The 931692-nt window shown below is 35.1% G+C and overlaps 14 protein-coding genes and 3 long non-coding RNA genes across 36 annotated transcripts; 7 read left to right on the forward strand and 10 right to left on the reverse strand.

Moving 5' to 3' along the window:
- The first annotated feature begins 4362 nt into the window (after positions 1 to 4362).
- Positions 4363 to 54260, forward strand: LOC123525031 (tRNA:m(4)X modification enzyme TRM13 homolog). 3 transcript variants are annotated; one of them, XM_045303705.2, is made up of 13 exons: positions 4363 to 4431; positions 5492 to 5648; positions 11391 to 11437; positions 17990 to 18056; positions 18487 to 18549; positions 36519 to 36588; positions 38062 to 38168; positions 39311 to 39389; positions 39869 to 39957; positions 41255 to 41324; positions 42492 to 42663; positions 43441 to 43887; positions 48124 to 54260. In XM_045303705.2, the coding sequence occupies exons 2-13, from the start codon at positions 5508 to 5510 to the stop codon at positions 48293 to 48295; spliced, it is 1524 nt and encodes a 507-aa protein (XP_045159640.1). In that variant the 5' UTR covers positions 4363 to 4431; positions 5492 to 5507; the 3' UTR covers positions 48296 to 54260. The 3 variants fall into 3 exon arrangements, with proteins under 3 accessions (XP_045159640.1, XP_045159639.1, XP_045159641.1); XM_045303704.2 differs by lacking the exon at positions 4363 to 4431 and adding an exon at positions 4525 to 5145; XM_045303706.2 differs by lacking the exons at positions 4363 to 4431; positions 5492 to 5648 and adding an exon at positions 8148 to 8321.
- Positions 45747 to 46529, reverse strand: LOC128555564 (uncharacterized). The gene is made up of 2 exons (XR_008370170.1): positions 46439 to 46529; positions 45747 to 45865 (listed from the first exon to the last, which is right to left on the reverse strand). It is a non-coding gene; the product is annotated as an uncharacterized LOC128555564 (long non-coding RNA).
- A 30237-nt stretch (positions 54261 to 84497) lies between the features above and the next one.
- On the reverse strand, positions 84498 to 88415 carry LOC123566654 (zinc finger protein 862-like). Its single transcript, XM_053538231.1, has 5 exons — positions 86750 to 88415; positions 86080 to 86495; positions 85788 to 85906; positions 84801 to 84924; positions 84498 to 84637 (listed from the first exon to the last, which is right to left on the reverse strand). The coding sequence occupies exons 1-4, from the start codon at positions 87582 to 87584 to the stop codon at positions 84870 to 84872; spliced, it is 1425 nt and encodes a 474-aa protein (XP_053394206.1). The 5' UTR covers positions 87585 to 88415; the 3' UTR covers positions 84498 to 84637; positions 84801 to 84869.
- Positions 88416 to 123731: 35316 nt separating this feature from the next.
- On the reverse strand, positions 123732 to 157552 carry LOC123525030 (dnaJ homolog dnj-5-like). The gene is given in 12 exon segments (XM_053538244.1): positions 123732 to 125128; positions 125905 to 126032; positions 126387 to 126488; positions 127157 to 127324; positions 128767 to 128826; positions 130357 to 130425; positions 131401 to 131485; positions 133656 to 133713; positions 135496 to 135665; positions 140004 to 140109; positions 148706 to 150201; positions 157489 to 157552. Coding segments are annotated over 11 exon segments (2616 nt in total). The 5' UTR covers positions 150186 to 150201; positions 157489 to 157552; the 3' UTR covers positions 123732 to 124938.
- A 38663-nt stretch (positions 157553 to 196215) lies between these two features.
- Positions 196216 to 197643, reverse strand: LOC128555565 (acetylcholine receptor subunit alpha-like). The gene has a single exon (XM_053538243.1). The coding sequence runs from the start codon at positions 197628 to 197630 to the stop codon at positions 196482 to 196484; it is 1149 nt and encodes a 382-aa protein (XP_053394218.1). The 5' UTR covers positions 197631 to 197643; the 3' UTR covers positions 196216 to 196481.
- Positions 197644 to 208985: 11342 nt separating this feature from the next.
- LOC123523566 (acetylcholine receptor subunit alpha-like) lies at positions 208986 to 211778 on the reverse strand. The gene has a single exon (XM_045301226.2). It carries the CDS (start codon positions 210269 to 210271, stop codon positions 209126 to 209128), a length of 1146 nt encoding a protein of 381 aa, XP_045157161.2. The 5' UTR covers positions 210272 to 211778; the 3' UTR covers positions 208986 to 209125.
- Positions 211779 to 214818: 3040 nt separating this feature from the next.
- On the reverse strand, positions 214819 to 229578 carry LOC123525029 (uncharacterized). The gene is made up of 2 exons (XM_045303701.2): positions 229299 to 229578; positions 214819 to 216249 (listed from the first exon to the last, which is right to left on the reverse strand). Exon 2 carries the CDS (start codon positions 216207 to 216209, stop codon positions 215478 to 215480), a length of 732 nt encoding a protein of 243 aa, XP_045159636.2. The 5' UTR covers positions 216210 to 216249; positions 229299 to 229578; the 3' UTR covers positions 214819 to 215477.
- Positions 229579 to 238917: 9339 nt separating this feature from the next.
- Positions 238918 to 245613, forward strand: LOC123525027 (uncharacterized). Of its 2 annotated transcripts, none has more exons than XM_045303700.2 (6): positions 238918 to 239013; positions 240591 to 240896; positions 241485 to 242018; positions 242600 to 242695; positions 244356 to 244513; positions 245194 to 245613. In XM_045303700.2, the coding sequence occupies exons 1-6, from the start codon at positions 238998 to 239000 to the stop codon at positions 245512 to 245514; spliced, it is 1431 nt and encodes a 476-aa protein (XP_045159635.2). In that variant the 5' UTR covers positions 238918 to 238997; the 3' UTR covers positions 245515 to 245613. The 2 variants fall into 2 exon arrangements, with proteins under 2 accessions (XP_045159635.2, XP_045159633.2); XM_045303698.2 differs by lacking the exon at positions 238918 to 239013 and adding an exon at positions 239023 to 239162.
- A 5261-nt stretch (positions 245614 to 250874) lies between these two features.
- Positions 250875 to 292144, forward strand: LOC123525026 (dnaJ homolog subfamily C member 9-like). 2 transcript variants are annotated; one of them, XM_045303696.2, is made up of 5 exons: positions 250875 to 251027; positions 274104 to 274256; positions 282236 to 282355; positions 283314 to 283525; positions 288985 to 292144. In XM_045303696.2, exons 1-5 carry the CDS (start codon positions 250934 to 250936, stop codon positions 289186 to 289188), a joined length of 783 nt encoding a protein of 260 aa, XP_045159631.2. In that variant the 5' UTR covers positions 250875 to 250933; the 3' UTR covers positions 289189 to 292144. The 2 variants fall into 2 exon arrangements, with proteins under 2 accessions (XP_045159631.2, XP_045159632.2); XM_045303697.2 differs by lacking the exon at positions 250875 to 251027 and adding an exon at positions 261277 to 261424.
- A 17952-nt stretch (positions 292145 to 310096) lies between these two features.
- Positions 310097 to 477922, forward strand: LOC123525025 (potassium voltage-gated channel protein Shaw-like). The gene is made up of 4 exons (XM_045303695.2): positions 310097 to 311233; positions 464363 to 464628; positions 466733 to 467882; positions 474962 to 477922. Exons 1-4 carry the CDS (start codon positions 310894 to 310896, stop codon positions 474973 to 474975), a joined length of 1770 nt encoding a protein of 589 aa, XP_045159630.1. The 5' UTR covers positions 310097 to 310893; the 3' UTR covers positions 474976 to 477922.
- Positions 477923 to 486528: 8606 nt separating this feature from the next.
- LOC123525825 (multiple PDZ domain protein-like) lies at positions 486529 to 771411 on the reverse strand. Of its 10 annotated transcripts, XM_053538232.1 has the most exons (42): positions 771272 to 771411; positions 766633 to 766696; positions 764052 to 764215; positions 760343 to 760653; positions 701487 to 701706; positions 661219 to 661353; positions 645119 to 645433; positions 641625 to 641745; positions 632128 to 632219; positions 631206 to 631341; positions 617965 to 618117; positions 608099 to 608178; positions 605451 to 605624; positions 603951 to 604322; positions 601212 to 601469; positions 598305 to 599075; positions 596327 to 596350; positions 595701 to 595838; positions 593402 to 593467; positions 586977 to 587153; positions 585717 to 585873; positions 582329 to 582533; positions 579942 to 580043; positions 579006 to 579026; positions 577183 to 577427; positions 576140 to 576267; positions 574440 to 574550; positions 573917 to 574012; positions 568095 to 568206; positions 531011 to 531207; positions 530693 to 530787; positions 521660 to 521729; positions 520036 to 520179; positions 510453 to 510626; positions 509653 to 509940; positions 506432 to 506515; positions 505779 to 506120; positions 505322 to 505472; positions 494858 to 495027; positions 492860 to 492974; positions 491610 to 491751; positions 486529 to 491179 (listed from the first exon to the last, which is right to left on the reverse strand). In XM_053538232.1, the coding sequence occupies exons 2-42, from the start codon at positions 766646 to 766648 to the stop codon at positions 490906 to 490908; spliced, it is 7146 nt and encodes a 2381-aa protein (XP_053394207.1). In that variant the 5' UTR covers positions 766649 to 766696; positions 771272 to 771411; the 3' UTR covers positions 486529 to 490905. The 10 variants fall into 10 exon arrangements, with proteins under 10 accessions (XP_053394207.1, XP_053394209.1, XP_053394210.1 ...); XM_053538234.1 differs by lacking the exon at positions 596327 to 596350; XM_053538235.1 differs by lacking the exon at positions 595701 to 595838.
- On the forward strand, positions 771311 to 781394 carry LOC123525024 (transmembrane protein 234 homolog). The gene is made up of 6 exons (XM_045303694.2): positions 771311 to 771449; positions 775680 to 775831; positions 776610 to 776676; positions 777000 to 777092; positions 778894 to 779015; positions 780812 to 781394. The coding sequence occupies exons 1-5, from the start codon at positions 771440 to 771442 to the stop codon at positions 778959 to 778961; spliced, it is 390 nt and encodes a 129-aa protein (XP_045159629.2). The 5' UTR covers positions 771311 to 771439; the 3' UTR covers positions 778962 to 779015; positions 780812 to 781394.
- A 10687-nt stretch (positions 781395 to 792081) lies between these two features.
- On the forward strand, positions 792082 to 797525 carry LOC123525022 (leucine-rich repeats and immunoglobulin-like domains protein 3). 3 transcript variants are annotated; one of them, XR_008370173.1, is made up of 5 exons: positions 792082 to 792507; positions 792813 to 794503; positions 794912 to 795236; positions 795932 to 796179; positions 796467 to 797525. XR_008370173.1 is itself a non-coding variant. In XM_045303691.2 (2 exons), the coding sequence occupies exon 2, from the start codon at positions 792964 to 792966 to the stop codon at positions 794575 to 794577; it is 1614 nt and encodes a 537-aa protein (XP_045159626.2). In that variant the 5' UTR covers positions 792082 to 792507; positions 792813 to 792963; the 3' UTR covers positions 794578 to 794742. The 3 variants fall into 3 exon arrangements, 1 of the variants encoding a protein (XP_045159626.2); XR_008370174.1 differs by having other exon boundaries at positions 795935 to 796179; XM_045303691.2 differs by lacking the exons at positions 794912 to 795236; positions 795932 to 796179; positions 796467 to 797525 and having other exon boundaries at positions 792813 to 794742.
- A 4211-nt stretch (positions 797526 to 801736) lies between these two features.
- Positions 801737 to 808830, reverse strand: LOC123525021 (uncharacterized). Of its 2 annotated transcripts, none has more exons than XR_006681383.2 (3): positions 808501 to 808830; positions 804103 to 804217; positions 801737 to 803610 (listed from the first exon to the last, which is right to left on the reverse strand). It is a non-coding gene; the product is annotated as an uncharacterized LOC123525021 (long non-coding RNA). The 2 variants fall into 2 exon arrangements; XR_006681384.2 differs by lacking the exon at positions 808501 to 808830 and adding an exon at positions 805283 to 805449.
- A 14206-nt stretch (positions 808831 to 823036) lies between these two features.
- LOC123525020 (uncharacterized) lies at positions 823037 to 829569 on the reverse strand. Its single transcript, XR_006681382.2, has 2 exons — positions 829314 to 829569; positions 823037 to 826773 (listed from the first exon to the last, which is right to left on the reverse strand). It is a non-coding gene; the product is annotated as an uncharacterized LOC123525020 (long non-coding RNA).
- A 31156-nt stretch (positions 829570 to 860725) lies between these two features.
- Positions 860726 to 870594, reverse strand: LOC123525017 (serum paraoxonase/arylesterase 1-like). Its single transcript, XM_045303690.2, has 9 exons — positions 870404 to 870594; positions 869091 to 869161; positions 867502 to 867557; positions 866231 to 866378; positions 865151 to 865271; positions 863885 to 864091; positions 863602 to 863683; positions 861703 to 861843; positions 860726 to 861418 (listed from the first exon to the last, which is right to left on the reverse strand). The coding sequence occupies exons 1-9, from the start codon at positions 870466 to 870468 to the stop codon at positions 861215 to 861217; spliced, it is 1095 nt and encodes a 364-aa protein (XP_045159625.2). The 5' UTR covers positions 870469 to 870594; the 3' UTR covers positions 860726 to 861214.
- Positions 870595 to 891918: 21324 nt separating this feature from the next.
- On the forward strand, positions 891919 to 924426 carry LOC123531717 (lanC-like protein 2). Of its 4 annotated transcripts, none has more exons than XM_045312929.2 (9): positions 891954 to 892079; positions 909650 to 909767; positions 911299 to 911509; positions 912466 to 912610; positions 913074 to 913214; positions 914581 to 914766; positions 915893 to 916069; positions 919185 to 919254; positions 923271 to 924426. In XM_045312929.2, the coding sequence occupies exons 3-9, from the start codon at positions 911322 to 911324 to the stop codon at positions 923348 to 923350; spliced, it is 987 nt and encodes a 328-aa protein (XP_045168864.2). In that variant the 5' UTR covers positions 891954 to 892079; positions 909650 to 909767; positions 911299 to 911321; the 3' UTR covers positions 923351 to 924426. The 4 variants fall into 4 exon arrangements, with proteins under 4 accessions (XP_045168863.1, XP_045168864.2, XP_045168861.2 ...); XM_045312926.2 differs by having other exon boundaries at positions 891970 to 892140; XM_045312927.2 differs by lacking the exon at positions 891954 to 892079 and adding an exon at positions 893249 to 893293.
- Positions 924427 to 931692: the final 7266 nt, after the last annotated feature.

The following is a 931692-nucleotide window of genomic DNA, read 5'->3' on the forward strand; positions in this document are numbered from 1 at the left end:
GCATACTCAAGACAGTATATCAGGACACAGTGAGGCCCCATTTAGGGTATAGTGTATCTGCCTGGTCCACTACCACCAAATCTAACCAACAGGCTCTAAACAAGGTTCAAAACCAAGCATTGCGGATCATGACAGGTTCTACAAAGTCTACACCAATCTCCTTCATGGAAAAGCTAACAGGAATACAGCCGTTACAAGACAGGAGACATGCAAATGTCCTGCTCCGAGCAGAGAAGTTCAGGTCCTTTCAAGACCATTCCATGAAAGCCAAGTTGGATGGCTGCAACAAAAATAGGCTCAAGCGTAACAGCTTTGTTCACGAGGCAAAGAAACTCGATCGAGAGTTCGAAACTGAGCTAAACATACCAAAGACTCCCCTAGGTAGAGAAGCGTTATAAACCCTGTAGGGAATGATCTGTCTTCAGTGACTGTGAAACTTGCTGTTCCTCATTTTGACTGTGGGAAACAAGAGGATGGGTGTGTTTGGAAGAGCCTCACACTAGCCATGATCAGTGAAAACTATCCTCCGGAAACGTGAACTCATGTCCATACAGATGGATAAGCCACATGCGCAATCAAAGATGGAGGAGCAGGAGTTTTCAGTCTATACCCATCTGGCAAGAGAGAAACACTACATGCAGCCACGGGAAAATAACTGCAGCAGTTACAAGATTGAAACACCCATGAAGGCCGTCACAATGATTGAAGACTCGGCAGAAGAAAGCTCCTCAGACATCTTTCGCACCGATGCACTGTCTATCATGGAAGCTCTGATCAACAATTAAGCTCCGCAGCTGGCCAGGAGAATGCAGAGTCTGAGTATCACCTGCAAAGTAGCACTCCAGTGGATTCCATCCCATTACGGACTTGCAGGCAATTAAGAGGCAGACCAACTGGCTAAGCTAGGAGGTCATTCAGAATAATCAACAACACCTGTGAGCTACATGGAGAAAGTCACCATCATCAAGGCACTAACGAGACCGAGGATAGAGGAAGATGCTTGGACTGAACAAATGATGCTGGTCAGGCTTCGCTCAGGACACAACAATCTCACATGTACAAGAAATACAGACCGGCACCATCACCAACCTGTCCACGTGTTGAGGAAGATCAGATTACGTGGCATGTACTCCAGAAATGTAAAAGATGACCAGGAGCGAGCTGGTAGATATCTCGATCCACCAGAAACTGGAGGCATTAAGGATCTGCGGCAAACCACAAGTTTCATCGAAGCTACAGGTCTGAGAGTTTAAGGCGAACAAAGAAGAAGAAGAAGAATTTTATTTTACATATTGATTTACTATATTGTGGCATTGTTATTTGCCACATTCATTTCGTATGGTTGGGGATTATATGCCTTTTATTCTAACTGAAATTCAAGATACTGCTTTGAAAAGTTAATTTATAAATAAATAAATAAATCATAAATGCTAATTTTTAAACCTGTTTTATTGTGATACTTTTATTGGATTGTATATAAGTACGTGTTTTACTTCTACCTCTGTATAAGCATTTGTTAAGGATGGTCTTTCTTGAGAGGTTGCTGATTGCACAGCATTGACTGTTTGTCCATCCAAAATACCAATTGATCAGTATATGACTGTATATTTGTTTATAGTAGTAAACTGTTTTGACAAAATTCATTGCTGCTTATTCAGAAGCTGTTCTCCTAGAAGGAAGAGAAGAAAATAACAACAACAACAATACCCTCTAAGTAAATACACCAATGTAATGGTCAACATATAAAACTTGGGTTATAATTTTCTTGTTCCTTTTAAACTGTGAGTTTCACGACCCTAAGCGGGATAAAATTATGTTTATTGTGTTTCATTCATTGTACATCTTAGTCCTTCCTCATCATTTAACTCGAAGTAATCATATAGAACCCATATTCCTGATTAAACATTTATCAGAAAAATGGTCTTGATAACATCTGAGTTAAGTTTGAAACTCAGTCATTTCAGAAGAACAACTACGTAAGTCTGAATTTAGGCACAACTTTGTGTACAAAATGCATTTCATTCCATATAACGAAACTTAGAGGTCAATTTCGCATATCGGTCATTGATCAGTCAATATTTAAGTCACTAAATACAACAATAAAAATCCTGCTCACACTACAAAGGCAGTGTTTTTCTCCAGCATTCAAGAAACTCCATCAGAATGTTTGTTTGCCTAGGGTCTACAACAAAGACACCAGTATCGTTATATCATCCCCTGTTCTATCAGTATCAGTACTATGTACACTGATTTGTTTGGCGATTTGTAAATACAAGTATTGAGAAATTGCATAAAACATATATTTAATATTCAACTATTGATATTTTGGTATTAAAGATTCAAGTTTTGATATATTGATATTATTATTATTGTACCCCCCGACAACAAAGTTGTAAGGGGGTATACTGGTTTCAGGTTGTCTGTCTGTCTGTTCGTCCGTCCGTCTGTCTGTCCGTCTGTCCGTAGGCACAATCTTGTGCGCACTATCTCTCCTTATCCCCTTGACACAATTTAATGAATCTCCACACAAGTGATCAGTAACAACAGTAGTTTTGCATGGAGCATGTTAGGTTCTTTCAGAAAAAAATTTGCAGAGTTATGGGATTTTGTTTTTTTTAATCTACTATATACATAGACAGAGTCTTGTGCGCACCATCTCTCCTCATCCCCTTGACACAATTTAATGAAACTTCACACAAGTGATCAGTAACAACAGTAGTTGTGCGTGGGGCATTTTAGGTTCTTTCAACAACAAAAATTGCAGAGTTATGGGACTTTGTTTCTTGTTAACATACTATGCACATTTAACATACTATGTACATACAGTCTGCATATGCAATCTTGTGCGCGCCTAATCTTCCGAACCCTTGCACACAGTTTAATGAAACTTCACACAAGTGATCAGTACCAACCCTAGTTGTGCATGGTGCATGTTACGTTCTTTTAGATAAATATTCTACATAGTTATGGGACTTTGTTTTTTGTTTCTATACTGTATACATACAGTCTATATTAATACAGTCCACATAATTATGCATATTGTGTGCGTCAAATTGCAATGTACTGTGTCAGTGCATGCGGGGGTGGGGGGGGGGGGGGGTACATTCATCACCTTTAGTGATAGCTGTAGTTTGTTGTTTTTTTCAGTCTCTCAACTGATTATTAAATTATTTTGAATTTTGGTTTGATTGTGGTTCAAAATATCACAGAAATGTTTATTTTTGATATTTATGAGAGCGGTTTAACATTGTTTTCTTGGTTTAAAATACTCAACGCAAGCAGTGAAAGACTGCAATTGCGAGTAGCGGGTTTAGGCAAAACACTACAAAATCAAATGTAAGCCTCCACTGGTCTAGTCACAAGTAGTCCAAATATAAATAATGCTAATTTCTCTCCCTTCCCTTGCGCCCTTTCTCAATAGCATCATGTTTTCTGTTACTCTACCACATTTCAGTATGCATCTCTTAGCATTCTATTGAAATCGGCATGTTCCTATCGCATGCTATGTAAAAATGGCGGCGTAAGAATCTAAATGTTTTGAAAAAAGAAATTGAAAGGAGCAAAAAGGAGTAAATTCAGCGTGTTGTATTTAACAAACTGTAGTTTTCTTATATAACAACCGCCTCGATAATCTAGTGGTAGAGTGCGGGAGGTCGTGGGTTCGATCCCTGGCGGCGTCATACCAAAGACATGAAAAATCGTACCAGTAGCTCCCTTGCTTGGCACTCGGCATTAAAAGTGAAACTGGCCCCTTCTCTCATACCCTCGTGGCAATGGATTCCATCAGGAATGAGGTGTCGAGAGGGGGTCTCCGTGGCCGAGTGGTTAGAGTCGTTGACTTCAAAACCATTTGCCCCTCATCGATGTAGGTTCGAAACCTCATTTGGGGCGTAGAATTCTTCACGTGAGGAAGCCATCCAGCTGGCTTACGGAAGGTCGGTGGTTCTACCTAGGTGCCCGGCCGCTCGTGATGAAATAGTGCACGGAGGGGCAACTGGGGTCTTCCTCCACCATTAAAGCTGGAAAGTCGCCATATGACCTAAAATTGTGTCGGTGCGACGTTAAACCCAACAAAATAAAAAATAAATGAGGTGTCGAGAGTAGTTAATGTAAGTCGCAGAACTTCCCTCAAAATCGACCTAAAACTAATTATGTATAAACTAACAGTTAACACCCCTTTCTTCTGTTTTTCTAAAGTAGCGATAAAGTTCTTTATGGGAATATAAGTCTCTGAAAATCTGATATGCTAGAAAATGTCGAAAAACCGTTATTAAGTAAGGGGATTATAAGATAAAGAACAGCCGGATTTAGTGGTGTTCAGCCTATAACTTGAAAATTAAATTTAGTTCATTACAACCTCGGTCATGTCGGGGTTATCTGCTCTTTTCCTTTAAAAAATAAAATTGCGAATTCTTGGCAATTAAGTGCAAGGTGATTTACTAAATGATAATCGCATGATTGTAAAGCAGTTAAAGTGTTTGATTTTAGTAGAAAATACTAATTGTTTGGGTCAGTGATAAATAAAATCTTGCACATTAAAAGAAATAACATTTGTCATTAGATTTCGCGACCCATGCACATGTTCTTTTCATTTTTAAATTTTATTTTGCTAAGTTTTGAGTTTATAGCCTCTCTTATAACTATTTTTAAGTATTGAATATCGCATTGTATAATTACAAGAATACTTTGAAGCATAGGTACAAAAGTTACAATACCGTATATAAGAAAAGGGAGGTAATAAAAATACTAAAAAAGAAGAACAGGAAATAATTTGAGTCCATCTTTATTTATTTTTGCCCAGATTTTTCAATTGTTGTAACATATCAATATACTGAAAGCCAATATTCTGTAATATAAGTTTTTGATTAACCTGATATTTTGCGAAGAATTGTTGAGTATATATTGGAGTGTTAGCAGGTTTTATTTTATCATAGACGCAACGTAACTACTTGAAAAGTATTTTTATACACCTTCTATGGAAGGTCAAGGATGTCTAAAATACACAGAATGGCAACTGGTGATAATCTGGAGTAAGCTCGTGTCACAACGTTACTGATTGAATAGCGAACAGTGCAGCTCATGATCAGCAGCTGATCTTGGACACTGGTCGCAAAGGCAAAAGCACTTGCCACCAGCAGGCTAAAGGTGAAAATATAATGTGGTACATGGTTATGTTTGGCTGTGCATACGGTAACGGACGTCCCTTTGTTATGTCTAGGCTTACGGACCTTGGTGATGAATGACCCTGATGGCCAATGTTTCAACTCTAAGAAATTAGGATAAAATGTAATTCTAAAGAACGAAAAGTTTATTATTTTGGCAAATATGATGACCCCTCTGACATCTCTCGGAAAAATGTCTCAACAATTTCCTGCTTAGGTGTTAAAAGCTGCAATTTTTCATAATTTGCCCGGACTCGGGCCCTTTCCCAAAATGGGGAAAAAACATTGTTGAGCCTCCTTTCATATTTGTATTTTTATTTTTATAACAGATTACAGGTTGAAGTGATGAGTGAAAAGAAGTCATTAGCAAAACCAGATCCACCAGAGGGGGGCTGTCATTTCTTTGTGGAGCGAAAGAGGAGATACTGCCGCTTCAAACCCACAAAGGATTCAAATTACTGTGCTGAACATGCCAGTATCTCTGGGGTAAGAAATTATAACTTAAAATATTTAGTATAATGTTTTTAAGTATTTTAATTTTATGTAATCATCCCCTGCCGATGAAATCGGGAGGGTGGTATTGAAATGGCGTTGTCCGTCAGTCTGTCCGTCTGCAGCCATTTCTCAGTAACTACCTGGTAGAATTTCATGAAACTTGAAATAAACATGAACCAACATACTGCGATGATGCCCGTCAAGTTTTTTTTTTTTTGATTGGTCAATATCCCAGTGTTCACGAAAGACCCTGAAAATTCACAGGACAGTCGGTCTGGTAAACATGATTTTTTACAGGACCGGATAATATTTTACCAGACCGAATTCTTTTTAATAAATTTGATATCTGATCTTTAAAACTGGTATTTATATATAGTCTATATAGACAGCATTACACAAGTTACATCCTTTAAGTTTATTTCCACTTATTAATTGAAACAGAAGTTTTCAGGCTGTAAAAAGTCTCCCTGTACTTGGATTCAGTGTTGTTATATTTTCTGGTCCTTTGGGACCATGGAGTCCATTCAACATATGTGTAATAGATCTAGAGTCCCGCTTAACCGTTGCTAGGGGGCGTGAGAGATGTTGCACATTTCATTACCTCTCGCGAACAGACTCAGTCAAAACGAGTCAGTTGTTATTCTTCTTGGTTGCATTCTTTGCTTCCAAAGGATCTTTTAGTAATTTTACAGATTTTATTCATATTCATTTGCTATATCATCGCTGTTTTTTACCCCACAAGTCTATTGTTTGCACTGAGGCACGTTGATGTTGACATATAAAGAGAAAGATGACCTCGGAATTTCTGGAAATTCCCGTCTGGTTCCCGCGTACATAAATCGAGTACCATCCACGATTAGTACGCATCCAATGATAACGCGCGTTCTTAGAATTGTCGTGACGTCGTGAGGGGTTTCCACTGTTTCTATTTTAAGTACTGTACCAATGAAACAAGCGCTTACTAAAATATAGTTTGACATCAATTTCTCGGGATTCCATTTTACAATTTAATGATGAAAGTCGAACTTTCGCGAAATCGTGGAGGACTGTCTTCTTATTTTATCATATTGACCTGCAATTTTTATCGGACACTCGGTCTTGTGAACTTGATATATCATGCCGGACCGGATCAAAATTTACCGGAAATGTCCGACGGTCCGACGGCTTTCGCGACCTCTGATATCCCTTAGAGTTATTGCCCTTGATTTAATGAAAAATGTCCGTCTGCAGCCATTTCTCAGTAACTAGCCGGTAGAATTTCATTAAACTTGAAATAGACATGAACCAAGATATTGCCATGATGCCCTTCAAGGTTTTTTTTTTATTGGTAAATTTCCCTTGATTTAATGAAAAATCCACAAAAATGTCCGTCCGCAGCCATTTCTCAGTAACTAGCAGGTAGAATTTCATCAAACTTGAAATAAACATGAGCCAACATACTGCAATGATGCCCGTCAACTTTTTTTTTTTTTTTGGGTTGGTCAATTTCCCTTAGAGTTATTGCCCTTGATTTAATGAAAAATACACGTCTGCAGCCATTTCTCAGTAACAAGTTTGTAAAATTTCATGAAACTTGAAATAAATATGAACCAACATACTTGATGATGCCCGTCATTTTCTTTTTTGATTGGTCAATTTTCCATAGAGTTATTGCCCTTTAATTGTTTAAAAATCCACAGATTTGTACATAACAAACCAACCAATCGGAAGAATTTCATTAAACTTCTTTCATTCTTTTCCATGAACATTTATTATAAACATGTGAAGTTATGTACCTACACCTGGTCGCCACCTTGCCTTGGTCACACCCCCTCCCCCACTCCCTAATTTGAAAACCTGAGTTATTAGATTGGGGTATGTCTTTGGTTGGGCGGGCGGATGGGTGGCATCAAACTGGTGTTTCCGGTCAATAACTTTTGTTTTGGTAAAGATATTTGAATAAAACATGGTATGTATGTAGCTTATATCAAGACAAAGGCTGGGATTGATTTTGGGGTTTCTGGGGTCAAGGTCAAGATCACTGTTACTTAAAATAGAAAAAGGGTTTCCGGTCAATAACTTAACTTAGGAATTAGCTATCGTGATGAAACTTGGTGTATAGAAAACTTATAAAGTTGTAGCTTGGGATTGATTTTGGGGTTTCTGGGATCAAGGTCAAGGTCATTGTTACTAAAAATAGGGTTAGGTTAGGGTTAGGGTTGTGCTTTAAAGTGGTGCACTGTGATTCAGTATACAGGGATATAAATTAACACTCGCCCAGTGTGCCCAGATTTGAAGCTGGTCGAGTCAATTTTCCAAAATAGTCGCCCAGCCGGCGAATGGCTTTGGATTATCCTAATGTCAATATTCTGGGTTTTTCCGAGACTGTCTTATTAATATGCACTACGTCACATAAATCGACCAATTAAATTTACCGATATATACTACAACCAATTGGAATACGCGGATCATTTACTCCGTCACTAATAATGGCTGCGCCCATAGAAATACAGCACTAGAAAGTAGAGGTTTATTGAAGGTTGTTAAAGAGCTTAGAACGGCCGGTCGCGGCAACAAAAGGAAGTATTATCAGGATTATTAAAAGACCTGAAGGCCAATGAGGACTTTTAATGAAAAATAGGCTGGTAACAGACCGCGGCTGCATAGAACACCGACCTCAACATGGTTTGTACTTTTTGTACAAGTAATAATTTCGCAGGGCCCTCACTCTACTTTGGGGGAAGGGGTCCGCAGCCCTCAGGCGGGGGAATTTTCGCGTCGTTTTAGCCAAAAGGGGGAATTTTCATTGCCTTCAAAGAATAACATACTATGTAAGAACTATAACATGTATAACTCTCATTACACTAAAGTTGTTTCTTTTTGTCAACATACTACTGGTAACTGCAATTATATCATGTCAAGATCAGCTTTTCATGGGACAAGCTATACTGTTATTAATGAAACGTTGACAAACTTTAACTAAAACAAGTACATTTATCATTACACATTTTTTAATCAATTTATATTTTAGTTGTCTAAAAGTGGGTGGGGTTTGGTGCCTCTGCATTTTATTATCAAAAATGCTTCAAAATTAAGGGCTGCTTTTGCAAAAGTGATCATATTTTTCTAAAATGCAGACTTTCAAATGGCTTTTTATTTAGATTGTACTAAAAAATCTTGTAAGAAATGATGAAAATGTCCGAAAATCACGGTCGCGAAAACGGGTGACAAATATGGAAAACGAAAGTAAATATTTAAAATTCTTGATGAAATACCTGTTTTAAATTTCTTTTTTTTTACCATACCTATGCAATACTTACAATTTCTGCTTATTAAAGCATTTAATTTATTTGGACCAAACAAAGCCTCGGCAATGATCATAAATTTTCTATAGACCGTAACGGTTGACCGGGTCACGTAATCGTTCAAGCAAACAAAATAATGATTTCAATTATCCAATTTGTGCAAAGACGATAATCTAAAGCTGCATTGTTTATCAATTATTTTTTACACATTGATCAGTAAACACCTTTGATAATGACAGGGATTATTGTACTAAATATAAACCGCGAGATGACCACGTGTCAATCGGCGCGTGGCATGATTGACATCTGTTAGCAGCTAATTAACATATGACGCTCCGCCTACTGCCATACTTCCGCGTATGACGGCGAACAATATTGAAATTGACTGTGATTTTGATTGACAAGGGGCAGAACTTTCGAACGCGAGACGCATCAAACAAAATTTCCGCGAGTCAATCCGACGCACGGAGCATATTTTGTGTTGGTCAAATACGAGGTTTTCTCGATTTTCGCGGATCAAAAACCCGGGACCTCGGGTCAACCGAATGCCCTGTAAGGGGGAATTTTTTTCTCTGGAGGGGGAAAAAGGATACTATTTTGGCGGGGGAAGCAGCCGATATTCGGCGGCAAAAACGGCCGATCGAGGGCCCTGTTTCGTGACGGGTTGCGAGTCCTGTAACTCGACAATGTAACAAAATACTGGAATTCAGAGGTCCATAAGCTTGCAGCCTCTATCAAAATTCCCATAAACAACCCAAACCCTCTAGTGCTGCAATAATCATTCAAACTTTAAGTGCGTCTCTGTGTTTGAGAGGATGTGCCCTATATTTAAAACATGTCATGCACTGGTTGATTACAACTTTCCTTTACAGTGTGAGTTTGATGAGTGTTCTGTAATTATATTTAAGAAATTGATGTATTTTGGCAGGAAGCAAATTACAAGACTTATTAAGTATGTCGATCTAAACCACTGTTAGTATATCTTTCCGCTAATAATAGCTGGGCCCCTAACTTTTAGGCTGGGCCCCTAGAATTTGCCTGTAAGGAGCCCAGATGGCTAATAGGGTCTGAGTGTTAATTTATATCCCTGGTATACTTTTTTATTCTTATGAAAAGTGTTTAAGGTCATTGTTACTAAAAATAGGGTTAGGGTTAGGTTAGGGTTAGGGTTGTGCTTTAAAGTGGTGCACTGTGATTCAGTATACTTGTTTATTCTTATGAAAAGTCTTGAAAACCTGGTTTCGTGGCATTGCTGCGTTTCTTGTTTTTTTTTCTTTTTCATTTCTTTTTTTTCAAACCTCATTTATCAACATGGAAAGTTGTACAATTCTCTCACCTCACTCCTCCAGCCAGTCATGCTCACCACCCTGATCATGCATTCATCAATATTTATAATCAACATGAAAAGTTTTGTACCCTTCCCCACCCCCCAAAAAAGCATTCATTTTCTGTTAATTTGATTTTGACTAATGAAATTATTTGCTTCTTTGTAACATTCTTAACTTTTTGCCAGATGTATTTTTTTTATATAGTGCAAGACTTATCCAAATCCCAAAATGCAAGTACATTGTTTGTTTTATCTATTCTTTTTCTTTTGTCGGAAAATCTCTGGTAATATTTTGACCCTATACTTCTATCAATGCTTCGAATAATCGAGTGCTCTGTCAACAGACAGCTCTTGTTCATTCACAAAGTGAAATCTCATCAAGACATATTCCCATTTTTATACGCCCATCTCCGAAAGAGCGAGGCGTCTTATGACGTGAACACCTGCAGCGGACGGTCAGTGTCCAAAAGCATGTCTGCTAAGTCGAACAGTTTTCATCCAATCTTCAAACAATGTTTGTGGGCATAATATTTCGGCCAACAAGGTTTTTTTCGGCTGTTTTTATAGCCGTTATTGGGCTATATTCCGAATGCCAAAAAGTATGTATTTTTCCCAAAATGAGTGCAAAAATTCCCAATCTACATTCTGAGAAATAAAATCAGCAAAATTGCACAAATATTATGGACAATTTTGTAATGGCAGTTTGTTAAAGAGATTGTACAATGTGAAAAATGTGTATGAGAAAGTGCCTAAATACATCCTTACTATATCTTATGAGTCTTGATATTTCCCTATTTGGAACATTTACGCATCAAAATACCCAATGCTATGTATAGGCTATGTTCCCAAAACAGCAAGAAAAAACCCTGGCCAAGTTCTATAACCAGCCAAATCGCCCCAGGCACTCTTGGATTATGGCCCTTGAATTACTTGAAAACTGAATATTTAGACGGGCGTATTTTGTGACAGTCTGGCACTCATGAAATCCAAAAATTATAGCTACATAGGAAGAAATTTAGTGTAGTTTCAAACGACTGTTTTAGCTTCATTTTGTGTACTTCTATTCTTCTAGCTTTGAGTCATGTGAGAAGTAAAAGAACTTACATTTGGTCTTTTAAATAGGTTGATTTGGGAAGAAAAAGGATGACATGCCCATATGATTCAAAACAGTGAGTATTAGTTTATTAAAGCTAAAATAACATTGTTTGTGTCAGTTTTAAAAAAAGTAAATGTAATGGAATAGTTTTGAAGTTGAAATTTTGTTGAATAACCTTACAATGCCCAAAATGACAGTGTTTAAAGAAAAAAAGAAATTAAGTGAAAAACAATCTGCATACATGTACATGTATGTTCTGCATTTCACTGCTAAAATTATATACTAACTACCATTGTTTTAAAGCTAAATCAGTTTTACATTTTTAACACAACTATTCAAAGAATAGGTAGAGCTATTGGACTCACCTATGCGTTGGCATCCGCGTCTGCGTCCCGATTTTGTTAAGTTTTTGTATGTAAGCTGGTATCTCAGTAACCACTTGTGGGAATGAATTGAAACTTCACACAGTTGCCCATTGTCATAAGCTGATATGCATTGTACAGGTTTCATAACTCTCTTTTGCAATTTTACAAAATTATGGCCCTTTTTCAATTTTAATATTCATTCAGTTGACAAGACTGTTGAATAGTCGAGCATTGCTGTCCTCCCACAGCTCTTGTTATTGTTTCCTATATAGCGTTCTTGAGCTGATTGCCTTGAAAATCATGCAAGTGTTATAAGTATTTGACTGAGATACTAAGTCAGGAAGTGCCATGGATTCTTCCTGGACTTTAATTACTAAAGATATGATAATGTCAGAGGGTAAGCTGATTGTTTCTTGTGAATAATTTATCAGTTAGGCATATATAACACATACTTGCATGTTGACATTTTTAGCTCACCAGAGCCAAAGGCTCAGGGTGAGCTATTAGGATGGGTCACCGTCCGGCGTCCGTTGTCCGTTGACATCTCCTCATAAACCGCTAGGCAAATTTCATCCAAACTTCACAGGAATGTTCCTTGGGTGAAGCTCTACAAAAATTATTCAAAGAATTGAATTCCATGCAGAACTAGTTGCCATGGCAACCGAAAGGAAAAACTTTAAAAATCTTCTTTTCAAAAACCAGAAGCCCTAGAGCTTAGATATTTGGTGTGAAGCATTGCCTGGTGGACCTCTACCGATTCAAATCATGACCCCAGGGTCAAAATTGACCCCACCCCAGGGGTCACTTGATTTTACATAGAAAAATCTTAAAAAATCTTCTCCTCAAAAACTAGAAGCCCTAGAGCTTAGATATTTGACATGTAGCATTGCATAGTGGACCTCTACTTAAGTTGTTCAAACATGGGTGAAAGTTTTCCGGAATACTCCGGAAGTTCCGGATTTTCCATCTCGGCCGGGATTGTTTTTCCAAATCGTCTAAATCCGGGTCGAAATTCGGGGGGGGGGGGGGGGGGGGGAGGGTGTTGGTATTGTGTCATCAATCAACAAAGCTTGAAAAATCAGTCCATCGGCGACAAACACAATCGACTCTGTTTATCATATTTGCCGTTTGCAGCGCATCTCGCATATCGTCAATATGTAACGACAATTTTGATTGGCCCGCATAGGCGCTGTACTTCAATGAAAACAACTGTTACGTTTTTCTAAATTTTACATGCGCCGAAAAGTTCCCGCGCGTCAGAATTTGCACGGACTTTTGTCTGCAGCATGCATTTCTCGATTTCTTGCATGCACATGTAGCCGCCTCGTATATTGCGAGTTACGTCTTATACGAGTATTGGTGGGTTAAAGTCGGGATAGGGACGAGTGGACCTCTCTGTATGCTCATCCGATCGGACGCGTGGATTTTACCTCGTAACTTTACCAAATGCAGAAATTACATCCCAAAAAATAACCTGGATTGACTGGAATTTACCCGCGAATCGTAAAGATATCAAAACGTCATACCAGTAATTTTCCATTCCACGAACACGTGCGACCTATCGTAATAATAATATCTAATTTAGGCTAGATCGCCGTTACTTTTGTTTATCGACACGTACACAAAAAACGCGCATAGTGCATTCATTTTTTAATATAATCGCTTCAAATTTTCAACACCGCTTGAGAAGTAATACAGTTTGAATTCTATAACGATTTTAATAAGATATCGACAGAAATGTAGGCAAAAGTCTATAAAAACGATCGAATTTTCATACATTTATTTGTAAAATTTCAAACAGCGCGATCTTAAATATTTATTTATTTCTAAAAGTAAATAAATACTACATTCTATGGTCATAAAATTCAGACTTTTGACAAGAAAGTACAAAAAAACAGAATTAAAAAATCTTAAATAATAAAAAAGCGTCAGCTATTTCAATACATGAGTAAAACAATTTTTGGCAAACAGATTTCTGTGTAATGCGGCAGAATAGGTTACGTGACCTCGTGAACGTAAATAGAATATGGTTTTAAAATAAGCAATATGATGTCGCTGTGGTTTTAATAAGTTTGATAAGTAAATGAATATTTGTAGATGTATTTTTGACACGACACTAAGTGAGATATTCTTCTCAAACAATAATGTAAAAAAAATTAGGGCAAATAGGTCACTTATCGTTTGACACATTTACCTGTCAGTTTATACGGGATATTGCACATTCGCTTTTAAAAAAATTAAAGAAGATACTTTTTTTTACTGTTTTAAAGAACCGAGGCGGTACGATCAGACAGTGATGTGTCACATGGCGCGAAAACATGACGTAATGCCATGACAATCTCGGGCAACTTTGATCTCCACTTCAGATGCCATGATACCGACACAATTCTTTTAGCTCTTTAAGGGTGTTTTAACTGATGACGAAAACAAGGCCAGTACTTATTTTATCAACAGAATATTTACCGATAATTGTTAATGTTTTTTTCCGCTTTGAACAGGGGTGGGTTGATAATTATTTTTCGGGATTTTCGAATCCAAAGCAATCTAGATCAGATAGGATACAAGAAAAATAATTAACAGCTGCATGATACTGATAAAAGGAAGCAAGATTCCTGTTTGTTTCATATTTAATGTTCGTCCCGGCAGTGCAGGACCGAATGTCCGGCCATTTTTGGCAACTTTCGTGATGTCTGGATTTTATTATACACACCTTGTAAAGAGTTCCAATTATAAACAAGCGTCAACCACGGAAAAGTCACTTTTATAAAAAATATTGCAGTGATGATTACTCGATCCGTTACGTACCGAAATTTACTTCAACTGTTTGTTTTAAACATCATTTAGACGACCGTTTATGTAACTATTCACTCACGTTTTTCATGACTTTCACGTGCGCCTAAAAGTTCCCGCGTCAAAGTTTGCACGGACTTTCACAGCTTGTCTTGATTTCTACGGTTTGCACGCTTTTTATCTCCAAAGTATCAATCTTTCCACGAGGAACAGGAGGAAGATCAAGATTTCTTTCGGGGATTAACACGCCGTAATTAGGGCTGCACGGGTTAGTGCGTGAAAAATAATGTTTTTACCGCCAGCGTACAATACTTAGGACTTAGAAAGCAAACATGGTAACAAATGGAGATGGGCTTGGCTATCTGAATGTCACACTGATGATGATCGATGGGGTCTTTGGCTACGAAAACCGGATATTGCAGGGTCTGCATTTTGTGAATGTTGTGCCAAAACATTAAAATATGGTGGCATGAAAAAACAAAAATGTTGCTAGAATTTTCAGGTAGTTTCAGTCTGAATCTTACAAAAATATGTTGAGGGTATATTGTTGAAACAAGTCCTTGACTTAGAAAAGTTACTGTTAACTGAAAATCATGCATTTTGTGCAATATAATAAGTAAATTTTTGGCACACATATAAGGGTAGAATAGGGCTGTTCTAAGCGTTCAAATCACTAATTCTCAGAAGCTTCGGGGGGCTTCGCCCCCCTTGCCCCTACCAGGGCTTTGCCCTGGACCCACCGGGGGCCCTAGCGGCCCCCAAGCCCCCAGCAAACTTTTCAGGATTTTCAATATTCCATACTTTCACCCATGTTCAAATCATGACCCCGGGGTCAAAATTGACCCCCGCCCCAGGAGTCACTTGATTTTACATAAGAAAATTTTCAAAATTTTTCTAAAAATAAACCAGAAGGCCTAGAGCTTAGATATTTCACGTGTAGCATTGCCTAGTGGACCTCTACAAAATTTGTTCAAATCATGACCCCTGGGGTCAAAATTGACCCCGCCCCAGGGGTCACTTGATTTTACATAGGAAAATCTTCAAAAATTTTCTAAAAATAAACCAAAAGGCCTAGATCTTAGATATTTGACGTGTAGCATTGCCTAGTACATTTCTACAAAATTTGTTCAAATCATGACCCCCAGGGTCAAATTGACCCAGCTCCATGGGGTTACTTGATTGTACATAGAAAAATCTTCAAAATTTTCTAAAAATAAACCAGAAGGCCTAGAGCTAAGATATTTGACATGTAGCATTGCCTAGTGGACCTCTACAAAATTTGTTCAAATCATGACCCCCGGGGTCAAAATTGACCCCGCCCCAGGGGTCACTTGATTTTATATGGAAAAATCTTTAAAAATTTTCTAAAAATAAACCAGAAGGCCTAGATCTTAGATATTTGACATGTAGCATTGCCTAGTAGACTTCTACAGAATTTGTTCAAATCATGACCCCCAGGGCCAAATTGACTCCGCCCCATGGGGTTACTTGATTGTACACAGGGACTACCTTAGCCTGGAAAATTAGGGAGAAGTGACTTCTCCCTCCTGGGGAAATAGGGAGAAGTTTTGAAATTTTGGGAGAAGTTCAGCAAACGTGAGACAGGACATTGCTTACATGCATTAAATAACAATAATAATGTTTATTCAGTTCCATTTGTAGTATTTTCTTTTTATGACATAAATAAAAATGGTGCAATGTTTCAACAATACAGTACATATTTGCACTGTTTTACTGCAAAATGTTTGACAACTTGACACAAAAAATCTTTCCTCATATAACCAGTACTAATATTTCTTGGATTTCTTCCTTCCTAGAGCAGCTTTATCTTGCATGTGAGCATTTTGAGTTTAAAATTTTTACATGTTTTTCCTTCAATTTGACAAACTACAGAGTTTAAAAAACTCTCAAACTTACAATGAAATGTTATTTATATTGATCAGTAGATAAAAGACTTAAAAATCAGGGGCAGTATTTTTTAAAACTACGTATTTTGACATAAAAAATCTAAAATTTGGTTAAATGTATTACCTCCCTTTAACACATTTCAAAATGTACTAAAAGAGTTGTCTGCTATTTTTATCAAACAACAAATTTAATAGTTTGTCAAGGGCCTTATATTTAACATATATGTTTTTAATGAAAGAGAAATGCAGATTAAAATGATTAGTAAGCAGATCCCGATTGAAAAATAAACGTCAGGAGTAACGGGTAGTCTACATTGTGATGGCAATAAAAATTTGAAATGATTTTTATCCGAAACCATGAATTACTGGATAAGACATCTTATAAAGTACCGAGGGCGTGCGGTTGACCCGAGGTTCCGTGTTTTGACCCGCGAAAATCAAGAAAAACTCGAATTTGACCCGCACAAAAAAAGTGTCCCGTGCATCGGCTTAATCCGTGATATGCGGTTCGAGTTCGAAAGTTCTGCTTTGTCAATCAAAATCTCGGTGAATTTCAGTTTCAGTGTTGTTCGCCGCCACAAACGGAAGTATGACAGTAGGCGGAGCATCGTATGTTAATTAGCTACTGACAGATGTCAATCACGTAATTAGGTTTGTAATTTGGAAGTTAATTATCGCTGTTTTACGAAGTTTTCGGGCTCTCTGATCTCCGATTTCGGTCAACTTCAATTATTACTCTTTTGTTCTTTAATTATCGTGTACTGCAATCACATTAAATGCAAACAATTAGCAGCTTACTCTGCGGCGTCAATCTGAAATCGAGTGATCATCTTTTGTTGTCATGGACACGTTTCGCCGCGCGTGCCTCCCGGTGACATCCTGTATATTGCGTATTGTGTTTACAGACTTTACATAACTGAGATGTATAATCTCGGCGCACTTTATTGCCGATTATGTTTTCCTTTCATCCATTTTTAGGGCGACTTGAACTTCGCTTTTCTGGGCGGGAAGGGCGAAGTGAAATATTTTAAAGCGAAGTTATCGCTCAACTTCGCCTAAAACGCAGTCCCTGGTACATAGAAAAATCTTCAAAATTTTCTAAAAATAAACTAGAAGGCCTAGAGCTTAGATATTTGACATGTAGCATTGCCTAGTGGACCTCTACAAAAGTTGTTCAAATCTTGACCCCCACCTCCAGGGTCAAATTGACCTAGCCCCAGGGGTTACTTGATTGTACATAGGGAAATCTTCATAAATTTTCTAAAAATAAACCAGAAGGTCTAGATCTTAGATATTTGATATGTAACATTTCCTAGTAGACTTCTACAAACTTTGTTCAAATCATGACCCCCGGGGTAAAATTGGCCCCGCCCCAGGGGTTACTTGATTGTACATCGGAAAATCTTCCAAAAAATTTCTAAAAGTCATCAGTTTGATATTTGAAACATGTAGCTGATATTATTCTGGTGAGCGATCCAGGGTCATCATGACCCTCTTGTACATCATTATTCACCGTATGCGCTGAGACTTGATATCAGATTGTGACAATATGATTTTTTACAGCACATGTTATACAGACAAATTGAACCATCATATGAAGAAATGTCCAAGCAAACCAAGGGATATGCCAGTAAGTATTAAGTGTGGCAGTAATTGTAAAACACTAACATGTTGCAGTACTTAATATGTCTGAGCAACTTCCTTGTGATAGAGCTGTTTAGTGTAAGATGTAACAATAACCAGAAATACATGGTATATGCTTGCAAAACCTAGGGACATGCCACATTGTGTGAAGTGTAGCCACTTAGTATGCTCTAAACAGTTCAGGTCATATGAGTTTTATGACATTAACTGTAATTTGGAATTATGTTGTAAATGAGAAATAAAAGTACCATATACAGGTTTTTTAGTCAGTTGGGTCATATGATATTAGCTAAAGATAAGAGTACAAATATCTGTCTTACTCAAAATTAATCCACAAAATGATCATATCGTTTATAATCACACTCTTAGCAAATTTTGTTACAGTTTGCGCTAATTTGGTGTCTATTTTGTTGCAGGCATATTACAGTGCAGGGATAAATTCTGGAGATGATGCTGGGGAAGAAGTTCCAGATCCAAAGGTACCTTATTGTACCCTCCAACAACAAAGTTGTAAGGGGGGGTATACTGGTTTCAGGTTGTCTGTCTGTCCATTCGTCTGTCTGTCCATAGACACAATCTTGTGCGCACCATCTCTCCTCATCCCCTTGACACAATTTAATGAAACTTCACGCAAGTGATCAGTCACAACAGTAGTTGTGCATGGTGCATGTTAGGTTCTTTCAGATAAAAAACTTGCAGAGTTATTGGACTTCGTATTTTGTTACTATACTATATACATAGACACAATCTTGTGCGCACCATCTCTTCTCATCCACTTGACACAATTTAATGAAACTTCACACAAGTGATCAGTAACAACAGTAGTTGTGCATGGGGCATGTTAGGTTCTTTCAGAAAAAAAATTGCAGAGTTATGGGACTTTGTTTTTTGTTACTAAACTATATACATAGACACAATCTTGTGTGCACCATCTCTCCTCATCCCCTTGACACAATTTAATGAAACTTCACACAAGTGATCAGTAACAACAGTAGTTGTGCATGGGGCATGTTAGGTTCTTTCAACGACAAAAATTGCAGAGTTATGGGACTTTGTTTCGTGTTAACATACTATGTACATACAGTCTGCATATGCAGCCTTTTTGCGTGCCTAATCTTCCGAACCCTTGCACACAATTTAATGAAACTTCACACAAGTGATCAGTACCAACCCTAGTTGTGCATGGTGCATGTTACGTTCTTTTAGATAAATATTCTGCATAGTTATGAGACTTCGTTTTTTGTTACTATACTTTATACATACAGTCTATAATACATACAGTCCACATAATTATGCAATCTTATGTGCGTCAAATTGCAATGTACTGTGTCAGTGCATGCGGGGGGTACATTCATCACCTTTAGTGATAGCTCTAGTTGCTTCTGTCTTCAGGGTATATCCTTACTTCCCATCTTTACTGCTTGCCTCAAATTAGCTCAGTTGGCAGAGCACAAGACTGTTTGTCGGAAGGTCAAGTGTTTGCTGACAGAAAACAGTTTTGTGAACTTGGTCATTCTGTACCCCTGTTTAGTGCGGGGAAGTTGTGTATTGCCTGTGGAGATCAAGTCAGTATTGATATAGTGCATATTTTCTGACCTGGCGAAGATATTTTTAGTACAGGCTTTACCATTAAAATCAATAGGTAACTTGGTGCTTATCGGATTTATCCGACGTAATAAAACGAAATCTAATGATATAACCGATTACCCTAAACTCAATGATAGAATGGCCCATTTATGACCTTTCTATAAATATCTCCGCCAGGTCAGAAAATATGCACTATACAATATCCAGGAACACGCATTGGGTTAATTGACCACTGTTACTTTACTGAAATACTGTTGAAAATGGGTATCAAATTTAAATCAATCAGTAGATCAAAATCATAACTTTACTCAACATTTTTTCTGAGGGTTTTCAGTGGCCAAGTGGTTAAGGCTGCTGACTTCAAATCACTTGCCCCTCATCAATGTAGGTTCGAGCCTCACTCGGGGCGTTGAATTCTTCATGTGAGGAAGCCATCTACCTGGCTAACGGAAGGTCGGTGGTTCTACCTGAGTGCCTGCTCGTGATGAAATATTGCACGGAGGGGCACCTTAGGTCTTCCTCCACCATCGAAGCTGGAAAGTCGCCATATGACCTATAATTGTGTCAGTGCGATGTTAAACCTAACAAAATAAATAAATTACTCAGCATTTTGGACAAAGTGATTAAGTAACAGGCTGATCAATTTCCTGTGACTTGGAAAATGTAGAGGCAAACCAGATTTAATGTTACCTACAAGTTATTCAGCTGACATGCTCATGTCACTAATCTCTGGTGTCTTTCAGCATATTCCTCAACTGCAAAGCCAACATTTAAATTAATGTATACCTATTTTTAGCTCACCTGTCACAAAGTGACAAAGTGAGCTTTTGTGATCGCGCGGTGTCCGTCGTCCATGCGTGCGTCCGTCTGTGCATCCGTAAACTTTTCCTTGTGACATCTCTAGAGGTCACATTTTTCATGGGATCTTTATGAAAATATGTCAGAATGTTCATCTTGGTAAATTCTAGGTCAAGTTCGAAACTGGGTCACATGCCGTCAAAAACTAGATCAGTAGGTCTAAAAATAGAAAAACCTTGTGACCTCTCTAGAGGCCATAATTTTCAATGGATCTTCATGAAAATTGGCCAGAATGTTCACCTTGATGATATCTAGGTCAAGTTCGAAACTGGGTCAGGTGCCATCAAAAATTAGGTCAGGAGGTCTAAAAATAGAAAAACCTTGTGACCTCTCTAGAGGCCATATATTTCACAAGATCTTCATGAAAATTGGTCAGAATGTTCGCCTTGATGATATCTAGGTCAAGTTAGAAACTGGGTCACGTGCGGTCAAAAACTAGGTCAGTAGGTCTGAAAATAGAAAAACCTTGTGACCTTTCTACAGGCCATATATTTCACAAGATCTTCATGAAAATTGGTCAGAACGTTCACCTTGATGATATCTAGGCCAAGTTCGAAACTGGGTCACATGCCATCAAAAACTAGGTCAGTAGGTCAAATAGAAAAACCTTGTGACCTCTCTAAAGGCAATATTTTTCATGGGATCTGTATGAAAGTTGGTCAGAATGTTCACCTTGATGATATCTAGGTCAAGTTCGAAACTGGGTCACGTGCGGTCAAAAACTAGGTCAGTAGCCTAGGTCTTAAAATAGAAAAACCTTGTGACCTTTCTAGAGGCCATATATTTCACAAAATCTTCATGAAAATTGGTCAGAACGTTCACCTTGATGATATCTAGGTCAGGTTCAAAACTGGGTCACGTGCCATCAAAAACTAGGTCAGTAGGTCAAATAATAGAAAAACCTTGTGACCTCTCTAAAGGCAATATTTTTCATGGGATCTATATGAAAGTTGGTCTGAATGTTCATCTTGATGATATCTAGGTCATGTTCGTAACTGGGTCACGTGCGGTCAAAAACTAGGTCAGTAGGTCTTAAAATAGAAAAACCTTGTGACCACTCTAGAGGCCATAATTTTCAATGGATCTTCATGAAAATTGGTCAGAATGTTCACCTTGATGATATCTAAGTCAGGTTCAAAGTGGGTCACGTGGAATCAAAAACTAGGTCAGTAGGTCAAATAATAGAAAAACCTTGTGACCTCTCTAGAGGCCGTATTTTCCATGAGATCTGTATGAAAGTTGGTCTGAATATTCATCTTGATGATATCTAGGTCAAGTTCGAAAGTGGGTCACGTGCCATGTAAAACTAGGTCAGTAGGTCAAATAATAGAAAGACCTTGTGACCTCTCTAAAGGCCATATTTTCCATGAGATCAGTATGAAAGTTGGTCTGAATATACATCTTGATGATACCTAGGTCAAGTTCGAAACTGGGTCACGTGCCATGTAAAACTAGGTCAGTAGGTCAAATAATAGAAAAACCTTGTGACCTCTCTAAAGGCCATATTTTTCAGTGGATCTTCATGAAAGTTGGTCTGAATGTTCATCTTGATGATATCTAGATCAAGTTCGAAACAGGGTCAAGTGCGGTCAAAAACTAGGTCTAAAAATAGAAAAACCTTGTGACCTCTCTAGAGGCGATACTTGTGAATGGATCTCCATAAAAATTGGTCAGAATGTTCAAATTGATGATATCTAGGTCAAGTTTGAAAGTGGGTCACGTGCCATCAAAAAGTAGGTCAGTAGGTCAAATAATGAAAAAACGTTTTGACCTCTCTAGAGGCCATATTTTTCATGGGATCTGTATGAAAGTTGGTCTGAATGTTTATCTTGATGATATATAGGTCAAGTTTGAAACTGGGTCAACTGCGATCAAAAACTAGGTCAGTAGGTCAAATAATAGAAAAACCTTGTGACCTCTCTAGAGACCATATTTTTCAATGGATCTTCATGAAAATTGGTCAGAATTTTTATCTTGATAATATCTAGGTCAAGTTCAAAACTGGGTTGCATGAGCTCAAAAACTAGGTCACTATGTCAAATAATAGAAAAAACGACGTCATACTCAAAACTGGGTCATGTGGGAAGAGGTGAGCGATTCAGGACCATCATGGTCCTCTTGTTTGTGAATTAAGAACAATAGAAAGTAAGATATTTCTAGTTGGTTTCTGAAGGAGTATTAAATACGTATTACATGCCTTTAGTTGATTGTAAGGTGGGGGGGGGGCGGTATACTGGTTTCAGGTTGTCTGTCTGTCCATCTGTAGACACGATCTTGTGCGCACCAACTCTCCCCATCCCCTTGACACAATTTAATGAAACTTCACACAAGTGATTAGTAACACCAGTAGTTGTGCATGGTGCATGTTAGGTTCTTTCAAAAAAAAAAATTTTTGCAGATATGGGACTTTGTTTTTATACGCCCGAAGGGACGTATTATGTTATACCTCCAGTGTCCGTCTGTCCATCCGTCTGTTAGCAATTTTGTGTCCTTTCTGTAACTTTTGAACCCCTAGAAGGATTTCAAAGAAGCTTAATACAAATGTTCACCACACAGAGACGACGTGCAGAGCACATATTTTGGATGTCTCGCTTCAAGGTCAAGGTCACACTTAAGGGTCAAAGGTCATATCAGTTTGTTTCGTGTCCGCTCTGTAACTCTTGAACTGTTTGAAGGATTTCAAAGAAACTTTGCACAAATGTTCCCCACACTGAGACGACTTGCAGAGCGCATGTTTTGGATGACTTGCTTCAGGACGAGGTCACACTTAGGGTTCAAAGGTCATATTTGACTTTGCTTTGTGTATGTTGCTCTGCATTGCAGTGCTCTTGTTAGCTCACCTGTCACAAAGTGACAAGGTGAGCTTTTGTGATCGTGCGGTGTACGTCGTCCGTGCGTGCGTCCGTAAACTTTTGCTTGTGACCACTCTAGAGGTCACATTTTTCATGGGATCTTTATGAAAGTTGGTCAGAATGTTCATCTTGATGGTATCTAGGTCAGGTTCGAAACTGGGTCACTTGCCTTCCAAAACTAGGTCAGTAGGTCTAAAAATAGAAAAACCTTGTGACCTCTCTAGAGGCCATATATTTCACAAGATCTTCATGAAAATTGGTCAGAATGTTCACCTTGATGATATCTAGGTCAAGTTCGAAACTGGGTCACGTGCCTTAAAAAACTAGGTCAGTAGGTCAAATAATAAAAAAACCTTGTGACCTCTCTAGAGGCCATACTTTTCATGGGATCTGTATGAAAGTTGGTCTGAATGTTCATCTTGATGATATCTAGGTCAAGTTTGAAACTGGGTCAACTGCGGTCAAAAACTAGGTCAGTAGGTCTAAAATTAGAAAAATCTTTTGATCTCTCTAGAGGCCATATTTTTCAATGGATCTTCATCAAAATTGATCTGAATGTTCACCATGATGATATCTAGGTAAGTTTCGAAACTGGGTCACGTGCGGTCAAAAACTAGGCCAGTAGGTATAAAAATAGAAAAACCTTGTGACCTCTCTGGAGGCCATATTTTTCATAAGATCTTCATGAAAATTAGTGAGAATGTTCATATTGATGATATCTAGTTAAATTTCAAAACAGGGTCACGTACCTTAGAAAACTAGGTCAATAGGTCAAATAATAGAAAAACCTTGTGACCACTCTAGAGACCATATTTCAATGGATCTTCATGAAAATTGGTCAGAATTTTTATCTTGATAATATCTAGGTCAAGTTCAAAACTGGGTCACATGAGCTCAAAAACTAGGTCACTATGTCAAATAATAGAAAAAACGACGTCATACTCAAAACTGGGTCATGTGGGAAGAGGTGAGTGAATCAGGACCATCATGGTCCTCTTGTTTTTATTTGGCAGATCCCTTTTTTTCGTCACTTATAATAAAAAAAATTTGAAGTATTTCCTTTTTACCTATGTTGCAATAAATAGCTTATTTTCAGACTTTTTAGCTCACCTGTCACGAAGTGACAAGGTGAGCTTTTGTGATCGTGCAGCGTCCGTCGTCCGTCGTCCGTCCGTGCGTAAACTTTTCCTTGTGACATCTCTAGAGGTCACAGTTTTCATGGGATTTTTATGAAAATGGGTCAGAATGTTCATCTTGGTAAATTCTAGGTCAAGTTCGTAACTGGGTCACATGCGGCCAAAACGTATGTCAGTAGGTCTAAAAGTAGAAAAACCTTGTGACCACTCTAGAGGCCATAATTTTCAATGGATCTTCATGAAAATTGGTCAGAATGTTCGCCTTGATGATTTCTAGATCAAGTTCGAAACTGGGTCACGTGCGGCCAATAACTATGTCAGGAGGTCTAAAAATAGGAAAACATTGTGACCTCACTAGAGGCCATATATTTCACAAGATCTTCATGAAAATTGGTCAGAACGTTCACCTTGATGATATCTAGGTCAAGTTCGAAAGTGGGTAACGTGCCTTAAAAAACTAGGTCAGTAGGTCAAATAATAGAAAAACCTTGTGACCTCTCTAAAGGCCATATTTTTCATGGGATCTGTATGAAAGTTGGTCTGAATGTTCATCTTGAGGATATCTAGGTCATGTTCAAAACTGGGTCACGTGCGATCAAAAACTAAGTCAGTAGGTCTTGAAATAGAAAAACCTTGTGACCTCTCTAGAGGCCATACCCTTGAATGGATCTTCATGAAAATTGGTCAGAATGTTCACCTTGATGATATCTAGGTCAAGTTTGAAACTAGGTCACGTGCCTTAAAAAACTAGGTCAGTAGGTCAAATAATAAAAAAAACCTTGTGACCTCTCTAGAGGCCATACTTTTCATGGGATCTGTATGAAGGTTGGTCTGAATGTTCATCTTGATTATATCTAGGTCGAGTTTGAAACTGGGTCAACTGCGGTCAAAAACTAGGTCAGTAGGTCTAAAATTAGAAAAATCTTTTGACCTCTCTAGAGGCCATATTTTTCAATGGATCTTCATGAAAATTGATCTGAATGTTCACCCTGATGATATGTAGGTAAGTTTCGAAACTGGGTCACGTGCCATCAAAAACTAGGCCAGTAGGTATAAAAATAGAAAAACCTTGTGACCTCTCTAGAGGCCATATTTTTCATGAGATCTTCTTGAAAATTAGTGAGAATGTTCACCTTGATGATATCTAGTTAAAGTTCAAAACAGGGTCACGTACCTTCGAAAACTAGGTCAATAGGTCAAATAATAGAAAAACCTTGTGACCACTCTAGAGACCATATTTTTCAATGGATCTTCATGAAAATTGGTCAGAATTTTTATCTTGATAATATCTAGGTCAAGTTCAAAACTGGGTCACATGAGCTCAAAAACTAGGTCACTATGTCAAATAATAGAAAAAACGAGGTCATACTCAAAACTGGGTCATGTGGGAAGAGGTGAGCGATTCAGAACCATCATGGTCCTCTTGTTTATTATTGGCCGTAGGTAAAAACCAAAACCACTTTTTTGTGGTACAACATGGATGGTACCTCCAATTTTTAGGTGTATTTTGAAATACCTGTATCTGGTAAGAATTTTTTTATGGACTTAGAATTTTTTTTGGAATTTCTTCTCTGTTGTTCCTGTCCTTTGTGCTTCAACAATCAAGTTGCACACAATTAAATGAAACTTCACACAAGTGATCAGTACCAACCGTAGTTGTGCATGGTGCATGTTATGTTCTTTTAGATAAATATTCTGCAGAGTTATGGAACTTTGTTTTTGCGGCGGGCCGCTTGCGGCCTCTGCCGCTTAGTTAACACTCACAGTTTCAAAGTGTGTCATCGCGCGGAAGATCGAAAATTGGAGACAATCTGAATAACACATCAAATTGAAGCATAATAATTCTTGTAAAACGGATAGTTTAATGAGAAGAAGGGTTAGTGGTTACTGCGTGATGATTTATAAAGTATTTATATCTTGTATGGTAAACCTGTTTTATACAGTAATAACCCCGTCAAACTAGTTCAATAACAGAACTATTTGACTTCGCGGAATGTCATTGGACAAAACCAAACAACACACTGTCACAAAATAGTCCACATTTTCATTGTTATTACACCGTAAAAATGCATTTGATGAAGTTTGTATATTATCCTACTTTCGTGCATTTTAATGAGAATAAAGAAGAAAATCTAGGCGAATGATATTTTTTGTTTTAATAGGTATTACCGGACTTCTTTAATTATTGTTGTTTATGACGCCATCTTGTTTTTGTGAATGAAACAGCAACAACAACTTCTAAATTAAAGGACATATCTGTTTATGCGGTGATTTTTTTTTATAAAACAAGCTTTTAATAGGAACGTGAGACCGTGTCAATGTGCCTTAGTGCCGTCACTAGTATATAGCATATGCCTGCCGTATTTGCAATTACCACAAAATAGTTTTTATAACGGAAACGTTCGAAGAAGCGGAAAATGACTCATCGATAGCATTATAGATTTCTGCACTTTAACAGTTAAAAAAGTCTCAAATCAAGGAATATTGCATTTGGAATGGAATGTTATTGAGGAAAAGGTTATCTATTTTTCTATCAAGCAGCGTTATGGCTTGTGTATAGATTTAAATCAGGCCTTACGTTTGCTTGGTAAGAATGGGTATTCCAAATTGCAACTAGAGTACTACTAACTAGCAGAACTTCGGATACGTCACAAGTTTGGCATCAAATCAAAAGAAGATTTCTACATCATTCATGTTCAGCAGGACACAGATTGACAGAAGGCGGGTACAAAACACAATGTTAGCCATTGATTTTTCTGCTTTTATTTCATGATGTTTGGGATTTTTTGTCAGAGCTATTTTATGAAGGTTAATAATTTGTAGGGTGTATTGATTTTTAGCAAAGAAGTATAACTATAAATATACAGAATCGCAACTGGAGATCATCTCCCGCAGGCACGTATCCCCGATGTAACTGGTGTTATCATCTTGAAGGGTTAATGCTGACTTGATCACTCCTGATCAAATCGATAGACGCTTATTAATTTAAAACTGGTGATACATGTACGGCCGTCACGTAATAAACCGAATCGGGTCCAATTTTCAAACGAGCATTGTTGATTTCTCAGACTTCCATTCCACTTAGCTCAGTAGGTAGAGCGTCGGTCTACGGATCGCGGGGTCGCGAGTTCGATCCTCGGGCGGGGCGTATGTTCTCCGTGACTATTTGATAAACGACATTGTGTCTGAAACCATTAGTCCTCCACCTCTGATTCTTGTGGGGAAGTTGGCAGTTACTTGCGGAGAACAGGTTTGTACTGGTACAGAATCCAGGAACACTTTTTAGGTTAACTGCCCGCCGTTACATGACTGAAATACTGTTGAAAAATGGCATAAAACCCAAAACAAACAAACAAACAAACAAACAGACTTCCAATCATAAACTCATTTCTTCCCTGTGATCTTGTAGAAAATACTAACAACATTAAAAAAAACACCATTAACATTATAAACAAACGATCTTAAAATAGAGTTTTTCACGATACAAATTTTTATCCTATGCTTTCTGTTTCATACACTGGTAATGGCTGACCGAATCGGGTCCAATTTTCAAATGACCACTTCTGAATTTCCAGACTTCCAATCATAATTTATTCCTTCCTTCCCTGTGTAAAGAATACTAACAATATATATATATAGTCAACATTAAAAAACACCATTATCATTATAAACAAACAGCCCTGACAATCTAATAGAAAGTTTTTCATGACAAATTTCTATCCTTCTGTTGTATGGTAAAAAAATTCATACATTGGTAAAACGAGATCTCATTCAGTTACCACGTGATGTTTGCGAGATTTGCTCTATGTGCCTTTCAAGTTGCGGGTCTGTTTATTATTATAGGCTTAGCGCTTTGTTTTTAGGCAATGATTAGGGGTCAAGACTCCAGTACCAGACATCTAGACAAGTTCCATTTATCTCTGGACAGATGAATTAAAAATAAAAGAATAAACAATGTTTTCTTTAGTATTTAAGACATAGATTGTGCTCATGAATTGTTGAATTGGTTTAAATAATGGTGACAGTCGTTAATTGCTGTTAAAATTTTCTATTCAATAATTGCCTCAGACCTTCGAGTGAGAGCAACATACATGTAATTATGATTATAAGATAAAAAAAAAATAAATAAAGACAACTTTAGGCTAGGCTTAATATACTCATTTGGTTTATTGGGATGACTTATTTTATAATATAATATTTTTTTTATCCCTCTAAACCTTACCCGTGTCAGCATTTTAATGTTAGGAAAACAAAGACATTAAAAAATAAAAACAATGTCTTATATACAGGTCAGACTTACTGCTACAATACATTAAACATTAATATATTCATGTTGAATTTAACTAATAATTTTAAATAACAGACATAAATCTATATAGACATAAATCAATATAATATAATGTAAACAGGTGTGAGGAGATATTTACCCCGACACCTGTTTCAATACGCAGCGGACGCGAACGACACTAACTTGCAGAAAGAAAACACATATACATTAAAAATGTCAGTGATGCAATTTTATGCTTTAATGTCGACATAAATTCATTATCAGAGATGTAATCTATACAAATACATTGTACATGTACCAGAAAACATTCACAACGAATTTCACTGGGGATTTCTTAAATTTGGACGTGACGGGACAGCGACAGTCAGATTTATGTTATCACGCTGTCCCAAAACGTTCTGCTTTATGACAAGAAATCAGAACTTTTACCAGCAATTACCTTATACACAGTATTATTATTCAACTTTACAATATTACACACTGTATTAGATCAATTGCAAACATCATATGAAACAGACAGAGCTAATACAAAACATAACTGAGCCAATATGAGAAAAAAACAGGGCCAATACGAGAAAAACAGGGCCAATAAGGAATTCAAGCATTTTGATTGGTTCAAAAGAGAGGGCCAATACGGAGAAGTCACCTCCGTTAGATTTTTAAATGACGCCATTTTGTTTTACATCAGAGTTATAGATTACATTGTTTTCACATTTTGACAAAAAAATCATCTAACATGTTCATGTAATAACCAAGTATGACTGAGCGGTATGTACGTCTTCATAGTTTACAACGATACTTTCGCTAATTCGGTATTGTGTAAAATGCAAGTGTTTCTTGTCAGAAATTCTGGCAGTTGTCAAGGAAAATAATGAGAAAATATGGAAACTCAGATTAATTAAAAGGATGAGACTTATCTTTAACAGACATTTTGATAGTGTGGACTATTTGTGCAATGATAAATAGCGATTCAAATGCTGGAAAGTGGATGAATAAATTGGCGAACAAGAGTGTCAGTTTGAACTGCAAACAATTTCGGATAATAATTAAACGAGGCATGGGAGTGTATAATGTGTGCTTGGTTGGTTGTATTGATCAACACATATGTGTACAATTTTTTGTCTCGTTGCCTGCAGCATAAAAGGAAATGATTTTAAAGCAGTTTTATCACAGTTCAAATAATAAGATAACTCCCTATAGGAATTCAAAAAGTAAGGTAAGTTCTAGTTACTCTTGATTATGTCACATCAACAACGTCTCTCAAAAATGTTCTCAAGTACCTACATACAACTCATTCTGTTTTACCGGCTAAAATGATTATGATTTCTAAAATAAGTCTAAACAACTTGTCAAGATTTTTCACCTGAACGCGCATAGCTGCCATAAGGTAACTCACAGAGTTCTTATACTGTTACCGGCAACAGTCGAAAGTTGAATAATAATATTATCATTAATCAAGCGATTTCATATTGGCCTAGTTATTTGTCCTCGGGCAGTCGTATTGGACAAATAGCAAGGCCAATATGAAATTGCTTGATTAATAACATTATAATACAGTACATAATAAATTAATAGTACATGTATATGTTGTATATTGATGCCCGGACTAGGGGTGTAGCGATATGCTTAGTCTCACAATACAATACATATCATGTGACAAAATTAAAAAAAAAATTAATGTTCCTTCTCTTGGAAAGTACTTGAAATTTTGCTTTAAAGTTAAAGAAACTGTAATAAATGATACATTTGTTTAGTTGCTATCTTCAACAGTGATTGTATGGAAGTTTTCATTCAATGTCGATCTCTACTTTTCACTGTATCGTAAAACAGACCTATGATACGATACTCTTATCGCCAGACTATATATATATAATGTTTCGTGATACAGTGAATTTCGATATGTCGTTAATTACACCCTCAGCCCGGAGTGGGACCTCTAGACCTTAATGTATTTATTGTGTGAAGTTGTGCATTTCCGTTTTGCTAAATGAACATGTACTATGATCCATAAGTCATAACGTGATGAAAAACAAAAAACTTAAAATATCGTAAAAAATGAAGTTTAAAGGTAATATTAAGCATGTTATACTAAGCTTACTTATAGAAGTAACACATACCTGGATACCAGCTGCTAGTTACTCTAGTTGTTGGGAAATTTTATTTAAACAAAAAAAGATATAAAATCAGACGATAAATAGAACAGTAGGTTTTTATAGTCCTCTACAGGTGGAACACAGGAGTGGATTATAGGAATGACGCCTGTCAGAGCGCAATAAGTAGATATGCATGTACTTGACTTATGCTTATAGGTCACAGGTCAGTGTCACTATTGAAGGTCAAGAAAAATTTGTTTCTGCTGATGGATTATCTAGTGCTACACAAAAATGTTCCCCATGATGAGACAGTGTGTCAATGCTTGATCTATGCTTGTCGGTTAAAGGTCAAGGTCACTGTTCAAGATCAAGTAAAAATTTGTTTCTGCTACATTAATTGCATCAAAGGATATTTTTAGTACTACACCGAAATATTCCCCATGATTATGCTATATGTCGCGCACATGTCCCATTGTTGTCGGCCATAGGTCAAAGTCATTATTGAAAGTCAAGTAAAAAAAATTTCACCGGTATGGGACTTATGTATTGCCACGGCTATACTCGGTCACTTGTCCATACAGACCTGGTGTCTCAAGTGTTTTATTTAAGGCATTTTTCATCAACTAAAAAGTTTTGTTTCTTTAAATCTCTTGTTTGATATTATTGCTATATCAGATGCACATATTATCTTCATATTCTGGTCGAATGATTTTTCAAAGTTATTGTCCTTTGATTACATAACATAGTATACAAAAGTTCCATTTCCTGGAATTCATCAATCTTTTATCGAAGATTTACTCCGAAGAGGAAATGTGCATATTTTTTGATGTTCCAACTTCCAGCCAGATGATTTTTCACTGACTTATTGCCCTTTGGTAATTCAACTTAGTTTACTATAGTACCATTTCTTGTCCAGAGTATTCCTCAGCAACCACTGGCTGGAATTTATAGTAGCTTCATAGGAAGCTTCACTGCCAAGAGGAAATGCGCGTTCCAGTCAGATGATTCACTAAGTTAATGCCCTTTGATAATTCAACTTTAGTAAACTAGAGTACTATTTTTTTGTCCTGGACTGGAATCCATAGAAACTTCATCGGAAGTTGCATATTATCTTCATGTTTTGGTCGAATGATTATCACTGAGTTACTGCCCTTTGATTGCTTAACTTTAATGAACTATAGCGCCATTCTAGTCAGGATATTTCTTGGCAACAAAAGGTGGTGCGCATTTTTAGCTCATCTGAGCACGAAGTGCTCAAAGGTGAGCTTTTGTGATCGCTCTGTGTCCGTCGTCGTCCGTCTGTCTGTCAGTCGTCTGTTGTCAACAATTTGACTGTTAACACTCTAGAGGTCACAATTTTGGCCCAATCTTAATGAAATTTGGTCAGAATGTTACCTTCAATAAAATCTTGGAAGAGTTTGATATTGGGTCATATGGGGTCAAAAACTAGGTCATCAGGTCAAATCTAAGATAAAGCTTGTAAACACTCTAGAGGCCACAATTTTGGCCCAATCTTAGTGAAACTTAAATGTTACTCTCAATAAAATCTTGGAAGAGTTCAATATTGGGTCATCTTGGGTCAAAAACTAGGTCACTAGGTCAGATCAAAGGAAAAACTTTTTAACACTCTAGAGGTCACAATTTTGGCCCAATTTTAATGAAACTTAGTCAGAATGTTACCCTCAAAATAATCTTGGACGAGTTCGATATTGGGTCATCTGGGATCAAAAACTAGGTCACCAGTTCAAATCAAAGGAATTTGCATGTTAACACTCTAGAGGTCACAATTTTGGTTCAATCTTAATGAAACTTAGTCAGAATGATACCCTCAATAAATTTTGGACGAGTTTGATATTGGGTCATCTGGGGTCAAAAACCAGGTCACCAGGTCAAATCAAAGGAAAAGCTTGTTAACACTGTAGATGCCACTTGTATGATCATATCTTAATGAAACTTGGTCAGAATGTTGATCTTGATGATCTATTGGTCAAGTTCAAATCTGGGTCAGGTGGGGTCAAAAACTAGGTCAAATCAAAAGGAAAGCTTGTTAACACTCTAGATGCCACATTTATGACTGTATCTTCATGAAACTTAGTCAAAATGTTAAACTTGATGATCTTTAGGTCTAGTTCGAATCTGGGTCATGTCACTTCAAAAACCAGGTCACCTTGTCAAATCAAAGGAAAAGCTAGTTAACACTTTAGAGACCACATTTATGACCATATCTTAATGAAAACTTGGTCAGAATGTTAATCTTGATGATCTTTAGGTCAATAGGTCAGGTGAGCGATACAGGGCCTTCATGGCCCTCATGTATCTTCATCTTTTGTTGGGATAATATTCCAGTGAGATTCTAATATTTTATTAATTCAACATGAGTATTTTTTAAAACTATATGTGCCCAGTCAGCGAATTCCACTTTTTAGCTCACCAGAGCAGGGAGTGCTCAAGGTAAGCTACTGTGACCAGTCATTGTCCGGCTGCGTTCGTCATGCGACATGCGTCATCCGTCAACATGTACCTTGTTAACACTCTAGAGGCCATATCTGTGACCCAATCTTATGAAACTTTGTCAGAAAGTTTGTCTTGAAGATCTCTTGGTCAGGTTCGAAACTGGGTCATGTATGGTCAAAAACTAAGGCAGTAGGCCAGATCAAAGGAAAATCTTGTAAACACTCAAGAGTCCACAGTTTAAGTTGGAAATTCATGAGAATTGTTTAAAGTGTTTGTCTTGATGTCCTCTAGGTCAAGTTCGAATCTGGGTCATGTTGGATCAAAAACTAGGTCACCCGGTCAAATCAAAGGAAAAGCTTGTTAACACTCTAGATGCCACAGTTGTAACCCAACCTTTATGAATCTTGGTCAGAATGTTTGTATAGATGATCTCTAGGTAAAGTTTGAAACTGTGTCAGTTAGGATCAAAAAACAGGTCAGCAGGCCAGATCAAAGGAAAATCTTGTTAACCTCCATAGTTTAAGTTTGAAACTCATAAGAACTGGTCAGCATGTTTGTCTTGGTCAAGTTCGAATATGGGTCATGTGGGTTTAAAAACTAGGTCACCCGGTCAAATCAAAGGAAAAGCTTGTTAAAACTCTAGAGGCCACAATTGTAACCCGATCTTTATGAAACTTGGTCAGAATCTTTGTCTTGTTAATACTCTAGAGGCCACAGTTGTAACCCAATCATCATGAAACTTTGTCAAAATGTTTGTCTTGATGATTTCTAGGCCAAGTGTGAATCTGGGTCATGTGAGGTCAAAAACTAAGTCAGTAGGCCAGATCAACTCTGGTGAGTGATATAGGGCCACCATGGTCCTCTTGTTTCTTTTAATATGCAATAATTTTATTTTGGTGAGCATCCATTGGGTTTACCATTATTTTCTTGTTATTCTATGCCTGTTATTCTCGGTAAAAAAGGAAAAAGACAATCAAACAGACATGAACTCATCTTTTAGACGTATGTAACATTGCATTAAGTTGATATTCATGCGGATACTTTCATCGGTATATGGCTTTTATCGTTTTGCTAAAATGCAGATTAGAATAAAAAATTTGTCTAGTCAAATACGGAATATATAATGGATCCAATACAGTAATATATTGGACAGTAACGTGGTACAAATGTGATTCGCTGGGAAAAATATGTATTCAATGATATGTGTATATTCTAGATGCAAATTTATAATTAAAATTCAAAATCTCACTGTTTTGAGAAAGAGAAATTTTAAAATATAACCTTCCATTATATTTCATGTCTTCTATTTAAGCCCGCCGCATTCAGCACTTTTAGTGCTTTGATTTGTTACTTTGCTATTATACTTAGATTCTGCATATGCAATCTTGTGCTTGCCTAATCTCCCGAACCATTGCACACAATTAAATGAAACATCACACAAGTGATCAGTACCAACCTTACTTGTGCATGGTGCATGTTAGGTTATTTCAGAAAATATTCTACCGAGTTATGGGATACGTTTTTAGCTCGACTATTCGAAGAATAAGTAGAGCTATCCTACTAACCACGGCGTCAGCATCACACCTTGGTTAGGTTTTTCGTACCAGTCCACTTTTTGACAAAGTCTTCTGAGATAAAGCTTTGAAACTTTCAACACTTGTTTACCATCACCATGTCCAAATTTAGGCAAGAGTACATAACTCCATCAAGTATTTTGGCTGAGTTATGGCCCCTTTTAACTTAGAAATCTTGGTTTAGTTTTTCGTACCAGTTCACATATTGTGTAAAGTGTTTGACATATGGCTCTGAACCTTTTATCACTTGTTTAATATAACTTTTTGGACTTGGAAATTGGTTCAGTTTCCGTACAAGTCCATGTTTTGTTAAACTATTTGACATATGGCTTTGAAACTTTAAACACTTGTTTATCATCATGATTTCCATCTGTAGGCAAGAGTATATAACTCTGTCAACTATTTTGGCTGAATTATGGCCCTTTTTGGACTTGGAAATTGGTATAATTTTTGTACAAGTCCATGTTTTGTCAAAACTATTTGACATGTGGCTTTGAAAGTTTGAACAATTGTTTATAATCATGATTTATATTTGTAGGCAAAAGTACATAACTCTGTCAACTATTTTGGCTGAATTATGGCCCTTCTTTGGACTTGGAAATTGGTTCAGTTTCATACAAGTCAACATTTTGTCAAAACTATTTGACGTGGGGGTTTGAAACTTTTAACACTTGTTTATCATCATGATTCCAATCTGTAGGCAAGAGTACATAACTCTGTCAACTATTTTAGCTAAATTATGGCCCTTTTTGGACTTGGAAATCAGTTAAGATTTCGTACCTGTCTGTATTTTGCCTTACCTGTTTGTCATAAGGCTTTGAAACTTTGACCACTTGTTTACCTTCATAGTCTGCTTACCTAGGACAAGACTTTAGCTCAGTTGGCCCTTATTTTGACATAGAAATTAGTTAGGTTTCGGATATCATTCGATATTTTGTCTATTAACTGTTTGATATATGGCTTTGAAACTTTGAACACTTGCTTACCAACATGGTCACACATTGCCATATAGTACAAGACTTTACCCAATTCCACAAATGCAGGTACATTGTTTGTCTTATTTGTTCCTTTTCTTTTGTCCGAAAATCTCAAGTAATATTTTGACCCTATACTTGTGCCAATGCTTCGAAAAGTCGAGCGCGCTGTCAACAGACAGCTTTTGTTTGTTACTATACTATATACACAGTCCACATAATTATGCAATCTTGTGTGCGTCAAATTGCAATGTACTGTGTCAGTGCGTGAGGATGGTACATTTATCACCTTCAGTGATAGCTCTAGTTCTTTTTGGCACTGGATACAGTATTACCTCTTAAAATTAATTTTAATTACATAATTTTTATTATGTTTGCCTCTGTATTTTATCATGGTCCTTCCCTTCCTGCCATCTACCCATATGCCCTTTACAGAGAGTTATACTTTTTTCCCAGTCATACAAATTATTTAGGTCATCATAGGTCACTGGCTCCATAAAGCAGAGGGCTTGCCTATGATTAGGAGTGTGTACTAAGCTTCATATATTTGAAGAACGCTTGTTTCTGAATGATTCTTACAATGACAAGTATGTCTGTCTGATGAAATGAAAGACCTATATTTATAATTCTAGGAAACAGTTTTGACTGTACCTATTGATGAGCTGCAGGCAGTAATTGAAAAAGTGAACAGACTTTATGATGGTGAGTGCTTAAATCACATAAAATGAACTTCAAAAATTGATACTACAGTGGTGATGAGAATAAGAATACCATACCCCCCTCGGAAAAAGAGGACATATGAGCCGTGCCACGAGAAAACCAACATAGTGGGTTTGCGACCAGCATGGATCCAGACCAGCCTGCGCATCCGCGCAGTCTGGTCAGGATCCATGCTGTTCGCTTTTAAAGCCTAATGGAATTGGAGAAACTGTTAGCGAACAGCATGGATCCTGACCAGACTGCGCGGATGCGCAGTCTGGTCTGGATCCATGCTGGTCGCAAAGCCACTATGTTGATTTTCCCATGGCACGGCTCATATATTGTTCTGTATTTGTTGATCAGTCTGTTGCCTGAGGTCAGTTTGACTGTATTAAGTCATTTCATGTATGTGTTGTTAGTTTAGTGCATTTTAATTATGTACTATAAAAAGATTGTTATCATTGTATGCATATGTTCTTCCACATTTCTCACTGCAGAACTTGTACATATTTCATGATATAAATTCAGAAATACTGAAAAAGTATCCATACATGTCAAGTCTTCCAGATCGTCCTTGAGACTCACGGATTTTCAGTCCATCTCCCAGTCATACAGAAATCAATTATTTCTCCCGGAAATCCAATTATTAATCGTAATTTATCACTCTATCGATAAAAGTTTAACAAGGTCACGCACTAATGTATACATACATGACATTGTGCTTTTGGCTATTTTCGTGTTATGTTAGTTGGAGAGTGGTGATGATATAGACAGGAGCTGTTTAAAGGATGACTAAGGTGGGAAAAGATTTTTAGGAATACAAATTGAATAGATAAAAGGAACGACCTTTACTAATTACTGGAGTAATGGCGATCATCACCACTGATGGCAGAAGTGAGAAAACAACTTGAGGATAGGTTTAAACATTTTTTAACAGCTATAATTTTATATGGTTTTATTTTTATTGAGTAAAAAACACCGTTACAATATATTAAATGATTATAAAATTTAAAATGGTGAAATGAGTTGATTTCCAATCTGTTTATGCTACTGCTCATGTGCTAAAAAATCTAGGAATGTCGAAATGACCTGCAGATTATCAACTGGATGCACCAAATAAAAAAGAAGAGATATGTCAATTTCTCTGCTTATTAAAATACAATTAAATGATAGTAATCAAATAAATTTAAATCAATACTTTTGTTGTTCAAAATGTTTTAAAATGCAACTTACAACCTCTGAAACCACTGCCCAAATCAAAACAACTCGGAAAAGAAAAATGTTTTAATTTAATTCACGGTTTAATATTTGACCAAACAATTTCCTAAAAATGCTGGTTGATAAAATTTTCTGGATTTTCAACTGAAATCTCCTGGAAAATTGTCCAAGAAACTTGGCATGTACGAGTATCATCATACTAGTATCTTAACTAGCCATAGTATCTTAACTAATTTGTTATAAATCAATATTTTTCAGAATATGTAGGAGAGCTAGAGAAAGAAGTGCTTACACATGCCTGCCTTAGGGAAGAACTAGAAAACCAGTCTTATGGAACTGCTGCTATACGTCATAGAAAACAGCAGGTAATACAAGACTTTCAGGTATATTTACCATAATTAGACTGTATTACAGTTATAATACAAGACTTTAAGGTATAGTTATATTTATTAGGCTGTATGTCATAGAAAACAGCAGGTAATACAAGACTTTCAGGTATATTTACCATAATTAGACTGTATTACAGTTATAATACAAGACTTTAAGGTATAGTTATATTTATTAGGCTGTATGTCATAGAAAACAGCAGGTAATACAAGACTTTCAGGTATATTTACCATAATTAGACTGTATTACAGTTATAATACAAGACTTTAAGGTATAGTTATATTTATTAGGCTGTATGTCATAGAAAACAGCAGGTAATACAAGACTTTCAGGTATATTTACCATAATTAGACTATATTAAAGTTATAATACAAGACTTTAAGGTATAGTTATATTTATTAGGCTGTATGTCATAGAAAACAGCAGGTAATACAAGATTTAGGTAATTTACATAATGATAATAAGTTATAATACAAGACTTTAAGGTATAGTTATATTTATTAGTTATGCTAGAATACAGCAGTAATACAAGACTTTCAGGTATACTAGTAGTTATATTTATTAGGCTGTATGTCATAGAAAACAACAACTGGTAATACAAGATTTGGGTATATTTACCTTTGATATTTAGATTTCTACTGAAATTTGATTGTTACTATCAAAGTTTTATTGCAGGTTTAGGTAAATTTTATTGTAGTTTTCATAGAGCAGGCAGACGTTGACAAAGCACTGGCAATAGCCTGTTAAAATACTAATCCTTATCATGCTGGACGCAATTGATTCTGCCTTTGTGACCAGTGTAGATCATAAACAGCCTGCACATTTGTGTCTGTCTAAATTGAAAGATGGGCAAGTTCATTATTAAAATTTAGTAGGGTAAGGGATAAAGTCTACCAGTTTGTCCTTACCTGCTTTGGTCACTAACATTTTAATTTCAGTTTTCTTATTTTGTGTTCTTTATTTGCACATGGCTTTTTCTGAAAATAATCACAGTTAAGAAATAGAAGAATTTAGAAATACAAAAACACAGAATTATGTCAAAGTGGGTCCAGAAAAAATTCATTTGATTGAACATTTCATAATTTACAATGCCGTATCTGGTTCTGATATTTCCTTCCAGGCATCAATTATTGGACAGATGGAGAAACTTGGCTTGTTGACAGATGGAAAATGTTTCTTGGACATGGGTGCAGGCAAAGGTGAGCTGGTACCATTTGATTTATAATTTATATCTAGATATTATTTTTAAGAAGACAGTGAAATCATTTGATTTAGTGGGCATAAAACCTTGAGGTGGGGCAAAATGACAATTTTGCGGGGACATACGTTTGTGTATTACTAATTATAAAGATGTAAGTGAAAATTTTGTTTTTCATTTGGATTAAATTTCTTGGAATGACACAACAGTGAAGTCCATGAAAAATTAGTCTTCCACTAACACCAATGGTTGCACTGTATGCAAAAGGCAAAAGCATATATAGGGCAGTTTTGGTATCCTGACCAGACAATAATATGGTTACATTCTGACTGTATTACTTTCACAATTCTGTTGGTTGTTCTGTTAAGAGAGAATACCCAATATATTGTAAGACATTGATAAATATTGCAATCAAGTAACAATGGAAGGTACTGACAAGATATAAGAAATAAAGATTTCAATTTTTGTTTGTCTCTATAGGCCAGTTGTCACATTGGTTACATGGTGCTGTGCAGAAATATAAAGACATTGGTTTTGTTCTTATTGATAGAAGTCATGTAAGAAACAAGGTATGTTATATATTGATAGAAATGATGTTAGAAACAAGGTAAGTTATATATTGATAGAGGTGATGTTAGAAACAAGGTAGGTTATATATTGATAGAGATGATGTTAGAAACAAGGTAAGTTATACATTGATAGAAGTGATGTTAGAAACAAGGTAAGTTATACATTGATAGAAGTGATGTTAGAAACAAGGTAGGTTATATATTGATAGAAGTGATGTTAGAAACAAGATAGGTTATACATTGATAGAAGTCATGTTAGAAAAAAAGGTAAGTTATATATTGATAGAAGTGATGTTAGAAACAAGATAGGTTATATATTGATAGAAGTCATGTTAGAAACAAGGTAATTATATATTAATAGAAGTCATGTTAGAAACAAGGTAATTATATATTGATAAAAGTTGTGTTAAATAGAAGGTAGGGTATGGAATAACTGAAGTTGTGCTAAGTGGAAGTAGGATATATATATAAGTAACCAGGTAGGTTATATATGATAGAAGTCATGTTAGAAACAAAGACAGGTTATATACCGGTAGAATTCATGTTAGAAACTAGGTAGGTTATATGTTTATACAAGTCATATTAGGAACAAGCTAGGTTACATATACCCCAATCCGTGACTCTAGTTACCTCCCCTGACGGTCCGTCCACAGAGTCACAAGCAGCCACTATTAAAAATTGGCGTAATTTAGGTACTTCAGTCTTTCAGACATGATTGCAAGCATAATGATGATTTAATGGCGAAAAGAAAAATATTTCTAAATAACAAATTTATTCTTGTGCTTGTCTTGTGAAATACATGATATGTCAGGTCATGAGCACTTTGTAGTTCCTGAAGAAAGTCACCCACTGACCTACATTATCTATTTGTTTTTCGCCATTGGTGACGTCACAGCTTTATTATGTCACTATTGGCGCATTTCATTCATAGTCAGGTACCAGTACCCGATGAGCACAACGTCTCCGGCTAATTCTAAATGTTTTAGCGCAATATCATTTGTACATTTACTATGATCTAAAGTTGAATTATAAAATTTGAAGACAAAACAAATATTGGGAGAGAACTATTCACATATATTCTCATGTGCTTGTTCCTTCACGAACACCCGGAATAAACTTTGGTGAACAAATCGAGTATGACTTTTACACATTCTGAAGACCATGATCCTTGGGAGAACCAAAAAGCAAAGTATGGTCTTTGTTTGAATATGATCTTTATGCATAGTATTTTTATTGCATGAATTATTTAAGAAATAAGTTATTATGTTGCATATAAGACGTTGAACTGTTGTTTCAGATGGACAATTTACACAGAGAAGAAATGATCATGGAGAGAATAAAGATTGATATTGAACATCTCAGACTGGGTAGGTTTAGACTGTGTACAGGTCAATCCTCTGCTAACAAATGAGCTGCGCCATGAGAAAACCAACATAGTTGTATAGATTAGTATGTTACTTAACAAATATTACTGGAAAACTGGATTTCATAACAGCTGTAACTGTCTTTTCACATGGGATTATAAACTTCGATGTATCACAGATTGAGTGCAAATGTATTGAGAAAGTTCATCTTGCCTTGGGATCAAAGCTGTAACCTCTACATTAGTAGTCTTGGTCTTTGCTGATTACTCCGCCACATGATTAATGCAACATATAAAAATAAACAACTATATAACCTTCACCTTGTATTTTTATGGAAGTGAAATAATTGTACCCCACAACAAAGAAGTTGTAAGGGTGGGGTATACTTGTTTCAGGTTGTCTGTCCGTCCGTCTGTGTGTTTGTCCGCCCGTAGACTCAGTCTTGTGCGCACCAGTTCTCCTCATCCCCTTGACACAATTTAATGAAACTTCACAAAAGTGATCAGTAACAACAGTAGTTGTGCATGGTGCATGTTAGGTTCTTTCAGAAAAGAAAATTGCACAGTTACGGAACTTTGTTTTTTGTTACTATACTATATGTACATAGGGTCTGCATATGCAATCTTGTGCACACCTAATCTGCTGAACCCATGCACACAATTTAATGAAACTTCACAGAAGTGATCAGTACCAACCTTACTTGTGCATGAAGCATGTTAGTTTTTTATTCAGAAAAATATTCTGCAGAGTTATGGGACTTTGTTTTTTGTTACTATACTATATACATACAGTCAGCATATGCAATCTTGTGTGCACCTAATGATAATCTCCCGAACCCTTGCACACAATTTAATGAAACTTCACACTTGTAAGTGATCAGTACCAACCCTAGTTGTGCATGGTGCATGTTATGTTCTTTAGAAAAAAAATCTGCAGAGTTATGGGACTTAGGTTTTTGTTACTATACTGTATACATACAGTCCATATAATTATGCAATCTTGTATTGGTCAAATTGTAATGTACAGTGTCAGTGCGGCAGGGGCTACATTCATCACCTTCAGTGATAGCTCTAGTTTGGTTTTGTATAGGCACAGCATGCTAGCTTATTTAGCACAATTACATTGATATATCATTTTATGAAATACTAGAATAAAGCTCTTACTGTTAAGGCAAAGTTCCAAGTGTGGATTCTCATGACAGAGCTGTTGTAGCTTATGGGAAGCACCTGTGTGGACCTGCTACTGACCTTGCATTGAGATGTGTCACAGAAACTTTGTCTGTAGTGGAAGATAATACAGAGGAAGATACTCAACGAAGAAAACGTCTCAAGTCAGACCATAGGTATGATGGAATGACAGGATAAAGTTGTAAAGATTTTTGTGTGCATATTCTATAATTTAAATTATTTTGGCGTCTTGAAAAGGAAATGGGGAAACATATAGATTGGGGGAGCATAAAATGTTGCCCTGCTGGCATGTTGAGTAGGATAGCATATAAAATTGCCCTTGTTGGAATGTTCATATACTCTGCCAAAAGTTTTTAGTGGTATGAGATGTAAAACCAAAATTTGTAGTCCTGTTTGGCGCCATATAACCTATACAGTGTTGGTGCGCTGTAAAACCCAAATAAAAAATTAAAAAAATTGATTAATCATTTAGGGTTAATCACTCTTGAAAGCACATAATTTATCAATGTGTACCTGTAAAAAGTTGTATAATACTAATAGCAATGTTCTTAGTTTTGACACTTGACATGCCGATTAGTCGCCTGCTGGTTAAAAGGCAATTTTGGAGAATATAGGTTTGCGCTCCATTATATGTCTGTCCCACTTTAGTCAAGTCAGTTTTTGATAATTTTGGACCAACATTTACCATAGCAAGATGATGTATCACATGCAAGACCCAGATCCCCAAGTCAGATGTCATGGTAACAATTCAAAGGTCAAAGATTATAAGTCATTTTACTTGCAAAGTAAAATCCTACAGTATCTTTTACATGTACACCAGAATAAATGCTTTGTAGGCACTGTAATTGAAAAGATGGCATAGTGAAAATAGTAGATTAAGAATAAACTTTAGGAGTGGTAAGTGGTATATTTTGTTTCTTATGTATTTTCAGGAAGCTAGCTGGAGCAGTAATAGCATTATGCTGTCATCACAGATGCACCTGGAAACCTTATGTTGGGAAAAACTTTTTCAAACAGTGTGGACTATCTGCCAGAGATTTTCAGGTCATATCCAGTATGAGTAGCTGGGCAACCTGTGCTTGGAAAGGCTGGAGCTATCAGAGAAAGGTTGCAGGTCAAAGTGTCAAAGCAGCTGACAGTCAGTCAGAAATTGTAGATGATGATATAAAAGCCAAAGTTACTGATGAATCAGATGAGAGTAAATCAGATATAAAAATTAGTTCTCAGGCAATTTCTGGAAAGGAAATATCTGAAGACAGTTCTTACCAGAGTGGTCAAGGATCAGAGGTCAAGGTTTCCAGTTTGTCTCAAGGTCACACAGCAAATTTAGATGATGAAGAAGATGAACACGGTCAAGAGGAGAACACTACAAACATAGGGTGAGATTTTTTTCTTGTGCTTGCTTGGAACCAGTAGCCGGATGGGACCAGTTTCTGGACAAGTGTAGTAATTGCTTCATATTGACACTATTAGTTTAACTGATTGATAGTGAGATTATTTGATGTATGTTTGATTTCATGTTACATGAGACAGCTTTCCGCCAGTAAGTCTTTTTGTGAAATTTTAAATTATGTCTCTTACCTTTGTCTAAAATCATTCTACGTAGACAGCACTGATTTGTAGAAACAGAGCATGGAGATAACATTTTTAGCTCGTCTGATTTTTGAAAAAAAATCTATGAGGTATTGTCATCACTTGATAGTCTGCATCAGCTTTGGTTAAAACTTTCGTTTAGGTCCACATTTTCTCAAAAACTGTGGGAGTTACAGCTTTGAAACTTTGCACACTTGTTTATCATTATTAGTTGACTATGTAGGACAAGAACCACAACTCTGACTTGCATTTTATCAGAATTATGGCCCTTTTTGTACTTAGAAAATTTGAGTTTCTTGGTTAAAATTTTTGTTTAGATTACCTTTTCTCAAAAGCTATGAGAGCTACAGCTTTGAAACTTTGCACACGTGTTAATTATCATTAGAGGACTGTGCAAGCCGAGAACCATAACTCTTACCTGCATTTTGTCAGAATTATGGCCCTTTTGTACTTAGAAAATCTGAACTATAACTTGTAACTATAACTCGACTTAGAAAATCTTAACTATAACTTTTTTCTTACATATTGTCCAGCACTTGCAGACGGGCACCCTTAGGCAGTGCTCTTGTTAACTTAGAGGTGCCAGGTGGGGAAGAAGTCATTAGTCTTGATTGTCCATTCATTGACAGTAACATGAATTTCGTTTAACTGGCCTACATTCTATGAATGCAGGCGAGTTGAACTTTATTCTGTAAACAGTAATACAACAATCTAAATTGCGAATAATTTGTGTTAGACAAATAATATTTATTGTGAGCTAGCTTCTACTCCAGTTGTTGGTGCTTTTGATCTTTTAGATGCATTATTATTATTTTAAATATTTAAGTTAGAGAAGTATAAAATATGTCTGATACCTGTTTGTATCACAGTTATGGATTATCATACTTAGGTATTTGTCTGGCCCCTGTGATTCACCACTTTTTATTACTCTGTTTGAGCCATTGGGAAACAGAATTTTCTTCACTAGATAGTACCAATTTTTTTTTTTGCCGAAGTAGTTTAAGGTGTTTTTTTAGCTCACCTGTCACAAAGTGACAAGGTGAGCTTTTGTGATCGCGCGGTGTCCGTCGTCCGTCGTCCGTCCGTGCGTGCGTGCGTGCGTCCGTCCGTAAACTTTTGCTTGTGACCACTCTAGAGGTCACATTTTTCATGGGATCTTTATGAAAGTTGGTCAGAATGTTCATCTTGATGATATCTAGGTCAAGTTCGAAACTGGGTCACGTGCCTTCAAAAACTAGGTCAGTAGGTCTAAAAATAGAAAAACCTTGTGACCTCTCTAGAGGCCATATATTTCACAAGATCTTCATGAAAATTGGTCAGAATGTTCACCTTGATGATATCTAGGTCAAGTTCGAAACTGGGTTACGTGCCATCAAAAACTAGGTCAGTAGGTCTAAAAATAGAAAAACCTTGTGACCTCTCTAGAGGCCATATATTTCATAATATCTTCATGAAAATTAGTCAGAACCTTCATCTTGATGATATCTAGGTCAAGTTCGAAACTGGGTCACGTGCCTTCAAAAACTAGGTCAGTAGGTCAAATAATAGAAAAACCTTGTGACCTCTCTAAAGGCCACATTTTTCATGGGATCTGTATGAAAGTTGGTCTGAATGTTCATCTTGATGATATCTAGGTCAAGTTCGAAACTGGGTCATGTGCAGTCAAAAACTAGGTCAGTAGGTCTAAAAATAGAAAAACCTTGTGACCTCTTTAGAGGCCATATATTTCATGAGATCTTCATGAAAATTAGTCAGAATGTTCACCTTGATGATATCTAGGTCAAGTTCGAAAGTGGGTCACGTGCCGTCAAAAACTAGGTCAGTAGTCAAATAATAGAAAAACCTTGTGACCTCTCTAAGGCCATATTTTTCATGGGATTGTATGAAAGTTGTCTGAATGTTCATCTTGATGATATCTAGATCAATTTCGAAAGTGGGTCACGTGCCATCAAAAACTAGGTCAGTAGGTCAAATAATAGAAAAACCTTGTGACCTCTCTAAAGGCCATATTTTTCATGGGATCTGTATGAAAGTGTTCTGAATGTTCATCTTGATGATATCTAGGTCAAGTTTGAAAGCTGGGTCAGTTGCAGTCAAAAAGTAGGTCAGTAGGTCTAAAATTATTAAAATCTTTTGACCTCTCTAGAGGCGCATATTTTTCAATGGATCTTCATGAAAATTGATCTGAGTGTTCACCTTGATGAATCTAGGTCAGTTTGAACTGGGTCACGTGCGGTCAAAACTAGGCCAGTAGGTATAAAATAGAAAAAAACCTTGTGACCTCTCTAGAGGCCATATATTTCATGAGATCTTCATGAAATTAGTCAGAATGTTCACCTTGATGATATCTAGGTCAAGTTCGAAAGTGGGTCACGTGCCGTCAAAAACTAGGTCAGTAGGTCAAATAATAGAAAAACCTTGTGACCTCTTCTGAGGCCTAATTTTTCATGGATCTGTATGAAAGTTGGTCTGAATGTTCATCTTGATGATATCTAGATCAATTTCGAAAGTGGTCAGTGCCATCAAAAACTAGGTCAGTAGTCAAATAATAGAAAACCTTGTGACCTCTCTAAAGGCCATATTTTTCATGGGATCTGTAATGAAAGTTTTCTGAATGTTCATCTTGATGATATCTAGGTCAAGTTTGAAACTGGGTCAGTTGCGGTCAAAAAGTAGGTCAGTAGGTCTAAAATTATTAAAATCTTTTGACCTCTCTAGAGGCCATATTTTTTCAATGGATCTTCATGAAAATTGACCTGAGTGTTCACCTTGATGATATCTAGGTCAGTTTTGAAACTGGGTCACGTGCGGTCAAAAACTAAGCCAGTAGGTATAAAATAGAAAAACCTTGTGACCTCTCTAAGGCCATATTTTTCATGAGATCTTCATGAAAATTATGAGAATGTTCACCTTGATGATATCTAGGTAAAATTCAAAACAGGGTCATGTACCTTCGAAAACTAGGTCAATAGGTCAAATAATAGAAAAACCTTGTGACCTCTCTAGAGACCATATTTTTCAATGGATCTTCTTGAAAAATTGGTCAGAATTTTTATCTTGATAATATCTAGTCAGGTTCAAACTGGGTCACATGAGCTCAAAAACTAGGTCACTGTGTCAAATTAATAGAAAAAACGATGTCATACTCAAAACTGGGTCATGTGGGAAGAGGTGAGCGATTCAGGACCATCATGGTCCTCTTGTTTGGTGTAAATTTCATTTATATCAAACCATTTCTACGAAAAACTGTAAATCTGTACTAGCCAGTATAGTCACCGTTTTAGAATATAGTGGTAAACCGGTATAGGTATGATATATGTATTTGTCGGGGCGTCCGCTGGGATTTTAAAAGTTGGAGCCACCAGTTTAGCCACTTTCAAAATTTTAGAGCCACTTTGAGCCACTTTGGAGCGAATCCATTTTTTTGAAGCCGTGGTCTGTTTTGTATGCATAAAGAAGGGATATGTGTATAAAATAAACAACATAATACTTGTTACACTTACTATCTATGTAAATGTCATATCTTTTGTGTTTTATATTTTCTTATAACAAATAAATAAATAACAATTTTAAGTCTTTTTATCAATGATGATACAAAATTATATCATATTCATCATTTATATATCAACTTTCAACTATCAACAGACTTTTAAACAGAAAGATGTGCATTTATAGGGATTTTTCGAGAACTCTTAAAAGTGCAGGGTACTGTTAAACATGGGACAGGGTGCAATTTACGCGTTTTCACACCTTTGTCTACAAAAAACAAAAGGTATATTTCCATGGTTTTTGGTTATAAATGTCTCTTTTGTAAGTTACTGCATTGTTTACTACATGGTTTGCAATACAATCTTTATGCAGAACCTAACATTTTATGATATTTCTAATAAAGAAAACTTGCAAGACAAAAATAATGACTGCAATCATAAATCAGACAGTATGTATTTATTAATCATAAGCATGTTATATAAACAAACAGGAATAATTGAAATCTCAGTTTTTGTTGTCTCATTTCTTTTCAGGATTACATCGAAATTGAGTCAAGAAGAAAGGGAAGTGATAGGTAGAAAATGCAAGCGTCTCATTGATCATGGCAGAGTCTGCTACCTCCAGGAGCATGGATTGAACAGTTCACTCAAAGTATATGTGGAGGAATTCTACACCCCAGAGAATGTAGTTCTTGTTGCATGCTAAACATTTACCTTGTTCAATTGAATGGTTTATAACTTAAATATATATTAATCATTTGTTCAAATTGATGCATTAGATACACTACGTTTAAAATGAAGATAGATTTTCCATATAAAGGGCTTTCATTTCAGGTAAATTTTAAGGAACATAGTGTTTCAGGATTTCAAATATCAACTTTTGATTCTAGTCTGTTTTTTATGGGGAATTAACATCTTTTCAGAAGTTCCATTTGAACCAAAGTGCTCAAATTTTATTCCATCAGAAAAGCTGTACAGCACAATTTTAACTGTGTTTTTAATATTTGCCTCATGCAAATTTTTGTTCATAAATCAGCAGATATATAGTGTGCTGTCAAAAAGATTTAGTCTCAGTAAACAAGATCGAGTAATATGTACCGGTGTTGTGTTGAAGTGGTTCCAAATTTATGCAGTGGACAGCTTGACCAGCAGTTAAAACTTGAGCAATTTGGTCCTGGACAGGCTTTGATATTATCATTTGACTTCTTTGAATAAGTAATTGATAAATCCCAACCTGCCAAGCTATTGATTTATTCTGCATGTTGTCTTTGCAATTTAAGGTTTTAGTCAACCTGAATAAAACGCTCTGAGTTGACTTTTAGTAAAGTGGTATTGTCGGGCTCCATTAGTTGTTACATGTATTTCTGTTTACAGAATAGTGTAAAAGCCAAGTTTAAATTGTCAGATTTCTGATATGTATCTCCTAATTGTTACATAAGCCACTGACATTTCATTTTAAGTGGTAACTAGAGTGAATCTGCTGATTGTCTCATTAGTCACTGATGGTTCCTTTTAAATAGTAACCATAGTGCATCTGTTTCTTGTTTCATTAATCGCTGACTGTTCATTTTAAGTGGTAACCATAGTGATTCTGCTGACTGTTTCATTAATCACTGATATTTCATTTTAAGTGGTAACCGTGAGGTGGGTAGATTGAAATGTGCCTTTTCCAAGGAAGCACACAAATTTTCATGTGACTGTCTGTGCTGCTCAAAACTTCATTTCTTCCTATCGTTATATAAAACTTCCTTCATTTCTTCCTATCATTATATAAAACTCCCTTCATTTCTTCATATCATTATATAAAACTTCCTTCATTTCTTCATATCATTATATAAAACTTCCTTCATTTCTTCCTATCGTTATATAAAACTTCCTTCATTTCTTCATATCATTATATAAAACTTCCTTCATTTCTTCCTATCGTTATATAAAACTTCCTTCATTTCTTCCTATCATTATATATATATATTGTCATTAGCAAATCTTGGCATGTTTATTTTGGAATGCAGGCCAGCTAGGCCATAAGTCAACTCAGGCCAGTACCAACTTGGGGAAAAGCAAAGTCGGCTCAGTCCATCTTGTCTAAAAAATACACTGCATTTTGCCATTTAGTTTTTCCCTGTCAGTGAATATTGCATACCTTAAAGTATGAGTTACTGTGAAAATCACTAAAAAAGATTATCACTTGATTTGACAACAATGGATTAAAACACGATCCTCTGTCAGTATTTTGACAAAATAGCATCTCTCCTTATACTTGAAAAATGTGACCCCTTTCGATCTGGTCATTAGGTGTCCAAATTTGTAAACATCATCTAACTTAGTCCAGTATATAATACCTGACATGATTATTTTTCATTTTGACGTTTTCCTGTTATGTAGTGGGTAAAGCTGATTTGACCCGTGTCAAAAAAAGTTCTTCAAATCCACTAGATACATTTAAATTGTTGGACTACATTATCTAAAATTGCCAATACCTGAATACGGTACTTACCAACACCCTTCCAAAAGTGGTATCTTTTTTTCCTATGTTATATTTCATTGATTTAGCCACCTGAAAACATGTTCTTATGTGGTTGACATCTTCAAAATTCTCAACTACGTCGGTATATATGGTAAAATATCTCTCCACAGCGCCCCACGGAGCAGAGTTGGTGGCCATATTTGCTGAACGGTGTATCTGTAAAAAAATACTTCCAAAAACATGCGCAGTAGGCAGAGTAAATATGCTTGCTTATTAATTAGGTACCACTAATGGTGCTCCTTTTGTGCTTACCTTTCCAAGGAATCCTAGACAGGAAGAGGAAGTAGATAATGTAAAGGGAGGTAACCCAATTTACTGAGTTGTCTCCCTTGGTTTTTCATTAGCAAAATGAATAGAGAACCAACGATTGGCGGGCCAGAATTTCTGCCATAGCAAATTTTCGATTTGTCCCCCAAATTCTGACTATCCTGTTCAGATATTTATTTAAATATATACATGTCATTGTCAACATCACTCAGGTGTACATCATCTCTGCAATAAAAACCTGGTGTTTCCCTATTTAATGATTTGTGATTCAGGTAACGACCGTTATCGTTCTGCTGTATAAAATTTCTTATTTTCCTATTGACATTTTTACATTTCAAACCCATTGTCTTTGCTGAGGCAAGATTGTTAGGGGTGTTTCTCCAATTTAGCCTAGGGAGAATGTATGTCATACTATAAGTGATTCTGGAAAGTTCAGAAAGAGGTAATCAGTAGCTTTCTTTACACTAGAAATTATTTGGCAAGTATTAGAAGAAGAAATGTAGTTTCCACCTACATATAAATTATGAGGTTAGGCGTTTTTCCCCCTGTAAAATGTAATATTGTATAGCAGAGTGGAGTTCCTGAACTATCATGCCAGATCTGTTATCCAGGTCAGTAGCATTTTCATGCCATAATGAATTTCTTGCCACAGTCCTACCATCTGCCCAATTTACCGAGTCGCCTAACACCTATACCTCTTTTACTGGCTGTGCCTCAGTTTCTGGTGCCAAAATTTCCACCACTTCTTCAACCTCTTATTCTTCTTTGCCTCACTTTGTGTGGTAGGACCTCTTGAGGCTTTCCTTTTACCAGGCATGTTGTTTGTAAGATTGCTTACTTAGATTAAGTAGAAACAAATGACATACTTTACAGCTTATTTGTAATGAATGGCATTGTAAAATGTACTGTATCCTTGTCCTGGCTGATTCGACCAAGATTCTCAAACTTCCATGAGTGAATATTATGTCTCCTTGGCTGATTACCAGTCTTACCCTAATTATCTTCCTTGACTAATTCAACAAAAGTCTTGCAAAATTAAATTTGGCATTATTGTGATGGCAATAAGCCTTATTATTTCATTATTTCAAGATAGAAGCTGCGATCTAATCCTTCAGCACTATGAACTTGGACAGTGGATAATAAGAACAAATGAAGTAAATTGCATTTTGATAATCTTTTCACATTATAAGGTTTCTCCCACATCACAAACATATCAATTGGCATTTTTATAATTAAAGACTTAAACAATGGCATATTTCGACCGCAATGACAAATAAGTGTGTAAAAACTTCCCCTGGTTGTCAAACACATAGTTCCTGTCATAAGGTAAATACCTTTGATCATCAGTTACCAGTGAATGTCATAAGGAAGTTTGGAAAACTTCAAGACCGCCGAGGATCAGACTGTGTCATTGTGCTTAATATTTATCGGTCGTGGTTATGCAACCCTAATAATTGTACAGATAATTTTCCACTGTAAAATTTCAATAATAGATAGTCTCAGCTCTAAACAAAATATGGTCTATACTCTGAGCCAAATATATCTCCGCTCTACTGATATTACATCTCCGCTCTACTGATAATATATCTCTGCTCTACTGATAATATATCTCCGCTCTACTGATACTGCTCAGAGTAAAATAAGATCTCCATTTTATTATTACATCTCCTTAAATGCAGCTGAGCCCGCCTGTTCCGAGCTGACCCAGCAATGTGAAACAAAATATACAACATTAGCATCTGTCCCGCATTGGTCATCAACAATGTACCCATTGTGCCATATGAAGGGAAGTAGTTAACGCAATATAATAATGCTTATTTGTATAAAGTTAAAGTGTACAATAAATTATGAATTATGTGTGCAGATAGAGACAAGTTTAATAATGACACCATCTAATCCCCAGCATCCTAGAATTTTCCGATGCTTAAAGACAAGAAAAAATCATTGCGGCACCTAAAAATATAAACAAGGTTAAACATATCATATTCTTAATATTATATGAATACTGGCAATATAATGTATGGCGGCCAGATGGCATTGTTCATTGAACTTAAGTTTAAACACTATTATAAAACACAATTATAGCTTCACTCCTCGGAATGTCACACAGTTCAGTCACTTATAACTGTAATACACAACAACAGCTTCCTATCCGAATGTTAGTCACAGTGCACTTAAGGTCCATGGAAAATTCCTGTTCACAATCTTAAGTTTCTCAAAATAATCTCACTGGTAATTGTCGACTGTTCATTACAAAATTTGGAGTCCCAGTGTAGTCTGGACAGATTCGTCTGTTGTTGTGTTAATGCCCATCTGGACTTTAAAGTGGCTCGCCATCTCAGTTCATATACCAATGTCTATATACTGAAAAGATAAAACTTCACGGCAGTTCAACAGCTCACAACATGATTAAACACAATAACAGTAAAGAAGTGATACAGATCTATAACAGCTGAATCCTACATAGCAAAGCTTTATGGGTGTGGCAGGTGGGTTTAAAAAATTTTCGACCTTGTTTGTTTTGCAGACAGTTTTGAAAGGGAGATAACTTTTGAGGTACTTCCTGTTTATAAAATTACAAAGGGAGAAAACCATGCCTAAACTAATAATTAATGGTAGCAATGGTTTCCTCCCTTGAAGCACTCAGCTCTACTGAAATAAACTGGCATTATAGCATAAAGCAATAAGCCTTGTTATTTCAAGATAGAAGCTGCGATCTAATCCTTTAACACTATGAACTTGGACAGTGAATAATAAGAACAACTGAAGTAAATTGCATTTTGATAATCTTTTCACATTATAAGGTTTCTCCCACAACATAAACATATCAATTGGCATTTTTATAATTAAAGATTTAAACAATGGCATATTTCAACCGCAATGACAAATAAGTGTGTAAAAACTTCCCCTGATCGTCAGACACATAGTTCCTGTCATAAAGGAAATACCTTTGATCATCAGTTACCATTGAATGTCATAAGGAAGTTTGGAAAACTTCAAGACCGCCGAGGATCAGACAGTGTCATGTGCTTAATATTTATCGGTCGTGGTTATGCAACCCTAATAATTGTACAGATAATTTTCCACTGTAAAATTTCAATAATAGATAGTCTTAGCTCTAAACAAAATATGGTCTATACTCTGAGCCAAATATATCTCCGCTCTACTGATAATATATCTCCGCTCTACTGATACTGTTCAGAGTAAAATAAGATCTCCATTTTATTATTACATCTCCTTAAATGCAGCTGAGCCCGCCTGTTCTGAGCTGACCCAGCAATGTGAAACAAAATATACAACATTAGCATCTGTCCCGCATTGGTCATCAACAATGTACCCATTGTGCCATATGAAGGGAAGTAGTCAACGCAATATAATAATGCTTATTTGTATAAAGTTAAAGTGTACAATAAATTATGAATTATGTGTGCAGATAGAGACAAGTTTAATAATGACACCATCTAATCCCCAGCAGCCTAGAATTTTCTGCCACAACAAATTGACGCAGGAGGACAATTTGTCCGCCAAAATTCAGGCCTAATGTTCAAGGAATGTTGTACCAGAAGAACTAAGAAATTGTGTAATTGCCTCACCAATAGCAAGAATGTACATTTCATTTCCAACATTTGATAGATGGACCTTATCAGTATGATAGAAACCCTGAGTTTGAGTATCTATAGATTTCATGTTAAGAGCCCTGCCATTAGTATGATTAAGGGTAAAATTTGACATTTGTCTATTAATGGATAAACGTTTCTTATTCATGTTACGATTATATACAGCTGATTGATTATTGTATGACCAGGATAAACGAGGTAGTATGAAAGTCCAGACAATAAGTGATCTGGGGAAATTAGAAAATAAATATTCGAATTCAGTTTTAAGTTTTCTTACAATTTTACATTGATTGGTATTGGTTATATTGTTTCCCCCAACATGTACAAAAATAATTTTAGGGTCATTGCCTTGGATTAGCCCATACTGCAACTTGGCATGTAGACCGTCTAGCTTCAATCCACTAGTTCCATCCCATGAGATATTGTTACAGAAACTCGGCCTTTGCCTTTGGGAAAACTGACTCCCTGCCCATCTAACAAGGGAATCCCCCACTATCCAGATATCTGTAATACAATTAAGATACATCAAGTGATGTTTGATATCTTAGTTTACAAAACGTTATGGGTTTCAAAGACCAACGACCCATTTGCTTTATTAGATCCGCAGGGTATCCATTTATTGCCAAATCAGTTGCACGGCCAATGCGAAAACTATGAGTTTTAAACATGTATGAATGAAAACCTGCCTGTCGACATGCTCTGGTGAGGACTGCAGAAAACTGATACCTTGTTAGAGGGGATTTGCTAGTATGACAAAAGAAATGACTTGCTCCAGCTGGAATCAATGACATGTAATTTTCAATTGCTTTAATGCATTCTGTTGTTTCATCATTATTCTGGATTCTCACTATTAAAGGCATGCCCATTTGTCTGGTTTTGGTAACCCTTAAACATACTAGTATGGCTTTCGAGTTTTGTTCCAATGAAGTGTCATTCCTAATTAGAGCTCTATGCGAGGAAGTCGTTGAACACACAAGTAACTCACTTACCCTAAAAAGGCCAAAGTATGCTAGATAAAAAAACTGCACTAAAGAGTTGCCGTTCATAGTCCGAATAGCATACATTGTGTAACGTAGCCACAATTGCTTTAAGCATTTTAAGGGATATTGGAGCCCTGAAGTCTACCCGCGGCCTTAGTCGTTTACAGCCTTCCAGCATTTTTTTAACGACAAAATTTTCTGTGATATCAACCATCCCTTTAAGTTTATGAATGAAACGTATACTTGCAACATATGTTGTTATAGTAGAAGGAGCATAGTTTTTCTCAAAACAATAGGCAATATACAGAATCAGATGATTTATAGGTACTGGCCATTGACTGGCTAAATTGTATTGCATTCAAAAAGCATTAAAATTTATCATTGCTGTGTTATAGGCCTTTTTGGTATTAGTTGATAAGCTAGACAGAATTAATCTTTTAGCTCTAGATTGAATATCTGCCAAAGATGGACTGGGACCTTGTGTGGCTCTGGTTCTGCTTCTGGGGCTAACATGCGGAATCTCTCCATCTGAAATCGTGACAAGGCATCCGTTAATACATTTCACGGGTGAAATAGTTCCAGGGTTTACCATGGAAATCCATGGAAAAAAATAGCCTGGGGTATTCCGACTAAGTTTCCAGCCTTTTCCAGCCTAACCAAATTATCAGTGCGGAAAATTTGAAAAAACCAAGGCTGGAATATGTACCATGATATGCCAGCATCCCTGGAAAATATACCATGGTAAAATCTGGAACATCTTCCAGGCTGCCTGGAATAAAATTCCTGCTTTTCCATGAACCTGGAGTATTCGGACCGTTATTTAACCAAAGTCTGGAAAAGCCTGGAACATTTTCCAGCATAGCCTGGATTAGGCTGGAAAATGTTCCACGTTTACCATGGTAAATTTTCCAGGGAATGCTGGAAAATGAGCCTGGTGTAACCTGGAATATATTCCAGCCTAGTTCTAAGGGCCCTGAAATAGCAAAAAGTTATATCCCATATGATTATATCCTAAATGAAAATGCTGTGTGCAGCAGGTTGTAGGTTTGATTCACGGTCTTGGACAAAGGATGATCACAAATGAGCTCCCCTAAGCAGTGCATGTCCATCTATAGGTGAGGCTAAAATCAAAAACTAAAAATTTCATCTAGGACTTCTTTACTGACTCCGCAGACATGCTCTGCTTTAATAACTATGTTCAGTTTCAGACATTTAAGCGTCAGGTTTCTGAGAAGCACCATTACTGGCTCTGATTTTGATGTCATTTTGTTAATGATGTGACAGACAGCCATATTATCACACCTAAATTTTATTTTTTTGTTTTGTAACTTAGTACCCCACATGTACAAAGCTACGAGTATTGGAAATAGCACTAAAACAGTTATATCAGCTGTATAACCTTTTTGATGCCATTCATCAGGCCACTTAGCACAAGCCCACTTTCCAGCAAAATAAATACCAAAACCTAAGCCTTGTCCACCTGCGCTGTCCGTAAAGAGCTGGACATCCACGTTACTTGCCTAAAATCTATCATGAAACACCTGTACACCATTAAACTGTTCAAAGAAAATTTTCCACATGCGTAGGTCTTGTTTAATTGCTTTTGTTATTCTTAAGTGTTGATAGTGTTTAGTCAGACCACATATGGCATTGATTAACCTCCTGCAAAAAGGCCTGCCTGGTATCACTACCCTACACGCAGAATTTAGCATGCCAATTAAACTTTGCATCTCCTTTAGAGTACACCTCTTTTTGTGTAAGAATGAATTTATAATGATTAAAATATCTTGTATCTTGGTTAATGGTAAACGAACAATCATCTCTTCTGAATCAAGTTCAAGCCTGAGAAAACATAATTTTGTGACTGGACCTTCAGTTTTTTCATCTGCTAATGGTATGTTTAATACTGCCATGCATTCCTGAAAATTACTCATAAGGCGTTTACACTGATCTGTATTAACCTTACCACCACCTAGAAAATCATCCAGATAATGGAGCAAAGAGGAGTTGTCTACTCTCTTTTTAACCACAAATTCCAAAAAATCAGCAAATCTGTTAAACAAATTACAACTTATCGAACAACCAAAAGGGACGCATTTGTCAAAAAAATAGTCTGTGTCAAATTGAAAGCCCAATAATTCAAAATCCTTGGGGGAGACAGGCAGAATCCTAAAGGCGCTTTTTATATCCATCTTAAATAGTTCACAATTTTCTACCAAATCCTGCACCATACGAACAGCTGCATCAAAACTTGTATATTGTACTGAGCAATTGTTTGGATCGATAAAATCATTCAAGGCGAATCCTTCCGGATATGATAAATGGTGAATTAATCTGAAATTATTTTCGGTCTTTTTTGGAACTAAACCAATTGGGGATACCCTGAAAGCTTGAAATGGTCCTGATTTGAAGGGACCTACCACTCGTCTTAAAGAAATTTCTTTATTAATTTTTTTACGTAGAATATCTGGGTAATTTAATGCTGATTTCAGATTTTTTGAATCTGTAGCTATTCTAGGGCCTTCATACTGCAAGGAAAGTCCAAATTTAAAGCCATTCAACAAAAATTCAGCCTCAGAAGTATCTTAATTTGATAAGTACCTTTCTAACTGCCTTATATTGACAGGAGAGGGTGCCAAGTTAAATGATAAATTACTGGTATTTGTTTGCTCTAAAGGCTCCCCGCTGACCCCTCCAACCAGAACCTGATCCTGCTCGTGTTCCACGAAATTGGCCATGAAAGGAATGTGACCTGTTTTGACCAGCTGAATTTCTATTTGGACAATTCCAAAGGCCATGCTGTGGTGCATAGCATATAGAACATACATGATTATAGCGACAATTAACCCACTTGCAAAACCCTTTGTTCAAGTCGATGCATGGTGGTGGTTTGGAGTGAGTGGGTGCCCTTGTCGCTAGGGGTAGATTACCAGCACCAGAGAAACATCTCAGCCAAAGATCTGAGTTTATTGATGACCATGGCATGAATTGAGAGGCTTGGCGTAAACGAAACTGTTCATCATATACCCGCCAAAAATCACCTTTATATTTGCCAGCAGCTTCACGGATAATAAACATATATTGTAGTAAGTCTTGAGTTTGTTCTGGATGTGCACTCAAGTAAATGCTACTAAATATTAAAAAAGCATCTGACCATTTTTCAATTGATGTAATTTTTTCAGAACATGCCTTAGGCTTTGTTACCAAGCGGCCATCTTCATCGACCCCAAGAAAACAATTATCTTGCAAATTAGCCAGTTCAATACCACCTTTTAATAGTAAAGACAGATTCACATATTCATGTTGTTTGATTTTGTTATCCCCCGCCGATGAAATCCGGAGGGGGTATTGAAATGGCGTCCGTCCGTCAGTCCGTCCGTCCGTCCGCAGCCATTTCTCAGTAACTACTTGGTAGAATTTCATGAAACTTGAAATAAACATGAACCAACATACTGCGATGATGCCCGTCAAGTTTTTTTTTTGATTGGTCAATTTCCCTCAGAGTTATTGCCCTTGATTTAATAAAAAATGTCCGTCTGCAGCTATTTCTCAGTAACTAACAGGTAGAATTTCATCAAATTTGAAATAGACATGAACCAAGATACTGTGCTGATGCCCGTCAAGTTTTTTTTTTGATAGGTCAATTTCCGTCAGAGTTATTGCCCTTGATTTAATGAAAAATGTCCGTCTGCAGCCATTTCTCAGTAACTAGCAGGTAGAATTTCATCAAACTTGAAACAGACATGAACCAAGATACTGCGACGATGCCCTTCAAGGTTTTTTTCCATTGGTTAATTTTCCATATAGTTATTGCCCTTTAATTGTTTAAAAATCCACAGATCTGTACATAACAAACCAACCAATTGGAAGAATTTCATTAAACTTCTTTCATTCTTTTCCATGAACATTTATTATAAACATGTGATGTTGTGTACCTACACCTGGTCACCACCTTACCTTGGTCCCCTCCCCCCCCCCACCATTTTTTATTTTTTTATTTTATTTTTTTTTCATTTTTCATTTTCTATCAATATTTATAATCAACATGTAAACTGTTGTATCCTCACCTCCCCCCCCCCTCCCCCCCCCCCCCCCCCCCAGCCCCACCCAAACAAACCATTCATTTTCTTTTAATTTGATTTTGACTAATGAAATTATTTGCTTCTTGGTAACATTCTTAACTTTTTGCTGGATATATTTTTTTGCCGTTCCTCAACTCTGACCCTTTCGGCGGAGGATTCCAATTCATCGAATTTGCTTGTTTTGGATTGGTTCAGGGACATGGCAACCCAAATGATCCCCGCCACACCTCATCATTTCTGGAACACCCAGATCTAAATTTTGAATTGTATTTCTAGATTCAGTAGGATAGATATTATCAGGGGTGGCATTATCAATATTTGAACATGGGGGTGTCAATTCTAAAGATTCCTGGATAAGTTTCTCAAAATCAATTATTTTATTTTTACCCCTCAAAGTTGAGCTGCCCAAAATGTTCAATCTTTCAGGCTCCTGCTCCATTGAAGACAAACTTTCAGCTTCTATCACACTGACAGTGTTCTGTCGCTTTCTAGACTTGGGTTTCCCTCTACCTGGCATCTTCTTTACACAGGATTACGTTGATTTTTAATTTTTTAAAAAATTTTCCGACCTTGTTTGTTTTGCAGACAGTTTTGAAAGGGAGATAACTTTTGAGGTACTTCCTGTTTATAAAATTACAAAGGGAGAAAACCATGCCAAAACTAATAATTAATGGTAGCAATGGTTTCCTCCCTTGAAGCACTCAGCTCTACTGAAATAAACTGGCATTATAGCATAAAGCAATAAGCCTTGTTGTTTTGTTGACAATTTTTTTGTTACTCAAGTGCTCAGTTTCTTATTATTCCTCGATGGTTTCAGCAGATGCCTTATAACCTCCCTGCTTTGTTCCGTTCTTGTACCAGGGAATGCCTTCATCACACAGTCTGAAAAGGAAGATGAACATAAAAAAAAATTATGATTGTACAGTGTGAAATGAAAAGAAACATTTGCTTTGCCAGAACTAAACAAGTCTTTTTATATACATACAAAGAAGTATATCACAAAAGAAATATTGAAGTATGCCTTTAAAAGGTACAATTACATTTTCAGCCCGCCCGCTAAAGTAGCCCAGTAGGGAAAGTGTTGGTCTATGGATCGTAGGGTCGCGAGTTCGATCCTCGGGCAGGGCATTACATAATGATGTTCGCCGTGACAATTTAATAAAAGACATTGTGTATGAAATCATTCATCCTCCACATCTGATAATTCATTTGGGGAAGTTGACAGTCACTTACGGAGAACAGGTTTTGTACTCATACAGAATCCAGGAACACTGGATAGCTTAACTGCCTGCAGTTACATTACTGAAATGACTAAGCCCAATCTTCCATGTGGGCCTCTAAATATACATATTTACATGTTATCTTCGAAGTTGACATTCTCTGACTGCTTTGGTAAAGAGTCTAGAATCCAAGGTTGGTTTCCTAGGGAAAATCTTCCACTTGTCTGCAGCACAGTTATTTGCCTGGATGTAGCATACTGGAGGGAGAGTGTTTTCATGCATTTGTGCAGTTCTCTTAAGGGTGTTCAGTATAATATTGATGGTAAAGTTTGTACTTGTTAACATCAACAAATGTGGCCATGATTGATAATTCTAGTGATACGTGTCTTTAGCAGATCAGCACCATTAATACTCTCTGGTTTACGCCCAGTGAAATGTGGTAAATTTAAATTATATAAAGCCTATAAAGGTTAAGAAAAAGTTCTGCCTGGCAGATGTTGTTCTTTATAAGGCTGTCGACTTTATCTGACGAAACTTGAATCATTATAAATCATATGAAGAATGCCAATGTACCAAGTTCATCTTCACTTTAGGAGCTTTCCAGAGAAATACCAAGCTCATCTTCACTTTAGGAGCTTTCCACAGAAATACCAAGTTCATCTTCGCTTTAGGAGCTTTCCAGAGAAATACCAAGTTCATCTTCACTTTAGGAGCTTTCCAGAGAAATACCAAGTTCATCTTCACTTTAGGAGCTTTCCAAAGAAATACCAAGTTCATCTTCATTTTAAGAGCTTTCCAAAGAAATACCAAGTTCATCTTCACTTTAAATTGCCTATCGATAGTAAACAGTACTGCCTTCAGTCTTTACTGAATGGCTTCCCTGTCGATAGTAAACAATACTGCCTTCAGTCTTTACTGAATGGCTTCCCGGTCGATAGTAAACAGTACTGCCTTCAGTCTTTACTGAATGGCTTGCCTGTCGATAGTAAACAATACTGCCTTCAGTCTTTACTGGATGGCTTGCCTGGCAACACCAACAGCTGTTGCCATTCTGTCCAAAGGTAACAGTTTGAAGGGCATGCCATAGACTCTCAAATAGAAATGGAAAACTTGTTTATCAATCAATAAAAGAACATGCTGTAGTTCGTCTTTTTTGTTTTCAGCAGTGGTCTGACTTTATGGTACTTTTAGTCCAGGGCATCAAGCATATTTCAGGCTTTGTAATTATTGGGTACCTAAAAATGTGCAAATTGACTTCATAGTATCATTTTAATCAAACAAAGACATTCATAACCAGTGATGCTGGATAACTTTACTTGGACTGACTGATAATAAGAAATAAAAAACAGTATTGAAACTATAATTATGTTTTACTCTCATGTTTTATCAAATACCAATCGTCTATTAACCATTTCAACTAAAGTAATAAATTAAAAAGTTTCATGTAACAGGCCTGAGCATTATTGACTGATCATGACATTCAAACAACTAAGAATTAATTTTCAAATCAAGTTTGTCGATAACATATTTAAATATATAAATTATGAACCTTGCCATGAGAAAACCAACATAGTGGCTTTGCGACCAGCATGGATCCAGACCAGCCTGCGCATCCGCGCAGTCTGGTCAGGATCCATGCTGTTTGCTTTCAAAGCCTATTGCAATTAGAGAAACCATTAGCAAACAGCATGGATCCTGACCAGACTGCGCGGATGCGCAGGCTGGTCTGGATCCATGCTGATCGCAAAGCCACTATGTTGGTTTTCTCATGGAGCGGCTCATATCACGTTTAGCCCCATAGCAGCATGACATATCACTGAACTCCTTTCAGTTTCACAATGTAACAAGTTCCATGTTCATATCTAACAGTTTTGCTTTTTAGCTCATCTGATTTTTTGAAAAAAAATGATGAGTTATTGTCATCACTTGAGCGGTTGTCGGCGTCGGCGTTGCCTGGTTAAGTTTTATGTTTAGGTCAGCTTTTCTGCTAAACTATCAAAGCTATTGCTTTGAAACTTGGAATACTTGTTCACCATCATAAGCTGACCCTGTATAGCAAGAAACATAACTCCAACTTGCTTTTTGCAAGATTTATGGCCCCTTTTGTACTTAGAAAATATCAGATTTCTTGGTTAAGTTTTATGTTTAGGTCAACTTTTCTCCTAAACTATCAAAGCTATTGCTTTGAAACTTGGAATACTTGTTCACCATCATAAGCAGACCCTGTACATCAAGAAACATAACTCCATCTTGCTTTTTGCAAGAATTATTGCCCCTTTTGGACTTAGAAAATCAGTTTTCTTGGTTAAGTTTTATGTTTAGGTCAGCTTTTATCCTAAACTATCAAAGCTATTGCTTTAAAACTTGCAACACTTGTTCACCATCATAAGCTGACCCTGTACAGCAAGAAACATAACTCCATCCTGCTTTTTGCAAGATTTATGGCCCCTTTTGGACTTAGAAAATATCAGATTTCTTGGTTAAGTTTTATGTTTAGGTCAACTTTTTCTCTTAAAGTATCAAAGCTATTGCTTTGAAACTTGCAACACTTGTTCACCATCATAAGCTGACCCTGTACAGCAAGCAACATAACTCCATCCTGCTTTTTGCAATAATTATTGCCCCTTTTGGACTTAGAAAATCATTTTCTTGGTTGAGTATTATGTTTAAGGCAACTTTTCTCATAAACTATCAAAGCTATTGCTTTAAAACTTGCAACAGTTTTTCACCATCATAAGTGGACACTGTACATCAAGAAACATAACTCTATCCTGCTTTTTGCAAGAATGATGGTCCTTTTTAGACTTAGAAAATCATGGGTAGGACAATATTTCTATTATACAAAAAAAAAATCAGATGAGCGTCAGCACCCGCAAGGCGGTGCTCTTGTTCATAATTATGTGAAGAAATTACTGACACAAGACATCTGTCCTTTTTGAGGAAGTTGGCCACTACTGTTGGTCTCATTTTGTCATACTGTTCACTCCCACAATTTGATTTCACTGTGAGTAGCATGTGGAGGGTTTGTGGTGTGAATAGACATTGGTGATCAGTCCTAATTAGTTTCTTATTAAATATGTTTATGCAGTCAAGTTTACCCTGCATTTCATTTTTAGTATGTACAAAAAGAAATAAGACTGTTATTAGCAATATAAATGATGTTGGGGTTTTGTGTAGCATTTTCCTCAGTTCAGTCCTCATATGATATAAAACAGAGCAAAAAGGAAAATTAAAACAAAAACAACAAAAAGCAAATCATACCACCTGTTTTAAGTAGAGAACAGCTAAACTTCAAAACGCCCACCACACTGACGTAATCTAATATACTGTCTGCCAGTTCCACAACCCTAGACAACAGCTCTTCAATCAATGTGTCTTTCTCCAGGTGTTGTATTACCATGTTGTAGATTACCTTTGAATAGACCAAACAAAATATTGCTGCTTCTTTCAGTGTCAGGGTAATAACAATTGCTAGAAGAAGAATTATGAAGTGCAAGTTAAATAAGTTAAATTGCAACCATATTGCATACTGTTATTTAAGCTAGCATACTACAGTAATTATAAGTAATTCATTTACCAATTTAGGGTGCACTCCAACTCTCTACTGACAGGTCTACTCGAACCCAAAGAAAAGCTCTGCAGCATCAGCCGAAGTCTGTGAAATAAGACATTCAGGGGTAGTTCCCAACACCCTGGCTATTAACCTAGCTGTTGTACCTAGAAGGTGTGGGTCATCTGCCCTAAACCTCTGGGGAGGGAAAGCTGGACCATCTGACGCCAGCAGGAGTCTGCTAGGTGGGATGCATTGTAAACCCGCCTTCTGGAACGATGAGAACCATTGAAGCCCATTGTTAATGCTGAAATAAGTGTTGGAGAACCGATCGAGCCAGCCCATGGCCATGAGCTGACTCCGCTGCCAACAATGGAGTTGGATTTGTCAGTTGGGGCTTATCCCAGCGGCTAAGCACGGGCCCAACAACCACATGCAAGGTTCCTCATTTAGGGAATCCTGGGCCATGTCCCTGGCGCGCAGGACGAGAACCCCCTTGATGGGAACCTGGGACAGAAGGTTTTTCACCAGCTCACATCCTGGGCCAACCATTGGTACCCCTCCTAAAGTGAGTGTGTAGATGGTGGCTGTGCACCTGAAATTGGGGTTCCTGCGGTACATGCCACAAGGTTCCCAACAACAGTTTCCCAGGAGCTGTCGTGCTCTGTATTAAAGCCCGACAACAAAGACATTCTGGACGCTGAGGAGCCAGGACTCAAATTGAGCCCATTCCTAAGTGAGGTCGCGAGTCCAGGGCTAGGGTCTATTGACCCCTGTTTTTCTGTTTTTAGCTCACCTGAGCACGAAGTTCTCAAAGGTGAGCTTTTGTGATCGCCCTGTGTCCGTCGTCAACAATATGACTGTTAACACTCTAGAGGTCACAATTTTGGCCCAATCTTAATGAAACTTGGTCAGAATGTTACCCTCAATAAAATCTTGGACGAGTTCTATATTGGGTCATCTGGGGTCAAAAACTAGGTCACCAGGTCAAATCAAAGGAAAAGCTTGTTAACACTCTAGAAGTGTCACAATTTTGGCCCAATCTTAATGAAACATGGTCAGATTCTTACTCTCAATAAAATCTTGGACGAGTTCGATATTTGGTCATTGGGGTTAAAAACTAGGTCCCCAGGTTAAATCATAGGAAAAGCTTGTTAACACTCTAGGGGTCACAATTTTGGCCCAATCTAAATGAAACTTGGTCAGAATGGTACCCTCAATAAAATCTTGGACGAGTTTGATATTGGGTCATCTCGGGTCAAAAACTAGGTCACCAGGTCAAATCAAAGGAAAAGCTTGTTAACCCTCTAGAGGTCACAATTTTGGCCCAATCTTAATGAAATTTGGTCAGGTTGTTACCCTCAATAAAATCTTGTACATATTCGATATTGGGTCATCTGGAGTCAAAAACTAGGTCACCAGGTCAAATCCAGCTTGTTAACACTGTAGAGGCCACATTTTTGACTGTATCTTCATGAATCTTGGTCAGAATTTTAATCTTGATGGTCTCAAGGTTCAGTTTGAATGTGGGTTCAAAAAGAAGGTCACCGGGACAAATCAAATGAAAAGCTAGTTAACACTTTTAATAGAGACCACATTTATGACCATATCTTAATGAAACTTGGTCAGAAAGTTAATCTTGATGATCTTTAGGTCACTAGGTCAGGTGAGCGATACAGGGCCTTCATGGCCTTCTTGTTGAAGAGTGGGCTAGACTTACCTGGCCTGAAGATATTTGACTGTGAACTAAGCGACCTGGGAGATAAGGGGAGTCTTCCAAACCCCCTACCATGGAATGTGCGGAAAGTTTAGGGGGACTGTCTATGTCTCTCGGCTCAAGCTTGATACCTGGATCAGACAGTTGATCCAGGTCCCTGGACTGACATAGAGGGCTGCCCTCCATGACTTGAAAAACAAATAGTTACTGTTGGGGAACTCCCTCAGCTCTTCCCCCTCCCTACATCTCTAAAATTGATATTTCTTGCTTTTTTTAGAGCCTCTGTTGGCGATATATCGACGCATGATCCATGATACCATGAGTCACAATAATCACATGTGATCATAAATCGGCCAGCCCTTGGCCTTCGTTTTCCCAGACTTCAGAAATTTCTTCACCCTCCCAGGCAATCACCCCCGGGCCCTTCCATGGATTCACTAACTTTTGACACTTCCCCTTCACAGAAGTCTGTCTAGCACATACACTACGTCACCTAAACTGAACTCACTAGTGGTGCTAGCTGCGAATGTGTTCAGTGTGGTCTTCCAGTTGGGTTTTAAGTATGTGATTTGCTTGTTTTACCGGTAGTTTTGACTCATTATTTTTCAGTTATGTTTTTTGGCTTCGATCGAGTGAATAATTTCCACAAAACAACTGTTATAGTCCTTCAGTAGCATTAAACCTACTTCTTCCAAAGGCCTTTGTTTATGACTTTCGCATTGTTATTAAGTCCTAACCTGGCTATTTATATAATAATCCCTGTCCTTTCGGTAACATAATTTGTAATAAAAACGATTTTTAGCTCGACTATTCAAAGAATAAGTAGAGCTATCCTACTCACCACGGCGTCAGCATCACACCCTGGTTAAGTTTTTCGTACCAGTCCACATTTTGACAAAGTCTTTGGAGATAAAGCTTTGAAACTTTCAACACTTGTTTACCATCACCATGTCCAGTTATAGGCAAGAGTACATAACTCTGTCAAGCATTTTGACTGAATTATGGCCCCTTTTGACTTCGAAATCTTGGTTAAGTTTTTCGTACCAGTTCATAATTTGACAAAGTCTTTTGAGATAAAGCTTTGAAACTTTCAACACTTGTTTACAATCACCATGTCCAGTTGTAGGTAAGAGTACATAACTCCATCAAGCATTTTGGTTGAATTATGGCCCCTTTTTGACTTAGAAATCTTGGTTAAGTTTTTTGTACCAGTTTACATTTTGACAAAGTCTTTTGAGGTAAAGCTTTGAAACTTTTGACACATGTTTACCATCACCATGTCCAGTTGTAGGCAAGAGTACAAAACTCCTTCAAGCATTTTGGCTGAATTATGGCCCCTTTTGACTTAGAAATCTTGGTTAAGTTTTTTGTACCAGTTCATATTTTGTGTAAAGTGTTTGACATATGGCTTTGAAACTTTTATAACTTGTTCAGTATAATAGTCTCTATCAATAGGCAAGAGTACATAACTCTGTCATCTTTTTGGACTGAATTATGGCCCTTTTTGAACTTGGAAATTGGTTCTGTTTTGTATATGTCCATGTTTTGTCAAGACTATCTGACATATGGCTTTTAAACTTTAAACACTTGTTTATCATTATGATTTCCATCTGTATGCAAGAGTACATAACTCTGACAACTATTTTGGCTGATTTATGGCCCTTTTTGGACTTTGAAATTTGTTCAGTTTTTCTTACAAGTCAGCGTTTTGTCAAAACTATTTGAACTGTGTCTTTGAAACTTTTAACATTAGTTTATCAACATGATTTCCATCTGTAGGCAAGAGTACATAACTCTGTCAACTATTTTGACTGAATTTTGGCCCTTTTTGGACTTGGAAATTAGTTAAATTTTTCATACAAGTCAATATTTTGCCTAACATATAACTGAACATATTTGCCATCATGGTCACACATTGCCATTTAGTGCAAGACTAATTGAAATTCACAAATACAGGAACATTTTTTGTTTAATCCATTTTTTCTTTTGTCTGAAAATCTATGGAAATAGGTTATTATTTAATTATGTAATTATTTTATAACATGTAATTTTTGCATTTTTTTTTCTTACCTGGAAAGCCAGCAATGTTCACATATTCCTACCTGTATTCTACTAGAATGCCAAGGTTGTGTGGTTGTATGCCACAAATGTAAAAGATGGCAGTATTGTTGCTAAAAAGTTTATGCTTGGTGTGTAGGAACTGAATTTCAGATCGGCATCACATGTTGAATAGTATAGGGAATCTGCATCACACTTTGTGCCTGGCACAAAGGTAGTGGACTGTGCACAAAGTATGTAACTCATTTTGTGCCTGGCACAAAATTATTGCAGTACATATAGTATGCAACTCACTAAGTGATTGGACTGTGCACAAAGTTAGTGGATAATACATATAGTATGCAACTCACTTTGTGCCTGGCACAATGTTAGTGGGCTGTGCCTGAAGTTACTTATTTTGTGCCTGGCACAAAGTTATTGCTATACATATAGTATGTAACTCACTTTGTGCCTGGCACAATGTTAGTGGACTGTGCCTAAAGTTACTTATTTTGTGCCTGGCACAAAGTTATTGCTATACATATAGTATGAAACAAAGGTAGTGGACCAGGCAGAAGTATGTAACTCACTTTGTGGTTTAATAATCAATAGGATGTTGTGCCCGGCACAAAGTAAGTGGAAAATGTACTAACTTTGTGCCTGGCACAAACTAACTTGTCTATGTACATGATCTTTGGCTCATTTTTGTACCTTGCACAAATAAAGTAGACAATGGAGTCACATTGTGCCTGGCAAAATGTTAGTTTACTGTGCACATAGTATGAAACTCACTTTGTTCCTTGGTCAACAATCATTGTGAATAACTCACTTTCTGCCTGGCACTTAAACTATGTACTATACTCAGTGTATGTGAATATGTGGTGGTAGATAGCTGACTATGCTAAGGGCATGCAGATGATATGAAAGTTATAAAACAGCAGACAAAGATTGATCACGAACCACACAGCTTTCATTTCTTTTTTGCAGGTCTGAGAATCAAATGACATCACATAACTGTATAAAAGATAATATGAAATAAGGCAAAGCCTCAAAGCGAGCTCAAAGAAATCGGATTTAGCTAAAAAAAATATGTATTAAGGCACCGCCTAGCATGGGGATTTATCTTTTATATATCCGCTTAGAAAGAAATATTCAACGCTCAAGAAAGTGAAACTTCGCTCTAAACTGTAGTTTACATTTAGTGTCATCATACCTCTTACAGCGAATATCATACTTTGCAAAATTTACGGGAAGCCGTGACGGTGACGTCATTCAGCGTTCTGGCACTGGCTTTAGGATTTTTTTGTTTGTTTGCAATCCACGCAGAAACTTGACGGCCTTTACACTTCTTTACTGTTTTAAAAGTGTTTTTCAGTTGCATGTACAGTTTTCATTACGAAAAAGAAGTAAAATAATCATGTTAGCGCGGTTTACGAATTCCTATGGCTGATTCGGGGTGCTCGGATGTTCATGCAGACAACCAGTCTGCGGTGTGTATATAAACCGGAACCGGAAAACATCAAAAAAATTGCCTCAGTATATGCAGACAACAAAGACGAATAACTATATACGGACGTTACCGTCTCGGGGATTTTCATCCCCTATTATGCATCATTTATTTGTCACAAAGAAACTATTCACTACTCAAGAGAATTTGCGAGAACCTATTCACTTGAAAAAAAAAGTCACATTTAGTGTCACTAACCTATAACAGTGAATATAATAGGTTGCAAAATTTATGGGAAGCCGGTGTCACGGTGACGTCATTACCGCGTTCCCGTTGCTTTCTGCTTATTTATGACATTTTTTCCATTTTCTGGCCGATGCTTGATCTTTTAAATGAAAATAATATTTTCTTCAAACAACTGGAAATCTTTCTTACATTATTGTTGAGTGATGAATATTTTTAGCAATTGAATGAAGTTCTGTATTCACTCCGGAGAGAAGTATTTCCTGTGAGCACCTATCCGCTAGGGTGCGCTTTTTAAGAACTTCCGACGAAACTTTTCAAATCCATCACCAAGTATGAAAGTATACTTGTGTTACCGTAAAGCTCGATTCTCGAGCAGGCCCTTCGAGCTCGCTATTATGATTACATGTGTGCAACAGTTGCTGTTTTTTCTTTGCAGTATGTATGTATTCATGGAAGAAAATTTCAGAAACACATGTTTGATCCTAATAAATAATTTATTCCATTACCAGTTAAATATACCAAAATATATAACTTGTGCATGAATGGCATAAAGTGGATTTCAGTACATACAATTTGAGTAATGAACATATTTAACACAGATATAAGTCTTCACAGTGTATGTATATGATGAAAGATTATTTTTATTTTCAATTAAAATAACTGTAGATGTGATATACAAATTTATTTCCCAAGTTAACTGGCATTAGAACACCACATTTAGATTGGGGTAGATGTCGGTCGGGCGGGCGGGCAGCGGCGGCGGCTGCTTCAAACTGGTGTTTCCGGTCAATAACTTTTGTTTCGGTAAAGATATTTGAATAAAACTTGGTATGTATGTAGCTTATATCAAGACAAAGGCTGGGATTGATTTTGGGGTTTCTGGGGTCAAGGTCAAGGTCACTGTTACTTTAAATAAAAAAAGGGTTTCCGGTTAATAACTATTGTTATAATAGAGCTGTCCCCATAGGATGACACATGCCCCCGATGGCACTTTGAATGAATAGTTATAGCCGATGTTAGAGTTTAGGACCTTTGACCTACGGACCTGGGTCTTGCGCGCGACAAGTCGTCTTACTGTGGTACACATTCATGCCCAGTAATTTTAAAATCCATGCATGAATGACAAAGATATGGACCGGACACGCCCATCAATGCACTATCATGAAATATGACCTTTAACGTCTAAGTGTGACCTTGACCTTTGAGCTACGGACCTGGGTCTTGTGCGCGACACGTCGTCTTACTGTGGTACACATTCATGCCAAGTTATTTGAAAATCCATCGATCGATGAAAAAGATATGAACCGGACACGAATGCAGTATCATGAAAAATGACCTTTAACGTCTAAGTGTGACCTTGACCTTTGAGCTACTGACCTGGGTCTTGCGCGCGACACGTCGTCTTACTGTGGTACACATTCATGCCAAGTTATTCGAAAATCCATCCATCGGTGACAAAGATATGGACCGGACACGAAAATTGCGGACAGACAGACTGACAGACTGACAGACCGACAGACAGTTCAAAAACTACATAAAAATAATAATAGCACGGTCTTAAATTCGCGCATCGCTCCTAGCGCGTAATACGTGAAAATTAGTCCTACGTGAATAAAAATGATTTCACAGTATTACATCCAAATGTCGAAATTTCTCTGAACTCTAGACCAGAAAATCAAATAAAATATGAAACTATCTGGTTCAAAACTTCAAAGATACGGGTAATAATCCTTGGAATATGTGTTTAAATCAAAATAATCAAGATAGTAAGTCTCAGACAGTGGTTTGCTTTTGAACAAAACGATGTTTATTACTATATCACTTGGCTTCACTCTTGTGATAAATTTTCTATGTATCTGAACAATCATCATGGTTTAATTCAAAAGGGAATCACTACCTGAGATAAATATATTTTTTAAAGTTATAAAATAATTTGAAGACAATTTTCCAATGAACAAGGCAGTCTGAAAAACAGGTAAATCCCCCGCCACTGTTATAGATAGTGAAAGGGTAAACCTTTGACCTTTAGCTGTGACCTTGTAATTTGTTAAAATCATGTCCCCTGGGTTTAAAATTGACCCCTTTCCAGGAGGTGCACGAGTTCATATCATGATAAAGGCTCATGCAAGGTTTCATCAATTTATATCAAATACTTCGCGAGCTAGGCGCGTCACAATCTTCGGACAGACAGAGGAACAGATGGACGGATGCACACACAAGACCAAATTTGTCAATCCTTCTATTCTTCAAAGCAAATGTTTGAAGATTTTTTCTGAATTTGTGAAACTATTGGTTTTCTATGTATCTCAAGAATTTTATTTAGTTCGTCATTTTTAATTTCTTTGCCTCCTATTTTAACTGATATTTGGACCGAAATATTTGCAGCTGTCCACTGGATATCCCTATATTCCTTGGCTGCCACACAGTAGTCGACAATGTGTTGAGGAATTAAATTTCCATTGATCTTTTTGTCCGAAATATTTTGACCCCATTCTGCAATCAATTCTTCGAATAGTCGAGCGCGCTGTCATCCGACAGCTCTTGATATTCAATTTATGTTCTTTACATTAAACTAGAAGAGTTGACATAAATCTTAATATTTATAAGGAATTTGAGACATTATGGTGACTTGACTAAGTCAGTTACAAAAGTAATACTCGTTTTTATTTTTAGCTCGACTATTCTAGTCTAGCTATTCTACTCACCCTGGTGTCGGCGTCGGCGTCGGCGTCACACCTTGGTTAAGTTTTTGCATGCAAGTACATACGGCCATCAATTAAAGACATATAGCTTTGAAACTTATTGTACCCCCCGACAACAAAGTTGTAAGGGGGGGTATACTGGTTTCAGGTTGTCTGTCTGCCTGTCCGTCTGGTCGTCTGTCCGTAGACGCAATCTTGTGCGCACCATCTCTCCTTATCCCCTTGACAGAATTTAATGAAACTTCACACAAGTGATTAGTACCAACAGTAGTTGTGCATGGGGCATGTTAGGTTCTTTTAGAAAAAAAAATTTGCAGAGTTATGGGACTTCGTTTTTTTGTTACTATACTATATACATAGACACAATCTTGTGCGCACCATCTCTCCTCATCCCCTTGACACAATTTAATGAAACTTCACACAAATGATCAGTACCAACAGTAGTTGTGCATGGGGCATATTAGGTTCTTTTAGAAAAAAAATTTGCAGAGTTATGGGACTTTGTTTTTTTGTTACTATACTATATACATAGACACAATCTTGTGCGCACCATCTCTCCTCATCCCCTTGACACAATTTAATGAAATTTCACACAAGTGATCAGTAACAACAGTAGTTGTGCATGGGGCATGTTAGGTTCTTTCAGAAAAAAAAATTGCAGAGTTATGGGACTTTGTTTTTTTGTTACTATACTATATACATAGACACAATCTTGTGCGCACCATCTCTCCTCATCCCCTTGACACAATTTAATGAAACTTCACACAACTGATCAGTAACAACAGTAGTTGTGCATGGGGCATGTTAGGTTCTTTCAGCGACAAAAATTGCAGAGTTATGGGACTTTGTTTCTTGTTAACATACTATGTACATACAGTCTGCATATGCAATCTTGTGCGTGCCTAATCTACCAAACCCTTGCACACAATTTAATGAAACTTCACACAAGTGATCAGTACCAACCTTAGTTGTGCATGGTGCATGTTACATTCTTTTAGATAAATATTCTGCATAGTTATGGGACTTTGTTTTTTGTTACTATACTGTATACATACAGTCTATATACATACAGTCCACATAATTATACAGTCTTGTGTGTGTCAAATTGCAATGTCCTGTGTCAGTGCATGCGGGGGGTACATTCATCACCTTTAGTGATAGCTCTAGTTTTTAGCTAACTTGTCACATAGTGACAAGGTGAGCTTTTGTGATCACGCAGCGTCCGTCGTCCGTGCGTGCGTTCGTAAACTTTTGCTTGTGACCACTCTAGAGGTCACATTTTTTGTGGGATCTTTCTAAAATTTGGTCAGAATGTTCATCTTGATGATATCTAGGTCAAGTTCGAAACTGGGTCACGTGCCATCAAAAACTAGGTCAGTAGGTCTAAAAATAGAAAAACCTTGTGACCTCTCTAGAGGCCATATATTTCACAAGAGCTTCATGAAAATTGGTCAGAATGTTCATCTTGATGATATCTAGGTCAAGTTCGAAACTGGGTCACGTGCCGTCAAAAACTAGGTCAGTAGGTCTAAAAATAGAAAAACCTTGTGATCTCTCTAGAGGCCATATATTTCACAAGATCTTCATGAAAATTGGTCAGAACGTTCACCTTGATGATATGTAGATCAAGTTCGAATCTGGGTCACGTGCCTTCAAAAACTAGGTCAGTAGGTCAGATAATAGAAAAACCTTGTGACCTCTCTAGAGGCCATATTTTTCATGAGATCTGTATGAAAGTCAGTCTGAATGTTCATCTTGATGATATCTAGGTCAAGTTCGAAACTGGGTCACATGCGGTCAAAAACTAGGTCAGTAGATCTAAAAATAGAAAAACTTTGTGACCTCTTTAGAGGCCATATATTTCATGAGATCTTCGTGAAAATTGGTCAGAACGTTCACCTTGATGATATCTAGGTCAGTTTCGCAAGTGGGTCACGTGCCGTCCAAATCTAGGTCAGTAGGTCAAATAATAGAAAAACCTTGTGACCTCTCTAGAGGCCATATTTTTCATGGGATCTGTATGAAAGTTGGTCTGAATGTTCATCTTGATGATATCTAGGTCAAGTTTGAATGTGGGTCACGTGCGGTCAAAAACTAGGTCAATGGGTCAAATAATAGAAAAACCTTGTGACCTCTCTAAAGGCCATATTTTTCATGGGATCTGTATGAAAGTTGGTCTGAATGTTCATCTTGATGATATCTAGGTCAAGTTTGAAACAGGGTCATGTGCGGTCAAAAACTAGGTCAGTAGATCTAAAAATAGAAAAACCTTAGAGGCCATACTTTTCAATGGATCTTCATAAAAATTGGTCAGAATGTTCATCTTGATGATATCTAGGTCAAGTTCGAAAGTGGGTCATGTGCCTTCAGAAAGTAGGTCAGTAGGTCAAATAATGAAAAAACATTGTGACCTCTCTAGAGGCCATATTTTTCATGGGATCTGTATGAAAGTTGGTCTGAATGTTCATCTTGATGATATCTAGGTCAAGTTCGAAACAGGGTCATGTGCAGTCAAAAACTAGGACAGTAGATCTAAAAATAGAAAAACCTTAGAGGCCATACTTTTCAATGGATCTTCATAAAAATTGGTCAGAATGTTCATCTTGATGATATCTAGGTCAAGTTCGAAAGTGGGTCACGTGCCTTCAAAAAGTAGGTCAGTAGGTCAAATAATGAAAAAACATTGTGACCTCTCTAGAGGCCATATTTTTCATTGGATCTGTATGAAAGTTGGTCTGAATGTTTATCTTGATGATATATAGGTCAAATTTGAACTGGGTCAACTGCGATCAAAAACTAGGTCAGTAGGTCTTGAGATAGAAAAACCTTGTGACCTCTCTAGAGGCCATACCCTTGAATGGATTTTCATGAAAATTGGTCAGAATGTTAACCTTGATGATATCTAGGTCGAGTTTGAAACTGGGTCACGTGCCTTAAAAAACTAGGTCAGTAGGTCAAATAATAAAAAAAAAACTTGTGACCTCTCTAGAGGCCATACTTTTCATGGGATCTGTATGAAAGTTGGTCTGAATGTTCATCTTGATGATATCTAGGTCAAGTTTTAAACTGGGTCAACTGCTGTCAAAAACTAGGTCAGTAGGTCTAAAATTATTAAAATCTTTTGACCTCTCTAGAGACCATATTTTTCAATGGATCTTCATGAAAATGGATCTGAATGTTCACCTTGGTGATATCTAGGTCAGTTTCAAAACTGGGTCACGTGCGGTCAAAATATAGGCCAGTAGGTATAAAAATAGAAAAACCTTTTGACCTCTCTAGAGGCCATATTTTTCATGAGATCTTCTTGAAAATTAGTGAGAATGTTCACCTTGATGATATCTAGGTAAAGTTCAAAACAGGGTCACGTACCTTCGAAAACTAGGTCAATAGGTCAAATAATAGAAAAACCTTGTGACCTCTCTGGAGACCATATTTTTCAATGGATCTTCGTGAAAATTGGTCAGAATTTTTATCTTGATAATATCTAGGGCTGGTTCAAAACTGGGTCACATGAGCTCAAAAACTAGGTCACTATGTCAAATAATAGAAAAAACAACGTCATACTCAAAACTGGGTCATGTGGGAAGAGGTGAGTGATTCAGGACCATCATGGTCCTCTTGTTTCTTTTTCTAGGTCAATTACCAACCTCTCTGGGTCAAGTCCCATAACTCTGACATGTATTTTGAGCAAATTATGCCCCCTTTTGGACTTAGAAAATTTTGTTTGAAGTTTTACATGCAAGTTTCTATCTCCAAAACTAATGCACATATTGATTTGAAACTTCACATGTGTCTTCGGGGTTATAAAACTAGTTGATAGCAGCAAGTCCCATAACTCTGACTTTCATTTTGGCCAAATTATGCCCCCTTTTGGACTTAGAAAATTCTGGTTAAAGTTTTGCGTGCAAGTACATACAGCCATTTCTAAAAGGCATATAGACTTGAAACTTATTTTTTCTTTTTCTAGATCAATTACCAACCTCACTGGGTCAAGACCTATAACTCTGACATGTATTTTGAGCAAATTATGCCTCCTTTTAGACTTAGAAAATTTTGGTTAAAGTTTTACATGCAAGTTACTATCTCCAAAACTAAATTAATGCAGATATTGATTTGAAACTTCACATGTGTTTTCGGGGTTATAAATCTAGTTGATAGCAGCAAGTCCCATAACTCTGACCTTCATTTTGGCCAAATTATGCCCCCTTTTGGACTTAGAAAATTCTGGTTAAAGTTTTGCGTGCAAGTACATACAGCTATTTCTAAAAGGCATTTAGATTTGAAACTTATTTTTTCTTTTTCTAGATCAATTACCAACCTCACTGGGTCAAGTCCCATAACTCTGACATGTTTTTTGAGCAAATTATGCCCCCTTTTAGACTTAGAAAATTTTGGTTGAAGTTTTACATGCAAGTTATTATCTCCAAAACTAATGCACATATTGATTTGAAACTTCACGTGTCTTCGGGGTTATAAAACTAGTTGATAGCAGCAAGTCCCATAACTCTGACCTTCATTTTGGCCAAGTTATGTCCCCTTTTGGACTTAGCAAATTCTGGTTAAAGTTTTGCGTGCAAGTACATACAGCTATTACTAAAAGGCATATAAATTTGAAACTTATTTTTTCTTTTTCTAGATCAATTACTAACCTCACTGGATCAAGTCCCATAACTCTGGCATGTATTTTGGCAAATTATGCCCCCTTTTGGACTTTGAAAATTCTGGTTAAAGTTTTACATGCAAGTTTCTATCTCCAAAACTAATACAGATACTGAATTGAAACTTCACATGTGCCTTCGGGGTTATAAAACTAGTTGACTGCAGCAAGTCCCATAACTGATATGCATTTTGGTCAAATTATTCCCCCTTTTGAACTTAAAACTCTTTTGATATTTAACCTTTTTGGGTAATATTTTCCTGCTTCTGGGACAATATTTCGAATAGTCGAGCTTGGCTGTCTTACGGACAGCTCTTGTTAAGGAAAGAAATAAGATTTTAGCACAAGCCCTTATTACAAAAACATTTAATATATACCAAACATTTTCATTGTGATCAAGTCGTTTTGCATTAACTTGATATGCCCTTGAAAAAAGGTATAAAGAATGTTAAAAAGTCTTTATTTCGTACCACATTCCAGTTCATCTTCTCCACCGGAACACTCTGGTATACCATTGCACGGCATTTGAAAAAAGGAATAAAGAATGTTAAAAAGTCTTTATTTCGTACCACATCCCAGTTCATCTTCTCCACCGGCACACTCTGATATAGCATTGCATGGCAATGCGCATTTCAGCTTATCAGGACAGATGAGTTCATTTGGGGAGCAAACAGAAGGAAATTCAAACTCCCATGTTCTCGTTGCAAATTGCTCTTATATACTGTGACAACTGCGTTTATTTGTGCTTGATATTTTGAGAACAGGCACGCACGCACGTACGCACACTTTCCATTTAATTATTGAAGATAAGTAAATGCTTAATTTCTAACTGTAATCCTTGTCTTATTAATATATCTCCTTTGTTCTATAATTTTTCTCATGAACAGTTGTTTTTCTAAATTATATATTACACACAAATGGATCGGAAAAAATCAAACTGTATTCAAAATTTTGTATTTTTTTCAAACTGAATGACAATTGTAAAACACCTGATTTATAGTAAGAAATTGATCAGGTACAGATAATCTGTACAAACATTGTGTTTATTATGGTAGTTCTGCACGTTTGGAAAACTGGAAGTACTGAACGTCATTTAACCGGGTAACGTATAATTTGAACTATGATGTAAAAGGTCTGGCAAGTTAAAAATTCCAAATTGTGTCTTTAAAACCAGCTTGAAATGTGCGGATCTCTTTAATCATGGACAGAAACATCAAAGCACATTGACCTATACGTTTTATTTCATCATGCAATAGTCCCTATGTCAAATCAGTTTATAAAATATCAAGCACACTACCCTATCTTGTTAGAATTCTGGACCTGTGACATGCATCATAACGCATTTTACTCTTACCAAAATAATGTAGATTGATGTTATCGAATAAATTCGTATGGTTTTTTATGCCCCCAAAGGGAGGCATATTAGTTTTCAACTGTCTGTCCGTTAGTTCGTCACAACGTTAACTTTTTATGTTCACTTTTTGCATGAAGGCAATTTACTCGCGAACCACTACACCCAGGACCTTCAAACTTCACCTGCTAATAGAACTTATTGAGTACACGACCCCTATTGACTTTGGGGTCACCAGGTCAAAGGTCAAGGTCACCAGGTCAAAGCTCAAGGCGCTGCGGGGGCATTTGTCACCATTAGTGACAGCTCTTGTTTTTTCATCCAATTTTGATGAAAAAAAATCTTGATTTTTGTAGCAACTCAAATAATAATTCGAAGAAAATGGCATTACTGCATAAAGGGAAATAACTTCTGTGCAACTAAATATTAAGTATAATGATATACTATCGATGATGTGTGTACATAGTACCGGTATGTATTTATTATGATTAAAGTCTGTTCTAGAACAATCTAGGACTGGAATTAAAAGCATTTGTACACTGTTACGTCCGTAAAGAGTAGCACACTAACAGCAAATCCGGTGAACAACTTCTTGATTTGTTGAGGCCATAATTATTTAAGTTGTTTGGCTAGACTCTAGGTTTTAAAGCTGGTCTCTTGCAATTAAAATGTTAAAGATGAAATTAGAGAAAAATCAAAGCATCCCTGCTACACTCCCCCTACTTGAAGACCTAAATTTATAAACAAAAATTTAGGCCAAAGTATCTGGTAAAATAATAAAAATTGTCCAAACAAAAAAAAAAAACAGTGAAGAGGTGCGAATATACAAAGTTTCGTGTCATGATTCTGTTATTACTGTAGTGATTATTCACTACACAGGAGCTGAGGAACAAGTAAATACAAGGGTGTCTGGCTATACAGCTCAACAGACAAAAATACATACACATAAACCACTAGTTACAGCCGATATCCTCGAGGATGCAAGCAGATCTGTGAGCTGAATATTAACAGAACAACTGTACAATATGGCTGCAGGATCTAGAATGATGCTGGTTGGCTGGAATCGTCATGACTTTGTGCCCCTTCAGTGACGTCACATCTGTAGATCGGCGACCCCTTCCAGCGCTGATCACAGGCCACTTTTCACAACATTACTTTTTATTATTATTGTTACTATTATCATCATTATTTCAGTTCACTGTTCATTACTTCACACTTTAATAAAAACAGTAACCTAAAATGTAATAATAAATAGAGTCAAAGTCTTGAAGTGTAACAACAGTTTATTTATTCTTTATTTTTTGGTGTTTTGAATTTTATCTGGTAATGTCCATTTTCAGCCTCCACTACCTCCAGGTCTCGACAAACTTGACCTTCACGCACTAGCAAATCTCCCACTGCAGATTTGATCAACTCCTTCCTTTTCTGTGCCATTCTCTCCTTGTGGTTACACTTACAAGGCAGGCTCCCTTTGGGTGTATGAATCTGGTGTTGTTTGTTAGTGTCCCTACAACTTCCATGTTGTGTACTTTACTCTGATGCCTTACAATATTATCTTTTCTTGCAGAAGATTTCCCGCAGTTAGGGTAATGGTGCAACAAAGTTTATTGTCCCAGTGTTGTATGAATGAACAACAGGTGTTGTAGAGTTGTTCCTTGCAACTGGCAACAGGGCAGTCAGCAGGACAGTTTGGTCTATCTTCCTCAGAGGTGTCCTGGATAGAAGCCAACTCTTCCTCTTAACCTTCCTATAAATTGGGTATTTTCATCTTGAACTGAAAAAATTTAATGCAAGAACAGAACATTAGAATAATGCAATACCAAAACTGAAATAATTTAACAGAATGTCCCAGATAAACTCCATTGAAGGGATATACCCATACATGTGATATGTCTCGGATTGTCCGGGATTGTCCCGGAAATTACATACTCGTCCCGGTGTCCCGGACAGTCTTAAAATGTCCCGGAAAAATAAAAATACAGGAACAATTAAAAACAATCCCCCCAAAAACTTGTTTTTGTCTATAATTTGTTAAATTTTACACAATAAACAGTCCCCGTTGTCACATTGTTTATTCCTAATCACTTTCATGCCCTCGAGCGCGCGAGCGGGACACGTGTTGATTAAGCCTGCTTTGATCACGCGACGATCTTTTGATGACACTGATTAAGTTACAGTCAGTTATTATGATGACCCTGATTAAGAACTGACAGGATTATGCAATCAATAACTGTTTTATGATAGTTAAATTAGGAACAATAGTCGTAAATCTCTTTGTTTTTAGCACGTTGGCAGCGCCGTAGCCACACTGAGGCAAACCGAGGCAGTTGCCTCGGTTAAAATTTGAGAAGCCAAAAATAGTAAAATCTAGTCCTGTCAATCTGATGAAAATTCAATTATAAAAGCTCTTAAAAGTATATTAATATCATTAAAATATATCAGAACATCATGACATCATTTAGACAATGTGAGGCAGAAATCCTAGCAGTCATATTGATAGCCTTGCCAGGCCCAGATCTAGGATCGTGGACCCACCCTCACCCCCGCAACAAGTTGGCTGAGAAGTCACCTATACTCACCAAATTATTTATTATTATTATCATCAAATTTAAACCCAAAAGCGCACCAGAGGCAACCGTTTCATACCTGTATTTCAAAATTGTCAAGGGGAAAAGCCCACAGACCACACTAAAATGAGGGAGAACCCCTTCAAATACCTAAAGAGTTAGACAAAAAATGCACGAGAGACTACCATTTCATACCTGTATTTCAATTTTTTTCCAGGGTGAGAGCCCCCTGACCCCCAATCCCCATACAGTACCTCAAACTTCAGACAAACAATGCACCATAGGCCACTATTTCGTATCTGTATTTCAAAATTCTCCAGAAAAGAGAGCCTCCCCCCACCCCCACCCCTGGTCCCACTAAAATTAGGGGGAAACGCTTATCATGCCTTAAAATTACGACAAAATAATGGGCCAGAGCCACCACTTCATACCTGAATTTCAAATTTTTCTAGGGCAGAGCCCTCTGACTCCCTAAAATGAGGGGTTTTCCCCTATAGTACCTCAAAATATAGACCAAAAAAAAAATGCTACGTACGCCACCATTTCATACCTGTGTGTCATTTTTTCCAGGGGAAGAGATCTCTGACCCCTAACATTAGAGGAACACCATACAGTACCTCAAAATTAAGACCAAACGGTGCACCTTAGACCACCAGTATGTTTTTAAAAAAATCCAGGCAAGACAGCCCCCTGGCCCCACCAAAATGAGGGGGATGGGATCCAATACCTTAAAATTTCGACCAAAAATTGCACCAGAGTCCACCATTTCATACCTGTTTTTCAAATTTTTCCTGGGGTAGAGCCCCTGACCCCCTAAAATGAGGGGCTTCCCCTAAAGTACCTCAAAATTTAGGCCGGAAAATGCACCATAGGGCACCATTTCGTATCTGTATTTCAAAATTTTCCACAAAGAAAGCCGACTGACCCCTACTAAAATGAGGGAGGTTCCCTGTCATAATTTCAAATTTAGACCAAACAAAAATGCGCCAGAGGCTATCATTTCAGTCCTGTATTTCAAAAATTTCTAGGAGGAGAACCACCTATAACCCCTCCATCACCCCCTGCCCCAACACGGACAGGTCTCCTGTACCTACCCCCTTACCAGTAAACTGCTGTAAAAAGCATGCTGTTGAATGTCTTTACTGATGGTTTTCTGATTTTATTGCCTTACAATAACAAAAAAGATTATATCCGACCATATCAAAAAAATAGAGGTGTACCGGTCAGGAACCCAGGCAATTCTGTGCTATACACTGGGCACGTTAAAGAACCAGGCTGTCTATTCGCAACGAGCTAGGCTAAGTTAGCCGGACAAGCCTGTATCTGATTTCTGATCTCTCTGTCGTGGGGGATTTGTCTCACTCTGTCCCTCTGGTCAGATCGCTCTGTGTCTGTACTAGTAGAGGATGAATTATGCGCCCTGTGTGGCTGCATTTGAGCTATGTAAAGCGCCTTTGAACGTGCAATTTATCATGAAAAGGGCGCTATATAAATCTGGTCATGATAATAATAATAATAATAATAATAATAATAATTAGACTAGGATAAATCCCAAATTATCCTTTGTTATCAATATATTTTTTCTCAAAGGTATGAAAGTCACTGTGATAAAAAGGGCTAAAAGGACGATTTTGACTGTAATATAACACAGTTTGAGTGTTCCAGAACACACCGGAGATGTTCCGGGGAAAACTTCCCGGAGGGCATCCCCGGACCCCCTATATTGCCTCGGTTGAAATTTGTCTCTGGCTACGGCACTGGTTGGCGGTAAAGCTACATGTAGCCTTTATGGAAGAGATTATTGAAAACGGTCAATTAAACGATAATTATTTTAAAAGGTTGTAATTATTTAAGATCTAGATCGATTGTCACACATATTTTAAATTAAAATGCTGAATGCCTTTGCCGACCGACCCATGAAAATTGACCCGACTCCAAATATTTTATATTGTCGATTTTATCTACAAGATTTATTTAATTCCTTTAAGGATTCATTTAATTATTAGATAAATGTTTAAGCTTTAGAATGATACCAAATTAGCAAGAATCTAAATCACGATGACCAGGTTGATTCTTCGTATATAGTAAGTCTCCTAATTCTGTTCACCTTGGGAACGCAATAAATTCACGTGCCGAACTATAGATGTATTACCCGTATACATGTATTTACCTCCCTTAGAAAGCTAGACGACATTTGCCGCAAATTAATACAAGCGAGTGAACAATGTTTAGTCTCGGGAAACTACATGTATATTATGATATTTTTGCATGAAACAGATGAATACCAATGTCACGGTGTATGTCCCGGACAAAAGGTAAAAATCCCGGAAATTTTAACTCAGAATCCCGGAAACGTTCTGAAAAATTATGGCATGTATGGATATACCCTAGGTTCAAAATTGAAGAGTCAGACCATACAACTGATAAAATACTATAGATGGTTACTGCAATGTTTTATTCAATAAACAACCAAAGCAAAACAAAGTTACGCACAATCTTTAAACATGTATAACAAATAAAACCAATCTGTCTTGTTTTGACAATGAGAGATATGTTTTAAATGTTGGAATTTCAGCTCAACCATATGGTTAGATAAGTAAAAATCCTGCCTTCAAAAAACATATAACAAGATGCAAGTAGTATATTATACTGCCTGTCCTGGAGATTCCAACTTGGGAGGTTCCAACAGTGTACGAAATTCGGATTTGAATACACTAGCCCATTCGGGCTACCAGATAGGAAATTTTACTAGCCCGAAACCAATTTCACTAGCCCGAACTTTAACACCATAAAATATTTTGTTTTATCAACATCTGTGTATGTTTGAAGGAATAAAAAAGACGTATGTTTGCCAGGTTTTCAAACAATTTTAATTTATTTATTCACGGCTATACAAAGAAAGGAGTCTGTCAATGGCAGACTCAGAATATTCCATGTCATCATCATCATCGGAATCCCCATCATCTGATATGTCACTCAGACTCCACATATCTATGTCTTTGCCAAAGACCGCCATAACCTGCAGAAAGAATTGAATAGTACATGTATGCACACAGACATGTTAATGAGCAGTTAACTTCACAGGCAATTTCATGTTTGACAAAACTGAACAAATCTCAAATTGGCCAGCTGTCTATCAAAATGAGAACTGCTCATTTTATTGCCAAGCATCACAAGGCATTCCTAGATTTGTGAACTGGACAAAATGAAAGGGTTCAGATGTTGGAATGTTTGCCAGAATACTACTTCTGCTAATTTTTTCTCTTTCACCTGCCATGGTTCCAGTGACTTCAGAGGGGATGACTGCGAGTCTATTTACACTCGTATATGTACAAATGTATGGTGCTCAGTTTTAAATATTATTACTACTGGCATTTATATTGAAACACACTTGTAACAGAAGTTGCTTTATATGACATTGCGTGCAATGTTTAATTCATGTTACCTTAATGTTTTTAAATTTAAAGGACAGCAGTAAAACAGATACCTCTTCATTGTCAATATATGCCTCATCTGCTTCGGATTCATCGTCTGCTGTGACTTCAGCTGTGGTCTTCTTTCTTTGGTACCCATCCACTCTACGAGGCTTAAGGGAAGAGCTCTGAAATGCAGGTGTGGGAATAAACTTTATAATGTACAAAACTGGTTTTAGCTCAAGTCAATAAAGTAAAAGCATTTGAGTATTAAAACTGAATATAGTTGTATGTATATTTTATAACTGAAACAATATAGATTTATAACTGAAACAATATAAATCTTAGTAATTATTAATGACAAAAATTCAGGGTAAAAAAGAACAATGAGCATTACCAAAAAATGTTCTATGCTCTTGATTGGATCAAACTGGCTCACAGGAGGGGACACCAAACTGACAGTCAGCAAGTCATTTAATGTGGAAGGTTTCATCCGTGGTCTCCTCTTCCCCTTGGTCAGCTTCATGATAGAAAACGAACTTTCGTTTTTCACTGAGGTGGGTGGAAGTGTCCGTAGAAGGTCAATGAGGGTTAGGCAATTTTCCAGGCCTTCATCTCGCATGTTGTGGATGGTTTCCCAAGCAACCTTTTGAAGCTTCCCTCCATACCTGATTAAGTAAATCAGCTTCAGCATATAAAGCCAAAAATACATTTGAATATTATTCAATATTATATTAAGCCGGAGTAGACAGTAAAACTTATTTTCAATAATATTTTCTATTACATAAAATAATTTGATATTCTGTTCATTAAAGCCATAACCACACTTACTTCTGAAAAACAAGTTGTTTAAGTAGCTGCCATTCACCAAGGATCAGGTCTACCTCAACACCAGCTGCCTCAAGAACTGACTGGAAGTGAGCTGTTGCAGCTTTGACCTCTGTATTGCCATACTCTAAAATGTGATCATTTATAGCTAGTGACATCTTAATGAATAGATTGTTGAACAAGTGTCTACTACAAATAGCTTTACATCAAATACAAAATGTACATGATTATAGAAACAAGGAGATCAGCAAACAATTCCTGTTCATTTATAGGTAATTAAAAATCTTAATTGTACTTTAGTCTTTACATTCACTTAAATGTACAGAAATGGATTATTACATGGATCTATGGTTTACAGAATTAACACCTATTTTAATTTAATAGAAAACATTTTGGAAGTAATGGAGACTATATATAAAACTATCTTATCTGTGAATAAGTTTTATATATAGTCTCCATTACTAGATCCATGGACAAATAAACTGAAACTAAAGATAAAACTGCACAATGCAACATTTAATGAACAAACAACAAGAACATCCAGCTGAACTGAACTATATTGAACAGGAAAGGTTTCATCAAAATGTTTAAAACCTTGAATCGCAGACTTTTCAGTGGGCCAGTTTTTCAAGCTAGTGATAGATGTGGTGCCAATGATTGTAGATATCGGAAACCTACTGGTCATGTGCCCGAGAATAGATTCCACAAGTTGAGCAACATGACCAGAGGATTGGCGTCCTTTATGCTTGACAGTGAAGCCTTGATATACGCCAGTCTCTACTTCCTTGATGCTCTCAAACTCCCTTTCAAATAAATCATTTGACATCAGAGTGCTAGCTAACTGATTCCATTTTTTTAAAGTTAAATAGCAAGTTATCTATTAAAACATTTTATATCAGTTTTGTTTGTTTATATTTTAACACAAATATAGGAGTGACAGCTTATTTTTGTAAGCCTCTTTAAACTTTAAAATTGTAAAATTAAACTTACTTCTCTGTTAGATGTGAAAGTACAGCCCGTGTTGCCTCAACATGACAGTGGTCGTCAGCAAGTGTCTGGTCATCCTTCTGTAGGTTAAGGCTAAGTCGCACCAGTGGCTGAATGACTGCCTTTGAATAAAATTACCTTAAAATGGTTTATCTTTTCGCTTTTATTTTAAATATGCCTGCATCAATTTCAAGCAAAGAAGAATTCCTTAATCACTAAACATTTTTTATTTCAAGTTAAATTCAGTATCAGAGTACTCTAAATTTACTTGTTGTTATATTTGGAATGAAAATACCTGCAGAGATAGGACAAAACCCAGCAAATTGGAGTCACCAGCGATTTTAGCCAGTCCTTCAGCTTTTGGGCTTGTGTGTGACGATGACTCCAGGTGACTTCTAACAGCTTTGTAGCCTCGGATGAAGTTCCTGATGGCTAAGTCGAGGTGTGGTAGCCATCTGGTACCACCAACACGTGTTGGCAACAACATTTTGGTCTGATGAGCCTCAAATGATCTCTTTAGACCCATTTTCAACTTTGGACTCTTCCTATACAAGTAGTAGAGCCCAAGGAGAAGAGTCATCATTTTTTCATACAGTGGGACTTTCTTAATAGTGTCCTTAAAGGCAAGTTCAAGCCTATGAGCCAGACAGTGGACAGTCACTATGTGGGGGTGGGTTTTTCGAAGTAAAGCCACTAGACCAGATTTATGACCTGAAAATAAGTAGAATAATATAGATTGAGAAATATCACATTTTAGCATTATTTTGGGTATAATATAAACAAAATCCTGCATCTTATTAATTCAAATTGCTTTTCCTGTGTTCAGGTATGATGACATTAAGTTGATTATCATTAATCTAAAACTGACAAGCAGCTTCAGCTCGAATCTTTCACAACACATTCTTCATTCAGATAAATAATATATTTTGTTTTTGATAAGCTTTTAGTATAAAATGTTTATTTACCCTGCATATTTGACGCTCCATCTGAACACAATCCGACAAGTTTGGCCTTGAACTCATTTTCTAAGCCAAGCTTTGCAAAGTTTTCACAAATGTGGTCATGTATGTCACTAGATGAAGCAGACTTGGCAATCCCAATGGATAAGAACTGGTCCTGAATTACCCCATTTGTACATGTACGAGTGTAAATAGACTCGTAGTCATCCCCTGTAAAGTCACTGGAACCATCGCAGGTGAAAGAGAAGAATTTAGCTGAAGTAATACTCTGGCAAACATCTGCCCTGGTGACACTCGAGATAGACTGCAATAATGTTGCACCCCCTTTATCTGTCGTGTAAGATGTTCCAACATCTAACCCTTTCATTTTGTCCAGTTCACAAATGTGTTTATAATCTAAGAATGACTTGTGATGCTTGGCAATAAAATGAGCAGTTCTCATTTTGATAGACAGCTGGCCAATTTGAGATTTATTCAGTTTAGTCAAACATGAAGTTGCCTGTGAAGTTGGCTGCTCATTAACATTAACATGTCTATCAACACTGCGTAAGTGTTGTTTACTCTTTTCATGGGTTTTAAGAGAATCAATTCTAATGTTTTCACATCCTTTTATAAAGGTTGAATCACTGTCAGGATTCGTATCTTTGCACCATTTACAAAACATTTTACCATCTTCGTGAATAAGCCATGGCCTAGTTTTCTGCCACGATGACTGAAAATCACGCTCGCGCTTTGATTCATATTGTTTTTTGTTGTTTTCCCTTGACAAATCACTGACTGTTTTTCGTTTCATGCCCGGTTTCGCACCGTCGAAGAATTTTAGATTAAAAAAGTTCGCCATATTGTTTTGTATCTAAGGGCATACTTGATTGGGGATTCCTAGAATAAGAACATAAATCAAATGAATTGGACCGTCTTCCGACCGTCTTAATTCCAACAGGTAATGTGAGCGGCATTGGTTTGCATTTGTGAAAGTTTTTTATAAATGATTTTGTTTTAACTAATCTAAATCACCCGTTTAGTAAGAACTTATGGAACAGTTTGAATTCGGTACCCTCACGATTCTGACCACCCAATCGAGTACGCTCATACAGTTTCAGTTATTCAATAAGCGTTCCTCAATCTGGACGATGCATCATTAATTCAATAAGCGTTTCTTCAACCTGGACAATGCGTGATGAGTAAGCGTTTATTAAGGCTGAACACCACTAAATCCAGCTGTTCTTTATTTCATATAAAATCCACTCACTTCATAACGGTGTTTCGACATTTTCTAGCATATCAGATTTTCAGAGACTTATATTCCCATAAAGAGCTAGATCGCTACTTTAGAAAAACCAAAAGAAAAGGGGGTGTTAACTTTTATATAAGAAAACTACAGTTCGTTAAATACAACCCGCTGAATTTACTACTTTTCGCTTCTTTCAATTTCTCTTTTCGTGACATTAAATTCTTACGCCGCCATTTTTATCTAGCATGCGATAGGAACATGCCGATTTCATTACAATGCAAAGTGATACATACTGAAACGCGGTAGGGTAAAAGTAAGCACATTGCTGCCGAGAAAATGCACTAGGAAAGGAAAAAAGATTAGTACTATTTATATTTGGACTACTTGTGACTAGACCTGCGGAGGCTTACATTCTATTTGGTAGTGATCAGCCTATAACGGAGAGTTATGAAATTACGATGCCATACGCGTTTATTTAACATTTTGTTTTTAACACATTAGGAAAAATGCGGTAGCCCGGTCGGGCTTGTATCTGCGGAAAACCGGTAGCCCGAGCTGAAATTCGGTAGCCCCGGGCTGTCGGACTACCGCGAATTTCGAACACTGTTTTAAATGTTGGAATTTCAGCTCAACCATATGGTTAGATAAGTAAAAATCCTGCCTTCAAAAAACATATAACAAGATGCAAGTAGTATATTATACTGCCTGTCCTGGAGATTCCAACTTGGGAGGTTCCAGGACTGGCAGTATATATACTCGAGTGAAACTTATTTTGGTTTTCCTGTGTTTGTGGCTCCCTTCTATGGCCTCTTACAAGTAACTCTTGCATGCAATACTCCACAGTTTTGACATCTGTGTTGAAAACTGCACTGTTTTCTTGTGCAGTTCCCATTGTTAAAATTGAAGCATGGCTTTTTTGGATGTCCAAAGAAAAGACAGAGAAGAAGGCCGCCTTGGACAGTGCGACACAGGGCCAGAAAGGCAATAACTCGACAGGGCTGTCTGAAGAACAGGTTAACAATATTGTGGCACAGGTGGTGCCAGCAGTAACAAAAGGTGTTTTAGAAACCTTTAAAGAACTGGACGTAAATCCATATGACACATCAAAGGTGTCTGGTCGCAGACTGGCTGGAGCTGTGGCAGGCCCATTCACAAAGAGAGACAATGAACCACAATGTTTTTTTCTAAGGGGATACCCAAATGCCAGAAAAACACTGTTTTACCCCAGCTTGCAATATCAGTGCAGTACCAGGGAACACTCTTCATGTTAGCCCTTGTAAAACCCTTATCTCTATGCATTTTTAGCTCCACTATTCGGAGAATAATGGTGCTATTCTACTTGCCCCTGCGTCGACGTGAGCTTTCTTGGTTAAAGTTTTTCGGCAACCTTTGTTTTTCTTTGTTACTATTGCTTATATCTTACTGTAATTTCACATTAACCTTAAACATAACCGAAGAATAACACCTTGGTGACCTTGACCTTGGGTATAATGGGCCCAGCCCCTGCACATACTTTGTTTGCATGCTGAACAATGTTAATGTGAAGATGCTGGTCATTCCCTCTTTCTTCACTAGATGGGCCCTCATTTGTGAATATTTGTGATATTTTACAACAGAATTAGGTTCTGTAAAAAGTTTGTCTTACATTAATACTATGTGAATCATAAAAACACATAATAAGAACTGTAACAAAGTAAGCAAAAATGTAGTCCTTGGTCAAAAAGTGATAAATCTCTTGTGCAACAACATACGATGAAAAAAGTGCCTCTTTTTGGACACACTGTCTATATCAAAAACTACCGAACAAAGATATATGGAACAATATAACACCAGAGAGCTCTCTGATAGATTTATTCAGAAAAAATAAGATAAATGGTATATTCTTTAATAGCAGTCAGAAATCTGCATAACATGAGCAAACATGAAAAGGCTTTGCTGTCTGTCAATAAGTTGAACAACAAGCACACTTTTGACGTTATTTCATTTTTTCACATAGAAATAACATTAAGAATTCTATGAGCTAGTACATCACTTTGATTTGTTCTTGTATCTACATCATTTCCACCAACAAGGAATTTCAACTTTTTAAGCGGAATATGGCTGTCTTCTGTTCCCAATGTATGATGTGAAAGTTCTGAAACACTCTGCCTTTATATATACCAAACATGTATACCAATGGGGAGTTCTGTAAGGAGAACTTGTTCGTTGCACCATTTATTGAAAATAATTAATTCTGAAGGCAATTTACATGAGACGTCCCCATAATTAAGATGCACATAATTATGTAAACACTGGTAGATCTAATCACCAGTATTGGTTGTTGCAGTTCAAAGTGTTGATCCTATAATTACTACAAAATGTGACATATGATGATGAGAAATTTTTCCAAAGCTTCAAATGTTGTATTTTGTGTGAAGTTTCCAATCACAGTCTCAGATTTCCAAATTTTCAGCAGGAAAATGTAAAGTGCATGAAGTCCTAAGTTTTATTATGCTAGTAAGTCCAGAAATACATCCAGCAAATATATAGGTCCACATCAGTTACAACAATACTGCTCGTCAAAAGTTTATAAATATCATTCAGTCGTGTTGGCTCAAGCACCAACCAATCCCTCAGGATTCTGCAGGACTGTTGTTACATGAAAAAATTTATTGTTAACCGTACATTTTTAGACTGCATAATTGTAAATATTCTTTATGCGCTTCCGAACTACATGGTCAGTGTTGCTATGAGGAAATGAACTACATCTGATAAAGAAGGGCACTATTTAATTATTTTAAGTTGAACTTAAAAATAGTAGGAAGACTGCAACAATTTCTGGAAAAGGCAATACAGAAAATAAATTTACACTGGTCATTAAGTTTTGACACAACTTTAGACTTTGTTCAAAGTCCCTAGTTCAACAAATTGTGTATCTTATATATAAAACCCTCTACATAACTTTATTAATAATGTAACCTGCATTTTAATTAATATTCTATGATATTTTCTCACCGTTTTCTTTGACAACTGCTCAACTGCAACCTCCAGTTCCATGACTTGAGGGTGCTGTAGCTCTAAGCAACAGTCATGGCAAGTATTCCTCTGTGCCTGTCTATGCCAATCTGTATAAAGTATTGAAGGTGCCAGTTATACGATTGCCCATCTCTTATTTGTATTCTTTTTTATGGACCAAGATAGTTTGACCAAAATTTGTTCACACTAATATATATACATGTCTATAACTACTTTTCAATTTTGTACACTCATCTTAAATTTTAATTTTCTTTTTTATTTTCCCAGTGTTAGGTCAATATTTATATAATTGTTGTCATCTCTATCATCATCAGGCAGGTAGGCCTCACAGTTAAGTCCAGTAAAGCTACCTGAGCATCGACGAAAATAAGTTCTGTCGGGAAGAGCAATGCATGTACCACCGTTCTGGCAAGGGTTGGGGCTGCATGGACTTCTAATTGATCTTTACTCTGGAAAAATCAGGTGGACACGTGCACATGTAAACATCGTTTTCTTCAACACGCATGCCACCGTTTTGGCATTGGATTGGATCACAATCATCTGTGTCTTGACACTTGACTCTGGTAAAATCAGGTGAACATGAACATGTGTAAATATCGTTTTTTCCCACACAATGTGCCACTGTTCTGGCATGGGTTTGGATCACAGTCATCAGGGTCTTGACAGTAGACTCATCTAACTTTTATTTTCTTCTTTATTTTCCCAGTGTTAGGTCAATATTTACATAATTGTTGTCATCTCTATCATCATCAGGCAAACAAGCCTCACAGTTAAGTCCAGTAAAGCTGCCTATGCACTGACAAAAATATGTTCTGTCGGGAAGAGCAATGCATGTACCACCATTTAGACAAGGGTTTGGGCTGCATGGATCACTAATTGAGCTTGACTGTGGTAAATCAGTTGGACACATGCATGTGTAGACATTGTTTTCTTCAGCTGCCACCATTCTGGCATTGGTATGAATCACATTCATCGGAGTCTTGACAGTTGACTCCGGTAAAATCAGATGGACATGTACATGTGTATGCATTGTTTTCTTTGACACAAATTGCCACTGTTCTGGCATCCGGGGTTTGATTGCAATCATCAGTGCTTTTTGATGGACTTTCTGTAGGTTCTGAGGACCCTTTGTGTATGGTCGCTGTATGCAATGTTATGACTATTATATAAAATTTTAATTTCTGCATCATGATACTAGAGAGCCTTGAAATAATTCTCTTTTCAATTTTAAGAATGGGAGTTAGTCCCTCTGAGGGCAAATTTTCATAATATCATATATAAGGACAAAACTTTTGAAAGCTTTCTTCTTTGTTATGCCATTGCCTCGATCTGATGTCCACCTCCCCTACCCCACAATAAAATTGTTTAGCATTCTACAAAATACTAGAAAGAGCTCAAAGACATGTGTGACTGGTTAAATGCTTGTTTGTATATGAGCATAGTTACATAATTTCGTCAATAAAATCAATAGGCATAAATAAGAAATATACTTTACTGCTTGATAATACATTATCCTTTGTCTATAAAGAATCCTACAACTGAGTTTTGTATTGACTTGATGACAGGAGCTTGTGTCTGTTGGTTGTCAATAGGGTTTTGGAACTTGCAAATAAATATTTACACTGTGGTGCAATGAATTCTGTTTCACTGGTCAAGTGGATAGCACCAAGTCCACATGCTTACATTTTTCCAATTAGAGAGTCTATTTAAATGCTGTCAATGGACTAACAACAGTAACCATGGAATCAGATTTTCCCATCCATGTATCTGCCAGCAGTGGAAACATTTCATACGACAACGATTTACCAGATCCTGTAGTTGCCATGAAAAACATGTCTTTTCCATTATAAACTGCTTCCAGCACATTTTTCTGGTGCTCTCTGACTTCGTTTACACATTTACTTTCCTATAACTTCTTTTCAATTTTGTAGACTCATCTAACTTTAATTTTCTTTGTTAGGTCAATATTTATATATTTATGTAATTGTTGTCATCTCTATCATCATCAGGCAATTAAGCCTCACAATTAAGTCCAGTAAAGCTGCCTGCATATTGACAGTGTGTTCTATCGGGAAGAGTAATGCATGTACCACCGTTCTGGCAAGGATTGGGGCTGCATGGATCACTAATTGATCTTGACTCTGGAAAAATCAGGTGGACATGTGCACATGTAAACATTGTTTTCTTCAACACACATTCTGCATTGGTTTGGATCATAATCATCTGTGTCTTGACAGTTGACTCTGGTAAAAGCAGGCGGACACGTACATGTGTAAATATCGTTTTTTTCCCCACACAATGTGCCATTGTTCTGGCATAGGTTTGGATCGCAATCATCGGGGTCTTGACAGTAGACTCATCTAACTTTAATTTTTTTCTTTATTTTCCCAGTGTTAGGTCAATATTTACATAATTGTTGTCATCTCTATCATCACCAGGCAACCAAGCCTCACAGTTAAGTCCAGTAAAGCTACCTATGCACTGACAAAAATATGTTCTGTCTGGAAGAGCAATGCATGTACCACCATTTAGACAAGGGTTTGAACTGCATGGATCACTAATTGAGCTTGACTCTGGTAAATCGGGTGGACACATGCATGTGTAGACATTGTTTTTGTGCTCCCCCCCATATAGATTTGGTCTTGTCCGTGCGTCCGAAGTTAGTGACGCGCCTAGCTCAAAAAGTATTTGATATAAATATATAAATTGATGAAACCTTGCATGAGTCATTATCATGATATGAACTTGCGCAACTCCTATTTTTCATCTGGCTCCGCCCCCTATATTCAGAGTTTATAATGGCCCCTGAAATAGTCAAAAGTGCACATTTTTATACGCCCGTATCAAAAACGGGACGTATTATGGGAACACCCCTGGTGGGCGGGCGGGCGGGAGGCGTCCACAGACTTTTTCCGGAGCATATCTTCTACATGCATGGAGGGATTTTGATGAAACTTGGCACAGTTGTTCACCATCATGAGATGGAGTGTCATGCGCAAGAACCAGATCCCTAGGTCTAAGGTCAAGGTCACACTTAGAGGTCAAAGGTCAAATTCAAGAATGACTTTGTCTGGAGCATATCTTCTTCATGCATGGAGGTATTTTAATGAAAGTCAGCACAATTGTTCACCATCATGAGACGGAGTGTCATGCGCAAGAACCAGGTCCCTAGGTCTAAGGTCAAGGTCACACTTAGAGGTCAAAGGATACAAGAATGAAAACTTTGTCCGGAGCATGTCTTCTTCATGCATGGAGGGATTTTGATATAACTTGGCGCAAATGTTCACCACCATGAGGCAGAGTGTCATGCGCGAGAACCAGGTCTCTAGGTCTAAGGTCAAGGTCACACTTAGAGGTCAAAGGATACAAGAATGAAAACCTTGTCCGGAGCATTTCTTCTTCATGCATGGAGGGATTTTGATAATACTTGGCACAAATGTTCACCACCACGAGGTGGAGTGTCATGCGCGAGAACCAGGTCCCTAGGTCTAAGGTCAAGGTCACACTTAGAGGTCAAAGGCTACAAGATCGAAAACCTTGTCCGGAGCATTTCTTCTTCATGCATAGAGTGATTTTGATCTAACTTGGCACAAATGTTCACCACAACGGAGTGTCTTGCGCAAAAACCAGGTCCCTAGGTCTAAGGTCAAGGTCAATACTTAGAGGCCAAAGGTCAGATACAAGAATGACTTTGTCCGAAGCATTTCTTCTTCATGGAGGGATTTTAATGTAACTTGGCACAATTATACACCATCATGAGACGAAGTGTCATGCGCAGTTCCCTTCTTTAGAATTACTTCCCTTTGTTGTTACTATAAATAGCATATATTGTTACTTTTTCATTACTAGTTGTAGGGAAAAATCGAGACCACTTTTCTGTAGTACAACATGCATGCTACATCCAATTTTGAGGTGTATTTTGACCAATCTCTACCTGGTAAAGATTTTTATGTTGACTTTTTTTTTTTTCTTCTGCTTTTTTTTTCTTTTTTTTTTTTTCTTTTTTTTTAAAGATTGACTTCCCTTAGTTGTTACTATGAATAACTTATATTGTAACTTTTTTTAGCTCACCTGTCACAAAGTGACAAGGTGAGCTTTTGTGATCGCGCGGTGTCCGTCGTCCGTCGTGCGTCCGTCCGTAAACTTTTGCTTGTGACCACTCTAGAGGTCACATTTTTCATGGGATCTTTATGAAAGTTGGTCACAATGTTCATCTTGATGATATCTAGGTCAAGGTCGAAACTGGGTCACGTGCCGTCAAAAGATAGGTCAGTAGGTCTAAAAATAGAAAAACCTTGTGACCTCTCTAGAGGCCAAATATTTCAGAAGATCTTCATGAAAATTGGTCAGAATGTTCACCTTGATGATATTTAGGTCAAGTTCGAAACTGGGTCACGTGCCTTCAAAAACTAGGTCAGTAGGTCTAAAAATAGAAAAACCTTGTGACCTCTCTAGAGGCCATATATTTCACAAAATCTTTGTGAAAATTGGTCAGAACATTCACCTTGATGATATCTAGGTCATGTTCGAAACTGGGTCACGTGCCATCAAAAACTAGGTCAGTAGGTCTAAAAATAGAAAAACCTAGTGACCCCTCTAGAGGCCATATATTTCACAAGATCTTCATGAAAATTGGTCAGAACATTCATCTTGATGATATCTAGGTCATGTTCGAAACTGGGTCACGTGCCGTCAAAAACTAGGTCAGTAGGTCAAATAATAGAAAAGCCTTGTGACCTCTCTAAAGGCCATATTTTTCATGGGATCTGTATGAAAGATGGTCTGAATGTTCATCTTGATGATATGTAGGTCAAGTTCGAAACTGGGTCACGTGCGGTCAAAAACTAGGTCAGTAGGTGTAAAAATAGAAAAACTTTGTGACCTCTCTAGAGGCCATGTATTTCACAAGATCTTCATGAAAATTGGTCAGAACATTCATCTTGATGATATCTAGGTCAAGTCTAAAACTGGGTCACGTGCCGTCAAAAACTACGTCAGTAGGTCAAATAATAGAAAAACCTTGTGACCTCTCTAAAGGCCATATTTTTCATGGGATCTGTATGAAAGTTGGTCTGAATGTTCATCTTGATGATATGTAGGTCAAGTTCGAAACTGGGTCATGTGCGGTCAAAAACTAGGTCAGTAGGTCCAAAAATGGAAAAAATTTGTGACCTCTCTAGAGGCCATATATTTCATGAGATCTTCATGAAAATTGGTCAGAATGTTCACCTTGATGATATCTAGGTCAAGTTCGAAAGTGGGTCACGTGCCATCAAAAACTAGGTCAGTAGGTCAAATAACTGAAGAACCTTGTGACCTCTCTAGAGGCCATATTTTTCATGGGATCTGTATGAAAGTTGGTCTGAATGTTCGTCTTGATGATATCTAGGTCAAGTCCTAAAGTGGGTCACGTGGCATTAAAAACTAGGTCAGTAGGTCAAATAATGGAAAAACCTTGTGACCTCTCTAAAGGCCATATTTTTTATGGGATCTGTATGAAAATTGGTCTGAATGTTCATCTTGTTGGTGTCTAGGTCAAGTTCGAAACAGGGTCATGTGCGGTCAAAAACTAGGTCAGTAGGTCTAAAAATAGAAAAACCTTGTGACCTCTCTAGAGGCCATACTTGTGAATGGATCTCCATAAAAATTGGACAGAATGTTCATCTTGATGATATCTAGGTCAAGTTTGAAACTGGGTCATGTGCCATAAAAAACTAGGTCAGTAGGTCAAATAATAAAAAAACCTTTTGACCTCTCTAGAGGCCATACTTTTCATGGGATCTGTATGAAAGTTGGTCTGAATGTTTATCTTGATGATATCTAGGTCAGGTTTGAAACTGGGTCAACTGCTGTCAAAAACTAGGTCAGTAGATCTAAAATTATTAAAATCTTTTGACCTCTCTAGAGACCATATTTTTCAATGGATCTTCATGAAAATTGATCTGAATGTTCACCTTGATGATATCTAGGTCAGTTTCGAAACTGGGTCACGTGCGGTCAAAAACTAGGCCAGTAGGTATAAAAATAGAAAAACCTTGTGACCTCTCTAGAGGCCATATTTTTCATGAGATCTTAATGAAAATTGGTGAGAATGTTCACCTTGATGATATCTAGGTAAAGGTCAAAACAGGGTCACGTACCTTCGAAAACTAGGTCAATAGGTCAAATAATAGAAAAACCTTGTGACCTCTCTAGAGACCATATTTTTCAATGGATCTTCATGAAAATTGGTCAGAATGTTTATCTTGATAGTATCTAGGTCAAGTTCAAAACTGGGTCACATGAGCTCAAAAACTAGGTCACTGTGTCAAATAATAGAAAAAACGACGTCATACTCAAAACTGGGTCATGTGGGAAGAGGTGAGCGATTCAGGACCATCATGGTCCTCTTGTTATATTTGACCGTAGGGAAAAACCAAGACCACTTTTCTGTGGTACAACATAGATGTTACTTTCCAATTTTTGGTGTATTTTAAGGTATCTCTACCTGGTTGGGAGTTTTTTTGTGGACTTAGAAAAACAAAAGACTTACAGTGATTACTAAACAACCACAAAATTAAAATTCCATTTGCAAATACAGGTGCTAGAGTAAAGAAATTTGCTGTGACGGGCGTATATTGTGACATTCTGGCACTCTTGTTCCCTGGCCTGTTAGCTTTCTATTCCTTCTTTATACAGTAGCCATATAGTAAAACATCATAGCTTTACTGTTCATGAAAATTAATAAAATTTAGCAGTAAACCACCTCACCACTGACTTATTCTTTCTTCCACATCTTTAAAACCCCTGATGCGGACCACAACTAAACGGTTCTTCAAAACTTTCCCCAAAATTAATACTTTCAGACACTAACTTGCCAGGAACTTTAGCCTTCAATTATAATATGCCTGGTGGGGGGGGATTAGCCATGTCTAACATGGCTCTTGTTAGAGTTTATAATGGCCCCTGAAATGCACAGAAATGCAGCATTTGAGCCTAGGACCCTCAAACTTGATATGGAGATTGGCCCTGACTAGTATGTGACCTGTAGGTCAAAAGGGACAGTAACAAGAAATTTTTTATCCTGATGATATTTAATGTGTATGCCCATGTGATCTATGTCAAAACTTGATCTTATCATTAAGAGCAATGGTACTCAGGTGAGCGATATAGGGCCATTATGGCCCTCTTGTTTAATGTAGCTACAATATATCTACATAGAGTCAATGGATTCATTTTAGTTTCTGCTGCCGCCGCTCTGATTTTTTGCCACAATTAATAACATCGGAAATAGCCTGTTGAATAACTTTGGGTGCTACTTGACTTGGGGAAGTTCTCCTTCTGTAGTTTCCAACCATCCTGCAAAAGTAAGAATAGAATCTAATATCAAAAAGACTCAACTTTTAATAACTATTATATTTTTGTTAAATATGTAAAAAAAAAAGATATTCATTTTATGTCTCATTGTTTCCCCAAAGGAAAGTTTGTGTATCACTTTGTATAGAAAACTCAACTACTGTATGAATTGAATATAGGGTATTTATTTACAAAATACCGGAAAACAAAGTTACATTAAAGTGTACGAAAAAGTAGAAGTTATCTATATCCAGGCGATAAGAAACTGCCGTCACATAGTGCAAAACAATTAGAAGCTAACTACCGTCGTCCTACGAATATAAGACGCACATTTTTTTACGAGATTCTGGTCTGGAAGCTAGGACAGATGCGTTCTATATATGGGAATAGAAAAAGACCAAACATTTCCCCCTACTCAAAAGTTAAGAAAATCAATCTTTGTTTACCCCGCGTACCTCTATATTGAAGAGAATTCAAGGGGAGTAAATACCAATGACTCGGGCATAGCTAATAGCCGGTATCTGGACCTGGCGTCTTAAATTTACTTTTGTATAAAATGTAAAATTTAGAGCTCGCGTAAAAAAGATAAATAAATGCTGTTTTTCATTAAAATGTATTTTACAACGCATTTCTGTAACTGATCATTATAAGTTTTTAACAAGAACTGAGTAAAACTTTCCCGGCGTGTTTTCACACATTTTGCATTAAAATACTTGAAACTCCATATCAGGTAGCCCTGAAATCGATTATCTAATCTTCAAACATAATTTTGATAGTTGCCTATAATCCTCTTGTTCATCTAGAAATTCACGCCCGAGGCATTACTTATCTTACTTCTACTATCCATCTGACTAAAGTACTTGATCTTCTAAACATTCGTCTTCTGTATATTTTGGATTTCCAAGATTGCTATTTTTATTTTCGTAAATCTATTTTTGTTTGAACCAATCAGACAACTTGTTCGAATGTTAAAGAGTAAGAAAAATTTGCAGTTAATCAAGGGCTCGAACCTGGGACCTCTCGCTTACAGAGCAAGTGCGCTACCGACTGAGCTAAACGGCTATCTGACATTTTTCTACATAAAAATTGTTAATATCAAATACCAAGGCATTTTAAAGCTTGCAGAATGTTGTAAGTTAACTTTTGATTGGCTAGCGGAAGGGTTGTCAGAACGAGGCCATCAATAGGTCGTTATCAGATCCTATGCGTAGCGTAATAGGAGATGTACTTTAGTCAGATTGACCTACTATCACAATCTGCAAACAATTAACCGTTTATTCATACCCAGAGGCAATTGTAAACATGTGCATGCGAGATTTTAGACTGATCCAATATGATCATAGTCGCTGATCCGTAATGTTCAAAACAATTTGCAAACCAGTCTTAAAATTACGTCATTTTACCGCCACGTGCCAAAGTGTACTTTCGTTTTCACTGGCGTCAATATTCATGGAGTGGTCAGAGGATGCGGCAGTTAAGTGCTTACACAGAGTTTATGCTTTTCAATTTAAATACTTGCCACAACATCCAAAACATCGACAATGATTAGGCAAAAACCGGCGAGTTCATAGAAACTATAGCGAATTTCGGACAAACATAAATTCGGATAAGTGGGTATAAGCATTTTCCCAGAATTCTGCTGATATTTTTTCACTGTGTCCTATACACGAGTGCGACCTGTATATGGCCGATTACGGTAACGATAAAAATACATATATACAAAGACATGTTTGTATAATACAAGCGACAAGAAACTAAAGCCAAAGAAAAAACGACAATAAAGTTGAACGTCTACAGACCTAAAATATCGAGGAGGTAGGGGAAGGTGGAGGTTGTTAAGAGAAAATATACATTGAACTGATCCTTTCCGCATCCAAAACAAGAATGATTTACAAGACTGCGATTGGTTTAATCACATCACGTGACTAGGGATCTCGCTTCTCATTGGCTCTACTTAATTATCACATCCATGATGCTACCTTCTATTGCTTGCGTCATAAACTTAATTGAATCATAAAACATAGAACTTAAATAGAAAATAAAATGGTAAACAAATACATAAATCCTTTTATATATTTATATAAAATTTATAAATTATTTAAATGTTTTTACATAACTTTTCCTCCTGTAAAAGCGACCGGGGCAAAGTGTTACAGTGTAAAATTATGCCCGTCCACCTTGTAACACTATGCCCCAAACTGCTTCTCGGACAAAGATCCTTTCTATGGAAAAATCCGAAGCACACCCAATGAAAGACCTGTTTGATTGAGAAAGCTTTATGAATCTGCTAAAATCTACACCTGTGTAAAAATTATTGCAAACACTTATCCAGTTGAAAAAAAAATGTACATGTCTAAGTAAAATGTACTTATATCAGCCAAAACCAAAAATTCGACCCACTTACAATTAGAAAAATCTTAAAAATGTGGATGTTAAATAACAGTTCTTAATTTGTTTTATTTAGAAGTCCAACATCTCCTGGTTGTCTCTGAAAAATTTCTACCACAACATTGGTTGTGTTTAAACAATATCGAATGTTGATACTACATATACTGCATTTACTCATGTTACGGAGGGTAGATTTTAGTGACCATCTATATTTTTGGACATTAAGAAATTAAACAAAAACGCAATTGCTTATTCAAAAGAAACACTTTAATGCAACATAATTGATAAACACGTCAGACACACAATCCAACCAATATGACATTTTCTACCGTCAATACCGAGAGAGAATAAAGGTATATGACTGACAATTTTAAGCTTTATTTCTTAAAACAAAAAATTTAATATTTACACTGGTTATAATTATTAAATTGAGCATCGTATAGAAGAAAATTGGCAACCCTCTGTCAATTTAGAATGTCCTGAACACCACACAAAAACTTGCGGATGTGCTACGTATATCACAGTGCTGGAATGGCGATGGGAACATGGTTTTGGAACTTTATCAAATGCTTTAAAGAATTGATTAAACACAACACAATAAGTTGACATATTACAGTTCCGGCTGTGCTTAAGTATTAGAAACCTGTCACCTAACATAAATTAAAAAACAATACATTTCATTAAAGAGACAGCCATTGAAAGAGTACATTTTCAAACAATAACCTGCAAAAGACTAAACAGCAACTAAACTAAACTACCATGTGTGGCATTTATACAAAATCTATATATACAGCAAATATTGGAGCATCTAGTAACGGGAGTGATAATGCATTGCGGAAATTGTGTTACATGTATAGTTAAGCCTATAATCAAACTGCTGTGCGTAAAAGATTAATGAACATAATATAAAATGTCAGGGCTCTTTAGATAAAGTTCAAATGATAAAGTCCTCTCATGATGCAGGCTTTCTATCCATCTACGATCTCCGTCAAAGAACATCGAACATTTCTTGATGTTCCTGTCTTTTCTAAATAATCAGCTATTTTGTATACGTCTGATTATGTCTCCCACCACACAGTGGTGTGGGAGACATATTGATTTACTCCAGTCTGTCTGTGTCTGTGTCTGTGTGTGTGTGTCTGTCACAAAGCTTGTCCGCACTCTAAGTCGAACATTTCTCATCTGATTTTCACCAAACTTAAACAAAATGTGTTTGACTATAAGATCTCGGCTAAGTTCGATAACTAGCCAAATCGGTCCAGGCGTCTTGGAGTTATGGCTCTTGAATAACCAAAAATCGGCCTTTTTACTCTTGTCCGCACTCTAATTCAAACATTTCTCATCTGATCTTCACCAAACTTGAACAAAATGTGTTTAACTGTAAGACCTCGGTCAAGTTCGATAGCTAGCCAAATTGGTCCAGGCATTTTGGAGTTACGGCCCTTGAATTATCGAAAAATAGGCCTTTTTACTCTTGTCCGCACTTTTAAGTTGAACATTTCTCATCCGATCTTCACCAAACTTGAGCAAAATGTGTTTGACCATGAGACCTCGGCCAGGTTTGATAACTAGCCAAATCAGTATAGGCATTTTGGAGTTACAGCCCTTGAATTACCGAAAAATCCGCCTTTATACAATTGTTCGCTCTCTAAATCGAACATTTCTCATCTGATCTTCACCAAACTTGAACAAAATGTGCTTGGCCATAAGACCTTAGCCAAGTTCGATAACTAGCCAAATCCGCCCAGGCACTTTTGCTTTATGGCCCTTGAATTACTGATTGGATCCACTCATCCAGACCATCTAATTGGATCAACTCGTCTAAACCATCTAGAGAAACTAGACATTTTTCATAGGGGCAGTTGTGGGAGACATGCGCTTTTCTCAAAAGCATCTCTAGTTTCTTTTATTCATTTTACATCTTGGACGAATGGGACTTTGCATTTGTTACAATATTTTCAAGATTCAGGAAGAAAATTATTCAGAACTTTATCAGGAGCCATGTCTTAAATTACGCAGCCATCCAGATGTGTCTCCTCGCACACAAATTTCTGTGATTTGAAAGCAACAGTTAAATTTGCATTTTTAGCTCGACTATTCGAAGAATAAGTAGAGCTATCCTACTCACCACGGCGTCGGCGTCGGCGTCACACCTTGGTTAAGTTTTTCGTACCAGTCCACATTTTGACAAAGTCTTTTGAGATAAAGCTTTGGAACTTTCAACACTTGTTTTACCACCACCATGGCCAGTTATAGGCAAGAGCACATAACTCCATCAAGGATTTTGGCTGAATTATGGCCCCTTTTGACTTAGAAATCATAGTTAAGTTTTTCGTACCAGTTCGTATTTTGACAAAGTGTTTTGAGATAAAGCATTGAAACTTTCAACACTTGTTTACCATCACCATGGCCAGTTATAGGCAAAAGTACATAACTCCATCAAGGATTTTGGCTGAATTATGGCCCCTTTTGACTTAGAAATCATAGTTAAGTTTTTCGTACCAGTTCGTATTTTGACAAAGTGTTTTGAGATAAAGCATTGAAACTTTCAACACTTGTTTACCATCACCATGGCCAGTTATAGGCAAGAGTACATAACTCCATCAAGGATTTTGGCTGAATTATGGCCCCTTTTGACTTAGAAATCTTGGTTAAATTTTTCGTACCAGTTCGTATTTTGACAAAGTCTTTTGAGATAAAGCTTTGAAACTTTCAACACTTGTTAACCATCACCATGTCCAGTTATAGGCAAGAGCACATAACTCCATCAAGGATTTTGGCTGAATTATGGCCCCTTTTGACTTAGAAATCTTGGTTAAGTTTTTCGTACCAGTTCGTATTTTGACAAAGTCTTTTGATATAAAGCTTTGAAACTTTCAACACTTGTTAACCACCACCATGGCCAGTTATAGGCAAGAGCACATAACTCCATCAAGGATTTTGGCTGAATTAGGGCCCCTTTTGACTTAGAAATCTGGGTTAATATTTCGTACCAGTTCATATTTTGACTAAGTCTTTTGAGATAAAGCTTTGAAACTTTCAACACCTGTTTACAATCACCATATCCAGTTATAGGCAAGAGTACTTAACTCCATCTTGGATTTTGGCTGAATTATGGCCCTTTTTGACTTAGAAATCTTGGTAAAGTTTTCCGTACCAGTTCATATTTTTTGTAAAGTGTTTGACATGTGGCTTTGAAACTTTTATCACATATTTAGTATAATAGTCTCTATCTTTTGGAAAGAGTACATAACTCTGTCATCTATTTTGGCTGAATTATGGCCCTTTATGGACTTTGAAATTGGTTCTGTTTTCATACAAGTCCACGTTTTGTCAAAACTATTTGACATATGGCTTTTAAACTTTGAACACTTATTTATCATTATGATTTCCATCTGTAGGCAAGAGTACATAACTATTTTGACTGAATTATGACCCTTTTTGGACTTTGAAATTGGTTCATACATTGCCATTTAGTGCAAGACTTATCGAAATCAAAGAAATACAGGAACATTGTTTGTCTAATCTATTTATTTCTTTTGTCTGAATATCTGTGGAAATATTTTGACCCCATTCTTCAATCAATTCTTCGAATAGTCGAGCGCGCTGTCATCAGACAGCTCTTGTTTGGTTACTTTTCTGATATTAGTGTGTTTGTCTGTCATTTTCTGAACACTTCCAACTCACTAAATAATGTTAATTAGCATTTCCTTACTAACATTTTCTGTTTTTCATTCTGTCACATCGATGTTTCGGATGTTCAACATACAACAGTTTCTACTGTATAATAAATTCTGTAAAGATTCTTTGGAAGCAAAGAATGCAGTCAACTAAAATAATAGCAGACTTGGTTTGATTAAGTCCGTTCAAATCATTGTAAGTCATATGTGCCACTACATCTTCTTTGCACATGGAATTTGTCAGAAAAGGAAATTCAGAGAAACGTAATTACAATAAAACAAGTCTAAGAATACCTTATTTCAACAAGATAAATAACAAAATTTCTATGTACCCTCCGTAACATAATATCTGCACGGTAACAGAAAAAAACATGTGGTCACCGAGGTCATATTTCTTTTTAAAAAAGTTAGTAAGATATTAAATATTACATAATGACGAGAACATTACTGAAACCAGATCATATTGGGTGCAGTGACAAAACAAGGACAAGTTCAATTCAGTCAGACAAAATATCTCACCTCCATAACGGTATTGTGGGCAAAATCAAGCTCTATGTCACTTTTCTTCAGATAAAATAGTCAGAAAAAATATATATTTCTTGATTCTGAGTCCGTTTTAACATCTCTTTGGCCAAATGTTCATGTATGAAATTTGAATGTTGCACTGGAATTTATGAACACGTTATCGCCTCCGTAACAGACATGTTTAAAGATGCATATTTATTTCAGCACTATATTTTATTAGGTCACCTGTCACGTAGTGACAAGGTGAGCTTTTGTGATCACCCTTCGTCCGTCGTCAGTCCGTCCGTCCGTGCGTCCGTCAACAATTTCTTGTCTACACGATAGTGGTTTCATTTATGATGTTATTTTAACCAAACTTGCACACAACTTGTATCACCATAAGATCATGGTTCCTTTCTTGAACTGGCCAGATCCCATTATGGGTTCCAGAGTTATGGCCCCTGAAAGGGCCAAAATTAGCTATTTTGACCTTGTTTGCACAATAGCAGCTTTATTTATGATTTGATTTTTACGAAACTGGCACACAACTTGTATCACCATAAAATCTTGGTTCCTTTCTTGAACTGGCCAGATTCCATTATGGGTTCCAGAGTTAAGGCCCCTGAAAGAGCCAGAATTAGCTATTTTGACCTTGTTTGCACAATAGCAGCTTCAAGTATGAATTTATTTTAACCAAACTTGCACACAACTTGTATCACCATAAGATCTTGGTTCCTTTCTTGAACTGGCGAGATTCCATTATGGGTTCCAGTGATGGCCCCTGAAAGGGCCAAAATTAGCTATTTTGACCTTGTCTGCACAATAGCAGCTTCATTTATGATTTGATTTTAACCAAACTTGCACACAACTTGTATCACCACAAGATCTTGCTTCCTTTCTTCAACTGGCCAGATTCCATCATGGGTTCCAGAGTTATGGCCCCTTAAAGGTCCAAAATTGGCTATTTTGGCTTTTGCAGCCATATAGAGACTTCATTTATTGTTTTATTTGATACAAACTTCCAAAATATCTTCAACAACAATAAATCTTGGATTCCATGACAAATCAGATCCAATCATAGGTTCCAGAGTTATTGTAATCAAAATGGATTTATATCAGTATGTACTTATAGGACTTATTTGAAATTTCATTATTGTTATTAGCTGGACTGAGACAATCGGGGTAGATAACTATGGACTGATTTTATGTCAAATTACCTCCCTTTATTTCAAATTAAAATGGGTATTTCTCCATAACTAATGAAGATACTGATATGAAATTTCATTTATGTCAACAGATTTATTTGGCGGATCCTTCTTTTGTTCACCTACAATATTTATTTTTTTTAATTACTTCCCTTTTACGTTACTATAAATAGCTTATTTTTAGTAACTTTTTTATTATTGGCTGTAGGGAAAAACCGAGACCACTTTTCTGTGGTACAACATGGATGGTACCTCTAATTTTTAGGTGTATTTTGACATATCTATACCTTGTAAGAATTTTTTTTTTCTTTTTGGTTAAATTTCTTCCCTTTGTGGTTCCTGTCTTTTGGACTTAGATATTTTTTCAGAGGACCTTCTTGTCCTCAAGTGCAATGATAACAGGTGAGCGATATAGGGCCATCATGGCCCTCTTGTGTATAGTTTTACGTTCAAACCCAATTGGAAAAGCAGAGAAAACACATTCAAACAACTTAAAACATAATCTCATAAACATCATGTAGTATAATGCTTTTTTTGTATATAACTATGAACTTATTTCATTTACTTGAAATACTGTTCCACAAATAATTTAAAATTACACTTAATAGCCTTTGCAGATCAGCCTCTGCTTCCTTCGAGTGACGCATGAGAAAAACTTTATTGTGCTTACCGCATTTCAGTAGGCAGTTAGAACAGCTAAGATGTTATGTTACGGAAGTGATACATTACGGAAGAGATAAACTTATTTCAATATTTGATAACTGTTCGATACCTTGATGGCATATACTGAAAACAAGCCTTCTTACTGATGCAATCAAGGTAAATGATACAGACACAGAGGGAAAACACCATTGTTATCACGTACATTTGAAGAAGTCCCCCTTACGGAGGAGAGATTTTAAATCACGACAAAATAAAAATGAACTGGAAACAATAATGTCAGAAATATTTACTTATCAGATAGTAACAAGGGTGTTATTTTAATAAAGTTATATCATTTGACGACTGTGTCACTTTTGTCACATGTATACCTTTTTCAAAACACTTTAGTATATTAGATATTGTTACGGTAGGTGAGAACTGTTTTAGGCGACAGTAATAATTATGACCAGGATGAATGCATTTTGTGCTTATGCTATTGAAAATGTCCTTCCACAGTTATAATGAACCCTCTTTCATAATATTGCATGTAGTTTTGGCGCACAGATGTACTTCAGTGCTATCAACAGTTATTATTTGTCTCAGTATACTTGGTGACATGGCTGAAATGAGCAGAAAGCTTTTATTTCAATCCTACTGCACATAGAAAGTAGAAAAAAAGATCGACTAAAAGTATTAAAAAACAAAGAATATGCCCTGGCTAAAGTAAAAACCTCTTTCCAATGTAATTTATTCATCATGTGTTTGTAAAAGATGAACTAGAATGAAGGCGACAAGGAATTTTCTAAAGTGGGTCAAATTTTTGGTTTTGACTGATATGTGCTCCAAAAATGTTTTGGCACCCAGAACTTTCGGAAATCATGAAAACTGCGAGTAACCACAGATAAAATATGGTGGCAAAGAATGTTTTCACGTGTACGGAGCTGATGATGCTGTAGGTGACTTCATTAACGGAGCTGATGACGCTGTAGGTGACATCATAACCTTACTGCTCAGAAAGTAACACTATACCCCATGTATCACTATGCCCCGGTCTCCCCTTTGCGCCTCGTTTGTGGCATCTTTGTTCTAGATTGATGCCATCCTGTCATATATTTCTGGATCCGGGCCTGCCTTCCCACGTTTGTTCAAATAAGGGCACATGCCCCCATCAACTAAGAATAGAAATACTTTTAAACAATTTCTTCTCATTAACCTTTTGATAGTCATCAAACTTGGTCTGTGGTATTAATGTAATAAGGTCCTCTCTTCATTTGTTTTAACAGGGGCATTTGGCACTTTTTTGGTCAGGGGCAACAAAAGCTGAAACTAGTAATACTTTTAAAACTTTTAAGACTTTTTCCCTTGACCCGCATTGTAGATCTACATTGAACTTGGTCCTTTTAGGGAAGGATCGTCTGCTAAAGTTGGTGTAACTTGTGGCCCAACCCATTTGCTTTTGACATCTACTTCATTAACACGTGTTCATTCTCTCTTCTTTTGTTTGTTGCTTGATTTTGTAATGTCCACTCTCAAATATTTTCAGATGTGGGTTTTTATACCAAACGATTGATTATGTTGGAAGGTCAGGTGAGCAACTAAGAGCTACTATGAGGGTCCCTCTTGTAGTTTTGAATATTCCTGTGAAATATTTTGTATACAATGTTTTAAGTGAGTGATCCTGGCCCATTCATCAATATCTTAGTTAGAATTAGCAGAATTGTAAGTTAGTCTATTAAATTACAAAATTGTTACAGTACTCTGGCTGGGAAGCAGCAAAAGGAAAAAATATTTTTCCTCCATTATTTTCTGAAAAAATATTTGACATAACTGAAACGCACATTACATAAACTTAACTCTCACCATGCTGCACATGATTGCTTATGCCTTCAGTTTGTATCTTTTTTGTAAGCACCCTTTTTAACAGTCAATGGTACTGTCCAAATTGAAAGATGGACAAGCTCATTATAGATTTATTTATTTATTTTGTTGGGTTTAACGTCGCACCGACACAATTTTAGGTCATATGGCGACTTTCCAGCTTTAATGGTGGAGGAAGACCCCAGGTGCCCCTCCGTGCACTATTTCATCACGAGCGGGCACCTGGGTAGAACCACCGACCTTCCGTAAGCCAGCTGGATGGCTTCCTCACGTGAAGAATTCTACGCCCCAAATGAGGTTTCGAACCCACATCGATGAGGGGCAAATAGTTTCAAGTCAACGACTCTAACCACTCGGCCACGGAGGCCCCAGCTCATTATAGAAATTTAGTAGGATAAGAGTTAAGTTCAGGTCAAAGAAATTAGTAGTTTTCCCTTCCTGTTATTTTGAGATATAGAGTAAAATATTTTACACATCTCCACCATTCATTTTTTATCATTTTTTCAACAATGCACATCAAAGATAACTTTACTGTCAAAAGCAACTATGAAAAAAGAGAAGCCAATGTCTTTCACAAATTATTTATAAATTAAGTGTAGAATAAAAATATTGCAAAAATAGAGAGCCCTGCATTTTTATGCCCCCTAAAATTGTGTGTCCGGATACTGGTTCCCAATGAGTATGTGACAGTTCAACAAAGAAATATGTATATTTCTTTTCTTTAGTCTAAGTTTTAGTTTCTGACTGACTTAATTTTATGCCATACTGTTTTGTTGTTATGTGTTGGACTTTGTTGAAAAAAAATTTTGTATTATGAGTTCTATTTATTAATATTTATAATAAAGTATGTTGCACAATCTAATGCTTTTGTCTTGTTTTGCCTCATTTTATAGTACACACCCCCAGCCACCAAAGTAACGAGACAGTCTGCCTGCCTGCCCCCTTTGTTTCTGATCAAAACTTCTAATATGCTTCAGTGCAGCAACCACAAATGTGGTAGGGAGGTTGATCATGACAGACAGATAATCCCTGTAGATTTTGATGTTGGTTGGTCAAAGGTCAAGGTCATGGTGATCTTGAGATAAAATTGGTTTCCAGTAGATAACTGAAGAACACTGGGTAACAGCTGTCAGAATTTATAGAATGATTGCCTCTGGTCATTACATGACCTCTGTTGCTTTACCCTATTGTTTTACAGGACAGTAGGTCAAAGGTCAAGATCACAGTAACCTTGAGCTGACATTCAGTTTCTGCTCAATAACTGAAGAATGCTTTGGCTTTCAAACTTCATAAGATGGCTTACTGTGGTAAGTAGATGACCTCTATCATTTTGAAGGTCAAGATCTCAGGACCTTGAGCTGAAAATCATTTCCCATAGACGTCTGAAGAATGCTTTGACCTGAAGTTGTCAAACTTCATAGAATGACTGTTTATATCAAGTACATGACCTCTATAATTTTGGGTGTCAAAAGTCGAGGTAACAGTGACCTTGAGCTTAAAATTGGTTTCAGACAGGTAATTGAAGAATGCTTTGGTCTACAGTAACTGTTGTCAAACTATTTATGTTCCAACTTTAATGATGGAGGAAATCTAAAATCCAGAAGATCCTTTGGAAACATAAAAACCTAACCAAACTAAACAATCGACTATTTATTTATTTATTTGGGTTTTACGGCACACCAACACAGTATAGGTTATATGGCGCCAAACAGGACTACAAATTTTGGTTTCACATCTCATTTACATCGAAATAAAAACATGAGGTACAGGCCCTTCCCCAGAAATTTTCTAAGGCGCTGGGGTAAAGTCTGTATGGCGGGATAAGGGGTGGGTGCGGGAGGGGTATCCCCTCCCGTGTTCGTTTTTTTTTTAAAAATCGAACCCAAATGGTGCTTTTTTAAGTATACCATATGCAAAAAATCACAACAACATGTATTTCATTACTTCTACATTTTCACATAATGATATAACCATCAATATATCATATAGTGTTATTTCTAGAGCTCAAAAAGGACAGGGTGGTGCCAAAAAGGGACAGAGTGCTGTCCGAAAGGGGCAGGGTGCTCTTTTCGACCTGAAAGTTATCATAGCAGTAGTTTTATTTCTAGATGTCTATAGTTAATATGTATTCCATTTATCTTTATTGCACACTTAAAGGAAATGTCACAGAATAAATTTAAGCGGTAAATCTTCCCAAAACCAGTAACAAAGTTTACAAAGGCTTTTTACTTACTTTATAGTTTAGGTTAAACCATTCAAGCCTTTCTCTTAAAAAATGTCACCAAGAATGTCAACTTATTCATATGAATATGAAATAGTGGAGGGCCTTAATATATTAGCTTAATCTTGAAACCAAGATCATGTTGTAAACAACATAGTTAAAGGCCTGTTTCAGGTCACATTGTAAACTAATAATTATAAAAAATCATGTATTGATCAGGTCTTTCATCAATATTTCATTAACAGAAAAGTGCTATTACAGTCAGGTTAAAGTTTACTAAAACACATATCCAAAATATACTATCCGGATACTGGTACACTTCCGGAATGTTGTCTGAAAGAAGTTTTTACTCAGTTACATGACCTACTAGGGTAAACCAGAGATAGTTCCTCAAATATTGATGTTTCTCATCGTAAAAAAATACACCGACTGTCAGCTTTTTTTGAAGGAAAAATTGCATACGACATCGGGAGTAATAACGACTCGTGAACGTACACTCTAAACGTACTTTTACTTTCGATATTCATTAAAATTTGTGCATTTTCTAGTTTAAATTACAGTAGAATCAAACTGCATTGATATGTACTTGTTATTATACTAAACAACGGTCTAATTTAAATTTTGCGCGAAGAAATCTAGGGCACTTTTCACGTGCTTGGTAATCAGCTGGCCGCTTACACACCTTCCATACTATTTATCAATTAATTTTAACACTTCATTGATTCTCATTACCTGTGTGCACTCGCCGTGACATAATTTGCTGATCAAAGAAATCATCGAGGCATGTCAACAGGGAAATTACATATACACTACACATGAGGTATCTCACGGGGATGAAATCGCTTACTGATTTAAGACGCCGCGCTAATAATTGAGACACCGCGCGGGATATTTAAGCGCTGCGGGAAGCTGTATTTCGTGTTTTAAGCGCCGCGGTAGCGCGGCGCCTTTTGCGGCTGGGGAAGGGCCTGAGGTATGGAATCAAAATTTGAATACCTGCTGGAATCACAGAGTTACAGCAAAACCAAGTGTTAAGACCCTATAAGTCACCTCTTACGATCATGCAAGGGTAAGGCAGTGGTTCCAATTCTTTTCATACACAGAGTGTCCCAGAACCACATGGGGCAAACAATCAACTGTTTACTGTTTGACCAAGTCTGTTCACTAGAGATAATGGAATATACAACCGAAGCCCCCAAGCACGGCTTCAGCGGAATTGTATTGTAAAGTAACATTTAATGGACACAAAGACCAACAAGAGCATCTAAGGGTGCTATCGCTGGTCTGCAAGTGCTGGACAATATGTAAGAAAAGAGTTATAGTTCAGATTTTCTAAGTACAAAAAGGGCAATAATTCTAACAAAATGCTGGTTAGAATTATTGTTCTTGACCTACATTGTCATCTAATGATGATAAGCAAGTATGAAAAGTTTCAAAGCTGTAGCTCTTATAGTTTTTGAGAAAAGGTGACCTAGACAAAAATTTTAACCAAGAAACTCAGATTTTCTAAGTAAAAAAAGGGTCATAATTCTGACAAAATACAAATAAGAGTTACGGGTCTTCGCTTTCATGATTAGTCCCCTAATGATGATAAACAAGTGTCCAAAGTTTCAAAGCTGTAGCTTTTATAGTTTTTGAGAACAGGTGGACCTATACAAAAATTTTAACCAAGCAAGTACAAACAAGAGGGCCAAGATGGCCCTAAGTCGCACACCTAAGTAACACACAATAACAGTGTAAACATGTTTCACCTAGTGATTTCATGGAGACAAATATTCTGACCAATTTTCATGAAGATTGGACTAAAAAATGTGGCCTCTTGAGTGTAAACAAGCTTATTCTTTGATTTGACCTGGTGATCTAGTTTTTTACCCTACATGACCCACATAAAAATTCCTCCGATATTTAGTGCAGACAAACATTCTGAGCAAGTTTCATGCACATCAAATGTCAAGTGGTTCTCAAGTTATTTTCCGGAAATGATTTTACATGACCAGGCCCCTGTGACCTTGACCTTTAATAGACTGACCCCAAAATCAATATGGGTAATCTACTCTGCATGTTCAATCATCCTATGAAGTTTCAACATTCTGGGTCGAGAGGTTCTCAAGTTACTGATCAGAAATTGTTTTTCATGTTCAGGCTCCTGTGACCTTGACCTTTAATAGAGTGACCCCAAAATCGATAGGGGTCATCTACTCTGCATGAACAATCATCCTATGAAGTTTCAACATTCTGGGTCGAGAGGTTCTCAAGTTACTGACCGGAAACGGTTTTCCATGTTCAGGCCCCTGTGACCTTGACCTTTAACAGAGTGACCCCAAAATCAATAGGGGTCATCTTCTCTGCATGATCAATCATCCTATTAAGTTTCAACATTCTGGGTCAAGTGGTTCTCAAGTTACTGACCCGAAATGGTTTTCAATGTTCAGGCCCCTGTGATCTTGACCTTTAACGAAGTGATCTGAAAATCAATAGGGGTCATCTACTCCGCATGTACAATCATCCTATGAAGTTTCAACATACTGGGTCAAATGTTACTCGAGTTATTGACTGGAAATGGTTTTCAATGTTCAGGCCCCTGTGACCTTGACCTTTGACGGAGTGACCCAAAAAACAATAGGGGTCATCTACTCTACAGGACCAATCATCCTAGGAAGTTTCAACATTCTGGGTCAAGTGATTCTCTAGTTATTGATCGGAAATGGTTTTCAATGTTCAGGCCCCTGTGACCTTGGCCTTTGACAGAGTGATCCCAAAAACAATAGGGGTCATCTACTCTACATGACCAATCATCCTCTGAAGTTTCAACATTCTGGGTCAAGTGGTTCTCTAGTTATTGATCGGAAATGGTTTTCAATGTTCAGGCCCCTGTGACCTTGACCTTTGACGGAGTGACCCCAAAAACAATAGGGGTCGTCTACTCCAGCAGCCCTACAACCCTATGAAGTTTGAAGGTTCTAGATCAAATGGTTCTCCAGTTATTGATCGGAAATGAAGTGTGACGTACGAACGGACAGGGCAAAAACAATATGGGGGGGGGTGGAGACATAATTATGAACACAGACGTATTTGCAGTAAAATAAAATCTCATACTAGTGTTTCCCACCAAGACTAGTATTTTGAATTAAGAAATAATAAATCTGTTCCTATATTTTATCAGTTAATAAAATATGGGCAGGAGTTTGGATGCGTAATAATTAAATCACGTGTGCACAGCACGAGTGGTTTAATTATTCGCATCCGAACGACTGCTCGTATTTTATTAACTGATAAAATTATTGGAACATACTTATTATTTCGATTCTAACAACGCAAATAATTCGCATTTTACAGTACTACATTTTCAGTGTAATGGGTCATTCGGATCATATGCAGTTACAATTTACCCCCATGGTTAGAAAGTGTTGCATAGCCAATGGAACGTATAAATATTTGTTCCTTTTTTGTTAGAATTTTGAGAAGTATTTATAAACTAGATATCTAAAAGCTCGCAAATTATTTATGAACAGAATAATCAAAATAGATTAGTTGATTACAAGTTTAACTTTTATATGACGTCACATCATTATGACGTCATACTTTATGTCATACAATTATGACGTCACCGCTGAATCATAATTGAGCTAACTGAATTCGCTCGTACAGATCAAAACATGTTTTACGGTCCTACACGTAAGTCAGTTTGACTTTTTATCATAATTTGTTTTTGAAATGTTATTTTCAACCGTTTGGTCCTGAAATAATTCGTATGTAATGGAACAGAAGTAGAATCTCTTAGGTCACAATCGTAGGGGGTAAAATATAACAGCCAACTATATTTTATTGTAGATTCATGTATAGGCGATTTCGCTATATATTTATATAGCAATTGCTGCGGATCGTGTTAGAATCAAAATTTAACAGGTGGTTAGTTTAACAGACCATTATATTTTCGAACAACTGGGCCCTGAATGTTATTTAAGTCAGTGGAGTTAGGCTCTTTGTTTCCCGGTGAAGGCCATGTTACCGCTGCACCACTGCATTCCTCTTGGCTATCAGTGGAACACATATCTAGTTTATGTGGAACAGCTATCAATTAACTGGGCTTAGAAAATACATGGAAATATCTAACCTTGTAAACATGGAAATGAAAATAAACAATGTAAACATTTTGAGAACTTTACTTGATACAAATTTATAACATTTAACAAAACAAACTTATGTAACTATCAAACTCCTGGCTACCATTACACAGTAAATACAAACATTTGATTCTCTAGCACATTTTTCTGAAATTTTGTTCTATAAGTTTTCTGCTTCATTTTTTGGACTGTACAAAAATATTACCGTATGTTGTTTGTAAGTTATGAAGTGAGTCGCATATATTTAAAAAAAAATTCAATTAACTCGTGCTTATGAAAAGTAAAAGCATGTGCATGCACACAAATTTCCTTGGAACACATGATACAAGCTCAAAAATGCACTCTTCAAAATAAATATCCTTGTGCTACAGTATGTTAAATAATTTATATGTATAATAAGATGTAAGTTTCAGGTTTATGCAATAAAAGTACATTTGTTTAAATAATGATCTAACATGCATTTGGATGAGACTTGATTATTATAAACAAAATATAAAGATCAGTATAAATTAAATTCAATCTTTTTTCAAGTATTTTATTACAAAAAAGAACATTCTGTATCAAATACACCTCTCCCCACCCACCTAAATACCTAACAACTGTGTTACATTAATCACTGCTTTTGAAAACTACATGTATGATAAATAGTCGCATGACATTTTTAATAAAATGGGGAACATGCCTATAACATTACCTTATAATAAGTACACTTTAGTTCTTTAAAAAACTAAAAATAACTTTGACAAGATCTAAAATAGAAATTTTACTTCAAGTGTTTGTACTGATACAATAAACAGAAATAGTATAGGAAATGAGAATGGAATAAACAGTGATTGTCAATGTCTATATTAACAATTCTAAGAACTGTCAAACTGAAAATCAACTTATACTGACCTTGAATTATGAGAAGCCTTTTTCAAACATGAAAATCTGTCAGCACCCCAATATATGTTATATTTTATCACACAATATTTACTTGCACGCTTAGTACCAAGACTGCCTATATAAAAAGCTGATATGGATCAAGACGTTATTATGCATTTTGACACGCACAATTAAACATGATGGGATTAGTATATCTGATATGACAACTAACCTAGTTAATTTTTAAATGTGAATACATTTTTCACTACTCCATGTATTTCAACAAAAATGAAACTTGTACAATGACGGTAACGGCAACAAAACTGGGGGCAAGTGAACAATACAGAAATACAGCACCAGAAAACACTGTGGAGAAACAGCCATACTACAAACTCCTGGCACTTACTAAATGTCTACATTTGGCACTTACAATATTCTATATGCTAAAGATATACATAAACTTGTAACATAATATACACAACTTCTCGTAATAATTTCTTAAAAGGGCACATCTTCTGATTTATGTCAAATTTTCAAATTTCAAAAGTTTTTTTTTCATTTACCATTCTACAAGTTCTATTTCTTTATATTAAAAAGCACTTTAGAAGTAAGTGGGAAAGTAAAATATGCCAAAAAGCTCCTAACTTTATGAATGACACCGTTAAATTAACAAGAGCTGTCTCCATAGGATGACACATGGCCCCGATGGCACTTTGAATGAATAGTTATGGCCGATGATAGAGTTTAGGACCTTTGACCTACGGACCTGTCGTCTTACTGTGGTACACATTCATGCCCAATAATTTTAAAATCCATGCATGAATGACAAAGATATGGACCAGACACGCCCATCAATGCACTATCATGAAATATGACCTTAAACGTCTAAGTGTGACCTTGGCCTTTGAGCTACGGACCTGGGTCTTGCCCGCGACATGTCGTCTTACTGTGGTACACATTCATGCCAAGTTATTTGAAAATCCATCCATGGATGACAAAGATATGGACCGGACACGAATGCACTATCATGAAAAATGACCTTTAACGTCTAAGTGTGACCTTGACCTTTGAGCTACGGACCTGGGTCTTGCGCGCGAAACATCGTCTTACTGTGGTACACATTCATGCCAAGTTATTTTAAAATCGATCCATGGATGACAAAGATATGGACCGGACACGAATGCACTATCATGAAAAATGACCTTTAACGTCTAAGTGTGACCTTGACCTTTGAGCTACGGACCTGGGTCTTGCGGGCGACATGTCGTCTTACTGTGGTACACATTCATGCCAAGTTATTTGAAAATCCATCCATGGATGACAAAGATATGGACCGGACACGAAAATCGCGGACAGACTGACAGACCGAGACGGTTCAAAAACTATATGCCTCCTTTCGGGGGCATAAAAATATCTTGCTATCTGATTACAAAAATTTAATACAGATTTGAAGCAATACCCTTTTGAGTTCTAGGTCATTCACTTTTCCAGAGCATGAGCATTCACTTATTTTGTCAGAAATCTCCTGTACGTTATAAAGTCAGCACAGAAAGTGATTAACTACTTATATATGTCAGTGCAGTTAACCACTCCTTGCACCAAGGTGACAACACATCTGTCGGAACTCGATGCGAGTTATCAAATTTGAAATAAATGGACAGAAAAATGTACAATTAAGCATGCAATTTTCAAGATTATTGCAGGTATTGTGTTGTCATAACAACAAATTTAACTTTTAATTTCATTTCTAACATAAACATAGTGCCAAATATTAGTGTCTGGCCATATAAGCTGACACTGTACAAATATATTGCTATAAAGCACAACATTCAAAATGCCCATTCATAAACAGAAACATAAACAGAAACAGGCAAACAATCTTATTGCATTGAAAACATATACACAGTAAATAAATGAACAGAAGACTAGAGACCCAAATGGGCAGAGCAGCTCACCCGAGGAAAACCTTGATGCCTGACCTTGTTTCTAACAAGCTTGGTGAACATCCACTGAGCAGAGCATTAGCTGTTAAATGCTTTTTAAACATTTTGCTGTGACTGCCCAAAAACTGACAACCACTACGGCAAACTTTACAGAGGTCAAACAAAGGGTACATCAAGATCTTGGCAAAAAGTTGTTTAAAAGCTTTTCAGCTCTAGCAGCCCCAACTTGCAGTTAAGCAGAAAAATTTAAATCTAGAAAAGTCCAACATATAAAGCTACAGACAAGTTAAGCAAAGATCTTTCAAGTGTTCCATGAGTTGTTAAAGATTTTTTCCCCTTTTTTTCGTCCTAGTATGGTAAAAATCTATAAACTAACAAACTAATAAAAGTTGTTCCAATGTTTTGTTTTTAGCTCTATTGTCTCCTATAAGCAGCCAAGTGGAACCATTTGATTTTAACTCGAGACAGGACCATACAAGGATGCTGCAGACAAAGTTTAGTGAAGATCCATCATCTGGTTAATGTAAGAAGTTGTTTAACTCCCTGGGGCCGAAATGCGACTATAGGCGTTATATTTTCTACCCCTGTAGCGTCGATATGCGACTATACGCGCGTTATCAGGACTCCCCAGGACGGCGATTGACGAGTATAGTCGCGGCACCGAGATCATGATGATAAGTACTTGTTAATTTTTGATAATTTTGACAAAAGCAAAATCACTTTGCATACTGGCTATTATTTCTTTGATGTAATAATTACTAGTTGTGCTAATAATTAGTCCCCTTGTTAAAATAAATGTCTGTAACTATGCGGTAATGTAAATGAAAATAAAATGAAAAATGTAAATGAAATAAAAAGACGATCTCCGCTGTGTTTCGTTCATACTGTATTTCAAAAGAGTAATTTAAAAATAATGTCGTCGGCCAGAGATCTTTCTTAAAATGAAGAAAATATTTATTTATTATCATGCTGATTCTGATATATCAGTTCCGTCGGATGATGATTCCGACGATGCGATTCCATTATCAGACAAATGAATGGTCAGAAAAAGTTAAGTTTTAGAAGACTGAAATATTGGTACACTTACATCACATACGATACAAATGGATAAAAAATAACACAACAAAGCATGTTTCATAAAATACAAAAAAAGTATATGTAAATAAACGCATGTTTGTAAATTTAATAATTATTCAAAGATTGATGTAAATATTACAACTTAACTGTCTCAGCGCGTGACACACAACATTTGTGTTCATGTTTAGAAATAGATTATACATCAAAATAAACCACTGATATTCACACAAAAACGGGTGTAAATTTATGTAATGCTGATGTAAATATTCAGTGATGCATTTCTATTTATTGGATTTTAATGTTCAAATATCTATTAAACGCAGTAGGTGTGTTAAAATTGTGAATATTTCGAAGTGAAAATTGTGTTCTATTTGGATATAAGCTACGGACGAAATTGGATATAAAAATATTTGTTTAAACTTCGAGTATTTTGTAAGTATATTTTAATTTACACCCAAGTTAATAATGTTTCCCTGCATGATTTCAACGGACTGTATGCGAGTGGGATTATGATAAGGTTAGATAATGTCTTCGACGCCAGGTGGTAATTCTTATCCCGCCGCAGCAGGTATGTTACGATATCGGCCTCAGGGAGTTAAAGATAATTCAAATTTTAGATCTGGCAACCCTTAAAGGGGGCCTGTGGAACGATTTGAACAGACTTTAAGAAAGACTTTACAAGATTGCAACAGACCAAGATAGATGAAGTTCAATTAAGTGATTCACAAGGGTAAGTTGCGTAAAAGTTTTTCTAATTTTAGCTCAGGCAACCCCTAAAAGATACCAAGTGGAACCATTTGAGCAAACTTGAGATAGGACCTAACAAAGATGTCACAGACCAAGATAGTAGAGGATTAGAACAAGTTGCTGAATGGTTTTTCTATTTCCAGTTTTGACAGCACCTAGAAGGAGCCAAGTGGAATAATTTGAACTAACTGGAGAGAGGTGCAGGCCAAGATGCCACAGATTAAGTCAGGTGTATCTCGGTAAACATGTTGAAGCTGGACAATGAATGCAGGGCGACCATCCACCAATACTAATAGCTCACCCTGAACCATGTTCAGGTGAACTAAAATACTTCATTTTATGAAATCCAAGCTCCAAATATCGCCTGCAACAAAGGCTAATTCCTACAACAGCCAAAATTGCTCGAGCTTCTATTAAGACAGCACTTTTTCAGTTCCTTTTTACTTCATTCAAGAACAAATCACGTTGCCTTAAGAGAGTATTTGTGTTAAGGGACCATTTTTTGCCCTTCCTTAGGTTGTTTCCCAAGGTGTATCACACTTCATTTCAAACACTTTTAACTTTAAATCAACCACCTAGTATTCTTTTGTTGACTACAGAATGAAAATATTAGTCAAGCAAGTCAGTATTTTGTGATTTATTCATCCATAACCCCACAAGGAAATATTAAAGAAGCATGCCTCCTATAATTTATCAAAAAATCATAAATCTGTATTATTCCAAATTTATATTTTTGAAACCTTTGGAAAAACACAAAGTAAAGAGCCAAGAGCTCTCGAAGTATGGAGCTTCAACACATTTTACAGACAGCATAAAGACTTTTAATCATAAATCAATTCTTCCTAAATCTCAATGACCTACTGTATCCTCATTTTGTTTCTTGTAACTACTTACACACAGTCAGTGCTTTCTAAATTTCAAAATTTGATGCTAATCTGGAAGCATGTTGCTTTAATATTTTTGAAAGTTAGTCTCGTATTTATACCAATATCCAACACTGTAGAAATGTTTCCCTAACAGCAACATATTCTGAACCATTTAGTTACAAGTTTCTGCTACCAAAAGTTTAGAATATGCCAGTAAAAGCAGCTCTTCAGTAAGACTAGAAAGAAGTAAACATTTTTTTAGCCTAAAGACTATCACAAGCAATCTCTTCATATATACATTTAATATCAACAAATGCAACAAACAATTCATAGTTTAACTTCACATTTACCCTATTCTTTTCTTTATTATTACACAATTCCTTTCATAATTTGCAAGTCCACTGTTTGTACTATATGTCCCTAAGAACAATTTATTTATTTACTTATTTGGGTTTTACGGTGCACCAACACAGTAAGGACAGTAACTCTTGATTATTGAACGGAAAGCCATTCTATAAGTGTGTAATAAATAACCAGACATATCATTTTTGTGGTGATAGTGCCAAATATCAACTGAGACAGGTTCTTAAACATGGCAAGTATGTAAAAACTGCGTTAAAACGGGACCTATTTGGGAAGTGGTCTAATATCATTACCTCGTCAAAATGGAACCAGATCTTTCTAACGAATGGATATTTTGCTTTCCATTAAAATATAGTTTGTGATCATAGAGGTTTGGTGTAGACTTTATCAAACAAATATAAGCAAAAATATACGTTACTTTAAAATCCCACATTCCAAAGTATTTTGCCTAAGGGATGTATAACAAGTTAGTACACAACTTTTAAATCTCGTGTCTAAGACATTTTCACCTCTAAAACTATGATTTACTAGAAAATTAATGCTAATGAACCATCACCCATTTTAGGACAGTCAGGAGATGAAAGGCATATTTCAAGTACAGCATAACTGTGAATGTCCACAAATGAAACAATGTAAAGGTTATAAAGCAAAGTTTGCACTCCAGCATCTAGTTATTTCTGAACATAATTTTTACCAATGTAAGTGTTCATTTGAGACTGGTCATAACTCAGTTTGACATTCTCAAAGCTTGGAATGTTTTTTTTAGTTCTTACTGCAACTGTACTCCTAGTATTCTAACCAGTATTAACCAGTTCTCCACAAACAACTGTCAAATTGCCTGCACAAAAATGTGTATTGGGCAAAAGATAACAACCCTAGGTTTTTAATCAAATTTTCACACACCATAATACGAGGATCACACTTGCATTGTCAAGGCCTTGCATTTGTACTTGTCTCAACATTTTAGCATCCAAATGGTTGTTTCTGAGCATAATATTCAAACTGACCAATGGTAAACAAGAGCTCGTCGAACACAGAATGCTCACCTTGATGACGTCATAAGTTTAGCAAATGCAACTTTAAATTAAATACCTCTGACTCATTCTGTAAACAAAAGTCATGCTTCTAAATTCAATTGATTAATTGGAACCATTTGCCTTAATATTTAACAGTTCATCTCTGTCATTATCAACCATACCCACTTAAATTTGTGTCCTAACGCCCAAGCTTTATCAAGTTTCGTACCAGAAAGTAGATTTAAAACTGTTCAGGTCAATGAGACATTTTTTAGCCTAAAGACTCACAAAATCTTATATTATGGTCATTCAAAAATGCACCAACATTCATATTAAAGTTCATGTCTAGCCCTAGTTTTTCAGTTATTATTGCAAATCTTTCATAATTGCAATCCACTGGTACTGTAACCTAGAACAATTTATTTACTTATGACCGTCAAAATCAAAGGACATACTGCTGTTATTGAATGAAACCATTCTATCATTTAATACCTAGCCAAGCGTTTCATTTTGTGGTGAAGTAAATATCACTGAATCGGACTTGAACATGGCAAATAGAAACTCGTAAAACAGACTTGGAGGGTCAATCTTACCTGGTCATGAACAATCTCTTAACAATGTTTTCTCCTGATATAGGGCAAAGGTTTGTGAGATTATCAAACCCAAAAAGCAAAAATTAACGTTCCTGTTAATGTCCTTACTACTATCTCAAAATATGGTTTCTGCTGGCATGATAACAGTTGTAATCAACTTTTCAATCCTAGCCCAAGACAATTCTTGATTATCAATTAACTGTAAAACCATCAACTGTTTGGGACAGTCGGACCTTGAAACTTTGACCAAAACTGGACTTCACAAATAACAATAAGGTTACTGCAAGTTTGACACTCCAGCATCTATACTTTCAATATTACCAATGAAGTGTTCATTGAGATGGTCAAAACCATTTACACTTCAGACTTGAATGTTTTTTATTCATCCCTGCAAATCATAGTATTCTACCAGGTATTAACCTTCCTACAACATTCAAATGCCTGCCAAAGGTTTGAAAAGTATAACAACCGATTGTCTAATAAAACCCACCGACATCAGATCACCTGCACTGACAGGCTCATACCGCTCATCTTAAACACCAAATGACGCCCCTTTTCAATGCAGGTAAATAAGCTTCTTAGTCTGGTAACAAACTATAGTTTTATAACCTAGGAACCAGCTCTTGTAACCAACTTAACAAATTTTTTTAGAACAAATATCTTTAAACATCATTTCTTTAAATGAATACATGAAATGAAATGAAAAGGGCCTCAATGAGACAAATACTGGATGAAAGACACACAAGATTTATCAATGTAACACTCTCACCCTAGAAATGAGCTATGAATGATTTCCAAATAATGTTTCCATCTACAAACAAAAATAATAGCATTTGTTCCATCTATTCAAATAACAGTAAGGTTCAGATTTCATGTATGTATGTTCACATGTCAAATACTGAAATTTCATATACAAAGTGATAATAACATGACTTAGTAATTGATCAAAGCTTCTCCCTACTAATTAAGGCAAATGATTTAAAATGTGAATCATGCAATCTGCATAAAGTTTTGAGGTTCTGGCAAAAACTGCTATTCTTTTGGATCTTGTATTCATCAATTTTTAAGTTCAAAGAGAAATATATTGGATTTTTTTATCCTTGGAATTAAATACCGCAGACTAAATCAACCACAAAATCTACAAAAAAAGTTCCTTCCTCATACAAATAAACGATTCCACAGCATGACACATATCAATACACAAATGAAATTTCAACCTCTCCAATGTCTATGTTCCAAGCTCTGTTATCACATATCTTATATCATGCACCATTTTAACACAAAGCTAGCCATACAAAAACTAAACATCTTTTATTTCCACCAAAAGGAGATAAATTATACATTATTTAATAAAATAATCTCTGACGTAACAAGCTAAACATGTAATACATCTGCTATATACTGTAGATAAGTTAATTTTCACAAAGGCTACATTTAGCGATATCATAGTTAGCAGCTGCGTTCACCAATTTAGGAATTTGCAGAACTTGAGTGAATATGTTTTAAGACATGATACAGATTAACCTTTAGCCTGCTAAATTTCTAAGATGGACTGTCCATCATTCAATTTAGGCAATACCATTTATTATTTGAAGGAGTGTTCACTGAAAATTTACTGACTATCAAACAGTGCAGACCACAGATGTGCAGGCTGATCTTGGTCTACACTGGTCGCAATGGCAGAATCACTTGCTGCCAGCAGGCTAAAGGTTTATATTCACAAATATTTTGAATGCACATGTGGCATTTTTCACAAAAATTAGGGAAATTAAAGCCATTGCGAATTTTACCCAACTTACAGTACTGCAAAGTCTAAGTCAACAATATATTGAACATAGGTAGGTATACCTTGCAGACAAGTTAATTCAGAACCTAATGACATACAGTCACCACAGGTCAAAAACGTGGATAACAGCCGTGATATAGTCACTTAGCCACTTTTTGCACTGAGTGATAATATATCCTTTGTTCCAAAATGCAACTGGGAATACAACACATTAACCTTAAGAACTATATTTTGATGGGTTAAAACCTTTTACTTTCTTTACTACTTTGTGGGATTTATTGCTGTTTAACAGTATTTCGGTGATAAATGCTGGTCAGGTTCCTTGGTTCCTTACCAGTATTGTTCTTTGCATGTAACTTACACCTTCTCCACATCAATCAGAGGTAGAGGATGAATGATCTTAGACACACTGCCTTCAGTCAATCATCACCAAGAAAAAAACACACTTGACCGGATGTCAAATGCTCTACCTACTGAACTTAGTGGTAAGTCAAATCATTTTTATTCTGTTCTGTTCAATTACCAACATTCTCTGTACATAACACCTCTTACGATTAAACTTAGCCTTCTCTCATACTGAAGGTATAAAGTTTAACCCATGGAACAACCACTTTAGCTCAGTCTCTCCAAGTCTTTTTTCTTTAAGCAGAAATCATTTTCGAGTAACATTCCATTTTATCATAAGGCCGATTTCTTAATTCCTAATTAATGCTGGTGTTAATGTTTCTTCTTCTTTTTCCTTTGCCGTTTTCCTGGAGCAGTAGTGGTTGGATGAGAGGGTGCAGCTGAGTTCCAAGCTTGTCCGTTAGACTGAGGAGGTTGCCAAGATTGAGAAGATGACGTACCATCAGTGTTCATGGCCTGGTGAAACAGGTGACTTATAAAATCCTCCAGATCTCCTTCTGGACTGTTATTCAAAAATAATGTGTGAATTATTGATGTGTACAGGATAAAACAATATCTTTCAAGCTTAATTTCCAATCATATATATTATATATATATATAAATAGTATATATAATAGTTTAATTAATATAATATATATATATATAATTATATAATTATATAATCATTAATTTTGAATATTTATATTTCTTTAACTGTAGATTTAAAATAGTAATTTATATTAATACCAAAAAGTTTATTTCGTAGTACAAACTTACTCCAATAAGCTACTTTCATAGGGACTATGACTGTTGAACAAATTCGTTAAAAGCAGATTGCCTACGGATAACTTACTGGATTCCACTTATATGCAGATAGTGTCATGGGCTGAAGGAACCAAGAAAATTACTATCCCACAAGTAATTTCAAAGTAACTTTATATTAATTGCACCTTTGCTTGGAACTCAGCATTAAAAGACAAACAGGTTTCTTTTATCTCATACCTTTATAGCAAAGGACATCATCAGGAATGAGGCATTAGGAGTGATTAATAAAGTTGTAGAACTTGTTCTAAAATTAATCTAAAATCAGTTAGTGAAAATTATGCAAAACTGCTGCAACAAATGCTCTTTGAATTGCTCCCATTCTGACCTGCATATAATTTTCATGCACATGATTTAAAATGCTACTGATTTACCAATAGCAAAACGTTCCTTTAACAAACTGTATCTTCAGTAAGCCTCAAAGTTTTAGGTAGTCAATAAGATATCATGGTACATTTATAAATAATTCATATATACCTAGCGCCAGCAGTGTCCTGACCATGTTTATCACTGTTTGATCGTCCTCTATGTCCCCTGTTACCTTCAGTGGCAATACGATAGAACACATGATGGGCATTTGCCTGCATGTGCTTGAAAAATTCCTTCTGCAAATACAGATTAAAAAAAAACTCATTATTTCTTTATTGAGCACCACATTTAATACATAAATATTCACCTTTATACAGGAAGTATATGAGAAAAAAAACTTGCTTATCCGCTAACTTCTTTTCACAATTTATGAATAACAAGTACAAGCATTTCACTATAAATATTGTGATCATGTCTTATTAGCATCAGTCTATGGATGAATAGTGAAACCTGATGCAAAATGATAACTCTCAGTTGATAGATCTTTATCATTGACAAACGTAAGTAATTTCATAAATTCCTACTTGAGAAGAAAACAAATTAAAGAGAATATGCAGATACAACACTGAACCATGTGATCATTAGTTTACCTTACAAGCTACCCATTCTGTAATATCAAACACCTTTCCTTCCATACAAGCGTAATAATGCCAGAGAAATCCTAACATGGATGTTTCCGCCCATACATCACCCTGAAAATGAACGTCATTGTTAACACTGATCTGTAGGTACAACAGTGAATACGCAACTGTCTTTCTCACATTCTAAATATATGTGGTGTAGACACTGCCCTGTTCAGCCTATCATTTTCCAAAGCATTCCATCCCTTTAATACAGCGAGGGCTAAAAACAAACTGAGGTGTCCAATGAAATCATGAATTTAACAGAACAATAAATACCTGTAACAGAATGACTATTTAAGGTTGCATGTATCCATTTTTAACACTGATAGACAGGATACTCATTCTTGTGACTATGTTAACTCTCAAGGTAAATTTATGATATCATATATATGCAAGTTTCTAAGCATTTGAAATTATATGAAAATTCTGTAAGTTTTTTTGTTATATATAATATGTAAGATGACAAGAGTATTGTAAAACCCTAACAATACATGCTTTAACATACCAGCTAATTGAATTGTCTCCAAAGTCCAACATATAAACTGTAACCTATACATTTCTTCAACACTAACAAAGCCGTAGTACTTTTATAATAGTTTTTGATGATTTATACATCTTGTTTTTCAGCCAATCCACCGATATATCAAATTTCTTCTTATAAAACAAAACGGATGAGTGTCCATAATTGCCAGCCTACTATTTACTGTTTGTCACTTACTATTACAAATGCTTGTTACCTCTTTAGCTGAGTGTCGAATTTTACACCTATCACAAAAGCGAGCACTATACCAGGGTCTCTCTATAGGTACACGCTTATGTTTCCCGCCACAATTGTCACATCGCATCATGTTACTGGCCTGCTGGATTTTCTCTTGTAATTTTGTCAGAAGGTCATTAAATTCACGCTGAAATAAACAAAGTACTAGATTTTATAAACAACGCTTCTGAGAATTGTACCCACGCCGAAATGGATCAGTAGGTTGGGAATGGCAACACATAATTTTGAGCAAAGTTAAGATGTTTCCAAAGATAAGTTTCATCAAAATCAAATTAATAATTAAAACTGCCTGGGTTTGGGTGGGTGGGTGGGGTTAGGGTGAGGACACAAACACAGTTTTCACAGTTTGGTTAAATATGATAGAAAATGAAAAGATGCGACAACAACAACAAAAAAAAAAAATGTCTGGCCGGGTGGTGGGGAGAACAATGTGGAGGATTGTCCTTGTCAGTAAACAAATCAATGTTTATCAAATGATTTCATGACAAGATGAGTCAGTCCAAGACAATTTACTTCCAAGGTGATTATGTCAATCTTTGAAAAGACTAATAAAGCAATGAAATATTGGAAGAACTGCACGCAATAAATGAAGGGCATCGTCGCACTAACTTGGTTCACTAGTTCTGTTTCATTTAATAGAAAGCATACCTAGCTGTTCACCTTTAGAACCTGCTGCGCGGTTCATAATCCAAGGCTTCGACGAAATATATAAAAAAAACAGAAGTCACATAGTAATACTCCATGTAAATCTGATCTACCAAAGTTTAAGAAATTCCAAAATAACCGTAGTTTTAAAAGAAATTAGCTGCTTTGATTTTTAATTAAATCAAGCCAATAACCTAGAGGGAAATTGCACCCAAATCAAAAAATAAAACTGAGTGATCATCGACAATAATTTTTTCATATTCCATTATTTTCAAGTTTAAATGATTTTTATAATCCTAAAGTATTACAAATATGCCTTGACGTGAACTTCCTAATGAAACGGACTAAGCAATAAATCAAATACACATCCCACAGGTTTCAACCGGAGAAATATAATGATGTTTAAAAAATACACGTAATATTAGTAATCAAGTTTTGGGTGCAATGGCTCTGATCAGTGAATTTTTGGAGGTCTGGTTGTTGAGAGTTTCATCAATATTCAAGGCATTTCAAACTCTGGCTGATTTGGCTAAGTTTATCGAACTTGCCTGGACTTATGTTCAAACCATTTTTTTCAATCTGTGAAGATCGGATAGATAATGTAACTTAAAGAGTGCGGACAAGCTTTGTGACAGACACATAGACAGGAGTAAATCAATATGTCTCCCACTGTGTGGTGGGAGACGTAACAATTGTGGAGGAATTTTCTTTCATTAATAAAATATATGTTTCCAAATGTATTTTAATGACTAGTTTGCTGGGTCAGACCCAAGCACTTTACTTCAAGGTGACTTTTCAACTTTTAAAAGCAACTTATAAAGAACTGACTGTGAAGAACCTGCAGCAATAAGAGACATGTGGCACAAGTCAGCAACTGAAACATACCTCAACTCAAGTTTTTTTCTATTTAATAAAACAGCATACCATAGCTGCTTCAGCCTCCTTAGCCTCCTGTAGCTGCCGGTCATATGCCTCACGCTTCGACTGAAATATATAAAAGAAATACAGAATGTTCACATATGTAATAACTATCACATAAAGTAAATCTTGAATACACCAAAGTCTTAAGAACATCTCCAATATAGTGAATACCGGTACTTTTAAAATGCATAATTTCTGCCCTTTGTTTTTCCAGATAAAACTCAGCCACAGCTAAACCAAGGTTATAGGGAACACTTTTGCAGGTCCCAAAATGGCAAAAATAGGTGTAAACTGAGTAGATAATTTGATAGCAAATAATACTTTTTACATATTCCATTATCTGTGTCCATTGATTGAACTGACTTTCAGTTAATCCTAAAGTATATCAAATGTATCCATTTTAAGTGTTTATATGCTTTCCTTAAGTTTTTTAAATAGAACTAAGCATATGACAATCAAGTAATACACATCAACATGGTTTAACCGAAGATGAAATTAATGATGTTAAATAAATAACAGATTACAGAAGACTTTTCAAGCTTTAGGTCGTCGCCTATGTGGGCTTTCAAACTTTAAAGGTTGATAATCAGATTTTGGCCATGTAACGGATTTGTTCGAAACTTTAGCATCTGATCATTTACACTCATTTATTTTCACTTAACACTTAATACAAATTAGATTTTCACTGGAGGTATTTTTAAAATTTCCTTTTCCTATCCTGGTTGCCCAACCAAGATAGAGTTATTGTATAGAGTATAAATTTGATAAACATACTTTGCCTAAGGAAATGTATAAATATTAGACATATTGTAATATATTTGCATTAAAAATTATGTATTTAGATGGAATTCATTAGAAACGCAAGTTTGAAAAATTATTATTACCTCCCTTTGCCTATCTTGGTTGGTTGCGCAACCAAGATAGATTGGAAATAAATGAATTCAGAAGCTACACACAGCTTTTAAACTTGCATTTTGGTTCAGATTGTTCAATAGTTGATATGTCTATCAAATGCAAATGTAAAACTAGACATTGTATCGAAACAAAAAGAAATACCCAGCTTTTTATATACTTTCATATCAAAGGGGAGTAATTACAAAATTTTATAAAAATAATAAAATATACATTTCAAATAGGAATCTAACTCTATGTAATCGGTCTTTTTGTTCCTTAAATAATTCTCTACAAGAATATACAAAAAGTAAAAAATGTCATTAAATGTTGATCAAATGTGATTGACTAGTCCCTAAATTAATGTCACAATATCGTGATATTCAAAACATATGAAAAAGTCTGTGGAGTATTCGGAATCTTTCATAAGATTTATTTGGGCTGCAAGACTTACACTTTTAACTTAAATGAACTAATACTGCCTTGAACTAAATGAATCACTAATCAATTACTAACAAATGAAAATAAATTCATTCTAAATGTGGCAATAACTGGCACCAGTACTGGCATGCCCATTTAATGGTGGAGGAAGGTAAACAAAGTCCAGCATTATTTTAACATGCAAAACTGTGCAAAATTTAGTTGTTCGAAGTCTTCAATGAAAACACTCAAGATCTGAAACTCAGCAAAGCAGTTACTTACAGCATCTCCAATATGATCAAAGGCATGTCCGAGAATTTTGAATGCTTCCTCTGCACCAGGTTGCTGATTCTGGAAAATATATCACATAATGATCAGAGCTTTTATGTTAATAAGAATGTATGTTAATATTTCATTTGGCAGATTTGTATTTGCTTATACTGTTTATTTCACATGTAATGAAAAGTAGCTCTTTCTATATTTAATCAAGATCCAGTCATGTGGCAAGTGTGAGGAGTATGTATTTATATTTGGTATGGTAAACTGCATCAACACAACATGCATATGCTCATGTCACAAAGATTCCTGTCCTACTCAAATGTTGCAAGTTCAGGCTTGTGCAACCTCTGATCTTATATGAAAAATACACACAAGTTTTTCTTTTGTCAAACAGTGTTTTCTAGATGCAGTATTAGTTGCTAAAACAACTGAACCCAATTTATGTATGAGGTGGTTTAGAACTTAAGACGGTTGCTAACTTAAACGAAGGAAAACATATATCGATGCAAAAGCACCAGGTAAGAAGAGGTTACAAACTATTACAGGCAAACTTTTTGCAGCGTATATCTTTTATGCATAAATGTATAATTTAACGTTTTGTTCATTAGTTTTTTTGTAAGTAACTGATAAAAGTGCAATAAATATATCCTATTGAGTGTGCATACCATCAGAGACTTGAATCCATGAAAATGCAGCATATTAGTTATTCATATTTATTTGTGGCTGAATCCCTATTTGAGCCATGCCATGAGAAAACCAACATAGTGGGTTTGCGACCAGCATGGATCCAGACCAGCCTGCGCATTCGCGCAGTCTGGTCAGGCTCCATGCTGTTCGCTTTTAAAGCCTATTGGAATTGGAGAAACTGTTAGCGAACAGCATGCATCCTGACCAGACTGCGCGGATGCGCAGGCTGGTCCGGATCCATGCTGGTCGCATACCCACTATGTTGGTTTTCCCATGGCACGGCTCATTTAGTGATGTTTCAATCAACTACCATAACTGATACGAAATGGTCTGGTGAAAATGGAGTAAGTCTTCACTAACCTTATCAGGATGGACTAGAACAGCCTGTCTCCTATAATACTTCTTTATATCATCGTCTGTGGCAGTAGATTTTAATCCTAAAATACTGAAATTCAATATACATTAAAATCTGAGTTTTCCTGGATTTTGGAAATGTCACACTATGTTTTCCAATTTTTGAGAGAGAAAAACTGCACTTACATTTCCCAAATGGACAGGCACAGGCACAGGTACCTTCTCAATTTTTGTTAAAAAGCCCCTGCAAATTTGACTTACATTTCACAGAAAAAAGCGTTCTGACCAAGTTGAAGAAAATTTGGCCTCTGGAGTGTTAATTTTTGCCTAGGATTTAAACCAAGGTTGAAAGTAGATATTTTTGTCTCGAACAGCAATAAGGTTTGTCTATAATTTGATCTAGTTTAAAATTTTAACTCAATTTCATGGACACGTTCTGACAGTTTCATGGAGTTACAGTATGTGCTCTTTGGAGTGTTAAAAAGGTTTTTATTATCTAACCAAATGTCTTAGTTTTTTCACCAATGTAACCCAGTATCAAACTAGTCCATGAATTTATTCAGGCAAAAATTCTTACCAAGTTTCATTAATATTGGGCCACCTGTAGAATAATAACAGTCAAAGTGATGACAATGACAAACTGGACATGGGACAATAATACTAGCTCGCCTTGGGCACTGTATATAAGTGGGTTATAACTGCAATTAACAAGAGCTGTCCGTAAGACAGCGCGCTCGACTTTTCTCAGTGCTTGACTCTGAATTTGAGCTTTGCCAGTAAAAAAAAAAATCCAAGTTAAAATGGGGCATAACTGTTAAAATTCAAATTATAGTTATGAGAATTGTGTCTCCTGGTGTAGACTTTGATAGTAAATAACTATTTTGAGTTTCAAGTCAAAAGCTTTAATAGTAACAGAGATATTTGACTTTATCAAAAATTTTAACAAAAAAATCTAAGTTAAAAGGGGCATAATTCTGTCAAAATTCAAATCAGAGTTAAGGGGATTGTTTCTCCTGGTGTAGACTTTGATGGTTAATAAGTATTTTGAGTTTCAAGTTAAAAGCTTTTATAGTAACAGATATTTGACTTTATCAAAAATTTTAACAAAAATTCTAAGTTAAAACGGGGAATAATTCTGTCAAAATTCAAATCGCAGTTATGGGGATTGTTTCTCCTGGTGTAGACTTTGATAGTTAATAAGTATTTGAAGTTTCAACTCAATAGTTTTGATAGTAACAGAGATATTTGACTTTATCAAAAACTTTAACCAAAATTTCTAAGTTAAAAAGGGGCATAATTCTGTCAAAATTCAAATCAGAGTTATGGGGATTGTTTCTCCTGGTGTAGACTTTGATAATGAATAACTATTTTAAGTTTCAAGTCAATAGCTTTGATAGTAACAGAGATATTTGACTTTATCAAAAACTTTAGCTAATGGCGACTGCGACGCCGACACCAGGGTGAGTGCAACAGCTCTACATTTTCTTTGAAAAGTCGAGCTAAAAACTGTAAGATTTATTTAGACACCCATGTGAAAGATACGTATAATCACAGCTACAAAAAGTAAGTCTCCACCCTAAAAAACCAGCTTCCCTAAACAAGGCCAAGATGCAGGTGCACCTAGAAACACACCAAACAGAAACAGTTACCTAGTGATTCATGGAAACAATATCGACATTTCATAGATTGGACCAAATATCTTGATAAACAAGCATTTTAGATATACTATTTTGACCTAACCTTCAAATCGACTAATTTCAGCAATCAGTCGCCAATTCCGAAGATCATTGAAATCAGCTTATCACTACACAGTTTTCTTTGATTGACCATGACTAGTTTTTGACCTCAGATGACAATTCAATCGACTAGATTTCATTAAGGCAACTCCTGACCATTTCAAAATCATTGAAAAACAGTCTCTAGCTACAGATTTTTCTTATTGACTGTGACAGTTTGACCAAAACCAATTCAACTCAACAGATTTCAACAAGCATCCGACCATTCTGAAGACAATGAAAATCATCCTCTATGTACACAAGTTTCTCATTTATATGACCTATTTGACCAATGACCCATTCGAACTGGCCTGATTTCAAGGAACATCTCAATTCTGGATCAGTAAAACACCCATTGATCACAAGTTTCTTGATTGAAAAGTCGACTAAACTAAGTTTATTTGACACCCAATGAAGATCTGAATCACTGCTCAAACAACAAAGTAATCATCCTAAAAACACAGAATTCATTAAGAACAGTTTGACAAAATTACACTCTAACCTAGGTCCTTACAGGCAAGAAGTCTCTGCATCGCCTCTTCTCCTGAAACACAAAAATGAATACAGATTCATAAATAATTGTATACACTTGTATCACTTCAAACATCTTTACAAATACAGCTGCACCTGCTGTAGTAGCCACCTATATTAAGCAGCATTTGTCTTCTAAAACAGCCAGTCAGCCAAATTCTAAAACTAATTTTTGTTCTATTTTCAACTTGTCTTGAGCAGACTTGTCATATGCAGCCTGACTGTGTCAAACACTCACTTCTCCACTTTTAGGGAGCAAAACTACTAAGGACATCAACATCCCTCCCCCCTAAATGTAGGTATCCATGGCAGTGGCACTTTAATGGTAAATACTCTCCAATTAATACATATAGGTAAAATATTAATTAAGAAATAGTACTACATTTTCAGCGTAATACGTCATTCGGGTCATATGCTGTTACAATTTACCCCCTGTGGTTAGAAAGAGTTGCATAGCCAATGGTACGTATAGATATTTGTTTCTTTTTATCAGAATTCTGAGGAGTATTTATAATTTAGTAATCTAACAGCTCGCAAACTAATTATGAAGAGAATCATCAAATTAGGTGAGTTGACCCTGTGTTACAAGTTACGAGCTTAACTTTATATGACGTCACATCTTTATGACGTCATACTTTATGTCACTCATTTATGACGTCACTGCTGAATCTTAAGCTAATAGAATTCGCTCGTAGAGATCGAAACGTGTTTTACGGTCCTACACATAAGTCAGTATGACTTTTTATGATTTTTATGTTTTGGAAATGCTTTTTTCAACCGTTTGGCCCTGAAATAATTTGTATGTAACGGAACTGATGTAAAATTTCTTATGCCACAATCATAGGGGGTGAAATGTAACACCCAACCATATTTTATCGTAGATTTATGTATAGGCGATTTCGCTATATGTTTATATAGCAATTGCTGCAGATCGTGTTAGAATTGCTTTTATATTATGACTACATTTGTACCTAAGACTTGAAAACCTGATAATAAAACTTCAAGCTGCTGTCTGATGTAAATTTAAGACAACCGAATTAGTTTGTTATTGAGAAAATATAACATGCCAAAAACACAGCTTAAGATACAAACTGTAAACATATTGTATAATAAAAATGTGATTGTTGAGATATTAACCCAAAATGCAAATGGTTCACACTGTAATTAATTCTCAATATTCAGAAAAAAATAAGTGTTCTTCAACATGATATTTCTTTATTTAAGGGAAAACCCTGCTTAAAAATACTGCAGATATACTAATGAAGTGAATCAATAAAATTGCCTCCAGAAATACAGTGACCACAGTGTGCAGTGACATAGGAAAGAACTGGCTATAAATTAATACTATATATACCTACTTTAAAGATATTACTCCAAAATGTTGTCAGTGTATAAATGTAAGTATTAATCTATTTGGAAAGTATTCTGCTTTCAATTTTACAGGAATGAAAAACAGGAATGAAAAACAGGAAAGAAAATAGTTTGTATACCAAATTTGCACTACAGCAACTCTAGATGTATATGAATTTAAATCTTTGTTGCTGCTGGAAATAATGTCATACAAGCTTTAAGTAACATGTCAACTTTCGAGCTAGACACCTAAAATACCCTCTGGGCTGTATTTTAGACACGGACAGGCACCTGGATAGAACCACCTGCCTTACAAGCAAGAAAGATTACATTCTCACATGGAAGGACTCAAACCTACAAAATTGAAAGGAAAGGGACCAAACCAAATTAGCTACAATCATTTACCTATGGATCATCTTCCCTGATAACAAAATTTTGCTAGTACCTGTTGCTGGCAAGCTTATGTTTTCCTCAAGTCCAATCTTCTTTGGTGTGTCTGTGACCGTTTTGCGCCATCTATCCCCTCCAAACAATTTTCCCTTAAAGACCTTATTCTCCAAAAACATCCACAGTTTACCCCACAACCAACTGATTATATGAACACAGCCAGATACCCTGAAAACAGACAAAAGAAACATGAAATAAGGGATAGAATGTCCTATTATAAGGTACCAGGCTAGACAAAGGTATAAGACAAGACCAAGGTATTGGGCAAGACAATGGAAACTTACAAGATAAAGGTACCAAGCTAGAAAAAAGTGTTAGGTTAGATAAATGTACCAGGGACAACAGTAACTGCTTGCAGAGAGAACAAGTTTATATTGGTACTGGAACGAGAAACACAGAGCAAGTTAATTGACAGCTTTTATTGAAAAATGATATTAAACCTGTATCAAACAAACAACCAAATCAATTAGGATGCTCTAGGTAGTGTGGTAAACATAAATTCATTTACACTGCCATCATTTTTTTTGTGTACACAATCTGCAGACTCAAGTCTAGTAAACTTCAAATTCAAAATTAATATCATGACCAGGTCCTCAACACTTGAAATGCAGGTACAGTTCATGGTAAACTGACTGGTATTCTGAAAGGATATTGATTAACATATAAATAAGTATACTGACAAACTTGCAGGTACACCAGGCAGGTACACTGATTTACTTAGTTGTACAAGAGCTTGAGATCTGCTCAACATTTTGAAATATGAAAAAAAAACAAGAGCTGTCAGTGGACAGCGCGCTCGACTATTCTCAGTGCTTGATAGTATAATATAAGCTATGAGTAAAACTTTTAACATTACAATAAGCATATTCTAAGTCGAAAATGGGCCATAATTCAGTCAAGTTGCCTCCTCCTTTTTACAGACTGGGGTCATGATGGTAAACAATTATGCAAAATATCAAAGCAATATCTTAATGGACTTTGAAAATATTTGGGGTGGTACGCAAACTTTAACATTTGTGTGATGCTCACGCCGGGGCGAGTAGGATAGCTCCCCTATTCTTTGAATAGTCAAGCTAAAAACAAAAACACCACTGTTTATTTGACAAATATGATGAAATTTTATGACCTGTTTTTGACTTAAAGTCCATATTATGATTTTTATTAAATCAAGCACATCCCTCATCCAATCAAGTAAACCTTAAACACATTCACTGATGTACTTACAGAAACACAAAAGTGCTTAAGGTATACTGATGTACTTACAGAAACACAAATGTGCTTAAGGTATACTGATGTACTTACAGTAACACAAATGTGCTTAAGGTATACTGACGTACTTTCAGAAACACAAATGTGCTTAAGGTATACTGATGTACTTACAGAAACACAAATGTGCTTAAGGTATACTGATGTACTTACAGTAACACAAATGTGCTTAAGGTATACTGATGTAAGGTATACTGATGTACTTTCAGAAACACAAATGTGCTTAAGGTATATTGATGTACTTACAGTAACACAAAATTAATGTACTTAAGGTATACTGATGTACTTAGAGAAACACAAATGTGCTTAAGGTACTCTGATGTGCTTACAGTAATACAATTTATGTGCTTAAGGTACTCTGATATACTTACAAAAACACGAATGTGCGTAAAGTATACTGATGTACTTACAGCAACACAGGATGATTTAATCCCCAGCCATTCTGCAATGTCTAACTCTAAAGGGCAAGTATCCCAGCATTTAACAATATCAAGTATTAAACTAAGAAGACCTGTCTCACTGTGGGTTCGAGCCTCCAGCTGGCTTACAGAAGGTCATTGGTTCTACCCAGGTGCCCACCCGTGATGAAATAATTAATGCATGGAGGGCACTTGTATGGGGTCTTCCTCCACCATCAAAGCTGGAAAGTCACCTTATGACCTATAATTGTGTTGGTGCAACTAAACAAGAGGGTCATGATGACCCTATATCATTCACCTGTTAAACAGTAACACAAAATTAATGTTCTTAAGGTATACTGATGTACTTAGAGAAACACAAATGTGCTTAAGGTACTCTGATGTGCTTACAGTAATACAATTTATGTGCTTAAGGTACTCTGATATACTTACAAAAACACGAATGTGCGTAAAGTATACTGATGTACTTACAGCAACACAAATGTGATTAAGGTACTCTGATGTACTTACAGTAACACAAATATGCTTAATATACACTGATGTACTTACAGTAACACAAATGTGCTTAAGGTATACTGATGTGCTTACAGTAACACAAATGTGCTTAAGGTACTCTGATGTACTTACAGTAACACAAATGTGCTTAAGGTACACTGATGTACTTACAGTAACACAAATGTGCTTAAGGTATACTGATGTACTTACAGTAACACAAATGTGCTTAAGGTATACTGATGTACTTACAGTAACACAAATGTGCTTAAGGTATACTTATGTACTTACAGTAACACAAATGTGCTTAAGGTACTCTGATGTGCTTACCGTAATACAATTTATGTGCTTAAGGTACTCTGATATACTTACAACAGAGGGCCAAGATGGCCCTAGGTCGCTCACCTGAGAAACACACCATAACACACCATAACAGTGTAAACATGTTTGACCAAATGATTTCATGGAAAAAATATTCTGACCAATTATCATTAAAATTGGAGCAAAAAATCTTGAGTATAAACAATTATTTTCTTTGATCTGACCTAGTGACCTAGTTTTTGATCCCAGATGACCCATATTCAAACTTCACCTAGAGCGCATCAAGGCTATCATTCTGACCAAATTTCAAGAAGATCAATTGAAAAATACAGCCTCTATCACATACAGAAGGTTTTTCTTTGATTTGACCTAGTGACCTAGTTTTGACCCCAGATGACCCATATTAGAACTTGACCTAGATTTCATCAAGGCAACCATTCTGAACAAATATTATGAAATCCAGTGTAAAATGCAGCCCCTATTGCATACACAAGGTTTTTCCATTATTCAACCTAGAGACCTAGTTTTTAAACCCAGCTTATCCATATTCAAACTTGACCCAAATTTCATCAAGGCTATCATTCTGACAAAATTTCATGAAGATCAGTTGAAAAATACAGCCTCTATCACATACACAAGGTGTTTCTTTGATTTGACCTAGTGACCTACTTTCTGACCCCAGATGACCCATAATCAAACTCAACGTAGATTTTATCAAGGCAATCATTTTGACCAAATTTCATGAATATCAGTTGAAAAATACAGCCTCTACAGCGTACACAAGTTTTTTCTTTGATTTGACCTAGTGACCTACTTTTTGATCCAAGATGATCCATATTCAAACTTGACCTAGATTTCATCAAGGCTATTATTCAGACATAATTTCATGAAGATTTATTGAAAAATACAGCTTCTACTGCATACACAAAGTTTTTCTTTGATTTGACCTAGTGACCTAATTTTTGACCCCAGATGACCCATATTCAAACTTGAATAATATTTTATCAATGCAATCATTCTGACCAAATTTCATGAAGATCAACTGAAAAATACAGCATCTATCACATACACAAGGTTTTTCTTTGATTTGACCTAGTGACCTACTTTTTGATCCAAAATGACCCATTTTCAATCTCGGCCTAGATTTCATTAAGGTTATTATTTTGGCTTAATTTCGGGAAGATCAATCGAAAAATACAGCCTCTTTCGCATATACAAGCATTTTCTTTGATTTGACCCCAGATGACCCATTTTCAATCTCGACCTAGATTTTATCAAGGTTATCATTCTGACCAAAATTCATGAAGATTAATTGAAAAATACAGCCTCTATCGCATACACAAAATTTTTCTTTCCTCTGACCTAGTGACCTAGTTTTTGACCCCAGATGACCCATTTTTGAACTCGGCCTAGATTTCATCAAGGTAATCATTCTGACCAAATATCATGAAGATCAGTTGAAAAATACAGCCTCTATAGCATACACAAGCCAAATGTTGACAGACGACAGACAGACAGACGACAGACGCCTGACATCGAGCAATCAGAAAAACTCAGCTGAGCATTGCTCAGGTGACCTAAAAACACGAATGTGCTTAAGGTATACTGATGTACTTACAGCAACACAAATGTGCTTAAAGTATTCTGATGTACTTACAGTAACACAAATGTGCTTAAGGTACTCTGATGTACTTACAGTAACACAAATGTGCTTAACATACACTGATGTACTTACAGTAACACAAACGTGCTTAAGGTATACTGATGTACTTACAGTAACACAAACGTGCTTAACATACACTGATGTACTTACAGTAACACAAATGTGCTTAAGGTACTCTGATGTACTTACAGTAACACAAATGTGCTTAAGGTACTCTGATGTACTTACAGTAACACAAACGTGCTTAAGGTATACTGATGTACTTACAGTAACACAAATGTGCTTAAGGTATACTGATGTGCTTACAGTAACACAAATGTGCTTAAGGTACTCTGATAAACTTACAGGTATACAATGATGCTGAAGATGAGCAAAATCACCATCAATACAAGAGTCCATAGTTGATGAAGACACAGCTTTGCCTTGTCATAGAGAAAACTTAGCCATTCATCTGTAAATATAAAGATCAAATCATTACATATTTATATACAGTCTCATTTCGTCCTTGAGAAACAAAAAACTTTAGTTCCTAACATAATGCACTGGTCTTTCAAAATTAATTAAGTCATAATGTACCTGAACATGGGACTGAATCTGAATAAAACCACAAACTGAATAGAATTTATTGATCAGTAGACAAATACAATATTGATAGAATTATTTTCTTGTGTTAGTCTATCTAGCTCAGATCAGGTAAAAGAACATTTCTGCAAAGATTATGTAAATCTGACATTAGTAACCTTGACATCACACAATCTCAGAATTCAACTTTTAATCAGTGTCTATATATCTATAAAATTAATGCTCTATATAAACTGACCTTAAAGCAACTGACTCACTGATATGAAAACTTTATTCAGATTTGTTTTCTAATAACTTAAAATTCATTTGAAAATAACTTCCTTGTGACTGTGTAAATAAAATGACTATACGTATTTGCAGCAACTCAAATGAAAAAACTTGGGATATCTGTTTTAAAATAGTATGAAAACTGCTTACTGTCTTTCATGGCTGAAGTCTTGATGATTTCAAATATACTTTGCCCATTTCCTACTATCATGATCTTATCTAAAGCACGTCATAACAAAATATCATATCAATATGAACAATTTAGTCCCACTGTTTTCTTTTCTATAATAAAATCTCTAATATCCTTATTACTGCTCACAAAACTTGCATGTTTTACATGAAATCTATATACCTCCTTGTCAATAGGAAATTAATTGCAGTGTTTGTTGAACTATGCACTCATGATTCTATGATATCTTCATTTGAACCAGGAAGTAAAATTGTATACAGTATGACACACAATTATCAATTTTTCCTTCATTCCATTTTAAGTTTTGTGAATGGAATATCACTCTGTAATGTTGTAACCTTGCTCCAGTTTTTGTACAAGACGGAAAATAAAACTTTTAAAAAAATGTTTGTAATATCCACATAATAACTTTGATCATAAGTTAAAAATAGGTCCAGTATCTTCTATCTTTATCAAAGTGCAAATATTATAATCAATTTAAGCAAGTAGATGACTACAGTGTTCAGGATAGAGGTTCATGTTTTTCACAATTCTCTAAGATGTGCTAACCTTCAGTAGGGACAAAATCAATAAATACAATGTATCTGTTTGTTTTAACTGCCAAGTTATCAATTCTTAAAGAGGGCACAGACTGTTGTGTGTAAATCATTCTCTCTCTTTTTACAGTCTAACTCAATAATAAACTTACTTAAAATGCCAAGTCAGCACTTTTGATGCATCTGTCATATAATCACAGGATGATTTAATCCCCAGCCATTCTGCAATGTCTAACTCTAAAGGGCAAGTATCCCAGCATTTAACAATATCAAGTATTAAACTAAGAAGACCTGTCTCACTGTGGGTTCGAGCCTCCAGCTGGCTTACAGAAGGTCAGTGGTTCTACCCAGGTGCCCACCCGTGATGAAATAATTAATGCATGGAGGGCACTTGTATGGGGTCTTCCTCCACCATCAAAGCTGGAAAGTCACCTTATGACCTATAACTGTGTTGGTGCAACTAAACAAGAGGGTCATGATGACCCTATATCATTCACCTGTTAAACTTGGCCTTGGAATCATCAAGATAAACATTCTGGCCAAGTTTCATGGAGATAGGGTCATAAACATGGCCTATACAGTGTTAACAAGCTTTTCCTTTGATTTCAGTGGTGACTTAGTTTTTGACACCAAATGACCCAGTTTCGAAATTGACCTAGGAATCATCAAGATATTTAACATTCTAACCAAGTTTCATGAAGATAGTGTCAAAAATATGGCCTAGAGCGTAAACAAGCTTTTCCTTTGATTTGACCGGATGACCTAGTTTTTGATCCCACATGACCCTGTTTTGAAACTAGCCCTGGAATCATCAAGATAGGGCTGTCATTGATTGGGTCTTAGGCGTATCGACGATACCGATATATCAGAAGACAAATATCGACGATACATCGATATATTGATTATTAAGTTAGATTAACGACCTATTTGTTCATATGCATACTATATACCTTCCTGTAAATGCTATTTTAAGTTTTATTGCCTACTTTCCATATTTCTGTTTGATTGTGTTGTATTTGTATTATGAAATAAAAAATTAATAACATCTTTCATTTTTATTTTGCCTTCACTCCTTTTTTGCATTTATCCAAATTTACAACTTTGTGAACTTTAGTTGTTTTTTAGGGTCTGAGTGTTTATTTGGGTAATTTTTTCTCTCTGTAAAATATCGATTTTTGAAAATGGGAATCGATAATCGATCGACACAAAAATATCGTTGATACATCGATATCGTTTCTATCGATGACAGCCCTACATCAAGATAAACATTCTGACCAAGTTTCTTGAAGATAGGGTCATAAATGTGGCCTCTAGGGTGTTTACAAGCTTTCCCTTTGATTTGGCCTGGTGACCTAGTTTTTGACCCCACATGACCCAGTTTCTAACTTGGCCTAGAGATCATTGAGATAAACATTCTGTGCAAGATTGTATATGGAACCTCTATATGGCTGAAAGGGCTTAAATAGAAAATTTTACCCCTTTAAGGGGCAGTAACTCTAGAACCCATGATGGGATCTAGCCGGTTTTCGAAAGGAACCAAGATCTTAATGTGACTTAAGTTGTGTATAAGTGTGGTTAAAATCAAATGTAAAATGTCACTTCTATCATGTTCACACAAGTTTGGTAAAAATTAATAAATTTTGACTCTTTCAGGGGTCAATCAGGGGCCGTAACTCCAGAACCAATGACTGGATCAGACAAATTCATCAAGGAATCCAAGATCTATTGTTGTTAAAGATATTTTGCAAGTCTGTATCAAATTAAACCATAAATGAAGTCTCTACATGGCTGCAAAAGCCAAAATAGCAAATTTTGGCCCTTAAAGGGGCCATAACTCTGGAACCAATGATGGGATATGGCCAGTTTTCAAAAGGAACTGAGATATATAAAGTTGTGTGCAAGTCTGATTCAATTCCACTGCAAAATGTAGCCTCTATCATGTTCACAAGCCAAAATAGCAAATTTTGGCCCTTTAAGGGGCCATAACTCTGGAACCCATGATGGGATCTGGCCAGTTTTCGAAAGCAACCGAGATATTATTCCAATACAAGTTGTCTGCAAGTTTGATTAATATCAATTGTAAAATGTGGTCTCTATCGTGTTCACAAGAAATTGTGGACGGACGGACACAGGGCGATCACAAAAGCTCACCTTGCCACTATATGACAGGTGAGCTAATAAAACAAAAACAAGATCCGTCTTAAGACAGCACACTAGACTATTTCAGACCCTTCCATATATTTGCTTACATTTAAAAGCTTTACCAAAACTTTTTCAAGTCAAAAATGGGAGAAATGTTTTGTAAACTTTAAGTAGCAGACATGTAAACTGGTTCTCATTTCATGATGCTAACACTACTTATTAAGAGTAATCTGAAAGCATTCAGTACTTTAGTTGCTGAGAAAGCTCTTACATGAAAACTTACATTATATCAAAGTTTCTAAGTGAAAAAGGAGCATAACTTTGCCAAAATGTAAGCCAGAAGTACATGAAACCTGCCATATAACATCATCTCATGATGCAAAAGAAGTGTGCACAGTTTGAAAATATTGGGTGAAGTAGTTTCTGAGTAACATGCATATATGCAAAACTTCCATTGAAATTTTATATTATTAATATGGGGCATAATTTTGACAAAATCTCATGACACAGATTTGTTTTTTGTTTGTTTTGGGTTTAACGCCGTTTTTCAACAGTATTTCAGTCATGTAACGGCGGGCAGTTAACCTAACCAGTGTTCCTGGGTTCTGTACCAGTACAAACCTGTTCTCCGCAAGTAACTGCCAACTTCCCCACATGAATTATCAGAGGTGGAGGACTAATGATTTCAGACACAATGTCGTTTACCAAATAGTCACGAAGAACATACGCCCCGCCCGAGGATCGAACTCGCGACCCCGCGATCCGTAGACCAACGCTCTTACCTACTGAGCTAAGCGGGCGGGCCTCATGACACAGAAGACACACTTAAGTTTGAAAACATAATTATGGCAAAGTAGTTTTTGAGATATTGGTTTACATGCAAAACTTCAAAAATTCTATGTTAAAAAGGGGCATTATGATAGTAGTTTTTAGGAAACCTGCTTACATGCACAATTTTTGTGATACATGTAGTATGACAGAAAAATCAATTTTGCTTGCATCTATTATCTTCTTAACAGAGGTTGGTGTTTAGTTAAAAATGACTTTTAAATGGTGCTTTTTACTTCAGTCAGTCTCTGCACTAGCAGCACTACCAGAAAACCTGATACATATTATATGTCGCAAGTTTGACATAAGATAGTCAAAAACTTTGAGAAAGGAAGTAGTTGTCAAATTTTATTGAATGCTTATTTTAACATGAGATGATTTATTAAAATGCAATTAGAAGGATTCATCCTCTTAAATATTTAGCTCACAGACTTCCCAACAATAGGTCAATTTGAATATAACCTAATCACTATATCATAGAATATACAAGAGTTATTGTGAAGACTGATACTGCCCAGATCTGCAGCTTTGAATAATCTTAACCACTGCAGTTCAGCTAAAATGGAAATCAATTTATTCCAAAAAGAATTCTTCTGCTAATGGACTTTGCCTCACCTACTGATTAAAATTTCCTTTGATACTGAAAGAAGCTTTTACCTGAACAAGCCGGATGTTATCTTACACAAAAATACCTGATTTCATACAATATAACTCAATTAGTGTCTGTCCTTTTATGTCAAATTAACTAAATGGGCTTGGCAACTAGAAGCACAGACCTAAAATTCTACCACTTTCTAATAACATCCAAATAGACACAACTTTGAAATTGCACTTCAGACTCTAAATAATATTGTTAAATTATCTTTATGCTTTGTAATGGCTGAATTAACACCTTTGTAGGAATGTGTCACCTATAATGTACAGCTATGGACAGCTCAGAAGTATTTTTGGCAATATAAATTCATGTTCATCAAACTCAATGTTAAGGTGATTTGGAACACAGAAGTGAATTTATGTAAGGGTCAGAACACAGACCTGTGAATGCTGAACTAGGCCAGGAAAAAAGCAATTACACTTAGATCTTCTCCTTTTGAACACTAACTGGACAATTTTGAGTTTTTATCACAGACAAACTGTGAAATCGTTTTTAAAATTTCTTGGGCATGGTTTTGATGTTTTGATCAAAAATGACTGTTTTGTGGGATATAAATTCATGAATTTCAAAATTTTATCATAAAATGAATGGGAATTTTACCTGCTCTTTGGGATTTCATTTTGTTGCTTGACCCAACTAGAAAATTAATGAAAACTAGTCCCCAACACTAATATTAATGATGTCAAAGTACAAATTTTTGGGACTGGTCACTATTAATTTTGTGTATCAAAATTCTCAATAAAAGCTACCTACACAACAAGTCTACCCAAACTAAAGATACTGAGTGGAAACTATTTTTTTAGTTTTAAGTACCAGTGACATTGACCTTGATCACTGCAACTCCAAATGCAACCCCAACCGTCATCTCTACATAAGCTATCTGCAAACCATGTTTCATCACTACATTGTATATCTCATTCCAAACTTGAGTTATTGAGTGGAAACTGTTTTTTTCTTTCTATCTTTAAGTGACAGTGACCTGGACATGAATGAACCAAAAAAAACAATCCCAAACCTTTGTTTTGATGAAAGCTATCTACATACAAAGTTTGGAGACATCAGGTGTACCCAAAATAAAGATATTGTGTGGAACCCATTTTCCTATTTCAAATTACATAGTCCAAAATAATCCCCACTGTAATCTCCATCTAAGCAAGTTTCATCATTATATATCTCATTCCTAGCTTATGTTATGCATGGAAACACTTCTATTTTCGAAAATATCATCTGACTTCACCTGAAGTGCAATCCTAACATCTCATTCTGTCTTGAAAAAAGCTACCTACACACCAAGTCTGGTCATAACAGGTATACCAAAATTACACTAAGCGCAAACCACTTTTCTATTTTTAAGCAAGTGCCATTGACCCTAGTGTCCCCTAAAGCAATCCTCAGTCATCTCCACCAATGCTAGCTAAAAACTAAGTTTTCACCACTATACCTCATTCCCAACTAAATTTGCTGAAACCATATTTCTAATTTTAGTGACCTTGACTTGACCTGCGTGACCTAAAATAAAATCCTAACTTCTGTTGTCATAAAAGCTATCTATATCAAGTTTGGTGACAACAGGTCCATCCAAACTAAAGTTGTCAAGTGGAAATGATCTGACTCCACCTACCTATTAAACACTTGGTATTATTCCATTCTAACAACCCGTTTTTGGAAAACCTGCTTAAAAACAATTTTGTCATGACTGTTGTATTTATGAACCTTACTAAGCCAATTTTAAATTATTCTCACAACTTAGTCACAAGCAAAAAAAAGTTAAATTCTTATTATTACTGGTCACTTGAACTGTTTCTGACTACCGTCTCTTAAGAGATAAATAAAAACCATAGATAGTTTAATCATGGAATCAAATCAATATTGTGAACAATCTAAGCTGCATACTGGAAAGAGTAAATTTCAATGACCGAAATACAGACTGATTTGAAAAACAAAGCACAGGAATTTACAAATCTTGGATGCGAAATAAAAACAGAAAAAGCATGTTTAGAGTTACCCGACAGACCCTTAAAGTGTTTATATATGAATTTTTTGTTTTAACATTTTTAGTTTGGAGTTTAATTTATAGCATCTATATGCACTTTTTACAACAATTTCTCCATAAAACAAGAGGGTCATGATGATCCTGGATCGCTCACCTGAGTAATATGAGCTACATGTTTCAAATGTCAAACAGATGATAAAATATTAAGAAAGTCAGCAGGTCACATTCATGGTCAATGAAATTCAATTTTACGATTTGTGTACAAAACTGTGTATGTCATCAAAATTTCAAGGCTGTATCTTAAAAAACAAGAAAGTAGGTCAGTAGGTCATGGTCACAGTCAAGTGACATCATATTACTTGGGGTCATCAGGTAATTACAATTAAACAGTCTTGGAAATAGGATCAGATGATTTTTTAAGTATTTTTCCTATATAACTCACATAATAACTAAGTGACCCCAGGACGAGGCCTCTTTTAACCCCAGGGGCATAATTTGAACAATTTTGGCAGAGGACTACTAGACAATGCATCATACCAAATATCAAAAGCCTATGACGTATGGTTTCAGACAAGAAGATTTTTAAAGCTTTTCCCTATATAAGTCTATATAAAACTTGGGACCCCAAGGGCAGGGGCCTCTTTTCACCCAAGGGGTACAATTTGAACATTTTTGGTTTAAGGACCATAAGACAATGCTACGAACCAAATATCAAAGGTCTAAGTGTTGTGGTTTCAGACAAGAAGATTTTCAAACTTTTTTTCCTATATAAGTCTATGTAAAACTTGGGACCCTGGGGCGGGGCCATATTTGACCCTAAGGGAATAATTTGAACAACCTTGGTAGAAGACCACTAGATGATGCTACATACCAAATATCAAAGCCCTAGGCCATGTGGTTTTGTACAAGAAGATTTTCAAAGATTTCCCTATATAAGTCTATATAAACCATGTGACCCTCGGAGCGGGGCCATATTTGGCCCTAAGGGGATAATTTGAATAATCTTGGTAGAGGACCACTAGATGATGCTACATACCAAATATCAAAGCCCTAGGCCATGTGGTTTTGTACAAGAAGATTTTCAAAGTTTTCCCTATATAAGTCTATATAAACCATGTGACCCCCAGGGCGGGGCCATATTTGGCCCTAAGGGGATAATTTGAATAATCTTGGTAGAGGACCACTAGATGATGCTACATACCAAATATCAAAGCCCTAGGCCATGTGGTTTTGTACAAGAAGATTTTCAAAGTTTTCCCTATATAAGTCTATATAAACCATGTGACCCCCAGGGCGGGGCCATATTTGACCCTAGGGGGATAATTTGAACAATTTTGGTAGAGGACCACTAGATGATGCTACACATCAGATATCAAAGCCCTAGGCCATGTGGTTTTGTACAAGAAGATTTTCAAAGTTTTCCCTATATAAGTCTATATAAACCATGTGACCCCCAGGGCGGGGCCATATTTGACCCTAGGGAGATAATTTGAACAATTTTGGTAGAGGACCACTAGATGATGCTACACATCAGACATCAGGTTTTGGACAAGAAGATTTTTAAAGTTTTTCCTTTCAGTTGCCATGGCAACCAGAGTTCCGCATGCAATCCAATTCTTTGAACAATTTTGAAAGGGGGCCACCCAAGGATCATTCCTGTGAAGTTTGGTGTAATTCTGCCCAGTCGTTTTCAAGAAGAAGATTTTTTTAGAAATTGTTGATGGACGACGCACAAAGCACGACGGACATCAGGCGGTCACAATAGCTCACCTTGTCACTTTGTGACAAGGTGAGCTAAAAACCCTGAACACATGTATTTTTCTTTCTGGCCTAACAGACAAACAACTTACTCACCTATCAGTTCATGATCAAATGAGGTCTGTAAAGGCATCTCAGTCTTGGCAGTGGGAGACCTACTTTTCGCTGAACCTTGTCTGGTACGAGTCTGCTTTTCGGCCTTTGGCTGCGACTGAGGGTAGACATTTTCTGGCGGAATCGTCTGACCTTTCAATCCTGTGGCTGGATTCTGATTGGTTTTCTTCTGTGAGTCTCGTAGATTATTGTTGATATAGTGGGTTGATTTTTTGTGAGCTGCTGATGAGCACCATGCTGCATAAGACGGCTTTCCATTGTTCAGTATAGTAGGACCACAATCCTCATCAGCAAGTTTTGACTGGCCTCGGCGCCTGTTTGTGTCTTTTGTCTGTGTCTGAAAAATTCTACGAGCATCAAAGAAAGGCTTTTCCTCTTTAGATGAGGCCTTTACATTTTCTTTTTCTAGTCCCTTTTCCTTTTCTTTGTTGCTTATTTTTTCAAAATTTTGTGGGTCATCGTTACTATTACAGTAACTGTTGCAAGTTTTGTTAAGATGAATCTCCTCAATTCCACTAGTACCACTACTTAGGCTACTTGTACTGTTCTTACGCGTAATCACTGGGATGTCATCCAAGCTCGTGATCAAATCTTCTTTTTCATTCTTTTTAACTTCAACATCACCAAAATCATCAAGGCCATATTTCGAATCTGGTGAAACTGTTGTTCTGCACAAATCATCTGGAACACTGTTATTTCTACCTCTAATTGGTCTGGGTACAAACTTTTTACTTCCTTTAAATGACCTGGAGTTGGTATTCTCAGTTGACCTTCTCCTGCCTGTATCTGCATCATCTTTGTCCTTATTAGAAGTCTGATTATTTTTCAATGTTTTTGCAACATCAGCAAAGCTTGGTTTTGCATTGCCTTGTTGATCTAGATCTCTAGGTGGAGGAGTAGCTGATGGTGAACTGTTCAGAACATCAGACGTTCCGAATGGATTGTAAGATGGGTATCCCGAGCCTAACTTCTTCAATGCTTCAGCATAAATATCATAACCATCTTGACTTGTCTGGGCAAAATCCAGGGGATTCTGCATCGGTGATACATTTCCATCCTGCATTGTGTTTAGTCCCGGGTTTGGTGAACTGAGAGCTTCAAGAAGAGACTGGGCCACTGGTGTGGAAGCAAGTTTGTCTGTATCATTAGATACATTGGCATCAAAAGTCGGATTACTCTTTCCCATTGCTTGCATTACATTACTGAGATTGGAGTAATAATCCGGATGATTAAGATCTAGATTCTGTCCAGCAGAGGGTGTGTTTGGAGGTGTGACAAAGCTGTCCCATCCAAAGGCAGCTGCATCCCCAGGGGATGGTGGGATGCCACTGAACTGTGTCCATGCTGCATAACCAGGGTAACTCGAGGAAGCAACGCTGGGGTCGGGCATTGGTTGAAAGAAGCCAAAGTCTGCATCTTGAGTATGAAACTGGCCATCTGGATGAAGGTTCTTCTCATCCATGGCTTTTAACTCTGTACTGAAAGATACAAACAAATGAAACTGTTTTAACTTTCCTAGAATTTTTTTCTACAAACACGTTTTTTAAAAATCTTACAGATATCTACTTCAACATTTACTGTCTCAATTTTTGTGGCCATTAGGGTATATCAGCACGCTGGTTTCTGATGTACAGAAAATATAAATGAATGACTTATTAGAAATTGGTATTCAAATAAGGGAACCAAGACCAGAATTAAATTTCATGATGTATTAAATTTACTGACAAATTTTCTTAAGGTCTTACTTGTGTACATTATGCTATTATACATAACTGATACAAATAATTTTATAAATTCCAAAATAAACTGAAATACTTTCATTTAGTTTCTATTTACGAGAAATTCCTCATGTAATTTAACATTTCTATTTCGACTGACAAATTTTTAAAAATTTTACTATAAAACTGGCTTACATCATACATGTACACAACAGAACGAAAACAGAAAGCATCGGTATCCATACTTAAAATAATTTTCTGAGTGATTTAAATAAAATACCCAGATTTTAGTCAGATTTTTACAAAAAAATAACTCCTTACTACTAAATTCTAGATAAATATTTCAACAAGTTTTTTTCTTTTGTTTATTTCTGATAGCTTAGGTTGTTAAATATGATTTCCAGTACATATATTAACAATACAGACTGATATTTTACTATTGCATTCATACATCTTGCAAAAAGTGAACAGTAACAACCATATACTTCATTTTCACTACTTTTCTGTCTTCCTGCTTGTAAACAGACATCGCTGTTTTTCTTTTCATTTCATATAAAACGATATAAGTTTTAACCTGACGAAACATCTTCATGCAATTAACTAAAATATTCCATTATCATTCGAAACTATTCAACTTCATATTAACCAAAAAGGAGAATCAGTAATTAACAGGTCGGCAGCTGCACCAAAGGTTACATACATTGTAGTAACAACTCTTGCAAATATCCTTAAATACACAAAGTTGTTTCTGAACATGCACACATATGAACAAAATCTATCAGCAAATTACCGACATAGGAAGACTGCCTCACTGGAATATCACGCCATAGACACGTGGCACGATATCCCACCCAGTCACATTATACTGATACCGGGCTGACCAGTCCTAGCACTACCCTCTTAATGCTGAGTGCCAAGTGAGGAAGCTGCTAGTACCATTTTTAACGTCTTTGGTATGACGCGGCCAGGGATCGAACCCATGACCTCCCGCTCTCGAAGCGTAAGCTCTACCACTAGGCTACCGAGGCCGTCTGGTTCTCAAGTTATGAATTGGAAACGGTTTTCCATGTTCAGACCACTGTGACCTTGACCTTTGACCCCAAAATCAGTAGGGGTCATCTACTCTGCATGTCAAATCATCCTATTAAGTTTCAACATTCTGGGTCAAGTGGTTCTCAAGTTATTGATTGGGATGAGTTTTCTATGTTCATGCCCCTGTGACCTTGACCTTAGCTGAAGTGACCCCAAAAATGGTAAGTGTCATATTCTCTTTTAGTCCTATCATCCTATAAAGTTTGGAGGTTCTGGATCAAGTGGTTCTGAGGTTATTGATCAGAAACGGTTTTCCATGTTCATGCCCTTGTGACCTTGACCTTTGATGGTGACCCCAAAAACAATAGGGGTCATCTACTCTGTAAGTCCTATCACCCTATGAAGTTTGAAGTATCTAGGTCAAATGGTTCTCGAGTTATTGACCAGAAATGGATTTCCACGTTCTGTCCACTGTGACCTTGACCTTAAATAGAGTGACCCCAAAATCAATAGGGGAGACATAAATATTACTTGACACAAATGTATCCCATAATAACTTATTAAGACAATGTGTCATGTGCAACACCCTGACCCTTGCTCACTGAGTTGACTCAGAAGTTCCCCTTTATTAATAAATGTGTTGTGTGCAAAACCCAGATCCCTAACTCACAGATCTCACGGTCATACATGTACTTGGAGGTTAAACTTCAGTAGGGTTTTTTTCCTGTGTGGTCCCTAACTCATGCACTTTTGAAATTTCAAAAGTTGTTTTTTGTTTGTAAATATTTTTGTAAATAGCTCTCACTTAGGGTTTGAGACCTATCGAATATGAAAGTGTAATAGCAATTTCCAATCAGTAAAAACAGCAACTGCTGATAAACCAATAATCACTTTAGAATTAACAGTAAAAACCACCAGCGGTTTGTTTGTATTAACCTAAAAAGGAATTAAACAATTTATGAACACAATCAAAGTCTAAAATACTAAAGTAGTAAAGAAAAGCACAAGTTTATTATTTTAATCCTTCAATCCCAAGAAAAAGACAAGTTTGATAATTAAGGCAAACAAACTGTTAAAGACTATAAATAATTCATTGCATTCATGATCATCTTTTTCTCAGGATTATAAATACTTCTGTTTCCTGCCACTTGCTATATCTAAAACCATGACAAAAGCAAATCAAAAGTTCTCCACAGAAATATCAAGGTCAAATCTGAACCCATTAACTCCATGGCTTACCAGACACTCATTAGACCCCAGCTGGAATATGGCTCTGAAGTGTGATCACCCTATACCCAAATCCTTATAGACCAGATAGAGGTAGTCCAGAGACGGGCAGCTTGTTGGATTAAGGCTGACAACCGTCAAACTTCCAGTGTCACAGACATGTTACAATCCCTCAACGTATTGATAGTAGACTTTCCCTTATGTACAAAGTCCACCATGAATCAGTTGCCATCCCCAAGGAAGGCTTCTTAGTTCCGTTCACTCGCCCAACACGTCACTTCCATTCCCTCAGTAACAAGATATTCACCGCAACTACAGATTGCTTAAGTATTCTTTCTTCCCCATAACAGTGTATCACTGGAATTATCTCCCTCCTGCTATTGTCCACCTCCCAACCCCTGAGCAGTTCAATGCATCCAAAAGCAGCTGTTGGGCAGTTTAAGGTGAGACATGATCAATATTGACATCTGCTTTTAAACTTTTACTTTTAACCAAACTATTTTTCCTTGCTTTTAACTATCTTTTTACACCAGTCTACTAATATTCTTTGCGGTTCGGCGCACCAAATGTCTACGTCCCCGTGAGGGGTTTGACATTATCGGAAGATAGATTGATAACAAGAGCTGTCAGAGGACAGCAACGCTCGACTATTCAACAGCCTTGTCGCTTGAATGAATACGGAAGTCGAAAACGGGGCATAATTTAGTAAAAAAGTAAAATAGGGTTATGGAACCTGCATAGTGCTTATCAGCTCATGACAGTGGACAAGTGTATGAAGTTTCAATCCATTCCCATTAGTGGGTACTGAGATACCAGCTTACATATAAGAATTTAACCCAAAACTCCTAAGTTGAAAAAGGGGCATAATTTTGTAAAATGGGAAGTTAAGTTATTGACCCTTTGCACTGCATGTCATATCATGACAGTGAACTAGTGTGTGAAGTTTCAATCCTTTCCCATTAGTAGATACTGAGATACCAGCTTACATACAAAAACTTAAACAAAAATTTCTATGTTGAAAAAGGGGCATAATTTTGTAAAAAAGCAAAATAAAGTTATGGGACCTGCTTTGTGCATGTCAGATCATGACAGTGAACAAGTGTGTGAAGTTTCAATCCATTCCCATTAGTGAGTACTGAGATACCAGCTTACATACAAAACCTTAACCAAAAAATTCTAAGTTGAAAAAGGGGTATAATTTTGTAAAAAAGCAAAACAGAGTTATGGAACCTGTGCAATGTAAGTCAGTTTATCACAGTAAATAAGTGTGTGAAGAATCAATCCATTCCCACAAGTGGTTACTGAGATACCAGCTTACATACAAAAACTTAACCAAATCGGGACGCGGATGCCAACGCAGACGCCGACGCATGGGCAAGTCCAATAGCTCTACTATTCTAATTTCTATGAATAGTCGAGCTAAAAAACAACATAATTTTTGGCATTCATAGATAAATTACTGGTTGGGAACCAGTATCAATACAGGACCAGTTGTGTTTACAAAACAACTGTCTTAACGGGGTATGAAGATAGCATTGCGCGTGCCTAGAAGTTTACATTTGTCCAGGTATCAAGTGGGGAAGAAATAACAATTAAACTACATAATTCAGGGCCGGCAAAATCTGATTTTGACTTGCTTGTCCGTTTTTGTCATTTGCAATTTTTTACTTGTCAGTCCGTATGATAAATTGTAGTTATACTGGTTGGGAACCAGTTTCCAGACACATGTAATATCCGCTTTATTTCGTTGTTATTCCTGTTATTGTTTCATCTAGATCATTTAGGTGTTTGTTCTTCATGTCTACAACCAACCACTATATTACAAAACTGTTTTATGTTAGTTTTTTTTATGATAACACACCTGTGTTTAAAAACAATTTTCTGTCTTAACGGGGCATGAAGATAGCACTGCGCATGCGCAGTAGTTCACACTTGCCGAGGTACCAAGTGGGGAAGAAATAATTAAACTTCATATTGATTGTCCGCTGATAACATGTGCTACTTATAATTTCACGATAATAGTTACATAAAATGCAGGGCTGTCGATTTTTGCACTAATTTTATTCTATATCTATTGGATTTATCAAGAATCCGCCTTAGACGAAATTCGAGATTTTTATTGTCAACTTCAGTTTGCTTTCGTAGCTGCTATTGAACGTCAGGTTATGTTTCGTGTGCATTTTTGAAGAGATGAATGATAAAGACATGTGTAAAAATAGTTTAATTACTTATTTTGATATCAAATTAACAGCAAAATACCGTCAAAATATTTGTCCGGATACTGGTTTACCTTACGGGAAAATAACTTCTTTTAGTGACCCCATTTGAGGCCCCATAGAACCCATGTTTATGTCACAACGCGATGCTGATTACAACGTCGGATGCAGAAGGAGCTGAAGTTTGTGCAGTGTGGGCTTCATTTATGTCAAATATTATCAGGCCCTTCCCCAGCCACATAAGGCGCCGCGCTGCCGCGGCGCTTAAAACACGAAATACAGCTTCCCGCAGCGCTTAAATATCCCGCGCGGTGCCTCAATTATTAGCGCGGTGTCTTTAATCAGTAAGCGATTTCATCCCCGTGAGATACCTCATGTGTAGTGTATATGTCATTTCCCTGTTGACATGCCTCGACGATTTTTGTGATCAGCACAGTCACGGCGAGTGCACACAGGTAATGAGAATCAATAAAGTGTTAAAATTAATTGATAAATAGTATGGAACTTGCGTAAGCGGCCAGCTGATTACCAAGCACGTGAAAAGTGCCCTAGATTTCTTCGCACAAAATTTAAATTAGACCGTTGTTTAGTATAATAACAAGTATATATCAATGCAGTTTGATTCTACTGTAATTTAAACTAGAAAATGCACAAATTTTAATGAATATCGAAAGTAAAAGTACGTTTAGAATGTCCGTTCACGAGTCGTTATTACTCCCGATGTCATATGCAATTTTTCCATATTTCCTTCAAAAAAAGCTGACAGTCGGTGTATTTTTTACGATGAGAAACATCAAAATTTGAGGAACTATCTCTGGTTTACCCTAGTAGGTCATGTAACTGAGTAAAAACTACTTTCAGACAACATTCCGAAAGTGTACCAGTATCCTGATGAAGGTCATTATATGACCGAAACCGGTAGATTTTATTAAATTTGTTAACTACACCCGGTGTTTGATGTGTTGTTCCTCTTAACTCTCTTTTATTATTAGTTCAGTATCCTGATAGTATATTTTTGATATGCGTTTTAGTAAACTTTAACCTGACTGTAATAGCACTTTTCTGTTAATGAAATATTGATGAAAGACCTGATCAATACAACATGACTTTTGATAATTATTAGTTTACAATGTGACCTGAAACAGGCCTTTAACTATGTTGTTTACAACATGATCTTGGTTTCAAGATTAAGCTAATATATTAAGGCCCTCCACTATTTCCTATTCATATGAATAAGTTGACATTCTTGGTGACGTTTTTTAAGAGAAAGGCTTGAATGGTTTAACCTAAACTATAAAGTAAGTAAAAAGCCTTTATAAACTTTGTTACTGGTTTTGGGAAGATTTACCGCTTAAATTTATTCTGTGACATTTCCTTTAAGTGTGCAATAAAGATAAATGGAATACATATTAACTATAGACATCTAGAAATGCAACTACTGCTATGATAACTTTCAGGTCGAAAAGAGCACCCTGCCCCTTTCGGACAGCACTCTGTCCCTTTTGAGCTCTAGAAATAACACTATATGATATATTGATGGTTATATCATTATGTGAAAATGTAGAAGTAATGAAATACATGTTGTTGTGTTTTTTTTGCATATGGTATACTTAAAAAAGCACCATTTGGGTTCGATTTTTTAAAAAAAAACTAACACGGGAGGGGATCCCCCGCACCCACCCCTTATCCCACCATACAGACTTTACCCCAGCGCCTTAGAAAATTTCTGGGGAAGGGCCTGATTATTTTTAGGGAATAATGGAGCCAAAATACGAAAATGTGTCCGGAAAATGGTTCCCAACCAGTATAGTAAATTCTGGTAAAATTTCAATTGTCCATACAAGCTTTGGGACAACCTGGGCAATACGGACAATTTAATTTGCCGCCCCCGCATATTGAGTTAATTTCACGTTAATAGTTACATAAAATGCAGGGCTGTCGATTTTTTTAATGTCAACATAAATTCATTATTAGAGATGATATTATTACAAATACATTGTGCATGTACCAGAAAATGTTCCCAACATATTTTATTGATGATTTCCTAACAGAAATATGCAAAGTAAGTTTGGAAATGACGGGACAGCAATTAACAGTTGAGTTATCACACTGTCACGAAACGTCCTATTATGTGGACTCATTGGGTTGTTTAGAGGTCCCATGAAAGAACTATGGACAGGAACCTAGCTGCTGCCAAATGTATCCCAGTGTAACCCAAATTCGGGGCTTTAGTTTTTCAGGATAGCTCTAGGTTTTATTTCAAGTCGGCATTGAAGACAGAAAAATACGACTAGATGTCTGATTCGACACTTCCCGTAAGTAAAGTAAACAGATTGAAATCTATCCCTTTTTATTATGCTTTTCTTATGAATAGACCAAAATAATATACGAGTCCAGGTAATTAGGATTCCTGGATAATCGACTATCGAGGATAGGATAAGATCTGGCCTGAATCTTCACTTATTATTGTGTTTCTAGTAAATCAATTTGTGCTTTATGGAGTAAAATTTATTTTCTAAATGACAAAATATTGAATCCTGATTCCAGTACGTAGCTAGGAGAGAACATTTACCTATAATCAGTATTTACACCATTCTACAATTCCAAGTGTTGTTTCCGATGTGCTTAGATTCAGTCACGTGATAAGAACCGCGAGTAAACGAGATTTAAAAACGAAAGTAGAATCTTGGTCACAGACCACCAATTCTACTACGGTCGATAACCAGTGAATGTCTGCTTACTATTGTGTCATATTACTGCCCATACGTTATTTAACTTATTATCGTGTCAATTATCTAGATAACCACTAATATCTATGATATTTATCTGGTTATCAGGTCAGGACATCAAAATACGGCAAAAATTATTTCAGGGTTGAGGCAGCCAGAGTGTGGAACAGCCTGCCAAATGACATACGTATACGTACCATAGAGAAGTATAAATATTTTGTCAGGCTTATCCGCACCTGGACTGGCTCTGCATGTAAATGTGCTATGTGCCGCTGATTTCTGCTATATGTTGATGTCCTGCTTAAATTTCTGTTTTTTTTTTCTTCTTCTTTTTAGTTACTTTTATGTGGTAGCTGTGTCTGTGTATTTTAGTTGCCTGATTAAGCATATAATTCTTACTGTCCTGATGTTTTATTTATATATTTATGTGCTTTGAATTTAACACACTGCTTTTTATGTGCTGATTTATTTACTTAATCTCTGTTTTTTTTTTTTGTTTTTTTTTTGTTTACAGCTGCTTTACAATTGTTTTACTTATACATTGTTTGTCGGAAAATAGCTCTTGGGCTAATGTTTTTTGTTTATGTGGTATGCGACATAAGACTTCGATGAGGACATGGAAACTTAGTAAGCATTTTATTGTTGTTATGTGCTGATGACACAGTCGTATATGGCTTTTGTAGATTATTGGAGTTACAAGTTAATGAAGATAATATTTTAGTAAATCTAAACTCTAATCAGAGGAGATTTTAACCTGGGTGACATTGGTTGGGATTCAAAACCAGTAAATTCTAGAGCTTCTTACCAGAGGAATGTCACACATTACTTGATTTTTTAGACTTATTCTTTTGAACAGTTAATTAATGAGCCAACAAGAATAACTGATACAGTTATTAATTGTCTTGATCTTGTTCTTTTGTCAAACCCTTCATTTACAGAAACTGTGAAAGTCATTCCAGGTTTTAGTAGTGGTAGTAGTAGTTTTATTTGGCACAAGTGTACATAACATGGCAATTAAAACAAATGACAAATTGATGCATAATGATACATATAACAATAGTGACCCCTATTGATTTTGAGATCAGTATGTCAAAGGTCAAAGTCACAGTGACCCAGAACAGTAAAACGGTTTCCGGATGATAAGTCAAGAACGCTTGAGGATTGGTCATGACCAGCAAATGACCCCTATTGATTTTGAGGTCAGTAGGTTAAAGATCAAGGTCACAGTGACCCAAAATAGTTAAACAGTTTCCGAATAATAACTCAAGAATGCTTGGGCCTAGGATCGTGAAAGTTAATAGGAGATTGGTCATCTCCATCAGATCTACCCTATTGATTTTGAGATCAGTAAGTCAAAGGTCAAGGTCACAGTGACCAGGAACAGTAAAACGGTTTCCGGACGATAACTCAAGAACGCTTGGGCCAAGGATTATGAAAGTTGATAGAGAGGATAATTATGACCAGTAGATGACCCCTATAGATTTTGAGGTCAATAGGCCAAAGGTCAAGGTCACATTTACCCGGAACAGTTAAACCCTTTCTGGCTGATAATGCTTGGACCTAGGATCATGAAACTTAATAGGGAGATTGATCATGACCAACAGATGACCCCTGTTGATTTTGAGGTTAATAGGTCAAAAGTTAAGGTCACATTGAACCAGAACAACAGAACCTTTGTTTACAGTAAGCAAATAATTTCTGTTCCTTGTGCAATTACTGAATGAATCAAGGGGGGTGGGGTGGGGGGGGGGGGGGGCGGCATTTCGTGTTCTACGAGCTCTTGTTAAAATGAAATCAGTACTGCATTAAAGTAAAAATTAATAAATTACTTTGATAAAAATATCTTTAAACTAAGATTCTTAAAATTAAACATTAAAGGATTCAAATACTATTTGAGAGTGACTAAAATGAAATTAACTGGCCATTAAGTGGGCTTTGATGGCATGCTTGAACGTGTGGGAAGATTCAATATCCCTAAAATATTGAGGGAGACTGTTCCACAGAACAATACCATTAAAAGCAAAAGATTTTCTACCAAAGCTTCCTACCTTTGGTATCGCCCTGTGTCACTAAATGTATAGCTTGCATCAACTGAGTCGAACGAAGGACATGAGTAAGGGGTACAAAATGCTCCTTAACGTATTCTGGTGCTGTGTCTGACTTTATTTTATGCACATGGCAGAGAGTTATCTAATCTCTTTGAGACAGGTAACCAGTTAAGAGACTTGAATTGTTCTAACCCAACATGAGACCTACTATCCATATTCAAGACAAAGCGAACCAATTTATTCTGGGTAGTTTGAAGCCTATATTTCCAATACTGGGTCAAACTTGGGTACCAAAAAGAACATACATAGTCAAAGTGACATTTACTAAGGACATGACCAAAAGTTTCCTAATGTGAAGATCCAAGAACTGACTGTTTGTAGCAAGTATTTCAACCGGGCATTAGACTTTTTAACTACTGACCGTGCAATTTCACCATAGGAAAGATTCTGATCCAAAGTAGCACCAAGATACTTAACTGAACTGGTACCCTGAATACTTGTACCATTACATAAAATATTAAAAGTACTTTGTGACCTTAACTTAGGCTTTGAACCAAAGATAATAGACTCTGTCTTACCAAGATGAAGTGAAGCTTGTTATCAACAACCCATTCACTTACATGTTCCAGCTTCGCAGATAAAAGAGATTCAATGTCGGATATATTTTTACCATAAACAAGGATTCCAGAGTCATCAGCATACAATAAAAGTTTGTTCTTTACCACAGGCGACATGTCATTTACATGAATTAAAAATAAAAGGGGACCCAAGACTGTTCCTGGTGACAAGAGCCTGGCTGGAATGAACACCAGATACACCAGCTAACTGGTGTCTATCAGAGAGATATGATTGGAACCAGAGGACAACATCTGAACTGAGGCCAATTGCGTTCAGTTTCATTAACAAAATACTATGATTGACCGTATCGAACGCCTTCTGCAAATCAAGAAGAAACATTCCAACCATGTTACCTTGATCCATTTGAAATTTAACAAAATCTGATAAATGGATAAGACAAGTTACCGTAGAAAATCCGCGTCTAAAACCAGACTGAAAACTGTATATTCAAATAACCTTCCATTTGATCATATATATGACCCTTTCAAAAATCTTGGAAATTATACACAGAATAGACACTGGCCGATAATTAACAACTTCGGTTTTATCATTCTTTTTGTACAGAAGGATAACCCGGGCATCCTTAAGATCATCGAGAACAGAACCCTGAATAATAGAAAGATTGACAATATGAGTCAAAGTACAGGCTATGACTGTTGCACTGTCCTTTAGAAACCTACAGTGAATACCATTTAAACCAGCGGCCTTATTAGCACTGAGCTTATTAAGGTACTTAAGAATTTTGTTCTCTAAAACAACTGAAAGTGAAAAAATGTTTGGAAAAATACCTTTGGATAAATAAAATTTACTTACAAAAGATTTATCATATTTAGAACAACTACCTGACAGTTTATCAACTAATTTTGATGCAATTGTAGTATAAAAACCGTTAAATTTTTCAGCAACATTTAAAAAAATCAAAGCTGACTTCTCCATTAATTTTCAAACCAATGTTTAGTGACCATTGCATTCCTCATCGGCTAGAATAAATCGAAAAGTAAAACCTAATATCTTATTGTTTGACAAAACAAACTGGACTGATTTAAAACAAGGTCTGAAGAATTTTGCGAATGAAAAAAATCTTCATAACATGAATGCTAATGAACTGTTTGAACAGCTTCAAAGAAAAGCTAAATTCTCTTATTGCTTCTCATATTAAGTAAGACCGTTTCAGGTAAACAGCACCTCCCATGGCTAAATTCTGAAATAAAGAAACCCATGCGTAAACGTAACAGATTTTATAGTAAGTTCAAGAAAACAAAAAATGCTTCCCTTTTTACTAACTAAAAAAGTAAAAGCACTTATTCAAAAGAAATGTAGGAATTCTTACTGGGATTACATGAACAATATTGTACGTAGCGTGGATGAAAACAAGTATGATACCCTCAAAAAAAAAGATTCTGGAGCTTCATCAAAAAGTTTTCAAAAAAATATTCTTGTGGTGTTGCACCTTTTCGAGAAAATGGCATTTTAAAATCTAGTTCAAATGAGAAATCAGTAATGTTGAACTGACAATTTTCTTCCGTTTTTACAAATGATTCAAATACTAATTTACCTGACCTTGGATCCAGCCCTTTTAACAGCATGCCAAATATTAATGTGACTGAAAATGGTGTTAAAAATTTATTGCTAAATTTAGATCCGCACAAGACGGCAGGTCCTGACCAAATAAACCCCTGAATTTTGAAAGAGTGTACCGAGGAAATAGCATCAATCTTTACAATTTTGTTCAATAAATCTCTGTCTAGTGGATCCATACCACCAGACTGGTCTAAAGCTGTAGTAATTCCATTTTCAGAAAGTGTGAAAAATGTAAGGCTAGTAATTATAGGCCAGTTTCTTTAACCTGTATCACTTGTAAAATATTAGAACACATTTTTGAAAGTAATATTCTTAACCATTTGGACAAATGTCAAATCCTTGTTGACAGCCAACATGGTTTTCGTTCCCGTAGATTATGTGAAACCCAACTAGTGGGTTTTATTCACGACTTAGCTGAATCAGCTCAACGAAACCAGGTTGATGCTGCCATAATGGATTTCAGCAAAGCCTTTGATGCTGTTCACCGTGGAATATTACGTTTGAAACTTGCCCATTATGGCGTCAGGGGCACTACTCAATCATGGATAAAAGCTTATCTTTCAGATAGGACACATAGAGTAGTGGTTGATGGGTCAAATTCCAGCACAGCTCCTGTTATTTCAGGTATACCCAAAGCGGCTGTTTTGGGACCACTTCTATTTCTGCTCTACATTAATGACCTACCTGCTGCTGTAACACCTAGTGGGCGTCTTTTTGCAGATGACTGTGTCATCTATAGACAAGTTAAGTCACAAGCTGATTCCATCCAACTTCGAAAGGATCTCGATAGTTTGTCATTGTGGGAACAGAAATGGAAGATGTCTTTCAACATAGCAAAATGACATATTATACATATAACAATATCTAAAAAAAACAGTTAATACGGTCTATGTGTTACATAATCAACCCTTATCGAAAGTTGATCAGGCAACGTATCTGGGCATTGAAGTAGCATCAAATTTGTCATGGACCACTCAAGTAAATTCAACAGCTAGTCAAGCCAGCAAGACATTAGGTTTTCCTAAACGCAATATACATTCTGCAAAACGTTCCACCAAGACTGCAGCTATAATTCAATAGTAAGATCGAAATTAGAATATAGATCAAGTATTTGGGACAGATATCGAGAGATTAGAAAATATTCAGAGGCAAGCTGCAAGAGTTGTTACTAACAACTATTGTAAGACCCCGGGCACAGTCACAAACATCCTTACTGATCTCAAATGGTATACTTTACAAGATAGAAGAAAATATAATAGATTAGCATTCTTTCACAAAATGGTTTATAATAATGTTGATATTAATCTAAGTCAGTACCTTACACCATACACCAGACAACCTAGGCATTACCATTCACCTAGTATACTATTAGTATCACATACCAGCTACCACAGTAGATTATTACAAATTTTCATTTTTTCCACGGACAGTTGTGCAATGGAACACACTTCAATCGTATATCAATCTCCGGATTCAAGTCAGCGCTGGCTGCATGCATGCTCATAAAATCTTCCTTTCTGCACAAAATAGTATGTATGTACACTTTTTGTTCAGATAGGGACTTAAAATTCTCTTCAGGTTTTGCACAATTTTTTATCACCAACTGCCAGTGAGTACTTGGTGGATTGAGTAGCCTGGGAAAGCTGGTGGTTCTATCACTTTTTAACCCCCCACGCATGGCCATAATGTTTCATTACTGAACGTTTGCCATTATTAAAAAAGAAAAAAAAGAAGAAACTGAAAGACATTTTCTATAACGGCAAAGGACTAAAGGTTGCAGGGGACTGTAAACACCTTAACGTCCTTGTTAATTATAATGGTCATTTCTCTAAAATCAAGATAGGGCTTGTAGAACAGGCAAGAAGGACATGTTTTCAGAACTTTTAGAAAAATCTCGTAAACTCAGTCTCTCTATATACAGTTATCTTTATTTGATACAACGATTGCACAAATCTTGTTGCATGACAGTGAGGTCTGGGATGTTGAAAATCTCAAGGTTATAGAATTATTTCAGTAAAAATTTTGTAGTTGTTTTGAACTTGAAAACATCCACACCAAATTATATGAAAACTGGCGGGTATGATAATAAAAATAACCAATGGTCATCTTCCACTAAAATGGAGCCCGAAAGAGTATTTTCATATTTTCATGTTTTTATCATATCAGTATAATATTTTTTACATAGTATAGAATGTAAATATGTTCTTATTATATAAATTATACAACGGCCTTTAATTGCATAATAGTTTTTTAATATCTGACTCTTTTTTATACGCCCGTTTGAAAAACGGGACGTATAATGGGAACGCCCCTGGCGGGCGGGCGGGCGGCGTCCACAGACTTTGTCCGGAGCATATCTTCTTCCTGCATGGAGGGATTTTGATGAAACTTGGCAGAATTGTTCACCATCATGAGACGGAGTGTCATGCGCAAGAACCAGGTCCCTAGGTCTAACGTCAAGGTCACACTTAGAGGTCAAAGGATACAAGAATGAAAACTTTGTCCGGAGCATTTCTTCTTCATGCATGGGGGGATTTTGATACAACTTTGCACAAATGTTCACCACCACGAGACGGAGTGTCAAGCGCAAGAACCAGGTCCTTAGGTCTAAGGTCAAGGTCGCAGAGGTCAAAGGTCAGATACAAGAATGACTTTGTCCGGACCATATCTTCTTCATGCATGGATGGATTTTGATGTAACTTGGCACAATTGTACACCATCATAAGATAGAGTGGCATGCGCAGATCCCTTCTTTAGAATTACTTCCCTTTGTTGTTACTATAAATAGCTTATATTGTAACTTTTTCATTACTAGTCGTAGGGAAAAATCGAGACCACTTTTCTGTAGTACAACATGCATGTTACATCCAATTTTGAGGTGTATTTTGACCTATCTCTACCTGGTAAGGATTTTTGTGTGGAATTTTTTTTTTTTGGGGGGGGGATTTTTTTTAAAGATTAATTTCCCTTAGTTGTTACTATAAATAACTTATATTGTAACTTTTTTATAATTGACCGTAGGGAAAAGCCAAGGCCACTTTTCTATGGTACAAGATAGATGCTACTTTCAAATTTTAGGAGTATTTTAAGGTATCTCTTCCTGGTAAGGAGTTTTCTGTGGATTTAGAAAAACAAAAGATTACAATAATTACTACACAACCACAGAATTAAAATTCCATTTGCAAATACAGCTGCTAGTGTAAAGAAGTTTGCTATGACGGGCGTATATTGTGACATTCTGGCACTCTTGTTAAATTATAATCTAATTTTAAACATATACAAATTTTACGCCATATAATGGCCAATTTTAGATTACAATTTTTAAATGACAAATCCTTGCGCCCATTTTACATTTCGGCAAGCACGGTCATCTATTTCTTACAAAATTAGTGTTAAATACAACTTTAGAATGAATTTTTAAAGAGTGTTTTGGAATAATTAATAGTCAGAAATATGTGTTTTTGTGTTTTCGTTTTTCAGAAAAGGCCGACTCTGATTTTATCAAAGTTTATCAAATTGTATCAAATTTTACAAAACTTTACGAAATCTTACCATATTTTACGAAATTTTATGAAAATTTACCAAAATCGTAATGAATTTTTACGAAATAAAAAAGTTAGGTCAGCATGCTTGTTTATTAATTAGAATAGGGACCTGTGGTGGCACACCTTGAACGACCCGGGACCATAGCAAGCAGTAGGTATGTGAAAGAGGCCTCCATAGGAAATACCAGTAGAATAGAAAGTCAGTACGCAACCATATGAACATGGGAACAGATAACAAATACGTACATAAGCAAACAGGTAACACTTTAGGCATATCACTACCAAATCAAAAGTAAGCCTCCACTGGTCTATCACAAGTAGTCCAAATAGAAACAGTGCTAGTCTTTCTTCCTTTCCCCGTGCCCTTTCTCAACAGCATCGTGTTTCCATTTACTCCACCGCGTGTATAGGTAGAATTGTATCGAGGCCTAACAAAAGTAAAGTAAAGGAACCAGCGTGGGAGCCATCTGGTCTAGTCGCGTAATGGCTGCCAGGTATTTAAACACTAATTTTTCACTTGGCATGGCAACAGAGGTCCTAATTAAAGCTAGTTTCTGTTTAAATTTCATTGTGGATGTATTTTTGACATTTTGGTAGGAAAAAATGGGAGAGCAGGTTGTATTTGGTGAAGTGAAGCTCAATTTTAGTATGGGTAGTTCTTCCAGGTCACAGAAGTGTGATTTTGATGTCAGTTTACAATAAGCAAATGTGACCAGAGAAATCTCTCTTAGAAGATACATGACCCCTACTTTTCTCTTCATTTTATATCAGTTTTATCATAAGTCTTTAAAATGGGGTAAGGATTTGTTCTCTGAAATGAGTCTAGCTATGTTTGGTACCTCTTTAAAAAATGTCAGTTTTATATTAGAATATATAGGGAAAACTATTTACCTGTTTGTGGGCATGTTATAAGGCATGTTCCTATCTCATGCTAGGTAAAATGGTGGCGTAAGAATTTAATGTCTCGAAAAGAGAAATTGAAAGAAGCGAAAAGGAGTAAATTCAGCGGGTTTTATTTAACGAACTGTAGCTTTCTAATATATTATATTATTTATATTATACCAGATTTATATAGCGCCCTTTTCATGATAAACACGTTCAAAGGCGCTTTACATATAGCAAACGCAGCCACACAGGGCGCGAAATTCATCCTCTTCTAGTACAGATACAGAGCGATCTGACCAGAAGGACAGAGCGAGATAAAGCCCCCAGAACAGATTGAGAGAACTTTTTTTTAGATACAGACATGTCCGGCTAACTTAGCCTAGCTCTTTGCGAATAGACAGTCTGGTTCTTTAACGTGCCCGGTGTATAGCACCGATGCACGCGAAGCCGTCTTTCCTGGGAAGAACCAGTACATGCCTCTAAGTTAGGTGGGAGACACTCAAGAGCATCTCAGAAATTTCCAGTGCTTGGCCCGGGATTCGCACCCCTTACCTCTGGATTGACAGTCAAGCATGCTACCACCAGACCACCGGCCCACCTGTATATATACCTTATGTACCTTATATAAAAGTTAACACCCTCTTTTTCTTTCTTTTTTAGTATTATCAACTCAAATTTTCAATATTCCCAGAAGACTCGAATTCCACCATAGAAATAATAAGTTATCGATAGAAATATAGACAAAAATCAATAAAAACTGTCGATTTTTTCATAAATTTATCTATAAAATTTTACACAGCGCGTTTTAACATGGTACTCTTTTCCCAATACATAAAAAAAAAAAAAAAAAAAAAAAAAAAACGGTAGCAATTAAAAGATACGGAGTAAAACTTATTTTGACAAATGCCCTTCTGTTAAAGTTCATAAAGTAGCAGGCCGATAGTATTGTAAACATTAGTGTATACGTGACATCTCGGACGTAAATAATGCATGCTGTTTTTTTTAGTTAATAATACATCATGATGTTGTAGCGGTTTTTAACAATTTCAAATAAAACTGTGTTTTATTATACACGCCCTGTGAACGATTGTACTCCCCCTCTTCCTGTTGCGACCGATCAAAACAAACAACTGACAGGCCGAAGGTAAGAAATCGTCTTGCAATTAATTATTTTGCTTTACACGGTGTGTGTATTTAAGTTTAACGATAAGTTGAACATAAATATGTGTGTATGGCGATAGACAAGTAATGTTTACAAAATGCTGACAAAATGTTGACTGATCACACTCATTGCATGAAAATTCAATCAACCAAGTCACGAAACTGATGAATAACACGTCAAACTGACTTGTAATCCAATAATCCATGTTGTTTTCTGAAATAAGCATGCATACCCCATAAGTATATGTAAATAAGATGTCGCATAGCTGTTGTGTTTTTGATAGAAATCACTTTTTATTTAGACGGTAAAAACATTCACTGTATGCCGACTTGCCAATTTTGATATTTGATCTGAACTCTTATTTGCGACTGACACTGTATTCAATTTTGGGACTGCAGTAGGCGATTTATGTCCTTTAAGGACGTAAATGAAATACAAAAATACATACCAAATTGTCTCTATGTATATAATGTCATTTAATGCCGAACCTCTGGTGCGATGCATGTACTAATCCATTGGGGATGGGGGGGGGGGGGGGGGGGGGAGGGTAGAGGGTCTGTGACTCGCTATCCTACCTAATCATATAATAAATTGAATGCTTCAGAATCGTTTACATGCAAGTATTCCGTGTTTGTTTTACAGACATATACTAACATAAAATACAGAATTATGTCTCTCTCTCCCCACTGGGTGAGACATATTGTTTTTGCCCTGTCCGCCCCTTCCGTCCGTCTGTCACACTTCATTTCCGATCAATAACTGGAGAACAATTTGACCTAGAACCTTCAAACTTCATAGGGTGGCAGGGATTATGGAGTAGACGACCCCTATTGTTTTGGGATCAAGGCCACAGGGGCCTGAACATGGAAATCCATTTCCGGTCAGTAACTTGAGAACCACTTGACCCAAAATGTTGAAAATTCATAGGATGATAGGACTTACAGAGTAGATGATCCCTATTGATTTTTGGGTCACTCTATTACAGATCAAGGTCGCTGCGAACAGAACATGGAAATCCATTTCCAGTCAATAACTTTGAGAACCATTTGGCCTAGAACCTTCAAATTTCATAGAGTGACAGGACTTACAGAGTAGAAGACCTCTATTGTTTTTGGGGTCACTCCATCAAAGGTCAAGGTCACAGGGGCTGAACATAGAAAACACTTTTCAATCAATAACTTGAGAACTACGTAACCCAGAATGTTGAAACTTAATAGGATGATTGGACATGCAGAGTAGATGACTCCTACTGATTTTAGGGTCACTTGGTCAAAGGTCAAGGTCACAGGGGCCTGAACATGGGAAACCGTTTCCAATTCATAACTTTAGAACCACTAGGCCCAGAATGTTGAAACTTAGTGGGATGATTGGACATGCCAGGTAGATGATCCATATTGCAGCCAACCATCAGTGTCTCTTTGACTTTTGCTCCTGTCCCCTATTGACTTCTTCCCTATATGACTATGTATTTGGGGAGACATGCGCTTTTCTACAAAAGCATCTTCTAGTTAGAAACTGAAAGTATACACAGGGTCTCTACTATGTCACGCAAGAAATTACCGTCTGTCGATTCCCGAAGAAATGTTACTTAACAACTTCAAAATGCCGATGAGATAAGACAGGAGGGTACTATAGATTTACCGCCCTCGTCCGTCCGTAAGTCTGTTTGTCTGTCCGTCTGCCAAATTTTTTCAGGAAATAAACCCCCTGTAGGTTATAATGTAGTAATTCACCGTAATTGCCTCCGTTGAAAGAAGTACCTTAAAAATAAACCCTAAATTTTGGCACTTCTGCTCATAAAATGGGGGCTTATTTCATTTGCAGAATGTATTTTCAGTAAAATAAGAAAAGTTTCTTGTTCGATTTCTTGTGTTGTGTTTATGGCAAATACAAAGGGGAAACTAAAATGGGGGTGTTTACTGTGCGACGCTGACAAGAAAGCGGTTCACAAAGGGTTAGTGGCTTCAATCTGGTGCCGTTTCACGACAAATGATCCCATTTCCTGTTCATATTTTGACAGCTTATTAATTGTAGTTTGCGATGATATATCAGTTTCAATGGGTTGAAATTCTAGATAGTATAGTCATCTCATGATGGTGAACATTTGTGCCAAGTTTTTTTCAGAATCCCTTAATGCATAAAGAAGTTAAATTGAACCTGTTTTACCTTAAAGTGTCACATTGACTTTAAAGAGAAAAGGAAAAGTATAGGACGGGCATTAATTACATATTGCCGATGTTTGTGTGTGAAGTTTGAGAGAGTTGTAATGGTATTCAAGTAATTGCACGACCAAATTTATGAGGACACACATACAAACAGACCGATCAGACAGACTGCATGGTAACTCCTATATACCATCCTCCTTCAAACTTCGTTTGCGGGTTATAATTATGAAGAAATACTACAGGAGCATGGGAAAAGCCGATATTTCAAAAATAAGTCAGTTGCTAACAGGCATACAGTCTTATTTACGAACGTCGCAAACATATGTACAGTACTGCAAGCAAACATGCATACAGTCAGGACATCACACCGAATCTTCTTTCATTGACGGTTATAAACATATTGGAGATTTTAGCAATGATTTTATTTATTTCACCAAACTAATATTGTTTTTTTATCCGTGAAACAGTGGGATTTATATGTAGATCATTCTTCAAGCAAGAAAATATGTACTTTTGACGCCGACAATGTACAATTTCTGGACAAAATCAGTGATCTATCGAGTTTTTTTTACTATAACTTTAAGTGTAATCAGACTAACACATTATATAAAGAAACAAATCATATACAGCTTACAATGAAATATAAATATACATACTAACAAAGCATATCAATCACTTTAAAATGGTGTTTTTCAATTTATTGTTTTGATCGGGAAGAGGGGAATACAGTCGCTTATAGGGTGTGTTATAATTCTAAATAAAAAAGTAGAGTGTAGGCAGTTCATGGCCGTGGCAGTTGTCCCTTGGATGTTTTGTGTGTAAGTCATGAATGGCCGCCGGGCGCCGCGGGTCTCTTTATAGATGATTTTTTATAATTATCAGTCAACAATATCAAAACATCTAGAAAGTCTAATATTTATTAAAACTTTTGGAAACTTGGCAGAATTAACGGGGAAATAAAATCTAAAAAACAATAAAACAAAACAAAATATATATACCTCCACCAATACCAAGACATGTTCTAAAAATAACACCCGGGCTTTGAATTAAAGCCCATTTTGTATATACAGTACAATAATTTATAATTTGAAACGCATCCAGGCATCGACCTCGAGGTCTCAAAATTCAAATTTAGCTGGGCCTACGATTGATACTTTGGCTGGAAACGGTCATAAACAAACAAAACTGAATAAAACAAAACAAATCTTCCACTAAATATTTATGTCAAATGTATAAAATTCTCATTAAATGTTTTTAACTTTACTACATTTATACATATTGAGTTTGCCTATACAGTTATATTCACAATAAAATCACTCCGGGAAACGTACGTTCCAACGCGAGTCATGTCTCAACGATATCATATGACAACATCTCAGCGACGTCTAGTTACTGTATCGCTCAGTATGACACGGCTGATTTAATTTTCATATACTGTAATATATAATAAATACATTAATTACATTTAGTTGTGTCTTTGCATGAACATGTATTCAGATTCTAAAAGTAATCGCACAAATTGAATAAAACATTTAGATTTTAAAAGCATTTGTCTGTTATTGAGTAAATAGAAGTATTTTGCTATTTTTCCAGAATAAAAATTTATATTACACGTTTTCAAAAACAATAGTTATAGACAGTCAATAATATATTAAATGCAATGACAGTTTTAATCTCAGAAATATATTTCTGCAACTGCTTTATAAAAAACACGCAATATTTATCTAAAATCATGTTCCTCACTCTAACCGATGATGTTACAAACTCTAAACGAAGACACAGGTAAGCATTACTGACACTCATCGAAGTATTGCGACTAAACACATTAAGTATATTTGAGTAAAACATACCAGTAAATCTAAATGTGAATTTGTTCAAAGAGTAGAGTAGTTTATTTTGATCTTTTTTTTTCATTAAACGGGTTTCCAAAGATATCTTAGTCAAAATGAAAGCAACATGTACGGTGGCACAGAGTTGACTTATACTATTCCGTGCGCACACCTTAATTATAATAGAGTCAGTAAAAAGATCCTTTTGAAGCACAGGCCGCAACTAAGCAACATAAAATGAACAAGTAATCATAGGTAATTAGATTTGTATCGAGAAATATGCACGAGTTCAGCGCGACTTTAGGAGCGCAATATCCTTCCGCGAAAGAACGAGTGCATGTTTCTCGATGCAAATCTAATAATCTCTTTATTTCATACACATACTACATTTGTAATCATTATATAAATGATATAAATTTGTTCTTTAGCCTGAGTAAAATAGAAAATATCATCGTTAAAGAACTTATAATCGTGACGACATGCACGAAACTGACGTCGCAAATGACGTCACGCACCCGATATGAAACTGGAACGTCAATATGGAAAAATATTGACATCTCAGGTTCCACTGTAATTTAACGGAATGTGTAATCAAGTATGCAATAATAGCTAATACGTTTACACGTTGTTACTAATATATTCGTAAGTAATAAGTATTACGTGCGGACGAAATGAGTGATAAGCTTGCACGTGATAACAAAAACATGTGTACGCAATAGCTAATTTCTGTGTAAAGTTCTAGAAGTAATGCTTCACGATCTGGATTATCTATGCAATATTGATTATTAGCGTACGCTTGTATCAGTTACTACGTATTAGCCAATACGTGCACACGTATTATTTATTACGTTTGCGTATATAAGCTATTTTGAGCCCACTTAGTAACATTAATGAAGGGCTTTATGTCACTCCGAGACAATTAAAGATAATAAGGCGACTTTTGAGCTTTTCGTAGTGACGGAAACCCTAGGTGACCCTCTGATTGTTATTTCATATACGGACGGGCACCTGGGTAGAGCAAACGACCTACTGCAAGCCGACTGGATGGCTTTCTTACATGAGAGAATCCCACAACCAAAGCGAAATTTCAAGCACGTGGTTGAGAAGGCAAATGGTTCGAAGTCAGCGACCACTCGTCCACGGAGGCCTTTCACGTAATAACTTACTACGTGCGCATAGAATATGCAATGCCCTTTTAAATATTTTTTGTAAAATTTATACAAATCTTGCGAATCATACATTAACTCTGTAAGAAAATCTTTTGAAAGCATATCTGTTGCAACAAAGAAAATCTTTTCATAGGAAGTAAGGGAAAAGTATAAAAATACACGGGATTTCAGTAAAATAAGATCTGAGTTACTGCACGGCTTTCATGAATTGAATTTGAAAAGAAAGTAAAAAGGTGATGCAATAAGCTGTAGACGTATGGCGGACCTTAGAAAATGCACAAGTATCGTGAATTTCCGTCTTAGATGAAAAATAAAACACGAAATAATGAAATATTCAGTAAATGCACGTGTTTAAAAAAGAACGAAGGGACAACGAAATGTCGTAAAGTACTAGTATACAGTTATAAAATTGTTGTGTTCTTAAAAAAATCAACATTTAATAAACAATTTTTGTTTCAGGTTCTCTACCTGCTCTGTAACGTAAAATGTAAACATTGAAATGCATAACATGTATACACTTTTTATAACTGAATGTATGAGTAATGTTTCAGCTGAACAACACTATCTGTAGGAGTCACCGACAATGCTTGCAACATTCCATGGTATTTAAAATAAATGAAAGTATTTCTATAGGGAACACCTGAAGATACTTGTTTCTATTGTAGAGCATAACTTTACGTTTAAATTCATGCTAAAATTGTGTAATTACATGATTGTACGCATCCATTTCGAAGACGTATGTTCCAGCATGCGTAAGACTATAATATAAAATAATAATTCAGCTTGTGAACGACGTACTGATTATATTGCTGTACTTTGCTTAGACAACATCCAGTCATTTATGAAAGTGTCCAAGAAATGGTCTCACAGGTAAAGAGAAAATGTACATACGAATTTTCTACCATTTCAAATGGTAATTATGATGTTGAGACTGCAACACTGTATGTGAGACGTTGTCACATATTTTCTGTTATCGTTGCGACCTTGCAACATTTATTTAGCTTATATAAATTTATTTGTAACAAGTTCGTTTTATGTTCCAAATTGCTGCAAGTAGCTAATATAGCCTTCACACATTAAACTCACATTTTCAGTTATGAAAACATAAAATCAATGCTTTATTACACATAATAAATAAATCAACAAGGTCGTACGGAGCGACACCTTAACAACTGTCGTGGAGATGTCGTCTCATGTTATCGTTTAGACTTGATTTACGTTGGAACGTACCTCTCCCGGAGTGCATTTATACTGTATTTATCTATACAGTATGTACTGTTTTAAACCTAATGCACAGTACTATTAATACACATATTTTGTTAATTTTATGTTTACATAAACTTTATGAAAATTAAATAGTTGTTCATGTTTTTGAGTATGAAATTTGGATCTAATATACCTTTAAATCGGTAACTCTACAGGCCACTTCTAGCGCATTATGTTATTACTTATTAGTGAGGTCTTATATGCTAAAGATGATAAAATTTATATCTAATATTATGTATTACTGTTCTATACTTGCATAATAACAATATATTAATATCTCTTGGATAGTTTTGCTAAGATTAGTCTTGACGAGCTTGCTTTGTCTGAATATATTGCTAATCAAAAAGTCTATAATTTGAGCCTTAAGACAAGTTTGCAAGATCACTTTGTACAATATTGGAAAAACTCTGTTGATCGCTTTGCTAGATATCTTGTGTTAAAAAGAACATTGCTTTGAAGAGTATATTGATATTTCGTTTTATAATAAATACAACAAAAACTCTTTGCAAATTTAGAACTATGAACCATTCCATATCTATTGGAAAAAGGACGATATTATAAATAGAACGTTGTGATAGAAAATGTACATAAATGTGATAAATAATAATAGGTAATGAATTTTAATATCTTTTTGAATGTGACTTTTTAGTGGTAGTGAAATAAAAATATCATTAAGTATTATTTTTAGCCAGCATAGTTCATTCGAACAAGACGACCTTATGGATTCTAAAATTAAGACAAAACTCATTAAACTAGCCCTGTTTTGTAAGATCATTTTAAATGACTTATTTCACCATAAACTTTGAAAATCTTATAGTTCTGACTGCACATGCGCAAATTGTTGGAAATAGTAACTTTTGATGGTGTTAGTTTCAACTGTCTAGTATGTTGCATTGTTGCTTAGTACGTACACTAAGCATTGCATTCAATTGTTCATCATTAATCAGTGTTGTCGACACATGCAAAATATAGGCCTTGATGTGAAAATAAACTTAAACTTGAAACTTGATAAAGTGGTTGCGACATTTTACAGTATGTCATCTATATCTCTACTACAGCAAAAGAAAAAAGGAAAAGGGGAGTCAGCTTTTATGTAACAAAGTTAGACTTAAATTTACTCATTTTCACTTTTTTTTCAGTATGACGTTTCGGGACTTAAAACTATTTCCAACCATTCTTTTCTCTCGCATACGATAGGAGCATGCAGATTCCAATAGAATACTTGAATACACACGAAAACGCAAAAGAATGTAAAGAAGACACGGCGCAACAAAGAAAGGATAAGAGATTAGGACTCGTTATATTTGGGCTACTTGGACCTGCGTATGCTTACATTTGATTTGGTAATGATTAGCCTTGAGCTCTGAATGAAACAAAGAATACCTTGTTTTCAGCTTACTTGTCACGTAGTGACAAGGTGAGCTTCTGTGATCGCCCTTCGTCCGTCGCCCGTTGTCCGCCGGCGTCGTCCGTCGTCCGTCCACATTTCTTGTGAACACGATAGAGACCACATTTTGCTATCGATCTTCATCAAACTTACACACAACTTGTATTGGCATAATATCTCGGTTCTTTATGAAAACTGGCCATATCCCATGATGGGTTCAAGAGTTATGTCTCCTTAAGGGCCAAAATTTGCTATTTTGGTTTGTGAACACGATTGAAATCATATTTTGCAATCGATTTTAATCAAACTTGCACACAACTTGTATTAGCATAATATCTCCGATGCTTTCGAAAACTGGCCAGATTCCATGATGGGTTCCAGAGTTATGTCCCCTTAAAGGGCCAAAATTTGCTATTTTGGCTTTTGCAGCCATATAGAGACTTCATTTATAGTTTAATTTGATACAAACTTGCAAAATATCTTTAACAACAATAAATCTTGGACTCCATGATGAATCTGTTAGACCCAATCATAGATTCTGGAGTTACGGCCCCTGATTGACCCCTGAAAGAGCCAAAATTTGTTTATTTTTACCTTGTGAACACGATAGAAGTGCCATTTTACATTCGATTTTAACCGCACTTAAACACAACTTAAGTCACAATAAGATCTCGGTTCCTTTTGAAAACCAGCTAGATACCATCATGGGTTCTAGAGTTATTGTCCTTGAAAGAGGCAACATTTCCTATTTTGGCCCTTTCAGCCATATAGAGGTTTCATTTATGTTTTGATTTGATACAACTGGCATAGAATGTTAGAAACTGGGTCATGTGGGGTCAAAAACTAGGTTACCAGGTCAAATCAAAGGAACAGCTTGTTAAAACCCTAGAGGCCACATTTATGACCCTATCTTCATGAAACTTAATCAGAATGTTTATCTTGATGATTCCTATGCCAAGTTTAAAACTGAGTTATATGGGGTCAAAATTTAGATCACCCGGTCAAATCAAAGGGACGCTTGTTAACAGTTTGAGGCCACATTTATGACTTGGTCAGAAACTTGATCAGAATGTTTATCTTGATGATTTCTAGGCCAAGTTCGAGACTGGGTCATGTGGGATCAAAAACTAGGTCACCCGCTCAAATCAAAGGAAAAGCTTGTTAACACCCTAGAGGCCATATTTATGGCCCTATCTTCATGAAACTTGGTAATAATGTTTATCTTGATGATTCCTTGGCCAAGTTCGAAACTTGTTCATGTGGGGTCGAAAACTAGGTCACCACTCAAATCAAAGGAAAAGCTTGTTAACTCTGTTGAGGCCACATTTATGACCTATCTTCATGAAACTTAGTCAGAATGTTTGTCGCCAAGTTTAACAGTTGAGTGGTATAGAGTCATCATGACCCTCTTGTCTATTTAGGTTCAACAAATATTATGCCCTATATATTCTGCAAAATTGACAATGTCCACAGAAGTGTCATACAATTTGATCCATTTACGAGTAGAGTACAAATCTTGACCTTATTTTTAAACTGACATAAAATGAAGATTAAAGTAGGGGTACCTTCTAAGAGATATTGTTCCTGCTACGTTTGTTTACTGCAAAATCAAATAAAATTGCACTGCTGTGGCCTACTACCCGTTGTAAAATCTAGTTTTATTTTCGCCAAATACAAATACTTTTTTTCTTCTTCAAAAAATGTCAAACAAGCCAACAAAATTTAAACTGGACATTGAATTTGAAAAAAAAAAACACTACTGCAGTAGCCTGAATTTATACCTCTGTGGCAACTCCAGGTGTAAATAATATGTCCGCCATTATGCGACTGGTATTTGAATTTACAGCTGCAAGCAGAAGACATATGTGAAACAACAAAAACAACAGTTGCCATGCTAGGGGATGTTCCATCAACAACAGCCTGCTGCATACGATTACCTAGAAAAACATAATCCAGGAAAGAATATTTCTGCTAAACCAATGAAGTTATATAAAAGCCTGCCACAGAGAACATATCATATGCCTTACTAAAGTACACAATGGCAGGATCTGTCTGTGCCTTTTTGTATGGATTGGGCCATGTCATGTATGAAACCTACAGGCTGATTAGCAACTAATGCTTGGAGGGCAATCCTTTAAAATCCAGTGGTTTCATAGCATAAGGTCCAGCTTCTTTACGAGAATTCAGGTTCAGGAGTAGCTTTCGTACACTGGTCTCAGTAACATTAATATTTTTCATACTTTAAAAAGGAGCTAGATTCTAAATCATTCAACAAGATTTATGAAAGCTTAAGAGAATATTGTCTATTAAAAATATGCTTTAACTTTAGAACTTGATTAAAGATATCATTTCCCTAAGAGGAACTACGTCAAATGAATCGTATTTGATAAGACCCGAAAAGTTCTTGTGTACTGATGGATCGAAAACGTTTTTGTTCCTATAATCACAGTATGAGTTTCTAATTTTACTTTTCTTTTGGTTTTTAAAGCTTTGATTATCGTTTGTCCTTTTCAACATACTGCATAAACAGTCGATTTTTTTATTAATTTCTTTATTTCTGGCTTAAGCTAGAGTAGGTGATGCTTTTCCGTTAAGACTTACACAGAATATATTCTACATCAACTTGATCAAAATTCATTTATAAAGGTCTTAAACATTTGAACTATAAATGATGCCAGTTCTGCAAAAAAGCTTTTATTCCTTTTTTAAATGTCCAGCCAGTTTGCTAAATGTCAAAAAGAAGTATTTTACGTGTCTCCCTACGGCTACTTGAGGAAGTCAGTATATTAATACAGAGTATACACTAGTTACTAAAATCTAGGCACATTTTAGTATTTTCAATTAACAAAGGATTTAAAGACAATAGAATGTACATACAGTTACTAGATGTTGGTTCAATTTATTTGTGAAATGCAGGAATCCGTTACTTTCTTCAACATGGGAGGCACCAGACCTCATTACTTGCGTCTGCCTATTTATTTCTCTGTCTTATATAAGTCCCCATCAGTAATGATAGAACTTTTTGTCAATTAGGGAGACTGTCCGTTCCAGTTTCAGTTCTTCAATGTAGGCAAAATCACGATCAGCAAACACGCAACTCTTTTTATATTTGTATTGACATTCATTACTTTCTTCCGTAATTGTATACTTTAAAAACACGACGGTAAAATGTAAAATCTTGAATAGTTTGATTCACTTATGTATAAAAGTACATTTTTAAGGACAGAGTGAACAGAAGGGACACTACCCATGACTTACTCATAAACATGCACTTCAAGATTACCATCCGTCATTGTTTTCGCCAGCATCCTTTCCATTTTAAACATGTATTTCTATATCATTCGTTTTGTCTTTCACGGCAACAATCATAAAGTAACTAAATACCAGGGGTATTTTAACGAAAACAAGTATTTCAGTGGTTAAAACATCAAAATCTCTCAATTTGCTTATTATAGGAAACACATTTGATTTAACTAATGCAAACAGTAAAGTATGACAAAATGACTGGAAGGATTTCTAAGGAATCGCCATACTTTAATATCTTACATAAAAGATAAGTATAAGGTATGGAATTTCACAGGAATAGTTAAAGTGCGATAAACTGCATTTGAAATAAATTCTAGTATAAATGAGCCGTGCCACGGGATAACCAACATAGTGGGTTTACGACCAGCATGGATCCAGACCAGCCTGCGCATCCGCGCAGTCTGGTCAGGCTCCATGCTGTTCGCTAACAGTTTCTCCAATTCCAATAGGCTTTAAAAGCGAACAGCATGGAGCCTGACCAGACTGCGCGGATGCGCAGGCTGGTCTGGCTCCATGCTGGTCGCAAACCCACTATGTTGGTTTTCTCATGGCACGGCTCAAATGATCATGATCTTATAATTCTAAATGTTTATGGTCCAAACACTGATGATGTCCAATTCTTTTCAAAGTCATAATATTTTTTATAGGAAATAAATAATATTTTCTTATAGAAAAAAAATTATAGAAAAAAGTAACAAAAACTTGATAATAGAAGGAGACCTCAACACGGTACCTGATAAACTTAAACTTACCGTAAACTTAATACAACAAATAAATGTCTAATCTAAGCCATGATTAAAGCACTTCAATTTTAGGACAGTTATTCATGAAATGAGTATAAATCTTTCTTAGCGATATTAGCAGTCTAATAATAATTATCAGTTTTTGTCAGAAACTATCCAAAGCTAAAATGTGATTCAGGCAACAAAGAAAAATTCATTGGATTCACATTTTACGATCGAATTATCTATATATTATTTATATTAATTTACACTTCCGTCCATGGACAGGCTTTCTATTTAATTATCACAGCAGCGTCGTCAGTGCCGTATGGCGACCGTAAATATTTCGATACCTTCAGATCGTTCAGCACGATATCTCTGTTGTGTTAGTGTACTGTTGAACATTTCGGCCTGGGTGGTTCCAATATGGCTTTAGTAGCTTCGGGTATTTGTTAATCACAAGAATTCAAACTGTCTAAAACAGAAACTCACTCTTTTCTTGGTAAAGTGATTGTAGTAAAAATGTTGACGTTGACGTAAAAATGAATTCCGGTAATGACAGCTGATAAGACATATTAAATATAAGAAGGCAGGTAAATACAAGATGTATTAGAGCTTCGTTCTGACAGATGTATTATGTAAACAGCTAGTAATTCATTTTGATGCTGAAAAACATTGATATGGTGGTATTTGTGTGTGTTTCTCAACACTTGTAGACAAAGGAATCCCGCGCTATAGAAATATTTACTTTTATCAACGGATTGGGCTATTACAACCATTTGGACTGTAGGAGCTCAATTCGGTCGGGGAGTTGTCATATACTTAATGGAGGTCTAACGTACTATCAACAGTTTTTGTTACAAATAGTGTATGGGATAAAAAAAAACAAATAATACATTTATAAAATGTGTTTTAAATAACATATTCAAATGTCAAATAAATGGAAAGAAGTAATGAAATCTTTTCATTCATTTTAAGACCTTAACCCAATTTTAAAAAGTTACAAAAATACAGATAAATGTCTATAATTAACAAACGAGCGAATTACATTATAATGCAGAAAAATCATGACAAAAGCACAATTACGTCTTTATTCTGCCATATCTAAGACGAAAATTAAATGTGGCTTGATGTTGTTTTTTGCATGTCCCAGAAATAAATTTCATATCTACAATTCAATATCCTGATAAATGATACTTGCACGTTTATCAAAACGCATTACATTCTGGTGTTTTTCTGTGACTTTTTAAAGGTTGTGATCGTAAAATGAATAAACTGATATCTTTTCATAATTCATTTTGTTGAAATTTCTGTATGCTATTTACAACAAATTTGTGGAAACGTAAATGCAATTTCATACATGTACCATATATGTGAAAGATATTTCAAAAAGTATCAAAGGAGTGCTAGAAGTTTTGTTTAGTATATCTGTTTCAAGTGATGCTGTCGTACTGATGGATATTGACAAGATTACTGCTATGTTAAAATTAACCTTACTCATTTGGCTTATCGGAATGACTTATTTTATTATCTGGTATTTTATAATTGTCATCCCTCTAAGACAGCGACAGTCAAAAGTTATCACGCTGTCCCGAAACGTCCTATTATTTGGACTATGTTAAAATAAGACAAAATCTGCTGACGTCACATTATTTACAAATCGTTTACATTCAATATTCCATTGTACCTACACTTATTATTCAACTTTCGATTGTTGGTGGTAACACCATAAGAACACTGTGAGTTACCTTATTGCAGCTATGCACTTTCAGGTGAAAATCTTGACCAGTTGTTTAGACTTAGTTTAGAACGCATCACCATTTTTGCCAGTAAAACAGTATGAATTGTATGTAGGTACTTGAGAATAATTTTGAGAGATACTTTTGATGCGACATAATCAGCAGTAACTCGAACTTACCTTATATTTTTTTGGAATTCTTATTTATTTTCTTTAGTGATTATCTTATCATTTGAACTGTGATATAAACTGTTTTAAAAGTTAATTCCTTTTAGGCTGCAGACAACGAGACACAAAATTGTACACATATGTGTTGATCATGATCATACTACCAACCAAGCACATATTATACATCCCTATGCCTCGTTTAGTTCTTATCCGACATTGTTTGCTGTTCAACTGACACCGATCGTGTTCGCCAATTTATTCACCCACTTTCCAGCATGTGAATCGCTATATTAATTTATCATTGCACAAATAGTCCACACTATCAAAATGTCTGTTAAAGATAAGTCTCATCCTTTAAATTAATCTGAGTTTTGCATATTTTCTCATTATTTTCCTTGTAAATTGTCAGAATTTCCGATTTGTGCACAGTATCGAATAAGCGAAAGTATCGTTGTAATCTATAAAGACGTACATCGGCATAGTACGTACGCTCAGTCATACTTGGTTATTACAAACATGTTACCGGTAGATGATATTTTTGTCAAAAATGTGAAAAATGTTGTAATGAATAACTTTGATGTAAAACAAAATGGCGTCATTTAAAAATCTAACGGAAGTGACTTCTCCGTATTGGCCCTCTCTTTTGAATCAGTCAGAATTCTTGAATTCCGTATTGGCCCTGTTTTCTCGTATTGGCCCTGCTTTTCTCATATTGGCTCAGTTATGCTTTGTATTAGCTCTGCTTGTTTCATATGATGTGCGCAATTGATCTGATAAGTGTGTAATGTTGTGGAGTTGAATAATAATATTATCATTAATCAAGCGCTTTCATCTTGGCCTAGTTATTTGTCTCCGGGCAGTCGTATTGGCCCTCGTCCTACGACCTTGGGTCAATACGAGACCCCTTGGACAAATAACAAAACCAGTTTGAAATTACTTGATTAATAACATTATAATATTACTTTTTACATCTGAGAGAATATCAAAACTTGTCCAAAATTTCAAAAACTCCAGCAATTGCAGTTCATTGCAGTCAGTGCTCACCAGCTGTGTCAGTGGATTCCTGATGACAAGAACATTTTCTATTTAAGTGATAACTTTTTTGCACTTGTGTACAATATATTGATTGTGTATTCTATAAAATATTTTGTACTTCTTTGAAAATTGGAAAAAGTATTACAATACGCAACATTATGTCTTTTTATATATCTTTCATGAGAACAACGCTTTGTTTAAGATGGTAATTCATAGAATAAAACAGTAAAAACTAAAGCTACTCTGTCGAAATCAAACACACACCCATAAAATAGAAATATTTCAAAATATGGAGAAGACACGTTTTTTTTTGTGTAATAACGTCGGATAGAGGCCGGGTCACCTACATATCCTAAGGGCTTCTGCAGACTTTATTACCAAAAACAAACGTGTGCTGTCGCTATTCTTGTATTAAAACATGACACGAGGACTAGATGTATTGTTTTCATAGGCGGTAACTTTACGATTCCGGTACAATTTTTAATTACCATTCCGTTGTTCTTTGAAACTGTCGACATGTTTTAGATATCCACAACAGGGGCATACAAATGAAAAATATCAAACTCATGTATTCGGGGTTAGTGTTGTTGATTTATTTGATTCATTTAGCATGTAATATTGATATATAACTATATGTTAGCCATATTTATGATTCCTATTAAACATGACACAATACAGAGAACAAACTAACAACAAACCATGCATACTCTACGATAGTCTCTTGTAATAAACGACTATCTAAAATAACTTCTCCTGTTGATGTTAATTCCATATGTTTTCCTGACAACTCAAATTCCGTTTTTATACTTACTTTTTGTCATCTCGGACCGACAGTGATAATATCACATCGCGTATTGCATAGCGGCGTCACCGGCAGGATGTAAACAAATCATGACACTCGATTGCAAATTGAGTAGGTGTTGAATGCCATTCACCATCTTTAGAATTAAGTCGTCCTGTATTCAGAGGTCATTTTACATTGCATTTTATAGAATTTACTCTGAAAAGTTTTCGGCTTCCGGAGCAGAGGGGTTCCGGTACTCAGGGAGATCTTTTAATTGAAACGAAGAAGAAATTCGGGACCAAAACACCTATTCGCTTTGGAGGGTTTTCCAATCCAAAGGGGTTTCTTTGCACAAACTTCGTAAGATTAATCACCAAGGGTGATTTTTCCACTGATCGTTCCAAGGCTGTGCCCAGCTGGGTCCCTTTATTTTGTTTTGTGGTTGTTGTCTATTTCTTTTACTTTGTTTACTTAGTTTTGTGTAAATGTCGATCGTCCACATATAGATCTATACACACATTGCTTTTTTGTTTTGGGGGTTTGGTGGCTGCGGTTTTGGAATTTTGGAATGTGCCTATTCCTATGGGATTGTTGCCCCGTTTTCCTTTGTAAGTGTGTAAATTTTAATGATAGAATTCCGCCTAAGCCGGTGCTTACGGATGTGAACGGTGATGCAAATTTCATTAACAACCACGAACATACTTTTTCAGTGGTCCATGTGACCGAGTGGGTAAGGTTGCTGACTTTAAAATCACTTGCCTCTCAACGATGTTGCTTTGAACTTCGCTCGGGGCGTTGATTTTCTTCATGTGAGGAAGCCATCCACTTGGCTTACGGAAGGTAGGTGGTTCTACGGTATTTCATCACGGGCGGGCACCTGGGGTCTTTATCCACCGCGAAAAGCTGGCATGTCGCCATATGACCTGTGATTGTGTCGGTGGGACGTCAAACCCATCAAAACAAAAATAAACATATAATCGAGTCTTTTATTATTCTGCTTTGTTGGGTTCTATGCTTCTAAAAGGATGGTCTTTATATATGAGTTAACTATCTCTAAAAACATACAGTCTAACTGCCGTTCAAAGCTTTCCCGTGCTTGGACTTAGATACATTATAATATATAATATTTCCACTTCTGCTGGTGATAGGGGCGTGAAGGTTGTACATTTCGCATAAATTTTAGTATCGTTTACACATCCATATAAATGTAGGACATATGTCACCAAAAAATGAAAAAAAATGGACTGTTGGGCATCTGCTCCCAACCCCATTCAAATTCGTAGATAGGACATTTGCCCCAGTCGTTAATTATTGAAATGGGAATTTGTGAACACCAATATTTTTGTCCCTTAAGCCTGTAGATATAACTCATTATCCTATCATTAAAACTACTGTAAAAGACAATTTTCAGTTCAAGAAGTGTTTCATTGGTAACGATCTGAAAGACATGTTTATTACATTCATTGCGTTAAGGTAAAATAGCCTATTATTGAGTAAAAAAAGTGTTCATAACGACATTATATCATTGTTTATTTGTGCAACGTTAGTAACACTCAAATTTATATGCTAAAAGTGTCAAAAAAGATATATTGATATAATTGTCTTCTACCAAGTTCATTTGTGACAGAAATATGGAAGGGAGAGTGGGGTGTGCGAATTTTCTCAGAAATGAGCACTTGAGCCGGGAAGGTGGGAAGGGGCGATGAGAAAGGGTGAGGCAAATGTCCTGTCTGCCGTTTCATTTGGAGTGTTGGAATATCCAACGGTCCATTTTTTCATTTGGGACAAATAAGCTTAGGGGCAAATGTCCGGGTTCCCATTTATATATCATATATAATCTTTTGTAGAGTTTTGTGTTGACTGTATTGTACAAGTCCAAACCTATATCCGTCTTTATTGAAATACTTTATAGAAATGCAGGATAAACAACAGGGATCAATGCCTTTACAAATCTAATACAAAGTAAGTATTGATGAAAGTATGAATTACTAAAACCCCAATATGTAAATAGTTTGTTTTTGTATTCATTTCATATCAACTTACTGATAAGCTGCAATGAAAAGACTCGCAATTAAAACTGAGTGCCAAATAACAGCGGATAACAGACAAAGTCTGTCTAAAGCTCGCGAAACCATCTGCCACGTAACCTTCGATCTTTCCTCTGGGTATTCTTTTGTACAACAGACTTTTGCAAGATGCCATAACAAACACGGAATCGGATCCTGTGTGCTTTTAAAGTAGAAGTACAAGGAAATATTAGTCATTACCACCGACAGGGCACTTCCTAGAATTTGAAATCCAATGAAAATTGTGAAAACCGCAACTTCGTCAGATGATTCCGGTAGGTTGCTATTCACTGCAGAAAGAAAAACCGTCAGTGTCAGGAAAATGGATATAGACAGCCCCACCCTTTCGCCTGTTTCGGAAGGCAAAACAAAGCACATAATATCCAATATGGATATCAAAATAACAGGTATGAGGCTGTTTACTATGTGAAAAAGCGATTTTCTTTGAATGTCCAGTACGAATATTACGTGAGCCCAATTCTCTCCATTGAATAATTTAGTTTCATTTATAATTTGAACGTTTTGCAGGTGCCATTCTCCCTTGTCCAAGATATCGTGATCTTGTGGAATCCAGTTCGTGTCTGTGTTTACGAGTTGAATAACCGAGGACGGACTTGTCCATGAGAGAAAATCAAGTAGGCAGGTTTGTTCATCAAATGGAAATTTCTTAATTGATAATTTACATGCAACTGTGTACAAGTCATTTGGCCAAATTGTTACGCGTCCATTATACGAAACCATTGCTCTGCCATCTTTTTTAACCGAATCCGTGACAGATCCAACTGTATCTTGTAAAACAATGTCAGGAATCCATATTTTTTCAGTCGGAACTGTGATAGATTTAACACCATTGTAATGATCTGGATTCCAAGTCAGAAATTCATCTTTCCACTGAATATCTAAAACTGCTCGAAATGAAATTTTCTGATACTTCTCATCAACATTATGAATTGAATACAGAACCAAATTCAAATACACATTAACTGCTCCTGTGACATTTTGTTTCGGAATAGTATCTTTGTTGTAGTCCTTGAATATTGTTTCATGTAAATCCGTCTGATTGAACTTCCCTTTGGCCGCCGATGCCGTTAAAATCAAAAGAATGATAGGAAACACATCCATTTTCCACTCCGCATAATTCAACTGTTACAGCAGATATATACCTTCCGAGTCAGTTTTAAGACATTTAATAGTACATCCCCGAAATTTGCAGCGGTTTAACAGTTTGGCTGATGACTGACTTCTTACAATATTCAGTTTTTATAAGTGATGAAAAATCTGTTGGAGAAAAATAAAAACATGTTGCCGTTAAAAAGACACATAAAGAGTGTTCTTTGATGTGGCAAAGAATTATAATACATTTGTTTGTACTCATCTTAACGAAGCATATAACACTTGTTGTTCAATAGCGAACCTTTTTGTTTTATTATTTTTCAATGTTTAATGTGAAATGTTACTATATTTTGTTTAAACGACAAAAGCTTTTCAAAATATAATTAATTTGAGACATTCGCGTAGACTGTATTTACAAAGAGTGACAAGGAAACAGCTTTTGATTTTTATTTCATTTTTCAAATATTAGGATGTTGCTACGCATATGGCTTTGTTTATGCCGATTGTGTAGGGGTGGGTTTTTTGGGGCGTTTATCTTCTTTTATTATTATATGTCTGAGCTTTCATAGACTAGTATGATTGTTATTGCACAACTGAGTGAAATGATGAATTGAACTAATTTGGAAACTGAGTGATTTGTTTGCTATACCTTGAATAATTAAGGTAAGTGACCTCGAATCGCTTGCCCCTCACCGCTTTGATCTCGGTTTGGGTCTAGAATAAATTCATGTGAATAAAAACAAGGATAAATATCAAACAGGGAATGCCATGTTCCAAAAACGCAGCCTCCCCCAAAACGAACGCAGATGTGCACACTATTAACACAAACACACTCGCATACAAAGCAAACACGCGAGGACAAAACGAACAAATAAAGGAACACAGTGGAGCACCGCCTTGGAACGGACAGTGGCAAAAACACCACCGGGGAGCTTAAACCGGTTTATGGTGCGCACCCAACCTCACTCTCACCCCCACTGTGTACCAAAGTCACGGGACTGTGTAAATAAAAGTAATCCCATCCAGGTGAATCTCTAACGCACACAATGGAAACAAAAGGCATGGCATGTAAAACACAAAAAATGCTCCTCTATTATTATATAAAAAGCAAAGTTTGCTGAAGACTGGTTCTACCGAGATGCTCGCCGTGCCTGAAAATATGTTTGGAAGGGCTCCTGGGGTCCTCCGCGACAATGAAAAGATGGAAAGTCGCCACATGACCTGTACATATACAACTCTTTAAAAATAATTATATATAATGTACACATCTTTAGTGTAACATTATAAGTTTCGCAAAGAAAATGTGTCTATTACAAATTCATGGGATGCTATAGAATTTGATGTGAGCATTATTAATTACTGAGGCAGAAAGGCCGTTATTTGATAAAGTTACATACCGCATTGTTTAGCGCACACATTACACCAAAATAATTAGTTAATGCAATTCCATTATGTTTCATAGTGCCGTTAGGCAAAATGCATTTGTGTTGCAATCAGATTCCACTAATTCAATTTGTTTCAGTCATCTATGTAAATTGTAAACACTATGAAGGTAAGTGATTTTATAGCTACTGTTATCATCCTTAGTCCGCAATAGTTACCGATATAGAAGTTTAGTTGCATGCATTTGATACATCATTCTTTTAATAATCTTCAAGCAACTTACAGACGAATATAATCTAATGGTTGATTTGATAATGAGCAATAACATCGGAACTAAGACTCATGAAGTAGAAATATTGCTTTATTTCTTATTTTCCACATTTTATAAGCAAAAATGAATCTTGTTTACTTCGGTTGCATTCTTTGCTTCCAAAGGTTGTCCTCATATCTCATTAGATGAAATGAAAACAAAATGCCTATGACAAATCTTATTCTGTTTGGAAATGTATATATTTTTCTTATATTTACATTCGCCCTATCCTTTTCCATTGAAAATTATGACGTTCATTTTGTACGAACAGCAAAAGGAAAGGCGCCAAAGTTACGACAACGCTGCTATGTGACAACGGGCAGCTGTTTTGACGACGTCCGCGTATTGTCACGGAGAATGTTCTTTAGATGGGCTGTGGCTAAATGCAGAGTTGGTGCACCTGTGATATATTACAGACTCCGGTATATACCGTATTAACTAAATTTGAAAGAAAATATCTTAAATGTATATATTTTGTAACCATGGTGATACTAACCCTAACCTCTAGTCAGTATATTATGCATTTGATACACTAAATGCGTGCAGACATGCAAAAAAAATGAGTAATTTTGCCGTGCGCTCCAATGGATAATAATTCCGCGTCTGCGCAGAACGGCTGCACCTACTCTGCAATGAGAAACATTCCTTTAGATGGCGTCGCAGTTGTTCCGTCTGGTGAATAGAATAGCCGGAAAACCGATATTAATGTTAATTGCAACAAAATGTGTGCAATTTATAATATAACATTGTTTGCAAATTGAAAGGATATATAATGTAAATATAAGAAACGAATTGATTTTTTTTCATCGGAGTTCATGCGAAATGAACGACAGGATAGGACCGGCAAATTACACATGAATCGCGCTATTTGCCGATCCTATTCTGTCGTTCATTTTGTATGTAAATAAATAATCACTTTGTAAAGATAAACACGGCACATAAAAAGGTATAAAAATGGTTGTGACTACATTGGAGAATGTCAAAGCTTTTTGTTGGTTAGAGTAGTTGACTTTAGATCACTTGTCCATCACCTGTTGATTTGTAAAATAGTTTCAAGTTTTGTCAGTCTGCCTACAATAGACTATTTTTGAAAATATGTCCTAAAGTTACAAAACAATTAATGAAAATATTTATTCAGAAAGATTAATTGCACTGAAAATTCAGCCTAAGATTCTATCAGCAGACTTTAAAAGATTAAAGTTACGCACCTGCAGATATGACACTGAATTAATTCAGTAGTTTCATTTGACGAAATGGAATTTTTGGGTAAAAGATATTTTATGATGGAATAGCTAACAAAGTACTCTATGGAGTTTGTAATTAGGTATTTGTGAGTTTCAGTTATTTCTGTTCACTTTGATTTTACATGTACATGAACATATCAAAGTCTTCATTTACGCACACCATAACCAAAGACAATAAACTTCAACCTGCAATTTTGAGTGCAATTGTAATTTTAGCAGATTCTCTACATTTAATCTGCAAAATTATGCAAATTATTAGTTTTTTGCAGATGCTATAAATAATAAAATCCGTGAAAAGATCCTTATTAACGCAACCCAACAACATAATAGCAGGTTTGATGAGTGTGTTCATGAGAGGTAATGAAATGTGCAACACCCCTCACGCCCCCTAACATCATCAAATTGGAGTGGTATTATCAACTGAATATACATTAATATGAAATATAATCTTCTTCTTTTTTCAGAAAACCGGTGGCGCCAAAAATACGAAATTGTCCTCTGCCACTTCAATGCTCGTAATGAAATGAGGCTTTGGAAATGTCCGAAGTTATAGCAAACAGTTAAAAGCGCATGGTAACACCGTCTCGCTGAGCGAGTGATGATTATGGTAGAATTTTTAAAGAAACACTTGACAGTCTATAGTCAAACCTGGATACACTATTATTCGGTGACCCAACCCTTACAGACCAGGAAAATACCGTTATTTTTAAGTGCAAAGGAAGAGATTCCTGCCGTAATCCAAACATATCTACTCCACTGGTTTTGATGCGTTGATTTTTGAAACAAATTTCTGTTGTTTTCATTGTATTTTTTTCACATTTTGCAATTTTGTTTTTACTGAATTCGTAACATTTGAAAGCTTAGAGCAATACATTTGAAATAATACAAAATATCAGATATAAGAGACGTTGTCTTTCATTTTTATCCTATCAATTCAAATGTAATATTTGTTTCTAATTGGACATTTAATTTGGATAAATGTGTTAAAACTAAACTACAAAGAAAAGGGGAAGAAAGGAACAATATATTTCGAGAATTGAATAAAGTGATTTCAGCCGAGTGCACTTCGTTTATTTAACAAATAAGGGAGATTTAATTCGTTCGTTGAATATATTATTAGTAATTTGCTACGTACACAACATGTCAAGTGTCAAGTTTTATCCTAGATCTATATAAAGTGGCACATAATTATACTAAAATTCCATGTTGCAAGTAATTTTCTATAGTATTTAGGAAGAGACCAAAATTTTTTTATCAGCCATTTTTAAATCACCTGAGCATGAAATATCAAAAGCCTAGGCCTTGCAGTTTCAGGCAAGAACATTTTAAAAGTTTTTTTCCCCTATATAAGTCTATATAAAATTTGGGACACCCTGGACGGGGCCTCTTTTTCACCTCAGGGGCATAATTTGAATAATCTTAGTAGAAGACCACTAGGCAATGCAACATACCAACTATCAAAAGCCAAGGCCTTGCAGTTTCAGACAAGAAGATTTTCAAAGATTTTTCCTATATAAGTCTATGCAAAAAACTCGGTACCTACTGGGCGGGGCCTCTTTTCATCCCAGGGTAATAATTTGAACAATCTTGGTAGAGGACTACAAGGCAATGCTACATACCAAATATCAAAGTCCTGGGTCTTGTGGTTTCAGACAATATTTTCCTATATTAGTCTATGTAAAACTTGGGGCCCCCGGGATGGAGCCTCTTTTCACCCAAGGAACATAATTTGAACAATCTTCATAGAGGATCATTTATATGATGTCTCATGCCAAATATCGAGGCTCTACGCCTTGCGGTTTTTGACAAGAAGATTCTTTAGGGTTTTCTTTCGGTTGCCATGGCAACCAGAGTTCGGTGTGGAATTCAATTCTTAGAATAGATTTTATAGAAGACCATCCAAGAAACATAAGTGTGAAGTGTCATCAAAATTGACCAGGTGGTTTAGGGGGATATATTGTTTAAAGGAAGTGTAGACGTACGCCGGAAGACGGACGGACGTCGGACGGTGAGCGATCAAAATAGCTCACCCTGAGCACTATGTGCACAGGTGAGCAAAAAAAGTCAACGTTTCAATACATATTTTGTCCTATGTATATCTCCAGAGAATCGTTCGCAATCCATATATGTATAGAAGACAGAGATAACGTTTTAAGACATTTAAGCCCATATGTCAGTGTGTAAAGGTATTCTTTAAGAAAATAAGGTACCAGTTTTATATATTAAAGGCCTAGATTCACTACTGTATAAGTGTCCTCCCACAGATTCAATCTATAACTCCCATCTTATCTGCTGCTTATCAGCGATTATGTAATAGCAACTGATTAGAGGGCAATTAATTAGCACAGCAGGGACCCCAACTAGACCATGAAGATGTGTACAGTGGAGTTGAAAGAAATTAATTTTTCTTCAGTCAATGTGGAATGATAATAATAACAATTATTATTTTGATATTATGTAGATGATAATAACTATTACTTATTACTTTAATGTTATGATAATAATAATAATAGAAATAATCATCTTCATAATTATTATTATTATTATTCTCATTATTATTATCATTATCATTGGTATATTATTATTATTATTATTATATTACATATAGGATCATAAAAGATACAGTAATACTATTGAAAATAATAATGATAATAAAACCCAAGTATAGTGAAAACGTCCTGAGTTCTTTGTGCTGACAAACACTATTTTTCGATTTGGAAATTGATTTTCATGTATTCATGTAATCAACATTATTTGAATATAAAATTACTGTGTTCCATTTATACTAAATTTTCATTTTCAGTATGTTGCCAAAAGGGACTTTTTTCATTATTTGCTTTGTAACTTTGAAATTCACATTCTGTTTTCAATTTAGACAAATGCTATTTACAATATTTTGCAAGCCTTAGATGAAGGAAAGTCACATTTTTCAGAAATATCACAATTGTCCAGACAGAATTTGAAAAAATAAAAATTTGCATGTTTCTTTAAGTAAGTTTCTCATTATTTCATTATTGTGAAAATATGTTTCTGATTATTTTATTATTGTGTTTGACCAACAATTTTTTTTTACATGGAAATGCCAAAAAAAAACTAGTATAACTTTAAAAGTTATCAATTATTCATTAATTTAAAATAAATTACATCGTTTCCCCTTCTCACTAATAGATACACTTGTAAGGTAGACTGACTCTCCAATAAACAATGACCCTTGTTTATTGGAGCCATACTGTGATGATCATTAGCCCCCAACTGTGCTGGTGAAGACAAAAATCCCTTGGCCCACTGCCAAAATCTAGCCCTTTAAGACAAAATAATGAAGATTTGATAACACAACAGCAATGACCAAAATATGCACCAACAAGAAAGTCGTCACTTTAAATTTCTTCTACCGGACAGTATGATAACACAATTCCTTTTACGTAAAATGACAACTTGGTAATAATTATTTGCAGATTGAATATATTGAAAACAGGTTGACGATTACAATAAGCAAAGGTCAAGTATACATAAGCTTTGTTAATAAGAACGCTTTATATACGAACAGCAAATGACCGCTTTGATAATGGTAACAAAAACAACCCTTTTAAATTCAAAATTAAACATATCCACGTTTGAAATGATGCAGTAGTTTTCTTCTCCGCGCAATTTCTAAATTAATTTTTGATACATTTATGTAAATTGTTTTTGGATGAACATTTAAATCTTATTCGAAAGCCTTATAACATTTGGTTGTATCAAATTTACGGGATTCAATATAATTTGATGTGAAATTAATTAATAACTTTGGCATTTAGACTGTAATATCATAAAGTTCATTGCTAATGCACGACAAATATTTGCTTCGTCAAACATTCCATTTCCATTAAGATAATGAATTTATGTCATTACCATATATTTTCTATGCGTTTATTGATTGCATTTTCAGCAGTACTGAAAACAATCTATTGATGCAATTTACTTTACTTTGCTGATAGGAAAAAAGTCAAGTTTCAACAAAGTTTTTTATTACTTAAACAGGGGACCAAACGCCGCTTTTCATGAAGTTGCACACTGTGTATAACTAAATATTCTATGTGCACTGTCGTGTGAATAGCATTCTTTTCCACAGATTTAATGTTCTTTGATCATATTGTCCTTTCTTCATTCAGACTTAAATTGGTATGTCCTAAATACAAAATAATATTTTACAGAAAATGGAAACGACAAATTACAATTTATTGGCTGTATCTTTACGTAAAATCAGGTAAATTATTGTCTTTTATAATAATCATAATAATGACGATTGGCAATGACAATGTCGGTGATGATAAGAAACAAGCGAAGGAAGAAGATGACGGTAATGATTATAATAAAACACAGCTGTTTGTAAAACACATATGACTCCATGACCTTGATCTTTGATCACATAATTTTTAAAACATGAGGGGTCATCTTCTGACCACTGGAAACCACCCTAAAAAAGTTGGCAGCCAAAGCGTTTAAATAAAGGGCTGACACTTATTTAAGTGTAGAGATCACTGTGGCATTGATATTTATCCTACAAACAGAAAGGATCACCTACTGACCACAGGGAATTATCCTGTGAAGTTCCATGGCTGTAAGTCAAAGCTTTCTGTAGTTATTGAACTGAAATAGTTTACAGTCTCGAGTTTACTGTGATCTTCACCCTTGACCAACTGACCCCTAAAACATTAGAAGTAATTCAATGGCCACGCGCATTCATCATATGATGTTTGATAAATGTAGGCCATGGCGTGCTTCAGTTGCTGAGTTGAAACTGTTTTCTTTCACAAGGTCAGTGTGATATTGACTTTTGACCTCTAATTTCCAAACTTATAGAGGTCATCTATTGACCACAGACACTCCCCAAAAATGTTTGACGACTGCAGGCCTAGGCGTATTTTAGTTATTGAGCGGAAACAGTTTTCAGTCTCATGGTCACTTTTACCTTGACCTACTGAACCCTCAAACAATGGACTTGTCCGCAGACAATCATCCGTTGATGTTTGACCTTTGTTGAACCAAGCATTTTCTAGTTATTTATCAAAACTCAAATGATCTACCGACGTACGCACTGACAAACTAACAGAGAGACAGACCGACCGACACTGAGCAAAACAGTGTCATAATTGCTATAATTGTATCTAATAATTTCCTACACAGATTTTTCTATGTGTGCTGCAAACATTTTAAATACTTGATGATGATTCCGACGTAGAGATGACTTTCCAGTATTTTGAAAAAATCAATTAAATGTTCCGTAATATTATCATAATTTGTATGGTTACATACTAGTATTAAATTCTAAACAAAACTCATGATATATATATATATATCGCGTTAGGACACAAAATATATAAAATTCTAAAGAGAATAAGATAATAAGTGAGCTGTACACTCACAACCTTGGGATGATGCAGTAAAGCAACATGAACGATTTTATTTCCAATACTAGTAGTCCCTAGTCTTAACTATATCATAATATTAAAAGGAAATTTGTATTTTCTTTAAAGTGTAAATGTGTAGTTATTCATTATTCAAAAAGATAAAATTGTATTTTGTTTTGAAAAATTAGATATAATACTAAGCATTAGGCAAGAGCTGATGTATGCATATTTCATGTGACATGATGAGAAAAAGCTTCTGTATCCATCAAAATGAACGACTTATTAATAATATGAAATAAGGCACAGCCTCAATCGGGAATCGATCCGACTTCAACTTCTCCCAAAACATTTGAAAAGAACTGTCTAATGACAGCACAGAAGGACGCATTTTTAATTCGATAGTAAATATCTCATTTGGTATATCGCATGTTACCGTAGAGGGATCGATCCCGATTTTCAACGCTAAGCGTAGGATCGATTCCCTATCAATTTAAAGGTAGAGTTTGGAATAAAAATAACACTGCCCATAATGTATATAATTTCCGCCTCTTGGATAGGCGCTATCTCCGGAGAGGTATATTTTATGAACTGTGCTCACTAGGTGCTTTTATTTACCATATATCCATATTTATACTGATGTGCAAGACGTTGCGGTTCGGACAAGTTATGTGGACGCTTATTAGGCACAAGGAAAAAGCGTATTCTTCCAAAAATTCCGAAGTCAGACGCTCTGTGCACGTGCCGGAAGTACGGATTCTTTAATTCGGTAGTATATGTCTCATTCTTTAAAATTGAAGAAACCTGAAATTTGCTTATCTTTTTACATGCAGTTCAAAACGGCAAAAATTCTCCTGTACGTTTAAATTAATATCTTATCGTCAAAAAATAATTTATTATTGATATGTCACTGTTTGAATCTATAGATATAATTTTCAATGAGAATGTGCTCAATTTAGGAAAAGTTCGTAGATCTACGAAAGACATCGATCAAAACTACTGGTTTTTCAATCATTCAGATCAGGATTATCAGCATTCGCTTGTAGTATATACTGTTACAAATAATTTTACATATTAAATTGAATCCGTCTGGACTATAGACTCTTTCATGTTTTCAGATTGCCGGTTCAAACCCACCATTACCACTTTGAAACATTATTCTAAGTGTTTGTTGTACAAATTTATAAAACAGTCTTTGTTTCTTTACACATTGATAAATATATTGAACGTAAACAGAAACAATGGGTGGATGATTTGAAATCTTAACCTAAATCGAAATTCTAGATGAACGTTTGATCTTTTGCATTAGCTGGTTTTATACAGCCTATACACTCGTGTGTATCTAATGCAATTTTTATTCAATGATTTAATAAAGTTGTGTTTTGGTGGTCTACTTGTTAGTTACCTTTTTATTTTTACAAAAAATGAACAGATCAAACAGAAATAATCAAGTTTGTGTGTACAGTTTACATCAGAAAAGAACAATTTTGATTGTTCTTTATTAAATCACATTCTAAAGGATCAACATTATTTGGTCTATGTATGTGGATTGAAAAAGGAAATAGTAATTGCGTATTGTCTCAATTTGCTTTTGGAAAATTAAGGGTTTTTATCTTGAATTTGGCTGGATGAAAATAATAATGTGTCTATATATGTGTGCTTTCCATTCACATATATTTTTATTAGTATTCTTTACATTGCCAATTTTGGAATTTACACCTAAAATGTGATGCCAAAATGTACACAGTGTATTAGTATGTTTAGTTGCGAATCCAAATCCATACTCATTAATATATTAACAGACATGCATACTGATATTTTAATGTACAAAACTAAATATCTCATATTAAATAAAATCAGTATTGCTAATAACTTTAACATGAAAAAAACAGACATTTTGTTTTCACAGCCAGTTTCTGTCGTGCTTACTGATAAGCTGCAATGAAAAGACTCGCAATTAAAACTGGGTGCCAAATAACAGCGGATAACAGACAAAGTCTGTCCGATGCTCGCGAAACCATATGCCACGTGACTTTCGTGTTTTTGGTTGTGTTCTTTTTCATACAAAATACTTTTGCAAAATACCATAACAAAAACGGAATTGGATCTTGTGCGTTTTTGAAGTAGAAGTACAAGGAAATATTGGTCATTACCACTGACAGGGCACTTCCTAGAATTTGAAATCCAATGAAAATTGTGAAAACCGCAACTTCGTCTGATGATTCCGGTAAGGTGCTGTTCACGGCGTAAAGAAAAATTGTCAACGTCAGGAAAATAGATATAGACAGTCCCACCCTTTCGCCTGATTCGGAAGGTAAAACAAAGCACATAACATCCAATATGGATATCAAAATAACAGGTATGAGGCTGTTAACTATGTGAAAAAGCGATTTTCTTTGAATTTCAAATATAAATATTACATGAGCCCAGTCCTCTCTATTGAATATTTTACTTTGGTTTATAATTCGTACGTTCTGCAGATACCATTCTCCCTTTTCCAAGATATCATGATCTTGTGGAATCCAGTTTGTGTCTGAGTTTTCGAGTTGGATAACTGAGGACGGACTTGTCCATGAGAGAAAATCAAGTAAACAGGTTTGTTTATCAAATGGAAATTTCTTAATTGATAATTTACATGCAACTGTATACAAGTCATTTGGCCAAATTGTTACTCGTCCGTTATGATTAATCATTGCTCTGCCATCTTTTTTAATCGAATCAGTTATATATCCAACTGTATCCTGTAGAACAATGTCGGGAATCCATATTTTTTCGCTCGGAACTGTGATGGATTTAACATCACCGTAATGATCTGGATTCCATGTCAGAAATTCATCTTTCCACTGAATATCTAAAACTGCCCGAAATGAAATTGTCTGATACTTTTCATTAACGTCATGGATTGAATAAAGAACCAAAGATAAATTCACGTTGACAGCTTCTGTGACATTTCTTCTCGGAATAGCATCTTTGTTGTAGCCCTTGAATATTTTTTCATGTAAATCCGTTGTATTGAACTTTCCTTTGGCCACCAATACCGTTATAGTCAAAAGAATTATAGAACACACATTCATTTTCGAAAGAGCTAAATGCATCTACAAACGCCGATATATTCTCTCTAGTCAGTTTTAAAACAATTGATAGTACACTCCCGAAATTTGCAATAGTCAAGAAAATAGAAATGTTTTTTACAGTCATTTCATAAATAATTGTAATGTACACGTATTTAATACAATGGTGTGAAAAGCCGAAAGTCACATAAAGAGTTTTCTTTTAGAGTGGCCGTGAAATATATTGCTCGTCTTAATGAAAAATGTAAAACCTGTTGTTCAACAGTGAAAATGCAAAGCGGATACTTTTTTTTTTTTTTAATGTTTAATGTTAAATGTTAGCGTATTTTGATTAAACAATTAATAACACGTTTTCATTTAACGCGAAGCTAACTTTGACTATGATCACTTCTTAAAGACACATGATAAAAACGCTGATATTATTTAGAAATATCCTCTTTCTTAGTGAGAAAAAGCTTTGAAAAAAGATTGCTTGGAGACATCCGTGAAGAGTGACAAAATAAAGTTTAATTATTTCTATTTTTATTCCATTTGGCAAATATTAGACAAGGGACATGTTAATCAGAATTTACATGTCTGCGCTTTCGCACACTAGTATGATGTTATTACTCAAAACATTTTGCTCTAAGTAAGTAAAATGATTTAATGAATTAATTTGGAAATTGTGTGATTTGTTAGCTTTACCTAACAATTACAGGGGGTTCTGTGACCATGTGGTTAAGGTCGCTGAGTTCACATCACTTGCCCCTCACCGATGTGGGTTCGATGCCTCGCTAAGGGTCTAGAATTCTTTCATGTAGGGAAGCCATTCAGCTGGTTTGCGGAAAATTGGTGAATCTACCTAAGTGTTCACCGTTCTTGAAATAATGCTTGGATGGGCAACTGGTGGCTTCCGCCATCATGAAAAGCCGAAAGTCGCCATATGACCTACTGTAAATCACATCATATTCGCGTGATCTTTATTTCGCGAATTCCTGCACCTTTAATTATTTCGCGGATTTATGAATATGCGACGGGAGGGTCAGAAATTTAAATTCGCGAAGACTCTTATCTTATATTTATTAGCGAAATTCCAATTCCGGAAGTCGTGATTACATCAATGCCCATTCTCCCGTACCGATGTTCAAAGAGTTTTACAGTCATTTCATAAATAATTGTAATGTACACGTATTTAATACAATGGTGTGATTAATTGTCCGCTAATCAATATTGTTTTGTAAACAAAATGTGTAAAAAATCAGGTTTGTTGAAGAGATAAAGGATGATATGGATCATCCCTTCGGGCATAAGTGCATCAAGGAGATGCCCTCCGTAACCTGTTAAAAACAAATTATCATGTTATAAACATCCCTGACAGCAGCATGTAAATCCAACCTCTAGACCTTAGCGTTAATTCTGTTTTTAAACAGTATAGTTTACATGAAATGTAGTTTCGAGGATTTTTTATATAATTATTCATAATATATTGAAATAAATTAATGTGTTGGTGTGACTCTTATCCCCGAAACAAACAAAAACTTATCTTTTTAAAAGCAAATTCAATGTTTTTAGCATATATTTGTGTGGGGCATTTATGTACATAAATTATTGCAATTTCACGGGATGCTATAGAAGTTGATGTAAGCATTAATGATTACTGAGACAGAAAAATCGCTATTTGACAAAGTTATATGCTATTATGTTAAGCGTTTTTCTAGCATGCGCATTCTATAACAATAATCAATTTCATGCAATTCCATTATGTTTCATTGCGCCACGAGGTTAAAATGTGTGCTATAAACTATTTTCACGTAATTCAATTTGTTTTATTAATGTGATTCAAAAACTTGCGTAGCTGTTAAACATATAGAGGTTTCTCATAGTATAGTTCTTTTTCCGGCCGCAGGCAGGTGTTGATTTCACATTTACTTCCTGCAAATATCTGGGGTGAAGGTCATTTAATAGCTGATTAAAACTGTACATTTTGATTGATGGATGAAAAATTCCACAGGTTTTCGAATAGACATGTTTTCGAATGGAATAGATGATATTTTTAAGGGGTGTGCAGGTGCTCTGAGTTGTATTTTTAGACAGTATAATTCGTTGCAAGACTCCTGTGGAATAGTTTGCGTCGTAAACCTGAACCCTCTCAGTAGTGAATCGATTCTGCCACTCTCAGTGACCTTACAGTCAACTCGTCCCCCAGTCAACTCGTTCCCATTTTGGTTATTTTGGATCCCTTGACGATTTCGAATTGGTCATTTCGTCCCCAACTTTTCGGCCCCTCCTTTTTAATCTTAATATTAGATTAATATAATTATGATGTAAAATATGTGTTCTGTAAAATATGTTCTACATAAAATAAAACATGAACAATTTACTTTTAAAACTATATTTTGTTCTGCTTTATAAATACCCAACCGTATGTAGTACATAGTGCATGCATGTTTCAAAGCTTGAAGTGTGCATTGACTAATGAGGTCGTGTATCTTTTTAAAAATACTTATCGTATAGCTACTATGATCATCCTTCGCCCGCAATTTAAGTGGTATTCATTTTATATCTCATTTCCTAAATAATCTTCAGTAAACTAACAAACAAATGTAAAAATGTGGTTACAAGATCTCGATTAATTTTGATAATCGGCAATAACATCGGATGTAATAGTAATATTGTATTATTTCTTATTGTTCAGACATTATATACGCCACATTATATAAGCAATCTTCATTAACCTTTTTTACTTTGGTTGCATTCTGTCAAGGCAGGAATATTTAACACAATAAGAGAAATCATCATGAAACTTAAACATAATATATATAATTAGTAGGGTAGAGTATAAGGGTGCACTTAATTATACTTCCTTGTCATTGAGCTAGCTTTAACAGCGACTTGGTAGGGTGACCGCCTTAGGTGTGAGAGGTCCTGGGTTTGATTCCCGGTCAAGGCTGATATATTTTCAGTCTGTTAAATTTGACGCCCAATATAAATTACTCACGAGCAGATATAAGTGGACAAGTTGGAACGTCCCACAGAGGTTCAAACTCCTGCATTCGGGGACGAATTCGAAAATGGAGGGGTGTATGTAGCAGGGTAGAGTATATGGGTGCACTCATACTTACTTGCTATTGCTTTTATAGCGGCGTGGTAGAGTGTCCGCCTTAGGTGTGATAGGTCCCGGGTTCGATACCCGGTCAAGGCTGAAATCTTTTAGTCTGTAACATTTAATTCAGAGATTTAGGTCAAGTTCAATTATGCAAAAGATTGTAATAATTGTTTTTTGCAGGTTTAATACATAAGTAGCTAAATTTCCTTGGAACTCTGCATGGCACTTACGCCGAATATCTTTAGTCACAAAATCACAGAAAAGATTGCCTAAATAAGACTAGTTATTGCCGTGGAACTAGACATCTATTTTCATATACGTATTTCTATATCAAGAAAAAAAAAGAGATATCATTTGATAAAAAAAAACTAAAACAGAATGCATATGACAAAGGTTCTTCTGTTGGGAAATGCATATTTTGTACCATATAATTGTATAAATGTATCCAGGTTCACAGTACCAGCATTTTTATAATAAAATACGTAAGAAATCATGTACATTTCAGTGACAGTAGGAATGTGAGAAATACAAAATGCAGCTATATTGTTTTTGAATTTCCAGAGAACATAGAAAATTATGTCAAGAAAATATTTTTGAAATTAGAAATACGAAATACTTTTTTTTTATTTGTTCCGTTCCATGTCTATGAACACTTTTAGTTCATTTATAATGGAGGCAAGTTTATGTGTCGAAAGACCTATTTTTAGTGGTCGCTTTTCATAAATCAATCGGCTTTTATGTCATTGTGCTTCGTCACCGGCTTAGATGGCAAGAGATAGTAAAATTACTTTCAACTAAATGCAGAAAGGTCAAATACGAGTACAATCTAATTTTGAGGTTTGTCAGGGAAAGGTAGAACCAATGTATTGCACATACCTGGCACTTCATCGTACGTCATTTTTGTCTACTCATGCAGTCGCTTATATGATGAATATGAAGATCTAGTTAGCACGCAAAACATTGATATAAAAAATGGTCCAAATTGCACATCTACTAAATTCCACCCCATTTCACGCGCAAAATACGGGCCTAATACTGATGTATATTATGAGGCAAGACGTTTGAACGCTTTTGCTGTCGAACTTATAGGATGGTTGCATGTGATCAGTAAATGACCACTGATACTTTATATGTTAATTGGTCAAAGATCAAGGTCATGGCAAACAATATTACATACCCTCTCGCCGCCGACATGCCACCTTGGGTGTCATACATGTGTTTTACACACAGCTCTTTTTAATTATAATCTTTACCGTCATCGTCATCTTCCTTTGCATGTTTCTTATCGGCATCATCATGATCATTGTCAGAAATAATTACTTTATTGTATTAGATAACAACTTACTTACTGTTACATAAAGGTGCAGGCAACAAATTGTACTTTCACGTTTCCTCTTTTCTTGTAAAAATGTCTTATTTTATACTTAGTATATACACATTTAAGTCAATGGTCATTTGACCCTCATATTTCGTCTCTTGAACAATACTTTATACCCATTCAAAGTATTGAGTTAAACTCGACATATAGGTAGGCGACTATAAGACGATGGGCAGAGTGCATTAACTAGGTTGGTAGTTCAAAGTTTAAGATCACAAATGGATCTCAAAGGTCAAAATTGTCTGCCATATTTCGTGTCCGAAGCATAACTTTATAACCAATTAAGGTACTAAATTCAATCTTGGCATATAGGTTGGTGACGATGAGACGATGTGCAACGTGCATAAACCAGACCTGTAGGTTAAAGGTCAAGGTCACAGCAAGGTCGGTGATATTTTGTGTCAAGAGCATTACTAAATAACCATTCATTGTATTGACTTCAAACTTGACATATACGTAAATATAGATGAGAGCAGAGCGCATGAATGGGTCAATAGATCAAAGGTCAAGGTCACAAATTGAGTTCAAATCATTTCATTTACTAAAATTGGTTTTATGCATCCTTTATACTCAACATGTTTTCTAATCTAATGTTTAGTCTAGAATTTGATAAAACTGTATTTTGATGGTATTCTTATCAAATGTTATTTTTATTTGGACGGCAAGAATCAATATATCAAAAAGAAACAATTATGTTGTGTCCTGATTACATCTGAAAAGAACAGTTTGATTGCTCCATATTTGACCACATTATAAAGTATGTGTCAACATTATTTTGTCTATATATATGTTTATATTTAACATGCATTGTGTATAACCTTAATTTGATGATTTTGGAAAACTTAGGGCCTTGATGAAGGGTTTTATCTGTAACTTGGCTGGATAAAATTACTTCTATTTGGAAATTAATGTGTTTATATATATGCTTTTTTGAGCAATAAAAACGCACATCTGAATCCAAATCTATATTTATTGATATGTTAACAGACAAGCAGTACAAACAAATTGATAATGCAATGAACAAAACAAAATGTCCTGTATCAAAGAAAATCAGTATTGCTGAGTACTTTTTTTATGAATACTAAAATGATAAAAATGCAGTTTCTAAGATCAGGTTTTTTACAAATCTTACTTACTGATAAGCTGCAATGAAAAGACTCGCAATAAGAACATGGTTCCAAATAGCAGCGGATACTAGACAAAGTCTGTACAAAGCTCGCGATACAAATTGCCATGTGACTTCCGCAGGATACTTCTTCATACAACATAATTTTGTAAACCACCTAAATAAAACAGGAATTGGATCTTGTTTGTTTTTAAAGTAGAAGAACAATGAAATCGGGCATTGCCACCGACAGGGCACTACCTAGAATTTGAAACATCGTCTGATGATTCCGGTAAGGTGCTTTTTGCCACCGATGCCGTTAAAGTCAAAAGAATGATAGGAAACACATTCAATTTTCAGACAGCGTAATTCTTCTGCTAGCGCTGATACATTCTCTCTTACCAATTTTATTTTATGACAATAGACAGTACATCCCCGAAATTTGCAGCAGATTAACGCCTTAAGCACTTGTATTTTCATTAACAGTTTGACAGATAATTGACTGCCTGCAATAATTAATAATTGGTAGTCGTTAAGAAAGTTAAAATGTCTAGAAAAAAAGAGATGTTACAAAGAAATAGCTACATAAAGACTGTTTTAGTGTAGCAATTATTTCAAGGTGTCGGATAACTTGCACTTAATCGCTACGAGTTCGAAAGCTCGCTTTGCACAGAATTCTTGCATGTAAAGGGGCCAGCCAGTCTATCTCGGATCTTAGGCTGGAGAATCGCCTGTATCTGAAACCCAATTAAAGTGTAACAATGGGTTATATTTGTCGCCTGGTGTTCGGTAGTGAAAATGTAAAGCAAACACTATTTATTTTTATTTATGCTTTTTGTTTAAAAAGTATATAATTTTAAATGTTATTATATACTGTTTAAACAATTAATATAATATTTTGTTTCATCGATTCTGGTCATTCATACCTTGACTATCGCCACGTGACAGAAACACATGATGAAAACGCTGATATTGCTAAGAAATAACTTCTTTTTAGTGAAACAAAAGCTTTGAAACGTATTAAAGGTAGCTTAGAATTATCCACTTAGAGTTCGGATTCCAAAGGGCTAACGTAAGGAAACTTTTTGTTAAATATCATGATTCGTATATAATACTTTGCTATGTTTATACCAAGGTAGAGGTTTCCTCTTATATGATTACTGCTGCATGTCTGCACTTGAACATGCAATTATGATTGTTATTACTCTAATGTTGATGCACTAACTTTGATCAATGGAATTCAGTTGGAAAGTATGGAAGGTCCGGTGTGTATTTGTTTTAATCTCGTTCCCATGGGTTAGGTATCTCATGGCCAGGAGATATCTCGTTTCTCCGAGTTAGTATTTTGTGGTCACGAGATAAAAACGCACAATTGTCGCCCCAAAGCTTCCGTAGGAAAGAGTGATTTGATTGCATACCTAACAATTCCAAAGAAAAAGTCATTGTTCAGCATGTGTTTGGCGTGGAGTGTGCATGTATATTTATAGATTTAGACATCATAGACATAACTTTAGGGTTCAGTTTTTGCTCCTTATATACACAATACAAGTATAAATTTTGCAATACGTTAAAGTATATTTTTAGGTCATTGCCCCTTATCTGTTAATTTGGGTTGCAGTCACCAGGAGCCAGTTGTTCGAAACTTTAACAGGCTGTTAAACTAACCGCTGGTTAAATTTTGATTCATAACACTAGTCTTGGTGGGAAAAACTATGTATGATCTTTTGATTTTATTGTAAAGAATTTTCAAATTTCATAATTCTTAACTCATACATTTGTTTTTCTAAGTCTTCTAAAAAGTCGAAAACTAACCCTAAAAGTTAATCAACTGTTAGATTAATCCCCTGTTAAAGTTTCGCACAACAGGGCCCAAATGTTTGAGGTAGGAAGGACAATAGCCAAGATTATCTACAGTGTAAGATGTTAAATGCACTGTAACAAGAATTTTATTGTACATTATACCAGATAAAGTTTACTTTTTAGATGATATAGATAACATGAATGCCCAGTATTGTGCATGTTCTAGTCTCCTATAAATCTTTATACATTGGTAATGTGTATGTTGTCTTAATGTTTTTGTTGTGAATGTCAAGTTTGGTTTTATACATGAATGAGACTTTGATAAACTAATAAACTTGCAAAATTACAGGATCCATAGAGTTTGATGCCAATATTGTTAACTACTGAGGTAAAATATCGTTACCGTTATTTGATAAAGTAATATAATGCATTGTAGCAAACAAATTGCATTACAATAATTAATTTTATGCCATTCAGTTACGTTGCACAATGCCGCTAAGTACAATGCATTTTCATTGCAGCAAATTCCACGGAATGTGATTTGTTTTTACTAATACTTAAAAAACATATAATATGAAAATGAAGATCCCGTCACTTTTGAAGTAACGTTAACCGTAAGTCAGTCCCGATACCTGCGTTATTCAAGGCAACAATCGAAGAAAAAGCACATGTACACTATTACATGTAAACAAAAACTTCACACAAAGTAAATGACAATTTCGTTTTACATTGTGCTTTTTGATAGCTCACATGAGCTCACAGTACTCAAATGTGAGTACATTTGTTTGCGGTCGTCCGCCGGTCAAGATTAGTGACATGCTTTTGTTACCTCAATTCTTGAATGAGTTTTATGAATCTTACAAAAATGTAAACATTTGGTTATTAAATCTGGTACAGGTTCGATAATGGGCCTAACCCCGGAATTATGGCATTTAAAGTATTCAGATTTGCCATATTTTATATTATTAACACATTAGATGCCACAATTAAAGAGCGGTTTCAATGAAGCTTATTACTTTGCTTGATAGGGTTTTATGCTTCCGAAGGAATTGTTACATACATGTTTACCGCCTCAAAAGTTTTATAGTGACTAGATTGTGCCAATGACAACAGATTAGTAAAACTGTCAATTCATATAGCAAAAATATTTGTGACCTAATTACTTGAGCATTCTTCATGGATCATAATTAGAAGGCGTACAAGAAAACGAATTGATTCATAGCATCAAACCCACAATAAACAATTTCTACATTTGCCAGTGCCAGTTAGTTATAAATTCATTTAAACTATTTACATTAGAGTGATCCCAGTGTTGTTATTTTCTCTGGTCCTTTTGGGATCATTGGGTCCATTCATTTTTACTGTAATAAAATTCCACTTAGGCCGGTACTAGGGGCCTTGAGTGGTGTTACACATTTAAGCACCATGAATAGACTCAGTCAATAAAAACAAGGATAAATATTCAACAAACCGAGTCTTTTATTATTTTGCACGGTTGCATTCTATGCTTTCAAAGACTATTCTTATAAATGAGCCGTGCCATGAGAAAACCAACATAGTGGCTTTGCGGCCAGCATGGATCCAGAACAGCCTGCGCATCCGCGCGCAGTCTGGTCAGGATCCATGCTGTTCGCTTTTGAATCCTATTACAATTAAGAAACTGTTAGCGGACAGTATGGATCCTGACCAGACTGCGCGGATGCGCAGGCTGGTCTGGATCTATGCTGCTCACAAAGCCACTATGTTGGTTTTCTCATGGCACGGCTCAAATTATATTTACAATTTATAGTTGCACTATACACTGCAATTTAAATGGAAAGGAACATTATGATGATATTAAAACTTTGTCTCCTTAAATTATTTAAGGCAGTGAACCAAAATCGGCTCTAAAATTGAAAGTTTTAATTTCAAAATGCCAATTCTGTTTTCAATAGTGGTATGAATTTAAAATCATATAAAATCTAGGGTTAGAGATAACTTTCCGTTTAAAGTTTCGCATTATAATTTCCATAATATCAATCAATTTGTACAATCAATATCTAAACACCAATTTCTATGTTCATAAAATAAACCCCGTTTTTATTTCCTGCACAAAATAATGAATGGATATTCTGATTCTAAAATTACCATTACATACACCGATCTGCAGTGGCCTAATTGATAAGGCACATGCCGCGCAACCGGGAGGTCGAAGGTTCGAGCCCTGTCAGAGGCGGGTCTTGTTACTGAAGAGAGACCGGTTGGTGAGCCGCAAGCTAGTTAAATAATGGTTACCGATTGCCTACCTGCCTGGTGCCTGGCATTAAAATAGAAATCGGGAAGTAATGCTGTTCAATGTATGTAGGTGTCTCATAAGCCAATTTGGCTTGCTCTTTCAGTATGGGTGACACTATGATAAACAAACAAACACATACACTTTACATTGTTTTAAAATTTGTGGTCTGAACCATACTTTGTTTTGTCCGGATATGTTACGTTATGTTACGTATTTACGATGATAACGTTGTGAAAATATTTTTGAAACTAGGACTACCACTAAAGGTGATTAATACTCTTGCAATACAGCTTTCAAATACGTTCTGGTTTGTATGCACCAGTATCCGGGTGTAACAAAATGGTATAATTGTTCACATTTTATCTTTCTTACATGTATTCCACAGATTTCCGGCAAAACTAAAAGGAATGTCAATGGTCATGGTGCAATTTTGAATTGCTCAACATGAATATGTTTAAATGTAGTACGCACATGTTGCTAAAGTCCAAGAGTGCAAAAGTCTGTATTGCCTCAACTTATCCTTGTACAATATGTCACGCATATCTTCATTTATGCTGACCATGCATATGAAATTCCATTTACCTCTTATGCCAGTATACACATTGTTTCTACGGGTGGATGGTACTTGAAACAAATATGTAATTTACTACACTGCATGAAGTTTCATCGGAATTCCTTTAAAATGTTCGTAACAATTTATATTTCTCTTTACTTGCTTATGGATTTACATATTTTACTGTACAAGCCCTTCTTAAACTCTGTAGCCCGGTTCCGGACTGAAGCTTATTTTCATTCTTGTTGTTCGAAACTTTAACCAGCTATTAAACTAATAGCAAGTGAAATTTTGATTCAAAATATTAATCTTGGTGGGAAACACTTGTTTGATGTTTTGATTTTATTGAGAAGACTTTAAAATGTCTCATACATTTGTTTTATTAATTAAGTCTTCTAAATTGCTGAAATGTAACCTTGAAAGTTAATCGACAGTTGCCTTTATCAACCGTTAAACGTTCGAACAAGTAGGTCTTGGTCGTTTATTTCTAGACCGACCTTGACCACTGTATGTTTTTCTTCAAAATTTCAGCATTCAAACATAATTCTAAATTGTGTTTTACAAATTTATATCATAAACTTAAGGTTGTTTTTTTAAACTGATAAGGATATTAACATATAACAGTCTAAGAATAAAAATCTTGATTAGAAACCTGACTATTTGAGATTCTGGATAGGGAAGTAATGATTGTTTAGTCTATATATATTTTCTTTGATAACATGAGTTTTGTGTGGTCCTCTTGTTTAATGCTATTTTATTTTGACGAAAACAAAATTCAGTAAAATCAGCAGTCTATTTTGTGTGTTTTGATTACGTCGGAAAAGAACAATTTTGAATGTTTCTATTAGATCAAATTGTAACGTATCTATACTCATTTACTTTATCTATGTATATCATTAAAAGGAAAATCGTCTTTAAACATGATTAAATATGTATTGTTTAGCGACGCAGTTAATATATTTTGGAAATTCAGTGGTCTTGATGATGGAAGAATTTGATAAAAATTACTCATTTTTGGAATTGATGATTTTATACATACGATTTTCCATGCATATATATTTTAGTATTCGTATTGTGACTAATGGAGGAATTAATAGCTCAAAGCGTAATGCCAATATGTAAATAGTAAATTGATATATGCAGCAATGAAAACGCAAATCTGAGTCCAAATCCACATTTATTGATATGTATTTTAACAGACATGCATACTGATAATTCAATATACAAAGCTAAATATCCTATATCAAACAAAATCAGTATTGCTGATTACTTTTAAATGATCCATTTTTGTATCAGTCGTGCTTACTGATAAGCTGCAATGAAAAGACTCCCAATTAGAAGCGGGTGCCAAATAATAGCTGACACTAGACAAAGTCTGTCCAAAGCTCGTGAAACCATCTGCCACGTGACTTTCGTGTTTTCGGTTGTGTTCTTCTTCATACAACAGACTTTTGCAAAACGCCATAACAAAAACGGAATCGGATCCTGTATGTTTTTAAAGTAGAAGTACAACGAAACATTGGTCATTACCACCGACAGGGCACTTCCTAGAATTTGAAATCCAATGAAAATTGTAAAAATCGCAACTTCATCTGATGATTCTGGTAAAGTGCTATTCACGGCAGAAAGAAAAATAGTCAACGTCAGGAAAATAGATATAGACAGTCCCACCCTTTCGCCTGATTCGGAAGGTAAAACAAAGCACATAACATCCAATATGGATATCAAAATAACAGGTATGAGGCTGTTTACTATGTGAAAAAGCGATTTTCTTTGAATGTCCAATACGAATATTACGTGAGCCCAGTTCCCTCTATCGAATGATTTACTTTCGTTTATAATTCGTACGTTTTGCAGATGCCATTCTCCCTTTTCCAAGATATCATGATCTTGTGGAATCCAGTTTGTGTCTGAGTTTACGAGTTGGATAACTGAGGACGGACTTGTCCATGAGAGAAAATCAAGTAGGCAGGTTTGTTTATCAAATGGAAATTTCTTAATTGATAATTTACATGCAACTGTATATAAGTCATTTGGCCAAATTGTTACTCGTCCGTTATGATTAATCATTGCTCTGCCATCTTTTTTAATGGAATCGCTTATATATCCAACTGTATCCTGTAGAACAATGTCGGGAATCCATATTTTTTCACTCGGAACTGTGATGGATTTAACATCGCCGTAATGATCTGGATTCCATGTCAGAAATTCGTCTTTCCACTGAATATCTAAAACTGCTCGAACCGAAATTGTCTGATACTTTTCATCGACGTTATGGATTGAATAAAGAACCAAATTCAAATTCACAGTAATTGCTCCTGTACCATCTTTTTTCGGAATAGTTTCTTTTTTGTAGTCCTTGAATATTATCTTATAAACGTCTGTCTTATTGACATTCCCTTGGACAACCGTTGCATCCAAAATCAAAATGAGAAAAAGTGTTTTCATTTTCCTAAATGTGTCATTCCTTTACTCTCACAAATAGATTCTATATATATCTAACCAGTATCATGACAAAATATAGTTTATCCCCTACATGAACAGGGATAATCACTGATGCTGCTATGTTTTCATTAATAAGCACTGATTAATAATGCAGAATTGCATGATCGATTCAAGTTCCGAGTAAATTATTATGCAGTTAACATCATCAACAAAAACAAACATCGATAATGAATGAGTTTAAATGCACGTCTACTAAATCATCAAATGAAAAACAAAATCAACATAAAAATATGTAATCAAAATCTTACTGTTATATATGTTATATGTACTAATAAAAACTTATTGTGAATTTCACTTCATATGAATTTCATTTAAAAATGCCATATAAAAAGTAATAATACTGAATTTCATAGAAGAGTTGAATGAAATGAGATTGAAATATTCCGCTTGCCGTCACCATATAATTAGGAAAAGGCCCTTTACTCTTTGCTTGGATCCCATAATCAAGTAAGAAACAAAGGATATTTGTTTGTTTCAGTGTGTGATCGACGTAAACATTAACATCAAACGTAATATTTTACCAGTTTCACCAGCACAACTTTACTTGCATCGTGCAACGTTATATAAACAGTGGAATTTATGAATATAATCCACCGTTAAATTTCAGTAAAGGACGGAAAAGCATGAAATAATAATTCTTTAGCTTAAAAAATACATTAACATACATTTATGTCATATTATGTTATGTTATATAAAGTAAACTATAGACTGATCATGTTATATTATGAATAGTTTTACATAAAAGCAGTTAATGCACAATCTCCAGCAGTGTCAGATATTCAGGTTAAAATGCATTTTAGAGCATTATGGAGGTGCTGGTTGTTCAAGCAGTGACCTTTCTAATATCTAGTCATAACACATGCTTTCCGTCGTTAATTCCAGTAAAATTCAAGTGTCTTTCACCTCCTCAAAAATGCTCCAAATAAAAACTCTGTTACAGTTCAGGAATTAAATTACTGTCGATGTATTTGGACTGCTAAGAACTATGATATATGCACAGAAGTTTGTTTACAATTTTAAAGAGCCAAAAAAGGAGAATGTGTATGTATAACCATACAACTGTTTGTACATGAAGTGAGCGTTCTTTTTCATTGAACTTCCCATAATTCCGAAGAAAAATGTCATCGCGACGAAGAATTTGCGACAGTTCTGTAGAGACAAATGTTGCAGACATTTCAATATATTTTGAATATTTACGGCATGCACTAACTTTTGATGGGTAAATTATTAATTACTGTAATATCATAAAGTGTTTTGTTGATTTGTCTAGCTTATGCATACTAATCCCATACCAATAATTGCTTTTAATGCATCTTTATGTCGCAAGGGAAAGATAAACTGATTGTAGATACCTTTTTACTGCAGGCAGCTATCGCTCAAATAAGGTTGCTATACTAATGGCTTTCTGATAATTAATAGAATAGAAAACAAATGTTCATAAAGTTGTGACTTTAAGATTTATTAATCTCCTACCGGTAAACTGGGGGGTATTTATGGTTTATACCCCGCCCCACCCCTTCCACAACCCCCTCCGCCCCATCCCTTCCCCTCCCCCTCTCGTCAGTCCGTTACACAAAGTTGGATCCTGTGATAAGTTTTAAAAACAAGAACGTGTTCATGCATCTTGTTACATGAATAAAGGGCAATATGGAAAATATCATATACAAATGTGGTCGCTATGACATGAAATAATTCAAGTATATGTAAAATTTGATCTTGCGATAATTTAGAAAATAAAACATATATTTTTTTTTTTTTTTTTTTTTTTTTTTTTTTACTTTTGGTACATAGATTGAAGACAATATGAGAAAATACTACATTATTTTATTTTCGTCGGTTGATTATATACTAGTATGTCTGTTCGTGCATCAGTCGCAATTGGTGGATTCTGTCGCAATTTTAAAAGTACAAGAGATTTTTTCATAGAAGCTGAGACAAAGATTAAAATCTATAGGGAGGAAAGAAACACCATTCTATTTTGTCCATTTGTCCTGCTATTTGTTCCTTTGTAAAAGATAGATTTTGAGCTTACTGAAGAAGTACAAGAGATTTTTTACGAAACCTGTGGTTGGTTGTTTGAAGTATATGTAAATCTGGTAGAGGACTATCTTGCTGGGCAATAATCTTGTTCAAATACAGACGTTGTAGGGCTGACAAGATAAGGAGTTTCAAGTTATCACATTTTTAAATTAGAAGTCGGTAGAAACGGATAACATCATTTGAGGCCGTAAATTCAAAGAAGATACAGTTATGAAATATGTTTAACAAAGTTATTTTGAGCAAGCTTATTAATGTAAACTGATTTTATGACAAGACTAGATGTTAGATTACTGTTGATTCTTGTCTGTCTTACCTCTTACTAGTCAATTAACATTTTAAGACGTAGCAAATATAACAATTTTCCCCCTATAATTAAAGTCAAATGTTATAGACAATTATATGATACTTTTTAAAAATCCTTTTGAGAAAGATTATTTTCATAATAGAACTAACTCAGCCTGATAAGTTAGGCAAAAATAATTTATAAATTATACTAATCCCCAATGATAACGTGATTCCCGCCGAAACGCGAGGACGAGTTTAAATCATGATAACTGATGAAATAACCATTCATAATGCTTGCACATTACTTGACAAGCAAATATTAGTATTTCTTTCATTTCAATTATCCACTAAGTATATGGCAACATAGCTCAGTTGGCTAAAATGCAGACAATAATTGGGTGTAAGCAGATCGTTTCGTGGGTTCGAATCCTCACAAGGGTTGTTCTTTTTTTCATATTTTTTTTTGTTTTCCCTATTCGTTTCCATTTTTGCTTCCGTATTTTTGTTTCTTTCTTTGATGGTTTGTTGTCAAGCACGCTTGCGGTGAGCTCGATATAGTCGCCACTTTCGGCGTATGTGCGTGCGTGCGTCCGTCCGATTTTGTCCGGACCATAACTTTGACATGCATGGACCAATCTTGTCTATATTTCGCATTAATGTTTAACTCAATGAGAAGGCGTGTCATGCACAAACGCCATGTTCCTATCTCAAAGGTCAAATTGAAGTTTGTCCGGAGCATTTCTCCTTCATGCATGGCAGGATTTTGATGTAACTTGGCATGAATGTTCACCATTATAAGACGGAGTGTCATGCGTAAGAAGCAGGTCCCTAGGTCCAAGGTCAAGGTCACACTTGGAGGTCAAAGGTGCTGTTAGGCTCGACATTCTGCTCGTGGGCATACTTGTATTTGTATATATGTCTTTATATAACACACTAGTCTGTTCATTATTTGCATGGCTAAGTGCATGCATTTAATCAATATCATCTTTGTTATGTAATAAACTATTCTGATCTGCCATATCGCCTTTAGATACCTCTCTGTTGTGTTGTCACGGAGCTCATGAAGGAATCTTGATTTTTATGCAATTTAAAGTGAAATAAAAATTAAAAGAAAAATTAAATGTCGATGCCGAGTTTCGAACCCACACGGCAAAAGATCTGTTGAACTTGGACTGTATGCTTTACCACTGAGCTAATTCGTAATTCGTATAAAACCTGTAAATATTTAGATTGTAACATGTTAGGAAATGTTGAATTCCCTATGTTCCATTATAATCTATTTATAGTAATGTTTGTAAATATCAAGTTATCGTTGGGGCATAGTATAGTAGACGCAACTTGACCGCGATGGTTGACCTTAGGCTGATTATTCATATCGATTATTTCATTATGGTAATCAAGGGTGCTTAGGGTAGCCATGTATATTTATATTGAATATGTGTGTATACATTGCAGTATCAAAGTATATATACTTACATTTGATCAGTTAAAACTTTCAAATACACTAATTTATATTTACATAAATTTATATTTCCTTCTTTTCGTGCAGCTCGTGTTTTACGTACACTCCTTTTCAATAATAGGTTGTGCCTCATTATGTATTATAATGCAAAGGTCAACCATCGGGGTCAAGTTGCGTCCACTATATCTGTATAACTAAAGATACATGTACTAAGAAATGATAGAATATCTCAAAATTCAAGATGCTAAGTTCATACATGGCGAAACATTTATTTGGCTGGTACAGACCCATCTGCTGTTCCTGCTGTTCATATAAGGTGACTTTTACCTCCCCTCAAGTATTTATTATTTCAAAGTGTCTATACTTCATATATTATTGTTTTGAACCAAAGTACAGAGGTCTCTAGATTAGTTGATATGTTTGATAACATAAAATATGCCTTTTGATAACATACTTTAACTTCCACTGATCTGCCTCGTAGAATATTCTTTGTCCACGCATTTTGTTATTATTTGTATATCAACCATTTGTTTTCTTTTTGTCATTATGATTCGATACCATCCCGCCTTTTTAACTACTTCGACGATCTGTACAGTTTTCTTTCTTTTTCTTCGAAATTCTTCAAAGCATTTTCCTGAAATATTGCTCATTTGTTGACCTTTCCCAACATATTGAAAACAACCAATAAAATTAAGGTCATTGGGTCTGTTGTAAATTTATTGCATTCAAAAATCTGTAACACGCAAATGTAAATGTATGCCAAAATATCTTTAAAATAAGCAAAAATGTCTTTGAATCTTCATATAAAATCCAGCTTTATTGTATTGCAATTACTAAAAGAATGGTTTGACAACAGTAAAGAACCTTTGACTTAAATTGGAACAATCTTGTAGATACATGAGCTTAGAATTATAACATTCCATCATAAGTGTGATAAATATCTATATTTCTTATGTGTAAACATTTAAAACTAAGCCCTTCCTTCATTACATTCAAAATAATTCTCTACCGCTGTAGATGATATAGATACGTACATAGCAATCTTTTGAAATAAATAACAAACACTGGAATACTTGTGAAGAAAGAAAATACTTATAAATAGGTGAATTTGCTAAAACACCAAAATAAACTATGTAGTTTTCGACCAAAATTTGAAAGAAGCTTCTGTTTACAATGCTTTTTTTTGGTATAAATCGTAAGATTTGACATCTTCTTAAAAATTCTGTATCAGAACATACGACAATATATTTTTTGAAACATATTTTCCTTACATAACACGTCATTGAAATCGTCTTTAAAGAACTGCTGATCTACAACTCACTTTTAACGAAAATGCTGTTACACAGACTAGTATTACACTGTTTATAATATAAAAATGGAACGTTTTCTTTTAGCCGACTCGTTTACAATTTTCTGGTCGGCAAAAGCACTTAATGTTGAACCTCTAGATGGCAGACCTAAAGATATCGTACTTTTCTTTTGTGTGCAGAATACTTCAATGTCCCTTGAAAGCCTCATACTCTGTACCGAGTTTTCTCTAGAAAGACGCATACTATTCACAGAGAGTTCTCTTGAAAGATGTGGTGTTTTGGGAGACGTCGATCCGTTTATGTTTACTATTGGTAACACCGGCAATGCGATCTCATCGTCTTCTCGTGTCAAAGAATTTGAGTCAGGTGTCACATACAGTGTGAGCGATAATTTCTGTGCTTTTCTGTTAAGCTGTAAATTATGGAAATAAAAAGATACGCACAGAAAGAGAATAATTGTAAACGCAGCTGTTGGTCCTACCACAATTATGACGAAAGGTAACTGTTTTTCAGGGTAAGTTGGTTTCCATGGTTCTTTCCATCCTCTGGTGATGTTTACGGGGATCGACAATGTTTTATTGAGTATTTTTGTTTCGTTATACGACTTTGAAAAATTTGTCTCTTGTACATCGTAACTTTGAGACGGCATTTCAGATCCATTGAGATAATTCTCAATATAACTGTTTTCTTTATTCCATGTAGTATTGAAACCTTCACTATTATCAGTGCAGATGCATTGTTGCACAATAACCTTAAATACGGATAAAAATAATAACACTGTCATGGCGCTTGTTTTGTTTATAAAACCGTAATTGTGTATGTACCTGACAAATAAAACAGAATATTTGTTAATATCACTGCATTTCATATCCCAAATTTATTTTCTAACACTTGCCTATGAATATCATAAACATTTCTAATCCATGTTGAAAATAAAATCCAACTTGTAAAAAGGAAGTATGTTAACTTATAATTATTCAATAATTTATCAGTTAGCGTATTATATGTGCATAAGTAATATCATTCTATTGAATATTGCACCTTCTACAATTTAATGCGTTTTCTGCGTATAAACAGGTTGGCCTATATCTTACAAAATGTAAACATAATTTTCAGTGTTATTTCTATTACCATGGAACCATCTGCTATCTATTCAACTAGAGATAGCGAAGGTTTTCAAAATGAGTTTTTATGTATTTAATTCATCATTTGCTTGCAAATTGTTAACGCAAACATATGAAGATAACTTAATTGAGTATATTTCCAATACTGAAATTAAGTATCCGAATTACTTGAAATTCCTCATATGTTAAAACATCAAATATACACACATAGGTGGTTAATTAAATTTCTATTCTTCAATTAATTTAAATGAGTTAATAACATGTCCCAGGTTTTAGCTTGCTTACGCCATATCAATTCTAAAATGAATACCACTAGTTTATGATTTTAGTAGAATATATAATAGCTTAAAATGTATGCCTGTATTATTAAAAGATGAGTCGACACATGTTATTTGTCAATCAATTTACCTAGAAATGGTTTGGCCTTATACTGCAAAAACTAGTATACAATTTACTTCATTTAACCTTTGAATGCATGTTAATAACACTTTTGTAAAGAAAAACAAATAATTGACTTTCAAGTTCTCTAATGAGTTTCTTACGATTATATTTGCCACTGGTGTTTTGGGGTTAAATAAATACTGTATTTCAGGTATTTCCAATTCTTTGCCAAAAGATCTTTTTATCTGATAGTAATTCGTGAAATATTATCTTTTTTTATTAGTTCTGATTCCACTTTACAGTTGCCGTCTAGAGCTTTTCACTTTATTACGCAGGTATGCTATAAGATAATGTATTACTCCTATCAAATACGATATCTCTCCTACAGAAAAAAAGAGAAAAATAATTACATCAAACAAATCTCCCTAAAATCACTGATTGTAATGTACATTGTATTAGGTAACTATGATAAATGTCATATTGCTATTAAATGTATAAATCATTAAATTAATGAAAATTGTAGCCAAACAAATTGTGCAAATAAAGACCATAGTTATAGACAATATTTTCCATAGTTTTCAAAATTTGAAAATTTAAGACAAAGCGTAATTTTCAGCAGGCAAGTACTGATAAATGATATATGTCAACAATACATATTAGTATGCAATGGCGGCTAACGAGCAAGATCAAACTTTCTGGGTTTACTTGTTTACTTTATCAAAGTAACCAGCATGTATTATTACCCTTGGCCATGAACTTCATCCTTGGGAGGCTGATACCGTCTATCCACACCTTCGCTTCTTATGATAATCAGTTTAATTATCATCCTTAATCATGGACTTTTTCCTGGGTAGGGAGATATTTTATCAGTAATCAGACAAGCAGATCTTGCCTATGTACCAAATGGAGGAATCAGAGCTAAATTTTATTGCGAAAGCAGCGGATCGTGGAGATAGGCCTTAGCCCGGAGAAGCACATGTTAGTTTCACGATGGAGCCCCAAAGTAAAAAGAGGTCGATGCATGCTCCCAGGATTACATCTATTTCCGACTATGATAAATCTTTGAGGAAAATACAGAATAACCACAAACAGAAATGTAAACGGGTTTTTTTCTTATAGACTTATCATGTTAAGATATCGTTCGAAGCGTCGAACGTTTTTCTTTTTGTTGATGCTAGTATTGATCTTTATGTACAATTTAAATATCTAGTCAGTATAATTATCAAATAGTCAAGGCCTTCAGTTAGTTCCTCGCTTGATTTATCACGGTTCAGAGTTCAGATTCACAGGAATTGAAACATAAGGGCATAAGCCCGAGTGATTAAATGCCCGAGCATCTGAACGATAAACGACGATAAACCACAAAAAGGCCTTATTGTTTTAATTCTTACATGCTCACTGAAGAATTTTGATAAAAATTATGCTGGACTTCATTTATCCGAGTAGTAATGAACCGGGCGTCATATGGCAATCGACAAGTAACGTTATGATATTCTCTTACCTGTTCACAGATCAACCGTTGTTTATCGTACAATGCTAACAGCTTGACCTTCCTCCTTGTTTAACTGACAATCAAATCAAGCTATTTTATAAAACGTATTCATTTATTTTTCTTCTAATGTCACAAAATAATAGATTCTCGTACAACCCTTAGAAGCAAAATTTAGTGTTTTATGCAAATATCGTTATTCTATTTTCTTGACGAAAGTTATTAAAGGGTATTTACATATGTTAGGTACCTACGTGCATATCATTTAGCTTCTGGTTCTGTGACGCAGTTTTTGCGCATGCACATAAGCGCCGAAAAGATTGCCATAGAAGTTCAGCGAAAATGGTTTTTAATTTTAGTTATATGCATACCAGTAAAAGTTCAAACAAGTATCCGGAATTACGGTTGGAATAAAAGGCCTATACCGCTCTGTCATATGAAATAAATGTGGCAAATAAAAATTTGGTTTGGCGAATTTGGTTGGTTTGAATGTAAGTATGGCCATGTGTTGTCTTAAAAGAATCATTTAACACACACACTAATCTGTTTTCTGTCTTGATTTAAATATACCAGTTGTGATAAGCAGAATCTTGAATCTTTAAAAGGGTATTTGGCAGTTAATTGCATATCCTTTAGATAGCCATAATGCATTTATGCATAATTACGATTTTGGGAGTGTCACAAAATTATAGCCCAGTCAATACATTAATAGCCCAGTCAATACTTAATGATGTCGTGTGAGCATAGTTTGATTCAGTCTTTGTGCACACATGAATGCAGACCTGGCCAATCTGGACACAAATGAAAAAGATTATGAACACAAATCATACGAGACATTTTGTCAGTTCGGTAATAGTGAATTAGAAATTCAAGACACAGTCTCAACTGTTGATAAACACGCATATATATATATATATATATATATATATATATATATATATATATATATATATATGCACTAAACATACATATGTTACCGCCATTGATATTGTTTGAAATGTTTTTCTTTACTGTGATGCTTTGCTGTTCAATATGTAAGAGCCTAAGTATTGAAATAAAAGTTGAAAAGTTTAAAGGCTATGTTGTGGTTATTTTCCAATTACTTAAGAATGAAAAATAGTGTACAGTGGAGTGTTGAGGTGGCCATGTGTTGTTTTTACAGTTTTTATGCATGTGTGTGGGCTGTCACTAGAGCCATGATCGCATACTGCCATTCGAGTTAGGTGCGGGTATTTCCTTTTTTCGATTTGGTGTCAAAACTTATTTAGCAGATATTATTACATGATATATTTAGTCTTGATATATCCTACCCTCGTTGCAAATTCAGTTTCTTTTTTTCTAATTGGCCGTCTGAATGATATATATAATCTGCGTATTTTCAAAAGACAAAGTAGTATCATTTTTATATGCGAATTTTAAATATATTCAGTCAAAAATTAAAGTGTGCATGACTCTTTCGCTTGTAACTTTGTAACCAGTAGACTAATGTTTGTCAAATTTTCAACACAGGGTAAATACACTCAAAAAACCCATTCAGTTGATGTCATTTGACTTTTTCATTTTACTATTGATTAACGTAAGATCTTATGCAATATTTTTTGCATGAGAACACAATGCTTTATTCTTTTTTGCATCTTTAATGTCATATGTGTATCTAGGACGCTCGTTTTATCAAGAAAACACATAATATTCCAAAGTTTTTATGCATAACGATGCCATTCCTTAGAAAACAAGAGGGACTGTAGGTGCTATAAATGATGGCGTCTGGAACTCCCGTTCATGACGCTGCACGGCAGTTAAACTGTCATAGGAATACAATTCTACGTCTCAATGTTCTTATTCGACAAAATGGAGACTCTTCTGACAGGTCAATGTCAGTTACGCTGAGGAAAACAAGACCGTCATATGACCATTATCAATTTACGTCGTCGTTTAAAAATGGTGTCAAGTAGTACAGTTCAAGCTGGTGTCAATACGCAAACAGTAATGAAAGCCAAAACAGTTCCTTTTAGATCTAGCCGACTGTTTGTTCGAACAAGGAGCTATAAAAAATTAATTATATTTCTTTGGTTGGAAGTATCATAATCGGGTTTAATCGCATGTTACGAAGCATGTTTGACGAAGCGTTATTTACGCTGTGCACGTGCGCTGTGGGGTAAGAGTGTTTTTGGTGACCAATATAGCCTTAACTTAAGTTTTGCAGATGGTAAGATTCGTATTTACCGTAGAAGTGGGGAAAATGTTTGTTAATATCTGTCTTCTTGTATGTGACTGTCTTGGTGGTGGGAGTATCATGGAATTACAGGAGGAAGAAAAACAGCTGTGTCGTCATCAGGGGGAATTTGAATGGTCAGCGTAATGTGAATGAAGTATTGCGTCCTGTGGCAGTTCCATTTCTTCAACAACACCAATTCTTACGATAATACCATACCCAATATAGCAGCCCATACAAGGGAACTGATTAGCAGGACAAGGGGATACGTTGATGTTTTGCTATGACCCGCGTTATCCCTAGATTGCAATCCCATAGAACATATTTGGGATCTTTTGGGGAAGAATTAGAAAAAAATCACGTTTTGAACAACCTGCAAAATCTTGAAAATGCGCTCCTGTTTAAATGGAAAAGGTCCAAACGACATCATTGACATCACGTGAGTCAATGAGGTCTTTTTATTGGCATTTATACGTCGAATAGGTAGTCATACTAGATATAAGCTAGTGTTAGAAGAACAGCGTTGTCTTTTGACCCCTACCTTATAAATCACTGATAAAACAAAACATTGATGCAGACATATGGACCATAGATTAACCTTTTATTCGTTATAAAATATGCGTACTTTTCATGTATGGTTATCTAAAACCTGTGGACACTCTATTTTGACTGAGCATATTGTATGGTAGAAACAATAAACTTGATAATCTGAAAATAGCCATATAATTGTCTACTCCTCGGGTTTTAATATTTCAAGCATTTCCTACCTATTTAATTGATGTGTTGTCTCCAAGCGGTAAAGTAATATCCGTAACATGCATAATGCAATACAACGAGAAATGTACAGTCAGTATACCAATCATTTCAGGCACATGTATTTCATTACAAAGTGTGTTATTTCGTAACACTCCACCATCTTTCGCCTGTATGTAAGGATTGACAGAAATAGTTTTAACTAAGGAATGTTAAGCAAAAGAATGTAAAAGATCAAAATTTTGACATATCTCTAGTTTATCTTTATTGTTTGATTTTATGGCTTTCTTGATGCATGGAAACATGACATGTTTTGTATGATTTGCTCCATGATATGTGTAATGTAGCATTACAGACGCATTGTAGCAAAACAGAATCAGTGCAAGAGAAATGTTTTGTCGTAAATAAAATATCGGATTATGAAACGTTTGGCAGGGTATTTGAAATGAACCTAGTATAATCATAAAAACACATAAGCGATACAGTGATCTTCAGTATTTATGCTGTCGAAATTATTAGAAAGAGTTGATATGCTAAGCATGTAGTATAATCATAACATAACGTTATTATTTAAACCTAACAGAAATAGGGACACCTCAACTAAATATCTATAACGATGTTACCAACGCCTACTGCAACTTTAAGTGCAGCAAGTAACATAGGACTTCTTAATTATTACGCCGTAAATTATCCTGTTGGGTGCGATTCATAATAAGATTAACAACAAACGTTTGATGTGAACATTAACAACATTATGGTGGTTTAATCAGTTTCTGAATTTGTACCCAGAAATATGTGATCGCATTTAATTCGTAAACTGTCAACATGCCCAATTTTCTACTAGTGAGATAAATATATAAAAAGATAAAGAATTTTCATTAAAATATTAAATCAATATTCATTACTTATTTTTCGGCGACGCCGTCTAAATTCGTTTTCGAAACCTATGCCACGTGACTTCAGTTTGCAAATCAAACTACTTGATAACGTATTATAGATAATTTATCAAAATGAAAGATTTATGCAACACTCTGCCTGATTGGACGAGAGTGTCAATTTCTTTCACTCTGTTGATTGTGCTACGCTGAGTGAAATGTAGACAAAGCGTTTATCCTAAACGACGCTGTCCACAGTTTTAAAGCTAACTTTGGCTCAGTATATTTAGCAAGAATATTGATATATCTCAAAATGATAAGTAAGTTTAATAAATATGATAAAAACCTGTTCAAATACCAACATATATCAAATTAAAGAAAGAGCTGAATACGGTCTGCGTATCACATGAATAAGGGTGTGATAAGAGTCTTTTATGTAGAGAAGTGCTTTTTAAAAGATTTTCCTTCTTAAAATTGTCGTCTGTATATGAAAAGAATTCTTGCTTTTGTGACTTATTCAGATTGCATATTAAAATGAGTACTTGTTTGCTTTGATATATTTGTTATAAATTATTTAACTGATTTATTATATATGAATATTTTTCTTTAGTATGGTATGCAAATATTGAACTCAGTTGAAATCTGTTTTATTATATATATGTTATATAATGACTGAATCTCATTACTCTGAAATGAAGGTACGCTGCATACAGTTTATCTATGTGATATGACTACGGTCAAACTTTGCTTATGAAACAGAAATATTGAAATAATAACAATTGTATGTTTTGCTTGACCTTCAGTTTTTTATAGGTGTGACGTCATTGTCCAAAGATTCATGAATTGTTTAGGCCCGCAGCCAACTTTGTTCAGCTGGGACATTTAACCCCTTTTAGGTGCTGCTAGAGCTAAAACTAGAAATGCCTTTATACAGCGTCTCATGAACAGCTTGGTGGATCTTTGTCATACTTGGTCTGGAGCATCATTATAAGGTCCTCTTCCAAATTTATTTATATAGGAACTTGGGCCCTATTAGGGACCACTATAGCTAAAAGTAGATATGCCTTTCTTCGCATTAACCACTAAAATGTAATGGATTTTTATCAAACTCGATGTGTAACAATATCGTAAGGTGTCCTGCTATTTTGTTACAAATGGGGATAGGGACCAATTTAGCTAAAAATATAAACTCGATTAATGACCTCTCTTCATGAATCTTCATCAAACTACTGCTGTAATTATTCGTCTAAGGATAAACGAAACAAAATTGCAACACTACGAAACCTTTGCGAAAAATTAAAAGAGAACCATTTAAATTGTTAAAGTGCGGTGTTTAGTTTTGCAATTTGAAAAATGTTAGATGAAAGATGAATGTTAGATGAAAAATTCATAAACTTCTTTCCTTATTACAATTCGCCGACCATCATTTTTAAAGATATTTCTTGTTTGCTTTAAATTGCTGAGCTGAACTATCGATTAGATCCAAAGAAATTCTCGTTATCTAAATAAGACGGCAGATGGTTCGAGGCCAAATTACAGGAATTCCTAAACAGCATAAACTTTTATTGAATCGATGGGTTGTTTATTTAAGGTAGTGTATGATGAGCACCATTATGAACGCAACGCAAATAACAAATTATACCGTTAGTAAAAAACAGGTTTGAATAAAAGGAAACAGATTCTTAGTACTAGTGGTTGAGCATTTACGAAAAAATTCAACTTTGTAAAAAATATTAAAGCAAAATATAGAAGTTACTCAAGAAATAATTTACAGCAAAACCTTATCTTAACACTATTTATACACGATGGGCGGTTATATGTCGGGTCGGGTAATAATTTCACGAGGGCGCACGGTGTTGCTATAAATCATTTCGATTTAGATCAAATACGACAGAAATGTTTCTCCTCGCATGTATGGTATCAAATGGTAGGTTGTCACGCTCCTTTGTTTATACACGCCGTGATCGGAAATGGTAATACGTCCATTAGGGCGTAAATTATTCTGCACTGTGAGTGAATAACCAACTTAAACAGTTTTTTAAAGTAAAATATTTGATCAAATATGAAAGCGCTATTTGTCGACGCATACACGGTGCTAAATATTACGTGGACACGAGTCAACAGAATTAGTTTTATGTGCGCAAAATAAGCACATAACATACGTGCATATTTATTTAAGAAATAATTTATAGCAAAACCGTGTTTAAACACTATTTATACACGATGGGCTGTTAAACGTCGGGCGTAATAATTTCACGTAGGCGCAGCCTTGGTGAAATTACTTCTTACGACGTATAACCGCCGGTTACAAGTTAGCCGCGCATTATGTCATCTTACAGGTTAACATGCACTATATAGGAGAATGGCGAGAAAAGAACTGGTGGTTGCATAGTGGCGGGTCCAAAAAGTTCTCAGGTTTATTTTCATTTTACCCTATAGAGCTCTTTCCTTTACCTTGATTGCAATTTTGCTGAAATCACATGACAGGTCTATACTTCACATTTAGGTCTCACTGGATAAGAGCAACATTAATATACCAGCGATAATCGACATTCATTGTCCATACTTTCCTTAGAATTAATAAAAAGTTGTTTTACTCCGGCGGATCATGTGACATGGTTGTATATGTATATGAAGCATGGTAATTGTGGAAACATCTGTGATATCAAATCTGGGACGCAATAGTATGTATCCTTTCCGCACCCGTAACGTAATAAAACCGTATTAGCGTCTGATGGCCCTTTCACGCTTCCGTAGAATCAACATTTATTACACGAAATTCATTTTGAAATTATTTCTATGTCTAGGTCTGCAGCTCTCAAATACGAAAATATCTTACATCCGAGACATATACTGACACTTTCAGACAACATCAAAAAAGGACCTTTTGAAGGATTTGACGAAGTTCCAAAAAATACCCTTGCTCCGTTACGGACCCTGTGGGATTTGTGTTTATTCTGAGTTCAAATATGTTTTCGTAGATGAAAAGCATACATGTCATGCTAAAGCCTATGTATTTTCAAATTGTTAGAAAGTGCTGAAAATTGACTCCCCATTAGCAAAAATTAAAGTACACGACGGGGTGACCCCATAGCGTGACCCCTGACTATCGACCAATGCAAATGCGAATTTCGTTTTCAAGTTTGGCCTATTTACTTTCATTTTCTTTACTTCCGGGAATAGCTGAAGGTCGAGTGACGTCATTTTCTGTGTTGTCAAAAACATACCTATGTCTGGCGATATTGCATGAAATTGTGCACGGTGTTCTAAGGATATAAGCGATTATTTCATTTTGCAAATGCGATTAAGATACGATTAAGTACACAGAGAACATAGGTGTCACAGGAGGTACAGACAATTACATGCACAGATACTTACAATTTTGCCTGTTTATGTAGTGTGGTCTGTACCAAAACAAAATGTTAAGTTAATAAATGCATGTTTGCTTCCTCGTAAATACCCCTCGAGAATGCGGGTTTTATGCAAGAATTCTGGTTATCTCATCAGAATAGCATTAGTCAATTGCACTTCCGATTTTTGCATATCAGTAGACTACAACTATATCAAAAGCCAAGCATTCAGATGTTATTATTCCACAACATAGTCAATGATGCTATCATAGATGCTAAATCATAAACTTATCATGTGCTGTTCTTCAATGAAATGTAATAGAAAAATATACAATATTAAATCATTGAATAAGCTTGTATTAATTTCAAAATTCTGTTTAATGATCCGCATAGTTCAATTCACATGATATTTTACTATATAGATCTACATGTACATAGATACCAAGGTCATTATAAAATAACTGAAACTGAGACAATAAAAGCTAATAGCCATGATTGCATTGTCATAGCTAAACGACAAGTTTCCGGAAATAGATTACATGCTTACAGTTCGTTGCAAAATATTTGTTCCGCATAAGAATGGCACACCTTCAGATTAGCTTTTTAAATAGATGATATGTGTTAGTTTTAGTGTGAGATCGAAATATATTTCACCGAATGAACACTATAATGCAATATTTTCACGAGTGGCACAGCCACGAGTGAAGATGTAAATTATGGTGTTTACGAGTGAATACATTTCGATCTTACATTGAAACAAACACATTTTCTATTTATTTTATGCATCTTTAATGGTTTTAACCAAATTATATCTCGTTTGTCCGCGCAACGTCACGTGCATCGCATCATGACGTCATAATGTCGTGACGTCAGGATTTCTTTGTAGATAGTTCTATTACGTTTCCTGATTTCTTTTACATTTTATTATGATAGAATGTAAATATTTATGATCCTGGTATTATTTTTTTACAGCTAGACTGTACTGAGGAATATTTTGCAAGGAATTTTCTGTCATTTATAATTCATATTATTTCGCAGTCAGGTGTGACAAATAACAATATAAATTTTATTTCACTGATAAATTTCAGTATTTTACTGAAGAGCATAAAACAAAGTGTTGTACCTCTATCTCTTTCTTATTCCTAATTTTGTGTTTATCAATATGTGCTGGTCTAATGTCCGATTATAATCTTCATTATAAGATAAAACTGGAACGTTTTCTTTTAGCTGACTGACTCACAATTTCTTGGTCAGCGAGTGCACTTAATATCGAACCTTTAGATGGCAAACCTAAAGATATTGTGCCTTTCTTTGGTGTACAGAAAAGGTCATTGTCCATAGAAAGCTTCATACTTTGAGTGGAATTTTCTCTAGTTAGATTCAGACCCTGTGCAGAATGCTGTCTGGACAAGCGCATACTCTTGGTGTCTCTTGTAAGACTTGATGTATTGGGAGACGTCGTTCCGTTTGCCTTTAGGCCTACTGTTGGTAGCACCGGCAATGTGATCTCATCATCTTCGCGTGTCAATGAAATTGTGTCAGGTGTCACATTCTCAGGTGTCACATACAGTGTGAGTGATAATTTTTGCGCATTTTTGTTTAACTGTAGATTGTGGAAATAAAAAGATAAACACAGAAAGAGTATGATTGTAAATGCAGCAGTTGGTCCTACCACAATTATGACAAAGGGTAACTCTTTATCACGTCCGTTTGGTTTCCATGTTATATGCTCACCACTAGTGATATTTTCATGGATCGTCAATGTTTTGTTAATTGTCCGTGATTCGTTCTGAGATTTTTTAACAATATTTTCGTTACTTTTTAACTGCATTTTTGATCCAACGTAATAATTTACCGTAGAACTGTTTTCAGTATTCCATGTAGTATATATACCTTCATAGTTATCAGTACAGATACATTGTTGCACAATCACTTGGACTGTGAAGGAAAATAGTAACTCCGTCATAGTGCATCTTTTTGTTAAGAAACCCATTATGTAGCCTTATAAGTTAGAATTATTTTTTTCATACTTTTTCTACATTTATTGATGTATCTAACACTTTCCCAAGAATATAATAAACATTGTAATATATGTTGAATACAATGTCCTTTCTTTCAAGAAGAATCAATTGAAATTACTACATTGCATTTCTGAACATGTTAGCACAAGCATGAGCACAAGTAATAATGTTTTATTGAATGCGTTTTTCTGCAGATCAACGTGCTGGCTTATGTCTAACATAATGTAAACATGACTTTCTGTATTATTCTCATTACCTCGAATTCATCTGTTGAGGGTTTACACAATGCATTTTATGGCTTTAATTAACACCTTTGATGTAAATTGGCAAGAGAGAGGTAAGAAATAAAGATAAGTTAATCAAATTTATTTCGAATGCTGAAATAAAAGTGTAAAACGTATCAAAATTAATTGAAATTTCGCAGATGCCAAAATGTTACATTACGTAGAATTTTGAAGCAATGTGGTATCATGCATTTTCGTATTTTGATAGCCTTAACTGAAGAATAGATAAAGCAAATCAGGTAATTCTATGTTCTGTGCCACCTTTTAATACGGATTCTAATTACCACACACTATTAACGCCAAGACAAGTTTAATTCCAATTATGATCGGGCATTCAAATTAATCCCAACCTTTTGTATGAACATTCTCCGGAGACATACTAATGTTTGTCCAATGCAGTATGCTTTTGGAAATACAGAGCCACAATAGAAAAACAGCATTCTCACTTTCTATAACTATATTTCTTTTACCAATTTAACTGTTTATCACTGGAATTATTTCTGTTCTACATACTCAGTGAGTTACAACTGGTACTTTGTAAGCAATATGACATACTGCAGGCAATAGAAAACTAGTTTCATCTTCCAATATCTCAAACCCTGCATACCGTTTGCATTTTTGCAAGATACCTTTGGCAAATCATTCAAAAGGTCATATTTTTAGAGTTTAACTGTCAAACTTTAATATTTCATTGCATATTTCAAATTCTTTGCCAGCTGTTTCTTTATCTTAGGACATAATATTTCTTTGTTATTAGTTCTATTGTCATTTTACAGTTGTAGTCTGGAACTATTTACGATATTGCGTAGGTAGCTGCCAATGTAATATATTACACATATCAAGGACAATATCTCAGCCACGGAAAAAGAAAAACGGAAAAACTAATCCTACAAATTGCAGATTGTGTTGTATTTCGTAACTAAATGAAATATTGTTGTGAATTGTGATGTAATGGCATAAATATGTATTTAATATAGTGCTATGAAATGGAATGTATAACGTAATAGCAAAAAGCTTGGAATGCACAAAACAACAATAATTATTGCTGTTTTCAAGGTTCACTTATATGTAGGAGACTTGATAGTTTGAAACTATAGCGTATATAAAACTGTACCCAAAAACGTTTTACTTTTTTATCAAACGATAAGGGACACGGATCAGTCTATAAGTGGACAGTACATAACAAATGCTTTAAGTAGTTAAAGGTGATCTGATACGTTCGAGGAAGTCTTACTCGCTAAAATCTCCATTTGCATTTAAGTATGTATTGTTACGTCTAATGGTAACAATTTCTTGTTACTTGAAATACTTAAGGTAACAGAAATTCAATCCAGCAACTTTTAACAATATAAAAAGTTACTTTTAAGATTTATAATTCAAATACCTAAAATATTAATTAGCCGTAAAGTCCAGTTCTTACACGCAAGAATAGTTCAAATCCTGTCCTTGTCAAATTTAAATCCAATCAGTACTTATTCCAAATATATCACAATGACTCTAAACTGAATTTACTATATCCAAAGAATATAAAAACATTTCATTAAATAGATTTTTTTTAAATCCATAATGTTAATGTATATCCATCAAATGTGAAATGTCCAAACTGGTTATTCTTAGCTAAAAAGGATTAATTTTTTCAATAATATCTTACTTAGGTTCTCCCCTGTCCTCAGACAGCTTTCTATTTAAAGAGTTATACTTTCATATATCACTAAGAATAAAAGAAGATTTTGGAAAAATCCAGAATAACCAATACTTTAAAATTATGTAACACCCTGTTGACGGAACCTTCTAGAAAACCACGGAATTTAAATAACATTTTGACATATATGATATCTTAAAAATAGAACAGGCTTTACGGTAAACAATGTCTCATCAATATAAAAATTAAAATGATGACATGTACGTACCAGTATGTCAACTAAAACGCATTTAGAATGTCTTTTAAATCTCTAAACAAAAGGAACAAATCTACTTATTGTGCCTATGGTAAAGAGCTAAATATCACCAAATGTAAACAATGTATTATCATCATAATTAACGGCCAAGAATAACCGCTTATACCAAACAATTTTACTTCATCTCGTGTACTGTTCTCTGCCTCAAAGACATATGTCGCAGATAGGCTTACAAAATACTTTTAACCATTTTATTTTTTATGTGCAGCTACAGAGGGTTATAACTCCCTTAAAAACATGTCAGAAAAAACAAAACAAATTAGTTTACTATGTGGCAGGGTCCTAGAGAGCAAGACATAGTTTATCAAAGAAAATAAAATGTTTTTCTTTCTATTTGTTGTTATACCTGGTTGAAAGCCGTGTTAATCATTTTTGATGAGTAAGCCATCTGGAAAAATATATGAGCCATGACATGGGAAAACCAACATAGTGGGTATGCGACCAGCATGGATCCAGACCAGTCTGCGCATCCGCGCAGTCTGGTCAGGATCCATGCTGTTCGCTAATAGTTTCTCCAATTCCAATAGGCTTTAAAAGCGAACAGCATGGAGCCTGACCAGACTGCGCGGATGCGCAGGCTGGTCTGGATCCATGCTGGTCGCATACCCACTATGTTGGTTTTCTCATGGCACGGCTCATATAATGTTAAGTAAAGATGGGAAACGTAAAGACATTCGAGCAATTTTATTTTGAAGGATATGAATCTTACATGTTAACATTTACCTTATTCCGCAAATCCTGACCCATATCCAGGTTTTCTGTTGAAAATATCTCGTTAAAATGATATTTCCTTCTGATATACAGGTGTATACCAATCGAGTTTTTGAGCGCAAAAAGTAAATAAGAAATGAAATGCACTTGAAAATATCTTAAGATCTATGTATTTATCTGCTATTTGAAATACTCCGTTCTAAAATATTGTTGACTTTTGTAGGTTTTTGATCGGCATGTAATTCTATCAAAATACAATTTCATTGGCATTAATCAAGGGAAATGCCGGGATGTTTAGTCAGCAATTTGCAGTGAATTTTTAAAATTAAAGATTTAGTCTTGGAGCAATGAATATAATGCAGTCAAAACAACAAACTAATTTCTATGCTGAGCTGTTATTAGTGTGCAGAAGTTGATACCTGTTTCATCGCGTAAAAAGTTCTGCTAATTACAGTTTCAAGATATATAAGTCACAAGAATGACCAAGCACTATGGACGGATTTAGTGCAGAGAGTTAAAGTGTGTTTATCACTTTATCATATCATACTCCCCGGAGGGCGAATGATATATGTCGCCGCTTCGTCCATCCGTACGTGCGTCTCGCATTTTGTGTTCTGAATATTTCTCAGCATTTACTGTCTTGAGTTAAGCGAAACTGCAAAGGAAGTTTCACTCTCCAGTGGAAATACGCAAGTTATCCTAGTGTTCCGGTCGGATAATTTTTCACCGACTTATTGCCCTTCGATTATCTGACATTAGTATATACTATAACACCAATACTTGTCCGGAGTATTTCTCTGCAACAACTGGATGGAAATCCGGGATACTTCATTGGAAGCGTCACTCTTAAGAGAATATACGTATATCAGCTTTATCTTTCGGTCTAATAATTTTTCACTGAGTTATTGCCCTTTGATTATTCAACATAGTGTTCTATAGCACCATTTCTTGTCCGGAGTTTTTCTCAGAAGCCACTGACTGGATTTCATTGGACATTTATAGGAAGCTTCACTCTAAAGAGAAGATGCACATATTATCTTCATGCTGATATGATTTCTCACTAAGATATTGTCCATTGACTATTCGACGTAAGTAAACTCTAAAGCGCCATCCTTGTCCGGAGTATTTCTCAGCAACACCTGGTTGATATTTAGTGAAATGTCATAGGAAGCTTCACTCCCAAAAGGAGATGCGCATACCTTTTCTCAACAACTACTCGCTAGAGTTCTAAGAAACTTATCCGGAATCTTCACTACTAGGACGAAGTATTATGGGTTCCGTGTGTGTGCTAAAATACAGTAATCGTGCTTCAAGGAGCATCCATGGGTTCGTCCGATATTTTCTTTTACGATAAGACTAACATCCCGTGATAGTATTACAAAACATACGCACACATATGTGTAATAGTGTAATATATTCATTCTTCAAAACATAGTCACACATTTTCCCTCCAAGCATTTCTCATATAAGCATTTAATTTTGTACTTTTGCTTGTGAATCACATAACGTTTTGCTAACAATTTCTTGTCTAAACTGGCTTTAAAAACGTACCATTTACTTGTGGAACTTAATAACTTCTGAGCCTACTACCTGTTCTCCAATTTAAGTGTCTAGTATGGTAAACCCGTCAACCTGAGTTGCTCAGATTCATTTGTCTGAAATGCCTTTTTTAATGTATAGTTTTGCCTTATTGAATTTTCCACATTTCTCTAAGACGGTCCCGAACCCCACCTCTTCTTTTACTCGAATTACACAGACGAGTAGTGCGTATGCGTACATTTTAACCTTATTTGCTAAGATTTTTTGGCAGAGATGGCGTAAATGCCCCATTTTTATCTTGTATCAATTCAAAAGGACCCTGGACCCCCATCTCTATTTGTACTCAAGTTATGCAGGCGGGTAATGTGTACATTTCAACCTGATACTCTTAAATTCTTCGGAGATGTCTTAAAATGCACCATTTGTCTTTTATTATTTCAAAATTTCTTAGGGAGGACCAGTGAAATCCTATCATTATCTGTATTCCAATTATGCAGGCGACTAGTGCAAAACTTTTTACCTTATTTGCTCAGATTTATTTTCGAAGGTTGGTTAAAATGCACAGCTTTGTCTAGTATAATTTCAAAATTTCTTTGGGAGGACCCCGAACTGAACCCTCTACGTGTACTCCGATTATGCAGGCGAGAAGTGTGTACATTTTACTCTGATGTGCTCAGATTTTTGTATAAAATCGCTTGAAACTAACAGCGTTGTATTGTATAGTGTCAAAACTTTTTAAGGAGAACAGCCCCCGATCTTAACTTAGCTCCAGTATTGCAGACGAGTTGTGTGTACATTTCAAAACTGTTTTGTTCAGATTTTTTATCTGAAATAACTTAAAAATAACTTAAAATACACCATTTTGTCTTGCAGAATTTCAAAAAAATTCGCAGGATGGGCCCCTGTACCCCTACCTTAACATATGCCACAACTCCATGTGCTTTTTATAGTTGAAGAAAAATGTTCAAATTAATTGTTGACATGTAAAATTGTAGTTTGTACCTTATATGCAACACTCTATAGCGTAGTCACACCCGTGATCGTATAGTTACTAACAACAAGTTCAGTTACAAGGTTTACTACAACTTTTATTCTTACTTCATGTTCACTCAGATACAAACAAAACAGAAACAATGATTACGAATCTAAGAACACAACTTTTTATAGCACATATATCTTGGGGCCTCACAATTAAATCTCGGCCAAAGGACTTACAGTAAAACATCTTTGATTGGCATTTAAGTTATAATTTCTATCTAATTTGGTGGCATGGCGGATATTACACATCACGCACTAGTTAGAATATTGATTAAATAGACATCATATATATCACGTCTGAATTAAAATATTATTAAAGTTATAAATTATGAATTTAAACGAACGTGATAAAGCTTGGAGAATATAAGACAAATGTTAATAAGGAACGTGATGTAGCACTAACATAACATCTGTTGTTTACAACTTTGCAAATAGAATTCGTGATCCGGCAAATTGGTTACATGTATAACTTCAAGACAAAATTAAAATATATATGTAATACATGTATACGATTTGAATGGACTTCAAAAGTAAACAAAATCAATTACAAAACAATAATTCATAAACACATGATAATACAAATATGTAACTATGTTATAACTCTTTACCGAAAGAATTCTGCTTCGGTAATTTTTTCAGGGCTGGTTACGGCACTGGGTAAAGAAAAGTAAAAAAATATTTAGATTGATCATTTGAAGGCTTCCTAAGTTCATCCAACAAGATTAAAACATGTTTTATTGTCTAATTTGCCAAAGTTTTTTTGTTGGGTAGGGGGTGTGTAAAATATATTTCTATACGGAAGTGCCATACTATACATTTTTAGCTCACCTGAGCCTAAGGCTCATAGTGAGCTTTTCTGACCGCTCAATGTCCGTCGTTTGTCGTCAGTCGTCCGTCGTGGATCGTCCGTCCGTCAACAATTTCTAAAAAAATATTCTTCTTTAAAACCACTGGAAAAATTTACACTAAACTTCACAGGAATAATCCTTGTGTAGTCCCCTTTCAAAATTATTCAAAGAATTGAATTCTACACAGAACTCTGGTTGCTATGGCAACACAAAGGAAAAACGTAAAAAGTCTTCTTGTCCAAAACCGCAAGGCGTAGAGCCTCGATATTTGGCATGTAACATCATCTAATGGTTCTCTATGAAATTTTTTCAAATTAAGCCACTGGGGTGAAAACTGGCCCCGCCCCAGGGGTCCCAAGTTTTACATTGACTTTTATAGGAAAAAAAGTTTAAAAATTTTCTTGTCTGAAACCACAAGACCTAGGGCTTTGATGTTTTGTATGTAGCATTGCCTTGTGGTTGTCTACCAAGATTATTACCCTGGGGTGGAAAGAAGCCCCGCCCCGGGGGTCCCAAGTTTTATATACTTTTATATAAGTTTTATAGACTTATATAGGATTTTTAAAAAAAAATCTTCTTGTCTGAAACTGCAAGGCATAGGCTTTTGATATTTGGTATGTTGCATTGCCTAGTGCTCCTCTATCAAGGTTATTCAAATTATGTCCCTAGGGTGAACAGAGGCCCTGCGCTGGGGGTCCCAATTTTTACATAGACTAACATAGGAAAAAACTTTTAAAAAATTCTTGTCTAGGCCTTTGATGTTTGGAATGGAGCATTGCCTAGTGGTTCTCTAACAAGATTGTTAAAATTATGCCCCTAGGGTGAAAAGAGTCCCTCTCCCGGGGGCCACTTGTTATATGAGTTATATAGGAAAAATACTTAAAAAATTATCTGATCATATTTCCTAGACTGTTTAATTATAATTACCTGATGACCCCAAGTAATTAGGGGTCACTTGACTGTGACATTGACCTACTGACCTACTTTTTTGTTTTTTAAGATACAGCCTTGAAATCTGGATGACATATACAGTTTTGCACACCGATCTTAAAACTGACTTTGACTGTCAGTGACCATGAATGTGACCTATTGACCTACTTATTTAAAATTTTAGCATCAGTTTGACATTTGAAATGTGTAGCTCATATTACTCAGGTGAGTGATCCAGGGTTATCATGACCCTCTTGTTAAGAAGATTATATATTACATCGTCGATTGCCTTTCTAATTTATTTATCACCATGTATAAAGGAACCATACTGAGAATATATCTGAATCCTACTGTTACTATGACATGGTTGCCCTCTGTCAAAACCCAGGCATTTAACTAAGTTCAAAATTCAAATGTAAAGAATCCCAGAAGAAATCTGACTGAACAATTTTCTTTCGTTTTCGTTTATATTCTCCTTTACAACTGATCTGAATGATTCTGAACCAAAATATTGCAGTTATGAATGTGTTGATTATGATGTAAAGCTCGCTTGTCTTGATAATTTTTGAACAGCTTCAGTGAAAAGTATGTGAAGCAGATTGACAAGCAACAGTTATATGCCCATATGCATGTTTTTGTTATTGTGGCCATTTGAAAGCAAACAACGAATCCTGACTGAAACTGGAATTAAATCAGCGGATCCGTAAATAGTATGCGCATTTTTTCTGGCCGAGCCGCTGTGTATTTCAGAACATTTGCATTGGCTTTGTCAGTGCGAATAGTAATTCATGTTTTGTCGTATTCATCAGTTGTAGGAAAAAAATACTTACTTCATTTTCTTTCACCTTTGATAACTGAGTTAAACATTCCTTCCTCGCAGTTAATCTTTATGTATTGGCTTACACATTTAAATCTTGAACTTTAAAACTATCAAAAACCCTAATTTGAAAAACATGTACCAGGCATTTAGTTTTCACTGGTAAAGTGGAATCTATCTTAATTTATAAATAATTAGATTCTGATATCTTTTTATATCATAAACTCATATCATAAAACACTTTATTCAAATTGAATAATTTCATAACTGACCGGCTTTTATTGTCGTACGGCTACGTGCACTTGTGAATTTTTTTTTTATTTTAGATTCAGGCACATGTGATGTAAAAATTCAGAAGAAAGCACTTTAACAGATCTAGAGGTAAGCATTTATGAAACATCTGTAATACCGAAACATGCCATTAAAAACCATTGAAATTTATAAACATGCTTTGTGTGTGTATAATTGTGTTTGTTTATCATCGCCGCCGGCAAACCATGTGGGCGAGCATTCGTCTCATATTTGTAGACTATCACGTAGTCATGCTTCTCATCGTATCTGCGCAGTTAACGACCAATCTCACGGCACATTAGTTGAGACCGACTTTTAATGAGTCCTGTAAGTTCGTTGGTCTCGTTTTACGTCGTTCTGCTAGCTAAAGTAAATTACACCGCCATTATTGTAGATCTTAATTTTATGTGCTAAACAAAAGGGTCTAGTCGACTGGTATGCTAATCGTCGATGTGATCCCAGTGTTGTTAATCGCTCTCGGCAACTGTCTTATTCAGAGTGTTGGTCCCTGAAGGTCCTCATCCCGTCGTCAGCAATCGTGCAGAGACTGATAATCTGTTTCCGTTATGCCACAAATTCATAACTGTAAATTGAGCCGCGACTGCTTATTAAAACATAGATTATTCCTGATTTTAGGGTTATAGGGTTTATTTGATTGTATTAGTAAACGAAATACTCATGTATCGTTAACACTGCGTTATCTTTTTGAATCGTTTAATAGCTCAGTCGATTAGTACGCAATGATAAAACATGCACGAATTACGTCGGTCAATGGTTCGAATCAATCTAGGATTTTGTAAAAATCATTGTTTAATGCAAATATACTGATCGTGCAACACGTATCTTTTGCAGAAAATTGCAAAAAATCCCATGCCCATGCCCATTTAGAAAAGAATGTCTTTAACAAGGTACAAGTGTGCTGGTGACTGAAGAGAAATGATAAAGTATACTTAATCATTTTGCACAGAAGAGAAGGGCGGACTATGGGCCATATTCATAGTCGTCACTCAAACTCACACTTGACTCAAACTTGGGTAAGTATCACTCAAGTGGGCCTCGAGTAGACCTTGCGGGAGTGTGAGTGGAGTTCGAATGTCATATTCATAAATCCCACTCAGTCTTAACTTTCGGAAGGGCAACTCAAGTATTGGTTTCATTGTACACAATATATTAATAGGATTATAACGGCATGTATGACAATAACATCAAAGGTATGCAAAAGTGTTGATCCTTATTTTTGCAGATCTATTTGCCAAGTTGGAAGTTGTCGTTTTATTGCCTGTCTGAATATTTGTCCGCCCGTCCATTTGTTATATGTAACGTCCATCCGTCTACTCATCTGTATTATTATTATTATATATATTAGTATTATTATTAGTAGAATGAAATTTATACTTTTTTTCGCTGAAATTGAATTTTTTATTACAACTGAATAATACTCGTGCCTTTAATTGTTGGTGTTTTCCGAAAGCCAGTCCGCGTAAATTACAATTATTACAAATATATCATTTGTGAAATACATGTTTTCGAATGAGATTTGGTTAATATTGTTTTTTTTAATGACACATTAAATCGGAGGGAATGTTTATATTTTTCAGTATGAATTTTCCGATATCTAGGCTTGTTAAATGTAAATATTTGTTACTAGGACGTGTGTTTCTGGGATTGACTGATGCGCCCCATTAGCCTATGTTTCGTAGATCTATATTTAATTTGCCTGTATCTATTTTTAAATAGTTTGCATCAATTACTGTCTATTAATTTTTTGTTGTTGCATTCTCATCGTCCTCTATAAAATGTATTAAAAAGAAAAATTAATACTTTCACAAATATGTACCTTCGCCTTAAATACATACACGACACTATTGCCATACCATCAAATGAATTAAAGATTCATCATCTAAACTTGCATTTTGATATTTGAGAAACACTCAAGTGTCCCCAAGACCTCCCTCAGCAATCACTCACTCTCGGGAGTTGACTCGACTGCCACTCATCTTTATGAATACAAATAGAATCTTTCCTGAGTAAAGGCGTGACCGTTAGACAATCTATTTGAGTGCACTCAATGTGTGGAGTTGGAGAAAGGTCTATGAATATAGCCCTATGAATGCTTAAGCTCAGCTTCTTATCAAATATATTAGTAGATAAATTAAATCGGAATAAAAATGTACAAGGCGTTGTTTATTGTCTGATTTATCACGGTCCAGGCAGGGCACAAACAGAATATAATATATTCTAAATATAGTATTAGGTTCTGATTCAACAACAGAATGATTTTACATACATATCCATAAGTTAATTATTTGTTCAGTTAACCCGCATTATGCTTCAGTCTTTAAAATATACTCGTAGATGATACACTTGTGTTGTTTAGTTTAAATCCCTACATTTGTAGAGAATCACAGAAAGTATTATAACCAACGAAACCAAATAATATAACACTAAAAAGACTGATTAGGAAACAATGCCAAAATAATGATAATAAAAATCAATAATTCAACTGTTACTGTTTACATCCTGGACACTGTACTTGCGCTTGATACATCTTAGGATCCGGTTTTACAAAACTTACTGATTGCTATCTATGACAAACATAAGTAAGACCAATATCCGTTCTTATATGACAAAGATGATATGAGCCGTGCCATGGGAAAACCAACATAGTGGGTTTGCGACCAGCATGGATCCAGACCAGCCTGCGCATCCGCGCAGTCTGGTCAGGCTCCATGCTGTTCGCTTTTAAAGCCTATTGGAATTGGAGAAACTGTTAGCGAACAGCATGGAGCCTGACCAGACTGCGCGGATGCGCAGGCTGGTCTGGATCCATGCTGGTCGCACACCCACTATGTTGATTTTCCCATGGCACGGCTCATATCACGCCTTGTCTGAATATACTTCATTGCTGACCGTGACAAAGACCGATAAGGCATTATACATTGGTAACTGATATGGGATCTCAAGCAAGTAGGTCTATTTCTATCTACTGAAAGCCTATTTTGGACGGTTTGGACTATAAAGCGTTCCGTTCAATTTTTATGTGGACAATTAACTGCTCTGAAAATGTATTAATATTAAGACTGGTATGAAAGACTGTATCCTACAAAAACGTACTGGCAAGTGGATTTTTCCATGTTTTTCCAAATTTTATGAATGCAAATTATATGTGTAATATTCGAAAGGGGTGAAACGCTTTTGCAATGGTGAATACTCGGGGTATTACACGTGGTGTTTCTCGTGTTGTTTTGTTCTCTGCAAAGTTATTGAATGCATGAGTACATGGTTCTTCATACTCATATATTTATTAAGCATTTCTAGTATATGTTTACTTACAGTGTAAATTTGTTACCATAACGTGTATTTAAGTTATTCTAAAAGAGAACACTTTAACACATAGCGATGATTAAATTGGCATTGGGGCTTTGTGTATAAATAAACTGTTTAAACTCCCCGGTGGTACTTTTTTCAATGACCGTTCCAAGGCGATGCTCAATTTTGTCCCACTGTTTGTCTTTGTATCTGTATATTGCCCCCTTTACTATGAGTAAGTTATCGTGCCCACCTTAATTTTGGCTGCCGGAATCCTAAGGCGGTGCCCGATTGTTGTTTTTACCTGCTTATATGTGTGCGTTTGTGTGCTTGTGCGTCTGTGTGTCTTGGAAGTTTCCCTACAGTGTTGTTATATCTTACTTGTCTGTTTATCTACTAGTATGTTAGTTAGTTGTGTGTGGGTGTGTGTGTTTGTCTTTGGTACATGAATGTCTGCGCTACTGTGGATTACGTTGTAGTGTAACTGTGATTAAGGAACGCAGCATTCCCTTTGTATATTCATCCTTGTTCTACTTTCCGCTTCAACCCCTCCCCCACCTCCTTTCCACCTCTTACCCCTTCCTCCCTCTCTATCTATATTTTGCATAAAACTGAAATGTACTTGCTGGATTTTTGAAGCAACCCGTCTGTAATATTTTTCCGTTACAGCTTATTTTTGTTGTGGGCCTACTTTGCAAATGAGTGGCTCTGAGGCTGTTTTTGTGGTTCTCTGTGCTTCCGAGAAATCTACCCTTACCTATTAATTCTTCATCACTAGTGTACATATCCATGCATATACTTACAGATGTTTATGGCATAATTTTGAGGTTTGCGTTCTCAAAATATTGTTATTTCTATTTTGACTTTGTTCTTGTTCCTTCAATTCTCTTGTTATTTCGCAATGTCAGACTCCTGGTATAAATGTATAATTTTAAGCCCAGTAGCTAACGAGTAGCTTTTGACAGAAAGTAATGAATACGGTAATATTTTATACAACAACATCAATATCTTCTTCAACAACAACAACAACAACAACAACAAAAGTGTACGTTGAAACAGTTTAATTTTTTATTATATTCAAGCTGAGTTTTTATGTTAAACATTTAACTTTAACATAAAAAGTTTGTCTATATATTGCTGATTCTTATTTTGCCAGTAGGTTCTGTTTCATTTCATGGCCTTTTTACGAACATCTTTTTTTCACAATGGTAATTGTTTATATATCCGTTTTACAGTTTTAGCAGTTTTACTCACGTGTCTGCAAGTAGAGATCTCATGTGGGTATTTGCTGAGCAACAATGATGAATACCAAGTTTGGTTGACGACTGGGGACCAGACAAGGAAGCTTTCCAGAGAAGCACCTTGTCCAGTGACGTCACAACACCATGGCTACAGCGTCTGGGTTGATAGAAATAAACGCAGACAGACTATTGATGGGTTTGGTGCAGCCCTTACTAATTCAGCAGCATATGTAATCTTCCACAGCCCAGTTAGGAACCAAATACTGACTGAATTATTTGGAAGCGGAGTGAACGACCTAGGTGAATTTATTGACAAATCCTCAAAAAAAAACTGTAGAAAAAACATGGACCTCTATCCCAAAATAAACACTCCTTTCCAAGACTCTAAACTCTTTAGACCGCAACACAAATGCAGTGTCTGTATTAATTTTTACCTGATTAACTTGAACACAGATATAGACAAAGTTAACAAACAGATAACGAGAAGTGAAAACATGATATCGCTTTAGGACGTGCGTAATTGTAGAAATTGAATTTCGACACGTGTGTTTATTGTACCACACATAATTGAACAAAGTGATTCGTAAAGTCAGTTTTAATTTATTTGACCACTACCAAATTAACACATTCTAAGACACTAGAAAGTATTGAATGAATTATTCAGTATTTTGTCATATACGCTGGTATTTTGCAACATTACGATTCTAGTTTTTTTACAGACTGATTTCCAGAAAATATTGTAAAACTCTTTGATATAAACAGACTATATTAACGAGAAATATAGAATACAGCGATAATGTTACTGGCTGTTGTCTGACTAATACATGTATATGACATTTTTAACATCCATCACTTATCGAAATTATTAAATAAATGATCTTTTGACAGGTGTTAATTACATTCGCCTGCCAATGGGAAGTTCAGATTTGAATGCTGTCGACCCATATACGTACGATGATATGCCAAGCGGACAAACGGATTTCGAATTAAATCATTTCAGCATTGAAAAAGACAAAGCGTTTATTATTCCTATTCTAAAGGAAGCGTTATCAATCAACCCTCATCTAAAACTCATGGCAACGCCATGGACAGCACCAGCCTGGATGAAAACAACTAAAAACGTCTTTGGAGGAGAGTTTATCAACGACAGCAGATACATGCAAACATATGCTCAGTACTTTGTAAAATTCTTCGAAGCTTATAAAGCGGAGGGTATCACTTTTGACTCATTTAGTGTTCAAAACGAACCAGTGTTGTCGAAAAATGACTATCCTACCATGATCCTGAACATAGATCCAATGAAAGTTTTCATCAGGGATCATCTGGGGCCATTACTGAGGCAGAGAAATATCAAAACAAAACTGCTAATTTGGGATCATAACTGGTCCGGCTCATGGTACCCAGAAGCCGTTCTTAGTGACAGTAAGTAGAAAGGCTCTAATTTGAAACAAGTAGTCAAAATATTTGTTAAAAGTTCTACTGACATGTTCTACGGAACAATTTATACTTCTAATCAAAGAGCCAGTTGTATTTTGTAACTGCTTGAAATAGAATTATGGCCGCTTAAATCAAAGAATAAACTTTGAATCTTACATGTTTAATGTTAAACGATCATTAATAATAAAGCAAACCTCTTTTCGGGGCATTTACTATGCAAATAAGATATCTACGCGTTCCTTTTTGCTCTTTTTGTGAGGTTATATACGGTCCTACTGGAGGTGTTAAGCCAGTACTTTGAAGGTATCGCATTCTTTTTCAAGGAATCGTCTAAAGTTATGTGAATTGTTTCATTTGTAGGTTCAATTTGAGCAAACCTGCGTCTAATGACAATTTTGACCTTAAGGCACAAATTGACTTGTGGACGGTAGCTTGCATTTCTACTACTGTCCATGAACAGGCTCAATCAAACCGAGCCTGCAACATTTTCATTTCTGTGGAGTTTGTCTTTTTATTTTATTTTTGTATTGATTAAAGTTTATAATAACAATTTGTTATGATTCCAGGAAATGTTGCTCAGTATGTTTCGGGTGTCGCATGGCACGGATATGATGGGAGACATAATGCCCCAGAAGCCTTCCATCACAAGCATCCTAATGTCGGTACGTATTGTCACCAAATCTGGTCTTTCAAAATGTTTAATCAGATAATAAGGTGATTTTTTGTCTTTAAATGTTCATCTTTTTATGGATTTTCGGTGAAAGATAGTCATAGGGGCTGTCTAACTTTAATTACATAGTCCAAACGCTTTGATACATTGTGAAAACTGTTTAAAATAAAATTATGTCCAAATAATAACGCGTGTGGCAAAGTAATAATTTTATTATTTTTGACATGTTTTCATAATCTTCATTGAATGACTAGATCATTAGTAGAGTTCTTGTTGTATCTGGACTATGAATATATCAAATGTCACAAAATTGCACAAACTATTTTTTCTCTGTTTTGATAACAATTAAACCCGTACTTTTTTTCTTTCTGCATTCAATCGGTGCAGTCAGCTTATACAAAACTTACTGGTAAACCAGGATGTCAGCAATTGCCTGAAGAGCATCTCAATGTTTTCTTATTCAGTGGTGTAATATTTCATCATTCAATTTTACTAGGCAGTAGTGTTTTATTTGGCAAAACCCTGTTTTACATTAAAAGGTCGGCATTAAATCTCCCGCATTGAGTGTACGCACGCATTGAGTGTGCACTATAAACCTAGCCCTAACCTTAAGTCAGTGTATAGTACATCAATACGTGCGTACGAAAAACATAAAGGGGGAATACTCTTTCAGCCTGACGATAGAATGGATCAAAAGTTTCTCTGTATTCTTTGATAAATATAGATAGATCTTAGAAATCAATGAAGTCATATTATGTATTATAGATATAACTGCATGAAGATACTGACGAAAAGTTTTGCTTTCAGTATATATTTAGAAAGATGTGCACGTAGATTGCTTTAAATCATGTAGATACTTAACGTATTCAAATGCATCCTTTGAAAAGTCTTCGGATTTCTATGTAGCGTCTTCAGACCATGCATATTGTTATTTTAAAACTATGGTATCAAATGTATAGTTGGCATAAGCGGTTTTATCATCAAAATGAAAGTAATTGTAAGGCGCTACAGAAACTGCTTCTGGGTATCAAATTAAAAAAAAGTAATAATTATTTATCAAATTGCATATGGATATACTTTTAATTAATTTCTTGCAAAAAATATTATACTCTTTAAAATCAATCCCACGGATATCAGAAACAGACTTTTTTCGGAAGTAAAAATGATACAAATCTCGTTTAAGGCGGTTTTCAACCTTTATGATTATAAGAAAAACGGATTAAACTTATAGTGTTACAAAATGTTATACACTGTTTCCTGCTCTATGGAAACGTGTCAAAGATTTCTGGAAAGATTTTTATTGTATCTCAATGCAAATACGTGACATAAAATTAATTTGAAGACAGATATAAAACTTCTTTCTCATCTTCCCTCAAGCAGGGAATGCTGCATAAAATGCAGTAACAATTTTTTAAAGAGAGGAGGATCGACCTAAGTTTTTAGTCTTGTTCAAATAAAGATAATGTGTAAGACATTTTATTAATGACCTATATCTATCTCTCTTAGATTTTTTTAAATCTTAAAAGATCATTCCAAAGGCAAACTTTCTAAATATAATGGAAGAAAGGCACAAACCTTTGAAGATTTTAACGTATAAAACTTCATAAAGCATTATATGCTACTTTTAATGTACAATATAAAAATACTTCTAGATATGTATTTCACTGAGTATTCTGGTGGAGGCTGGAATCAAAATTACGCAGACGTCCTTACAACAGAAACAAGACTCATTTTCATCGGGCAAACAAAATCCTGGGCTAAAAACGTGCTATTGTGGAATCTGGCTTTAGACGAACATCATGGACCAACGGTTGAATAACTTATTAAAAAAGCTTGAAGGGAGCTAAAATTCAACATTCTTGCATTCTGTTGATTAGAGCTTTTATTGAAGTGCAGTAATTTATAAATGTGGCAGGAAAATCATAAAAACAATTATAAAATTATTCTGATAAAATTTTATAACTATTAGTATGCATGAAAGTCGGTCAGTTAAATGTATCAAAGTGCAATTGAATAAATATACTAGAGAAGCACTAGCCCTTTGGTAGTTTATTGGCTATTTTGTCATGTGTTTTAACTATTTTAAGTACTTAAAAAACGTTTTTCCACACCTGTTTGTCCGATAAACGTGTGTTTTTTCAACAACCCTGAAAAACATGTCTGATTGATGAAGATGTCTCTAACTTTCTCTTAAAGACGATGAACTTAAAGTCGTTTTTATGGAATCAAGAAGCACATCGGTTATCTTTATGTCTTTTGAAAACATTCTGATACTTGTTCTCTGTATTCTCAGTAAGAAGCATATTTTACGTCTGAAATATAAAAAAAAAAGTTTTATGTCAACATGATATAATATGAGGTAAATTTAAGCAAATTAAAGAAATGTATGGGATTTATTACATTCTCAAATACTGTTACATATTTCATTTCCTGAGAAAAAAAAATTGCTCATATCGAACGACATTAATAAATTTTGTATTGACATTTCAGAAACACGTGGGAGGTTGTCGTGACTGCCGTGGTGTAATAACCGTCCGTACAGGCAGCAGCTCGTACACAAAAAATGTCGAGTACTACGCCATGGGACATATGAGCAAGTTCGTGAAACCTGGTGCCGTCAGATTAGAAGCCAATTATTTTAAATGGGATGATCTCCAGTGTGTTGCATTCCAAAATACGGATGGCAGTACAGTTATTGTCGTTCAAAATCCAAACACAAGAAATTCTGCCAATTTCTCATTGGATATTGATGCCAAACATTACCAGTACAATAACCTTCCGCCTAGGTCGGTTGTAACATTTGTTAAGTAAATATTGTGTTTGAAACACATATACTGGCCGCTAACTTAACAAACGAATGTGTTTTTCACACATTTAGAAAAAAATGTTGCAATTAGAATTCAAACAAATCGCTTCATTTTGTTTATTGTATGATTTCAATTTGATTTTAAAATACAGTAATGTCTAGAATTAACAAACGAACCAAATTTATGATAAGGTAGGAAAATCAGGAAAACAAGTAAATAAAGAGTGTTTATCCTGTTACAGTAAAACACCGCTCGCTCGAGGTCGCAAGGGGATGAGCAAAATGCTCGAGTTATCCATGGTCTCGAGCGACCCAAACATTGACCAACATACGAAGAAAATTGAAGTTTGTTTTACCAATTGTCATCGAGAGCATTTGCAGAGGAAACGGTGATGCGTAATAATAACACACTCGTGACATTAAAAAAACAACGTATTACAAACGTTATTTATGATAGATCGTAAATGACACATGTGAAGAAACAGCTAAGACATTTTATTTTTTTATTTGAAATACTGTAATCGAATTCGCAGTTTTCTTCTCCAAATTAAGATGTCGTAATTATCGTCTCAACTTTATGAAAAGGCTATATTATTTCCTTTATTTGCATGCAAACAACTGTGGAACAAAATATTAAGATCTTATAATTATCTTCTCGATCCCGCAGAAAAAAATGTAATAATAACAATTTGGATCAATAAAATTTTTCTTCAACCTTTCATCAATTATTATTATAATCAATCTCATAATCAGATCAAATGTACCGACAAACAAACATTTAAGATAGTCGGGGAATAGACCATGCAATTCTCACGGCGTGCGAAAGTTTTAAAATAACCGATACATTTTGACAGCCGAAGGTGTGAAATTTTTTGACACCTCTGCTCGAGTTTGCCATAAGCAACAAAGAGTAAATTAATACACAGGGACCAGCTGTCATGCTCGAGCGATCGAGTTATCGATGCTCGACCCAGCCATGGTCATTTCACATAGAAAATAGAAGAAAATCGGCCGGGACTACATGAATTGCTCGAGCGATCACGGGTGCTCGAGTCATCGATGCTCGAGCGAGCGGTGTTTCACTGTATGTCTTTGTAACAAATGCAAATTTGGATTGATATTTGACCATATATTAGTAAACATTTCAATATCTACACCCGTGTATCCTTATAAATGACATCTGTTTCTTTAAATATAACAAAGTATTCATATGTATTATGTAAGTTTTGGAAATGGGTAGAGGTCGTTACATGAATGTGTGATGTCTTTGCACATCGCAATTTTGTTGGAATTTTACAAACGTATATGTCTAAATGTGTGAGAAATATGGCAAATGTATGTTACAATTACGAAAGATATAGGGACGTTAGACGTTTCGTTAAGTGTATGTATGTCCTAGGCAGCTTCAGATGAATAGGGCTAACAATGCTGATTCAATTGTTTCCTCGTCAGGTTAAAATCTATTCGTCCATAATTGAATTATTCGTACAGAAATACATGTACCGATATGGTAAGAAAGATTATATTGATTTTGATATTATATACCTTTTGGGGTTTAAGTTTCACAGTTTATAAAATTTTTAAGTGTTAAAACTGTTAAATGTATCATTGGAAGAGGCTATAACCGTATTGTTTTGAGACAGACTGCATGTTTGTACGGTTTGTAACTATATATGCGGTCCTCTTTGACTGCGATGGCGGGATAGATTGGGGCTCCATAACAATTTGCTCAAAACGATGAACCAGTGGGACGGACTGGTTTGATAAATTTCTCCTGTCCTGCTTTGTTGTGCTCTTAAATGTCTTTCTCTTGGTGCTCGAGTTTCTGCCATGTCATTAAATTGATATGTTTACGGTTCCATATCTTTTGATTTATACATCTTTACAACTTTTCATTGTGTTCCTAAGGTTGGGAATTAATTCCGTTTACACAATAATGTAATTAAGGAACATGATTGGGTTTAAGGGTGAGGTTTGTCGCAAGTAGACTCTCCAGTGTCACTTTTGCGAATGACCGCTCCAAGGAAGTACCCACCTATACTCCTGCTGCATGTATGTCTCTGTCTGTTTTTACTACTCCATTATCTTTAGTTTATTTACACGTACTTCCATCTGGAGAGCTGCGTACTAACACCTACTATTCGTGTCGTCATCTAACTGTCTTAATCGTTATCGCCTATGCAATGTGTTTTGTTTACCTTTCATTTGCATTACTGTGCATTAAATTTACATATTTTGAACCGCTGAATATATGTAGACAGAACAGCAAGTTGAAGTGTATTTCAGTCTGAACTCCGTTTAAAATACGTTCATAGTACACAGGGTTTTCTTAACAAATCTTTGCTAAATAATAACTACCACTATTATCCAAATAAAACGGATTATTCATATCTAAAATACTATAAAGACAAGTTGAAGTATTGGTAAAATGTCTGCAAGTGTATCTAAAGAAAGGTTCAACATAAAAACCATATCTTACACTATTTTTTGTCTACTCCATTGTTTTAATTATATCAAGAGTTGTATATTTTTGAAGTCTCTTAACTAACACTAACTAACTGTTCGAATAAAACTCAATAAGATGTCACATCACGACGCACGTTTTCCATGAGTAACGTCCGGTATTGTGCACATAGCTCTATCTCATTTTCAGTAACATGTATAAAGAAGCGTAGTACCTTAAGGTAAAAAGATTGCTTTAGAATCGGAACATATTTGATTTATATAGTTTCGTTGCATTTGTAGTTTAAAATTTGCATTGTGTTTATCACAATCATCTACTGAAATTTTTATATTAGAATCTTTGAAATATGTTTACTGGCAACAGGCTCACCTTAGTTTTATATCAAAACATTTTGAAGTGACATCTAGAATTTGTAAACCAATATCGCTTGTAATTTCTTTTGAGTTTTCCATACAATATCCCGCGTTATATCTACGTGGATTTGTAAGTATAGGATCCTCCTGTAATTCTTCATATTCTTCTTATTCTGTTGAATATGTTTATCAGGATCACTTGTAGTTACGTGATTTCAGCTTAGGTTTATAGGTTAGGTTGTGCTTTATTTGGGGTGATCTTTGCTTCCCGGAAATCTTCCCTTACCTTTTATCTTTTATAGATCATGATCCCATGTAGTTTTTTATTGTTTTCTTGATCAAAATCTAATGTAATTGTTTGTTCCTAGTGTCTATATATCAGAAGCGTTGGAAGATTCTTCTTCGTTTTCATATACGATGATCTTCTAGTTTTTTTTCTCAATCATGCAGTCCGGTTTCTTCTGTACTTTGTATTTTCGGTGGATTAGCAGATTGTGCAGTTTTTACTTAAATAATTACCATCGAATTACCAAGGAACCTAACTAATGGAAAGCACATATGTGGTGAACATGGGCATTTAGGCACAGATATCTTGCTTCATTGAAGTAAAAAAGAAAAGAAGCAAAGTTGTCCAAGAGGAAAAGACACATTCAAATATAGCATCCCCCACCATAACTTCCTCCCCAATAGCGGTGCATATATGGATATGTACACTTTAGATATGTGCAAAAAAAAAACGTGTTTTGTTATCTTATGATCTTACGAATGAAGAGTGCTTAAAGACTTGTTAGGAAACCAGTTGTCACAGGGATAAAATAATAGTATATAATTTACTTCCAGGCTTAAAATTAATTTAATTTAATAAAAGTAGTTCAAATATGCTGAAGGGGATAATCACACGTAATTGGAGAACGACGTAGGTGATGTACCCAAGTTTGTACCTTTTGAAGAACAGAACGCAATAAGGCAGAATAAAATCACTAATGGATAAAACTAAAATAATTATAGTATAAATTAATCCTTCGATATCATTTGTTTTGGCCATTCTCCTGATGAAACAGGAATAATAATTTGATACTGATGCAATATTACGGATAATTCCTGGCAAGTTTTTGAACTTTTTAGAATGACACTCAAAGGTAAGTAGTGGCGTTTGTGATTTAAGTTTGGTACCATAACTACTATGTAAAATTAGGAGAAAATTATAAGTTTTCTTTTTCGAGTTATCAGCAACGTACATGACCGACCTATCATGAATGCATTCATAGACAAGCATTGTTTCCGTTTTCCAATAGCACAGGGATAATTTCGTATTACTTTAAAGTGTGATGAAGGTGATACAATTGCTTCACTAACGAAAAGCCTGGTTTGACTTTTAGTTGAATAAAAATGTCCTTAATGCATGAACGAAAGAGACTGTGGCCAATGAATCCCAGATAGGACAGGAAAGGTAAACGAAGTTCAGTGTGAGTGTGGTGCTTTAAGAATTTTTATTCATCGACTATCCGTGATAAACTTATGCAAGAAAACTTGTAAGAATGAGATCCCAGATACTCTCATTTCTGGTAGAGATGATTTTATTATTTTGGACCATCTTATCATAATTTGAAACAATATATTATTATAATTATTATACCAGATTTGTATAGCACCATTTTTTGTGAAGAAAAAAAAACAAGTTCAAACGCGCTTTACATACAATATAGCATACAATATAGCCTGTCAAGAAGTCTTTGTGAATAACTTGGTCCTCCTTTAGACTGATTTTGGACCTTGAGTTGACAAACCTGTAATTGTTCAAGGTGATTTTGGTACATGAGATTACCAGTTACCTGGTTACTTGAAAAATGGACTTCATATTGCAGAAAAGTACACTTAGACCATTTCACATTGCAGAGGTATCAGTAACCTGTGGTAACCCGTCGGTTACCAAGGAAATAGAAGGCCGGGCTACCTAGTTACTTGAAAATTCGACTCCATTTTACATCAAAACGCTCATTGGGAGTTCAATCATCAAAAGTTGAAGACTGGCTACCAAAGACATAAAAGAAATAACCCTAGTTACCAAAGGTAAGTAGGGGTTACAAATACATCAGTTTGTGGAGTTTTCCATAATTCTGGTCATATCTAGAATACTATAAACAGTCAACAAAATAAACAGCGGTAGGGAAACATAGTTTGCAACAAAACTGTTACCACAAAGTAACATTATATATCAAAATATAAAAACAGGGTGAAATGTCATTTCCAAAACATGAAATTTGGGGGGTGAAGAGTCATCCAAAGGCGAGGTGACTTGCCATGGAATGATATCATCGGGGTGAGATGTCTGGTTAACCGGGGAAAAGCATACTAATTTAATAATTCAAATCAATCTCATTTTAATCTAAAGTATCATCATTGTTTCACTGTGAGGATGCGTTCTTGAGCGTGCACGCCTATTCTTATTTGAAACTGTTATCAAATGGAAATTTCATTTTTTTTCTGGTAAATTAGTGGTTTTAGACCTCAGCCCACGACACACAAAGTAATTCGCACAATACGCGATATTAACAGTGCACAGAAAAACGCGCGTTCGATATTGTTTTGGAAGGAAAAAGAATTAAAATGCCAAGTCTACTGGAAGCATGCAGGGAACACTTTTCTACAGATAATTTATATGAAGTTCTTGGTGTGAAGAAAACAGCCTCAGAGTCTGAAGGTTTTCACAAAACCCTTTTTATCATATTTGTCTTTATATTTCGCGACGTCAGTATTTCACAATCCCTGCCTGAGTACAGTGAACGTGCCCTTTCCGAACCAATTTTCTATCGTTTTACTTCGTCAAGTTTATATTTTAAATATAATATTCAGCTTAAATGCTGGACAAATATGTCGCGATCAAAATAACGTGAAAAGAAATTCGAAACAAAATGTCAACAAGAGGCCATAACCTAAAACTTGAAATGCCATGTTCTAGAACAAGGTTTTGCCTGAACCAGTTTTCTTGTTGTGTTATCAAACCATGGAATGAATTACCACAGTATGTTGTAGATGCTAAAACTGTAACTGACTTCAAAATAAGATTAGATAAGCACTGGCAGGGAGAAACTCCATACAAATTAAGACACTAAAACACTGGGCTGTAAATTGATTTTACAGCCATAATGACAATATAATTAGATCTGTCACCATTTTAATGAACAAACTGTGAAGAAACAAATTGAGCCGTACAGCAGCAATTCCATAAGAAGAGGGGCGTAAAAAGGGTTTTACACCCTTCCACCAGAGCCCAGAATCATCCTACAGGTATTGTTTGTGACAGATTTCTGTAATTGATCACACTGGTACTGTGCGTAATCCGGGTCATTATAACTCGCCTACTCCGAACCACCACAGATGAACTGAAATGGTTTTCTTATTACTATCCACAACAACATAAAACTAACATCTTGAATCGAAAACTGAAATTATTTTATGTAAGGAATAGAAATCATCGCATTGAAGGCCAGTTTAATGACTAAAACGGGGGTCGCACTAAACTGCTGACGACTTAGCTGACGATATGGAATATATAGGAAACTGCTGACCACATAGATAAAGAAGGATTATCGAAAACTGCTGACCATATAGACAAAGAAGGAAAATCGATCCACCGTGAAATTGCCTTTGGGATATTTAACAACACAAAACAAGTGTGAAAGTATGATTATAAATTAAGGGTATATTTTCTTTTTATTAAAGGTATTAAAGTAATAACAAAAATGCTATTCAAAGGTACTGTAATTTATTAATTAAGAAATGATCTATCACTTATAAATATTTAATATCAAGAATACGTAAAATGTCTATCAAAATTTAAAAAATGTGTACATTGTGAAATACAAAACATAAATATATATATAAACTGATTTTGTATTATATTGACGGAAATTATACAATATATCATCACATATCTCTGTAATCATTGAAATTTTTACTTAAAGTAAGTATTTACTCATATTTCTAAAGTTATTACTATATGACAAACATATCAGTCAAACTTTAATTAAATCATTCACATGAATCAAAGAAGTATGAATAATTCTTTACATGAATACATAAACAACAAAGTAAAATATGAACACATTATATACAAACATGCAAAATTTAAGATATTATTAATGAAATATCTACCGTTCTTTTATCATAATAATGATAATAATATTAATACGCAATATCAAAAACACATAACATACATTTGGAACATATTCTATGTGACTTAAATTAGAACTATGTATATTGTGATGCAAACTGTAAGACAATTCAATATATAAATATGTATATATCAGTGTTGTATAAGCAATAATAATACATTATATTACACAGATCACATGAATGATTGAATTGTTTATTTGAAGTTCAAGTATATTACATAAAAAGTAAAATATGAGCAAATTATATACATATCTATAATGATGATCTCTGATTCATATTGAACATTGTACGTAATCATTGTAATCATATGTTAACAGACAGAACAAACAAATTCTACGTCGGCATGCGAAACATCTGCAGGCGCCTCTACACAGTGCTTGTGGTACCAGCGTGAACATTTGTCACACTGGACTTGATCGCCTAAGCAGGCGGGTAGGTTACAAATACAGTAATTTTCTATCGAAATAATTTTCTGCAGTTTTTTACGACGAGTGCTTATAGTCTTTTTTGTTGTTGGAAATTCCGACATTGTTTCGTTTTCTAGACAAGAGATTAAATGTTGTCTTAGTTTAAAGGGATCAAATATCAAATCAAAACAAAGTTTCTGCCTAATACAGTATGAGGTGGCATAAGCCACAGCAAATAATCCACAGTCGATTGAATTGTCTTGTTTTTGGACCAAAGGAACTGTTATATCAAAACCCTCTTCATTTTTTCCATAAATCTGTGAAAGCTGAATTTTGAGGCCGTCTGGTATAATTCTGTCATTTGGTCTTTCGTTGCCTAAACTGTCTATCAAATATATACTATCATTGTGTTGTATAGATGTTACCCAGTGATCCTTATGATTATGATGGATTTGACACGAAAACTTTTCCTTCGCTGGCTGCAATGGCGTATAAGTTGTCCAAATTTTTTTATTGTCGTCGAACTTTGGAACTTTTTCACATAACTGCAAACCGCCGATTTTATTTCCAAATTGTTTCCTTAAAAGTTTACTTACAGCTTCTATATGTTGTGAGTGTAACTTTCCGTTTTTGTCATTGTAAAAAATATACAAGTACATGGTCGGTTAGCAGTTTTACTCTATATTTAACTGGTCAGCAGTTTTACTCTATGTTTAACTGGTCAGCACTTTGCACACATTAAAAATATAGAAATATAGAGAATAAAAAATATACAGATACATGGTCGGTCAGCAGTTTTACTCTATATTCAACTGGTCAGCAGTTTTACTCTATGTTTAACTGGTCAGCACTTTGCACACATTAAATATATACAGGACTTTCTAGCGATATCTCATTTACGTGAAATTGCTGACCACATAGAAATATAGAGAAATGGCCAGCAGAATTTACAGTTTCAAACTTGTACAGAATCAGTCAACAGTTTCAATATTTAACAGGTCAGCACTTTCTATATATGCATATCGCATTTGCGTGAAATAGCTGAACACATATAAACTAACTATAAACAGAGGAAAATGGTCAGCAGAATTTACAGTTTCAAACTTATACAGAATCGGTCAGCAGTTAAAAAATTTCACACAATATTTAACTGGTCAGCACTTTTTAGCGGTATCGCATTTACGTGAAATTGCTGACCATCTAGAAATGGTCAGCAGAATTTTTGTTTCACAGTTATACAGAAGCGGCCAGAATATTTCTCTGTTAAATTTTAATGTCTTTGGAAAATGCGAAGGTGCTTGGTAAGATAATAGAGTTTCTTAAAATAAATGATGATAGGTAAAGGTAGATTTCTCGGAAGCACAGAGCACTAAAAAGCCACGCAATATATATAGAGTCAAAACACTTAAAAATAATACCACATAACTTCACGAAAATTGTTATATGTGTTCTTTTCATGCATTTAATGAGATAATTCTTACTTAACTTGTTTACATGTTTTGTCAATATCAAATGTAATGAAAACATGCAGACAACAATCCAACCGTTTTTGCGGTCAGCAGTTTGTCAATATTAAATAGGGCTATTTAATATGATTTACACTTTATTTAACCGGTCATTTCTGTATCAGTTTATTAGCAATGTTGGTTTACATAGCTATACTGTTCGAATGACTTACTCTTTTTATCTATTTATTTTGTGATCATATACAAAAAAAAATAAATACACGACAGTTAAGAGACATTCTTCATAGCATTCATTTATTTATTCTAAGAGTGCATTAATCCGGTACTACATGTGCAAATTAATGCAATTAAAGATATGTGGATTACACAAGCATGCGATGGCCCTAAGCTAGTGTACTTCTTAATTAACAAGTTTATTGGTGTTATCGATAAGTGTGAACAACAAAATACACAGGGTGTCACTACGTTCAATTCTGTAATGATTAATGCGTTTCATAAAAAAGACCATACAATATCAAAATGATTTTTAAAAGTATGCGAATCATTCAATATAATTATGTCCACCAAATTAATGCAAGCCAAGACTTTGATGCAAATTAGTGTCTTCGTTCTTTAGTCAAGTTAAATATGTTATCAAGAAATGAAATAGTTCTGCCTGAGCATACGTACATCAGTAAGTACTGAAGATTAGCACCTTCGTGTTCATCCAATTAAGGAAAAACTTGTTGATAATTATCATTTTAGATGAACCCCATTTAAATGTGATAGTATACTTAATTTAGTCGACAAAGTAGTATATTAATGATTTGTGTCACAAAACTAGCAGTCATGTATTACCTTTGTATGAAGCAATTATTCATTTTTAGCCATTCATAGGCAATAAGAAGTTATGCTAGTCAATATTACAATTCAATCTTATTCAAATTTTATACTTTTCAAAATGCGAGCAGTATGAAGGCATATGTTATATGCTTAGAAATCTCTTATAAAATACTTATAATTTCTAGACGGCTGGCATACATCAAAGCGGCAACTGTCGTATTCATGTTGGCAAAAGAAATATAGTTGACGTGACATGCATGATACATATATTATGTAATCTGACTTACCGATTTCGATGGTACCATTTCATAGAATTCAAGTGTATCTTCCATGAAATCACGCACAGTAAATCCAGAGTAAGAAAAAACTGGACAACGAGCAAAATTGTCCAAGTATTTTGTCTGAGAATGTCCAACTATCATAGCCATTATGGATTTTTCAACAAAGCACAAATTCACACAATTAAAAAAAAAATATCACAAATCAGTAATAGTATTCCAGTCAAATATTCATATGAATTGAACATATAATATACAAACATTAATTTTCTATGACTTATATACTTACCATTTCTACTCAAAAGTATCAGCTTGTCCGAGGTGGTGAAACAAAAAGTATACGATCAAAGGCCAATTTGATAACAATTAGAAATAGATTAAAAGTGTAACTTAAATATTCCGCCGACAAAATATCTTATTTTCACTGTTTGCAGTTTGTATATAATTTAATAGTTCAAAGACTAAAAACATTAAATAAGCACAAATAAAACATGTGTAACATTGTTTGCAGTTTGGCCAATTTGCCGCTTACTTCAAATAATAAAGTGATTGCATTTATTTTCACTTCAAAATTAGTTAAGAATAATTAATTATTTACACGCATTGACCAAACTTAATTTTCTATAATTATATACAATTGGATCACACACTACAATACGTTAATAATATAAATGATTTTTTTTTTCGCATTATATAAGAATATGAATTACAGCTCGGTAAAAAATATGGTTAAGATCTATTTTATTTAAAATATTTATACAAAATAAACTATTCTGCCCTCACAATAACATCAGTTTAAACACCTGTATAATTAGACTAGGCTAGACAATATCGATTTTATTATCCTTCTTTGTCTATATGGTCAGCAGTTTCCGATACCCTTCTTTACCTTTGTGGTCAGCAGTTTCCTATATATTCTATATCGTCAGCTAAGTCGTCAGCAGTTTAGTTTGTTCCCTAAAACGGTACTATAGGCATGACATCCTTCTCTGGCATTATTGAAATATGCTGTTTTAAAACAGTCATGTGGGCAGTCTTGTCCTTCGTGTCAATAAAATAGTCACATGGTATAGTAATACCTGGAGGGCCTTTTTCTGGCCATGGGTAAAATTAATTCAGGCCTCGATCTTAACCTACTTTTGCTGGTAGCCAGCAGGGCTACCAACTTGTGAAATCAAGTAGCCCGACCAGGTTTCTAGTAGTCCCGTTTTGGAAAAGAGAAAAATATATTACAGTCTTCACCTTAATTTTTTTCAGCAATTGTCCTTTCGGGCAAGTAAGTTAAGAAAACCATTTGCCAGAAAACATTTTTAATTGCCCGAAATCATTTTGTTTATAAATATGATGTATTTTAGTTTATGCTTGATTCAACATTCAGTTATTTAAATGGTAGGCAACAAACCTACCCACACTATCCATGGGCAGGCTAAGCCAACGTAAGTGGATAACCATGTTACAATATTCAAGTAACTAGTAGACAGAAATTATGGGAGAAAACTGTAGAAAAAAAGTAAGACCTATACCAGTATCCAGTTATATGCCAGGCGTGGCGTTCAAATTTGCACTACCCTTCTAAAACTTACTTTTTTTAGCCAGGGCCTTTAAAATATAGTGTAGCTGTTCAAATTTAACTGCAATAATGGATCAGCCTGGTTAGCCCCCTGCCCCCAACCCCCAAAAAATGTTGTGTTTCTGGTGGCATGGCCAAAAAAAAAGTAGTGTCGGTAGGTCGGTATTTGTTTTTTTTTCTTTTTTTGCATTATGATCAAGTAAATGTAGCCTATTATCACAGTCCGGGGCGACGTGGACACACTAATCATCATCAACCCACCCGTGTTTAAAGCGAAAAAAAAAACATTAACAATTACCGGTAATTATTCTGTTGATAAACAAGTAATTGGCCTTGTTTTCATCATCAATTAAACCCCCCTCAAAGAGCTAAAAGAAGTGTGTCGGTATCATGGCAACTAAAGTGGAGATCAAAGGGGTTTAGTTGCCCGAGATTGTCATGGCATTACGTCATCTTTTCGCGCCATGTGACACATCACTGTCTGATCGTACGGCCTCGGTTCTTTAAATTGCTGAGAAGAAATCAGTAAAAAAGTATCTTCTTTAATTTTTTTTAAAAGCGAATGCGCAATATCCTGTATAAACTGACAGGTAAATGTGTCTAACGATAATAGTAGATATCCTACCTCTGTGACCTATTTGTCCTCAAGGAATTTACATTATTGTTTGAAAAGAATATCTAACATAGTGTCGAGTCAAAAAAGACATGTACAAAGATTCATTTACTTATTAAACTTATTAGAAACCACAGCGACATCATACTGCTTTATTTTAAAACAATCATTGTTTTTATTTACGTTCACGAGGTCCCGTAACCTATTCATCCGCACTTGCAGAAATCTGTTTGCCAAAAATCGTTTTACTCGATGTATTTAAATTGCTGCCGTTTTTTCATTATTTAATATTTTTTAATTCTGTTTTTTGTTCTTTCTTGTCAAAAGTCTGAATTTTATGACCATAGTATGTATTATTTATTTACTTTTAGAAATAAATAAATAATTAAGATCGCGCTGTTCGAAATTTTACAAATAATTGTATGAAACTTCGATCGTTTTTATAGAATTTTGCCTACATTTCTGTCGACATCTTATTAAAATCGTTATAGAATTCAAACTGTATTATTTCTAACGCGGTGCTGAAAATTTGAAGCGATTATATTAAAAAATGAATGCACTACAAGCGTTTTTTGTGTACGTGTCGATAAACATTTAAGTAACAGCGATACGATAGGTCGCACGTGCTCGTGGAATGGAAAATTACTGGCATGACGTTTTGATATCTTTACGATTCGCGGGTAAATTCCAGTCAATCCAGGTAATTTTTAGGGATGTAATTTCTGAATTTTTTCAAGTTACTTTATATATTGCAAATCTGAAGTCATCAATTCATGCATAAATATACGAAAGCTAGTATTTAGGATGTACATTTCAGATTCATGAAGTTCTTTTTGTAATTATTGTGAAAATTGAGGGATTTGAATTTCGGAAAAATGGCCGACCGGTGTTATGCGGACCGAAAATATCTTTGTCATTTAAAAGGAAACATCAGATAAATCGGTGAAATTTCACGCTTTTATTATTAACATGTTCGAAAACTTAGTAGCCCGACGGACTACCCAGCTTGGGAAATTCGGTAGTCCGTCTGAAAAACTGGTAGCCTCCGGCTACCGTCAAGATCGAGGCCTGTAATTATTAACATAAATTAATATTTTGGACACATTGAATCGGCATTTTTTTTCTGCAATCTTGAAACAACATGCAGCAGAACAGTACTGAAAATGTGTGATTCGGAATAGGCACAATGTATGCCATCTATATTTCTTCTTTAGGCATCCAGGGTTTTCCCTCGGGTTTTTTATTTGGGAGTCTATGGACTCCCATGGCTGCTAATTTAAGGGTCCCTAATAATTTTGGGGGTCAACAAATTATTGATCTTGAAAATGGACATTATTACTAAAAAAATTTACCCTAAAACCGAATGAACTTGTATCTTTTTAATTTAGATAGCAGCTGATTCAATATTTCGGAATGGTATCTTTCAAAATGGCATGAGCTTCTCAATTCAGACTGATAACAAAAGGTGTGACAGTCTTTTTGTTATGATCAAATAGCCAGTAATTACCGGCAATTAAGTGTCACCTCGTGTCAATTATGTTGTTCACAGTTTGATCTCGGTTAAAGATAATACTCGATCCTTAGTTAGTATTATAATTTTTGTGATTTATTAATATTTTTTCATCAGAATACTTTAAATTTATATGAAATTAATTTTGTTTAATAGAAAAATAAACCATTCGATCTTTTACGGAACGTAGCGTCAATCTTAGATTTTACCGTGTCAGTTAGCGCGGAGAGTAGTTTCCCTTTACCAAAATGGCAAACATCGGTAACAAAACTTGTTTTGAAGTTGGAAAATCGTCTATACCTGTATATAATGAGCACCCACGATTCGGGGATGGTCCCGGTGGTAAAAAACTGCGCATTTTACATGGGTATCTGCGCAGAGGAGGCTTCAGTGCAAAGGAGTTTCGTGACCAATTTTGCAGGTCTAGTGGACGCAGAGGCACTACAACATGCGAGTTCAAAGCAGTCGAAGCGCGTCAGGGATGCAGAAAACCTGCGTCCGGGAACGGGAAAACCCGGGGCATCTCATTGCAAGTTGTTTTTAATGTGGGATATATGACTGGAAAGAGCGTAAAATTTCCTTCTTTTTAATCTCCCTTTCGTTTCATTTCATTACAAAGCTAGAACGCAAGCGCTTCTTGAATCTGACATTTTTGTTTACATTCGTCAGATTTCCAGATAAGAAAAAATATAGCATTTGGACAATGTTGCAAATATGGATTATGTAAGAATAACTTGAACATTAACCAGCAATGAATTATTAGTTTAACCCTTTACCACACAGAACAGAAGCCAAAGTAACCTCTTTTACATAACACTGATAAGTGATAATCAATAATCGGTATATGGCTGATAAAGGTGACTGTCTTATCTGAACAGAGGTGTTGGCATTATTTTGTGATTACACACACTTATGTTAAAAATGTCATTATTTTAATATTTTCTGTAAGTTTGACATTATTTTTGTCAATATAAAGTTTATAGCAATTTAAATTCTCTTTCCGATGATACAAAATTTATTGTAGTTTCTCTTTGAGTTTCGAAGATATAAAGTGTTAAAGTACGGGAATATATATTTTTAGGCATAAAATTCTGTTTTGGATTACTTTCACATTGAAATTCATATACAATTTCATTTTGATGTTTGAAAGTTTGATTTATAGTTAATAAACTTATCTTCCGAATCGGAATCGGTAAGTATTTATATAAAAAAACAACCATCAAACTGAATAACACTACAAAAATAACGGATCATAAAATTTCTGAAAGTGCAAAAAGATCGCTGAGATCGAGACTCGTAACCGACTACAGTATTCTTGTGCTAAAAATTAAAAATTTTAAGATAATATTACGTAATATTTTGATGATCAAATGTCGGTACATCACGGGTGACTTCCGCAGCAATTAACTCTTGGGGTGTCATAAAATATTTGAAAGCCGCGGTCCTTCTGTTTTGATTAACACTTCTCGTTATGTAAGGCCATAAATTCCAAGCCATCGTATACACAAATTGTTGTTTAGGGGAAATCTGAATGTATCACGCGTGACCTTCATGACCTAACACATTTAAAAATATTTTGATGTTAAATGGTTGTTATTTTTAGAACGAGGAAAGCCCGCGAACCGGCCAGTTGCAAGCAGTTTTCTCAGTAATTTTCCATGACGTAGCGTCGTGCACATGTAGGAAAAAACCCCGGTGTCTTTCTTTGCAAAGTACTCGATAAATTTAAATAGTAACCACATGATCTTGTACGTAAATAATGATGACGAAATCCCATATTTTGAGTTAGTAAACATCCGGAATTTGTTTCTTTAGGAAAAGAACGAAAATAAAGCGATTGATTATGAGACACGGGATGAAACGATTCTGTTCAAATGGCCGTTAATCGGTATAATACGTTTCTATCGGGGAACTGATAGACTCGGGTCAATACGTTTCTGTTCGGTAATCGATAGATACGGTGATAAACGTATCCATGTGGGAAAGGGTTAATGCATTAGATAAAAAACCAAAACATAACTTACGTTTTTTCTTGACGTATGCGCGACAGCTGCTTAAAAACTTGGAAATAAGTCAATTTACAGACTGGTTCGGAATAGGCGAGTTCACTGTAATTAGTCCAAAATAAAAGGACGTTTTGGGACAGCATGATAACTTTTGACTGTCGCTGTGTCGTCACGTCCAAACTAATTCTGCATATTTCTGTTGGGAAATCCCCAATGAAATCAGTTGGGAACGTTTTCTGGTCCATGCAATGTAAATTTGGGCTAGAATGCACTTTACTGGTACACACTTCCTGCTAGGATTTTAAAAGGCAGGATGTGCTTGTCCATCATTTAAACAAATTGTAACAATAATCTATTCATTAAAGAAAAACGGGGGTGTGGGGGCAGTAGCCCCCATAAGAAGAAATGGGGAGTATTTATTGAATGTGCGTACGGGTAAAGTGCAGGTGTCAAGAAATTTTAACTATTACATCTCTGATCATGAATTTAGGCCTCGATCTTAACCTACTTTTGCTGGTAGCCAGCAGGGCTACCAACTTGTGAAATCAAGTAGCCCAACCAGGTTTCTGGTAGTCCAGTTTTGGAAAAGAGAAAAATATATTACAGTCTTCGCCATAATTTTTTTCAGCATTGGTCCTTTCGGGCAAGTAAGTTAAGAAAACCACTTGCCCGAAAACATTTTTAATTGCCCGAAATCATTTTATTTATAAATATGATGTATTTTAATTTATGCTTGTTTCAACATTCAGTTATTTAAATGGTAGGCAACTAACCTACCCACACTACCCATGGGCAGGCTAAGCCAACGTAAGTGGATAACCATGTATGCAATATTCAAGTAACTAGCAGACAGAAATTATGGGAGAAAACTGTAGAAAAAAAGTAAGACCTATACCAGTATCTAGTTATATGCCAGGCGTGTGGTTCAATTTTGCACTACCCTACTAAAACTTACTTTATTTAGCCAGGGCCTTCAAAATATAGTGTAGCTGTTCAAATTTAACTGCAATAATGGGTTAGCCCCCCTGCCCCAAACCCCCCAAAAATGTTGTGTTTTTAGTGGCATGGCCAAAAAAAGTAGGGTCGGTAGATAGGTATATTTTTTTAAGCATTATTATCAAGTAAATGTAGCCTGTTATCACAGTCCAGGGCGACGTGGACACAATAATCATCAACCCACCCGTGTTTAAAGCGAAAAAAAAAAACATTAACAATTATCGGTAATTATTCTGTTGATAAACAAGTAATTGGCCTTGTATTCATCATCAATTAAAACCCCCTCAAAGAGCTAAAAGAAGTGTGTCGGTATCAGGGCATCTGAAATGGAGATCAAAGCGGTTTAGTTGCCCGAGATTGTCATGGCATTACGTCATGTTTTCGCACCATGTGGCACATCACTGTCTGATTCTTTAAATTGCTGGGGAAGAAATCAGTAAAATGGTATCTTTTTTTTTTTTTTTTTTTTTTAAAGCGAATGTGCAATATCCCGTATAAACTGACAGGTAAATGTGTCAAACGATAATAGTAGATATCCTACCTCTGTGACCTATTTGCCCTCAAGGAATTTACATTATTGTTTGAAAAGAATATCTGACATAGTGTCGAGTCAAAAAAGACATGTACAAAGATTCATTTACTTACTAAACTTATTAAAAACCACAGCGACATCATACTGCTTTTTTTTAAAACAATCATTGTTTTTATTTACGTTCACGAGGTCCCGTAACCTATTCATCCGCACTTGCAGAAATCTGTTTGCCAAAAATCGTTTTACTCGATGTATTTAAATTGCTGCCGCTTTTTCATTATTTAAGATTTTTTAATTCTGTTTTTTGTACTTTCTTGTCAAAAGTCTGAATTTTATGACCATAGTATGTATTATTTATTTACTTTTAGAAATAAATAAATAATTAAGATCGCGCTGTTTGAAATTTTACAAATAATTGTATGAAACTTCGATCGTTTTTATAGAATTTTGCCTACATTTCTGTCGACATCTTATTAAAATCGTTATATAATTCAAACTGTATTACTTCTAAAGCGGTGCTGAAAATTCGAAGCGATTATATTAAAAAATGAATGCACTACAAGCGTTTTTTGTGTACGTGTCGATAAACATTTAAGTAACAGCGATACGATAGGTCGCACATGCTCGTGAAATGGAAAATTACTGGCATGACGTTTTTATATCTTTACGATTCGCGGGTAAATTCCAGTCAATCCAGGTAATTTTTAGGGATGTAATTTCTGAATTTTGTAAAGTTACTTTATATATTGCAAATCTGAAGTCATCAATTCATGCTTAAATATACGAAAGCTAGTATTTAGGATGTTCATTTCAGATTCATTAAGTTCTTTTTGTAATTATTGTGAAAATTACGGGATTTGAATTTCGGAAAAATGGCCGACCGGTGTTATGCGGACCGAAAATATCGTTGTCATTTAAAAGGAAACATCAGATAAATCGGTGAAATTTCACGCTTTTATTATTAACATGTTTGAAAACTTAGTAACCCGACGGACTACCCAGAATGGGAAATTCGGTAGTCCGTCTGAAAAACTGGTAGCCTCAGGCTACCGGGCTACCGTCAAGATCGAGGCCTGGACATTAAAGCATAAAATTGCCTGGCTGACATTTTTAGCTCACCTGTCACAAAGTGACAAGGTGAGCTTTTGTGATCGCGCAGTGTCCGTCGTGCGTCCGTGCGTCCGTAAACTTTTTGCTTGTGACCACTCTAGAGGTCACATTTTTCATGGGATCTTCATGAAAGTTGGTCAGAATGTTCATCTTGATGATATCTAGGTCAAGTTCGAAACTGGGTCACGTGCGGTCAAAAACTAGGTCAGTAGGTCTAAAAATAGAAAAACCTTGTGACCACTCTAGAGGTCACATTTTTCATGGGATCTTTATGAAAGTTGGTCAGAATGTTCATCTTGATGATGTCTAGGTCAAGTTCGAAACTGGGTCACGTGCAGTCAAAAACTAGGTCAGTAGGTCTAAAAATAGAAAAACCTTGCGACCACTCTAGAGGTCACATTTTTCATGGGATCTTCATGAAAGTTGGTCAGAATGTTCATCTTGATGATATCTAGGTCAAGTTCGAAACTGGGTCACGTGCAGACAAAAACTAGGTCAGTAGGTCTAAAAATAGAAAAGCCTTGTGACCACTCTAGAGGTCACATTTTTCATGGGATCTTCATGAAAGTTGGTCAGAATGTTCATCTTGATGATATCTAGGTCAAGTTCGAAACTGGGTCACATGCGGTCAAAAACTAGGTCAGTAGGTCTAAAAATAGAAAAACTTTGTGACCACTCTAAAGGTCACATTTTTCATGGGATCTTCATGAAAGTTGGTCAGAATGTTCATCTTGATGATATCTAGGTCAAGTTCGAAACTGGGTCACGTGCAGACAAAAACTAGGTCAGTAGGTCTAAAAATAGAAAAACCTTGTGACCACTCTAGAGGTCACATTTTTCATGGGATCTTTATGAAAGTTGGTCAGAATGTTCATCTTGATGATATCTAGGTCAAGTTCGAAACTGGGTTACGTGCAGACAAAAACTAGGTCAGTTGGTCTAAAAATAGAAAAACCTTGTGACCACTCTAGAGGTCACATTTTTCATGGGATCTTCATGAAAGTTGGTCAGAATGTTCATCTTGATGATATCTAGGTCAAGTTCGAAACTGGGTTACGTGGGGTCAAAAACTAGGTCAGTAGGTCTAAAAATAGAAAAACCTTGTGACCACTCTAGAGGTCACATTTTTCATGGGATCTTTATGAAAGTTGGTCAGAATGTTCATCTTGATGATATCTAGGTCAAGTTCGAAACTGGGTCACGTGCCTTCAAAAACTATGTCAGTAGGTCTAAAAATAGAAAAACCTTGTGACCTCTCTAGAGGCCATATATTTCAAAAGATCTTCATGAAAATTGGTCAGAACGTTCATCTTGATGATATCTAGGTCAAGTCCGAAACTGGGTCACGTGCTGTCAAAAACTAGGTCAGTAGGTCTAAAAATAGAAAAACCTTGTGACCTCTCTAGAGGCCATATATTTCATGACATCTTCATGAAAATTGGTCAGAACGTTCACCTTGATAATATCTAGGTCAAGTTCGAAAGTGGGTCACGTGCCATCAAAAACTAGGTCGGTAGGTCAAATAATAGAAAAACCTTGTGACCACTCTAGAGGCCATATTTTTCATGGGATCTGTATGAAAGTTAATCTGAATGTTCATCTTGATGATATCTAGATCAAGTTCGAAAGTGGGTCACGTGCCATCAAAAACTAGGTCAGTAGGTCAGATAATAGAAAAACCTTGTGACCTCTCTAAAGGCCATATTTTTCATTGGATCTGTATGAAAATTGGTCTGAATGTTCATCTTGATAATATCTAGGTCAAGTTCGAAACAGGGTCATGTGCGGTCAAAAACTAGATCAGTAGGTCTAATAATAGAAAAACCTTGTGACCTCTCTAGAGGCCATACTTATGAATGGATCTCCATAAAAATTGGTCAGAATGTTCACCTTGATGTTATCTAGTTCAAGTTTGAAACTGGGTCACTTGCCATAAAAAACTAGGTCAGTAGGTCAAATAATAAAAAACTTTGTGACCTCTCTAGAGGCCATACTTTTCATGGGATCTGTATGAAAGTTGGTCTGAATGTTCATCTTGATGATATCTAGCAAGTCAAGTTTGAAACTGAATCAACTGAGGTCAAAAACAATAAAATTATTAAAATCTTTTGACCTCTCTAGAGGCCATATTTTTCAATGGATCTTCATGAAAATTGATCTGAATGTTCACCTTGATAATATCTAGGTCAGTTTCGAAACTAGGTCATGTGCGGTCAAAAACTAGGCCAGTAGGTATAAAAATAGAAAAACTTTGTGACCTCTCTAGCGGCCATATTTTTCATGAGATCTTCATGAAAATTAGTGAGAATGTTCACCTTGATGATATCTAGGTAAATTTCAAAACAGGGTCACGTACCTTTGAAAACTAGGTCAAACTAGAGACCATATTTTTCAATGGATCTTCATGAAAATTGGTCAGAATTTTTATCTTGATAATATCTAGGTCAAGTTCAAAACTGGGTCACATGAGCTCAAAAACTAGGTCACTATGTCAAATAATAGAAAAAACGATGTCATACTCAAAACTGGGTCATGTGGGAAGCGGTGAGCGATTCAGGACCTTCATGGTCCTCTTGTTTAATGTATATTTTGTGTTTTGTTTCTGCATTTAAGTGTCATGGGCAGTTCACTGTGTATTGAAACTGGTGACTGGATAGATATCTCCTCCACCTGTTTACACATATTTCCGAAGATCAGGAAGGTCTAATATGGGGAGTAGACAGTCAGTATAAATCAATACATTTATCTGTCTTATGCTGTCGTCCATACCTGTAAATATCGACCAGTCGTTAGCGATCGATATTTTGTTTTCGCCACTACCGATTAGCACGTATTAGCATAATTACCTAATGTTAATCATGGAGCTACAACACTTGTTGTTCAAAGGTATTATCAATCACATGTTAAGTAGCGATAATTAGATGATCAGAGATTGATCTAAATGGATTCTGAAGGAAAAACAGCATGCGACTGAATGTGGTGATATGCTTAATTATTACGAATTAACTCCAGCTCACTTCCCTGTATAAATATTTCACCACATAACTTCGAACCATTATCAAAGGACGGATTTTTGTTGAATTTGAATAAATAAAATGTCAACAGAAAGCTGACACTTTTCTTAATCTTGTAGAGCCATGATTATAATTATTGTTTATAATGTTAGATTTCTGCATACAGAAACATTCTCTCTTTTCGCACGTAGAGAATGACTTAAATGAATTATATGCTCTCATTTAGGAACATCGGATCAATGTACATTCACCGGGCTTTTTGAACAAGTCCACCCGCCGACAGGCAGTTTCTTGTGTAGGATCTGACAGCTCTATATTCACCTCCATCGTACATTGACGAGTTAAATTCTGGATAGGACGAGTCAAAGAATATTTATTTTTATAGCTCTTTGGACGAGTGGACTTCGCTGTATACTCGACTGATCGGGCAAGTGGTTTTAACGTCGTAACTTTACCAAATTCAGAAATTATATCACGAAAAAATACCTGGATTGACTGGAATTAACCCGCGAATCATAAGGATATCAAAACGTCATGCCGGTAATTTTCCATTCGACGAGCACAAGTGACCTATCGTAATATCTAATCTCGCCGTTACTTTTGTTTATCGACACGAACACAAAAAACGCGCGTGGTGCATTCATTTTTTGATATAATCGCTTCAAATTGTCAACACCGCTTAAGGAGTAATACATTTTAAATTCTATAATAATTTTAATAAGACATTGACAAAAATGTAGGCAAAATTCTATAAAAACGGCCGAATTTTCATGTAATCACTTGTAACATTTCAAACAGCGCGATCTTAATTACTTATTTCTTTCTTAAAGTAAATAAATGATACATAATATGGTCATAAAATTCAGACTTTTGAACAGAGAGTATAAAAAACAGAATTAAAAAATCTTAAATAATGAAAAAGCGGCAGCAATTTAAATACATGGAGTAAAACGATTTTTCGCAAACAGATTTCTGTTAGCGCGGCAGAATAGGTTACGTGACCTCGTGAATGTAAATAGAAATGTGGCTTTAGAATAACGCAGTATGATGTTGTTGCGGTTTTAATTAAGTTTTAAATGAATCTTTTAGTACAAGTATTATTTTTGACACGACACTTTGTAAGATATTCGTCTCTAACAATAATGTAAATTCTTTGAAGGCAAACAGGTCACAGAGGTCATTCTTGATGTTGTACATTCGCTTTTAAAAAAAATAAAGAAGAAACTTTTTTATTGTTTTCTTCTCAACAATTTAAAGAAGCGAGGCGGTACGATCAAACAGTGATGTTTCACATGGCGCGAAAACATGACGTAATGCCATGATAATCTCGGGCAACTATACCGCTTTGATCTTCTCTTCAGATGCCATGATACCGACACACTTCTGTTAGCTCTTTGGCCGGTGTTAATTAATGATGAAAACAAGGCCAGTTACTTAGCTTATAAACTGAATAATTTCCGATAATTGTTTTTTTCCCGCTTTCACAAAGGGTGTGTGGATGATGATAATTATGTCCATATTTTGGGGTCACTTTTCAAAATAATTATTTTCGGGAAATAAGTCTTGAGAAAATGAAAATAACTAAATATTTTATGCTGTCCTAATAGGTTAGGAAAATACGGGAGGGGATATACTTTAATTATTATTACTATCGCTGCAGTTATTTTGGGGAGCAACTGGCTGGTGCTGCTGACAAAAATACAGGAAAGAAAAATAAAAATGTCTGCTGTAAAAAGGAAGTTTAAGAAGAACAAATATGCCACCTTAAAAAGGAAATGTAGGGTACAAGAGAATAGTATTTGTCTACTGAGTGTTACATTTGAAATTTACTTATTGTATAATACTCCATTCATAAAAGTGACAATATTAAACATGTCAATTATAAGGGCAAGTGACTGTTCACTAAGGGCAAGCAGATTTTAGTGGTTAGTAGTCCTGCAGGGCAGGTGGTGTGGAAAAAAAATTACACCCCTGCCTTGACATAAAAAATCATGAGTTTAAGCTAGGCTTGAACCAATGGAAACCCAAAGGTGCATCTGTTGAAATATTCTGATGGCATGTATTTAAAAATTTGACTAAAAGCCAAAGGGTATATAAAAAGCAGTGTATTTAAAGTGTATAGCATCTGCCATCTAGTAAAGACATAATTATATGTATTGGTAAGACAATAGGCAAAAGCAAAGACAAGGGAATTCCCATACTGTAAAGATGTGTATTCTAAAAAAAAAAAAAAAAAAAAAAAAAAAAAAAAATCGACCTACCTATCCTATTTTTTTCTGGCATGTCACTGGAAACATACATATTATTTTTTTTTGGCCTTATGGCCCCTGAAATAGTCAAAAATGCACATGTTCACTTTGTGACATGCCTAGCTAAAAAAGTATTTGATATAGATACCTGAAACCTTGCATGAGTCTTGATTATGATATGAACTTGCGCACCTCCTATTTTTCATCTGGCTTTGCCCCCTATTTTAAGAGTTACGGCCCCTGAAATAGTAAAAAATGTGCATTTTCACCTTGTGACACGCCTAGCTCAAAAAGTGTTTGATATAGATTCATGAAACCTTGCATGAGTCTTAATCATGATATGAACTTGGGCACCTCCTATATTTCATTTGGGTCAGCCCCCTATTTTCAGAGTTATGGCCCCTGAAATAGTCAAAAATGCACATTTTCACCTTGTGACATGCCTAGCTCAAAAATTATTTGATATAGTTTCATGAAAAACTTGCATGAATCTTAATCATGATATGAGCTTGCGCACCTTCTATTTTTCATTTGGGTCCGCCCCTTATTTTTAGAGTTATGGCCCCTGAAATAGTCAAAAATACACATTTTCACCTTGTGATGCACCTAGCTCAAAAAGTATTTAATATAAATGGTTGAAAACTTGCATAAGTCTTTATCATGATATAAACTTGCACACCTCTAATTTTTTGGCTGGCTCCACCCCCTATTTTTAAAGTTCTGGCCCCTGAAATAGTAAAAAAATGCACTTTTTCACCTAATTATGTGCCTAGCTCAAAAAGTATCAGATGTAAATTCAGGAAACCTTGCTGGAGTCTTTATCGTGATGTGAACTTGCACACCTGGCATTCCTCTTGAGAATCTTAGCTCTTATTACAGAGTTATGGCCCGTGAAATAACCAAAATAGAGAATTTTTTGTTTGTGATGCTCATAGCTCAAAAAGTAAAGGGCCTAGAATAATGAATCCTTTTCATAAAATGATTGTTGAGGCTATACCCCATTAAGACTGCAAACATTTGAATTATTGGCCCTCATTTATGACAAATGTACCAGTGGGGGGCACACCCTGTGTCCTACAGACACATTCTAGTTACAAAATTATGCCCCTTTTTCAACATAGAAATTTTTGGTTAAGTTTTTATATGTATGCTGGTATCTCAGTATCCACAAATGGGAAAGGATTGAAACTTCACACACTTGTTCACTGTCATGATATGACATGCAGTGCAAAGGGTCAATAAGTCAACTTTGCATTTTACAAAATTATGCCCGTTTTTAAACTTAGGACTTTTGGGTTAAATTCTTATATGTAAGCTGGTATCTCAGTACCCACTAATGGGAATGGATTGAAACTTCACACACTTGTCCACTGTCATGAGCTGATAAGCACTATGCAGGTTCCATAACCCTATTTTGCTTTTTTAGCTCATCTGATTTTTTGAAAAAAAATGATGAGTTATTGTCATCACTTGAGCGGTTGTCGGCGTCAGCGTGGGCGTTGCCAGGTTAAGTTTTATGTTTAGGTCAGCTTTTCTCCTAAACTATCAAAGCTATTGCTTTGAAACTTAGAATACTTGTTCACCATCATAAGCTGACCCTGTATAGCAAGAAACATAACTCCATCTTGCTTTTTGCAAGATTTATGGCCCCTTTTGTACTTAGAAAATATCAGATTTCTTGGTTAAGTTTTATGTTTAGGTCAACTTTTCTCCTAAACTATCAAAGCTATTGCTTTGAAACTTGGAATACTTGTTCACCATCATAAGCAGACCCTGTACATCAAGAAACATAACTCTGTCTTCCTTTTTGCAAGAATTATTGCCCCTTTTGGACTTAGAAAATCAGTTTTCTTGGTTAAGTTTTGTGTTTAGGTCAGCTTTTATCCTAAACTATCGAAGCTATTGCTTTAAAACTTGCAACACTTGTTCACCATCATAAGCTGACCCTGTACAGCAAGAAACATAACTCCATCCTGCTTTTTGCAAGATTTATGGCCCCTTTTGGACTTAGAAAATATCAGATTTCTTGGTTAAGTTTTATGTTTAGGTCAACTTTTTCTCTTAAACTATCAAAGCTATTGCTTTAAAACTTGCAACTCTTGTTCACCATCATAAGCTGACCCTGTACAGCAAGCAACATAACTCCATCCTGCTTTTTGCAATAATTATTGCCCCTTTTGGACTTAGAAAAATCATTTTCTTGGTTGAATATTATGTTTAAGTCAACTTTTCTCATAAACTATCAAAGCTATTGCTTTAAAACTTGCAACAGTTTTTCACCATCATAAGTGGACACTGTACATCAAGAAACATAACTATATCCTGCTTTTTGCAAGAATGATGGCCCTTTTTAGACTTAGAAAATCATGGGTAGGACAATATTTCTATTATACAAAAAAAATCAGATGAGCGTCAGCACCTGCAAGGCGGTGCTCTTGTTTAAATTATGCCCCTTTTTCGACTTTTGTATTCATTCAATTGACAAGGCTTTTGAATAGTCGAGCGTTGCTGTCCTCCGACAGCTCTTGTTTTTAAAAAAGGCTGACAACGAATTTACATCTAGTACTATGAACTTTAAGATAAAACTGCAGAAAAAAAACTCTAGGTTTAACGTGCATTTAAATGGTGAAAAACAAAGCAATATCATAAAAAAAATATTTTCAGGCAACAGTATACAGCTTCGACTTGCTAATTATATCAAAATATTTCCCAATTTAATTGTTCTAAATACTCTAAATCAGCAAAGCAAATAGCATGTAAAAAAACAACATCTTTCTCTCTGGGTAAAACAAGCCAAGATTTAACCATTTTCGCAGGGCGAAATGTAACATTAATGTAGATATTTTCCATTTAAAAACAGATGCAGGCAATAATTTCGTGGCAGAACTTTTGTTTTCAACAAAACATTCAACAAATGCTTTCCCAGAATTCCACTGAAAAGACGATTTAAACTGTAAGGCATAGGCGTGTGGATAGTGGCATACACTTCGATTTGATGACAGGATAATCTTGAGATAAATGCCGCTTTCCAGTCCCCGTATCAGTTGTTCCAGCGAAGATTTAAGTCTCTATTTTTTATATTCAACCCATTTGAAGTTTCTACATGAATATTAATGTTTAATTTATTGGAGCAAGTAAGTTTGACCAGTACTTTATGACTTTCTAGCTCACCAAGGTGAGGTTTTGTGATCGACCTGTGTCTGTCGTCTGTCATCAACAATTTGACTGTTAACACTCTAGAGGTCACAATTTTGTCCCAATCTTAATGAAACTTGGTCAGAATGTTACCCTCAATAAAATCTTGGAGGAGTTCAATATTGGGTCATCTGAGATCAGAAACAAGGTCACCAGGTCAAATCAAAGGAAAAGCTTGTTAACATTCTTAGAGGTCACAATTTTGGCCCAATCTTAATGAAACTTGGTCAGAATGTTACCCTTAATAAAATCTTGGACGAGTTCGATATTGGGTCATCTAGGTTCAAAAACTAGGTCACCAGTTCAAACCAAAGGAAAAGCTTGTTAACACTCTAGAGGTCACAGTTTTGGCCCAATCTTAATGAAACTTGGTCAGAATGTTACCCTCAATAAAATCTTGGACAGTTTCAATATTGGGTCATCTGGGGTGAAAAACTAGGTCACCAGGTCAAATCAAAGGAAAAGCTTGTTAACACTGTAGAGGCCACATTTATGACTGTGTCTTCATGAAACTTGGTCAGAATGTTAATCTTGATGATCTTTAGGTCCAGTTTGAATCTGGGTCATGTAAGGTCTAAAACTAGGTCACCAGGTCAAATCAAAGGAAAAGCTTGTTAACACTGTTACAGTGTATAAGCCACATTTTTGACCGTATCTTAATGAAACTTGGTCAGAATGTTAATCTTGATGATCTTTAGGTCAAGTTCAAATCTGGGTCTCATGGGGTCAAAAACTAGGTCACTTGGTCAAATCAAAGGAAAAGCTTGTTAACACTCTAGAGGCCACATTTATGCATTTATTTTCATGAAACTTAGTCAGGATGTTAATCTTGATGATCTTTTGGTCAAATTCGAATCTGGGTCATGTGGGGTCAAAAACTAGGTCACCAGGTCAAATCAAAGGAAAAGCTAGTTAACACTGTATAAGCCACATTTATGACCATATCTTAATGAATCTTGGTCAGGATGTTAATCTTGATGATCTTTAGGTCAAGTTCGAATCTGGATCATCTGGGGTCTAAAACTAGGTCACCAGGTCATATCAAAGGAAAAGCTAGTTAACACTCTAGAGGCAACATTTATGACCATACCTTAATGAAATTTGGTCAGAATGTTAATCTTGATGATCTTTAGGTCAGGTGAGCGATACATGGCCTTCATGGCCCTTTTGTTTGGATTTTTTAAAGTCTTCGTTTTCCTAACAGTAAAATGCAGATACGAGTAAGGCTTAGAGGGATGACAACTATAAAATAACACCATAAAATAAGTCAACCTGATAAGCCAAAGAAGTAAGGCTACAGAGTAATGAACTGTCCTGTAAGTGTCACATAGACAGTTCTTTCAGGAACACTGCTTGTAATACAGGTGCTACACATATAATGAAATGTTTTATTTAATAAATCTATACATAAATTATATAAAAATAAGTGTCTAAGGACTCTGATAGAGGCTGCAGAAATGACCATATCACTGCTAAAACTATACAGCCCTAATACCGTTAGTCATAACCGATTCATATTTCATATATAAGGGGCTCTAAATTCAGGTTTGTACGAAATTCTAAATTTATAATGCCTATCCCACTGGTCCGACAAAATCCCTTTCCCAACGCAAAATAAGGATATTTTTTCCCAATTCCAAAAAAAAAAAAAAAATCCCAATCCAGAGCTGTAATCTGTTTCAGGAGTTAAGGCCCTTGTCTAGATACTGGTAAAAGGTATCATAAAAGGTGTGAAAGATTATGTTGCATATATCTCAAACAGTCAGATGAGCAGTAAAATTTGTAAGAAGATTCATTGCGGCCCTCTTGCTTTATTGAAAATTTCTGTTTCAGTGAAGAAAGGGTATCACAAGGTATCACTGAAAGTGCATCCAGACCGTGTACCGCCAGAAGAGAAAGACAGTGCAACTGTGAAGTTCCAGACAATTGGAAAAGTTTACTGTATCCTCTCAAATAAGGAAAAAAGGGCTGTTTATGATGAAACAGGTAAAAGTTCTGAGTTGACAATTTCCTGCCAGTTTTAAATGCTTAGGTATTACTACAGTTTGTGGCCTGTCTGTCAAACAATTTAATTCAGACTGCTCAAATACTACTGTGAAGGAAAAAAGCTTCCAGTACCTATGATATTGAAATTTGAATTTAAACTTAAAACAGTTTAATGCCATCGTAAATGATTTTAAAGCAATTGCTCGAAGTCAACAGCCAGAGTGGCTACTTTCTGGTACATGAAGTATGGCAATAAGTGAAATCATTAAAGTTTTTATTGGCATGAAGTTCTTATGTAGCCTAATTTTCGAAACGCTTTTCATGATGTAGACTGATCACTAACAAAGTCAAAGTTAAGTGTGCGCAAGTCTAGTCACAAGTAGCCCAAATAAAAATAGTCCCTAATCTTTCTTCCTGTCCTTACGCTCTTTCTCAATAGAAGCGTGTCTTCTTTTATTAAACTTTTACTGTGTTTCAGTATGTAGTGGTATCCAAATCATCTATTCCCGCTACAGTGCTGTGTAGCAAAAATAAAAATATTTTAAGGAATAAAATATTTTTCCTTCCTACCCACCCTTATATTCAACATGTTACCTAAACTGCAATATCAGTTTTGGCCTTTTGTTCAAGGAAAGATAGAGACAACAAATATACCGGTACTAATAATTTACTGAGTTACATATAATTAACTGTAGTTATTTGAAAAATAGCATTATCTCAGACTATCTCAAAAGAGTATGTGAAAGAAACAAGGACAGGGAAAGTGTTTTCTTATGTATTCTCTAACGCAATTTGCCGATTCTTCAGTACCTCTTCTCAGCCTCATGAAGGGCATTGAATTCTTCATTGTGAGGAAGCCATCCATCTGCTGACAGAGGGTCTTCGGTTCTACCCAGGTGCCAGGTCGTGATGAAATAATTTACAGAGGGGCACCTAGGGTCTTCCTTCACCATCAAAAGCTGTGTGTTGGTATGAAGTTAAACCCAACTTAAATTTTAGCTTGACTGTTTTGAAGAAAAGTGAAAGCTGTTCTGCTCAACCAAGCATATTCATAGTCTGATAGACATAGCTGGTGTCACACTTGTAATGCCTCCCTTCAAAGGAAAGGTATATTGTTTTGCAGATGTCGGTCGGTCCGTACACAATTGGTTTCCGGATGATAACTCAAGAACGCTTGGGCCTAGGATCATGAAAATTGATAGGGAGGTTGGTCATGACCAACAGAAGACCCCTATTGATTTTGAGGTCAAAGGTCAAGGTCACAGTGACCCGGAATAGTTGAACGGTTTCCAGATGATAACTCAAGAACTCACCAGCCTCCCTATCAACTGATCCTAGGTGAACCAATTGAACAAACTTGATAGAGGTCCATGCCAGAATGCTACTGACTAAGTCTGGTGCAATTCTGACCAGTAGTTTCAGACAAGATGTTCACCTTTGCCCCTTTTAGGGGCTGCTAGAGCTAAAAATAGAAAAAACATTTTAAAAAACTTCTTCTCATGAACCGCTGGCTGGATCTTCACCAAACCTTTTCTGGAGCATCATTATAAGGTTCTTTACCAAGTTTGTTCAGTTTGGGACAGTTGACCTCTTTTATTGGCCTCTAGAACTTAAACTTGATTTGTACCATCATTATAAGGTCCTTCACCAACATTATTCATTTAGGGGCACTTGGCCCCATTTTGGGGCTGCTAGAGTTAAAAATATAAATACCTTTAAATAACATCTTCTCATGAATTGCTTGATGGATCTCCATCAAACTTTATAACGAGCATCATTATAATGTATTCAGTGGGGGCACATGGCTCCTTCTAGGGGCCACTACAGCTAAAAATGGAAAAACTGTTAAAAGACTGCTTCTCATGAACCATTTTATGAACCTTTATTATGCCCCTCTTCGAAGGAGGGGTATATTGTTTTGCAGATGTCGGTCGGTAGGTCGGTCGGTCGGTCGGAATGTAGACCAATCCGTTTCCGGATGATAACTCAAGAACGCTTGGGCCTAGGATCATGAAAGTTGATAGGCAGGTTAGTCATCACCAGCAGATGACCCCTATTGATTTTGAGGTCTGTATGTCAAAGGTAAAGGTCACAGTGACCCTGAATAGTAAAACGGTTTCCAGATGATAACTCAAGAACACTTGAGTCTAGGATCATGAAAGTTGATAGGGGTTAGTAATGACAGCAGATGACCCCATGATTTTGAGGTCATATGTTAAAGGTCAAGGTCACAGTGACCCTGCAACAGTAAAAGGGTTTTCCCGGGATGATAACTCAAGAACGCTTAAGTCTAGTGTCATGAAAGTTGATAGGGAGGTTGGTCATCACCAGCAGATGACCCCTATTGATTTTGAGGTCAGTATGTCAAAGGTCAAGGTCACAGTGACCAGGAACAGTAAAATGGTTTCCAGGCAATAACTCTAGAACACTTGGGCCTAGTGTCAGGAAAATTGATAGTTAGGTTGGCCATGACCAGCAGATGACCCCAATTGATTTTGAGGTCATTAGGTCAAAGGTCAAGGTCACATTGGCCAGGAACATTTAAAGCGGTTTCTGATCTTCTTGTCCAAAACCATAGTGCCTAGGGCTTCGATATTTGGTATGTAGCAAAATCTAGTGGTCCTCTACCAAGATTGTTCAGATTATTTCCCTGGGGTCAAATGTGGCCCCTGCCCGGGGGTCACATGGTTTATATTGACTTATATAGGAAAAAACTTTGAAAAACCTCTTGTCCAAAACCACAGGGCCTAGGGCTTTGATATTTTGTATATGACATCATCTAGTGGTCCTCTACTAAGATTGTTCAAATTATTCCCCTAGGGTCAAATATGGCTCCGCCCTGGGGGTCACATGGTTTACATAGACTTATATTGGAAAAAAGTTTGAAAATCTTCTTGTCCAAACCACAAAGACTATGGCTTTGATATTTTGTAATTTAGCATCATTTAGTGGTTCTCTACCAAGTTTGTTCAAATTATCCATCTAGGGTCAAATATGGTCCCGCCCCAGGGGTCATATGGTTCATATAGACATATATATAGGGAAAAACTTAGAACCTTCATGTCCATAAATTGCATCATTCAAATTTGGACCACATGTTTAGTTTTGAGTGGCAAGATGAACCTTGACATGAATTGACCTTGATCTTGACCTAGTGACCTACTTTCACATTTATGTAGCTACAGCCTTCAGATTTGGACCACATGCATAGGTTTGTGTACCGAAAAAATCTTTGACCTTGTTATTGACCTAGTGACCTACTTTCACATTTTTGAAGGTACAGGCTTCAAATTTGGACCACATGCATAGTTTTGTGTTCCGAAATAAAATTTGACTTTGATTTTGACCTAGTGACCTACTTTCACATTTCTCAAGCTACAGCCTTCAAATTTGAACCACAAGCATAATTAATCCCCCGCCGTGGCGGAGGGATTATAGGAATGGTCTGCATCCGTCCTACCGTCCGTCCGTCCTTCCGTCTGTCCATCCTTCCGTCTGTAACGAAATCGTGTCCGGTCCATATCTCCTAAACCCCTTGAAGGATTTTCATGAAACTTGGGTCAAATGATCACCTCATCAAGACGATATGCAGAACCCATGAGTCAGCCTTGTCAGTTCAAGGTCAAGGTCACAACTCGAGGTCAAAGGTTTGAGCCTGCCATTTTGTGTCCGCTCTATATCTCCTAAACCCCTTGAAGGAATTTTATAAAACTTTGGTCAAATGATCACCTCATCAAGACAATGTGCAGAACCCATGATTCAGCGATGCCGGCTCAAGGTCAAGGTCACAACTCAAGGTCAAAGGTTTGAGCCTTCCATTTTGTGTCCGCTCTATATCTCTTAAACCCCTTGAAGGAATTTTATAAAACTTGGGTCAAATGATCACCTCATCAAGACGATGTGCAGAACCCATGAGTCAGTCATGCTGGCTCAAGGTCAAGGTCACAACTTAAGGTCAAAGGATTGAGCCTTCCATTTTGTGTCCCCTCTATATCTCCTAAACCCCTTGAAGGATTTTCATCAAACTTGGGTCAAACAATCACCTCATCAAGGCGATGTGCAGAACTTATGAGTCAGCCATGTCAGCTCAAGGTCAAGGTCACAACTGAAGGTCAAAGGTTTGAGCCTTCCATTTTGTGTCCGCTCTATATCTCCTAAACCCCTTGAAGGAATTTTATAAAACTTGAGTCAAATGATTACCTCAACAGAACGAAGTGCAGAAATTATGAGTCAACCATGCCAGCTCAAGGTCAAGGTGTTGTGCAGAATTCATGAGTCAGCCATGTCAGTTCAAGGTCAAGGTCACAGCTAAAATCAAAGGTTTATCCTTTCACTATCTATAGCAGTGGCGGGGGATTTAGCTGTCTTTCAGACTGCCTTGTTTTGTGTACTGAAATGAACTTTGATCTTGAGATTGACCTAGTGACCTACTTTCTTATTTCTGAAGGTACAGGCTTCAAATTTGGACCACTTGCATAGTTTTGTGTTCCGAAATAAAATTTGACCTTGATTTTGACCTAATGACCTACTTTCACATTTCTCAAGCTACAGCCTTCAAATTTGAACCACATGCATAGTTTTGTGTACCGGAATGAACTTTGATCTTGAGATTGACATAGTGACCTACTTTCACATTTCTCAAGCTACAGGCTTCAAATTTGGACTGCATGCATATTTTTGTGTTCTGAATTGAAATTTGACATTGATTTTTACCTGTTACCTATTTCTCAAGCTACAGCCTTCAAATTTGAAGCACATGCATATTTCTGTCTACTGAAATGAACTTTGACCTTGAAATTGATCTAGTGACCTGCTTTCACATTTCTCAAGCCACAGCTTTCAAATTTGGACCGAATTTGACATTGATTTTGACCTTGAGCTGGTCTTGAAATTTGGAACATTCAAAAATGGCTCAGTGGATGGCGCCAAGATCACTCTGTAATCTCTTGTTAGGTTAATAGGTTAAAGTTCAAGGTCAGATTAAACCAGAATGGTAGAACTTTTGTTTACAGTCAGGGCCCTCGTTTGCCGATTTTTGGGGCCGAAATTCGGCCCCATTCCCCCCTCGAAATAGTATGTTTTTTTCCCCCCAAGTATAGAAAAATTCCCCCTTGAAAGAAAAAAAAAATCAAGAAAAAAATCGATACCCGATAGTCTTAGGAGCCCGTGTCCGGGAGATTTTCAAAAGACGCTCAAAGGACCCGGCATGATAATTGCCTGTGCGTCACTCGGGACCCGGAGACATTTTCCTTTGATAATCCTTCCTCTTATCAGTCATTTCCTGAAGTAAAACTATGTCCACGATAAACACGTGTATTCAAAATAAACACTCGCGGTCATGCCCTCCTGCCTTTGATCTTCTGCTAAATTCCCGCCCTTTATCCTGTGGACATGCCACGCTGATTTTTCTTTACGTCACGGCGAGTGCACATAGGTAATGAATCAATGAAGTGTTAACATTAATTGATAAAGCGTTACCCGTATTGAGCCTGCATACTGTCAAAAAAGGCGCCAATTATTAAATTATCGTAATTAAGCGACCAGCTGATTACCGAGCATGTGAAAAGTGTCCTGCAAGATTTCTTCATGCAAACTTTAAATTAGATCATTGTTTAATGATTGTACCTTAACTTCAACGAGAAAATCCACAAATTTAAATGAATTTGGAAAGTAAAAATAAGTTTAGAATGTCCATTCACGATTCTAATTACACCCGATCACATATGCAATTTTTCCAAAATTCACTAAAAAAACTTGACTTTCAATGCAATTTTTAATGAAAAGTAGCATCATTATTTGAGGAACTATCTCTGGTTTACCTTAGTGGACCAATTAACTGGCAAAAAACAACATTTCAGACGACATTCCAAAAGTGTACCAGTATCCGGATAGTACGTTTTTGGATACATTTTTACAGAGTGTTTTACTAACTTTTAGCACTTTTCTGCTAACAAACAAAAATATTGAAGAAAAACCTCATCAAATTAAAATGAATTTTGATAAAAATTTATTTACAATATGAGATTATATGACCTGAAACAGAAATTGTTATTATGCTGTAACATATGTTCTTGGTTGTAGTAGCTATTAATTACGTAGTATTACTTTATAAGAAAATATAGTCAATTGTATCGATGTGTTGGGGCAGGACTCTTGTATTTTGAAAAAGGACCCTTCAAAATTTGGACCCAAGGGTCCCGGGACTCTTGGGTTTTCAGGTCTAGTGGAACCCCTGGTTTTACTGATCCGTATAATACGCTCGTTTTTCAGTTCCCCGGATGCGTGTATGCAAAATTACTTCCCTTTGAAAAAAATGTTGCATAATGCACATCATACAGTAAAACGATCACAGATGCAACTGGGCGAAATGCGCAAAAATAGATTTGCTTTTTAAGCAGCATGCTCTAAAAAAACAAACTACTGTCACGGACACCGCTGTTTCATCAGGGCCAGACATGCACAATCAGGATAGATACGATGAAGGGAAGCCCTGCTCCGGCTGCTGCTGAACAATGTCCGTGGATACTGCTAGTGCTTCCGTTAATGACGACATGTGAACCTCGATTGGATGTCACCTAACTGATTTAATAAAAGAAAATAAAAGTTGCCTGTTTTCAATAGATTATGTTCTGTACAATACTTCAGATATATTCACATTAGTTTGATATCTGTAATACTCAATTGACCTTAATTTAAGGGGTTATGATCTGATGTCATATCTCCAGAATGAATTCCCCCCTCCCTTGAAAACGACGCGAAATTCCCCCTCCAAGGGCCCCGGCCCCAATCCCCCAAAATGTAGGGAGGGCCCTGACAGTGAGCATATAATTTCTGTTCCTTGTGCAATTACTGAATGCATCAAGGAGGGCATTTCGTGTTCGATGAGCTCTTGTTAAACTTGGTCTGTAGCATCTTTATAAGGTCCTCTACTAATTTTATTTAAAAGAGGCACTTAGCCCCTTTAAGGGGCTGCTAGAGCTAAATTTAGAAATACCTTTAAGCTACTTCTTCTCTTGGACAAATAAATGGATCTTCATCAAACTTGGTCAGTAGGATCATTTTAAAGTCTTCTCTCAAATTTGTTCAAATGGGGGCAGTTGGTCCCTATTAAGGGCCCATGGTCTAAAAATAAAAATACCTTTTAACAACTACATCTCATGAACTGCTAAAATTAGAAATACCTTTAAAGGACTTCTTCTCATGGACAGACAGATGGATCTTCATCAAACTTTGGTCTTAGCAGCATTTTAAGGTCCTCTCCAAAATTTGTTCAATTGTGGGGCACTCACCCCCTTTTTGGGGGCCTTTAGAGTTAAATCAAAAGTGCCTTTAAAACACTTTTTCTCATGCATAGCTTGATGGATCTTCATCAAACTTGACTTGTAGCATCTTTATGAGGTCCTTTAACAAATTTGTTCAATTGGAGACACTTTGACCCTTTTAAGTGCTGCTAGAGTTAAAATAGAAATACCTTTAAATAACTTCTTCTCACGATTGCTTGATGGATCTTCATCAAACCCTGTATGGAGCATCATTAGAAGGTCCTTTACGAAGTTTGTTCAGTTGGGGGCAGTAACTGTTGACCCCATTTAGTGGCCACTAGAGCTTAAAATAGAAATACCTTGAAAGTACTTCTTGTTATGAACTGTTTGATGGATCTTCATCAAAATTGGTTTGTAACATCATTATAAGGTCTTACGCCAAATTTGTTTTAAATGGGGACACTTGGGTCCTTTATTAGGCCACTAAAATAGAATTTCTTCTGATGGTAATGCGATTTTGGTGTGTGACAGCAAAAAACTTTTGAATAACTTTTTTAATGAACAGCTTTAACGATTTTCACCAAACCTATTTAGAAGCAAACTCAGATCCATATTTAAGGTTCTCTTCAGGTGAGTGACCTAAGCCCAATTGGGCCTCTTGTCCATTTTAGGATGAAAAGATTGTTGATCTAAGACACATTCTGTCATACTTTATAGGTGAGATAGATGATGAGGATGACGCTATACCCCAGGACAGAGACTGGACCGCCTACTGGAGATTGCTGTTCAGAAAAGTCACCACTGATGACATTAAAGACTTTGAAAAAAACTACAAAGGTGAAATTTTCATCTCTCTTCTGTAAAAACTAGTTTATCTGTTTCCTGAATCGAAATAATTGTGTTCCTCTCTTTAAACAAAAAGAAGACTTATGATGCACTAAACCAAAAGGAACAAGAATGTTGAACATGGAAAACGAAAACAGTTACGTACAACAAAACTAAGTATGTTTGCATTTTTCTTGTGAAAGATAAACCTGTATTTTTATACGCCCGAAGGGTCATATTATATTATAAAGCCGGTGTCCGTCTGTCCATCCATTAGCAACTTTGTGTCCGCGCTGTAACTTTTGAACCCCTTGAAGGATTTCAAAGAAACTTGACATAAGTGTTCACCACATCGAAAGGATGTGCAGAGCGCATGTTTTGGTTGGCTCGCTTTAAGGTCAAGGTCACACTTAGGGGTCATAGGTCATATGACTTTGTTTTGTATCCGCTCTGTAACTCTTGAACTGCTTGAAGGATGTTAAAGAAACTTGGCACAAATGTTCATTGAGACGACGTGCAGAGCGAATGTTTTGGATGTCTCGCGTCAAGGTCACACTTAGGGGTCAAAGGTAATGCCTTTGGGCGTATATTGCTCCTCATTGCGGTGCTGTTGTTTACTAATACTGGAATGTCACTTTTCATCAGAAAATAATTTCCATCATGGACTGTACTTGTCTGTTTTATGTTCAGGAGGGGTAACTTTACTTTTGGAGAAAATATACTGATATGAGACTCTCTTGTTTTACAATAAGGTAGCAGTGTCATATTGGTTATGGTAAGTGTCTTGACTTGTTAGTTGTGGTACAGATTTGGCAGGCTCAGTAGCACCTGCACATTATGCTCGAGGAAGAAGTACTGATTTTTGCCCAGAGATGCAGCATTGACAAAGAAGCATACAAATTTTTTATTTTGATCTTTCTTACCAAATTAGCAAAATTGAATTACTAATAGATGTATATGCGTTTATTAGGCTCTCAAGAGGAACTAGATGATCTGAAGACAGCTTACGTGGAGTTCAAGGGAGACATGGAGGAGATTCTCAACAATGTCATGTGTTCACATACAGATGATGAACCAAGATTCAGTAAAGTAATCAAAGATTGGATTAAAGCGAAGGAGGTGCCAGCTTTCACAAAATTTACCAAAGAAACTAAGAAGAGCAAGGAAAATAGAAAAAGAAAGGTATTTTTGAAGGCAACATATCCTTCATTTATGTAAGTTTGATATTGGAAGAGAAAGAGGTGTATTTAGTTTAAACTGTATTTATTTCCACAAATTGTATATACAAACATGAGTACTATATTGAAATTAACAAAGTTTGATAAAAAGACATACATCAATCAAAATAGTACAAACAAACAAACAAAGAAATTTTCAATCGAATGGATTGGAAAACAAGCTACTTAAAACTTATATGAATTCCGCTCCAAGAGGTGTATTTACAATAGCTGGAAGTTTTCAGCATCCTAATATTAACACAGTTTGACCAAATGTATTAATAAAAATCCTAACTTGGCTCAAGCATTCATCAGAACAAGTTGATATGATACCTGCTAGACTAAGATCCTAAGCTCATTTGTCAAGGTCACACAAAGAGATCAAAGATTTGTCAGAAGCTTGTCCTAAGAACAGTTGAAACTACTACACTCACTCATTCCTCAGCATCTCAGTTTGGTTTGTTTTGTAGGTAAGGTGGTATCTCAGTACCGGCTTATGGAAATGGATTGAAATTTCACGGTCTTGTTCACTGCGATGATCTAACGTGCACTGCATAGGTCCCATAACCCTGAATTGCTATTTCACACAGTAATTCCCATTCTTCAGCTTTGCAATATATCTGATGTAATCTGTTATCTGTTTAAGCATCTGTCATAAGAGAAGAAAGTTCTATGACTCAAAATTGCAGTCACTTTTGTTCATATTTTTAGCTCACCTGTCACAAAGTGACAAGGTGAGCTTTTGTGATCGCGCGGTGTCCGTCGTCCGTCCGTGCGTCAGTGCGTGCGTGCGTCCGTCCGTAAACTTTTGCTTGTGACCACTCTAGAGGTCACATTTTTCATGGGATCTTTATGAAAGTTGATCAGAATGTTCATCTTGATGATATCTAGGTCAAGTTCGAAACTGGGTCACGTGCCGTCAAAAACTAGGTCAGTAGGTCTAAAAATAGAAAAACCTTGTGACCTCTCTCGAGGCCATATATTTCACAAGATCTTCATGAAAGTTGGTCAGAATATTCACCTTGATGATATCTAGGTCAAGTTCGAAACTGGGTCACGTGCCTTCAAAAACTAGGTCAGTAGGTCTAAAAATAGAAAAACCTTGTGACCTCTCTAGAGGCCATATATTTCACAAGATCTTCATGAAAATTGGTCAGAACGTTCACCTTGATGATATCTAGGTCAAGTTCGAAACTGGGTCACCTGCCATCAAAAACTAGGTCAGTAGGTCAGATAATAGAAAAACATTGTGACCTCTCTAAAGGCCATATTTTTCATGGGATCTGTATGAAAGTTGGTCTGAATGTTCATCTTGATGATATCTAGGTCAAGTTCGAAACTGGGTCACGTGCGGTCAAAAACTAGGACAGTAGGTCTAAAAATAGAAAAACCTTGTGACCTCTCTAGAGGCCATATATTTCATGAGATCTTCATGAAAATTGGTCAGAATGTTCACCTTGATGATATCTGGGTCAAGTTTGAAAGTGGGTCACATGCCATCAAAAACTAGGTCAGTAGTTCAAATAATAGAAAAACCTTGTGACCTCTTTAGAGGCCATATTTTTTATGGGATCTGTATGAAAATTGGTCTGAATATTCATCTTGATGATATCTAGGTCAAGTTCGAAAGTGGGTCACTTGCCTTCAGAAACTAGGTCAGTAGGTCAAATAATAGAAAAACCTTGTGACCTCTTTAAAGGCCATATTTTTCATGGGATCTGTATGAAAATTGGTCTGAATGTTCATCTTGATGATATCTAGGTCAAGTTCGAAACAGGGTCATGTGCGGTCAAAAACTAGGTCAGTAGGTCTAAAAATAGAAAAACCTTGTGACCTCTCTAGAGGCCATACTTGTGAATGGATCTCCATAAAGATTGGTCAGAATGTTCACCTTGATGATATCTAGGTCAAATTTGAAACTGGGTCATGTGCCATAAAAAACTAGGTCAGTAGGTCAAATAATAAAAAAACCTTGTGACCTCTCTTGAGGCCATACTTTTCATAGGATCTGTATGAAAGTTGGTCTGAATGTTCGTCTTGATGATATCTAGGTCAAGTTTGAAACTGGGTCAACTGCGGTCAAAAACTAGGTCAGTAGGTCTAAAATTATTAAAATCTTTTGACTTCTCTAGAGGCCATATTTTTCAATGCATCTTCATGAAAATTGATCTGAATGTTCACCTTGATGATATCTAGGTCAGTTTCGAAACTGGGTCACGTGCGGTCAAAAACTAGGCTAGTAGGTATAAAAATAGAAAAACCTTGGGACCTCTCTAGAGGCCATATTTTTCATGAGATCTTCATGAAAATTAGTGAGAATGTTCACCTTGATGATATCTAGGTAAAGTTCAAAACAGGGTCACGTACCTTCGAAAACTAGGTCAATAGGTCAAATAATAGAAAAACCTTGTGACCTCTCTAGAGACCATATTTTTCAGTGGATCTTCATGAAAATTGGTCAGAATTTTTATCTTGATAATATCTAGGTCAAGTTCAAAACTGGGTCATGTGGGAAGAGGTGAGCGATTCAGGACCATCATGGTCCTCTTGTTATCTGTTTAATATCTATTTTTAAGAAAAGGCTTTTGGATAGTCAGTTGTTGCTGTCTGCCAACAGCTCTTGATTTTCTTGTCCCGTCTGTGGTTGTACATTTTAGTAACTTGGCACAAACATTATGGATCCATAATTTGACATTTTTTGTCTAGTCTTTTTAACTTTTATGCATTTGTGCATACTTAAATAACTTTGCACATGCATTGACAATAAATAGACTACAAAGTCATGCTTTGAGGTTACAGATTTTACTTTCCATTTTCTTGGCTGGTCTGTAACTAATATATATAGAGATAGATATTCAAAAACTTTGCACAAACATTCTCCATAACAAGACAATATGTTACATGCAAAATTCAGCCCCATATCTCAAAGATCATATCTGTTCTTAAAGGTAAATATTATACATCATTTTTATACGCCCGAAGGGACGTATTATGTTATACCCCCGGTGTCCGTCTGTTAGCAATTTCGTGTCCACTCTGTAACTCTTGAACCCCTTGAAGGATTTCAGTGAAACTTAACACAAATGTTCACCACACCGAGGGGACATGCAGAGTGCCTGTTTTGGATGTCTCGCTTCAAGGTCAAGGTCACACTTAGGGGTCAGAGGTCGTATCAGTTTGTTTCGTGTCTGCTCTGTAACTCTTGAACTGCTTGAAGGATTTCAAAGAAACTTGGCATAAATGTTCACCACACAGAGACGACTTGCAGAGCGCATGTTTTGGATGACTCGCTTCAAGGTCAAGGTCACACTTAGGAGTCAAGGGTCATATATGACCTTGCTTTGTGTATTTTGCTCTGCATTGCAGTGCTCTTGTTAGCTCACCTGTCACGAAGTGACAAGGTGAGCTATTGTGATCGCTTGATGTCCGTCGTGCGTAGTGCGTCGTCCATCAACAATTTCTAAAAAAATCTTCTTCTGGAAAACCACTGGGCAGAATTACACCAAACTTCACAGGAATGATCCTTGGGTGGCCCCCTTTCAAAATTGTTCAAAGAATTGAATCTTCTTGTCCAAAACCACCAGGCCTAGGGCTTTGATATCTGGTGTGTAGCATCATCTAGTGGTCCTCTACCAAAATTTTTCAAATTATCCCCCTAGGGTCAAATATGGCCCCGCCCCGGGGGTCCCAAGTTTTACATAGACATATAGGAAAAAAAGTTTAAAAATCTTCTTGTCTGAAACCACAACACTTAGACCTTTGATACATGGGATGTAGCATTGTCTTATTATCCTCAACCAAAATTGTTCCAAATGTACCCCTTGGGTGAAGAGGCCCTGCCCTGGGGGTCCCAAGTTTTATATAGATTTATATAGGAAAAAGCTTTAAAAATCTTCTTGTCTGAAACCATACGACCTAGGCTTTTGATATTTGGTATGATGCATTGTCTAGTAGTCCTCTACCAAAATTATTCAGATCATGCCCCTGGGGTTAAAAGAGGCCATGCCCTGGGTTAACTAAGTTCTTATGTGAGTTATATAGGAAAAATACTTTAAAAAATCATCTGATCCTATTTCCAAGACTGTTTAATTATAATTACCTGATGACCCCAAGTAATATGATGTCACTTGACCGTGACCTTGACCTACTGACCTACTGACCTACTTTCTTGTTTTTAGCTCGACTATTCGAAGAATAGTCTAGCTATTCTACTCACCCTGGCGTTGGCTTCGGCGTTACATCTTGGTTAAGTTTTTGCATGCAAGTACATACAGCTATCATTTAAAGGCATATAGCTTTGAAACTTATTTATTCTAGGTCAATTACCAACCTCACTGGGTCAAGTTCCATTCTTCTTACATGTATTTTGAGCAAATTATGCCCCCTTTTGGACTTAGTAACTTGCATAATTCTGGTTAAAGTTTTACATGCAAGTTACTATCTCCAAATTTTCATTGACCATGAATGTGACCTACTGACTTTCTTAATATTTTATCATCAGTTTGACATTTGAAACATGTAGCTCATATTACTCAGGTGAGCGATCCAGGGTCATCATGACCCTCTTGTTTTTATTTGGCAGATCCCTTTTTTGTTCACTTAAATGATTTTTTTTTTTTTGGAATTACTTCCCTTTTATGTTACTATAAATAGCTTATTTTGAAACTTTTTTATTATTGGCCGTAGGGAAAACCGAGACAACTTTTCTGTGGTTCAACATGGATGGTACCTCCAATTTTTAGGTGTATTTTGACATACCTGTACCTGGTAAGAGTTTCTTTGTGGACTTGTCTAGACTAACTGTAACATTTCTGGGACTTGTTTCTTTGGCCGTACATTTATGGTCTCCCCAAAGGACATCACGTTTTGTGTATCTTGGCATGATTTTTTCGTAAGTACTTCTGTAATACTTTGAATTGTGTAAAATTTTGTTTTGTTGTAGAGAATAACTCCCCTTTATAGAGCACTAACGGTAGTAGTAAAAGAACGTTGCAAATGAGTTTTAAAAAACTATGCTAAAATCAAGCGCCAATATGATAATAACCTGGAACTGACACATACTTCTTTCTTGATATTGGGGATTCAGCTCTGGATTGGGATTTTTTTGGAATTGGGGGAAAAAGTAACCATATATTGTGTTTGGAAAAGGTCTGAATGTCAGACCAGTGAGATAGAAAGAAAAAGGCCTGTGTACTATAACATGCTGTCATGTCCCTTGCAAGAATTAAAGGCCCTTGCTCAAAAGTCATAGTCCCACTTTGTTTCAGACTTAATATTTTATTAATATATAAGAGTTCCGTCTCACACAGGAATCACATTGTTGTTTTTTGTTGCCTAGCATTATATAGAGGGAGCATCAATGTCCTAGGCTACATTACTGTGTAGTTTATTGAAAATGTTTGAATGGTTAATTTCTGTTTTCAGGCTGTTCAGGAGGCGGCAGAGGCAGAAGAGATGAAGGAAGAACTGGGGTTAAAATGTGATGATTCTTTGAAAGCACTCATACAGAAAAGGCAACAGAGCCGGGAACAAGAAATGAATGGTTTCTTCGATCAGCTTGAAGCTAAATATGCTCAACCAAAGAAAAGTAAAACAGACAGCAAAGGGAAAAAGAAAGGGAAGAAATGATTTGAATGTGTAACATTTTATCTTAGTGTTGAATGTGATATCATCTATTTATAACTCCAGAAACGTTAGAGGGAAAGAAATGATTTTAGTATGTAACATTGTTTTACAGTGGAATGTGATATCTGTTTGTAACTTGAAGGAAGGAAGTTTAAACAGGGTTAAAGGGCTACCAGAAAAAGAAATGGGATAGAAGCTGTGACCTTATTTTCAGCTTGAATGTGTTTCCAAAATATGTATTTTATACATTGTGCTTTATGAAATAGTCTTCATGTTATTTTCATTCAGGTTGGCAGATTAGATGATTTAAGGACTTTAATGGTAAATAATATGAACTTTTCTTTACCAGAAAAAAATTGGGTTTTCACCTGTTAGAAAACTGGATTCTCCTGGAGCTTTTTAGTACAGACATTGCAGTGCTTGGATTTCAACAGGGTGATTGGGATGTTATAATATATTCTAAGCACCGTCAGTAGTCCCTCTATTCTGTAGTTTGCTTGAACTTAAGCTGAAACAAACACATACACTCACAGTTTTTTTGTGGATTTGTCAAAGCAAGGGTCTCTATATTTTATATGAATATATTATGATTTTTAAGTCCCTGGCACTGGTAGAAACATTTTCACTGCTTTGATATACCCTATTTGTCCTATGCTAATTGCACTTTCTTATTTATTCTAGTCTTGGAAATTCTAAGATCTACTAGACATAAAATAACTGTTGACAAAAGTTGTTTTTCAAAAAATAAATTGGTGCCATTAAGATTCCTTAAACTTACTATCCTATGTCTTTTATATTACAAGAGATATTTAACTGAAATAAATGTCCTCATGAGCATAATATCTCGGCCAAATTCAGGAACCATCTGGGTGTTCCAAGTCTGTCTGAAGTAGTGACTCTAATTGCTCTGACTTCAGCAGTTCTTATCCAGTGTTTCATAAAGAACTAAGGCTATTATCTTGAGTAAGTTCAATAACCAGCCAGATAGTCTTTGTCACTGGTGTTGCAGCCCTTGAATTAGTCAAAATTGTAAAAATTGAAACTCATTAAGTAGGGTATTTTTTTTTGAAGTCAGTGCGAGTTTGCTGCAAGAGGCATATATTTTGACAGTTAAGCACTCGTGTAATATTCAAGTGGTATGGAATCTTGTTATGAGGGTAGATCCAGAAGTAATGTCACTATCCATAGCGCATTTATTCATCATTGAATTATTATAGAAATTAGATCAAGATGTGAGCTAATTCAGTTATGATTACACGGATAAATATTTTGTTCTAGGTTTGTTTCATTTAAAATATAATTATATATAGAACTTCAAAGTTCACCACTGACCACATTTTGCTGCACGCAGAAATAATGTGTCTTTCATAAACAGTAACAAGAGCTCTGCCAAGCGGGGCAATATATGCCTGAAGGGTTACATCAAGAGGATGGGAGCAAAATTTAAAGAACTTGACTGTTGAAGCCCAAAGGACAGGAACAACAAGTCGGCAAAAAATATTCTAAGTCCACAAAAAAAAAACCTTACCAGGTACAGGTATGTCAAAATACACCTATTATTGGAGGTACCATCCATGTTGTACCACAGAAAAGTGGTCTTGGTTTTTCCCTACAGTCAATAATAAAGATTCAAAATAAGCTATAATCTATAGTAACGTAAAAGGGAAGTAATTAAAAAAAAATTTTTTATTGTAAGTGAACAAAAATGGGATCTGCTAAATAAAAACAAGAGCACTGCAATGCAGAGCAATATACACAAAGCAGTCATCTGTGACCTTGACCTTGAAGTGAGTCATCCGAAACCTGCGCTCTGCATGTCGTCTAGGTGTGGTGAAAATTTGTGCCAAGTTTCTTTGAAATCCTTCAAGCAGTTCAAGAGTTACAGAGCTTACACAAAACAAACAGATACGAACTTTGACCCCTAAGTGTGACCTTGACCTTGAAGCGAGACACCCAAAACATGCGCTCTGCACGTCGTCTCTGTGTGGTGAACAATTGCTAACGGACAGACGTACACCAAGGTTATAACATAATACGTCCCTTTGGACGTATAAAAAACAACCAGAAACAATCACCAATTGACATCGAAACAACATGCCTACTCATATGAAATTATAATGATTTGTAGTTATACTTTTTAGTAGTTAAGTATAACAATAAACTATGGTGGCATCCTTGTTGATTAAAATTTGTTATTTAGTGTTAAGGTTTGTTTTTGCTTGTCAACAAACATCAGTTTCTGACTTCAATAATGTCAGTGACGTGTTATGATCTTTGTTACCATGCTTTCTGTGCATGTTGATATCTCGATAAGTAAGTAACAGTATTTTATCATATTTTCAAAAAGTACGCAAATAGATTATGCTTCTTGGGTAGGTATTTTAGTTGTTTTCTTTCCAATATATACATTTTTATGGCTTCAGTGAAATTACTTTTGGATCAGCCCTCATATTTCTACTTTTGAATGCGTGGCTATTAAAATTTTTTCCTGTCTCAAGTATAATCAGTGTTTACCAGATATCATTTAGACTTGGCTACATGCCTTAGTTCTTTATGGAAAGTTTTCTTGAAGTCTGCAGGCAAAAGTAACTTGGCAGAAATGTTCCTTTGGTATACCATGTCTTGTGAAACTCTGGTTTGCAATTTAGGGACATCAAAGCCCAATTGTTTGTCAGATTCTTTTGATAGAGTGCATAATTTGTAGTAATTTAATGTTGATACGTTTTATTGTAAATGAAATAAAAGAATAATTTAAGTTACTGGAATGCTAAAGTGTTTGTCTTTAACAGATAAAGCAGCACAACTCCTCGAGTCCATTGTGAATAGTATTTTCTGTTCAACTGTATAGTTAACAAACTGTGTGCATGTGTATTAAGAATAAAGACTGCCACCATAAAGAATAATACATTTTCATGCAATTCTAGGAGTGGAATGGGAAGTAAATCTTGTTGAAATTCTTGTTGTATGTTTTTTTCTATTTTCCCTTTGTAACAGTGTTTCAGTCTAGCTGTATATGTATGAAATGTGTGCATTTTTGAAATCTACAAAAACATGTACACATTGATGTTACAGGATAATGTAAATGAATAAATGATTTCTCTACAGAATGAATTCATTGTACATAAAAAATGATGATAATGTAAACCACAGAAATGCATATTATATGAACATATTTAAAATTGAATCGTACTCTGTTTTTAGACCCAGCAAGAGACCATTAAGGGCCTGACGAAATTTTGATTATTATACCCTACCCCCCCCCCCCCCCCCCCCCCCCTTCGAAGAAGGTGGGGTGTGTTGTTTAGTGTATGTCGGTCTGTCTGTCGGTAGACCAGTCTGTTACTGGATGATAACTCGAAAACGCTTGGGCCTAGGATCATGAAAGTTGATAGGGAGGTTGGTCATGACCCCTATTGATTTTGAGGTCAGTAGGTCAAATGTCAGTCAGTGACCTGTAACAGTTGAACCGTTTTTGGACCTTAACTTGAGATCACGTGCCTAATGATTATGAAAGTTGATAGGGAGGTTGGTCATGACCAACAGATGACCCCTATTGATTTTGAGGTCAGTAGGTAAAAGGTCAAAGTCACAGTGACCTGGAACGATTAAACTGTTTCCGGACGGTAACTTGAGAACACTTTGGCATAGGATCACGAAACTTTATAGGGATGTTGATCATGACCAGCAGATGAGCCCTATTATTTTGAGGTCAAAGTCACAGTGAACTGGAACAGTTAAACCGTTTCAGATGATAACTTGAAAACGATTGGGCCTAAGATCACGAAACATAATAGGGAGGTTGATCTGACCAGCAGATGAGCCCTATTGATTTTGAGGTCAGTAGGTCAAAGGTCAAGGTCACAGTAGAACGTTTTTTTGCCAAATAACTAGAGAATGCTTTGGTCTAAGGTCACAGTTGATGCCGAGTTTACTTATGACTGGTGAATGACCCATAATTTTGATTTGAGGTCAGTATGTCAAACGTCCAGTGCACTGTGACCAAATAATTTCTGATTACTTGATTACTGAATGCATCAATGGGGGCATTTGGTGTTCTACGAGCTCTTGTTAAATTTTACAAACCAAATAGGCTCTGCATTAATAATGCGGTAATCTATTTTACGCAGCTTCAGATTGTCCGATCTGACTGAAGTATACTATCTGACTGTAGTAGCACTTTATGAAATGACCAGTTCCGAATTACCTGGACGTTTCTAAATATTGTTTATATTTAGAGCGTCCACTTCGAGTGCGGGAGGTCGTGGGTTTGATCCCCGGCAGCATCATACCAAAGACGTAAAAAATGGTACTATTACCATGTAGTTATATAACCATTTTATTTTCAGCTCATCTGATTTTTTGAAAAAAAATGATGAGTTATTGTCATCACTTGAGCGGTTGTCGGCGTCGGCGTTGCCTGGTTAAGTTTTATGTTTAGGTCAGCTTTTCTCCTAAACTATCAAAGCTATTGCTTTGAAACTTGGAATACTTGTTCACCATCATAAGCTGACCCTGTATAGCAAGAAACATAACTCCATCTTGCTTTTTGCAAGATTTATGGCCCCTTTTGTACTTAGAAAATATCAGATTTCTTGGTTAAGTTTTATGTTTAGGTCAACTTTTTCTCTTAAACTATCAAAGCTATTGCTTTGAAACTTGCAACACTTGTTGACCATCATAAGCTGACGCTGTACAGCAAGCAACATAACTCCATCCTGTTTTTTGCAATAATTATTGCCCCTTTTGGACTTAGAAAATCATTTTCTTGGTTGAGTTTTATGTTTAAGTCAACTTTTCTCATAAACTATCAAAGCTATTGCTTTAAAACTTGCAACAGTTTTTCACCATCATAAGTGGACACTGAACTTCAAGAAACATAACTCTATCCTGCTTTTTGCAAGAATGATGGCCCTTTTTAGACTTAGAAAATCATGGGTAGGACAATATTTCTATTACACAAAAAAAATCAGATGAGCGTCAGCACCCGCAAGGCGGTGCTCTTGTTTTATAGTAGCTTCCTCGCTTGGCACTCAGCATTAAGAGGGTAGTGCTAGGACTGGTCAGCCCGATGTCAGTATAAGGTGACTGGCTGGGGTATCATGTCACGTGTCTACGGCGTGATATTCCAGTGAGGCAGCACAATAAAGTTGGGCATTATGTGCTCACTGCTACAAGTAGACACCGTCGTTTATATGACTGAAAAAATTGTTCAAAAAGACGTTAAACCCGAACACACACTAATATTTTATTAAGCAATATATGGCATTGAAAATTGGAAATTAGATGAGAAATGATATATACAAATGTTATTGTGTATATTTTAACTGATACTATATGTGAACTGTTTAAAATCAGCTGTTACGAATTTAATAAAATCTGTTCGAAGATCCTTTGGAAGCACAGAATGCAACCAAACAAAATAGTAGCAGACTCGGTTTGATTGAGTCTGTTCATGAGAGGTAGTGAAATATGCAACACCGTTCAAGCCCCCTAGCACCAGCTTAAGTGGAATTCTATTACAGTATAATTGAGTACTCCATGATCCCAAAGGACCAGAAAATAGACTGCTAATATTTGTCGTGGTTCCTGTAGGAGTGGATAGAAATTTACGGTACGAGCGTGATTGTTGGGCTGTAACAAGGCTCTTCTGAGTTACCGCAAAATGTGATATTTCCATCCGCAACTACATCCAGTGATGTTACTATCTTGTACAAAACATTAGAAAATAATAGAAGAAATAAAACTACTAAGTATCTTTCTTTACGGCACCATTTTTAAACAGGCTTTCAAAAAGACTTGTTATTAGATTGGCGAATGGCGTTGTCAGCTTTTGTATTCTGCTCAATAACTTGAGTTAGGAGTGACTGATTGCAATGAAACTTGGTATATAGGTAGTTTGCACAGAGACGGGGTTTGGGATAGCATATGAGGTCACTAGAGTCGAGGTCTAAGTCACTGTTTCTAAAAATAGAAAAATGGTTTCCTCTAAATAACTTTAGGTAGCTTATAGAAAACCAAGCTTGGGATTGTATATGTGGTCAGTAGGGTCAAGTTCAAGGCCAGCATAACTTAATTATTCTGCATACTTAAAAAGTTCCACCGTGGCGCAGTGGTATAGAGCGTTGGACCAAAACTACATTTTTGTGCTGTGGAACAGATGGCTCGTCGTTCAAATCCCACTGAACACCTAACTTTTTTGCCATTTTTGTGATAAATCATTTTAATGCCTTTGGGCCATGGCCAAGGTCACAGTTACTAATATAGATTTTTTTTCTCACTGTATCATCAAAAAGGTGGTTTCCGGTTTATAATTTTAATTTAGATTTTCTCTAATAGTCGCCAAACTTTGCTTATTTGAAGAATTAACTTTGGATGATAATTATCAAACACAAAGGTTGGGAATGTATTTGAGGGTCACTCAGGTCAGGATCAAGGTCACTGTAACTAAAAATAGAAAAATGGTAAAAATTCGCTCAATAGCTTTAAATTTAAATGACGTACCTCGACTAATTTGCAGAGTTTGAAAGTTCCTCTATGGCTCGGTGGTCTAGAGTGCTATTTTGTGCTATCGAACAGGTGGATTACAGTTCAAATCCTAGTCTGGACCTTTTTTATGCAAAAGTCATTGTAATGCTATTGGGTCAAGGTCAAAAGTCACAGTTACTAAAAAGAGTTTGCTTTTTCTAGGGGACATTTTATAACTTTAAACATGATTTATTTACTGTCATCAAACTTTGATGTTGGCAAGCTAATATGAAGAACTGACTTTTGATTGTATTTGTGGTCACTATTACTAAAATAGCAAAATGGTATATGCTCAATATCTTTAGTCTGGGTACACATATTGTTAACAAACTTTGTGTTTATGTAGCTTTTATCAAGGAATCGGGAATTACATATGACAATGACATATCTACTTTTGTTATATCTGAATGGTATGATTGGATGCAGTCAAATATGTATAACAGAACATGACCCTTCTTTTAAACAGAACCTGTGGGCGTGATGCAAATCTGAAAACCTGGTTTTCGTGGAATTGCCACGTTTCTTCTATTTTCTTTGCTTAAAATGAAGGTCGGGAAATGAACATCCGAAAACAAGCCATGACGTTTTGAAGGTGCAAGTTTTAGCTTTGGTTTAGTTTAGTATCTGTAACATAATGTTGTATAACTCATTTCAATCGGCAAACATATTTTAAGAAACAAAGCAGTTGTCAAGGCATTTTATCCTATTCACACACGCAAGTACGCACAATATCGAAATTAGTCCAAGAATTTACATACAGTTTTTTTGGGGGGGGTTTTGAACAACACAGCACAAGGTTCATACAAGATTCCGAAAAGTAAGACGGAGTTTTCCATTACAACAGAACCTAATATCTTTTTTTTTTTTTTTTGCAATTTAATTTTGCAGAATAATTTTGGTTGTATAATAAGTACGTACAGGCAATAGCGAATGCACCAGTAGACAAATAGATATCTTGAAAAACATTCTACCTTGAATAATCATACCATCTGCATTACAAACATAATATTTAGTTTTAACAATATTCTGTACGGTTGCGTTAATATCAAATTCAACACCTAAAACAGTCGGCTGTGACAACACGAGTGGTGGATTGTTCATGCCGTGAATTCCCGGTCAAAATTACCACTTTAGATTTTCGCAGTAGAGAACTGTGGCAAGTCTATATCTGCATGTAGTTTTCGTGTGGCTATCGGTGTGTAACATTAACGTATTCGCATTGACCGTTAATTATAGGCTATAGCATTTATTTTTATCCATCGGTACTTAACAAGTTAGGAGAGTTAAAGACCCACCAATACCTAGTGGTCTACCTTTTCCTCCCACATGAACTTTGTGCAAATAATTCTGGTAATACTGGTATCATACAACTATTCTACAAGATGACAGGTGGACAAGCTCAGTCTGGTTTTCATAACTTCATCTGCAAACTTACTCAGTCATTCTCTTCTCTGTATAGTTTTATAAAAATAGAATAATAACTATCTTACACTGTATATAGAAACAAAGTGTGATCTAAACTCACCTTAATACATGAAGTACCGCGCATACTACTACATTAATTGAATAATATATTTAGTAATACATTGTCTTAGCCTTATATCTGTTACTGTCAAACTGTAATTAGACACTTGTTATTTCTCATTTTTCCATACAAAAATGTATAATTACAATTATGGAACAATCTGACTGAAGTACTTGATCTTCTAAACGAAGATCCGAGAATGACCCATTCTTAATCGTCTTCTGTACATTTTGATTGCCAGAATTGCTATTTTTATTTTACGCAATTCTATTTTTGTTTATTTTAACCAATGAGACGATTTGTTCGAATGTCAAAGATTAAGAAAAATGTGTAGGCTGTCAGGGACTCAAATCCGAGACCTGTCGCTTACAGAGCAAGTGCTCTACCGACAGAGCTAACGCTTTACCGACAGAGCTAACCGGCTGACACTTTGCGTCATAAAAAAATGTAACTATCAAAAACCCAGTCTAGATATAGATTTTTTATTCTTACAAAATGTTGTAAGTAAGCCTTCTGTCTGGCTAACGGAATGGTCGTCAGAACGAGGCTATCAATAGCACGTTTTCAGATCCTAAGTATAGCGTAATAGGAGATGTACTTTAGTCAGACAGCATTATGGAAATACAAAAGGTTACAGTTAGTTAGTGGAGTGTCTTTAAGGTAACTTGACAATAGCCACTACTGACCTTGACATTTTAAAGGGATAAGTACAAATATATATAACTCTCAAAGTTAGAACTGAAGCTCAAACAAGAGATGGCACTATTAGTGACAAACGCCCCCGAGGTTTGTCCAAGAATGCTAGTTTGATGCGCAAAATATGCCAGAATAGTAAGGTATGACTAATTTTTCGACAAGAGAAAAAGTTTCTCGGAAGGTAACCTTGACCTTAGAGCTAGGGCCTTGGTCTTGAACATGACACACTAACTCATCATAGGGAAAATTGTGACAAATAATGTTTGATGATGGCAGAGTTATTGACTGGACAAGAAACATAAATGTTAGCTTTTTAATCTATTTGAAACTAGAGATTTTGGACTTGCGTCTGACACGTCAACGTTTATGCCATGTAATTTTAAAATGTCTCCATCGACGGAATAGGTATGGAACTGACAAGAAACACACCATGTAAAACGCGTTAACCTCTAAATGTGACATCGATCGTGGAGCTAGTGGTCTGGTTGTTATGCACGAGATGTTTTCTCGTTATCAGGGAATATTTCTGCTAATTAATTTCGAAATTTCTTGATTAATGACAGAGTTACGAACCGGATATGAAACAGACCCTTTTAACCTTTCACTTGACTTCTAAGTGTAAACTTGGTCTTGGAACTAGGGGTCTGGGTCTTGCGCGTAATCATTTTGTGGGGTCTAATCTACGTGAGTTTGTTTCATGTTTTGTCTTTGTGTGTGTGTGTGTGTTTGTGTGTGTGTGTGCGTGTGTGTGTGTGTGTGTGTGTTTTCTTTTCGTTTTCATTTCCATTCCCGTATTTTTGTTTCATTCTTTGATGGTTTGTATTTGTATGTATGACTTTATATAAAACAACAGTATGTTTATTATTTGCATGGCTTAAATGCATGCATTTAGTCAATATCATCTTTGATATAATGGTAAACTTTTCTGACCTGCCATATCGGCTTATGATAGTGTTGTCACATAGTTCATGAAGGAATCTAAATGTTTACGAGAAAAAAAATAATATCGATGGTGAGTTTCGAAACCACACGGTAAAAGATTTGTTTAACATGGACTGTATGCTTTACCACTGAGCTAATTTGCAATTGATACAAAATCTTAAAATATTTAGATTGTAACATGATTAATGACAGAGTTACGAATCGTATCTTAACCTTTCACTTGACTTCTAAGTGTAAACTTGATCTTGGAGCTAGGGGTCTGGGTCTTGCGCGTAACACATTGCCTCCTTATGGTAAACATTTATGCCAAGTTGTTTCAAAACTCCCTCATAGATAACAGAGTTATATATCGGACACGTAAAGATCTATTATGATTTGACTTCTAAATATGACACTAACTTTGAAGCAAGGGATCTGGGTCTTGCGCGTGACACATTGTCTGATTATAGTTACCATTTATGCCAAGATATTTCAAAATCCCTCCATGGATAGCAGAAATATGGACCGGACACATAAATAACCCTGTTAACACCTTGACCTTGGAGCTAGGGTTCTCATTTTGATAAACATTTATGCTAAGTACTTTTAAAACCTCTTGATGAATGGCAAAGTTACGATCCGGACACAAAAGAGACTGTTTGACTTCTAAGTGTGACCTTGACCTTGTAGAAAGGGGTCTGAGTGTTACACATGAAACGTCGTCTCATTAAGGTTAATATATTTATGCCAAACTATCCTCATGGATGACAGAATTACAGCACGGACAAGAATTTACAAAGTTACGGTCGGCATTAAAATCAAAGAACATACTGTAGTGTAAATAAAAAGTCATTTGCTGAAACATATTTAAATAACGTAAGGATTTTATCATTAAATAAAATCCTAAAATTATCTAATACAGAACATGCGTGAAAAAGATGCGCAGAAATTACTACCGCGAACGTCTTTAATAACAAATAATATATTAGGCCCTAACAAAATCTGAAAAATAGATTCCTCAGAAGCAACGAGGACAAAACAAATAGTAAGTATTGCAGACTCGATTTGACTGATAGTTGGTTTAATTTGTACGCTAGTCAGCAGTGTACATGTATTTAGATAATATACAACCATGCTTTGCATGGAATGAATTTGCAACCGTCATGCTTTGCACGGAGTGTCATGGATCAGAGGGATAGACTGGCTATATTCATCACTAAAACCCGGCAAACTGTATGAAATCTAAAGTGGTAGGATATTCATGGCATGGTTTTCCCTCACTTCGATTTGTAAAGGATTTAAGACATACATTTGCCTGTCTTCTAGTTTAATCAGGAAATAGGCAATACACTACTATACAATACATACAAATAAATCGACCGACAGAAAAAAGAAGAGAAAATGAACAAATATATATTAATATAGTAGATATCAAAAGCAAAAGGGTTGGGCCATAAGTTAAACCGACATTAGTGGACGGCCCTTCCCATTCTGTTGTTTTAGATATGGCAGTTTTGAAAAAAATATTTCTGAGTACTAACGCAGGTATTAACATTCCGGTCTGGATAGTTGCTTCTTGAAGGGAGACAAAATTGTAAGCCGTGCATATTACACTAGTAAGATTTGTCTGCTAAACGGTATCTACAAGCATATACATACATAATGCTTCATATGTCTTTGGATTTTCTTTTAACGCCACAAAAGTTACCACAGTTTTACAGTTATTTTGTGATGAGTTTTAAAACGGCATTCTGTGATATTGATATTTTACTTTGAATTGAGTTTATACGATGCTATAATAATAGTATGATATGATTGATGAATATTCTCAAATTAATATATATATTTTCAATTAGTAATATTGTATGTATATTAACTTAATTGTATTGGTGTGTTTTAGCCTGAATAAACATACATCATTCAATCAATAAATCGATCAATCAATACCCTGTAGGTGTAATTTTATTACTACCAGTGCTATCTGTTTACTTTGACCCCAACGGTACGCCATACTGTGCTCAACGTTTGAACAACGTAATTGTCAGTTTTGCAGTAACATAGAGACCGAAAAAACTGTAGTTTATATGATGGTAAACGACTATTGCCTACACAAAGAAAGAAAAAAACAGTAAAAGTTTGATATTTTCATATATGGATGAGTTTAACACATTTTTCAATGATATCAGATTAGGTAGATTAATGTTTATCTATGTAAAATGTCGTACCGTCTCTAGATACGGTATTTTAGATAAATAAAAAAAGCGCTAGTGAAAAGTTTAGCTCCTATTTGGTAGTAGTATAAGTTCTCTCAGATTAAGAAATTCCAAAAAGATCAATATGTCATAAAATCATGATTTGATGTATATAATTTTATAAAGTATCATCATTACTTTTATTACATTTAAAAACTTTACCAGGGACAAAGGGGTCCCATAAACATCGATCGGGTAACTGTTGTCGATCTCCTTGCAAGTTTCGATACTTAGGGGATGGCATAATTTATGTCCAACCAGCATATTGTATGTAAATGAACATATTTCACAATGGCTATATAATAGATCCAAGGTTTGTCTATGAGACTGGCGCTGCCGAATCTATTACGATATTGCACTTTAAATATTACATAATCACTTTAAAATAAATTAAATTAAATACAATTGAATAGAATACTACCATTTGCTTGGAAATAACTTTTCTCAGCGTTTTAATTCTAATTTTGTTTGTGGGTTGCCATAGAAATTAGAAATTTATGTCTGCATGCTTAAAAGGTTTGTTGTTTAGGTCGGGCGTTACGTGTAAATCAGAGTGATTCTCGGAATTGCCGGACATTAAAGAGCCATGCCGTTGTAATGATGCATTGGATTGAATGACAGATAATAGGCCCTATGTATTGTAATCATGTATAATACAGTGTTTACACTTCGCAAACTTAAAGGTATTCTTAAATCAGTTACGCCACAGTGAATATACATGTTAATAAACATCTGATCCGTGAAATATATAGGGTAATTCATTTGTTTTGTAAGAACTTTATCGTTTGTGTCTTTTTAAAAGTGTTTTGAAGGTAATCATATTCATGATATTGTGCAGTTTTCTTATTTTTAAAATGTTCAAAATATTTGAGATTGCTCTTTATTAATTACACAAAGTCATTTTGGTATAGTTTCAGCTACTTTTGACACCAGTTCTTTCTAAATTTCTATTTTTCACTCCAGTGACAATGATATCGTAGGTTACAGTGATGTAGCATAATGTTCATTAAAATATATTTTCGATTTTTTTCATGGACCGGAAATTCACACAATGATCTTAAACAATTGCTTTTTGAAAATTCTACTGCAGAATTGGTGAATCAAACAGTATTAATCACATATCGAACTGCAATAAATGAGATACCCGTTCAATTAGTAAATGAACAAAGGGTGTTATTTCTTTTGTAAGTGCAACGTTTCCATAAACATTTCTCCTGCATGAATCTTTTATAACGGCCTATACACAATTCCCGTGCATAAGGCGCATATACAGTGAATTAATGTGTTGTTATTGCATGACTAGTACATTAGTTTTTTACATCTTGGCTACATTACTGCGGGATGCTCAGACTTCGATCTATTGATAATCGCTCAAGTACGGCATATATCCCCTCGGGATCCTAGTCCGTCAGACAGGAATTAGCCTGGATGAATTCAAACTACTTTATATGTAATGCATCGAACGTGACTTGAGTTTCTCTACAGGGATTTGCGGTCGATTGTAGGACTTAAATAATATGTGATTATGTCAGGACAATGTTTCTGCTATGTTAAAACTGTATTTTTTATACCTGTAAATAAGCTATTCCTCAAGTTTGAATATTCTGCGTTGTAATACAGTGATAAACGTGTGTGTCAATGACAGCCCTGTAATAGAATCAGAGTATGTCGTGCAAAACGACTTATCAACTCCTGTTTACTAAACAAAATGAGAATCAAATAATCTTCCAAGCCTGCAAATATTTTCCCCGCGTTGGCACTCGTACAAATATTTGAAGGACCGTATAATCCACATATCGAAAGCAAGACTGTTTTACTGGCTTCGGGCGAAAGAGAAGTTCTAAACAACATTGCATCCGACAATACAGATTTGTACATAGCTTACAAGCTAAAATAAAGCTCGGACAGAAATTATTTTATTTGGTTTAGTTTTCTTTGTGCATGTAATAATATCATGTTAATAATAAATCCAAGATCAAGGATCAAATACTTGTCCATTGTGGTAACAATTACGTTATCAATTTTAAATAAAGGTCTTGTTCATCTACCCCAGTACCAATCTTGTTTAATTTGTTGATACTGAAAGATTGCCAGGCTGTGACATTGACAATGTTTGAACCAAAAAGGCATGAAATTAAACAGATCTGAAACTCTTACAAAATATACTGAAGAAAAAATCTCGTGACAACTAAACGAGATTTCGTTTATCGAGGAAAACGCTTTTTCGCTTTTAATAACTATTTGATCAGGGAGATACGGCTAGGTATGATTATGTTATTTATTTATTTATTTATTTATTTATTTATTTATTTTGTTGATGATGTCTACGTTGTACGAACTGCTTCTTATTCAAGCAGAATAGCTATTACAGTTCGCTGTAAATTTCTATGCTATATTTGTCCAAACCGCGGCGGATCAGTTGCTATGGAGAATACATTACTACTGTAACCAGCTTAACTCGATCATGGAAAACACATATTCTTCTACCAATGGAACAGAAGACAAAACAATATTGATGTCTTGAGATAAGTCGAAGTTTGAATGTCATTAATTTAAAAGTAAATAAGGCATCATGTATATGTCATAACAGGTCTGATTCAAAGTGAAAGACATGAATATAAATGAGCCGTGCCATGAGAAAACCAACATAGTGGGTTTGCGACCAGCATGGATCCAGACCAGCCTGCGCATCCGCGCAGTCTGGTCAGGCTCCATGCTGTTCGCTTTTAAAGCCTACTAGAATTGGAGAAACTGTTAGCGAACAGCATGGATCCTGACCAGACTGCGCGGATGCGCAGGCTGGTCTGGATCCTTGCTGGTCGCAAACCCACTATGTTGGTTTTCTCATGGCACGGCTCAAATCACAATTTTTAACTAAAATTATAAGTATTCTTCGTTAATGAGAATTTCAAAAAAGGGCAGGTAGCGTGTGCATGGTCTGTGATTGATCACCATAACCATCACATACCTACAAGGAACCTGAATAACTTGATCCCACAATCTCAAACGCGATACCACTCTTACTCCTTTTTTTTCCAAGAACAAATAGTTCTTGGAATGGTCTCCCCCTACACATACAGTCCAGTCCCAGTTTGATTCTATTTACCAAGAGGCTGGCAACTGTAACCATCTAATCTATATCTATGTTTTTAATCTCAGAAATATAATTACGAGATTCCGTATATCTATTGACATGAGTCGACCAGAGGGGACACAATTGCATTATAAGAACTATAATGTCATATGTAACAAAGTCATCATGATTGTGATATAGTATAGTATATTACATGTTTGACGTCGTGGGAGTGAAATAAAGCCATTACATAAATTTAATAATACACTAGTGTAATAAAGATTTGACATTGACGTCGTTTATTTACAGGAGACGTTGGTCGAATTTACGTGGTCTGTAATAGGTAAAGAAAGAAGAAATTTGATGTGTTACATGTGATAAAAAACGAATATAACATTTGTGTCTTTCCACATTGAAGTTATTAATCTCGTTGAATAAAATTGACAAAATGCTCGGCACAGCCTCGCATCTTATTATTTTATTCAACTCGTTTAATAAATTCAGTATGAAAAGACACTCATGTAATATCCACTATGTATAAATTATTCAGATATGAGATCAACAGTACACTCGAAATATATATATATCACATTTAACAATACACTGACTATAAAATTATCTTTAAATTCTAATTACATGTCATAAAAACTACTTAAGTTAGACTTTAAAAAAAATACACAAAACTAATTCAGTTCCTTTTTTTATTTCATATAAACAATTAAAAAATCAATACATACTTTTCAGTAACTTCAATGATATGAGCAATTTAACTTGTCTGGACCGTACTTGGATTCAGTGTGGTATATTATCTGGTCCTTTGGGATCATATCTATGTTATTGTATTCCACTTAAGCCGGTGCAAGGGGGGTGAAGGGTGTTGCATTTTCCTATTACCTCTTACGAACGGACTCAAGTAAACCTAGTCTGCTATAATTTTGCTTAGTTCAATTTTATGCTCCCAAAGGATCTCCTTATAGACTTTATTTTCTAACCAAGAATAAAAAAAAATATTGAGAAGTTATATAGCATATAAGAAAATTAATTTGTTCTGAAAAACAACACCCTCTGAAAATGTTCCCATGAAGATATCATTTGAGTAATTACGCGCATATAAACATACACAATGAACAGAACTAAAATCTGGATATACACAACGAACTAGGAATATATCTCAGGAATAAAACTAGACCAACTAATTTAACTGACACATCATTATATGATGTAACAATAAGAAGCAAATTCAGAAGTGAAATGAGTAGTAACACTTCCTATTTGTTGTAAACAGTCTTCTATGTACAAAAGACTAGAAAGTAGTTTGGAAAAACACTTGGGTTCCGCAAGTTTTGATAAATCTTTGTGTCACTCAAGCGATAACTCTTGACAAAATACTAAAACTACTTTTCGCCTTAGCAGTATTTTGTTATGAATTGCCTATATGACATATTTAGACCTTGTGGAGAATATCTCCCGCATTTTGAATAGAAGGTTTTACCTCCGTTCAGAAAGTAGTATGTTTTCTAGTTGAAAATGCAAGGTATTTCAAACATACTGAAAGCATCGTGCTATGCTATTATTATTTACAAACATTTTACTTTTAGGAAACACTGATAAGTATTCATTTAAATGTGATTAATCTGATTCTGGTCATGTAATTTTAATGGACTTGTTCGAAATGATATTATCTCATCTGTCACATATATTTCTTTCACTGAGCGCTTAATACATTAACCCTTACCCTGCTAAATTTCTATAATGAACTTGTCCATCTTTCAGTTTTGAGAGTACCATTGACTGTTAAAAGGGGTGCATACCAAAAAGATACTGACTAAATGGCGAACAGTGCAGATCATGATCTGCACTGGTCGCAAAGGCAGAATCAATAGTGTCAAGCATGATGAGGGTTAAGATTAGATTTTCAATGGCGTGATTTTCCCATCCTAGGTAGCCAACCAAGACAGAGTTATTTTAGCACAAATATAAATTTGATAAACAAACTTTCCCTAACAATTGATAAGAATATAACAGTAGTCTATTACATTGTCAAAGTTTTGCATTGACAGTTACATTTTTAGCTAAAATTTATTTTCATTGTTAACTGATTATTACTTCCATTTGCCCATCCTGGTTATGCAACCAAGATAGATTGGAAATAAATAGATTCCGAAGCTACGTGCAGATTTAAAACTTGCCTTGGGGTTCAGATTGTTACAATATCCTAATATCTATGAAACAAAAATGTAAAACTAGAATATATATTGAAACTAAAAGAAATACTCAGCTTTTAATAATTATACTTTCATATCAAGGAGTGGAGTTTTATTTTATATACTTTCATATTAAAAGGGTGGTAATTACAATAAAAACAATCAAACATATATTTCTAACATGGATCTAACTCTATGTAATGGGTCATTTTGTTCCTTAAATAAGTGCATGCCTAATAGAGTATAGGAATGGTGAAAATGTAACAAATTGTTTCTTACATGTGATTGATCACCTTAAATATCGTTTTAATCTTTGTAGCCTTCATCTAAAAGTGAAAATTTAAATAAATACACTAAGTTCAATGAATTGCAAAAACAAATGCAATAAATGTGTAAATGTAAATTATCTCAACGCATCTGCATGCATCTTTTAACACGTTTGAATCACTGGTATCTGAAAACAATTTCTCTGTCCTTGAAAACTTGAATGGAGAAAAGTCCATTGGTCATGCCAAACCATGAACAAACACCCCGGTCAATTAAGATATTAAACCGAACATTCTAACGCTGTCCTTGGGCTACACAACCTTTAGAAGGGATAGATCTTGGTCCAAAGGCATAGGTGTCTTTATTTGAGTCCGTAAAACTTCAACTGTAACTGAACAACCAGAACTAACCACCGACTGTGAAATACTATGCACGAAGCCAGAAGTGGCTAAGTGTTAACAAATTCTACCGTCCGAGAGAGTCCGTCTTTTACAAAGCTTAACTGATAAGACGCGCTTTAGAGAAAATGTTACATCTGGGTGTTTGTTGACTTTAACTGCCATGATATTTTATTGAGATGAAATCATCAAACACGACTGTCCTTACCATCAAATAAATGAAGATTTTTAAAAGTTTGTGATGATTTCAACCTGGTCCAAATGTTCTCAGAAAGCACTAAACTAAATAATACTCTTGACCTATTCAAATCATACACTTACACTATTCGCCCTCTTCCTGACGTATCTCAGATCATGACACAGTAGAAATAATATCAAATCTCAAACCAAAAATAAATTAACAAAAGCTAAGAGAAATGCACCTTTCTGGAAGAAAATTAAAAAAAAACTTATATAGAACAAGAGAGCAAGGAGTTAATTCATGATCGTGAGTGTAAAGTTGTGGATGACATTTGGGTCAGTTTTAAAAAGATCTTCTTGAAAAATTTATGTCAAAATTTATTCCTAAACATATCTCTGCACTGGGAACCCACTGATTAGAAAAAGAAATACACTATCTAAACTGGCTAAGCATGATGGAATGGAAACTTGGCTAAAAGACAAGTAGCACTTACACATTTAATAAAGTAAGAGATTAAAGCTTCCTACAACACATATTTAGAAAGTGTCCTTTGTTTTGCCAACAACAACCCTGACCAAAGCTCTTCCTCTATAAAAGTTATTCGCACTAATGAAAAATGTCAGACAAGATACACAAGATAATGTACCCCTATTAGACAATTCCAGTGATTTATTGAAATATGTTAACACCAACAAAGCAAATTCTTAATAGCCAATTCCAATCTGTTTTTGCTCCCGCTTACTACAAGGGACAAACTGTGTCATTCTGAAATCCCATTCCATCTCAGATGTAACTATCCCTTCATGTCATGTCTCTACAAGTCTAAACTGTTGTCAAATCTTAAAACAGATAAAGCTGCTGGCCTGACAACATCAAACCAATTGTCCTTAAAGAACTTTGTTGTCAAATTGCACCTATCCTTGAAAATGGTACTTTGCCATCAGATTAAACGAAAGTAAATGTTGTCCTTCTATACAAGAATAGGCCTCAGCGTGATCCGTCCAACAATCGTCCTATCACATTAACCTGTAACTGATCATATTATTGCATCCAATATTTCACCCCAACATAATATATGAACTACAACATGGATTCAGAGAGCGTCGCTCATATGAAACACAACTCCTCCAATTGGTAGATGATCTAGCTAGAACCCGTGTTGGATCTTATTTTACCTTTCGACAAAGTTAGTCACGCTAAATTACTTCATAAACTTCATGAACACTGTATCAGAGGTTTTACTCATGGCTGTATTCGCTCCTTTTTAATAGGCAAAACTCAGCCCTTTGTTTTTCAGGGCGAGACATGTTACATCAGAAGAAACCGTAACAAATGTAAAATACCTTTGAGTAAACCTACCAAATGACCTTACTTTTAACACCCATATTAACCAAATCTGCACAACAGCAAACAGAACACTTGGTTTTTCATAAAACGTAACGTACAAAATAAAAATTAAAAGGACAAAGAAACGGCATACAAGACTCTTGTCAAGCCTCAGGTAGAATATCCATCTTCAGTCTGGTCACCCTACATTCATTAATATAGAAATGGTACAAAAAAATGGCATTCAGATACCTAAAGTACATGGCAACTATTCCGTACATGACTGTGTCTCAATATGCAAAATTCTTGTAGTTTTTGAATAACAGACGAACTGATGCTAAATTAATAATGTTTCACAAAATTGTCCATTGTTTTTTTTTTAAACACCCTCGCTTATGGACAAGGAATACAGTTTCCAGTTATTATAAATTTTCCTTTTTTCCAAGTATCCTCATCTTACGAAACAGCCTTCCATCTGAAATTGTTCTCCTGCCCTTGCTTGAATCTTTCAAGTAGGCAGTATGCCAACATACATGCAATTAGTTGTTTAACTTGTTATAACTATTATTGTCTATATGAGCCATGACATGGGAAAACCAACATAGTGGGTATGCGACCAGCATGGATCCAGACCAGCCTGCGCATCCGCGCAGTCTGGTCAGGATCCATGCTGTTCGCTAATAGTCTCTCCAATTCCAATAGGCTTTAAAAGCGAACAGCATGGAGCCTGACCAGACTGCGCGGATGCGCAGGCTGGTCTGGATCCATGCTGGTCGCATACCCACTATGTTGGTTTTCTCATGGCACGGCTCATCTGTATAACGCTTTTAATTGTTTCCATTCTCACTTTCTAACTTTGACATCTCACTGCCTATACTTTGTAAAATTATTTCTCTCTGTCAATAAAACCCAAAAAGGAAGTTAAACAATTATCATGTAAAAATTTTTACTTGTTTAATGCTAACTTCGCATTACTTCGAATAGTCGACAGATAAGCAATATAACTTATAGCTTTAAAAGCTAGAACAAAACAAAACTATTAAAATGCCAAGACTTATGCTGTAGAAGTAATTTCCCAATAACTTTATATTCTTGATCGATTTAATAGGTGATTTAGGACGTCTCTGTATGGCACATATCGAAGATTATAATAATTAGTTGACAATAACGCAATATCGTAAATATGTACACCACAAAAAGCCTTTGAATAATTCATTGGATGTTGGAACAATAAATAACAATACACCAGCTAGATGAACTTAAAGTAATGAATGCGTTTGTAAGTGTTTGCGACTTATTAAAAAAAAAATGTAATGGAAACTGCTTTTTGAAACTTGTTTATACTGTACCTGATACTTGCTAAATCCATTTTCATTTGTTATATAAGCATACAAACTGAAAAACAAAACTTGCTTTTTTATACTTTACATAATGCTACGCTCTGATCAGCGCAAGCGATCGATTTTAGTGTGAACTAATCGAACATGCTTTGCTGACTCATGTGAATCATTGACATTTTCACTTTTGCTTTGACATGGCTCAATTAGCATATTCTAAAACGTTGAAAAAAAGTCAAAGCTTCAGTTTAGAAATTTTCTGTCATTGGAAAAACATCTGACTGGAATAACATTGGAATTAATTTACTTTATTAAGAGGGTGCTGGTTATTGGAAACTGGATATGTGGACACCATTCTCTCCAATTGGAATTTGCAACATAAAATCTATCGCACGTTCACAAATTGGATCGGATCGAACTATTACATCGTCTGGAATTGCATGAGATGAACATTTCGATACAGTCACGTGATCAACTGTTTCTTTGGTTTATGCCTAAAACAGCGAAAACAACATAAACCAATAAAAGGATGAGTTTATGTAGCTAAAATGGTCTAAAGCTTAAAGCATTCACATTGGAGCGAGTGCTCAGTGAGATACGAGCTCCATTAATTCCTTGCTTTAATGGATACCCTGCTATGATGTGGTTAATTATTAATTACAATCAACAACTACTGGGGGTTAGCGCAGGTTTTAATGCCAACGAAGAGGGAGAAGTACGTTGGAATTCGGAGAGAGAAGATTGGACAGTTTTTTCTCTAAATTAGGAATTATGTCCTGAACTTTCGGATTCCGTTTAATTAGTAGAGTAGTTTAAATGTGATTGTGTTTCTTGTTCAGATATTTTTCATATATATATATTTGTGAACAGTGTCATTTGTTGGAAAACATAACGCTGAAACATTTTCTGTTTTGGAGTTAAAATGGAGTACTTATTTTTGTAATGCCAAAATTTGTCGGCGATTGTTTGCCTTGACAAAGGAAACTTATGAACTAGGAGAGAAATGCTCGAGCATGACGGTGCGAACAAACCAGTTTACCTCGCCACCCAGGAAGCCGACTCGCTCTCGGATGATCTGCCAGGCGAGGAGACACCTGTCATTTCACCCGCCGATACCCTTCCCGCCAAAAATGATTCTCAGTACTCGGAGGATGAAGACCGAATAGTCCTGAATGTGGGCGGTGTCCGGCATGAGACACACTTGACAACACTGAGAAAAATAGAACACACGCGCTTGTCACGCCTAGCAGAGCAACACGAGTTTTCGGACAGCCAGAAAGAAGTGTATTTCTTCGACAGACATCCTGCGGTCTTCAATTCTATCATAGACTTCTACAGAAGTGGTAAGTCCTTGTTTTTATACTGAGTACACCATTTCATTTTTATGAACATTCGTTCCTATGCGGCCTATTAATGTATCGTTAAAATTTCCCATATATGAATTTCTATTCGATTTATTGGTCCTTTGCTTATTAATATCTATCTATCTGTGGTAATCGAAGTATCTATTTGTAATGACCATACACTTTATACGACAATAATTTGTTAAGGCTGTCTTTTAGGCGAGGATATTCTATTTTAAAGAACATTTGCCTTTGAGAAAGATTATTGTTTTCATGTCATATTGTTATTATTATATCATTTTTTAAGATACAATGAATTTGAGGAGATGGAGACATAATGCCAATTAATCATTACTTTAAATACACATTAGGAAGATATCTTACTTATCCATATCAAAGAATAAAAAATATGCATATTCAGCCTGCTATTAGAATAAACCCGTTTACTTGTCACACGCTAGAAAATAAACTAGGTTTTTAATCAGTGACTGTTTTAGATTTGATAATTATTTATACGATAAACATCAAAAACAACTGGTGATATATTCACCTATGGGTATGATTTGTTCGTAAACTTTTCAAGTTCGTATGCTTGTTATAGGCACAATGGTCCATATTATTAAACTGTTTTATATTGAATGTACGTACTTTTGGTTCTGCGAACGAAATTTGTGCCCTTCCATGCACGCTTGGTTTAATGCCATGCTTTCTTCCGTGTTTATATTTTCCAATATCATACAAAAAAGGAACTAATTTATGTCTCTTGTTAAAGATTTTACACAAAGGTGTCTATTTATATAGCTCACATAATAGAAGATACAATTAGGCTGGGTAATGTTGATCTAAATAGATACCCTCCGGCAGCAAAGTATGAAAATATGATTACAACGCTTTACCCTACTATCATACTATCTGATATCAGTAACATCCGATCTAACAATGTTAATTGTAACGGTGTAGCAGTTTAAGTTACACATGTCGACATGGTCTGTAATAAATGGTTATCTATAAATAACTTCTATGCTTCTTTTACTGTGTTTAAAATATTTTGGTTGACCAAATATAAGCTAACAGAGTTTTAAGAACGATGGAATTCAATTAAAGAATACGAACTATATATACTGTCTCAAAATACTGTAAAACAATGACTCCTGAGACATTTTGTAAGTTATTTCCTATCTGGAGGACGCCGTTTCGTGTGAGCAGACAAAGTTAGAAATTCTAGACATCTAATTTCATTATTCTTCGTGTTAAAAGGGAAAACTAAGAAATACAAGTAATTTTAGAACATATTTTCCTAAACCTTTGTTCATAATTAAGATATTCAGCGTTGCCATGTGGGATTCCTTCGTGTTGTTGTAACTGTGAAACGTTCAAAGACTCGGTAGATCAATGCTAATTGCATAGAAGTTGAAAGAGTCAATTAGCCTCAATAATCCTTTGTCTCGTCAAATGACAATTATCTTCTTTACGACACAAACTTTTTAGAAGTTGAAATGATAAATGCTGTTATAACTTCTGATCGATTAAGTCATGCAGGGAAAACGTGTTGAAATAAAGCAGAATGACGTTTTCAGTAAAAATACACCAGTGAGTGCTTTAACATTTCAAGTTAAAGTATGTTATATTAGGTTTCGATTTGCACTGCACATGTCATATATTTATGCATTATTGGCATCTAACATAACATATTTACTAAATATCATTCGTATTTTTATAAATATATGAAAGAGTAAAAAAAATTGACTTAATGCAGAATCGATTTTAAAAGGTATCTGAAATTCCCAGTTTACCCTGGTCAATAGGTGTATATAGGACTAGTCTTAAACATGTTTAAGCTATATTTTGCGAAATCCATCAATTTCAGCAGTAGTTTACAATTGATAAGCGAACAATATACATCCATATCAGGCTGCACAGATGTACAGGCTCGTCTGGACCCATACTGGTCGCAAAGCTCTGAAGTTGATTTTAACTCAACGGCGATGATTTCTTGTTTTCTTTGAAAAGTAAGGAGTACAATATACATTGTCCTATTTTGTTTGAAATAGCAAAGCAACCGTCAAAGTTTTCATAGTTTACTTCAGATACTCTCACTTTAACATGAGACTTCTTGTATCTACCAATCTGTCAAAATGACAAGGACTACAACCTGATTCTTTTAGATATTTAGTAACGTATAGTCTCTTTCCATTTCTTTGAAGGCAACAATTAACTTCACTGAGTATTTTCCTGTACAAGTTATAGAAGCACAATAAGCCCCAAGTTAGTGTTTTCTTTCTGTAGCAACTGAAAGCGAAACAGGATAACATATTTTAGACTAATTTTCTCAATTCCAGAGTAAGCAATAATGACCTGACCTGACCTCATTTCAGAAAATATATAACCTGATTATATGATTAGGCATTTCTCAACAGTAAAAACCTATCAGGTGTATAAATTATTCATTTTATTTTCCAATTTCCATAATATTTGCGGTAACTTAATTCAGTAAAAGTATGGAATTAAATAGAATACCGAATTGTTCGGATTCCGTATTCATCAATGGTTCAAGTTTTATATAAGTAAAAATGCTTGGGTGTCTGTACTTTACATTTTTTTTTTAATTACGTTACGATTCTACCATGAACTCGCAGAAATTACGATATATCTTCTATTCAAAGCAAAGTGCCTGATAAAGGCTTTTTTCAGTTGTCAAGATAAGACTAATTTTCGAAGTAAGCAATATGTGTTAAAAAATATTTTCTGACGAAATCAAAACAGCTAACAGCAGATGAAGTTGACAAAGGATAATTGTAGTCATTTTTATTTCTTACAGTTGAAGTATTGCTAAAAGGTGAATGTATGTCACTTTCAGCTTAACTTCCAACTATTTTCAACTTTCTCAGTGAACATTTATAAAGTATTTTAAAGCATCTAAAGATTATGTTATAAAAGAAAATTTGTAAAAACTGAACAAATACTAACTAGTATTCCTTATTGTTTTTCAGTGAACGTGGCTATTTATCATTGTACAAAATAAGAAGATTCAATTCTAAAACCTGATTTACAAGAAGCTGAGTTAACCTCTTGGGTCAGGCTTACCAAGAACTCTAGCCAGAGAAGTTAGAAACTTCTGTTTTAACAATGTTAATACCTTACATAATCCGAAATTTTTGTTCACATTCTTAAATGCCGGTAGTTATTTGATGGTATTATCCAAGTCTTATACAAGTGGGATTTTGTCCCTTTTTCATTTTTTTAGTATCCTGTTTACGTAAGACACACAAAATCTGTGAGAATGCTACAGTTCTGAATATACGTGCAGTTCACAGATAAAACTTGAAACACTTGCGTGAAAACAAACATGAGACTACAAGGACAGTAATTACGTAAAAACGTATTTTTGATAAAACGGTCACTTTTAAAACCATTAGCCTGCTGTCAGCAAGTGATTCTGGCAGAAGGCCTGCATTGTTCGCTAAATTTAATTTAAAGTAAATTTTCATTGAACACCCCTTCAAATAATAAATGGTTCTGCCAATTGAATGATGAATCAGTCCATTTTAGAAATTTAGCAGGCTAAAGGTTAAATGATATCACAACAAGTATGTTATAGTCTCTCTTATTGCCCAGTGCTTTGCGCTGGGCATTAAAGACGAGCGAGACTGTAACCAAGTGCGGTCAAATGCAACTTCAGCTACGAAAATGATACTGATATTGATTAAACAAGTCGAAATATAATCCCTAATAATAATAATAATATTAATAATAATGAATAATTCCTTTTTTAAGGCAAGATGTATTTTCTTGGTACTACTATTTACAGTGTTAAAAATGTATACATTGACATCATAAGAAAGGATTCATAGGAATAAAGTTAAAAGGTTAAAATGAGATACGGATAATTATGTAAATTCACCAAAAATTGAATGCAGCTTTCCATTTAGAATGCTAAACAAATGATAACAGGCGGCGGGACATTTATACATTATTGTACTGATAAAAAACAAACAAGATGAAATGTATCTATGGAGATATTTTCCAAACAAAAGTCAAAACGGCCCATTTACTTGTCTTTTACTTCGTACTTTCTCTTAATCTATCTGATGAAGTCTTTGTGCCAAATGAATTTATAAATTTTTCAAACGCTGTAGAGCGGTTGAATAAAAAATTAATCAAACGTGTTAAAATCTATTCACATAACTTTTGTTATAAACAGACGTACATAGATTTTGAAATTATTTGCCAACTGGGAATAGGCATTAGTTTTATACAGTCAATGAATCATGATTGCTTAAATGTACCGTGCATGTTTAATTACATGATATCCAGGCCATTTGATTGTTACAAACACATTTCTTGCATAAGTAGAGTATGTTAGGAAGTGCATTCATGTGTGCTGAACTGAAAAAAAAAATGGTAGACTATGCAGTTTCGGGCATAATAATCACCTCCAGTCCAGCAACCTATCGCGGAGTCAAATATTAAGTGAGGTAGAAAATGATGTCAGTATATAAAGAGCTGCTTGCCACAGTAATTGGCATACTAATTGACATTGTGCGTTTGCTTTAAGCATTCAAGTGGGTGGGAACTATCTTCCATGCAAAGTAGCAAAGTAAATATGAGCCGTGCTATGAGAAAACCAACATAGTGGGTATGCGATCAGCAAGGATCCAGACCAGCCTGCGCATCCGCGCAGTCTGGTCAGGATCCATGCTGTTCGCTAACGGGTTCTCTAATTGTAATAGGCTTTGAAAGCGAACAGCATGGATCCTGACCAGACTGCGCGGATGCGCAGGCTGGTCTGGATCCTTGCTGGTCGCATACCCACTATGTTGGTTTTCTCATGGCGCGGCTCATATGTGTAATATAGTATAGAAAGCCTTGGCAAAGGGCATTGTAGCTTGCAAGTTTGCCACGATAATGTCTGTCACATGAAAATTCCACTGCTTCTAGAAGCAGATTTGTTTTCATGTTCAGTCCTGCCTACATGGTATGGTTCAAATTGTTCGTACTAGTCATAGTCTGTAACTTCACTTTTCATTTTATGCTCTTGCCTGCACATAATTACATATAAGTACATAGGCTTATACAACTGAGGACAATATTTAGCATTTTATCTCGTAGAAGAGAAAGATAAACGTATAAATATCATGTCAGTAATCAATATAATACTGTGATGGATCAGCATTATTTACATAGACATTTCATATTTGTAGCAGGTTAGCTCTATAGACGCAATTATTGTTATTACTGGACGTCATAACTGACCAGCACGGAATATAGCCGATATAATGAATACCGTACATTACCGAGATATTTTGCTCATCAAAATGACGGCACTTGCCCGAAATGGACCGATTGTAAAAAAATCTTACAGCTATCATCGGTGGTTTTTGTATATTAACATCAAGCATTTCAATGTGAAAAGCTTTCAGGGACAGTAAATCGTAAATGTTCAAATATGTTCTGTACTTTTGATTTTATTCTTAGAAGATATATTATTTCAATTTTCAAGCCTTAGGATATTAAGAAATGTCTGGACTTTTCTACCGTCCCACTTTTCATTTTTATACAATAATGTTGAAAAGTGATGGATTTGCTGAGATATTTAACCATTTGTCTATTCTTTGTTTGAAGAAATAAAACGAATATCGAAAGGATATTGTGCTGATTCTAGTGTTGCTGCGCAGCCTTCGTAATCTAAAATTGTGTCTGCAACATATCATAAAACCATATGTATACACAAAGGAAATAAGCACAAAAATAAAGAATTCATTAATATTAGGGAGTACTTGTGTCAAGTTTTAATAACATTATTATTTCATTCATTATTTGTCTTAAGCTAAGCTATCATTGCATCACGCCACATCTGACGTATCTTGAATAAGATATGACTTGAGAGTCATGGAATGAATTTACTCATACATATAGCAAGCAAAGGTAGTGCGGCTTATTTGATTCCCCAGAGTTGTATTGTATCGAATTAAGTGCTTATATTATCAGTTCTAAGTACGTTATGTAGATAATTTGTTATTTAATAATACATATTGTCGTAACTGAGTACCTATACATTGTATTTACGTGTCAGGTACACAATATGAAATCCGGAATATTTAAAAAAATCCGAATTCAGAATAGACTGAATACTTTTTGTCACGTCTAGGTGTTGAAGAAAATGAAATATTTTCTTTTAACATTATGTGCAGACGTGTTATAGTTAATGTTCAAAAGAATCCGTTAGCTTACAAATTAAAGGCACTGACCTCCAGATTTTGGCTAATAAAGATCTTTCTTTAAGATTGAAGTTTGGTCATTAGAACATTAGAATATGAGTTTTTGTTTCTAAACTATCTTAAAAATGCCAAATCAAGAAGAAAAAGATGCCCGCGTTGGGAATCGAACCCGGACCGCCGCGACAATAAAGAACTTTTCCGCCGTCGTATGGAGGATTTTGTGTTTACTGCGTGTTAAATATAGATATTTATAATCAAGGTAGTTAACCTCGAGTAAAGCGTTACAAACGCTTTACGACTTTCATTGTAAAATATAGTAAAAACAACTAATTCTAATATGTTTCCATAACATATAGTCTGTACTTAAGCAATATAGCATTGATTTCCAGATATCTAAACAAAAATAGTTTTTATTGTTGTCGCACCATCTGGAGGCCAGTCCCTTTATCTCTTAACAGACCTGTTTTTCTTTTCCAAATAAAAGCATAAATATTTCAAACGTATCTGAATGTCTTGCCGAGTTTTCATGCTTCTTCTTCTTATCCTCGTCCTTTTCATTTCTTCTTTTTCTTTTTCGTCTTCTTCCTTCTTCTTCATTATTTTTTCTTTTTCTTTTCCTTCTTCTTCTTTTTTTTCAGTTACAAACCAATCTTATTAACAATATTAACAACACATTTTTCTCTTAATATGTTGTTTGTCGTTAGATTGTAGCTTTTTATGTAACAATACAAACCCCTTTAAAGTCATCATTAGAATATGCAAATATGTATTCTTCTAGACACTTTGGTGTGCAAATATTTGGAAGAGTTTTCGTGAGAATAAAGATGATTGAACAAGGTTATCCTGTTCTCTTGTAGACACTGCATTGATATTCCATCAATTGCAGACAGGATCTTAGATCAAGGACAGATCGTATCTACCGCAAATAATGCTAAACAATGAAATTACACCAACATGCCTCCAGATTCTTGTCGATTTATTCTGTAAATCCAGAAAGCAATTTAATACGTTTGTAACTAAGTATAAAATGTGAAAATAATATATTTCGGGAGTGTTTGAAGGTATATTTATGGCAACTCTTTCCTCTGTTAATCAAAGGGTAAAAGGTATGTGATCTAAAATTATGCGATGTATTATGCACTTAAACGCTTACATTACAATGATTATGTCGCTAATACTAAAATTAGTTTATAACATTAAAAATTATCTCTATCTACTAGTCGTTAGAATGATATCATATACATGTTTCGTTAATTGCTTACGTCTGGAATACGGACAATCGCTTACATTACAATGATTATGTCGCTAATACTAAAATCAGTTTATAACATTAAAAAACATTTCTATCTACTAGTCGTTAGAATGATATCATATACATGTTTCTTTAATTGCTTAAGTTTGGAATATGGACGGTACACTGATATGTGTTACACTACTTAAGTATATTTTATTACAATGGAACATTTTACCTGTATGTTTATTTATTTTGTTTGACTTTATAATACTGGATATTTCAAATGTGCTTGGTCTAATATTGGCTAACAATTAATTCTACTTGGTATGAGAGTATTAAAATCAAATGGAAAATAGCAATTGGTATCCCATTTCTGACGAATAATGTAAATTGAATGAGTTAACAAGTTTATTACAAGGAAAATATTTCTATTTAACTTCCGAGACAAGTATAATTCTTTCAAAAGTTCTTTCTCAGAGCAGTCCTCAAGTTATTTGGCTTTATTTCGATTGGTTGATATCATTCTAAATGTCCTCCTGATTTTAGGAAGACGTTTTCAGAAAACCGAAAACTAACTCTTAACTGCCCCAGGAGCCACAATAAAAATTTCAATTGCAAGTATATACATGCAGCTGTTTTGACAACACGAAAAGTTCGATTTCTTTTTGAATTTGTGAGTAAACGATGAATTCACTGGGTAAAAATGTTTCTATGTGCAGTAATGGAGCATGATTAATAAAAACACAAGGTTTCCTTATATAAGTAAAACAAAGAGAAAAACTTTAAAACCCTTGAATCACAAAATTGCTTAATCGCAGACACTTGAAGACATATGTCATAGTATATAACAGCCTCGAACTTCTATAACCAATCAAAGAATGCCAGTACTTCAAATCAATCAATATTTGCTTTAAGTGTACGACACAAAAAAAACACGAAGTGAATTATTTGTAATCTTTCGCATATGGATTTTTTACAATGATAAATAAATTAAAGGGTATATAGAAATATTTTTGAAAATGTATTCATTTCTTTGGTTATTTTTGTATCAGTCATTCATCTTATGGTATACAGTGACGTAAATCAGCATTCTGACCAAAATGCGTTAAAATAACGATTTTTAAGAAATAAATGTACGACTTATTGTTATGAGGAATGGTACGAATATACCATTGCGTGAACACACTTTAAACAGAATTTGCTGTTGCCTAGCTGCAGTCGGCAATTAGGTTACCGGAGGACGAGCCTTACATGAAAGTGCCTTATCTTCCGTATTTATCAAAGTTAGAAATAATTAAACTCCTTAAGGAGGTAGGTTACCTTGTTACAAGGGTAAATTCAAATTAGTTGAACCGCAGCATCTTTTTGTATTTCGTGTAATATGAAGTTTTAACTGCTAAAATCTCAGTTTCGTTTGCCTCTGTCCCTTCAAGTTTAATTTTTATCTAGGTTTGAAGAACATGACCCTCCAAAGGTATTTCATATTGAAAGAAGAAGGAAAATACGGATATTTAACACTTTTCAGTGTATTTTAGTTTCATTGATATCCGTACACGTCAGCATAATCTATAATTTTACTAGCACGCACGTTAGCTTTCTAATATAAGCTTAAAATGTATATGTCGCGGGGCTCGTGTTTCCATGGTAACGCATTTTCTCTCATTTTTGAACAATTATGTATAAAAATAGGGGTTTTCGACGGCTTAAGTGCCATTCTGTTAATGACCAACATGGAATATCTGGGTAATATTATTAGCAAAATACCAAGCACTATACATGGTACCCTATTTTTCTTAAAGTTTAAAGTAACCATGGCAACATAGATGTTTAAAATGGCTTATATCTTGCTTTTTTTCGTAATTTCTTATAAAATAATATTGAATAAGATTATCTTTCTAGTTGAGGTAGCTTTAAAACATATTATTTCTAACGTAAGTTATATTTTCGTGTTATCTGCATTTATTCAAACAAATTTCAAGGCTTAGAATACTTACAACAGTACCCCTCGTCTGGCATTTTTCATGGAAAAATCGTTCAGCATGCTACTATTATTCTCATGGATATTGTTGAAATGAAAATAAAAAGCCGAAGCTGTGTTTCTTAAATAGACTAGTGTCAACGCTTTTGAATTTTACATTTAGATACATAGGTCACGGGCTTCGTTTCCATGGTAACATCAATTCAATTCAAGAAACCACAATTTTCTACTGAAATTTGAACACTTTTAGATCTTAGTTTTAGTATATAAGTAACAAATTATCAACGGAACCTGAAAAACAGGTATCACAAATCAAACTGCTAGATTTTTTATTTGAAAATGGCCGTAACAAGTAACCTCTCACCCAACTATATTCCAAATAACATTGGTTACCACCATCCATTTTCTTACATTCCGCATAACATTTCAATATAACTACATAAAAGAAGCAAAATATTGATTATTTTTCAGAGCAAAAGACTCATAAAAAATATTTCAGCAAATAATGGTTATTTGAAAATAGTTTGAATAAAGAAAATGCACAGAATTACGTACTTTCAAGATAAAAGCTATTAATTTTGCGCGGTAACTGACACGTAACGTCATGACGTCAATGACGTCATTTTAAGGCAACATTGTTTTGAAGCGTTTCTGCGGCAATTTATTCATTATTTCTGCATTATTAAACCATAAAGCGTCAGATCGAAGACAGGTCTATGATTTGTTTTCAGAAGAATGAATAAACAAACACATTTAGTTTGTCGTAAACGTCGTCGTAAATCGTCACGTTAGCTTCCGGTTGGACATGCGCACATACAAATATAAAGGTAACCTACCTCCTTAAGTTCTTTGATCGAAACTTACGTGTGATAAGGAATTCCTTAGCCGAGTTCAGTTTGTGATTACGGATACATTTATATACAGAAAAACAATCAATGCCATTTTAATTTCCTTGAAAATGTTCTTGAAATTATAGAATATATATGACGCCCTTATACAAACCAGGTATAACCAATTTGTTATGGATAGTATGATACTCAAATTTATATCATGCTTTTTATTGGAAACAAAAATTAATTGTCATTACCAATTAGCAGATTCCCTGCAATCTGACAATTAAGACATTAACTGTGACAGGGCCTTTGACGGCTATGGCCGCACCGTTACACGTTCTCTCCCTAAGGTAATATCAATGTATAACCTATGACCATGTTTAGAAGACATATCTGAAATCTTTTTGAACGCAATATTTTTTTGATTTTATATGGTTTGACTTTCATGTTAAACCTGAGACGCAAATTGTTCAGTGATTGCCGTCTGTCTCCTGTATAAAATGTAGTTTACTATCAAACAAATGTAGTATCAGCTGGCATACCAGATAAAGGCTTATACATTTTTGTTCACTCTTGAAGGCATAGAATGTAAATATAGTTTTGTTTCTTTCTTTTATGAAGAACAGTACACACAAAGACACAAATAAAACCTTCCATCAGTCATGCATAGATGTAAATAGCTCAAATTAAAACAAAATTACCTCTAGTAAAAACATTTAGACATCAAGGACAAAATAAACAAATACAGGCACCGCCTTGAATGAGCCAGTTGTAAAAGCACCAGTTGGAAGTATATACCATGTAATAGTATGCACACCAATCATGTTCCAAAGTTAAATTAAATTAAGTAATGAGAAACAAAGAAACAAAATTAAGCGTTTTTATACTTTAGATTATATTTATTTTTACTGATGTGGCATAGTTACCAGTAAGATTAATGTTTGCTTTTGTATTTGAATCTTCACAATTCAACTTTGTTTACTATTCTTCCATGTTCTGTATAAAGAATTATGATATCAGATTCAAATCTTTTTTAATTTTCATCGTTTGTAAAGCTTACTTAAGCCAAACGCTTCAGGTTGGGTATTAGAAAAGGTTGGTACCCCGGCATCCGGTGTCTGTCTGCCGACGGACGAATTCACAATCACCAAATTGAGTCGGTTGCATAATTTTGGACTCCTTGAAATTATACGAATAGTTCTCTTGTTTATCAAACATGCATTTTCACAGGTTAAACAAACGGCTGAAATGGTTGAAGCATATTTCTAAATGTTTAAAGCTTTAAGTGTTTTTCATTTTTCAAAATGTCAGGAACTACCAAAATGTTGTTTTTTTTTTCTCCTAATAAACTGCTTATTTAATCACTTGTTTCTCTGCCCTTTACATTTGTTACTGATCCCTCTCAATAGTGAACGCGTTATTTTCTCAAGTTCCCGGCATAAAATGGAAAATCTGATCCGAGAAATAATACATCTACCGCATTTTTTTCACAAACAGACACCCGTGGGAATGCTTCGTCAGCGTTGCTATTCTTTTCCTTCCCTTTTTGAAGCTTTACAAGGAACATGCATATACTCTGGAATGATTCCTTTCAGAAAAATAATCAAATTTCAGTTATATGAATTATTGCGTCATTGCGATATGTATTGATACAGCATTCGCCTGTTATTTATGTATAGACTACGACGCCTTGTGAAATTTCATCAGTTATTGAGTCTGTAGAAAAACCCTTTATAATCAAATCGCTGACTTGAGATGAAAGACTAAAAATCGCTATAAATGGTTTTTGAACAAAAGTGAGCAATGTTACTCGTTGAAACAAAAAGGTAAATCATGTAATTTCTCGCTACATTTGCTGTTTTTATGACTTTTGCTTTCTCTTACTACTACTATTTGGGAGAAATTATGATAATTTTCACTTTGTCTGAATTCATATTCTTAAAGGTATCATTGTGGATTCTCATTCTCATATATAGTGTCCTTGATATTTTATATTAATCTATCACTTTTGTATCATCAAAGCGAATCACTGACATATCAACTCTTTACTCTACATAGTGGTTGACCCCCACCCCCTCACACGCACACACACAAGCACATACGCACAAGAAAAGAACTTTACTTAATTAATACGGTATTTGTTCGCTGATGTTAGAGCCTTTTTCAGCGGGGATTTTATTTACATTAGGTTGTCTAACTTGTTGAAAATAGGGCAAGTGCGAGGTTGGCATGCCCTAAACGCGTTTAAACCCCCCAGTTTCATTTATATAGGTTACTGACCTTCCAAGGCGGTGCCCCTATTTCAACTGGTTTTCTGTCTGTCTTGTATTTTCTGTTGCGTGTGTCGTCTTGTTTGTTGTAAGTGTTTTCTTTTCCCCTTCCTTTCCCCACACGATTGTTTTTTCCTGCTTATAGGTGTGTGTTTATGTGCTTGTGTGTCTAAAGCGGTGTCCTACAGTGGTCTTGTATCTTACTTGTCTGTTTTATATGTTAGTTAGTTGTGTGTGGTTGTGTGTTTATCTTTGGTACATGAATGTCTGCGCTATTGTGGTTTACGTACGTTGTAGTGTAACTGTGATTAAGAAACGTAGCATTCCCTTTGTATATTCATCCTTGTTCTACTTTCCCCTTCAACCTCCTCCCCCCCCCCCCCCCTTTACCACTTCCTCCCCATCTATCTATGGCATAAATTCATATGTACTTGTTAGATTTTTGAAGCAATCTGTCTGTAATATTTTTCCGCTACAGCTTCTTTTTATTGTGGGCCTACTTTGCAAATGCGTGGCTCTGAGGCCTAGGTAAGATAAGATAAGATAAGATAAGATAATCTTTTATTATAGTGACTTGTGTTTACGTACATAATAATGAACAGGCATATATACAATAATAGAGAACACCCGGCCACACGGGCCTATAAGTCACCTTAATTAACAATGTGACATTTAAACGCAATTATACACAAATGGACAAATTAATGCTCATTCTATATAGAAACTCAATAATCAATATCACTCAGTTTAACGTTTTTAAATGAAAATGATAAATAAGAAACGTAGCGTCAGACCTGTAAACATATATACACATACACACACATATGCTCTTGTATGTTATTACAAGGTTTTAGTGCTCTGTGCTTCGGAGAAATCTTCCCTTACTTATTATCTTTTGTAATTTCTAGCATGTTCAAGTATGTCAAAACTGTGATAATACACGTCCCGAGATTTTGAATAAGAAATCCGCATAGATGTTCAGCCAATAACCTACCAGTGTGATATTTATTAACCACACGCTTAATTAACGCACGCAAGTTAATTGATGATTATGCTCCACCTCATTACTTAACTATTCTGTAAATGAATATTGGATGACTATATCCGCAACCCAGTTTTGATATAAACAATATTAATTTAGTTCTTACAATAATACTTATTTAAAAAGTTGTACCCATGAACCGCAAATGAAATATGCCAAACAATGAAACTGTAAAAATGTCTTTTTTATGTTTTAATAACTAGGAACACTTAATAATTTCCTAGAATCTGTCCTGTTATTGTCCGTCCCATTTCGTTGATGATACATGTGAAACAAATTAAGATATCACTTTATATGAAAATTATGAGGTCATCAAATTTCCCATGAGATTTATAAAAAAAACATGACTAGGAGTGAACACTATTTTATAGGCAATGCTGAATTATTATAGTGACATGCGGTTTGGCATTTGTAGTTGCCATTTGCCAGTATCATGTTACCTGTAACAGAAGAACTTGCCCTACATACTTCTGAATTCATAACAAAAAGCTAAAACGCCGTCATTTTAATTACATTGATCAATAGATGAAAATTTAAAAGTGATAAGATAACGAAAATGAATTGCAAATGTCAAATGAGACCTTGTAACAGTATGTGAATTCCGCACAGAAACACCTGAATGTATGGAAACCGATGTACACATTGCAGATGAACCAAAAATATCACAAAGTATTCCACGAGGTAACTGTTTACCTCAAATAAGTGAGAATTTAATTATGGAATAGGAAATTGAATGTTTGATTAAGTGATTTTTAAAGTCACGCAGCTGTACTGTATAGCTAGAGTGTCGCCCCATGGTCTATTCCGGTCTGCTGGCATTATGTTTATAAAATCTATTGGCCATTATAGATACAATTCTTCCATAAACGTGCCGAAATATCCACTTGGGATTCCAGCATCAAATGCACAAGTTTATTACTGAATCCCATAGGCTCTGAACAGAACATTAGTATTTTGAATACGTCGATTTGTATTAAATTAATTTGAAGTCATTATATGTCATCTCTAAAAGACAAATTCATGACGGCATTTTATGAATAATAGATATCCTTTTTCCATTTTATTTTCAGAATGTTGACTTGCATTTTGTTTTATGGCTCCCTCTCCAAATAGAAAAGACATTTACGTCCCCGATCAAAATAATATGCTAAGATATGTACGTTCGATATCGGACGGTTGTCTAAACCACTGGATCAAAGAAGCCGCTATTTGCTTCAATTTGTAAATTAATTAATTAAATATCTGGGTCTGTTCCAGTGTCCAGGAACGACGTAAAAGCTAACTGAATTACTTGTACTGAATAACACTGTATTCGACAAAGGCATGTAATTATACTCTCTTTTATTTTGATGTTTAACCTCGAATCGTGCTTACATGGATGTAAGCAAGAAGATTTAAATGATTTTTTGTCCTTCTTTTAGACGAATTTTAACGAACGAAGGAAAAGGGTAGAAATGTTTTAAGGGCGTCATTTATAAAGTTGACTGTACATGACCTTTTTCTGATTATGTCTTTCGGTCGAATTGAAGTGAGAATGTATGGTAGAACATAATAATATCTCATTACTATACTCTTATATCTCAGTTTTGATAAACAAGAATATTTTCATCACTTCACTCTTAGGAAGAAAGTAAACCTTAGGTATAAAGCCTGTTTAAGTTTTCCGGCAATCATGAATCGCTCGTGCTTTTGAACCAGAACGACATTGATTGATTTATTGCTTCTTCTGTATTTGATATTGAGTTCGGATAGGTGAGAGTTTTAATTTGTCTTTTGTGGTCATACTTTTGCATATCGGTGCTTTTATTACATTCTTATATATTATATATATAAGTATTTTTTTAATCCGAGCTGATATCTCAGGCCGTGAAATTCTTACTTTATCGTAGTCAAATATCCGTGGACATTTTATTAAGACTGCATTTTATAAAAATACTTGTACATCTCCTTTAAAAATTTGTCACGAAATGCCGGACTAAAATGTGCGAATGACTAGATGTAATTGATACCATTGATTTCCATAGACTTGTGGGTACAGCGAGCTTGATAAAAAAACTAAATCGGGTTAGTATCTTTGGATTAGCAGACTTGGGACACAAAAGCCATATTATATTATGTTGCCAAATACAATGTTCGCAACAAGACCACAGCGAACTGACAATATTTTAGAAATATTCCAGACACATGCATTCAATTAAGGAAATAGGAAAATGTAAAATATTAATAGAAATGAGCCTATGGCAAGTGGGAATACATATTTTTCAGACATTCTTGCATTTGCAGCGGAGATCAATACAATATTATTTTGATAAAAAAGAGAGCAATTGACCTACATACGCAGCGTAACTTGATAACTTTGATACGCGAATAATGCTTATCATTCAATCATTCAACTGATTTCATTTGTGGATTAAAATCTTAATTTCTTCAATTAATTAAGTATTGACTGTGTCCTGCAATGTTAAGATCCAAGTATTTTGTTCTTTTAAATACTAACACCTGTTCAGAATTACCGTAAGCGATATTCAGCGAGTAAAACCGTGTCTTAAATTATTGAACTGGTTTAACATTCTCTAGTGGAACGTGACAAGGTACATGTATGAAGTAAAACATAAAACCAGTATTTTCTCAGTTCGCCAATTCAGACATGTTGCTTACGGTCATGAAGCCATATCACCAGCATCGTGAAACGCCTTACGTCACTACTTTTCTGTAGAAATGATTACAGACGTTGCATGTTCAATCTAGCCCAATATTTCTATGTTACTTAGTTGTTTACGCAAGATAATCAATAGATAGGTCTGTTTAAACCTTTGCAATGACATCAAACGCAGGTACACATTTCTAAAGTGTACAACTTTATAGAGGTACAAGCGTGGTATTATTGAATGCACTGGCTTTCTTGCATTACACCGCTGTGAAAATCACATATGTGGTTTTATAAAAACCGTTGCTATAGTTTCATATTTTATCATTTTCTTTTAGAAATTTACATGTACTGTAAAGAGATTATACTTAATCCCAAGTAATAACATGTTAAAGCATAGCAAAAGTTCCTTCTAGGGCACATCTACATAAATATATAATGATCATCTTGTAAAATTTTGGTTGCAATCTCTGTTTTAAATATTGGTCATCAGTGCGTGGAACCCCAGGATTGGATGCAAGGACAAGACCATTCTACCTTATTGACATATATTGGCTTATTTTTTCTGTTAAACATCATAATGTAGTGATTTGATGCGCTAACAGTCGAAGTCCTCGCACAAAACAAACTTAGTGGTCATTGATCAAGTAATTCATGGCTATTATTTGTCCTAAATCTCGTGAATGTGACATCCGGGCATTCGAGCGTGAATTTGTTGCGCACAATGAGAGGGTTGCAATAGGGTTTATTTTCACATATTGACCATGCATTCGAAGGTAACGACGTATGTTAAACTTTGTGAGAAATAAGATGTTTGGCATGTTTCAACAACCCTACTTTTCCATCCCCGGGTTTAGTAATATGTAATCCACGGAGCGCGTTCAACCAGAAAGGAAAGAATAATTTTAACGCCAGAGGTTTTTTTTCTAAGGTCACCGAGTTTGATTGGCCAGCTTGTAATGACAACAGTTTGCGAGGTCAGTTGCTCAGTCAAGTGTGACTTACCAGTTCTAAGTGTTCCTTCTCAAGAGAAGGAACAATCAGAATATTAAAATGTAAAAATGTTTTACATTAAATCGTATAACGTAAACTTAAAATATAAAAATGATAATGAGCCGTGCCATGAGAAAACCAACATAGTGGGTTTGCGACCAACATGGATCCAGATTAGCCTGCGCATCCGCGCAGTCTGGTCAGGATCCATGCTGTTCGCTTTCAAAGACTATTGTTATTAGAGAAACCATTCGCGAACAGCATGGATCCTGACCAGACTGCGCGGATGCGCAGGCTGGTCTGGATCCATGCTGGTCGCAATCCCACTATGTTGGTTTTCTCATGGCGTGGCTCATATGACGTCAATTTAAAATCTGCTGTATTAAAAAGATCCATGTTGATCAACAAGCTGAACTTAATTAGACACAAATTTACTTTCTAATAATTCAGGCAGATGATAATATGATTAAGCTTTAATTTTAAGTTATCCAAAATTGAGTTTTCAAGTTCTTAGTTAAACACGTCGAACATGCGAACACATTTTATTGGAGATCTGAAAACATGTATTTTATTTTGAACATTACTGTGACTTGCATATGCGCTGGTATGTTGCAAAGAGATATAAACATACCTTTATACTTTATTTTTGCACATGATTCCAATCATTTATAACAATGTTATGAGGCTGGTATCATAATTACCGGAATACCCCTTGCCACGTCGCCATGTGTTTCTATATAGTCTACGGTGAATCTTGAATTGCCTTGAGAAAATAGAAGTCTCAAGACTTTCATATAAACTAATATTATCCAGTCAAATATTGTACGAACTCTCCGGCTGTTTGTCATGCAGAGTTAGTGGAAATATATCTGCTTGGATGGTCTTACTAAATAGAGCCATTATTGACATCTACTTATAACCAATTTAATAGTAATTAATTAACCCATCCAAAACATTTTTATTCATTGTTGGCTAAATGCAACAAATTCATTTGCAAAAACAGTAAAGGTGTACTAATTTTATTCAAAATCATCTAATATTTACATAGATATCTGTACATCTTCTCGTTTTACAACCGTTTAATCATTTCATGGAAATTTCTTTTCTACCATCTCGCGGATCTGGGCATTTGTCTAAGTTTTATTTGCTTCTTAATCGATAAATTTTATATAATCACTGTCTGAATGAGTGTTTCTTGCTGATGTTAGCAATTTTCAGAACACAAATGTTACTTCTTTCTTTTCCTATACAAGCACATTACCATTCGTGCTCAACAATTGTTTAAAATATGTTATCGTTATGTTCAGTATTTGATTATCACTGTTTGTTGTGTTTTTTGGGTATTCTTGTTTCTAGTATTTTCACGGTGCTGGAAAACTCCATCATACAACACGGAGTTGTAAGGTGGCTCTCTTGCTTTAAACCTTACCCTGCTAAATTTCTATAATGAACTTGTCCAGCTTTCAATTTGGATAGTACCATTACCTGTTAAAAGGAGTGCTTACCAAAAGATACTGACTGAATGGCGAGCAGTGCAAATCATGATCAGGCTGCACGGATGTGCAGGCTGATCATGAGCTACACTGGTCGCAAAGGCGTGTCCAGCATGATAAGGGTTAAATGACATATTATATTGCAGATGTGTGCATCAGTACCATTATAACTTCTCTTTGTTCCTTAAAATGGATTTCTCGATTCCAAAAACGTTTCTTTATGAAAAGTACATAACATTAAGCTGCATATTGAAACAGTTTACCGGAACTCAGCGTTGTTGCGTGCCTTTGAAAAGTGTTGACGTCGTTTCTGTACATGTATATGAATTTACATTTCCTACTCTTTGTGTGAATATGCTACTGTAATAAAATAGTGTTATAAAGGAAGCCATTTTGTCGTATTTGTAGGAAAAGATCAGATCATTTACTGATTGTAGATACGGAGAGGAATATTCGACTATATGGAAACTGTTTTGGAGGTATCTCGGCACAATATCGTTACTTATTAACAGTTACCTTCAAGTGAGTCCCACCGACCTCCAGCGTGAGATTTTTACCCAAATGGAGCCTTTCAGCACTATGTCCATCATATATACTGTTTTACAAGTGAAAACAACACATACTGATCTATCTTAGACTGCGATGTTTGAACTAGGGATATTGTATTCTTTTACCATTTATCTAAGACCTACTCGCTTTCATATGTTGTCCAGTTAAATTTACAATGCTTCTGTTTTTGTTTTGTTTTTGTTTCTTTCAGATTTTTTAAGTAATATTGCATGGCATTGCCACAATCTGAATCTGAGAAATATCAAGCCAGATGGTTATTACAATTTTTTCTGCTGAATACTGGATCATTAGTCTCAGATACTTTTTACTTTTTGTTTTGTTGCCATTATGTTATTAGATTACGGGATTGCCGGCACTTAAAACCCGATATAATGGTGTCCTGGTCATTCTCTTGTAATGGAAGGTCACAAAAGTTTGTTTTTTTTCACTAGTAGAAACCGATTGATGTCGTTTGGTCTTGACAGGATTAAAAGCCTCATTCTTTATTCAGCTCTATAAATGTACAAAAGTTACTCCGTGAAGATTTCAAGCAAAAGATCTTGGCATTTAGGATACCATTGCTATTTTTTCGCGGTAGATGATCGTCTCCGCAATCGGTTATCCCTGAGGTTTATTGAACTGCGGGCAAAACCCAGAATGAACAAACGCAGAATACACTTAGTCCATGTTTGTTTTGATCATTGCTTTTGTCTATTTTTGTCGTATGTATGACTAACGCATGGATAAATCAACCGCTCTTTTCAAATAATATACTGAATTTATACTTTGATCAGACTGTAATACATTATCCGCTTGAATATTCTTCTTTTTATTTCGATCATTAGAATGTGAGTAAACCCTCAAAGAAATAATTATGTCCGGTCGCTACAGAGTATTTGGTACTGAATTAAATCATAAAATTGTTATCATGTAGCATTTCTCACAAGAAAGTACAAGGAAATTCATTGATGCAAGCATCAAAGACGCCGCCAAGTGTTGTGTCTGAAGTACATTTATTGCAATATGAGAAATCACCTAATCATTACTTTATTAGTCTGACTGGCTACAAGTTATCAACATTAGCACATAAAACAATATATGTTAAAACATGAAGAATAAACATGATAGAAAAATTTTACCATGCAATATAAATCCTCTACCTGCAATGACATTAATATTGTGAGTAGGTGGTCCCTTTACATACAAAATTAAAGTAATTATTTCACTAACTAAGGTCACCTCCTGTGAAAAGTTCTTATATGCAGGAGCGTGTGTATGAAGTTTCACAGAAATGCAGTTTGTTGGGAAATGAGGAAATGTTGAAATTATTTCAAGCTTGTGGTTCACAGAAACCATTATTTTTATTTATTTGTATCATGTAATGTAATGAGTGTTTTCTATTTACTGATGAAGTTTTATGGATCTTAGTCACCTACATTATAGATTTCAGAATGCAGATTATACACAGCAATTTACTGTTTCCCTTGCCAAAAACAACCAAAACTTTTGTCCAAGAAAAGAATGATATAGCATAAATAATCTCTATATTGCCCCTATTCACAAATCATGAATCTTTCTTATATACTTTTGAATATCATAGAATTCATCTTTTTTCTCGGACGAACGATAAACTTGAAGTCCTTGTTGAACTGTAAGGTTACTAGGAGTATGTCAGTGTATAGTTAAAATCTAAATATTACAAGAAATTTAGCAAGCATAATAACCCACTGCCAAAGTGTAGGAAATATTTCAATGAAAATGATTTTTTTTTGTCAGGAATAGACAAATACAAAAACTATCTATTAAATTTAAAACAAAAAAGAAAAAAAAGAGCAAGTAACAAGATATAATAAAACCAGAGCAACTGACTAGTCATTTAAGATCAATGAACATATAAATTCAACAAGGAATTCTATTTTAAAGTCACTGATGCTTTGATAAGTTATTGTCCCATGGCTTTTGATATTTCGATCTAACCACATTTAAAGAAGTATTAACTTGTCACTGACAAATTTAGCCAAATGCTCTTCAGCCTATTGCACACCTTAGTTGACAGTGTATATCTGTAAACAATGAGTAGATCTATATGACACATAAGCAAAAAAAAAAGAAAGAGAAAAGAAAACAAAAACAAAAAAAAAAAAAAAAACAAATAGAAACAGGAATTTGCAAAAGTGTGCGCATTCTGAAACTACATCACTGTACCTATCAGACAAAAAGGTTAAAAATAAGTTAACAGCGGCACTTCATTCGTTCATTTCAACATATTTATGCTTATTGATTCCTTTATTTACTTTGTAAATACGTTTTTTTTTTCCAAGGAATTTTTAGGCAGGCAAATTGTAATTTTCCATAATTTTTTTTTTTAATATTCTCTTCGAAGTTAAAAAATACACGAACGCTCCCTTGTCATCTGTGGTGTGTTCTATTTATAGAAAATCAGATAGGTAAGTAGCTCATGCTAAGAATAGAAATAGAAAACTTGACTTACAGAGTAACCCCCCCCCCCCCCCCCTATCAATAAATCGGATCAACATTTTTGACGAAATTGAAAATAAAAAAATATGTTCTGCTCTACAAATAAGGACAGGAAAGACAGATAGCATTGTTTTAAATCACATAATAAGTTGCATTACATACATTTTTCATCACTGTGTTCAGTTTATCACTCCGAAACTATTCATTACCATCTTTACAGGGTCCGAAATAAAAGTGTATCCCATATACTCGACACCGCCTTCAGGGCGGCGTCGAATTAATGGGATTTTCTACTAAAAAGTATTTGCCTTTGAAGACATTTTTGATATTTAGTTCCTTCTGTTAATTTCGAAGAAGAAAAGAAATACTTCACTCTTTGTATACGCAGAAGCTCCAAACTGTTTTATTATTTCTTTAAAACAATCAGAATTTAATATGTAACTTTAAAAATGATATTTAGGTAAAATTCAGATCTTTTTTTTTTTCGAATGACATCATCATTTAGTTTAGTAGATTGACAGTTTGTAACAGACTATATGTAGCATTTATGACATTAAATTATGCGTATTTCTAAAAATATAACACAGTGGAGTCTTATTGATGTTTAATTTTATTTCTGCAGTATTAAAAATTAAAAAAAGAAATATCTTCATAGTAGACACTTTACACTTATAACAGTAAAATAGCATTTCCGGCATAACTATAATATGAAAAATAAGAAAAAATGTCTCTCACGGATTCATTATATCCAAATCTGCTATTACATTAATGTTCTTGTTTGAATTCTATGCTTCAAAAGGATCTTTCAGATTTGACTAAAATATAAAGTTACAACTCGTTTATCTAAAAATACCGGCTATCTGGAAGACATTTTCCAGTTCCGGCACAATATATATTTTCAAGTCGTATTTCGGTTATCTCATAGTTAAACGCTCGATCCTTTTGAATTCGAAGATACCAAGTTTCAACTGTATGTTTAATACGCCATGAGATGCACCAGTTAAAAGCTCTCAGGAATCATCAGTATAACAGAGCTTTTGCAAGAAATAAGAGGGTCATCCAGTAAATAATGCAAATACCTGAATATCTTTTAAAATATTTTAAATGAATCTGACGTAAATGCATCACGTCGTAGGATATTGCTTAGGAATGACATTAGGAAAGTATAATTAAATTGGATTATTATTCACCAGAAGTTTTTGGGCGTAACACGTAAAGCAAGATCGCGGTCACGATATTTCCAAATTTAGCGAGAAAGTAGCTATTGCATTCTTTATTTTTATATCAACAGTTACACATATTATTAAAATAAACAAAACGGCATATTTAGCCACTTACTATCATGTTGTTTGATAGCATTTTATTAGTTTAAAAGAAAACCGGCATTATACTTTCAAAATTGCGCATATCTTCTTTTTCGTTGCTTACAACGCAGTTTTATTTAAATAAATCATATTTCGTATTTTTCAAAATTCTTCCTTATTAAGTGGCAATGCTTTCGGATATACTGCTATGAAAAACATACCATCATGGTTAAATTATATTATATAGAAATTGTTTTGCACCAGGACAAAAATGCATTATATCACGTGAAATTATTACTTTTTTTGCAGTAAAATAATTTGTCATGGCAGACGTAATATAGGTCACAAATAAGAATATTTGTTCACAGCTTTGGCGATTTAAACAATCTCAGCAATTCTAGAATCATCGACTTTACTTTATAAAAGGTCTGTAATATCAATTTAAAAAATGATAATATATCAAAAGTTTGTTAAGCTCCCAAGAGAACCATTGAATGACACGCGACCAGACAGGAGTTACAGGCATTCTTCCGTTGCTAAGCAACAGAATACCATTGACAAAACTTAAGAATTACCCATGCAACTGGAACCACCAGAGGGCAATTTATTCATATGCATTTAATCATATATTTATCCGATACTAGAAAGTTATAGCAATGGCTGCATTTTGTATTAAACGATCCTGGAACGCAGCATGTAAAAAGTATACAACAGCTTTGACATAAAATACACGTACTTGTATAAAATCCCTATATATGAGATAAGTAAATATAAAAAACTCAAAGTCACCTTCGGGGCTAAGATTGTTAATTTAATGACGGTCAGCAAGACCACTGGCACTAGATCAGAAAGAAAATGCCATTGTACATGTTTTACCCTACCCATAAGTGTACGATGTGAACTATCTTACGCATGCATGTAACACAATAGCCCATTTCAGCCTAAAACGCGCAGTTCTTCAAATGGGTGACATGCATATTGAACAATTGGTAATATACACGCAGTGTATCTGCGAAAGGAAACACGTAGGAAATGTGACTGGTGCAAGATGGAAGTTAAATTACCAATTGTTCAATATACATATAAGCTTATGCCGAATAGATAAGAAATGGACTAGTCTGTTTTCACACAGGGTGCCAAAGGTTCGCATAGTATACATACGGGTAATTTTTGAAGGTATAAAATGTACAATGGCATTTTCTTTCCGGTCTGGTGACAATGATTAAGGCAACTTTCTGTTGAAATACTGATTTTTACTTATGCTCCTATCAGTCTATATCATGTTGTTTTGCTGTTTTTAGTTCTGTCGTTTTATCGTAATGATGTCTATCTGCATTCCAAACCTCCTTTTGAACCAAATATTCATGTGACATTAATACCAGATATTGATGACGGCAAACGGAGTACAGATTAAATATGACACAAACTTCCTTGCAGCTAAAGTAGAATGCGCGCCTGTTTGTAACAAGGCAAACTAGACCTTTTCTGATAATAGACTTTTTCCGCAATGGCAGCATAGAAATTTCCCTTGTCTATTTCATAGTGCTGGTGTATAGTTGTCCTGGGACGGAACTTATTTGTAGATTACTTCCGAGATCTCGCGAGATCTCGAGGCATTCCACTGATAAGAACCAGACCTGAAATAAAATTTGTCACCTAATTTCTGCCATCTCTATGTGAAGTGCTATTTAGTTTTATTTAATGTTGTCTAAGAAAAAATGAAACAGACTATGTTATTGTTTGTTACCTCTAGTTAGCAAATTCAGAGAAAGATTAATAGTTATAACAAAGACATACATCCTCAAAATGTATTATTTTTATCACTATTATTTTTTGTGTTAAGCCCACAAAACAAAACAAAGATTTTAGTGGTAAACATACGTAGAAAGCATCTGAGAATGCTGTTGGTACATACATATTCCAAACAACATTTTTGAAATATTGGTACAATTGCTGTATAAAAACCTCAATTATTCTGTTTTCATTTTTCAAAACGCCGTTAAACAGGCTGCTCACATTGTCCGATCTGATTAAAAGCTCTGTTGGGCTTTCATTGTAAACTATCAGTCTGTGTTGTTTGTGTAAGGCTAACCTTTTTGCAGTCGCAGTCAGTCGTATTCAATACTGTTTTTTCTACGATCATTTTAAGTCTCAATTTATGTAGGATGCTGTAAACTACACAGATTTGTTTTGCATTATTCGCTTAACTGCAAATTTATATGAAAAACGAGTCAAAGTCATTTTTTTTTAATTTTCATATTAGAACAATAAACACAAAGTCGTCCAAAGTTACAAGTGTAATTGATATGAATGCATCTATATCATGAAATTATTGTTTTTGAATAAATAACGTTTCATTCACCAATCTATTTTATTTATTTTGTTCGTCTACTTGTTTTTCGTCCGTCCACAACTGATTTGTTTATTCTCTAGCATCCGCTATTCCACAGCAAGAGGTAATAGTATTCAAGGTAAATTATCATAATTCTCGGTCAATCTTAACTATGGTACAAACTGGAACATCATGTTCAAAATAAACGAAACGACATTATTTAGTCATGTTCACATTCCATCAGCTTTCTTTCTTCGTCCTAGTCCAATTAACAAAGAATACAATGACGTTACGATCTCGATCATACGTTATCATTGGTAAAGTTAGAACAGATTAATTAAAGTTATGTGATCTCGAATTATCAAAATTGCTATAAAATGGGAAAGTTCTAGAGCAGGAACATGTATATACATGCATGATAAAGGAGAGTGATGCCAAGAGTTAGTAAAAATGGGTGTCATTTTGAGAGACTTTAATATATGCCTAGTAATTCTATTTGATTAGATTGTACATGTAGAAAGAGTTATAAGCAATACAAACAATCTGGTATAACATATTTTGGGATATCCTTATTAAGAATATGTCCAAAGGACTAGCTGGTGCGTGTTAAACATTCCATAACCTTTCACGAATAGACTCAATCCAACCGAGTCTGTTTTTTATTATTTTTTTTTTTGTTTGATTGCGTTCTTTGTTCCAAAGAATCCTCTGATAGATTTTAACTCCTTTAATCAGATCAAAACATAACATCAGTAGCCTTATTATAGTCACTTTTTACTTCGATGCCTGTAGGACACGGTAACAAGTTTGGAATTGGTGCAGTGGCAGGCATAGAGGGGTAGTGCAGGTGCAGATGAACTTTTTATGTTGAAATACTACAAATATTAGACATGCTTTATAACATTTTTCACACAGCGACCACGTGACCCGATGAGAAAATGCTTAATTTAAATAAAAGAGTCGTATGGAGGTGATAATTAAGAAGATTATCGGGCAGACGACAATAATTTGGCGCCATATGTCGCATCTGCTTAATTAAATTAATAATTCATTTCTATACGGGACGAAACAAACTTCTCACTTTAGAATGGTAGTGACACTCTGCTTGCATTGTATTGTGGTGTACTATTTTTTTTTCTTGTTGTTGTATCTGTTAGTTTCTCTTTCATGGAAACATAATCGGAACATGAAGCAGACTTTATATACATGTAAGGATGATCGATTTTCTAATGGGTAGTTTCTAAGAAGAAACTTGTTGTGCTAAAAGTCGGAAAATGATATAACTCTTTGTGCTGGTTCGAATGCTAGTACAGTTTCATTGTGACAAAAAAATTGGCAAATTAAATTAAAAACAAAAAAACTTTAAGAAAATCTCAGCAGAACTCTAGCATGCAAAACACTGCATAATGCTTTTTAACCTATTCGTGCAATTGAAACTAACATATGTACACTTGTTACATTTATGCGAATATCATTTGTAAAGTGTAACAGCACATGAAAGAATATACACAGAAATTATATGAACTATAAACCATCTATAAAATGTATCTATTGTATTATACGCACATTTTAACACACAACAAAGTGTTGTCGAATACTCATATCGCGTATTTTGTACTAAATCATTTATTAGTTCTTCACAAAGTTATCGTGTTTAACTTACTTAAAATATTCTATTTCAAGTTTCTATTTCAGAAAGAAGATTAACTTCGATTTCTAAAGAATTCTACCCGGATTAGTTTAAAATGAAAATTTTGAGAAATGAGCTGTCTTACTATGTCTTCAGGAAAATGGTAAGATAACTACACCATTTTCCACTCAGGCATGAAATACTGTATCATTTGTTAAGAATTTTCTATCACTATTATGAAATTTCTATTATGTAACTTTAGATAAAGACGAATGTTTTCAAGTAATGTTTGAAATGAATCTTTCTCATCCATCAGAGGTTCGAGATCCACGATAGGTCGGGAGTATTTCAGGGACGAGAATGAATATGGTTTTAACTAGTTAAAACTCTTTTTTTAAAATATCGTAATTATTAATAAACTGCACCAAAACTCTCGTAACTACATGAAAACTACATAAAAACTCTCGTAACTACATGAAAACTACATAAAATATGTGCTTTATTTTTATATAAGAAATCATGTTTTAACAAACTTCAGCGCATTGAAATATATCCATATTTAGGACTCAATACCCAAGTTGTACATTGTATGCATGTTCCAAGTCTCAATGATACATTTAGAATGGGATATGACATGATAAAAATAACCACAAATACTCCATTATGCACAAAAATTAAACACTATTCTGAGACAAACCTTTTGATACAGCGATTACGGGTAAAATAAAAGTTTCTACTCAAGACACGTTACATAATACATGACACAACATAACATTACATAATAAAGCAGTGCAGAACAAATCAAAATAGAGCAGAACATAAGACACTATAACAGAACAGGGTATAAAATAAAATGACTACCTTTAATCAGTCCGACGCATATTACAGCTTGTCGACATATGCATAAAATATTAACCATATTTTGAATACGTCAAATTGAATCATTCAGCTATAGATAGCAAATAGAACAATAACATAAAACAAGAGAAACATTGTATAATATTTTGTTTATTTGCAAAAGCCTTGTGGAAATTGCTTTTACATAGATTATTTACAAGTTTGACAGTTTGACAAAGTCTGTTTACACGAATTGAACTCGAATTGAAATTTAATGTAGGTGTAGCTGTCGATGTATCCTGACGAAGAGTGCGTTAAATTAAAAATAAAACAGGCCGACCATTTTACAGATCCTGCTTGCGTTTGTGTCGTTCGGATACTATTATTAACTTCCCGGTGAGAATCAAGTTGAACCACTGACGTATGTGCATAGTTGACTATAGGTATTTATAAGGAACACATTATCGTCAAGAAGATAAAAAATACACCTATTATAGCACATGAGCACATTTTATAACAGACTGATGGCCATGCCGTAAAGGGTACTTAATAATTTGTGGCACCATACCGGATTCGAGCACACGTTTTATTGATGAAATTGCTCAAGGGATTTGAATATCCTTGGAAGAAAATAACCAGTTCTCATTATTTGACTGCACTTTTCACACGGCTGCATGCGCTCTTATAGATTTTATTCAATAACGAATAACATGATTGATTTACGGAAGTGCAATGAATACGAACAGAAATAATGTCATAGTACATTGTTTCAACTTTCTGACTGGAATTTTGTTACGTCTGAAGCAACCTTGCTAACTAGATTCATGGTGATATGATCAACATGTTCTATGATATTTTACTTCCAGTTTTAGCACATGCGCGATAGTGCTTTTTTTTCTTTCCAATTTCTTACCGTTGGTAGATCTTACGCATACTGGTTAGCAAAGTTCCTTCAGTTTTCTTCACGTTATATGGGTTATATGTATGCATAGTGTATTCCTCCATAGAGATTACCTCTCTTTTCACTTCAATATGGTTTGGCTATAGGCATTCAATGTGTTGTGAATATAGATACTGTAATTCTCATGTATGTTAATTGATGAGATTTGAAGATATATTACTAATACATGTACTAAAATATATATCATGACTCATTCTCAAGCAACTGTGATATATGATAAGTGTCGTAATAAATTACTTTATTTTATATTTATTATCATATATTTTGCTAATTTTGTTTATTATTATATACTACCATACATGATAATTGCTTCGTAACGAGTAAAGATATCATGTAAATCTAATGCCTCACCTATCAGATAATCTACCTGTAAAAAGTTTTTCTAAAATTGTTTCATTTAGTCAATGTATTATGTTCAGGTAGCATTTGGTTAAATGCAAGTACAAAATGTACATGATATTCGTTTTTAATTTGGTAATAAATAAAGGGTAATGGGGAATATTAAAGTTAAAGAAAATTTCTTATATTTTAAAATTTAACTCAGATTATGCATTGGAATACAGGTCAGACACTGCTGATGTCTTTTCCACAGGTTTCCACTATCAGAATGACACTGTTGTAATTGCTTGAATATATAAGACAATCATTTTCACAATAACGCATGATTTGTAAAGGAAAATGACCACCACTCCTTCTAATTTCTACGCAACGATCCTAACATATGCCTAGAAAAGAACACACTTTTGTTTTAAAGTCATTAATAGATGCCGTCTACAGCAGATATATAATTCATCGCAACATCACCTTCCCAAACACATGCAAAACAGCCATTAAACTATATTCTGTTTTCCAGTGCGAGGGACAGCTTTAGAATGAACGCGGTAAAACCTTTTTACACATATACAACATTATCCAAATAGTTTTCGATCATCGACAGCACCAGTGATTCAGGGACTTACTGAGTGGTCAAAACTTGCAAAGATCTTTAAATGTTTTTCGCATTAACAAGTACATTTTTGTACATTCAACAAGATGTTATCCATAGACAAACACTTAAAGCCATACTTTCTCAACACAATTTACTAATTTATTTTAGCTCGATTGTATTAAAAGCTTAAAGCTTATTTGAACCACTCTCGAGTCCGTTTCCTGGAAAAACCGGTACTGGTTGTTTATTCTTTATAGCTTTTTTTTACTTTACAAACATTTTGCACGTAAATATTGCTTACGACATCCTGAAAGTTTTGCAAAAGTCCATTTACAGATGAAGTTAAAATGATTTTAAAAGAAATGGTGCCAAAATGGCTGAAATTTACAATCTGAAAAAAAACCAGTAAAATCTTAATTTGGTGATAAATTCAAAAGGAAAGGAGATATTTTGAAGATTAAAAAAGTTCCTATTTCCACCTGCCGAGTTCTTTGGAATGTTGTATACTATCAATGGTATAATCTAATATTCAAAGAGAATTATTTAAAAAGAGAATGAAAACGACAAACATCGTTAAGGTGTATCATACGGTAGTGTATTTCATTTATGAAAAAACATAGCAGCTGGTATGTAAAAATATAAAAATGAATGTACCAAACACTAAAGCTGTTTAGACTGACAAAGATAACAAATTGCCGACTAAATATCTAAGTATCTTAGTATGCCTGTGTGGATTTAGTTAAATATATACATTGCTTTGTGACAAAAACTGATATAATTCCGATTTATACTATTGTCATAGGGATATTTTAAGGATGGTTTGACTCTTATTATGTCGAAAGTGAGGGGTGTGGCACATTTCATTACCTCTCACAAACTGACTCAGTTAAACCTAGTCCTTATTATGTTGTTTGGTTGCGTTTTATGCTTCCAAAGGATCTTCTCATAGATTTTGTTGTTAAAGAAGCGTTTGGCTTAAATATTGTTTAAAACAAATGTTGTTGATAACCGTTTCTTATTTGTCCTACTACTGTTGTCCATGATCCGTCATAGATTTCTATTTTGGTCTATTATTACTCAGCTTTTAAAATCTGCATTTCGTTTTACATTCGAGTTCCGCGCTATCAGTATCTAAGATGAATATTATTCCATATCGTACATTGTTGTTGTGTTAGTTCCTGCTAACTTATTCTCTTATACACATGTCTGCAGTATGCTTTAGTTAATTCTTATAAAGACAATGTACGTTTCAATACAACCTCTGTAGAGATTGTTGCATAGAGGATATTGTTCCTGACTAAATGCTCGCAGAGCTCCTGCTTACTTTTAGATACAATTTCATAAACCAATACATAAAAAAATTATCCAATTGATATCTTATTGTCTGTTGAATTATACACAGACACCGACAGGTGAATATACTCTGCTTTCTGTGGCGATAACAGTCTGCAGTACATTTTCTTTCATTTCATACTGCACAAAAAAACAATAGCAGTCAATAGGAATAGCCTATTGATCACCAGTGAAAACATGTAGAATATCCTTGCATGTAAGAAGTTCATAAACCAATAAAGATTGACTTCTGTTATTGATTTATTGGGAACATATTGCATGTCACTTATATATTAAATAGTAAACGGATATACGCTCCTGCAATAAAACATGGAAGAAGCATAGTCGTCAAGCCTTTTGTCTCAGTATGACTAAACTATCTTTTTATATACATATTCCCAGAAGTGGTCTTTACATGAATTTTGGCTTTAACTCTTACCCTGCTAAATTCCTATAATGAACTTGTCCATCTTTCCATTTGGACAGTCCCATTAACTGTTTAAAGGGGTGCTAACCAAAAAGATACTGACTGATTGTTGAACAGTCAGATCATGATTAGACTGCACGGATGTGCAGGCTGATCATGATCTACACTGGTCGCAAAGGCAGAATCAATCGTGTCCAGCATGATAAGGGTTAAGTAGCGAGATGTAGATAAAAGGTATACATCCTTCTTAAGGTGTTCAGGCCTGGCAGTAGGGTATTTTCAAAATCTAAAGATATTTTAAATATCAAATATCACACATTTTACAAAAGGTTGCCATGGAAATGTTGCTTTTTGGTTACCTAAGAAATCCATGTACATAATAACATTCCGTCAATAAATAAAGCCAACATTAAAATGATGTCCTAAATGACAATAAATCAAAACTAAGCAAGATGCCTTTGAACTTTAAAAATCCTTTTATCACCCATGGTGATTTTTAGCATGACGTATTAATAGTAACTTAAAGAGAAATAAAGAATAAACCTTGTTACGGAAAAGGGTGGATCAATGGCAATGACGTCCACAAGCATTCGTGATCAGTTGGCGTATATTAAGATATCAAATTTAAATAAACTCTTACTAATATATATATATATTTCTATTCAATATATTGTATATATATTTCTTAAACTATTGTCTGTTTGTGAAATTCAAAAGGAACGTTGATATGATACGTAGTTAGATTTCCTACAATATATCATGGGGCTAATTTTATGCATGAAATGAAAATCCAATTGTGTATTTCTCAATAAAAAGAAACCGTGCGGCTTAAAAGAAAATTTCAAAAAGTTTGTCTAGGGATATACATGACAGCAAACTTAAGTGCGAAGAGCTCATGTGGTCATCATGTAATCTTTAATATGCTTGTCCTATGATATGACTTCTTAAGCGAGTGAAAGAAGAAAAATTATATGCATCAAGCTAAGTTTCACGATTATTGGAGTGGAAACGTGGATTTATGAAGTTTCTAGGGATATACATGACAGCAAACTTAAGTGCGAAGAGCTCATGTTGTCATCATGTAATCTTTAATATGCTTGTCCGATGACATGACTTCTTTAGCGGGTGAAAGAAGAACAATTATATGCAGCAAACAAAGTTTCACGATTACTGGAGTGGAAACGTGGATTTATTAAGTTTATGCCTGACGAATATCGCAAGAAACAAGACATGACTTTACATCTAACGGATATTGCAAATATCTTTCCGATCACTCCGCTATTGTACCACATGTTCGAACCCCGCTGAGATTTGATCAATGCTTCTTGGCAGTAGATAACATCACCATTGTGCAACCATTAACCCACATAAACTAACTTTTGCTCCTTCATACAAAAGCCGGCCCATTTTATTTCACTCGGAAGAAAGTGGAGAAAGCTTTTTCTATGCATTTATACGGAATTCCGTTAGGGCCATCGCCTTTGAATGTATTGATCTGAAACGCGATACTCGATAGTACGATGATGAAAACGCGAAATCACGAAACCACGATAACGAAAACGCGACAGCACGATGATGATAACGCGATACTACGATAACGAAAACGCGATAATACGATAGTACGATGATGATAATGCGATACACTATCGCGTTTTCATCATCGTACTGTCGCGTTTTCACCATCGTACTATCGTATTATCGCATTTTCGTTATTGTAGTATTGTGATTTCGCAATATCATTATCGTACTATCGCGTTATCACCATCGTACTGTCGCGTTATCATCATCGTACTGTCGCATTATCGTCATCGTACTGTCGCGTTATCACCATCGTACTGTCGCATTATCACCATCGTACTATTGCGTTATCATCATCGTACTATCGCCTTCCGGTGCCCATGTGCACAGAAGAATTTCCTCTCCAGTGTTCTGGTTTCTATTTATCTTGTTATTTAAGCTCTGTTGAAATTAAAAATGATTTCTATTGCTTGCTAATGGGTTGTAAAAAGTTTTTTCAGCTAAAACCAAATATGTACTTAGGCAAAAACTCTGCAGGTCAATCGGTTTGAGTTTTCTATATAGTATATGATAACAAGAAAAAAAAGAATGTTATCTTGTACCATGATCAGGGCGTTTTTTGTTTGTTTTTATTTTGGTCTGACATGAATATTTTCACAAATATGATGATGAATATTTTCACAAATATGATGGTTTATATTTCAACACTGAAAAGCAAATGCATGTCTTGTAAAGCTCAGGTCATTGATGTTGAATTCCGTAAGACGCATTACAACACTGAAATCGGAGCATCGCAAATATTCGAAGAATATTGTTTGCAGTTTTCATGGCACATAGTTTCTTTTAATGCATCAAAGTCTGGCAATTTTCTGCAAAAATAAAATAAAAAGTAAAGCAGTTTACAACCAAAAGTGAGTTAACGCCCCCTTACTCAGACATTTTATTTATGATTTTACAGGAATGAGAAATGCAGTAAAATTATAATCTGCACAGCATTCTGAACCTGTTCAACATCCAACACGCTTTGTCTCCCTAAATTCATTTTCTGTAAATGACTCTTAAATTGACGAAAGCTAAAAAAGCATGGAAAAATGTTAATTATTTTTTGCTTTTGACTAACTAGCAGCTGTAGCTATAGGAGGATCATCAATACAAATCAAGATTTTCACACACTAGCATCCGCGTTCGAATCTGCCTATCGCCCTATCGCTAGAGCAGGAGCTGTAGTTCTAAAAGTATAACTTCTAATCTTCTCATTTTTAGCATGCACATGCGCACCGGAAGGCGATGGTGCGATAATGATAACGCGACAGTACGATGGTGATAACGCGACAATACGATGGTGATAACGCGACAGTACGATGATGATAATGCGACAGTACGATGGTGATAACGCGACAGTACGATGGTGATAACGCGATAGTACGATAATGATATTGCGAAATCACGATACTACGATAACGAAAACGCGATAATACGACAGTACGATGGTGAAAACGCGGCAGTACGATGGTGAAAACGCGATAGTATATCGCATTATCATCATCGTACTATCGTATTATCGCGTTTTCGTTATCGTAGTATCGCGTTATCATCATCGTGTTGTCGCGTTTCCGTTATCGTGGTTTCGTGATTTCGCATTTTCATCATCGTACTATCGAGTACCGCGTTTCAGATCAACACATACAAAGGCGATGGCCCTAACGGAATTCCGTACATTTATACATGCCTGTCGATAATATCTATATCAATTATTCATACGCTTAATAGCTTAATCAAATAACATAAGCGAAAAGCTTCAGATTCATCCGCATTTAAACGTAAGACAGACTTTAAAGACGACAGTTGTACATTGTTATGATTTAGATTGAAACAGCATGCTTTAGGTACTGCATTTCTTTATTAGCAGCCAACATACTTTTCAACATCTGCAACGTGAGAAACGCATTCATGTACAACATGCTATTTATAGAAATTACAACTGTCACTAGATTCTTTCAGCTCAAATAAAGCATAACAAATCTATTGGGAATATGCGTATAATGTGTTCTACTGTGGATGTCAATTATTCATCGCAAACTTCTAGTATGTTATTCTGCTCGGAAATTCTTTAATTCGCCTTTGGCTGCCTATTCATTACCCCGCCAACACATGTTATGTTAAATGCTATAAAGTTGATGCAGTGAACACCGTGCATTGTGTTCTCATATGTTGCTTTTGTATTTTGAAAGCAGTCTGGCATTCTTGTGTGGTTATTTAAAATACACTGCGCAAGAAATGTAACACAGACAAACCTTTGGAGACAGATGATTGTTTTGTTTAACGATTTTGTTCTAGAGAACTCAATTAAGCAGTTTGTTCATGTATCCAGTCGTATTAAAATATCTTTCTTTGCGATTAGAACTAGAATGAAGTTTCATTCGGACTAAACTGTATTTGTTTTATTTGAGTGCAAAGCGGCTGTTCTGTGCGTTTATCAGGCTATAATCCATACTAATACAATTTCAAACATTCTTCTGCAGTATAGTATTAGTAGTAGTTACGTTGTATATTGTCGCCATTGTCTTTGCAAATGCAAGCATCAGACTGACACATCAGTAGGATGCGATATACCATTTAACAGCAGTTTACTTGATGAAACATAACTTTTTTACTACCATATGGGTTTAGGCGGCTCGAATGAGATTGCACTGTATATTCATATTAAACTCATAAAACGCTGTAACTTATGAATAATAAAAGCAATGCTTCGACAGAAAAGAGCAAAATATCCCCATCGAAAACGGCATCGCCAAAGTTATGATTGCCACATGCTTTTAAGAAGAGAGCGTATAAAATGTCAACAGACATATAATTCTCCATATGAAATAAAATGAAGCCTCTAATATTTCATTATTTTACACTGACTGTTGAATAATTCACTGACTCCAGCTATCGAATATTCTCGGCGTGTCAGTACAATAACGGCATGAAGTTCATTTTCTTTTATTTCGTTTTGCGCAATATTGTAACATAAAAAGGCGGGTTATTGATCTTCGATGACAACATGCAGAAATTGCATGCATGTAAGAAGTTCATAAACCTTGGACGATTTCTTCTGTTATTGATTTCATGTCTCAAATAGTTCTTGTCTTTTACATATCAGGAATTAATTGGATATTAGCCTATGGATAATGTATATCATACTGTCAAAATATGAGAAAGCTTATATCCCTTATCCAGAAGAATGAAAATCGCTTTTGCAATTATATGTGCTTGTTTTTTAGCTCACCTGAGCACAGAGACCTCAGAGCTGTTATATTTCGATCTTTTCAGATCGTTCAGCACGCCTTTTATGTTGTATTAGTAGTACTGTTTAGTGTTTAAGCTTGCACATTTCGGCTTAGGTAGTTCCAATACTCCCGCTGTCATAGCATTGGGTATTGTATAATTACCCCTAGGATATGGTGCCTGCTTTTTAATTTTGTCTTTTGGCAGTTTCTGTGATATACAGGCTCCGTAACCTCAGATCCCCGTTCTAAATTCCAGAGTGTTTATGTCTGCCCATTGTTTTCTCATTTGGGGCAAGCCCATTACTTTAATTGAGGACCATACGCCGCTTTTCGTGGAATTACACACTAGTGCATTATTGAAGGTTCCATGTGCATCGCCGTATGAACACATCTGCGGATTTCTCTTAAATTGTTTTAAGTACTTGTAACCTGTGTACATGTTGTGTTCTGCTCATCCCGGAGCTAGAGGGCGTGGACGGGTAGCATGCATTTCCACTACCTTCAATGAACAGGCTCAATCAAACCGAGCCTGCAACATTTTCATTTTTGTCGTGTTGAGCGACCTGTGGTGTTTCCACTTTTTCTATTCTATTGTGATCACACTGTCCGTCATCCGTCGTGCGTCCGTCCTTCCGTCCGTAGTCAACAATTGCTTTAAACGGCATCTCCTCCAAAATGATACCTGACCCAGATGTTCCTTGGGTGGTCCTCTACCAAATTTGTTCAAACGTTTCCGCTTGGTTGCACATAGAGACTGCCAGAGCTAAGAATAGAAAGATCTTCAAACTAGCTGGTCCGATTTTGAAATAATTTCACACAAATGATCCTTATGTAACCTTCTACCAAGATTGTTCCAATCATTCGTCAAAAACATGGCCGCCAGGGGCCTTGTCACACTTCCCTATATGTATATAGTGAAATCTTCAAAAAATGTTCTTGTTTGAAACGGGGAAACTGCTAGTTTGAATTTAAAATAATTTTTACACAAATGGTCCTTTGTTCTGATTCATTTAAAAACATGACCGCCAGGGTGATGGTCACTTTCCCTATACGTTTTAAAACACATGGCCGCCAGAGGGCGTGGTCACTTTTCCCTATATATATATATATATAATGAAAACTTTAAAAAAAATCTTGTATGAAAATGCTGGCTCGATTTTAAAATGATTTCACACAAATGCTCCTTTTGTGACCTTCTACCAAAATTTTTCAAATTATTTTGTTTTGTCATAAAACATGGCCGCCGGAAGGAGTTGTGACTTTTTCCCTATATGTATATATTGGAATCTTTTTAAAAAAAGTTCTTGTCAGAAACAGCAGGCCCACTTTTGAAACAATGTTACACAAATGTCTTTTGTGTGACCCTTTACAGAGATTGTACAAATTATTCTGTTTCGTCAAAATCGACCGCTGGGGCGTGTGGTCATTTTTTCCTATATGTATGTAGTGGAAAAATGTTCTTGTTTGATACGTAGTGGAAAAATCTTCTTCTTTGATATTGTTATATCACATCATTCCCCCAAATTCTTACCCCACCTCCACAAACGCCCTCCCCCCCCCCCCCCCCCACCGCCCCTACTACACCACTACATCCCAACACACACAACACACAGACACACTATCTGCCCATACTAATTTAGTTGAAAATTTTAAAGCATTCTTGTGAGAAAACACTACAGTCAAACCTGTGTTAAAGATCACCTCTGAACAGAGACCACCTGGCTCTAAAGCCCACATGTGCTGTTTCCCGTTTTAACTTTTACAGTGTGTTTAACCTGTGAATAAAGACCACCTCCGAATAAAGACCACATTTTGTCTCTCCCAAGGGTGGTCTTTATAGACAGGTTTGACTGTATATTAATATAATTACACAGACATTTTCCTTGCATAACCATCTACCAAAACTGTTCATGCAAGTAGCGTAACTCTTTGGGAAAATTACACCTCTGATGACGTTTTCGCGTAAAGAAAAATGTCCACAAATCAGATTTCGATAACACTTCATAGGTTGCTATCATATGGTGAAATATCATTTTGAGTCTTACCTCATTTTATATTATTATTGTTATTTAGTTTTCATTAAAACCTATCTATTGTCAAAATTGTCCTTAAGGAAGACAGTAGCGACTATTAAACACACTTTTTATGCTTCCCGTGTAACGGCTAATAGGCATTATTCTAAGTTTTCCGGATAAATGCCATTACGTCGTCATTTCCTTTATCGTACATGCAGCTACCTTAACTAGAAATAGTGGCAAGATTTGATGCCATTGATATGAGTGTTTATTCCTAAAGCGGTATTCGGCAGTGGGTGGTACGATTCTATGTATATTCTATATAAAATTACACAAAGTCCTTTAAGAACAAAGCATACTAAGAACATGACAACTCAAAATAGGACTTGAAAATGCTTGTCCAAAGTTAATCAAATTCTGATTGTTTAAACTGTCTCTGCAATGATAACAAGTATGATAATATGAGCATAGCAAAGAAACCCAAATCTAAAGGACACACAAATTACTGGAATAATTAGGTTGACTTCAATGTTTTTTGTGTCAGAATAGGAGATATGAAAATGAATACGTTCTACAGTATGCCAAAATGATTTATGGCAAGATGTGACAAACGAAAAAGAAGAGTTTTGAATATTTGCTTAAACATAAAATTTAAAATGTTGTGATTAATTATATAAAGAGTAAATACAATCCTTATAAAGAAAGCATACAGCATACAACGTATAAAAACTGCATAATTAATGTGAAACGAAGAGACAACAAGGTGAAAAAATATAATGGAAAATATTATGGCGCCGCCTTGGGAGAGTCAGTGACAAAAACACCAATTTTGTGGAGATTTCACTGTTTAAATGCATACACAGCCTCAGTATTGTAACGCATTTACACAAAGCCATCTATCATCCAGGCATAAATAATGCATATTTTCAACAACTTTGTAACTCAGACCTTATAGAAGTGGGTGGATAAATCGTATTAAAAGAGAGATAAGTTTTAGATTCGTTCGCATTACCATGTACGCAGCTACATTTGTATAAATAGATCGCTGATAGTGTTTTCCTAACAAGGGAAATAAACTTCTAAATATATGCGCTTATATATTCTTGTGCTCAATACTTCATGTCCCTTTCAACCAGAATCGAAATGTGTGTCAATCAGGACTTCAGTGCAATCACACATGTTAATGCTTTTGGGGTAAATGTTTTAAGCATAGGTCACTGTGTTCATTCAATGCATTTTTGCTAGATTTTCGTCATTTATAATGTGCGTAAGAGCTACCCCTTATTTTTGTACCTATATCTACAATGTACAAAGCAATCTATTTTAGCGAACGGCACTTCAAAGACTGATATACTATTTGTGCCTATGGTTTTGGTTAGGCAAAACTGACTAAGAACATGTCCATTTAGAACGAAAAAGGCTATAATTTCTGATAAACATTTAAAACAGTTCTTATGCCAACTTACAAGTAGCTCGGGGTGTTGTGTGAAGTTCTGATTTTGCATGTCATGTCCTTTCTCATGCTTCTTAGGTTTTATATTTAATGCAAAGCCGGGAACCATATCAATAGAGCCAACATTCTTGATATTAAAACAGTTTGACCATATACATACCGTCACCATTCAATTTTAATTTTAACAAATATGAATGATATTACAGGAATAAATTTGATATAAAGACTGGACATTTATGTGACTAGACGTGTCACATTTTGTATATATATCTTCTTTTTTTGTACACGTATCATATTGAAGTTTACTTAATCTTTACCTTGCTATATTTCTAAAATGGACTGGTCCAGCATTCAATCAAGGCAGTACGATTTATCATTCAAAGGGGTGTTCACTGAAAATTTGCTGACTGAATAGCGAACAGTGCAGACCATGATCAGACTGCACGGATGTGCAGGCTGATCTTTGGCTGCACTGTTTGCAAAGGCAGAAACACTTGCCGCCAGCAGGCTAAAGGTTAACATACATGAAGTAAATTGGTTAACATTGGGACGTCTATATAATTGTCTGTTCGAAACTAATGCAGCTACAAATATCATGGCTTAAACAAACATATGTCCTCTTTTTATATTTCCTATGCAATATATATATATTTCTAGATCGTCATACAATCACAGGTTGCGATGCAAAATATCTAAATATATATTTGTACACACTATTATAAAGATACTCTACGAACGCTGTGCCCTTCCATGAGTGCAAAATATTGCTTTCATATAGAGTTCACATTACGTAAGAACATACAAATATGATATGCCAACAAAAGAGCATTCACAAAATTATTGTATCAAAGGATTTTCGCCAGGGTATCATTTAAAATTTCATTAGATATATAATTCAACATATAAAGTATAGTTTTATCGTCTTGCAATGAGACGCATGTTGAATTATTCACTCCCACTAAGCTGAATCTTCCCGGTGTTCTCGGGCAATAACGGTCCACCATGCAATTTCGTTTATTTCATTTTACGCAATATTGTACTGTACAAAGGCTGATATTGATCTGCGGTAAATATATGGAGAAGTGACTTGCATGTAAGAAGTTCATAAACAGCAAAGGTTGACTTTTGTTATTGATTTCTTGTCATAAATATTCCATGTCGCCTATGTATAATGTATTTAACGGATACTAGACAAAAGAATGAAAAAGAATAGAAGTCTGTCTATGTCAAGGTATTAGTAATACCTAAGACTCTTATAGATTTCGGCTAGCTTTCCTTTGACAAGAATGTATTTATATGGGTATTTTACATGTTTCTCTCCGAATTATTGAAATATAACGGTGAATTATATTAGGAAAAATCACAGCAAAAATTGTCAAATATATGAAAGTAGTTATGTGTTTTACATACAAAATTAAAATAGTGTTTTAAGTAAGCCACCCATGAAATTATGAACATTAGGGCCTCGCTTTCTGTTCCATAATGTTATTGTTCCTTCTCAAGGGAAGGAACACTTATGGTGAACATGTCACACTTGACTGAGCATGTAACGGATACAAGGGTATTGTCAAAGGAATCCGATTTCCCGTAGGGCGCCGCCATCTTGGACTCATGTATATTCATTACAAATAGCCTCTAGCCCAGTATGTGTTTACGCATAATCAATCTTTATTTCAGTCTTTAGTGCAATACAATTACGTAAAATAACAGAACAACAAGACACGATAATAAAGTTTAAATCATGTAGCTCCTCAATTGAATATATCATAGTAAAGAATCGAGATTAATGAAATGAATATGCATCATCTAAAAATAGACTCCCGCCAAAAAAATCACGTAATGAAATTGTCCCTGGTCACATGATTTTTTAGTTTCTAACGTTTCAGATTTGCAAGTGCTTTCTTTTGCATACTTTTTTACTCTTCCTGATTTGTTTTTCAAATGCATGTATGAAATTTCTTTGTGTTAAATGTGCAGGTACTCGCTGGTGTAGTCGCGTGATGAAAACATCCGGAATTGAAATACAGACTGCAAGACAAATGCTTCCAAATGGCATAATATGTACTGCACTTGCTTATATTCAAAAAAACTTTGTTTTATGATACAACTGTTAATACTTAGATTAGTTCTTAAATAGGTAAGTTGGCACCAAATATGACAGAACATATTTTTCTCATTGCATTAGTAAACATTTGTAACATTATGCTAAAACAATTTCCTTTAAAAAGAATATTTTATATGCGCTAGAAGGAACCTTTTGGTAAGCTAAATCTTGTTATTAACCATATTCATGCTGGAAACAATTGTTCTGTCTTTGCGACCAGTGTAGATCATGATCAGCATGCACATCCGTCAGTCTGATCAAGATCTGCACTGTTCGCCATTCAGTCAGTATCTTCAGTCAGTATCTTCTTGGTAACCACCCCTTTTAACAGTTAATGGTACTGATGGACAAGTTCATTAAAGAAATTTAGCAGGGTAAGGGGCGATTGTAATAATTAGAGGACTGTCATATTGGCGGCACCGTTGTGCGTTTCAGTTTATATACAAGTAGTATATTTGAGCATTTCACTGTTAAGGGACACTGAGAACGGAAACGTGTCAAGGAATGATATTGTACATTATCGTACAGGAAAATTTTCAGGTTTTATATCATCCTTAATGTATAAAATCATCAGCAACTAATTTGTACATTTTGACAACAATCCATAATTCTGGCTGAAACAAATCTTATACTTGTAATAATTTCTCCGACAGTCTGACAGAAATGCCGATATATAGTGTTCAGCACTTCCTCACTAGCTTTCACGGGAATAGTGACACATTCTGATGCCATTGTTATCAAATATTGAACGGGTATTCTCCAGGGAGTTGTGCTTTTCCATGTATTATTTATAAATCAACACATCAGCGTCGAGGTCAAATAAAAACCGATACGTTAGGAGGACATTAAATTTTTTCATTATGATTGTCAAAATGCAAAGTAAAACAAATCATTATATTTAAGGTATCCGATCCACGAATAAGCAAGTTCTTATAACAGTGCTATCAAAATATATCAAATATTGATGCCTGATAAGCTCATATAATTTTGGTATCATTTGAAAGTGTATTGTCTACTGAAAAAGAAAATATATATTATATGACAAAAATATGGTAGAGAATTTATTTTTTTTTTACTTTATATTTTTCAGTGATACTTCAACAGAAATCCAGTTATTACAGTTAACTATTTATCATTTCGCAATGAAAAAAAAAACATGACTGAATTGATTCTTGCATATTATTTATGGCCACCTTATTTACTAATTCTTGTTCAGCAGACACAACTCTTTCAAATAATGCCAAAAAAGCAACAAAAACATGGGGTCACCAGGCATCAGACTTTACCTAGTTGTGGATCGGATACCTTAACAATGTGTATCCGTAAGAAGTACGGACAGAAGCCAAAAAGGTGTTGTAGGAGGAAATGAAGTCTGTATTTAATTTGTTAGAAGATTTATATGACCTATCCAGGAAAGCAAAGGAAAATATTTCAAGTGTTTGTCTAAGTATGGTATGATAGAACAAACAGGGATGGAAATTTTATACAACTTCACTTTTAGAGCAGATATTAAAAGGACATCGGTACATGACTAATAGTCAAGTCTGGAAGATTTACATGATTTAAAAAGTACATTGGGTAAAAGTTGCATTTAAATGCGCGGAAACCAGTGTTATGGTTTATGAAGTAAAAAGTCTTTCAGTGGTTGCTGTCATGAAACAGACAGATTGCGACACATCAAACATAATATTACTGTTTACTTTCGATTTTATTACAGAGTGCAGCTTTACTTGGTCCTAGGTGCATGAGGAATGTTGCACATTCCATCACCTCTCATAACAGTCTTACAAATGAGACTGTCATTATTTTGGTACGTTGATTTCTGTGCGTCCGAAGGAATTTCATATAAATTCGATTTACATTGACCGTTTTCAAAGGAGCAAAATTGAAAAAATGCATATAAGGTATGAAATCTCCAAAATGCAGAATTAATTAAATTCTTCTGTAAACAAATATAGATATCAACTCTACAGTGTATCTTTTTTAAAGCTCCTAACACCACCATCTCACAAGGTATGCTGAAGTTGTATTCTGTCATATTTATTCACTCGACGATTTGGCAATTGAATGTTACATCCGGGTTAATGCATAACAGTCAACCCTTTTTACGCATTTACTCAAAGCTATCGATCCTGCATCAATGATTCATACTGTTAACAGTCTTCTTCTAGTTCTTTGTTGAAAAAAAAACAACTATATGAGTAAAAGCATTGGAGTCATTTTCATTGTTCTATACGTTCTAGAGACAAGACTTGGAGAAAATGACTCCACAGGGCTTGCAGTGATACGTCACACGTGTATTATATGTATCATGATTGCATTGAAGAAAAATATTGAGGAGATACTTTTCAATGATTTTATTCAGCTGGAATCTCAGTGGAACTTAGCGAAAAGTAAACTACTCCTTCTGGTGACAAAAACTGCTTACCTTACTAGCAGTATTTCGAATTGACTAAAGTCAAGCTTCAGCTTACCTTTACGAATAATATATAGGAATTTCAATCCGTTAATTAGGTTTTAGAAAAGAACATTACGCCGAAAGAAAACATATACGTGCTTACTTTAAGCAACATTTCCTTTCCGAAATACTTTCAAAATGCATTATGCCATATTGATAAAATATTTATTCTGTTCAAACCAATTGTTATATTCTATTTGATATATGTGATTTATATTTCTGTATTTATTTCTAAACATGCGTTGTCATCAAAATAGCTACACAATAAGATATTCATGAAATTTGTTTTTATTTTCTCTCGTTTGAGTGTTTTGATTAAATCTTAAGCAAGTATGAGTTCACAATTGTGCCTGTTCGGATAACGTTTTCGAAACGTTGCTTCAGAAATTATATATAATAGATACAGATACAATTAAAACTAGAAAGGCTATCTCTTTTTATTTTCCCCAGACAGAACAAATTAATTATTAATGCATGTTTGAACAGTTGTGTAGGCGTTGTAATGCAAATCCCTTTGAAATGGATATTTCATTAAAATAGCACACTTTAATCTAGCCTTTTACACTAAATATCTATTCTCAATAAGGTTATTATAATAATATATACTAGGTAATTATTTTAATTTTATTTTATTGTTATCTATAGATTAAGCGACAGTATTCATCGTATTCAGTGAAATAGGATCAAGTAAATTGAAAGGCTACAGTAATAGTAAACTGAGTTACTATTGAACCTTGCTGTCTGTGAACTCTCAATATCTAGATTTTGTCCACAAAAATGTTATTGACATGATTTCTATAACCTTGCCTAAATACATAGTTAGACTCCAGGCCCTCGGTTTGACGCGTTGTGTACATTTGGAATAATGTCTTCGGTCTCTGTTCACTTATGCACATCTCAAAGAAGTATTGCTTACAATTTGAAAACCAATCGTACCGTAACTTTAAAGTATATTTAATTCAAATAATGCTGGTTTTAATTTACAAGTTGTTTTACATCTTGCAACAAAACCTCTTTAGTATCTGTCGTCCCAACTACTTCTATATCTTCCGTCCTGGCCACTTCATTAAAGGCTTTTTATCTGTTCTTTAATTTCTGTATATTTCCTAGGCTGTAGATCGAAACTCTATTTATGATGTAGTTAGATCTTTTCCTTTGATTTTCTATTTCAGAATGATATATCTTCAGTGTTCAGCTATTTTTTCGTTATTAAGTTATTCAGTTGGACAAAGAGCACGAGCATGTATAATTGATTAACATTGTCTTGTTTAAAGGTACATGCCCAGTGGGACTCAATGTTCCTCTCCTGCTGTCACAACTGCAGACGAGTAATCCATGTTAGAACGGCGAAACTATAATTAAAACAGTTTTTTTTTTGCATGAATTAAATCAATGAACACTACTGTTTTCTGTCTTGCAACTATCCCACACAAGATACACGTCAAACAATGTTTTGATATTTGTAAAGATTAGTATTTAATGTTAATTGCACCACTTAATTTACAGGATAAACTTTCCTAGCAAATTGGCACAACTCAGTTTTAGTCTCAGAGTAAAGTTCAGTTTGATTGCTGTAATTTAAAAACTCGTAAGCGCCCTGTGACTTGTTAGAAAATAATTCATGTATAACATAAGTAAATGTTTTGACGATGCTAATAATTCTCATTTTACAGCTCATAAAGACGTATCATTTACAGATACTGTAATATAACTAATGTACATGATATATTCATTTATCCTACATATATAATTAAGTGATTCAACCAAATTACGAAATCTCTTTCAGACATTGTGACCATAAAAGCATATATTGTATACCGCTGCGCAGCAATTCATGCTGGTATAAAGAAGAAATTGTATGAAGTCTAGACTGCTCTTTCAAATCAATATCGTCATTCTGCCAAGACTGTTGAGTATTGTAAATATTACTTTTTCTGTTACTTAAATTCGTAATTCTTTACAATTCTTGTTTTACTGCTTAGTTTTAAATGCATACGCAGTTCAGCAATGTCTACTTCAATACAAAGTGGATTTTCAATTTTAACCATATTTAATACTTCAACGGGCTTAAAGTTATACAACGGAATATATTGATGAGAAATATAAAATCCTATATATATACATTTGTTTTCAGCCTAGATGTTTGCTAAATGTATTTTTCGACATAAGTTTCCGAAAATAGCTTATACTGCTATTGTAATATATATGAACATGATTTCAGTAAAAGCAGATTGTCTTATTTGCTAATGCCGTGTATAACATTATGACGAATATATTTTCATGTACACGTGTTATAATATAAATAAATATGTACTTTTATTACATCCTGGTAATAGATCCGTCAAACTTAATCAAGGCTGCAAGCCGAAGGCAATGTCTGTCAATGGGTTAGGTTGTTGAAATTTTCAATTTTTTTTATAAAACGACGACGCCGATTTCATTAATTTGTTGTTTTTATACATCAGTTTTTTGTATGACCGATTTTACATTTATGTTTGATCAGTTTAATGTTTAGTGCCGTAAAACACTTCGGAATAGATAGCCCTTTCAAGTTTATAACCAAGGGTAGAACAGAAAAGAACGCAGTTCTGCCCTTAGAAGAAACAAAAACATGTGAAATACTGGGCCAGCTTTTGAAATGGTGCAGGACAGGAAATCCCTTACTATGACGAGTTTACTGCAGTTTGTAACAAACATTTGGTAAATAACATAGAATCGTTTTGGTAAGTGTATATCTTGCTAATATAGAATCGTTTTTATTTGTAAGTTTATATCTTGATAACATAGAATTTTTTTTGTAAGTGTATATCTTGTCATGTAGTAAGTGTTACTTCCTAAAACGGATATTCTGTATTGTAGAGTTTTGTAAGAATTAGCCAACACATCCTTGCCAATAAAGACGTATTTAGTAATGTCAAGGAAGTTGTTATTCCAATAAAGGAGTATTGATGGAAAAGTCGAGACGTTTTATTGTTCAATCAATACCACTGGTCGTCTTGCTTGTTGCTTAATTCATGATGAATGGGTGATCAAAGTTGGCAAACGTTTCTTGATACGTCAGAGGACCACACAAGTATGCATTTTTACTGCTACTTAGCGAATAGAAAAAGGAAAAGCCACACCTCTTCTTTGCTTAGTGTAGTTTTCCGCGACCACACATGAGCTCATGGTCTTTCTTCAAATTCATGTACATAAAAATAAAAAAAGTGGAAAAAGTAGAACCCCATGAGGCTTTGAACAAAATCTATAGTACAACTTAAATACATCAAGCTTGATTTGATAAATCAGATTTTTTATCAACAGGTAGGGTACACAACAAAACGAACGAAACAGACAAATAACATGTGCTTGTTTATGTTAAAGGCATATAGTTTCTGGGTAATCAGTAAATTCAGCATGCCAAATGTGATATTAGTTGAAAACATATGACAAACATATAAGGAGGAATTGGATGATGAAAATATATTAAAGGAAAAAAGAAAGAGACATATGTAAAACCAATTATCAAACTATGTAAAACCAATTATCAAACTTTAAGAAAGAATTTCTTAAAATGGGAACAGAAAGAACAAAATGGATACGAAAAATCTTTGAGGATTCGACCTCGTATGAAGTGATTATGTGATTTCTTTCTGGTATCTGCAATTTGCCCGAATTAGCTGTTTTGCTATTACAATACAGGCAGCAAAATTGAAAGAATTTTGATATTTTCTTTTATAATAATGTACAAATAACAATGATATGTTGTTTTATCAATTATCATGAAACGGACGCGTCCTTGCGATTGCGCAGGGATTAGGTTATGTATAATTCTTCTCAAGTGATTAAGAAGAATTAGACAGCTATTTTCGAAATTATTTGTTTAATACCAATTTTGCCTTATTCTTTGATGCCTATTTTCATTTACCCTAGAATATTAAGGTGAGCTTAGTCCCCTTAAACATATTACGATATTGCCAACTACCCGTAAACATTCCACATCAGCTCTAAATGTTTATGTCAGAGCGAGAAATGTACATAATATGTAAAAACATATTATACATAAGAGAGTAGACTATGCTGCAATATGCCATCTCCAGGGACCTATTATTGTCGATTGCTCATGGTTTATCGACGATTGCTCATGGTTTATCGTCGATATGAATTGTATGTATGAAATTGTTTTAATCCCGCCGGAATTTAACTGTATTAAAATCAAATAAAATACTTGAATATATGTGTTGAGCTATTAGTCAAATTTTAATTGTTTTTTTTTTTTCTTTTTTGGTTGTTGTTGTTATATATTTGTGTGAACCTGTTCACATAATTTGTAATTAGCAGTACTCTTTAAGATTACTTTCAGTGCATATAAATGATCGGTGCACATAAGTAAAAAAGAGATATGCTGCTTCGTTTTGTTCATAGAAATGATACTGTCATTGCGTGAACTTTTGCAACTTTCTTTGTCGAAATCGTTGGAACGGTAGCTTTATGAAGAAGAACTGTCAAATCTGTTTAAAGTTTTTTTTTCTTTCTTGGCTTGTTTTGTCTTTTAATTGTACACAGTAACGTAACATGTCATGATGAAATTTGATTTGACTAGCATATAACTGTATACATGTTTTATTCTATATGATGTACGAACATACAAATCGATACGAAAGAAAAGATGCCTCACAATTATAAGGTTGTGTAGTTTCTTCTTCAAGGATCTAAGATCAATACTTCAACATCAAATTTAAGGGACTATTTAACTGTATACATCAAGGACAAAGAAGTCGAACCATCGCCATCTGTGAAAAGGCCTTTATAAATATATATCTTTAAATTCATTATAGTAAAATCCTGCTTTCTTTATAACGATCATAACTTCAGAAGAAAATAGTATATTAGCATATTCGTAGGAATTTCGCAGACCCAATAAAAATGCAAATGTGAACTTGTCTGTCTAGCTATAAATGATGAACACTCGTCATATTGAACTGTACAATATAATCTCCGTGTAAGTTAGTTTTCTGCAAAATAAGATTTATAATCAATCTAAAGGCAGTTTTAAGCTCTGGGAATGGTAGCACGGATATTTGACAAAAGCAACCCATTTAGAACCGAAGATAGCAAATTGTACTGTGCATCAGATCAAAGATACTGTACATCTATTCAGTGATTTAACTGTTGGGGACAATTCATTACCATACAATAAAATATGTAAAGCATATTATCAATAAAGCCAGACAGTACACAACACAACAGTTTTTGTAAAGAACATTTGAGAACAAAAGTAAACATTAACGTAAAAATGGGGAATACTTATGCTAAACAGTTTAAAGTCGTTTTAACAATGTTTTAGTTAGTGATGATTGTTAATAAACCTAACCAATGAACAAGTAATAAATAAAATGTGCTAAAAGATCCTTTGGAAGCAACGAATGCAACCAAGAAGAATAATATCAGATTCGGTTTGATTAAGTCTGTTCATAAGAGGTGATGAAATGTGCAACACCTCTCACGCCCCTAGCACCGTCTTGCTCTCAACAAATAAATAAAACCCTCCCCAAATAAAACAAAGGTGGAGAATACACACTCCTCTTCAAAGAGTCATGATGACTATAGATCGCATTATATTCCTGCTCTCTACCTAATGTGCCAGCTGCACAGGCTCATAAAAATTTAAAACTGAATATTGAAAGGTACTGTGATTGTCCATGCTTCCATATCATATTGTATAGTCAGAGCTACAGCATTAGTGATAGAAAACACCTCTTTTTTTCTTGCGTGCTCAAACAGCCTTATTTCATTTCTTGTTTAGTCCCTACACTTTATCTCAGAAACAGCTCTCTGTAACGTAGCTTTAATCTAGCAGCAGAGCCATGCTGATTCACAATTTCTGAGACATTTACTACAGACAAGCAATGCAACGGAAACGCAACTGTTTAGATTAGCTTCTTTATTTAAATTTGTCAGTAACTCACAATCGTTTGTTTGTATATCTTATATGTCATCTAATACATCATTAATACATCATTGAATATAGACTATAGGTATATGTACTTGAGTCTATCTTTTATTCTGAAAATGTTCTTGCAATGCATCAACGTTAGCAATGTCAAATTATTTCTCAACATGTTTGAGGAAATGGGACAACAAATGACATATCTTTGTATATTACCGAGGCGTCTTGAGAATAAAAGAGTTATACATCACTACCTGACAACGCTGTAGGAGGATCGATGGAGTTTTGGAATCGTAAATTTAAGAACTTTACAAAATGTAAATAAGATTCTATATAAACGATTAAATACTGGTGTATTTGCCACACTTACATTTAGTTTTCTGCTAAATCATTGCACTGTAGTACACGGATAGCACCACAAATATTTGTTTACAGATGGCAACAGAAAATTACAAAAACGTTATTTGAACAATATCTGTTAAATGTCATCGTCTTGAATTGTTCTTGCACTGGTACCAAGGGTCTTAAAGTCCCTGTATCAATGTATTGACCAACCTTTCACTTATCGTTAAAGTCACCAGCTTGAGTTCTCTTCTCAATCAGTACTGTGTATTAAGCCAGCTGTCCGTCACGAATGCAAGTTCCCATTTTTGTCAGAATTTACAATGTATTTTCTTTTTCTAAAAAGCCGCCGGTAGTTAAAAATGAATATAAAAACAGTTGTTCTTAGGTATTTTGCATCATATGGGAAAATAAAGATATTTTTTCTTCTTGTTTCTTTCCTCTTATTTGCCCTGTGTATTTGAATTGCGCAATGTCGAAAGTCAGCTGTTGTCAAAATTGATAATAAACTACTAATTTCATCGGGATTCCTAAGTTGCTGGGAAACGTGAAGTGGTTTCTGTTAAAGGCAAACTGGTATGTTGTAATTTTCGTCTTAATACGAGTTTTCCATTACATCACTATGAAAACATTCAAACTAAACATTCCGGTATGTTAGGCAAAATTTGTAAACTGTATTAAGAACTATTTGAAACTGTGATTTGTTGTTACCTAAATGTTTATTAAATGCAAAACTGTTGGTAAAAAGACAACTTTATAAAATACTCATATATTTTTTTCACATATCAGCACAATGCTTAGATATATTTCCTTTTTAACAGTAATGGTTAGATATTTTCGGTTTTAGAAGAGCTTATAGGGGAACGAACTTCTTGATCAACTAATGCATTTGTTTGCTTATCCATTTTAATATGTGTGTTAAAACGCCCTAGTTTCTGTAAACAAATAAAACTAATCAGGTAATGCACAATAACGCATTCGTCATGAGTTATCTAGACATTCTGCATGAAGTTTCCACAGGGGACCTCCGCAAATAATAGATCACATGATAGATAATTTTACAGCTGATAAAAGCATTGTTACATTTGTTCAAACAATGAAATTATGCATATAAATGTGTTTTCTAGCTCCAGAATTGAGCGACTCGGTCAATGTTTTTAACCTTTAAGGCAAACGTAACGTATAGTTATATTACTGACAAACTTAAGAACATCTAGTCTACCTTAGATACTTAAAAACAATTTAAAGTAACTTGCAAAAGTCATATCATATACAGATTTTATTTGAGTTATTTTATGTCGTTGCTCATTCAGTAATATGCAATGCATAAAGCCGTGCGAAAACTCTGGTATTGAAAGAAAGTCATTTTTGAACAAAGCAGTTAGCAAAACTTGTGATAATCAATAGTATACAGGCTCATTCAAAAAAGTAACGTGTAATTGTATATTTGTTAAAGGCAGGATCGTATTTGCTCCAGATCACTCACCTGAAAGTCATAGATGTGTAAAAATTCGGAAAAAAATATAATCAAGAAGAGTTGATGTCAAATTATAATGAAATCGGGCCACCGACCTGACAATATATTTAACATTTCTACTACTTTCAAATGTCCATGTCCTCTGGAGCCATAATTTTTACAAAAAAAGGATTAAGAAAATAAAATGTTGAAAGAGAGTCTACCGAAAGCATCTGCGTGAAATTATTTCAAAATCCGGAAATTAATTTTAACAATAAAATTTCCTAACTATATACATGATAACGCACCCTATAACAAATCAAACTTATTTGTATGCCATTTCAAGACATTTCTGTGACCAGGGATTAAAGAGAAGACATCGTTTGACGATTTTTCTATTTTAGCTATATTGTTAAGTATATTAAATACAACTGGCGTTTTAACTTTTTGGAAATATAGATAATATTCCGATTGTAACTACAAAACCGCAATTTATCCTTTAAACTGGCAGTTTTGTTTTCCCTTTCTTTCACATTGATTCTGCATATTTCTAAAGCAACAGTCCTCTGAAACGACAAAACAGTCAAAATAACGACTCCTGTAGCACTATCGTAACATTACAACGTATGCGTTTTAAAGCAATTTGGGGGAAAATGTACGCTTTTCATATGACGACCTGACGAATGGAAATAATTGTATATAAACTGAGCATTGTGACCTTTGGAATGCTCCGCCTTTTGAAGATAACAAGATTCATTTGTTATAGGTTTCACGCTCTTTTTCAACAGTGTATCAGTTATGTAACGGCGGGGACAAGATTCAGGAAAATTGGTCTGCTTTAACTGTTTAATATATAGACTCATGGGGAAACACATTGTAGCTTTGGATGCAGCTGCAAAGAAATATACTTCCATGAATATGGTAATTGAAGACGGTTATTTCTTTGTTAACAATTGCAAAAATATCAAGATAAACAGAACTTCTGACTCTGATATTGCATTGGCGCCATGCTTATAAATATGACTTTTTTCAATTCCGTAACTGGAGCATTGTATTTGTAAGTTGTCTAGACCATATTAATCACTATCATTTTTATAACAAAAAATAAACAGTATTGCCGGAGATATGCTTTGAAACTGTATCGGCAATGCATTCAAACCAATGTTATTCAAACTAGGACAGTTTTTTTGTAAAAGTTAATTACTGGCCCGTCTATTATGCTTCAGTACATCTTAATCGAGACTGAAAGGTCTTTGGCTATGACCTAACTGTCCGCATTTACTTCCAAGACCAGGATAATGACATACAGCCATCCGTGAAGTAAAATAAAACTCCCGGGCCAAATTGACAAAAGGACTAAATATTCCTATTTGTCATAGATACCTTTCCTACACTGGAGTATTTCCTATATTTTCAGATATGTTGTCGGTTTTAGAATCACATCTTACATACTTCATTACATTTGAAAGCTTCGGCTATGATCTCTTTTTTTACTTGTTTTAAAACATTTTAGCCATCGTAATACCGTCCCATCGAGGCTGCAGTCGTCCATTTGCTATTCTATGAAACTACCGTCCACCACATTGCAAGTTTATGGTCAACTTCAGAAAACTTCTGTAACAAGACCCATGTTGGACATAGCCATCCCCTAAACCCGCCAAAGCAAATATTTCGAATAAAAGGTGGATAAAAATGTGGAGCTATTTTGAAATGATGAATTGTATGCACATTAGGTGGAAAAAAAATACTGTTACCAAGAAATTCTGTTTTCAATATCTACGCAGTAATTATGCTTTATATACACTGCAGTTCCTTAACAGTTCTTTACCATGCTCGCTCGTTTAAATAAATTCCTTTAAACATTTCCAGTGATCTTACTAAATAGAGGTAAATCAAGACGTTAAGCAGAGTTATGGTTCTTGTACACTATATCTTCTCTTAATTTTCTTCTGTTATTATGAGCATTTTCTGAACTCGACAAAGTGTCGTTAGAAAACTTAAGGGAGATAATTCACATAGTAAGTGTGGTAGAAGTATTGTTCTTGTATTCTGTACTTTCCCAAAATACAAATCTTTGTAAGAAGTTCAATAAAAAAACCTTCAGCATATAAAGAATTATTCATTGGACACGTACTTTTCATAAAGGGAGACAATTCAAACAGTGGACATATACTCAGTTCCAAAAGAAAGTGTGCACTTCTTAAGTTTAAATATTCAAAAAAATTCCCCGACGTTTTTGTTTCATTTTTTCATACACTAACTCTCAGGTATAACTCAAAATCTAAAATGCACACCAATTTGTTTACGAACTGATTTAAATTTTGGTACCAAACATTATAAGTTTTCATGAAAATAACGGAGAAAAAATAACAGAAAACTAAGTGCACACTTTCTTTTGGAACTGAGTATAGTACAAATATGGTTCACATACACTTCGCTTCGTCCTAATGGATTCTGCCTTTAAGTGAAGCCAAAACAGAATCCTTTCCATAAGGATTAGAGTTCTGTTCCAAACAAGAGTATAATGAGTATATTAAATCAAGGTTAGTATGCAAGGTAAAGTTATGGTTCTTGTACACAACACTTCCACTTAATATTCTTCAATTTTGTTTGCAGTCTGAATTACATTCCTTCAACACTATGATTTATGTCTTGAAGAACTATATCTAATAAAGGGAGATAATTCAAAAAGTAACCAAAATTAAGTTATGATTATTATACAGTGTACGACCTCTCCACCTCTCCACGGTCTTTACCGTGTTGTGAAGCTCTGACAAAGTCCATTCAGTACTTTTGGAGTTATACTTAGGACAACTGTTTCACGAGTAAATAAATGGGAGATCATAAAAAAGTAAGCATAGTAAAGTTACAATTCCTGTATGCAGCATTTCCTCACTAAATCTCTTCTGTCATGGCTTTAAGAGTGACAATATCCCTTCGATAGGTTTGAAGTTATGCTCAGGACAAAATGGTTATGAGTTAATCAGAAATGGAGATATTGTTTTAAATAAACAAGGTAGAATTACGATTTGCTTTCTCTTAATGGCCTCTGTCATTCAATATCCCTCGAAACGTTTTGGGGTTATGCTCCAGATAAGAAATGTTACAAACACACACAAGGAGACACTCATGCTTACATACACGCAACAATGCAGGTATGCACGGACGGAGACCATGGTCATGCCACCTTATTCTTCCGCCGGAGTTGTAATAAAGCTTAAAATACGCGACTTCAAATGCATGATTAAAGTTAGACCGTCCCAAATATAGTATCTTTTGAATCATTCAATTCACATATACTTGCATTTGGAAACTTTTCAGTCATAAGAAAGTCCTAATATTCTGTAAAACTAAGACATCACGCCGTCTGTAATAAAGTAGTAAAATAGTACATCAAACAAAATAAGACCTCTTCTTGTTGTAAAATATATAAAATAGAGCTTGCGAATTCCAAGCAAGTGCCGAAGAGCCATACTCGATTATTTTGTTGGGGATGTACTTTTCAGATATATATATATATCTCCAAGGTCTGCTTTCTATTATGTGCTGCAGAAGCAATTTAAACTGAAGTAGTATGTGTATATATATCTCCAAGGTCTGCTTTCTATTATGTGCTGCAGAAGCAATTTAAACTGAAGTAGTATGTGTAATCACACAATATGGTATGTTAAACTTGTGTATACACAGACTGCGATTGGTGTATATTATATAATGATTCTGTAAGATCATGTATGAGTTATACATATCACATTTACAGTATGAAGCCATGACTTCTGTTTCAGCTAGCTTGAAATTTAGTTTTAAATCTTTTCAAATTTTCCAGTATCATTAACATTTCCAGATGCCCTTTATTATATTCTCTCTATTCATTCCCGTACCTGTCGTATGGCCTGCAAAAGGAAAGGTGCCAGTATTTCGATAACGTCGCTTACTGATAATGTGTCGCGGCTTTGACGTCAGGCAGAACGTTCCTTAGTTTACAGCGTAGTTGTTCTGCTTGGTGAACAATAACCGGGAAGCAGATTCTTAAATAAAGTACAACAAAATATATGCAAATTATAAATGATGTGTTACCAAATGGAAAGAAAATATAATTTAAATACAAGAAATGATTTTATCGGAACCACGAATCGTTGGCGTAATTCATGGGTTTACCAGAAATATTTTATTGTTCATTTCGCATGAACTCCCTCCGAAAAAATCATTTCTTAAATGTTCTGTATCAAATCAACGTTTCTGTAGTAGCCCCCTGTTGCACATCATTTAAAGTTTAAAGAATACTAAAAGTAGAAAAACCTCCAAAATATTTGCGTACTTAAAAGCAATTATCTTTTTTCATGAATAATAGCGGCGTGGGTCACATGCGGTAAATAAGCACTCAAGCCAAGAATACAGAGTCTATTGATGTGTTTTCATGATTTACAAAAATGATATTAGGAAACTGTATTAGTTCCAACTGAGTGACAGATGTTTTTCGCCAACATTATCATAATTGTTTTATAATATAGAAACCAAAATAATTCAATTACATGTTGTGATAATGACAAAAAAAAACTGCCAAACATCGAATCTTACTTTTGTTTGTAAATTTCTTCCAATATTTCAGAAATATGACACAAACTTGGAGGCAATTAATGATCTGACTATGAAAAACTGTCCGTTGATTTATTTATTTTATTTTGTTGGGTTTAACAAAAGTGTGTTCATTATTTCTTTGCTATGATATTATCCCCTTTCCAAACTTTTCATCTAATATTAAGTATGTGTCAAGTCCGCTCAATGATACTAGGCTAACACAAAAATGGTAAGTTCACGGCATTGTCACAAAGAGGGACAGCCAACCACAAGAGAAGATGTTATAGTGCACTAGCACGTTAACTTCTAATATTTGTTATATAAATGAATGGAACATATTAAGTGTAAAATCACTGCAGTTAGGCGAATTTAGCTGCGTAGAAAGCGATTAAATAACTGATTAGTAATTTACCACAATCTGTGCAAAAAGCAATCTGCTATGTAAACATGACATAATTATATTTCGTATATAAATCCCCAAAAGGCAATTTACAGAAGTTTTAGATGCAAATGAACATGTAAGAGACAACATTTAAGCTGGTTTTATTAAAACATTTTTAGCTCACCTGTCACGAAGTGACAAGGTGAGCTATTGTGACCGCTTGATGTCCGTCGTCCGTCGTCAGTCGTGCGCCGTCCGTCAACAATTTCTAAATAAATCTTCTTCTTGAAAACCACTGGGCAAAATTAAACCAAACTTCACAGGAATGATCCTTGGGCGGCCCCCTTTCAAAATTGTTCAAAGAATTGAATTCCATGCAGAACTCTGGTTGCCATGGCAACCGAAAGGAAAACTTTAAAAATCTTCTTGTCCAAAATCACAGGCTTTGATATCTGGTGTCTTGCATATTCTAGTGGTCCTCTACCAAAATTGTTCAAATTATCTTCCTAGGTTCAAATATGGCCCCGCCCCGGGGGTGACATGGTTTATATAGACTTATATAGGGAAATCTTTGAAAATCTTCTTGTACAAAACCACATGGCCTAGGGCTTTGATATTTGGTGTGTAGCATCATCTAGTAGTCCTCTACCAAGATTGTTCAAATTATCACCCTAGGTCAAATATGGCCCCGCCCCGGGGGTCCCAAGTTTTAAATAGACTTATATAGGAAAAAAGTTTAAAAATCTTCTTGTCCGAAACCACAACACTTAGACCTTTGATATTTGTTTTATAGGATTGTCTTACGGTCCTCAACCAAAATTGTTTAAATTGTACCCCTTGGGTGAAAAGAGGCCCTGCCCTGGGGGTCCCAAGTTTTATGTAGACTTATATAGGAAAAAGCTTTAAAATTCTTCTTGTCTGAAACCATACGACCTAGGCTTTTGATATTTGGTGTGTAGCATCATCTAGTAGTCCTCTACCAAAATTATTCAAATTATGCCCCTGGGGTTAAAAGAGGCACCGCCCTGGGGTCACTTAGTTATTATGTGAGTTATATAGGAAAAATACTTAAAAAAACCATCTGATCCTATTTCCAAGACTGTTTAATTATAATTACCTGATGACCCCAAGTAATATGATGTCACTTGACTGTGACCTTGACTTACTGACCTACTTTCTTGTTTTTTAAGATACAGCCTTGAAAGTTTGATGACATACACAGTTTTGCACACAAATCGTAAAACTGAATTTCATTGACCATGAATGTGACCTACTGACTTTCTTAATGTTTTATCATCATTTTGACATTTGAAACATGTAGCTCATGTTACTCAGGTGAGCGATCCAGGGTCATCATGACCCTCTTGTTGGCATTTCTTTCCACTTTATTTACTTTATGTATAATTCCCTTTCAAGTATAAAAGTATTTCCTTTCAGTTACTAATAAATCGATGCAAATGCAGTATATCTTCTATAGCTTGTGCCTCTGTTTTGTTTTTGTTGGGTTTAACATCACAACGACTTAATTGAAGGTCATATTGCGACATTCCAGTTTAACATGTTGGAGGAAGGCGCCTGGAGCATCATTTCAGACATGGACGGACATCACTGACCTTCTGTGACTGCATAACTTTCTCACATTAAATACCTGTCTATAAAGACCACCCTTGGGAGAGTCAAAATGTGGTCTTTATCGGGAGGTGGTCTTTATTCACAGGTTTAAATACATTGTTAATGTTAAAATGGGAAACAAAACTTGTGGTCTTTTGAGCCAGGTGGTCTCTGGTTAGAGGTGGTCTTTAACACAGGTTTGACTGTACTTCCTAAGCGAGGTTTTGAACCTACGACAATGTTTCGATATGTCACATCATCTGCTTTAATGAGATTGTACAAGACAGCATAGACCTGCCTTCAAAATGTGAAATGTAGATAAAAAGTGTTTTCTTCAAAACATTATTTTTGTTTCTCTTATATTTGATCTAGTAATTATCACATTCATCCTGCACCAAAGTCTATCTTTGTTACGCAGTTCGTCTTGCTATTCCAATGCATCTATTTTGGCAATGTCAGATTAGTTTAAAAACATGTTTTGACAAACGGAACAACGAATGATATATCTTCGCCTTGAGAATTAATAGTTATAGTAATTAATCACAACGTGTCAAGTATAGAAAGAATCGATAGAGTTTGGAATCATAGATCCGAGAACGTAACGCGATTAAGTAAAAACTCAATATAAATCTTTAATTTGTTTGTCTATCTTGTGCATTAATTTAGATGTCCACCATTTAATGAAGTTGTGTTGTTTTAAGTGCACGAGAATCAACTATCAAGGTAGAAAAGCTCATTAATGTCATTACAATTTTTTTCCGTAAAATGTAAACGTTTTTAAATGTACGTGCATTCACATAAAATAATCTGAAGTCTTTCACTGTTTCAAGTCATTGACCATCCTGCACTTACCATTAGAGATTAAAAGCTGATGTCTGTTCTCAATCATCTTTTTTAGCTTGTTGTTTGTCACTGAATGTGCAAGTATTTTAAGCGATTGTTTTACTGTACATTATAACCTAAAATCTTCTTCTGCATAAGGATATTTGTATTTGAGCAGAACAATGTTAAAGAGTTATGATAAATTGATAATTTTTATCGGGATTCTTGGGTTGTTGTGAAGCGTGCATAACATTGTTTGCGTTAGAGGCAAAGTGGTGGAAAAAAATTGATTGGTAATGTTGTGAGATACAGTTCTTTTACAATATGAGCCGTGCCATGGGAAAACCAACATAGTGGGTATGCGACCAGCATGGATCCAGACCAGCCTGCGCATCCGCGCAGTCTGGTCAGGATCCATGCTGTTCGCTTTTAAAGCCTATTGGAATTGGAGAAACTATTAGCGAACAGCATGGATCCTGACCAGACTGCGCGGATGCGCAGGCTGGTCTGGATCCATGCTGGTCGCATACCCACTATGTTGGTTTTCCCATGGCACGGCTCATATGTATTTTATGTATTAGCATAACGTGATACAAGCAATTTCTTTGCGTTATGAAGTCATACTTGTATTTTGGCAAGAATATGTTGTTAGAAAGCAGTTCTTGGAAATTTTCACTTGTCACCTTTTTACTTTTTTGTTTTCTTGCATATACAATAGGAAAGTAGAAGTGTTTCATACGATATAAACTACTTGATTCTACGCATTTTAATATCTAAATGTCCGTTTGTACTGTCATCCAAAGTATACTAATGTTGTGATATTTTTCTTCACAGTTAAGGTAGTTCTGCACGTTTGATAAACCGGAAGTGATGGCGTAACGTCATTTATCCGGAAAACGTAGAATAATGCCTGGATTCGGCGTACGGAAACGAAAATCAGTTTATGAGTTAAGAGCAACCCGTGAGTAAGTGTACTGAAATGGCACTGTTACTATCTTTCTAAAGTTAAAATATGATATTAAACATCTTACACGTTAAAAAATTCAAAATAATGTCTTAAAATTAGCTTAAAATAGGCGGTTCACTTTAATCATAGCCAGATATCTCAAAAATAAGCACACGGACCTATACATTTTATTTCACCATATTATAGGCCATATGTTTATTTACGACTGTGAGAAGTTTCATTAAAATCTACATTGTAGAAAAATTTCTATTCGCGAAAATGTTATGAAAATTGCGTTTTTCCCATAGAGTCCCATTATAAAAAATTGCGTGAGGTCGAAATTTTTCAAATCAGTCTAGCAAAAAATCAAGCACACGACCCTATCTTTTTTATTTGCTGAATTTTCTCAGTATATTCGGAAGTTTTGAAAGATCAGAGTTTAATCAAATTCTACATTGTAGAAAAAAATTCGATCCTAACGTGCAGAACTACCTTAATTTATACGTTTATTGTAGCAGTTGATTAATTTGTGTACCTAGATGTTCAAAATAATGAGTAGTGGTATAATGCAGAATGTGTCGGGGGACTTTTGATCAATTAATGTTTTCCAGGGCACAAAACTATGACGTTACACATCCTATCGATGTAATGGTTTGCAAATGATGCGTTTGCTTGGCGGTAACATACCTATATAGAGGATATTTGTTTTGTTTAGTGTAAGATTGAAATATTTTTCACGAGTGAACACCAGATGCAATATTTTTGCGAGTGGCATAGCTCATGAGTGAAAGATTTTAACTGACGTGTAAAACAAAAATAATGTTCTTTTTTTTTCATTTTTGACTAAATGTACCAATTTTATAGTTTCTAACCAGTGAAATATATATTTGATATTTTTCACTGTGAAAATACCAGATATATTTCACTCTAATATTCCGATAATTCACGGAAAAACATATAATAAACGGCTATTGTTAGTTGCTTACCCTACCGATATGTTTTGGCCATATAACTATGTCGTTATTGTTGGTTGCAGACCCTACCATAAAACTATGTCATTATTGTTTGACCACATATCTTCGCCTTTATTGTTTGTCATCCCACCTTATCAATGTGTTTCTGTGAACTAATCAAGAACTATGCACATTACGCACTCATTGCTCGTTATCTAGATATTATGCATGAATGTATCCCCTGGGTTTTTCTTAGAGATAATTGATCACTTATAACATATCTAAAAGTGTGGCGCAATATTCATTGCTACATACTAGGATGCACGATCTATTTTTTAAAAATGGATTATCAGCATTTGTCTAGTTATGAATATGTAAAACGCAACAGCCACTTATTTTAATAATAAATTTGATCATTTACTTGAAAAGAACAAGTTAGAACTGACACAGAATACAGTAAGACTGGTTAGGTAACACAAATACTGTAATACTTTTGACAAACTAAGTTAAACCTAAAACAAAATAAAAACCTCTCTAATTTCGTTTAATTCGACACAAGTTAGTTGTAGTGTAGTTTGAAAAACTCTTTTGGGATGCACTTACGTCCTGTGACATAATACTTGCTAAAAAATACTTGTGTGTTTGAAACTGACTGTTGCCGTATCATGTGTAGAAGAGATGTTTGATTTATTTTTGTCTCGTTGCATTATTAGTAATGTGCAGTACGTTTTATTCATGCAATATATCTTAATATGTTACCCGTAGTGATACGTTCTCTGTTAAAACAGCATGCGTGACACAAGGTGATCATGCATTGTATGCATGTCTCGTGCACAAAATACACAAAATTCTGACTGCCATTGAGGCAAACAAATTTCAGAAATTTGACAAAAAAGAAACGTTTATTGATAAATTGTATCTTAAGCAGAGTCGAACATTGAAGAAATAAATTGTTATAGCTATCTTGCATGTTGTGCTTTATTTATTCTTTATTCAAACATTCATCTTTTGACGTTGTGAGATTCCGATTTCGGTCAATTATCGGGTTTTTTTTTTTCGACGGTTTAACATGTGATCAATTACTCTTAATTGTGTTAAGTGTGGGCGCTTAATACAGGTTAGATCTTCATTATTTGGGTACTTTTAAATGCTTGTTGTCCAAATTCATTTAAGTATAAGTACAATTTGATACTCTCTTTGACAAATGATTTATTATGATGTTAATACAAGATCAATTAATATAATTAATAACATGTACCGTAGCTGACAGCATTAGGTTTGTAGGAAAATGTTGGAAGGAGAGCTTTAGCGAATTTCAATATTCTTGACACGACCTATAAACCTAATATTACCAGTTTTTTATTATGCATTTTTTTTTGGCCAGTTGTAGTATAATCTAAACAAGGGACGGCAGATTTACGTCTCTAAACATAAATGACGTCATGGCGTTTTAAAAGCAAATAGTGATACATCCATGGAGTTTGGATTTAGTTTCATTTCTTCAGAAGCGTATCATTATGTATTTCCTTTAAATATTCTTATAAGGAATAGAGAAATGCACCATATGGGACAGAGTACAGGTATAAACGTATTTAATCATCAAAGCGTTTTTTGCAAAATAAAAAAAAAAAAAACAATTTTTAACTGAGACAGTTTGAATTTTTCCTGTTAGTAGGTTGATGTCGAATCTGGCCAGTAGCCGTACAAAATGCATAATAAACTTATATATAAGGTCGAAAGTCATTATAAGTGAAAGCTTTTAATACTTCTATATTTCCCTTTTGCCTGTCTTGATTGAGTTTCGAAGCTACATATAGTTTTAAAACTTGAGTTTTATCGAAGATTGTTGAAATGTACCGATGTCTATCAAACTGAAAAGTAAAACTGGATATCATAGTGAAATTAAAACGACTACTCAAATGTTTTGTACTTTCGTATTAAAGGTTGGGATTCACAAAATCTTATAAAACATAAAACAAACATATTTAATAGGGATCTAACTCTATCTAAACCTTTTTGTTTATTAAATAAAGTTCTGATACAAAATACAAAGAATGAAACGTGTCATAAATTATTACTTAAAGACATTCACTACCTTTGAAATTATTTAAAACATGCAACACTTCACCGATTAGATCAATGTTAAGGAAAGAGAAGATAAAAAAGTCATTTATGGATATATTGTCATCATCTAGATGTAAAATACTGGTACATGTTTAAATTAACGCCTGAAGGAGGCCTTCGTTCTCCATAAACTTTAAACGTCCTTATGTATTTGATATGTAAATATTACATTATATATTTATTCCTAAATTATATCTGGAGTAGTGTGCCCACGTCGTTCATATTATTCCTGTAGTGATATTCAATACCCTGTATATTCATCTCTTTTAATTTAATTAACTTCTTTATTTCCGTATCAATTGCACATAAAACCTATTAGACAAAAATACAAAGGTAATGAAAATACCTACAACCAAAGAAATGTTGCAGTTGTCATTTACGTATGTGCAACATTGCCTCAAGTCTACTTTTAATTTCAAAATAATTTTTTATTTCACCTATACAATTATAGGTCATATGGCGACTTTCAAGCTTTCCATGGTGAAGGAAGACCCAAGGTGCCACACCGGGCATTATTTCACCACGAGACGGCACCTGGGTAGAACCACCGACCTTCCATAAGCGAGCTGAATGGCTACCTCACAATAAAACAGAAAAAAGTGGAAGCTTCACAGGTCGCCCAACACGACAAAAACGAAAATGTTGAATTCAACATGTTCAACGCCCGAGGTAAAGCTCGAACCTACATCGACGAGGTGCAAGTGATTTGAAGCCAGCGACCTTAGCCATTAGACCATGGAGGCCCCAAAAATGCAAACGTTAGAAAGTTTATTAGATGTTCTGTTGTCTGTTTTATTACGAGGTCACTCTAAAATATCTGTCGTGCATTGAACAATTTTCCTTTCATTTAATCAGCGTATTGCAAATTTGGTCACTTTTAACGGAAAAGATGTTTTGTTATAACTATTATGTAGGATAATCCGTAATGTATATATACATCACCGAATGCTGGTTACTTCAATGCGTAAAACTTCAGATTGAGATATTTCCTCGAAGAGCACAGAGCACAACAAACACCGCCAGTGCCATATAACGAAAACAAGAAAATATCGCGGAAAATATAGATCAGGGGAGTCATAAACATGCAAAAATAGGGTTGTCGGGAAAGAAAAGGATGTGGAATATGCCCGGCTGTATGCTTTGAAACTGAAACGCATATCTAACAAAATGAAAACCGACTCGTACACATTTATTGAAATGTACAATTCACATTTCTCTTTTGAGGCTTACACGTGTAAATAGATTTATGAATATAAAAGGAGAATATACTTATTATTAATAACAAAACTTCTAACGACCCCTCAATAGCTTGGCAATAGTTTTCGTAAAAGAATTTTGTTTGAAAAATCTCACACATTTAGAAGACTATGTTGTAAATAACGTATACAAAATACAAAATCGAGTGATGTTATGATATTATGTTATTTATATATCATAACCTCAGCCATATTCTCAAAAATAGTAAAGAAAATACAAACAATTGTCTAAAATGTCGAGAATATATAAACGAACTCATTTCGTCATATGGCAAGAAAATCATAAGAAAATAATTTCTTTATCTCTGCATATCTTGGAAACAATTTAAATTTGGCCGTTTATCAGTGAGAAACCAGTTTATATTGTATCATTTAAAATAATAGTTGCATCTTTATTGAAACAAAACATTGATCAGTATTTTATGACATATAAGCAATAAGTAGAGTTTGAAAAAAAAAGTGAAATATGCACAGACTCGCTTTTGTTGAAATTTACTACGTATTTTTCTAAATTCATACTGTATATAAAAAATAAACTGTCATAATTTTGAAAGATAATGACAAATTATCGAAAATACAGATAACGGTAGGGTTTTAAATGTCCAAACACATGAAATTGTTTTCGGTTTTGAATTTTCTCGTGAAAATATGTTTGGGAAAATCAGTTGAACACTAGGGATGAGGCAATTCAAACACGTTTTTTTTATAAACAAATTGTAATAACAAATGACACAAAATAAACTTTATTTGTAAAGTCCCTACATTTCATAATAAGGGTGGAGTATTTGAAGCAAATGTTAAAATGGCATGGTCTTCTAGAATATGGGACTATATTACCAGTTATAATTAGATCATCAACCACACCAGGAGACACAGCTATAACCATTTCTTAGAATTGAGACATTTTTAAATTGCTCGTTATTGAACGTGAATACTAAATGATGTCTAGGCAAGCTTAAGCAATGATTTATTCATGCAAAAAGAATAAAAAAAGACATCTTTTTTACCTTATCACGTAGTTTTTCTTTGAAATCTTTAAAAGACATAAAACCACTTTTTGAAAGTTAATTATCACCCTTTTTAACCATCCGGCTTCCTACATGTAATGGTAACGGTCATGAAAATGTAGATATTTTAGCGAATTGTGAAAGTGACGTCATATATTTTTTCCAGAAATACTCAAAATACTCAACACTGGCATATTTACTCACAGTTTAATACTATCAGATGTTGTTAGTATACCGTAGAGAACTGCACACACTTTTATGTTTGAGACAATTTTTAAAATTAGCTGCAGTTGAAAGATATTATTATTTATTCAGAGTTCTATTCAGGATAAGAACACACATTTAACCGAATCTGCTATTATGTTACTTGGTTGCGTTCTGTGCTTAGAAGGGACCTTTCTAAAGATTATTTTGTAAATATCTTTTTAGCTATAATTCATTATTTTATGGTGTTGTATTTACTACGAGCGGGTGGCAAGGAGTTTTGCAATAACTGCATATGTAAGACGTTTTTAAAACGCACAAGAATTTCGTTAACGACATCATTGTAAAAATAACCACGCCGAACGAATATGTTATATTCAGTACACTGATTCACCATTTCCGAATGTCACAGAACCTTCCTTTCAAAAGCTGCATACTTTTAACGTATGGGTGACGTAATAAGCATTTACGTCACTTCCCATCTTAGAAATATATATTTTGATTTAGATAATATTAATAATTCAGGATTGTACTCAAATTTAACTCTTTTTTTTAAATAAAAGCTCTTTTTGCGTTTTTGTTTTGAGAAAAAAACACATGATATATATTCCTGTGCTGTAAAAAGAGAACTTCGTAGTTACTTTTACTTTTTTCCTTTGATTGTGACATTAGTGGGGGAAAAAACAACATTCATCATCATTTACTTATAATGATTAATTAAAATGAAACGAAAGAATATGCTTTTTGATGTTTTTTAAAACTGCCAGTCATTTTCAATGTATCTTTTTTGAAACTATGTTTTCTTCATTTTCAAATTTAAAGATTATTACATTGTTTAGCCATCTAACTAATAATTCCCGGATGACACCTAGGTTCAAACAATTTTTGTGCGTTAAGTGATGATTTTGTAAATTATTCATCTGTGTTCAGTGTAAATCGCATCTTTTTTGTTGATGTAAATCGAAATTATGTTTAGCTTAAAGGTGGACTTTTCTTCGCGGAATAAAATATATTTATGGACTACATTTGTCTCGTATTTGCAATGAATATGCTTGGAACCGTACCATAATTCCGTTTTGTATCGGCCTTTTGCAAGAATCGGTATATATGTAATTTACTTAAGGGTAATGTAAGACGAAAAGACAATAAACAATAATATTGGAATATCTTAATATCAAGCTCAAGTTAGTATTTTGAAATATTTTAGGGAAGTTATACATTCCTGTGAGAGCTTGCTACATACATATGGACTATACAAATGAAACCGTATAAACATAAACAGCATGAAAAGAAGATATTAACACAAACATAAACCACAAGACAATCATAATGTCATGGAAAGCCTTCTGGCTGACGCCAACACCTTTACGATATATGGTATACAATATGAACAGATAAAACTTTTAAACTGTCATTACTGACAGCCGACTCGCATATCTGCAACAGAATGTCATAAAACTCGTACGAGCACACATGAACTTTAATAGATACGTTCGCTATATTGGATTAAGATGGCGTTATTTCAAAATTTGTTAAGAATTGTATTTTTCTAATATGACAGTTAACATCTGATTTGTTGCAAAACACGAAAAATGTTTCGACTTGAGTAGTGTGTTTGAGAGGCTTTTCAGATAATGAACATACAAAAGTAAGGCTTGTGCAAATATTTCATAGCGTTTTTGTTGTCGTTATTTACTAGTGTATAACAACTGTTGTGATTCAGTTTTTAATTGATAGATTTTTATATATTTCTTTTTATTCACGTAAGAGACAACTTGTCTCGCCCCAGTTTTCCATTCTAAAGAGGGATTTAGACTTCAAATAATGAAATAGTAATCCGCTTTATATTTCTATATAAATGAATCCTACACATTAAATTTGCAAGTCTATTTTAGTTCAGTAACATGCAATTTTAATAATTGATTGATAATCCATTGCAAGTTACAAACTCGACATAATCATATTATGTAAATCTGTCCTGGAAACAGTTAGGATCTTATTTAACATTTAGTAGATGAAAAATTAACATGTGAAAGAAGAAATATAGGCTACTTTGACTGAAACTTGTTTCCTTTCCTTTAAATATTTTGTTGTTACATATCGTGAATACACCATTTTAGAAATATGACGCCCCTCATATGGTATATACCCATTGTTCAGAGACCAGGAACGAATATTTTGTAATAATAAACTTCAAGCGCTTGAGGGTTGTTATTGAATTCTGTATCATTCTGTCGTATTCCAGATTAAATCGATACTGTCGCATGCATGTGTGCCATAAATATCACATGGTCTGCTTTCTGTGTACTGTAGGATAGTAACATGTCCTGAAGTCTTAAGTGGTATTGGTAGTTGTCCTAGACATATACATTGTGTCACAGTCAAACGGTCAGATGTCAGGCTTCATTATGGTAAAGTTTGGTTGCCAATTGAAGATGTATTAAGATATGTGTCAGGTATTCGTCAGCATAACAAAAACTAATATTACTTTTTGGTAATGCATAGTTATAAAATGCAATGAGAGCGTAAGTGTACTAGAATTGACTTTTACTGACAGTGGTAACATGTACGTATAGTTATTACACGTTGCAATTTGTAAGCAATACGCTTAAGAATAAAACTAGAACAGACGATTAAAATTAGCAAAACTACATACATATGGAATATTAGAAACGTATATGAATTTGAAAGGAAAGAAATGTATATATGCAATGTCACTAGACGTATGTAATACGTCGTCACATTCATGTTAAATCCTCATCTGAGGGGCTTTCACACAAAGGAAAGGATTACTTTCCATTGTAAATGACGTATTCGTTCATATTGATTATCATGTGATCTCCGTGAAGAACTTTCTGTCACTATAAGAAGAAACTCCAAGCGTAATTTCTTTGAAAATGTCACGGAAGTCTAAAATATCTTACCATAAAATTGATTGATCGAAGTCTGTAGTATATTTAAAAGAGCATCAGGCACTAAGCCGCTTCCTCTCGTGCGCTTGTTTATTATTCGCGCCGTCTGGAGATGTTGTTGTGTTTGACAGATTTCCTGGTCAACAATGTCGTCAATAATGCTACCGTGAATGATAAGAGGATCTTCGACATTAGACTGGAATACAGTCAAATATTCTATGTCTGAACAAAAAATGGAACACAGTCAAATATTTCGTATCTGAACAGACAAAGAAAGCAAGTGTTGTCGTAATTTAAAGGGAGTTCAGTGCGTTTATTTTAACAACAAATTTTAACGCAGAAAACATTCTCTTTGGGAAGAGCAAATCTTCTGATGTTGGTATAACTTGTAGCCTGACCCTTGGACATATATTGCATATGTATAGCCATGTGAAAGAAGAAATTTGATCCGATTAAATAAAAAATCATAATCATTGTGTGGCTGGGTATATATATTGCTGACTGCCCGTCGCTGTTGGTTCATTGGCCCAGATTAAAAGAATATTGTTGTTTCTGGTTGTCAACCCAAGTTGCATTATTCAAATTCTTTCAAAAGAGAAGCTTTGGAATAGCCGTTTGGCTTTTTTTAACACCAACAAAGAATATTTTAGAGAGTCGGTATACTTTAAGTGCATTATCTAATTTACAAGTAAATTAGTTTATGTTTTTTATTTTGTTTCAAATAATGTTTAGATTTATGAATAGACTCAATTGCTAGTGGCTATCTATGCTATGTACAAAATGAACTTTTTATAGATTTGATTAGCAGTAAATCAGTTTTAAGATTGTAACACTATTTCCTAAGACTAATTATATAAACTAAAGGGGCATCCGTAGCCGAGTGGTTAAGGTCGATGACTTCAAATCACTTGCTCCTGACCCATGTGGGTTCGAGCCTCACTAGGAGCGTTGAATTCTTCATGTGAGGAAGCCATCCAGCTGGCTTAAGGAATGTCGGTGGTTCTACCCACTGCCCGTTCGTGATACAATAATGCACGGAGTGGCACCAGGTGTCTTCCTCCACCATCAAAGCTGGAAAGTCGCCATATGACTATAATTGCGTCGGTGCGACGTTAAACCCAACAAAACCAAAAATAGAAAAAATAAAATAGAAACTAAATTTTTAAACAATTCATAACTTTCTCAATATAAGTGAGAGCCTAGAAATAGAACAGAACTAAATCTCGCAATACTTACATCTGCACGCAAATTACGTTATATATGACACAGTTATAGTAATAATGTCGCGTGTTATAGTGAACTAGCAATACTTTCTTGCTAAGAGTAGTTTTTCACAGTTACGTTTTGATATTTAGTTTGAAATAACTTTTTATGGCTATTTCTGTCCTGAAGCTGCTTTCTTCAAAGCCGCTCATTTAGAAATAAAACGACATTTATAGCGATATCATAGTAGACATTACTTTCTATGTTATCTGACCTTAGTCAAGAACAATGACATTTGAATAATTTCGTATACTCATGTACATTTATGTTATAACAAATTAGAATATTTTTAACGGTATACTCATGGCTATATATGTCATATCATGTAAGGGTAAGATATACACATGTCTTTTTATGTCATATCGTCTTAGGATAAAAAAATACCTGTAAACTCATGTCTATTTATGTCATACCATATACGGGTAAGATATACACATGGCTGTTTATGTTATGTTATATCGTCTTAGGATAGGATATAACTGTATACTCATATCTATTTGTGTCATATCATATAAGGGTAAGATATACACATGTCTGTTTATGTCATATCGTCTTAGGATAAGAAATAACTGTAAACACATGTCTATGTATGTCATATCATATATGGGTAAGATATACAAATGTCTATTTATGTCATATTGTCTTAGGATAAGATATAACTGTACACTCATGTATATTTATGTCATACCATATAAGGGTAAGATTGACACATGTCTGTTTATGTCATATCGTCTTCGGATACGATATATAGCTTATACTTATGTCTATTTATGTCATATCATATATGGAGAAGATATAAAGAATATTTTTCAAAGAAATGTGTGTCGTCCCGTTACTATAATATCAGAAATTAGTCTGACGTATTTCTTATTGAACTGCTTTACTTCTTTCTTACGACCTGCAGGATCTTTTGCAGATTTGAAATGTAAGATAGCATTGTATTAATGTCTGCATGGGGCGCGTTATATTGATTGGGCTTGTCTGGCAATTAAGTCTTAATGTTTAAACTAATCACAGCATTTCTGGGAGAAAGTAAATGAATTATGAGGACGAGACCTATATTAAGCAGGAAAAGCAGCAAACAAATTTAGCAGAAAAAATTGATAGATCTACTTTCTTATACTGTCTAACAATATTCTCCAATTCATGATAAAAGGAAGAAATGCAAATAAATCAATATTCAAAAATAAAGAAAGAAATGTCATATGGAATCTCTTGACTAATTAAGCGTAACCAATGCCTTCAGATACTCATACATTATCACGTCACGACGACTGTGCTAGTCAACAAGCTAAGTTAAAAAGAGATACATTTTTTTAAATTTGAAGATAATCACTATCTCTTATCGTCTACTTGAAAATGAGTATAGTTATCTTGATGTACATTTAGGTTTTATTTTGATAAAGGTGAAAACAAAATCTCCACAGTAAACAAGAAAATAAACTACGTCATTTAATCGGGCACGCCTCTAGGATCAAGTCACACTTACAGAATAATTCATAAGTTGGTAAATTGATAGAAAAGAAGAATGAAATTTAGTGATCTGTATGTAGTATATGTACATAAAATGCTCTTTGTTCTGAAAATATGAAGAGAATTGTTCTCAAAAGCGTAAATCACGCACTAGAAATGGAGTGTAAAATAAATGAAATATAGGTGTTCTTATTATACTCAATTAATATCAGTTTGGATAATATTGTTTTATAATTGTCTTACATTAAAAATGCATAACTATTTGTTTAAAAATTGTCTTAACTTTGATGATCGTGCAGAGGCTTACCCTAATCATCGATTTTCTTTAAAACTATTTCTGAAAGATGTTTTTTTTCTGACAACTCATATTTACTTCGTGCACCCCAGGGGTATATATTTCTCCCGTTGTCCTTTGGTCCGTCTGTTTCGAAATCTATGTGCGATTTGTTTCTCCTATAGGTTTCAAGGAATTTGGCAAAACTTAAAGTAATGTTTAATTATAAAGTGAATTTGCGCATATTATGAGGACATAAATATACCGTGCCCGGTTTAGGTGTTATCGCTCATTGCAGTTTTACAGAATGCTTTATATTGTTCAATATTGATGAAAGCATTGTCCGATTAACTAATCTTACAGATTTTAAAGGATCTGGCCCAATATAAAGGGAATAAAGGGAAGTATAGGATGTGAACTTACACAAATTGTCAGGAAATACCTGTGCCATCCAGTGAAGGAGTAAGTTTACAAAATGCAGTTTCCAAAACGTACAGGAAAACAGCATTATGAAATGAATATATGCATACTATTAGGACGTATGTGAACAACGCCCGGTTCAAAAGTTACAATCTATTACAGTTTTACAAGCTGATGTAGTTTTCTATGTAGTGATAACTCTTGTAGCAGTTTTATCTTAAAATTAACATACATTTCGCCTGATCCGATACAACTTTAGATAAATTGATCAAATTTCTAAATATCGTAATATAAAACTAGTGTTTCCTGATTATGATGCATTTATTAAATAAAGACCTAGCATAAACAAAAATAATATCATAATTGAGGCAATTAAACCACTCACCTCTGCATAAGATTAATTTGTCTATAGAGAATATATGACTTGATTTGATAAAGCATACTGCCTTGAAGGTATGGCACATTGATTATTCCATTTACTTCTATGTTTCATAGAAAACACTGCAGTGCATTAAAACTATTCTATTGCAAAAGCGATCCCCTGGTGCAAAAGCATTTAGCATCAATATAAATATACTCTTTTAACTAACGAAAACAAGTGTTGGAGAACTCTTGCCAGTCAAGCTACAGAAAGTGGAGATTTATTTTTATTTGTTTAATTGTATCACATTGTTTTGCCATTATTTCATTCCGTTTGAGTATAATTGGGTCATAAGTAATTTTTAACTTCAAAAGTAAGATTATGATTGATGTCAAACGTTATGCTTGAGGCACATCTTTTTCCTTATTCGTATTTTATTCACACTTGGAACAAATCTATACAAGAGCTAGTTACGAGATAGTCGTAGATTTTGATGAGGTGTTAGCGTAATGCACTAAAGAAACAAATAAACAGAAACTTCTTCCTCAAGACTTGCAAGTGTCCGTTGTGACCCAATTAGCTCACAATTCTCCATGAAAGTTCAATTCTATCTCATTTAGTTTCATCTAACTTAATTACATACGAACCACTATCAGTCAGGGAGAGCTTGGATCTGTTCTTTTGAATAAAACATCGTCTATTTCTACTCACAACATAATGTTATCAGATAAAATTTCAGACAAGATACTAAAGATGACCCTGAGAGTTTGTTACTTACAGAAGATCTTTCTTTTTCAAATGATGACTTTTGGTTAATGTTTCCTTTGTGTGGAAGATTTCTTTATTTAGCATCAACATACATTTTATGTGCAAGTAAATACATGTAAGAAATTGTATTACTTCATCTGTCACAAGTTATTTCTAAAAATATACTTTGATAAATGTGAAAAGTCAGTTTATCAAACATGTTCGTTTGTAAAATTCTGATTTGTGAAATTCTGAACAAACCTTGTTATTGTTATTTGGTTCTATATGTTTGTGCAAACTAAAAACTCAAAAGTGAGTAAGAGGAATTTATGAAAAGTTCCTCTATCTATTAAAATATGTTGTGTTTACGTTAGGTAAAACTTTATACCTTAATAAATGTTGTTAATATTTATACTTTGATATTATACTTATTAACATTTGATTGTGGTTAAAAACACAATTGAAACTTCTGTATATTTATAACAGCATTTGCAATATACAGGGCATCTTACAACAAAACAACAAAGTAAGCATTTATTTCATATGATGAATAAGGAATGAAAATATCGGTGATGTTAGACTGGGACTTTCAATCAGTGTGCTTTTAATGAGCATTTGCACGTAAACTAATAGATAAAAATCGATTCTAAATCAATATTGGAATCACGTTCAATTCTAACAAGCAGTCTGTACTGAAAACGCACAACTTTCTCTTTGAAAATCAGGATTTCTTTAGCGAAGTACTTCACAACGTCTGATAGGATTATTTTAAGCGGTTGCTAGACAGACAAAATACAGGATCTGTTGTAGAAACCTCCCAGTGAGAATACTTCAGTTTCGAGCAACAAGCTATTTGTGATACCGAAATCTTGGTTTCTAGACATTTTATTTGTCCAATATCCGATAAAAACAATGAACAAACGTATCAAAGATTTTGTTCTACTTATTGCAGTCAAATGTAACACGTAATTAAATTCATGCAACATGTATATTTATATGGCAGTGACAAAATGTTTTATAAATCAAATCAAATGAATGTTCCGTAGGATGCTATAACAAGTGAATTCAAATGTATAGTGTCATTATGTCAATATGTTTGAATGGCGTCCGAAAGACTGTCTGCCACATTGTGAATCAGCGATGCAAGTATTCTTTTAGGAATTATCGATCAGACTACAGAAATGAGAAAACAAAGAGGTTGTTAAAGTTGGCAGAATGATATTTAGGCAAACTCTAGAATCGTTCTGCTCAATAACTAAACATGACCTTCTCAAAACTGTCCTTCAAGTTAATGTACATGTGTATACATTAACATATATCAGTCTGCTAATATTTTGTTTAGAAACTATACATTAATAAAACGCTGCGTTTAGGATCAAGACTAGTGATAAACTAAAACCTGATCTAGTTGTTTAGCGTTTTGTTACGCGATTGTTCTAAACGTGAAGTGTCTTCTGTGCATTTTATTGCCAGCAATTTGATATTACTAAAGTGTCACGGTAATAAATGTTTGAGCTATTACATTTCCGTACAGTACAGAATATTAACACGAGACTCTCGACAGTCCCTGTTGAGATCCCTTATACACGGGACATCACGAAACGCAAATATTTTATCCACCTAGTCGGATGATCAAGTCATAGATCTGCCAATAGATTTATCCATAACTTTACATATTATTTCCGTAAACTTCCTCTTTAAACCTGACGAGGTCTGTGTTTGTTTTAGATTAACATTTCAGAAGTAACAACAATACATATACAGACGAATTTCCAATATCCCAAGATGATACACTAATTGGACGTAAACCTATACCTGAAAATAAGAGAAAAAGACGATAAACCTATTTTATAATCATATATTTCATCTGGACTGATGAAGTGCTAAATAAATTAATCAACTGTTTGAATATTGAAACATCAAACCCATGTTTCCTGAATAAAATGCTGCATTTATTCAATGAAGAACGAGGACAAGGACACTGGTATTACAGAAGCATTTAAACCACTCAACTATACCGGAGATAAATTTGTCTATAGAATTATATTACTTGATTTAATTGCAGTTATGTGTCCATTCTTTTCTGCATTTCATACAAAACACTGAAGTTCGTATATAATTGTAAAACTTGCTAGAGCAAGGTAGGCAAAACAGCACAAAAATACTTTGTTTCAATGACATTCAAATCAGTGGAAACTACAATAAATAAGCCATAGAAAATGAGTTAAAGTGTGCTGCCGGTTTTTTATTCTATGAAAGTACAAAAGGGCCATCTGCCACGTCTTAATTAGCTCTGGTGACCATGCTGTGACCGCAGTCTGACATACGACGTTCGTCGATCCGTCGTCCGCCGTCGATATCTGAAAAAATAACATGTTTACCTGTCAATCTGCTTGTACCAGCAACTTGTCTTAGAATTACAGAAGATATCAAAAAATGGCATAGTGCATGTGCTTATTTCGAAGGAGAGCTTTTCGGTCAAGATCGTTGGCAAGAATATCATTTTTTACGGTGAACATCACTTTCTTTAGACCTCCATACCAGGAACCGACCAATGAGATAAGAGAAATTTACAAGTCATATAACACTTGTAATAACACACTGACAGAAATTGGGCTTGATAGATATTTTTTTTTTGCAACGTTGTTTTTAATATCGGAGAAATATATCTGCAATGGCATGCTATGCACAGTATACGTCTTTCTTCAATATCTAATACATCTTTACTTTATTATCATGCTAGTAAAACATGGCAATGTATAGACTATATAGACACACAATATACTATAAAAATACACAATGACTGCTGTATAACATTTACAGTACGATAGAGCAATTGATAATATTGCCGGATCACAGTTATTCAGCAGCATTATAGAAAAGTAATTACAAACGTCTTATCTTTTGTATACTGACGGTCTAGACTAGGTTATTTCAGATCTTTCAAAATAGATACCTCTTTTCTCAGATTGTCCTGATTTATTTACCTATCAAAATATCTATATTATATGGACATTACGGACGACAGAAACTAGCAAGGAGAATGGCCGAATATAAAGTGCATTTTATCAAACAAGTTATCCGACTATTTAGAGCTGGAACGACGGGTAAGCGTTATGTCCTGAATAAAAACAAACAGAAATTCCTTCGTGAGTACTAGAGAATAAAACAACACATGAGCTATGATCTTCTGTAACGGGTATGTTGTCATCGTAAAACCTCTTTTCCTTATAAGTCATGTTTGTTTCAAATTAAAATAGATTTCCTGAAAAATTTGAGATGTTACTATTTCTAAAATGTCAAGATTAAGTTCACACTGCAAGTTATTCACATAATATAGCTGTACATGTGCAGCTATAAGTTTTAGACGTTTAGATTTACCGAAGCGAGCAAGTCAATTAATCAGACAATTTTAAGCAGACGCTCATATAATTATTTGATAAGGAACAGCTACACGTTCGCATATACATACAAGAACGAAATCGCAACTTTTCTATTGAGACTATTTCTGTGCATATATAGCATACCGAAATCCATTATACTATTTGATTCTAATATGTTAAAAGTCATAAGATTTTGTATGAAGTGCAGCCTCCAAAAACTACAACTCACAACAAGCCATGTAGGTATAATTCTGTATCAGAATTACTGAACGGCTCTTAAAAGGCAATTTTGTTTGCATTCGGATAAAAATTGTATATTGATCTATTGATGTTAGCTTTATAATAAGAACACAAACCTTCACAGTGAAAACATTATTTTTTATATTTTTATACTGCAATTTGACGATATTGCAATATATGTGGCTTCTTAAACACCACAGAAAACAATCATTTTATCTTATAAATAAAAAATGAGAATTTCGGTGATTTTATCAGATTGGAGTTATCGATCATGTGGCTTTAAATGGTTTTTGGCACGTACAACATCCGGTGAAAATCCGATTATAAATCAATATAGGCATGTTATTCTTTGAATCCATGATTTCTTTGCCATGTGTTGTGTTGTACATTAAACATTCAGGGCTACTTCCAAACAAATAAAATACACGATATCTTGTAAAGGGAGAAATATAGACCAATTTGTTGCCGATATCTGGCAGAGCAATTTAATTTTGAGGTATTCATTGTACCATAATCTTGAATTCTGGATCTGTTTTTATCATTTGTTGATATTGATCACGGACAAACATATATCGGATTTCATTCTTACAGAGTACAGTCAAACACAACACGTGTTTAAATTCGTGCAATATCTTTGATGATATACTTAGTGCATTGACAATGCATCTTTCACATCAATTAAATTGAACTCAAAGGTGGATATAACAGCATTCTTTCAGTATGTTTGCATGTCGTCCAAATTTTTGTCAGGCTGTGCGAATCAGCAACGCAGTCAGTTGTAGAGAAATTATTGAGTTGACTACAGAAATTCGAAAACAAGTGGTTGTTAAAATTGAAAGGTTGACATTCAGGCAAACCCTAGACTGTTTTTTTTTCGGCGTAAGCTGTATAACTATATAAGAGTAATCGAGACACGGAACGGATAATACTGAATCACAGAAGACGCATATTGAATAGAGAATACTTGCTCTGGTTCCTAAACCTGAAATGATTTATTTTAATTTCTAAGTTTAAATTAATCATTTATTTTTGATTGCAAGAGCAATCGAAGGTAAACTTCTTCCTACGTTGCGTACCTCGCTTGCAGAGTTTACCGGAGACCACCGAGTATTTACGAAAACGTTGCGGCTCGGTGAAAGAGATTCTGACTCAACACAAAAAGATTTTAGGATCAACTGAAAGCGACAAATTATTTTGCGACATTACGAGAACACGACAGTTGTTTCGCCTTCGGTTGATTGACCTATTTGGCCGCCTAAATGTCACCCAATAACAAATGAAAATACCTTTGTACGCATACCGCATTACATGACCTACGTGTACCTACTTTAATTTGCTTCCGCTATTAGAAATCTTCATTTACTTCATTGTTATAAACTGCATATGTGTAACTTTACTGGGTATGCCGAATGAAGGGCAAAACAATAAAAATAATTTGTCTCTTCTCGTGTTGTTGCGTGATGACCCGACGGCTCAAGAACACGACGAATTGGACACCAACACGACAGAACATATCATCTTGACATCGCCCTACTTTGTTATGTTATCTTGCAATCGGGTCCTCATACTGTAGTGCTGACTGCCGCCCGTTATGTCGTGTTGTCGTTCCGGTAGAAACCAAAACACGAAAGCACGATGTAGTAGAAACGAGTCACAATAGAAATGTGATATATATTTTTTTTTCATAAAGATGAGTTATCATATTTAGCAAATATTCATTTTTTCTTAATATCATGTCAGGAAATGTAGCCTCCGTTAACATGCTGAATAACAGGTAAAAGCAGGTATTTAGTATTTTGTGAAGCATGAAATGGTTTAATCCGATTTTATTTCTGTGTCTTAAAGGGGTTATTAATAATCCGATTTTATTTCTGTGTCTTAAAGGGGTTATTAATAAACTTAGCTGAGGTCTTACGGCACCATGGTAAGTATGATAATTTAGCCCATGTATGATTCATACCATTAAAGTGTTATTAGATCAAAAAGGCATCCTGCTCACGTTTATGTCGTAATAACAGAAAATAGAGATTTCATACTTGTATTAGTACACGTACGGGTAAAATTTCAATTAAAGTTTAATATGTCAAAATTCAAAACGTTGAAAGCTTTTTATAAAATTTTGACATACACGTTCCGTTTTGCTGTAATAGCAGACTTGCATGTTTTAAATGTGTAGGTTTAACTGCCGCAAACGACTGGAACATTTAATTAAACGTATTGTTTTGTGTAGAGATTTGCCACAAAGGACTATTGATGTCATCGCTGTTTGATACTGCGTTTAATTCAAAAAGAGGAGAAGAGAACTTTTTATCTACCAAGTCTTATGTTCACGTTTATATATAGAGGATATTACATGAGTGTCTTTTCATATTGAATTTATTAAACGAGTTGAATAAAATAATAAAATGCGAGGCTCCGCCGAGCATTTTATCAATTTTATTCAACGATTTTAATAAATTCAATGTGGAAAGTCACAAACGTAATATTCTTTTTAACACATGATAGCCTTTCCTGTCAAAACATAAAAAATTCTACTTTCTTTTACAATATGAATAAGACAATTTGACCAACGTCTCCGATACTATAAATGACGCCGACGTCAAAGCTTTATAACACTAGTGTATTATCATTTTTATTTAATGACTTTATTACACTCCCACGACGTCAAACATGTGATAATATACTATACGTCCTCATATATTTGTCTACAAATTAGATCTGTAGGTGGTTAGATTATATTTATTTTAGACACATCTTTCGGAACTAATAAAACTGAGCATACTGACGCGTATAAAACATTGTCAGAAATGGTACAAAAGCTTATATTTGAAAACATGAAACAAAGACGATATGTTTGTTTTAAATTCATATCGATACATTTCGACTGATCTCCTACAGCGTTAAAGAAATAAATCAAATGTCTAAATACCGTAATGTATGAATATTGTTTCCAGAATAGAGTGTTTCAATTATGAGATGAGGAATGAGAACAAGAACCTCTGCATATGATAGATTTGTCTGTAGAGAGAGAATATAATTATATGACTTGGTTTGATCTAGCTTATTGCTTGGAGGTACGGCACATTGATTATTTTATTCTCTTCTACATTTCATGCAAAAACTAAAGTGCATTAAAACTGCTTAATTGTAAAAGATGTCCCCTGAAGTATAAGCGTTAGATAATACCTATTTTGCAAACAAAAGAGGTTCCTGGGGCATGGTCATTAGGTAATACACATTTAGCAGACTAAAGTGGTCCTTTGAGATATAAGCATTAGGTAATGCACATTTTGAAGACAAAAGAGTACGTTCCCCTTTGGTGTAAGCATTGCATACCAAAGAGGTTCACGGGGCATGGTCATTAGGTAATGCACATTTTGCAGACAGACACTGAAGTAAAAGCGTTAGGTAATACGCATTTCTAAGACAAGAGAAGGCCACTGAGGTAAAAGCGTTAGGTTGTACACATTTCTAAGACAAGAGAAGGCCACTGAGGTAAAAGCGTTAGGTAGTACACATTTCTAAGACAAGAGAAGGCCACTGAGGTAAAAGCGTTAGGTTGTACACATTTCTAAGACAAGAGAATGCCACTGAGGTAAAAGCGTTAGGTAGTACGCATTTCTAAGACAAGAGAATGCCACTGAGGTAAAAGCGTTAGGTAGTACACATTTCTAAGACAAGAGAAGGCCACTGAGGTAAAAGCGTTAGGTAGTACACATTTCTAAGACAAGAGAATGCCACTGAGGTAAAAGCGTTAGGTAGTACACATTTCTAAGACAAGAGAAGCCACTGAGGTAAAAGCGTTAGGTAGTACACATTTCTAAGACAAGAGAAGCCACTGAGGTAAAAGCGTTAGGTAGTACACATTTCTAAGACAAGAGAAGCCACTGAGGTAAAAGCGTTAGGTAGTACACATTTCTAAGACAAGAGAAGGCCACTGAGGTAAAAGCGTTAGGTAGTACACATTTCTAAGACAAGAGAAGGCCACTGAGGTAAAAGCGTTAGGTAGTACACATTTCTAAGACAAGAGAAGGCCACTGAGGTAAAAGCGTTAGGTAGTACACATTTCTAAGGCAAGGGAAGGCCACTGAGGTAAAAGCGTTAGGTAGTACACATTTCTAAGACAAGAGAAGGCCACTGAGGTAAAAGCGTTAGGTAGTACACATTTCTAAGACAAGAGAAGGCCACTGAGTACACATTTCTAAGACAAGAGAATGCCACTAAGGTAAAAGCGTTAGGTAGTACACATTTCTAAGACAAGAGAAGGCCACTGAGGTAAAAGCGTTAGGTAGTACACATTTGTAAGACAAGAGAAGGCCACTGAGGTAAAAGCGTTAGGTAATACACATTTCTAAGAAAAAAGAATGCCACTGAGGTAAAAGCGTTAGGTAGTACACATTTCTAAGACAAGAGAATGCCACTGAGGTAAAAGCGTTAGGTAGTACACATTTCTAAGACAAGAGAATGCCACTGAGGTAAAAGCGTTAGGTAGTACATATTTCTAAGAGAAGAGAAGGCCACTGAGGTAAAAGCGTTAGGTAGTACATATTTCTAAGACAAGTGAAGGCCACTGAGGTAACGCGTTAGGTTATACATAATTTGTAGACAATAATACAAAATTTGCAGACAAAATAGGTCCCCTGTGGGTATAAGCATTAAGCAATGCACATTTTACAGTCAAAGGAAGTTACTGGGGCATAATCTGAAGATAATGGGCATGAAAGGTCCCTTGAGATATAAACAGCAGGTAATATACATGTTGAAGACAAAAGAGACCACTGTGGCATAAACATTAGATAATACACATTTTATAGACAAAAGAGGCCACTGTGACATAAACATTAGATAATACCCATTTTGCAGACAAATGAAGTCCCATGAGGCATTAGTATATGGTAGTACACATTATGCAGACAAAAAAGGTCCCCTGTGTTGTAAGTATTAGCTACTATACCTTTTGCAGACATATCAGAGAATTTTCATTCAAATAAATGAAAAAGACACATGCCACAAAATAAAGTTCATAGATTTCAATGACTTTCATTACGCTGTCGGTGATTACAGTTCATGTTTACACCCAGGGAACATCTGATGCGATTTTTATAGGTGATGGGAACCAAAAACTCACCGTAATTTACTGTGATCAGGATGTGTCCGTCCTCTGCTATTGTTTCAAGTTAGTTTTTCACTTAATTTACTGTGCATCTTCCTTATATGTTGCTCGATTGAAGTTGTTGGGGTCGCTCTTTAGTAATATGAAGTGGCTGATCAGTTCTTTTTCACTTTATGAAATATAGAAAATATCGACAAGCCTTGGAGCCTTGGAGGTAAATTTCCACACATATTATAAGCCAGTAATAGTCTTTCAAATTTGTTTAAGCCGGGTCCCTGGATTCGACTTATGTGACTGTCCATATGATAACATAGCAAATAAAATATAAAACACTGACATTCTTAACGTTTGTAACAGACCAGAAATTGCTCTTAGACATTCATTTACAACATGTTTATTTACTAGAGAAGTTTGTTCGAAAAGAAAGACACTATTCCTGAAATAGTGAGGTAATAGTTTTTCATTTATAGCTCCTAAAAGCAATATTCTCTTGTAAAATCTGTTTCAAGGACGTTTAATTTCATTAAATGTTGTTTCAAATGGCTTCTTCAAAGACTTAGATTGGGTGCGAGATTGTCTTTATCTAGCAATATCATTGCAAAACTGTTACCAGTGCAGTTAATAGGATATTGTGCCTTCTCATGTATAAAGCATACTTTTAAGAATCGATTACTTATTTGAAATCATTTATTTATTTTCTAAGAGTTGTTTGGTGGTAACATGGACGGGGCCTTATTTGTTCGCCGATAATAATAGGGATTGAAACAAAAAAGGTCTGTTAAAATAAGTCGCATACCATCATTAGAAGTCGAGTCAGTATATCAAATAGTTTTAGGTGAACTTCTGAATAAACTTTGTAATTATTATTCTACAAACAGCTGATGAAAATTCGATATTGAATCAATACAGGAATCACGTTCAGTTCTTACAAGCAGTCTGTGCTGATATATTGAACGCTGTATCTGGTAACTAGGATTTTCTTTGGCGAAGTACTTAAAAATATCTGAAAATTTCCTTAAGCTAGACAGATAAAATGCAGGAATTCTTGTACAAGGAGAAGTAAAGACCAATATGTCACCGACATCTGTCAGAATAATTCCGTTTAGAATAACAATCTATTCAATTAACTGAAATCTTGATTTAATTTTACGCATCCTTATTCATTTTTAAAGAACACAAACTAATCTTTATATCAAGATTTTATTTTACGTATTTTAGGCAGTATAACACGTGTTTAAATTAATGCAATATTTATATCTGTATGCTAAATCATTGCATGTAATGGCAATATATCGCACAAATCAAATATAGTTAATGTTTGATATAATGTACTTCATATTTTTTCAATTTTCTCAAAGGTGACAGAGCGAAACAGCAATGCTTGAAGTCGAATGCAAATTATTGATTAGGCTAGAGATTGTTAACATTGACAGAATGACATTCAGGAAAACTCTTAGAAACAGAACATAACCAGTGAATAAAATATTACATGAATTTATACATAAGGTCAATGTCTCCCTGGTCTCATGCGTATCTAGTACAGCAATTGCATGTACTACTGAAATAAAGAAATTATATATTAATTGATTTTCTTGCATTCCAAAGGTAATACTAGTAATATTCTTAATTTAGTCATAGGAAGCTTTATTACATACTCGTTTCTTTTCTCCGTTAAGTTACAATTGTACTGGAAACGTCAATATTTTCCATACACTGACGCCTGAATTTCATATCGGGTGCGTGACGTAATTCAATGTGTGTCGTTATATTAATTCTTTATTTAGTTCAGTATTGTCAATCTTATTCAGGCTATTGAACAAATTCATAATTATGTCTCCTACACCGCTGTGGTGTCTGTTTGTGTGCGTGTGCGCCAAACTTGAACAAAATATGTTTGTCAATAGGTCTTCGACCAAGTTCGATAACTAGCCAAATCGGCCCAGGCACTTCGGAATTATGGCCCTTGAACAGAAAATACTGATGCCAGTGATACAGGTCTTGATGCATGGTTGACTCACATACATATTGGAGAAGATATGATAATCTAGATGACTAGGCAGTTGTGGGAGACATGCGCTTTCTAAAAAGCAGTTCTAGTATTTACATTACATTTATACGTGTAGATGCGTATGTAATAAAAAGGGTATTATTTTTGCCTCAGGAAATATGCACGCAAAATTTCCGCTGCAGAACCCGATATAGAGTTAATAACCTATAATTATCACTTTAACATCTTGAATAACAGTGTATTACAGGTTTTTAGTACTTCTCCAAAAAAATAATTATATACTCCAATTCCATTTATGTTTCTTTAAGGAGTTATTGGTATGGGTTACAAAAATGCTTAACCGAGGTATAATGGCATCTCAATGGAAAGAATGATGATTAGACCCACGAGGAAAATCAAGATACCGAGAATGAACAGATAATTGAACAATTAAATTCTTAACAGATTGGTTTCAGATTGTTGCCGCCTTGTGTCAGCGAAACCTCAAATGATACTCAGTGTTTATTTAGCATAAAGAGTAGGCTGGATGGTATTTATTGAGAAAATATGTATGATACACGACCTTCTGATGAAATTTCGATTGATAGTTCGGCTGCATCTTTTTGTAAGAGTTTCCTGTTACTTCAAAGTATCTGTAATATGTAACAGTAATTATGGAAATTTACATGTGATGGAGTTGCGGTTGTTGCATGAACTTTTACAATTAGAGTCATAAAGGGTGATAATCAAAACCAATGGATTTAATAATACTTTCTACTGTGTTAAACAATGTTCAGCCCTTTGACAAATATATCGTCAAAGTACCTATTTTCAAACCTCGCCTGTTTTCAAACCCTAAACTTATACTCTGTTTATTTTGCTTGTAGGCCATGAATGATACCACCATTGACAGTTGCAGGTACTTGGTATAGCAAAATAAAAAATGTATGAAAAACAAATATTATATTTTATTAATTTCAAGAGAAAGTGCAAAAATGGTGTTTTTCACTATTACTTTTTGTATGTTTCACATATATCTATTGTGTACAATATCTGTTTTATGTAAAGCTACAGTCACACGTACGGATATGTCCGTGCGTTGAGGTACGGTGCGGATAGGATTAGTCCGTGGGTGTATAACTACGGAGCAGTACGTCTTAGTACGGGAATAATGGTGAGAAACAGGAAACAAACAAAACAATTCAGGACGCGAATAAGTACGGATAGGTACGAGGTAGTACGTTGAATTACGTTTTACTGCGCCTTGCAACTTGCCCAGCGCACGGACGGGTCTGCGGTAAACTCCGTTGAACTATGCTCAAGTACAAGCAGCCTCGAATAACTACGTTCGGCTACAGCGAGGTACGTAACAGCACGGATAACTACGTTTAAGTACGTTTAACTACGGATGAATAAGTTTCAGCCAAGTTGGACTAAAGTCACGCTCAAATGGCTACGTTTCGCTCAAACTTTTGTGCATGTTCAAAAGTTGGAGAAACTTGCAAGTTTGGAATAAGTTTTGAATACGTTTTGACCACGTTTTGGTACGGATTAATACGAATGACTACTCTGAGCTACGGATCAGGTACGGATCGATACGGATTACTGCGTTTCTGTCCGTAGCTAGACGTAGCTTACCGCGCCGTATGTGTGACTGTGGTATAAAGCAGTATCTGTCACGGAGAAAATTACTCTTCAAAGTCATTTATAAGTTATGTGACATAATCAAAAAATTATCTGTACAATTGAATTTAAACCTGGTATTTGGCTCATATAAATTCTGTAAAATATGACAAAAATGTGAGCGATGTGACTGAAAAAAAAGTTTAATAATTCCAGTTTTATCGATTCTTACCATTCTTAATCAGTTTTAATAAAAACATGTAAACTGTGCTGTCATCTTCCTTTTGTTTCAATTGAGAAAATAAAGTACCACTAAAAGATAATAGTTTTCAAACTTTATTCTTAATTTTCCTGTCATCTATTATTTCATTTTGTTTTGAGAAAAAGACAGAATTCCAATTAATTATAAAAATTAATGTGGTGAATATCAAAATCTGCTTTAACTTAAAAAAAAATTCAAAAACTTAAAAGGCTCTTACATTATTAAAACAATTATTACCTGCATTTTTGCAAGTGGTTTGAAAACAGTTTATTGAAACTCTCGCCATGTTGAAAATACAAGTTGTTATTTATTGCTAAAGATGTATTGCTTAGTTAATCAATTCATTATTTTTAAATCTTACTTGACTTTGTAACAAATTTATCATGTCCTGTAAAATTCATTTGCCCAAATTCCTTAGGGGTTTGAAAACGTTGAAAATTATTGTCAAAAATAGGATTTAACAAGAAATTATAATATTTCATGTTCACAAAGAAAAAGGTGGCAGCCACATTATGTACAAAGTAATTATGAGTCTTTAAGCATATTATGTATGTATATGTGTGTCAACGATAGATAAAAATATAAAAATCATAGACAGACAACAATTACAACACAAACACGTTAGAACGCAGTTGAACTCCGCTTTGGGACGGATGGTAGCAAAAATATTACTGTACTGTGACATTAGAAAATGGTAGGAGTATGAGTGAAGTTAGCTGCGCACCATAAACCGGTTTAAGCTCCCCCAGTGGCGTTTTGTCACTGACCGTTCCAAGGCGGTGTCCCACTGTGTTCCTTTATTTGTTCGTTTTGTCCTCGTGTGCTTGCTTTACATATGTGTGTGTTTGGGGGAGAGGGGGTTGGGTGTGTGGTGGGTGTTTGTAGTGTGCACATCTGCGTGCTGTGAATTGCGATTTAGGGTGGCTGCGTGTTTGGAACGTGACATTCACTGTTGGATATTTATCCTTGGTTTATAAGGGGGAGCAGATGTTCGTTGAAGACAGAAATTACGAGAATTAACAATATTATAAATAAAATGTTTCCAGACTGTTAATGCATTAGAACAGGCGTAATTGTAAGACCATTTATAAGAAACAATCTGACAATCTAACCCCTTCAAGTACTAAACAAATATCTGAGAAATGCTGTAAATTTGTCCTTTAAAGTCTAAAGTTTCAAAGTGCTTATCTTTAATCATATCAACATTACCAGTGATAACGACATAAACATTTACAATTTTTACAATGACAAGAGGTGGGAACTGGACTGTACATTTAGGTCTTAAATGATATTTGTTTAATGAAAATGACATTTAAAACAGGCGTTTTATATTTGTAGTTTGAAATTTAAGAAAATAGCTGATCATGGAGGTAGCCATTTTTGTGTGTTTATGACGTCTTTACACACTGCTGAATTCTTAATTTAGCAAATAACCCTTTAAATAAACTAATTTCGTATGTTTCTTGAGTGTAAGATAATCCCTTTCATTATAGCTTGAAAAAGTAGATGGAAACGAATTCTTAATTCAATTATTTGTGTTAAATAACAAATGAGGATTTATCAGATCGGAGTTATCGATTGAGTGTTTGCGCAGTTTACACTAGAAGGATTGATATTAAACTGTGATGTATTTGAAAATTTACGATGTATTTATTGAAAATTGAGAGGCCAATCACAATAATTTTATAAGAAACTGTGACCGATTTATTTTGTCACTGTTTTAATTTCCGAATATATGGAGTTTTATGTGTTCTGTGTTCATAACGCAGTAGGTCACACCGGAATTTTTAAACTTACATGCTATTCACATACTCGCAAATGCAATAGCTGTGAAAACTCGTTAGCGATGTAAATGAATGTAGGATTTTGTTCGACCTGTTAGGTAGTTCTAAGAGGATTCTTTTAAATTTTAGACCTTTTAAATGCATGTTTTTATGCGTAGAAGGATGGCCCAACCCAACTGGTTGCCCAGATCATTCAGAACAATGCAGTTGCAGGTATTTTACACGAACTTGATTTCTGGACATATCATGCGTAGTGGTTTCTTGCGATGGCAGTGCATTTTACAAACAGATCAATGTATTTGCTAACAGTTAATGATTTGCAGCTCGACTTAAATACAGATCAACAAAGCCCACAGTCTAATAACAGTTATTAAAAATACACTCATAATATGATGTAAAACAATCAGTTATTAAAATTAACATTCAGGAAAACACTAGTAATGTTTGCATTAATAAGACAATATAACTTAAACACACAATTTGGATAGACTTGCGACCGATTACATTTTCAACTCAATTTTCGCGCATCCTTAATGCCTATTAAAAGTTTCAGATCTAACAGCCTATTTACAAAAGACCTGAACAGGCTTATCAACCCTATAGAACGTAGCTGTTTAAATTTCATTTTCCATATTTAGATCTTTATATTATTTCGCATATTCACATGAATTTATTCAAAAGTTGAATCTCCGTTAAACTCTAAATAACAACGATATACATGCACTCTATTATTGAGCGATAATTCTGAAAGCTCAACCACGCTGTAATGGCACCTTGTAGTATAATGATGTGGTTCGCGTGGAAAATCAAGGTACCGAGAGGGTAATAACAGATAATGGAACAATTAAAAATCTTTAGATTGTTGTCGCCTTGTGAAAGCAAAACCATCTAATATTCTTATTGTACACGTAGAACTGGTTCAGATTTATTAATCTTATTCAGATGGGGCTTCCGAGGCCGATTGATTAAAGTCGCTGACTTTGAACCACTTGCCCCTCACCGATGTGGGTTCGAACCTCACTAGAGGCGTTGAATTCTTCATGTGAGGAAGCCACCCAGCTGGCTTACGGAAGGTCGATGGTTCTACGCAGGTACCCGCCCGTGAAGAAATAATTCACGGAGGGGCAACTTGGTGTCATTCTCCACCATTAAAGCTGGAAAGTCGCCATATGACCTAGAATTGTGTCGGTGTGTCTTTTTACCCAACAAAACAAACAAACGAACAAATCTTGTTCAGAAAATTTATGACAAACCATATCTTGTTTATCTGATAACGATAAAATATGCTTCAGCTTAAAACACGATGTTGTATTTCTATAAATAATATATACACTTGACGTTTAACATAATAGCTCGGAAGTTTTTGCTATCATTCTGCAGTGTTGAAATAATCTCGGCATGCTATTGTTAATAACGCTAAAGATTCTGATATATTTCATATTTTCTTGCATTTCTGTGTATTATATTTTCCCGAGGAGATAACATTCAAAGACAATCTAAGTTGTATTGTTGTAGCGTTGTTGTGCGATCAGGAACTTCAGAATTTTATGTCATTCCCGTCGGGTGAATGCCATGAACAAAACACAAAAAAAAAAATGTTTTCGTCAAATTGTAGAAATAGAAACTAACGGAAATAACAGAAGGTACGAACATCGTACAATAAAAAAGTAAAAAGTAACCCTTTGAACTATGTAGTACAAAGTACAAGTGCACGAATATTAATCAGCTCGATGCGTTGAAATGCAACAAAACGATATTTGTTTAAGCAATGTCAAAGTTATGCAGACATGTATCAAAGATGCTTCACCATCACTGTAAATTAATTTGACATTGGTTTCGACTATCAATTTTACATGATTAACAATATATGTATTGTCAAGGAACAACTTCATCTGTATCACATATTGCTGTGCATAGTTTTATAGCAATTAACAAGTTCATGAATTAATACGAATGGATATAGTAATAGTATTAGTTGTTTTATTTGGCACAAGTGTACATAACATGACAATTTAAAACAAATGACATATAACATCGGTGAACTTCGTCAGACTAGAAATATGGCATGACATAGATAAATTATATGAAATAAAAGCCATGTAATGCTCACCAATACCAGGGATAACACTAAAAAGAGGAAAGGGTTCCTCTTATTTTCATTGTGGTCCATGATATTGGAGGTATGACACAGAAAGGAAAGTCATGTTATAATTAAATATTCAGTAAGGGTATTGCATAAATTTACATAATTATGAAATGCATTTGAGATCACATATATTACAATCAAAGTTTGTATCATATAAATTATATGTATTAGATAGCGTCGCGTTTCAACAGATCGATAGTAAGACAAAAATTATTCAGCTGAATTGTAGAAGAAGGAAAATTAAAGTTTTTATTTGCCTAGTCCTATTGCCTAGTCTAAGTCATAAGAGATATGTCAGTAATGATAGGTTTGTCTGAGTTAATGTTGATTTTTTTCCTTTATAATAACTCATATAAATATCCCGCCGTGAAGCTTGTAGCCAACAAGGAGATATTTCATCTCACAAGATAAGGTGCTCTGTGTTAGACAGCCTCAAAACTGAATTTGATAGAATTTCTTTAATGTAGTTGACCAAAATATCATGACATTTTTACTGAGTAAATCTAATTCATCACATTATTCGATAATAATTAGTTGTTTGTGACAAGACAAAAAAATATTATATTCAGTAAAAGGTGGGAGGGGGTGCGGGTTAAAATTCAGCAACCACATAATCTGAAAAAGAAATAAAAACCCAGAAATGGGCCAAAACTGTTATGAAAATTAAAGAAAGTTTAAATCAGTACTAAAATCGTTTCTATATACGCCTTTATTGTCCTGAAAGCCATCGCAGAATTACCCCTATACGGAATTTTCAGAGGAATTTAGTTAGAAACACCCAACAGATTTTACGAAAACATAAATATCAATCCTCCTGCAAAACATATATAATTCGTCAACACTCAGATGTAAGGTAAAGTAAAGTTTTATTAGATCAGAGTTATTGATCAAAAACTTAAAATAAGGTTTGCAATTACTGCAACTGAATAGAAAAACGTTATGGAATCACGTTCAGTAGAACAGAAAATAGCTATCTGGTCGACACGGGAATTACGTTCAATGGAATAGAAAATCGCTATCAGATCGACACGGGAATTAAGTTCAATGGAATAGAAAATCGCTATTAGGTCGACAAGGGAACCACGTTTATTGGCACAGAAAATCGCTAATAGGTCGACAAGGGAACCACGTTCGATGAATTAGAAAATCGCTATTAGGTCGAAACGGGAACCACGTTCATTGGCACGGAAAATTGCTAGCAGATCGACATGGGAATCAGGTTCAATGGAATAGAAAGTCGCTATTAGGTCGACACGGGAACCATGTTCATTGGCACAGAAAATTGCTATCAGGTCGACACGGGAATCACGTTCAACGAAGTAATCAGATTCGCTGTTGTAGACGAGGTATTTGTAAACCTTTAAGAGGATTTCGATAATCTTTTGCCAGACAGAATATACGGTGTCACGTTTAAGGAGACTAGTAGCCCTGTTTTTGATAAACACTATCACATACACATAGTTCCATGAAATAAGCAATTTATTTTTATCGCTTTCGTTTAAAAGATGGTGCTGCAAAATTACATACTTTTCTAATTTACCATTACAGCAGCCAGCAACAGAGAGAAAATGTAAAATAAGAATATTCATTCCAAAAATAACTGGTAGTTTATTTTCAGTGTTTGCACAAGGCAAAGTTTAAGAGCAAGCCTATTAGAACTCTTCTCTTATTATAAATAATGTTGTTATATATTTTAAAGAACGGCAGCTTCAAATAGCAAAATGAGCATTCACTTCTGGGAAAATAGCGAAACCAAATTCACGAGACCAGTTGCAATTGTGGAGACTGTACTAAAACTTGTAAGTAAGATATACATTTGCCTAAAAAGAGCATCAGCAACGTCTACAGGCATATAACAAGTATTGATTCCGGGGCAAATGCTTGTTATCATTGACAGGATGTCATTCAGACAGATTTCCAAATGTCTGAGAAAAATATTTACTTTAGAAATCGAGCATAAGCTTGCCATATAAATATTATACAGCTGTTCTCAGTGTTTTACAGAGTATATATACATGAGCGTTTACTGATTCTCTAAATCAATTAATGGAAATGAAATTCAGAGATGGAAATTTGTGGTAACTAAGGTTGTTAAGTACATTAAAGCATGTTTGCTTCTAAGTTACTAATAACATGTTCAAGACTTTTTTTCAACAGCAATACATGACATACATATATAGATACAACAGGATTTTTTATAAGAAATCATTTTATACCTAAAACCATTTGATAAACGTTAGATTCGGTAACGTTTCGACGAGGAATAGTTTAAAAGGCTCAATGAAATAATTCATGTATTAAACTATTAAGCACTGATTTCTTTTCTTCGAAGAAAATTATAACACGACAAAAAGGTGGAGGGTAATATAACATATGAAAACTGGTACCAGATAGTTGCCAGTGTATTCCTTTACGTCATACAGAAAACTCTTGTTTTCAAATTCTTTTATGTATTCAAGCGATTTAGGCTTATTTTCTTTGTTATATGATACAAATTGTTAAGAAAATAATTTGTATTATGTGAATAAGATGTTAAGAATTAAAACCTCAGTCCATTTCTTGAATGCGAACGGCCCTACAATGGAAGAATCCAAAATAAGTACGTTTCTCAAACTGAGAAAAAAATATCAACCCTTCTGACCTCTTGAATGCTCCGCCTTTATTGTCAAAGTATTCATGGCATTTGGAATGCGTCAGCTATATATCCAGCTTCATCTCTGTTGCCACTGTATACTTATTTTTTTCACATAGGTGGATATTTAGGATTTTTTTTTGTTTATTAAGACAACAACTTGGACTTACGAGTATGTTTTTCACCTATATATGAGGTTGTGGGGCTATTAACCATTTTCAATAACAGCTCTAGTTTAAAAGGTTCGTTTTGCTAACATACATCTTGGTTGTTAAAACAAAATATCAAAAATAAATTGAGGCTCACAAATGTCGGACAGGATGGATTCTTATATCTTAATACAAGTTAGCAACTGCTCTAACGTAAAGTAATATATTGTAAAACTCCAAGCAAACGTAAAAACAAATTAAGAGTCATCTTGTATAAAGTAAGGCTTGTCAATTTTGCCTAACTTTTTCCTACCATAGTCCATACCATCATAAACCGTACCCAAAAGATTATATTAAATTTGAAAAACTATAGAATAATGAAGTTGTTCCATACAATTTAACGGTCCGTAGTTTGCAGAATGATTGGCATGTTTCCATAAAAATCAATAGTCCTTAGTTTGCAAAATGATTAACATGTTTTCTTACAAATCAACAGTCCGTTTGCAGAATGATTGACACGTTTTCATACAATCAACAGTCCTTAGTTTGTATACAAATCAACAGTACTTAGTTTGCAGAATGACTGACATGTTTCCATACAAATCAACAGTCTTTAGTTTGAAGAATGATTGACATGTTTCCATACAAAGCAACGGTCCTTAGTTTGAAGAATGACTGACATGTTTCAATATAAGTCAACGGTCCGTAGTTTGACAAGTTGTTTTCTTTTGTCTGTGTGCAGTCATGTACACATCCATCCATATACAACCAGCTGTAAGACTTCGTTTTGATAGTTCTTTGGATCTTTGCTTTTCTTTCAAGTACAAGTACGAGAAGAACGCTAACCCTGTTGAGTGTTTTATAATTTTACACCGTATTCTTGTTCACTGAGTGCCCAATACATGCAAGATTTTCACTAGTGATGTTTTTAAATTAAGTCTTTTTTCTATCCCGGTTGCCAGTTATTGTTGCACAAGGATAATTTTGATAAACCTACTGTGCCTGAGAAATTATTAATATGATAACAAATTCGTATTATATTTGCAGGAGCTTGCAAGGATAAAATTGAAATATTTAGCCAAATTCTTCAAAAATGCAAGTTTATAAAACTGTTTATCCCCTTTTTGTTTATCTTGCTTGCTAAATCTACTGATATACTGTTGAGAAACGGCATTAAATCCAAAACAAACAAACAAGCAATAAGATACATTACTGAAACGAATATAAGTTTATGCAATAGATCTTTTTGCTACGTAAATAAATGTCTAATAGGCTGTGCTGAAATATGTCATAGGATGTTGCTTAAAAAGACTGACCACCTTTAAAGAGAAAGGTTACTGAAGGACTTTACACACTGCCCTAAAAAAGAAAGAAAGGAAAACACAAACAATATTGTGATTTCTAATCAAGCAAACAGAAACAGTAACACTTGATGTGTAAACACTAATTACTTCTAAGTCAACATCTGCTTAAGGTATGACCCATCTTATGGCGGATATCTCAAATGTTCAAAACAATGTTACAGCAATATACTGTATCCGAATGCAAAATGTTACCGTGCCGTTTTCTTATAAATTTTGTATAGTTCATGATGTTTCTTCAAGCTCAAGAAGAGATAAATTTCAAAGTGATTGCCACTGTCCAAAACATTTGCAGAGAATTCACTTTACCATTAATTTTGATAAAAGAAACGTCAAACTATTGGTAAACAATTAAAAGACACAAAATAAAACTGTGAATATCATCTTTTTCTAGGGAGCCTCAAGTAAAAGGATTTAATGAGACAGAATTCTAACACCAGCATTGAAAAATTAAGGTCGGGTCCTGTGGGACTGTTTTAAATTTGTTCACATTCAAAAAATAACCTTGGGACGGAAGTAAAACCTACATACATGTCTTCCACAATATGTAATCTAAAGAGTAAAGGCAAAATAGAGAACTTTTACCGCATGTAACTCAGCATTTTTAAAGATGTCTAGCTCTGTCCCCTTCTGTTTCAGAGGTAAATTCACTTTGAACAGCAAGAGATCACTTATCAAATGAAAAATTTTCACTTTTGTATAATAAGTCAATAATAAGTCTTGAAAAAAAAGTAAAAACTTGCTAGAAAAAAGGAATATAAATAAAACAAAATTTGGTCCTAGTGGGGTTTGAACCTATGCCCCTGAGAAAATTGAAGTCAAAGTAGACTTATAAGAATTGAATACTCTTCAAAAGGATGTACATCATTACATGGGTCATACTTGAAACTTATTTCCGGATTAAAAAATATTATATAGATAATTCAAAACTTTACTGACTCTTTCCCTAGTAAATTGCTAATAAATGCATTAAAAAATTTTTAATAATTGTGTTTGCATTACAACAGTTTTATTTTCGACAATAATGAAGCCATTTGTTTACATTTCGGACAAGAAAATTAAAAATCTTCATTTTCAGTTGTTTTTTTTATCTCGCATGAAAACTGTACCTGTAAATGAGAAATAGCAAAAGAAACGAACACTAGTGAAATATATTTGTACAGAAACACTTAAATCTTTATTAGTTTTAGTGGTATGTGCAGAAATAGACTGAAAATATAATGATATAATCGTTGTAAATAGTTTACATCAATTGCACAAGGTGTTTATATCAAAGACGATCCTTTTCTGTGGCAATTTTGTTTCGCCACAGACAGTACATGACATTATATAACACAATCCATTTAGAAACTTATATACTCCAGCATGCATTGATATATACATTGTTTACGAAACTAAGACATATTAAACAAAAAGGCGATGTTCGTTTAACAAGCTTTTTATGGCTTCTGTGGCATTGGCGTGAGACATTTCTAATTAATATCTTGTGTCTGCTACGATTTTATACCCTGCTTGTTGATATGGTATAGTTTCACATGTCAAGATGACGTCACTTTATAGATTCTCGAGAATATTATGTGTTACGAAACAAACAGCCACACGAGCTGTATTGCAATTTAAATGTTATCATTTGTACATTGTATCAATAATGTAAAAGCTTTCACTGAAATGTGTAAGGAATATGTGCCTAAATTTCACTCAATGCTCTACCAGTTTTTGTGTCCTTGAGAAATGAATGGTTTCATTTACAAACGTTTTCATTTCAAATATATCTTAATGCATGTGAAAGTGACCTTTAACATAATTGTATGCCTCTACACAAACAGCTAATACTAACTACGGAAGGCGTTCGCTAAAATTTACCATGTCTGAAATTTGAAAGTATTACAACAAAACCTTTGTTTGTGTAGTTTATAAAGCATGGGAAATTAAACATAATGCCTATTTTCATCCAGTACTTGTAAAATATGTTAAAAATTCTATCAAAAGAGGATACAGTGCAAATATGATAAAGCACGGTGAATGTTTTGTGGCTGACCCTTTACAATTAGTTGCTACGCTTCCATATTTGATCGTGCGACGATTAATCAGGTGTGAGACTCTAGAAAGTTGGTTTTCCTAAATCCTACATAACGATAGTGGATTTTTTAAATGTTATGCTGTTGGTGCTCTGACTTTAGACAATTATATATTGGTGTGCTGATAACTCGACTTCTATGTTTAACTATATACCCTTCACCAACCCCATCCCTTTTTCATGCACCCCTCGCCACTTTTTGTGTCTCCCCTTTTATACTTACTTTTCCCACTTCACCACTCTTTTTTACCTCCTTCACATTTTTTATATATCACATATAACTAAAATATGTATGTTGGTGTATAGTTGAAGTAGCTCGTCTACTCTGTCTTTCCCTTATACATTCTGCTTGTAAGTGACCTCCTTTACTATGTGTGGCTCCGGCTATTTTGTTTATGCTCAATGCCTTTAAAGAATCAACCTTTAAATGTTTATTGGCAAATTAAATGCTTTATAGAACTTTAATTTAAGCAATAAGAATCGGTGATAAACCTTCAAACTTCTACAGTTCTATGAATGAAAAAAAAAAGATTAAATACAACATATTACCACTTGATTTCATGTTTGTTACAAATCAGCTTAATGTCCTATATACCGACTTATCAAGCCAGAATAATAACAACTAATTACTTCATCGATGGGAGAATAAGTATAGGAAGTTACAAGAGCGGTATTTTCAATCACTTTCTAGATAACTACCACTATCAGATCTATCTATGGGTATTAAATAGACACGTTTGGCCGTCACTAATTCACATTTAAGTATGAATAATTTATTCCATTCTGTCAATTCTGCGACAATTAATTTCTCATAGAACTGAGAAAATGAGTATGGTCGTGACGAACAATATTTCAAAATGTGACGCAGTCAGTGGCCCCAACGGGTCGTAAAATAAACAGTAGTCAAGACAGAAGAATTACTTTCTATTGAGATCAGAGATATTTTCGGCGGTAGGTCATAAGAATATGGTATAATTTGCACTGACGTAATACTATAGTCAGGATCCGGACTTGTAATCACTCCTAATAAATCATACAACACTTTCAACTATGATATTATCATTATCCTGAAAACAATATCATACCGTTTGTGTTGATATATCTATGTGACGGATGTCCTATAAAGACTCTGGTTTCATAGCAGCAGTTGCTTCAAATGATTCGTACCGACAAGTTTTTTTTACAATGGAATAAACAATTTTATATAAAGAAAAATATTAAATAGTCCAACCCATTAAAACTTTGCTATGGCCTTGGCCACTGCACCACGGAGGAATATCTACTTAACGACTGTTGAATAAAGATTTATAGTTAAGGCGGTTTACCTCCGGTACCCCATTACAAACGCTTTTCAATTCTGAACGGACAAATAAGTAAACACAACTAATTCGCATGTGTTTTCAAAGCCTTCTTAAGCAATATGGCCATATCTTCGTGAGATCTAAAAATTCTGTTGTTTTGTTGCGGTGCAGTATGGAGGTCAATGCCTTTAAAGTTTTTGACATCTTACTATGATGATGATTTCCATTTCATTAACAAAAAACTTCGTTGAAAAGATATTGTTTCTTTTATTGGTGACAGTGAGCAGAGCTACTCTTATTCGTTTTCATGTGTTTTCTTTTTCTTAATGATAGATTGATCGATGATATTCTGTAATTTGCATGGATTTCGCATGTTCGACACCCTTGACAGTAATTTTGATTAATCGATCGTGTTAATCTAAAGTAAACAATCCCACATTTAACATTGACCGATTAGCTGTCTACATCTTTGTGGCTTTTCTGATACAAAGCTTTGAATGATATGCTACAGTGATGTCTTACGCCCTAATAAATGTCTAAGACACGCTGCGCAGTTTGCCCTTTGTGTCATCAGCTCTTTTTCAGATAATACAAATATTGCATGTTCCCGTCATCCAAAAGCGCTCACCTTTCACAAAGACGGATTAAAGATTTTCAAGATTATTCATTTAAAAAAGCTTTTGTTTTATGTTTCATTATGTTTCCTCCATTGTACAGCTTCTTGTCCAGAGAAAAATGTATTTACGTTTAGTTTTGAAAATGCCAGATAATGATTACTCAAAAGTTTCACTTATACTCTGTAAGGTATGGTATACATTATGTTATTTATTAGCTCATCTGTCGTCCAGTTAAAGCCTAAAAATGAATTGTAATATTTTTTTGATAAAGGTATCTGGACTTTCACAAATTGTATCTTGTTGTATTGGCAGCAGTGTACACATTTATCAAATCTAAATTGATATTTTGTATTAAATGAAGGTGTTTTTTGCGTATATTGTACGTTTGTTTTGTCCTTATCAATATTAGTTGAAGTCTACATTATATCGGGTAAATCTTATTGAAATAAGGATGATTTTAAAGTTAGGCTTGTTCGCAAAACAGTGGTAAAGTTGTTTTTCTTTTTTTTTTTAATCATAATCAAGCATTTTCCGAGGAACGTTAAATGTTACCAGTATAATGATTCATTTAGCCTAAAGTCTGCTAAATTTCTAAAATGGACTGGTCTATCATTCAATTTAGGCAGTATCATTTAGTATTCGAAGGGAAGTTCACTAAAGAAATACTGAATGAATAGCGAACAGTGCAGTCTAATCTTGGTCTGCACTGGTATCAAAGGCAGAATCACATATTTATTGTTAATCTCCAACACAGACTATCAAAGAGGAGTGCCAGCTAGTATTAGCACACGAACTGTCCAGTGTGAAGGGTTTTCAACATGAAAAAATGATTGTCAACATATACTGAAGATTATATTGTTTGACTTTGGTTTACTTAAGGAACCAATTAAGGAATACCCGGTAAAAAGTCTACTGATACTGTTGTCGCCATTTGACTGAAACAGTAAATAAGGTGTTATATTTCCATTTATATTAGCATAAGTTTAAAAACAAATAAAATAATTCAGACCTGATAGTCAGTGTGTACATTATTGTAGATTGTTTTATAACACATATGTGATGAAGTAGTGATGCCTGTTTTTGTTTTGGTTTGGTCAGTTTTACTTTGCATGCCTGGTATAAATGTATCTAAATGCTTAGCGATACCAAGTCTTATGCATATGTGTCTACATGCTAAACGATATCCATACCTTGCATAAATGTTTTAAAATGCTAAGCAATACCTGGATCTGCTAGGTAAAAGCTGATGGCGACATGTAATGTTAATCGTTCTTAACTGAATATGCTTGTTCAGAAAATGTGTATTTTGATAGCAAATTGAAACGCGCTGTTTACATAGAAACAGAGAAAAGGGTAAAACGTACTTGGTGCTCATTTTACCAAAGTTATTGAGTGTCTTTTTCCACAAGTTTGAAACTTTGAAGAAAAGTATCGGGTCTCTAGTTCAGAAGTTATGTTGTTCTACTTGCACGTGTGTGTTGAGCAAATGTTACTGTTTTTTGTCAGGAATCAAAATAATATGGTGACGGGATATTGCTACTTTTGTTTTTGACATGACATCGATTCTGAATTGAATAATTTGGAGTTTTTACAATTCTAGAAATATTCGTATTCGTGATCTAGCTTCTTACATCTTTCCGTTTGCATGTTATTTTAAACTATCGACTCGAACATCGGCATACAATTATGTATGTATTGACACTTGATTAAACTGTTTCTACTTACACATTATTTCTCGGTAATTTTGCCTACATTTTGTTATTTTAAAGGTTTGGATATCCAACATTAAATAAAAGGGTTTGACACATAGCAAAACTTATGACTAAACCAGTTTGAACACAAAAATGCCTTCAAAATATTTTATATATGTCATTAAAACATTCCATGATGTATTTCATGGATGACACAAGACAGTTATTTCAATCGTCTTGCAAACTTGGCATACGCAGGCTAGGCTAGAATATTCATAATAATTGTAAGAAATTGTATTAACAGATATCTGTTTACTCCTTCGGTTTTTCTTTTTTGCCACCAGGCAAGCTAAAAAAACCTTTTTGTTTGACAAGCTTAACCCTCTTTGTTTGTTTGGCCTGGTTTTGTTTTGAGATTCGCAGTGTGATATTGACTGCAGGCAAAACCTTTAAATATTTATTTCGTCTTCTGTCTATTAATTACGTTGCATTTGTCTATGCCATGCAAGTTTCAAGCGGCAGCAACAAACCTTACCAAAACCGTTTATTTCAGTTTGTATTAATGTTAAACGTTGGCTTGCAGCCATTTGTTTGTAGCAATGTTACCTCGAATAAACGTATCGCCTGAATGTCTGTTTACGGAATTGATTCTTTATGTTTATTCTAGGTTTTGTCTGATATATAAATCACTTCAGAGACGTATAATGTGCAATACTTATATATACATATATATTTTCATCTTGTTCAATATGCAATTTCTGTATTGCTGTTCGTTTACTAACGATGATTCATACATTTTCCAAATTGCTTCAGTGTAAGAATTTGCCGCTATTAACGGCGGAAAAATGGATTCTTGTTTGAGTAAAAAGGCATCCGGTTTAACGGATAAGACTATTATAAAGCTTAAAGCCGAATATTGCTGTTTCATGAACTTTAAACGTTTTGGGAATACGATATGGTGACTTCAATAAAGAACACTGTAAGCGCTTACGTGGAGAAAAACTTTTCCTTCGCTAAATTTAACAATTTTGAAGAATTATGCCAAACCCAAAGCTTACATATATATTTTAATCAGACAGGAGTAGTCATAAATGATTCCGGTATCTTCAGTTGCATCATTTACTATAGGTAGAATAATTCTAATTTACTTTAGCTCGAATGTGCCGGATGAAGGCTTCAAGCTTATTTGAACTACTAACGAGTCCATTTTCTTGAAAATCTAATAACTTGTGATATGATATCGTAGTCATGTCCCCAGTGAGACAGGAACCAACAATCTGTGGGCTGCGTGGCCGACGCAGTAATCGCTACACCACCTCTCCCCTTAAATGTCCTAACGTGCTGATCTTATGTAAATACTATTTTTGAGAGGCTGCTGTAATTAGAATAAGCAATGATCTGACCAGTAGAAATACATTTTACGGGACATTTGTTTGCGATCCTAATGAAACAAACTTTAACAAGAATCATTTTTGGCAACTTTGATTTAGTCGTTCGGTTTCCAGTTGTTTTCGAATGCTACAAAAGTGTTTTATAAGATACCATAACTTGTATTATTGTAATAAAGTCTTCTACATTCTGTTCAAAAATCAAATAAATACGTCTTAAGTCCTGTGCAGTGATTCTTAATCTCTAGCTGAACATGTCAATAGTTCTACAAATTATCCCTTGTCTGGCAATACGTACTTTCAGATGACGGTTCATAAACAAACCTTAACATGCTGCTTGTACGTACTGTTTTATCAAGCGTCCAGACGTAATATGTCTTATTCTTCCCTTATAATTTTAGTTCTTTCCTAATTACAATGAATAGTTGGGGGTGTAAAATGTCGGAACTTACGTCACTTACTATGTATTTTACTACAAACATGTAATGATGTTGACAAATAAATGACATGTCTTTGCTATACTTTAATGTCAACAGTATAGTATCCTTAAGTCAAATACTGTTTGCAAAATAAACACTTTATTTCCGAATATTTCAACTGAACTTGAAAACTCAAGGGAAATAATTCTTGTCAGCATTTCATCAATCTCATTCCTTCCCTTTACTACCATTTTATATTTGCCCTTACAACTTCCAATGCTGAGTGACAAAACTACCATCGAGTGCAAAGAATGCAATCATCCTTTTATTTAAGCTAAGACGTATTGTATATTATTGACTATCTGGCAGGAAATACAAGAATTTCAGTTGCAGTAATGCTGCTAGCATCTTACAAAGCCATGCGCGGTAAGTGGGAAAAGGCGATCAAAGAGAACAATACACTTATTTCCCTTGATGATCAAAATGATATGCCATGAACAATGGTCTCATGAATATTACATGTGTCTAACTTTCTGCCATCTGTTTTGATGTATTTTATATGGAACTATCTCGTTTCATTACTTGGCATTGCATCAAATGAATCGTCTCAAAAAAGTATTTTTAACAATCTCGCCTACAGACTTGTTCTTTCTAAATACCGGTTGTGAATTTTTACAACATTCTGTGATTTTGCTGTGATAATTTATTCAATGATTTAGAGCTATCAGTATTGATAAATGAAGAAATATATCAAACTCAGACGACTATAAGTAAAATCAAATACGTCGACTGCGCTGAAAATTGAGAGGTACATTTATCGTCAACGCTTGCTATACTTCATCTTTTGATATAAATTTTCATAACAGTGCCTTACAAGTACTACATGCATACAATTATGAGGTGGGGATTATTATTTCAAAAAATTGAAACAAAATAATTGAAATATACTACATTAACAGTATTAGGCCAAAGCTCAAACACTGCCACCATTATACTTCTTACAACACTAGAGCTGGTGTTCTGATTCAAGTTTTCAGAATTTGAACACATCTGCGGAAGTCTCTAAATTGCTTTTTGTACTTGTAACGTGTAAATGTTGAGATCTACTCAACCCTGAGCTAGAGGGTGTTGATGGTAGCTTGCATTTCCACTAACGTTCATGAACAGGCTCAATCAAGCCGAGCCTGCAACATTTTCATCCATTTTTTGTCGTGTTGAGCGACCTGTTGAGTTGTCATTTTTTCTATTTTATATCACTTACAACGTAAGAGTAGGTGTTCTGTCTCTCATTATCAGAAGGCATCGTACCCCTTAAAATGCAACAGAAGGTTTTCTGAAACTTATTGTCGGCATTATATATAAAGCTAAATGGTAATTAGCAGGTGTTATGACCCTGTTAAAATCTCTGTACATGTAAGTGTAATTCGTTTTGCTTCTGAATGAGACAAGACTGCATTCTTTTTTATAGACTGATCTCATTTTTCAAAAAGATGAAAGAATGATTTTTAAAAGCTCATGTATTTTTTTTAACAATGACCTTGTCTCTCTTAAGTTAGATACTGCTTGCTTTCATAGAATTATTTTTGTCATGTCTGAAAGGTGATTTAATTACACTGCACAGCATTGTATCCAGAAAAAGAGTAAACACTATGCCTTTTCAACAAATTAAACTGATGGAATTATTGTGGTCTAGAATATTGTATTGTTAACTAGGAAAAATATTATTGCGTGTAACTGTTAATAAGTTACAGATACGATGTACCTTTGAAATGCAGTAAATGTTTACAATTTTCGCTTGATTCTTGGCAAAGAATAGTTGAATAGACAACTTTGGCACAGTCTAAATCAATTTTAACTACGCGGCATGAATAATATATTATATTAAATATTAGCCGGAATGGAGTAGAGTCTTAACGCGCAATTACTTCAATTGTGAATAAAAGAGATATGAAGCCGTTACTGACATTGAGATGATTAAATATGTATTTAACAAGATATTATTGAGAAAATGTTTCCGGCAAAGAGGCTTAAGTTCTTTCTTTGTGAACACTTTTTTCAGACTAAGTCGCTTTAAATGCTTTGTCCAGTCATTCATAAGTTTAATTTTGAAATTACAGAACGGGCGTTTCAAAATACATCCTTACTAATATATTTAAAAGAAAATTAGGATCGAATACAAATAATTTAGTATTCGTCTTACAAAATAGATTGAAACATCATTTCCAAATTTTATCATATGTTTTTTCTGCTTTAAAAAGTATCTCGCATATAAATGTTCATTTACGGCCTGCGTTAGTGTTCTTTGTACAGTTAATCGCTCCATTTCAACAGAACTGCAGACTTTCATACTAGGATGCTCTTTATTCAAAAATATTTCCTGACAAGTTTTCTACCATTTTTTATTTATTTAGCTGTCACTAACCTTTCCAGATTGTTCTTTGTCCTGTTTCTGTGTAGATACTAGTAATATGCCCCCCCCCCCTTTCCTTTGTCCATTCCTCTCTCTTGACCTTTTAGTTTGAGCAGAATACTCAAAACGATTGAAACGGAAAGCTCGTGCAAAAATGCCGAAAATTTGGATTTGAGGCAATATCCTTTGAAAAAAAGCATCTTTATCATTTGACTCTTAAAGTTTTATTACATTTAGAATTAATGTGTATTTGATAAAGTGATATGGTAGGCATTAAAGTTTTAATGTACTAGTTTGTTTGTATGTGTTTGTGTCATACACAAGTACTGTACTCACAATTGATGTTGATCAGGATTACGAATATAAACGTCATTTTGGGTCATTCTTTCTCTTTTCTTTTCAGTATTACCTGTATTTGCTTTCCACACAGATTATTTCCCTTGGCATACATTAAGCGTGCGTGTTAATATTAAATTTCAATTACAAAAAAAAAAAATTATATCAACACACTTTGAACCTTGTTAATCTGTTTTCATAAATTGTTCAATTTTTTAAAAATCTGATGACATTTAAATGCTAAGGGATGTAACATTTGTGAACATATAAATAGCAGAAGTGTAGATGCCTTGAATGAATTTCCTCTTTCTTCCTTTAGAGTATATATCCTTCCTCTTCATTTCTTATCTTCTGAAATTCGAAGTGTCCCAGTAACGTTAAAGATACAGTTAAACCTTGCATACTTTTGAAAGAGTTTGATGCTACCTGTTTGAGCATATGCAATTTCACGTGATTTGTTGTTAAGATTCATTTAATAACAACTATACAGAAATATATTATATAACTTGATACTTTACATTGATAGATGTCTCGAAAAAAGTTTAATAAATGTGATATATTAATAAAACGAGAAAAAAATGTTATTTTAGAAATCACACTCCGGTATTAACTGAAGCGCATATAAATTATCATAATTTTCAGAAATTGTATATTATGATGATAATAATTCAAAACCTTTAGACATGTTATTCTCAATACACTTTTATTCATTTAAAAGAGCTTTATCAAAACTAATTCACTTCTTTAATCTGTGTTCATTGCAAAATATTGACTGTGCTGCTAAGATTGTTTTATGTTTTAAAAGAAAGTGATAACTTCAGAGGACCAGTCCAAGGTGACTTACTGGTGCAATTCAATACTGTAGACCTTTCTTACTGTTATTAGTATAGCGTCACCTTTCTATCTTGAGAGCACATATTGTTATACTGATAATGTTCACAGTCTGTTCCTTGCTTTTACCTTTTTCACATTTTGTAAATGCATGGTATTGTATTTTCACACAGCATGCATTTGATACAATGAGAATAGCTTTTATTGCTTATCACCATTTCAGTTTGACACTTTTTACTTGGTAAATAAGAATGGTTTTAGTTTGCGTCAGGGACACTCTTAGAAACGAAAATCTTTATCCACCTACTTAACTCCTTTTAAAACACAGCGAAACAATACCCAGAGAAATATAAGGGATTAATACGCCGCGGAGTGAATCAATTGAATAGTTATTAGCCTTATGCAGTTACATAAATATTTTTAATACGCTTTTAGAGGATTTACTTATCTTTCTGTAAAAGTAAGAAAATGAAAAATTCTGCTGATATACAAAACGATATTTTCGGGGCATACTTTTTCAATTTGAAGTATAAACATATGTCATCATTTTTTACTGATTGCATAGTGCACACTATAAATTGATTGGATACTTTTAGTTAGAAGGACTACTTTAATGGGTAAACAAAATATTATTGATATTTAAAAAAAAAAGCAAGAAAAGGAATTTGTATCTTTTAAGAAATAAGTATTTAAATGTTAAAAATACAGATGATTGTAAATGATAACGTACGTTGAAATGTTAACCACGATTGTCTTCAGATAATACAAAATTGAAGCTTTAGATGACAGCAAGCCCCTACATGTGTTTGAATAAATCATAACTCTGTACCTCAATGATTTTGTTCTTAATTTTACATCAAAAACTCAAAGACGCTGCAGTTTACATATATTCAAAATGTTATTAGTTTATTTGTTGCGGACGCCATGCGTTACTGTAGGCAAGCGATCATTTCAAATTTTGCAGTTATTTGTTTAATTAGTTTAGATAATGTCAATATGGAGTTCTTTAAAACCAAGATTGATTGGAAAAAGGCGGGGGTTGTTGTATGATTTTGTTAGAATCAAATTGAAACAGCTGGCACAAATTGAAAGTGGGTGTTTCTCTGTAAACATTCTGGTAATTGCTTGAAACAGTTCCTGAATCCTGTACTCAGTTAATCAGAATTTAAGACATAACGTTCGCTTTTAAACGAGAAATAGGATGTTTTGCAAATTAATCAAATTGGTGGGAGTAATTGTTTCTTAATTCATATAATTTGTTTAGCAGCATCATTCGTTGATACATAATTTTGTGTGCTTTTGTAAGCCGAAAATTGTTATGACACGAGAGATAATTGTTCAGGTTCGACGAGAGTCTTCGAGTATTATTGCTTGGCGCAATTTGAAATGAAAAGGTTCATACTGTAGAGAAATGAAATTTTATAATATAGGCTGGAGGATTTTTTCATAATTATAACCGTTTTATTTTGTGATTTATTTTTAACTTATAAGCCGTATTTCGACCAGATAAAAGGCGGTTCATTTACATCGTCATTTGTTAGAAGTTCTGCAAACATAAAAGCTCGACATTTGTTTGATTATTTCAACTACAATACAATCGAAGAAATAACTTTCATACAGTAAGTATACTTCATTTACATAATAAGTCGCCTGTTAGGTCGTTCAGTTTAAAATCTATCACATTTTAAAGAATAATTTTATTTATGTACGCGATAAACTGGAAATTTATATAATATATGCCGCCGTAATAAATTGATAGATTTTATTTTGATAAGGTTGACAGTATATCAATTTGAAATAAGTGATAATAATCAACTGTTATACCAATAGATTTGTGTAGAAAATGAACATCAAATAAATGTTAGTTGTAAAGCGATTTCTGCGCAAAGAAGAATAAATACTTGTGAAAAACGAATTTTCCACTTTTTACAAACGTAAATAATTCTTGTTTACAAGCCAATCTTTATAACAAGATTATTAGAACAACAAGGTTCTACCCATCAGTATGCATTGAGGTAAGGTCCGACATCCATCTAGTACGTGATAAATATTTGGTTTCTGATTCCATAACAAAAAGAGATTGTAAAAGTGTAATTGCACAATTGATTCTCAGCATTAGTTTTGCTTCTATGTCATTGTCTATTGGTTCGCTCTTTAACGCGATTTTGTTTCTATATGCAACCCCTCCATACGTTTTGATATTGGAGTAACCAGAAACAATTTTCTGTCAATAAATAAGCTTTTTATATAAGATTAACATTTCTAAAAGAGTTTTATTATTTATTATTTCATTTTATTTTCACGTATGTTAATATTTTGTACAGTATGCATATATTTTGTTTGTTATTACGTTAATGATTGTTTTCAGATGTTGGCGAACATTCCCGAAAAATCCCGGAAAGTGGCGAGCTTTGATTGTTTATCATTTTGTTTTCGTTATGTGCAATCCGTATGCAATTTAAATAGGACAGTGGTAAGTAATGTTCAGCACTGTTTGTCAACAAAAAATATTATGTAAGCGGTTATTGCGTAGAAATATACAGAGAAATAATATATCACATGGTGACATTGAGCGTATCATTTGTACATTGTGTTTCATCTGTACGAAAATCAGAATTTGTGTTCCCGAAGAACTTATTTCATTACCGACAAATTAATCTAATTAAACTTTGTAAGGTTATTAAATCGAAATGTCCCTGTGTGCATGAATTATGTATGTGGGTGTATACGGAGCATGAATGGAAACTTTTTATGATAACCGTTATATAACTCACTATTTAATTATTTCGTTCATACACATTTTAATTCGCAATATATTATATCTATTGTTTATTCGCATTTATTATCAAACTACTTCACAATGTGCCTCAGAAGTATTTTGCAGTTTTATTACGTATGCGACAGTTTCATATGCACCTTTGAATAAATATGTTCAATTAAATCTGGTTTTGTTCAAGGGTATTGCATATCGTTTCAGGTGAGTTGCATGTTCCTCTTGAAGTATGCGGTGCTGTCGTAAAGAGAGAGTTCGATTACTGGATGATACAAGAGAACAATATAAAGTCTTGCTGCTGGAGCAACTATCGAACCTATATCGAAAATCAACGAATCCTTGAAGCCTTTAATACTAGTGTTCTCACTGACGTAAAGATTCCTGACACAGATGGTCTTGTTGGGTGGAACAAATACCGTACCAAAATATGGTATATACTGGAGTACCCTGGCTCGTCCAGAACAGCATTGGTATGTTATGATTCTTTAATAAATGTATTTTACTTGTACATAAAGACTTTCGTATAAAAGACCCTATTTTTTAATGTTCTGGGCATGACTTAAAAAAAGCATTTACCTTTCTCAAGTCAAGTTCTGTCCTAAAACTGACTTTTGGCGGCAATGTGACATTTGTTTTGTGAAATAAGTGCCACGACTTGTCTAAATTTGCAAACCTTAGCCTCTGTAGGCTTCGTGAAATAGCATCGTGTAATTAACTATGCAGCCAGATCGTCATTTACGATATTTTTTTAGTCAGTAACGACATTCGAATTGTTTCATATATACATGCAGTAGAAAACACATACAATATGGAAATTTATTCTTGGCTTTCTTTTGGCCGCTAACTACCTTAGAAAATCCATTTTCAGGCAGCAGTTCTACATACATTACACCCAGAATACACGGGTTTATGATAAAAACGATGACTGTCGGAATCATTTGTCCACTGCTATACTTTCTCAGTCATGTGCATATGTTTTCGACCATAGTTGAAATTTACTTTTTAAATTTTGTGCGTCATATTACTAAGTTTCGAACCTCGTACCAAAGTAATCATGTTAAGTATGCTTTAACAAAAACCTGTCTTTAATAGAAATGTTGTCAGATTTCCTCAGGCGTCGATAATATCAGAAGCCTAATCAGTGTCATTTTTAACACCAATTAGCAGAGAGTGTTTTGTATGTTTTATGATAGGTGAAAAAATATCGACGATTTACTGGGTGTTCAAACATTATTGTCCGAAGTATTTTAACTCTGCAAGACTTAGTGCGATTATAGAAAATGAAATGTTGTTGTTTTTGTTTTGATTCAATACGTTACCCAACCGGCATTGAAAGTGATGAATCATCCTTAAATTACTGATTCAATTGACTCTGCACATATAAAATAAATGTTGTATGAAGCCATTATTTTAGGGATGAACAAAAGACAGCAAAATGAAATATTTTGCATTGTATTGCAATTTTTATAACATGAATTCATCATCAAAACCAAATGGTTTTTAAGTAGCAGTTATATTTATTTGTTAGCTCATGCAAAAATCAAATGAGCCGCGCCGTGAGAAAACCAACATAGTGCGTTTGCGACCAGCATGGATCCAGACCAGCCTGCGCATCCGCGCAGTCTGGTCAGGATCCATGCTGTTCGCTTTCAAAGCCTATAGTAATTAGAGAAACTGTTAGCGAACAGCATGGATCCTGACCAGACTGCGTGGATGCGCAGGCTGGTCTGGATCCATGCTGGTCGCAATCCCACTATGTTGGTTTTTTTCATGGCGCGGCTCAAATGTATACATGCCTGATACATCTTCGTAGTAACATGATTGTAACAAAGTCAGAAAATGTTTAGTGTATAAATATTTAGAAATACTGTTATCTTAGCGATGTGTTATAATTATTTAATATTATTTTGGATTTGTTATAAAACTATGAAATACATACGCCACACAAAAATATATTGTTGGGTACTACATAGAGACATGGCTTTTATTATAGGTGTACATCACAATATTGTTTTCTTACACCAGACAGGAACAAGTATAAGATGAGATCAATTTTAAATCAATGTTATTTAAGTTCATATATTAGAAATAAATACAGGTTAATTCCTTCTGATTGTTCTGCATAGTTCTTATAATAGCTTTTACTTAGACCTCACAAAATATATTTGGTTTTCGTTTATTTACGATACTGCTGCAAAATGAAAGTACTTTCAATTCTTTGGAATAACAATACACAATATCTAGAGGTCCTTGCGAAGAAATAAATTTGAGCATTGAAACAGATGTGATAAGCACAAATAGGTTACGATAAGGAAAATTGCAGTGTTTAACCATCAATTAAGTTTGCTAAAGGTCTACAATAGCCTTTTCTAAATTTGTTTTACACCGCCTCGGAACGGTTAAAGGCAAAACACCACTTGCAAGTTCACACCAGTTAATAATGTTCCCCATTGTAGCATGGGAAATTTACAAGACATTTTATGCCTCAACCATAAACATTTAGGGACATAAGGTGTTGACCCTGTCTATGTGTGTCTGCGTGTGTGCGCGCTTCCGTCCGTACATTCGTGTTAGGCCTATAACATTTTTGTGCTATGTTGACTTTTGATATACCTTAGCACAAAAGACCACTATAACGTGTCTGCACTAAAACGTGTTGATGCATGTGTGGACATTCAAATAACTTGGCAAAACATTCGCAATAACATGTTGACATGAAATGTTAAAAACCTATAAACCTTTCTTTAAGATCAAGGCCACCTAAAAATCAAGATTTAAGATCATTTTTTGCTACATTTGTTATGTAAGTTACTCGGCACAAGTATTCACCTTTACAATACTACATGTCGAGTTTAAATCCCATATCCCTACATCAAAGATCAAGCTGACACTCAGAGGTCAAATATTTAAGGTCATTGATTTTTTCTGTCTGCTCTATAACATTTTATGCATGCACGGACATTCAAATAACTCGGCACAAACATTTGCAATAATATGACGACTTGTTATCCCTACTTAAAAGTCATGGTCACACTTTTTTCTTGTCTGGTCTATAACTTTTGTATGGATGGATGGATATAAAAGTATCTTGGTACAAACATTTACCATACTTAATGTTTTCATGCCAGACATACATCCCTAGCTAATAGGTTAAATCACTCTTCAAGGCCATTACTTCCATTTTCTTATCCAGTCTATAGCTTTTGTATTTCTATACATAGTTTTGGTATTAAATGATTTGGCACAAGTGTTTACTATAAAAGATATTCAGCTCTACATTTTGAACCCCATCTAAAAGATGAAGATTACACCTAGAGGTCATTTTTGTCGTTTAAACTATATCTTTTGTATACATAGTAGAATATTAAATAACTTGGCATCCATGTTCAGCATAAAAAAGGGATTCAACTATTAATAATTTAATGATTAAATAAATATTTAAAACATTTTTTTTTCAGTCACTAAGTTCAGTATACGTGTTCTGTTACGGACAGACGTGTTTACTATGAGCATCACATAGTGGGGTCATCCGTATCCTATGTACACATTTCTAGTCTCATAGTTTTACACTGTTATAACTCGGATTAAGTCATTGTTTCAGTTTGACCTTTTTTCTTGCCTTAAAAATGTTTTTATATAATATCAGTTTTTTATCTTTTTTCATGTTTCAGGGCTTTGGTATCCTGTCCCTTCTGTTTGTGATCTTGTCAATACTTGGATTTTGTTTGGAGACCCTACCTGATTTGCGTCCACAAAATGTATCGCTTGGTGCAAATAATACAGGAACGTGTCAAGGGAAAAACATTACCGTCAACTATGTCCTTAAACCAAATGAAGGTTTAAATATCCTTGATATAATATGTACAACATATTTTACTTGTGAACTTATAACTCGGTTCGTATGCTCGCCAAACAAGTTCCAATTTGTAACATCTATGATGAACATCATAGACCTTCTGGCTTTGGTGCCTCTTTATATGCAACTTATTCTGAACTCTGAACCTTTCAAATACTGCTACATGAACGAACGTTTGATATTTGAAATCATGTTTATTCTAAGAATTATTCGGATGTTCCGCATTTTTCATTTGGTAAAACACTACCAAGCTTTGCAGATTTTGGTTTATGCTATCAAGGCTAGCACACAAGAGTTGCTCATGTTATTAATATTCCTTCTCCTTGGAATGCTGGTATTTGCTACCATGATTTACTATGCTGAACGGTCTGGGATAGAAAATAGTGATACCCAAATCCCCACGATACCAATTGGGTTTTGGTGGGCCATCATTACAATGACTACTGTTGGATACGGTGATATTGCTCCTTCGACCCCGTTTGGATACGTGGTTGGTACGTTTTGTGCTATCAGTGGAGTACTTATGGTTGCTTTAACAATTCCAGTAATATCAAACAACTTTACTCTATTCTATACGCACGTGCGAACACGAGGCTCTGGTGATGAGGAGGAAGATGTTGCCGTTGAAAACATGTTACATTCCGAGGAAATATCTAACGTGTATGAAAACGCGAGAAGAACTTCTAATGGCTCAATCGTAGTTAGTGAAAAAGATTTTTCTAGAAAAGAAAAAGGATCAGATATTTCAACATTATGTGCTGCTCCTTACACAAATAGCAAATGTGGGCATAACGGAGATATTCGTTACGGCCAAATGTTGTACGACACAGACATAAAACACAAGACGTCAAGGTCACTGATTGATGTCGGACACACGCACGAAGATGAGGACTACTTTATTGAGAACGAAGGAGCTGTCAAAGCGTATTCAGACGATGGTGTAATATATACAGGTATCACATTATAATTACACCTGGAGGTGAATCATTTCCTATGAATGAAAACCTTTCCTGCTGTTTTGACTCAATATCATTTTGTTTGCTCAAAACTTTATATGCAAATTACGTGTAACACTATTCCTAACATTTTGTATCATTGAAAACAACGCACTATGTCAAGCATTGTGTACCTTGTCATGATTCAACGCACAATTTCAGACATTTTGTACCCAGAACGTGAAACCAACGCACACTTCCAGGCATTTTTACCTTGTTGTGAAGCCAACGCACACCTTGTAATGTGTTTAAGATAGTGGGATGTCTGTGTATAGATTTCTTAATGAATTGATGGTCATATACTTCATGATTTTAAAGCTTTTAAAATCTTTCCACAGTTTTAAGGAAAGCGAACAAGCTAGAAAGTGTTTCAGTATGTATTTCGGTTTAGTTTATTTCTGACTAACTAGCTGGTAAGAAATTTTGGAATGAAATTTTTGAATGACGTCTACTTCCAAATGTTACATCTGTCTTAACACTTAACACTAATGCCATTGTGATAACCCTCCACAAGCTATTATGTTGTGACATTTATATGTACAAATATGTTACCAAACATCATTTTCGTTTGTATAAGTTTATCATTGTCCTGCCTGTACGCACTCCCTTATTGCTTATACATTTATGTAGCTAAAACAATGAGCGTTAATGTATAGGAAATGTTTTTGCGAAATAGAGCTGAAATGAGCGTCTTTACACATATACTAATCTCCTACACACTGATCTCCCCCTATAGTAAGGAGATATCTACCAACACAAACAATTTTATTTGGAATTTGATAAACCGTTAATTTTCTTTATCATTTGATGTAAGATTTTTATCGTTGAAATTGTTTTGAGTACTTTTCAGAGATTTAGTGCTAATGTGAGTAATAAAATGAAGAAATAATGAAAATAATTTCATTTGCGATATTAAAAGATGTAATCAGTACTTTTCATATGGTATTGTATGCTTTTAATATACAATATAGCCCAGTTCATGCTTTTTACATGATATAACACTGTACTGAATGATTTACACACTAAACAGCTTCTTTTTAAACACAAAATTCCCACCTCCCGCCCGCCCCCCCCCCCCCCCCCCCCCACCCCCACACCAAAAACAAATTAAATTATGCTACCCTGATTGGAAGAAGTTTCATTAAAGCGTTCATATAGCACAGACTCCGGGTTTGTCAGGTTACTGTGGAACACTTTGACATGTACTGTCAGGCCACCAAACAGTTTTTAAACGGGTTTTAAGACTTCATAATCATTGTTGAGGATCAATGTTTAAATCTTTATTCAAAATGTTGCCCCATTGCATCACAGATGTATCATGGTTATGTTTTAATTATAAGAAATATTCATTGTTACTATCAGTCAAGACCCGAGACGATGATTATAAAAACTTTGTATATTGACTGGTTTTTAATTTATGATAGTGATATTTTTCCATTATAGTTTTAGCAAGCAGTTTGAAGATAATTTTGAATCCATTCATAAAGTTTTTAGCATATCCTAACTAGAATAACATAAATGCTACAAATGTTCGAACGTATTTCTAGAATAACTCGATAAATTCCTTTACATAATAAATTATTGATTATTCAACAGCGTGATATTAACAGCTTTCAAACAGTTGAACAAAAGTGCTATGAATGAATCAGTTCCTGTAAAATGTCATCCAAGACTCATTTTAAGTTACTGTGAATTCGGATATAAAAATTTTTAATATAAGAGTTTTGTGGATTCCACAATAAACTGTTTTTAGAAAAGAAAAATTCACCACGTCATCTCATGCTTTTTTATATTACTGTATAAACTGAACATTCTTGTTCGGGGGGTCACCAAGTCAACAGTTCTGTGAACTTATTTCGAATTCAGACCATCGTTTAAGGACGATGTGTAGTTTGTAGATTAATTCAATTTTTAGCTGAGACGGTAATGTATACAGAACGAAACAGAATTTCGTTTCCTTTTCCTCTTCGCCAATATCTTTAAACGTACAGAAAGTATTCTTAGAATTATGCATACATTTAAAACAACCATAGAAATATCAAATGACGCAAAACGAAATTTTACTATTTTTAAAAGCATATCCCATTCTTAAAGTGACAAATATACACATGAAACTTACAAATACTAATGGTAAAATATCACACAAATTTTCAATGCGTTTTAAGACAAGTACTTTAACCTTTTTTGTAAATGTCTTCCTTCAAAACGTTTTTCTCCAGTTCATAAAGAGACATTTAAACGTATTTTTGAGGTTTTATAAAGTTGCGTTGAAGTTGTAAAATAAATAAAAATTCATGATGACATACATTGATTTTATTGAAATTGTAAAATCTTATCCACAACTTATGTCTCCGACAGTATGCTAAATTCTAAGAAATTACTTTAAGTATTTTATAAGACGTTGGCAAAATACACATGGCTGGTTGACTGTTTTGTTTAGTATATTTTGACGAATATGAAACAAATGAAATATCTTGAAATAATGTCATCTAAGGCATATGATTGTTATATTATTGCAAAGTTTAAATGGGGGTATAGGTAAATATGGTTGTTTTAATATTTTCTATCTTTAGCTATATGATTATAACTTTGAACACTCTTGGTAGAAGGACATCCAATTAATATATTATTTCTGTGAAATTAATCAAAAATCGGGCAAAAACTTTCTAACGAGGGAGAAGGTTTCCAGTATGTACATATATGTATAGGTAAATATATAATACCACCAGAAGACACGGAATAATTTAGGAATGATTGGTAAAAAGCCACCCAATAATCATATGTTTGAAATTATTTCAAAGTAAAGCCCGCAGTATCTGACCACAGTTGTTTTTAAGTTTCTACTATACACATATACGGATAAATTGAACAAGTTTTGTAGAGTGTCACCCATGATCATTTATTTTTCAAAGAGAAGTTTTTTAAAGTTTCTGCATTATCTAAATATGAAAAAGAAACCAGATCCTGCCGCCATTGTTTTCCGATTGATCAAAATATCCTGAACATTTAACCAATGAATAACTCTGCAAAATTATTTTACAATCAGACCACTATATAGTTCAGAGGAGATGTCGTTTGAAGAAAAGGAAAGGTAACAGACTAATGGTGCCGGACAGGGAATAAGTAACTCGCATTGACCACATCGTGCTCTGGTGAGCTAATATCCGATTATTGTGATCAAAATAGTCATCTGTTTGAAGGTGTATAACTACATACGATAAGAAAAGAAGATCCTGTTTCTGTTAAATTGTGAATGGATCGGAAAAACTATAATAGATAATTCGAGTTCACAGATTTTATTTCCCCACTTACTGCAAAATACATTTACATGTTTGTCATATTTATACTAATACATGTACATTATGACAACTATTTGAGCTGCGCCATGAGAAAACCAACATAGTGGCTTTGCGACCAGCATGGATCCAGACCAGCCTGCGCATCCGCGCAGTCTGGATCCATGCTGTTCGCTTTTCAAAGCCTATTGCAATTAGAGAAACTGTTAGCGAACACCATGGATCCTGACCAGACTGCGCGGATGCGCAGGCTGGTCTGGATCCATGCTGGTCGCAAAGGCACTATGTTGGTTTTCTCATGACGCGGCTCATTTATTGTTCCCGTTTACCTGAGAATTGTTTTTTTTCTACTAGTACACCATTTTCTACTTTAGGTAAAATGAGCTATATGTACCCTGTTATTTCTTGTTCTTTCACTTCACTGCTGATGATATGTAATAAAACTTAAACTACTTTTTGTCTTCTTATTAAATCCTTTTTCAGTTTAACCTTATCTCTTATTGTAGCACCAAACTCATATTCGCAGCATATGTGTGTTTAGTAAGTTATTTTAAATACAGTTTTTTTTTCCAGATATTCTAAGTTTCAAAAAACAGCCAGTGTGGTTGAATTATTTGCTATATAACATTTTCTAATACGATAATGTTTTCATGCACGTGGATCATACATACACTTATTAAGTAAAAGATAACACTTTCTTGCTTCAACTCAGCTTCGATTTTAATTTTTAGTATCTTTGTTGCTGTTTTCTGATGATGTTCTGATGTGTTTTTGTTTTACAATTCAGACACTCGGCTGTGATAAAATTGTTAACCCGATTCCTCAGGAAACCAAGACGAGACTACTGGTCCTAATTTGACCCACATCAACAGAAAGCTATTCAAGTCGAAGAATAAAGAGAGGAAAACAAAACTATGAAAAGGATGTTTCATTTTATAGCAGAAATTACTTTCCATGCAAACGTAATAGATAAAGTTACAATGGTGATTCTTTATAGTTTACAGGTTTTTCTCTGGAAATTTTAAATCGGATACGGATATTACATCAATTCTTAATATAGCATTCTATATCTGTGAGAAAATACTTTGAAAATTTATATGACAGTTTTTAGCAGTCTCCAAATCGCTTGTTCCTGCTGGTAAAGCAATTTTTGGATATATTTCATGCCATAAGTGGCAATAATGTAAATATATAAAGTCAAATATTGCTGAAGAACTACCTGGGTATTTGAAATACCTTCTGCGGGTAATTATTATACCCCAACAAACGAAGTTTGGGGGTATATAGGAATGAGCTTGTCGGTCCGTTGGTTTTCATGGTTTCCAGACAATAACTCATGAAAGGCTTAACATTTTTAAATAAATTTTGGTACACAGGTATAACATCATAAAATACAGGTCAGGTTCGACTTTGCCTACAAACCACCATTTTTGACGTAGTTATATCCCCTTTCCAACTTAAAATTTGCCAGAGTTTGATGAAATCACATATTGCACCTTCTTGTGGCCATTTCTTTCTTATGGTTGTCCTACTTCTGTGACAAGGCCGTATTGTGGGGGTATTTATTCGTCACTCCTGCGACAGTTCTAGTTTTGTTTATATTTGGCTTGATTCGAATTATGATTAAACAAAGAATCAACGCTGAATGTTTCAGTCTCTGTAAAGTCAAGTCTGAAAGATTAGGCTGATAAAAATAAAGACATTTCAGTTATTATTTTGTTACATATTCGCATTTGTACAATATTTCATTCACAGTTGTTTACATGTTTGTATTTTACAATATAATTGTATGGAACAATTTGCAAAAATCAGGTATATGAAATATGCAACACGTCTTTCATGTTTTTACCAAAGCTTTGATGTATTGTTTCTTCAGCTGATTAAAGAAAATTCAAACACAGGCTGTAATGTTGTTATAACTCTGAGAGTTTAAATATGAACATAGTTCCTTTTTATTAGAATCTCAGTCAAAGAAAAATAGCTGTAAGTATGCAATTCAGAAACAATCAATCTAATTAGATAAACGTACAACTCTGTTTGCAATATTCATTTTGTAGATATATTAAGTTCTCTCTAATTGTTGATTCTCATCTCAATTCTTTACCTAGAATCTTACTGTCGCATGAAACGTACCGTATCATAGAGGTAAGCAGTATATTAAATACTAATGTAACTACTCAGTTCATACGTCGTGTAGCCGTATACAATAACGTCACGATTTACAAATAATTTGAAAAATGGTTTTAACAGCGACCGTTTAATGCCTATGGTAACCAGTATGAATTATAAATTAATCTTTTCTTCGGCCGTCCTCATTTTATGTTTGTAAATGTTGTAGTTTCTCTTAGGTTTCATATAATTAATAAATTGCGGTAAGTCGTGTTTTTTAATATTTCTGATATGAAAAGTATAATTCAGTAAAATAATTGGATAACAGATTTTCGATATATATATACGTACTGATCAGAGCTACTCGACTTATTTGGTTTTATTTAGTGCGTTTAAGAGATTACACTAAAACTATTACGCAAATTATCAGCAAATATTAAAAGAAGGATTTCTATTTCTATTTTCCACTTTATAAAAGACAAATTGATAAATATATATTCCAAGATATGATTTAAATTGTAATCGATACATTTGGGTCACCGGGATAGTGTTCTGGATCTGGATAGCGAGACAATTATGTCAATGTATTTATGCAAAGCGTCGATTATAAAGTATATTTTATTTTGCGTCAGACGGTTAAAATGAATACAGGAACTGTTTCAAGCAAAATGGATATTTGTTGTTTGCTTACTGTGGTATTACTGTTTACAGATAAGTAAACAGAATGAATCCCATGTTTAAGAAATAAAAATGATGGCATTTTTACATCATAATAGCCATAGAAAGGGGCATTGCATTGAATATTATTATCTATTTATACTGAAGTTAATAATGTTACAATACCAGAATTTAGATGCTTATTTCAGCTAGAGACAGATTCGTGCCCGCTTGAACAGCGCCTAGCAACAGCAGATGCAATTACTTTTCCAAACACTATACCGCAATATGTTCCATAAAGTTTACAGAAAAAGGGTTGTATACATCTTCCCAACCTTATACTGGTGACAGATATATATTTTAACAACATGGCCTACAGAGCAAACACACTTGTTACAGGCGCTACACAAAAACTAGTTATATGAATTGTTTGAGCTGGATCCTTGTATCGTACCAGCACGGACATTGCAACAACAAAATGATCAAATGACAAGTTAATGAACTATTTTTTTTAATAAAAGCTGTACATTGCGCTTACCTTATTCAGTTAACTATTTTTCGAAAGCAAAATTTCTGTCAAACAGTCTGATGTTTCGTAATGTGAGCCGCGCCATGAGAAAACCGACATAGTGGCTTTGCGACCAGTATGGATCCAGACAAGCCTGCGCATCCGCGCAGTCTGGTCAGGATCCATGCTGCTCCCTTTCAAAATCCATTGCAATTAGAGAAACTGTTAGCGAACAGCACGGATCCTGACCAGACTGCGCGGATGCGCAGGCTGGTCTGGATCCATGCTGGTCGCAAAGCCACTATGCTGGTTTTCTCGTGGCGCGGCTCATGTCTTTTATCTGAAATATGATTATGGATACAAAAGTAGAGAATCCTTTTAATACTTTATCAATAGCAATTAGACAGTCGTCATTGTTTGTTAGCATACAACATACTTACTATCAATCAAATCTCTTTACTCTTTAGTCTCTATTTTTTTCTCTGTGTCAGTTTTCTTTGCCGTGGAAACATTTTGCACATTATCTCCCAGTTATATAGTTGGAAGAATATTGAAAATAACACATTGAACTGAAATATATATTCCGTCTATTGGTTTATCTTTTCCAGTTTAATCAATTACTTTACACAATCATATAATTTACTCGATGGAAATGAAGTATTAATTTACGTCAGATATATTTGTATTTATAAATTACGTTAATAATTTCTAAATCTTCTAAATCATCATCTGTGGATGGTTCAATGGACATATCTTATTTATTTACTGAAATTAGTAATAGATTTAGGTATTGGTATTACATGAATTATAATTACAATTTGTTTGTAAATTAATTCATTGATTGGTGTTCCTCTAAAGAATTATTTTGGTTTTAAATATTCTATTAATATTGACTTTGATAAGTCTGAGATTAATTTTCAGGATTATTTTCCATTTGTACAGCTATCTTCAAGTTTTCTTATTACTGAGGTTTTATTAATGTCAGCAGTCTTTAAAACGATCGCTGAAATTGCAATTTTATCTTGTAAAATTGAGTTTAATAACTTCTGTGTCTACTGACTGTCTGCAATCGTTGATTAATATTTCACAAATATTCTATAAATTATTTTCTAGTTCAAGCCATAAGTTTAGTGGCTTTCTGGGCCATTAAAGAAGACGTTAAAGTTGTATTGAATCACAGGTTTTGAGGGATGTTTTGTGTTATTTTGTCTAGTGAACAAAACCTTTACTAGGTTTTAAAAAGATTAACGTTAGTTGTATCTGTAATTGAATGGAAAATGTTTAAAGCAACTGACAGCTGAGTTTCGAATTTGTTTCCTTATTGAGTTTTAGGCAATTTACTAAGTAATAGTTATGATATATTTCCCCTATTTAGCATTTACCTATACTTAAATATTTTCTTACTGTAATTACAATGGTTGACAAACTCAAAAAAATACTTGATGTTATTTTGCCAAAAAGTACATAAAACCTTTTATATCTAATTTAATCTCAGTTTCTGTACAAGTGTGGAGAAAAAAGACAATATAAACATTTTAGAGAGTTCCACTTTCAATGGAGCCAAAGTAAAAGCGCACTAAATTGCAAAGACTGTGTTATGTGTGTGCACAAAACTAGCTAGTTTAATTCTACTCTTCGAAATTGCACATTTACATCATTCTTTTACACTCTAAAAGTACAAAGAGTGATATCCTGCATCTCTCACAAACCTAAACCCTGCACAAAACAGCTTAGCATCTTAAATAATATGTGCTTGATTAAACTGAAGGAATATCACCTTAAACCTTAAAGCACGCCTTAGTCAGAATAGGTGCTGAACGAAAATAAAGAGATAATCTTAGAATTATGGCAAGTGAGATGTTATTTCTCTGTAAATACATTATATTGTTACACAAAGTTTTAGTAAATTAAGAAGTCTTTGTCAGTTATGTATTTACAATTGGTCATTGGTTCACATAACTTAATACTTTTTTATGCTAATTCCGTTGGTATTTGCTAGAAATACTTTTCTCTTGTACAAAACACATACGAAACTTTGATAAACTATACAGGCGTGCATTTTACGGGTAAGTTTGAGTAGTCAACGTCAAATGTTTAGCGATTCAATATGCTAGCGATTCAATATCATGGCGAGTTACCTTAAATTTAAACAAATAATTCAGAGTAAGAGTATATTGTATATTGTTAGCGATTAATTATCTTTGAGAGATACCTTTAGTTGCCTTAATTTTATGGTATGACGTTTTAAAGTTTTATGCTAGCGATTCATAAACATTTCGAGTTTTGACAGTTGCAACGCCACGTGACTATACATTTTGCACTCTTGTGTCAAGTTGTATATTAGCAATTATATACTGCGCAAACGTCTATTTATATTCCTGCGCCGCGACCACATGCATGACGGTGTTACTCTCTCTCTCTCAGTTCTCTGTTTGTCTAAACTTGCTGCAAAATCTAACGGTAGTAAAGGCCTTTATCTGAACTCTGCTTTAACTCCATCTTCTTACAAAATCCTATTGTCTGAATTTGATTTCCTTCCTACTTAATTAGAAAAGATCATTCCAGTTAAATATCAAACACTTGTAAAAGTTTCTGACAGTGTTTTGTGATGCAGGGATTGTCGTTTCCTTTAACTTCTGTTATAATTTATAAATGTCTTTAGAGGATTCCGATTTCACTTGATTGAAATGGAATGGAAATTGAAACTTTTGAGTTGAACATCTTTCATTTTAACGCAAAGATTTGATTTTTACCACTTTTTACCGTATGGAAAATACAGGACAAATACCTCTGACATGTTCTTAGGCATGTTTTATTCTCCTGTTTGGCCTGACCTGATGAGTCAAATTTTCCACCGGGTAGGCCAGGTCAGGCCAAGCCAGGAGAAGCGTTTTCAACGTGTCAACGGTATGACAGTTTTTAAATAAACTTAGAATCTGACATCAGAGACTGCAGTTGATTAATTACACTAAGAGTGTGAGAATGTGGCATTTGGTCGGGAATTATTTCCTTTTTCTATGCGTTAAAAATGTCTTACATGCAAAAGTTCACTTTTAGGAGTAAATCGGTTGTTATTGAAATGTTATTAAATATCCGTTTAACAAAGAGTTGATAGGTGTTGATGGGTTAGTGCTAACAAGGTTGATCAAAGAATGACTCAAGCGTCAATCATTCATAGGCGAATGCAAACTCACTCTGTCAACAGGTCCATGCTTTTATTTTGTGTTAGTTGATCTATGCATTAGCAACACATCAGAATTTTCTGTCACAAACTGGTATAACCACGCTATATTGTTTATCAAAGCTTCATAAATTGTAAAACTTATGATTATTGTTCATGTGGATAAAGTGAAAAGTAAATTTTGATTCTTTTCAACATCATTTCGATCATTACCCCTTTCGCCAGTGGTAAACGGAATGGAATCACTAACATTAGATGATGTTGATAAACTTTTGGTGATTCTACTGAGGCGCGATGGGCAGGAACAGCTGTTGATATTATCATTTGACCTTCAGCAACATTTAAATACATACAAAACATTTTCGGGAATATGAAAAAATGGATATTTTTGTTTTGATTTGATTTGCTATTTTTCTCGCAAGTGGAATAATATCTGGCCTGGTCCAATCTCGTTAAAAATTGGGGTCGGCAGGAAATTAGAACACGCCGTTTTGTTGGGTACAGAATAGGAATAGAAAGAATTAAGGCATTAGTTGTGCCCGAAAACACTACATTATTATGCCAACTTCGTCATGCCTTATATATCTCGTGTACATATCGCTAAAAGTTAAAAGGATTTAGAATACAAAGATAAAGATAAATTAGATGAAGAAAGCGAATGTTACAGTAATTCTAAGAACATAGATATGTTTTTGTCAATTTGCGACGATATCATTATAAATCCAAGATAAAACGAACAGCAAAATTGTTAAATGTATTGTATTTCTAAATTATTTAATGATTTCTTTCAGCTTTCGAATAATGACGGATGTTAATAGAGTCATGTTTTCGTTGCGTTTAGAGCTAAAACCGTGCTTTTAATATTGGATATTTGGTAAGTTTTGCGTACATTTATAACTATATTTGTAAAATAGCATAAATTTAGTTAAGCGTTAAAAATATCTAAAATCCTTAAATAATCGTTCTTTGTCATATATTATTGGTTGTTTAAGATGTTGAGCTTGCACAAATGCACCGGAGGAATTAAATGCAAAAGTAGTTTATACATGATGTACTTTAGTGTGACCCAAACATTATAAGCAAACACGTGAACGGTAGCTTTTATCTTGTTATACACCTTTTATCTGCCACGAAACCCTGAACGAAATTGATCAACACTGCACCTTTGTTTTTGAATAGCACCTATAATAAACTGCCAGTCAAATATGATGGTTATTTTTACAAATGCTTTACCCTTGACCGGGTTGACTGTTTGGCTTCATCTGTATTTGAAGTCTGGTCCGTTATAAAAGAACAAAATAATGCAAAAGACACATGCACGCACGTTCCCTACCTTTATCGCGATTTGTTAAACCACATTCTGAATCTAATATAAAATATGCCAAATGTTTTAGGAGAGTTGCACGTTCCACTCGAGGTTTGTGGCGCAGTTGTAAAAAGAGAACTGGACTACTGGCAAATTATGGAGACCAATATCAAGTCTTGTTGTTGGAGGAATTACCGAACTTATATAGAAAATCAACGAATATTGGAAGCTTTTAATCACAGCGTACTGTCAGACCAGCGGAAGAAGGTAGACACAGACAGTCTTACAGGTTGGGAGAAATACAGGACGAAAATGTGGTTATTTCTCGAATATCCGCGGACGTCCAGAGCTGCCCTAGTAAGTATGAGGTTACAAACACGTGGCAAACTGCTACATAAACTTCTTGAAAATTATATTCATAATAAATGCTTTTGTTTGTTGTTTGAGGGTTTAGGGCCATGTTTTTTACGTTCTCAGTTATGTAACCAGATTTCCTAGATTCTAAACCAGTACTTATTCGTTCTCCGCAAGTAACTGCCAACTTCTGCACAGAGGCGAAGGACAAATGATTAAAAACATAATGTTTTTTATCAAATCGTCACAAAGTAAATATTTCTCCCTTGACATTGAACTGAAGACCAGCCATTCGTAGATCTACGCTAAACGGCCAAACATCTAATAGAAAATGTAAAAACAACCTCTCCATATGAAACATAAGCAAGTTACGGTTCTTCCTAAATTTGTGTTATGACACACGCACTATAGGGTTGGACACTTACCTGTGTCATTTTGTAACGGTTTATTACGTATAAGTTAATTATATCTGAAGCAAGTTATTTAAGGTTAATAGACATTTTCTTTAAAACTAAGCCGAACGAGAACAAACTTCTTAAAATAATTTATTTGTTATCTTCATTTTTGCAGATTCTTTGCATTTTTGTACATATATATTAACACGTTACAATATAAACATTCATGTCTCTGCTGAGAAAGTAGTTAACTGCTTTACTCAATTCTCATTTATATATAACTTACAGATATTTGGAATCATTTCACTGATGTTTGTGGTGCTGTCTATCCTCGGATTTTGCCTCGAAACTCTGCCAGATCTTCGTCCTGTTAACGTGTCGCTAGACGCCAACTCGACAGGGAAATGTGAAAGCAAAAACATAACTGTAAACTATGTCTTGAAACCTAACGAAGTTTTGAGTATTCTTGACGTTATTTGTACAACCTTCTTTACAGCTGAGTTAATTGTTCGCTTCATATTTTCCCCTGACAAGTTGAAGTTTATCCGTAACGCCATGAACATAATTGACCTCTTGGCATTGGTGCCTCTCTATATGCAAGTTATCTTAAACACAGAAGCATTCAAATTCTGCTATATGAATGAACGTTTGATATTTGAAATCATGTTTATTCTGCGAATTATCCGAATGTTCCGTATTTTTCACCTTGTGAAGCATTACCAAGCCCTGCAGATTTTAGTTTATGCGATTAAAGCTAGCATTCAAGAACTACTAATGTTACTTATATTTCTTCTAATTGGAATGCTTGTCTTTGCTACAATGATATATTATGCAGAGAGAGAGGACGCATTTAACCAGGGAACACAATTCTCTACTATTCCAATTGGATTTTGGTGGTCAATCATTACTATGACAACTGTTGGTTACGGGGATATTGCGCCATCGACACCGTTAGGTTACGTTGTCGGCACATGTTGTTCGATTTGCGGGGTGCTTATGGTAGCACTTACTATCCCTGTGATATCGAACAATTTTACTTTGTTCTACACCCATGTAAGGTCACGAGGCGGAAGGAGATCTTCAAGCGAAGGCCTTGATCAGACTTTGTTCATGACCAATGAGGATGATGTTAAAAGTTACAAATCTGTAAAGCGAACTTCGAACGGTTCAATTTTGAATGAGGTGCATTTTTCGAGGAAGCGAAAAGTGTCAGATATGACAACATTGGCCGTAAACTCTAACAGATTCAAAACCTATGGACACAACGGGGACGTCCGTTATGGTCTTATGACCAATTCTGCAGAGGACAGGCACAAACTGTCGTCATCGATGATCGACATTGGAAAGAAAGATGAAGGAGTTGCATACTATATAGCCAATGCTGGATTTTTAAAAGCATATTCAGACGATGGCGTTATATATTCAGGTAGTAAGGAGTAACTGTGTACTTTGTTACAGTTCTACATAAGGTAAGTCTGCACGTTTATAATTAACCTGAAGTGATTGCATAATCCGAAAAACCTACAATATTTGGCAAATTGAGAAAAGTTAAGCAAAACTTAGGACCTACACACTTAATTTGGTCATAAAATTGAAAAGAGGTACAACTGCAAAAAGTGTTGTTTTTTTCAAATCTACATCGAGGAAAATTTCCTATATGCAAAAAAGTGCGATTTTATCACTGACTTTTATTGCGAGAATTGGCCGGAGGACCAACATTTTCAAATCGATTAATAGCAAAATACGTAGTTTTAAACTTATTTTCAATGGCTGATATTCAGATAAAAAGATACCGTGAAAAACGTATGGTTCAATATACTCTGTTTCAAACGTGCAGAGCTACCTTAATTTTTTTTTTCGATTTTGTATTGAACGCTTTGTATTGCTACTTTAAATTTAGAACACAGATTGGCATTAACTGTATGTGTATTAATGCTAATTGTCATACAATTACTATTTAAGCAATTATAGAGGCTAAAAGTTATACTCTCCTTGAACATAAAGTGGTTAACATTGCAAAAGACAGGAAAAGTTACTATAAATCCCTTTAATCATTAAGAACACAAAACGTAAACCGAACCACGATAAAGTTGACAGTTGTTAATAGAAAAGTATACTAGACGAAAGGGTTTTTCAACAAAAATAAACATTCTAAGAGGTATAAAAGCGTTATTGAAATAGCCGTCATGCTGGTCTGCGGGAGAAGCTGTACATAGAAAAACATTGGTATGTGAAAATCATTGAAAATAATAGGAAAGGTAAATTAGTGCATTGTTTCGTAGACAGATAAGCATACCTAACATTCAGCTGTTTTCAACATTGTGCTTTTTCAGATTCACCTGTGTGAATTATAGAACATTGACGGAAAATGAAACAGAATTGGTATCCTTCGGATTTGTCAGCGAAAGATGCAGTATTTTTAATGATGTAATTGTTTGTGGAACTGTTTGAAGTTGATTTTTAGAAAGAAGTTTACTGTTTATTTGTTTACATTTTTCATAAATTCACTTTTTTATCCGTTTCCAGTGAATAAACTCAAATCTGTTTAAATAAGATAAACATCTTTACTAGGTATAAGAGTACTAAACAGGTAAAAAAGTATCAATGCCGAGTTAGTCAACAAAAAGGGAAAGATAAAATACTCATTTTTTTTTCCATTTTAAGTGGCATTTTCATGTTTTATGTCAGCCAGTTGCCGTTTTTATTTCATTATGGACTTGTTCTTAACATTTTGGTAGCATTTTCAAGGAGTTATTTGCATTTTTTTTTTGCATTTATTTAAATGTAAACAGATGTAATTACATATGTCTTCATTTCGATGTTTTAATTGTCTTACAAAACCTTTGTCTTAGAAGATACATTAACCCTGCTGTTTCCGTGATTTTTGTGGATATTAGACATTTATGAACATGAAGTAAAAATAGAATTTACTTTGTGTGACGTTATCAGGTTAGATCATACAGCAAATGTATTTACTACTGCCCTACCTTCTAATTATACACCTGTTTAAACATAAAATAGAAAAAGTGGAAACTCACAGGTCACTCAACACGACAAAAACGAAAATGTTGTATAACACTCATCAAAACTAAAACTAATAATGTGTTATACTTGAATATGTAGGTAAAGCGTCAGAATTAACAGTGTAGCTGGTAAATTTCAACTTGGACAAAATGGAAATTATTCAGTTTCTTACAGTTTCCTACAATGATTTTTCCGATAAATGATAGTTTCTACAACTTTTTATGCTCTTGTACAAACATGTTGACTTAGCTATACAACTCGTGTTATTTTAATTGTGAACATTGATATGAAAATTACATACAGTCTGTGTTCCCATTTCTCAACTATATCTTTGCTTTTTATATTAATTTGCACTTTTTCATCATTATGTTATAGTTTTTCAATCTTGTAAGATATATATGCATCTTAAAGCAGTAGCAACATAGATTCGACTTAATACATTACTAGCATTATAACATATAGACATAAACACTTTTAGATAGTAAATTAATAACTTCTGCCTACCTTAAACTTTAAATGTCAGCTTAAAGTAGACAACACACGCAAACAAAACTGTTTTTAAAAAAAATACATTCCTATAAATACTGCGTTCTTATATCAAAATTGCATGGTGAAATATTTTAAAACCGGAAATATGATCGTTACTAAAGTTTGATCGTTGAAACCGATTTGTTAGAGAAAATATATATTATATGAATACAGCAGAAAATATAAAAAAAAACTAGGATTGTCTTTATGCTGGTAAAATTCTTACCGTTCTATATCGTTTGTATTATCATTTTTTCTCCCAAACATTAAAGACTACTGTGTTATCACTTTGAATATATTATAATTTGTTTTTTCTCTGTAATTAGTCATGATTGGCTCGTGAACAGCGCATCAACGTACATAGCACAGGAAACATTGGTTATCACACAAGTCACATTATGCAATATGAGAGACAAATTCATGCATAAATTATCATGTTTATGCAGATGTAACAATTATCTATCTTAAAGTAGAATAATTTTGCTAATTTCTAAGTCAGTGCTAAAGCAGTTCATCTTTTCCTGTATATTTGATGCCAGATATTCAATAATAGTTTTTATATTTCAAAAGCCTTGGATTCATATTGATACTTTTCAAATGCTGTTGTCATTTGTAGTATTCATATCATCGACGCGATGAATTTCACATACATGTAATTTTAAAATAGCTGGAAATATGTTTTAAGGTATTGTTTCTCTTTAGTAAAGAGAACGATATTCATCTTCTACATATTTTAATTTTACATATTTATTTATAAAACCGTATTATTTGAGGTTTCCCCTTTGGTCAAATTCTACTTTAAGTTTGTGAGAAGATATTCTAAATTTTGATTACACATAAGACATTTATTTGCAATTTCGATGATCAAAAACGTTATATATTCAAACTTTGCAAGAGATTTGTTAAAATGGATTCCAGGACGAGATGACCAATTTAAGCTTCCTTGCAATTCTTGCACAATATTGTCTTTTAAAAGTTCCTTTACAATTGAAAGAAAAATGCTTTCATCGTCGTGATTAACCAACACTTCATACAAACGCATTTTTATCATTAGAATTTTATGTCTGTAATCCAAATTTCTCTGTTTGGTTGAACAATTGCAACGGTAATTAACATGTTTTATGTACCTTTTAAATATTTTGCGTCAGGACTAGAACATAATTTCAGCCAGTACCCAAATGCAGGTGGAAAACGTCTCATCATAAAGTGAAGTATTCCAATTTCTTAATTTGCAAAATTATTGTTTCCAAAACTTCATATAGATTCGTTCAATTTTGAACCCGATATGAAAAAGCCATACCAGCATACATATAAATGCATTTCGGCTGGTTCCTTTGCAAATGGATGACTTAATAAAATAATTGAAACATATAAAGCCATCCTAAATGGAGATGGATCAATAAAATCTTGGTACAAAGAATTACTTTAAGATTTCTTCTCGTAATGTTGTGTTAGTAACATTTGTTTATTGTTCGATACCTCGTTTTTTCCTGTAGCTTAATGCGGTTTTCGCCATATCAATGCAGTTTTAGTCTAGAACATACTATCAGTTTTACGCCTTTTATTAACTGAACTTTGAAACTGACCTATTCATTCCTTCAGCTACACCAAGAAGATATAGTTTGAGAAAACAAAATTAAATGAGATGACACAAACACTTTTTGTAAATATCTGTCTTATCATGCGCAGTTTGTTTCCTTTGCTTTTTTTTTCTTCAACATTTTCACACCAAATTCAGTGAACTGCAAATACTTCGTTTTTTATCTCGAGTATACGAATCATGCGTATAAATTAAAATACTTCAACAAATCACATTAGCGATACCAATAAAGCATAATGGCTAAGCAGTCAGCTCGTAGTTGAACAGTTACCTCAGCTTTTACAGTTTTCATATATTTATCACCGAAACAGTTATATATTTTTTAAAGATTTTAACAAGGATACCTCACTGAAATGTTACAAATGGCATTGGTACACAAACAGTAGACTGGTTTGATAGATATACTCACACATAATTTGCAATGGAATAGTTTATGGCGCCATTGAATGTTACGGGTTCAATCCATATTTCCACATTACAAAATGTCAATGAAACATAGACACAAAAATGATAAAAACTGTTATAAATCATTTTTCTTGTAATGACAGATATAATAGGTATACATGATCACACAATTGCAGTGTATCATTCTTAATTTCAAAGCAGATTTTCGCTTGTAAGTACTTTCTGATATGATTCGTATTTTTGATATACAGGCCCGGATCCAGGGCCGGGCCGAGGGGGATCGTCCCCCCCCACCCCACCAGTTGGCTGAGAAGTGACCTATACTCATCAAAGAGGCACCCTACTATTTTGGCAAAGGAATAATATTTTCTCAATACTTAGACACAGAAACGCACAAGAGGCCACCATTTCATACCTGTATTTCAAAATTCTTCTGGGAGAGAACTCCCTGACCCCCTCCCTATCAAGAGGGGAATAACCCCTCCATTACCTCAAAATTTAGAACCCCCTCACCCCATAAAATGAGGGGAGTCGCCCCACCAGTAAATGCACCAGAGGCCACCATTTCATACCTGTATTTCAAAAATGTCCAGAGGGACCCCCTTGACCTCCCTAACATGGGCAAAGGCCCCCTCCAATACCTACCCGCTCCTTGGCGGTGACGTCTTCGTTCTAGACTGGTGCGGCCGTGCCCCCGCCCCAGTCAAATATTTCTGGATCTGGGCCTGATATGTACCGTTTGATCCACCTTTTTTGTAAAAGAATTTTTCGCGAAAAGCAAATTTATCATGTAAGATTCATTTTATACGTCATTGTAAAGATATACTAGACCCAAAATTTTATATCTAAAAATATGACATGTATTTATATTAGCAGGTGTTTGTGTATTAACAGTAGTATGGTTTAAAATACAAACGACTATTACTTTTAGACATTTAATTATAAATGTAGCTCTACTTGCAATATCAATTTATAGGCTTAGTAAAGTTAGATGCATTTGATGAAGATGTTCTTCCTTTGAAGGTAATATCAAAAGATTTGCAATGGAAAATACCATATCAAATACGTTTTGTTTAACGGCTTTTAGTTTCAGCTTAGCCCCGTATTCCAACTACAAATTAAAACTAATAAAGATAATTTGAAAATTCTAAACATTCCTATTACGATCACCTGAGATCATTAAAATGATTTATGACATGAATCATATTGATCTGTATTAAAAAAGACATTGAAAGAAATGTTAAAATGTTATGGAACAGGTGTATCTAACAGCAGCTTAATGTCATTCATTTAACTATGCTAACTCTTGAAATTGCTTTTTTTTTGTCAACTTTTGAAACCGAACTTGACTTTTTAACTTTAAGGAACCAAATGTCATTAGCTTAACAAAGCACAAGCAGTTAAATATGATGCACGTGGTACAAAGTAAACATTATTTCATTGTTTGTGCTTGCCTAAGAGATTATGCTACCTCATTTGTTTGCATACTTTTCATTTTTGGGCTGAGACATAATCAGAATTGCTAGTCCAAAACAGGCTGATTTTGCTATTGGTAAGTGTACAAATGTATTTTCTGATATAGGTCTATAATACTTAATGTTAAACGTTTCTCTCAAAATTTTGATATTCATGGCTTGAGCAAACACAATTTCATGTTTAATAGTATTATCTCACAAAGGAAGAGAGATTTTAAACAGATAAAATATTTGAATTTGTATTTTTATGTATCAGTTGTCTAGAAAACGTAAGTAGATGCTAGTTTTGGGTGCTGTTATTACACTCTACAGGTAATTTTGTGGCTTTCCTCACTTTATGCAAAATTGCAACGTCTAAGCATTGCAGTTGTCCATAGGTACTAGTTACTGTATATATGCCGTTAAAGTGGCTTGCCGCTGATACCTCTTTTGCACTCGTGCCGTTGTTATATAAACAAAAGAAAACTTTCATGTACATACATACATGTAAAATTTCAAGAGCAAATAAGATTGCATTAAAATTATGGGGTTTTTTCTGTATTTTTTTCAGTACACTGTTGATAACTTTTGGTATGGTGCCGTTGTAGGCATTCTGAATATTTTGTTTGCCTCACATTTATTGCTTTCGTGTATAATGTATTTGATTGGAATTAATAAATGCATTTACACAAACAGAGTTGTTTGTTTTTATGAAAATGTTTGATTCACAAACGCATTGTAGTTTATGACAGCGTTATTTCTTTCGTACATGATAATCCCACTTATCTAATACGTATATAAATATGAGGAGTTGAAAAAATGATAACTAGTGTTTCTTAAATCCTTCTGATTATTTGTAGCGGTGTTTCAGATTGATTTAACTTGTATTCGTTCCGTATGTTTGCAGTTGTTATTTTCATATTATCTAAATTGTTCATTCTAATTAAACGAAATTTGTATTGTAATCAAGTATGCAAGGTATATGCGTGGTTAATCGTCAGATTTAAGACGGTACAGAGTTCAGATGCGCAGGAGTGCCAATCATCTGACCATTGTAAATCAAACGATATAAAACAAATAAGATCTTGTTTATTTTCATTCTTACATGTTCATTGAAGTATGATAAGAAATATCATGCGTACATTTAGTTATCCGAGTAGAAGTAAAGCGGATGTCATTGATAATTTGATGATATAATTGACGTCATAATGTTATCTCACCGATAGGCGCCAACCGTTATTGATCGCAGAATAGACAACGCTTGACACCCTTCTTTAACTAACTGAAAAACAAGTCGAGCGATGTTAGAATACAGGATATATCACATTTGCTTATATTAGATATGTCTTTTTTATATATAAAAGATGTATGTTCAGTTTATCGTTACTACGAGTAGGAATAAATGAAAAAAATCCATTTGATCAGCTTGCTAATAATCTTTTCAAGCCTAGCTACACAATATAAACTTTATTTCTTAACATTTTCGAAAAATAAACAAATTAACTTGAAGACAGCTGAAATACTTGTATTTTGTTTGTTTTTTCTCGGTCTTGATATTTTAAGCAATGTAAGATGAATGCGTACATACAACAAAAATGGGGAATATGTTGAATGAATTTTACCAATAAATTCAATATACACGAGTAAATGTGTGTTTTAAAGCTGTTGTTGAAGGTCAAGGTCATAAAGTCTTTCCGCCAATAACAAAATGTTTTAATGATTTATTTACAGGTATTTTATTTGAATTGATTGATATTTCAGCATTTCAGAGTAGTACTTTTTGACAGGATTTGATAAATCAGTACGTTTTTGTCGAAAGCGTGCCGATAATGGCAAGCACTTTAGCTGTGACATAAAGCTATTTTCTGCAGGTTTTATATGTTTTCACGTTTCTACAAACTAACACTGAAGAAATACCGACAAACCTACACAGACATTCTCAATAAATAGTGCACATTTCAATAAATACCCGTTAAATGCCTGTAGGTATAACAGTGTAATGTTATTCTTTTCTATTGGTCTTTAATTTTGATGGAATAAGTAATGTACTAGCTTTACGTAATCGATTGATATTCCAAAAAAATATAATCTTATACAGTAAGCAATTTAAACGCACGTTTGCAGTAACATTGAGAATTGTTTGTTTGCTTTTATATAAGGAAGTTACCCTTCATTAACTACAACTTTCCTCAGCTAACTTCTTTTCCCATCTTTAAGATATAATTTTCGGGACCTAAAATTCTGACTTGTCATTTTTGTCTATCATACGACAGAACCATGCCTATTTCGACAATAAGCTACAAATACATACTAAAACACATCAGATGAAAGAAAACACTATAGTTTTGAGGAAAGAAAAGAGGAAAGGAAGAAATGTTTGGATATTGTGTAGCATATTGCATTATATGATTAGTAATAGAGAGAAGTGTTTGAATACATACTGGTACTCGTTGTACCCTGCGAATGTTCCATGTGTATTGTTAGGTAAACGTTCATTCCAGTCTGATGATTTTGACAAATGACTCTGAAACTTTAAATTGCAAACGAAAATTGAGGAGTGTTGTATGATTGGCTGCGTTCTTTGAATTCTAGTATGGCTTTTTCTGATGGACTTTGTCCTAACTACATTTTGGTAGTGAACAGTTTTATTTCCAAAGCGGTTAGCTACATTACAACATGTCTTCGTTTAGCGATGTCTACACAAATAATATATTGATTATTTGAACTGTATGCATATTTTAATCAGAAAATGTACCATTTTGTCTTGCCGTTAACATTTCCCTCTTTCAATTTTCTCAAGGTATTTATAAAGTTTCATTTGGCAGCTGATGTATTAGATGATCATTTTGTCAGTATATTTGAGTGCATTTTCCTGCTCCCTGACCTAAATTGTTTTTAAAGAAGGAGGAATTTATATTTACACGGTTTATGCTAATGGTTATAACATATTCATAAATATGTATTTTGCAATCTGTTCTTTAATATACGTTATATAATTTCACATGATTAGACAAGCATTTCTGGCTATGAAAGAAATATTCAAACTTCAAACCTCTCTATCATTAGTTATTGAAACAGAGATATGATCTTATGGGGTATGTCCAAGATCAGCAAATATTTATATGTAATAACTATTTAAGAAAATGAAAGAAAAAATTGATGACATGTATGTTTAAGAGTATATTCTGACCCTGATTTTAGAAAATAAATGACAAAAGAAAAGGAAAATTGAACTTAAATGAATTAACTCATGCTAATGAACTATTAACCAACAGATAAAACACTTCTTTACATCCTTGCTAAATCGAAATATTAAATTGAATATATAGTTTGGTCTGGAACCTCCGATATCTGGTACAAAATATTTCTTGCACCTACACTACCAGATCATAGTAACTCTTTATAACATGTTTTGCACATGCTTTTTATTGCAAGCGCACGTGCTGGCTATGTAGAAAAACCATGCCTATCAATATGCACTCTGTTTCAAATAAAATGTTGTAAGAAATTGCACACATGTGCAGTTCTTTCAATATTAGACAAATTGTTTGTTGACCAGAGTTACACATGTATATCTATTTGTGGTAAAATGGTTCACGCGTCAACATACTTCCTAGTGTAACGTTATATATGGTACGTGAAACCACGTGAGAATTTTACATGATTTGTGATGAGAACATTTTAGGTTCTTGTATTCAAAACAAATAAAATATCCGGTATTTAATTAAGTCTGACAATGACGTCCATCCATGCTACTATTGTTGTGATAGATACTTGTTCAATAAAAATATTACTGGACCATTTATTTCAGTCAAAACACATTTTTGCTTTTATAACACGGTTTTCTGATTAATTTCTCACGAGGTTGCTTTTCAGTCGTCTAGCTCGGATGACATTTTAAATATATATGGCGTTGGAGAATACTATTACGGAAAAGACGGAATAGGATACGGTATTCGCCATACCATAAAAGATAGTTCGTGCATTTCGTATGGGTAAGTTTTGAATGTTCACATACATTGATTTACAGAGTGTAGGAAAATGATCTTATTATATACATATGTTAATGATTGAAAACGCCTGCTTTGGTCAAGACTGATCTTACAAATCAGGCTACACAAGCACAATAATGCACACTGGATTTAGTATGCTTAAATTAAATGCTTATAAATTAATTTTAATGAGTTACATTTTCATGAGTGTAGACTGCTTCCTTTCACTGTAGAAATAGTTTTGAAATGACAAATGCTTTGCACCGTCAACAAATTAAAAACACTTTGAGCATACAAAATATTTCTTTTTATGTAGATTTTCTCTCTTTGTTTTATTCTTTAAAGATAAATCATTAACGTTTCTGTTCTTGTTTTCTCTGAAAGAAAATTGAACATATTCCGTTCATGACCTCTATTTATCTGCGTTTATGCTTATAAGTAAATATTGACTTAGGTAAACTTGGTTACACAAAATTCTTGCTCGCACGCTTTGAAAACTTTCCTTGCACAAAAAAACCTATCACAATTGCACCTTTATGACAGCACTGATTAAAAGTCTTGTCAATGTTTTAGGAGAACTGCACGTACCTCTCGAAGTGTGCGGAGCGGTAGTGAAACGAGAGTTGGACTATTGGCAAATTACGGAGGATCACATAAAGTCATGTTGCTGGAGGAATTACCGTATTTATATCGAAAATCAGCGCATCCTCGAAGCCTTCAACCACAGTGTTCTCATAAACCAGTTCAAGCCCATAGATTACAGTAGTTTGGCAGGATGGGAGAAGTACAGAACCAAGATGTGGTTAATCCTAGAATACCCCCGGACCTCAAGAGCTGCTTTTGTAAGCTTTACCATGTCATAATTTCATGCATCATGCAATTGTGTGTAATGTTAATATTTCAAGTTTTCTAATATTCATAACAATCTAATCGTGCGCCATTAACATGTGTACCAAGATTGTTACATTGGCCTTTACAGCTTGAAAGAGAACGCACTTAATTATCGTAAGATGAAACACAGCACTTCTTAATAATTATGAAAAATTACGAATAATCCTATTTGGTAATTACTAAATAGATATAGAGAATATTAGCTTACTGTCTAATAAATTTAAATTCATTAGGAGTGTTGAAGAAAATATATTAGGCGAGACTCTACCGAGCCTTATATTTTTTCGTAGACGAGCCTAATAAATTTAAATTTTTTCAGACAGTAATCTAATATTCTATTTATCCTACCTGTTCAGAAAATTGGGGAAAAATCGTTGAAAAGAGCAATAGCGTGCAGACTTGACGTCATATGACGTTTGCTAGTGTAATTCACTTTGTGGAAAATTGAAAAAATGCAATAACTTTTGTTTCTGAATAAAAACTTTTGATTTTACCACTTATTTTCTTAGTTAGAACATTTCCAATACAATGATAACAGTTTCAATGAAAAATTCGGGAAAAAAATTATTTTCAAAATTTCCGACTGAAGTGCTGTAAAAGTGAAAAATAGCAATAACTTTTTTGTTTCAGGATTAAAACCTTTGATTTGACCACTCATTTTCTAAGTTGAGACATTTCCAATACAATGGTGATGATTTAAATGCAAAATTTTGATAAAATAAGTGATTTCAAAAATTCCCGCAAAAGTGATATCTTGACACTGACTAGATAAAGCAAAGTTTATTAGGCAGGCCAATATTGTGCTATATCTTATATAGGGTAGGATAAATATGCATATTCTCACGAAACATGACGAGACGAATAATAGTATATACAGTATAAATAAAATCTCTAAGAAAAGATCTTTTGGTGCATAGAAAGCAACCAAGGAAACAATAGATCCGGTTTGACTGAGTTTTTTAAATGATAGATAACGCAAAGTGTAACATACGCCACACTTCATTTCCGGCTTATGTAGCTTTTTGTTATACAGATACATTGAATGGATTCTGTGACCTAAAAGAAACAGAAAATTTACACTTTGTATCGGATCTCTAAAAGTTTATAGAAATTCCATTTGTTCGTCTTTCTATTTTCTTCGCTGAAATTTGCTTTATTAGCACTAGTAATATAAATTAGTTGCATTGAGCTGGTTGGTTGGCTAATATTAAAGGTCATGTCATAAAACGACTTTCCATATTTTAATTGAGAATGAAGACTTCTGGCACCGTCCGTGTTTTATTTGTGGTACAGACTGGTGGCACCTTGGTAAAACCAAAATAACTGATGTCATCTTCACATAACAACCCGAAGCGGTACGGCTCGAAGCACGATTCTAATCAACGACTATTCGGCCACGGACGCTCAAAATTCCAGTTAAGATATGTAAATCAAGTCAGTTAACAAGTTAATGTGTATCAGCAAAGCTGAGTTCATTTTTACACGAAAATGCACATTTTAGTCCCTCCCGGTCATACACCGGAGGAACTATAGGAATGTCGTCCGTCAGTCTGTCTGAGCTTACATTTGTATACTTAGGTGGCTATAGGAACAATAGGTAACTGTACTTTTTCTTTAATGTCATTCAGTCCGTAAGCTTTTTGTGGGTATTTTTCTTTTACGTGGCTTAAGAATAAGAGAGAACAAAAGAGTAGCCACACAAATACCCATATGTAGGAATATCCGCCTGTCCGTCCGCAAATCTGGAATTGCGATAACTCAAAAAGTATTCAGGCTAGGTCCATATGTATGGTATGTGAATAGAGGGCAATATGTAGATTATGCACGTACATTGTTTATGCTTGTATGTCAAAGGTCAAGGTCACTATTGAAGGTCAAGTTAAAATTATTTCTGCTCCATAACTTCTATATTCATTGATGGAATACCTTAGTGCTACACACAAATGTTCCCCATGATGAGACAATGTGTCAACGCATGATCTATGCTTGTCGGTCAAGGTCACTGTTCAAGGTCAAGTAAAATTTGTTTCTGCTCCATTACTTTTAATAGAATTGAAGGATGTTTTAGTACTACACAGAAACGTTCCCCATGATCAGTCTATGTGTCGCGCATATGACCAACGGTTTTCGGCCAAAGGTCAATGTCACTATTGAAGGTCACGTAAAATTGTGTTTTCACCGGTAGGGGACTTCTGTATTACCACTGTAATACTCGGCCAGTGTCTTATTGGATATCAGTACAACGTGTCTTCAGGCTGATATAAGCAGCAACGTTAAATCAACTATCCTGGAATTATTTGGCCTTGTACGCTACCCAGTTATAATTGCTTAAGCGTCACTCTCTCAGACTTCGTACTATCAATTTCAGTTCCAGTTTTTACCAGTTCCATACAAAAAGTTACATTTATATTCATCATTCTTATTTTTCAGATATTTGGCATCGTATCGTTGAGTTTTGTGGTTTTATCAATCCTTGGTTTTTGTCTGGAAACTTTACCATACTTGCGTCCAGTTAACGTTACCTTAGCTGGAAATTCGACAGGAAAATGTGAAGGAAAGAACATAACTGTCAATTACGTCCTTCAACCAAACGAAGTGTTGAACATTCTGGATATTATATGTACAACATTTTTTACAGCTGAACTAATAGTAAGGTTTATATTTTCACCAGACAAGCTCCGTTTTATCCGTAACGCCATGAACATTATTGACTTACTGGCACTGGTACCTCTTTACATGCAGCTGATTTTGAATACGGATGCGTTTAAATTTTGTTACATGAACGAACGGGTAATATTCGAAATCATGTTTATTCTTCGAATTATTCGAATGTTCCGCATATTTCATCTTGTCAAACATTATCAAGCTTTGCAAATTCTCGTGTACGCTTTAAAAGCAAGCATACAGGAATTACTCATGTTGTTGATTTTTCTTCTAATTGGAATGCTTGTCTTCGCCACCATGATTTATTATGCAGAACGAGAGGATGCTTTCAATCAAGGGACGCAATTCTCGACTATTCCCCTCGGATTCTGGTGGGCGATAATTACTATGACAACGGTCGGGTATGGAGATATTGCACCGTCTACTCCTCTAGGATACATTGTTGGTACAATGTGCGCTATATGTGGAGTGCTTATGGTAGCATTAACAATTCCTGTGATATCGAACAATTTCACTTTATTCTATACACATGTGAGGTCACGTGGCGGACGAAGAAATTCAAGTGACGGTCTAGACAAAGATTTATTTATCATAAATAAAGATGATGCGAAAAGTCTTGAAAGTATCAGACGCACGTCACATGGTTCGCTAATACCGAGTGAAAGTAACTTCCGAAAACGAGGGAGACTTCGAAAAGAGTCCGAAATGTCAACATTGTCTATGACTGACGGACGATTTGGACATAACATTTTCGGACATAATGGAGACCTTCGCTATGGTCTTATGGCATGCGATGCTGCGATCAGACACAAAACTTCGTCGTCTATGATGGATATGGCTACAAAGAACAACGAAGTTGCTTACTACGAAACGAATGAAAGAAATACTGTGAAGACTTTGTCAGATGGTGGTGTCGTTTATTCCGGTATGTATCTTTGTTCTATATGTGATTTCAATTAACAACGCGTGTGTTTTACTAATTTTAACAACTAATCTATTAATTTCTCTCTATATATATAATGTGAAAATGTATATATACTGATCACAAGTGTTTAAATTTGCTTGTGGTATTATTTTGAAAGTCAAAATGCGTTTTACAATTTTGATATTTTTTATTTGTTCATTGATAACAGTTTAGCACTCTCCAGTTGTTTTCATTCACAACATTTTAATTTAAAACAACTTTAAAATTACACAATATTTTTGTTTACCTTTATCAACTCTTCTCAAACATGTTTTCTCTTATACATGTCAAAGCTTTCTACAGCATTTTTCTGGAAACAAGACCAAAAAAAAAACAACGTTATTTCTTTATTTTTTCTCCTAAAATGTTTTCTTTACATTGTTAAGATTGTTGCATGAAGAGTCCAAGCACTACATTCAAGTCTTTTTTTTCATGCATGTGAGTATCTTTAATTCCACTACTATTGTTTTAGTTTTAAGTTTAGTTTATTTTCAGCAAATAATAAGGCGTTTTTTCCCCCAGTAAATAATAAGGTCAAACAACCTACGAAGACAAACAAAACATGATACCTGGCAAGACAATGTATAGCATATTTAAGGAGAGAAATTGTATTTTAACATTGGCATCTGTCAAACATCTAAGGAAACATAAAACCAAAAGCACAATTCTTAAGATTTTATCAAAACACTATATACCTTTGTATAGTGGAAGTTAACAATTACATATACCCAGTAATTTTGATATTGACAATGACACAAAGATCAACTATTATTTTACATAATAAAATTCAAGTTTTGCAACTAGTGAGCTTATATGGTACTGTTCATCTTTTAAGTATGTTACATTCTATACGCTAATACCATGTTGAATTGTCGAATTATGTCTGTCCTACCTTCTTGAAAAATAAAGAACACCATTTGTGTGTCACAAATATTAATATGAAGTGTCTATATCCATATATAACCTGTGTACTGGACTACTTTTTTCTAGCAAACCCTACACGTTCAGCGAGTATAGTACAAGTATGTTAATCGAAAGGTTGCACGTTCAATCGTCAACCTAGACAGATGTTCACCAGGAAACAACATCCATGAAGTCATTCGTTATCTTCCTGTGATCCATGTGTGAAGTTGTCAGTTTTTTGCTGAGAATTATTCAGTACTCTTTCGGAATCCAGGAACGTGTTGACTGAACACCGTTACATAACTGAAATAGCATTGAAAACATCGATAATCTCATATTGAAGAAGTATTTATTTACCTAATTAACAGCCCCAAAAATATAAAGGAAGCGAAAACAAGACATGATGATTACTGTCGTCTTAAAGGCAAAATATAGACCATAGCAGTTTCGATCGCAAAACATTTTTAAATTTGCTATGATATATGATGCAAGTCGATGCTAGCACTGACTATATGCAATGTTGCTTTACAATTAAGGTCTTATCAATGCATGTTTTCATGATCTTTAAATATCATTTATTTTTAAGGTTTAAAAATGTTTGCTAATTGATAAGCGGATTGTTTATTTATAAGTTATGCGTACAACATAAGAGAGCATTTCATGGTTGTAAAATTAATTAAAAATGATTTTCAACAGGATGTAGGATAAATAATACATAAAGGCACTGTCATCTGTCATCTTTACAGGATACAAGTAACGTTGTTCGAAAGACAATTAACTGTTACAATGTCTGTATATACATGTAAACGATTCCTTTATCGCATCGGAGTGTCGTTCTTATTTTTTTCGTAAGATACAGTTCCAATTATGAAACTTCTGGAAACTAAAGTGTATTTGTTTGAAATTTTTAAAGCTGCACATACACGCTCCATCTTTATTTCCAATAGTACAATTTAATGCCAGTTATGAAAATTGTCAAAGTTATCGATCATTAGTAGGTGCTAATGTTGAAATTTTTAAGTGACACAGTATTTTGACAGAATCAGACCTCGGTAGATATATATTGAGCATTTATCTTGTCGTCGGTGGCATTTTGCTGGATTATTGCACATAATTTCACTGTCGCGTTGGGTTCCGTGATATTTACCTTTAAACTACATCTCCTAAATTAATTGTACTTTATTTGTCCCTCAACTAATCTTCGCTTTGGGTATAGAATTTTAGCTCATCTCAGCAAGAATTGCTTACAATGAGCTTTTAGGATCGTTGGACGTCCGGTGTCCGTCCACAATTTCTTAAAAGAACATCTCCTCATAAACCAACGAGCCTGTTGCAATCACATTTCACAGGAATGATCATTGGGTGGTCTCTTTTCAGATTCTGTCCAATATAGGCCATCTATTCAGAATTCTGTTTCCATATCAACCAATAGGAAAAACTTTAATACTCTCCTCAGAAATTGATTGCCAAATTTAAGAATATTTCTTATTCTTTTATCAAATCCTTTCAAATACTTTTTCGTTTAAAAACATGGTTGCCAGTGGCAGGGCTTTTTTCCTATATGTTTATTTGGAATAACTTGAAAATTTTCCCCGCATAAATCATTGACCCGAGTTCAAAATAATTGTACAGCTCTGTTCCTGTGTGGAAATTTAACAACATTCTTTTAAAATATTCTGATTTGTCAAAGAACATGGGGGTGGGGGCGGAGATTGTTTTCGTCAATCATCTTATCTGAAACCCCTGATGATTTCAAAATATTTTTGCTGAAATGTCCCACTACTAAAGTTCTTCAAGCCATGCTAAATTTTCAAATAGCATGACCGCTAGGGGTCGGTGCTAGTTTTCTCTTTATAAGTATAGTGAAAACTTTAAGAAATAATTTATTCTGAGACCGCTAGCCAGATTTAAAAATAACTTCAGACTATTGTTTTTTGAGTGACCTTTCACCGAATTTCTGCGTTGTTTCGCTATGTTAAAAAAAGGTTTCCATCAGGGACGGGGCACGCTTTTTCCTTTACAGCTATAAAGGAAACTTGGAGAACCTTCGTGTTCCTATTTCAAAAGAATTTCACTAAAATTGTCCGTAGGTGACCCCTACCAAATTCCTTCAAATTACTCTGATTCGATTAACATCATGGTCGCAAGGGTGCAAGACTACGTATCTCCATATGGTTATATGGAAAACGTTGAAAATCTTTATCTCTAAAACTGCTAGTCCGATTTCGAAATAACATGGGACTTTCGTGACTTTCCTTCAGATCTTTCCACTATATGTTAAAAATGTAGGCTGCCTTGCGACGGGTCAGGTTAGTCTTTATTTATAGGGTAAGGGTCGAGAGTCTTCTTTTCAGTAACTGATCCCATGATTTTAAAATAATTTTGATTTAACTTTTCTCAAGGGAACCTTCTCGAAACAGAAAAATGTACAAATATCATTACTAGTATCTCACAAACTGCTGTTCAGATTTGAAATAATTCCACAGAAATGATCCTCCTGTAACCCCGTACCAAGTTTAATTTCAAAACATGACCATAGTCACTTTTTCCTACATGTGTATATGTGTTCCTATACGTATGTTTTGGAACTATTAAGAAACCGCTGACCAAGTTTGATAGAAAAGCAAAAAAAAAAAAAACACACACACAAAACTCCAATTGTACTACTCCAATGGTACTTTTTCAATGTGTAAACAGCTACTGTTACTTTTTGGTTCGCCAAGAAAATAGTTAAACTAATGTTTACTTTGATCCAAGTGGCCTTCATCTCTAAGCCACTGACCCGAATACAGTTAATATTAAAAATAGTTTTCTTAAGGCAAACGATCCAGCCACAGATCCCAGAATAACAGAGAACAATAGAGAACAGATATCGTGCTTTAGGGGCAACAGTTACAGCCAATATTGACCCCAGAACAATATATATCTTCTTTTAGGGGCAACAGCTACAGCCGACACGAACCCCAAGAACAATAGAAAATAGATATTTTCCTCTAGGTGTATTTAATACTGCTACCACTGACCTCCAGAACAATAGAAAATAAATATCATTTTTATGGGCAACAGCTACAGCAAACATTGAACCCCAAACTTGGACAATGGAAGTGATCTTTTAGGGAAAATAGTTACTGGCTCTGACCTGCATAACAATGGACAAAAGACATTTTCCTTTAGGTACAAAAGATACACCCACTTACAACCCCTCACCCCCACCCATCCCCGTCCTGCTTCAAAGAAAAACGATAGAAATCTCTTAAATAACTAGATTATGATGAGCAATGAAATCCATCAATAAAATTTAAATAAAATTGATCGTGTATGTACAGCATACGGATAGACAGAGTTACAGTAACGAATATGAAAAAAAAAGCATCACTTTAACACTTTAAGTTTCTGAGAAAAAAAGCATTCACTCATGCAAGGTGATTTAACAATATGCATTTAGTTCAGAAAAAGATAACTATGTGTAACAATAATGTAATAACAATTCTTATAACTAACTGTCTTATATTGATATAGATATTCATTTTATATCATGTGATTGTTGTATAAACTATTCATGTTATATCATGTGATTGTTGTATAAACCTATGTATTACGTTTGCAGAAAATTCGGTGTAGATGTACGCTACTGGTCTACAAGGCACTCCATAATGACGATACATTTCTACGCACTGGTGACTGGAATTTCTACATTTGTGTCCTGGGACCACTAGAGCAAAATATCTGCTAGCATGACTATTTCATGTTTTTAGACGTTTCAGCATTTCAAACAGAACTAACTGAAGAGTTTGATATGCTCTACGTATACTTAAACAGGAGTCTGTAAATAAAAGTAAACATCACTGGTTTATATAAACATTTGCTCATCATTGAAGTTTTTCTTTTTATAGGGCAAAACTTAAAGATTGTTTTTGTTACTGATGCAGATCAGTATTGGCACATTATTTGCAAGTTATTCATGCTCTTTTTAAAAAAATTACCACATTATTGGCAAGGTATTCCTGCCTTTTTTAAAATTACCTTTACATATATTATCTTATGGCAATTCTCACTGGCTTCTCCTTTCTTATAGTTGTTAACATATTTATCAGAGTCATAACTGTGCTGCTTCTACAAGGATATATAGTTCGATGAATCAGTTTTTTAACCATTAGAGAATGTTATGGTATGTTTTCAACATGCTGAAGCATTTTGTTTTCAGGATATATGTTTTAGATGTTTTTGCTGCTTCTATACAGAGACATTTTAAGGGATTTTCCTTTATCATATTTAGATATTTAAAAATTATTATATACAAGATATTTGTAAGGCACATCCTTCCCCTTTCTTTCGCATCTTCATGTTTGTTGCGCATTTTTCCTGTTTGTTGCTCATCTTTCATGTTTGTTACGCATCTTTCTTGTTTGCTGCGCCTTGTCTGTTACATACCTTTCATTTGTTTTTGCGCATATTTCCTGTTTCTTGTTGATTGTGCATTTTACTGGCAGTTACCTATTTTTCCTGTCTACTGTACATTTTTCCATTCTGATGCACAATGATTCATAGTCTAGCAGTTCTGGGCAGACCCATTTTGTATTTCCATAGTATTACATTTCTTTATCATCAATATATATTAAAGAATCCTGAGTTCATGCTGTCAAGAATATGAACAAATATTAATACTTTAAACTAAAACATTTACCAAGGCAATAATGGTAATACATTTTATCATTTCTATCTATTCCACTTTCATTTCGACTTACTTTCCTTGTTCATATTCTTTAGACATCTATTTTTCTTTGAATTTCTACCTTTACATTTCTTATTTTGAATTATTCATACCTTTACATTGATTTCTAAAAGATACGTTTTACACTCTCAACGCTTTTAATTAGCCAGTGCTTTAGCAGCTGGCTATAACCCTAAATCAAGTCCCAAGTTTCAACCTCGCGTCGTTTGAGTTTTGTATCACACAAATATTCTGGACGTGTAAAAATAGTCCCATATTTATTTTTTATAATCTTGATATTGTGTGAGTGTGTGAACAATTGAGGACTACTGGTTTAAACAACAAAACAAGCAGCAACGGATTCTAGAATGATTATGAACTTTATATTTACATTCGAAATATTCGGAATCACTCCGCTCACTCTGTCTTTTGTATCAGTTTTTCTACATGAACACACTCTCGCTCATATCTAAATTTCTATTGCAACACGCATAAATAAAATTCCATGCGCTTTGATTGGTTAACAGCACGGAGAAACGGCGTTTTTATTGGTTAACAGCATAAAGTGCCGCCATATTCTAGGAACGTCGAAGTTAACCCTAACCCTAACGCTGAAATATCACTCAATAAGCACTGGCTATCAGTCCTTTCAGGGCTTTGATTTCTTTTGCAACCACTATTAACTGCCTCATATCTAACTTATAGGCTTTGCCGGTTTTTTCTATCTGCCTTATAGACTTAGAGTTTAACTATTGTGCCTTTTCTTTTCTTCCTTTTTAACTAATATCAGGTGTTGATCTCAGAGCAAAGTATAAATGCAATTACTTTTAATGTATCAGCTTAATCATTTAACTTGTTTAATCAAGTTTTTTTCCAAATAAATTATAATATGAATTCAAGTTATTTCCCTGTAATTTGTCTAAGTTTAGCTTCCTACAAAGACAATGCAGTACATTCAAACTAGAAACATAGCTAGTCAATATTTGGTATGTTGTTTTGTTTCTGTTAGGAAGCATCGTAATTTCTCTTTCTTACTCCCTTTACTTTTATTCATTTACAGAGTTAAATCAGGATAAAGAACATATATTTTTAAGATATCAGACATTCTCTGTTTTGCTCATTGTCTTGCTTATTTAAACATCTAATCTTATATTCTGAAGAGAATACTGTCAACATTACCTTACACCTGTTTTATCTTATATATCTTTATTATACCTGCACTTTCTTACAGCTTTAGTTCACTCCGCTAATATTTTTCTATGATGTTGATGTGTTTCACTCCTAAGTATAACATGTTTCTTTGAAAATTACTTTTTTATTAATTTTTTTAATAAATACTTGACTAAATCGACTTTCATAACACATGCTTTATTGAATTACATAACTCATGGCTTTCAATTTTTATATAATATTCTAGCCTCTGGTGACATTTCCAAAACGTATTGATATAATTTTATCTTATAAGAATCACCGTGATTATTTGGTATACTTTATATTCTTCTCATTTATTACTTTTTTTGATAGAGCGTTACTTTTAACTTGATAATTGTTTTAACTGAGATATTTCTTTTAACAAAAAGTTCATGATGTTAAATGTTTCTAACTAAATTTGGACATAAATTACATCGATCGTTTGTGATATATACTTACTTATGTAACACATTATCATTATATAGACACATCATCGCAATATCAGTCATATGAAAGATTCGCAAATGGTGCAAAAGAAAGAAAAAACAAACTAACAATTCTAAATTTAAACCTCCGTTTCCAAAATATAAATACAGCAAATAAATATAGCCAATATTTTGATATAGTCTATTGCGAGACATTAGGAAAGGTTTCATCGTCATTACGGCAAAACTGGTAAATTTTATCTTATTTTGCAACGAATTGTTCAATTATCTCAGTGTTCTTGCATATAATGGTTACAGTTGATTATTCAGCTAGATCTGTACAACATCAAATGGTAAACTATAATATATATGCAAAGTAATGCATTTACCTTTTTATGAATATCTCAGAGATACCAAAATATAAAAATGACGCGAATCTGGCCACTAGACATGAAAGTGTGTAATGGTTTCAGTTATTTTGGTACATTGTGATTGTGAACTCTTTGTCCTCCTTTGGAACAAATTTAACATTATAGTACACGAACAGAATAAAAATCCCTTACGAAGACATAAAATAGTATTCTGGGATGTTTTACATGTGAAAACTAAATTTCCGATTGTTAAACAAATATTTAGGAAATAATCCAAAATTTCATGAATTGATTTCTTCTTCTTTCACTCTAAAATGTCGTACTTGAGTAATTACCACACTTCCTATGATGCTATCAATTAAAACGTTTGACATCCTTACACATTTCATGAAACTTTGTTGTCATTTGATTTTGTTTCCTAAACCTCACATGATTTGAGAATCAGAAGCATTTGATTCTGACCTATTTTACTGACTACTTAAAAAGATAATGCATACAGGAAAACATAGAAAAATTGTTTTTCATTCTCACCTGCGATTAAAAAGAACAAGGCAGGAATATATTTTTGTCTTCTTTGAAATATATAGGAGAATATCAGTGCGCTATAAAATATTTAAAAAAGCCTTGCAGAGAGCCTTGTCATAGTGACCGAATAAAATATTCTAACTAATATCTGAATTTCAACATCAGCAGTTTTTAAACTATCGAGAAATAATCTATTTTGAATTTGATGTAAGATGTGCAAAATACTTGTTTACGTACCTGTCTTTTAAGACCGTACTATCTCGTTTCAACTATTTTCTAATAGCTAGAAATTCTAATCTAAATACATCTGGAGTGTGGCAAAGACTCCTGCAACAGATGCATATTTATACCTTTTTTTCACACACACCTGTGTACATATTTAAATGCTTTACTTTATGCACAACTTTTGTATGTAATTTCATTAATTTGTCAGAAAAAAATTGAAGTTTGTACATTTTATCAAATGAGGATACTAAAGCTCAATATTCTCAACATAATACAAAACATGAATAAAGATATTTCAGTAGCTCGTAATTTCTTTGTTCCTTCACATTTTCTACGTATAAAACCTACTGCATTTATACATCACATGAAATTAATAAAAAAACAGGTGATGACAATTAATGTTCAGTTGGCACAAGCATAGAATCGTCTCAAGATTTCACAATAATTGTTATAATAACCAAAAAAAAAAAAAAGAAGAAGAATGTAAATTTTCAGTTGAAATCACGAACATCGTCGTTATTAATAATCAAATCTTGCAGTGTATGAGGGTTTCTTTCATACTATTCTCAGAGCCATATGCCATCTAACATGTCGCTCCTCCCTACTAATAAAATATGTGATTAAAAAAGAAATCTACGTTCAAACATTTTAAGATACTGTTAACATACTTTCTGTAGAAAAACAGCCTGTGTTGTTTGGAACGCCCTCGTATTTTTAAGAGTACACTGCGCTAAGATTGCTTGGTGATTTAAAGAGTACCCTTGCTGCAAACGGACTAAATATTTTTACTAATGTCGTCTCTATAGAATTAAATAGCTCATTCTTTATGCACCGTAGTGGCTTGTCTTTTTCTCAGGGCATCATTTGCATTCACATGGATAGGGCTTTTCTTCGGATGATGTCTTTTTCCCGTGGTAGTAATAGCCTCTTTGATCTTATATATATTGTATTTTGATGTGGAGCTTACAAAAATTAGTTTGATATTTGTATTTATATGAATATAAAGACAATTATATATGTGTCCTGCACACTTGAATATTTCAAGAACAATGTCCTTTATTATGTGAATACATTTTTGAAATATCCCTTCGTTTTAATTAAGGAGTGTATATAATATTTGTTTGTTGTGTTCTGTGGAAACAATTATGTTGAATTAACATGCGTTTTGTACATAATTCCCAAAAATCAACTTGTTTAACGTGTTCTATTGCACTTTGATCTTCAAAAATAGCTGACCTGTTCAAATGAAATGCTTGCCATTTATTGATGGGTTTTATGTTTTTCTTTTTCAGTAATAACAGCGCTCAATCACGTATTTTTGTAATGTCGTATTTCGCACAAATTGTGTACATTTAACAACGCTTCAATGATTAATAAATACAATTCGACACCCAAATGTTGTTACTTGTTTTAACCTATTTACATTGTAAAGAACCCATTTTTTTTTCGAAAGGAAAATGTCCTTTCTGTACCAATGGCTAGATATTTCAAACACAACATGTTATCAGTTTTATTTCAAATATATTTGATAGCGGCAAACATAAAATGGTCTTTTTGCAAGAAGTGGAAAGCATGATATTTCAGACTTATATTAAACTGGAAACAAAATTTGGTTTGCCTAGCTGAAAAAGTATTTAAATTAATTCTAAAGGAACTGTTTCATCTAAACACTAAATAAACTACTTCACTTACAGATCAAGGGTATACCATATGTTGATAAAAGCACACATATGGTTATTCAAGAAATATTATATCTCAAACAGTGACTTGCCGCTGAATAAAATTTCAGATGCGAAGGAATTATATCATAAGGGCGTAGCCCTGAAAGATATAACAACACGCATCAGAACGACAAGCAATGATTTGATCCAAGAGAAAATCAAATCACTGTTTGAGTAAATTATTTCGATTCTTACACGGTATTAAGGATTATTATGTACATCTTTGACGACATCCATCAAATGTTTGCTTGTTTTGTACGGTATTCTTTATGACGTTTGAAGCTGTGACGTTATAACTGTGACGTACAAATTGTAATTTTGTGGCAAAATAACACACAGTTTCAGACTTATCAGAATGCATACATCAAACATTTATTTACATGAAATATTAGACAAAGGTTTACTGAAACAAAACCCCATGTGGTTCTGGGGCGATCTGTGTATGAAAAGAACTGGAACCACTTTCATGATAGTAAGAGGCGACTAATAGGGTCTTAACACTTGGTTTTGCTGTAACTCTGTGATTCCAGCAGGTATACAAATTTTGATTCCATAACTCATGTTTTTATTTCGATGTAAATGAGATGCGAAATCAAAATTTGTAGTCCTGTTTGGCCCCATATAACCTATACTGTGTTGGTGCGCCGTAAAACCCAAATCAAATCAAATACTGAAACAAAATTAAAACGGAACTAAATGAATTTGAAGGTAAATACGTGCTAGTGTTATATAAGAATATAAACGAAAATGTTTCAAATGGTCTCTTTATTCAGGCTCGTCTCAACGAGTCGGTATTTAGATAGGTTTTTTTTTGTTTGTTTGTTTAAAAACAACGAACAAAGAGAAGCTTTCGAATCCCAATGAGGCATGTTTTCTTGCTTTCTGAGCGGACAATTGCAAATGCATTGTGAAGCTGAGAACCAACTATTGCAATATATAAAGCCAAAGATATTCTTTCTAAATGAACATAATTTCTATTTTGCGTAACTGGTAGGTGGTATACCAGTATAATATAATTCACAAATCTTTCTGTCGCAGTTATGTTGAACATTAGCATAATAAACTGGCCATTGACTAGCTTCTACAAAAAGCTAACCTTGTATGATCACATTAATCCTTACCATGCTGGACACGATTGATTCTGCCTTTGCGACCAGTGTAGATCATGATCAGTCTGCACATCCGTGCAGTCTGATCATGATCTGCACTGTTCGCTATTCAGCCAGTATCTTTTTGGTAAGCACCCCTTTAAACAGTTAATGGCACTGTCCAAATTGAAAGATGGACAAGTTCATTATAGAAATTCAGCATGGTAAGGGTTAATCTGAAACTATATGAAGATCACTGTCAGCTTTACAAAGAGTATACTTACTTTTCCATCTGTAAAATCTAAATTTGTTTTTAGTGCATCTTTCCTTGAATGTTGTTAGACAACATTACAATAGCACTTAGGAATTTTACAGGTAAGTTTTTCACTTGTAGTTTTACGGTATGTATGCAAATGATACCAGTCATGTTTAAAATTGAGAAGGGATTCAGTCTGCAAAGAACATTTAACTGAAGTTACTGTATTTATTTTATTTATTGATTAGCAAAGACTGAATATGATTTGTATTTTTTAGAACAAAATTAATTTCGTTAACAAAATGGGTGTCATGTTTTTAAATGTCTATGACAAAACAATATTAATACGATCAAAATATCTTACCTTTTCACCAAGGAACACGGTTTAAGACCTGGTTGTTTTTTCTTCTTTCAGATATCTTTTTGTCACAAAATTGAAACAAATCTTATATATTCCCGCCCCTCAAATCCACGTCCCCTCCCCAAACACAAATGCAAGTTTGTACTGTCATGGGTGCCTTCATGAAACTTATTAACTGTGGGCTTGCGTTGCTTGCCTTAAAGATGAAAAGCCGTAAGTTGTACGTAGAAATCACCAAAAATTCTGGTGCTTATATTTATTGTTAGAAAGAACACATCGACAAAAATATTAGGAGTAACAAACCAGAAAATGTATTATTAACAATTAACTTGAATATTGTTAAAAACCATAAATCTCAGTTTTTGAGTTCTTTGTCAATTTTTAAAATATTGATACAATGATTTGATCCCATGTTCAAAAATGATTGTCAAATGCGTCCCTTTTCAAATGTGTCTCGTAATATTCAGAAATATCTGGTCTCTATTTCTATATAATTTAGACAAAGGTACGCTTATTAAATGACAACTCCTTAGCCTAGATTGTGCCAGTCAAATACATAATTTGCTTTGACTTGCAGTTTTATCCCAGAATTAATTTGTATGCTGGTTCCTGTCATATAATTAATAATTGCATCGATATGTGAAATGTGTCCCTAGCAGAAATTTGAATGGAAGCAGTGAGTCTCTTAAAATGCGCCAAGCATTACTGATAAATTCCCTGTTCCTCGAGCACAGTCTTACCTATAGTAAGGAAAACAAGTAAAACATTTTTGACTGAAGTATTTTCAATACGTTTTAACGTCTATCCCATTTTGACTTTCGTGTGAATAAAACGTTTGGCGGATTTTAATAACCAGATATGTCAAACGTTGACACAGACTTGCTTACCTATTATTGACCAGCTTTTGATTTTTTCTTTTTGAATTAACGGCTTAATATAACCCAGTTTTTTGTCATACAAAACTTTAAATGAGCAATTTGCTGTTGACTTAAATGCATACCTTATGACTGTCAAGTGAGCTGTCCTATTTTTCTTAGATTAGTATGCTAAAACGGACGGCAATAATTAAAGGATTTTTCCCGCCTTAAATATGCTTTAAGCTTTATTGATCCACATGTTTAGCGAAATAGAAAACCGTAATGGAATGCTATTAAATTTATGCGTCCCACAATGGCAAATATGCAAATAAACAAAGAATTTATTCGTCAGTTGGGAACGAAAGAATCCTGACCATATCCAGTTTAGAAAAGAAAATGTAATAAGATTTGAAATGATTTGTTTTTACAGGAGAATTGCACGTGCCACTGGAGGTTTGTGGCGCTGTGGTTAAACGAGAGCTGGACTATTGGCAGATTACTGAGAATCATATAAAGTCATGTTGCTGGAGGAATTACCGTTCTTACATCGAAAACAAACGTATATTGGACTCTTTTAACCGCAGTATTCTCAAACAACAGATGTGTATTGACACTGACGGACTTAAGGGCTGGGAGAAATACAGAACAAAAATGTGGTTGATTCTCGAATATCCTCGGACTTCCAGAGCTGCTATGGTAAGTCTAAACTGTACTATACTTGACTTGAAGTAAATAAAGGATGATAGAGAGAAATAGTGGCAAATACAGAAACAATCGGTTCTCAAATACCTGTTAACTTCCAAGCTTGCTTCGGTAAGTACGAGGTATAATCTCCCTTTAAATGATGATTTCAGTTGATGAAAATTAAATCCTACCCTAATGCAAATTTTGTCTTTGGTTAAAAGTACAGTTTCTTTTCCAGATGATATGCTCCAATATGTGATTTGTTTGATATGGCTCTCTTGACCTACATTTATCAAAATATTACCCGAAATTGCTGTAGAGTAAGACAAGAAAATTGCATGTACAAAAACAGAATATATTAGGTAAATAGATGGATAATTTATTATACGAACAAATTTGAAAGACGAGCTGTACATAGTGAACGTTCTACTTATGTTCATCACGTACTGTGCCTATGATTTTCCAGACATATATTTACATTTTTCGGTCTATTTAAATAAAAGTAATAAAAACTCGAGAAATTTACATCCACAAACAGAAATGGCTTCATGACGTTTTGAATACGAACAACGATACGGAGTTATCATCTGTAGCTGATTTTATGTACGTTACGTTGTAGTAAAAGTATCATGCAGAAATGTTTTTTTTTACTACTTCATATACGTAAAATCGGATAGTTTTCAAACACTTTGACATTTCCTCAATGTTTCTCGATTCTTCATAGAAATAAAAAAATAAAGAAGATATCGCCGTTTTTTTAATAAGACTGATACAGCTTTCGACATTGATGCTATTTATTATGCAATTTTGACTTAATTGTTTTCTTACAATCACCTACTAACCTTATTTCTCTTAGTACATACTAATAATAGTCTCATTCATTGAAAAAAAAATGTTATGTTCGACATACTGAACATTCTACAATTTCTAACACTGTCAGCTGTCAGCGCAAAAAAGAAACACATGTCTTGTCTGTTTTCCGCTGATGGATGGCATCATTAACACAAAGCACAAGTCAGAAGGCAACCAAGATGATAAAATAAATTATTCAGTTTTCTGCCATTGACTTCCCAATATTTTGCTATCTTCACTCACATACAACAGTTTCAGATCCGGATGACAGAGGTGATACAAACTATTTAGCTACGAAGCTTACTGTTTTTCATAAAAACGTTTACTCTTATTAATTGTATATACTTTCCATGACGAATCAAGTCGAATGACAAAATATACATGATCTTAGACGAAATACCAGTGAATACTAGTCAACTAATGTTTTATTTCACTAGTTTTATAATAATTGGCAAATTTTAATGAGAATGGAAACATCGCATTAGTCTTGTTGAATCTTTTCCGTCAGTCATTGATGTGTAGCCGATTCGTCATCATAATTTCCAGAGAGGAAAAATTTAGACTGGGCTTGTGTTTTGTACTTGACTTCAATGTAATGTTAAACAAAATTGAATTTTCTGCCAAGTGAAATTTAATCCAAAGATCAGTTGCAATTCGGGTTACCATCCTCACCGAGCAAACACTAGGGCTGGTTAAATTTTTACTGGCCAAAGCACCGCTTAATTCAGAAAATAGAAAATAGATAACCGTTTTCTCAACGATATCAGTTCAATGACGGTTCTTTATATATCCAGAATTCAATGATCCAGGTGCTGAAAGCTAAATGTTGGACAACTTCCGATTTTAAGTGATCCCCGCTATAAAGATGCCTTGTGGTAATTGACAGTCTCGCATACCTATTGATAACTGAATGATAAAACCGTTGCAAACACATGTCTGTTTTAGTTGTTTTTCAAACAATATGGCGTCATTTTGATTTTGGGGATTAAATGACTACTTTTCTGTATCACTGCACAGACCGTACGATAACATAATAAATAGCTCAATATTTTCTCATGAATTATCGGACTTTTTCAAATAAAAGTAGGTATCAAAACAGAACAGAAACTTCGTTAATTTTCACAGATACAGTATTTATCCGTCACGTCATAGGGGATGGTCTGATGTGGCTTTGTTTAGTGCTAATTGAGTTCATTTCTTACCTTTAATTGTAAAAATCAGTATTGTTCAAATTTATGAAAATTTTTGTTTTGTATATTTTCAGACATTCGGTGTCGTGTCGTTGATGTTTGTAGTCTTGTCTATTCTTGGATTTTGTCTAGAAACTTTACCCGATCTTCGTCCAACCAACGTCTCACTCGACGCCAACTCGACAAAACTCTGTGACGGCAAAAACGTTTCAGCAAGCTTCATGCTGCAGCCAAATGCTGGCTTAAACATTTTAGATATTATATGCACGGCCTTTTTCACCGCTGAACTTATAATTAGATTCATTTTTTCTCCAAATAAACTGCGTTTTGTCCGTTCAGCAATGAATATTATCGATCTGTTGGCGCTCGTGCCACTTTATATGCAACTTATTCTAAACTCTGACGCGTTCAAATTTTGCTACGTAAACGAACGTTTAATATTTGAAATTATGTTTATTCTCCGTATCATTAGAATGTTCCGAATCTTCCATCTGGTTAAACATTATCAGGCTTTGCAAATTTTAATCTACGCGCTCAAGGCAAGCATACAGGAACTGCTCATGCTCCTCATTTTTTTACTCATAGGAATGCTTGTGTTCGCTACAATGATTTACTATGCAGAAAGAGAAGACGCTGTTAATCCGGGAAGCCAGTTTCCCACTATTCCAGTTGGGTTTTGGTGGGCCATTATTACAATGACGACAGTCGGTTATGGAGATGTAACACCGACAAAGCCGGTAGGTTACGTTGTAGGAACGTGCTGTGCTGTAAGCGGTGTTCTTATGGTCGCACTTACCATTCCAGTTATCTCAAACAATTTTACATTGTTTTACACCCATGTACGATCACGTGGTGGAAGTAACTCCTCCACCGAAGATTTACATGACATCAACAGTGAAATATTGCTTCATTCTGAAGATGGAGCCAAAATATATGAAAACGCCAGGCGAACTTCCAACGGTTCCATTATAATGAATGAGAAAAGTTTTACCTTAGCACGTAAAGGATCTGATATTTCAGCGCTAACTGCCGATCCGTATACAAACGGAAAATGTGGACATAACGGTGACGTCCGTTATGGTAGAATGTTGGGTGACGCCGTACCTAGACACACAACGTCGACGTCCATGAGTGACGTTGGCCTAAAGCACGAAGAGGCGGATTACTACATAACTCACGCAGGCGCAGTAAAGGCCCATTCGGATGATGGTGTGATGTACTCAGGTACCATGCTGTAACTTCTTGCCTTTGTAGGAAAATTAAGTGTTTTTTTCGACCTGGCGATTTGATTTTATATTTGTATATGGTTTAACAAATCTTAAATGCATTTTGATTGTTAATATTACGTAAAATTCAAACTGACTTATAGAAACGATGCTATACGCAAAAAAGCAACACAATTTTTACAATTTCGAGAATTTTGATTCATGTCCATCAAACGAGAATCCTGTCAAATTCATAAAATATAATGAAATATCTAAAGAACTTTAAGATCCTTTTTCTAGAAGGAAGTTTTAAAGCCTTCCTAGAACCCAATATATTCGTGTGAACAGTTCAGTTATATTATATTATTATTCTCCATACATCAAAACCTGCCAAAATGAAAAGTAAGAACAACGATTCTAAAGAAATTCATCTACAATTTCGGAATCAATTCGCCCGGTCAAAAATATGTTAAGAAAGTCTAAAAGTGTAAAATCACTGCTTCCTTGCAAGTCATATTTAATATCAGTATGTTTTAAATGGACACTTGTCACCGCTAACTGTTAATTTAATTAGTGCCATTTCATAAGTGTATTGTTCACGGTTTGTAACGTGTATTGCGTATGCTGAAGCCTATTTTGACACTTTTGCATTTATTTTAGTACAAATTGTATGGCCAGTCAACTTTGGACCGGGCCTTACCCAATTTTGTTCTCGGTCCTAGTAAATTTCCATGGATAAAACTTTTGCCGAACTCTTGCTGGGACGAGATAAAAAACGGCTTTGAACAACAGAAGTCCAAGTATGAAATAAGACATTTTGCCAGTTCAAGAATTCCAGCAAGGTTTAACTAGACACTGCAAAAATGCGAAGAAATGGACTAAGAAATTGCTTAATGTTTTCTCGCATGTTCAGGGTCTTCGTCCTCGCACCTGATTGTCATCGGTCCTTACAGTCTATGTGCTGGTAAATCGTACTTTCGTTGTAGGTACTGACGAGAAATCAGAGGCTATATTCCCCACATTGTCTGCAATATCTGATTCTTTTAAAAGGATATGACCAAAGGATATGGAAAAAAAAACACAAATGGGCGGAATGTTTTACTGCTTTTTACTTAAGCCAGCTGGATGGCTTCCTCACATGAAAGAATATTACACATTTCGAAAGAAGTGGGTTAGAACCAACAGTTGTTAGTGATTCAAAGTCAGCGACCTTAACCGCTAAAAAAGGAGACTACTTATTTTTTTAATTCATGAGTCAGGTTGTGAGAACACATAAAATACTGCTCGTTTTAAAGCTAAAAACGATTGGTATACAATGATCCGTCAAGTTATCTACGGTTACTAAACGACCCCGAAATTTCTTGCAACATGTTGTTCAGAAGTGTTTTATAACAAATTAATAATCAAGAGCACCAGCAAATGTATATTTGAACCTTGTTTTTATTAACCTTTGCGCTCATAAAGTAACTTCAGCAAGAAAGCATACTAAACGCGTTATAAACCGTGCCAGTTTATAATAATTGAGCCGCGCCATGAGAAAACCAACGTAGTGCGTTTGCGACCAGCATGGATCCAGACCAGCCTGCGCATCCGCGCAGTCTGGTCAGGATCTATGCTGTTCGCTAATGGTTTCTCTAATTGCAATAGGCTTTGAAAGCGAACAGCATGGATCCTCACCAGACTGCGCGGATGCGCAGGCTGGTCTGGATCCATGCTGGTCGCAAAGCCACTATGTTGGTTTTCTCATGGCGCGGCTCATATAAATTTATATGATTGCATGTTCTCTTCACTGTGATATTTTTACTTTTGCAAAGAACATTTTGTTTTTTATTATATTATCATTGTTATTATTATCATTATTGTAAACTTTAATACATTTTTGTATGTTTTTCTTAGATCACGTTGATCTAAATTGTCTGCGATTTAAATGTCTATCATGTGTGATAAATGAACTTGTTTTGGAAACGTGTAAATGGCCAAAAAGACACGAACACTTTTATTGATACTCATAGTTTTGCTATTATTTACTACAATTAAACAAGCTCTGATATATCTTCATCCATTAAGTCATCAAGCTAGACGATTACGTCATAGTTATGGATAGGCTTTTTTTCACCGAATATATCCAACATGTATTGTGCAGAGCAATAACATGTTCGTATTGGAAAAGTTGCAAAAAGGCTAAATAATGCAACAAAAACAGAAGCTTTTTTCACGTTCAAACCAAATCAGTGTGAAAATGTAGAGCAAAGGCTCAAGTTGGCAATATTGTTTTACAGTGTGTGTGTGTGCATTTTAAACAAATATGATTATATAAAGTACAATGTTTTAAGTTCTAAGTTTATTTCATACAAATCCATTAGGCTATAGTCTCATGAGGGATACATTTGAAAACTTTCAGATGAACAGAAAATAATTTAATAAGTCTTTTAGGAATATATGTGACATGCTGTGTAACAGCAAAGGAGAATGGAGTTTTTACACAGTGGAGACGGATTTATGGATTGAAAACATCTGTAGCTTACATCATAAATTATGCAACTGCAAAAACGTTCTCAAATATGCAACGTAGCAGTGTTCCAAACCATTTAAAACCAAAGTTTTTGTACTGAATATTAAATAACAACAGTAAAATGATAGAAATGTGTAACTTTCAGAAGCTGGTGTTGAAAAGTTTTAATTCTGATAATAGTAATTGGGACGCATGAGACTTACCACTAAGTGGTAATGAATGTTTCTGTAACATTGTAAGTAATGTATCCAGATACTTCACTCATTTCAGCGATGTATGTATGGCCGTACATCACTCTGCGTTATTGCATGTTAGGGCAAATGTCATTTTGTATTAAGCTTAAAGTCTTTCATAATTGTTAATGACGTTTTATAAATGTTCTTGTCCGTATGTTGTCGTTTTCTAATAATTGTATCTGCACGGATCTTCCATACATGTACATTTATAGAACACAGTTTGATGGGAGCGGAAGAAATAAAATGTGAACGATCAGGAATGATTCCAAAATCAAATCTGCTAAAAGTAGAACATAGTGATTTCAACCGTAGTAATTATCGATCAAATCGATATACCGGGCATGTAGTTTCTACTTCGTTCGAAAATAATCAGTATCAAATAATATGTCTAGTATTTAAGTCAATATCTTTGAGTGTAAATACAAGATTTAACAAATAATGTATTTCTCATAAGAATAAAGGCAGAGCAAATTAACTAATACAGCCGGTTGTCTTCAATATATGATACATTATTTAGTAGCTCGTCTTGGAATATATATGGAGTGCTGTATGACTGTTTATTTACTTTTTGATTTCTTAAATTAATTTATTTTTTTAAGATTTTATTAAATACGAAAACGTGTTACAACTACACGCGCCATTCCATGTTGGTTAAAGAAACATATAGCGGACGATAATTCCTTTAAATGTTTTATCGATTTAAACGTATTCTCAGATATAAAAAATGTTGTTTTTTATATTAATAAGTGGAATTCAGAAATTTAATATGAAACAGGCCACAATTTCACGAAAAAACTTAAGTCATTGCTTAACTAAGTCTGTTATTTAAAATGCGTGTTATTGCCCTTCATGTGTCTTCACGGTTGACTTTTTCATCTATGTCAGAACCGTATATGATTATTTCTTAGATCAAAAGCAACAGTTTTTTAGAGAAAACGAAGTATAGAAATAAGAAATATACTTAAGCAAATACTTAAGTTCATTATATTGTGCTTAAATAGAAATATTGTATTTGCGTGAGAGAAATAAGTACTGCAGACAAATACTACTAACTATAGTATAATGTAGCTATAAAACATTGTTATAGAAAAAAAATCAATATTAAATAACAATAACTTAATTTAAGCAATAGCACTATTTTAGGATAACAGACTTAACTCAGTAATAACTTGTTTTTTTTTCGTGAAATTGGGGCCAGGATTTTCATCAAAATTTAACATGATACGTGTAAATCATCTTATGTTATCCAAAAATGTTTTCAAATAATATCTTAAATAAAATGACAATATTATACCAGAATCCCAAAATTTTCTTGGAAACAATCAGTGTTGTATGTCATTTATAAGCAAAGTATACTCATCGGATTGAAATTTCTGCAAGATTGGTGTTGTTGTTTTTTCTTATTGTAAGTACGTTACGTTGTTTTGAAACAACAATTACCCTGTTCTCTTTAATGCATATGCAGAAAACTGCACATTTTAATACGATGATCATACAGAAATATGTATTCGGTAATTAATGAATTTTCTGCTTTAATACACCTCCGTTTTGTATAGACATAATGTTAAAAAAATGTCATAGACAGCAATATTTTTGGTTCACCTTCATTTTAGAAATGGAAGGTCACTAGTATTGCATGGTTTTAAACAAACACTATAAAATCTACCAAGATAGCTTAGAATATAGACTGAAACTACATGTAACTGCAAAGAAAATGCCTTGTTAGAGTATGTCAGTTTTGACAGATGTGTGTTGTTTTATTCATACATTTAATGTGAAAATGAACCATTTTGCTCATATTTTCATTAGTAATATTTGTTCCTTATATCATTTTTTCAATAATTCTTTATAATATACGCTGTTTTGAACACTGCAATAATAATGCAATAAAAATAAACTTATTTTGTTGTCTTTATTTTCCACTTGATTAACCTTTTTTATTCCCTCCCTTTCTTATGTTTTTGAAAAACCAACATCATGAAATTAAGCATGTACAAATCGTTATAATCACGTATGATTTCTTTATCAAAATGATTTTAACAGTTCTAAGTTATGGTTTATTTTCCTTTCCAAAGAATGCACGGGTTATGGGTGGAACTTATTTCACCTTCAAATCACGTGTTTTTTCACAAACGCATGTGTTGTGAGTACCTTCTATGCACGTGAGTATCTTCTTCATACTTTTTTTATTTTACTATCTTTTATTTTCCGAGACACAGTAAAGTTGTTGTATCTTTAAAGATAAAAAGGTGTTTTAATAACACGTGAATAATGAATACTTTTTTCCACTAATTCTCGTTAACATGGAAATGGTTATATGAGGGTTATGCAATTATTTCCTTGAAAGTATTGGCATAAACAATCACACAAATGCCTACGAATGTCATTTATAACACTGACGAATCAGGGAAGACTTCTAAAATGCCTGAGAGGTGTTCAACTTAAAATTGAATAAAATCAAATTTACATTTTTAAGTACAAATCGTATCAGTGCATGAATCTTGTTTCGACAAAAAAAGAAGAGTGTACGCGTGAAAGGATGTTATATATTATATGTCATAATGCTTTAGCTTTTGAAACTAATCCGTCAAATAGGAGCATCCAAACAGCGTAAATCATTTCTTTGGGCTCAATACAAAATCTCCGTCATAACATTGAGATCAATGAAAATATTATTGGTAGAATGCAGGCAGGGAAAACACCTGCTGGTATTAAGTTCATCGCTCGTATGGTTGGTCAGTCTGCAAACAAGAAGACAGATGCTAGCTAAGTTGTGATTTTTTTTCTCGGAACTGTTAACCATGTTATCCCTAAAACTGACAACAAAGGTACAGGAACATCTAGAGTCGTCAATTTAACATTACACAAATCAACAAGCATGGGGTACGTTTCTGGAGGCTGTAAGGAAATGTAAACACTTTATCACTTGTAATGAGGCATTGGTCTACTTTTGAGAAACCTATGGACGTAGGCTCTTGTGCTACATATGAAAAAGTGACATGATCGAAAGTGAAGATCTTTAAGAGAATTATTTGTGCTGCAGGATTTATGCCTTTTAACTGTTATCTCGTATAAAGGTCACACTGAGATTTGTAATTATCGACACAGTAAAATAAAGTGAAATTCAATATAAAGGTGTATACACCTGCTGTTGTTAAATAGTTGCTTCATTTAAACCTTTTTGGATACAAATATGCCTTAAAGTTCTGTTTTCACAAGATTTGGCAAAAAATATGATTTCTATTGAAACATCGCATCAGGTGATAATCTAGGAAATAATATTTCGTAACTCCCAACGAAAGGGGCCTCACCACCATTGCACTTTGGTATATTGGGAGATCTGTAGGGACGACTTAATAAAGATAAATTAATAAAGATCCGAACAGGATCAGGACAGGACATGTTAACTGGTAATATAACTTTGGTCTCAAAGCGTTGCAGAATGACTGTATGACTGATCTGTAACGGACCTCAAATCGAACATTTGTTACAATGAAAAAAAATGGACTTACATTTTTGTTTGTATTCTTTTCAAACATAAGTTGAACACCTCTCCAATCGACTATGGAAATCACTTTCCGTCTATACATATTTTTGTTGGTGCACGTTATTCTGAAAGTATGCAAATGTGCTGCAATAAGTTTGTACATGAGTGAATATTGCAAAAGAGTTTGCCATCACTCAGATGGAAATTTTCTATTTCGTTCCAGAGTAAAAAAAATATTGAAGTTATGAAAATCTTATGATTGAGGCCATCGGAAAATTCAAAAGTCAACCCAAAACAGAATATTTCACTTCAAACATTTCAACAGTCTAATTTTGCAAATTTATGCTGTATTTAACTTAGCTGTGGAGTTTTTTTTATTTTAGATGCCCTGCGTTTTAAACATTATTCGTGTATTTTTTAAATTCTTATTATAAACTTCCCTTGTTGTCTTTTCAGCCGTAAGTAAAAATGCTTTTGCAATAGTCTTAAAACAAAACTATTACCTCTTAATTCCGTATAAATATTGAATTTTACTAACGTGTATTTATCAAGTACACCTTGAAAAAGAAAGATATGTGTTAAACTACGAATCGATTGCTTATCTATTTTCGTCCATTATTTAATGTCGTATGATATGTTTTTCGTAAAAAAACCCAAATATTTTAGAAATGACTGTAATGATTTTTGCAATTTTGCGAATGTACAAACATTGACATTGAAGTGTTGAAACAAGTATCAAAACAAAACGACTAATATCTCTATTTTATCTTATATTCTGTATATGACTGATTGCCGTGATAGCCCTGTAAAATAATATCACCTGACAAAAAATACAAAATTATTACTTTATTTTTCATTTTCAGATACGCAGTGCTAGTACGTGTTAAGTGGGCAGTCCAAACATTGACATGTTTCCATAGATATTCACTCTACAGTGGGCAGTCCAAACATTGACATGTTTCAAGAGATATTCAGTCCACAGTGATGATTGAAACGATCAGTCAAGGAGTAGAATATGGCAACTAATCAGAACATACAAAAAGTGCAAGCAAACTAGCCTTTTTTCCGAAAAATTCACGAGGAAAAAAATATGTGTTTCACAAAACATTTTAAACGTCAGTAATGCGTTACGTATGATACACTATTGGTGCCATTTGAGTACAAGCAAAAACAAATGTTGAGTCAATGATGTGTTGCATACGAGGCATTACTGGTACCATTTGAGTACAAGTAATAACATATCTAGAGTCAATAATGTTAGCCTAATCTTGTACTCATGCAATTCAGGTGTTTATAACCTTTGTAAACAATTTACAAATCAGAAACTGCAACTTCATCATATGACTTATCCAAAGCAATGTATTTTTTTAGTATGATAGTTGTTCTTACTTGAGTATATCTCAGTGTTTCTCTTTTCTATCTTAGACTTGAAAAGAACTGCACAATTTTTATGCGCTCTATTCTGATTGTTACAGGTTATAGTAATATTCACAATGCGTACATAGCCTAAAACGGTATACCTTTGTACGTTACAGCTTATCCTTAAAATACGCCATTCGTACTTAGACTAAAACGGTATACCTTTTATGTTACAGCTTGCTGTAAAAATATGCAATCCGATTAAGCCTCAAATGGTATACCACTATATGTTGCAGTTTGTAGAGAAAATACGCAATTCTCTCTTAACCTAAAATGGTATACCCTTGCATGTTACAGCTTGTTGTAAAATTATGCAATTTTTAATTTGCCTCAAATGGTATACCACTGTATGTTGCAGCTTATAGAGAAAATACACAATTCGTTCTTCGCCTCGATGGTATAAGCTTGTAGGAAAAATACGCGGTTTATTTTATCCTCAAGTTGTATATTCTGTATATTGCAGCTTGTAGAGAAAATACGCACTTCTCCCTTAGCCATAAATAGCATACCTTTGTATGTTACAGCTTGTAAAATTATGCAATTTTTCCTTTACCTCAACTGGTATACCACTATATGGTATTCTTTGGAATACGTATACTTTTGTATGTTGCAGCTTGTAAGTACAAACATACTTCGCCTCAAATGGTACCGTTCCGTGTTTGACTGAATTTTAAGATGTTTGCATACGTTTCTAAATGCTGTGCTAGTTTCAGACTTGGCAGAAGAAACATTTTCGTCTGCTGCTTTCATGCCGCAAAAGAGCAGTGAAATGGTAATTGATGAAAGGAAAGTAGTTAAAAAGTCTGTAAGGATATTTGACCTAACAAGTTCTTGCCACAATTATGTTGTTAGTTATGCAACATATACCTGACCTATTTTGATAAATATCATTCTGTTTGCTTACTGAATCCTATCTTCAGCCCTAAGACGTCGCCGTATCAAGGCATATAAATATTGCTCATAGAGACGTAAATATTTGATCGAATATGTGTGGTCACATTAAGTTTTTGCAGAAGTCTTCGTTACAAAGGAAATTGCTATTAACATTTAAATGTTATGGCAATTACACTATCTTATCCTTATGTTTGACTCTACATATAGGATGATAAATCATATTCAATATCTTAAGAAGAAACTTATTTTGAACAATTTATCTCATTCATTCCATTCGCATATGTATGTGCAATGCATCGATAAATAACAGGTTCGAACGGGAACGGGAAGTATGCACTACTGCATACAAATTTTTGTTAAGATATCTGTAAATATTTCAATAATTTTCTACTATTACTACTCTTTTGTACGACATTTAGTGCCTCTATTGCCCCTACATTCTAATATACATTTGTATTTCACTATTTGTTCCTATTCAAAGAATTTCTTTTTTGAAATTTCAACAGTCAACCTTTCTAATAGATTGCCTTTACAGTCAAATGAGAAATTGCAATATTCTGATTACTACAAAGGGTGACCACTGAAATGTTTTTGCATTCTGCACAACATCAGCACTTCCTTATCACATTAACTCCCTTGAAACTTCACACCGACCATCAGATTTTTAGACCGCTCCTCCAGTTATTTTCATTCATCGGTGATCCGATATATTCCCTACCACGATAGATCTCCGATATAACCTTTCTGCTGAAAATTTCACTAAAAAGAGATCCAATTATTCCGAGCTGCGGTGGCCTAATAGATAAGGCACCTGCCCCGGTTCAAGCCCTGTCAGAGGCGGGACTTGTTATTGAAGAGAGACCGGTTGGTGAGCTGCCAGCTAGTTAAATAATGGTTATCGATTGCCTACCTGCCTGGTGCCTGGCAATAAAAAATAGGAATCGGGAAGTAATGCTGTTCAATGTAGGTATGTGTCTCATAAGCCAACTTGGCTGGCCCTTTCAGTAGGAGTGACAATGTAATAAATCAAACACTTTACACATTACTTTTTATTCCTGTTTGTTTGCTTTGCATTAAGTATTGTTTGAGAACCATACGCCATTCAAACCCACACCAACTATAATTACATACCTCCAGATACGCATTACTGTAATTGTCAAACCATATAGACCGTCAAATCAACTCAATACAATATTGAAGTTAATACTTTTGGAGACAGCTGTACGCTAGAATTGTACTCCTGCTATTTTACATCTCCGTTGCCGAGTGGTCCTTGACTGCGAATCACTTTCTCCTATTGTCACTAAGAGCAAGCTTCACAAAACTACGTCGTCAACTTTTGATACTAGTTCCAGTCAGTTTTAAAGCTAAATTGTTTTTGTTTGTGTGATTTACATGTTTGTAAATGATCATTTTTGTAATAATCACTTGTTACGGTTGATATATTGTATAGCACGTTTCAACGTTTTACGTCCTGCAATGCTTTGACGTGTTTTGTACAGCGGATAAAATGAAATTTCTCACAGTCATTATGTTTGTTTTCTGTTTAACACCCGTTTGGGTACAAAAAAAAGGAAATACATTACATGGACAAAACAATAACGTTTGTTCAGTGATATTTTATTGTTAATATACAGAAGATGGTGTACATGTAAACAGAAAATATCAAGGAAACACTAACAAACGTACATTGTCGGTATAGCAAAAGTTGTTGGGTTGGACAAAAATTCTTTCAGCTTTAGCAAACGGTCATTCTAAAAACAAATTCAGGAAACGTCCTTCCCCAGAAACAAACGTCCCTCCCCGACAACAAACGTCCCGACAACAAACGTCCCTCCCCGACAAGGTCACATTTGGCAGTCAAATGTTAACATGGCATGGACAGGGTTTGTTTCGTGTCCGGTCCAGAACTCTGACATCCATCAAAGGATTACAATATTGCTTGGCATAAATGTTCTCCATGATGAGACAACGTGTCATGCGCAACTAAATTCATCGAAAAAAAAAAAAAAAATGCTGAAGCTGTGATATCCTAGCCTCAAATGATAAGCGATGCGTCCGGTTTCTGCACGTTTAAAACGATTAGCCTTGATATTTCTGTAACAAATCTGAATTACGTTATACATAAAATTCAAATATATATTAGAATTCCTATATATAACTCACATATCCCATACTTAGCAGACAAAACTTGTATCGAAAGAGTTCATATGTTTCCGTAAGAAAAGGATATAAACAAGAATTTGACAAGTTATTTAAAACGAAATTCATTCAAAACTGCCTTCAACAGATCGCTTTAAATATCCATTTTCATAGCATTCATCTAACTGCGGAACCAACAAATTGACCAGAAACATACAGCAAATGAAGTTTGTCACATTGCAGGATGTTGCATCACATTACAAATCAACAATCTTGAGACTGTATAATATATTGTGCAAACTTTGTTACTTATGATGGGACTATGTTCTGGAGGAACTATGGATGTAAGCGATCGTGCTACAGAAGAAAGTTAACAATAGTCGTGAGAATGCGAAAATCATATATGTGATTATTTCCTCTTAGGCTGATGTCTCGTGTCTCTACAAGAAGATGTTTGGAAAACTTAGAATGCAACCAAACAAAATTCTGTTCAGGACAATTAATGGAATGTGCAACGCTCCTTTTGCACCAAAGACAATGATTTTAATCATTTTAACTAATACAGACATTACTATGAATTGTGACCAAAGAATTTCAAGAATCATAAATCAGATATATCTAATGGCAACACTTTTTTGCAACCTACAAAAGAAAGCCATATTCCAATTGTTTTACACAATATTTTACTGCTAAGTATTTAAAATCACGCGGCACTTTCTCACTTTGTGTAGGCGTCATTACGCTACAATATATTTTACATCCTACTGTTCTGTACAGCTGATAGCATGCAATCTCTCTCAGACATAGTGTGTTTTTTTTTATAATTCATGTGCCATGCCAAATCAGAAATTAAAAGTGCAAAACAAAACAGTTCAATTAAATATTGGCTAGTGTACACATTGTTCATACAGAAAACATTGAGAAACCTTTGACTCACCTTCTTCCCAAGGCACTACCAACCTTCTCTGAACAGCAAGTTACCTTAGCCGTATAAACAGCATATAATCGCAATGGCCTGAAAATATTATACAAATATAAATCTGTTTCTTTGTAATATCGAAATAAACGTTCATCATTATGTACGTATGTCGTAGGGATAAGCGAATGTATAAAATATTCAATTTTATCCCATATTTTCAATGCTTTTAACTATTAACCAATTTCATCCGCACGATTTACGTGCAACGTAATTATGTACGCATAGTTTGTCCCCAACTGAAATATTCAAAGTCGGCCTTTTGTCAATCTGCATCATTACTGCATCATTTTAGTACACTCCTTCATTATTATGAAAAATATTTGATATTTTAAAAAATGAACGTCTAAAATATCTAAGCAAAATGGACAACTCTTTCAGTAATTTGATATTCCAACAAATATAGACTACGTCAAAAGTTCACAAAGGTAACTAAATTCAACACAAATATAATGTAAGCTAAGTCTGCGTTCAACATTAAGACTATACTGAAATTTCTCTTGCCTTCATGCGTCTGAAACTAATGAAAATATGAGTGAAAATATTTTCAAAATAAATTTCGCGAAGTTCATGTGGGAGGAAAAAATCCTGTGGATTTTCAAAGCGACACATGCTATGCAACAAGAAAGTCATCTAACAAATTATTTTCTTAGAATATGTTAAGCATTACGCTTTATCAGAATGACCTTTTGTGTTACCTTATGAACAGTGAACATCCCTGTAAAGTTTGAAAAGAGTACAGCATCTGAAATATTTTTGAAATTATTTAATTAGCAAACATATTTACACTAATACCTTTTAAAAATGTAATGCCCATGTGCTATACGAATGCCAAATGCTGGCTGTATTTTGTCTACCTGGTCATTTTAAGACAGCTTAGTTATTTCTTCTTTCATTTTCGTAATTGCTTTCTGGCTTCAGCTAGTTGTTCCTTTACATTTTCTTCGATAGGTACTCGCTATACATTATGTCCATATCCTTGTCATTATGCATTAAAATTTCTTCAACATTTCAACAAAATAAAGAGTGTCAATTTCCATTATCTTAGAATGTACCCTAAGATCTATGCCTGACCAGTGTCTGAATAAATTTTGAGGATGTGATAATCTGTAACGTCAAACCACATAACGTTGTTGTCGACAAAACACAACACCCTTACAAAGTCCGAGAGCAAGTTACAAAATAACAAACACGCTCGAAAGACATATTTTTTTTTCTTTTTATCATAAAATATGCGTTATGGAAAATTCGAAAGCAAATCAACTTTCGTTGATAAAGTAACAACCCGCAGTATATAAACATGACTTTAATCTGATCTCTTATTTCCTTTGCTGTGCCCCTTTGCGACATACACCACCACATGCAATAGTTTATCAGCATGCTTGTCTTTGGTTTTGCTATATTTCCCTTTGTCTGTGTGAAACAGTGGCATAGGTATGTAATAAATCAGCAGCATGTTTGTCGTTGTTGTCTCCCTTCGTCTGTGTGAAACAGTGTAATAGTTAGGTATGTAATAGATTGTCAGCACGTTTTATTTTTTGGTGTTGCTCTATTCAAACTTCTCTTCGTCTGTGTGAAACAGTTTCATAGATATGTTAACAGGTAAACCACTGTACAATTCTTTCTAGTGTGAAAGCTATGCAACTTATTGGCAAACTACCTCTTAATGGTGCGTTCTTCATGATTCCCCAAAAATTCAGTAAGAACCCGTTTCTTATTTAGTAATTTTTAACTGACAGGTTTAATTGGGAAGGTCATGATAAGACCACAATCAGGTGATAAAGGCGATTTATTTATCAGACTCAGTTATTGTGGTGTGCTTTACAGGAATGCATTGACATACTCATATTATGAAGTGTGAAAATATTTAATCAAACATTTAATTCTTTGCTCAACATAATCCTTTGAAACAAACTGAAAACGGTCCGACATTTTGCTAGACATTCACATCTGTTTTGGCTCCAAAAATTACAGACAAAATAAATGACGTAATTCGCAATCAGCTTATACCTCTGAAGATACAAATTTGTTTGACAACAGCAATTTGTATAGGTAAGAGGTTCTGATAACCGGGCGAAGCCCGGTTATCAGAACTTCTTACCTGCTTATTGGCAAATATGTGGGGGTGAAGAAATCTGACCTTCCTAATTAATCATGAAATTACTGTTGTCAAACAAATTTGTATCTTCAGGGGTAAACTGAGTGCGAATTACTTCATTTAATTTGTCTTTAATTTCTGGAGCCAAAACAGATGTAAATGTCTAGCAAAATATAGTGGACCATTTTCAGTTTGTTTCAAAGGATTATGTTGAGCAAGAAATTAAATGTTTAATTAAATATTTTCACACTTCATAATATCAGTATGTCACTGCATTCCTGTAAAGTACACCACATTAAATGAGTCTGATAAATAAATTGCCTTTATCACCCGATTGTGGTCTTATCATGACCTTCCCAATTAAACCTGTCAGTTAAAAACTATGAAATAGGAACCAGTTTCTTACTGAATTTTTGGGGAATCATGAAGAACGCACCGTTAAGAGGCAGTTTGCCAATAACATGGTTAATTAGGAAAGCCAGATTTCTTCACCCCACTTGTGGTCGATGGTTCTACCAAGATGTCCGCCCGTGCCTATGGATACGCAGTGTATTTCTCAGCCGCTCATGTTATATATTCCTCCGCCAATCAAGCCTACATATGACTTTTAACACAACAAAACAAAAAACATCCTACTGAACATGCGAGGCTGGATAAAATGCACACCGTGTGACTAAAATCGAGTGTAGGTTACCGTGGCAGTGTCAGGTAGGTTAAGGAAGTAGACAGATCGATTTATTTGGTACGAATTCCATTCATTGTTACAATAAGTATCAGGTTTAAATACACAGACATCAGTAATAAACCATATCATACACCTGAGTACGAAGGGTAACACAAAATAGAGATTAAAACCCTTATTTCCATTGTGGTCCTTGTTACTGTTGGCATGACATAGAGAGATATGAAATATGAATTTTCACAGGTAGACATTCTTAAAAATAATTCTGACACTGAAATATATAAGAAGAAAATAATGTTTGCATGACAGTTAAAATAGGTTATAGCTGACTAGTAAGTAAAAGTAGAGACAAAAACTAGTAACAATAACACAGAAAGCGTAAAACAACGCAATTCATTTGAAGTATTCACATAATACTGTATTACTTTGATAATAAATATGTTAAAAATTACAGTTGACTTAGCAAGTGGTTTTTGACGGCAACCTTGATGGTGTGGAGCTTTGGTAAATTACTAATGGAAGGTGGTTATCCATTCCAAAAAGTACAACCCATGTAGAGAAAAGATTTTTTCGGGAACTGTAAAAGAACCTCTCTCCCGGAACCTTGTATTGTGACAGTGGATAGAGCCAAGCAGTATGGACACAGACTTACTTAGATGCAAGGACAATTTATCATCAATAAACAACTTGCTGACTTGATTAAGTTCCTTTGTTTTTTCCAGCAAGCAATATTTCAGAATCGTCAGCGTACAATAGTAGCTTATTCTTTTTACAACAGCTAACATGGCATTGAAACAGAGTGGAAAATGAAGGGGGCCTAAAATTGAACCTTAGTGTCACCACAAGTAACACTAAAATAGGAGGACAAGGTTACAGCGACATTAACAAGTGTTCTTAAACCACTTAAACGTAACATTCAGCAAAGAATGCAGCGTAATTTAACAATTATATCTATATAAAATCAAGAAAGTCCATTTTTAACCACACCAAAAATACTGAAGTCAAGAATGATGGCCATTCTACGTTGTGACGAACTTCCATTATTCTAAGAGAGGAAATAAAACAGTTCCTTCTTTTCATCTTGCAAACAGACAATTGTTAATTATTCTTCATAATTATGACTGAAAATCCAACAAAACAAGCAGCCTTGCAGCGTGAAACCAGAATGCAGCATGGCAGTGAACAAAAACAAAATACAGCTATATATTTTTGTGAAGTATTTAAATTTCTTAAGAAAACAACACATACCTTTCAAGACTAAATGAGCCGTGCCATGTGAAAACCAACATAGTGGGTTTGCGACCAGCATGGATCCAGACCAGCCTGCGCATCCGCGCAGTCTGGTCAGGCTCCATGCTGTTCGCTTTTAAAGCCTATTGGAATTGGAAAAACTATTAGCGAACAGCATGGATCCTGACCAGACTGCGCGGATGCGCAGGCTGGTCTGGATCCATGCTGGTCGCATACCCACTATGTTGGTTTTCCCATGGCACGGCTCAAATGAGTTTCATGAACCTAGGCTTAGACGATACCACAAGTCTAGAATGTTTTCTACAAGTCAGAGCAATAATAATGCTATCCGCACTACTACAACAACAACGTAATCTAGTTTCCAGTGTAGTATTTATTCTATATATGTACTTTAAATTAAGTATTAATTCACATGCTCCACAACTTGCGTATAAAAACTGATTTCACTGAAAGAGATTGTGTATTTCAGTTAAAGTCTTTATTTCCAAGCAGAAACACAATTTGAAATCCTAATTTAAACAAAATTTATTCAGTAATATAACTGATTTTTGTCCATATGAAATTGCCGTTTATCACATCCCTTAATCCACTTATCTAATTGATGAAAACCTTCTGTTCCATATGGATCCCTGCTTAACTTCAAAAATTAAGGAAAATCAAACAAATCCTTTGATTGTAAATATTTCTTAGGTGGCAGGGGAGTGCAGATTTGCGAATTCCACATTGACGTGTGGGTACCAGTGTTGAAATATCCATAGAAATCTCGTTTTTGCTTATTTTTCTTTGAAACTACTATGGACTATTGCAGATACTATAGACTACATAAAGACGACTCTCCGGTCCTATGCACCTGTCGCTTTCTATGCCAGATGTAGTGAAAATTGGCCAAATCACCCAAATTTTATAGACCAAAATTAGCCTAACCGGGCCTCACTTTGAACTCTGCCATTCATCCATTTTGTATTTTTAAATTTAAAAGAGTAATGTTTGTTTCTTTTCAAAAAAAAAATCTGAATTGAGTATATATCTCCTGTAAGAAATCCTGAAACTACCGAAATTCCTGTAACAAGACTAAAAACTATACATGTCTTACTTGACATGCTGTTTTTTTTCGTTTTAGAACAAACTTTCCATACAACCTATATATCTAAAATAATTATTGACTTTTATTCTTTGTCTTACTTACTGACAGTAAAATAATAACAGACAGTAATCAGGGTGACAATTACTGAAATATGTTTGACCATATTTAACATCCTCGCCTTTTACTCAATTTTTGTCTGCACAGTAACGTCAAGGGATTTGATGATACTCGTCATTATTACAGTATATGGTAATTTTGTATTAACTATAACCCTGTCCTAAATATTTATACAGTTATCTTCCCATTTGTTTTAAATTCCTTACGTTTTTGTGTGTATAACTGCTTTGCAAATATTAAGAAGAAAATGATAAGAGGTAGAGCCCAATAATGGGAAAAGTGAAAAGCAAAAACCATAATTTTATCTTGAATAATTACTGATGCACTGAGCATCGTGCCATGTGGTCCGTCTCTTTACTGCATTCTTGTTTAATTTTTCATCATTGTGAGCTGTGTTATCTGCCCAGAGTGAATTCTCGTTTAGTTGGACTTATTTGGGGGGGGGGGGGGGGGGGGGAAATCTTTCTTGCATAAATAACTAACTTTTCGGACATTGTACCTTACCCCTTATTCAAGTAATTGCTTTTTTTAGTACATTATTTTAGCTGGTCCCTGTGAAGATCTATACATATCTAGTTTCATGCTTCCTCTCCAAAATCAATCTTCTTATGTATGATAATGGAGAACCATCCACAACTGGTCTCCATCACCTGACTGGAACCTTGATCATATGACATTTCTTCCTACAAAGTTTTGTGAACATTCATCTAGCAGTTCATGAGAAGTCATTTATCAATAATTTTTTTCTTTCTATTTTTACCTCTGCATGCCACTTTGAGTCAATCCAACTCTTGAGAGGTCTATGACAGGATCCTTCTTTGATGTCAATCCATGAGTTGGTTCAAGAGCAAGATATTCATAGACAAGAGCTGTCTCCATAGGATGACACATGCCCCCGATGGCACTTTGAATGAATAGTTATGGCCAATGTTAGAGTTTAGGACCTTTGACCTACGGACCTGGGTCTTGCGCGCGACACGTCGCCTTACTGTGGTACACATACATGCCCAATATTTTTAAAATCCAAGCATGAATGACAAAGATATGGACCGGACACGCCCATCAATGCACTATGTTGAAATATGACCTTTAACGTCTAAGTGTGACCTTGACCTTTGAGCTACGGACCTGGGTCTTGCGCACGACACGTCGTCTTACTGTGGTACACATTTATGCCAAGTTATTTGAAAATCCATCCATGGATGACAAAGATATGGACCGGACACGAATGCACTATCATGAAAAATGACCTTTAACGTCTAAGTGTGACCTTGACCTTTGAGCTACGGACCTGGGTCTTGCACGCGACACGTCGTCTTACTGTGGTACACATTCATGCCAAGTTATTTGAAAATCCATCCATGGATGACAAAGATATGGACCGGACACGCCCAACTATCATGAAAAATGACCTTTAACGTATAAGTGTGACCTTGACCTTTGAGCTACGGACCTGGGTCTTTCGCGCGACACGTCGTCTTACTGTGGTACACATTCATGCCAAGTTATTTGAAAATCCATCCATCGATGACAAAGATATGGACCGGACACGAAAATTGCGGACAGACTGACAGACCGACAGACTGACAGACGGTTCAAAAACTATATGCCTCCCTTCGGGGGCATAAAAACTGTGGATGCTGGATAACTGGCACTGGACAATCCGCCTGTACTAACAGCTCACTTCGAGCCTGTGGTTCATGCGAGATAACAAATTAGCAAGCCCTATTCAGTAAGTTCAACAGATGAGGTATCAAAACAAACAAATTCTCCAATTATCATTTTTATTTATTTATGTGGAAAAAGATATTTTCAAGTTATTGAATGTAACATAATTTTAAAATGTAATGATTAATTTAAACACATGTTTTAACTGAGAAAAACATCAATTCTAGAAAGTGCAACAATCAACTTTAACATCAAGATAAAAATTTGTCTGAAGCATCTGAATCACAGACTGTGACAAATTGTCCGCAACATTCTGACTCACAGACTGTGACAAATTGTCCGCAACATTCTGACTCACTAACTGAAGCATCTGACTTACAGACTGAACAGAAAAACAGTAAAAAAAATTCTTGAATTATTTAACAATACATTACTAAACCATTGTTTTTCAAAAATTCTAGCTTTTGTCATTAAAAATTGTATATCGTAAGCTTAATCAAATCACTGATCTGATTTAATCTTAATAAAATACAATTTCTTTTCCTTTTTATCCTAAAAACGATGACCACCAATCTCAAAAATATCCCATAAAGTTGCTGTTCTGGATGAAAATAAAGATTTTTTTCCCAAAGCCTGCGAGCTAGCTATGTCATCAGTACCATTAATATTAATGTTACAGTTAGATAATAAACAGAAAAATACAAACAATTTCAATATCTCATCAAGAGACTTCAAAGATTTTTCAAAACTGCTTTTTTTATAGTCAAATACATGTGTAAAATTTGACTTAGATTGGAATTGACCAAGTATGTTTAATGTATATAAGTGTTGTTTCACACCGGATTATACTGAGATATTTACTTACATGTATAATGTATTACTGCTAAATAGCCAGTTAAACTGCTTTCTTGGTTATCTTTCCACCCTGACAATATGAAAATTCAAACAGTAGTAACTAAGAATTGTTCTTAGAAATTTAATAAAATCAAGGTCCAAAACCATGCAATACCAAAATCAGACCACAGTAAGGATGCAACAGGACTAGAATAAAGATTTTTTCGAGCCTGACGTTAATCTTCCTTTCAAAAATAAAAAAAATTCATTCTGTCTTTCTAATTAATGCTGTATTTCTCAAATACATCTTGAAAGAACTAAAACTTTTTCATGGTACCAATCCACTGCTCCTTAACTGTGAAATTTCTGTTTCTGGCATTCAAATGGGCTATTTACTGGATAAAATCTACAGATGGAATGTTTGTCAATTTTTTAATTAATCCCCAGTCTGAATAGCAAATCCAATGGATGAAATTTACACACCTTAAACAATTATTTTAAGATTAAATACCACTACCCCTACACCAATGTACCTTATACTCTTGCTGATTCTACCTCTATTTCATATCTTATAACTTGTAACCAAAAGTCAAGACTTTTTAGCATTTTCAAAGAAAAAATTTTGAAAAGTATTTTTACATCAAATGGAGAAAAACTTGTCATATGTAACAAAGTCCATATTTACAAAGATATCTAAGATTTAAAACAGTGAATTTCTGGCTCTGATTCAATATTATTAAAACATATTAATAATTTATTACTGATATGTCCAACAAAGAAGTTTTAACCATCCTAAAATAGGCCTTTAAATTAAATACACACATACTTTTTTAACAAAACCAATCATCATTCATATTTTACTTGTATAAAACTGGGCACAATATTATCTCAAAACAGTAAAAGACATATTAATTTTGATACTTGGATTTGAAAAAAATTGTCTATTCACTTTTCAAGTAATTTGGCAATTTTCTTATCAAATATGTAGCACTTTATAAAAATGACCCAAAATACTGTAAAATCATTAGTATACATGGTGGACTATTTTTATAGATTTTGCAGTTGTGTAAATCCCCAAAATTAATCCCTAAGAACAAGTGACATTCCTATTCACTTTAATTATATTGAAAGCTGAAATTCATGCCACGAATACTTGTGCCTGCAAAATCAATTTTCACAGTATTTCATTTCTCTTTCAGTAAATGGCTGATTTACTAGGATCACTTTTTATTTTTACTATTTTGAAATCATGCATGCTAAATTTCTATCTTCTTTGTATGAATTGTAAAATCACAGACATTAAAATCAAATATAACATGCTGAACAAATAGAATGTGACAAAAAATAACCGTCAGAAAATGTTCACAATGCAGTGAATTAATTACAAATCAGAAAACTTGCTTGTTTTTAAATATTCCTTCGAACAGTGTATATGTATGTGAATTTATTATTCTAAATACTTTCCACATATAATATATGTGAAAAATAAGAAAATAATTAAAACAATAAGACGTCTGTACATGGAATGCATAGAAAAACAGCTTTGATAATAAATTCTGCTCCATCATTAGCAACCATACTTGTCATTTTTTTTTACTTTTGAACTTTAACATATGGTTTTTGACTGTCTAGATAAAAACTGCAGGAAATGACTCATTCACAATTCTTTTGTTTTCAAATGAAGATCTCTCAAAATCTGATAAAAATTGGTATGCGAAGAAGGTATACTTTAGCATAGCATATGTGTTTTGTGGAGTATCTATGTAAAATAGATGTTTTTTTTAAAGAATTATACATACATGGTGTTAATAAAAAATTTCCATTTTTTCCCCCAAACTGAGAACCAGAAACTCTGTTCATGCTGCCACATCAGAAAATGAGCCGTGCCATGAAAAAACCAACATAGTGGGTTTGCGACCAGCATGGATCCAGACCAGCCTGCGCATCCACGCAGTCTGGTCAGGATCCATGCTGTTCGCTTTCAAAGCCTATTGAAATTATAGAAACTGTTAGCGAACAGCATGGATCCTGACCAGACTGCGCGATAGCGCAGGCTGGTCTGGATCCATGCTGGTCGCAAACCCACTATGTTGGTTTTCTCATGGCGCGGCTCAAATGATGTTGTTTTCATAAATGATTCCTTGCAATATCATTCAAATTCTATGACAAGTATGGGGTCATAAAGCATTACAGAAAATGTGAAGCAAATGCATGAATAAATAGTAATTTTCAACAAATAATATGGTATAAAAGTGCCAACATCTAATGTATTAATATTATAAAGCATAATCTGAAAGTTCAATGGTTTAAAGATTAGATAAGAACAGAATATTTCTATACTCTAAGGTCTCTGGGGTTCTACATTACACTACTCTGTTTTAGGTCATAATGAAAGTTATCAGATTATTTAAATCACTATCAAGTCTGCCTTTTGGAAAAACCAGTACAGGTGTCATGAGAAGGTGCAATCATGACACTTAACAAGGCTCATCAGCAACCTACAAGCTAAGCAGCAGGCACCAGAACCACCAGTACACCGTTCCCCTGTTCAAAACAGCTCCCATGCACCATGCTTCTCATTATTGGGTTCTACATATATTAGCTAATTTTGTAGTAGATTTCATGACAGTATGAAAGGGAAATAAACATTTAAGGAATAAAGCCCGAGTGCAAAAACTTCCATGATATAAAAACACAAGCTGATATGCCTAACACTAAAGCTAAATTTTGACATAAGATATTGCTAAGTTCACAACCTCAGTTGATATAAAAATATGCAAAAATTTAACATTAAAACCACAAGAAATAATGTTACAAATAAAAAGACAAAAAAAAAAAAGGAAAACACTATGAACATAATTTCTATACAAAAGAAAAATACAATTTTAACTTGATTACAAAACTGTGTAAATCCTAATTACATATAATAATATACCATTCCCACTGTATGAATATGTAACACATGTTGAATACATTATTTACAATGAAATCTGGAATCTGACGATTAATGCATAAAATGAATCTTTCTGCTCCCATAATGCAAGTTAACACAATGTCAACATTGCTTTCCTTTTTCTGTGCAGATTAACAAAGGTAGAGTACAGTTCACCTGTATAAAGATATAACACTCGAAAACAAAACTTTAGTAAACAATTGTATAAATATCTTTTACTGTTTATTCATGAACTAACATATATTTTCTCTGAAGTAGTCTATGTTAGTGCAATATAAAGTATTTAGTGGTGAACACCGGAGAGAGACTTCTTAAAATTCTGGAAATCATGTGACTGTGTGTGAAAAATAACATTCGCCTTTTTACACTGCTTTTAGTCACAACTTATTTTTCTAATGTCTTTCTGATAAAAAAAACCTATTGTAATGTCAACTATTTTCAACGACCAAATTTTATCAAATTTAAAAATGGTCTACTAATGCCAAGTTTAATCTTTGTAACAAAACTTTGATCTGTTAAGAACTAATTTTCTCACAATAATTAGCACTTAATTAGCGAAAACTATTCCATAATCAACATTTCTGATTTTACCAGTGGTGATGTATTGGTATTATCAAATATTTATGGTAAACTGTAGAATATAACCCGCTCAATAAGATCGTCAATGATAGTACCAGTATATAACAATGCTAGGATAATACGTTCATTATCACAGATCCTTTTGCATTTTTCAAAATGTTTACAGCTTCCTCGTGTGTTAGACCATCCAAGCTTGAACCGTTCACAGTGAGAATCTGGTCACCACGTTTAAGCTGCCCGTTTTCTGAGGCCGCACCCTTCGAGAAGACATTCTTCACATATATTGGCAAGTCTCCATGTGGACTTCCGTGACCACCAACAATCGAAAACCCGAGCCCGTCTGGACCTCTTTCTAATGTTATTGTCTTGTACTGAGGTGGTGCCCTGTGTATAAAATAATATTTCAATGCCATTATATAATTTTATAAAATGTTTCTGAAGTCTTCAAATATATACAATACAGACAAGCCTGTATAAAGCAGGCAGCCAAGGCAGGTGGCTGCTAAAGACAAGTTGGAATTAGAACAAAAAGCCAATATGAAAAGCAAACAGACCCGCTGCTTAAAGCTAGCAGCTGCTTAATATAGGTGATCACTAAAGCAGGTTCAACTATATATCAAACTAAAGTTACTGGCAGCTCACCTGATCTTCATCAGTGCAAACCGACAGAAACTTGCACCATACTGTTAAAGAATTTCTTATTTGCTAATATAAACCTACTTTGGCTGTCAGCATTACATATCAGAAAGATCAGTGAATGTGTTTAGAAAGTAAACACATAAACAACTTCTAATATGTTAACATTGTGACTTACTCTTCATCCTCAAACACATTGTTTTCCTGCGGTGTTGGAGTTCTCACTGTGGGGATTTCTGGTGCAGCACCTGATGTCGAGCCTCGGGTAGAGCCCCGGGTTGAAGACGATCGCCCACTCACACTCACTTGGGTCTGCTCACCTAAATCAACAATAGTGTGAAATTTTAGCTAATCATAAATAAAATAATACTTGAATTATAATAGTTTTTAATCTAATCATGCAAATGAAAATACACTTGTACTAGCACCAACTGTCTAAGCACATCTGTCTGTAAAAACAGAAGTTGCTTATTTTCATGTTTTAGAATGTTCTTCACATGAAGAAATGACTACAGAGGCTCATATGAAATCCTTCCTGTGTGTTTGACTTGCTGCATAATGAAATCATTATATTATTGCAGGTGTTTACCTTGAGTGGCTTTTAGCATAATGGAATTTTTTTGTTTTGTTTTTGTTGGGTTTAACGTCACACCAACACAATTATAGGTCATATGGCGACTTTCCAGCTTTGATGGTGGAGGAAGACCCCAGGTGCCCTTCCATGCAATATTTCATCACGAGCAGGCACTCAGGTAGAACCAATGACCTTCCGTAAGCCAGCTGGATGGCTTCCTCACATGAAGAATTCAACACCCCAAGTGAGGCCCGGACCCGCATCGATGAGGAGCAAGTGATTTGAAGTCAGCAACCTTAACCACTTGGCCACGGAGACTCCTTCATAATGGAATCAATACAGATATTTTCCTTGTATGACTTGTAGTGTAATGGATTTGTTATGGAAGGAAGTTTACACTGTGGTTTGAAGTGCATAGAATCATTTCAAGTGTTTACCTTGTATGACTCGAGGCCTAATGGAATTATTACAAAATTTTACCCTGTGCAACTTGCACTATTAAGAATCATTACAGATGTTAACCCTTAGCAGCTTGTAGTGTAATTGAACCATTTCAGATGTTTACCTCTTGGAACTTGTAGTATAATGGAATCATTTAAGAGGTTTACCTTCTGCAACTTGTTGTGTTAGGGAATAATTTCAGATGTTTACCTTGTGCAACTTCAGTGTAATGGAATGATTTTAGATATTGCAACTTGTAGTGCTGACAGAATCATTTCAGATGTTTACCTTGTCAGCTAGTAGTGCAGATGGACTCATAATTGAATATTTACCCTGTGCAACCTGGCATGCAATGGATCATTAGACATCTACCTTACGTGACTTGTGCCTTAATGGAATCATTTGACCATTACCTTGTGTGACTTGTAGCGTAATGGAATCATTGGACGATTTGAGCAAGTTGACCACTTGTTCATGATTCATTCCCTCTGTATTAACACCATTAATGCTGAGAATTTTGTCTCCAACCTGAAAGTGAATGTTTACCATCTCAATTCCACATCAAATACAAGCTGTAACAAGACTTTGTTTGAACTTAGGTTAAAGGTTTTTCAAGAACATTTTATTGACTTTAAGGTAATACAAGAGGGCCATGAAGGCCCTGTATCGCTCACCTGACCTATTGACCTAAAGATCATCAAGATTAACATTCTGACCAAGTTTCATCAAGATATGTTCATAAATGTGGCCTCTACAGTATTAACTAGCTTTTCTTTTGATTTGACCCCGTGACCTAGTTTTTGACCCAACATGACCCAGATTCGAACTTGACCTAAAGATCATCAAGTTTAACATTCTAAGTTTCATGAAGATACAGTCATAAATGTGGCCTCTAGAGTGTTAACAAGCTTTTCCTTTGATTTGCCCCCATGACCTAATTCTTGACCCAACATGACCCAGATTCGAACTTGACCTAAAGATCATCAAGTTTAATATTCTGACTAAGTTTCATGAAGATATAGTCATAAATGTGGCCTCTACACTGTTAACAAGCTTTTCCTTTGATTTAACCTAGTGACCTAGTTTTTGACCGAAGCTGACCCAGGTTTAAACTTGACCTAAAGAGCATCAAGATAAACATTCTGACCAAGTTTCATTAGATATGGTCATAAATGTGGCCTCTACAGTGTTAACTAGCTTTTCCTTTGATTTGACAGGTGACCTAGTTTTTAACCCTACATGACCCAGATTCAAACTGGACCTTAAGATCATCAATATTAACATTCTGACCAAGTTTCATGAAGATATAGTCATAAATGCGGCCTCTACAGTGTTAACAAGCTTTTCCTTTGATTTGACCTGGTGACCTAGTTTTTGACCCCAGATGACCCAATATCAAACTCGTCCAAGACTTTTTTAAGGATAACATTCTGACTATGTTTCATTAAGATTGGGCCAAAATTGTGACCTCTAGAGTGTTAACAAGCTTTTCCTTTGATTTGACCCAGTGACCTAGTTTTTGACCCCAGATGACCCAATATCGAACTCATCCAAGATTTTATGGAGGGTAAAATTCTGACCAAGTTTCATTAAGATTGGGCCAAAAATGTGACCTCTAGAGTGTTAACAAGCTTTTCCTTTGATTTGACCTGGTGACCTAGTTTTTAACCCCAGATGACCCAATATCGAACTCATCCAAGACTTTATGGAGGGTAACATTCTGACCAAGTTTCATTAAGATTGGGTCAAAATTGTGACCTCTAGAGTGTTAACAAGCTTTTCCTTTGATTTGACCTGGTGACCTAGTTTTTGAACCCAGATGACCCAATATCGAACTCGTCCAAGATTTTATGGAGGGTAACATTCTGACCAAGTTTCATTAAGATTGGGCCAAAAATGTGACCTCTAGAGTGTTAACAGTCAAATTGTTGACGACGGACGGACGGACGGACGACGGACGACGACGGACGCCGGACACAGGGTGATCACTAAAGCTCACCTTTGAGCACTTCGTGCTCAGGTGAGCTAAAAAAGGAGAGTTTAAATGTCATTTATAGGACACATATTTCAAGGATTGTATACAATGAAATCTATGTAAAGAAAACATACTAAATAAAGAGTAGTTTGTTAAATAAACCAGAACTTATTACTTTTTGATCTGTTAAGAGCATATACAAAGACAACCCAATCTCTAAACTGGCAGATATTTCTTTCCAAGACACAATTTTAACAAAATTGACCTATATAGAGCACATTTATATAAAAAGTATTCAAGTTTATATAAAAATCTTTAACAAGGAACTCTGCAGCACTGTGATTACAAAACTGAAACTGTGCTTTCTGCTGAAAATTACTTCTTGATCATTTAAAACCTGATGACTGATATGTACAACCTACTGAGAAATACTTACCTTAAGTTTCCTTGACCTTTCTGCAGGGCCACCAGAGGTCATATTGGCCACCAAAATGGGAGTGTCCCCTAGAGAACTACCAACACCACCAGCTATACTCAAACCCAGGGACCCATTGGCATCATGGGCGAGCTCAACCACCCTAATGTGACTCATGTCCTCACTGCCTTCTGAAATACATAAATATATCACATGTGACCTGAAAATCATAAATATGCATCCAGAAGTGTTTTTTTCATGAAAATCAAAATTTAACAAGAGGGCCATGAAGGCCCTGTATCGCTCACCTGACCTATTGACCTAAAGATCATCAAGATCAACATTCTGACCAAGTTTCATTAAGATATGGTCATAAATGTAGCCTCTAAAGTGTTAACTAGCTTTTCCTTTGATTTGACCAGGTGACCTAGTTTTTGCCCCCACATGACCCAGATTTAAACTTGACCTAAAGATCACCAAGATTAACATTCTGATTAAGTTTCAAGAAGATACAGTCATAAATGTGGCCTCTAGAGTGTTAACAAGCTTTTTCTTTGATTTGACCTAGTGACCTAGTTTTTTAACACACCTGACCCAGATTTAAACTTGACCTATAGATCATCAAGATTAACATTCTGACCAAGTTTCATTAAGATATGGTCATAAATGTGGCCTCTAAAGTGTTAACTAGCTATTCCTTTGATTTGACCCCGTGACCTAGTTTTTGACCCGACATGACCCAGATTCGAACTTGACCTAAAGACCATCAAGTATAACATTCTGACTAAGTTTCATGAAGATACAGTCATAAATGTGGCCTCTAGAGTGTTAACAAGCTTTTCCTTTGATATGACCTAGTGACCTAGTTTTTGACTCCATCTGACCCAGATTTAAACTTGACCTAAAGATCATCAAGATTAACATTCTGACCAAGTTTCATTAAGATATGGTCATAAATGTGGCCTCTACAGTGTTAATTAGCTTTTCCTTTGATTTGACCTGGTGACCTAGTTTTTGACCCGACATGACGCAGATTCAAATTTGTCCTAAAGATCATCAAGTTTAACATTCTGACTAAGTTTCATGAAGATATAGTCATAAATGTGGCCTCTAGAGTGTTAACAAGCTTTTCCTTTGATATGACCTAGTGACCTAGTTTTTGACCCCACCTAACCCAGATTTGAAATTGAGCTATAGATCATCAAGATTAACATTTTGCCCAAGTTTCATTAAGATATGGTCATAAATGTGGCCTCTACAGTGTAAACTAGCTTTTCATTTGATTTGGCTTGGTGACCTAGTTTTTTATCCTACATGACCCAGATTCAAACTGGACTTTAAGATCATCAATATTAACAATCTGACCAAGTTTCATGAAGATACAGTCATAAATGCGGCTTCTACAGTGTTAACAAGCTTTTCCTTTGATTTGACCTGGTGACCTAGTTTATGAACCCAGATAACCAAATATCGAACTCGTCCAAGATTTTATTAAGGGTAACATTCTGACCAAGTTTCATTAAGACTGGGCCAAAAATGTGACCTCTAGAGTGTTAACAAGCTTTTCCTTTGATTTGACCTGGTGACCTAGTTTTTGACCCAGATGACCCAATATCCAACTCGTCCAAAATTTTATTGAGGGTAACATCCTGACCAAGTTTCATTAAGATTGGGCCAAAATTGTGACCTCTAGAGTGTTAACAAGCTTTTCCGTTGATTTGACCTTATGACCTAGTTTTTGACCCCAGATGACCCAATATCGAACTCGTCCAAGATTTTATTGAGGGTAACATTCTGACCAAGTTTCATTAAGATTGGGCCAAAAATGTGACCTCTAGAGTGTTAACAAGCTTTTCCTTTGATCTGACCTGATGACCTAGTTTTTGATCCCAGATGATCCAATATCGAACTCGTCCAAGATTTTATTGAGGGTAACATTCTGACCAAGTTTCATTAAGATTGGGCCAAAAATGTGACCTCTAGAGTGTTAACAAGCTTTTCCTTTGATTTGACCTGATGACCTAGTTTTTGATCCCAGATGACCCAATATCGAACTCGTCCAAGATTTTATTGAGGGTAACATTCTGACCAAGTTTCATTAAGATTGGGTCAAAAATGTGACCTCTAGAGTGTTAACAGTCAAATTGTTGACGACGGACGGACGGACGGACGGACGGACGGACGACGGACGACGACGGACGCCGGACACAGGGTGATCACTAAAGCTCACCTTTGAGCACTTCGTGCTCAGGTGAGCTAAAAAAAACAACAACAAAAACATGAGCTGTTACTGTTCGTGACAAATGCCCCCGAATCATGCCCAAGAATGCTACAGTTGTCTGTGCAAAATATACCAGAATAGTTTTAGGTATGAATCAATTTGTGACCTTGACCATGACCTAAGAGACCCGGGTCATTAGTGTAACACATCTTCTCAATATAGTTAACATCTGTGTCAAGTTATTTCAAAATCCCTTTATGGATGGCAGAGTTATGGACCGGACACGAAACAGGCCCTGTTAACCTTTGACCTCTAAGTGTGACCTTGACCTTGGAGCTAGGGGTCTGGGTCTTGCGCATGACAAGTCGTCTCAGTATGGTGAACATGTATGCCAAGCTATTTTAAAATCCCTTTATGGATAGCAGAGTAACAGCCCGGAAGAGAATTTACATGGACACACACATAGACGAACATTGCGATTTTAATATGCCCACCTTCAGGGGCATAAAAAGGAACTGTGTCACAGAAGGTTCAACTACATGTATGAGATAGATACAATAAAGAGGAACTAAATTGTGTGTCTGTCTTTCTACCTTGCAATCTGTAATATAATTACACATATCCAAATCACTTTTCGTATCAAAGAAAATATAGCTATGGATACCATCTTATTTATGTTTTAATCACATTCCTGACACTACAAAAACTTGTAATATTTCTTCAATTTTTCGAGAGAAACTGGCTTCTAACTCCAAATCCTGTAGAGTCAAAAGTCAAATGATTATTTAAGGTCAAACTGACTTTAATATTAATTAAGGAAACATAAATATACAAAACAAAAATTCTTACAACCTTGGAAACATAACAAAATTATAAAAAAAAAAGGAACTGTCAATAAGTTAGCAATTTTTAATCTTAGAAAAATAAATTAATACAGGACAGAGTAATACTTAAACTAAAACAAGAGCTGTCTCCATAGGATGACACATGCCCCCCGATGGCACTTTGAATGAATAGTTATGGCCGATGTTAGAGTTTAGGACCTTTGAGCTACGGACCTGGGTCTTGCGCCCGACACGTCGTCTTACTGTGGTACACATTCATGCCAACTTATTTGAAAATCCATCCATGGATGACAAAGATATGGACCGGACACGCCCATCAATGCACTATCCTTTAACTTCTAAGTGTGACCTTGACCTTTGAGCTACTGACCTGGGTCTTGCGCGCGACACGTCGTCCTACTGTGGTACACATTCATGCCAAGTTATTTGAAAATCCATCCATCGATGACAAAGATATGGACCGGACACGCCCATCAATGCACTATCCTTTAACGTCTAAGTGTGACCTTGACCTTTGAGCTACGGACCTGGGTCTTGCGCGCGACACGTCGTCTTACTGTGGTACACATTCATGCCAAGTTATTTGAAAATCCATCCATCGATGACAAAGATATGGACCGGACACAAAAATTGCGGACAGACTGACAGACCGACAGACGGACAGACGGTTCAAAAACTATATGCCTCCCTTCGGGGGCATAAAAAGTGTTATTTACATATTGCATGCTACCTTTCTGCAAAATACATACCCCTATCTAAATGACTTACTTTACATGCAAAACATTTTAATATGCAATTAGCAGCCTGAAACCTTACTAATCATAGCAAATCTCATAGCATTTCTGTTCTACTCTTTCACCAGCACTTAACTTTTTGTTACACAAGTTAGCCTAAAACCTAACCAATCACAGCATTTGGCCTTATCCAAAATGGATGATAACTACGCCTCATTGTATTTATAGACATTAAATTTTGAAATAATATCTACTATGACATAAAAATTTTATTGGATTAAACATAATTGGAAGGACAGACTGTCAAATATTCACCATATCGACATAAGGATAAATCCCGTTTTCCGGTATTTCCGTAAATAGGGTCAGAGGGGCTGGCGAGATTAACCGATATAAAGACAGTGTACAATATTAGCGATTATTTTTGCCAGAATATAAGGATTTTGGAAAGTTCTTACTTTCTCACAATGAAAATACTATTCTACGACCCTATAATTTCAAAAATAAAGTAAACTTTGAGGATATTCTTGCTACAACAATGTTTAATTATAATATGCAATAAATTTTTATTTATTTTCTTTGTTTAAAACTTGAAAAAAGGATAATCTAAACACTACCACCATGTAGCGTAATGGCCGATACCCCCCTCACCGTAAAAGCGGGATTGGGCATTTAATGGTGGTTAATACCGGAAAACGGGATTTATCCTATAATGTCAATATCGAGAATAACTGATTCTTTCATTGGATCAAGGATTAAACACCATTCGGATGATTGATTGTTAGACATAATCTAATCCTTTCATTGGGATAGAAGATAACACATATTTGGAAGGACTGCTTGCTGGCCATAATGTAATTCCTTTCATTGGAATAAGGATTACATATAACTGGAAGGATCGGCTTTTGGACAAACTGAATAAAGCATTACACATAAATCTAAGGATTGACTACATGTAGATGTAAATCAATCCTTCCAATGAATTAAGAATTACACATAAATGATGTATTGACTGTCAGGCATAAATTAATCTTTTCACTGGCTTAAGGATGACAACATCATTGGAACTGTCGGACATAAATTCATCCTTTCTTTGGATTACAGATTACACATATTACTGTTGACAGAAGTTATTCCTTTCTTTTGATTTTGGATTACACATAACTGATTGGATCTATTATCTGATATATATGAATCCTACATTGGATCTAGTAATTGGGAGGATCAATTGTCATACTTAAATTATTCCTTATATTTTATCAAGGATTTCACATAACTATAAAGATCTGAATCAGTTCAATTCTGTTTTACTCTTTCACATGCACTTTTTTCACAGTTCCGCTGTTGCTTTTTATTAGCACTAAAAGCAACAGTGTCTTGCTACTCAGATTTAATTTTTTTTAAATACTTGCCTTATCAAAAAGAATTAACTTTAACAGTGGAAATAAAACTTTCACGTAACTATATTTTCACCAGATAAATACTGTCATTTTATACCAGGTCAAATTTACAATTTATTTGGCTTATTTAATCTATCGAGCCTTACTTAAGTTTTAAATTTTCTGCTTTGATGATACCTCTCCATTAAAAACCCTGTCAAGTACTCCACACCACACACAGGTAGAGGTTCAGGAAAATCAATTTTTACCAAACACTAAGATTGAACCGAGAAGGGAAATAGCTGGGATAAACTGAAAATGGTCATCCTAGAAGGCAACGTAGATGTCTGTGCAGCTGTAGAACAAACTTTATCCATGTTAAAATCTAACAGTTTCTGCTTCTTGCCATGCCAGACCCTTTCCCTACTCCTTCAAGTTAAAAACATTTAAATATTATCTTTTTCATTAAACATTTCATTGAGTATTAGCACTTTCTCCTTGCCTTCTCTTGAAATTATACATGCAGATTTTAAAAACATACAGTTTTATTTATCATGCAATATTCATAAAAATGCTCTTAATCTTTAAATGTTTCCTTCAAAATTAACACATAGTGAAGCTTATTAATATGTCAAAAAGTTATATCTGAGTTGAGTCTATCATTGTTAAAGATACCCTTTTAACAGTTATTGTTTGATGCATCTTTTCCGTAATAACGTTTCTGCTCATTTTCTTTTTGGTATAAAAAAAATAAATTTTAACAATTTAAACAATACCATTCAATTAAAGGTGGTAATAGGAACTTTATTAATTTTTCATACATTTTGCTTTTTTGATAGGCGTTTTCTTCATTTTTATACATTTCTTTGGAAGGTCACGAACCAGAAATATTTGCTGACTGGGGCAAATAGCTTATATTCTACGAATGTCCTTAAACCTGGGAAAAAATCCACACATCTTTTACTATGTGGAATTAAAAAAATGTTTTGCATATGAACTTTTACTGAAACAATAAAATGTTGGTAAATGAATCAATGGGCTAGCAGTAAATATGGGGAGTGCTGTTGCAATTTTATATACTGTGAAACAAATCTACACATTATATTTTGAAGGAAACTTTCAAAGCTTCTTTAAATCTTGACCAACTAAACCAATGTCAATTTGAAAAGTATATTACATTTCAATATCTGAGTTTTGCAAATAAGAAATGTCTAAATAAAATCTTTGATAAACGGTATTTTCTTAACAGAAAATATATTATATTGCAAGTTTGCATGCTTCTTTAAGCAAAATTCACACAAATTAATGAACCAAAAAAGAAAGCAAATTCTGACATTTCTGCATAAAGCTATAATTTTCAAAAACCAGAGACCTGATTTTAAATTCAAATTGACAAAGATTATGGTGTAGTCATAAAATGAAAGCGTATTTCATTCTGGGTTGTACTCTAGTCACTTACACGATAAGGTGCTCGTATACAAGCCAACTCTTCCTGGTCATATCTAGCTTCTAGAATCTATCTTCATTCAAATTGCAAAAATGTCTTGCTTAAAATGGTGGTTCATTTCTTCTTTGTTAGGTTAATACAGCTAAAATAAATCAACTGCTAGGAGTATACCCAGTCTAAATTCTGAATCCTTATAAAGGGCACAGTCTGGCCTTCAAACAAATGTACAGCCATTTTAAAGTCAATACTTGATTTCATTAAAAAATCTGCACAAATTATTTTCGAGTAAATTAACACATTTGCATATACTGCCAAACGTGAATAACAACATTACCTCTCCCAATAAGTTTGGTCTACATGAACCATGCTAAATTTCTACAATGGAATTGTCCATCTTTCAATTTGTACTGTACCATTAACTGAGAAAAGGGGTGCTTACTATAAAGACACAGACTGAATGCAAACAGTGCAGATCTTGATCAGACTGCATGGATGTGCAGTCTGCTCAAGATCTACACTGGTCGCAAAGGCATAATCAATTGTGCCCAGCATGAAAAACTCCCAACCCCTACCACTCTAACACAGGAACAAATGCACAAATTTGTTTCACAAAATGAGAAGTTCAACAATCAAAATATTTGTCATTTTTATGGAACAATTATTTGTCTGTCTACTTCTACAAAAGACTTCATTAACTTTTCACTGATAACCAATTAAATAGGTACAGTGTTTTCCCAATCATTTTAAATTTCTTATTTCCTGTTTGCATTGTGATTACAGTAAAGCAAAGTTCTGGGTAAATGCATAGCAGTTGATTTATAGCAACATAATAGCTAAATGTATAAATAATACAGATTAACATATTTATCTTAACAAACTGCAAAAATATACTTCGGAAACTGCTATTAGAATATAGAACTTGTATACAGCATTGGTAATTATATAAAATAATGTTACAGGGTTAGTTTCAGGTCAAAAAAATAAATATATTCCTTGTCCTTAACATACAAAAAACATGGTGCACATTAGTTTCTGTCTATTTTTAAAATGTTCAACAAAATGTAGTTTTTAAACGCTATGAAATAACCATTTCACATCTGCCAGCAACTGAAAAATTAATTTTGAATCAATATTCATTGTTGATTTGTATTTCATGCAGTGCAATATAACAATGTATTACAAGTTACCAGTTTCCTGAAACAGTAATGATAACTAAATGCTTTAATAACCATACCTCAATGTTTTGGGATAAAATTAGGACTTTGATATAAATCTTATCCACATGGTTAACAGTAACAACAATATATTTTATCATGTTACATAAAAAATTAAGAATAAAAATGGTCCCATCTGACATATCATCATTAACAAAATAAAATTTAAAAAGCCATATTAAACAATAAAATGATTAACACTGGAAAGTATAATTCTATGCAAGCTTCTTTGGTTAAAAAAGGATAAAAATCTACCATATACCACTGACAGGATTGGAAATATCTCCATTTGTGAAATTTAAAAAAACGATACCAGTATACTCAAATAAAATGAGATACGTTCAGTTTCCTAAATTTCTTTTCCTTTAAAAACTTGCAAATAAAACTGATGTGCACACAAACGGTTACTGTTCTTACCAAATAATTAAAATTTCTAAATTTGAATCCAACATATTAAAATCAACCAAGTGAGTAATATATCTGGTACACATTTTTGAATTTATATTAGTACAGTAATTGATATATCATTCTTTTAATCTTGTAAAAAATTAAATATCAAAATGCATCTGTTAGTAAATACATGTAACTATGAGCTAAAATTCAACAAAAGAATACAACAGGCTGTAACAAAAATATATAAACAAATAACATAGCAACATAAAAATAAACACAAATATGCTATATAAATATCCAAAGTTAAAAGTTTTTTTTGTAAGTTTTAAATTGCTAGATATGACCAGTTCTTACTGGCTTGGAGTGCTTTGAAGACCTGTATAGGCAAGAAATAAAAACATGGTCAGCTAATCTACACAGTCTATAACTACAGTAAAATAATGCACCATAAAAAACATGAGCATGGACCTATAACACATTCTGTCTTTACAAACAGATTCTTTTCATTTTTTAAGCAAGTTTTTTATGTTAAAAATACAAATATTGCATACAGTTCAACACAAAATCAGAAATGATTCAAATCAACATTCGCTATAACTTTAATCTCTTATGTTCTTATGTTGTTTACTTGCCCCTCAACCCTCCCCCACAAAAAATCTACTTTGAAAAGATTAATATATCCGAGTTTTATGAGGCTACACTGGGGACATATAATGCCATACTGTCAGACAGGATTTACAGACATTCTATTGTTGCTAGGTGATAGCAAACAATTACTTGCTGAAATATATATGAGCCGTGCCATGGGAAAACCAACATAGTGGGTGTGCGACCAGCATGGATCCAGACCAGCCTGCGCATCCGTGCAGTCTGGTCAGGATCCATGCTGTTCGCTAACAGTTTCTCCAATTCCAATAGGCTTTAAAAGCGAACAGCATGGAGCCTGACCAGACTGCGCGGATGCGCAGGCTGGTCTGGATCCATGCTGGTCTCAAACCCACTATGTTGGTTTTCTCATGGCGCGGCTCAATATGCAGTGGTAATGTTGCAGAAATAATCAGAAGACAACTGGTATAATAAATGGTTCATTACACACTGAATGTCCCATGTATCAGAATTAAGCTTCTGCTGAAATGATCATCTAAGAAGTTCTAATCCAGTAGTTGCTATGGCAACATACAGGGCAGTCTATGCCAGAATGTTAATTCTGAAGGGTATGACTAATTTTTTGACATTGCCATAAAAATTAGAGAAAACAGTATGCAAAAAATGTTTGCAGATATTTCTCTTCTAAAGTGTTGGCAATAATAGGGAAAATATCAATTTTCTATTGTGTAAATTGTTGCCAACTCAAAAGCTGTTTTATCACCATCATCACTTGTTTTGCTTATCGCTTAAGTTATTGTTTACAGAAATAATCTGGTGTGTGATACATGCACCAAATTGCCATGCAAGTGAGTGTGTGGACAATAAAATAAAACCAATCTGATTTTCATCACATTGTTTGCTATCATAAGATTCCCAAATGTGTCATTTTTTCATATGCAATTTCACACTGAATCAAAATCAATTGGTTTTCATATTCCAACAGGGAAATATCTTACAAGTGTCAAAATATTGATGTTAAAAAAGAAATGGGAAGAATCTGCTGACAAAATGATTACAGTACAAATTTGTTTTTGGCTCCACTTCATAAATTACCTTGTCCAATGACTGATATGAAAAAAAGATATTTCTGATCTGAATTCTGCAGAACAAAGTGATAAAATTATAAAATAATGTTTGTCGGTTTGAGGACTTTCTAGCTAACTTATTATGGAGAATGACCCAATGTGCAGCTCCATATATTATTTCAGTCTGCCATACAAGATTCTGTATTCCATAAGCTGGCTTTGCATTAACAGTTAAGCAGAAACTAATAGCAGTAAGGGACAACAGATCTGGTCACCAAGGATATAAAACTGGGTTTTGAGACCTGCCTCTGATTGGTTGTTTATGAGCATAAATTTGAAATTGACCAATGGCAAGGCTGCATTTTGAGACTGGTCTCCAAACTCAGTTTCATAATTTTGGATCCAGAAGACTGTGACTACATCTTATCCACAGATGCCCAGATGGACTGCCAAGATGGTTTTTATATACTTTTTCCTATATAATTAAAGACTACAGAGCAACTATTCATTACCATTTTACATAACTGTGAAGCTATTCACTTCTTTCAAGAACTACTTCATGACAACAAAGATTCTTACTTTTTGAGTGTCTGCCACCTTTTGATTTATTGCTTGCAGTGGATTCAGATTTGCGTAACCCTCCTCCAACACCATTGGAATTTTTTCTCGATGACGTCCTTGACCCTGCTTTCAGTCTACCAACATTCAAAGTCACTTTACCCATTGTAGTCTGAAAAATGAAGGAATCATCTTTCATCATTTTTCAGCTTAGAAAGGAATCTATGAAAAAGAATGTATCAATTCAACAACTGCTTAACTTAAGAAAGTAAAATAATATTCTCATATCTGTTGAGATTAGCATAAGTTTCCCTGAAAGAATCTGTTCCAAGATACCCTATCCTGGAACATACTGGTACCAGCTAATTTTGGACAATTTTACCCAAAACGTATGGTCTATTATTTTGGTCTTGTGTTAATTTGCATTTTAATGAATAGCATGATAAGCTTGTTACTTCTGGAAACAGAGCAGCCTTACTTTGAGTACAGCAGCTGCATATTCCTGGGTTGCATTTCTCATATCTTCCGAGTTAACAGCAAGGATCTGATCGCCCTGCATCAGTCTCCCGTCTGCCTCTGCAGCACCTCCCTTCACTATATCTGATATGTATACACCAACATCGTTACGCTTTCCAACAATACTTAGTCCTAGCCCTTTTCCTGGCTTTTTTAACAGTTCAACAGTGAATATATCATATATGTCCTCTTCTTTGATGTGGGTATCATCTCTAAAGATGACCATATTTACAGTAGCGGGTGTCTGACGTAAAACTTGGATTGCATAGTCATGTGTAGCTTCACGTAGATTTTCATGATTAACCTGCCAACAAATAATTATTTCAGTGTCATAAATATCACCTTAAAAACTTTAAAACATAAAAAATTAGGTTTTTAATTCTACCTACAGGTACAGTCTCAACTGGAAATTCAAGGTTAACACTAGTTAATTGGCTAAATTTTGGTGAAATGTTTAGGCTAACTTGAGACACTACAAGGTCTATACCCAAGGTGGAAGCAATTCCAACAACTTCAGGATAATGGCTACCAGTAATTATTAGTGAAGTTTTTTTGTGATCACCTGTTTATGACAGAGCGAAAATTATGCTTTATGGAAAAATAATGGTTATATACCTCTAGAACCTGATCACCAGCCCACAATCTGCCATCCCTAGCTGCCGCTCCATCTTCATATACTTCATGTATAATAATTGCTCCCTTAAAATATATAATCACTGCATTTAAAGACTGATCCTGAAAAAGCTATGTTAATATGCAATGAAATATTCCTTAAAGCTACTTGCCCACAGTCTGAGCGAAGTGTTTTACCAAGTTTGGCATAGAATGCATAATTATATGACAATGAAAAACTAGAGCTATCACTAAAGGTGATGAATGTACTCCCCGCATGCACTGACACAGTACATTGCAATTTGACGCACACCAGATTGCGTAATTATGTGGACTGTATGTATACAGTATAGTAACAAAAAACAAAGTCCCATAACTATGCAAAATATTTATCTAAAAGAATGTAACATGCACCATGCACAACTAGGGTTGGTACTGATCACTTGTGTGAAGTTTCATGAAATTGTGTGCAAGGGTTTGGTAGATTAGGCATGCATAAGATTGCATATGCAGACTGTATGTACATAGTATGTTAACAAGAAACAAAGTCCCATAACTCTGCAATTTTTGTCGCTGAAAGAACCTAACATGCCCCATGCACAACTACTGTTGTTACTGATCACTTGTGTGAAGTTTCATTAAATTGTGTCAAGGGGATGAGGAGAGATGGTGCGCACAAGATTGTGTCTATGTATATATATAGTAACAAAAAAAACAAAGTCCCATAACTCTGCAAATTTTCTTTCTGAAATAATCTAACATGCCCCATGCACAACTACTGTTGTTACTGATCACTTGTGTGAAGTTTCATTAAATTTTGTCAAGGGGATGAGGAGAGATGGTGCGCACAAGATTGTGTCTATGTATATAGAATAGTAACAAAAAAACAAAGTCCCATAACTCTGCAATTTTTTTTCTAAAAGAACCTAACATACCCCATGCACAACTACTGTTGGTACTGATCACTTGTGTGAAGTTTCATTAAATTGTGTGAAGGGGATGAGGAGAGATGGTGCGCACAAGACTGTGTCTATGTATATAGTATAGTAACAAAAAAACAAAGTTCCATAACTCTGCAAATTTTTTTTCTAAAAGAACCTAACATGCCCCATGCACAACTACTGTTGGTACTGATCACTTGTGTGAAGTTTCATTAAATTCTGTCAAGGGGATGAGGAGAGATGGTGCGCACAAGATTGTGTCTATGTATATATATAGTAACAAAAAAAACAAAGTCCCATAACTCTGCAAATTTTCTTTCTGAAATAATCTAACATGCCCCATGCACAACTACTGTTGTTACTGATCACTTGTGTGAATTTCATTAATTTGTCAAGGGGATGAGGAGAGATGGTGCGCACAAGATTGTGTCTATGTATATAGAATAGTAACAAAAAAACAAAGTCCATAACTCTGCAATTTTTTCTAAAAGAACCTAACATACCATGCACAACTACTGTTGGTACTGATCACTTGTGTGAAGTTTCATTAATTGTGTGAAGGGATGAGGAGGATGGTGCGCACAAGACTGTGTCTATGTATATAGTATAGTAACAAAAAACAAGTTCCATAACTCTGCAAATTTTTTTTCTAAAAGAACCTAACATGCCCCATGCACAACTACTGTTGGTACTGATCACTTGTGTGAAGTTTCATTAAATTCTGTCAAGGGGATAAGGAGAGATGGTGCGCACAAGATTGCGTCTACGGACAGACAGACAACCTGAAACCAGTATACCCCCCCCCCCCCCTTTACAACTTTGTTGTCGGGGGGTACAATGATTAAGTGGGTGAAAATGAAAGTCAAATATTGGTAAAAATGCAAGAAGAATGTAATTTTTCTGCAATATGTCAAAAGCATTGCAACAGTTTACTACCTTCTGCACAATATTTTTTTGTCATTTATAAGAACATTTTGCAAAAATCTTATTTCAATAAGTTTGTACCACTAGTCACTTTCAGAGTACTCAATGTTTATGGATTTTTGAGAGAAACTAGAGATGCTTCTGAGAAAAGCGCATGTCTCCCACAACTGCCCCTATGAAAAATGTCTAGTGTCTCTAGATGGCTTAGACAAGTGGATCCAATTAGATGGTCTGGATGAGTGGATTCAATCAGTAATTCAAGGGCTAATAAATCAAAAGTGCCTGGGCCGATTTGGCTAGTTATCGAACATGGCTAAGGTCTTATGGCCAAACACATTTTGTTCAAGTTTGGTGAAGATCGGATGAGAAATTTTCGACTTAGAGAGCGGACAAGAGTAAAAAGGCAGATTTTTCGGTAATTCAAGGGCCCTAACTCCAAAATGCCTAGACCTATTTGGCTAGTTATCAAACTTGGCCGAGATCTCATGGTCAAACACATTTTGTTCAAGTTTGGTGAAGATCCCATGAGAAATGTTCGACTTAGAGTGCGGACAAGAGTAAAAAGGCCTATTTTTCGATAATTCAAGGGCCGTCACTCCAAAATGCCTTGACCGATTTGGCTAGTTATCAAACTTGGCAGAGGTCTCATGGTCAAACACATTTTGTTGAAGTTTGGTGAAGATTGGATGAGAAATGTTTGAATTAGAGTGCGGACAAGAGTAAAAAGGCCGATTTTTGGTAATTCAAGGGCCATAACTCCAAGACGCCTGGACCGATTTGGCTAGTTATCGAATTTGGCTGAGGTCTTATGGTCAAACACATTTTGTTGAAGTTTGGTGAAAATCGGATGAGAAATGTTCGACTTAGAGTGCCGACAAGCTTTGTGACACACACACACACACAGACTGGAGTAGATCAATATGTCTCCCACACCACTGTGTGGTGGGAGACATAATTACTTTTCGCCTAAAATGCCTTTAAATACATCATTGCTAGATATATAACATCTGCTCCCTAAAATTTTGATTTGTTTCATGTATAATGATTGAAACCGATTCAATGGATATATTAAGCCTTCAAATTCAATGAAATTCTATCCAAGATAAATAAACAAATAATATACTTTACAAAAATTCGGTACTTTAGGATAAAACAACTAATGTGATAGAGAAATCATGAATGAAAACAGAAAAAAAAGTTAAAAAATGTCACTCTATATATAAAGAAAGCTTAAGGGCCACAGCATGTTAAGGAGAAGTACTGTCATCAACCAAAAAAAGATCACATGCAATCTTGTAACCTTGCTCTGTGGCTAGTACAATCCTATAAACTCAGTTATGGCAATTCAAATCATCTTACCAGCAGTGTATCGGCTCCTCCTACAATGCTAAGGCCCAATCCAGTCCTTCCTTTCTCTATGGTGATGGCCATTTCCTGGCCTGGAATGATGGGACATGTCAGTGGGTCATGTGACCCAGCCTCTGACACCTGATTGGGTGATGCTGCATCTGTTGATGATTCACCTGGTGGGTTAGGCAGACTGACCTGCCCTTGTACATTATTTTGAGCATATTGTGAGCCATCAGCATTACATTTTCTTACTTTTAACCTCACTGTTCCCTGACTGTTGCGTAGAATATCTATTGCCTGCAAAAGTTTAATTAGTTTGTATAAATCTACTGACAGTGAATACATCACCTTTAATTTTCTGCCAATATCTATACTACAGCATCTATAAGGGTCAGTTAAGAACAAGAGAGCAACTAAATTTGAGGGCTCAGAGCAAAACTAGTCTAAGTGTATATAGAAACAGAAGCAGACAGACTAGTTTCGCTCTGAGCCCTCGTAAAAAGACTTCGAACTATACAAGATAGGTACTTGTCATTATGTTATTATTAAACAATACACAACACTAACTTGGTATCTTACTGACAACAAATGGTCAAGGTTACTAGTTATTCAGCAACAGTAGAACCCTCACTACAGTATATTTGTTTGATCTTATAAGAATTACTGCTATTGCAACCAGTGCAAAAGTAAACTTTGCCATTCAAAACTGTGCATCTTTGTTGCCAGCCATTTAGTCAATTCATCAAAAAAAATAAGCTATATTGTTAGCCAATATTTTTGAGATAATCGTTCCTTTTTCTATTCTGTACCTTATCATAATGAACGTCTTGCAGTGACTTGTCTTGAACCTCCAGAATCTGATCCCCCACAGACAGTCTTGTGTCCCTGTCCGCCACGCCCCCAAATGTAATACTCCGCACATATATCCCCTGTCTACCTTCTCTATTCTCTTCAACAATGGCAAATCCTAAACCACTTGGACCCTGAAAACAGAAGTGTCAGAATGAATAAAGGTACAGCAGCATGAAAAATTCATGGTCACACACAACTACATATAGTGGCCTTTTTCTATAAACATTTACAGTATCACCTTCCTACAGCAAACACCATTGGGAAGGAAAATATGTGTTTCTGTAAAGAGGTTGTTGTTCTGAAAAGATTAATATACTTCAAATTTTTTCTAATGAAAAAGGTTAAGTAGATTGGGTGACTTACGCAAAGGCTTTATTTAGTGATTTCATGGTTACCTATTAACAATTTAAGAAGTTTGTGCGTCTGTGTTTTAGGACTTCATCTAGATCAATATTCACAAATATTTTGAATTTTGAGTGTCATTATTCACATTTAGCCAAAATAAAACCATCGTGAATAGTATCCAATTTACAGCAATGTAGACTTTTCAGAAATATCATAAACAGAGGTTTTACTGCACTATTAAGTAAGCAAACTGATACTGGCGAGAATTTACAGACATATTGATCATATAAATTTCATCTTTTGGCATCTTTTGGCATGCAAAAATCTAACCAGTAGCCAAGCAGACTATTTTGTACAAAATCTCCTTACATCTCTTTAGAACTTTAGTAGGAAAAGACACGCAAGATATAGACAAAAATACAAAATGTTTGTTTCAACTCTCCGTACCTAGACTTTTCCTTGATTAATATATGACAATACTATAGTTTACGTACTATACCGTATTATAAAGAACTCCAAGGTTGGTAATATGAAACAATATCTTAATTACTTTGTATTTATCATTTGAAACTGCTTTTACCTCATAAATATCAACCATTTTTAGCCAATGTAATTTTGAAAATGTACAATTTTGACTTAATATGGTACTTGTCTCTGGTTCTATACAAAACTTCCAGAATATCTTAGCAAGCATAAAACTGAAATGGTTAAAGATACTTTCAAAATTCCATTTATAGTTCTTACTATCACTCCTCGAGTCTTATAGAATAATGTACACCCAATAGCATATACTTGGAATTTGTAAAATAAAGAAGCAATTTAAGAAAAATCCACTTACGAACTGCTGTTTCTTTTTCAGGTCAGGGCAGAATATGATATCTGCCAAAGCACTAAAGATTATTCTCCCACCTGATTCTAATTACTTACAACTGAATTCAATTCAGATTTAATACATGTACAGTATTCTTTAGCCCGTAAGTAAAGACCCCCTGTGAATAAACACCTTCTCTGAATAAAGACATCTGTAAATAATGACCACGTGTGAATAAAGACATTTTTGTAAGCAGTGACCACATGTAAATAAAGACACCTGTAAGCAATGACCACATGTGAATAAAGACACCTGCAAGCAATGACTACATGTGAATAAAGACACCTGTAAGCAATGACCACATGTGAATAAAGACATCCGTAAGCAATGACCACATGTGAATGAAGACACCCGTAAGCAAAGACTGCATGTGAGTAAAGACACCCATAAGCAATGAACACATGTGAGTAAAGACACCCATAAGTAATGACCACATGTGAATAAAGACACCCATAAGCAATGACCACATGTGAGTAAAGACACCCTTAGCAATGACCACATAAGAATAAAGACACCCGTAAGCAATGACCACATGTGAAAAAAGACACCCATAAGCAATGACCACATGTGAATAAAGACACATGTAAGCAATGACCACATGTAAATAACGACACCCCTAAACAATGACCACATGTGAATAAAGACACCCATAATCAATGACCACATGTGAATAAAGACACCAGTAAGCAATGACCACATGTGAGTAAAGACACCCGTAAGTAATGACCACATGTGAATAAAGACACCCGTAAGTAATGACCACATGTGAATAAAGACACCAATAAGCAATGACCACATGTGAGTAAAGACACCCTTAGCAATGACCACATAAGAATAAAGACACCCATAAGCAATGAACACATGTGAAAAAAGACACCCATAAGCAATGAACCACATGTGAATAAAGACACATGTAAGCAATGACCACATGTGGATAAAGACACCCCTAAGCAATGACCACATGTGAATAAAGACACCCATAATCAATGACCACATGTGAATAAAGATACCGGTAAGCAATGACCACATGTGTATAAAGACACCCATAAGCAATGACCACATGTGAATAAAGACACCCATAATCAATGACCACATGTGAATAAAGACACATGTAAGCAATGACCACATGTGAATAAAGACACCCCTAAGCAATGACCACATGTGAATAAAGACACCCATAAGCAATGACCACATGTGAATAAAGACACATGTAAGCAATGACCACATGTGAATAAAGACACCCCTAAGCAATGACCACATGTGAATAAAGACACCCATAATCAATGACAACATGTGAATAAAGACACCGGTAAGCAATGACCACATGTGAATAAAGACACCCCTAAGCAATGACCACATACGGACGGAAAAGAGCATTCCTATAGTCCCCAAAACTGGTTTTCAACCAGAAGGGGACTAATAAAGACACCCATAAGCAATGACCACATGTGAATGATGACATACGTAATCAATGACCACATGTGAATAAAGACACCTGTAATCAATGACCACATGTGAATGAGGACACCCATAATCAATGACCACATGTTAGTAAAGATTAACTGTAAATCAAGACCACCTGTGAATTAAAACCACCAATGAATAAGAAAAGATTCTCCCAAGATGAGTCTTTACATATAAATTTGAATTTAGTTAATTATTGTAATAATAAACCTTGCATGTAAAAGAAGCAAAACCTCTTATGAAGTTCAGAGTTTCTTTGAAACACAAAATGCAATTCATTTTTTAAACCTCTTATCTCATCAAATCACAGCTATCACAGATCACCTGATTTCTCTGGAAAACCCATTAGCAAATATCAAAGAACTGCATTGTGGGCGTAATTCATATTCCCTTTACAAGTCAGTGGAAACAGTTAAATCTGGAACAATCAGATGGTATCACCCACCGTGTCATTGATTTTTACTTAACATATGGAAAATGAGAGTAAAAATGTAAAACAAATGCTTATCTCATAACTGAACAGCCATATTGCAGCAGTTACAAGCATGAATAAACAGCAATTTACAGCAACGAATATATGAAAAATGAATGTAACAAGAGGGCCAAGATGGCCCTAGGTCGCTCACCTAAGAAACACACCATAACAGTGTAAAACATGTTTGACCTAGTGATTTCATGGAAACAAATATTCTGACCAATTTTCATTAAGACTGGACCAACAAATTGGCCTCTTGCGATAAAACAAGCATTTTCTTAGATATGACCTAGTTTTTGACCCTAGATGACCCATGTTCAAACTTGACCTAGATTTTATCAAGGCAATCATTCTGACCAAAACTCATGAAGATCAGTTGAAAAATACAGCCTCTATCACATACACAAGATTTTTCTTTAATTTGACCTAGTGACCTAGTTTTTGACCTCAGATAACACATATTCAAACTCGACCTAGATTTCATCATGGCAATCATTCTGACCAAATTTCATGAAGATCAATTGAAAACTACATCCTCTATTGCATACACGATGTTTTTCTTTGATTTGACCTAGTGACCTAGTTTTTGACCCCAGATGACCCATTTTCGAACTTGTCCTAGATTTTATCAAGGTAATCATTCTGGCTAAATTTCATGAAGATCAGTTGAAAAATACAGCCTCTATCGCATACACAAGGTTTTTCCTTGATTTGACCTAGTGACCTAGTTTTTGACCCCAGATGACCCATTTTCGAACTCGACCTAGATTTTATCAAGGTAATCATTTTGTACAAAATTCATGAAGATCAATTGAAAAATACAGCCTCTATCGCATACACAAGGTTTTTCTTTGATTTGACCTAGTGACCTAGTTTTTGAACTGAGATGACCCATTTTCAAACTTGGTCTAGATTTCATCAAGGCAATCATTCTGACTAATTTTCATGAAGATCAATTGAAAAATACAGCCTCTATCACATACACAAAGTTTTTCTTTGATTTGATCTAGTGACCTAGTTTTTGACCCGAGATGACCCATTTTCGAACTCGGCCTAGATTTCATCACGGTTATTATTCTGACCAATAATCATGAAGAATAATTGAAAAATACAGCCTCTATCGCATACACAAGGTTTTTCTTTGATTTGACCTAGTGACCTAGTTTTTGACCCGAGATGACCCATTTTCGAACTCGGCCTAGATTTCATCAAGGTTATCATTCTGACCAATATTCATGAGATTTAATTGAAAAATACAGCCTCTATCGCATACACAAGGTTTTTCTTTGATTTGACCTAGTGACCTACTTTTTGACCCGAGACGACCCATTTTCGAACTGGGCCTAGATTTCATCAAGGTTATCATTCTGACCAACATTCATGAAGATTAACTGAAAAATACAGCCTCTATCGCATACACAAGGTTTTTCTTTGATTTGACCTAGTGACCTAGTTTTTGACCCGAGATGACCCATTTTCGAACTCGGCCTAGATTTCATCAAGGTTATCATTCTGACCAATATTCATGAAGATTAATTGAAAAATACAGCCTCTATCGCATAATACACAAGCTAAATGTTGACAGACGACAGACGACAGACAGACAGACAGACGACGGACGCCGGACATCGAGTGATCAGAAAAACTCACCTGAGCATTGCTCAGGTGAGCTAAAAATTATAAAACAGATATCAAATTACTGAATAGCCACAAAGTAGTAGATGCACACCTAGAAAGTGATCATGAAAAACATACATATCTAATACCACAGTGTCCTTACTGAAGCATAGAAAATTGGCATAAAAAATCTAACTGTTAACTTGTAACTGAACAGTCATATTACAGCAAAATGTGTGTAAAATGTGAAATGAACAATTCTCATAACTAAACAGCCATATAGAGATGCAGATGCAAATACTAAAATAAGCATGTAACATGTAAACTAACAAGTTATCTCCTAACTGAACAGCCAAACAGAAGCAAAAGCACAAAAACAAAATGAGCATGAAAGGACTGCCAGCAAGTCAATACCGAGTTTTAAGGTTTATACATATAGCATATCCATAGAATTTTGTATTTTCAGCAGCAATTTTCTCATAACTGAATAGAAACAAATATGAACAAGAGGGTCATGATGACCCTGGATTGCTCACCTGAGTAATATGACCTACATGTTTCAAATGTCAAACTGATGATAAAATATTAAGAAAGTCAGTAGTTCACATTCATGGTCAATGAAATTCAGTTTTACAATTTGTGTGCAAAACTGTGTATGTCATCAAAATTTCAAGGCTGTATCTTAAAAAACAAGAAAGTAGGTCAGTAGGTCAAGGTCACAGTCAAGTGACATCATATTATTTGGGGTCATCAGGTAATTATAATTAAACAGTCTTGGAAATAGGATCAGATGATTTTTAAGTATTTTTCCTATATAACTCACATAATAACTAAGTGACTCCAGGGCAGGGCCTCTTTTAACCCCAGGGGCATAATTTGAACAATTTTGGTAGGGGACTACTAGACAATGCATCATACCAAATATCAAAAGCCTAGGTCGTATGGTTTCAGGCAAGAAGATTTTTAAAGCTTTTTCCTATATAAGTCTTTATAAAACTTGGGACTCCCAGGGCAGGGCCTCTTTTCACCCAAGGGGTACAATTTGAACAATTTTGGTTAAGGACCATAAAACAATGCTACAAACCAAATATCAAAGGTCCAAATAGTGTTGTTTCAGACAAGAAGAATTTTAAACTTTTTTTCCTAAAAGTATATAAGTCTATGTAAAACTTGGGACCCCCGGGGTGGGACCATATTTGACCCTAGGGGGATAATTTGAACAATCTTGGTAGAAGACCATTAGATGATGCTACACACCAAATATCAAAGCCCTAGGCCATGTGGTTTTGTACAAGAAGATTTTCAAAGTTTTCCCTATATAAGTCTATATAAACAATGTGACCCCCGGGGTGGGGCCATATTTGACCCTAGGGGGATAATTTGAACAATCTTGGTAGAGGACCACTAGATGATGCTACACACCATATATCAAAGCCCTAGGCCATGTGGTTTTGTACAAGAAGATTTTCAAAGTTTTCCCTATATAAGTCTATATAAACCATGTGACCCCCGGGGCGGGGCCATACTTGACCCTAGGGGGATAATTTGAACAATTTTGGTAGAGGACCATTAGATGATGCTACACACCAGATATCAAAGCCCTAGACTTGTGGTTTTGGACAAGAAGATTTTTAAAGTTTTTCCTTTCGGTTGCCATGACAACCAGAGTTCTGCATGGAATTCTATTCTTTGAATAATTTTGAAAGGAGGCCATATAAGGATCATTCCTGTGAAGTTTGGTGTAATTCTGCCCAGTGGTTTTGAAGAAGAAGATTTTTTTAGAAAATGTTGACGGACGGAAGACGCACGTCGCACGACGGACATTGAGCGGTCACAAAAGCTCACCATGAGCCTTTGGCTCAGGTGAACTAAAAATAAGCCTGACAAAACAGCCATTAGCAGTAGACAAACCATATGGAAAATAAGCCTGACAAAACAGCCTATGGCAGCAGACACCCCATATAGAAAAAAAGCCTGACAAAATAGCCATTGGCAGCAGACACCCATATGGAAAATAAGCCTGACAAAACAGCCATTAGCAGCAGACACCCATATAGAAAATAAGCTTGACAAAGTTGCCATTAGCAGCAGACTCCCATATGAAATACCCTGAAATCCCGAAAATAAGCCGCGGCTTATTTTAAATTTTCGTAAGGATTTGGTGGCTTATTTTCGAGACCGGCTTATTTTTGAGTCCGGCGAACTTTCGAGTGTATAATTTTATATCCGGTAACGATTTAAAAACCGGGGTATTTTCGAGTGCCATTTTTTTCATACCGGTATTTGATTTTTAGTCAAAACATTGATGTCGGTAAATACTTATACTTCTGACATAATTACCCATAGAAAAAGTTTTGTCTGGCCTAACAAACGAATACACCTATGTTTCAATCGCCAAACCGTGAACGGGTATGAATAACTTACACAATACGTGACAATCACCGCATTGTGCTATCAATTTAACAGTTTTATAGGCTTTCTTATATAGCGGTATAATTACATGTACAATGATGTTTTACAAGTTGTAAAATATGGAAACGCCAAAGCAGAATCGTAGGAGCTATATGAGGGAATTCAAACTGAAACTTGTGTCTCATTACAAAACATTGTCAGTTGGAAATGTTAAAAATAAAGTAATAGACACAGCCCGACATTTTAACATAGAAGAAACTAATGTTAGACGTTGGCTGAAAGCTCAGGCGGACATTAAAAACTCCCTAACGGGTTCTAAAAGTACCGGTTCGGGACGGAGAGCTTTATTTCCAGACATGGAATCTCAGTTACATCATGAATTTCTTGAAATTATACAAGAAGGACTGAAAACAAAACCTTGGTGGTTCAAATCCCGGGGAAAGGAACTTTGATACAAAAAGGTGAACGGCTTATTTTTGAGTACGACTTATTTATGAGCCCTTTTTGCCTGTAGTGAAATAGTGGCTTATTTTCGAGACCGGCTTATTATCGAAACCGGCTTATTTTCGGGATTTCAGGGTATACGCCTGACAAAACAGTCATTAGCAGCAGACTCCCATATAGAAAATAAGCCTGACAATGTTGCCACTAGCAGCAGACTCCAATATGAAATATAAGCCTGACAAAACAGCCATTAGCAGCAGACACCCATATAGAAAATAAGCCTGACAATGTTGCCACTAGCAGCAGACTCTCATGCGAAAAATATGCCTGAAATAACAGCCATTGGAAGCAAACACCTCATAATTATGGAAAATAAGCTTGAAAAATTTTCAACAAACACTTATCTTATAATTGAACAGCATTAATGCAGCAGACACACTTTCTAAACAAGACTCACAAGGGTTCTATGTGATCAAATTATTGACAGTAATATTGATATGTCTGCAAATTTTGTAAGAAGAAATAAATCTTCTGGGATATTAGTCAGCGCCATTCCATGTATAAGTGCCAATTAAGTCTCTGAGAACACTGTTTAATTTCTATGATGCGAGGAATAAATAAATGTATAGCCATCTAGAGTGGGCACGTAACTGACCAAAGAATCAATGTCTGTTTCATTTAACCTTTATTCTTTTTTGTTTAACATCACACTGACAAAATTAACAGCTTCTGATGATGGAGGAAGACCCAAGGTATTTCAAACATGAGTGGGCACTTTGGTAGAACCATCAACCTTTTATAAGGGCGTTGGATGGCTTCCTCACACAAAAGAATTCTACAATCCAACAAACATTTTGAACCCATAGTAGTGGAAGCAGGTCATTTGATGTCAAACTTAACCTTTTTGCCTTAAAGGTCGCTTCAGTTAACCTACCTGTTTTGTCAAATTCACAGTAACAAAACTGTTAGGTCATATGTCCACTTACCAGCTTTAATGGTGGAGGAATGCTTGCATTTTAAATAGTCAATCCTCTATATATGTCATATTTACAGTTTTATCCACATCAATTCAATACATTTTCACCAGTGGAAATCATAACTGAAATGAGTCCCCCTCATGTCAGCCAACATGCTGTTAAAATTCAATTGTTTAGAAAAGTGGATGTTACCACATCAGGACAATAATTCATAAGCTCTTAATTCTATCCATAATGAGGGACAAGGACCTCACTTGTGAGCAGAGGCATTATTTCAAAAACCTGTGTAAAACCTCAGATCTTCTTTAAAAATCATGCTTTCCCTTCCTGAAAAGGTTTTACTCACAAAGGTAGGTTTATCACAAGGTTAGCTTTTTATAAAAGCTAGTCAACAGCCTGTGTATTGTGCTAATGTTCGACATAAAACCGAAAATTAAAGATCTGTAGATTTAACCTAACTTGAACAGTATCCATATTCACTTCAGACATGGAAAATGACCCACAGACAGTCATAAAGTAAACTAACTCCTGAGCCATATTTATTAAAACAATAAGACATATTCATCACAGGAATCATGCTTTTGATTTAGATAATTTTCCTCAAAACATGCATCTTTCCTATATTTTTCATAGATCCAGCCTTAGATTTAAATTCAACTTTCAATGAATTGCAGCTGTGATTTATGTCAAAACACATGCTATAGTATTATGTACTGTAAATATGCTGTAGCAAATCATCAAGAACAAACAACTTTTATGAATGAGTCTCTTTGGGTTAATTGTGACAGGTTTGCTGGTTCCAAGCTTGCCAGTGGCTTCTTGTGCTGAAAGCAAGGTTAAAAACCTCCGCTGTACTTGAAAGCTTCAGTCTTTTTTTATTGTTTCCACACAAAAATCATATTGAAAATACTGACCCGTCAATATAGAAATCATACCTTATTTAAACTTATGACTTGAATAACATCAAGCATATTAGAACCGGTGGGACTGACTGGCTGCTTCTCCTCCGAAGGGGTTGGACTTAAAGTAGCTGGTTCTGACGTGGGTGTGGTCAGCGGTACAGGTTCTGCCTTCTTTTCCTAAAACAGAATCAAGAAGAGAAGGTAATTTTTAAGCATCTTAAACTTTGACAGTTTTAAATCTAAAATCATAGTTACAATACAATCACACTTATCAAATTACATATATACAGTCGAAATTTGTTCGCTCGAACTTGGATATTTCGAACACCATCCTTTTTCTAACTCGTTGTCAGATCCCAACAAAATCCCTACATAATGTTTTTTTTTTTTTTTGTTGGATTTAGCGTCGCACCGACACATGATAGGTCATATGGCGACTTTCCAGCTTTAATGGTGGAGGAAGACCCCAGGTGCCCCTCCATGCATTATTTCATCACGAACGGGCACCTGGGTAGAACCACCAACCTTCCGTAAGCCAGCTGGATGGCTTCCTCACATGAAGAATTCAACGCCCCGAGTGAGGCTCGAACCCACATCGATGAGGGGCTGGTGATTTGAAGTCAGTGACCGTAACCACTCGGCCATGGAGGCCCCCCCCTACATAATGTATATTGTTCAATAGCTCAACCTACCACTAACTCGATTACATCATGCTTGTCATGTTAAGTTCGATTGAATAAAGTTTGACTGTACATAATTATATTTATTAACAGAAGAATTACTAGGTATGTTACAACTACTTGTAAAGCGTAGAATGTTTGCACGTTCCTGTCTTACATTATATATAAATCTTTGAAAACGTGTTCCCGCCTGACTTTTGTTATATTTTGTAGTCAGTAAATAGTTTTGACAAGTTCAAGATATCCATGGTTTTCCTCCTTCTTTAGTGACTTATAAACACTAACTTTACTGCTGGATAAAGCCAAGATACGTGTGTCAAAGGTCAAAATTAATGTGAAATCATTATTAAATTTTACGCTTTCCAAAAAAGTGTTTTTTTCCTTACGGACATGAATTTGATGACTTTAACTCTTGAAGGTAGAACATATGGGAGTTTCATTTGTCAGTAATGATTAGATTTTGTAAAATTATGCAGAAATGAAATCCCATCATTTGCTATTTACTAGCCTTGATTATATCAAAACACATTTTTTTTAATCACTGTTTGTTTTACCTGAGACTATAGACGCAGCATCTCATTTAGTAAGCCATGTAGGTAGGTCACATCATTACCAATGAAAAGGTCAAGAGTTTGAACCCTGGATGAGGCAAACATTCCTCCCTACTTACGATTTATCGGAAATCCATATCTGTGCTTGAAATCATTTGTTCTCCTTATCAGTTGTCAGTTTCTTGCATAGAAAAAAAATAGCATTGGAACAGACTAGGAATTATAGGTAATGTTTATGCAGACCTAACAAACATGTGAAGAAAATGCCACAACTGTGTCACAGGTGCAGAAAATGCCACAACTGCTTCACAGGTGCAGAAAATGCCACAACTGCTTCACAGGTGCAGAAAATGCCACAATTGTTTCACAGGTGCAGAAAATGCTACAACTATTTGGCAGGTGCATCTTACATACCAGCCGACTTACCTGTTTGTTCAGCAAAGGTGAGGTGACTTTGATGGGTTTAACAGCCATCCTGTCAAGGTTATCTTCTCTCCTGAAGTAAACAAAACATCTTGTAATTATTTAAACTATGTAAACATTTTAAAACAATTTTGTGATAGACACCTAAATAGAAATGAGAGACCTCTGCAGAAAAAAAAAAACCTCATCATTTTTGACTTTTGCTTTCTTAAACATAACATTGATCCTTTGGTGTATTAAAATATGAAATTAACCCTTAGCCAGCTAAATTTCTAAAATGGACTGGTCCATCATTCAATTTGGGCAATACCATTTATTATTCCAATGGGTGTTCACTGAAAATTTACTGACTGAATAGCGAAGAGTGCAGACCATGATCTGACTGCATGGATGTGCAGGCTGATCTTGGTCTGCACTGGTCGCAAAGGCAGAATCACTTGCCGCCAGCAGGCTCAAGGTTAATATAATGTTTTTTAATTCATACAAAATGCATGACAGAATATGACTAGCAAATCTACAAATTGCACAGGTATCCTAGCTTTCAGTGGAATAAATAAGAAGAATGTAAATCAACATCGGTGGCGGTGGGGGTGGGTGGGGGGCAGGGAATATAAGGCCATAACTGTTACTTTAAACCTTTTTATGACCTACACAGAAAAGGGGTCATCTATTGATCACAGGCCATCATCCTATGAAGCTGGATGAGTGAAGGACTAAGTATTCTTTAGTTACTGACTGTAAACTGTTTTCAGTCTCAAGATCACGGTGACCTTGACCTTTGACCTAATGACCTTAAAAACAATAAGGGTCATCTACTGACCACAGGCAATCAACCTAAGAAGTTTGAAAACTGTAAGCCAAAGTGTTTGCAAGTTATTGAGTGAAAACTGTATTCAATCTGGAGGGCACAGTGACATGGAATTGGCAGTCATATTACAGTCAAAACAGCTGGGGCAGTGTGGGTGGGGTGCAGCACATGAGGTTTCAACACAGATAGGAACAGTTTCAGTGACAACTCTTTGAAAAAAAAAAGACTTTTTTTAAGTTTTCTCAAGAATATTCTTACTTCACTTCTTAGATGTCAAAATATTTAAGACATAAATTGGGACTTGATTACTACCCATTTTAATACCTCACAATGATCATGTGATGTACTATGTTAATAAGCATGCCCAATAAAGTGCACTCTCACTTCTAGAATGTTCCACCTTTCACACAAATTTGAATGCAACTGGGTTATATAGTTTCATTGAAGAAAATGAGAATGGAGGATACTTGCTGATGATATGATTCTTGTTTAGCCTTTAAAGTTACTCAATGTATCATAGTTTAGTATCTTGTAATGATCACTTAATAAGTTTTGACATGTGAGACATCCCCTTCTTTTCTCTAGATATCAATTAAATTGTAGATTTTGATATGCATGGCCTCTTTATTTGAAACAAAAAAGGTACCTGTTTGATAACTGTATTAAAATAACAACATCTTACTGAGAGAATTCAGTTATATTCCTTATGCATCCACTATAAAATAAAAATACTTGCTTCTGTCTCTCTGAGGGTATACTAGGTTTATACAAGTGCTTGAATTTCTAGAAAATCTTTGCTCCTGTAGCTTTGGTGTATATAGCAATACATACTACATAATGCAGGAATTACAAAAAACTTTGACCTGGGGAGTATGTAATTAAATGTTGTTTACTAACAGTGACTGCAATTAATATTTCTGAAAAGTACAAATTTTCCAACAAAACTGGAAAAACACTTATTAGTGCTTCAGATTTTTATCTTGAAACTGACACAAGGTGTTATAAAGGATAATAATAAAATGCTTTCTGCTTTAAGCCAAATTACTCAAAACAAAATTATAATGCCAGATATCTGTACCTAGTTAACTTTAAAAATGCTGAGATGTTTGTTTGTTGTTTTGTAAGTTGTTTATCATGTTAAGATCTTCGAATGTTTTTCATCTGACTGTCTGTAAAAATAGTAAGTCTACTCCCACACAGAGAAAATTCTTTCATCTTTCATCTTAAATACATAATTACTTAGTCTTTTTGTATAGATGATATCTTTTAAAATCTTTCCAATATAAGCTTTTTGTAACAGATCTTTAGGGAATTAAAGACCTCCTACATGTTTATAGGTTTTCAGTAATTTTATCTCTCTTATAATTATTATTAAATTTTCATATAAATTTTATTATGCTTCATGTAAAATATTTCTGTATATTTTCAAAAAATAAAAGAGTTGAATTCATTGTTGAAGTCTTAATGAAAAACAATACCTAATAATGAGCTGAGATAGAGAGTAAAATGTCAAAATGATGTTAAAAATGTCAAAATGATGTTTAAACATCATTGCCTTGCTAGCTAGCACACTTGAACACATCACCTCTTGACTGGTTACCCTACGAAACTGAAACTGGAAACCAGTCTAAGAAAACTGCCTAGTCATTGGTCAATTTCAAAAATATGCTCAGAAACAGGCAACCAAATGTCAAATGTTTGAGACTGGACTCCAAACTCTGGCTTTTAACCTTAGATCCTAATCTCTCCAATTTATGAACTACAGTCAAGCAGTGCAACACTTAGATTCAAACTTGTAACCTGGTTTTCTTTACTGTTACTGAATGCCTAAAATAATTCCTTTTCTCACTGGACTTTGACCTTAACACTAAACTAAAACATCTTGCCAACAGGAATTTTGGCAAATATAAAACCTGCAGTACAGAAGAAACAAGAATTGGCACCCCCCAAAACTGTTTTCCAGAAAAGAAACCTTTGGCCAAGTGCATAAAAGTCTGCAAGTCATGTGAAACGTGTAAAGGCATCATTTCTGGCTTACACAGAGGATTCAATGTCCATATTGTAATCTGTCTGGTAATAACAGATTACAGTAGCCATTTACACTTATTAAGAACCAAAAATATTTCAGTTAATGTGCTCTGCTCACATTATCCATCAGACTTTCAGACAAGCTTTGATCAACAAGTGAATGAAGCATTGCCATGCAATACAAAGTCCCCTACTGGAAGGCACCTAATTTTCTCTACTGCAGTATAACATAATGAACTGATATCTGTCAATGATGTATAAACAATATTGTACTATATATACAATATGTTATAACAAAACACTTGGATTAAAATTTATATATATAAAAACCTACAGTTGTTTTCATATTGAATTTTTTTGGCTGATTATAAAAATGTTATCATGTAAGTTATTTATAGTAACAACAAAGGGAAATTAATCTTTAAAAAAAATCTATATAATATAAGTCCACAAGAAACTCTTTACCAGGTAGAGATAGGTCAAAATACACCTAAAAATTGGATGTAACATGCATGCTGTACCACAGAAAAGTGGTCTCGATTTTTCTCTACCGCCAGTAATAAAAAAGTTACAATAAAATCTATTTATAGTAACAACAAAGGGACGTAATTCTAAAAACAAGGGTGCCTCATGGTGGTGAACATTTGGTCCAAGTTATATCAAAATCCCTCCATGCATGAAGAAGAAATGCTCCGTACAAAGTCATTCTCGAATTTGACCTTTGACCTCTAAATATGACCTTGACCTATGACCTAGGGACCTGGTTCTTGCGCATGACATGTTGTCTCATCCAGGGGAATATTTGTGCCAACTGATATCTAAATCCTGCTTTGCATGACAAAGTTATAGACCGGACAGGAAAAAAATCCTCTTGACCTTTGATCTCAAAGTGTGACCTTGACCTTTAAGCTAGGGTACTGGGTGTTGCGCATGACACCTCATCTCATCATGGGAAACATTTATGCCAAGTAATATTGTAATCCCTTGATGGATGACAGAGTTCTGGATCGGACAGGGAAAAAACCTTATTGACCTTTGACCTCCAATGGTGACCTTGACCTTTGAGCTAAGGGTCTGGGCTTTGCGCACGACATATTGTCTCATCATGGGGAACATTTCTGCCAAGTAATATTAAAATCCCTTCATGGATGGCAGAGTTATGGATGGGACAGGAAAAAAACTCTGTTGACCTTTGACCCCCAATTGTGACCTTGACCTTTGAGCTAGGGGTCTGGGATCCGCGCATGACACGTCGTCTCATCATGGGGAACACTTGTGCTAAGTGATATTAAAATTCCTTAATGAATGTCAGAGTTATGGACCGGACACGAAACAGACCCTGTTCATGCTATGTTAACATTTGACTGCTAAGTGTGACCTTGACCTTTGAGCTAGGGGTTTGAAAGTTGTGCATGACACATCGTCTTATTATGAGGTACATTTGTGCCAAGTAATATTAAAATCCCTTCATAGATGGGAGAGTTATGGACCGGACAGGAAAAAAGCCTTGTTGACCTTTGACCTCCAATTGTGACCTTGACCTTTAAGCTAGGGGTCCAGGTTTTGCGCATGACACGTTGTCTCCTCATGGGGAACATTTGTGCCAAGTAATATTAAAATCTCTTCATGGATGGGCGAGTTATGGACCGGACAGGAAAAAAGCGCTGTTGACCTTTGACCTCCAATTGTGACCTTGACCTTTGAGCTAGGGGTCTGGGATTTGGGCATGACACATCATCTCATCATGGGGAACATTTGTGCCAAGTAATATTAAAATCCCTTCATGGATGACAGAGTTATGGACCGAACACGAAATTGCGGACGGACGGACGGACGGAATGACGGAAAAGTGCATTCCTATAGTCCCCGAAACTGGTTTTCAACCAGTAGGGGACTAATAATCTGTGTATGCCTTTACTGCATAAGTTTGGGATTATAGAATATTTACTGCAATGAATGCAAATTAATGCACAAGTATATAAAGAAATTAAGAGATTTGTTTATCTGCATAATTAATGCAAATGTATGCAAAAATTGCCAAGTTCTTTCCTACATCAATTATTGCCAATTGGATAACTCGAATTGTAAAATGTTAAGGTACCCGAAAATGGGAAGATGTATGTATATCAATGCATAATACCTTCAACATGATATAAGCAGTATATTTACATACCATGGGCTGAGCGCGAAACTATTGTAACTGTATATAAATAAAGAACAAGATACAATAGTTTCGCGCTCAGCCCTCGATACCTATGACCATGAGTGATGGGTGACTGAAATGTTTCTGTATAACATCAACACTTGTTTGCTGCATAAACTAACTTCATATTATTGACTAAAAGCCTTTTGGGATATCCTTCATGTCATTCATCAGAGATCAGATATATTCCCTAAATGACCAGGCCTACAAGGGGTCAAGAGTAGGGTTGGATATCGTTAAGGACGAAGCGGTCCGATACCGATACCGGTACCAACGAAACGATACGGTATTTTTAACGATACCGATACCGATACCATGCTTTGTAGTACATTACATAAGCAATGATTTGCTTAGTATTATATACACCTATGTAAGTAGATATACATGAAAATTTGCTGTGATATATGAACATTTTAAGTTTGTTAATGGAATGTTGTATGTATTAGATTATGAAAGAGTAATAAATAAACATATCTTACAGACTAGTTTTCCAAAATAAAAATCTAGAGCAGATACCTCGCTCACTATGCAATTTAAATCTATGAATACACTCACTGTAGTACTCAGTAATGCTTTTAAAGCTCAGTACTGTCTAGAACTGTTAAACTGAACACTTATTAGCTTTCAAATTACCCCTTTAACAAGTTGGACTCATTCTCACTCATGATAATCTTCAACTAGGTTGACCTATAGTAATGTTTTTAAAGTGAAACACTTTGCAACACATTTTTAATTGAACAATAACCTTCAAAACACTTGAAACAACCAACATTCCAACAATAACATTATTTCTAATGGTTCGCGAAAACCGATTATTTTTTTACGTAGGTTACAGCTTAGTCTCGTAATTTTTTATTTACATCATTTCTTTTTCATTGGTTTTAAAAGAAAACTACAAAGAAAAATAGTGTCGTATATTTTGAAATTAAGTATTGGTTTACGTTGTTTAAAACGACGGGGAAAGAAGTATTTCAGGTAATATTTAGCATACGCAACTATTCGCACGGTTGGCTCTCCATGTCAAGGGAGGTTACTCTGATCACAGTAAACAATGTCGATCACGTTATTACGCTATTTGCTTAAATTTCTGCTTTATTTTGCCGCAGATTTTGTAAGAATTTTGTTTTTACTTTTATGGAAATACCGAAATCGGTACCGGTCTTTTACGAAACGGTATATACCGGTACTTTTCGAAGTGATTATTCGGTATTGTACCGATACCGGGAACCGGTATCCAACCCTAGTCAAGAGGAACCAACTTGGAAAAGACCATACAAGAATTCTACAGTTTAAGTTCGGTGAAAATCTGTCGATTGGTTAATGAGTAGAAGTTGTTTAAAGGTTTTCCTATCTTTAGCTCAAACAGCTCAAAACAGAACTGTTTGAACAATTACAAGGAGGAGCATACAAGGATGCTACAGACTAAGTTTGGTGAAGATCCATGAATTGCTTTCCACCTTAAATTTCTTAAAGAATAAACAGTGTTACAAAGTTTCACGAAGATCAGGCAAAAAATGAAGCTTCTGAAAAGTTGACATGATGTCTGTCCATAGACTCGGTTAACTTTTATATGACTTAGGGCTGGGGATACGAGACATCAGTGGGATGGAGAGAGGGGTATGGAGGATACTACAAAACATCATTGAGAAATACAGTCAAGATAAAAGAAACCTAAAGCGAAAGAAAAAAAAACACGTTTTCTTTTTGACTGGCCAATGAGGGCAGCAGGAGCTGTTAAATCCAAAATAAAACTCATGGTGCACAACTCAACATGTTGAACAATATTCATGTAAAGTTTCATTCCTGGATAAATACTTCTGGAAATATATGTGACAAAACTTTTCTGTACTTCATGCATGTTTTTGACTAAGTCAAGCACCATAACTCGCTGGTCAAGTGAAATCCCAATCAAAACATTAGGTGCCAACTTCAAATGCTGCATTATAAACAATTCTATGAGGTTTAATACTTGGTCAAATACTTTTTTAAATATACATGACACAATTTTAATGGATAGACAGACCTATGGACAAGGGTAATCTAAGTACACCCCCACACCCCACTCCATATCATCGACCACTTCCCACTTTTTTTGGGACAAATAAAGGTTTTTCTTTGCTCTGATCTAGTGACCTATTTTTCTGACCCCAGATGACTTAGTTTCTAACTTTATATAGCTTTCATAACTAGATTTAATACAGATCAGTAGAAAACATGACTTTCAAAGTGTTAACATCTGACTCACAGATCTAAGTTTTGACCCCACATGACCCAGTTTCAAAAGCGATAAGAATTTTTAGAGACCTCTAAAGTATTAATAGTAAAAATGTTGAAGACAGACACTGGAGAATCAAAATAGCTCAGGAACAGTGGGCTAAATATAGGCTGAATAAATAAACATTTAAAAAAATTGATATTTCACAAACTTCACTACCTCTACTGAAGATTGAAAGCTAGAAGCCTTTAAAACATTTGACACAGAACATTTCATTCTTATTCAACCAAATACGGTATATTGATGGGGTAAAATTGATTGGAAAATCTCAATGCATTAGCAAAATTCCTCTGTTGGCTTAAAACAGATTTCCGAGTGCAAACATATGAGAAGTTCAAATATCCTGAAACTGTAGAAGATAATTATACTGTCGTGTGGGAGGACGTGTCTCTTGTAACCATCTGAGAAATGTAACATTTTATGCCCGACTGTTTTCAAGACAATTCAACATTTTCAAAACAAAATATTTTCTGATTTGCAGCTGTTTTCACTCTTTATGTTTCATTTCATCAATATCTATTAACCTTTACCCCGCTAATTTCTAAAATGGACTGGTCTACCATTCAGTTTGGGCAGTACCACTTATAATTCAAAGGGGTGTTCACTTATAATTCAAAGGGGTGTTCACTGAAAATAGACTGATTGAATAGTGAACAGTGCAGACCATGATCTTGGTCTGCACTGGTCGCAAAGGCAGAATCACATGCCTGCAGCAGGCTAAAGGTTAAGAAAACTTAATGTAATATTTTTTAATCAAATTCTGTCAAACTGACCACATGAAAACAAAGATTTGTTTGCACCAATTATGCTTTCAAACAATTTGCCAAATGCAATATTTTAACTGTATTCTTGTTTTAATTAAGTCAGTTTAATACATTATGTGTTTTATTCTTTTATTCACTTATCATTGTCTGCTAACACAATACTAATACCCATATACTTTCTAACACTCATCTCTCACCCCCTTACTATTCACCCACTTTCCTCATAATAGTTGCATATTCTTACAATTCAACAAAATGAAAACTGCAATAACATTAATCAAATACGACAAAATGTCTCTTACATTTGCAGGAACTGTCAGGCACAATTTATCTCAATACAACTCATACAGTATAGCATGTAACTATTTGCCAGTCAATTACATTTTCCCGTACACCATAATCAGCTTTTGACAGTTTTTCAATATAATTATGACCTGCTTGATATATTGGTAACAATATTTCCTGGAATAATCTCAGGAATGCTTGATTATTTAATGCCATTCTGGACCAGTGAAGCTCCCTCTTTTGCCAGATTTATTTCACATAATGCAAATGTTTTCATGGAACAACATTATTATATACAACAGTCAGCCTATTATGCTTATAATCAGGCCTGCTAAATGTTAACATATTAATTAAAACATGGTTCACTCAAGCAGCAATGACTCAAGAAATTCATGTGATTCCAATTGTCTATTTTCTATGTTCGGGTCACTAGAACCCTGAATAATTCAAGGAATGTGCCCGTCTGCTTGTACTGCAAACATTTTTACCACTAAATAGTCTTTGTAGAAATTAAGCAGCTCTGATACACATTTTTTTTAATTCAATGGAACTAAAGAAAAGCTGTAAGATTTTAGGACATATTTCTTCACTTCACCACTATGACAAAATGTAAAAGTCTATCCCTATGAGATTTCATGCAATGGCACATTGGGGTGATGGAATATAATATTACCTCAGGAGAACAATTTTGATGACTGGAGTGTTGATACCCTTAATGATAGCTGAAGCATTTAGGTGACTACGTCCATACAGTACACTACCATTTACCTGTAAAATACAACATATAAATACATTAATAGCAACTCTTTCAACCTCAAATCAATCAACCTTTTTCAATTCCATGTGGAAAGACTTCTATCCCACCACAGAGAGCACTGCTAAAATTTACAGCAAAATTAATTGAACTGAAGTGCATTTATTCAAACACATTTGCTATTCCTATTCAGAACTTGCACCTAGATTAATTATAGTCAAACTAATGAAAAAGTACCTCCAACAGTTCATCCCCAACTTGAATTTGCCCATCCTGACCGGCAGCACTATCAGGCTGGATCCCAGCCACAAATACACTCATTGTATTGCGATCTTTGTTACCAGCTAGGCTGATACCCAGTCCACTGCTACCTCGGGTCAACTCAACCAACAAAAGTTCTCCATTCAGGTCACCATAACGACGCTGTATACGTTCTGAAATAAGAGAAGAGTTCTTTTACATATTTAAAGAACAGAATTTTCCTTTTACAATTCATTAACTATCAGATGATGAACTCTTTATGGATGAAGCAATATTCTGCAAATTGAGTGTACTGATATTCTATGAGGGTGTATTTTGACGATTTGTGTAGCAATTTTGTTTTAGTGGCAAAGTTCTGTAAGAGGGTGTATTCAGACTATGTATGGCTATTTAAATTCATATGGTGAAGGCAAGTTCAGATTTTATATGGAGATATTGTTTAAGGTGGAGTGTTCAGATTTTATATGGAGATATTGTTTAAGGTGGAGTGTTCAGATTTTATATGGAGATATTGTTTAAGGTGGAGTGTTCAGATTTTAAATGGAGATATTGTTGAAGGTTGAGTGTTCAGATTTTATATGGAGATATTGTTCAAGGTGGTGTTCAGATTTTATATGGAGATATTATTGAAGGTGCAGTGTTCAGATTTTATATGGAGATATTGTTGAAGGTGCAGTGTTCAGATTTTATATGGAGATATTGTTTAAGGTAAAGTGTTCAGCTTCTATACGGAGATATTGTTTAAGGTGAACTGTTCAAATTTTATATGGAGATATTGTTTAAGGTGGAGTGTTCAGGTTTTATATGGCAATGTTCCATAAGGTCTAGAGTTCAGATTTTGTATGACAATATTCTTTAGGTGGCAAGTGATTCTAACTTTGCGACCAGCACAGACCAAGATCAGACTGCATGTCCATGTACTGGTAGCTATCCAGTCAGTAAATTTTCAGTGAACACCCCATCGAATAATAAGTAGTGCTGCCAAAATTGAATGATGAACCAGTCCATTAATTTTTAGAAATTTAGCAGGGTAAAGGTTGATGTCCTTTTTCAATTCAAAATGTTAAAATACATGGTAGATATTTGTTTGTTTTGACGAACTTAAGTCAAATCAGCAGTATAATTACGTCATAAGGCACCTTTCCATCCACAAACTGTGAAGGAACTCCCAAAGTTCCCCTCTGAGGCTTGGAGAGGCACATAGGTAGAATCCAAGACCTTCTGTATTAAAGCCAGCCTCTGAGGCTTGGAGAGGCACATAAGTAGAATCCAAGACGTTCTGTATTAAAGCCAGCCTCTGAGGCTTGGAGAGGCACATGGGTAGAATCCAAGGCCTTCTGTATTAAAGCCAGCCTCTGAGGCTTGGAGAGGCACATGAGTAGAATCCAAGACCTTCTGTATTAAAGCCAGCCTCTGAGGCTTGGAGAGGCACATGGGTAGAATCCAAGACCTTCTGTATTAAAGCTAGCCTCAGAGGCTTGGAGAGGCACATGGGTAGAATCCAAGACCTTCTGTATTAAAGCCAGCTTGACTGCATCCTCACATTGAAGGATTCTACATCTACTGTTGGGCTTAAACCTTTAGTGCCGAGGACCTGATGATTGGAATCAGTGTTTGACCACACCCTAAAGGATGCAAGACCAAAGCTTCAGAATAGAGACTTCATAGATATGCTTTCAATAAAACTGTAAAGTTGTTTCAAGTAAAGACTGATTTTTTTTCCCTGTTAAATGCTGATGTCAGTAATCAGATCTAAGCTAGAAAATAGAGAACTTATCTATTTTCTAATAGGACTATAAAGCCATTATCCCTTACCATGCTGGACACGATTGTTTCTGCCTTTGCGACCAGTGTAGATCATGATCAGCCTGCACATCCATGCAGTCTGATCATGATCTGCACTGTTTGCCATTCAGTCAGTATATTTTTGGTAAGCTACCCTTTTAACAGGTAATGGTACTGTCCAAACTGGAAGACGGACAAGTTCATTATAGAAATTTAGCATGGTAAGGGTTAAAACCATTTATTTTATTGTCAAATGCTACAATGTAAGTCAAATGGTTGAATTCATGTAACATCACTTAGAAAAATAGAGGCAATGTTCCTCCAGATCTTAGCATCTTAGGAGAATTGAATTCCATCAATATAAATTTTCAATTCAAAACAATATCAATCCAACTTGCTTTTTGTGTCTCAGAGGTTTTCAAGACACCAAATAAAAATGATATCGACCCAAATTTCTTAAAGTACTGTCTAAGAGTTTTCACGACACCGAAGTCAGTTTTACTTTGATATTGTTTGCAGATTTTTGCAGGAAAAAATTGATTGTATATATTTTCATAAAATAACTGCTTAGTCCTATTATTCTGGTGTGGTTGAAATCTGCCAATCACAGCAGTAGCATTTTGTGAGAATATTTTCATCAAGTACATGTATGGCAAACCTCCAACTGTTAACTTAGTAATTGGAGTAAGAAATGAATCAAAAATGTGAAATACAGATGTATAATTTATAGAAGGCATTCACAATCATACAGAATTTTCAGCATCAAAAGCGCAGCTGACTAAAGCATTTCATAAGCTTTGATATATTTGTCTACTTTGTGAGACATTCATCTAAAATTCCATAAGCCTTTCAATTTAATGTAAAAACAGATGATACAGCTTTCTAAATTGATGTTATGCATGATGACACCAGTTAAGAAAAACCCTACTTTTAATAGTGTATATGAACTGTTACAGCCTGAGTTATAAAGGGAGGTAATCAAAAATAAAGGATTCAGTAAAACTTTTTACTATGTTAATTAATAATCAAATCTTTGACAAATATATCACAGAAAACAATACTCAGATATAGGATTTTACAAGAAATTAATATACTTTATGTTCATAATGTAAAATAATGCAGCCAAATTTCAAACAAAAGCATTATGGACCTTTAAGGAATAACAAAAAAAACACATTGCATAGATTTAGAAATTTATAAGAAAAGTAAGTTTTATTATCATTTTCTCATTTTTTTGCTAATTTTGTATTATTATCACCCATCAACACACCCTCATCCCCTTAATACGGAAATACATAAAACTTCTACTATTCGGAAAGTGTTTAGCAAAGTACATGGTGTAAATGGTGAAATTTTGATAAAGATTTAAATTAATGCAGAATGCAATATATAGGATGCTACCTGCCATGTTAAAACTATTGAAAAACAAAACAACACAAAACTAACAGGAATTTTTGCCTGTAAAAACATTACTGGAGATGAACTGGTGAAGGAATTCTCCGTGCCTGTAAACCAAACCTACAGTCTGGTATTACAATAAGTTTCAGAGATCACAAATACAAATACTTCAACCAGCAAAATACTGAGAATGCGTATCAATTACCAGCAGTCTTCTTTCTCGTAATAAAAACAAGACTTTTGATTTAATTCGAAACGCAGCAATGTTAATAGGACATTGTTACACCCTCTTTAGGTTGCCAGTCTTTGTCCAGAAACACAGTGCAAACAGCTTGCTGAGACATGATTTAGCCTTTGACATAACATAATACCATGCATCCTACATAACAGAAAATTAGCATTTGAGCCATGCCATGAGAAAACCAACATAGTGGGTTTGCGACCAGCATGGATCCAGACCAGCCTGCGCATCTGCGCAGTCTGGTCAGGATCCATGCTGTTCGCTTTTAAATTCTATTGGAATTGGAGAAACTGTTAGAGAACAGCATGGATCCTGACCAGACTGCGCGGATGCGCAGGCTGGTCTGGATCCATGCTGGTCGCAAACCCACTATGTTTGTTTTCTCATGGCACGGCTCATTTATGTATTTTTTTTCGTTTTAGTTACAATCATTTAGGTACCGTACAACACCTCTCAAATGTATATCAAAGGCTTAATATGAGAATTTCAAGAGGCCCAGTGCTGTTTTCTGTTTTGATAGCTCAAGCTGCAACCCCCAGCAATTGGCATTTCACTGTAGTTACAAGTTCAAAGCAGAACGGGGTGGGGGTTAATTAAGAATTAAATGCTACAGCATGACTCTTGGATAATTTGCAAGAAGTACCAATGTGGTTAATACTTGTATAATTGCACAGCAAACAGCATTTAATTTTTATATTTACATTTTTATGGTAACTTGCAACAAAAATAATTAAGTATTACATTCTATCAGTATCAGAAAATTCAAAATAAGTGCCAGGATATATGTAAATAGAACAGCCAGGAAGACCCAGTGACATTACCCTTCCTATAAAAATACAGTTCCTGGTTTTTATTTGAAATATCGTTAATGCAGTGAAAAATCATACAGTCATGTCCATTCAGTTTTGTTCTTTACCATAAGAAAAACTAGCTACAATACAATGTTCTTTTTGTAATTTTTGCGTCAAATTTTTAAAGAATTTTTTCAAACGAGTATGCCATTTTGTTCATATTTCTTTTTGTGAATGATGTCAGATTGAGTATGCGGAAAGGGCCGTACTTTATATCATTATGCCATTTTGTTTATATGAGAATGAACACTTTTTTCTTTCCATACAAAATGTATAGTGTATGTATATATTTTTCAGTTTATTTTCTACTATCAAATTAACTATGCATGACTTCCTGGGGTCACAGTGAATAAGAATGTCCTTTTGACATAACAAAACTGGGCTAATCATTCTTTGTTGTTTTATCTCCAGAATCCTGCTAATTATGTCCTTAAGCATCAATTTAAGATAAATGAACCTCCACAAATCTCTAGGATCAGCACTAACCTTTCAAGAATATATTTATATTAACTGGCCAGTAAATACACAATGCAAGTGATGGTATTCATACGACTTCTTGTCCTTGGTTTGTTTTTCTTATTGTTATAAATTGACTCCAGATGAAATATTTTAAGATATATGCAACATATACTTTTAAGCACTTTACATGTATTTTTAACTCAGTCAAGGACCATTACTCTGGTCTGGCTGAGTGAAATCCCAAACAGAACACCAGTGCACAACTTCTCATGCTATATAATAATCCTCTTACTTATGTTTTATGACTTTTCATCAAATTCTTTTTTTTTTGAGACGCATACGACACAAAGTTTTATGCCCTTTTAAACATATTTTTGACTAAGTCAAGGGTCATAACTCTGGTTTGGCTGAGTGAAATATTAAACAAAACCATAGGTGTGTAATTTCACTTGCTGAATAATATTCCTATAATGTTTCATAATCCTATGTAAAATACTTTTTGAGATACATGCGACACAAACTTTTAGACCCTTTTTAAGCATATTTTTAAGTAAGTCAAGGGGCATAACTCTGGTCTGGCTGTATGAAATCCAAGTAAAAACATCAGGTGCACAACTTCACATGCTGAATGACAATCCTGCAAGGTTTGACGACTCTAGGTAAAATACTTTTTGAGATATGCACAACAAAAATTCAGAGGGACAGATGGAAGTGCCTCACCCCTCAAATTTCACAAAAATGGACTGGGTTTTTTTTTTCTTCAGAATTTGAGGGAAACAATTTTTTTTGGTGGCGGGGGTGTGGGGGTGGGGGTGAGGAAAATGTGGCTAAAATTATAAACACACAATGCAATGAATAAGATGTATGTGTAGCCCTTAGTCTGAATAAGTCTAAAATCTAATGCCACTGCAGATTCAGTCATAGAAATAAAGACTATGTATTTAACATAGTATCATGGGAAGATATGTTTTCAGAATCTGATGGCTATTGCTGCCATATAAAAAGGGCAAGTAAGAAGACATAATTATGCTGTGAGATATACCTGCTAGTATATAAAACAATTCACATATAAACTCAACTAGATCTGGCACAGAAATAATTTAAAGGAAATGATTATAATGTAAATGTGAAGTGTCTAATTTGATTTGCTGATAAACATCCTCCAGTTCATAAATCATTTACAAAATACCAACTAAGTTCATAATTTTATACTATGAGAAAGGCTATAAACAAGCACAATCAAATCAGGGGCAATAACTCTGATAATACAAGGCTGATTTTAACAACGGTAACAGGGAAGCTGCTGTGAATATATATATATATCCATCAACCAAAACAAAGATAATTTATAATGGTTGACAAAGAATAGAAATGACAGTTGTTTTACTGATTAAAGGTAAAAAGTACATCAACCAAAATGCTAGATCTTCAATCAAAACTCCATTAAAATACAGCTGTTAACTGGTCACACATAGATTGAAAAGTGCTACAATAAATATGTAAGATGACAGATAATAAAATGACACTAAGTAGAAATGATCATTGTTTTATGTAAGGTTAATTCAGTTAGTCATAACATATTTCCGAAACTGATTCAACACTTTAGTATGTTATTCCCCTTAACATATTACTCTGGAATGTAACATTTCATGTACATTTAATTTTTTTGAGCACATGTACTTTACTTATAGTACCTGCCTCTAATGGTCTTACAGAAATACCTCAATAGTGTACAATTTTGCATGTACAGTATCATACTTCTAACATTCTTACAAATTTTTTTTAACCCTTACCCTGCTAAATTTCTATATAAACTTGTTCGTCTTTCAATTTAGACAGTACCATCAACTGTTAAAAGGGGTGCTTACCAAAAAGATACTGACTGAATGGCGAACAGTGCAGATCATGATCAGACTGCATTGATGTGCAGTCTGATCATGATCTACACTGGTCGCAAAGGCAGATTATCAATCGTGTCTAGCATAATAAGGGTTAACATACTTACAGAATTTTTTTTACAATAATTATAACATACTTACAGCACTACTTCTCACATACAATATTTTCTAATGCATTCTGAAGGTGGGCATAATTACATAACCGACAAGAGCACCACTGTGCAGAGCAATATACCGCCAAAGACAGCTCTGAAGCTGACAGCACTGAATATACAAAACATATTGACTGAAAGATTGTTTGTTTGTTTGACCACTGGGCTTGACAGAGATTGAATGGCCTTTGACTAAGAAAACGTAAAATCAAAAGCAGTCCCTGCATGGTGTCAATATGCTTTTAGTATTAATGATCACTGTGACCCTGACCTTTGACCAAGTCACTTTGAAATCAATAGGGGTCACCCATTCACTACCTGTGAGAATTGTATCTGCCATGTTTGAGAATAGGAGATCAAGGCTTCTTAAGATTTTTACAGAAACATTTTTATGTAGATAAGGTAGAAAAATTAGGCCCATATAGTGTATTAAAGAGGTTTTCTATTACATTATAATTCTCTAGTATACATGTTTGCAAGAATTGCCAATCAACTGTATACAAGCATTGCTCCCCACTCTGAGGTTAAAATATAATTCAAAGAAATTTACATACTTAGGATCATATACATTTAATTTACAATTTGACTGGAAATATCAAGTTTCAAATATAGAATACAACTAAACTGTGCTTTCCTTCTAGAAGTTCAAAGAACATTCCAAACAGAACACAGTCTTATCAGAACCATGTCTGAAATTGCTGAGGGAGGGGGAGGTTGATTTAATCAATCTTCAGAATCATTTCATATTTCAATGAAGGTCACCAGGGATACACAGCAAACAATCAAACTTCACAGAAGTACATAAAGATATGAAATTACTGCAATAAATATGATCCAATTTATCATAATGCAGGAAGCCATTAATTTCTCTCTTCAAGACTAAACAATAGCATCTGGATGTAATAACAGGCGCCTGTATAACTGAAGAGCATTTCAAGTTTTGAGGAAATTAATAAAGCAGTAGGCAGAGTGTTATCAAATGAGTCTACCAGGCATAACTAAAGTAAACTCAATAATGTGCGGGTTGGGGGAGTGGGGGGGTTGGAGATCAAAATGTTCTGCAGGTACCATAGTAAAAATGACAAAGATGAATCAATGGGCTATGTCTTTGCATGTTAAGATACTTGTCTTGATATGTTAAGGTACGTGTCTTTGACATGTTAAGATACTTGTCTTGATATGTTACGGTACGAGTCTTTGACATATTAAGTGACATGTTAAGATACTTTCTTGATATGTTAAGATACTTGTCTTGATATGTTAAGGTACGTGTCTTTGACATGTTAAGATACTTGTCTTGATATGTTAAGGTACCTGTCTTTGACATGTTAAAATACTTGTCTCGATATGTTAAGGTACGTGTCTTTGCATGATATGTTAAGGTACGTGTCTTTGACATGTTAAGTTACTTGTCTTGATATGTTAAGGTACTTGTCTTTGCATGTTAAGATACTTGATATGTTACGGTACGTGTCTTTGACATGTTAAGTTACTTGTCTTGATATGTTAAGGTACGTGTCTTACTTGCCTTAATATGTTAAGATACGTTTCTCTGACATGTTAAGATACTTGTCTTGATATGTTAAGGTATGTGTCTTTGAAATGTTAAGTATCTTGTCTTGATATGTTAAGGTACGTGTCTTTGACATATTAAGATACTTGTCTTGATATGTTAAGGTATGTGTCTTTGAAATGTTAAGTATCTTGTCTTGATATGTTAAGGTATGTGTCTTTGAAATGTTAAGTATCTTGTCTTGATATGTTAAGGTACATGTCTTTGCATGTTAAGTTACTTGTCTTGATATGTTAAGGTACGTGTCTTTGACATATTAAGATACTTGTCTTGATATGTTTAGGTAAGTGACTTTGACATATTAAGGTACATGTCTTTGACATGTTAAGGTAGAAAATGTCCTGAAAGATTCAATATGCAAAATGTCAACTTACTGTCATGGAGGCTTCCATGTACAATCTGTCATGGAGGTATCAATGTACAAAATTTCCTTGTTTGTATCAAGGTATAAATTGCCTTGGAGGAATCCTTCAATGTAGATTATATCATTGAGGTACCAATCAATGTGCAAATTGTCCTAGCTGGAGGTGTCAAAGAACAAAATGCAGATGAGTCAATTTGCAAAGTGTTAAAATTCTGAAGGAATCAATGTGCAAAATATGCTGAAGGGGTCAAGGTGTTAAGGCCAAAAATCAATGTGCCAAATGTCTTCAAAGTGTCATGATACAAAATTGCTGGAAAAATCAATGTAAACAAGAGGACCATGATGGTCCTGAATCGCTCACCTCTTCCCACATGACCCAGTTTTGAGTATGACGTCGTTTTTTCTATTATTTGACATAGTGACCAAGTTTTTGAGCTCATGTGACCCAGTTTTGAACTTGACCTAGATATTATCAAGATGAAAATTCTGACCAATTTTCATGAAGATCCACTGAAAAATATGGTCTCTAGGTTTTTCTACTATTTGACCTCTTGACCTAGTTTTCGAAGGTACGTGACCCTGTTTTGAACTTTACCTAGATATCATCAAGGTGAACATTCTCACTAATTTTCATGAAGATCTCATGAAAAATATGGCCTCTAGAGAGGTCACAAGGTTTTTCTATTTTTATACCTACTGGCCTAGTTTTTGACCGCACATGACCCAGTTTCGAAACTGACCTAGATATCATCAAGGTGCACATTCAGATCAATTTTCATGAAGATCCATTGAAAAATATGGCCTCTAGAGAGGTCAAAAGATTTTAATAATTTTAGACCTACTGACCTAGTTTTTGACCGCAGTTGACTCAGTCTCAAACTTGATCTAGATATCATCAAGATGAACATTCAGACCAACTTTCATACAGATCCCATGAAAAGTATGGCCTCTAGAGAGGTCACAAGGTTTTTTATTATTTGACCTACTGACCTAGTTTTTTATGGCACATGACCCAGTTTCAAACTTGATCTAGATATCATCAAGATGAAAATTCTGACAAATTTTTATGGAGATCCATTCAAAAGTATGGCCTCTAGAGAGGTCACAAGGTTTTTCTATTTTTAGACCTACTGGCCTAGTTTTTGACCGCAAATGACCCTGTTTTGAACTTGACCTAGATATCATGAAGATGAACATTCAGACCAATTTTCATACAGATCCAATGAAAAATATGGCATTTAGAGAGGTCACAAGGTTTCTATTATTTGACCTACTGACCTAGTTTTTGATGGCCTGTGACCCACTTTCAAATTTAACCTAGATATCATCACGATGAACATTCAGATTAACTTTCATACAGATCCCATGAAAAATATGGCCTCTAGAGAGGTCACAAGGTTTTTCTATTATTTGACCTATTGACCTAGTTTTTGAAGGCATGTGATCCACTTTCAAACTTGACCTAGATATCATCAAGGTGAACTTTCTGACCAATTTTCATGAAGATGTCATGAAATATATGGCCTCTAGAGAGGTCACAAGGTTTTTCTATTTTTAGACCTACTGACCTAGTTTTTGACGGCACGTGACCCAGTTTCGAACTTGACCTAGATATCATCAAGATGAACATTCAGACCAACTTTCACACAGATCCCATGAAAAATATGGCCTTTAGAGAGGTCACAAGGTTTTTCTATTATTTGACCTACTGACCTAGGTTTTGACTGCACGTGACCGAGTTTCAAATTTGACCTAGATATCATCAAGGTGAACGTTCTGACCAATTTTCATGAAGATCTTGTGAAATATATGGCCTCTAGAGAGGTCACAAGGTTTTTCTATTTTTAGACCTACTGACCTAGTTTTTGATGGCACGTGACCCAGTTTCGAACTTGACCTAGATATCATCAAGATGAACATTCTGACCAACTTTCATAAAGATCCCATGAAAAATGTGACCTCTAGGGTGGTCACAAGGTTTTTCTATTTTTAGACCTACTGACCTAGTTTTTGACCGCACGTGACCCAGTTTCGAACTTGAACTAGATATCATCAAGATGAACATTCTGACCAACTTTCATGAAGATCCCATGAAAAATGTGACCTCTAGAGTGGTCACAAGGTTTTTCTATTTTTAGACCTACTGACCTAGTTTTTGACCGCACGTGACCCAGTTTCAAACTTGACCTAGATATCATCAAGATGAACATTCTGACCAACTTTCATAAAGGTCACATGAAAAATGTGACCTCTAGAGTGGTCACAAGCAAAAGTTTACGGACGCACGGACAGACGACGGACACCGCGCGATCACAAAAGCTCACCTTGTCACTTTGTGACAGGTGAGCTAAAAATGGCTAGGTGTCAAAGCGCTAAATCATGTCCTGTAGGTGTCAAGATATAATGTATCCTGGATAAATCAAGGTATAAAATGTCCAAAAGTGAGTACTGAAGGGATCAAGTGACAAAAGATCTTGCACAAAGAATTTTGAAGAAATCAAGGTGGCGGCTCCGAGAAATCAAGATACAAAATGTCTTAGAAGAATCAAGATACTAAATATCACAGGAAAATGTTTGGAAAATAGAAATAATGCTGTGTCATCACATGTGCCAAATAATTGTGTTTAATTTAGGGCACTCAATTACCTTCATATCTATGGGCCTATTTCTACTGACTTTGTTACCTACAAATCTAATTTAATCTAATTATACCAATTTCCATATACAATTACCTGAATTCAATATGTTATCTAAAATGAGTCAAGGCTGCAGGAAAGTAATAAAAATATTTGAAACAAAATTTTGTTTACTCCACACCAGGTGCTTGTGTCTGCAGAGAGAACTTGGAACAATCCCAGGCATAAACAATCATTTAATAACCTTGCATGTGCTAAGTTTTCAGGTTCAAAGAAACTCATCTTGCTTTTGATGATAGTTTACATAGTCTACAGGTATTGACCTTTTAAATTACATGTACACCCACGCAGGAATGAAAAAAAAAAAATTCCCCCTAAAATTTTACAAAGAAAATAATATGGCATTAAAGGTGGTTAATCAGATTTTAGTCCAGTAACCAGTTTGTTTGAAACTCATAACTCCTCATCAATAATTCACTTAAAGGCACTGGCCTCCAGATCGTTCGAAAACAAAACAAAAATTATTTTTTAGATATCTGGAAATTAATGATGTATTTCTTAAGAATGCTTTGAAACTTAATTATTGACAGACTATATGTTATGGAATCACATGAGAATTATATTTGTTTTACTACTTTTTATGACGAAAATCAGAAAGCGTTTGTTTAAACGTTTTACTTGAGGTGAATTGTCTCAATTATAAATATCTATATTTAACGCGCATTGAACATTAAATCCTCTGTAGCGGTATTGGTCATGACAGTGGTAAGCTTCTTTATTGCCGTGGCGGTCCGGGTTCGATTCCAGACGAGGTGATCTTTTTTTCCTTGATTTGGCATTTTTTAAAATAGTTTAGAAACAAAATCTCATATTCTAATGTTTACAATATGATCAAACTTCAATTTGAAAGAAAGATCATTTTTAGCCAAAATCTGGAGGTCAGTGCCTTTAATGCTTACTACAAGTTAGATTTTCACCAGAGATGTCTTCCTAGATTTTCACTATGATATATTTTTCTACAATTTAATTATACCTTCCTTGTTGCCCCAGTATTTAACATTAAGTATAAATTTCATAAATAAACTTTGCCTAAAGAATGATATAAATATAAGAACGTTTGTATTACAGTCGAATAATTGTTTCCTCTAACTCTATGGGATTGGCAATGTGTTAAAGTTATCGGTAGTTTGAGCCATCAAACAAGATAAATAGGGACTTTGCTGAGACCTAAGCTAACAATGAGTTTGTGCGAATGGTAGTGTTCGAATTATTCAAGTTTTAGCAAAGTTTGACTAGTCAGTATATCCTTAGGACAGCGGGCACATTTTTATGCAATCTCGCCAGGCATTATGTATGTTTTTGACAATACAGAAAATGATGTCACTCGACCTTCAGCTATATCCGGCAGTAAAGAAAACTAGAGCTATCACTAAAGGTGATGAATGTACCCCCCGCATGCACTGACACAGTACATTGCAATTGCACACAAGATTGCATAATTATGTGGACTTTATGTATATAGACTGTATGTATACAGTATAGTAACAAAAAACAAAGTGCCATAACTATGCAGAATATTTATCTAAAAGAACGTAACATGCACCATGCACAACTAGGGTTGGCACTGATCACTTGTGTGAAGTTTCATTAAGTTGTGTGCAAGGGTTTGAAAGATTAGGCGCGCACAAGATTGCATATGCAGACTGTATGTACATAGTATGTTAACAAGAAACAAAGTCCCAAAACTCTGCAATTTTTTATTCATTAGCAAATCTAAGCTATCAGTATATTATATTTCTTTATACACTAATAGGATGTAAATAGCACTTCCAGCTGATTGTAAAAGATTAGTTTTCTTGTTACTTGTTACTTGATAATAATATGTAACAAATATATAGAAGGTCAGTTTTTCACAAGACATTTTTCAAATGAAAAGTCATAGTTCCTACATTTACTTGATTGTTCTTCAGTAATATCATTCATTCAAAAAAAAACAAAAGGGCCAAGATGGCCCTAAGTCGCTCACCTGAGTATATAACACACAATAACAGTGTAAACATGTTTTACCTAGTAATTTCATGGAGACAAATATTCTGACCTATTTTCATTAAGATTTGACCAAAAAATGGTGCCTCAAGTGTAAACAAGCTTATTCTTTGAATTGACCTGGTGACATAGTTTTTGACCCTACATGACCAAGATAAAAATTCATCCGATATTTCATGCACACAAACATTCTGACCAAGTTTCATGCACCTCAAATGAACAAGAGTTAACAAGCTTTTCCTTTGATTTGACCAGGTGACCTAGTTTTTGACCCCATATGACCCAGTTTCGAACATGGCCTAGGAATCATCAAGATAAACATTCTGACCAAGTTTCATGAAGATAGGATCATAAATGTGACCTCAAGTGTGGTAACAAGCTTTTCCTTTGATTTGAAATGGTGACCTAGTTTTTGATCCCATATGACCAAGTTTTGAACTTGGCCTAGAAATCATCAAGATAAACATTCTGACCAAGTTTCATGAAGATAGGATCATAAATGTGGCTTCTAGTTTGTTAACAAGCTTTTCCTTTGATTTGACCTAATGACCTAGTTTTTAACCTGACATGACCCAGTTTCAATCCAGGCCTAGAGATCATCAAGATAATCATTCTGTGCAAGTTTTATCAAATCAAAGCATAAATGAAACCTCTTTATGGCTGAAAGGGCCAAAATAGCAAATTTTGCCCCTTTCAGGGGCAGTAACTCTAGAACTCAAGATGGAATCTAGCCGGTTTTCGAAAGGAACCGAGATCTTATTGTGACTTAAGTTGTGTGTAAGTGTGGTTAAAATCAAATATAAAATGTCACTTCTATCGTGTTCACAAAGTAAAAATTAACAAATTTTGGCTCTTTCAGGGGTCAATCAGGGGCCGTAACTCCGGAACCTATGAATGGATCTAACAGATTCATCATGGAATTCAAGAGTTATTGTTGTTAAAGATATTTTGCAAGTCTGTATCAAATCAAACCATAAATGAACTCTCTATATGGCTGCAAAAGCCAAAATAGCAAATTTTGGTCCTTAAAGGGATATAACTCTGGAACCCATGATTGGATCTGGCCAGTTTTTGAAAGGAACTGAGATATTATGCCAATACAAGTTGTGTGCAAGTTTGATTAAAGTTGATTGCAAAATGTGGTCTCTATCGTGTTCCCAAGCCAAAAATAGCAAATGCTGGCCCTTTTAAAGGGCCATAACTTTGGAACCCATGAAGGGATCTGGCCAGTTTTTGAAACGAACCGTGATATTATGCCAATACAAGTTGTGTGCAAGTTTGATTAAAGTTGATTGCAAAATGTGGTCTCTATCGTGTTCCCAAGCCAATAATAGCAAATGCTGGCCCTTTTAAGGGGCCATAACTCTGGAACCCATGAAGGGATCTGGCCAGTTTTTGAAAGGAACCAAGATATTATGCCAATACAAGTTGTGTGCAAGTCTGATTAAAGTTGATTGCAAAATGTGGTCTCTATTGTGTTCACAAGCCAAAAATAGAAAATTTTGGCCCTTTAAGGGGCCATAACTCTGGAACTCATGATGGGATCTGGCCAGTTTTCGAAAGGAATCGAGATATTATGCCAATATAAGTTGTGTGCAAGTTTTATTAAAATTGATTGCAAAATGTGGTTTCTATCGTGTTCACAAGATATTGTGAACGGACGATGGACAGACGTGCCACCGAAATGATATAGGGGGCCATTTCTTTTGTTATTTTCTTTTGTTGTATAGGAGGTACTGGTCCTATAATCTATTGTTAACGGATTGAAGCTACTGTTCTCTTTTGTTCTCTTTACAGTTAGATGGCCCTCTCTTATCTTTTAAGTTGCTCAGTCGGACGGACGGACCGACAGACGACGGACAAAATGCGATCACAAAAACACACCGTCACTATGGGACAGGTGAGCTAAAAATAAAATGCACTCTCATTTCCTTTCTTAGTTTCTTGTGTGAAAAACACCTGCAGATGATGAAAAAGTATGAAATGTTACCATGATTAAAGCGGTTACACCTAGCAAACAACACAGAAACAGTCAGTCTTACATGTACCAGATGATAGATAACACAGAGCAAGAAGGCCAGCCAAGACAGAATAAATATGCAAATATATATTCCACAAGATGCTTATTACCATCACTAAGGCTTTGGAATATTGATTCATTTTTTGAAAGTTCCAGACAAAAAACTGACTTGTTAAGCTCTGATCTCCATTGTTTAAAGCTAATAAAGTGGGAAAACAATGTTGTAGTTACAAAATTTAGATTTTGAGAAAGTCAATACTGAGGGTAACCAGAACAAGACATAAACATCCAACGTTAAAATGTGACCATGCCTCAGAAAAATGAAATACGAACATAGGTTTTGCCTGCCCTCATTCCACCCAATTAAGTTTAAAAAATTTAGAAATAAAATCTGACAAAGGACAATGTGAAGACTAAAGGACAATCTATTAAAACTAAAAGATGCTTTTGTAGAAAAGCGCATGTCTCCCCCAATGCATAGTAGTAATAGGCAAGAAGTCAATAGGGGACATGAGCGAAAGTCAAAGAGACACTGATGGTCGGCTGCAATAGGGATCATAATCTACCTGGTATGTCCAATCATCCCACTTAGTTTCAACATCCTGGACCTAGTGGTTCTCAAGTTATGGACTGGAAATGGTTTTCCATGTTCTGGCCCCTGTGACCTTGATCTTTGGTCGGGTGACCCCAAAATCAATAGGGGTCATTTACTCTGCATGTCCAATCATCCTATGAAGTTTCAACATTCTTGGTCAAGTGGTTCTCAAGTTACTGATGGGAAAGAGTTTTCCACTTTCTGGTCCCTGTGATCTTGACTGTTGATTAAGTGACCCAAAAATCAATAGGGGTTATCTACCCTACATGTTCAATAATCCTATGAAGTTTCAACATTTTGGGTCAAGTGGTTCTCAAGTTATTGATCAGAAATGGTTTTCAATATTCAGGCCCCTGTGACCTTGACCTTTGATCCAGTAATTCCAAAAATGGGTCATCTACTCTGTATGCCCAGTATCTACCTATGAAGTTTGAAGGTTCTAGGTCAAATGATTCTGCAGTTTTTGATCGAAAATGAAGTGTGACGACAGATGGCCCCTGTGACCTTGACCTTTAATAGAACGATCCCCGCAAAAATAGGGGTCATCTACTTTGTAAGTCCTATTGCCCTATGAAGTCTGAAGGTTCTAGGTCAAATGTTTCTCAAGTTACTGATCAGCAATGGATTTCCCTGTTCTGGCTCCTGTGATCTTGACCATAAATAGAGCGACCCCAAAATCTATAGGGGTCATCTACTCTGCATTTCCAATCATCCTATGAAGTTTCAACTTTCTGGGTCTATTGATCGGAAATGGTTTCCCATGATCAGGCACTTGTGAACCTGACAGAGTGACCCCAAAATCAATAGAGGTCATCTACTCTGCATGTCCAATCACAAGATAATAGGACAGAACACCAAATTTGGACAAACAGACTGAAGCACAACATGAAAACCTCACTGAAGTTAACAATAAGGATTTTTACAAAATGATGGGATAAGTTCAAATAATACCACACTTTAACAAATATTAAGTGGATCAATATTGTGTACTGAGAACAATTTGCTCTGGCTTAAAAGTAAGATGACCCAGGTCTTGACATATCTTGAAGAGTTATTCATGAATATGATTATCTGGCCTGCCTTACGTGCTCAAGATGATGTCATTTCTTAGCTTCTGTGATTTGTTTCCATACAAGTTCTAATCATTTCTGGCAAGATATTACAAGTGTCAGGTAGTTGGCATGGTGGAGTGTCAGGTTATAAGTCATCTGGGGTTTCACAGTTTTTGTTACTTGTTTGTTTCTAGATGTACAATTCTATGTGTAGGTGGAGGTGGAGGTTATATAATCCGCCTGAATGACAACCCCGGCATTTATCAAGAATTTCTTCAAAGAGTCGCCATTCACCTTCTTGTCCCTTTAATCTGAAGCTACACTGAAGGAGACTTCCTTGAGGTTGCAAGGCAAAGAGCAAATGCTTGTATTATATCCAGTTTGTTTGTTAGGTATTCAAGAATCCAAATATATAAGGAAACTGGCAACAGACCACATGAACTGCTTGAGAGTCCAGGTGCTCATGCCAACATTTGATGCTTGTCCAATGTACATATATTTTATAGTGGAATGTAGCACTTTCACTCTTCCAACTTTCAATTTCTTATACCTAGCTGTATTAAAGTATATCGATGACAACCCATTTGACATTTGCCAAATATCAGAAGGTTATTTTTAACAGGATTTAAATCTGAACATCATCGCTCTACATGAAAATTGAACAGCATATAAAACATGATGTATAATTATTATTCAACAAAACAACTGTTAATTTAATGATACATGCCTTGAATTCTGTAAAAGGACTGAACAAAGGGCCACACTTATGGACAGTTTGACGCCTTTAAAAATTAACCATTTCAAAGAACTGTTATATATCTTCATTTCTGGTGCATTTGAAATAATGTCCTTGTGCTGAAATTTCACAAAAGTACGACTAAGATTATTCTCAGCAATTCTGAATACTTCTTTACAAATGGCATTTTGTTTTCAAGGGGAACAACTTTTTGAGGATATTTAGGTTTCCCTTAGATTAAACTACAAAATTTAATGTTAATTTGTCGAAAATGCATATCAGAATTCACAGAAAAAGAAATTATATCAACGAAAAACTTACATTCTTTTCAATTTAAGTCCTTCGAAATTATACCAAATACATAAAATTGTGTAAGTTTTTTATGTTTTACAATTCTTAACCCTTATCATGCTGGACACGACTGAATTTGCCTTTGTGACCAGTGAAGATCATGATCAACCGTGCACATCCATGCAGTCTGATCAAGATCTACACTGTTTGCTGTTTGAACAGTTTTTGGTAAACACCCCTTTTAACAGTTAATGGTACTGTTCAAATTGAAAGATGGACAAGTTCATTACAGAAATTAAGCAGGATAAGGGTTAAACTATAATCCTGCTTTTAATTTTTTTTTTTTTAACTTTGAAGTTACCTGAAAAGGCATGTCAATAAAATGACAATTCTTTAGCAGCACATGTTTTATTTTGTTGTTCAATTTTCAAATAAAACAGTACTCAATGATCTTCTGCTAAACCTTAATTGTTTCTTTCTATTCATTACAACAGTATGAGGAAAGGTGCATTTTCTATTGATTCTTTCATCTGGTCTTAGTTACAAAGAGTAGATTTTTATTTCTAATTTGAAAGAGTAGATGGAATGTCAATGAAAGTATCATGATTTTACTGTTATTACGATTTTTATGAATGGTTCAGGTGATTTACTCAAGTAATAACATTCGTACTTTTAAAAATGAAAGGGGCAAAAACTATATGCTTTAATATCAGAACAAGAAGGCCCTCTATTAGCCCAATATTATATACCTGAATACCTGTGCAGGTAATTGACTTACAGTAAGGCTTCTCTTCAATATCAGGGCTTGTTATATGCATCTCCCCTCTGAAAAATTCTTTCAAATCATCCCCATATTTTTTTTCTCTAATACTGACTTTACATCAGGATTTTAATTCCCATTTTTTCAAATACCAAGCTTAGATTACTCAAAATAACAATCCCAGCCTAGACCTCCCGCAACCCCTCTAAATTATAAATTTCTGTGTACTCTAAAGTACATATTTAATGATATTATGTGGATACAAAATAGCAAAATTTACTAAACTAAGGGCCATTACACTGGCTTAATTTAAAGCACAATCCTGCCCATTCCTATCAAATGTTTTCCTGCACAGTCAATGAAAGCTATTACTGATGATTGCTCAAGAAATATCACAAAAGTCTGGTCAGGTCTGGTAAGCTATAGAGACTAGAAATTAGCCCAAAACCAAATAATTAAGGTCAGAATGTGTGTCAGAAAATATAATACTTCATAATTTTTCTCCTATGTACTTTCTTCAAACATCACAATTTTGTAATAATTACTAGAAGTGTCCATTTAAAGAGTGAATACTCCTAGATTTAACTGAAACATGTTTAATTTATTTGTAGCTAGATTTTTGTTTAGGATACCTACAAACTTCTGGTCTTACCAATGGAATTTTGGACATACCTACACATTTTTGGTCACATTGTGACAGTGAATAAACACGGCCGAGTATTATTTAAGGCACAGGTACCCTGTATAACCCTAGCATCAGACATGCCATTTCAATAGTATGATTTGAAGAGAGGACAATTACCAGGAATCAGGCAAAGCAGCCCAACGCCAAGTTTAATTAAAGCTAGTTGCTCATAGCTGGTGAGAAAGTTTTCAACACAATCATTTCCAACAAGTTACGCATTAATTTGTATTATTCTGACACTGAAAACTGATATTGTGAGTGAAAACAAGTGTTACTTATTGGTGAAAAAAGCAAGAAGAATGTTGATTTTCTCCATTATTTCAAAAGCACTCCCTTTTGCACAATATTTCTAATTATTTATCAAGATGTGTTTCAAAAATTGCATACCAATGGTCACTTTCAAAGATGAACATTTTGTGAATTTTTGAGAGAAAAAATTGCTTTGGCGCAAAACTATTGTATCTTGTTCTTTATTTACTAGAAGTGTCCATTAAACGTATAGTTTTGCACCACCCCTCAAAGACATTTAACAAAATTATTTTAAATCAGACATTGGGACTGAAATCACACAAATTATTCATTAATAGTGAATACTGTGAAATTATTTAATTTCATGGGCAAGAAATGATTTGGTTTTGGCAAAAAACGCTTTTTTTTTATTGTGGAACTATGAACTAGTGAATTTAACTTTTGAAGATAAAACAAATTTTCATTTGTACGTTGGGATTAAAGTCCTTGGATTGAGGAAACCAAAAATTAGCCTCCGCACCCCCCCCCCCCACCCACCACCACCACACCCCTCCCACACAAAAGTTGATGATAACATAGTATACATTCATACGCCTCAGTGTTGATCAAAATTGCTAATCAACATCAGCACTATTTATAAGGAGGATTTATAGTTCTATAATACTTTAAATTTTATGTTAAAAACAGATGAAACAGCTGTCCAAATAGAAGTGCTACTTTTAATACTGCAAATGAACTTTTATAGTTAAAGTCATAAAAGGGAGGTAAGCAGAAACAATAGATTCAAAAATACTTTCTAATATGTTCATCAGTATAATCAGACCTTTGACAAATATTAGAGGAATGGGATTTAACACAAATTGGTACATTTTATTATCATAACAGAAAATTTGGCAGCCACATAATAAACAATGGCATTATGAGCCTTTAAAGTATACACCAATACTAAAACATTCTGTAGTACTAAACAGTTAATAAATTATGACATTTAAATACAGCTGTCAAATACCATTAGAACCTGTTGATGTGCATATACTATTGATGCTGGAAAAAGCCTTTGAAAATAAACCTGCAAGTTTATATCTCACCTTGTGGTGTTTCATCTATATGCAAGTTCATTTCAAGGGATTGCTCCACAGAAAATCCAATCTTTCATTCTGATAAATCCAGTTTCAATCACATCCAAAATCCAATGTTAAGGTATAGAATGATACACTGATATCCATAAATTACATAAATAGATTAAAAACTTCCCCTTGAAAGCAACTTAACTGAATAACTGAACAATTAACACCTCTTCCTATGGTATTCCAGGCAGTAATGCCGGGGAAAATAGAAATCTGATTGGAGATTTTTCATGAATAATAATTAATGATCACAGAAGATATTAACTAGAATGACTTTAAATCAATTTCAATCCATTAATTTTCTCTCGTGCATAAATTATAAGCTTTATATAACAAATTCTAAGGAATTCCAACTATTCTATCATAATTCACCATTCCCACACCAACAGTTCCTGTTAAATCCTAACAATTCACTCATTACAGATTGTATTCTCTTCAAAGCTCATCTGAATACACTACAGTAAATCTCTATATAGTCATTTCCAATATAAACTGAGCTGCCTCCCTTACTGACTGCATATCCAATTTTATGAGAGTTATGTTTTGAGGAAATGATAATTAGTGGCTGAGTGCTGTCAAACACTTTCTGCATCTTTTAACTAAATCAAATTTCCCTAAATAAACGTTGATGAAAATCTATCCAACCATGTACATATCACTTAATTCAAATGAAACGTCAAGACATATTCCAGTAATTCCATCACTTCATAAATTACGGAAGGGAAGAATCAGATACGAAAATACAATGTTACACATAGTTCGCAGTATGATATATTAACACCTAGCTAGTACAAACTGTATTTGCTTCAGCAGTAACATAAAGTTAATTTCTTTTCTCATATATCTTATTGATTGCATACAGCCGTCAATATCAAGTCCTATCTATATGAGACCAGGAAATAAGGACAGACAGAAATGACCTCACTGGTCTACGTCCTCTGCCACCTGTTTTACTATTTAAACAAGCATTAAATCAGTGTTATCAACATTTATGATAGGAAAAATGCCTTCTGCATGGAAGGTGAAGGTCATTTACTGGTAAACCAATCAAAGCACAAATCAGACTGCCTGCTATGTGAAATAATCATTTTACCTTGCTAAAAGCATATTTTGTAAACAGCATGCTACAAGATCAAGGTATTTCTATAGAAGGTTCCAATTTTCACTTGATGCATAATAAATACAGCTGCTTGTCTGCAATTTAGAGACATCTGCAAGATGAAAGGACAGTTTTAAATTAAACTCTCCAAAGACTGCAGTATGAAACCCAGTAAAATCCAAAATGTTCAACACCAAACAAACACTTATCTTTTCAAAATTTTGTTATTCATAGATGAAGTAACGTAAAAATAAATAAAAACTCTTGAAAAAAAAAAAAACCCACTGAACTCCAACATTGAGATATCTCTTTAATGCACATTCTTGTACATAATTATTTTAATGTACAACAATTATATACTGTAAATGTATACAGATTAAATATCATATCTCTTTTGAAAATATTGCCACAATCTATTTAAATAATAATTTTCAATTTTAAAAGGCTTACATACCACAAGCTAAAGCTACTGACTTGTTTCCTACTACATTATATCAAATGAACAACTTAACTAAAAATAACAAACATGAGGATAATATTTCTTGGTTTCACCCTGAATAGCATTTAGGCCATGTGGCCAGCAAATTTTATTTGTTAATTGAGACTTCATTTAATTTTATTGATTGATGCAGCTAAGAAGTCCATGAAAATTAATAATGCTTTCCCAGTATTAGCACTAATAGCATACAAAAAAGTATGGACTGGAAAACTGGAGTGTTGAAGTGGAGTCTGCCTTACTGAATGTCTTTGTACTATTACCCAATCGAGATAATGTTTATGAGTTCATGTATTTTTATGAAAAGTTCATGAACACTTCATGAGCATTCAAGAAGTGTTCATGAATTGCTCATGATCTGTTCATAAAGTGCATTCATGAACAAGTAAACTTAATTAATGAACAGTTCATGAACACTGAAATATTCATTCATTATACATAATACTTAGGTTTATTCAACCTTTTACAATAAGGAATAAGTTAATGAACTGTTCATGAACATTAAATTCATACTGTCACATGATCAGTTTCCATTATTTTGCTGCATGCTTGGAAATTTTTTTGCACATGTGATTCAGCAATTTTTGAGAAGTTTGTGCAGCTAATTAATTAAGGAGGAAATATTTATCATATGACAGTAAGGAATGGTTTAAAAGGAACATGAGTGCACTGAATATTAAAGAGTAATTATGGTGTTATCTTTATCATTCATTTGAAAAGATACAGAATCCAAATGTCGCAAGTTTTCACGACCCTGAAGCAAGGCAAGTATCTGAAATTCAATCTTGAGATTACAGTAAATTATACATAACGTTTACCTAAATGTTTTGTATTTTATGCAGCAATTGTTTACTTCTTATTATGCTCCCAATCCCACTCTGAGTTTACTTTTTTTCCTACTGAGAATCAGTGGAAATGTTATAGCTGATGATGTTTACAATGATGTTCTTAATGTACCATATGCATCTTTACACACATGAACAACATTTTTCATATTAGTTAACATAATTATATCTTCTTTCCCATCATTACCAGTTTAACAACCAGTCTCTTTTCCTGTTGTCTTTTATCTGTATTTTGTTTTAACTATCCTCATTACCAAATGCAACAACAACAAATTTCCACCATCTTTCATATGCTATTTTCAGCAAATAGCTCCAACATCCATTTCAACACTGCACTCCATATTTTGTAGTATGCAGTCAAAAGGACAATTTGGTATATTGTGAATACTCACATGAACTGCTATCCTACAAACCAGTTATATATGAACTTCTCCAGAGTAATAAAATCTGTAAAAAGATCCTTTAGAAGCATAGAATGCACCCAAGAAGAATAATAGCAGACTCGGTTTGATTGAGTCTGTTCATGAGAGGTAATGAAATGTGCAACACCTCTCATGCCCCCTAGCACCGGCTTAAGGGGAACTCTGTTACGCACCCATTGAATGGACTCCATGATCCCAAAGGACCAGAAAATATAACAACACTGAATCCAAGTACAGGGAGACTTTTTACAGCTGCCTCACAGCACTTAAAGATTGCTGTTGTGATAGTTAATAAAATCTGTAAAAAGATCCTTTGGAAGCAAAGAATGCTACCAGGAAGGAATAATCGCAGACTCGGTTTGATTGAGTCTGTTCATGAGAGGTAATGAAATGTGCAATATTTTTCAACAAACAAATTTTAGCCTGTTACCGCAGGTTGCACTTTATTAAACAAAGGCTTCTAACAACTTCCACAAATTATCAAATATCTATCAATTTCAAGTTCTAATACTGAAGTGCAAATCTGCAAGCAAGATGCTTTAAACCAGTACATTCAGCAAAAGCATGATTCGAAGCTGTCCTTGGCTATAAAGACAGCTATAATGCTGAACAATCATGAAATTTACATATTCTCTACATAATTCTGGCAATTTCATACAATCAACCTTTCCTAAATTAGCAATAAATGAAATTTATACAGTATCTGGTTTGCATATTGCTGTCTCTCCTGAAAAAGTTATGTTATGCCCAATTTTCTTAGAACTTAGTATCTGGTTTGCATATTGTTGTCTCTCTGAAAAAATTATGTTATGCCCAATTTTCTTAAAAAGATCACAAGACTGCATTAAAATATTTTTTTTTTACAACAGACCCTTTTTCAGTACTTTGTATTTTTAAAGTCTGGTATCTTCATATACAGTGTGTTTGTAAAATGTATATATAAGGCACTGAGAAATGACAAAAAAGATACATAATGCATGTAGTATTTATCAGGCCATTGTGATATCCCATAGTATAGTGCTTGATGATTACATGAAAAGCTGTACTGACCTGAATAGGAAGGTAAATATGACTTCCACCTGAAATACATTCCCAGTGTACTTCCCACATTCTTAAAGTGCAGGATATATATAGACTATTAAATTTTTGAAAACCACATTGGATCACTCTTTTATATTTCTTTTTTCTGTACTTCAAAAGGATGTAAATTGGTGAAAGGTAATAAATAACAGTATGGAAAATACTAGTTTTAACAAGTTTTCTGAGGACTTCACACAGTACCAGCCAACTTCTGGCCTGTTTACACCACATCTCACTTTGTTGTGATGTAGGTCCAGTACACAAATACTGCATACTGTATTAATGCCCCTTCCCTATTATACATAGGGAAAACGGGTCTATATCAAAGGGAAAGGCAACATTGATCTTGCGTTAATTTTGTCAGCTCGGATTTCTTAAATCATTTAAAGAAGTGAATTTTTTTTTTCAAAATCGGAGTAAAAATGAGAAAGTTATGAGCATCTAAATATTTGGTCAAACTGGTGGCCATTTTGTTTCCATGGCAACAAAAAAACTGTATTTACTTATTTCTGTAAAATAATTGCTCTACTTTTTCCAGCTATAATGAAAGAAATTATCATGTTTTACATCTTACACTCAAGAAACAGGTTATTTGCTAAATAAAGAATTCAACAGTGTGTAAATGACGTCATAAACACACTAAAATGGCTGCTTCCTTGATCAGCCATTTCCTTAAAATTCATATACCATATCTTTTTCTATAGTGGTCCGATTAAAACAAGAGCTGTCGGAGGACAGCAACGCTCGACTATTCAACAGCCTTGTCAACTGAATGAATACAAAAGTTGAAAAAGGGGCATAATTTTGTAAAATGCAAAGTAGAGTATTGAACCTCTGTACTGCATGTCATATCATGACAGTGAACAAGTGTGTGAAGTTTCAATCCTTTCAATTGTGGATACTGAGATACCAAGCTTACATATAAAAACTTAACAAAAAACTGCTAAGTCAAAGGGCATAATTTTGTAAAATGCCAAGTAAGTTATGGGACCCTTCACAGTGCATGTTAGATCATGACATGAAACAAGTGTGTGAAGTTTCAATCCATTCCAATTAGTAGATACTGAGATATCAGATTACATACAAAAATTTAACCAAAAACTGCTAAGTCGAAAAAGGGCATAATTTTGAAAAAAGAGAGTAAGTTATGGACTTGCTTAGTGCATGTCAGATCATGATAGTGAACAAGTATTGAAGTTCAATCATTCCCATTAGTAAGTACTGAGATACCAGCTTACATACAAAACCTAACCAAAAATTTCTAAGATCGAAAAAGGGCATAATTTTGTAAAAAAGCAAATAGAGTTATGAACCTGTGCAATGTAGATCAGTTCATCACAGTGAATAAGTGTGTGAAGTTTCAATACATTCCCACAAGTGGTTACTGAGTAAACAGCTACATACAAAACCTTAACCAAAAATTTCTAAGTCGAAAAAGGGGCATAATTTTTGTAAAAAAGCAAAATAGAGTTTATGAACCTGTGCAAATGTAAGTCAGTTTTCACAGTGAATAAGTGTGTGAAGTTTCAATCCATTCCACAAGTGGTTATGAATACCAGCTTACATTAAAAACCTAACCAAAATCGGGACGCGGACGCGGACGCGGACGCCGACGCATGGGCGAGTGCAATAGCTCACTATTCTATGAATAGTCGAGCTAAAAATTATTTCAACATTATGAATGGCCTGAGGATGGCTTTCATACAGAATTAACTTATTGTCAGACTTTCCTTACGCTTTAATTCCCCTTCCCTAATATGACTTCTCTTCTCCATATATTTACTGGGGAAATATTGAAATAAGCTAAGATGCCCCACCACCCTTCCGTAAAAATGCAACTTGAACGGGGTATTCATAGACTGGCATCAGTAGTTATCCTTTGAAATAAACATCTCTGCCATAAAACTCTGTTAAAAAGCACTTTCTGAAAAATATTACAATGTCTCTTATCTCTGACTCTATGTTGAGATGAGCCTAGAGAGAAAAGGGTTTTCTGGGTAAATATCAGTGTCAGTACGCAGAAAGAATAAACCTTATTACAGCTATGTTACTTGATCTCAACAGACTTTGTAAGTTTAGGGTATTCACTACTAAAACATAGCAGTGAAAACCACCGCCAATATTTTCACCCAGTTTTGCCTCAGGTCTGAATATCTGATACTCCTGATGATTTACAATGAGCCAGTTGGAGCCAAAAACTAGAAGCAAGACTAGTGTCTAGACAGAATAACAACATAACATGTACATACATTACAGAACTACTTTCTCAGAGTTATCTAAGTTAATTACATCCCACAGCAAAAATGTAAGTGATTCTGTGATGCATTAAATACTTCATTAAGATTTACAACAACCTTCTACCATTTCAATTTCTGCATCAACACAATTTCATGTAATTTAAAGCCAAAGATTCATTGCTTATGCCAATTCTCTTCAACTTCAATAACTTTAGGTTTATGCCTTACAATGCAATTTATACATTAGATGGGATTGCAATCAATTGATAATGCAATTGATTCAATATTTTTCTAGATCTGACAGCAGTGCACTCCTGTATTCCCTATACAAACATTAATATCTGACTGAAAACACAGTAAATGCATAATTAAAGCAATATCATAGGGTTATTATAACAACAGCTTGATCTGCACTGTTGTTTTCGACCAGAGTGGATTCTGCCAGCCCTAGATCTCTCGAGGCACTTGCACCGAGTGTGATCCGGTCTGACAAAATCTACAAAAGCCGAATGCATCAATGCAGATTAAGATACTGCTATAATGATCCTTCTGTTATATATATATATATATATATATATATATATATATATATATATATATATATATATATATATATATATATATATGCAATATATATATATACTCAGACAAATAAGGCTGAAAACTCGTTTGAAACTTTGAACTGTTTGATGCATGGAAAACAAGTAGTCCAACCGCTGAATATTTTTGCATATTCAATAGATGTTGAATAAAGGGCAGAAAATTCCTAGGTATATAATAAGAGCATGCATTGGGAGAGAACTATTACTCCCTGGAAGTGTCTAAACTGTAAACTAAGATCAAATGAAATGTAGCAATCCAACAAAAATATATTTCTTCTATTCAAATTCAAAGATTTTGGCTGACAGACTGACCTAATTTGTAAATTCACCAAACGAAATACTCTTATTTGTAGATTTTCTGTCAAGGCATCAATGTGAAACTGTCAATTCCAACAACAACTTAAAGTATGTCGGACATTCCTGGCATTTTTATGAAGCAATATAGCATCCTCCCACACATCATTCGATACTTTAAAGACAGTATTATCTTATCCTGCTTCAGCTATTGTTCTCTTCTTTTGTTTTTTTTTTGTTACTCATAATGATAGTGGAATGAAACTGTTGCTATGACTCTTAAAGATAAACAAATTCTGGTTAGTTTCCAACATGCTTTATCAACTATTTAGTCACTCTGTTATGACTTAACACATCTACCATTTCTTCCTAAATGCAAAAATTGCAACCACTTTCATACATCTAAGTAAAAACCAACAGATCAAATACTTTTTTAACATTCCAAAGCTTTTCTTTTTTAATATCTGCATTCTTGAACATATTAACATAGACTTTAGGTCAGTACTGGGTCTTCCCACAAGATTAAAAATGGCTTCAGCACTCTTAAGAATTACAAGGCTGTCCGTTCACAAATAAACTAAGTTAGCTGGATATGTCGGTATCTAAAACTGATTCTGTTTTTGGGACTGTCTCTTACTGTGTCCCTCTCAGGTCATATCTCTGATAACCTTTAGCCTGCTGCATAGCTGCAGGTGATTCTGCCTTTGTGACCAGTGCATACCATGATCAGCCTGAACATCCCTTCGAATAATAAATGGTACTGCCCAAATTGAATGATGGTCCTGTCCTTTTTAGAAATTTAGCAGGGTAAAAGTTAGACTGGCATCAGTCGCTAGAGTCATTACCTGTAAAGCACTTGACCATAAAATCCTCTCTCAGAAAATTTGATATATATATTTAAAAAAAAATAAATAAATAAAATGGGAAATGTTTAATCTCAACAGACTGTGTAAGTCTAGGTAAAAGTTAATCTGTAATGTAAGGGAGATGCTCCACCGCCAAACTAGAGATAGCTAACTTTTGTTTTCTTTGCTAGTGCAAAATACTTAGAAATTGTTAAATAATGCAGCTGAAGAAATTTAAGCAATGTTGCATATAATACATGCTTCAAGATTAAATCTGTTGCCAAAGAAATGATGACATTAATGCTTGTTTCTCCACTGAAATGTGATTACACTCAGAGCTACAATTACTAAACACAGGAGAATGAGAAATACCAATTATCTTGAACATGTTTTGTTTTCTTCTATACTTTTTTCAGTTTTAAATTGTTTTGAACTCAGGACTGGGACATTCTTAAAATATTTATTTCTCTATGGAGCAGTGAAACCTAGAAATTTAGTTAAAAAGAGTTGTCAGCAGACGACAAAGCTAATGCCAAAAAAGATGAAAAGTTTAAGCAAGAACACAAAAGTCATTCTGAAATAGGGCTAATTAAAATTTTCTGAGAGTAGAATGTTTAGTTGGTTTTTGAGAAGAAATTGTTTAAAAGGCATTTCTATTATTAATTACTGTGACCTCTAAAAAGACCAAGTGCCTCCACTTAAACAAAACTGAAAGAAGACTTTATAATGATTCTACAGACCAAGTTTGATGAAGATCCGTCTAGCAGTTCATGAGAAGACATTGTTTAAAGCTATTGTCCAGGTATTTTTCTATTTTAAGCTCTAAAGGCTCCTGAACGAGGCCACAAGCCTCCATTTGAACAAATTTGGGAGAGGACCTTATAACTATGCTAAGTCCAAGTTTGATGAAGATCTATCAAGAGGTTCATTGAAGAAATCATTTAAAGTTATATCTATTTTTAGTTCTGAAGATCCCTAGAAAGAGCGAAGGGCCTATTTTTGAACAAAATTAAAAGAGGACTTTATAATGATGCTACAGACCAAGTTTAATAAAGATCCATCTAGCTGTTCATCTATTTTCAGCTCTAGTGGACCATTAAAGGGACCAAACATAATATTTGAACAAAATTTGAACAGGACCTTAAAATGATGCTACAGGCGTGTTTCATGAATATTCATCAAGCAGTTCATGAGAAGTTGTTAAAAGACATTTCTATTTTCAGCTCTAAGCAGCTCCAAATAGGCCCAGTTGCCTCCATTTGAACAACCTGACATGATACTACATGCCAAGTTTGGTGTTTTAACATCTTTCATACATACACATGTATATATTTAGCTTTGGCAGCAATTAAGTGCAGTCTAGCAAACTTGACAAAGCATACAAAGTTTCTGGCCAAGTTTTTCAGCAAGTATTTAAGTTGAGATACAAATGCAGGATGATAGAACCTGAAGCTGGAAATCCACCAACACTAACACCATTTTGAACAAGAACTTAAGAATGTTTTATTAATGATGTTGTTGATACCATTTATCTTTAGATTGAAAAAACCTTTATTGTACAACTTAATTCTCAAATTTAAAAGCAAATGGAGTATTTGCAAGGGATAAAACTTTTAATGTGTTTTTCCCTCCACAGCTGCATTTATCAGCAAAAATCATGGAGAGCTATATTTATATCAGCAGTTTTTTTCTCCAACACTCTTTCTAGAATATGTCTCAAAATGGATGATTCTCTTAGAAAAAATCCAAAGAGAAATCATTTTTATGTAACAGAACTAGACACCAGGAATATCTTAGACGAATGTAGCCTTTTAATCCGTTATCTTTCCTCAAGGCTGAGTGCTCCCTCAGCAATTAAGTTTGTCTACAGAAAACAAATACAGTGAACACAGATTTCTTTAACCATTGATATCAGTAACGATTTATTTGTTCTCAGTTATTTAAAGCTGTATGCTTAATGCCAAAACAAGAGTGCTAGAATGTCACAATACACGCCCTTCATAGCAAATTTCTTTACACTAGCTAGCACCCATATTTGCAAATGGAATTTTAATTCTGTGGTTGTGTAGTAATTCTTCAAAATGGCTGATTTGAAAATAGAACAACAGAGAGAAGTTAATCTTAACAAAAAAAAAAAAATAAATAAAAAAATTCCTTAGTCCACACAAAGATCCAAACCAGGTAGAGATAAGTCACATGCATGTTGTACTATGAAGAGTGGTCTCAATTTTTCCCTACGGCTAGTAATAAACAAGAGCTGTCACTAATGGTGACAAATGCCCCCGCAGTGCCTTGACCTTTGACCTGGTGACCCCAAAGTCAGTAGGGGTCGTGTACTCAATAAGTACTATCAGCATGTGAAGTTTGAAGGTCCTTGGTGCAGTGGTTCGCGAGTAAAGTGCCTTCATGCAAAAAGTTAACGTTGGCCCCTTTGACCTTGACCTTTGACCCCAAAGCCAGTAGAGGTCGTGTACTCAATTAGTACTATCAGCATGTGAAGTTTAAAGGTCCTGAGTGCAGTGGTTCGCGAGTAAAGTGCCTTCATGCAAAAAGTTAATGTTGTGACTAAGGAACGAACGAACGGACAGTTGAAAACTAATATGCCTCCCTTCGGGGGCATAAAAAGTTACAATATAAGCTATTTATAGTAACAACAAGTAAGTAATTCTAAACTAGGGACCTCATTCTTGCGCATGGCACTCCATTTCATGATGGTGAACAACTGCCAAGTTAGATCAAAATCCCTCCATGCTTGAAGAAGAAATGCTCCAGACAAAGTCATTCTTGTATCTGACCTTTGGCCTGAGTGTGACCTTGACCTTAGATGTAGGGACCTGGTTCTTGTGCACGACACTCCATCTCATGATGGTGAACATGTGTGCCAAATTACATCAAAATCCCTCCATTCATGAAGAAGAAATGCTCCAAACAAAGTTTGTGGACGCTGCCCGCCAGCCACCCCACGCGCCCACCCACCAAGTGTTCCATAATATGTCCTGTCTTTCAGACGGTGTATAAAAATGCTGGTGGTGTTTTGGTGTTATTACTGCTGATGTACAAGTTCAATATTGAATACGATCATTACTTCTACATCAAGTAATGTTTTACCATCAAAATGGTAACACCTAACATTAAATGTATGCATGTATGTTACATAAAACTTCAATATATTTTTGATGTAAAGCAAAAAAACACTCACTCAAGCATGAGCAAATCACATGACCTTAGGCCATTTTCTGTGTATTTTCTATGACTGGATCTCTTAAAGCCCTCAACATCTCAAGCAATTTCCTCATCTCCTTACAACCCCAAGTGGATCATTGTGTTACTGTAACACCTTCAAGGTTACTTGAGCATAGTGTCTTCTTATCCCATCTAAAGGATATTCAAGTACTTTTCCACGAACAATTATTTTATACTGTTTAACATTGTTTAACATTGTCAGTTAAGGGAAACAGAGTTAAGTTTACAGAATCACATCTCACTGTGTCATCGCTATTTGACTAAAGACTTTGTGAAGTCGTGAAAACATGTGACAGATCATCCAATCAAAAATCTGTCAATCAAACTCAATCTTAATCTGTGTGTAATAAATATAAGAAACACTGAAAACAAGAAGCTGCGTTCAATAAATGCTTGATGCCCCCAGTGGCAGCCTTGCTGATAGATTTTGCACCCAAGTCCAAAACGAAGTCAAAGTCAAACTGAGGTTAGGTGATGTTTGAAGATGAGGAATGGTCACAGGTTACATCTGCATTAGTATCAAGTCATTCTAGTAAGGGGTATTGATGATAGACAAAACGGTCCCATTTGGTTAACCAAGAGATGACCCATATAAAGCAACCTAAGTCCAAAATGAGGTCAAGGTCAAGGTCAAACTGAAGTCAAGTGATGTCTGAAGATAAGGAATGGTCACAGGTTACATCTGCATTAGTATCAAGTCATTCTAGTAAGGGGTATTGATGCTAGATGAAACAGTCCCATTTGGTTAACCTCGTATGTACGTACGTACGGAGGGACAGACAGGACAATCGCTATATGCCTCCCGCATCAGTAGATGCTGGGGGCATAAAAATAGTATACAGTAAGTGTATTAATATTAGCGGAGTACTAATTTTCGCGCTATAAGCGGGATCGGGCATGCGCTAATTCATGTCTAGCGCTAATATTAGACTGAAATGAAAGGCTTAAACAAGAGCACCGCCTTGCGGGTGCTGACGCTCATCTGATTTTTTTTGTATAATAGAAATATTGTCCTACCCATGATTTTCTAAGTCTAAAAAGGGCCATCACTCTTGCAAAAAGCAGGATAGAGTTATGTTTCTTGATGTACAGTGTCCACTTATGATGGTGAAAAACTGTTGCAAGTTTTAAAGCAATAGCTTTGATAGTTTATGAGAAAAGTTGACTTAAACATAATATTCAACCAAGAAAATGATTTTTCTAAGTCCAAAAGGGGCAATAATTATTGCAAAAAGCAGGATGGAGTTATGTTGCTTGCTGTACAGGGTCAGCTTATGATGGTGAACAAGAGTTGCAAGTTTTAAAGCAATAGCTTTGATAGTTTAAGAGAAAAAGTTGACCTAAACATAAAACTTAACCAAGAAATCTGATATTTTCTAAGTCCAAAAGGGGCCATAAATCTTGCAAAAAGCAGGATGGAGTTATGTTTCTTGCTGTACAGGGTCAGCTTATGATGGTGAACAAGTGTTGCAAGTTTTAAAGCAATAGCTTTGATAGTTTAGGATAAAAGCTGACCTAAACATAAAACTTAACCAAGAAAACTGATTTTCTAAGTCCAAAAGGGGCAATAATTCTTGCAAAAAGCAAGATGGAGTTATGTTTCTTGATGTACAGGGTCTGCTTATGATGGTGAACAAGTATTCCAAGTTTCAAAGCAAAAGCTTTGATAGTTTAGGAGAAAAGTTGACCTAAACATAAAACTTAACCAAGAAATCTGATATTTTCTAAGTACAAAAGGGGCCATAAATCTTGCAAAAAGCAAGATGGAGTTATGTTTCTTGCTATACAGGGTCAGCTTATGATGGTGAACAAGTATTCCAAGTTTCAAAGCAATAGCTTTGATAGTTTAGGAGAAAAGCTGACCTAAACATAAAACTTAACCAGGCAACGCCGACGCAGACGCCGACAACCGCTCAAGTGATGACAATAACTCATCATTTTTTTTTCAAAAAATCAGATGAGCTAAAAAGGGATATTTATAGTATTGAAAATACCGTAATCACAATGCAACAGAACACAGAGAAATATAATTTTATACTAATTGTGTAAATACGACAATAACTGCATTCCTAACTATTATTCTGCAGATTTTTTTTAATAGAATAATTTAACCTGTTCGAATATTAGTAAAAAAGTCATCTATTTTTGTAAATTAAGCTGCTTTTTTTCTTCGCCACTGTCCATAAACATGGTATATAACACCTTCGGAGTAGATTGCCAGTTTGTCCGGTCGCGCTAATAACAAGTGTCACCATAACATTATACTGCTTTGAAAACCAAGTGCAAATTTGAAAACAAACAATTATCACCATTCTGCACTGTGTACATGTACAAATTTACAATATACAGATTAACACTAACGAATGTAGATTTTATGTCATACTGTAGACCTATGCATTTTTATGTGCGTGCCTGGTCGATTTCATTACGAATACCATTCAGCCACCAACTGGCTATTTTAGCGCTGGTGATACTGCGCTAATACAAGTACGTACTAATACGGTAAGTCGAAACTACTCAATTCAAGGCGTTTGTACTAAAATTTAGCTGCGCTAATGTAAGTACACTTACAGTAACATGGTATTTTATAGCAATTTTGAGGTGTTACCCTAACCTGGCACTGCAGATTAAGTAAACACACTTTAAAGTAAGAAATAATTGTATCTTTTTAACTATGTACGGTACATCTATATTGATACTATAACAACAAGAACAAGAAGAATTTGATTTTTTGATTTTGTGTCAACTATTTCAGCTGTATATCCATTGGAGACCTGAGATAATGAAATCCTTTAGCAATTTTCTCATTCCACGCTAAAGCATGGAGGTGTTCCCTTGTATTTTTTACATCATAAAATATGACCTACTGTGTCATGTTTTTACACTTTTCCCCATAAAAATGTCAAAATGATATTGTTTTATCACTCAGATAAGACTGCCACTCATAAATTTTCCCAAAAGCCCTATTGATCCCAAAAGAATTGTTAAATACGACTGATCTATGATATATCTATCTTTCTGGAAAAAAAATGCTTTTATAATATCAGGATACAAAGTGGTTATCGACATGTTGGAACATTCTGTAAAGCAAAGGCTGTCATAATGTTGATAATGGAGAATCAACCAGAGCGAAAGTATGAAAGTATAGATAAAATGTCCGATAAAAGATGCATATTTCATGGAATAAAATACCTAGATTACTGAGGAGTTCTGCAGGCAGAATAACATTTATATATATCAGTTTTTCCAACGGTAGCATTGAATTTCACAATATTATATGCATTCTTTATGCAGAAATATTTTAAGAAAAAGACATCAGTTTCCTTATAACAGTATAAATGCTGTTCATCAAAAATATTCATATCTGTTTAATTTTCACTAATGTTGGTGATTGTGTTATTCTGCAAATTTTTAAATTTAAAACTTTTACGTAAACCATATTTTCAATAAATTTACTACTGGAACAGCACAAAATTGTCACTTCTTGATACTGCAAATAAGTTCTAACACAATAAAATTGCGAAAAAAAACAAACTACAAAACTGTCCTGCTCTACAGTAATACAAATTCTTTGCAAATGCAAGATCCATTAATATATAGAACCAGTGAATGGGAGTTTTCATATATTTGAACTGGTGTTGATTTTCTTGTCTCATTTCTTATATTTCTTATTTATAATCATTATATTTGTATATCTATTTACAAATATTGTAAGTCTGAATCAATTTTTCTGGCTCCTTTGAGACTGGGCAGAAAATGGCTGGTCAAACAAGTGAACAGTCTGTTAAAATAAACATCTGAATGAACAAGGCTAACATCTAATATGGTCATTTTATTACACTGCTAATTTTCTATAATGAACGTGTCCATCTTTCAATTTGGACTGTACCATTAACTGTTAAAAGGGATGCTTACCTTAAAAATACTGACTGAATGGCGAACAGTGCAGATCATGATCAGACTGCACGGATGTGCAGGCTGATCATGATCTACACTTGTCGCAAAGGCAGAATCAATCGTGTCCAGCACGGTAAGGGTTAACTCTAAGTTTAGCACTGTAGGACCTATATTTTACCAAGTTTTCCATCTTAAAAAGGATTGTGATTGCAAAATAAAAATGCTATCTCATAAAGCACTGCAATTGTATCATATGCCTGCCCTATTAAAAGCCCTGAATTCATGATGTTTCTCCCTTTTACTTTTTTTCTCTGGTATCACTGCCTCCATTCAGACAAAAGTGTGGTGTCTGTAAGTCAGGGGAGAAAACCTTTCCAAACTTGCAGTCTGAAAATAAGCTTGGGGTTTGAGACTGCTGGTCATGTTCTTGGTTCCAGAAAGTCCCAGAACCCCAACAAGGGTTCTGATCAACCAATATGAGAAATAATTATGTAGTAGACCAGTTCACTGGTGGATTAGGAGGAAAAGCTAAAAGCATCTGTAACTGACAAATGACTACTTGTGCAAAATTTGAGCCGTGCCATGAGAAAACCGCGTTTGCAACCAGCATGGATCCAGACCAGCCTGTGCATCTGCACAATCTGGTCAGGATCCATGCTGTTCACTTTCAAAGACTATTGCAGTTAGAGAAACCGTTAGCGAACAGCATGGATCCTGACCAGACTGCACAGATGCACACGGTCGCAAAGCCACTATGTTGGTTTTCTCATGGTGCGGCTCAAATGAATCTTGTATTGAAAGGTGGAGCAGTGATATGTGATGTGATAAGTAAACAACTACCTACTTGTGAGAAAAAAGTTTTTTTGTTGTTTTTTTTCCCCAAACAATTTACATATAATGTCCAATCTGTTGTGCTAACATCATTCAACTCTCTTAGGCTAACTAGCAATGCTATCAGCTTTCTAATATTATATAAAAATGATCAGTTGTATTTGTATTTATCAAGATATGCCACACACTTTAACCTATCTTGTAATAAGATACATTCACAATATGAACTCTGACACTACACATGTACTCACCAAGCGAGTACCCAAACTGGTCCAGAACTTCCTCCTCAGGTTTAACTGTAGTGGGTGGGGTACTTTCTGTAGCTGGTACAGGAGAACTTGCCTGCACTGGTGATTCCACAACCTGAAAAAATACAGTTTGACTGCATAAACCAATCTACTAAGAGTGGTCACAGTTTATCACATACAGTCAGACTTCAAAGCTCACACTCCAACATTTACAACACACCCATGTGAGTACTTGGAACACCCTGGACCACCCATTTAGCCCAGCAGGTAGAGTCAACAATTATGAATAGGGAATTCATGCATCTGACCATCGAAAGTGACCAGTGTTCAGTATGATGATGTAACAGATGATAATATAATATATTTCCTCTACTGCTATCTATTGTTGGGAACTTGTGGAGACAATTTAAGTCACTACTAAAAGTTAACCCTTACCCTGCTAAATTTCTATATGGACGCATCCATATTTCAATTTGGCCAGTACCATTAACTGTTAAAGGGATGCATACCAAAAAGATACTGACTGAATGGTGAACAGTGCAGATCATGATCAGACTGCATGGATGTGCAGGCTGATCATGATCTGCACTGGTCACAAAGGCAGAATCAATCGTGTCTGGCATGATAAGGGCTAAGACAAAAAGGCCCAAAAATATATCTGTTTCAGCTTGTAAGAAACTACTTCATGTCAATACATGAAGATAAAAATTACAAATAATTGCAAAATAATCTAACTTCATGATATTAATGTCTATTTAAAAGGTTATTAAATATACAGTAATTTATAGGTTCTGGTGTTTTCTCCAGATTTAAATCTACAAACTTTCCAGTAATATGTTTTTAAGTAGTTTGTTTTATGATGCAGATTTGAATTTCTAATATCTTCTACGCTGAACATTTTCATTCTGCAAACATTTTCCCACAACCATATCACTGGCAGAAACGTAGCTTTCTTAGACATATAAAATTCTTTACAGAAGTAACAAATAAAAGGGGCTATTTCCTTTCAAAAAGCAACTCTTGTCCTCAAAGCATGGTGAACTAGTGTTGGGAGGTTGTTGGTATGAGTCATGCTTTATCAAGATAGCACCTGGTATTAGAACTAAATCTTTCCAGGACTTGAAAGAAATTTAAACAGACTTGAAAGTTTTCTTCACAATCAAAGTGGATTAAGTCAGTAAAAACTGAAATAAAGAAGAACTCTAAGTCATAAGTCAAGGTGAAGGTTAACACAGAAAGTTTAAATTGAAGCTTTACCACTGGTTAAATTGAAAGATGAGCTCAAAGTACACCAATCAGATGCCAGAGAATGAGAGTGGTCTCCAGCATAATTTTATAAACCTTGTACCCTTGTCATATCTTTAAACTCAATCAGAAAAGCACTAAATCTCTAATACAGGATGTGTTTGTATCCTTTTGACTACTGCGCTGTATTTAAATTTATCACATGTATAAATAAAATTGATAATACACTAGTGTAATAAAGCTTTGACGTCAATGTCTTTTAAAGTACAGGAGATGTTGGTCAAATTGACTTGTTTATAATAGTTAAAGAAAGTAGATTTTTTATGTTTTGGCAGGAAAAGCTAACATGTGATAAAAAGAACATTACTTTTGTGACTTTCCACATTGAATTTATTAAACTCGTTGAATAAAATTAATAAAATGCTCGGCAGAGCCTTGCATCTTATTATTTTATTCAACTTTTTTAATAAATTCAATATGAAAAGACACTCAATGTAATATCAATGCTGGCACAATATTTGCTGTTCAGTGAACTAGGTATGAGCAAGAGTTTGTTCTCATAACATATCACTGCCATAAATATAAACTTGGCTGGTGTGGGAACAAATCGAAAGGTTTTGAGCACAAAGTGTCCTAATCTGACAAGAGACACAATGCTGGTATAGGAATATCAACAAGGCAGTCTGAAAGACAGCTAAATCCTGCGCCGCTGCTATGGATAGAAAAAGGGTAAACCCCTGACCTTTAGCTGTGACCTGGACCTTGAACTGACATGGCTGATTCATGAATTCTGCGCAACGTCTTAATGAGGTGATCATTTGACCCAAGTCTCATGAAAATCCTTCAAGGGGTTTAGGAGATACAGAGCTCAAACCTTTGACCTTGAGTTTTGACCTTGACCTTGAGTTGAGATGGCTGTCTCATGAGTTCCTGATGAGGTGATCATTTGACCCAAGTTTGATGAAAATCCTTCAAGGGGTTTAGGAGATACAGAGTGGACACGAAATGGAAAACTAAAACCTTTGACCTTGAGTTGTGACCTTGACCTTGAGCCGGCAAGGGTGACTCATGAGTTCTGCACATCGCCTTGATGAGGTCATCATTTGACCCAAGTTTCATATGAATCCTTCAAGGGAATTAGGAAATACAGAGCAAACACAAAATGGAAAGCTCAAATCTTTGACCTTCAGTTGGGACCTTGACCTTGAGCCGGCATGGCTGACTCATAAGTTCTGCACATCATCTTGATGAGGTGATCATCTGACCCAAGTTTTATAGAATTCCTTCAAGGAATTTAGGAGATATAGAGTGGACACAAAATGGAAGGCTCAAACCTTTGACCTTGAGTTGAGACCTTGACCTTGAGCCTACAATGCTGGCTCATGGGTTCTGCACATCGTCTTGATGAGGTGATCATTTGACCAAAGTTTCATGAAAATCCTTCAAGGGTTTTAGGAAATATGGAGCGGACACTAAAGTGTTACGGACAGACGGAAGGACGGAGACCATTCCTATAACCCCCCCACCACTTGTGGCGGGGGACTAAAAAAAAACCAACAAGTTTTGAACTTACAGACTAAGACTTCAACTCTTGATTAACAAGAGCTGTCTCCATAGGATGACACATGCCCCCGATGGCACTTTGAATGAATAGTTATGACCGATGTTAGAGTTTAGGATCTTTGACCTATGGACCTGGGTATTGCATGGGACATGTCGTCTTATTGTGCCACACATTCATGCGTAGTTATTTTAAAATCCATGCATGAATGACAAAGATATGGACCGGACATGCCCATCATTGCACTATCATGAAATATGACCTTTAACGTCTAAGTGTGACCTTGACTTTTGAGCTACGGACCTGGGTCTAGAAGCAACACGTCGTCTTACTGTGGTACACATTCATGCCCAATAATTTTAAAATCCATGCATGAATGACAAATATATGGACCGGACACGCCCATCAATGCACTATCATGAAGTATGACCTTTAACGTCTAAGTGTGACCTTGACCTTTGAGCTACAGACCTGGGTCTTATACGCGACACATCGTCTTACTGTGCCACACATTTATGCGTAGTTACTTGAAAATCCATCCATGGATGACAAAGATATGGACCGGACACGCCCATCAATGCACTATCATGAAAAATGACCTTTAATGTCTAAGTGTGACCTTGACCTTTGAGCTACGGACCTGGGTCTTGCACGCGACACGTTGTCTTACTGTGGTACACATTCATGCCAAGTTATTTGAAAATCCATCCATGGATGACAAAGATATGGACCGGACACGAAAATTGCGGACAGACCGACAGACGGTTCAAAAACTATATGCCTCCCTTTGGGGGCATAAAAATGCATACATAACCATTGAAATATAGACAGAGACAGGACAAAAGCCAGGTATGTTTTCTGTCATGGGCATACTATCACTAGTCTCCAACAAACATGTATAAATTTACACATGGGTATTCCCTACTCTCATTTTAATAAAAACATCAGGGGAGGTAACTACATGATAGGTAAATATCATCCCGATGCATCCAACCGACTTTTAGAACTAACTTTCACTTTTAAGATGTTGTCCTAATGATATGTGGTGTTTCATATGCTCGTTGAGAACATGATCAAGTATGAATGAAGAAACAACTTTAGGACAGTTATTTCTAGCTCAATCAATATTACCCCACAAAGAGAAACTTAACTTTTCAAAATTCTTGTTATACAGGACTAACAGGCTTGGTATTTTATATAAACAATAACATCAAACAAAAAGCAAAACAGCTGGACAATGTTATATAAACAGAAAATCTATTATAAAGATTTTACTCAACTACAACAGCAGTTGTTCTGCAAAAACACCAAAATCTCTTTGAACTTTTTTAATAAACCAGCCTGCAGCCAGTGAATGTCACTGAATGGGCATGAAGAAATCATAAACACTTTTTTACTAACAGAAATAACTGTTAACTTAAACTGACAAACAGACTTAGCATAAAACAAGAGCTGTCACTATTAGTAACAAATGCCCCCAAAGCGTGCCCAAGAATGCTACAGTTGTCTGTGCAAAATACGCCAGAACAGTTTAGGTATGAAACATTTTGAGACCTTGTCTTTGACCTGATGGTAGAGTTATGGACCTGACAAGAGACAGACCATGTTAACCTTTAACCTCTAAGTGTTACCTTGACCTTTGAGCTAGGGGTCTGGATCTTGTGCATGACATGTCGTCTCATTATGGGGAAATTTATGCCAAGTAATTATAAAATCCTTTGATGAATGGCAGATTTATGAACCGGACATGAAACAAACCCTGTTAACCTTTGACTTCTAAGTGTGACCTTGACCTTGGAGCTAGGGGTCTGGCTCTTGTGCATGACAAATTGTCTCATTATGGTAAAATTTAATACTTATGCCTAGTTATTTCAAAATCCCTTCACGGATGGCAGAGTTATGGACCTAACATGAATCAGACACTGTTAACCTTTGACCTCTAAGTGTGACCTTGACCTTGGAGCAAGGGGTCTGGGTCTTGCGCATGACACGTTGTCTCATTTTGGTGAAAATTTATGCCAAGTTATTTCAAAATCCCTTCATGGATGGCAGATTTACAGCCCGGACAAGAGTTAACACAGACGCACACACACACACACACGGATGGACAGTGCAATTTCAATATGCCCACCTTTGGAGGCATAAAAAATCACTATGCAAACATGAAGAAATTCTATTGGCAAGATCAATATCTATTATTGCTTTACAACATACAGCCTTAGAAAATAAACAAGAACATGACTGCAATAATAACTGACAAAAATAGATAATTTCTATCTAAAATGGCTGGATGTAAATAAATTGTCCATCAACACTATTAGGTACAATATAATATGATACTGAGCAAAAATAAATTAACTGAAGAAATATTTATGTCTGAAACAAGACTGTAGGCAAAATAATGAGAGTCTGGAAAGTGTCTGCACAAAATGTATTCAATTATAAGTTTCTTTTGGAGGCTGGATTGTCTAATGCACTGGATAAGTAAAAGAAATATATGGGCAGAGTGGGTGCTGAACTCCATAATTACACAATATATGTTTCAATTCTTTTTATAAACTCCCCTCTAATCCCCACACCAAGCATAATGCGAAGTTATGACACATATGGTAACTTTACACTTGATACCTATAGAATACCTCCTACCTCTATAAATACTGGTACCTTACATTAACCCAAGATGATCAAAGAGTTTAGGTTGTACAAATACTCCATGATGTTATCAGGACATAGCTAGACCAAATTATATGTGCATGCTCATCTTGCTACGGATGTACAGGGGTGCAGGGGTAAGCTCCCCTGAAAATTTTTGTGTATTACTGTTTTCCTAAATACCAAAGACCAAAAAACATGCATGTTTTGAGAACTTTTCTAAAAATAATTTGCATGCCTGACCTCCAGTGCCCCATGAGGAGCTATGAGAAAAGTATGCCACAAAACTTTCAAGCAGCGTGGAATCTGACATGATATGGACTTGAGAATAGGCATCCTGTATGATCTGCAAAGTGTTAAACATTACCTGGTTTTGACTGACAACCTGTGTTGACTGCTGCATTGACTGTAGACCTTCATCGTAGGAATGTACAGATTTATTGTCTGTTTCTAAATCCCTCGGCTGTAAAACAAAGGAAATCGTCATTGTCTACAAATAGTGCGAACAAAATAAACTTTTTAACACCTTAAACATATGATTGTATCTTAACTCAACTGCTGTTACAATGTCTGCCACAAACAGTCAACATCTTGATTTTTGCACTTTATCATAATTTTTTATCTTAGGAGAAAGATCATATTAGATCACAAACCAGGCAAATTCTAATCAGTTTATTTGAATGTTTTTTTGACGCAGTAATCTTTGCTACACCAGAATTTCTAGACAAACAAAACCCATGTCATGAGACGGTTCTGCTTAAGGTTCCTGACTGCTGAAGACCATCTAAAATTAGAACAGAAAGTCAATCAGGGATGATAGTTTACTGGTTGCTAAAGGCAAGTGGCTGGTTAGCACAGGTGTCCACTAAGACAGGTTCAACTGTACTTACACAAGCTGGGTCAGTAAGACTCTGGATGACAAATCGTACAGGATTACTTGCATGTCGTATCGTATCTACAGCCTGATCATGTGTCGCATTTCTCAGATCTTTCCCATCAACCTACAATACAAATAAACATCTATAATACATTTTAAATATTTCATTCTGAAATATTCTATAGGAGTAAGGAAGAAAAAACATGTCAGACTTAAAACTGACATATCAAAATTTCCTAGAACTGTTGGATCCTTTGCACAACAAGATAGGTACCTAAAGCTTTATTATGCAGTCATTAACCTTTACTCTGCTAAATTTCTATAATGAACTTGTCCATCTTTCAATTTGGACAGTACCATTGAAAGTTAAAAGGGGTGCTTACCAAAAAGATACTGACTGAATGGCGAACAGTGAAGATCATGATCAGACTGCACAGATGTGCAGGCTGATCATGATCTACACTGGTCGCAAAGGCAGAATCAATTGTGTCCAGCACTGTAAGGGTTAAAGGGTCTTATTCAAGGGTTAAAGGGTCTAATTCAATTCTTTTCAAGCAACAATGAACTCCTCCTCTCAGAATTTATTACAAAATTGATCATTTCTTAAAAGTGGTCCATTTGGTATTGATTTACTGACATGACTTTTTGTAAAATAAAAATAAAACTAGTGATTAAATATATTAAACATTTTAAATATTTTCAAAAATGATAAATGTCATTATTAAACATTTACTTTCACAAACGAATACATCTAGGAACTAGAGGTGCTTTCGAGAAAAGCGCATGTCTTCCTCAACTGCCTAATCATCTGAATAGTAAATCTGTCTTTATATACTGTTTGCAGCCTATTGGTATCTGTTGGAGTTGGAGTAACCTGTCTACAACTCTGTATCGGTAATTATGTTCACGGGCCATAATTCTTAAACGTTTAGGCCGATTTTGTTTGTTATCGAACTTGGCCGAAAACTTATTGGCAAACACATTTTGTTAAAGTTTGGTGAAGATTGGATGAGAATGTTCGACTTAAGAGTGCGGACAAGCTTTATGACAGACAGACACACACACACACACACAGACAGGAGTAAATCAATATGTCTCGCACACCACTGTGTGGGGGGCGGGGGAGACATAATAAGCAACTTTGTTTCTTACATAATGCTGAAATTCCTTTACTTTGTATTGATATTTTGAAGATATACGCAAAAGCAGATTTAAATTGTGGTCCCTATAATGCCTAACTTGTGTGAGAATGAAGGAGTAGTTATCTTTTGTATTTAACATGACATTCATTATAATGAAATATCAAAATTAAACATTAATACCCTTGCAACCTTCCAAAAAGGACTCTTATACACATCTTTCAAACTCTGTTTGTGGGGGTATAATAATGAACATTCTAATATGACTATCAATGCTGTAATCATCACAACGATATTATGTTGACATCACACTGAGGTGATATTTAGCGCCATGTATGCATCAAGAAATAGTGCTTTCAAATTTGATCAAATATTTTACTAAATAGCATGTTTAAAACGAAATGTCACATTGCACAACTGTCTTGATTTATTTACACACATACTGAGTTAGTTATTCACTTTGCACCCTCGTGAAATTATTATGCCCATCGTGTATAAATAGTCTTAATACATGATTTTGCTATAAATTATTTCTTAATTTAAGTACTTGTGCCGTCTGCTGTTGTGAATTTACCTGCAGTATGCGATCCCCAGTTTTCAAGGTACCATTCCTGCCTGCAGGACTGTCCTCTAACACATGTTTGATAAATATTCCTGAGATCATGTGCTCCTCCGTTACATGGAACATGTCAACCCGACCACCTGTAATAAGCAAATATTCCTGAGATCATGTGCTCCTCCGTTACATGGAACATGTCAACCTGACCACCTGTAATAAGCAAATATTCCTGAGATCATGTGCTCCTCTGTTACATGGAACATGTCAACCCTACCACCTGTAATAAGCAAATATTCCTGAGATCATGAGCTCCTCCGTTACATGGAACATGTCAACCCGACCACCTGTAATAAGCAAATATTCCTGAGATCATGTGCTCCTCCATTACATGGAACATGTCAACCCGACCACCTGTAATAAGCAAATATTCCCGAGATCATGTGCTCCTCCATTACATGGAACATGTCAACCCGACAACCTGTAATAAGGAAATATTCCTGAGATCATGTGTTCTCATTTATGGGGATATTGTCAACGCCACCACCTGTAATAGACAAATATTGCTCTGACTCCATGTTCCTCCATTACATGGAAATTGTCAACTCCACCTCCTGTAATTAACAATTACTCCCGAGATTATGTGCTCTTCCATTACATGAAACATGTCAACCCACCATGTACATGTAACAGAGAACTTCATCTTAAACAAGAGCTGTCACTAATGGTGACAAATGCCCCCGCAGCACCTTGACCTTTGACCTGGTGACCCCAAAGTCAGTAGGGGTCGTGTACTCAATAAGTACTATCAGCATGTGAAGTTTGAAGGTCCTGTGTACAGTCGTTCCCGAGTAAATTGCCTTCATGTAAAAAGTTAACGTTGTGACTAACTAACGAACGAACGGACAGACAGTTGAAAACTAATATGCCTCCCTTTGGGGGCATAAAAAATAGGGCAGGATCACAATAAAACTTTGTGAATGAATGAAAAGAAATGTATCCCTATTTTGAAAAGTCTTTGATAACGTCTTTTAGCCAGCAACAAACAGCCGTTTACTGACCTACAATGCTGATGCCTAATGTTTTGCCTGGTTCCCGGTGCAACTCTACCAATCTTGGCGGTCCCCATGTTTGGTTCCCTGACCCTACAACCACTGTCTCTTTCTGTCTAGGTGAAACTTGAGGTGTTGTTGATTTGGGGCTTGCACTTGCAGGTGAGGCAGTTTTTCTAGGTGAAGACAGGGGTGATGAGGGGGCGCTACCATCTGACAAGCTGGATCGCTTCGTGACTGGACTCAAAGTGGACCTGGAAGTAGCAGATACACATATAAATCTTCAGCTAGTCAGTATTTTATGCTAGTATTGTAATAATTGCAGTAAAAGAACTTAATGAGAATCTATTATTTATACCAAAACTGCATCAATATCATATTCTGATACAAAATATGTACAGATATCAAATACATGTTAGGAAAAATTTTCTTCAGAATAAAACATGCTATTCAAAGTAAAGATTTATCAGTGAACATTGTACATTCAGAGTGCATAAATCTTATTTTTGCTGAACATATTTAAAGTTAAGTTGCACAATTTAAACTATATACAATATCACTCACTTTGTGTGCAGACAGTGATTTCAAAGGAAGTCTATATAACTATATAATATCCACACAGGTGACATGCAAACACAATAATTATATCATCATGCTACAGCAAACCTTGCATTCTTAAAAAAACTATTTTATTGTAAAATATGATGTCTTTGTATCTTACTGAATTGGAGAGGCCATGTCTGATATGTAACTAAACACTGACATTATAACTATGTCAATGGTATAACACTCAATCACTTTTCACCATCAATTTCATACCTTAAACTAACCTACAATTTTTCACATTCAAGTTCATACCCCAAAGTAACCAACATTTTTTCACCATCAATTTCATACCCTAAAATAAGCAATGACTTCACAATTAGTTTCATACCCAAAACTAACCAATGACTTTTCACATTAAATTTCATACCCTAAATTAACCAATGACTTTTCATAGACTTGGGTTTTATGGTGCACCAAAAAATACAGGTTACATGGTGCCAAACAGGACTAAAAATTGGTTTTAGATCTCATTTACATCAAAATGAAAATATGACGTACAAAATCAAACTTTTATGTGTGCTTGAGTCACAGAAATACAGCAAAACCACTAATACAATCATGTAAGGTTAGGAAAGCGGTTACAATTCTTTTTATAAACAAGTTGTACCAGATCCACATGGGACCAATGAGTTCACAATCAATTTCATACCCTAAATTAACCAATGATTTTGGGTTTTTTTGGTTGGGTTTAACATCGAAACAACACAATTATAGGTCTGATGGTAATTTCCCAGCTTTGATGCATTATTTCATCATGGGAGGGCCCCTGGGTAGAACCACCGGCCTTCCGTTAGCCAGCTGGATGGCTTCTTCACATGAAGAATTCAACACTAGTGAGACTCGAACCCACATAGGTGAGGGGCAAGTGATTTGAAGTCAGCAAGATTAACCACTCGGCTATAGAGGCCGCAAAAGTAAACAGTGAGATTTCACAGGTTCAACAAGAAATTTCAAACCTAAAATTATCTTAAAACTAACCAATGGCTTTTCACAATCAACTTAATAAAGGCTTTCTCTTATAAATCATAAATTTTTACCACTCCTTGGTAAAGAAAAACTATAGAAAACTTAGTTTTTATCTAGTTTTCAGAGGAAATAAATTAAACCACAGAAAACAACAATAATCAAAACCAGGGAAGAATTGCAAACTAAAATAGGAAGCCAGAAATGTGTATGGATATTGCTTACACTAAGCTTTCAAGTGCAAAAATCTTTTTTTTTCTTACCGATAATACTTTGGAAATATCCTAGTTGCAAAACAAAATATCAATTTGATATAATACATAACTTTTCCTTTCATTACAGGTATACTTTTTTTGTAAAGATAATATTGAAATCAATTATTTCGCAATTTCTAATCAAATTTCATAACTAACCTCACAATACGGTAGTTAACATTAACAAATGAAATATGTCAAACAAAATGTTTGTAAAAATTTTGTGTTTTGAAATGTGAGTATTTAAGATTCAAATTCTTTTCTAAATTTAAAGTTAAAATTCCAATATGCAAAGACAACATTTTCTGTTTATCAATTTCATTTTTTAACTCCATCCACAACAGTTAACAACAATGCATATTCTAACTTAGGCAGACAATAAAAGGAGAGACATCATGTTGAACATTCTGTACAAAAATCATCGCGATAAGCAACTTATTGAGAAGGGAAATTTATACAAAGCATGAATGCTATCCTAACCTGTCATATAACATGTAATATCTATCATGCATATTTCACATCCTTTGAAAAATGTTTTAAGATCTTTTTCTACAATAACAGTTCATTCATTGAGATAACACAGACTAGAAAATTGCAAGTCAATATAAAAGAGAAGAAAAGAAGTCCTTTTCAGCACTTCTGCAAGAAACTATTTCAAACTACCCTATATTACAAAAATTGCATTCCTTATGGGACACAAAAGATTGACTGATTTTAATACACATTTGCAGTTCAGCTATGAAATTTGTACTATGTCTTATAAAAAGAACTGCTTTTGTCTTTAACATCAGTTTGAGCAAATATTTCAGCAAAGAGCTAGATATTTCTGATAGTGCTAAGTCAAGAAACTATAGAAAATATAAATTTCACAAAACTTTCAATATCTTTTTAAATATTCTACTATGATGTTTGATCCAATGTCACATAATTTCATTTCCCACTTACTTTGGTGAAGGCATCATGGTAGGAGTTGAGGGACTTTCTGGTGGTCTTTTTGCCACAGCTTCTTTATGAGCAGCACCATCAGCAGCAGTCACATAACTTATAGACAGGGTAAATATGTTGTAAGTGCTTAAAGTCATAGTAACTGTAACTGATTACTAATTGCATAGCTTCTTATGAGCAGCACATCAGCAGCAGTCACATAACTTATACTGAAATGGTAACGCAAATGTCACGTATGTAACTGATACTATTGCATAGCTTCTTTATGAGCAGCACCAGTCACATAACTTATACTGAAATGGTAACGCAAATGTCACGTATGTAACTGATACTATTGCATAGCTTCTCTATGAGCAGCACCATCAGCAGCAGTCACATAACTTATACTGAAATGGTAACATAAATGTCACGTATGTAACTGATACTATTGCATAGCTTCTCTATGAGCAGCACCATCAGCAGCAGTCACATAACTAATACTGAAATGGTAACGCAAATGTCACGTATGTAGCAGTCACATAACTTATACTGAAATGGTAACATAAATGTCACATATGTAACTGATACTATTGCATGCTTCTTATGAGCAGCACCATCAGCAGCAGTCACATAACTTATACTGAAATGGTAACGCAAATGTCACGTATGTAACTGATACTATTGCATAGCTTCTCTATGAGCAGCACCATCAGCAGCAGTCACATAACTTATACTGAAATGGTAACGCAAATGTCACGTATGTAACTGATACTATTGCATAGCTTCTCTATGAGCAGCACCATCAGCAGCAGTCACATATCTTATACTTAAATGGTAACGTAAATGTCACGTATGTAACTGATACTATTGCATAGCTTCTCCATGAGCAGCACCATCAGCAGCAGTCACATAACTTATACTGAAATGGTAACGCAAATGTCAGGTATGTAACTGATACTATTGCATAGCTTCTTTATGAGCAGCACCATCAGCAGCAGTCACATAACTTATACTGAAATGGTAACGCAAATGTCACGTATGTAACTGATACTATTGCATAGCTTCTCTATGAGCAGCACCATCAGCAGCAGTCACATAACTTATACTGAAATGGTAACGCAAATGTCACGTATGTAACTGATACTATTGCATAGCTTCTCTATGAGCAGCACCATCAGCAGCAGTCACATAACTTATACTGAAATGGTAACGAAGTCATAGATGTATCACTTGTAACTGTAACTATTGCATTTTCTTTATGAGCAATCAGCATCAGTACATAAATTCACTAAAATGGTAATGAAATGTCACGTGTAATGTTACTGCATCCTATGATAGCCATACAAGTCACACATACTAACTGAAATGTAATCAATGTCACGTATGTAACTGATACTATTGCATGGCTTCTCCATGAGCAGCACCATCAGCAGCAGTCACATAACTTATACTGAAATGGTAACGCAAATGTCACGTATGTAACTGATACTATTGCATGGCTTCTCCATGAGCAGCACCATCAGCAGCAGTCACATAACTTATACTGAAATGGTAACGCAAATGTCACGTATGTAACTGATACTATGGCAACTTAACAGATATACCATGTAAAAGAGCTTTTTGTGGCTTATTGGTAAATTCTTTATGAGCAATAGCATTAACATAAATTTCACTAAAATGGTAATATTAATGTCATGTATGTTATTGACACCATGATAACCTACATGTCACATAGATAATAGATGTATCATGTTACGAGTTTACAGAGTTTATGGGTGGTCTGTTTGCCAATACAATTTATACCTAAACGACAACAACTAACTGATATGTCATGTAAATACAGGTATCATGGTAGAAGCTGAGAGAGATTCTGGTAGTGTTACTGCCATAGCTTCTAAATGAGCAGCAGCAGCAATATAATATGTACTAAAATGGTAACCTATGTCAAGAATATAACTGATACTATGGCAACAAAGATGTCAGGTACAAGGTTGGGAGTTGAAAAATTTTCTGAGTCTCTTTCTTCCAAAGTTTCTTTATATAAACAGCACTATGGATAGCAGTAAATATCTATACCTATAAGAAGAAATCATTTTAATCTTAAAGTTAATGATGAAGGAATAACACAGTACAGTCAGAAGTGTACTTTTGGCCAAGGTGTTCTAAGAGGATCGGTGGTCTAGTGGTTAAGGTGTCGGCTGCTCAACCCTGGGGTTGTGGGTTCAAGCCCCGATGACTTCTCATATGACACCAGTACTGGATTTTCCAAGAAGCAGACTTGAGAGTGGTACAAATAAGCTTGAAGCTTTCATCACAATCAGCTAAAATGAATCAGTATAAACTTAAAAGTTAAACTTATGCAAGAATATATGATGTGAAAGACCCAGACATAAATTGTAAATGTATACCTTATATCAGCACTGCCCATCAATGAGGCCCTTCTGAGTATTACTCTAGCCTGCGTGTTCGTTATTCGTCGCATACTTTCGTTGTTGATTGCCATGATATAATCGCCAACCTGTATCCTTCCATCCTTGTAGATAGCACCAGTTTTCGTCAAAGATTTTACAACACAACCATTGATACCTTTATCTGTTGCCTCGACTGTCATACCTGTATGCCATAAATATATCATTTAACATTTTCTGTAAAACCACCAACACTTTTTTATCATTTAGAGAATTTGTTTTTTTCTCAAATCTACAACATTTACACAATAACTAGAATCAAAAGTAATTCTTTTTTTCAAGCACTTGTCAATATTTAAAATAACCAGCCTATATTATTTAACAAAAGGTTGTGGTAGAACATGGAACTGTAAACTTTTCATAGCAATTGGAAAACTGGACAATAAAACTACCTTTCTGTCACACAAATGAAATACAAGTGCATTTTTAGACTCCTCTAAGATGTAGGGCAAGCAATATACAATATAGGGTAGGCATAATGTTACATTAATGTTCTGGATGTCTGCATAGTAAAGGTGTACATATAGTTCAGGAATAAAGTAGGCTAGAGCTGAATCAAATCAAATACTATTTTTGGACATACTGCATATCTAAATATGGTTCACATCCTTCTGATAACTTTTACTAAAGAGCTAAAAATACTGTAATAAGGCATTTTTCGACAAATCAAGGACACATAACTCTGGACCTACTACTCAGGTCTGGTCAATAATCAAACAAACTTAAGAAAAATCTTATAGATATTCAAATTCAGTGTAAATGTGGATAGGGAATGGTTTGGTAATGTAGGTGCTAGAGAGTAAATATAGTGAAATCTGGCATTACTTCGATAATAAAAGGGCAAAAAACTCTGGACATACAAACCTAATTTTACCCATTAACAAATCTGACTGAGATCCTAATATCATACATAACTAGTTTAAATATGGTTAGGACAGGTGATGAAATAAAAGTGTGATAGAGAGAAGACATTATTAAATAAGACCTTTTTCGATAACTCAAGGGCAGTGACTCTTGACCTACTTGTCTCATCCATCTCTAAATCAAACTTGAATGTGAACTTATGACCTTATACATTGTGTCAAAGTTTGATATTACCCAGGCAAATCATGCCAGTAACTGAGCTGAAATCTGGACAATGATAAAGCATACACAAAACAGGAGCCGCTTGTTGATACCAAAACTATAAAGTAACATGTAGCTTCGGTCCTAATGCCTAACACAAATATGACTGGATATTAAGTAATACAGCTCGTTTAAATGGGTCAACCATGTTGTTGCACTATAAAATAGACTGGTCCGGTTTATAGGTTGGTCAGGGCTACGGATATGTATTGTATTTTGCCATCGAAATATTTCTATAAAATGCTTCTTCCCCTTCCGTTTGGATCGGTCCATGTTTACAAACACGTTTGTTTATTTTATGGACTGACATGGTATTGTCTGAACAACATTTACACTAACAATCTTTGCTGAAATACTTTTTTCTGTTCAGCATAATACGGTCAAATCATAAATATTCATGGAAGACTAATTTTTGTGAATTTCACTGTTGCATCATTATCCACAAAATTAAATCACAATTAACAAGCAAATTTCCTCATCCTTGAATATGTATCCAAACAGAATTACTGTTTTCTGCAAAACCATAAAAATTTATTAAACTTAAATGAATTCACAGTAAGTCTCTGAAATTTCGAGATAATCAGCATATGTGGAAACAAGCCTGAACTAGAGCTGCTTTTCAGAAAAGCGTATGTCTCTGACAACTGCCTAATCATCTGAATAGCAAGTCTGTCTTAAAATACTGTTAATTCACAGAAAATATACCTTTGATAGTTTTGGAGTAAGCGTTGGAGTAAGCGGCCTATTGGTAATTCAAGGGCCATAATTCCGAAGTACCTGGGCCAATTTAGCTAGTTATCAAACTTGGCAGAGGACTTATTGGCAAACGCATTTTGTTTGAGCTTGGTGAAGACCGGATGAGAAATATTCAACTTAGAGTGCAGACAAGATTTGTGACAGACGGTCAGACAGACAGACAGGAGTAAATCAATATGTCTCCCACCACACAGTCATGTGGGAGATATAATTATTTAAGGTGTGTTCAGAAGGCGGTGGATAGAGTAATTAGATAAGGAAAATTCTGGGAGGTTGTCATGATAAGTTGGTATATACTTACAGGTTCTTAAAAAAGCTAAATATACAAGCAAAATGTCAAAGACTTTTCTTCTGCTAGATACCTTATACAACAATCAATGAAATAATTAAGTTAACTTGAGCTGACCCTTTCCATTCCTATATGTACAATGGAAATTATCATCATTTAGCTACTATTGTGTATTAAGCATGCATGAAAACAATAGTTCTTGATAAATGCAGTTTATATTTTAGGCAAGTCTGAAACATACAAAAATTTGCTTCCATATCCCAAAAGTATACTAATTCGGTGCAAATTTCAAGACACTGTATACAGGCTGTCAACAGATATAAATACAGACCATGATCACATGATGGACAAATTACTGCAAAAATTCAGTCTCCTTCATATTTTTCTAAAATACGTGTCTGATCTTTACTACTTACCTTTAATATATGTCACACAAAACACAGTCATGAAAGATAACAAGAAATTCTTTAAAAGTTATTCTAATTTTAGCTCGAGCTACCACTTAAGGAAGCAAAGTATCTGAACTATCAGAGACGATTATTTAAGGATGCTAGAGACCAAGTTTGATGATTGATCTATTTTTAGCTCTGGTTGACCATAAAAGGACCAAGCTGAACCATGAGAGGACCTTACAATGATCCCACATTCCAAGTTATGACAAGATCTACTGTAAAATCATTTAATTTCGTGGGCATGAAATTTCGTGCTTTTGGTCAAAACAGCAATTTCGTGGGGATATGTATTCGTGGATTTTAACTTTTGAACATAAAATGAATGGGAATTTTACTTCTACATTGGGGTTAAATTTCGTGGATTGACTAAACAACGAAATCCACGAAAATTAGTCCCCCACGAATATTAATGATTTCACAGTTAATCTGGTTCATGAGAAGTCGTAAGCTTTTTTTCTATTTTCAACCCTATAGGTCTCTAAAAAAGGTCAAATGCAACCATTTATATTTATTTACAGACTGAGTCTGGTGATAAAACATCAAGCAGTTTGTGAGAAGAAGTTGTTCAGACTATTGCTATCACAAAATATGTGCACCAAAACTTTAAACAAAATTCTAGATGTGGACACAGACACTGATGCTGGTGCAAGCAGGATAGCTCCCAATATTCTTTGTCAAATCAAGCAAATAAAAGTGTATATCTTACCAAGATTGTTTTGAGATCTTTTGAGAGTGATTCTTTTCTCTAGTGAAGGTGGGAATGCATCAGGGCCAGAAAATGAGCGCATCAGACTGGGTGATGTTATCGGAGAGATGCCGGGGGAAGCTGTTCTAGGTGTTGATGAAGATGAGGCAGATACAGTCTGTACAGTGATAAAAAATTAATGCAGATTATAGTAAATATAAGTCATGTAATTTTTCCTCATTTAACAATTTAGCAGATAAAATGGTAGTATAATTACTTTTAAATAATCTAACAGATGCAAAAGAACTGCAACTTCATCCAGTTCTGAAATATACTTCTGTTTTTAACATTATCAGAAATGTTTAATTAAAAAAACTTTTTGTCGCTTAAAAGATGGAAACTCTTATACTCACATCACAGCCATTTCAAGATTTACCTTAATGTTACTTAAAGATTCACCTTAATGTTACTTAAAGATTCACCTTACTGTCACTTTGGGACTCACCTTAAGGCCACTTCAAAACTTGCAGATTACTCAAGACCAATCTTAAGGTCATGCCAAAACTTAACTTAAGGTCACAGTGAGCCTCACCTTCAAGATCACTTCAAGGCTCATCTTATAGTCATTTTAAAACTCACATTAAGATCATTTCAAGGCTCACCTGAAGGTCACTTCAAGCTTAAGGTTACTTCAAGACTCACCTGAAGGTCACTTCAAACTGAATATCACAATACTCACCTGAAGGTCATTTCAAGCTGAAGATCACTTTAAGACTAATTTTAAGGTCACTTTGAGCTTAAAGTCACTTCAAGACTCACCTGAAGGACACTTCAAGCTTAATGCCACTTCAAGACACATATGAAGTACACATCAAGACTCATTTAAGGTCACTTCAAGCTGAAGGTAACTTAAAGACTCATTTTAAGGTCACTTCAAGCTGAAGGTAACTTCAATCACGAGTCACTTCAAGTGAGTATTCAAGTCACAGTCCTTCAAGCTGAAGGTAACTTCAATTCCCAGATCACTTCAAGCTGAAGGTAACTTCAATATTCACCAGAAGGTCACTTCAAGCTGAAGGTAACTTAAAGACTCATTTTAAGGTCACTTCAAGCTGAAGGTAACTTCAATATTCACCAGAAGGTCACTTCAAGCTGAAGGTCACTTCAATATTCACCAGAAGGTCACTTCAAGCTGAAGGTCACTTCAATACTCACCAGGTCACTTCAATACTCACCAGAAAGTCACTTCAAGAGTCACATTACAGCACCTTAAAGACTCACCTTAAGGTCACTTGTGTTGAACTGGTCAGATGAGAATGAGCTGTCCAGTGGCTCCTGTCTGTGGTCACTGGTGTCCAGTTGGTCAGCGGTTAAGGAATGGTCACTAGGTGGTATATTTTCTACAGCTGCATTTGTTGCAACCTTGATAACCTCTGAAACGCCAGGGGACGTCTGTGTCTGTACAAAGATACAGGGTTATATTTATATTACATATAGTTTTGATGTAATATATTCATATATTACATAGATATATTCAAAAGGCAGTACACAAACTACAAAAATCTTTTAACAAAAATGAAGATCTCAAACTAGTTCTATGAATAATGATGCTATACCATATATTCCCTTATCAATGCCCCCCTCTCCCCTCAACCATATTTTCCAAAAAAAAAATGAATTTAAGCAGTATGACAGTATTGTACTCATTACATGCTGGATTTGTAGTTTGTAGTTACTATAAACAAATTTAGGGCCTTGATAGAAATAGAAAGTCCCCAGGGTACTTATAAGGGAATATACCATACCATTTGCTGCTGAAGACGTTTTGTTATTATTGCATAACCTTTCATTAAAAAATAGTATGCTAAAACTGACCTTTAAGGTAGCTAAAAGTTTGCAATAAAGGGAGGGGACGATGAAGAAGTTTTATATAAGGAACTATCTTCTTCTGTGTCACTCATATACATAAGGAAAAACAATGGTGTGCATTTATGGTAAATAATAACAAGAGCTGTCTGTAGGGCAGCCAATGCTCGACTATTCAAGCTGTTGTCCCAGAAGCAGGAATATTACCCTAAATATTGAAATATCTATAGAGTTTCAATCCAATTTCTGCATTAGCTTTGGAGATAGTAACTTGCATGCAAAACTTTAACCAGAAGTTTTTAAGTTCAAAAGGGGACATAATTTTGCAAAATATATGTCAGAGTTATGGGTCTTGATCCTATGACCTAGTTTTGTAACCCCTGAAGACACAATGTGAAGTTTCGAATCAATACCTGCATTAGTTTTGGAGATAGTAACTTGCATGCAAAACTTGAACCAGGATTGTCTAAGTCCAAAAGAGGCATAACTTGGCCAAAATACATGTCAGAGTTATGGGATTTGACCAAAAACAATAAGTTTCAAAGCTATATGCCTTTAAATGAAAGCTATACGTACTTGCATGCAAAACTTTAACCAAGGTGTGACGCCGACGCCTGAGGGTGAGCAGAATAGCTCGGACTATTCTTGGAATAGTTGAGCTAAAAATATAATACTGTTCTATTAAAAGTTCTAGAAAAAAAATGTTATAATCCTTATATGTGAAATTCTGTTAGAAATAGAAAAAGCACTACTGTTTGAAAGCCCGTTTACAAGTTATACCATAACAGTAAGCATTCTGCTACCTGACAGTAAAGTGTTACCATTTAAACTTTTTCCAACATTTTATTCAGAATACAGAGCATTTCTTTTGTAATATATACACATATACCCCATCCAACTAGCATGATTTATATAACATTCAACAAATGACTTTTTAATGATGCCATTGGGCATATCAGCAAAGTGAGAACACAGAACTTCATAGTATTACAGTATAAACAGGACTCTTTTGTTTTGTTCTAGGTTTCTTTTAATTAAAACAACATTTCTTTGGAATCTTAAGATTTAATGAAAACTCAAAAAGACCAAGCAATCCCCCTCAGTATATGAGATCTTATGTTTTGTTCAGAGGAGATAACTCCTGAGGCTATTCAAATTTAGTATAATTATGTCCCTTTTCTTCTCAAAACCTAGATAATTACTGCCAAGAAAAATCAAGTCCGAATATATCAGAGAAATAATTTTAAACTAGATGTGTGTCCATACGACACTCCTATCCCCCACTCCTGCCACTGTAACATGGTTTAATGACTCAGGTTAAACAATTTTTAAGATGTTTGCAACACAAACTTTTAAGAACCTTATGTGTACTTTTCACTTAGTTGGCCATAACTCTGGCCTAGCTGAGTAAAATCCTAAAGAGAACACTTCATAGGCTATAAAACAATCCTCTAATGTTTTATGATTCTAGGTCATTTTAACATACATGTTTCACAAACTTTTTTTTTGAGTAAGTCTGAAGTCTGGTCTTGTGTAGTGAAATAATGACTGTAGGTAAAATATTTTTGAAGCTACATGCGACAAAACATTAAAATGACAATTTTTTCATAGGTCAGGGGTCATAACTCCTACAATACTGAATGAATCCGGACGCGAAACCCCATGGGCACAACTGCACATACTGATCAACATTCCTGTAAACTTTGGTGACTCTAGGTCAAATAGTTTTGGAGCTACACACGACACAACATTAAAATGACCAATTTTTAACTAAGTCAGGGGCCATAACTGCTACACAACTGAATGATTCCGGATGCGAAACCCCATGTGCACAACTGCACATGCTGACCAACATTCCTGTAAACTTTGGTGACTCAAGGTCAAATACTTTTGGAGCTACGCGTGACACAACATTAAAATGACCAATTTTTTACTAAGTCAGGGGCCATAACTCCTACATGACTGAATGAATCCAGACGCGAAACCCCAGGTGCACAACTACATATGCTGACCAATATTCCTGTAAAGTTTTGTGACTCTACATCAAATACTTTTGGAGCTAGGCACGACACAACACTAAAATGACCAATTTTTACAAAGTCAGGGGTCATAACTCCTACATGACTGAATGAATCCGGACGCGAAACCCCAGATGCACAACTACACATGCTGACCAACACTCCTGTAAAGTCTTGTGACTCTACGTCAAATACTTTTGGAGCTAGGTGCGACACAACATTCTCGGAAGGAAGGACGGATGGATGGGCGGACAAGAGCAAATCTATATGCCCCCACCACTCATGGGGAGGGGGTAGGGGGGGCCACAAAAATTAGTCAAACATGAATGACCAATTGTGTATCAATGCTAAGACTTAAGTTACCTATAGCTGTCTTATACCTGCCTTTCTTCCTGTATTATATAGCAATATAAAGAAAACCAAGAAAAGACTTAAACAATAAAGTCTCCTTAACACTGTATGAAGCTCTGACAATCTCTCACTGAAAGCACATAATTAAATCTAGCATCTACGATCGAGCATTTTGCTGTCACAACATTGATTATGTGGGATTCAAATATTTCTTCTTCACAGACACAAACAATAATTTCTATTCTATGCTCATCCTTTCATTTTAATAAACAGAGAGGTTGATTAGGACTTTTATTACAAATAAATAAAAACTGATCTGAGATAGTTTTGCAAAGAACAGCACTTTTGCCATTTAACACAGTCAATTTGGTTGAAATCTGAGATAATCGATAGTTTATATTTTGTCAGACATTTTATATCCCTGCAAATTTCCACATTAACCCTTACCCTGCTACATTTCTATAATGAACTTGTTCATCTTTCAACTTGGACAGTACCATTATCTGTTTAAAGGGGTGCTTGACTGAATAGCGAACAGTGCAAACCATGATCAGATTGCACGGATGTGCAGTCTGATCTTGGTCTGCACTGGTCGCAAAGGCAGGATCACTTGCTGCCAGCAGGCTATTAGGGTTAATCAGATTTATGAGTAACAAACATTATTCTTAGTTATCCATTTTTTGGAAAAGTACGTATTACATAAAAGCAGCTAAAATCAAAAGGAACTGATAAGCCTGTAAGTTCAATTTGGAAAACCAGTAACATTTAACTGGTGGTACAGATAAAACTAGTGTTTTCTTTAAAACATGGCAAAGATTTCACTGATAAAGATATACATACATGGTCTAATTCAAAGAACTACACCTGCTGAAATTGTTTTTAATAGATGAAAAACAAATATCTTGTTTCTTTCTGCAAACTAAAGCACTATGTTTGCTCATTATTTCCACATTACAATTTCACTTGTGCTAAGGAGCATGAGCATTGCCACATTTTTCATAACCTCTTCTTACAGGTTACATTAGCTATCGTAACAGTTCCACCCCTCTTCCTTCCCCGTAACAGGTCCACCCCTCTTCCTTCCCCATAACAGGTCCACCCCTCTTCCTTCCCCGTAACAGGTCCACCCCTCTTCCTTCCCCGTAACAGGTCCACCCCTCTTCCTTCCCCATAACAGGTCCACCCCTCTTCCTCCCCCGTAACAGGTCCACCCCTCTTCCTTCCCCATGGACTCAGTGTTGTTATGTTTTCTGGTCCTTTGGGATCATGCAGTCCATTCAATCACCCTATTATGGCATTCCACTTAAACCAGTGCTATTGGGGTATGAGGGGTGTAGCATATTTCTTTACTTCTCACAAACAGACTCTCTCAAACAGCGTCTGCTATTATTATGCTTGGTTGCATTCAATTTTTCCGAAGGATTTTTTTATACATTTTGTTTTATCAAGTTATCTTTTAGGCTAAAGGAAAACCAGCATACATGCACATTCTTGCTTGTTGTTATGTAGAAGCACCAAATCTCAGTAAAATAGAAATCAATACCTCATTGCTAGTTCATTAGTTTTTAGTAAAATATAAAACCGGTATCCTAATGCTTGCCCTTAGTTTAAGCACTGTTTGTACAAATAATCTTTTAGTAAAATGAAACCTACGCCTTGTCTATCATAGCTGAAAATCTAGGTTATAAACAATAACTGGTCGTAAGTTGAAATGATTTTAAAGAGGAAGAGTCATTTTTCATTTGACAAGATGCTGTTTTTAGAAAATACAGGTTAATTTTATAGATACTTCAAAGGTTATACAATAAATTTCCCCCTTAACCAGTAATACAATTAAAAGAACTGTTAGAAACAATAAGATCTTTAAAAACAAAATATTTAAAACTACAAAACTATCATATGTACACATAAATGTACCCAAAGTCTCAAATTTTAATATCGCGTTCTAGTCTCAAAAAATGTTTAACTTGTTAAACTTTTTCTTATCATTTTAATTCTGCAATAGTACTATACAAAAGGGAGGTAAACACTGCCTCAATAGTACTATATAAAAGGGAGGCAAACACTGCCTCAATAGTACTATATAAAAGGGAGGTAAACACTGCCTTAAAAGTACTATATAAAAGGGAGGTAAACACTGCCTTAATAGTACTATATAAAACAGAGGTAAACACTGCCTCAATAGTACTATATAAAAGGGAGGTAAACACTGCCTTAATAGTTCTATATGAAAGGGAGGTAAACACTGCCTCAATAGTACTATATAAAAGGGAGGTAAACACTGCCTTAATAGTACTATATAAAACAGAGGTAAACACTGCCTCAATAGTACTATATAACAGGGAGATAAACACTGCCTTAATAGTACTATATAAAAGGGAGGTAAACACTGCCTTAATAGTACTATATAAAAGGGAGGTAAACACTGCCTTAATAGTATTATATAAAAGGGAGGTAAACACTGATTTATACAAAGGATGCATTTTTTCTCTTCACTTACCGTTTCAATCCATTCTAACAACTCCTAAAACAATCATATGACTAAGCTTATACAATAAGCAATTTACCTAACTCAATTTTCTGAGAAATTTTACTTCCAACTTTCTTTCCAAATAGCAGATTAAAGAAAATGACTTTTGCTAACAGAATGTCAAGACCGCTAAATTTGTCAGTTCAATACAGTGCTTTATAAAATATGTCCTGAAAATGCAAATTTGATTGTATATATTTCATCGGAAGTATTCCTGTTGGAGAATTTTTACAACAAACAATTTTTTATAAATTCTTTTCAATTAACACCTCTGGATTAAATATTCACCTTTCAATCAAGATGTTATCATATTTCCCTGTTTTTAACAGAATGTTCTCTGTAACAATTTGTGTAATTCATTATACTTAGCATAAAAGTTCAAACAAAATTTCTCAGATGGTCTAAGCAAATAACAAACACAATGAAGCTGATAATATATTGATAATGTAAAAGCAGAAAGGTTCAGTCGAAAAATACAATTTTCTCTGCTTTAAAACAACAAACCTGATAATAAGCAGGTATATATGTATGCATTTCCTTTACAAAAGTGTAGGAATATGGTGATACAGCAGAAATTACCAGACTTGAAAGAAATGTAGCATATAAATAAGAATAGCTAGAAAATTGTCTACTAGGAATTGAGGCACTCCAAACATGATCTGACAATATAGTATATAGTAAATACTAATTTTTAAACAAAGGGCCATGACTCTGATTTCAGACATGTCAGATTCCTTTTTAACTGTTTGTGATTATCAGATAGTGTAAATGTTGTCAAATATGCCTTATAGTGAAGAAAGAGTTTCACCCTCATGATGCATTTATCACTTTGATATGAAATGTATAATCATGTCCCATTTTTAAGGGCCGCAAATAGTTAGAAATGAAGACTCCAAACACACAATATACACAGCATGCACTGTTATTCTTAATCATTATACCTTAGTTTCTTCATCTTTATTCAGCAATGGAGGTGGGGATGAAACTGGCAAAGGTGGAGGCTCATCCTGAAAAAACAACCAATCAGAACACATGATACATCTAAATTAGCCAATCAGAACATTTGTAACAATTCAAATTACTCTTAGTCACATGCAAACAAAATCATGCCACTGTTTGACAATAATCATTCATGTTATGACAACATTATTACAATTAAACTGAAATATTAAAATAAAAAAACTCACATTATATGTTAAAATGTATTAAAATTATATACATTAAAATCAGTCAGTTATTTTTAAATCATTCGAATTAAGAGTTTAGTACAAGAAGAATACAAGTTATATATTTGTTACATAAACACTACAAAAAAGTTCTTAATATGTGCATTGTTCTGTATGCATGTCAAAGTGCAGACAAATACACTAAAGTGCCATTATTAAAAATACTTCAAAAGTGATAAAGGATTTTGTTTAGTATTTTCAAACCAGAAATAGGTCTTTGAAAGTAGTTATTTCCCCATATGAAAACACGATAGAGTAACAATGACATTTGAAATTGTGTCTTGTGTCAAATCATAAGAAACTTCCCTGCTAAAGGAAAGGTAGTTATCCCTACAGGAAGAGACGAGTTTTAGAAAGAGAGTTTCAATTAGAAATGGTTATACAGAATTAACAAAAACTACCAAAATGAAGTGTATATGTAAGCAATTAGAGAATTAATAGTCTACAAAAATAATTGATGATTAGTGAAATTATTTGCAGTGTGTGTTATGTGTTAGTAAAAAACAGAAATACTTGAAACATATACAGTCCCTGTTTGCATGTCCTGCTGCATGCATTTCTAAAGATAAAAAAAAGTGACATACACAAATGTTTAACCTAGAAAATCAAAGGCTGCGAAAAACTTATCGTTTCAGAAAGTCAAACATTGTCAAGACTAAGCATTGTGATGAACTGAACTCTCACTAGAAAATCAAACACTGTGAAGAACAGCCAAACTTCAGAAAACCAGAAAGTCAAACATTACGAAGAAGTGATCTTTCATACACTAGAAAGTCAAAATTTGTGAATAACTGCACTTCCATACAACAGACAGTCAAACATTGTTAGGAAATGATCTTTACTATACAAGAAATCCAAACATTAAAGTATTAACTTTTAGCCTGCTGGCAGCAAGTGATTTTGCCTTTGCAACCAGTGCAGACCAAGATAAGCTTGTTCACTATTCGGTCAGTAACTTTTCAGTGAACACTCCTTCATATAATAAATGGTACTGCCCAAATTGAATGATGGATCAGTCCATTTTAGAAATTTAGCAGGGTAAGGATTAATTTTTTGTATATACAGGGAGCTTATGACCAAGTTTAAACAAGATCTACTCATAACCAAGAAGTTCAATGGAAAGAAATGTATCAAAGAACTGAATGTATTCACTGTAACTCACAGCTAGGAGCCTTCAGCTGACTGAGTTTTAGAAAATACAAATGTACCAAAAAATATTAGGTTTCAATGTTAAGGAAAAACATCACTTAAAAAGTTAGAAAGGATACACAGAATAAAGAAATATAGCATTGTATGTAATCTAGTACAAACAAGAAAGTGATAAAACTTTTTGGGACCTATCATTTAATGGAAACTAAAAGTGTTATAGCTACAACTTTTATTTTTATTTGTCCTTTTTGTTGCACTTTTCAACCCAAAGACCAGAACAATTTTACATTATTATTTGATCAGCAAAATCTACAAGGTTCATAATGCCTGTTTGCAAGTCATCAACAAAACAAAAATTCTGGGGATCATTACTAACAACTACTGTACTGGTGTTTTGAAGTACTAACAATGTGAGGCCAAAATGTACAATTTTTTCATTAACCCTTAGCCTGCTGCAGGCGAATTTAACAGCCTTTGCAAACAGCTTGGAACCAGATCAGACGCCGATTAAATCGGCGTCTGATCAGGTTCCAAGCTGTTTGCTACTCTGACAATATTTCTTCCAATTTTGGAGCAAATTGAATGAACTTTACAATTTTAGCAGATGACATTTCCAGCAGACGACAATTTATCTAGCATGCTAAAGGTTAATGCCAATCTATGTGAATATAATGTTAAACTGAAAACCAAACAGACCGTAACTGTCACACTTGATACATAAAATAAAATACTACATGCAAATTTAGTTACAACAAAGTGTTAACAAGAGAAAATAGGTGGAATACATAACACGTCTAATATAACACAAAATATGTGACTATTAATTTTGTACTACATGCAAAACATTGCTTGCCCCCTCTTTTACCTTGACCTTAGGTGACCCCTCTGAATAAGGGGACTGACTCGGTTTTGGTTTAGGGGGTATAGCTGGTTTTGGACGTTTTTTCGATGCATTTTCACTCTCTGGTGACATCTTTCTAGGTGATGGCAGGGGAGCCTTATGCTAATACAAAAACACATAATACAAATCAATGGTGGCAAACAGTCGGCTTCCAGGGCTAAAGTTAGATTTATATATACACAACATATCAGATTAGGAAAAGTTCAATATGGGACCATGTCAGCTGAGTTCTGTATTCCTCTAACTTGAGCCCTAGTATCACAATATACAAATATTATTTCTGGCACACCTTACATACATATATATTAAATGTTAGACTGCATTACGGAAATTCATTTTCCCATGATATGTCTAATAAAGAACTGTTTCTTGTGATTATTTACACAACTGCAACAGAAGTTTTGTTTACTTTAATGTGACAAAGATCAGTGGAGAAAAGATTGATACAAAGCAATATTAATATATAATCCATGCTGAATTTCTGGCAGCATCAGTGGTTGTACATGTTGTGTTATAGATGGGAGATGAAGAAAACAAAGCAATACAGCATTAGAAAGATGAGTTATGTGTTAAAACAGTTAGCTAGTCACCTTTTTTACCAATCTTATGGACTCCTGAAAATCATAATTTCATGAATATATTAGTAGAAAAATCCTGTAAAACAATTTTTGTCTTTTACTTCAAGCTAACCCAAGTGTAAATTTCAAGTTTTTTTTTAGGAAATTAACTTTTTTGTAGATTATTTGATTTCAGAATTTACTACATTTAACCCTGACCACTGACCTTCATTAAAACTTCAAGTTTTATGAATGTTACTGCCATTGTGTTAGTGCTCTCTATGTCAGTTAAATAAGGTAAATTTCTGATGTAATTTCAGCATCTTGCTGGGTACAGGATGCAAGGTGCTCCAAAGAGCTACAAGGAGTTACAAAATTTCCCAAAACATCATTGTAAAAGATGTAATTGCTCTGAAATTGCTGATTGTAAATAACCTAACAAAAGATTATTTCCGATTTTTTATTTACCTATAAATAAACTACTGTCTCCCAAAACATATCTTCACAACAGACAACTTCAAAATGAACATCATCCTATATACTAGTAATCGAAACATTTACCAGTATTTTCATGCTGTTTTTGAAGATGCATTACGTTGGACAAAATTTTCACACCCACTGATCACAACAAATAATTACTTACCGTATTTTCCCGAATAGACGCCCCCGGGGGCGTTACATTTTCCAAAGAGGGGGCGTTCATTTGAGGTAAAAAAATAACAAATATTTTTTTTTACAAAACTTAAAAACATTGTTCAAACCAAGTGTAAAGTGTTTCTGTGTTGTTTAATTCCCCCAAAACGTAATTATTTGGCATCCAATTTAATGCAGTGTGTCTTAAAATTATGCATTTAAATACGGTACCTCATGTATTCCATGACACGCTCGCGACATTACACATTACGCCATCATACCCAATCAGCTGTGTACTCCGATAATATTTTCCTTAGTACATGCGGGTACTGCAATACACAATGTCAGTCGTTTGACACGCTGCTTATGTGCCGGCTTTTAAATTAAAAGTTATTAAAACTGCCGAAGAAAAGGTTAACACTTTGCCGCAAATTTGTTTAAAGTCGACAGGAAGCTTGTGCGCGGGTGGTGCAAAAACAAATCAAAAATGGATTTACCGTTTAATTTTCTATTTGATGATTGGATACGTACCGTACATAGTATAAACGTTTTGGATTTACGGTACATGTACTGTTTAAAAGTGTGTTTAATTCTTAATACATTGGATACTTAACTGTAAATTACTTATTATGTGGACTTATAAAAATGAGGTAGGTGATTTTTTTTCGTTCTTGTTGACTTTTTTTCCCCTCCAAAACGGGTGGGGGCGTTAATTAGAGGGGGGGGCTTAATTCGGGAAAATACGGTAGTCAGATCAGTTCATTTAAAAAAAAAGTCTGTGAGAAAAATAAAAGCAATTTTGCCACCTGAAAAAAACTGAAGTGAGAAATATATCAAAGCTTTGAAACATTCTAGCTGAGAATTCTATTTTCATCCATTTTTTTCCTCCAATATTTTTTCCCTTTTCTATTTTACTAATGCGGTGAAAATAAATTAAAATCTTTCAATTATGTCTCAAATGGAATGAAAACAACACCATTTCAACAAAGACCGATGAAATTTTACTTTTTTAGTCTTTAAAAATGATTTTATTTTCCGTTTTTTTTTTTGAAATGCTTCTCAACTCCTTTTATCTAGAAGTAAACATACAACTTGTCATAAGAATCAATTACTAGAGTAAGTGTAAAAGTCGACCTATGTCTTATTGTCCATCAACTGTTCAAAAGATCAATTTTTAAGGATGACCTGAATACATTCTAGTAATTGCCTGTGATCTATGGCTGAAAATGTGTCTCAAAACAAGGATGTTTCCTCAAACCATTGTTGTAAGCCTCTCATAGTTGCAAACTAAAAACAAAAGCTTCACCTTTAACCAAAACTTCCTGGAATCTAACATCAATACAAATATAAGCTTTCAAGAATAGCATGTATACATTACCTCATCTGAAGAAGTGTCAGAAATAATCTTTTCCTCTGTCACTTGTCCAGTCATTATTAAGCTTGATTCATCCCTCGTAGGGACTGGAGGAGCTTCAAGGTCATCCATATTGAAAAATTCTACATCATCCTGAACTGCGTCTTCATACGTAGGCAGTGGGCCAAGGGATGAATTTTCATACTCGAACACTTCTGGTGATTCCCGACCTTGACCTTCAAACATGTCTGCTTGTTTCACTTCTGTAATGCTCATGCCAGTATTTTCATAATCAAAACTCAAATCTAGTTCAGCTTGTGCAGGGAGTTCGTTCTGAAGCTCTGTTTGTTTTTGTCTGATTAATTCTTCATGTGCTTTCATTTCTTCTATAGCATCTTCATTTTCATAGCTTGTTGCCGAAGTTACAGAGTCTTGTTTCCTTGGCAACGGTACTGGCCTTGCTTTAACCTCTGGTTTTGCCTTCAGGACAGGTTTTTCCTTAATAGGAGGTTTTACAGGAGAGAATTTTGCCTTTGCTGGACTAACATATGACAGATCTTCCTTGTCTGAATCATAAAAACTGTCCAGTCTATCATGTTTTGGTTTTTCTGGGAGGTCAAGGTCACTTGTTGTGCTAGCAGACGATGATGATTCTTTTCTTCTTACATCATTTGGAAGACTATTTTCAAGGTTTTCTAGTTCTTCTAAGTTCATGTAATTGTGATTTTGTTTTTCAAGGTCATGCTCATGCATAGGTGGGGAGGAGAACTGCATGTTTACTGTGCTTACTGTGATCTGTGTGAAACAAACAGAGAAAACAAACACAAAATATAATATAGGAATGTATGAAAACAAAACATGCAGGATAAATAGTGTTATAGCGGCATATGAATACATGTATACAACCCAACAGTCTTGCCTTAAAAAAAAATAAGCAAAGGGTATAAAACTCAAGGCTTAAAATAGTTCAAGCAAAAGGATTAAAGCAACTTGAAATCATATAAAAAAAATTTTCCCTTCTGTTCTGTAGTCTTCAAGTTTGCTTTTTATTTAGCAAGTTACTGCTTCAAAACATAAATTTTAACTGAAAGTTCATAGAATGCTCAAGGTTAGGGCAAAAATCTATTCAAATGTTTCATGTTCAACTGTAAAATTTGATCTTTGATCATTCAAATGTTTAGTGCTTCAACAAAACTCAATTTAAGTCAATTTGTGCATCAGGAATTTTGCTTTTATTGTAACTTATTTAACATTTTTCTGTAAATCATTGGAAAATTAGAATGAAATACATCTTAAATAATTCTTGAAATTTGTATTTTTTCCCTTACATGTAAAATTAAAACATTGTTTACACCATTAATTACATTTTCACTTCCGGCTACACACTCATGAAAGTATTGCACCAAGAGTTCAGTTAGTGACAGACATTTTAATATTTGTCTGAAACACACATATGAGCCACACCATGAGAACATAGTGCATTTGCGAGTAGCATGGATCCAGACCAGCCTGCGCATCTGCGCAGTCTGGTCAGGATCCATGCTCTTCACTAACGGTTTCTCTAATTGCAATAGGCTTTGAAAGCGAACAGCATGGATCCTGACCAGACTGCGCGGATGTGCAGGCTGGTCTGGATCCATGCTGGTTGCAAATGCACTATGTTGGTTTTCTCATGGCACGGCTCAAATATCCTCTACACATTCAGCTTGTAACCTAAACCTAAACCATCAAGAGGTCATTAGGGCCCTAGATCGCTAACCCGAGTTTCACAGCTGGCTTTAACAGTTTCGGAAAAAGGTAAACTAAGGAACATTTGTGTGATATTATTTTCAAATCAGGCTAGCAGTTTTAGAGAAACCTGATTGACCCCACAAACATTCAGCCATTCTAGAAGCTCAACACCAGCACTTTGACTTCAGATGAACTTAAATATTGAAACTAGGTTCAGTATTATGATTAAGATAACCTATAAGTGGGAAAAAAAATGTCAAGAAGTTTTGATTTACCTCCTGTTTGAGAGATATTTAAATTAACTTTTAAATTTATTGCTTGCAAAACTATCTAAAATGAAACTGGTAACTTGATAAGTTTGTGAAATTTTTCACAAGAGATTTATATTAAAAAAAAAGACAAAAATGAAGTTTCCATGATGAGAAATTATCACCTGCGATGGCCTGATCTGTCAGGGTAAAATACAAATAAACAAATAGAAACTGAAGTAAATTACAAACAAACAACATAATTCTATGACAGCCATTAAAGCATAATAATTGTAGATGCACAAAATGTCACGTAAGCAGAACAGCTTTGCAATAACAAAACAAAATTTTATTGACCAAAGTAATAACCATTTGAATTAATATGCATTTTCATCATTTTTGTTGTGAATTTTAGTTTTTGTAGTACCATTTATGTTGCTATTTTTCATCTATTTTCTATCTAAATAATAATATAACCTTGATGTCACTTTTTAACATCTTACTAGTTTTTTGACACAATCTCGTATTTCTTTCTGAATCTATATCACACTTCATGTAACATACTAAGTCTTGTTAAAATAAACAATTATATAATAAAAGCAAAGCAACAAAGTCAAATGAAAAATGCATATTTCAGAAAAATAAATGACCAATTTAGCCCCACAATAAACTTCACGTTTGTTGTAGTGTAGTTGTACAATGTACCGCTTATGACTGTATAATGAATGAAACCTTTCCAAGCAGTTGTCACGGAGACTGTTCATTCATTGATCCCAAGTAAATACTTACCTAATACCTTATACTTCTCTTCTTGAAGAAAAAAACTTTCGGGCTTTGACCTGTACTTGTTCCCTTTCACGCTAAACTGAACCTGATTATCTCTACGACCCTCAAAAAACTCTATGAAAACAATAACAAGAAAAACCCTCTATAGGGCCTCAATTAAACTGACCTCTTGCTCCTCCTCAGATACAGGCTGTTCCTGGAATGGTCCAGCAAGAGGTAACGGTTTGGCCACACCAATTCTGACCAGCCCCTTCTGAGCCCCTTTCAGTGCTTGTACTGCCTCATCAAGGGTTGCACTTTCTAAATTCACATCATTAACAAAGACAAGCCTATCCCCGGGTACCAGCCGCCCATCCATCTGAGCCACTCCTCCGGGAACCAGACTTCGTATAACTATCACAGTTTCACTTGGGTTAACAGGATCCTGTAAATGAAGTGTACTTATTAATTCATCTATATGTTCTCTTTTCAAAAGTTAAAAAAAAAAAAATTCAAGATAAATCTTACTAAAATTAAAATTTTGAAAATACACCAAAAATTCTCGTAAATTCCCATTACCATTCAGACAGGAGAAAAATCTTCAGTTATAAAAGGTTTTGCATATAAATATCATTGATTTCTGTATTATATAAAGAATCTACCACAACTTGTGCTGGTCAATACATTAATGCACTTAACATTTATCATTGATACTGAAACTTGACAAAACAATACCTTTGATGCATGGGATAAAACGTCTATTTTGGTTTCGGTTTTCAATGAATAATGGCACCTTGATACGAAATTATTGAATAAATCTCTGCCATAGCTGGAGATATAATTGCACAATCAAATATGTTTATATTTGACAAGCTTTTTGCAAGCCTGATCACTTTACTATCAGCATAATTCTAAACAAGAGGGCCACGACGGTCCTAACTCACACACCTAAGTATCACAATTTGCTTGCACAGTTTTGGTAGAGTGTCATGCATAGAAAACATCTGTGAAATTATTTTGAAATAGGGCCAGTGGTTTTTTACAGGAAGATTTTTGAAGTTCCCACTAAATATATACCAGCTAGCAATGGCATTGTGTGTTACCATATAGCTATACAGGGAAAACTAGCAATTCCCCCTGGCAGTCATGTTTTTTTAACAAAACATAAGGACTTGAAGGACTTTGGTAGAAAGTCACTTAAGGAACATTGATTTTAATAATTTTGAAATTGGGCCAGCAGTGTCAGAGAAGAAGATTTTCAAAGTATTTCCATATAGCCATATATGGAAAACTAGCCTGGTCCCCTGGAGGCCATGTTTTTAAACAAAACAGAATGATTTGAAGGAATTTGGTACAGTGTCACTCAGGGAATACTGTTGTGAAATTATTTTAAAAATTGGGCCAGCAGTTTTAGAGAAGAAGATTTTCAAAGCTTTCTATTAAGCCATATTGGGAAAAGTAGCACCGCCCCCTGGCAGCCATGTTTATTTAACAAACAAGAGATCACACAGTGATCTTGGTGCCCACCATTGAGCCATTTTTTAATGTTCCAAATTTCAAGACTAGATCAAGGTCAACTATGCACGTGGTCCAAATTTGAAGGCTGTAGCTTGAGAAATGTGAAAGCAGGTCATTAGGTCAAAATCAAGGTCAAATTTCATTTCGGAGCACAAAATTATGCATGTGGTCCAAATTAAATGTGAAAGTAGGTCAATGTCAAGGTCAAAGTTTACTTTGGTACACAAACCTATGCATGTGGTCCAAATTGGAAGGCTGTAGCTACAGAAATGTGAAAGTAGGTCACTAGGTCAAGATCAAGTTCAACTCATGTCAAGGTTTATCTAGCCACTCAAAACTATACGTAAGGTCCAAATTTGAATGTTGTACTGTAGGTTATGACAAGAAGATTTTTAAAGTTTTTCCCTATATAATTCTATATAATTAAACCATGTGACCCCCGGGGCGGGGCCATATTTGACCCTAGGGTAATAATTTGGATAATCTTGGTAGAGGACCACTAGACGATGCTTCATACCAAATATCAAAGTCCTAGGCCCTGTGGTTTTGGACAAGAAGATTTTCAAAGTTTTTCCCTATATAAATCTATGTAAATCATAAAAATAAACGAAGGGCCATAACTCACTCAAAAATTGTTAAACCAGTGTGATTTTCAGGGGGGCACAATAAGGGTACCAATACATCATTCTGACAAAGTTTGGTCAAAATCCCCCCTGTAGGTTCTGAGGAGATGCAATAACGAGAAACGATAACGGACGGAAGGACGGACGACGGACGCAAAGTGATTTAAATAGCCCACCATCTGATGATGGTGGGCTAAAAATGATTTGAGGGAATTTGGTAGAGGGTCACCAAAGGAATATTTCTGTGAAATTATTTTTCAATCGAGCCACCAGTTCCTTTTGATTGTCATGGCAAACCAGAATTCTGCAAGAATGACCTAGATTTGAAGGAATCTGAAAGGAGACCACCCTAGCAGCATTCCTGTTAAGTTTGATTAAAACTGGTTTCGGAGGAGATGTTCTTCAAGCAAATTGTGGACAGCAGGCGACGGACATACACTGCACATTCAACAATCTTAAAAGCTCATCAAGAGCACTTTGTGCTCAGGTGAGCGTACAAATAAATGACTTTCTTGTTTCCAAAGGGTGACTTATGCCAGCCTAGCAAAAACATGAGCAATTTTCAATTCGCTGTACAGATATATATTATATAACTTGTTATTTCAAACAAGAATTCTCCCCAATAATTTACATGATTGTTGTTCTTTATATAAAACTACTTACATTGTGTGAAAGAATGCTTTATATCTATTAGAAAACACCTCCTACACAACAGAATTTTGGATGACTTTCTAAGCCTTGATAGGAGAAATGCAGCAATACACAATCTAAGAGAGACAACTCACCTGGTAATCCAATATACTAAATCCAAGTCCTTTATCTCCCTTTCTAAGTTCAATCACAACAGGTTCATTACTCCACATTGCTAAACCAGTCAATGGTTCTAATGACCGTGATTTCTTACTAGATAAGTTAGTTTGAGCGACAGTGTCTGATAATGCATTATCCGATTTCGATTTAACGAGTCTTTCCGGAAAACTTTCAATGACCCCCGAATTGAGCGGGGGAGTCTGAAACTGTCCGACGTCTTGCTCTGCATAGTTTTCGTTGGTTGAAGCAGTTCGTCGTGCACAGACAAGACGTACATTTTGCGGAAGCTCTTTTAATATTCCAACCACTTCCTTGTGATTTAATCCAAGTAGTCTCTTTCCATTCACCTGCAGAAAATTGTTATTTGAGCCGTGCCATGAGAAAACCAACATAGTGCATTTGTGACCTGCATGGATCCAGACCAGCCTGCACATCCGCACAGTCTGGTCAGGATCCATGCTGTTCGCTAACAGTTTCTCTAATTGCAATAGGCTTTGAAAGCGAACAGCGCGGATGCGCAGGCTGGTCTGGATCCATGTTGGTCGCAAAGCCACTATGTTGGTTTTCTCATGGCGCGGCTCATATAGTGATATTTTATCTGAATTATTTACTTACCCAGACATTCAATTTACAGTTTTTTCATTTAAAGCAACTAAATTCATTTAGATTTTATAGGAACTTTTTACACTTCTGACTGTATTCTAAAAATGGCCAAATATCTGAACTTCACAGAGCATAATGTAGTTTATTTGCATTGAAATCAATGTGCCAACTTCATCATATTTGCTAACCTGAAGCAAGGTGTAAGTAAACATGCGTATGTTATAGTAATGTCTTCCTCCTGGAACTTATATCAGGTGTATGGTTGTTGTTGGTGCAGGTTTTGCAATACTGTTTCAGGCATGGGTGGGTACCTCTACTAGGTAGAACCACTGACCTTTCATAAGCCAGCTGGATGGGTTCCTTATGTGAAGAAGTTTACATTTCAAAGGAGGTTTAGAACTCACATCAGTGTGGGTCAAGTGATTCCAAGTCAGTGAACTTAACCACTCAGCCCAAATGGTCCCAGTGAAATGAGGAGTGAAGTAAGTAAATTGGTCTGAATAGTGGAAGAAAATAAACCTTGTAAAACTACTCTTTTTTTTTGTGTTATGCTAAATGTTTTATTGAAACAATTTAGGTTATATAGCAACTGTGGATAAAATCCCTAGGTACAGCTCAAGGAATAATTTCAGGTATAGGTGACACATTGGCAGAACCACGGGCACTGTGCAACCCAGCTGAACAGCTTCCTCCCATGAAATAATCTACACACAGTGAAACGTTCAAAGCACTTAGTAGCGATCCCCTAGAGTAAGGTTCAAACCAAAAGCAGTTAGGGGCAAGCAATTTGGAGTCAGCAACATTATCCAGTCTGCTATGGAAGTCTTTGCCAAAAATATAAACCTCAGCTTAATGTAAGTTCCATCAGTTACCTCTAGTAGTTCATCACCACTGTGAAGCCTTCCGTTCACACCAACAGGTCCATCAGGTAAGATTGCACGAATGTAGTGATGTGGTCGTACTTCAACTCCATTTTCAACATCTACAGTACCTTCCAGACTGATTCCTAAACCACCGCCTTCCTTAAACTTAGACAACTGAGCAACCTGTAATGGACAATTACATTAACAAGTAGTGAGGGAAAAGCTTTGATATCATGTTATTGTGTTCATCAGGTTATTCAATGATTTACTGAAATATAATACTAAATTATATCTTGATATACTCACTCAATAATACTTTTGAGAAATTTTCTGTGAATGAGAAATTTTCTGTGAATGAACAGAAATACATAGTAATACACCCTTTCATATTAAAATGCTCTAAAAAAATTCTAAATTTTGGGTACGAACACTGTGACATCTTGACATAGCTCTTGATGTTTTGGGAGGTAAATGATTAAAATCAAGTTAAAAGATATGAAAGAAGAAACAATTTTCTGTTTTACATATGTAAGCTTAAACTATGTCTCTGTTATGAACACCAAATTATAATTTTTCACATTTCAAAAAGTATTGCAGGTGACATACATTCTGATATTACAATTTAAAGAAGTAACTATCCTTTTTTTCAAGGATTTGTATTCAATTCAACTAAATTCATATAAACTAATTGTGTGTGTGTGTACAGATATACTCATAACTAAATTTCTTGCAGTCTTGCAGTAACAACAGCCCATGATTAAAAAACTTCCAGTTTGTTAGAGGCAGCACACATACAGGAATCAAGTGTGTCCTATTTCAAACCTAATAGTTAACTAGAACTGTCACAGGAGTGACTCATACCCCCACCATACGGTCTTGTCACAGAAGAATGGCAACCATAAGGAATCTTAAAATGTTTTTACTTTTTACATAGGACTTATAATAAAAAAGTTAGAAAAATACCTAAAATATTGAAAATCTAAAAATAGACTAATTCCTGGAATTTTAGGGGAAGAAACTCAGTACAAAGGTTAAAAAAAGGTTACTTCACTTTGGCGCTAAGCCAATCAGAATGAGATATAGTGAAAATACATCAAAATTAACCTTAAATTCTAGGTAAAAGGGGACACAATTCAAGAAAAATAGTGTCAGAGTTATGCACCTTGTGTCACATGATGTGGGTGATGAGGGGGAACATCTATTTTAAGTCTGAATCAAATCCATTCAGTAGTAATTGAGATATAGTGAAAATACATCAAAATTAACCTTAAATTCTAAGTAAAAAGGGGCATAATTCATGAAAAATTGGTGTCAGAGTTATGCACCTTGTGTCACATGATGTGGGTGATGAGGTGGAACATCTATTTTAAGTTTGAATCAAATCCATTTTGTAATAATTGAGATATAGTGAAAATACATCAAAATCAACCTTAAATTTAAAGTAAAAGGGGACATAATTCATAAAAAATTTATGTCAGAGTTAAGCACCTTATGTCACATCATCTGGGTGATGAGGTGGAACAACTATTTTAAGTTTGAATCAAATCCATTAAGTAATAACTGAGATATAGTGAAAATACAAGAAAATTAACCTTAAATTCTAAGTAAAAGGGGACATAATTCATGAAAACTTGGTGTCAGAGTTATGCACCTTGTGTCACATGATGTGGGTGATGAGGTGGAACATCTATTTTAAGTTTGAATCAAATCCATTCAGTAGTAACTGAGATAAAGTGAAAATACATCAAAATCAACCTTAAATTCTAAGTAAAAAGGGGCATAATTCATAAAAAAAATGGTGTCAGATTTATGCACCTTATGTCACATGATGTGGGTGATGAGGTGGAACATCTATTTTAAGTTTGAATCAAATCCATTTAGTAATAACTGAGATATAGTGAAAAAACATCAAAATTAACCTTAAATTCTAAGTAAAAGGGGACATAATTCATGGAAACTTGGTGTCAAGAGTTATGCACCTTGTGTCACATGATGTGGGTGGTAAGGTGGAACATGTATTTTAAGTTTGAATCAAATCCATTTGGTAATAACTGAGATAATAGATATCAGGACGCGACGGGACGGGACGGGACGGGACGCGACAAAACTGACTCCTATATACCCCCCTCAAACATGTTTGGTGGGGGTATAACTAAGTACTATAATGCACATGAAATTGTCAATTTTGAATTTACATTAACTATATGTACTAATTGTTCTTATTTTCAGATATGAAATTTTTGTCTAGTTCAGCTTTAAAGTCATTTTTCAATAGAAAAAAACCCCAGACAAGTCTTGAGGTCTATACCGGGGTGACATTGCCTTGTATTCCTTGTTTTCTACAAAAACTGACATTTTCATCACTTGAAACAATGGAGAAAGACAAGTCCTGTAATACCTTTTGTTAAGTCTAAAGGATATTTTGGGATTGCATCTCCAGGTTAGTTGCAGATACACTCAGCTATTGTGCTAGTCAGTGAACATCAGGGAAAATAGTTCTTAATTCTTGTTAAAACAGGTTCGACAACTTTTAATAGATAACAGTGTAACAGAATTTCTACTGTCCTGAGAAATTCCTTGCCTGGATAACAGAATTCTTACATCTGCTGTGTGAAACAGATAATAAATGTTCAAGTATCTACAATACAATTACATACCACTACTTCAAACTCATCGCCAACAATTGGTTCCCAGCATGCTCTGATGGCAGCTTCAATATCGGGTGACAGCTCCCCATCTGAAATTGAAAAGAATCATTTCTGTAAATAATAGACCATTTTGTCTGAGGTTGTCAAAAGGCTGACATTCTGTACTGTTATATGTATATGTGAAAGTGTAAAATTTCATAACAAGTCCCGCATATTAGCATATTATTCAGACTCACACTGAATTACAACAATGATTTTTCTAAGACTATTTCCAGTTTTCCACTACATGTTACAAATAATGCACATACAACAAAATAAGAAAAACAAACTATAATGCTTCTGATTAAAGGAAATGGTGTAACATTCAAATCTCACCCTCCAAAAAATATCCAGGATAAAAAAATGTATAAATCAGATTTCATACCACATTAAAACTAAATTATCAGCATTTTATTTTGTTTGTTTGTTTGTTTGTTTTGGGTTTAACGCCGTTTTTCAACAGTATTTCAGTCATGTAACGGTGGGCAGTTAACCTAACCAGTGTTCCTAGATTCTGTACCAGTACAAACCTGTTCTCCACAAGTAACTGCCAACTTCCCCACATGATTTATCAGAGGTGAAGGACGAATGATTTCAGACACAATGTCTTTTATCAAATCGTCACGGAGAACATACGCCCCGCCAGGGGATCAAACTTGCAACCCCGCAATCCGTAGACCAACGCTCTCCCTACTGAGCTAAGCGGGCAGGCTTTATCAGCATTTTATGGTTTCTTTCTAAACAAAATACAACGTGTTGTTTCCCTTCTATGTTTTTTTTGAGATAGTCTAAACAAAATAGTTCAAAATACTCCCTTCGTTTTTTTTTTAATCATCTGTTATAATTCTTCAGGGGGTATTTCAAAATCTAAGGCTATTTTTTTTGAGAATTTCCCTGACTTTAACATGACAAAATAGGCAGTTTTCCAAGTGCCTGAATCTTTATTTCAAGGTCTCCAGAACTCTTACAAAATTCCAATACTGACAACACATGTCAGGAAAACTGACATTTTGATAATAATAATAATAATACAGAACCCATATAAAATTGTTCTCTGTAATTATTTCCACACCTAAGATATGAAAGACCTGCGACTTGAGAAGTAATATGTCACATCATATCCCACACTGCTGCTGAATCCCTCAACCTATAAACTGAACAGTCAGCAGTTATCTCCCTTCTAACAAGCTAAGTAACAACCTCGCATTACTTACTTAAATATGTAATTATAAAACTTACTCATTATACAAGGGTGCTGTACCAAAATTTATTACACTCAACTATTCACTTCCTTCCTTTAATGATACACCATCCAATGAAATACACATATCTACCATTTTTCTTGAAGTCATAAAGTCCTTTTTATTAAATGTCAAATCAAAACACAACAACCTGAACACCTGAATTCACACACCAATATCAGCAACACTATTCAACAAAACTGTTTACAAAACTAAATCATAGATACAAGTCCTCCACATATAATGTGCCTTTTCTTGTCATTTTCATGTACTGAATGAGACAACCTTGACAAGAAAAGCTCATATTTCCTATTAAATGCTTAATTTCACTGCCAATCTGATTACATACATTGATTAACTACTAGTATAACAAAGAACAGTCATCACACTTCTCACATATTGTACTAATTACCTCACATTATGAAAGAAGTGGTAAGATGAGCAGTACAATCTTCTAAATACAGCAACTAGACCTTTCTGAACTTAAGACCTCTCTCCCTTACATACACGCACATCCATCAATTCTTTGCAATCAATGCCCTTTTTTCAAAAGTATTACAGTTTCATAGTGGCAGTCACTCCTGTAAATACCTTGGCCAGCCATGGTTGACCATTAGTTAATCAACTGATATGACAAGTGTCAAGGATGGTGTAACATTTACAAAAAATCGACACCATTGCCAAAGCATGTCCACAATCAAAATTTTGGAGTTCATGATGCCATAGATGGCCAAAGTCAGTTCAAGTGTGAACATGGTTTAAGATGGATATGGAATAACCAGATCATGGTTAGTTTGGTAGACCATGGTCATACAATGGTTTAACAATGGTTGGATATGGTAACCACACTTTAACCATGGATGACTACAGTAGACCAGGTTCACATTATGTTGGGGCAGTATTTTACTGGATTCCGTTTTACTACCAACATGTCTGCAACTTCCCTATAATAATGAATAACAGGAGAAGGCCAACTGAGGGCTCAACGCAAAACTAGTCTAAGTGTATATAGAAATAGAAGCAGATAGATTAGTTTCACGTTGAGCCCTCGGACTCTGCTTAGCAGACATTCTTGCCTTCTTCAAATGTCACAGATAACACTCAGCTACATCTAAATTTGTAGTCAGAAATAGCAAGTGAAAAAAAAAATCTGCCGAAATTAACTTCGACAATGCCATTGTAGCACAACCATCCATCATCTACAAATTTGATAAACCTCCATTCACACTGTCTCTTAATTTGTCCTTGTTCCATTTGGTAATTGTTTTCCAGAAAAATGAAGAGATTGATTAATTTCATGGTATTCCTTTTACAATGAGCTGGAAGGCAATCAAGTGTATTAGACCTTAGTTTTTGTCATGAAAAAAAGATTTTTGTAAAATAAGAATTTCATTTCTACTCGGGAAAAGTCAGGGATTCTCCTATGACAGAAACTAAAATTATCACTGATTTAATAAATTTACAAGAAACAGGGCATAGTAAAAAAAAACATCATGGTTCATGTTTGCAGGAAATTTAGTATAAAAACAATGATGAGTAAGGAAATAGCCAAAAACTGTTATCTCAAATTTCAAATTTTAAGATATGCTTCCAGCAACAAGAGTTCAACAATATGACAAAGGTTTGTTATTGATCTGCACAATCAGAATAACTGTGAGAGGAGAAGAATGATGTCACTAATTTCCCCCTGAAAACGCTTGACAGAATCCACAAAAGGGCCATAACTCTAGAAAAAAATAATCAACATGAAAGTCCTGATAATATGCCCATATTGTCCACATCATGCTGATGATGTATACCAAATTTCATTTCAGTTTTTGAGCTATATTGTTCACTGAAGAAGTTTATTGAAGTGAAACACTGTGTTGGTTCGTGAATTTACATTTCAGTTGAATGGAAACTGCATGAGTTGAGTACACAATGTTCTGATGTAGCTGTAACATTTCAAAGTCCAAAAATCCCTCAGGCCACAGCTCCAAAAATAATAATTACCATGAAAGTCCAAACAACATTCACATGTCCACTTTTACAAAGTTCCATTTCAATTGGATGGAAACTGAAGAAGGTGTTGAGTAATAACACAAGAAAGTGTGTCATATGGATGGACAGTTTAAACAAAATATTATACCTCACAGGGATAAAAATGCACAGAAAATCATTACCTCCATTCTAACACTGGCATTCTGATAGTAATATACTTAAATCCCTTTTAGATATATTCCTTAACAAGATCTTACCGTTAAGTAGCATGAAATATGAAGGTAATTCACGCGGTTCTCTTTTTTCCTTCATTTTAATGTGTTTTTCTGTCAACAAAACTTCAAAACCTTAAATACATTCAGCCACTTCAGAAATTTTATTATCACAAGTTCAATACCTTAATGCATGCAAATGCATAAGTTAAAACTAGTATAACACATTCCCCATGTAAACATTGCAAGTGATCAGAAATTCCTGATCAGTCCCAAGAAATAACTTCACTTTCTTCCTCCAGAATCTTAATTTGCCTGTTAATGGATTAACTCTGGAATAAATTGTCCTAAGTACATGTAAATCAGTATGTTGGCAGGGGTCAGTGGTAGACTTACAACACAATTTACAGTTACATTAATCATTTATAATTTGATCAGATCTTTCATTCTTGTAGTCATATGATCTTATTTTTATATTTGAAGTTCTTAAAAATGCATTAACTTTTTTTTAGTTTGTCAAAAACAGAAAGGGCTGAATGGAGGGTATATACTACTTTGCTTCCAGAAAAGCATTTTCTTATAAAAACTTATGAGACAAGTTAAAAGTAAAACCTAGTGAAGGCAGCTTATAATAAATTACTCAGTGAATTAAACTCTATTAATATGGTAAATCCAAGGTATTTGGACATTTTTTCTACAGCGGATTTCATTTTTTACCTGCACTCCCATAATAAGCCTTTTTGTAAAATTGAGCCCAAAATATTTGTAAAATCATAGTATTTTGATTGGATAACATTTTGCAAATAACTAAAACAGTTTACAAGTATAACTCAGACAGTATAACACAGACTAGCACAGGAAAATTCGGAAAGCTGGAAGTAAAATTTTACTTAGACCAATAATAATAAGGGTGAATGCTAAACAAGAGGGCCATGAAGGCCCTGTATCGCTCACCTGACCTATTGACCTAAAGATCATCAAGATCAACATTCTGACCAAGTTTCATTAAGAATGGTCATAATGTACCTCAAAAAAAAAAAAAAAAAAAAAAAAAAAAAAAAAAAAAAAAAAAAAAAAAAAAAAAAAAAAAAAAAAAAAAAAAAAAAAAAATTTTTTTTTTTTTTTTTTTTTTTTTTTTTTTTTTTTTTTTTTTTTTTTTTTTTTTTTTTTTTTTTTTTTTTTTTTTTTTTCCTTTTATTTGACCCCCGTGACCTAGTTTTGACCCGACATGACCCAGATTCGAACTTGACCTAAAGACCATCAAGTTTAAATTGACTAAGTTCATGAAGAATAGTCAAAAATGTGGCCTCTAGAGTGTTAACAAGATTTCCTTTGATATACCTAAAGACTGTTTTGACTCCATCTGACCAGATTTAAACTTGACCTAAAGATTATCAAATTAACATTTGACCAATTTCATTAAGATATGATAAAACTGTTACAGTGAATTACATTTCTTGATTGAACCCGGTTGACCAGTTTTTGAGCTGACCAATTCAAAGCCCAAAATCATCCAAGTTAAAATAATAATTTCATGAAGTCAAACAATAAATGTCCTCTAAGTGTTTAAATTTTCTTGATAGACTAGAAGTTTTGAGACTAACCCAAGAACTGGTCTATAGATCACAGATTTGACAATATTCATTAAGGTATGCCAGAAATTTCCTCTATGTAACACTGCATTTGATTTGCTTGATACCTATTTTTATCCTACAACCAATTCAATACCGTTAAGATCATCAATATTAAAATCACCAAGTTTCATGAAGTACATCATAAATGGCTTCACTGTTAACAACTTTCCTTGATTGACTGTGCACCTAGTTTATGATCCCAGATAAACCAAATATCGAACTCGCAAGATTTAATAAGGTAAAAATTCCAGTATCATTAAGATCAAAATTCCTCATAGTGAAACAAGCTTTTTCTTTATTTGATCCTGGTGACCTAGATTTTGAACAATGCCCAATATGAACTCGTAAGTTTAGTAGGGTAACATCCAACCAATTTCATTAGATTACCAAAATTGTGACCTCTGAGTAACAACTTTTTTTGATTTGACTGATAAATTTTTTTGTACCACAGATGATTTATATCGACTCATCCAAAGATTTTATTTGAGAGTAAAGTAACCAGTTTCATTAAGATTGCCAAAAAACTCTATAGTGTAACAAGCTTTTACATTTTTTCCGACCTGAGACTCATTTTTTTGATCCCAGATACCCTTGAAATCAGTCCAAATTTTTGTAAAATCACAAGTTTTTGATTGGTAAAATGTGACCATAATGTAACAGTCAAAGTTAGACGACGAGGGACGAGAGACACGACAGACGGAAATCGGACAAGGGTGATACAAAGTCACTTGAGCCTTCTAGGTGAGCTAAAAAAGTCTAAGTGATTCTTTATCTTTATTCACACAGTCACTGCATTTAACCCTTAAGGAGGTAGGTTACCTTAAAATTTGTATGTGCGCATGTCCAGCCGGAAGCTAACGTGACGATTTATGACGACTTTTACGCCAAACTAAATGTGTTTGTATATCCATTCTTCTGAAAACAAATCATGAACCTGTCTCCAATCTGATGCTTTATGGTTTAATAATGTAGAAATAATGAATAAATTGCCGCAGAAACGCTTCAAAACAATGTTGCCTTAAAATGACGTCATTGACGTTATGTGTCAGTTACCGCGCAAAATTAATAGCTGATAAACGAAGCCCGAGACCTATATATCTAAATGAAAAATAGAAAAGCGTTGACACTGGTTGAAAGTTGGAAAATACTGAAAAAATCGATTTTCAAGGGCAGATAATTCATGATCAAGCCTCCGTACCTATCATTTTTAATACATATTTCCATTTAAAACATCTGTCCCATTTACCCTTAAGGTATGTAGGATTAATTATTACATACTTGTTTCTATTCCCCTTTAAGTTACACTGGAACCGGAAACGTTAATATTTTTCCATACACTGACGCCTGAATTTCAGATCGGGTGCGTGACATAATTTTATGTGCGTTGTTGCATTTATTCTTTTATTTGGTTCGGTATTGTCAGTCTTATTCAGGCTAATGAAGAAATTCATAATGTTAACATAACATTTATATGTGCGGATACATATGTAACAAGAGCTCGTAGAACACGACATGCCCCCCTTGATGCATTCAGTAATTGCACAAGAAACAGAAATTATTTGGTCACTGTGCACAAAAGTTCTACTGTTCTTGGTCAAAGTCACCGTGACTTTAACCTTTGACCTACTGACCTTAAAATCAATATGGGTCATCTGCTGAACATGATAAAGCTCCCTATTAAGTTTCATGATCATAGGCCAAAGCATTCTCGAGTTATCATCCGGACACATTTTGAATGTTCCAAGTCGGTTTGACCCTGACCTTAGACCTAACGACTTCAAAATCAAAAAGAGTCATCTGCTGGTTATAACCAACCTCCCTGTCAACTTTCTTGATCCTATGCCCAAGCGTTCTTGAGTTATCATCCGGAAACTGTTGAACTGTTCCTGGTCAGTGACCTTGAACTTTGACCGACAGACCTCAAAATCAATATGGGTCATCTGCTGGTCATGACCAACCTCCCTATCAACTTTCATGATCCTAGGCCCAAGCGTTCTTGAGTTATCATCCGAAAACCATTTAACTGTTCTGGGTCACTGTGACCTTGACCTTTTACCTACTGATCTCAAAATCAATAGGGGTCATCTGCTGGTTATGACCAACCATCCTATCAACTTTCATGATCCTAAGCCCAAGCGTTCTTGAGTTATCCGGAAACGGATTGGTCTACAAACAGACCGACCGACATCTGCAAAACAATATACCCCTCCTTCTTCGAAGGGGGTGCATAATAAAAAGGTTATTATCTTTGCATTGGGAAATATGCACTCGTTCTTCGACAGAAGAATATTGAGCTCCTAAAGTTGTGCAATATTTTTGCTGCAGAACTCGTGCATATTTCCCGATACAAAGCTAATAACCTAAAATAATTATGCCCTGAAACATCTATTAAGGAAAGTGTCAAATAAGTCTAAACTTATAAGCCTACCCAGTCAAAGATAGATTACTGCCTGCCTGGGCACTGCATTATCATGGGCCCAGACAGCTAAATAGGTAGAACACCTGTCAGTAGATCTGGAAGTCATAGGGTCAAACGTCATGCAGTGTGTGCCGTAGTTACATTCTCTGTAACAATAAGCCTTTTGTCCTTTATCCTCCACTTCAGATTTACAGGTAGAGGGTGGGAGTGGGAGGGACAGGGGAGGATGTTACTAGTTGATTGTTGAGAATAGGAAAAGGGATACAGGAACAATGGTTAGGTTAACTGACCACTGCATGTAACTGAAAAGCTTTTCAAAAAAAAAAAAGTGTTAAATCAACTAACAAGAAGAACATGAATATTGGGAAGATTTGATTATGCAAGCAGTTCTAGACCATGCTGGGAATAATAGATTTTTAAACCAAGTTTCCTTAAATGTCATACTGCGTTATTTTCAGATGGTATTCTCTGAGACCAAAAAAAGGAAGATATACTATCGAAATAAAATCTTTTTGGAGACAATTAGAGACAGAAAGCTGAGAAATTACGGCTAAATTAACTGAAAGTGACAAAGACAGAATCATTTTCTTTTTTTTCTTCAAATTCTCAGAGAAAATCAAAGACAAGAAAATTATTTAGCAGCAATTGTAGCAGCAGAAGCTGGACATTGATGAATACTGTCATATTGGAAATATAACATAACAAATATTCCAGAGGATTTTTGTTGTCATTATTACAATTTGTTAACTTTTTATACAAATGTAATCTCAAACTAGAGCAGCAAGGCAATAAGCCATGTGAAAAAAATTATATGAAGCACTAAATCAAAGCCTGAATGCTGAGTCGCTAAAGATTGATACTGACAGATAGTCTACCAGTTTCAGTTGTTTAGTTTTTTTCTAATTTCATAAAACACTCGTATTACCCAAAATATAATCCGAAACGATTTCACTTTCTCCAGTTTGAACAATATTTACAATTGTGATGATACAAACATTTAGCAGCATGCAGTATCTGACATTGAAGTTATGGTTAAATTCCTTATTAAATCTTTCAAAAATTTTCGTTCGCCAACATAGACGATCTACTTCGTTTCAAACTACAAGAAAATACAATTAATGTTTCGCCGATTTGTTATTCTCAAAAATAATGAATTAAAATCATTTTATATCAGTATAACTAACAACCATAAAGCTTCTTCTCCGAATTATCCTTTACTGACTGCAAATTCAACCACGCAAAGTTATAGAATTATACGATGTGTGTTAAGTCAATGTGGAGAATTAAGCTGTCGCTATGTACCTAACGCATCGACGATTCAGATTTTGTATTTTAAAAGCATTGATGCGTTTCGTAATTTTATATACGTTTTATACGCTTAGAAATTATAGACATGCGTAAATTGCATTATTTCATACGTAATTACGCTAATACGATCTATCTGGAGCCCTGCTGAACTATTTTGTCTTCGCGATGTACCCAAGCTTGTAAGCCTGCGCAATTCTTAAAATGCACATATGCTTAATGATTACATTCGAGAATTGCACAATTACAATCATAAATATGACAGATTACATCGTATATTGTCATAGCAAAGGGATTGACACACTTAACTTCATTCATGCAGTGAACTGTTTGAAGTTTGAGAATCTAATGGAACTACATCCCTTCACTGTGTTATTTGGTCCATTTAGAGAATCGTTGGATAGCAAGGACTCGTCAAAAGGCTTTCAGCCTTTAGCCGACTCAAAAAATAATTTGTTTTAGAATAACTGTCACATGGAAAAGGAAAAGTTTTTACAACAATCATGTGTAAATTATCAATTCCTACAAAACTACAATGTTTGTACACACATCAAAATACTGATGGAAGCAACTGCCCTTATTTGCCTCTGCACTGTTATGGGCTGGAAGAGAACTGCCAGTTTCCTAAGCCTCAACTGTATTCTACAACCTAACTTGGTTACACTTTACAACCCAACTTGTTGCATGATCTGACCTTCACATTTGACCATTAAAAGAGAAACTTCAGTGAGTACTTCATGAGCTGGAACATTTACTTATAGTCAGTTCCAGCCATACAATTCCCATTTGATAAATGCACAGACAGGATACATAATTCTACTTGACTGAAAATGTTTCAAATTTCAGGACTGACAGACTGGTTTATATCTATGCCCCAGACTGGACATCTAAATTATCTCCAATTTTGGGACTTGACAGACTGGTTTATATCTATGCCCCAGACTGGACATCTAAATTATCTTAAATGTCACTGATATTACAGATATCTCGGAAAGCTGCAATATCTGAACAGACCTTTCAGGAATCAAGACATAATTTCCCCTACCTAAATCATCTTGTATTTGAGAAACACTATCTTCATTGTCTACAGAAGACTGCTGGGTGGGTTGGGTGTTGAGCTCGTATCTAGGCGTTGCTATGGTAGTGGTTTCCACTGGCAGGACTGGTGGAGGTTGCTGCACATACATCTGAGGTTGAGCTGAAATTACAGAGTAAGTCAAATATCAAACACCAGTACTCCTGTCTCCAGATATATTGTTCTTCGAAAAAGGAGACAGATAAGTGCATGCCAGACAGGATTTCCCATGTTTTTGCAAGTGATAGATAAACTTGTCTTACACCCTGAGGTGTAAGATGACTCCGGTGCTGCAATTTATGAATGAATGCGTAAATTCATACTGCCACTATAATAAAATATTGCTCAAAAGAAAAGCAAATGTTTTATTTCATTTCTTCTATTAATTAAAGAAAATGGCATGCAAGAAAAAGAATCTATCATTAGGTAAAGGTACGGATGGAAATATCTGGCTCTCGGGCAATTGTTCTGTGGTAACTCAGCAGAGCCTCATTACTGCCTAAACAGTTACCCTCTAGCAAGATATTTCCATCCGCACCTTTAAAAATTCTTATACAACAACCTATTTCTTTAAAATAGATTTTGTTGATAAATATGTAGAACATACTGGCACTACACCTTTTATCACATTTTAGTTCTAATTTGGGAAAAGCTCCATAAGCTGTATATGGCTCTGAGCTTTTGTGGAATGAGCTCAATACTTCCACAATGTCTACTTCTCCTTTACGTTTTACATTTCACTAAATCTTCTTTTTGTGATCATTATAGGATAGGTATATCTGTTCATTTCTCTGGGTTTTAAGAAACAGTTCAGGTCAGACTTCACTGCTTTGAACGTTAGAGGATGATCCCCCGGTGCCTATCCAGGCATCATATCACCAATGGGCATCTGGGTAAAATCACTAACCTTCCATATGATAGCTGGATGCGGCTTCTTCTCATTACCTGACTATGGCTTGAACCTGTAGACATTCAAGGTCAATGACCATAACCACTCACCCAGAGATGCCCTCTTTTATAAGGACTGTGCATTTGTAAAGTCTAAAGTGCAACCTGTATTTAACCCACAACATCCCTATTTAACCATTCTAAATTATGTGGATGATAAAATGGCAATAAAAAATATTTTAGTCCAGTTGTCAAGGAATAAACTCATGGTTCTTTGTCTATTTCTTCTTGGATAAACAAGGCTAATAAACATACAAACAAATCAATGACAACAGAAATTAAAATTGTTACTCCTTTAAATTAGTTCACAGCCACCATAATAAACTATCCATTTAAAACCTGAGGCTGTGCTATATAAATGGTTTAGATTGCCAGTAATTTCTGAGAAAATCTATACCCATTACACAATACTTACTCTGCAATATAGAATGGCAATTTTATTGACATTGAAGATTGACTTGCCTAATGCTCCCTATTCTCATATAAATGAGATCATGCAAGAAAATAAACCCAAGAGTATATGTATGAAATATATTTAGACTAACGGCAAACTGTTCTCCGATCTTCTTCCAGTTCAATTAGTTATGCCAGTTTTCCATCAGTTCTAAATACATGCTACATTTATAAGAAATTTTGCCCTAGAGTAATTTCTTTGAGACTCAATTGCTGATTCAGCAATACAAGTAAAACTGTTTTATACCATATATGGAATGTCTACATAAGTCATCAATAGTAGAAAGATATTGGTATAACTCTGTTCATTTGGTGTCTGACTGATGTAAAATCATTGGAAAGATGAATTGTTTTGGTTCCTCTATTTTCAAAGTTTCTTCTTTTTACTATCTACTGTGACCTGTTAATGTTTCTACCATATAACATAATGTTTTTGACTGTTTCTAAAGGTAACCGATTGTGACTTTCATACTGTGACATGCCAGTTTACTAACCTTTTGTGAATTGACTGTTTCTACTGGTAATCTATTGTGGCTTCTGACAGGTTCAACAAATATGTTAACTGAAAGTCTGTAGTAACCTAAAATGGCATGCCTGCTTCTACTAATCTATCGTGACATTACTGCTCTACTAATCTATACTGTGACATGGCTGTAATCCATCTGGGTTTGACTGTAACCCATCTTGATTAACTAATAATGACCCACATCTTCATTTGACTGAGACCTATATGGGTTTGACTGTGACCCATTTAGATTCACTGTAACTCATCTGGACTTGACTGTAATCCATCTGGGTTATGATCTGCATCTTCATTTGACTGTGACCCATCTGGCTGTGACTGTAACCAATCTGTGACTGTGATTCATTTGGGATTTGACTGTGACTCATCTGTTTCTGACTGGGACCAATATGAGTTTAAAACTGTGACTCAAATAGTACAGTCATTTTAAATGCCCAGAAATACAGAAGTTTTCATTTATTTATGAGTCTGCAGTTATATGCACAGATGTGCTATAAAAGCTAGCACATTATGTTCTGAGAAAGTGACAAACGGCTGATGCACTATAAACAAACAAATTGGTTTATGTATATAAGCTCTCTTACCAAGCTGCACCTTAAATACCAAAGCATCTCCTGGCAACCTTACATAACAACATTTCTGTTAAACAAGCCACTCCAAGATAGATGATATAATCAAAGCAAGCTATTTGCTTTGTAAATGGTGATCGATAATTTGTGCATGTCAAAAATCATCAGTCATTAAGATGTCTAACACTGATTGATACACTACAAGCATTCAAGTACCTCTTCAACACAAGGAGAAAGCACTGTAAAATAGAGAAACTTCCCTGGATAAGAGGAACACTTCTTGATAATGAATATCTTGCTAAAATATTTATTTTTTTGTGCAACAACTATAGTAAACTGAATTCTGTTTGTTTAACACCATAACTCCTTCTGTGCAAGTAAGGGCAACTTCTTTACAATCTACTGGATACATTGTCTTCCACTGCACTTCATGGTGATCACCTTTATGCTGTTCCCAAGAACTCCCTTGAAATCTGTGGCAGAAGTTTGCTACAAAAAGATTTTGCAATGGACTGACAAGAAAAAATCAACCAACTTATCAACCAGCCAACAGAATCTAATATCAACTAACTGTGAGGTGACTGCTACAAACCCTTTCTTTACTTCATTTTAAGGGTGTATGTTCATAAAACAGTTGAAAAAAAAAACTTTATATTTCAAAATACATCCCCACAAAGGCATTTTGGTGGATGCTACACAAATTTATGCAAACAATATTAAATGAATTCAATCAACTCTACTGCGAATGACTTCTGCCTTGGGCTCACTGTGTACATTTGACTCTCTACAGAAAATGTTCATCTTCAAATAATCACATGGGAACACGGAAATTTCTATATACAGCTAAACACAAATGATGGATTTTCCAGATGGATTGTAATGTGAGCCAAACAGATTACTTGACTAATGACAAATTCATGTTCTATAGTAGAAAGTCAACCAGTCAACCAGTCCTAATGCTGCAATTTATTCAACAACTTTTCCAGATAAATGGTTTCCGACAAGTTCAACAAAAGGCCTTCACAGTAAAATCTTTAAGCTATGAAATTCTGAGCATAAATTTCTTACAATTTTAACAATATATTTTTGATTAGTAAAAGTCTCTCTTTTAATGCCATCTTTTGAATTACTGGTTTATATGTAATGTTACGAGGCTCTACATAAGCCTCATCTGGTATAAACTATATGTACATAACTAGCAGCGTGACTTTATAATATGGAACTTAGAATAATGTGTCAAGAATGACTACATTGCCTTATCTGTCATAACCTACCTACCAAATAATCATTAAGATTATTTTTCACATAACCAGTGTCACAGCCCAATCACGTGATTGCGCTACGTCATTTTGAGCTTGAAAGTGAAAGTGGAAAGGTAAACAAAAATTATAAAACAGGGCATAAGTTTTTTCAGTATATTGTGTTAATATCATGCACATGATTCGAAACCTATTTGAAAGTGCTACCCCCAGTACTATGATTTCCCCACCAAAACCTCCTTTTAACGCTATTCCTGTTCAACCACTTTTGACATTGTGCGCTCATTGTGAAAGTCAACTGAACAGGAATAGCATTAAAACGAGGTTTTGGTGGGGAAATCATAGTACTGGGGGTAGTACTTTCAAATAGGTTTCGAATCATGTGCATGATATTAACATAATATATAGAATAAAAAACTTACACCCTGATTTTTCATTTTTGTTTACCTTTCTACTTTCACTTTCAAGCTCAAAATGACGTAGCGTGATCACGTGATTGGGCACACTGATAACAGGAAATAACTGTGATAAGACTCTATCTTTGCCCCATCTGGCACTATTATGTACCTAAGTTGCAAATGAAAGGAAGCAACGGTGACAAGACTCTATCTTTGCCACATCTGTCACTATTATGTACCTAAGTTGAAAATGAAATGAAACAACTGTGACAAGACTCTATCTTTGCCCCATCTGTCACTATTATGTACCTAAGTTGCAAATGAAAGGAAGCAGCTGTGACAAGACTCTTTCTTTGTCCCATCTGGCACTATTATGTACCTAAGTTGCAAATGAAAGGAAGCAACTGTGACAAGACTCTATCTTTGCCCCATCTGGCTCTATTGTGTACCTAAGATGCAAACGAAAGGTAACAATGGTGACAAGACTCTATCTTTGCCCCATCTGGCTCTATTATGTATATAAGTTGCAAATGAAAGGAAGCAATGGCGACAAGACTCAATCTTTGCCCCATCTGTTACTATTATGTACCTAAGTTGCAAATGAAAGGTAACAATGGTGACAAGACTCTATCTTTGCCCCATCTGGCACTATTATGTACCTAAGTTGAAAATGAAAGGAAGCAACTGTGACAAGATTCTATCTTTGCCCCATCTGGCTCTATTGTGTACCTAAGTTGCAAATGAAAGGTAACAATGGTGACAAGACTCTATCTTTGCCCCATCTGTCACTATTATGTACCTAAGTTGCAAATGAAAGGAAGCAACTGTGGCAAGACTCTATCTTTGCCACATCTGGCTCTATTGTGTACCTAAGTTGCAAATTAAAGGTAGCAATGGTGACAAGACTCGACATACATCTTTGCCCCATCTGGCTCTTTTATGTACCTAAGTTGCAAATGAAAGGAAGCAACTGTGACAAGACTCAATATATATCTTTGCCCCATTTGACTCTATTATGCACCTAAGTTGCAAATGAAAGGTAACAATGGTGACAAGACTCTATCTTTGCCCCATCTGTAACTATTATGTACCTAAGTTTCAAATGAAAGGTAACAATGGTGATAAGACTCTATCTTTGCCCCATCTGGTTCTATTATGTACCTAAGTTGCAAATGAAAGGTAACAATGGTGACAAGACTCTATCTTTGCCCCATCTGTAACTATTATGTACCTTAGTTTCAAATGAAAGGTAACAATGGTGACAAGACTCTATCTTTGCCCCATCTGGCTCTATTATGTACCTAAGTTGCAAGTGAAAGGTAGCAATGGAGACAAGACTCTATCTTTGCCCCCATCTGTCACTGGCAAATACTCCACAACTAATAAGCACAGTGAAGTTAATAAATTAAGGTGACTCAACAACTGACCTATCTGATATTATCTATATACTTAACTATCATTGTGACTTCATCATCGACAACAAGACTCAACAACTGATGTTTCTGGTATAAGCTATGAAACAACAACTTACTTGTCACATAAAATGTAGTAACAGTAAGAAGACTATACATCTGCCCAGTCTGGTTCAACTGTGCCTAGAACTAGCATTGTGACTTTATTTCACATAAGGTATCATTTATTACATAAAAGGTCTAAGGTTTGATGGAATACTGCAGGGAAAATGTAATAATAAACAGGAAAGTGATAAAAGTATAGAAGCCAATTCCCAATGGACACAATTCCAAGTCTATAAAATGTTGTTTAACAGATACAGACTGGATAAAAAATAATGGAAGGCAACCAGTCCAACACGTCTCCTGTCTTTACTGCAAAAATTTCCAGCCATTTCCTATCAAAATGAGACACCTCAAGGGTCATATTTCCAGGAGAAGCTTTTATATCAGTAGTCTACAACCTGATAAAGTTATTGGAAAAAAAAAGAAGAAAAGAGATCCACAATAGTTAGTCCACATCAAAGTCAGATGAAGAAAAGCATTACAAGGGGGTATCATATGACATAAGTACTGGCAATAAGTATTGACCTTCGCTCATATTTTGTATGTTTCCGTAAATTAATTGTTGGTGTCTGAACCATATATAATAACAATACAAGTATTGAAAAACCAAAAATATACATTCATCATGCTTCAAGTGCGGACTATAATAAATCTACCAATCTCAGGGTTGTGTTTCGAGCTCTGTGTCCAACCATATCATTTTTCTTTTATTTCATCTGTAAACTTAACTGACAGGAAAATTGTCACACTTACTATGATTTTATGATTTAATGTTCATTTATTGAAAGATACTCCACTATTAAATATTCTTCTATGTATATGTCACCCATGTTAGTAAACCGTTTTACAAAATTTGTTGTTTTGGCCAAATAGGCTATTTTGTGGGGATATGAATTCGTGTAGAAAAATCTAACTTTATTTTGTCCGTTTGGATTTTATTTAATTGACTTACACAACACTGAAATCCAAAAAAAATCAGTCCCCCACTTATATTAATGATTTCACAGTACTCAAAGTAGGTTTCCCTTTGTGACTTCAAATGAACTTTTGCAATAATAAATTGCAATTCAAGCATATTTGGTAAGGGATCACTGGCAAAATCATATTTCTAAAATATCTTTGCACTTTGCGTTTTTAATGATCATTTTCAAAATAAAAATTTTACATAATTATGAAAACTATGTCTCTCAACAAAGCTGGTAAAAATCTGCACATCGTCTTAATAAATAATGAATGATGGACAAAAAGTTATTGTAAAAGCTCCCTTGTGGGCCTTTAGCACTCAGAGAAGCTTAAAACAAAAGTTTTTTTTATAAGAATGCCAAACTTTATAAAGATCCTTCAAGAGAAATAATTCAGTTAAAGAAGAAAGACAAGCACAACACACTTAATTTTTCAATATGTCATGTTTTCTTGTAAAGATTGTGACTGTAAGACAGCCTGGTGCATTAGGTCATGACAACTGGGAATTATAATGTTAACGAAATATTTTCTTTCTAACGGCATGTTCTAATCTCTGGCCTGGCCTGGCCCGGCCCGGCCTGGCCTGGCCTGGCCCGATGAGCCCAATTTTCGACTGGGCCGGGCCAGGCCAGGCCAGGCCAGGCCAGGCCAGATTTTATTGTACATAGAGAAATGAATGGCATGAAATCTAAATATACAATTACAATAGCAGGCAGTATTAACCTGCATTGTTTACTTGCTGCATGTCAAACAAAATGAGAAACCAGTCCCCTGGAGAATCATTGATTAGCCATCATTCATCTTATTTGAAATACAGATTTGCACTGAAGAAAATGGTGTAACTAAATGATAACTACCCATTTTTTTCTGTGATCAAATTATTTAAAGTCAACTTAAACACTTAGTTTTAAAACTAATGGCTAATTTCATTGATAAGCTTACCTGCTGCAATATAACTGAATATTTGCATGCATCTCTTTGGGAATTGTAATTACAGGTTGTGTCCCTACTATCCTTAGCTGACCTTCTAACTGTTCAGTTGAACTTTTAATGTGTTTGGTTTAGTTAATCTGATGTTCAATTTATGGAAGAGTAATAAAAATAATATTCATTGTGGGACCTCTAACTCATTGTCAGGGTGTTGGCATTTTAGATTATTGATATTTGTCTTGCACAAAAAAATAATGGTGCATTGTGTTTATGTAATTTCTAAGTGATACATTTAATGCTAAAAGATGCTCTTGAGCCTGTTTCACAAAACTTTGTAGGATTTTTTTCCCACATACTTATATCAATATAAAAACAATCTTACAAATATATTCAGTATATGTATAACCTAAACTACAAAATTTATATATTGCTTCCCCGCACCATACTATCCCAGATTCTAGAACGGAGATAGCATTATTTTAGAAATTGAAAGTTGTTGTCCGTTAGTATGGACAGGTGCCATTCTTTATTTTACACCATATTTGTAACCTGAAAATATCTAAATTGACCAAAATAACATGCAATTAAAGTTTACCAATGACACAGTGGCGTAGTGATAAGTTCTGCGACTTTCACACATGTTACCATGGGTTCGATTTCAATTCAGATTGTTTTCATTAAATCAATTTAATGTCATTTTATTGATACTGGTTTTGTTCTTACAACATTTTATGGTAATAACTTGTATGTAGAAGAATGTCAAATACTTGTGTATTTCATTCAATAAATGAACAATAAATCACGATAAGTGACAATTTTCCTGCATTCTAAGTTTACAGAGGAAATTTAAAAAAAATGATAATGAAAATGGTCAAACAGGTCACGGTTTCGAACTTACAGTCCCGAGATTGGTAGCTGAACGTTTTGTCAGCACAACTTTATCTGCATGTACGACCTGGCAGTAAAGAAATGTAACTTGTTTATATTTTATTTGGTTTTCAATATTTATTATTTTATTTATGTTTGGGCACCGATTTTTTTACGGAAGCATATGGAATATTCTTGAGTGCTAGTTCAATAATTTCAGACAATACTAAATAATCCTCAATAGACAAAATAATAAACTTAGTTAGCTTATTCAATTTGGGGAAAACCAAGCCACCAGTCAAGAGTCAATTGAGGTGAAGATCCCCTGATAATAGTCATAACAATTAATCAGGCATCGCCTTTAAATTAGACATAATAGTTATGTTAGCTACAGGCTTATTCCCAGGTGTATAATTTTACAGAATGAGAGTTCAAAATGTATTTATATAATGTCTGAAATATCCAAACTTATTCCAAAAGTCAGATTTTAAAGTTGCTATAAAAATCACTTTCACCTTTTACGAAATTGAAATCTATGGCCTGGCCTGGCCTGGCCTGGCCCGGCTCGGTCGAAAATTGGGCTCATCGGGCCAGGCCAGGCCAGGCCAGGCCGGGCCAGGCCAGGCCAGGCCAGAGATTAGAACATGCCCTTTCTAACATGTCAAATGTGTGAAGACAAACAAGCCAGGGCTAATTTGATAGAGTGCAATGTGATAAATTTCAATATTTGTCAGGGTGAAACAAATCTGATACAAGTGATTAATGCTGGTCCTATGTTGCTTGTCTTATTTTCTTTAATTTACGAGTGATAAATTAACACCGCCTCCCCCTCCCCTCCTCCCCCACCCCTCTAAAACCCTGGAACTTATACACAATACATTTTCTGCTTTATGCTCCCATCTTTTTTATGCATGTTTTTCCTTGAGATGACACAGTGACAGAGTGTGACTGATCTTACTTGAATAGTATTCTGACAGAATAAATCTAGTTAGAAACAAGTAAATGAAGTACAAAAAGGGCCATAATTCTGACAAACTGCAAGTGAGGTAATGTATCTTTGCCTGCTTACTCATCTAAGCATGATAAACAAGTGTACAAAAGTTTCAAAGCTACAGCTCTTGCAGTTTTTAATAAAAACATGGACCTAATGAAAAATGACACTTTTTAAATCAGACAAGACTTAGTATAAAGATAACCATCTGACTTTTAACCCTTACCCTGCTAAATTTCTATAATGAACTTGTCCATCTTTGAATTTGGACAGCACCACTAACTGTTAAGGGGTGCTTACCAATAGGATACTGACTGAATAGCGAACAGTGCAGATCATGATCTACACTGGTCGCAAAAGCAGAATCAGTCGTGCCCAGCATGCTAAGGGTTAATGGCAAAATGGTCATATTGCAGAATATATTCTGTTTTATTTAAAGCCTATGCTCACTGTACAATGCAACACTTCTGGCGTACTTACGTTGGACTTAAAAGTACTAACACACTATACTGTAAAGAAACGGAAATATTTCAATATTCTCCAGATGCCATCTCTATGTCAATGATAAACAGAATTGATTCTATATTTGTCTGAAGAAACTAGGTATGAATACAAAATACAGGATTTATCAAGATCAGATGTCTATTTCTGTGGTGATAAAACATTCCTGGAAGTTGCCGATATTTTCTGGGCTTGAAGATTTAACCCTTTGCATTTAATTCACTGGAGAATCTTCTGATTTGTTTCAGAACAGAATTTTCTAGTGCGATTATTGTATTTTTCAACTTTGTATGTACAGTCATTCCTGTGTATCAAGACAAACCCTGGAACAGCCAAAGTTTATTTTGTTTGCTTCTGGTTTAACGCAGTTTTTCAACTGTATTTCAGTTATGTAATGTGCAGTTAACCTAACCAGTGTTCCTAGATTCTGTACCAGTACCTGTTCTCCGCAAGTAACAGCCAACTTCCCCCTTTAGACTCAAAATGTCTTTCATCAAATCATCACAAGAGAACAAACGCCTCACCCTGGGATCCAACTTATGACCCCGCAATCCATAGATCTGTGCTCTCCCTATTGAGCTAAGCTGGCGAGTGGAACAGCCGAAGACGATCTCTTTTTGCAGATGCGTTTAACATTAAGGAAATGATACTTTGCAAATGCTTAAATGAAAATCAAAATTGCTGTTTTTAGCATCAGGTGGTCTCTGTCCACAGATTATCTTACGTATAAATCTGATTGTACAAAATGTATTAAGATATTCTTAAAATCTCTAATTACCACACTCAACATTAATTTATTATGTTCTATTTACAAAGAACGTCACAAGAACTTATTCAGTTTTAAGAAGTATTTTCTGTGCGCAGTACATTTAATTACTTAAACCTAATTTGAGCCGTGCCATGAGAAAACCAACATAGTGGGTATGCGACCAGCATGGATCCAGACCAGCCTGCGCATCTGCGCAGTCTGGTCAGGCTCCATGCTGTTCGCTTTTAAAGCCTATTGGAATTGGAGAAACTGTTAGCGAACAGCATGGAGCCTGACCAGACTGCGCGGATGCGCAGGCTGGTCTGGATCCATGCTGGTCGCATACCCACTATGTTGGTTTTCCCATGGCACGGCTCATTTAGTGCTTAAGTTTTTTAACTTCTGTGAGGGCCAAGTGACAGCATCACTTCTGATAAAAGGGCAGTGACACTAGTATTTTTGTTAAAAAAAGACACTGGTCCCAAATGGGCCTAAGTCTCTTACCTGAAGAGGACACAACCTTTAGACTTTTGCTTCTGAGGAAGTTTGGTGACATCCACTGAGCAATTCAGTATAAGTTATTTAAAGGTTTCTTTCTCTTTTTTTTTTTTGCTGTGGCAGCTCCTAAAAGTGGCCAAGCAAGCAGAACCATTCTAAAAAACTTGAGGGAGGAACTTACAAGGATGCTACAGACCAAGTTTGGTGAAGATCTATCAAGTGGTTATATATTGTTAGAAGAAGTCATTTAAAAGCTCAGACCAAGCTGAACTATTTGAACAAACTTGTGAGAATACCAGATATAATAAGACTACAGACCATGTTTGGTAACAATCCATAAGAAGTCAATTAAAGGCTTTTTTTTATTTTTTCCTCTCGTGACCCTCAAGAGAGGATCTTACAAGTATGCTAGAGACCAAGTTTGGTGAAGATCACCAATTGCTTCATGAGAAGAAGTTATCAAACATTTTTATATTTTTACCCCTGGTGGCCCCTCAATTAAAAAGACCTAAGAGAAGACAATAAAAGGATGCTTAAGACCAAGCCTGGTGCAATAAATCAATTGGTTCATAAGAAGTCCTTTAATGTTTTATTATTTTTAGCTTTGGTGACACCTAAAAGGGGCCAATCACATGAACCTCTTTTTCTTACACTGAGCCGCAGATTAGCTTCTTGAATGCATTGCAATCAAGTGAAAAACAATTATCAAGTAAGCAGATACCAAAAACATTAAAGTGGCTAGGATACATCCCAGAATTTCATCTCAATATCTTTCTATTATTCCAAAATAACTTGATTATCATGACAGGACAATCATTCTAAGCAGATGAAAAGCACTTTTTTTTCTTTCTAGTGTCCTTGTCATTACCAGATATAGATCTCTTTTGATAAACCATACTACAGTTAAGTTCCATTGTTGATTATATGGACATACACTTCTTCTAATCCAATCTATCTTATTTCCCAATTATATGAAATAAATCAATTACCTCACACAGTAAAAGCATTTGTAAGAGGACATCATAACTTGTCATTAATAATTGATCGTGCAATGAGAATTCACTCGTTCCATTTAATCTGAGGACGTCATTAGGCCTTGGTTCAAGTGTAAATTTGGGATCTGTAATTACAGCGGGATTTTGATATTACACGATTTTCCAATTTCCCACTGTATTCCCGCAATTGTCAAATGAGAAAATAATGGAACATTAATCTAAATGATAAATGAATCTAGTATGATTACAAATAGAGACAATTTTTCGTCTGTTTAACCTTCAGTTTTACCCTACTTCCGTGATTGCTGTTTAATGCTACTTTAAAACAGCATTTCAGTGCTTCTTACTTAACCTCAGAAGACATTCCTTTCCTAGTTTTAATTCTGTGTACCTACTAAGTCTTGTATAATTTAGGCATGATACCATTTCCAACAGAATTTTCAGTTCAGTAACAGTGGCAGTTCACCTTACCAGTGTTTCTGGAGACTGCAGACATATATCAGACAATTGAACAACATGAACCAGAGGTGGAGGATGCCATTGTCTGAACAACATGGACCAGAGGTGGAGGATATCATATATCAGACAACTGAACAACATGAACCAGAGGTGGAAGATGTCATATATCACTCGATAAAAAGGGGGCAATAAAGCAGTGTATTATAATCACTGAGGCAAAAAAGGGAAGTTTGGCTAAAAAAAAAAAATGAATGGTTGTAAGACGGGCAGGGTGCCTGGCGGGGCAACAGGGCGGAACAAATTTTGGAACGGGCGATGCGCCCTGCTGTAAATAGCTAGCTGGAGCACTGGACATTAACATATTATATCTTTGGAACAATTAGTGATGTGTCCAAGTCTCATAAACATGCCTCACTTTTTTAGAATAATAGTAACTAGTTATTTTTGATTTTTTTTTTCTATTTTTAGCTCTTTTGGCCCCTGTGTGCAGTAGAGCAGAACTGGTTTATGAGAGTTTATAATACACAGCCCCAGGTTTGAAAGACCACTTTTTCAGGGTACAGTATGCCAAACAATACTCTGCATGTCTTACCTAAATACTGCTGGAGTTTTTCAAACTTGGCACCATGCTGATATCTTGCTAGTTTAAGATGGACAACTTGACCAGTATTGCGCAATACTTCAACTGCATCATGGTTACTGAATCCTTGCAAAGGCTGACCATCAACCTGATCAAAAGAAAACTAGATTTGGTAATTATAGAACCACACACTAATATAATATGATGACAGACAAGGTTTCCTGCAATCAGATATCACCATCTAAATGTTCAAGCAGACAATGGATCTATAATGACAATCTGCAATTTTTGATATCACATTGCTGTATATTGTTTGGCACTCTTTGGCCATTTAATGTAGTTCAAATGAGCACATACGTATCCAAGGGTGGATTCAGAGGAGGTGGACCCTGTGCACACCCTCTCCCTCCCCTAAAATCTGGTTAGCATGAATAAGTAACAATTGTTATAGATTAAACAAGATACACTCTTTTCAGTAAGAAAAACAATTCATCACTCACATAAGACCATATCAGAAATATCTACAATTGCTGAAGCTGAGGGTCTGGATGACAGTATGATAAAAGATATAAATGTGTCAAAGTTCTTTGTTTTCCAAAATTATCAAACTGAAATTTGACCTTGTTTTTAACATTATGGCTAAATTATACATAGGCCATATTCCAAATTATGAGGCATATTTGTCATAGATTTTCCAAGGTGGGTACTGCATTGTCAACAAAAAAAAATTGCCCCACTCTAAACCAAAATGCTGGATCTGCCCCTGTATGTCTGTATCAGCCTAAAAAAGAGAACATCTCTAATAGACATAATGTGTTCACAACCTTTAAGCATGAATAAATCTCGTTAATGTATAACTGATCACCCAAAATTTAAACACCACCTCTACAAACGGCATTACAGATGGAAATCTGCAAACACTGAATTACATTACCTCAATGATTTGATCATTGACTTGTATCTGACCATCCTGTGCTGCGGCACTTCCTGGTGTAATACTCTTCACAAATATACCACATAGATCATCTGAAAGTAGAACATTAACATATGAGCCGTGCCATGGGAAAACCAACATAGTGGCTTTGCGACCAGCATGGATCCAGACCAGCCTGCGCATCCGCGCAGTCTGGTCAGGATCCATGCTGTTCGCTAACAGTTTCTCCAATTCCAATAGGCTTTAAAAGCGAACAGCTTGGAGCCTGACCAGACTGCGCGGATGCGCAGGCTGGTCTGGATCCATGCTGGTCGCACACCCACTATGTTGGTTTTCCCATGGCACGGCTCATATCATCTGAGAACTAACTGCTACTGTAAAATAAAACTGTGTCCATACGACATGGATATCACTATGTGATGTTAGGATATAAAATGTTTTGAGTTTTTACCTTTATGCGTGATCATGACTTTTCAGCTTGGGGTCTAGGTCTTACATGTGACACATTGTCTAGTAACGGTGACTATTTGTGCCAGGTCACAAACTGACATCCATTTATATGGAAGTTATCACCGTCAAAAAAGACCCCTAAGGTGACCTTGACCTTTTAGGTAGGGGTCTAGGTCTTGCATGCAACACAATGTCTAATTATGGTGACTGTGTAATGAAACTTGAATATCCATCCATTCATACAAGTTAAAGACTGGTGTAAAATCTTTTGACCTTCCAGCTCGATACTGACCTGTAAGGAAGGGGTACTGGTCTTGAATGCATGATGTGGTCTTGTTAGGGTGAATATTTGAGCCAAGTTATTTGAATATCCATGCACAGACTCGACAAGAAATATGACCTTATATCTTTGACCCTGTTATAGTAGTCATTTGTGAAAAGTTATTTCAAAACCAAACATTGCAAAATAAAGTTAAAGGCCAGACACACTTTTATGCACACACAAACATACACTGATAAGACACGGACATAAAACAAATGCACAAAAATTTTAATGGCGTGGAGGGGGCGAGTAAAAATTTTAAATTCCTTATATATGTGTGAGGACTACACATGATGGGCAATATAATCAACATTATTCAGTCTTTTGCTCAGCTAAAGTCACAAGAACTTAATGATGTAAACAATGAAATCTATTTTGACATCTTGCCTCATATAAAAACAAGAGGACCATGATGGTCCTGAATCGCTCACCTATCTCCACATGACCCAGTGTTCAACTGAGTATGACATCGTTATTTCTATTATTTGACATAGTGACCTAGTTTTTGAGCACATGTGACCTAGATATCATCAAGATAAAAAATTCTGACCAATATTCATGAAGATCCATTGAAAAATATGGCCTCTAGAGAGGTCACAAGGTTTATCTATTATTTGACCTAATGACCTAGTTTTTGAAGGCACGTGACCCACTTTTAAACTTGACCTAGATATCATCAAGGTGAACATTCTCACCAACTTTCATGAAGATCTTGTGAAAAATATGGCCTCTAGAGAGGTCACAAGGTTTTTCTATTTTTCGACCTACTGACCTAGTTTTTGACCGCACATGACCCAGTTATGAACCTGACCTAGATATCATCAAGCTGAACATTCTCACCAATTTTCATGAAGATCCATTGAGAAATATGGCCACTAGAGAGGTCACAAGGTTTTTTCTATTTTTAGACCTACTGACCTAGTTTTTGACCCCACGTGACCCAGTTTTGAATCTGACTTAGATATCATCAAGATGAACATTCTGACCAACATTCATGAAGATCTCATGAAAAATATGGCCTCTAGAGAGGTCACAAGGTTTTTCTATTTTTAGATCTACTGACCTAGTTTTCAACCCCACGTGACCCAGTTTCGAACCTGACCTAGATATCTTCAAGGTAAACATTCTGACCAATTTTCATGAAGATCCACTGAAAAATATCGCCTCTAGAGAGGTCACAAGGTTTTCCTATTTTTAGACCTACTGACCTAGTTTTTGACCGCACATGACCCAGTTTCGAACTTGACCTAGATATCATCAAGGTGAACATTCTGACCAATTTTCATGAAGATCCATTGAGAAATATGGCCACTAGAGAGGTCACAAGGTTTTTCTATTTTTAGATCTACTGACCTAGTTTTTGACCCCACATGACCCAGTTTCGAACTTGACCTAGATATCATCAAGGTGAACATTCTGACCAATATTCATGAAGATCTCATGAAAAATATGGCCTCTAGAGACGTCACAAGGTTTTTCTATTTTTAGATCTACTGACCTAGTTTTTAACCCCACGTGACCCAGTTTCGAACTTGACCTTGATATCATCAAGATGAACATTCTGACCAATTTTCATGAAGATGCATTGAGAAATATGGCCTCTAGAGAGGTAACAAGGTTTTTCTATTTTTAGACCTAATGACCTAGTTTTTGACCCTACTTGACCCAGTTTCGAACTTGACCTAGATATCATCAGGATAAATATTCTGACCAATTTTCATGAAGATGCATTAAGAAATATGGCCTCTAGAGAGGTCACAAGGTTTTTCTATTTTTAGATCTACTGACCTAGTTTTTAACCCCATGCGACCCACTTTCGAACTTGACCTAGATATCATCAAGATGAACATTCTGACCAATTTTCATGAAGATGCATTGAGAAATATGGCCTCTAGAGAGGTCACAAGGTTATTCTATTTTTAGACCTAATGACCTAGTTTTTGACCCTACGTGACCCAGTTTCAAACTTAACCTAGATATCATCAAGATAAACATTCTGACCAATATTCATGAAAATCTCATGAAAAATATGGCCTCTAGAGAGGTCACAAGGTTTTTCTATTTTTAGACCTACTGACCTAGTTTTTGACCCTACGTGACCCAGTTTCCAACCTGACCTAGATATCATCAAGGTGAACATTCTGACCAATTTTCATGAAGATCTTGTGAAATATATGGCCTCTAGAGAGGTCACAAGGTTTCTCTATTTTTAGACCTACTGACCTAGTTTTTGAAGGCACGTGACCCAGTTTCGAACTTGACCTAGATATCATCAAGATGAACATTCTGACCAACTTTCATAAAGATCCCATGAAAAATGTGACCTCTAGAGTGGTCACAAGCAAAAGTTTACGGACGCACGGACGCACGGACGGACGACGGACACTGCGCGATCACAAAAGCTCACCTTGTCACTTTGTGACAGGTGAGCTAACAAGAGCACCGCCTTGCGGGTGCTGACGCTCATCTGATTTTTTTTGTGTAATAGAAATATTGTCCTACCCATGATTTTCTAAGTCTAAAAAGGGCCATCATTCTTGCAAAAAGCAGGATAGAGTTATGTTTCTTGATGTTCAGTGTCCACTTATGATGGTGAAAAACTGTTGCAAGTTTTAAAGCAATAGCTTTGATAGTTTATGAGAAAAGTTGACTTAAACATAATACTGATGATTTTCTAAGTCCAAAAGGGGCAATAATTATTGGAAAAAGCAGGATGGAGTTATGTTGCTTGCTGTACAGGGTCAGCTTATGATGGTCAACAAGTGTTGCAAGTTTCAAAGCAATAGCTTTGATAGTTTAAGAGAAAAAGCTGACCTAAACATAAAACTTAACCAAGAAATCTGATATTTTCTAAGTCCAAAAGGGGCCATAAATCTTGCAAAAAGCAGGATGGAGTTATGTTTCTTGCTGTACAGGGTCAACTTATGATGGTGAACAAGTGTTGCAAGTTTTAAAGCAATAGTTTTGATAGTTTAGGATAAAAGCTGACCTAAACATAAAACTTAACCAAGAAACTGATTTTCTAAGTCCAAAAGGGGCAATAAATCTTGCAAAAAGCAAGATGGAGTTATGTTTCTTGATGTACAGGGTCTGCTTATGATGGTGAACAAGTATTCCAAGTTTCAAAGCAATAGCTTTGATAGTTTAGGAGAAAAGTTGACCTAAACATAAAACTTAACCAAGAAATCTGATATTTTCTAAGTACAAAAGGGGCCATAAATCTTGCAAAAAGCAAGATGGAGTTATGTTTCTTGCTATACAGGGTCAGCTTATGATGGTGAACAAGTATTCCAAGTTTCAAAGCAATAGCTTTGATAGTTTAGGAGAAAAGCTGACCTAAACATAAAACTTAACCAGGCAACGCCGACGCCGACAACCGCTCAAGTGATGACAATAACTCATCATTTTTTTTTTCAAAAAATCAGATGAGCTAAAAATCATTATTCCTGGCAGGTTTGACATAAGAAATGGCCACAGTGCCACTCTGTAGAGACATAAAATCAACTACTGCAAGAAAAGGAATTATGCAATCAAGACTAGAGCTATAGGTCACATTATCTACGTATAAAACATGATAGCAAACAGTTACCAATTATTTTCTGGCAGAAATTTTCCTATTACCCATTTGTTTCTAGGCAACTTAATAAATGTATCCGAGGGAAAAAGGCAAGACAGAGCTAAATATGTAGTGCTATAGCGCTATTGCTTTCAATAAGATTGCTAAATCAAAAGCATTTTGTATGACAAATTTTATCTTGAATTTGAAAGCACAATGTTTTTAAAATACTGTCTAACTTGTGAATGTCTGTCCATGATTTTCAGATCCTCTCAGGCATTTTTCCATTTTCCCTATAAATTCATCTTCTATTAAACCTCATATCCATGGACATGACCTGCTACCATTCATTTTAAGCACATTGGAATATCGCAACTTTTGTTTCATAGTAAGGTACCAATGACTATAATGCTTACCATAGGGTTTTTGTATTTCAGACCATTAAATAGATAAAAGCGTTACCTTGTACATTTTTCGCTTTTGGTATCTTCTACTAGAGCATTATTAATGGTGCAAAAAGACCCACTACATATACAATCAAACTTGTGCTAGCGACCACCTGTGAATAGCAACCACCTGTCGACAACGACCGGTCTCTGGTCCCCCCCCCCCCCCCCCCCGCCCCGTAGAAAAATGCTAATAAAAAGGCCGTGAATAGCGACCACCTGGCGACTGCGACCAGCGACCGGCCGGATTCATTCCAAAGGGTCATATTTGCCCCCGAATAACTACCAAGCTGGACCGTTCCGGTATGAAAATATTTGAAATCTGCCGAATTTTCACAACTTTCGCATTACAGCAAACATAATAATCACTGCTTGATTGAAAATTTGCAAGTTTGCACTGGCTGAATTAATACGTAGAACATATAGAAAGCGAGAAGCTTCAAAAATACTTTTTTTATCAGCATGATAACTGCCAGCTGAGAAGTGACCCTTCCCCCCAAATAAAGTCCACCTGTGAACAAAGACCACTTTTGCTTGTTCCGAAGAGTGGTCTTTGTTCACAGGTTTGACTGTAGTTAGATACCTATTAGAAAAATGTATATCTTATTGTTTTTACAAAATTTTGAATTACCTCCCCCCACCCTCCCCCACCACCCCTTAATATGAAAGTATTAAAAAGCTGGGTATTAGTTTTGATTTCAATATAATTTCTAATTTCTAATTGCCATTTGACAGATATGTCAACAATATGAACCAAAATGCATGTTTTTAAAAGGATCAAATTCCAGATAAACAAAGGAAGGTTATAACAATTTTACAAACTTGCATTTCTAATGAATTTTGGTTAAATGTTTAGTTGTTCAAACAACTTTTTTATAAAAATAATAGTTCTTCTACTCATTATTCTGTAGGCTATGTATGTTAATCTTTACACTTACGCTATACTAACTCTAACTTGGTTAAGCAACCAAGGCCTTTTATTTTTGATCTTTCGGTTTACGGAACCGCCGCTCAAAAAAACGTGTTTTCAGAAAAAAAATAAAATTGGAAAAACGTGATTTTTTTATTTCCTCCGCTATGACATGAAAGCTTGCAGAAGAAAAAATGCATCGCGTATTGCAAAAAGAAAAAAAGTCTCGTTCTTCGAATATCTGTCACGGCGAACGAGTCAAATCAACATTAGGAATTCCAATAATTCTATTTTTAAACTTCATATCTTATGCATGACGTAAACGTCCAATTAAAATTTCCGATATATACTGCGCCCAATCAGCATGCTTGTTACGCGATTTACGAAACGTTTAAAAATGGCTGCGCCCAGGCTGTATTATTTCTAAACTTTTGAAGTAATTTTAATGAAAATGCAAGAACATTCAAAGTTGCGACGCAGTGCTTTCCTGGAAAAATGGCCAATTGTCGGTGTTATGCAGTCTGTATTTAGTATACAACTACGTTTATGGTAACTGTCGTTCGAATAGCGCAATGCTTATTACGGTGATTCTATGCACCGCTTGAAACTTTCAGTGAAAGCATTTTTTCCCCCGAAAAATATCATTTAAATACACAGTGATGACAGTAATTTTGTTTGATGATATAAACTGGTACAGGGAACATTAAAACTGTGTAATTGTAAGACCCGGTAAGCAAACGTTTCGCCTGTACAGCTTTTTGGCGTCCAGTAACCTATTTGTTTATAAGTTATGAATTACGTATTTTTAATGAAATTATTGTACGTCATATATTAACATCAGATTAATGTTGGTTATAGATGTAATTACTGTCTTTTCCAATGTAGCTGTGCAGTAGATGTGGCAAGACAAATATTGACTAACAGAATTTTCAAAGATCATTGCAAAGATGAACTGTTGTGTTACATTAGGCCTATTCATAAAATAAATTAACAAATACCAAGAAAACCATATGAGGAAAGGCAAGGCTTCCAGTTAACAGACATAGGCTAGGTGTCTGTTTACCTGATGGCTAGCCACTTCCTATTCCTAACACTTAAAAAGATAATTGCTTATTAGGCACAGTGCAGTGTATGTTGTCATATAACTGTACCCCTAAGTTTCAGACTGGGTCCATAAACAGCCAAGATGCTTGAAAGCTGCTGAGTGTAAAATCATATATCCATGGGTTTAAGATCTGATAGTGTTGTTCAAATGTGGGGAATATTAGATTCTTCCATCTGTTGTTTTAACAGAAGGTATTAATTTCAGTCAGTGTTTATCATATGACTTCTATGTCTCCAATCATTTAGTTTGTGAGAATATATGCAGTTTTTATGTATAGTACAGTCCTTTCAAGAAAAATGTTACAGCTACCTGCCCAGCTGTATATTAATGTAATTTCACAGAAATACCAAGACAAAATTTTTTCTCAAGCTGCTATGACAAGCCCCAAGGCTTATTTTTAATCAGATATAACCAAGGTCACAGGTATATTTGCAGGAAAAAGCATCAAAAGTGGGAAAGAAGATTATAACATGCAGCCTGTGTGATGTTATGTAGAATTTACCCATATTCCTTTCAAAGGTCCGTTTCCTACGGAGAAAAAAAATTCTGATTCTGTTTTTTAATTTTATTTTTTTTCCCTCCTCCTACGACCATGTGTCATCCTGGCGGTTCGTAAACCAAAAAATAAAAAAATAATGGCCCAAGATAGGATTGGTCATGCAACCGAGATAGGAAAAACACACCAGAGAAATTCTTAACATGAATTAGCAGTCAGTTGACACAGATATATTTAAATGTACATTGTATTATTTGACCAAAATGTGCTAAACCATCTTTAAGAGACCACTGACTGTAAAGTTTGACTGTACTTGTCTGATCTTGATCACAGAATTACCTGTATAAACTACCTTTCTGCCTCATTTTTGTCACAAATGTAGCTCATATATTCATATTACCTCTTGTCAAGCCTTTTTGTGGGAAGACTCAGCTGTTGAACAACAAAGAAAATTAGAAAATTTTCCACTAAATTTAGCACAAACATGACAATTAAGAGTGTAATAACTCTGTATTTCACCTTCTTGTCTTAATCAACATTCACAACATGAGGACATAAAGGTAATGTTTCTATTCCTGCTAGTAAGACATGATTCCTGGAGACTTATGTCTCCCAATAATCAGGTGAAAAGTGTAACTGGCCAATATCAGCCATTCCGATCAGCAAGACATTCCAAATATGGAAAAACACATTTACAAAATCTTACTATACAACAGCATTTATCTGTAAATGACAAAATCTTAAATAAGCAAGAGCTGTTTGTAAAACATATATACCTCCTATCAATGGCCTCTCCCATCTTTAGGCCTGAGATCACTCTGACCTTGACATTTGACCTACTGACCCCAAACAAAATATGGTAATCTACTCACCAAAGGTTATCATCACATGAAGTATGTGGACTGTAGGCTAAGGCGTTCTTTAGATTTTGTGAGGGAACCATTTTCGGTCTCAAGGTCACTTTGACGACCTTCAACATACTGACCCCAAAATAACAGGAATCTGATTACCATTATCACTCATAAAGTTTGAATATTGTGAGACAAAGCATTCTCTAGTTATTGACTGGACAACAAATGGTCTACCAATGGACAGACAGAGGAATTCACCAACAGACAGATGGACTGACAGACAGACAATGTGCAACTCTTCTTCAAAGAGAGACATGTAAATATTCCCTGAATTACCTGCAGTACGACTTACTTGACCAAAATAGCAGAAAACCGTCTAAAAAGTAAAGCTTTCAAAACTGAACTTATTCAATTAATGTCTGAGTAAAAGACATCAATTTTTTTTTTTTGCTTTTTTTATCAATGGAAAAAATATTTACTTTTTGCTTTTCATATCAATGGAAATGAGAAATGAACAGAAGTGGTAAAAAATTTTGTCACTTAGAGACAATCAAACATGCAACTTAGTAGCCAGTAAACTTGTTTTGCCCCTTCTTTGGAATTTATTTTTGCATTTAAGGTGAGCCAGTCAGACTCACAGTACCCCTTTGCTCACAGTCACAAGTTTCAAGCCAAGTTTTGCTGCCTTCGCATATTCTTGCCACAGTATTTCGGTTGGAAGGGGAAACAGCTGGAATTTCAACCATAGTTACTATTTCATAAGTTTTTCAATTATATAATGGCAGTCCTACATTATTACATTTCTAGATTTCTGTACAGTCCCACTGTTCAACATTCAGGAAAGGCATTGGGAGTTTAACCTTGACTGTGAAAACACACCAAAAACTGGAAAAAGTTACTAATACTGGATGGCAGTTGCCACAACTGACTGTTGCCAACACAGGCCACTGCCAAAACAATATACTAATTGGATGGTATTCAGACTTATAAGACAGGCAATTTATTTAACCCTTACCCTGCTAAATTTCTATAATGAACTTGTCCATGTTCCAATTTGGACAGAACCATTAACTTTTAAAAGGGGTGTTCGCTGAAAATTTACAGACAGCATAGTGAACAGTGCAGACTATGATTAGACTGCACAAATGTGCAGGCTGAACTTGGTCTGCACTGGTCACAAAGGCATAGACACTTGCCGCCAGCACGCTAAGGGTTAAATACCAAAGTTTTCAACTTGAAATCCGAGCAAAATCTGGCAAGAAAAGGTTAAGATAACACTTCTAAGATACAATACTTCATCAGTACAAGCTTGTAGATCTTAGACTGATAGTCCTGGCTTCACACTTATCACAGATTCCTACCTGGGTTATTGTCTCTACCAACATATCCAGCTATGGTGATACCAAGACCTTGTGATGTGTCTTTCAGCAAGTTTACATCGAAATAATCCACTTCAGGGGGAAGCTCTTCACCATATGGAGGCTAAAATATAAAACTATGTTAAACTTTTATCTCTAAAATTGTTTCAGTACAATATATGGAGGTTATAATTCAAGAACAAACTTATTCTTTAATACTGGTTCTACATGCTACAGCAGATAAGGTAATCTTGAAAACACTTTTATTTCATGTTTTGTTGTGTTATGTTTTCAGGTCTAGCCAACTGTCATACTTCTGGAGAATATTTTTTTTGATACACATGTTTTTTTAACTACTGTATACTGCCAACAAAAAAACTGGGGCATTGCATTTGGGTGGTAGTGGCTTTGAACTGGTTGAAAAAATGTGTAGGGAAACCCATATGATTCAATGAGAAATCAGCTGACTGGTTAAAAATATGTTGCCTTAAATCATGAAAATACCTTTAAAATATTGAAATGTAATGATTTCTGTGCAATTTTAGGTATTTTGTAGCTGCCTGGCTATATATTTGATTCCGAAATTTGCAATTTAGTTAAGTAAGTACTAGTGGGAATTTCATCACTAAACACCATGCACAATTGAGAGTAGCTGTCTAGGAATGGAAATAGAAACTAGAATGTGTCTGTAGGACACAGGGTGTGCCCCCACTGGTACATTTGTCACAAATAAGAGACAATAATTCAAATGTTTGCAGTCTTAATGGGGTACAGCCTCGACAAACATTTTATGAAAAGGATTCAATATTCAAGGCAATATACTTTTTGAGCTATGAGCATAACAAACAAAAAAAATACTATTTTGTCTATTTCAAGGGCCTAACTCTGTAATAAGCACTAAGATTCTCAAGAAGAATGCCAAGTGTGCAAGGTCACATCATGATAAAGACTCAAGCAAGGTTTCTTGAATTTACATCAAATACGTTTTAGCTAGGCACATAATTAGGTGAAAATGTGCATTTTTTTACAATTTCAGGAGCCATAACTTTAAAAATAGGGGGCCAAGCCAGCCAAAAATAAGAGGTGTGCAAGTTTACATCATGATAAAGACTTATGCAAGGTTTCAACCATTTATGTACAATACTTTTTGAGATAGGTGCGTCACAAGCTGAAAATTATTTCAGGGGCCATAACTCTGAAAATAGGGTGTGGATCCAAATGAAAAATTTGTTTGTTTGTTTGTTTGTGTTGGGTTTAACGCTGTTTTTCAACAGTATTTCAGTCATGTAACGGCGGGCAGTTAGCCTAACCAGTGTTCCTGGATTCTGTACCAGTACAAACCTGTTCTCCGCAAGTAACTGCCAACTTCCCCACATGAATTATCAGAGGTGGAGGACTAATGATTGCAGACACAATATCGTTTATCAAATAGTCACGGAGAACATACGCCAAATGAAAAAAAGGAGGTGCACAAGTTAATATCATGATTAAGACTCATGCAAGATTTCATGAATCTATATCAAATGCTTTTTGAGCTAGGCATGTCACAAGGTGAAAATGTGCATTTTTGACTATTTCAGGGGCCATAACTCTGAAAATAGGGGGTGGAGCCAGACAAAAAATAGGAGGTGCGCAAGTTCATATCATCATTAAGACTCGTGCAAGGTTTAATCAATTTATATCAAATACTTTTTGAGCTAGGCGCGTCAAAAGGTGAAAATGTGCATTTTTGACTATTTCAGGGGCCATAACTATGAAAATAGTAGGCAGACCCAAATGAAAAATAGGAGGTGCGCAAGTTCATATCATCATTAAGATTCATGCAAGGTTTCATGAATCTATATCAAATACTTTTTGAGCTAGGCATGTCACAAGGTAAAAATGTGCATTTTTTACTATTTCAGGGGCCATAACTCTGAAAATAGGGGGCTGAGCCAGACGAAAAATAGGAGGTGCGCAAGTTCATATCATGATAAAGACTCGTGCAAGGTTTCATCAATTTATATCAAATACTTTTCGAGCTAAACTTCGGATGGACGGACAGACAGACGCATGGACAAGACCAAATCTATATGCCCCCACCACTCATAGGGGGGGGGGGGGGGGGGGGGGGGGGGCACAAAAAGTCAGCTGTGCCCACATAAAATGGGTACTTACTTGTGTCTCAAGGACTTTTTGACAGGGGAAATGACACCTCATGGGTCAACGAATGTTTAGAGGGGGTCCTACAGAGTCATTTCTTACAATGTACGCCTATCAGAAAATCAGTAGTGGAGTTCTGACTGAATAAAGAAACTTTTTTAACCCAATAACAATAAAGTTCATGTAAAGTATAACTAAAAATAAATCTGAAATGTTTTTATCTATCAAGGGAGTGTCTGCATGAAGGATAAGGTTATATATAAAATATTAGCTAAATAACACCAAGTATAACTTAAACAACTTTATATGGCTGCTAAAACATTGGTGCAAAAGATGTAAAAGTTCCAAGGAAGAATTTAGTAAAATGAAGTTTGACTTCTCTTTAACAGGCTTACATTCTTACATCACTTGTTTCCAGTAGTTCTGTTATCAACCAGCATTCTGTTTGCTTTTATTTATACAGTTATTTATGTTGTATGTCAATTAAAGACTGCAACATCTCAGAGAACAGTGCCAAATTTCATTTCTGTGAACACAGAATCACCTGCACATATCAGCATTCAAAACTTTCAGTAAATTAACACAGTCTGTTCATAATATAAACAATTTTCATACACTGCAACCCAAAACATAAACCCTTCTAAAGAGTCTCCAGGTGAGCCAATACTGTCAAACCTGTGCATGATGGCCATGCTTCTGGTAGCCAAATAATTGCAGTTGATCTTTACTATTGTTTTATGTCAGTAAACACTCAATGAAAAGTTTCAATACACCATTCTTTTGAAAACTAATGACATGCCTTCAGGCAAATTATGTAGATCCTGTAAAAGGCATGTATTTGTTACTGATCAGAGAAAAAGAAAAAAAGTTGCAGCTGAAGAATTTTAAGGCTACATCTTCATCTTTACTGAAGTTTATTTTGCAAGGAGTTTATGATTATGTATAATTCATATTCATTAGCAGTGTTAGAAGTGTAGTTCCGTACCAGTGAAAAATAAAAATGATATTTTCACTGTTTGAAGCAGTGAAAATATTCAGTTTGAAGCAGTGAAAGTATCAATTTTATTTCACTGATAAATTACAGTATTTCACTGAAAAGCATAAAATAATATCAGTTATTGTCAACCTGTGAAAAGTAATAGCATCCTCATTGGCCTGTATTGTTAAATTTAATTCAGTAATGAGATTAGAGGTCTTTAAGCTATGTTGTTTCAGTTTAAAAGTGTATTTTAGCATTAGTTTCACTGTATATTTTAAGGCTATTAACATGATACTAAGTAATAACCCAATCAAAATGAGCAGTGAGTAGTTCCAGAGATGAACTCAAGAGTTAAACTCTAGAAATCTGGTGATACCTGATGAACTTCTGCGTGTTCCACCATGCCTTTCTGCACATGATTTTGTTGTTCCATCTGATTTTCTATCAACATCTGATCCCGTTTATCCAGCATTGACGTGATCTGTTCCAAATGTTGATCCAGCTGGATTGTGGGCACAATCGGAGCATCTGGTGTAGGAATAGACGTAGGTTCATTAATTGGGCGTGCGACAATGAGACGCACGTGGCTGCCGGCTTGACGAAGAACTTGAGCAACCTGCTCCGAGCCATAGCCACGTACGTCAACATCTCCAATTTGCAAGATATGATCACCACTGTGCAGTCGACCATCCTGAAACAATGAAATTTAAATTATTAAAACAGGCGAGGAACTGAAAGGACTTCTTTTTTCAGCATTACTGGAGTGTGCCTTATCAAAATCTGTCTGCTATTTTGTTTTGTTTGATTGCATTATATGCTTACAAAGGATCTTTTCTACAAATTTTATTAACTATCACAAAAGTTGTCTTTACGTGCTGTATAGAGGCTATAAAGGTCTCACCAGACTTGGACTCAGTACTGCTATAGTTTCAGATCCCTAGGGGTCATGTCACCTATTCAATATTTATGGATAATAATAGTTCTGCTGAAGCCAAAACTAGAAGGCATGACGGGTGTTGAACATTTCTCACATGAACCAACTGAATCAAACCAAGTCTGCTATTACTTTTGCTTGGTTGCATTCCGTGTTTCCAAAAGATCTTAATACAGATTTTATACTGTGACTTTATTATCATTATCACAGCAGATTAGTTTTCATGGTAATTTAAATGCCAATGAACATAAAAATATTGAACAAGAGGGTAATGATGACCCTGGATCGCTCACCTGAGAAATATGAGCTACATGTTTCAAATGTCAAACTGACGATTTTTAGAAAAATTTTGAAGATTTTCCGATGTAAAATCAAGTGACCCCTGGGGCGGGGCCAATTTTACTCCAGGGGTCATGATTTGAACAAAGTTTGAAGAAGTCTACTATGCAATGCTACATATCATATATCTAAGATCTAGGCCTTCTAGTTTATTTTTAGCAAATTTATGAAGATTTCCCTATGTACAATCAAGTAACCCCTGGGGCTGGGTCAATTTGACCCTGGTGGGGTCAAGATTTGAATAAATTTTGTAGAGGTCCACTAGGCAATGCTACATGTCAAATATCTAAGCTCTAGGCCTTCTGGTTTATTTTTAGAAAATTTTTCTATGTACAATCAAGTGACCCCTGGGGCGGGGTCAAGATTTGAATAAATTTTGTAGAGGTCCACTAGGCAATGCTACATATCAAATATCTAAGCTCTAGTTTATTTTAAGAAAATTTTGAAGATTTTTCTATGTACAATCAAGTGACCCCTGGGGCGGGGTCAATTTGACCCCCAGGGTCATGATTTGAACACATTTTGTAGAGGTCCACTAGGCAATGCTACATGTGAAATATCTAAGCTCTAGGCCTTCTGGTTTACTTTTTTAAAAAAATTGAAGATTTTCCTATAGAAATCTATGCAAAATCAAGTGACCCCTGGGGCGGGGTCAATTTTGACCCCGGGGTCATGATTTGAAAAACTTGGTAGAGGTCTATTAGGCCATGTTTCACACTAAATATCAAAGCTCTAGGTCTTCTGGTTTTTGACAAGAAGATTTTTAAAGTTTTTCCTTTCGGTTGCCATGGCAACCAGAGTTCTGCATGGAATTCAATTCTTTGAATAATTTTGTAGAGTTTCACCCAAGGAACATTCCTGTTAAGTTTGGATGAAATTGGCCTAGCGGTTTATGAGGAGATGTCGTTTAAAGTAAAAGTTTACGGACGGACGACGGACGGTGAGTGATCCTCCTAGCTCACCCTGAGCCTTTGGCTCTGGTGAGCTAAAAAGTCAATAAGCAGCTAGACAGAACCGTAACAAAATTTATTATTATATGACTGTATTCTGTTGTTTCTCTGATTGGCTGAAAATGGTTCGAAAAGTAATGAGTACATATCATATCGACTTATCTTTGGTTATAAATAGTATGAAAATAAAAATAGATTGAAGTAGTTGCTTGGAAAACCAATATCAACCTGATTTGGTCTAAATTTATTCCTTATTTCTTAATTAAAGATACAATTGTAATAACAAGACTGACTATACATTTATTCATGTAATAAAACAAATATTGACTTTTTCATAGGTTGATATCAGGATTTATCAACCCTCAAAAAGTTATATTCACCTCCCCTTCGGCTCGATGAATATGACTCTTTTCGGGTTGATAAATCTTGATATCAACCTATGAAAAAATCGATAATTGTATAATATCCACAAATAAATGTCCCAAACAAAATTCTATCTGTGGCCGAATTCATTCCAAGCTAACTGAAACCCAACATTTTATCAAATGTTCGCTCTTCTCAAACTCATATGGCATTTAATTACTTCCAAGACATTTAACCAGCTTCCAATAACAATCCCCTTATAGCATTCAGAGGTGATAAAAAATACACTAAAGAGTGTTTTAAGCCTTAAAACAAGTGCTCAGAATCATTAAACCTATCTGTAGATCACCTAATGTTATTGCATCTTGCCCCTAACAGAAACCATAATGCAGTTACTAGGAAAGTCAATTCCTTATAGAGAATTTTATATTTTTGCCCTAACTGCCTACCGTGTTTCTTATAACAATATCAAACCTTACTGAAATATCTTTCAGTCATTTAATACATGATTTTAAATAATGGTGAGTAAATGACTTTCACTGACTGATTCAAATACTGACAACACCAACATTCTTGAATTCCACTGTTTTTGAATTTGAGGATCTTCGATTTTTACATTTAGCAGCAATGATACAACCATGCCATACAAAAAACAGGACTTTTTGTCAAATGTCAAAATAACGGTCTGTAGTATGATGTAAAACTATAAAACAGTAGCAATAATTGCATCAAATTCCAGAAATATATACACACCACCAGAAGCTTCATTAAGTTTTTTTTTCTCTTTGAAAGGATCAGTACTGTACTTGTAATCATACCCTTGGTCATCAAGTCAACAATCAAAATGGGTGGTTCTTTTCATTACTGATAGCTTCCCTTATTAATGAAATATGCAGAGATTACCTACAGATACACCAGCAGGCAATCCATGATAACACATGGTTTATTGAGATGATTATGAATGCTGATAAGAAAAAATCACCTCCTTATCATTGAAACACCACCACATAACAGACTGAATAATTAGATAGATATGAAAACCACATAAATTACTAGACTATTAATATTCAATGGCATTAACTGCTACATTTTTGCTCAGAGTTTTTCTAGGTAGTCTGGTGTATGTTGTATGATAGGAAGAAGGGTATTTCTGATCATTACTGTCTAAAAACCAGAAATAGTGAAGGCTTTAACTGACATCATCATTATTATAAGTGACAGACTGCAAATAAATGGCACTTTAACCGCAAGACTAACGTTACATCATCTGGGCATATTGTCTTAGTTCCTAGTAGGTGATGCTGACTCAAAACAAACAAGAGGACCATGATGGTCCTGAATCGCTCACCTGTCCCAACATGACCCAGTTTTGAACTGAGTATGACGTCGTTTTTTTTCTATTATTTGACATAGTGACCTAGTTTTTGAGCTCATGTGACCCAGTTTTGAATCTGACCTAGATATCATCAAGATGAACATTCAGACCAACTTTCATACAGATCCCATGAAAAATATGGCCTCTAGAGAGGTCACAAGGTTTTTTCATTATTTGACCTACTGACCTAGTTATTGATGGCACGTGACCCAGTTTCAAACTTGACCTAGATATCATCAAGATGAACATTCTGACCAATTTTCATGAAGATCCACTCAAAAGTATGGCCTCTAGAGAGGTCACAAGCTTTTTCTATTTTTAGACCTAATGACCTAGTTTTTGACCGCAGCTGACCCAGTTTCGAAATCGATCTAGATATCATCAAGATGAACATTCAGACCAACTTTCATATAGATCCCATGAAAAATATGGTCTCTAGAGAGGTCACAATGTTTTTTCATTATTTGACCTACTGACCTAGTTACTGATGGCACGTGACCCAGTTTCGAACCTGACCTAGACATCATCAAGATGAACATTCTGACCAATTTTCATGAAGATCCATTCAAAAGTATGGCCTCTAGAGAGGTCACAAGGTTTTTCTATTATTTGACCTACTGACCTAGTTTTTGAAGGCACGTGACCCAGTTTCGAACTTGACCTAGATATCATCAAGATGAACATTCTGACCAATTTTCATGAAGATCATGTGAAAAATATGGCCTCTAGAGAGGTCACAAGGTTTTTCTATTTTTAGACCTACTGACCTAGTTTTTGACCGCACGTGACCCAGTTTCGAATCTGACCTAGATATCATCAAGATGAACATTCTGACCAATTTTCATAAAGATCCCATGAAAAATATGGCTTCTAGAGAGGTCACAAGGTTTTTTTATTATTTGACCTACTGACCTAGTTATTGATGGCACATGACCCAGTTTCAAACTTGACCTAGATATCATCAAGGTGAACATTCTGACCAATTTTCATGAAGATCCATTCAAAAGTATGACCTCTACAGAGGTCACAAGGTTTTTCTATTTTTAGACCTAATGACCTAGTTTTTGCCAGCAGCTGACCCAGTTTCGAACTTGACCTAGATATCATCAAGATGAATATTCAGACCAACTTTCATACAGATCCCATGAAAATCATGGCCTCTAGAGAGGTCACAAGGTTTTTCCTATTATTTGACCTACTGACCTAGTTTTTGAAGGCATGTGACCCAGTTTCGAACTTGACCTAGATATCATCAAGATGAACATTCTGACCAATTTTCATGAAGATCATGTGAAAAATATGGCCTCTAGAGAGGTCACAAGGTTTTTCTATTTTTAGACCTACTGACCTAGTTTTTGACCGCACGTGACCCAGTTTCGAACTTGACCTAGATATCATCAAGATGAACATTCTGACCAACTTTCATAAAGATCCCATGAAAAATGTGACCTCTAGAGAGGTCACAAGCAAAAGTTTACGCACGGATGGACGCACGGACGGACGACGGACGCTGCACGATCACAAAAGCTCACACTGTCACTTTGTGACATGTGAGCTAAAAAGAATAATTTGTTATGTTTAGCTTGTTTACTTGACAAATATTTGGAATGTAATTTTACTAAAAACTGTGTGTTGTTTCTTAAAAAAAAACAAAACAAGGAGCTGCGTTCAGTAAAAGCTTGATGCCCCCAGTGGCATCCTTGTTGATAGATTTTGCACCTTAGTCTAAAACGAGGTCAAGGTCAAACTGAGGTCAGGTGATGTTTGAAGATGAGGAATGGTCACAGTTTACATCTGTATTAGTATCAATTCATTCTTGATGCTAGACGAAACGGTCCCATTTGGTTAACCAAAAGATGGCCCACATAAACCTAAGTCCAAAATGAGGTCAAGGTCAAGGTCAAACTGAGGTCAGTTGATGTCTGAAGATGAGGAATGGTCATAGGTTACATCTGCATTAGTATCAAGTCATTCTAGAAAGGGGTACTGATGCTAGACGAAACGGTCCCATTTGGTTAACCTCATACGGATGGACGGACGAACGAACAAACGAAAGGACGAACAGGACAATCACTATATGCCTCCCGCATCAGTAGATGCTGGGGGCATAAAATTTCAACAGCAGACGTATTACATAAAACTTGATAAAGCAAGGGTACTTTTACACATGGAAATAAGCCAGGCAGCACCACTTCACCATATTCTGTTGAAGAGTATATCACAACCTATACACTCCTTGGTATCTGGCAACTTCATCTTCATTTCCTACAATTTCAGAGTTTAGGTTCATCTACGCTGCGTAGAAGTACAGAGTTCTTGGTTAACTAAAATGTTTATAAATTCAGAATTCTTTGTTCATCTGTGAAGTCTTAATGTTCAAAGTCCCAATTCATCTGCAGTATCAACATGTTCAGAATTCCAGGTTCATGTTTGTACAGAATTCCTGGGTTATCTGCCATGCCTACTCATTTAATATTCTCAACTCATCTGCAATGCTTACTACACATTCAGTGTGATGCCTACACATTCAGAATTCCTGGTTAATAGGATTGTGTTGCTTACACATTCAGTGTGATGCCTACACATTCAGAATTCCTGGTTAATAGGATTGTGATGCATACACATTCAGTGTGATCCTACACATTCAGAATTCCTGGTTGATAGGATTGTGATGCTTATACATTCACTGTTATCCCTACACATTCAGAATTTCTGGTTAATAGGATTGTGTTGCTTACACATTCAGTATGATGCCTACACATTCGGAGTTCCTGGTTAATATGATTGTGTTGCTTACACATTCAGTGTGATGCCTACACATTCGGAGTTCCTGGTTAATAGGAATGTGATGCTTACACATTCAGTGTGATGCCTACACATTCGGAATTCCTGGTTAATAGGATTGTGATGCTTACACATTCAGTGTGATGCCTACACATTCAGAATTCCTGGTTAATAGGATTGTGTTGCTTACACATTCAGTGTGATCCCTACACATTCAGAATTCCTGGTTCATAGGATTGTGTTGCTTACACATTCAGTGTGATCACTACACATTCAGAATTCCTGGTTGATAGGATTGTGATGCTTACACATTCAGTGTGATCCCTACACATTCAGAATTCCTGCTTAATAGGATTGTGATACATACACATTCAGTGTGATCCTACACATTCAGAATTCCTGGTTGATAGGATTGTGTTGCTTACACATTCACTGTGATCCCTACACATTCAGAATTCCTGGTTGATACGATTGTATTGCTTACACATTCAGTGTGATCCCTACACATTCAGAATTCCTGGTTGATAGGATTGTGATGCTTACACATTCAGTGTGATCCCTACACATTCAGAATTCCTGGTTGATAGGATTGTGATGCTTACACATTCAGTGTGATCCCTACACATTCAGAATTCCTGGTTGATAGGATTGTGATGCTTACACATTCACTGTCATCCCTACACATTCAGAATTCCTGGTTGATAGGATTGTATTGCTTACACATTCAGTGTGATCCCTACACATTCAGAATTCCTATTTAATAGGATTGTGTTGCTTACACATTCAGTGTGATGCCTACACATTCAGAATTCCTGGTTCATAGGTTTGTGTTGCTTACACATTCACTGTTATCCCTAAACATTCAGAATTCCTGGTTGATAGGATTGTGATGCTTACACATTCAGAGTGTTGCCTACACATTCAAAATTCCCAGTTAAAAGGATTGTGATGCTTACACATTCAGTGTGTTGCCTACACATTCAAAATTCCTAGTTAAAAGGATTGTGTTGCTTGCACAATCACTGTGATCCTACACATTCAGAATTCCTGGTTAATAGGACTGTGTTGCTTGCACATTCAGTGTGATGACTACACATTCAGAATTCCTGGTTCATAGGATTGTGATGCTTACACATTCAGTGTGTTGACTACACATTCAAAATTCCTGGTTAATAGGATTGTGATGCTTACACATTCACTGTGATCCCTACACATTCAGAATTCCTGGTTCATAGGATTGTGATGCTTACACATTCAGTGTGATGCCTTCACATTCAGAATTCCTGGTTCATAGGATTGTGATGCATACACATTCAGTGTGATCCCTACACATTCAGAACTCCTGATTGATAGGATTGTGATACATACACATTCAGTGTGAAGCCTACACATTCAGAATTCCTGATTGATAGGATTGTGATGCTTGCACATTCAGTGTGATACCTACACATTCAGAATTCCTGGTTAATAGGATTGTGTTGCTTACACATTCAGTGTGATGCCTACACATTCAGAATTCCTGTTGATAGGACTGTGATGCTTACACATTCAGTGTGATGCCTACACATTCAGAATTCCTGGTTCATAGGACAGTGTGATGCCTACACATTCAGAATTCCTGGTTAATTGGATTGTGATGCTTACACATTCAATGTGATCCCTACACATTCAGAATTCCTGGTTCATAGGACAGTGTGATGCCTACACGTTCAGAATTCCTGGTTGATAGGACTGTGATGCTTACACATTCAGTGTGATGCCTACACGTTCAGAATTCCTGGTTGATAGGATTGTGATGCTTACACATTCAGTGTGATGCCTACACGTTCAGAATTCCTGGTTGATAGGACTGTGATGCTTAAACATTCAGTGTGATGCCTACGCGTTCAGAATTCCCGGTTCATAGGACTGTGATGCTTACACATTCAGTGTGATCCCTACGCGTTCAGAATTCCTGGTTGATAGGACTGTGATGCTTACACATTCAGTGTGATCCCTACAAGTTCAGAATTCCTGGTTGATAGGATTGTGATGCTTACACATTCAGTGTGATGCCTACACGTTCAGAATTCACGGTTCATAGGACTGTGATGCTTACACATTCAGTGTGATCCCTACACATTCAGAATTCCCGGTTGATAGGACTGTGATGCTTACACATTAAGTCTGATGCCTACACATTCAGAATTCCTGGTTCATAGGATTGTGATGCTTACACATTCAGTGTGATCCCTACACATTCAGAATTCCTGGTTGATAGGACTGAGATGCTTACACATTCAGAGTGATCCCTACACATTCAGAATTCCTGGTTGATAGGATTGTGTTGCTTACACATTCAGTGTGATGCCTACACATTCAGAATTCCTGGTTCATAAGACAGTGTGATGCCTACACATTCAGAATTCCTGGTTAATAGGATTGTGATGCTTACACATTCAATGTGATGCCTACACATTCAGAATTCCTGGTTCATAGGACAGTGTGATGCCTACACATTCAGAATTCCTGGATAATAGAACTGTGATGCTTACACATTCAGTGTGATCCCTTCACATTCAGAATTCCTGGTTGATAGGATTGTGTTGCTTACACATTCAGTGTGATGCCTACACATTCAGAATTCCTGGTTAATAGGACAGTGTGATGCCTACACATTCAGAATTCCTGGTTAATAGGATTGTGATGCTTACACATTCAGTGTGATCCCTACACATTTAGAATTCCTGGTTGATAGGATTGTGATGCTTACACATTCAATGTGATGCCTACAAATTCAGAATTCCCAGTTTGTATGTGATGCCTACACATTCATATCTCTTGGTTCATCTAAGATGTCTAAACATTGAGAATTCTCCCCATTCTTCTGTGATGCCTACACATTCAGGTTTCTCCTTTCATCCTGATGCCTATACATTTGGAATTTTTAATTCATCTGTAATGGCTCTTTCTTTATCTGCAATGGGGCCTCCCAGTTCATATGCAATACCTTCATGTTCAGAGCTGCCAGCTAACAGCTGGATACAGGTAATGGTTCAAGTTAAACCTTACCATATGGATGGCTTACCAATCAATTAAATATGGCAGACATTTCAAACATCAACAAATTACAGAAAACATTTTCTACTGTTAGCTAATTGCGCAACTTCAGGCATTCCTTTGAACCTTGTATATCTCCGCATGGTCATGGTGAAAACATTACTTTGTTCAAGTTTTATGTGCAGCACTAATTAACAAAATAAAGGAAACATTCCACCAGACTTTGTTCCTCAAAGAAAAACCTAGAGTGTTACTTAAAATTCTGGATCTTTTCTTGTTTATTGCCCTAATCAGCGAACTTGAACAAGTTGCTGCTAATCTGACAGCATCTGCACTTGTTAAGTACCATTCAATTCCCAGGTGTCATAGACCTTTAATGTTTGTTACATTAGTTTCAAACCTGCCATACTTCAATTACCTGTAAATGAAGTGGCGGAGCTGTTCATGTTAATTAGACTGAAAAACAAACAACATGTCTGAACTAGAAAAGATATCTCCAACCCCTGTGTAACTTAATGACAAAGAAATATGTGTCCTGTGAGTAATGGCACTTTTACAACAGAATATTCTGAATGCACCCTAAATGTGACCTTCACCTCTGGGCTAAATGTCCACATCTTGAAACAGACATGTCATTGTCTTACAGTAACTGTAAATGCCAAGTAATCTGAAAACCTATCCAAGTATAAACTAGTTAGAGAACAAGAGGACCATGATGGTCCTGAATCGCTCACCTCTTCCCACATGACCCAGTTTTGAGTATGACGTCGTTTTTTCTATTATTTGACATAGTGACCTAGTTTTTGAGCTCATGTGACCCAGTTTTGAATTTGACCTAGATATTATCAAGATAAAAATTCTGACCAATTTTCAAGAAGATCCATTGAAAAATATGGCCTCTAGAGAGGTCACAAGGTTTTTCTATTATTTGACCTAGTTTTCGAAGGTACGTGACCCTGTTTTAAATTTTACCTAGATATCATCAAGGTGAACATTCTCACTAATTTTCATGAAGATCTCATGAAAAATATGGCCTCTAGAGAGGTCACAAGGTTTTTCTATTTTTATACCTACTGGCCTAGTTTTTGACCGCACGTGACCCAGTTTTGAAACTGACCTAGATATCATCAAGATGAACATTCAGATCAATTTTCATGAAGATCCATTGAAAAATATGGCCTCTAGAGAGGTCAAAAGATTTTTCTAATTTTAGACCTACTGACCTAGTTTTTGACCGCAGTTGACCCAGTTTCAAACTTGACCTAGATATCATCAAGATGAACATTCAGACCAACTTTCATACAGATCCCATGAAAAGTATGGCCTCTAGAGAGGTCACAAGGTTTTTTTTATTATTTGACCTACTGACCTAGTTTTTTAAGGCACGTGACCCAGTTTCAAACTTGATCTAGATATCATCAAAGTGAACATTCTGACCAATTTTTATGGAGATCCATTCACAAGTATGGCCTCTAAAGAGGTCACAAGGTTTTTCTATTTTTAGACCTACTGACCTAGTTTTTGACCGCACATGACCCTGTTTCGAACTTGACCTAGATATCATCAAGATGAACATTCAGACCAACTTTCATACAGATCCCATAAAAAATATGGCCTTTAGAGAGGTCACAAGGTTTTTCTATTATCTGACCTACTGACCTAGTTTTTGATGGCACGTGACCCACTTTCGAAACTGACCTAGATATCATTAAGATGAACATTCAGACCAACTTTCATACAGATCCCATGAAAAATATGGCCTCTAGAGAGGTCACAAGGTTTTTCTATTATTTGACCTACTGACCTAGTTTTTGAAGGCACGTGACCCAGTTTCGAACTTGACCTAGATATCATCAAGGTGAACATTCTGACCAATTTTCATGAAGATCTCATGAAATATATGGCCTCTAGAGAGGTCACAAGGTTTTTCTATTTTTAGACCTACTGACCTAGTTTTTGACCGCACTTGACCCAGTTTAATAATTGACCTAGATATCATCAAGATGAACATTCAGACCAACTTTCATACAGATCCCATGAAAAATGTGGCCTTTAGAGAGGTCACAAGGTTTTTCTATTATTTGACCTACTGACCTAGTTTTTGACGGCACGTGACCCTGTTTCGAACTTGACCTAGATATCAACAAGATGAACATTCTGACCAATTTTCATGAAGATCTTTTGAAATATATGGCCTCTAGAGAGGTCACAAGGTTTTTCTATTTTTAGACCTACTGACCTAGTTTTTGACCGCACGTGACCCAGTTTCGAACTTGACCTAGATATCATCAAGGTGAACATTCTGACCAATTTTCATGAAGATCTTGTGAAATATATGGCCTCTAGAGAGGTCACAAGGTTTTTCTATTTTTAGACCTACTGACCTAGTTTTTGAAGGCACGTGACCCAGTTTCGAACTTGACCTAGATATCATCAAGATAAACATTCTGACCAACTTTCATAAAGATCCCATGAAAAATGTGACCTCTAGAGTGGTCACAAGCAAAAGTTTACGGACGACGGACGACGGACACTGCGCGATCACAAAAGCTCACCTTGTCACTTTGTGACAGGTGAGCTAAAAATGACTTCAAATATTTGCATGATCACAACCTCTAAGATGAAGGGTCTGAGTCTTGCATGTGAGATCTTGTCTTACCTTAGGGAATTGTTTGCTAGTAGGGTATTTTCACCTGATATTTTGTCTTGCTGCTAGTAAGGGTTTTGCACCTGACTTTTGATCTTGCTATGGTGAATGTTATGCCAGTAAGGGTTTTGCACCTGACATTTTGTCTTGCTATGGTGAATGTTTTGCCATTTGGGTTTTTGCACCAGACATTTTGTCTCGCTATGGTGAATGTTTTGCCAGTAGGGGTTTTGCACTTGAAATTTTGACTAGGGTTAGTGAATGTTTTGCTAGTAAGGGGTTTTGCACCTGACATTTTGTCTTGCTGCTAGTAAGGGTTTTGCACCTGACATTTTTCCTTGCTTGCTATGGTGAATGTTTTGACGTCTTGTCTTGCAACAGTGAATGTTTTGACGTCTTGTCTTGCTATGGTGACTGTTTTGACGTCTTGCCTTGCTAAAATGAATGTTTTTGCCAATAATGGTTTTTAGGGGTGGGTATTGCCACGAAAATTGGTATTGCGATATATTGCAATATCGTATGTGGATATTGCAATATACTGCAATATATTGTACCAGTTATTTAATGAACAAAAACATGACGAATCATACTGTTTTTTTTTCAAATTTATTCAATTAAAAATGAGTATCAACAACACGAGTGTTTGCTTGACCTTCTCAATAAATAAAAATACCAGTAAACAAAAAAAAAAAAGTTTTAACTAGATTATGGGGAGTGGCTATGACACTGATTACCGGATATTCAAAAGCGAAAGTAGACTGCGTCAAAATATTATTTAGTTTATTGTGCGGCACTACATTCGGTTTACGGATACAATCATATAACACAGGTTGCTCAATTCACCGATTATAAACGAGAAAAGTGGTATAGCTGTTGTTTGAATAATAAATTCTAGTTGATAGAAAAATTACTAATGAGTCGCTGACAAATACAACAAGAGCACCGCCTTGCGGGTGCTGACGCTCATCTGATTTTTTTTGTATAATAGAAATATTGTCCTACCCATGATTTTCTAAGTCTAAAAAGGGCCATCATTCTTGCAAAAAGCAGGATAGAGTTATGTTTCTTGATGTACAGTGTCCACTTATGATGGTGAAAAACTGTTGCAAGTTTTAAAGCAATAGCTTTGATAGTTTATGAGAAAAGTTGACTTAAACATAATATTCAACCAAGAAAATGATTTTTCTAAGTCCAAAAGGGGCAATAATTATTGCAAAAAGCAGGATGGAGTTATGTTGCTTGCTGTACAGGGTCAGCTTATGATGTCGAACAAGTGTTGCAAGTTTCAAAGCAATAGCTTTGATAGTTTAAGAGAAAAAGTTTACCTAAATATAAAACTTAACCAAGAAATCTGATATTTTCTAAGTCCAAAAGGGGCCATAAATCTTGCAAAAAGCAGGATGGAGTTATGTTTCTTGCTGTACAGGGTCAGCCTATGATGGTGAACAAGTGTTGCAAGTTTTAAAGCAATAGCTTTGATAGTTTAGGATAAAAGCTGACCTAAACATAAAACTTTACCAAGAAAACTGATTTTCTAAGTCCAAAAGGGGCAATAATTCTTGCAAAAAGCAAGATGAAGTTATGTTTCTTGATGTACAGGGTCTGCTTATGATGGTGAACAAGTATTCCAAGTTTCAAAGCAATAGCTTTGATAGTTTAGGAGAAAAGTTGACCTAAACATAAAACTTAACCAAGAAATCTGATATTTTCTAAGTACAAAAGGGGCCATAAATCTTGCAAAAAGCAAGATGGAGTTATGTTTCTTGCTATACAGGGTCTGCTTATGATGGTGAACAAGTATTCCAAGTTTCAAAGCAATAGCTTTGATAGTTTAGGAGAAAAGCTGACCTAAACATAAAACTTAACCAGGCAACGCCGACGCCGACGCCGACAACCGCTCAAGTGATGACAATAACTCATCATTTTTTTTCAAAAAATCAGATGAGCTAAAAATTATATTTATCTAAATGTTCTTATTGGTTTTATTATGTGGAATTGGGTCTGTAAAATAGCTGTAAACCAGTCTGCTACCTGCACCGGAAATGAAAGGAGAAAAATGAAAACAAAGTTGAATCGTGCTGGCAAGAAAAGGATTTTTTTGTGAATCTTCTTGGTTTACGTTAGTGTTACTTAATGTTATAAAATAACCGGTATTCGAAAATCATATCGCAATATCGTATCGTCGGAAAAAACATCGCAATAACCGGTCTACCGCGGTATATCGCCCACCCCTAATGGTTTTGCACCTGACATTTTGTCTTGCTATGGTGAATGTTTTGCCAGTAGGGGTTTTGCACCTGACATTTTGTCTTTGGTTAGTGAATGTTTCGCCAGTAGGGGTTTTGCACCTGACATTTTGTCTTTGGTTAGTAATGTTTTGCCAGTACGGGTTTTGCACCTGACATTTTGTCTCGCTGCTAGTAAGGGTTTTGCACCTGACATTTTATCTTGCTTGCTATGGTGAATGTTTTGACGTCTTGTCTTGCAACGGTGAATGTTTTGACGTCTTGTCTTGCTATGGTGAATGTTTTGACGTCTTGCCTTGCTATAGTGAATGTTTTTGCCAATAATGGTTTTGCACCTGACATTTTGTCTTGCTTTCGTGAATGTTTTGCCAGTAAGGGTTTTGCACCTGACACTGTCTTGCTATGGTGAATGTTTTGCCAGTACGGGTTTTGCACCTGACATTTTGTCTTGCTGCTGGTAAGGGTTTTGCACCTGACATTTTATCTTGCTTGCTATGGTGAATGTTTTGACGTCTTGTCTTGCAACGGTGAATGTTTTGACTTCTTGTCTTGCTATGGTGAATGTTTTGACGTCTTGCCTTGCTATAGTGAATGTTTTTGCCAATAATGGTTTTGCACCTGACATTTTGTCTTGCTTTCGTGAATGTTTTGCCAGTAAGGGTTTTGCACCTGACACTGTCTTGCTATGGTGAATGTTTTGCCAGTACGGGTTTTGCACCTGACATTTTGTCTTTGGTTAGTGAATGTTTTGCCAGTACGGGTTTTGCACCTGACATTTTGTCTTGCTGCTAGTAAGGGTTTTGCACCTGACATTTTGTCTTGCTGCTAGTAAGGGTTTTACATCTGACATTTTGTCTTGCTATGGTGAATGTTTTGATATCTTGTCTTGCTATGGTGAATGTTTTGCCAGTAACGGTTTTGCACCTGACATTTTGTCTTGCTATGGTGAATGTTTTGCCAGTAGGGCTTTTGCACCTGACATTTTGTCTTGGGTTAGTGAATGTTATGCCAGAAGGGGTTTTGCACCTGACATTTTGTCTTGCTTTGGTGAATGTTTTGCCAGTAAGGGTTTTACATCTGACATTTTGTCTTGCTATGGTGAATGTTTTGACATCTTGTCTTGCTATGGTGAATGTTTTGCCAGTAAGGGTTTGCACCTGACATTTTGTCTTGCTATGGTGAATGTTTTGCCAGTAGGGCTTTTGCACCTGACATTTTGTCTTGGGTTAGTGAATGTTATGCCAGTAGGGGTTTTGCACCTGACATTTTGTCTTGCTTTGGTGAATGTTTTGCCAGTAAGGGTTTTTGCACCTGACATATTGTCTTGCTTTGGTGAATGTTTTGCCAGTAGGGGTTTTGTACCTGACATTTTGTCTTGAATGTTTTGCCAGTAGTGGTTTTGCACCTGACATTTTGTCTTGAATGTTTTGCCAGTAGGGGTTTTGCACCTGACATTTTGTCTTACTATGGTGAATGTTTTGTTTGTAAGGATTTCGCACCTGACATTTTGTCTTGGGTTAGTGAATGTTTTGCCAGTAGGGGTTTTGCACCTGACATTTTGTCTTGCTGCTGGTAAGGGTTTTGCACTTGACATTTTGTCTTGCTATGGTGAATGTTTTGCCAGTAAGGAATTTGCACCTAACATCTTGTTTTGCCAAGTTATTATGCAAAAAGAATTTATGGTGAGGACAAGATAAATGTCCTTAATGTGTGACCTTTAAGCCAGGGATCTGGGTCTTAAACACAGCAAAACTAAGGAATAGCAGTAACACTGCATCCAAACAACAAACAAGACTTACCACATCAGCCACGCCCCCTGGCAGTATTGTCTTCACTACAACACCCGTACTCCTCCCACCAATGATACCAAATCCGAGCCCTGAGCCATCGTTAATAAGGTCAATAACTTCAATCTGTGTCCATTCTGTGTTCAACTGAAAAACAAAAAATAGAATACAACTCTCAAGACTTTCTTCATTGCAGAGCAACCTTGATACAGCAAAGGCATAGTTGTTTTGGAGGGGACTGAACTCTTGAAAAGGTATTATCCACAAAGAGTTTTTTCTGATTCCCTTATTCTTCCTGAGGACAGGGAGAAAGAATGAATTAAAGGGTGCTAAAATACTTCTTATGCTACAAGTGTTTAACTTTCATGTGTATATATCTGTTGATATATTCAAGAGTGGTTGTGAAACGAACCATTAAGCAGAAGCAAAAAAAATTAGAACTTATAAAACTTGTTTCAAAACTGTTACAACAAGCATATTATATCAACACATTATTTTAGTCTATGCCTATGGTGCACTATTTGGGTCAAAAGTGTGCACACATTTCAAAATGTAAGTGCCCATAAAAAAATATGCATGCATGCGTAAATATAATTATACATTCATGTGTGCACACATAAATATGTAGGTTCGCTATACATACATGTGTTGTCACAAGTGCATATATATATACAGCAAACCTCCATATAAACTTGCATCTACATATTTACATGTGCATGTATAAAAATATACATCTATGTGTGCATGCATATTTTTATACATGCACATATATTTTGAACTGACACTGCGTGCATGCAAAGCAGGCTTTCGATCCAAGTGGTACACCATATATGCCTGGGGATTTCAACATAATTTTATGTTCACTGATATATTCAACTAACAGCATTCCTGCCAAAACCCCAAAATTGGGGTATAAATACTAGTTATACTAACAAGAGGGCCAAGATGGCCCTAGGTCGCTCACCTGAGAAACACACCATAATACACCATAACAGTGTAAACATGTTTGACCTAGTGATTTTATTGATATTTTTAGAAAATTTTGAAGATTTTTCTATGTACAATCAAGTAACCCCATGGGGTGGGGCCAATTTGACCCCGGGGGTCAAATATTTAAACTCTAGGGCTTCTGGTTTTCGAGAAGAAGATTTTTTAAGATTTTCCTATGTAAAATCAAGTGACCCCTGGGGCGGGGTCAATTTTGACCCCGGGGGTCATGATTTGAACACATTTTGTAGAGGTCCAGCAGGCAATGCTACATGTGAAATATCTAAGCTCTAGGCCTTCTGGTTTATTTTTAGAAATTATTTGAAGATTTTCATATGTAAAATCAAGTGACCCCTGGGGCAGAGTCAATTTTGACCCCGGGTCATGATTTGAACAAATTTAGTAGAGGTCCACTAGGCAATGCTACATGTCAAATATCTAAGGTCTAGGGCTTCTGGTTTTTGAGAAGAAGATTTTTTAAGATTTTCCTATGTAAAATCAAGTGACCCCTGGGGCGGGGTCAATTTTGACCCCGGGGTCATGATTTGAACAAACTTGGTAGAGGTCCACTAGGCAATGCTTCACACCAAATATCTAAGCTCTAGGACTTCTGGTTTTTGAGAAGAAGATTTTTAAAGTTTTTCCTTTCGGTTGCCATGGCAACCAGAGTTCTGCATGGAATTCAATTCTTTGAACAATTTTGAAAGGGGACCATCCAAGGATCATTCCTGTGAAGTTTGGTGTAATTCTGCCCAGTGGTTTTCAAGAAGAAGATTTTTTTAGAAATTGTTGACACACGACGCACGACTGACGACGGACGACTGACGACGGACATCTGAAGCGGTCACAAAGTGACAAGGTGAGCTAAAAATGTCTCAGGCTTTACCCTGACGATGACTTTACATTTTGTTTAAAAGGCTCAAGTGAAAAATATCTAAAACTTAAAATGTATAAAATCCAGAGTAATAATGAGCATCTTTTATCAAAATGATTGCATGTCTGCTGGCAGTATTTCACATAATCTTTAATAGTGATAATTAATGTCTTTGGAGATTTCCTCAACAGATTACTGGTCTTCATATTGTATCTAAACCTTGTCAAAATTTAGAACCTAACAAGAGAAAACAAGCATTTAAACACCAGGAAGAGTAATGTTAAACCCCTAAAAACTTATCTACAACTGATTTATTACAGTTTCTGAAATTCTTTCCCACATATTCATTCCCAAACCAGTTTTTGAGTTCTGCAACGCCAAAAAACCCCCCCGAAAGCTCTCCTGACAGTTCTGGAAATTAGAAGGCAGACTGGTTACGTGTTCAAGATACGTGTGCAAGATACATTTTGCTAAAATGAAAGAACAGATTGCCATGAAAGGGCAAAAAGAGATGATTTAATGATTCCCAAAACTCAAATAAATATAACCAAGATCTTTCCTAAATTTCTTAAAAGGACTTAAACGGAGACAGAATAGAGAGTTTTAATACTAATATGAACAAATTACAATTATCCTAGGAATATCTACACATAAAACAAAAGAAGTTTCCATGGAAATCAATAATGGACGCACCTTGTATAACTATATATCTGATACATGACAGACAAATCAATTATCTAAGGGAAAACATTGATTGCTTACAAAATATAGAAAAATGTTCAAAGATTAATGACTTCAGGAAATTTATCCTTGGCAATTCAGAATGTTTTATTGAAAGCTGAGATATATTAGGAGATATATTAGAAGTAATTTATATTTTATATGTTAAGGATATGGATCCATGAATCATACATGAACACATAGTGATCGAAGTACACCATATCATGCTAATCATGAGACTATGATTCAATGTCCTCTCTACTGCTTCTACTGTATATAAGGATATGTAATTGAAACAAAGGGTGGAGGTGGTTTTCCCATACGGATTTTCAGCAATTTCTTCTAGTACACTATTTGAGCCGCACCATGAGAAAATCAACATAGTTTATTTGCGACCAGCATGGATCCAGACCAGCCTGCGTATCCGCGCAGTCTGGTCAGGATCCATGCTGTTCGCTAATGGTTTCTCTCATTGCAATAGGCTTTGAAAGCGAACAGCATGGATCCTGACCAGACTGCAGGGATGCGCAGGCTGGTCTGGATCCATGCTAGTCGCAAATGCACTATGTTGGTTTTCTCATGGTGCAGCTCATTTCGGCATGATGGCAGAACTTGAGAACAGTTGAAATCCTTTAAATCCTGGCAGTATGTGAAATCAAAACAAACTGTCAATTGTCACAGAGGTTTCACCACCAAAATGAGAAACTAGTGTGGCCACCTTAATGAGAAACTAGTGTGGGTAATTAAGTTTTCGGAACAACAAGAAATAGCAATCTGTATGTAAACTGCCAAGGTCAACTAAACTCTAAATTATTTCTTTAAAGTTTTAAAGGTCAAATGCTGAAAGAAAGTAAATACATTCTACTGTACAGTACTGCTAATCTGACAGTAACAATTACTACCTCTGTAGCAGAGGAGTACCTTTAACTCCGCTTAATTAAGAGTACTAGATCATAAAAGCATTATTTTTTATAGATTAATAAAACCAGAAAGTAGCAATCATTACACATGTATGAACTTTATAACACTATATAAAAGCAAATTGTTTTTAGCATCATTAAAAGTAAAATTTATAGTACCGGTGAGGCATGTAAAATTGGCTTTCTCGAGGCAGCAGGTGACGGTGTTTGCCGAGCTTTCATGTAACACATGGCCGTGACAAGTGCTCCACAAATGGCATCCTGATATGATTGATTCATGCGTCTCTCCATTTACAACAATTTGTACAATTCATCCTAACCCCACCCACTTTTGCTTTAACTATTTCCAACACCTGTTACCTCAGACATTGATTATGTGTTATAATATATTATATAATAAATAATCCATCCAACATAATATATCCACTCAAAAAATCACTTTGATGATAACGCTCTGTCAAAAAGTCTACTATATCCTTTTACAGTAGAAGAAAATCCTTGCGGAACAATTAAATTACAGAGCACCATGTCTTGACAGCGAAATGTCAACAATCTTAAGAATCAATTCCGCGGACATATAATTGGATACACTCTATAGCAATATCATAAATGTCACTGCAGGAAATAGTCTCCAATGTCCTTTAGTAGATCACATTTTAGTATCACAGTGTTTTAATATCTATGGAAACTTTCCAGTAAGTTTCCCTCAGGAAAAACCAATAGGTTTTACATCTATTTCTCAGAAAATATCTTTCAATCAAATTCATACCTCTAAGCATCATGAAGAACAGATTATTTCTGTTTTATCATTGAAAATATTTATCTAAGAAAATATCTTCTACAGGAGAAATGTTTACCTGTACAATTTAACAAGGTGTGGGAATGAATGACATCCATCATTTAAGCTAAATGGCACCTGCATCAAACAGTCTGTGAGTCATCACATCAAAAAGCGTCATATTGTATCAATTTTTTCAATTTCTCCTTGACAGATTTCTAAATGTCTTTCTTTCTTCATATAAAGACCATACTTACCGTGGATTTTTTTTTCATATTTATTTCTAGTCAAACTGAGGTAAACAAGAGGGCCATAATGGCCCTATATCGCTCACCTGTTATCACTGCACTTAAGGACAAGAAGCTAATTATAGCAACATAAAAGGGAAGTAATTAAAAAAAAATACTGTAAGTGAACAAAAGAAGGAACTGCCAAATAAAAACAAGAGCACTGCAATGCAACGCAAATGCAGAGCAATATACATACAAAACAAAGTCATATGACCTTTGACCCCTAAGTGTGACCTTGACCTTGAAGCGAGCCATCCGAAACATGCGCTCTGCATGTCATTTCAATGAGGTGAACATTTGTGTCAGGTTTCTTTGAAATCCTTCAAGGGGTTCAAGAGTTACAAAGCGGAAGGGAAATTGCTAACCAACAGACAGACAGACAGACGGACATCGAGGTGATAACATAAAATGTCCCTTCAGGCGTATCAAAAGGAATACAGATCTTATGGTGATACAAGTTGTGTGCAAGTCTGGTTAAATGAAGCTGCTATTGTGCAGACAAGGTCAAAATAGCTAATTTTGGCCCTTTCAGGGGCCATAACTCTGGAACCCATTATTGGATCTGGCCGGTTCAAGAAAGGAATCGAGATCTTATGGTGACACAAGTTTTGTGCAAGTTTGATTAAATTCAAATCATAAATGAAGCTGCTATTGTGCAGACAAGGTCAAAATAGCTAATTCTGGCCCTTTCAGGGGCAATCACTCTTGAACCCATAACGGCATCTGGCCAGTTCAATAAAGAAACCAAGATCTTATGGTGATACAAGTTGTGTGCAAATTTGGTAAAAATCAAATCATAAATAAAGCTGCTATTGTGCAGACAAGGTCAAAATAGCTAATTTTGACCCTTTCAGGGGCCATAACTCTGGATAATGGGATCTGGCCAAGGGAGGATGTTAGGGAGTAATGTGGACTGTTACACTCCACATATTGTCTCATCACAACTTACCTGTAATCAAAGTTTCAAATCATTACCTTGAATAGTTTTAAGTTGTGCAACAGACATGAAATATGATTGAGATTTGGACTATCCACCCTGATCATGAGCTGTCCCACTGACACCTACATATATGCCGAGTCTTATGTCAATTCCTTGATTGGGTATTAAGTTATGTCCTTGACACAAAATATGACAGACAGATTTCACCTTGCTGTGACCTTGACCTTTGACCTACCACCCCAATTTATGTGTTCTGCACATCTTCTCATCACCAATATGTACCTATAAACCAAGATTACAGTCAATACTTGAAAGGTTATTAAGTTATGCTCCGGACACAAAATATAACAGACTGACAGACAGACAGACAAACTGATGTTCTTACAAACAGATATTTACTGGGTAATTCTTTTGTTACAAAGTACCCAACAAGCGACAAAAAGTACCCATTAGGCAGTATGAATTAATAGAATTTATCATAACAATTGTCCTCAGTACCCAATATAATTTATTATGTCCTTGCGTTTGCCCCTTGGGGCAGACAAATAGATGCAAGCCATCAAAGGTATGTCTGTTTTTCCAATATAAGCATATAACAAGAGGGTCATGATGACCCTGGATCGCTCACCCGAGTAATATGTTTCAAATGTCAAACTAATGATTTTTAGAAATTTTTTGGTCCATTAGGCAATGCCACATGTCAAATATCTAAGGTCTAGGGCGACTGGTTTTCGAGAAGAAGATTTTTTAAGATTTTTCTATGTAAAATCAAGTGACTCCTGGGGCGGGGTCAATTTTGACCCTGGGGTCATGATTTGAACAAATTTGGTAGAGGTCCACTAGGCAATGCTTCACACCAAATATCTAAGCTCTAGGGCTTCTGGTTTTTTAGAAGAAGATTTTTAAAGTTTTTCCTTTCGGTTGCCATGGCAACCAGAGTTCTGCATGGAATTCAATTCTTTGAATAACTTTTGTAGAGCTTCACCCAAGGAACATTCCTGTGAAGTTTGGATGAAATTTGCCTAGCGGTTTATGAGGAGATGTCGTTTGAAGTAAAAGTTTACGGACACCTGACAGTGAGTGATCCTGATAGCTCACCCTGAGCCTTTGGCTCTGGTGAGCTAAAAATACAAGGTTCATTAACCTGAAACATCATTTAACTATAGACCATTTTTTTTGCCAGATGTCTGTTTTAGAACAATCAATACGTAATTAACTGTGATAAGTTCTAGACAATACATAGGAAAATGTCCTCTGTGTAACAAATGTCACACCAGGTCAAATATAGAAAGTCTAGCTCATACAAATTTGGCTTTATATACATGTATTAACATGCATAGACAACTAGAAAATGCTTTTGTAAAAAAGCCCATGTCTCCCCCAATGCAAAGTCCTATAGGCAAGAAGTCTATAGAGGTCAGGAGCGAAAGTCAAAGAGACACTGATGGTTGGCTGCAATAGGGATCATCTACTTGGCATGTCCAGTCATCCCGCTAAATTTCAACACTCTTGGCCTAGTGGTTCTCAAGTCACTGTTCAGGCTCCTGTGACCTTGACCTTTGATCAAGTGACCTCAAAATAAATAGGGGTCATGTACTCTGCATGTCCAATCATCCTATTAAGTTTCAACATTGTAGGTCAAGTGGTTCTCAAGTTATTTCCAAAAATGATTTTACATGAACAGGCCACTGTGACCTTGACCTTTAATTGACTGACCCCAAAATCAATAGGAGTCATCTACTCTGCATGTTCAATCATCCTATGAAGTTTCAACATTCTGGGTCAAGTGGTTCTCAAGTTATTGATCGGAACTGGTTATCAATGTTCAGGCCCCTGTGACCTTGACCTTTAATGGAGTGACCCCAAAATCAATAGGGGTCATTTACTCTGCAGGAACAATCATCCTATGAAGTTTCAACATTCTGGGTCGAGAGGTTCTCAAATTATTGATTGGAAATGGTTTTCCATGTTCAGGCCCCTGTGGCCTTGACCTTTAACAGAGTGACCCCAAAATCGTTAGGGGTCATCTACTCTGCATGACCAATCATCCAATGAAGTTTCATCATTCTGGGTCAAGTGGTTCTCAAGTTATTGACTGGAAATGGTTTTCAATGTTCAGGCCACTGTGACCTTGACCTTTAATGGAGTGACCCCAAAATCGATAGGGGTCATCTACTTTGCATGTACAATCATCCTATGAAGTTTCAACATTCTGGGTCAAGTGATTCTCTAGTTATTGATTGGAAATGGTTTTCCATGTTCAGGCCCCTGTGACCTTGACCTTTGATGGAGTGACCCCAAAATCAATAGGGGTCATCTACTCTTTATGACCAATCATCCTATGAAGTTTCAACATTCTGGGTCAAGTGGTTCTCTAGTTATTGATTGGAAATGGTTTTCAATGTTCAGGCCCCTGTGACCTTGATCTTTGACGGAGTGACCCCAAAATCGATAGGGGTCATCTACTCTTCATGACTAATCATCCTATGAAGTTTCAACACTCTGGGTCAAGTGGTTCTCAAGTTATTGATCGGAAATGGTTTTCAATGTTCAGGCCCCTGTGACCTTGACCTTTGACAGAGTGACCCCAAAAACAATAGGGGTCATCTACTCCAGCAGCCCTATAACCCTATAAAGTTTGAAGGTTCTAGGTCAAATGGTTCTCCAGTTATTGCTCGGAAATGAAGTGTGACGGACGGACGGACGGACAGGGCAAAAACCATATGTCTCCTGGGGGAGACATAATTATCTCAACCATGTGTAAGGGTACAATCTTGACTCATTATAATTCTAATGACCATGCAGGTACAGCTATAAATTTCCAAGAACTGTAACTGATGACACCTCTTGTAATCAATATTCTCTCCCCTTCACTACTTCAATCTCTTTGATTTCACTGGCATTTTACAGATCTCCTAACCCAAATAGTATACTATGGTAGTCAGAGGAGGAGGTTTAAAAGCATGTTTGGATTCAATTAGCCCTGAAAAAGTTATAAGTGCTACATACAGCCATTAAGTTCCCCAATAATTATTGTTCATTTTCAACATTTTTTCTTCAATTTAAACCACTTTATGTCATTGTTGTTATGTACTTAGCTAGATTTTTTCCTCCCATCATTTAATTATTTCCAGCTAGAAGTTCTTCAATAGCATCACTGGGTATAATTCCATCTGTATCTGTCACATCAAAACCAATTGCTTCTGACAGATCAAATTCAAATACAGCAGTTAACAGCAGCGTTTCCACCGAAACTGTGCATTAAATAGTGTTTTTATGAACAAATTAGACCATGCTTCCTGGTATTAATGAATTTCCTTAACAGGCCTTTCAACATGCAGAATTCCAATGTTTCACATATAACTGAATTTGCAGGAAATTAAACTGATGCAGATTCCACTCTATTTTTTTTTTTTCAGAGAGGAATCTGCCACTTGCAGAGGACTACAAGAGAAGATTACCTCAGTATATACGCCATTAGGCAATAGAAAATTAGTTTTTAGATTCTCATCCCCATCCGCCCCTATCTGAAACCCCACGCCTCAAAATTTTTTATTAGTCAAAATCCGGATATCCAATATTTTATGTCCGGATACTGATACACTTGCATAAACAATTGCATAATTCTCGAGTTTAAAGAAAATGTTTGACATATTGTGGTGATGCAAAGACAATTTAACAGCATTTGACAGTATCTGATATTAAAATTTACCATGACATTACCTCTTATTATAATAAATTAAGAGAAATGATCATAAAATATCGGCAATTCACACGACTAGCAGACGTTCTGGCAACCTACTTTCGATTTCAAAAACCTTTAGAAAAAGGTAAAGCCAATGTATTTTCTTATCCTGATTTGATTGTTATTGATTTTTATTGATTAGAAAGAAGTATCTGTTGACTGGATTTCAATATTTCAATTGTGTTTAACAGAAACATTTGCCTTCGTGAGGGGAAGTCTGACATGCCATTTTCATGTGCAAAGTATATTGAATTAACCGGCTATTTGTTTCATAGATCTGCAGATAGGATAAAAATATGTTACGTACGCAAGTACATCAAATTAAGAAACATCTGAATTTTTTCAGGTGTAAAACTACTAGATTCCTCGTATTTTATACTTTAAGCTCGTAAGTCAATAGCATCATCGTTTCCAAGGGTATATAGCTTTTAGCACGTGCTCAGCAGGAATGACAGATTGATTGTTTTCTTTACAGGTCGTGGTTGTACTTTGACACAACCAAATATTTTGAATTTGCAAATACACTGAGCAGACAAATATTGATTGCCATTGTATTTGTACAGGATACAATCAACCATCAGACAAAATGATTTACTATCAAATTATAAATAAGATAAATGTTTATGATATGAAATTATTTTATATATATAAATATATATATATATGTGTGTGTGTGTGTGTATTTCAAAATGGGTTTTACCTATAAAAGCTTTCAAAGACACAGCAACACACACTAGAATATCAATACACTGTGATATTTTAAATATTATTTGTCAAATTGACCTCCCGACTACCAAATTTCATATTAATTGAAAATTAAAAAATTAAAAATAAAAAGTGCCCAACCGCCCCATTTTTTCTCAAAATTCGGATGAGAATCTAAACATTTATTTTCTCTGGCCTTAGAAGCAGCTTTTAGTGAAGACATATTCCAAGCAATATAATATTTAGCATTCAACAAATGGGGAATGATCTTGAAGTTGATCAACTTCTTCCAGCAGCTAGTCCAATCAATGTATTTGTAAAACAGACTTTAACTTTAAGCCCATGCTACCAGTGGGCGTGTCAAGCCCTGTGCAGTAGTGCTACATGTGGGCATGTCAGGTCTGATGCTGTAGTGCTACAGGTGGGCGTGTCAAACCCAGTGCAACAGTGCTACAGGTGGGCGTGTCAGATCCGATGCTGTAGTGCTATAGGTGGGTGTGTCAGACCCAGTGCTGTAGTGCTACAGGTGGGAGTGTCAGGTCTGATGCCCTAGTGCTACAGGTGGGAGTGTCTGGTCCAATGCTGTAGTGCTACAGTCGGGTGTGTCAAACCCAGTGCTGTAGTGCTACAGGTGGGCATGTCAGGTCCGATGCTGTAGTGCTACAGGTGGGTGTGTCAGACGCAGTGCTGTAGTGCTACAGGTGGATGTGTCAGACCCAGTGCTGTAGTGCTACAGGTGGATGTGTCAGACCCAGTGCTGTAGTGCTACAGGTGGGAATATCAGACCCTGTGCAATAGTGCTACAGGTGGGCGTATCAGACCCTGTGCAATAGTGCTACAGGTGGGCATGTCAAACCCAGTGCAATAGTGCTACAGGTGGGTGTGTCAGACCGAGTGCAATAGTGCTACAAGTGGGTGTGTCAGACCCAGTGCAATAGTGCTAAAGGTGGGTGTGTCAGACCCAGTGCAATAGTGCTACAGGTGGGCATGTCAGGTCCAATGCTGTAGTACTACAGGTGGGTGTGTCAGACCCAGTGCTGTAGTGCTACAGGTGGGTGTGTCAGACCCAGTGCTGTAGTGCTACAGGTGGATGTGTCAGACCCAGTGCTGTAGTGCTACAGGTGGGCATGTCAGGTCCAATGCTGTAGTGCTACAGGTGGGCGTATCAAACCCAGTGCTATTGTGCTACAGGTGGGCGTGTCAAACCCAGTGCAATAGTGCTGCAGGTGGGTGTGTCAGACCCAGTGCAATGGTGCTACAGGTGGGCATGTCAGGTCCAATGCTGTAGTACTACAGGTGGGTGTGTCAGACCCAGCGCAATAGTGCTACAGGTGGGCATGTCAGGTCCGATGCTGTAGTACTACAGGTGGGTGTGTCAGACCCAGCGCAATAGTGCTACAGGTGGGCATGTCCGGTCCGATGCTGTAGTGCTACGGGTGGGTGTGTCAGGTCCGATGCTGTAGTACTACAGGTGGGCATGTCAGACCCAGTGCTGTAGTGCTACAGGTGGGCATGTCAGGTCTGATGCTGTAGTACTACAGGTGGGTGTGTCAGACCCAGCGCAATAGTGCTACAGGTGGGCATGTCCGGTCCGATGCTGTAGTGCTACAGGTGGGCGTGTCAGACCCAGCGCTGTAGTGCTACAGGTGGGCGTGTCAGGCCCAGCGCTGTAGTGCTACAGGTGGGCGTGTCAGACCCAGTGCTGTAGTGCTACAAGTGGGCGTGTCATGTCCGATGCTGTAGTGCTACAGGTGGGCATGTCAGGCCCGAATTTATAGTGCTACAGGTGGGCGTGTCGGGCTGGAATTTGTAGTGCTACAGGTGGGTGTGTCAGGCCCAGTGCTGTAGTGCTACAGGTGGGCATGTCTGGCCTAGTGCTGTAATGAACAGACATAGTCAAACAAAGTCTGCTATAATATTTTACTTACTTCAAAGGATCTATTTTTATATTTTGTTATTTATAATAACCTAATTAAACATTTTAGCTGGATGCAAATCCTCTGCAATAATACTCTCAGTATGTGATATACTGCCAACAAAAACTGATGAAATTGTTCCAGAAATTTTCAACATGGTCAATATTCATAGTGAAAGAACAATGGAACTAGTAAAATATGTTATATTTTTCACTTTCCAACAATTTGTTTTATAAAATGTTCTAAATTTTGACAAGTTGCTAATCTGAGCAGAATGACAACAAAAGCTGTCAATAAGATATCTGACTTTATCAAAAACTTTAACCAAAAAAATTCTAAGTTAAAAAGGGGCATAACTCTGTCAAAATTCAAATCAGAGTTATGGGGATTGTTTCTCCTGGTGCAGACTTTGATAGTAAATAACTACTTTAAGTTTCAAGTCAAAAGTTTTGATAGTAACTGAGATATTTGACTTTATCAAAAACGTTTAACCAAAAATTTCTAAGTTAAAAAAGCAATCTGACTTAAGTACTTGATCTTCTAAACGAAGATCTGAGAACGACCTATTTACATTCGTCTTCTGTATATTTTGGATTTCCAGTATTGCTATTTTTATTTTATCCAATCAATCGACTTGTTCGAATGTCAAAGAGTAAGAAAAATGTGCAGTCATTCCAGGGCTCGAACCCGGGACCCCTCGCTTACAAAGCAAGTGGCCTACCGACTGAGCTAATCGGCTATTTGATACATTACGACATAAGAATTGTAAATATCAAAAGTCAAGGCTACAGGTAGATTTGCAAGATGTTGTAAGTTAGGCTCTGATTGGCTAGCGAAAGGGTCGTCAGAACGAGGCAATGAATAGGTCGTTCTCAGATCCTATGCGTAGCGTAATAGGAGATGTACTTTAGTCAGATTGGTTAAAAAAGGGGCATAACTGTCAAAATTCAAACCAGAGTTATGGGGATTGTTTCTCCTGGTGTAGATTTTGATAGTAAATAATCACTTTAAGTTTCAAGTCAATATAGTAGTCGCAACTTGACCGTGATGGTTGAGCTTAGGCTGATTATTCATATCGATTATTTCATTATAGAAATCAAGGGTGCTTAGGGTAGCCGTGTATTTTTATATGGAATTTGTTTGTATACAGTGCAGTATCAACGTATATATACTTACATTTGATCAGTTAAAACCTTTCAATACAATAATTCATATTTACACAAATTTATATTTCCTTTTTCTTGTGCAGCTCGTTTACGTACACTCCTTTTCAATAATAGGTTGTGCCTCATTATGTATTATAATGCAAAGGTCAACCATCGGGGTAAAGTTGTGTCCACTATAGCTTCGATAGTAACAGAGACATTTGACTTTATCAAAAACTTTAACCAACGGTGACACCGGGGCGAGACTGCAATAGCTCTATTTTTCCTTTGAAAAATCGAGCTAAAAATGTGTGAACAAGCTGTGTTAAAGGGAAGTAATCTGAAATCCTGGATTTAAATATCCTTATGAACAAGTACCTGGCAGAAATGCTATAGAACATTGTATTGAAAAAATATACATGTATCATAGGCTTTTTGTACTGTTTTTAAGTTAAGTCAAACATTGTTTTCGAGTTCTTTCACATTATTTTCTTATTGAGAAATTATCATGTTATACATTGAGCTTGAACTTATTTGCTAGTATCAAATATATACACACATTTACAGATTTACTCATATCAGAACAAATAGAACAGGTGACTGAAGTATTGCCATGCAAAACAAAGTCCCCTACTGGAAGGCACCTAATTTTCTCTAGTGCAGTATAACATAATAATCTGATATCTGTCAATGATGTATAAACAATATTGTACTATATATACAATATGTTATAACAACACACTTGGATTAAAATGTGCATATATAAAAACCAACAGTTGTTTTCATATTGAAATGTTTTGGCCGATTATAAAAAAGTAAGTTATTTATAGTACCAACAAAGGGAATCTTAACAAAACAAAAAAAAAAAAAAAAAAAAAAATCTATATACCGTAATATAAGTCCACAAGAAACTCTTAACCACGTAGAGATAGGTCAAAATACACCTAAAAATTGGATGTAACATGCATGTTGTACCACAGAAAAGTGGTCTAGATTTTTCTCTATGGCCAGTAATAAAGAAGTTACAATAAAATCTATTTATAGTAAAACAAAGGGACGTAATTCTAAAAACAATGGTGCCTCATGGTGGTGAACATTTGGTCCAAGTTACATCAAAATCCCTCAATATATGAAGAAGAAATGCTCCGGACAAAGTCATTCTTGAATTTGACCTTTGACCTATAAATATGACCTTGACCTTAGACCTAGGGACCTGGTTCTTTTGCATGACAATCCGTCTTATGTTGGTGAACATTTGTGCCAAGTTACATCAAAATCTCTCCATGCATGAAGAAGAAATGCTCCAGACAAAGTCATTCTTGTGTCTGACCTTTGGTCTCTAAATGTGACCTTGACATTAGACCTTGGGCCTGGGTTTTGCGCATAACATGTTGTCTCATCCAGGGGAATATTTGTGCCAACTGATATCTTAATCCTGTTTTGCATGACAAAGTTACAGACTGATCAGGAAAAAAATCCTATTGACCTTTGATCTCAAAGTGTGACCTTGACCTATAAGCTAGGGTACTGGGTGTTGCGCATGACACATCATCTCATCATGGGGAACATTTATGCCAAGTAATATTGTAATCCCTTCATGGATGACAGAGTTCTGGATTGGAAAGGAAAAAAACCTTATTGACCTTTGACCTCCAATTGTGTCCTTGACCTTTGAGCTAAGGGTCCGGGATTTGTGCAGGACATGTCGTCTCATCATGGGAAACATTTGTGCCAAGTAATATTAAAATCCCTTAATGAATGTCAGAGTTATGGACCGGACACGAAACAGACGCTGTTCATGCTATGTTAACATTTGACTGCTAAGTGAGACCTTGACCTTTGAGCTAGGGGTCTGAAAGTTGTGCATGACACATCGTCTTACTATGAGGTACATTATGGGGAACATTTGTGCCAAGTAATATTAAAATCCCTTCATTGATGGGAGAGTTATGGACCGGACAGGAAAAAAGTCCTGTTGACTTTTGACCTCCAATTGTGACCTTGACCTTTGAGCCAGGGGTCTGGGTTTTGCGCATGACACGTCGTCTCATCATGGGGAACATTTGTGCCAAGTAATATTAAAATCCCTTCATGGATGACAGAGTTATGGACTGGACACGAAATTGTGGACGGACGGATGGACTGACGGAAAAGCGCATTCCTATATTCCCCTAAACTGGTTTTCAACCAGTAGAGGACTAATAATTAATTATCAAGCCACTGGAAAAGTCCCCCATGAAACCATTATTCCAATTTTTTTACTAAAGGTTAGAGATGTGTGTTCATATTTTGATTTGCATTATTTTCTACTATAGCAATTTATTTTCAACATAAACTATCCTTTATTGTACCATATGTACAAATAATATCAAATATCTGCAAGAAAAGCCAACATCTTGAATTTTCCCTTAGTAAGTTTCAAAATAAAATACAACTGTAACTCTCATTGGATACCTCATGGAAATTTCTAGACAAATAATCCTTTTATTGATTGTTTTCATTTTGTAATAATGTTCTACAACAGTTTACTTTAGTATCAATAAATAGAATATTTTGAGTAATAATTTTCTTGACTGTAATGACAATGTTACAGAGTTCCATATTTTTTCCTCTTCTTGCATGACACGGCCTTATTTTGTCTTACAGTGGAATGGATATAAAATGCCTTTTTTCCATCTCACTGTTCACTGGAATGGACATTTAATGCCTCCTTGGTTATATTAAGGACGGGATCTTCCAGTGCCTTTAACATGTTAGTGTGGAAGGGATTGTCGGTACACTTATCATCATCTTCAATGCTTTTCTTAATCTCGTTATAAAAAGATTCTTATTCTCTCTTCAGCTTTTTGCAGAGCCTCTGTCATCTTACTGCGGAAGAGATCTTCGATGTCTTTCTCATTTTACTGTGAAATGGATCTTAAATGGTCACTCTCATCTTACTGCTGAAGGGATCTTCCATGCCTTTCTCATTTTACTGTGAAATGGATCTTAAATGGCCTCTCTCATCTTACTGTGGAAGGGATCTTCGATGCCTTTCTCATTTTACTGTGAAATGGACCTTAAATGGTCTCTCTCATCTTACTATGGAAGGGATCTTCGATGCCTTTCTCATTTTAATGTGAAATGGATCTTAAATGGTTTCTCTCATCTTACTTCGGAAGGGATCTTCGATGCCTTTCTCATTTTAATGTGGAATGAATCTTAAATGGTCCCTCTCATCTTACTGCGGAAGGGATCTTCAATGCCTTTCTCATTTTACTGTGGAATGGATCTTAAATGGCCTCTCTCATCTTACTGTGGAAGGGATCTTCAAATGAATGACTTTCTCATTTTACAGTGGAATGGATCTTAAATGTCCTCTCTCATCTTACTGTGGAAAAGATCTTCAAATGAATGACTTTCTCATTTTACAGTGGAATGGATCTTAAATGTCCTCTCTCATCTTACTGTGGAAAAGATCTTCAAATGAATGACTTTCTCATTTTACAGTGGAATGGATCTTAAATGTCCTCTCTCATCTTACTGTGGAAAAGATCTTCAATGCCTTTCTCATTTTACTGTGGAATGGATCTTAAATGTCCTCTCTCATCTTACTGTGGAAGGGATCTTCGATGCCTTTCTCATTTTACTGTTAAATGGATCTTAAATGGTCTCTCTCATCTTACTGTAGAAAGGATCTTCAATGCCTTTTTTATTTTACTGCAGAAAAGCTCTTCAATGCCTCTCTCATCTTATTGCAGAAGGGATCTTTGATGCCTTTCTCATTTTATTGTGGAATGGCCCTTCAATGCCTCTCTCAACTTACTTTGGAAGAGATATTTCAATGCCTTTCTCATCTTACTGTAGAAAAAATTTTCATTGCTTTTATTTGTCTTTGTAACAATTTGTGGAAGGGATCTTCAATGCATTTATATCTTATTCAAGAAGGGGTCTATATATTTAAAGGCGTATGCTAGAATTCCTTGTATATGAGATGGGCAAAAATTTTTTCCATTTTTTTTTTTTTTTTTTTTTTTTGGATTTAACGTCGCACCGACACATGATATGGCGACTTTCCAGCTTTAAAGGTGGAGGAAGACCCCAGGTGCCCCGCCGTGCATTATTTCATCACGAGCGGGCACCTGGATAGAACCACCGACCTTCCGTAAGCCAGCTGGATGGCTTCCTCACATGAACAATTCAACGCCCCGAGTGAGGCTCGAACCCACATCGATGAGGGGCAAGTGATTTGAAGTCAGCGACCTTAACCACTCGGCCACGGAGGCCCCCAATTTTCCCAATAATAGAATTTCTTTAAACTTTAGATATTGAAGGACAATCATCTAAGAAACAAAAATATGCAATAAAAATCATAGGTCACTGGTATCGAAAAAGAGTTATCTGCCCTTGAAAATGTCATTTTTGGGGAAAATGCCATTTTCAAGGGCAGATAACTCTTTTTTTGAATCCGGTGACCTATGATTTTTATTGCATATTTTTGTTTCTTAGATGATTGTCCTTCAATATCCAAAGTTTGAAGAAATTCTGTAATTGGGAAAATTTTCGCACCAAATTCGAGCATACGTCCTTAAATCAATTTCCTCGTCATCTTATTATGGAATTAGGATAATCAATGACAATTTTCATATTTTTGTGAATGGATCTTCAATGATTTTTTTATCTTGCTGTGGAAGGGGGCTTCAATGCCTTTCTCATATTACTGTAGATGGTGGCCTTAAAGCCTTCTTTCATCTCTTTGTAGAATGTTGCTGTCCTTGTGGAAAGTTTCTTCAATGAAAATTCAGCTTATTGTTGAATCAGGGTCATAGCAGCCCAAGTGTTGGTCTAAGACTTAAATGCACATGGCAGATTCCTGCAAACTCTACCAAGTGCAATAATAACAATTCTAATACGCTTTTCTCTGTTAAAACACTCTTACGCTACAATCACGTCATGTTAAATGTGCGGAGACGTCAATGTTTTTGTTGCGGCCAAGAAAGATTGCTGCTATATTTTATCTATTGTTTTAGCGTAAGGGCATATTAGAATCGAAATCATTTATAGCAAAACCGTGTTTTAACACTATTTATACACTCGGTGGTAATACGTCATACAAATAATTTCACTCGGGCTACGCCCTCGTGAAATTATTACACCTAAAGTATAACTGCCCATCGTGCATAAATAGTGTTAAAACACCCTTTTGCTATAAATCATTTCTTAAATAGAACAACAAACAATAGTAGGCAGGGTAAATCCGAACAAATTATAAACTCAGATAGTTATATAGATATTTATATATGGCTAAACTTCATTAAAGAGCATTAAACACTGAAAAACAGTAGTGTTTGAATTAAACTTATATTGTTCTTTTGAAGTTCACAAAATCTTCAACTTGAGTAAACTAATGCACTATAGTTAATTGGCATGCATCATCTTATATTTTTCCCTGTTGTTTGATTATATTACTAATAAACATGTTCTTTAAACCTACTTTATATCTTAGTGTTTGAAATTATTTTTTGTCCAATGGCATAGCAGTACTTTTCAAATTTTCAGGAAATTTATTTTAGTAAATCAGTATTTACTTGCAGTCGTTTATTAATCAGGTTAGTCATGTGTATAGTAGGGACAAGGGGCAAGTTATTGATTTTATTCGCTCTGATGTCATCCAGAAACAAAAAATAATTTCAAACACTAAATAGGTTAGTGTTTATTAATGTGCATTTACAACACTTAATCAGCCTCGCGGCTGCGCCGCTCGTAGCTGATTAAACTTTGTAAATACACATTAATAAACACTAACCTGTACTAAACGCATCAATGAAATTATAATTTCCTCCAAATTTGTTTTTTTAAACTAAACTAAAAATATAATTTATGAGAAATTCAACTTTTATAACAATTATAGTCCTTCAAGATATATTCATGTATGGAAATAACTCTGCCTCAATTTGTTATGTTTCAATCATTCAAAATTCCTTGAAGACAATTTTAACTGATCTGTCTGTGTTTATATCCCTACTGAATATAAGATGTCCAAAATTTTACTTCCAGTTGTATGAGTGAATTTTCCCACATTCATCTAGGATTAGAGTTTGTAGGTGCATTCATTTCTTGGGTAATTGTTTCCTTAACATTATCTAATTAAAACACTGAGATTTTTTTTATTCCTTTTGAGTTAACAGTTGGGCTCTAGTGTCTGTAAATAGAGGCTAACATGTGGATGCAGCTAGATGAAAAACGTATTCTGCTGTTGAGAAAATGTCTGATTTCTCTGGAATTACCCTACCTAACTTTACTCAGTTTTCTTAAGGATATGGATTTCTTGAAGTGGTACATAGTAAAAAAACAATTAAAAATCTTTCTCCTACATTTCCCATAGGTTCTGACAACCACATTATTTTGCAACCGTTGTCAACTTGTGTTACTACCAACTTTTGTACATTCTATTTACATTAAACGTACAGTTTTCTTGATATTATAAATCATTCTTGACTATTCAACTTAACATAAATGAGCTGTACATTTTTTCATACTTGCTTTAATTCCCACTATCCCACAGCTTGTATATCCTTTTGTTATATCCCAGACCATTTACGGAAATGACATTCATGACCTAGATCTCAATCTTGTGTCATTTGGGGCTTATCGTTGTTTCACGACTATATACTCATTATTTCGATTGGAAAATCGACCCTATCTCACCGACTGATCAAATGACAGCAGAAAAAAAAAGACATTTTTTGTTTCCGATCAAAGTCTAGCCAGAAAAAAATATAAAAAACAACAGAATCCGTGTCTAGCGATATTACTACACTTCATATCTGTAAACGTAATTTGTTCCATTGTATAAATCACTGCCGATAGAAATCAGACTTATGATAAATCAATTCTCGCCAGAGACGAATGGGACAACTAAACTGTGATTATTGTATTTCCTGATTGTTTTCCAATTTGTGGCAAGTTTGTCTTTGAATTCTTTCCACGATGGTCAAAACACGCAATCAAGCGGCAATCTTGACGCTGATTGCTTCGAGAGCTCTTCGCACTAACCTCCCAAAGTTGCTAAGTAGCTAGAAATTGTCAACGCAAGACATTTTCCATAGATTTATTGCAAATTGCTCATAAAAATATCACCCTAAGTATAAGATATATGTATGTAATTGGTTTAACCTACTAATCCTAGTTTTTGTACAGCTGGAAAAACTTTGAAAGTGATTTGCTTTTTTTTCTTAAGAGTGTGGGTGTAAGTGGAATGGGGCAATAATTTGGCTGAAGCAATGTACATATACAGTTTGAAATAAACTTCCACCTTTTTTGAATGATACATTAGGACTAAATGCGTATTTTCTTTTACCTTATCTAGAAGAAATACAGACCAGTTACTGCCTTCTTTAATCAAGGGAAAAGAGAATGAATCAGTTGGATTTTATGGTGAATCATTGCAAAAGTCATCAATCACCAAGAAATAAAATTGTGAACATTACAAAACAGAAAAGAGCTAAATAACAAGAGGGTCAAAATGACCCTATATCGCTCACCTGTTACACTTGGCCTTGGAATCATCAAGATAAAAACTCTTACCAAGATTCATGAAGATAGGATCATAAATGTGGCCTCTATAGTGTTAACAAGCTTTTCCTTTGATTTGAGTGGTGACCTAGTTTTTGATCCCACATGACCCAGTTTCGAACTTGGTCTAAGAATCATCAAGATAAACATTCTTACTAAGTTTCATGAAGATAGGATCACAAATATGGCATCTAGAATGTTAACAAGCTCTTCCTTTGATATGAGCAAATGACTTAGTTTTTGACCCACATGACCCGGTTTCCAATTTGGCCTAGGAATCATCAACATAAACATTCTGACAAAGTTTCATGAAGATAGGGTCAAAAATGTGGCCTCTAGGGTGTTAACAAGTTTTTCCTTTGATTTGACCTTGTGACTTAGTTTTTGACCCCACATGACCCAGTTTGTAACTTGGCCTCGAGATCATCAAGATAAATATTCTGTAATCAAAGCATAAATGAAACCTGTATATGGCTGAAAGGGCCAAAATAGGAAATTCTGACGCTTTCAGGGGCAGTAACTCTAAAACCCATGATGGAATCTAGCCGGTTTTCGAAAGGAACTGAGATCTTATTGTGACTTAAGTTGTGTAAGTGTGGTTAAAACTGAATGTAAAATGTCACTTCTATTATGTTCACAAGGTAAAAATTAACAAATTTTGGCTCTTTCAGGGGTCAATCTGGGTCCGTAACTCCAGAACCTATGACTGGATCTGAAGGATTCATCATGGAATCCAAGATCTATTGTTGTTAAAGATATTTTGCAAGTTTGTATCAAATCAAACCATAAATGAAGTCTCTATATGGCTGCAAAGCCAAAATAGCAAAACTCTGGAACCCTTGATAAGAACCAAGATATTATGCCAATATAAGTTGTGTGCAAGTTTGATTAAAATCTATTTGAAAATGTGGTCTCTATCATGTTCACAAAAAATTTTGGCTGGACGGATGATGGACGGATGAGCGAAGGGCGATCACAAAAGCTCACCATGTCACTACGTGACAGGTGAGCTAAAAACATGGAGTCTGATTTATTAATGCTGGGGATGTCACTTTATAGCTTCACTACATTTTCTATTACCTCAAAAATTGATCAGCCTCATAAAACTATTAATAAATCAACATAGTGAAGAGGTTCCAGATTAAATATAGCATGTCTGGTATACAATTGGTTGACACTAAATTCTATAAAAAATTTGCCTGTGTCAAATTAGTTCATACAAACAACTGGGAAATAATAATTGTCTGTTAATTTCATACAACAAGCAGGGACAAGAGAAAAAGTTTTAAATCACGCCATGTTTTTCATGAAAATGTTGGTTACTCAAATAATTTTTGTCATATTCAGTTAAAAGTGCAAGAATTAGTTTCAATCAAGTGATACAAAATGAAAATTGCTTTGGACACATTTTTTTCTTTTTTTGAAGCAACCCTGTGGAAACTTTTATGAGCTGTTCATGAAATTTTCATGAACTGAAAATGAGACTATATCCATTTTTTTTGTCTAATTTACAAATTGTTCATGAACACATTTTAAGAATTTGTTCATGAATAAATTCTAAAATGTGTTCATGGACAGTTCATGAATTACATCATGAACAGGATATAGTCCCATTTTCATGAATAGCTCATGAATAAATTCATGAGCAGTTCATGAAATTTTGACAGCGTTGTCATGGCAACTTTAAATTAATGGATCTTGGTGAACTCCCCAGGTTCATGAAATAGAGTTTATCATCTTGATGAATACCCGATGCTGCAAAAAGTCCCATTTGTAGTTGATGAACTTTTCATGAATAGTTCATGATTGTTCATCATGTTTGCAATTTCTGGTTCATCCAGTTCATGTATTGGAGGAACCAGTTCAGTTCATGACCTTGATAAACACATGCAGTTCATGATTTTTTAATGCCAGTAAAAAGTCCTATTTGTAGTTCACAATTAAACTACCATGAACTATTCATGAACAAAGTTCAAGAGTAGTTAGAGGATTATTCATGAACTGTTCATGATTTTCTCAACAGGGAAGGCATTCTGCCTGTTCAGGAATATCCAAGAAGTTAGCTTGTTTTGAGGTTGTGTGGCTACAGTAAATGCATTGAACATGACTGCACACAGACAGGCAAAAAGTCACCTACTTCTGTCTTGCATTATGCTACAGACAACAAATCACTTTGGTGTCTTGCATTATGCTACAGTCAACAAATCACTTTATGTTGTCTTGCATTATGCTACAGATAACAAATCACTTTTGTGCCTTACATTATGCTACAGACAACAACTCACTTTATGTTGCCTAGCATGATACTACAGACAACAAATCACTTTTGTGCCTTGCATTATGCTACAGACAACAAATCACTTTCGTGTCTTGCGTTATGCTACAGAAAACAAATCACTTTTGTGCCTTGCATTATGCTACAGACAACAAATCACTTTATGTTGCCTTGCATTATGCTACAAACAATTACAAATCATGTTCTGTTTGTTGTCTTCCATATGCTAGAAACAACAAACCTCATATTTTGTTTTTGTTTTATATAATAATGCTACAAACAACAAATCACATACTGCTGTCTTTGATATGCTTTCATCTTACATTGCAAACACTTCAAAGTATTCTGAAGTAAGTACAGCATTCTCCAGCTCAAATTTAAGTATCAAATATTGTCATCACATACAAATGTAATTATCAATTTATCAATTATGTTAATTATAGTAAACTGATAAGCACTGTTAATGGAATTCCTTGTGTATATTAAATTTTGGTTGTTGTCCTGGTATTTTGTTCATAATATAATGAAGCTCAAGATTCATTCTCAAATAGGAAAATGAAGTCTGTAAGCTGCCCATGACAGCCCATTAATGCAAAGTGCTCTTTTGAAAGCTTCTCTGATATTATTATTGAACATTTGTTTGATTGGAGTAACAAACAGACTGTTATTTTTTTTTCTATTTGGAATGATTGTAAGAGGCTTTTGGAACTTCTCTATATAAAATGATGATGCTTGCTATTTACTTTGCATCATGATCCATTGGCCCACAAAGAAACTAAATTTGTGTGGGATGAATCTAGGCAATATCTAAAATGTAATTACCAACTTGTTGGTTATATCACACAGATTTCATGCTGAAAGCTGTTAAATTGTTTGTACCATCTTTGTGTGTTTTTAATAGTCCCCTTGATACATGACATACATTTCTTGCCCAGAAATGTTTTATAGTTTGTACCATCTTTATGTGTGATACAGAACTCCAACTGTGACTTTTATGTCACCTTGAAATATGACACAGATTTATTCTTGATGGACGTTTATTGTTTGTTATCTTGGTGTGCACAAGGTTGTGTCTATGTATATAGTATAGTAACTAAAAACAATGTCCTGTAACTCTGCAAAAGAAATTTCTGAAAGAAGCTAACATGCATCATGCATAACTACTGTTGTTACTGATTACTTTTGTGAAGTTTCATTAAGCTGTGTCAAGGGGATGAGGAGAGTTGGTGCACACAAGACTGTGTATGGACGGACGGACAGACAACCTGAAACCAGTGTACACCCCCCTTACAACTTTGTTGTCAGGGGGTACAATAAAAACTTCCTATATTGTAACTTTTACACAAATTTCCCACCTTACATGATACTTTGTCAGTATCACCTGCATGTGTCATGAAAATTTCCTGTCTTACATTACAACTTGTCAGTATCATCTGCATGTGTCATGTAAATTTCCTACCTTACATTACAACTTGTCAGTATCATCTGCATGTGTCATGTAAATTTCCTACCTTACATTACAACTTGTCAGTATCATCTGCATGTGTCATGAAAATTTCCTACCTTACATTACAACTTGTCAGTATCATCTGCATGTGTCATGAAAATTTCCTACCTTACATTACAACTTGTCAGTATCACCTGCATGTGTCATGAAAATTTCCCACCTTACATTACAACTTGTCAGTATCATGTGTCATGAAAATTTCCCACCTTACATTACAACTTGTCAGTATCATCTGCATGTGTCATGAAAATTTCCCACCTTACATTAAAACTTGTCAGTATCACCTGCATGTGTCATGAAAATTTCCCACCTTACATTACAACTTGTCAGTATCATCTGCATGTGTCATGAAAATTTCCCACCTTACATTACAACTTGTCAGTATCACCTGCATGGTTCACACAAATTTCCTTCCTTACATTCTAACTCGTCAGTATCACCTGCATGGGTCACACAATTTCCTTCCTTACATTCCAACTCTTCAGTTTTACCTGCATGGGTCATGCAAATTTCTTACCTTACATTCCAACTTGTCAGTATCACCTGTATGGTTCACACAAATTTCCTTCCTTACATTCCAACTCGTCAGTTTTACCTGCATGGGTCATGCAAATTTCTTACCTTACATTACAACTTGTCAGTATCACCTGCATGGGTCACACAATTTACCTTCTTACATTACAACTCGTCAGTTTTACCTGCATGGGTCATGCAAATTTCTTACCTTACATTACAACTTGTCAGTATCACCTGCATGGGTCACACAATTTCCTTCCTTACATTACAACTCGTCAGTTTCACCTGCATGGGTCATGCAAATTTCTTACCTTACATTACAACTTGTCAGTATCACCTGCATGTGTCACACAATTTCCTTCCTTACATTACAACTTGTCAGTTTTACCTGCACGGGTCACACAAATTTCCTTCCTTACATACCAATTTGTCAGTATCATCTGCATAGTTCACAAAAATTTCCTACCTTGCATTACAACTTGTCAGTATCACCTGCATGGGTCATGCAAATTTCCTACCTTACATTACAACTTGTCAGTATCACATGCATAGTTCACACAAATTTCCTACCTTGCATTACACCTTGTCAGTATCACCTGCATGTGTCACACAATTTCCTTCCTTACATTACAACTCATCAGTTTTACCTGCATGGGTCATGCAAATTTCTTACCTTACATTACAACTTGTCAGTTTCACCTGCATGGGTCACACAATTTACTTCCTTACATTACAACTTGTCAGTTTTACGTGCATGGGTCACGCTTTCCTTCCTTATATTCCAATTTGTCAGTATCACCTGCATGGGTCACACAATTTCCTTCCTTACATTACAACTTGTCAGTTTTACCTGCATGGGTCACGCAAATTTCCTTCCTTACATACCAATTTGTCAGTATCATCTGCATAGTTCACAAAAATTTCCTACCTTGCATTACAACTTGTCAGTATCACCTGCATGGTTCACATAAGTTTCTTACCTTGCATTCTAATTTGTCAGTATCATCTGCAATTGGTTCACACAATTTCCTTCCTTACATTACAACTTGTCAGTATCACCTGCATGGGTCACGCAAATTTCCTTCCTTACATTCCAATTTGTCAGTATCACCTGCATGGGTCACACAATTTCCTTCCTTACATTACAACTCGTCAGTATCACCTGCATGGGTCACACAATTTCCTTCCTTACATTACAACTCGTCAGTATCACCTGCATGGGTCACGCACATTTCCTTCCTTACATTAAAACTTGTCAGTTTCACCTACATGGGTCAGACAAATTTCCTTCCTTACATTACAACTCCTCAGTATCACCTGCATGGGTCATGCAAATTTCCTACCTTACATTACAACTTGTCAGTATCACCTACATGGGTCACACAAATTTCCTTCCTTACATTACAACTCCTCAGTATCACCTGCATGGGTCACACAATTTCCTACCTTACATTACAACTTGTCAGTATCACATGCGTAGCTCACATAAATTTCCTATCTTACATTACAATTTGTCAGTATCACCTGCATGGGTCACATAATTTTCCAACGTGACATTACAATTCTTCAGTATCCCTTGCATGGATCACTGAAATCCCATTTAATTTAACAATGATGCAAGAATCACACACAGATTTCCCATTTGACACCATATTGAGTTAGTATCAACATGTGTCACACAGACTTCCCACTTGACAAATCACATGTAATGTCACATTGGTTGCCCATTTAACACAATGGTTTGTCACCAGCATGACTGTGTGACACATAGATTCTCAAAAGTTTCAGGATATAAACTGTACAAAATTGGAGTGACAGATATATTTTAAAAATACCATTGCAACAAGACTGCTGTATTGCCTTCAACATGTTCTCTGTTTGCTACTTTATAACCTGTATTTCAGAGATGTACAAACCTTTCACAACACAATCTTAATGGAATCAAAGTCACTGTGACAGTTTGATCTTTTTTGAAAGAGCACTTTCTGCCGGCTGTGATCCATTAATCTGTTTCTGTTCTACTGACATGCACGAGATCAATGAGCCATCATTTCATACAGTCATGACACTATCCAAAGTAGGAATCAAGACTTTTTTCTTTAATTATCAATAATTAAATTAGGACGGCTTTAAAGGCACATGATCACAAAGTTCTAAACTGTATTTTCAAATTTTTAGAAATTTATCATCAAATTTATACTTAATTTCTTCAAGGAGAAAAACCCTCTACATTTTAACAATTAAATAAACAGATTTATCTTTCTGCATGCTTTTGTCTGCACAATGCAATATTTCCTTCTCAATTCATTCCAGACAGTAAATTGGCCCAGACATACCCCCTTACTAAATTAGGAAGAAATTTTGATTTCAGGGACAGATTAGTGTGTCTAAATTGAAGTCGAAAATCAAATTATGCCTTCCTTAAGCTAAATTAACACATATAAAACAATACTGCCACCAGAAATTGGCTTTAATGTCTCCAAAATATACATATATTTTTTCTTTTTGCCCGTGTGAATACTAAAATGGGTGACCCAAATTAGATAACTAAACGATAAAGAGAATATTTGAATCTAGTGAACACCATGCAGATGCATTTAATTTCAAGAAATATGATTAAGCCACGAGTCAAATATAATTATTTTGGTCATAAAACAAACAAATTTTCCTTAAATTTCAGGAATGCTTTAAATCAAATATTACCACTTTTGTAGTTCTGTGTTATGAAGAAAGTGGATATTTTTCACTTGGTGGAAAGAACAGAATGATAAATTTCAAAATTTTCTACATCAGCCAACTAAAGCAGTTGCTAGAACAAGAGGACCATGATGGTCCTGAATCGCTCACCTCTTCCCACATGACCCAGTTTTGAGTATGACTCCCTTTTTTCTATTATTTGACATAGTGACCTAGTTTTTGAGCTCATGTGACCCAGTTTTGAACTTGACCTAGATATTATTAAGATAAAAATTCTGACCAATTTTCATGAAGATCCATTGAAAAATATAGTCTCTAGAGAGGTCACAAGGTTTTTCTATTACCGTATTTCAGTGTGTATAGGTCGCACTTTTTCTACCCATTCTGCTGCCTGAAAAAGTCCCTGCGACCTATACGACAGAACATTGCCAGCAGTTTTTTTTTTTCGGGCCAATTTTCTGACCGTAGCTCTCGCAAAATTACGTGCATCTGTTACGAACGAACAAAATGGATAAAAAATATCAATATCGGCGGCTTTTCAACCAATAGCGGTTACTTTCAATAAAATATATCGTAAATAACCCATACAGACTATTAAAATTACGAATGACTTTAATTCAAAGATGTTTTTGCAGGCTGAATTACGTTTGTTTCTACTTTCGTTTTACTGGACGCCATTGACATGTACTCCGGGTTGGATAAAATCTGGACAGATCCGTCCTCCATTCCAAACATTGTTTATACTAATTCTTAGCGTATTAAAAAACTTGAAAGATAATTTTTTACTTTTGATTTTTAAATTAAAGAAAAAAATCCAAAAAGAGATATTTTGTTAATCTTTTTACTCAGAATCAAAAGAACGCGGTTAATTACATGACACGGAAAGGTGTTATAATTGCTGTGCAAACAATTCACACTTAAACTTGCATGATAACAGAATGTAAACGCAAACCGTCTGCTGCCAATTAGTGTCAAAAAGCCGCTTTTCTTTGATATAATCTGTTACCGATACTACTGTTGGTACGAAACGGTTGGGAACGAAAACAACACTGTACGATTTCCACCAATCAGGTTCTGATAATAATTCAGTCCGCGGCATCAATATGGCCGCCGCCATAACTTTTTTGCCGATAAATATTAAATATTGCTGGGGAAAAAATCCGAAATTTAACTGCGACTAATACGCTAGAAGTTAAATTTTCCGACCATTTCCAGAGCAAAAATTAGATGCGGACTATACATTACCGCGACCAATACACACCAAAATACGGTATTTGACCTATTGACCTAGTTTTTTAAGGCTCGTGACCCAGTTTCAAACCTGACCTAGATATCATCAAGGTGAACATTCTGAACAATTTTCATGCAGATCCATTCAAGGGTATGGCCTCTAGAGAGGTCACAAGGTTTTTCTATTTCAAGACCTACTGACCTAGTTTTTGATCGCAGCTGACCCAGTTTCAAACTTGACCTAGATATCATCAAGATAAACATTCAGACCAATTTTCATACAGATCCCATGAAAAATATGGCCTCTAGAGAGGTCACAACATTTTTTCATTATTTGACCTACTGACCTACTTTTTGATGGCACGTGACCCACTTTCGAACTTGACCTAGATATCATCAAGATTAACATTCAGACCAATTTTCATACAGTTCCCATGAAAAATATGGCCTCTAGAGAGGTCACAAGGTTTTTCTATTATTTGACCTACTGACCTAGTTTTTGATGGCACGTGACCCACTTTCAAACTTGACCTAGATATCATCAAGATGAACATTCTGACCAATTTTCATGAAGGTCTCATGAAATATATGGCCTCTAGAGAGGTCACAAGGTTTTTCTATTTTTAGACCTACTGACCTAGTTTTTGATCGCACGTGACCCAGTTTCGAATCTGAACTAGATATCATCAAGATGAACATTCAGACCAACTTTCATACAGATCCCATGAAAAATACGGCCTTTAGAGAGGTCACAAGGTTTTTCTATTATTTGACCTACTGACCTAGTTTTTGAAGGCACATGACCCAATTTCGAACTTGACCTAGATATCATCAAGGTGAACGTTCTGACCAATTTTCATGAAGATCTTGTGAAATATATGGCCTCTAGAGAGGTCACAAGGTTTTTCTATTTTTAGACCTACTGACCTAGTTTTTGATGGCACATGACCCAGTTTCGAACTTGACCTAGATATCATCAAGATGAACATTCTGACCAACTTTCATAAAGATCCCATGAAAAATGTGACCTCTAGAGTGGTCACAAGCAAAAGTTTACGGACGGACGGACGACGGACGACGGACACCGCACGATCACAAAAGCTCACCTTGTCACTTTGTGACAGGTGAGCTAAAAAGGCTATGCATAACTGGCACAGTCGTTATTTGAATTTGGTTGTTAAAGTTTTCACTGATAGTCCACTAGTTTGCTATAAATTAAGCCAAACATCTAAGCGACTGATGCACCAAAATTATGGTTCCATTCAGACAAAATTATGGTGCCATATGGGCAAAATTATGGTTCCATTCAGACAAAATTATAGTTCCATTCGGACAAAATTATTGTTTCATTTGGACAAAATTATGGTGCCATTCAGACAAAATTATGGTTCCATTCAGACAAAATTATGGTTCCATTCGGACAAAATTATGGTTCCATTTAGACAAAATTATAAAATTATGGTGCCATTGAGACAAAATTATGGTTCCATCTGGACAAAATTATGGTTCCATTCAGACAAAATTATGGTGCCATCCGGAAGCTGGAAGCCAAAGTAAACAAAGTTTAAACTAATTGAGCACTACTGTTTATATCATATGCTATGCTGTCATTGGAACACTGGAAAATTGTGCTGTTATGAAGTTTTGTACAGATTTTTCAAGCACCAACTGAAATTCATGGATAAATGAAGGAGACAACACAAAAATGTTCGGTCATCTGTACCAGTGTCTTCAAAATGTACAAACAATTTGCAGAAAGTCTTGAGTTGGTAAAACAGTGAAGGTCAAGGGAGAAAACAATCACTGACTCAACGTTAACGTCAATCCATGACGTCTTGGATAAAGACCAAGCAATCATATTTATTTAAACCCTCTTTAAGCTCTTTAGCATACCAGTTGTGATTGTTTGCACTATTTTCACCAAACAAAAGATTATTATTCAGAAATTATCAAAATCATTACTAGTAAGTATAGTAGTCGCAACTTGACCGCGATGGTTGACCTTAGGCTGATTATTCATATCGATTATTTCATTGTAGAAATCAAGGGTGCATAGGGTAGCTATGTATATTTATATGGAATTAGTTTGTATACAGCGCAGTATCAAAGTATATATATTTATACATAAGATCAGTTAAAACTTTCCAATACACTAATTTATATTTATACATATATTTCATTTTTCTCGTGCAGCTTGTGTTTTACGTACACTCCTTTTCAATAATAGGTTGTGCCTCATTATGTATTATAATGCAAAGTTCAACCATCGGGGTCAAGTTGCGTCTACTATAATGATAAGTTTCTATTTTGAAAGAACAACATTGTTAATGTCACTGATAGATATACAGATACCTCGCCAATAGCGGGTCACTATCTAAACTTTTAGCATATAGTGAAGAATGTTTAGACTTCCCTGATATCTAAACCTACTAACACTTAAAACTTTTGCTTGCATTCATTTAAATGTTTGATTTATTTGAATCATTCTTTTATATCTGAAGTTATGATGGAATATTTATACCTGTCTGATTTACCAATAGGGGGTCACTTTTGCCAATAGGGGGTCACCTAGTTTATCATATTTTCTATCCATTTAAAATAGTCTTTTTCTGACAAAACATGACTGTGGTATTAGAAATAAACATTTCAAGACAGAATAAATGAGAGACAGTTTGTTTACATTTCAAACAGGAGATATTAAGTCAAAGAATATAGCACTAGTTTTCACAGTTGTATTTCTATGCATAATCAGCACCACCTATATCTAAAACTAAAATCAAAATATTGATTCACAGAACCTTATTCATTTATCTAGATTTGCCAGTTCAAAGCAGTACAACATTAAATCAACCTTTGATTTGTATTTTTAAGCAAAATAAACAACCTTTTGATTATCGCTGAAATGGGTGATTCTCTATTGGCTGAATGGCCGCCTCTGTTTGGCACTTTTTTTCATCGAAGTCAATCTAAAATTCATAATCATATTATTCCTATGAAAGTGCGTGTTTCACTCTTCAAAATGGTACCAAATTTGTGTGGTTTTATCTAAGAAATTGTGAGGTATGCTCAAAAATATTCTACTTTGAAGAATTCAAGAGTGCTAAAATCCAGGTCAGGAAACATGGTTGCAAGAGTTATCTACTCATGGAACTCAAACTCATTAGATTAGATCCATCTTCTTTTGTCTAATAATTGCTAAATGATAAGTTTATATTGGATACTTAAACATTGTATACTCTAATATGAGATTCACATTTTATTTCAAAGTGACCCGCTATTGGCAGTGATTCTCTACTGGCGAGTTGACTGTAGTCATAATGCGCCTGATTCATGGTAGTAATGGTGAGTTTTTGCTAAGCATAACTTCTAACAGTATGATCATATTCATGTCAAATTTGCTGTAAATGTAGTAGAAACATTGAACACTATGTATCATTACTGTGTATTACTTGAAGCTAGAGTAAAGTGTACATTATTTTTTAACCATCCTTGTATAACACTGAAAACAATGTATAAAATCTTAAACAGTATCAGTAGACTTATTATGAATCACTAGACTATCACCGAGTTACACTTATTTAATTTCAGCATATTTTAACTTTATTTCGCGCAAGTGCAAACTTGGTGCAAATGCAATCACATAAATAAGACCTCAAAATCGCACACAAAAAAATGAAAATGTCATAAAATTCAAATTATATTCTCACAAGGAAATGCAAATCTAATTTTCAGGCACATCAAAATCTGATAATAATAAACTTTAGCATGACTATTACCCATGAACCGTATACTAAAACAACACTTGTATCTGTATATCAAATTTCTGTGTGCAATATACATCCCCCCAAACCCCCCCACCCCCACAGTAAACAGATATGGAGAAAATGCATTCTTCCATTATGATACAAATGCAGCTTTAACTAATTGCTTTAAAAAAAGACTTTGTGAAAATTGTAAAATTAAGGATGCAAAAGGGAAATGATAAAGTTAAAAGCATCATAGGAGTACTTAAAGAAAGAAATAAAATCTAAACTGGATACACTGAGAATGGCTGGCACACGCAACCGGCTTTGTGAATGCATTAAAAATAAAACAGTGCTCTAAAACAAAATAATTAATTATAGGAATTCTGCGGGAATAAAATTTCAGGAAAGTTAAGAAATGCAAGTATTTGAAACCAGTTCAGTTTTTATCATTTGTCACAGATATGAATTTAAGGTGGGATCTTGACTTTCTAACAACTGTGGTGAAAAAAAACTTCCAATTTTCGTCAAGAATTATTTCAGTAAATGAAGGTCATTTGGACAGAGCCACTAGCCTGCCTGCAAGAATTTCTCTCATTCTAGGTTCGAAGTGAGGCAAACTTTCTAACCTTTAGCCTGCCGGTGGCAAGTAATTCTGCGTTTGTGACCAGTGCAGACCAAGATCTGAGTCTGCATATCCGTGCAGTCTGATCATGGTCTGCACTGTTCGCTATTCAGTGAATAAATTCTCAGTGAACACCCCTTTGAATTATAAGTTATAGTCTGTCTAAACTGAATGATGGACCAGTCCATTTTAGAAATTTAGCAGGGTAAAGGCTAAATGAAAAGCAAAATGAAGCCAATTTTAAAGCACTGAATGCCTTTCTCCTGCAAGCGACCTGTCTGAAAACTGAATGTGCTAACTATGAGAGCCAGAAGAATCCTATTGATATACCAAGACAGAAAAAGCCTCGGATCACCTACAGACATACACACTGGGGGATACAGTGTAAATATTCAATAATACGATAATATATCATTGTATTTCCTTGTTTATTTTCCTGTTACTCAATTTACTAAAAGGTTTTCCATTATAGCAGATATTTATTACCGGTACTTTTTCCCACCAACTGAAAAAGATAGGAAACCGTTTACAACTGCAAAAAGCAATTTTTCAAGCGATTAATTCTGCCCTTTTAAACCTTTTTGGATTAAAAGCTATAAAGTATCTGATATCAAAGGACTAGAAGTATTGTACTGAACTGGTACAGAGAATTAAATATTATCACAGACAATAAATCAATTTCATAACTCGCAGATATTAAAGATGCAATAGATACTGACAGAATAAGTGATTTAGGATTTGCCGCATGGAAATTATATAGCTTACATTATTACAGACAACATTTTGTCTGTGAGTTTCGATATTTCACATCATTTTCTTATATTATATGTTTGTATAAATGTTAATAATCTGTTATTTGTATTGTAGAAAATTGCGCACCTTTATGACTTCTGTCTTTCCGTATATAATGTCTCGACACTTTCAATTTACAGTACAACCTCTGTCAGTGATCAACACAAAGACAGTGAAATCTGTATCAAATTACAGTGGTTGCTGATTGATATACTAAGAATTTTCATTTTTTGTCTATCGGGAAAAAAAATATTGGTGTTTGTGTATGTATGCTAGAATGGGGGCATATTTTCTCCTCTGTAATTGTAGGGGGCATTTTCTCCTCAGTATTTGTAGGGGGTTATTTTCTCCTCAGTATTAGTATTTGTTGGGGGATATTTCTCCTCAGTATTAGTATTTGTTGGGGGATATTTTCTCCTCAGTATTAAAAGGTGGTATTTTCTCCTTGGTGTTGTAAAGGTGTGTGTGGGGTGGGGGGTGGGGGGTATTTCAGTATTGATTAATTTGTAGGGGTATTTTAGAATATTTTCTCCTCAGTATTAATAGGGGGGTACTTTCTTCTCTGACAGCATTTGTAGGGGTATACTTTTTCCTCAGTATTTGAAGGGGGATATTTTCTCCTCAGTATTTATAGGGGATATATTCTCCTTGGTGTTCATAGCAGGTATTCTCTCCTGGATGCTTGCAGGGGATAGAAAGTGGGGTATTCTCTCCTGGATGTTTGCAGGGGATAGAAAGTGGGGTATTCTCTCCTGGATGTTTGCAGGGGATAGAAAGTGGGGTATTCTCTCCTGGATGTTTGCAGGGGATAGAAAGTGGGGTATTCTCTCCTGGATGCTTGCAGGGGATAGAAAGTGGGGTATTCTCTCCTGGATGTTTGCAGGGGATAGAAAGTGGGGTATTCTCTCCTGGATGCTTGCAGGGGATAGAAAGTGGGGTATTCTCTCCTGGATGCTTGCAGGGGATAGAAAGTGGGGTATTCTCTCCTGGATGCTTGCAGGGGATAGAAAGTGAGGTATTCTCTCCTGGATGTTTGCAGGGGATAGAAAGTGAGGTATTCTCTCCTGGATGTTTGCAGGGGATAGAAAGTGAGGTATTCTCTCCTGGATGTTTGCAGGGGATAGAAAGTGAGGTATTCTCTCCTGGATGTTTGCAGGGGATAGAAAGTGGGGTATTCTCTCCTGGATGTTTGCAGTGGATAGGAAGTGAGGTATTTTCGCCTTTGAGGTCTTGTTAACAAAACTTTCAGACAATATGTAATAATGGGAGATCATCTCACTTTTTTTCCCTATGACCTGTCTGTTACAACACTGAATGTGCAGTCATTGTGGTTTAAGTAACTGTAGTTCCCATACCTTGAAATAATTTCTCCTTTTGTGTCATCAATTTAACACCTTGAGACGTTTATAAAAGATGCACATGCATCTCCAAAATATGCTCCCTTCAAATTAAATCAATAATATCAATTTCTTTAGACCAGATAATTTCCAAATAAAGACAGATTCTTCAACCAAAGACCTAGACTTACAAAGTCTGTTGAGATCAAATAGTCTGTAATAATATTAATTTCTTCACACTGACACTAAATTATTTTCTCAGAAAAACATTTTCCAGACGTTCTGCGCAATTTAAAAATTCAAATAACTATTATGGCATAACCATTTCTGTGGTCAGTTAAAACAAGGACATGGAAATACAAGTAGTATGAAATTTTACCTGAAACGGTGTATGTCATAATTATAATGGTGACATTTAATGCAGAGGAAGATCCTATGTGCACTTCCAGGCATTGTATCCGGCATGGGTAGACATCAGTCTATAACCTACATTTCCCATTCTATTCAAAAATATGTCCTCAGGCCCATTACAAAATCCCCTTTTCCTCTTTCTGTGATCCCTGCACCCACCCATTTACTGTAGCTTATCTCAACAGGAATTCAACATTTAATTGGTGCACTTTTGTATGTATGTTATTTGTTTGGGGATAAATTACGTATTATTGTACATTACATTTTCATCTGTCTGTAAGTGTTATAACATATTTTCATGAAATTTCCTTAAAACCATGTGTATTTAAATATAAATATTTCCTGCATGAATTATTTTGACCGCTTAATTTTCATTTATTTCTGTCAACAGTTGAACTTAATTTCATAAAAATACTACTTATCAAATACTGCAGACGTGATTATTTTTGCACAAATTTTTTTTACCAAATCGCGAATCCAGTTAAAATGTACGCATAACACATCTCGGTTTATATTAGGAAAAGTAAGAATCATAAGGAATTTCATTCTTTGTGTATGTGAATATTTTAGTATGTTAACCAGACCGGAAGTACCATTTTCATCATTATTTAAAAATTGACACCATGAATATTTCGAGCGTTTCCAAAAACTAGACAATTAATCTATACTAGCTTGAAGAATAATCATTTTTGTATTTCAGAAGAAAAATGTAGCTTATTACAGTCTTTAAAAGTTATCAGTTCAAGAACAAGAGCTTTCCGTCAGACAGCACGCTGCTTGACTCTGAATTAGAGCTTTGCCAGTAAAAGGGGCATAAATTTGTTAAAATTTTAATCAGAGTTATGGGGATTGTTCCTTATGGTGTAGCCTTTGATAGTAAATAACTATTTTAAGTTTCAAGTCAATAGCTTTAATAATAACGGAGATATTGAACGTTATATAAAACTTTAACCAAAAAATTCTAATTTAAAAAGGGACATAAATCTGACAAAATTCAAATCAGAGTTGCATGGATTGTTTCTTCTGGTGTAGACTGTGAAAATAAATTAACTACTTTAAGTTTCAAGTCAATAGCTCTGATAGTAACAGAGATATTTGACTTTATCAAAATCTTTAACCAACACCGAAGCCGGCGACGACACCAGGGGGAGTGCAATAGCTCTACATTTTCTTCGAAATGTGGAGCTAAAAACTGCAATTAACCACATTCTGTAGCAGCACTGAGTAAACATAATCAGCATTCAATATGATTGAAAACTATGCAGGTCTTACTTTTCGTGTTTTTGCTGATTTACTTTTCCAGTTGGAACAAACTTTCCTACACCTTTTATAACCTTACTGCTTTCTTAAATCATGGAAAGTTGAAATCATATTTATATTGTTTTTCCCTTAAACAACCTGATTGATTAAACAGGCTTAATTTTAACTATGATTGAAAAATTTCTCTACACATATGACATATAAACTTTCAGATTGATATGATTTTCTAAAGTTGCTACCTTCAATTATGTTGGTCAATTTTCAAGTCATTTGTTATTGTTGTTACTTAGCACCCTAGTGCACAGCATGTCTTCACTAATCAGAATTATAATTGATGTAATACATTGCACCATGCCATTCACAGGGGCCACTACAGTCTAATTAACATGAATCTGCATGGGGACTGTAGATAGGAAAATAATTTTGTGACTTATTGCAGAGATTAATCTACCCTCTGACATAAGTAAACAAGAGGACCATGATGGTCCTGAATCGCTCACCTATCCCCACATGACCCAGTGTTGAACTGAGTATGACGTCATTATTTCTATTATTTGACATAGTGACCTAGTTTTTGAGCACATGTGACCTAGATATCATCAAGATAAAAAATTCTGACCAATTTTCATGAAGATCCATTGAAAAATATGGCCTCTAGACAGGTCACAAGGTTTTTCTATTATTTGACCTAATGACCTAGTTTTTGAACGCAGGTGACCCACTTTTAAACTTGACCTAGATATCATCAAGGTGAACATTCTCACCAATTTTCATGAAGATCTCGTGAAAAATATGGCCTCTAGAGAGGTCACAAGGTTTTTCTATTTTTAGACCTACTGACCTAGTTTTTGACCGCACATGACCCAGTTATGCACCTGACCTAGATATCATCAAGCTGAACATTCTCACCATTTTTCATGAAGATCCATTGAGAAATATGGCCTCTAGAGAGGTCACAAGGTTTTTCTATTTTTAGACCTACTGACCTAGTTTTTGACCCCACGTAATCCAGTTTCGAACCTGACCTAGATATCATCAAGGTGAACATTCTGACCAATATTTATGAAGATCTCATGAAAAATATGGCCTCTAGAGAGGTCACAAGGTTTTTTTATTTTTAGACCTACTGACCTTGTTTTTGACCGTACGTGACCCAGTTTTGAACTTGACCTAAATATCATCAAGGTTAACATTCTGACCAATTTTCATGAAGATCCATTGAGAAATATGGCCTCTAGAGAGGTCACAAGGTTTTTCTATTTTTAGATCTACTGACCTAGTTTTTGACCCCACGTAACCCAGTTTCGAACTGACCTAGATATCATCAAGATGAACATTCTGACCAATTTTCATGAAGATCCATTGAGAAATATGGCCTCTATAGAGGTCACAAGGTTTTTCTATTTTTAGACCTAATGACCTAGTTTTTGACCCCACCTAACCCAGTTTCGAACTTGACCTAGATATCATCAAGGTGAACATTCTGACCAATATTCATGAAGATCTCATGAAAAAATATGGCCTCTAGAGAGGTCACAAGGTTTTTCTATTTTTAGACCTACTGACCTAGTTTTTGACCCCACGCGACCCAGTTTTAAACTTGACCTAGATATCATCAAGATGAACATTCTGACCAATTTTCATGAAGATCTTGTGAAATATATGGCCTCTAGAGAGGTCACAAGGTTTTTCTATTTTTAGACCTACTGACCTAGTTTTTGACTGCATGTGACCCAGTTTCGAACTTGACCTAGATATCATCAAGGTGAACATTCTGATCAATTTTCATAAAGATCCCATGAAAAATGTGACCTCTAGAGTGGTCACAAGCAAAAGTTTACGCACTAACGGACGCACGGACGGACGACGGACGACGGACGCTGCTCGATCACAAAAGCTCACCTTGTCACTTTGTGACAGGTGAGCTAAAAAAGCTTTGGCGGTGTATTGAATAAAATGTATTTAATTCATTCACAAAAATGATTTGAAGGTATCTTGAAAAAAAGATTTTTTTTTTCAATTTCAAATCTCTTCCCACTGTTTTTTCTTATCAAGGATTCAAACAATTCATAAATAGAATTAAATTGACAGTATTTTGACGTAATTTATACATTTTCAAATTTAAATTGTAATTTATTTATACTTACTGGGATCTTTTACAATTAGTGAAAATTGATTTCTCTCTCTACCTTACTCACCAAGTCATAAAAGCAAAGCACTGCTTATTGAACTCTTGGGGCAGTCAGCCAAAGGTTACATTACATCATGAACAGGCTTGCAATGATCTTAATGAGATGGTGATTAATAGCCAGTATGAAATCTGTCCGGTTCAGAATCGCATTTGTCCAGTCGTTAGAGACAGAGGCAAGAGATATTGTAAATTTTTTTAGAAAGTGGTATCAGAGAGGATTGATTTTATGGCCAGGTGCTTTACATTCAATGACTCTAACGACTGATGCCAGTCTACCAAAGACCAAATGTATGATAAATCCTTAAAAGATTAATTAGCATCAAAAATGTTCCAATGACAAAATCACTATGTACATTTTGATGAAATTATTAATTAATATCCGGACTCAAAATGTCATAAGCAAACATGTGACAGAGAATGCCTTGAATAAAGAGCTCCTTATTATTCAATCACCATGTTTGCAGAGTAAACAGTTTCTGATTAAAGAATAAATTGATGTTCACCAATAATCAAAGGCAAGAAAAAATTGATCGATGGTCATGTTTTATTCATAACGAACATGGTTAAATTGATTGTAACAGACTGAAAGAATCCTACCCAGACCATAAAGTTAAGCTCAATTACACTGTCAAATAAGATCAGTATTACTGGCTTTTCTTGTCCCGATTCTAGAGAAATGAACTTGAGCCGACTGTCCTACATTTTCTGTATTTCTCAACAATGTATTTATTACACCAGAGTTTCGACATGCTCTCAAACATAATTATTCACCACAGATATCATTTTCCTTACAACATCAGTTTTAGAATTAGTGTAACTGCATTGCTCCAAATAGGATAAAATCTTGCATTTCAGATTATTGAAGCTGAACAAAATCTCTTGAATAAAAAACACTATTATAAAATAAAATGCACAAAGCATGCTACTGTTTTTGTTCACAGTTATTTCGCATGTAAATTTGTTATTTGGAAAATGTACAATATGTTGTCAGAAACATTCAGACAAGAGAATTTTCCACTATAAATAATTCTCAGAAATATGCACAGGGGACTTTTTAAGAGATGGATTTTGTCCAAATATCTCTTTTTCTACAATGGACCTTAATGACAGAGTGTTACATACCATATCTGTGACTTCTGCAGTGTTTTGTGTCTGTGAGTCTGTCACTTGTTCTTCCTGGTCTCCGGGGGTGGAGGCAGCCTGGGGATTGGGGCCCCGTGCCACCACAATTTCCACAAGTCCCCCCGCACTCTGCAGTATTCTTATTGCCTCCTGATGTGAGATGTCTAGGGGTTGTCCATCGATAGCAAGAATCTGATCTCGTTCTCGCAATCTCCCATGTCTGAAAATTAACAACAAAATTTCTAGAAATAATTGTAGTAGTAACATGGAGGCTGCCAGGTACATAATTGAGGCAATTTAGTGAATATGTTATGAAACACATAGAAATGTTCCTAACAGAAGCAATGGTATATTGGAGAAGTTGGCACCTGCTCAACCTTCCTGTGGTGGGTTCAAAGACTAACAGGGGTCATAACTGCAACTCTTCATAGGACAGGCAGACAGCCAACCCAGAAACTGATACAAATATCTAGACATTCTATATAATGAAACATGAATATATCTGAAATTTAACCAAATTATACAATATCCTGTTTGTAATTGATGACAAAGTATGTATTTGTAAAGGAGCCACTTACAGAATGATGTTCTTCCTGTAAAATCTACTTATTAATTTATTACTACTGCTGCTACTAAGACCATTTTAACTAATACTGCTGCTATTACATTTGCTTCTACTTTCAAAGTTGCAACTACTGCTGCTATGATTGTACTATACTACTTAAACAACCACCAATGCTGCTACAACTACAACTTTTGCTGTTCCTAGCACCATTTCAACCACTTTTATTGCTGTTGCTTCTGCTACTTATTCTACTGTTTCTGCTGCTTCTTGCATCATTACAACTACAACTGCTACTTGTACTGCTTCAAGCACTACTCAAAATATTACTGCTGCAACTGCCACTATTGTAACATTACCTCTACTGCTACTTGCATCATTTCATTTACTTCAGCTACTGCCTTTATTTCTACTAGCATGATTTACTACTAGCATCATTTCAACTACTACTGCTACGGCTACGGCTACTGCTACTGCTACTGCTACTGCTACTGCTACTGCTACTGCTTCGGCTACGGCTACGGCTACGGCTTCTGCTACGGCTACGGCTACGGCTACGGCTACGGCTACGGCTACTGCTACTGCTTCTGCTACTGCTACTGCTACTGCTACTGCTTCTGCTTCTGCTACGGCTACGGCTACGGCTTCGGCTACGGCTACGGCTACGGCTACTGCTTCTGCTGCTGCTACTGCTACTGCTTCTGCTGCTGCTGCTGCTATTTCTACTGCATTTCAAACACTATATACTGCTCTTGCTATTATTTTTGCTGCCAACAGCACCATTTAACTTCTGTTACTGCTTAAAGTAGTATTATATTCCACTACTGCTAGTATCTACTTAGTAACTCCTGCTTCAACTGCTATATCTTATGGAACTGTTCTGAATGTATTTACTTAAACTGCTACTGCTTCTAGAAGTTCTGTTTGCAGTGCTGATGTTGTAATATCATGGCTGCTTTCAAGATTCTTCTTTATCAACTGATCTGAAGTTTTTACACTTAAATGCATAGTGTGAATGATGCAAATATATGCATTACCAAAATTCATTTATTTCCCAAAGCTGTACTAACATGAAGATTCCTCAAAATAGAATTCTGCTTCTGGTGCAAAGAGTTCAATCAAACATGCAAGAATATCCTATCTAATTAACTCCTACATGCAAGACTCTCCTATCATGGAAGAACCTCCTATCTTATGAATAATGATATTTTTCTCAAAAACTGATTGAAAAATTCCATTACATCCTCTCCAGAAACTGAAGATCAATAGAATATACAACACTGCTAGCTGTCAGGACTTTTCAAACTTACATCAATTCATACCATTTAAGAAGAAGTATATAATTACTGCGACCATTTAGCAGCAAAAAAAAAAAGATTAGTAACTTTGATGACATCAAACTAAATTTGGAAAATTGTAACCGATACAACATTTTGCAAAGTTATCTTTCCTTACAATAAGCTATTAGTACATTTACTGCTGACTCTACAACAGAAACTAACCAGTCTCGAAAAACCATTTGCAGTAACTTTTGATACCGAAAAAAGAGAATGCTGCAGCACTTAGAACATGAAAGCCAAATTATGACCTGCAGCCTGAATCATTTGTCAAGACTATTGACAAAATGTCTACTTACAAAGATTAACAAGCTTTCAATATTTGCTTTTTTATTTCATAGAGCACTTCCTCACTTTGTTCAAAGTAATCTACTTAACTAAGGCAAAGACATAATGTCTAATTAATTGCCTTTAATGGAAACACATGAATCAGACCATCCCAGACAACTCACAGTAGAGAAGAGATTACAAAAGACAGACAACCAGAGTAACAAATGGTAATGCATGATGGAATTCTATATTGACATAATTCCAGTCATTTATCCCAGTATTGATGTGTTTTAGATTATTTTCAGGTGAATTTCAAACAGTTTGAAATGTTTTAGATTGTTTACTTAATTTTCAGGTGATTTTGTTTGTTAGTTTTGGGTTTAACGCCGTCTTTCAACAGTATTTCAGTCATGTAACGGCGGGCTGAGTTAACCTAACCAGTATTCCTGGATTCTGTACCAGTACAAACCTGTTCTCCGCAAGTAACTGCCAACTTCCCCACATGAATCAGTGGTGGAGGACTAATGATTTCAGATACAATGTCGTTTATCAAATAGTCACGGAGAACATACACCCCGCCCGAGGATCGAACTCGCGACCCCGAGATCCGTAGACCAACACTCTTACCTACTGAGCTAAGCAGGCGGGCCTAATTTTCAGGTGAATTTCAAACAATTTGACATATGGCCATACATTTCCGGGAAAAGCATGTTTGGTGTAAAGATTATAGTTAAGTCTATGCTGCATGCATAATGTCAAGTATTATTCAATGTGAAAATGGTTGTTACAAACAGTTTAAATATTATGTGCAATTCTAAGTTAAGTCCATGTCTCAGGCACAATTCAAAACAATTGTATTCATGTCACAAGCATTGTAAGTGTCAGGTTTATCCAATATCTAAAAACATGTTACAAGCATAACATCAGGTGTATTCAATATTTAAACAAGAGCACCGCCTTGCGGGTGCTGACGCTCATCTGATTTTTTTTGTATAATAGAAATATTGTCCTACCCATGATTTTCTAAGTCTAAAAAGGGCCATCATTCTTGCAAAAAGCAGGATAGAGTTATGTTTCTTGATGTACAGTGTCCACTTATGATGGTGAAAAACTGTTGCAAGTTTTAAAGCAATAGCTTTGATAGTTTATGAGAAAAGTTGACTTAAACATAATACTCAACCAAGAAAATGATTTTCTAAGTCCAAAAGGGGCAATAATTATTGCAAAAAGCAGGATGGAGTTATGTTGCTTGCTGTACAGGGTCAGCTTATGATGGTGAACAAGTGTTGCAAGTTTCAAAGCAATAGCTTTGATAGTTTAAGAGAAAAAGTTGACCTAAACATAAAACTTAACCAAAAAATCTGATATTTTCTAAGTCCAAAAGGGGCCATAAATCTTGCAAAAAGCAGGATGGAGTTATGTTTCTTGCTGTACAGGGTCAGCTTCTGATGGTGAACAAGTGTTGCAAGTTTTAAAGCAATAGCTTTGATAGTTTAGGATAAAAGCTGACCTAAACATAAAACTTAACCAAGAAAACTGATTTTCTAAGTCAAAAAGGGGCAATAATTCTTGCAAAAAGCAAGATGGAGTTATGTTTCTTGATGTACAGGGTCTGCTTATGATGGTGAACAAGTATTCCAAGTTTCAAAGCAATAGCTTTGATAGTTTAGGAGAAAAGTTGACCTAAACATAAAACTTAACCAAGAAATCTGATATTTTCTAAGTACAAAAGGGGCCATAAATCTTGCAAAAAGCAAGATGGAGTTATGTTTCTTGCTATACAGGGTCAGCTTATGATGGTGAACAAGTATTCCAAGTTTCAAAGCAATAGCTTTGATAGTTTAGGAGAAAAGCTGACCTAAACATAAAACTTAACCAGGCAACGCCGACGCAGACGCCGACGCAGACGCCGACGCCGACAACCGCTCAAGTGATGACAATAACTCATCATTTTTTTTCAAAAAATCAGATGAGCTAAAAACATGTTAAAAGCACTATGTCAGGTGTACTCAATATTTAAAAAACACATTACATTAGCATAACGTCAGGTGTATTCAATATTTGAAAACATACATTTACAAGTATAATGTCAAGTTACCAAGCAAAACTCAGTATTAAAACATGTCACAAACATTAAAAGATGCAATTCAAAGCTAAGTTCGTATCTTAGGCACAAGGTCAGGCATAGCTGAAAACACATTTCACAAGCCTTTAAAATGTCACATCAGATTCAAAGTTGGGACTTATGTCCCAAACATGTCAGGTACAATTCATATCACAAACATAGAGTAAAGTTAAATTAAGAGTTATGTTCATGCCATAAAATGTCCAAATTAACAAGACCTACATGAAGATGTCATTTACATCTATCTAATAAGTCTGCAAACAGCATTATCATCAAGAAAACAAATTCAGTTAGTAAGCTATTTTTTGTTGGAATCCTCAAACGTCGGTCCATGTAACAATTAAACAATCCCAAGTTTCTGATGACCCAGACAATACAATTCTGAAAACAGGGCAACCACTACAGCAATTATCTAGCGCACGTAACTTCGGCTACTTTGTCTGTTATGTATCAACATTCAACTTAGCAAAATAAAACAAGAGATCACAGAGTGATCTTGGCGCCCACCAATGTGCCATTTTTGAGTGTTCCAAATTTCAAGACTTATTGACTAGCTCAAGGTCAAATTTCATTTCCGTACACAACACTGTGCATGTGGTCCAAATTCGAAAGCTGTAGCTTGAGAAATGTGAAAGTAGGTCACTAGATCAATTTCAAGGACAAAGTTCTTTGTACACAAAACTATGCATGTGCATCAAGTTTGAAGGCTGTAGTTTGAGAAATGTGAAAGTAGGTCACTAGGTCAATCTTAAGGTCAAAGTTTATTTTGGTACACAAAACTATGCAAGTGGTCCAAATTTGAAGGCTGTAGCTTGAGAAATGTGAAAGTTGGTCACTAGGACAAAATCAAGGTCAAATTACACTTCAGAACACAAATCTATGCCTGGGTCCAAATTTAAAGCCTGTACCTTCAAAAATGTGAAAGTAGGTCGCTAGGTAAATGTCAAGGTCAAAGTTTGTTTTGGTACACAATCCTATGCATGTGGTCTAAATTTGAAGCCTGTAGCTACAGAAATGTGAAAGTAGGTCACTAGGTCAATCTTAAGGTTAAAGTTCATTTCGGTACACAAAACTATGCAAGTGGTCTAAATTTGAAGGCTGTAGCTGGAGAAATGTGAAAGTAGGTCACTAGGTCAAAATCAAGGTCGAATTTTATTTCGGAACACAGAACTATGCATGTGGTCCAAATTTGAAGCCTGTACCTTCAAAAATGTGAAAGTAGCATACTAGGTCAATGTAAAGGTCAAAGTTTGTTTCGGTACACAAAACTATGCATGTGGTCCAAATTTGAAGGCTGTAGCTTGAGAAATGTGAAAGTAGGTCACTAGGTCAATGTCAAGGTCAAAGTTTTTTTCAGTGCACAAAACTATGCATCTGGTCGAAATATGAAGGCTGTAGCTACAGAAATGTGAAAGTAGGTCAATAGGTCAAAATCAAGGTCAACTCATGTCAAGGTTCATCTTGCCACTCAAAACCATACATGTGGTCCAAATTTGAATGTTGTAGGTTATTGACAAGAGGATTTTAAAAGCTTTTCCCTATATAAGTCTATATGAACCATGTGACCCCCAGGGCGGGGCCATATTTGACCCTAGGGGGATAATTTGAACAAACTTGGTAGAGAACCACTAGATGATGCTACATTACAAATGCCAAAGCTCTAGGCTTTGTGGTTTGAACAAGAAGATTTTCAAAGTTTTTCCCTATATAAGTCTATGTAAACCATGTGACCCCCGGGGCGGAGCCATATTTGACCCTAGGGGGATAATTTGAACAATCTTAGTAGAAGACCCAGGGCGAGGCCATATTAGACCCCAGGGAAATAATTTGAATCATCTTGGTAGAGGACCACTAGATGATGCTTCATACCAAATATCAAAGCCCTAGGCTCTGTGGTTTTGGACAAGAAGTTTTTCCCTATATAAATCTATGTAAATTATAGAAATAAACAAAGGGCCATAACTCACTAAACAATTATTGAACCAGTCTGATTTTCAGGGGGACACAACTAGGGTACCAATACATCATTCTGACAGTTTGGTCAAAATCCCACTGGTGGTTTCTGAGGAGATGCGATAACGAGAAATTGTTAACGGGAGGATGCCAGACCTCGGATGCAGAGTGATTTGAATAGCCCACCATCTGATGATGGTGGGCTAAAACAAGAGCACCCCCTTGCGGGTGCTGACGCTCATCTGATTTTTTTTTGTGTAATAGAAATATTGTCCTACCCATGATTTTCTAAGTCTAAAAAGGGCCATCATTCTTGCAAAAAACAGGATAGAGTTATGTTTCTTGATGTTCAGTGTACACTTATGATGGTGAAAAACTGTTGCAAGTTTTAAAGCAATAGCTCTGATAGTTTATGAGAAAAGTTGACTTAAACATAATACTCAACCAAGAAAATGATTTTCTAAGTCCAAAAGGGGCAATAATTATTGCAAAAAGCAGGATGGAGTTATGTTGCTTGCTGTACAGGGTCAGCTTATGATGGTGAACAAGTGTTGCAAGTTTCAAAGCAATAGCTTTGATAGTTTAAGAGAAAAAGTTGACCTAAACATAAAACTTAACCAAGAAATCTGATATTTTCTAAGTCCAAAAGGGGCCATAAATCTTGCAAAAAGCAGGATGGAGTTATGTTTCTTGCTGTACAGGGTCAACTTATGATGGTGAACAAGTGTTGCAAGTTTTAAAGCAATAGCTTTGACAGTTTAGGAGAAAAGCTGACCTAAACATAAAACTTAACCAAGAAAACTGATTTTCTAAGTCCAAAAGGGGCAATAATTCTTGCAAAAAGCAAGATGGAGTTATGTTTCTTGATGTACAGGGTCTGCTTATGATGGTGAACAAGTATTCCAAGTTTCAAAGCAATAGCTTTGATAGTTTAGGAGAAAAGTTGACCTAAACATAAAACTTAACCAAGAAATCTGATATTTTCTAAGTACAAAAGGGGCCATAAATCTTGCAAAAATCAAGATGGAGTTATGTTTCTTGCTATACAGGGTCAGCTTATGATGGTGAACAAGTATTCCAAGTTTCAAAGCAATAGCTTTGATAGTTTAGGAGAAAAGCTGACCTAAACATAAAACTTAACCAGGCAACGCCGACGCCGACGCCGACAACCGCTCAAGTGATGACAATAACTCATCATTTTTTTTCAAAAAATCAGATGAGCTAAAAAAGGAAGTCCATGCGAATACATTTTGACAGGGTGCACATGACCCCTGACTATCGACCAATGCAAATGCGACTTTTGTTTTCAAGTTTAGCCCATCTACTTTCATTTTCTTCACTTCCGGAAATAGCTGAAGGTAGAGTGACGTCATTTTCTGTGTTGTCAAAAACATACCTATGCCTGGCGAGATTGAAAATGTGCCCTATTCAAGAAAAGCGAGTGATTTGTGTGCTTGGAAAAAATTTAATCGTTACAATATTAAATTAGTTTTTGTAATGTGGTATGTGTGGTTCAGCTGCATTCACATGATTTGTAGACATTTTAGTCAGTAAGATGATTTCACATTTTAGGTTATGATTTTTGCAAGCATAATTGATACTTATGATTGCAATGCTTATTTCTCCACAATTATAAAGCTTGTGATTTATGGACCAATCTTGTTACTTACGGGCTTACATCTTCTGGACATATTTGGCATTGATGACTGAAACACATCTGTTATCATAATAATAATTAAATTAAACACAATGCTTTCTAGGCATATTTGGCTGTATGTTCTCACATAAGCACACATGCTTTCTGGGCATTTTTGGGCACTTTAGAAAAATTGACACATGTAATAGCTTCACATCAGCACAAGCTCTGGCACATGTACGGCAAGCTTCTCAGAATATCTCTGGCATTAATGACTGAATGATACTTATGACTGAATACTTTAATATGCCTCCATATCACGGGGGAGGAAGTGTTACACGAAGGATGGAGTTCTTCTGATAACCTGTCATGTTTTCTTCTGATTGTTCACGAACATTGGCACATCCATTGATAGAACGAAAAAATACAATTTACTGCATTTGTTGTCTATTCGTATTTTACTATATATGTCATTATACTGCACATAGTTTTAAACTTTACAAAAGACTCATACCGTACATTATATAACCACAGTACTGTGCATTGGATAAATATATTACGTTAGAACATCATTAACACCCTTTGTAAATAATTAAATTAGCTAAAAAGTATCTTAACACAGCCCAAGAAACACCCTGGCAGTAATAAAAGTTATCATAAGAACTCTGTGACATCTTCAGAGTTATCACCTGAATTCCGTAACATTTAACGATTTCGATATTTTACTCAAAATGTCCTCATTTCAAAGAAGTTGCGCTGATTATTAGACTAAACAGTTTTTTTCTGACGCATAGCACAAGACATTAGGCAACCTTGATCATCAAACTTAGTTTTACACCCCATTCTCTCTATTTAAAGATAAATAATTACCATTTTATCCACCGATTCCTTGGCTCGTCATTCAGACATCAGAAGAACTCTGTCACGTTTTCCAGGAACTCAGTAACAGTTATCAGAAGAAAACATGACAAGTTATCAGAAGAACTCCATCCTTTGTGTAACACTCCCCCCCCCCCCCCCACGGTGCATATAACTATATAAATGATATATGGGTCTAACTGGATCAGATCACTGGCCTTTATGTCCTCACTTAGGCTTAACTGACATTTTATGATGAAAACCCACAATATATGTACATGTACTTCAAGAGTTAGGGTGCCACAAGCCCTGCTTAAAATGAGAAATGTCTTTAAAAACAACCTATTGTCACAAATGTGAAGGCAGACTGGAGCATTTGCTGCATCACAGTGTTTTACATTTTCCCACCTTTATAATATTTCTCTATACATCAGTAATTCAAAATATCACTAACAACTATGAACAAAATGACTCCCAGAGGTAAATGAATTATTCAACATGTTCTACACATAAAATGAGTCAATGTGCTCTAAGCAAACTTCCTGTTATAGTCCTGTAATTAAAAGTTTTTCAAGCTGCAATGTAATTAAGCCTCCATGATCAATGCCATATTGCTCTTGTCCTTACAATGACTCTTTTTCAAAAACTTTCCATCTTTAATGGTAGACATCTTTTTATTTTTATTGTTGTTGTATTTATAGAGCCACACTGACACAATTTAGGTTTTAAGGTGGTTGAGGAAGACCACAGGTGTCTCTGAGGACATTGTTTGTTTCTAGCATGGGTGGGCACCTAAATGGTAGAAACTAACAGCACTAACAGCCTTGCACAGTGGGGAGGAGAAAATCAGCAACAACGGAGACCCAGCCCAATTTGGTCGAGTTAAACTGGCTTACCTTTGATGTAACAGATGAGTACCAGCCTTCAAAACATACAGATTCCTAAAAAGGCTATTAAAAAGGCTAAAAAGATTACCAATTAACAATCTTAATTTGATTTTAATCAAATATAAACAGGTTCTTAACTTATGTCCTTTTTAATATTGAGATTTAATATAATATCTAGAAGACACCTAAACTTTGGTTGAAGAGGAGCCATGAGGTAGTAGTCTCTCTGTGGGCATTTTGTCAGGTACTGCTTCCAGGCATTCTGTCAGTTATTTTTTCTGGGAATTTTGTCAGGTACCCTTTACAGGCATTCTGATTCATATTCTTTCTTGGTATTTTGTCAGGCACCCTTTCTGGGCATTCTGTCAGATACTCCTTCTGGCTCTTTTGTCAGGCACCCTTTCTGGGCATTTTGTCTGGCACCTTTTTTTTTGCATTCTGTTTGGTACCCTTTCTGGGTATTCTGTCAGGTATTCCTTCTGGGTATTTTGTTAGATTACACTTTGGTACTCTTTCTGGGTACTTTGTCAGGTACCATTTCTTGGCATTCTGTCTGATATTCTTTGGGTATTTTGTCAGGTACCATTTCTTCGCATTCTGTCTGATATTCTTGCTAAGTATTTTGTCAGATACTCTTTCCGGGCATTCCGTCAGGTTTTCTTTCTGGGCATTTTGTCAGGTACCCTTTCAGGGTATTTGGCAGATAACCTTTCTACCCTCTCAGGCCATTTTATTAGATATTCTTCCTGTAGGCATTCTATCAGGTACCCATTCTGGGCATTTTGTCAGATACCCTTTCTGGACATTCTGTCAGGTAACATTTCTGGGCATTTTGTCAGAAACCCTTTCTGGGCACTTTGTCAGATACCCTTTCTGGGCATTTTGTCAGATACCCTTTCCGGGCATTCTGTCAGATACCCTTTCTGGGCATTTTGTCAGATACCCTTTCTGGGCATTCTGTCAGAAACCCTTTCTGGGCATTTTGTCAGATACCCATTCTGGGCATTTTTTCAGGTATCCATTCTGGGCATTTTGTAAGATACCCTTTCTGGGCATTTTGTCAGGTACCCATTCTGGGCATTCTGTCAGGAACCCATTCTGGGCATTTTGTCTGGTACCCATTCTCCAGCATTCTGTCAGGAACCTAGTCTGGGCATTTTGTCAGGTACCCATTCTGGGCATTCTGTCAGGAACCTATTCTGGGCATTTTGTCAGGTACCCATTCTGGGCATTTTGTCAGATACTCTTTCTGGGCATTTTGTCAGGTACTCTTTCTAGGCATTCTGTCAGATACCCTTTCTGGGCATTGTCAGGTACCCATTCTGGGCATTTTGTCAGGTAACATTTCTGGACATTCTGTCTGGTACCCTTTCAACACTTCTGGTCAGATATCTTTTCTTTGCATCTTGTCACGTGCCCTTTCTGGGCATTTTGTCAGGTTAGTTTAGACAAATTCTTCAAAACCAGCTCCCAGCATTCACAAACTCTTTTCTGTTTTGATGCAACTGAGAGGAGGGCTACATGAGTTGAATTCAGGGATCTTTAAACCATCTAATCACAGAGGTCCTTTTTGTCTGGCTGGATTTCAGAAAATAATTATTTCTATTGAATGGCGTTTCAGTGTTTATATTAGTTTATTCACAGAGAAAATAATCACCAGCTTGATTCCTACAATGAAAATTATGAAAACAATATAAACTATCATAGACGATCATGATTTATGAGAAAACCAAGACCAGAAATTGTTGTTCATTTATATTTTAAATGCTTCACTGCAAGATGTCATAAAGCTGGCAGAATGCTTCAGTAGTTTCCAACATAGCTGCCAAAACTATGGCAATAAACAGACAGTTTGTAGCACTAATTACTTCTGAGCCATCTTCACAGAATTACGTCACCCAATGTTATATATACATATTGATGTATCTATAATATCATTTATTCTGAGCGGAACTCCATCACAAGATATTATATACATATGAAGTTTGATGTATCTGCAATATCATTTATGATCATTTTTTATTCATAATGATTTTCATTTTTTATTCATGATGATTTAATATTTCTGCTGTAAAATCAACAAGAGATCACAGAGTGATCTTGGCGCCCACCAATGTGCCATTTTTGAGTGTTCCAAATTTCAAGACTTACTGACTAGCTCAAGGTCAAATTTCATTTCCGTACACAACACTGTGCATGTGGTCCAAATTAGAAAGCTGTAGCTTGAGAAATGTGAAAGTAGGTCACTAGATCAATCTTAAGGTCAAAGTTTAATTCGGTACACAAAACTATGCAAGTGGTCCAAATTTGAAGGCTGTAGCTTGAGAAATGTGAAAGTAGGTCAGTAAGTCAAAATCAAGGTCAAATTTCACTTCAGAAACAAATCTATGCATGTAGTCCAAAAGCCTGTACCTTCAAAAATGTGAAAGTAGGTCACTAGGTCAATGTAAAGGTCAAAGTTTGTTTTGGTACACAATCCTATTCATGTGGTCTAAATTTGAAGCCTGTAGCTACAGAAATGTGAAAGTAGGTCACTAGGTCAATCTTAAGGTCAAAGTTCATTTCGGTACACAAAACTACGCAAGTGGTCCAAATTTGAAGGCTGTAGCTTGAGAAATGTGAAAGTAGGTCACTAGGTCAATGTAAAGGTCAAAGTTTGTTTCGGTACACAAAACCATGCATGTGGTCTAAATTTGAAGCCTGCAGCTACAGAAATGTGAAAGTAGGTCACTAGGTCAATCTTAAGGTCAAAGTTCATTTCGGTACACAAAACTATGCAAGTGGTCCAAATTTGAAGGCTGTAGCTTGAGAAATGTGAAAGTAGGTCACTAGGTCAAAATCAAGGTCAAATTTTATTTTGGAATACAGAACTATGCATGTGGTCCAAATTTGAAGCCTGTACCTTCAAAAATGTGAAAGTAGGTCACTAGGTCAATGTAAAGGTTAAAGTTTGTTTCGGTACATAAAACCATGCATGTGGTCCAAATTTGAAGGCTGTAGCTTGAGAAATGTGAAAGTAGGTCACTGGGTCAAAATCAATGTCAAATTTCATTTCGGAACACGAAATTATGCATGTGGTCCAAATTTGAAGCCTGTACCTTCAAAAATGTGAAAGTAGGTCACTAGGTCAATGTCAAGGTCAAAGTTTATATCAGTGCACAAAACTATGTATGTGGTCCAAATTTGAAGGTTGTAGCTACAGAAATGTGAAAGTAGGTCACAAGGTCAAAATCAAGGTCAACTCATGTCAAGGTTCATCTTGCCACTCAAAACCATACATGTGGTCCAAATTTGAATGTTGTAGGTTATTGACAAGAAGTTTTAAAAAGCTTTTCCCTATATAAGTCTATATGAACCATGTGACCCCAGGGCGGGGCCATATTTGACCCTAGGGGGATAATTTTAACAAACTTGGTAGAGAACCACCAGGCGATGCTACATTACAATATCAAAGCCCTAGGCTTTGTGGTTTGGACAAGAAGATTTTCAAAGTTTTTCCCTATATAAGTCTATGTAAACCATGTGACCCTCGGGGCGGGGCCATATTTGACCCTAGGGGGATAATTTGAACAATCTTAGTAGAAGACCACTAGATGATGTCACATACAAAATATCAAAGCCCTAGGCCCTGTGGTTTTGGACAAGAGGTTTTTCAAAGTTTTTCCCTATATAAGTCTATATAAACCATGTGACCCCCGGGCGGGGCCATATTAGACCCCAGGGAAATAATTTCAATCATCTTGGTAGAGGACCACTAGATGATGCTTCATACCAAATATCAAAGCCCTAGGCTCTGTGGTTTTGGCCAAGAAGGTTTTCAAAGTTTTTCCCTATATAAATCTATGTAAATTATAGAAATAAACAAAGGGCCATAACTTACTAAAAATTTGTTGAACCATTCTGATTTTCAGGGGGACACAACTACGGTACCAATACATCATTCTGACAAAGTTTGGTCAAAATCCCCCTGGTAGTTTCTGAGGAGATGCGATAACGAGAAATTGTTAACGGAAGGACGGACGGACGGACGGAAGGACACCGGACCACGGACGCAGAGGGATTTGAATAGCCCACCATCTGATGATGGTGGGCTAAAAATATCTGTCAGGGATGTTTGTGCTGATGTCTGTCTTTTTTCAATTCCCTGAAATATTGATCATGCAAAAATATCTCATATTAGAGAATGTCATTTCACAGCCCATGATTCTTTAATAAGTATCTCAATTCACTGCTGACTGAACTTGCAAGTAAAACTACAGAATAAACTATTTCTCCGGTGCTTTCTTTCTGTTTATATATTTTTTTGTTCCAAGTATAAATATCTAAGTAAAATAAGCTTGGTTTAATACGGATCTTCAATTGCTATTCCAACTAATGCATGGAGTTTGTAACAGTATTATTAAACTATACATGGAGTTTGTAACAGTATTATTAAATTATACATGGAGTTTGTAACAGTATTATTAAATTATACATGGAGTTTGTAACAGTATTATTAAACTATACATGGAGTTTGTAACAGTATTATTAAATAATACATGGAGTTTGTAACAGTATTATTAAACTATACATGGAGTTTGTAACAGTATTATTAAACTATACATGGAGTTTGTAACAATATTATTAAATTATACATGGAGTTTGTAACAGTATTATTAAACTTGCTGTACAATGTCGAACATGAATCAAAGACAGAGGCCAAACAACTTCACAATAATCAAGACCACTGGTGTCACCCAGGGCTCAAACTTGCAGCTAGCCTAAATTTCCCCCAAATCTCTCTATAGTGAGCACTGTGACTATAGGCAGGCTACAACATGCAAGGGAGTCAAAATATAAATATATTTTTAGAGCATTCTGCAGCTGTCACAAGAAGTCAACATCAGGGAAAAACACACAATATGGTATTTACCTCAATCTGTTTAAAGGATAGCAGTAACAAAATACCTGTATCATTTCACATCAAATTTTCTATTGATCATTTTCTACCATCTGGTATCATACCATATGTCAGTGCTTTGATTGCCTTTGACTAGAATCTTTCAAATGTTAAAGGTTGCTTTAGGGTAAGATCCATTTAAATCTGACAAGTGCACACAACAAAAATATAGTATCAGCCTAAAAGCCCGTCATAACCTCAGGAATGAATCTGGATGTGTACAACACAGACAGAAAAAATAAAACATAGTGTAAACATCAGAACAGATGCATTATCTTTTCTGTCTTCAGTATAAGAAGGGTGTCCAGCAGTACCTCCCATATTTACAACTGTAATTTGCAAAAGGGTGTTTCAATCTGGTCCACAAATAAAGTAAACTTAGCCTCACAAAAATGACAACTACCAATCCATTATAAACTGTATTTTAATTATAATCTATTAAAGAATTGATAGAAGTATCTCTAATAACCACAGAAAGAGAATCTTTAATGTGGGACCCTTTGAAGTGACATGTTTTACTAGGAAAAAGGGATTATAAAACAGCATACTCACACAGAATTTATTAATTATGTCACAAGCTTTTACAGGAAATCATGATAAAATTTTCTTCTAGTCTGCTGCACAATTAAGATCAAAAGAAAGCTAGGTGATTTCTCTACAGTTACACCTTATTCTGGTTCAATATATGGTTAAATGAAACACTTTTGCTTGGTTTCAGATCTGCAAATTCGCCTGCCTGCTCAATAGGGAGAGCACAGATCTACTGATCTCGGGATCTTGAGTTCAATCCCCGAGCGAGATGTACGTTCTCCACCACAATTTGATAAAAGACAGTTGGCAGTTTAACTGCAAGTGAGTAAGTATTCCTGAGTTACTTGCAAAGAACAGGTCTGTACTGGTACAGAATCTAGGAACACTGGTTACATTAACTGTCCGCCTTTATATAACTGAAATACTGTTGAAGAACAGTGTTAAACCCAAATAAAACAAACAAAAAATCTGCAAATTCCCAATTTTTAGTAAAAATAGCTTTTTGGAACTTCTTGGATTTTAAATTAGATAAAATTCATCTCACTGATTCAATTTCAAATGGATTTATGTAAACACGATAGCCATAAAAAATAGTTTCACACAAATAACAGTTAAATATGTAACTTTTTCCCTTCCTATCGAATGCATCTTTTGCAATTCAAACTGCAAGGGATTGAGCATAAATGGAGAAAAAAAACTGCAATGTCAATGAAATGGGAATGACCAATACGTCTGCTTTATGTCCAGACATTTATTGCAGACAATCATGCAAGTATAATCTGTTTATATCCCAATTCAATTTAAGAAGAGGGCTAACCAATACTTAACACGGTAATAAGAGGAAAGCCCCATTTCAGAGAAATGTTATAGATTTTAATTTCCAGGGAAAGGGTGGAAGTGTTCAAGTTACTAATTCACTGCACTGTGCATTTTCCATGATGTAATAATGGCTGTGGTAATGGTGTTAAATATTTGAGCCGTGCCATGAGAAAATCAACATAGTGGGTTTGCGACCAGCATGGATCCAGACCAGCCTGCACATCCGCGCAGTCTGGTCTGGATCCATGCTGGTCGCACACCCACTATGTTGGTTTTCTCATGGCGCGGCTCATTTAATAAGATTGAAGCAGACGTTTCAATTTCGCTAAACTATATAACCTCTGGAAATGCATTTTTGTCCTAGGTTCCTGAAACAAGATGGCAAAACATTGAGCAAAACGTTATAATATCAAATAGAACACTTCCGAACCGAGTAAAACAAATATGTACAAACTTTTTCAAAGCAAACTGAGCAGAATGCAAATAAACAATAAGACCAACTACTGCAAATAGTTGAGGGCAATCTAACATACTTGATACAAGATCAATATTATTAAAGCAAAAAAAAAACAAGAGATCACAGAGTGATCTTGGCACCCACCAATGTGTCATTTTTGAGAATTCCAAATTTTAAGACTTACTGACTAGCTCAAGGTCAAATTTCATTTCCGTACAAAACACTGTGCATGTAGTCAAAATTTGAAACCTGTAGCTTGAGAAATGTGAAAGTAGGTCACTATATCAGTTTCAAGGACAAAGTTCTTTGTACACAAAACTATGCACGTGCATCAAGTTTGAAGGCTGTAGTTTGATAAATTTGAAAGTAGGTCACTAGGTCAATCTTAAGGTCAAAGTTTATTTTGGTACACAAAACTATGCAAGTGGTCCAAATTTGAAGGCTGTAGCTTTAGAAATATGAAAGTAGGTCACTAGGTCAAAATCAAGGTCAAATTACACTTCAGAATACAAATCTATACATGTGGTCCAAATTTAAAGCCTGTATATTCAAAAATGTGGAAGTAGGTCACTAGGTCAATGTCAAGGTCAAAGTTTGCTTCGGTACACAATCCTATGCATGTACGTCTAAATTTGAAGCCTGTACCTACAGAAATGTGAAAGTAGGTCACTAGGTCAATCTTAAGGTCAAAGTTCATTTCGGTATACAAAACTACGCAAGAGGTCCAAATCTGATGGCTGTAGCTCGAGAAATGTGAAAGTAGGTAACTAGGTCAAAATCAAGGTCAAATTTTATTTTGGAACACAGAACTATGCATGTGGTCCAAATTTTAGGCCTGTACCTTCAAAAATGTGAAAGTAGGTCACTAGGTCAATGTAAAGGTCAAAGTTTGTTTCGGTACACAAAATTATGCATGTGGTCCAAATTTGAAGGCTGTAGCTTGATAAATGTGAAAGTAGGTCACTAGGTCAAAATGAAGGTCAAATTTCATTTCGGAACACAAAGCTTTGCATGTGGTCCAAATTTGAAGGCTGTAGCTTGAGAAATGTGAAAGTAGGTCACTAGGTCAAAATCAAGGTCAAATTTTATTTCGGAACACAGAACTATGCATGTGGTCCAAATCTGAAGCCTGTACCTTCAAAAATGTGAAAGTAGATCACTAGGTCAATATCAAGGTCAAAGTTTTTTTCAGTGCACAAAACTATACATGTGGTCCAAATTTGAAGGCTGTAGCTACAGAAATGTGAAAGTAGGTCACTAGGTCAAAATCAAGGTCAACTCATGTCAAGGTTCATCTTGCCACTCAAAACCATACAGGTGGTCCAAACTTGAATGTTGTAGGTTATTGACAAGAAGATTTTAAAAGCTTTTCCCTATATAAGTCTATATGAACCATGTGACCCCCAGGGCGGGGCCATAATTGACCCTAGGGGATGATTTGAACAAACTTGGTAGAGAACCACTAGATGATGCTACATTACAAATGCCAAAGCCCTAGGCTTTGTGGTTTGGACAAGAAGATTTTCAAACTTTTCCTTATATAAGTCTATGAAAACAATGTGACCCCCGGGGCGGGGCCATATTTGACCCTAGGGGAATAATTTGAACAATCTTAGTAGAAGACCACTAGATAATGTCGCATACAAAATATCAAAGCCCTAGGCCCTGTGTTTTTGAATAAGAGGTTTTTCAAAGTTTTTCCCTATATAAGTCTATATAAACCATGTGACCCCCGGGGCGGGGCCATATAATACCCCAGGAAAATAATTTGAATCATTTTGGTAGAGGACCACTAGATGATGCTTCATACCAAATATCAAAGCTCTAGGCTCTGTGGTTTTGGACAAGAAGATTTTCAAGTTTTTCCCTATATAAATCTATGTAAATTATAGAAATAAACAAAGGGCCATAACTCACTAAAGAATTGTTGAACCAGTCTGATTTTCAGGGGGACACAACTAGGGTACCAATATATCATTCTGACAAAGTTTGCTCAAAATCCCCCTGGTAGTTTCTGAGGAGATGCGATAACGAAAAATTGTTAACGGAAGGACGGAAGGACGGACGTCGGACCACGGACGCAGAGTGATTTGAATAGCCCACCATCTGATGATGGTGGGCTAAAAATCAATAAAATGAGAGGAATTAGACCATATGAATGACTTTCAAGAAAGATATCTAAGAATAACAGAATTTAACTACTCTTTCCTTGTAAAATGGGTCTCACCTTCTTTATGTTATCATGAAACATGTATGTCCTGTTTTAGAATCCACTGTTTTATTACTGTCATTACTATAGGTCAATGAATTCCGTTACAATAAAAAATATCCAAACTTGATTATTCCTAATATTCCAAACAATAATTCCACTGACTCGATTATCTCCAGATAATGCACTATTGGAAATTCATGAAACACAAGTATTATTAATAATCTAGAAATGCATGTTACGCAGGCATCAGTTTGTTTGTTTAGAAAGAAGTATGCAACATGGCCAAAGCCTGGTGGGTGACAAAAGCCTGCGTAACATTACCTCTACTTATAGTTCCTACTCATCTATTATTCAGTATTGTAACAGATACTCTATACTGAACTCCAGTTAACAAAAACCAGTTCACCAAGCACATAGCATTTGTTTGATATAAAGAACAATAGAAGTCAAGATCACTAGCAGGGTATCAATTATTGACTGCAATATTCCTGCCACTTGTTTCTTTACAATCAGAGCAAAACTCATTCATAAATTCATAAATGGTTTATACGACTGATTGTCCCACAATATTTAAGATACTTTTTTCATCAGCATGTAGAGTAGAGAAATGTCTTTACAGCCGATTAGAATCCTCCTTATAGCCAATAAAATATTTTCCCGAAAACTTCCCATTAAATAACTGTCTGTAGGAAAAAGTAGGAAAATAATTCCTGCACAAGGAATACAGCTAAGGGCAATTTTTGTCTACTTTTTTTATAAATAAACACTTCACTTTCAGGAAGAAAAGGCACAGTTTTGTTAAAAGGCTGTATAATATTCATCAACAAAACACAGAATGGATTTCGTCTCCGACTATCTGAAAATGTACATTATAATGCAATAATTTATATGTGAGACAACCTTTTGAAATATGTACATACAGATACAGTCAATACAACTTGTGCTATCACTAATCCTGATTAATACAGACAGGAAAGTATAATGTTATCATGACCTTTAACCTTAACATGTGACCTTGATCTTGAACCTAGTAAACAATTGCTGCTAATCTTATGACATTCATTCTAGTGGTTTAGAAAATATGGAGCGGATACAAATCTCTGACTTCTAAGTGTGACCCTGAACATGGACTTGAATCCTGACTAAAAGTCTGACCTTGACCTTGGACCTAGTAATCTGGGTTGTGCACTTTGCAAATCATCTGAATGAAGTACATATTCGACGTTTATATATCCAAGCAGTTTAGAAGATATGGAGCGGACACCAACTGAAGCTATCAGACTTTTGACCTCCAAGTGTGACCTCAACCTTGGACCTAGTGACCTTGGTTGTGCGTTCTGCATGTTGTCTTGATGAGGTAAATATTTGATGCTTGTTTCATGAAAATCTTCCAAGATACATGGGTAAGCTTCTCCAAGTGTGACTTTGACCTTGGGCCTAGTTTTCCACACATCGCCCTGATGAGTTTAATATCAGATGAAGTTTTATGATAATCTTCAGTCAAACTTAGCCACCCATGCTATGGGGTAATAGTTAGTAATATTGCCTTAACAAAATAGGCAACAGACTAGTTTATACTCTAAAGCTGAAATTTAACTTTATACCATAAGTAAATGTGACTGATCAAAATATAACCCTTATCCAACAGTCAACATCAACCCTGCTACAGCTCACATTAAGCAACATGCATGAACTATTGGTTCATACAGGGCATTTGAAACAAAGTTCAACTTTTTTCAACTTCTCTGTTTTCAAGGACTGTATATATTCTTAAAACCATATCTTAAAAACTTATTCTAAAAAGAAACAAACTATTTTCAAAAGTTGTGTTGCAGTAGAAATTGCACTTTGTGTAAATGATAAAATGTGGTCATAGACTGCTACTCATATTATGGCTACTGGTGCATACATGAGTATCAGTAAGTGAAAAAATATCAGATTTTCTTTCAACTAACCTTCTAGTTTTTTCTACTTCTTTCTTCAAACTTATTCTTTTCTCAAAGCAAGTTGCTGATAGAAAGTTATTTTGTTTCAACATTAAAATATTTTCATTTTTTTAGGTTTTAAACATTTTCAAATATTGCTCAAGCACTGATATCAAATACACATGCTTGCTCAAAGTCCAGCAACATATTGGACCTATTTACAGCTGACATTTACCTTTTTACTATTACCAACGTTAACATGGACTGATTGTAATTACCCAACAAGGACTCATTGGAATAATATAAATGTAAGCTTGCTCCAAAAGGCATCATACTGACTTTACAGGTGATATTTAACTATACTATATTACTGAGCATCAGGTTAGACGGCACCAATTCATCCACAGCCACCAATTTTACTGACTGCTCTCCCAACATGTATTCATGGCGGAGTTTGACAGCAACAATAGGTGACATTCATGCCATCTAGAGACCACAAATGACCTTTGACACTGTTTTATGGATGAAATAGGCAACAAGTCATCACAATCTACAGAAACTGCATTTTTTCTAGCAAGACACAATATTAACTAACATCTTTCTATCCATTCTTAAATATACCATTTCCATTCAACTAATAATGTAATATTTATTTTAAGGAGCCTGGAAATCTACCCAGAGCTACAAAATCTATTATAAGACACATATAAAACATTAAGCATTAAATACAGTTTCCCTTATAAAAATGTCTACGCGATGTCTTTCAGTAGATTATATATAGTAAACATTATACAATATAAATAATATACTAGTCTGTATAACAGAATTGTATACAGCATTTTTTTTACCATTGTTCCAAGAATTCCAGAATATCTGGCCTAATAAAATGTCTATTTTCTGATTTTACAATAAAACTGTCAGACAACCTATTCTCTAAATCTCCACATTCTCTAACAGAATACTAATGACCTTATATTAACAGTTGATCAAGTAAGATTTCAATACAATAGATTTCTGTGCAAAAAGCTATTTGCTTATAGAATGTATTCTGTACAGTTCATCTAGACTATTACTGTGAAAGGGGACTTAAATTCTCTTGAATAGTTCCATTAATCTATGAAAGGAAATTTAAATTGACAAGTACCAGCCATTTATTTTATATCCATAAATTCACGTCTCCAATATATGATCAAATCCCCACTGAAATGGAATTACCCATACCTATCTCCTTCCTTTGCTGTCCTGCAAGAGACTTCCATTACGAGAATGCTTGGATTTTGAAAACTTAACAACTTTTTCGGAAGTTCTTTGTTCTATTTTTGTTTCTTCTTCCTGAGACTGATCAGTTAACTGATTATATACACTTCATTCTTAACTGAATTAAAGTCAGTCAAATGCTTGTATTATATACCAGACAATAGACAGATTTCATCCTTATACTAGCCATGTACTTACAGTCAGTTGAATGTTTTTGTTCTCTATCAACCTGATCAGTAAACTGTAAGTAATTTCTTCATTCATGCAACTCAAGATTCCTGGATTCTGCCAAGGACAAACTTGTTTCCTGTTGATTTTCTGAAGTCTAACTGTCACAAAGTACAATTGTAACACCTTACCCTGGGATCACACTTGCAACCTCTCAAGTCACAAGTCTCCTGTTTTACCTACTGTCAGTTAACTGAGCAGACTCTCAGACTGAACAGGTAGTTCATCCTCACAATAACAGTACCACCAATGAATATTTTCATCTTTAGCTAAAGTTCACACGGGCTTTTAAAGGCACTCGCTACAGTTTTTCTGGACGGGTCGATATTTACCCCAACACCATGCCAATTTGGTTTCGATGTAGCTCACTGCAGTATTGGTGCGGTCTTCTGCGCATGCCCGGAAGTGATCATCTAATGTCGCATACGGCAAATATCGCAAATTATTGTATGTTCGCATGCATTTAATGTACAAAATGTATAATATACTGACTAAAGGTTAGGGTAAGTATCACCATGGTTACAAAATATATACATTTAAAGTACTTTTAGTTCAAACTGCTTCAATCCAACATATACTGGAGTCTGTTATTTATACCAACGTTCCAACTCTGCATTGAGTCACAGCTGTTTCTAATCCCGTACCGTACATTCGTAAACTATAGGTTTTGTTTAAAAAAAAGGCGGAAACTTTCATCGTTCTATGCCACCAAAATGCTTCAGAAACACTTAAAATCCGATTATTAAGAAACCTGCCGTTTGATAATTTTATATATACATTTTTAAGTCATTTGCTGAAACACTGAAAGAGTATTTCGTGCCAACCTGCGTTGTATAAATGCCCGCCACACCCCACCTCGTTGTAATTTGATTTAAGCGAAATCTAATATGGTGGCCTATCAATTTTCTTTTTGTTTTAGATTAGGTAGACATAACCAAAGGTATGTGCAGAGTTTGATTAAATTCTATTATGTGAAACTAGATAAAATAGCAGAAGTACCAACTTAAAACTGACAAAAATATGCAAAAATAGCCCTTGCGTCAGCTTAACAAGTATTCCTTTCTTTACAAAATCATGTTCTTTTGATTTCTCTGAGCATGTTTCAAATAGATATATTGTTTTCCATTATAAAAATGCTTAGATAATCAAATTTATGCTGATTATTGTACTTTACTGAGATATATTTTAGGATTACAGAAATTTTGAAAAATGTTTAAAATAGCACCATATCTAGGGGCAAGTTAAATTGAAACAAAGCTGGTGACCTAGTCTTTTTATTTCATTTTTCAATACATCATAACATGATCTCTTAATATAAAACATTTCATCAAAATGTATTATTGAGAAAAAAATTACGAAACTGTAGGGAGCGTCTTTAAAAGGTGCACTAGTGAATATTCTGCTCCTGAACTTTCAAGAAAAGCAATTCCGATTTTGTTTTCCTTTTATCATGTTATGGCTCTAATACACAATACATCATTGGTTATAACTTCAGACTACTTGACAACTGACAATCTAATAACAGCATGATTTAAAACACTTATCATGCCAGTCAGATTGATTCTGCATTTGCGATGAGTGTACATCATGATCTGCACTGTTCACCATTCAGTCAGTATCTTTTTGGTAAGTACCCCTTTTAACAGTTAATCGTACTGTCCAAATTGCAAGATGGACAAGTTCATTATAGAAATTTAGCAGGGTAAGGGTTAACTGAGTTTTGAAATAAAACAGACCTGAAATTCTTACAAGAACAAACAGAAATGATTTTATGTAATTTCATGTCAGAATATATCAGGACTATGCTGATTATTTCTTTGATCTGACCAAAATTTACTCTAGTCGTATTTCTGGACTGGTCTTTATAGCGGAACTTCATCCTTCTCCTCCTCCCATACAATTATTCTGTACAATACCCTAGATCACTTTTGGTACAAGTTTGCTGAATAATGAAAGTCAAGAGTCTTCTTGCATCAAAGAAAAACAAGTTTGCCAAAAATTCCCAATATGTGCTAGATCTGATACTGCCCTGTATTGTAATGAAACAAGCGGCCTAGTACAGTTGAGATAATAGATTGTTTGTTCATGTCAAATGTGATCATCATCAATTATCAGTATTCTCATTATTTTCCTTTCCTATATTTTTCTTCCATAGTGACCAAAGCAAACCATTTGGGTTTCAATCAATGTAGGAAATAGAATATCTCTATGACTTCCTGTTACACAGCAGTGAAGTCTTTTTGTTTCCAAGCAGTGCAGAATTAATCATGCTACCAACTCTACCCTTTTTCTCATTTACACTTTGAACTACAAATTTTCTACTAAAACTAAAATACACAACTTCTAAATTTTGAACAATTTTGCAGCAATATAAACTGATGACTCAAGTTCTGATCACTTTAAGTACTAACTTTAATGATACCATACTTTTTTTTACTTTCAAACTAAAAATGTGTCCGCTTTGAGTGCGGGAGGTCATGGGTTTGATCCCCGGCCGCATCTTACCAAAGACGTGAAAAATGGTACCAGTAGCTCCCTTGCTTGGCGCTCAGCGTTAAAAGGGAAACTGGCTACTCTTCTTTCATACCCTCATGGCTATGGATTTCATCAGGAATGAGATGTCGAGAGTGATTAATATAAGTTGTAGAACTTGCTTCACAATCGACCTAAAATAAATTAGTATAAACTAAAACAAAACTAAATTTGAAAGAAAGTTATTGTAAGAGCTATTATGTGGTTGAAGAAGTATGTCACTGAATTTATGGTTATGATTAACAGTTAAAGACTGGAAATGTTGAAAAGCACTGTACATTAATTTTGCAGTTTAGCAGACATTATGTTATTAAGAATTCCCAGTTTGGATTTGTGATCTATATTAAGGTAAAGGTCCATGTTTCGGAGAAAAGAAGTTCAAACGTCATCAAATCATAGAAAGAAAGCATTGTTTTACACGAAAATATAACAGCATATAAAACATTTATATTATTGTACAAAACCATTGTCAATTTATTCATATATGTATTGAATTACGGAAAGGGACTACATGAAGGGGCCACACTTCTGGACAGTCCAGAGCCTTTAAAAACTCACCATTTTTAAAAAGCTGTTACATGTCTTCATTTTGATGCATTTACAACATTGTGCGAGTGTTTAAACTTTACATAACTAGGTAAAACATCGTTTTGACAATTGTTTACATTTATTTCTTTACAAATGGCATTCTTGTTTAAAGGGGGACAACTCATTTAGAATATTTTAAGTATCCAACTCCGTGGGACAGAACATTAAAACATGTATCGGACAGATAAGTTGTGTGTCAAGATGCTGTTCATTCGCTAAAAAAATATGTTGTTTTGTGATATACTGCTAAACCTTAACTGCAACAATAAACTCAAAGATAATAACTAAATCTACAGAAACATCTGCATGCAGCTTCTGAATCCACTACCATTGGTCTAACAAAAATGGCATGTTCTAATCTCTGGCCTGGCTTGGCCCGGCCTGGCCTGGCCTGGCCTGGCCCGATGAGCCAAATTTTCGACTGGGCCGGGCCAGGCCAGGCCAGGCCAGGCTAGATTTTATTATGCATATAGAAATGAATGACATAAAATCTAAATATACAAATACAGTAGCAGGCAGTAGTATTAACCTGTATTTGTTTACTTGCTGCAGGTCAAACAGAATGAGAAACCAGTCCTCTGGAGAATCATTAATTAGCCATCATTCATCTTATTTGAAACAGGGATTTGTATTGAAGAAAATGGTGTAACTAAATGATAACTACCCGTTTTTTTCTGTAATCAAATTATTTAAAGTCAACTGTAACATTTAGTTTTAAAACTAATGGATAATTTCATTAATAAGTTTACCTGCTGCAATATAGCTGAATATTTGCATGCAGTGAATGCATCTCTTTGGGAATTGTAATTACAGGTTGTGTCCCTACTATCCTTAGCTGACCTCTTAACTGTTCAGTTGAACTTTTAATGTGTGTTTGGTTTAATCAAGCTGATGTTCAATTTATGGATGAGTAATAAAAATAATATTCACTGTGGAGCCTTTTATAAGTGGTCAGGGTGTTGGCATTTTAGATTATTTGATAGTTTTCTAACACAAAAATTAATTAGCATCTAAGTTTTCTTTTCACTTCCTGTGATAATGTCACGAGAGCTATTACAGAGCTGAAACCCTCCCCCACCCCACTACTGGCACTGGCATTTGTCTGTTCATCTGTCTATCTGGAAGGAAGTAATGGTTTTCACTTAGTCTCTAAATGCCCCATCACAACTCCCTCCCATCTTTGTTGCAGTTCTTAAATTTGTTTTGAGATGAGTCCTGTTTTATATTTTTACTTTGACAGCTTTTACTTTTACTTGACTGTGTTCTTACTCATCAAGACTTCATCCACAACACATCCCCAATAACTGCCATTCAGAGTCCTTTCATCTTTGTGACCCATCTTCATTGCCAGTGGAGAACTAGTGGTTGATATGTGAAGCAACCTAATCTTTATTCTTGATTAATATATGCATGTAAATGATTTTTAGTATGTAATATGTTGTTATGTTATATTTTACAAAAATATTTATCATTGTGTTTATGTTATTTCTTATTGATATATATATATATAAACGCTAACAGGTGCTCTTGAGCCTGTTTCATAAAACTTTGTAGGATTTTTTTTCACATGCTTAGAACAATATAAAAGCAGTCTTACAAAAAATATTCTGTATGTACATAACCTAGAATACAAAATTTATTTATCACTTCCCCACATCATATTATCCCAGATCCCGGAACGGGGATAACAGTAAACTGTTGTTGTCCGTAAGTATTGACAGGTGGCACTCATTAATTTTCGCAAATATTTTCGGGCGATTTCTTTGTTTTACACCATATTTGTAAACTGAAAATATCTAAATTGACCAAAATAACCTGCATAGTTTACCAATGGCACAGTGGCGTAGTGATAAGTTCTCCGACTTGCACGCACTTACCGTGGGTTTGATTTCAATTCAGACTGCTTTCATTTATTCGATATAATGTTATTTTATTGATTCCTTTTTGTATTCTTATAACATTGTGTCGAATATATCTAACACTCTTGGTAATAAATTGTACGTAGAAGAATGTCAAAAACTTGTGTATTTCTTTCAATAAATGAACAATAAATCACGATAAGTGTGACAGTTTTCCTGCATTATAAGTTTACAGATGAAATTTAAAAAAAAAAATGAAAATGGTCAAACAGGTGTCTCAAACTCACATACCCGAGATTGGTAGCTGAACTTTTTGTCAGCACAACTATAATCTGCATATACGACCTGATGATAAAGAAATGTTTATATTTTATTTGGTTTTCAATATTTATATTTTTATCTAAGTTTTGGCACCAAAAATTTATTTACGGAAGCATACAGAATTTTCTTGAGTGGCAGTTTACCATATTTTCCCGTATTAACGCCCCCAGGGGCGTTACATTTTCCAAAGAGGGGGCGTTTATTTGCGGTAAAAAAATTAAAAATGAAATTTTTTACAAAACTTAAAAACATCGTTCAAACTAGCTGTAAAGTGTTTCTGTGTTGTTTAATCCCCCCAAAACGTAATTATTTGGCACCCAATTTAATGCAGTGCGTCTTTTATGCATTTAAATACGGTATCGATACCTCGTGTATTTTGACACGCTCGCGACACTACACATTACGTCATGACCCAAACAGCTGTGTACTCCGATAACATTTTCGTTAGTACATGTGGGTAGCTAATAGCGCAATACACAATGTCAATAGTTTGACACGCTGCTTGTATTTACTGTTTAATTTTCTGTTTGATCATTGGATACGTACCGTACTTAGTACAAATGTTTTGGACTTACCGTACATAGACTGTTTAAAAGTGTGTTTAATTTTTAATACATTGGACTTTAGTACTGTAAATTACTTATTACATGGACTTATAAAAATGAGGTAAGTGATTTTTTTCCCGTTCTTGTTGACTTTTTTCCCATTCAAAATGGGTGGGGGGCGTTAATTAGAGGGGGGGCCTTAATTCGGGAAAATACGGTAATAGTTTCGGACAATACTAAATAATCCTCAATAGGTAAAAAATTACATGCAGGTTAAATATTCAATTGGGGTAAAACCAAGACACCAGTCAAGAGTGAATTAAGGTGGAGATCCCCTGATAATAGTCATAACATTTAATCCAGGCATCACCTTTAAATTAGACATAATAGTTTTGTTAGCTACAGGCTTATTCCCAGGTGTATAATTTTGCTGAGTAGGAATTCAAAATGTATTTATATAATGTCTGAAATATCCAAACATATTCTTCAATTAACAAATTCAAAAGTCAGATTTTAAAGATGCTGTAGAAATCACTTTCATCTTTAACAAAATTGAAATCTATGGCCTGGCCTGGCCTGGCCTGGCCTGGCCTGGCCCGGCCTGGCCCGGCCCAGTCGAAAATTGGGCTCATCGGGCCAGGCCAGGCCAGGCCAGAGATTAGAACATGCCAACAAAAATTGCATACAGGATGAAATCTATAACATTTACTGGAACAATCAACATCTAACTGTAACCATACAGATCATCAGAAAAAATCAACAATTATATCACACAATTCAATGGGCAGTAACTTTATCCCATTTACAAGTAGGGACATTATAAGAAACCTGAAAGTTCCATCATTAACACCATTGAAAATTTATCCTCCGAAATAAGACACTCTAGCAGAGAATTCATGTAAGGATATGTTAATTGAGATATTTCCTATATCAGTTGACATGCAAGAAGATGAAGGCTGGAAAGAACCAGAAAACATGTATTCCCCTGAGAGAAAGAAGAGAAAAAATGAAAACAGAGAAATAACAGGATAGCTTCCCAAGAAAAGTTAATTAAGGTAGTAGATCACTAATAGAGAACCTCCTTTTTTGAAGAGTATTCAATTCCTACCATAAGCCTACTTTTACTGCAATTCTTAGGGGGGCGTAGGTTCAAGCCCTACTGGGACCAAATTTTTTTCTCCTTATTTTCCTTTTTTTCTAGTAAGTTTTTACTTCTTTCAAGACTTATTATTGATTTCTTGGAGATAGAAACTTGCATGTATTCGAATAGTCGAGCTAAAAATGGAAAAAGATGAACTTTATAAGCGATTTCTCTGTGTTCAAAGTGAATTTACTACTTAAACAGAAGGGGTAGAGTTATACATCTTTAAAAATATTGAGTTACACGCGGTGAAAATTCTCTATTTTGCTTTCACTCTCAGATTATATATCGTGGAAGAAATTTAGGTAGGTTTTACGTCTGCCATAAGGTTATTTTTAAATGGAGTAAGCAAAATTCAAACAGAAACACAGCGTCCGACCTTATTTTTTCAATGTTTAAGTATGAATTCTGTCTCATTAAATCCGTTTACTTGAGGCACCATAGAAAAAATGATATTGACATTTTTATTTTGTGTTTTATAATTGTTTACCAATAGTTTGATGTTTCTTTTATTAAAATTAATGGTAAAATGAGTTCTCTGCAAACATTTTGGATAGTGGCTATCACTTTGAAATTTGTCTCTATTTGAGCTTGAGGAGATACCATAAGTTATACAAATTTAATAAAAAACGGCACGGTAAAATATATTTAAAAATTGCAAAATAGTGCTAAACAGGGTTACCTTTCAGAATATACCAAGCAAAGGCCATTTTGTAAACATTACTATTAGTGATCTAAATAAGGCAAATATTAAGACTTCAGGCAAATATAATGACTTTTTCACTTAAATTGGGTTGTTTCTCAAAACACTTGCAGTTAAAAATGATGACTGATGTAGCAAACTGAAATTACTCAAATGGTTTCTTCAAACAATTTTGTACAGAATTCATTAATTATTTCACAAAGAAACTTACAGTAAGTTTTGATCTTCAGTGATCTTCAGTAAAAGATGTTTCACATAATTTTGAAATGTTGGTTTCCCGCATGCAAGAAATAAGTAATAAGTGGTAAAACAGTATTTGCTGTAAGGGAAAGGGGGATAAATAAAACCTGCAAAGAATAAGAAAGAACAGAGGAATAAAGAAACAATATCTTAAAGAAATAAAACACAAATTTACTACTTCAATTGATACAATATCTGAAGACATTTTTTTTGCTATAAGGCATAAACATTCAACAAAGAGGATCATGATGACCCTGAATCACTCACCTGAGTAATATGAGCCACATGTTTAAAATGGCAAACTGATGCTAAAATATTAGAAAGTAGGTCAGTAGGTCACATTCATGGTCACTGAAAGTCAGTTTTAAGATCTGTGCACAAAACTGTACAGTTCATTCAAATTTCAAGGCTCAGTATCTTAAAAAACAAGAAAGTAGGTCAGCAGGTCAAGGTCACAATATAGTGACCCCTAATCACTTGGGGTCATCAGGTAATTATAAATAAGCAGTCTAGGAAATATGATCTGATAATTTTTGAAGTATTTATTCCTATATAACTTATATAACAAGTGACCCCCAGGGCAGGGCCTCTTTTCACCCCAGGGGCATAATTTGGGCAATCTTGTTAGAGATCCCCTAGGCAATACTACAATAATAATTACCAAATATCAAAGGCCTAGGCCTTGAATTTTTACCCTAAAAATATGTCTATGTTAAATTTGGGACCGCAAGGGCAGGGCCTCTTTTCACCCCAGGGGCATAATTTGAACAATTTTGGTAGAGGAACACTAGGCAAGGCAACATACCAAATATCAAAAGCCTATATATGCCTTGCAGTTTCAGGCAAGAAGTTTTTTCCTATACATTAAGTCTATGTAAAACTTGAGACCTCCCTGGGCAGGGCCTCTTTTCACCCCAGGGGCATAATTTAAATAATAAAGGGTAGAGGACCACAAGGCAATGCAACATACCAAATATCAAAAGCCTAGGCATTGCAGTTTCAGACAAGAAGAGTTTTAAAGTTTTTTCCTATATAAGTATATGTAAAACTTGAGACCCTGCAGTAGTTTAAATCAATATGGCAAATATCAATATGAAGTTGATTATCTTAAGATGTCTAATTCTGATAGCAAATTTTCATGGACCTTAATTTGATATACCATTAAAATATTATGAACCCATTAAAATTGAATCTGACATTTAATGAGACCATTAATCATTTTTTTAATAATTAACGGCCATTAACAGAGTATTAAAAAAATTAATGGCCCCATGAGTTCTTACTACTTAATGTGGAATTAAGGGGTACTTTTTTAATGGCACATTAATTTCATGCCAATTAAAATTTTTCGTGGAGTTTTAAGGAGCCTGTTAACTTATTTTAATGGTTTATTTTCAGCAGCTTTTCATGGCCATCAAAGTCATTTTAACAAGGTACATTTTACCAGGGTTTTAATATACTTATTTCATGGCTTTTTAATGTATGGCATTAAAACTATGGTCATCAAAATCCCATTAAATAGTAAGAAGTAATGGTTGAATTTTAATGCTAACCTGTTAAAACTTTTGTTAAAAACGTTTGAAAAAGTTAAGGCCAATTTCACGACCCTTTTAATGGCACGTGCATCCAGTAGTGCCATTAGATGATGTCACATGCCAAATATCAAGGCTCTATGCCCACTTGCAGTTTTGGACAATAAGATTTTTAAAGTTTTTCCTTTCAGTTGCCATGGCAACCAGAGTTCTGCATGGAATTCAATTCTTTGAACAATTTTGAAAGGGGGCCACCCAAGGATCATTCCTGTGAAGTTTGGTGTAATTTTGCTTAGTGGTTTTCAAGAAGATTTTTTTAGAAAATGTTGACGGACGGAGGACGCACGACACAAGACGCACAACTGACGACGGACATTGAGCGGTCACAAAAGCTCACCATGAGCCTTTGGCTCAGGTAAGCTAAAAAGAGGAACTAGACAATAAATCAAGTTTTCGTTTTAACAAGAAAACTTGGGTAATTAATTATGAAATATTTCAGTACTGATTTAGAACTCTCAATTTATAATAATTCATATAATAATGGTAATTAAACTCATTTCCATTTCAGGAAAAAAGAGCGGTTATAAGATTTTAGGCACCGCTGTGACATTATCATTGTCTTTTCTTGAAGCAGAAGAAAATAAAATGTCAAGCATGAAGAATTCTTCCTGCTTCCCTAATCTGATAATAATTTCAGATTAAAATCAATCTCCCAGTGAGGATTATCTGTATACCGTGCCTTGTTCACACTTCATTTCTTTCATAGTATGTTAACAGTATGTAACTATATATATCACAGAAATACATAGAAAAAGACAAATTAGGAAATACTGAGAGACACAAGAACAACTTTTTTATAAAAATATCTTTGAAAGGCAATACGGAAACCGTGCTTTAATACATACATACACTTATTTGGTATATATATGACAGTATGGCAAAAACATTGACAGGAGTGGCAAAGACTTTTGCAAACATCAATTCAAATACACCTGTCTGTAACTTCATTACAAATATAAACTGAAGCCGAGTCAAAGGAGATCAAGTAATATCCTCAAAATCCATTATATCTAATGACTGTTGCAGTTTCAGGATTCTATATAAAGACACTGCAAAAAACTATAGCGGTCTCCCATGCACTCAGTAAGTTCCAATAATTAGACAGAGTGCCATTTAACAGACAAGAGACATTGCCTTCTGTCTAAGGAAAAGAGATTTTCTGCTTGTAGGTTTGTAAGTGACCTCCGGTAACCCACAAAGGCAACTCTTCCAGCAGACTTAGTGATGTTAGTGGGAGGATAGTGCAAGATACATAAGATGTTCCAATTCCAGAAGCTTCCCTGGTTCTTAAGCAGGCCAGGTGTAAAGCACCCATACATTGGACTCTTATCCCAATGTTAGTAATTTTTAGTTGGAGGAACTAAAAAAATTACAACCCCTTTTTTGTAGTCAGACAGTGTTACCACTTGATCATTTTGTCTGATCTATGCTTGTCACAGTGGTCTGCACACCATTTAAAGGCCTAGATCCCCTATTATTTAAGTGTTCCCCTCTACAATCAGATCTACAAATCTACCCTAATCCACAGTTTATCCTTTATAATACAATAGTTGTTAATTGTAGGGTAACTAGCATAGCAAGGCGTCTCCAAAAGAGAATAATGTACAGAGAAAGGGCTAATGTCAGTTCAAAACAGCAGAAAAGAAAGAAACCAATGAAAGTAATTCTTCCTCTGTGCAACCTCACTTGAATCAGGAAAAGATCATCTAAATGGCCAGCTTGAATACCCTCATCCGCAGTGTTTTTGAATGAATAAAACTATTTCCTGTAGAGCATGAACTCCATTTGATGTAAATAGAATAATAACAAGAGGGTCATCCTGACCCTACATCGCTCATCTGTTAAACTTGGTCTTGGAGTCATCAAGATAAACATTCTGACCAAGTTTCATGAAGATAGGGTCATAAATGTGGCCTCTACAGTGTTAACAAGCTTTTCCTTTGATTTGAGTGGTGACCTAGTTTCTAACCCCATATGACCCAGTTTCGCACTTGGCCTAGGAATCATCAAGCTAAACATTCTTCCCAAGTTTCATGAAGATAGGGTCATAAATATGGCATCTAGAATGTTAGCAAGCTTTTCCTTTGATTTGAGCTGGTGACCTAGTTTCTGACCCCATCTTATCCAGCTTCCAACTTGACCTAGAGATCATCAAGATAAACATTCTGCGCAAGTTTGTATCAAATCAAAGCATAAATGAAACCTCTATATGGCTGAAAGGGCCAAAATAAAAAAATTTGCCCCTCTCAGGGGCAGAAACTCTAGAACCTGTGATGGAATCTAGCAGGTTTTCGAAAGAAACAAGATCTTATTGTGACTTAAGTTGTGTGTAAGTGTGGTTAAAACTGAATGTAAAATGTCACTTCTATTGTGTTCACAAGGTAAAAACTAACTAATTTTGGCTCTTCCACGGGTCAATCAGGGGCCCTAACTCCTCATCATGGAATCCAAGATCTATTGTTGTTAAAGATATTTTGCAAGTTTGTATCAATTCAAACCATAAATAAAGTCTCTATATGACTGCAAAAGCCAAAATAGCATATTTTGGCCCTTTAAGGGGCCATAGCTCTAGAACCCATGATGGGATCTGGCCAGTTTTCTATAGGAACCGAGATATTATGCCAATACAAGTTGTGTGCAAGTTTGATTAAAATTCATTGCAAAATGTGGTCTCTATCATGTTCACAAGCCAAACTCTGGAACCCATGATGGGATCTGGCCAGTTTTCGAAAGAAACCTAGATATTATGCCAATATAAGTTGTGTGCATGTTTCATTAAAATTGATTGCAAAATGTGGTCTCTATCGTGTTCATGGAAGGACGCACAGACAATCACAAAAGCTCACCTTGTCACTAGGTGACAGGTAAGCTAAAAAGGATTCCATGATTTTCAAAAGTAAACTGCCATTTCAACAAGATAAAAACAGTTGTGAATAGAAATGATGAACATGAATAAACAATTACTTTGAAAATTAACCTTTTTCAAATCTGAAAAATTTGATAGCACTTAAAACATGCCAGTTTAAATCAGCAAATAAAAGCATTCAAATGCTTTTTTTGGCATTTTAACTAAATTGTTTATCTGGAATAATTTTAGGTTCTGTAACTTACAAGATAACCACTTTTATCAATGTAGATCTTAAACATACTGGATCCTGAAATTATTGTATTCTGTTATCAATAAAAACAGATGGTGTATGGATACTGTGAAACAGTTAACATTTTATAACTACAGCGCTTTGCAGTTTTTGCATAAACTATAGTTTTATATGCACATTTCTAAGTTTAGAAAACTAAAGTAAAATAATAAAAAAAAGGTTCACAGATTTAATTTCCACTTGGGTTAATTATTTCATTGATCAACAAAACCACAAAATGCATGAAAACTAAAACTAATGGCGACTGATTCTCCCAGATGCCACTTTGACACAGGGAAAGTAAAATGTTGTGATCATGACCTATGACCTTAAAATGTGACCCTGACCTTTGACCTGGGTTGTGTACTCTGCATGTTGTCTTGATGAGATAAAAAATTGATGCTAGTTTTATGAAAATCCTTCCAGTGAGGACATAAACTAAAGCTATTTAAAGTTTGACTTCTAAGAACAACTTTGACCTTGGACCTAATGACGTGCCTTTTGAATGCTACCTGAATAAAGTAAAGTTTAGTATTTGATCCTTTATCTCAAAGTGGCATACTTTATATCTACTGGTATTATAAGTCTCCCATAAAAATGGTGATTTTAAAGTAATTCTATATGCTGTGAAATCATTAATATTCGTGGGGGGACTAATTTTCGTGGATTTCGTGGTTGACTCAATCCACGAAATTAAATCCCAACGAACAAGTAAAATTCCCTTTCATTTTATATTCAAAAGTTGAAATCCACGAATATATATCCCCACGAAATTGCTGTTTTGACCAAAACCACGAAATTTCATGTCCACGAAATTTAATGATTTTACAGTACATTCTTTACTTTGTAATGTTGATTAACCAAACCTGATGTTACTTTTTAATCAAGAATGTTTTAATTACCTAGAACTTTAATTTTTCAGTGGATATTTTTTTTGATATAACTGCAATCATGCAATTAGGATCCTTTTGATTAAACATAGAACAATAGCATGCATGCACGCACTAGACACGCCATTCCGTCAGAATGAATCATTACATAAAATCTGCATGCTCATTTTATAGCCGATCTATTATTTTCTATTTCTACTTTATTTCTGCGTAATAAAACACTAGGGGTATATTAGCTCTAATCACAGTGTTTTTAATTAATCATTGATGTCAATGAACAGGAGCTGTGCCATAAAATAATTCACACATTCTATAATAAATCTTTCTTGTCAAATACTTCTTTAAATACTTGATGATATTGAGATATATGTCATTTTAAAGACCTCAAATACTGGTAACATCATTAATAACTTTTTGAATATCTCTTGGTTTAGAACTTCTCAACAAACTTCTGTTTTGAATGGGGTTGATGTAGGTTGATAACTTGAAACTTGTATACATACAAATACCAGCATAAATAAAAAAAAAGTGTAGGACAGCTTTGAAGCATTTCCCTGACTTAGCGACTAAATGATACTTAATAAATTTGGTTTGAATAATCTTCATTTAATTTTTGAACAAGATTAATGCTTCTGTCGACTTTTCCACGGACTCATTATACCGTCCACTTACCGTCATATATCTAAGAAAATCCAAACAAAACCCTGCGTGCACATGCTAATATATAACAATCTTCTAATGTTTCACGACTCTAGATCAAATACGTTTTGACATGTGATGCAAACTTAGTTCTTTTATGCACATTTTTGACTGTCAAGGGCAATAACTGGTCTGGCTAAGTGAAATTCTAAACAAAATACCAGGCGCACAACTTCACGTTCTGAATAGCAATCCTGCTTGATGACTACAGATCAAATACTTTTTCAGATATTAAGACACAATTCAGACAGATAGATGAATGGACAGACAGACATTTTTATGCCCCCTTCCAAGAAGGATGGGTATATTGTTTTGCAGACCTATGTCGGTCAGTCTGTTTGTCTGTCCGTCGGTCGGTACGTAGACCAATCCGTTTCTGGATTATAACTCAAGAACGCTTGGGCCTAGGATCATGAAAGATGATGGAATGGTTGGTCATAGCCAGCAGATGACCCCTGTTGATTTTGAGATCAGTAGGTCAAAGGTCAAGGTCAAAGTGACCCAGAACAGTTAAACTGTTTCCGGACGATAACTCAAGAACGCTTGGGCCTATATAGATCATGAAAGTTGATAGGGTAGTTGGTCATGACCAGCAGATGACCCTATTGATTTTGAGATCAGTAGGTCAAAGGTCAAGGTCCCAGTGACCAAGAACAGTTAAAAAGTTTCCGGATGATAACTTAAGAACACTTGGGCCTAGGATCATGAAAGTTGATAGGGAGGTTGGTTATGACCAGCAGATGACCCCTATTGATTTAGAGGTCAGTAGGCCAAAGGTCAAGGTCACAATGACCCAGAACAGTAGAACTGTTTCCAGACGATAACTTGAGAACACTTGGGCCTTGGATCACAGGTTGCTCATGACCAGCACATGACCCCTATTGATTTTGAGGTCAGTAGGTCAAAGGTCAGGGTCACAGTGACCTGGAACAGTTAAACTGTGTCCGGATGATAAATTGAAATGCTTGGTCTTAGGATCACGGAACTTAATAGGGAAGTTTATCATGACCAGCAGAAGACCCCTATAGATTTTGAGATCAATAGGTCAAAGGTCAAGGTCACTCTGAGCAAGAACAGTAGAACTTTTGTGCACAGTGACAACTGTTCCTTGTGCAATTGCTTAATGCATCAAGGGGGGCATTTCGTGTTCTACGAGCTCTTGTTGGCAATAACTTTGGTTTTACTGAGTGTCAACCAGGTGCATATTAAATTTAACATGCTGAATAACAATCCTACGATGTTTTAGATCACTTGCCAATATTTCACCCCTTCACACAATATATATTTTATGCATGTTGAAATATGAATGAAATTCTGCAACTATCACTTATTCAAAATCTCCTTGAGGCTGTCAATTATCAACTTCATTTTTCTCTTTGAAATTTAGATAAATTGCACCAAACAGGTGTAAGCCTTGATACACTGCAGTAAAACAGTGTGATTTTAAACATTTTAATTATACTTTCTTTTAATATACAGTAAAAACCTGCATTATATGAACTCAAGCAATTCACTGAAAGAAAAGATATATCGATTTGCACAGCCGGAAAATATAAATTTTTAAATAATTTTTAGATTGTAATACCTACAAAGACTTTTATCCAAATTTTCGAAAATGTTTCAGTGACAGTGAGTGACCTGTCCATACTACACATAATTTTACAGTGTAATGCCCCTTAGTGCCAAAATGATATGCTGCTACAACAGTTTCATGTTGTAGCTACAACACCAATAAAGAACAATACTGCCTCACTCAGGAATCAATTCTGACATCTCTGTAGAACATTTGCTTCAATTAAGGATCAAACATGCAACCTCTAGAGAACATCTACCTCACTCAAGGGTCAACTCTGCAACTGCTAGAGAACATCTGCCTCACTCAAAAATCAAACCTGCAACCTCTAGAAAAAATCTGCCTCATTTGCCTCACTAAAGGACCAAACAGCTGGCTCATTCAAAAGTTAGATCTGCAACATCTAGAGAATGTTAAATATGCCACTGAAGCATCAATCCTGCACTTCTATCTGTCTCAATCAAGGATCATACTTGCACTTCCTGAAGAACATCTATCTGTCTCACTCAAGGATCATACCTGCAACCTCTGGAGAACATCTATCTGTCTCACTCTAGGATCAAACCTGCAACCTCTGGAGAACATCTATCTGTCTCACTCGAGGATCAAACCTGCAACCTCTGGAGAACATCTATCTGTCTCACTCAAGGATCATACTTGCATTTTCTAGAGAACATCTATCTGTCTCACTCGAGGATGAAACCTTCTACATATTGAGAGCATCTATCTGTCTCACTTGAGGATCAAACCTGCACTTTCTGGAGAACATCTATCTGTCTCACTCAAGGATCAAACCTGCACTTTCTGGAGAACATCTATCTGTTTCACTGGAGGATCAAACCTTCTACATCTGGAGAACATCTATCTGTCTCACTCAAGGATCAAACCTACATCTGGAGAACATCTATCTGTCTCACTAGAGGATCAAACCTGCACTTTCTGGAGAACATCTATCTGTCTCACTCAAGGATCATACTTGCAACTTCTGGAGAACATCTATCTGTCTCACTTGAAGATCAAACCTTCTACATCTTGAGAACATCTATCTGTCTCACTTGAGGATCATACTTGCAACCTCTGGAGAACATCTATCTGTCTCACTCGAGGATCAAACCTTCTACATCTTGAGAACATCTATCAGCCTCACTCGAGGATGAAACCTACAACCTTTACAGAACATCTACCTGTCTCACTCGAGGATCAAACCTGCAACCTCAGGAGAACATCTACCTGTCTCACTCAAGGACCATAATTGCAACTTCTGAAGAACATCTATCTGTCCCACTGGAGGATCAAGCCTTCTACATCTGAAGAACATCTATCTATTTCACTGGAGGATCATACCTTCTACATCTGGAGAACATCTATCTGTCTCACTCGAGGATCAAACCTTATACATCTGGAAAACATCTATCTGTCTAACTGGAGGATCAAACCTTCTACATCTGGAGAACATCTATCTGTCTCACTCGAAGATCATACTTGCAACTTCTGGAGAACATCTATCTCACTCAAGGATCAAACCTTCTACATCTGGAGAACATCTATCTGTTTCACTGGAGGATCATACCTTCTACATCTGGAGAACATCTATCTGTATCACTCGAAGATCAAACCTTCTACATCTGGAAAACATCTATCTGTCTAACTGTCGGATCAAACCTTCTACATCTGGAGAACATCTATCTGTCTCACTCGAAGATCATACTTGCAACTTCTGGAGAACATCTATCTCACTCAAGGATCAAACCTTCTACCTCTGGAGAACATCTATCTGTCTCACTCGAGGGTCAAATCTTCTACATCTGGAGAACATTTATCTGTCTCGCTTGAGGATCAAACCTGCAACCTCAGGAGAACATCTATCTGTCTCACTCGAGGATCAAATCGTCTACATCTAGAGAACATCTATCTGTCTCACTTGAGGATCAAACCTGCAACCTCTGGAGAACATCTATCTGTCTCACTCAAGGATCAAACCTCCTACCTCTGGAGAACATCTTTCTGTCTCATTCGAAGATCAAACCTTCTACATCTGGAGAACATCTATCTGTTTCACTTGAGGATCAAACCTGCAACCTCTGGAGTACATCTGTCTATCTCACTCAAGAATCATACTTGCATTTTCTAGAGAACATCTATCTGTCTCACTCAAGGATCATACTTGCAACATCTGGAGAACATCTATCTGTCTCACTCGAGGATCAAACCTGCAACTTCTGGAGAACATCTAGCTGTCTCATTCAAGGATCAAACATTCTACATTTGGAGAACATTTATCTGTCTCACATGAGGATCAAACCTTCTACATCTGGAGAACATCTATCTGTCTCACTCGAGGATCAAACCTGCAACATCTGGAGAACATCTAGCTGTCTCACTCAAGGATCAAACATTCTACATTTGGAGAACATTTATCTGTCTCACAAGAGGATCAAACCTTCTACATCTGGAGAACATCTATCTGTCTCACTTGAGGATCAAACTTTCTACATCTGGAGAACATCTATCTGTCTCACTCAAGGATCAAAACTGCAACTTCTGGAGAACATCTATTTGTCTCAATCAAGGATCAAACCTTATACCTCTGGAGAACATCTATCTGTCTCACTCAAGGATCATACTTGCAACATCTGGAGAACATCTATCTGTCTCACTCGAAGATCAAACCTGCAACTTCTGGAGAACATCTAGTTGTCTCACTAAAGGATCAAACCTGCAACCACTGGAGAACATCTATCTGTCTCACTCAAGGATCATACTTGCATTTTCTAGAGAACTTCTACCTGTCTCACTCAAGGATCAAACCTTCTACATCTGGAGAACATCTATCTGTTTCACTGGAGGATCATACCTTCTACATCTGGAGAACATCTATCTGTATCACTCGAAGATCAAACCTTCTACATCTGGAAAACATCTATCTGTCTAACTGTCGGATCAAACCTTCTACATCTGGAGAACATCTATCTGTCTCACTCGAAGATCATACTTGCAACTTCTGGAGAACATCTATCTCACTCAAGGATCAAACCTTCTACCTCTGGAGAACATCTATCTGTCTCACTCGAGGGTCAAATCTTCTACATCTGGAGAACATTTATCTGTCTCGCTTGAGGATCAAACCTGCAACCTCAGGAGAACATCTATCTGTCTCACTCGAGGATCAAATCGTCTACATCTAGAGAACATCTATCTGTCTCACTTGAGGATCAAACCTGCAACCTCTGGAGAACATCTATCTGTCTAACTCAAGGATCAAACCTCCTACCTCTGGAGAACATCTTTCTGTCTCATTCGAAGATCAAACCTTCTACATCTGGAGAACATCTATCTGTTTCACTTGAGGATCAAACCTGCAACCTCTGGAGTACATCTGTCTATCTCACTCAAGAATCATACTTGCATTTTCTAGAGAACATCTATCTGTCTCACTCAAGGATCATACTTGCAACATCTGGAGAACATCTATCTGTCTCACTCGAGGATCAAACCTGCAACTTCTGGAGAACATCTAGCTGTCTCATTCAAGGATCAAACATTCTACATTTGGAGAACATTTATCTGTCTCACATGAGGATCAAACCTTCTACATCTGGAGAACATCTATCTGTCTCACTCGAGGATCAAACCTGCAACATCTGGAGAACATCTAGCTGTCTCACTCAAGGATCAAACATTCTACATTTGGAGAACATTTATCTGTCTCACAAGAGGATCAAACCTTCTACATCTGGAGAACATCTATCTGTCTCACTTGAGGATCAAACTTTCTACATCTGGAGAACATCTATCTGTCTCACTCAAGGATCAAAACTGCAACTTCTGGAGAACATCTATTTGTCTCAATCAAGGATCAAACCTTATACCTCTGGAGAACATCTATCTGTCTCACTCAAGGATCATACTTGCAACATCTGGAGAACATCTATCTGTCTCACTCGAAGATCAAACCTGCAACTTCTGGAGAACATCTAGCTGTCTCACTAAAGGATCAAACCTGCAACCACTGGAGAACATCTATCTGTCTCACTCAAGGATCATACTTGCATTTTCTAGAGAACTTCTACCTGTCTCACTCAAGGATCATACTTGCAACTTCTGGAGAACATCTATCTGTCTCACTCAAGGATCAAACCTTCTACATCTTGAGAACATCTATCAGTCTCACTCAAGTATCAAACCTGCAAACTATGGACAACATCTATCTGCCTCACTCGAGGATCAAACCTTCTACCTCTAAAGATTATCTGCCTCACTCAACAAAGCTAAAAATAACTTATCACTACTAAAGTAATCATAAATGCACATTTAAACAACATTACCTAAATACCTGTGACCAGAAAATTCATTAATGTTGATTATACTCTATCATCTTCAGCCATCTCTAAACTTTTCTCATTTGTTTGTTTGTTTTTGGGAATAGCGCCATATCTTAATGTATTTCTTTCAGTTATGTAAATGCAAGCAGTCAACCTAACCTGTGTTCCTAGATTCTGTATCAGTAATAACATATTCTTTATAAAATCATCACAGAGAACAAACGCCTCCTCCAGGGATCAAACTCATAACCCCACATTCTGTACATCTGTACTTTCTTAACTGAGCTAAGCTGGCTTTTAAAAAAACAACAGTTTTCCTATTATCTATTCCATGTGTAATATTTGTCCATTAAGGACCTCTTGCCGGCACTACTTTTTCATCTTAAATGTCTTCCATATAATGACTGCAGCTATCCTGTTAAATGTAAGTTGACTAATTATCAGGCTAGGCATATCACCCGATTTAGGTAAATTACCTTGAATAGGTATACAACCATTATATGATCTGGGTAAAACAAGAACAATAGAAAAGTACAACTTTAATATATTTTTTTTTTGTTAAGTGTTATTGTTATTACTTTAACTAAAGCTTAATATATCATCATTACAAACATAGTGTTGCAATCGTTAAAAACATTGAATAACTGAACATTTAAAACAAAAAATTATAAAAACTCATCACAACGTTACATCAACTACATATATATTATATAAAGTCGACCTGAGAACATAAGCATTAATTCTTTCCAAATAAAAAAGTTACCCAAAATTTTACATTTTACTGTTGTTCTTGCTTTTTACCCTCATCCAGTTAATAAACACCTGAAACAAGGTAATCTAACCTGATTGGGACATAAGCCCAGCCTGATTATGATATTAATTAATGACATTTACAAGTCATCTCTAAAAGAAGTTGACCATTTGGGACATAATATATATAATATCTTGTGTCTGTGAAATTACTATTATTCCTGGGGGTGGGGTGCTTAAATTTTGATGTTCTTTTGTGATTGCAGCAATTTGCTTAACAAAAATCCCCTTCTTCAGAAAAAATCTTATTTCTTTTATCATTAAAACTTAGAGTCTTCAAATTTATGTCCCTATAAAATTCTCACACATAAGTTTACGATCGCCAAATAGTTAAGTATATATTTTTACACTATAATGTAGATTTGAACTTACCAGTAAAAATAAATGCATAACCAACTTAAATATCCATCAAGTAGCATACTGAGCAACATATAAATCCAGCAGTGTCATACACGTTATTCTCTAAAGCTTTGACTGGACAGCTTGAATTTAAACGACACATGTTCATACTCTTTTCATAAGCACATGTATTCTAATTTTCACATCAGATTTACGTTTTGTTCTAACTCCATTCAAGAATTTATCCTTCAATCACAATGCACAATAATATACTTGCAAAGCCAAAACAAACAGAAAACAAAACCCCCCAAAATATAAACAGACTGTTTTCTATTCATTCAATACTCTCTGTAACAGTATTCCAGTAATACATTTTTATTTGGAATCTCTTGCAGAGAGACTTAGAGTGTAAAAGAGAGAGTGTATTTTGTAGCCGAGTGTCTCTGAGTATTGATCCAAGTACTCAACCACATACAAGGCAAGTCCAATATCACTGAAGAGCAGTTTTCTGACAAAATGCAATAATTCGGGCTGAAACGATATAGGCTATATATCCAGCTGTGTCACCTTATCTGTCAATATGTTGATGTTGACACAAATAGATAGTCTACCGCTGGAAATACATTCTTATTCTACTTACATACTATTGGAACATATTGTACCATTTCATATACTGTACAAATATGGATCAATGGAATTGTGCTTTGGTTCCGTGTATTAACTGCTTTTAAATCACTATAGTCTTGTTCACTTGTCCTATACAACTGCAAAATTAACATCTCCTTGTCTAATTTTGTTTTAAATGTTGCTCACAACAAGTAAATGTACATGTTTCAAACTCAAAATTAAATAATGGTTTTAGGGATGCATTTTGCATGTAAATGTCTAAATTTGGTAAAATTCTCACGTTCAGAATTTTCTCATGAAAGAAACAAAGAATCATATCCTCAATGCACAATATATTTTACACAAACAAGTATATAATTTCAAACATTACAAAGGCCAGTTAACATAAAACTGTATTTTCAACCTTTTTTCTTATGATTCTTTATATATTACAGTCATCTTCCGAATGACACCTTCAAACGAAATGCCTATACTGTTAGCACATTTTTTTTATATATCTTTAAGTTACAATAATCAATTACAACTGATCAATGTGATCTTAATCAATGATTGATTATTGATCAATTATTGTTATGCAATGTACATGTCCTATAATCATGCTGTCACCTGCTTCCCTTCACTATATATAAATCAATACTTTCACACAAACTTGATCAATAGAAAGCCAGTATAACCTACTGCAACATGCAGCCTGTGAATGAAAAAATTGAAAAAATATATACAGTGAAATACAGCCCAACCTGCACAAATTGCCACCTGTTTAAACCAGGCAAATAATCACCCAACCTAAATATTTGCAGCAATATGCAAATGGCAGCAAAGAGCCAAACTAAGCTTCTCATTTTGACCAGCAGACAGCTTACAATCATCAGTCAAATTCTAAGCGGCCATTCTCAAATTTCAAAATTGAATAATTATTGCAAAAGGGGCAATGTTAAATTCCAAACTAAAACAATTTCATATCAATACAATCTCATGGATTTTTGCAGTAATTATTATTATTAATATTATTATTATACCAGATTTATATAGCGCACTTTTCACGATAAACACGTTCAAAGGCACTTTACATATAGCAAATGCAGCCACACAGGGCGCGAAATTCATCCTCTACTAGTACAGACACAGAGCGATCTGACCAGAGGGACAGAGTGAGATAAAGCCCCAAGAACAGATAGCTAGACAGAGAGAACAGAGAGAGATACAGGCATGTCCGGCTAACTTAGCCTAGCTCTTTGCAAATAGACAGTCTGGTTCTTTAACATGCCCGGTATATAGCACTGATACACGCGAAGCCATCTTTCCTGGGAAGAACCAGTACAGGCCTCTTGCCAAGAATAATAATTCCATATATCAACTATATATGCATTAGCCCTTTCCATGCTGAATTTCTATAACGAACTTGTCCATTTTTCAATTTGGACAGTATCATTAACTGTGAAAAGGGATGCTTACCTAAAAGATACTGACTGAATGGCAAACTGCAGATCTTGATCAGACTGCACGAATGTGCAGGCTGATCATAATGTACACTGGTCGCATAGGCAGAATCAATCGTGTCGAGCATGACAAGGGTTAGATAACCTGTGGTCAACTATAGTTAAAGACAACTCAAACTGAAAAAGGAAGCCCTCTCATTCTAATCCCTTTCATACCTGTAAAATGTTGTCCATTTTGTGAAATGTAATTGCAATGCAGTTGCATAATAACTAATATCTTTTAGCTAACAAAACTAAACTAAGGACATACTGTGGAAAGGCTCTGGCAAATTACTACACATATAATTCAAAAGAATGATGCAATATTATACCCTGTACATAAAGAATAGCTGGATTAAAAAGGAATTGAAAAATAAATTTAGATTTCACCTACTAACTTAAAAGCACTCAGATGATTATGGAAGAAAGATTTCAGCTTTGATATCAAATACTTTTCCCCCTGTTTTCGTAGAAATAAGGCTAGCTTTTTGCCTGATAATTCTGTAAGCTACAATGGGCTGCAATTACATTAGTACATTGTTAAGATATTGTATGGAAACTGATCAATTATGCTTGTTATATATCAATATTAGACTGCCACAGTGGTTCTATATTTCTAGATTAAAGGCATAACGAGTCATTTATCAACTTGAACAGATGTTTTTTTCTGTAGATATCTCCAGCATTCCTGAGGGAAATCAGAAGTTGAGTAAAATATTATATACATTGTAGCTTTTTTAAGTAGGCTTCACATGAATTGTTTAACAACACAAAGACATAGCTGATCAATCATACTGTCAGAAATTATTATATCAACATGATGGCCATGCTGTCTTTTAGAGCTCTGCTTAATTAAAGAAATTTCTTTCTTTCAGTAATGAAATTTCAGAATGCTACGAAATTGAAATAATTTTCAACAAGCAAAATATGTTGAGTATCTTCTGGAAAATGTGGTCTCCACCATACAATACAAATAATTTTAAATTCTAAGCTGTGCTTCAGAAGTATGGGGACTGGTAGACATATGTCCTACAAGAGCAAAAGGAAACTTGCTTCAGCAACCAGAATAACATCATTTGTAAGCAAGATACATTAGTGGGTTGATGTATTGTGGTTTTAACACAATAAAATGCAACAAAAAGGCCATGAAGCAGCCCTGTATCACCAACCTCACCTAGTTCTTACCCAAGATGATCTTGTGTCCAATATGACAACGATTTCATTAAGTCAAACGTTCTGATCATGCTTAATGTAAATCAGGTTGATCATGTTAACAAAGTTTTTCTATGTTTTTACCTAGTTTTTATCCTAAAACTGAGTTTTGAACTTGACCTGTACCTTGTATGGCAAACATTTTGACAAGGTTTCACATAGATCAGGAACAAAATGTGGCCTTTAGTGTGTAAACACGGTTTTTCAATGATTTTACCAAGTGAACCTGCCTTCTAACTGAATTTAACCAGTGTTTTTACATAACTTAGATTTTGGAACCTTACATAGATTTTATTAAAAGCAAAACTTCTGACCATGTTTCAAACAGACCAGCCTATGCAGCATTTACAATGGTTAACTTTGTTTTACTGAGTTACCTAGTTTTTAACCATGCTGACATTGTTTCAACATTTACCTTAATTACATTAAAACAAACATTTTGACCAGGTTTCATGTAGATCGATCAGAAAATGTGGCTCTTGGAAGTTAAAAACGTTTCCCTATGATTTGACCTAGTGACCTAGTTTCTGGCTCCAGATAACCTGATTTCATACTCAAACTAGATTTCATACAGAAAAAAAAACATACTGACCAGAATTAGAAACTGTTACAGGATCTTAAACAAGGTTCTCCTACAATCTGACCTTGTGACCAGCTTCTACCCTAAGATGACCTCAACTTGATCTAAATTTTATTTACACAAATATTTTGACCAGGTTTTATGTATATCAGATAGAAAACATGGTCTTTTGAGTGTTAACAAGGTTTTTCTACGATTTGACCTAGTTTTTTATCCCAGATATATCAGTCTTAAATTCTTCCAAGATATTGTTGAGGAAAACATTCCCATCAAGTTTTATGAAGATTTGGCCGCAACTGTGCCCTCTGGTGTGCTTACAGTAAAACTGCTGATAATACACAATGGCAGACACAACAGCATCAAAACAGCTCTGCTTGAGCACTTTAGGTTCAGGAGTATTGAACAAAAGGGGCACATCATTTGTTTTACACTGTCATGAAAAAAAATGTGACTATGCAGTTGCAGACTACAGATTAACCATAAAACCCAAGGTAGACCAAGCAATTAAATTCAGAATAGCTGCAGCTTTCAATTCCACTGGTGTGAGCAAACTGTCATCACAACCTTAACAAAGTTAATTGTTTCAGATCCTATCAGAAAGACAAAACTTTTAAAACCCTATTCAGACTTCCAAGATCAATTAAATGTCAAAATGAGCTTCATAAAACATTTCTCTAGTCCTGTCAAAACAAATTAGACTAATTAAACAAGACTGACAAATCTATAATTGGTGATGGTTACGAGCCTTAAAAATTTATCCGGTCATTACTGAGCTAATCACCCTTGTATTACCTCTCCAAACAAATGTCAACTGACCAAATCATCGTACAATTATACGTCAACGAACTGTTTGACACTGCTCTTGCCGCCTAAATGCCAATCAAACACCCAAAGATATGACATTCTTATTGATTTGTCGATGGAATTGGTTACAATATGTTCTGATTAAAGAAAAGAACATCATTTTACCATGAATTCGTACAAAAGCTAAGAGGATTTCAATTAACTTTAGCTTGTCCCCTCAAGAATTTGTTTGTTTGTTTGTTTTGGGTTTAACGCCGTTTTTCAACAGTATTTCAGTCATGTAACGGCGGGCAGTTAACCTAACCAGTGTTCCTGGATTCTGTACCAGTACAAACCTGTTCTCCGCAAGTAACTGCCAACTTCACCACATGAATTATCAGAGGTGGAGGACTAATGATTGCAGACACAATGTCGTTTATCAAATAGTCACGGAGAACATACGCCCCGCCCGAGGATCGATCTCGCGACCCCGCGATCCGTAGACCAACGCTCTTACCTACTGAGCTAAGCGGGCGGGCTGCTGTCCCCTCAAGAAGGAAACCAATCAATGGGCTTTCGAAAGCTTCTTTACGATCATGATAAAACACACAATCATGCATACAATCATGAATACAGAGGATATCAAGTATTTCATCAGATCAAACACTATTATGGCATTGTTCTTCAATCAATCCAGTAATACAATGAAGTCAAAATCGGAAGGGTTACAATGTACTGGGAGTTTAATTCTAAGTTCTTGAGTTACCTATTAAACCACTTGGAAATGGCACTCTATCTCGGTTTAAAAAATCTGTGTTTCAAAACAAAGGACATTATTGGCACACACTCAATCCAAAATCATCATGGATAAATAGGTTAATTTTGTATTTGCTGCATTAAATGTTCTTTGCAAACAGTATCTCAGTAATACATTGTTTGTATATGGACATATTTTAGCTAGATTCCTTACCAATATCAATTCCTCTGGAGATAATCATTGAGAACAATATTATGCTATTCATCTTCATGTTTGTCATCAAAATCATCAAAAGTAAAATACCTTGTACACTAAGCTCAGATGGGCAACATATAAACTGAATTAGTCTGCACTTGAGACATTGACTTTCTTGGGATTTTTAAATGAATAAATGGGCTTTTCAGCATTTTTTAATTTTTGAGAAACAGGTCTGGTACCTGCCGGAGAAATTTTGAGTCACAAAAGCATGTGAAAGTTGGTAAAAGAAAGACATAAAAACATGCAATTTGGGGTAAAAAGACAGTAATAAAAACATACAAATTGGAAATTCTGTTAGTTTTTGGCGATATTTTTTCTGGAGCCCGACCAAAAAATGGAAACAAGAGCACCACAATGCAGAGCAATATAAGCCCAAAGGTATGACCTTTGACCCCTAAGTGTGACTTTGACCTTAAAGTGAGCCATGCAAAACACGCGCTCTGCACGTCGTCTCTATGTGGTGAATATTTGTGCCAAGTTTCTTAGAAATCCTTCAAGAAGTTCAAAAGTTACAGAGTAGACATGAAACAAAGTCATATGACCTTTGACTCCTAAGAGTGACCTTGTCCTTGAAGCAAGCCATCCAAAACATGCGTTCTACACATCATCTTGATGTGGTGAACATTTGTGTCAAGTTTCTTCAAAATCCGTCAAGGGGTTCAAGAGTTACACAGCGGACAAGAAACTGCTTTGACCCCTAAGTATGACCTTGACCTTGAAGCGAGCCATTCAAATTATGTGCTCTGCATGTCGTCTCAATGTGGTGAACATTTGTGCCATGTTTCTTTAAAATCCTTCAAGCAGTTCAAGAGTTACAAAGTGGACACGAAATTGCTAACGGACGGACAGACGGACACCAGCGTCATAACATAATACGTCTCTTCGGGCGTATAAAAAGTGATGCTCTTGTAACAGAAATGTTAGACTTATCTTCGCTTTTGTAGCAAAATTGGCTTCCAGAATTTTCTGTAACTAGAAATTATCAAGGATATAGTTCATATGTCTCTTTATTCCTTAGTACACTTAAACAGTGCTATTTAAAGAATAAACAAACTTTTCGCTCTTCTTCTGTAAGTGTATTAGCTAGCGCCTTCGTTTTGATTGAGTGTAAAAATTAAATACGATATTGCTGATCGTAGATTTCAGTTGACAAGAAAAAAGAACTAATCAAAGCAGTACTACAGCACATCAAAATTGGATAAAAGATCACAAACTGCTGCCTTGATAGATACAATCCATTGACAGAAAGGCCATTCACATTCCTTTCAGAATCAATCATCCCACATTTTCATTCAAAATACCCAGAATTATTAGCGTCAGTGTGCCTTCAGGGAATGACGTGTACCAAAATATATTCCCTTATTTATACAGTATACAAAAGCTACGTAATTATGTCTTTCTTAAATTTCATTTCTGTCAAAATAAAAAAAGTTACTATCCCGGCACATATATTTTTTTTTAACACATAATTATACAAAAGGGAAGGGGAGAAAACAGTTGAAAATTCTGACATTTTAGTGAAGATAGAAATTTCCTATATTTAGAATTCGAAATGGTTTACAAGAGGTAGAATATTCATGACGATCACCACGTGATATATAAAATATTATTTATAACAATTATATAGCATTTTATGAGTATTAACTTTTGTTAATATGGACAAGTAGCAAATAGAACAAAAAATAGATTCTTTGCAAAAATACCTGGTTTTACTGTACATGTACTTGTTTCAAAAAGAAATAAAATATAATAAAATATATACTGCTGCTGTTCACAGACATTGCAGAGCACTGCTCGATCTTTCACAATCAATAACCATTTAAGGTCATTCCCACAATGTAGAAACTATTCAACTGGTCTGTCTTATTGCATTTACATTAACTATAAAATAAATGACCAAATTTAAAGAAACAATCTGAGCAATTTGGGTCTGTCTACTGAAAATTGTACTCTTGTTAGAATATGAGTAAAGGTGTACATTCTTGCATGTAGATGAAGTCTTTTGCTTCTTGCCTATTTTGGACATGCAAAGTGAAACAAGAGCACCGCCTTGCGGGTGCTGACGCTCATCTGATTTTTTTTGTGTAATAGAAATATTGTCCTACCCATGATTTTCTAAGTCTAAAAAGGGCCATCATTCTTGCAAAAAGCAGGATAGAGTTATGTTTCTTGATGTACAGTGTCCACTTATGATGGTGAAAAACTGTTGCAAGTTAAAGCAATAGCTTTAATAGTTTATGAAGAAAGTTGACTTAAACTAATACTCACCAAGAATGATTTTCTAAGTCCAAAAGGGGCATATTATTGCAAAAAGCAGGATGGAGTTATGTGCTTGCTGTAGGGTCAGTTATGATGGTGAACAAGTGTTGCAAGTTTAAAGCAATAGCTTGATAGTTTAAGAGGAAAAAGTTGACCTAATCATAAGACTTAACCAAGAAATCTGATTTTTTCTAAGTCAAAAGGGGCCATAATCTTGCAAAAAGCAGGACGGAGTTATGGTTTCTTGCTATACAGGGTCACTTATGATGGAACCAAGTGTTGCAAGTTTTTAAAGCAATAGCTTTGATAGTTTGGATAAAAGCTGATAACATAAACTTAACCAGAAAACTGATTTTCTAAGTCCAAAAGGGCAATAATCTTGCAAAAGCAAGATGGAGTTATGATTCTTGACGTACAGGTCTGCTTATGATGGTGAACAAGTTTCCAAGTTTCAAGCATAGCTTGATAGTTTAGGAGAAAAGTTGACTAAACATAAACTTAACAGAAATCTGATATTCTCTAAGTACAAAAGGGGCCATAAATCTTGCAAAAAGCAAGATGGAGTTATGTTTCTTGCTATACAGGGTCAGCTTATGATGGTGAACAAGTATTCCAAGTTTCAAAGCAATAGCTTTGATAGTTTAGGAGAAAAGCTGACCTAAACATAAAACTTAACCAGGCAACGCTGACGCAGACGCCGACGCCGACGCCGACGCCGACAACCGCTCAAGTGATGACAATAACTCATCATTTTTTTTCAAAAAATCAGATGAGCTAAAAAATGAGTACAGGACTTTCTTTTGAGCATCCACTGTTGGTAAATTTTCTTGGCCCAAAGCTGGAAAGAAAACTTGAGTGGATTAGTTTTGGCTAAGGTTGAAAAGGGACTAATGAAACTTCAGCATTGTCGAAATATAGCAAATGTGCATTTAACCTCACAATCCGTTTTCATTATTTCCTTTGTAATGTAGTACAGTTGCCAACGGAGGTATTACAAGAACTTTCATTCTGGCCATGCCCTTTTTATCATGGATGCCCAAATAAGGGTCGTCAATCAATCTTTGAAATATGATGGCTGTTTCTTGGTCCATTCAACAACTATACTGAAACAACAGTCTATAATCAAACATTTCAAGTTTATGGACTGGACAGACCAAAGTTGTTATGGATCAAAGTATTATGTATCTTTTGTTATATTATATTGAGTAAAGATCAACATTTACATGTATATACAAAAAGAAACAGTGTCATTAAAAAAAAATGAGGATAAAAAAGAGGAAAAACTTGCCATTATACATGTATATACACTGCATTCCAGGCCATAGTCATACAACAGTGCTGGTCATTATCAAAATGTCAATATACAGCTATGGTGTCCCATTATGACCACAAGGCACACCCCCTATCATGGTGTGTATGCATATCGGATCCCTCTCTGTGGAAAATGAGAAAACCGATCCCGCTCTGTTCGCGCACAGAACACTCTTTGTGATAAACAATGAACTCCAGCATCAGGGAGCTCAGAAAATCAAAGAGTGTCCTGTGCACAAACAGAGAGGGATCCGTTTTCTTATTTACTACAGAGAGGGATCGGATATGCATACACACCATGCCTATATACATTACAATAGAACATGTTACTTAGCACACTATGCAAACACCAACTGAGGACTTACGTACCTTTAACACAAATAACATATAATGAACTGTTTTTAAGTACTGACTAGGTGCTGTCATACTGCATAAAGGAGGTATTAAATTTGCAAATGAGATAAATGAGGTGAAGTATTGAAATACTGTAAAATCATTTAATTTCGTGGGCATGAAATTTTGTGGTTTTGGTCAAAACTGCAATTTCGCGGGGATATGAATTCGTGGATTTCAACTTTTGATCATAAATGAATGGAATTTTATTGTTCGTTGGGATAATTTTGGATTGACAACACGAAATCCATGAAAATCAGTCCCCAAGAATATTTAATGATTTCACAGTATACCCCAAACTGCATAATGACCAGTTATTGTACCTTGTACCAGCTTCATGCAGATATTCATCATCAAGCAGGAAGTTGTCAGTTATTTCAGTAGAACAGAAAATAGTGAAACAGTCATGGAACACAGGTTGTGAGACAGAAAATAAATCCAAAAATACTTTTGGAGATGGTGTTGGAATCATTAAAATCAGCCATGTGTTGTTAAGTACATCATATGATATTATAGTTGTTGACTGCACATTTTGAACTGCTGCGCAATAAATGGTTTCTTAAAGTTTATCATGCAGACTTGCTGATTTATTATCACAAAAGCTGTTATTTACTCCTACACGAGTATTTCCCATTTATAAATGACATTTGCATAAACTTTCCAGAAGAACTGTTGGACTGGAAACTTACATTACCAGTAAATGTATCTTGTCGCACATCTCCCTCCCCTGTGTTCTCTCCAAACTGTTTTTATGACGTAAACTCCAACGTTGGTGCAAGACTAATTGCGAAACACTAACAAATGACAAATTTGCATGATAACTTTCATTCTTGTTCTGACAAAAAATAACAATGACGTATTAGAACCTGCAGAAAAGTGATAAAGCTGTAAAAAATTTCTCATTAAGATTCTTACACAAATGCAAAGTAACTGTTTTCATCCACATTTTGAATGCATGGGTCAGCAAAATATATATACTAAGAAAATATCAGTAAGAACCAATGGATAAACTCCCCTCATCAAAGTATGATTATTGCTTTTTTAAAGCATTGAAAAGTGAAATTCGTTGACTTGGCACATACCTCTCTTAGTAGTGAAGCTTCTGAAGAAGTTTCTTAGAACTCCAGCATATAGTTGTTGAGAATACACACACATACACACGATATGATCATCTTCTCTTGAGAGTGAATGAAGATTCACTGAATATCAGCCAGGGGTAGCTGAACAATACTCCGGACAAAGATGGCGCTATAGTTTACAAATGCTGAGTAACAACTCTGTGAAAATTCATTGGACCAGAATATGAGTATAACATAGCTCCTATTGAGAGCGAAGCTTCCTATACAAGTTAACTAAATTTTAGCCTGTAATTGCTGGGAAATACTTTGGAAAAGGATGGCACTATATTCACTAATGATGAACAATCAAAGGGCAATAACTCTGTGAAGAAATTATGCCCATCTCTTCTTGGGAGTGAAGCTTTCTATGAAGTTTCGCTGACTTCTACTAGACGTTGCTGAGGAATACTCCAGACAAGAAATGGTGCTGTACAGCTGTGAGGAATACTCCAGACAAGAAATGGTGCTGTGCAGCTGTGAGGAATACTCCAGACAAGAAATGGTGCTGTGCAGCTGTGAGGAATACTCCAGACAAGAAATGGTGCTGTGCAGCTGTGAGGAATACTCCAGACAAGAAATGGTGCTGTACAGCTGTGAGGAATACTCCAGACAAGAAATGGTGCTGTACAGCTGTGAGGAATACTCCAGACAAGAAATGGTGCTGTACAGCTGTGAGGAATACTCCAGACAAGAAATGGTGCTGTACAGCTGTGAGGAATACTCCAGACAAGAAATGGTGCTGTACAGCTGTGAGGAATACTCCAGACAAGAAATGGTGCTGTGCAGCTGTGAGGAATACTCCAGACAAGAAATGGTGCTGTGCAGCTGTGAGGAATACTCCAGACAAGAAATGGTGCTGTACAGCTGTAGTATACAAATGTTGAATAATCAAAGGGCAATAACTCAGTGAAATATCATCCAACTGGAACATAAAGGCAATAGGCTACATGCATGTCCTCCTGAAAGTGAAGCTTCCTATGAAGTTTCGCTCAATTCCAGGAATGGTGGTTGCCCAGAAAAACTTGGTCAAGAATTGCAGAATGGATGGATGAACAGATGTTCATATGATACAGTAATTGTGAGAATTATCCTTTGTTCTCTCTATTGTTTTTTTAGCCAAATAAAAGAAACAGAATGAATAGAATTAATGTTATCTATCATTCTCCTAGCCACATAACTATCCTACTGTATGTGTGGACGGACAGATGAAACTGCGATATATATGCCTCCCATCCCCAGAAGCATAAAAATTTACTTTACATCTTATAACTACTTACTAACGTTATTTTTCTCCTGGCTATACATTTGTACAGTTTTAAAAGTTAGATTACTCTATCAGTGCTTTATAAATTCACCCTGCCTGTGAAATATCTAAGTCTGGGTCAGTTAAAATGGCTTGAGCATGTCAATGCTGATTTAAGAGACAAGAAAAGAGATTATAAATGTTAATAAATATTTGTATATCACCCAAAATTCTCAGAAAGGGAATACATTTTAAACAGAAAATGGTAAAATGGTTCTCCTTAACAAAAATAAGATATAACTATGAAAGGAAACAACGCCTTGTTTGACAACTAAATACCTAGAGAGAACAGAAACTGTTGTAATCAATAATTATACATCGTTCAAATTTCAGGCAATGAAGTCCCGGTTAAAGTTAATTGAACTATATATCACCACTTTTTTAAAATTTCTGGACTCTGAACAATTCAACTCTGGTTAAAGTAAACTGAACTATGTCAAGGTATCAGTTTGACCTCTGGATTCGTCGACTACAAGACTGAACTATTCAATCCCAGCTACACTTAATTGAACTATAACATTAAGCTATCAATCTGATATCTGGACTGGCAGACTCTGATGATTATCTGCTACTGACTTTTTTTCTTTCGAGGAATTTTCAATGACATAAAAATGATTAAATTTACTGAAGATGCAAAACTGACTCCTTCTGAATGCTATAAAATTTCGAACCGTTATTTTCGTAAGAATTTTTCTGCAATTTCAACCAAATCAATTAGGAATCGCCCACTTTCTTCAATGGGAATATTTTTCTCAAATATATGAAGGACAAATTTTGCTAACAAAACTAATGCATTAACTACAATCCCTTCAGGCCCATATAATAACCACTGATGATGATGAACTTCTGTAATCAATACATAATTCATTATACTGTTGTTTTAACTTCAGTTAATTCAATCCCGGTTTGAGTTAACTGGACTACTACATCAGACGAACATTACAAAGGTCTGATTGTCTTTAAAATCTTTAACAATTATCTAGTTCTGAATTTTCGTGGAATTTTCAAAGACCACCAAATGATTAAATTGAAAAAAAAATGTTAAATGAAATTAGGCAAACTTTGACCTACATTTTCAAGCAAGATTCATCAAATCAATAAGGGTGCAGTTTAATTTCATTGTTCAAAGATAAATTAATCAATTAGTTAAATACAAACATTATCATTGTGATATTTCAGTACAGGAACTAATGAGATAAATGTTCAAATGTGTACTCATGGCCAACATTTTCATACGGTGTTTATAGCTTTTTCTTTTACACACCTAATTTAACTGTTTTCTTTTGCCATTAAAACTCTTACATTATTCAGTTTCCTATGTTGTGCTATGACTTTCAATACAACCCTGGCCTCCCATGTTGTGCTTACTTAATGTACAAGAAAAACTTACATTACAACCCTAGTTTCCCATGCTGTGCTAGCAAACATGATGTGTTAGAATGACTTACATTACACATCTACACTCCTATGTTATGCTAACACTGTGTTAGGATGACTTACATTAAAACCCTAGCCTCCTATGTTATGCTAATGTAATGTGTCAGAACGACTTATATTAAAACCCTAGCCTTCTATGTTATGCTAACATAATATGCCAGAATGACTTACATTACAACCCTAGCCTCCTATGTTATGCTAACATAAAATGCCAGAATGACTTACATTACAACCCTAGCCTCCTAAGTTATGCTAATGTAATGTGTCAGAACGACTTATATTAAAACCCTAGCCTTCTATGTTATGCTAACATAATATGCCAGAATGACTTACATGACAACCCTAGCCTCCTATGTTATGCTAACATAATATGCCAGAATGACTTACATTACAACCGTAGCCTCCTATGTTATGCTAACATAATATGCCAGAATGACTTACATTACAACCCTAGCCTCCTATGTTATGCTAATGTAATGTGTCAGAATGACTTAAATATATTGAAACCTAAGTCTGCTAACGTAATGTGTCATAATGACTTATATCACAACCTTAGCCTCCTATGTTATGCTAATGTAATGTGTCAGAATGACTTACATTACAGCCCTAGCCTCCTATGTTATGCTAATGTAATGTGTCAGAATGACCTATGTTAAAACCCTAGCCTCCTATGTTATGCTAATGTAATGTGTCAGAATGACTTATGTTACAACATTAGACTCCTATGTTATGCTAATGTAATGTGTCAGAATGACTTAAATATATTAAAACCTAAGTCTGCTAACGTAATGTGTCATAATGACTTATATCACAACCTTAGCCTCTATGTTATGCTAATGTAATGTGTCAGAATGACTTACATTACAACCCTAGCCTCCTACGTTATGCTAATGTAATGTGTCAGAATGACCTATATTAAAACCCTAGCCTCCTATGTTATGTTAACGTAATGTGTCAGAATGACTTATGTTACAACCTTAGACTACTATGTTATGCTAATGTAAAGTGTCAGAATGACTTACATTTTAACCCTAGTTTACTACGTTGTGCTAACACAATCTGCCAGATTGACTTACAACCCTAGTTTACTACGTTGTGCTAACACAATTTGCCGGATCGACTTACAACCCTAGTTTCCTACGTTGTGCTAACACAATTTGCCGGATAGACTTACAACCCTAGTTTCCTACGTTGTGCTAACACAATTTGCCGGACTGACTTACAACCCTAGTTTCCTACGTTGTGCTAACACGATTTGCCGGACTGACTTACAACCCTAGTTTCCTACGTTGTGCTAACACGATTTGCCGGACTGACTTACAACCCTAGTTTACTACGTTGTGCTAACACGATTTGCCGGACTGACTTACAACCCTAGTTTACTACGTTGTGTTAACACGATTTGCCGGACTGACTTACAACCCTAGTTTCCTACGTTGTGCTAACACGATTTGCCGGACTGACTTACAACCCTAGTTTCCTATGTTGTGCTAACACAATCTGACGGATTGACTTACAACCCTAGTATCCTACGTTGTGCAACACAATCTGCCGGATTGACTAACAACCCTAGTTTCCTACGTTGTGCTAACACAATTTGCCGGATTGACTTACAACCCTAGTATCCTACGTTGTGCTAACACAATTTGCCAGATTGACTTACAACCCTAGTATCCTACGTTGTGCAACACAATTTGCCGGATTGACTTACAACCCTAGTTTACTACGTTGTGCTAACACAATTTGCCAGATTGACTTACAACCCTAGTATCCTACGTTGTGCTAACACAATTTGCCGGACTGACTTACAACCCTAGTTTACTATGTTGTGCAGTATAATCTGCTAAAATAATTACCAAGCATTTTGCCTACATGTTGTGCTATAACAACATGCTAGAATAATTCACAAAACCAGCTTCTTTTTCTTATGCTATCATATCCTGCAATACTGACTTACAACCCCAGCTTCTCATTCTATTTTAGCAAACAACACCAGTTTTTCAGTTTAAGATAGCTGATCTGCTAGAATGATTTATGACACAACAGATCGTACCTGTCTGCAATCCCTCCTGGCTGTATATCCTGCACATAAATACTCGGATCCCCTGGATTCGCTACAACACTGAATCCTAGTGACTGCTTCTCAGGCTTGAATAACTTAATAGTCTCCACTTCTCTTCCTTTAGCAGCAGTTTTAATCACCTTCTCAAATTCATCTTTGTACTCGGGTGTAGTTTCATAAGGAAAGCTTGAAGCTTGGGTTGTTTCTGGTTCGAAAGCACTATTTGCCAGGCCAGTAGATTCCAGCTGAAGCTCTGGCAAAAAGTTGAAATCATAGCCATCCAGTCCCTGACTTTCATTTACCTGTAAATATTGTGTTCTCTCATGTTCAGAAAAGTTTAAAATTAAAATACATTTTGAGTTTTATTTTTACGTTTTGCTTAGAGGAGTATTTTCTATGATCACATAACTACAAAATAATCCTGTTAAGTCAGCAATTCGAACAAATTGTGCTGGATGAGATCATACAGAATATCAATCATTTCCTGCAAAAATGACAGATATACAGTAACTATGAACTCTAAACATTGAAAAAGATTTTTTTCTGTTAATTATACATGTATGTATGTCTAAACTGACTACTCCAGTCATACTCATTTTTTAAATTTTCTTTGTTATGTAAAAAACATTTAAATATGATGATTTTGCAACATTTATAACCAACAACTCTTATGTAATAGAAATTTAGTTCTGTCAGAGTTACACAATACTGGGTTGATCCAGGCTTCATATGCATGATTAATTCAAAATGGGGTACATTATATCTCCAAGTATAATGCAAAATGCACCAAAGCTGTTCAGAAGTATAATTAGTGAATTTTCAAGGGAAGCAAGCCCCCTCACTGCATACTTTATGCCAACACAGAAAATCCTGATGGAATGTGGGGCTAAGCCCACAATCCACCACAGTAACTACTTGACTTCAAACCCAGACAAACTTGGTCTTCAACCCCGCCTGCTGCAAAATCTTGTATAGATTCTTGTAGTAGCTACCTTCTTCACTTCTTGTATAGAATCTTGTAAAACCCTACCTTCTTCAGTTATTGTATAGAATCTTGTAAAACCCTACCTTCTTCAGTTATTGTATAAGATCTTGTAAAACCCTACCTTCTTCAGTTATTGTATAGGATCTTGTAAAACCCTACCTTCTTCAGTTATTGTATAGGATCTTGTAAAACCCTACCTTCTTCAGTTATTGTATAAGATCTTGTAAAACCCTACCTTCTTCAGTTATTGTATAGGATCTTGTAAAACCCTACCTTCTTCAGTTATTGTATAGGACCTTGTAGAACCCTACCTTCTTCAGTTATTGCATAGGATCTTGTAAAACCCTACCTTCTTCAGTTATTGTATAGGATCTTGTAAAACCCTACCATCTTCAGTTATTGTATAGGTTCTTGTAGAACCCTACCTTCTTCAGTTTTCTTGATAGATTATTGTAGCACCCTACCTACTTCAGTTCTTGTACAGAATCTCGTAACACTCTACCTTCTTCCATTCTTGTATACTATTACTGTATAGTATCTTGTAGCACCCTACCTTCTTCAGTTCTTGAATAGAATTTTGTAGCACCCTACCTTCTTTAGTTTTTGTGTAGAATCTAGTTGCACCCTACCTGCTCCAGTTACTGTATAGAATCGTGTAACACCCTACAAGCTTGTCTTCCATTGTAGAACCCTGTAACACCCAACCTGCTCCAATTCTTGTATAGAATTTAGTTGTACCCTACCTGTTCCAGTTCCTGTGTAGAACCCTGTAACACCCAACCTGTTCCAGTTCCTGTGTAGAACCCTGTAACACCTAACCAGCTCCAGTTCCTGTATAGAATCTAGTTGCACCCTACCTGTTCCAGTTCCTGTATAGAATTTTGTAACTCCATACCTGCTCCAGTTCCTGTGTAGAATTTTGTAACACCCTACCTGCTCCGGTTCCTGTATAGAATCTAGTTGCACCCTACCTGCTCCAGTTCCTGTTTAAAACCCTGTAGTACCCTACCAGCTCCAGTTCCTGTATAGAATCTAGTTGCACCCTACCTGCTCCAGTTCCTATTTAAAACCCTGTAGTACCCTACCAGCTCCAGTTCCTGTATAGAATCTAGTTGCACCCAACCTGCTCCAGTTCCTGTATAGAATATTGTAACACCCTACCTGCTCCAGTTCCTGTTTAGAACCCTGTAGTACTCTACATGCTCCAGTTCCTGTATAGAATCTAGTTGCACCCTACCTGCTCCAGTTCCTGTATAGAACTTTGTAACACCCTACCTGCTCCAGTTCCTGTATAGAATCTTGTAACACCCTACCTGCTCCAGTTCCTGTATAGAACTTTGTAACACCCTACCTGCTCCAGTTCCTGTATAGAATCTAGTTGCACCCTACCTGCTCCAGTTCCTGTTTAAAACCCTGTAGTACCCTACCAGCTCCAGTTCCTATATAGAATCTAGTTGCACCCTACCTGCTCCAGTTCCTGTATAGAAATTTTTAACACCCTACCTGCTCCAGTTCCTGTACAGAAATTTTTAACACCCTACCTGCTCCAGTTCCTGTATAGAATCTAGTTGAACCCTACCTGCTCCAGTTCCTGTATAGAATCTTGTAACACCCTACCAGCTCCAGTTCCTGTATAGAATCTTGTAACACCCTACCAGCTCCAGTTCCTGTATAGAATCTTGTAACACCCTACCAGCTCCAGTTCCTGTATAGAATCTTGTAACACCCTACCTGCTCCAGTTCCTGTATAGAATCTTGTAACACCCTACCAGCTCCAGTTCCTGTATAGAATTTTGTAACACCCTACCTGCTCCGGTTCCTGTGTAGAATCTTGTAACACCCTACCTGCTCCAGTTCCTGTATAGAATCTTGTAGTACTCTACATGCTCCAGTTCCTGTATAGAATCTTGTAGTACTCTACATGCTCCAGTTCCTGTATAGAATCTTGTAACACCCTACCTGCTCCAGTTCCTGTATAGAATCTTGTAGTACTCTACATGCTCCAGTTCCTGTGTAGAATCTTGTAACACCCTACCTGCTCCAGTTCCTGTATAGAATCTTGTAGTACTCTACATGCTCCAGTTCCTGTATAGAATCTTGTAACACCCTACCTGCTCCGGTTCCTGTATAGAATCTTGTAACACCCTACCAGCTCCAGTTCCTGTATAGAATCTTGTAACACCCTACCTGCTCCAGTTCCTGTATAGAATCTTGTAACACCCTACCTGCTCCAGTTCCTGTATAGAATCTTGTAACACCCTACCTGCTCCAGTTCCTGTATAGAATCTTGTAAAACCCTACCTGCTCAAGTTCCTGTATAGAATCTTGTAACAGCCTACCAGCTCCAGTTCATGTATAGAATCTTGTAACACCCTACCTGCTCCAGTTCCTGTATAGAATCTTGTAACACCCTACCAGCTCCAGTTCCTGTACAGAATCTTGTAAAACCCTACCTGCTCCAGTTCACGTATAGAATCCTGTAACACCCTACCAGCTCCAGTTCCTGTACAGAATCTTGTAAAACCCTACCTGCTCCAGTTCACGTATAGAATCCCGTAACACCCTTCCTGCTCCAGTTCCTGTATAGAATCTTGTAACACCCTACCTGCTCGTGTTCCAGTTTAGAACAGTTTAGAACCCTGTAGCAGTTCACGTATAGAATCCTGTAACACCCTACCTGCTCAAGTTCCTGTATAGAATTCTGTAACACCCTACCTGCTCCAATTCCTGTATAGAATCTTGTAGCACCAGTAACTGTCGAAATAGTGGGCTCTGTAACATACAGATCAGGGAGCTGATATCATCATCCTGAGTGTGATCCCCCGACTCCCACAGCATAGTCTGCAGATGATCCAAACACTCTGCTGCATGATCACTGTCTGTAAACACATAAATGCATAAAAATAAACAATACTGAGAGGTAGATAGTTACTGTAGTGATGACAGTACTTGTTATATTGTTTATCACATAAAATAAAGATTAGTGTGCTAGAAAAAGGGTTACTAATTGACAAAACCAAGAGCAGACTGTTACTGTTTCACAGAAAAAGGACATAATTACTGCTTGACTTTTTATACCATACTATTAAAATGAGTTTCACTATACACAGACAGAACATTACTACAAATGTTAATGAACTATTATGGTGTTGTATGAGGTAACAAATAATATATTTGACCAATTTTTCCAGATATATTGAAAATAACTATATATTAACACATGATAAATTAGCAGTTGATTGATAAGGTGTTTCTTTTCAATCTCCAGTGGGCCTGACTGTCTGTGAAGAAACTTGTGATTGTAGGGACATAGTATATGTTTGATTGTTAGCTTCTTTATAGCCACTACCAGAAACCCCCCATGGGCAACTACCCCAGAAGAGAGTTATTAATTCCATCTGGAGAATAGTGCAAGATACAGAAGAACCTAAAATTCCAGAAACATTCCTAGTAGGTGTAAAGCAACCGCGCAGGGGACTCTTATCCCAATTTTAGTAATTTAAGATGGAGGAGCGGGAGCTTGAACTCACAACCACTGGTTTCTTATTTAGACAGTATTACCACTAGACCACAGCATCTGCTCTTATGACATACCATATAACCCCGTTTAAACGCCCCCAGGGGCGATGCATTTTACGAAAAATTTGATCCAAACAATGTCAGTAACTCGTATAAACGCCCCCCCCCCCCTATTCAGTACTTACACACAGTAGATTTATTTGTGCCATGCCTGTTGACATGTTTGAAAGTTTGTGTTAATAAAGTGTGTTTTTTAAAATTCATTTGTATTGTTATGGAATTGTTATTATCTGGATATTATTGTGTTGGATCTAGGACCAATTTTTGAAGGTAAGATTTTTTGATTTTTCCCAAAAAATGTGAGGGGGGGGGGGCGTTAATTAGAGGGGGGGCGTTAATACGGGATTATACGGTATGTACATATTTCTGTAGCATATATAAAAGCTGTGGTTGAAATCAATATAGCATCATGTTAAAACTGACAGTAAAACCTTAGAAAATGCTGGGATTGCCATCAAACTAAGACTTCTCAAACTGGCATGTATGACACATAATGTCAACATTGATATTTAATATTACTTAATACATCATAGTTTTCTTCCTAAACAAAATGCAACAATTTCTGACATATAAACATTCGCCTACTTAAAGGCTGATAAACAACCAACTAAACAAATCCCTGGTGAAATTCATTGACTGCTGGGGGCAATGACCTCTCAACCTGGTGAGGAACCAACAGATACAATATTATACAGCACATTTTCATATTTATAAGCCATTTTACTGTCACAAATAAAAACAGTAGGAAGTCCGTATTAAAAAGACATGGGTAGAATGAGTGTTCTGCTATTTCCTTTGGAGACTGTACTAAATTATAAAATTAATAGTAAACTAGAAATGTGTCCATAGGACACAGATGCCCCCCACTACATAACAAAGGACACAAATTTTTTCCTAGGTCAGGGGCCATAACTCCTACAATACTAATTGAATCCAGACGGGAAACCCCAGGTGCACAACTGCACGTGCTGACCAACATTCCTGTAAACTTTGGTGACTCTAGGTCAAATACTTTTGGAGCTACTCGCGACACAACATTAAAATGACCAATTTTTAACTAAGTCAGGGGCCATAACTCCTACATGACTGAATGAATCCGGATGCGAAACCCCAGGTGCACAACTGCACATGCTGGCCAACATTCCTGTAAACTTTGGTGACTCTAGGTCAAATACTTTTGGAGCTATGCACGACACAACATTAAAATGGCCAGTTCTGGGGCCATAACTCCTACATGACTGAATGAATCTGGACACAAAACACCAGGTGCACAACTACACATGCTGACCAACATTCCTGTGAAGTTTTGTGACTCTACATCAAATACTTTTGGAGCTAGGCGCCACACAACACTAAAATGACCAATTTTTACAAAGTCAGGGGCCATAACTTCTACAAGACTGAATGAATCCAGACGCGGAACCCCAGATGCACAACTACACATGCTGACCAACATTCCTGTAAAGTTTTGTGACTCTACGTCAAATACTTTTGGAGCTAGGCGCGACACAACATTCTCAGACAGACGGACGGACGGACAGACAAGGGCAAATCTATATGACACCCCCCCCCCCCACAAAGTGGGGGCAACAAAAGGAAATGTGAGGTAAATACAGTTTACTTGCCCTGGCCTGAATTCTCAGACTCCGATAATATATTCTCCTGTGAGAAAACAGAAAGCTGTACTTTGAAAAGAAAAAAATGTCAATTTACTTACCATGAATCATAGACATTTTTCCTGCCTCCTAAAAGCTCATCAGACGTTGGATTAAACCTAATCACTGAAAATATATAATCAAAGGTTTAGCTGTCAATTCTAATGAACAGTTTTCTACCTATAGGCACATATTTCCAGATAAACATAGTCAACCAGAAAACCCCTGTCCCATTTTCAATTCTGTTTCCTAAATATAAAGCTAAAGGAATTACAAGTTATCACTGTATGGAGATAGGACTTGTCACAAACACAAGTAGAGGTTGGTGTTTTAGATAAGAATTAAGTGGTTTAGGCTTTCTTTCTCATGCACACACAAGTTTCCAGGCAAGGGTTAAAGAAATGTAGATTTCTTGGATTTCTGGCCATGGAATTGAAACAAGATAACTAAATGTGCCTAAACTGCTCTCCTGCACCAGATAACTTACAACTTTTGTAGTCTGTGATAAATATTTCTAAGGTTTTATATCTTTAACTCTGGTGGCCCCCAGGCCCGAGTGCATTTAAAGAGAACCTTTAGAACACACTTTAAAATTAAAAGGCCACAATAGATTAATTGCTAGATCATCTTCCACACACTAGCAGTAAAAAATGTAAGGTTATGCCACAACTTTAATAATGGACATGACTAAAAGAAAATAAAAATAGCTTCAATTAAAACATTGTTGGGCCAACCTCATTTGTTTATCTAGCCAGAATGGAACCCCAACCTCCTGAAAAACAGATGATGTAAGAAGCATTTTCTTTAAATTCCATGGGGAAAATATGACCTTTTTAAGGAAAAATATGACAATTTTAGGGGAAAATGTAGCTATTTTTGGCCATGGGAAACAATTCGTATTCGGCTGTAAAAAAAATAGCCAAAAAAATCACTGGCACATGGTTAATTTTGAATATCAAGATCATTTATGACTTTCATTTAATGTTAAATTTCTGAAACAAGATTCATTAAAACATACTGTACAATATCTAAATTCTCAAAAAAAAACAAGAACAGTATCCACTGTTTGTTTTCCAAGTTTAAGAAATTAGGCTCAATCACATGTCATGAAAACATCTTTGGAGTTGTTTCAATTTCACTCTGTGCTTATTCTTACATGTGGTAATTTTAACACTACTTGTAAGCTTGCTTACATTATATGCTGTGCTGAAGCTACTCCCAGATGTAGGTATCATACATGGAGTTGCTGCAAGTGTCTACTGGTACAGATCTGTACCTCTAGAAACCAGATCCTTACCTCTAGACAACATTGTTGAGTAGAGGATTTCTATGAGTAACTTTCTTTTTGCAGATACTATGACTCAATTAAATCTTCCATTTTGATGCAAATGAAAAATGAGGCAATAGTTTTCAAACACTCACCTAAAAATTCAAATATAAGAGGAATTCACAACACACTATACAGCAACAGTTATTTATTACTGTCAATTGTTTACTGCCATAGATGTTTAAGCTTCAGATCAGTGATTAGCAATTACTGGTCTCTGTTATATTCGATAGATGTTGATGAGAGTTCCCTCTAATAACAAGATCTTCAGGTATATTAAAGAAAATATAATAATCTACCTCTGCTCTTTCAGTGCTATGATAAAAGAAATAAAATTTCACAAATTGAAAGCAATTCTTACGTTAACAAGAGCACCGCCTATGGGTGCTATCGCTCATCTGCAAGTGCTGGTCAGTATGTAAGAAAAGAGTCATAGTTCAGAATTTCTAAGTATAAAAAGGGACATAATTCTGAAAAAAAATGCAGGTACATAGTCACGTAATGATAAACAAGTGTGCAAAGTTTCAAAGCTGTAGCTCTTACAGTTTTTGAGAAAAGATGGATCTAAACAAAAATTTTAACAAAGAAACTCAAATTTTCTAAGTATAAAATTTTTAAAAAGGGCCATAATTTTGACAAAATGCATATCAGAGTTATGGTTCTTGGCCTAAGTCACCTAATGATGACAAACATGCTTTTTTCAGCTGAATTGCAAATATATTTCACTATCAGCTTTTGTGAACAAGTTATTTTAATTTTTAAATTCATAGGCATGAGGCATTTTGTTTTATATCATAATCAATAAATCAGCACAAGCAGAACAAACAGTTACTGTTTTTAGAATCTGCCCTTGCACTTTGTAATGGTCACTGAACATGCAGGAAATATAATTACCCCAACCATACCATATTAAGTAATGCCATAAATATCACTAACAAGAGCTGTCTCATGACAGCACACTGGACTACAATACTCAAAGGCTTGCAAAGATTTAGTTTCTATCCAAATTCAAGTAAAAGTTATGAGATTTGATGCTGTGATCTTTAGCTTGTGCACCAAACATCTGTGTGAGCTTTCAACCAAGTATCTGCATTACTTCTGGAGATAGTAATTTCCATGCAAAACTTTAAACTACATTTTCAAAGTTCACTAACTATGACAGAATACAATTCAGAACTCTGGGACATGCTGCAATTATAAATGTACATTCGTAAAAGGTATCTCAGTCACCTGTCATAGCCTTCTTCGAATCAGCTTAATGCTCTTATTATTGTTTTAAATGGAAGCTTTTGATATTCGTAAGAATACCCTCGAGATTTTGTTTCTTGAAATGTCAACTTGCAAAAAATTATTTGTAACACTATGATTAATTTGTCTTGTATGTCATTACCATACTTCATAATTTATACTTTGTAAATGGCCATTGGCAAACTGACAATGCCAATAACCTCTAAACTTGAAACTTCATAAATCTTTGAAAAAATATTATTAAGTAAATAAGATAAAACTATCTGTAATTTTAAACCAATCACTTCTTCAATGGACCCAATCTATGACTTTTGATGTTACAATATAAATCCCTTAGCACCTTTCCAATCTGCCAAATCACCAACAGTTAGAGAGTTACTGTGAAAGTGATTTATCATAATGAATTAACACCTTTTCAAATATCCCTCTTATTATTACTGTTAAATCGGCATGATCATAATGTGACTGCCAGATGTAATTTTCACACTTGGCACAAATATTATGATTACTAAAGGAAGAAAACCAGCCACACTACTGTTTTATAAATGTAATAAAAAGGATATTATAACTAAGTAAAAGCTATCAAAGTTATGTGACATGTAACTGAATTCAAGTGTTGATGGATAAATATGTTTATTATAGCCAAAGTAAACTTTACTTGCTTCATAATAACATTTCTTTTGCATATCCATAGATTTATAAACTGCGATGCGTTTTCATAACTATCTTCTTTAATCTTATCAACTGTAATTGCAGCACTGAATATTTCCTAAAATTTTAATTTAGAGGTTAACTTTTCTTACACTATCCCTCTTTTTCCTGTATACTTAGCTAAGTGTTTTAAAGATTTAATTTTATAATCATGTCCAGTTATTAATCCTATAGCACTGTTAAACAAGAGCTGTCTTAGCAATCTTAGCCTAGCTTAAGTCCTGACTTTCGTCACAAAAAGTAATGATCATTCTTGACAAGACTTCACAATGGGTCATGTCACATACTTAAATAGTATTTTCAGTGACATCTGAATACAAACAAATGAAGATATTCATAAATGTATGATTATTCAAAGCCTATGATAAACATGAAAAATGATAACTGAAAGATAAACTGTGTTTAAGTGTTTCATGAAAAAAAAAGTTATAAATACCCTGTTTTATGTTTTTCATTGAAATATGAAAGCGCATGCGAATTACGGGCACGCCAAGTTTGTCTATTAATTTTTTACCTGAAAAAAAAGTGGCTATTAATTTATAATGGCCAGGGCTAGCACTGATAGATGTATGTACTTGCACGCAAAACTTTAACCAGAATTTTCTAAGTCCAAATGGGGGCATAATTTGCAAAAACTTAACCAAGGTGTGACGCCGATGCCGACACCGACGCCAGGGTGAGTAGAATAGCTGGACTATTCTTCGAATAGTCGAGCTAAAAATAAAGTGTGTAAGTAATAATTTTCAAAGTACAAACAGTGGAGATAAAACTGATTTTTTCCAAATCTATCGTTAAGGTGAATACTGGTTCAGTCTTACGATTGATATTTCATTTGCAATAAAAATCAAAGATGTATATCACCCACAATAATGTGTCAATATATAGAAAAAGGAGGTCCCTACTCCAACATAATAATTAAATTCCTAATAATCTTGTCTAGAGGTTGAAACCGTAGAATCTGATTATAAATGTATGGATTACCAAAACGGGGACTAGTTGACTAAATGTCTATTGAGCGGGCATGAAATTACTAAATCGGGAGGGACGAGTTGACCAGTCACCTGATACCCACTAACAAAAATTTTACCAACGACCAGGTTTTTTTCTGTCCAATAGACAGCACCTAATTTCATATCAAAATGCTCATTTTCAAAAGACCCATGATACACTTTCCTTCGGTTGCACCTATATCACAGAGTTATGATATATAGGTCAAATTTGTTTTCTTTTGCAGTTCCTTGTGGGTGGGGTTCCCAATTAGCCTAAAATCAAAATGGAATTTTCTCAACATTTAACAGAATTTCCGGTAAAAAAATTCTTCAGTGTATTTCTAAATCATTTTCTGTTTATTAATCTTTATTCAGTAAGTCTTTTTCTTACCATTATATTAATAAAACAATAAAACAACTACAAACCTTCTAAATTGTGTCAAATTTCCAAATTGACAAGCACCTGTATCACTTCCGGTTGTCAATTTCGTTTCCTGTAAGAATTGGTTCATCTTTATTTGCTCGGCTTGTCTGTGTTTACAGCAGCATTATTGCTTTCCAGTTACAGAAAGTTTATAGACCTACAGAAATACAATGTCCATTGGTAACTTCTTTACATACATATTCTGAAAACCGACAAAAAACAACTGTAACGTTTCGTACTAAATTATTTCGTACCTTTTATGTTTCGTACACAATTCAATATTTATTTATTGTCAGTAAATAATATAACATTACAGACATAAGCTATGTATAGCTTTTGACCGACATATTTATACATAGAAATGAACATGTTAAATTAGACATTTTACATATATGGATAATATCATAATTTTAGAACAGGTCTAGGAAAGTGGTATATTTACAGATTATCTGTAAATTTACAGATAATCTGGAACAACTGATACGGGGACTGGACTGCGGCATTTATCTTATCTTATGCTGTCGTCCAATCGAAGGTTATTCTGCTATTACTCACACACTTACGCCTTACAGTTTAACTCGTCCTTTCAGTGAAAATCTGGGAAAGCATTTGTTGAATTTTTTGTTGAAAACAAAAGTTCTGCCATGAAATTATTGCCTGCATCTGTTTTTAAATGGAAAATATCTACATTAATGTTACTTTTTGCCCTGTGAAAATGGTTAAATCTAGGCTTGTCTTACCCAGAGAGAATGTGACAGTAGTTTTTTACATGATATTTGCCTTGTTGATTCAGAGTATTTAGAACAATAAAATAAGGACATATTTTAATGAAAATAGCAAGTTGTAACTGTAAACTGTTGCCTGCAAATATTTGTTTATGATATTGCTTTGTTCTTCACCATTTAAATGCGTGTTAAACCTAGATGATTTTCTGCAGTTTTATCTAAAAGTTCAGAATACTAAATGTAACTTTTTAAAAAATTTCATTGTTATTTTAATTTAAATACATTGTTTTTTTCACACATCAGTTTTAAGATTAAATAAATTAAACAAATTTTTGGAGTTTAAACAACAATTTCGTTTGAAACATTCTCTGCATTCAAGATGAATGCTTGTTTCTGTATGTAGAAATCTGACATTATAAACAATACTTATAATTATGGCTCTACAAGATTAAGAAGAGTGTCAGCTTTCTGTTGTTTTTTTCATTTTATTTATTCAAATCCAACAAAAATCGGTCCTTTGATAAAGGTTTGAAGTAACGTGGTAAAATATGTCTTCAGGGAAGTGAGCTCGAGTTAATAAATTCATAATAATTAAGCATATCACCACATGCAGTCGCATGCTGTTTTTCCTTCAGAATCCCTTTAGATCAATCTCTGATCATCTAATTATCGCCACTTAACATGTGACTGGTAAACCCTTTAAACAAAAAGTGTTATAGCTCCATGATTAACATGAGGTAATATGCTAATTACACGCTAATCGATAGTGGCGAAAACAAAATATCGATCGCTAACTACTGGTCAATATTTACAGGTATGGACGACAGCATAATACAGATAAATGTATTGATTTATAGGGAGTGTCTGCTCCCCATATTAGACCTTCCTGAGATCATCTATAAATTTACAGATTTTTCGATCTAAAACTTTACAGATCAAGTGTTTGAAAACTGCTAAAATTATATTTAGACGCAAAATCGCAGCTTGAAATTTATTGATTTATATAGAGGTATGCATAAATAAAGGTCAGTTGTAACTTTCAGTCATTTCTGTTGACTTTGATTTTTCTGAAAATGCCAAAAAATCAGTCAGCAAAAATGGCTGAATCTCACAAATGACCTTAATTTATGCATACTGTAAGTAAACCAGTTAATTTCAAGCTGCGGTTTTGAGAATAAATGTATAATTTCATCAGTTTTCATAAACACAATCTGTAAATTTATAGATCGAAAAATCTGTATATTTATAGATTATCTGTAAATTTACAGATAATCTGTAAATATACCACTTTCCTAGACCTGTTAGAAGTCCCAACCAGGTTAACCAGACAGATGCACCCCCTCAGTCTCCGCCAAATTCAATTGTCAACTCAGACTTCTTTAAATTCTCCTTCTTCCCTCACATCACAGTCCTGTGGAACAGGTTACCCCTGCATATTGAGACTCTGCCTGGTATTGAATCCTTCAAGCAGGCAGTCCTGTTCCAGTATTAAATATAGCAGTTGTTTTTAACCTTCTTTTACTCTGTTACTGTTTTTAACATTTTATGCTATGTCTCATAGGCTCACTATGTCTTGAAGATAAATCTTCCAGTTTTACTTTTATTCTTCACTAATACCCAGCATGCACCCTGCCCATAATACTTGCAAGAGGCATGAGGCAGTAACCATAGATAGATAGATAGATAATTTAAGCTGAAAGACATAAATTATACATTTTGAAATACAAATGGTAATAAGTAGTGTTTGTTATAAGAATGGAAATAAGATAATTTGATACATTAGGTTATAAATGATAAATAAATATAATTAGTAATAAGTAAATAAAATCAAAATACAGCAAGCACATGCAATGACAGAAATGAGTATTTAAAAAGCTTAAGTACAAGCAGTTTGCAATCTAAGAAAGTAAATGAAGCATACAAAACTAAAACTAAAACCGCCTAAAAGCACATATTCAGTATAAGAAGACAGATAAACAATTTATGCTAAATGTCAGACAGTTACTGGCAGTGCAAATTATGCGATTAGCCAAAGCTTAGTGTCAAATATCTTCCTGCTATCAAATGATCAGGGGCGGCGAAATCTGATTTTTACTTGCTTGTCCGTTTTTGTAATTTGCTATTTTTCACTTATCCGTATGATAGTTATATAGTAAATTCTGGTCAAATTTCCCTTGTCCGTTCAAGCTTTTGGACAACCTGGGCAGTACGGACAATTGAATTTGCCGCCCCTGATGATAATCATCTGCCACTGACATGCAGGCTGATCTTGGTCTGTGTTGGTTGCAAAGGCAAAATCACTTGCCACCAACAGGCTTAAGGTTAAGAGATATGGATCATTAACTCATTAAGTTCAAGAATTTTATGATTTTGGAAATAGCTTTACCTATTTGACATTTAGCATTTATCATCAAGTATATGATATGTAGCACTGGGTTAATTTAGCATTAAGTAACTTGCATTTAGCATTTAATATTTTGTCATTCAGTAATTGGCAATTAGCATGCTGCTCCAGTCTTCCATATTGCACCATGCTAATTACCAAAAGGTAAATATCACTCACCAAATGCTAACTGCAAAATTAAAATGCAAAATGAGCATCAAAATATGGAAGGCAGGTGTGCCATGCTAATTGCCAAATGCTAAATGACAAATGGTAAATACAAAATGCTATTTGCCAAATGCTTAATGGCAAATATTGACTCTAAAATGGTATTAATTGTCAAACAATAAATGCTAACTGTTAATTGAGAAATATGAAATTATAAATGCCATTTTATGCTATAAATTAAAAAAAGAGCTGAATATATCAGTGTATGAATGCGTCCTTTAAATAGTTATTGGCCTTTGTTACATGTAAGTTTGTCTCTATTTAAAACCTTCTTCTAAACATTTTAAGAGTAAATAGTTTCAGTCAATGTTCATATGGCTGGTATAACATGTTATTTCTTCAAGTCAGACTGGTAGAATATTATAATTAAAAGTTACATTCATAAGGTTAAGAGATCTATAGAAATCATTAATTCAAACATTTATAGAAGTTGATGCTTAGTATTTGTCATTTAGAAATAAGCATTAGCTATTTGACATTTATCATTTAGCAATAAGCATTAAGTGATTGGCCTTTAGTCTCAGATATTTGGCAATAAGCATGGCACACTGGCCTTCCATATCAAAATATGCTAAATACTTATTGCTATATGGTAATATAAAATGTATTGCTGCAGGAATGGTGAATGCATCCTTTAAGCAGTCATTGGCCTTAAGTACATATCTTTGTCTCTTTTATTTTGGTTCTAAACATTTTGAAGGGAAAGTTTCTTTCTTTTGTTATCATCATCTGTAGAATGTGCTATCGATTAGTATCAGACTTGTTGTGTATGAAAATATGTTAGTAACAGTCATTTACTGCAAAGTTAGCAAAGTTAGCAAATGTAGAGAAGAGAAATGTTTTTACCCGCAAAATTAACAAAATTTGTAGTTAACATTTGGCTTTAGGCATTTTGTATATTTGATAATTTGCATTAATTACATATTTATCATTATCAATGGCCTGCAATATGCTGATGTTCTGACTGTTTTATTTTTCCATTTGTTTCCAACTGGATTAGTTACTTAAAACATTGAGAGAATTCATGGACATCTGTCTGATATTGGATTTTACTTAATTTATTTATTTTTGCAGTTACAGCAGTTTGGTTTGTTGTCGTTGCTGGTTTCTGGGGAGCTACCAATCCTTTCATTAAACTTGGTAGTAAAGGGATAGAATCCATCAAGGCATCTTCACCTTTCAGACAGTTTGTAGCAGAGTTGTGGTTCCTGATCACAAATTGGAAGGTAAATACTGTCATATGCATAGCACAAATCTTTATATACATGTAACTTGGCCTAGTTAGGTATTGACCTTTTACCTGCTAAACAGGTTAGAACCTTTATATTGCATTTAACATCCATAACAAAGAAGGATATAACAGTTAACTGTTTACCTAGAAGTAAGTGCCCTCGGATTACCATTTAAACTGATTTTACAAGATCTAACTTTGAATTATCTCTCGTATTAAGATTAAATGCAGATCTAATGACTGGTTACTTATTATATCATTTTACTCTGGCATATCAAGGTTGGTATTTTTTTGTGTTATTTTTGTTTGGGTATGGGTCATACCAACACAAAATATGGCAACTTTTCTAGCTATTTGTTAACAGAGGAAGACCCAAGGTGTCTCTCCTGGCATTCACACGTAATTCACACGGGGGGCCGCACCTGGGTAGAATCACCAACCATGTTCCTCAAGTCATTCAAATGATAATCCATGGGCATTTACTTCCAGGTAAACAGTTCCTTTTGAATGTTTTAAATGTGCATAATTATATTACACAAGAATACATGTAGACTGCCAATACAAAGTCATGATTAACCCCTTGTAAGTTTACTAATTAAATGTGGAAATCTCATAAGTTCATTATCAAATATATATTTTTATCTTGGCTGTGATCATATGTAATTGTTGTCCTTAACAATGTTGTAGGAGCATCCTGTCAAGATTATAACAAATGTGAGGTCCTTCCATGTGAATGTGCCATCTTTTAATAGTATAAACTTGTTCCATTTCAGTATTTGATACCATTTGTCATCAATCAGAGTGGATCAGTTATATACTATATCACTTTGGCTTCTGCTGGTGAGTTCTAAATTATATCATTTTATATACATACGTATATCACTGAATTCAGATGTAATATTCTTTAGTCTTTATTCATGTACATGTTAACTCACCTGAACTTTGTTCATAAGTGTGGTAAATAGTATAAAATACTGTTATTGCTAATACTGCATATAGGTGAAATTTCAACATCCCAAAGAAAAAAAAGGCAACAATTTTTTGTAAACAACATTTTCTTGACTTGAAAAAAAAGAAGAAAGCTTGAATCTTCATACTTGTATGTAAACTACTAGTATTCAGTCAAGGTTTTCTATACCAAACAATTTTTCTTTAATTTTCAGATCTGTCTCTTGCAGTACCAATCACCAATTCTCTGACATTTATTTTTACAGCGATATCAGGGCATCTCCTGGGAGAGAGGATTAAATCTAAAAGTAAGCCACAAAAAATAGCCAAAAAACATAGATAAAAATGTTGTTCAGCACTGTTTGATTTATTGTCTGCTTCACTGGCATAGTTCTGGGAGTTGAATATTCAGAATGAGACAAGTTAATCTGGTCGATGAAGAAAAAAACCTTCTTTCAAAATATATGACCTAACTAATACTTTTAAAAGATATATTTTGTTGAAATTTCTTATTTGAAAATTACGAACAATCACTTCAAAGTGTCTTTGTTATGATGATGTAGACATCTGTGTACATAAACAGTACAGTAACTGTGTGTTATATTTAATAAAGTTTGTAAAAACACACTAACAAATATATCAGTAAATATGTAAAGTCACTAAATAACTGGAAGTGTTTTATAACAAGTGGTTGTTACCTGACATTAAATTTTCACTGAGAACAGAAAGAAACAACAATTAAGTACCTATAAGAAATCAGAACATGAATGAAATTCTGTTGAAAATGGGACCAAAACAATCAAAATCAAACAAAAATAAGATTAGAAGTCTTTTTTCAGAGTGTCTGAAATGTGTGCAATAATATTGAATATTTAAGGTAAATCTAGCATAAAACTGCTGTTCTTGTCACTTTTTAGGGGTGTTTTAACAGGAGAGAAAACGTGTGTTAACAGAGAGATTCTCGTGCTCGCGTGATGTTATAACACCTTTTTATATATGCGCGTTCCGTGGCAAAGCGTAAACGTCATTCGGCCCCAAAACAGATAATTCAAAACGAAATGACGTCAACGTAAAAAAACAACTCAGACATTCCTGCGCATTTCGTGGAAATTTAATGACGTTGAGTGACATTGTATGCATTTATCAGGTTTTACGCGTTTTATGCTAGAATAGTGTTAGCGCATGTTTATTTCGTGTTATCCCTACATTCGTACTTTTGATAAACCGGAAGTAATGGCGTAACGTCAGTTATCCGAAAAAAAAACAGAATAAAGCCTGGATTCAGCACATGGTAATGAAATTCCTTCTATGAATTAATGGCAACATGTGAGTAAATATTTGCAATGGCAAAGTTACTACCTTTCTAAATTTAAAATAAGACATTAAACATCTGACAAGTTAAATGATTCCAAAAAATGTCTTATAATCAGCTCGAAATACGTGGATCTCTCTCTCAAAAATAATAATAATAATAATAATAATAATAATAATAAAGACTTTATTTAACGAGGCTACATATTCGCCAAAACGATCTTCCATATGTGCCTCAACATTTTTACAACATTAACATCAAATAACAGTAGCAATAATATTAAATACAGAATTAAATAATTACAAAATGAAATAAACACAAAATGTTAATCAGTTAATAATGAAAACAGACACACAGACCTACACATTGTATTTCCCCATATTATAGGCCATAATATTATGTTTATTTACTATTGTTAGAAGTTTCATTAAAATCTACATTGTAGAAAAAATTCTATTTCAAAATTGTGATTTTCCTATAGACTCCCATTATAAAAACTTGTGTTAGGTCAAAATATTTCAAATCAGTCTTGCTAAAAATCGAACACACGACCCTGTGTGTTTTATTTGCCTTGTTTTCTAAGTATATTCTGAAGTTTTGAAGAATCATGGTTAATCAAATTCTACATTGTAGAAAAAAAATTGATCCAAACGTGCAGAACTACCTTTAACCATTGTCATGTTTCATCTTTGTTTCATAAGATGTAACCATGGTAAATGTTATTGTTTACTTTACTACGTAAAACACTTTAAGTTCATTATTTGATATTTCATAGTACAGTGCCATCTTTATTTCAGAGACAATTCTTGGAATGCTTTTGGTTGTTACTGGGGTGACCATGTGTGTCCTGGACAAAGTCAAATGATGGCACAGGTGTATGTAATTTCTGTGATGAGGACTTATCCATGTCCCCTGAGAGGTGCTGGTTTATATCACTTATTTTAAGTCAGTTGTGACACTGGACACCTCATTATACCCCCACCAAACATGTTTGAGGGGGGTATATAGGAGGCAGTTTTGTCGCGTCCCATCGCGTCGCGTCCTGTCCCGTCCCGTCGCGTCCCGAAATCTATTATCTCAGTTATTACCTAATGGATTTGATTCAGACTTAAAATACATGTTCCACCTTATCACCCACATCATGTGACACAAGGTGCATAACTCTTGACACCAAGTTTTCATGAATTATGTCCCCTTTTACTTAGAATTTAAGGTTAATTTTGTTGTATTTTCACTATATCTCAGTTATTACTAAATGGATTTGATTCAAACTTAAAATAGATGTTCAACCTCATCACCCACATCATGTGACACAAGGTGCATAACTCTGACACCAAGTTTTCATGAATTATGTCCCCTTTTACTTAGAATTTAAGGTTAATTTTGTTGTATTTTCACTATATCTCAGTTATTACTAAATGGATTTGATTCAAACTTAAAATAGTTGTTCCACCTCATCACCCAGATGATGTGACATAAGGTGCTTAACTCTGACATAAATTTTTTTATGAATTATGTCCCCTTTTACTTTAAATTTAAGGTTGATTTTGATGTATTTTCACTATATCTCAATTATTACAAAATGGATTTGATTCAAACTTAAAATAGATGTTCCACCTCATCACCCACATCATGTGACACAAGGTGCATAACTCTGACACCAATTTTTCATGAATTATGCCCCTTTTTACTTAGAATTTAAGGTAAATTTTGATGTATTTTCACTATATCTCAGTTACTACTGAATGGATTTGATCCAGACTTAAAATAGATGTTCCACCTCATCACCCACATCATGAGACACAAGGTGCATAACTCTGACACTAAATTTTCTTGAATTGTTTCCCCTTTTACCTAGAATTTAAGGTTAATTTTGATGTATTTTCACTATATCTCATTCTGATTGGCTTAGAGCCAAAGGGAAGTAACCTTTTTTTAACTTTTGTACTGAGTTTCTTCCCCTTAAATTCCAGGAATTAGTCTATTTTTAGAAATCCTATTTTTAGATTTTCAGTATTTTAGGTATTTTTCTAACTTTTTTATTATAAGTCCTATGTAGAAAGTAAGAACATTTTTCTGTGGTAACATGGGTCGGTAAGACCCTTTTTTGTATTCACTTTTAGTGTATCTCTAATATTAGAGATTTAATATATTTACTTGTATTACTATACTAGTATTATACTAGTATTACTTATATGTGGAAGCCCAGGATGAAGTACTCCAAAGTATTTTTAAGATTCCTTATGGTTTCCATTCTTCTGTGACTAGACCGTATGGTGGGGGTATGAGTCACTCCTGTGACAGTTCTAGTTCTTGTAGAAATCAATCCAGTATAGGGTATGAGAGGAGCCAGTTTCCCTTTTAATGCTGAGTGCCAAGCAAAGGAGTTACTGATACCATTTTCATGATATGATGCAGTCAGGGACCGAACTCACAACCTCCCTCTTCTGAAGTATACACTCTACCACCAGGCCACAGAGAGGTATTTAACATTGTGCTTGTAAAAATGAGGGAAACAATAGGGATTTAAAAGTATATATTGCCTGTTTTATCGCTGGTATTTAAATTGCTGATTTATACTCCGACAAGCTGTGATGATTTTAGACATTAATCGATGTTTCCTTCAGTTTTAGCACAGCTACAAATATATCATTTCTGAATGGCATGCTGTAACACATATTTTGTAAATGGTTGTTCAATTTTTTTTTTCTTCAGAGGTTTCAGATTGACCAACATGGAGCTGACGTGGACAGAAAGATAAATCTTCAGTGTGAAAAGACAAACAATTGCACAGTGCCTGTCGATGGAACTTAAGTTGACTGCCAACAATGCATTTGTTATATTTACTTGATACATCAGTATTCTAGTCTTCAGCCTCGGATAAAGTGGGATATACATTTTAAATTAGGCAGTTTCAGTGACAGATTTAGGCAAGGACTCAGCCGGCATGTGCTGAGGAATACCATGTACTGGCCAGAAACCCGCCAACTTTGGTCAGTAAAGCGAACACAGCTGTACCAGTCGAGAGTTCATGAGTTTGATCCCAGAGTGAGGCATATGTTCTCTGTGAAGATCTGAAAAAGATCTTTCTGAAATCATTTGTCTTCCATTTCTGATTTTTGTGGTGAAGTTGGCAGTTACTTGCAGCAAACATGTTAGCACTGGTATACAATCCAGGAACACTGGTCAGTTAACTGCCTGCTTTAACATAACTGAAATAATGTTGAAAAATGGCACTAAACCCAATACAGACATATGTACTTACCAGAAAAGGTTGATAAAATTCACAGAAAAATGATACATGCTTTTTTTTTTATATGCCTGTCTCTGAAAGAGCAGGGCGTATTATGTGAACACCCGTGGCGGGCCGCAGTCAGCGTCCAAAAGCATGTCAGCTTTCTAAGTCGAACAGATTTCATCCGATCTTTACCAAACTTGCTGACAATGTTTGTGGGCATAATAATATCTCAGCCAAGTTCGATAACCACCCAAATCGCCCCAGGCACTCTTGGATTATGGCCCTTTAATTACTCGAAAAAGCTGCGAATTTAGCCTTGTCCACTCTCTAAATCGAACAGTTTTCATCAGATCTTCACCAGACTTGATGACAATGTTTGTAGGCATAATATCTCGGCCAGGTTTGATAACCACCCAGATCGCCCCAGGCACTGGATTATGGCCCTTGAATTACTCGAAATCTGCGAAATTAGCCTTGTCCATTCAAACAGTTTTGATCCGATTGTTAATTTCATCCCACATGGAACCTCATAAATTCCTTGATTCCTTCTTACTCTTTTTTTTCTTTTTGGTTAACAAGCCATACAACATCAACATTATTACCTTTATGATACATAACTGAATATTTAGATGGGCATATTTTGTGACAGTCTGGCACTCTTGTTTCCATGTACCAAAATTTCCACCTCAGTTGGTCTGAAAAAAACTGATACTTTCAAAATTCAGTTGCTCTGGCTGATATTGTAAATTTTTATCGTTATATAAATTTGTTTTAAATGTGTGAACTGATACATTTAACAATTAGACATGTTTAAATTGTGACTTTATCTTTTTGAAAGTAAACCAGTTCAAATAAGGACTTGTTTTCCCAATGCTAATACATTTAACAATTGAACCAGCACTGATACATTCAACAAGTAAACTTGCCAAAACATTGAACTCATTCTTAGGACTGACACATTTAGTAAGCAAACCTGCTAACAATGAATTCTTTCTCTGTCACAGGTATCTGCTTAAACAATGATTTTTATTCTCTTATTCTGGTAAAAATTTTGAAGTAAACCTGATAATGATATAGCATTTACTTCTAGATAATGGGAATAATATGTTTGATGAAATCTTACTAGCTTTAATCTCCAAAGGTTTGTATCTTTTTTTATATTATTTAGAGAGGTCTTTTATATCTAAACAAACAAAGCGTAACTTAAATCATAATGCATATGACTGGAAAAAGATTAAGGCCACTAAGATTTTAAAACAATTACCCATCATATATCTGAAGCTTTCAGCTAAGAATAAACATTTACAGTGGAGAATTTCTTCTGCATATTATATTCTGTATCCTGTTTGATGGGACTGTTTCACACAAAGTTGATTATCTGTTTAAAGAATAATTTTAAATATGGACACTGACAGAAGGTTATGTGTCCCATTATCAAAGGTTGTAAAGTTGAAATAGATACCTTTTTTAAAAAAAAACAAACTCTTGACAGTTTTCTAGACCAGGGAACAGTGTCTTCTTTGGCTAGAGTTAATTTAAGTATGTAATATATTACTCGCACTATCCTAGACCCCCTTTACTCATGAAAATCAGCATTTTCATATTTTTCTATAGAATGTAAATTATAGATTTCACACTGTTGTTTCTAATAATAGTTTACTCTTGTTATATCACATGGAAAGTAATAAATGTATGTTACCTGCAACAGAGGATAGCACAATCGTGCTGCTCATAGTCCTCAAATTGTTTTGTTTGATTTTCTCACATACTTATAGATATTTGTTTTATACTTTGCAACATTGGCCAAACAGATTTGAGCCGTGCCATAGGAAAACCAACATAGTGGGTTTGCGACCAGCATGGATCCAGACCAGCCTGCGCATCCGCGCAGTCTGGTCTGGATCCATGCTGTTCGCTAACAGTTTCTCCAATTCCAATAGGCTTTAAAAGCGATCAGCATGGAGCCTGACCAGACTGCGCGGATGCGCAGGCTGGTCTGGATCCATGCTGGTCGCAAACCCACTATGTTGGTTTTTTCATGGCACAGCTCATTTTTTCTCTTTCTATGTGTTATTCTATCGTTATATTTTCATCTTGTGGAATTCTGTGGGTCTTAGCATTTTATCAAAATTTGTGTGACAAATTTCATAGCCGAAAATGCTACATTTTCTCTAGGACATTTCTTTATTTTAGTCTTTTGCAAAAATTAAAACTTCCTAAGGGAATTTAGTCCTCTAAGCCTACAATCAAGTTTTAGCAGTTGTCTCCATTCCCCCCCCCCCCCCCCCCCCAGATCTTGTTTATCTTTGCAGCACATTCTTGTGTGACATGTACTTTTTTCTCAGAATTTTTGCCATAAGATAATATGCAAATCAGCCTGAAAGAATATGTCATATATGTAATTATGTGGGTTTTTTGCTGTAATTCTCTAAAAAGCTTGAATTTGAATAGTTCTATATCAAACGTGATATCTATTGATAGTCCTGCACTTTACACCATACTAGTATACTTGTACTTACAGAAAGGAAATGAATTTATTTAAGCTTTGTGTGAAAGCTTTTCTTTCAAATCCTTTGTAACAATTGTTTATTATATTGATTGTATATAATGCAGTTTCCATGAATACGAAATAAATACTGTTCAATCCAAAATAGTGTACTTTTTTGGCTAAGAAAGACTACACTTCTCACTTGATTGTCAATGCACCTTACAGGCTTAAGAGTTGGTAGATTAAATGTCGTGGTGTCATTTTGAACTTAAGGCCACGCATGGAGACAGTAATGACTCTAGATAAGTTTGAAAGAGATGGTCAAATTAGTTTAAACTTTGAAGGTCTTTTCCAGTGGTCAGTAGGTTACACTTTCCAATTAAGGTTCTACTCGAGAAAGGTGAAAAACACAACTTCCACTTCTTGTGATACTTGATGCATGGCCTCTGGAGCTGGTGTTTTGATTCATGTAATTAACGCACGTGGAGCTCTTATTAAAATGAATTTTATTCATGTATGCAGAAGTTCAACAGTCGGTAAGAATACTAAATAATCATAAAAGTTGCGACACCTTTAAATTATTAAAAAGGTTGATCAAGATGTTCAGTTATAAAAATATGAGTTGTTTTTATCTGCAAAACGTTTTTATATGCGACATTTACGTTACTAAAAATGTTGACTTGTTGAGGTTCCCTATGTCGAAGTCTGTTGGTATACTTTCGGTGACTTTGGTCTTGTGACTTAAGCACGCTTCAGCCAACTGAGGCGCAAATGCGAAAGAAGCCTAAGTGCATCTTTATTGATTTGCACCTAGACCTTTTTCGCATTCACCCCTCGAAAAGATTTTTGAAAAAAAAAAACTATTTTTGACATGACAAGTCGGTAACAATGCTAAATTTTGGAAAAGTTGGGAAACTTTGTAATGGTGGTTTACGACTAGCATTCATTTGGCTTTGACATTCAGTAACATTTGACTTTTGTAGATATGTACTGTAGTTTGTACATTATTTGGATTACAATACGAGTTCCACGTGCAAAAGGAAACAACCATAATCAGATTTGATGATTAATGATAAATGTGTATCAAAATGGTTGCATACAACTTTCAAACCTGAAATATTTGACATACTGGTATTTTATTTATCCCAGATATTCGTACATTTCTGCTTCCTAACCATTCTTTTGACTTTTCTTGTCCACACCAAAGACGTCTTTCTCAACAGTATGGCATTTTGCATTATCACACACAAAAGCCAGAACCTTCAAAATTTAAGCAAAGGACACGCAAGTTAAAGGTTTACATCACAATTTTCTATTCACCAGGTGATTTTAGTTAGAATAGTTGTTAAATCTCACATTTCGTATCCTTGTACCGACGAAGTGCTACAACGGCCATGGTAGCTTTTAAGACTAGCGTAATTTTCCTCATTTAAGTTTATGATACAAGAGCAAATAGTAAGTACTTCCACATTTCAAGTGAAAATACGCTTCATAATCTTTACCACTTATCTATGCAGTCGAGTAACAAAAGCGTAGCGTCAACGCCAAAGTATTTGCGACTCCTACTCCCGTACATACAAAATATAGATAGCTATAACTTGCAATTTTGACAGTATGTTCAGTTTTTTATTTCTTGTGTTCAGATGGATTGATTATGGCTATAGTGTACACAGAACTTCTACAAGCGTATGACAGCATGTTCCTTGTTTAAGTTTAATTATGGTCCATCCGCCCTTTCGGGCACAGTATAGCATTTAGCTATATCATGTCACCAGGCATGACGTTAAAGATAATTTTGAAGCCAAAGTGGTGAAAAAAATTTACCACTACGTAATTTCCGTAGAGAATAAGCCAAAAGTGGGCCACTGTCCCGGCCAATGAGACCATAAACGACAGAGACCCGAGACGTGGTTGCACTGAGCACAAAAGAGAAGGTAAGGTGGCAAGCTCGCATTTACAAGGGCGGATGCAGGCTGGTCCCTCATTGCTGATGTTGATGCCCCTCTCCTCTCTCCCCTCCCCACGTTGAGCGTAGGGCTTGAGATGTTTGGGGTCTTCTTCGCACGCCGTCTGCTGAACCGTACTAGTAGATCTGTTCGGTCTGCACATCCGTGCCGCTCGGAGTGTCCCTCGAAGTCGTCTACTGTAGCGTTCGTCGTTGATTGTGTTGCCTTCTATCGCCATACAGGAGTCCCCAAATATAATTATGGTCTACAGCCGTCGATGCCCTGTGCCCTCCGGAGAGATGGAGCAGGTTCCTTGCGTATCTCTAGCGTTCTTTACTTCTGCGGAACGTATGTGCTACGTTAGCCTACCTTATGCCGAACTTATGCATAACGTGTTGGAGCGCAGTGCAATAGTCACGTGACATCAGGTTATAGACAGGTATAGTGCCAAGTCAATCAGGTGATTTTGATGTTGGAGAACGGCTATTTGGTACTCTCGTTGTAGCCTGTGTCTAGACCCTGTGTTTTGTTCATTTAATGATAGAAGTTTCTGTACTATGGAATGAACTACCGTTAGAACTACGCAAAAGTAAATCATTTGATACGTTCAAAAAATCTTAAGGCACTGTATTTCAAAGACTTCATGACATTGTTTTAATTTTTATATGCGATAACAGCAGGTGATAGTTTTTTAATTTTTGTAAAAAAAAAATATATTTCAACATTTATATTTCCAAGGTTTGTTAAATTAAACGTACTTGCTGGCATGGGTAGGACAGTGTGTAGTATTTCCTTTTTTTAACATGATAAGTGATGGCACCATTAACCAGGGGGTTTGAACCTCTATATGCAGCCCGTCTGGGCGTAGCACTGGTATTTGGCAATAGGGGTAAAATGGCCCAGGGGGCAGGGTGCGGTCATGACTATTTGTTTAAATAAAGTTATTATTATTATTATTATTATTATTATCATGTAGATCTACAACGCCAAATTCTTGAGCTCGTACCCAGCTGGGAAAACCTAGCGGCTCGTCCAATATGGTTTTCTCAGCTGGGTACTCGTCCAAATAATATCTCCGTATTGTACAGAACAATGTTAAATGAGCCGTGCCATGAGAAAACCAACATAAAACCTTTGCGACCAGCATGGATCCAGACCAGCCTGCGAATCCGCGCAGTCTGGTCAGGATTCATGCTGTTCACTAACGGGTTCTCTAATTGCAATAGGCTTTGAAAGCGAACAGCATGGATTCTGACCAGACTGTGCGGATGCACAAGCTGGTCTGGATTCATGCTGGTCGCAAAGGCACTATGTTGGTTTTCTCATGGCGCGGCTCAAATAACCTAATATTATGCAACACGCGCAATGCTTGTACGTCACAATAATTACCTCGTAGCGTTGTGGACGTCAGAGCAGCACGCAAGAAATAGGAAAACCACACAAAATTCCCAAACAGTGATTTGTTCTCGAATAATGACAAATCTCTGTTTTGAATATATTGAGTAGAAATGCTAAAAATTTTGATAAAATGACAAGTTTATCATTTGATAAATGCATGCCGTAAAAACATTTGTCCCGATACCATAACATGTTTGCATTGTGGGGAAAATCTGAATCGTACGATTTATTTAGTCACATACAAAGAAAAAATGTGCAAAATTTCAGCTTTGTAAATGTTCAAATTACGGAGAAATCGGTGATAAATGAGCGTCGATGGTGTACTGTGTATTGAGTTTTCAAAGTAATATTTGTACTGTGTATTGCAGTTTGGTGTACTGAGTATTGATATTGAAAAACGTGCATGTTCTCAGCATTTATGGTCATAAGATAGACGAGGCATGTAATTCTATTGGCCTCAATGATGGAATGTCTTTTTCTGTTTGCAGATGAAATTAGACTTCACAGCGAAAATAACAAGCACCAGTTTGAACACTGTTATTACAACTTACAATTACAGCGATATGCCAATATCACTCCGAGAAACTGTCTAAAGACTAGCCACTGCCGAGTAAAGACCCAGCCACAAGTTCAGCCGTGAATTTAAGTTTTATAGTAATGGAACACAGGACATGATGACAAGTGTGGAAAAGGTCTCACCTTATAAGAAGAGCAAACATGAAAATATGTTATCCTTTCGCTTTCATACTACAAAGAGACATAAACCTTGGTCAATAGACGACCTTTATCGATTATGGTGTCAATAGTTCAAAGGTCAATATGGTAGGGGCTTTGAACTTTTAAAGTTGTTCCTCCTCAATAAACCTAGACACATTTAACGTAAAACCATCGAACTAGTTTCACTTGAAATTTTCTTAAATAATATAGTCAAAGCTATTTATATTGGTTTAAATGCATTGTTCTGAAAGGTAATTAGCTCACCACTTGCATCATGCGAAACAAAATGGGTGTCATATGCACTGAGCAATTTGTGTTAAAAGTAGGAGAAACAGTGCCATGTGTTATTCTTGAAAGTATTTTGCACACTTTATTTGCAAGATATATGTCATTTCTATGTAAACAATTCGTTATCACTTTTATGTGACCAACTTCTCTGTTGACCAAAATTGTATATTTATTGTCAAGGTCAACTTCGAACTATAAAAACGATCGGGAACTCACTTGAAGATGATTTCGTTTTTTTTTCATGTATTCAAACTGTTGAATGTCAAGTGTTTATGATCTTTGGTTTAAATATATATTTTTATTCCCAACAATATACATAACTATATTTATATACTAACGTTACAAGTACAGTTGGTGGAAATGAGTAGAACGAAAAACAAATCTTATAGAGTTCTTCTACCATCTGATTATTATCTTTGCTATTTTATGAACTTGTGTTTACGTTTCAAGTTTGTTTAATAAATATTTCAATGTACATGACTTTTTTTACCTTATCAAAGTAAAACATTACTTTTACAATATTACTTGGTGTTAAAATAAATCTGTCACAACGGAACCTATTTCACTATCAATGCCCAATTTTATGTGGAAGTAATGTACACTCATCATATTTATGCAGTAACTAGCTGCTTCTTTTAGTGTCAATGAGTATTCGTCTGTCTTGCTTTTCTCTTTTCTCTTAATTTAGCGTCAGAAATGCGGTCTCTGTTATGCAAGAAGTTGTATAATTGTAAAATCAGTGGAAGAGTTATAAGCCTGCTCTTTAAAACAACTTGTAGTCTTCACTATACCTCGTATTAACCAAGTTGTCGAAGAAAACATTTTGCGACGTCAAGAAATATAGGAAACTATAAAATCGAAGAAAACATTTCTTGGCAACTAAACTGATTAAAGGCTATTTATTCATTCATCTATTTTGTCACATTCTTCATATGTGTCTCTAGATTATATTTTTGTACTGGTAGCATTGTGTAAATGTTGAGTTCTGCTAGATGGCGAGGTAGGTAGCATACATTTCCACTGCTGTCAATGAACAGGCTACTCACCATTTGTCCAAATCAAAGGTTTCTTTCTGTTGCAAATTGGTCCCTTTTGTAAGCGGGTTCCTTTTTGAAACAATTATGTTGATATTTTCTGAATCAACAGTTTTTTCTGCTTTTTTTCTCTGCATATGTCTGGTGCAATCTTGTAATTTACTTTTTTGCTGTTTTGGTCGTTAGCGTACTATTATATTCTCATCATTTGGGTTGTGTTCAACAAAATGACATACAATGGCCTTTAATTTGTTCGTCGAGCCAGCCATAAACACACATAAACAAGTTGGATCTGCAAGGAAAAAAATCACAATATAGTATTATTTATTAGTAGGACCGGACTATCTGCTAGATATTGAGAGTAAGTCTTAGTGGCATCCCAATGCAAAATTATAAAAAAAAATGCCTTTAACTGATTTTTTTTAGATAATTCGTGTAAAATCAACTTAAAATCAATGCTCAATGGAAGAATAGAAAATATATATACATTTACAACTGCTAAACGTAACAAAACACCCGCTGTTGCACTGAGGTGACTGAGAGATACGTTTAGAGCTTATTACATGAATTACAACAGAGTAAACGCTATGAATATCAATGTAAAACATCACGTATCTTCAGGGCTGAAGAAAATACTGTTTTGTACTTTAGAAAGGAAATGATAATGTACATTTTGTAAGATTAATTCTATAAAACGATAATGTAAACAATACACAGTACAGTAACAAGTCAATACTCAGTACGTATATTTGCAATACACAGTACACCATCGACGCTCATTTATCATCGATTTCTCCGTCATTTGAACATTTACAAAGCTGAAATTTTGCACATATTTTCTTTTTATGTAACTAAATAAATCATACGATTCAGAATTTTTATCACAAGATAATAAGTGACGATAGCGGGTGAAATGTGTCCCCGACCTGCATTTATCAGATGATAAAGATGCCATTTTATCACAAATTTTAGCATTTCCTCATAAGATTGACTAATTTTAGGCTTGTGAAAGCATATACACAGTATCTAGTTATTAAAAACAATGATCTTTTCTTCTATAGAAGTATAATACGATAGTAAATAGGTGTTTTACTTACCTTGTTGACGAAAAATAAACACGTTTTCGGAAAATACCTTATCATTAAATGGCAATATCCGGTGTACGCATCCTCACCGTGAAAAATGCTTCGATTTTCCGAACATCTGAATTTTGTAGACAAAACGCTGTTTATTTAAGAAATAATTTATAGCAAAAGAGTGTTTTAACACTATTTATGCACGAATGGCGGTTATATGTCGGGCGTAATAATTTCACGAAGGCGCACCCGAGTGAAATTACTTGTACGACGTATTACCGCCCCCCGACCCCGAGTGTATAAATAGTGTTAAAACACCCTTTTGCTATAAATTATTTCTATTCTAATGTGCCCTAAAAAGTGCTATAAGAAAATCATTTGTTTGAATTTATTTTTGCTATTATTTGTTGAATATGGCATGCAAGAAAAAGATTCAATCACTGACTGTAGGTGAAGATGGGAATATCTGGCTCTCGGGTAACTGTTAACTTGGAAAGTCGACAGGAGCCTTGTTACCGCTTAAACAGTTACCATCGAGCCAGATATTCCTATAACCAGTGAAAGAATCTTATAATCACATGCTTGGTTGTTTTCAGTGAAAATGTTGGGCAGATTATACAAACCCTTTTACTTATCTCACTTTTTGAAATATATGTAACGTGCTTTAAACCTCTTTAGCTACACCGCTTAGTTTCTCTCGTGGCATTCTCGTTTTTATTGCTCTGTGAGTGGTGCAATAATGAAAACTACTAGAAAAATGTTTCAAAATGCATTTTTGTTCCTAATGCTTGGCAGACGTTAGAAAACAGAAAGTTAATATGTATAATGTCTGAACAGTTGGATAAGTCTCATCTTGAAATAATGTAAACTCTGTTGGGGAGCTCTCAGTGCATCGATTATTCATTCATATATCGTGCATTGTTCATTACTGTAAAATCATCTCAAATGTAGAAAATGTATGCAACATCCTATTCTTTCTGGTTCTCAGTAATATCAGTATATTACTACTTTAGCGACCACCAGTGAACTGTTACCAAAGAACACCTTTTTCCCCTTTGTATGTCAAAGTGTTAATAAAGACAAGATTAGTATACACGCAAAAACCCACATGTCAGCATTTTAGATGAAATAGCACATCAGGTATGATTGATTAATCAGAAAACTTGATAGTTTATAATGATAACAGCTGCGAAAATTGAAACTTTATTTTCATGATTTTATTTCTTACAATTTCGACCTCTCCCAGTCAATGTATTCATTTTGTTTCGTGTCAGTTATTTGACATATAATCTGGTTCGCTCCATTGTTTATAATTATTTACATTCGTTTGATGGTAAATTGAAGGTTCTGACAGGGTTTTTTTTTTTCAAGATTTTTTTTTCTTAACTATTTACCCAAATTGCCTTAGAATACCATAGCTCTTCTAAATGAATTTTTTATCATACGAAACATTTTTGTTTTAGTTTCATTCATGTCCGCACTCTTGAAACTGAATGGTATAAATATGAAAACTCGTTTGTGTAAGTTATGTAGCCAAAGATCTGTAGGATCAGAATATCACTTTCTCCCGTGTTGTAATATATACGGTGATACAAGTAATTGATGTTTGACGGCAGTAACAAATTTAGTGATCAGTGATGTCAACAAATAAAAAAGTCTTTGTTATTTAGAATTGCTAGATATTTGAGAGATGCTACGAAGTTTCATGCTGATAACCTTGTTGCAATTACTGAGAAAAAAAAGCAAAATAATTGCCGATTTGCCAAAAATAAACTAGAAACTATAACAGTAGATTACTGGTATTCATGAAGTATTACGTAATCACTGTACATATCAGATATTAGAATGAAGTAAATTGTTAACTGCTGAAAAAATGTCAGCTTTCTTAGTACACAGAATGAAACGGACAATATTGCAAACTACTATAATTCTTGCCGCGGAGTTGGAAAAAAATGTAGCTCGGATGATGGATTGTCTATAGGATACTTTTACGGGACGTTGGTTATTATAAACAGGAATTCATGTACACGAAAAACAATGTTAGTTGATCAGCAAGGTGCCTTTTTCTCTAAGTTTTCCAGATAATCCGGCGGTAGAAAACAACATATGTTACAAAGATGTATCATTTTGAGGAACTAGACGGATTTTTTGTTTTGTTTTAACTGTCATGTATGCATTCGACGTCTGGCGTGTAGGAAGTTCGCAGATAGGCTATAGGTAATATAGGTAAGAGCGGCTTCTGCTTTATCAAATCTATATAAACATATTTCTCTAATATCTTATCTAAGACTATTTATAATTAAACTTCAGCATTGGAATGTGGATCAGTTATTCTTGAACAAAATGTATGTTATAATCTTGTTTTCAAGGATATGTAAAAGTACTCTTATAAATTGAATTCATGTATTGTTCATTTTTCTGACAAATATTTGAGTGATTTATAATGTGTAATGCAGGATTTTGATGGACATATTCTGTTTGAAAAAAAACGTTTGATGTGTATCATTTATCACCGATATGTATTTTTGCAGTTCATGCAGAATAACTGAAATGTCTCGTCTGCTTACAAAATACACGTGCCAAGACGCTGGAACGGAATGAATATACTTAACTGTCATTACCTACGGATACGGACGAAGGCTTTATGAAATTTGAAAATTACAAGCGTCCACAGCAGATGTCATGAATATCTGTCTTGTGATCTTTGTTATCCTACCGCCTTGCATTATGGGATTTACATGTCCAGAAGACCTCAGTCGCGTGTGCACGTGCTATACCACATTTACCGGATCAATTCGAAGGGAAGAACGGCGCCATGTAGATTGTTCATCCAGAGAACTTAAAGAAATTCCATACATGGATTTTAGAGAAGGAACTAGGCTTTACGAAATTCTTCTACAAAACAACTCGATAACGTCATTACTAGCCACAGATTTTGCGAGGAAAACCCATGTCCGTTACATCGACATCAGCGGAAACCCTGTTGGAAGTTCGTTAGAAAAAAACTTACTGAAGAAATCTGTCACTAATCTAAAAATTCTGAAAGTGAAAGACATCGGCCTTGATCTTCAAAATATGACGTCATTACATTTTCTTAAAGATATGCATTCCCTAGAAGAATTAGATTTGTCTGGAAATATGGAGTACGGTGTCGATATGCTGCCAGCAATCTTTGTAGAGAACGAAATACACTCGCTTAAAATATTAAGTCTGTCCCTGTGTAGAATTAAGGATGTAAATCCCCACGGATTTATAGGACTTAACAACCTAAGAGAAATGGATCTCAGCCAGAATTACTTATCTCGCGTTCCAAGGGCATTAAACAGACTGGGGTTATTGAGGAAGCTTACACTCCGGGAAAATGACATCACTGTGATATATCATGGAGACTTCAGTGATCTAAATTGCCTTGAAGAATTGGATTTATCCAAAAATTTACTTGGGCAAATTGAAGCTTTCCGAAATGGAGCTTTGTTTGGAGTCAGCAATTCTCTAACTCATTTCTATCTTCATGATACCCATTTAGGATTTTTTCCAACTCGTACTTTGTCAGATTTGAAGAAATTGAAACATTTAGATATTTCACATAACAAAATTACCCTGTTGACCAACATGTCTTTCTCAGGGAGATACCAGCTCAGTTTTCTTGATATAAGCGGAAATCCATGGCTTATAGATGACGGCATGTTTGATGGGGTGAAAGACAGTTTAGTGAGTTTGCGCATGCGCAAAATCGGAATTACATCGGTTCCAAGAATTCCTTTGACAAAACTTCAGAATTTGAGGAACTTGGATTTATCGTATAATGAACTGCATTCTTTAAACAACGACAGTATTTCTGGAATATCAGCTAGACGTATATCCTTCCGGGGAAACAAAATAAGTTATATAAATGATGATGCTTTTTCCCATTACAAGCGTCCAATAGACCTTGATCTTTCTCAGAATGTGTTAGATTCTCTAAAATTTGTATTTGAATCAGAAAAATGTACCTTTTACAAGCTTAACATATCATACAATGGATTTCTCTGTGATTGTCAAATTGAAAAGATTGTGAATTCGAAAAGAGCTTACGATCTTGACGGAAACTGTATTTTAAAAACTGGCCGGACGGTGGCGCTCTCAAACGGAAGTATGATACGTGATTTGGAGACGCATTGTGGGAAGTCTTCTCGGACATTCTGCTTATGGTGGGCCCCGAAGTCAGAATCCATTAATGCAGGTTTGAGTCCTGTATTGGCAGTATTATTGATATTACATATTGGTATACATATTGCTGAGTTACATGTACGTTAGGTGAATTTAATACTAAAGAGTTCATATGATAAATATCAGCTGTGCTTGCATCTGGCTAGAGTAGCAGATCTTTTTTTTTTAAATGGACTGAACGCCAGCCATAGGCTGATGGTTTTTCATTTACAGTGACAACAAAACGAGAAAATAAAGTAAAATGATATTTTTTTTTTGTTGTTCTTTGTTGTTTTGTTTTGTTTCATTGTTGTTTTTTTTTTTTTTTTTTTTTTTTTTTTGTTTTTTTCTGGTCGACTGGATTGCAAAATGGGGAATGGTAAGAAAATTGCTGTATGAGTCATTTGCAGACAAAATGCATTTGCATCTTTATTATTTTTAGAGTTATGAAAAAAGAACAAACAGTCATGCTATTCAGTTGCCAGCTGTTTTTCCTGTTAAATGATCAGCGCATAAACTCATGATTTATTACATAACACTTCATGAACAGATAGATTCGTGATAATTTTAAACTTCCGTGAATTGTTCTCATCTCATATATATTTTACTCGTGTGCCTAGTCATCCTTACTTCTTATGTATAAGGAAGTTTTTCCCCTTGGAGTTTCGTTTTAAGTACTTCGTGGAAAAAAGGCATGTACGTTTTACTGGTATCTATCAAGACTTCAAGTGTAGCAGCCTTTTCTACTTGGGAGTACTGCAGTTTTGGTAAGTTTGATTTAAATAAAATATTTGTTATTAATAGTTTTTTGTTTGTTTGTTTGTTGTTTTTTTAATGTATACAATGCATATCAGTATACACTTTACATTTATATTGCATTTTAATTGACTTTATAGGCTACATATTGTCGTTCTGTTGTTGAATTTACTATATGAATTCCGGAATTATTCCAAAATTCTTATCTGACTTGAACTTTCGTGTAAAATCTTTAGAATAAAGAGAATTAATAGTTTTTACTCACCTGGCTATCACGCTATTGGGGTATTTATCGAGGACAGGGTCTATTTTAACAGTGTTGTCTGTCTCTCAGTTATAAGTAGATACACCCAGCACTCCAGTTACATGTCGGACCTTTGTCGCCCACATCTGGCCGATATCTTACAATTCTTTTTATAATTTTTTGAAAGAAAACATATACGTATTTTATAAACGGTTAGGTAATGTCTTACATTCGTTGTTAACACACATTACAATGATAAACAAAAATAATTAATGTGGCTCATATTTAATGTTGTCCTTAGCCGGACCTATCTATTTGCCAATGTTTCGATCACTTACCAACATCTTTCCAATTAAGGGCTTCTCGTTGGATATATAGTTCATTCCATGCAGATATTTGCCAGAAGCTGACTATTGTCAGGACATTTACTCGAATGCTTTCAAGTGAAGCCTTATATTTCAGCAGGAGATTGAAAGATGTTGCTTGGGTATATGATAGTATGTATTGTGTGGTTAACTGATGTCACAGGACACGTGTCCGCACGGATGTACCCTACAAGACATCCTAAAATGTCGACACCGGTGATCAGTTATGTGTCATCTCACACATGTGATGAAAATCCCTACGTAAACGGTTGCAGCATACCAATCAGGTCCTACAGACAAATGTTTCAGTCAGAATGCAACAGGCACGATATTTGTTATAACTGTGTAAGTATAGTTGAGTATCTGACTTATTTACAAACTGTATAATGTGCATAGCATATCATAGTTTATATTTGTTTATTCTGTTCATTGGCCAAAGACAAGCTATTGTCAATATTTGCTAGTAAATGTTGTTTAGATTAAAATGTTCTGTAGGCCTAATTGCAAACACCTTAGCATACTGAAAAGTTTACACTAAAATGGTACTTTCTAAAGGAATAATAATTACAATTCTAACACGAACATAATTACATTTGAACAGTTTCCTTGAAAACATGGATAATTTTTTCCAGGGCTCGGCGTATGGAATAAGCAGACGATCTTGCGACGCTCTTTTTGGTCAAAGTATTGCAGAACGTTGTGACTCTGCTAAAAACAAGACTTGGTGCCACATATTGACTTACATATCGTACGCCGGTGTCAGACTAACCGGTCGCCGACAGTATTCACGTTTCTCTCCGTCGTGGTGTACCGACAGATGGGTTTCCTCTTGTTTGTACATGTAGTAGGCTTCCGCTTGCATTTGTGAAGAAAGTACCATCATTTGAAGACTGCATGCGTGAATATCCAAATTGAGTGTGTTTCATGTATAAAACGTAATAAATGTCATGCGTTGTGTATTAGATACCTATTGATATAGGTGAATGGTCCATCGTCCGGCTTCCTTCGAAAACATATACACCACAACTCCACCTCTGAATTGCTGGTTGGAATTACATCATTTGACTTTATCATTCTGGCAGAAACCTCCTTTAAATGTTTTTTCTTGACAGCGTTTAGGAGCCACCAGAGCTACTCTCATGAAGCACTTGATGGATCTTTACCAAACCTTTTTGTACATGTGTTCAAATGATTCCACTTGACTGGATTTAGAGGCCACTTAAACGATTTCTTCTAATGGACGGCGGGGCTGATCTTCACTAAACTTGGTCTCTGGCATCCTGTGATGGATTTTACTTTCCTAAGGCGGGTTAACTCTTTGGTTCAGAATATAAAAGAGCTAAACGTTTCGAATGCGCTGACATTTTGTTAATATACAAAGTTTATTCATCTAAAAGTTCCGTTTTAGGCTAACAATTTTTTCGTCTTTATCACATTTACAAGGTGAAAAAGACTATTAGATCGACGTGTTTTTCATCACAACTAGTACTAACTGTTAACACCACACTTTGATATGACAACATGTCTAGTTAACACAATAAGACTTATTTTTTTTACATATAAAAATTGGGAGATCATCTTGAAAAAATCTCTTCGCGCATCCAATTGATGTTTATAGTATCATCATTTCTATAATAAGTAACATGAAAAAAGATGTGTTGTAGTTACGAATAAATATCCCAAGACAGTTATTATCTTTCTTTAATTCAAATACTTGGTTAGTTGGTTTTTGATTGGGGTTTAGCACCGTTTTTTTTTCAAAAGTATTTCAGTCGCGTAACGGCGGGCAGGTAACCTAACAAGTCTTTCTGGATTCTCTACCAGATCTAGCCTGTTCCCCGCTTCGTCCTATGATTCCGAGGCGGGCGATGAAATGACTCCTGACGGAATGTTTACTATAAAATCGTCTTGGAGAACACACCTCGCCCGGGATCTAACTCACGAACCCGCGATCAATAGATCTGCTCTCCTTATTGAGCTGAGCGGGCGGGCTGAAAATATTTGGTTGTATACATGATTGTATAGTGATTTTAACAGTTAATATGAGTTATCTTATATATGTTTGCATAATTCATTTTCGGTCGTGGTATTCTTTTTCAAAACATACAATATTTTCCCTTTCGAAACAACATTCCTCAGAAAGTATACGATAAATCATCATTCTTTTTATAGTCAGTTTTTTTTTAAAATCCTATCTATTCCATAAATACATTTTCATTGTCATTTTATAAACATAAGAAAGAATTTTCTATAATTTAAAATACGTAAGAAGTCTGTTTTTTAAAGCCGGTTTTGACCCTTGACATGTCTGTGACATTGAAATTACCCTTGGATACCACGGTACCAAATATAATTTCTGCAGTTGACACATATAATATTAAGATTAGCATAGATGACAAGCATTTATACATTTTGCTATTAGAGGTCACAAGATATTTTGTTTCTTTTCCCTTTCTCTACCCACCAGACAGCTTGTATTAGGTCTAGACAGTGATCACCTTTGTTTTACCTAAAAGAAATTATTATTCAAATATATGGGTAAATTTTATCAGACATTTTTGCTTGCATTTACATCAGATAGGACACACAGGTCCAGAGGTCAGGGTATGCTCATGATGTTCACATGTATAATTATTGTATAAAAAAATCCAAAAGTGGTGGGACTATATCTCCAAATATACATCGACATGCACCAAAGCTGTTTTGCAGTTCAAATTTCTTTCCCCAGAACCCCACCCCCACTCCTAATTTGCCCCGATCAACATCCAGTTTTGGCTGGCTCTGCCCCTTAGGGCTCATTTATCTTTTTCTTATCAATTATATAACTTATTTGTATGAACATTCAAAGCAATTATTTCACTATTTTTCAATAAGGAACGGTAATTTAGGTAAAATTGCTTCTTATTTACAAATGTAATCAAAGTGTACTAAGGCAAATTACTAAATACAGAATGAAAGAAATTATCTTTCGTTTACTCTGAAAAAAATATTCTGCTTTTCAATTTGAAAAAAAATCGGACTTTCATAGAAGGCAAAAAAAGATTTTTTGGCTCCAAGTAAAATTCCAGCCCCCACCTCCCTCCCCCAGAAGTGCAAGTAGTCGGCCCCTAAGCACATAAATGTTTTTTCTTGATACTTTTACAAGTTTTATTAATGAAATACTTAAAGGTGTTTAGACGCAACATTTAAATCAATTTAGGGGGTTAAATGAAAATAGCAGTGCATAGCAACATAGTTTATTTGTAAATGCACTTATTTGGCCTTTGAGCTCATTACACTATAGTGAGAAACACTAGAAGCGACAGCCCCTCTTAAATTTCATGTTTAGTCAAGGACTACTTTTATACTAATGTCCGAACATTAACAAAGAAGTCACATTTTCCTCAGATATTTGCAGACTGTAAAACTGTTTTATATAGAACAACATCTAAATAGATAAAATATAAAACAGTCAAAAACAAAACAAGAAACACGCGACATGGCTGAGTTGCAGAGAATGTTTGATGCATATTTAATAAACCTTGCCAGATGTGCATCCCAATAGTTCACGGAAATCGGTCCACCTAGACATAGAACATTCCCTTTGATCAACTGACTAACAGCGGAAAAGTGATTTTCTTGTCAACTCTTGTCATCAGCTGTGCATGATTGCAACAACTTCCGGGGGACGACCAGTATGCAAGTTTTGTAGATGTATTTTATATATATATATAGTTGCTAGCATTTAATAAAATGGCGACAACCTGAATGTAATAATTATGCCCCCGAAGGTGGGCATATTAAAATCTCACTGTCCCTCACTGCCTTACCCGATTGAGTGCGTGCGTGCGTCCGGTAAACTCTTGTCCGGGCTGTAACTCTTCCATCCATAAAGGGATTTGAAATAACTTGGCATAAATGTTCACCATAATGAGACGAAGTGTCATGCGCAAGACCCAGACCCCTAGCTTCAAGGTCAAGGTCACATTTAGAGGTCAAACGTTAACATGGTCTGTTTCGTGTCCGGTCCATAACTCTGCCATCTATTAAGGGATTTTGAAAGAACTTGGCATAAATGTTTACCATAATGAGACGACGTGTCATGCGCAAGACCCAGACCCAAGCTCCAAGTTCAAGGTCACACTTATAAGTCAAAGTTTAACAGGGTATGTTTTGTGTCCGGTCCATACCTCTGCCATTCATGAAGGGATTTTGAAATTACTTGGCATAAATGTTCACCATAATGAGACGACGTGTCATGAGCAAGACCCAGACCCCTAGCTCCAAGGTCAAGGTCACACTTAGAGGTCAAATGTTAACATGGTCTATTTCTTGTCAGGTCCATAACTCTGCCACTGATGAAGGGATTTTGAAATTACTTGACATAAATGTTCCCTATAATGAGATGAGGTGTCCTGTGCAAGATCCAGACCCCTAGCTCCAAGGTCAAGGTCACACTTAGAAGTCAAAGGTGTTTCTTGTCTGGTCCATAACTCTGCCATTTATCAAGGGATTTGAAAATAATTTGACACAAATGTTAACCGTATTGAGAAGATATGCACACTTATGACCGAGGCCTCTTAGGTCAAGGTCACAAAATGATTTTTTGCGAATACAACTGTGGCATTCTTTGGCCTACTTCGGGGGCATTTGTCACCAATAGTGACATCTCTTGTTTTTAAAAATACATTGCGAAGTACCAGAAGTAAAAGATACTTTTGAAAGTATGACACAATGAGCTTTAACATTTTAAACCTCAAAAGCCTACAGACCACATGCCATCATCCCATGTTTTCACGGAGCCTTTTTTCAGTAAGTGATGGATAATGGTCTTTAGTCTTATGGTCATTTTGACCTTGACCTCAGACGAACTAAACCAAAAAGTCCAATTTTAGTGTATCACTATTCCTTCATGTTCTTTTGTCATTTAATTCCTTTTTTAAACAATGCAGAATTTTACAGAAACCCTAGCGCATAGCCTCAGTAGAATAATTTGATATTTTGTTTATTTCTAAAGTAACTTACCAAATTAAAAATGTAAATTTAAAAACAAAAGCAAATATAAAAACGTGAATGAAAGATTCGAACCTACTTCCTCCAAAAGTTGTATTTCAATATCAGACACTGCTCTTTACCACAGTACTGCGAGAGCCTTTGCTACTTTGGCTATGCTATGTTTGATATATGATACACTGACTTATCGATAGTTAACTTTTAAGTTAAGAATATTCAAGAATGCCTTCCGTCAATTCACAACACTTAAGTGTGTTTCTAACAAAAAAAGGAGAAAAAACAAACAAACAAGAAATATCTTTAAAAATGATGGTCGGCGAATTGTAATAAGGAAAGAAGTTTATGATTTTTTCATCTAACATTCATCTTTCATCTAACATTTTCCAAATTGCAAAACTAAACACCGCACTTTAACAATTTAAATGGTTCTCCTTTAATTTTTCGCAAAGGTTTCGTAGGGTTGCAATTTTGTTTCGTTTATCCTTAGACGGATAGTTACAGCAGTAGTTTGATGAAGATTCATGAAGCGGTTCACGAGAAGAGGTCATTAAACGTGTTTATATTTTTAGCTAAATTGGTCCCTATCCCCATTGCAACAAGATAGCAGGAGACCTTACGATATTGTTACACATCGAGTTTGATAAAAATCCATTACATTTTAGTGGTTAATGCGAAGAAAGGCACATCTACTTTTAGCTCTAGTGGTCCCTAATAGGGCCCAAGTTCCTATATAAATAAATTTGGAAGAGAACCTTTTAATGATGCTCCAGACCAAGTTTGACAAAGATCTACCAAGCTGTTCATGAGACGCTGTATAAAGGCATTTTTAGTTTTAGCTCTAGCAGCCCCTAAAAGGGGTCAAATGTCCCAGCTGAACAAAGTTGGCTGCGGGCCTAATAAAGATGCTACAAATCAAGTTTAGAATACATGAGAAAAAATCAATTAAAGGATTTTTTCATTTAATATTTTTATTTATTTCTAAAATAGGCCAACTGATCCCGCTTTAACAAATGCATATTCGCTATTCATGAATCTTTAGACAATGATGTCACACCTATAAAAAGTGAAGGTCAAGCAAAACATAGAATTGTAATTATTTCAATATTTCTGTTTCATAAGCAAAGTTTGACCGTAGTCATATCACATAGATAAACTGTATGCAGCGTACCTTCTTTTCAGTGTAATGAGATTCAGTCATTTTTAGCATATATATGATAAAACTGATTTCAACTGAGTTCAATATTTGCATACCATACTAAAGACAGATATACATATATAATAAATCAGTTAAATAATTTATAACAAATATATCAAAGCAAACAAGTACTCATTTTAATATGCACAAGCCACAAAAGCAAGAAACCTTTTTCATATACAGACGACAATTGTAACAAGGAAAATCTTTTAAAAAGCCCTTCTCTACATAAAAGACTCTTATCACACCCTTATTCATGTGATACGCAGACCGTATTCAGCTCTTTCTTTAATTTGTTATATGTTGGTATTTGAACAGGTTTTTATCATGTTTATTAAACTTACTTATCATTTTGAGATATATCAATATTCTTGCTAAATATACTAAGCCAAAGTTAGCTTTAAAACTGTGAACAGCGTCGTTTATGATAAACGCTTTGTCTACATTTCACTCAGCGTAGCACAATCAACCGAGTGAAAGAAATTGACACTCTCGTCCAATCAGGCAGAGTGTTGCATAAATCTTCTATTTTGATAAATTATCAATAATGCGTTATCAAGTAGTTTGATTTGCAAACTGAAGTCACGTGGCATAGGTAACGAAAACGAATTAAGACGGCGTTCGCCGAAAAAGAAACAAACAAACAAATCAGACGTCTTCATCAATGCACTGAATTAATGTATCATCATATCCTTGTTTTAACGTTAATGAAGTTTTATTTCAACTCAAGTCTTTTTCAAACATTTTACTACTCTACGAAATGCCATCATCAAGTGTTCAAATGTAAAAGTTCATTACTGCTGCAGTTTGACAGCAATTATGAAGTCGTACAACAAATCTGTATAAAACGTCGTTCCATGTGGTATTCGCCGTGCCTTACCCGACGGAGTGCATGTTTCAAACTATTGCACAATCATTTATTAGCAACAAACCGTATTATTGTTATGACAATGCATTGGTCCGATATAGGACAGACAACACTCTTTGGTCCGATATTTTAAAACATCGTAACAATAATACTAGGGACATAGCTGTTTTGACTGCCCCAAAGATTGAGTTAGCTGTCATTTGCTATGAAAGTTAGCTTCTTGCAGTATCTCATAGGCTGTGTTCTTGGCCAGGTTGATATATTTCTTCCTCAGTTTGGCATTTTCAATATTCTTAGCGGCAAACGTTGTAGATTCCATGAAGTTCACGCAAAATAATTTCCAGATTCTTTTGATGTTTATCAGATTCGTACACTTTGCCGACAAATTCCATTGTGAAAATGTATACACAAAACTAAAATATATGCAAGTAAACGTGTTTAAGCAATGCTCTTCGAAGTTTGGGTTTTCCACGTTTGTTTTTTCCGATAACAATACCGTACTCATACGGTAAATTTATCTTTACGTTTGGATACCTCTTATCAGGACCATCCGGATCAAATATGGATATGGTAACGATTCCATAATCTGTAGGAATGTTCCGTGACTTACCCGGATAAACACGAATTAGGTCGCTTCGGCCACCCGATTGAGTAACGGTAACTTTTACTTCAACATCAAGTCCATTGCTTACACGCGTGTAACGTTGACAGTTGCCCATGCCTATTGATATGAAATGAAAAAAAATGAATTGCTAGAAATAATTTAGAATATCACATACTCGGAAGCCATTTTTATCAAACTAGTGTCAACACCGTACATACTAAACAGCTTATTAGTGTAGAAAGTTTGACTATCGATACAAGTAACGGGAGGATCCCAACCCCCAAAACTACCACCCTACGCCTAGCAAAGAAAAAAATCAAGACGCACAATGACCGCCAGCTGGACAGAATTACGATGAGCCAAAGTATTGCTATCCCGCCGGACAGACAGTGTAAAGCCCGATCACGAACCTCACCGTAGTTTATGTGTCTATACAGGTAGTTAGATTTGACCTGTTTGGAAATAAGTTAAAAGAGCCATCACTCTGTTATACAGTAACAATGAAAACGTGACTTTAAAATGCATTTTAAGGAGTATGCGAAAGATAGTTTATTTATACTTCTAATTAAATGTAGTCGTTAATTAAATAAAGTCGTATTTTATACATACCAATTGACAAACTCCGATATCATTGCCCAAAGTACATTATTTCACAGCTCGTTCCTTGTAAATAACGCAACGTCTCTGCTAAAACATTGCAGCCAGGGATTCTTCATTCCTGTTACTTTAAGAACAAGTAAACAACATTAAAAGATAGGAATCTGCCAGACACACAATATTAATAATTTATATATATTTTCACAACATTGATTGTTGCTCCAACTAAATACCCAAGGTAACATAAATGCTGCAAAATAGATGTTAGATGGCGGAAGAGATGTCCCCTCGGCTAGAACAGGTTTGATTAAAAATTGATGAACAGCATACAGAATTTTAACTGTTTCACAATGCAAACAAATGCTTATCCCTAATAGTGTACTTTTCACACAGAAATGAATAAAGTCTGTTAAAGATTTCATATTTCACTGCCACTTAAAGAGTTTTCAAGATTAGCGGTTTGTTTTTATCTGTTGCAAGAAAACATTTGATTGTTGTAGCAACCTAAAAAAAACACATTTTTTTGTATATAGTAAACCTTTAGATTATTTTTTATATTCTGTGATACATATCGTATTAACAATTTGATGTCATACAATTTTAAGTTTAACCAGAGTCTTGATTTTTAAATGACATTACATCTCGTTTCTCTATGAATAATACTCTTGTCACGCGGCACACCAATTCTTCTACAATTGTTCTTAACTTTTAGCCTGCCAGCGGATTCTGACGTCGCGAACAGTGCAGGCTGATCACGGTCTGCACTGTTCGCTATTCAGTCAGTAAATTTTCAGTGAACACCCCTCCGAACATTAAATGGTGTTGCCCAAATTGAATGATGGACTAGTCCATTTCAGAAATTTAGCAGGCTAAGGTTAATGCTTTAAGACTGTCGACTTAATTAGATGTCCTGTAGTAGTTCCGTCTCACAGGTTATGGAACACTGTTTTCACTTAAGTTATTTAAGTATAGTTATATTATAGAATCTTGGTTGTTATGATGCCTCTGATCAAGCTGTTAGATCCTTGACATAAAGACCCAAATTTTGCTCTCTTGTAACATGGCACTAAGAAACTTTCACGCATCTGGAGATTTGGGGACTGTCAAAGGTAAGAAATGACATTTTATTTTCAATGGCTGTTACAAAATGTAAAACATTTAAATATGTGAAGGTATTTAAAATAAATCTAACCCTGATAAGATCCAAGTGTCGCAACAATCGCCTGTACAACAACAACAACTACAATCACTTTTCTTTGCTATCAGGTAACATAACTGTGAAACATGAGTGAGGACTTTTTCAGAATGTGGGAATGTCTCAATATAAATTGAGCCGTGTCATGGGAAAACCAACATAGTGGGTTTGCGACCAGCATGGATCCAGACCAGCCTGCGCATCCGCGCAGTCTGGCCAGGATCTATGCTGTTCGCTTACGGATGCGTAGGCTGGTCTGGATCCATGCTGGTCGCAAACCCACTATGTTGGTTTTCTCATGGCGCGGCTCAATTATATACACGATGTTAAAGATGTTTTCAAATTTGTCTATCGAAAACGCAAAATTGTCCGATTCTTTTATCATATCTACAAAAAAACAAAACAAAAAAAACAAACAAAAAAACAACAAGAAAACAAACAAAAAAAAAAAAAAAAAAAACAGCAACAACAGCAACGAAGTTAGTCAAATTATGGTTGCAAAAACTAGCGTCGTTATGCATTTTAATTCAACTATTTATATTTAAATTGTAAACGCTAGCTGTTTGTTCAGTATTAGTAATGTTTTTTTTAATTACGCCATCACAGCTGCTATAATGATTAATAGTAAAACTTAAGGAAAATAAAAGTCTCTTGTAATACTAAATTCTTTGAAACCATGATGGAACGTGAATGAAGAGTGGAATTTCAGTCGTGACCGATGGGTCTTTGACAAAGGCAAGTGATGTTTAGAAAATGGCAGACATTAGAATATGAAGATAAAAACGACATTTTATACTTAACAAGTGTTGAAATGCTACAAAAATGTAAGCAGATCTATGTTGCGGACTATGAAACATCTTTGATCCTCTGTATATATAACAAAAACATTGCTGAATACACTTCACAGCCAGAGAGCAAAATAAAAAGACTGTAACGAAAGGATACCGGTATGGAGATAGCATAGAATCTTATGTCCGTGCATCCGTCTGTGACAGTTTTAAGCGACGGATCTGCGCAACTTGATATGTCAAGCTCTACATTTACATTTTGATCAACAGCGACTGTTTCATTATATTCCAAGCGCTAGAACAATAATTTGTCAGGTGTCTGGTGCACGTGAATTGTAACCTGTATAATTTCAGGTAGGAATTGACAATATCTTGTACCAAAATGCACAATGTATACACACAATAACGGTCTTTTTAATTGTACAAAAATAATCTAGATATTCTCATAGTGCTTAGTGTGCAAAAACAGTAATAACGGATATTATGATGATTGATTCAGTAACGACAATAATAACATACCAGGTATCTAGTACTGTTTTGTAAACGACATTGTATATGGATAAGATTTTGTATTTGTTTTAGATGCTGTTTAAAATGTCTCCAGTCTTTAAAATAAGTTTTTTTACCATTTCTTACATTATAATATTCATGACAAGGTCAGATGGCATCAATAACCTACGGATCTTCAAGGAATTGTAATACATTTTTAGAAGAGGCCAGCTATTTAGTAAGTTTATGTACACAAATTGTTTTAGATGAAGTCCAGATGTAATAAAATAATTTCTAAACATGTTTTCATCTTCTGTTTTCCACTTCGAGAAAATTTATTATTTAAAGAAATAATAATAAAAAATACTAAACGTCTTCCATCCATCCTCGGTATCTTGATACATTGCATATATGAAACTTCTCACAGGCTTTAGAGATAAGCAATTTTACCATTTTATCCATTTCATGACATCTGGCCATTTTCATAAATACATAATCACTGATATATATTTATATTATTTATTGAATTGATTAATTCATAGAGAAATAACAGTATCTCCCTCAGATATATGATCATGTAAATTTTAGAATAAAATTGTTACAGTGTTTCTCTCATTGATACGCTATTGTCCGTTTTGTTAAAGACCAACCACAACCTAGTGAACTACTTTTTCCTCTCACACGAACTTCGTGATAATGCAAATATGCTATACTACATGACGAAAAGTGTACAATTTAGACCCTCCATGAATTAACGTGTTTTCTTGCATAAAAACTACTTTTTTCACTGGATCCGCCCATGTATAAACGGGAGAAAAATCGTAATGCTACAAGAAGAGGTTACTTAATGAGGCACGTGCTGTTAATACATGATTTTTATTTTTGAAATGCTTTGCCAGGGACGTATGTATGTATTTCTGCGCAGACTGATATTTGGCATGTGCATCTTGTTTCTTCCATAATAACCTCTTCTTGTAGCATTATAGATACAATGTAATCCATAGTATGTTTAGCCGTATCAGTTTCCAACCCCAAACGTACTGCCCCCATCAATGTACGCACTAGCTTCTCTTAGTCCTGACCAGACTGCGCGTGCGCGGGCTTCTGCAGACGTTAATACACACACAAAAAAAACGTGTATTATCCCTACATTCACAACTCCATCTGCAAAACCCATTCAGTCAATCTCTTTCCAGTATAGTTTTAAAAATATAGATAAATAACTATATTATCCGTGTAGAAACACTCAATTTGATACATGAAATGCATATTGCTACATTCATTCAATAAAATGTTTAGACATTAAACACATTGTCTTGGCCTAATATATGACACTGTGAATTTGTTACTAGATACTTGCATTTCTCATTTTTTCATGCAAATAATGTTTAATTACCATCATGGAAATACAAAAGAATACAGTTATTCTGGGGCGCGTCTTTAACATCGATCACTCGAAATCACTATATACGCGAGTTTTCCACGATTGCGACCAACCAAGCTATACTCAGTATAATAATATTACATTAAATGTTTTGTATGCGACATAAATTGCCCACAAAACATGGCTTAAAGACCCACCACAGCCTAGTGACCTACTTTTTCCTCTGACATGAACTACGTTCAAATCATTCTGATAATACTGGTATAATACAGCTATTCTTCAAGGGCGTCCTTCGTTCTCCTTGTTTTTTACTGTGTCCGACCAGAGACAGAACCGCCCTAATGACACGAACAAGACCCTAGAACGTTGTTCTCGGGTCAAAATTCCACACCACCTCCTAATCGGGAGGACCCGCGAACAATGCGAGAACAATATGGCGGAATGAGAAGGTACAACTTAAATGTTAAAGAAACATCGTAACGAAATAAACATATGATAATAAAATATTATTTGAATGAAGAAATTACATTACTTTTGTAGAAATGTAGTTTTACCTCCATCGATAATGTAAACAAGCGCCGTAAACAAGGCTGTAAAACTCCACTTCCGGTTCCTGGTGTAAGAGCGTTTTACTCGAGCTACGTGATCATTTCCATCCTAAGGACGCCCAAAGATGACAGATGGACAATTTATGCGTGAATTAATGTGTTTTTACAACTTCATCTGCAAACCCATTCAGCCAGTCTCTTTTCAGTATAGTTATAAAAACATAAAATGATAACTATCTTACAATGTAGAAACAAAGTGTGGTCTAAACTCACCTTAATGCATCAAGTATCATGTATACTATTTCATCAATTCAATACTATTTTTAGGCATTAAATACATTGTCTTGGTCACTGGCGCCAGACCAGAAAGAAAATGCCTCTGTACATGTTATACCCTACCCCTAGGTATACTATAAGAACCATGGTCATGAACGGGAAAATATACTAACCCGTTCAAGTTCAATCGTACATTTCTCAACCTAAACGCGCAGTTCGCTGAATGGGTACCTAGTATATTGAACAAGCGATAATTTATCTTCAATCGTGCACCAGACACATTGTCTCAATATTCCATATTGCTGAGATTATCAACATATTTTATGCTTTCGTCAACGTCACAGAAAAAACTTGCGTGACCTTCCCTAATGAACATCCAGTCTAGAGGTCACGGCAGTGTGCACATGTTTGGCGAAATGTAAACAAACAAAAACAGAAGAAAAAAATCACAATTTTGCTCTAAAACTCGAAATGATGAATGAAATTCATCTTGTATATGATCTTTAATTTGAAATCGTACATTGCTCTGCATCTGTTCTGTTTATTTTATTCATTTTGCACATTTAAGTTGCATTGTCACATTTTAGCGAACACGTGTAGTAAAATGACGATTGACATACATTTTCACAACAGCCAATCAGAATGGTTTTGTAATCTGTGACGGAACTTCACCAGGGAAGTTCAAGCCAGTTTTTTGTGTAACGTTGAAATAACTATAAACTACGCGTTGTTTTTCTAAGATAAAATGTATTGAAGAAATGTGACCGGTTCACAATGGAAGATAAATTACCACTTGTTTGATTTCCATAGTACACATTTACCGAACTGCGTGTTTAAGGTATGAAAAACGGGTTAGTATATTTCCCCGTTCATGACCATGCTTCTTATAGAATACATCGGGGTAAGGTATAACATGTACAGAGGCATTTTCTTTCTGTTCTGGTACCAGAGGTCTTGGTGTTATATATGTCACTGTCAATTTGTAACTAGATACTAGTTTAATATTTCTCTTGTTTTTCATGCAAAACATGTATAATTATCATCATGGAAATACAAAAAAATACAGTTATTTTGTGGTGCGTCTTTAATATGTAATAAGTTTACATATATTATATGGAACTGAGCTCAACAAAATATTACGAACTGTGAAAATATTACAGGATATAGCAGGAATAAATTGTCGTTTTGTAATTTTCATAATTTTCGACGGTGAAACTGAACGTACGATAAAGTGGTCTCTGTATTACTACAAGAGATGACCAGATTTGCAGAATCAGCAGCAACAGTCGGCACTAGAAACACGTTGGGAGCTCAAGGATTAAAATACTGTATATGAGTTAACAAGAAAAGGAGACTGCAACAAGCAGAAGGGAAGCAGGCAGCTAATAAAGCAATGCCAGATGGTTTTAACTGTCTTGTAGCACAAGAAATAGTCTAAGCGTCTTATGAGGCAGTCAAGAGCACAGCAGGGAGCTGTAGTGCAGTATATATAGCTGAAGAATCCGCAAGGTTGGTGGCAGTTAAATGACGATGACTTGGGTATCGAATCACTAATGAGTCATCGGTTGAGTATTCATCATAAAGTGTGGTAAGGCGTAATAAAATAGGTTGTGGATTTTGTGCAACGTCATGAAAATTACCTGCAGCGACAGTAGTTTCTTTTCTTTAATATCTCACAAGTCAATCGACCAACGTAAATACAGATGCCAGCCACCAAATCGGGGGTTTTCTTGGAAGTTTTGGTTAGTATATAGCGTTATTTGGGAGCAGGGTTCATCAACTCAACATTAAAAAAGACTTTGGAAAACACATTGTTACCATAGACGTGTTTATATTCCCATTAAGTAAAACCCACAGGTACCGGGCTAATTTCCCGCCTAAATAATAAGTTTTGAAATGGTCCTGTTTCAATGATTATGACAGGTGTTATGATTTGATCTGATCCCACGTATACAATCTTCCTATATCAAATAGTATATACATTGATTATTTATCTTCCGTTTAATCACATTTATTACCTTAAACATCAAACAAGAAATTTAAGGAGCCTTCAAAATATGTTTTGTAGAGAATCAGCGAAAATTATATTGGAATCTATATCGTATAATGGATTTTTTGTCAAATTGAACAGGTTGTGAATTTGAAAAGAACTTATGATCTTGACAAAAACTGTATTTTAAAAGCTGACCTTACGGTGGCGCCGTCAAACGGAAGTATGACACGTGATTTTGGGACGCATTGTAGGCAGTCTTTGATATTGCTGCATAATTTTGAAGAATTCGAAGAATGTCTTAAATATGCTATGTGCAGCACAGAATGAATTCTTCCTTTAAACCTAAATTAAGACGAGAAAAAAACAAACAGAAAAATAAACCCTAAACACTTTTTGGTCGACTTTGGTAGCAAAATTAAAAATATAAGTCATTTGCGTTTTGTTTTTCCTTTTATAGATTTATGAAAAAAGGAGTTGAATTAATGGAGTCGTATTATTCAGTTAGAACAGCTGTGTTGCAATGATTATAATACTTCGTGAACTCGCATTTTGAAATGTTTGTGAAAGTGTTTTCCTTCTTCCTTCTTATAATTATTTAAATCCAGCCATACGTGTGCTTAGTCATAATCATTACTTTGTTTAAGGATATTTTTCCGAAAAGTGGTTAATGCATACACAGTACAGGAAGCTAGTTTTTTCCTTGAGTATTTTATAAAGTACTTCAAGGAAAATGCATGTACGTTTTACTGGTATTAAAGTATAACAACGTTTTCACTTGTGAGCACAGAGTTTCGGTAAGTTTGTTTATGATTCATTGTGTATGTTTGAAATTATAAAATCTTGCGAGACTCAATCAGCATGCATCATATCTTTATATTACATTTAGAGACATTTTAATCTACTTTATAGGTTATATATGGTCGTTTTATTTGCCCGTAGAATTTATTAGGTAACACATACACCTAAAGGAAGGAAGATGTGCAATATTCAACATTTCCACTGTCATGTAAAATCTTTAGCATAAAAGGATTGTCTTTATTCATCTGAAGAAAAGTTCTTGCTATTACACAGTGACATGGTTCTGCGTATACTTTTGGACGTACAACACGCTTTTTATACTGAAACGCGTGCCAAGTGCATTTCCACGGTATTGTAAGCCATTAAGTGTTTAAATTACAATTTGTTTTTGTAGTTTATGCCATGTTTTGATGAAATGTTTGAAATCTATCCTACCGGACGCCAGAATATATAAGCTTTCCTTGTACATACGAAATGTGACAAGAAACTTTTTTTAATAAACTTAAAATTAGCGTCTTCAAATATAACGTCTGTGGAATGAAACAGCATAATCATGTGCAACAGACATGTGACATAGAGGACCTTACAGGAGTATCATTTCATATTGACTTTAATATTAATCGAGTTGAATAGAAATTTAAAAAACGAGGCGCCCTGGCGATAATTTTATCAATTTCATTCAACCAGTTAAAAAATTCATTGCGGAAAGGCACAAATGTAATATTCTTTTTATCACATGTTAGCTTTCCATGCTTTAAATTTTAAAAATATCTTTCTTTAAGTACTAATGACAAATCAGTTTAACCAAGTCAACGTCAAAGCTTTATTACACCGGTGTAATACCAAAATTATGTGGTGGCCTTACTTCATTTACACGATGCCAAACATGAGATAAATCATTTTAATACATGGTATCCTAGTTGAAGTTAATTTGTGATCAACAATTTTCTACTGTATACTATATTATGTGCTGTAAACGTTTTGAATTTTCATGTAACGAGATAGAAAAATCTTACACTACAGGCATCGTCGGCACCGTGTCATTTAAAGTATATAAAACGTAGAATATTTTAAATATGACTAGCATTTTCAAACTGTAGTGATTTCGTCACATTTCAGAGGAAAATAGATTCCATTGAACAACACCAGGTATACTGATTTTATTACATACTCGTTTCTATTCCCCGTAAAGTTACACTGGTACCGGAAACGTCAATATTTTTCCATACACTGACGCCTAAATTTCATATCGGGTGCGTGACGTAATTCAGTGTGTGTAGTTGCACTATTTTTTTCTATTTAGTTCAGTATTGTCAATCCTACTCAGGCTATTAAACATTTTTATGATACTTACATAATATTTATACGTGTAGATGCGTATGTAATAAAAAGGTTATTATCTCGTTCTTCAGCGGAAGAATATTGCGCTCCTAAAGTCGCGCAATATTTCCGCTGAAAAACTCGTGCATATTTCCCGATACAAAGCTAATAACCTATAAATACCCTACTGCCATTTTATTTACGATTTATAACAAAGTATATTGTGCCTTCATTTCAGTGTTTTGTTCATGCATGTTGAGTTTTCTGTTTTAGATTAAATTACTATTTAAAATGCAGCAAACATATACTTTCTATTAATAAAGTAAAATATAACGTTTGAGGAATGAAATAGCATAAATATATACTTTTAACAGGAACAACTTTTGCACTTGGAATACCCCCATGTTTTTTGAACTCGCATATAATCTTAAAGTATTTGTGAAAGTGTTTTCCTTCAATATGTATTTGTTTAAATGCAGTCATGCTTAGTCATAATTATTACTTTGTATAAGGAAATTTATCCGAAAAGTGGTTAGTGCATACCTCAGTACAGGAAGCTAGTTTTTTCCTTGAGTATTTTATGAAGTACTTCAAGGAAAATGCATGTGCACGTTTTACTGGTATTAAAGTATAACAACGTTTTCACTTGTGAGCACAGGAGTTTCGGTAAGTTTGTTTCTGATTCATCGTATATGTTTGCAATGGATAAGATCTTGTGAGACTCAATCAGCATGCATCATATCTTTATATTACATTTAGAAACATTTTAATCATCTTTATAGGTTATATATGGTCGTTTTATTTGCACGCAGAATTTATAGGTAACACATATATCTAGAAGAGTGAAGTTGTGCAATATTCAACATTTCCACTATCTGTATAATGTAAATTCTTTAGCATAAAAGGATTGTCTTTACTCATCTGAAGAAAACGTTGCTGGATTGTTTTACTGCGGATGAGGCAAATTCTAGCATGGTAGCCTGGTCCCGAGTATACATTTGGACGTACATCGCGTTTTTTACTGAAACATGTACCAAACATCACTGGCACCAGACCAGAAAGAAAATGTATCTGTACATGTTATACCCTACCCCTAGGTATTCTATAAGAACCATGGTCATGAACGGGAAAGTGCACTAACCCATTTCAGTCATACATTTCTCACTTAAAACACGCAGTTCGCCTAGCATATTGAACAAGCGGTAATTTATCTTCCATCGTGCATCAGTCACATTGTCTCAATATTTCATAGAGGGGGTGGGGGGGGGGTCAAGATTTGAACAAATTTTGTAGAGGTCCACTAGGCAATGCTACATGTCAAATATCTAAGCTCTAGGCCTTCTGGTTTATTTTTAGAAAATTTTGAAGATTTTTCTATGTACAATCAAGTAACCCAATGGGGCGGGGTCAATTTGACCCCGGGGGTCATGATTTGAACAAATTTTGTAGAAGTCTACTAGGCAATGCTACAAGTCAAATATCTAAGATCTAAGCGTTCTGGTTTATTTTTAGAAAATTTTGAAGATTTTCCTATGTAAAATAAAGTGACCCCTGAGGTGGGATCAATTTTGACCCCGGGGGTCATGATTTGAACACATTTTGTAGAGATCCACTAGGTAATGCAACTTGTGAAATATCTAAGCTCTAGGTCTTCTGGTTTATTTTTAGAATTTTTTTGAAGATTTTCCTATGTAAAATCAAGTGACCCCTGGGGCGGGGTCAATTTTGACCCCGGGGGTCATGATTTGATCAAATTTTGTAGAAGTCCACTAGGCAATGCTACATGTCAAATATCTAAGCTCTAGGCCTTCTGGTTTATTTTTCTTTTTAAATTTTGAAGATTTTCCTATAGAAATCTATGTAAAATCAAGTGACCCCTGTGGCGGGGTCAATTTTGACCCCGGGGTAATGATTTGAACAACTTTAGTTGAGGTCCACTAGGCAATGCTACATGTCAAATATCTAAGCTCTAGGCTTCTGGTTTTTGAGAAGAAGATTTTTTAAGATTTTCCTATCTAAAATCAAGTGACTCCTGGGGCGGGGTCAATTTTGAACACGGGGTCATGATTTGAACAAATTTGGTAGAGGTCTACTAGGCAATGCTTCACACCAAATATCTAAGCTCTAGGCTTCTGGTTTTTGAGAAGAAGATTTTTAAAGTTTTTCCTTTCGATTACCATGGCAACCAGAGTTCTGCATGGAATTCAATTCTTTGAATAGTTTTTGTAGAGCTTCACCCAAGGAACATTCTTGTGAAGTTTGGATGAAATTGGCGTAGCGGTTTATGAGGAGATGTCGTTTAAAGTAAAAGTTTACGGACGGACAACGAACGATTGACGACGGACGCCGGACGGTGAACGATAAGAATAGCTCACCCTTAGCCTTTGGCTCTGGTGAGCTAAAAACAGAATTCAAAATATTCATAGTTTTACAATAAAACTCGAAATGATGAATGAAATTCATCTTCTTTTCTATTTTGAGTTTGAAGTCATTCATTGGTATACACCTGTACTGTTTATCTAATTCATATTGCACACTTAGCACACTTAGGCTGCATATACACATTTTAGCGTACACGTGTAGTTAAACGACGACTGACATACATTTTCACATCAGCCAATGTGAATGATTTTGTAATCTAGACCGGAACTTCACTAGGAAAGTTCAACCAAGTTTTTCGTGTAACGTTGAAAAAACTATAATTCTAACACGATCCGATTCATTTTCCTATTAAACAAAGAAGGAAGAAAGCAGTGAATTATCATACAACAAATCACTGTTCTGACGTCACAATTATTACGTCATGGCGTCAAGCGGCATAGCGGCGCGCTGGAAAAGAAACCGATTGAAAACGAGCAAATATTTAATGCATGTCATCAAGGATGTACTTTAAAATACTTTATAACGTGTTAGAATCGAAATAATATATCTCATTTAGTGATTTGCTCTTGAATAAATCATTGCTTGTCGTTCAGATGCGTATTATTATATCACTCGGGCTACGCCCTCGTGATATAATTCCTTCGCATCTGAACTCCAAGCAATGATTTATTCAACGACAAATCACTGGATGAGATATATTATTTCTTAAACTACGCGTTGTTTCTCTGAGATAAGAAATATTTAAGAAAAGTGACCGATACACGATGGAAGATAAATTCTAATATAACTAACAATGCTTTAATCATCACAACGATATTATGTTGACGTCACGTCTACGTGATATTTAGCGCCATGTACGTATCAAGAAATAGCGCTTTCAAATTTCATGGAATATTTTACTTAATAATATGTTTTAACCGAAATGTCACATTGCACAAATGTGTTGATTAATTTACACATATACTGAGTTAGTTATTCGCTTTGCTGAATAATTCGCAGTAGTTTTCGCCCAAACTGAACTCTGCCGCAAGACGTATTACCATTTCCGGTCCTGGCGTGTATAAACAAAGACCTACTATTGGCGCCATGCTTGCACGAAGAAACAGTTCTATCATATTTGATATAAATTTTACAATAAAGAACATATTAGAATCTAAATAATTTATAGCAAAACAGTGTTTTATCACTATTTATACCCTAGGGCGGTTGTACGTCGTCCGAAATAATTTACGCCCAATGTATAACAACCCATCGTGTATAAATAGTGATAAAACACTGTTTTGCTATAATTTATTTCTTAATTACAATTTGTTCAATATCTATATTACACTGCGCGTTTTAGGTATGAAATGCGCGATTGAAATGGGTAAGAATATTTTCCCGTTCATGACCATGGTTCTTATAGAATACCTAGGGGTAGGGTATAACATGTACAGAGGCATTTTCTTTCTGGTCTGGTCTGGTACCAGTGCCAAGCACACTTGTTTACGTTTCCGCGGAATTGTAAGAGTTTAAATTACAGATCTGACCAATATTGGATTTGTTAAAGAAACCAGTAGAAAACATGCGCATAAACAGTTAGGTAGTGACGCACATTCATTTTGTATACACAACAATAGTTTTTAGCTCATTTTTTGAAAATATTGATGTCGGCGTTGCGTTTTTGCGTTGGAATTACCTGCTTAAGTTTTATGTTTAGGTTAGCTTTTCTCCTAAACTATCAAAGCTATTGCTTTAAAACTTGCAACACTTGTTCACCATCAATAGCTGACTCTGTACAGCAAGACACATAACCCATCCTGCTTTTTGCAGGTATTATGGCTTCTTTTGGACTTAGAAAATATCAGATTTCTTGGTTAAGTTTTGCGTTTGCTTTTCTCATTATCGGTCAAAGCTATTGCTTTAAAACTTGGAGCAGTTATTCGCCATTAAAAGTTGACTCCGCACAGCAAGTACCTTATCTACGTTGCTTTTTGCAAGAATTATGGCCCCTTTGGACTAAAAATCTATTATACGGAGACAAAAAAAAATCAGACGATCGTCTGCACCCGCAATGCGGTGCGCTTGTTATACTAGGCCTCAGTCGGACCTATCTGCCGAGGTTTTTACCATGTACTGACATATATCCGATAGCATGCTAAAAGGAGATATCTTTTGTTCGGTTATTTCCCTTTAAGATTCAGATGTTTGACAGAAGGATGTTTCACTGTTGGCAGCACATTAACTCGAATGCTTATATTTCAGTTTGAGACTGAAAGATGTTGTTTGAGTATATGTTAGTCGGTTTTGTGTTGTTAACTGATGTCATGGGGCACGTGTCCGCACGAGTGTTCCCTACTGGACAGCCAGGAATGACGCCACCAGCAATCAGTAATGTGTCAACTCACACATGTGATGAAAATCCCTACGTAAATGGTTGCAGCGTACAAATTAGGTCATACAGACGAATATTTCAATCAGAGTGCAACAGACACGATATTTGTTATAATTGTGTAAGTAAAATTGAATATTTTACTGATTTACAGATATAATACAATCAGTGTACTACTATAAGTTATATTGTCAACTTGTTGCATGTGTATTGTTGTTTTGTTTATATTGTCACGTACCATAAGTAAGTTTTAATTAAAGATTTAGTAGACACATTGTTTATATATAGTTTGCCATGTATTTGCGTATTATACTATTGTTTACGTGTGTTGACTTTGACTATTAGCCAAAGGTAAACTATTCGCTAATAAATGCTGTAGTTGTTTTAAATTGAATGTTCTGTAATTGTCAAAAGCATAACTAGCCTAGATATATTTAAATAAAAAGCATAAGCTGAAGAATGGTACTAGTTTATTGAATGATCATTTAAATTTAATGCTAGTTACAACACTGTTACATTTTCTTTGCAAACATAGATCCTTTCTTCCAGGGATCAGGATATGGGATCAGCAGACGGTCGTGTGACATCATTTTCGGACAAAGCATCGCCGAACGTTGTGACACCGCCAGAGACGAGTCTTTATGCCGCATGTTGACATACGTTTCGTATGCCGGTGTCAGACTGGGAGGACGCCGACGATATTCACGTTTCTCTCCGTCGTGGTGTGCCGACAGATGGGTTTCCTCTTGTTTATACATGTACATTCAGTAGGCTACGTCACCTGAATTTGTTAAGAGTCTGCATTCAAATTCCTGTTTATTTAAAGACTTTATCAGTCTCACAGATACACACTCCTTAACGAGTTTGCTGCATTTGTAAAGATTCTTTTCTGCATAAAACATAAAATATATCATAACTTGAGTTTTGGCTTTTATCCCTTACCCTGTTGAATTTCTATAATGAACTTGTCCATCTTTCAATTTGGACTGTAACATTAACTGTTAAAAGGGATGCATACCAAAATTATACTGACTGAAAGGAGAACAGTGCAGGTCATGATCAGTCTGCACGGGTGTGCAGGCTGATTATGATCTGCACTGGTCACAAAGGCAGAATCAATTGTGTCAGAATCAATATAGTTTTCTTCCAGCAACTGCTGTTCACAATTACACGAAACGTCATATATTTATCTGGTATCGACCTCTTTTAACTTTATTCAAATGTTACAGCTTAGCTGAAGAGAAACAAACGGACGCGTCAACGGGAAACAGCCTAGTTAGACTTTTGATATCATCAGCATTATCATTTATGAAAGTCAAAGACAAAAGAAGACCGAGCACCGATCCTTGAGGGGTTCCAGCATTTATTTTTCTAAGGGTGATGTCATATTATTAAGTAAAACGCATTACTCCCTTAGAAATACTATCGCGTAACCACTTGAGCAAGTTCACATGTTCAAGTACAGTTTGGTCATTCTTCTTTGATGTCAAAATTGAGCCTTTGATATGTCTCATAATATAATGTCTGTCTGTTTATGGAATGGTACAAAATGTGTAACAATCCTTAAGTCCCTAGCACCGGCTTAATTAAGCGATTTTATATTATACATTTTTATACTGAACAAATGAGATAACCCACCATTTTCTTTTTTTTTTGCAAAGACCTTCAAAATCAATAAAACTTCATTTTTGAAATAGGGCAGTCATTTAAATCAGTAAGTTTTCAATAACATTTCAAAATTTCAAAAATAGCGAATCACGCAAAGCTATCATTTTGATCGTATTTCTACCACATCCCATTTTTAAAAAGTCACTAAGAAGCTGTATTTTTAGAAAATGAGAATATACCATTTATAAGAAAACAGAGATGTAGACTTTGAATTATTAGAACAATTTTTAAATACTAGTAGCATACAAATATCAAACGTTATGTTACGATAATAACGATAGTACATGGCAACGACGCTATTTTGTTTTGTTGTCATTTTCTTCTCTGACGACGTTTTTTTTTTTTGCTAATTTGTAAATTCTAGTCATTTAAGTGACTTTTTCAAAATGGAATGAGGCAGTAAAACGAGTGAATTTATATGACATGATTTTCTTGCAACTGTGAAAAAACCATCGACTGCTTATTGAGTGCGTGCTAAATTTTATCAAGTACTTGCAATAGTTAAAATAACAACCGGAGGGTTAGCTGTTTTGTTGATAATATATTGAGTTATCTCCATGATTCCAAAGTCCAGACAATATAACAACATTGGGTTAAAACGGGGAGACATTTTGTAACCAAAACATGACAATAAAAGACGGCTGATTGCGATAGTTTATAAAATCGATCAGAAGGCTCTTCGGAAACACAGATGGCAACCAAACAAAAGTATAATAGACTCGGTTTGTTTAGGCTTGTCCATTTGTAAGCCTTGTGGAGAATTTTTATATGATAATTTTGCAAGCAACAAAGAATGTAACATTTTTGAAGCCCCTTTCATATCATCATGTTTTCCCCAGCGTAGGTGGACTACACGCTACACAGTAATAACATTACATGATGAATATTGATGGCATATTGGCATATTGAGATTTTTAAAGAATATGTACGAAACCGTGATTTTTAAAATTGTGACTTTAAAACTGATACAAACCGCCTGTTGACCACAAATGTACGAAACCATGATTTTTAAATTGTGACTCTAAAATTGATACAAAACGCCTATTGACCACAAACGTACGAAACCATTATTTTAAAAATTGTGACTCTAAAATTGATACAAACCGCCTATTGACCACAAATTATCATTCTATGACGTTTGACGGTATTTTCCGTTATTGATATGTAACAATTTTCAGTTTTAAGGTAACTGTATGATTTATCGTTGACCTGCTACACCACGACTCGTCCTATGAAGTTTGGCTACCACAGGCCTAGGTCTTCTTTTGTTACTGATTTAAAATTGCTTTCGTTCTGAAAGTCATTGTCCGGCCAAACTTAGTTTCAATCTAGTTCAGCCCGGACTACACCTAAAATTACGAGATATTTTAAGCTAACCCTAGTACTCATAGGTTTTGTTAATTGATTTCTATGCTGTAACATGAGGTCAAACTAATTTAAACCCTAACTGTTGTTCAGGAAAAGAAAACATTAGTGACAATATTTATAATCTGTATTTGACGTGCTATAGTACACACTGTAGTTCTCATAGAACTAATCAAGAAAGTTAATCCATTAGATTAAGATATCAGTTGGCCCATATTTGTGTACGGCTTCGTGATGATATAGTAACAATGAAGTCAGAACACTGATGCTTTTACTCTGAATTAAAATTTAAATTGATTTTAATGAGAAGAGTGACTTCCTATAATCCAAAATCAATTTGTTTACAAGGACTTTTACGCACTGCATTCTACCTGAAATCAATACTGAAAGGGCCGTTGAGGGCATATGATAGTGTCAGTAGTAATTTTTTGTCAAAGTGTTAAATTAAAATTATTGGAAATAATAATAATTTGACAACAGTAATAGTTACACTAATACTACACTCAGTTTTGAAACATAAATAAAAGTTAACGCAATAAACTGAGCTTTATTGTCGGAACTAATTTTCATTTGCTTAATTCGTTTAATGCATTCTTATTTTGCTGTAGTCATTTTGTACGTCCGTCTTTGTCAGACAGTGTAACCACTGTTCGCGGGAAAAATACAACTACTTAATAAAGTAATGTGGACTTTGTATAATAAAACTTCCTTACATTTTAAGTAGCAATTAACAATGTTAAAATCGAAATCGTGAAAACACTTGCTTTCCGTTATCAAAATGTAGGAATTCGCATTGCTTTACTAGCCATTTACAGAAATGATATTGATACTTTTCTATCAAAAGTAAGAAGTAATTTTGGCAAAAATGTTGTCAGAAATTAGTAATCGAACAAAATAAAACACCTTTTGCTTGGTTGTGTTCTGTGCTTCACAACTTCACAAGATCTTCTTCTTATATCATCTCATTAACTAGAACAATGCCATATGACGTTGGTAAAAAGTCTCCACGATTCATATTTTCCAGTCCTTTGGAAATGAGCCAAATTGCAATTCAATTTTGCTGCTGCTGATGATGGAGTTCCGTACCGCCTGTGTTGTTTGGGGCATGAAGGTTGTTATAATTTTTATTACCTATCATAAACTCTGCAACTGCTTGATTAGCTTTTATATACAATGTGAAAGAGTTTTATTGTAAGAATGTGCTACTTATTTTAGAAAATCCCCATTTAATGTAACCTCTTTTATTTTATTTATTTTATGAACGGAGATTTGGACTCCAGTAGTAACGGAAGGTTGGCAGATGCTTGCGGGGAACAGGTTTGTACTGTTACAGAATCCAGGAACACTGGATAGGATAACTGCCCGCTGTTACATAATTAAAACCTTGTTGAAAAACGGCGTTATCCGCCCCTCCCCCCCCCCCCCCCCCCCAAAAAAAAAATTTTTTTTATATATATTCCAGTTAAGTTTCAGAGAGAGAAAATATAGCTTCTCTGGTCCCAATCAGTTATAAAGACTAAAAAGTAACTACTGATTTGTGAGACATGAAAACAGAGATTTGAGCATATATATGCAAATGTTGAACCAGTACGAATGTGTAGTACAATTCGGGCTCGTATATAAAGCAGCATCGAAACCAATCTTATTGGGTTAGTGGACTTGCTGTGGCAGTGCGTGTTCGTTTGTACTGCTAGGCGCTTTGCCGTAATTGGTCTGGTGGTGATTTAGTTCGTATAAATTCTCTGTACTATATAATGATTTATAATGCGAACTTGTATCCTAGCGGATCTCACGTATGGGAAAGTCAACTGTTCTGAATATAATTATATCTCTTAATGCAAATTATCTATATATATGTTCAATGTATCCTTGAGATCCAGTTAACTTTCAGAGAGAGTAAATATAGCTTCTCTGGTCCCAATCAGTTATAAAGACTAAAAAGTCACTACTAATTTGTGAGACATGAAAACAGAGATTTGAGCAAACATATGCAAATGTTGAACCAGTACGAATGTGTAGTACAATTCGGGCTCGTATATAAAGCAGCATCGAAACTAATCTTATTGGGTTAGTGGACTTGCTGTGGCAGTGCGTGTTCGTTTGTACTGCTAGGCGCTTTGCCGTAATTGGTCTGGTATATTGTGGTGGTGATTTAGTTTGTATAATAATATATATCAGGAGTAATACAACCACCGTCGTGTCGCTTTTATCACTAACTGGTCATTTTTGAAAAGGAACTTGTGTTCACAATGACCTGAATAGGCATGGCTGAATAAACACAATATGATACAACGGACCACAGATTGTATACAAGATACAATGAATTACGGAGTACAGATACGATAACAGAAAGGTTAAGTACATACAAATATGATATTACTATTTAATAAATCAAATCTTAACAAGTGCAACTTGACTCTGCTACATTAACATATCTTTTCCACATACATTCGCAGAAATGCAATATACAGTAGGAAATTTACAGAATGTTTTGAAAGACACACACTAAACAGTTTTAATTTGTTATTTTATCATTTCATTCACTTTTATATTCTGATGATTCTATTTACAAAATTGAAAGAGAATCTATCCATGTTAATTAAATTAAAGCTGTTATAAATTTCAGTTGTTTTATAAAATACAATATTGTTATTTCTGGTCATTCGGTATCAAGGAGTCCATTCCATATAGCTGTATAATGGCGTTAGGTAGCATGAAGTGTGTTCTACATCATTATCTCTAAATATACTGAATCAAACGGAGTCTGCTATATATTGCTTGGCTTCCTAAGTGTCCCCTCATAGATTTATACTCCTCTCAAATTATGTCCAATATATATATTAGGCATTGTTACTAATATACAAGCTTCAAGTAGGCACTTATTTTAGATACATCAAAGTTCAAAATCGGAAAAAGTAATTAATAAATCTGTAAACATCATTTCCTAGAAAAGGGGTTATTTCAGTTGAAAAAAGATGATCCTGGATAAAACATTTGAGAAAACATGGAGACGACTCCGCTAAAACTTTATTCTAGGTACTTTTCACTCAGACAAACTATGTATTTACATTACCTCTAGGCATGGAAAAAGGATGTATAATTACCGCAAAAAGATTTCAGTAGAGTTTCAATTGATCTGTGATCAGTGATTTGAAAAAGAAAAACATGTAAACATCAAATCAGGAAATGTTTTCGAAAAATTATCATGACATTTTCTGTTGTGAAATTCATCAGAAACAGGCAGTTAATTAAAAACGTTAGAACCCACAGAATTTCATAAAGTGAAGATAAAGTGAAATATGTTGATATAGCTACTGATGAGAAGAGAAGAGTCTTGCTGCCTATATATATTCGTCAAAGTATGTGACAAATATATAGAAACACGAGTAAATACTGTGTTTTCTCACTTATCGGACAGAAAAATCTCTATTTTTAGAAATGCTGGAAAATCTTATCTCACATGGGTTATCCCACACTCCTGTGACGGACTACTTCATGCACTGAATATACATATTATTTATGTAAAATAATTAAAAATCAGGTACCTTTATCTTTTCTCTCCGTTCCTTATACTGTATTTCTCGATTCAAAATTCATTACTTTATGATAAGAACGTACCGTTACGCTACAAACGATAAAACTAAGGCGGAACTTTGTTATTGTGCGTCACTGAAATGTCATGACGTCACTTCTGCTTACGGACGTCAATTTCCCGCGTTTTAAATAGTTTCATATTTTCATGCTTGTTTTTATTGTTTCTGTTGTGGTAAGTGAGAAATAGAATCCATCATTGGTGTTCGGTGAAGATCGGAAATCCCAACCCTCGGGTGCACCGCTCAAGTCTTAAACTCGGCACAGCCTCGTTTAAGACTTGAGCGGTGCGCCCGAGGGTTGGGATTTTCTGATCTTAACCGAACACCAATGACAGATTCTCTATATCCTGTATTGCAGGTTATATAGATAGATTGCTTTTCCATTGCACTGAAATGACTCGCATAGGATTCAGATTGACATACAATATTCACTCAACAATTAATGCCTCTTTCTCGTAATTCTGAGCCATCTCATTTATCAAAGCCTTTGGAAAATTTGCACTTGCAGCTATTTCCTGTTTCTAATTTCCACGCATGTTGTGGCAAATCATAAGACAGTTAAACAAGAATAAAAAGCAAATAGTATTACTCTTATTAAATAGAAATATACACAACAGAAAATTTTGGCACAAAATTTGCTTATCTAAAATCACTGGGGTAATATATAACCTTTTTATAGGAAACAGATACCACTTATTGTGAAACATTTTTATCTGCAAACACAATTATATATCTGTTCTTAATTTTAAAAATGAACTTTTTCAAAAAAAAGCCTGAGTATTTGAGAGCTGTTACAAATGATCACAATTCTCGGATCAACGAGAAAGCACCTGGCTGTTTCAGAGGGTGAGGTCATCATGTGAAAGCCTGGATTATTCATTGACAACAACCCGTAGATTTTTTCTTCATGGGGATATTTTAAGTTTAGATGTTGGAGTATCAAACTATATCAAAAACTCTTGTGAAACTTAAATCTGTTACCGATAAGAACTGAAATACCGGTTAAGGGGTTCGGAATAACGAGAAAAGGGTATATATTTTATCTAACGGGGTTTTTGTGTAGGTATCTACATGTATTGTTTGGCACAATGAACATTCTTCTTATAATGAATAAAAAACACTCAATACTTAAGACATAAAGTCGCGACCAGAAATTTCAAATGATAATGCGGCCATAGTTTCGGTAAACCGACAACCACCACGTACTTTAGGAGGTCCAACAACAGGAACACAAATTAAATAAGGTTGACCGTAAAGTACTGGAATAAAATCGAATGGAGGAGGCCCTGGTCCTGGGACCGAGGAGGGGAAGAAGGCATTGTATAAATTATTTACTAAAGATACTCCACTAAAACTTGCAAGAATCCACATTCTATTCCTCCGAACTATTACTCCAATAAGGACCCCTACAGGTCCTCCGCATGCTCCACTATGCACCTGCATAACAACCAGCAGCCCTTAATCCTTAAGATACAGCTGTTTTGGCTGACTCAAGGGTTGGATTAGCTGCTTCACTGATAACATATATAGATATTCCTATCGTAATTAATATCAGCGCAATATCAACCCGACCTGACCACTTGCCTAGGAAGTTAAGCTTTTGCTTTGTTCTCTTCCAGATGTTTCAAGAATACCTTCCATAATATTTTGTTATTCCAATGCTTGGAGTGTTGCAAAAGGAGCAGGTTCCGTTCCTGTTGTTATAAAAACATTTGAAGTATATTTTTGTACAAGTTTCGGGAAAGTCAATCCTTGCTCTTTCAGCATTTTTTTTCTTCAGAATTTTAGAAAATACCAAAGCAGCTTTTTGTTATGTTTGGTCAAAGTGAAGATTACGAAGCTTACAGCTTTCCTCTGCTGTTTCTTCCCAGGTTTTCAGTGCCCGTGAAGAATCAGCAGTTGCATTAGTCCTCGCTTCTTGCAGTATCTCATGGGCCGTGTTCTTTGCAATGCCTAATGTTCTTTCAGCAATTTGGCATTTCTGATATTCTTAGCAGTAAACTTTGAAGAGAGTTTTTTGAAGTTCTCGCAAATTAGCATTTACAACTTTTTTTTCACGATCAGAATCACACACTTTGCCGTCCAATGACATTATGATTTTATTTATAGAATACTAAAACTTATCAAAGACGGACAAATATCAAACAGTCATTTTATTTAGCAATGTTCATATAGATTCGTTTACAAATTTTCTGCGTCTCCCACGTCCTGCCAGATTGATCCATACCTTACTCTTCTCAGTTTTGGTTTTCCACGTTCGTTTTTCCGGATAACAACACTGTGGTCAGACGGTAAATTTATGCTTTCATATGGATATTCATTACCAGGGCAAGCCGGATCAAAAATGGATATTGTAACAGTTCCGTAATTTGTAGGTACGGTCCGCGTTGTTCCTGGAGCAACATGAATAAGGTCAATCCGGCCGCCCGGATGAGTGACGGTGACCTTTACTTCAACATCAAAACCGTTGCTCACGTGAGTGTTATGTTGACAGATCGGTTGGTTGCCCATATCTGTTACGTGAGACATAAAATATTTTCGTTTAAAAGAAGGTTGATGTCATCCTGCAAGGCAACCAGTGTTAAGTAAAATATCCTAATAGAATGTTGATATGGTGTTTCCTAAAAATGAGAATTACTTTAACAGTGGTAATGTTCATTTATACAAATTGAGGAGGTTAACATTTCGTAAAGTCAAACTTTTTATCAACTGCTACTTAATGGTACTTTTTTCAAAGCAGCGGTTGTAATACAGGGTGCTTAAAGTTGCTTATTCATACAACACTCGCCTTTTCAATTTAGGGCAAGTTTTCTGATCTGCATAGAATGGATCCAAAATAATGTGGACTTTCACTATCGAATACGTGTTGTTATATTTTTGGTCTTTTGTCATCATGGGGTTTACGCAATATGTGTATTAGAACTCTGCATAAGCTCGTAAAAGATGTTGCATAATTCATAACCTCTCATCAACAGACAAAATACATTTTTCCAACAATAGATGTTATCGGTTTTTGACTATTCAAATAAGGAGGATAAATTCAATTTATTTGTTATATATTTTAGCCGGTTTAAATATCAATTTTGCTTCAGTGACAAAAGTTTCTTAATGATGATTTAACTATAAAAATTGTAAGTTTATGCTTTCACTTATACCCTTTAATCTTTCAAAATTACCACCTTTGGTTTACTTTGAGGTCAATGGTAGATGTCTTATTGAGCCGCACCATGAGAAAACCAACATAGTGTATTTGCGACCAGCATGGATCCAGACAAGCCTGCGCATCCGCGCAGTCTGGTCAGGATCCATGCTGTTTGGTTAAAAAGCCTTTTGCAATTAGAGAAACCGTTAGCGAACAGCATGGATGCTGACCAGACTGCACGGATGCGGAGGCTGGTCTGGATCCATGCTGTTCGCAAATGCACTATATTGGTTTTCTCATGGTGCGGCTCAATTTTGGATATAATTAAGGGTAATTTTGTTAAGATTTGTGCAAAGTACGAACCCTTTTTTTTGTTAAATTCTTAACTCAGCTGTTTAAAATAAAAAAACCCTTATTTTTATGATTTCCCCTACCCTTTGTGCTTTTTACAGAAGCATTATTACTTTTGAAACGAAGACTCTGGCCGACTCTGAGTTTTCCAGAGATTTCCGAATATTTTATGCAGACGATGTTTCTCACGTGAATTCATCACCAGTTCGGTACGTAGCAGCATAGTAGGGATCTGAGTTAGTTTATTCATATTCGTGTGCGTAAATCAGACAATTGAAACTATTCGACTTTTAAGGCTTTACATATTTAATCCTTAAATTACAACATTATGAGATTACCTAATAATGTTTAAATGTTTATTTATTGTTAAACTTCTAAATTATTAAACTTTAAAAATATTTTTTCTTTAATTAAATTCAGAATTTACACAAATGAATATGTTATAGAAAAACCTACTTTTTGAGATTATTTCTTCAGGAAAATAAAACAATTTAGTTAATTGCGTATTTGAACAAACCTTAGGCTGAAAAAGTGAGATATAATCTAAGTGGTATGAATTAGCACATTTTTTTTTTTATTATGGTCACATTTTATTGAAATTTGTTTATTCAAGTTCAAAGCACGCTAAAACAATAGAAACAACGTAAGAATAAATATATCAGCAAATAAATACAAACCTGAAGTTAAGAAACTTCTTTTAATTAAACATAAAAAAGAAAGTGTCTTTTTTTAAATAAGAAAAATGTGTTAACGAGTTAAGTTTATCATCCGTCTAAATGACCCTCAGGCTAAAATAGGAATATAAGAGCGGATACAGTGGTCCAGTGGAAACCTTTTTTACTACGATACCAGGGTTCGTCAGTTCGAGACCCCATTCCAGCAGCTTTGCTAGCTCACATAAAAGAATTCTACGTAACTTAAAGTGTTTCAGCCCGAAAGAGGTGACAGGAAAGTACGAAAACTGAAAAACAAGCCGATGACCTGTAACTAACCACTCAGTCACGCATTGCTCATTGATTAAAATCATAACATCATAAAATACACAATCACTTGATGAAATATCTTCCCTGTGTTTCCCATATTAATCATTTTATGTTAAAGTTTTAGAATAAAGCAGTGTGCATAACACAACTGCAATTAATTTATTTAGCTAATGTAAAGAGGATACACGTTTTTGTGTATGAACGTCTGCAGAAGCCTGCGGCAATGTTTTCGTTGCTATTCTTGCATAAAAACATGACGCGACGACTAAATGTATTTTTTTCATATGTGATCACTTTTCGATTCCAGAACAATTTTAATTACCATTCTGTTTTTCGTAGAAACGGTTTACATGTTTTGAATGTCCATAACCCTGGCCCACAAGTCAACAACTACTTTTGAGACAACAATTTTTTTTATAAACCATAACACAAACACTTATTTATAAAGTTTAAAATATACACTTGTGATAAACTAGAGATGTTTAATGAAGGCTCTTCAAGTAATTGTTTAGAATTCTACATATACTAAACCGCTAAAAGAAGTGTATTAAAAGTAAGAATATTTCTGATTACTTACCAAATTTAAAACTGTCAGTCCTATTTAATTTCTGACCGATCGCTTCAACTGTTTACTTCTTACGCAATGTTTATTGGCTTGGAGCCAAATCATTATAGTATTTTCCAGTTATTTTGCGTCCCTGAATGTAGTGAAACTGGGAAACAAAATGCAAACGAAAAGGAAAATATTAGGACTTCATCGATTGGTCAAAACTACCCGTTTCCGTCAAATGGGTGGTTCCCATATAACCAGGTATTTAGGCGGCCATTTTTTTTTACTGTACAATACAATACAATACAATAAGTTTTATTTCAAGTCGGCAAGACACAAACATATGAAACATAAGCACTGATGAGCTTTTTAACCGACCATTAACAAATATATATGAGGTCAACAAGAATATAAATAGCTGTAAAAGAAAATGTTATATATCTAAAAAGCACACAAATTAAGCACATCTTAAGCTGTGGAAAAGCTGCTGATCCTGACCATAGGCCTAAAAACTTCTATAAGAACTTCATGTAAATAAAAAACTGAATTAGCAAAACGAGCACAAAAGTGCGACAGAAAAGAAAAATGGTTTTAAAAAATCAATTATCCCCTCAAATCAGATTTGAAAGGAACTGATCAGCAACTTTCTCACAGAGAGCAAACACATTGAATATAATATTAAGGAACATGGTTAAACAATCAGTGAAATCATATAAAACAATGCGACACATATAAAAACAGAAAGGATATTATGAGGACATGCAATAAGTTACCATGCATAAAATAAATGTAGTTGCTGACTGCAAAGTTGCTCTAACTATCACAAAAGCAAGCACAATACAAAAATAATAAGCACAAAATGATACGCAAAACTATTACAAAAGCAAACACTAAGCTCAGAGTAATAAACACAAATCATATGCAAATGAAACAAGCAAAAGGAGAAGCAAACTAAAAATAAAGCATACTAAGGCACAGGGCAACATTTAATATTATTTAGGTATACGCACCTGTGCTGTGATTTAAATTAGAAAAGGAAAAAAATAATTTAGTTTGATGAGGAGTTACAGGCAATACAATTACAGTTTTGACCATTCCAACAAGACATAAGAGATTTAAATTGATTAAAGTTTGAACAAGTTCTGTAGCTTTCCGGTAGTGAGTTCCACAGCACAGGGGCAGCATACCTAAATGAATTCTTACCAAATTTAGTTGTTTTCACTCTAGGGATTTCTAAAATGTTGGTGTATCTGAAATTATATTTGGATTTTCTTTTTTGTACTAATTCTGATAAAACTGGAGGAGCCAAGTTATTTAATATTCTGAAAGTTTCAATTGCCATGGTTTTCATTCTTCTGATGTGTAAGCTTGGTAAATTAACTTTAGCAAGTAGGTCATTATATGAGGAGGCGTAGTCGTTATAGACAAATCTTAACGCTCTTTCTTGAATTTTTTCCATTCTTTTGGTATTATTTTCTGAACAAAAATGCCAGGACATTGGACAAAAGTTAAAATTTGAAAGTATAAAAGTATGGAAGATAGTAAGCTTATTTAATTTACTTAAGTTACAGCCAATTCTTTTTAGAACATTTAGTTGTCTTGCTGCCTTTTTACAGATGTTGCTGATATGAAAATCAAAATTTAACTGGTAGTCTATATCTACACCCAGCAGTCAAACAACCTCCTCACAGGTAATATCAGCTGGACCTATGTTAAAAATTGGTTTTTTTCGAAAGTTCTTTTTCCAACGGCTATAGCCTGAAATTTATCCGGGTTTGCTTACATGCAATTAAAATTAAACCATTCAATAAGAATTTGACTTTCTTGTTCTAATACATTTTTAACTTCAGTAAAATCAGGTGAACTAAAAGATAATGTATTATCATCTGCATAGTTGTAAAGTGTTCCTTTCTGTATAAAATAGAAAATGTCATTAATAAAAACGTTAAAAAGTAAGGGGCCTAAAATAGAACCTTGAGGACACCTTTTTTTATGTTTTTCCATGTACTGACCACATTACCAATTTTGATTTGTTGTTTACGACCAGTAAGATATGACTGAAGGAGAGTTGTTGCTGATTCGGATAAGCCATAAGCGGATAATTTACTTAATAAAATGTTATGGGGTAGGCAATCAAATGCTTTTGATAAGTCCATTAGGATAGCAGCTAAGTACAAATTTTGGTCTAAAGCATGTTTCCAATCTTCTAGTAATTTTAAAAGAGTAGTTTGGCATCCATGGCCTTTCCTAAATGCACATAAAAAATTATCAAAGATTTTGTCAAAATAATTTGATAACTGTACAGACAAAACTTTCTCAAATATTTTAGATGGAATTGGTAAGATGCTTACTGGTCTATAATTTGATTTTGTCATTGTATCATTTTTCTTATGTAGGGGAGTAACCTGGGCTTGCTTAAGTTTATCTGGAAATACCTGTGTTGAGACTGAAAGATTGACCAGGCTAGTTATTGGTTCAACAAGTGATTGCTTACCTAATTTTAATAGTTTGACTGATATTTTGTCTGCTCCTGTGGCTTTTTTAACATTAAACTTGTCAATAATTTTAGAAACTGTCACAGAGTCAGTACTCTTAAAACTAAAATTAGTATCTATATTTTGTTGTTTTATTTTGTTTAAACTTGGATGGTTATTCTTATCAAAAATATATTCCTTCCCTATACTATCTGCTACATTTACAAAAAAAGTCATTAAAAATTTCTGCAACTTCACTATTTTCGGAAACAATTTTTTCATTTTCAGTTAAAATTATTTTCGACTGCGAAGTACTTGATTTATTTGACAAGTAAGGTTTAATTGTATCCCAAAAATCATTTTCCTTACAACCACCTATACAACGTTCTTGAAAATAATTATTTATCGATTTCTTTTTAAGTTTATTTACGTAATTTCTCTGTTTTCTATATTTTTCCCAGTTTTTGGAAGTCCTATAATTCAAAAATTTATGGTAATGCATTTTTTTGCTGTAAATAGCCTTCCTTAACTCTCTATTCATATATGGGAGTTGTTTACTTCTTCTGTACATTTCTTTAATAGGAACATGGTTATTGAAAACATCTGTAACATCTGATTCAAATTTCTCATAAATACTGTCTATACAAGATTGTTCATTTTTGTTTGGATCAAAAGGTTGTATATTAATGTTTGAAAGATCATTATTAAGTGCTTCAATATTCAAGTTTTTAAAACTTCTGTACTCAATTTTTTGCTTTTCATTCTTTGGAGTATTGTTGTTTATAACTGTACATACTAGGTTGTGGCAATCACTTACACCTGTTGGAAAATTTAAGGTTTTCATACATAGCATCTTGGAGTTTGTAATAATTACATCTAAAAGGGATTGAGTACAATTTTTCATAAAACAAGTAGCTTTTTTTACCAAGTTTGTTAAGTCAAACATTTCCATTAGATTTACAAGTGGGTTTCCTTTGATTTCATTCAAAAGGTCAAAGTTCAAATCACCAATTAACATATAATTGTCATATAAAGATATACACTTGTCTAGTGAGATTGAAATATTTTGTATAAAATCATCTTCATGCATATTTGGTGGTCTATAAACACATAAAACAAGCCATTTAGAACGATTCAAAGTTACCTCATAAGAAATGTTTTCTAAATTGTTTGATTCTAGATCTTTTCTGCGTCTGGCTGGGATGTCACTACGTATGTAGGAAACTAATCCGCCACCATAAGCACTTCGATCTCTTCTTTCAAGTCTGTACCCCTCAGCTTGGAAAAGGTTATCTCTGAAGGTAGAATCAAGTTTATTTTCTGATATAAAAAAGAGGTCAACAATTTTATCTAATAGAATATCATGAATTTCTGAAAATTTATATTTCAAACTATTAATATTTAAATGTGCAGTAATGAATTTATTGGGGTGTTTCTTTCTGAGTTCATAAAGTTCTTTAAATGGGTTTTCTTTGTGAATCCGAGTAGAATCATCAAGATGACTGGTATGACTTATGTCCTCGGAAATGGCAGAAGAATCAAAGAAGGAGTCTGTAAAATGAAAATTTGTACAGTTTTTTCAAGTCCAAGTTTCATCACTTTGACATAGATTTGAGTATTCTGATGGAGTGAGATTTTCACATTTTATATGCCACCAGTATAGACAAGCCTCACATTGTACAGCACGATGGTTCGAAGCCACAGGTCGATAACATCCTCCACATGGAAAGCGGATAGGTCCTGGATTAAGAGAAATATCACCACTCAGTAATATTATGGTCAAAAGTTTGTGATGTTTTTGTTTAAATTCAATAGGGATTGAGGATGGAATATTTCTACTGTGTTTGATGTGATAGTAGAGCATATTTCTAGTCGACAAGTCCAGTTCCCGTATGAAGCTTAAATTGTGTTCTTGTTTTGTAAATATATCTTTTCCGGTTTGGATAGTTTTTGAATTTGGGTATGGAACGTAAACCTGATGTATTATACATATTCGTGTTGGTTTGTTGCCGATGTTGCTTGGCGATGACACTAACCATAGGTACAGTAGTACTGTAAAAACTATTCGAAGGTTCATCATGCTGGATGATTTGTTTATTTCAGACACCGGTTAATGTTTACTTCGACACCGGGTAGATTCGATCTCTGTCAGTTAGGTGCCTGTGATATATAAACCAAGCGTCTCGTTATCCAGATCACAGCTGATAAATTTTCAAATAACACTTTTCCTTCTTTTATGTATAAAGTCATGAATGAATAAATGTTTAAAAGTTTAAAATATATCCATAAGAGTCAAAAATTTGTTTTTAAAAAGTACTAAAAATGCCAAATTAAAATTTTCTTTGTGATCGTATTTTTTTTTCAGTTCGCGCTCCACGCATGCGCAAACTAGCTCTGTAAGATATACAATCCGTGTTTTAGTCCTTGCGGCAAATATGAAAGTAATCATACTAAAAAGGTTTAGGCTTATTTATTCATTATTTTTGCTATCAAAGTGATTGAATAAAACTGTGTATCTTTTTACTAAATTGCGTTGTTCTTTAATAAGCCTGTTTGTTTTGCTTTAAGTATGGTGGTGAGGTATTATTTTAATATAATTTAGTGAAATACCAGTTAGCGTGGATTGTTTTAACAGTTATATCATAACTCGTAAATAAAGTTTTACGGGTGTCTATTATTATGTCAAGAGTGTCTTATGAACAATACTATGGTAAGAATAGGTAAGTAATTTGCATGTACTTAAACGTTTGTTGACAGTAACGATTATTTTATTGTACATACATTAATCATTTATCGAGGGAATAAAACCGTACATAATATATTAATAGAAAGAATCAATGAAAATTTGTACTGGTTGTGCTTAAAACATCTCTGACAATGGGTATTGCAGAGAAAATTGTGCCGTCGAGTTCTGTGTTGCGGCCGATCCCATCAGTGTGTAAAGGGGTATCTTTATATAGATTGAGCATATACTAGCTGTAAGCCATGTTCAAATAATAAAGATGATTGAGTCTTTTTATTTCCTTTAGTCTCCTCCATCTTTTTGTATTCATAAGAGATTCCAAAGATATTTCATAAATACTTTCTAGATATAATGTAATTCCATTCAGCGATATACATTAAGTCACTGTATAGCAGCTGATGCAAGGACGTGAATTAATATAACCAGGAAGAAAAAGTTATGTATGCACACGCATGTAACAAAAGGCGAAGCACGAAGAGTTGAGTGTCTTGATAAATTCAAAGTAGGAAAAATAACATTTGCATATTCTGCAAAACAGTGACGAATGACGTTCTTAACTGTTAAAAACTATTGTATTATCAGAACATGGGTGTACTGAAAATGATGAAATGGAGAAACGAAAATTAATATCAAGGAAGAGAACACGGATTATAATATAAAAAATACCTGACATGAATAAAGCATGGTTAAGGATTTTACATAGTACAGTGGTCTATATTATAGAGATACATCCTGATCCAGTTAAGTAATAAATACACAACTGCAAAACGACAAATGAAATACTGGCATGGTAACGATCTCCAAATGTTTAGGCTAAGCTAAACCTACCCATAGTTTCCCTGAAAATGTTTTCGGATGAACAGAAAAAATAGTTCTTCGCCTTATTGACAATACATATCGCATCGCATCCTTATCATTACACATAAAAGCTCTCTGAAATTGCCTTCCCCCCACTTTATCTACTGTTAATACTGCTGCCCCCGCCCGCCACATTTACAGTTGAGGGGGGGTGAGGGCGGCCACCTAGCCCCCCTCCCCCTGCTCCTACTTATGTAAAACTGATACATTAGTCTTTTTGACAGAAACAAGAAATGTTGTGAAAGTTTTGCATGTAACATATTTTCTCAGAAACTACAATATATTATATATCTTAATTAAATATTTTTAAACTCTGACACACCTTTGGAATATGAAATGACCTCATGACATGTTTCATAAGTATGTTTCCTTTTTCGTCTAGATAAGTGTCTGAGAAGTCAAAATTCAGAACACTGCAAGCTATATCCTTACATGTTCAACTGTAATCTGTGCAAGTAAAATGTATACTTAAACTAACTTAACTTAGCAAGCGGTTCAGTTTAAGTTTAGGGATTTACTACACGTATAGGTACATCTTTTCAAACTCATGTGTGAACGAGAAGCCATTACTGAGTTGAAGTTTTAATCATGTCCTCGGTATGAAAACCTGTTTGGCTGTAAACTATAGTATTGTGTATGCTTTCCACTGACAAACTATCAACAATTTCTTCTAGTTACAACCTATCTTCATATCTTTTGAGAAAAGCAAAAGGTAGTTGAACGGATTAAGTCGGTGCATTATATGGTAATACGAAGTAAAGTGCGTCATAACTATATTATATATATATCCTATATTTTGACAAGATAAAACTTTTATTTCCTTTTTGTTGCACTCATTCAGATTTTCTAGATATCTATTATTTGTGCTATTACAGATTCTTCTTGTATTCCTGTCATTCAATATGAAGTCATACACGCGGTCTGAATTTAGTTGTCCCTTGTAAATACATTATACGTATTAATACATCAAGGTTTTCCTAATATGTATCCACTGGTGCAGACGATAATGGTGCTCTGAAATTACTGCATGCTCAGAGACATTGGTGACCATTATTTGCCTTTCTGAAACAAAGTTTGAGAGGGTTGGGGTGAGTGCCTGAGTGGTTGAGAGCGCTGACTTTGAATCATTTGTCTCTTACCGATGTGGGTTCGAGCTTCACTCAGGGCGTTGAAATCTTCACGTGAGGAAGCCATCCGTCTGGCTTATGGAAGGTCAGTGGTTCTACCGAGGGTTCCTCCCGTGATGAAAAATGCACGGAGGGGCACCTGGGGTCTTCCCCCACCATTAAAAGCCGAAAAGTTCCCATATGACCAATAACTGTGTCTTTATGACATAATTAAACCCAGCAAATACAAATAAATAAAACAAAGATATGCCAATATTAGAGATTCGTCCTCGACACAAATGAGAGGAGTATCTTATTATACTACTGTTTGCTAAGAAGACTTTAATTTTTTGTAATACTTGTATATTTTACATTTATACGAGAAAATATCTTGTTGCAATTTTGAAAATTGTTTATTTCTATTTCTCTACAAATGGAATTTGCACAACATTTTAAGAATATTTCTAGTACGGGACAGTACGGGACAGTACTGGACAGTACAGGACACTATGGGTAAGCAAATATTGGACAGTAAGATGCTGTTCGTTGAATGGTGAAAAGTTTTACGGTTCTTATTCACTTTTATGGCATATTCATGTCTATTTCATAAAGTTGTAATGTTCATTTATTCAAGATAGTTGTGTTCTATTACATTTAATTGCAAATAACGAACTGTAAAAATTCCATTTGACGGGCAAATATAGAAAAAAGGATTAATTTTACTAAACAAATTCTTATTTTTATCAAATTTAAGACTCGAATATTATTGTAAATACATAAAATATACTCGTTTTGCAGGTCCATGTCTATAGTATCAGACTAATTACTTTGAACAATACAGGAGTTATACCCTTTCCTAGTTGTGAGGCATATTTCAATAAAACAACTCTAGTAGCATAATAAACATAACATTGTTTTAGTCAATTTTCATATAAAACACGACTCTTTATTTTGCAGTATATTACCAAACCACAGGAAGAAAATGTTGCGTTTATATGAAAATTCAATATCAAAAAAACATGTTTATAATGCTATTTTTAAAAAACGTGCCCAAGAACCACGAAAGGGGGTTCAGGAAGGGGTCTCAGATAGTTCAGATTTATCAATATGATACTATAGTTTTAGAACTGCAACATGAGTACATCTTTATGTATTTGAGTACATCTTTATGTTCGAATCCTAAAATTGAAAAATAAATAGGTTTTCATTGATTTAATTATTTATTTCCTATTTGTCCACCTTATGCATTTTTGACAAGATTGCAATTTGCAATTAAATCTAAGGGAACCCAAAATCATAAATAAATTAGCATAATGATTGTCATGTAATAGACATGGTAACTCCACCAAAGGAGAATACGAATCGTTAAATGAACTTCTCAAAATAGTTTATAAACGAACAACATCATTACCAACAGTCTAACTGTCCAATATGTACCTTATCATAGAGTCTCGTACTGTCGTGTACTTGAAATATTCTCGAAAATGTTGTCTCCCATTAAAAATATCCATTTGTAAAGAAATAAAAATAAACAATGTTCAAAATTGCTGAAAACAATGCTTAACATAGTTATGCTAATTTTCAGCGCTAGGACATAATTGCTAATGCACCAAAACGAATATGAAATAGTTCTTTGACAATTGTTAGTTTTTAAAGGCATTGAACTGTCCAGAAGTGTTGTCCATTCATACGGCCCTTTTGTCCGGAATTCAACCATACATCAAGACATCGACAAGTGTTTTTAATACGAGTGATATTTTATTCACAGTTCAATTTTCATGTAAAACAACTCTTTCTTACTATGATTGGGTGATGTTAAATTTTCAGAACTTCAAATATCCATCTCAACGTTAAGTGGACTCCAGGGCAATGAATATTTAATTCGTGACGTCCGTTTGCATATTCATAGGCATAATAAGTCATCTATTTCATAGATTAATGTAGCTATAATACTGGCTGTCCGAGATATGTTCCCCTCCAGGAACATGTTCACTTCGAAAGAACCTGCCGTCAAATCACATAATACAATACATAAATTAAGCACGTGATCTTTGAAACCAAACTCTTCCTTTGTGAGTTTTCACCGAAAATTGATATATCTTGCCAGTAATTTTCCATCAGAAAGCACGTGCGACCGAAATTTGGTCAATCTGACTAAAATATTTGATCCTCTAAACTAACATCTGAGGATGATACATTCACATTCATGTGAAAATAGATATCAACAACAATTGTTATCTATGTCTCTGGTTAAGCTATAGACTGGTAAAACAGTTTCCCTGTTGCAGGTCACTGTGACCTATTAGGGGGTCATAGTCACTGTGACCAGGTCACAGTGACCATGACCTAATGACCTCAAAATCAATAAGTCATCTTCATGTTATGATCAACCTCCGCCAATCCGAGGACTGTAGACCCAAGCATTTTTTAGTTACTGAATTTCATTAGCTACCACTGCAATAATTGTACACTGAACTTGGCACTGGTGAAAGCTGCCAACTGAGCATCTTACCATTTTTGCGAGAACCTCACCTGACAGGCCTGCTTTTTAACAATGATTGTCGGCGACCTAACGCAGCTGGCGGCGGTTATTTAATTCTACTTAATCATCGTTTCATCGATAGTCTCATCCTTGTTCAGTATCAGTAATGTAAGTTTTTTTTATCATTTAAAAGGAGTACCAACTTTAAACATTTAGCTCCAACATGCAAAACGGTCAAAAGAATTAAAAAGTTGTTATATGTCCTACAGTTTCAATGAATACATATAAAAATATTATTTTGATTTTATACGATTCCAGACTATGTACAAAATATAATGACGTTTTATGGAAGTTGTGTAAAACTAAACAATGATTTAATATAAACATTGACAAAAGCATGTTTCGTAGTAATTAATTATATTTCTATAACAATTTTTAACAAGAAGCATGCTGGAAATCACATTGCATGAATCAGAGAAGAAAAGCAATGGACTTAGATCAACTAATCAATGCTAAAAGATATAAATACATTTATTCACTGTGTTTATAGTATTTGTAGTGCACTATGTACAGTCTTATAATTCAGAGATTGAATGGCAATGCGTTTCATGAAAATTATATACATTGTAGTTTTAAGTGTATATATGATATGTGATACATTGATGTGACCCAAATAAAGACTTAATACTTGTATAAAAAATAGATATACACTCATTGTCATTTAATTGGTCAGATTCAGCATACAATTTAATGCTAAATTAACTTCTAAATACATGGATATCGCTTAATTTTACTTTCTTTAACTTTTATAAACAAAACAACGTCTCATATACTTTAAACGACGTCGACGTAAAAGCTCTATAACACTAGTGTATAACCAGTTTTATGTAATGGCTTATATCACTCCCGCGATTTCAATATAACCTCTTTTTTTCAAATTTCAGATAAAAGTTTCAGTTATTTGTTTTACTCATTGATGCCTGTTATGATAATACTTTAAAGCTTTTCAAAATAAAAAAAATGATCGTACAAAACAGCATATGACTGAGTGGAGCCCAGAGGGTCTATAATGTTACGAAAAGAATTACTTGGCAAAGGTGTGTAATTACTATATACATTTTAGTTTCCAAACATAATCTACTGTTTCATCAATCTTTTCCGTAACAAACGAGAATTTTCCTTGGTTTCATTGATACTAATTCATTTTCTTCTTTATTTCACGTAAACGATTACATCTTCAGACATTATTTTAGGAATTTATGAGCATTTCAATAGTCAACAGCCAGAAGAACATGCCTACCTACCTGCTCTATAGATATTGAGATGTTACTTTTATTTAGCCAAGCCTATGTCAGGAATGAGAATGCCTTTTCTTAAAAACAGTTGAATAGGATTCAGACCACCTTTATTTTTCACGCTCTATTATTGTTATAAACATATGTAAAATATTTGCAATCTGTATTTGATGTGCTCTTAGCAACCGCTGTAGTACTCGTAGAAGGAATTAAGAAAGAAAACACGGTATCAATTCAAGTATTAATTGATTTTATTCAAGCCTCTATGTGTATGGAAGTAATTTTCCTACAACAAAATACAGCTTTGAAATGGGCCCAGGGGGGCATTATGATATTATCAAAATCAATTATCTGTTAAAAGTTTTTAATTGAAACAATAGTATGATAAGAGAAATAACTAATAAAGCCTCCTGTGGCATTCATTGGCATTTTTTAATTTAACGATAAAATTCCGAAATAAGGCACGATAAAAAAACTGCCACACCATATTTACTACTCTCGTGACGTGCAAGAATATGACGATAGGAATCTTGCTGCTCTTTTGCTGCCCTGTAAGTACTCTTACTTTTATTTTCATGTTTAAACTAATACATTGAAGAAGTTTTATTTGAATATTAACGCACTATAGCTATATTCAGTCATATAACAGAAGCATTATCCAATTTCAGATCTTAAAAAGATATAACAGTTGAAATATTCTTCAGCTATTGGTTCGACCTGTTATAGACGTTGAGGCCAAAATGTGTCACTATTTTATGTTTAAACATGTTTTGCATATGATAAATAATTGCCAGTGTTGTTTTTTTGCTTTTCCCTTAGTATGCATTTTTGAATGTCTTTCTAATACCCCAGTCACACATACGGCGCGGATAGCTACGTCTAGCCACGGATAGAAACGTAGTAATCCGTATCGATCCGAACCTGAGCCGTACGGATCGGTACGGATTGGTACGAATTGATACGGATTACTACTTCAAGGTACGGCTCAGGTACGGATCGATACGGATTACAACGTTTCTATCCGTGGCTAGACGCAGCTATCCGCGCCGTATGTGTGACTGGGGTATTAGGTGGTACAGAAAAATCACACTCAATTTTATCAGATGGAATGGTAAATAATTATAGTAGAACATGTTAATATCTTCATATATTAAGCTCAGGTCGGCGTAAACATAAAAGGTGATTGATTACATGATTATAATTGTTTCCCGCAACATCTAGTGCAATTTCGATTTTCTGTATAAAATGAGACGTTTACTGGTCACATTATAGAGTAGACGCTGTGCTCCAGTGTCCATAGTCTGACCAGAAAATCAAGGCCCGTAACGTTTAAAAACTGAAACTTAGTCTAGAACTCAGTGTTGTTATATTTTCTTGTCCCTTGGGACCATGGAACACATTAATTTGTTCTTGAATAATAGAATTCCACTTAAGCCTGTGCCAGAAGGCGTTTAGGGTGTTGCTCATTTCATTACCTCTCATGTACCGAGTCTGCTATTATTTTGCTTGGTTGCGTTCAATATTCTTTCAAAGGACCTTCTTACAGATTTTATTTAAATGGCAAATAACTTTGTTTATAGCATTTCTATAATCTTTGATATAAATGTAGCTGACTTATATTTTCATGCAAGAAAAATGAAACATAAGATAACAGAAGCTTATCTATGTTTCAGCATAGTTTTTTATGTTTCATATTTGCAAACTACGGAGCTCTCTCATCCGGCGGGTCTTGATCCGCCAAGCTTAACATCAACTGCAACTGTATCGTGTAATGCAGGATATGACTTCATAAATATTTTGCCTTTTATCTCTCGCTTGGAAAACAACAACCTTTGTTATTAAATTATTATCAAAGGTAAGGATACTTTATTTTTAATTGCTGCTGAAAATCTAAAAGAGCAAAACCAAATATACGATCTGAGATAGAGTTTTACGACTTTAAAGTAAGTTTATGCCGGATATGATAGTTCAAGCAGGGCAATACTAACCTTACAACATGTCACACAAATGTTTGTGTTTAATGCTATAAAGTATCTTGAATGTCGAATATCAAATTTAATTTTCATAACAAGGACAAAAATATTATTAATTATACTTCACAACTACTAGTACAGCAAAACAGAAAGAATGTATTAAATGCGAAACGAGTGATTTGCAATATTAAAGTACAATACGTTTCAGCCTGGAATCTTATGTCTGTGCGTCTATGTCATTGGTAAGCGACTGGATTCGTTGAGCTCAACATTTACATTTGGATCAACGGCGACTGTATCATGTAATACGGCAAATGGCATTCTAAGTGCGGAAGCAATAATTTGCCCGGCATCTAGTTCTCAGGAGAGAACATGTATAAGTTAAGGTAAGGAATGATAGTTTCCTATTTCTACTGCCGTTGAAACGTAATGAATATAATAGAATACGTATGTATAAATATAGTAAAGAAACGATTTTAATTGTGAACAAAAATAAGCAGTCTAGATAATTCATTCTTAAAGTGCAGTTATGATAGTTTGTCAGGTACCTAGCGTTAAACGTGAACATGTAACGTTCAAAATGTTAGTTAATGTAGCATGGATCAGTGTGTTTTATCCTTCATGATAAACAGTAATGCTTGGTATGATTCAAATAACATGTCAAGCAGCTATTGTTTTGGAAACGGCAATGTGTATGAATGACATTTTTTGTTTGTATCAAATATTGCTTCAGTATTATAAATCATGAACCGTGTAAACGATATCGAACAGTTTTTTTCACCAATGTTTGTGTTTCAATATAATTTTTATACTGTTTATATGATATACTTTTATTTTCATGCCAAAGACAGACAAACGTGCGAAACAATTACAGAAAATTTGAGTTCAGTTAACAGATGAATCAAATAAGTTCCGATAGATCTAGTAAATCTCAGTTTAACGCATTAACTTTTATTTATGGTATTGAACCCATATGAAACCTATATGATTAAAGGGAAAGAATGATAACACAATGTACATGCATAAACACTATATGGAATGGGCGATGAAGTAAACAAATATGTATGGGCTGTATATCAGCCTAGAGCGGCAATGATTTCATGTAAGCAACATCCAGTTAAAACTAATAGATACTATTTTTTTATTATGTTTCAACCGCTACAATGTTACAAATCATGTGAAATATGAATAAGCACGACGATGTTTATGTCTTCGAAATACGTATATATCAACATTCTTAGTTCAATACAGATTCTAAAATACAAATGTACGTACATCACAACTTCGGTTAAAATAATAAATCAAATCATGTCTGATACTAGAGCCCAGTTTAATGTGTTGACCCATATTATGTTTCAGTATTGTATTTAATAATCTCTGTCAATCTATTCTAAGATGTAGCAGAATAAGAATATCTTTTCTTCATGATTTTCCTGACTTTTTGTAAATTCTAGACTTGTATATGCACTGCGACTTCTTACAATTGTGTCAATTTCTGTATGCTTTGTATTATTTATAACGTATTATTTTTAACATATTCATAAGTCACTATACATGGCTTATAATATATAATGAGTCTACATATGTTATTTGGAACTGTGTTCAACAAAATATTGTCAATTATCAAACTATTCTAAGCCAAAGCAGGATCTGAAATCTCTTTTTTTTTTTTTTTTCTGCCCTACAATGAAATTTATTTGTAAACTCTTGACATTATTTGTATTTTAGTTTTTATTTTCAGATCATATTTCAATTAACGTTTACATTGTATAATTCTAAATGATAATTATACAGATTCATTTTCAGGAATGGCAGAGGGTCTCGCCCTTAAGGACTTGGATGAGGACCAATATGGCTAGACAGTGCTTTTTGCAAAAGAATAGATACGTTTTCCGAGGAGATGTCATAGTGATTCAATTTGGATATTAGTCTGTTTATATTTAATCTGTTTATTGTACTATTTCTTCCTATAATAACCTTCTAATCCTATGATCTGTATTTTACCGGACTGGACAACTAAGACCACAGTATTGATACTGAAATCTCCTGTTACGGTTCATAACCGACGTCTTAAAACAGAGTGTTTTCTCACTTAGAATAATTGTTTTAGTAATTAAGTAGGCATAACCAATATGAATAACGTCTGTAAATTAACAAATAAATCTATAATTCACTTTGAATGTGTTGTAACCTCTTCTTCCCAAATAAGACAGAAGTACTATTCTCACCTGAGGTGCATACATTCCTTCGTGGCATGCAACTATCGAAGAGGTATTGAGTTGCTAGCAATTGTCAAAACAGCGTTGCCAACAGAATTGTGTTTTGTATCTAAGATATCTGCTATTACCAAAGCGAGGCAAAATTAAAACATTCCAACCTCCTCAGGGACACCCGACTTAGCTTTAAAGTTTGTACTTTTCATATTACAAGAGCTAGCACTAAAACTCTTTGGATTTGATTTGGACCTATTAAGTGAAGTGAAAGTTTTCACAGTTGTACATTTACAGAATGTCATCCAATTTATTAAACAATACACAATAGCATTGTCTTTTAAAAGGGACGCTGAAAAGAATCCTTTGAGGGTTTACCATTTTCACCAATTTTATGCAGATCCTAACTTAGCGAAACGTGGACTTTTAATGTATAATAATTCTTTCTTACTATTTTTGTATCTATGTTGCCAAATAAACAAATCTAACAAATAAACCGGCTGATTTGCTTGTTGTTTTCTGTGCTTTGAAAGATTTCCTTATATGTTTTATTAACTAGAACAATCTCATTTGACGTCCGTGAACTGCATCCTCGTACTTACACTAATACTTTATTGTTCATTTGGAATCATAGAGTCCATTCAATTTTGCTGATGATAAGAGTTCCATGTCACGTATAATTAGGGGCCTGTGTTAGAGGCGTGATGGTTGTTGTATAAATATCGTGAACAAGCCGAATCAGATGTTTGCTTGATTGCGTTCTATGCTTGAAACTGATGTTTTGCAGATGTTATAGAATTTTGATGTAAGATTGTGCCACTGATTGTAGAATACCCCTGTTAATGTAACCCCGTTTATTTTATCAATGAAGATGTGGTAGGGTTCAGCAGTAACACAACCTCTACTGTATTTTTTTTGACAGTACCAGCATAATTCGTAAATAAATTTCGAAAATCAATACAACAAAACAAAAGTGGAAATACACTGATTTCACAAAATAATAAACAATTGAAATAAAATAAGCTGTCTAAAGGTAAAGACACTTAATAGAAATAATATTCCATTAATTAGCTAGAAAAAAAGAAAATTGCGTTCATAATGCATGGATTACACAGAATGATCTACAAAGTGCCTTGCTGATATTGCACGTTTCATTACCTCTTTGCAACAGATTCAATTGATCCGAGTCTGCTACTGTTTTGCCTGGTTACGTTCTATGCTCTCTTAGAATCGTTTCATACATTTAATTGTAAGAAGTTTCCAAAAGTTTGGATTTAGTGTTGTTATTTCAATCATTCGGTATCAAAGAGCCCATTTAATATAGTTGTATAATATATTTCACTTAAACCGGTGCTAAGGGGCGTGGCGGGTGTTCTACGTCACACCTCTAATTGCTTGGCGAAATATTGCTCTAGGATATACTCCTTTTAAAAATATATCAGGCAATGTAACTAAAATACAAACTTCAAGTAGGAAAATACTTTTTAGATATACATTGTATATATATATGCAGTTTACAATCAGTACAAATGATTAAAGATCTTTTTCTGGAAAAGAGTTTTTCAAGCTTGGATGAAATATTTGGGAAGGTGGAGACAACTCCGCGTATACTTTAGTCCAGAGTAAGGTAATTTGGTACTTTTCATCTCCTGTAAATTATGCATTTTATACCCCTAAGGATGGAAATGGCATGCAGAATTACTGCAGATTGAAAGAACCAGAGTCTTAAATGATCTGTTATCAGTTATTTGAAAAAAAATGTAAATTATATCAAAACAAGAAATGCCCTAAAGAAATGATCACTTTTTCGTTTATAAACAAAAAGGCGTTTTTCTTAATATTAATACGCACAGAATTTCAATAGATGAAATATTTTGATAAAGCTTCTGATGGGAAAAGTATCTGCAGCCTAAATATATGCGTCAAACTATGCGACAAATTTATAGAAATATGAAAAAAAAATCAAAGAAAATAATTTTAGGCCTGTTATGTTATCATGTATTGCAGGTAATATAGATAGATTACTTTTCGATTGCATTGAAATACCTTACATTACCTTGAGTAAAGAGGGTTTATGTAGGCACAATGAACATTCACTCTATAATGAATAAAATCACTCAATACGTAATACATAATGTCGACTTTGTCCACTCATACTTTAACAACAACAATGAACACAAACACTAGTTAACTGATAAACTGCACACTTTGTCTACTTTTACATTAACAACAACAATGAATACAAACACTAGTTAACTGATAAACTGCACAACTTTGTTGCATAAGTTTCCTTGTAATTGTTTAGTTTGAATAACTTGACAACGATAATGTTTTGGTCTTAATCAGCATTCTGTTCAACGAAGATGTAAGAGTATATGATTTTCTAAAACAATACTTCTAGAAAATGTCAACTAGATTTTAATTGTATCGACGCCTTGCCATTAACTTTCGGAGGTCCATCAATAGGAACACGTTCTAAGTAAAGTTGGCCGTAAAGTACATGAATTACATCGAATGGAGGCGGCCCTGGCCCTGGGGCCGAAGAGGGGAAGAACACGTTGTATAAAATATTTACTAAAGATTCCCCACCGAAAGCTGCAAGAAAACCACATCATATTCCTCCGAATATTGCTGCTATAAGGACCCCTACAGGTTCCCCACATGCTCCAATAGCCGCCCCTAACTCTGCACCTGTGTAACAACCAGCAGCTCTTAATCCTTAAGATACAGCTGTTTTGGCTGACTCAAGAGTTGGATTAGCTGCTTCACAGATCACGTACATAGATATTTCTATCGTAATTTATATCTGCGCAATAATAACCCGACCTGAACTCTTGACTAGGAAGTTAATCTTTTGTTTTGTCGTTCCAAATGTTTCAAGAATGCCTTCCATAATCTTTTGTTGTTCCAGTGCTTGGAGAGTTGCAAAAGGAGCAGGTTCCATTCCTGTTGTTTTAAAAAGTTTTGAAGTATATTTTTGTACAAGTTTCGGGAAAGTCAATCCTTGCTCTTTCAGCTTTTAGAAAATGCCAAAGCAGATTTTTGGCTTGTTTGGTCTTAGTGAAGATTACGAAGCTTACAACTTTTCTCTGCTGCTTCTTCCCAAATCTGAAGGCCCGTGAAGAATCAGTAGTTGCATTAGTACTAGCTTCTAGCAGTATCTCCTGGGCCGCCTTCTTTCAGCAAATTGGTATTTCTGAAATTCTCAGCATCAAACTTTGTAGAGTTTCCTGGAAGTTCTCGCAAATTAGCATCTACATATTTTTGATGTTTCTCATTTTTTTCACGATCAGAATTTACCCACTCTGCCGTCCGAGGACATTACGACTTTATTTGGAAGAATACTAAAGTTTAACAAGTCATTTTATTTAGCAATGCTCATATGGTTTCGTTTTAGAAATTTTATACGTCTCCCACGTCCTGCCAGAGTGATCCATACCTTACTCTTCTCAGTTTTGGTTTTCCACGTTCGTTTTTCCGGACAACAACACTGTGGTCAGACGGTAAATTTATGCTTTCGTATGGATATTCATTTTCAGGGCTATCCGGATCAAAAACGGATATTGTAACAGTTCCGTAATTTGTAAAACCGAATGTGGCACACGGGTAGATGATTAGTCTCTTCTTTAATGTGCCAAATATTGCACGCCTAATTCACGTGTATTGCAAGATGAACAAGGAGTTGCATTAGTTTCGGAACAACAAGGGTATATGTTTACTTTCTAGCTTATATGGTGTTTGAAGAACGTAATCAGTTTACGATAGGCATCCCAACTACAATCATAACAATGCCCTTCAAGAACGTGTTACATATTTTCTAAACTATGAATTGTTTCAATTTATGATATTTTTTTTTTTCGTATGGTTAAAGGGCTCTTACCCTATGTCGATTATAAGGATATAAATTCAGTTTGAAGATACATATCAAAATATTGTGACACACCTCCCTCAAACTAGGAATACTGTATAAAATGCAGTTAATCTTTCGGGTATAGGGTGTTACCTCTGCCTGTAAGATAGGAATAGGTCATCCAACATGACAAAAATGAAAATGTAGGTTCGCTTTCATTAAGTCTGTTTTTGGTCGGTAATGGAAATGCATGCTACCGTCCACGCCCTCTAGGCCCTGGTTATTGGCTTGACTAGGGGACATAAAACATGACAACTCTTACAGTTTCAAAAGGCGAAATAACATTTACATATTCATCTACCTATTTTGCATGTTTTATGTTTATTGTTACGTATGTTTGTATATCTTGCGACATATACATCACTGCTATCAAGTAAAACCTCACATGTTTCAATAATAATGTAAATTTTATATTGGCTATTTTCAACTCTGATTGTATAAAGGGGAGTGTTAGTACTGGTTTTTCAAGGAAGCGGAGTCAAAAGTGGTTCAAATAAGCTTGAACCTTTCATCACAATCGAGCTATAATAAAATAAGTATAAACTAATTCTGACCATCTGTTTTGAATGAGAATCAAGCACTTCTATGTTATAAGTATGATAAAAAAGTTCAGTAAGCTATAATATCTAAAAAACGCGCCTTCTTTTACATATTTACAAACTCCCAATTACTACTCAATTAACGAAACGTCACGCTAATATTACAAACGTCAACGTTCGAAAAGTGACGGTTATACTTAGCTGATGTCGTGAACGTCGTTGGCAATTCTGAATTTATAGTATGGCAGCCACACTATAAATTCAATTTAAAATTTACATTATTATTGAAACATGTGAGGTTTAACTCAAACAGAAACTGTACGTAAGAACTCATTTATTATCTGCTAAAACTGCCATTCCTTATTCAACGAGAGTTTTTTATGACGAGAAAGTTGGTTACTTATTCCTTATTCCTTATTCCTTTTTCGAAAAAGGAATAAGTAACTAGGTACTTTTTGTTACTTATTCCTTATTCAAATGCAAATAAGTAACAGACACATTAACACCAGATAAAGTCTCATCTCCTACAAAAACGTGTTCTGAACACATCTCATATCTATTTCGCCAAGCAATGATAAAAGTCGAATAAGGAATAAGTAACTGGATTCATTTTGTTACTTATTCCTTATTCAAACGCGAATAAGTAACAGACAAATTTACAACAAAATAAAGTGTCATCGCTTTCACTATTTCTCCAGCATGATTTAATTTTTCACTTTAACACCTACTAAACGTGTTCTGAATACATGTCATATTGTTTTCTCCGAGATATGAAAAAAACTCGAATAAGGAATAAGTAACTGGTGTTATTTTGTTACTTATTCCTTATTCAAACACGAATAAGTAACAGGCAAATGAATACCATATAAAGTCTCACCTCGTTCACCATTTCTTCAACATGATTTAATTACTCACTATCAGACCTACAAAACGTGTTGTGAACACATGTCATATTGTTTTCTCCGAGAAATAAAAAAAAACTCGAATAAGGAATAAGTAGCTGGCGTTATTTTGTTACTTATTCCTTATTCAAACGCGAATAAGTAACAGGCAAATGAATACTATATAAAGTCTCACCTCGTTCACCATTTCTTCAACATGATTTAATTACTCACTATTAGACCTACAAAACGTGTTCTGAACACATGTCGTATCGTTTTCGACGAGAACTGATATACGTCGAATAAGGAATAAGTAACTGGATTCATTTTGTTACTTATTCCTTATTCAAACGCGAATAAGTAACAGACAAATTAACAACAAAAAAAGTCTCATCGCGTTCTCTATTTTTTCAACGTGATTTAATTACTCACTATAAGACCTCCAAAATGTGTTCTGAACACATGCCATGTCTTTTTTTCGCCTAGAAATATTATAAGTCGAATAAGGAATAAGTAACTAGTTTCATTTTGTTACTTATTCCTTATTCCTTATTCAAACGCGAATAAGTAACAGAGAAATAAACACCAGATTAAGTCATATCACGTTCACCATTTTTTTTAATTATGATTTAGTAACACACTTTTCAACCTACAAAACGTGTTCCGAACACATGACATTTTTCTTTCATCAGAAAATTGCAGAATTCGGATAATTAGAACTGGAAAAAGTAAAAGATGAATGAACTTTAGATAACACTCATCTCGTTCATCATTTCTTCAACTTGATTTTATTATTCACTATAACACGTACAAAACGTGTTCTGAACACATGTCATATCGTTTTCGCCGAGAGCTGATATACTTTGAATAAGGAATAAGTAACTGGATTCATTTTGTTACTTATTCCTTATTCAAACGCGAAAAAGTAACAGACAAATTAACAGCAAAAAAAGGTCTCATCGCGTTCACTATTTCTTCAACATTATTTTATTACTCACTATAAGACCTACAAAACGTGTCCTGAACACATGCCATGTCTTTTTTCGCCTAGAAATATTACAAGTCGAATAAGGAATAAGTAACTAGTTTCATTTTGTTACTTATTCCTTATTCCTTATTCGAGTTTTATCATTTCTCGGCGAAAACAATATGACATGCGTTCACAACACGTTTTGTAGGTCTAATAGTGAGTAATTAAATCATATTGAAGAAATGGTGAACGAGGTGAGACTTTATATGGTATTAATTTGCCTGTTACTTATTCGCGTTTGAATAAGGAATAAGTAAAAAATAACGCCAGTTACTTATTCCTTATTCGAGTTTTTCCATTTCTCGGAGAAAACAATATGACATGTATTCAGGACACGTTTAGTAGGTGTTAAAGTGAAAAATTAAATCATGCTGGAGAAATAGTGATGCTCGTCATAAGCGATGACACTTTATTTTGTTGTAAATTTGTGTGTTACTTATTCGCGTTTGAATAAGGAATAAGTAACAAAATGAATCCAGTTACTTATTCCTTATTCGACTTTTATCTGATATGAGATGTGTTCAGAACACGTTTTTGTAGGAGATGAGACTTTATCTGGTGTTAATGTGTCTGTTACTTATTTGCATTTGAATAAGGAATAAGTAACAAAAAGTACCTAGTTACTTATTCCTTATTCGAAAAAGGAATAAGGAATAAGTAACCAGCTTTCTCGTCATGAGTTTTTTCGATGTTTCGAAGTTCGATATTAATAAGTTAAAGAAAAGCGAATTTCGGGGAATGAGAAGTCGTTAATAACCGATATTTCGATATGCTATTACCTATTTTGCTGTATACTGCTTCTTACCCTTCCCCATATGGTCAGAGACCGTACGCGCTGTTAATAGGGTGCAGGCTGAACTTTGGAAACATAAACGTATAATTAATGGTTCAGGTGGTACCGTATAAACATACATATTTTTATGTCATCAACTTAATATCAATTTTTTACTGTTTCGTCTTAGTCACAATTTTTACCATCATGTTAATTGTGAACATGAACGTCAAATAAACGTAGGCTTGGCATAACGTTCTGGCATATGTTTTGGGCCACTCTCATCAGCACCATTGATGTTACTATTTCGTTCCGGCGGAAACACTTCCATCCATATGTTCACCATTTTGAAAAATGTTACGCTGATGATATTATACATGTCCAGGTGTGTAACGTCTTTCCACGTACATTTCAATTATCATAAATGTTCCTTTTTCAAAATACTGTCATCGTATGGAACAAGCTCTGATCTGAAATTGTTCTGCTCACGCTTCAATATTTCAAGCAGGCAGTAAACCAACGTACATGTAGTTTGTTGTAACAAAGTGTATTATTAACCTAATTTTACTGGATGGCAAAAATATGAAATAACTAACATACAAGTAAAATGCTTTAAGACAAAAAATGAAACGTTCATACATGTGTTATACAATTGTAGGACAGAAAACATACCATAGTTATACAAACTTCACCGTCTATATTTAATGAAGGCGCATATCCCATTCAGAACTAAAAACAAATGAATTGTTTCGTACAATATATATCATACAAATTACATACGTTAACTATTATGCATTTCACTCAAGACAGTTTAAACAAGGGCTCAATGTGCCAAAAATTTCGTTTCCACGCAATTTTTATAGGTATACAGTATCAGATAAAACTACATAGACAAGTTCAATTATCAACGTAATTGAATATTTACGGCGCGAAATTTCACGTAGTCGACGTCACGGCGGAAATGACGTCAATAAATGTGTAAAATAACAATTATTTAAATTTCATCAAATCTTCTTTTTAGCAATAAAATACTGAAATAAACGTTCCACATCGATCCCAAATTAAGCGGGTTTCGGGTCACAAAAGTGGCCTTCTGGCAATTTTAGAACATTAGTCGGGCCACAAAAGTGGCCCTCTGGTAGTCTTAGGGTTAAGGGAAAAGAAGAAAATGCACAAATGTATTAATAATATATTAATCGTTAGGTTTTTAGTTCCAGACAGCTCAACTAATCCTTCTATACATTTTTACTGTTTACTGACCACAGCAATTGTACACATGTCAGGCTATTTTCTGGTTAATACAATAATACTCTGAAGTCGCCATATGACCTATAATTGTGTCGGTGCGGCGTAAAATCCAACAAAACAAAAACAATAATACTTTGATCAGGTGTAAATTTCTGTACCAATCCCGGGAAAGAAAACAGCATTGGTCTCCCATTTTAGAAAATCTTCAAGAAAGATGGAAATATCTATCATAGCATTTGGGTTTGTTTGTTGCGCGTTGATTTTTTGTTGGTTTGGTTTGGTTTTAGCGCCGTTTTTCAACATTTTTTCAGTTATATAACGGCGGGCAGTCAGCCTAACCAGTATTCCTTGAATCTGTACCAGAACAAACTTGTTCTCTGTAAGTAACTGCCAACTTTCCCACGTGAATCAGTGGTGGAAGACGAACGATTTAAGACACAATGTCTTTTATCAAATCGTCATGGAGAACATACGCCTTGCCCGGAGATCGAACTCGCGAGATCGCCGTCTCCTTATTGAGCTTAGCGGACGGGCTTGTTGCACGTAGAGACTGTGTAGTTTATAGGCAATTTTCCCACTACTTCCTCCTTTTTACTCGTGAAAAAATATTTGAAACAGCCTTAGCTTCATGGTGATTTTCCACAATATTTTCAGATCAGATCGATATTTTGTTTCCATATGTTTGCGTTTACTACGTTTTCAGATGCACTCTATGTTAAACTTCCTCGAGAGTTGTACATATGTACAATTTTCTTTTGTTTGGGTCTTTCTATGATCAAGGGGGATTACATTGGAAAATGGACTCCAGCTTTAGTAAATTTTAAAAGTAAAATAACTTGCTTATGTATCGTTGATCTATGTCTACTTATATAAATCAAATCTTAATTAAAGTTACATAAGTTGTAAGACAAGTTTGCCATTCTGTGTGTAAAATAGATCCCATATCAAACTTTTATCATCAATATTCGTTTAAAGGGAGCCCTCCAGTACAAATATTTTACCTTTATGATACCGTGTGATGTAATAATTCTTGAAAAGCAAAATAATTTTATGATAAAGTGCTACTTTTAAATGAATTTTGAAGATATCTACTTTACCAATTATTTTAGCATTTAACTGCTTTTCTTGTCACTTTTCGGGGGTGTTTTAACAGGAGAGAAAACGTGTGTTAACAGAGAGATTCTCGCGCTCGCGTGGTATTATAACACCTTTTTATATATACGCGTTCTGTGGCAAAGCGTAAACGTCATTCGGCCGAAAAACGGATAATTCAAAACAAAATGACGTCAACATAAAAAATAACTCAGAAATTCCCGCGCATTTCGTGGAAATTTAATGACGTTGAATGACATTGTATTCATTTATCAGTTTTTACGCGTTTTATGCTAGAGTTAGCACATGTTCATTTCGTGTTATAACATCTGCAGAATCCCTCGGATGTTATAACACGAAAAAGCATGCGTTATCCATATAGTAACTGTAACGCTTTATGTGGCATTTATTATTACATTACACGCCAATTGTTATAAAATCACATAATTTTATGTTGTCATTGACATTCTCAATGTCTTAAAATTGGGGACACTTTTTTACATACCCATTTACATATACATATATTTTGCACTCAGATGCATCTGCGTAACAGTAAACAGAAGATTATATTTTGTATATTAGTGTGTATGTAACAAAGGGGAAGTGAATATTTCTTTCTAAGACTTCACAACTTTTCTTCATCATCTAATTCTTGTTAAAGTGTTCCTACTTTACTGTTTTGCAATTTTGGCTCACCGAGAAGTACGCTATAGTCAAAAGGTAGATGTATGCTTTTTGATGGCTGTCTGGACCGAGTAAATATGGACGTTTGAACGATTGGATATTTCGTGGAAACATGTCGCGTTTAAACGTAAGCGTATTGCTGGTTGCTAATACCTATGATAGGTAAAATGAAAAATACTGGTAGTCCATAGTCGTGTTTTGTTAGAATAACAAATGAGTCAATGTCACAAGTCCGCTTTCTGAAACTTCGAGTTGCTTTTTGTGTTGACACACAATTCTCAATTACTCAAGGAACGACTTAAATTGTTTGCAAGTGCAAGATTATTATCAACTGCATTTTAATTCTGCTATTCTCCCAGACCAAGTAGTGTGCATCAATACAGAATTAGCCCTCATAACTATTTCGAGTGAAAGCTCATTTTTTAATTAAAAGTTAATTTGTAAAAAATATTTGCCGCCGATTAAAAATATTCCATTTATACTAAATTCATCTAAAAGCATAACTGATTAAGCAAAATGCGAAACAAAATATATCTGTGAAATCCTTTCATTTCGTGGTCTCGCTTCTTGGATTTCAACTTTAAAGATATATTCTACGAATACTAATCATACCACAGTATCTTCTTAATACGTAGAATTGCTTATTATTTCGTATAACACTATATTAAAACAGTTTATTACTCAAGCAGTTATTTTTAGCAAACTTATCGTTAAAATTTGATATATTTTCAGTGCAGCAAAACAAGTCAGCCTATCCTTTAGTTTAATAGCACAATGATACTTTGTGACTCATTCACATTGCATATAAATACTCAAATTTCATCAAATATATATATGTATCCTTTGGGCAGGGGTTTGTCAACAAAAATATTAAAGAATATTTAAACGGAAATCTGTATTCTAGTATTTCTAATTTTACCCTCTTTCATATCTATCTATCTGTCTTTATCTCAACTATTGGAACTTTAGTTGTCACTCTTTCATCGGCGTTGGTGATGACATCTTCGTCCGCGTCAAATAATTTTACATGTAATCATGTTTCTTCGAACGTCACACATGTCTTCTACTTCTTACTGGACAAATTCATAACTCTAGCCTAAATTTGTCAAAATTATGCCCCGTTTTAGCTTGGAAGTTTTGTTTAAATCTTCGCGTGCAAGTAAGTTGTTCAGAAACAATTTGACTGAATGATTTAATACTCAAAATATAATCAAAACAAGTCTTGGCATTATGTGATAATGATTAAATCATATAGAACAGTTTTTAAAACTTTGGCTTACATTATGTCAACATTATCCCCCTTTTAAATTAGAGGTTTTGCATGTAAGCAATTTTATCATTCTACAAGATTAAATATTTTCAAATTCAGCACACACATTGAAATATAAAATAACCTCATCATTGTCAAGTTTCATAACTCTGGAATACTCGAGAGAGACTCGAAGCAACTGATTAGAACTATCAAAACTGAATTTCAAACACTTTGCCGTTACCTTACTCTTCATAATTTAAATATTTGTTATCAAAACGGTGCGAAAAAGGGAAATAAAATAACATCCGCGTTGTGTCACCTGTAATTTTGTCGTCATTTCCAAAAATCGACCGGTTTAGTCATTTCTTCCACTTACATCGTATCTTCTGAGAAAAGGCGCATTCTCTGATAATACGGAGCTCAATTTTGAAATTTCGTCATAACTTGAAGAAGCGTAAAGAGACCGGTTTTAAACCTAAATCTTTGCCAGGTATGTTTTCAAATGTTAATTTTGTTTTCTGTAATTTGACAAGGTAAAACTAATATTTCCTCTTTGTCGGACTAACTCAAATTTACTTTTGCAACGTACGTTTTAAAATACTTGTACTTCTCACTCGCGTTCTTTATTCAATTGTCCCTGGTAATATACATATATACATTCCCAATTTATACATATATATTATTCCCTAAAGCAGGCGATATGGGTTTTTAAGATATACAAAATTAAAATTACTGCTTGCTTTGCGATATTGGTTGCTATTATTTGCGATTATATTTAAGTATATATATCTAAGTCAAAATTTGATATTCGTCTTCGTCACAGTAAATGAATATGCCATATTGATAGTGTTATTTTTACACGTTTACAATTTTGTATTTATTATTTCTTTTTCATCATTTTATCATTCTTAAACTTGGTGTACATTACCCTGGAATTTTGTCTGCCATGGGTCGTTCCAACTTTATTAACCAGGTTTTCAACGAAAACCTGAGTTATTAGATTGGGGTATGTCGTTGGTCGGGCGGGCGGGCGGATGGCGCGTCAAACTGGTGTTTCTGGTCAATAACTTTTGTTTCGGTAAAGATATTTGAATAAAACTTGGTATGTATGTAGCTTATATCAAGACAAAGGCTGGAATTGATTTTGGGGTTTCTGGGGTCAAGGTCAATGTCACTGTTACTTAAAATAGAAAAAGGGTTTCCGGTCAATAACTTTTGTTTCGGTAAATATATTTGAATAAAACTTGGTATGTATGTAGCTTATATCAAGACAAAGGCTGGAATTGATTTTGGGGTTTCTGGGGTCAAGGTCAAGGTCACTGTTACTTAAAATAGAAAAAGGATTTCCGGTCAATAACTTTTGTTTCGGTAAAGATATTTGAATAAAACTTGGTATGTATGTAGCTTATATCAAGACAAAGGCTGGAATTGATTTTGGGGTTTCTGGGGTCAAGGTCAAGGTCACTGTTACTTAAAATAGAAAAAGGGTTTCCGGTAAATAACTTTTGTTTCGGTAAAGATATTTTAATAAAACTTGGTATGTAAGTAGCTTATATCAAGACAAAGGCTGGGATTGATTTTGGGGTTTCTGGGGTCAAGGTCACTGTTACTTAAAACAGAAAAAGGGTTTCCGGTCAATAACTTAACTTAGGAATGAGATATCATGATGAAACTTGGTGTATAGAAAACTTATATAAAGTTGTAGCTTAGGATTGATTTTTGGGTTCCTGGGATCAAGGTCAAGGTCATTTTTACTAAAATAAGGGTTAGGGTTAGAGTTAGGGTTAGGGTTGTGCTTTAAAGTGGTGCACTGTGATTCAGTATACTTTTTTATTCTTATGAAAAGTGTTGAAAACCTAGTTTCGTGGCATTGCCGCGTTTCTTGTTTTTATTATTTTATAATTACAATATTGTACATCTATAAGTTTAACCATTTTAAAAAGTAAATAACATTTCTAATTTTAGAAGACATCAGGAGTTTTAAGAAATGGCTGATATTGCAAAACTCGAATACGAGACCGAACGTGCGATAAAATGGTCCTTGTATTACTACGAGAAGTGGAACGAACTACCGAATCAGCAGCAACAGTCAGCACTAGAAAAGTTTTGGGATCACAAGGATGTAAAGACTTTAAATGAGTTAATAAGCAAAGAAGATGGCTACAAGAAAATGGTAGAGGCAGGAGGGAAGCAAGCAGCCAATAAAGCAATGATAAAAGGTTTGAACCGTCTTGTGGCACAAGAAATAGTGAAAGCGTCTTACGGGGGAGTAAAGGCCGCAGCAGGGAGGAGGGGAGCTGTATTCATAGCTGAAGAATCGGCAAGGCTTGCGGCAGCTAGAGGAGCAAATGTGGCGATGACCGGGGTGAAAGCTATCGCATCGCTTCCAGTTGGCATGACAGCAGCTGTAGGAGAAATGGTAGGCGATGTGATAGCTTCACAAGCAGGAATAACAAATCACCATGCAAAGAACGCTTTGGGCGCGGTTGGAGCAATGGCTGTGGTGCGGCAGCTGGGGCTTTTGTTGGAGGACCAATTGATGCAATTGCCGGAGCTGCTGTTGGTGCAAGCTCTTGGGCAGTTGGTCAAGGAATTAAAGCCCTTATGAATGTTGGAAAAGGTCCAGATGATAACCGGTGTTATATCGATATTGGTGACATCGGGAATGATGAATTATGCGTCAGAACATACGCAGGCAGCGATACGATGTATTGGAAAACATACTGGAATGAATACCAGAAGAGCAATAGTGAATGGGTAATGAGCGCCGGCCAGTCCCAGACGGGAGGTTTTCAGTTATGTATATGGCATAATGGTCGTGTCATTAAGCACTTCAATGAAGTGTATTACCGAGATATGTTCGTCATCGTGAAAAGGGGACGCAAGTTTCGGGTGGCTCATTGTAGAGGCCAACATCACCAATCGGACTCCGGCAAAGTATCTGTGTTTGAAAACTAATGTACGGCTCGCCATACAATTTTACTTGTAAAAATCATGTTGATTTCAATGGTGGCCAACGTTTGAACGCTTCTCTATATATGTATATATTCCATGTATTCAGAATGAATTTTGATGACCGTTTTGATTTAAAAAATGTTTACCTAATTTTGTTCGCTCTCTTAATATATTACTCCGTTTTTCATTGTGACTACGATTAATTTTAGATGAAAATGTTTTTGATTTATACAATACTTATTTTGGAGACATTTTGGTTACATACGAGTTCAACCTATCATTGAACAGTATGAAAATAAAAGCATGCACTATTAAAAACTAAAGATTATACGCGCGAAAATATATGACCATTGAGAAAGCATAGTGCATTTACTTAAAGTTGTAATTGACCGCGGAAATAGCATTCCTTTAGACTCATAACAAAGTATTTATCATACAATTTTGGAAGAATGTACAAAAATTGTTTTGACTGAATCCACGAGAAGTCCCGCAACACTTGCATTTATCCCTTCGCTTGTAATGATCTTAAATGTTAAGACGGATGCATTCTCTCTCGGAAGATAAAAAAAAAAAACGTTATTTTCTGAAAAAGTATTAATGGTGTCGTTTGAAAACTTTTTATAATGGTCAGAGACCACCAATTCAACTTACTGGGAATGAGGTTAGTGTATATCTGGGAATAAGGTAACGTCTGTGCGTTCTGATTGGTCAGTCATGTAAACAAACCCAAGAAGTGATTTTTTTTTTTCAAAACTGTGACTTTTCACTGCATTTACAGTATTTTATTATACATTTTGACAAAATTTGCTACATTCTATGTGTATCGAAAAAAGTTTTATCAAACGAATTTCGTCCGCCATGCCGACGATGTAAACAGGGGGTCATCTCATTCACTCGAAAATAACTTAAATAAAGTATCACTATTCATATGCTTTTCGTCCGATATTTTGGTAGAAATAAGATAGTTCTTGAAAAACATGTAATTAGATTACGTGTTTCGATGTATGGAAGGCTGTACGCGCCATGTTATAATCGGTAAGTCTATGGGAAAACAATTGGTGGTCTCTAACCTATATATGACGCCATAATTTCAAAAGAACATCAAATTATAGCTTAATCGTTCGTTTTTTCTGACGGTAAAAAACAAAACTGAACCACTGGACTGTATGATTTTTCACTAGGTTTAACGATCTTTTCTAAATAAAAACCAGGAACTGTACTTTTATCGGAAGGCGAATTACAATTGAACGTGAGTGGATCTCTCTGGCGGTTCTATCGATATCTATTTCGAATTTTCTGATACTCGTGGAAAGCAAAACACTTATTTTTGCATCAAGCTATCGTAAAAATATAGATATAATGGCCCAGTTGTTCGAAACATAAACCGGCTGTTAAACTAACCGCCGGTAAAATTTTGATACAAAATATTAGCCTTGGCGGGAAACACTAATTTGATATCTTGATTTTATTGCAAAAGAAATTCAGTGTTCATAATTTTTAACTCACACATTTGTTTTCTAATTCCTTTGAAATGATGAAATTTAACCCAAAATGTAAATAAACCGTTAGCTTAATCGCTTGTTAAAGTTTCGAACAACTGGGCCCTGAATTCTATCTTTTGCGCGTTTATACGTGTATACCACATTCGGGCTTTTTGCAAATCATCCAAGAATCGCAAGCGCGATTCATGCATTTGCAAAAACCATAGTGCAGGTTTTCTTCTGTTGCTGACTGAAACCGGTTTTACATAACCTGTGTATGGAGTAATGAGTTTTTAAGGCAGATATTGTTTATCAACTTAATGGATCTTAAGAAATCATACAAATACATAATTATGTCTACTGTATGCTTGTATTTCTTTCAAGTCTGTTTTGGGTGATTTCTGCTGAATTTAAGGACGACGGTCTTCGACCGGCTTGCAAAACAGCCATAACCTGGTATCTGAATCCTTTATTAGAGACTAAAACATACATTCTGCTAGTATACTAAAGTGTTTATAAGCATTGTGTTTAACTGGGTTGTCGAGCAAACATAGCTTTCTGTTCTTTAACCCTTACTATACCCTGCTAAATTTCTATAATGAATTTGTCCATATTTCAATTTGGACAGCGCCATTAACTGTTAAAATGGGTGCTAACTAAACAGATACTGAGAATAAATCCTGTTCAGCATGGTATAGTAAGAGTTAATAACATTTAGGAATATCACAAAATGAGCAAATTTGATAATGACACAAAACGGGTGTGACCAAACACACCAATACCTAACAAACATACCACTAACAAACATACTCTTCTACAGTGAGGCGATTACTGAAGATGATGATAAATATTTAAATATTATCACCAAAAACGTTGCAAAGATATATACATGCAATATATCATAGATTTAAGAAACAAAACTTTTTTCTTCACACAAAAATTATCACTGCCACGCTCCTCGTTTAACGTCATCAGGCTTTGACAAATAGTTGACTTCACACACTTCTGCGGTATTTGACACTGTGCCAATTACTGCCTTGCCATTCACATAGGTAGCAACCGATGTCCCAGACATGAAGTTTCCGTCGTCAGAAAATATCTCTTCTATTTGTGTGATAGTGTTGTCAGACAGTTTCACTCGCAAGACCTAAGCAAACATTAATATCCTTTCAGTCACCTTCTTAGACCTATTCAAGATCTATATATTTTATAAATCATATAGTTATGTACATATGCAATTTGTCATGAAAATGTAACTAGTTAGTATAACATAATTACTGAAATATTTCAAAAACAAAACTCGGCGTTTAGAATTTGCGTTAATTTCTTTCATTTCATCAATAAAACGTTTAAGCTTGTCCTACCAATAGCTTGACGTATCCCTGTATTATGTGGATTTTACATAGACAATAACAATAAAAATGTTCTAACCTGAGCAGGATGCTTGGCTCCATGTATTGGCTCATTTAAGATATCTATCACCTTCCACCTAACTTGAACAGATCCTATCCAGAGATCTCCGTTGCTAGGGTCCACTTCTATATTATCAATACCAGTGGCAACATACTTGCTCTGCAGCAAAAACAAATTACTTAACATACAACAGGGTGAAAACAAGGGCAATATCTTGATAAAGTAATAATATTTTCCGCCAAACAACCATACTGTAAAATCAGCTAAAAATTAGACCCCAAATCGTAATGTTTGTGTATGAACTAAGTTTCCATGACAATTTCTGGGATGAGATTATTTCGTGATAAAAATGCTATCTAAATATCAAGCACAGGCCTGTTATATGACTGCAGAACAAAAGTACAATTAAAGTAAAGAAAAAGGCTCAGAAAAGCAAAACACGAAAAATCTATTTGAATCCACATTTTTTTGCATGAAACTGACAGTGACAACTTTATTTCGTCAAATTTTGTAATGACTGCATCCATCTTGTTAACTCGAAGTATAATTAACAATTTATTGAACCGATCTGCAATAAAAGAAAATCATTAATTCTAACATTCGCTGTGAATACCAAGACCAAATACAGGCTGGGGGATGGGGTGCATAATGACTTTCAAGGTAATAGTGTAATTCCAAAACACATATAAACTATAAACAAGAAATATCTTTAAAAATGATGGTCGGCGAATTGTAATAAGGAAAGAAGTTTATGATTTTTTCATCTAACATTCATCTTTCATCTAACATTTTTCAAATTGCAAAACTAAACACCGCACTTTAACAATTTAAATGGTTCTCTTTTAATTTTTCGCAAAGCTTTTCGGTTTCGTAGGGTTGCAATTTTGTTTCGTTTATCCTAAGACGAATAATTAGAGCAAAGGGGTCAAATGTCCCAGCTGAACAAAGTTGGCTGCGGGCCTAATAAAGATGCTACAAATCAAGTTTGATTAGAATACATGAGAAAAAATCAATTAAAGGCTTTTTTTGCTTATTATTTTTATTTATTTCTAAAATAGGCCAACTGATCCCGCTTTAACAAATAGCATATTCGCTATTCATGAATCTTTGGACAATGACGTCACACCTATAAAAAGTGAAGGTCAAACAAAACATACAATTGTAATTATTTCAATTTTTCTGTTTCATAAGCAAAGTTTAACTGTAGTCATATCACACAGATTAACTGTATGCAGCGCACCTTCATTTCAGTGTAATGAGATTCAGCATTATATAGCATATATATAATAAAACAGATTTCAACTGAGTTCAATATTTGCATACCATACTAAAGAAAAATATTCATATATAATAAATCAGTTAAATAATTTATAACAAATATATCAAAGCAAACAAGTACTCATTTTAATATGCAATCTGAATAAGTCACAAAAGCAAGAAACCTTTTCATATACAGACGACAATTGTAACAAGGAAAATCTTTTAAAAAACATTTTTCTACATAAAAGACTCCTATCACACCCTTATTCATGTGATACGCAGACCGTATTCAGCTCTTTCTTTAATTTGATATATGTCGGTATTTGAACAGGTTTTTATCATATTTATTAAACTTACTTATCATTTTGAGATATATCAATATTCTTGCTAAATATACTGAGCCAAAGTTAGCTTTAAAACTGTGAACAGCGTCGTTTAGGATAAACGCTTTGTCTACATTTCACTCAGCGTAGCACAATCAGCAGAGTGAAAGAAATTGACACTCTCGTCCAATCAGGCAGAGTGTTGCATAAATCTTCCATTTTGATAAATTATCTAAAATGCGTTATCAAGTAGTTTGATTTGCAAACTGAAGTCACGTGGCAGAGGTAACGAAAACGAATTTAGACGGCGTCGCCGAAAAAAAAACATACTGACCCATATTTCAACAAGACTGTTCGTGGACTCCCTCTTGTAGGCCCGGAGATATTTTGCTCCCCATTCTGCCACATAAATCACCCTTTAAAATATTGATTCAATAAGTTGAAATAGATATACTATCGACACAGATGCTAATAAAGCAAAATACGGACACATTGAAAATTTCCCGCTCAAAAATTTCATTCATTTCTGCGTGCGAATTAGTTATTTAGTTTTAGAATTCAGTCAAGGTAGTTATGATAATATATTAAGAGATGCAATAAATAAGGTTACTTCTTACTTATTATCAGGTGAAATGTTGATTCCGTTCGGTTCTTGAAGACTTGATACGGCATCCATGATCTTTTCACCGTCATAGAAATATATTTTGCCTGTTCTCAAACGTGTTAGCCATTCCAAATTGAGCTTTTTCGTGTCATGGATAGGAAAATGGGCAAACTTAGTGATGTAAAATTGATCTTTTCCAACAGCAACGAGATCATTCATACTGAAGAGTATAAATTGTTAATACATTTTAAAACAATACTTTTGTTTGGTCAGTATGATGAACTAGGTCCATTCGATATGACCTAAGATCGCCCGGTTTGTTCGGTATGATAAACTAGGACCACCCGATATGACCTAAGAACGCCCGGTTTGTTCGGTACATCCACCCGATATGACCCAAGAACGCCCTGTTTGTTCAGTATGATGATCTAGGTCCACCCAATATGACCTAAGAACGCCCGGTTTATTCGGTATGATAAACTAAGACCACCCGATATGACCTAAGAACGCTCGGTTTGTTCGGTATGATAAACTAGGACCTAAGAACGCCCGGTTTGTTCGGTATGATAAACTAGGACCACCCGATATGACATAAGAACGCCCGGTTTGTTCGGTACATCCACCCGATATGACCCAAGAACGACCAGTTTGTTCAGTATGATGACCTAGGTTCACCCGATGTGACCTAAGAACGCTCGGTTTGTTCGGTAGGATGAACTAGGACCACCAGATATGACCTATGAACTAGAACATCCAATATGAATCAAGCTCAGGCGGTTTGTTCAGCAGGATGAACTAAAACCACCAAGTGTGAACTAGGCTCATCCGGTTGGTTCAGTATGATAAATTAGGGTCGCCGGGTGAAAAGTTAAGATCATCTGGTTCGTTCAGTAGGATGAACTATGGTCGTTGAGTTTGGATTAAGGCCGTCCGTTTAACTAGGAACGTCTGGTTAGTTCAAAAGAATGAACATGATATTACAGAAGTTGTCGGTTACTTGCGGAGAATAAGCCAGAATAAAGGAACACTGGTTTAGCTTACCGGCTGACTTTGCAATGTCATTAGCGTTAGACAAGCAGAAAAGAGTATGGTTTGTTATTGTTTCAAAAATATGTAATCGTTTTAGAGATATTTACAGGGAAAAACCATACCTCTTGATAATGCTTGTATTTAAGCCTCAAATGGCTCCCATTTTCGTAGTTCAAATATAATACTGACATCTATCTACTAGCAATAAAAACAAAACAAGTCAAATACTCAACTTAGTATGTTAACTTACAAAGTAAAACTTGAATCGGTGATAGTCTTTAGATATTTCAAGGCAAGCTTGTCTTCGTCAACCTCAAACGCTTCGACACATTCCACAGAGGCATGTGATATCACGTGAAGATATAGCTTACCTGTAAATATAGTTAAAATGGTTTTAATATATTCATCATGTTAGAGAACCACAACTACAATATCTGTGTACTTTTAACCATTCATTTAAGGAAATTATCTATTGGCAATGATCATACAACGAAAAAGATTGCTTTTTTGACACAAAACTATGTCACAAATTTTCAATGAAATATTCCAATCTGAAACTGTAATTGTTTTATTTTTTAAGTTGGCGGTAAGAATGATTTTAAAAGAAGTCTATTATATATTATCTTTCCAGGTAGTAACCCAATTTGGCAGACGCAGGTCAGTGTAATGACGCCCGTTTAGTTCAACAGAGACAGCGCAGATATACGGATCGTGAGTTCAATCCTTCTATGTAGGCATAGGTTCTCCGGGTCAATTAAATGTGAAAAAAATGCAGTTTCTATAATATTTAAAAGAATAGTATGCGACCCGATAATCATGACACTGGAAAAACATTAAAATAATGATCCAGTAACCATCATGCAGTGGTCAAACACTGTCCATGTAAGCAGTAAATATGTTGTTTTTACTTTTCCTGTTTGTTGTTATTGAAACAGTATTTCGGTTTTGTAAATATGTAAATGACACCGTCATAAAACATAATTGAACCGCGTCATGAGAAAACCAACATAGTGTGTTTGCGACCAGCATGGATCCAGACCAGCCTGCGCATCCGGGCAGTCTGGTCATGATCCATGCTGTTCGCTTTCAAAGCCTATTGCAATGATGGAAACCGTTAGCGAACAGCATGGATCCTGACCAGACTGCGCGGATGCGCAGGCTGGTCTGGTTCCATACTGGTCGCAAACGCACTATGTTGGTTTTCTCATGGAGCGGCTCAACTGCAGATCAGACGTGGCTTTAAATATAGCTGAGTGAAATTATATAGTGTGGTTTCGAACGCAGTAAAAGTTATCAACCAGTGACTAAACAAACTATATAAATATCATACCAGTTTGAGGATCTCGCCATGCAGACAACCCGTGTGGTTTATTCATGAAGTCTGGCCTGTCGGGTGGGTTGGAAATACTCATGGTAACCACTTCCAATTTCTTGTTCAGGTTTAAGGCTCTGATATGACCAGGTGTTTCAGATAATCCCTGTCAAATATACTTCTTATATTATGCATTTTCTCCCGACGATGCTAACACTAATTTTAGTTCATTCAAATTACTAACGTTGTTCTAAAAAAATAATAAAACATTCTATGTAAAAAATGAAAACAAGTACAGCGGCGTGGTCGTTTTATTCCAGCGTTTGAGTTATACAGTACAACTTGCATTAAGTGATCACCTAATGGAAGAACAAAAAATGGTCTCTTAACACAAATGGTCTCTTAATACATAAATATTCTTTATCAACATAAAAAGAAACTGAAAGGTGGTATTTAATGCAAGTGGTCTCTTAATAGGAATAGTCGCTAGAGCCAGTTTGATTGTGTTTATAAACATCAAAACAAATTACAAAGGAGTATGAGTAAGTGATAAAATTGATGAAAAGTATATTGCAACTGTGTAGGCACAAAGGTCTGGACTTCTAAACAAGAGGTTGTGTGTTACAATAATTATAACCCCAGTAAATGTGACCACAGGTTTCCAGAACTACAGTCTCCACTATTCCTTACTGACATCCAGCGTAGTTATAAACTTTCTCAACATTCGACAATTTATTAACCATGTTTATGAATTTAGGCACAAGTACTACATGTACAAATCAATTCAATTACATATTTGCTGATTGTATCTGTGATATGTTACCGCAACTGTTCGTAAATGTTACATTTCTTTTCAAGCAAAAATATAGTATCTACACTAAAAAATACTGAGTAATACACCATTTTATTTGTCGCATTGTTAAAAGATATTTTAAGTCAATAAACTGACAAAAACTCCTGATGCAGTCATCCAAGGTAAAGGAAAATATCCTATTTGTCTTTCTGGTGAAAAAAAATCTGTTGTGTGTAATGCGGTATTTAAGGGAAGAACTTTAAACGTAAGGTCTTTGCAAACACATGTATTAAAAAACTTCAAATATTGACACAAAGATTCCATCCCCCCCCCCCCCCACCCCACATAAAATGCACACTTGTTAAATATTTTCTGGTTATTTGACGGACTAAGAAATCAATTTCTACACACTATACAATAGATCTTTCTTTGAAAATGTGAGGTCTGTCTCTTATATCTTAGGAATACCACGAAACATTCATAATAATATACGTACTGTTGACATGAGAATTAGGCCGTTACCGACATGGGTCAGATCCTCTGCTCCACCATCTGAAATATTTACATGTACAAAATTTATTATTAATTCATATTTATAAACGTTCGACTTTCTAAATAACTTCTAAAACATTTATATGGCTATTTACAACATATATTCATCAAGGTTGTACACTGATAATTTTTTTGATATTATGTAACGTCATTTTAAACAATGAAAATAGTTTCTCAGTACAAAATAAACAAAAATGGTTAAATTATCAAATTACAAATCAGAGCCATTCAGTGTCGTGGAAATATAAATCATCTGGACAAGACATTTCAGCATCACTGATTTCTTCTTAATATAGGAAATACTAGTTTAAACGTGACAGCCGGTGCGTCCACAGAGATTGCCGACAAGTGCAGAAAAATAAACATTGTATGATATATAAAAACAACAAAAACAAAAAATTTTGGTGTCATTTTTTGCACCATCTATTAATATATCAGTGGTTTTGAAATTCGCAAAATGCGTAGCGCATTATATAAACTGTTAAGCAAGAATTGGATTTCAGTCAGGATGTTCAAAACTGCACATTCCTGCGCTGGCAAAGCTGAGAAAGTTAGTGTTAAAAATCGCCAAAAATGATAGCGTAAGAGTAACAAGACTAGGAAGACCCTGTTCACACTAGGAATGTATAAAATGTAATTAAATGTTGAATCAACGGAAAGGTAAAATTGCAAAAGTCGTTTTGTTTAAATGTGTTGACCGTATCCAAAGCCAGTATTTTAACTAAAGAAAAAGTGTGTGTCTGTCAAGGTTAAGCGTCTTTTTCAACCATTTTTTCAGTCATATAAACGACGGTGTCTATATGTAACATTGAGCGAAATGCAAAACTTTTTAGTGCTGCCTGACTGCAATATCATGCATAGAAACGTGACATGATACCCTACTAATCACTATACAGATTCCGATCTGATCCAATCTGACTGAAGTACATCCCCTTTTACGCTACGCATAGGATCTGAGAACGACCTATTCATAGCCTCGTTCTGACGACCCTTTCGCTAGCCAATCAGAGCCTAACTTACAACATCTTGCAAATCTACCTGTAGCCTTGACTTTTGATATTTACAATTCTTATGTCGTAATGTATCAGATAGCCGGCTAGCTTAGTCGGTAGGCCACTTGCTTTGTAAGCCAGGGGTCCCGGGTTCGAGCTCTAGAATGACTGCACATTTTTCTTACTCTTTGACATTCGAACAATTCGTCTGATTGGATAAAATAAAAATAGCAATACTGGAAATCCAAAATATAAAGAAGACGAATGTGAATGGGTCGTTCTCAGATCTTCGTTTAGAAGATCAAGTACTTTAGTCAGATTGGATCTGATCAGTCCTACAACTATCCTCCTAATTAATGCTGAACGTCAAGCGAGGAAGCTAACAGTACCATTTTCACGTCTTTGGTCTGATGCGGCCAGGGATAGAAACCATGATCCATCGCACTAACCAAAATGGGGGTCTGCCACTAGGCTACCTAGGCGATCGCAAAAAAGAAAAGAGTAATATGTGGTGTAAACAAGTGAAGAAAAAAACAGAAACCTTTTATAACATTCTGACATTTCCCCGGTGTCACTGAGAGTATGACATCTTTATCCAAGTCCAGCCAGTCCCTGAAATATCGTAAATACATGTTGAATAATGGTAAATGAGAGTAGGTACCAGGCTATAATAGGTAGAAAGAGAAGAAATTTTGATGTTTCAGCAGGAATAGCTTACATGTGATAAAAAGAATATAACATTTGTGTCTTTGGACATTGAATTTATTAAACTTGTTGAATGAAATTGACCAAATGCTCAGCAGGGCCTCGCACTTAATCATTTTATTCAATGAGTTTAATAAATTCAATATGGAAAGACATATAATGTTCTCCATTCTATACATTTTAGGAAATATCTTTTATCTCCCTTAACAAAATAAAAAAGTAAGGACAATAAAAATTACAAAATGTCTACTGGTGTTTCTGTTGATGCTCTGTCTTCGTCAAAGGCAATGAGTACATGCGTAAGCCTATATCATTTGTGAAGCTTTCTTTCTATAGATATGAACAAGCAGTTTTTGTTTTACACACATTGCCTTCTGTCATCGGATCCTCCTGACCAGGTCTACTTTTTCACACTGACCAAATAACTCCGGAACATGAAAATGGTGCATTATTTACCATTAGCCGGTTTAACTTTTGCGACTGACCGTTCCAAGGCGGTAGTCCGCTGTGTTCCTTTATTTGTCCATATTGTCTGCATGGCTTACTTTGTTTGTTTGTGTATATTTACATGATATATACATTCATGGCTACACAGTTTCAGTATGATATGACAGCGTTCTTTCAACGGGGATGCATCTGCTGAATCTTTGTGCTTGCTACAAATTTTCGTCAACTTTTTTTTTTGAACGAGGTGTACAGCTAGGGGGTAACCCGCTATAGGTTTTAATGCATTTTATGCACTGCACTGATGCGTGTTTTAAAGAACCGTGTATCAGATATGACCATCCGCACTGTAAGAATGGTATAATTGTCTATCGCTGCACATTTTGGGTAAAACAGATAACAAAAATCATGCAACATTTTTGGATATATCCAGTGACCTTGTAAGTAAGCCTTGATAAAAGCAGACTTTTAAACAACTTTAGTGACCTATATATTTTTGCACTTATATATGCACTATAATTCGCTTTGTTTTAGTTCTAGAAATTTTAAAGACCTTTCCAAAATAATATCATAGGTCTACATACTCCTATAAATAGCGAAAAAATAAACATAAAAAGTAATATTTTATCGAAAAGATTTCTTTAAGGGTATAAAGCCATTAAACGAGTGAAATAGTGAGACATTTTGTAAAAAAGTTCGACTAACCTGTAATCAATAACTATCTTAAATATGAACCCGAGAACAACTATCCAAACTGCTGCTCTGAACATGTATACAGGCTGAAATAATAACACGTTAGACAAAAATAAATCTTAACTGTGTTAAGTGACAAATGAAGATTATTATGTTTACATAAAAAGTTGTAATGTGATCAGTCTGTTATCCGAAAAATAGATCAGAGTTCAGTCAGTAGTTTATTTGTTATTGATTCAGCAAAGTTAAAGGTATGGACTGTACACGCACTTTGAATAATGACGCTATCTAGCAGTTGCAAGTTCGTACGTGTACGCGTACAAGAAGTAAAAATATACACATAGCGTACTGACTGTAATTTGTATCCGGTCCACCGAAGGCTTGTTTACATGAAAAGAACTTCTAAAAATGCAGTACAAAATTAAATCTTTTTTAATGGAGAATTTAAATTCTAGGATAATTAAAGTTCTTGTGCTCTTCAGTTCCTGTAACTGGTACCTACCGTTGCACAATGTTCCTTGGAATCAAAGTAATTGCCTTAAATGTAAAACAAATATATGTACAAAAACGGAGATAATTAAACATTCAAATGTTTATTGTGCTGCACACTTGCCCTCATTGCATTTTAGAGGCGGATTTACCCGCTGCCAAATTTAAAAGTGTATATCTGACAATCATAGAATCTTTTATTCCTAATCACATCAAAAAGTTGTTCATGCGCTACAAAAAATAGTTCAATTCATGAACATCGTGGAAGAATTATCAATGATTAAGCAGTCATAATTAAGCCTGTCGCATTTAGATTATGTTAAGTTTTATTATAGATTAAAGTGTAGTTTCCAGTATCAATAGTATATTTCGGGGTTGTAATCGGTTAGATTATACCGCCAATTACTGTTACATGAAAATACTTCAATTTAGTTTTGTCATATGTGAAGGTACTTTTATTAAGAATCATCTAGTGTTTAATAAAGATGTATTATTCCTCTGGAAATTAAACACATGACTTAATTTAATATTAAATATAAATTCCCATCGGAATTCATTCGGTCAGGAAATTATTTCCCATGGGAAAACTTAATTCCATGAAATACTCCATGGATGTAATTTTAAAAAACAGCATGGTCGCAGATATGGCTCAAAAATAATCTTTCTTTCAATGGAAATTGTCAATTATGAACATTTAGAATAGATGAATTTTTGTTTTAAATATTTTAAAAGTTCCAAATCGAGATAACTAATGACCCGCGGGAATCGAACCTCGATCGCCCGCGGCAATATAAACATTTTCCGTGACTAGGCAATCCAATACGCTATAAGCTGAGTATGTGTATTAGACTCAAAATTTTGATAGTTTATATCGAACAAGTTATATAAACTTGGAGACCAAATCTTTGTCAGGTGTACATTTGTAGATTTTCATCGTAAAAAGAAGTAAAATACAAATGTCTCTGTGTTTCCGTAACTTAAATTTTTGTCATGTAATTAAGTTTAAATGACCTTCTTAAAAATATGAGAGTATTCAAGTTATTAAAAAAAAAAAAACTTGTTTGTACGAACGATTGAGTCCATATTAGCTTTAAAAGTCTCCCGGGCGGGCATATTTCCACTGGAAATTGATTCCTAGAAAATACTTCCCATGGCCAAAATATGGAACGTTTCCCATGGGAAATCTAAAAAAAAGATAATTTCCTTTGTTGCCAAACCAGGTTAGCATGTGTCCTGATTAATTAAAGGAAAGCAAGATATCGATTGTATCGCATTTTTCAAGAACATATTTTGAATTCACCACGCACAGAAATTACGCACACTTTTGGCTCATGGGGTATACACGTAACCTCAATGCGTCCCGTCGGATGTATACTTAATGTAGTTTCACGTTGATAAACGTCATTGAAGTAGAATGGATATAAGTATTATCTCGAAAACGTAAGTAATGCATGTACATTGCGTACGGAAATGAATATCATTTTATAATTAATGACAACTTTAGTGAGTAAATTATTAAAATGGCACTGTAACTGTATTTCTTAAGTCAAAATATGATGTTAAAACATATGACACGTTAAATAATTCAAAATAATGTCTTAAAATTAGCGTGAAATATTCGGTTCACTTTAATCATGGTCAAATATCGCAAAAATAAGCACACGGACCTATACATTTTATTTCACCACATTATAGGCCATGTGTTTATTTACAACTGTGAGAAGTTTTATCAAAATCTACATTGTAGAAACATTTCTATTCACAAAAATGTTTTGGAAGTTATGATTTTCCCATAGACTCCGATTATGAAAAATTGCCTGAAGTCCAAAGTTTTCAAATCAGTCTAGCAAAAAATCAAGCACACGACCCTATCCTTTTTATTTGCTGAATTTTCTAGGTCTCTTCTGAAGTTTTGAAAAATTAGAGTTTTATCAAATTCTACATTGTAGAAAAAATTTCGATCCAAACGTGCAGAACTACCTTAATTAAAATGTAGTTTATTTTCTGTAATAAACTAGATTCATTGAAGTAAAGCTCACATGTAATAAGTGTTATCTCAAAATACATGTGTTGGCAATGGTACAAAATGTACATTGACAAAAAAACGGGGATGCCCTTATATTCATTTATCCTTGAAATACAGGCGTTTAAATTGCCAGCATGGAATGTTCTAATCTCCGGCCTGGCCTTGCTTCCCGATTAGCCCAAATTTTAGAAGGCCGGGCCAGGCCATGCCAGATTTGCGAAAACTTAACATATACAAATATCCATTATGTCATTCCCCGAAAGACAATCTACTAAAATATATAATGACTGTAAACTGCTCATACTCCAAATGTTTCGGGAAAAAAACTGCAACACGTTTATTTGTATATGAGTCACTACATGTTAAACAGACAAATTTCTGTACTCCTGGCCACGAGTGCCTTTGGAGAATCATAAAGTTCATGTGTATCAACATTCAATTTCAGTTTCTACTGACAAAGATGTAATTAAATTAAATAATGTTGAAACGTACCAAAACGTTTGCTTTTTCTTTGATCACATTATCCTGATGGACTATCATCACAGTTCATAGTGATGTGCTGCTGCTTTATAAATCAATAAACAGGTAGTTTAATACATGGACATAGAGACAATGCACGATTGCATCTGTCCACTTTACAGATACCTGGCAATTGTTTTACAATTCTGCTGCCAGTGAATCCCTCTGGGATCAACATTGGTATAAACACTTTGTATCAGACTTACTTCCAAAAGAGAAATTTAGATCTGACAGACATCTTTGATTTACTGAATGAGAAAATAAAACAAGAGGGCCATGATGGCCCTATATCGCTCACCTGAGTTAAATTGCTTGCTTGAACAAATTTCTTTGCTAAAGCTTCAAAAACAAGAAAGTAGGTCAGTAGGTCATATTCATGGTCACTGAAAGTCAGTTTTAAGATCGGTGTGCAAAACTGTACATGTCATCCAAATTTCGAGGCTGTATCTTTAACAAGAGGGTCATTGGCCCTAAAGCGCACACTTGTGTACAAGGCTTCAAGTGTGTTTGTATAAGTACAGAGTTAGGTTTCATCTATGTTAACCTATATTATATACATGTCACACAAACTTTTGAACTTAGGGCAATAATTTAAACAATTACGGTGGACATTACAAATCTGATATCACACCCAAATATCAAGGCTCTAGCTATTATTGATTCAGAGAAGATTTTCAAAGTTTCTAATATAAAAGCCTATAATAAGTACATGGCAGACACAGGGGCATGGCCATTTTTTTTTACCTTAGGGCAATAATTTGGACAAGTATGGTATACATAAAGGGAAAAGTGATCACGCCTCCCTGGCAGCCATGTTTTTTGATGAATCGAAATAATTTGAACAATCTTGGTAGAGGGTCACACAAGAACCATTTGTGTAAAATTATTCTAAAATCGGGCGAGCAGTTTCAAACAAGAAGATTTTTAAAGTTTCCACTATATACATATAGTGAAAAGTGACCATTTATTTATTTGGGTTTTACGGCGCACCAACACAGTATAGTTTATATGGCGCCAAACAGGACTACAAATTTTGGTTCCACATCTCATTAACATCGAAATAAAAACATGAGGTATGGAATCAAAATTTGCATACCTGCTGGAAACACAGAGTTACTACAAAACCAAGTGTCAAGACCCTATTTGTCGCCTCTTACGATCATGCAAGGGTAAGGCAGTGGTTCGGATCCAATTCTTTTCATACACAGAACGCCCCAGAACCAATATATGGGGCAAAAAGTGGCCACGCCCTCTAGCAGCCATGTTTATTGAGGAATCGGTATAATTTGAACAATCTTGGTAGACGGTGACATAAGGACCATTTGTGTGAAATTATTTCAAAATCGGACCATCGGTTTAGTAGATGTCCTTTGAAGATTTTTCTATTTTTTGCTCTGGCGGCCCCTATGTGCAACCAAGCGGAACCGTTTGAACAAATTTAGTAGAGGACTATCAAAGGTTCATTACTAACCCTAACCCTAACCCTAATGCCAAGTTTCATCAAAATCCATTCAGCCTGTTATGGAGGAGATGTCTTTTAAACGCAATTGTTGACGACGGACGACTTGACGGACGGACGCACGCACGATGGACACAGCATGATAACAATACCTCACCATGAGCACTTTGTGCTCAGGTGAGCTAAAAACAAGAAAGTAGGTCAGTAGGTCATATTCATGGTCACTGAAAGTCAGTTTTAAGATCGTTGTGCAAAACTGTACATGTCATCCAAATTTCAAGGCTGTGTCTTAAACATGAGGGCCATGATGGCCCTATATCGCTCACCCGGGTTAAGTTGCTTGGTCACCGGAAGTCAGTTTTAAGATAAGTGTGCAAAACTGTACATGTCATCACATTTTCAAGGCTGTATCTTAAACAAGAGCTGTCTGTAAGACAGCGCGCTCCACTATTCGGCGATTTGACAGTAAAATGAATATATGTCTCAATAAGAGACCTCTACTTTAAAAGGAAGATACACCAAGGGGCATAATTCTGTCAAGAACACAAACTAGAGTTATTGGGATTGTGGGATTTTTACCACACATGCAGATGATGATGGTAAAAATATATTTTGAGTTTCAAGTCATTACCTTATATAGTATCAAAGTTATGTCCAGAAAACGAAGATTGTCAAAAATTTTAGTATGAAAGGGGCATAATTTGGTCAAAAATACAAATCAGAGTTATGGGGATTGTTACCACTCATGCAGATGATGATGATAAAGGTACAGTTCAAGTTTCAAGTCTTTATCTTACATTCAGTGATATTGTACTGAAGTAACATCCAGAAAGCGAAGACTGCCAAAAAATTTAAGTATGAAAGGGGCATAATTCTGTCAAAAATACAATTGGAGTTATAGGGATTGTAACACACATTATAAAGAAATATTTTCAATTTCAAGTCATTATCTTTAAAAAACCAAAGATATGTCTATAAAAAAAGCTTTCGAAAAAATTTAACATGAAAATAATTCCAAATATTACAACTTTGTGACTTGACCTTGGGTATAATGGGCCCAGTCCCAAATACTTTGTTTGTATGCTGAACAATGTTTATATGAACTTACAGTAAGATATAAGCAATAGTAACAAAGATATGACAGAAAAACAAAGGTTGCCAAAAAACTTTAACCTTAAAAATAACCTAAGTATAAAACCTTGGTGACCTTGACCTCTGGTATAATGGGCCCAGCCCCTGCACATACTTTGTTTGTATGCTGGACAATGTTTATGTGAAGTTACAGTAAGATATAAGTAATAGCAACAAAGATATGGCACAAAAACAAAGGTTGCCTAAAAACTTTAACCTTAAAAATAACGGAAGTATAACATCTTGGTGACCTTGAACTTAAATATAATGAGCCCAGCCCCTGCATATACTTTGTGTGCATGCTGGACAATGTTTATGTGAAGTTACAGTAAGATATAAGCAATAGTAACAAAGATATGACAGAAAAACAAAGGTTGCCGAAAAACTTTAACAAAGAAAGCTCATGCTGACGCCAACGCCAGCGCCGGGGCGAGTAGAATAGACCCCTATTCTCCGAATAGTGGAGCTAAAAACAAGAAAGTAGGTCAGTAGGTCACATTTATGGTCACTGAAAGTCAGTTTTAAGATCGGTGTGCAAAACTGTACATGTCATCCAAATTTCAAGGCTGTATCTTAAACAAGAGGGTCACGATGACCCTGAATCGCTCACCTAAGTAATATGAGCCACACATTTATAATGGCAAACTGATGCTAAAATATTAGAAAGTAGATCATTAGGTCACATTTATGGTCACTTAGAGTCAGTTTTAAGATCAGAGTGCAAAACTGCACATATCATCCAAATTTCAAGGCTGTATCATAAAAAACAAGAAAGTAAGTCAGTAGGTCAAGGTCACAGTCAAGTGACACCTAATTGCTTGGGGTCATCAGCTAATAATAATTAAATAGTCTAGGAAATATGATCTGATAATTTTTGAAGTTTTAATATTCCTTTATACCCTATATAACAAGTGACCCCAGGGCGGGACCTCTTTTCACCCCAGGGGCAAAATTTGAACACACTTGAGAGATCCACTTGGCAATGCTACATACCAAATATCAAAGGCCTAGGCCTTGGACATTCAGATTTTTTCCCCTATATGTCTTTGTTAAATTTGAGAGCCCCAGGGCAGGGCCTCTTTTCACCCAAAGGGAATTTTTGAAAAATTTTGGTAGAGGACCACAAGGCAATGCAACATACCAAATATCAAAAGCCTAGGCCTTGCAGTTTCAGGCAAGAACGTTTTTTTCCTATATAAGTCTATGTAAAACTAAAGACCCCCGAGGCAGGGCCTCTTTTCACCCAAGGGTTATAATTTGAATAATTTTGGTAGAGGACCATAAGGCAATGCTAAAAACCAAATATCAAAGGCTCAGGTCATGTGGTTTTTTTAAAGTTCTTTCCTATATAAGTCTATGTAATACTTGTGACCCCTGTGGCAGACCTTCTTTTCACCCCTGGGGCACAATTTGAATAATCTTCATAGAGGACCATTAGATGATGTCACACGCCAAATATCAAGGCTCTATGCCTTGCTGTTTTGGACAAGAAGATTTTTGAAGTTTTTCCTTTTGGTTGCCATGGCAACCAGAGTTCTGTACGAAATTCAATTCTTTGAAATTTTTTTTAAAGAAGACCATCCAAGAATCATCCCTGTGAAGTTTAATCAAAATTGGCTTGGTGGTTTAGGAGATGTTGCTTAAAGGAAAGTGTGGATGGACGACGGACGGACGGTGAGCGATCACAATCTATGCTCACTGTGAGCTAAAAACAAGAAAGTATGTCAGTAGGTCAAGGTCACAGTTGGGTGACCCCTTATCACTTGGGGTCATCAGGTAAATATAATAACAAGAGGGCCATGATGGCCCTATATCGCTCACCTGATTAAGACTATTTAAGATGAGTATTGAAATCTGTATCAAACATAATACATGAGGTCAAAATCTTTTTGCTGTATCTTCAAAAACAAGTAAGTAGGTCAGTAGGTCAGGGCTAAGAACATTAAAGATTAGTATTGAAATCTTTAAAGGAAGGTACTGACGTGGTCAAAATTTCTATGCTGTTAAGATCGGTGTGCAAAACTGTATATGTCTTCCAAATTTCAAGGCTGTATCTTAAAAAACAAAAATGTAGGTCAGAAGGTCAAGGTCACAGTCAAGTGACACCTAATTACTTGGGGTCATCAGGTAATTATAATTAAACAGTCTAGGAAATATGATCAGATAATTTTCCTATACAACTCAAACATAAGTGATCCCCGGAGTGGGGCCTCTTTTCACCCCAGGGGCATAATTTGAACAATTCTGTTAGAGAACCACTAAGAAATGCTACATACCAAATATCATAGGCTTGTGCCTTGAACTTTCAGACAAGAATTTTTTCCCCCTATATAATGTAAAACTTGGGGCCCCCGGACGGGCCTCTTTTCATCCCAGATACATAATTTGAACAATTATGGTAGAAGACCACTAGGCAATGCAACATACCAAATATCAAATGCCTTGGCCTTTCAGTTTCAGGCAAGAAGATTTTTAAAGTTTTTTTCCTATATAAGTCTATGTAAAATTTGGGACCCCCTGGGCGGGGCCTCTTTTCACCTAAGGGGCATAATTTGAATAATCTTGGTGAAGGACCACTAGGCAATGCTACATATCAAATATAAAAAGCCTAGGCCTTACAGTTTCAAACTAAAAGATTTTTAAAGTTTTTCCTATATAAGTCTATGTAAAACTTGGTACCCCCGGGGCAGGGCCTCTTTTCATCCTAGGAGCATAATTTGAACAATCTTAGTAGACAACCATAAGGCAATGCTACATACCAAATATCAAAGGTCTAGTCTTGTGGTTTCAGACAAGAAGATTTTTAAAGTTTTTTCCTACATAAGTCTATATAAACCATGTGACCCCTGGAGCGGGGCAATATTTGACCCTAGGGGAATAATTTGAACAATCTTGGTAGAGAACCACTATATAATGCTACATACCAAATATCAAAGCCCTAGGCCCTGTGGTTTTGGATAAGAAGATTTTTTAAGTTTTTCCTTTCGGTTGCCATGGCAACCAGAGTTCTTCTTGGAATTAAATTCTTTGAACAATTTTGAAAGGGGACCACCCAAAGATCATTCCTGTGAAGTTTGGTGTAATTCTGCCCAGTGGTTTTCAAGAAAAAGATTTTTTAGGAATTGTTGGCAGACACACAACGCACGACGGACACTGAGCGGTCACAAAAGCTCACCATGAGCCTTTGGCTCAGGTGGGCTAAAAACAGTCTAGGAAATATGATCTGATAATTCTGAAATATTTTTCCTATATAACTCATATATCAAGTGACCCCGGGGCGGGGCCTATTTTCACCCCAGGGCCATAATTCGAACAATCTTGTCAGAGATCAACTAGGCAATGATACATACAAAATATCAAAGGCATAGGCCTTGAACTTTTAGACAAGAAGTTTTTTTAAGTTTTTTTTTATATAAGTCTATGGCTTTGTAAAACTTGTGACCCCCGGGCAGGGCCTCTTTCACCCTAGTGGCATAATTCGAACAATTTTGGTAGTAGACCACTAGGGTATGCAACATACCAAATATCAAAAGCACAGGCCTTGCAGTTTCAGGCAAGAAGATTTTTAAAGTCTTTTCCTGTATCAGTCTATGTAAAACTTTGGATCGCCAGAGCAGGGTCTCTTTCATCCCAGGGGCATGATTTGAACAGTTTTGGTAGTACACCACTTGGCAATGCAACATACCAAATATCAAAAGTCTAGGTCTTGTGGTTTCAGACAAGAAGATCTTTAAAGTTTTTTCCTATACAAGTCAATATAAACAATGTGAACCCCCTTGGCGGGGCCATATTTGACCATAGGGGGATCATTTGAACAATCTTGGTAGAGGCCCACTATATGATGCTACATACCAAATATCAAAGCCCTAGGCCCTTTTGTTTTTGGCAAGAAGATTTTCAAAGTTTTTCCCTATATAAGTCTATAGAAACCATGCGACCCCCAGGGTGGGGCCATATTATATCCTAGGGGGATAATCTTGATAGCGGACCACTAGATGATGTTACATACCAAATATGAAAGCCCTATGACCTGTGGTTTTGGACAAGAAGATTTTTAAAGTTTTTCCTTTCTGCTGCCATGGCAACCAGTGTTCTGTGTGGAATTTAATACAATTCTTTGAACAACTTTGGAAGAGGACCACCCAGGACATCCCGGCCAAGTTTCATCAACTTCCACCAAATGGTTTCAGAGAAGAGTTTGTTTAGAGGAAAGTGTGGACGGACAGACGACGAATGGACACCTGACGGTGAGCGATCACAATAGCTCACCCTGAGCACTTTGTGCTCAGGTGAGCTCACAAGTCCAAATGCAACACTCTTTAAGTTGCTGATGTCAGTTTCTTTAAAACATTTGAACATAGAAAACTATGGCCTCCACTTGCCTGGCCTGGCCTGGCCTGGCCCGGTTGAACATTGTGCTCATCGGGCCAGGCCAGGCGAGACCAGAGATTAGAACATGCCTGCCAGCATATTATTTTAAATGCAAATGAAAACTTTTTAACTGCATATGTGGATAAAAGTGTGTATTTCTTTCAACTGAGAAAAAAAAACTTTAAAAACAAAACTGCTTAAAAATAGTTACTGCTAGCTACCTATATTTGCACGTAAAATATTTCAAACTGTTTTGTTGCTATACATTAAAAATGCTCTATTCACATTCGAATACATGAGTGCTTGATCATAAGATGTTTATTCTGAGAAATACAACTTGTGTGTTGACGGGAGGACCAGGATGTTTGGATCCACTCGGGCTAATATCCTCATACTTCAATTCATGCACATCTGAACCCCGAGCCGTGATGAATTAGATGAAAGTGAAGGTCGCGATTATGTGATAAATTTATCAACATCAAAAGGCAGAAAAGGAAATATGAGCCGTGCCATGGGAAAACCAACATAGTGGGTGTGCGACCAGCATGGATCCAGACCAGCCTGCGCATCTGCGCAGTCTGGTCAGGATCCATGCTGTTCGCTAACAGTTTCTCCAATTCCAATAGGCTTTAAAAGCGAACAGCATGGAGCCTGACCAGACTGCGCGAATGCGCAGGCTGGTCTGGATTCATGCTGGTCGCACACCAACTATGTTGGTTTTCCCATGGCACGGCTCATATGTACATTCAACAATAATTATAAGTTTGATTACTTTTTTTCATTTTATATATACAAATATAAATTATACGAAACCAGACTGCACAAAAATTTCAATAGGTGCAAAGTAGATAATAATAAATTTATTTAGTTCATATAAATTAACCACTTAAGAAGACATATTGTAAATAAGAAGATAGTAATCATTATTTCAAATACAATGTAACAACGTAAGTGGTTGTAACGAATTTAATTAATGAATGGAGTATCATCACTGTCAATATTCAATATTCAATTAAACGCCTACTATAAAGCATTAATTAATAACTCAAACATCTGGAAGTACATATTAAATGCAACATATACAAAAACCTTAAAAGATTTTTCAACCTTAGGTACATATTAAAACAAATTACAGTTCGCCCAAGTTGCTCTGCCAATGGAATTGCTCCATTTCGTTCAAATCTGGCCATTCTATTTCACATACAGTTGTCACATCAACTGTATGTATTAAATTGAATAGGGAACTGTAAGACGGTTATAAGTTGAATACAGCAGTTTTAAGATATTAATTTCTTGCTTCGCTAATGCTCACTCGAAATTAATATCTTAAAACTGCTGTATTCAACTTATAACCTATACTTACAAACTCCAAACAAACAGTTCTAGCAAAAATATCAAGACCATATTGTCCAAGGAAAGAACACAGAATGAAGAAATATAATTAAATTAATTCTTGCTTCACTTAATCATTCTCATCCACCAGAGGTTTGTCAAAATCCCGAGAACCATGGCAGACCTCTGGTATGTGAGAATGCACTTAATAGACCTATCAGAATTTAGTAAAATGGACCGATCAGTTTTAAATCAGTAAAACCGTTAGCCAGTCAGAAAAAACAAGAGCTGTCCGTAAGACAGCTTGCTTGACTTTTCTCAGTGCTTGACTCTGAATTAGAGCTTTGCCAGTAAATATTGGATGTTATATAAAACTTTAACCAAACATTCTAAGTTAAAAAGGGGCATAACTCTGTCAATGTGCATGACTGGGGTGGTGGGGGTGACTATTTATTTATTTATTTGGGTTTTACGGCACACCAACACAGAATAGGTTATATGGCACAAAACAGGACTACAAATTTTGGTTCCACATCTCATTTACATCGAAATAGAAACATGAGGTATGGAAGGTGGGGGTGACTAGGTGGAGGAGCGAGGTGGGGGGAGAGTACAATTGTGCATGTTGATAATTATTCATTAGAAAAAACTGTTTGAAGTTTTTAATCTCTTTTAGCTCTGCTGACTTGTATTAGTGCTGGCAAACCATACAATTCTTAGACACCAAAATTATAACATACCGGTATATACAGGCTTTCCAGCGTTCCTGCTTTTTCGTACTTTTTTGAAAGTGCTCCTATTTTTTCCTACTTTTCTATAAAATCTCCTATTACTCCTACTTTTTCAAATCAGAAGTAGTAAAAATGCATTTTTTGAACCCAGGAATCAAAACTTTCTCCATGCGGGAGGGGTGTCCCAAATGAATGTAAGTTAACACCAATGTAAGTTAACACCTTGGAGTCAGCGCTTTTGTCAATGTTAAAAAAAATATATACTGTCATGTCTGTGGTTTGTGGAAGTAGTTCGGATTCAGTGGGTACGTCTTTTGTGCATTTAATTGTGAACAGTGAAATATTGTTGATTCCAGTGCAAAAGCCCTTTTTATCCCAAAAGCTCATTTTGTCAAAGTTTGTAGCTCTTTTTTTTTTTTTTTTAAACTTTTTTCGTCTAATTTCCTAATTTTTTCCTATTTTTCTGCCACACTTATTCCTATTTTTCTCCTACTTTTTTGTAATGGCTGGCTTATGAAAGCCTGTATATAAGTAAATTTAAGTAATTTAAAAGGGGAGTTGACTGTTGAGAGAAGGTGGAGTCGAAGAAACGACAGCAGATACAAGTTAGTATGTTGATATCTAATCAGTATGATGTAAAGTACAGCTAAAAACCTTGTCATCTCACATATTTAAATTTGGAGTTTATGTCACAGAAAATGCAAGTATTAAATCTATAGAGCACACTAAATCACTTCCTTTTTTAATCAAAATTATAAACTATATGTAATTGGAGCAAATCCTAAGTTTCGAAAAAAACAACAACATAAATCTGGACTCCAGTCGAGGTGTCCCATTAAATAATAGTGGAAGTCTCTTTTGGATGATTGTATCAGAATCCTGTGGCGTACATTTAATACAGGTATACCGTAGTTGCAGAAAAGAAACTTGTAAAGTTGTTTATGAGTTTAACTATTATCTTGTCCACAGTCACAAATTTATCCAATTCAGCTTTTGATATTATAACTAAATATATAGCTTTTATTCAATATATACTTGCAAATAAATGATAATGTGAAATAATTAATGTAGGGGATCAATTTGCACTGACTTCATGGTTGCAGCATCAATCCACAAAATTTCATCCTAACAAACATATAGAAATTTCCTTAAATTATATCTTCTGATACTGAAATCCACAAAGGCAATCCCCATGAAATAACCAAACAACAAGAGCTGTTACAGGAGACAGCGTGCTCGACTATTTCCAGGCTGGATAGTGGAATTGTGCACATCCGAGGAAGCTGGAGCTGTCACTGGAGTGTTTAATGACTCCAATATGAATGAAAATATTGGACAATAGCTTGAGTCTGTGTCAAAAGTATCAACTAATAAGAGAGATAAAGATAAAGTGTAGTAATAAGTATAATTCTAAGAAAAAAGGGGGATAATTCATGAAATATTGGTGCAAGAGTGACGCACCTTGTGTCACGTGATGTGGGTGATGATGTGGAACAACGACTTCAAGTTTGAATCATCCATTTAGTAATAACTGAGATATAGTGAAAATGCATCAATATCAACGTTCAATTTTGAGTAAAAGGGGGGCATAATTCATGAAAAATTGGTACCAGAGTTATGAACCTTTTGTCATATGATGTGGGTGATAAGATGGAACAACTATTTTAAGTTTGAATCAAATCCATTTAGTAATAACTGAGATAGAGTGAAAGTACATCAAAATTTTAACCTGAAATTCAAAGTAAAAAGGGGATAATTCATTAAATATTGGTGTGAGAGTTATGGCTCTTGTGCCATATGATGTGGGTGATGATGAGGAATAACTATTTTAAGTTTGAAACAAATCCATCAAGTAATTACAGAGATAAAGAGAAAGTGCATCAAAACTTTAACCAAAGTGCAGGCGCGGAAGGACGCCGACGCCGGGTCGAGTAAGACAGCTCTCCATACTTTGTATAGTCAAGCTAACAAAACAACAAAATAGAATGTCCACTGGGAGCACACATCTTACTGATCTAACAGAAAGTGTCTAATGTTTTTCTGTCTTATCATGTTGTGTTCTGGCCACACTTTCTGCATTTCATTTTATGTTTTTTTAACTGATTAGCGTGTGTAAATGTTTTATTGCATAGGCTACAACAATACGGTTGCTCCCCAGTATGTATGCGCCTATGGTTACGTAGGTGTGCCAAAACTTTAAATGATTTGTTACATATCTGGCATGAGTATGGATGCTCTTGACTATGAATTCGGATGTGACATTTAAGGTCTCCTGTTGTTTTAAAAGTTTTATCACAAGTACTGCAAACATAAGGCTTGTCATCAGAATGTCTACTACGCATGTGCCTTTTCAAATTGCTGACTAAATTAAATCTCCGTTTACACTGGGGACATTGGTATGGTTCTTCTCCAGTATGAATTCTCATATGTGCCTTCAAATTCCCTCGGAGGGAAAATGCTTTCTTGCAGATATCACATTCATGAGGTTTTTCGTCTGTATGGCTAAGCATGTGCATGTTAAGAGCTGCTGATGTTCCAAATGCCTTGCCACACACTTTACATGTAAAATTCTTTATCCCTGAATGAATGTGTGCATGCCCCTTTAAATCCTTATCTCGAATAAATGCCACATTGCAGATTTGGCATACATATGGGCGCTCTCCAGTGTGACTACGCATATGCTCTGTTAATGACTGTGAATGTGGAAATCCTTTATCACACATCTCACATTTAAACTTGCTTTCTCTGGAGTGAACAAATGAGTGTCTTTTCAAACGATTCGCCGTCAGAAAGACTCGTTGACAAATTTGGCAGGTGTACTGCCGATCTTGCATATGTATGTGCATGTGTCTGCTCAATCCTGATTTTTTAACAAATGATTTCATGCAAATATTACACTTCAGAGAGTTTTCTGCCATTGTCAGTGATAGTAAATGTTGCTTTTGTGAAGTACGGCTTCCTGTTCAATTGTCTTCCATCTCAGTATTGTTGGACAATCAGGTGTTATGTCGTTGCTGATGTTTATCCCAAAAGTTTACATCAAAAATTCTGAAAAGGAAAGTTTCACCAACAATTATAAATACAAACAAGTAGCTGCGTTCCATGAACGCTTGATGCCCCCAGTGGCATCCTTGTCGATACAAAGCAACCTAAGTCCAAAACGAGGTCAAGTTCAAGGTCAAGGTCAAATTGATATCAGGTGATGTCTGAAGATGAGGAATGGTCACAGGTTACATCTGCATTAGTATCAAGTCATTCTAGTTAGGGGTATTGATGCTAGACGAAACGGTCCCATTTGGTTAACCTCGTACGGATGGACGGACGCATGGACGGACAGACAGGACAATCACTATATGCCTCCCGCATCAGTAGATGCCGGGGGCATAAAAATAAAAGTCAATAATCAAGACTCAACCTCTGTCTGTTATGACTGTCCTAAGCATAACAACAGGGCCATTATGAAATCACATCTAGTTAAACCATCTTTCTATATCTAGGGCACACTGACCAACAACAAATAAAGATAATAACCTGGAGGTGTGACAGATGGTTAAAACTAAGATAGTTCTTAAGAGAAGCAGTTTAAATATCACAAATCTGTAACAGAGTTATCTGAACGTCACCCCCAGAGACATTTTTTGCAAAACACAATTAATAGCTTTTTATATATATCAATACCAATCATTTTACTTTAAAACATAATTTCATTTTCGAATTAGTGGGAAAACTGATATAAAACACATGTAATATACTTTATCATATAAAACTTTTAAAAGGGAAGTAATTTCATGTACAAACATAAAAAGAAAGTTAACTTGGGTGTCCCTGACCTTGACTTTTGCACATGACACAATGTCTTGTAACGGTGGTTATTCAAATACACACCCATGTATAAAAAGTTACAGACCAGACAAAAAAAAGTCATTGCGGTCCGAGTCTTACATGAAAGAAATCAATTTATTATGGTGACTTAGTGGCAAGTTACTTGAAGAACCATCCACGCAAAGGAAAGTTACAGAAAAAAAACCCACTTATTATCTTTGACCTTTAAGTGTGACCTTGATGTTTGAGCAAGGTTCTTAGTCTTACACATGACATATAAGAACAGAGGATGTGACGCAATATATAATAAAGCACCATTTCTTTGATATTTCATTACAAACTGAAAAATAAGGCATATATTTATGAAAATAGGCCACCCAAAGCTAAATCTGCGGTTCTAGTGCCAGTGAGTATAATAGAAACAGTGCTTTAGGGTATAGCGGATACATGTAGCTAACTTATTTTTCCAGTTCTCCAATTCAAAGAAATGAAATTTAGTAGTTTTTTTCTGTATATCGGGCAGAAAACAGCTATATTTTTCAAAACATTCAGCTTTTAATAGAAATTTGTGTGTTTTTTCTCTCCATGCCATTGTTTACATATGCGCCAATTTAGGGTGTACAGGATAGCTTTGGTCATTTTTTCCATTATTAGTTTAAAATCCACATCTAAACAAACTTCCCAATATCTTTTTACTATAAATCAGAATAATAATGTATAACCTTTTCAAAAACATTCAGCTTTTTAAATTTCTATCTAATACTTTTCAATCACTGATGTTTTTTACATACACAATGATTTAGTCAATAGAGGATAACTTCAATTTTCATTTTTTATCCTTGCAAGTATTTTTTGGAAAAACATCGAAATTTAAACAAAGTAACGATCACACATAACACTGAATAACTGTCTTCATTGTATGGTAACTCGCGGTGACCGGTAACTCAGTTTTAATGCATGACATGCTTATTTCTTTACTCTATCACGTTTTACAAAATATGTAATATTGGGAATGCGGTGGGTGGGGTAGCGCCGATGTCAGGATTTTCGTTTCGGACCGATTGAGTTACCGGCAAATTTCCTGAAATTCCCGCTCAAAAGCGAGGATGCGTCCATTTCATGATAATAGATAAAATAACAATTAATTTCGTGACAAGTAAGTGCTAGTATTTGTTCTATTTTAACTGTCCAACAAGTATATGGAAAAATAGCTCACTCGACTAAAACGCAGATACCATAGCAAATATTCAAATTGTTTTGTACGAGTTCAAATTCTTATTCAAATATATTTGTTTGTTTTTCCTATCCTTTTTCATTCCTGTTTCTGTTTTCTTCGTTTCTTCCTTTGATGGTTTGTATTTACATAATTTTTATATGTCTTATTCACCTTTTATTTATATGTTTAGTACATGCAATTTAACTAATATCATCTCTGATATGATAAACTTTTCTCATATGCCACACCGGCTTCAGATATTTCTCTGTCGTTGTGTCATAGAGAAAATGAAGGAATCTAATTATTTAAGAAGGAAATTAATACTGTCACTGGCTTTTGAACCCACATGGCAAAAGACCCGCAGGCTTTACCTCTGAGCTAATTTGTTACTGGTACGAAAAAATGAAATATTTAGATTTTGAAAAGTTAGAAAAATGTTGAATTCCCTATGCTTCATTTAAATATATTTATAGTTATGTTTGTAAACATCATGTTATCGTTGGGGCATAGTACCATTGTTTTACAGAAAGGGGACACTGATTCTTAACTTTCATACATGTAGATCAAACTTTGTGACAACTTACAGCTCTCCTCCTTTTTGTGACCTAATTTTTACCAGAAAAAAAAACAAATTCAGGGAAGTTAGACAATGACAGACAATAAAAGAAAAAGGTCCACATACATTTTGTGTCTACATGGACAAAATAATATATAAACAACTTTTGATTTTGATGTTCTTCACTAGAAATTAGCTTCCTTCTAAATAAAGTTATAAGTGGCTACTGATAAGAACAGTCGTAGTGTCTCCAAGTTAAGTTATCACTTCATTTTATAAACATACTGGTAATACATGATATCAGATTAGCAAGTTTCATAACCACTTCATTCATGAAGTATGATATCTCGGTACATGTATTACACATCAAAAAGTGGATGAATGTTGTTCTCTCTCTATCAATCAAGTTCCATCTTCCTTTAAAGTAAAAATCAAGTTGCATTTTTGGATGTATTTACTAGAATAAATTTGAATCCTACTTTAAAGTTAAAACCATTAATCATAGGACGTTTTGGACAGCTTGATAACTTTTGACTGTCACTGTGCCTTCATGCCTGAGAGGGATGGCAACTATAAAATATCAGACCATAAAATAAGCCATCCCAATAAGCCGAACCAGTATGGCTAATAAATATGAAGCATGCAGTCTACTATACATGGTGGCGACTTCTTGTTGCAGCAGAAATTGTAAACCTTGGTCAAATATTCTATCTATAGGTACCAGCAATGATGCCTTCTAAAATTCCTCTTAGGTATGGAAAATATGATCTATAATGAGAGGTCAAGGGAGACAACACTCTTACTTCAATGTTAAATATATCTCTCACATTTGACTTCCATCTGCTTTTGACAAAGTGATTGAACAGTTTGCCTATTTTATCATGGACTTAAGCATTTTTGATTATCTGGTATGAAATTTGACAGCACAGGGAGTACGTGTATTTATTTTTTCTTTATTCATATCTGACCAAATTTGATAAAATGGGCTGCAGATAGCTTCCTTCATATGATTTGGGTTTTTATTATTCAAAGATTTCATCTCGACAAAAAACATTGAGATTGTTTTAAAAATAATTAATAATGCTATTACAATCAATGCATAGTTGAGGTAAGGACAATTAACCACCTTGGTAATAACTGTTGGTAAACTAAAATTAATAAGATTATTTCTAAACCTGTTAAAACAGTCATGCTAAACAGAAAATGTGTAATAAAAAGTAACTACATCTACAATAACCCAAAAATACTGTAAACCCCAATACATCCAATATCATGCACTGAAATGATATTCACTAAAACTTGTGACTTTATCACAGGGTCTCATCTGATGAAATAATGAACTTAAACAACATGCTCTCACAACAACAAAACCATATTATTTATCTACCTTTCTGTGAAATAAAACCTTTATCCATGAAATCTGAAACAAACGTTCAAACAGATGACTTGACATAATGAGCATAAAGCATAGAATGCTGAAAGTACAAATACTTATAGACTTGTAAACTTACTTTAATAGACACAGACTAATATGTACACTTATAATAACTGAATCTGAAACACAAGCTCACAAAATTGTGCCATTACATTCCAAATGTCAGCATTTATTTCTTATCATTTGATCAGCTTTCATGTACCGATAGCACATATATATAGGTGTAGGTGTATGCCATTCTTTTTTGTAGTTCAGGGTTCAACGTTCATCTAGACTGTACACAAGTGAGCTTCTTCTTTAATTGTTATCATAAGAAACTTGATTTATTCATCTCCATTACAGATTTAGAAGACCAATCATAAAGTCAAAAACTGACAGCTAAGTACAAGGACTTTTTATAACTATCCATAAAATACTCAACTTGCCATATTATGAACATCCTGCTATTGCCTGTGCTCCTGATGATTACATTTGATGGCCTAGTGCAACTATGCAGGTAAAGCATGCATGTTGGTTTTACTTTGATAAATTGGTCTTGTACCAATATGGTAACCAGAGTAAATGCTGGCATTTAAAAATATAATTTGTAACAATTTTCTATTAAGCTTTTATCTAAGGAAGGCAACAAGTAGCATTTTTGGTATTTGAATATTCTGTCAACCTTCCGAACTATTAAATCATGCTATATGAAAATACCAAAAACAACAAGATTTGTGGGAGGACAGCAAACGCTCGACTATTCAACTATGTCGCTAAAGAAAGTTAAGTGAATGAATACAAGTCAAAAAAGGGGCATAATTTTGTTGGATTGCAAAACAAAATCATGGAACCTATGCAATCGGATACATATGTCAGCTTATCACTGTGCACAAGTGTGTGAAGTTTCAATCCATTCCCATTAGTGGGTACTGAGATACCAGTTTACATTCTACATAAAAAAACTTAGAAAATGCAAAGTCCAAAAAAGGGGCATACTTTGAAAAATTGCAACGTAAAGTTATGAACCGATGCAATGCTTGTCCAATCATCAAAGTGAACAAGCGTATTACATTTCAATCGATTCCCATAAGTGGGTACTGAGACACGAGCTTACATGTCAATAACTTAATAACAAAATCAGGATGCCAATGTGAATTCCAACGAATGACTATTGCTATAGTTCTACATATCCTTCCAACGATTGAGCTAAAAAATCATTACTATAATACTGAATAGTAATTCAGACTAAAGGATGCAAAATCTTCCATAACAAATCCATGTTATTTAGACATGAGTTATGAATTAACTGACACCCTTCAAAATGTTTTACAGATTTTGAATTTTTCATGTTACGTGTTCTGAATTACAATGTTGATAAATATCCACTTTGACTCTGAACTAAAATATACATACCTTTGGACTAGGTGGAGTATGTGACTCTGTTGAATTTACTGCGGGAATCCCTGCAGCTTCTCTTAACTCTTCTAGATTAACATAGTCACCATCTACATCTAAAACTGATGGTCTGTTGTTAACATTGCTAGTATAATATTGCACTTTAATATCCTTGGAGTCTGAATTCCCTGGTTCTGTCATGGAAGGAGCATTGACATAATCCGAATCGTCATCTGAATCAACAGAACCTTTGAAAGTTGACATCATGTTGTTTCTAACTGCATCATTTAAAATACTATGTGTTTGTATACTAATGTTATTGCCTACATGTCCTAGTTGTTGTGAAGTTGAAGTGCCACTTACATTTGACAATATCTCAACATAAGTGGATGGAACATAAAAGGGGCTTTCCGGAGAGTCAGGGCGACAAACTTGCCACCATTCATTTCCATCAGAATTTAACAGATAAAAAATCTCATCGGTTTTCATCCATACTTTGGTTTCTTCACTGTCAGCATGGTAGTCATAATCATAGAGAACTTTAACTCTTGGAAAACTGTCAGCAGTAAAATTGGTAGCAGGTGCAGCCATTTTTTTCAGGTTACTTCTTAAACTAGTTTTTTTAAAACTGAAAAGGATGTTTTAATGGGTAAGGTGTACAAGATAAGTTACCACATATTTCATACTCGATAAAGCACAGTAAACCATTTCATTCTGGTGTAACTATATGACACGGAAGCTTGTTTACATATTTGTCTTTTTTGACAGGTGCACATGTATTTTCACAGTAAACATATTTTCAGTTTGTGCTCTGACTTCAGTCTTTATTATAACAGTTAAAAAGAAAGTGATTTAGCTTTCTCTCTATAATGGTTTGGCAATTTTGGATGGGATTATACGGTGTACAACAAACTTGAAAACTCCTTAAAAATACGGAAGCACTTCTTGTTTTTCACCCTGACCAGTCTCGAGTATAGGAATTTGTTTTGAACGAATAAATTTTATATATGAAAATAATTTAAACGTAGGCCTACGTAAAATTGGTGAATTGTAATAAAATATTTTCGAATAAAACAAAACTTTTATTAATCTGAAGATTTATTTTGAATACAGACTATGTATCATTTCACTAATAATTTTCGTTCAGTAATGAAGATCAAAGTAGTTGAAGTGCACCAACAGTTTATTTTATTTATTGTAAAACATGGAAAGTGTACAGGATGACAGGTGTTTTTCTAATACGTTTCAAGAATATAAAGGCGAGAACATGCTTAGAGAAGATGGGCGGGTATGTTAGGTCATACTAGAAAAAGAATAAGCTTATTGCGTTACTAAAGTATTATAGCAGTCGGCTGTTACATATTTTGGATATTTAGTTGGAAATGTCTAGCCGTCCGGTAACCGGACGACTAGCCTGCGTTCTAGTCGTCCGGTTACCGGACGGCTAGCAAATCCTCAGGGGATTTTCTAGTCGTCCGGTAATTGATTTCTTAATGAATAAGTAATTAATTTATATAGTTTTAAATGTTATTTACTTAAAATATCAATACTTATCTGATTTTTCAGTCGATTAAACGCAAGAGATCGTGTTTGTTTACAAATCCGTTGATATTCTATTTTTAGAAATGATAAAACATTGATCGCCGAACGTCCGTATAGTATGCTATTTTGTAAAAAGTTATGTTTTTTCTAACGGCCTAAACTTTAATTATTAAAACACAAATCTATATATATATTTTGAAGAATGGAAAGCTTAAAAAAGCAATTCATTCATTAATTTTGACTATAATTATTTCAAAATAAAATGGGTTAATTATGAACGCTTAACTACTGTTTTTCTTAAAGTTTTGAACATCACGCAGCCGCTTTTGAAATTAGTTGTCATTTAAAACAGTTATAATATTCATTAAAAAATATTTGAATACTAAAATATGAAAATTTGAAAGTACTTAAAAACTGTTTTAATTTTGAAAATCCAGTGAAAAAGTTGTTAAAATAAAAAAATTCCGTTCCCATAAAAGCCTCCAGATGAACAGATTTTAATAAGTGACGTCACGTCGATCTCGCCATTATTGAGTTCGGCAAACTTCCATTTTATCGGCTGAATAATGCAATGATTTATTGTAAATGTTTATATAGTATGTATTTTGTTTGCAGATAAGTATCGATATCTTAAGTAAGTAACATTAAAACTATATAAAATCATGTCTTATTCATTAGGAAATCAATTACCGGACGACTAGAAAATCCCTTGAGGATTTGCTAGCCGTCCGGTAACCGGACGACTAGAACGCAGGCTAGGCGTCCGGTTACCGGACGGCTAGACACTTCCTATTTAGTTTGTGTATACTAATTTATTTTAGGTCGATGTTGAAACAAGTTCTACAACTTACATAAAGCACTCATTCTTGATGGACCCACGAGGGTGTGAAAGAAGAGAAGTCAGTTTCCCTTGTTGTAGTCAAAATAATTTGATGGTCAAATCATTTTATTAGCTCATCTGATTTTTTGAAAAAAAATGATGAGTTATTGTCATCACTTGAGCGGTTGTCGGCGTCGGCGTCGGCGTTGCCTGGTTAAGTTTAATGTTTATGTCAGCTTTTCTCCTAAAGTATCAAAGCTATTGCTTTGAAACTTGGAATACTTGTTCACCATCATAAGCTGCCCTTACAGAAGAAAAAGGCCTGCTGCGTACTCTTGCTGTGTACATTCAGCGTATATGATGCGTACATGATGTGTACTGAAATCAAGGGCTTTAAATAGTACGCAGGATATACACCGCACATACACCGATAGTACGTTTGTAGTACACTTTTGACATGCAAATGAGCTCTGCCGCGTACTACTTGCTGCGTACATGCTGTGGACTACATAGTACACAGAATGTACGCTGGAGGAATTTAGTATGCGAGAAATAGTACGCAGCATGTACGCGGCACATACACTTTTCACATGCAAATGAGCCTGCGGTGTACTACCCCTGCGGCGTACATGCTGTGTACTCCTGCGGCGTACATGCTGTGTACTCTTGCGGTGTACATTCTGTGTACTCCTAGCCCGAGTCCTGCGGCGTACATGCTGTGTACTCCTGCGGCGTACATTCTGTGTACTCCTGGCCCAAGTCCTGCGGCGTACATGCTGTGTACTCCTGCTGCATACATGCTGTGTACTCTTGTGGCGAAACTGCTGTGATAATGTAAATTCCTTACCCCACCAACTTTCTTATGCAAATGCTGATCATTTGGACAGAAAAAACAGAAAAAAGATAAGTGACATGCATCAATAAGTATTTACCCTTACCAAAATAATGTAGATTGATGTTATCAAATAAATTAGTATGCTTTTCTTCATCCACTTTTCAATGAAATAAATCATTTTTTGTAGCATGTAATTTGGTAAACATCTGAAGAAAATGGCGTAACTGCATCAAGGGGAAACAACTTTAATGCAACTAAATATAAGTGTTATAAATTTCGAAGTATCTGCGGTGTACATGCAGTGTACTATTTTCTTGTACAAGTCCCTCCTGCGTACATGCAGTGTACTCCTTAAATTTTCAGAGTCTGTGCTGCGTACTTGAAGTGTACTAGTGACCTCCTGCGTACATGCTGTGTACTCTTCGAAATAGTACGCGGCATGTACGCGGCATGCGGTGTATGTAAAATGTACTCCTCTGGTGTACTACTGTGTTCGCGGCATATACACAGGAAATACGCAGCATGTACGCCACAGAGGCTTGCTTCTGTAAGGGTGACTCTGTATAGCAAGAAACATAACTCCATCTTGCTTTTTGCAAGATTTATGGCCCCTTTTGTACTTAGAAAATATCAGATTTCTTGGTTAAGTTTTATGTTTAGGTCAACTTTTCTCCTAAACTATCAAAGCTATTGCTTTGAAACTTGGAATACTTGTTCACCATCATAAGCAGACCCTGTACATCAAGAACCATAACTCCATCTTGCTTTTTGCAAGAATTATTGCCCCTTTTGGACTTAGAAAATCAGTTTTCTTGGTTAAGTTTTATGTTTAGGTCAGCTTTTATCCTAAACTATCAAAGCTGTTGCTTTAAAACTTGCAACACTTGTTCACCATCATAAGCTGACCCTGTACAGCAAGAAACATAACTCCATCCTGCTTTTTGCAAGATTTATGGCCCCTTTTGGACTTAGAAAATATCAGATTTCTTGGTTAAGTTTTATGTTTAGGTCAACTTTTTCTCTTAAACTATCAAAGCTATTGCTTTGAAACTTGCAACACTTGTTCACCATCATAAGCTGACCCTGTATAGCAAGCAACATAACTCCATCCTGCTTTTTGCAATAATTATTGCCCCTTTTGGACTTAGAAAATCATTTTCTTGGTTGAGTATTATGTTTAAGTCGACTTTTCTCATAAACTATCAAAGCTATTGCTTTAAAACTTGCAACAGTTTTTCACCATCATAAGTGGACACTGTACATCAAGAAACATAATTCTATCCTGCTTTTTGCAAGAATGATGGCCCTTTTTAGACTTAGAAAATCGTGGGTAGGACAATATTTCTATTACACAAAAAAAATCAGATGAGCGTCAGCACCTGCAAGGCGGTGCTCTTGTTTTATATGTGATGGGCAATCTAACCGTTAAAACTTCTAAGGACCAAAATTCTACCTGTATTCTACCTGTATCCAGGGCCATAAGCTTTAATGGCCCCTCTTGTCAAGTTCCTCTTCATACAATCCTCTTCTCTAAATAAGTTTTCGTAACATTAATGTTCTCTTACTGCGCTTAATAACAACTAGGCTTGAATTTCCAAAGAGCTATAGAAATAAATAGATCTGCAACTTGAAAGGCATATATAAAGAGCAAATCTCGCCAAAAAAACGTGACAACTGAATGAGATCTCGTTTACCAGAAGTGACGCGTTCTCCACGCGCCATTTTGTATGCGAAAGTAATCATTCATCGGTAAATTAATTATCACCGTATGACCACGCTTCTTTTGATGGTAAGAAACGTGTACTCTATGTCTTAAGACTATTTCACATTAAACTAATATTGTTTTAGAAGCTAACATGTATTTTAAATGTAGTTTTAAAGGTACAACTTGTAACTCAATGCTCGCCGATGTTTGTTTTTACTAAGATAACGCCGATTCACGCTCTGACACGAGATCAGGCGAGATTACAGCCAGTTGCCATTCTGTGTATTTTATACTTCTTTGGAATTTCTTAGTATTCCAATTCTCTTCATTTAGTAGACTTCTAAATTGATTAAGATTAGTTGCAAAAATTGTTTCTTCTGTTAAATTATTCCAATAAGCAATTGATCTCTGACTGAAGGAATTTAATCTCATATTATGTTTACACTTTTTGCTTTTAAACTTCAGATAGAGTCCACGCAAATCGTCCTGAGCGAATGAAAACAAATTGTCCCACTTCAAATCATAAAGATTGTGAACTGATTTATAAATCTGGGGCCACTATCTCGAACGTACCTTAAGTCCTAAGATGTTCGTAAAGGGTTCGTAAGGTATTCGTAGCAGATATTTTCTCTATCTCGAAAGCCTCGTAATTTACGACACTTCGTAATGTCCTCGTAAGGCTAAAAAATCCACCCCTTAAAGTTCTCGTAGTGTATAAAAACTTATGTATGTCTGCCTGTCTGAAGGTGAATATGTTTCTTTCTTATTGTAATATGCTGAAACTGTTGTAAAAATATTTACTGAAGTTGTCATTCCGTTCGTTTCTGTCAAAGAACATGAATATATGTCATATAGATGAATAAATTTAGTGCTTTCAGTCCGTTTTTTTTTTCTTTATTTCACAGAGAAGGAAATGCATTAACGTTTGTCCGTTTGTTCGTCAGGGCTATCGTTTTAACAGTTTGTCAGATTTGCATGGCATTTGAATTGTTAGGACTGTGCTTTAGCTCAAACGGCCCCGTTGGAATCAACCTGTAACAATAATTTTTGGTAATTGGCACCGGCGGTATTTTGATATGATAAGAATTTAAAATGTACAACTAAATGTTGACTTTTACCACTGTGACAGTTACTGTGGTATATATTTACTTGCGGATGCTATTCGTCAAAATGGTGTAGGAAAAAAGGCAAACGTTACAGTCATTTTTTAAAAATCACATCGAAAACTTACGATGCACGTTATATACATATTTTGTATCCTTTGAGATACGTATATCACAAATATGGTTGAAATATCCTATCACGGAATATTACTGTATCATAGACATTTACCCGTGGACTGTAATAACTGGTGAGACTGAATTATGTTTCGGACTGCCAGCAGTAGAATTCTTAACATCGAAAGGAATTGCATTGTACAAGACTATATATTGATTTTCATACTGAACGCTACACGCGCATCCCCGGCTATGCTAGCTTGATAGATAGAATACACAAGACCCGGTCAAAGTAGGCTCGAATACCGAGCGAGGCGTTTATGGTTTCCGTGATGATTTGCTAAAGACAATACATCTAAGTTCATTCATTTTCCACCTCTGCATAATGTGGGGGAGTATCTGTAAGGAATCAAAGAATACTAATACATATTATCTCGAGCGCATGACATCTTACTTCAAGCGCACGACATCTTTATCTCGAGAGCACGACATCTTATCTCGAGCACTTGATATTTTATCTCGTGAATTGTACATTTTATCTCGTGCAAACAACATATTATCTCGTGCGAACTACATCTTATTTCGTGCGCCCGACATCTTATCTCATGTGCATGACATCTTACCTCATTCACACAACATCTTATCTCGTTCGCATGACATCTTATCTATATTTTATTAGGGCCTTTTTGTGAATTCAGGTCATCAGTGAAAATATAAGGACGAGTAGATAATTAGTGTCCCGCCTATTCAGATTTTATTTAAACTTTCCTCAAGTACAAAGGGGAGTGGTGGTCTAGTGGATAAGGTGTCGGCAGCTCAATCCAGGGATCATGGGTTCAAGCCCCACTGGGGTCACGACCATGATTTCTCATATGACACCAGTACTGGGTTTTCCAGGAAGCGGACTCCAGAGTGGTTCCAATAAGCTTGAAGCTTTCACTACAATCAAGCTAAACCAAATTAGTATAAACTTAAACTCAAGTACAAGTTTATCACATCATTTGGGGGAGCAGTGCACATAACTGATCATCCTTTTGTCAAAATTAAAACATAATCATTCTTACTGCATGTTAGAATAGCAACAAAATGCATTTTGACTGATTCGCACATTGTCAGAAAAGTTATAAAATTGGATGCATGAATAATGGGGAAATAGAGAAATTCTTTGATATATGGGCGGAGCCTACATACTTAATCTTTATTTTGTCAAGGATTTAAATTTATTCCTTTGTGTCATCGCAGAATTTCCCTTACAGAAGAAAAAGGCCTGCTGCGTACTCTTGCTGTGTACATTCAGCGTATATGATGCGTACATGATGTGTACTGAAATCAAGGGCTTTAAATAGTACGCAGGATATACACCGCACATACACCGATAGTACGTTTGTAGTACACTTTTGACATGCAAATGAGCTCTGCCGCGTACTACTTGCTGCGTACATGCTGTGGACTACATAGTACACAGAATGTACGCTGGAGGAATTTAGTATGCGAGAAATAGTACGCAGCATGTACGCGGCACATACACTTTTCACATGCAAATGAGCCTGCGGTGTACTACCCCTGCGGCGTACATGCTGTGTACTCCTGCGGCATACATGCTGTGTACTCTTGCGGTGTACATTCTGTGTACTCCTAGCCCGAGTCCTGCGGCGTACATGCTGTGTACTCCTGCGGCGTACATTCTGTGTACTCCTGGCCCAAGTCCTGCGGCGTACATGCTGTGTACTCCTGCTGCATACATGCTGTGTACTCTTGTGGCGAAACTGCTGTGATAATGTAAATTCCTTACCCCATCAACTTTCTTATGCAAATGCTGATCATTTGGACAGAAAAAACAGAAAAAAGATAAGTGACATGCATCAATAAGTATTTACCCTTACCAAAATAATGTAGATTGATGTTATCAAATAAATTAGTATGCTTTTCTTCATCCACTTTTCAATGAAATAAATCATTTTTTGTAGCATGTAATTTGGTAAACATCTGAAGAAAATGGCGTAACTGCATCAAGGGGAAACAACTTTAATGCAACTAAATATAAGTGTTATAAATTTCGAAGTATCTGCGGTGTACATGCAGTGTACTATTTTCTTGTACAAGTCCCTCCTGCGTACATGCAGTGTACTCCTTAAATTTTCAGAGTCTGTGCTGCGTACTTGAAGTGTACTAGTGACCTCCTGCGTACATGCTGTGTACTCTTCGAAATAGTACGCGGCATGCGGTGTATGTAAAATGTACTCCTCTGGTGTACTACTGTGTTCGCGGCATATACACAGGAAATACGCAGCATGTACGCCACAGAGGCTTGCTTCTGTAAGGGTTTTGATGCAGTTTTTATCAGTTTAATATTTACAACTACAGTAAACCTCGCTTATAAGGAACAGCTTGGGACCTCTAAATATTGTTCCTTTTAACCGAGGTTCCTTATATCCGTATAGCGAACTAGTTCCTTGTAACCGAGGTTTGTATAACGAACACAATTTGTATAGTGAACACTATTTGACTGATGTTTGAAAAGGGCTATGTGTTCACACTCCGGGCCGACCATGAATCTTTATGTGAGAATGTTGCAAGTCCTTTCCTTGAGAAATGGTAAATAAACTGCCTGCATGTATATGACTGAAATAGTGTTGAAACACGGTGTCAAACCTAAACTAAGCCAAAATGTACGTCGGTAAGAATGACCATAATTCGTATTTATTTTTGTCGGTTATTACCTTGCTTTTTTAGAGAGCACTACATTATGACTATAAGATATGTTGCAGTTTCTGCCCTTACCTTGCTCGAGGATAGACATCAATACTAATATAAAATAAATGTTCAAATTGATATTTTGCGAACATTGTCATGTACATGTACAAGGGAAATATCGTATAGAACTCAAATCTTCAAAAGGAGCAACCGTCATTAATATCGCAAAATCAAAACAATACATACGGATTAATGCGTAAATTGTACCTACATAGTTTTGCTATCCTGCTATAATGTAATACAATTGAATATTTGGTAAACTGGACTGTTTGCTATTGTTAATCACACGTAATTAGCACATTTATTTAGAATAGTATGAGACAATAATGACCAATATTAATATCCCAAGGTTTGGTGACCGTTACTGATTTTCGTTCACCTACCTAATACATGTAGCTCTTGAACATAATCTTGAGTAAATATAAGTCTACTATCGTATAGTATTTGGTAAATGTTAATGATGATTTTTATTGTATCCGTAAATAAACAAATTAAAGATCATAGTTCTAAATGAAATATTTGTTTGTTCATGTGCAAGAAGGCGCGTGTAAGTGCCGACGTTACTCCGACGCCACAAGCGATTCTCCTAATTATTTCCGGTTTTCAATAATTTTTTATTCTTTATGTCTGTTCGCTATAACCGAGGGGTTTTCCATTTAATTTCGTACTTTGGGACAGGAAAAAGTGTTCCTTATAACCGAGTGTTCCTTATAACCGAGTTCCCTATAACTGAGGATTTTTACATTGAATAAAGAAGGAATTAGATCGGGGAATTGAAAACTGTTCCTTATAACCGAGTGTTCCTTATATCCGAGTTCCTTATAAGTGAGGTTTACTGTATAACGAAAAATAAAGTAAATGTTCACAACGGAAAATGTGGTCAGTTCCTATTTTGAAGACATTTTTTTCAAAACATCTACATTCTGTAACCGGTAAATCTCTCACTTTGACCTCAGCACCACAGCCATTAAAAATAATTGTATACACACAAACAACACGCATATGCACACGCACATATGCAAGAACGCATGTGCGACCATGCACCCACACACACACACAGCACACACAATGACGACCAATAAATCCACATACACGCGCAAGCATGCACGCACGCACAACGACAACAAATAAATGAACACATATTAATTGCACTTGTTTTCCTTATTAGCTGACCTGTCACATAGTGACAAGGTGAGCTTTTGTGATCACCCTTCGTCCGTCGTGTGTCCGTCCGTCTGTCCGTGCATCCGTCCGTCAACAATTTCTTGTCTGCACGATAGTGGTTTCATTTATGATTTTATTTTAACCAAACTTGCACACAACTTGTATCACCATAAGATCTCGGTTCCTTTCTTGAACTGGCCAGTTCCCATTATGGGTTCCAGAGTTATGACCCCTGAAAAGGCCAAAATCAGCTATTTTGACCTTGTCTGCACAATAGCAGCTTTATTTATGATTTGATTTTTACCAAACTGGCACACAACTTGTATCACCATAAGATCTTGGTTCCTTTCTTGAACTGGCCAGATTCCGTTATGGGTTCCAGAGTTATGGCCCCTGAAAGGACCAGAATTAGCTATTTTGCCCTTGTCTGCACAATAGCAGCTTCATTTATGATTTGAATTTAATCAAACTTGCACAAAACTTGTGTTGCCATAAGATCTCAGTTCCTGTATTGAATCGGCCAGATCCCCTAATGGGTTCCAGAGTTATGGCCCCTGAAAGGGCGAAAATTAGCTATTTTGACCTTGTCTGCACAATAGCAACTTCATTTATGATTTGATTTTAACCAAACTTGCACACAACTTGTATCACCACAAGATCTTGTTTCTTTTCTTAAACTGGCCAGATTCCATCATGGGTTCCAGAGCTATGGCCCCTTAAATGTCCAAAATTGGCTATTTTGGCTTTTGCAGTCATATAGAGACTTCATTTATGGTTTTATTTGATACAGACTTCCAAAATATCTTCAACAACAATAAATCTTGGATTCCATGACAAATCAGATCCAATTGTAGTTTCCAGAGTTGTTTTATATCTGAATACCTCTCCTGATTGTAGTCAAAATGGATTTATATCAGTAAGTACTTACAGGACTTATTTGAAATTTCATTATTGTCATTAGTTGGACCGAGCCAATCAGGGTAGATAACTATGGACTGATTTTATGTCAAATTACCTCCCTTCATTTCAAATTAAAATTGGTATATCTCCGTAACTAATGAAGATACTGATCTGAAATTTCATTTATGTCAACAGATTTATTTGGCAGATCCTTCTTTTGTTAACTTACAATAATTTTCTTTTGAATTACTTCCCTTTTACGTTACTATAAATAACCTATTTTTAGTAACTTTTTTATTATCGGCCGTAGGGAAAAACCAAGACCACTTTTCTGTGGTACAACATGGATGGTACCTCCAATTTTTAGGTGTATATTGACATATCTGTAACTTGTAAGAATTTTGTTTTTCTTTTTGGTTAAATTTCTTTCCTTTGTTGTTCCTGTCCTGACTTAGATATTTTTTCTGAGGACCTTCTTGTCCTCAAGTGCAATGATAACAGGTGAGCGATATAGGGCCATCATGGCCCTCTTGTTTTCATAACTTGGTATTACATGTATCATTTCAAGAAGATAAATGTCATAGAAGTTGCTGACTATATATACATGTATTATAATTCATGTTTTATATTCATAAGGTATGTAAATGTATATTGTGTATATTATAAAAAAAAATCAATTAAAAAAAAGAAGAAATGCATGTCCTAAACATACCACCGTTAAAATTCACTTAAAGTGGATATATTTTCCCATGTTGTTAAGCAATAAACAGCTAGTGGGCTATAAGTACACGCGCAGTTGTTCAAAAATGACGTCATTAAATGGATTATCCTTGACTTACGATATCGTAACTAACTTACAATACCTTAAGTTATGAGTGCTTTACGAGGGCGTTAAGAGGTGTTTGGAGACAGCCGAATAAATTTACCTTAGTCGTACCTTAGGTTTATCGTAAACCATACCCACGGTGGGGAAACCAAGAATGCAACGTCATCAAAAAGCAGCGCAAATGAGCTGACCACACACAAATTTACGCCGATTCAGGTAAGAAAAGTCTTGTAACTTTTTTATTACTGCAGCTTTCGACTTGAGATAAAGAGCACCGTACCCGGCCTGGAGTATACTATTCTGCGGTAGTGTTCCATATTGTACGTATAGCTTGGTTTTTGCTCGAAAATGCGAACAGTTGGCAAAGAGGGTATGAGCTGTACCACACTTTTGTCTAAGAAAGTGAGTTTTGACCGTATTTTCGTGAAATGAGGACAAATTTGACGCTCATTTAATATCAGTGACGAGCATAATAGTCAACCATTGTTTTATTTTGCTATTTACAAGGATATCTGACGATATTTTATTTAAAACAAACAGCATTATTAAAATGAGAACATCCACACTGACGACTTTGTTGGAGAACATCCACACTATTATCATGCACTATTTAAAAATCTAAGACAAAACCGTTTTTGTTTTAAAATCTGACATGTGAAAAAGTAAAGTAAAAGTGATAAGCTTCATTGCATTCAATATGCGCGTCATTGTTATTTTGTTTCAGATGACAGTATTTGTTTCTTTTTATGACATAAATTTAATAATGTCAATTTGAAAATATTGTTGCAATCCGTAGGGCGTTTGATCTATATAAATATTTAGTAGAGTAGATTCTACATGAATAAGATCGTGTTATATATTATATAAATATTGCATTCGTGAGAGGGTGATATGAAAAATGTTCACCGCGAGATATATGAATATTGACCGAGGCGCCAGCCGAGGTCTATATTCATATTTTGAGGGGTGAACATTTTCCATATCACCCTCTCACGAATGCAATATTTATTTTATTATACCGAAAGATTATAAGGGTCAAAGCATTTACTGGAAAATCAACATAGTAATTTATTTAACATTAAAAGTAATTACTAACCAAATAATGAAGACAGAATTAAAGAGTCCTTACTTGTTAGCACTTATAATTTGTGGCGACTTTGCCGTGTAATAAGACTTTTTTGATAGATTTAACCGAGACGTTTATAGCTGTCCCCTATATTTATTCTAATATTTTAACATTGCGTCAATCAGTAGCGTTCGAAAAACGGCGATAACTTTCTTTTTTCTAAACGAAACATATAAGTGTGAGCACTCATTTTCTTAGTTAGATCATTTCCAAACTTATTGTGGTAGTTTCGATTCAATATTTGATGAAAAATTGTTCTCGAAATATTTTGCACGTAGCATAAAAAAGAAAATACGGCCGTGCTCGCACATGCAAGGGCAGCAGAAAAGGGTAATTTAATCCTAAAGTATAATTATATAAGCGCCTCGTCTGAAAATTAATCGACTCACTCTTTTAATCAATGCAAAAGTATCAATCTCTCAACGGGTGATATGAAAAAAATAATATCACATGCGCAGAAAAACAAAATAACGCTGTTGCGCATGTGATATGAAATTATGGATCATATCACCTGCGCAGAAATTGAAAATAATGATTTTGCGCATGTGATATAAAATCACTGGGGAATATGATATATTATTCTAGTTAAACTAATGGGAAATTTGCATTGGACATTTATGTGAGGTATAATAAAATATAATATATAATATAAAAATGGAAAAGAAAACATAAATCTTTTTTTCCACCTTTTTAGTGTTTGAAATTATTTTTCTCCAATGTCATTGCAGTATTTTTGGAATTATGGGGAAATTAATTTCGGTAAATCAACATTTACTTCCAGTCGTTTATAAACCCGCTAAGTCACATACTGTACGCGGAGCTTAAATTTGTTAACAAAAAATAATTTTAAACACTGAACAGGTTAGCCAATAATTTGAAAAATAAAACTTTTCATTCCATTCAAATTATTTTGGCACCAATTACATATGCGAGATAACAAAGTATATGTAAATTTCTTTTTCCAAACCACAAACCTATACTTAAACACCTTTACAATTTTCCTGGCTGAACTACTATTAACGAACAATACGGCTCAAGCTCTATAAAACAGTTTGAAATTATTAAGATCTGATAATGTGAATAGGTGTCCGCAACTAGTAAATTTATTAAATACAGTATTTAGTGTTTGAAATTATTTTTTTGTCCAATGGCATTGCAGTACATTTCAAATTATGGGAAATTTATTTTAATAAATCAGCATTTGATTGAAGTGCGATATTAGGGGCTAAGCTTCAGCCGGAAAACCTGCTCTGCGGGAACACTTAGACAGTCACAGCGGAGAGAGAAAACCAAGGATGTGAGGAAGTGTGGAAAGGTGTATAAATACTGACGAAAGTTTAAGCGTCACATGAAAATCTTTCCCGTATGATGCCTAAGGTAGTTCTACAAGTTCGGATCCATTTTTTCTTCACGGATTTGAAATTTGATTAAACTCCGATTTTTTCCAAATTATAGAATAAACTTGCAACTTTTGGCAAATTGATAGTGTCATGTGATTTTTCTGCTAAACAAAATGTTTTGACCTTAAGTAACTTTTTGTAATATGTGCCAATAGGAAACCATCTTTTCAAAAGTAAATTGTCCCCAGTGAAGCTTTTAATGAATCTTCTCAGCCGAAAATATAAGCTACGGTCTTATGTGTACCTTTATTTAAGTTTATACAGAATTCATTTTAGGTCAATTGTAAAGGAAGTTCTACAACTTATATTATTCACTCTCGACCCCTCATTTTTGATAGGATTAATCGCCACGAGGGTATGAGAGAAGAGGCCAGTTTCCCTTTTAATGCTGAGCGCCAAGCAAGGGAGCTACTGATACCATTTTTCACGTCTTTGGTATGACGCGGCCGGTGATCGAACCCACGACCTTGCGCACTCGAAGCGGACGCTCTACCACTAGGCTATAGACATTGCCTTTTTTTTATGAGATCAGCGCATTTCAAGCTGATTTAAAGACATTAGTTAGAACTATTTAATGTTCGAACAATTTTAATATCACGTTTTATTTTTAGAAATATAATATTGTTGTCATGGGATTGCCATTCAATAAATGAATTTCAGTTCCTTATGCAGAACCCAGGCTTTAGTCTACGTAATGATAATACATTGTATGCCTTTCTGCCGGTTTATCAAATGTGCATAATCACCTTAAGTGATAATGCCCTTTTTATGTATAAGGTTGGATTGTATTTGATATTTGAAAGAGACTTCCATTTGCTGAAATAAGATTTAAAATATCTTACAGTTATAATATTTAGTTAAAGTACTAACTATCCGCGTTTTATGCACTTTGGGGTGGATATAGTTATAAACAAAATAACAATACAATAACTATTCCAATCCTCTATTCGCTTTTAAACTTTTTGTGCAGGACTTCTATGCACATTTGTCTTGTTATCTTAAAATAATGTTTTTCCTAGGATGCAATCAATCTGAACACCGTGTCCTTATATGCCACACTATACACAGATATTAATGTTAGCCTAACATGTGCTCAGCCATTGCTATATGATTTGGCAGATCTATTTTAACTGGGCTATAGCCTTGGGGTAAATGGTTTGAACTGCTGATTGTATGTATAGACGACATTTGCTGTTGAATAACGTAGCTTGACTGCCTAAGACATAGCTTTTAGGAAGCATAACTGCAATAATGGTAATTAAGAGTGTGGATGTTCTCCAACAAAGTCGTCAGTGTGGATGTTCTCATTTTAATAATGTTGTTTGTTTTGAATAAAATATCGTCAGATATCCTTGTAAATAGCAAAATAAAACAATGGTTGACTATTATGCTCGTCACTGATATTAAATGAGCGTCAAATTTGTCCTCATTTCACGAAAATACGGTCAAAACTCACTTTCTTAGACAAAAGTGTGGTACAGCTCATACCCTCTTTGCCAACTGTTCGCATTTTCGAGCAAAAACCAAGCTATACGTACAATATGGAACACTACCGCAGAATAGTATACTCCAGGCCGGGTACGGTGCTCTTTATCTCGAGTCGAAAGCTGCAGTAATAAAAAAGTTACAAGACTTTTCTTACCTGAATCGGCGTAAATTTGTGTGTGGTCAGCTCATTTGCGCTGCTTTTTGATGACGTTGCATTCTTGGTTTCCCCACCGTGATACCTTAACTTACGATACGAATAAATTTTCGAGATACTGGCCTCTGGATCATATCAGCACGATCCCTTCGATATTCCAGAGTCACAAGACCAAGTTTTATTAACCTCTTTTCATATGATAAATTTTGCAATGATTGAACAAGTTTAGTCGCCCTTCTCTAAATGTCTTCTAATTTCTTTATATGTTTAATAATGAAGGATAATTAAATCACAGTACACAGTCATGTAAAGTTATTGGTTTTATTGTTTGCGCACATTAGCGTATGGATGCAGTAAAAGTTAATCGTGTACAGTACATACATATAGGTTTAGATCACCAGAAAATTCGTAATTTTGGAAATTACTTGAAAATTTGTACATGAATCAATGAGGAACTGAATCCCCTTTTGATACATTAAGTTTAATTTGAATTTATCTCATTTATTCGAAACAAAATCCGCATTTAAACTCAAATTGGCAGTGATGAAAATTTCATTGGTTAGTTCCTCCACTCAATATTTCCTAGGATCGCATCAAATTAGTTGGACTACTTTTAATGCTAAGTGCCATGTAAGGGGTAAAAAAATTGTTTGTTTCCGGTATCCTGATCTACCCAAATTTTTTGACCCACCCCTAAATGCTCTTGGAGAATTTTTTTTTTCAACTTTTTAACAAAAAGATGCAAAACTGCACTGTTTATGCTTTAAACATGGTCAGTGATGTTAGAAATCAATTTACTGATTCTCTAAAGGCTTAACCCCCTTAATTTCCGAAAAGTCCCTCTTAAAGGTGGTTAATCAGATTTTGGTCAACTAATGGATTTGTTCAAAACTTATCCAGCTGATCATTTACACATTTCTGTATTCACTGAGTTTTTAATACACATCAGATTTTCACTGGAAGTAACTTTAAAATCTGATTTTCCTATCCTGGTTACCCAATAGCATAATTATGTATAAATTAAATAAACATATTTTGCCTAAAGAATGATATGAATATAAGCACTATTGTATTAAAGTTGTCAAAGATTTGCATTGACAAGTACATATTTTGCCAAAATTAATTAGAAATGCAAGTTTATAAAATTATTATTACCTCCCTTTATCTATCTCGGTTGCGCAACCAAGACAGATTGAAAACACATGAATTCCAGGGTTCCCGCTGCCGATCGCCAATGGCGCCAAATGCGACAAAATGTAAATTCTGGCGCTAAAAATCTTCAATTGGCGCCAGAGACTCTGAGTACAAGATAATCATCGACCTGATCTTCTGATCTTTCTCAAGGACGCAATAACGGATTATCAGATATTTAACACTACACGAAGACAATACACAACGTGTCAATATCGATTTACACCTTGGGGCATAATTTAAAACTTCGCCGAGTCACTAGAGCGTTCCTCCACGCAAGAACGATTATCAGTCAATCTGATTCGCTAAATTTTGCCCCGCCTATTTACACAAAAGCAACTGAAACGAAATATTAGCTGCGTGCTTCGTCTAATGCACCACCTTTTTTATGATGCAAAAAAAACATGAGATAAATTTACAGGTTATTTTAATAACAATCAGATTCGCTAAGTAATCGAGACCGAGAAAATGACGGAAATAATGACACGTCAAAGCGCGATCAAAAGATAGATATATTCTCTGATCGTAAATAGATGAATTTTGCACAAGCGTTGTTAAATAAATCTACACGTTCGTAAATTTCAGTCGCGGTCGAATAATTTCAATCGAGGAATTTTTGAGATTCAAATGAACTAAAGTAGTTCTTTTGGTTCTTTTACGTGCTCAACGTAAAGTATTGATACACGGGGATAATTTTAAAAGGCTCAACCCCAGAGCTTCAAAACAAAGTGCTAATAATACCTGTAGGTGGAATTATTCCAAAGCTACACACTGTTTTTTAACCCGATAGTTGAAATATCCCAATATTTATCAAATGCAAATATAAAACTAGAAATTATATTGAAATCAAAAGAAACAGACCACTTTTTAGACGCTTTTATATCAAAGGGAGGTAACTACAAATTTTTATAAATAGTAATGAAATAATTACAATTTCCCTAGGGATCTAACACTATATAATGGGTCTTTTTGTTCCTTTAATATATCTCTAACAAAATATATGAAAACTACAAAATGTCATAAAATGTTGCTCAAATGTGATTGACTACCTTTAATAAAAAAAAATTCCAAAAAGAAAAAAATTAATGACCTAACCTAAAAAATTTTAGCATGTAACCGGAAACGAACATGTTTTTTTACGCCTAAGGGAGCTACTGTACCATTATTCATGTCTTTGGTATGACAAGGTGGGGGATCAAACAAACAACCTCCTGCATTCAAAGCTGATACTCTACCACTAGACTATTGAGGCAGACTGGAAACTTAAGTATAAGTACAGTTGAAACTCTGTAATTCAAATTGCAAGGGATCAAGTATTTTTTCTGTAAGATAACCGGAATTTGACTTAAAATTGATATTTAGTGCACATGTTTTCCAGACAGGACTTTGAAAATGTCTTCAAAACAGCTTGAATTTTGAGATAAGCAAGTTCAGGTCTGGCACCCCTCTTAAGCATCCAGTATAAAGTATTTTGTTAATGTCCATGGCACACTGTCTGTCACATGTTCAAAAATACTTGCTTTGGATTATTGTCTGATATCCAGTTTTCAGGGGGTTTTCTGAGGTTAGTATTTTCAATGTTTTTAGCTGACCAGTTTGATTTTACTTAAATACTGCTGAATATTTTATTTAGTTTCAATTAACTGGTATATTGGGTAATGTTTTCTTTTTTCAGTTGAAAGAATCATTAAGTAAGAGAATAGAGGAGCACATTGACAGATTACTAGAGAGACTGTACGAGGGTTTAGGTGAGGAAGGAGATGAAAGCTACTCTGTTTATACAGGCATTGGAGGTACACGTGCAAAAATCATATAAGTCCACATTTACACATTTTAAAAGTTCCATGTGATTAAATTAACACCTCTTTGTATATTATATGTAGGTGAAGATTATTTGTAGGCATAAGCCACTTTACTGATTGCATGTATGGTCAGCTCCTGAAGGATATTTACCATTTTAAGTTTTGGAGGTATTGTAATATACTAAAGATTCTCCAGTGCCAGATGTTCCCATTGGTCCCATGCAAGTTGTGAAGCATCATGCATTGGACCTAGATTTAAAGTGACAGCAAAGAGAGCATATTCCGTAACCTTCAGGGTTGTCATAGTGGCTCTAAAGTTATAGTCCCTTGAATTACTGAAAATTGCAAAAATTGACAGTGTCTGCTCTCTATCTGAAGAAGTTCAGTGTTCACCAAACTGAGTAACAGTGTGTATGGGCATAATATGAAGCGTGCCATGAGAAAACCAACGTAGTGGGTTTGCGACCAGCATGGATCCAGACCAGCCTGCGCAGTCTGGTCAGGATCCATGCTGTTCGCTATCAATACCAATTGGAATTAGAGAAACCATTAGCGAACAGCATGGATCCTGACCAGACTGCGTGGATGCGCGGGCTGGTCTGGATCTATGCTGGTCGCAAAGCCATTATGTTGGTTTTCTCATGGCACGGCTCATATCTTGGTCAAGTGTATTACCCAGCCAGATAGTCAAAGTCTCATTGGAGTTATGGCCCTTGAATTACATAAAGTTGTGAAAACTAACAGTGTCTACTTCATAATGTTCACCAAACTTAGTCAGAATGTTTATGGCCATAATATCCTGGGGGACCTAACAAGATTTGATAACAAGTCAGATAGTCCTTATATCTCTCTGCAGATATCACCCTTGAATTAGTCGAAATTGAGAAAACTGACAACTTCTCTGCTCAATTTATAGAGTATGTTTAAAGTCAAAAGAAGTACTGTGTTACATCAAGGGAAAAAAATATGTGCAATTTCCCCAAAATTAGCTGGTACTTGTTTGCGAAATTGATAGTGTTGTGAAAGAAAATTTTCTACAACATCAACAAAATATTTATCAAAAATATTAACAACTAATTGATGTTATTTCATGAAAGTGAAATCCTACAATGTACCAAAATAGAAACTCTTTTTCATCACTTTACCTGGACCATGAGGTAATTGTAACAGACTGAAAATATTTCAGCCCTGATTTGGAATCCAACCTTGGACCTCTCACACCTAAAGCTGACACTCTACCACATCGCTATATCGCTTACCTCACATAGCAAGGCAGTATAAATGTACCCTTATACTATACCCTACGACGTACTATTATACATACGTACTTTTCTGTGGAGTGTTGTATTGACAGCTGCATTCTTTGAATGTGGATTTTCCCATTGAACTTCTGTCCTTGTTTGTTTATTATTTATAGAGGTTTCTGCTCTTAAAAGGTATTTTACTTTCAAGGGGCATTTTAGCATAGGTTATTCTGTATCAAATGGATTATTATTACATGCATGTCAATATATGTTTACAGGCATTGCTCACTTGCATCTCCATATGTATTCCAAACTAAAAAAAGATCGAGGGCAGTTAGAGTGTGCGTTAGACTGTTTACGTCAGCCTCTGCGTCACCTGAAAGGTCAAAGAATATCATTCTTGTGTGGAGATGCTGGGCCGCTGGCACTGGGGGCTGTTATATATGATAAACTTGGTAGCAAACCTGCATCTAAAGACTGTGTGACAAGGTAAGAATGACAAACAAGTGGGGTTTTTTGTTTTCATTGATTTTATGCTGTGGATTATCATGTATATTATTTGTTCTGTCTGGGTAATTCATTTTGTAATGTATGCCATTCCACATTGTTGCAAAATAAGACAGGTCAGGTTCTCAAGGGTATTTTAAACTTTTTTTGACATAGATTTTGCCTACAGTATATATTTTACTCTAAAACAAATAATTCCAGTAAACAGAGGGAGGTTGCCTTTTTAACAACGGAAGAATCAAAGAGGTTGTGTATGAAAGTTAAAGAAAATATTCCACTGTCATCTGTCTTCCACATCAGTCTGTTACAATCATTTGTTATGTACATGTTAGAAAGCAAGAAACTGGTATATTATATACCAGTATTTAAAAGAAAGCTGTTGAAATTGACCCTTAGCTTAATTTTGAAAAGGAACTATTTCAAATGCAATGTCATACAATATGAAACTATTTTTAAATTTTTGCATTCAGTCGCTTTACTTTGCCCTTGTATATTATCATTTGACTGTGCAGTTATTCCCCTTTTATGTGTACTCACCTTCACTTTGCTTATTAAGTGGAATGTGGACAAAATCCCCCACCCGCCACTGCTTAATTTGACCAAGTTGAACTGATTTCCCCCTTAAAAGTTTACTCCTTTACATGATAGAATAAAATGAATGTTTTGTCCATCTTGATTTTATTGAGCAGGGAGATATTTTTCTACATTATGCATAAACTGGTACTGTCCTTACATATCCTTGCTTGGCTTTACTAAGTTATTCCCCTTTTATCTACATGGTACTGTCATTGACTTCTCTTACCTTACTGTGCAGTTGTTTCCCTGTAACTGGTTTATTTTGTAATACCTTTTAGGAAAGAAGTCTTGACTAGCACTTTCCAACTTTACAATTGCTTGCTTACAAAGAACAAGATTTAGTGATATTCTATTGTTTATAGGCTTGTAGGACTGCAGAAGGATGTATGTAGAGACCCGTCACTTCCGGATGAGTTACTGTATGGTCGGGCAGGCTACCTGTATGCCTTATTGTTTGTGAGAGCTCATTTGGGAGATGACAGTATAAGTACAGAAGTTATACATAAGGTAAATTTTTACATAATCATAGAGTCCATTTAGAAATTAAGAAATATTATAATTTGCATAAAGTACTTTTTTGGTTTGTCCCTTTACTAACAAAATTTTTATCATAACATTATTTTGTAAAAGTTCATCATTAAAAAAAAATCTGCTTATTAATAAATATTCATGTGTTAATAATGAACTGTAGTTTGATGCATTTTGTTATAATATATTAGGTTTTCAAAAAAAAAGCTGTGCCGTTCAAACAATATTTTAGCATTTATATTATGTTGATCAGAAACTCACATTTAGAATATGACTGTAATTGTTTAAACCATTCTGTTTAAGGGAGGATTTATATGCTTTTCAGTCAGGTATGCAGGTGTAGAAAACATACTAAATTTCAGCTTATACAAGTAATGTTTACTGTTTTTACTGATGCTGGAAATCATTTATACAGTAACGGATTTTAGACATCTGATTTCAGGTGTACAAATGTATAACTGATTCAGGAATTCATATGTCACAGCAACAAGGGTGGCGTCACCCACTGATGTATGCCTGGCATGAGAAACATTACCTCGGGGCAGCACATGGTCTTGTGGGCATCTTTTATATTCTCATGCATGTAAGAACAGTTCTGGATTTCTTCATACAGGCCTAGTTTCTTCTTTGCAGAGATGCCATTCCCTACTCCCAGCAGTTGTAGTGGCAAGGACTGCAAGATAAGGACATGTCGACGCCCCAGAATTAGAAGGGCGTAAGTGATAGTTACGCCCTTTTATGAATCATACATTTTTTGAAACTACACACCAAGGGGCATAATTCTGTAAAAAAAAATTTCGTCAAAAACTGCTGTGTTGACCAAATTCACCAATAATAAAAGGGCGTAAGTGAAAAGTTTTTCAGAATCCTAGTAACAGAAGGGCGTATCTGCACTTAATTGTTGTACCAGAAAAGTCCACTTACGCCCTTAGAATAAGAAGGGCGTATCTGTCATAGACAGTTTGTTTCGTTTTGCCGAAAAGTATGATTATCCACTTACGCCCTTCTAATTCTTGGGCGTCGATGTCAACTTTAACTCTTAGCCTGCTAAATTTCTAAAATGGACTGGTCTGTTATTCAATTTGGCAAATGCCATTTATTATTCGAAGGTGTGTTCACTGAAAATTTACTGACTGAATAGCAAACAGTGCAGACCAAGATCAGCCTGCACGGATGTGCAGGCTGATCTTGGTCTGCAATGGTTGAAAGGTAGAATCGCTTGCCACCGGCAGGCTTAAGGTTAATCACCTGTCTATTCTTAGCAGTTTTATGCTCTGTGCTGTTGCAGTATTAGCAGGTTTTATTCAAATGAACGTCGTGTACTTTCATTATCCATGTGCTGTAAAATCATGGATAGTTATTTTCAAACTCACAAAATTAAATGATTTTTCAGTAATGATAAATACATTTTGTATCAGACAGGCAGCGTATGTAAGAAACTTTATTTTTACATTGCCGAAGTTTCTGCAGTATAAAGCCGCATTTGTAATTTTCTGTAATTACTGCATAAATAATTTGATTGTAGAAAAGATTGACAACACACCTGGTCAAAATGTGTGGAAATGTAAATAAGAAAAAAGCATGTGTTTATTATGTCATTTGAATCTCTATCACAGTCTGCGTATTCTTTAACTGATGTAGGGGCCTCCGTTACCGAGTGGTTAAGGTCGCTGACTTCAAATCATTTGCCCCTCATCAATGTGGGTTCAAGCCTCACTCGGGGCATTGAATTCTTCATGTGAGGAAGCCATCCAGCTGGCTTACAGAAGGTTGGTGGTTCTACCCAGGTGCCAGCTCGTGACAAAATAATGCACGGTGGGGCACCTGGGGCCTTCCTCCACCATCAAAGCTGGACAGTTGCCATATGACCTATAATTTTGTTGGTGCGACGTTAAACCCAACAAAATAAATAAATTAACAGATGTATCGGAGTATGTTTATTTCATCAGGTGAAAGACGAGTCTTTGAAGAAGCACCTAGAAGAGTTGATCAGACCTAGCCTAGAGTACATGCTGACTTTAAGATTTCCTTCTGGTAACTGCCCTTCATCAGTGGGAAGTTCCACTGGGGATAAACTGGTACATTGGTGCCATGGTGCACCTGGGTGGATTCATATGTTTATCATGGCTTACAAGGTAGGATGTTTTACAAAAGACAAACTTATACATTAGTGTCATAGTGCACCAGGGTGAATTCACATGTTAATCATGGCTTACAAGTTTGGATGTTCTGCTTATGATAAACCAGAACAGTGTCATGGCGCACAAGAGTGGATTTATATGTTTGGTGGGATGTTCTGAATAAACTAAGTCTTGTACTTCTTTTTCTTATGGTGCACCAGAATGGATATACAGTCAAACTCGCTTTATACGAATTCATACGGACCTTAGAAATATGTTCGTATCAAACGAAATTCGTACTCGACTGTATATGTTATCATCATAGTTTAAAGGGTAGGACCTTCTGTTGGGAATAAACTTGTACACTGGTGTCATGGTGCACAAGGTTGGAGTCATATGTGTATCATGGCTTACAAGGTATGATGTTTGTGCACTAGTGTATCGGTGGACCAGGGTGTTTCTTTTGTTTACCATTGATTACAAGGTAGAACTTGGGCTTGTACATGATAACTGTAAACAAATGTTAGCCTGACTTTAATTGATAAATATCGTTAGATATAATCTCAAGTCAAAAAGGTATTTATATTATTGAAATAATTGAGTGTTTAAACTTGAATATGTTTTGTGAAATTCAGTGCTGTAGAGTGTTTTTAGCTCACCTGTGTCCATCAACAATTTCTAAAAAAAAATCTTCTTGTAAACCACTGGGCAGAATTACACCAAACTTCACAGGAATGATCCTTGGGTGGCCCCCTTTCAAAATTGTTCAAAGAATAAATTCCATGCAGAATTCTGGTTGCCATGGCAACCAAAAATGAAAAACTTTAATAATCTTCTTGTCCAAAACCGCAAGGCGTAGAGCTTTGATATTTGGCATGTGACATCATCTTGTAGGTTCGAACCTCAGAGCATTTCATGCGAGGAAGCCATTCAGCTGGCTTACGGAAGGTCAGTGGTTCTTCCCAGGTTCCCACTCCTGATGAAATAATGCTCGGAAGGGCACCTGGGGTCTTCCTCCGCCATCAAAGCTGGAAAGTCACCATATGACCTATAATTGTGTCGTCGTGATGTTAAATCCAACAAAATAAGTAAATATATTGAAACTGAAGTTCAAAATTTTGAATGCATAACAGTATTTCAGGAATTTGGTGAGGACAGATACCTTCAAGCAGCAAAGGCCTGTGCTGACGTTATCTGGTCAAGGGGACTTTTGAAGAAGGGATTTGGTCTTTGTCACGGGATTTCTGGAAATGCTTATGCTTTTCTTGCCATGTACAAACTTACAGATGATCAGGCCTATCTATATAAAGCTTACAAAGTAAGTAGTAAGAGTAATATTGCATTCAGCACGCAAAATCATTATTCAACAGTATTTCAGATGTGCAAGTCAATTAATAATCCCATTACCAGTGCTCATTTCAGATCTCTGTATGTAACTCACTACAGTAGAACACTGATTTTTCAAGATTGGAAGGGACAGAGCAAAATGCTGGTTATCCAGGATTTCAAGTGATCAAACAATATACATGTAAGGAAAAGGCTGGAAATGACATAAATTGATTGAGCAGGCCAGAGTGATTGAGCCATCGATGTTAGAGCAGTCTGTGTTTTACTTTACTTAACTACATCAATAAGACATTCATGATGATTGTTGATAAATTACTTCAGATATGTCTACACAGTTGTTATGCAGAACATTAGGCTCACCTGGGTATCCAACTATTCTATGCTGTACCACTTAAAAAAACAGGCATGCTACTTTAAGTTATGAAATATTATATGGTATTTTCATTTTCTTCCTTCTTTGCAAAAATTGATTGAAAGTCAACTTAATATTTAAAGAAAAAAGCAGTTTTTAACTTGAGCATAGAAAGTCCACTCTGTCTCTGATATTAATAAATGGTTATGTTTCAGACTTAAAACAGTTGTTTAACATCATCACTCACATTATATTACACAATGTCCATAACTCTAGCATCAGTATTTTATTAAAAATGCCCCCTTTTGTCTGAGAATTTCTGCTTCACATTTTGATTCACTCAATCTCTGTTACATGTATTAGAAAATGGATTTGATTCAGACTCAAAAATAATTGTTCCACTTTACTACCCACATGATATGACGTAAGTCCATAACTCTCACACTAATATTCCATAGATTATTCTGTACTTATTTTTAGCCCACCATCATCAGATGGTGGGCTATTCAAATCACTCTGCGTCCGTGGTCCGTCGTCCGTCCGTCCGTCATTCCATCCGTCCGTCCTTCTGTTAACAATTTCTCGTTATCGCATCTCCTCAGAAACTACCAGGGGGATTTTGACCAAACTTTGTCAGAATGATGTATTGGTACCCTAGTTGTGTCCCGCTGAAAATCAGACTGGTTCAACAATTTTTGAATGAGTTATAGCCCTTTGTTTATTTCTATCATTTACATAGATTTATATAGGGAAAAACTTTGAAAATCTTCTTGTCCAAAACCACAGAGCCTAGGGCTTTGATATTTGGTATGAAGCATCATCTAGTGGTCCTCTACCAAGATGATTCAAAGTATTTCCCTTGGGTCTAATATGGCCCCGCCCCGGGGGTCACATGGTTTATATGGACGTATATAGGGAAAAACTTTGAAAAACCTCTTGTTCAAAACCACAGGACCTAGGGCTTTGATATTTTGTATGTGACATCATTTAGTGGTTTTCTACTAAGATTTTTCAAATTATCCCCCTAGGGTCAAATATGGCCCCGCCCCGGGGGTCACATGGTTTACATAGACTTATATAGGGAAAACTTTGAAAATCTTCTTGTCCAAACCACAAAGACTAGGGCTTTGGCATTTGTAATGTAGCATCATCTAGTGGTTCTCTACCAAGTTTTTTCAAATTATCCCCCTAGGGTCAAATATGGCCCCGCCCTGGGGGTTACATGGTTCATATAGACTTGTAAAGGGAAAAGCTTTTAAAATCTTCTTGTCAATAACCTACAACATTCAGATTTGGACTACATGTATGGTTTTGAATGGCAAGATGAACCTTGACATGAGTTGACCTTGATTTTGACCTAGTGACCTACTTTCACATTTCTGTAGCTACAGCCTTCAAATTTGGACCACATGCATAGTTTTGTGCACTGAAAAAAAACCTTTGACCTTGACATTGACCTAGTGACCTACTTTCACATTTTTGAAGGTACAGGCTTCAAATTTGGACCGCATGCATAGTTTTGTGTTCTGAAATGAAATTTGACCTTGATTTTGACCTAGAGACCTACTTTCACATTTCTCAAGCTACAGCCTTCAAATTTGGACCTTAGGCATAGTTTTGTGTACCGAAACAAACCTTGACCTTGACATTGACCTAGTGACCTACTTTCACATTTTTGAAGGTACAGGCTTCAAATTTGGACCACATGCATAGTTCTGTGTTCCGAAATAAAATTTGTCCTTGATTTTGACCTAGTGACCTACTTTCACATTTCTCGGGCTACAGCCTTCAAATTTGGACAACTTGCTTAGTTTTGTGTACCGAAATGAACTTTGCCCTTAAGATTGACCTAGTGACCTACTTTCACATTTCTGTAGCTACAGGCTTCAAATTTAGACCACATGCATAGGATTGTGTACCGAAACAAACTTTGACCTTGACATTGACCTAGTGACCTACTTTCACATTTTTGAAGGTACAGGCTTTAAGTTTGGACCACTTGCATAGATTTGTGTTCTGAAGTGTAATTTGACCTTGATTTTGGCCTAGTGACCAACTTTCACATTTCTCAAGCTACAGCCTTCAAATTTGGACCACTTGCATAGTTTTGTGTACCGAAATAAACTTTGACCTTAAGATTGACCTAGTGACCTACTTTCAAATTTCTCAAACTACAGCCTGCAGACTTGATGCACATGCATAGTTTTGTGTACAAAGAACTTTGTCCTTGAAATTGATCTAGTGACCTACTTTCACATTTCTCAAGCTACAGCTTTCGAATTTGGACCACATGCACAGTGATGTGTACGGAAATGAAAATGACCTTGAGCTATTCATTAAGACTTGAAATTTGGAACACTCAAAAATGGCACATTGGTGGGCGCCAAGATCACTCTGTGATCTCTTGTTCCCTTTAAAAATGAAAAAAAAACAGAATATGTGCTCAATTTCGTCTCTGTCCCAGGTGATCAGATCAACAGATAATGAAAACTTATGCAGAAGAAGAGTAGCCGTTATGGATGTTGAATTTCTTGCTGATAATTCTAAAGGTCAAAGGTCTTTATCATGGATTTAACATTGAAATTTGTTTCAAAGTTTGAACTATATTGTTTCCAATATGGCAAATTAATGGACGGTCACATGGTACAAATTAGAATCGCTGATTTTAAAAGAAAACAGGTATAGAATAAATAACAGATTAATTGAAGTAACCATATTTTCTTGTTGTTGATAGTTTGCTACCATGACAATGGAGAGAAACGTAAGAGTGAGAATTCCTGATCATCCATATTCATTATTTGAAGGTAAACTTTTATTTGTAACAACAGTTGTTTAAGATTACATGCTTGTAATGGTTTACAGGGTATACAAAAAATAGTTAAATAATCCAAAGCACAATTCTAGAAAATTAAACATGTCATAAGACTGTAATACCCTTGCTGTGGGATGTTACAATATAGATGTATTTGTAGTAATATAGGAGTAATAGCACTATGACAATGGGGCATTTAACATTCTGTTACGCTGATGATAGAAATTTAAAAAAAACAAGAGCTGTCCGTAAGACAGCCAAGCTCGACTATTCGAAATATTGTCCCAGAAGCAGGAAAATATTACCCAAAAAGGTTAAATATCAAAAGAGTTTTAAGTTCAAAAGGGGGCATAATTTGACCAAAATGCATATCACTTAATATGGGACTTGCTGCTATCAACTAGTTTTATAACCCCGAAGGCACATGTGAAGCTTCAATTCAATATCTGCATTAGTTTTGGAGATAGAAACTTGCATGTAAAACTTTAACCAGAATTTTCAAAGTCCAAAAGGGGGCATAATTTGCCCAAAATACATGCCAGAGTTATGGGACTTGACCCAGTGAGGTTGGTAATTGATCTAGAAAAAGAAAAAATAAGTTTCAAATCTATATGCCTTTTAGTAATTGCTGTATGTACTTGCACGCAAAACTTTAACCAGGATTTTCTAAGTCCAAAAAGGGGAATAATTTGCTCAAAATACATGTAAGAGTTATGGGACTTGATCCAGTGAGGTTAGTAATTGATCTAGAAAAAGAAAAAATAAGTTTCAAATCTATATGCCTTTTAGTAATAGCTATATGTACTTGCACGCAAAACTTTAACCAGAATTTGCTAAGTCCAAAAGGGGGCATAATTTGGCAAAAATGAAAGTCAGAGTTATGGGACTTGATGCTATCGACTAGTTTTATAACCCCGAAGACACATGTGAAGTTTCAAATCAATATCTGCATTAATTTTGGAGATAGTAACTTGCATGTAAAACTTTAACCAAAATTTTCTAAGTCTAAAAGGGGGCATAATTTGCTCAAAATACATGTCAGAGTTATGGGACTTGACCCAGTGAGGTTGGTAATTGATCTAGAAAAAGAAAAAATAAGTTTCAAATCTATATGCCTTTTAGAAATAGCTGTATGTACTTGCACGCAAAACTTTAACCAGAATTTTCTAAGTCTAAAAAGGGGCATAATTTGGCCAAAATGAAGGTCAGAGTTATGGGACTTGCTGCTATCAACTAGTTTTATAACCCCGAAGACACATGTGAAGTTTCAAATCAATATCTGCATTAGTTTTGGAGATAGTAACTTGCATGTAAAACTTTAACCAAAATTTTCCAAAGTCCAAAAGGGGGCATAATTTGCTCAAAATACATGTCAGAGTTATGGGACTTGACCCAGAGAGGTTGGTAATTGACTTAGAAAAAGAAAAAATAAGTTTCAAAGCTATATGCCTTTAACTGATGGCTGTATGTACTTGCATGCAAAAACTTAACCAAGGTGTGACGCCGACGCCGACGCCAGGGTGAGTAGAATAGCTAGACTATTCTTCGAATAGTCGAGCTAAAAATAAGCAAGTCAGTAGCATTTGTTTGCACACAAGTTTGTTAGGCAGTTTTGATCATTCCCATGTGAACTTCTGTTAAAAGTGAAAAAAAAATAATAAGGCTGTCTGCAATAGCTTTTAGTGAAGAATAATCAGTACTCAGTCTGGTAAAATAATTTTTGAAGTTTATTTCTTGTTCTTTCAAAGAATTTTAGATGGTTCACAAGTTGGTCAAATATCATGAATATTCTGCTTTATATCAGGATTAGTCTACCATGCTCACCAGTTTATTTTGAGAACTCAACTTTTAGCCTTGCAAAAGTATTTGATGAAATCAGTTAGTCCTTCTGATGTAACTTTGTTTGCCTTTTGTTTATCCCCCCGCCAAAGGCGAAGGGGATATAAGAAATGCTCTCCGTCCGTGCGTCCGTCCGTGCGTCCGCAACGATCTTTGTCCGGAGCATAACTCCAAAAGTACTGGAGGGATTTTCTTCAAACTTCATACACTGATAGAACACATTGGGAGGAAGTGCAGAGTGCAAGAACAATAACTCTACCTTGCCAATTTTTCGAGTTATTCCCCTTTATCTTACTTTCTTAAAAAAATTTGTCCGGAGCATAACTCCAAAAGTACTGGAGGGATTTTCTTCAAACTTCATACACTGATAAAACACATTGGGAGGAAGTGCAGTGATCAAGAACAATAACTCTGCCTTGCCTTTTTTGGAGTTATTCCCCTTTATCATATTTTCTTAAAAAAATTTGTCCGGAACATAACTCCAAAAGTACTGGAGGGATTTTCTTCAAACTTCATACACTGATAGAACACATTGGGAGGAAGTGCAGTGTACAAGAACAATAACTCTACCTTGCCAATTTTTCGAGTTATTCCCCTTTATCTTACTTTCTTAAAAAAATTTGTCCGGAGCATAACTCCAAAAGTACTGGAGGGATTTTCTTCAAACTTCATACACTGATAGAACACATTGGGAGGAAATGCAGTGATCAAGAACAATAACTCTGCCTTGCCTTTTTTGGAGTTATTCCCCTTTATCATATTTTCTTAAAAAAATTTGTCCGGAGCATATCTTTTTCATGCATGGAGGGATTTTGATATATCTTGGCACAAATGTTCACCACCACGAGGCGGAGTGTCAAGCGCAAGACCCAGGTCCCTAGGTCTAAGGTCAAGGTCACACTTAGAGGTCAAAGGATACAAAAATGAAAACCTTGTCCGGAGCATTTCTTCTTCATGCGTAGAGGGATTTTGATATAACTTAGCACAAATGTTCACCACCATGAGACAGAATGTCATGCGCAAAATCCAGGTCCCTAGGTCTAACGTCAAGGTCACACTTAGAGGCCAAAGGTCAGATACAAGAATGACTTTGTCCGAAGCATTTCTTCTTCATGCATGGAGGGATTTTGATGTAACTTGGCACAATTATACACCATCATGAGATGAAGTGTCGTGCGCAGTTCCCTTCTTTAGAATTACTTCCCTTTGTTGTTACTTTAAATAGCTTTTATTGTAACTTTTTCATTACTAGTCGTAGGGAAAAATCGAGACCACTTTTCTGTAGTACAACATGCATGCTACATCCAATTTTGAGGTGTATTTTGACCAATCTCTAACCTGGTAAAGATTTTTGTGTGGACTTGCAATTTTTTTTTTTTTTTTTTTTTTAAGATTAACTTCCCTTAGTTGTTACTATAAATAACTTATATTGTAACATTTTTATAATTGACCATAGGGAAAAAACAAGACTACTTTTCTGTGGTACAACATAGATGTTACTTTCCAATTTTAGGTGTATTTTAAGATATCTCTACCTGGTAAGGAGGTTTCTTGTGGACTTAGAAAAACAAAAGACTTACAATGATTACTTAACAACCACAAAATTAAAATTCCATTTGCAAGTACAGCTGCTAGAGTAAAGAAATTTGCTGTGACGGGCATATATTGTGACATTCTGGCACTCTTGTTCCCTGTTAGCTTTCCATTCCTTCTTTTTACAGTAGCCATATAGAAAAACATCATAGCTATACTGTTCATGAAAGTTAATAAAATTTAGCATACCACCTCACTACTGACTTATTCTTTCTTCCACATCTTTAAAACCCCTGATGCGGACCACATCTAAACGGTTCTTCAAAGCTTTCCCCAAAATTAATACTTTCAGACACTAACTTGCCAGGAACTTTAGCCTTCAATTATAATATACCCGGCGGGGGGATTGGCCATGTCTAACATGGCTCTTGTTTCATATGTAATAGATGTAGTTACACAAACTATGTTTATGCACAGATAAGTAAAACTAAACTCTGCACTACCAAAAAAAATTAGCAGACCAAATTATCATGCTTATTTCAGAGCTTTGGTGAATAAAAGACCCCAGCTTTTAACTTTATTTACATTTTACAGTCTGTTACTTACATAAGTGTTAAAAAACCTGTTTATTTTCAGGTCTTGCTGGAACAATCTATTTCTTGATAGATCTGCTTGATCCAAAGAGTGCAAAGTTCCCTGCATTTGATTTGCCATAAAATCAAGACAACAGATGGTGCAGAATTGTCTATATTGATTTTAAAGCTTTGCTGCCAAAAAAAGGAAAATGACTTGATATACTCTACTGGTGTGTGTAGGTTTACATGTCACAGAAATATATAAGATATGACAGTGAAAAACAGAATGATGTTCAATACAACTACTGGTTGTATCATTCCCTGTATTCTATAAACATCTCCATGGTTACATAGGAGAATCACTTGCTTGTAGTTCTTGCTTCCGTACCTTAACAGACGTTATTCTTTTATTTTTTTGGTGGTCTTTTCAGAACAGTATATAAACATCTCTGAAGCCGAGAAAAAAGTAACTCTGAAAGAATACTCGTCTACTGAATTTCTTTGTGAAATAATTCACATTTCATTTATGAACAAGAACCAGCCAGCTGAAAAGGGAACAGTAAAATATAGTTTGTGATCATGTTCAACAGTAATTGTAATGTCATTGGTGGCTGCAGAGATTAACTTTCCACAGAAATATCTGGAATTTACATATGGTGATTATGTATCTTGGGCCTACTTTACAATGCATGGCTCTATGGCTGTGTTTTTGGGGTTCTGTGCTTCCGAGAAATCTATCCTTACCTTTTATCTTGGATAGACTAAACATTGTACAGGACAAAATATTTTACCCGTGCCAATAACCAGAACCATGCACAATAACCATCTATTGACATGCCATGTGATGTTCCAATCATTGACAAGTGAAGTTGTGTTCTGGTTTATAATGAATCATTCTTTAAACTGCACTGGCATGTCTTCAGTGGTTATTGACACTCTTAAGATTATATAAGCACTTGGTCTATGCACTCATGCCAATGTAGATGTTGTAGCACCAATCACCGGTGGAGTAATTCCAACTCATTTTAGTTAAAGTAGCCATATTAGTGTTGCCGAAATGGGTCAGTGTGCAATGTTTTGTCTGTCGTACTAACGTACATCTATGTCATTTGGTATTTTATTTTACATTTCTTGTGAAAACTAGTTATAGACTTGTTGCATTGTAAATACTGTTTCCATGTGAAAATCTCATTGGTATTAAAGTTGTGTTTATCTGACATCAGTTTTGAATTTTAATTGCATTTCATCTTGTTCTAAATGTTTGTTATTACGTTATATCAGCCCATTACAAGTTTTTTCACTACTTTGTGCAAATCATTATTGTATGAGGGACTCATTTTTAGCTCACCCGAGCACAAAGTGATCATGGTGAGGTATTGTGATCACGCTGTGTCCGTTGTCTGTCCGTCTGTGCATGTGTGCATCAAGTCATCCGCTGTCAACATTTGTGTTTAAACGACATCTCCTCCAAAACCACTGAATGGATTTTGATGAAACTTGGCCATTGTTCCTTGGGTGGTCCTCTACCAAAGTTATTCAAACGGTTCGCTTGGTGGCACATAGCTAAAAATAGAAAAAACTTCTAACAACATCTCCTCCTAAACTGGTGGTCCAATTTTAAAATAATTACACACAAAAGGTCCTTATGCTACCCTCTACCAAGATTGTTCAAATTATACTGATTTGTCAAAAAATGGCTGCCAGAGGGCGTGGTCACTTTTCCCTATATGCATATAGTGGAAAATTAAAAATCTTCTTGTATGAAACTGCCAATCTGACTAAAGTACTTATCCTATTACGCTACGCATAGGATCTGAGAACGACCTATTCATTGCCTCGTTCTGACGACCCTTTCGCTAGCCAACCAGAGCCTAACTTACAACATCTTGCAAATCTTCCTGTAGCCTTGACTTTTGATATTTATAATTCTTATGTCATAATGTATCAGATAGCCGGTTAGCTCAGTAGGTAGGCCACTTGCTTTATAAGCGAGGGGTCCCGGGTTCGAGCCCTGGAATGACTGCACATTTTTCTTACTCTTTGACATTCGAACAAGTCGTCTGATTGGATAAAATAAAAATAGCAATACTGGAAATCCAAAATATACAGAAGACGAATGTGAATGGGTCGTTCTCAGATCTTCGTTTAGAAGATCAAGTACTTTAGTCAGATTGTGAAACTGCTGGCCCGATTTTAGAATAATTTTACACAAATGGTCCTTGTGTGACACTCTACCAGATTTGTTCAAATTATATCGATTCCTCAAAAAACATGGCCGCCAGAGGGCATGGTCACTTTTCCCTGTATGTATATAGTGGAAACTTTAAAAATCTTCTTGTATGAAACTGCTTGTCCGATTTTAGAATAATGTTACACAATGGTCCTTGTGTTACCCTCCACCAAGATTGTTCAAATTATTTTGATTCGTCAAAAAAACATGGCCGCCAGAGGGCTTGGTCACTTTTCCCTATATGTATATAGTTAAAACATTAAAACTTTTCTTGTGTGAAACTGCTGACCCCATTTTAGAATAATTTTGCACAAATGGTTCTTGTGTGACCCTCTACCAAGATTGTTCAAATTTTTCCGATTTGTCAAAAAACATGTCTGCCAGGGGATATGGTCACTTTTCCTCTTTGAATCAATAATAGCTAGAGCCTTGATATTTAGCGTGTGATATCAATTTATAATGTCTACCATAATTGTACAAATTATTGCCCTAGGTTCAAAAGTGTGTGTGGCATGTATATAATATAGGCTAACATAGAAGAAACCTAACTCTGTACTTTTGAAGCCTTGTACACAGGTGAGCGCTTGAGGGTCAATGACCCTCTTGTTTGTGGATTTAGTTGTTGCGAAAATCCTCCAAATCATACATGTGATCTCTTGGGCTGGAGGATCAAAATTGTGACGTTTCACAAGTCCTTCTTGTCTTTCAGACCTGCAAACATTTTGAAACAAGTGTTCATAGAACGAAATGCCCCGCTTGATGCATTCAGTAACTGCACAAGGAACAGAAATTAGTTGGTCACTGTGCACTGGACATTTGACATACTGACCTCTAATCAATACTTATGGGTCATTTAGCAGTCATAGGTGACCTCCATATCGAATGTTTAGTTTAGTTTAAACATATTTTATTGCTTATAATACATGTATTTATATCATTACAGCAACAAATGCATATTAACAATCAATTGAATATAGCAATAGGGTTGGGCCACAAGTTCTGCCAACATTAGTAATTAGTGATAGACAAAGCATTCTCTAGTTATTTGGCAAAAAAAAAGTTATACTGTTTTGGGTCAATGTGATCTTGACCTTTTACCTACTGATCTCAAAATCCATATGGGTCATCTGCTGATCAACCTCCCTATTAAGTTTTGTGATCCTAGGCCCAATTGTTCTCAAGTTATCATCCGGAAACAGTTTGACTGATGGGTCACTGTGACCTTGACCTTTGACCTACTGATCTCAAAATCAATAGGGGTCATCTGATGGTCATGATCAACCTCCCTATTAAGTTTTGTGATCCTAGGCCCAAGCGTTCTGAAGTTATTGGCCGGAAACGGTTTAACTGTTCCGGTTACTGTGGCCCAAGCGTTTTCAAGTTATCATCTGGAAACGGTTTAACTGTTCTGGGTCTCTGTGACCTTGACCTTTGACCTACTGATCTCAAAATCAATAGGGATCATTGGCTGGTCATGATCAACCTTTCTATTACGTTTCTTAATCTTAAGCACAAGCGTTCTTAAGTTATGATCTGGAAACAGTTTAACTGTTCCGGGTCTCTGTGACCTTGACCTTTGACCTACTGATCTCAAAATCAATAGGGGTCATCTGCTGGTCATGATCAACCTCCCTATTAAGTTTCCTGATCCTAGGCCCAAGCATTCTTTAGTTATCATCCAGAAACCGTTTAATTGATCTGGGTCAGTGTGACCTTGACCTTTGACTTACTGATATCAAAACCAATAGGGGTCATCTGATGGTCATGATCAACCTCCCTATTAAGTTTTGTGATCCTAGGCCCAAGCGTTCTCAAGTTATCGTCCGGAAACGGTTTAACTGTTCCGGGACACTGTGACTTTGACCTACTGATCTTAAAATCAATAGGGTCATCTGCTGGTCATGATCAACCTCATTAAGTTTCGTGATCCTAGGCCCAAGCGTTCTGAAGTTATCATCCGGAAACAGTTCAACTGTGATGGGTCACTGTGACCTTGACCTTTGACCTATTGATCTCAAAATCAATAGGGGTCATCTTATTCGCGAAAATGTTATGAAAGTAATGGTTTTTCCATAGACTCCCATTATGAAATATTGCGTGAGGTCCAAATTGTTCAAATCAGTCTAGCAAAAAATCAAGCACACGACCCTATCTTTTTTATTTGCTGAAAGTTGTAGGTATATTCTGAAGTTTTGAAAAATCCGAGTTTAATCAAATTTAACAACATACGCCACATTCATGGCCTTATCTTCAGTAATGTTTATCTTGATGATTCTAAGGCCAAGTTTAACATTGAAAGATAAACGGAGAAACAAAAAACTAATAACAGACAAGCAGAAAGAAATGTTACAATAAATGAAAGACAAAAACTTCATTCTCCTATGAAAACTGTCACAGCGCCAATCAAACATATTAAGAGACCTTTAACTCCTTGTTCTAGTGCATAGAGGACTACAAGGAATGAACTCATTTCAGTTATTCTTATTATAACAGCAGAAGAGAAATTACAGCTGGGAACATACTTAAATATGCTAAAATATGAAAATATGATTAAAAACCTATTAAAGTGACAAATGGTTGCAGTGTGTTGGAGAATACTCCCCCGCCCACACCCCAATGCGTACCCGACTTCGATATTATGTCACCAAAACAAAAATAAGGGACAGCAGAAACCCTGTTAGTTTGTATATTAGATAAGTTGTTCTATGATGTAAAAGTCGCGTGTGGTAAGCATTTCATCAAACAATCGATATTGTTAGTTGATATTTTGTAAATAATAAGGGAAAAGGAAAATGGAGAAAACCTTCATGCGTTTATATGAATAATCATAACTGAGGTGTATTTAGTACGAAAGAACATGGCGTTATTATTTGGCAGTTGATTTAGTAAAATAATTATGTTTTAAAATAAAGCTTTTCGTGTGTGCATTCAACAGAACGGAAGTGCAAATCAATAGTATATTATTACTAAACATTAAGTTTCTATTGCTGTCTGATGTCAAAATGATTTCATGGACCTATCCCAATCAAAATCTTAGGAAAATGCTGTTTACTTACGTTAAAAGTCCATAATGAACATTAAAGAAACAAGATCCACTGTAATGCGTTGCAACTGTACCAACCGCACACTGCGTTGGAATCATTTTTGGTCGATTTTTTCATATGGCTGTAATGGAAATTCACCTATTATGAAGAAATAAGTTTTGCTTGACAGTGCGGTACTTACGATTTGCTGCAAATGTGCTAAGGAGTCGTTTTGTACAAGATTTTATCGTTTTTAATGGGAATTCTACAAAAACGGCAGTCCCTCGTCAAACTGTACAGAAGTGTTTACATTAATGACAAAGAATTGCACTGAGCAAGTGTTCGTGGTTGGAAGAGTACACATGTGGGCTCCTGTCTCACTGGTTGTTTTCAGTCAAACGTGAAAATCTCATTAGAAAACTTAACGATGACAGCATAAATGTGGTCAGTCGGCCATATTTCTCCACCGCTTCTGTGACGAATCCTCCACGGCCGCGGCGTTCGAACCACCGCTTCTGCGAAAGCTATGGCCAGTGTGACTATTCAATGGAACAGTTGTAAGTTATTATAGAAAAAGAGTTTAGTGCTCATAATGTAAAAAAAATATTGACGAAAACGGGCGTAAAACCACAAAACAAGAAATCATTATTCACGGCTAATTCTGACTTTAAAGTTGGTCGAAGAAGGCATAGTCAAAACGACATGAAGTCAAAAGTGTACGGAAATGAACAAATTAATGTACTTATGAATGCGATAACTATTAATTGTGTTGTGTTTACGCCGTTTCTCAACACCTTACAATTATGTCAAGGCAGTCTGCTTACACAACCTGTCGACGCAGGCTCTCTTTAAGAAATTGACAACTTTCTTACTTCATTTAGCACTGTAGCTATAGCCGGGCTCAAAGTATTATCTTCGGATTCCGGGGAAAATTCGGTATTTAACAATTTATGAAACAGTTGAAACGGGCTCAAGCCAAATATGAAATTATTTAATAAAAGTATATGATAATTTTAGTTTTAAGCCCATCTGATTTTTAAAAGAAATGACGAGTTATTGTCATGACTTGATCGGCGTCGGCGTTGGTGTTGGCGTTGTCTGGTTAAGTTTTGTGTTTAGGTCAACTTTTCTCCTAAACTATCAAAGTTATTGCTTCAAAACTTGCAACACATGTTCACCATCAAAAGCTGACGCTGAATAGCAAGAAACCTAACTCCATCCTGCTTTTTGCAAGAATTATGCCCCTTGTTGGCTAAGTTTTGTGTTTAGGTCAACTTTTCTCCTTTCAGTTAACCAAACCATTGAAACCGAAGAACTAAACTCAAATCCTCTGTAAGAAAGTGTAAATTTCTAACAAACAGATTTAATTGGTAGCAAGGCCCAACCCATGACTCCAAGTGAAAGGTTACAGTGATTGCAAGTCAGGAACACTGACCACTCGACCACGAAAACACATACACACACACACGCGCGCGCGCGCGCGCGCGCGCACACACACAAAGGAACCCTATGAAAGTAATATCGAAACATATGAATGATCAATACTTAGATTTTTTTCTCTGCATAAGAAACAAGTGCCAATCGTTCCTGTAGACTACACATAAAAATAGACAGATTATAAATATATGTTTGATTGTCGAGCAATGTCAACGAATTCGTTGAATTAGCAGCAGAAAATTGATTTCGGAAAGTAATTTCAAGGAATACGTTGAAAACAGTTAATTAATTTGTAATGGATATTTATTTGATTTTCCTACGGTGAAAAATGGTCCTTTTATTTCCGTGAAGGACGAAATAATGAATGAGTTTGTATATAATTTTATAATAACTGAAGATCATTTAAATTAGCATTTTAAAATAGACTCATCCGTCTGTAATACGGCTGCAACACATAGTTATAAAACTCTTTCGGAGTTAAACGCACGTTTTCAATCGGGCTTTTTCGATGATGTAATGGGTAGGGCATGGCATATAAAGCACATACAATTGACAATGATTTGAAAATAAACACATATATAAAGTAAAAGAATTATAAAACACAGAAAAAAAATGTATCTCAGGACAACATTCAGTGCTTCATTATGTATACTCGGAATCGTACAGATACAAATTTGTAATAATAATACTTAGTGCACTTTCTTCTTTCGTCTCATCCGCTATATCTCCTTTGGAAACAGTGTCTTAAAATTCTGTATTATTCCAATTTGGTGTGAAAAGTGCGACGACTATGAAGATTAGAGAATTTGAAAGTCCGGGACCGTAAAAATCCGAAGTTTTGAAGACATGCATCTTGCATGCACTGCCCTTCAAAACACATGAAATGCCCATTTTAAGATTATATGCATCGTAGATCTTATATTTTAGACGACAATCCCCACTTTCTCAAACTAGCGAGGGGAAAAAGGAAAATATAAATAATATAAATAGGTCCTACAATTTTAAAGCAGGTGGAATATGTGATCTTAATACGTGCCAGTTAAATTAGAAATATTGCCTATTGGTCTTCAAGAGAACGTGATTATAAAGCTACGAATATAAATATAAACAAAAGACTTTATCTTTTAAATATATAAGTGACAGAATGTAAGATTATATTGACACGATATCATTCGTAATTACATTAGCCATCAGAATAGTGTGCTGTGTTCCTTCTGAAATCCCCACTCAACTAACTGGCTTTACCCACCTGCAGACAGTCAAAAATGACTCCTTACAATGACCAAGCATCTTGTACAGTTCATTTAAGATTCGTTTTGCTGTAATTTTAAGCGCAACTCGCCCTTTGATATAGGCACGTATTTCGTTTTTTGCTGCCTCACAGAAAATAGCCCGTGTATAATTATGACTTTCACTGTTTCAAATGTCTATAATTTTTTCATTTGTGTCCCCGATATCCACGAGCTCTACGATTATGGAAGTATTAAATATGCCTTTATATGCATGTAGAAAATAAACATGAACATCCATTACTTATTAATGGAAGCTTATCAGTAATAAAACTTTTTGATGAATGTATATTTAGATTCTAGCACAAATTTGCAGAAATTTAGGCCAACACATTTTTTGTTTTAAAGTGAATATATGGAAGATAAAGAAAATATATTGCCAGCGCAACCAGCATAATAAAATAAAAATTCTATGAAATCTTTGATTTGAAGCAAATTTGGTCTCCTTTTAGACTCTGATTACATTACGACTGCCTACAAGCTAATTAACTGAGGTCATTCTAT

This window comes from Mercenaria mercenaria, chromosome 3 (genome assembly GCF_021730395.1).
Source record: "Mercenaria mercenaria strain notata chromosome 3, MADL_Memer_1, whole genome shotgun sequence".
In the NCBI taxonomy this organism is placed as follows: Eukaryota; Metazoa; Mollusca; class Bivalvia; order Venerida; family Veneridae; genus Mercenaria; species Mercenaria mercenaria.

Excerpts from the sequence above, each read along its gene's own strand:
- LOC123525031 (XM_045303705.2), top strand. The coding sequence starts at position 5,508 with ATGAGTGAAAAGAAGTCATTAGCAAAACCAGATCCACCAGAGGGGGGC. Across the intron at positions 18,550-36,518 it reads AAGAAGTTCCAGATCCAAAG|GAAACAGTTTTGACTGTACC; the intron begins GTACCTTATTGT and ends TTATAATTCTAG. Across the intron at positions 38,169-39,310 it reads TACGTCATAGAAAACAGCAG|GCATCAATTATTGGACAGAT; the intron begins GTAATACAAGAC and ends ATTTCCTTCCAG.
- LOC123566654 (XM_053538231.1), bottom strand. The coding sequence starts at position 87,584 with ATGGCGAACTTTTTTAATCTAAAATTCTTCGACGGTGCGAAACCGGGC. Across the intron at positions 86,496-86,749 it reads TGGAGCGTCAAATATGCAGG|GTCATAAATCTGGTCTAGTG; the intron begins GTAAATAAACAT and ends ACTTATTTTCAG. Across the intron at positions 85,907-86,079 it reads GTTTTGTCCTATCTCTGCAG|GCAGTCATTCAGCCACTGGT; the intron begins GTATTTTCATTC and ends TTTTATTCAAAG.
- LOC128555565 (XM_053538243.1), bottom strand. The coding sequence starts at position 197,630 with ATGAATGTGTGTTCTATAATTCTTTTGACTATAACGGTATTGGTGGCC.
- LOC123523566 (XM_045301226.2), bottom strand. The coding sequence starts at position 210,271 with ATGAAAACACTTTTTCTCATTTTGATTTTGGATGCAACGGTTGTCCAA.
- LOC123525029 (XM_045303701.2), bottom strand. The coding sequence starts at position 216,209 with ATGACAGTGTTATTATTTTTATCCGTATTTAAGGTTATTGTGCAACAA.
- LOC123525027 (XM_045303698.2), top strand. The coding sequence starts at position 239,132 with ATGAAAGACTGTATCCTACAAAAACGTACTG. Across the intron at positions 240,897-241,484 it reads AAGCGGAGTGAACGACCTAG|GTGTTAATTACATTCGCCTG; the intron begins GTGAATTTATTG and ends ATCTTTTGACAG. Across the intron at positions 244,514-245,193 it reads ACGAACATCATGGACCAACG|AAACACGTGGGAGGTTGTCG; the intron begins GTTGAATAACTT and ends TTGACATTTCAG.
- LOC123525026 (XM_045303697.2), top strand. The coding sequence starts at position 261,316 with ATGATAACTTTTGACTGTCGCTGTGTCGTCACGTCCAAACTAATTCTG. Across the intron at positions 261,425-274,103 it reads CGTTTTCTGGTCCATGCAAT|TGAAGAAAGGGTATCACAAG; the intron begins GTAAATTTGGGC and ends TTTCTGTTTCAG. Across the intron at positions 274,257-282,235 it reads GGCTGTTTATGATGAAACAG|GTGAGATAGATGATGAGGAT; the intron begins GTAAAAGTTCTG and ends CATACTTTATAG.
- LOC123525025 (XM_045303695.2), top strand. The coding sequence starts at position 310,894 with ATGCTCGAGCATGACGGTGCGAACAAACCAGTTTACCTCGCCACCCAG. Across the intron at positions 311,234-464,362 it reads CATAGACTTCTACAGAAGTG|GAGAATTGCACGTGCCACTG; the intron begins GTAAGTCCTTGT and ends TTGTTTTTACAG. Across the intron at positions 464,629-466,732 it reads GGACTTCCAGAGCTGCTATG|ACATTCGGTGTCGTGTCGTT; the intron begins GTAAGTCTAAAC and ends GTATATTTTCAG.
- LOC123525825 (XM_053538232.1), bottom strand. Across the intron at positions 605,625-608,098 it reads GCGATGAGTTTGAAGTAGTG|GTTGCTCAGTTGTCTAAGTT; the intron begins GTATGTAATTGT and ends TGTCCATTACAG. Across the intron at positions 506,516-509,652 it reads GAGGAGCCGATACACTGCTG|GGAGCAATTATTATACATGA; the intron begins GTAAGATGATTT and ends ATATATTTTAAG.
- LOC123525024 (XM_045303694.2), top strand. Across the intron at positions 775,832-776,609 it reads TCCTGATCACAAATTGGAAG|TATTTGATACCATTTGTCAT; the intron begins GTAAATACTGTC and ends GTTCCATTTCAG. Across the intron at positions 776,677-776,999 it reads TATCACTTTGGCTTCTGCTG|ATCTGTCTCTTGCAGTACCA; the intron begins GTGAGTTCTAAA and ends TTTAATTTTCAG.
- LOC123525022 (XM_045303691.2), top strand. The coding sequence starts at position 792,964 with ATGAATATCTGTCTTGTGATCTTTGTTATCCTACCGCCTTGCATTATG.
- LOC123525017 (XM_045303690.2), bottom strand. The coding sequence starts at position 870,468 with ATGTTCAGAGCAGCAGTTTGGATAGTTGTTCTCGGGTTCATATTTAAG. Across the intron at positions 866,379-867,501 it reads GCCTAATTCTCATGTCAACA|GGATTATCTGAAACACCTGG; the intron begins GTACGTATATTA and ends TATATTTGACAG. Across the intron at positions 861,419-861,702 it reads GAGCCAAGCATCCTGCTCAG|GTCTTGCGAGTGAAACTGTC; the intron begins GTTAGAACATTT and ends ATGTTTGCTTAG.
- LOC123531717 (XM_045312926.2), top strand. The coding sequence starts at position 892,057 with ATGGAAAGTGTACAGGATGACAGGTGTTTTTCTAATACGTTTCAAGAA. Across the intron at positions 892,141-909,649 it reads TGCTTAGAGAAGATGGGCGG|TTGAAAGAATCATTAAGTAA; the intron begins GTATGTTAGGTC and ends TTCTTTTTTCAG. Across the intron at positions 913,215-914,580 it reads TCTTTTATATTCTCATGCAT|GTGAAAGACGAGTCTTTGAA; the intron begins GTAAGAACAGTT and ends TTATTTCATCAG.